Here is a 1,153,433-nt window from a genome sequence, read left to right on the forward strand (position 1 = left end):
GTCGTGTAAAATTCATTAAATTCCGCTGATTAATTATTATTAAATTTTTATCTTTATGTTTATAGATGTCAATTTATTAGAACTTTTTAAATATAAATTCCTGATGTGTACGATATTGCATAAGCGGAAGTACAATATTCTGTTTTAATATATTCAAATAATTGAATAATTATACTAGTATCGTGAAATTTGCTATCTTTTTTGAATTTTTCACAAAAAAGGATAAATATAATTTTATAGGATGCATTCTGTGATTCAAGATCACGCAACTTGTGGTTTTCTTATAAATTATAAGATCTTGAAGTGAGAGCGTTAATGAAACGTTACACGCGTACTTTACACGTTTTATGATCTCGAGTTGCACACAATGTGTAATTTACTATTATATTCTCACACACACACGCACTAATTATTATTATATTATATATACAAAGGTTGTATATCATTTTCTTTTTTGTTCTACACTTTTTATGTTTCTATTTTATTTTAATGTTCTAAGTTTTTGTTTTTTATAAACTCCACCTTGAGTTAAGTATTTTGAATACAATTTTGAATACTTTTTTCCAAATTGTAAAAAAAACAATTGAGCTGAAAACGAAATTGGAATTTTATAAGTTTATGATATATAAATAATATTTGAGCGCTTGAATGGTCACGTGAAAAGTCAATTTAGACGCCCTTGAAAGGAATTACTTTAATCACCCCATCGTATAGTTATTGAAGGGGAAATTTACATATACTTTATGGTTGGTAGGGAATTTTTAGATTTTTTCACCCCTTATACAGTATGTACTGTGGTGTAATCAAATTCCACTGATGGTTACCTCCAACCCTCTATAAGATTCAAAATATTTTCGCTATATTAAATATTCACTCATTCGTGTATCCAATAAGTGCTCGATTATTTGATGCGGAAATACTCAGAGTCGGCTGGAACTTTTTCCTTTTAATGTTAATTTTATTTTGTAACAGTTAAAATTCATATTGTAGTTTATCATAATTAACTATTAATTAACTATAATAATTTGTTTGTTCTTTCATTCATTCACTTTTTCTGTCCCTTGCACACTCTGAAGTTGTCTTTTGTTTATACTTTTGTTTTTTGTTATCTTTAGATAGATTGTATATTATACCTATTATTACTAGCAAATGTTACGCGCGGAACGTGATATTCAATTTATTATTGTTAAGCAAATTACAACATTTTTTATTTTCAAATATATAAATTTTTAAAATAATTTCATAATCAAAATTTAAAAAATTTACTTATTAAGTACAAAATTAATTATTACTGTTCATATTTTCAAAAATTTTAAGAAAATTTCACGAAAGAATTCAATTATTTTCTAAAATTTTAATAAATCTTTCTAAACAATATTCAATTTTTTTTAAATAGTAAAATCATTTCAAAAATTCAATGATTTTCAAAATAATTTTAATTGAATTCCTCGGATGAATTCAAATATTTTTAAATATTTCCAGAAATTTCAATTGTATCCTAAAATTTAAATAAATTCTTCGAAAAAATTTAACTATTTTTATAAATAGTAAAATTATTCGCAAAATTTCAATTATTTTCAATTGACTTTTAACAAAATTCTTCTTCATAAAATTTCAATTGTTTTCAAAATTTTCAATTAAAATTATTAAAGAAACTCCATTAGTCTAAAAAAAGTCAAAGATATTCTTCAAAAGAATTAAATTAGGATTTTTAAAAATTTTAATAAAATTCTTTGCGAGAATTCAGATATTTTCATAAATAATAAAATTCTTTAAAGGAATTCTATTATCATCAAATTTTTTGATAAAATTCTTTGCAACAATTCGATGGTTTTCAATACATTAATTTTAAGATTGAAAATATTTGAAAAGCAAAATTATAAAAAAGTTAAGACACAAAAAAGTAAACAACAACTAACTTTAAACTGCGAACAGAATACCGGAACATGTACTTTATTATTATTAATAATTAATTAATGTTATAATTATTTTTATTTTATAATATATTCAAAATTGTAATGATAAATAGAAATCATCAGAATTTTTTTCACATCTTCTTTTCATTAAAAAACTAAAATTTTGTTAAATATTATGTTTTGTCAAATTGAAATTATGCTGATTTTTGTTCTTTACTCCTAAACAAAATTATAAAATTGTTAAACAACTGTGATTAAGAAACAGAAAATTTATTTATTTTTACAATTTTATTTAAAATTTTTTTAAATAATTAAATTCTTTTTGGGAAATTTTATTAAAATAGTAGATATTGAAAATCATTGAAATTAGAAACCTTTTTGAAAATAATTGAAATTAAGACAAGAATTTTTTTGACATTTATGAAAATAATTAAATTTTGGAGAAGAATTTTGTTATTTAGAAAGATAATTGAGATTTTTACGAAATTTTTTTTCAAATTTTGTACATAGTTGAATTTTATTTTTTTTTTTTTAAATAATTGAATTTTTGCAATTATTTGTAATTTCTTCAAAATTGAATCTTTTTAGTGTTTTCAACAAAAATTTAAAGTAGAAAATTTTTAAATTCTATTATTTTTAAAATTGCTAATTTTATTTAAAAAAGGTAGTAAGAAGTGCTGGTATTGTACTATATTTACAAAATTTTATAGTAAAAATATTTATGGTTAGAATTTATTATCTTGATGATGGTAAATATCGTTACAATGGACATTTTACAACAGTTTGTAACATTTTTAGTAAAAATTTTTGCTACATTCGCAGAGAGAATCTATTTTTTAGCGTCAACGCTAACTTCAGAGATCTTTGAAAATGTATCAAATTTTCAAATTTTTTGCGTGGGAAAATATATTAGAACTTTAGAGATAAAAAAATGGAATATACTTATAGAATATGTATCGGAATTTGCAATCGCATTTCTGTTCTATTGCCACTAATCTCACTACTCGGAACTCATTATACCAGTGCTTATACGTATTCGCGCGCACAAATAGAAAAAAAATTGAGAACAAATCTCTAGTAAACGTCTGAACATCTATTCGTCTTTGTTTTTCCATTTGCTTTATACGTTCGTAGACACTGACTACAAATCACATGCAGATCCATGAAAAGCACGTGGACTTCCTCTCAGAACCTTGGGAAGAGAAAAGTCGAAGTGTATATATATATATATAACCATAATTCCTTTAAGCAAATATAAGAAAATTGTCTTGACCGAGAAATTTCTTCGCAGTTTCAATCTCTTAATGATTACATTTGAATGTTATTTATTACATCCACGGGTATTTTAAAATTTGTATTAATAAGAATTTTGATCCTTGGCCACGAAACCCTAAAAGAGAAGAGAAGGTATTTTATTAATATTCTTGAAAGAATTAGCAATAAATTTAATAAGAGATTTTTTTTAAATAGAATTTTTAAATACAATTTTATGAGTTATAATTATTGTGTAAAAAGAGATACTTAGTTTAGAAATTAAAATTATTTAGTCAGCTATTACATCAGTGTTTGCGTACTTCCGCAGTCATTAATTATTCAGAAATATTTATTTAAATTTATTCCTAAGGACTGTGTTATTATATATATAGTTAGAAAATTGCTAATATTGTCCTCTCCAGTAACTTCATTTGTAAGAAACTTAATGTTTTTTCCTTTCCGTTTATGGTGTGCTCCGATATGATTAAGTCCTTATTATGTTATTTTCCAAACTGCTGAACATTTACGCATATTATGTAAATTAGAAGAGAATACGTTCGTTTGTTTATACGGATCTTAAAAGACCTTGTGGAGTATATTTGATCCATCTTAAACTTTATACATTATATAAATTTCGTGGAATTGTTCATATGACTACTTATTATGTACTTAGATCGAAACTTTACGAGAGTGTTCAATTTTCGTAGAATGGTTTCAATCAGTAGGTTACTGATTCTTGATTCTTGATTATTAGAAAAAACTATAATTTTATGTTGGTATATAGTTCACTTATCTTTTTATTTATTCAAGTTGAAATTTTCGAAAATTATTTTTCCTGAAAATCCTATTTTTATTGATAATCTCCGAGTTTTCAGAGATGTGACGACCCTGGAGATCGTCATCATTTTCCGGTATTTTGTTTTAATATCTGTTTTTATTCATCTGCATTTCTAATCCCATTTCTTCATCTTATGACACTCGCTTTAAAATGTTTAAATTACACGATCCAGATCTGGATTTCATTTTGAGCGCTTGAATCTCATTATTATGTACGTCATACATTTTCAAACATTGATAGTTTATTATTAAAATTGTTATTATCCTCTTCTATGAACGATATTAAAGCCATTGAACTATATGCCATTTAATTATAAATTGTTACGTCATGTAGCAAATATTTGTTAGTCAATAATTTGCTTCTTGTTCGACATTTAAGATTAAACATCTAATAGTACTTCTGAAAATTAAATGATTGAATGATTCTATTTTTATTTCAGTCCATGACCACAAAAAATCTGAGGGAAGAAAAGTTGTTTGTGGACCTACTCTTGAAGTTCTGGAGGAGTTTTGGTACAGCTGAGCGTATATACTTCAATTTATGTTAAGCACTTGATCCAGAAGAGGAAAGACTCGTTTGATTGAAAAGAGGATATGCTGTCATCGTGTCTTTGTCAAGAGGCGGAAGTTCGCAATGGTAAGTTTTTAATGTTTTTATCTTTCTTAATTTTATACACAGCTCAAAAACTTTTTTTTAGGTTTATGTTTTTGACCTTTTGTATTTGGGCAGTATGTGAGAGAACCACCCTTTTCCCGGTTTTTTTAAAAAAATTTTGTGTACTCAATCTCCCTCTATTTATAACACAGCGTTTCCACGCAACCTGGAAAACCTGGAAATGTCAGGGAATTTTATAAACCTTGAAAAAACCTGAAAAATAGTTGTTTCCTAAAGTTATTGTGTTTATTCTTGAAATCTAATTTTACTTAAATATTTCAAAATTAATTCAATTTTAAAAGAGTTGCGTTTACAATTTTCATAAGAAGATGAACTTCAGAAGATTTTGATTTCAAATTTTGTAAAATTTTAATTTTAAATAAATTTAATTAGAAATTTTAAAAAAAATTTTAATAACTAAAACTCTTCTAAAATTAGTTACATTTTTTAATATATATGTATTTAATTGATTACCGTCAACCGGGGCTATTTTGTGCACCAAATAGCTTTTTTTTTATTCAAAGATTTATTTAAATTCAGAATTAAGAGAATAAAGAAAATCAACTTTTGATATATGTTGTGGACATCCTTTTGAAGGTTTCCTATAAATTTTGCAAAGAAAAAAATTTTTTTGTCTTAGTTATAGTCATTGAAAGTCGTGAACACAATAACTCCCGGGATGGGGCTATTTTGTGCATCGAACTTTGTCTTTCTATAATGTTCCGTAAACATTTTTTTAATCGTTTCTGCTTCATGAAATCTTTTGTGTATATATTTGAGAGTAAATTAAAAAAAGAATGACCTAGTAAAATTTTTTTTGTAGATATATTATACAAAAAATGTAAAATAAAGCACTAAAATTTTGCTAAAATCTGGATTTACCAAAAATTAACAATCTTTTTTTAAATTGTATATTACACAGATAGTAAATAAAATTTTTTTCTTTTTTAATATATATTTTATAATAATATACTAATATAATTATAAAATGATCGTTTAAACACTTATAAATAACTTTAAAACATCATTTGAATAGGAGCTTTTTTAATGGTTTTGAATGATATTTTTAAAAAACTTGAAATAAATATTTTTAAGGTTAAATAGATAACAATTTAATATCTAATATGATTTTCAAGTTATTTTAAGAGAAACGAGAAAATAGTTTTAAAACTAATTTGAAAAACTTATAAATATTAATTAATGTTCATTTTTTGAGGTTACGTTGTGCACCGGTAGAGCTTTTAATCGTTTTAATGATTTTAATTAACGTATTTACAGTTTTTTGACAGAAAAGTAAGACAAAAAAGTATAAAAATGATAAACAGAATCTTCTTTACTTACTAAATAAAATATTTATGAAAAATATTTGATTTTTTTAAGTGCACAAAATAGCCCCATGGAATCCTGGTTTTTCAGTTTTTTCCACTTTTCTCTTAAAATAATGAATAAAAAGTTAGCGCATTACGTATGTATCATCACAACACAATTGAAAACAAATATCTAACACAGTTTATGAGACACATTAAAACTCTAGAAGATCTGGTATAATTTTTCCGAACTTTCAAAATTTTTTAAACAAATTTTCCGTTTTTAGGAATTTTTTTCTGTTAATTGCCAAAGAATTAAATAATAACATTTAGTGCTCTCTATTGTCATGTAATCAAACTTTCATTTTACAAAATAGCAGATTAAAATAATTCATTTTAATAATTTTTTCCATTAAAAAACTCGCGTGCACAAAATAGCCCCCGGATGCACAAAATAGCCCCAGTTGACGGTATTGAAAATAATGTATTTATAGAAGAATTTTAGTTAAAAACACTAAAACTAATTGAATTTTGAAGCAATTACAAATTATTGAGAAAATTCAATTATTTTCAAAAGTAGTAAAACTCTTCTCATAAATTCAATTATTTTCAAAATTTTCAATAGAATTCTTGGTAAAATTTTAATTATTTCCAAAAACTTTTCTCAATTCAATGATTTTTAATATCCACTACTTTAATAAAAATTCCCAAATGAATTCAATTAGTTTTAAAAAATTGTAATAAAATTCTACGCAAACATTTCATTATTTTCATAAATATTAACATTCTTTACAGAGATTCAATTATTCTCATAAATACATAATAAAACTCATCGCAGACTTTCAATTATTTTTAATACAATTTAAATTGAATTCCTCGAAAAAATGTAATTATTCTTAAGAATTTTATTAAAATTTATTAAAGAAATTCAATTATTTCAAAAACCTTTGCTACAATTTATTTATTTATTACAATTTAAGTATTATTTTCAATAATACATTCTTAATTAAATTTCTTCAAAGAATTAAATTATTTTCAAAAATTTTAATAAAATTCCTTGTAACAATTCAATTTTTTCACAATAATTTTAATAAAATTCTTCGTAGAAATTTAATTAATTTCAAAAATTTGTCAAAATTCAATTATTTTCAATGTCTACTATTTCAATAACATATCACAAAAAAATTCAATTATTTAAAAAGAAATTTTAGTAAAATTCGTCTCAAGAATTCAATTAATTTCTTCGCAGAAATCCAATTATGTTTAAAAATTAACAAAAACTCTCGTCAAAATTTCAATTATATTTATAAATAATGAAATTTGTCTCCGAAATTCAATTACTTTAAAAAATTTTAATAAAATTCTTGGCAGAATTTCAATTATTTTTAATACAATTTTTATCAAATAAAAAATAAAATTAATGAAATAAATGTTTAATTTCAATTATTAAGAAACATGTTTATTGTAAAAACTTGAAAGAAATTGTTCATATAAAATTCAATTATTTTGAAAACTTTCAATTAAAATTATTAAAGAAACTCCATTATTTTAAAGAAACTCAAAGAAATTCTTCAAAAGAATTAAATTAAGATTATGAAAAATTTTAATGAAATTCTTGTCAAAAATTCAATTATATTTTTATAGATAATATACAATTTTTACAGAGATTTAATTATTTTCGTAAATAAAAAAATTCTTTTTATGAATTCAATTATTTTCATAAATAATACAATTTTCACAGGAATTTAATTATTTTCAAACACAATTTTCATAATATTTTTCGAAAAAAACCAATTATTTAAAATGAGTATTATAAAATTCTTCTCTAAAATTCAATTATTTAAAAAAAAAATTATAAAATTCTTCGTAAGCATTCAATTATTTTTGAAAATTTTAATAAAATTCGTTGCAAGAATTCAATTATTTAAAAACATTTTGATAAAATTCTCGGCAAAAATTTCAATTATTTAAAAAAGAATTCCTCAATTCAATGATTTTCAATATCTACCTACTATCTTAATAAACTTTTCCAAAAGAATTCAATTATTCACAAATTTTTTATAAATTTCTTCTCAATAGTTCAATTATTTCCATAAATAATAAATTTTTTACAAAAATTCAATTATTTTCAGAAATAATAAAATTCTTTTTAGGAATTCAATTATTTTCATAAATATAATGAAACTCATTGCAGAATTTGAAAATTGTCAAAGAACTTTTTCGAAAATTATTAAAACTAGCAACATATACCTCACTCGCTAACGCTCGTTCGGTTGTATTTAAACTTATTAGTTTTTACTTATTTTTTTTTTTTATTTGAACTAAGTAAATATTTACTGGACATAAATATTTTAATTTATGGTATCTATTAAATAGTTATTTAAACCAAATACAAATTACTTAAGTCAATTAAATAGAATAATTTAATTTAATAAATATTGCTTTAAATCAATTATAAAAATTACTTGATTAAATAATGCATAGTTTTTAATTAAAATAAATATTTATTTGCATCAATAAAATAATTTTTTTGAAATAACTAAACTTAGAAGGTTAGATTTTGAATGTTAGCCTGATTCTCTGAATAATTAGTAAGAAAAGGGCGAAGATACGTCCATTCTTTTCTTACTAATAGAATTTTCTGTAGGTAATGATCAGGGTGTTTTTTTGAAATTTTTACTGCACTATTCTTACGCATGTCACCGTCACCAATATTGTTACAATATATATTGTAACAATATTGTTACAACAAAGTCTAGACTTTGGGTTTTTGCAAGTCTAGACAATATAGTTGTATAATAATATAAATTTTTCTTTCTAAACCAGAATTTGAACATTTACAAAATTAAAACCTTATAGTGGTTAGAAAATGTAAAAAATTATTAATATTTATAAAAATATAAATTATTTTATTTAAAATCATTGTGTAATAAGACAAAAATTATGAAGTGACATTTACAAAAAATGTCATTGTACATTATACGAAATGTTATTTTTACGTATTCTCTTACTAAACCTTTCATTTTCGTCCGCTATCCTGGATTCGCCATTTTGTATTTTTAAAAAGTGACTTTGGATTCATAATCAGTGGAATTTTACTGAAAATCAGTTGAAAAGTACTAAAATATCAGTCATTCTTCACTGATTATTATTTTATTGTGATTTATTTATTAATATTGTAAATTTCTGTCAAACAAATAATTTTACTAAAAGTCAGTTGAAAATTACACTTACAGTAGTGTTTCATTCGAGCAACACGATCCGAGAAACGAACAAAAAACGATTTTCTTTTTGTTTTGATAACCAAGCTGTCATGTTCGCTCGTCTTATTGAAGTAAATTTTCATAAATGTTTATTTACATTATTCGAAGATAATTAAATCTTAAAAAATTACTATAAAAAAATTCTAATAATATTAGTTTTTAAAAATATTATAATGTTATTTTTCGAAAATAATTGAATTTCTTAAAATAATTCTTATATCCTAATTTACCTTTAAAAATTTTTTTTAAATTTTTGGTAATTCAATTATTTTCAAAATTTGCAATTAAAATTCTTCAAAAAATTGTAACAAAATACTTGAAATAAATTAATTATTTTCAATTAAATTTTGCACAATTTCAACTATTCAAAAAGGTTTCTATTCTACATATTTGAAAAATTTAATTGTGTTAAAAAATTATTCAAAGAAATCTAAGTATACTTATTTTTAATTATCTATAACTTAATCTATTGAATTTAGAAAAATTACATCAAGAGGACAAAACTTTGTTCTTTCGTCTACTTTTGAATAATGTTTAGAAAACTAAATTTTTATTAATGTTTGTTAAAAAATTATTTTATACCTAAAAATGTTAAATTTTTTTAATTTAGTCATGATTACAATCACAGGCACACAAAAAAAAGTTGTCTGTTCATTGAACAAGACCTACATGTCTTATAGTATTTTGGCCCCCTGAATACGAATATGAAGTCAGAATTGCTCCAGCACCCTCTGTTTTTTTTAAATCGAAAAAACTACCCTTAAGTCTAAAATTCAAGAATTAAAGTAAAAAAAAATAAAAACACGGCTTTCTTCGGAGTAGAAGAATATATTTGTGCGTTTTCTTCTTTCAACAACTCAAATAATGTCAAAATTGCTCCACCACCCCTGTTTTTTTAAATAGGAGAAACTACCCTTAAATCTAAAATTCAAGAACTAAAGTCAAAGAATGAAATAACCACTTTTTTGCGAAGTAGAAGAATATATTTATGCGTTTTCTTCCTTCAACCACTCAGAAATATTGTCAAAATTGCTCCACCACCCCTGTTTTTTTAAATGGGAGAAACTACCCTTAAATCTAAAATTCAAGAACTAAAGTAAAAAAATATGAAATAACCGGTTTTCTTAGGAGTAGAAGAATATATTTATGCGTTTTCTTCCTTTAACCTCTCAGAAATAATGTCAAAATTGCTCCACCACCCCTGTTTCTTTTAAATGGGAGAAACTACCCTTAAATCTAAAATTCAAGAACTAAAGTCAAAGAATGAAATAACCAGTTTTTTTGCGAAGTCGAAAAATATATTTATGCGTTTTTTTCTTTCAACAATTTAGAAATAATGACGAAATTGCTCCATCACCCCCTGCCCTTAAATCTAAAATTCAAGAATTATAGTAAAAAATGATATAACAGGTTTTTTCCAAAGTAGAAGAATATATTTATGTACTTTTTAAAAAAGCATCAGCATTGCTTCATCACCCTCTTATTGATTTATATTGAAAAAACTACCCCTTTAAGTATGAACCCAGAGTATACTAACAACAATAAAAACAATTAGTTTTAGACAAAAGCATACGTTCCTTTATTTTTGTTCTCATAACTAAAAAGCAGAATCAGAGTTAATTTATCATTATTTGTTGTTGAAAGAAGAAAACGCATAAATATATTCTTCTACTCCGAAGAAAACCGGTTATTTCATTTTTTTTCACTTTAGTTCTTGAATTTTAGATTTAAGGGTACTTTCTTCGATTTAAAAAAAAGTAGGAGTGGTGGAGCAATTTTGACATTATTTGAGTTGTTGAAAGAAGAAAACGCATAAATATATTCTTCTACTCCGAAGAAAGCCGTGTTTTTATTTTTTTTTACTTTAATTCTTGAATTTTAGACTTAAGGGTAGTTTTTTCGATTTAAAAGAAAACAGAGGGTGATGGAGCAATTCTGACTTCATATTCGTATTCAGGGGGCCAAAATACTATAAGACATGTAGGTCTTGTTCAATGAACAGACAACTTTTTTTTTTTAATAATAAAAATTAAAAATAATTATTTTTAATTTTTATTATTTAAATACACAATTAAAAATAATAATAATACTCCGCAAAAAAGCCCAACTAATAGAAAAATAAAAAAGTAGGTTAATTTTAAATTTAGATCCAACTATTACAATGTTATAGATTTATTAAGTAATATATAACAAGTAATATTATATATATTTCTCTAAATAAAGATGTCTATTGACTTTTTAAAATTGATTTTCTTAAAAATTTCTTTATTAAAAGTATTAATATTTAAATTTTATAGTAATTGCTGTTTTAAAAAATCAATCCGGGAATATTTATTTTTGGTCCGGGAATTTAAAAATAATAATTCACTAGACACCTTGAATTAATTTTTAACTTGATATAATAATTTTAATTCACTAAAATGAATTTAATTTTAGTTTTTAATAGAATTAATAAAAAAGAATTTAAATGTTTTTGGATATCGATTTTTTTCAAAAAATAGGTTATTATTGTATTATTTTTAGTTGTCAGTTATGGGAAAGTCGAGAAGCAGTCGAGAAGTTCGGTCGATGACAATTAGAAAATTAGACGATACGATTTGACAATTAACAAAAGAATAAACAAGATGATCGTTTGAAAACCAAAGACGATAACCAAATAATCGCTCGAAAAAATGAAATTCGCGGATCGAAGTGAAACACTAACTTACAGAAATATAAGTCATTTTTCACTGATTATCCATTTAAAAAATTATTGTTGATGTCTGCCAAACAAATACAGGGTTGCCACGGACCTGGAAAACCTGGGAAACCCGGAATTGTCATGGAATTTTTTTTCAGTCATGGAAAACCTGAAAAATCTGGAATTGTCAGGGAATTTTATAAAGCCTGATACTAAAAGCTCAATTTTTTGTGTTTGAGTCGTAAAAATTTCAAGTTTTCAAGTTGACATACAACTTTTTGATTTTAAATTTAGTGCTTACAATTGAAATCAATATGGCATTTCTAAATTTTAGTTTCTTTTGGTCTCTATCTTCCTTTAAATAATTTTTAAATTAATACATTTTAGAAACCCCAAAATGTTATGAAACTGAAGCTACCAACTTTTATGCAATGAAAATTTTTTCTTTTGCTAATTGTTTTTTAATGTAAGAAGCCCTTTAAAAAATTGCAATCGAAAAAAATTGCTTCTGAAGCAAGGAAATAATAATTTAGTTAAAATTTCGGGATATTTGGAAAATCTACGAAAAAATAATTAAAAATCACTAATTTCCTTGCCTTCCTTAGATCCTCTTACAATTTTTTTAAATGACTTGTCACATTAAAATAAATAATTTGTAAAAGAAAAAATTGCTTATGAGGTGAGGAAATAATAATTTTGTTTAAATAATATATGGATTTTTCGAAAATCTGTGTAAAAAATCAAAATTAATAATTTCCCCGACTTCGATCTTTTAAAACTTTTTAAAAGGCTTCTAACATTAAAATAAATAATTAGCAAAGAAAAAATTGTCATTGAATAAACGTAGGTAACTTCAGTTTCATAAAATGTTATTAAAATGCTTTTTAAAATACTGGTTTAATAATTGTGAAAAATTCTAAACTTAACTAAATTTTTAAATTTAAAAAGATTTGCTCCTCATCTTTCTTCGGAGCGTATCTCAAATAACCTTACAAATTTTAACTTAATTTTTTGTTAATAATGAAATTAAAAATTAATAACTTATTTTGTTAACAATTTACTTAAAGGATTTTATACTTTTTGTCGTAATTAGCTAAAAACATACCAAAACAATTTTATTTCTGGTTTGGAATTTTTTAAGAAATGGTCTGGAAAACCTGGAAAAGTCATGGAATTTTAAAATCGATGTCTTGTGGCAACCCTGAAATAAATAAGTAAATACACAAGTAAATAAATAAGTTCCATTACAACACAGACAGCGCAGCATTAGCGAGTGAGGTATTTACGTATATTTAAAAAAATTTCAACAGACACTACGTGCATCAACGAACCTTAAAAAATTCAACAATTTATATTATTAATCGTTTATTAAATCTATACATATATGTGATTTGTGTATATGTAGGAGTTTATATCTGCATATGAGCAGTATACATGTGTATGTAATTTATGAACATGTGTGAGTATACATGTACATGTGATTAGTGTATATGTGTGAGTATACATGTGTGGGTGTTATGCGCGCATGCTTGATATTCATAGAACACTACTGCGCATGCCTGATATTCATAGAACACTACTGCGCATTCCTCACATTGATAGAACACTACTGCGCATGCCTGACATTCATAGAACAATAGTGCGCATGCCTGACATTGATAGAACACTACTGCGCATGCCTGATATTCATAGAACACTACTGCGCATGCCTGATATTTAAAGAACACTACTGCGCATGCGTAATATTGACAGAACACTACTGCGCATGCGTAATATTGACAGAACACTACTGCGCATGCCTAATATTGACAGAACACTACTGCGCATGTGTAATATTGACAGAACACTACTGCGCATGCGTGGCACTAATAGAACACTACTGCGCATGTGTAATATTGTCAGAACACTACTGCGCATGTGTAATATTGACAGAACACTACTGCGCATGCGTAACAGTGATAGAACACTACTGCGCATGTGTAATATTGACAGAACACTACTGCGCATGCGTAACAGTGATAGAACACTACTGCGCATGCGTAACATTGACAGAACACTACTGCGCATGCGTAACATTGACAGAACACTACTGCGCATGCGTAACATTGACAGAACACTACTGCGCATGCGTGACATTGTGAATATGTATACATTTGTGTTAATATTATTTTTAAAAGATATACATATATATACGGCTAGGGTCGGTCGGTCGGTCGGTCGGTCGGTCGGTCGGTCGGTCGGTCGTTCTTCAACTTAATATAATAAGAGATTAATTGTTTAAAGAAGAATTTTAGTTAAAAATTCTAGAAAATAATAATTGAATTTAAATGTTGCAAATAATTTTGAAGAAGTTGCAGTAACAAAATTCTTATAATATAAAATAATGATTTTATTAGTCGGTCATTTTTATTATTATAAAATATAAAGAAAGCGATTACTCCGAGTCGAAGACTCGGAGTGATCGATATCTTTATATTTTATAGTTATGAAAAATTTTGTTTATAGTTTTATTTATTTATTGAATAAAAAATGTTTTATGTAAAATGTTCTCTTTTTTGACTCGGATTAGATAGATTTTTTTCAGTAATAATTGATCCGTAAATGGACCGTAATTTTTTATTTTTGATCCGTAAAGTCCGTATTTTTAAATACTTTCACTGGTTCGAACCTTGTTTATATTAAAAATTAATTTAATTAATCTTTTTAATGAACTGATTTTTTGAAATAGAAAATGATGGATTTCTTATAACCTGACAAACAAGTTGATAAAGGTCATTTATGTTGACCGTTGTTTGTGTTATAAAAGTACATAATACTCATTTAGATGGAAAGGCGCGAGTAATGGAGTGCACACAGTAGTTCAAAATCAGTAGATTATACAGACATATATCTATATTTGATCCTGTGATTGTGGTTTTGCAATCTAGAATAGATTAGATTCCTCGTTGGGGTTATCAATTTCTTCATTTTCCCTCCTTCTTTTTTTTTAAAACTCATTCTTTTATGTTGCTTCTTTTACAATGTGTTCGTGTAATGGGCCAGACTATTTCTTCACTTTAACTTCTTCCCTCGTCCACCTCGCACAGTTCACTTTGTCGATTCTATTTCGAGAGCAATGCAATTTCAGTAGGGCACTGGGAAACGGAAGACGAGCAAAAGGTGCGGCCTTTGCCCATTTATTGACGCTAAAATGAGGTTGGTTTCAAATCTATGCTATGCATGGCTTATTGCATTTGCCTTACTACTGCACACATTGAATAAAGTGTGTGTTATTATATTGGTCTTGTAATTAACATTTTCTTTCAAAAAATCCAAGACTTTTCAGCTGTCTTATTATTCACTAGCAACTAAAATAGCGCACCTTACGCGCGCCCTATTCTAATCTAATGGAAATTTTAATCTAAGAAAGCAATATCCAGGACGATCATTTTACCGAACCATTTCTATTTATTGAGTCAGAACCTTTTTAGTCTACGAAATTAAGAATTATAAGTTTACGAATAATTGTTCTACAAATTACAAGTTTATGAATAATTAGTCCACGATAATTAGTCTACGAGCAAAAAAATTGCTGAAGTTGCAATTACTGAATTAACTATTAACTATAATAATTTGAATGTTCTTGCATTCATTCATTCATTCATTCAAATATAAATTTTTTAAATAATTTCATAATCAAAATTTAAAAAATTCATTTATTAAGTACAAAATTAATTATTACTTTCCATATTTTCAAATTTTTTTTTTAAATTCCACGAAAGAATTCAATTATTTTCTAAAATTTTAATATATACGGAGAGACCCACATTCGTAAAAATTACTAAAAATGGTTGCAATGACCGGAAATAAGGGGACTTTCAGCATAATGTGCTACAGAATTAGATAAATTTACAAAAGAAATAGATAAATTTGCAACATTGAAATAGCAAGTTTTAATATTTTGTGTAAGAGTTGTAAATGTAGCAAAAATTGATTATAGTTTTCTCTAATTTAATTAGACAAAATCTGACAAATGAAAACATTTTCCACTAAAACCTTCTATCCACTGTAGTAATTTTTGGTGAGCAAGTGTGGCTAGCGAGTGCAGTCATATGGCGCCTGCATTTCTATTGGTTGCTAACCTCGTCAATCTCCGTAAATGAGCCGATGCCATCCGATCATTGACAGTGATTATGTTTCGCGTATGTAAAATAAATTTGAATATTATCTACAATAATTAAATATAAAGTGAAACGTAGGTCGTTCGTTATGTCAGAAATTGACCATTATAAATTAATAAATTTTGCATTTATTCCTGTCCCAAGAACTATGTCTTATAATAAGTTGCTAAAAGTAAACTGCTTTCTCGTAAGTGCTGTAAATTTTCATCATTCAATATATAAGGAAACAAAGATGTATACTTTCGCAGTGAAATTCGTTATCGTGCGTGCAGTTGTGTATTAGTGTATTAATTAACCGCGTCTATACATATAAGTGAAATAAACATGTGTGTGTCTTCAAATATTTATCCAACAAATATATAAGTGTGTGTGTGTCTGTGTATGTAAAAATCCTTCCAGTTTATCTCCATTAGTGAAGAATTGACGGGAAACCGGCGACAAAAATCCGTATTTTTTCTTTCACTCTTTCTTTCTGCATTTACAAACGACTATAGTAATTTTACGTACACAATACTTCTGAATTACTACAGTTGTTTGGAACTATTGGACGAAATAGTAAGAAACTTTGCTAATTTGGTGAACATTTGTCGGGATTAGTGACTTAGTGTAGAAAATAGTAAAAAATACAAAAAGTCCCCTTATTTCCGGAGGTTGCAATGTGAAAATAGTAAATTCTAGTGTGATTTTATACAAAAATTAGTAATCTCGGTCTCTCCGTGTATCCTTCTAAACAATTCAATTATTTTTTAAAATAGTAAAATCTTTACAAAAATTCAATAATTTTCAAAACAATTTTAATTAAATTCCTCGGATGAATTCAAATATTTTTAAATATTTCCATAAATTTTAATTATTTTTTAAAATTTTAATAAATTTTTCGAAACAATTCAACTATTTTTATAAATACAAAAATTCTTTGCAGGAATTAAATTATTTTTAATTAAATTTAAATAAAATTAGGTACATGAAAGAATTTAATTATTTTCAAAAATTTCCATAAAATTCAATTTCAACAAGAATATAAAATTCTCTAAAAATAATTCAATTATTCTCAAAATATTCTTACAAAATTCTATACAAACATTCAATTACTCTTAAAGCAATTTTTAAATATATTCGTAAAAAAAATTGAAAGAATTCAATTATTTATAAAATTCTTGTGATAAATTCAATTATTTTGAAATTCTTTAAAGAAATTCAATTATTTTCGAAACAAGTTTAATTGAATTTCTCGAAAAAATTCCATTATTTTCAAATATTTCTATAAAATTCTTCATAACAATTTAATTATTTCTTAAAATTTTAATAAATTTTTCGAAACATTTTAATTATTTTTATAAATAGTAAAATTCTTCACAATAATTCAATTATTTTTATAAATATGTAGTAAAATTCTTTGGAGGAATTCAATTATTTTCAAAACATTTTTAATTGAATTCCTCGGATGAATTCAAATATTTCTATAAATTTCAATTATGTCCTAAAATTTTAATAAATTCTTCGAAACAATTCAACTATTTTTATAAATAGTAAAATTCTTCGCAAGAATCCATTTATTTTCAATTCACTTTTAATAAATTCCTCTTCATAAAATTCAATTGCTTTCAAAATTTTCAATTAGAATTATTAAAGAAACTCCATTAGTTAAAAAAAATTCAAAGAAATTCTGCAAAAGAATTTAATTAGGATTTTTAAAAATTTTAATAAAATTCTTTGCGAGAATTCAGTTATTTTTCTAAATAATAAAATTCCTAGGAATTCTATTATCATCAAATTTTTTGATAAAATTCTTTGCAACAATTCGATGATTCTCAATACATTAATTTTAAAATTGAAAATATTTGAAAATAAAAATTATAAAAAAGTTAAGAAACAAGAAAAAACAACATCTAACTTATTAATAATTCATTAATGTTGTAATTATTTTTATTTTAAAATTAATTGAAAATTATAATGACAAATAGAAATCATCAGAATTTTTTTCACTTCTTTTCATTAAAAGACTAAAATTTTGTTAAATATTACGTTTTGTCAAATTGAAATTATGCTGTATTTTGTTCTTTACTTCTAAGCAAAATTAGAAAATTGTTAAACAACTGTGATTAAGAAATAGAAAATTTATTTATTTTGCATTATATTTGTTTATGAATCACAATTTTTTTAACAAAATTATTATTTTGTTTTTTCGAAAAAGAAGAAAAATATTTGCACAATTCCTATTTTTAATCTTATTTTTGAAACAGGATTTTCTACAGGAATTAAGACATTCAAAAATTTCAGATTTAAACTTTTTTTAAATTAAACAACTTATAAAAGCATTTTTATAAAACATGAAGATATCGATTGCTCCGAGTCGAAGACTCGGAGCGATCGATTTCTTCATGTTTTCTAAAAATAATTAAAGATGACCGAGAGATGAAATCATTATTTTATATTTGTATAAGAATATTGTTACTGTAACTTCATTAAAATTATTTTCATCATTTTAATTCAATTATTATTTTCTAGAATTTTAAATTATTTTTTATGAAAATAATAATTGAGCTCCCGCGGGCAATAACTCGATCTGCGCTCGGACGCAATCGCTAGTACCAGTCGGGGAGCAGTGAGCGCCTCTGCGCCACTCACTGCCACCCGACTGGTATTAGAGAGTGCGTCCGAGCGCAGATCGAGTTATTGCCCGCGGGAGCTCAATTGAATTCCTTAAAAAAAATTTATTATTTATGAAAATAATTGAATTCCTATGAAAATTTTATTATTTATGAATATAATTAAATGTTTGCATACAATTTTATTAAATTTTTTTTTAAATAATTGAATTCGTTTTGGGAAATTTTATTAAAATAGTAGATATTGAAAATCATTGAAATTAGAAAAATGCATTTTATTTTTAAAAAAAAATTGAAATTAGGACAGGAATTTTTTTGACATTTATAAAAACAATTGAACTTTGGAGAAGAATTTTGTTATTTATAAAGATAATTGGGATTTTTACGAAAAGTTTTTTCAAATTTTGAACATAGTTGAATTTTATAAGAAGAATTTTATTTTTTTTTTAAATAATTAAATTTCTGCAATTATTTGTAGTTTCTCCAAAATTGGAATTTTTTAGTGTTTTCAATACAAAAATTTAAACTAGAAAATTTTCAAATTCTATTATTCTTAAAATTGTTAATTTTATTTAAAAAAGATAGTTATAAGTTAGCCAATTGTTGCTAGTGTTTCTATATAAAGAACATTAATTTGCATCTCTTATCAAAAGTTTCATTTATAATCTTTTTTTATAGAAATCAATTAGTATGGAATTTAACTCAATTCTTACTTCCTCTATTCATGAAAAGAGAAAATTCTTCGTTTAACATTGACTGTAAAATGATAAGTATCAATTTAGAACCGATTTTGGGTATTAACTATTAAATCATCGTTTTGTTTAATTTTATTACCTGAAAGCAGCTCTAATTTAGCACTTTCTTTTTACAGTAATTTTTCTCTCCACCTATTAAAAATGACATAAGAATATCTTCGTTTAAAAATTTTAACGCTTTCTCACTTTGTCTCTCCATAAAACTGACATAATATCTCTTGTCAAATTTAACCATGTGCTTGTTTCTCTTTCAAAAGTACATAAAATAAGAACTTCCTTTATATATCTGCTCGGTTCTTAATAAGGATACAAAAATGGTTGATGATGATAATAATAATCTTAATGAGGATTTATGAAGCTGAAACTGGCACCCAGTCATCAGCACCCACTTAATTTTGGATATTAAATTTTAAAGTTTAATATTTTTTATAAAGCTGTAACTTGCACCCATCAGCAACTACTTTTTCTTTTAAAATTTTATGTTGGTTTTAAACCAAAAAAGTAAGTTTAAAATTAAATTTCCAAAATTAAATGGATGTTGATAACTGCGAGTGCCAGTTTGAGGATTTAAAAATATATTTATAAAGATGAGATGCTATTTAACTTTTGACGATATGTTTGGTGATAAGTATAATTGTATTTTAGAAATTTTTAAAATTAAGATTCGTTTGGACAATTTGTTGAAATGTTGGGACATTTCAACAAATTTCGAAAGTTCGGGTTTTTAAACATAATTTTAGTTGTTTTGGTTAGTAAGACTGGTCTTAATTTCAAGTTTAGGTTGGCTTAATCTTCAACATCTTTTAAATGCAAGATTTTCTTTTCACCATATGACAGTTTAATATTGTTTCTGTGAATTGTGGTTGGAATTTTTTTATTGATAAATACACACCAGCACCTGTCTGTCTCTTCAAGTTGGCATGCACACTTAATCAGTGGACCACGATAAGGTAGAGTCACGAATAACACGAGGGTGCGCCTACCAAGATAGACAGATAGACCTGAATTTATTTCCTGTACCAAAGAAACAATAGTCACGTTCATTGGAATGTTCCTTTTACACTTGTTGACTTCTGTCTCGAGTTTAAATTCGGTGTTAAAATAGTTAAGATACTCTGCATGCTGTGCCTTCATATTACACTATATATTCAGTTCAAAGTGAGAATACTTCCGACGTTTATAATGTCCCACAAGTTTATTAAACACTCAACGAAGTTTTGAGTAGAACAAAGGGAAATGTCGAATTACGCAAGATCAGCAAGATGTTAGGTGTTCATCTTCTTTCTAAATTTATTTCACTATGAAAATTACAAAATTTCTTACTTTGAAACATCAACTTTGATTTTTGAATGATTCCAGATTTATAATTTAAGAAAATTCACTTATTAACTAATTCAGGGTTGTCTCAAAAATTTAATTTTCTTTTTCTCTGACTTTTCCCTGATTTCCAGACAAAATTTTGACTTTTTCCCTAACTTCATCAAAATTAATTTCATCATTTCAATTCAATTATTATTTTCTAGAATTTTTAATTATTTTCTATGAAAATAATTGAATTCCTTAAAAATATTTTGTTATTTATGAAAATAATTGAAATATTGCTAAGAAATTTACAAAAAAATTTGTAAATAATTGAATTCTTGTGGAATTTTTATTATTTATAAAAATAATTAAATGTTTGCATACAATTTTATTAAAATTTTTTTTAAATAATTACATTCTTCTTGGAAAATTTTATTAAAAAAAAATATTGAAAATCATTGAAATGAAAAATTTTTTTTGAAAATAATTGAAATTAGGACAAGAATTTTATTAACATTTTTGAAAATAATTGAACTTTGGAGAAAAAATTTGCTATTTATAAGGATAATTGGGATTTTAACAAGAATTTTTTTTTAACAAAATTTAAATTTTATTAAAAGTCGCAAAAAAATTCTTCACAAAAAATCAATTATTTAAAAAAATTGACATATTCTATATAATAATTCAATTATTTTCATAAATAATAAAATTCTTCTCAGGAATTCAATTATTCTTAAAAGTCACAATAAAATGTTTCGCTAAAATTCAATTATCTTCAAAAATTTTAATAAAATTCTATGCAAGAATTAAATTATTTTCAACAATTTTAATAAAAAAATTTCATAGAATTCAAATATTTTCAATAAAATTTTTATTAAATTCCTTGACAAAATGAATTATTCCCAAAAAAATTGTAATAAAATCATTCGAAAAAATTCAATTATAGATACTTTAAAAATTTTCTACTCAAATTCTTTAGACTTGATTATTTTCAATACAACTTTACAAAGTTTCAATTGTATAAAAATTATTCAATTAATTTTTCTTAAAACTTTAATTGTCTTTAAAAATAGAATTTAATTTTTTTAAAAACTTACTTTTTTCAGAATTAAAAAATGAAATTCTTCGAAATTTTAATTGTTCAAAAAGATATCAATTCGAAATGCTTTGAAATTTAACTGAAAATTTTAATAGTAACAGGTCCAAAATTCAAATAATTTGAATACATTTTTTAATTTTTTGATATTTTTTTATACCTAAAAAAACAATGAAATGTGGCTTTTTTTAAAATCATTATTTTATATTATAAGAATATTGTTACTGTAACATTTTCAAAATTTTAACTTCTTTTTCCATTTTTAACTAAAATTCTTCTTTAAATCAATTATTTTCAATAATTTTTGACAAAGTTTTCGGAGTGATCGGAGTTTGCGGGCTAATCGATTTCTTCATGTTCTATAATAATTAAAAATGACCGAGTGATAAAATCATTGTTTTACATATTGTAACTTCATCAAAATTATTTTCATCATTTCAATTCAATTATTATTTTCTAGAATTTTTAATTATTTTCTATGAGTAAATACTTGAATTCCTTAATTAATTAATTAATTAATTCCTTTAATTCCTTTTTATTAAAAAATATTTTTTATTTTTGAAAATAATTGAAATATTGCTAAGAAATTTATAGAAAATTTGTAAATAATTGAATTCCTTAGAAAAATTTTATTGTTTATGAAAATAATTAAATGTTTGCATACAATTTTATTAAAATTTTTTTTAAATAATTGAATTCTTTTTGGGAAATTTTATTAAACTAGTAGATATTGAAAATCATTGAAATTAGAAAATATTTTGAAAATAATTGAAATTAGGACAAGAATTTTATTAACATTTTTGAAAATAATTGAACTTTGGAGAAGAATTTTGTTATTTATAAGGAGAATTGTGATTTTGACGAGAATTTTTTTCTTAAATTTTGAACATGGCTGAATTTTATAAGAAGAATATTTAATTTTTTTTTTGAAAATAATTAAATTTTTGCAATTATTTGTAATTTCTCAAAAATTCACAAGAAGTCAATTATTATTTAAAAAAATTTTGACATATTCTATATAATAATTCAATTATTTTCATAAATAATAAAATTCTTCTCAGGAATTCAATTATTCTTAACAGTCGCAATAAAATGTTTTGCTAAAATCTAATTATTTTCAAAAATTTTAAGAAGATTCTATGCAAGAATTAAATTATTTTCAACAATTTTAATACAAATTTTTATTAAATTCCTTGACAAAATGAATTATTGGCAAAAAAAATTGTAATAAAATCATTCGAAAAAATTCAATTTTTCATTCAAATTCTTTTGACTTGATTATTTTCAATACAACTTTACAAAATTTCAATTGTATAAAAATTTTAACTTTTTTTTCATTTTTAACTAATATTTTTAATAATTTTTGACAAAGTTCTTTTAGAATTTTCTAATCAATTTTTTATCATTCAATTTTACGAAACTTTGATTATTCTAAAATTTTTCAAATAAATATATTTAGAAAATAAAAATCTCAAATAATTTTAAAAAAATGAACTAATGAAGAAGGTTATTTTAATTAATTAGAAAAATAATAATAGTTCAATTTCAATTAATTGAAATTAGAGTTATTAAGGATTTCCAATACGAAAAAAAGCAGATGACGGATATAAAGGTTGCTTCGTCACCGCTCACTCAACTTGACATTTCGGAAAGTTTAGGGAAAGTCAGCATTTTTTTTTATCGATCCCAAATCTGTAGTTATTTACGATTATAGATACAAGATATGAATGACATTTTGGGGAGGGAAATTTCGACAATATTCAATTTTAGGGAAGTGAAAGCAAAGTCTACAAATTTTCAAGATTTTTCCTCAATTTTATCAGCGTGGCAAATTTTTTCCTATTTAATTGATCATTCAATTGAAGGGAATTTATTTAATTCAAAAATATGTTCAAAAGTATATTTAAAAAAAAATTTGAATAAATTAAAAAATATTTTGCAGAAAGAAATTTTCAAAATAATATAAGTCTTTTTATTTTATTTTTTATGTTTGAAATTAGCCAAGAAGGAGATAAACATAAATCTCTACATGCATTTAAAAGTAAACAACATTTCATTATTAAGTAATTGTAAATGAGGTTACTCGTGATAATAGTATTTAAACATTATTCTATTTGTGTACTGAAAATATATATATTCAAATTATTGCTTTTGTGTTAATTATTTTTTAACTGAAATGTTATTGAAAAACTTGTCAACTTATCACTTTTGTGTTAATTTTTTTGCTATCGTTTCATTTTAAAAATAATAAACAAATTGTCAAAATGACGAATGACATTCGTCATTTTGTTTTGATTTATGACTACAATTTGATTTTACAAATGTTTTATTTTTCTAGTAATCTTTAGCCCTTTTCTTCTTTTATGTTACACTGTCTTTTTTACCACTTTTTTTTTTGTTTGAAAATTAACGAGCAGAAAAATGGTGAAGACTAATATGAGTAAATTAATAGGCACTTTAAATGAGACCATTCCCAACCAATTTAAAAGCATTTTTATGCATCAGTCGACAATTCAAGTTCATTTAAAATTCCATTTGAAAATAGACTAAACTATTTATTATCGTGAAGTACAGTCATTTTTAAATGAACTTGACTCATTATTGTACAATTTAAAAGGTTCCTAGAAAGAGTATTTTAGTTTTTTTCTTTCTTTTTTTGCTTACGTAGATGATGAGTGTGTATATAAAATATAATATTTAACTTGGGGTTGGATATATCTATTTGAGAATAAAATAAGTGGTAGTTCATGTCACGTATACACGTGCACCTCGCGCAGATGTTCAGAATATTGTATCAGAATGGGCATTCTGGGATTTATATAATGACATCTAGTGCCATAATTGTCAATGGGTAATAAATCCGTTGAAAGAGAAGAAAAAATCGATAAAATTTCCATTCTTTGGCATTAGTGTGGATTATAGAGCAGAAGCGTGTGAAGAAAGTTTCGTTCAATTTTTCTGATGAATCCGTTGAAAGTCCTGTGCGGTGTTATATATTGAGTCACGCAAGTTTATGTGTTGTAAAATGGTCTTTCGTTTCACATAATCATTGTCATTTCACTTAGTTCATTTAACTCCACACCTTTGACATTATTAAGGTGCAAGTAAAACTTACACCTCGAAGGGCTTTAAGCCCTAGGAACTTGATTTTGTTAAATAAATAAATAAATAAATAAAACACAAAATAATAAGTACATTTTTACGATTTTCCTCTACACAAGCCTCGGATTTCCGGAAATAATTAATATTTTTGAAAATAATAATAATAATAATTAATTACACAGGTTGACACAGGTCAGGAAAGTTAGGAAAAGTAGAATTAGTCAGAGAAATCAGAGAGAAGTGAGGGAATTTTATTAAAAGTACTGGAAAAAATTAAATTTTTAAAATTCATAAGATAAATTCTGAATTTTGGATTCTTTTTGCTTCCTCATGAGGAAGCTTTGCATTGGTGACGATTTTCAATTTTTCAAAAGAAGGTTATATGGACTCATTTTCATCTAAAACATATGTATATTCAATTATGAGCAAATATCCAGATGTATGTGTGTGTGTATGTCACAAAAATTGTGTACAAATTATCTCAGACAAATTTTGATGGATTGTCCTGAAATTTTGCAGGTTTATTGCAGTCATTAATACCTAAAATCTGACACAAGGATTTTCAAAAATATCTACAGAAATTTTTTTTATACAATTTTTTTAAAATTCAGAAAAAATTTTTTTTTGTATTTTTTGAAATAATTTTTTTATTTGTTAATATTTTCATTAATTTTTCTCAAAGTTACATTCCTGACAAGAAAACGAATCGATTGATGTATACAAAGTATATATTTTATCAAAATTTATCAAATTAATAAATATTTTTCTTTTTAAAAAAAAATTCAAATTTTGTATTTTTTTCATAATTTATTTAATATTAATATTAATATTTTGAAATGATTATTCTATCATAAAAAAGAAGCAATTGGCAAATGAAAGTGTAAATTTCACCAAATATTTATATAACAACTTATAAATTATAAATGATTTATATAATTTTATTTTTAACAAATCTTCTGGACGAACCCTTTTGTACATAGTTTTTCAAAAGTTTGCAAAACCGCAATTTTTATACATTGAGGAAGCTAAATGGTCATGAAATGAACAACTTGTTTTGCTTGCCTTATAAACTATGAAATTACCACAAATTCTAATACAAAACCGTTAATTTGTTTAATTTCTGATAATAATTTCTTTTTAAATAACTTAATTCTTGAAGAATTATCATAAAATTATTATACTTAGAAATTATTTACTGAATTATTTTATACTCAAATATTTCAAAATTAATTGAATTTTTAAAAGAGTTGCGTTTACAATTTTCATAAATAGATGAACTTCTAAAGGTTTCAATTTAAAATTTTATGAAATTTCAATTTTGAATAAGTTTTATTAGAAATTTTAAAGAACTCAGAGTTTTTAAAAATTTTAATAATTCAAATTTTTCTGAAATTTGTTAAATTTGTTAATATAAATATTTAATTAGTTATTAAAAATAATGGATTTATATAGAACAATTTTAATTAAAAATACATTTACAAAAATTTAATTTTGGAGAAGTCACAAATGATTGCAGAAATTATATTATTTTCAAAATTAATAAAATTCTTTGCAGAAATTAAATTATGTTCAAAAATTTTTTTAAATTCTGGTAAAAATGTCAATTATCTTTATAAATAATCAAATTCTAATCTCCAAAATTCAATTATTTTTAAAAATTGTCCACAATTCAATGATTTTTAATATTTGTTATTTTATTTACTTATTTAAGAAATATACGGTACATACCCTTTCGTTAAATATTTTTAAACAAAATTTTCAAAAGAATTCAGTTTAAAAAAAATGTTGATAAAATTCTACGCAATTATTTAATTATTTTCGCATAAAAAATAAAAATTTTTCAGAAATTCAATTATTTACAAATTTTTTATAAATCTCTTCGCAATAATTAAATTATTTTCGTAAATAATAAAAATAATAAAATTTGGAAAAGATTTCAACTATTAAAATCTTTGAAAATCATAATTTTTTCTACTTTTAACCATCAATTCTGTTGAATTAATTTTTTTGAAAAAGTTTACTTGAATTTTTTTTTAAATTCGTTGAAGTTTTTATTTTCTAATTTTATATTTAATTGAAGAATTTTCCGAATAAATATTATAAAACTTAAAAAAATCAATTACTCCGAGTCTTCGACTCATTGAATTTCAAAAGGTTTAAATTTGAAAATTCTGAAAATCTTAATTACTATGGAAAAATAATAATTATTAAATATTTATTTTAAAACAAAAGTTATTGATGTTTTCGAATAATTTTACAATAGCAACAATTCGCGCGCGGCTAACTTCTTACTGCCTTTTTAAAATAAAATTATCAATTTTAAAACTAATAGAATTTAAAAATTTTCTAATTAAAATTTTTGTTGATAACACTAAAAAATTCAATTTTGAAGAAATTACAAATAATTGCAGAAATTCAATTATTTAAAAAAAAAATTTCTTATAAAATTCAACTATGTTCAAAATTTAAAAAAAAATCTTATAAAAGTTCCAATTATCTTTATAAATAACAAAATTCTTCTCCAAAGTTCAATTATTTTCATAAATGTCAACAAAATTCTTGTCCTAATTTCAATTATTTTCAAAAATTTTTCTAATTTCAATGATTTTCAATATCTACTATTTTAATAAAATTTCCCAAAAAGAATTCAATTATTTAAAAACATTTTTAATAAAATTGTATGCAAACATTTAATTATATTCATAAATAATAAAAATTTCATAGGAATTCAATTATTTTCATAAATAATAAAATTTTTTTAAGGAATTCAATTATTATTTTCATAAAAAATAATTTAAAATTCTAGAAAATAATAATTGTATCAAAATGATGGAAATAATTTTGATGAAGTTACAGTAACAATATTCTTATAATATAAAATAATGATTTAATCTCTCGGTTATCTTTAATTATTAGAAAACATGAAGAAATCGATCACTCCGAGTCTTCGACTCGGAGCAATCGATATCTTCATGTTTTATAACAATATTTTTAAAAGTTGTATAATTTAAAAAAGGTTTGAATTAAAAATTTTTGAATGTCTTAATTCCTATATGGAAAATCCTGTTCAAAAAATATGATGAGAAATAGGAATTGTACAAATATTTTTCTTCTTTTTCTAAAACAAAATAATAATTTTGTTAAAAAAATTGTGATTCATAAACAAAAATAATAGAAAATAAATAAATTTTCTATTTCTTAATCATAGTTGTTTAACAATTTTTTAATTCTGTTCAGAAGTCAAGAACAAAAATCTGCATGATTTCAATTTGACAAAACATAATATTTATCAAAATTTTTGTTTTTTAATGAAAAGAAGTGAACAAAATTCTGATGATTTCTATTTCTCATTACAATTTTGAATTAATTATGAAATAAAAACAATTATAACTTAATAATATAATATAAAATCTATCTAAAGATAACAAAAATCAAAAGTATAAAAAAAGACAACTTCAGAGTATGAGGGACAGAAAAGAGAATGAATGAAAGAACATTTAAATTATTATAGTTAATTAAAGAAATTCGTAAATAAATGTAATAGTACATTTTTTGAGTATCTAATAATTTTTAGAGTGATAATTAGAATATTCTTTAGAGTCAGGGAAAAAGTCAAAATTTAGTCTGGAAATCTGGGAAAAGTCAGGGAAAAATAAAGTTAACTTTTTGTGGCTATCCTGTTTATGTAAAATGAAACTTCTGTTAAATGAATTTCATGTCAAAGTGATAATTATATATCATTTGAATTTTATGTGAAATGGAATTTTTCTCAAATGAATTACATGTAAAATAAAGCTTATGTTAAATGAATTTTATATTAAATAATAAAATTTATGTCAAATAAAATTTTGGGAATATTTGTGTGTAAGTCTCTTATTCAGCTAATGATCTTCATACACAAAAGGAGAAAATATGAGCATTAAACATGTACATAAGTTTCGATTTCTTATATACTTCTTAGAGTTAGTTTGTCTTCGTGTTCTTATACTTTTCGTTTGTAGTCTCACTTTTTCTTTTCCTTAATTTCTTGTATAATAATTATGCAAAAGCAACGAAAGGTGAAATCAATGGTTAAAATACACTTTTGGACATAATATATTGTGTGTGATATCATCTTGTGTGGCATTTGCCAAAGTATAATTGAGTTTGTGACATTAAAGACATCATATTACTCAGTGTACAATTAGTATTAATCAGGAGAATGAAAATGCATCGAGATAAATATGACAAGGGCACCAATTGTTATTGTCAACGACACGGAACGAAGTGTCCGTTCATAAATTCTCGCATGATATACTAGTTCCATCTCATTGTTTAAGTTTGTTATAATTGCCAATTGTTAATCGTTTATTACTTAACTGTCTTCATTAAAATTTAATTATACACTTTTTTTTCTTTAATTTCAACGCACATCAAATGTGCACATTATAAATCATTGTTGTTGAATTATTTATAATCCGTGCAATATAAAATATCGTTCTTTAAAGACGTGACAATTGAGTATTTTTTGTAGGTATTTTAATTGTGTGTAAAAAAGTGCATAACTTGATAGGGGGAGTTCGTGACATTGTTGGTTGTTTTTTTATTGTAAGCGTGTAGAATTGAGAAATTTCTTTTATTTGTTTTCCACAAAGAAATGAAGTTTGATAATCAATTTTCTCTTTTGTATTAACAATTTTATTTTTTAATGTTACGTGTTATGTATATAATTTAAAGAATACAAAGGCACGTTTCACTCATCCGGAAATCATTGACAATTGTTTCTCTCGTTTCTTTGCGAAGGCTAACGTGACCGTTATACTAAAATCCGTAAAGTACAATCGGGAATTACAAACGATTTCTGGCACGCATTCTGAGAAAATGCTCAAATTTACTATGAAATTCGAATTCTTGTGTTTGAATGAATATTTTTGAAATTACATATGCAATTTAAAAGTGCATATAACTTGAGTATTTTTGCGTATTTAATCTGCCGAACAGCCAAAATGAAAGTATTGCAAATGCCATAATTTTGGATTTTTAAATGAAGGAACAAATTAAATTTTACATTGGTTTTAGTCGAAAAGTAAAGAATTTCATTTTCAATATTTTGAATATTTAAACGTTGCTTTTAAATGGAAATTGCAATTCCCTGTCAATAAGAAACATTGTGAGCATAACATAATTTAACATTTAGAAGGGTTTCTTAAGATCGAAATTGTAATTATTATTTAATTATTATTATTCAATGTAGTGCCCTTTAATAGTCTCTGACTGTGGGCTTGTTAATAATGCAAATGAAAAAAATAATGAAATTTTTTACCTTTCTGCCAAGAAAAATTTTTAATTTTATTTGTTTTTTCCTTACGAAAAAGTATGATTGAAAATAATTTAGTTTCTGCGAGTAATTCTGTTATTTGTGAAAATTGAATTCTTGCGAAAAATTTTATTAAAATTTTTAAAAATAATTAAATTCCTTCTGTAGATTTTTATTATTTATGAAAACAATTAAATTCTTAAAAGAAATGTTACTAAAATTTTTGAAAGTAATTGAATTTTTTCGAAAAATTTGTAAAACAATTGATTTTGACAATAAATAATTGAATTCTTTCGAAGAATTTTATTACTTATGAGAATAATTAAATTCTTTCGAGAAATTGTTTATTAAAATTTTATAAAGTAACTAAATTCCTCCAAAAAATTCTGTGAAAGTTGTATTAGTAATAATTATCGTTCCATAAACCAAAAAATGCAAATTGTTTTTTTAAAAAATTTTGAAAACATTATTCTTATGCAAATTACAAAATTTTTTATTTTCAAATATATATTTTTTAAATAATTTCATAATCAAAATTTAAAAAATTCATTTATTAAGTACAAAATTAATTATTACTGTTCATATTTTCAAAAATTTTAATAAAATTTCACGAAAGAATTCAATTATTTTCTAAAATTTTAATATATCCTAAACAATTCAATTATTTTTTTAAATATAGTAAAATCTTTACAAAAATTCAATAATTTTCAAAACAATTTTAATTGAATTCCTCGGATGAATTCAAATACTTTTAAATATTTCCATAAATTTCAATTATTTCCTAAAATTTTAATAAATTCTTCGAAACAATTCAACTATTTTTATAAATACAAAAATTCTTTGCAGGAATTAAATTATTTTTAATCAAATTTAAATAAAATTACATGTAAGAATTTAATTATTTTCAAAAATTCCCATAAAATTAAATTTCAACAAGAATTTAAAATTCTCTAAAAATAATTCAATTATTCTCAAAATATTTTTAAAAAATTCTGTATAAAAATTAAATTACTTCCAATGCAATTTTTAAATATATTCGTCAAAAAAATTGAAAAAATTCAATTATTTTCAAAAAATAATAAAATTCTTGTGATGAATTCAATTATTTTGAATATACTTAATTTTAATAAAATTCCTTAAAGAAATTCCATTATTTTCGAAACAACTTTAATTGAATTTCTCTAAAAAAATTTCATTATTTTCAAACATTTCTATAAAATTCTTCATAACAATTTAATTATTTCTTAAAATTTTAATAAATTCTTCGAAACATTTTAATTATTTTTATAAATACTAAAATCCTTGTAAACATTTCAATTATTTTTTTAAATAGTAAAATCATTACAAAAATTCAATGATTTACAAAACAATTTTAATTGAATTCCTCGGATGAATTCAAATATTTGTAAATATTTCCATAAATTTCAACTAGTCCTAAAATTTTAGTAAATTCTTCGAAGCAATTCAACTATTTTTATAAATAATAAAATTCTTCTCAAGAATTCAATTATTTTTAATTCACTTTTAATAAAATTCTTCTTCATAAAATTAAATAATTGAATTTTTGAAAGTAATTATATTGCTTTCAAAATTTTCAATTAAAATTATTAAAGAAACTCTATTAGTTTAAAAAAAATTAATTGTAATGACAAATAGTAATCATCAGGATTTTTTCACTTCTTTTCATTAAAAGACTAAAATTTTGATAAATATACATATTTTTGATAATATTTTGATAATATAATTTTGATAAATATAAATCAATTTAATAAATATAAATAATATTTTGATAAATATAAATATTTTGATAAATTAAAATAGCTATTATGTTATTACGTTATGTCAAATTGAATTAATGTAGATTTTTGTTCTTTACTTCTAAACAAAATTAGAAAATTGTTAAACAACTATGATTAAGAGATAGAAAATTCATTTATTTTGTATTATTTTTATTTATGAATCACAATTTTTTAAATAAAATTATTATTTTGTTTTAGAAAAAGAAGAAAAATATTTGCACAATTCCTATTTTAAATCTTATTTTTGGAACAGGATTTACCACAGGAATTGAGACATTCAAAAATTTCAAATTCAAACCTTTTTTAAATTAAACAACTTATAAAAGAATTTTTATAAAACATGAAGATATCGATTGCTCCGAGTCGAAGACTCGGAGTGATCGATTTCTTCATGTTTTCTAATAATTAATGATGACCGAGAGATAAAATTATTATTTTATATTATAAGATCATTTTTACTGTAACTTCATCAAAATTATTTTCATCATTTTAATTCAATTATTATTTTCTAGAATTTTAAATTATCTTTTATGAAATTAATAATTGAATTATTCATGTTTTTTTAATAATTAAAGATGACCGAGAGATAAAATCACTATTAAATATTATTGAATTTCTGTGAAAGTTTAATTAATTATATGTAAAAATAATTAAAGTTTTGAGAAGAATTTTTAAAAAATTTTTAGATTTTTTTTTATTTAAATTATTAGCAGATTTAAAGTAGTGCCAATTTTAGAAAAGAAGAAAAAAGTGGCTTTTATTGTCATAAATAGAAAAAGATTTTATCTAAATAGTAGGAAATCGTGAATATAGTAGTAAATGAATGCGAAGCCTGAAGTATATTCACCTTTTTGAATCATATTATCTTTATGGCCGAATTCGTATTGTATAGTAAAATTTGAACAAATGTCGTGGTCTTAATTAGGTCTAACGATCATTTGTGCGTCAACCAATTAGCTAATGAGTGACAGCATTAAAGAGGCCCCAATAATTCTGACCCGACATTCTCACACGTATCTAAATAGTTCTAAGCAACAATCCATTTGCACGAAGTGTCAAGAGAATGAAGACTTGCTGGCAATGCTAATAAGCATTCGATTTACATTTCATCTCGCATTCTATTCAATACCTTTTCTTCACTCTGAGAATATATAAATTGTACAATTAAATGTTGGTAAATAGTCCATTAAATTTGGTCAATAGAACAAATACACATCTACTTTCTTGAAGTAAAATTCTTTTTTGAATTCTATTTTATTCAAATTTCAAATAGATAAATTTCACCCTTCTAACTAAACTATAATATTACGCACAAATATTGATACTTCCTGATATATACTGTTTATTAATTCATTAATGAAGCATATCTTTAATCGTAAATGTTATTTTTATTTATATCTTTCTTTACCGAATTGCTTGGAAAAAAGAAGTGGTTCGCATCGATGATTATTATTATTGTATGCTAATAATCGGTGCGGTGTATAGAACGTTAGCCGGCCTCGATAAGCTAGATTAACGTATTTCAAGGTTCATTTGTAAAGAAATTAGTTTTCTCTTTGGTAAACAAAGTTGTGAGCAAAGTTGAGAAAATAATAAGTTCTCCAACCCAATATTAATGGAAAAATAAGATATTATTTTTTCCCTTTAGTTTTGTTATGGAAGAGTGCATTTCCAATGAGGAAAATAATTCCTGATGGACATTTTTTTCTCACGTCCCCGCGCGCTCGAGTTATTCTCAGGAAGAAAAGTGTGCTGAATTAGAATGTGCACAAGTTGTATACAATTTGTATACTTTGCAGGCCGAGGATAGCATAATATGACTTTTTTCGACTATTGTCAAAAAGTGATAATACTTTTTCCGACCTATTTTGATAAAATGAGACTTTTTCGATTTTTCTTCAACATATTGTAGTAAAATACAACTTTTTTGGTATAAAATGCAACAAATTTGAATCGGACTGGTTTTATTTTTGTCAGTAATTGTTCCGTAATTTTTCATTTTTCGTCCGTAAAGTCCGTATTTTTAAATATCTTCACTGGGTTCGAGTCCTGCTGAATTTAAAAATATGAGTAAATTTCGCACATCTATCAAAAAGAATTGTCGACATGGTTTTCATTTTTGGCCGAGTTTAAATATTAAATGAATATTAAATATTAGGCCGTATGCAATAAAGTTAAACGTCAGTCTTAGAAACTTTTGGAATTGAGTAATAATTCATTATTTCAAAATAATGTGTGTGTGTGTGTGCATATTCTTTTTATAAATGATCATCTACTATTAGGATTTATGTGACAGTGTGGGCGCAGCTTTTCTTTTTCTCTCTATATAGCTGGTGTGTAAAATTCATCCCATGTTTTATGATGAATGACAAACTTCTTTAAGTTGCCAGGAAATTTGATAATTTTCCGCATGTAAACAAAAATTTAATATATAGACGCATAAAAATATATATAATAAATATTTGTATGTGCGTGTGAGTTTGTATTTACACACATGTGTTGTAATTATGCAACATGCATCTGTCCTAGGCGAAGACTGTTATTCGAACTTCTGCAATATGGTTGCATCACCGACAGATTGATGCAACTTTCAAAAATATACTCATGCAGCCTCCTCTCGTTCCAGAATGGGGCGCGGTATTAGTATTTAGTTGTATAGTATGTTTTGCACGTCTAGATATATGGCTACTCACATGAAAACTACTCTTAACGCATTCTTATTCTATATATGTTGGTTTTACGATTTTTTTTCCCTTCTTCTTCTATTGCACTCGCAAGGTGACAATCAACAAGTGAGTTCCGCAATATTTTTTTCTCAAGGCAATCCACAGCGTCACTTGAAAATCATCTTAACTGCCTTTACACATACCAGAATTGATTTATGACGGTTAACTATTTTTATTGGAAATTAATTTTTATTCGTTTGGAAAAATTTATTATTCTTTACTCTTCCGGTTCATAATGAACTTCCGGTTCAATAATTAAATGCAATTTACAGTATTTTTAAAAATTTCATACATCATTGACAATTTTCTGAAAGTTGAAATTAACTTGACTATGTCACCTTCGGAATCTGCAGTTGCGAAGTTCATAAAACTTGAAATAATTCCTTATTCCTTAAATGTTCTGTTTTGTAATATTTGACGCAAATATTGACTGAACATTGCATGAAAGTTTAAAAAATTTTAATTTAAGAAAAGTGACTTAAACTGACTTTATATTTAAACTTTCGTTGAGATACTTATTTTTCATCACGCCGTTAACACATTGGGTCAATTTGACCCAAACTTTATCATCATGTCATTTAATTTTAATTCAGTCGATTTTTTAAAATAAAATTAATAACTATTCTTGAAACTATCTTTAGTATATGGTTGCCTCATATTAAGACTAAAAATATTTAATTAAATTTCTTTAAACATTAGTTTCTAAATTGATGTACTTAAATTTATTGAATAAGCTGCATCATTCATTTTAAAAAAGAAATTTAAACTTATAGTTTTTGGTAGAATGAAAAGAAATATTCTTTTTAATTAAAAAAAAAAAATTATATTCAGTACCAAGCTTCGTACTCGATAATTAATTTTAAAAAAGAATCTTTAAGACTAATTTTTCATAATTTCTAAATTACATTACATTCAAAAATAGTTTAATTTTTTAAAAATAAATATTTAACCCTCCTGCGTACAAAGCCGAATATATTCGTCCAATCATTTTTGTTAATAACTTTTGTTTAAATTAACATTAAGTGATCTAACAAATTGCAAATTATTTCTAATTCTTCCACAATTCAATAATTTTTTGTCAAAATAAAAATTTTAATATTATTACAATTTTACAATTAAAATTTTTAAAGATTTTAATTTCAAAATCTTTTGTTTGATAATTATTTGTAAAAGTTTACACTATAACGCTTCTAATATTGTAATATTTATAATTAAAATTCAAAATTTTATCTGAACTTAAATTTTTAAAAAAATCACAATTTTTTAAATAAAGTACATTTCGACAACAACTTTTGTTAAACTTTTTAAAAATAATTAAATTTCATCAAAAAATTTTATTCAAATTGTATTGAAAATAATTGAATTTTTCCAAAGAATTTAATAACTCAGGAAAATAATTGAATTTTTGCTACGAATTTTATTAAATTTTTTTTTAAATAATTGAATTCTTGTGGGTAATTTTATTGAAATATCAGATATTGAAAATAATTGAATTTTGACAAACTTTTAAAATTATTAAATTTCTATGAAGAATTTTTTTTAAATAATTCAATTGTTAGGAAGATTTCGGCGAAGGCTTAGATTAAAATTTTTGAGAATAATTATATTCTTTCAACAAATTTAATTTAAAATATATTGAAAATAATTATTAAATTTTAATAAACAAATTATATGAAATTTTTTTTAAATAATTGAATTCTTTTGAAGCAAACTTTAATAAAATTTTTAAGAAAAATGCATTTTTTTCAGGAATTTGTTTAAAATTGTATTAAAAATAATTGAAATCCTGTGATAAGTTTTATTAGTTATGAAAATAATTGAATTTGTCAACAAATTTTATTGAAATTTTTAAAAATAATTGAATTTTTATGAAGAACTTTATTAAATTTTTTTTTTAAATAATTGAATTTTTGCTAAGAATTTTATATAAATCTTTTTAAATAATTTATTTTTTTCGAAAAATTTCATGAAATTTGTATTTCAATTTTTAAATAATTGAATTTTATGAACTTTGCAACTGCAGATTCCGAAGGTGGCAGTCAAGTTAATTTCAACTTTCAGAAAACTTTCGGTGTTGTATGGGTATAGTTTTGAAAAATCATATAGAGAAACATTTTTTTATTTTTGATCCAATAAGATAGGTGGAAAAAAAGAGAACGAACGCCTTTCAATTTCCATTCGAATAAATTAAAGAATAAGATGATAAAAAATAATTAATCTGATGAGTATTAATTTGATGTTTTCTATCCAGACAAAATTATAATTGTATGGCAATTTTCCGAATTGAGAGATCATTAATCTAAAAATGTGTATATTTAAACGATAAGAAATAGCGGGGTTGTGTTTTCTATCTTATATGAATCGCGTTTCTCTTCTTAAAGACGCACGTATATATATACATACTACAGATGAGAGGAATATAATTTGCATTTGTTATTACTCATTACCTAATAAGATTTGCGTTGAGCTTTTGTGAAATACACACGCGCACACATCTCTTTATTTTTTGCTTTAATCATATGTACAATTTTCATTGACACTATTTGTATTTTGTAAGAATACCATAATTGCCCAGATGAGAATTGTCCATGTGTGTGTGTGTGTGTGAGTGTGAATATATGTACGTATGCCCACGTCAAGTCAATATACTTGATGACACAATATGTTTGATTCCCCGTCTTCTGTCCTCAATGATTCAAGGTCGTTTCAGAGAAAGGGGAGGATAACACATCAAGTCTGTCATCAATGTTTGCAGAATTGCAAATTGCATTTTTTTTCCTTTAAATTCATTTATTGCATTATTGTCTGGTCGACGCAATATTGCTTCATTCGGAAATGAATTTTATATTTATTATTTACTGTTTCGATAAATAATTTAACTTCTTTTAATTCCTACATTTATATCTTAATAGTAATGCGTATAATATTTAGATATTAATAATAAATAATATTTGGGTGATTCTCCAAAAATAGTGCAACTTCGATTTTTTGCCTAATAACGTTAAAATCATTATCCACGCTATGAAACAAAGTTCCTCCGTTTAACCCAGCTGATCAATAAAATGTCCATTATTGCCCTAGAGTAATAATGAGTACTTTATTTACCTGCACCCAGAGAAAAATATTATTTAAACCAAATATATTTTATTTGAGTTAAATAAATGTATATTTATCTCAGAACCAACTAGACTTTTTATTTCTTTTAAATAAAAATTTTATTCGACATAAATAAAACATATATTTGAGTAAAATAAAATTTTATTTAAACCAAATAAAATTTATTTGAAACAAATAAAAAGTCTAGTTGATTCTGAGACAAATATACCATTTCTCTGGGTGTGTGAGCAGCGGTCAATAAAGTGGCCATTATTACCCAAGGACAATAATGGGCACTTTATTGACCGCTGCTCACAGGTCAATAAAGTACTTATTATTGCCCTAGGGTAATAATGGCCACTTTATTGACTAGCTGAGCATGCGCCTATGGCACTTGGTGCATAATGTACTATTAATTAAACCATGGTTAATATAATTTATTTGAGTTAAACAAAAATATATGTCTGTCTTAGAATCAACTAGGTTACTTATTTGTTTTAAATAAAAATTTTATTCGACACAAAAAAGACTTTTATTTGAAGCAAATAAAATTTTATTTAAACTAAAAAAATTGATTTTGAAACAAATAAACAGTCTAGTTGACTATAAGTAAAATTTATTTTCTTTTGGGTGTATACACTGAAAAAAAATTTATTTGATTCAAATAACTGATTACTTGACTATTATAAATTAAATATTTAGGTACTTGAATCAAATAATATTTATTGGTGTCAATTAAATAGTATTTGAATCAATAATTTCAGTATTTGAAGTAAATACCTTTTAATTGACTTCAATAAATATATTATTTGATTCAAGTAAATATTTAATTAATAATAGTCAAGTAATCGGTTATTTGAATGAAATAAATTTTTTTTCAGTTTGCAGTCAAACATTATTTAAGTTTAATTTATTGAAATATTTTTTTGGATAATTCTTCAGTTTGTTGTTAGTTATTTTTGTTTACTCTCTGCGGTTTTCTAATTTTCTTAAAAATGTTTTAAATTTTTAAATTAATGAAATTCTAATATAATGTTTTTAAGATTAAATAATAACAAAAATTCATTAAACAAAATAGTTTTTAATTAGAAATTATAATTTAATTTGTAAATTTAATTTCACATTATAAAACATAAAAATAATGACTTATAAATTACTGTAGAAAGATTAATTTTTATTAATTTTTAACACTTTTGTTCTGTAATAATTAGTTTTGCAAGAAAAATTTAGAAATTATTTTATTTTCCTTAATTTTACGTTAATGAGTGCATTTCTTTTATTTTAAAAGATCACATATATATTGAATTCTTGAATAGAATTTTATTAAAATTGCATTGAAAATAATTGAATTCTTACAAAGAATTTTATCAAATTTTTTGACAATATAATTGATTTCTTTCAAAGAATTTTATTAAAATTTTTGAAAATATGTAATTAAATTGCTACAAAAAATTTTATTATTTATAAAAATAATTGAATTTTTATAACTATTAGAATTTTAACAAAATTTTTGGAAATAATTAAATTGTTTCAAAGAATTTTATTAAAATTGAAAAAAATTGAAAAATGTTTCGATGAAGAATTTTTTAAGCTTTTTAAAAATAAAAAATGATTGAATTCTTTTTCGGGAAATTTTATTAAAATTGTATTGAAAATAATTGAATACTTAGGAAGAATTTTATTGATCAATCATAATTGAATTCTTTTGAAAAATTTTATTATTTTTAAAAATAATTGAATTCTTTTGAAAAATTTTAATATTTTTAAGAATAATTGAATTCTTTCTAGAAATTTTTTTTAAAAAATAATTGAATTTCTGCTAAGATTTTATTTTTTTATTTAGGAAGTATACGGGCATAAAGCTCTATTTTAATTTAAAACTTACGAAAAAATTTTTGAAAATTATTGAATTCCTGTGAAAATGTTTATTAAAATTGAATTAAAAATAATTTAAATGTTTCGAAAAATTTGAAATAAAAATAATAAAGTGTACCTAAGTAATAATAAAATATTCTTAGATACATTTTTTTAATTTTAGAATATTTTGTTTTTTATTTATTTAAAAATCTCTAATTGTTTTATAATAATAATAGTACCTAATAATAAAATATCCTTAAATAGTGTTTTTTAGTTTTTAAGTATTTTGTTTTTTGATTGGTGAAAGACTATAATTGTTTTGTAAAACAAATTCTGTATTATTGACCCTGCATTCTATTCATTCGATTCGGTTATTCAATTTTGCTAATTCAATTGCTTCTGATTTTCTGAATGTGTGGTGCATGCTATAGGCAATTATTGTTTTTTTTTCTTTTTTACCTCCATTGCCCCCTCGACGTTGATAAAAATCAAAGAAAGAAAAGAAAGTTCGTTGGCAACTTTTAAAGGGGTTTCAACCCCAAGCTTTTTGAACAGAAATTTTTTTTCAGAGAAATCCTGTTTGTCCCCTTACCTGCTCAGGGATGACTTTTAATTTTTCTAGGCCCTTCGCTAAATTTTTGGAGCAATAAACCATTTTTTTTGTAGTTTCTAATGACATAATTTATATTTTACTAAATTTATTATATTTTTATTTAACAAACACATTATTTGTATATTATTTTAGTAATTACTTATTTAAATTACACAGGTTTTCTGAAAATATGAAATTGAGAGAAAAAATGTATCAAAATGTTGCATCGCAACAATTTTGATACGTTTTTTCTCTCAATTTGTTTTCCTCAGAAAAAGTATGTTTTGAATACTTTCAAAGTTTTTAATTTTCAAAAAAATATCAAAACTGTATTTTCGGCCTTTGGAAGGCGGAATTATACTTTTCGGCCTTGCAAAATTTTCATTCTTTTTTTTGGCGTTTTTGAATTGAATTTTTATTTTTGAAATGTATTTGAAAATTCTCTGCCGGTTGTTTCACTTTTATTTTGAAATTTTATAAAGGAAAAAATGATGTTGACGTTTATTTGTGATCGTGAGTGATTTTTGGAATTTTACGGAATAAATCACTTGACACCAGTATAGTTTAAAGTGGAATAACATTAGTACTAAAAGTCAACATGGAAATATTTTTAACCCTTATTATAACATAAAGCGACTTTTGAACCTACAACCTAATCTTGAAACGATCGTTACATGAATATGTTTATTCAGCTGTTGTCCTATAAGTATTTTCCAAACCAAATGAATGCACTAGAAAACTATTTTCTTAAACTGATTCGAATTGGATATTTTTTTTGTTATCAATCTTATTACACATTTTCCTCAGATACAAATCACTATGTCTCTGATTCGTTTTATTCCAAAATATTCGGAAACTGAATTTTTCTATGTTCTATTTTAATATTTACGAATTTTTAATTTTTTCTAGTTTATTTTACTGATTTATTTATTTATTATTATTACTATTGTTACTATTTAGGCGTTTTGTAATTATTTTGTAATAAAAGGCCTTGGCATATTATTATAAAATATTTACAACAAAGTTTTAACAAAAAGAAAATATTATTATTTTTTGTTTTTTTATTTTTACTACGAAGGCTAGAATTTTAATTTTTTACTTAAAAGCAGTTGCCGGTTGTAACTAATTACTAAATACTGCTAACTGAAATTTCAAGTGACTTAATTATGCATAGAAAAAAATATAGAGCAGCTTTTACTATATTTGCAGAATAAAACCTAAAATTTCTAAAATTTACTTCGAACGTCTATTATTTTTAATAAAATTTTAATAAAAATTCTCGAAAGAATTCAATTACTTAAAATTTTTTTTAAAACTCTTTATATGAATTCAATTATTTGCAATGCGATTTCAATTAAATTTTTCGAAAGTATTTCATTACTTTCATAAAATTTCCATAAAATTTCCATACTTCAAAAAACAATTAAATTATTTAAATTTCAATTTTCAAAAATTTTAATGAAATTCTATGTAAAAATTAAATTATTTCATATGCAAAATTATAAAAGGTTAATAAAATGACAAGAAATAATATAAAAATTAATATAAAAATTTATCAAAACTTTCATCTTTTAAAACAGAAGAAATTTCACATATTAACGTAAAATGGTTGAAAATAAATTAATTAATTAATTCAATTATTATTTGAAATTTGAAATTTTCTATAATCTTAATCCCTAGGGAAAAATAATAATAGTGATTGAATATTAATATAAAAAAAAACAGTTGATGATATTAATAATTTTATAATTAAAGATATTAAATATAAATTTGTTTCAAACTTTTTTTTGTTTCTCTAATTATTGTTATAGCGAATTAAAATATTCTTAAGGGTCAGGGAAGAAGTTGAGGTATCACAGTTTTTTTAAAAGTAAATCAAATTAATACTAAAAATTTAGATCAATTTTTGATTTGATCCATAATTTTTGGTATTAGTTCGTTGCAATCTGATACTTTTAAGTTAACAGTGGTTCTTTCTGGAAATCAGGGAAAAGTCAGGAAAATATAAAATCAAATTTCTGTGGCAACTCTGATATGATTACAAATTTTTTGTACCAATTGAGCTAATAGAATGCATAATTAGTCAATTAAAAGCAAATTGGAAATTATTAATTGTAAATTATGCATTGTGTTTTAATAATCACTAATTATGGAGAAACAGAAAAGATTCTGAAATGTACACTTGTTTAAATACTTAAAACAAATAAACAAATTGAATGCAATTTCTTGAAAAATTTTAACACTTTAAAAAATATTTCACAAGGCAAGTATAAAGATTTAGCGAATCGTTGAAAACAAAAATGTCCTTGTACGATGTTTATTTTTCTCCAACTTTTACTCGAATTTTTTTTCCTGTTCTTTAGAATTTATTTCTAAAGAGCAATTTAAAAGGACTTGAGAACCTTTTAAACCACTCATCATTCTAATTACTCATAAAGCTATACCATAGAACATGGTCTTTTGTCAAAAGACTAAATATTGCACATGACACGTTAAAAAGCTCAAAGTTCCTCCTGAGGTCCATATTCAATGGAGAGTATACGTCGAGACATCTCTTTACACGCACGTCTCAAGGTGATTTATCAAGGCCACTTCCCCGTGTGTTGTATAGCAATGGCTCATCTTGATCTAGTCTCTCTGTGATTCATTTTATTGTATATATGTATGTATACACCGTGAGCTGATTTACATTAGCATTTTTGCAATATCTCTCCATTTCTGTTTTGTGATAGTAAATTGTGCGCATATATATGTGTTAAGTAATGTGAATCCATGCCGCGATGCAATTGGAAGGGATGGTAAAAGATCCGCGGTCAGGGGGGAAATATAGGTGGGGTTACGGGGATAGAGTACTGTATCTATGGAGGGGTAAAAAGAGCCGGAGGGACAACGTCTCTCTGGGCGACGTTCTGCGTCTTCGTCAGTCAAAACGCGATTGCCCTACGTTATGGTTCGTGGTGCATACACTTCTCCCACATAACAAGCATTCACAGTATAACACAATTAAGTAACACGGTTGGCGCTCGACAATTTCCGCGGGCAACATTACGTTTAAAAATAGCATATCACCGCACGTGAAGTTTTTTTGGTGGTTTTTTTTTAAATGTAATACCGTTTTTTAATTTAAATTATAAATATTCCTGTAGTGATTAGATTTAATCTGTAATTTTTGAACATTTTTTGAACAAAAGAATCCTCAACGATGTTGAGGCAATTAGTGATTTTTGCGGTGATATTCACTGTGGTTCAATGTCATGACAGCTTTAGAGTGACCTTCCAGTGGAAATATATCAACTACACGTGGCCTTCGACGGAGGTTAAGGAGAGGGCAATTACCCGATTTCAATATGTCCCGTGGAATAATGCAATATCGGGTATTAAAATATGGAAAGAGAAGATCTATCTCTCGATACCGAGATTTAAATCCGGAGTGCCGGTCACCCTTGCTGTAACGCCAGCAATTCCGGATACAATGGAAATTTACACACACAGTGGACCGGCTAGAGTCAATATCACTGATCCGAAACTTGAACCGTTTCCCAGTTGGGAAATGCAGGAAATTGGCGATTGTGACGCACTGCAATTCGTTCAGGGAATGGAGATTGATCCATTGGGAAGAATGTGGGTATTGGACTCGGGACGTGTTGACACGATGACACTAAATCCCCAATCAAAGTGTCCGCCACGTTTGGTGATTCTTGATCTTGAAAATAATGGCGAAGTACTGAGGAGTTTTGAATTTCCCGAGGATGTTGCTAATCGACAAACGGTTTATCTCAATGATATTGTCCTTGATCATGAGGACGGTGGTTATGCCTACATCACCGACACCAGTGAACAAGATCCTGGAATTATTGTTTTTTCGTTGAAGAACAATACCTCGTGGAAGGTGCGCCATCAATCAATGAGAGCACAACGTGAAGCAATTCCGTTCGTCATCGACCGGGTACAAATAAACAGACCCTTCCACGTGGACGGTATTGCCCTTTCACCAGCAAGTGTAAGCGAGAGGATTGTATACTATTCACCTCTTTCTTCCTTCTACCTCTATTCAATACCAGCTGCCGCTCTCCGGAATAGAACCGATGATATTAATTCCTATGTGAAAGAATTAGGAAGAAAACGATCGCAAAGTGATGGAATAGCAATGTCAGCTACTGGTGTTTTATACTTTGGTTTACTCGCCGACGATGCCGTCTCCTATTGGAATACAACACAACGTGCAAATTCAAATTATCAACAATCATCGTTTGCAATCGGTCAAAGGATATTCACAAGGGATCATGCTCTCCTACAATGGCCCGATACTTTCGCCTTCGATGAGAAGGGTCAACTCTGGTGTGTCACAAACAGACTACAAATGATAATCTCCAGCATGTACAACATAACCGCAGATAATTTTAGAATCATCAAATCGAATGCAATGGCTAAAAATTATCAGTACTACGAAGACGGCAGTGCTCCTGTACTTCCGGCAATACCCGCCGGTGTTGATCGTGTCGGATTTTCCCTGGCGACATGTTTAGCTGTGTTGTTAGTCTTCTTGATGAAGTAGAACAAAAAAAAATAATTAAGTAGCTTTCATTGGTACTTGTGCTATAAATGCTATAAATAATTTAGCCATAATGCTAAATATTCAAACAGAACATTGTAATGTCGCATTTCTTTAAATAGGAACACTAGAAGGAAATCATAAAATGATTTTTTCATTCTATTAACAAAAAAGAATTTGCGAGAAATTATAGATCTAGATCCGCCAACTAGCACCAAAGATAGAAAAATGTTTTTTTTTTGTTTTGAAAGACAATGTTGGTGCTTTGATAAGCAAACAGTTGTAGTCATAATTTACACAAGTCTCATGCCAAAAAAATTCTAGAACATTACATACAAAATAATTATAGAAGTACTGTATTAATAATCGCCATAGATAATCGTTAAGAGTCTTAATTTTTCCTCGAACGTGACAAATATTGTCTTTCACTATATAATAAAATTCTCCAGTGACTTCAAAAATACTGGGTAAAAAACTTTGTTCTATCTTTCTAGAAAATACCACACAAATCTGATTAAATACTGAAAAGGTTTTTGATTTTACATTATTATTTATATTAAATAATATTTACTACTTTCTTATATTTATACCACTATTTTCTTCTATTGTCAGCTATTTACTATCATCTTCTTTTTTTCTGCCTTCTTCTACTTTTTTTTATATTTTCTCCTACTATTAATGAATTAAAAAAATTAAACCAATTAAACCAAAAGAATCAATTTTGATTTGTAAGAAAAATAAATTCTAAATAAATTTCAATGGAAGAAAATTGAAACAATAATTCTATTCTGAAATGCGGTGTTAGTGGGGGGATCTTGTAATCGATGATCTGAACATGATTAGATGAATGTGTACACTTTGTAGAAGCGGAAAGCTTAACTGTAATTACTAAGTCGATACGCGAAACTTACTTTTTATGGACAAACACACAAACGGCATCTATTCATAGTGTGTACGACTGTTGCCGCGTGTTACGGCCCTTTGCCAAGTTTTCTGTTTGGCTTAAAAGCGAAACTACTAATCGTCATTTCTAGATCGGTCTAAGAATGTTTTAAGATCATTCACCTGACTTTTCTTATCCACATGTTGACGCGCTCTGAAGAAGGGGATCTTAAGCAAACGAATTATAGGTCATGTTTGATTATCCTCGTTATCTCATTATTTTACTATAATAATAGTTAAAATTAAAATTAAAAACAATAACAATATAATATTATTATAATATACCTATAATAAATAATAGAGAAAAGATGTTTTTTTTATTCTTGTGGCCTATTGGCGACAAGAATAATAAAAATATCTTTTCTCTATTATAATTTGCTAAAATAAAGAAGTATTCACAATTCACATATTATAATAAATAATAATAATAATAATAATAATAATAATAAAAATAAGAATATTAATAATAATTAATATTAAAAATTATTAATTAAATTATTATAATGTTAAATTATTAAAATAAAAATTATTATTTTTTATTATTATTATTATTAACAAAAAAATTTATGAAACCATGTATTTTAATTAAATAAAACATTATTTGTGTGGTTTAAAGACTTCAGTATATTAATAATTTTTTATATTAAACATGCCGAAGTCATTATGCCAAACTAATAATTTATTTAAGACCTTTTATTTAATAACAGTTATTTTTATTATCAGGTATAATTATAATCTATTTATTTTTTTTTTAATAATTATTATTAATATTATTATCACTATTATTAATATTATTATTAATTATCTTCATCAAAAGAACGATTTTTATTATATAAAATCGAAATCATTCTTTGTTGTAATTGATTGCAATGAAAATTTAAACTAGTTTTTATTAATTGAATCCTATTTCTGTATTTTCACTCGAAAATTACAAACATAACTTAATATCGTTGCTTTTAGGTCAATTTCTTCAAAAATGCGTTTGTAACAAATAAATTATGTAGGGATGGCAAAATAGTTTTTGAATGATTGATTTTGTTCTTTTTTAGATTTTTTATTATCTTGGAACTAAGTTGAAAAAATAATTAACAATTATTATTAATTATTAAATAGGTACTACTTAAATTTAAATTATTTAAATACTACTATTTAAATTCAAATTAATAGTAAATTAATATTACATTGATATTTAATCAATATTAAATTGAAATTAAACCGATATTAAATTCACATTAAATTAATATTTACAATCTTTTGGCAATTAAACTATTCATAAAATTAAAACTGAGAGAACAATATATTTGAATTAAACATAATTATCTTTATTATACAGTCAACTAAAAATTATTTTTAAAATAAACATAATTTTGATTCAATAAAAATAACGTTTAAGGGGAGGGTACAAAAAAATTGATTTTCATAATTTTTTAGCACTTTTTTTTTGAAAAAAAATCTCTATTTTTAGGCTCAAAATGCTAAAAAATACAATTATTCTTCATTTTTTAAAAAGGAAAATTCATTTCTTTAATTTTATAACTAATTTCAGATCATAATTTTTAGATATAAAAAATAAAAATACAAAAAAATTAGGATAAAATTGTGATCTGAAATTAGTAAGAAAAATAAACGAATGAATTTTCTTTTAAAAAAAAATGAAAAATAATTGTATTTTTTAACATTTTTAGCCTAAAAACAGAGATTTTTTTCAAAAAAAAATGCTATAAAAATTATGAAAATCAATTTTTCTATTTGAAATTTTTTTTGTGGATTCCAAAAACACATTTTCTACAAAATTACGTATGGATTCCAAAATCCACTGATTTTTAAGAAAAATAAAAATTCAAAAAGGGTCAAAATATTTTCTGACCGATTTTATTTTATGATCATTGAATTTCTCACAAGAAATTACTTTAAAAATAACTTTGTTGAATATTTAAATTATTTCTTTAATATAGTTAAAAATATAGGTGTATTCTCCCCTTAATTCAATTTCAAAATATTATGTTTAATTTAAATACTTTTTCAATTCATTTTTTTTTGTTGGATACATATTTTTGGAATAAAAAAAATTCTTCTCAGTGAATAATTAAATTGAATGAAAACTTTTGTTAAAGAAAAATAGAAAGTGATACTTTACAAATCGTGTAGTTTAAATTTTTTATTATCTTCTATAGTTTAATTGTATTATAATTATTAATTTAATATCAATTCCAATTTAAATTTTCTTTCTCTAATTAAATTAATTAAATGAAATTAATTAATAAAATGAAAAATTTAATTCAAGAATAACAGAAAGTGATTTTTTTTTAAATCGTGGTGTTTAAATTTTGTGTTGTATTATAATTATTAATTGTGATTAATTAATAATTAAATGTTAATTATTTGATTATAATTTAATTTAAAATAATATTAAATGAATATTAATTTTATTTCATTTAATATTAATTTCATTGAAGATTAATTTAATTTCATTTAACATTTAATGAATATTAATTTAAGTTCATTTAATATTTAATGAATATTACATTAAAATTAAATGAATATTAAATTGAAATTAAATTAATATTTAAATTTTGTTTATTGATTAGATTAGATAAATTGAAATAAAAATTTTATTCGAGAAAAAAATATATTTTTGTACAAATCGTAGTGTTATATTATAGAGTTTTTATTAATTATTGTAATTTCAAATTTATACCCTAAAGAAATACAAATTTTTGGATACAATTTTGGCGAAAAAATATCGTTCTGATTTTCCCATCTCTACATAAAATTGTTGTAAAATCACAACAAAAAAAGAAGGTTAATATTTTATTATTAAAATTCATTTGGTTTCTTCGATGAACAAACTTTGCGATTCGTCAGGTTTTCGAAAAAGGTTTTCGCTTTTTTACGCTTTTTTTAATTTCGAAATAGACTTATTTTTTAGTCTCGGCAAGGAAATCCGAAGGAATAATATAAATTTATTAGAAAAAAGTTTTACAGCATTAAAGAATTTAAATATTTTTTTATCAGTTGGTGTATATTTACCTTTTCTTGATTTTAAACAAAAGGGCATTATTTACTACGAGTAATATTAAATTTTTGTTTTTTGCAACTATTTTATATTAATTTTAGTTTTAAGTTGGTTTAAAAATGTTTTAAAAAAAAAGTGTTTTTGGTAATTACCCAGTTTTTTTTATTTTTTTTTTTTTTTTGTTGATTCAATGAGAGTCATTGACCATGAGAGAAGAGTTTAATGTACATGAGGTGATCTGGAAGTTGCGTGTAAGATATCGGACAAAAAAATTGTTACGATCGGTTAGAGACAAGTTGTTTTTATTTATACGAGTGAAACATTTTTCTCATGACCAAGTGCATCTTCTCTCGTCGTCATAGTGATGAAATCACGAATTAGGATAGAGTTTCTCTTAAGAAAAGAAGATTGTCACCGAATTACTCGAGCGGAATGACAAAAGCCTCTTTATATATTATATAGAGAAAGGCTATCTTTTTTCAAGAAAAACTCTCAACTCCGGTTGTTATTCGTTTCTTTCTTTTTTTTAAATATTTTTTCTTCTTTTTATCTCATTCTTTTTAAATATTTTAAAAGTATAATTTAGCTACAACCAAAGAAAAGTAGTATTTGAAATTACACGCAGAAATATGTACATAAAAACAATAATGATATATAATTGCACAAGATCTCTTTGTCTATATGAAAGTTGCATTCTCAATTTGGCCCAAATTTGAAAAAAAGATTTTTGGAAAAAAGATTTATATCCAATTAAAGGATGTTTTTGGGGAAAAAAATTTATTTTTTCCTTTTTTCTTACAGTTTTATACGGGATTGTAAATTTTTCATAATTTTTGTCGAGTGATAGTAGAATTTGTTAGAACTAACACAGATTTCATGAAAGTATAAAATTGATACTAAAATGGATCAAATTGATGCCGAAAATTTGGATCAATTTTTGATTTGATCCACATTTTTTGCATCAATTCGTTGCAATTTGATACCTACTTTTTAATTAACAGTGAATTTAAAAATCAAAAAATGAAATTTTTTTGAAAAAACATATTTTGTTGTTAAATAATTAACAGTAATTTGTTTATTTAGAATTTTGCTTTATTTGTTGATGCTCACTTCAGATAGAAAAAGTTTTTCATCTTTAGAAAAAATATTTTTATATTTTTTCATTGTTTTTTAATATTAAAAATTACTCTTCAACTTTTAGTGAAAGTATAGTCATTTTTACTATACTTTTGCAGTAAAACCTAAGCAGGTTAAAATGTTAGTAATTTTTTTATTATTAATTTTTTGGCAATTTTATTTTATTTTATTTGGTTTTGTTTATTTTTATTTGTATTAATTAAATTGTGACTAATTCCGGAACTAAATTTATTATTTCCTATGTAAATTTTAGCAATTGTTAGTTTTTCCGTTTCTTGCAATTTCAAAGTTAATTTTACTATTTCCGAAGTCAATTTTAGTATTTGCCATTTTTACATTCTCATTTTTGTTACTAATTGCAGAGTTAATTTTACTATTTTCTTTCGAAATAAAAAATGAGTAAAACTTTTCTTTGAGGATAATAAAATTTATACTTTAAAATTTACAGACAGTTTCATTTATCGTTTGTAAATAGTAAAAAGTTAAAAACTATTTTATGATTTTTTCGTGTAGATTTTGTCCTTAAAGAATTAATATTCAGTTTTATGAATAATTTAATCCTTAGCAAATATTTTTATTTGACTAAATTTGCAATTCTTTACAAGCACGAAAAAAATATAGAGTAGATTTTACTGTTTGCAAAGCGCTTTTGAAAAAAAATTTTTTTAATCTCTGCGCCTTTTTCAAAGGAATTTTTACTATAATCTTGTAAAAAATTTTACCATGTTTTAAAGTACGTCTCACTAATATTTTACTCAAACTTACTTCGGGTATAGTAAAGATTACTATATCAAAATCATAAAAACTACTCCTTAAATAGTTAAAAAAATAATCCAAATATCTGAAAATAGTAGAAATTACTTCGAATATAGTAGAAATTACTCCAAAAATAGTAAAAACTACTCTAAAAACCAAAAATATTAAAAATACTTAAAATAGTAAAAATTACTTCGAGAATAGTAAAAATTACTCCGAATATAGTAAAATCTACTTTGAAAATATTTAATAAAGAAACTGCTTCGAAAATAAAAAACAATACTCCAAAAATATAGTTGAAATTGTAGTAGATATTCATTGAAGTTTAAATTTTACTATTGAAAGTATAGTAAAAATTGGTTTTTTTAATTGTTTCCGTATGCGAATTCTACTAAATTTTTATTCTCTTGAAGTAAATTTTATTATACATTTTACTAATTTTTACTATAATTTATTTTATAAATAGTATGAATTTCTTTGAAAATAGTCAAAACTATCCAGAAAACAATAAAATTACTACAAAAACTGTAAAAAATACTTAATAAATAGTCAAAATTACTCCAGAAGTAGTGAAAACTACTAAAAAATTAAAAATACTAATAACTACTTTGAAAATATTAGAAATTATTCAAAAAATTCGAAAACAGTAAAAATTACTACAAAAATCGTAAAAATACTTCGAAAATACTAAAAATTACTCCGAGTATAGTAAAATCTACTCCGAAAATAGTGAAAAAAAAAATTACTCGGGAAATTAAAAAAAATACCTTAAAACTGTAAAAATTGCAACAATAATTTTGAAGATTTAAAGTTTTTCTACAAAAGTATAGTAAAAGTTACTCTATTAATTTTTTCCATGTGGCGATTATTTAAAGTTGTAAAATTAAATTTTTTCTATTCTTATTTTGATATTTGTTTCAATATTTAAATTTCCCTGTATTTATTATACTACTTTTAATGAGTTTAATTTGTTCTTTTATAACATTAGTTATATTATTGTGAATAATTATAATTAAATTTCGAAGAGAAAAGGTTAATATATATTTTTTTATGAAAAAGAAAATCTCATGATTGTATAAATTTTTCATTATAACAATGAATAATATAAATTGATGGATTTGTTCTTCTAAGAAATTTGTATTTATGTATATTGAAAATAGTGATGTCCTTGCCGAGATGTCGATGTAAATTATTATCAAATAATAATAATATATTAGTGTGTGCGCGTGAATCTCGCGAGATGAACATCTGGATATGGATGTTTTTCTCTTGTTTCTCTTGTAAAAGTAGAATATCTGTGTATGTGTAATAAGTTTTTACGAAAAAGGGTCAAATCTGCATTCTCCGATATATGTACATCTATAATAAATATTCGAATGTAACATGATCCGTTGGATTTGATACATAAACGCGATATTGATCAATAATGAAAGTGTGCTTCTCTCAATTTTTACAATGATTTTCTTTTTTTCAATTGAGTGTATTGGAAATGTCGATGCCTATTTATATTTATGCGCCAATTTGTGTAAAAAAAAAAGAAAAATGTGGAAAACTTTCAAAAAGTTCTGAACATTAAAACAAGAGTTAATTCTTTTTACAGTTTTTATTGTTTATTTTCTATTTTGTTAAAGTAATTTAAATTTTATTAAATCTTATATATTAAAATAAATTAAAATTTTATTAAACAGAAATCAATTAATTATTAACTCGAATTTAATTGTACCTTTCTTCAGGTACCTTTCTTCATAGCGCATCACAATTATGTATTAATTTATTCGAATTTGAGTATTAAATTATTAATTCAAATTTGATTATTAAATTATAAATTCGAATTTTAATTAAATTATTAATTCGAATTAATTTATTATTTTAAATAATTAATTCCAATAAAATCTATTGGATTCTAATCGCAAAATTATTCAGTTCAAAGTATAAATATTGTTTTTCTCAAATATTACGTAATCGATTTGGTGAAAAAAGAAAAAGTAGTTAAAAATAATAATTAATTTTTAAAACTACAAATATGTTGAGAACATTCGAAATAAAAATTGTGAAAAGAAAAAATAGAGGTCGACCGATTAATATTGTATGTATATATATGTCTCGTAAGTCAATATTGAATATTTTCTTGTAATTGGAAAAGATGCATTTAGATTAATTATCTTTATATTATATTTACGGCTCACATTCCACATATATTGGATAAAGTCCACATTATTATCGAACAATCAAAGTCTCATGAAATTTTTTTTTTCTTTTTATTTTAGTATATATATATTCAGTCTGTCTATACTGCTGTTGACATTATTTTGTCCACATTACTCTTCGAGATCGTTAATAAACAGTGTTACCAAAAATTTATTTATTAGAATTAATTTAATGTTTAATTACTAATTTTTATATTGGAATTTCATTATTTTCATAATTGAATTTAAATAGTTTTTTAATTTATTTTATTGTTGTATAATTGCAATAAATTTGTTGGTATTTTACAAATTAATAAATTTTTGTTTTTTTAGTAATAAACTTTAATTTATTATTTAATTAGTTCGGTATTTCATTATACAATTAATTAATTGTTCATTGCAACATTTTCTTAAGGGAATTTGAATACCCTTCAGAATTAATTAATTATTTGAATAATATTAATTGATTAACTAATTCTTTGAATAATGTTATTTGATTAATTAACTATTCGAATAAGATTATTTAATTAGGTAATTAATTAACTAAATAACATTATTTGAATAGGTAATTAATTATTTGAATATTGTTATTTACAATTTATATTTGAATAATTAATTATTTGATTATTAGTAATCTACACATTGAGTTACATATTTTATTTCCGTTTGCAACCCTCCCCTTATCCACTACTTGAAGTTCGACGCAATATATAAACAACCCCCTAATTAATTATTTAATTAAAATAATTAATTATTCTGACTAATTATTTATTTTGTTATTTTATTCCTTACGTGTATAGTTAATTACTTAATTTATTGTCTTACAATGAAAAGGAAAAAGGAAGAAGAAATGTATAATTATTTTTTCTTTAAAAAAGTAGAGTGAGTGAGAGGGGGGGGGGCATAAAACTTGGTAACGTGGTTTATAAACAATCTCTTTTATTTATCTTAAAATTTTTAATTTTACTTGCATTTACAAATAAAATGGATTTTTGAGAATTTTTTTTTAAATATCACACATGCGATTCAATTTATTTTTTAATTAAAATTAAAAAGCATTTTTTAGGAAACAGAATTTTTTTTCATTTATCACATACAAATGCGATTGACCTCTTTATTGTTTATTTAGAATTTTTATTTTACTCTACAGAAATTTTAATTAAAAGAAATTAATTGAATGAAATTAATTTATAAAAATTAATTAAGGGCATTTGAAGCATTATGACGTTACAGTTTTAGAACACATGCTTTGCTCAAACTGTGACGTCATAATTGTTCAAATGCCTTTAAAAGAAATTAATTTCAGAAAATTAATTAATAGAAATTAATTTAGAAAATTTAATTGAATGAAATTAATTATTAATTAAAAAAAAATTAATTTGGAAAAATTAATTAAAATAATTTAGTTTGGAGTAATTTATTAAAAGAAATCGATTTGAGAATATTAATCAGAAGAATGTAATTTATAGAAATTAATTAAAAGAAATTAATTTGGGAAGATTAATTGACAGAAACTAATTTGGGAAAATCAATTACAAAGAATTAATTTTAGAAATTTAAATAAATCAATTTTGAAATTAATTTATAAACATAAATTGCAAGAAATTTATTTTAAGAAATTAATGAAATTAAATAAACATTCTTTTTGAAAGTGTTTATTTTTCTATACTATAAAATTGAAATAAAGAAAAGAAAATTAAGTAAAGAGAATAAAGAAAGTATGTAAAATTACGTTTTTTTTTAAATAATATGGCTTCTGTATTTGGATTTATGCGGATTGATGTACATTATTTTAATTTATGTGAGTAGTAAACATAATCGCGCAAACATAAATGCATCTTTATAGTTATAATAATATTCATATATGGCCTTATTGCACGCCAATCTCTGTGCACAAAGTAATTATTTTACGAACAACGCTCCAATTTTTCGATTGGCGAAAATTTATTTTATTATTATTATTTTATTTTTTTACACAATTTAAATAAATTTTTATTATAAAAATTACAAAGTCATAAATTAATTTATGACACTGTATTTTTGTATTTTATTTTCAGTTACAAAAATTATGCGCTCCTAAGAAAGGTACCTAAGAATCAAAAAATTTTAGGTTATGTTTACAATTTTTAGAGTAAAAATACAGAGAAAGAATGAATTACTATTAGAAATTATTGATGTTCAAACATTCTGTACTTCGAAAATATTAAATAAAACCTGTTTTTAAATTTTTATAATTAAAAGGGAACTTTTATAAAGATAAATCTAATAGAAATATAACCTATAATTCATTTGCTTCTAAAGTTCCTTTCTTAGGAGCGCGTCATAATTATAATTAAAGAATTTTATTTTCAATTATTGAAAATTTATATTTATATGTAAACAATTTTATTTTTAATTGGAAAATTAGATTTATAATTTAATAATTTTATTCTCAATTAATAAACGATTATTTGCGTTTTTTTTTAATTTTCTCTCAATTAAATATAGAAAATCAGAAGATAGTCCATGAAATCTAATCTAATATTTCTTTATTTTTATGAAATTTTTGTATCGACTGATGTAAAAACTGTTTAAAATAACAAAAAAAATTCGGATGTAATGATTCACGGAGTTCGAATAACAGAGATTCGGATAATCGAGGTTTCACTGTATTATGACAATATTGTCACATCTATCTCGCGGAGAATTATATTTCCAATTAATTTGAGATGAAACGAACTATTTCAATAGCCATTGTAATAAAATCTATTAACTTGAAGTATCATTCGACGATCGATAATTATTACGACATTGGAATTTTTTTTTATTCCTTCCTCCTTCTTGCTATGTGTAACATTAAAAACTGCAGGGGCGTTGTTTGTAAAAAAAAAGAAACAAAAAAATTACTTCACACAAGATGCCTTTAGAATGAATGTCTCCACATACACGGAAGTCTGATGAGTGAATTTTAGAAAAATATGTTCTTTTTCTTTTGGTGGTTTATTTTTAGACCCTGAAAGAAAAGTGTGTAAAGGCGATGAGATGAGGCTATGAGGGGCCAAATTCAGTGGCCTTGACACAAATAGTCACAAAACAAAGTATATATATAATTTTTTATTCTAATCATATAATATATATTATAATAATAATAATGATAAAGGGGGAAAAAAGATCTTATACAGATTAATAAATAATAAATTATTTTTAGCAAAGAAATTGCATTGCAGATAATATATTGTATATGTTTATAAAAAAAAAGCGCAATTTACTTTACATTGTATGTATATAAGTCCTCGTTTCATATTTATAAACTAATTTTTTCCGATATAATTATTAAAGTGTCGAATAGAAAGAATTTTTTGGTGTTTTTATTTTCATTTGGAAAATTTCTATACCTTTGGCTCTTTATTAAATACTTTGCTTTTCTTTTATATTTGCAAAATATTTTTTTTAATTGAATAAAAATTGTTTTGTAATTATATTTATAATTATGCATCCAGAGAAATATTTTATTAAAATCAAATTTAATTTATTTGAGTTCATTAAAAGTATATTTGTCTCCGAGCCAACTGGGTTGTTTAAACTTTCAAATAAAAATTTTATTCGACATAAATAAAACTTTTAATTGAACCAAATAAAATCTATTTGAAAAAAATAAAAGGCTAGTTGGCTCTGAGTCAAATATAATTATTCTTCCTTCTCGGTGTATATTATTTATAACAATTCATAACTAAAGTAAAATTAAAATAAGCTTTAATTATTTAACTTTGTATTATTATTTTAAATAGTAACATCATTGTAGTTAGTATTGAAAATTTACAATAATTTTAAGTTAGAGAAGTTTTTAAAAATAATTAAATTTTACAAAGAATTCTATTAAACTTATTGACAATAATGAATGTCTGTAAGAAATTTTATTACATTTTTTTGAAAATAATTGAAGTCCTAAAAAACATTTTATTATTTATGAAAATAATTGAATTCTTGCGAACGATTTTATTAGAATTTTTTTAAATAATTGAATTTAGAAGAAAAAATTTATTACTTTTAAAAATAATTGAATTTTTGTGATGAATATTGTTATTTATGAAAATAATTGAATTTTGCAAAGATTTTTATTAAAATACCTCAAAATAATTGAATTTTCGGGAATAATTTTGTTATTTATCTTTAATAATTGAATTCTCTCGAAGAATTATTTATATGTAAATAATTGAATTCTTAAGAAGGATTTAATTAAAATCTAAAAGAATAATTGAATTAGTTCAAAAAAATTTAATTAAAATTGTATTGAAAATAATTCATTTCTTTCGAACAATTTTATTAAAATTTTCAAAAATAATTAAATTCCTTCGAAGAATTTTATTATTTTTGAAAATAATTGAATTATTGCGATGGATATTGTTAAAATGTTTAAAAAGAATTGAATTTCTGTGAAAAATTTTCTTATTTTTGAAAATAATTGAATTCTTCATAAGAATTGTAGGTATAAACATTGTTTTAAATAATTAATTTTTTCAATAATATAAATATACCTAATATAATAAATATTATGAAAATTTTATTTTAAATAATTCATTTCTTGTAGAAAACTTTATTTGTGAAAATAATTGAATTTTTCGATTAATTAATTTAAAATAGTATTAAAAATAATTGAAATTCTTCGATTAGTTTTATTATTATTATTATTAAAATTTTCAAAAATAATTGAATTTCTGAGAAGAATTTTATTATGTACGAAAACAATAGACCTTTTCATTTCAATTCGGAAGTCGCGAATGCGCCTGCGCAGCAACCATGACAGTTCACCAATTTTAAAAGTTTCGGCCCTGTTCTATTAACATGTGTTAAAACTTTACTTTTGCTCATGTTTTTATAGAGAAAAGAAAATGTGTCCGGTGCAAAATTGGTATCAAATTTAAACATAAAAACACGCAGTTAAATTTGCAATTAAAAATATCACTGCAGTGCAGAAAACAGTCAACTAAAAGAAGAAAAAAGAGTTGGTTCCAGAGTGAGGTTATGTTTACAAGATATTGACATATTGTTATTCGCTGATGAAATGTGAAAAACATAATAGTTACCTCTTTCACTTTTATTTATTATTTTTATTAACGTTGCATGTAGAAATGCAAAAAAACTAAAATAAATTATTGATATTTCAAAAATAACTTATTGATAAAATAATTAATATATGCTCCGTCCTTAATTTTTTCATTAAATTTATTCCAGTATTTGTTATAATTATTATACTCCATTTTTATGCAATATATAATAATTATTAGAACACTTTTTATAATTTTTTCATATCTGAATAATGTAATAGCTGTAAACAGGGCCGAAACTTGAAACGGAACTTCAATTCCATATAACGCATGCGCAAAGAAAATAATTGAAATGAAAAGGTCTATTGAATTATTGCGAAAAATTTTATTAAAATCTTTAAAAATAATTGAATTTCTGTGAAAAATTTTGTTATTTTTGAAAATAATTGAATTCTTTATAAAAATTTTATAAACATTGTTTTAAATAATTCATTTTTTCGAAATATAATAAATATTACGAAAATTTTATTTTAAATAATTGAATTCTTGTGGAAAACTTTATTTGTGAAAATAATTGAATTTCTCGATTAAATTAATTAAAAATAATATTAAAAATAAATAGAATTCTTCGATGAGTTTGATTATTTATGAAAATAATTGAATTCTTGCTTAGAATTTGATCAAAAATTTTTTTAAAAAATTTAATTTCCATGAAAAATGTTATTATTAGTGAAAGTAATTGAATTATTGTGTAAAAAAAAATTGTATAAATTTAGAGGTTACCTTCTCTACCTATTCTGTCTATGGTAGAGTTAAAATACTAGATTTTGAAAATAATTGAATTTTTTTAAAGAATTTGATTATAATTTTTGAGAATAGTTTTTTTATTTCTAGAGTGTTAGCGAATTTAAAGTAGTGAAAATTCTCTAAAAAAAATTATTATTTATATTCTTTGTTCAAAAAGTTGAATATTATAATTTATTTTACCTTCTCTATTCTTCAGAATAATTAAAATTTTCGTAATAAAGATTATTTTTAATTTCAAAATGAAAATATCAAATATTAATTTTTGCGAAATTCAATTTTCCTCGTACAAGAAAGTTTAATTATTTTGAATTTAGAAAATCTGATGTCAAATTTGAAATTAGTATCAAAATTTGTTAAAGTTCTTTTTATATACTTTAAAGTTTGAAAATAATATAAATTGAAAATTTAATTCTAATTAGTTTTTCAGTTATGTGTCATATAATAATTATTTCTTTAAAAATTACTTAAATTGAAATGACTTGAAATAGTAAAATTGACTAATTTAAAAGTAAAAAGTCAATTAATTATTTAAATTAGTAAACATTTTTACTAATTCGAATTTAGGGACGAGTAGTAAAATATTTTTTCATATAGTAAAATATTTTTTCATATAGTAAAATTTACTGTATTCCTTTTTTTTCCTCGTAAAAAACTTAAAATCAACGAATTTTTAATTGACAGCTAATTATTATTTCCAAAGAAAAAATATAATTAAAATCGTAAGGTGTTTGTATTGAGAGAGAAGATTATACCCTTATTTTCTATATAGGTTAATTAAATTCAGTCGCATCTTTAGAAAACATAAAGTTTTTTTTCAATATTATATTTGGACATAATTCTAACTCATTTTCTCTATCGGGATATTAAAGACAAAGCAGAGTGATGATTATAATGAGAATTTAATTATCGTTTAAAAAGTTCATTTCTAAAATTATATATTTAAAAACTTTCCCAAGTAAATATTTTTCATCGTGGGTAAAATTTTCCAATTTTAGAAGTGTGTTAGTTGTTTAAATATTTTTTTCATAGACTGTGAATGATAAAATAATTATATACGCATTTATTCTAAAAGAGATGTATCTATTATAAGTTTTTTTTTTTTTTTTGGACGAATTGTAATGCCTTTCGTTGTCAAATATATGAAAGAAGAGTGAAGTTCGCTTTTTACAGTATTTCCCACAATTGTTTAGCGTGTCGCACTTTTACAATGGTTCGTCCCAGTTTAACGCGTAAAACTTACGCGCGCATTATGAATGTGATAGTATACTATATTATTCAATGTGCCTAGCCCTGAACTGAGAGTCAATGTACGAATAGAGAAAGAGAGAGAGAGAGAGAAGGAGAAAAAACAATTATTCTTCACAAACTTTGAAAAGAAATGTCTGTTTTTTCTCTTCTTTTTTTTTCTTTTTCATTTTTCTCTTTTTCTCTTTTAAATCTTTTGCAGAGAGAACATTGAAAATAAGTATAACTCTATAGCTATTTTGTCTTCAAATCTCATCTCCACTTTTATTGTTTGAAATTATTTCTTTTGCTCTTTTCTTCTTTTTGGAATATAAAAGAGAAAAATGGAAATTACTGTAAAATTGTCAGTATAATAAATAATAAGTTCTATTTTTATAATTTGAAAATATTTTCTAGTATTTTTCTAAATTTTTATTTAACCAACAAGCAATATAATATAATAATAGAAAAGTTATGAAAGTAGGTAATTTAGATTTTGAGTGCGAGAAATCTTCTATTTCTAATATTAGATTTCGCAGAAGATCACACAATGTCCCATATTTATGCTAATTTTATATATCGAAACCACTAAACTATTGTCCTCCCATTTAAACGATATTCAACATTTTATTGCTTCTATTTATAAAATTAAATACAACAAATAATACACGTGAAGATCTTAAATACATTATAGACAAAAAATGATAATGAAGCATAAATAAATAATCCCACACATCAAAATAAATAAAATAAGTAAATTAATTAAAAAATTATTGTCATTACTATTTAGTAATGACAATAATTTTTTAATTTTTCTTAAGGCTGCTTAAACGTATAAATAAATATGTTTACTTTTTTTTGTTATAACAAACTGTCATACCAGTTTTTGACATTTATTAAATTTTGAAATTTATAATTGCACTCAACTATACTTATTTTTTGTTTTAAATTATTCTCTGATAAATTTTGAATTATTTTTTTAATTTTTTAGTTTTTAAATTTAATCTAAGAAAATTGACAAATTCTCATAATTTTTTTTCATAGGTAAATTTATTTCTTTTCCGCTTGTAATATTTTAACAATCTGTTAAATATTCAAAAACTGATGGAATTTTTCACAAATAGATTTTTAAAAAATAAATATTTAACTATAAATAACGTGATATCTTTTTAAGTTAAGCCCAAGAACATTAAAATATTTCAATATTATATATTAATTTTAAGAAAACAATGAAAATTCAAAATTTTTTGTGACTTCATCTCATAAATACAATTGTTTTATTTATTTATAATTTATTTATTTACAATTTATTAAATTGGTAATTAAAATAGATTTAATGGTGATAATAATTTAAAAATTGATGACATTATAAACCTTGAAAAAAACCTAGAAAAGTCAGGGAATTTTGATCGTAATCCTGGAAAATAATTGTTTTAAAATTAATTCAATTTTAAAAGAGTTGCGTTTACAATTTTCATAAATAAATAAACTTCAAAAGGTTGTAATTTGAAATTTCTAAAAATTTCAATCTTGAATGAATTAATTAAATAAAAAAAGTTTCACAGCAATTCTATTATTTACAAAATAATTCAATTATTTTCGATAAATAATCAAATTTTTTAAAGAGATTCAATTATTTTCATAAATAATAAAACTCATCGCAAAATTGCAATTATTTTTAATACAATTTTTAAGGAATTTCTCGAAAAATGTAATATTATTCTTAAAAATTTTATTAAAAAATTCAACAAAGAAATCCAATTTTTTGAAAAAACTAAATTATTTTCAAAAATTGTAATGAAATTCTTTTTAACAATTAAATTTTTTTTTAAAATAATTTTAATAAAATTCTACGTATAGAAATTTAATTAATTTCAATAATTTATCAATATTCAATTATTTTCAATCTCTACTATTTCAATAAAATTTCACAAAAGAATTCATTTGTTTAAAAAGAAATTTTAATAAAATTTGTTTCAAGAATTCAATTATTTTCAAAATAAATAGAATTCTTCGCAACAATTCATTTATGGTCAAAAGTTTAAAAAAAAAATTCTCTTCAAAATTTCAATTATCTTCAGAAATAATAAAAATTTTCTTCAAAATTCAATTATTTTCAAAAATTTTAATAAAATCCTTGGCAAAATTTTAATTATTTTCAAAAACTTTTCTCAATTCAATCAAATTTTTTTTTACGGAGATTCAATTATTTTTAATACAATTTTTATATAATTTCTGGAAAATTAAAATTATTCGTCAAAAGATTTTTAATTACCTATTTAAAAATTTGTTGATAAAATTCTTTATGAGAGTTAAATTTTAAAAAACATTCAATTCTTCAATAAATTATTTATTTTTGTATTTAAATAATTGAATTCTCGTAGAATTTTCTAATAATAATTGATTCAAATATGAATTTCTGTTAAAATTTTAGATAATCTTTGAATATTAAACTCTCTAAATTTGAATTAGTAAAAATGTTTTCTAATTTGAATTAGTGACTGACTTTTTGCTTTTGAATTAGCAGATTTTACTAATAAATAGTCGTTTTAACTAATTTAATAGTAGAATTTACTAATTCAAATTTAGAGAGAAAGTATTATAGCTGAATTTTTAGAAATAATTGAATTTTGAAAAGGTTTCAAATTATAAACTTTGAACGTTTAAGTTTTTCATACTTTTAACTAAAAATTGTGTAGATTTAATTTTTTTGAAAAAGATTAATTGAATTTTTTTGAAGTTACTTGATATACTTTTATTGTCTAATATATATTTGATTGAAGAATTTCCGAATAATCGATGAAATTCCGTAAAATTGAATTGTAAACAAATGGATTTGAAAATTTTCAAAAAAAATTTTCAAAAACTATTAAAAATAATTAATTTAAAGAAGAATTTTATAAAACATGAAGATATCGATTGCTCCGAGTCAAAGACTCGGAGTGATCGATTTCTTCATGTTTTATAAAAATTTTTTATTCAAAAACGTTTAAATTTAAAATTTTTGAAAATCTTAATTCTTATGGAAAAATTATAATGACAAATTATTTAATTTTGTAAAATATAAATGTAGTTTTAAAAACCTGGAAAAATTCCGTTTTTCAACCTGGAAAACCTGGAAAAGTCAGGGAATTTTAAATGAGCAAAAGCGTGGCAACCCTGTAATAATTAAACAATATTTAACTGAAAAATAAATTAAAACAAAACAAAAATTTGGTTTTTGTTTATATTAATATTATTATTGTTTATTCTTTTTAATATTATCGTTACAATAATTATTAGTTTACTTCAAATTCGTATCCTTATTATTATTGTTCTTCTTATTATTGAAATCTTTTAATTATTTTCTCAGGCAATTTAAGAAAAAAATTTACAACATCATTATTAATAATAATTTAATATTTAAATGTTAAAAAGTGTGAAATACTTTTTCAGTCATCAGTGGTTTCAAAAGTTTCACGATTTCGCTTTCTTCTTGTATATTTTTTTTTTGTACAATTTCCTCGATCTTGATGACTTGTAGTTAAATAAAAGAAACCCATAAATTTTTGTCTTTTTTTAAAATTATTTATTCTGCAAAAATGTTTGATATTTTAAAGAGGTGATTATTTCCGCAAGCTTTTAATTGTCAAGTGGCATGGCACATTATCTTTTGGATTTAATAATTTTCTTACATCTGCGACTTTCTCTTTTGACAATACATTATTTATTTCGAATGCAATTTAAATTGCCTTTCAAGAATAAAATTCTATTTTAAAAATTCTCATCTCTATTATGTAGAATTATTGAAATTTAGTTATAGTAAAATTTTCTGTCAAGTAGATTAAATAAATTTATTAAAATTTTAATTTAATGATTAATTGTAAATCAGATTTTTTAAAATTAAATTCAAATTAATTACTATTTTATTTTTTGTTGCTATTATTATTTTATTGCACTAAAACAAAAATTTATTTGATTTAAAGAAAAATTATTTGAGTCAATTCTAAATAAATTTCTAAATAAATAAATAAATAAATAATAAATGATAATAGACAAGTAATGGATTATTTGAGTCAAATAAATTTTTTTAGTCTGTTTTTTTATTATTTATTATTATTATTATTATTTTGTTTATTTTTTTAATGTTGTTATTTTTATTTGTTTACTTATTAATTCAATTTACAATTATTATTGTTATTACTATATTAATATCAAATTAGAAAATAAAATAATAAGACAAGTTACATTCCTCGGATTATTACTTTCTGTGTAAAAATATAAATTATTAAAATTTTTCCACAAGTTTTTTTTCAATTATTTAAATAAATTTCCAATGGGAAATATCAGTTTTAGACAAATCGATTTTTTCAATTTGTGATATAATAAGGTATATCTTCTTCTGTGGCACAATATAGAGGTAAATATAATTATTATGTTGTGCACATAATATCGCGTATAAAAGCGCAGTTACCGTTTAATTTCACGCTCATGAGTTATACGAGCATCAAGAATTATTTTCTACCTAATTGTAAGCATTAAAACGTCATCTAATCAATCAATTATGTCCTCAGGGGAGAATAGAGGTGATGCCTGTTGAATATAATTGCTATAAAATCTTTTAATGACTTGTTCTTCATCGTCGTAAAAATTAATAAAAATTTATCGTTTATAATACCATTTTGCAAAGATAATTTCTTTAATTATATACGTAAATTTTATTTCAAAATTAAGGGGTATAAAAGTAGAAGTGGTGTATATCGGAAAATTGATTTTTTTTTATAATAATCAGCAAATTTCAACTTAATTATTGTCAGTTAAAATTCAGGCAAATTAATTAACTAACGAATGTTATAATTACATAATTGATTAAAGTTTAATAAAAATTAACGAAAATTAAATAATTGACAAAAATTAGTTAACTAACAAATATTAATTACTTAATTGACAAGAGTTAATTTGCTGACGGAAATTAATTAATAAAAATGACCGAAAATTAAATAATTGCCAAAAATTAGTTAACTAACGAATATTAATCACTCAATTAAAAAAATTAATTATTTAATTAACAAACATTAAATAATTAACGAAAATTAGTTATTTAATTTACTAAATTTAAACTAATTAACAAAAATTAATTGACTAACGAATATTAATTACTTAATTGACAAAAATTAATTTGCTGGTGGAAATTAGTTAATAACAATTGACGAAAATTAAATAATTGACAAAAATTAATTAAGTAACGAATATTAATTACTTAATTGACAAGAGTTAATTTGCTGACGGAAATTAATTAATAAAAATTACCGAAAATTAAATAAAATTGCCAAGAATTAATTGACTAACGAATATTAATTACTTAATTGACAAGAATTAATTTTCTGACGAAAATTAATTAATAAAAATAAACGAAAATCACATAATTGACAAAAATTAGATAACTAACGAATATTAATTACTCAATTGACAAAAATTAATTATTTAATTAAGAAACATTAAATAATTAAACGAAAATTATTTATTTAATTAACGAAATTGAAAATAAATGACAAAAATTAATTAACTAACGAATATTAATTTCTTAATTGACAAAAATTAATTTAAAGATGAAAATTAATTACCTAATTGATAAAAATTAATTTATTTTAATGAAAACTTTTAAATAAATTATTACAATTATTCAGAATTAAAATAAACAATACCTAATCGAATAGAAAATAATAAAATCAAATTCATTAAAATATTTATTTGATATATTTATTCTATTTAAATAATTATTTGATTTGAATAAATATTTATTTTCTTTAAAATAAACGTTTAGTTGACTTTTTTTTAAATTTAATAAATGTTTCGTTCAGTTAAATAAATTTTTCTTTGGAAGATAAAATTTGGCTGTAAGAATCAATTTTTTGGTTCAGTAGAATTATGCTTGATAATTTATTTATCTAACAATTGTTTCGAGTACTTTAAATAGAGCTATGTGTTCTTTATAATGTTTTCCTAATACTAATGATAATATCTCATTACTAATCATTAATAATACGACTTCATCCCAAGAAGTTTATTTTCATTTTTATTTTTTATCTAAAGCCCTTGACTTCTTCGATTTCGAAAGATCATTCATGGGAACTGTGTATTTATTAAGACCCAACCCAATCTATTGTGGGCCAATATTGAGGGCAGAATAAATCGCGAAAAATATTGTACTATTTCAAATTGTTGTTTAAAAGAGAAAGTTGTTTTCCTGACCTATTAATATAAATGAATAGGAAAAATTTTCATTTATTTTAATGAAAGAATTTTTTTTTTTTTTTTTGAGTACAGAAATTTATAATGAAAACAATTCTTTTTTTTTAATTTTCTCATTTGAATTCGATAATATGTTATTTTAAATTTCTCTATATTTATACTTAATTAATAATTTTTATTTAATTGTGAGTAATTAATTATTGCAATTACATCAATAATTATTGCAATAATTATATTAACAATAATTGTTGTAACTAGATTAACAATTGTTGTAACTAGATTAACAATTATTGCAACTATATTAACAATTTTTGCAATATTGTTATAAAATTATTATTTCAATTATTTGCGTAAATAATAAATAATTTTCTTCAATTTTTTTGGGACAATTATCAATCATGTCAATGATGTCAACAATTATTGCAATTATATTAACAATTGTTGCAAGTATGTTAACAATTTTGTAATTAATTATTATTTATTTATAATTACTAATTAATTATTTTAATTATTTTAATTACTTCTATAATTATTGCAATTATATTAACAAATGTTGGAATATTGTTATAAACTTATTATTTTAATTTTTAGTTTAAATAATAAATAAAACAATAAATATTTCATTTTGAATTTACTTTGTATTTTATAAATTAATAATTTTCAATTAAAATATTAGAAGTAACTAATTTATGCAATTATACCAACAATTATTGTAATTGCATTAAAAATAATTGCACTATTGTTACAAAATTATTATTTCAATTGGCGTAAGTAGCGTAAGTATATAAATAAATGTAATAATAAATATTTTATATTTAATTTGGTCTGCATTATATAAATTAATTAATAATTTTTAATTAATTATTTTCATTATTTCTACAATTATTAAAATAGTCAATAATATAAAACACAATTTTTGCAATATTGTCACAAAATTATTATTTCAACTGTTTGCATAAACAATAAATAAAATAATAAATATTTAATTTTTAATTTACTCTGTATTTAATTAATTTTGAGTAATTAATTATTGCAATTAAGTCAACAAATATTGCAATTATAATAACATATAACATTAAAACAAATATATTAACATTAACATTATTGTTTTAAAATTATTATTTTAATTGTTAGCATAAATAATGAATAAAAAAATTTTAATTAGAAAAAAAATTAATTCAATTTGTTTTTGTATAAAATTATAATTTTCAATTTATTTGTTTACTTATCATTATTTAATTAAATAAAATATTTAAGTGAATAATTTAAATAAATTAAAACATGTAAATTAATTATTTAAGTCTAAAAAAATTTAATTAGATTAATTTTAAAAAAATTGTTTAAATTAAATTAAAATTTTTCGAATTATTTGTTCATTTACTTTATATTTTTAATTAAAGTAACTTTTTTTCATTAACAACAAGTCGATAAAAATTTCGAAAACAGTATTTTATCTCCATCTGTAGGAAAATTCAGTTAATACTATAATGCGTACGGTTGGTAAAAATGTTTGTGTTGTGATACAAAAATTTTTAAATAATAATTTTCGTTTACAAATTCTTTAATAGAGATTTTAACAATAAATAACAATCCAAGAAATAACGGAAAATAAAGTAAGTATTAAATTATAATTATTTACAAATTGTTTACATTTTCTAAGAGAATTTTTATTTTTTATTAAAAACTTCCAAGTTTTTTTGAATTAATGAATAATAAATAATTTTTATTTGTTTCAGTTGAATATTGTTATTTTTTAGATAAGCAAATTAATGTTTTATGTATGGAAGTTTAATATTTCAGAAAAAAATTAATTATCAACGATCGTAGCGCTTTAGCTAAGTGGTCGTTATTTGAAACGATCTTTACTTCAGAAATACGTTAACATATTTAAAGAATCCCCACTACTAAAGTTATTAGTTTTCTGTTTACAGGCGATTGAACAACACGTGTTTGTCTAATTGTTCAATAATGTTATAATGTTCTTTGATTAATTAAAAGAATTAAAAGTTTACTTACTTTTTCATCATGTTAACGACAAAAACTTTCTTTCGAAAGACAAAAGGAGGGAGTATTTATAAGGTATTGTTAAAAATATTTTTATTCTTGTAAGAATGTAAGTTTTTTTATCATTTTACATGTTAATAACGAAATATTTTAGGTTGTAAGAGAACATTATCTCAGGGATGATGTTTGGTGTGGATCAGAAGCTTGTAATTTATGCAAAAGTCACAATAATATTCTTGACGAAACGAATCCTGGAATTAAAAGTTCTTTGTTTAAACAATCTCATTATTTATTACTCGATACAAATGTTGTTCTCGATCAGGCAAGTGTTACTTTTTTGCATTATTATTATTATCATTATTAGTACCTATTATTAATTGTTATTATTTATGTTACAATAATTTAAAAATATTTACATTAGTGAACTTCACAACGTTTTGTGATTAACGAATTAGGTAGAAAAAAATACTTTTCTAAGCAAATTTTTATAATTTTTCGCCTGTAAATTCTTTTTTTTTATAAATTTTTATCAATTTATTTTGAAAAAAATGTGTAAAAACAAAAATTTTGTTGATTTTCTTCTAAAAAATAATTTTTTTTACGTTAATCGTTGATTAAAAACGTCATTGACTTCATCGACGTAAATATTTCTTGTTTCTCAGAAATATATTTAAAAAAGCAATAAATTTTTTTTAATACCTATTTATTTATTATTTGTTTGAAATTACATAGCCCAACATAAACAAAATAATTATAATTATAATATTATTGTAAAAAAGCAAATATAATTTTAAAATTTTTTTAATATTTACAATTATAATTATAAATTATAATATTATAATATTAATAATTTTAAAAATCATATTAAAATTAAATAAAAGTTAAGAGTTGGAATTTTACAGATTTGATTAAAAATTTTTTAAAATTGGAAAAAAATAAGTGTTGTTGCCAAAATGTTTTTTTATTAAATAACTGCAATTACTGATTATGATTTTTATTTTTAGATCAATGTTTTTGAAGAGGATTCACTTTGTAATGTAATAATTTTACAAACAGTTTTAGAGGAAGTAAGACATAGAAGTTCTAATGTTCATACTAAATTGAAGGATATAATTTCTGATCCAAAAAGAAATTTTTATGTATTTGTCAATGAACATCACAAGTAAGCACAAATAAACAGTTTTTCAAAATATTAAAAATATGTAATATATAAATGTTTATAGAATATTTAGTATAAAATATATAAAATTAATAAACTATAAATACACACGTATTAATACAGAATTATCAATGAAATTTATCATTTTTATTCAAATAAATAAATTAAATTAAGGGACAAAAATTAAAATCAAATGAAACATATTTTATTTAACAATTAGGAAAGCAATTTTTATTTATTTTTTTTTTTAACAAAATTCTAGAAAGTTTTACAGTTCTAACAGTCAAATTGTAAATTACAGAAAAAATTAATATTCTTTAATTTTAATATAAACTGATTATTATTATGTTTTCCTATGAATAGAGACACTTATGTGGAACGAAATCCAGGAGAAAAAGTTAATGACAGAAATGATCGTGCTATTAGAGTAGCAACAAAATGGTTTAACGCGCATTTGAAAATGCAAGACATTCCGATTCAGGTGATTCTTTTAACCGATGATGTTCAGAACAGAGAAAAAGCAATTTCAGACTCAATTCCTGTTGCCTCAAGTAAGTCACATTTTTCTCGTACAGTAGATTTATTACTTTTACTATAATTAGAACTATTATTTTTATAATTGTTAATATATTTAAATATGTAATATAAAGTCAAAAATTAAATATAAATTATTTTAAATCAGGGTTGCCACAGGTCAGAAAAGTCAGGAAAAGTAGAATTGGTCCGGAAAATCAGGGAAAATTCAGGGATTTTTATTAAAAGTACTGAAAAAAATTTAATTTTTAGAATTCACAAGAAAATTCTGTATTTTTGAGTCTTTTATTTGCCACAAACTATGAAATCACCACAAATTCTAATAGAGAACCTTGAAATTTTTCTATTTCTGACAATAATTTCTTTTTTAATAACATAATTCTTGAAGGAAAAACATAAAATTATTACTTATAAATTATTTAATGAATAATTTTACTTTAATATTTCAAAATTAATTGAACTTTAAGAGAGTTGCATTTACAAGTTTCATAAATAGATGAACTTCAAAAGGTTTCAATTCGAAATTATATAATTTTAGTTAAAAACATTTTTAAAAAAATAATTTTTGAGAAGGTACAAAATAATTACAGAAATTCAATTATTTTCAAAAATTTTAATAAAATTCTTGTCAAAAATTTCAATTATTTTCATAAATTTTCCACAATTCCAATAATTTTCAATATCTACTATTTTAATAAAATTTTCCAAAAGAATTATTTACAAATTATATATAAATTTCTTCGTAATAATTCCATTATTTTCACAAATTATAAAATTTTTTACATTGATTCAATTATTTTTATAAATAATAAAATTCATCGCAGAATTTCAATTATTTTTAATACAATTTTAATCAAATTCCTCGAAAAATGTAATTATTCTTAACAATTTTATTAAAATTCGTCTAAAGAATTCTATTATTTAAAAATTTGTTAATGAAATTCTTAATGAGAATTTAATTTTAAGAAGCATTCAATTATTAAATAAATTATTTATTTTTGTATTTAATTAATTGATTAGAAATGAATTTCAGTTAAAATTTTAGATAATAATTGAATATTAAAAGCATTATAGCGTGAATTTTTATAAATAATTGAATTTTTAAATAGTTTCAATTTAAAATCTTTGAAGATCTGAATTTTTCATACTAGGTATTAACTAACAAATCTGTAGAATTACTGTTTTTGAAAAAGTGTAATTAAATTTTTTTGTAATTATTTGAAGTTTTTATTTTCTAATAATATATATTTAGTTGAAGAATTTCTGAATAGTCGAAACTTCGTAAAATTGAATTGTAAACGATTGGATTAAAAAATTCTCAAAGAAATTTTCGAAAAATTAGCAAAAAGAATTGATATAAAGAAAAATGTTTGTTAAGAATTCTAGAAGATAATAATTGAATTGAAATGATGAAAATAATTTTTAAAAAGTTAGAGTAACAATATTCTTATAATATAAAATAATGATTTTCTCACTCGGTGTTCTATAGTAATATTCTTATACACTTCCTCTTAAATATTTTTATAAGTTATTAAATTTCAAGAGGTTTGAATTTGAAATTTTTGAAAATCTTAATTCATTTGGAAAAATAATAATGATTAAATATTTACATATTTTAAATAAAACTCTTGATATGTTTTCGAATGATTTTAGAATTAAAGAAATTCGTAAATAAATGTAATAGAAAATTTTTTTGTGTATCTAATCATTTTTAGAGTGAATATCAGAATATTCTTTAGGGTCAGGGAGAAAATCAAAATTTTGTTTGGAAATCAGGGAAAAGTTAGGGAAAAACAAAATTCAATTTTTGTGGCAGCTCTGTAATTATATAATAAAAATAATAACACTTAATAATACTTATTATAATAAGACTATTATAATTAATTGACATTAAAGAAAAGTTATCTAGTCATTATAATTACTGTTATTAAAATATAAATATTAATTTATTATTGAAAACAATTGTGCCAAAGTCTACCGGTTTTTGTAATGTAAAAATTTTTCAACAACAGTGCAGGATTATATATCGTCATTGGAGAATCCTGGGTTTTTATTGGATAAATTGAGTCGTAAAAGTTATGAAGTTGATGGCGATTCACGAGAACCATTATTCCCCTGTCATCTTCCTCCTTCTCAATTACATGATGGAATAAAAAGTGGCAAATTTATGCAAGGAACATTTATGGCTTCGAGGGAAAATTTTCTTGAAGGTTCAGTGAATGTAGAAGGCATGGAGCAGTTTGTAAGTAATTATTTTTAATATAAATTAGATAATATTATATTAATTACCTATGTTAAATAATATTACAAATAAATTATAATATTGTTAATAGAATGAAATGAAATTAAATTAAAAAGAAATAAAAATAAATCATTTAATTAGCTGAAAAAATAAAAAGTTTCTTTTTTTAAAAGTATGAAATGAAATAAAAATATAAAGGATAATTGAGAATTATGAAATTTGCAGATATTAGTGCAAGGAAGATCGAGTTTAAATCGAGCAGTCGATGGTGATATTGTAGCCATTGAATTATTAGCAGAAGATCAATGGTCGGCACCAAGTGATATTGTTCTTCAAGATGAGGAGGAGGAGGATCCAGGCGATGTTCTTGAGGATGAGAAAATTTTAATGGAACAAGCTCCTAAAAAGATTATCGAAAAAACACCAACCGGTGTTATTGTTGGTATTATCAGACGAAAATGGAGACAATATTGTGGAATACTGCAAGTCACATTAAACAAAGATGTAAATTCAATTTAATTTATATTTTCAATTTTTTATTCAATTTTATTTTTAAAACTTTTCTCTAATTTAAATTTTAAAAAAGGAAAAGAGCAAAAACAAAAGAACAACAAACATTATTAAAGAAAATAAAATTTTTTAAATTTTTAATTTTAATTTTTTTTTTTTTTTTTTTTTTTTTTTTCTTTAATAATTTTTGTTGCTCTTTTGTTTTTGTTCTTTTCTTATTTTTTTTCTTATTGATTTTTCATTTTCTTAGAATACGAGACACATTTTTGTGCCTGCCGAGAGAAAAATTCCCAAAGTTCGCATCGAAACGAGACAATATGAAAATTTGAGCAAGGAGAGAATTATTGTGGCAATTGATTCGTGGCCTCGTCATTCGAGATATCCGAACGGACATTTCGTTCGTGCCTTGGGACCAATTGGGGACAAGAACACAGAAAATGAAGTATTACTTCTTGAACATGATGTTCCTCACAGCAGATTTTCTGACGCTGTTCTTAGTTTCTTGCCCAAATTGCCGTGGATTATCACTGAAAATGTAAGTACTTGGGTTAAAAACAGGGTTTCCATAGGTCAGGGAAAAGTCAGGAATTTTTATTAAAAGTACTGGCAAATAAAATTTTTAGAATTTATAAGAAAATTCTGAAATTTTGTGCCTTTTTGTTTGACTCATAAATTATAAAATTACCACGATTCTAAAAAAAACTTTCAATTTTTTCTATTTCTGACAATAATTTATTTTAAATAACTTAATTCTATTGAAAACCTGCCATAAAATTATTACTTATAATTCATTTAATGTAGTATTTTTTTGAAAAATTTTAATTTCAATTCTGTTGAAATTAGTCACAATTTAAAAAATTTTAACACAATTCTTTCAAAGAATAATTCAACTATCTTAATAAATATAAAAATTCTTTCCAGAAATTCAATTATTTTCAAAATTTAAAAAAAAAAATTTTCTCAACATTTCAAGTATCTTTATAAATAGCAAAATTCTTCTCAGAAATTCAATTATATTTAGGAATTTACAAAATTCATTGTAAAATTCAATTATTTTCATAAATAACAATATTCATCAGAAGAATTCAATTATTTTCAAAATTAATAAAATTCTTTGCAGAAATTCAATTATTTTCAAAAAATTAAAAAGAAAATTGTCAACATTTCATTTATCTTTATAAATGAATAGCAAAATTCTTCGACAAATTTCAATTATTTTGAGGAATATTAATGAAATTCATTGCAAAATTCAATTATTCTCATAAATAATAGTATTCATCACAAGAATTCAATTATTTTCAAAAGTACTAAAATCAGGGTGTCCAGTGGTCACTGAAAAGTCAGGGGATTTTTTTGGTCAGGGAATGTCAGGGAACTTCATTCAAATTAGGAAATTTCTAGAAAATTATAAGAAAATAAAAAATTTTTGGGAATTAAAAATTTTTTTAATTTAACAGGAAATGTTTTTTATTAGGTACTATTTTGTACTATCATTAGATATTATTTTTTTTCTTAAATAAGTTAGTATTCATATTTTTGTCCTAAGGAAGCAGAAATAAAGTTAGTAAATAGTCAGGGAAAAGTCAGGCAATTTTTTTCTCAATCCATGCTGCACACTCTGTAAAATTCATTTATTTCCAAAAATTTTAATAAAATTCATGGCAAAATTTCAATTACTTAAAAAAAATTTTCTTAATTCAATGATTTCTAATATTCTACTATTTTAATAAAATTTCCCAAAAGAATTTAATTATTAAACAAAAATTTTAATAAAATTCTACACGAACATTCAATTATTTTCCAAAAAAATAAAAATTTGACAGGAATATTCAATTATTTAAAATAGAATTTGCATAATTTTTTTTTCAAAAAAATCAAATGTTTTAAAATTTTGGCATTAAATTCTTCGCAGTAATTAAATTATTTTCATTAATTTTAAAATTCCTTTCAGGGATTTAATTATATTTTTATAAATAATAAAATCATTCGGAGGAAGTCAATTATTTTCATAAATAACAATATTCATCACAAGAATTCAATTATTATCAAAAGTAATCAAATTCAATTATTTTTAAAAATTTTAATAAAATTCATTGCAAAATTTCGATTATTTTCAAAATTTTTTTTTTTAATTCAATAATTTTTATATCTATTATTTTAATAAAATTCCCCAAAATAATTCAATTATTTAAAAGCAATTTTGACAAAATTCTATACAAATATTCAATTATTTTCTAAAATAATGAGAATTCTTCTGATGAATTCCTTCGAATTTTTTTAAAATAATGGAGTTTCTTTAATGATTTTAATTAGGAATTTTTAAATTAATTAAATTTTATGAAGAATTTTTGTCAAGTTTTTAAAATAATCGTGTTTCTTAATAATTAAAATTAAACATTTAATTATTGAATTTTATTAAAATTTTTAAAAAATAAAATAAATTTCCTCTAAGAATTTTATTAAAATTGAATTCATTCAAGAAATTTTATTAAAATATAGAAAATAATTATGTAAATTCTTTTGAATAGTTTCTTTGAGTTTTTTTGAAAATAATATTGTTTTTTCAATAAATTAAATTGATAATTTTGAAAATAATTGAATTAAACAAAATATTTTTTTTTAATTTTTTAAAATAAACGCGTCTGTTAATAATTATAATTAAAATATTTGTTTATTGAACTTTATTAAATTTTCATTAAAAATAATTGAATTCCTAAGAAGGATTTTATTTCGAAGTATTCATTAAAATTTTAGAAAATAATTGGATTCTTTCGAACAATTTTATTAATTTTAAAAAAATTGATTTGCTTTAAAGGATTTATTAAATTTTTAGAAAACAATTGAATTTTTTCGAAAAATACATTAAAGTTTTTTAAGAAAATTGAATTCTTACGTGAAATTTTATAAAAAATAATTGGATTTTTACAAAGATTTTACTATTTAAGGAAATAATTTTACTGTTTATAAAAATAATTGAGTTCTTCCGAAGAATGTTATTATTTATAAAAATAATTGAATTCTTGCGAAGAATTTAAATTTTTGGAGACATTTGTACTTCATATATGAATTTTTTAAATTTTGATTATGAAATTATTCAAGTAACATTTGCTTGTGTTTAAACATTTATTTAAAAATGAAGTTATTGATGTTTTTGAATAATTTTACAATTAATATTCTTCAGGGTCAGGGAAAATGTCAAAATTTTGTCTGGAAATCAGGGAAAAATAAAATAAAATTTTTTTAGTAACTCTTAAATAGTTAATTAAAATTGAACTAAAATTTTAATTAATCCAGAATTTAAATTCAAACACTCTGGGAGAAATATTTAAAAATCTCTAGATAAATTAAAAAACTCAAGAGGCAAATTTTGTGTTAAAATAATAATTCTCTTTACTAACGATTAATAACAATTTTCAATTAGGACGTTGCTCAAAGGACAGATTTGAGACATTTGGATGTTTGCTCCGTGGATCCACCGGGATGTACAGATATTGACGACGCTCTACACTGTCGAGACTTGCCGAACGGTAATCTCGAAGTTGGAGTGCACATTGCAGACGTCTCGCATTTCATCAGACCTGGAACTGCAATTGATAAAGAAGCTGCTTTACGTGCAACGACAGTTTACCTCGTTGACAAACGAATCGACATGGTTCCAGGTAATATTTTTCTAAATATAAAATCTTTCAATTTTAAAAATAATTTCTTTTCAAAAATTCTTCACCGAAAGTATTGATAACATAATTGAATTAATATTTTTCCTTAAAGAGCTATTGAGTTCAAATTTATGCTCATTACGAGGAGGCGAGGAACGATTTGCATTCTCCTGCATCTGGGAAATAGATCACGATGCAAATATTATTAAAACAGATTTTTTCAAATCTATTATACGCTCTAGAAGTGCGATGACATACGAGGAAGCTCAAATAAAAATCGACGATCAACTTCAACAGGACTCACTCGCTAAATCTTTAAGAGGTCTCAATAATCTCGCTAAAAAACTAAAAGCCCGACGTTTAGAAAATGGGTAAAGTTGATTTTTAAAATGAAGGAAAATATAATTTTCTTTTCAAGTTTTTTTTTTTTTTTTTCATAAAAACATATTTTAATAATCTTTTGATTTTCAGTGCATTGGTTCTTGCTTCACCGGAAATTCGATTTCAAGTTGATAGTGAAACGCACGATCCCATTGATGTGGAGGCAAAAAAAATGCGCGAAACAAATTCCATGGTCGAGGAATTCATGTTGCTCGCAAATATTTCAGTTGCTACGAAAATCCTTCAAGAATTTCCTGAGTGCGCTATGTTGCGTCGACATCCTGAACCACCTCAATCAAATTTCGATCCTTTGATTAAAGCTGGAAAACATCAAGTTAGTTTCACTTTTTTTCTTGACAAAATAATTGGAAATTTTCTTTAACAATTCTTTTCAAATATTTTTATTTTATTTTCAATATTTCTCTATTTTTCGTTACAATTTAATTTGACCTGTTGATTCGTTTTTGTTTACTTTCATTGTTTCTCCATTTTCTTGATTTAAAAAAAAATTCAAAGAAATTCTTCAATAGAATTTAATTAGGATTTTTTTAAATTTTAATAAAATTATTCGCGAGAATTCAATTCTTTTTATAAGTAATAAAATTCTTCGAAGAAATTCTATTATTATCAAATTTTTTGATAAAATTCTTTGCATGAATTCAATGATTTTCAATACATTACTTTTAAAATTGAAAATATTTAAAAAGAAAAATTATTTAAAATATTAAGAAACAAAAAAGCAGACAGTTAACTTCAAGCTCCGAACAGATTACCGGAATACAACGATTATTAACATAGAAGATTTTAAATATGAAAATATACAGAAATTAAAGCTGATATTTAAAAATAAATGATTTATTTGTATATTGAGAATAATTGTGTATTTAATAAATATTTAATTAAAAATTTTATTTTCTAGGGTTTTGAGATTAATACAAACACAGGAAAGGAATTGGCTCTATCCTTAGAATCGGCACATAAAGCAGATAATCCTTACTTTAACACAATGCTGAAAATTTTAGCGACGAGGTGCATGATGCAGGCTGTGTATTTTACAAGTGGAATGCTTCAGCCATCGGAATTTTTCCACTACGGATTGGCCTGTCCAATTTATACTCATTTCACGTCACCAATTCGAAGGTTTGAATTTAAATTATTTATAAAAATAATTAAAAAAGAGGGAAAATATTTTATAATAGAAGAAAAAAATCAAAAAAGATTAATCTATGAAAGTAATTTTGATCGGATTTAATTTTTGCGAATTTAAAATATATTGAATAACTTTTTTTTAACAGATATGCTGATGTAATTGTCCACCGATTATTGGCAGTTTCTATAGGAGCTGATGCTACGTACACGGATTTATTAGACAAGAAAATTAATCACAAACTGTGCCACAATTTAAATTACCGAAATCGAATGGCTCAATACGCAGGAAGGGCGTCGGTTGCACTTAACACTCATGTAAGTATAATCGTTTGTTAATTTTCGAAATTATTAAATAATGTTTTATTTTTTTTAATCGATTATTTTTTGAGAATAAAGTATTGCAAAAGAACTTAAAGGAAAAAAATTAACCAATTAAAGATTAGTGGTAAAGAAAATAACTATAATGGGTACTAGTTTGTTAAAATAATTACTGTAAATTATTATTTATATTTCGCGCGAAACACGGTGTTCCGTTTATTATTATTTTGCAAATTAAAAAATTTTTATATTTTCAAATAAGTATAAACATCAATTTTTTAATAAATTTAGATTCAAAATTTTAAAAATTCAATTAAGTACGAAAATTATTATTCTTGTTTATGTTTTTTAATAGTTTAATAAAGTTTTTCACAAAAATTCAATTATTCTCATAAATAATAACATTCTCTGGAAGAATGCAATTATTTAGAGAAAATAATAAAAGTTATTAATTGCTTTGGTCAATCAATAATTCAATTTTTTTATAAATAATAAAATTCTTCGCAGAAATTTAAATATTCTCAAAACAATTTTAATAAAATTTCAATAAAGGATTTAATTATTTTTAAATTTTTTTATAAATAATAAAATTCTTCGCAGAAATTTAAATATTCTCAAAATAATTTTAATAAAATTTCAATAAAGGATTTAATTATTTTTAAAAATTTTAATAACACTTTTTATAACAATTCAATTATTTTTAATACAAATTCAATTAAATTTCTTGAAAGAATTATATTATTCTTAAAAAATTTTAATAACTTTCTTGGAAAAAATTCAATTATTTTGTTAAATTTTAAAATTCCTCGCTGAAATTCAATAAATTCCAACACAATTTTAACAAAATTTCTCGAATGAATTCATTTATTCATAAAAATTAGAATAAAATTCTTCGAACAATTCAATTATATTCAAAAACTTTGATAAAACTCATTACATATAAGAATTTAATTATTTTCAAAACTTTTTTAAATAGATTTCTCGAAAGAATTGAATTATTTTCAAAAATATGAATAAAATTCTTTGAAACAATTCTATTGTTTTCCTAAATAATAAATTCTTCAAAGGAATCCAGCCCCTCAATTATTTCTAATATTATTTTAATATTTTTATTAAAATTAAATAAATTAAATAAATTAAATAATTAAATTAATGAAATTAATTAAATTTTAATTAAAGTATTTTTATAAATAATCAAATTATTCTCAGGAATTCAATTATTTTCAATACAATTTTAATATTTCTCGAGTGGGTTTATAATTATTATTAAAAATTGAAATAAAATTTTTTCCAAAATATTCAATTATGTATTCTGAAAAGTTTTGATCTAATCTTTTGGAAATTTCCATTATTTTCAAAACTCTTCATAAATACTTGGCAAGTATTCAATGATTCTCAAGACATTAATTTTAAATTTCAAAACATTTAAAAAGAAAAATTATTTAAAAAGTTGGGAAGTAAAAAATAAAACTAATTTCAAAACTGCGAACAGATTACTGGAATATGACGATTATTAATATTTATTTTTTGGTATTAGAACAAAAATTACTATTTTATTTCTAAATGCCAAGAAGCAAACATAAAAGCAATTTTTAAATAATTTAATTCTTGAAGAACTATCCTAAAATTATTGCTTATAAATTATTTAACGAATAATTTTACTTTAAAAATTCCAAAAATAATTGAATTTTAAAAGAATTGCGTTTTTAATTTTTATAAATAAATAAATTTTAGAATGTTTTAAATTGAAATTTTTGAAAATTCGAATTTAAAATTTTTGTAGTTTTTTGTAAAACTTTATTAAAATTTTTTTTTAAAATAGTGAAATTTCTTTTTTTCTTTATATAATTAAATTCTCAAAAAACTTTCTGAAGAATTATTTATTATTAAAAATAAATGATTTAGAAAAGAGTTCTTTCATTTTCTTTCACAATTTATTTTTTCTTTAAAACCTATTTAATCAATTTAATTTCAGACAATTGGATTTTTATTAAGTTTTATTCAGTTTTACTACACCTTTGAAATTAAATAAAAATATCCATTTATTCGAATATTTAAAATATATTTAAAAGGAAAAACATACTTTATAAACTAAGAAGAAAAACAGCAAATAAAAAAATATATAAAGTAATTTCAAACTGTAAAAAGATATTTACAACAACTCCACTTAAAAATAATTAACGTAGAAATAATTAAAAATATTTATTAAACAGCGGATATTTTAAATATTTAAATTTGTTACTCTATAATATAAATTTATTTTATTCACAGTTATTCTTTCGGGGAAAAATTCAAGATGAGGACGGATACATTCTTTTTGTACGAAAGAATGCTTTGCAAATTTTAATTCCCAAATTTGGTTTAGAAGGAACGCTTTATTTAAATAAAAAAGGCGAGGAGAATCCAGTTAATTTTACGTACGACGAAATGGAGCATACACAAACTTGTGGTTCTATTGTTTTTCGCTCATTTGATCGCGTCACTGTTCAATTGAGCCTCGATAGATCTAATGTTCAACGTGAAAAACTTGTTTTTAAACTCGTCAAACCGGAGGTTAGAAATTTCACTCAATTATTTAGTTTCTATTCACTCATACAATTGTTCCTCAAATTAAATGAAAAGGAAAATTCAATTATATTTTTGAATGAAATATTTTGATTTTGAATTTAATATATTTTTATTAGTTAAGAAACGTGTAAACAATATTAACTATAATTATTTTAAACAATTTCAGATTCCAGGCTTCAGTGTTGCAGCGTTTCAAAAAGTAGAAGACAAGAAAGAACCAACAGATTCGAAATCTGAGCTAAATGAAGATGTTTTAATGTCAGATAATGAGAAAGTAATACCAAGTGAATCGGAATTATCGAAACGAAAAGGGAAGATGTCTGGTAAGAAGCAAAATAAAAAGAGGAAAAAGTAAGAAATTTTTTTTAAAAACAGTTACTGAATTTTTTTTATCTTTATATTTTTGAAATTAAGATTTTTTTTAAATTTGTACAGAGATATTATATATCTTTCAATTCTCTATCAAATCGCCATTTAGGACTATATTTTAATTTCAATAAATAATTCAGAAAAATATTTTATTTATTAATTATTAACTTTTCGTAAATCCTATTTTAATGGTCATTATAATAAAATTTACTGCAACAATGATATGTCATTATAATAAAATAGGAATTATTATAATCATATTATTTGAGTTTTTCAGCTCTTGAACTTGGAATTTTTTTCCTTTCACCAAATTTTCTCTCCCTAAAACTGAAAACTAAAAAAAAAATTGTTAGTTGACAATTTTAACAATTTTTAAAAAATGTTCAGTATTATTTTTTTCTAATTACACCGTATTTATACATTTATATTTTATAATATTTAGTTTTCAATTTATCAGGACTCTGCGATTTAAAAAATAGAATTTCTTTAGACGTTACATTTTTCATTAATAAATATTTAAAAAAAAAACAATAACAAACTACAATGAATTACAATAATTTAAATTCATTGGGGATCAAGTGCTTGTTTAGCGTAGCCTAGTTTCTGCAAAACTTGTTTTATCTCTCTGTAAACAGTTGGATCTTCAATTGTACTTGGAATCTGAAAATTGAAAATCAAATTAGATAAATTCTTATCAGAGATTTTTTCTAGAAAATAAAATTTTATTTATCAGATGAAAAATTCTTTTTTATATAATAAAATATTTATATTGTTAAAATATGAATTCAAATAAAAGTAAATTAATGAATTAAATGAATAAATTAAATAAATTTATATTTATATTAAACTTTTCGTATTAAAAGTTAAAATTTTATTAAATATAAAATGAAAATTTACCTTAACAATTTTCGAACGAGCTAAATTGGCCATCGATCTTCGGCAAATTTTTCCTGATCGTGTAGTGGGCAAAGCTTTAACAGCGGCTACAACTTTAAATGCGGCGATTGGTCCTATGAGACGACGAACGGATGCAACTAATTCTTGATTGATCTCCTCTTCATTTTTTTGAGAATCTTCAAAGTGAAATAATATTTTTATTTAAACAATAATGTGAATTAATTGAGAAAATATTTTTGATTTTCAAGAAGAGACAGAGAAGGAAATGTTTAATTTAAAGAAAACAAGAGGAAAAGAAAAAAGAAAAGAAAGAAAGGATTTACCATCTTTCATAACGTATAGACACAGGGGAATTTCTCCTTTCATATGTTCCGGGACGCCGATTACTGCCGCCTCGACAACATTAGGATGACGAAGGATAACATCTTCTAAAGCGGATGTAGATAATCGATGTCCAGCAACGTTTATCACATCGTCATCTCTTGCCGTTACGTAGACGTATCCAAATTCATCAATGTATCCAGCGTCCATGGTATCGTAATAACCCTACATGTAAACATTTCAATTCAGAATTTTACCGAAAATTTAAAATAGAAATCATTTTTATTAAAAATTCTCTAAAATTGTCTAGAACGTTTTTTTTCTTTTTTTTTTTTGCTTAAAATATTTCCAGAAATTATTTTTATAATTATTATGCATATTACAAAATTTTTTAATTTTCAAATATTAACTTTTAACAAAATTTCTCAAAAGAATTCAACTATTTAAAAAAATTTAATAAAATTCTTGGAACAATTCAATTATAACTTTATTTATAAACTTTATTATTTTTCTTGAAAGAATATTTAGTTATTTTTAAAAATTTTAATACTAATTTTTTAAAAGAATTCAATTATTTTTAAAAACATTTTCACAAAACTCTATGAAAATTCAATTATTTTCAATACAATTTTTATTTCATTCGTCAAAAGAATTCAATTATTTTCATAATTATTTTTTATGAAAATAATTGAATTCCTGTGAAATTTTTATTATTTATGAAAATAATTTAATGTTTACATATAATTTTATAAATTTTTTTTTTAAATAATTGAATTCTTTTTGGGAAATTTTATTAAAATAGTAGATATTGAAAATCATTGAAATTAGAAAAATTTTTGAAAGTAATTGAAATTAGGACAAGACTTTTTTTTGATATTTATGAAAATAATTGAACTTTTGAGAAGAATTTTGTTATTTATAAAGATAATTGGGATTTTTACGAGATTTTTTTTTCAAATTTTGAATATAGTTGAATTTTATATAAAGAATTTTATTTATTTTTTTTTAAATAATTGAATTTCTGCAATTATTTGTAATTTCTCCAAAAATGAATTTTTTAGTGTTTTCAACAAAAATTTAAATTAGAAAATTTTTAAATTTTATTATTTTTAAAATTGCTAATGTTATTTAAAAAAAAGCAGTAAGAAGTTAGCCGCGCGAATTGTTGATAGTGTAGATTATTAATATTATTATTGTTAGTTAGTATTATATTATTATTTTGTTTTTATATATTCTACTAGTAATTAATTATTATTCTACTAGTGATTAATATTAAATTACAAACTTTAGAAATTAATTTAGTAAAATGCAAATTTTTTTTCAGACGGTGATTTGTTGCTGAGCAATTATATGGAATTAAAAACTCCGAGGAAAACAGAATACGATTTGATATTCAGGACAATTAGATTTAAAATTCAAAACACTTACCGGATATTTTGAGAAATAAATTTCTTTAAATTTCTCGGGTGCCAGATGAAGAGTTGACATAACTCCTGGTGGTAAAGGTAATTTTATGACAATTCTACCAAGTTGGTGGGCTCTCGCTCTACTTCCATCTTCTCGTAAAACTTGAACTAACAAAAAAATATTTTTAAAATATAAATAATTTAAGGTTGAAAAGAAGAATTATAAATAATTATTATTTCCAGTAAATTCTAATCAGAAATTGGAAAATTAATAATTTTTTATTGTTGAACACAATATTATTGAAACATAAATAATTTGAAATTATATTTTAGAAAATATCTACAATTTTATATTTTGTAAATAGTAAATTAGTGAATAGTTTAGTAATTAGTAAATTGTAAATAGTTTTCTATTGTAGTTTACTATTACTAACAAGTTTACTATTTACATACATATTTATCTTTTTATTTACATAATTATTTATTTATTAGTAAATAGTAAACTATTAACTATTTACAATTTCATTTTTTTTTCAATTTTTACCATTATAACCAGGAACTGGCAATCCAGTGCTATACTTTGGTGGATTTGTGGTGTGACCCAAACCTAAACAAGTGCACGTTATAGGGTGACCAGTTTCCGTTTGCCACCAATGATTTAGAATTGGCACTTTAAATGTTTTTTCCGCCCACGCTTTTGTTTCATAATCACAGTGCTCGCCTGCTACAAAAATTGCTTTTAATCTGTTAACAAAAAAAAGAAGAAGAGGAAAATAAATAAATAAGAATTATTCGCTTGAAAAAGAATTTTTTCATTTAGCTTTTCAAAGTTTAATTTCAATTATAAATGTAAATAGTATTTTTACTGAATTCTACAATTTTCTACTTTGAATTTAATGTTAATCAGTTTTAATCAGTGAAACGAGTTGAAATCGTAATTTTATGGAATTATTCCATTTTTTTAAATTAAAAAGTAAAATTCTATTCTCCAACTTACGACTTTGTTGAGTATCGTTTACCCAATAATATCTCGGGGTCTGCACGTCGAATAATTCGAAAAGCAGTTGGCACAGTGAATAGGGCATTTACTTTGTGTTGATCTATAATTCTAAAGAAGGGAAATAATTTTTATTTTTTTGATTAAAAATGTAATTTAAAACTCGTTAATTTTTTTCTTTTGGTCATGAATTTTAATTGTTTTATTAATATCTTTTTATTTTTTCAAGTGTTACCAATTTTTTTATTTTACATATATAATAATTATTAATGAACTTTATTTATTTTCAGAAAATCGCCTTTCTTTTTGTTACTTTTTATAAATTTCTAACGGAATTTTGAAGAAGACAAGAGAACACGCAACAAAAGTATGAAACAAAGAAAAAAATTTGGATTTTAGTAGAAAACAATGCAAGTGAAATAAATTTTATTCAACAGTTTCTTGAGTTTTATTATCCAAAATTCAAATTTTGTTGAAAATATTTTAAAAAAATCTTCTCAAAAATGATATCAATTTTTTATAAAGAGAATAATAATTATATTTCAGCGGCTGTTAAATTTATAATTTAAAATTACTCCCTCTGTAAGATTTGAAGGGAATAAAATCCGCAATGTTTTCAATAACGAAAACAAAATAATAATCATTTATTTTATTTTGACATTAAATTTTAGTTATTTTTGAATAATTGTCTGTAAAGTTTAAAATTTTTAAATTAATGTACCAAAAATAATTAAATTCTTGTAAAGTATTTATAAAAAAAAATTTGAAAATAATTGAATTCATTTCAAGAATTTTATCATCATTTTTTTCAATAATTGAATTCTTTCGAGAAAAATGCAATTAAAAAAGTATCGAAAATAATTTAATTCTTTGCAAGATTTTTATTAAAATTCTTGAAAATAATTTAATTTTTTTAAAGAATTTATTTCAATTTTCTTAAAAATAATCGAGTTTTTTTAAATAATTTTACTGAAACTTTTGAAAATAATTGAATTTTAAGAAGAATTTCTTTTAAGTATTTAAAATAATAATAATTATATTCAAGATAATTTTAATAAAATTTCTCTAACAGGTTCAATTATTTTTAAAAATTGTAATCTCTAACAGATTCAATTATTTTAAAAAATTGTAATCAAATTTTTCTAAATAATTCATTTGTTTTCAAAAGTTTTTAATAAAATTCTTTGTAAATTTTAATTATTTTCCAAATTTTCAATTAAAATTACTTTAAAAAAATACATTATTTTTAAGAAATTTAATGAAATTCTTCCAAAAAATGTAATTATTTACAAAAACTCAAATAAAATTGTTTAAAAGAACTAAATTTTTTTCTAAAAATTGTATTGAAAATAATTGAATTCCTCAGAAACATTGTATTATTCATAAAAATAATTGAATTCCTTTGTAGGATTTTATTATTTATAAAAATATTTTAATTCTTGCGAAGAATTTTTTTATTTATGAAAATAATTAAATTCTTGCGGAGGTCGAGGATTTTACAATTCATAAAAATAATTGAATTGTTTTAAAGAATTTTTTCTTGAATTTTTGAAAATAATTGAATTTTTGAAGGAATTGTATTAAAAATTTTGAAAATAATGATTTTTTTAAAAGAATTTTTTCAAAATTGTTAAAAATAATTTAATTTATATTAAAATTCTTGAAAATAATCGAATTTAGTTAATATTTTTAAAAATAATTGTATTCTTTCGAGAAATTTTATTAAAATTGTATTAAAAATAATTGCATTGCTCTAAAGAATTTTATTATTTATGAGAATAATAATAAACAAGAATATTTAATATTATGTACTTAATAAGTGAATTCTTAAAATTTTAAAATCTGTAATTATTCAAACATTGATGTTTATTTTTGAAAATATAAAATTTTTTAATTTACAAAATAATAATAAATAGAACGCGGTGTTCCGCGCCCTGGCGCTCGTATAATTTGCTAGTTAATAAATAATTAAAAATAATGATTTTAATAAAATTATTCGTTTTAATTTTGTTAATTAGTAACTAAATTTTCTATTTTAAAAAATTCATTTCGCTTTTTTAATTTATGTATTTTATCTCTTTTTTTTGCAGATTGCTGTGAAAGTTCAACGGAAAATTGGTACTTGCCTGAAATATTGTCCAGCATCCGGTGTCCTATCGGGTTTTCCTTCATACATGACACTTGTTACGCCACTAATTAATGGACCATAACAAATGTAGGAATGTCCAACAACCCATCCCATGTCTGATGCAGCCCACCACGTCGAATCTTTATCCATTCCATAAACTGTCTTCATTGACCAACAAAGGGTCGCAATGTGTCCTCCAATTGGTCTCTGAATTCCTTTCGGTTGATCTGAAGTGTTTTTAAAATATTTCAAAAGCCGCTTCTCTCGATTTCAAATTATCTTTTACGTAAGTTATAATTAATTACTATTAATATTGTTAATATTATTATTTTTATTATTATCATTACTGTAAAAAAGAACATTCTTCCTTTTTTTGGAAAATTAGATAAATTTAAAAAAAAACTTTTTTATAATTTTTCTTTTTAAATTTTTAATTGAATTCCTTCAAAGAATTTGATTATTTATTAGAATAATGGAGTTTCTTTAATAATTTTTATTGAAAATTTTGAACATAATTGAATTAAACAAATAATTTTCTTCAACTTTTAAAAATAATTGTGTCTTTTAATAATTAAAATAAATTTTTGATTATTGAAGTTTATTAAAATTAGATTAAACATAATTGAATTTTTGAAAAGAATTTTACTATTTATAAAAATACTTGAATTGTTTCAAAGAATTTATTAAAATTTATTTACGAAAATTAACGAAATTTATTGAAAATAATTGAGTTTTTGCAAAGATTTTATTTTTTAAAAAAATAATTTAATTGTTTTGAAGTATTTATTCAAATTTAAGAAAATAATTGAAATCTTTCGTGAAATTTTATTGAAATTTTTATTGAATTTTTAATATTTATAAAAATAATTGAATTTTTTAGAAGAATGTTATTATTTATGAAAATAATTGCATTCTCCCGAAGAATTATATTAAAAGTTTTGAAAATATAAACAAAAATAATTAATCACGTACTTAATAAGTGAATTGTTTAAACTTTGATTATTAAATTAATTCAAAAATTTATATTTAAAAATAAAAAATGTTATAATTTGCATAATAATTTTGTTTCCTAATGTTTTTAATAATTTTTCTTTTCAAATGTTTTGAATTCTAAAATTAATGTATTGAAAATCATTGAATGCTTCGGAAGGATTTATCAAAAAATTTGAATATAATTGAATTCCTTTAAAGGATTTTATCAAAATAGTTAAAAATAATTTTTTGGATAAATTTAATAATTGTATTAAAAATAATTGAAATCTCGCAAAGACTTTTATTATTTATGAAAATAATCGAATTCTTCGAAAGAATATTATTAAAATTTTCGAAAATAATTTTATTCTTGGCAAGAATTTTATTAAAATTTTTGAAAATAATTGAATTGTTTTGAAAAATTTATTAAAATTTCTTTAAAATAATGGAATTTTTTAAAATAATTTTTATTGCAAATTTTGAAAGTAAATAATTTTCATGTAGAATGTCTTTTTAGTTTTGAATATAATCGTGTTTATTAAGAACTGTAATTAATAATTTCATTATTAAATTTTATTAAAAAATTATTGGTATAAAAATAAATATTTAAACAATTTTATTAGAGTTTTCATAAATAATTACATTTTTTGAAGAATTTCTTTAAAATTTCTTGAAAATACTGCAAACAAATAATTTTAATTGAAAATTTGGAAAATAATTGAAATTTACAAAAAATTTCATCAAAACTTTTTAGAGTAATTGAATTTTGGAGAAGAATTTTATTATTTATGAAGATAATTGAAATTTTGACGAGAATTTAATAAAATTTTTTAACACAATTGAATTTCAGCCAAGAATTTTATTATTTGAAAAAGTAATTTAATTCTTTAATTCTTATCAATTGTTATTAAATAATTAATAATTGAATTCCTGACAAGAATTTTATTATTTATAAAAATTAATTTATTTCTTGCGAAGAATTTAACAATTTATAAAAAAATAATTTCATTGTTTTGAAGAATTTTATCAAAATTTTAAGAAATAATTGAATTCTTTTGAAAAATTTCATTACAATTTTTAAATTTAATTGAATTCTTTTGTGAAATTTTACAAAAATTGTTTTGAAAATAATTGAATTCTTGAAAAGAATTGTACTATTTATAAAAATAATTGAATTCTTCCAAAGAATGTTATTATAAAAAATAAAAGAAACAAAAAATCAGGAAACATTGTTTTTAGAGTCGCTAGAAATTTTTAATTTACAATTAAAAGTACATTCTCTTTAATTGCTTTAATTACTGCTCTTTTCATTAGTCACATATTCTGTTTTTGCAGGTATTTAATTTTTGAAATTGTTGAACAATGGGGAGGAAAAAAAAAATATCTAAACAAAAGAGTGAACCTGTTGTTCCCGATGTGTAGAGAATATATAAAGGCTGATTGGCTTCGACAGGCACACAAGGATGTGGTTTCGCTCTCCTCAATAATTCGTCCCAGTCAAATTGATTTTCAAAAAGTGGAGCTTCCCAAACGTGTCTCCTTTGATAGACAATGCACTTTGGTTTGGCCGAAACAATAATATCCAATGCCTCATTCAACATGTCGGTGTACCTTTCATTTTCGGAAATTGTAAGTAATTTTAATTCCTATTTTCTATTTTCACTAATTTTAAGTCTTGTGCAAAAAAAAAAAAAAAATTTTAATTACTTATTTTTTTTTGCAAAAGTTTTAAATTTCATAAAATTAAAAAAAAGAATTATAAACCTACTTGATAATTTTCGTCGGTTCTAAACCACAACTGGCAGCAATTATAACTTTTGGTTTGGCATGATCTATTCTAGTTGCCAATTCCTTAGCAGCAAAACCTATTTTTTTTCAAACATACGAAATATTTTTTATTTAAATGCTTCTTTTTTTATAATCTGAAAATGAAATTACAATCATTACGGTTGTTAATTGAGAAAAAGTCAGAAGAGAAAGGCAGAGACGCAAAAAGGAACGTAATTAATTCTTACAAAAAAAATAAATAAAAATTTTCGTAAAGTGAAAAATAGAAGAACAGATTAAAGCTATTTTAAATTGAAGATGAAAAAGATAAATTGCAAAGTACATTTAATTTACGTTAGTCAAGGTAAATCACACAAAATTGTCTCTTTCTGTGAGTGTCTTGCGTTCATTTCCCTCTAGTATTTTTTTTCTTCACCTTTTTCTCTTTCAACGTTTAACAGATATTTTCTCGTGTTTCTTTTACTTTTGAATTTCACTTATGTTCTCAATATTTAATAATTTAACATTAAACTTTTTGTTTGAATTTATTTATTTCAGTAATTATGTTAATTTTAATAAAACAATGCAAACTCGAGATTTCTTTTTTGATGTTTCTAGAAAATTAATTAAATATTTTCTGTTTGACGTTTAATTTTTGAAAAATTGTAATAGATTTTAGTAGCTTAGAGGGAAAAGATGTTAATTAATATATTTCAGAAAATGAAAAATTCTTTACAGCATTAAAAAAAGGAGTATTTACACAATTTTCCTAGATAGTGTAAGTTTAATTGAAATTGGCTAAATAATAATTGGAAATTTAACAGAAAATAATTTAATACACAAAAACACTTATGGGTGTAATTATAAATTATTGTACCCGTCAAAGACGAGTAGGACAATTAATTTTTTGTTCTGTTCAGAGTATTGCACAGAGTCTATGCATAAAGTTAATTATTGAGCTATTAAATTTTTATTATTATTTATTAATTATTTATTTTATGTAAATTTATACATATTATAAGATTTATAAGTTGTAAATTATTCATTACACGTGTAATTTTTTTTAACTATCATTATATTTATTTTATTATTTTTGTATTCTCATATTTTAGAAAATGCGAAATTAATTTTTTCATGCTATTTTTTAATTATTTATAAAATCGAATTATTTATAGACAAAAGTGGAAGGATTATATGATAAAATTTTAAAAAGATTAACAAGAAAATTGTGATTTTTAATCTACTTGGAAAAAAACGAACTAAAATATATAGCTGTGGGTGATTTCGATTTCCCTCACGCCTCCGCTCAGGTGGTTCTTGAAATTTCCTACCTAACTTTTCTCAATTTTATTCTAAGCGTTATATATTACTCTTATTTTATTATTATTCTTATTATTTTTTATTATTAGTACTATTATTATTAATATTACTATTATTATTATTATTATTCTTTTAATAACTATTTATCCACTTTTAAAAAATATTTTTTTATTCAAGTGTATAAATAAATTTAAATCAATTTGCTCACGAATTCTATTATGAAACATTCATAGCATTTAATTCATTTTATCCTAGAACTTTCTCTCTGATTTAATGAATCAATATTTAATTAAAAATATCTCAATCGACAAAATCTCATTGAATGAATTGTAATACAATTTACTAGGTGATAATAATTAGTCATGTCAATTGTTTATATGCGATTGTCTAAATTGAATATTAATTTAATTATTAACATACAATGTATAAGTGATGAAAAATAATTTGAATAAGTTTATAAATATTTTTTGAACTAATTACATTAATTTTGAGCTAATTATTTATTAATTTACATGAGTAAAACTATATTGATGATCCACAAGTTTTCAATGTTCAAATGAACTAATTTATTAATAATATTTTCATAAATAATTACTAATTGCAATAAAAATTAAGAACTTAAATTTTATATTTAGAAACTATTATTTTTTTTATAGTAACGTAAAATTATTGTATTAAAAATTTTATTTGAAGAAAAAAGTAAATAAATTTCGTTCAGCAGAACTATTATTAAATATTAGAAGTTATTAGATATATTAGAACTATTATTAGATATTAAAATAAAAATATTTGTTAGGTTTTTGAGGAAAAAAAGGAGAAAAAATATGAAAATTTTCTTACCACCAAAAACAACTGAATGAATGGCACCAAGTCGTGCTGTTGCTAGAATAGCAATAACTGTTTCGGGAATAAGTGGCATATAAATGAGAACGCAGTCACCCTTTTTTACTCCCATTTCAGAAAGGGCACCGGCCAAAAGGGACGTTTTTTCGAGAAGCTCATTGTAATTGACTTTTCGAATTGACGACGTTAAAGGACTGTCATGAATTAAAGCAGTTTTTTCCCCCAGTCCGGCTTTCACGTGACGATCCAATGCATTATAACAGGCGTTTGTTTCACCTCCCACATACCTGTGTTAAAAAAAAGAATCATATATCAAAATTTTCTCCCTGACAGAATATATGTCAAAATTGTTTTAATTTTGTTCAGAAGAATTTTTTTCTCACCATTTTGTGAAGGGTTCATTGCTATTATCTAAAACTTTATCCCACGGTTTAAACCAGTCTATACATTTTCCAACTTCGGCCCAAAATTCTTCAGGATTTTCTATTGACCGTCTGAATGCTTCTTCATAAACGGGACTGCGATATCGATTTTTATTCAAAATATAATCTATTAACAATTTAAAATAATTATCAAATTGAAATTAATTTAATTTAATTAAACTTTTTTAATTGTAATAATAATGAGAGAATTTTTGTTAATACAGGGTTGCCACATGTCAGTGAAGTCAGGAAATTCAGGAAAAAGTCAGGGATTTTTATTAAAAGTACTGGAAATAATTCAATTTTTAAAATTCATAAGAAAATTCTGAATTTTTGTGTCTTTTTTGTTTGCCTCATAAACTATGAAATTACCACGAATTTGAATACAAAACCTTCAATTTTACTATTTCTGACAATAATTTCTTAAGTAACTTATTGTTAGTTTTTGAAGAACTATCATAAAATTATTACTTATAAATTATCTAATGAATAATTTTACTTAAAAATTTAAAAATTAATTCAATTTAAAAATTATTAAAAATAATGGACTTATAAAAGAATTTCGTTAAAAACATTAAAAAATCGAATTTTGGAGAAATTACAAATAATTACAGAAATTAAATTATTTTCAAAAGTAATAAAATTCTTCATAGAAATTCAGTTATTTTCAAAAATTTGAATAAAATTCTTGGTAAAAATTCAGTAATTTTCAAAAAATTTCCACAATTCCAATGATTTTCAATATCTACTATTTTAATAAAATTTTCCAAATAAATTCAATTACTAAAAAAAATTTTTTGATAAAATTGTACTCGTACATTTAATTATTTCCATAAATAATTAAAATTTCACAGGAATTCAATTATTTACAAATTTTTTACAAATTTCTTCTCAATAACTCCATCATTATTTCATAAATAATTAAAAAATTTTTAATTTAAAAAAAAAAATAACATTTTTTACAGGGATTTAATAATTTTCATAAATAATGAAAACTCATCGTAGAATTTCAATTATTTTTAATACAATTTTAATGTAATTCCTCGAAAAATGTCATTATCCTTAAAATTTTTATTAAAATTCGTCAAAAGCATTCAATTATTTAAAAAATTGTTTGTAAAATTTTTTATGAGAATTCAATTTTAAGAAACATTCCAATTATTCAAAAATTATTTTCTCGAACTTTTATTATAATGTACTAATATTTTTGAATTTAAATAATTGAATTCTCGTAGAATTTTCAAATAAAAATTGAGTTGACAATGAATTTTAGTTTAAATTTTTGATAATAATAGAATATGAAAATAAATTTTAAGAAGTTACAGTAACAATGTTCTTATAATAATATAAAATAATTATTTTAACACTCGACCCTCTTTAATTATTATAAAACATTAAGAAATGAAATCTTCGACTCGGAGTAATAGTTATCCAGGGTTGCCACAAATATTGAATAATTGAATTCTTGTAGAATTTTCAAATAAAAATTGATTTAAAAATAAATTTTAGTTTAAATTTTAGATAATAATTGAATATTAAAAGCATTATATATCATGAATTTTTAGAAATAATTGAATTTTGAAATGATTTTAAATTAAAATATTTGAAAATTAGAATTTTTCATATACTTTTAACTAACAATTTTGTAGATTTAATTTTTTTTGAAAAAGTTTAATTCAATTTTCTTTTTTAAATTATTTGAAGTTTTTATTTTCTAATATAATTTTAATTGAAGAATTTCCGAATAAACGAAATTTCGTAAAATTGAATTGTAAATAAATGAATTTGAAAATTTTCAAGGAACTTTTTAAAAAATTATTAAAGATAATTTATTTAAAGAAGAATTTTAGTTAAAAATTCTAGAAAATAATAATTGAACTAGCCAAACTATCCGCGCGCAAGCGCGCGGGAATGTTGTATGGGGCTGCTTATTTTAAACAATTTAAAAAATTTTAAAGAAATAATTATTATAACCTAACAAAGAGATTTAACTAACTAAAAATCAAATAATTTCACTCAATGGTCTCAATTCAAATAGAATTTACATTACTAGACTTAAACTATGGCTAGAACAATTACAATTAGTATCTGGGTCATATTTTGCATTGCTTATTTTATAAAGCCATTTTAAATTAAATACTTTTTAAAGAAATAATAATTATTACACACTGAAAAAAGTTTTACTTGAAATAGCGATAAGTTTCTCTAGAATAACGAAAGTATTAATTGAAGCACTGAAAAATTTCGCTACTAAAGTGAAATCTGTAGTTCATCCAGCTAAATATTTTTTGCCGTGCATAACGAAAAAAGAATTAAATTAACATCAGATTTTCTACATTCAAAAAAAAACGAATTCAAATAGAAATTAAACATTTTACAACTTAACCAAATTCACCCCAGAAATCACTGAATTCGATAATTTAGAAGAAAGTCAGACAAAAGCAGGGTTCCTACAGAATCTGGAAATCATAGAAATCATGAAAATGGTATGGAATTTTTAAAAGGCTTCTGGAAATCAGGGAAATCATGGAAAAGGCCTGGAATTTTTAAAAGTTTCTAAATTTTTCAGTTTTCCATTTTTTCTCTTGAATAGAAATTCAAATAATAATAAAGCTAAATGGCATAAAAGAGAAGAAAAAATAATGAATTTTAAGAAAATCGGATTTTTGAATTTTATCGAATTTTTGATAATTTTAAATTTTTTACCAAAGCGTCGAGACTATTAAATAAGTAAAGTATTTTCCAAAAGCACAAAAATAATGAAGCTAAATCCTATAAAAGAGAGGAAAGAATGTTGAATTTTAAGAAAATCGGATTTTTGAACTTTTTCGAATTTTTGATAATTTTAGATTATTTACCAAAGAGTCGAGACTATTAAATAAGTAAAGTATTTTCCACATTAAAAAGTTTGACATTAAAAAATATATAAAAAATGCCAATACTTAACCCACAAAATTTAATTTTCAAAACAAACAAATGAATGCAGATAATTTGCTAACGGAAAGGAAACTTACGATTATTAAAATGTATTGAAATGATGGAAACAATTGTTAAGAAGTTACAGTCAAAATATTCTTATAATATTTAATAATGATTTTCTCACTCGATCATTTTTAATTAGTATAAAACATGAAGAAATTAATCACTCAGAGTCGAAGACTCTGAGTAATCGATTTCTTCATGTTTTATAGTAAAATATTCTTTTAAATCATTAAATTTCAAAAGGTTTGAATTTGAAATGTTTGAAAATCTTAGTTTCTGTGGAAAAATAATAATGATTAAATATTTATTTAAAAAAGTAGTTAATAATGTTTTCGAATAATTTTAAATTTAAAGAAATTCGTAAATAAATATATAATAGAACCTATTTTTGAGTATCTAATCATTTTTAAAGTGAATCAGAATATTTTTTAAGTTCAGGAAAAAAGTTAAAATTTTGTCTGAAGATCAGGGAAAAACAAAATTAAATTTTTGTGGCAACCTTGTAATATTAATATGAGAGAAAAAGAAATAAAAATAGTCGGAATATTTCAAACGGATCATCTAAAATTTTCGAAAAGTAATTAATTTTTATTTAAATCATTTTTTACTTCCAGAGATCAAAATAAATTTTAATTTTAATTTAATTTAATTAAAATTTAATTAATTTAATTAATTTAATTTAAATTAAAAATTTTTTTTTGTTTATTTGACAAAATAAATTTACGTTTTTAGACCAAAAACAATTTTTTTTTGCTAAATTTATTATTGAATTTAAGTTTTTAGAAGTCTTGAATAGAAAAATTATTTTCTTGATATCTATTTAAATATCTAGGTCAAAGTAATAAAGTTAATCAGAAATGCAAAATACAGCATTTTTTGGTTGGTATTATTATAATATATGTTAATGTAGTTAAACAAAGATTTCCATATTCAAAAGTCGAAAAAGACAAATTTACGTATTAGAAAAAATGATCATTCTTCATAATATTTCGATTATATATATTTGTTTTCCTAATAAATAATAACTGATAATATTAAAACCTGAGAACGAATAGTTTTGTTAAATTAAAATAATAAATTTTCTCGCTTTGTTTAAAGTTTTTCTGTATTCGGTTCTCAATAAAATTATCGATTCAGTAAGGAAGTTGCTTACTCCTATCACGTATTCAACTCCTTCTTAAATTAAATAAATTACCAGTCTTGCTTTCTTTTCTTCGCATTCTAATTTCATTAAAAATTTATTAATTTTCATGTTTATAAAGTATTTTGTTATTTAGAAAATTCATGTCTCAATTTCTATTCTACTTTGTACGTTGTATAATAATAGCAATATTCTGCATGCTTTTTAGAATAATCTATCGTTGAGTTTAAAATAAATCCTTTTTTTTAGGTTTCTAGAGTTGGCGTCGACACTCAGCGTCACAAACTATTTTTTTTTAGGGTTTTCTTAACGATGAAAATTGCATTAATGTCACCGTTTCCATTTATTAAAAATAAAAAATTTGGAGAAAAATAATAATTATAGTAAGAATAAAAAATAGTTGGAGAAAAAAATGTTTAGGGCACTATTCGAATTTGTAGATTTGGAGAAAATAATTTGATTTCTTTTTTTTTGGTTTCATAGGAAAAAAAAATTCCGCCGCATAGCTTCGACGCCAACTTTATAATAATTGAATTTTTTTTAATTTTAAAAGATGATATTTTTGTTAAACAAAAAGGTTATTTTAATTTTTTTTAACTTTCATAATGTCAATTTTGAAATAATTTAATTATTGCATAAATTTTATTAAATAAATAATTAGATTAATTAAATGTTTCGAGAAATTTTATTAAAATTGTATTGAAAATAATTGAATTGTATCGAAGAATTTTATTACAAATTTTGAAAAAAAATAAATTCTTTCAAGATATTCAATTAGATTATATTAAAAGTAATTAAATTCTTATAATGAATTTTATCGAAATTTTAAAAAATGATTAAATTTTTTCGAAAGAATAAAAAAAAATTTGTTTTTAAATAATTGAATACTTTGCAGAATTTTTACTAAAATTGTATAAAAAACAATTGGAATTCTCGACAAGAAATTTATTTCAATTCTTAAGAATAATTTAATTATTTCGAAGAAAATTAAAATTTTTCCAAAGAATTCATTTAAAATTATTGTATTGAAAATAAGTGAATTCTTTATAGATGATTGTATCAAAATTGTTGAAAAATAATTGAATTCTTTCGAGGAATTTAAAAAAATGTTTAAAAAAAATTAATACTTTCGTGGAATTTCATTTAAATTGTAGGTATTGAAAGTTATTAAATTTCTGTGAAAAATTATATTTATGAATTTGTAAAGAGATTTTTGTAAAATAATATTTTTGTAAACTATGGATAATAATTTTTCTAAATACATTGCATTTTTATACTTTTAATTTTTAAAGTTTAGTAGATTGAATAGAATAGAATTTATTTCCTGATGCTACAAATAATGTTTTACATCTCTTACAGCCTTAGATTTAAAGTTTAGTATTTTTTTTTGTAATTCATTCTTGAATTTATTTTCTAAAACAATATTTTTTAAAATCTTTTTGTTTTTGATGAAATTAATTTTTGAAATATTTCTACTAAACTATAATTTGTTGAATGTTGAAAATTTGTTGAATGTATTGAAATTTATTTTTGTAAGAAAAGCCAATTTTTTAATTTTAGAAATTAATGAAACGTAATGTCACTAAAAAGAGATATTGACTTGTTTTGCGTAACCGATTACATGATTTTTACATTAAACATTGATTTAAAATCGTTCTTTGCATTTGACAGTTTTCGCGAACATATATAAAGTATATATATATATATATATCTAGATACAAACTAAAGTAATTTAATTATTTAACACTTTTCCAGTGTTAATATATATATATATATAATATGTAATAACCAAGTGCTATTAATTTATTGACGTAAGATTTTAATATTCTTTTAAAATAAATGAATTAAACCAATTTTAAAAATGTGCCAAAAATTTCCAAATAATCGAAATTAAATTTATAAAAGTTATTTATATTTCAAGAATTAAATATTTTCGATAATTTTAGCAAATCAGAAAATTTTTAAGTCAACGTTGAAATTTGGAGTAATTTTAATTATTTTAAATACGAATTTAAATTTAAATGCTGTGAATTTTAATAAAAAAGGAACATAAATTACAAATTAAAAAAAAATAAAAAAGCAAAAGTACTTTAGAAAAAACACAGAGGAAATAAAATTTCAGAAATAAAAAACATACCAGTTCCATCGCTCTTCTTATGAATTTGAGCTCGAAGAGTACGCTCCTTTTCTGGATCTTCAATTTCACTATCCAAAAAATCCAAATTAACTTGTTCCAACATTTTTTTATTAATTTTCGTGATATATAATTAAAAGGGGGAAAATATATTTGGGGGTTTGAGGCGTTATAATGTAAAATAACGATAACGCCTACTTGTCCACAAAGAGGGGTCCATTCAAATCACTATTTTTCTCAAGAGTCCTTTCAAAATTTTCCTTAAAAAAAAAAAAATAAATAAATAAATAAAACCGACAAAATTTTCCGTTTTTGTAGATTTAAAAAATTTCTTGCATAAACTTTATGTTTCTTCACTAATTTTCACATAAATTTCTTTCTTTCTTGTAAATAATTAATTTTGATATATTTCTATATATTGTTGTAGAAAATAAATTCTGATTAAGTGGACCGAAAAATTAAAAACGAGCTATAGTTGCTTCCTTCGGAACTTGTAAAGAAATCCTGAAGAATATTGGTATCGACATCGTGATTGTCCCAAGATATGTAAAATCAATTGTCACGTGACACGTTGATTTCCTGAGTGATCTTTGACCATAAAACCTATGGTCACTGATTTAATTACGACCCGGACGACAAACACTCAAGCGCATTGACCAGTTAAATCGTATTATAGACTTTTCCTCTTCTTTACCTTTCTTTTTTTTCTCTCATTATCTGCACTTGAAAATTCATTGTCACAAATGTTGGGAAAACGTATTAGATAAAAATTGTTATTGACTGCATAATTGAGTTTTAAACTTGACCTTATCAATGCAGAATTAATTTTTACAGCAATTTTTTTCTTTTTATTTAAATTTAAAATTTATTATTTTTAAACTAGTGTTGTAAAGAAATTTTTAGAATTAAATCGTGTCGATTCTTTGGGCAAAGTAAATAAGAAATAAATACACTTTAATAAAGTGAGTTTTTTTTTTTGAAGAAAAACTCAGATAAAATAAAAATTATAATTATAATTAACCAAGAAAAAAACATTGAAAAGAAATACTTTGTTTTTGTTTTATACAATCGAAGCTAATATCCATAAATTTATTTCAGTAGTCATTAAAAAATATTCATCTATAGTTCTTTTATATTTTAAATTTTTATTTTATTATTACTTATAATAATGTTTATAATTCTTTCTTTCATTCACTCTTTCGCAATTTGAAGCTTTTGTTTTTTTTTCTATAAAAAACTTTGACAGATCGAAATTATGCAGATTTTTTTTTCTTTATTTGTAACAAATATTGGAAAATTATGTATGCGAGCTAAAGCACGTGTGCACACTCTCGATCAATTATTAAAAGAATATAATAATTCATTAATTAAAAAATATTTGCTGGCTGTTTATTTTAATCATATCAACAACAAATTTATGTTTATCATTAAGAAAATAATTTGAGATAAAATTAATCTTTATGAATACCTACAATCAATATTGTATACAATAATATACAATCAATCAAATATTTTTTACCTTTTATTTTAATAATATTTAACATTTTGAAATAATTTTCAATTTTTTCTTTAGAAATAAATGAAATAAACGTAAAATTTTTAATTCATCAGACACAATTTTTCAACGAAACTTTTATTCTTTTTATATAGAGAAAAATGAAAAAAATTTGCATGATCTTGATTTGGCAATTATTATTTTACATTATTACAGGATTACCTCTATATTTTTTTTTTTTTTTGATAAATTGAAAAAATTTTTCATAATTTCTCTTTTTCAATGACAATTTTTTAACAATATTCAAAAATTTTATTAAAAATAAGGAAAACATTTTGCTGATTTTCTATTTTATTAATGTTCATAATTTGTATCTATAATTTCAAAACTTGGCGCAACAAAGAAAAAAATAAAATCAATCATTGTTTGATTAATTAATAATGATTAAAAATATAATATTGAGATTTTGTTTAAAAAATTATGATAAATGAATAAAAGTTTTGCGAAAAAGTACTAAAAATTTTCTAAAAACAATATGATTGATAAATCAAAATTATGAAAGATTTTTTCTATTATTATTTTGAAATTTTTGAAATTTTTCCCTCTTATTTTCAAATAAAAATTGTAATCGAATTTATATAAAAAAAATTTTTCTTTATATCTAAAAATATCTGAGATTTTGATAAAAAATTTTTGGTGAAAAAATAGAAATTACATATGCAAAATTTTTTTATCAATTATTAAAAGAAAATCGGAAGATTATTTGTTTAACAAATTGTGATTGAAAAATATAAGTGCTGAAATTTTATATTCCTTAAGAAAACAGAATTTCTTATGAAATTCGTTTCCTTCATTCATTCGTTCAAATTAGAAAATCATTAATTTACTAAAATTTTCTATTTTTAATTATTTACTACTTTAATATTATTAATATAATTAATTGAATTAGGAAATAATATTGTAATATTATGAAAAAATTATTTTTATCTCAAAAATTAAATATTTTTGATCATTTTATTAAGCGAAATTATTAATAATGAATTATTGTCATGTTAAAATCGTAATAATTAAATTTTATTTTAAATTATTTAAACTTTTAAAATTGGGAAATTTTGATTCAATCAAATTAGTCATTAATTAACAAAAATTTTCTATTCTCAAATTTCTAAAAAAAAGAATTTTTTTTTTTATTTACTGGTGAATTTTTACAATTTGAAATGAAATTATTAATTAATTAATAATAAATTAAATAGAGTAATATTAAGTATAATTTTTAGAGAATTGAAAATTTCTGTTGTTTATAATATCGTCGAGAATTATTGATAATTTTAAAAATCCGATTACATGTCTAATCATATTAACATAGTAATAATTGTAAATTATATGTTATTAAGTTAATGGTTCTTTTGAGAAAAGAAATAAATTTATGTATGAATAATATTTTTCATTTTCTTTAAGATTATACAAAGTCCAGTACTTTATTTCCTTTTTAATATGAAAATTCATTTGAATTTTTAATTACATATTTGTAAATGTATGATTATATTTTAATTCTAACTACAAAGAATATTAAATGAACACATGATATAAATTTAAAATAATTGGATGAATCGCGCGTGGAATTTTTTTTCGTTGCAAAAATTACATATTAGAGAAATAGTTCTTTTCAATTCAGGAAAAATAAATATCTTTTTCTATTTAAAAAAATTTTTTTCTTCATTGTTTTCTCAATTCTCCAAATATTTAAATTGGATATTTTTTTTATTTACTTTTTGAAATTGAAATTTTTTCTTAATAAAAGATGTGAAGAAGAAAATATGTATTGAAAAAAATACAATAAAAGAGTAAAAACTGTGAATATTTTTTTTTTTACATTTTCTCGTAAACTTTTTGTTGTTCCACTTTCATCTTTACATGTTTTTATTGCATTGGAAAAAATCTCAGCTTTCTAAGAAGGAAGTAAAATAAAAAAAAGAAATGTCGAATTAGGTCAAAACTGAGAAATAAGTTTTATTTTGAAAAATTTTTTTGACTTTGATGAAAATATATTACATAGGTACAAAAAAATAATTATATAAAAATAAAATAATGATAAAATAAAATTTAATATTGCAAACAAAATGTTAATAATAAATTGAAATCACAGTGAAATATTATTATAATTTTGAGAAAGAATTTTTCATAAAAGGAATGTAATTTTATTTCACAGAAATTCCCCAAGATAAAAAGAAGAATATTATGTTGAATTAAATTGTTGTAGGGAATTCTTCTATGTATAATGCAAAAGAAAATATAGATAACTAACTTTAAAACTGTCGTGCTTTGTTGAAAGAAAAATTATTGTATTTTTATCTAATTTTTAATTCTCGTTTCAGTTTTGACTTTTAAATGTCTTTTTTACATTCACAATCCAATAACATGTTTTTCTTGTAGGTATTTTTTAAAATATTTTTCAATGTGCAAAAATTTCTTCCCAGAAATATTTATTCTATACTATTTGTTCGATAAAAAAATATTATTACAAAATAAAATTTTATTAATTTTTTTTATAGAGCCGCAAAAAAATTATTTCTTACTATTTTTATAGCTATTTTTAGCACAAATTTTGTAAAAAAAATAATTGAATTCTCGTGAAGGATTTTATTAGAATTTTTGTAAATAATAAACTTCTTTTTTTAAATTTTATGGTAATTTAAATTATTACAAAACATGTAATTGAAGAAGATGTTTTGAAGAATTTTAATTCCTATGGAAAAATAATAATGATTAAATATTTATTTAGAAAAGAAGTTATTGATGTTTTCGAATAATTTTACAATTAAAGAAATTCGCAAATAAATGTATTAAGATTATTTTTTTTGAGTACCTATCTAATAATTTCTAGAGTGAATCAGAATATTCTTTAGGGTCAGGGAAAAAGTGGAAATTTTATCTGGAAATCAGGGAAAAGTCAGGAAAAAATAAAGTGTTAAAATAATTATTTTATATTATAAGAACATTGTTACTGTAACTTCTTAAAAATTATTTTCATATTCTATTATTATCTAAAATTTAAACTAAAATTCATTGTCAAATCAATTTTTATTAGAAAATTCTACGAGAATTCAATTATTTAAATACAAAAGTAAATTATTTATTGAATAATTGAATGTTTCTTAAAACTTAATTCTTATAAAGAATTTTATTAAAAAATTTTTAAATAATTGAATTCTTTTGGCGAATTTTAATAAAATTTTTTAAAATAGTTACATTTTTCAATGAATTTGATTAAAATTGTATTAAAAATAATTGAAATTCTGCGATGAGTTTTATTATTTCTGAAAATAATTGAATTATATTTGAGAAGAACTTTGTTAAATTTTTTTTAAATAATTGAATTCTTGCGACGAATAATATTATTTATGCAAACAATTAAATGTTTGTACAATTTTATTAAAATTGTTTTTAAATAATTGAATTCTTTTGGGTAATTTTTTAAAAATAGTAGATATTGGAAATCATTGAAATGAGGAAAATTTTTGAAAATAATTGAAATTTTCATGCGAATTTTATTAAAATTTTTAAAAATAATTAAATTTTGAAGAATTTTTTTATTCATAAAGATAATAATTGGACTTTTGTCGGGATTTTTTTTGTAAATTTTGAACATAATTGAATTTCGTGATAAGAATTTTATTATACCTACGTTCAAAAATAATTGAATTTTATTCTTTTGGCGAATTTTAATAAAATTTTTTAAAATAGTTACATTTTTCAATGAATTTGATTAAAATTGTATTAAAAATAATTGAAATTCTGCGATGAGTTTTATTATTTCTGAAAATAATTGAATTATATTTGAGAAGAACTTTGTTAAATTTTTTTTAAATAATTGAATTCTTGCGACAAATAATATTATTTATGCAAACAATTAAATGTTTGTGTACAATTTTATTAAAATTGTTTTAAATAATTGAATTCTTTTGGGTAATTTTTTAAAAATAGTAGATATTGGAAATCATTGAAATGAGGAAAATTTTTGAAAATAATTGAAATTTTCATGCGAATTTTATTAAAATTTTTGAAAATAATTAAATTTTGAAGAATTTTTTTATTCATAAAGATAATAATTGGAATGTTGTCGGGATTTTTTTTGTAAATTTTGAACATAATTGAATTTTGTGATAAGAATTTTATTATACCTACGTTCGAAAATAATTGAATTCTTTTGGCGAATTTTAATAAAATTTTTTTAAATAGTTACATTTTTCAATGAATTTGATTAAAATTGTATTAAAAATAATTGAAATTCTGCGATGAGTTTTATTATTTCTGGAAATAATTGAATTATTGAGAAGAACTTTGTTAATTTTTTTTTAAATAATTGAATTCTTGCGACGAATAATATTATTTATGCAAACAATTAAATGTTTGTGTACAATTTTATTAAAATTGTTTTAAATAATTGAATTCTTTTAGGTAATTTTTTAAAAATAGTAGATATTGAAAATCATTGAAATGAGGAAAATTTTTGAAAATAATTGAAATTTTCATGAGAATTTTATTAAAATTTTTGAAAATAATTGAATTTTGAAGAATTTTTTTATTTATAAAGATAATAATTGGAATCTTGTCGGGATCTTTCTTATAAATTTTGAACATTTATTTATTTATTTATTTAACAAGTATACGGGACAAGCCCTTTCGTACATAGTACTCTTACAATCATAATTGAATTTTGTGATAAGAATTTTATTATACTTTTGAAAATAATTGAATTTTGCAATTTGTAACTTCTTGAAAATTCAATTTTTTTTAGTGTTTTTAACTAAAATTTTTATATAAATTCATTATTTTTAATAATTAATTAAATATTTATATATTGACAAATTTAACTAATTTTAGAAGATTTTGAATTATTAAAATCTTTCAAATATCTAGGTTCATTAAAATTTCTAATTAAATTCATTCAAAATTGAAATTTTCTAAAATTTCGAATTGAAACCTTTTTAATAAGTTGATCTATTTATGAAAATTGTAAACGCAACTCTTTTAAAATTGAATTAATTTTGAAATATTTAAGTAAAATTATTCATTAAATAATTTATTTTATGATAGTTGTTCAAGATTTAAGGTATTTAAAAAAAAGTTTTTGTCAGAAATTGAAAGTTTTGTATTTGAATTTGTGGTAATTTTATAGTTTATGAGTCAAACAAAAAAGACACAAAAATTTAGAATTTTCTTATGGATTCTAAAAATTTAATTTTTTTCTGTACTTTTAATAAAAATTCCTGACTTTTTCCTGAATTCCCTATGTCAGAATATTTGATTATTATAATTATTAATATCAAAACTTTATATTCCAATTCATATTTTATTTTTATAAACAAAAAATTTAAATTAAAAATTTTTACGTTCTATTATTTTTAAAATTGCTAATTTTATTTAAAAAAGTGAATAAATAAAATGAATAAAGAAAATTATATGATGTATAAAAATAGAATAAAAAAATTTAGAAATAGCTTTGGGCCGACAGCAAGTGTAGAAATTTTATTTTCTAACGCACCAGGCATATTTATCGTGAAAAGAAAAAAAAAGGAAAAATTATAAATATTCAGATGGATAGTTATAGATGTTTTGTATTATCGAAAGAATAAACAATTTTGAAGTTAGCATTATTCCAGGTCGTGGTTAACAAGATTTCTTATTATGTATAGTTCTATATCCGAGACTCTGTCTGTCCCATTGAAGTATAGAAGGATGTTAAAAATTAGATTTTGCAACGGATCAAGCTGTTTCCTTCGACGTAAGTCGCTCTCTGTAATTTCTCTGCTCTCGTTCGATCGACAGCACATGCCTGACGTGCTCAGCTTATATTATCGAAGCGATAAACTGACTTCGATCAACTTGCCAGTATACTGAATGTTATATTGCATTTTTAAACAGTGCATGACATGCATTCATTCTCCTTAATTTATATCTTATCAAATATTTCCTATATATTATGAATATTTGACATTTATGAATGAATACTTTTTATACAATCAAATTTATATCATTTTTAATATTAGAATTTTTTTTATTTATGTGATTCTTCTGAAAGTGACAACTTTGATGTCTTGATTAATTTTATAAAATATATACTAATAACATTATTTCTCTGTGTGTAAGAAAACTAATTTTTTATGGATTTTTTTAAACTCTTAAAATTTTTTTTAAATAATAATTTCATTATTTGAAGCAAATATCATTTAATTGACTCAAATAAAAATTATTTGGTTCAAATAAATATTTAATTGATAATAGTCAAGTAATCGTTTATTTGAATCAAATAAATATTTTTTTCAGTGTATACACACAGCTATAAATTTTATACATAAATAATAAATATACTTCATTAATTTGTTTTGAAATTTTCTCCCACACTTAACTCTCAAGTGCGTGGGATCTTAAAGAAATCCAATATTTCTCAAACCATTTGAAAAATATTTTTTAAAATTAATTTTCAATTTGATGTATATTAAAAAAAGAAAAGAGACAAAACTTTAATAAGTGCGTTCATTTTTTGTTTTTCTAACAATTATAGAATTAAATAGGAATAAACGACATAAAAGTTTAATTAATTCTCCATTTAGAAAGCATCAATCATTTCAAGTGGATTCGTATAATTAAATTCATGGAGAAACTTGACTTTCATCGGAACTGTCAACTTATTGCCATTTTTAATTACATTTTATCGAATTAACAAAAAGATATTATATTTCACATACAAACAAACGTTAAAAAATTTTTAATTTTTAGCCAATGTTATAATAATTTATTTATTTATAAATTATTTATAGACTAAATATAATTTTTTTTTGAAATTATGAATTAAATATAAATCCTTTTGAGGTTTATATTTAAATTACATTGAGAAATATTTTCTCGGAACCTTTACTTGTTACTAATTTATTTAACATTTAAAAATTATGGAAATTTAATCTAATTTCTATTCAATTCTTTCTCTATTTAAACTTTTCCGCCTATTAAGAATGACAAAGATTTTTAGATAAAATTCAAATTATAATTGAAGAAAATGCGTTTAACTTTCAATCGTGATATCGAAATATATATATTAAAATTGACTTGGTTTATTTTTCAATTTTACTAAGAAAGTATAATAACATTTTTTTTATTATTTTTTATTATCTCGATGTCGATTGTGAATTCTTTTCGAAATTATTATTTGTGCTTTTGAAATTTTCTATTATTATTATTTTTCATTTATTACTTCACATTTTACATTATTTAATTAACTATTGACTTAATTAATTATTCCTGATATTATTATTATTTTTTTATTATTTGCAAAAATGAACTGAAAAGCCCTTTCGTATTATTATTATTTTTTATTATTCTGAAAAACTCGTGCATGATCTGAATTTCAGATATATTTGAATTTTAAAAATGAGGGGGACGATTCAGCTTTTTCGAAAATTAAATAGACATTAGAAATTTAAATCATCATCATCATTGAAAATTTATTATTAAAACAAATTTTCATGAAGGGAATAAATAATAATGTAGATGTAATAAAAAAAATTTAGCCCCCCTCTTTGTCTTATTTTTTTTGATTTATTATTTATTTTATTACTATTTATTAAATATATGAAATTCCTTAAATCATATACCTTTTCTCCCTTCTTTTTCAAAAAAGAAGAACAATACAAATTTTAACTTTTTTTTAAGGAATTCAATTATTTTTATAAAAAATAATTTAAAATTCTAGAAAATAATAATTGAATTAAAATGATGAAAATAATTTTCATGAAGTTACATTAACAATATTCTTTTAATATAAAATAATGATTTTATTACTTGGTCATCTTTAATTATTATAAAACATGAAGAAATCGATCACTTCGAGTCTTCGACTCGGAGCAATCGATATCTTCATGTTTTATAACAAATACTTTTATAAGTTGTTTAATTTAATTTAAAAATTTTTCTTTTTAAATATTTTCAATTTTAAAATTAATGTATTAAAAATCATCGAATTGTTGCAAAGAATTTTATCAAAAAAATTTGATAGTAATAGAATTCCTACAAACAATTTTATTATTTAGGAAAATAACTGAATTCACGCAAAGAATTTTATTAAAATTTTTAAAAATCCTAATTAAATTCTTTTGAAGAATTTCTTTGAATTTTTTTTAAACTAATGGATTTTTTAAAAAAAATTTAATCGAAAATTTTGAAAGCAATTAAATTTTATGAAGAAGAATTTTATTAAAATTGAATTAAAAACAACTGAATTCTTGAGAAGAATTTTACAATTTATAAAAATAATTGAAATGTTTCGAATGAATTTATTAAAATTTTAAGAAATAATTAAATTGTTATGAAGAATTTTATAGAAATATTTGATAATAATGAAATTTTCTCGAGAAATTCAATTAAAGTTGTTTCGAAAGTAATTGAATTTCTTTAAAGAATTTTATTAAAATTAAGTATATTCAAAATAATTGAATTCATCACAAAAATTTTATTATTCTTTGAAAATAATTGAATTTTTTCAATTTTTCTTCACGAATATATTTAAAAATTTAATTTAAAGTAATTTAAGTTTTATATAGAATTTTTTAAAAATATTTTTAGAATAATTGAATCATTTTTTAGAGAAATTTAAATTCTTGTTGAAATTGAATTTCATGGAAATTTTTGAAAATAATGAAATTCTTTCGTGTAATTTTATTGAAATTTGATTAAAAATAATTTAATTCCTGCAAAGAAGTTTAGTATTTATAAAAATAGTTTGATTGTTTCGAAGAATTTATTAAAAATTTTAGGAACTAATTGAAATTTATGGAAATATTTTAAAATATTTGAATTCATCCGAGGAATTCACAGGGTGGCTGCAGGACCGGGAAAACCGGGAAATGACAGTGAATTTTTTGGACAGGGAAAAACCGGGAAATGACAGTGAATTTTGATCTTGACCAGGATTTTGGAATTTTTTTTTTAAAACACACATTACTTTGTGAGAAAAAATAGAAATATTTATTTTAAGACTTAGGTATTAACTATATTTCATTAAAAAAGATTGAATGATCTTCTATAAAATCTATTTATATTTTGTCAGAGAATTTTATAAAAAGTACCTAGGTATAAAAATATTCAATTTCTAGAATTTATAAGAAAATTATGAATTTTGTTGTCCAACATAACAGACTTAGAAAAAGAAAATATTCAATTTAATTTTAAATTCTTTCTATTTCTAACAATAATTAAACAAAATATAATTTTAATTAAATTTGTCAAAAAAATTTCAAAGAGAAAAAATTTCACATCCTATAAAATAATGAAAAATAAATCAATTTAAAAATTTTTTTGCAATTAATATTATAACAAAACAAATAAGAATTATTAAAAATTTGAACTAATTAGAACAAAAGTGATACGAAATTTATAAAAATGAATTTTTGAATAATAAATAAAGTAAATAAAAATAAATAAAATTTCTTTTCTTAGAAAATAAATTTTAAAAAACCGTATTTTTCATTAATATCAATTAGTTTTTTTTACAATTATTCATTCAAATTTTTCTATATTTTAGAATGTTAAATTAATATTACTAATATTATTATAGATTGAATTTTAAAAAATTTCAAATTGAAGTTTTAGAAAAGTTGAATTTTAAAAGATTTTAATTAAAAACTCTGAATAAGTTAGTTTTTAAAAATATTTTTATTCACATTTTTTCAAATTAGTTATGTTTTTAAATATGTAATATTTAATTGAAAAATTTTCAAAATTTCATGAAATTGTCTTGTAAACAAGTGGATTTTAGAAATATTTTAGTTATTTCTAGAATATAATTGAATTGAAATTTTGAAAATAATTTTTAATAAGTTGCAGTAGCAATTCTTAAAAATTATTCAAATTTAAAGGATTTGAAATTTGAATTTTTTTTAAAAATTTGAGTACCTACTATATGGAAAAATAATGGATAATAATTAAATATTTATTTCAAAAAATCTATTTAAGTTCAAAATTATTTTTAGAGTAAACTAAAATATTTTTAGGGTTTGGGAAAAAGTCAAAGTTTTGTCTAAAAATTAGGAAATTCTTTCAATCTTTCATGGAATAATTTATTTTCAGAGTTATTATTTATGACCGGGAAAAATAATTTATGACCGGGAATGGACCAGGAAATGACCGTGAATTTTTTTTTACAAAAAAAGTGGCCACCCTGATTCAATTAAAATTGTTTTGAAAATCATTGAATTCCTGCAAAGAATTTTACTATTTATAAAATTAATTGAATTCTTGCGAAAAATTTTACTACAATTTATAAAAATAATTGAATTGTTTAGAAGGATTTATTAAAATTTGAGAAAATAATTGAATTCTTTCGTGAAATTTTATTAAAATTTTTGAAAATATTATCAGTAATGTGTGAGGTGTGAGGTACAGAAAAAGTGAATGAATGAAATTATTATAGTTAAATTATAGATTATAAATTTAAATTATAAATTATAAATTATAAAATATAAGTAAGACGGCATCGCAAATATTAAAATTAATTACAAAAGAATTTTTAATTAATTTAAAAGTTTGGAAAGAGAATTTAATTTTGTTGAAAAATATTTTATTTATTATAAAGGAAAAGAATGGGTTGCAATATTTACTTTTTCCTGCAACAGGTAATACATATAAAAAGCGCGATAAAGAAAAAGACCATTACGGGACATTGGTATGCATGAAAACTGTCATAACATATAATACCGCATAAGGATTTAAACAGATATAAGAGAAAGGACAAATAATTTTCCTTTAAGGAGAGGAAAATTTCATAATATAATGATTACGTAAAGTATTTTTCTAGTTTACAGTATTTTTTCTTTTTCATCATTTTCTTTCACTTTTTACAAGTTTATAATTTCTCTCCTCACATCGCAAAAAAGGTGCATCTAATATGACGGTAAACTTTAATGATTAGAATTGATATCAGTGCATATCACATTATCTGTGTACAGTTTCCGATAATTTCTCGCTAGGTAAACATAGAATATGGTTTCATGCCTTGCATGGTAAATGACCTTTCTTTGAAGAGACACCTCCCTCCTAAAGTTCGATATGCGTGTCGTATGAAAGTAAATATACGTTTTTTTTGCACTTTGAAAAAAAATTTCAAAAAAAAAAATGTTTTTTTAATAACTTAAAAAAATATTTTTACATATTTATCGATTTTCATTATTTTTATTCAAATTTTCAGTGCGATTTTATTTACTATTTATATTATTAAGATAACAAGTTGTATTTATGCTTAAATTTGCATAAAGAAATATGATTTTTAGATCAGTGTTGCTACAAAAATTTAATTTTGTTTTTCTCAGACTTTTTCCTGATTTCCAGACAAGAATTTTTATTTCTTCCCTAAAGAATATTCTGATTCACTCGAAAAATGATTAGATACTTAAAAAAATGTTCTATTACATTTATTTACGAAATTCTTTAATTATGAAATTATTTGAAAGATCAATAACTTCATTTTTAAATAAATATTTAATTATTATTATTTTTCCATAGGAATTAAGATTTTCAAAGATTTCAAATTTAAACCTTTTGAAATTCAATAACTTATAAGAATATTATTATAAAACATGAAGAAATCGATATCTTCACAGTTTTTGCTAAGGATATCAAATTGAGACACAAAACGTTGCTTCGCAACACTTTTGATGCATTTTTTTTCTCTTTAATATCCTTAGAAAAACTGTGTTCATGTTTTATATATATTATAATAATTAAAGAGGATCGAGTAATAAAATCAATATTTTATATTACAAGAATATTTTTTCCAAATTTTTTCCAAATTTTTTTCATCATTTCAATTCAATTATTATTTTCTAGAATTTTTAACTAAAATTCTTCTTTAAATCAATTATTTTTAATTATTTTTGAAAAAGTTCTTTGTGAATTTTCAAATTCATTTGTTTACAATTCAATTTTACGAAATTTCGATTATTCTGAAATTCTTCAATTGAATAGAAAATAAAAACTTGAAATAATTACAAAAAATTACAATGAAACTTTTTCAAAAAAAAATTAGTTCCACAGAATTTTTAATTAAAAGCATGAAAAATTCAGATTTTCAAAGAGTTTAGTTTGAAACCTTTTCAAAATTCAATTATTTCTAAAAATTAATTTTTAATATTCAATTATATTATCTAAAATTTTAACTGAAATTCGTTTTTAAATCAATTTTTATTAGAAAATTCTACGAGAATTCAATTATTATTTAAATAGAAAAATAAATTATTTATTGCACGGAGAAAAAAGGATACTTAAATTTACCCTGAGGATTGTAAAACTTGACAAATTTTCAGTGTCAACTATAGGACAACACTCTGTTGTTTATAAATTACTATTTATATAGTGTAAAATAAACGTAATTAGTTTTACACTCCAGTAATGTGTAGTACTTTATTTTGTCTGTTTAATTAGATTTTTAAAAATAAACTTTTATTTGTAAAAAATTTATTTAAACAATTAAAAATATTTAACTTAGATAATAAAAATTTTAAATCGCAGAACATTTTTGATTTTTTAAATTAGTTTTTAACTTTTCAGTCAATAAAAGAGTTTGAGAATTCATTTAGTCTTTTTAGTAATAATTCTTAAAAAAAAAAAATTTTTGTTGAAAACAAAAATAATTAAAATATTGAACATTTTAATTAATTTAAATTTTGTTTCAATAGAGATTATAATTTTATAACATCCACAGAAATAAATCACAAATAAACAATAACCCATATTTTTAAACGTCAAAATTTATTTATCGATGTTCATTTTTTTGCTGCATTTGCGGTTAGTTACTTCAACTAAAAAACTGGTTAGTTTAAATTTCCTGGAGTGTAAAACAAATAATAAAATATGTGAAAACTTTTACGAAGGAAAAAATATAGTAAAGTGTAAGTAATATTATGAAGAAGATTAGAATGACTAAATAAATTTTTAACATTCGAAATTTAACACTCCAGTTTTCTCCGTGTAAATAATTGAATGTTTGTTAAAGTTGAATTCTTATAAAAAATGTTATCAAAATTTTAGAAAATAATTCAATTCTTTTGAAGAATTTTAATAAAATTTTTTAAAATAATTTCATTTTCCGAGGAATTTCGTAGAATTTTATTAAATTTTTTCTTAAATTATTAAATTCTTTTGGAAAATTTTATTAAAATAAACATTGAAAATCGTTGGATTGAGGAAAAATTTTGAAATTAATTGAAGTTTTGCCGAGAGTTTTATTAAAATTTTTGAAAATAATTTAATTTCGGAGCAGAATATTATTATTTATAAAGAAAATTGAAATTTTGACGAGGATTTTTAAAATTTTCGAACATAATTGAATTTCTGCGAAGAATTTTGTTACATTTTAAAAGTAATTGAATTTCTGCAATCATTTGTAACTTTTCCAAGGTTCAATTTTTTTTAGTGTTTTTAACTAAAATTCTTCTAAATAAATCCATCATTTTTATTAAATTAATTAAAAATTAATTTAACTAATTTTAAAATTTACTTTTTCTACCACATGTCGTTAAAAATTTATTTGTGTTGAAATATTCTGTAATATTACTCAATTTTCATTTAATAAGCTTGGTCGAAATAAAATGAAATGAAATAAATAATAAAGATTAATAATAAATGAAAATAAAAAATTGTATATATAAGATTTAAAAAAATTAAGCTCAAATATCAACAAAATAATTATTTTCAAGGTTTAATTCCACTGAAAAAATATTATACTTAAATGAAATACGAAAATAATTTTAGATGATTTTGGTTAGGAAATTTGGTTTATTTTAAAATTTTGAAAATTTTTTTATCTTTACAACGGTATTGCTTTTACTTTACAAGTATAATATTCACTTGTTACGTAATACGTATATATACTTTGGTACAAAGATTATAAGACGTAATGTAATATTAATGATTTTATTTTACATACATTGTAACGCTCTCTTCGATCGATTTTCTTTCTTGTGTGTGTTTTTTAATCATTTGAATCTAATGCCATAAAAAATAAATTAAAAATTATTTTTCTGCTATTATATACTATTTTTTATATTAAATTATTTTCTGATAAATTTCGAATTACTATTTTTTATCTTACAATAAGATTTACACAAAAATTTGATTTTGCTTTTCCCTGATTTCCAGATAGAATTTTGTTTCAATTTTTCTTGCATGAAAAATATCGTATTTAAAAGTTTAAAAGAAAATTGAAAAATTTATTAAATAGGAAAATAATTTAAAAACAGGAATAGTTTTTTTGAGTGATAAAAGAATTTAAATAAAAAATAATAACCAAACTATGTAAAATAAAAAATTTTATTTTGCCTTTTTTCGGTATTTTTTCATAAGTTCAGTTGCGAGGTAATTGAAAGGGTTTTTGAAGGGTAAAAAAATCGTTTCTATTTCGCAAAACTATTTTGAAGGGCGCTTCATGAAAAGGAATGTGGAGAATGAAGAGTGTAATTTTTGTCTTATGAGACAAGAAGATCATGTTCCGCGTTCCGATCTTAATTTTCTACTTGGCTGGACTCGAGCTTCACAAACTTACTAGGTCAAATTCGAAATGAAACTACACATACATGTATGTGCATCTAACCAGTTCAAGTTTGTTAAAAAAAAAAAAAAAATGAAGAAAAAATTTCCCATTTCGTTACATTTCAAAATATATCGAAAACCTTGAAAAAAACATCAATCATCTCCATTGATTATTTTTTAATTAATTCGCACCATTTTTTTTTCTTATTTTCAATGAATTGACATAATTTCGAATTAAAAATTCTAAGAAAGTAAGAATTGTGCATGTACTGAAAAAAATGATTTATTTGTGCAAAAATAATTTTCTAGAAAACTTACTTTTATAGAAATAATCAAATATATCAAAATTCATATTTTTTGTCAAAAGAGAAGTTTTGTAAAATGTAATTTATTCATTAAATAAATATTTATTTGCAAGAAATAATTTTTATTTTCTTAATTAAATGGTTAATTAAATAGTTAATTACCTAAATGGTTTTTCTTCAAAAACTGAAATTTTTGGTTCAAATACAATTTATTAAATTTCAACGAAAATTATTCGATTCAAGTAAAATTTATTTTATAACAAATAAATAATAATCGATTATTTGAATTAAATAATTTTTCTATTTAGTGGATTATTTTTGTTATTTTTCATTAATTTAAAGAATGACAAATATTCCATCTGACTAAATTGATTTTTACTACTTGAAACTTTGAATTCAAAACTATTATCCTGTCTGACTAAATTTGATTCTTACTACTTGAAGCTATAATACAAATTCAAAGAATGACAAATATATTTGCCTGTCTAAAGTTTTTTACTACCTAAAGCTTTAAGTGTAAAGAATAACAAATATCATGTCTGACTAAATGTATTTTTACTACTTACAACTATAAATTTAAATAATAATAAACATTCTGTCTGACTATTAACATTTTTACTACTTAAAATTATATATTTAAGAATAACGCAAATATATTTGTCTGACTAAACAGTTTTTTACTATCTAAAGTTTAAAATTGAACAAATAACAAATATTTACTACTTAAAACTTTAAATTTTTAAAATAATCAAATTTAAGGTTTGACTAAATTGATTCTTACTATTTGAAGTTATATAAATTCAAAAAATAGCAAATATAATTGTCTGACTAAATTTTTTTACTACTTAAAGTTTTAAACTTAAAGAATAACAATATATCTGACTAAATATATTTTTACTACTTAATAAATCTATAAATTTAAATAATAATAAACATTCTGTCTGACTAATAACATTTTGACTACTTAAAAATATAAATTTAAAAGGGAGCATAAATTCTGCCTGACTAAATTGATTCTTACTACTGAAAATCATAAATTTAAAAAAACAAACTTCCAGTCTGACTAAATTGGTTATTACCATTTAACACAGTAAATTTAAAAAAGAAAAAACATTTAGTTTAACTAAAATGATTATTATACTGCTTAAAACCATTAATTTAAAAAATAACAAATTTGTTGTCTGACTAGATACATTTATACTACTTAAAACAATAAATTTAGAAAGTAAGAAATGTATTTGTCTGACTAAACTGTTTTTTTGTCTCTTAAAGTTTAAAATTATAAAAATAATAAACATTTTGTCTGACTAAATAGATTTTCACTACTTAAAACCATAAATTTAAAAAAGAGCATAAATTCTGTCTGACTAAATGGATTCTTACTACTGAAAATCATAAATTAAAAGAAGAACAAACTTCAGTCTGAATAAATTGATTTTTACTACTTAAAACCATAAGTTTAAAAAAGAAAACACTTTCAGTCTGACTAAAAAATTGATTATCACTACTTTAAACCATAATCCATAAATTTAATGAAGAAAAAATTTTCATTCTAACTAATTGATTTTTACTACTTAAAACTAAAATAAAAAAATAAGAAAAATTCAGTTTGCCTGAATTAATTTTTTCTACTTAAAATCATAAATTTAAAAAATAATAAATGTTTGTCTGATTAAACTTTTTTTTATTATCTAAAGTTTAAAATTGAAAAAATAACAATCAAATAACAAATATCCTGTCTGACTATAATTGATTTTTACTACTTAAAACCATAAATTTAAAAAAGAAAATACTTTCAGCTCGACGAAATTGATTTTTACTGCTTGAAACTATAAATTCAAATAATAACAAATGCCTACATTTGCCTCACTAAATCTTCTTTTAATTCCTAAATGTTTCAACTGAAAAAATAAAATAAATATTCTGTCTGACTAAATTCATTTTTACTACTTAAAACTGTAAATTTAAAATATAAAATATATTTTTCCGACTAAATAAATTTTTACTACTTAAAACTTTAAATTTGAATATAAAACAAATATCCTGTCTGACTGAATTGATTCCTTCTACTTAAAACGATATAATCAGGGTTGCCACAGGTCAGGGAATTCAGGGAAAAGTCAGGGATTTTTATTTAAGTAACTGGAAAAAATTGAATTTTGGAGAAGTTACAAATGATTGCAGAAATTCAATTATTTTCATAAATAATAAAATTTTTTACAAAAATTCAATTATTTTCATGAATAATAAAATTCATCATAGAATTTCAATTATTTTTAATACAATTTTAATTGAATTTCTCGAAAAATTTAATTATTCTTGAAAATTTTATTTAAATTTCTCGAGAAAATTCAAATTTGTTGATAAAATTCTTTATGATAATTTAGTTTCGAAAAACATTCATTTATTCAATAAATTATTTATTTTTCTATTTAAATAATTGAATTATTGTAGAATTTTCCACTAAAAATTGATTTTAAAATTAATATTAGTTAAAATTTTTAGATAATAATTGAATATTAAAAGCATTATAGCATGAATTTTTGAAAATAGTGACATTTTTCGAAGAATTTACTTAAAATTGTATTAAAAATAATTGAAATCCTGTGAAGAATTTTATTAATTTATAAAAGTAATTGAATTCTTGCAATGAATTTTTTCAAATTTTTTTTTAAATAATTGAAATAATGTAAACAAATCTTATTATTTATGAAAATAATTGAATTCCTGCATCGAATTTTATTACATTTCTTTAAATAATTGAATTCTTTTGAGAACTTTTATTAAAAAAGTAAATTGTGAAAATATTTGAATTTCAACAAAGAATTTCATTATATTCGTGAAATGTAATTAAATTCTTACAAAAAAATTAAGAGAATAATTCCATTTTTCTAGGAATTGACTTTAAATTGTATTATAAATAGGGTAAGTGTACTAATTCCTGCGGTATTTTGGTCAAGACGTCTTTTAACTATAAAATATAATTTTTATATTGATCAAATTGAACTTATGTCTTATTAAATTTGTAGTTTGTGTTATTAAGATATGTTTACAATAAATAACATCTCTAAAATATAATTTATTTTAATAAATTTAATGAATTAAAAATAATATTCAATGCGTTTAATTCTGCGCGTTTGAGTCAGTTGCTGCGCATCAGTTGCTGCGCGAATTTAATTCCTGTGGGTCAGTTTCTGCGCATAATTTCGTGTTTATGTGTATAATACCGCAAACTACTATGAAATCAAAATAAGAAAATGATTTTAATCAATGCTTAATTGAATAGAATATGAATTTATTAAAAATAAATATATATCATATATTAACAAAAGTAACAAATAATTTTTGAATTATCACATTTTTGAAACATTTAGTTAAAACCTAATAACAAAATTCTTCCTTAATTAATTTATGTATTTATTAAATTTTCTTTAGTTTTTCCTCCATAATCTTCATTTTTTCTTTCATTTTCATAATTTTTTCTTGCTCTTTTTCAAAATAGATAGTCTATTGTAACCAGTCTTAGTTGATTTTCTGAGGGCGCAGAAATTAAATCAAGCCCAAATTCTGTGTTAATTACTACTCTTAAAAATAAAATATAATAACAGACAAAAATAAAGTAAAGTTTAATGTTTCTTTTAAAACAAGGTTTTCTTTATCTAAAATCATCATAATAATAACCACTTTAAGTCTAAAAACAATAATAAAGCCTTTTTTATGTAGGTATTTTTGCACCGCCAGCAAAGTTAGCAATGAAAATAAATAAAACCTTGAACACGTCAACTTTTAATTAAAATAAAATACATAAATATTAAGTTTTGGTATATACTTCCTATATCTATTTTAAAACTTACATCGTTAAGTAATTTTTTAAAAAAATTTCAAAATTATTTGTGCCCTGAACAAATGTATTCACTTAAATTATTAAAATGCCGCAGAAACTGAAGCACCCGCAGCAATTGACGCACTTACCCTAATTGAAATCCTCAGAAAAATGTTATAATTTATAAAAATAATGGAATTCTTACAACGAATTTTATCAATTTTTTTTAAATAATTAAATTGATGTTGAAAATTTTATTACTTGTAAAAATAATTGAATTTATGCAACGAATTTTATTACATTTTATTGAAATAATTATATTCTTTTGAAAACTTGTAGATATTAATTTAAAAATGTAAATTTTGAAAAGTTTGAAATTTCAGCGAAGAATTTCATTATTTTTGTGAAATGTATCTAATTTAATTCTTGCAAAAAATTTTTGAAGATAATTTTATTTTTCGAGAAATTTATCTAAAATTGTATTAAAAATAATTGAATTCTTGCTTAGAATTTTATTATAATTTTTGTAAATAATTTAATTTTTTTTTGAAAAATTTTATGGGAATTAAAATTTTTATAAAACATGAAGATATCTTTGCTGACACTAAGCGACTTTTGAAACTAGTAATTAGAATTTATAGAAACTGAATAAAATAAAAGAGAAAAGAATACAAAAATAATTGAAAAAAATTACGTTTTTAGGAAATGAAAGAAATTATTTGACAGTAAAGAAAAGCTAAACTTTATAAGGGAATAAAAAAGAGAAGTAAATAGGTATAATTTTTTGTAATGAAAAAAAATTGTAGAAAATTATTTCAAAAAATAGAGTTTGTGTAAAGTTTTAGACAAGAAAAATTGACATTGAAGAAATTCCCTTCTTTTAAAATTGCTTTTATACAGGCGTCTCTTTTTCTCTTTCTCTCTCTCTCTCTCTACTGAAAAAACAAGCACGTCTGAATGAGTCACCTGTTGCTTCATGTTGCTTCTCTTCTCACTCTCTGATACTATTTTACAATAAAGAATACAACTTTTAAAAAATACTAATTTTGAAGAAGAGAAATAAGGAAACAGCCTCGAAAGATTCCATAGAAAGAAAAATTAACTATTTTTAAATTGAAAACTTGATGTTATAACTTGTACAAGATTTAAGAAAAGAAAAAATTTCTTCGAGGAAAGTTTTTATCAATGCCATTTAGATATTTTAATTTAATGCCATTTAGTTAAAAAATTTTATTTGAAATTTATTTAAAATTTCTCAAAACTAACATATACAATTTATTTACTATTTTTTATAATTATAATATCAGATTCAAAATTAAAAAATACTATCCTTTTTTTAATATGAAATACTTAATTTTTTGACAAATTAAAATTATGCAGCTATTTTTTCCTTTTTTTTAAAAAATTAAAAAATTGTTGAAAAATTAAAATTAGAAAGTAGAAAATATTTTGCACAATTTCTGCTTCTCAATTACAGTTCAAAAAACAAAGTACAAGTTTTAAGTAAAAAAAAATGTTATAAATCAAATTTTGTTTAAGAAATTTTAAATTTATTTTGGAAAAAATATTTACAAAATTTCTATTTGTTAAAAATGATTGTAAAATTATTCGAGATCATCAATAACATATTTTCTAAATAATTATTTAATCATTATTATTTTTCCACGGGAATCAAGATTTTCAAAAATTTCCAATTCAAACCTTTTTGAAATTTAACAATATTTATAATAAATTAAAGATAACCGAGTGATAATATCATTATTTTATATAATAGGAATATTTTTACTGCAATTTTTTTAAAATTATTTTCATCATTTTAATTCAATTATTATTTTCAATAATTTTTAAATAAAATTCTTCTTTAAATCAATTATCTTTAATAATTTTTGAAAAAGTTCTTTGAGAATTTTCAAAACCATTTGTTTACAATTCAATTTTACGAAATTTCAATTATTCAGAAATTCTTCAATTGAATACGTATTAAAAAATAAACACTTCAAATAATTTCAGAAAGAAATTCAATTAAACTTTCTCAAAATAATTAATTCTATACAGAATTGTTGGTTATGAGTATGAAAAATTAAGATTTTCAAAGAATTTAATTTGAAACCTTTTAAAAATTCAATTATTTCTTAAAATTCATGCTATAATGCTTTTAATATTCAAATATATTATTTGAATATTTAAATAATTTGAATAATAAATGAGGAGCAAGCGGCCAAAAGTTGATATGTCAATTTTTTAAAAAACTTTTACTTTGCATTTTCCGAGAATGATAATTATTTAAATTTCCAAATAATAATAATAATAAAAAATTTTTAACTGAAATTCATTTTTAAATCAATTTTTATTAGAAAATTTTACGAGAATTCAATTATTTAAATGCAAAAATAAATAATTGATGGAATAATTGCATGTTTCTTAAAATTGAATTCTCATAAAGAATTTTATCAAAACATTTTTAAATAATTTATTCCTTTTGACGATTTCCAATAAAATTGTTAAGAACAATTACATTTTTCGAGGAATTCGATTAAAATTGTATTAAAAATAATTGAAATTCTGCAATGAGTTTTATTATTTATGAAAATAATTCAATCCCTGTAAAAAATTTTATTATTTATTGAAAATAATTAAATTATTGCGAAGGAATTTATAAAAAAAAATTTGTAAATAATTGAATTTATATGAAATTGAAAAAAATTTTTGGAAATAATTATTGAAATTTTGCCAAAATTTTTATTAAAAATTTTTAAAAAATTCAATTTTTACCAAGAATTTTATTAAAATTTTTTTTAATAATTGAATTTTGGAAAAGAATTTGATTACTTTTGAAAAAATAATTGAATTTATGCAATCATTTATAATTTTTACAAAATTCAATTTTTTAAAGTGTTTTTGAGTAAAATTCGTCTATAAATCCACTATTTTTAATAATTAATTAAATATATGTATATTAAAAAATTTAACATATTTCAGAAGAATTTGAGTTATTAAAATTTTTAAAAACCTAAGTAATTTATTTTTCATTTTTTTTAGACATTTTAAAAAGAAAAATTATCAAAGATACTTGAAAAAAATAAAGAAATTAAATTTTGTTTTACTTATTTATTCGCTTATTTCGAAAAAAGTGGACAACGCACTCGTGATTATTCTGAAAACTCTGAAGAAATAATTATCAAATTTGATATGAGTTCTCTGAAAATTTCTAATATATAGAATAACATACATCTTATGAAACACAAAAAAAAGTATCTGAATTTATATCAAATTTTATTTTTCTCCAAAAGTTCACCCACAAAAATCGTTATTTATAATTAAAAATCAGAAAATTTCTACGAGTATAATGTTTTTAAAACCAGATCAGAAAAATGTTTTCTATATTTAGTTTGGAAAGTCAAAGCAAAATAATCCGTCTATATATTGAGAAGACTAATACCAATTAATATATATTATCTTATGTTGATGTTATTCATTGACAAATCAATTTACCAACGCTCAGTGTTTATGTGCATTCGAACTCTTGTGAATTCTAATGATTTTCACATCCCATAGAATTACCGCGCATTCAACGCCTCCGAGGAGAGAACTCTTTTCAATGCACTGACAGCGGATTTCACGCAACGCTGATACTGAAGATAAGACAATTTTTATTATTTTTCTTTTTGTCCTTGCGTTTAGATATATATATATATAAGGCTTTACAAAAATTCTCCTCTCACTTTAATCCACAACAAATTTTATATACTTCTTTTTGTGAATGTGCTATTTTTCACCCCCCCCCCCCTCTTCCCCACACCCACACACATATTTATATGTATCTCTATACTAATCACGTGGGCAATGCTTTCTTTCGCTCTTAAAATTTATTTTCAAAGATGCGAGAAAATATTTGCTCATTTTTATAAATTCCATCTTTGTATATACAGAATTTTCCAGTGCTTCATTAATTCTAAAAAGGAAATTTATATTTTACATCGGTTTTTTGTAAACGTTAATTTTTTTTTTAAGTGGATACTTTTTATTTTTTACAAGCTGTGAAACAAATTTTAACCGTGAGTCTAGAATTATATAGGGAAAAAAATTCAATTAACAATTAATAATTTTTGAAAAAGTTCTTTGAGAATTTTCAAATCCATTTGTTTACAATTCAATTTTACGAAATTTCGATTATTCGGAAATTCTTTAATTAAATAGATTATAAAAAATAAATAAAAATAAAAACTTTAAATAATTTCGAAAAAAATTCAATTAAACTTTTTCAAAAAAATTAATTCTACAGAATTGTTAGTTAAAAAGTATGAGAATTTCAAATTTTCAAATATTTTAATTTGAAAACTTTTCAAAATTCAATTATTTCTAAAAATTCAAGCTATATAATGCTATTAACATTCAATTATTATCTAAAATTTTAAATCAATTTTTATTAGAAAATTCTACGAGAATTCAATTATTTAAATGCAAAAATAAATTACTTATTGAATAATTGAATGTTTCTCAAAATTCAATTCTCATAAAAAATGTTATTAAAATTTTTGAAAATAATTCAATTCTTTTGAAGAATTTTAAAAAAATTTTTAAAACATAATTTAATTTTCCGAGGAATTTTGTAGAATTTTATTAAATTTTTTCTTAAATTATTAAATTCTTTTGGAAAATTTTATTAAAATAGTAAGAAATAGTAGTAGAAATCTTTGAAAATTTGAATTTTTCATATTTTTAACTAACAATTCTTCAATTATTTAATAGAAAATAAAAATTTGAAATAATTAGATACAAAAAATTTCAATTAAACTTTTTCAAAAAAATTAGTTCAACAGAATTTTTAATAAGTAAAAAAAATTCAGAGATTTTCAAAGATTTTAGTTTGAAACCTTTTCAAAATTCAATTATTTCTAAAAATTTATGTTATAATGGTTTTAATATTCAATTATTATCTAAAATTTTAACTGAAATTCATTTTTAAATCAATTTTTACTAGAAAATTCTACGAGAATTTAATTATTTAAATACAAAAATAAATTATTTATTGAATAATAAAATTGAATGTTTTTTAAAGTTGAATTCTCATAAAAAATGTTATCAAAATTTTAAAAATTAATTCAATTCTTTTGAAGAATTTTAATCAAATTTTTAAAAATAATTTCATTTTCCGAGGAATTTCGTAGAATTTTATAAAATTTTTTCTTAAATTATTAAATTTTTTGGAAAATTTTATTAAAATAGTAGACATTTAAAATGGTTGGGTTGAGGGAAAATTTTTAAATTAATTGAAGTTTTGCCAAGAGTTTTATTAAAATTTTTGAAAATAATTGATTTTCGGAGCAGAAATTATTTATAAATTATTTCGGAGCTTTATTATTTATAAAGACAATTGAAATTTTAACAAGCATTTTTTAAATTTTCGAACATAATTGAATTTCTGCGAAGAATTTTGTTACATTTTGAAAATATAATTGAATTTTTGCAAAGAATTTTATCAAAAATTTTTTTAAATGATTGAATTCTTTTGGAAAAGTTCATTAAAATATGTAGTAGATATTGAAAATCATTGAATTGAGGAAAATAATTGAAATTTTGCCAAATATTTTTTAAAGATTTTTGAACATATTTGAATTTCTGCGAAGAATTTTGTTACTTTAAAAAATAACTGAGTTTCTGTAATTATTTGTATCTTCTCCAAAATTCAATTTTTTTAGTGTTTTTGAATAAAATTTATCTATTTTTTCTATTGTCTATTTATGAACATTGTGAACGCAACTCTTAAAATTCAATAATTTTTTGAATAATTAAATAAAATTATTCATTAAATAGTTTATAAGTAATAATTTTATTATAGTTCTTCAAGAATTATGTTATTAAAAAATAAATTATTGTCAGAAATAGAAAAAAATTGAAGGAAGTGTATTTGAATTCGTAGTAATTTCATAGTTTATGAGGCAAAAAAAACAACACAAAAATTCAGAATTTTCTTATATGAATTCTAAAAATTTTTAATCCAAATTCATATTTCAAAAATAAGTATCCAACCAAAAAATATGTTTGAATTAATTTTTGTTTATCTGTATAGTAAAGATAATTATGTTTGATTTAAATATATTGTTTTCTCAGTGTAATATAATTTCTCGAAAGAATTCAATTATCTTCATACATAATTTAATAAAATTTTAATTGCAAGAAATTCAATTATTTTCATAATTACGAAAATTCTTTACAAGAATTTAAATATTTTTATAAATAAATAAAATTTTTTGCAAGAGTTAAATTATTTTTAATACAAATTAAATAAAATTCCTGGAAAGAATTCAATTCTTATTTTTATTATTTATTATTATTATTATTATTATTATTATTATTATTATTATTATTATTATTATTATTATTATTATTTATTATTATTATTATTTATTATTATCTTATTTTTATTTTTACAAAAATCCTTTGCAAAAATTGAATTATTTATTTATTTTCATAAATATAATAAAATTCTTCAACGAAATTCTGTTTTTGAAATAAATTTATTATTTTTTTCAATTAATTAAATATAATTTTTAATTTTGAATTCTCAATATGAAATATATATGGTGAAATATTCTCTTTATTCAAAACAAATAATTAAAATTACATTAAATTAAAATTTAAATATATATACAAACATAAAAATAGAAAATTAAAATTAAAAATAATATTATTTTTGCAAAAGAAATCATCTTTATTTGAATATAATTTAATGAAATGTTAAATCATTTACATGAAATCAATTTGTTCAGAAAATAAACAAACATAAATTTCAATCTCACGGAGAAAATTAATTTTACGCAAAAACAACAATGCATTTGTTCTCGCATTCGTCAATAATTGTCATTCAAGTAAAAATAATATGTAAACATAATGTTAGTTTGTATTCTAAAAAAGAAGCAACAAAATTTTTTTTATGACGACAAAGCAAGGGTATGGTTTATCAATTAAAATAATTAATTTTTTATATCGTCATCAAAACTATTTTCATTTACTTTTGCCTATTATTTTTGAGAAAAAGGATATGGGAGCGCTTGTTCAAATATTGACTGTATTATTATAGTAAGTTTAAGTAATTTTCAATATTATTAATTACGATAGTAATATTAATATAGTAGATATAAAAATAAGTAATAATAGTAATAATAATAAGAGTGATGAAACTTAGAAATAATAGTATTAATAATTTAAATCTATTATTAATAATCGTTGTATTCAGGATGTTGGTTTTCAGTTTGAAGTCAGTTGTTTATCTTTATTCTTTTTGTTTCCTAATTTTTTTGCAATTTTTCTTTTTAAATGTCTTAAATTACAAAATTATTGAAAATTCTAATTTAATTTAAATTAGTTAAAATAATAACAAACAATTCCTTTCATGAGGAAGCGACATTATTTAAACAAAATTGTTTTCAGTTAAAAATAATAATTTAGGAGGGTATTTACTGCAAAAACTAATAACTAATAATTTATTAGTAATATTTAATTAATTACTAAATGACCAATAATAATTGGTTGGTTTATTATAAGAAATAATAATTATTTCTTATAATAAATAATTATTATTATAAGAAATAGTGATTATAGTTATTATAATAACTAATGTCAAGATAATTATTACAAATTATTATTTAATATTAAATATTATTAATGTAGGTATTATTATTTTAAAATATGCTAGTAATAGTCATAATACCTGATATAAAAACAAAAATAAAAATAAAAATAATAATAATAATAATAATAATAATAATTATTATTATTAATATTGTTAATGTAATTATTTGATGTTGAAGAAAAATTTTCTATATTTTGTTTAATTTCCTTTTGTTTCTTGACCAATGTTCATTTTTTTCCATCAGTTGTAACGAAATGACTACTGAAGAAGTTTTTTTTTCTTTTTCTTCGCGAATAAAGGAAAGAAAGGGACGAATTCATGTCAGGAATTGAGATGAGAATATTGTGCAAAAAACAACGCTTATATATCACGTATGACATATGAGAAATATTAAGAATTTATTGCTTCGATTTATACGAAGCGTCACGTAATAATTAAAAATAAATGTCAAAAAGAAAGAAGAAAGAAAAAAATAATAACAATTGTTTAATAGAAAATGAGCTACTGCTTTAATTTTACTAGAAATTATTACTCTATATTTGAAAATTTTCCACTTGTTTCTTTCTCTTCCTCTATATTTTTTATAATAAATTTTCAATTAAACAATTTTCATTTAGATCAAATAAATCATATTGGAATTAATAATTTCCGTATTTGAAGCAAATAACACAGGAAAAAAAAAGTCTGACTCCGTTTACACCTTAAATTCAGCCCATGTATTTCACATAAGTCTGTCCTTGTTTAACGGGGCTGACTCCGTTTACACCTTAAATTCAGCCTCAAAAATAGGCTGAAAGTAAAACTTTTTTTTTAGTGTAAACAATTTAATTGACTTAAAAAAAATTATTTGCGACGTTAATACAAATAAATATTTATTTAATGATAGGCAATAAATATTTTACAAAATGTTTCTTTGGCAATCATAACAAAAAACAAAAAGAAATATACAAAAATTATTGCTTACTTTTTTTAAAAAAAGTAGCAATTTTAAAAATAATAGAATTTAAAAATTTTCTAATTTAAATTTTTGTTGAAAACACTAAAAAGATTCAATTTTAGAGAATAATTACAAATAATTGCAGAAATTCAATTATTTTCAAGAGTAATAAAATTCTTCTCATAAAATTCAATTATCTTTCAAATTTAAAAATAATTCTCGTCAAAATCCCAAATAACTTTATAAATAACAAAATTCTTGCCCAAAGTTCAATTATATTTTCAAATCAATTTCAAATTCCCAAAAATAGTACGCAAATATTTTAATATTTTCATAAATAATAAAAATTTCCCAGAGGTATTCAATTAATTACAAATTTTTTATAACTTCCCTAGCAATAATTCAATTATTTTCATAAAAAATAATTAAAAATTGTAGAAAATAATAATTGATTTGAAATGATGAAAATAATTTTGAAAAAGTTACTGTAATAATATTCTTGTAATATAAAACAATGATTTTATCACTTGGTCATTTTTAATTATTATAAAACATAAAAAAAATCGATCACTTCGAGTCTTCGACTCGGAGCAATCGCTATCTTCATGTTTTATAAAAATTTTCTTATAAGTTATTAAATTTAAAAAGATTTGAATTTAAAATTCTTTTATATTTTCTAATTTCAAATATTGTTTTATTATAAATCATGAAAAAATTCCTGCATTTCTTCGATCTGTCAAACAATATTTTTTAAAGAAAAAAAAAAACAAAAAAATAAAAGCATACACGAAAACTAACTTCAAAGTTAATTTCTGGCTCTAACTAGTAATAATCAATTTATTCAGACCTTCTTTAAATTTAAGTTTTTAAATATTAAGGATCAATTTGGTAAAAAAAAAAATTTGTCATTCATTAAATTTATGGTTTTCAGTGGTAAGAATTAATTTAGTCAGACTGGAAGTTTGTCCTTTTTTAAATTCGTGGTTTTAAGTAGTAAGGATCAATTTAGTCAGACCAAGAATTTGTTATTCTTTAAATTTATGGTTTTAAGTGTTGAGAATAAATTTAGTCAGCCTGAATGTTTTCCTTCATTAAATTTATGGTTTTAAATAGTAAAAATGAATGTAGTTAGACTGAAAGTTTGTTCTTTTGCAATTTATGGTTTTCAGTAGTAAAAATAAATTTAGTTTTAAGTAGTACAAATTAGTTTAGTCAGACAAATATTTGTTATTCTTTATATTCATGGTTTTAAGTAGTAAGGATCAATTTAGTCAGACTGAAAGTTTTTTCTTTTTTAAATTTATGGTTTTAAGTAGTAAAAATCAGTTTAGTCAGACCAAATATTTTTTAGTCTTTAAATTTTTCGAATTCGTAAGAAAATTCGGAATATTTGTGTTTTTTTGTTGGTCTCATAAACTATAAAATTACCAAGAAACCTTTAATTTTTTCTATTTCTAAAAATAATTTCTAATTAAATAACTTCATTTATAAATAGATGAACTTCAAAAGGTATTAATTTGAAATTTTATAAAACTTCAATTTTGAATGAATTTAATTAGAAATTAGATTTTTGAAAAATTGTAATATTTCAAATTCTTCTAAAATAATAGTTTAATTTTAATATATGTGTCTAATTAATTATTAAAAATAATGGATTTATAGAAGAATTTTAGTTAAAAACATTAAAAAAATTTGCATTTTTGAGAAGTTACAAATTATTGTAAAAATTCAATTATGTTCAAAAGTTTAAAAAAATTCTCGTCAAAATTTCAATTATCTTCATAAATAATAAAATTCTTCTCCAAACTTCAATTATTATCAAAAAATTTAATACATTTTTTGTCAAAATTTCAATTATTTTCAAAAATTTTCCTCACATCAATGATTTTCGATATCTACTATTTTAATAAAATTTTCCAAAAAATTCAATTATTTAAAACAAATTTTTATAAACTTCTACGAAAACATTGAAATATTTTCATATAAATAATAAAAATATCACAGGAATTCAAATATTTCCCAAATTTTTTAACAAATTCTCGTAAAAATTTCAATTATCTTCATAAATAATAAAATTCTTCTCCAAAATTCAATTATTTTCAAAAATCCCAAAAGAATTCGATGCAAGAATTCAATTATTTTCATAAACAATAAAATTTTCGCAGGAATTCAATTATTTTTACAAATAATAAAATTCCTCTGAGGAATTCAATTATTTTTAAAAATTTGTTGCAATAATTCAATTACTTTCACAAATAATAAAATTTTCGCAGGAATTCAATTATTTTTATAAATAATAAAATTCTTCTCAAAAAATTCAATTATTTTCAAAAATTACAAAAATATTCGTTGCAAGAATTCAAATATTTTTATAAATAACAAAATTCGTTGTAAGAATTTAATTATGTTCATATATATAATAAAATTCTTCTACAAAATTTCAATTATTTTCAGAAATTACAAAAAAATTCGTTGTAAGAATTCAAATATTTTTTATAAATAGCAAAATTCGTTTTAAGAATTCAATAATTTTCATAAATGATAACATTTTTGCAGGAATTCAATTATTTTTACAAACAATAAAATTCTTCTCAGGAATTCAATTTTTTTCAAAAATTTTAATAAAATTCTTTGCAGGAATTCAACTATTTTGATAAATAATAAAACTTATCGCAGAATTTCAATTATTTTTAATTCAATTTTAATCGAATTCCTCGAAAAAATGTAATTATTCTTAAAAATTTTATTAAAATTCGTCAACAGAATTTAATGATTTAAAAATTTATTGATAAAATTCTTTATGAGAATTCAATTTTGAGAAATATTCAATTATTCAATAAATTATATACTTTTGTATTTAATTGATTGTAAAATATAGAAATAAATTAATAAATAAATAATTGAATTCTCGAACAATTTTCTAATAAATATTGATGAAAAAATGAATTTCAGTTAAAATTTTAGATAATAACTGAACATTAAAAGCATTAGAGCGTAAATTTTTAGAAGAAAAATTTAATATTTGAAGAGGTTTTAAATTAAAATCTTTGAAAATCTGATTTTTTTATACTTTTAACTAACAATTCTGTAGAATTAATTTTTTGAAAAAGTTTAATTGTTTTTCTTTTAAATTATTTTATGCTTTTATTTTCTAATTTTTTAAATTTATAGTATTAAGCAGTAAAAATTTGTTTTGTCAGACAGAATATTTTTCATTCTTTAAATTAATGGTTATAAGTAGTAAAAATTAATTTAGTCAGACAAATATTTGTTATTCTTTAAATTTATGGTTTTAAGTAGTAAAAATCAATTTAGTCAGACCAATAACTTGTTATTCTTTAAATTTATGGTTCTAAGTAGTAAAAATCAATTTAGTCAGACAGAATATTTTGTCTACATTTTGAATTTGTGGTTTCAAGTATAGTGTAAGAATTAATTCAGTCAGACTGAAAGTTTGTCCTTTTTTAAATTTATGTCTCTCAGTATAAGGAATGAATTTATTCAGATTGAATTATTGCTCTATTTTAAATTTATTGTTTTGAGTAGTAAAAATTAATTTATGTTCCCTCATCAAATTTTAAATAATCTTTCTGAGTTTAGATTTGAGCAGTAAAAATCAATTTTTTTTTTTTGGCAAAATATATATTCTTTAAATTATAGGTAATAAAAAATGTAATATTATTTCATTATTTATTATTTTATTTGCATATTTAAATTGATGAGCGACTTTTCACGAGAATTCAGGTTTATAGATTTTGATTGATATTTCTAATTTTCCTACAGGTAGAGAGAAAAAAATTGCCCCTCGATCGATAGTACATTTATTTCGTTTTCACATTAATCTCTATAGAGTGTAAAAAAAATATAATAAAGTACATTTTAATAACTTTGTTTTCTATCAATTTTGTATATAAATTTGAGAATTATTATTAAATTCTTGTTATATTTACGTAGAAAACAGAAAAGAATGTTTTAACAGCACTTAGAAGGTTGAAACGTATATAAAAGGACGCAGTGGTATTTGCTTCTTCGCCTTCTCGTGATGTCTTAGGAACTGGAATTTTTATTCGTTCTATCGGGTTTCAGTTGCGCTTGTACTTAAACTGACAGCACACGTTTATACGAAACAGGAGCTCTTTTACCATGTCCATATACTTAATATACGTTCTAAATTTTTTTGAAATACAATTTTTTTCCATTCCTTTTTTTTCAATGCATTTAATCAAAAATTTAAATTATTTTTCTTCTCCCTAGAAATATTTAATTCGGAAAAAATATTATAATCAAAATATAATTTTTCTTTGCTCACACATTAGTTTTCTGTTCCCTTCAAAGTTTTATAAATCTTATTTATTTGAGAAGATTTCTTACAAAATTTGTATTATATATTTTTCTATTACTGGGTAAATTTAAAAAAAAAAACTTTGTTTGTTATTTGTATACATATAAGTACATACAATGCGTGTTTGTATATTTTGTGTATATACATATTATGTATAAATATAAAGATAACTTTTATAAAAATGTATTAAAAATATGCTAATTAAAATTTTTCTCTAGAGGAATCTTATTTGGGGTTGAAGTTTATACAAACTGTCGGCACGTCACGGTAAACAAGAGTCAGAAAAATGTTCGTAGGAGGAAATTTAAATTCATAAAAACTCTGTTTTGTGCTTTTCTCATTTTTTTTATTGTTCTATTTTCCCCTTCCAAATTATATAGGTGTATAAATAAATAATTAGAGTCTATCAGTTTTTTTCTTGGGATCCGAGAATACTTTAAATAAATAGAAAGAAATATTTATGCGGCAAATTGTCTGCGAAATATTCAATTTGGTCCCGAGTGGGGTTTTAAATTTAATACAACATTTTTTTCAAAAAATTTCGAAGACAAATAAAAAATAAAGAAAATTAATAAATTATTATTAGCAAATGTATAAACAAAATTATAAATTTTTTTAAAACAATCATCATTATTATTCTTACTATTACTATTATTATTAATAATATTATTATTATTTTTTTATTATTATTCTTGATTCTTTATATATATTTTTTATATTATTATTATTATTATTATTATAATTTTTCTTTTATTCATTAGTACCTTTAAATATTTGTAATGATTTAACAAATTTGAGTGAATAATGAACAATAATTTTTAAATTTTAGGAAATTTTTATTTTGAATGAGGTTAATTAGAAATTTTGAAGAACTTTGATTTTTGAAAAATTTGAATAATTCAAATTTTTTTGAAATTAGTTAAATTTTTTTAATATAATGATAGGTATATTTATTCAATTATTAAAAACAATGGATTTATAGAAGAATGTTAGTTAAAAGCACTAAACAAAATTTAATTTTTGAGAAATTCAATTATTTTCAAAATTTTTCCTCAATTTAATGATTTTCAATATCTAATATTTTAATAAAATTTTCCAAAAGATTTCAATTATTTAAAACTAATTTTGATAAAATTCTACCCAAACATTATTGATTCTTATTACTTCAAACCATAAATTTAAAAAAGAGAAAACTTTACGTCTGACTTAATTGATTATTACTACTTAAAACTTTAAATTTAAAGATTAAAAAATATTCTGTCTGACTAAACTGATTTTTACTACTTAGAACCATAAGTTTAAAAAAGAGCAATATTTTAGTCTGACTAAATTGATTCTTGCTACTAAAAACTATTAATTTAAAGAATAGGAAAAATTTAATGCGAATAAATTGATTCTTATTACTTAAATCCATAAATTTAAAAAATAAAAAATATTCTGTCTGACAAAACTGATTTTTACTACTTAATACTATAAATTAAAAAAATTAGAAAATAAAAGCATAAAATAATTTTAAAAAAAACAGTTAAACTTTTTCAAAAAATTAATTCTGCAGAATTGTTAGTTAAAAGTATAAAAAATTCAGATTTTCAAAGATTTTTATTTAAAACCTCTTCAAAATTAAATTTTTCTTCTAAAAATTTACGCTGTAATGCTTTTAATGTTCAGTTATTATCTAAAATTTTAACTGAAATCCATTTTTTAATCAATATTTATTAAAAAATTCAACGAGAATTCAATTATTTATTTATTAATTTATTTCTATATTTTACAATCAATTAAATACAAAAGTATATAATTTATTGAATAATTGAATATTTCTCAAAATTGAATTCTCATAAAGAATTTTATCAATAAATTTTTAAATCATTAAATTCTGTTGACGAATTTTAATACAATTTTTAAGAATAATTACATTTTTTCGAGGAATTCGATTGAAATTGAATTAAAAATAATTGAAATTCTGCGATGAGTTTTATTATTTATGAAAATAATTGAATTCTTGCAAAAAATTTTATTAAAATTTTTGAAAAAAATTGAATTCCTGAGAAGAATTTTATTATTTGTAAAAATAATTGAATTCCTGCAAAAATTTTATTATTTATGAAAATAATTGATGTCTTACAACGAATTTTGTTATTTATAAAAAATATTTGAATTCTTGCAACGAATTTTTTTGTGATTTTTGAAAATAATTGAATTTTGGAGAAGAATTTTATTATTTATGAACATAATTGAATTCTTACAACAAATTTTGTTATTTTTAAAAATATTTGAATTCTTGTAACAAATTTTTTTGTAATTTTTGAAAATAATTGAATGTTTTGAAAAAAATTTTATTATTTATAAAAATAATTGAATTCCTGCGAAATAGTTATTTTCGTATCAAGGGCGCAAAACAGGTGATTGCGACGATGGCGAAATGAAGGGACCGAGGGGACACAATTTCGCGCCCGAGGCGAAGCCGAGGGAGCGAAATTGTGTCCCGAGGTCCCGAAATTTCGCCAGAGTCGTAATCACCTTTGCGCCCATGATGCTAACATAATTTTTTGTCCTAACTGCATGGAAAGTATGTCATTGAGGGCACGAGCAGTGAATTCTTTTTAATGATTTTTTCGATTTACCTAATCTTGCCCTCGCTTCAATTATTTTTTGCGTCCGAGGTGTGAACAAACTTTCTTGTCCTACCTGGACAAAAAGCATTTCATTTTAGACACAAACTGTATATAAAAAGTTAAAAAAGAGATTTAAAGGAAACAAGCATGGGGCTATATGTTTTTTAAGAATATTTTAAATACATCTTAAATTGAACCAAAATTTTTATTTTGAAAATATTTTAAACAATACTTAAATGTCACACATTGAATGGTATGTTTTGTAGTTTAACAAAATTCATAAACTTTCGTTAAGAAAAAATTAAATTTTATACATATTTGTTGTTTTTTGAAACAAAAACTTAACGAGGCGAGATAAAAAATAATGAAAATATGAGCAAAAGATACAGATGTGTGAATGTCAAATTATTTATTTGTAGATGTTGAATGTGCAGTGCGATATGTTATATGTAATTGATTGATTGTTTGATTCTTGAGAATTATTAATTTGTGATGAATAATGAATGTCATTGGTTTTCCGAACTTTGTTTGATGTGTTTTGCCCTGATGAGCTAGCTGCAGTTGAAATAGAGTCAATATCTGATGCAATTTCGTGGATAATTTTTCGTTTATTTGATTTTTTATTATTTGACTCATTCGATGGAATTTCCTTGATCTGCTTTGAACCACTTGATGAGGCTAAATTCACTGAGGCTTCAATTTGATTTCCAATTTTTCTCTTGTATGTTGTTGATTCTTCAATGTAACCTAGAAATATATTTATTTTTTAGAATATTAGTTCATTTTTATTTATTTATTATTATATAAATTAGTTATTTTTAAACAATTTTTAAATATAGGAAAACAAAGTTTCGTTAAAAGTTATAGGGAGGATTTTAATAAAATGTCAAATACTAGAAAAACAAATTTTAATTTAAATAAAAATGAAATTTTACCTTCCGCTACGGCTGAAGTTTTCCAACCTCCGAGACGTTTAAGAGCGATTATGTCCGCACCAGAATCGGCTAGTAATGTAGCAGATGTCCTTCGAAAGCTATGTCCGGTATATAATTCAGGATTTTCGAGATCTAAATATTTGGCAATTTCACTCGGCATTTTACCGAATTTATTTTTCCCAATAACTTGGGTGGTGCACTTTCCTTTTTGAAAGTTAAGGAAAAATTTATTCGAATTAGCATTTTTTGGTCTTAGAGATTCGTACTTTGACACAATTTCTCGAAATTCTCCTTCCACAGTAAATGATCGTGGTGTTTTGGTTTTTGTATTTGGTATTTTTATTAAAAGCAGATTGCCTTCATGAAGAACATCTTCCATTTTTATTTTTGATAATTCTTCCCTTCTGCAAGCACCACTTATGCCGAAAATTAAAGCAACCTAAAAAATATTTCAATTTTTAATTAGCTTTTATTATATAATTGGTAGTTTTTGTTTTATTTGTTTATTATTAAAGCATTTCTTAATATATTTTATTTATTTATAGAAGGTTATTTATTTTATTTTATATATTTTACAATCATATGCATGCATTTTTAGCAATCATTATTTTTAATTAATATTTTTTTAATGTATTATTGATTTTTAACTTTATAAAATTTAATTAATTAATTTATAATTTTTTTGTTATTGTTATACTTTTTAATATATATTGTACTTATTTATAAATAAATATTTGCATTTTATTTTATAGATTTTAACAATGATATGCATGATTTTTTTGAAATGATTATTTTTAAGTATTTATTTTTATATTATTATATTTATCAATTATTTATTTAACGTGTAACTTTATTTATTAAATTAATAAATTTGTTGATTTGTTGTGCAGTTATGAAATTATTTTTGCACGCATTATTAATTATTATACATATTTTTATTAAACTTTTTTTTATATATAATTATTGATTATATAAATTTTTGTTTTATTTTGTTTCTATCTTATTTTCTTTTTTATAGATATATATATTTTTACTTACTTTTGTAGCCAAAAATATGTCATCCGGAGCTTCGGACAGAAACATGTTAACATTTTCGGGAGATAACGTCTTCGATTTTTTTGATTTGTAACCATCTGAGTTTCTTTTCAGAAAACTTGTAACTTTCATAAAGCTTGCAATGTTAACATTGTCATTGTTTTTTAGAGTAGATTTTAACATGGAGTATGTTGACCATACCGTTGGTGGTTTATACTTTTCAGATAATTCTATCAAATATGCTAACATAACATTTTCTGTAATAGTCGTCACCTTTTTTGATTTGGCCCAGGTCTTGAATGTTGTGTAGACACTGTTATATTTATTCTTTGAAGTTGACGGCAGGAAATCTTTTTGAGCCTCTTTCACAAGTTCGCGAATTTCCGGTGGTGTGTGGAAATTAGTATCTTCATTTTCATCCGAATCATTTGAATTATCCATCATCTTTTTCGAATTTTGACAATTTTCAGCAATGACAAAAAGAAACGTGCTTGATATCGTTAACACTAAGTCGTCTGCTACGCTACGGCGTTGTTTTTCGGAGGGAATAGAACCAGATATTAAGGTCGTTCTCCAATAGAATCCTAAACTCATACGCTGCGATGCGTAACTAACGTATGGTTTTAGCATGGGTAACCATAGCAACCCGACGTTACTGCGTCTGCAAATCAACGCAACGCCGCTTTTTGAATCCTATTGGAGAAAGACCTTTATGAGACAGGGAATCGGAATCATCGTTTGTTGAGCAGGGTTGGACACATAAAATACTTTAGTTAAATTACGTGGCCTTTTACAGTAAAATATCTCGCATTTTTTACTTAAAATGTTTAATACACAATGTATCTTTGAGTAGAGGGGGGTAAAATACGTACTTTACATATTATGTATACGAAACTAGCTATTTTACGTGAAAAAAATAAAGTAACGCAAAATTTTCTTTACTTTATGACCGTTAAAACGAAAGAAGCGGGCGGAAAATAATTTGCGCCCGCTCGGAGGTAGAAGAAGCGGGCGCAAAATATTTTGCGCCCGCTTGGAGGATGGTAAGCGGGCGCAAAATATTTTCCGCCCGCTTCCCCTACCCCTGCGTTGGAATGAGTCACTTTGCGCCCGCTCTAAGTGCCCGAAATGACATACTTTCCGTGCAGGTAGGACAAAAATTTTATTATTTATAAAAGTAATTGAATTATTGCAACGAATTTTTAAAAATAATTGAATTTCTGAGAAGAATTTTATTATTTGTAAAAATAATTGAATTCCTATGGAAAATTTTATTATTTATGAAAATAATTGAATTCTTACAACGACTTTTGTTATTTATAAAAATATTTGAATTCTTGCAACGAATTCTTTTGTGATTTTTGAAACTAATTGAATTTTTGGAGAAGAATTTTATTATTTATGAAGATAATTGAAATTTTTACGAGAATTTTTTTTAAACTTTTGAACATAATAAATTGAATTTTTACAATCATTTGTAACTTCTTAAAAATGCAAATTTTTTAAATGTTTTTAACTAAAATTCTTCTATATAAATCCATTATTTTTAATAATTATAATTAGATACATCACGGTAAATCGTTAGGTATTAAAATAACACCAAAAAGGATTAAAATAATCCAATTTAGTGTTATTTTAATCCATTTTGGTGTTATTTTAACACCTAAGGATTTACCGTGATATTTTAAAAAATTAAACTAATTTCAGAAGAATTTGAAATATTCCAATTTTTCAAAAATCTTAGTTCTTTAAAATTTCTAATTAAATTCATTCAAAATTGAAGTTTTATAAAATTTCAAATTAATACCTTTTGAAGTTCATCTGTTTATGAATTAAGTTATTTAATTAGAAATTATTGTCAGAAATAGAAAGAATTAAAGGTTTCTTGGTAATTTTATAGTTTATAAGACAAACAAAAAAAAACACAAATATTCAGAATTTTCTTATGAATTCGAAAAATTTAATTTTTTCCAGTACTTTTAATAAAAATTCCTGACTTTTCCCTGACTTCCCTGACCAATTCTACTTTCCCAAACTTTTCCCTGACTTCTGGCAAACCTGAAATTCCTCGAAAAATGTAATTATTCTTTAAAATTTTATTAAAATTCATCGAAAGAATTCAGTTATTTAAAAATTTTTTGTTAAAATTCTTTATAAGAATTCAATTATTCAACCTTTATTATAGAAAAGAAAGTTTTAAAAAATAAAAAATTAGAAATTGCATTTTAGAAACAATGTACCCCAAAACTGTGAAATATTTTGTTTCCATGTCACTAGGACAATATTATATTATACTATGAAAATAAAATATTTTCCCCCCAAAAAAAAAGAAAAAAGCAAATATGTTACATAAAATTTTGTTACTTTATATTATATATAGAGGAATTGAAAGTGTTATTCTGTATAGATTAAGAGTGGGTGGGGGGAGGGGGGCAGCTACTTAAAATGCGCTAGGGCGTTTCGCAGGGAAGCATGCAAAAGTTTTGACACGCAGAAATTTCCAAATATGCTAAACTTTATTAAGAAAATTTGAAAATAAGAAAGAAAAAAATAATAGAAAAAAAAGGGAAAAAAACAAAAATGAGTGACGTTAATAGCAGACAATTATGCATTACTAGAAAGAACCTATGGCGCCCCGTGGTTCGCGCATGGCAGCCCCATGAACGGTACGTATTTAAGGGCTGATAGGTGCTTGTATCTCATCACTGTATCGCCACCGGCAGACTTGAAGCACGTTGTGGGAACATACCAAAAAAAAGTAATATATAGAACAAATTTTAATCAAAATTCGTATATCGATCTAAAAAAAATAATTATTCGCGTTTCTTATAATTACCACGAGAAAAAATATCAGTGATTTCGTCTCTGTTTTTTAAAAAAAAAAGAGACTTTTTAAGAAGAAAACACCACTTTTCTCCTGTTACTCAATTCTTCATCAAGAAACAACAGGTTGGCATTCTCCTCGTTTTCTTTTCTCTATTTAAATAAAAAAACGTTAAATTGTGTGAGTTTATATCATTTAAAAATTTAATTAAAATTATTTAATAATCAAAAAATTTAAGTGTCAATATTTTTCAAAACTTTTATTTCTTACAGTATTTTTATAGAAAATTAATTCTTTATTGTAACTTTTTTGTTTTTGGAAAAAAAATGCAAATAAATTTTATCGTGAATACTTTTAAAATAATTGGATAAAATAAATAAAATATTTATGAATAAATTTGAATGAATGAAATTATAATAAAAATAATTATTTTTATTACTATTACTGCTGTGGCTATTGTAATTATTTTTTATTACTAATTTTTTTTTCTTATTTATTTTATTAGTTAAAAAGTTTTCACACAAAAAATAAAGTTTTTCTTTTGAAAAAAAACATAAAACGAATATATGATAGTAATTTTACTTACAAAAGTTTTTAAAAATTTATATATCTATAAATTAAAAAACAAAAATGTATTATTATTTTTCGATTACTAAATATTTAATTATATATTTTTATAAACTAAACAATTTTAACAGTACATGAAAATAAATAGAATAAAATTTCTTCTGAAAAATTTTTTTATTAATTTTATTGAGAAAAATTTACAAACATTTTTTTTATCTATAAATGATAAAATCGAAAGAAAAGTTTAATTTTCTTATCCAAGAGTAGAACAAATTTTACTTTTAGATTAATTTTAAATCAAATTTTAAGTCATATTTAATCATTTATATATATATATATATATATAGTAGAATTTTTAAAAAGTTTTTTGTAAGTTTATTATACTTTCTGATATAGACTGAAAAAAGGTTGAAAAAATTGTTTTAATTTTTATTTTTATTATTATTATTGAATTTAATGATTATTTTTATTATTATTTTATTTAATGATTTCAATTAAATAATTGTAATAATATTTTAGAATATATTTTATAGGACTTTTTTTTAAATTGTAATAATTTAATAAAATTTCGTGAATAAAATACATGTAAAATTTTAGTGAATACGGTAAATAAAAATTTAGTGATTAAAAAAAATGGAAAAATTAGTGAAGAAAATTAAAAAATTTAGTGAATAAAATGAATAAAAAAAAAAATTAGTGAATATTAAATAATAGATAATTTTCATTACATCACATAAAACTGAAGTTATATAGTTTTTTCTTTGTTCTAATCAACTGAATTATTCGAAAATTAATTGAAAAATTTATCAACAATTTTTAAATGCATCTCAGTGGTAAATTATAATTTTATGATTTATATAATTTACTTATCATTTATTGTAAAAAATTTTAATTTGAAAAATGTAATTTAATAATTTAAAATAAAATTACTATCGTATTATTTACTCTCTAAATTTGAATCGGTTGAAAAAACTGATTTAGAAGCAAAAAGTCAGTCATTAATTCAAGTAGTAATATTTCTACTGACATTTAGTTAAAATTTACTGATGTTTTAGTAGATTTTTTAACTAATTTAATTAGTCAAGTTGCATTAATTTTTCAGTTATTTTTTTACTGAAAATCAGTTATTTTCAACTGATTCATAAGCAAAAAATCAGTCACTGATTGTCAGTGAAAACTATGAATTTTGACTGATTCAAATTTAGAGAGTATATTATAATAATATTTATTCATAATATTTAAAATTTGTTTTTAAGTTCTTTTCAAGTTTTCTAAGTTTATTAATTAAATTAGAAGTTTTAGTGGAATAATGACCGTTTTTAATTATTAATAAAAAAAATATTAAAATTCTTTATTTACAATTTTTTATATTCGTAATTTTTTAAAAAGAACTATACAATTCTCTTACTTTAATGCGCTACACAAATTAAAATATAAAAAATTCACGGTAGGATTTCATAATATTATACTAAAATAAAAAATTTAATTACTTTTTTTCTAATTTGAAAAGAAATTTTTCAATTATAATTAAAATGTATAAAATTATAAGACCATTTGAATTATTATGTCACACGATGTGCACAAATTGTAATTTATAATTTTATTTAAAAAATAAATATATATAATGTATAAATAAATAAAATAAATAATACTATAATATTATATATAATAAAATATTAATAAATCTATAAATTATTTATTTATTTCAAAATAATATAATAATATAAAATAAATACTAATAAAAATAGAAATAATATTAAATTTTATCTCTGACTGTCAATTCAAAATGAAATTAATTTTTGAAATAAATATAAAAATAAATATAAAAAAAATACTGCAAAAATGAAAAATTCTTGTTGAGACCAGGTGCGTTGTCGTCATATCTACGACTATCGTGACGTTTATTCACCTGGACATATCACTTTATTAAGTAAGCATGACTGAAACTGCATTTTTTTTTCTACTAAAAAAAAGACCATCATAAACCAGTGCAATTTTTAATTATTTATTAAAACGTGTATAAATAATTTAAAATCCTTTCGTAAAGACCACGGGATCCTATATTTTTTTTTATTTTTCTTTTATTAAAAATAATCAAATAAAAATGTTCTTGCTTTCTTATAAATCAAGTTTTTTTTCTTATGTAAGGAATAAATTAGAATCCTCATCCTGACAAGAATAAATTAAGTACTCGATAGAAAGACAAAGTGGTAATTTGTGAGTAAAGAAAATTGAAATTTTTTTTTCCGAACCTGGAAGAATTATTAACGAGTGGAGGCGTAAAAGGGATTAAGGTGTCCAATTTTACTCTATTAATTTGACATAAAACATTGTCATTCATTGAAAAGTTTAATTAAAGTTTTAAGCAATTAGCACATAGTAATAATTATTCACTAAAGATTAACGTATAATTTTGATCTTTTAAGTTTAAGAAGAATAGTTTAGTCGATGCGAGAGAGAAAAGAGAAATATATTTAGAAAATTTATTTATTTATTTATTTTATTATTTTTTCATTTATTTTTCCATTTTTTATTTTTCTCTCTTTTCATATTTTATACCGTTTTACGCTCTTTTATTTTTCTATTATTTATTATTTTGTTTCCCTTACCTTTATTCTTTAGATAAATAAAAGTTTTATATTTTATTTTTGTACAAATAAAATTTAAATTTAGAAATTATTCTAATTTTTTCAAAATTTAGAATTGAAATTAACATTAATCTTAAATTGCTTTTTAAACCCAAAGAATAGTGAGACATTTTTTCAAATATTTGCTTTAATTGAAATTATAAAAAAAGAAAACCAAAAATAAATACAAAAATAAAAATTTAATATTATTGAATTTATCACTTGGTGAAATTATATTAATATGTATAAGAAGTTATCAATCCTCCAAGTCAATCAATTGACTTGGAGATTGATTGACTTGGAGGATTGATAACTTCTTATACATATTAAAAATAAAAATTGTAATTAGCACAGGAAAAAAATTCTGTTCGTGAATAAAAATTCTAAATAACAAAGTGAATTAACAAATAGATTCAAGTATACGAATGGAACTCTTATGCTCGTAAACAAATAATTAAATAAATATTAATCCGTTAATTAATTAAATAAATAATTTAATAAAAACAACACTTAAAATATTTTATTAACAAAAATAATAATATGAATTTTATAAATTTACGAATTAACTTATTCGTATGGAGAAAAAAAATATTTTGTTTTAACATTATGTGAAAACAGTTTTTTTTTCTTTCATCAAAAATTTACATTTTAACGCAAATTTCAAATATAATTTTTGAGCAATATTTTAAATTAATGATAAAGTGATGATAATTCCATTGTAATTGGACGTGTCGACAAAAGTCTTAAAAGTTCGCACATCACAAATAACGCAAAAAGAGGAAATGAGATTTATTTCAAACAAACGCAAACAACGCCACATTCATTATTACCTACTCATTCTGAAAATGTTAAATTCTAACTAATTAATTAATTATATCGAGAATATTTAAATTCCATTATAATTCTGTGACATTTTTATGAAACAAAATTTGCTAATATAATAATGAGAATAAAAATCGTGAGTTTTTATAAAAAAAATAATTAATCATAAAAATAATAGTAAAGAAAAATAAAGAACAATAATAATAATAATAATAATAATAATAATAATAATAATAATAATAATAATAATAATAATAATAATAATAATAATAATAATAATAATAATAATAATAATAATAATAATAATAATAATAATAATAATAATAATAATAATAATAATAATAATAATAATAATAATAATAATAATAATAATAATAATAATAATAATAATAATAATAATAATAATGATAATAATAATAATGATAATAATGTGTACGAAACTTTACCCTTTTAAATTTATAAGCGACACATTTCATAGTTTAATCAATTGAAAGAAAAAGTTTTTTCTTATAATTTAAATTTATAGAGAACAGGAGAATATTTTTTGAGAAAAATTTCCTAATAATAAAAAAATCAAAAGAGGAATAAAAAAGGAAATTTGATGGAATTGATTAAATTTTGGTTCTCTTTGAATTTAAATGTGTTAAAAAACTGATTTCATACTCTCTAAATCTAAATTATAGTTAAAAATAACTAATTATTAGTAAAATCGTGTCTCATCGTTTGGCTTAAACAATTAATAAAAAAACTAATTATTAGTGGAAAATTACTAAGTATATTAGTAAATAAATAACTTTGAAAATAGACAAAATTCACTAATTGAATTAGTAGTTACTACAAATTTCAGTTATTTTGACAGTAAAATAAAAATAAATGTTACCAATAATTATAGTTTCTAATATTCTTATATAAATTTTTATATAAATTTTTTACGGAATTCCACACGGAATTTCCGTAAAATGGATTCCGTAGAAATCTTACTATATTTGAATCAGTGACAGAATTTTTAAATAATTTGAAAAATTATTATATTAGTTTCTAATATTAATAATAATAATTCATTAAATCTAATATACCTTATTAGTTTCCGTATTTTAATTTATTTATGAAAATAATTGAATTCCTGCAAAGAATTTTATTAAATTTTTTTTAAAAAATTGAATTCCTGAGAATCATTTTATATTATTTATAAAAATAATTGAATTCTTTCGAGAATGTTATAATTTATGAAAGTAATTGAATTATTGCAACGAATTTTTAAAAATAATTGAATTCCTGAGAAGAATTTTATTATTTGTAAAAATAATAATTGAATTCCTGAGAAAATTTTATTATTTATGAAAATAATTGAATTCTTACAACGAATTTTGTTATTTATAAAAATATTTAAATTCTTGCAACGAATTCTTTTGGAATTTTTGAAAATAATTGAATTTTTGCAGAAGAATTTTATTATTTATGAAAATAATTGAAATTTTTACGAAAAATTGTTAAAAAAAATTTTGAAAATAATTGAATTCCTGTGATATTTTTACTACAATTTATGAAAATATTTAAATGTTTCTGCGTTTGAACACAATTGAATTTTATTACTTTTGAAAATAATTGAATTTCTGCAATTATTTATAATTTCTGCAAAATTCAATTTTTTTTAGTGATTTTAACAGAAATTTGAATTAAAAAATTTTTTAATTCTATTATTTTTAAAGTTGCTAATTTTATTTTTAAAAAAGTACCTAAGTAAGAATTTAGCCGCGCGCTTTAACGCTCAAATTGTTGCTAGTATTTAATAATATTTAATTTATAATTAATAACTTATATTAAATATTAATTATTTTTTAAAAATTATCGAAAACTCTACAAAACTATACAATGTGGACTATTTGCAAAAATTATGATTTATTTTCTTCTTATTTTCGTCATTTATTTTCTTATAAAGTCGTGCGAAATATCCGATTTAAAATTTCCAGGTGACAAAACTATTCACATCTTTACTTTTAGTGAGAGAGAAATTCAACTCCTCGAAATCAAAGTAGATAAGGATGAGTTACCGTCAGACAGTTTCTATACATATACGTCTGACTTTAGAAAAAATCTTACTACTTGAAAAACTTCATTTCCACACACTTTCAACTTTTACACTTGATACTTTTATTTTCTACACTTCACACTTTTCATTTTTTACCTTTATCTTTTTATTTTCTATACACTTTATAATTTTACTTTAAATCTTCACATTTTTATTTTTTACACTTTTCTTTTCTACTTTCTACTTTTATAATTTTATTTCTCCACACTTTTATTTTCTACATTTCACACTTATTCCCCCCTTTTTTACAGTTTTAACACTTTTACTTTCTACACTTTAGAATTTTAATTTATGCACTTCATTCTTTTATTTTCTACTTTCTACTTTTAATTTTTTCTTCACATTTTTATTTTATATATTTCACACTTTTATTTTCTACTTTCTACTTTTAATTTTTTTTCTTCACACTTTACACATTTAGTTTCTTTCCGTCATAGTTTTATTTTCTACACTTATAACACTTCAATTTTCTATTTCACACTTTTTTTTCTCTACATATTTTTATTTTCACACTACACTATTTCATTTTCTATACACTTCATTTTTTTTCTTTTCTACATTTCTGATTTTTATATTTTACACTCTACTTTTATGCACCTGAAAAAATTTATTTAATTCGTTATTGAACTTTTTTTATTGTCGCAATAAGTATGTAAATAAAATAATAGTTACTCGATATAGAAATAGATAATTAATCAAATAATTACAATTATAACAATAATTGTAATTATTTGATATAATCTTTCATTTAATATTGGTTTTCTATTTATATGACCTTTCGGCTTTTAACATTTTCCGTGCATGTATATTTAAATATTCTTAACACGTCATTATCAATGTGTAAATATTTAAGATTAAAATAACATTATTAATAAAATAATAATTAATAATAATAACTTAAATAAATAATTTCTATATTTAGTAGAATTATAGTTAATATTAAAAATCGTAATTAAATTCAAATAAATTTTTTTTCATACTATTTATTTTAAAAACTGTTTCCAGCAGAAAATTGTGTTAAAACTTTTTAAACGTCAATCTTTTACGTGATGTGGTCCATATTTCAAAGCGTAAAGCATGCGTAAGTAGTAAAGATCGTTTATGATCAGACACGTGAGCGTGACAAGTTATTCTCATAATTCAGAGAAATGCAAATTTATTTATTTATTTATAATTTATTAAAAATTTATTTATAATTCACGGAATATTACTAATAATTTTTTAACATCTAATTAAATAATTTTACCTATTGATCAATAATTATATTTTCTTAAATAAATAAATAAATAATTAACAATGTTAACTTAACATTTAAAAAAATAAATTAAACATTAAACATTTCAAACTGTAATCATTAATATCCCTTTTTAAACAGAAAAATAAATAAAAATAAGAACATAGAAAACAGTAAACAGAATTATGCAGACTTACTTCAAGAGTCATAGACTTAACTGCCGTTGAAATAATATATTATTTTTATTTTTTATGAAAAATAAAGCAGACATATTTTTTATTTTTGATAAAAACTATTTTTATCGGAATTATGCACATTTTAATTCTGAGTACTTTTATTACTTTGCTTGGTAATGTTTTTTTTAATTAGTGTACAATCAACTTTATTTTTTATTTTTGTTTATTCATTTATTTTTTTTCTCTTTTATTACAAAAGCGTAGGTATATTAATAACAACTTTTTGGAAATAGAAAATATTTGAGAATTTATATTTTCAATTTTGATATTTAAATATATTGAATATTAAAAAATAAAATACATGTAATATCGCCTATGTAAATTTAAAATTCTCTGAATGAATAAACAAGTAAATGTAAAATTGAATCAAAAATTTCATCAAACATTTGCATTTCATTTATAATTTTAAGTAATTCAAGAAAAATTTTTTAGGTCGAATTTAAAAATTAAAATTCTTTTTTCTTATATTAGAATTTTTAAATATATATTTTACATAGTATTTTAGGTATTTTATATAGTATTTTATATATTAATATTATATAAGTATAGATACCAATACATTTATTTACCAAAATTGTTTGACAATAAATTTTCACTTGAAAATATATAATTTATATTTATAAATACAAATTTTTCAAAATAAATTTAATCAAAAATAAAATACAAATATAATTTCAAATTCTGTTCCGAGAGCATTTCATCTCCCCTATTTATTACGCATATATATAATACAATGCTTTACACAGAAAAACCAATAGAATTTCGAAATTAATTACTCTTCAGATGTATTGATATATCAGCTTCGTTGCTATAACATTTGTATTTCCTCCACAAGAATAATATTCAATTTAATTCATAATTGAATTTTGTGCGCAGATATTGAAAAAAAAAATTTTTAAATAATTTAATTACAATTTGCGACTATTTTCAATATTTTATTCAAATTATTCAAAAAATCAAAACATTCGAAAGGCAAATAATATATGAGTAAAAATTATGCAGAGGTTCTAAACTACCTAATGAAGGGAATTTATTTTCTAAAAATGATTTATCAACAAAAAATTTTGTTCAATTTGCACATTTTTTTCATTATACACTTTTATTATAATTTAATTAAAATTAATTATTTTAATAATATTTTTGTTATTATTACTTTTTATTATTTATTATTTAATTTGATAATAATTTAATTAAAATAATAAAATGAATTTAATTTTTTCAACCTAATTTTTAAAATTAGAATTTGTTATATATAAAACAATAAATGAAACAATAATATAAAAATAGAATAATATAAATGATACATCTATAAAAATAGAATTTTTGTAATGAAGACGTAAATTCCAGGAAAATGTAAAATATATTTATGTATGTGTTAGAAAGGATACAGGAAGTCAGCTTGAAATGTATTTGATTGCGTAATTTTGTCTCTTTGAATCTAAATAAGGAACTGTTTACGGATGAGAAATTTTTATTTATTCCTATTTTAAAAGTTAATTTTATTATGGATTTCAAAACTTTTATTATTTAAAAAGAAAACAATTAAATATATTTGTAAAAAACTGGATTTATTATTATACACTAACATAATTAACGAAAATATAAATTAAGTAATTCATAATTAGGATTTAAATTCACATATCAGTTAGAGGAATTAATGAAAATAGAAATAAATTTTTACATCAAAAGATTTTTTTAACACATATTTTATCCACATTTTATTATTAATAAATATTTATAATTATATTATTATAAATATTTTTTGTAAAATTAATTTTTCCCAAGAGATTGAAATTTATGTTTTGCTTATATATTCGGCATAATTTGATTTCAAGTAATTGATTTAATTTAACATATCATTAAAATCATATTCAGATCAGGATTTTTCTTTTACATGAGTAACAATATTTTTATATTTTATTTTATGTTTCTATTTTTATATATTGAAGTTTAAAATTAAATTCAATGAAATTTTCATTGTTTTTTGAATAAACAGAATATGTTTGCATCAATTAGGAATTTTTAATTAAAATTCTTTTTTAATTAATGGAAGGAAATTATAAATTTATCTCAAAAACAATTTACTATTATATATTTATACACCTCCATGTTTTGTTTTATTTTATTTAGTTATTTATATAATATATTTATATGGGTGGTTCTCCTGAAAGAGACTCGTCATTGTTTACAATAAACTAAAAATAAAATTTTTTAATTTTCTGAATCTTTTTTCAGAATTTTTACTCACACTGATACCTAGTAAAATTTTAATAAATTTTATTATTTTATTTAAACTAAAAAAATAATTTTTATTAATGCAAAATACGGTTAAATGTTATTTATTTTATAAGAACAACTGGATTTTATTTATTCTAATGTCTTGTTCCACGTAGAATAAAAAAATTAATTTTTAAAAATTTCATATCACTTTTTTTTTAATCAGTTCAAATTTTTAATAATACAGATTTAGAGAATAAATTTTGTCATTCTATATTTGCAAGAAAAATTAAAAAATTATTTTAACTTCTATAAATGTTTTTTAATTTTAAAGCATCAAATTTTTGTTAAATAAATGTAATTTTTGTAACTTTTATAATTTTGAATATGAAATAATTTAATGCGCAATTTATTCTTAATATTTAAATTTGTCCTTAATTTTATTAAATTAAAATTTAAAAAAAAATTAAATTCTTTCGAGAAATTTAATTAAAATTGTATTAAATAATTTAATAATAGATTTTTAATTAATTAATCGATTTCAATAACATTACGAAAATAATTGAATCCTTTTAATAAATTTCATTATAATTTTTCAAATATTTGAAATTTTTTGAAAATATTTTATTAAAATAGTTAAAAATAATTGATTTTTTTGGAAAAATTTTAATAAAATAATTCAATTACTACAAGAATTCTTTAAAAAAAAATTTAAATAATTAAATTGGTTAGAATAATTTTATTTAAATTTTTGAAAATAATAAACAATAAAAATAAGCTGAATTTAGTTAATAAGTGGATTTTTAAAATTTTGAATATTGAATTATGCAAGAATTGAATTTGACATTTGAAAATAAAAAAATTTTTTTAATTAAAACTAAATGACAAAATTGGACATTTTTTATTTAAAAAAAAATTTGACTATAAACTTTAGAAAAAAATTTGTAAAGATGAATGAATCTTCGTATTTTAAGAATTAATTTTTCAAGAAATATAAGCTCAAGAGAATGTCATAATAAAAAAATTAATGTAATTAATAAAACACAAGTTGGAGACACTTGAAGTTGCCGCACTCTCAGGAGAATCACATATTTATTAAATATTAATTTAAAAAATAGAAATAAAAAAAGCAACGTTTAATTAATTTTACTAGTCAAATTGATGACAAAACATAGTTGGTGTTAAAAAAAACATCAAGAACTAATTTTTAAATTATTTAACATTTTTTAATTAAGTTCCGCACTTATCCTATGTCTAAAAAGCTTTGAAAATTTAAAACAAAAGATTTTAACGAAGAAAATTTGTTAGAATCTCTCTCTCTCTCTTCCTCTCTCTTTATTTCTCTCTAAAGCTTCTAAAAAGCTCTTATGTACATAATCGTTTTTCTCTCGCAACGAAAAAAATTGCAGATCTTTTAATTAAACAATATGTATAGAACTTTTTTCTTCTTTTTTTTTAAAAGAAAAAAAATTTTTTTCAAGAAAATATTACAATAAGGAGTAATAAACTTATCGGATCTTTACCGGCGGCTTTGTAATAAAGAATGAAAAGATAAAGAAAAGTGAGTAAGTCTGACAGTAAACTTCTCTTATTATGTTCTTCGCGAGACTTAGTGTCGTTAGAGAAGAGAATGAACAAGTTTATAATAAAACCTTAGCGAGAATGTAAAGTCAAAGTGGAAAACTATAGTTTTGTGTCGTTCTTCCGGCTTAAAAAGAAAATACTCAACGCTTTCAAAATCCACTAATTAATAATACGGGAAAAATTAATTTTTTGTACAGAAAATATAAAATTGGTATTTTTAGATATTAATAGAAATATTAAAAAAAAAACAAGAAAAAATAACTAACGAGATGTGTAAATTTTCTACATAATTGAATTCTATTTTCTTTTTAATTAAATTAATAATTTTACTCATCAGAGAGCGGAAGGTTTTCTCGTTCGCAGCAATATTCTTCGAGATTAAAAAACTATATTAACACTGTATATAAAAATATCGTAAAAAAATAAATTTAATCAAATTATTCTCTTCTTGACGAGTAAATTTAATCGTATTTTTATCAATTCAAAATGTTTTTGAATTCTCATTAAATTGATTAATTTATTTTACTTTAATTTAATTTAATTAAATTAATAATAAATTAGTCGAAAGTGAACATAATTTTTATGCTAAATTAATTTTCCAACTTTTTTCCAACTGAAAAACCGAAATCATTTATTTATTCACAAAGTTTTATTAAAAAAAATTTTTCTGATTCAAAAATAATGCATTGATTATTATCTGTAGTAAATAAATATATTTGTTTGTGTCAAGTAATTTTTCATCTATTTTATTTTAATAGGAAATTTATTTTACGTCAAAAATAATTAATTGCTCGCCTATATAACTACATATTTTTTTGTAACGCAAAGAATATTCATTTGAGTTTAATTCAAAAATAATGGTTTGATGAAAGAATAATAGATTACCTGATTATTGTTACCAAATAACTTTTTATTTATATCAAGCAATTTTTATTCGAGTTTTATAAAAAAAAATTGTTTTAAGTATAGAAGATGTAATTAATTACTTTGTTTTTTACCTAATAAATAATTTTTTTTGTATATCAAGTAATATATATTCATTAAAATCTGATTAGTAAGAATTATTTGATTAAAAAGAAATTTATAATGAATAAAAATTATTTGTTAAAATTAAAATTTTTTTGATTAACATAAAAATTATTTGTTAAAATTTAAATTTTTTTGATTAACAAAAAAATTATTTGTTAAAATTTAAATTTTTTTGATTAACATAAAAATTATTTGTTAAAATTAAAATTTTTTTGATTAACATAAAAATTATTTATTTAAAATGAAAATTAGTGTTGTTTTAATTAGGAATAATTTGTTGAAAACGAAAATTATTTGTCTAATTAAGAATAATTTGTTGAAAACAAAAACTATTTGTTTAAATTTAAAGTTTTTTGTTTAAAATAATTATTGTTTCTTTTAATTAAAAATTATTTGTTAAAAATGAAAATTATCTGTTGGAAAATAAAATTTTTTGGTTGAAAATAAATATTTATTTAAATTAAGTAAGGAATAGTTTGTTAAAAACAAAACTTAATTTTCGAAAATGAAGATTCTTTGTTTAAATTAAGAATTGTTTATTAGAAATAAAAATTATTTGTTTAAATTAAGAATAATTTGTTGAAAACAAAAACTATTTGTTTAAATTAAGAATAATTTGTTGAAAATGAAGATTATTTGTTTAAATTAAGAATAATTTGTTAAAAACAAAAACTTTGTTTAAATTTAAAGTTTTTTGTTTAAAATAATTATTGTTTCTTTTAATAAAAAATTATTTGTTAAAAATGAAAATTATTTGTTGAAAAATAAAATTTTTTGTTGAAAATAAATATTTAATTAAATTAAGTAAAGAATAGTTTGTTGAAAACGAAAATTATTTGTCGAAAATGAAGATTGTTTGTTTAAATTAAGAATTTATTTGAAATAAAAATTATTTGTTTAAATTAAGAATAATTTGTTGAAAAAAAAAACTATTTGTTTAAATTAAGAATAATTTGTTGAAAACGAAAATTATTTGTTTAAAGTTTAAATAAAACTTATTTGTTGAAAATAAAAATTTTATTGTTTACATTAAGAATAATTTGATGAAAACGAATAGTAGGATTTGTTTAAATTAAAAATTACTTATATGAAAATGAAAATTATTAGTTTAAATTATGAATAATTTGCTGAAACAAAAACTATTTGTTTAAATTTAAAGTTTTTTATTTAAAATAATTATTGTTTCTTTTAATTAAAAATTATTTGTAAAAAATAAAAATTATTTGTTTAAATTAAGAATAATTTGTTAAAAACAAAAACTTTGTTTAAATTTAAAGTTTTTTGTTTAAAATAATTATTGTTTCTTTTAATAAAAAATTATTTGTTAAAAATGAAAATTATTTGTTTAAAAATTAAATTTTTTTGTTGAAAATAAATATTTAATTAAATTAAGTAAAGAATAGTTTGTCGAAAACGAAAATTATTTGTCGAAAATGAAGATTGTTTGTTTAAATTAAGAATTTATTTGAAATAAAAATTATTTGTTTAAATTAAGAATTTATTTGAAATAAAAATTATTTGTTTAAATTAAGAATAATTTGTTGAAAACAAAAACTATTTGTTTAAATTAAGAATAATTTGTTGAAAACGAAAATTATTTGTTTAAAGTTTAAATAAAACTTATTTGTTGAAAATAAAAAATTATGTATTTTTTTAATTTAAATGTTTTTGTTTAAAATAAAATTTTGTATTTAAATTAAAAATAATTTTGTTGAAAACGAAAATTTATTTCGTATTTTATTTCATATTATAAAATATGTTTATTTGTTTAAGTCTTTAAGTAAATGTCTTTTGTTTAAAATAAGAATTATTTGTTCAAAATAAAAATGAATTGTTTGAAATTAATATTCACTTGATAATAATCGCAAGCAAAAGATTATTATTTGGAAAGAAATAAATTTTTTTCACATTCGCCATAAATATATTTTCGAAGGGTAATATTTGTACTCTTTATGGAAAATTAATAGTTGCCAACACTTCACAGAGGGTGGTGTGTAGAATTTTTATTTGTATTAAATTTCTGTATCTATATGAAGAAGTTTATTTTTCATGTTTACACTTATATGTTATGCGAATGTTCATAATGTAAAAGAAAACAGGAGAAGAGAATTTTTCTTTGATGATTATCGATAAGAGCCTTTTGTGTTATTCCATTTTTGTTTAAAGTATGGGGACTTTTTAAACTCATTCAGAAGGGTGCACAGTATGTTTTTCTTATGTCTCTTCAATTTTTCTGTGAAAATAAATAGACTAATTAACAGACAAAAAAAGTGGAGGATATAAGAACCTTATAATATTAATTCATTAAGATGGTTTTACGTGACACCTTTTTTTCTCAAGTCATTTTTTTTACCACTGAAGTGTATTGTGGATAGTAAATCGTTTAGTCCAAAGGGACACATATTAACTCAACCTCTCTTCTCCAAGTTTTCTTAATATACATTTATTTCTTCATTTTTCAACTGTTTTTTTTTTTTTTTTTTATTAAACAACGAAATATTAAATTTTATTTCTTTTTGCTTGCAGAAGAAAAATAAACAAATATTTTTTTTATTCAAATTTTAATTTTCTAAATTGTATAAAAAATGTATACTGTATAAAATTGTATAAAAATGTATACCGTTGAAAATAAGTAAATAAATATTTTTAACAAATAAAGTTTTGTTTAATTAAAATTCTCTTTAGAAAATAAAATTTATTTGAATCAAATAGAATTTTTTAACCAATGCAATTAACTTGAAAAAATATTTTTTACATCACTGAGACAAACTTTATATCCAAAGGAAAACAAAGGAAAACTTTTAATTATTATTCTTAAATGAAAGCAAAAACTTTTTTGTTATTTGTGAATTTGTTATAACAAATAAAATTATTTTTTAACAAATAAAATGTCAAGAACAAGTGAAATTTATAGCGAACAAATTTTTTCTTAAACAAATAAAATTCTTGACAAATAAAATTTTTTTTAACAAATAAAAATATTTTCCTTTTATCAAAAAAAATTATTTCGCTCTGAGAAGCACATTTTCTCTTTGAATGGAAATGAGACAAAAATATTTTATTACTAATTCACAAAGGAACATTTATCTTTATGATTCTTAATATAAAAGAAAAAAAAATTTTTTAAACTGGAAAATGACAAAACAAATTCGAAAAAATGCAAATGTTTCATTTTTTTCATTAAATAAATTAATATAAAAATTTGTGTAGGTATAATTTAATAAATACTGGGTGTAATTGTAAATTTCAAAATTTTAAAAATCTCAATATTATTCCCATCGAAGTGACAGCTAGTAAATAATAAATGATAAAATAATTGCGTAAACATTTTTTCTGGAAAATAAAAAAAATTTTTTTTTGTACTTTTTTCCTTTTTGTTTCAGACATGAAATATAATAATGCAGTTCTACTCTTGGCTTCGGCAACAATTGTCATAGTTTTCTCAGGTGAAGTATTCGGCATGCCTCCGGCACAATGCAGTCCTGGATTTTTAGATGAAATTCCACCAAGGATTCGTAAAGTTTGCGCAGCTCTATCCACATTATATGAACTAGGAACTGCGATGGAAAACTACATCGAGGATAAAGGTAAATTTATGCATCAACTTCATACATTTCTTATAAACAAGTTTCAAATTTTTCAAATAAACTTCCCATTAATATACATATATATCTTCTTATAACATGCGTAGAGTATATTTTCATGTATGATTAAAGAGACTCGAAGATGCTTTTAGAAATATTGAAATTTACTTTGGAAAAATAATTATCTATTCATTATAATAATTTCTAATCCTTTATTTTTATTTCTTCTATATTCTTCATTATTTTCTTTTAGATATTTTAATTTTCTTTCTCTTTGGTTTACTTGGAATTATTTTAATGAAATATTAACATAACTAATTAGAATTGAATTTTCAATTTATATTATTTTAAAACTTTAAAGTATATAAAAAAAAACTTTAACAAATTTTGGTTCTAATTTCAAATTTGACATCAAATTTTCAAAATTGAAAATAATTAAACTTTCTTGTACGAGGAAAATTGAATTTCGCAAAAATTGTTATTTGATATATCTAAATTGAAAATAATCTTCATTACGAAAATTTTAATTATTCTGAAGAATTGAGGAGGTAAAAAAATTATTATATATTCAACTTTCTGAACAAAGAATATAAATAATATTTTATTTAGAGAATTTCCACTATTTTTAATTCGCTAATTTTCAAAAAAATCTCGAAAAAAATCAATTATTTAACAAAATTTTATGTAATTTATTTTTCTCAATAATTCAATTACTTTCACTAATAATAAAATTTTTCATGGAAATTAAATTTTTTTACAAAAATTTTTGCTTAAATTCTAAGCATTAATTGAATTATTTTTATAAATAATAAAACTTATCGAAGAATTTCAATTATTACTATTTTAAATTAATAATCGAAAAATTCAGTTATTTTCACAAATAAAGTTTTCCACAAGAATTCAATTATTTAAACTAATAAAATTTTTATAATATTTATTATATTTCGAAGAAATTAATTATTTAAAACAATGTTCATAAAACTCTTAAGAAGAATTCAATTACTTTCAAAAATAATAAAATTTTCCACAGAAATTCCATTCTTTTTAAACAATTTAATAAACTTTTCCGCAATAATTCAATTATTTTCAAAATTAATAAAATTCTTCTCTGTAATTCAATTATTTTTGAGAATTATAATAAAATTCCTAGCAACTATTCAATTATTTTCATAAATAATGTAATTCATAGCAGGATTTCAATTACTTTTAATACAATTTTACAGGAATTGCTCAAAAAAATGTAATTATTCTTCAAAACTTAATTTCAATTCCTCGAAAAAATCAATTATTTAAAAAAATGTTTTGTAAATATTTTTTGGAAAGATTGAATAATTATTTTTAAAAATTTAATAAAATTATTCTAAAGAAATTAATTGTTTTAAATAAAATTTTAATTTAATTTAATTTAATTTTTTTGAAATAATTCAAATAATTTATTCGATAAATAAGAAAATTACTCCCGAAAATTCAATTATTTTGAGGTATTTTAATCAAATTCTTTTCAAAATTCAATTATTTTCATAAATAACAATATTCATCACAATAATTCAATTATTTTTAAAAGTGATAAATTTCTTCTTGGAAATTCCATTATTTTAAAAAATTCTAATAAATCGTTCGAAAGAATTAAATTATTTTCATAAATAATAAAATTATTATTAGGAATTCAATTATTTTCAAAAAAATTAAATAAAATTTCCCACAGACATTCAATTATTGACAAATTTTTTAATAGAATTCTTTATAAAATTTAATTATCTTTAAAAACTTTTCGCAATTCAATGATTTTCAATATCTACTATTTTCATAAAATTTCCAAACAGAATTTAATTATTTAAAAATGGTTTGTAAAAATTTTCGTAAGAATTCAATTCTTTTCATGAATAATAAAAATTAGAATTTACATAAAATTATTTGAAAGAAATGAATTATTTAAAAAATTTTATAAAATTCTTCGCAAAAATTAAATTATTTTTTACAAATATATTTTAAATTCTTTCATGAATAATAAAATTCGTAGCAGGAATTTAATTTACTAGCAGGATAAGAAAAAAGTAAATATCTGCAAAAATCAATAAATTATCGAAAACTTTAGCAGCTAAATTAATGTTTTAATCAATTTTTGTTAGTAAATTCTACGAGAATTAAATTACATAGATACTTAATACAAAAACAAATAATTTAATGAATAATTGAATGTTTCATAAAATTGAATTCTTATAAAGAATTTTATCAACAAATTTTTAATTAATTGAATTCTTTTGAGGAATTCAATTAAAATTGTACTGAAAATAATTTAAATTCTGTTATGAGTTTTATTCTTTATGAAAATAATTGAATTATTCTGAAGAATTTTATATAAAAAAATTGTAAACAATAGTTTTTTTTCGAAAAAATTTATACAAATTCAATTTTCAATAATTTAATTCCTGTGAAATTTTTATTATTTTAGAAAATAATTCAATGTTCGTGTAGAATTTTATCAAAATTTTTGTTTAATAATTGAATTTTTTTGGAAAATTTTATTAAAATAGCTTGTAGATATTGAAAATCATTGAATTAAGAAAAATTTTTGAAAATAATTAAAATTTTGTCATGAATTTTATTAAAATTTTTCAAAAAATAATTGAACTTCGGCGAAGAATTTTGCTATTTATAAATATAATTGAAATCTTGACTAGAATTTTTTTTTAAACTTTTGAAAATAATTGAAATTTTTCGAAGAAAAAAAATTTTTTTAAAAATTGTATCAAAAATAATTGAACTTGTAAAAGAAATGAAGAAAATTATTGTTAAATAATTAGATTATATTTTGACATACTGCGGGTACTGTTAATAAATAAATAGACAAACAATATAAATTACAGGGTAACAAATATAATTATTAATAATTTATAGTATATATATATATAATAATTCTAAAACTAATAAATTATAATTATAAATTAAAAATTATTAATTGAGAATTATCATAAGCCAATTGATTTTCAAAACATTAGAAAAATTCGAATTTCAAATTTCAAAAATTATTTGAAATGAAAAATTTTCGAAATGTTTCAAAGTTTAATAAAATAATTAGGTAAAGAAAATAAGTTTTTCTCTCAATACCGTCTTTTGAGAATTTAAAATTACTTTTTCCTCCGATTGAAATTCAATCACATTGAAAATTTATTGAATAGGTTATTGTAACTGCCAGGTATGAGTTTACAGAAGAAATTGGTTACTTGCGTACTCTACGTACTTTGACGATTGAATGACAAGAAAATGCCTATATATATTAGAGAGAAAGAGAGAAGAAAAAAATATCAAAAAAAAATGTAATTAACTTTTTCGATGCGTCTAATTTCGAATCTTATTGACGGAAGAGAGCTGAGGAATTTATTTTCGACAATTTTCTTTTTTTTCTCTTATTATTTGGACCTTGAAATTTATTATACGAAGAAAAGTAAAAGAGAAATCTTTCATATAACTTTTTTTATTACAGTCAAAAGTTCCGCGTGTCCTGGCTTACTTATTGTATACGGAAATTTTGCTTGTAACAATAAAAGTAAACTGAAACTGTCGTTAATTTTTTTCTTTTTCTTTTGAAGACAATTTGTTTATAAATATTCAAAAAAGAGGAATTTTAAATTTTAATTAAGTAATTATATTTATAATTATAATGTTCTTATTAATTATATTTTAACTATATTTCAATTATATTAATTTAATTTAAATTAATTTACCTATTTATTTCTACTCTTTATTTTATTCATTTCTTCTTGCGCATTTTACTGAAAAGAGAGTTTTTTACTTCAATTTTAGAACAGTTTTTTTTTGATAAAATATTTCAAAAAAACTGCAATTCTGTATTTTTTTTCAACAATTTGTTTATAAATCTAATCATTTATAAAAATTGATATTTTATTTATTTTATTGTTCATTTTTATGTTTATTATTAAATTATTACTATATTTATTTCATTTTTATATATACATTTCATTGGAAGAAATTTTTCACCTAAATTTTGGAACATACATTTTTTTAGTGAATTATTTCAAAAAAAGTTACAAATTTGTTTTTGTGAAAATAATTTATTTATAATTATTCCCAAAAATAGGTATTTTACTCAATTTCTTATTTAATATTAAATTATTATAAAATAATTGTATTTTATTTATTTTCTTTTGCAACACTTTATTAAAAAAAATGTCTTATACATTTTAATTAAAATTTTGAAATCGCAACTTTTAAAGAATTTATTATTTAAAAAATGTCCCATCTTGAGAAATAATTTAGGTAAAATTCTAAAAATATACAAAATTTTTTTTAATTCTGAAATTATGGAGTTAAAATAAAATTAAAGAGAATAAAATATTTTTTTAAAATAGTTTTCCATAATTTTTTGAGAATAAAAAACTTTTTTTTGTCTGAAACAAAAATCAGATTAGAAAAAAGAGACGTGAAACAATTTTCTTAATACGCATCATTTGTTGGAGAAAAAAAAATATAACTGTTAATTAGATAATCGTTTAATTAATGCAAGAAATAAAAAGTCAAAAGAAAATGGGCACTTTGAGTATTTTTTTAAAATAACAAAACAAAATTATGCAAATTTATCTGAGAAAATCTTCAAGTTTTCTCTCCTTTATTTTTACTGAAAGCAATAAAAAATATAATTTTATTTCGAGTTTCGTTAATTATTTTTTTCCTCAATTTTTCAACGTTCAAATGAACCCAAATTTTTTTCGTGCTCTAATGTTTTTTTAAAAATTACTAGACTAAAAAATGATGATTATTGTAATTAAATATTTATTTTATTAAAAACTGTTTTTTTCAATATATAAAAAATAATATTTTGTAAGTAAAATAAAAAATTAAAAGAATAAAAAATAATCAAAAAAACTAAGATATGATTAAAAAAGTAAAATTAATAAAAATCTAAAATAAATAAAAAATAAAATTAAAAAATAAAACTAAAAATAATGAATATAGATATTGTTTTTCATTTGAACGTTCGAAATTTTAGGGGCAATTATTAAAAAGACGAATAATTGGAAAATATTAAAATATTCCATTTGACATTATTTCTATTAAGTTTTTTGATAAAGGATTAAAAATTATAAAATTTAAGAAATTTGAAATAAAAATTATAAATGAAAAAAAAAATAAACGAAATTGCATGAAAAAAAAATATATGAAACAAAATACGAATTGAAATAATAGAGAAATTTTTTTCTTTTTGTAAAATTTCAGCAAAATCACAATATCTACAGGATTATCAATCACGGTAAGTCGTACAACTATTTTTGATTAATTTTTTCAGTTTCAGTTCTTCACGAGACTGTTCCTTTGCCCGACAGTGGTGTTAAACGTCAGGACGTTGATCACGTATTTCTACGTTTTGGCAAACGACGTTAGACAACTTTGGCATCATTCTAAAATTCTGTGGATGATTCCTGTGCGAGACGAGGGAAAAAAAATAAATCTTTGACGCAGGAACCATCATTTAAAGTCCAGTTTATAATGCAATAAGCTCTTTTATCCATCATTTCATCATAACAAAGAAAACCAAAAAAAAAATAAAATAAATAAATAAAATACAAAAATCACATTCAATTTTATCACCAAAAAAAAAGTCTCTTTAGTGCATAATAATCTTTTTAATTTTTCCTGTTTTTCATCTTTCGTTCGGTCACTCTTTGTTATTTTTCAACAAAGAGGCAAAAAAAATTTTTTTTTTTCGAGAACCGACGAATGGTCTCCATCCATAATTTATTATTATTAATACAATAAAAAAAATATATATATATATACAAACACAAGTATTTAGATGAGAAAAAAAAGAGAATAAATTTAAAAAAAAGAAATTCGAGTCTGATTGTAGATTCACTGATTATTGAGATGAACTGAGATATATAGAAGGAGCAATTTCCTTAGCGTGCGATATTGATAATGACGCGGCGCCTATGAGATTCACCCACTCGAAGCCGCCAATAAAAGTCTGATTAGAGTAAATTCAGGATTTGGCATCCTCGACAATTTTTTGCAAATCTTAATTAAGTGTTCACAATTTTCTTGACCCTTGAATCAATTTTTAATAATATATATTTTTGTCCAAATCCTTTATCTTCATTTTCTTCACAAAAAAAAAAAATTTTAATTTTATTTTCTAATATGTTTAATTTTTTTCATTTTACTATTTTTCCAGTGCACTTTTAATCATCTCTGTGTAATATTTAGAAGTTTCTCTTCAAACAAATTTTTCTTTTACATTTAAAAAAATTGTTTAATTAATTTATTTATTTATTTACATATAAATCAAGTAAACACAACATTTAATTAACTAAACTAAAATTCGAAAATGTCTATTTATACAATTAGAATAAAAATAATGAATTAAATTAAAATTCGAAATTGTTACGTCTAATTAAAAAGTCAAAATGGGAAAAAAAATTAATTACATTAAAAATTCAAAAATGCTGCGCCTAATGATAAAATCGAATTCAAAAAAAAAATAATTACATTAAAATTGAAAAATGTTGCGTCTGATGATAAAATTAAAATAAGATCGGAATAAAAAAAATTAATTTGATTAAAATTGAAAAATGTTACGCCTAATGATGAAATGAAAATAAAAATTCTGTTTCAATTGATCGATGTTTTATTAAATTTACCAAAAGAGACAAAATTTATTTTTAACAGAGAAAATTAAAAACAAAAAATATTCAGAATGAAAGAAGAATTCGCCAAATAAAAAAGTGACGGAAACAATTTTCGAATTAAAAACCATTTAATTAATTTTAATTTTTGTTTATTTATTTCTTTATTTAAATCAAAAAAGAAATTTACTCTGTGATTTTTATGGAAAATAATTAATTTTTGCGAAAATACTTTTTGCGTTTTAATTTAGCTTATTATGTTAAATAATAAGAAAAAATGTAACTTATGAACAAGGTAAATTATTGATTATGACCTTAGGATATATAAACTTGAGACATTCAATTATTATCATAAAGATTAATGAAGATAAAGGAGAAATAGAATAATATTTATAATATAGCTTCCTTGATATTTGAGTTTTACATGAAATTAATTATATGGTTCAATCAAAATACTAAGAAGTCGGATATTTATTAATTGAGAATGCTAAAAATCCCCTTAACCAAGTTTATGTACCGAGAAAAAAAATTTTGTTCATTTAAATAATTTTTTTTTTTAATTTTGGCTATTATAATATTAATGTTTATTGGCAACGAAAAAATATTTACTAGTAGCAAAACAAAAGGTTTACTTGTAAAAAAAATATTTACTTGTAACAGAGAAGTATTTATTTGCATAAAAAATATTTACAAATTGTAACAAAAAAATATTTATTTGTATAAAAAAATTTTTAGGTACTTGTATCAAAAAAATATTTACTTGTGTCAAAATAAATATTTACTTGTATCAAAATAAATATTAACTTGTATCAAAATCAATATTTACTTGTGTCAAAAAATTTAATTTGTATCAAAAAAATAATTAAAACAACATATTTGTTTTAAATAGAAAAATTAAAATTGATTTAAATCTACAATTTATTTTTTCATTCCAAGAAATATTTTTTGATTTAAGTAAATGATTGATAAAAGTCAAGTAATCGATTAACTGAAACAAATGCATTTTATAAAAAAAAATGTTTTTCGAACAAATACATTTCTTCAATCAAATAAAAGCAACTATTTTTATTCTCAACACTAAAAATGATTAAAAAGAAGTACAATTAAAATTGAACTAAAAAAATGCAAATTTAAAATATTAGATTCGAATTCAACTGCATAAATAATTCAAATTGAATATGAAAAAATTGAAAAATATTAATAATAATTTAAATTGAATTAAAAAAATTGAAACAAAAAATAAAAAAAACATAAAGTGAATCAAAATTTAATCGAAAAATTGGAAATCGCAAAAAATATAAATAATCCAAATTAAATTTTAAAAAAATTTTAATATTGATATGAAAAAAAGTGTGAGTTTCAAAAAGTTACCAATATGTCATCTACTTTCAAAAAATTAATAAATTTAAATATCTTTTTGTTATTTAAAATTTTCTTCCGAAATTCAAATCTGTTTAAAATAATTGATAAAAATTATTTTAAGAAATTTTTTGCAAAAATAAAAAACAAATTTAAACGCATCATTGAAAAACATATAAACAAATAAAGGAGTTATCTTAAACTTTAAAAAAAATCAGAAGATAACGCTTTTCATTACAAAAAAAGGAGTGAATAAAAATAAAAAATGTGGGTGAATTTTTTTAATAATTCCATTTTTCAACATGTCACACGGAATATTTAACAAAAAAGAAGAAAAAAAATCTTTTCCGAGTGTCATATTGATGTAATATATATTATATAAAAAATATATATATTCTTCATATATAAAATAATTAACATACCACATATTTGAAAATAAAATAATAAAAACGATGAAAATAATTGCACCAAAAAAAAAAATTTAGAAAATACGCATTTTTTAAATTATAAATAATAATAATAAATAATCTTTTTTGACAAAAAAAAGTTCCAGCGCACTTTTGAAATTTTCACTCGAGGAAAAAATTGACTGAAATTAATATAAAAAAAAAATATTTATATATCGAAAATTTCCTATTTTCTTGAATTGAAATCAATAAAAATTTTTGCATCTATCATTGTGACTTGTGAAGATTAAAATTTATTCTTTTCACAAAATTTTATAAAAAGAATTTTTTTTAATGACAATGTTGACAAAGTGAAAAAAAATGTTAAAACAGGTCAAGTAATTTGGAGTCTTCAAAAAAGTAGAAAGAAAAAAAATGTGCATGTCACACTTTCATTTCCGTCAATGATTCATTATTAAACCTAAAAATAAACTAAATTAAAATTCGAAATTAATTAATCGTTTTTAAATTAAGGCAAAGTATTTTTCAATCAAACGTTCATATAATAATCCCTGAAAATTGATGATATAAAGGAATTTACAAAAAAATGTAATAAAGTTAATGTAATTTTAATTACCACAAAGTATTTTTCAGCCAATAATTTCTAAAAATAAATTTTGCATTTTAAAAATTGAATTCTAATTATATCTTAATTTTTATTTTATATAAAATATATAAATTTTGAAACTTAATTTTTATTTTATAAATTGAATTTGACTTTTAAAAATTAAAAAAATAAAAAAAAATTATTTCCGTAGTTAAAATATTTCTGTCAGTCAATAAAAAAAATTGTATAAAAATAACTAAATAAATAAATAAAAGAAGAAGAAAAATTAATTGCAAGAAAGTAATAGATTCTTTTTACATATACAAGAATAAGAATATTGTTAAATATACTTTGCTATTTTATGAAAATAAAATATTTTTGCATCAAGTAGAAAAATGTTAAGCACATTTTTTGCTTAAATTATGAACTTAAATACAAATAATGTAAAAAAAAATATGCGAACAATTGAGAATTCTTTCATGTTACGAAATGGAAATATTTCAACTGAACTATGAATAGAAAATTAATGAGACAAAAAAGAAAAGTAATTTTGACAAAATTTGTGCACTAGCCATGCACGGAAAAAATTTTCAACGAATTCTCGATCAAACTGATATAATATTCAAATTCAATTAAAATTCACAGTTTGGAACATTTTATTCTGTGATAATACAAAGAAAATTTTTTATTCAGAAATTTTATTTCTACTAAAACAAATCTTATTTTGAAATCATTTTTTTAATTTAAATGAAAAATTGGAAATTTTAATTATTTCAATTTCAATTATAAAGAATTTGATTAATTTAAATAAATTTTTTATTATAGTCAATAATTATAATTACGATTATAATTATAATATTTCTTGAAAATAAAAAAAATTATAATTATTATAGTAATTATAATAATAACTATCATATAATATAAATAAATTAATAAAAAAAAATTCTATTCAAAATTTATTTAAATTATTTATTTATAAACGGGACAAGCCCATTAAATTAAATGAAAATTTCTAGAAAGGAAACTAATAATAATTAATAATTATTTCGATTAAAATATTGTAAAAGATAAAAATTAAATCACATTTACAAAATGCATTAAAAAACAAAATCGAGTACAAAAAAATTCACATTTTAAATATTTCCAAAAGAAGTAAAAAAATGTAAAAATAATAAAAAAAAACCTGAATAATGTATCCCAACTGATGATTAATTTATTGTTTCAAAAAGACGAAGTATTGTCTGTTTCCTTAAAAAAAAAATTGCCCTCGAAAGAAATCTTGCAAAAGAATAATTGAAAAAAAATTACAAACATGTTACGAATTATAAACAAAAAATAAATTTACAAAAAAGAAATCATTATGTAAATGCTTCGTCATAAAATAATAATTCAAAAAAAAAAATCATACCGGATAATAAAAAAAAAGAAAATTTCCTAAATCCGGCTAAATATTATCTAGTAAATAGGGAAAAAAAAATTCAACAAAAAGTATTATAAGAAAAAAGAGAATTTTGGTAAGGGGATCTTTCGACGCTTTTAAATGCAAAATGGTCGAGTCATATTTAAAATCTATCATTATAGCATTCTGCGCTTTTCGATGTTATTACATAAATATTGTTATACTGGAAAAAAAAATTTGTTCTTCATTTTTATCGCTTCAAAAATCATAAGCGATCTGATGAATATTATGTATGCATGCGGAATTATCATCATCTACTTAAAAATGATTATATATTTATTATATATATATATAAAGTATATATGTTGTACATAAAGTTTCTCTCTGGAAATGTTTTCGCAAGTTATCGTTTGTTCTCTAATACGTATATAAAACCCTCTCATTTTCTCCTTCTCCTAAAAGAAAAAAATAGAAATCAAACAATGAAATAAATATACTGAACGCGAAGATAAAGTGAAGATAAAAAAAAATAATCAAGTTTCGTAAAACGGGAGAGCTGTAAATAAATCTGAAAGAAATTGGAACAAATAGAAATATCAAAACAAAACAAAACAAAAAATTAATAGAAAAAATGGAAAATAAAAAAAAATAGAAAAAAAAATTAATAAAATACTATAGACGATTATTTAGCCAATCAAATTTCGATATTTGTTCTTATTTAATAAAAATAAATTATATTTGACTTATTGAAAAATTTTTATTTAAATAATTTCTTTCGAAAAATTGAAATTATTCGAAAATTAATGAAACTCTAAATTCAATAATTTTATGAAAAAGAAAAGATAATAATTACAGTTTATTTACTCTCTTTGGGAAAAATTTTTTAATTTATTCCGTATATAGTGTAAAAATAATTTTACGTGTGTAATTTTTTTCCTACTGAAATTAGCAATTTTTTTATACTAACAAAATTTCTTTCCATTTTTTTTTTTTGCTGAAATAAATATATAATGAAAAATAAATATTTTTGAGAAAAAAAAACTTGTAGGCGAAAGAAATTGCTTTTTGAAGATACGTGTTTTGAATTTTTTTATGAGCCAAAACCCTATATGAAGAATTTTATCGTCCTTAGTGTGACACACTATGGCATAACGGATAATTCAATTTTCTTTTACACACAGTTATTGAAAAGACGAGAAGCTAAACAATAAAATTTATCGCAGATTACGTTTTTCTATTCTTCTACATCTTTTTTTTTAAATTCTCCAAGTGAATGATTTTCAAAGTTCATTTTTGCACTAAAACCCACAATAAAGAATACGGAAAAATTTTTAAGATCAAGATTTTTTTTCTTTATTAAATTGAAAAAAAACTTTTTTCATTATTATTTATAAATAGTTCTTCTAAATACAAAAATTTATTTTTGTAAATTGTAATTTATTTTATTGAAATTCCCAATTATTATAATTATAAATAACTTTAGAGAAATTTAATTTTTTCGCTTTTCAAATTGGAAATGCGAAAATTTTTTATTTTTATGTAATTGAAAATAATATATCGATTTGAAATATTAGAGACAGAATTTATAAGAAAGTAATTTCACAATTTTACAACCCGAAGGTTTTAATTAACAAAATAATAATTATTATTAATTTTCAAGAACCTCAATTTCAAAATAATAGTGTAATTAATTTTGTGGCCTTTCGTTCAAAAGCCACAAAATCAATTACACTATTATTTAAAATATAAAATTTATAAAATCTCTGTCGTAAATTCTGAAAATTTACATTTACACTAATAAATAATAAAATTATTTATAAAATTGACAATTCTTCGATCAAAAATTCTGAAAATAAATAATAATAACAATAATAAACAATATATTATTAAAAGTAACGAACAAATTTTTTTTTGTCAATCTAAATTTCTTTATATTCTTTTTCGAAATTTTTATATAAAATTTTCAATTTCATTTCCTCTTTATCAAAGTAAGAATAAAAAAAATTCAATTGAAAAATCCTCTGTTCGCGATTTTCTTCGCTGATAAAACGAATTTAAAAATAAATAATAGAAAATAAAAGATAGATAAAGAAAAAAAATAATAATATAATAATAATAATAATAATAAAAATAATAAAAATAATAAAAGTAATAAAAATAATAAAAATAATAATAATAATAATAATAATAATAATAATAATAATAATAATAATAATAATAATAATAATAATAATAATAATAATAATAATAATAATAATAATAGTGGTTATAATTATAATAATTATGATAATTACAATAATAAAAATAATATATTATTTAATTTAATTATCTGATAAAATAACAACTATTTGAGAATCATTTTTAAAATGTTTTCATTTTTCAAATAAGAGTCCAGTGGATTGATAGGTATTAATATTAAAATCAAAATTTTTCCTTTTTTGGAGGGGGAAAGGGAATTAATGTTAATATTATGGTTTGTAATTGAGAGCAATTATTAACATCAAAAGGACAAATATTCATCTATATATGTGGATTAATTATTTCGTGCGTTGTAATTAAATCCTTTAACGATAGAAGCGTTTCAGACGTGAATTCTAAGCGTATTTGCCTAACACATCAAAAGCAGAAGTTAATCCTTTACTTGCGAGGATGTAATAAAAGAAAATTATAATTTTTAATATAATTGATTACAATTGTTGCCTTTCTGACTTTATTAAATTTCGATAATATTTTAGCTTTCAAAATTCTTACAAACTATTTTTAAATCTAATTTTTAATTATTTAATTATAATTAAAAATAATTAATTTTTTATTATCATGGTTGCCACGAAAATTTGATTTTGTTTTTCTCTGACATTTTCTTGATTTCCAAAGAGAATCTTAACTTTTTCCTTGTCAAAGAATATTCTATAATTCACTCTAAAAATTATGTGCAATACAAAAAAATATTTTGCAATACATTTATTTCTCAATATCTTATTCGACATATAAAAAATTGATTTTAGATAAATATTTTTTTATTATTATTATTATTTTTATTTTTCCATAGAAATTAAAATTTTCATAAACTTAATAATAACCTTAATAATAACCCTTTGAAATTCGATAATTCATATTGAACATTGCTACTGTAAATTCTCTAAAATTATTTTCAAAACTTCGATTCAATTATTTTCTAGAATTTTTAACTAAAATTCTTCTCTAAATCAATTATTATTTTAAATAATTTTTGAAAAAGTTTTTTAAAAATTAAATTAGTCAAGGAAAAAGTTCTCCTAAAATATTTTTTTAAAATCTATTTGCTTACAAGTGAATTTTATGAAATTTCAATTAATGAAAAATTTTCCAATTAAATATGTATTCAATAATTCAAGTACTAATATTTAAAAAAAATTTAAATAAAAATTTTTCAAAAAAGCTAACTTTTTCGGATTTTTTAATTATAGTTTTCTAGAACTTCAATTAGTTTAGTTTGAAACTTTTTAAAATTCAATTATTTATAAAAATTGTAAACGCAGTAAAATTAAATTACTTTTGGAATTTTTAATCAAAATTATTAATTCAAATACTGAAATCATTGATTCAAATACAATACATATCACTTATAAATAAAATTTACTTAATTCAAGTAAATATTTATTTGATAATACATAATTAATCGGTTATTTGAATCAATTACATTTTTTTATGTGTAATAAATAATATTGAATAAAATATTAAAAAAAGGTTTTGCCACATCGCGTAAAAATATTTACATACGTATAAATTCTTTATATATGGGCGGATCATTTATATTAAGTATTCACGTTATATTTAAATAAGTAACATTGAAAATTTCCGGTCATCAAAATATAATTGAAAACGATCGCAGTTTGCAACATTTCATATATATATATATATATATATATATATAAATGCATTTTATATTTGAAACTTATTAATACTGTGACCCACATTTTAAGTATTTCCAACTTTTTAAATTTAAACTTTTATCAAAATTTTTCTTCCAGAGTTCTAATTAGTTTACAAAAAAAAATGTTCTTTTTCTAATAAAACGAAAGTTTACAGTTTTATAATTGAAATCCTTTTTTAATTTCCGTTTGAATTTCTAATTTAAATTTAATAAGAAATTTTTCTTCACAAAATTACATTTTCTTTATAATAATTATTATTATTATAGAGTTAAAACGATTTCGAAGTTGCCTCATTTAAATATTATAATTTAATCAACAAAATTATGGAAGTTTAAAAAATTTAAATATATATATTTGTTGTTATTGATTAATTAGATATTTATTTATTATTAATTAGATACATTATTTTTCTTTAAAAATTCTCAAAGTTTTGAATAATTTTATTCAAAAAATTCTATAAAAAAATAATTTAATTTTGGAAGAATTACAGTTGCAATTTTTTTAAATAATTACATTTCAAAGGATTTTTATTGAAATTATTAAAAATTTTAATTCCTGTAGAAAAATCAATAAGAATAAGTTTTAAAATTTTTGTTTGTCAAAAAGTATTTAAGTTGTGAATAATTAAATTTAATAACATTTTTTTAAAATAAATTTTAAATATCTGTAGGAAAAAAATCCCTATATTTTGTATTTGTTAATTATACGATTTTTAACGAAATTATTTAATAATTTTGTTCAAAAATTTGCATAATTTTTATTTTTTATTACACTTTTTTAATGAAATTTCAATTATTTTTTTTTAAGAATTAAGAAATGTTCATAAATTTTATTTTTTAATCTTATACCTATTTGATCGTCATGATCAAAAATTGAATATTGTTAGAAAACATTTTTTTTAAACTACCTTTAATAAGAAAAAGTAATTTTTAGAAAATGACCTTTATTATTTATTTATTTATTTATTTATTTATCTAAGTAGTAAACGGGCTTACAAAAAATAAATGCCCTTTCATACAAATGTACTAATAGCAATTAATAATTTTATAAAAAAGAAAATTAGAAATTAGAAAATACGTTTTAGAAAAACTTTACCCCAACCGAAGAAAATAAAAAAAAACTATAATTTAATTTTTTCGTTTTAAAATTAATATTTAGATATTTTAAAATTATTGTTAAGGGGAGGGACCGGTGAAATTTCAACCCTTCGATATTTTTGTTGAGAGGTACCATTTTTTTCTGTCATTATTAAGGATCTACATTTATTCTATTGTTAAAATTAAAAAAAAAAAAAATTTCACCATTTTAAAAATTTTATTTTTTAAAAAAATTACAATTTTTTAAAATTCATACGATTGATTATTCAGAATCACAAATAGAGCCTACAAAAAATTTGGCAACGAAGAATAATAAAAAATGTGGAAGTAGTTGAATTTTTTAAGTATACTAGTAGTAAAATTTGAACCAATCAAAAATGACTATTTTTAGGGGTATCAAATTTTTTTTTTACACTTTTTCAGTACCTGAAATCATATTACACTATAAAAAATTAATAAAAGTAATTTTTAACTGATTTACCATTTTTTTTTATTTTTCAAAAAATTCGATTTTTTTTTTTAAATTAAAATTTTTTTAAAATCTATACGATTAATTGTTTAGAATCACAGGGCTCGAACTAGGCCGTAAATTCCGTAAAAGTCCGTAACGATATAATTTGGATAATTTTAGAGAAATTACAAATGATTGTAGGAATTCAATTATTTTCAAAAGTAATAAAATTCTTGTCAAAAATTCAATTATGTTCAAAAATTTTTAAAAATTCTTGTCAAAATTTAAATTATCTTTAGAAATAATTAAATTCTTCTCCAAAATTCAATTATTTTCAAAAATTTTCCTCAATTCAATGATTTTTAATAGTTATTTACTATTCTAATAAAATTTTCCAAAAGAATTCAATTATTTAAAAAAAAAATTAATAAAATTCTACACAAACCTTTAATTATTTTCAAAAAACAATTAAAATTTCACAGAAATTTCATTATTTACAAATTTTTTTATAAATCTCTTCGCAATCAATCAATTATTTTCATAAATAATAAAATTTTTACAGGGATTCAATTATTTTGGTAAATAATAAAATTCTTATTAGGAATTCAATTATTTTGATAAATAATAAAATTCATTGCAGAATTTCAATTATATTTAATACAATTTTAATTGAATTCCTCGAAAAAATGTAATTATTCTTATAAAAATTTTTTTAAAATTCGTCAAAAGAGTTCAATTACTTCAAAATTTATTAATACAATTCTTTGAGAATTCAATTTTAGGAAAAATGCAATTAATCAATAAATATAGTTTTTTTTGTATTTAAATAATTGAATTCTGATTGAATTTTCTAATAAAATTTAATTTAAAAATGGATTTCAGTTAAAATTTTAGATTATAATTGAATATTAAAAGCATTAGAGAATAAATTTTTAGAAATAATTGAATTTTGAAAAGGTTTCATATTAAAATCTTTGAAAATTTGAATTTTTCATATTTTTAACTAACAATTCTGTGGAATTAATTTTTTTTTTGAGAAAGTTTAATTGCCGATTTTTTTTTATTATTTGAAGTTTTTATTTTCTAATATATATTTAATTGAAGAATTCACGAATAATTGAAATTTCATAAAATTGAATATTGTAAGCAAATGGATTTGAAAATTGTCAAAAAACTTTTTTGAAAATGATTTCAAATAATCGATTTTAAGAAGAAGTTTAGTTAAAAATTGTTGAAAATAATAATTTTATCACTGGGTCATCTTCAATTATTATAAAAAATTTAATTTATAGTTTTAAGTAAAATATTCTCTTATTTGACTCTGACTGGTATATTTTTGTCATAGCAATAAATTGGTCCGTAAAGTCCGTATTTTTAAATATTTTCACTGTTTCGAGCCCTGGAATCATGAAATAAGTATGTATAAAAAAATTAGCAATGAAAAATAATGAAAATTACGAGAGTGGTTCAAATTTTTGATGTTTATTTAAAAAATTATTAACTAATTAAATTTTTTTAATCTTTCGAAGCATTTTATAATTTTAAATATATTAAAATTTATCAGAAAAAACATTGACCATCCATAAACAACAAACATGTAGATGAGTTGAATTTTCACACGGTCCCTCCCCTTAAAACATAATTTAAAACAGAAAATTAAATTTGAACAATGTTATTGTCACAAAAATTTAATTTTGTTAAATAAATATTCACATGTTATTTATTTTTCCACGGAAATTGAAAGTTTTAAAAATTTAAATTGCAAACCTTCTGTCTACTTGAGAATGCATGACGTAATGAATACGAGGATTATTATAATTTTAATATTATGTAATTATTTTACTTCCTACGACAAAATTCAAAAAATGATTATTTAATTTGATTGAAAAAATGATTTAAATCCAATTTATCTAATTCAAAATGGCAAAATTTAATTAAAATTAAATTAATTAAATTAAGAAAAAGCAGTTTCATAAGTAATGTAGAGATGATATTTTTAATTTATTTGCTGGTTCAGGAAAAAGCAACGACAGCTAGTATAATATAAAGTGAAACGTTTATTCTTTTATGAGAAAATATTGGAATGTCAACTATTACTCTACGTCTTTCGAAAAGTGGTTTTATTGTCTCTCTTTGAGAGAGCTTTTTTCGCCAAAGTATTTTCTCTCCCTGTTCCTCTCTCTCTCTATAAATATATGTTGTAGGAAGAGAACGACGTAACAAATGTGGAGGAGGTGAAAATCGCGTATTCCCCTCGGGACACGTGCTTTCACGTGCGCGTCTCGCCAATGTCGTCACTGCTGGAAGAGAGATCAAGTCTCTCAAGATTGATATTCCATTCCCCGATGGTAATTATTTGCTCCAACAGCTGTAACCCTTTGCGCATATCAAGTAGTAAAAGAAGAAAAGGTACATCTTCTACTTTTTGGGGTGGGCCACGCTTTTTAGCCTTTTACTTCTATAAACTCCATCTTTTCCCTTTTCCTCCTTCCTCCACAGAGGAATTAGCTCGTTATTCACCCCTTGGGTTGAAAAAACCCTATTTATTTCATCAGCTAATTCACTAAATCGAGATACAAGAGATGGGAACAGGATGCTGTGCGGAGAATTAGTATTGGTTGGAGGATGTACAACCTGTGGATCTTCCGCACGTATTGTCAATGCAATATCTCTTTGTTCTGCCTCACATTCGTTTATGTTAAAACATTTTCATTTGATTGTATAAAAAAATTATTTTTATCTTCCCATTTCAAGGATTAGACACAATTTTTTATTACAATACTTTTTTTTTAAATTCAGCCACTAAAAGCTACTATTTTTTTTTTTTTACAAATTTCCACTACTTTAATTTCGCTAATACTAGAAATCAAAAAACTATTCTCAAAAATTATAATCAAATTCTTTAAAACGATTAAATTATTTTCAAAAAATATTCGATATTCATTTTCAATATCTAGTATTTTCATATAAAATTTCGCAGAAGAACTCAATTATTTAAAAAAGAAAATTGATAAAATTCATCCAAAATTCAATTATTTTCACAAATAAAGTTTCCCACAAGAATTAAATTATTTAAAACGATTCAATTATTTTCAAAAAATATCCGAAATTCAATTATTTGCAATATCTAGGGGAGAGTTGTCAGAGTTGGACAGGGTTCAGGGTTGGGCCACCGCGTTTATTTCGTTTTATTGCACTAGCGCCATCTATCTGTTTACGTAAATTCTTGCTACTAAGTGTCAGCCATCTTTTCACATGAGTCGCAGTTAAGTATACGAACCTATACTTGACCACCGTACCAATTTGTGATATAGGCTCAACAAAAACTTTTTTGTGGTGTCAAAAAAAGAAATCTAAAATGTAGAAGAAATGTGCCAAAGACAAAATAAGTTTACAGAAATTGTTCATTAGGATGATATGTGAAAATGTGTAAAGTATTTTGGATTTTGTGTCACGCGTTTGTGTTCTGTGCAAACGCAAAACGACGCAAACGACGCGTGTGTCAGAGTTGGGCCATGAGGGAAATTTTGCAATTACAAAGCGTACTTGCAACAGAAATTTATTTTTCCACTTAAAGAGGTGTTAAAAACTTCATTTCAATTGAAAAAAGAGAAAAAAAAATTTTTTGATAACCTTTTTTCATTTTTTCAATTTTTCAATTTTGGATTTCGTTCATGAGGAATAAATTATCTAAAGTTATATGAAAATGCATAATATGGGATTTTATTTTAATTTCATGGTTCCTTTCCTCATTACCAAGTGTCATTCTATCATTTGAAGATCATTTTTAATCATTTACCTAAATATTTCATTGATTTTCTACAGTGGCCCAACTCTGGCGACCATGATCAACTCTAAAAATTTTTTTTTTGAATTGCTTATAATTTTTTTACAATGTTCAGCAAAAACATTGCATTTGAGTTGATCTTTCCAAAAATATGCGCGAAATCGCGAAATTCGTTCTACAGGGGAAGTTATGAAGAAAAAGTCAAAACTATGCTCAACTCTAACAACACTCCCCTATAGTATTTTCATATAAAATTTCGCAAAAGAATTCAATTACTTAAAAAAGAAAATTGACAAAATTCGTCCAAAATTCAATTATTTTCACGAATAATAACATTTCCACAGGAATTCAATTAATTTAGAATAGCATTTTCAAAAAAAAAAAAATTTCGAAAAAATTAATTATTTAACAACATTTTTATACAATGTTCTTCACAATAATTCAATTACTTTCACTAATAATAACATTTATCATGAAAATTCAATTTTTAAACAAAATTTTTGATAAAATTCTAAGCAAGAATTCAATTATTTTCATAAATAATAAAACTAATCGAAGAATTTCAATTATTTTTAATACTATTTTAAATTAATTAATCGAAAAATTCAATTATTTTCACAAATAAAGTTTTCTACAAGAAATGAATTATTTAAAATAAAATTTTCATAATATTTATTATATTAGGTATATTTATATTATTGAAAAAATTAATTATTTAAAACAATGTTTATACCTACAATTCTTATGAAGAATTCAATTATTTTCAAAAATAAGAAAATTTTTTACAGAAATTCAATTCTTTTTAAACATTTTAACAATATCCATCGCAATAATTCAATTATTTTCAAAAATAATAAAATTCTTCGAAGGAATTTAATTATTTTTGAAAATTTTAATAAAATTGTTCGAAAGAAATGAATTATTTTCAATACAATTTTAATTAAATTTTTTTGAACTAATTCAATTATTCTTTTAGATTTTAATTAAATCCTTCCTAAGAATTCAATTATTTACATAAATAATTCTTCGAGAGAATTCAATTATTAAAGATAAATAACAAAATTATTCCCTAAAATTCAATTATTTTGAGGCGTTTTAATAAAATTCTTTGCAAAATTCAATTATTTTCATAAATAACAATATTCATCACAAGAATTCAATTATTTTTAAAAGTAATAAATTTTTTCTTGGAAATTCAATTATTTTAAAAAATTCTAATAAAATCGTTCAAAAGAATTCAATTATTTTCATACATACTCTCTAAATATGAATCAGCGGAAAATCGCTGATTAGGTAGCTATAAGTATGCAGCTGATTCAATCAGCGTATATAAGCTAAAAAATCAGTGACTATTCGCTGATTCAAATTTAGAGAGTAATAAAATGCTTTTTAGGAAATTAACTATTTTCAAAAAAATGTAATAAAATGCCACACAAACATTTAATTATTCTTAAAAATTTTAATAAAATTCTTTGTAAAAATTTAATTATTTTTAAAAACTTTTCGCAATTCAATGAATTGAATTATTTAAATTATAATTTGCATAAAATCAGTCGAAAGAAATCAATTATTTAAAATTTTTTGTAAAATTCTTCGCAACAATTAAATTATTTTTATAAATATTTAAATTCTTTCATGAATAATAAAATTCGTTGCAGGAATTCAATTTATTATCAGAATAAGAAAAAAGTAAATATTTTTTGATGAAAATTAGGAAAAAGTCAGGAAAATAAAATAAAGAATGTAAGTTTTATCAATTTTGTGAAGTGTCTAAAATGTTTAATAATAAGAATAAGTGACCAACTTTTTGCTTTTGTATTTAGTAAATTCTGCAAGTGAGACCCTTTTTCCACTACATTTTACCCAGTGAATTTTTTTTCAACAAAAAAAATTATTTGCAGATAATTGTATATATGTATAGATTTGAATCAAATAATTTTGCAATTACCTATTATTTTTGAAAATTTCAATTCCTGTGAAGAAATGAATATTAATTAAATATTTATTTCAAAAATTATTTAAGGGCATTTGAACTATTATGACGTCACAATTTTAGAACAAATGCTTTGCACAAATTGTGACGTCATAATGATTCAAATGCCCTTAAGTTTGAAATAATTTTATACTAAAAAGAATTTTTTATTTCTCTTGTAATATATATATGAATATCCAAAAGGAATTTTTGCAATAACTAAAATACATTTTTTACAATAAATAAAAATGTGTTTTTTTTAACCAATTTTGCACCAGAAAGTCCCCTTGAAAAATGTTATTAAAGAATTATCAAATTAATGGAAATTTTGTGAAATTCAATAGTTAATAATAATAAAAAAATTATTAACTAATCAAATTTATTGATATTATTGGAAAGACGATTTGTTTATTTATGATTTATTTTTAATTTTTGTCAATTTTTACCATTTGCAATAAATTATTGTACTCCAAGTATAATACTGTTATATAAAAATTCATCAAAAGAATTCAGGATAAAACGAATAAAAGAAACAATTTATTTTTATTCAATTAAAAGCAAAGCGAGGATAATTATGTACGCGAGAATTGGAAATTAATAAACTTAATTAAGTCTATACAAATAAATTTTGTACTCAAGAAAATGATTTATTGAAACCAGCAATTTATTTCGTCTATACATTTGTGAAACAATATATTATAATTATAAATGTTTAACAACGTATTTTTTTGTACTGATCCCCTCCCCTTTTTTTTATTTGTCGGAAAAGTACTATTTTTTGAGCTGATGACGATTAAATAAACTTTAATTACAATTCCAAAAAACAACTCTATATATTTACAAACAACTATTTACATTAATTATAAATAATATATTCATTACAAGTACTAAGAAAAAATTATCTAAAAAAGTAATGAAGGTAATTATTTTTTTCCTCTTGACTATATATATAAATTACCTTAACAAACAAAATATTAATTTATATTTCTTTAAAGCTCAAAATTTTCAAATTTTACTCACGAGTATATATTATGTATTCAGTATATATAACGAGTAATATTTGCTTTAAGTTTAAACTCATATATCAAAGATTATCTCCTGAAAATTTGTTCTCGTGAAATTGGAAAATTTGAGCATAATTTGTGCATAATAAATATTCTGTTCTCAGTATTTTTATATTAAAAGAAAAAAAATCAAATTACCCAGGGTCGCATATATATTATACCACATTCTCAATTTTCAATTGAGAAAATAAAATAAATATCCATCGAAATTATAATTTAAAAAAAAAATGTCATGCATCTAAATTTTCACTACACATAAATTGCATTCATTTGCATTTCTGTAACGATGCAAAATTTTCGTCGAATCTCTTTTAATTTTAATTTTCTCAAATTATAATTATTTATAATATTATTTATACGACGATATAGGGACAATTCCCCTATATTTACATATGCGTAAAAAATTCTATTAAAATAATTATAAAGTAAATTTTAATTTTCGAGAATTAAAAATGTATTTTTTAAATTAATTTCTCGCATGGAGTATAAAATATGGTGTTAATTTTCAACTCTCGAATTTTAATTTCTTTTTTCTCAAATTTGAAATTTGTGGGATTTTTATAAAATCATATTCGGAATTATAAAAATACAAAAAATTGAATTTATTAATTAATTAAAATTAATTTACTAATTAATTAAATTAAATTAAGACAATTAAATTTATTGATTAATTATAGTTTCAATTATAATTAATCAATTAAAATAAATTAATTAATTAAATTAAATTTATTTTATTCAAGAAACAATTTAAAGATCGACAATTTTTTCCAATTTTCTTTCTTTGAATTAAGATTTAAACTTTGATTTTCTAAAATTTTAGAGCCATTTCAGCGAGTAACACATTTTAGGGTTTATCGCTATGAATATTGAAACCTGTGTTTCACCTTTGTTCATATTAATGAACAAGGTTATTTAATTGAGAAAAGTATTGAATAATTCTTGTATAAACTTTCATCCCATTTACGTAATGAATTTCATTTATTCGCTCACACTTGAGATGCTAATTAATTTTCCCCTTTTTTACGACTTATATACAAATATCACTTTTCACATGTTTAACAATTTTAACAATATATTAAACACTTTTCTCCATAATTTGTTTGTTATATTTTGCCTTTTTACTTCATTTCTAGTATACTTATTTTGTTACAGGCTAAGAATTTTTTCTTTAGAACAATTTTTTCTTTATTTTTTTTAATTAACAAAAAATAATAATATTATTTACCAGACTTAATTAAACGTCAAGTTTAATTCATATGAAATTAAAACAATTTATATAATTCCAAGTTAAAAAGTTCTAAAAAGTTAATTAAAAAAAATTTTTTTTTTAAATGAAACCAATTAGTATGAAAAATAAAATAAAAATTTTTATTTTTTATTCTTAAAGTAGAGAATTTATAATAGAAGATTCGCAAAAAATTTAAAGTTTGTCAAAAATTTATTTATCGAGATTCAATTGTTTCATATTTTAATATCAATTATAATTGTGTTTGCACACTTTAAAAATTTAAACAATAATTCTAATAAAAACATTCAATAAAAATTATTACAATTCCAACAAAAAAATAATTTTAAAAAACATGTTTAATGTATAAAAAATTCAGTAATTATAATTTTCATGGAATGAAAAATTGTAATTATAATTTTTATAATAGTTGTTATAATAGTAATTTTAATTACTCTTATTAAATAATTATAAATCGTATGCAAATTGAAACAATAAGGTTAATATAAAAAAAAAATAAAGAAAGAAAAAAATTTTAGTTTATGGATTGAAAATTTGTATAATTATAATTTTCATTGAATGGAAATTTTTATATATAATTATAATAATAATTGTTACAATAGTTATTATTAAATAATTATAAATCGAAGACTTTAAATAATAATTTTAATTAAAAAAAATTAAAAAAGAATAGAAATTTCAGATATTATAATTTTTATAGATTGAAAATTTGTATAGTTATAATTTTCAATGAATGGAAAATTTTATAAATATAATTCTGATTATCATTGTTATAATAATAAATCGAATACTATTATCAAACTGTAGTAGTTATAAATCTAATAATAAAAAGCTCAAATCAATCATGAATTTTTGGCTTTTTAAAACTATCTAGCATAAAATATATTAAATAAATTATAATAATTTAAGAAAAAACACTATATAAAAATTCTACATGTCGAAGTTATTTACAAAAAGATTTCTTTTTCTCAATGTATAGTTAATTCGTAGCCGATACTATATTTACAGAATTCTTTTTAACAATTTTTTTTTTCAATTCCACAAAATTGAAATTCATTAGTTAATGTAATTTAATTACATGGTCTATAAACCATGAAGCGGAGTTTATAGATAATAATAATAATATTAATGTAGCGAATACAGCGGGTATTTTGACAAAAAATCGCAAAGTTCTTTATAAATGCAAAGAACTTGTAAAGTCTATATTAGTGAGCATATCATTTTCGATTGTATTGCAATTTCAAATTTACATTTTAATTATTTTTTGCTTCTTCTTTCTTCGGCAAACAATTTTTTATTTGTTTGCAATTGAAAAAATTTGTTGAATTTTTCGCATCTAAAAATATTTACATAATAACGTAAGCAAACATTTTTTTTCACGTAAATCGATTAATAAAAGCAATGGCACGATACAAACAAAAAATAGTAATAAAATTGTTAAATAACATTAAAAAAAAATCTAATTTGAAAAAAAAATTATCAGTCTCTATTTCTGAGCACAATAACAAAATATAGTTAAAATTGAAAATAGGCTGAATCCATTTCTAATCATGCAGACCAGACTAATTTCAAATTTTTTGCACAAATATTTTATTCTTTATAAAAAAACGGAAATTTTCTATTAATTATTTATTTACTTTATTATTATTTGCATTTTTGATAAAAACTCATTTGAACTTTGAAGAGTAAAATTGAGAAAAAAGCGAAATTTATTTTGATTTGTAATATTTTTTTCTTGTATTTTTTGAGTAAAACAAAAAACTGTCAAATTTTGCAAAAAGTTTCACACTTTCAGCAAAATGAAAGATGATTTTTGATGATTTTTTTAAATCGATTTAGCTTATAATAAAAAAAATAAGAAAAAGACAATGTATATACGACTATAAATTGAGGAAAATATAAATAAAAATTGTAAATTTGTTTAAAAATAAAAATAAAGTCTGTAAAGACGACGGCATTAAAAAATAGTACGCAGTTTTATATAAATTGTATAATTAGAGAATAATTCGAAGTTTAAGTAACCATATTAAGTAACCGTTGCATTGACAAATATATTTATAATAACGAACCCTGCATTGGACTAGTATGGTTTTTTTTAAAAAACTATTGTAAAAATTTCATATTCTACTTAATCTATTAAAAAGAGTCTAATACATTTTTCTTCTTTTTTTAACTATAATAAACTATAAAAGTTAAATATTTATAAATATATTCACAAAATATGTATTATATAACATAATATTTAAATATTATGGTAATATTTAATAATTTAATATTATAATATTTATATGTTTATAATATAAATTCAATATTATAAATTGTTAATAAGAAAAAATATATAAATTTTCAAATAATTGAATTTTTTATAACAAAATTTTGAAAATATTAAAAAATAATCAAGGTTTTGAAGAATTTGAATTATAAATATGAGAATGCAGGATTTTTCCAAAATTTTTATGATAAGTCAAAAAAGCAGATTTTTTGAAAATTTTAATTTACATTTTTTGAAGATAGTTCAATTTTAATAATTTATTATAAAAAAAACCGAGAATTATTTTTGTAACTAGGTATTGTAAAATAATTTTTTAAAGTATATTATGTAATAGATTTTCCAATTGTAAATAATTGAAATTTATTTACATTTTCCGAAAAATAATTTAATTTTTTAAAACCGTTTGTGGCAAATATTTAAAAATAATCAAATTTTTAAATAATTTAAATTACGAATATAAAAAACCATAATTTTTTCAAAATTTTAATTATAAGATTAAAAAGAGTATAATTTTTAAAAACTTTAATTAAGTTTGAGAAAATAATTGCATTTAAAAAAATTATAATAAAAAAATTCCAAGCATTAGTTTTTTAATAGAATTGTAATATTATTTTTAGAAAATAATTTTGCATTTCTCAAAAGAAGTTTTTAGATCATTTTCAAAAACTAATCAAATTTTTGAAGAATTTTAATCAAAAATTCACAAAATATGGTTTTTAAAAATTTTAACGAAGTACTGAGAAAAAATCAACTATTTTCAATAAAATGTTACAAAATTAATTTCTTTCAAATTTTAATAAGAATTTTAAAAAATTAGATGTTTTAGAAAATTTGTATGTTATTTTTTGTTGATACTTGTATACTTAAATTTTTAAAAGTAGTTATAATTGAAAATATGGAAAATAATTGAATTAAATAATCAAAATGAAAAAATTATAAAAATTCTATCTAATCAATTACTATTTTAAAACATTATATTTCATTATAATTTTTATTAATTTTCATTTTCAAATTTTCAATTCAATATTTTTCATTTAAATTTTTTAGAATTGAATTCATTTCAAAATTTATAATTAAAATTCTTTAAAATCTGATTTTTAAATATTTGTTCGCAATAAAATGTTATAAAAACTTTTTTATTATTAAAAATATTATTTTTTTTTTGAAAAATTTAATTATCTAAAAAAATTATTTAATAATAATTTTTGAAAGACTTGACTAATTATTTTTCACACTATAAAAATCAAAATAAGTTGCATTTTGTACCAAAAAAAAGTGGTATTTTGTTGTATTGTTTGGAAGATAAGTAGAATTTTTTGAAAACAAGATAAAAAAAGTCGATTTTTTTTAAATAGTCTGAAAAAATTCAAAAAAATCATAATATCCGAGGGTTAATATTTATATACAGAAATATTATTTGTAAATATATTTTAAAATATCTAAAACAGAAAATTTTGCAAAATAGGAAAAAGATTATTTTCCTCTCACTCTGAATATTATTTTTTTGTATAACTTATTTGTGAAGAAATATTTTTTTCCTGGCAGAAATAATTTTTGCATTGCAAAAGTTTCTCACAAATTCAGCCTTTTATGTAATATCCAAATTGGCACTTTGAAAATTTCATTGATTATCTGACAAAGTAAACTATAGAAATTTGATACATTTTATGGTTTTTTTAAAAATAAATTTTTTTTTAAATTTAAAAAAAGGTAAAGATTTATAGCAAACTAACTTTTTTAAAACTAATTAATAAACTAATATATTTTTGAATTAATTAACTAAAACTAATTAACTAATTGACTAATTAATAAAAGTCTAACCTAATTAATGTGTTCTTCGAATTTGGGTCAATTAATTTATAATCAATAATTATTATTCATATTAACGTTGTAACTATTAATAATTAATAGAGAATTGAATAATAATTACATTATTAATAAACTATTAATAATTTACGACTCTATTATTGTTTGTATTATTAAAAGAAAATTATAAAATCAAAAGTCAGACGAATTTTCAAATTAATATAAAAGGTCATGATAGGCTCCTACGCAGTTTCTCTATTAATAACAACAATGAAACACAGAGAGAATAATTAGTGGTGCACTTTAAGAGAGCCTTAATAAAAAAATAATACAAAACAAAGAATCACATGAAAAATAAAAATGAAAATAAACGAAAATATTTTCATTTTTTTTTCTCAATAAAAAAATTTCTACATGCATCACTAATTCTAGTTTTGTAGTAAAAAATAAAAAAAAAATTCACTAAAAGAACAAATTCTATTTGATTTGGAAAATTTTCAACTCCTTTTGGGAAAATCTTTCCAAAAAAAAAAATCGAAGATATACAACTGATGACGGAAATTTTGTTCCTCCATTTGAATTTCAGTTCACCATAGAAATGAGTTTTGTTGAAAAATGAAAAATTCCACGATTCAATAAATTTATTGGCTATGGTGGTGCTGAATGAGGTGGTTGAGGTCAGCAAATCGTATTTCCAATTTGTCTTTCATCTCCGAAATATGAAACGGAAACAACGTCACCGCCAACGTTAATTAGACACTGTCCCTGAAACATGAGAAGCGTCAAGCACCTTTTAATGAATAACATCAGGTTCTCCGAGTAATTAACGCTTTTATGCTATTTCACAAGTGGTCCCACTCATCAATACAAGACAAAATCGAAATACGTCATTATTATTCATTTCTGAGGGGAGGTGATTACATCACCTACGCGAATTTAAATTTCCATTTCCGATGAAAATTTACCCCGCGCAAGATAAAAAAAAATCTATTCTAATAGAAAAAAATGTTTTCCATTCATAAGAGAAAATTTTCTTCTTCATTCAAATTCATCATCAACAATTCCAAGTTATAAAAAAATTGACAGAAACTGAAGAAAAAGAGGACAAAATTCAAACCTCGGATAGACTTTGAGGCGCAAAAAAAAGTTTTTTCAGTTAATTCAAATTTCGAAGTATGTACAAAAAAAGTCGAAAAAGTCATTTATTTTATTATTCAAAATTTGATGGCTTTCCCTAATTTCCAGAAAATTTTTAACTATTTTTCTTTATTCAAATAATAAATTCAATTCCAATTATTGTTTTTATACTTTTTAACATTCTTCTTCTAAAATTACGATTACTTTTCAAAATTGTGGTAAAATTTTTCAAAACATAAAATTTATTTCAATAACAAAAACTGAATAACTTCTAAAAATTACAACAGTAATATTCTTTTAAAATTCAATTGTATTTTATAGAATTTTCAACTTAATTTATTCAAAAGTTTAATAATTTTTTTAAAATAAGTATATTGCCAATTGAATTTTTCAAAACATTTTAATTTAAAACTTCCTGACATTTAATTATTATTTCTAAAAATTACTACTGAGACTTCTCCAAAATTCAATTATTTTCTAGAATTTTTAACTAAAATTCTTCTCTAAATAAAATATTTTTAATAATTTTGAAAAACTATTTAATTTAAAATTTTTCAGAAAACAAAGTTCTTTAGAAATTTTAATTAAAGTTACTAAAATCTGAAAAATTTGAAATAGAAACTATTTGAAATTTAATTACTTCTAAAAATTTCTTCTATTAAATCTTCCAATATTTAATTATTTCGTAGAGTTTTTAATCAGAATTCTTCACTTAATCAGTTATTTTTCATAATTTTCAGAAATTTTTTCTACAATTTAATGTTAAAAAAAATTGATTTCTTTATATAAAAATTACAAACTGTAATTCTTTATGGTTTTCTTTGAAGTTTTTAAGGTGAAAAAGAATATTCAAGAACAATTTAAGGGTTTTAATGTTTTGAATTGAAATTTTCAAATATTTTTACCTTAAAACCTATTTTAAAATTCAATTATCTAGAATTTTTAATTAAAATTCAAATATCTAGAATTTTTAACTAAAATTCTTCTGGAAATTAATTATTTTTAACAATTTTGTAAATGTTCTTTGAGAATTCTATTATTAAAAGAAAAAATCAAGTTCATATCAAATTTAACATTTTTTTAATTCAATTTTACGAAATTTTGATTATTCGAAGTTTCTTCAATTAATATATAATTTAAATATTCAATGAATTAAAATATTCCAAAAAAAACAAAGTTCTTCGTAATAGTTGTTTGTAGTTATTTGAAATTTTAATTATCAAAGATTTCAATTTGAAACTTTTTGAAAACGAAATTTAAAATTTAATTGTTAGAAAGTTCTTCAAGAATTCAATTATTAAAATTTTTCTTTAGTTTTTAAATTATTTTTTATTATATAATTTTTTAATAGAAAATTAAAATTTTCACTCTTTATGATTTTTTTAAAAGTTTTTAAGGTGAAAAAGAAAATTTACAGGACAATTTAAAAGTTTTCAGTATTTTCAAAGAACCAAAAAAAACCAGAATTTTTGTAACGTGCTTTGATTTTCTTGAAATATAAAAACGACCTATAAAAACTCTGTTATTGTCGAAATCTACAAACAAAATTCCAAAAAAAATTGTCTAATTCAAAAATAATGACAATTTCACTTTTTAGGACAAAAGATTAATTTGTGAACTAAAAAAATTCTCCAAAAAACTACACTTTACCGGAAAATATTTTACTATAGTTATTTTTCATACTATGAAAATCAAAATAAGCATTTTATAACAAAAAAATATATTTTATTACAATATTTGAACGAAAAGTCGCATTTTTTGAAAAAGAGTCGAAAAAATTATACTATCCGAGGCCTGAAAGTTAGAAATAAATTTGTATTTACAAATTGTGTATTGTACAATAAATTTATATTTACAAAATATTTAATTTTTTCAGAGGACTTTACTTTACATAAAGAAATCAATAAAAGGAAACAAAAAGAATTGACAAAAAAATCGTTTTCAATATTAAGTTAAAATTTTCTGAACTGACAAACAAACTGACTAAAAGAAATTAAATAATTGACAAAAAACTGAAGAAAAAGAATAAATGATAAAGATGAATAAAATAAAATAATAAAGGAATTTGCATTTACAAATTTATTTTTAATTTTTTCATTGGAATTTACTTGAAAAAAATCAAAGATGAAAATAATTATCAATCTACCTACTAAAAAAATCACTTTCAATATTAAGTTGAAATTTTCTCCTATTGCGAGAAAAACAAGAGAGAAAATCGTGTACTAGCATATTTAAATCAAAGAATTAAATTAAAATCAAATTAATAAACGTGCCCTCTCTTATTTTTCAAATCGAATTAAAACAATAATGTCTTTGTGTGTGACATAGCGTGAGATTTTTACCTATTACGTCACTCCAAAGCAATATTATCGAGGAATTTTGACGAATATACCCACGTAAGCCAAATAAATATAAGCGTATGCACAATTCACAGTTTTGAATTTTCTATATATACGATGTAATTCAATGATCTTCCATGACCTTCCAGTGGCAGAGTACGCAATAAAGCGTTCATATATCTGTTTTCAATGAACCAGTGCTTCACTAACTCAAATCACATTAGTCTCTATTACATAGACAATGAAAGTGTCGACAATAATACAATTCTACATTCTAATTCGTAGAGAGCTGAAAACTCATTAGGATTGTCCTCTATTTATTCATTTCAATGTCTTTTATAGTCAAATAATCCTTATTATTATTTTAATTACATATCGCAAATTGCGCAAAAAAAATCTTTCTACTCGACAAACAAATTTTCTTCCTAATCCAAAAAAAAAATACTTTCTCCTAATAAAAAAAATACTTTCTCCTAATAAAACAAATACTTCCTCCAAGAGAAAACAATAAAACAAAAATTCTTTCTAAGCAAAAAAAAGTAAAATAAAAATTATTTCTAAAAAGAAAAAAATAAAAGTTCTTTATAAAACGAAAAAATAGTACAAAAAAGTCCCTGTAAATCAAAATACCGAGTCATTTACAACCTTTTTTTCTTTCCGCAATTTATTTCTAAGTATTAAAGAAAAAAAAACTAAATAAAATGTGAACCTTGATTTAAAAAAAAAAAAAAAAAACGTTGTCACTTAACAATTATAATTTTGTCTATTTGCATAAATTATTGAATCCAGACAAGAGGTCAAAGTCGTGTTTGAGGTACATAACAATTTTTCTTTTGCGAAAGATTGAGGAAAAGCAACCAACTAGTCACGAATCAATTTCCCCTTTTTCCTTTGCACATAATGGTTTTATCATTTCCATTTATAGACGGGAAGTTGGAACAAAATTCTAACAAAATTTAGCTTCTCTTTCATGGCAGGATATTGCATTCCTTTTATAACCCACTATAAGATGAGTTTCTTTAGAGTGTATGCTTTAGGAAGATTGTTCAAGGGCATTTTTTTTTCTTCTTTTCTTTAATTTCTATTCCAATTTTTCAAAAAAAAAAAAAAAACTTGCGTAATCACAAGGAAACAGTCGATCTTTAGCTAAAACTTTGTTGAGAATTCTTAAGACAAAATCTAATTTCAAGTTTACACTTGGTTTCTCGTTATGATTTCAAATTTCAAGTTTTCAGTCTCCATATTATTTATAACTACGATATTAAATTTTAATTTGCATATAATTTGAATTCCGCATAATGTTCAATTGCTGCATTTGCAAATTTAAATTGTACTCATAAATTTTGTAATCGGAAGTTTTTGTTTTTTAATTTCATGAAAAATTGCTTCTCTAACTTTTAATAAGCCAGACATTGATAAAAGAACATTAATAATTATAATTGGCTGTTATCTTTTTTTAAATCGGAATTTCCATTTTTCTTTTCGGTATTTTAAATTATTATTGTTTTTTATTTCAAATATATTTTTAATTATTTTTTCTTTCTTAGCGTAAATTAGATTTTCAAAAAAGACAACAAATTTTTAGGCCTCGGATCGACTTTAAGGTGCAAAAAAAATCGCTTTAGTCGTTTTAAAATAGAAAAAAAGTCGAAAAAGTCGTTTATTTAATTCAGTGTCATCACAAAAATTTTATTTTTTATTCTTTTGATCTTTCACTGATTTATAAATTTAATTATTTAATACTTGAATAATTTTGTTAAATAAATATTTAAATACTTCTTGTTTGTTTTTATACGGGAATAAAATTAAAAAAAGTTCTTTTTAAAACCTTCTGAAATTTAATAACTTGTAAAAATTACAACTTTAATTCTCTTAAAATTCAATTATTTTCGACAATTTTTAATCAAACTTCTTTTTGGAATCAATTATTTTTAATAATTTTCCGAAAGTTCTTAGAGAATTCAATTATTTAAATACAACTTAGAATGTTTTCAGGACCTTAATTTTTGTCAAATAAATCTGTTTATATTGTGACCTTAAGGCCACAATATAAACAGATTTATTATTTAAATACAAAAATTCAGTTCTTTATAATGATTCTAACTGTCTCATGTTTTTTAAGTTATTAATTAATTTTCAAAAAATTATAATAAAGAAATTTTTCAAAAATATTTTTAAAATAATTTATGAAAGATTTTTTTTTCCATTATGTATAATTGAAAAATTTCCAAACAATTGAAATTTTGTAAATTCTATTAAAAAAATAATTGAATTTTTAAAGAATTTTAATTATTAATATATAAACGCGATTTCTCTAAAATTTTTAAAAATCTAAAAAAGTCATATGTTGTTAAAATGTTAAAAATAATTGTCAAAAATTTTAATGTTATTATTTTTTTGTATGTATTTGAATTTTTGGAAATTTGTATTTAAAAATATTGAAAATAATTGAATTTTAAAAAATTAGAATGCAAAAATTCTAAGAATTATTTTTATCAAAAATATTTTAATATAATTTTTTTGTAGCTAATTTTCATTAATTACCATTTTTAAATTTACACTTGAAGATTTTTTATTAAAATTTTTGAGAAATCAATTTTATTTTCAAAATTTGCAATTAAAATTCTTTTAAAGTTTATTTTAAAAAATGTTTATCAAACACTTGGAAAAAAATCAATTATTTTCAATTAAATTTTACAAAATTTCAATTATTGAAACTCTTTTTTTTGTAAATTTTTGAAAATTTATTTAGTAATTTATAAAAATAGTTGAATTGTTTCGTAATTTTCGAAAATTTGTCGAAAAAAGTCGTAAATTTTATAATATCCGAGGCCTGAATTTTTGTACGAAATTATTGAATATTTTATCAAGTTAAGAAATTTAATTCTTTAAAGAATTGAAAAAAAGGGAAAATTCTTTAGAGATTTTAAAAGAAATAGAAATTCTCTACAGAATTAAAATTTGTTGAAAAGAAGGGGAAAGAAGATTGTAGAATTAAAAAAAGAAATATCGAAAGACTTACGTGATTTTTGTGTGGGGTGTGAAGGAGTACGCATTGCGTCATAAAAAATGCGACCATTGCATTTCCACCCAATGTTGTTACGTGGGCTCGAACAATAGCCAAAACTTCATTAACAAAGCTGTGGGTAAATCCACTAATTCCGCCATTCTTTAAAAGAAAAAAAGAAAAAAAACAACAGAGTTTAATAAATTAGCGCAAGCTCGAATTCAATATATAGTAGTTATTTAATGCAATAGAGAAAGAAAAAAAATGTTCGCTTACTTCTCGAATGGACGTGCTTTCTCTAATAAAAAAGAAATTTAGATTCCCCAGATATCTCTCGATTCTCCCTCCGGGTAAATAAGAAAGTGGCGTTATATCAACTCCGTATCGTTCTTTTAAAGGTACCTAGAAGAAAAAAAAAGATAATTTATTGCAATCGATACTTTATCCTTCTAATTCAATGAACCTTTCTTATCTATACAATTTTATATTTATATTTTTGACAAGGAAAATGAAGAGAAACCTTAATTAAAAATGTAAGAAAATTAAGTAAATCAAAAACAAAATCTAATCACTTATCAAAAAAAAGTGTATTTAATTATTAATTACTAAATAATATTTTAGTCTTAAAAATTGTTTAATAATTAATAAATTTAAATTTAATTCTATTTTTTAAAATTTTTAATTAAAGAAATTAAAAAATAATTTTAAGATTTTTGAAAAGAGAAAATAATTCTCTTTTCATTAACACAATTTTTAAGATACAAAAATTGTTTCTTCTTAAATTAATAACAATGCAATAACAATTTCCAATTAACAACAATAACAATGATCGTTAATTATTAAAACTATTTCTATAAAATAACCATAAATATGTATTAATTTCTAAAAACCGATTTTAAACAAAAAATGTTAACAACAATTGCAAAAACGCAAATAAATAATATTTTCAAAATATTTTTTAGAATAATGAAAATTCTCGAAAATGGAAAATTATAGAAACTAACTAGACTTTCGAAAAACTCCAAATTTTTTCAAAATTTAGTTTTTTTAATAATTTTAATTAAAAATTTTTACAAGTAATTGAATTTTAAAAAGAAGTTTTTTCAAGTTTTTAAAATAATCATATTTTCTAATACTGTAATTGAAATTTTGATTACTTTATTAATATTTTTAGGAAATAATAGAATTCTTCCCAAAAATTTTATAACAATTTTTGAAAATAATATTGAATTCTTTCGAGTTTATAAAAATTGTACTGAAAATAATTAAAATCATGCGAAGAATTTTATTAAAATTTTTAGCAAATATTTAAATTCTTCTCAGAGTTTTATTAACTCATAATTAAATTATTTACATGAATTTCTTTAAGTTTTTTTTTAAATAATTTAGTTTTCTTAATGGCTTTAGTTGAAAATTTTTATAGACATTAAATTTCAAAAGAATTTCTTTCAAGTTTTACGTAATTTTTAAAGTTTCTTTATTGAACTTTATTAACAGTTTTTAGAAATAATTGTAGTCTTTCTAGAATTTTATTATAATTGTTGAAAACAAATTATATTCTTTTAAGAATTTTCAGGAAAATTATACTGAAAATAATTGAATGTATGCGAAGATTAATAATTGAATTCTTATAAAACAATTAATCAAAACTTTTGAGAATAATTGAATTTTTTCAAAAAATTTTATTAACATTTTAAAAATTAATTGGATAATTTCGAAAAAAAAATTTATTAACATTGTATTGAAAATAATTGAATTCTTTCGAAAAATTTTTGAAAATAATTTAATTGTTTCAAAGAATTTTCTTAAAATTTAAGAAAATAATTGAAAAAAATTTTATTAAAAATTCAAAAAATAATTAAATCGTTTCAACAAATTTTATAAACATTGTATTAAAAATAATTGAAAAAAATTTTATTAAAAATTCAAAAAATAATTAAATTGTTTCAACAAATTTTATAAACATTGTATTAAAAATAATTGAAATCCTCAAAAGAATTTTATTAAAATTTTAGAAAATAATTGAATTCTTTTAAAAAATTTTCTTAAAATTTTAGAAAATAATTGAATTCTTTCGAAATATTTTATTAAAATTTCTGAAAATAATTGAATACTTTCAAAAAATTTTATTAAAAATTTAAAAAATAATTAAATTTTTTCAACAAATTTTATAAACATTGTATTAAAAATAATTGAAATCCTCAGAAGAATTTTATTAAAATTTTAGAAAATAATTGAATTCTTTTGAAAAATTTTTTTAAAATTTCTGAAAATAATTGAATTCTTTTGAAAAATGTTATTAAAATTTTTGAAAATAATTGAATTGTTTCAAAGAATAGTCTTATACTTAATTTTAGAAAGTAATTAAATTCTTTGGAAAATTTTTATTAACATTTTAGAAAATAATAATAATAATTGATTACGAAATTAATAAGTGAATTTTTTAAAATTTTGAATTTAAAATTATTTAAAAATTGAAGTTGACATTGAAAACTAAAAATAAACCTAATTTAATAAAAGAAAAATTTAGCTGAATTTAAATTGACATTAAATTCATTCTTATTCGTTTATGTTTTATTTTTAAAATGTTGATTTCGAAAAAAAGATGAATAATATTGGAAATTTAATATTAATTGGTTTTTCGAATTAAATGTTTTCTCCTCTCAATTTGTATATTATTTGGAATAATTTATCATTTTTTGATTGGCCTGATTATTTCAGTGAAATTAATTTACTGAAACATTTTTCCTATTTTCTCTTAAAATGAAATGAAATATGTATGTAAATTATATTTCGAGCAAAAACTTACGTGTTTATGTTTGTGGGATGTGTGTGATTTTGTTCTCAATGGTGAGCGTGGCCTCGATTTTTGAGTCGAAACAAGCGAATTTGGTGGATTTATTGCAGTTTCTGTAGTGGTGGTTGTTACATTTTCCGCCACGTCTTCATCAAGCGTGAAAATCATATCATAATCGTCTAAATAGAAAAAGAGAAAAATAGATTTATTTTATTCTCATTTATAAATTATAAATTAAATTCGATTCATAGTTGAAATTTCCAATGCGATTAGATTCATAATATTTTACTTATTTAAAAAGTATTTTTTATGCGTAATATTCGTTATCTTTTTTTTTAAACTTAATATTAATTCAATTCTTTCTGAATTTAAACGATCGATGATGAAAAACATGATTAAAGTTAAACGTCGAGTATGATAATAATAATAAAAAAATTTTAAGAGAAATTCTATCTCAACTTACCCGATTTTTTCAATTGATCTTTACTTGATGAATAGGTCATATGCTTTCTTTTGTGCTTCGAATATTTCGAAGATTCTCCAAGGCCTAGAGCCATTCCAACAACCGACAATTGTATTTCATCTTGTTCAGGAAGAGCAACTCTAAATTTCATATCGCAAAGGGCACAAGGAACCATTCGTCGCAATTTGAAATACACAGTCTAAAAACAAAAATATTCATTAGTCGGAAATATAGAAAAAATATTAATCAGAAATGTGTAAAAAAATATTAATCGGAAACGTGTAAAAAAAAATTTATTAAAGTCGATTTTGTAATTTTCTAATAATTAATATTAGTTTATAAAATTCTTTTCTTTATCTCACACCTGAAGTAATCGGGCGAAATATTTTGAAGGCATAGAACCAAATTGACCAGATGGTATTTTTGCTCTTGACACTTGAGTGAACATCTGTAAATTTCTAACAATTTCAAGATCCTCTAGTCCAGGAATTGATTGCGTATTAACAACGTGAAAATCGTCTGGCGGAGTATCATCCATCAATAAACAAATTCTATCCATATCCTCAACGTCGTCCACTTCCAAAACGCAAGCGTCTTTTGTTCCTAAACTTAAATCCATATCCGGAAGATCATCGTCCGACTCGTCAGTGTCAGATCTCGATCTTCCATTATCAGTATCCTGAAATTAAAATACTCTCGTCAATAATTTCGAAAAGCCTTATTCGATCTCTAAATTTATTAAAACAAAATTAAATAAATAATATAATAAAAATAGAATAAAAACATTTTTTAAAAATATATAAAATCTATATTAATAATCTTTTTATTCCGAATATTTCTTTGCACTAAGTTAATTAAATTTGATTAATTTTTCGTTTTTCAATTTTTTTTTTGCTAATTTTTCTTTCTAAATGTTAACAATTTTAAAATAAATGAAATTCTAATTGCTTAGAAGATTAAATAAAAACAAAAAATAATTTAACAAGATTGTTTTTAATTACAGATCACAATTTAATTTAACATTCCTAAAACATAAAAATAGTTACTTATAAATTGTAGAAAAACTAATGTTTATTAACGTAAAATTCGGTTAATGTTATTTATTTTATAAAGAAACCTAAATTCTATTTATTTTAATGTCATGTTCTATGTAGAATTTAAAAAATTAATTTTTACAAATTTTACATAATTTTTGTTCTAAGTATAGTTCAAATTTTTACTAATTTATATTTAGAGAAAAAGTTTTGTGACACTATTTTTGCAAGAAAAATTTAAAAACAATTTTAATTTCTATAAATTTGCGTTTACAAATTGCTTTTTAATTTTAAAACATTAAATTTTTGTTGAATAAATACAATTTAAATTGTTAAATTTTTAAATTGTATTCACTTTTTATAAAGAGTTCTATCAAAATGTTTCAAAATTATTAAATTTTTTGGAAGAATTTTATTAAAATTAAAAAAAAATTGAATTGTTTCGAAGAATTCTATTAAATATTTTAAAAATAAAAAATAATTCAATTTTTTTTCGAGAAATTTTATTAAAATTATATTGGAAATAATTGAATACTTGGGAAGAATTTTATTATTATCCATTTACGAATAAAATTGAATTCTTTCAAAGAATTTTATTAAAACTTTTGGAATATAACTGAATTTCAGCGAAGAATTTTCTTAAATTTTTTAAAAATAATTAAATTCCTGCTAAGATTTTTATTATTTATAAAAATAATTTAATTGCAACGAAAAAATTTTGAAAATAATTGATTTGTTTCAATGAAATTTATTACAATTTTTAAAAATAATTTAATTCTTTCGAGAAATTGAATTAAAATTCTATTGAAAATAATTGAATTCCTACAAATATTTTTGTCAAAATTTCAAAAAATCATTAAATTCTTACAAGGAATTTTATTATCTACAATTTAATAAAAATTGAAATGTTTCAAAGAATTGTATTACAATTTAATAAAAATTGAAATTGTTTTAAAGAATTTTATTAGAATTTAATAAAACTTGAATTGTTTCAAAGAATTTTATTAAAATTTTTGTAATTAAAAATAATTAAATTCTCTTTTAACGAAATTTTATTAAAATTGTATTGAAAATAATTGAATACTTCGGAAGAATTTTTTTATTGTTTACGAAAATAATTAAATTCAATTCTTTCGAATTATTCTATTAAAACTTTAAGAAAAAAACCATTTTTTAGCTAAAAAGTGAATTTTTTCAATTTTTAATGTGAAATAATTTTATTCTTGTAATGAATTTTATTAAAATTGTATTGAAAAGAATTTTATTTAAAAACTTTGAAAATAGTAAATAATAATTAATTAGTTATTTAATAAGTGAATTTTTAAAATCTTTGAATTTGAAATTATTTAAAAATTTAAGTTGATATTGGAAAATAAAAAATTTTGTAATTTGCATTATTTATGAATAAAATAAAAATATTTTTAAAAAATGTAAAAAATAAAATAAAATCGACTCTACTTACTGTACTTTTGAGTTTATAAAATTCTCTATTCTTTTTTACAGTTTCCACAAGATTCTTTTGAATTTCGTTAAGTTGTTCTTCATTGTTCCAAGAATTACCAGAAGCAATTCGCGGCAGTGACGGTGTGGGCAGTGATGTTAAAAAAACACCGGTACCAATAGCCATACCAATAATTAAACGCTCACCAACCGAAACTTGTACCTTAAGTCCAAAAATTGAATTCATTCCTTTCACTTTTAGTTTATTCAACAATAAACTGTGTAATTCGTATTCGAGAAATGGGAGACAATCAGAAATTTCCTTTGCATTCAATTCACCGCGTAGGTCTTTTTTACATTTGCAAACTATCGCCTGTATGAAACAACCACGACCAGTCACGGGAACATTATCCGGCAATTCGATTGTTGTGAAAAGAACATCGGGAACTTTTGCCCGTCGACAAACGGCACATTTTGTTGCATTCACTTTAAATGGTACACTTGATTCGCTGTAGGGCAAATGACAGAGACTGCAATTACTCAGGGGAAGACTATAGGGAATCTCGTGATCGTTACTTTCAGATGTTCTCTTTATTTTTCCCAATTGTGTCTGATTCGTCATTGGTGTTTCATTGTCATTTTTATCGCTCTTTGTGTTTCCTTTTTGCTGGATTTTTTCACGATCCGAATCAATTGAGGCTGCCATTCCCTGTTGTGGTCGATTCACAAGAGAATTATCCAAATCCTGATTTATATTGTGAAGATTAATTACTGCGGCTGTTCCCGATGCATTTAGTACACATACATCGTCACTGAAAATTTATTTCAAATTATTATTTAAGAATATTTCACACATTAAATTAAGAACAAAAATTATGTCTTCAATTTATTGTAAAGAAGATTTTTAAAAACTTTATTAAAAACAAAATTTTGCAAGTCCAGGGTTGCCACAAAATGTTAAATTTGTTTTTCCCTGATTTCCAGAGAAAATTTTCACTTTTTCCCTGACCCTGAAGAACATCAGTAACTTTTTTTTTAAATAAATATTCAATCATTATTATTTTTCTATAGGAATTAAGATTCTCAAATTCAATAACTTATGAGAATAAATATTACAAAATATAAGGAAATCGATCACTCCGAGTCTTCGACTCGAAGTGATCGACTTCCTCATATTTTATAATAAATTTAAGATGACAAAGTGATAAAATCATTATTTTTTATCATAAGAATATTGTAGCTAGAAATTCAAATTTTCTAAGATTTTAATTTGAACCCTTTTCAAAATTCAATTATTTCTAAAAATTCACACAATAATTCTTCTAATATTCAATTATTATCTAAAATTTTACCTGAAATTCATTTTTTAATAAATTTTTATTAGAAAATTTTTCGAGAATTCAATTATTTAAATACAAAAATAAATAATTTATTTAATAATTGAATATTTCTTAAAATTCAATTTTTATGAAGAATTTTATCAACATTTTTAAAAATAATTGAATTCTTTCGGTGAATTTTTCGAGAATTCATTTATTTACATACAAAAATAAATAATTTATTTAATAATTGAATATTTCATTGAATTTTATTATTTAAATAAATTATTTAAAAAAAATTATTTTATAATTTTAAAAGTTATAAAATTTCAAAATTATAAACAATATTCTTATGATATAAATTTTAGCTGAAATTCATTTTCAAAATTTTAAAAATATTTTTAAAAAAATTTTAAGAATAAAATATGTAATTTTCTATCATCATATTTAAAATTGTATAAAAAATAATTGAAATTCTGCGATAAGTTTTGTTATTTATGAAAATAATTGAATTCTTGCAATGAATTTTATTAAAAATTTTTTTAAACAATTAAATTCCCGAAAAAAATTTTATTTGTAAAAATAATTGAATTCCGGAGAAAAATATTATTATTCATGAAAATAATTAATTTCTTGTGAAGAATTTTATTCAAATTTTTTAAATAATTGAATTTCTCAGAATTTTTAAAAACTTTTTAAAAATAATTAAATTCCATCGAGAAATCTTATTAAAAAATTAAAAATAATTGAAATCTGGCAAAGAAATAAAAAAAATTCTTTTTTAAATAATTGAATTCCTGTGAAACTGTTTATTTTTGAAAAGAATTGAATTCTTGGGACGAATTATATTAAAATTTCTTAAATAATTGAATTGCTTTGAAGAATTTTTTTTTTTGCGAAAGTAATTGAATTCTTTTGAAGATTCTTACAAATATTTTTGACAATAATTGTATTTCTAGGAAGAATGTTATATTTTACGAAAATAATTTTATTCTACGATCAATTTTATTATAATTTTTCAAATTTATAAAGCATTTTATCAAAAATGTTTTAAATAATTGAATTCTCAAGAAAAATTTTATTATTTATAAAAATAATTGATTTCTAGCGAAGAATTTTAGTAAAATGTTTTTTAAATAATTGAATTCCCATAAAATTTGTGAAAATCATTAAATTCTCAAGAAGAATTGTATTGAAAATAATTGAATTGTATAGAAAAATTTTATTAAAATTGCAAGTTTATTAACTAAATCTTGTAAAGAAGTTTGTCAAAATTTTTTTAAATAATAGAATTTTTAAAAGAATTTTATTTAAATTTTTCGAAATAATTGAGTTTCTAAAAACTATTTTTTTCAATTCTCTCAATGTATTTGAATTATTTGGAGAAACTTCATTAAAAAATTAAAAATGATTGAATTGGTGCGAAGAAATATATAAAAAATTGGTATGTATTTGAATTCCTGTGAAATTTTTATTAAAATTTTGTTTAAATAATAGAATTCTTTTGTAAAATTTTATTGAAATAGTAGATATTAAAAATAATTGAAATGAGGAAAATTTTTGAAATTTTACCAAGAATTTTATTAAACAAAAAACATCAAAATTCAGAATGTTCTTATAAATTCTAAAAAATTTTAACAGTATCTACTTTTAAAAAAATCCCTGGCTTTTCTCTGATTTCCCTGACCAATTCTAATTTCCCCGACTTTTCCCTGAATTCCTTTACTTCCCTGACTTGTGGCAACCCTGAAGTCGAATTCTTTTTGCTTCCTCATAAAGGAAGCCTTATAGTGATGTCGATTTCCGAATTTTTAAGAACCATCAATTATTTTTACAAATTTTCAAGTGTAGTATATATAATTCGTCGAGAGGAACAAATGTCCGGATGTATGTGTGTGTGTGTGTGTATGTCACCGATTCTTGTGGACAAATTTTCTCTTACACGTCTTGACGGATTTTGATAAAATTTTGTAGGTGTATTACGGTCACGAATACCAAAAATCAGACAAAAGGATTTTCAAAAATATCTAAAAAAAAAATTTTTTTTCAACAATTTTTTAATTTTTGAAAAAATAATTTTTGGATTGTTTGAAGTAACTTTTTTCTATATTAAAATTTTTATTAATTCTTGTCAAAATTGCATTCCTGACATAAAAACGAATCGATTCATGTATATAAAGTATATATTTTATCAAAATTTATAGAATTAATAAATATTTTAAATTTTCACAAAAAATTGAAATTTTGTATTTTTTGACATTTTATCTTAACACTTTAAAATAATTATTCTAAAATAAAAAATTAAACAATTGGTATATATTATATTGAGGAAGCTTAATGATCATGAAATGAACAACTTGAAACAAGTAAAAAACTGCTTGACTTCTCGAGAAATGTGGCTCAAGTTGGAAGAGATTTACCAATCGAAAGGTCCGGCCAGGAAGGCCACGCTTCTAAAAAGACTCACAGTGCAAAAAATGGCGGAAGGACATGACGTCAGGGATCACCTCAACCAGTTTTTCGACACAGTCGATAAGTTAGCGGATATGGAAATAGATATAAATCCTGATCTACTGACGATAATGTTGCTGTACAGTCTCCCGGGAAGTTACGAGAACTTCAGGTGCGCCATCGAGTCGCGAGATAACCTGCCAACACCAGAAATAATGCGAACAAAAATATTAGAAGAGAGTGATGCGCGAAAAAGCAGTCGAGAAGCTGAAAATTCAGACGCCATGTTGGCAAACAAATACAGTGGTCAGAAACGTGAACAAGTGAGTGCAAAAGTTAAACATAACGACAAAACGGAACAAAAACCTCGATTTAAATTTCAGTGTCATACATGCAAAAAATTCGGACATAAGAAATCCGAATGTCGTTATAACAAAGATAATAATCACTCGGCTAAAACCGCGGAAGAACTGTGTTTAAACGCGACTAATCACTCGAGAATCGGTTTCGGCAAAAATTGGTGTTTGGACAGCGGTGCTTCAACCCATTTGTGCAACGACGAGAGAATTTTCCAGGAAATTACTGATCCTAATCACGGAGTGTTAAATTTAGCGAACAACTCGACATCGGAGACTCTAGGAAAAGGAACAGTGAAATTTAAAACTTGTGTCAATGGTGATTTAAAGTGTATTTCGCTCGAGAATACGTCCCTTGCCCCTGATCTGAGGACAAATTTAATGTCAGTCTCGAAAATTACCGATCAAGGTTTCAGTGTTTTGTTCGACAATAAATGCGCGAAAATTCTAAATTCGAAAGGTGAAATGCAACTTTACGCAGAAAGGATGGGTAATCTGTATTATGTGAAGGAAGCTTGTGATAGTGCAAACATAGTATCAAATTCGAAAGTGTGCAAAACGACGCTCGAGATTTTACATCGACGTTTCGGTCACGCAAATTTCAGAGACATTCGCGACGCGGTTAACAAAGGTGCAGTGACAGGTGTAGAACTCGAAAAATCCGAAAATGTGTTTGACTGTGAAACTTGTCTTAAGGGGAAGATGACAAGAACCCCCTTCCCAAAAGTGTCCAACCGAAAATCTGACATTTTGGATATAATTCACACGGATGTGTGGGGCCCGATAAAAACAGCCTCACTCGGTGGAGCAAAGTACTACGTCGAATTCATCGACGATCACTCCAAGTATTGTGATATCAGGTTTATGAAATCCAAAGCGGAAGTGTTCGAAAAAATCAAAGAATATGTGGCCTTGGTGGAAAGACAAAAGGGCAAAAAGGTCAAAATGATTCAGTCAGACAATGGACGCGAGTATATAAACACAGAATTCGACAACTTTTTAAAACAAAAAGGAATCTCGAGAAGACTTACGGTACCACATAACCCCGAGCAGAACGGGACTGCCGAAAGAAAGAATAGAACACTTTTGGACACAGCAAGGTGCTTATTGATGGATGCCAATTTACCGGACCAATATTGGGCAGAAGCAGTAAACACTGGAAATTATCTAAGGAATCGGATGCCTGCAAAAAGTCTCAATGGAAAAACTCCATACGAAGAATGGACGGGAAACGCGCCTGATGTGTCAAATTTGCGAATTTTCGGAAGCAAAGTTTACTATTTGGATAGAGACCCTGGAAGAAGTAAACTTGATCAGCGTGGTCACGAGGGAAAGTTTCTTGGATACTCGGACGAATCAAAAGCCTACCGAATTTGGTCGACGGAAAAACGGAAAGTGATCATGAGCCGAGATGTAAAGTTTCTCGAAGACGCGAATATTCATCGAAAATCCTGTGAAAACAACAAAGCAATTACGTCAAAAAACATCGAAAGAGATACGGAACATCGTTTTACCATCTTGGAGCACGAAGCAGAACCGAAAAATCGTGAAACAGTATCTGAAAATAACGAAACAAGTGAAATCGAAAACGATGACGACTGGTACTCAACCGGAGAACAGGAAGATTTTCAGGGATTTAACAACGACACAGTGACAGAACCCACACAACAAAAAATAGAACAACCTTCAAGAGACGTCAACATCGAAATCGAGAACGAGACAAGAGAAGCACCAGCAGAGGAAGAAAAAAGAAAACCAGGACGACCCAAGGGAAGCAAATCCAACGTCAAATCTCAAAGTGACTTGCCACGAATCAGTACGAGAAGCGGATTAAGAAGCAATACCAAATTGGAGAACAATCAATCTGCGAGTACCAAAGAAGTTGGCGAGATGGAAACTGAGGATCAAACCTACCTTTCTGAAATTTCAATAAGGGAAGCTTTGAGGGGAAGAGATGCTGATGAATGGCAAAAAGCAATTGCCATAGAAATGAAATCACTCATCAAGAAAAAGACTTGGATTTTAACAGAACGTCCAAAAGATGGTTCAAAGGTCATAGGAAGTCGAATGATCTTGCGAAACAAGGTGAATCCAGATGGCTCAATAGAAAGAAGAAAAGCACGGCTAATTGCACAAGGATTTAGTCAACAACCTGGGATACACTTTGGTCAAACATTCGCACCAGTAGCTCGTTTCAGCACCATTCGACTCTTGGCTTCTCTCTCTGCAAAACTCGATCTGAAAATAAAGCAATTCGACATTGAATCGGCATACCTCAACGGAGAATTAGACGAGAAAATCCTGATGGAACCCCCGAAACACTTCAAGGACTATCTACAACATGTGATCGACATCGAAAGTGACAGTGAAACAGGAAAACACGCGAAGAAAATGTTAAGTGATTTTAAAGGCAGTGACAAAGTGTGTCTTTTAAAAAAGTCGATATACGGACTGAAACAGGCCGGAAGAACATGGTATCAAAAACTCGACGGAATCCTGCGGAAATTCGGTGCCAATCCAACAACGGGAGATCCTTGCCTTTTTCAATCCGGAGCAGGGGAAGAAATCTTGCTGATTGTCGTCTACGTCGATGACATTTTGGTAGCCGCTAAAAAGGAAAAACGAATTAATGATTTTCGAAAAATGTTATCTTCTGAATTTGATATAAAGGACCTCGGCGATGCAAAATATTGCTTGGGCGTAGAATTCACTCAAACGAAAAATGAAGTGAAAATGTGTCAACAGGGTTACGTCCATGAATTACTCGAGAGATTCGAGATGACTAATTGCAATCCAGTCAGCACGCCAATGGACCTCGGAACCAAACTCAAGAAAAACGAAGAAGTGAGTGACGAAGAGCAAAAGCTCCCATATCGCGAATTAGTGGGTGCTCTTACTTACTTGTCAGTGACAACTCGTCCCGATATATCGTATTCAATCAGCAAATTGGGACAGTTCAATAACTGTTACGGCATAGAACACTGGAAGGCCGCAAAACGGGTGCTTCGGTATCTAAAGGGAACAGCTGACTCAGGAATCGTATTCAAAAAACAACTGGGACCTATCGAGGGATTTGTGGATGCGGATTGGGGTGGTTGCCTTGAAGACCGGAAGTCTCAAACCGGATACTTGTTTATGTTAGGAGGCGGACCCATCTCCTGGGATTCACGTAAACAAAAAACCGTGGCCCTTTCGACAACAGAGGCCGAATATATGGCGATGGCAGAGTGCGTGAAGGAAGCCATTCACCTTCAGCGAATCGTCCAGGAACTCGGATTCGGTGAACTTGGAAATCTCACGATTTGGTGCGACAACAGGAGTTGTCTCTCCTTGGCGGAAAACCCCACATTTCACGCAAGAACCAAGCATATAGACATTCGCCATCATTTCATACGTGAAGTGCTCGGAAAGAAACTTTTCTCAGTGAAACATATCCCTAGTGAAAAGCAGGTAGCTGATTTCCTTACCAAGGGACTTTGTAAATCCAAATTAGTGTTTTGTGCGACGTCAGCTGGTTTGAAACAGCTTAAGTGATATTCTGTTTGTTTAGAGACTCTTACTCGAGGGGAAGTGTCAGACTATAAAGTTAATTATTATTTAATTATTCGAGTTTTAGTCTCAAAAGAACTTTAAATTCAAATATAAAGACCCGCGTTTTTTGGCCATTTGTATATTCGACCAATCAGGAAATTTATAGAAAAGTCACATGACTTATTGAAACGCGATAGCGTTTCAGTTCGCTGGTAGCGTCCTTGCTTAAAGTATCGCCTCGTGATCGTTTCTTGTTCTTTAATAAAATACTTATATTTTACTCTAATTACTGTGTCTGATTACCTCTGGTTTACCCAACATTAATAATTTCAATTTAGAATTTCAATATGCATTCGATAAATAAAAATGTCGATAATTAACATTTTTTATGTCCCTTGACATTCAATTTATCGAGAGTCAACTGTATTTATTTTTTTGAAAATTATTTTAAAAACATTTCTCTAAATTGTCTAGAAAAAAGATTGCAAAATAAAATTGACGTGAACGTAATTTTGATAGTTTAGTTATAATTCGGAAAATTGTCTTACCTGATGCTTGTTTCTTCCCGATAACCAATAACAACATTACAAGCTAAGGCTCTTGCGTGGGAACGAACCTCCATTCTAATTTCTGTCCACCAAGCATCTCGACCTTCCGGTTCTTCTAAATTGGATATTCTTTCCAATAATTTAACTGATCTTGCACTCACTAATCCACCTGAAAAATAAATTAATTTTCTCTATATATTTTTTATAATGAAACACAATTACATTATACTAACAATATTATTACTATTAAAAAAAACACATATTACCTACATAATAATTATTATTTATTATTGAGTAAAGAATTATTTATTATTTTACAAAAATGTTAATAAAACACTTAGAAATAATTCAATTCTTTTCATAAAGAATAAAATTCTTGACAGGAATTAAATTATTTTCAATACTTTAACAAAATGTCACAAAAAAATCACGTTATTTTAAAAAATTATTTTTAAAGATTTCGAAATAATTGAATATTTAACAATTTTAATAAAAATCTTTGAAAGAATTCAAATATTTTTGAAAATTTTAATAAAATTCTATATTATAAGAATTCAATTGTCTTCAATAGAATTTTAACAAAATTTCACGAAAAAATAAATTATTTTTAATAATTTTTATAAAACTTTTTGACTGAATTCAACTATTTGCAAAAGTTTTGATCAAATTATATAAAAGAAATCAATTATTTTTCATTCAATTTCAATTAATTTGCTCAAAAGAAGTTAATTGTTTTACAAAATTTTAATAACATTCATCAAAACAATTCAATTACTTTCAAAAATTTCAATAAAATTCTTTATAAGAATTCAATTTGTATTTTAAAAAAAATAATAAAATTTTTAACAGAAATTCAATTATTTAAAAAAATTGTTGTAAAAATTTAGCAAGATTCCTTTCCTCAGGATTTTAATGAAATTCAGTAATCAAGTTTTCAATTTCAATTCTTCTAAAGCATTAAATATTACAAATTTTCGAAAACTGATAAAATTATTCAAAAGAATTCAATTTTTTATCAATAATTTTAATAATAAAATTATTAATTACAATTATTAACAAAATCGATGGTTTTCAGATACTTAAAGAAATCCTTGAAATGAATTCAACCTATTTTAATATTTTAATAAAATTCCTCGAATTAATTCAATTATTTTATTAAATTGTTATAAAATTCTGAAAATAATTTAATTATTTCCTCAAAATTTTAATAAAATTCAGTAATCAAAATTTTTAATTAAAATTATTAACAAATATGATTACTTTATTAAATAGTTGAAAGAAATTCTTAAAATTCTACTACTTTCAAAATTTCCAATTTCAATTTTTTAAAAAACTTCATTATTTTCATAAATTTCAAAGAAATTATTCAAAAAAACATCAATTATTTTCAAAAATATTGTATAAAATTCTTGTGAAGAATTCAGTTATTTGCATAAACAATAAAATTCTTTGCTACAATTCAATCATTTTCAAACGTTGTTATAAAATTTTGGGAAGAATTCAATTATTGCCTAAAAAATTTTAGTGAAATTAGTCAATAAACAAATTTTTAATTATAATTATAGGAAACATGATTATTTTAAAATATTTAAAATAAATTCTTCATGAAATTAAAATACTTTAAAAATGTTCTATCAAAATTATTTAAAAATCTCCGTTAATTTCAAAAAAATTAAGGAAATTCTGCAAAACAATTTAAATATTTTTGAAAATTGTAATAAAATTGTTCGCAAGAATTTAATTATTTTCATAAATAAATATTCTTCATACGAATTCAATTATTTTCAATATTTTGATAGAAATTGGTTTGTAAGAATTCAATTGTTAGCAATACATTAATTTTAAAATTCAAAACATTTGAAAAGAAAAGTTATGACAAAGAATGCAAATATCAACTAATTTTAAACTGTGAATAGACATCTTAAACACAACGATTATTAATGCAGATTATTAGTTCAAAATTTGATTAAAATACCACCGAGTGATAAATTCAATTAATATTAATAACAATATTTAATTATTAACGCCACTACTTAATTTTCTATCAAATTTAAAATATAATTAATTTTAAAAAAATGTTGAATAATACGTAATAATCTACATTTGTTATATTCTTGCTGATTTTTTGATATTGTTTTAGTTGATAATTTTTGTCAAGTGCATTTTACAAAAGAACTTTTGTCCCGTTAAAAATTGAGAAAATAAATAAATAAACAACTATAAAAAATTTTTCACTTAATTTCGCAATTAATTACTTGTTTAAATATTACGAGTAATTTGTCATTTAATACCAATGTGTAAAATAAATCCAGGTGGATATTGTTGCATTGTTAGAAATGGATATTCCAACATATCGGAAGCATCTTGATTCATTGTTCGAATTGCTGTCGTTGGTTTTAAATATCCTCCCATAGATTTATCACTACTGGCTAATGAATTACCTAGAAGAATAGAAAATATAATTTTCATTATTATTTCTCATTTATAATGTACTTTTCTATTGACATTATATTTATTCTTTATATTGAAAAACTCTTTCATCAGTTTAAGAGAAGAAAATAGAGAATAAAATACAATTGCAAAAAAAAAATAATTACAAACAAATTAAAAATATTTTTGGTAAAATAATGTTTGATAATATAAAATAGGGACATAGATTTTTTTATACAAAGGAAAGATAGTTAATTAGATTTGACGAATGCATGCTTGTAATAATATTCAAAGAAAGATAATGGAAACATAGAGAAAATTTGGTGTTATAAACATATTTAGAAATGTAAAATGTATATTTGTATTATATACAGTGTCATTAATATTGATAATACAATTTGTTTTGTTATTATTTGTTGAAAATAAAAATATATACAATTTTGTTGTTGAAACATTTTGAATTGTTGTATTTTGTACCACTATACAACTAATAAAGGAAACACAAAAAAAAATTTTTTTTTTCTTCGTGGTACTCACGTCCTCGTAAAAATTTATAATATCCTGGCGGGGATATCAAAGCAAATGAAACAGAAAAATAGAATTTCTTGACTTTCATTTCTCATTTATTCTGTCAAATTAATATTTTTTTATCAATTAAATTTTTTTTATGAAATTCCGAAATAGTTCTTTTAGTATAAAAGTGTATTTTTCTAAAATTTGTGAATAATTTAAATAAATTATTTAAAATCCTAAGCAATTAAATACATTGCAACTAATTTTATTTTAATCAAAAATATGACTTGAAAGTCATTATTTAATCTTCTCTAGAATTATCGAAAACAAATTCAGAAGTTTTCAAGCAAATACTTTGTCAGTTTTAAAAATAAAAATATAAAAAATATATATTCAAGGAAAATAATTTGAATTTTATGAAAAATAAAATAAAAAAAATTTTGATTATTAATTTTATTTTCCGAATTTATTTTAATTTTCTTTACTATTTATTTTATTTTAAAATTTCACTTTAATTAGTTTTATTATTTATTTTATTTTCTAAATGAATGAATGAATATTTAATAATTTTTTTTAGTAAAATTTTGATATTTGAATAATTGTCAATTGTTATTTCTATTTAAAATTTTCTTTTTAGTCGATATTTAATTTTTGAATTTTTGTGTCATCGACTTTAAGTTAATTTAAATTTTATATTAACAAAATTTTGATGTAATCGAATTTTTTCTACAGAATTTTTACTTAACAGTATTTCTGTTAATCAAGTTTTAGTTGAAAAAAACTCATTTTAACGCAATTTCATTTAACAGAATTTTCTTTCTTATCAGCAATTATTTGGAATCTAAATTCTATATTAGTTAACTCATATTTAATGAGTTAACTCATTTATTAAATAAATAAATCTTACTAATAATCGTTTTTTAGATATCTGTTTGTAGTATGAAATTAAATGTTCTTTGATTTCTTATTTCCTAATTTTGTTGCTAATTTCTCATGTTTAGAATTATTTTTTTAAAAGATAAATTTTTGTTATGGAAATTTTATAATTTTTGTAAAGTTTATAATCTTTAAAATTCAAATAATGGAATTCTTGTAAAGAAGTTTATTAAAATTTTTGAAAATAATTTAATTGTTTCACAGAATTTAAATAAATTTTTTAAAAATAATTAAATTCATTAGAGGAATAATTCTTTCGAAGAATTTTAATTAAAATTCTTGGCAAGAGTTTAACTACTTTCGTAAATAATAAAATTCTTCGGAGTAATTCAATTATTTTTAAACAATTTAATTAAAAATAAGAGAATTTATTACAAATTTTAGCGAAGAATTTTATTAAACTATTTAAAAGGAGTGGAATTTCTTTGAATAATAATTTATTAAATTAGTTAAAAATAATTGAATTCTTCCGAAAAATTTTATTATTTTTGAAAATAATTTGGAATCTAAAATTTTATTCAAAGTTGTAGTTGATATATTTAAAAATAAAAAATTTTGTCGAGATTTTTTTTGTAAATGTTGAACATAATTGAATTTTATGATAAGAAGTTTATTACTTTTGAAAATAATTTAATTTCTACAATCATTTGTAACTTTTTCAAAATTCAATTTTTTTCGTGTTTATAACTAAAATTCTTCTATAAATCCATTTTTTAAAATAATTAATTAAATATATATTGACAAATTTAACTAATTTTAGAAGATTTTGAATTATTAAAATTTTTCAAAAATCTAAGTTTATTAAAATTTCTAATTAAATTCATTCAACATTGAAATTTTCTAAAATTTAAAATTGAAACCGTTTGAAGTTCATATAGGGTAAGTGTGTCAATTGTGGCAGGTGCTCCAATTATGGCGACTTTGTAAAAAATAGAATTATTTACTATTTTAGAATAATATAGTTATTTGAAAATGATAGAAAAAGTTATTTTCGACCTTACTCGATATAATTGTACGAAAATAAACACATTTGAACTATTATTGGTTTAATTATTTAAGTACAAAAATTGTGCCCCGCCATAATTGGCACATTTTCATTGAATGTGCGTGCTCCAGTTATGGCGCGCAACACAACCTCTAAATACACGTTATTTTCCCCGCCGTAATTGGCGCGCCGAAATTGACTCAACCGCGCCATAATTGACGTTTTTAATCCTAATTCTTATTGCTTCAATTTTGTTTAAATAATTAATTTTTATAAAGTTTTTATAAAAGTTTTATTATCTATATGACACGGGCTTTTAGTTTAATAAGCCATAAATTTACTTCTTTCATTATAATTTTTGAATTTTCTATTTCAAAGACGGCTAAACCAGAACCGCGCCATAATTGGCACACTTACCCTATTTATGAAAAATGTAAACGCAACTCTTTTAAAATTGAATTAATTTTGAGATATTTAAGTAAAATTATTCATTAAATAATTTATTTATTTTATGATTAGTTCTTGAAGAATTAAGTTATTTAAAAAGAAATTTTTGTCAGAAATAGAAAAAATTGAAGGTTTTGTATTAGAATTCGTGGTAATGTTATAATTTATTAGTCAAACAAAATAAACACAGAAATTCAGAATTTTCTTATGAATTCTAAAAATTTAATTTTTTTCAGTACTTTTAATCTAAATCCCTGACTTTTCCCTGAATTCCCTATATCAGAATATCAGAATTGTTGCTAGTATTTTCTATTCCTCATTTAGAATTCAGAAAACTTAGTTTCCCAACTTTTAAAAAATTTCCATTTTGTCAACAAAATTGACAATTATCATAGAATTTAGATTCGAAAAAATGCGATTGACTTCTGCCGGCAACGTAAATTTTGTTAAAATTTTACTACTCCCTCCTCTGAAATAAAAAATTCAATTGCATAATTTTGTTAAGTAAAAATTCATTTAATTTCGCATTATTTTCTTCTTCAATCCGTTTGAATAGAAATCTCTGTAGAAAATTAATTATTGCAAAATTTAGAAAAGAAGGAAAGAAAAAATTTAATGAAAAAAAGTTTCATAAAATGAAATTCTAATTAGGTATATTGAATAAAAATTATCAATTTTACTTATTTATACGTTCCATAATTTAGAGAAATGAGAATTTTTTATAAATTGAGAGAAAAAACTCACCTTTTGGAGTAATACTAAGATCGGAATCACTTGATCGCCTGTGCAGAGGAATGGTAGTATTTGCTTTTGCATTATTTGATTGCGATGATTTTCCCATCAATGAATTGTTGATATTCGCGTGCACTGGACTCGTCGAATTCTCATCCTGTTGCCTGAGGGGAGGAGGTGAGTAGGACACACACATATTGTCAGTAACAGCAGCGTTAGTGTTTTTAGTCAATTCAACTAATTCATTTATTGGCTTATCTAAGCTAGAGCTATTCTCCAAACAAGTTTCAACAATTTTTGGAGACGAGACTATTGAATTCAAATGAACGGATTTTAATTCATGAAGTTGAAAATTATTACTATTATTATTATTAGAATTAGAATTAGAATTTATATTATTAAGAATATTATTTTGCATGTCAATAGCTAATTTATCGACAAAAATTTTATGAATGTCGTCGAGAATGGGATTTTTTGTATTCTCATTAATTACAGTAGGAACATGTGAATTGTCAGGAGAATGTTTAAGTGTATTTTCAATTGGTAAATTGTGAGTGACATGCTTTTTAACGGAATGATGATGATGACTATGATGACTCGAATGATGTGACAAATGAATTGAATTTAATGTCGAGGTGGATGGAAATTTGACATTTGGATAAATTTCTGGTGATTTTGATTTTGATCTTCGTCGTTGGTGGATGCGAATTTTTTGTATTGAATCAGGTGATGGTGTGAGATTTTTAAATACTTTATCGCGTCGTTTTTTTGTACATCGAAATGAATCCTTTCTGTGCGATGACGAATGATGTGACGAATGAATCATCATTTTTGTGTCAATTATTTTCATTAAATCTAACATGCAACTTTTGCGAAATTTATGTTGTAAAATTTCTGCATATTTCAATTCGTCATCTTGATGATAATGATTATGATTATGAGATTTTTGATTTATATTCTCGGCTAATTCGGTTTCTTTTTTTGTATATGTACTTTTTACATTTACATCAAGTGTATGAGCAATGGGAACTTTGAGAAAATTTATTTTCTCCGAATAGTGCTCGACAAAAATAATTGGCGATGTATTTGTGACAGTTTCTTTTGATTGTCGTTTTTCTATTTTTGGCGTTAATGGTCGACCTTTTTCATCGAGAGGTCCTTTATAAATGACAGTGTCACTTCGTTCAACTCCACGGGCAATTTTTTCATCCGGATCTTTTTTTGCAATTAATTTTTTCGGGGAATTTGAATTTATTTCCATATTTTTGGAATTTGATTCCGTATTTTCAATTTGATCCAATTTTGTTTGTTGATTTTCTAGAATATTAGTTTCTTGATATTGGGAATTTTGACGTATTAGAGATTTTCTCTTTTCTGTTATTTGATTTTTTGATTTTGCTTCTGGATCATCAAAAATTTCTTCTATAAAATTCGTTGGAATTTTTAAGTTTTCGGTTTGAGTTTCAAGAGATAAATTTGAATTAACTGACGAAAAAAATTCAATTGAAAATGAGTTTGAATCAGTTTCTTTAAATTCAACATTAGTCGGATTATTAATTATATTTTCATTTGTTATATCAAATGAAATGAAATTCTGTTCTTGAACATTGGTTTTTGAATTGGAAATGCTTTTAACGTCGAGGGGAAAATTTTCATCACTTTTAAAAGTATTGTGAAAAAATTTATTCGAATCATCTTCAATATCTGTTTCGATAGAATCTTTGGGAATATTTTCTTTAATTTTGAAAGGATTGAAAACATTTTCTGCATTTTCGTTCGATTTAATATTCTCTGTATTAATTGTAATATCTTCTTGAAGAAATGAAGAATTTTCACTGTCTATGAAAAAAGGTTCGTTAAAAATGTCGTCATTTAGTTTCTCTTTTGGATTTAATTCCGAATATGGAGAAAATTGGTTTTTGTCCTGAAAAAACGGTTCATTGAATATTTTATAATCTTTCTGGATTATTGATTTTTGTTCAGTTTTATCTTCTTCTAGAAAACTAACACTGACTTCTCTCGATTTATTAATAATTGAATCGGTACTTTTGTTATCGCAAAAAAATGGTTCATTAAATATATCACTTTTTGAATTTTCTCCGACATTTGCATCATTGAATAAAGATTTGTCAAAATCTGGACTATCTTGAAGTTTAATATTAGACTCTCTGTCATTAATTCTTTCATTCTTTGTTTCAATTTTTTCCGGTTGAATAATTATTGACTCTGTGCTTCTATTTTCTTGACAAAAGTGATTTAGATATTCATTTTCTTCTTCTTCGTCACTATTTGAATCAATACTTTCGTCATCTTTTTGAAAACTTTCTTCTCGATCAATAATTGCCAGTGAAATATTATTTCCTTCCAAAAGAGGTAAATTATAATCCTCAATTTCTTCGGATCGAATAATTGGAATTGATGGAGAATTCTGTTCATTGTAAATTTCAATTTCTTCTGAAATCGATGTGGAATTTTTCATTTCCAAAAGAGGAAAATTATAGTCTTCAAATTCTTCGGTATTGATAATTGGAAGTAATTCTAAATTCTTGTCATTTAAAAGTGAAGAATTGTAGGTTTCAATTTCTTCTGGATCAATCAGTGAAATTGATTCTGTATCATCGTCTTCTAAGGGAGGGATTGTCGAAGTTTCAATTTCTTGAGAATTTGCCAAATGAATGAAAAGTAGATGCGATTGATTATTATCCTTCAAATTGTCATTGTCTTGGAAATTATTTTCCTGGAGAGTTTTTTGAAACTCTTCATCGTAATTGTCTTCTTCAAGTTTTTTGAAGGGAATTTCCAAATCGAATTTCGAATTCGCTGGATCAATTTTATCGAATGTTATGTCTTTAGAAGATTTTCGATTCTCCTTTTGATTTGTCGACTGTTTTTCGAATTTATCGTGAAAATCTGAATCAACATCGGAGGATGTCGGCTCTGTGGAAGTACTTCTTTCAGTTTGCAATGATCCTTTCCGAGAAATTCTCAATTCATTTTTATCATCAACTTGAAGGGGATTTTCCATTTTTTGTTTCATTTTCTTACCTATTCGACGTCCCAGTGATGGTAAAACTAATTCATTCAGTGAGGATGTATCATCGAGAATATTGTAATTTGTACTCGATTCTGAAGGTTCATCATCTGACGAAGTATCAGTTTCGGAGGACGAAATCATTGGAATGGAAAATTCACGATTGAATTTGCTATCCACAGGACTTAAATCAAGAGAAGGGAAAATTTTATCCACTGAGTCAGATAATTTCTCCACATTTTCCAAATCAGTTTTCATCGTAGTATCCGTTCCATCGGATAAAAATTTCACCGGTGATGGTGCAGGTGTTTCTCGATCTTCTTTAACAATATCCAAGGATGCTGGAAATCCAACGTGAACTGATTTAATTAGAAGAGCAACCATACCATCATTAGCACTCTTCGAACGTGAAAATGATTTATTTCGTGTATTCTTTCGTAAATCCAGTGCTGACGATCGAGTGGAATCTGTTCCACCAATGGACCACGTACTCGAAGAAATACTATCACCATCGCTCTCTTCGTCAAATGATTCCGACATTCTCGAACGAAATTGATTAACTCTCTTGGAAAGAACATTTTGCTGTAAATACTTCAAGTTCTTTAAACTTCTTGAAAATCGATTACCACCAGATTCACCTCTCAAATCTTCCAATGCTAACAAATTTCTTATTGATGATTCATCAATAATATCATCCGAAAATGATAAATTTGATTCTATAATTTTCTTCCCATTCACATTGGATGGCGATGGGAATGGACGAAACGAAGAGTCTTTGAATTGATTTCGACAATCGATCACTTTCATAAGTGGTTTGGGATTTTTCACAGTCGTTCGTCCATAACAGGGAAATTTTGGATTTATAAGTGTCATGTAAATGTTTGTCGGTGAATTATTAGGTGTGACTAGAGGCGAATGAGAAAGGAGAGGTGAATTATCGTCAGAATCAGGATTATCTGCATGTTTTTTGAATTTAGAACCAAATGTGGCAAGCCTATTCAAACACATGCAGGTGGGAAAGACAAAAAGAAACTAATTAATAATTGTCCGTATTTTAAAAATATTTATAGTTTCAAAAGTTATTTACTAAAATAATTAAAAACAAAAATGTTCAATGAAACTGATTTCTTTAAATTGTCGACTATTCATTAAATAATAAACGTTTAAAAATAAATATTAAATAACTTTCTAAAAAATACTCACTCTTCAACAGTTGTGCCTTCGGGTAAAACATTTGGTGTTTCTTGCACTTTTACTAAAGTAACGGCCGTTCCAATACCACGAGCAACAATTCCGGATTCTCCTTCCAAATCAAAATTTTGTAGATAACTGTATTAAAAATTTTCCCATGAATATAATTTTCAATTACAAAATAAAAAAAATATAAATATAAATATTTCACAAAATTTACCCTATGACAGCATTTCCACCGAGATCCAAGGCTTTCAGTCCAATTTTTCGCTGAACTTCTCCACTGAGTTTAAAGAATAATGTTTGTCGGGCCTCATTTGACGCTCTCGGTGTTCGTATTTTGTCAATCCATTTATATTCCGGATCATCACTAACTATTAATTCTTCAACAAATCCATGTACCACTTGGGCATGATAACCGAACGGAATATTAGGAGCTGAAAAACATTTTCACATTAAATCCACTTCATTTCTATTACAATATTGTTCTTATTCCATTATTACTATTCTAAATATAAAAAAAACTGGACACACATAAATAATATAAAGCAATTAATTTAAACTAAAATAGAAAAAACTTTAAATTACAAGAGAGAGAATTAAAGTTCATTAAAATCAGTAATTAGGAATAAAATTTATTTAAAAATAAATGATAAAAAGTTGTTTAAAAACTAAAAAAAAACAAATATAAATTGAAAATTACCTATCATTTTAATTTATAGAAAGTTTAAAAAATTTGAAAAACTTTAAAAGATACTCACAATAAAAAAATTGTACACCGCAAGAAGATTGTCTAAATTTATTAAAATCTAGAAATAATTCAACCTTAACGATAATATTTACTTCTCCACGAATGCCATGCATTGTGTCAAATACTGGAACCCAACCAGTCATTACAGATCCTAAGAAAAATCGAAAAAATTAAACTATTTAATTATGTTGCGTATAATGCGCATATTCTCTTTTAACAATAATAGTTAAAAAAACATACAATTTAAAGAAAAACTGAGAAATTATTATTTTATTATTGAATGGAAGAATCGAATAGAAAAGTGTTAGCTTTAAAAAAGATGTTTGTTTTCAAGAAATTATAAACTAAGCAAGTAATACAAAAATTTTCAGATTTGAAATATAATCAGGAATATTTAAAAATTAACAATAAGTAATTATAATGATGGAAAAATAATTTTTGATAATTTTTCTTTTCAAATGGTTTGAATTTCAAAATTAATGAAATTAAGTATAATTTAATTTGTATATGTAATTCACCAGTCTAAATAAAAATAGTTATTTATAAATTATTATAGAAAAACTAATTTTTGTTAATGCAAAATACGTTTATATTATTATTTTCATAAGACAAATTGGATTTTATTCATTTTAATGTCTTCTTCTAAGTAGAAATGAAAAATAAATTTCTAGAAAAAAATAAAATTGAGCAATTATTACTTATGTTCTAATTAGTTCAAATATTTTTAATAATTCAGATTTATAAAACAAGATTTATGATAATAATTTTGAAACTATTTTATTTCCCAAATTTTGCGTTATTAAGAGAATATTTTTTCAATTTTTAAAAATAATATTTTTGCTAAAAAAATGTTATAAATTTTTGTAACATTTATAATTTTGAATCTGAAATAATCTAATTCTTGCAAAGAATTTTATTAAAATTTATGAAAATAATTGAATTGTTTCGAAGAATTTTATTAATATTTTTGAAAATAATTCAATTCTTTCGAAGGATTTCAATTAAAATTATTTTGAAAATAATTATAAACAAATTTTATAAAAATCTAAGAAAAATTGAATTCTATAGAGAAATTTTATTAAAACTTAATTGAAAATAATTTATATTTATTAAAATTTTATTGAAAATAATTGAATTCTTCCGAAAAATTTTATTTTTCATAAAAGTAATTAAATTGTTTTGAAGAATTTCATTCATTTATTAATTTATTTATTAAAATTGTATTAAAAATAATTGAATTCTTGAGAAGAAGTTTATTATTTAAAAAAAAACATCTTGTGGAGAATTTGACAATTCATAAAAGTAATTGAATTTCTGCGAAGAATTTTACTAAATTTTTTGAAAAATAATTTAATTGGTTTGAAGAATTTGATTAAAATTATGAAAAATAATTTATAATAATAAGTGAATTTTAAAAGTAATGAACAAATTACAATCATCAAATAGGTACTAATTTTTGAAACATTTAAATTTTAAATACAGTTTAGAACTTATGAAATCTTTTTTGAAAATAATAAAATCGCGTTTACACGTTAATAATAATTAAAATATAATTTACTGATTGGTAGTGAAATATAAACAATTATATGAAAAAAGACGGGAATCGAAAATAATAAATAATTAAAATATAAAATAAAAAATTATGAATAGTAAAACATAACAGATGTTTTTAAGAACATTATTATTTATCAAGAAAATATTCAATTAACCAAAACCAAACCAAAGTAAAAGTTTAGTTATTCAAACAATTTCTGATTTTTTCAGGACATTGTCCAATTCAATTGAATGTTTGCCTTTTTTTCGAATTTCCCAGTTAGTAGTCACAATGTGCAAACTTTTGAAAATTACAAAATTAGATATAAAAGGGCAAATAAGTAATATTAACGAAGAGACAGAATGATACCTCCTTGAGCTCCAATACTGGAATTCATTGTTGCCTCCAGAGTCCAAATATTTTTTACTGGTGGCGGAACTCCAGGTAAAAGTAAAGGATTCAAGTTAACGTATACTTTGCCAATTGCATCGTTTGCAGAATAAGTATCATGATCCATTAATTTAATTTGTAAAGGTTCATCTTGCAATTCTGAATCGTCAACTTCAAATCTGTACCACTCTGAATTCCACTGTGGATTCAATGATTTTCGACAAACATCCGTTTTGTATGTTGTATTTCCAAATTTTATCTCAACATATGCATCAGTTGTGTCACTCGAACGGTCCATGACAGGAAGATTTCTTCCCGACAATATCCTCACTTTTATTTTCCCCGGCATTGTGATAGTAGCTGAAAATTTTATCCATTTAATTCAAACTTTAAAAATCGAATCGTTTATTATAGCAAATAGTATAAAATTTTACAATCAATAATATACAAGTAATGATAGATAAATAATGAAATTGAAATATATATACTTTAAAAAAATATTAAATATTAAAGGTATCGCGGCAAAAAATTGTTGGTTATGTTTATGATATAGTAAAATATAAACAATTTTTAATTTTGTAAAATAACAATTTTTTAAATTTCCCATCTTTTTTACCTTTTTATTAATAAACATTTTTTAAATAAATCTGGAACATGATAAAATGGATAAATACCTTAAGAAAACAAAAACAAGGCCGAGAATGACAATTGGTTTAAGTAAATGTAGGGTTTCGAGTACAATTCTATTCATATTTTAAGTTACAACAATTAACATATACTTAGATGCGTTCTAATCAAATAAACGTTTTAAATTAATAAAAATATATATGTTTCTTCCTATTCTTTGTCATTTGTTTATTTCGTTTATTTTATCATTTTTCCTCGCGGCAACAAATGAATAAAATCTTTAATTGTTGAATAATAAAATTCTAGAAATATGTTTGTTAAAAATAAAAGAAAACAAAAGTTTTTTTCTGGGAAAATTCAAGAGTTTTCATTTTATAAACAATGAATTTTAGGTTAGGAATAATATTGACAAATCGCAGAAATGGAATAAAAACAGAATTTATTGAAGTGTTGGAAACGGGGAAAATAGAATGACAAGGAAGAGTTAAATTTATTTTTAAAGCAAATTACTATAAGAATTAATTAGAGAAATGAGAATTATAATTTACCTGTGACATAAGCACTAGATGCACCGTAACTTAAAGTACTAATGCGACTCGATTATTTCAGTAAAATTAAGATCTATTTTTATTAACGAATGATTTTTGCTTTTTGGACCACGTTTCACTAAGGAATCTTTACTTTGCACGTGTATTCATATATGTATATAAATGTAAATTATTCTATGCGACACAAGTGCATACAAGACTAATTTTAGTTGTCGTCATATTGCGCTTTTCATGACAACAATGCACCTTATAAACTTCAAATTTTAGAAAATCAATTTTAATACCATTTCGAAAAAATAATCCGTTTTTTTTAATTTCTTGATACAAAATTTATAATTGATTCACTTTTGTTTTTATCTGGAAAATTAGTAGCAGGAAAGAACTTTTTAAAATGTACGACTGGGAACTTAACGTATTTATACGTATTTTAATTGAGACAATTTTATTAATTTGTTCCTGAATGTTAAACATTTGAAATTAAAATCAATTGTATTGCTTCTCATTTATATCTTTTATTAGGATTCAAAATATAATTTTAAAATTTCAAAAACAAATATGAATTTTTCATTTTTAAATTGGGGTGCTACCCTCTGTACCAAAAACATAAGTTCGAATGCTCATTATGCCGAATTTACAATTTAGAAATGACCAGATACGCGAATCCTCAATAACCTAAATTGTATATTGAATGAAATTCAAAAGTAGGGAATAATCATTTGATATATTCTGCATATGGAGAATATTATTTTAAACTAATTCTTTTTTTCCACAATTTGAAATTATTGCAATTTTTATTTTTGGAATTTCCACTTTACCTACATTTTAATAGATCGAAACGTAAAATATCAGAATTGACATTTAATTGAAATATGATGGAGAATAAATATATATTCACTGAATAAAAAGATTAAATAATTATTAAATGTTTGAATTTAATAAAAACATATTGTTCAAAAGTTACAGTGCGAATTGTACAGAATATATATTAATAAGAAATATAATTTGGCAGAATGTCGATTCGATCGATTTTATATTTGCAAGAAATTCAATTTGACAGAATATCAATTTATAAGAAACACGTTTTCGTAGAACTTTAACTTGTCAGAATTGTAATTTTGTAGAATATTAATATTGGCAAATCTAATTTTGGTAGAAATCTGCTTTATCAGAATGATCACATGTTCGAATCCTCAAAAGTTAGAATTCCATTTTTACCGAAAATGGATTCCACATAAATATTTGGCGCAAATTTTAAAATTCTGATTTCTGATTGGTCGATTTTAAAATTTGCGCCAAATATTTATGTGGAATCCATTTTCGGTAAAAATGGAATTCTAACTTTTGAGGATTCGAACATGTGATCATTCTGATAAAGCAGATTTCTACCAAAATTAGATTTGCCAATATTAATATTCTACAAAATTACAATTCTGACAAGTTAAAGTTCTACGAAAACGTGTTTCTTATAAATTGATATTCTGTCAAATTGAATTTCTTGCAAATATAAAATCGATCGAATCGACATTCTGCCAAATTATATTTCTTATTAATATATATTCTGTACAATTCGCACTGTAACTTTTGAACAATATGTTTTTATTAAATTCAAACATTTAATAATTATTTAATCTTTTTATTCAGTGAATATATATTTATTCTCCATCATATTTCAATTAAATGTCAATTCTGATATTTTACGTTTCGATCTATTAAAATGTAGGTAAAGTGGAAATTCCAAAAATAAAAATTGCAATAATTTCAAATTGTGGAAAAAAAGAATTAGTTTAAAATAATATTCTCCATATGCAGAATATATCAAATGATTATTCCCTACTTTTGAATTTCATTCAATATACAATTTAGGTTATTGAGGATTCGCGTATCTGGTCATTTCTAAATTGTAAATTCGGCATAATGAGCATTCGAACTTATGTTTTTGGTACAGAGAGTAGCACCCCTTTAAATTATACGTATAGAACGTCACTACGTCGAGAGATTAAAATATTAGACACAACACAACCCAACCCTGCTTGTCAGTTCTAAAATTTTAATTTCTGTCAATTGACAAGATTGTCAACATTGGAAAGTGTACCTATCTCAGCATAATAATTATAGTGTTTAAAACAATTGTTTGTTAGTTTTACCATTTTAAGTTATAAAAAATGTTTGTAAGATAAATTTGAGATTACTACTGGGATATGTAAAAGCCGGTCATGCCTGAAAAATGAAAATACAGCGATACGCCACCTGGTATATATGATATAAAATTTAAAGTTTATGAGCGAATTTCTACTGTCGAAGTAAATTTGATAATTATATAAAGAAAAAATATCATTTTTGTGGAATTAATAAATTCTATTTTTGCTAATGGTGTAAGTAATTTTCAATTATTTTACATGGAATTGCAAACTTAACCTCACTTTTTATGTTTATTCATTTCCGAAATAATTGTGTCATTTCTTTACAAAATAAGTTATGAAATTTGAATTGCAGCTAATTTACATATGCCAAATATTTATTCTAGATTGATTATGTAGTGGTGTGCGACAAATGTGAAAAAAATTAGCCAAAGTAATAACACCAGATTCGCATGGAAAGCAGAAGTTTCAAACAGAACTAAAAGCGTTGGACGTAAAATCGGCGAAAACATACATGGCAATTTGCATTATTGCCAATATTTTAATTATGAAAAGGAAAATCTGTACGATGTGTGGCAAAAAATTGATTGACACTAAATGTTAAAGACAGTCTTCCGCGTGAAAATTTGAGAAAAAACTACAATTCAAAATGAATACTCGGGTAAATAGAAAATTTTTTTAAATTATATTTTTGAATAGAAATAAAACGATGAGATATTAAAAAGGAAAGAATATTTTAGTTTATAAAATAAATATTCTACAGGGTTGCCACAGGTCAGGAAAATTAGGAAAAAGTCAGGGATTTTTATTAAATTTTTAGAATTTATAACAAATTTCTGATTTTTTGTGTCTTTTTTTGAAAAACCTTAATTTCAATTCTATTCAAATTAGTTTCAATTTTAAATATTTTAACGCAATTATTTGAAAGAATTCAACTAGGTATCTTAATAAATATTAAACTTTTCCAGAAATTTAATTATTTTCAAAAATGTTTAGAAAATTCTCGTCAACATTTTAATTATCTTTATAAATAGTAAAATTCATTGTAAAGTTCAATTATTTTCATAAATAACAATATTCATCACAAGAATTCAAATATTTTCAAAATTAATAAAATTCTTCTCAGAAATTCAATTATTTTTAAAGAATCCAAAAAAAAAAATGGTCAACTTTTCAATTACTTTTAAGGAATTTTGATAAAACTAATTGCAAAAATTTAATTACTTTCATAAATAATAGTATTTGTCATAAGAATTCAATTATTTTTAAAAGTAATTAAATTCAATTATTTTAAAAAAATTTTATTAATTCAATGATTTTTCAATATTCTACTGTTTTAATAAGATTTCCCAGAAGAATTCAATTATCAAACAAAAATTTTGACAATATTTTACACGAACATTCAATTATTTTTCAAGCAAATAAAAATTTCACAGGAATTGAATTATTAAAAATAGAATTTGCATAAATTTTTTTGAAAAAAACCATTTGTTTGAAACTTTTTTTTTATAAAATTCTTCGCGATAATTTAATTATTTTCATAAATAATAAAGCTCATTGCAGAATTTTAATTATTTTTAATAAAATTTCAATCGAATTCCTCGAAAAATGTAATTATTCTTAAAAATGTTATTAAAATTCGTCGAAAGAATTCAATTATTTAAAAATTTGTTGATAGAATTATGTATAAGAATTCAATTTTTAAGACTAATAAATTACTAATAATTGCAATTTTTAGAAATAATTGGATTTTGTAAAAGTTTTTAAATTAAAATCTTTGAAAGTTTGAATTTTTCTTACTTTTAATTGAAAATTCTATGGAACTAATTTTTTTCAAAAAGTAATTGCAATTTTTTAAAATTATTTCATGTTTTTATTTTCTAATGTATATTTAATTGGAGAATTTCCGTATAATCGAAATTTCGTAAAATTGAATTGTAAACAAAAATGAATTTGAAAATTATTAAAAATAATTTATTTAAAGAATTTTATTTTAAAATTTTAGAACATAATAATTGAATTGAAATGATGAAAATAATTTTTAAAAAATTACTTATTTTACTTATTATAAAACGAAGATATCGATTGCTCCGAAGACTCGGAGTGATTTTAAAAATCTTAATTTTAAGAGAATAAAAAATAATAATAATTAAATATTTATTTAAAAAAGAAGTTATTGATGTTTTCGAATAATTTTACAATTAAAGAAATTCTTTAATAAATGTAACAAGCAGAACATCTTTTTGAGTATTATAATTATTTTTAGAGTGAATCAGAATATTATTTAAAGTCAGGGAAAAAGACAAAATTTTGTCTGAAAATCAGGGAAAAGTCAGGGAAAAACAAAATTAAATTTTTGTAGATACAAATCTACAAAAATTTAATTTTGTTTTTCCCTGACTTTTTTTTTTTTTTTTTTGTATTTTTGTAGAAAATAATTTTTAATAAAGAGAACTTAATTATTATTTTCGTTACATACTAAACAGATTTTCAATTCAATTCAATTGAATTCTCTGAAGAACGAAATGAAAAGAATTATATTAAATATTTATTACTTTTATTAAAATATGAGTGTAAAGTGGAGAAGGTGCGAAAAAATGGCACTTTTTTATCAATTAGAAAATATTTTAAAAAGTATCGAAAAATTCTTAAAAGTGCAAAAAGATTTATTGATTCATGTTTAAAATTAGTTGATTAATTATTCTTTAATAATAAAACTAGTAAAAATATAAAAATAATAGATAAAATATTTTTTTAAATTCGATCCGCCAAATAACCTAATTTTGAAGTTTTTATCAATTAATTACGAGAAGGTGGAATTATTGAATTAAATAAAAACTCACCGAATATAGAGTATTTTTTATGAACTTTCAGAATTTCTTATCACTTTTTTAATTTTTCCTTTAAATATACAAGAAATATTGAGTTGAAAGTACGCGATTTCTAAATTTTTGCGTACTTTACAACTTAAAAACTCCGTTAAAGAAAAATAAAAAAAAAACCTTCTAGTAATTAATTGATAAAAACGTCAAAATTAGGTTATTTGGCGGATCGAATTTAAAAACATATTTTATCTATTATTTTTATATTTTTACTAGTTTTATTATTAAAGAATAATTAATCAACTAATTTTAAACATGAATCAATAAATCTTTTTGCACTTTTAAGAATTTTTCAATACTTTTTAAAATATTTTCTAATTGCTAAAAAGGTGCCATTTCTCTGCACCTTCTCCACTTTACACTCATATTTTAAGAAAAGTAATAAATATTTTAATATAATTCTTTTCATTTCGTTCTTCAGAGATCATACAGATTCATTTCTAAAAGTATCAATTTTTTTAAAAATTAGGCCGCAACGACTCTATTCGAAATATAATGGTTTGACCCACATGTAAAAGAATTTTAACATGGAATCCAAATACTCTTTGTTTTGTTCCAGATGTTTCAACATAAAAATCTTCCTCTTCATTATGCTATGTCTTGTGGAGATAAAGAAATTGTAAAAGAGCTTTTACAAGAAAATATTAAAATTGATGATCACGATGTGACTGGTAAGACCATACTACACTATGCAGTTGAATCGAAAAACTTAATAATTGTTAAGGAGGCATTAAAATATAATCCTGATATTAATAATGTAGGCAATAGTAGTTCTCTTATAACTGCATTGAATGGAGATGGAGATGAGAATAAAAAGATTTTTCAAGTTCTTGTAGAATATGGATTTAATGTCAAATCCATAGATGCAGAAAATCCTCAGCATTTAATTTCTGCAGCTGAAAAAGGATGTTTTAAGATTGTCCAAGAATTACTAAAATATGATGTTGATATTAACTATTCTGGCCGGGATGGAAGAACCGCATTGCATTATACAACTATGAAAAACTATTCTGATGATGATAATAATATTAAAAAAGAAATTGCTTCAATTCTTATAAGTAAGGGCGCCAATGTGAATTCAATAGATTCATATAATAGAACAGCACTTCATAACGCTTCTCAAAATGGACTTGTAAAAATTGTTGAGGTTCTATTGGAACGTAATATAAATGTAAATGCTAAGGATTTGAATTCATACACTGCTTTGCACTTTGCAGCTGTAAATGGCCATGAAGAGATTGTCAAATTATTGTTAGAATTTGGTGCCGAAGTTGATTCTAAAACAAATGATGGCAGCACACCATTTCATCATTCTGCTGCAAGAGGAAATAAGAAAATATGTGAAATACTTTTGAATAAAGGAGCAAATATAAATGCTAAAAAAAAGAATTCAGAAACCGCATTGCATTCTGCAACTGATTATGGTCATCAAGAGGTTGTAAAAATATTGCTAGATTTTGGCGCCAAAGTTAATACTAAAACTGTTGATGGCAGGACACCACTTCATCTTTCTGCTGAATTAAGTAGAAAAGAAATCTGTCAAATGCTTTTGAATAGAGGCGCTGATATAAATGCTAAGTATAAGAATTCATACACCGCATTGCATATTGCAACTTTACATGGTCAAGAAGAAATTGTAAAAACATTGCTAGATTTTAACGCTAAAGTTAATTCAGAAACTGAAGATGGCGTAACACCTCTTCATATTTCTGCTACAAGGGGTTTTGATTCACCTAACCATGAAATTTGTAAAATACTTTTAAATAAAGGAGCTGATGTGAATGCTAAGAAAAAGAATTCAGAAACAGCATTGAACATTGCAATTAAAGAACGTAATGATAAAGTCATACAAACATTATTAGAATACGGTGCCGAAATTGATTCTAAATCCAATGATTGCACCACACTATTTTATCATTTTGCTGGTATTGGAGAGGAAGAAACATGTAAATTGCTTTTGAAAAAAGGAGCTGATGTAAATGCTAAGCTAGAGAATTCATTAACAGCATTACACATTGCAACTCAACATAGTTATAAAAGTTTTGTAGAAATATTGCTTGAATTTGGCGCAGAAGTTGAATGTACAAATAATAATGGCGACACACCACTTCATTTTTCTGCTCAAACTAAAAATACAGAAATCTGTAAAATGCTTTTGAATAAAGGAGCTGACGTAAATGCAATAAATGATTATGAAGGCACTGCCTTGCTCTATGCAATTCAACGTCGTCATGAAGAGTTAGTAAAATTATTGCTTGAATTTGGTGCCGAAATTGATTGTAAATATCGTAATTATAATGTACCTAGTGAATTGCGTAAAGTTATTGATTGTAACTTAATTAAAAGAAAAACGGCAAATTTATTTGTAAGCGAAAACAGTCTATTATTTTTTAGCGACAGTCTTATAGGAAGTGATTTTCAGCAAGAATGCGAGAAAGAAGTATTATCCTTGAAGCATGAAAAAATTAATAACACATACATTTCTTTTTTTGACATATTAAGTAAAGATTGCTTATTAGCAATGTACATGAAAAATGAGAATATTGTGCAGACTCTAAAATCATTGAATTATAAAAGAAAGTTTCCAATTTACGGCAACATGATAGAATGTAATTTTCTAAAGGGTATGAGAAGAAGAGAGTTACTAGACAAATGTTATAAAATTTTTCCTCTTTTATGTAACAACTTTACCGAGTCACCACAATGCTATACTGAAAAAATACTTAGTTACCTAAATAACAAGGACTTAAGTATTTTAATTAAAACATGTCTCCCTGTTGACAAGTAAACTTACAATTAGTTTGAAGGAATTTTAGATAGGCAGATCTGTTTTTTTGTAATATAGAAAATTACTACGCAAATGCTCCTTCGAAATTATTTTTTTCTCTATTTATATGAATTTTTTTGTTCTTTAAAAATTGTTACACTTTTTTTGTAAAGTTAATATTAATTAACATATTTAAAAATATAAGGTAAAATAAATGAGAAACTAAATCAAAAAATTCATCATAAAGTTAATAGAAGTTCTTTATTCCTGGAGAATAGGAAATAATATATTTAAGTTTGGTATTTTTATACTTATATATACATAATCAGAATTAATATTAAGTAAGTATTGTATTTGTAATAAAAAATTATTTTGTTCAAAATTTATTGGGAAAGACTCGTTACAAATTGTTTTCCTATAAATAATTCTAATCCTTAGTTAACTGCTCTCCTCTTTTTCAGTTAGAAATTATTCTATATTTTAAGATAATTTTCTGGCGAATTAAAGAAAAAAGGGACATACGGCATAAACTTTCATATTTTAATTTCTTTTTTAAAAGTAAGATAAATAATAATTTGATATATATTGATTTCTTAATAATAATTATAAAACTAGCAACAATTCCCAGGCGGCTTACTTCTCGCTCACTTTTTTTAAATAAAATTAGCAATTTTAAAAATAATAGAACGTAAAAATTTGTAATTCAAATTTTTTTTTTAAATAAAATATGCATTGGAATATATAGTTTTAATATTAATTTATTATTAAAATTATAATAATCATATATTCTGACATAGGGAATTCAGGGAAAAGTCGGGAATTTTTATTGAAAGTACTGAAAAAAATTAAATTTTTAAAATTCATAAGAAAATTCTGATCTTCTGTGTCTTTTTTGTTTGACTCATAAACTATAAAATTACCACGAATTCTAATACACAACCTTAAATTTTTCCAATTTCTGACAAAAATTTCTTTTTAAATAACTTAAATCTTGAACAACTATCATAAAATAAATAAATTATTCAATGAATAATTTTATTTAAATATTTTAAAATTAATTCAATTTTAAAATAGTTGAGTTTACAATTTTCATAAATAAATTTTATAAAATTTCAATGTTGAATAAATTTAATTAGAAATTTTAATGAACTTAGATTTTTGAAAAATTTTAATAATTCAAAATCTTCTGAAATTAATGAAATTTGTCAATATTTATATATTTAATTAATTATTAAAAATAATGGATTTATATAGAAGAATTTTAGTTAAAAACACTAAAAAAATGGAATTTTGAAAAAGTTGCAAATGATTGCAGAAATTAAATTATTTTCAAAAGTATTAAAATTCTTATCACAAAATTCAATTATGTTCAAAATTTACAAAAAAATTTCGACAAAATCCCAATTATTATCATTATAAATAAAAAAATTCTTCAAAATTCAATTATTTTCATAAATTTTAATAAAATTTTTGTCAAAATTTCAATTATTTTCCTCATTTCAATGATTTTCAATATATCTACTATTTTAATAAAATTACACAAAAGAATTAAATTATTTAAAAGAAATTTTAATAAAGTTTGACGCAAACCTTTAATTATTTTCATAAAATAATAAAAATTTCACAGGAATTCAATTATTTACGAATTTTTTATTTTCTTCGCCATCATTTAATTATTTTTATAAATAATAGAACTGATCGAAGAATTTCAATTTTATTATTTTTCATACAATTTTAATTGAATTCCTCGAAGAATGTAATTATTCTTAAAAATTTTATTAAAATTCGTCCAAAGAATTTAATTCTTTAAAAATTTATTGATAAAATTCTTTATGAGAATTTAATTTTAAGAAACATGCAATTATTCAATAAATTGTTTTTTTGTATTTAAATAATTGAATTCTAGTATAGAATTTACTAATAAAAATTAATTTAAAAATGAATTTTAGTTTAAATTTTAGATAATAAAAAACAGAACATTTTTTTCAATAAAATTTTTTTCATTATTTTCTAAAAATTCAACAATTTTCAGTTTCATTTTGAATTAAATTTTCTAATTGAAAAATCGAATAATAATAATAATAATAATAATAATAATAATAATAATAATAATAATAATAATAATAATAATAATAATAATAATAATAATAATAATTGTTTAGTTTTCAATCACAATTAATTGCAAACACCTTCTTAATTTTTAAAAATCAATGAAAAAAAAATTTGCTGAATATGTTTTCTTAATAAAAATTAAAACTTTTTTTATATAAGGAAAGAACTTTTTCTAATATATTTAAAACTTTTTTCTGATTTTGTTTTTGAAGTAAAAGAAAAAAATTTGAATAATTTGATGCATTGTGGGAAGTCCGCCCTAAGGCAGTCGGTCATGAACGCAATTTGTAAAACCGCCTTGAGGTCTCTCAAACAAAAATCATCAATTTTTAACAATAACAATTCTATCAATTGTCAAGATTGACGAACAGTAGATGTAAATATCAGGAATTATTAATCACTATAGTGTTTAAAACAACTGTTTATTAGTTTTTCTGTTTTAAGTTATAAAATATATTGTAAGATAAACTTGAAATTATTTTGCTATCAATTTTTGTGTGAATCTGCGTTACAATTGAAATTCGAAAATTGTAAGCGAATTTCTACTATCAAAGTGAATTTCATAATTATTTAAAGAAAAAATATCTTTGCGGAATTAGTTAATTCCAGTTTTACTAATTGTGTAAGTAATTTTCAATTAATTTTCCCATATGAAAGTCATGAAAGTACAAACATAACCTCACTTTTTATGTTTACTCTGGTTTATTCATTTCATTTATTTTCATTTACATTTACACGTTTATTCATATGTAAATTATGAAATTTGAATTGTAACTAATTTACATATTGGAAACATTTGTTCTAGATTAATTAAATAATGGTTTGCGACAAATGTGAAAAGAAATTAGGCAAAGTAATAACACCAGATCCATGGAAAGCAGGAGCTCGGAATACAACTGAAAACGGTGGACGAAAAATTGGCGAAAACAAGGCACTCACCTCAAAAAAAGGACGTTTCAATCCCTATACATCGAAATTCGAAATTTGTAGGATCTGCAGACAGAAGGTTCATCAAATTGGTTCTCATTATTGCCAATCTTGTGCTTATAAAAAGGGAATCTGTGCGATGTGCGGCAAAAAAATGATTGACACTAAATGTTACAGACAGTCTTCTACGTGAAATTTTCAAGAATAACTACAATTCAAAATGAATTCAGAGGTAAAAAGAAATTTTTATAAAAATAGACTAATATTTTCGAGAAAAAAAATGAAATAAAACATGGATGTAATTATAAAAGAATATTTTCGTTTATACACTAAATGTAAAATCTGATAATATTATTAAAGAGAAAATCTATTTTTTCTGTAAATTATCATTTATTATGAAGAAGTACAGGGCTCGAACTAGGTCCGTAAATTTGCTTTAAGTCCGTACAAGCCAGTTTTTTTTTAAAAAAGTCCGTAAAAAAATTTTAATAAAATTCTTGGGAAAATTTCAATTATTTTCAAAAATTTTCCTCATTTCAATGATTTTCAATATCTATTTTAATAAAATTACCCAAAAGAATTAAATTTAAAAAAATTGAATAAAATTCTACGCAAACTTTTAATTATTTTCATAAAATAATAAAAATTCCACAGGAATTCAATTATTAACGAATTTTTTATTAATTTCTTCAGCATCATTCAATTATTTTCATACATACCTACTAAAACTCATTGCAGAATTTCAATTATTTTTAATACAATTTTAATCGAATTCCTCGAAAAATGTAATTATTCTTAAAAATTTTATTAAAATTCATCCAAAGAATTCAATTATTTTAAAAACCTTTGCTACAATTTATTTATTTATTACAATATTTAAGTATTATTTTCAATACATTTTTAATTAAATTTCCTCAAAGAATTAAATTATTTTCAAAAATTTTAATAAAAATTCAATGTTTTTCAAAATAATTTTAATAAAATTCTTCGTAGAAATTTAATTAATTTCAATAATTTGTCAAAATTCAATTTATTTCAATAACATATCACAAAAGAATTCAATTATTTAAAAAAAAATTTTAGTAAAATTCGTCTCAAGAATTCAATTAATTTCTTCGCAGAAATCCAATTATATTCAAAAATTTACAAGAATTCTCTTTAAAATTTCAATTATAAATAATAAAATTTGTCTCCAAAATTCAATTATTTAAAAAGAAATTTTAATCAAATTCGTCTCAAGATTTCAATTATTTTCTTCGCAGAAATCCAATTATGTTAAAAAATTTACAAAAATTCTCGTCAAAATTTCAATTATATATTTATAAATAATAAAATTGTTCTCCGAAATTAAATTATTTTCAAAAATTTTAATAAAATTCTTGGCAGAATTTCAATTATTTTTAATACAATTTTCATCAAATAAAAAATAAAATTTAAAAATGGATTTCAGTTAAAATTTTAAATTATAATTGAATATTAAAAGCATTAGAGCTTGAATTTTGAAAAGGTCTCAAATTAAAATCATTGAAAATCTGAATTTTTCATATTTTTAACTAACAATTCTATGGAATTAATTTTTTTGAAAAAGTTTAATTGCTGATTTTTAATTTAAATTTTTCTAAAATTGAATTGTAAGCAAATGAATTTGAAAATACTCAAAGAAATTTTTCAAAAACTATTAAAAATAATGCATTTATAGAAGAATTATTTTAGTTAAAAACACGAGAAAAAATTTAATTTTGGAAAAGTTACAAATTATTGCAGAAATTCAATTATTTTCAAGTGTTAATACTCTTCAAAATAATTGAATCACAAAAATTAAATATTCTTTGAAAATAATACAATTCTTCTTAGGGATTCAATTATTTTCCCAAATATTAAAACTCATCGCAGAATTTCAATTATTTTTAATACAATTTCAGTCGAATTTCTCCAAAAATATAATTATTATTAATTATTCTTAAAAACTGTATTAAAATTTGTCGAAAGAATTCAATTATATAAAATTTTGTTAATAAAATTCTTTCTGGGAATTGAATTTTAAGAAACATTCAATTAAATTGAATTCCAGTAGAATTTTCTAATAAAAATTGATTTAAAAATCAATTTCAGTAAAAATTGTAGATACATAATAATTGAATATTAAAAGCAATATAGCGTGAATTTTTAGAAATAATTGAAATTTCGTAAAATTGAATATTGTAAACAAATGGATTTGAAAATTGTCAAATAACTTTTTCTAAAATTATTAAAAATAATCGATTTAAAGAAGAATTTTAGTTAAAAATAATTTAATTTTTCATTTTTGCTCCGTAAAGTCCGTATTTTTAAATACTTTCACTGGTTCGAGCCCTGAGAAGTATAGAATAAGAGGATTTTAAAAATGATCTGATTTAATATTTTTCGTCATACGTGTTTTAATGATAGAATTATTCATACAAAATCAAAATATACAATACCAAATAATATCATTTAACAATTCCTTAATCAGATTACATTCTTCCGTCTTTATAGAATTCACCTCAAAACAATGATAAATTTCTTACCATCATTCACATTTCTCTTTATTATGATCAGTTGAATCTTGTTCTCTGATTAAATCAAGTAAAAATAAGTACAAAATATTGAATGGACACAAATTTTTACTATTTCGTTAATTACAATGCACAACATTTTTCTTTCACATACAAACACTGAAGATTTAATTCTTTATTTTAAAAGCAATGACAATTATTTTGAAAATTGTAATCTTAAAACAATTTTATTAAAACTTCGTGTATCAGGCATTATTTCAATAACATTGGCCTTACAGTCAGAAAAGCTATAATGATCTCTTTACAAATATAATGAACAATTACAAAATAGTTTTATAAAATATTTGTTATTCTATTAATCAAGATAAAGTTTCCAGTTCCAAGACTAACAACTTGCCAAATATAAAAATATATTTCTGTGGCACCATTCTTAAAACTAATAATATACATCTTAATCTTGAAATTTATTATTGTCGACAATATTAATTTTAATTGTCTTAATATTAATTAATATACATTAAATACAATGGAAACGTTTATTGACGTAAAAATTTCTTTGATGTTCAGGTAAAAATACAATTTTTTGAATTCTTTTTTTAAAATATATGATTTAGTATTTTTTTCTTTCTATTTTCAAGCTTCAATTGACTTTTAATGATAGTGTAGTGATAATAGTAAAAATAAATAAAATATGATGTGTGATAATTGTAATAATAATTTTTGATTTCTTTCATCATTGTCATAGAAACGTTAAATTTTCTTTTTTTTACCCTATTAGTAAATATATATTACGTTTAAGAACTTAAAAATAAAACAAACAAATCAAATAACTATTTATAACTGAAAACTTTTTTTTGTAAAGTAATTAGTTAATGTCGAGAAATTTGAATCAACATAATTAAATATGTACAATTATAATATATAAAATTTAGATTATTCTATTTTACTGATAGACAAACAAAAAAATCATTCTCCCTCTTTTCAACAAAATTTTGAATTTATTTCTTAATATAGAAAACAGTGTTGGCCAGACTCTCATAAGTTATTATGGCACATACTTTTTTTTAACTCAAAATAATTTTCATTCATTCATTTTTAACATTTTGATAAAGTAATACATTATTGCTTATTATGTTCTTTAATATAGAAGCAAATAAACAATCGTAAAAAATAAAATTTTAACAACAGGGATCTGTTTGTTTCCTTTTCTCCTTTCCTTAAATTTAACAAAATCCCCTAAAACACCGAAAGTCCTTACTTCTTTTTTATATATAAAAAAAATTAAATATTTAACACTTTTTTCAAACTTTTGAAAAATTTTTAATTTCTGAAAACTTTAAAAACTTTTTGTTCTTTTTGTTTTTTATACCTATTTTACAAAATTTGAAAAATTCGGACAGTTTTTTTTTATTTAAATCCCTCGTTAGTATCTGATATTAAATAAACTAACAAATGTGATCCCTGTAAACGAAATTGTAAATATTTTTCGACATTGTAAAATACATCGATACAATTAAAATTTTTGAAATAAGTAGATACTTGTTTCTTTTTATAATATTTTACGAGAAATTAAAATTTTTTTAGTTCAAAGTTTGAGTAGAGAATGAATGAAATTTCAGTCCAACGAAATTTACTTTTTTTAGGATGTCAATTTATTTTTAAAAATTTTATAAAATTATGATTTAGAAGTAAAAATTTATTTTTTGAAAAAACAAAAAATTTTTGTAAAATCACAATTTTAACTTCTTTTACAATTTCTATTATTTTCTATCAAGTTAATTTTTGTACATACTTTCCTCATGGTTCCAAATAATCAATCGTATAATTTGTTAAAAAATGTTTATTTTTTCAAAAAATAAATATTCCAAGTTTGTCAAAAATATATTTTTTAAATTTTATTGATACAGAATAATTTTTGATTCTATGTAAATAATATCAAAGAAAAATTGACACCTGTATCGTAAATTATATAACTTATAAATGGTTAAAATTTCACTGCTCCCTTCTCTTAATGAAAGAATATTTTCGAAAGTTTTAACGTTCATGTAAAATAATAACTTTTTCTTAATTTACACATACAAAAAATGAAAATATCTTTGACATGAATGTTTCAGAACTTAAGAAACAAGATATCTTCACCACTCGTTCGTAATAATTTTCTAACGTTTTAATTATTCAAGTTGAAAAATTTTGATTTTTGTTTTAAAATCACAAAGAATCAGAAATTTAAAATCTTCTATTGATTCGATAGTCAGTAGATTAAATAATCTAGGTTAGAAATTAATTTGAAATTAAATTAAATACAATTTATCACAAATTAAACAATACCAGGATTGCCATAGATCAGGGAATTTTATCGAAAATACTGAGAAAAGTATTAAATTTATAAAATTGATAAGAAATATTCTTGTTTTTGTTATTCAGAAAATTTGCTTCATTTAAAAATATTAAACGCATTTATTTTTCTTGAATTCTTTCTTGTTCAATTCAAAAACTTTTAAATCATTAAGAGAAAATAATAAAAAATTATTATTAATTGCTTTGGTCAAACGATCAATTTAATTAAGAATTGTACAAAAAACTGGAAAAATAAGAACTTTAAAAAATAAGTCTTTACAATCACCATGAATTTTAATACAAAACCTTCAAATTTATTTCTATTTCTGACAATAATTATTTAAAATAGATTCTTTTTCATATTTTGATAAATTAAAATTTCACAAAATATGGAAAGGAATTTATTTTAAATAATTTAATTCTTGACAAACTAAATTTGAAATTGTTGCAAATCTCAATTCTTGTGGAAAAATAATACCTAATAATAATGATTAAATATTTATTTAAAACAAAAAATGTTCAAGTTTCGCATAACTTTACAATATAGAGAATATTCTCAAATAAATTAAGCGCATGAATATTCTATAAAAATTGTTATTCAGAATATTTAATGAACATAATTTTGTTAGAAAAAATTTTCATTTAGTTGAATATATTAATTTCGATTGTAAATTAACAGGAATTTTTACATAGTGAAAATTTTACTTAACAGAATTTAAGATCATCGACTTTTTATTTCACAGAATTTTCATTTTGACTAAATTATTAATAAACAATCAATTTATTCCAAAGAAATATAATTTAAATGAATTTTAATTTGTCAGAAATCTTATTTAACACAATTTTTAAGAATTAAATTTTTAAATATTCAAATTTCCATTCCATCGAAACTTCATATGTTGGAATTTTTATTTTCACGAATTATAATTTGACAGAATTCTCCAAATGTCGAAATATCAATTGACAGAATTTTTATTTTCCAAACAATTGTTTGACAAAAAGATTTGAGCGCAAATGTTAAAATTGACAAATAACTTTAATCAATTTATCATAATTAATATTATTCATTACTTGAACATACAATTGAATTGATTATTAATTAATATAAATAATAATACAAAATTCCGTCTAAATAATTTAATTCTAGAGAAAAATTTCATTATTTATGGGAATAATTGAATTCTTTAGGAAAATTTTGTTAAAATCTTTTAAAATTAATTGGATTTTGTTTGGAAGAATTTCTTTGAATTTTATGAAAAAAATGGAGTTTTTTTTTAATAATTTTAATTGAAAATTTTGAAAAATTGTTTTGCAGAATTTCTTTGAATCTTTTAAAAATAATGGAGTTTTTTTAATAAGTTTAATTTAACATTTTTAAAATAATTGAACTCCTGAGAAGAATTTTACTAATAATAAAATAATAGAATTGTTCCTTAATGATTTTTATTACAATTTTAGAAAATAATGGAATTCTTGTGAAGAATTTTACTATAATTTTAAAAAGAATATATAATAATAATTAATTATGTACAAGTACATAATTACTTAAGTTTTTAAAATTTTGAGTATGAATTTATTCAAAAATTGAAGTTGATATTAGAAAATAAAAAAATGTGGTAATTTGCATAATAATAAATTGAATACCGCGTTTCGCTCGGGTAACATTTGATAGTTAATTATTAAATAATAATTAAAAATGATTTTTTAAAAATAAAAAGTGGATTATGTAATTAGAAATTTGGTCAAATAAAATGTCGGCTATAATTAACATTTTGATGTTAACAGAATATTAATTCTGTTAAGTGAAATTTTCGTTAAGTAAAAATTAACGTTGATTTAAAAACAAAATTAAATATTCAAATATATGAAAATTTTCTTGAATAAAGATTCTAACAAAAAAATTTTATGGGATATTTATGCGTCCCCAAATAAATGTATTAGAAACATTTTTTTGTGTAATAATTTTTAGAGTAAATTAGAATATTTGTTAGTGTCAGAAAAAAGACATTTTTTTTTTGAAATTCAGGGAAAAAGAGAATTAAATTTTTCTGGCAATCCTGATAGACGGTGATTTGAATTTTTTTAAAACAAAATTTGATTTCGATTTTATTTAAATCGAAGAAGAATAATTTCTGAATCGAATTACTCAATTTATTATTGATGTAAAATTTTCTCATCTCCGGATGAGAGGACAATATTTGTAACCGGTTGGGGTGGACTTGATCCATTGCCCCATGGATTCTGTTCTTTATTGTCGCCTAGAAATATCCACTGTTCAAATTTTTTATTAACACCTGCAGTTTTATCGTCCGAGGCACTCGATGATATTTGAACATCCTTCGTTGATGGTGATTTATATTCTGACACATAGACAACTTGCTTGTCTGATATTTCATCCTTGATGAGTTTTGAAACATCACTGCGTCTCGGCGGTACTGGCGGTTTTTTTCCCGGCGTTGGTTTTCCATTTGCCGTCACAATAATGTCGACTTGTGACTTTCTTGCTTCGCCATTTCCCTCCATAATTGCGACAATTTCTTCACTTTCGCTGTCGGGCTCGTGAATGTTTTCCCTCGTGGGCGATACTTTTATCTCGGTGATGTAGGTCATTTTCTGTGTAGCCGAAACTGGCATTGGAGTTGTTGGTAATGGTGGACGTGTCTCTGAATCTAGCCGGAAGTCGATGGATTCTCGAACTAAACCACTGTCTTCACTATTTTCGCCACTTGACACACTGACATTGCTTATGTTGTGACGATCCTCATTCGGCGAGATATTCTTATTGTTCACTGTTATACTTGAACCGAAATCATAACCGTCTTCGTCTTGATCGTCGAGAATCATTTCCACGTCCTTCTCCTCGGGGAGATTCACTATTCGTTTGGCAAAATGCGTTTCATATGAATCGGATTTGTCGGGTGAGGAATTTTGTTCGAATTTTGTGAGATGAGTTTGGAAAATTGAAACAACTGGAGTTTCTTCTTCTTCATCTCTTGTAGCTTGAAACTTTTCCGGTTTTTGAACGTGACTGTCTGGATAAGTTTCGGATTCGTTTTTACTGTTTTTTAAATCCTCTAATACATGATTCACTTGATCGGATTCTATTTCGGCCTTTTGGAGTTCTAAATGATCGTCTGTTCTTTTGCCATTTGTGGTAAAAGTGTTTCGCTTGCAATTGTCGGTATGATGTCCAAATCTCTTTTCACAACCGGGACAAAAGTAGTCAATTTTGACCTTGGTGAATATCTCCTCAACTGGTTCTTCATTTTTGTACAATAACTTTGGATCACTGTTGAATAAATCCTTTTCTTTCGATTCTTCAAAACTGACAAACTCTTTCGATGGATTTGAATTCTTGGTGTGAAGATCAAAATAATGCAAAGCCTTTTCAAATCCTTCGTTCACGAATTTGTTGTCCTTGTCAATGTCCCTGTCCTCGAGATCGTTGAATGGATTCGCGTCGTCGATATCGTCAGGCATGGGTTTCGCTTGCCTGAAGTCTAATTCGACTTCCTCGGGAGTTGGACTCTTGACGACACGTCCGTTGTTGACAATTCTCGCCAGGGAATTATCTGCATCGGGATTGAACATCCTTTCGGAATGAATGAAGTCCTGACTCATTCGTTTGCTGAGTGGTAAATTGTATAAATCAATTGTGGTTGCAATAGCACCGTCGGACACATTCACAGGATCGTCGGTGTCCTGGACTTCGTCCTTGATTTTCATCTCGACGGCTGACTTTGATCGCTCCAGTGTGCCGTTACTCTTTTTCCTCACTCTTGTTTTCTTTGATTTATCCTCAATTTCGCCCTTCGACCAAATTGCGTCTTCTAATGTTCCCCACTCACTGGATTTTTTTAATTTTCGTTTATCGAACGTATCGATTTGATCTAATTTCGTAAGATCCTCGGTTGATTCGTTGATATCTTCGGGCGGTAATGGTGCTTTTCGTTTCTTTGAGCCAGTATCTGTCATATCAAGACTCTGAGCCCTTTCTAAATTTGTCGATGTTTTATTTTCATATTTTGAAAGATCACCTAGACTCGCTGCTTTTCTGTAGATGTCATCGACTTCGTCATCGTCGACCTCAGGCACTGGTGTATGATGTATTGTAATGTCGGCCGGATTTAATTCAATTGTCGTGAAACTGTTTTGAACCTCACTGTCCGTGTCGGACTCTGAATTCCTTCTGTTCGCTCTCGCTTCAAGCCTCTGTCTACGAGCCTCGTCATCTTTATTCTCGCGCACTTTGCTGACGTAATCATTCAATGATTCAGTGTAATCAGCAATCGAGTCAATTTTATCTTCTGACTCGCGCTCCTTTTTTATTGATGTAACATCAAGTTCTTCGAGATTGATTTTCGGTGGGGCTGGAGCTTTTCTTTTATTTTTTTGTGGACTTTTTGCGTCTGTTTCAATTTCAATGGAAATTGTCGGTGATTTTGGAATTTTAGAAAGTTCCGCGCTATTCTTTCGATTCCTTCGAGCGGCCATTGCGGCATTGTGAACTTCCGCAGGAACTTGAGTTGACATATTTATTTCTTTACCAAGATCGGGAATGTCAATTCCATTTAATTCTGTTCCATCGACTCGTAAAATTCTTTTTGTAATTTCTACTGTTTCCTTGTGATTTATCAAATCCATTTGAAGAGAATTTTTATCCTTCGGTTGTGAATTATCGTTTTTAATAGAAATATCCTTTTGTAGAGGATTTTCCTTTTGTTGAAGTGTTTCGGAGACAATTTTAATTTCATCGCAAGGTGATGAAGATTCTTTAACTAGGGACGAAGAAGTTTTGCCGAGAATTTTTTCGGCGTCCATTTTTCGTGAATGTCTCCTTTCAAGATTTGTATTGTGCTCGTTTTGATTCTCGATTCGGTGAACCGTGCCATCGAGAGCGGGAAGTACTTTAATACCAAATTTATGGTGATTTTGTTTTGTCTCTTCATGACGACGCTCGAGCGTTTGACTTCCTGGTGTCGACTTTGATGATTTTAGTGTTGAATTCATTGTGGAATAATTTGAGCCTAATGACTCGTTTGGATCGGCGATAAAGAGTCTTTTCGCTACTGTTATATGAGCTCGTGAGAGTTCAGGAATTGATTGACTTCTATAGAGTGGATGACAAATTCTCGTTGGACTCGGGCCCACGCTCTTTTTTAATAATGTCGTTGGTTTCGAACCGGTTCCCCCACTTTCCACTTCTAATTCTACGTCGTAAGGCGAGGCATAACTCAAAATTGTCAATGCATCTTCGTAGACCATACTTCTGAAGCTGATCTTAACGCTCGTTATTCTGTCACCTGTAATGAAAAATAAATTCCTAATTAAATTTTTACATTTTTCTCAGATAACAAAAAAATTGTTTCAGCATATTTGAAAATTACAACTTTGATTATAAAAATGGAAATTTAATGAAAACAACATTGTACTTGAAAATAAAATAAAACAGAGCAATGAGCGTGTAAATTTCTCCATATAGAAATTCGTTTCGGGATGTTAAATAAATAGGTGATTCTCGCATCTAATTGCATTGGAGTGATTCACGAAATAAGGAACATTCAATTATGATTGAACGCCTCAATTAAAATCATTTCTAATCTTCTTTGTGGACTTTATCATAGCCATCATATTGAACTAAAGCATTCCTCACATACTGATCTCTAACAGGAAAAATAATATCTTGAAGAGATAAGAAATTATTCGGAATGAAGAAAAATTATTGTATACAGTACAGCAATTTTAGATAAAAAAAAAAGAAAGGAAAAAGAAGAAATGTAAATGATAATGAAAGAATATAAATAATTAATCGTACCAGGATGAATGCGACCAGATTCTGAGGCAGGACCACGATGAAGAAGATCTTTGACAAATATACCTTCTCTCATATTTCCACAGACATTAAATCCAAGTCCAGTAAAGTCGCGACTCCTGAGACTCACGCAACTGACCTTGGTGGCCTTTGGCTAATGGAACAAAATGTTATTTATTAGTGAGACGTCAAAAAGTATTACTTACATTTTCCATTATGTCGCGCAGGCATAAATAGCAAATAACGCGTGGGCTCGTTCTTTTATCAACTTTAGAGGTTGTATTGCGAAACGTCTAATTCGCATATAAAATTGTACCAAATAGCATCTGAATCATCGATTCATCAACAATAAAAATTTACATCTGTGACTTTTATTCAAAATATATTTTTCAAATGCCCATAAATGTTTTATATTTATTTTCTTCTCAGTTATATTAATATTTACTTGAAAAAAATATACCTAAAAAAATATACCTTATTTTTAAAAAAAATATTTAATCCAAAATTTGTTAATTAATTAAGAAAAAAAGTTTTCACAAAAAAGAAATTAAAGTTCTTCTTTTTATCAGCAATTTTCTCAGTTTTATACATTATTTAGTGATTTTCTTTTTTTTGTGAAAGTTATGTTTTTGGTATATAATTAATTTTAAATTATCTTGCATGATTTCATAATGAAAAAATTATGCCTCAAATTCTTACATATATTATTTTTTTACATTTGCCTGAAAAAGTATTACATTCTTTTTTCAAGATTAGAATAATTTAACCTTCACGTTACTTTTATTATCGTTCAACTATTTTTTCTTTTTCTTCTGTATATAATTTCAATTGTACTCAAAGTTCTTTTAAAAATCGAGAAAAATGTAAAATAACAATAATCACATTTATAAAAATTCTTTGAACATTGCAAACGAAACTTTCACCTTAATTATGAAGAAAAAAAATACCACAAATAATTCTGTAAATTGTATATACTTTTTAAATGACTTTTTCATTTTGGGATTTGGCATTTTAAAAATTATTTTGAATAATAAAGCATTATAAGTAAAATTTCCTACGGATTATGGAAAATGTAAATTATTTTGGAAAAAATTTGAAACAAGTATATTTCCAAGTAAGAGAAGTTTATAAATTTTGTACAGAAAAATAGTAGCGCTTGATTATTACATAATGTTTATTATTTAGAATATTAGTTTATCAGAATTTAATTGTAAAAATTGTTTCACTTTCGAATTTAAATTGACCGAAATTTTTATTTAACAAGATATTAGAACACTAAATTATTATTTAATGTAATTTTTGTATTAACAAAAATATACTAACGGAATTTTCGTATTAACGTAATTTTTAAATTATCAAAGGCCTCGAATAACATGATTTTCTCAACACTTTATAGTCAAATCTACCAAATAATATTTTCGAATAATTTTTTTAAGATAATTAAACTTTCGGATTATATAATTAAAAAGTTTTCAAATAATATTTGGTAAAAATTTTATTACATACACTATATTTATTTTACATATTTCATTAACATTTTTTTAAATCAAATTTTAATGAATTTTAATTGTAAATATTTACCTAAAATAATTCAATTCTCAAAAATTTTAATTAAAAATCATCAATTAAAAAATTTGAAAATATAAAGCTTCAGAAAAATATATTAAAATATTTTTTTAAAAAGTAATTTATAGAATTTTTTTTCATTATAATTTTATAAATTTGAATTATTTTCAATATTTTCAAAAATTCAAATATCTACAAAAACTAATTCTCCCGTTAAAATTTTTATAAAACATCTAATTTTTGTAGAATTGTTAATAAAATTTTAAAGAAAACAAACATTTTAAACATTTCAATTAAAATTCTTGAAAAAAAATTGATTAATTTCTTCAGTTGTCCAAAAATTCTTGTAAAAAATTCAATTATTTTCGAAAAATTAAATTACAGTATTTTGAAAAAAAATAATTTCTAGAATTCTTTTATCCTAATTTTTCAAAATTCAATTATCTTCAAAAAAAGAAAATTAAAACTTTTCAAGAATTGTCTTATTTTATAAGTTTTTAAAAATTATCTTCAAATGAAGTGAAATAAAATTTTTTTAGTTATTTTTATTAAATTTTTGAAGAAAATATTTATTTCGTCAAAAAAATTGTTTACTTTCTTAAATTGATTAAAAATTAAATTATTTTCAAAAAATGAAAATACAATTTTTTTTAATTAATTCTCAGCAATTTCTGATCATAATTTTACAAAATTCAATTTTTTAAAAAATAAGTTAATTAAAATTTTTCAAAAATCTACTTTTTTACTTATTAAAATTTTAGAGAAATCATGTATTTTTTTATATTTGTTATTAAAATTCTTAAAAAGGTTGATTCATTTTTAATATTTTTCAAAATTTCTTTTATGAAGTTTAATTATATTTTAAGAACTTTACTAAATTTCAATTATTTGGAAAATTTTTCAATTATTTAAAATTGAAAAATCTATTTATCTCCTCAAGAATTATTTTTAAATTAAAAAAAAATTATTTTTAATAACGTTTTGATTACAATTTCTTTAAAAATAAATTATTTTCAAATTTTTAAATTATATATTTTTAATAATTTACTTTAATAACTATAAAAAAGCATAAAGAGTTAAATAATAATTATGGCAAAAAATTTTAATTTTTGAATTTAAATAATTTAATTCTCAGAGAACTTTCGGAAAATTATTAAAAATAATTGATTTGGAGAAGAAGTTTAGTTAAAAATTGTGAAAAATAATTAAATTTCAGAAGAATGGAAATTGAAATGTAATAAATTTTTATTTCTATGTTAAAAAATAAATAACAAATATTTAAATATTTGTTTAACAAAATTATAAAAATTTGGAATAAATGATTTTCGAAATCCGTGAAAGGTCAGGGAAATAAAAAATTATAATATTTATGACAATACTATGAATAAAAGAAATAAATTTTTCGATTTTTTTTATATATTTAATCGAGTAAAGCGACTTTTTTGGCCTTAAAATCGATCAGTTATAAACTTCAGTTCAATTTGGAACTTTAATTTGCAGCAATTTTTCATTTGACCGCGAAAAAACCTACTGTCATAAAAATTTCTATACGTGAATTTGAATTTCGTAATAGACTAAAAATTCGGTGAAATATTAATTTGGTGACCAGATAAATTTGAGAAATAAAAATTCAGTGAAATGAACATTCTCTTTTAAGAAATTCTCTATCAAAATGAATATTTTAACTAATTATGAAATAATCAAGCGCTTTGAAAAAATATTCCATATGTTAGAATTTATTTTTCAGACGCAACTAAATGAAAATAAATGAAACCAGGAAATAGATAATTGTGTGAAAAAAAGTGTAAATTACTCCAAGGCAAGAGTCATCCAAGGTGCGCCTTTTATCATTTCGATTTCCATTTCCAAGACCCAAGGATGACCAAGGTGTTGACCAACGAGTTGAATCCTTCGCTGGCGTGTCCATAGGAGTGGCAGAAATCGGTCTCTCGAGACTTCGAGCAACTGCAGGTGTTGCATCTTTGAAACATGGATTATCGAATGCATAGGCATCATCAACAATTTCAGGATCTGTCACCAAGACCAAATGTTTTCCTAAAACAAGAAAGAAGAAAAAATAAATTCAGTTATTCATAATATAATTAGTTTAAAGAAGAGGAAATTAAAATTTTACAACGTGTAGAGAAAGGAATAAAATAATTTTATATAAATCGGAGAAGAAAAATGTCAGTTGGAATGCTGGAAATGAAATGCACAATGCAACAGGCTAAAAAGAGAAAACCGTTCCAATGCTCAGAAGGAATTCAGGCTGAGCTTAACCTTGTGTGACGAGAGATCAAAAAGTTTCATATATAAACCAGTAAATTTCACTAACTATAAATATCAGACCACGGAAAATAGGATTTTTCGACTATTTTCAAAAAATGGGACTTTTTTCGACTAATTTTAATAACATTTTCTTCCGCATAAATTGTAACAAAATACGACTTTTTTTATAAAATGCTATTTGTTTTGATTTTAAAGTATGAAAAATAACTCATTTTTTCATTCAAAATGTCTTGCATTGTTTTACAAAAATTCTAAACGTAATATTCAATTTATTATTACCTATTATGCAAATTACAAAACTTTTTATTTTCAAATATAAATTTTTGAATAACTTTATAATCAAAATTTAAAGAATTCACTTATCAAGTACAATTACAATGATTATTGTTTATATTTTCAATACAATTTTAATAAACTTAATGGAAATTACAAAAAATTTTATTTTCAAATATAAACTTGAATTTTTGAATAAATTCAGTTTAAAAATTTTTTTAATTATCTTATTAAGTACATATTTAATTATTAGGTATTATTTATATTTTCAAATATTTTAATATAATATTCTTCGCAAGAATTCAATTATTTTTATAAAAAAAATTTTTTTGTAAAAATTCAATTATTTTTAACAAAATTTTAATAAATTCTTCGAAAAAATTCAATTATCTTTTAAAATAGTAAAATCTTTGCAAACAATAAAATTTCACGAAAGAATTCAATTATTTTCTAAAATTTTAATAAATCCTTCGAAGCAATTCAATTATTTTTATAAATATTAAAATACTTTGCTGAAATTTAATTATTTTTAATACAATTTTAATAAAATTTCATAAAAGAATTAAATTTTTAAAAAAATGTTTAATAATATTTTTCGAAAAACTTCAATTACTTTCTAAAATTTTAAATTAATTCTTCGAAACGATTTTTTTTTTTTAAATTTTTAATAAAATTTTTCGAAAGAATCCAATTGTTTTCTAAAATTTTTAATAAATCCTTCCATTATTCTTCGAATATATCCTTTCGAAGTAAAATTCATCGCAAGTATTAAATTGTTTTTTATAAATAATAAAATTCTTCTCAAGAAATAAATTATTTTTAATACAATTTTAATAAACTTTAATAATGAAATATTTCATTATAATAATTAAGACAGAATTATTTTTAAACGTTGAAAGTTGTTTGTTTGATTCAATTATTCTCAAAGTCTTCAATTAAAATTATTCAAAAAACTACATTATTTTGAAAAAAACAAAGAAATTCTTTTCAAAGAATTTTATTATTTACAAAAACTCTAATGAAATCGTTTAAAAGAATTTAATTTTCTGTCAATAATTTAAATAAAATTTTAATAGTAAAATTATTATAATTAAAATCTGCTACAATATTATTAACAAATCGATTATATTCAATAAATTAAAGAAATTTTTTGAAAGAATTTAATTATTTTCTATATTTTTTGAAAATTCCTTGAATTAATAAAATTATTTTAAAAATTGTAATAAATTGAATTAATTTTTTCACCTTAAAGAAAACCATTTGACAATTTTATATAAAAATTGAATTTTTCTATTTCGACAATTTCCTATAAATTCCTAATTGACATGGAGAAAAATTTTGATTAATAATTCAAAAAATTAAATTTTGGAAGAATTGGAGTAGTAATAATTATTGAAAAAAATTAAATTTCAAAATTCTGTACAAGTCAGTTTATTTCAAAAACTGATATCTTTTTGAAATTAGTTCAATTTTTGAAAATAAAATTAATTGAAAATTTTTTAAATAATCGATATTTTGTAAAATTGAATTGAAAACAATTTAATTTTAAATTTTATTGCAAGTAAAGTTTATTTATTATTTTTTTTTTTGAATAATTCAAAAAGTCTCAAAGAACTTTTTAAAAATTATGAAAAATAATTGACTTAGAAAAGAATTTGGATTAAAAATTCTAGAAAATAATTGAATATTGAAACAGTTCTAGTAAAAAATTGTTAGTAGTAATAAAATTTCAAAAGGTTTCAAATTGGAGGTTTTAAAGATATAAATTTGGAATTATATTAATTAAAAATTCTATATTTGAAGATGCATTTGATAAATTACTAAACTTTTCAGTAATTGAAATTTTTGATTAATTAAATTCAGAAACTTTGAAAAAATTATCTCTTTGTAAAATTTTTTGGAGATAATTGAATTCTCAAAAGTAATTAATTAAAAAATTGCTAAGCAATTGTAAGTTTCGTCAAATTTTATCACAATTTTTTAAAAATAATCTTGCGGTTCTTGAAGAAATAAAATGTTTTGAAAATAATTTAATGTTATATTAAAAAAAACCTATAGAATTGAATTTATTATCAGAAAAATGGATTTTAGGTTTAAAATTGAAATTTTTAATTCTTGTGGAAAAAAGAACAATTATAATTATTTAAATATTCGCACTAAACAAAATTATTAGTTTTAAATACCACAGATAATTTAGTTTAAAAATTCTGTAAGAAGTATAGATTTAAAAAAATTCTATACTTAAAATTTTTTCTATTTTACAAAAATTTAGAGCTGCAGTTGATGAAAGTTACAATTTTTTCTGGAAATCAGAAAAATATAAAATCAAATTTTCGTGACAATCCTTAATAAGATTAACGAGGTTTTCTACATTTTTCGTATTTGAATTCGAATAAAACGACTTTTTTTCTGCCTTAAAGTCGATCCGAGACCAGCTACTTATTTGAAAGTTTCGAATGAGAGCGAGAGAATAAAATGAACGCTGGTTGCTCAGCGGAAGTGTATCCATACGAATTTGTTATAGTGTTTAGATATTTATTAGCAACGTCCAAAAGTACCTGTTGGTTGCAAGGCCATGTATGGCCTTCGCACCGACAGGAAGGAAACGCATTCTTCGAAAGGCATGTTCCGCTATATGTCCAATGTGCTTGACCATGCCTATCATGTACAATCACACGTAAATAAATTCTTCTATTATTTATTATCATGTGTTCAAATAAATTTTTACATATATACGTACACATATACACTTGTATAAATATTTATAACTATTGCTGGTATATAGCTATGCATTCACACTAATGACACGATAAGTTTAAGGAAACCTTCCTTTAGAGATTTCTCGTAGAATTCTACTTGCACCCAGGGGAAAATTTTTAATTTACTTGAGTCCAACTCTACATGATTTATCAATGATGTTTATTATTTGATGCACTACACCGCGCCAATATAATTTTCATTATAACTTTTAAAATAATTGTCGCTCCAAAATTTTCTCAACGGATTTTGATTTCTTATAGTTTTAAGTGTATATTAATATTTTTTTCAAATTTTTAAAAGGCGCAGAACATTAAAAAAAATTAATTGTTTACAAAAAATTTATTAAATAATTTTTAAAAAATAAACTTTTTAAAAATTTTCTAATTCTAAACGAAAGTGTATTTTATCCCCTTTATATTCCCGCTTGGTTCATTTAAATCGGTTCATTTATTTAGGAGAAATAAAATTTTGTTTAAAAAGTTGCAAAAAAATTAATTTTGCAATAACTTTTATGAAAAATAATTTTTTTTCTGTTTTTTGGTGGACACATTTTTAAGGCCAAATAGAAATGTTTTTTCAACATTTCGATTTAAAAAAAATACTTTTTATTTTCTGTGAAAATTTCACGAATTCTGACCCATTCCCAGTTTTTTTTCTTATCAAATTTAAATTTATTTGATTTCGAATATAAACAGGGTTGCCACAAAAATTTAATTTTGGTTTTCCCTGATTTCTAGACAAAATTTTGACTTTTTCCCTGACCCTGAAGAAGATTCTGATTCACTCCAAAAATGATTAGATTTGTACTCAAAAAAATATTCTATTACGTTTATTTACGAATTTCTTTAATTGTAAAATTATTCGAAAACATTAATAACTTCTTTTTTAAATAAATATTTAATCATTATTATTTTTCTATAGGAATTAAGATTTTCAAAAATTTCAAATTCAAACCATTTTGAAATTAAACAATTTTAAAAAAATTGTTATAAAACATAAAGAAAGCGATCACTCTGAGTCTTCGACTCGGAGCAATCGATTTCTTCATGTTTTATAATAAATTTAAGATGAGAAAATAATTGAATTCTTGCAACAAATTTTATTAAAATTTTTTTTAAAGAATTGAATTCCTATGAAAAAATTTTATTAGTGAAAACAATTGAATTCTGGAGAAAAATATTATTATTTATGAAAATAATTAATTTCTTGTGAAGAATTTTATTCAAATTTTTGAAAATAATTGAATTTCTCATAATTTTTTAAACTTTTTGAAAATAATTAAATTCTATCGAGAAATTTCATTAAAAAAATTGAAAATAATTGAAATCTAACGAACAATTTTAAAAAAAAATTTTTATTACCTAATTGAATTCCTTTGAAAATGTTTATTTTTAAAAAGAATTGAATTCTTGGGAAGAATTTTATTAAAATTTCTTAAATAATTGATTTGCTTCGAAGAATTTTATCTTTTACGAAAATAATTGAATTGTTTTGAAGATTTTTACAAAGATTTTTGAAAATAATTTTATTCCTAAGAAGAATGTTATATTTTACGAAAATAATTGTATTCTATGATCAATTTTATTATAATTTTTCAAATTTTTATAAAGCATTTTATTAAAATTTTTTTAAATAATTGAATTCTCGAGAAAAATTTAATATTATTTATGAAAGTAATTGATTTCTTTTATTCCAATTTCTTTAAATAATTGAATTCTTAAGAATAATTGTATTGAAAAAATTGAATAATTAAATTCTTTTGGAAAATTATATTAAAATAGTAGGTAGATATTAAGAATAATTGAAATAAGGAAAATTTTTGAAAATAATTGAAATTTTGCCAAGAATTTTATTAAATTTTGTTGAAAATAATTGAATTTCGGAGAAGAATTTTATTATTTATAAAGATAGTTGAAATTTTGACAAGAATTTTTAAAAATTTTTGAACATAATTGAATTTATACGAAGAAGTTTATCACTTTTGAAAATAATTAAATTTATAGAATCAGTTGTTCTTAAAATTTCAAATTGAAACCTTTGAAGTTCACCTATTTATGAAGATTGTAAATGCAACTCTTTTGAAATTTAATTAATTTTCAAATTTTTAAGTAATATTTTAATTAAAAATTAGGAAAATAATTTAATTAAACAAAAAATTTTTTCAATTTTTTAAACTAATCTTGTCTGTTTATAATTATAATTGAAAAATTTAATTAATTCAATTTTATTAAAATGTATTGATACAAATTGAATTTCTGAAAAGAATTTTTATATTTATAAAAGTAATTGAATCCTTCCAAAGAATGTTATTATTTATGAAAATAATTAAATGTTTTCGTAGAATTTTATTAAAATTTTTGAGAATAAAAATAAATTGAATAAAAAATAATTGAATGGTTTTTTTTTTAGAATTTTATGGAAATTTATGAAAGTAATTGAATTCTCGTGAAGAATTTTTTTTAAAAATAATATTCAAAAGAATTTAGTAAATCTGAAGAATTTTGCTATTTATGAAAATAATTGAATTCTTGAGAAGAATTTTTTTTTACAGTATCTAGAAATAATTGAATTCTTTCGACGAATTTTAATAAAACATTTTTAAGAATTATTAAGTATTTTTCGAGGAATTTGATTAAAATTGTATTAAATATAATTGAAATTCTGCAATGAGTTTTACTATTTGTATTTATGAAAATAATTGAATATATTGCGAAGAAATTTTTAAAAATAAAATTATAATTACGGTGACTAACTTCCCTTGATTATTTTCGAAAAATTTAAATAAAATTCTTTAAAAGAATTTAATTAATTTTGATAGAATGTAAAGAAATTTCAATTATTTAATTTTTTTTAAATTATTTGTTTATAAAAATTCAATTATCTTGAAACAATAGAATTGAAAAATTTCAAAAATCTTAAATTTTTCAAAAAAAAAAAAATTTTTCAGAATTTTGAAAAAAACTATGCGAAAATTCAATTTTAATAAAACAATTTAAGTTTGTATCTTTTTTTAAATTAAGTAATACAAATTTTAATTATTAATCTTCGCACTAAGAAACATGAATATGTACATTAGAATGTGACTCTTTAAAAAATTCAATTATTTACCAATTATTAAATTAAAATACTTTGAAAATTCGATTTGTTGAAACGTTTTTAATGAAATTCTTTAACAAATTTAATTATTTTCAGTTGAATTTCACAAAATTTCTATTCATTCGATAATTTAAAAAAAAATTTATTTACATACTATATATTTAAATCAGTGACTGATTTTTTACTATAAAATTCTTTTGTACTTATATTGTTGCAGATAATTCGAAACAATATGATTCAACTTCATTCAGCCATCTATGGAGGACATCTAGAAATTGTAAAGGAGCTTTTACAAAAAGAAATTAACATCAATGATCAAAATGAGAATGGGGAAACCATTTTGTACCATGCAGTTAAAGCAGGAAATTTAATGATTGTTAAAGAAATTTTAAAGTATCATCCTGATGTTAATGAAGAAAAACACGCATTGCACATTGCAGTTGAAAATGGATCAGAAGAGTTGGTTGAAATATTGCTTGAATATGGTGCGAAAATTGAATGTAAAAATAATAATGGCTACACACCACTTCATGTTTCTGCTGGAAAAGGAAATAAAGAAATTTGTAAAATGCTTTTTATTAAAGGAGCTGATGTGAATGCAGTCAGTCTCAATCAACAAACCGCCTTGCACATTGCAGCTGACAATGGTCATGAAGAGTTAGTTAAATTATTGCTAGAATATGGTGCCGAAATTGATTGTAAAACAAAGAATGGTGACACGCCACTTCATGTTTCTGCTGCAAAAGGGTATACAGAAATCTGTAAAATTTTATTAATTAAAGGAGCTGATGTGGATATGGATCAAGAAACTGCATTGCACCTTGCAGTTGAGAATGGTCATGAAGAGACTGTTAAATTATTGATAGAATTTGGTGCCGACGTTGATTGTCAAGGTTATTATGATGATGGCGACACACTACTTCATGTTTCTGCTGCAAACGGGCATAAAGAAATATGTAAAATTCTATTAATTAAAGGAGCTAATGCAAATGTAGAAAATTATCTTCAAACGACCGCCTTGCACATTGCAGCTGAAAATGGTCATGAAGAGTTGGTTCAATTATTACTAGAATATGGTGCCGTAATTGATTGTGAAAATAGTGATGGTTACACACCACTTTATCTTTCTGTTAGAGGAGGATATAAAGAAATCTGTAGAATTCTATTATTTAATGGAGCTGATGAAGATGCAGAAAGTGAAAGTCAAGAAACCGTCTTGCACTTTGCAGCTGAAAATGGTCACGAAGAGATTGTTAAATTATTGCTAGAATTTGGTGCCAACATTTATTGTCAAAATAATTATGGCTACACACCACTTCATTATTCTGCTAGAAAAGGAAATAAAGAAATATGTAAAATGCTTTTGAATAAAGGAGCTGATGTAGATGCAGAAAACAAGTATAAAGAAACCGCCTTGCACATTGCAGCTAACTATTGTCATGGAGAGATTGTTAAATTATTGCTAGAATTTGATGCCGACATTGATTGTCAAAATAGTTATGGCTATTCACCACTTCATTTTTCTGCTAGAAAAGGAAATAAAGAAATCTGTAAAATGCTTTTAATTCAAGGAGCTGATGTAAATGTAGAAGACAAGTATAAAGAAACCGCCTTGCACATTGCAGCTGACAATGGTCATGAAGAGATTGTTAAATTATTGCTAGAATTTGGTGCCGACATTGATTGTCAAAATAATTATGGCGACACACCACTCCATGTTTCTACCATTCAAGGAAAAGAAGAAATCTGTAAAATGCTTTTAATTCAAGGAGCTGACATAAATGCAGTCGGTAGGTATGAAAATACCGCCTTGCACATTGCAGCTGAACATGGTCATGAAGAGACTGTTAAATTGTTGCTAAAATTCGGTGCCGAAATTTATTGTAAAAATAATAATGGTAAAACACCTCTTCATTTTTCTGCTGGAAAAGGAAATACAATCATTTGTAAAATGCTTTTAATTCAAGAAGCTGATGTAAATACAGTAGATATGGATCAAGAAACCGCCTTGCACTTTGCAGCTGACAATGGTCATGAAGAGACTGTTAAATTATTGCTAGAATTTGTTGCCGATATTCACTGTAAAAATAAAAGAGGCAACACACCACTTCATCTTTCTGCTAGAAAAGGAAATAATGAAATCTGTAAAATGCTTTTGATTAAAGGATCAGATGTAAATACAGTAAATGATTATCAGAGCACTGCCTTGTACATTGCAGTTGAAAAAGAATCAGTAGATTTGGTTGAATTATTGTTAGAATTTGGTGCCGAAGTTAATTGCAAAAATAATAATAACAGCACACCACTTCATCTTGCTGCTGAGAATGGAAATACAAAAATTTGTAAAATGCTGTTAACTAAAGGGGCTTATGTAAATGCAGTAGACAAATATGTAGGAACCGCCTTGCACCTTGCAGTTGAGAATGGTCATGAAGAGACTGTTAAATTATTGTTAGAATTTGGTGCCGAAATTCATTCTAAAAATATTAATCGTAGAACACCACTTTATTTTTCTGCAAAAAATGGAGAAAAAGAAATCTGTAAAATGCTTTTAATTAAAGGAGCTGATGTAAATGCAGTAGATATATGTCAAGAAACCGCTTTGTACGTTGCAGCTAAAAATGGTTTTAAAGAGACTGTTAAATTATTGACAGAATTTGGTGCTCAAATCGATTGTAAAAAAAATGATGGTGACAGACCACTTTATATTTCTGTTAGAAGAGGATATAAAGAAATATGTGAAATTCTATTATTTAAAGGAGCTGATGTAAATGCAGTAGCTTGGCGTCAAGAAACCGCCTTACACTTTGCAACTAAAAATCATTATAAAGAGATTATTAAATTGTTGCTAAAATTTGGTGCTGAAGTTAATTGTAAAAATAGTAATGGTGAAACACCACTTTATTATTCTGCCAGAAATGGAAGAGAAGAAATCTGTAGAATGCTTTTAATTAAAGGAGCTGATGTAAATGCAGTAAATCAAAATCAAGAAACCGCTTTGCACATTGCAGCTAAAAGTAATCGTAAAGAGAATGTTAAATTGTTGCTAGAATTTGGTGCTGAAATTGATTGTGAAAATAGTGATGGCGATACACCACTTTATCTTTCATTTAAAAAAGGATATAAAGCAATTTGTGAAATTCTATTATTTAAAGGAGCTGATGTAAATGCAGTAAGTCAGCGTCAAGAAACCGCCTTGCACATTGAAGCTAATAATAATAATTATAAAGAGACTGTTAAATTGTTCCTAGAATTTGGTGCCGAAATTGATTGTAATTATGATGTACCTAGTGAATTGCGCAATGTTATTAATTGTCACTTAATTAAAAGAAAAACAGCAAATTTAATTGTAAGCGAAAAATATCTATTATTTTCCAGTGACAAGCGCATGGGGTGTGATTATCAGAAAAAATGTGAGAAAGAAGTATTACGGTTGAAGAATGAAAAAATTAATAACACATACATTTCGTTCTTTGACATATTGAGTAAAGATTGCTTATTAGCAATGTACATGAAAAATGAGAATATAGTGCAGGTTCTAAAATCACTGGATTATAAAAAGAAGTTTCCAATTTACGGCAACATGATAATGTGTAATTTTCTAAAGGGTATGAAAAGAAGAGAGTTACTAGACCAATGTTATAAAATTTTTCCTCTGTTATGTAACAACTTTACCAAGTCACCACAATGTTATACTGAAATCATACTTAGTTACTTAAATGACAAGGACTTAAGTAATTTATTTAAGGCTTGTTAGTCTCTTAACATCGGTAAACCTAGTTTGTAAACAGAAATTAATTTTCAAATAATAATTTTTTGACAGATTTTAATTTAGTTGTATGACTGTCAGACGGATTTGCTTTTTTCGTAAAATTGAAAAGTAGTACGTACGTAGATGCTTCTTTGAAGTTATATTTTCTCTATCATTAAAATGTTTTTCGTTGGTCAAAATTGTGCCATATTTTCTTTCTTTTGTGAAATTAATGTTAGTTAACTAATTTTAAGATATATAAAAAAAGAGAAGAAAAATTAAATAAAGTTAATGGAAATTCTTTATTCCTAAATAATAGGAAATTTATTTTTTCTTTATTTAAATTATGTATTTTTATATTTACGTAAGAATTAATAGTAAGTAAACTAAATTGTAATTAGAAATAAAATTACTATATTACAATTTAATGGAAAACAGTCTACATATTTCTTTCCTACAAATAATTTAATTTGAAAACTATACTCCTCTTTTGAAATCAAATACCTAACATGGCACAGTTCTTCTTTTATAACTCACATACCATATTCTATCCTCAAAAAAGTTTCTAGTAGATTTGACAAATTTTTAATTGCTCTTAAGTAAATTTAAAAAAAACTGGCTACCAAAAAGTAGTTGAAAGTATTAACAATGTAGTAAAAGTGCAATTAGATCTTATGATTGTTTTTATAATTTAACTATATTTATTTCAGTCAACTGAACTATTATTTTTTAACATAATTTTTGAAAATTCAAAGATTAATTATTATAAATCACTTTAAAATTATCAGGTTGTACCGGTTATTCTAATTTTTTAAAAAATTAAAAAGTGTTTTATACATAATAATAAATTTTTTAATTATCAAAACTTTAGCACCACAGTGTCTTTCCTTATTGTTTTAGAGTTATTCAAAGAAAACTAGCTTAATTTATTCAAAATTTTAAGAGAAAAGTGGTCGAAAAATTAACATTGAAGTTCTAATAGTCACATGCTATTAAATTGACATCGATTCTCTACTGGATTTATGTTGAGAATCGACATTGGATTCAGACGGAAAAACTGAAAAATTGCATTTGGGGACAAGATCTCGCGACGCTCTGCTAATTTTCTAGTACCGGTATTTATAATCATCAAGAATGAAGAAAGCTGCCATGTTGCGTTGATGTTATGTAAATATCTAAACGTTCCAATTCACATATAACATTTTTTTTTGCTATTTTACTATGCTATTCGAAGAGTTTGTTTTATAATCATCAAACACTTCCAAAGTGTAATTGCCGGAAAATTCAATTATCTTGTATCTTTCCCATGCAATGTATAAATTTTTAACAATTTAGCAGGGTGGTGACCCTAATACAATATCAAAAATGAAAAATAACTCTTCACTCAAACAAGAATATAACAAAAATTAAATTGAAACAATTTTTTCGGCTTCATACGGCTTCATACAAAGATTGCATCTCTTATTATCTAATTTTATCTAATAGCTTTATTTATTTATTTTATAATAGCTTTATTATTTTTATTTATTTTATCTAATAGCTTATCCTCCCTTCGGTTTTTCCCGAGTTAACTCGGGGTAAATTGACTGTACCAAAACGGTACCTAATAATTTTTAGAGTGAATCAGAATATTCTCTAGTGACAGGAAAAAAGTTCAAATTTTGCCTGCTCTCTTAATTTGTATCAGTTAAAAATCGTAGGTTCAACTGACAATCAGTGACTGACTTTTTGCTTCTAAATCAGTTATTTTTAACTAATTCAAATTTAGAGAGTGGAAATGAGGGAGAAGCAAAATTAAATTTTTAAAGAATCCCTGATTTAAAATGATTTAGCCAAGTATAAGAATTCGATGGGACCATTTCAAAATGAAGCGTAAATAATAATTTACGAATACCTTTATCAAATATTATTCATATTAACCCGTTCCCACCTACCCCAATCATTGAAAATATACACTTTCTAAAGCCGCAGTAATTTCTCCTACATATTAAGGCCTCGGTATTGAAAAAAAAAAAATGAATTCAGTCATAATATCTATACTTTGATAGCAATTATCACAACATTACGTATAACGTGTTTCAGTAAATTTCAATTTTACGCGATAAATTGCTTTCACATTCACATTTCTGCCCTCGGGTAACGGATGCTTACAGTTACTAAAAGGCAAGCAATAAATCCATAACAACTAGTATCAAACTCATATAACGAAACACAAAATAAAAAGGGGAAAAAATTCGATTCACATATTATTCAGTAATTTTCTAAACTAAACTTCAAAGTACCTCAAAGAAAAGTATATATATATACATATATCGGATGAACGCCTCTTTACACAAGATAATTCATGCACAAGTTTGTTGCCTCCATTTCACCTTGGTGAGTTTCGAGTCAAGGTTGCGTTGTTGGCGGAAGGTAGACGAGCTTCACTCGAATATTCCAAGCACATGAAAATCGTGAGACCAAAAGATATATGAGGTATTCAAAGTTTACAAGTGCAAGAGACGAATATAGTGACCGCAACCTTGGATAATATTTGTCTTTTTCGTTGTGATGATATATTTATGAATATAGAAGAAAAGTGACGAGTTGGCAAAGAATAATTTTTTTTATTTTCTTTTTTTTTTAATGTTGTAATCAAAAACAAGATGCTGGATGAATAGCAAGGATATATGCTACGCCTTTGAAGAAGACGCCAATGGGCGCATACCATGGACGCCAAGGTTAGCTGGCTCACTTTTCTGCCCCCCTTCACTGCACCTTCTTCACTACTATATAAGTTACAAGCCCCGTGATTCCTCCCTACCTTGGAATCTTATAGGAGGCACCTTATTCCCAAATCTCTTTTTATTTCTTCATATATTATTCAAATTATGACGAATGAAAATTAATTCTGCATTCATTAAAAAAAAAATTATCATTTCTGCGTAAAAGCATAAGTGTTTCATTTTGAGACATTTTGTCCCCATATTTGAAACACTTAAGAAGTCTTTTAATTATATTTGAAACAGATATGTGTCAGATAAGTGTCTCATTTTGAGACGCTTACATATCTTCAGCTGAGACGCTTGAATTGTGTTTCACGCTGGTTTTGTGACATGAATGCGCGTCACTGAAAAAAAATGTTATGCGTAGCTGTTCACATTATTAGCGTTTCACTAATTTACATGCTAACACGAATAGGGTGACTACAACTAATTTGAAAAAAATTTCCCTGACATTTCCAGGTTTTCCAGGCCTTCTAAAATTTTTTTTCCAGGTTATAAGGGATTACAAAAAATATATTGCTTAAATTTTATTTGATAACACTTATGAATGAGGTGGGAGAAGTATTCACAACATTTGTCATCAACGAATTGAAGAAAAAAACTGATTTTCATTGAGAAAACAATATTTTACGTTTACAAAATTTTCCTTCTTTAATTTTTTGTTCAAGAAACGTTGTAAAAGTTATATTAAGACAAAAGTTTGAATAGAAAATTATTTTTTCTTCTAAATCATTGTAAAGGTCACCAACGTTATAAATTATGAATATAAAATGAACATTCTTAAAAAAATTATCAGGGCTCGAACCAGTGACACGGTATTTAAAAATACGTACTTCATGGACCAAAAATGAAAAATTACGGACCATTTACGAACGAAAATATAACCAGTCCGAGTCAAATAAAAGAACATTTTACTTAAAATTATAAATTAAATTTTTCATAACTATAAAACATGAAGAAATGTTTTTCAACACTTATTAATTAATTCATGATTCATTGGACATGAAAATTAAAGCGCGAATTTTCAATTCATTTGGCATAAAGTTTATTTGACATAAATTTTATTTGACGTAAAAATATCGGAGTGCGAATTTTAAATATAGTCAACGAGATAACAAAAAAATTGAGACTGGTCAATTTCACTGATTCAAATATTAGTGAAAACTTCACTGATTCATAATCATAATATAAAGAGATTTCATTTCGTACAGAAATATTGTCAATTTGTTTTTTCTAATAAAAATCTTATGAAATTTAGGCAATAAATTCGTTAAATTATTACAAGCTTTGACGTTTCTATTACATAATGCATTGAATAATTGATGAAGAAGACACTAATTAGTTGCTAAAAATCACAAGTGTCGGGTACTAAAAGATAGGACGGAAATTTTTATGCTGTATTGCGTATTTGTTTTTGTTTATTAGATACGTTTAGTTTATTAGATAAGTATCATTTTTAAAAAAAAAGATCTGCAAAGTTCGTAATTTCATTGAAAAAGCAAGAAAAGTTCGTAAATTTAACGATATAATTTAGAGAATTTTTAGTAAGTTACAAATGATTGCAAAAATTCAATTATTTTCTAAAGTACCTAATTACAATTGCGCAATTCAATTCAATTATCTTTATAAATTATAAACTTCTTCTCCAAAATTCAATTAAAATTTTAATAAATAAAAAAATATAGGTACAAAAAAAGTTTTAATAAAATTCTTGAACAAATTCAATTATTTAGAGAAATAACAGAAACTCTTCAAAGATATTCAATTATTTTTGTAAATAATAAAATTCTTTGCAAAAATTCAATTATTTTTAATAGAATTTTAATAAAATTTCATTTCGGTATTTTTTCAAGGACTTTAATTTTTGGCCTTAGGTCCAAAGGCGACAATTAACAAACAGTATTTGACAATAAAATTTCATGAAAGAATTCAATTTTTAAAAAAATTTCTAATAACATTTTTCGAAATAATCCAGATTATTTTCTAAAATTTGAATAAATCCTTCGAAACAATTCAATTATTTTTATAAGTAATAAAATTCATCGTAAAAATAAAATTATTTTTCAGAAATAATAAAATTCTTCTCAGGAATTATATTATTTTCAACACATTTATTAACAAATTTGATTGTATTCAATAAATTAAAGAAATTTTTCGAAAAAATTCAATTATTTTCTAAAAATTTTAATGAAATTCAAGAATTAAATGTTTAATTTCGATTATTAAGAAATACGATTATTGTAAAAAAACTTGAAAGAAATTGTTCATATAACATTCGTAATTACTTTAAAAATTTTCGACTAAAATTAGAAACTTCATTTTTAAAAAAAATTCAAAGAAATTCTTCAAAAGAATTTAATTAGGATTATCAAACATTTTAATAAAATTCTTTTCAAAAATTCAATTAAAAAAAAAAAAAATTCAATTATTTTCATAAATAATATAATTCTTTGAAGAAATTTAATTATTATCAAATATTTTGATAAAATTCTTTGCAAGAATTCACATGAATTTCATTACTTTCAAATTTTCTATAAATTTCTTCCCAATAATTTTCATAAATAATACATTTTTTTTTAAAAAGACTCAATTATTTTTATAAATAATAAAATTCATTGCAGAATTTGAATTATTTTTACTATAATTTTAATCGAATTCCTTGAAATATGTAATTATTCTTAAAAATTTTATTACAATTCGTCAAAAGAATTCAATTATTTAAAAATTTGTTGATAAAAATTTCTTTATGAGAATTCAATTTTCATACTTTTAACTAAAAATTCTGTAGAATTAATTTTTTTCAATAGGTTTAATTGAAATTTTTTAAAAAATTTTTTGAAGTTATTTTCTAATATATATTTAATTGAAATATTTACGAATAATTGAAATTTCGTAAAATTGAATTGTAAACAAATGAATTTGAAAATTCTCAAAGAACTTTTTCCGAAAATTATTAAAAATATTAAAGAAGAGTTTTAGTTATTCTAGAAAATAATAACTTGAAATGATGAAAATAATTTTGAAGAAGTTATTTTTTTACTTTCACTGTTTCGCGAGCCCTGTATTATATAGAGGATAAATTTAAGAAGAAAATTTTCGTAAATTTGGTTTTACAAAAAGGTTGTTTTTGATAAATTTTTGGTTACAATGTATAAATACAAAAATTTGTTTTTACTATAAACCGTAAAATCTACAAAATGCTTTGTACTTGAAATATTTCCTAAACAATGCGGAATCAACAATAATTTTACTGTTTAGCAACAACTTGAAACGGAAAGGCATTTGTGATAAGCTCTGAAGAAAGGTACTCATGATGCAAGTCATTTAAACATTATGTTTGTGTTATTTTTACCCAAAAAAATTTTTGTTAAACGAAACTAATATTTAAAGATAGCAGGAATCGAACCTTAGGAATAAAACTACCCAAAATGTTATTTTTACCCAAAAAAATTTCTGTTAAACGAAACTAATATTTAAATATAGCGGGAATCGAACCTTAGAAATGGAACTACAAATCCAACGCACTAACCACTCGACCATGTCACAAGTTTAATATTTAAAAATAGAAAAGAAAATATTTAAAGGACATACAATTCTTAATAATATTGAGAATAAATGAAACCGTTATCTATGTAACTAGAAAAATTCATAAATAACTTTGATAAAATCGATATTTCAAAAGAAATATGATATTTAGTGAATTGTTTCATAAATAAAGTATAGTGGAATCAATACCCGATGATCATCACAATAGAAATAAACGTATCTACATATATAAAGAAAACAGACACAACAATATGGTTTGTTATTCGAAACTTGGCGCAAAAAGATGAGCAATTACCGCAGTACAAATTCATTTTCCATTTCATTACTCTTTTACTACTTCTGTTAGATATATAATTTTCATAAATGACACATACAAAGTATTCTTTTTCGTTAAAAAAAAAGAAAACTGAATAAGCACTATAATGGAAAATGATTTATAAATAGTATAAATACATAATAGCGTTAAAAATAAAGAAAAAATTCGGTACAATGAAAACGAGAAATGAGAATAGATATAAAGTTTAAAAAAAAATTCTTTATGAAGAAAAGTAAAATTACAATCAACAAAGCGGAAAGGACATATTATAAAATATGCTGAATCACCTGTTATTTTAACGCCTTGGTAAAATCAGTAGGAGGTTAAATAAAACAGGTACGGAAATGGTTTCACCTCACTCAAGGTGAATAACAATACTGCAGGTGAATTTTTATATTTAAAAGTGCTCATATTTTTTGAAAATATGACTCAATTTCGAAGGAGTTAAAAAGTTTTTTTTTAAATAATTTTTTCGAGAAAAAAAATTGTTTTTTTTATCTCCGAGTGTAAATAGTTGTTACATAAAATGCTGCGCGACAACTGTTTATATGGCTATACGCAAGTTAATGCGACGAGGTCTTATAATTGCCTTTTGCGAAAGGTAGTCCGAATGCAGGTGGACGTGAGTCGAGGAATCCCTGGCGTCATTCTCTAATAGTATATTTTGTTTTGATCAATCGAATTAAACGGCAATTTACAATTTCCGAGAATTACTATAACCATAAATTTTCATTCGATTCGCATCGTGGATAGTTTCAGTATTAGGTTAGCGGAAAAATCACGTTTTTAAAGAGGAAAAAAAATATATAGGAAAAGTATAGTCTGGATATTTTTAAAAATACCTGATGATCTGGACGATAAATGTGAAAATTAATTTCCATCAATTTCTGCGATTCAATTTTCTATTAGATTTTTTATACTGTAAATTTCTATATAGATATTAGGGATTTCGTGTAATATATATATATATATATATATATATATATATATATATATTAGGTAAAAACGGGGATTTTAATTTTTAAAAAGGGTATTTCTTAAATTAAGTACAAAATATTTGTACTATACATAGTCATACTGTAAAAATAAAAGTACTAATGTAGTACCAATTTTTAACGCAATTCTTTACAAGAACTCAACTATCTTAATAAATATAAAAATTCTTTACAGAAATACAATTATTTTCAAAAATTAAAAAAAAAATTCATTGCGAAATTCAATTATTTTTATAAATAACAATATTCATAACAAGAATTCAATTATTTTCAAAATTAATAAAATTCTTCATAGAAATTCAATTATTTAAAAAAATTTTAATAAAACTCATGGCAAAATTTCAATTATTTTGAAAAAATTTTCTTACTTCAATAATTTTCAAATATTCTACTATATTTAAATAAAATTTCCCAAAAGAATTCAATTATTTAAAAATTTTTTTTATAAAATTCTACGCGAAAATTTAATTATTTTAATAAATAATAAAAATTTCACATAGGAATTCAATTATTTACAAATTTTTATAAAATTTCTTCGCAATAATTCAATTATTTTCATAAGTAATAACATTTTTTACAGGGATTCAATTATTTTCATAACTTTTAAAATTCCTTTCAGACATTTAATTATTTTAATAAATAATAAAAATTTCACATAGGAATTCAATTATTTACAAATGTTTTATAAATTTCTTCGCAATAATTCAATTATTTTCATAAATTTTAAAATTCCTTTCAACGATTGAATTATTTTTAAAAATAATAAAATCATTCGGAGGAAGTCAATTATTCTCATAAATAACAATATTCGTCACAACAATTCACTTATTTTCAAAAATTTTAATAAAATTCCTTGCAAAATTTCAATTATTTTCAAAAATTTTTCTTAATTCAATGATTTTCAATATATTCTACTATTTTAATCAAAAGAATTCAATTATTTAAAAACTAATTACTATATTTAAATATATAATTACTTACGAAATAAACTCGATAGAAAACATGTGTGTTGTTTAACTCACCTGAAACAAAAAGAAAAGAAAATATTATTATAAAAAAAATGAACTCTCTAAATTTGAATTAGCAAAAAGTCATTAATAAAATGATAAAAAGTCTTACACCAAATGATTTAATAATAATTTTACTATCAATTAGTGCAATTGTACAAAAAATTTAGTAAAATTTTACTAACAATTAGTCATATTTTAATAATCAAAATGAGGAAAAGTCATCCATAAAAATTACTAAAAATTAGTGAAATTTTACTATTTGTTAGTAGAATTCGCCTATAATTCAGATTTAGAGGGAAAATAAATAATAATTTCTATTAAATTACTTCTATTAATCAATATTAAATAATAATTTACAAAAGTAAACATTTATAAATTATAATTAAATAAATTAATGTGACGCGCTTCGAAGAAGGTACCTAAGAAGCAAAAAATTATTATTGTAATTTTTGAAAAAAAAATCAAACAGTCTTCGACTCGGAGTGATCGATTTCTTCATGTTTTACAATAATTAAAGATGACCCAGTGATAAAATTATTATTTTCAAGAATTTTTAACTAAAATTCTTCTTATAATCGATTATTTTTAATAACTTTCGAAAAAGTTCTTTGACAGTTTTTAAATCCACTTGTTTACAATATTCAATTTTACGAAATTTCAATTATTCGTAAATTCTTCAATTAAATATATATATTAGAAAATTAAAACTTAAAATAATATAAAAAAATCCTCAATTAAACTTTCTCAAAAAAATTAATTCTGTTAGTTAAAAATATGAAAAATTCAAATTTTCAAAGATTTTAATCTGAAACCTTTTTAAAATTCAATTATTTTTAAAAATGTATGCCCTAATGCTTTTAATATTCAATTATAATCTAAAATTTTAACTGAAATCCATTTCTAAATTAATTTTTATTCGAAAATTCAACCAGAATTCAATTATTTAAATACAAAATAAGACAATTTATTGAATAATTGCATGTTTCTTAAAATTGAATTCTCATAAAGAATTGTATCAATAAATTTTTAAATAATTGAATTCTTTAGACGAATTTTAATAAAATTTTTAAGAATAATTATCATTTTTCGAGGAATTCAATTAAAATTGTATTAAAAATAATTGAAATTCTGCAATGAGTTTTATTATTTATCAAAATAATTGAATTAATTCCTAATAAGAATTTTATTATTTACCAAAATAATTGAATACCTGTAAAAATTTTATTATAATTATGAAAATAATTGAATTATTGCGAAGAAATTTATCAAAAAATTTGTAAATAATGAAATTTCTGTGAAATTTTTATTATTTTTTTGAAAATAATTAAAGGTTTGTGTAGAATTTTATTAAATTTTTTTTTTTAAATAATAATTGAATTCTTTTGAAAAATTTTATTAGAATAGTAAATATCTATTAAAAATCATTGAATTGAGGAAAACTTTTGAAAAAAAATGAAATTTTTCCAAGAATTTTATTAAAATTTTTGAAAATAATTGAATTTTGGAGAAGAATTTAATTATTTCTAAAGATAATTGAAATTTTGCCGAGAATTTTTAAAAAATTTTAAGCATAATTGAATTTTTGCTAAGAATTTTATTACTTTTGAAAATAATTGAATTCCTACAATCATTTGTAATTTCTCTAAAATTATCCAAATTATATAGTAGAATTTACGGACTTTTCTAAAAAAAAAACGGACTTTTACGGACTTTAAGCAAAGTTACGGACTTTCACGGGATTTACGGACCTAGTTCGAGCCCTGGGCCTCGGATCGACTTTAAGAAGTAATAAAAATGTCGTTTTAGTCAATGCTTATTAGTACAAAAAAATTGTAAAAAATCAAATTTTTTATTGACAGTTGCAGTTGTCACAAAAATTAGATTTTTTATAGTTTATCTGACTTTTCCCTGACTTTCAGAAAACTTTTGAAATTCTTCTATTATTCTGTATTACTATAAATGTCAACAACAAGAACAGAATGATTCATTCTTAAAAATTTGTCACGCGGTTATATTTGTTGGCAACTGTCCATAGGATGTCATTCACCTTTTAATATTATACAGTAGCGAATACAAACGAACAGAAGCGAATTATGTTTTGAATTTGATGAAAAATAATATTAAACAACAAAAGATAAAAAATAAATAATAGAAAGAAATTTTAAAAAGTAAAGTTACTTTAAGGATACACGAGTGTAAGAAAAAGAGAGTTTAAGCTCCTGATAAAGTCATTTGAGAAGTTTATCTATACTGATGTAGAAATCTGAGAAATGTATCTTTCTTGATAAAAAAAAATGTCAGCAGTTGTCTAATTATTTTTTTAGAATTGATAAGAAAACAATTCTGGCATGTTAATAAAAAATGTTTCAAAAAATGATAACGAAGAGCGTATTGTCGTATAAATTGGTGCGTCTTTCGGAAATAATTCTGAATTTTAAATAATAGAACATAAGTGGGTCAAGTTTAACATGAAACAGCAAGTACTTATGTTCTTTTTGTTATTACCAATTATAGTGTACAATAAAAATGAATTTGGCACTTTGCAAACTGAAGTGCTTGTAAACGTCATGTGTCGTAATTTTTAACGCACTTCTCAAGAAGGTATACGCATTTCTCATACTTTTTATATTCTCGTCACATGAGAAAGTATTATTTTTAGTTCTTTACCGACAAAGAAAGTATTTTTCTACATACACAATGCATATTATTTTAACAAAATTGCAAAGGGATATTTATCACCGAAACACTATGAAATAATGTTCATAATCAACTTCTCTCCGTTGTTGTTTTTTTACAAAAGAAAAAAGTGTTTCAAACTTTTTTTTTTTTTATAATAAAGAATCATGAAATTTCGACCTTCAGAATTATTCAGGCTTATAAATTTTCATTCATCAACTACAAAAACTGTGAAATTGACAATAATATATTTATGAAAGTCTATTAGCAATTATTGTGTAACTGAAGAAACATGTTCGACGAAAATGTATTAATATTGTTTAAGAGAACGAGGAATTTTTTATTTACACTGATGTAAATAAAAACAAGAAGAGTATTATTATAAAATATAAATTAATAGCAAACAAGAATAGGATGCGTTAGTGGATGAGAAATAATGTTCGTTAATAAGAAAAAAAAATGTTGAATACTCGAAATAGCGTAGTCTCACCGATTAGTGCGGATAAGAAACTCGTGCGCTGTTTTTAAAACGCAACCGATGCGGTGCATCAAGGTCGACTACATACATCTACAGAGGAAGTGATTCTCATGTATTATTTTATAACATCAACACTTTTATATGTTTTGCTCCAAAAATAGATACTTTTCAAAAAGTTAATCATAAACCCATCGTAACGACGTTGATGAATCATTATAATAAATAGAGATGTTTGAAACAATTGTTTGCTTCTATCGTATATCTTTCGGAAAAAAAATTGTCTTTTTCGCTAACTTCAGAAACTTGAAATTTCTATTACTTGTTTATAAAAATTTCAATTATCTTTGCAAAATAGAATTGAAACAGAAACATTTTTAAAAATTAATGTCTCGAACTTTCCTCGATTATAATTTTTTTTGAATTTCAATAACATTATTTTAAAAACTCAATTTTTAAACTAAAATTTTAAATTTTGAAAGAATGTTCTTAAAATAATTAATAAAAAATGTAACTTTTTCCCTGACCTTAAAGAATATTCTGATTCACTTTAAAAAAATTAGATACTCAAAAAATGTTCCATTACATTTATTTACAAATTTCTTTAATTGTACAATTATCCAAAAACATCAAAAAATTTCTTTTTAAATTAATATTTAATCATTATTATTTTTCCATAGGAATTAAGATTTAAAAAAATTTTAAATCTAAACCTCTTTTTGAAATTTAACAACTTATAAGAATATTATTAAAAATTTAAAACATGAATTTATATTATTACTATAACTTCTTCAAAATTATTTTCACCATTTCAAATCAATTATTATATTTTCTACAATTTTTAACTAAACTTCTTCTTTAACTAAATTATTCTTAATAATTTTTGAAAAAGTTCTTTGAGAATTTTTAAAACCATTTGTTTAAAATTCAATTTTACGAAATTTCGTTTATTCGAAAATTCTTCAATATATTCGAAAATAAAAACTTCAAATAATTTCAAAAAAAAAAATTCAATTATTAACTTTTTCAAAAAAAAAAATTAATCCTACAGAATTTTTAGTTAAAAGTATGAAAAATTCAAATTTTCAAAGATTTTAATTAGAAACCTGACTAAAATTCAATTATTTCTGAAAATTCACGCTATAATGGTTTTAATATTCAATTATTATCTAAAATTTTAACTGAAATTCATTTTTAAATCAATTTTTATTAGAATATTCTACGAAAATTCAATTATTTAATTATAAACATAAGTAATATATATAATAATTGAATGTTTCTTAAAATTGAATTATAATAAAGAATTTTATCAACAAATTTTCAAATGATTAAATTTTTCGTCGAATTTTAATAAAAATTTAAGAATAATTCATTTTTCGAGGAATTCAAAATTAAAATTGTATTAAATATAATTGAAGTTCCGCGATAAGCTTTATTATTTATAAAAATAATTGAATTCCTAAAAAGAATTTTATTATTTATGAAAATAATTGAATCCCTGTAAAAAATTTAATTATTTATAATTTATAATAATTCAATGTTTGCGTAGAATTTTATTAAAATTTTTCTTAAATTATTTAACTGTTTTGGAGAATTTTATTAAAAGAGTAGATATTGAAAATCATTGAATTGAAGAAAATTTTTGAAAATAATTGAAATTTTGACATGAATTTTATTAAAATTTTTTAAAATAACTGAATTTCGGAGCAAAATTATGTTATTTATAAAGATAATTGAAATTTTGATAAGAATTTATTAAAATTTTTGAGTATAATTGAATTTCTACAAAGAATTTTATTACTTTTGAAAATAATAATTGAATTTCTGCAATTATTTGTAACTTTTCCAAAATTCAATTTTTTAAAATTATTTTTAACTAAAATTCTTCTATAAATAATTCACTATTTTTAATAATTATTTGAAAAAGTTCTTTAAAAATTTTCAATACCATTTGTTAACAGTTGTTAGATAAAAGTATGAAAACTTCAAATTTTCGAAGATTCTAAATTTGAAACCTTTTTAAAATTCAATTTTTTTTAAAATTTACTCTATAATGCTTTTAGAATTTTCAATTATCTAAAATTTTAACGAAAACACATTTTTAAATCAATTTTTATTAGAAAATTCTACGAGAATTCAATTATTTAAATACAAAAATAAATAATTTATTGAATAATTCAATGTATCTTAATATTGAATTCTCAAAAAGAATTTTATCAACAAATTAAAAAATTTTTTAATTGAAATTCATTTTTAAATCAATTTTTATTGGAAAATTCTACGAGAATTCAGTTATTTAAATGCAAAAATAAATAATTTTTTGAATAATTGAATGTTTCTTCAAATTACATTCTCATAAAGAATTTTATCAAAAAATTTTTAAATAACTGAATTCTTTTGACGAATTTTAATAACATTTTAAAAAATTATTACATTTTTCGAGGAATTCAATTAAAATTGCATTAAAAATAATTGAAATTCTGCGTTGTGTTTTATTATTTTTAAAAATAATTAAATTCTTGTAAAATTTTTGTTATTTTTATGGTAGTAATTAAATGTTTGCGTGGAATCTTATAAAAAAATTTTTAAACAATTTAATTTTTTTGTAAAATTTTAATAAAATAATAGATATTGGAAATAATTGCAAATTGAGGAAAATTGTTGAAAATAATTGAAATTTTTGCCACGAATTTTATTATAATTTTTGAAAATAATTGAATTTCTGAGAAGAATTTTATTTTTTGGAAAGATAATTGAAATTTTGAAGAACAATTTTAAAAATTTTTGAAAAAAATTGAATTTTAGTACCTTTCAAAACAATTGAATTTCTTCAATAATTTGTAACTTCTCCAAAATTTAATTCATTTTAGTGTTTTTAACTAAAATTCTTCTATGAATCCATTATTTTTAATAATATTAATGACATATATGTGACTCGGTCCTAAAAAAGGTACCTAAGATGTAAACGAATTATAGAGGTTATATTTCTACCAGATTTATCTTGATTACCAGTTTCTTTTTAATTATATAAATTTTAAGCCAGACTTTATTAAATATTTTGGATCTAATGAAGACTGGAAGTTCAATAATTTTTAATAATAATTGATTCTCTTTCTGTATTTTTATTCCAAAAATTATAAACATAACCTCAAATTTTTTGCTTCTTAAGTACCTTTCTTGGGAGCGCGTCACATATATTGAAATTTTTAACTGATTTTAGAAGAATTTATTAAAATTTTAAAAAAATCGAAGTTCTTTAAAATGGAAGTTTAAATTTGTGCAAAATATAGCAGACTCGGACTAAAAATTCTACAAGCCCCTATATATCTGCCTTTAAATTTTGATGAAATTGTTACTTTTACCAATATGTAGATGGAGCGCTTATTATTTTATTGCGTAATGGAGGATTATGTGTGTGGTAAAATTAAAAGTATCCGCATGTAGAGAAACTAGAGATAAAAAAGAATGTACCTGCTGCTATTAAAGATTAATGATGTGGTGGGGTGTTGAAATTACAGTAGAGTGGGATTTCATTATTAAGAGAGGGAGAATGACAACAGCGGTGATTATGCAAAAATGCGAGGTGTGGCATCTGTAAAAATGAACCTTTAGTGAAGTCTATTTATGCGGAGGTTGTGGCGCATATATGTGGTTACGTACAAACTAAGACGTTGATACTTTTCCTTCCTTAAAAAGATCCTCCTCTCTTTTTTTTCCCCCCTAACGACTCATCTTACGCTTCAGCTAATTAGCCAAAGGCGTATACTCAAAGATTTCCAAACAACTTATTCTTTCAAGGTTGTAGATCAATGAAAAACATAATTGGTTCAGTCTCAATTATCTCGTTAGTTAAATATAATATGCTGTACATATGATACACAATCCGTATTAGCTTCTTGCTAATATGTTCAAATGTCTACAAATTTTAATTCTTGCGAAATTCTGAAAAATCGAATTAATCCATTCTACCATAGTTTACAGATGACAATTATACTTCGTACTCAATAATTAATTTTTAAGCTTTAAGACAGAAAAAAAGTAGTAAAAAAGTAGCTATCGAAAAATTAAATTTGACTACTTACTTTTTCATAATTTTTAAATTAAATTACATTAAAAAATAGAATAATTCTTTTAAAAAATATTTAATTACCTATTCTTTAATTTTTCACAGGCATTCAAATTTTTTAAATGACTTGAATTGTAAAGCCTTTTTGAAATTAAACTATTTCTTAAAATTCACACTATAACACTTCTAATATTCAATTAATATTTTAAATTTTAACTGTAATTCAACTTTAAATGGATTCTTATTAAAAGGTTCTATACGAAAATTCAGCTATTTAAATACAAAAATAAATAATTTATTGAACAATTGAATAATTTCGAAGAATTTTAATAATATCTTCAAAAATAATTGCATTTTTCGAAAAATTCATTGAAAATTGTGATAAAAAATAATTTAAATGAAATGAAATAATTTAATTTCTGTGAAAATTTTCTTATATTTATGAAAATAATGGAAAAAATAAAATGTGTAAAAGTATAAATTCAATTATTTCGAAGAAAAATTAAGTTCATACGAGAAATTTAATAAAAAATTGTTCTGAAAATAATTATTGAATTCTTCTAAAGTGTTTATCACAATATTTTTAAAAAATAAGCAAATTTTTTTAATTTTGTTAAACGTTTTAATAATTTAATAATTGTAGAAATTGAATTTCTACAAAGAATTTTATTAAAATTTTTTGAAAATAATTGAATTCTTATTAAGATGTTCATTAACATTTTTTAAATAATTAAATTCTTTCAAAAAAATTTAATTAAAAATGTGTTGAAAATAATTATTAAATTCTAATGTACAAATTACATCAAAATTTCTTAAAATAATTAAATTTTTTTTTAAGAATTTTAGTGAAATTTTAGAAAATAATTACGTTTTTCGAAGAATTAATTAAAAATTGTATTAAAAATAAATCAAATAAAATGAAATAAAATTAATTACATAATTAAATCAATGTGAAAATTTTTATACTTATAAAAATCATTGATAAAAATAATTAAAAAAATTAAATTTATAAAAATACAAAATTTAATAACTGTTTAGAAGAAAATTTAAGTTCATATACAAGGAATTTAATTAAAATTGTTCTAAAAATAAATAAATTTCTCTAATGAGTTTATCACAATTATTAAAAATATGTAAATTCTATTTAAAAAATTTGCAAAATTAAAAAAAAAATTATTTTCTACCTAATTGAATTTTTTGGTGAACTTTATTGAAATAATAGAGATAAAATTCAAAATAATTGAATTTCGATAAATTTTCTAGTCAATCAAATCTCTAGAAAGAATTTTATTAAAATTTTTTGAAAATAATTTAATTGTCTCGAAGAATGTCAATTAAATTCTTTCAAGAAATTTAATTAGAAATGCGTATTGACGAGTTTTATTAGTTATGAAAATAATTGAATTTTTGCAACGAATTTTATTAAAATTTTTAAAAAGAATTGAATTTCTGAAAAGAATTGTATTATTTATAAAAATAATTTAATTCCTGCGAAGAATTTTATAACAATCTTTTTAAATAATTGATTTTTTCGAAAAATTTTACAATACTTGTGTTTTAAACAATTGAATTCCTGTAAAAATTGTATTGTTATTTATGAAAATAATTGAATGTTTGCAAAGAATTAAAAAAAAATTTTTTTAAATAATTGAATTCTTTTGGAAAATTCTTTATTAAAATTGTATAAATATTGAGAATAATTGAATTTCTATAAATTTTTGAAAATAATTGAATCGTGTGAAGGAATTTTATTAAAATTTTTGAGAATAATTTTTTCATTCCAACTATTGGAGAATTTAAAGTTTTGTGCAAATTCTCAAACACATAGAAAAAAGTATCGTTTACTGGCATAAATAAAAAAAAGGTTTCCAAATAGTAACAAATCGTAAAAAAGTAGTAAATAGTAGGTTTTAATAGATAAATACGAATCCTGTAATAATTATCAGTAACAATTCCAGTTTTTTGTTAAAATTCACGATGTAAAATTTAATAAATTTTGTAATATTGATACACAGAACCGATAAAAGGATATATATACAAATTTTATATCTATATGTATGTATAAAATAATTTATAAGGATAATTTATAGTTAAATGTTTATATACCTAACAGTAAAAGTGTTTAATTAAAATATGTCTATAGTTGTGGATTAAATTTGTTCTGCATGGACTCTATAGGTATAAACGAGCGCAATAATCAGATTCATTATCATCGAGTGTTATATTATTATATACCATATTATTCGGCCTCATTGGCACAATAATGGGGTTAATGTTCACACACGCGAAGTCTTACAAAACTCTCCTCACAACTGACAAACGATGTATAAACTTAAAAGTACACACATCCTTGAAAAATTCGCACCATAAAATGTGGATCGTGCCATTTAACATTGAGATTCTGACTAAGTAAGTCAATTTTTCATTTTAACCTTCTTATGTCAGATTACGTGACAATTGACATAAAATAGATGCTATTTTTTATATTTTCATTATAGTAAAATCACAAATGTTATTTATTTTCGATTCGAATAAAAATTGAATTAAATTTTTAAATCACAGGTCCCAAATGATTTTAATACTATTTTAATTAATATCAGTATAATTAATACCAAAATTTAATTAATACTATAGTTTAAGGATTTTAATACTAGTTTAATTAATTTTAGTATAATTTATACGAGCTTAATTAACACTAGTCTGATGATTTTAATACTAGTTTCATTAATACTGGTCTAATTAATACTATTTCAATTAATACTAGTTTAATTAACACTAGTTTGATTATTTTAACACAAGTTGCAATAAGCATAAGATCTCAGTAGTGCCAGAGGCATGATATTTGCATAAAGAGTAAAATAATAGAGTAAGTGAATGAATTTGATAAAAATTTCTTATCTAATGTCGTTAAGATTGACAGTGGTTAGCGGAAAAAAAACTCGATAACGATCATGTCTCCTGTACTCAGGAATGTTGCCTTCATTTAACAAGTTTTACAATAATTTATAATAGCTATATAAAGTTAACAACTGAAACGGTACAATAACCAATTATCAGATCTATTAGTCAATCGGTATTCCTCAATATTTTTTCAGGCCACTCCTATAACGTTTAGAAATTAGGAAATGATTTATTGTGCGTAATTAATTCCGGATTTAAATATATAATTGAAGAATTATTTTTATATATATAAATCAGGTCAAAAATGCGTAAATATCCGATAAGGCACAGTCTAATGTAATTAATTCTTTATCAGCATTGCGCCAATGTTGGTTTCACTCTGCTTTTAATTATCCTCTATGATCAAACTGATAAGTGATTTGTTAAAACAATTTTCGCATTATCTGTATGAGAAATGAGTGTTTTCTTTTATATCAGATTTTATACTAGAAAAACTTCTATATTCACGTGTCGTTTATATAAATAAATATTTATAGAAAATAGTCCGATTTATTTGTTTATCTTAATTAAAGATTTCTTTCTCATTTTGTTTGTTAATTTACTTTTTTTTGGTTTTCATTGCATACAAAAAGCTTAATAAGAATTTGCTTCGATCCAAATGCTAGAAAATCATTTAACGCATTTAAATATAATTTAACATGAAATTCATTTGGCATATAAATTGAGGCCTTGGATCCAATAACTCGCCCGACGCTCGGAGGAACGCGCAACTGCCAGTCAGTGAGCAGTGAGCGCCTCTGGGTCACTCACTGCTACCCGACTGGTATTAGCGCGTGCCTTCGAGCGTCGGGCGAGTTATTGGATCCAAGGCCTCAATTTTATTAAATATAATATTCATTTTGACATAAATTTCAATTGACATACAAATCCTTTGGCATAAATTCCATGTTACATAAGATTCATTTAACAAAATTCTCATTTGACATAAATGTCACTTGACATAGAATTCAATTCATATAAATATAATTTGACGTAAAATTAATTTTTGCATAAGTTTCATTTTACAGAAAACACACTTGAGATAAAAAAAAAAATAAACTTAATAAATAAACTTAATTTGACATAAATTTAATTTCCTTTCAATTTCATTTGATATCAAATTCATTTGACATAAATTTAATTTTTGGTATTAATGTCATTTGACACAAAGTTCATCATTTGATATAAAAATCATTTAATATTATTCTCATTTGACATAAAATTCACTTGTCATAAATTTCATAATTGACATAACAATTTCACAATTGTCTTGATAATATCTACCTAGTTAATTTTGAAGTTCATGTCAACATTTTTATGTCCAATAAAATTTGTGACAAACGAATTTCAGGTCAAAATGAAATGTATAACAAATTAAATTTATTTTAAGCGAATGTTACGTCAAATAAATATTAGGTCAAATTAAACTTATGTCAATTAAAATTTGTATCAAGTAATTTTATTATATTAAATGAATTTTATGTCAATTGAAATATCTATCAAATGAAATTTACGTCCAAAGTTATTTTTACGTCAAATGGCAATTATACTAAATTTAATTTTATGTTAAATGAACTCTATGGAAAATGAATTTTATGTCAAATAAAGTTTGTGTCAAATGAAATTTACGTCCAAAGTTATTTTTACGTCAAATGGGAATTATAATAAATGAATTTTGTGTCCAATGAGTCTTAATGTAAAATACATGTCAACGTAAAATAAATTTTATATCAAATGAAATTCATGTCAAATGATTATTACGTCAAAGGGGAATTATACTAAATAAATTTTAAGTCTAATGATCTCTATGCAAATAATATTATGTCAAATGAAATTTATGTCAAAAGAAATTTATGTCAAAAGATTGTTACGTTAAATAAGAAATATACTAAATGAATTTTGAGTTCAATGAGCCTTAATGTAAAATGCATGTTATGTAACAGAACTTTTATATCAAATGAAATTCATGTTAAATGATTTTTAAGTCAAATGGGAATTATACTAATTGAATTTTAAGTCTAATGATCTCTATGCAAATAATACTATGTCAAATAAAATTTATGTCAAAAATTATTTTTTCGTGAAATGGGAATCATGCTAAATGAATTTTATGTCAAATGAAATTTATGTCAAAAATTATTTTTTCGTCAAATGGGAATTATACTATAAAGGAATTTTATGTCAAATGAAATACAGGTCAAATGATTTTTACGTCAAATGGGAATTATACTAAATGGATTTTAAGTCAAATGAAATTTATGTCAACTGAAATTTATGTCAAAAGAAATTTATGTCAATTGACTTTTACGTCAAATGGGAAGTATATTAAATTAATTTTGTGTCAAAATGAATTTTATGTGAAATGATATTCATGAATTTCATATTAATTGACATTTATATCAATTGAATTTTTATGTCAAATGATATTCATGAATTTCATATCAAAGGATATTTATGTCAAATGAATGTTTCTCTTCAAATAGACATAAAACTTAAATAGTTTTCAGAAACTTACATTTTAAAGTCGCCATTTTTAAATTTTAACTTCAAATTTTGATTGATTTGAGTATAAGTCAGCCTCAGCAGAGGGTTAAACTGTTTTGTGAGTTATGAAGAAACTTTTTTGCTCGCTTTTTTGTCTCTTCTTTATTTCTAAGTTATCATATGTTACAATGAATGATAATGTCCTCAAAGTTTAAAGATACATTCTTCTATCCAATTTAAAGGGATTTCCTTCAGTATTTGGGTCTGTATGCGCGAACTGACGTCATAGTTATGGCGTCACTTGCAGAGGACGTTGCGTCGCTAAAACGGTCATGAATCTCTATTGTATAATAATTATGTATTGTTTTCATAATAACCGATGCGAGAAAATGTAGAATTCTTATTTGACTATCGTGACAAGTACTTTTTTTTTACTAGGTCCTCGATTTAATAATTTACACAGACCTTCGGTTAATTTCTTTTCTAAACAAAAACAAAACCTATTTTTCCCTATGATATCTAGTACATTCCATATAATATATTATTAAGATTTCTAAATAAAGATTTAACAGAATATCCTTATTGCCAATTCTTCAGAATTGGCAATAAGGATGTTCTGTTAAATCTTTATTAAAATAAATAATTGCAATTTTCGTATATATAATATATTTATAGAAGACTTTCTTTGAATTCTCATTAATACAGTTTTAGGAAATCAGATATCATTCATTAAAAGTAAGAAGAGTCGGAAATAAGGTCAACGGACCACACCGTATCTTCAGTCGTTTATCATAAGAAGGGAACTTGAGTTGCATCGTGGGTTCGGCCTTATTATTCAATCTCAGCGTATATAGTTGCGAATGCAGCCGCACAAGCAAAGCGTGGGATGCACCATTCCGATCAATTCACGATAAGAATGTCCCTCACATTCCAATACATAAACAAATCTCACCCTCCACATTATATTATTCGCCTCTAAGTAATTAAATTAACAAACAGCCACTCCACTACCGGAAAGAATTAACAATATACTTGTCGATGAATCCTTAATTTTTTGCAAAATAGCGGCACGCAATAACACTTATTGCCTAACATGTAAATAAATATACGCTATATGGGAAAAGAGCGTCAATATAATAGCGTCTATACTGTTAATACAATATTCTTTACAATCAAGAGGTGTTAAATTCACCTTCTCCATTTTGAAAGTGTTAAATCGCGGTAATTATATTTTCAAATCAAAAAAAAAAGAAAAATACTAAATTGCCATTATAAAGTCTTTTTAAATACATGTGCAAAAGCTATTAGATTTTGTTTAATTTTCTCTTTTCATTTTAGTTCTCAGGTCACATGATCGCAGCTGTTAATTTAAAAATCACTTTTATTCCATAATTCTAAATGAATTGAGCTAAAATTTTGTAAAATAGTCTGAAATATACCAAAGAAAGACTGAAAGGTGCAAAAATCATAGTTCAAAGCTTCATTCAGTATCTATTGAGAGAAAAGTCACCTAAAAATTAATACTGATGAGCATCGATCACGTGACCGAACAGTCACATGCTGTTAAAGATGATAATCTTTTCACATTAAAAACACTAAAATTATTGTAATATTCTTTTCATTTAAAACATTATATTGTAATTATCAAGTTTAACGATTATAGTTTAAAGATAGAATTCACAAAACATTGATAAAAATAAAAAATTTATAATTTTACGATCTTCGTATCATTAACTCTACAAAAAATAAAATTCAAAATAAAAAATAGAATATTAAAAAAATAAGGAATCTTTTTTTCTTCTTAAACGTATAAAATAATAAATGAATGAATAAGCGCTAAATTTTCAATTACTATTCATATATACATTTAATTTTTATAAAATAAGTTATGTACAAGTGTCGACATCTACTTATTTGTTGAAGAAATTCTGCATATTTTTCCTAGTAAAACCCAACGACTAAAGCATAAAAATGTAACATAAATTTTTATTTGTTTAAAATAAAAAAAAAAACAAAACAATTCTCTCTTTGTAAATTTGAAAATTTTTCTATTGGATTATTGTTGTTTTTATGAAAAATGAACTCTATAAAATTTTCAGTAGACATTTATTTCTTGCCTTTTTTCATTCTGTCATGGTCAATGTTTCTTATGATGCAATTCAAAGACGAGGTTTATAAGAAGAGTTATAAATTCTGCAATTTACTGATATTTATCAAGCATTATTATGTAAAATCGAAAATATATAAACGCGGAAACCGGAAATGATCATAATTGCGCGTGTGTGTATCTTTGTATGATTTTGCAGAAAGGTAAATTTTATTTATAAAATATTTATATGTTAAGAAATATATCATTTCATATTAAAAAAAATTTTCAATAAGAGTACTTTTTAAAATAAACTTTTTAATATTTCCGTCATAGAAGATATATTGGTATAATTTATATAAAATTATAAAAATTTAGGTAATTACAATTAAATAATTAATGCAAGTTAGTTACTTTTTCTAATACAGATAGGTATTACGTATTCTGTTTTTCAAAAAATAAAAAGTTTATGTCAGATGAGATTTTGAAAAATGATTTTTACGTCAAATTAACTCTATGCAAAAAATATTATGTCCAATAAAATTTATGACTAATGAATTTATGTCAAATGAAATATATGTCAATTGAATTTTATGTCAAATGGAATGTACGTCAAATGGGAATTATACTAAATGAATTCTTTATGTTAAATGAACTCTATGCAAAATTAATTTTATGTCAAATGAAATTTATGTCAAAAATTATTTTTTCGTGAAATGGGAATCATGCTAAAGGAATTTTATGTCAAATGAAATACAGGTCAAATGGTTTTTACATAAAATGGGAATTATAGTAAATAAATTTTGTGTCCAATGAATTTTATGTCAAATAAAATACATAACAAATAATTTTAACTTCAAGCGATTTTTACGTCAAATAAAATTCATGTCAAATGGGAATTATACTAAATAAATGTTATGTCTAATGAACTCTATGCAAAATGAATTTTATGAAATCTACATCAATCAAATCTCATGTTAAATGACATTTAAATCAAATTAGGGAACGTTCATAAACTACGTAAACCAATTTTTTGGAAATTTTAACCCCCCCCCCCACGTGAACGCAATTACATGTATTAGCGCCATTTTTTCCTCTTATGGTAGACAATTGCTTGACCCCCCCTCCCCCCAGAACGTGCTACGTAGTTTATGAACGTTCCCTTATGTGTGTGTCAAATAAAATTTGTCCCAAATAAACTTAATGTTGAATTAAATTTTTGTTTAATGAATTTCATAATAGTTGATATTTATAAGAAATGAATTTTATGTCAAATGAAATCTGTAACTAGAAATTTGTATTAAATGAATTTTATGTTAAATGAACTCTATGCAAAATGAACTGTATGTCAAATGAAATTTACGTCCAAAGTGATTTTCACGTCAAATGGGAATTATACTAAATGAATTTTATGTCAAATGAATTTTTACGTCAAATGGGAATTATACTAAATGAATTTTGTGTCAAATGAGCATTATGTCAAAATGAATTTTATATCAAATTAATTTTATGTGAAATGAAATTCATAAATTTCATATTAATTGATATTTATATCCATAATGAATTCTATGTCAAATGAAATTCATGTCAAGTGATTTTTTGTCACTTAATTTAAACCAAATTTGTCTTGAAAATGAAATTTATGTCATGTGATTTTTATATCAAATGCAGGGCTCGAACCAGTAAAAGTATTTAAAAATACGGACTTTACGGACCAAAAATAAAAAATTACGGACCAATTTCTGACAAAAATATAACCAGTCAGAATCAAATTAGAAAACATTTTACTTAAAACTATAAATTAAATTTTTCATAATTATAAAACATGAAGATATCGATTACTCCGAGTCTTCGACTCGGAGTCATCGTTTTCTTCATGCTTTATAATAATTAAAGATGACCCACTGATAAAATTATTATTTTCAAGAATTTTTAAATTAAATTCTTCTTAAAATCGATTATTTTTAATAAATTCCAAAAAAGTTCTTTGACAATTTTCAAATCCATTTGTTTACAATATTTAATTTTACGAAATTTCAATTATTCCTAAATTCTTCAATTAAATATATATTAGAAAATAAAAACTTTGAATAATATAAACAAATTCGCAATTAAAATTTCTCAAAAAAAAATTAATTCCACAGAAAAAAAAAAAAAAAAAAAAAAAAAAAATTTTTAAAATTAATTCCCAAGTGGAAAAGTTAAAGTTAGCTAATGCTACTAACGTTAGACAAACATTAACTAACGTTAGGCTAACGTTAGTCTAACGACATTTTTTGATTACTAATATCAGATTATAACGTTAGTTAACATTACTTAACGATAGTCTAACGTTAGTAGCATTAGCTAACGTTAACTTTTCCACCTGGGCTGTTAGTTAAAAATATGAAAAATTCAAATTTTCAAAGATTTTAATCTGAAACCTTTTCAAAATTCAATTATTTCTAAAAATTTATGCTCTAATGCTTTTAATATTCAATTATAATCTAAAATTTTAACTGAAATCCATTTTTAAATGAATTTTTATTCGAAAATTCAACCAGAATTCAATTATTTAAATAAAAAAAACAATTTATTGAATAATTGCATGTTTCTTAAAATTGAATTCTCATAAAGAATTATATCAATAAATTTCTAAATAATTGAATTCTTTTGATGGATTTTAATAAAATTTTTAAGAATAATTATATTTTTTCGAGGAATTTAATTAATTAAAATTGTATTAAAAATAATTGAAATTCTGCAATAAGTTTTATTATTTATCAAAATAATTGAATTCCTAATAAGAATTTTATTATTTACCAAAATAATTAAATCCCTGTCAAAATTTTATTATTTATGAAAATAATTGAATGATTGCGAAGAGATTTATAAAAAAATTTGTAAATGATGAAATTTCTGTGAAATTTTTATTATTTTTTGAAAATAATAAATTAAAGGTTTGTGTAGAATTTTATAAAATTTTTTTTTTAATAATATTGAATTCTTTTGGAAAATTTTATTAGAATAGTAAATACCTATTAAAAATCATTGAATTGAGGAAAATTTTTGAAAATAATTGAAATTTTTCCAAGAATTTTATTAAAATTTTTGAAAATAATTGAAATTTCTCCAAGAATTTTATTAAAATTTTTGAAAATAATTGAATTTTGGAGAAGAATTTAATTATTTCTAAAAATAATTGAAATTTTGACGAGAATTGAAAAAAATTTTTGAACATAATTGAATTTTTGCCAAGAATTTTATTACTTTTATGCTTACACAACAAAAAAACGAAGTAATAGACTGGTGCAGGTGATAACATCCGTTGGCGTTGTCTTTATTAAAAAAATCAAATTGATTATTGTTCTGTATGACAGTGGCTATGGCCTGAACTAGAACAAACCAGTTTTGTTAATTAATTACAAAATGGCGGACTTTTAAACAAAAAAATCAAAAATTGACGGTTTTTTATTGACAAAAAGTTAAAAATAAAAAAAAGTTATGATTGAAATTGAATGATTCTAGTTCGGGCCATAGCCATGGATATGTACAGTAAGATGAAAAATAAAATTAGCAATCGGTCGAATAGATTTTTTTAAATCACCTGCACCGTTTCGTTTTTTTGTTATAAACATTAACTGTAAATATCTATAACAATATCAAGTTTAAAATAGTGAAATAATTTTTTTAAAACAATTTATAATAATAATAATAAAAAGATGTAAAAAGATTTGATATTATGTCAAATAATAATAATAAAAAAATAATTATGTAGTAATAATAATACAACAGTAAGAATTAACAAAAATTTCCTGATATTGAATAGCTTGGCGGTAATTTTTAGAAAGCGAGGAAATGTCACGAGGAACAAACACACCAAACAAGAATTAGAGATTTCTTCTCGCAAGTATGCGAAACGTAATGTCGTATTATGCAGACTCGCGAGTACATTCACAACTCGTTTAATCCTCGTGTGTATATGTACGTATGTATGCGTAATATCATTGAGTAGAATATCTAGTAAAAGAGAAAGGTTCTCATAATGTCATAAATATATACTACATAGGGTTTGAGTGACTGATACGCCTTTACACATGTACACACCTTGACGAAAAACAATTATCTCTTCATTCTTTTCCCCCCCAAAAAAAAAAGAATTCTTTATTTTTCCTTTTAATGAAAATTATGCTTACTATCTTATCAGTTTAAGTAGTTCAACTGTTTAAATATGTTGATATAGCATTTCTGATTCTAAATTCTTAAAAGCCGATTGAGAAAATACATTTCAGCATTCCTATAAGTATATATTATGCGGATTTCGTTCACCTTTCGGATTATACACCAAAAAATTTCGCATTCTTTTATAGGTGTATTGACGTAAATTTTTGTAAACTGCAGTTTTTTGCAGAATGTTCGTTTTTTAATTTCAAAGGACTCCTGAAGTTCGCGACGACGTTCAATGTCGAACAATTCGTTTTGAGGGGATGAAAATATTACTGCTTTCTAAGGAATCTGAATTACCAAATTTTGATAATATTTTTATAAATCTTCATTAACTGATAAATTATAGGTATAAAATGTTATGTCCCTGAAGTTACAGTCGACGGATCATTAAAAGAAGTAATCTTTGAAAAGATTTCATATTAAAAAAAAAATGGTGTTCATTTGAACGTTCAAAACTTGTGGATCATCATGAAAATGTAATAAAAAATGTAGTTTATAAATGAAATTCAATTGCATAATACAAAAGTATTTTCAATTAATTTTTTCTCACGAAAATGAAAACCGGTCTGAGTCTATAAGTATAAACATTTAACCAAAGAATTATTTTTTTCCCTTTTATATAACATATGAAAAAAGTATCAGAATCGCACATGACTCCCTGTCATTATTATATTTTCTTGTCGCACGTTATCAGATATTTGATTTTATTTTAACCTTTTACAGTTCCTGTTTATATTTACTTTTTTTTATTTTTTTAAAAACTGTTTTCTTAAATCCGGTTTTTGAATCTCGTTTTTATAAATACACGTATGTATATACGTATATATAAGTGTACGATGTGAGAATTTTTAAGGTATTTTAATATCAAACAGGATTTTGGACAAATATTTTAAAATATCAAAAAGTGAGAATGAATTATAAGAATCTTAAAAAAAATGTACTGTCGTTAAGTTTTTTAATTTCTTAAAATGTTTATAACGTATCTTATTTGAAATAGTATTTCTTGCAAATATATTCACGTAATTGGTTCAAGAAATTAATTATTTTATAGTTGTAAGATTTTTGTTTTTTATTATATATTTAGCGTGGTGTGTGTTGAAAATTTTCTTTTACTTAAAAGTCGAGTCATATTACCTCGAGTTGATTCAACGACGAATTGACGTTGTTAGTGTGTGAATTGTAGAAGATAACACTTAAGTATAGCTATGTTGTTAACGAACAATAACGTCATCTGATTCCCTTTATTTAAATGCGCACAATTGCTTTTGGTATAAAAACATAAAATTTCACATTATTTTTATACTCTCAGTTTGATTCTATTTAAAAATTTTTTATTTTATTAAATTTCCAAGTTTTACATATATATGCGGAAATTTTTCTCGTTTTTGCGAAAAATTTTATTGTTTTTTTAGAAAGAATATCTTTGTAATTTTCAAAGGCTCAATTAAAAATTTTAATTTTCCTTAAATATTCTTTTCTCTTGAAGAATAAATCAAAAAGCGCATTTATTCTTCAATAATAAAAGATTCTTGTTTTGATTCATATTTGGAGAAATTCTTCATTGATTTGAAAAAAAAGAAACCTGTTTCTTGTATACGACATACTCTGTTAATTTGAATAAGTGAACTTTCACTAGATATTAGCGACGTTCTTTTTGAATACCTCAAGCCGTAAACGTCCATTGAGAAATCGGTAATCATTCTCGGAAAAATAACTTGTTACATCCTAAACAATTTGCAAAGAAGAAGTAATAATTGAGATATTAAATAGACTAAGTTGAAAACTAAACGTGAACGTTGCTATTAACAATGATAAAATTAATAATTTACTGAATTTTTTGGTAACTGATTCAATTAGTCAAACGTTTCATGGATTTAAAAATCTGTAATTTTTTATTGCTTTCTAATATAAAAATGTAAAATTGTGTATACATTTGTATACTTTTAAAATTCAATTAACGTAAAATTCATTTCACATAGAAATCATTATTTCATACGAAATTCATTTGACATAAAATTCATCAAGCATACAATTCATTTGACATAATACCTACATCATAAAATTATAACTTATAAATTATTTAATTAATAATTTTACTTAAAAATTACAAAATTAATTGGATTTCAAAAGAGTTGCGTTTACAATCTTCATAAACAGATGAACTTCAAAGAATTCAATTTGAAATTTTAGAAAAATCAATTTTTAATGAATTTAAATAGAAATTTTAAGAACAACTGATTACAGAAATTTAATTATTTTCAAAAGTGATAAACTTCTTCGCATAAATTCAATTATGTTTGAAAATTTTTAAAAAATTCTTATTAAAATTTCAATTATCTTTATAAATAAAATAAAATTCCTCTCAAAAATCCAATTATTTCCAAAAAAAATTTAATAAAATTCTTGGCAAAATTTTAATTATTTTCAAAAATTTTCCTCATTTCAATTATTTATAATATCTAATATTTTAATAAAATTTTCCAAAAGAATCCAATTATTTAAACAAAATATTAATAAAAATTTCACAGGAATTTAATTACTTATCAATTTTTTATAAATTTCTTCGCACCAATTCAATTTTTTTTAATTTTTTTAGTTTCTCGAAGGAATTCAAATATATTCAGAAAATTAAAAAAAAAATAGTTCTGAAAAATTTAAATAAACTTCTTTTAAAAATTCTATTATTTAAAAAAAATGTTGACAAAATTTCTACAAGATTTAGTTATATTAATAAAATTGCAAATTTTAATGAAATTTTTCTATATAATTAAATTATTTTCAATACAATATTCTTCTTAAGAATTCAATTATTTTCACAAATAATACATTTTTTTATGGGAATTCAATTATTTAAAAAAATTTGAATAAAATTCTTCACAAGAAATTAATTATTTTCATAAATAATAATATTTTTCTCCGGAATTCAATTATTTTCAAAAATAAAATTCTTCACAGAATTCAATTCTTAAAAAAAATTTTTAATAAAATTCGTTGCAAGAATTGAATTATTTTCATAAATCACAAAACCTATCGCAGAATTTCAATTATTTTTTTGTACAAATTTAAATAAAATGATATTATTAATATAAAATGAATTATTTAATAAATTATTTATTTTTGTATTTAAATAATTGAATTCCTTATAACTTTTCTATAAGAATTAAGATTTTCAAAAATTTAAAATTCAAACCTCTTTTTGAAATTAAACAACTTATAAAAAATTATTATCACTCCGAGTCTTCATGTTACATGTTACAAAACTAAATAATTTATTGAAGAATTGAATGTTTTTTAAAATTGAACTCTCATTTAAAGAATTTTATCAACAAATTTTAAAATAAGTAATTAAAATTCTTTTGACAAATTTTCATAAAATTTTTAAGAATATATTTCATTTTTCGAGAAATTAGATTAAAATTGTATCAAAAATAATTGAATCTCTGTAAAAGAAAATTTGATTGAATTGAAAAAGTTTTTGAAAATAATTGAAATTTTGCCAAGAATTTTATTAAATTTTTTGAAAATAATCGAATTTTGGAGAAAAATTTTATTGTTTATAAAGATAATTGAAATTTTGACGATAATTTTTTTAAACTTTTGACCATAATTAATAGTAAGTAGTAGACATTGAAAATAATTGAATTTTTATAAATTATTGAAATTAATTAAATTTCTAGGAAGAATTTTATTAAAATTATTTTGAAAAAAAATTGAATTGTTAAAAAGAATTTCATTAAAATTTTTGAAAATAATTTAATTCTTTCAAGAAAGTTAATTAAAAATGTATTGTCAATAATACTTAAATTCTAATAAATTGATGATAGGAAGGCTTTTTAAAATAATTGAATTTCTTTGATGAATTTTAATAAAATTTTCAAGAATAATTATAAATTTTTCGAGAAATTCCATTAAAATTTGTATTAAAAATAATTGAAATTCTGCGATGAGTTTTATTATTTATGAAAATAATTGAATCTCTGTAAAAAATTTGATTATATTTATGAAAATAATTGAATTATTGCGAAGAAATTAATAAAGAATTTGTAAATAATAGAATTCCTGTGAAATTTTTATTATATTTAATTATTAATTCATTCAAAATTGAAATTTTACAAAATTGCAAATTAAAACCTTTTGATGTTTATCTATTTATATGAAAATTGTAAACGCAACTCTTTTAAAATTGAATTAAATTTGAAATATTTAAAAAAATATAGATTTCAAGAATAAACACAATAACTTTAGAGAACAATTTCCCAGGATTCCGATTAAAATTCCCTGACTTTTTCAGGTTTCTTTAAGATTTATAAAATTCCCTGACATTTCCAGGTTTTCCAGGTTGCGTGGCAACCCTGTTATTAATAATAATAATAATAATTATTATTATTATTATTATTTTAACAGTAATGTGATATATCGCCTATTAGAAATTTTTCCTCGTACTGCTTTTTTATGGCAGAAAATAATGAAATGGTGAAAAAAAGGGTTCGTGCTTTTTTCTCCCTAAGATATTCTTGAAGGAATAATGAAGAGAAAGACAAAAAAGAGCGAAATAAAGAGTGGAGCATTTAAGAGGAGCTGAGGAAATCGAAGATAGGGATCTCTTTTCAGTATGTACAAGAATATGCCCTTATGTATTAGTGCACGCACCTACTATAATGAAGAACATTTTAACATTGACGTAGAATTGCGAAAATAATTTATAATAATTTATGCATTAAATTTTAAAACACTCGTTCATAATTTGTAGACCAACAGATAGAATAATGTTGAATTTGAAAAAAAAATAGATTTACAAGTCTTAAGAAAAATTATTTACGTTTATTTAGAATGAAATCAGTTGCGTATATTGAAAAGTAGATCGTGTACACCAAATATTGGATCAACGCAAGACAGTAAAAAAAAGCTCAATTGTTCTATTTCTAATTTAAATAAGTTTGAAGTGAGGTGTATACATATCTAGATAAGTATACATTACGAAACAAAGTCATTCAAAAATATTAGCGAACAAAGCAAGTCATCAGCAATTGTTAATTGCATTCTTTTTCATATAGTTTAAAAGCAAACCTTGAAAAACTAATTGTTTAGTGGCAGTTCGGGTAAGTTTTCTTGTTTTCACACTAGAAGGCATTTAATTGCTTCCACGACTGGAACAATCGCGTGTTATTGAGGAAAGCAGGTCTGAGGAACTTGTGCGGTTGTTAAAAACCACACGATAGTGTCTATTCTATCTATACGCTTCTTTATTATATTCATACCACTATTGCAAAAATTGGACCAATTTTTTTACGTTCAATTCCAAATTATATCATATCAACAATAGCAAAAAGGGGTCACTTTTAAAAAGATTAAATTTTAAGACATTACAACTTTTACAGAAATTGAAAAATTATACTCCATCTTAAAATGATTCTTCTTTTTACAGTTCACTGAGTTTTTTGGTTGGTACAAATATCCTTATTGTTTTAAAAAACTGTTTTTCATGCGATAAAATGAAAATCGAATTTTTATCGCAGTTTGAAAAAGAAAATAAGAATGTAAATTCCGGATGAAATGAGAATATATTTTGCCTCCGCCAATGGAATAAAAAGTGTAAAGTACCTGCGTTAGTACGACACGGGAAGTATATTGTGTATGTGAACAAACACTTGAGATTTGCGGTGATGCGCACAGGTAAATACTATATCTTACACCACCCGCCCTCATCTTTACTCCCAGCAATAATCGCTATGAATCCGTACAATATACTGCAGACAACATACTATACTGTACACACACTTATCTCGATAAAAACAATCAAGAAATCCTACACACCAGTAATGATTATCATTTTTCATTTCTCAAATTTATAGGCCATAGAATTACATAATGAAGAAATAGTGAAAATCATTAATGTATTTAAATACAAAATTTATGACAACTAATGATAAATACCTACAGAAATTCTAACTATACTAAAGTATAGTGTTCCTTTATGTTCTTCATTTATTTATAGGCTTGAAGTACGTTTTTGAAAACCGAAAGGAAAAATTGATGATACAATATTATTTTGTACAGGCTTCGCACTCGATAATTACTTTTAAAAAAGTAGCTTTAAAAGACTGAAAAAAGTAGTAAAAAGTAGCTATCGAAAAATTTAATTGGTCAATTAAAAAAAACTCGTTTCAATCGTTTCACAAAAATTTGACTTCAGTATATTTCCCTGTCTTTTGGAAAATAATAAATTATTAATTTTTTATGTTAAATATTTAAATATTATTACAGTTTTACAAAAATCAAAATTTTCAAAGACAATTCAATTTAAAATCTTTTGAAATTTAATTATTTCTAAAAATTCATATTATAATTCATATTATAAGAAAAAAATTTTTATCTAAATTTTTTTCTTAAATTCATTTTTAATTCCATTCTTATTAGGAATTTATTTAAAATTTTCAAACATTTAATAAAAATTGTATTTTAAATAATTAAAAATCTATGAAAATGTTATTATTTATGAAAATAATTGGAGTTTTTGCAAAGAATTTTTTACAATTTTTTTTAAATAATTGAATTCTTTTGTGAAATTTTAATAAAATAGTTCTATATTGAAAATAATTGAATTTCAACGAAAAATTTCATTGTATCGGAAAATAATTGAGTTTCAGCGAAGAATTTCATTATTTGGGAAAATAATTGAATTTTTGTCAAAAAAAAAACTTAAAATTTTGGAAAATAATTGAATCGTTGCGAAGAATTTTATTAACATTTTCGAGAATAATTTATTTATTTTAATATTATTAGCGGACTTAAAGTAGGTACATAGTGTAAGTTCTAAAACTTTAACTGAAATTCAATTTTAAATAAATTCTTGTTAGAAAGTTCTACGAAAATTCAATTATTTAAATACAAAAATAAATAATGGATGGAATAATTAATTATTTCTTAAAATAATTGAATTACAAAAAAGTATTTTATCCAAATTTAAAAAAATAAATGACAAATTTTTTTTAAGAATAATTGCATTTTTTGAGTGAATTTATTTAAAATTTTCAAAAAATTAAATGGAAATTATATTTTAAATAATTGGAAATTTGTGAAAATGTTATTATTTATGAAAATAATTGAAGTTTTTGTAAAGAATTTTATTAAAATGTTTTTCAAATAATTGAATTCTTTTGTGAAATTTTAATAAAATAGTAGATATTTTGAAAATAATTGAATTTCAACGAAGAATTTCATTATTAGGGAAAGTAATTGAGTTTCAGGGAAGAATTTCAATTTTTGGGAAAATAATTGAATTTTTGCCAAAAAAAAGATCTTAAAATTTTTGAAAATAATTGAATCGTTTCGAAGAATTTTACTAAAATTTTTGAGAATAATTTATTTATTTCAATATTATTAGCGGACTTAAAGTACATAGTGTAAATACTAAAAGTTTAACTGAAATTCATTTTTAAGTAAATTCTTGTTAGAAGGTTCTAAAAAAATTCAATTATTTTAATATATAAATAAATAATGGATTGAACAATTCATGATTTCTTAAAATTGAATTATTATATAGTACTTTATCAAAATTTTTAAATATAATTGAAAAAATTTTTTAAGAATAATTGCATTTTTTGAGTGAATTTATTTAAAATTTTCAAAAAATTGAATGAAAATTATATTTGAAATAATTGGAAATCTGTGAAAATGTTATTATTTATGAAAATAATTGAAGGTTTTGTGAAGAATTTTATTAAATTTTTTTTTTTAATAATAATGGAATTCTTTTGTGAAATTTTATTAAAATAACAGATAATGAAAATAATTGAATTTTAGCAAAGAATTTCGTTATTTGCGGAAAAATAATTGAAGTCTTTTGACAAAATATATTTTCTTCAAATTTTTGAAAATAATTGAATCGTTTTAAAGAATTTTATCTGTAATTCTAAGAATTCTATTAAAATTTTTGAGAATAAATTCTTTAGTTCAATCATAAGTGAATCTAAAGTATTTTGTAAAAAAAAGAAGAAAGTAGCTTTTAGTTTCAGAAATCTGAAAGAAGTATCAAAATACTAGCAAATTGTAAAAAAAGTAATAAATAGTATAGGTTTTAGTAGAAGAGTGCGAAGCCTGAAAGTGCTGTCTTGTAAGGAAAAGTTAAATTCTTTAAAATTTGTGTACTTGAAAATTAATTTAATGTTTTCTTCAAGTTAATTAACTTAAAGAAAATTAAATTCATCTCCAATTTTTAATGTATATTCTTTTTCAATTTTATTTTTTTAAAAACGTTGCTAACTTCAGCATCATACTTATTTGTTTGTCCTCAATAGTGTTGCATTTTGAGAACGCAATTAAGATATAAACAGTTAAAATTCAATGCAGGTAGGAAAGAGATATGTCAATATACATGTTAAGCATAAAAATGTGGTTTAGAAAAATATTTTATAAAATGTTATATTTTATATACAGTCGGTGTATGGAGATAGGAAAATATTACTGTTTTCCGTATCTAAGCTATTATTTAATTTTAAAGTTAAACGGATGACATGTAGATGATAATTCATGAAGTCATCCTTCAAGATGCTAACACAAAATTGACTCTATTGGAGGAAACTTTTCTTGATTACTTTGCTATAATTTTGACTTTATTTTAATTAATTTCGACTTTATTGGATAAGTACTTGTATTGTTGGATAAGTACTAGCTGAATGCTACTGCTATTGGCATAAATTGTTACTATTTTTGAAAGAAATTTTCCTCTACTACTTATTCTGATAAGTAGCCTAAATTCTTATACTGTATGTTATACTGATATTGTTTTCGTAACCCAATTTATACTTTTCATCTCCATAATAACCAACAAAATAAAAAAACTGTTAGACAATTTTAATGTGTTCTAATAATTCTCAACCATAGTTTGAAAATTTTGTACATATTCGCAATTAGTGAAGAAAGAAAAATAAGCAAAAGAATTAACTGTGTGTTAATTCCGACTATCTAGATAAAACTCAACAAAAAATAATTATACCTTTCCTCTACCGGTCGGCTAGTTTTCTTCAGAACTCAGAAGTCGTCTAAAGACAGCGAAATATTCGAAAAAACGTTCGTAAATATTCCTAAGGAGTATATAAATACTAAGTAGAGGTAATCACTATAAGTAGATAATCCGATAGATAATAACCATAAGTAATGTAATCAAAAACAAGAAGAACATTTATTTTCAAGATCACTAAGTGGACAAGTTCTGAAATCAGCTGACTAATTGTCACCTTCTAAGATCAGTTAAATCTTAAGAGTAGTAAAATATTTCAGAAAGGTTCATAAAAATTGTTAGGCACTATCTTTGGAAATATGGATTTAAATTTGTCGAGTTCGGGAAGAATTAATAATCCAGAAATGTGTGATAATATCCACATGCATGTATTTTCGTGCGGTATCAAGATGACAGTATTAGTGTACAGTAATTGTGCACGCATTTAGAATACCCTATACAGTGACAAGAAACGGCATGCCATACCTCCAGCTTCAGTGCGGTGGTATCAGACTCAACGACCTGGCAGGAGCCCGAAGCCGCACTTTCTAAAGGCCTTCACCAGTTTTGCAGACCTATACTGCCTCTATCTTTCTCGCCACTCTTGGTGTATACACACAATCGTACCCACACATTCCCACAAAATACCTCAATACAGGTTATACCATGTACTTATAGATATAACCTTATAGTGTATACTTATAGTACTCCATATACGTAAACATAACTAAAAGTATTTACGTACTCGGTATATATACATGTACCATGCAATCATACATGTATATAATATATACATGCAAGATACATTGGTGCTGATCAACTTTCTGTTAATCATAATCTTCCCATCTCTTTTGCCGGAAGGAACCCTCTTTTTCGAACGATCCAAAGATAATGGATAACGAAAAGACCTATAAATCTCCGAACGAGAATCGTCTCTTTTCTCCAGGAATTCGAGGCATTGAAATGTGTAACGAGTCTGCTGACTAGGGGCTTCAGGTTGGCTGCTATATTGCATCGATGGTACCGCAGGAATTCAATGCGTTCCTTTGCTTCATTGCCTTCTGGCAGAAACGCCCCTTCGAAACGCGTAAAATTTTCTTTTTCGACTTTGTCTTGTACGTGTGCATTAAATAATGTTGGAGCAAACATTCGTTTTTCAATTTACGGACTGGAATTTCTTCAAAACCTGGCAAAAAGGAAGGTTTAGGTAAACTATCATCTAGCACTCTCCTTTACAAGTACTTTTTTTTGGGGGGGAAATATTTCACTTTGTGTGCAAAAAGAACACACACTTTATATGCAATGGCGCGTAGAAAATTAAATAATTCTAGTACTTTTGAAAATAACTTGCAAACTGAAGGCATAGCAGGCATATTTATCAGTTTTTGATAATATCGTTTTATTGAAACAGTATCGTCGATTCAGGACTATTATTAAATGTTTTGTTTCTGTAGCAAAGAAGGGCAAATTTTGCATTTTCAAATTAATATTTTAGAGAAAGTTCATCGAAATTTACATATATATATAAAAGTCTATTGCGTTTGGCTTATCACAAACAGCCGTTGCAAACCACTCATAAAAGAATAAAATTTTCGAAGATAATGTCGAATAGTTTTATTCTAGAAATGCGGAAAAGGTGTAAATCATTTTTATTTACCCTTGCGTCGTTTAAGTGCGGGATTTTATATACGTATATTTATTATACGTGTCTTTTGTAACCAGTCGTTGGAAAAAGTGAAGATTTTTTCCTCTTCTAAAACTGATACTGACAGTGCAAACTCCACAAGGTATATATATATGTATACGTTCCTTGAAAAGAAAAGCTGTGACATAATGTCAAATCAGGACAGTATTTGCATTAAAATGCTGTAGATTACTGACTCAATGATGCAACTATATGCGCGCGGGACTTCAAATTCAAATGCTAAAATAGTCATTTCAGATGAATTACTATCAAAAAATAAATATTATATCCAAGTTGTTATCGTCAAAGTGAAAGTTAAATAAAATCTTGGAATTTATTTTGGTTTATCATTTTTAACTTAAATACATTTTAACTAATGAGCGTCGCGTGATTAATCTTAATGACCTCATTTTTTTTTTTATTATAATTAGTCAAGCGTATTTAGCATTTTTTCTACGAGTTTTCAATTATAATTTTATTGGAATACTGTTTCTAATCATAATTGTAAATGTCAATTACTTTAGAAGAAGCAGAGAAACAGTGTATTAAGTACAATGGATTTCTGAGACAATTTGTCTATAGTATAATTATAAGTTACTCGCATAGAGAACAATCTTTTCGAAATTCCTCGTAATTACATTCTACATTAACCTTATTACAGTACATGAGAATAATAGTTAGGATAACCTTATTCAACTTCATTAAAAAAATTTTAACAAAATGCAACAATTTTAACAGATACAATTTTAACAGAGAAACCATTTTTAACAGAAAACTCAATTATATTCTATAGTACGTGGATTTTTTGGGGTATAGCTGATCACGATTCTGTGAATGCAGTTTTATGGAATAATTCAAATTATTCGGTGATTTTTAAGAAATGTAGACAATTGGCATTTATTGAGATCTTTGAAGTTAGTGTCGAACTATTTTTGGAGGATGAAAATGTCACACTTTTGTCACTGTCACCCAAATAAGTATTTGGAATTCTTAATTTTCTCAGGACTTCAAAAATTTTGGAAAAATGGTTTTCTTTTTTTGGTTCAGAGAGGTAAAACAAATTTTGGCATTACTTCAGAATAACATTGTCGACAGTTAATCTATTTTTGATTTGGACACTGTTATGTTCATGACAAGTAACATATCTCAGAGCTCGAAACTGTGAAAATATTTAAAAATACCGACTTTACGGACCAAAAATGAAAAATTACGGATCAATTATTGACAAAAATATAACCAGTCCGAGTCAAATAAGAGAAAATTTTACTTAAAACTATAAATTAAATTTTAACTATAAAACATGAAGATATCGATAACTCCGAGTCTTCGAATCGGAGTCATCGGTTTCTTCATGTTTTATAATAATTAAAGATGACCATTTAGAATTTAAACCATTTAGTTAAACCATTTAGAATTGAATTATTATTTACAAGAATTTTTAACTAAAATTCTTCTTTAAATCGATCATTTTCAATAATTTTCAAAAACGTTTTCTTGTACAATTTTCAAATCCATTTGTTTACAATTCAATTTTACAAAACTTCAATTATTCGTAAATTCTTCAATGAAATAAATATTAGAAAATAAAAACTTAAAATAATATTAAAAAAATTCAATTAAACTTTTCAAAAAAATGAATTTCAAAATTCAATTATTTTTAAAAATTCACGTTATATTGCTTTTAATATTCAATTATTATTTAAAATTTCAACTAAAATTAATTTTTAAATCAATTTTTATTAGAAAATTCCACTAAAATTCAATTATTTAAATACAAAAATATAAATAATTTAATGTTCCTTAAAATTCAATTCCCATAAAGAATCGTTATCAACAAATTTTTAAATAATTGAATTCTTTTGACGAATTTTAATAAAATTTTTAAGAACAATTACATTTTTCGAGGAATTTAATTAAAATTGTATTAAAAATAATTGAAATTCTGCAATCAGTTTTATTATTTATAAAAATAATTGAATTCCTAAAAAGAATTTTATTATTTACGAAAATAATTGAATCCCTGTAAAAATTTTATTATTTATTAAAATAATAAATTGAATGATTGCGAAGAGATTTATAAAAAAATTTGTAAATATGTAATGAAATTCCTGTGAAAGTTTCTTTTTTTTAAAAAATAATTAAATGTTTGTGTAGAATTTTATTGAATTTTTTTTTTAATACACGGAGAAAACTGGATATTCAAAAGTAAATATTGAAAAAATATGTTAACTCTTAACATCAAAAATATTAAACTTTAATATCTATATTCAAATCACATGCTAGATATTAACGCTTAACATCCAGATATTTACTTTTAATATCTAGATAGCTGTCCCTATGTTAAGGAATAAAAATATTAAACTTTAACATGTAGATATTTACCTTAAACATCCATTTTTCTCCGTGTAATTGAATTCTTTTGGAAAAATTTATGAAAATAGGAGACGCATGCTTATTCCCGAAATCTTTTTTGACCAAATAGTTATTTGATATAAAACTACTTAACTTAAAATTCACATAATATGCATATTATTTGACATAAATTTCATTGTACACAAAAACCATTTAACATAAATATCATTTGTCATAGAATTCATTAAACAGAAATATTATGTTACATAAAACTTAGATAACTTAATTCCCATTTGACATAAAAATTATGTAACATAAATTTCTAATTGACATCCAAATCATTTAACATAAATTTCTTTTGACATAAAACTCATTTAACGTAAATTTTTATTTGTTATAAAATTCATTTGACATCAATTTCATTTGGCATAAATGTCATTTAACGTAATTCTCATTTGACATAAATATCATTAGACATAAAATTAGCTTGACATAAATTTCATTTGACGTGAATATCATTTAACATAATTATTATTTAACGTAAAATTAAATTTATATAAATTTCATTTAGCATAAATGCCATTTAACATAATTCTCATTTGACATAAAATTTACTTGACATAAATTTCATTTGGTATAAATCCCATTTAACATAATTTTCATTTGACATAAAGTTCAGTTGACATAAAAGACATTTAACACAATTCTCATTTGTCATAAAAGTCATTCAACAAAATTCTCATTTGACATAAAAATCATTTTACACAAATTACATTTTACATAAAAATATCGGCGCCAATTTTAAAAGTAACCAATTAGATATTATCAACAACATTGTGATTCGTCAATTTTGAAATTCGCGCCTATATTTATATGTCAAATGATTGTTAAGTAAAGTGAAATCTACGACACCTGAATTTTATGTCAAATGAGAATTATGTGTAATGAGTTATCCGTCAAATGAAATTTATATCAAGTGAACTTTATGTCAAATGAAAATTATGTTAAATGGGATTTATACCAAATGATATTTATGTCAAGTAAATTTTATATCAAATGAGAATTATGTTAAATGGAATTTATGCTAAATGAAATTTATATAAATTTAATTTTACGTTAAATAATAATTATGTTAAATGATATTCACGTCAAATGAAATTTATGTTAAGCTAATTTTATGTCTAATGATATTTATGTCAAATGAGAATTACGTTAAATGACATTTATGCCAAATGAAATTGATGTCAAATGAATTTTATAACAAATAAAAATTTACGTTAAATGAGTTTTATGTCAAAAAAAATTTATGTTAAATGATTTTTATGTCAATAGAAATTTATGTTACATAATTTTTATGTCAAATGAGAATTAAGTTATCTGAGTTTTATGTAACATAATATTTCTGTTTAATGAATTCTATGACAAATGATATTTATGTTAAATGGTTTTTGTGTGCAATGAAGTTTATGTCAAATAATGTGCACATTATGTGAATTTTAAGTTAAGTAGTTTTATATCAATTAACTATTTGGTTAAAAAAGATTTCGGGAATAAGCATGCGTCTCAAAATAGTAGATATTAAGAATCATTGAATTGAGCAAAATTTTTGAAAATAATTGAATTTCGGAGAAGAATTTAATTATTTCTAAAGTTCGAGTCCTGATTTCGCTACATGACTGAAACAACTAGTAATAAATCCAACACTAAAATACAAGATCAGTCAAAAATATAGCAGAGTAAATGATACTTTTATCCGTTATTCTCCTTCTCTAATTGTCTAGTTACACTCCCCGTATGGAATTCGATAAATTAATCAACCTCTGAATTAATGCAGAAATGCGGTTAGTTAACAGAAAAATATAATTTTCTCTAAATGAGAAGAATCTGATACCGATCCACCTTCTTTTAAAACGATTGTGGTTGTCTAGTGACAGACCAATTACAAGAAGCTTTCATCAGAATTATCCAACAAGTTGGTACGGCTGCGTGCCAGATAAATTTCTGAGAAGATGCCAGGTACAACAACCGGTCCAAGTTCTGTATAGTATGCTATATGTATATACGTATAAAGAGAAAGAGAGAAAAGAAAATAAATGACAGTGTTGTGCCGATGCACTCTTGGTGGAAACACCGGTTTTCAAAGATCGCTCTCGATAGTCAGCACGATGATGCATTTTTCTTATAACAGAGAAACAAATCCGTAAATTAAAAATAAAAATTCCAATACAAAAAACCGATAATCACACATTAGGGGAAAGGAGATGGAAAATTATGTATGGGTCAGGAAATCCCTGGGCGTTTCACTTTTATCATTAGTGTCTGTCGAAAAAAAAAAAAATTCTCTCAACTACTTTAAGTTAATCACGAAGAAAAATAACATTTTTAGAGAAACAAAACTAATGATGCTGAAATAAGAAAAATGGATACTTTTTTTCTTAAAGATAATATTCTGACTTATCCTCCGGAAGTTGTTACGGATTATTTTGAAGATTACAAGGATTACGTAAAGAAATTGAGTTTAAAAATCTACCTTTTGTATTAAAATCAATAACATATACAAATATGGGAAAATTTAAGATTTTTATTTTAGAATTGTATTTATTAAAATTATTTAAACAGAAAAAATATTTCGTTCATTTGAACGTTTAGAACAATGATATGAATGTTTCAGAACTTATGAATTATTGCTATAAAATGCATAATGTAAAGAATTTCCAATTGAGATGTAAAACAGAATATAATTTTTCCAAAAGATAATAGGGTGAAAAAAAAATATTTGACGGAAAATGTCAAGATTTACAGGTAGAGTTTTATTGTCTTCCTGTATTATTATGAAACATACAGGTGTCCTTGACTATACACATTCGACAGAGGATATGTTTGCTCCACAAACACATTTTGAAGAATTTCATTGCACAACAAATTGATATTGACTCTGTAAATCATTTTGATGACAAATGGATTAGCTTATCATTTCCGTTCTCTCTCTCTCTTTCTCTCTTTTCTTTATCTGATTGTATCTCGTAGTAAATTTACCTGTCATTTTAGATTTTATTAAATTGGAAAAACACATCCTTTTCTATATTGGATATTCGCGAATAGTTTGATGTAAGAAAATAACTTTCAAGATATACCGGTTTTATGACAATAAAAATTGATGTGGCACTGCGGTTACCAGAATTATGGTAACTGTAAAGCATACTTTACACCAGTTGTAATATAGAAACGAATAAATATTTTCGTATTTTGTAATAGACAATATTTTTAGGATCACGGGACTAATTTTTATATTACAGTTTAGAAATTCCAGCGCTTTTTTTTAAAATTCATTACACCTGTAAATCTCTCCTATTTATATATATAAAAAATGATCATCTTTTTCTCCCTGACAAAGATCTTTTTCTGTAAATTTATTCATAATCTAACTCGAGTTGTACACACACACGACATTATGAGGAAAATTATAGAAAAAAGCCTATAAATGTAAATTTCAAAACAATCCTAACGGGAAAATCTTTTTTCTCATGATGATAATAATATATACAAAAATTCTTTGATTTACATAAAGTTACATTTACATAAAATAGTAAAACTTTTTAATATTCCATATTAAATTCTACAGTGAAAAAATTTGATTCAAATAACTGATTAGTTGTCTATCAAATAAATATTTACTTAAATCGAATAATTTTTATTTCAATCAATTAAATGGTACAATTCATATTTATGTAAAATACTAAAATTATTTGTTCTACAATTTTAATTGACTCAAAAATTATATAATTCAAGTAATTTATTTGATAATAATTAAGTGATCGGCTCCTGGAACAAATAATTTTTTCCAGTTTTATCAAATTCTAATAATAATAAAACTAAAAAATCAAAGGCACAATTTTTATAAATTTTGTTGACACCAATTTTATGAAATTTATTTTTAATATTTAATTTTTCAATTTAATTTTTTTTTTCTTATTTTAAAATCTTTTATTCTTATTAATTTTTATGGTTAATAAATTTATCTGAATAGTGAATACTTAGTAAAAAAAAGCAGGAATATTGTTATTATCTATAAAGTTTATAACATATGAATAAAGTGATTCTGTGAATGTGAAGAACATTTTCTCTGAGCTATGCATTGAATAATTAGAACCGCCTCTCATTTACATGGAAAAATATCTTAATCATTTCCATTGGCGTCAAGGCAATAATAATTTTAAATATCTTTGCTTAATTTTATACGTATTAGAGAAAAAAAGGGGTATATTTTTCAACGTGACATAATGTCTTTATATTTATTATCTTTGAAAAAAAGATTTAAGAAAAACAACAAATAAAAATGAAAAATTATGAAGACTATTTTATAATTATTATTGGAAATAATTAAACGAAATATTGTGTATATATTATAAATATTAATTAATATATAATTAATAAATAATAAATAATACCTAAATAATAAATAATAAATATTAAAAATTAAATAATATTAATAAACAATAAATAATGAATAATGTTAGTAAATAATATTAATAAGTAATGAATAATTAATAAATATTTACAGTAATGATAAATAATAAATGTCACTTTATAAACATGAATCAGTTAAAATTTTAATTGATTTAAAACTGAATTGATTTTTTGCTTTCAAATTAAATTGATTCATCAGTTAAAAATTTTTAAGTTATTAATTGAGACGCTCTCTCAAGGAAGGTACCTAAGAAGGGTTAGATTTATCTTGATTAAAAGTCCCTTTTTAATTATATAATTTTGAAACCAGATTTTATTGAATATTTTAGATGTATAGAATGCTTGAACCTCAAAAATTTGTAGTAGAAATTGATTCTCTTTTTGTATTTTTACTTTCAAAATTATAAACACAACTTGAAAGTTTTTGCTTCTTAGATATCTTAAGAGGGCGTAAGAATTTTAATTTAAAAAATTTTTTAATTTCAGGACATTTGAAAAATTATGACGTCACACATTAGGCAAAGCATTTATTCTAAAACTGTGACGTCATAATGGTTCAAAAGCCCTTAATATTATTTATTATTTATTAATAATATTTACTTAAAATATTAATAAATTTATAAATTTATTTAAGAATTTTTAACTGATGAATCAGTGAATTTTAACTCATTCAGATTTAGAAAGTAATAATATTAATAAATAAATAATAGTAACAAAATAAATAATAGTTATTAACAATATAAATAGTAATACTTCCTCTATGAGGAAGTAATAATAATAATAATAATATTAACAGTATTAATAAATAATATTTATTATTTGCTGTAAACATTAACAGCGACTTATTTTTATAAAAATATTTGCTTTATTTTTAAATATGTTTTTTCCGAAATCATTCAATTGTTTATACATAAATTAAAAATGTATTTAATTTATTATTTCCATAGTTATTTTTTAACATTATTTTTTAAAATAAAATTTGAATAATTTTCAAAAACAGTTTAAAAATTTAGCTAAATAATAATTTTTCCTCATATTATTAAAAATTTTAAATTGATTTTAACAAGAGTTATATAGACATTTTTTTAGTGATACAAAAAAATTTACTTTGTAAATTTGAATTGTAAATTACTTCTATAGCAATAACAAAATACTTCATTCTTTTTTATCATACTCGTTTATTTATTGTCTAAGGTCTATGCTCATAATAGTAATTATTATTTTAATTAATAAGATAATTTAAATAAGTAATACGAAAAATAATTTATAATTATTAATTATTTATAATGATACACAAATTTAATTTAATTTTTTTTAAATTAATAAAAATTATAGAAAATAAATAATTATTAATTACTTATTCCAATTAAAAAATTATAATTATTATATTAATAAAATAATTTTAAACATTACAAAAATATATAATAATTTATAAAAATTTAGATTTATATTATTTACAGAGCAGTTTCAAAAAATTATTATTATTATTATTATTATTATTATTATTATTATTATTATTATTATTATTATTATTATTAATATTACTATAATTATTAACAGTATTAGTGTTATAAATATTATTAAAATTTTTATTATTATTATTATATAAATAATATAATTTATAGCACTTTTTAAGTTGATTGCAGAAGAATCGAAAATTAATGAGGATTCAAAATCGTTTTTGGGGCAAAAGAATGAATGTAAATCGACTTTTGTAAGATTTATGCAACTTCAATGCATCGAAAAGGTATTATTAAGATTCGAATGTCAATTCTGTTGTGAAATTAAAAAAACAAAACAAATTTTTTTTTATAAAATACCTTTATGTCTGCGCCACTGTCTGTAAAATAAAGCAGCAACCGCAAAAAGCAGAATTGTTGTTAAAAAGGTTCCAATAACAGCTCCTGCAATGCTGCCCGGACTATAGCAAGTATCCTGATTTTTATCCTCCATGTTAAAGAGGTTTTATTTATTTTTTTTTTTTAAACTGAAAATTTCAGCTCGTTTTCCAAGAAATAATCACCATTGCACTTCACACATATATATGTAAAAGAGAAATTTCCGGTTTTTTGCCACAAATCAGTTCACACATCACTTTATATTTCCAAATGACAAATTATTCTTGTCAAATATTCCCTTATCCTTTCCATAATTTAATTTTTGATATAAAATCAAAATAGTGTCACGCGCGTAAAAGTAAAATTTAAAAAAAAAATGAAAAATAATGAATCAAGTTTAAATGTAAATAAAAAGAGCTGCGTAGTGTTATAGGTGGATATATATAATGTTGATGCCGGGACAACGTGCGCTTCAATACTGGAGTGGCATTCGCGGCCGCAGGTTTGCGTGAACGAGGGACTCAGCACACCAAGTGTGTGGAAACAGGTATAAGCAACAACAGGTGCTTTAGAGATTCGAATGGAGGGAAAAGAAACGAAACGGTTCCCTCAAAGCTTCTGGAATTTCTTTGAAAAAAAAAAGAAGAAAAAAATGGGTGAAATGGGACTGGGACTGTTTATATGTTACACGCACGAAATAATCTTTTATGCGGTCAATTTTCTATAATGTGAGGGTGAATTTTTCAAATTCAGATATTCCCACAGATTTTGTGTATAGAAGGGAAAAAAAATTATGAAGATTTTGTATTTTTAAGAAAATCAGGACTCGGATCGATTTTAAGATCCAAAAAATTCTTTTCAGTCGATTCAAATTGCGAAAAAGATCGAAAAATATTGAAAAATTTTCAAATAATGAAATTTTTGTAAAATTGAATTGAAACCAATTTGAATTTTAAATTGTACTTTGAATGGATTTTCATTTTTTTTTTTTTTTAATTAATTCAATTTTCAAAGAAGTTTCTAAAAATTATTTAAAATAATTGATTTAGAAAAGAACTTAGTTCTTTGACAAATTTGGATTCAAATTTATTTTAAATCAGTTATTTTTTAAATAATTTTATTGAAATGTTTGATTAATTAAAATAAATTCAAATTGAAAATTTTTCGAATTAATCAAATTTTTGTGGATTTAAATGGAAAATATTTTGGAAAAATTTGGAAAATATTTCAATATTTTATTCACCTGACTTTACCCTGATTTTCAGAAATTTGTTAACTCTTACCCTTATTCTGATAACTTTAATTCTATACCCAGAAAAAAGATATATTTTGACTCAATACCAACAAGACTTTTTATTTGTTTCAAATAAATTTTATTTGGTTTGAATAAAATTTTTCTTGTTTCAAGTACATTTTATTTGGTTTAAATAAAAATTTATTTGGTTCAAATAAAAATTTATTTGGTTCAAATAAAATTTTTAATTAAAACAAATAAATAATTTAGTAGAGTCTAAGACAAATATACATACTTTTATTTAATTCAAATAAATTATATTTGGTTTAAATAATATTTTTCTCTGGGTGTAATGCTCATAAAGTTCTAAACTTTCAACTGAACGAAATTTATTTTTTTCATATCTCTAAATGTTAAATTTATAAAGTTTTCATTTTTGTTACAATTAATAATTTATGAAAATATTTTTAATAGCAAATATTTCGTTCATTTTTGAACATATAAAACTTGTAGATCATTAATATTCGTATAAAATTCAATTATTTTCAAAGTATTTTTTCAAATTTTCAAATTTTCACTAAAAAATTTCAATTACAATTTTCAAGAAGTTAATATTTTCAAAATTTCTAAACTTAATTATTCAAAACTTCATATAAATTAGTAACTTACATATTTAAATACTTTTAAAAATATATTTTTCCAGGAGTTAAATTTTTTTTTAAATTTTTGAAAATTTATTACTTTTAAAAATTGCAACTGAAATTTCTCGGAAGAATTCAATTGTTTAAAAACATTTTAACACATTTCGAAAAAATTCAATTTTTTTCTAAAATCCTTCCAAAAAATTCAATTATTTTTATAAATAGTAAAATTCTTCGCAAGAATTCAATTAATTTTATAAATTGTAATATTCTTTGCAGAAATTCAATTATTCAAATATTTTTAAATATTTCCATAAATGTCAATTATTGCCTAAAATTTTAATAAATTATTCGAAACAATTTAACTATTTTTAAAAATACTAAAATTGTTTGCAGGAATTAAATTATTTTTAATCAAATTTAAATAAAATTACACGAAAGAATTTAATAATTTTCAAAAATTTCCATAAAATTCAATTTATATAAAAATTAAATTACTTTCAATGCAATTTTTAAATATATTCGTCAAAAAAATGGAAAGAATTCAATTATTTTCAAAAAATAATAAAATTCTTTTGATGAATTCAATTATTTTGAATATACTTAATTTTATTAAAATTCTTTAAAGAAATTCAATTATTTTCGAAACAACTTTTATTGAATTTCTGGAAAAAACTTCATTATTTTCAAATATTTCTATAAAATTCTTCATAACAACTTAATTATTTTTTAAAATTTTAATAAATTCTTCGAAACATTTCAATTATTTTCATAAATTGTAAAATTCTTCGCAATAATTCAATTATTTTTATGAATAGTTAAAATTTTTTAAAATTTTAATGAAATTCTTTGCGAGAATTCAGTTATTTTCCTAAATAATAAAATTATTTGAAGGAATTCTATATTATTATCGAATTTTTTGATAAAATTCTTTGTAACATTTCGATGATTTTCAATACATTAATTTTAAAATTGAAAATATAATTATAATTATAATTAACTATTGTGTTTTGAATTATTTTTATTTTTTATTTTATTTTATTTACAAGTAATGTAACACACTGAAGAAATGGACTTTAAGATCAAACTAATTATATAGATTATGTTTGTGATTTGTCTTTATTGAAAGTTCCTCTCTATAATTATACGTAAATTCCAAATTAGTTTTTATTGACTTAAATATCAATGATTTATGTTAATCTTTCTGTATTTTCCAAATATATGCAAAAATTACAAATGTAACATAAAACTGTTTGTCTCCCAAGTCCTTTTCTTCAGAGCGAATTACAAATTTGTTTTTGCGTAACCTTCTCCTATTGTTTAGATCATATTTTAGGTCAGAATAATATTAACGTAAATTTTTCAAACTTACCATTCTTTTAGAATGAAAAAATTGTGTATTGTTGCATTTTATTCTGTTACAGAGACGTCGATGAACCCGCATGGACAGCCGGTAGCCGTGTGGACACTTATTATTTCGCATATTATTATGTTTTTCCACATTCTCATCACATGAGAAGGTATTATTTATCACTGAAACAGATTATAAATGGTGCATAATTTAGTTTCTACTCTTTTTTTTCTAATTATATTAACACTCACTTATTCATTTTCTGATATTATTATAATTATAAATAAAAACTCGTTGCTCTGCGTCTATTTATACAAAACTAACCTTAAACTATTCGGTTAATTTAAAAAATGCGTCAAAATGAATTTACCTATTTCATTATCTTGTACACTCATTTCGATCATTATAAAATTTTTATTATGTCGCTGTTGAGGTCACTCTATCAAGTTGAATAATTTGAATAAAATCTTTTATTTGTACAAAACGTCTTTTTACGTAAACGAATGTAAACAAAGGCGGAAATTTGTTGCAATTTTGCTTCTGTAACTATAAACACTCTGTGCGCATGCGTAACTTGTTTTTCCCGCCCTTTTCACAGTGGCGCCATCTAGTATAGTTATACGAAAGTTTTACAATATTGTTTTCATAAAATAGTTTGTTGTTAAACAAGTCTAGTTAGACAAATCAGTTTCATTCGTTTCATCTCGTTTATTAATATCAGTGTAATAGTTAAATATAATTTATTCAAATTCGATTAACCTGTCTGCGACTTGATGATTATAGAAGTGACGAAGTGAAGAAACAAGTGATATAATGACAACAAGGATTGAAATAAGTCCTCAGTCGGACAACATAACCTCAAAACACAAGAAAGAATCCAGGGAATAATGGACCATTGGCATCAATTAATAAACTATATAATCTATTTTGGACTTCACCTACAGGTTTATTAATATTACCTGCTATTTTGAGGTATTTACATTATTATTTTTACAAATATTCTTATTCCTTGAACTCGCTTTTAACTGTGCGAACTTTTCTGTCAAAAGTGACAAATTTTTTTTTATTTTGCAAAACATTTGAACTTTAAGCAATATTGCAGCAAGATTGCTTTAATATTCTCCCAAGCAGTACATATTTTTACTTTTGTACTACAATTTTCCAGTAACATTACGGTAATGTTACAATTTTAGCTCCAAATTAATATACTACAGGCACTACATGTAATAATTATTATTACCTATGATAATTTTACAGGTTACATTTCCTGTAAAATTACTGTAATATTTCCTGTGATATTATCTGTAACATCTGTAATATTACAGTAATTTTATCTATAATGTTACTGTAATATTACCGTAATTTTATCTGTATAATAATATGAAAGTAATGTTACAGATAAAAATACAGTAATATCATTGAAATATTACCAGTAAAATTACTGAAATATTACCTTTGTGTTAATGTCTTCATATTACTACCCCAGTAGCACGTAATATTACAGCGATATTGGGAACATTGCCTTAACATTACCAATATTGCCTCAATATTGTGGCATATTGCTGGAATGTTCCCAATATTACATGCTACTTGGGTACTATTACATGGAATATTACAGTAATATTACTATATTAAAACAAATTTTTACATACTGTAAAATAATAATAATAATAATAATAATAATTAAGATAATAGTATAATAGTAATAATAATTTGTTTTATAAAAATTAGTTTAAAATTACCAAAATTTATAAGTTCGCATGCGCAAATAATTTGATTTTAAAATAAACCGCCATAAATCAACCAATGAGTGAATCAGCGCAAAATCAGCTGATCAGTTTTACAAACCATGTCAAACCATGTAATACTGAAAACTGTCATGTGAAACATTTCGAAAAATATACAGAATAATGGATTTCTTTTTATTAAACATAGGAAAAAAATAGCAAATAATAATTATGGGTTTCTTTGAAGATACGTTTGTTATTCTTGTAACACAGGTCAGTGTTCCATGTCGATATTTATTCAAACCTAACCTAAAATTTTCTAATGCAAAGGTTATGTTTATTTTTTGTTATTTACGTTTAATTTTTATGTAATTTTATTTACAAATTAAACGTACAAATTTTTCTAAACACGTAATATATATTAAAATATTTGTAATATACTTATTTCTCAATCTAAATAATTTTATTAGTTCTTTTTGTTTCTTTATTTGAAAATTGTAAATTTTAACAATTTATTGTTTACGTGAACAAAAAAAATGTACAGTTATTATTACATATGTTGTACAATTTTTTTAAAGTGATTTTAAAGACCCTAAGGAATTATGTAAGTATTTCGTTAGAATTATTAAAGATAATATCTAATTCGTAATATTAATTAGGAAACTTTTAAATAAATTTAATTTAATTATTTTTAAAATTTATATGAGTTTTTATAAATTGATATTATTTTAATATTTATATTTTATACCGATAAATTTATTTTTTAATTATTCAGTGACTTTCTTGCAGGTTCTATTCTTTTTAGGAGGATGGGTTTTTTTCGTGAAAAAATTGTTTCGCGATTACGAAGTCCATCACAGATTGGTGCAATTAATTTTCTCGACTACTTTTTCATTATCCTGTACAATGTTTGAATTGATTATATTTGAAATTGTTGGTGTATTAGATTCTAGGTGAGTATTAGAAATTAAAGATAACTAGCAGGGTGGTCACATGTCAGTAAAGTCAGGAAAATGTCAGGGAAACAAAATTTTCGTCAGTAAAGTCAAGGAAATGTCAGGAAAAAAATTTTTGTCAGGGAAATTAAGAAAATTGAGACTTTTTCGATTTTTATTCCAAACATTGCAACAAAATACCACATTTTTTAGTAAAAAAGTGCAAGTTATTTTGATTTTTATAATGCGAAAAATAACTAAACAAATCTTTCAAAAATTGTTTTTAAATAATTTTTTAACATAATTAAATTTTTCAAATATGTCTATAATAAAAATCTTTTTAAATAGTTAAAATGTTGTTAAATTTAATTGAAAATAATTAATTTATTTCAAGTATTTTGTTACAATTTTTGAAAATCAACTTTTGAAGAATGAAAAATCTTGAAGGATAAATTTTAAAAATGAAAATTAATGAAAATTATCTTCTAATTGTTTAAAATTCAATATTTAAAGTATTTTCAATTACATATTTCCAAAAATTCAAACACATACAAAAATAATACCATTTTAGAATTATTTTTAACATTTTAGAGAAAACAATCATGTTCAAACATTTTTCTTCACTTCTTTTCATTAAAAGATTGAAATTTTGTTAAATATTATGTTTTGTCAAATTGATATTATGCAGATTTTTGTTCTTTACTTCTAAATAAAATTAGAAAATTGTTAAACAATTGTGATTAAAAAATAGAAAATTTATTAATTTTGCATTATTTTTGTTTATGAATCACAATTTTTTAACAAAATTATTATTTTGTTTTAGAAAAAGAAGAAAAATATTTGCACAATTTCTATTTTTAATCTTATTTTTGGAACAGGATTTTCCACAGAAATTAAGCCATTCAAAAATTTCAAATTTAACCCTTTTTTAAAACTTATTAAAGTATTGTTGTAAAACATGAAGACATCGATTTCTTCATGTTTCCTAATAATTAAAGATGATCAAGTAATAAAAATCATTATTTTATATTATAAGAATATTTTTACTGTAACTTCATCAAAATTACTTTCATCACTTTAATTCAATTATTATTTTCTAGAATTTTAAATTATTTTTTCTGAAAATAATAATTGCATTCCTTAAACAAATTTTTTTTTATGAAAATAATTGAATTCCTGTATAATTTTTATTATTTAAGAAAATAATTAAATGTTTACATGCAATTTTATTAAAAATTTTTTTAAATAACTGAATTCGTTTTGGGAAATTTTATTAAAATCTTATAATTGGAAATCATTGGAGTTAGAAAATTTTTTGAAAATAATTGAAATTAGGACAAAAATTTTTTTTGACATTTATGAAAATAATTGAACTTTAGAGAAAAATTTTGTTATTTATAAAGATAATTGGGATTTTTTTTAATTTTGAACATAGTTGAATTTTATTTTCTTTTTTAAATAATTGAATTTCTGCAATTATTTGTAATTTCTCCAAAATTGAATTTTTTTGGGTTTTCAATAAAAATTTAAATTAGAAAATTTTTAAATTCTATTATTTTTAAAATTGCTAATTTTATTTTTAAAAAAAGGCAGTTAACATTATTTCACAGTAAAAAAACAACATCTTTTTTAATTGATTTAATTTTCTTCTCAGTTCTAGATATTTTCACTGGAATGTTGGATTGTACATGCTTCTTTTTATGGTGATCGTATTAATACCATTTTACATTGCCTATTTTATTATCAGCAACGTAAGATTTGGTGAGTTAAATATTAAAATTTAGTATCATTTTTAATATAAATTATTATATCCTTTTGGTTAACTGCTGAATATTAAATTTTATAAAATGAAAAGGCCTAAATAAAAAAATACATCTACAAAACTGTATTAGGCTTTTTCATTTCTACAGAAACAAATTATTATTTCTCTAGAAGCTTATCCCTTTATCGAGTATAATTAATTTTGTATAACAAATAAACACACATTTTGTTTAAATACAAATTGAAATATTTAATAAAATCATCAAATTTTGTCTGCACTTTTACTTTAACACAAAACTTGTTTTATTTTAATACTTTCTTCTTAAGTGATAATTTTTTATTTAATTATTACTAATATATTGGAATCTTAATTACAGTAAAATTAAACTTCATACGACCGTTGACGATGATGGTCTATCTATTTTATCTTTATTTATTTTGGAAAGTCGGCGATCCTTTTCCCATTTTGAGTCCAAAGAAAGGAGTGTTATCCATTGAACAAGGAGTGAGTCGAATTGGAGTTATTGGCGTAACTGTAATGGCATTATTATCAGGATTTGGTGCTGTGAATTATCCGTATTCTTCCATGGCCTATTTTATGCGTCCAGTATCATATGCCGACGTTCAAGCAATCGAGAGGCGATTTTTGCAAACTATTGACATGATAATTGCAAAAAAGAAAAGAATTGCCTTAGCTAGAAAGGGACAAGTTGGGGACCAAACTGAGGGCCGTTCTCGACTTTGGGGAATGTTGCCATTAGGTGGCTTAACAGGAAATCAAGAAAGTAATATTAATTAATTTTTAATTTATTAGAATTAAGGTTTTTGTACAGTAAAATTCAAATTAGCGGAAGTAATAAACATATTGTTGTTCAATTGAACGTTCAAAATTTTAAGGACAGAAATTTCTATTAATATTTTTGTAATAATCTACAGTAACAGGGTTGCCACAAAAATTTAATTTTGTTTTTCCCTTACTTTTCTCTTATTTCCAGACAAAATTTTGATTTTTTCCCTGATTCTGAAAAATATTCTCATTCACTCTAAAAATTATTGGATACTCAAAAAAATGTTCTATTATATTTATTTACAAATTTCTTTAGTTTTGTAAAATTATTCAAAAACATCAATAGTTTTATTTCAAATAAATATTTAATCCTTATTATTTTTTCATCGGAATTAAGATTTCAAAAATTTCAAATTCAAACTTTTTTGAAATTCAGCTACTATGTAATAAGAATATTATATGTTTTATAATAATTAAAGATGGCCGAGTTATTATTATTTTATATTATAAGAATATTGTTACTGTAACTTGTTCAAAATTATTTTCATCATTTCAATTCAATTATTATTTTCTAGAATTTTAAACTAAAATTTTTTCAAACCTTTTTAATTTTTTCTTTCAAACAATTATTTTTAATAATTTTTGAAAAAGTTCTTTGAGAATTTTCAAATCCATTTGTTTACAATTCAATTTTACGAAATTTGGATTATTCTGCCATTTTTCAATTAAATAGAAATTATAAAATAAAAACGTCAAATAATTTCAATAAAAATTCAATTAAACTTTTCCAAAAATACTAATTCTACACAATTCTTAGTTAAAAGTATGAAAAATTCAAATTTTCAAAGATTTTAATCTGAAACCTTTTCAAAATTCAATTATTTCCAAAAATTCATGTTATAATGCTTTTAATATTCAATTATTATCTAAAATTTTAACTACAATTCATTTTTAAATAATTTTTTATTAGAAAATTCTACGAAAATTCAATTATTTAAATATAAAAATAAATCATTTATTGAATAATTTGAATGTTTCTAAAAATGAAATTCTCATAAAGAATTTTATCAACAAATTTTTAAATAATTGAATTCTTCCGACAAATTTTAATAAAAATTTTAAGAATAATTACATGTTTCGAGGAAATTGATTAAAAATGTCTTAATAATAATTGAAATTCTGCTATGAATTATTATTTATATGAAAATAATTGAATCACTGTAAAAAATTGCATTATCTATGAAAATAGTTGAATTATTGCGAAGAAATTTATAAAAAAATTTGTAAATAATTGAATTCCTGCGTGAAATTTTTATTATTTATGAAAATAATTAAATGTTTGCGTAGAATTTTATTAAAGTCTTTTTTAAATAATTGAATTCCTGCGTGAAATTTTTATTATTTATGAAAATAATTAAATGTTTGCGTAGAATTTTATTACAGTCTTTTTTAAATAATTGAATTCTTTTAGAAAATTTTATTAAAATAGTATATATTGAAAATTATTGATTAAAGGAAAATTTTTGAAAATAATTGAAATTTTACCAAGAATATTATTAAAATTTTTGAATATAATTGAATTTCGGAGAAGAATTTTATTATTTATACCTAAAAAGAATTGAAATTTTGACGAGAATTTAAAAAACTTTTGAACATAACTGAATTTTTGGGAAGAATTTTATTACTTTTGTAAATAATTGAAATTTTACCAAGAATTTTATTAAAACTTTTGAATATACTTAATTGAGTTTTTAAGATGAATTTTTCTATTTATGAAAAAATTGAATGTTTGCGTGGAATTGTATTAAATTTTTTATTTTTTTTTATAAAAAACTTTCGGAAGGAAATTTACATTATTAAAAATAATTGAATTCTTTTGAAAAATTTTATTAAAATAGATGTTGAAAATCATTAAATAGAGGAAAATTTTTGAAAATAATTAAAATTTTGCCAAGAATTTTATTAAAGCTTTTGAATATAATTGAATTTTGGAGAAGAGTTTTATTATTTATAAAGATAATTGAAATTTTGACGAGAATTAAAAAAAATTTTTGAACATAATTGAATTTCTGTGAAGAAATTTATTACTTTTGAAAATAATTGAATTTCTGGAATAATTTGTAACTTTTCCAAAATTCAATTTTATTAGTGTTTTTTGAGACGAATTTGTATTATTAACATTCTTCAAAAACCTTAATTCTTTAAAATTATTAATCATATTAATTCAAAATTGAAATTTTTAAAAATTTCAAATTGAAACCTTTTGAAGTTCATCTATTTATAAAAACTGTAAACACAACTCTTTTAAAATTCAATTAATTTTGAAATATTTAAGTAAAATTATTAATTAAATATTTTCTGAGTAATAATTTTATGATAGTTCTTCAAGAATTAAGTTATTTAAAAAGAAATTATTGTGAGAAATAGAAAAAAAATGGAAGATTTTGTATTAGAATTGGTGGCAATTTTATAGTTTATGAGGCAGATAAAAAAGGCACAAAAATTCAGAATTTTCTTATGAATTTGAAAAATTAAATTTTCTCCAGTACTTTTAATAAAAATCTCCGATTTCTCTGACCAATTCTACTTTTTCAGACTTTTCCCTGACCTGTGACTACTCTGAATAATCTACATTTCAAAAGTAAAATTAAAATACTACATAATTAAAAAAATTAATTTTCAGATATAAAACAACTTCAACATGAAGTCACTGCCTCAGAGGAATTGTCACGTCAACTATTTTTGGAAGCTCACGATATTCAAAATGCGAGAGAACGATTAGAATGGGCTGCGACATGGCAGGGGAAATATTTTAATTTTTTGGGTTACTTTTTCTCTATTTATTGTATGTGGAAAATATTTATTGTAAGTATTGATGATTTTTTGTTTTTTATATTAAAAATTCTAAATTCTAAATAACCAATAAAAAATTTTATTTTCCAGTCGATAATTAATATAGTTTTTGATCGAGTGGGTAAAAAAGATCCAGTGACAAGAGGAATGGAAATAGCGGTTCACTGGATGGGTTTTAATATTGACGTCACCTTTTGGTCACAACATATCTCATTTTATCTCGTTGGATGTATTGTTGTCACTTCAATCAGAGGATTATTATTAACATTAACAAAGGTATTTTATTATTATTATTATTATTATTATTATTAACAAAATAACGATCAATTTTGAAAATATGTCTCATGTGATTTTAACTATTTCAGTTTTTCTATGCGATCTCAAGTAGTAAGTCATCGAATATTATAGTTCTGATTCTTGCTCAAATAATGGTAAGTGGATAATTGATAAAATTATATAAATGAAAAATTTTAATTACATTAAAAAGAAATTTTTGTTTGTTACAGGGAATGTATTTTGTATCGTCAGTTCTTTTAATGCGAATGAATATGCCAGCCGAATATCGAATAATAATAACGCAAGTCTTAGGTGATCTTCAATTCAATTTTTACCATCGATGGTTCGATGTCATATTTTTAGTGTCTGCCCTGTCATCCATATTGTTTTTATATATAGCTCACAAGCAAGCACCCACCGAACGTGCATGATTAATAATGATAAAAATCGTGCATTTTCCCCCAAATAATGAAATTTTGTTTCAAAACAAATTTTTCTTTTTAATCCTCCACACATTCCACTCGTGATTTTTTATTTTTACAAAACAATCTTAAATGACACAAGTGAGAAAAATCCTAACTTTTATAAAATAAAGGACAATATCATGAAAAAGAAATATATATATATAGATAGTTGATAATATAAATAAATTTGTTTAAATGGACAAAAGAAATGTTTTCTTTAAACATAACATATTTTTTATTATTAAACTATTGCGTGTACTATGAGAGTTTGGCATGTATATAAAAATGTACATTAATGATGAAACACATTTACATAAATATTTTTCAAACCTACGACGCTTAATTACGTAGACATATAATTTTTTTTATCTATAAAGCCTGTGAGTATCCTGAGAGTTTTAGAGTTTTGCACTATTTTTTAATGATCACTTGACAATTATTAATTCTGATGCAATATGTGTGGAATCACAGATGGATGAAACTTCACGTAGGCTGCTTTTTTCGATTAACTGATACTTAATGAATAAAATAAAGAAGTTAAATGAAATTGTTAATGAATTAATTCAATCGTCCATTCTTCTCCCATATTTACACCTGGTTTACGCACTACAAGTACATTGTTGTGTGGATTGTACTTTGTTTCTAATGTCACTTTGCCCAGACCTGCAAAAAATCAAAAATAATTAGGGATTCTCGATCAAATTTACATTTACTGTAATTATTATTTTATTCTATTATTTATTACTACTACTTTTACTATTATTACCTACTATTATATTTATTATTATTATTATTATTATTATTATTATTATTATTATTATTATTATTATTATTATTATTATTATTATTATTATTATTATTATTAATAATATCAGTTACAAAAATAAAAAATATATGCTTCCAAAAATCACGTTAATAAAGTTCACGACATTCATAATCACAGGCTTCACACTCGATAATTAATTTTAAAAAAGATGCAAAAAGTAACTTTAAGGCTGGAAAAATAGGTAATAACTTCAAAATTCTAAATTTTGTAAAATTCAATTATTTTTCAAATTTTTAGTTAGAATTCCTCAAAAATTTTAATAATTTTTGTTAATTAAATATTTAAATACTTATTGTAATTTATTTTACCATATGAATTAAAATTTTTAATAATTTCAATATAAAGCCATTTTAAAATTTAACTAAAACTGTAATTTTAAAAAAATTATAAAATAAATAAAATATGAAAATAAAAAATTATTTTTTATCACTTTTTAAACAAATTTATTCAATACTTTAATATAGTTTTTAGGAAAATAATAAATTAATAAATCTTTAAAATAATAATTTAAATATTATTACAGTTTTGAAACAATTAAAATTTTCAAAGATTTCTATTTAAAAATATTTTGAAATTTTATTATTTCTAGGAATTTATTTAAAATTGTATCAATATACAATAATTTATATCCTGCGAAGAATTCACTTATTTTTGAAAATAATTGAATTCTTTCAACGAATTTTATAATTTTTTGGAATAATTGCATTCCTGTGACCATTTTTACTTATTTATGAAAATTTAAGAATTAAATTGTGAAAATTTAATTCTTGCAAAGAAGTTTATTAAAATTTTTGAAAATAATTGAAGTTTTTGAAGAATTTTTTACTACAATTTTTTAAAATAATTTAAAGCTTTCGAAGAACGTACCTAATTACAATTGTATATAAAATAATAGAATTCTTGCAAACAAATTTTATCAAAATTATTAAAAGAAGTTGATTTTTTTCATAGAAATTTATAAAAATTTTTTTAATAATAATTGAATTATTTCGAGAACTTTTTTAAATCAGAAAATACTGAAAATAATAAATTGAATTCCTGCAAAAATTTCTATTATTTCATTTGTGAAAATAATTGAATGCTTACGAAAAATTTTTGAAAATAATTAAATTCTTACGAAAAATTTTATTGAAATTTTTGAAAATAAAATTGAATTCTTTTGAAAAAGTTTACTAAATTTTTTGAAAATAATTAAATTCTTTCGAAGAATTTTATTAAAAAATTTTCAATTATTTCTAAGAATTTAATTAATATTTTTGAGAATAATTAAAAAATTTTAACTATTAGCGGATGTAAAGTAGTGCAAATTCTTTCTTGCGAATAAAAGAAAAAAGTAGCTTTTAGTATCAAAAATCTAAAAAAATTATCGAAATTCACAAATTTTTGTTTTAAAATGGTTTTACATACTTTCCTGATTAATAATTTAGAAAAGAAAAATTTGCAAGCCTAAAGATTTGATTGATTTCCTCGTGGATAATTTTATTTTCTTTCAATCGTTGATAGTAAACGTTATGAACTTCACTGACGTTAAAAATTATAAAATTAATAAAAATATGAGGAAATTTAATTTAAACTATAGTTTGTTTATAATTTAGTAAATATATTGTAATAATTTGTAAAATCAGTCAGTGACCAAGGATCAAGTTCTTTTTTTCTTAAAATAAGTGAAAAGGTAAATTATTTTCAAAACATAGGTTAGAAGAAGATGATTAGCAAAAAATTATGCAAAATAAGTAATTTGTATTTAACCACATTTTCATTAATTTTATTTTCTCCTAATAACTGAAGATTAAAAAGTTGAAAGTTTACTGATGTGGACTAAATAAAATAGATAAATGACTAAATGAATAAAAATTCATTTAATAGAAATGTTGTGAAGTTCACAACGTTTATAATTACTAGAAAACATAAAGTTTTTTTATTAAAATTTCTGTTTAAAAAAAAAAATTCCTCAATTTTTCTTCATCGACAACTTAAAAAGGAAGAATTTGTAAACAAAAAATATTATTTATGTGAGAAAAAAATCATTCTTTCCGAGTCAAATAATTATTTGACTCGGAAAGAATGATTTTTTCTCACATATATATAATTTTCGACCGAGTGATAAATTCTACTTCATATATATAAAAAATATTATTGTTTTTGCTTAAAAAACATTTTTAAATTCAGAATCAATTAAGACTTTAATCGAGGAAAATTTTAAGTTTTAGTAATTAAAAATTAAGTAATTAATAATAAATAATAATAACTTAGTAATAACTCTAAAAATTTTCAAATTTTTAGAGACTAATTTAAATTGAAAATATTTGTAAAATTTACAAAATAGGTAAAATAGATGAAAATTGGGTAACAATTTAAAAAAGGAGATAGTCTGTGATCCCTGCAATGGACTTATTTTTTGTCCTGGTCAAAAAGTCCAAATAAATTAAAAATCCAATGTAAAAAATTTAGATATAAAAAAATATAATATAATATTGAAAAAAATAATTGAATTTTTGTAAAGAATTTTATCAAAATTGTTGAAAATAATTGTATTTCTTGGAGTAATTGTTTTAAAAATTTTATAGAATAATTGTAATTTTTCTAGACATTTTTTTATTTATAAAAATAATTGAATTTTTTTGAAGAATTTTTTTATTTATGAAAATAATTGAATTTTTGTGTAGAATTTTATTATTTATGTAAAAAATTAAAATTTTGCGATTTTAACATTAACATTTTAAATTCCGATTTTATACGTGGCTTTTTGCATGTTTCATTATTTATTTTTGACGTTTTTGTTTATTTTGGATTTTTTGACTTTGGATATTTTTATTTTGAATTTTTTGTACTTTGGACATATTTTCTTGGATTTTTCTGTCTGGATTTTTTGACCTGTAATCTAGAAAATGTAGTCGATCGTTTAAGGGAAAAAGATAGAAGTGAAATCGTACCGTTTAGTAGAAAATAATACTTACTCTTAGAAGTTAGCTGAGCGGATTTAATTCCTTTAGGTGGATTAACGATATCTATTCTCTCCAACCAACTTTTGGTTTTATAATTTGCTTTCTTATCCAACATTTTCGAAGTCAAATTATTTCCATCGAGAGAAAGTTTCAAATAGAGATAATTTCCGTGACGATATTCAAAACTGACTTCGTCATCAATGTAAAGTGTACCAGTTGCCTTTCCAGCATTGTCAGCGATGACAATCAAAGTATAAGGATCGTTTTTCATAGCAGCAGTGCTACGTCTTATCCTCATTTTCCTTGGAACGATAGAACCGCTCTTTTGGTAAACGGGAATTTTGTGAAGTGTCACAGGAACAGTAATGGTACTCTGTCTATGTTGTTGCATTGTATCAATGTCATACCAAGAAACTTTGCCCTCGCCCGGCAAATAAACATTAACATCAGTGACACCAGGTTCAGATACAGGCCTCACGAGAATCGAATCACCCACCAATAATTCATCTTCAATCGTAAATGTCTCGGCCTCCTGTGGATAATGTGCCCAAAGTGGTCGCAATACTGGAGTACCATTAATCTCATGTTCACGGAAAAGTGTATACCAAAGTGGTAAATACGAATAACGTAATCTCAATGCCTCGCGAACAATTTGCGTCACTTCGTCATTAAATGTCCATGGCTCACGACGTTTTGTTTCAATGTGTGAATGTTGCCTGAAGAATGGAAGCCAAGCACCGGCTTGATTCCATCTGACAAAGAGTTCAGCGTCTGGATTCTTAAAGAAACCACCGACGTCAGCTCCACAAAATGAAATTCCAGAAATTGCGAGGGACAAACACATTGGAAAACTGGCTTTCAAATGACCCCATTCAGCCATATTGTCACCCGTCCAAACGGCGGCGTATCTTTGAGTTCCGGCGAAATGAGATCGCGTTAGAATGAACGGTCTCAGGGAGCGGTTTGATCTTCTCAATAATGCCTCATAGGTTGCGACTGTTTGCATAATTCCGTAGATATTGTGAACGTCGCGATGCTCCCAGCCACCAAAATGACGCATATCCTTCGGCATCGTTATCTCCGGTCCATTAAATACACTCGGCTCGTTCATGTCATTCCATATGTAAACATCGGAAGTTGTGCCGGGGAATTTATCGAAGGAATATTGATTCATGTAGTAGTCACGAACTTTTGGATCGAAAAAGTCGAGATAGGATGATGATCCAGGCCAACACCAACCCTCGTACACTTTGCCGTCTTTGTCTTTAACGTAAAGATCCATGCTTGTCGCGTCATTATGAACATGATAGCCTTCATCGCGTTTAATATGGGGATCAATGATCACCACGAGTTTTCTCAATTTCGATGTTAAATTCTGAATCATTTCCGTTGGATTAGGGAATTTTCGCTGGTCCCAAGTAAAATACTTTTTATTATCCGTGTATTCAATGTCGAGCCACATCACGTCCATTGGCAGGTCATATTTATCAAAATTATCCGCGATTTGTTGAACGTCTTGTTGGTCGTTGTAATTCCAACGAGACTGATGATAACCCAGTGAAAAAATCTGTAAAAATAGTGGCAAGTGTTATTAAAAATGAAAATGAGAAATAAGAATTCTTTCATTCAACTTGGAAATTCCATATTCTGGATTCTACTTATAAGAATAATTCGTGAGTGATGCATAAAAATTATGCTGCTAAAGAGAGCAAAAAATTAAACAAGAAATTTTTTTCAAGTTAAATTCATCGATAATTTTCATGTTCATAAATTTTTTAAGAAATTCCTCAATAATTACTGGGTTGTCACAAAAATTTGACTTTGTCTTTCCTTGATTTCTAGACAGAATTTACCAAGTTACCAAACAACGTTGATCAACGAAAAACAATGTTCAATAAGAATATTACTCAAGTATAAAATGTATAATGAAACAATTTTGTGGCAATATTGACACAAAAATTATTTTTAAAAAAGAAATTTTTATTAATATTTCAACATTATTTGTTATATATTTTTTAAAAGTAGTATTCAAATAAATTTAACAAATTTTTTTTCGTTGATCAACGTTGTGCAATTAACTTCGTCAGAATTTTGACTCCTTCCCTGACCCTAAAGAATATTCTAATTCACTCCAAAAATTATTAGATAAACAAGAAATTTTTCTAATACATTTATTTCTGAATATCTTAAATTGTAAAATTATTCGAAAACGTCATATCAATAGTTCTTTTAAATAAATATTTAATCATTAATATTTTTCTACAGGAATAGATTTTCAAAACTCAAAATTTTTGTAATTCAATAAATTCAATAATTTACGAGAATTGCTACTGTAACTTTTCTAAAATTATTTTCATGATTTCAATTTAATTATTTTTGACAATTTTTAACTAAAATTCTTCTCTAAATTAATTATTTTCAATAATTTTCGAAAGAAAGCTCTTTGAAAATTCAATTATTCGATGAAAAAATAATTTTCATGATTTCAATTTAATTATTTTATACAATTTTTAACTGAAATTCTTCTCTAAATTAATTATTTTCAATAATTTTTGAGAGAAAGCTCTTTGAAAATTCAATTATTCGATGAAAAAAGAAAAATAATTCTTAATTCCACTTGTTTACAATTGAAATTTACGAAATTTCGATTATTCGAAAATTTTTCAATTAAATATATTATTTTCAAAAATTCAACAAATTTCAACAATAAAAATTTTTTAAAAACCAACTATTTCAGAAATTTTAATAAAAATTATTTAAAATTTTTATTTCATATTAACTGCAAGTTCAATTATCATAAATATTCAAAAATTCAACTAATTTCAAGAAAGTTTAAATAAAAATATTTCAAAAGCTAGGTAACTTCTTCAAAATTTAAATGAAAATTTTCAAAAGTGTTAATAACTTTCAGTTAAAATTTTTTAATAACTACCTTTTTCGGAATTCTAAATTAAAATTATTTATTTTCGTGAAAAATTCCAGGAAAATTCAAAATAAAATTTCTATTTAATTTTAAATTTTGAATTTTCATAGTTATTTTTTTCAGTTTTAATTTATTTTCAAAATAAAAATTTATTTAAAAATGAAAATCAGAGAAATGTCACAAAATATTATCAAAAGTACTGGAAAAAATAACAAACTTCTAAAGTTACTATAAAAATTCTGGTTTTTAATGAATTTTTTTTACTTGATTTCCTACTTCTGAAAATAATTAATTTTCTTTAAGTCTGTTATTAATTATAATTAACTCATAAAAGATATTAGTTTAAAAAAACATTGCAATTTTCGGAAATAATTTAGTATTACAATGAATAATTCTGAAGAATTAATTATTTTAGTTCTTTTCTTCCAAGACAATTGAATTTTGATAAATAAGTAATTAATATTTTTTGAAATAATTGAATTTGAATAATTGAGGGAAATTCGCCAAACTAATTCATTTTATTTTTAAAATAGATTGACACTTTTAAAGTTTTAAATTAAATTTTTACTTCTAAAAATTATCTGGTTTTATAATTAAAATTTCTTGGAATTTTTTTTATAGAGATCAGGGAAAAAGTTAAAATTTTGTCTCGGAATTAGGGAAAAGTCTAGAAAAAACGAATTTAAGTTTTTGTGCCAATTCTGAATTTGTGAATATCTTCAATTGTAAAATTATTCGAAACATTAATATTTCTTTTTAAGTAAATATTTAATCATTATTATTATTTTCCCAAGGAAATTGGAATATTCAAAAATTTTAATTTAAAACGTTCTGAAATTCAATTATTTATAAAAATCCCAACTGCAAAATTTTCAGAATTCAATTATTTTTATAAATTTCAAGTAAAATTTTCCACTAATTAATCAATAAAAATAATAATTTTAAGATAGTTCTTCGAGAATAAAATTATTTAAATCAAATTCAATTCCATAGTCTCTGAAGTTCCATTATATTATTATTGTCAGAAATAGAGAACAAAAATTCGCGAGTTTTGTTATAAAATTCATGGTTATTTAAAAGTTTTTAAAGCGAACAAAATAATTCAAAAAGAATTAAATATTTTTAATATTTCCAAAGGTTGCTGGCTGTCAAAAAGCAGAATTTTCTTTAACGATTCTAGAGTTTTGAAAAAATCCAATACTTTTGATAAAATTTTCAGACGACATTTCATATAATTGCCACGTTTACGATACCAACAAGATTCCAAAAAAATTGCGTTTACAATTTGTTAATCACTTATCAGGTTGGTATCATTAACCAGTGACACGTCGCAAGCAAACAATCCAAAACAGCTGTCAAATGTTCTACAGTTATTAAAATATTGAGAAATAGATTTTACACTGATATCGAATTCTTGCTGAATGTGTAATAATCAAACATATGGAATAGAATTTATCCTCTTTTTCTGAATTACTTGACAACTGAACTAGAAATTCAGTTGGTAAATTTGAAAATTCACTGTATGTTCAGCGAATCAGGGAATCAGAAAAATATGTCTATGAAAAATTGATTAATAGAAAATCTTTTTATAATTTTGGTTAAATTGAAAATACTAGAAAAAGGCGAATTTACTTTTTATTTTTTTTCATTAAGATTTAGTTTTGTAAATTCTTACCTGGGGTAAAGGTGCAGTTCCGGTTAGAAGTGCATACTGTCTAAAAGTATCGAGAGGCTTTGGACCCAATAGAAAGAATACATCAATCACACCCGATTCAGACATAAAGTGAGCATCGACCTGAGATTTTTTTGATCCGGTCACAAGATTAACGATACTCTCAACAACATTATTGTCAGCGCTTGACAAAATATCGACCCAAGTTTCTGCCGCATTATTCCAAAATACTCCCGATGTTCTTTCTTTACTGAAATTCGTAATAATTCAATATTTAGAGAACAAGTTTACTTTTTTAACAAATAGTTTACTTTTTTTAAAAATAGTTAATTTTATTAATTTAAAATAGTTAATTCTTTTTCTATACAAACCCATGTGCGTATAGAACGGGAACAGCTCCATAGAGAGCCATTCTTTCATTAAGTTCATATTCAAATACATCCAAATTGTACAATCGGTAGGGATCAGTTTGTTTAGTGGATTTTAGAGCAAGTGAATCTGCGTGCTCTGGAATTCCATAAACATGCTCGGCTCCTGGAAAACTAAAATCTAGAGCAATTGCCTCTGGTCCTAGTGGTTTTGAATCATGATGAGATTTAAAATTCTCCTCCCATGCTCCTTGATCACTGTCAGCACCATCGCCAGGATGTTGCGGTTCACTCGCAGGTTCTTGTGGTTCGACATTTTCTTCACCCTCTTGTGCTTCCTCCTGTTTTCTGCAAAATTAATTCACGGTTAAAATATAAAGAAAATCATTTTAATCTTCTTTTAGATCAAATTATGAATTCAGAAAAAATACACTCACGGTTCGGGTTTATTTCGAATATGTTCAAATCTCATCAAACCTCTTGCATTTGTAGAAATGACGAGTTGATCACGAGAATATAAATCAATTTTAAAAGGTCTAAAATATAAGACTGCTTTGTTTGCTCCACTTTTCACTGTTACGAATTCTTCGGATTTTTCGACAGCATCAATTTTTGAAAGTTGAGGCTCACCCTGAAGGGAAATTTCCACTTCATACCTAGCATGTGCTGGAGATTTTTCATTAACATAAAGCCTGAACGTGTTATCACGAAGGGCTGTTAATTTTAGAATATACAAAATATCTGTATTGTTATTAAAAAGATCGGCACTCAATGAATTTTCATCGTTCGTCACTGTATTTGACAAAAGTGTATAAGCTGAATTTCCAGGCTCAACTTTTCGGCATCGTCTGAAATATTAAATATTCGATTAATGACTAGATCTTTTTTCTATAGGTATCACAAAAATAAGTTTTAATAATTACCTGCAAAAACTGCTCTGTTCACAGGTTTTGAAATTATTTCTATCTACTGCTGATACCAGAACGGTACTGCATAGTATAAGAACTCCAATTCTAAAAGAAAAAAAACAACAATTAATTATCAAATTTCAATTTCCCTGACAATTTACTGACATTAAAATTATTTTCCCTGACAAAATTCTTTTTACAGAAAAATATGAAAGTTTACGGAAAATGAGTAAAATTTACGAAATTTAATAATTTCTAAAAATTACAATTATAACCCTTCCTGAATTCAATTATTTTCTACAATTTTCAACTAAACTTCATCTCTAAATCAATTATTTTAAATAATTTTCCGAAAGTTCTTCAAGAATAATTCAATCATTTAAATACAAAAACTCACTTTTTGATAATAATTGTAACTGTCCATGTTTTTTTTTCTTAAGTTATTAAGGTGTAATATTTTCAAAAAATTATAGTAAAGAAATTCTTAAAATTAAATTTTCTAAAGTATTTTAAAATAATTTTTGAAAGACAATAATTGTTTAATTATATAAAATTGAAAAATTTCCAAACAATTGAAATTTAGTAAAATCTTTTAAAAACAATTGAACTTTTGAAAAAAAATCAAATTTTTAAAGAATTTCAATTATAAATAAGAACATGATTTTTCCGAAATTTTAACAAGTCTAAAAAGTAAAGTTTTATTTATTTTGTTCCAAGATAATGGAATCTTAAAAAAATTATGATAAAATAATTCTAAGAATTAGTTTTTTAAATCTATTAATGTAATTTTTCGAAAATAATAGAATTTCTTGAAAGAATTTTTGTATAATTTAAAAAAACTAATTAATTTTTTTGATGAATTTTCATTAAAAATTTTAAACATGATTTCTTTCTCCAAAATGTTGAAAAAAAATTCTAAAATATTATTTTTTGTATGTATTTGAATTTTCGGAAATATATTATTGAAAATATTGAATTTTAAAAAATTAGAAGCTAATTTTAATTAATTTTCATTACTTTTCATTTTTAAATTTACATTTAAAAAATCTTCATTAAAATAATTTGATAATTCAATTATTTTCCAAATTTGCAATGAAAATTCTTCAAAGGTTGGTTTTCAAAAATTGTAATATAATAATACTTAAGAAAAAGCAATTATTTTCAATTAAATTTTGCAAAATTTCAATTATTTAAAAATATTTTTATTGTAAATATGTTTAAAAAATGTAATTATCTTAAAAAATTATTGAAAAATAATTTTTGAAAGATTTGTTTATAGATATCTTTCGGACTATAAAAATCGAAATAAGTTACACTTTTTTGTTTTACTAAAAATTGTGGTATTTTGTTGCAATATTTGGAAGAAAAGTAGAAAAATTTGTAATTTTTGAAAATAAGTAGAAAAAAGTCTCAACTTTTTTAATTTTCCTGACAAAAAAATTTTTTTCCTGTTATCTCCTTGAATTTACTGACAAAAATTTTGCTTTCCTAACATTTCCCTGACTTTACTGCGACAAGTGGCCACCCTGAATTTGACATAAAAATATCAAACTGAAAAGCAAAATTGTATTATTCTGAAATAAAATTACAAACACAAGTTTTGAAAACTATTAAGTTATATTGCTATTTTATGTTTATATTGAAAAAACTTTTTATATAGTTAAATTATCATCAAGTGATAGCAATAAAAAAAATCATTCTATTAGCAACAATATTCAACAGACTTCGTCAAAGAGTAAAAATATAATTGACCCTCGTGTTTATAAAGCGTGTTCTAAAATTAGATAATTTTTTGCGTTCGTTGGGGAACGATTTAATGATTTCAGCTTGGACTCTGCTATTAAAATAAATTATAAACCATACATCTACAATATCTATATCACGCCGGTTTTATATATTAAATTTGGTTAGCCTAGCCGGTGACACGTCAGCGAATACAAATTGATTGTTTCAATTTCTTTATAACAATTAAAACCTATTGATATCAATAGATTTTTTTTCAAATTACGGTGAAAATTCAATTTTTCAAAATACAAAAAATTACCATTTTCATCAATAAAAAAAACAATTACGTTTAATTTAAAATTTTGTTGTCTTTCATAAAAAACTTGAAATTTTATGCCATTCAACTTACTGAGCGTAGAAAGCCATTTTGAAGTTTTTTGAGGTTCTATTTGATATTCTTCTTTTTTTATACAACCATGATAACATTGTTTTTTTCAAAATAAAAAAAACAACTTGAACAATGGCGATTTAAACTATTTATTTTACAATAATAACTGTCTATTAACACTAATTTGATCCGTTTGTGAAAACTACTTGTCACCACTTAAGAACTGAAGCGTCATTCAACGAGTATTACGGGAAACAATAATGTTCTATCTGTTTTACCGGCGAATGATTCAATTCAATGTTACCTACATTTAATAACACAGAGAGCTGTCAAATTTTTAAATTCAATTTTTTTTGTCTGAGGCTGAAGTCCCATGGCAGCGTTTTGCGTTGCGTTTTGTAACTAGGCAATGAGTGTGAGAGAGATGGAGATATATGTTTGCTATATTTGCACTCATGGCCTAGTTAAAAAACGCAACGCAAAACGCTGTCATGGGACTCCACCCTGATAGAATTTGAATTTTTGTTCCGAAATTATTAATCCCGTTTATGTCTTTTTTCGCAAAAACCGTATCAAAAAAGTTTTAATAATTGGGTGAAATAATATAAATATTATTTAATAGCATTTTTGTAAGTTACTACTTTCTACAGTCATCTAAAATTTAAATTATCAAACAATGTTGCAAAATTGTTGCTTCCGGCTTCCGGTATAACCGGTAAGCAAACATAACCTTAATTCCTCAGTGATAACGGTGATAACGGTTCATAGTCAAACATAATTTTCAATCATGTTTACAAGTATTTTTCGCTTATATCGCTTATACTTAAATTCATTTAAGAAAGTATTAATTAACTTTGACTATGAATTTCATCTATACAATAAATATTTGTCTGTAAAAATATCTCAATTTTTGCGATTTACACCAAAATGTTTAAATATTTCGAGTCGAAGAAAAAAGATGAATCATTGTAAGAGTTACTATGTCTGGCGGTCAAGAAGAAATAGGTAATATAAAAATATTCTCTAGAAATAATTAATTATCATAATGATTTAGTGGTAGTCGATCTATATAGGTATACTGACTGTCACTTTGGGTAATAGTGTACGATGGTTGACCGCACTAATTATAGTATACAGACTACATCTCACATGAAATTTGAGCGAAGATAACTAACTTATTTACTTACCTACTCTTCTAAATATATATTGGATAATAATAGCCAATAATAAAGTTTGATTACACAGTGTTTTGTGTAAAAAATTATCGGATCCATTGTGTCTATTCAAGGGTTACTTTATCACCTATATTAATTAATCCTAAACAATCAATTAATTAATATGCATAAGAAGTTATCAATCCTCCAAGTCAATCAATTGATTAATTATTAATTATTGGAAAAGAATTAATTTACAAAGACTTTGCTTCTTAATTCAATGAATTGATTTAATTCAATCATTAATTCAATTAATAAGAAAATTCTGAATTTTTGTGTCTTTTTTGTTTGCCTCAAATAATGAAATTATACCACGAATTCTACCCGTGTGGAAATCGAAAACCCGATTGAAACCAGACAATTTGCTGCGAGTTGTTAGATATTAGGCAAAGTAGATAATTATTATTATTATTATTATTATATAATAATTATAATTATTGTTTTCTAAAGTTAAGTATATTGTTTATTCTCATTTGCAGTTGGTTTTATTAATCTATTTGCGTGACTTTTTAAATCTAAATTACACAACAAAATTTAAATCGTTATTTATATTAATTAATTATATTTTAACATTTCTTATTGTATATTAAACTAATAATTGTTTAGTACTAATTCATTATTAAACGATTTATTACTAATTTATTAACAAACAATTTTTTAACTAATTTCTTACTAATTGTGTTTTATTAATTTTATTTATACTTATTATTAGGTATTTATTCTTCATTTCAAATTTATGCGAGTTTATCAAATAAATAATTTCAAGGCAATTTAACTACCAGATAATCTTAATGTAATTAGTAAATTATTTTCTCATTTAATTAATTTTATATTAATTAAATGTTAAATAATTAATAATTAAAATGTTTCATTTTTATTGACTGCTCTACTTATGGTCTTGTTAATATCATTACATACATTATAGAGCTGAAAATAATTAAATTGAAATTGAAAATTGATTGAAGTATATAAGAAACAAATAACTTTCTGTTAGAGAACTAAATTTGCCAAAATAGAACGATTTTAAACTTTAAAATATATTATAAATTTAAAATTTAATTCTAATTATTGCATTCTGCATATTATAAATAAATTTTTTAAATTTATATTTTTTTATCTTTAAATTTATATTTTAAATTAATCTCTTATATCTTAATTTGTATTTTAAATTTAATTTGTTCTTTTGTATTTTCTTGGTAAAATTTGTGAAAGCCGTAATGTTACAAATAAGTATTTCTAATTATATTACAGGAGGAGGTCATTAAAATTATTTACGTAGAGCACACCGTAAAATAAGAAGACTGGACGACGTCCTATTTTCCGCTTTTGTAACATTCTGGTAAATGGAGACAAGATGCCAATAACCAAAACCAAACAACCAACCAATTTTCCGGTCAGTCATTTGTTACATTTATATTAAAATATTACAATATTTCCACGTTTTGAAATTTTAATATCTATTTTAAAAATATATAATAAACAATTTAACATATTATTTCAATTCGTTTATTCATGAAAAAAAATGAATAATAAATTACTTTAAAAGAAATTTCACTAAATCAAATTAGTAAAAAATTTTACTAATTTAAATTTAGAGACTTAAAAAATATTAAAAAGATAAAAATTTATTAAATATTCTTGAATTTCTTTTTGTTTGTCTTATAAACTTTAAAATTGTCACGATTTTTACACTGAAAAAAAAAATTTATTTTATGCAAATAATCGATTACTTGACTATTATCAATTAAATATTTACTTTTGAATCAAATAATGTTTATTTGAGACAATTAAATGGTATTTGTTTCAAATACTCAAATTATTAGATCAACTATTTAATTCATTTAAATAAAAATTATTGGTTTCAATTAAATATTTATTTCATAATAGATAGGTGATCGGTTCTTTGAATCAAATAAATTTTTTTTCAATGTAATACAAAATCTTCTATTTTTTTCTTTTCTTGACAATATTTGAACTTAACAGAATATACGAAATTGAATTTTTTTATAATAATTTACCTCTTATAAAATTATTACTTAAAAATTATTCAATAAATAAGATCACTCCAAAATTCCAAAATTAATTTAATTTTATAATAGTTGCGTTTACAATTTTTACAAATAATTGAATTTCAAAAGGTTTTAAATTAATTATCTACTTCAATTTTAAATTATAATTTTAAATTAAATTTCAATTGAAAATTCTGAGGCAGTTAGTTTATTATGAAAAATTGTTATTTAAATATTCTTGAAATTAGTTAAAGTTCTGAAAATTTAAGACAAAAATTGAATTTTTCAGAATATGTAACTGAATTTATTTAAAATAATTTACCTTCTTATAAAATTATTACTTAAAAATTATGTAATGAATAATTTTACTCAAATATTGCAAAAATAATTGGATTTTATAACAGTTTGTGCTTACAATTTTTATAAATAATAATAAAATTTCAAAAGAATTCAAATTAAAATTTAAAAAAAAATTTAATTGAAAATTCTAAGACAGTTTAAAAAAATTAAAAATTCTATGTTTCTTCTGAGAAAACTTTTTTTTTAAATTATTAAAATTAATTGATTTTTGAGAAGAATTTTAGTTAAAAATTCTAGAATAAAATAATAGAATTATTGTAATCATGAAAATAAATTTTGAGAAGTTACAGTAACAAATTTTTATAAATTATTGAATTTCAAAAGGTATAAAATTTTTAAAAATCTTAATTTGTATGGGAAAATAATAATAACGATTAATTGTTTATTTCATAAGAACTGTTGATGTTTCTGAATAATTTTACAATTAAAGATATTCACAAATTAGAAACATTTTATCTAATTATTGTTAAACTGAATCAGAATATTTTTTAAAATCAGAGAAGAAGTCAAAATTTAGTCTGGAAATCAGGATAAAGTCAGGGAAAAATAAAATAACATTTTTTGAGTAAATAATTCTATAGAAAAGTAAAAAATTGATTAAAGTAATTATTAGTTTATTCGTTTTTGTATGAAATTGTTTTTATTTCATTACCAATATTTTGATTTCAGTCAAATAAAGTCATATAGTAATTTATATTAATAAGTTTCTCGGGAAGTTCAGATTTCAGACTCAAGTGACAACTCTTGAAACCACAATTATCCTATCCTATTTTAGTGACTTATTCTCGAAATGTAGATTGTGATTTTCTTGAAATGCACAACAGTGTGTGGGACTGAAGGGTTTGCAAAGCCACAGAAGTAGAGGGGACGGGGTTGAGTGTATTGAATGTATACACTATTTCAGAGAGATGCAGGTGAATGGATACAATTCAGTTGAAAGCAGACAACTCTTCTTTTTAGTTAATTTTCTTAAAATTATTTCAAAGGAGAGTAAAAATAAACTTTTACTAATGTTCTACATTTGTTCGCAGAAAAGAATTTTTATACACAATTCGAAATAGTCGCGTGTTTTTTCTAACTCACTGAAACGTTTTTCCCCTATTTGATTAAGTAAAATATGATTAATTTTATTTCATTACCAATATTTTAATTTTAGTAAAATTTTACTAATTTTTTAGTAGAATTTCAATAATTACTCTAGTCACTTGATTTACTAAATAAATTAGTGAAACTGTTTTATCGACTTTTAAATGTTTTAATAAAACTATATAATAACTTCTTAAAATTTTCTGGTCAGAGAAATCAGGGCAAAGTCAGGGATTTTTAGTAAAACTTAAAAGTATTGAAAAAAATTAAATTTTTAGAATTCATAAGAAAATTTTGAATTTTTATGTCTTTTTTTTGTTTGAAACTGGACTGTGAAAGGGTTAACTAACAATTCTGTAAAATTAATTTTTTGAAAAAGTTTAATTGACATTTTTTTAGGTTCTTGAAGTATTTCATAAAATTGAATTGAATCTCTTCGCAATCATTCAATTATTTTCATAAATAATATAATTTTAACAGGGATTCAATTATTTTCAGGGTGGCCGTAAGTCAGGGAAAAACTGGAAATCAGGAAAAAGTCAGGGAATTTTTAAAAATTCTTTAAAAGTCAGGGAATTTTGATCGAAAAAAACCACAAATTAAAAAACTTTGATACTTAAATGTCAATTCAGTTTTTTATTTAGACGTTATTGTAATATAGGTCATTATATGGTGCCGTCACATTTTTTATAAGTATAAACCTTCTTACGGACATTTCAATGTAGAATATTAAATAATTCAAAAATTTGTTAGTCAGGGAAAATCATAAATTAGTCAGGGAAAAGTCAGGGAATTTTGAAAATAAAATTTTGCGTCCACCCTGATTTTGGTAAATATAATAAAATTATTATTAGGAATTCAATTATTTTGATAAATAATAAAACTCATTGCAGAATTTCAATTATTTTTAATACAATTTTAATTAAGTTCCTCGAAAAAATGTAATTATTCTTAAAAATTTTATTGAAATTCGTCAAAAGAATTCAATTATTTAAAAATTTATTGATACAATTCTTTATGAGAATTCAATTTTAAGAAACATGCAATTATTCAATAAATTGTTTTTTTGTATTTAAATAATTTAATTCTGGTTGAATTCTCTAATAAAAATTAATTTAAAAATGGATTTCAGTTAAAATTTTAGATAATAATTGAAAATTTTATTAAAATTCGTCAAAAGAATTCAATTATTTAAAAATTTATTGATGCAATTCTTTATGAGAATTCAATTTTAAGAAACATGCAATTATTCAATAAATTGTTTTTTTTGTATTTAAATAATTGAATTCTTGTTGAATTTTCTAATAAAAATTAATTTAAAAATGAATTTCAGTTAAAATTTTAGATTATAATTGAATATTAAAAGCATTAGAGCATAAATTTTTAGAAATAATTGAATTTTGAAAAGGTTTCATATTAAATTCTTTGAAAATTTGAATTTTTGATATTGTTAACTAACAATTCTGTGGAATTAATTTTTTATTTGAGAAAGTTTAATTGCGGATTTTTTTTATATTATTTGAAGTTTTTATTTTCTAATATATATTTAATTGAAGAATTTACGAATAATTGAAATTTCGTAAAATTGAATATTGTAAACAAATAGATTTTAAAATTGTTAAAGAACTTTTTCGAAAATTATTAAATCTAATCGATTTTAAGAAGAATTTTAGTTAAAAATTCTTGAAAATAATAATTTTATCACTGGGTCATCTTTAATTATTATAAAACATGAAAAATCGATCACTCCGAGTCGAAGACTCAGAGTTATCGATGTCTTCATGTTTTATAGTTATGAAAAATGTAATTAATAGTTTTAAGTAGAATATTCTCTTATTTGACTCAGACTGTTTATATTTTTGTCAGTAATTGGTCCGTAATTTTTCATTTTTGGTCCGTAAAGTCCGTATTTCTAAATACTTTCACTATTTCGAGCCCTGATTAGCATATTTTTTAAAAATTGCAGACAAAATTTAAAACTTATTCGGTTCGGGAGATATTATTATAAATGTCAGAGCATGTTTTTGGACAAATGCATTGATTGCTAAAATCTTTGTGTAATTTATTAAAATTTTCAATTATATGTCATTTAACGTAAAATATTATGAGCTTTCGAATGGAATATTTGTTAATTTTCTGAGATTTGTTTTTACAGAAATATCGTGATTTAAAGATTGGTATGTTTTTGGGCCTTGCGCGTGGAGCCGTACCGATAATTTCTGACGGTACTGTATAAAAACAAAAATAATTTCTTTTCAAAAATAAAACCCAGTTTCTGTTACTCTAACTTATAAACAACCAATTTCCAATGAGAAAAAAATTTTAAATCTATCGACAAATTTGAATTTTGGTCACAATTTAAAGAAAATACCCCAAAGTGCAGGAGAATGAATTTACAGGATCAGTCGAATCGGATAATTAACAAGAAAGTTATAGCAAAAAAATACAAAAAATTTCACTAAAACAGACAATTTTTTGCATGTTTTGCAATTGATAAAATAGAAAAAAAAATTTACTCGGTTCCCCCATGAGAATTTGACTTTATAAACACCTCAAGTGTGTGTATTTACAGGATCAAAATAATTTATAAAATTATAATAATTAAAATAGTTTAAACAGTAGTTGTATAGTTTTAAGTAAAATGTTTTCTAATTTATTGACTCTGACTGATTATATTTTTGTCAGCAATTGGTCCGTAATTTTTCATTTTTGGTCCGTAAAGTCCGTATTTTTAAATACTTTCACTGGTTCGAACCCTGACTTTAGGATCATGAAAAATTTGTTTCTTATATTTAATATATAGTATTTATTGAAACAAAAAAGATTTAGATTAATGTATAAAGAAATTGAAGAAAATAGGTAGTTTTTCGGAGACGAGAAATGTTATGATAGCAGCTTATATAATTGAATTTCTTTTTAAGTCCCTATATGCAAATTTATCGCACTTAAGTTGTTTTTATACTCTCATATTTAAATTCCATCATCATTATCATTATATTAAAAACATGAAAAGCTTCAATAAATCCTTTTGAGTAAATGAGAAGTTGCATATATATATAAAGCGACAATTGCGGTGAGCTGAGGGTGAATGTAAGCAAATAAAATTAATAACTAAGGTAAAAAGTGAGTATCCAATGAAATGCTTCAACAGAAGGGAGAATAAGAGAGGCTTTTTAGATATATAGATATAGAGAACGGTTTTCGGTGGGGGTGTGTGTGGGGAAGGAGTAAAAGATAAAAAAAGATACAAAACGTGTGAAGGCGGAACACACACCAAGAAAATTTCTTTGCATGCGAGAGTTTGTCGGTGAAGAGAGAGACGATGGCCGTGTGGATCTGGGGAGCGAGGAGTTGCCGGGAATGGTCCTGCGCGCAGCCTCCCTGTCTACCCCAAAGATTCCAGTAGTCGTGCGACAGACGAAAGTCGAGGAACTAATGCAAAGCTCTCTCCTTCTCTCGTGTCGCGAGTTTTGAAAACCTCTCCTCCTGTGCTTCAATCAAAATAGAGTGTGCAATGGTATTCAACATTGAGTCATAATAATGCATTTCACAATCATATCACATCTTGTTTAAAAAAAATGAACATTTCATTCGGATTTGTGAAGGATTGGAAAAAAAAATGAAAATTTGTGGAGCCTGGATGGTCCGCATGGTCGCGTGCTACCCTTCTATCTATCTCTCCTGGCAAAGGAAAGCCGGTCCGACACGGTCGATAACGCGCGATATAATCACGTGCTTGCAACATATTCATGTATACGCTGATCTACCAAGCCAAAAGGGAAAACCACTGTCTTCTTTTGCAAACATCTCAGCATCTCCACAGATCTGAAATTCCATCTTCTTTTCTTAAATCCGCCCCCGAGAATGTTCTCATCCAAAGATATATATATGTCTATATATAAGAAGGCGAGAGAGGGCGGACATGTCATGGGATTAGAGAATAAATAGTGGTGTTTCAAAAGACGATGGATAGAATAGAAAATCAGTTGAATATTTATCATCAATTTTTTCACGAATTATCGAAAAAAAACCAAAAGATACAACAAAAGAAAGAAAGAAAGATAATATCGAAAAACTGGGATTTATTTATCGCACCACATAATTTATAACAAATAAATATTGTGTTATATGGTCACGAAATTCTTTTTATCAATTAATCGTTTTTATATAAAATAAAATAGAAAGAATCTTCTCGTATAATTAAAAATTGTGTCATACATTTTTTTTCTATCGCGAAATTAAATATTTCAATGTAATGAAGAAGAGAATTCGTGCAGAATATTTTTCCAACAGGAATTTAAAACATTTTTGGTGAATTTGAAAATTCTATGGATATTGATATAAGATATATATAGAGAAATAGCTTTGGCCAGAGTCATTCCATTATAAATTTCGACCAAAGTCGTTACTGATTAATTTTTAAAAATTATATTTCATAGAATATTATTTATTTCTTGAAATAGAAAAATTCTTATTTATTGAAAAATATTAAACGTGTACACTGAGAAAACATACTTAATTCAAGTACAAAAAAAATTTTAAGTGATTTTGTGAAATCAGTTTCTATAATCTAAGAAAAGTAATCTTTAATTTCATGCGTATTCCTCTAAACTAAATGCAAATTTTCCTCTTAAATATGGTATCAAAAATTCAAATGTAATAATCTTCATCTATAAGAGGATTTCATCTCGTGTATTATTTGACAATATTATGGTTATGAACTGATAAAGAAAAGCTTTTTATGCACTAAATTAAATGTTTTTAATTAAATAAATACAATTGATTATTAATAGTTAATTACTTACATTAATTAATAAATTGATTTGTTTATTTACTTCATTTGAATTCAATGTTTTTGACATTAGAACTTGAAAAAATTGTTTTGTTTTATTATTAACCAGAGAATGAAAATATTATACATTCAAGGGGAATACTTTTGTTATAAGAGGAAAAATTGAGAGGAAATTAGAAGAGGATTTTTCCTCTAAATATGAGATTACCTTTTTTATGATGTAAGCTTATCCCAAAATATACAATGAGAAAAAATTTGTTTAATCAAAAATTGACAATTCGAAAAAGAAAATATTAATGTAAATAATAAATGTAAAAAATCAGAATTTTTTGAAATGATTATTCGGTGACTTAAAGATTATAAAAAATCAGTCATTTGAAAACATAACATTTCTTTAAATTATTATTTCGATTAAAAGAAATTATAATTAATTCTTATTAGAAAAAAAGGAATTTTGGTAAAATAAAGATTTGGGTCCTTTTATGCACCTCGATTTAAAAATATTATTTATCAGAACTTTTTCACCACTTTAAACTCAAAATATAATTTTTTACAATTATCGGTACCAAAATCTCATAAAAATAAAGACATTTTTTTGGCTATCTCCTGATTTTTAACATGTGCACCAAGAGAAAAGTTATATTTGGCTCAGAATCATCTAGACTTTTTATTTGTTTCAAAGAAATTTTATTTGTTTAAAAAAAATTTTATTTGGTTTAAGTAAAATTTTATTTGGCTTAAATATATGTTTTATTTATGTCGAATACAATTTTTATTTGAAACAAAAAAAAAATCTACTTCATCCTGAGACAACACTGAGAAAACGATTTATTTGATTCAAACAAATTTTGTTAAAAATCAAACTTAAAATATCTTTGCTATACAGTCAAACAAATTTAAGTTTAATTCAAACATATTTTTTGGTTCATTTATAGAAAAAATATATTTAATTCAAACATAATTTATGGTTGATTTTAAATTATTTATAATCCACTTTTAAGTTTGAATCAAACATAACATTTTTAAACATATTTTTTGTTTAAACCAAAACAAAAAATATGTTTGAATTAAACATAGTTATTCAAACAAAAATTAGTTTTGTATCAAAGTAGTAAATATTTTCTATATATTGGGATTAAGCTTACAAACTAATTTCAATGAAACAAAATCACTTAAAGTTATTTTTTTACTTGAAACGAGTATAATGTTTTCTCAGTGAAATATACGTTTATTTAACTCAAATAAAATATATTTGGTTTAAATAAAACTTTTCTCTGGGTGTAAATTCTTTTAAAAAAGACCTAAATGACACTTAATAGTGTAAAATAATGTCAAAAATAACCACTCATCCACCATAATTATTAACGAAAATATTTGCAATATTTACAATTTACTGAATTTTATGAAATTTCTTTTAAAGTTTCGTATTTTTTATATAAAAATTCGGCCTGTGAAATTTTAAAATACTTTGATATTTATTTTATATTTATTTCCTTTTTCGTGTAATAGAAAATATTTTTAAAAAAACGTACAATTTACTAAAAATTTGTAAAAGAAATTATTGTAAATAGTCAAATATGGCTAGATTTAGTATTATAAATGGTTTAAGTAATAATAAATAAATTGTTTCAAGTATTTAATCTTAAAAGATATGAAATAATACATAAAATATGATTTTAAAGTTTCCCTGAAAAATACATCAGTGAAGTTCACAACGTTTTACCTAAGCGATTGGAAGAAAAAAAATTCTTTTTATGAATCAAATGATTAAATTTCTTGTTTATAAATTTTTTCTTTCTAAATTATTGATAAAGAAAGTATGTAAAACCTTTTTTTTAACAAAAATTTATATAAACTTTAACAGAAGAAATATTTTTTCATCTAAATTGTTTATTATAAACATTGTGAACTTCACTTAAGGTGTAAATAAATAAACTTAAAAAATATAGAATTCTTTGGATGAACTTAAACACATTTTCTTTTTTTTCTTCTTTCTTCTTTATCATTTTTAAAAATTAGTCGATAATAACTTTGGTCGAAATATTATGGAATGACTCTTTATTCTAAAATGCAGTGAAAATGAAAGCTTATTCATAAATTTTTGATGTTGTAGGTATGTGAGTTATTTTTTAATTAATTAATAAATTGTGAAACATATATTTACATATTTATTCAGGAAATTTATTTTTATTTGTACTAAAAAATGTAAACGATACTTATCTCTATATATTGCATAACGTCAATCAATCTGTTAAAAATACAGTTGAAATGTTTTCAAATAATTTTAAAAATGCAGTGATTGCAAAAAAAATCTGTTTTCTATAAAGTTTGAAAAAAAAGTTTTTTTTTAATTTTCCACACATTTTTTTAAAGGCAGTAATTTAAAAATTTTATTAAATTTCATATTATACGTTTATTTGTCAGTTTTAAACTAATAAATTTAAAGAGTTCTAATAAAATCTGTCAAACCGTGCGTTCATCAAAGTTGTATTTGAAATTCTTTCTATAAAAATATCAAAAAGTTAATAAAAGTCAACATCCTTTGAAGATTTAATTAAAAGTCTCAACTAAATTGAATTAGAATTTGATTCGATTATGGAATTTTAGTTTGATGTTTATTTTGATATTTGATGTCTACTATCTATATAAAAATAAAAGCTCTTTAGAAATATTTTCTAAAAGTTTTATTAAAATATTTTGAAAAGTTTATAAAAATTTTTTAATAAAATATTTTGAAATTATTCTTAATAAAATATAGTAGAATTTGAATAATTATTAAATCTTATTTTAATTTATTATTTAAGAATAGAATTTAAATAATTCTTCTTAATTAATTCAAGCAGATATCGAACTACATTTTTTACAGAATAATTCAACTATATCCTGTAGATTTACAAAATTTATAGTAAATTCACCTGGAACAGGTAGAGCATATATATACTGAAATAGTTATACAAATATTTCTCCAAAACGGGAAAACTAAAACTTTCTATGGGGAAAATTCATTAACCCCTTCATGGAAAAATTGTTTCTGGGCCAAAAATGGTCTAAATAAAGTTTCTGAAAAAATTTGATATAGTATACTAAATCAGGTTTCTCGGGTCACTGAGTCCAACTTTATAGTTATTTCTATTTTTTATTGCAAAACGTTTTAAAAAATATCAAAAAATTGCCTTTTTTGGTGAAATTTTTTGTATTTTTTGCTGTAACTTTTTTGTTAGTTATACGATTCGACTGATTCTGTGAATTCACTCTCCTGCACTTTGGGGTATTTTCTTTAAATTGTGACCGAACCGAGTAAGACTTTTTAACTTTTTTGGTCTTAAATTAAAGACAAGACTTGAAGGATGACAGCTATATAAGTTTAAATTTTGTCTGCAATTTTTAAAAAATATGCCAATCAGGGCTCGAACCAGTAAAAGTATTTAAAAATACGGACTTTACGGACCAAAATTGAAAAATTGCGGACAATTTACGGACCAATTGTTGACAAAAATATAACCAGTCAAAGTAAAATAAGAGAACATTTTACTTAAAACTATAAATTAAATTTTTCATAACTATAAAACATGAAGATATCGATAACTCCGAGTCTTCGACTCGGAGTGATCAATTTCTTCATGTTTTATAATAATTAAAGATGACCCAGTGATCAAATTATTATTTTCAAGAATTTTTAACTAAAATTCTTCTTAAAATCGATTATTTTTAATAACTTTCCAGAAAGTTCTTTCACAATTTTCAAATCCATTTGTTTACAATATTCAATTAAATATATATTAGAAAATAAAAACTTCAAATAATATAAAAAAAATCCACAATTAAACTTTCTCAAAAAAAATTAATTCCACAGAATTGTTAGTTAAAAATATGAAAAATTCAAATTTTCAAAGATTTTTATCTAAAACCTTTTCAAAATTCAATTATTTCTAAAAATTTATGCTCTAAGGCTTTTAACATTCAATTATAATCTAAAATTTTAGCTGAAATCCATTTTTAAATTAATTTTTATTAGAGAATTCAACCAGAATTCAATTATTTAAATACAAAAAAAACAATTTATTGAATAATTGCATGTTTCTTAAAATTGAATTCTCATAAAGAATTGTATCAATAAATTTTTAAATAATTGAATTCTTTTGACGAATTTTAATAAAAATTTTAAGAATAATTACATTTTTTCGAGGAATTTAATTAAAATTGTATTAAAAATAATTGAAATTCTGCAATGAGTTTTATTATTTATCAAAATAATTGAATTCCTAATAAGAATTTTATTACTTACCAAATTAATTGAATCCCTGTGAAAATTTTATTATTTATTAAAATAATTGAATGATTGCGAAGAGATTTATAAAAAAATTTGTAAATAATGAAATTCCTGTGAAATTTTTATTATATTTTGAAAATAATTAAAGGTTTCTGTAGAATTTTATTAAATTTTTTTTTAAATTATTGAATTATGAATTCTTTTGGAAAATTTTATTAGAATAGTAAATACCTATTAAAAATCATTGAATTGAGGAAAATTTTTGAAAATAATTGAAATTTTTCCAAGGATTTTATTAAAATTTTTGAAAATAATTGAATTTCAGAGAAGAATTTAATTATTTTTAAAGATAATTGAAATTTTGACGAGAATTAAAAAAAATTTTTGAACATAATTGAATTTTTGCCAACAATTTTATTACTTTTGAAAATAATTGAATTCCTACAATCATTTGTAATTTCTCTAAAATTATCCAAATTATATCGTACAATTTACGGACTTTACGGACCTTTTTTAAAAAAACGGACTTTTACAGACTTTAAACGAAGTTACGGACTTTTACGGGATTTACAGACCTAGTTTGAGCCCTGGCCAGTGTTTAAAAAATAGTCAAAAAAATTTTTATTTTTTAATTTTTTTTTCAAAGTTGATTCCTAAAATCTTTGTGTAATTTATTAAAATTTTCTATTGTATATCATTTGATTTAGAATATTATAAGCTTTCGAATGGTACTATTGTTAATTTTCTGAGATTTATTTTTACAAAAAATTCGTGATTTAAAGTTTGGTATGTTTTTGGGCATTGCGCGTAGAGCCGTATCGATAATTTCCGACGGTTCTGTATTTGCCGTCAAAGTTACAAAATGTTTGAATATTCTTAAATTTGTATATAAAAGTGACTTCAAAAAGTAAGTTGCAAAGTGAGTTTTATTGATTAAAAATAAGTAAAATAATAAAAGGAAATAATCAGTTTAGTAATTACTTTATGTAAATATGATTTTTTGTTAAAGTTTAATAAACAAGAAAACATGATATTTGTAACTTAACTTAAAAATAATAAACGTTTCTAGTTATTCATGTTTAAATAGTCTTATAAAATGTTGGATACTTCTGATTGCTTTAATCCTTTTACAGATGTAGAACTTATTTTACTATGAATGCCCTTTTCGCCATTTTGCGATTTATGAAATATTTTATATTTACTAGACACGAATCTCATGAATTTTTATAAAACTTTCCGCCATTTTTGATTTTTAAAAACTGACATCGGAATTGTAATCAACTAGACCAAAAACTCCCAAGTAACAAGATTTAAGTAAATCTGATAAATTAAAAAAAATGTCAGCCATATTGGATCTGCCATTTTGAATGTTTAAAAAATGACATTGAATTCGTGATCGGTTACAAGTTTCATGTAATTTTAAATTTAAGTTGAATTTTGGTCCCAATTTTTGGGAGATTTAATTTTATATGGAATATAAAATTGTGTGCTAAGCGGAGAATAATTAATTTATGAATTATCAATAAATAACTGAATAGTAAAAAATGTAAAGGAAGAAATTGTTTTTCACGCCAAGTTTTTAAATCTCTCGGTGTAAAATTGAGCTTTTCTTAGGGGTTCTTTTTAATGGCACATCTTAAATTCAGTGTCAAGACGGTGTTCCAACAGCGGGAGTGGAATATAATAGAATTTTTTAGGATATCCGTTATGTTTATAACTTCCTCGTTCTCTCGTTCTTTGTTGAATTCTCGTTTTCTTTTTTCCCCTCCTTTTCTCTCTATGTCTATAGAAAAGGTTGCTTTTTGGTATCTCAACTGTCCTTTGAAAGGTTTAACCATGGTTGTTATAGGGCTGCTGATGTGCAATGGGGAGGGGGTGGTGCTTTCTGGTTTAAATTTCAACAGCGTGCAAGGGTTCGCCTACGTGAGCCATTACACGGATCCACGAATCCTCACCGGTTAGATGAACGGTCACGGCCTACGGATGCAAATTTTGGGCGCGTTTAATCCACCCATTTGCCACTGAGATTGCATCCGTGGACTGTAAATTCTGCTTTCGAATTCACATAATCATTAGAGTATTGCATGACAGTGTAGAATATAGAGACACAGATACTATAGTCACTTTGGTTATAATTAATCTAATTGATTTGATTGCCTTCCTATTAATTTGTAGATTTTGAATGAACACTTGTGTGGTTTTGGATAATGTGACCAAGTGGATTTTCTCTATTCCTTTGTTGTCATTTATATAGGATTTTCAAACAATTCCATTTCACCAAAAAAAAAGAGAGAAGCAATTTACCATGAACGATTAAAAAGAAAAACAAATTGAATTTTATTTCACAGTTGAAACATTGCTTTCTCTTTTTTTTCTATTTAATATGCTGAGAAGTAAAGGGATTTTTTATTCGATTGGAGTAATTTTATTTTTGAGGTACACGAATATAGGCTCTTAAAAGTCATGGTTTGATACAATTTCCAGTTGAAAGTAGAATTGGTCAGAAAAAAATAAGGGATTTTTATTAAAAGTACTGGAAAAAATTAAGTTTTTGGAATTTAAAAGAAAATTCTATATTTTTAAGTCATAACATTAAGAATTAGAATTTTGAAAAATTGTTGGTAATAATTCAAATTCTTTTGAAATTAGTTAAATTTTTTAATATATATTTAATTAATTATTAAAAAGAAAACAATAGATTTATAGAAGACTTTTTTATTAAAATTCTTGACAAAATTTTAATTCTCAATTCCATGATTTTCAATATGCACTATTTTAATAAAAATTTTCCAAAAGAATTCAATTTTTGTATTACGAATTGTAATACAAAACCTTCAATTTTTTTTTATTTCTATAACAAAAATTTCTTTTTAAATAACTTAGTTCTTGAACAACTATTATAAAATAAATAAATAATTTAATGAATAATTTTATTTAAACACTTCAAAATTAATTCAATTTTAAAAGTGTTGCGTTTACAATTTCCATATAAATAGATAAACTTCAAAAGGTTTCAATTGGAAATTTTTACAAAATTTCAATTTTTAATGAATTGAATAATTATAGAAATTTTAAAGAGCTTAGAATTTTGAAAAATTGTTGGTAATAATTCAAATTCTTTTGAAATTAGTTAAATTTTTTAATATATATTTAATTAATTATTAAAAAGAAAACAATAGATTTATAGAAGACTTTTAGTTAAAAACACTAAAAAAATTAAATTTTTGAGAAGTTACAAATAATTGCAAAAATTCAATTATGTTCAAAAATTTATAAAAATTCTAGTTAAAATTTCAATTATCTTTATATAATTAATAAAAATTTTCTCCGAAATTCAATTATTTTCAAAAATTTTATTAAAATTCTTGACAAAATTTTAATTCTCAATTCCATGATTTTCAATATGCACTATTTTCATAAATAATAAAACTCATCGCAGTATTTTAATTATTTTTAATACAATTTCAATCGAATTCCTCGAAAAATATTGTAATTATTCTTCAAAATTTTATTAAAATTAGTTAAAAAAATTTAATTATTATATTATATCAACAAAAATTATTTGAAAAAAATGGAATAAAATTCTTTATGCAAACATTTAATTATTTTCATAAGTAATAAAAATTTCACAGGAATTCTATTATTTACAAAGTTTTTATAAGTTTCTTCGCAATAATTCAATTATTTTCATAAATAATAAAATTGTTTTTAGGAATTCAATACTTTTAACTAATAATTCTGTAGAATTAATTTTTTTTGAAAAAGTTTAATTGAATTTTTTAAAAAATTTTTTCAAGTTTTTATTTTTTAATTTATATTTAATTGAAGAATTTACGAATAATCGAAACTTCGTAAAATTGAATTTTGTAAACAAATGGATTTGAAAAGTCAAAGAACTTTTTCAAAAATTATTAAAACTATATTTGATTTAAAGAAAAGTTTTAAATTTAAAATTTTTGAAAATCGTAATTCGTATGAAAAAATAATAATGATTAAATATTTAGTTAAAAAAGAAGATGTTTTTGAATAATTTTACAATTAAAGAAATTTGTAAATAAATGTAATAGAACATTTTTTTGAGTATCTAATAATTTTGAGAGTGAATCAGAATATTTTTTAGGTTTAGGGAAAAAATCAAAATTTTGCCTGGAAATTAGGGAAATGTCAGGGAAAACAAAATTAAATTTTTGTTGCTCCTTAATAATATTTGGTTTTTGATAAAAAAAATAACAAAATAATAAATTCCAATTACAAAACAAATACAAATGCAAAGGCACAGAGAGAAATGAGAGGAAGAGACACAAAAAAGTATATATGGAACTCATAACATATATTGCTTTTAAAGAAAACTTTTGTGTATATACTTTATCAAAGTTTAATATTTCTTCTATGAAATATTAGTTTCATGAACTTTCTACTTGATTGAATATTTTATTATAAAAATTCTGTACGACAAATATATTTCAATACAGTTAACAAGAAATTGTTAACTTGATTCTCTTTGGAATATATGTACATATATCGAGATTGCGGCTTGCATTTGACAAATAAAATGTCTACAATATACATATTAAAAAGCAACAACAATTTTTTCAATAATTTACTTTCTTTGATATACAAATTTATTGTAGGATCGGGATTTTTATTTTTTTTTCTATATACACAATTTTTTTTCAACTGCAAACAAAATTTCTCACCTACGCAATACTTTTTAATTGTCCTTTGATATACTATGATATATATCATTTTTCATATTTACGATATATTTTATTTTTTATACACGATATGAAAAATTTTATTTTTAATTATAAAATTTATAATTTATGAACATAAAATGTGATATATGCAAATGTTAATTTTTTAATATTTTTGATTTTAATACTCTTTAGTATTTTTTATAATTTTTTTTTTTCATTTTTGTAAAAAAGAGAAAGTGAATTTAAAATTGAAAACTTTCAATAATGAAATATTTTATTCAAAGAGTATTTATATAATGTATTTAATCGGTTCTTTAGTGAGGTGCGAAGATTTGCGAATTTCTCGAAAGCGGTTCAAAGTAAATTGACTTCTACACTGTTTACGTGATTAAATTCACCGATTGATCAAACGTTCCTTTTAGAAAGTCTCGTTTTCAATTGATTAAAAGAGCTCTGAAGAAAAGCTTTTCGTGGCTTTCGTTTATTAGAAATCACTTTAAAGCTCTGAAAATCGGCTAAACTGTCTTGTTATTTTATAAATGATTCTTTTAATTGACATAACAATCAGTTTAATGTAATGCATCTTTAAAAAAAAGTATATATCTTTAAAAAATTATTCAAATATTTATTACAAAAAAATTAACTTTTATGTAACTAATAAATTTATAACTAATTTTTATTGCATCGTAAAAGCATCGTAAAAGCAAATTACAAATCTGTTACAGTATTTTTTAGTTAAGTAAGTAAATTTTTAAATTAGAATTGTGCTAATTAAAAGTTTATAATTACATAGAAATCGTGTTTGAATTGAATTGAATAGAGTAAAGGAGCCAATATTAGTGAGAGAAATCCAATTATTGAGATTTACCTATATTTTATTTCATCTGATAAATAGTGCACTGTAGTGAAAATATTTGTAAAATAATTTTCATATTTGGATAATTTTTCCGGAAGTGCTACTTTTGAACTTCAATTTTTTAATATAGATTTATTTACACTCGAAGTACAATTTACTAATTTTTACAAAAATTTACTTCTATCGTAGCAACTTTTACTCCAAAAATAATAAAAATTGACAAAAATGAGCAGAAGTTTGTGTCAGTATAATTTTTACATTGCAAAATTTCTTTTCTCGTGATAAAATGATAAAATAAAAATTACCCCAATTTAGAACTAATTTTTCAATTTTAAATTAGGAAAATTTATTTTACAACATTTTTCTTCTAAATTTCCGTCGTTTATAGAACACGATTCAATTATATTCATATCAAAGTAATTTATGGTGGGCTTTAAGCAACTTGAACTAAAAGCTGTTTACCTATATGAGATTTTCTGGTTGACTATGTGATTCGCTTCCATAGCCCGAAAAGTTTTCAGAACAAATTTAACTAGGTAGAACTAAACAAACAATTCTTTGTTATTATTATTACATTTTATTTTTCTTCTATAACAAAATTGAAATAAAAAAAAAAGAAAAAACTAAAATATTAATTCATTGCAAATTTTATTCCTGTTGATATCGTTTTATTTTTCAAACATGTCTAATTAAAATTCACAACCATAAATAAATGGATTTATTTTGACTTTAACGTAAATCACTCCCCGAGGGGTATCAGAATGTAATAAAATTTGGAAATTTCAAACGATTTTAAGCTTGACTAATGTGTCAACTTGATTTTTATATTATAAAAACATTCATCATGTTCTGAAAATTTAGGTATAAAGATATTTTTTCATATTCATGGAAAATAAATTTTTAATATTATTACAGTCGAGTAAAGGAAAAAACAAAAAAGTAAAAAGGTGGTTTCTATTTGGTAGGCATTTAGAAAATCGTTCTTTAGTTTTTATTTTAATACTGAAATCTCAGCTCTAATTTAGTACTTTTCTTCAACTCACTCTTCTACTATATCTACTACTTCTTTTACAATTTGATACGAAAGTTTTATATTTAATATTTACTTTTTAATAAATATTAAATTTATCTGTATAATGATGTAAGGTTGGAACTAAAAAAAAAATTGCAGTATGTATTTTGTGTAACGAAAAGCAAATGATTGACAGAGGTTGTTAAACGACGTTTTTATCATCTCCGTCAGTGAGTTGCAGAACAAATATCATATCTAATAAGTTTTCTCCAAGAGTTCACCTCTCGAGGGAAGAAGAAGAATAAAACAAGCCCAATTTCTAACCAACGTTAACTATCCCAAGAGAACCCTCTCGTTGATGACTCGTCGTTTCTAAGGAATTATGATACACAACCAACAAAATAATATCGAAATTACACGTTCATAATCATGTTCCAATTGAGAGAACATACATACAATAATAGGGTTAACAGAAATTTTTTCATCTAATATTATAGATGATATTACTAAGAAATGACAAAAAGTTTTACACCAAATGATTTAGTACCTAATAAATTTACTATCAATTTATAACATTTTATTAATTATTAGTACAATTTTACTAAAGATTAGTCATATTTCATTAACCAAAATCGGGAAAAGTTGTCCATAAAAAATACCAACAATTGAGGGTCCCTATCAAAGAACCGGTTATAAGTTTTTGAAACTCAAAATTCTCGACCTCTAAATAAAAAAAAAAATTTTTAATTTTAATTTCTTGAAAACATTTTGTATTGGTATAAAGATTACCCAAATGTTTCTCAAAAAATTGGGATTAAAAACAGTTTAATTTTTTATTTAGGGGTCGAGAATTTTGAGTCTCAAAAACTTATAACCGGTTCTTTGATAGGGACCCTCAATTAGTAAAATTTCAAGACTGAAAAAAATGTGATAAAAATTGGGATATTTGAGTAATTGACTTTATGAACATCGACTGATTAGAAGAAACATTCAAATCTATTAATAAATTAATAATATTCTATTTTAATATTTTTTTAAATGAATTAATGAATATTAAACAAAGTAAACTATAATTAACTATAATAATTTGAATGTTCTTTCATTCATTCACTTTTTGTTCACTTTTTCTGTCTCTCACACTCTGAAGTTGTCTTTTGTTTATACTTTTGTTTTTTGTTATCTTTAAATAGATTGTATATTATGTTATAATTATTTTTATTTTATAATTAATTCAAAATTGTTATGACAAATAGAAATCATCAGAATTTATTTTCAATTCTTTTCATTAATAGACTAAAATTTTGTTAAATATTATGTTTTGGACAATTGAAATTAAGCAGATTAAATTATTTTTTATGAAAATAATTGAATTCCCGTGAAATTTTTATTATTTATGAAAATAATTAAATGTTTAAACAACCGCCATTTTATTATAAATTAATTATATTATTACGATTTATAAAAATTTATTATTTATGAAAATAATTGAATTCCTGTGAAATTTTTATTATTTATGAAAATAATTAAATGTTTAAACAACCGCCATTTTATTATAAATTAATTATATTATTACTAATTATTATTTAAAGTTTAATTTTTTAAAAATTTCATCGTCAAAATCACTTTAATTGGGAGACAGTACAAAGTTTTTCGAATAATGAAAAATACTTTTTTTATAATTTCAAATACATGCAGTAAAAAAAATTGACTACCATTTTTTATTTACAAATAAAAATAAAACCTAAACTGTCAGTGATTTCTGCTCATTTATGTTAATTTTTACTATTTTCGGAGTATAAATTTTACTACGATCAAAGTACATCTTACAAATTTTTACTACAATTAACTTCCAAGACAGGTAAAATTTACTCATCCGAAAATAGTAAAAATTGACAGAAATGAGCGGAAATTACTGACAATTAAGGTTTTAGTATAAATGTATAGTAAAAGTTGCTTTATTCGTTTTCTTCGTGTCAAAAAGAGAATTGCAAAATATTTTTACAAATTTTTTAACTTTTCTTATTATTATTAAATTAGTAAAATAAAATAAGAAGTTCAGTTGAATTTTTACTAAGTATTATTCAAAATTGTTTAAAACAATAACAACAAAATTATTAAAAATTGATATTTATTGTTTATTGTAAAAAATAATTGTTTGTCTATTTATTTATGAAATAAATTTTTCAATTATTGAAAACAATTATTTTTTTAAACAATTCTTGAATAGCACATATATCAAATTTCACTGATTTTCTCACTTTATTTTAAAATAAATCTTTAAGATTGAATTAATAAAAATGTTTTGCTTTCAAATTAGTAAATTTTACTGAAAAATTAGAAGAAATTATTATTTATTAGTAAAATGTACTAATTTAGAAGCAAAAAATCAGTCACTAATTCAAATTAATAAACATTTTACTAATTCAAATTTAGAGAGAAAGATGAAAAAATATACTAGTTACCAACTTTTTCTATGATTCACCTAAACAAATCTTTTTTAAAATCAATTCTGCATTTTATTGATTTTAATGTAAATACAAAGAAAAATAAAATATAAAATGATTATTTAAACAATTGTTTTAACAATTTATTATTCTTTATAAACTTTTTAAAAAGGACACTTAAAAATATGCAAATTTTGCATAAATTTATAATTTATTGAGTTTTATATTTTATATACATATTTATATTGCTTAAACAATTAATTAAATAGGGTAAGTGCGGGTATAGTCGGACAGTACTAGTAGTCGGACACTTTCGTGTTTTTTGGCAAATAAATAATAATGCATTGTGATAATTACTTTAAAAAGTATACTAGACGAATGTGTGAAGTTTATATTTTATTAGAATAGTGTTATTTTCGAAAATAATTAAACAAGAAATATTTTATTTAATGTTTTAAAAATCATGGTGTCCGACTATAGATACAACCATTTTCGAGTAGCGCGATGAGTGGCACAAAGTTTTGTTGATAATTAATCATAAATATTAAAACTTATAGGGTTTAAATATTATATTAATAACTTCTAATATGCTTTAATTCCATTTTCCAGCAGATAGCAATTAAAAAATTATCTTTTTTACTTTATAAATTCAAAATATTTGACAGATGTCCGACTATAGAAACAAGGGGAAAAAGTGTCCGACTACTAAAGCATTCGTAATTTTTTATTAAAATGTTTATATTTTATTAAATACTCAACTATTTGTAACAAATTTATATGATTTTTAATCCTGAAGAACTCCTTTAATTAATAATGTGCTTATAAACACAGTAGATATTTGCTATTTCAAGAAAAAAAGCATAATTTAAGATTGTATCCTTAAGTGTCCGACTACTAGTGCATTTACCCTACAATGATTTGATATTTTTTTAATATCTAAATGGTTTATAAGATAATTAATATTGGTTTATTTTTTTCAAAAATACGCTATTTTTCTGAAACCAATTTTTAAAGCAGTGATTTGACATTTTTTTAAAACTAATAACTAATAAATAATCATTTTTTTAATTTATAAATAATTAATACAGTTATTATAAATTTACCTACGCACTGAAAAAAATTTATTTGATTTGAATAATTTTGTCTATAGTCGAGTAAATATATTTATTTTTATCAAGTAATTTGGATTTTAGTCAATTAAATAGTATACTTGCTTTCAAATATTAAAATTATTGGTTCAAATACTATTTAATTGATTTAAATAAAAATTATTAGTTTCAATTAAATATTTATTTGATAATAGACAAGTATTCAGTTACCTGTTTGAATCAAATAAATCTTCAGTGTAATAGTGAAGAATGAAATTAAAATTTTCTCATTCTTTTAAATTTTGACTATGATTTGGAATTAATTAAAAAAAATCCTATTTTGATTAATTTGAAAATTTCCTCTCTGGTAAAAAAAAACCTTTAGGCATACATTTGAATAGTACAAAAAACAATTCTTTTGTTACCTTAGTAGAAACATTATTTTAGCCAGTTGTAGAGTCGCTTTGTCTTGAAAAACATTATATATTGTCTAAAAAAAATAGAAAGAGAGAATTATTTGGTTTCGAGAAACATTGTTTTGTGTCTAGAAAAACATTTTTCCATTTCGTTGTTCACGTTTGTTGTGAAGAAAATGAAATTCCTCTTTTCCAAGAGCATCACTTTTTAATTTCTCTCTTTTATGCTCTCCATTCTTGTTTAGATTTTGAACAGAATGTAAATTTTCGAATGGAGTTGTTTCATGTTTAACGTGGATACTAAAAGGCCTGAAGTAAATTTACTTAGTAGTTGAAAGTATTTTCATTAGGGAAAAGTCTCAAGTAAAAGACAATCGGGTTTTGGAGAAAAAGATAAAGGGAGAGAGAGAGAGAGAAAGAGATTGAAAAAGTACAAACTGGTGTAGACCATGACAAAAGAAACGATGGAAGAGAGTAAACGAGATGGTAAAGAGTGCTTGGAAACTGTTTTTTTTTTATTTTTTTAAAAACCAAAAGCTCTTTATTTTCAGGTAATCTATCAGTATTAACAAGAAAAAAAAGAGGGGGAGAAAAAACTAAAAAAAACCCAATGCACAATGTCTATCAAGCATCCAATTCGGACCTCGGAACATTACCAAAAGTGCAACAAACAATTTTCCATTGTGATTGAAGTGAAAAAATATTTGAAAATTGCATAACAGGAAAAAATATGCTTTTTCAAATGATCTAGTGAAATTTTTCTGAAAGAGACAAAAAAAACAATTTGTAATAATTTGAATTTTCGTACAAATCGTTAAATTCGAGGCGCGGATATAACACATTGAAATGAAATTCTTGCCTATTAAAATTGGAATGGCCAAGTGAAACATCGACCGTTTCCTGTATGTGGTGAATAGAATTGTTGGTACGGATTTGCTGAAATTTAATCGTCTACATCAACACGAATCGTATATATATATATTATTACCCTTAGGAAATTATTAGTATTTGCCAAGTGAGAAGAAATTTTTTTTTCTTTCTTTGACATTTTTAAGTTTTAAATCGTGTGAGTGATTATATTGACATATTATAAAGATAAGGTGGTGGAAAAAATTAAAGAGTATCAATAACCAGAATTTGTTGAGTCGAAGTGTCGTTTATCTTTTTTTTAAAAAAAGTTTTCGTTTCAAGAAAAGGAATAAGGAAAGAGAACTATAGAGAAGTAACTCTAATGTTTCTCAACGACATGGGACCGTTAATGTTCTTAGCACTCGCGGCCTCCCTCTTGGGTTACTGCCAAACAGATGAAAAAGGTAAGGTATAACCCATAAGTCATGCACATAGCTTAAGAATTTCAAAGTTTTTGCCCTTTGAATGTAGATCAGACTTTTTGTTTTTCATCTTTGGGGGCTGAAAAAAAATGGTCACTTGTCGAATCTCAAGTTTTTATTATACCAAAGATGTTTTCTTTCATTATATCTATAGAACTCGTAAATTTTTTCTTTTTTTCTTTAAAAATACTGTTTTTTACATTCATCATGTTTTAGAAATTTTTATTCTTATTAATGTATTTACGATTTCGAATCATTTTTCTCTTTAAATTTTGAATAAAAATAAGTTTTTCAATTAGAAAAAAGTTGAATTGTAGAATTGAAATTTGAATTAACTTTCTGCTTTTGGATTAATTAAATTTTACACACAATTAATAGAAAAAAAATTCACTTATTAAGTACAAAATTAATTATTACTTTGTATTTTCAAAATTAATTCATATTTTCAAAAATTTTAATAAAATTTCAGGAAATAATTCAATTATTTTTTAAAATTTTAATAAATCCTTCTAAATAATTCAATTATTTTTTAAATAGTAAAATCTTTACAAAAATTCAATGAGTTTCAAAACAATTTTAATTGAATTCCTCGGATGAATTCAAATATTTTTAAATATTTCCATAAATTTCAATTATTTCCTAAAATTTTAATAAATTCTTCGAAACAATTCAACTATTTTTATAAATACTAAAATTCTTTGCAGGAATTAAATTATTTTCAATCAAATTTAAATAAAATTACATGAAAGAATTTAATTAATTTTCAAAAATTTCGATAAAATTCAATTTCAACAAGAATTTAAAATTCTCTAAAAATAAGTAATTCAATTATTCTCAAAATATTTTTAAAAAAATCTATAAAGTTAAATTACTTTCAATGCAATTTTTAAATATATTCGTCAAAAAAATTGAAAGAATTCAATTATTTTCAAAAAGTAATAAAATTCTTGTGATGAATATTCAATTATTTTGAATATACTTAATTTTATTAAAATTTTAAGAAATAATTAAATTTTCGAAACAACTTTAATTGAATTTCTCGAAAAAATTTCATTATTTTCAAATATTTCTATAAAATTCTTCATAAAAATTTAATTATTTCTTAAAATTTTAATAAATTCTTCGAAACATTTCCATTATTTTTATAAATAGTAAAATCCTTTGGAGGAATTCAATGATTTTCAAAACAATTTTAATTGAATTCCTCGGATGAATCCAAATATTTTTAAATATTTCCATAAATTTCAATTATGTCCTAAAATTTTAATAAATTCTTCGAAACGTCTTGTAATTTTTAAAAATATTGGAATACAAAAAAATACTTCATTTATTTAAACGTTCAATACTTTCGACATCATATAAAATGCAAATTACTTTTACATATTTTTATAATGTAAAAAAATAACTGTTGTCAAATATTTAAAAACTTATTTTTACTTAATTTTTCTATAAGATTATTAAATTTCCGAAAAATATGTCATTAGAAAGTTTTTAAATAATCGAAATTTGGAAAATTTTAATAAAAATAATTGATTTTTTTAAGTAACTCATTAAAATTATTGTAAAATAAAATTTTGAAAAATTTTAATTGCAAATTTTTGAAACAATTGAATTTTTAAAAATTATAATGGAAAATCAAATAGAATATTAAGAAATTATTTCGAGAATGTAATTCTTAGAATTTTTTTTATTATAATTTTTTAAAATTCAATTATTTTCAATATTTTTAATTACATTTTTTGAAAATTAAAAATATCTACAAAAAATAATTACATTAGAATTTTTTTAAAAATTATATTACCTATTAAAATTTTGATGAAAATAATTATTTCTAAAATTTTTAACTAAAATTCTTCTAAAAAATTGATTAGTTTTTTAAATTGTTCAACAATTCTTTAAAGAAATTAAATTATTTTTGAAAAGTAACATTACAATTATTTAAAAAAAGTTCATTCAAATTTTTAAAAATGTGCTTTATTAAATAGACTAAATAATTAAATTAATTAATTTATTCTAAATGATTAAGAGTTTTTAAAAAAGTCATGTATTTTTACATTTGGGCAATTAAAATTCTTCAAAAGTTTCACAAAATTTTTTACTAAATTTCAATTATATATTTATAATAAAAAAATCTAATATTATTCAAAAATTATTTTAAAATATTTTTTAAAAACACATTTTAGAACCTAATCTTTTTAATATATAATTTTTTAAAAATTAATTATTTTCAATATTTTTCGTTGTATACATTTTCAATATAAATTATTCACCTTAATAACATTATTGAATAAAATAAACGACTTTTCGACTTTTTTTGCTCCTTAAAATCAATCTAAGGCATGTAATTAATATTTAAAGTTGTAAATAATAAATAAATAATATAATAATATAATTAATAAATTATTAAAAAGTCGTTGACCAATTTAATTTACTAATTAATAATTTCAATTTTAGTCATAAAAGATTCACATTGTACTCTTTTATTAGTTAAATTATACTGATAAATATTTAAAAATTCTAATTATTAGTTAAATTTTAACTAATTTAAAAGCAATATATCAGTTACTAATTCAAGTTTTCCAAAATTTTTTGCAATTCAAATTTAAAGATAAACGACAATTAATAAATAGTAAAATAATAAAATTAATAAACAATAATAAATTAGTGAAATGTCGTCGATTAGTTCTTACTTTTCTACTTACTAATTACTAATTACTAATAACTAATTTGAATTTTAGTCGTTAAACTAAATATTACACATTTTCCTTTTGATTTAAATTTAAATTTTAAGTTTTTTAACATTTACTCTCTAATAATGAATTAGTGTAAATTTATCTACCAATTTAAATTTTTCGAAATAAGAAATCCAGTGAACAATAATCCAAAAGAGAATTCAAGGTTTTTAAGGTTTTTAAAAATATCTTTAAAAGCTAAAAACGAGAATTTTTGTTGTTAGTCTAGAAGTTTGTTATTTTTTCAGTAATTTGGTAAAATTCTCTGTTATTTTCCAGATTTCCCTGACTAATTTTATCTTCCTTGATTTTTCCCTAAACTGTGGAAACCCTGCTTTAGGAATATATAATATATATATAATTATTGATCCAGCTCTGCAATTTGTCAGATCAAACATTCTTAATTTTCTAAACTTGATCTTCAAACTGCAATGGATCAGTAGACTTTAATAATTGCTCAATTAACTCGAAGGTATTAAATTGACGCTTCAATCAAGCGTATAGTTTTTTTACTGTACAATTTACTAATTTCAACCTAGACATTTTTTTAAAAATAAAATTAAAAACTATACGTGGAAATAAAAACGAAAATGCTAAAAATACAAAAATAAAACTTCAAAGTAAATATTTTCCAATTAAATAAACAAAGTTATAAATTACAAATGCAGAAAATATGCAATTACAAAATGAACCTTTTGTATTAATTAATTCCTACTAACATATGTATGAAATAAAAGTAAAAATCTACATGCTGTATACTTTTTAATTATGAAAAAATATCGTGTTTGAAAGTTATACATTGGATAAATGTATTATATTTATAATCATTTGAATAAATCACGATTGTTGTTCAATTTTTCGTACATCAAAATAATTATTATTTATTTATGTGTAAACGGGCTGAAAAAATAGAAAAAAAATTGTTCGTTTGAATACAATTTATATATTTTTTTAATCCGCATTAATTAAGGGTTCTTAATTAAGGGCATTAATTAACCATCTTTTAGTTTTGCACATTAAAAATTAATAAATAAATTTTGAAGGGTGCGTTGAAACAAAGCATTAAACATTAAGTCTTTTTAGTTTTTTGCATCAAAATTTTGCGCTTTTCTGTTCTATTTTACATACCTTCACAGAAGAAACAAAGTCTGAAACTGTTTACATCTTAAAACCAAAATTAATGAAAAAGGCTAATTTTAAACTTAAAATTAGATTATGTCAATTTTAGGACTTAAAATCATAATCTAAAGACTAGAATTCCATAAAAAACGGTTCAAATATAAACGGTTTTAGTCAAAAGTATAGGCGTAATGTATTATCTTATTTCCTCTAACAAGTTTAAATATCATGTTTGCCACAGAGCCTGGAAATCCTGGAACACAATTTTCATAAGTAGATGAACTTCAAAAAGTTTTAATATAAAATTTTGTAAAATTTCCAATTTTGAATGAATTAAAATGGAAATAAAAAGAACGTAGATTTTTGAAAAGATTAATAATTCAAATTCTTCTAAAATTAGTTAAATTTTTTTAAAAATATTTAATTGATTATTAAAAATAATATGTATTTACAGAAGAATTTTAGTTTATAAATCTAAAAGAAATTGAATTTTAAAACAATTACAAATGATTCCAAAAATTCAATTATTTTTAAAAGTATATTAAAATTTTTTTCTGAAATTCAATTATTTAAAAAAATTTTAATAAAATTCTTATCAAAATTTCAATTATTTTCAAAAACTTTCCTCATTTCAATAATTTTTAATATTTACTACTTTAATAAAAATTCCTAAAAGAATTCAATTAAAAAAATGTAATAAAATTCTACTCAAACATTTAATTATTTTAAAAAAATAATAATAATAATAATAATAATAATAATTTTTTTTATTTTTTTTTATTATTTTAATTATTTTATTTTTAATAAATTATTATTCAATTATTTTCACAAATAATAAAATTCTTCTTTGGAATTCAATTATTTTTATAAAATAATAAAACTCATCCCAGACTTTCAATTACTTTTAATATAATTTTAATTTAATTCCACGAAAAATTTAATTATTCTTAGAAACTTTATTAAAATTCATCAAAGAAATTCAAGTATTTTAAAAAACTTTGCTACAATTTATTTATTAGAATTTAAGTATTATTTTCAATACTTTTTTAATTAAATTTCTTCAAAGAATTAAATTATTTTCAAAAATTTTAATGAAATTTTTTGTAACAATTTAATCTTTTTCAAAATAATTTTAATAAAATTCTTCTTAAAAATTTAATTAATTTCAAAGATTTGTTAAAATTTAATTATTTTCAATATCTTCCATTTTAATCAAATTTCACAAGAGAATTCAAGTATTGAAAAAGAAATTTTAATAAAATTCGTCTCAAGAATTCAATTATTTTCAAAAGTAATAAAATTCTTGGCAAAAATTCAATTATGTTCAAAAATTTTTAAAAATTCTCGTCAAAATTTCAATTATCTTTAAAAATAATTAAATTCTTCTCCGAAATTCAATTATTTTCAATAGTTTTAATAAATTTCTTGAAAAGATTTCAATTATTTTCAAAAATTTTCCTGAATTCAATGATTTTTAATAGGTATTTATTATTCTAATAAAATTTTCCAAAAGAATTCAATTATTTAAAAAAAAATTTAATAAAATTCTACACAAACCTTTAATTATTCTTAAAAATGTTATTAAAATTCGTCAAAAGAATTTAAATATTTAAAAATTTATTAATACAATTCTTTATGAGAATTTAATTTTAAGAAACATGCAATTATTCAATAAATTGTTTTTTTTGTATTTAAATAATTGAATTCTGGTTGAATTCTCTAATAAAAATTAATTTAAAAATGTATTTCAGTTAAAATTTTAGATTATAATTAAATATTAAAAGCATTAGAGCATAAATTTTTAGAAATAATTGAATTTTAAAAAGGTTTCCGATTAAAATCTTTGAAAATTTGAATTTTGTATATTTTTAACTAACAATGTGGAATTAATTTTTTTTTGAGAAAGTTTAATTTTGGATTTTTTTTTTATATTATTTGAAGTTTTTATTTTTTAATATATATATATATTTAATTGAAGAATTTACGAATAATTGAAATTTCGTAAAATTGAATATTGTAAACAAATGGACTTGAAAATTGTCAAAGAACTTTTTCGAAAATTATTAATAATAATCGATTTTAAGAAGAATTTTAGTTAAAAATTCTTGAAAATAATAATTTTATTACTGGGTCATCTTTAATTACCCGTGCAGAAATTTTGACCGGGGCCATGGCACTTTGCCCGATCTGTCCGCCCTGTCGGGACCCGGTCGGGGCCATGGGATTTCCCCCGATCTTTTCGCTACCCAGGTAGAAATCCAATACTGACTGCATTTTATTATATTAAAGCTCGTTATTTGATTATTAAAGCATGGGGAGTATTTACTTCAATATTAATAATTATTATTAATATTTTTGTAGTAAATAAACTTTTATGAGTGTCATTAAAAATGTAAATAATTATTAGAATTGCTTTTATTGAACTAAGTTTAAAAAAAAAATATTTTTCTTATTTTCTTTCATTAATTTAGACAGACTATCTTATTTAAATTAATGCCTAATTTATTATTATTATTGTTAATAATTATTTAAACCTATACTTTATGTAACATTATTAAGAATTATACACAAAACACTTAAAACTAAGACGGAAAAATATCGCACGCACGGGGGATCAAACCCTAGACCTCGAGGACGCAAGTCGAATACACATACCGCATAGCCACGCAAGCTTGGAAGCGACCTCGCTTAAACTTCCTTTTGAATCATGGGACCGTTATATACAGTGCTATCATAATAAATTGACTGTATCATATTTATTTATAGAAAAATTATTAAAAATGTATGTTATATATATATATATATATATATATATATATATATATATAAATTAATATGTTTATCATAATAATATGGTAAAAATTATTAATTTAATTATTTATTCTATATTATTTATAATTTAACTATTTTTTAAAATAATAAAAATTTTTATTATTAATAATTCACAATAATACTAAAAATCATTAATTAATAATAATTTCTTTTTTTGCCTTAAACATGGAATTTCAATTTAAGTGTGAAAAATAATTTAGAGTTTTTAAGAGTTATAAATGTCAAAAATAATATGTTAATATTATAACCACAAATAAATTTAACATTTTATGCAATATTTTTGGTTATTACCATGATAACATCGACAAATGGTTCACCCTCGACAATTGGTGCGTTTGTCCTATTGTTTTAAATTAAAGGAGAATAAATTCTTAAGACATCCCTCGAGGTCAATTTTTGAGTTTTTGATTGTTTATAATTTTTATTTTCAAATTTCAATCAAAGTTAACAAATTAACACAATTTTTTAAAAACGGACGTTTATTTTCTTATTCCGTTACTGCACATGCTCTAAATCAGTTCAAATTAATCCAATATTACCAGCAGACAATTAAAAACCCATAAAGTAATATATTTCAATTGTCATAAACAACATTAATTAACAAATAGTTAACTTTGATTCCTCTCCAATAAAAAATATTTTTTCCACATTTTCTTTTTAATTTTAGTTCATTTGAAGATTATTTTTCCTTTATGATTAAAAAATAACTTATTTAAATTGTTATAAACAATATTAATTAACAAATAGTTAACTTATGATTCTGCCCAAAAAAAAATTTTTGTTACAAATTTTCTTTTTTACTTAGGTTCTTTTAAAGAATATATGTCTTTTTTGCTTAGAATATAACTTATTTAAATATTTAATATTATATATCCGTGGTCTTTTAACATTATCTAAAGAAAAAAGTAAACGTGAAAAAAAAATTTTTGGTGGAAAGGAACAAAAATTAACTATTTGTTAATTAATATTATTTGTAACCATTTAAATAAGTTATTTTTTAAACAAAAAGTACACATATTTTTAAAATGAACTTAAATTAAAAAGTAGACGTGAAAAAAAATTTTTTTGGTGGACAGGAACATAAGTTACATAACTATTTGTTATTTAATATATTGTTTATAACAATTTAAATAAGTTATTTTTTAATCAAAAAGGACAAATATTCTTTAAATAGACTTAAATTAAAAAGAAAATGTGAAAAAAAAATTTTTAGTGGAATAGGAATCAATGTTAACTATTTGTTAATTAATATTGTTTATAACAATTTAAATAAGTTATTTTATAATCAAAAAGGACAAATATTCTTTAAATGAACTTAAATTAAAAAGAAAAGGTGAAAAAAACATTTTTTAGTGGAGAGAAATCAAAGTTAACTATTTGTTAATTAATATTGTTTATAACAATTGATATAAATTACTTTCTGTTTTATTAATTGTGTGGTGGTCATATTGTATTAATTTGAACTGATTCAGATCATATGCAGCAACGGAATAAGAAAATAAGCCTCCTTTTTTGAAAAATTGTATTAATTTGTTAACTTTGATTGAAAATAAAAATTATAAACAATTAAGAACTAAAAAATTGACCTTAAGGGATGTCTTAAGAATTTATTCGCCTTTAATTTAAAATAAAGAATACCGAAACCGGTTAAGAATTGTAGGCTGTAGACAGTTTTGAACAGTAAATTGTAAAAAAAAATCCCATTGTGCGCTGTTTGTAGATCCTTGGGCAAACCCGGCCTGGTCCTGGTCGGGGCCACGAAGTCGGGGCCAGATCATGAAAACCCGACCGGGGCCAGGGCGGTAATCGGGAACAAAAGTGGCGATTTCTGCACGGGTTAATATAAAACATGAAGAAATCGATCACTCCGAGTCTTCGACTCGGAGTTATCGACATCTTCATGTTTTATAGTTATGAAAAATTTAATTTATGGTTTTAAGTAAAATGTTCTGTTATTTGACTCTGACTTGTTATATTTTTGTCAGCAATTGGTCCGTAAATGGTCCGTAATTTTATATTTTTGGTCCGTAAAGTCCGTATTTTTAAATACTTTCATTGGTTCGAGCCCTGAAAATGTGGAATGTAGTTTTAAAAACCTGGAAAAGTCAGGGAATTTGATATGAGCAAAAGCGTGGCAACCCTGAATATGCATTAAAATGACATAAAATTATTGTTTATTAATTTTATTATCTATTTATTGTTCAGAATTTTAAATTTGACTAAAAATTTTAGAAAATAAAATCAAATTGTTGTGGCAACCCTGTAAAGACTTAGTATTTATTGAGAAATATATACATATAATATCAAAAATAAAAATGCATTCATAGTGTGTGGTTGGTTTAACAAGTGAACTAATTCCAGTAATTACAATGCTATTAATGGACTGTGTGTTTGAATCGTGGTTTTATAAATTAGTAATCTATTGTTATGCTCCATGAAATTGTATGAGCTTTACTTTATGTTATGAACAATAAAGTAATTGCTAATTTAAAATAAAAACTCAAGATAAAACATTTTAATTTAATACAAATGTTTTGAAATATTTTTTTTTCAAATTTCAAAAAGTTTATTAGTATACACTCTCTAAAACTGAATCAGAGAAATTTCACTAAAGATCAGTGAAAGACTGAAAATCAGTGACTTTATACTCTCAAGATTAAAATCAGCGAAAATTTCTGAAAATCAGGTAAAAAGTACTAAAATATCATTCAGTTTTCACTGACTGGACAATTAAAAAATTACAGGAAATTTCAGTCACACATATTGGAAATTTCAGTTTTTGTTTAATTTGCTATTCAGTGAAAAATAACTGAAGGTTTGTGACAGATTAGGGAAGTCAGGGATTTTTATTAAAGGTACTGGAAAAAATTAAATTTTTGGAACTCTTGAGAAAATTCTGAATTTTTGTGTCTCTTTTGTTTGCCAAAAGAAATTATTACTGAGAATTAGTCAAATTTCACTGATTTAGTTTTAAAGAGCAAAGGAAAAAGGTAACACCTGGAACAGTGATAAGTTTCTCTAGAATAACAAAAGTCTGAACTGAAAAAAAACAAAAAATTTCGTCAATATTTAGTGGAATTTGTAAATAAAAAAATTTTAAACATCTGATAATGCGCTTATATAATTAATTCATCTACATTTGGTAATCTTTTAGGGAAAAGAGTCTGTCTCTTTCCTATTCGTGTATATTATGCTATCAGAGAGGATTTCAGGAAAGTTTCCTTTTACACGTATATATATAGGGACATGAACTTCCTCTTGAAATAATTGAACCAAGTTGCTATGAAAATATTCTCTTCTCCCTTTGACTTGAAAGGTCAAATGAAACTTGAAACTTTCCTTCCGTTTTGCTTTTAAAGGGGTTTACATTTATAAACATCTAGTAGATGTAATAGGTGGTTTACACCTCAAATGTACCTATATGCAACTTAATTGACTGAGTAGAAGTCACGATGAGAATTCTCAATTTTTGAAAAAGTTGTATTCGTTTCGACTAATGGTATGTGAATAATAAATATTCTCCGTTTATGTGAGGGGAAGAAAAAGGTACCCTTTATTTTTACCCTTGATATAAATCCATCTTGAAAAGCTATGAAACGTGGAGAAAATCTCCCCATGATGTAATTTGCTTTGCAAATCGTCGAAAGCTCCGTCCCATCATTCTTCTAAATGCCACTGTTTTCTGATCAGCATTCTAGAAACTAAATTTCACTGTAATTTACAAACAGAATTTTCAATTTAAGTTTATATAAATAGTTGTAATTCTGTCTTTAAATGACAGAGGCTAAGCGCGGTTGATATACAGTTTTGAAAAAATAATTTGCAGTGATTAGCGTTAAATATTTAAAAAAAAATTAATTTTCATAATTTCCTTATCAGAATTTTTTGAAAAAATACATTGACAGTTATATATACAATTACAGACTTCGTACTCGTTAATTAATTTTAAAAAAGTAGCAAAATGTGGCTATCGAAAAATTAAATTTTACTTAAGTTTTTCATAATTTCCACATTAAATTATAATAAAACATAAAATCATTTTTTTAAATAAATACTTAAATACCTACCAATTTATTTTTCCACAAGAATTAAAATATTTTAAATGTTTTCAATGTAAAGCTTTTTTGAAATTTAACTATTTCTAAAAACTACATCTGTAATTAATCAAAAATTAAATTATTTTTTTGTTAAAATTTTTAAATAAAATTATTATTTAAAGCCTCAATCATTTTATTTCACAATAAAAATTTAAATATTATTACAGTTTTACAACAGTTAAAATTTTCAAAGATTTCAATTTTAAAATCTTTTGGAAATTAATTATATTATTTCTAAAAATTCACACTATAATGCTTTTGATATTCAATTATTAACTAAAATTTTAATTAAAATTGATTTTTAACTCAATTTTTACTAGAAAATTCTATGAGAATTCAATTATTTAAATCCAAAAATAAATAATTTATTGAATAATTGAATAATCTTATAAAGAACTTACTAAAATGTTTTTAAATAATTGAATTTTTCCGAATAATTTTATAACTCAGAAAAATAATTAAATTCTTGCTACGAACTTTATTAATTTTTTTTTTAAATAAGAGAATTCTTTTGGGAAATTTTATTAAAATAGTACCTAGATATTGAAAGTAATTGAATATCGACAAATTTTTTATATTAATTAAATTTCTATAAAAAAAGAATTTTATAAAAATTTTTTGAAAATAATTGAATAATTCAATCCAGAAATTTTATTCAAATTGTATTGAAAATAATTGAATTTTTCCGAAGAATTCTATAACTCATAAAAAGAATTGAATTCTCGCGATAACTTTTATTAATATTTTTTTTAAATAATTGATTTATTTTTGAAAATTTTATTGAAAAAAATTGAATTTCAACAAATTTTTTATATAATTTACATTTCTACGAAGTATTTTTAAAAAAATTTTTGAAAATAATTGAATTATTACGAAGAATAATTAAAAATAATTGAAATCCTGCGATGAGTTTTATTAGTTATGAAGATAATCGAATTTTTGTAACTAATTTCAGTAAACAATTTTTAAACTAATTGAATTGCTGAGAAGAATTTTATTATTTATAAAAGTAATTAAATTCTTGCATAGAAATTTATTAAATTTGTTTTAAGTAATTGAATTATTGCGAAGAATTTAAAAAAAAATCTTTTTAAACAATTGATTTTTTTATAAAAATTTTATGAAAATTGTGTTTTAAATAATTGAATTCCTGTGAAGAATTTTATTATTTATGAAAATAATTGAATGTTTGCGAAGAATATTATAAATATTTTTTAAATTATTGAATTCTTTCGGGGTATTTACTATTAAAAATAATTGAATTTCGAAAAATTTTTGAAAATAATTGAATCGTTTGATAAAATTTTATTAAAATTTGTTGAAGTGTTTCTAAAAATTTTATTCAAATTTTTGAGAATAATGTTTTTATTCCAACTATTAGCGAGTTTAAAGTAGTACAAATTCTCAAAAAAATAAGAAAAAAGTAGCTTTTAGTGTCACAATAAAAGAAAAAGTATCCAAATAGTAAAAGAATAGTAAATAGTAGTTTTTAGTAGATGAGTAAGAAACCTGCAATTATTTTAAAGAATCGAATTTTTGTATTTAAATATAATTGATTTATAGATGAAGTTTAGTTAAAAATTGTACAAAATAATTGAATTTTAGAAGGGTTAAAGTTGTAATTTTTTAAAAATTATTAAATTTCAGAAGGTTTTAAATTGAAATTTTTTAAATTTTATTTTCCGTGGAAATCAAATAAGAAGTATTTAAATATCTATTTAACAAAAATTATTCAAGTTTTGAATAATTGACTTAGGAGAATACAAAATAAAATTTTTATGTTAACACTGAATTAAATAAACGACTTTTCTGTATTTTTAATTGACTAAAAGACACTTTTTCTGCGCCTCAAAGTTTATCTGAGGCCTCTGGAAGTAATTAAATTTCTAATTGTTTCAAATTAAAATTAATTAAAAATTTGAATTTTTAATACTTTTTTTCAAAAACACAGATATAAGAACTTTGTTTTCTAAAAAATTTTGAATGAAATTTTCTTGAAATTAGCCAAAATTGTTTGCTATTTGTTTTATAAATAGATTGTAGAAAATTATTATACTTTTGTGTTCAACAAAAGCAAACAGGTCTTGAAATGATATAACAAGACTTTGGGAGAAAAAAAGAATAATGAAAAAAGAAAACAGTAGGTAGTATGTGAAGAGAAAAAGGGACAGAGTGGTGGAGGCCTCGTGTATATTTCTTCAGGGCATAGCCGAGATTTTTTCCTCCTTCTGTTCCGCCCTAGTGTTTTGGTTTTAATTTATATAAGGACTACTTTCCCTGACCTATATTTAAGTTTAAGTTCTCAGGGCAGTGATATGGAATACATAAAAATATAAATTACCCTTCTTTTTCCTTCTTTTTGCTGCCTTTAAGGACCCTTCAAGTGTATTTCTCAAGGCAAATGCCCTCTCGTGTTAGTTTTTTCCCCTCTTCTCTATATAAACGACTACTTCGTATCGCAAGAATTTTCATCGAATTGCAAACGGTGACATAAACATAGATCAAATCTAAATACCGTTCTAAATATTTATATACAGTCTCTTTTATCGCTTTATCGCAAAGTAAATTACGTGAATCGTTAATAAAAAGTGTCATCCGCAAACGACTGACGATAATAATCCGCAAGTTTTTTTCAAGATGCAAAGAAAAAAAGAGAAAATTAAATTAAGTACAGACTTATACAGAATTAATATTAAAGGTTGAAAAAAACGTGAGTTTTCTTTTGATTTATTCCTACAAGAGAAAATATTAAAAAAAATTTCTCTATTTAATTAACTATTAACTTTAATAATCTGATAATTCTGTCTTTTATTCATTCATTCTGTCCGCAGTTTGAAAGTTAGTTTTTGTGTATGCTTTTGTTTTTTTTTTTCTTTAAAAAAATATTGTTTGACAAATCGAAAATATTCAGGTATTTTTTCATGATTTATAATAAAATAATATTATAAATTATTCTTAATTATTCTTTTCTTTTGAAAAAAAACATAACAGTACAAAAGTCTCAATTTTCATATGGTAATAATTTGCATCATTTCTATTTCTTAATTACAATTGTTTTAATAAAATTCAAAGTTTTTAAAAATAAAGGAAAAAAGTGTTTACAAATTTTATTTGTCAATTACAAATTAACTATATTAATTCGAATGTTCTTTCATTCATTCACTTTTTCTGTCCCTCAGTCACACTCTGAAGTTATCTTTTGTTTATACTTTTGTTTTTTGTTAACTTTAGATGGATTGTTTATTTTATTATTATGTTATAATTATTTTTATTTTACACTCAGAAAAAAATTTGTTCGAAACAACCAAATTTTGGTTGAATCAACCAAATAAATGCATTGCTATACAGTCAACCAAACGTTTCTTTGATTCAACCAAAAAATTTCTTCCAATACGTTTATTTGTATTAACCAAATGATTATTACACTTAACCAAAAAATTTTATTTAATATAACTAAAAAATTTGTTTATTTCAAAAGAAAAGATTTGTTTGATTCAAATAAATAGTTTTAGTAAACGTATTCGGTTCATTTAAATAAATATTTTTGTTTACTTAATTTTGTTATTTATTTTCCTCTAATAATATTTGAATTTCCTAATTTAATATTTTCTATTACATATTATTGGTTAATTTATAATTTATTTTATAATTATTGATATTTTAAAATTATACATATAATAAATCATAAATTAACCAATAATATGTATACTAGAAAATATTAAATTAGGAAACTCAAACATTATTAGAGGAAAATAAATAACAATTGAGTAAAATATTATATATTTCTTCATATAAACAAAATTACTTAATTATAAAAAACATTAAAAATATTACATTAAACATATTATATGATTTTTATACATGCACTCAGAAAAAAGTTTATTTAAAACAATCAACTGAAAACTTCACAAAACCTTTTTGTAAATATTCTTCTCACTATGGTACAAATTAAATATGCAGTAAGTCTAAAATGAACACAATGTATTTATTTAACCGACACTTATAATTTTTTTTCTTTGATTTACCGATTTAACAAATAAATTTGACGCGAACGCGGACTTTAATAGACAAGTGAGATCGCCATTTTTAAATTCACACATGTACTTTTTGCGACAAGCAAATATTTTTGTTTCACTCAAATAAAATGATTTGGTTGAATCAAACAAATTTGTGTGTTGTGTCGAACAAATTGTATTTAACTAAACAATATTCTCTATTCAAAACACAAATTTGGTTAAATGAAACAAACAACTTCAAATAAAAAATTTCTTTCCAATAACCAAACAAATTTTACGTATTCATTAAAATGAACCAAATTTTTATTTAAATCAACAAAATTGTTTTATCGTGACAAATAAAATAGGTTAATTAAACAGTTTGGTTAAGTGAAATAAACTTTTTCTTTGAGTGTATAATTAATTCAAAATTGTAATGACAAATAGAAATCATAAGAATTTTTTTCACTTCTTTTCATTAAAAAACAAAAATTTTGATGAATATTATGTTTTGTCAAATTAAAATTATGCAGATTTTTGTTCTTTACTTCTAAGCAAAATTAGAAAATTGTTAAACAATTGTGATTAAGAAATAGAAAATTTATTTATTTTGCATTATTTTTGTTTATGAATCACAATTTTTTTAACAAAATTATTTTGTTTTAGAAAAAGAAGAAAAATATTATAAAACATGATGATATCGATTGCTCCGAGTCGAAGACTCCTCGGAGTGATCGATTTCTTCATGTTTTCTAATAATTAAAGATGACCGAGAGATAAAATCATTATTTTATATCATAAGAATATTGTTACCGTAACTTCATCAAAATTATTTACATAATTTTAATTCAATTATTACTTTCTAGAATATTTTAAATTATTTTTTATTAAAATACTTGAATTCCTTAAAAAATTTCTATTATTTATGAAAATAATAGAATTTCTGTTAAATTTTTATTATTTATGAAAATAATTAAATGTTTGCATACAATTTTATTAAAAATTTTTTTAAATAATTGAATTCTTTTTGGGAAATTTTATTAAAATAGTAGATAATGAAAATAATTGAAATTTGAAAAAAAATATAGAATTGTTCGTTAAAAGTATGAAAAATTCCAATTTTCAAAGATTTTAATTTAAAACATATTCAAAATTCATTTATTTCTAAAAATTTACGCTGTAATGCTTTTAATATTTATTATCTAAAATTTTAACTAAAATTCATTTTTAAATCAATTTTTTTTTAATAGAAAATTCAACAAGAATTAAATTATTTAAATACAAAAATAAATAATTTATTGAATTGAATATATTTCTTAAAATTGAATTCTCATAAAGAATTTTATCAACAAATTTTTTAATAATTTAATGCTTTTGACGAATTTAAAAAAAATTATTACATTTTTCGAAGAATTCGATTAAATTTGAATTAAAAATTATTGACATTCTGCGATGAATTTTATTATTTATGAAAATAATTGAATTATTGCCATGAAATTTATCAAATTTATTTAAAAAATTGGTAAATAATTGAATTTCTGTGAAATTTGTATTATTTATGAAAATAATTAAATATTTGCGTAGAATTTTATCAAAAAATGTTTTTAAATAATTAAATACTTTTGAAAAATTATATTAAAATAGTAGATATTGTCAATTATTATTGAATTGTTGAACATTTTTGAAAATAATTGAAATTTTGACAAGAATTTTATTAAAATTTTTGTCAGAGAAATTTAAAAATAAAGTTGAAAAGAAAGTTGAAAGTTTTTTATTAGAAGTCGTGTTAATTTTATAGTTTATAAAAGAAACAAAAAAGACAGCAAAATTCAGAATTTTCTTATGAATTCTAAAAATTTAATTTCTGTGGAAGAAAGGCATAACAGCATAAATGCATTTGTCATGATTTCGAGATAAATTAATTTTAATGTTCTCTCACTTCTGTCAATTCAGAAAATCAACAAATTTGTTCGGTCTTTTGCATTTAGTATTATTATTTAATATATTTTCAAAATTCTTTTATAACATTTAATAAAACACACGATTTGATATAAATTTTGATAATTTTTCATCGAAATCATGAGTTTTATTGCACTTATGCGGTTATGCAAGTTCAGATTGTATATGAGTCCAACTTCAGACACTTTTAATGTCACAATTTATTTTGGTTTGATTTGTCATAATAAAAAAATTTTTCATACAAAGACAAATTAAACTATTAATTCGTTAGAAAAAATTATAAGAGTTTATTTAGTTATAAAATTTATTTTTTTATAAAATGTTTTTAATTTATTGAAACGAGAAAAAAATTTACTTTACTGTTCAACTTGAAGAATTTTTCAATTTATTTTTTGAAATACTTTCCAACATTTTTTAGAATAGAAATACCCTTCAAAATAAGTATGTACATAATTAAATGCACAATTTATGTTATAAAAAATTTGTTCCAGTTTTATTAAAATAAATATATTTAGTTTAAAGTACGAAAAATGTATTTTACTAAAAACATTTTTTTACAAAATTCTTATTGTTTTTATTCTTAAAGGTTATTTTCATTTTTAATTATGTCAATTGTTTTTTAAACTGAATGCAGTTATGTTATTATGCTGGTCTCCTTTTGTCAAAAATGCAATTATGCGATTATGTTTTCCATTATTTTCTACATTAATAACCATTTTAATGATTTTTCAGCTATTGAACTTCGAAGAGCAATATTAAATATATACAAATCTGATGTTATCTCAAATTTGATAAAAATTTCAGTTATGCTGTTATGCCTTTCTTCCACAGATTTGTTCCAGTACTTTTAATAAAAATCTCTGACTTTTCTCTAAATTCCCTGTCTTAGAATATTTTATTATTAAAGTTATAATAGTATTAAAACTATATTCCAATTCATATTTTATTTTTATGAAAAAAATTAGAGTTAAAAATTTTTAAATTCTATTATTTTTAAAATTGCTAATTTTAGAAGAAGAAACAAACAAGAAGTTAGCCTCACGCGAATTGTTCCTAGTTAGTTTATTATTTAATTACAATATTAACTTTATTATTTCGAGAGTAAATTTTAGTAGGGGAGAGTCTCCAGTTGTGAGACACCTCCAGTTGTGAGACAGTCAATTTTTTTTAACATGCAATATTAAAAAGCCGATTGGTTTATATAAAAACATTTCTTTTTATATGAGCCAACTTTTTCGTGTACGCCGAAGCGGATATATAAACTGTTTTTGTTAAATACCAACACTGTGTGTGATAATCGACTAAAAAGCGTTTTTTCAATAAATGCAAAGTACTTTTTTTCCAAGTTAATTAATTGGAAAAGGTAAATGTAATGCATTTTCTTTTAGTGTTTTCCTTATATTTTGTGATGCAACATTCCATTGTTCCAATCTACGGTTGAAAATAATTTAATTTTCCTTTTTCAAAATAGCGCCAATTTCTGGGTGTGAGACACAGCATATCACCAGTTGTGAGACGGTGTCAACACCCATCTGGGCAGCATAAAAAATACGACTTTGCAGGCATACTATTTAAATGTTGTTTTCATTTTTTTTCTAGTATTTTTGGGCATGTCAAGTGGAAAAAAGTCAATTGATTCAGAAGAAATCAATTTTAATGCTCTTGTTGAAGCTATTAAATTGTGTTTATTTGATAGTCATATTTTGGCGAATAAATATTATTATTTAGTATATAATAATATATATTATTAATATATTTAATTATTTCTACTAAACATAACGTTTTATGTCAAACTTATTAAATTTTAGCAATTTTTAATGAGTGTCTCACAACTGGAGACATTTTTTTTTTTTGAAAATAGCGATGTGCTCGGAAAATGTATCGTAAAATTTTTTGAGTTCATCGAAACACTATACTTTCTTTTAATAAAAGTTGCGTATTTCTGTTACCTATCGAACGGTGTATTTTATTTACAATTTCGTTTACTCGTTTACAATTTACGGGTCAAAAATGAAACCCGTCTCACAACTGGAGACTCTCCCCTATACAAATTAGTAAATACTTCGACGTCCTAAAAAATTAATTTTAACAACAATTTCAAGAAACTTTTCTTTAACGTATTTTTTAAAATGCTTTTGTATTTTTCCTCTTTGTTTTTACATGCGAAATTCATATTACTTGAAAGATAGAAGAAACTTTAGAAAAAGGTTTTTAAAACAATGAAAAGCTTTGATAAAGAATAAAGGATTTTATAGAGGATGAAAAGGGATTTAAATAAGAGAATGAATTTTAAATAAATATATGATAATAATGGTCTCAGAAAAGTGTATGCAAATTAAAATATGTTAACATACTTCTTAGAATGAATTTTTAAATGTTACGTGTCAAATAAATATTTCATGCGATGATGCTTGAAGTTTGCAATGTTTTCGTCGACGGAATAAAGGTAGAAAGAAAAAATATTTATCAGTAGTGTCTTTTTTGCCTCAACTGGATTAAAAAGCTTTTAGTGTCGGGTTAATAATTATATTGTTTTTATTAAAAAATTATTAACATCTATAACTTCAGTTTCGTTTTGACTATTCATGCACGGAAAAAGCGAATTTATTATAAATTTTACAAAACTTTTTGTACCCTTGGACATTTATTTATAAAATTTAGGTTCGTATATGTAACTTTCGTAAAATGTTTCAAATTTTCAGTAACAATTTACTGAACAGTTTAAAGTTACTTTGAATAATTTTGAAGTTTGTGCTTCGGGAATTTTAGAACAGTTTACAAATATAGTTGCGTCCTATATTTTTAATTTACAGTTTGAAAAAAAATAAAACGAGCAAAACGGTTCACAAGTTTAGAAGGAAAGTATAAATACACGAAATATATTTTCGATTAAAAATATTCTCATAAATTACTGATTGTACTATAAATTAAAAACTAAAAATTTACATTTAGAAACTTTATACCTAATTGAGTAATTTGTTCTAGATTGAATTTTAGAAGAATTACAGTTGCAATTTTTAGAAATAATTAAATTTTTATTATTGAAATAAATGTACAAGTTTAAAAAATTTTATTTCAGTTTTATATAAAAGTAGTTGTGTTTCTTTTAAAAAAAGTGTTAAATAGTGTCAAAAACTTATTTGCAGGGCTCGAATTAGGTCCGTAAATCCCGTAAAAGTCCGTAAATTGTACGATATAATTTGGATAATTTTAGAGAAATTTCAAATGATTGTAGGAATTCAATTATTTTCAAAACTAATAAAATTCTTGTCAAAAATTCGATTATGTTTAAAATTTTTTAAAAATTCTCGTCAAAATTTCAATTATCTTTAGAAATAATTAAATTCTTCTCCTAGATTCAATTATTTTCAAAAATTTTAATAAAATTCTTGGAAAAATTTCAATTATTTTCAATTATTTAGAAAAAAATTAATAAAATTCTACACAAACTTTTAATTATTTTCAAAAAAAAAATAAAAATTTCACAGAAATTTCATTATTTACAAATTTTTTTATAAATCTCTCCGCAATCATTCAATTATTTCCATAAATAATAAAAAATTTTACTGGGGTTCAATTATTTTTATAAATAATAAAACTCATCGCAGGATTATAATTATTTTTAATAGAATTTCAATCGAGTTCCTCAAAAATGTAATTGTTCTTAAAAATTTTATTAAAATTCGTCAAAAAATCCAATTATTTTCAAAAATTTTAATAAAATTTCACAGAAATTTAATTATTTACAAAGTTTTTTTTTCATAAATAATAAAAAATGTTACTGGGATTTAATTATTTTTATAAATAATAAAACTCATCGCAGTATTTAAATTATTTTTAACACAATGTCAATCGATTTTCTTAAAAATGTTATTAAAATACGTCAAAAAATTTAATATTTTCAAAAATCTCTTATTATATTAAGTTGAAGAACGACCGACCGACCGACCGACCGACCGACCGACCGACCGACCCTAGCCGTATATATATGTATATCTTTTAAAAATAATATTAACACAAATGTATACATATTCACAATGTCACGCATGCGCAGTAGTGTTCTGTCAATGTCACGCATGCGCAGTAGTGTTCTGTCAATGTCACGCATGCGCAGTAGTGTTCTGTCAATGTCACGCATGCGCAGTAGTGTTCTGTCAATGTCACGCATGCGCAGTAGTGTTCTGTCAATGTCACGCATGCGCAGTAGTGTTCTGTCAATGTCACGCATGCGCAGTAGTGTTCTGTCAATGTCACGCATGCGCAGTAGTGTTCTGTCAATGTCACGCATGCGCAGTAGTGTTCTGTCAATGTCACGCATGCGCAGTAGTGTTCTGTCAATGTCACGCATGCGCAGTAGTGTTCTGTCAATGTCACGCATGCGCAGTAGTGTTCTGTCAATGTCACGCATGCGCAGTAGTGTTCTGTCAATGTCACGCATGCGCAGTAGTGTTCTGTCAATGTCACGCATGCGCAGTAGTGTTCTGTCAATATTACACATGCGCAGTAGAGTTCTGTCAATATTAGGCATGCGCAGTAGTGTTCTGTCAATATTAGGCATGCGCAGTAGTGTTCTGTCAATATTACACATGCGCAGTAGTGTTCTGTCAATATTACGCATGCGCAGTAGTGTTCTGTCAATATTACGCATGCGCAGTAGTGTTCTGTCAATATTACACATGCGCAGTAGTGTTCTATCACTGTTACACATGCGCAGTAGTGTTCTATCACTGTTACGCATGCGCAGTAGTGTTCTGTCAATATTACACATGCGCAGTAGTGCTCTGACAATATTACACATGCGCAGTAGCGTTCTGTCAATATTACACATGCGCAGTAGTGTTCTGTCAATATTACACATGCGCAGTAGTGTTCTGTCAATATTAGGCATGCGCAGTAGTGTTTTGTCAATATTACGCATGCGCAGTAGTGTTCTGTCAATATTACGCATGCGCAGTAGTGTTCTTTAAATATCAGGCATGCGCAGTAGTGTTCTATGAATATCAGGCATGCGCAGTAGTGTTCTATGAATATCAAGCATGCGCACATAACACCCACACAAGTATACTCACACATATACACTAATCACATGTACATGTATACTCACACATGTTCATAAATTACATACACATGTATACTGCTCATATGCAGATATAAACTCCTACATATACACAAATCACATATATGTATAGATTTAATAAACGATTGATAATATAAATTGTTGAATTTTTTAAGGTTCGTTGATGCACGTAGTGTCTGTTGAAATTTCTTTAAATATACGTAAATACCTCACTCGCTAATGCTGCGCTGTCTGTGTTGTAATGAAACTTATTTATTTACTTGTGTATTTACTTATTTATTTCAGGGTTGCCACAAGACATCGATTTTAAAATTCCATGACTTTTCAAGGTTTTCCAGACCATTTCTTCAAAAATTCTAAACCAGAAATAAAATTGTTTTGGTATGTTTTTAGCTAATTACGACAAAAAGTATAAAATCCTTTAAGTAAATTGTTAACAAAATAAGTTATTAATTTTTAATTTCATTATTAACAAAAAATTAAGTTAAAATTTGTAAGGTTATTTGAGATACGCTCCGAAGAAAGATGAGGAGCAAATCTTTTTAAATTTAAAAATTTAGTTAAGTTTAGAATTTTTCACAATTATTAAACCAGTATTTTAAAAAGCATTTTAATAACATTTTATGAAACTGAAGTTACCTACGTTTATTCAATGACAATTTTTTCTTTGCTAATTATTTATTTTAATGTTAGAAGCCTTTTAAAAAATTTTAAAAGATCGAAGTCGGGGAAATTATTAATTTTGATTTTTTACACAGATTTTCGAAAAATCCATATATTATTTAAACAAAATTATTATTTCCTCACCTCATAAGCAATTTTTTCTTTTACAAATTATTTATTTTAATGTGACAAGTCATTTAAAAAAATTGTAAGAGGATCTAAGGAAGGCAAGGAAATTAGTGATTTTTAATTATTTTTTCGTAGATTTTCCAAATATCCCGAAATTTTAACTAAATTATTATTTCCTTGCTTCAGAAGCAATTTTTTTCGATTGCAATTTTTTAAAGGGCTTCTTACATTAAAAAACAATTAGCAAAAGAAAAAATTTTCATTGCATAAAAGTTGGTAGCTTCAGTTTCATAACATTTTGGGGTTTCTAAAATGTATTAATTTAAAAATTATTTAAAGGAAGATAGAGACCAAAAGAAACTAAAATTTAGAAATGCCATATTGATTTCAATTGTAAGCACTAAATTTAAAATCAAAAAGTTGTATGTCAACTTGAAAACTTGAAATTTTTACGACTCAAATACAAAAAATAGAGCTTTTAGTATCAGGCTTTATAAAATTCCCTGACAATTCCAGATTTTTCAGGTTTTCCATGACTGAAAAAAAATTCCATGACAATTCCGGGTTTCCCAGGTTTTCCAGGTCCGTGGCAACCCTGTATTTGTTTGGCAGACATCAACAATAATTTTTTAAATGGATAATCAGTGAAAAATGACTTATATTTCTGTAAGTTAGTGTTTCACTTCGATCTGAGAATTTCATTTTTTCGAGCGATTATTTGGTTATCGTCTTTGGTTTTCAAACGATCATCTTGTTTATTCTTTTGTTAATTGTCAAATCGTATCGTCTATTTTTCTAATTGTCATCGACCGAACTTCTCGACTGCTTCTCGACTTTCCCATAACTGACAACTAAAAATAATACAATAATAACCTATTTTTTGAAAAAAATCGATACCCAAAAACATTTAAATTCTTTTTTATTAATTCTATTAAAAACTAAAATTAAATTCATTTTAGTGAATTAAAATTATTATATCAAGTTAAAAATTAATTCAAGGTGTCTAGTGAATTATTATTTTTAAATTCCCGGACCAAAAATAAATATTCCCGGATTGATTTTTTAAAACAGCAATAACTATAAAATTTAAATATTAATACTTTTAATAAAGAAATTTTTAAGAAAATCAATTTTAAAAAGTCAATAGACATCTTTATTTAGAGAAATATATATAATATTACTTGTTATATATTACTTAATAAATCTATAACATTGTAATAGTTGGATCTAAATTTAAAATTAACCTACTTTTTTATTTTTCTATTAGTTGGGCTTTTTTGCGGAGTATTATTATTTTTTTTAATTGTGTATTTAAATAATAAAAATTAAAAATAATTATTTTTAATTTTTATTATTAAAAAAAAAAGTTGTCTGTTCATTAAACAAGACCTACATGTCTTATAATATATTGGCCCCCTGAATACGAATATGAAGTCAGAATTGCTCCATCACCCTCTGTTTTCTTTTAAATCGAAAAAACTACCCTTAAGTCTAAAATTCAAGAATTAAAGTAAAAAAAAATAAAAACACGGTTTTCTTCGGAGTAGAAGAATATATTTATGCGTTTTTTTCTTTCAACAACTCAGAAATAATGTCAAAATTGCTCCACCACCCCTACTTTTTTTTAAATCGAAGAAAGTACCCTTAAATCTAAAATTCAAGAACTAAAGTGAAAAAAAATGAAATAACCGGTTTTCTTCGGAGTAGAAGAATATATTTATGCGTTTTTTTCTTTCAACAACTCAGAAATAATGTCAAAATTGCTCCACCACCCCTACTTTTTTTTAAATCGAAGAAAGTACCCTTAAATCTAAAATTCAAGAACTAAAGTGAAAAAAATGAAATAACCGGTTTTCTTCGGAGTAGAAGAATATATTTATGAGTTTTCTTCTTTAAACAACAAATAATGATAAATTAACTCTGATTCTGCTTTTTAGTTATGAGAACAAAAATAAAGGAACGTATGCTTTTGTCTAAAACTAATTGTTTTTATTGTTGTTAGTATACTCTGGGTTCATACTTAAAGGGGTAGTTTTTTCAATATAAATCAATAAGAGGGTGATGAAGCAATGCTGATGCTTTTTTAAAAAGTACATAAATATATTCTTCTACTTTGGAAAAAACCTGTTATATCATTTTTTACTATAATTCTTGAATTTTAGATGTAAGGGCAGGGGGTGATGGAGCAATTTCGTCATTATTTCTAAATTGTTGAAAGAAAAAAACGCATAAATATATTTTTCGACTTCGCAAAAAAACTGGTTATTTCATTCTTTGACTTTAGTTCTTGAATTTTAGATTTAAGGGTAGTTTCTCACATTTAAAAGAAACAGGGGTGGTGGAGCAATTTTGACATTATTTCTGAGAGGTTAAAGGAAGAAAACGCATAAATATATTCTTCTACTCCTAAGAAAACCGGTTATTTCATATTTTTTTACTTTAGTTCTTGAATTTTAGATTTAAGGGTAGTTTCTCCCATTTAAAAAAACAGGGGTGGTGGAGCAATTTTGACAATATTTCTGAGTGGTTGAAGGAAGAAAACGCATAAATATATTCTTCTACTTCGCAAAAAAGTGGTTATTTCATTCTTTGACTTTAGTTCTTGAATTTTAGATTTAAGGGTAGTTTCTCCCATTTAAAAAAACAGGGGTGGTGGAGCAATTTTGACATTATTTGAGTTGTTGAAAGAAGAAAACGCATAAATATATTCTTCTACTCCGAAGAAAGCCGTTTTTTTTATTTTTTTTTACTTTAATTCTTGAATTTTAGACTTAAGGGTAGTTTTTTCGATTTAAAAAAAACAGAGGGTGCTGGAGCAATTCTGACTTCATATTCGTATTCAGGGGGCCAAAATACTATAAGACATGTAGGTCTTGTTCAATGAACAGACAACTTTTTTTTTGTGTGCCTGTGATTGTAATCATGCCTAAATTAAAAAAATTTAACATTTTTAGGTATAAAATAATTTTTTAATAAACATTAATAAAAATTTAGTTTTCTAAACATTATTCAAAAGTAGACGAAAGAACAAAGTTTTGTCCTCTTGATGTAATTTTTCTAAATTCAATAGATTAAGTTATAGATAATTAAAAATAAGTATACTTAGATTTCTTTGAATAATTTTTTAACATAATTAAATTTTTTAAATATGTCTACAATAGAAACCTTTTTGAATAGTTGAAATTGTGCTAAATTTAATTGAAAATAATTAATTTATTTCAAGTATTTTGTTACAATTTTTTGAAGAATTTTAATTGCAAATTTTGAAAATAATTGAATTACCAAAAATTTAAAAAAAATTTTTAAAGGTAAATTAGGATATAAGAATTATTTTAAGAAATTCAATTATTTTCGAAAAATAACATTATAATATTTTTAAAAACTAATATTATTAGAATTTTTTTATAGTAATTTTTTAAGATTTAATTATCTTCGAATAATGTAAATAAACATTTATGAAAATTTACTTCAATAAGACGAGCGAACATGACAGCTTGGTTATCAAAACAAAAAGAAAATCGTTTTTTGTTCGTTTCTCGGATCGTGTTGCTCAAATGAAACACTACTGTAAGTGTAATTTTCAACTGACTTTTAGTAAAATTATTTGTTTGACAGAAATTTACAATATTAATAAATAAATCACAATAAAATAATAATCAGTGAAGAATGACTGATATTTTAGTACTTTTCAACTGATTTTCAGTAAAATTCCCCTGATTATGAATCCAAAGTCACTTTTTAAAAATACAAAATGGCGAATCCAGGATAGCGGACGAAAATGAAAGATTTAGTAAGAGAATACGTAAAAATAACATTTCGTATAATGTACAATGACATTTTTTGTAAATGTCACTTAATAATTTTTGTCTTATTACACAATGATTTTAAATAAAATAATTTATATTTTTATAAATATTAATAATTTTTTACATTTTCTAACCACTATAAGGTTTTAATTTTGTAAATGTTCAAATTCTGGTTTAGAAAGAAAAATTTATATTATTATACAACTATATTGTCTAGACTTGCAAAAACCCAAAGTCTAGACTTTGTTGTAACAATATTGTTACAATATATATTGTAACAATATTGGTGACGGTGACATGCGTAAGAATAGTGCAGTAAAAATTTCAAAAAAACACCCTGATCATTACCTTAATCAAGTAATTTTTATAATTGATTTAAAGCAATATTTATTAAATTAAATTATTCTATTTAATTGACTTAAGTAATTTGTATTTGGTTCAAATAACTATTTAATAGATACCATAAATTAAAATATTTATGTCCAGTAAATATTTACTTAGTTCAAATAAAAAAAAAAAAATAAGTAAAAACTAATAAGTTTAAATACAACCGAACGAGCGTTAGCGAGTGAGGTATATGTTGCTAGTTTTAATAAAGTTTTTGCAAAATTTCAATTATTTTCACAAATTTTCCCCAATTTAATGATTTTTAGTAGCTAATATTTGAATAAAATTTTCCAAAAGAATTGACTTACTTAAAAAAATTTTTTGATAAAATTCTACGCAAACAATTAATTATATTTTAAAAAGTAATTAAAATTTTACTTTAATTCAATTATTTACAAATTTTTTAATAATTTCTTCTCAAAAATTCAATTATTTTTATAAATAATAAAATTTTTACAGGGATTCAATTATTTTGGTAAATAATAAAATTCTTATTAAGAATTCAATTATTTTGATAAATAATAAAACTCATTGCAGAATTTCAATTATTTTTAATACAATTTTAATTGAATTCCGCGAAAAAATGTAATTATTCTTAAAAATTTTATTAAAATTCGTCAAAAGAATTTAATTATATAAAAATTTATTGATCCAATTCTTTATGAGAATTCAATTTTAAGAAACATGTAATTAATTTAAAAATGGATTTCAGTCAAAATTTTAGATTATAATTGAATATTAAAAGCATTAGATCATACATTTTTAGAAATAATTGAATTTTGAAAAGGTTTCAGATTAAAATCTTTGAAAATTTGAATTTTTTATATTTTTAACTAACAATTCTGTGGAATTAAATTTTTTTGAGAAAGTTTAATTGTGGATTTTTTTTATATTATTTGAAGTTTTTATTTTCTAATATATATTTAATTGAAGAATTTACGAATAATTGAAATTTCGTTAAATTGAATATTGTAAACAAATGGATTTGAAAATTGTCAAAGAACTTTTTCGAAAATTATTAAAAATAATCGATTTTAAGAAGAATTTTGTTAATAAATGCTTGAAAATAATAATTTTATCACTGGATCATCTTTAATTATTATAAAACATGGAGAAATCGATAACTCCGAGTCTTCGACTCGGAGTTATCGACATCTTCATGTTTTATAGTTATGGAAAATTTAATTTATAGTTTTAAATAAAATGTTCTCTTATTGGACTCTGACTGGTTATATTTTTGTCAGCAATTGGTCCATGAAGTCCGTATTTTTAAATACTTTCATTGGTACGAGCCCTGTATTTGGAAATAATTGAATTTTACAAAACTTAGTATTGAATAATAAGTTTTTCAAGGCAAAAGTTAAAAAATTTTCTGGAAATCAGAGAAGAGTCAGGGAAATAAAGAATTAATTTTTAAGCAGCAAACTTAGAAATAAATTTTGCTTCATGAATGTTAAATAAGGAAATATTTTAAAAAAGTTTTTGCACAAAAAGTGAACCTTGGAAAAAAATTAATTTACTTCTTGAAAACCTTGAATTTGTATTTTTTGTCTCAAGAAGCGCTGTATGCCCTGGCAAAAATGATAAATTATATTAAAATGTACCTGGGGGACAGTTGATACATACGTGTTTTACCCTATGGACGTTATTTAGGAAGATTGTCAGAAACTTTTGACTAATCGACCTATAAAACAAACTTTCCGGTTTATTTTAAGCTCTTTTATTAAAAATTATGTTGTAAACATTAACTTTCAATGTTTCTAGTTCAAAATTTCTGATTCAAAATTTATTTTATTTATTATTTAAAATGAAAATTGAAATTTTATCGTTTTTTGGCTTCTTTATGGAAGAAGTATTGCAAACATTGTTATAACGAGTTTTTTTTCACTTCTCGTTCATTTTTTTCTATAATAGAGTAAAGTTGGGTGAAAAAATCATGGGGGGAAAAAGCCATTTGGGTTTTATTAAAACTATTAAACTGTTTTACCATCCATTTAGAATATAAGTTTAATTAGATAACTCGCAACTTTTGATTCTAGTTTGGATATGTTGTATCTATAATATTATAGTTTTTATTTCAATTTTTATTCCCTTAATTCCGATTTTATAACATAAAAAGTATAAAAGTGTTCTTCTCACCCCACTCTACTAATATTTTTTTCAAAAAATCGTCGCAATTAATATTCTGTCAAACTTGCAATGTAAAAATATGTTTGAAAAAAAAGAAAGATTGAAACATATATTTTGATCATTGTTTTTTTTATCTTTATAGAGGTGTGCAATAGAGTCATTTAAATCATTTGGTTTCATGAAAACGATTGGTCGTGTTCACAGGAATTTTATGATTTTACGATACTGCACAACGTATATAGTCTGAGCGACAGTAAATTCGTGAAATCCGAGTGCACTGGACTGGCAAAAAGCAAGCATTACACCAGACTCCCATCTAAAGTGACACTGATATTTTTCACCTATTTCTTCTTTTTTCCCTCTATTTTCTTTTTCAAAAAGAAAAACCATCTTCTTAAAGAAATGCGAAAAAGACGAGGACTTATGTTCCTTTTCTCCTATATAGAAAAAAGAAAATAAATATTTTAGTGTATAGGGAAACCGAAGAGATTTGTAGATTTAATGGCTCGAATATGCGGTTACATCGTTTATATACTGATTCAAAGATGTTCTTTAGATCACTTACTAAATAGAGTATAAATAAACTCTCTCTGGAACTGCTTTATGAGTTTCTGAGTTTAATGATGACTTTGTGCCGATGGAGGGACTCCTCTAAAATTAAAGGGCGATTTTTATCTCTTTTTCTCCATAATATGTGTTGGATCATCTAATGCCTTACACTTTTTTTCTTCTTTAAGAATAATAATAATAATTATTATAATACCTAATAATAAAATAATATTAATAATAATCATGATAGTATTAATAATAGTAACAAAATAATATTACTTATAATCATGATAGTATATTAATAATAATAGTATAACAAAGTTAATATAATTATCTAGGTTTCAGTTTTATTTAAAAAGTAAAAATTTTATTACATTGGAAATTTATAAACGACCACTTGTCAATTCTTTGCTTTAAGCTTGTGTATAAAATTTTCTGACATTTTCCGAAAGTTTTGAAATTAAAAGTTCATAATGAAAAGATTAATGAGTTGTTTCAATAAAGTACTATTAATTTTTCTCGCTTCAATTTAATTTTAATTAATAAATGTCTGAATTCTCTAAATTCAAATTGAAAATAAATTATAATGTGAATTTCACAGTTGTTCAAATTAGTAAAACTTTCATGTTATTTTAATGGAAGTAAATAGTTTATTACGCTTTAGTGACATATTCTCTGACAATATTCCTGGTGACCAATTTTGTACACGTTGCATGTACAATAAACATACTATATGCATGTGAGAAATATTATAATATTTATATAAACTGTCTGTCGTTGGTTTTTCGCAATTATAGAGATAAATAAAAAATTTAACTTTAAATTACTTAAAAATCCTTTCTACATTTTTATTAGGAATTTATTTTATGTCTTTAGCTAGAAAGCGAAATTGAAATTATCAATTTCAATATTTTTGTTTTAACAGGATAAAATCAGCCTTCGTACTCATATACTAAAACCTACTATTTACTACTTTTTACTACTATTTGAATACTTTTTCAAATTTGTGACACTAAAAACAACTTTCTTTCTATGTTTGTGAATTTGAAATAATTGAAATTCGCTAATAGATGGAATACAAAATTTATTTTCAAAACATTTAAAATTTAAAATAAAATTTTTTCAAACGATTCAATTATTTTCAAAAAATTTTCGAAATTCAATTATTTTCAATATCTACTATTTTAATAAAAAGTTTCCCTACAAAATTCAATAATTTAAAAAAGAAATTTATAAAATTCTTCGCAAACATTAAATTATTTTCATAAACAATAAAATTCTTCACAAGAATTTAATTATTTAAAATACAATTTTCCTAAATTCTTTCGAAAAAAATCAATTATTTAAAAATATTTTTATCAAATTCTTCAAATTTCTATGCTAGAACTCAATTACATTTATAAATAATAAAATTCTTCAAAATAGTTCAAATATTTAAAAAAAAATTTGATATAATTTGTTTATTAGAAATTAATAATTATTTTCAATATATTTTTAATTACATTTCTTGAAAGATATTAATAAATTATTTTCAGAAATTTTAATGAAATTCTTCGTAACAAAATTTAAATAAATAAACAATAGGTACAATTATTATCAAAAAATTTGTCGAAATTCAATTATTTTCAGTTTCTACCTTTTCAATTTCAATTTAATTATTTTAAAAAAATTTTAATGAAATTCTTTGTAAAAATTCAATTATTTACAAAAAATTTAAATAAAATTCTTGATAGAAATTTAAATAATAAAAAAAATTTGTTGAAATTCAATTATTTTCAATATCTACTATTTCAATAAAATAGCCCAAGCGAATTCAATTATTTAAAAAAAAAAATTAAATAAAATTCGTGGCAAGAGTTATAAAATTCTTCGGAAAAATTCAATTATTTTCAAAACAATTTGAATAAAATTTCTTGGTGGAATTTAATTAATTTTAAAAACTTTAACAAAATTTGTTAATAGAATTTATTTTTTTCTAAAAATTGTGCCAATCTCTAGAAAAATTCAATTATTTTCAGTACAATTTTAAAGAAATTCTTCGTATGAACTTAAATTTTTCTTTGAAACAATTGAGTTTATATCTTTACAAATTTTATGTTTCTTGAAAAATAAATTTAAAACTATGAAAAAAATAAATTTTATTTATTTTTCTTAATATTTTTATCTATTCTTTTCATAAATATAAAATTTTTACGGGAATTCAATTATTTTTAATATAATTTTAAATGAATTATTCAAAAAATGCAATTATTCTTGAAAATTCAATTCAATTATTTAAAAAATTTTTTGGTAAGTTCTTTATAATAATTCAATTTTAAGAAATATTCAATTATTCATTAAATTATTTATTTTTATATTTAAATAATTGAAATTCTCTTAAAACTTTCTAATAAGAATTGATTTCAAATTGAATTTCAGTTAAAATTTGAGATAATAAATGAATATTAGAAGCCTTATTGTGCGCATTTTTAGAAATAATGAAATTTCAAAAGATTTTTAAATTGAAATCTTTGGAAATTTTAATTATTGTAAAACTGAGAGCGTTCACAAATGGTGTTACGCAACTTTTTGAGATTTTCACCCCCCCACCTATCACGCAATTTCAAATATGAAAAATACATTGTGTCACGTTTAGTAGAGACCTCCCCCCTTCCCCCAAAAACTGCAACAATATTAATATTTTTATTTTGAAATAAGAAGAGATTCAAGTTTTAAATAATTTTATTTAAAAATTTCAACAAAAAAATAATTGAATTTTTGATTAATTACAGACGTAGATTTTAAAAATAGTTAAATTTCAAAAAAGCTTTACATTGAAATCATTTAAAATATTTTAATTCTTGTGGAAAAATAAGTTGGCAGGTAATTTAAATATTTATTTTAAAAAAATAATTTTTTTTATTGTAATTTAATTTGGAAATTATGAAAAAATTGAGTCAAATTTAATTTTTCGGTAGCTTCTTTTTTTACTACTTTTTTTAAATCTTAAAACTACATTTTCCTACTTTTTTTTTAAGATTAATATTATCGAGTACGAAGCCTGTAAATTTGAAAGGAAATTAGAAGAGATTTTTTCCTCTTAATATAAATTTCTTTTTTTCTGAATATAAATAACATAGGTAAATCAATCAGTTTAATATAAAAGTTTGATTAGTGTGTGTATAACATTTTCAACAACAACGAACAAAAAAAAAAAAAAAAATAATCGAAAATTCTTGTAACATTTTCTCTTTATAAAAGTATTCTGATTTATGTTGCGTTCAAAGATGACTCAGACGAAACAACTTTTGACGTTGTTAGAACGGTGAAAAGAATGACGGACAAATTTATTAGCACGATGCAAGATTAATATTATGAAGGAGTTAGTGAATTTATATTGCAAGTGCGTTGTATGCACAGCGTTTTAATATAGAGAATTTGCGACCATAAACTTTTATCACGTTAATTGCAACTTATATATCCGCACACATTGCATAAATACAATTAGTTTAAGAGATTTATGCTATTTTTAAATTCAAATTATGTTTTTATACTTTATATAGGGATCTTTAGTCTCTTTATTCTTTTTATTTACATTTCTTTTTTTTTTGGGTAAAATAAATTTGAATTCGCATTTAATTGTTGTTTGAAAATAGAAAAATGATTGTGTGTATTATTCTCATTGTGATGAATGAATAAATGAATAAATAAATAGACAAATGTTCATTTTATGTATAAAATACTTTATTCGAGAGAATTGATTAATAAATATAATTATGTTTTGTTTTGCAGTATCGTTTTATGGAGCGAGCTACATCCATTTCCCGGTGCAGGAGGCAAAAGGTGCTACTGACATTAGCTTCCGATTTAGAACTCACCTGTCTGATGCGATGTTACTATTAGCGGCGGGAAAGACAGATTATTGTTTAATCAAACTTGAGGCTGGCAGATTAAAGGTTCGTTTCACTTCTTATTTCCTCTCTATTTATAGAAACCATCCTCCTTAACACGCTTCAATTCCTAACTTTTCGCTCGACACAGCTGCCACAACGAATTAAGATCTGGCTGCGCGCAAGAACTTTCGTCTCCTTCTCTTTGTTTCAGTGCAAAAATTGCTTGACAAGTCCGGCATTATCAACTTTTTTAAAAAGTCAGTCTGAAAAGATTTTTTTTCTTTCGTTTATTTTTAAACAATTTTATTTACTCACTTATAGCAATAGAATAACATTTAATCTTGCAGCAAGCTTGCTAAAAAATTATGTTTTATCTGGGCTTAAGTTTGAAAAATGAATAAAAGAAACGAAACAATAGAAATTTCGATTATTTTGTTAAATTATTATCATTATTATTATTATTATTATTATTATTATTATTATTATTATTATTAAAGCTGATGTATTTTAATACCATTTGAATTAAATAATTTTTTTTATTGTTTCCTTTTTAGACAAGACATTAATTAATTAACGAATTGTATTTAGTAGGTTAGTGAAAATAAAATTTAGTTGTGTTTGAACTTTGAAAAAAATCATATTTTGCATAATTTTAAATTTTGAAAAATTTCTAATTATGGATAAAGAAAATAGTGAGCAATTAATTAATTAATTAACTATAATAATTTGAATGTTCTTTCATTATTTCATTCATTCACTTTTTCTGTCCCTCACACCCTGAAGTTGTCTTTTGTTTATACTTTTGTGTTTGTTATCTTTAGATAGATTGTATATTATACTATTACTAGCAAATGTTACGCGTGAAACCTGATATTCAATTTATTATTGTTATGCAAATTACAAAAGTTTTTATTTTCATATATAAATTGTTTAAATAATTTCATAATCAAAATTTTAAAAATTCACTTATTAAGTACAAAATTAATTATTAATGTTCGTATTTTCAAAAATTTTAATAAAATTTCACGAAAGAATTCAATTATTTTCTAAAATTTTAATAAATCCTTCTAAACAATATTCAATTATTTTTTTAAATAGTAAAATCTTTACAAAAATTCAATGATTTTCAGAACAATTTTAATTGAATTCCTCGGATGAATTCAAATATTTTTAAATATTTCCATAAATTTTAATTATTTCCTAAACTTTTAATAAATTCTTCGAAACAATTCAACTATTTTTACAAATTCTAAAATTCTTTGCAGGAATTAAATTATTTTTAATCAAATTTCAATAAAATTACAGGAAAGAATTTAATTATTTTCCAAAATTTCTATAAAATTCAATTTCAACAAGAATTTAAAATTCTCTAAAAATAATTAAATTATTCTCAAAATATTTTTCAAAAATTCTATACAAAAATTAAATTATTTTCAATGTAATTTTTAAATATAAAATCTTCGAAAAAATTGAAAGAATTGAATTATTTTTAAAAAATAATAAAATTCTTGTGATGAATTCAATTATTTTGAATATACTTAATTTTAATAAAATTCTTTAAAGAAATTCCATTATTTTCGAAACAACTTTAATTGAATTACTTGAAAAAAATTTATTATTTTTAATTATTTCTATAAAATTCTTTATAACAATTTATTTATTTCTTAAAATTTTTATAAATTCTTCGAAACATTTCCATTATTTTTATAAATAGTAGGTAAAATTATTCGCAATAATTCAATTATTTTTATAAATAGTAATATTATTCGCAATAATTCAATTATTTACAAAACAATTTTAATTGAATTCCTTGGATTAAATCAAAACATTTTTAAATATTTCCATAAATTTCAATTATTTCCTAAAATTTTAATAAATTCTTCGAAACAATTAAACTATTTTTATAAATATAGTAAAATTCTTCGCAAGATTTCAATTATTTTCAATTCACTTTTAATAAAATTCTTCTTCACAAAATTCAATTGCTTTAAAAATTTTCAATTAAAATTATTAAAGAAACTCCATCAGTTTAAAAAAAAATTCAAAGAAATTCTTCAAAAGAATTTAATTAGGATTTTTAAAAATTTTAATATAATTCTTTGCGAGAATTCAGTTATTTTCCTAAATAATTTAATTCTTTGAAGGAATTATATTATAAGTAAATTTTTTAATAATATTCTTTGCAACAATTCTATGATTTTCAATACATTAATTTTAAAGTTGAAAATATTTGAAAAAAAAAATTATAAAAAAGTTAAGAAACAAAAGAGCAAACAACAACTAAATTGGAACTGCAAACAGATTACCGGAACATTTACTTTATTATTATTAACAATTAATTAATGTTATAATTATTTTTATTTTATAATTAATTCAAAATTGTAATGACAAATAGAAATCAGCAGAATTTTTTTCACTTCTTTTCATTAAAAGACTAAAGTTTTGTTAAATATTATGTTTTGTTAAATTGAATTTGTGCAGATTTTTGTTCTATTACTTCTAAACAAAATTAGAAAATTGTTAAACAACTGTGATTAAGAAATAGAAAATTGATTTATTTTGCATTATTTTTGTTTATTAATCACAATTTTTTTAACAAAATTATTATTTTGTTTTAGAAAAAGAAGAAAAATATTTGCACAATTCCTATTTTTAATCTTATTTTTGGAACAGGATTTTCCACAGGAACTAAGACATTCAAAATTTCCAAATTCAAACCTTTTTTAAATTAAACAACTTATAAAATAAAAGTATTGTTATAAAGCATGAAGACATCGATTGCTCCGAGTCGAAGACTTGGAGCAATCGATGTCTTCATGTTTTCTAATAATTAAAGATCACCGAGAGATAAAATCATTATTTTATATTATAAGAATATTGTTACTGTAATTTCATCAAAATTATTTTCATCATTTCAATTTAATTATTATTTTCTAGAATTTTAAATTATTTTTTATGAAAATAATAATTGAATTCCTTAAAAAAAATTTATTATTTATGAAAATAATTGAATTCCTGTGAAATTTTTATTATTTATGAAAATAATTAAATGTTTACATACAATTTTATTAAATTTTTTTAAAAATAATTGAACTTTTTTTGGTAAATTTTATTAAAATAGTAGATATTGGAAAAAAAATATTGAAAAAAAAGAAAATTTAAAAAAAAAAAAATTTTTTTTTTTTAAAAGAATTTTTTTGACGTTTATGAAAATAATTGAACTTTGGAGAAGAATTTTGTTATTTATAAAGATAATTTGGATTTTTACGAATTTTTTTTTCAAATTTATACATAGTTGAATTTTATAAGAATTTTTTTTTTTTTAAATAATTGAATTTCTGAAATTATTTGTAATTTCTCCAATATTGAATTTTTTTAGTGTTTTCAACAAAAATTTAAATTAGAAAATTTTCAAATTATATTATTTTTAAAATTGCTAATTTTATTTAAAAAAGGTAGCAAGAAGTTAGCCGCGCGCTTTAGCGCGCGAATTGTTTCTAGTTCATTATATTAGTGATAAAACTATTGATAATAATTAAAGGGGCGATATCAGTTTCCCACAATTAAACTGAATACAATATACTTCACACGAAAATATTGCATAGAAGCAAATTTTAACAATAAAGTTATCAAAATTAATTTACAAACTGCTTACGATTGAAAATTAGAAATTTTAATAAAAAAAAAGATAAATAAAATTGATTTAAACTGCATACAAACAAATTTTAATAACAAAAACATTAAAATTATTTGACAAATTGTACAAAATTATTTTTTTTAATAATTTTTTTAAGATGATTGATTTTCTTAAACATACCTATAATTTATTAAAAAAAATTTAACAATTAAATTTCTTAAAATTGAATTGAAAATAATAATTGATTTTTTGCAAGTATCAAGTACTTTATTACAATTTTTGAAAATCAACTTTTGAAGAATATTTTAATTGCAAAATTTTAAAAACAATTAAATTTTCATAAATTTTAATGAAAAATCTTCAAGTGTAAATTTAAAAATGAAAATTATTGAAAATTAGTTTCTCAAAACTATAATAAAAATAGTTTTGAGAACAGTAATTCTTAGAATTTTTTCATTGTAATTTTATAAAATTCAAATACATAGATAATATAATAATATTACAATTTTTTAGAATTATTTTTAACATTTTGGAAAAAAACAATCATGTTTAAAATTTTTAATTAAAATTCTTTAAAATATTAATTAGTTTTTTTTTGAAAATATGCAAAAATTATATTGAGAAATTCAATTAATTTCGAAAAATTACATTACGCAATATTTTTACAAAAATAATTTTAGAATTGTTTTATAATAATTTTTTAAAATTCAATTATCTTTGTACAAAGTAAATTAAAATCTTTTTTAAAATTGACTTCATATTCATATAATTAAAATTCTTCGAAAATTGGATTATTTTATTTATATTTTTAAAAAATAATTGAAACTGAATTATTCAGTTACATTTTTTCAAAATTTCAATTATTTTTAAAAATTGTACCAAACTTAATTCTCAAATGACTCTCTGAAACTCTCTGAAAAAGTTTTAAAATAATAAAAGAATAATAATATTAAAATTTCAAAAGAGTTTAAATTAAATTAAAAAAAATTAATTAAAATAAATAATAATAATAATAATAATAATAATAATAATAATAATAGGAATAATTAGGGGAACATAGTCTAGGTCGGCCACCTTTTTGACTTTTGTTTATAACTTTTTTTAAAAAATGAATTTGGACAATTGAAGTATATGGTTGGAAAGTCCTGTTTAATAGGAACATTTTTTTCTGTACAAAGTAAATTGACAGGTTTTAAAATGAAAAAGTTATAAAGATTAAAAAAAAAAAATTTGTAGTCGAGGTTGGTCCTTACAGTCAAGGTCGGCCATGTTTAAAATTCAAAGGGCATTAATCGTTAAAAAATAAAATAACATGTTTGGAGTTACGGAAAATTGATTCTTTATTGTTTACAGTATGTAACTTAATGAAATAACAAAATAATAAAAATAAACAATATAAAAAAATAAATATAAATAAAAAAAAATTTTGCACTAAAATATTAATAAAATTAAATAAAAATATTAATAAGATGATCAATTATATTATGAGTTATACAGAATTGCAGTTTTTGCAAATGAAGTAGCTCGTCCTCATCTTTGCGCATTTTAAACACATAGTGGCCGACCTTGACAGTAAGTAACATTACCGAATTGTTGTAACCATAAAGAAATACGTTTCGGGATTCGATTTTTTACTTTGTTTTCCTTTCAACCATGAGTCCCACAAATTTTCTGCATACTTGCCTTGACGATTCAATTTGTTTTTATCTTTTATTAATGGTTTTTCACATTATGCACAAAACTTTTTTTGAGCTTTTTTTGTACCGACGTCACAGAAAACACAATTTTCGATTTTCCGAAAATGTAATTGAACAAAAAGTTAGGTTTCACTAAGACAAGCTTCGACAAGCATGCGCGTAGGTGGCGCTAGTGAACTTGTCCAAAAAATCCCGATGGCCTACCTAGACAGTAGACCAACCTTGACTACATTCCCCTAATATTATTAATTTTAAATTAAATTTTCAAAAATTTCAATTTTAATTCAATAAAATATGAAAAATTTTAATTTATTGGAAAATGATAAATAATAATAAATGTTTAGGGGAGCATGGTCCTAAGTTGGCCGTGTGCCTAAGTTGGCCACCCTGCATTTCTCAGAGATGGACGATGGTATACTGGACGAATCCGACGAATCTATAATTTTGTGGTATGATGTATTGATAAACCATGATATAATTTATGGACCTAATTATAATCTAAGATTCGTCTACGCATTGTGAGGACAATAATATTGTTTACGACCAAAAAAATTTAATTTTTCTTGTTTTTTCGAGAGCAGCTACAAGAGATAAATAATTAAAAATTTCTAAATAAGTGCACGGAGAAAAAAATGCTGTTGAATCAATGACATATGGGTTTGATTCATTGAATAGTGTCATAACGGGCTGCCTAACGTATATGCTTTCGTTTTGAAAGCACCGATTTTAATGATTCGATAGTATCACTTTCATTGAAACAAAAGCATATTTCTCAAATTGACAGCATACTATGTTAATTCCAAGGTGAATCCTTTTGAATCAATAAACAAAATTTTTTAATTTAACAGTATATGCTTTTGAGTCAATGACTATAACTTTTAAATTTAAAAGCATCATTTTTATGATTCAAAAATTTGTACTCTTAATTTTTTTAGTTGTTGCTATCGATTGAATAACACCATACTGTTAATTCAATTCTTTTATGTGGTTAAATATATACCAACGATAAATTGAAAAAAGGGAATTTTTGTTCACATGTTTTTTATATACAGTCGAACCTCGCTAACTGAGACTTGTCTAACTGAGAAACCTCTCTAAGTGAGAGGAATTTTCAGGTCCCGTCATTTTTACATGCAAAAACCTCCATAAGTGCGAATTTGTAACTGAGAATCATTTTTCTTGATAAAACCTCTGTAACTGAGAGAAGCGCGCTTTTCAAACCTCTATAACTGAGAATCTTTTCTATATTATAATTTTCTAAAGGTCAATATGAAAATAGGCAGTAATTAAAATTAATTTTAATTACTGCTTATTTTCATATTAACAAAGGGTCTTTCTTCAAAATACAATTATACCTATCAGACAAATTTAAATTTAGTTTCAAAACGACTGTGACAAGAAGCGCTTGCGAATCACATAGTTTATTTTTAATATTCAAAATGTCAAAGAGTAAACTTAAATCTTTTTCATTAAGTGAAAAACTAAAAATTATAAAAGAGATTGAAAGTGGAAAAAAACGAAGTGTAATAGAAAGTGAATTTAGTCTATCAACTGCCACTTTCTATAGAATATTAAAAGAAAAAGACTCTATAAAATCGCAGTGTTTTGAAGGTCGTGGAAATATGAAAAGAAAACGGTTAGTTGAATTTCATGATCTGGAAAATTGCCTTGTGGAGTGGATTAAACAAACTTTAGATAAAAATATCCCTTTGGATGGGCCCTTGTTAAAAGGAAAGGCTCTAGATTTTGCCAAAAAACTAGGAGTTCAGGAATTTAGAGCAAGTAATGGTTGGTTAGATAATTTTAAAAAACGACATTCTGTAGTTTTTAAAAAAATTGTTGGGGAAAGTAAATCTGTCGATCAGAATGTATGCGATCATTGGATTGAATATTTGCCAACTCTTTTAAAAGAATATAACCCAGACAACATCTACAACGCAGACGAGACCGGATTATTTTTCAAGTGCCTTCCGGATAAAACATTTACGTTTAAAGGACAAGATTGCAAAGGAGGAAAACAAAGTAAAGATCGCCTTACTGTTCTCCATTGTGCCAATATGACAGGGACAAAAAAATTGCCTCTTCTCTTAATTGGAAAATCAAAAAAACCTCGATGTTTTAAAGGTAAATTATTTATTTATATGTAAAGTGGTCTAAATATTAGGGTCCGTATTATTATCTGTAAATGAATTGATTATTTAACAATTTGTAATTTCTTTATACAGGTGTAAATACTCTACCCGTTGAGTATCAAAGTAACAGAAAAGCTTGGATGACGAGGCAAATATTTACGGAATGGCTACAAAAAGTTGACAAAAAAATGAAAAATGAAAAAACAAAAATTCTTCTCTTTGTAGACAACTGCACTGCCCACACGAATTTGCCAGAATTCAACAACGTAAAACTCGTTCTTTTGCCCGCTAATACTACCAGCCAATTGCAACCGTTGGATCAGGGTATTATCCACGCTTTTAAACGCCATTACCGAACACAAGTAGTCAAACATGCTTTAAAATGTATCGAGGAGAATAGTAACCAGGACATAAATGTACTTCATGCTATGAGATTTGCTCGAAAAGCGTGGTTTGCCATCACCGATGTGACCATAAAAAATTGCTTTAAAAAAGCTGGTTTTTGGAATGAAGAGGGATATGGACCAGAAGAAAGTCTCGTTGAAACTGTTCCTAGCAACGAAGAATGGAACACACTTGTGGCTGACGAAACAAATGTTATAACATTTGAGGATTTTGTACGAGTTGACGACAACATGCCTATTGCAGAAGAGCTGACAGACGATGACATTATTGCAAATTGTAACAACAATTTTGATGATGATGATTGTGAAGAAGTCGAGAATTCAACCATCGCAGAAGTTTCCATTCCAAAACAACAAGAAGTTTTAAGTGCATTAGAGACAATTCACAGATTTTTTGAATTTTCGACGAATATTAATGAATCAGTTTTTGACAAAATTTATGAACTTGAACATCATGTTAAGAATTGCACAACTAAAAAACAAACAGTAATAACAGACTTTTTTCCTAAAGCTTAATAACAATTAATAACAATTAATAACAATTTTTATTAAATTTGTTAAATAAATAATTAAAAGGAATTTTTTATTTCGTAAAAGTAAAACTTTAATTAACAAAACCCTTACAATGCCTCTATCAGTGCAATAACCTCAGTAAGTAAGACAATCCGCTATTCGACCTTCGTAAGTGAAAACCTGTCTTACTGAGAAACCTCTATAAGTGAGAAAATTTTTTCGGTCCCTTGGATTCTCAGTTATCGAGGTTCGACTGTACTATAATTAATTCTCACACCTTTAACACAACACTTTTTATACACATCTTTTTTTCAATTTTTCACACTAACATATACATCTTTATTATTATTTTCATTTTTTCCAACGGCTAAACACACACACACATACACATTCAAACACACTTATCTTTTTTAGTCAGAAAAATACGGCTATTCCCAAGCGGTCACCCATCCATTTAGTAACCGCGACCAACGACGCTTAACTTCCGTAATAGACGAGAACCGCCGCGCTGCAATGTAATACATCCGCTTCTCAACGTTGGGCACTTACTTTGTGGTTAAATACCGTGCTCGAGATTTTTCGCGTATATAAGGGAACTTATATAGGGAATTTATATTTAACTAGTCATTAATTAATTAAAAGAATTTAAATAATACTTTTTTATATTGGAATCTCAAAAACGACAGGTTTAATAAACATATAAATATATGTGGGTAAGTATTTCAATAAATTTAGTACCTGTCAATGTCTCAAAACATAGTGTTCTTATTTTTATAGCATATGCTATAGGCAGTCCGCAATAGCACCACTCATTGAAACGAAAGCATATGCTTTCGTTTTCAGAGCGCGCTTCTTTGGAGCAAACAATTTTTCATTTGATTTAAATTTACATGCATTTTCTTCAAATTTATCTATTAGATGCTTCAAATGAATAATGTCAAAGAAGCAATAAATTATTCTGTTGCTATATATAGATGAACTATAGAAACAATTTGCACAATATCATTAATTCTACAGTACCGTACTTTTAATTTAAACAGTTTCATTTTTTCATTTTAAGCAATATACTTTTCGATTAATAAATGTGTCATTGAATCAATGACGGGGAATTCAATAGCATGGAGATATTTGATTCAACAGCACTTTTTTTTCAGTGTGTGTGCGCTAGTTCCTTTATTTAATGTTGTAATAAGAGGTTATGTTGAATTTTTAATTGAATTTTTTTATTAGCGTAATAATTTGAAACTTGTAAAAATCTACAGTGGTCCTAAGTTGGCCACCTAATGTTTTTGTTTGTTTTTATTTATGTTTTACTTCTTTTTTTGTGTTTTTCATCACGAGAAAGACTGTAAAAGTGTAACGTAAGAATTAAACAAAGACAAAAAACAAAAAAAATGGTTTAAAAAACATTAGAAAAGACATAGTACAAAAACGCCTGTCTCCACAGCCATCCACCACTGCAAATAAATGAAATAAAACAATGCTTCATTTTTTAAACAAAAATAGTTAAATAATGCGCTTTTATTCTCCTAAATGTATCAAATTTGTAAAATTTCTGCGTAATTGAAAAGAATATGCATTTTTATCCCACATGCACAAAAACGGCGCTTTCTGATAGCAGTCGACAGGGAGGAAAGTCATTCATTTCTTCGATCGTATGAAAATGGCGGCCGTGTTCTCCCAAGGGCAAGAAAATTAGCTGTTCACATGCATTTTTCTTGCCCAAGGGAGAAGACGGCCGCCATTTTCATACAAATCGAACAAGCTTTCACTATTTATTGTATTAAGACTACTAAAGCCATTTTATAACGTTCTAAATACCACAAAATTATAGCAAAACGATCTCTGAACACTAATATATGACGGGTTCCACGTCAAGTGACCCAGGTCAAAAATTTACATGGAATATTTGAAAAATTTGTAGTTTCTTTAAAACAAAACGAAAATACGTTTTCTATTTTGGGTTTTGCTGCTGTTTTTTAACACTTTCTAATAGTGTGAACAAATGTAGAGAAAAAAAATTGTTTGACCTTGAAAAATTAAATTAAAAAATAAAATTTCATTTTTTTATCAAATGGGCAGTTTGTATTTTTTTAAAAAAAATTTTATCATAAAGGTGAGGTTTTTTCCTAAAAAAAATGTATAGGTCAAAACGTGGGACAAGAACTTTTAACTAGTCAAATTAAGCATTTACTTCTGCCGTGCACCGTCCCACAGTGGAATTTTTTTTACAATTTACTATTAAAAAATGTCTATAGCTTACAATTTTTAACCGATTTGAGTGTTCTTTGTCTTAAGTTAAAGGGGAATAAATTCTTAAGACATCCTTCGAGGCAGATTTTGGAGATTTTAATTATTTATAATTTTTTTTAAATCAAAGTTAACAAATTAATACACTTTTTTAAAAAAAGGAGGTTTATTTTCTTATTTCGTTGATGCACATGATCTAAATAAATTTAAATTCATCCAATATGACCACCAGATAATTAATAAAGCATAAAATAATTTATTTCAATTGTTATAAACAATATATAGCCCAACAACGAGCAGGGGCGGTGGATTGCAGAAGTAAATGTTTATTTTGACCAGTTAAAAGTTCTTGTCCCACGTTTTGACCTATACATTTTTTTTAGGAAAAAACGTCACCTTTATGATAAAAATTTTTTTTAAAAAATAAAAACTGTCCATTTGATGAAAAAATGAAATTTTATTTTTTAATTTAATTTTTCAAGGTCTAACATTTTTTTTCTCTACATTTGTTTACACCATTAGAAAGTGTTAAAAAACAGCAGCAAAACCCAAAATAGAAAACGTATTTTCGTTATAAAAAATTATTTTTGAAAATTAAAAGAAATGTTGAGAATATAAAGAAATTTTTTTTAAAGTAGAAAGAAAATGAGAGTAACTATAATTAAATTTGCCGAGCAAATAGAAATGAAGGGAATATAATTTAATCTGAAATTCATTGGAATGTTGACGAGACGCGCGACTACAATTTTTTTTTTATAATATTACGCAGTTAAATCGAGAGGAGAAATTGCAGTTCCAAGTACAATTTCCAGATCCTTGGGTTTCATGGTTTTGCATTGTGTAATTGTAATAAGTGTTCTCTTATCAAAAAAGATGTGCTTGCAAAACAAATGAATTTCAAAGACTAAATTAAATTGTTATCTCAAAAAGTTACCTGAATATATATACCTGTACTTTTTTGTAGTGGGTATATATATATATATATATATATATATATATATATATTTACAAAATGACTCACTTGAGACTATAAAAGTCGGAAAGGCGCAATATTTTATGTACTTTATGTAGTTTATTTTTTATTATCATACCTTATGTATTTCGAGGACAATCAAAAGCAAGTGGTATTTATCGTGTATTTCGAAATATTAAAAAGAAAATTATTCTTTAAAAAAAATTCCTAATCTTTTTAATGCTTTTTTAAGAAAAGTAAAAAAATTTTTATCAAAAATGTACTGGATATAAATAATAATAGGGTAAATGAACCAATTACTGTGCGATTCCAGTCAAAACACCTTGTTAACGGAAAATATGACATTTATGTTGAAAGAATCATTTCTTTCAACATAAATGTTATATTTTTAACTTTCTGTGCTTTAATTATACTGTCACGAAAATAGCGTATATGTATTTAAGGTTATTTTGCTGACAGTAATTAGAGCGGATGCATTTAATAAAAATGTGTCAATTACTGCGCGAAGAAATATTCAATCTTAACTATAATTAAATTAATAATAGTTTAAATGAGAATTTTTATCGACTATTGTCCATAAGATTTTTTCTATTAATGAAGATTTAAAATATTTTTTTCAAAATCGTTACACATATTTTAAAAAAGTAGTCAAAAATAATTTCGAATTTTCAAACAGAAAAAAAAATATTTTAATATTGAATTTTGTTGAATAAAATTTATACACCATTGAAAAAAAGAGAAAAAAACCTTCGCAACAATCCTTATATTTGAGGTTAGTATGAGCACTTGAAAAATTTCGTCCTATATATAAAGAACATAAAAAACAAAAATTTTATATGTATATTTTAAAGAGAGATGGAGTTTTCCTTCTTTTTTTTTTTGTAAAAAATAAATATTTTTTTTTACACAATTTCCCAGAAAACAAATTACACCAGGGACAGACATAAACGGAGTTTTTTTCGTAACACGATGGAATTGCAAAAGCGATAAAAAAAAGGTGTTGAGAAACGTTCAATGACTATGCAAAATCTGTCAATGTGATCGACACAGAGTGGCTGCCAAAAAAATGAAGTATTTTCTCTCACAGAAGAATGCAAATCAAGCGATCTGGTAAATGATGTAATTTTTATAAAAAAAAAAAAAATTTTATAGCAAAATGTGTAGAATAGTGTATATATATATATATATATATATATATATATATAAAATTCAAAGTTTCTCTAAAAGGTTTTTACGATTTCTCTCATTGAAGAGGTACGTTCTTGGAGAACTTTATTAAGTTTAGACTCCGCAATGCCCCAAGCAAAAGAAAATTGAACATTACGTGCGGTTCTCATTTCTACAGTTACTTTAAAAGGAATTTAAAGGACTTTTCAAGAATTCATATAATCAAATCACACTTATATATATTTGCAAGAAGGTTTATATGGGGCAAAATTTCTCAAGTGTACCAACCACAAATATAAAGGTTGTCGAAACAGTGGATTTTTGAAAATTTTTTTGCTATTATAGGCACAACAACGTTAAACAAACATTTAACTATTTTTTTTACGTTATGCTACTATTTGGGTACTTTTTTTCGATTTCAGCCACTAAAAGCTACTATTTCTGCTTTTTTGTTTTAAGAATTTCCACTACTTTAAATTCGCTAATACTAGAAATCAAAAAATTATTCTCTATTTTTTAAAGTTTATTGAATTTTTATAAGCAAATAATTGAAAATTTTTAAAATAATTAAAATTTACAAAAATGCTATTTAAAAAATTAAATTTTGAGAAAATTTTACTGAAATTATATTGTATAATGCACAGAAAATGTATGACATACAACGAAACTAATTTTAGATTCGCAATTAAATTTTTGTCAAAAAAAAAAAAAAAAATTTAAGCAGTAATTAAATTTTTCTTGAGTTTTTTGATATATCCAGAAAAAAAATGTTATTTAAACCAAAGATAACTTATTGAATATATTTACTGAGACGAATAAAAGTTTTTGTCTCAGAGGCAACTAAATTATTTATTTTTTTTAAATAAAAATTTTAATCAATTTTATATTGTAATGAAATCAATTTTGATTAATTAAAATAAAATTTATCCATTTTATATATTAAAATTAATATGCGATGAAATATGGAATATTTTAGCAAAAAAAATTTTAAATATAAATAATAAAACTAGTATAAAAAGTATCTATAAAAATAAGTGTAAAAATAATTATTACAAACATAAATAGTTTGTTATTTATATTTTGAGATTTCGCAACTAGCTGTTTGTATATTATATATACTAGCATAACATAATGAAATAATTAGAACAATTTATACCGTGAAAGCATCAAGTTAGATAAGGTAATTATGATTCAGAATTCCGTGGAAAATCTTCTAAAGTCAGTGATGAGACTAATTAAAATGGAAGAGAAGCAAAGAAGCATCCGCTATATAGAGGAGCTTTACTATCTCTTATGCAATCGGCAGTTGACAAATCCACGCAGATTAACGAGAGAGATTTCGTATTTTATTAATTGAAATTCTTTTTTTGTTTTCATTTTTCTTTTTCATTTTTTGCAGGTTCACATTAATTTAGGCGCTGGCGAGAGCGAAATACCTAGTGCTCAACGTCTGACTCTTAATGATAACAACTGGCACGAGATCAACTTGACAAGGCGAGAGGGAAAAATTACTTTGCAAATTGACGTAATACATAACACTGAATTTCTCCTGCGGGGACATTTTTTTGAGTTAAATATTCATTACGGTGTGTTCATCGGTGGAAGGGGAGATTTCAACGAATTATTTCTCGGTAAGTTATTTTTCAATTTTTTCATTCATTTTTCATTTTATTTTAATTTGCGCAATTTATAAATTAGTTCTCTATGTTTACAATTTTTTATTGCAGAAAAAATTAACTATAATTAACTATAATAATTTGAATGTTCTTTCATTCATTCACTTTTTCTGTCCCTCACACTCTGAAGTTGTCTTTTGTTTATACTTTTGTTTTTTGTTATCTTTAGATAGATTGTATATTATATTACACTCAAATCTCGCTATAACGACCTTCTCTATAACGAGCGCTCTCTATAACGAGGGCTCCGTCTCTCGGTATAGCGAGAAAAATTTCCTTCCTATTACCCCCACTATTTATAAACAAATGCACATTCTGTTGATTTAAATTTGGTTAAAATCAATTTTATTTATATCACAATGAGCATAAAAAGTCACTTCTTTTTTTAAATTATATCCATGAGTCGAATATCTTCAAAATTTTAGCTTATATATAAATTTTCTGTATGTTGAAGTTCAAATTAAACTAGGTTACGTTTGTAATTTTGACATTACGTAAATTGTAAACACAAAAAAAATGAATGAAGAATCTTAAAAGTGGGGATTTTTCATTTCTCCTCTTGCGCTCGTAATAGAGGGAGACTTGACTCCCGAACTTCTCGTTATAGCGAGATTCGAGTGTATTACTAGCAAATGTTACGCGCAGAACGTGATATTCAATTTATTATTGTTATGCAAATTACAAAATTTTTTATTTTCAAATATAAATTTTTAAAATAATTTCATAATCAAAATTTACAAAATTTACTTATTAAGTACAAAATTAATTATTAGATACTGTTCATATTTTCAAATTTTTTTTTTAAATTTCACGAAAGAATTCAATTATTTTTTTTAAATAGTAAAATCTTTACAAAAATTCAATGATTTTCAAAACAATTTTAATTGAATTCCTCGGATGAATTCATATATTTTTAAATATTTCCATAAATTTCAATCATTTCCTAAAATTTTAATAAATTCTTCGAAACAATTCAACTATTTTTTTAAATACGAAAATTCTTTGGAAGAATTAATTTATTTTTAATCAAATTTAAATAAAATTACACGAAAGAATTTAATTATTTTCAAAAATTTACATAAAATGCAATTTCAACAAGAATTTAAAATTCTCTAAAAATAATTCAATTATTCTTAAAACATTTTAAAAAAATTCTTTACAAAAATTAAATTATTTTCAATGCAATTTTTAAATATATTCGTCAAAAAAATTGAAAGAATTGAATTATTTTCAAAACAAATAATAAAATTCTTTAAAGAAATTTCATTATTTTCGAAACAACTTTAATTGAATTTCTCGAAAAAATTTCATTATTTTCAAATATTTCTATAAAATTCTTCATAAAAATTTAATTATTTCTGAAAATTTTAATAAATTCTTCGATACATTTCCATTATTTAAAAAAAAAGTAAAATTCTTCGCAATAATTCAATTATTTTTATAAATAGTAAAATCCTTTAGAGGAATTCAATTATTTTCAAAACAATTTTAACTGAATTCCTCGGATGAATCCAAATATTTTTAAATATTTCCATAAATTTCAATTATGTCCTAAAGTTTTAATAAATTCTTCTTCGTAACAATACAACTATTTTTTAAATAGTAAAATTCTTCTCAAGATTTCAATTATTTTCAATTCACTTTGAATAAAATTCTTCTTCAATAAAATTCAATTGCTTTTAAAATTTTCAATTAAAATTATTGAAGAAACTCCATTAGTTTAAAAAAAATTCAAAGAATTTAATTAGGATTTTAAAAATTTTTAATAAAATTCTTTGCGAGAATTCAGTTATTTTCCTAAATAATAAAATTCTTTGAAGGCATTCTATTATTATCAAATGTTTTGATAAAATTCTTTGCAACAATTCGATGATTTTCAATACATTAATTTTAAGATTAAAAATATTTGAAAAGAAAAATTATTAAAAATTTAAGAAACAAAAAAACAAACAACAACTAACTTCAAACTTCAAACAGATTACCGGAACATGTACACTGTAAAAAAAGGGAGTTAAACTTTAACTCCCCAGGGGATTCTATAAAAGTCGCACCCATTTGGAGTTAATGCCAGGGGAGTTAAATAAAGAGAGTTAAAACTTCACAGCCAAATGCTAACTCCCCAAGGTAAAAATAACTCGCGCGGGTGTTGAATGAAGGGAGTTAGAAATTAACTCTCTTTTGGAGTTGATTTTTAACTCGAAAAATTTCACTCCCAACTCCCGAGTCCGTTAACTACCTAAATTTTTTACAGTGTACTTTATTATTATTAATAACTAATTAATGTTATAATTATTTTTATTTTATAATTCAAAATTGTAATGACAAATAGAAATCATTAGAATTTTTTTCACTTCTTTTCATTAAAAGACTAAAATTTTGTTAAATATTATGTTTTGTCAAATTGAATTTATGCAGATTTTTGTTCTTTACTTCTAAACAAAATTAGAAAATTGTTAAACAACTGTAATTTATTAAGAAATAAAAAATTTATTTATTTTGCATTATTTTTGTTTATGAATCACAATTTTTTTAACAAAATTATTATTTTGTTTTAGAAAAAGAAGAAAATTATTTGCACAATTCTTATTTTTACGAGAATTTTGTTATTTATAAAAATAATTGGGATTTTTACGAGAATTTTTTTTTTAATTTTGAACGTATAGTTGAATTTTATAAGAATTTTTTTTCTTGAAAATAATTGAATTTTTTGCAATTATTTGTAATTTCTCCAAAATTGGATTTTTTTAGTGTTTTTAACAAAAATTTAAATTAGAAAATATTTAAATTCTATTATTTTTAAAGTTGATAATTTTATTTGAAAAACGTAGTAAGAAGTACTAGTTGATGCTATAGTAGTCATATTGAAGTGAATAATTTAATTGCCTCATTAATATTTTTTATACTCATATAATTTTTTTGAAATATTTCTATTTTCTTTGTATTTTTTTGTTGAGAATAGTCGGGGAATTTTTTCTTTTCATGGAAAATTTTTTCACTCATTAAAAACACGTATTTCTTTGTAATAAAATATTTCTTTTAAACTACGAACAAATATTATTTTTTTCATATATAAAGAAAGAAAAAGGAAATGTAACAATTTTTCTGTAGAAGACTTTTTCCCTTAGAAAAACACAAGACGAAAAAAAAGAAATTCCGAAGATAAAGGAAACAATATTTTCGAAAGTTATTCACATTTTGTATTTTTATATTTATTTCAATTCGTTTATTAAAAGCAAATAATTTTTAAAAGCAAAAAGTTTAATTTAAATCTTTAAGAAGTGTCTATGTACAAAAGATTTATACTTAATTTTATGTTCAATATTCAATATTTTCAGTTTAATGTTAAGAATACTTTTTCCTTTTAATTGTATCATATTTTTTTATTATATTGAAAGTTAATTAATTATAAAAAGTAATTTGTAAATTGATCACCTTTTATTAAATTGGCAAATTTTTGGTAGCTTTGTTTGTCGTCATCATCAGACGACTTTATTAATATAAACAAAAAATTATTATTAGATTTTTTCGAAATATGGAAAAACTTCTTTTGGAGTTTTAGTTTGGTTTTAGTTTTTAATTTTTGAGAATAAGTTTAAAGACAGTTGTAAAGCTAGATATTTTTCACTGACTAATTGCCACGTGTAAATATGAAAAATTATTTTTTTCTGAACAATCAAATAACGGGGTAAATATAAATTTCTTAATTTTACTTTTTTGACTGTTAAAATTACTTAGACGTGAAAAATTTCGTGAATTGGATAAAACGCATATAAAAAGTGTACCTAACAAGTGAATACGATTCCCTGGAGGTAAATATTGGGATCCCGAATCTACGCCACGATATGACGTGACATGAATCCTGGGGGACGCCACTGACGTGAAGCTGGTTTTCCCGTGTTTAGGGTTTACAAATTTACATGCTTTACAACCATACTTTACATACAAATTCATTCAATGAAACGCTAGTAATTTTCTCCAAATTGGTACATAATACTCAATTTGGAGAAAATTCATTTTGCTTGTCTATTATTCAAAATATACTATAGTTTTTTTTCCAAATTTTTCATTTCTTTCATAAATTCTTGATTGCGGTATAATGAACTTATACACGTAATTGTGTAATTTCATGTAATTTATGAACTTTTTTGGAGTGAGTAAATAAATTTTAATGATACTGTATTTTAATATACATATTATAGCCGATTCGTGAATTTTATCATTATTACATTAATTTTTTAATTATATTCCCTTCGCAGTTGAAAAAGTTCAGGCTTCGTACTCATCTACTAAAATCTACTATTTACTACTTTTTTTACGATTTGCTACTATTTGGATATTTTTTTAGATTTGTGACACTAAAAGCTACTTTTTTCTTATTTTTTTTTGAGAATTTGCACTAATTTAAATTCGCTAATAGTTTGAATAAAAAAGTTATTCTCAAAAATTTTAATAAAATTCGTTCAAACCATTTAATTATTTTCAATATCTGCTATTTTAATAAAAAAATTCCCATTGAAGAATTTAATTATTAAAAAAAATGTTTATAAAATTCTTTGCAAACATGCAATTATTTTCATAAATAATAAGATTTTTACAGGAATTCGATTATTTAAAATACAATTTACATAGAATTTTTTCGAAATAATCCATTATTCAAAAAGATTTTTATAAAAGTTTTTACAAGAATTCTATTATTTTTATAAATAATAAAGTTCTTATCAGGAATGTTATTAAAATTCTTCAAAAGAATTAAATTATTTTAAAAAAATTTGATATAATTTATTTATTAGAATTTAATTAAATTCATCCTAACAATTCAATTATTTTCACAAAATTTTAGTAAAATTCGTCGCAAGGATTCGATTATTTTCATGAGTTATAGAATTCTACGGAAAAATTCAATTATTTTAAAATTTAAATACAATTTGATTACAATTTCTTGATGGAATTTAATTATTTTTAAAAAGTTCAACAAAATGTGTTGATAGAATTCATTTATTTTTAAAAATTGTGGTAAACTCTTTATAAAAGAATTAAATTATTGTCAGTACAATTTTAATTAAATTCCTCATACTTAAATTTTTAATAACTTAAATTTTTTTCTAAACAATTGAAATTGCATTTTTACAAATTTTATTTTTATCTATTTTTTTCATAAATAATAATATTTTGCCAGGAATTCAATTTTATAAAATTCAATTTTCATAGAATTTTTCGAAATAATCAATTATTTAAAAAGATTTTTATAAAATTCTTCGCAAGTATTCAATTATTTTTGATTCAGTTATTTCTAAAAATTTGCATAGAATTCGTTACAAAATTTCAATTATTACTTTCATAACTAATGAAACTCATCACAGGATTTGAATTATTTTTAATACAAATTTCAAATAAATTTCACGAAAAATTCAATTATTCTTAAAAATGTTGTTAAAATTCTTTAAAAGAATTCAATTATTTAAACAATTTTTAATGTAATTTATTTAGTAGAATTTAATGAAATGCTTCGTAACAATTCAATTTTTTTCGAAAAATTTTAGTAAAATTTGTCACAAGGATTCAATTATTTTTATGAGTTATAGAATTCTTCAGAAAAATTCAATTATTTTAAATACAATTTGATCACAATTTCTTGATGGAATTTAATTATTTTTAAAATGTTCAACAAAATTTGTTGATAGAATTCACTTATTTTTAAAAATCGTGGGGAAACTCATTAAAATGAAATTATTGTCAGTACAATTTTAATTAAATTCCTCATATAAACTTAAATTTTCTTCTAAACAATATTAGATTTGTATTTTCAGAAATTTTATTTTTTCTTTATTATTTTTATTTATTATTTTCGTAAATAATACAATTTTCACAGGAATTCAATTATTTAATTAATTTAATTTAATTTCAATTATTTTGAATAAAATTTTAAATGTCTTTGGTTAAATTCTTTATGAGAATTCAATTTTAAGCATTATTTAATTATTTAATAAATTATTTATTTTTGTATTTAAATAATTGAATTCTCCTAGAATTTTCTAATAAAAATTGATTTAAATATGAATTTCAGTTAAAATTTTAGATAATAATTGAATATTAGAAGCGTTATAGTGTGAATTTTTAAAAATAATTGAATTCCAAAATATTTTTAAATTCAAATCTTTGAAAATTTTAATTGTTTTTAAACGACTGTAATAATATTTAAATTTTTATTTTGAAATAAAATGATTAAAGCTTTCAATAGTTTTAATTAAAAAATTCAACAAAAAAATGTTTGAAGTTTGCAAGAATTACAGCTCTGTAATTTTTATAAATCGTGAAATTTCAAAAAGGTTAAATTAAAAATTGAAATAATTTAAAATAAATTAATTCCAGTGGAAAAATAAGTATGAATGTAATTTTTATTTAATAATTATGAAAAATTGCGTCGTTAAATTTAATATTTCAATAGTTACTTTTTTACTACTTTTTTCGCAGTCTTAAAGCTACTTTTTTGAAATTAATTATCAAGTACGAATACTCAAAGTTCTGTTTAGAATTTTTTGATTTTATTAATTCACTCCACATAAATTTTAATGAATATTCTGTATAAAATTTCACTAGAACGATTCTTTAGAATTTCTACATGAATTCTACTAGATTTTAGTAAACTAGATTTTAGTAATTAGAAAAAATAAATGTGAAATTTTATGTTCAATAAATAATTTTATTTTTTGTGAAAATAATTAAACTGCCTCAAAGAATTTTATTTTAAAATTGTATTGAAAATAATAAATAATTAATTATTTAATAGTACATTTTTTTAATTTTCAATCTGAATTTATTTAAAAATTGATATTGAAAAATAAAAAAAATTTGTAATTTACATAATAATAATTTACAGCTGGTAAATAAATAATTAATGATAATGTTTGCCCCTTGTATGCATTCATTCCACTTGACCCTAATAAATAATACAATAATATATAAAAATTTATATAAAAAATGAATGTTTTCATAAAAGAAATTAACGAAAATCAACATAAATTTTACATTTGAATAAATTTATATTTTTATTAAAAGACACATAACTTTTGGTGATACATTTGCAAAATGACAAATACGACTGTTCCTTGTTAACGGATTGTTGTATATTGTCTTTCTATATTACCAAGAAAGTTTTGTTCCACTCCTCTGAAACAATATTCTGCTTGAGAAGTTTGTAAAGCAAGATCTCAAGTGGTTGGCCAAATAATTTTGAATTTCTCATGTATATATACTGCAGTGTCATTAATTTACTCGTAGGATAAAAATGATACATCAAAGGAAATTTAATAACCTAACATATATACTATCATATTTTGTAATTAATCAAAAACGTTAACTCTTTAATTACTTGTTAGAACACAGATGTGAATTTATATTTCAATTAAATATTTGTTCAACATAAATTCAGTGACCGATTTGCAAATTATTGCAATTATTATAATTATACAAATTAAATTAATATTTCGAGAATAATATTTTAATCTTTAAAATTATTTTTTTAACTAGCTAAAATAGTGTGGTTTCTTTTTGTATGGTACATAAACATACTTAAAAACATTTTTCATTTTCATATTAAATTATATTTTGAAAATAAAAGTAAAAATTATTATAAGCAAAAAAAGGTTAACTGCATACATGCATATGAAAAATATTGAAAAAAACAAAAGCATTTACAAAAGTCTAAGTACTGGTATAATAATTTTACTTATGTAGTTTAAAATTAATTGAATTTTCAAAGAGTTGCGTTTACAATTTTCATAAATAGATGAAAATGGAAATTTTATAAAATTTCAATTTTCAATGAATTTCATTAGAAATTTTAAAGATTACTTAGGTTTTTAAAAATTTTAATATTTCAAATTCTTCTGAAATTTCTTAAATTTTTTAATATGTGTTTAATTAATTATTAAAAATAGTGGATTTATAGACGAATTTTACTCTAAAACACTAAAAAAAATTGAATTTTGGTGAAATTATAAATGATTGCATAAATTCAGTTATTTCCAAAAGTAAACAAATTATTTTCCAACATAATTTTGCTGAAAGAACTCATTTTTTGATAAAAATGCGAATTTTTCAGCTTTAATTGTGATTAACTCTGTAAATTCTCATACAATTTATACTTTTTATATACCAATCAATTCGTCTTGATGCAGAGAATAAGATTTTATTATATATTAACTTCAATAACCAACTTAAAAAAATTTTTTTGAAAAAAAAAATTTTTTAGAAAACAAAAAAAATTTTTTTTCTGAGAATTTTTTAAAGTCTATTTCGAGATATTTTTATGATAAATATGCCTGGTAAATTTTAGCCAAATTCGTAAAAACCTCTTCGAGTTATCGTGTTCACAAAAATCGGAATCCACACACACACACATACACACACATCCATACATACATCCGGACAATTGTTCAGGGTCTTAAATAACATAGTCCTATATAGAAGAAAATTTGTTAAAAGGATTTTTAAAAATTTTGTAAATTAAACGACTACAAAGCTTCCTCGCGAGGAAGCAAAAAGGATAATATGTTGCAGGATTTATATAATTGTTACTTACCTAAAACTTTTGTTACAAGATGCTAATTTTTTTTAAACAAAGAAATAATGAATAATAACATTAATAAAAATATTTTTGAATTATTTGAAAAATAAAGATAATATTATTAAATTAAAAAATAGTCCAAAAAAAAAGAAAATTGGTATAATATTATCTAACAAAACATATCAAAAAAACAAAAGCATAAAAGTCTAACTTCAAGTGTGGACAGACTGAACAGAATACGACGATTGTTATAATTAATTAATAATAATAATAATTTTTCAATTCTTATTAGTATCAATTATATTTTGAGTGCTAATTAAATTACGTACATTTAATGCAATATAATTTTTCATTTTCCTGTATAATATTAAATGTTGGTTATTTTTTATCATACTTGTATTTTACATTTTATCATAAAGCAAATTGCATTATTCTTTTGATATCACTTTTTTTTGGAACAAAAGAGGATAAGAAATTGTCGCATAATCTTCTCTTTATAATAGTAGTTTGGAATTATTTAGGACGAATAAGAATTTCAAAACCCATATCACATTGTTTCGCGCTGCTACGGTAAACAAATGAATTTTCGTGAATATGTAAATTGGATTTTAGGATGGCCTTTGAATTCAACAAACCCAGAGACACACACACACACACACAGTTTATAGTCTCTTCTCATTCTCCTTTATCTTTTTCAAGTTGGAAATAATCTCACCAAAAAACCCTTAATACTTCTATTACTTTATGACTAAATTGTCAATTAATATAATAAATAAACTTTATGTATAAAACATTAAATGCATAGAGTTTAATTACTATTTTAATTTAATTATCCATTAAAACAGTGTTTAATTTTATTACATTAAGAGGAAAAATAATTTTCTCTCAGTAAATAAATATTTGTTTATCTATGCAAATATAACTGTTATATTTGCACTTTAATTTTTATGAAACAAAATCCTCTCTCTAAATCGGATTTTTTTAAATTCATAATTAAAAGAAAAGAATAAATTATTTAAAGTTAATTGTAAAATATTTTAAGAACAAAATACTATGTACTATAATTTGAAGATTCTAATTGCTTTAGCAAATTTATATTTGCATTCATTTATTCGTTTAGAAAATTAATTTTTATGGGCGTGTTGTTGTATTTTTTAATTAAATGTCAAACTTTTCAACGGTTTTATCAAATTTACGCATAAAATTATATGTTTTTCTAAAGTTTATAATTTTATGAAGAAATAAACAATTACTTCATGGAATTTAAAAAATGTTTGTAATACAATATTTTGACTGTAATAATTTTTTTTATTTATCATTTTATTATAAAATAAATCATAACTTTATAAAGTCAATATTATTTATTTTATTATTCGTAACTTATGTTTTGGAAACTCAACAATGCAGGCAGAATTCGTACATGTTCTCATTGTCATAATGTGTTATCTAATTCCGAGACTATTGATTTATTTACTTCATCTTTCTATACGATTTTTTTCAATGTGAAATTATTTAATAGTTTATTATTATTGTGTGGTTTATTTTATTATTGGAGTAAATTTTACTATTTTAAATTTTAGTCAAAATTAGTAAAATTTGTTATAAAAATAGTAAAACAAAAGGTCAGGGAATTTTATGAAAACTACTGAAAGGTATCCGGACAAAAAGTCCAAAACAAAAAATCCAAAGTAAATTAAATCCAAGAAAGTAAAAAAAAATAGTTTCACTTTTGGATTAATTCTTTTGATTTTTTTTTGTCCTGGTCAAAAAGTCCAAAGAAATTAAAAATCAATTGAAAAAAATTGAGTTATAAAAATCCAAATAGTTGCCATGAAGGAAATTTTTTGTAAAGAATTTAATCAAAATTTGTTGAAAATAATTGTATATCTTGGAATAAATGTTTTAAAAATTTTATAGAATAATTGAAATTTTTCTAAAATTTTTTTTTATTTATGAAAATAATTTGGACGTTTTTATTTATTTTTGATTTTTTGACTTTGGACATTTTTATTTTGGATTTTTTGTATTTTGGACATTTTTTCTTTTATTTTTCGGTCTGAATATTTTTGATTGGATTTTTTGTCCTGTAATCGTCCTGAAAAAATATATGTTTATAATTCAGAAGAAAAATTTAATTTAATTTAAATAATCCAATTCTTGAAGGAAACTATCATAAAATTATTACTTGTTAATTATTTAGAGAATAGTATTAATAAAAAAATTTGAAAAATAAATATAATAAAATTAAAATAATGGAAAAAGAGAGAAATACTGAATTAGAAAAAAAAATAAAGATTAGAATAAATTAAAAAAAGTTGTATTGTTAAATTTTCAATTTGCAATTAAGATTTTTATAATTGGTCACTGTGATATTAATTTGAATTTTCTCTGTGTTGTAGGTCACATGGAATACTTGAGAGGTTGTATGGCGAATATCGTTTATAACGGAGCTAAAGTAATAGAATACGCTCGTTTGCGAAAGAACCAATCAGAGCCAACAGCAGTCACTTGGGGTTGTTCTCCGGAATTCGATGCCACTTGGAGAACAAATATCAGTTTCGTTGAGGACGGATCATTTATAGCAATAACAAAGCAAATTTCTCGTTTTGGATCGAGGTAAATATTATAACAATAATACCATTTCGAACGACATATCAAATATTTTTACTTTTTTTTTCTTTTTTTGTAAATCAGTTTCTATAAATGCTCACTATTCCTTCAAACATCTATTAGATTTCATCCACTCGCGAAATATAAATCTTCTAATATAGAACAATTCCCACGTGAAATGATCAAGTAAAAATTTTTATTTTCTGGAAATGCATTAAAACTCTGGTAAATTGTTGTTCTGTATATTATAAAAGTAATAAAATCCTAAAATATCAACTTTTATAAAAATTAATTGTGTCAATTATGGGAATCGCAGTTATGCCATTTTCAGCGAAATTATTAAATTATTAATTAATTTTACTTGAATATTTCAAAATTAAATAAATTTTCAAAGAGTTCAGTTTACAATATATTTTCATAAATAGGTGAACTTCAAAAGGTTTTTAATTAATTTCAAATTTGATTGAATTTAATTCTATGCAAAAGTTTGATTATTTTCATAAATAATAAAAATTTTTCAGAGGAATTCAATTATTTACAAATTTTTTTTTATAAATTTCTTCGCAATAATTTCATTATTTCTATAAATAGCTATATGTCATAAATAAAAAAAACTCATCGCAGAATTTGAATAATTTTTAATGCAATTTTAATCAAATTCCTCAAAAAAATGTAATAATTCTTAAAAATTTTATCAAAATTCGTCAAAAGAATTCTATTATTTAAAAATTTGTTGATAAAATTCTTTCTTAGAATTCAATTTTAAGAAAACTTCAATTACTCAATAAATTATTTATTTTTGTATTTAAATAATTGAGTTCTCCTATAATTTTCTAATTGATTCTAATTTCTAATTGATTTTGGAAAGGTTTCAAATTAAAATCTTTGAAAATCTGAATTTTTTACACCTTTAACTAACTTAATTAAATTTTAAGTATTTGTTAATTGTGAAATAAATAAATAATAAATACTGACTATAATAAAAATCAAAAACGTTAATAAAACATTTTGAAAGTTTATAAATTATTTTTTAATACGTGACGCAATATTGTAATAAATTGTTAATAGCTCATACCTTATTGTGATAAAATAATGAAAAAAAAAGTTCTACAATAAGACAACTAAATCAATTTGTCACTGCTTTTAATTAATTTAGAAATAATAATGCCGTAATTTTTAGTAATGTAAATTTTTCATTCATTCTGCATCGTTACATTCTTGAAAGAAAAGTACAAAGTACAAAATTCAAGAAGATTTCTCTATCTAAAAGTTGAGATTACTGTTACTTATGCAGTTTTTTTCCAAGCGAATGGAATGAAGTGTTTCTTATTAAATCCCATGAAAAAAATGAGAAAAGTTTATATACTTTTTATAGTCATGCATTCGTTAATACTAAATTGCGATTATCTTTTTATTTCTATGAAATAATTCAAAATTTTTGTCTTTAATTCAAAAAACATTTCAATATATATTGAAAAATATTTACAGAAAGAAAATAATTAAAATATAGTGAAATTTTTGAATTAAAATATTTTTGAAATACTTTTTTCTACTTGATTAAAATTTTTTTTATTTTTAATGATAGGTACAAATTTTTGATAAATTTCTTCGCAATAATTCAATTATTTTCATAATTATAATAAAATTTTGACAGGGATTCAATTATTTTCGTACATAATAAAATTCTTTTTAGGAATTCAATTTTTTTCATAAATAATAAAACTCATCGCAGAATTTCAATTATTTTTAATAAAATTTTAATCTTTAAAAACTTAATTTAAAATTTTAATTCCTCGAAAAATTTAATTATTCTTAAAAAAATTTATTAAAAAAATTTGTCAAAAGAATATAGTTACATATTTAAAAATTTTTTGATTAAATTCTTCATGAGAATTCAATTTTAAGAAACATTCAAATATTCAATAAATTATTTTTTTTTATTTAAATAATTAAATTCTAGTAGAATTTTCTAATAAAAATTGATTTAAAAATGAATTTCTGTTAAAAACAAATAAATTTGAAAATTCTTGAAAAACTTTTTCAAAAATTATTTAAAATATTGGATTTATAGAAAAATTTTAACTAATTTTTACTGTTAAAAATAGTAAAAAAATATTAATTTTGGAGAAGTTACAAATTATTACATAAAATTAATTGTTTTCAAGAGTAGGTAATAAAATCCTTCGCAGAAATTTAATTATGTTCCAAAGTATAATAAAATTCTTCTTAGGAATTCAATTATTTTCAAAAATAATGAAACTTATCGCAGAATATCAATTATTTTTAATACAATTTTCGGAAAATGTAATTATTCTTAAAAATTTTATTAAAAAATCGTCGAAAGAATTCAATTATTTAAAAATTTGTTTATAAATATCTTTATGAGAATTCAATTTTAAGAAACATTTGAATATTCAATGAATTTTTTTTTGTATTTAAATAATTGAATTCTAGTAGAATTTGGTGTTAAAAATTGATTTAAAAATAAATTTCAGTTAAAATTTTAAATAAAAAATCGTCGAAAGAATTTAATTATTTAAAAATTTGTTTAGAAAATTTTTAATGAGAATTTAATTTTTAAAAAAATTTAAATATTTAATAAATTCTTTTTTTTTGTATTTAAGTAATTGAATTCTAGTAGAATTTTGTGATAAAAATTGATTTAAAATTAGATTTCAGTTAAAAGTTTAGATAATAATTGAATATTAGAACAAATATAGCTTGAATTTTTTTGAAAAAGTTTAATTTGAATTTTTTTAAAATTTTTTGAAGTTTTTATTTTCTAATATATATTTAATTTAAGAATTTACGAATAATAATCAAAATTTCGTAAAAGTGAATATAAGTATTTTGTAAACAAATGGATTTGAAAATTGTCAAAAAACTTTTTCGAAAATTAATTTATTTAAAGAAGAATTTTAGTTAAAAATTTTTAAAAATAATAATAATTGAATTGAATTGATGAGAATTATTTTGAAGAAGTAAAATGTTATTATAATATATAACAATGATTTCATCACTCGGTCATCTTTAATTATTATAAAAAACGAAGAAATCGATCACTCCGATTCGAGGACTCGGAGTTATCGATATCTTCATGTTTTATAGTTAATGACAAAATTTAGTTTATAGTTTTAACCCCTTGGCTGTCAACGAGATTTCCACTGTTTGGGCCAAAAGTGTGTTAAAAAAATTTTTAATGGATTTTTATAAAACTTGGTACCCTAAGGTTTCTGGGGTCGCTGATTACGAATCTGACATCAGTTCTTCGAAATTCAAAATGGCGGATCCAAGATGGCGGAATTTTTTCAAAATTCGTCGAATTTGCTTGAAACTTGTTACTCGGGGGTTTTAAAGGTCGCTGATTACGAATCTAACATTACTTTTTCGAAATTCAAAATGGTGGATCCAATATGGCGGACAACGAAATAAAAAATTGATCAGATTGGCTTGAAACTGAATACTTGGGGATTTTCAGGGTCGCTGATTACGAATATGAAATCAGTTTTTCAAAATTCAAAATATCTGGTTCAATATGGCGGAAAATTTTTTAAAATTTATTGAATTTGTGTGAAACTGGTTAATCTGACATCAGTATGATAATTTTTGGTAAAATCAAATTTCGATAAATACCCTGAAAAAATAAAGACAGATTCGTAATCAGCGACCCTAAAACCCCCCGAGTATTCAGTTTCAAGCCATTATAATTAATTTTTTATTTTGTTGTCCGCCATATTGGATCCGCTATTTTGAATTTTAGAAAACTAATGTTAGATTCGTAATTAGCGACCCTTAAAACCCCCGAGTAACAAGTTTCAAGCAAATTCGACGAATTTTGAAAAAATTCCGCCATCTTGGATCCGCCATTTTGAATTTCGAAAAACTGATGTCAGATTCGTAATCAGCGACCCCAGAAACCCCCGAGTACTACGTTTCAAGTCAATCTGATCAATTTTTTATTTTGTTGTCCGCCATATTGGATCTGCCATTTTGAATTTTGGAAAACGAATGTCATATTCGTAATCAGCGACCTCGAAAACCCCCGAGTTACCGGTTTCAGGAACATTTAAGAAGTTTTTAATCACCTTTTTTAAGTTGCGCATATATGCGTCATAAACCACTTTTGGCCAGTTTAGTTTTGCGCATATATGCGTCAGCGACAGTCAACGGGTTAAGTAAAATGTCCGTAATTTTTCATATTTGGTCCGTAAAGTTCGTATTTTTAAATACGTTCACAATAATTTTGTTATTTATCTTTAATAATTGAATTCTTTCGAAGAATTATTTCCTATGTAAATAATTGAATTCTTGGGAAGAATTTTATTAAAATCTAAAAGAATAATCGAATTATTTCAAAAAAGGTTAATTAAAATTGTATTTAAAATAATTCATTTCTTTCGAACAATTTTATTAGAATATTTTAAAATAATTGAATTCTTGTGAAAAATTCTAATATTGTTGTAAATAATTGAGTTCTTCCAAAGAATAATAAAAAAACATTTTTAAAAGTAATACATTTTTTCTTGGAAATTGAATTATTTAAAAAAATTCTAATAATGATCTTTCTTTTTTGTATATTATTATTGTGACAAAATATTATTTGCATCTAATATTTAATTACTAAAAGAAAGACAAGTAATCTCTGCATATTCATTGAAAAACAAAAAAATAAAAATTTGTCTTTTTTAATTCCAGCTGGAAATTCGAACTGAAAACAGCGGCTGAAAGTGGATTGCTGCTCTACAATACTGGTCAATCTACATACGCAGATTACCTAGGCATTGAATTGCTTGACAGGCGCGTACGGGTTTTGATGAACAAAGGAAATGGACCAACAGAACTGATACATTCCACAATAGTATCTGATGGTAAATGGCATAGCATAGTTGTCGACTTTAGTCCTAGCAAGATTGGAATCACTGTCGACAAGCAGAAGAAAATGATGGAACTGCCTTCAGGTGGAAATCGATATCTCGACCTAGCAGACACATTGTACATTGGTGGCACCGAGCTGAATAAAAGAGCTCGCGCTTTCAGCAAAGGTCTCAAGTCAGGAGACATGAGTTACAAAGGTTGCATAAGAAACATGTTTTTGGATAACAAGGAAATTGGTTTGCCAGACGTGAAGGTCAGCCAAGGCATTCTGGCTGGTTGCGTCTGGGGATTTCCCTGCTTTCATTCTGATCCCTGTGCACTTGGTGCCAACTGCTCTCATCTGGGAGTTGCGTCTTTTAAATGCAACTGCAATCAGCCAGTTTGTACCAAATCTGCATTTACAGAGGACTACAAAGTGAGTTTCTTTCCTTTTCTCTATATCACGTAAACGAAAAATAATTTTTAGAAATAGGAGAAAGGCTTGCAGGCTCGCTTACAGGTTTTTCCACTTGTGTTATTTTTTATTCTAGAAGTGCCATAATTAAAAATGCGACTGATATTGCTGTCAAATATCAATATGTTGTTAACATCAGTCGCGTTTTTAATTATGGTACTTCTAGAATAAAAAAAACGCAAATGGGACAGCCTGCAAAATTTTTTACGTTCAACAAGAATTTTAGATAGTTAATAATAACAAAGACATTCGGACAACAATTGTCTGTAAAGGTATCCGGAGAAGAAGTCCAAAACAAAAAGTTCAAACCATAAAATCCAAAGTAAATGAAATCCGAAAAAGTAAACAAAAATTAGATTCATTATGGGCTTATTTTTTGGAATCTTTGTCCTGGTCAAAAAGTCCAAAGAAATTAAAAATCCAATAAAAAAATTGAGATATAAAAATTTAAATGGTTGCCTTGAATGAAATTGTCCTGTTTTTGAGTTGCTCATTTCGATGAATGTGAATCAAAAATAGATTAACTTAACATTTTAAATTTCTGAAAATAATTAAATTAATCGAGTAATTTAATTGGAATTATAATTATATTGAAAAAAATAATTGAATATTTTTAAAGAATTTTATCAAAATTGTTGGCAATAATTGTATTTCTTGGAATAATTGCTTTAAAAATTTTATAGAATAATTGAAATTTTTTTAGAAATTTTTTTATTTACGAAAATAATTGAATTTTTGTGAAGAATTTTATTATTTATGTAAATAATTAAAATCCTGCGATTTTAACATTAACATTTTAAATTCTAATTTTATAGCGTAAAAAGTAAAAACGTGGCTTTTTCACAGGCTTCATTATTTATTTTCGACGTTTTTATTTATTTTGGATTTTTTGACTTTGAACATTTATGTTTTGGATTTTTTGTACTTTGGACTTTATTTCTTGGAGTTTTCATTCTGGATTTTTTGAAATGGATTTTTTGTCCTGTAATCGTCTGCAAAATACAGTATAAAGATGTGCAGGCTTCGCACTCATCTACTAAAACCTACTATTTACTACTTTTTTATATGACGCAACTAATTGGGTACTTTTTTTCGATTTCAGCCACTAAAAGCTTCTATTTTTTTTTTTTTTTTTTTTGAGAATTTCCACTACTTTTAATTCGCTAATACTAGAAATCAAAAAATTATTCTTAAAAATTATAATCAAATTCTTTAAAACGATTCAATTATTTTTAAAAAGTATTCAAAATTCAATTATTTTCAATATCTAGTATTTTCATAAAATTTCGCAAAAGAATTCAATTATTTAAAAAAAAAATTGATAAAATTGAAAATTATACGTTTACAATTTTTTACTATTATCCACTGATCACGGATAATAGTACACAACTACAATTCTGTGGATTGGAGAAATTAATGACATTTTTATTATAACGTTGTTACCATTATATTATTTTAAATAAATATTAAATATATTAAAATTAAATAAAAATTAAATATTAAATAATTTGCTTAATATTATATAATTAAATATTTGGGAATTTTCAAGAAACTTGCAGTGTTGGCTTGTCCTAAGCTTGCTGTGCAATCCTGCAGCAAGTAGGACCTTTTTGTACTTGCAACAAACTTGCAGCAAGCTTACGTGTAAGATTGCAAATCTTGTGGTGTAAGTTTGCTGCAAACTTACAGGTTACTTGGGTACCGCTTGGTTCATTCATTTAAGAGAAATAAAATTTTGTTTAAAAAGTTTCAAAAAAAATTAATTTTGCAATAATTTTTTTTTAAAAATTTTTGTTTCTGTCCTATCATAGACTCATTTCTAAGGCAAAATAGAAATATTTTTCAACATTTGGATTTAAAAAAAAATACTTTTTATTTTTCGTGAAAATTTCACGAATTCTGACCCAACTGGTTCTGAAAGTTTGGTTTGAACATAAAAAAGAAAAAATTTAGAAAAAAAAAAAAAAATTTTGAGAAATTTTGTCAAACATTGTTTTTAGGTTGAGAATGATTAAAAAAATATCATTGTTATTTAATTTTTTTTATTTCAAAATTCATTTTTTTTCTTGTGAAAAGAAACAAAAACGAAAGATTCCATTTCTTGCTCTAAAATTATTCCTATTAACAATAGTTATTTAAACAATTGAATTTTTTAAGTTTTGAAAAAATAATAGCGTCAATCACTGTTACAAATAAAATGTATCTTCAAAAAAAAAAAAAATTCATTCTATTTCTATTTACAATTTTAAAAATTCTGGTACATTCTCGTCCAGTATTTTACTACAAATTGGTTGTTAAATTATTTTTTAAAAATATATTTTTAACGTATTTTTCCCGTAAAACTGAATTGCAATTGTCAGCTCTCCTGACAATGTAATTTGTAGTAGAAAAACATCAATGAAAAAAAAGGTATTTTTTTTATAAAATCAATATGTTCATTATGAAGCAACAGTTCGACTATTTGTGACCTATTTTGCACAACGCTAAATTTCTTTTAAAAAAAAAGTGGGAAGGAAAAAAAACTTTGTCCTTTATTATTATCAGCAAAACTTTTCACTATAAATCATTTTGACGAGAAATATCATTTGACCCATATTTTCTAACAATTCTTCTTCAAAGATAAATGATCAGCACATTACGTAGATTTTATAGAACAACCAGATTTTCTTTTTTATTTTTACTTATTTCAATTAGCCGCCTCATGTAAATATTATGAAAATTTTAATATCCTGCCTTATGCAAGTGATTTAAAAAGTAAAATTTACTTTTGTAAATTTTTAAGTTTTTCCCATATTCTATAATATTAGAAGTCTGAAACTTTTCATTGGAAACGAAATTTATATAAAATTTATTATAAATTTCAAGAAACAAAAATTGGAAAAGAAAATTTGGGTAAATTTTGTTTTATGAGAATAAAAGTTTGTTCATTAATTTGATATTATGAACGTGGAGAGATTTTTTGCTTGCTTGAATAATCAAACAGACATAATGTGAGTTCTTAATTCAAGACAAGGAGCCGGGATCTATTAATCAACCAGCGAAAAAAAAGAAAGAAAGAAAGATTCTTGAAACCTTCTTTTTATAACTTCTCCGACATTACGGTGCAAAGTGAACTTTAACTGAAAGCTAGTGAAGTGCTTCTCGATAAAACTATCTGCACTTGAATAATTAATTCGAAAAGAAGTATGTAAACTAAAAAATCTTTTTAAAATGTTTACACTTTGCATCTCATCGATGTTTAGTATTTAAAATTCCCATTCGTGATATTTCTCTCATAGAATACTCGACGGGCAATACTGTCAATTAACAAACTAAAAAAAAATAATAATTGAAGATAAAATAAAATTATTTACAATTAGTGACATTTTACAAAGCAATTTTGTTGCATCACTTATTTTTAATTGGAAACTTTTTTTGTAATTACTTTTCTGTCATTCTTACTTTCTTTATTCTTATTCGACAGAAAAATTGAATAAATTTTTTTCAAACATAATTAAATTTTTTTAAAAAATTTTATTAAAATATTTGAATTTTCCAGAAGAATTTTATTAAAATGTTTAAAAACAATGGAATTCTTTTGAAAAATTTTATTAAAATTGTATTAAAAATAATCGAAATCCTGCGTAGAATTTATTATTTATAAAAATAATTGAAATCTTGGATAGAATGTTATTATTTAATAAAATAATTAAATTAAATTAAAATAATTGAATTCTTTAGAGAAATTGTATGAAAATTAAATTGAAAATATGAAATTGAATTAAATTGAACAAAACAAAAATCACATATAAATTGAAAATAATTAATTCAATTTTGCATAGAATGTTAATAAAATTTTTGAAAATAATTAAATTCTCACTGGGGCAATTTTTTAAAAATTGTATTAAAAATAATTGAATTCCTGCGCAGAATTTTAGTATTTATGAAAATTATAAAAATAATTAATTTCAATCTTGCAGAGAATTTTATCACTTATGACAATAATTGAATTCTTGAGGAGAATTCTTTAAAGAATTTTATTAAAATTTTTTTAAAATAATTGAATTGTTTTGAAGAATTTTTTAAAATTTATTTTTAATTAAAAATAAAAATAAAATTCTATTGAGGAATTTAATTAAATTTGATTTGAAATGAATTGAAGTCACATAAGAATTGTTTTGAAAAATTTTATTAAAATTGTATTGAAAATAATTGAATTCTTGTATAGAATTTTATTATATTACAAAAATAATTGAAATCTTTCGGAGAATTTTATTATTTAAAAGAATAATTGAATTTTTGCAAAATGTTTCATTACTTTTGAAAATAATTGAATCCTTACAAATAAATTTAATAACATTTTTCAAATAATAGTTGAATTCTTTAGTGAAATTGCGTGCAAAATGAAATTAAGAAAAATTAATTCAATCTTGCGTAGAATTTTAATAAAATTTTTGAAAATAATTAAATTCTTGCGGAGAATTTTATTACTCATAAAAATAATTGAATTCTCTTGGTGTATGTAACTAAAATTCTGTAAAATAATTAAATTCTTTCGAAATATTTAATTAGAATTCTATTCAAAAAAATTTTTATAAAGAATTTTATTAAAATTTTTTAAAGTAATTGAATTTTTTTGAAGGATTTTTTTTAATTTAAAATAAAAATTAAATTTCTTTTCAGGAATCTAATTATAATTGATTTGAAATGAACTGAATTCATATAAGAATTGTTTTAAAAAAATGTTATAAAATTATATTGAAAATATTAAAGGTTTGTTTTGAAAAATGGAATTGGGAAAAATTAGATAATTCAACCTTGCATAGAATTTAAATAAAATTTTTGAAAATATTTGAATTCCTGCGTAGAATTTTATTATTTATGATAATTGAATTATTGCGGAGAATTTTATTATTCATAAAAAATATTACCTATTAAAGTTTTTGAAAATCATTTAATTGTTTTAAAGAATATTACTGTAATTCTTTAAAATAATTAAATTCTTTTGATGAATTTAATTAAAATTGTATTGAAAAAATTCAATTCTTGTAAAGAATGTTATCAAAATTTTTGAAAATAGTTGAATTGATTCGAAGAATTTTATTAAAATTTATGTAAATAATTATATTTCTGCAAATAATTTTATTATTTAGTTAAAATAATTGAATTCTTGCGAACAATTTTATTTAAATCTTTGAAAATAATTGAAAATTTGTATTAAAAATTTTGAAACAAAATCTTTTAAAATAAAAAGACACTCTTACATAGTTTTAAATCTAATTTTCACTTATAAAAATGATTTTTTTTATAAATGAACTCTTGAATTTTTTTTATAGCAGGAAAAAAGTCAAAATTCTGTTTGGAAATCAGAGGAAAGCGATTTAATATTTTTGTAGTAAACTTGCGTAGTGTTAGATTATTGACGATTTTATATTACTACGATAATCAGATAATAATTTTAGAATTAGAAAATTGATATTAGAATTAGAAAATAAATACATCAAATCTTATTAAAAATGTTTTGTATTGTTACAGAATAATTCAAATTTGAATTTGCCGGTGAATTTGGGATTGTTGGATCTCAATCCGTTGTCAGTTCTTGAAGGAGGTAACGTGACATTAACGAGAGAAAACATAGCGATGGTGTTGGACATTGCCAAATATAAAATGGGAGAGAGCAATGTTATATTTACGCTGTTAATATTACCCGCACATGGAACTCTCGCCTTCGACCTTTTAATTAATGGGAGGGAAACCACCTTCACTTTACACGACGTCAGCCAAAATAAGGTAACTAATTTAACTTCAAACAAGAATTGTTCAAAACAATCAAAACACAATTTGCTTTAAACATCTATTCAATCAGAGACATTCTGCTTGTTAACTCGTATAATTAATTGTTTGAATTTAATTGATTTCAAACTTGGACCCTTTTTCTAATTTATTTTTCACCATATTTTTCTCCCACTTTTTTTTCTTTACATTCATTTTTTTTCTCTGCAAAAGAGTGTAGTTCGAATACTTGATACCTACTCACGAAAGGGGATTTATAAAAGAAAATTTTGTTCTTTACAAAATGATAAATGCTTTTGCTGCCTTGCTATCAAATATCTTGATTGCAAAAATTAATTAGAAAATTTAATTAAAAATTACGAACATTTTCTTGCTGCTATTCTTTGAAAGAATTTCTTCAAAATATTCTTTAATTTTTTAAAAGGAAATTTTAAAGAAGTATTTTGATGTTTTAAAACTAATATTGTGAAAATGTTGAATAACTCAATTTTTAGTACCTATTTTCTATGGTTATGTGAAAAATAGTCAAATATTTCAAAAATTATTATTGGAATAAATTTTTTAAGATAATTAAAATTTTGAAATATGTAATTAAAAAAGTTTTGCATTATTGAAATTTTGTAACATTTTATTGAAAATAATGGATTTTTTTTAGAATTTTTAAACATTAAATGTTGTAGAATTGTAATTGACAATTTTGAAAATAATTTAATTCACCTCAAAATTTTTAATGAAAAATCTTCAAATGAAAATTTGAAAATGAAAATTAATAAAAATTAACTTCAAAAAATTATATTAAAATATTTTCAAAAAAAGTCATTCTTAGAATTTTTTGTAAGAATTTTTTAAAATTCAATTATTTTTAATATTTTTAATTACATATTTTCGATAATCCAAGTTTCTAAAGAATATATACATTTAACTTTTAAAAAATCTAATTTTTTGGTCCAGGTATGTACCCTATTATTATTATTTTAGAGAAAGCGATTTTGCAAAGTTTTAATTAAAATTCTTAAAAAAAAATGGATTGATTTTTTAAAGATGTTCAAACGTACTGTTAAAAAATTCAATTAATTACATTACAATAATTTGAAAAGCATATTTCTTAGCATTTTTTTATCAAAATTTTATTGAATTGAATTTTCATTAAAAAAATAAATTGAAATTTAAGAAAAATCTACTTTTTTAGCTTTATTATTGAAATTTTGGCAAAAATAATTTATTTTCATATTTTTAGTTAAAATTCTTCAAAAATTTGATTATGTTTTTAATATTTTTCCAAAAAAATTAAATTATTTTCAAAAAATTTTACTAAATTACAGGTATTTAATATATATTTTTTAACATATTTTTAATTATTGACCTTGAAAACTAAAAAAACATTGAAGCGAGTTATAGTTACAAACTTTATAAAAAACTAGCAAATGTTACGCGCGGAACGAGATATTCAATTTATTATTGTTATGCAAATTATAAAATTTTTTATTTTTAAATATAAATTTTTTAAATAATTTCATAATTAAAATTTAAAAAATTCACTTATTAAGTAGAAAACTAATTATTACTGTTCATATTTTAAAAAATTTTAATAAAATTTCACGAAAGAATTCAATTATTTTCTAAAATTTTAATAAATCCTTCTAAACAATTCAATTATTTTTTTAAATAGTAAAATCTTTACAAAAATTCAATTATTTTCGAAACAATTTTCAATTCTAAATTTCGAAACAACTTTAATTGAATTTCTCGAGAAAATTTCATTATTTTTAAATATTTCTATAAAATTCTTCATAACAATTTAATTATTTCTTAAAATTTTAATAAATTCCTCGAAGCATTACAATTATTTTCATAATTAGTAAAATTCTTCGCAATAATTCAATTATTTTCAAAACAATTTTAATAGAATTCCTCGAAAGAATTAAAATTTTTATATATATTGACATAAAATTTATTTATTTTCAAAAATTTTAATAAATTCTTCGGAACAATTCAATTATTTTTATAAATAGTAAAATTCTTCATAAAATTCAATTGCTTTCAAAATTTTCAATTAAAATTATTAAAGAAACTCCATTAGTTTAAAAAAAATTCAAAGAAATTCTTTGAAAAAAATTAAATTCTTTAAAGAATTTAATTAGGATTTTTAAAAATTTTAATAAAATTCTTCGCGAGAATTCAGTTATTTTCCTAAATAATAAAATTCTTTAAAGGAATTCTATTATTATCAAATGTTTTGATAAAATTCTTTGCAACAATTCAATGATTTTCAATACATTAATTTTAAAATTGAAAATATTAGAAAGGAAAAATTCTAAAAAAGTTAAGAAACAAAAAAGCAAACAACAACTAACTTCAAACTGCGAACAGATTACCGGAACATGTACTTTATTATTATTAATAATTGAATTTTTGTGTTTAAATAATTGAATTCTCAAAGAATTGTTCTGAAAATTATTAAAAATCATTGATTTAGAGAACAATTTTAGTCAAAATTTTTAGAAAATAATTAAGATTTGGAAGGATTAAAATTGTAATTTTTTATATTATGCATTTATTTAACAAAATTTCTCAGGTTTTGAATAATTGAATTTTAAAATTAGTGAAAAGGTCAAGGAAATATAAAATGAAATTTTTATGTCAACAGAGAATGAAATAAGCGACTTTTTCATTTTTTTTTTCTGTATCTTTAATCGACTAATGCGACTTTCTGTGCAGATTAAAGTCGTTATGAAGCCTGTGAGATTATTATCAAAGAAATTAAAAATTAAATAAATATTAAATTCAACTCTATTAAATCGTTCTTAAATAAAAATATGATTATCAACAAAATTAAGGAAAAAAAGTTGTAAAATCCAGAAGCGGATTCATCAATATAAAATTAATATTGATTATAAAATTTTTAAAAATTTTCCATGAATTATAAATATTTACTATTATAAACATTTACCATTAAAACTATTTACTATCAAAAATATTTATTATTAAAAATATTTACTATTATAAATATTTACTATTAAAAATATTCACTATGATAAATGTTTAATATTAAAAATATTTAATGTCAAAAATATTTACTATTAAAAATATTTACTCTCTATTAAAAATATATACTATTAAAAGAACTTTAATATTTTATTAGATATGTGATGGGAATTCAATTGACGCTGATTGAGAGAAATTTTACATTAAAGAAGTACATACTATTTGAGAAAAAAAACAGGAATTTACTTGAAAAGTGTTAAGGGAATAGTCAGTGAAACTCTCTGAAGACGAAATCTTTTTCACTGCGCGCGAGGAGCCGTGCTAAAAATGCAAACAGAATCGGGTTTCTAAAAGTAAACTTACTCAAACGAAAAGTGCATCAAGGAAAACATAAAAACGTATATATACTGTATTAAAGTATATTACTATATTTACTGCTTTTCACGAAAGAAAAAACGAGAAATAAGACAATTATCGAAACGGAAAGCTGATTTAAGTTGAAGTCGAGCAATATTTTATTGCGTTTCCCTCTCAATCTTTCTCTTTCACTTTAGTTGAAACTGACCGCTTAGTTTTTTATCCGGAACTTCTCTCACATTCTTTTTCCTGCAATTCATTTCGATGCCTTTAATAAAAACGCGTAATTCTTTTAAAGTCCTGCAATTTCAAATAAAACGAACTTTCGGTTTGTAAAAAAGCAGATCGACGATATGTCGAAGGCACATAAAAAGGAAATGTTACCTACTTGTTTTTTTTTATTGATTCCTTTATAAAAGATTTTTTTCCTCAAATTCTTTAAATGTTTTTGTGAGAAAAACTTTTTGGCATCAGGTTTAGTTTTTTTTAAACTATCCCTGCTTTTAAGGTTTTTATTTAGGGGAAAAAAAAGAAATTTAAAGTTTTTAAATTGGTTCGTATTTATATTCTCTTTAAAGAGGTCAGTTTGAAAGAAAAGGTCAGTTATAATGTTATAAATTTATTAATCATTTTCCGATACTTTTTAATTGATCATTAAAATTTATTATTGACGATACACTCAAAATGGACTGTTAAAAATTATTACGTAGAAAAATCAATGAAAAGATGTATATAAAATGGTTTTTAGACCAATTTAGTTAGTTCAGAGACTGTTTAGTTCTGTTTTTGACAAGCGCAGAAATTACATTTCAAAAATGTCCCTTTTAAGAGGTTCAAAATAGATTGCAGTTAAGTGCGAAATACATTTTTTTGAAATAATTTCCAATAAGTTCAAATTATGTTTCCAATAAGTTTTGAAATATAAATATTTTAAACTAGTTTCGAAGAAAATCAAAATGGATTAATGAAAAAGAAATTTTAAGTGCTTCCAAGTACCTATAATAAGATTTTGAATTATCGGTTTTGTATAAAACTGAAAACGTATTTTTGTAGAGGTTTCAATTGTTTATAAAATAGTTTTTAAATAAGTCATTTTTCGAAAATTTTCAGTAAAAAAATATTTTCTTACACAAAAGCGTTCAATTGTATTTTTAAATAGTTTCAAAATTGGTGAATAATATATTTTGCAATAATTCTCGACTTTTTATATTTTATTTTCTAAAAAGAAGAGAAAAATATACAGAAAATATTTTTAACAGAATAAATTAAAAAATAATTTTCTTATCACAATTTTTTAACAAAATTCTGCTTTGTTTTTTTTTTTTCAAAAAAGAATAATTTGCACTATTTCTATTTCTCAATTACAATTTTATAACAAAATTACAAGTGTTGTTTTTTTAGAAATGAACGAATTGTTTTTTTAGAAATTCGATTTGTCAATTACAATTTTTAATTGAATATAAAATTGAGAATATTTTTTTTAAAGAATAAATAAATTTGAACCATTTATATTTCTCAATTACGATTTTATAATAAAATTACAAGTGTTGTTTTTTTAGAAATAAACGAAATTTTTTTTTAGAATTTGGATTTGTTAATCACAATTTTTAATTGAATATAAAATTCAGAATAAGAATAAATAAATTTGAACCTTTTATATTTTTCAATCACTATTTTTTAACAAAACTCTAATTATTTTTAGAAATAAATTAAAAATTAAGATAACTTCTATTACTTTATCACAATTTTTTTAACTAAATCTCAAGTATTTTTAGAAGTAAAAGAAAGATTTTTTTTAAATTCGATTTGTCAATCACAATTTTTAATTGTAAATAAAACGGAGAACTTTTAAAAAAATTTAGAAAATAATGAAAAAAAATTTCAGTTTTGATTTGTGTACGACATTTTTTCAAAATTTTTAGTTTCTTTTAGATAGAAGTTTCTATAATTTCCTAATTTCTATTTTTTAATCTCACTTTTCAACGAAATTACAATTTTTTGTTGTTGAAATTAATGAGAAAAATTTGGTATAAATTTTATTTCATAATCGCAATTTTTATATAAAATCCTGTTTTCCTTTTTTTTTAAATTTAATAAATTTGGATCATTTATACTTGTCATTCGCAGTTTTTTTTTGACAAAATTCAAAGTTTTTTTAAAATAAGGAAATTTTTTCTTATAAATTCAATTTTTCAGTCACAATTTCCAATTGAAAATAAAACTGAGAATTTTAGAAGATTTTTTTCAAATGTCTAAAAGAAAAAATTGTCTTCATTTTGATTTATTAATCATATTTTTTATGAAATTTTTTGTATTTTTTTTTGCATAACTTCTATTTCTTTATCACAACTTTTTAACAAAATCTCAATATTAGGTTTCTAATAAGTATTAATTATTTATTTCCTAAATTAATCAGAATTATTTAGTATATTTTAAATAAATAATTAATTAATATTATAATATTTTTTTATTTATCCAAACCAATGTTTATTAATTTTTATAAATTATTAATTTAACTTATTCATTTTTTTTGCTTTGTTGCGCCACGTTTTGAAATGAGAAAGAGAAATTACAAAAATTTTTTTTTCCTTATTTTAAAAATAAATTATAATTTTGTAATAATATAAAAATTGTAATTCACAAATCAAAACGAACAGGATTTCTTTATTTATTTTTAAAAATTATCAAAAATTATTTATCAAAATTTCAAGTATTTTTTTAAATTAAAAAATTTGTATGTTTCTTTAATAACAATATTTAAAAAATTCTGATTTTTTAAAAATAAATTTAAAAATTGGTGCGCGTATCTAATGCGAGTATTTAATAAAAAATACATAAATTCTTTGAAAAAAAGTATGTAAATGTTTAATAAAAACAGTTAAAATAAAAAATATAAAAAATAAAAACATAAAAAAATATGAAAATGTTTAATAAAAAAATTTAATGGTTCTATATATAAAGAAATTTTAATACTGAAAAATTAAAAATCTTCTGATATAAAATTCCGCAAGTTCTCTACAAAGACACTTGAAATTTTCTTGAGTTTCACTTTAGCTCTTTAATAATAATGGAAATTATGTAAAATATTTTTATAAGAAAATCAGTTTATGAAAAACAGCTAAAATATAGAATATAGTAGAAAATATGAAAAACAATATTTACCTTCGCCCTTAATATTCCGAATAGATTTACAATAATAAAAATTAATAAAAAAATAAATACAAATATAAATAGAAATGAAATGAAAAATAAATAGAAATACAAAAATTTACTTTCAAAATCTATTAAAAAACATGTTTCAATGAAATACTATAAATGATTGCAATAATCTGAAAGTCGAAATAAAAAAAAGGCCATTCGCTTTATATCAGCATGAATAAAACGATCCCTTTACATATCTGAAAAATATGGTTTTTAAATTACTGTCCCAAGTTCCCAGCTCAATAATATTTTTTAATCTTCATTGCTCCATTTCCCATTTCCAAATCGTTTCGAGCGCACGCTATAAATATATATGTATGTGCAGTAAAGTGGTTAAATCTTCGTGGGAATCAAAAAAACCGCAACGCGATTTTTTTTTCTTTTTACTGTCTTACAACGAGAGAGAGAACGGAACCGCTTAAATTTGCCTTGTATTGCTCAAGGCGGTTCTATAATTAATATATATTTCCCGCCCTCCTCTTCTCCTCCATTGCGCTTTACAAATACCGACATCTGCTTGTGACTTGAGAGTTGAACTTGTGTATTCAAAATATTCAAAATATATAGATTATAGAGAGATTCAGAGCAACAATTATTTATTAGCATATCGAGCGTCAAAGCGAGCGAACAAAATAACTATTGTTTCACAATATATCTTAAATATATATATATATATATATATATATATATATATATATATATATATATATATATATATATATGTATAGTTGAAGCAATGGAATTAGAGAAGTAATTAAAATTCAATTTGACAAGTTCGAGAGAAATTTCTTGTCACTGTGAATAGAGAAACTTCAATCATAGAAAATATAGGAACTTGACAGGAACATTAATGAGGGGTGGCGGTGCTTATAAATAGCAGACTTCGCACTCATCTACTAAAACCTACTATTTAAACTACGTTTTTTACGATTTACTACTATTTGGATACTTTTTTTTAGATATGTGACACTAAAAGCTACTTTTTTCTTTTTTTTTACAATTTACACTAAGTTAAATCCGCTAATGAAATAAAAAAATTATTTTCAAAAATTTTAATAAAATTCTCAGAAACAGTTCAAAAAAATTTTAATAAAATTGTTTGCAATAACTTTAACTATTTTTTAAAATAATAAAATTTACTTCATTTATTGTAGAAAAGCAATTTTTCACATAGCCCTTACATTATTTTTTAATCATAAATCAATTTTTTAATATACACATTAATTAACTTCAATTAATTATTATTATTAACTATATTAATCTCCGTATTTTTAAGAATTTTTTAAAAAGTTTTTTGAGAATTTTAAAATTTATTTGTTTACAATTCACTTTTACGAAATTTCGATTATTCGGAAATTCTTCAATTAAATATATATTGGAAAATAAAAACTTCAAATAATTTCAATAAAAATTCAATTAAACTTTCTCAAAAAAATTAATTCTACAGAATTGTTGTAGTTACAAATATAAAAAATTCAGATTTTCAAAGATTTTAATTTGAAACTTTTTCAAAATTCAATTATTTCTGAAAATTCATGCAAAATGCTATTAATATTCAAATATTATATAAAATTTAAGCTAAAATTCATTTTTAAATCAATTTTTATTTACAAAAACTCTACGAGAATTCAATTATTTAAATGAAAAAAAAATAAATTGAATAATTGAATGTTTCTTAAAATTAAATTTTCATTAAGAATTTTGTAAACAAATTTTTAAATAATTAAATTCTTTCGACGAATTTTAATAACATTTTTAATAATTACATTTCCCGAGGAATTTGATAAAAATTGTATTAAAAAAATTGAAATTCTGCGATGAGTATTATTATTTATGAAAATAATTGAATTTCTAAAAAAAATTTATTATTTTTGAAAATAATAATTGTATTTCTATAAAAAGAAATTTATTATTTATGAAAATAATTAAATGTTTGCGTACCTAGAACTTTATGAAAATTTAAAAAAAATTGAATTCTTTCGAAAAACTTTATTAAAATAGTAGATATTGAAAATCATTGAAATTAGGAAAATTTTTGAAAATAATTGAAATTTAGACAAGAATTTTTTCAAAATTTTTGAAAATAATTGCAATTTTATAAAATTTCAAATTAAAACTTTTTGAACTTGATCTATTTATGAAAATTGTAAAAGCAACTCTTTTAAAATTGAATTAATTTGGAAATACTTAAGTAAAATTATTCATTAAATAATTTATTTCTTTTATGATAGTTTTTCAAGAATTAAGTGTATTTGAAAAGAAATTGTTGTCAGAAATTGAAAAAATTGAAGGTTTTGTATTAGAATTCGTGGTAATTTTATAGTTTATAAGTCAAACAAAATAGACACAAAAATCCAGAATTTTCTTATGAATTCTAAAAATTTAATTTTGTTCAGTACTTTTAATAAAAATTCCTGACTTTTCCGTTTCCCCTGAATTCCCTGTGTCAGAATATAATACTCCAATTTATATTTTATTTTTATAAATAAAAATTGAATTAAATATTTTTACGTTCCATTATTTTTAAAATTGTTAATTTTATTTAAAAAAAGTGAGTGAGAAGTCAGCCGCGCGTGAATTTTTGCTAGTTTATTAATAAAACTACATGAGATTTAATTTTTTTTAATTAATAATAATAAAAATAAATAAAATAAGATCACAATTTTTTCTTGATGATATTGTAATATTTCGGAACTTGCACAGAAATATTCAAGAGTAATAATATGTTAAGATATTTAAAATGAAACAGAAGAATTTTAAAAATACGCATATAGCAACCGCAGATTTCAATCAGAACAATATAAAAAGGAAAATTTTAAAAACTCTAGTGTTTAAACATTGTTTTAAATGTACATACAAAGTATTATATTACGTGAAAAAATTTAATTACAAAAAATTCTTGACAAGAAATATAAAGTTGTACAATCTGGCAACATCAATATAATATTCGTTTGCTTATGGCGTTCTAGTAAAAAAGAATTTTTTACATTTTAATTGAAATTTCCAGTTTTACCATTGGATTTTTTTTTAATATTTAAAAAAAAGTGTTCTTCAGTTTACCTTGTTTTATTAAAATTAACATAACTTATAAAATAATTTACTTGTTTTAATGTTTTTTGAATGAAGCTGAAACTGACATTCAGTTATCTTATCAACATCCAAATAATTTTGCAAACATTTACATTGGTTGTTAACAGAAAGAATATTTAGCTTTAAAATTTAGTTTTCAAAATTAAGTTGGTGTCAGTTTCAGCTTCATGTTCTTTGACTTAATTTAGAGTTAATTTTACGTGTAATTTAAATATCTAATAAAATGTGATAATTCTCTTCAAAAATATACTAGTCTTTAAATTTAATCTAAGAAATTTGACACATTCTCATGATTATTTTTAGAGGTCTGTGGAGTAAAATTGCTCAGGGAATTCAGGAAAAAGTCAGGGATGTTTAATAAAAAGACTGGAAAAAATTAAATTTTTAGAATATTCATGAGAAAATTCTGAATTTTGATGTCTTTATTGTTTGCCTCATAAACTATGAAATTACCACGAATTCTAATATAAAACCTTCAATTTTTTCAATTTCTGACAATAATTTCTTTTCAAATAACTTAATTCTTGAACAACTATCATAAAATAAATAAATTATTTAATGGATAATTTTACTTAAATATTTCGAAATTAATTCAATTTTAAAAAAGTTGCGTTTACAATTTTCATAAATAGATGAAGTTCAAAAGGTTTTAATTTGAAATTTTATAAAATTGCAATTTTGAAAGAATTTAATTAGGAATTTAAAAGAACTTCGATTTTTGAATAATTTTGATAATTCAAATTCTTCTCAAATTAGTAAAATTTTTTAATTCAATTAATTATTATTGTTGAATTCCTGTGAAGAATTTTATTTGTAAAAATAATTGAATTCCAGAGAAAAATATCTAGGTATTATTATTTATAAAAATAATTAATTTCTTGTAAAGAATTTTATTCAAATTTTTTTAAATAATTGAATTTTTCAGAATTTTTAAAAACTTTTTAAAAATAATTAAATTTTATTAAAAAATTGAAAATAATTGAAATCTAACAAAGAATTAAAAAAAATTTGTTCATAAATAATTGAATTCCTGTGAAAATGTTTATTTTTGAAAAAAATTGAATTCTTGGGAAGAATTTTATTATAATTTCTTAAATAAAATTGAATTGGTTAGAAGAATTTTATTTTTTACGAAAATAATTGAATTGTTTCGAAGAGTTTTAGAAACATTTTTGACAATAATTGTATTTGTAGAAAAATGTTGTATTTCACGAAAATAATTGTATTCTATGACCGATTTTATTATAATTTTTCAAATTTATAAAGTATTTTATCAAAATTTTTAAAAATAATTGAATTCTCAAGAAAAAAAATAATTGATTTCTAGCGAAGAATTTTATTCAAATTCCTTTAAATAATTAAATTCCCATAAAACATGTATTAATTGTGAAAATAATTAAATTCTTAAGAAGCAATTGCAATTGCAATTTAATGAACTAAATCTTGTAAAGAATTTTGTCAACATTTTTTTTAAATAATAGAATTATTAAAAGAATTTTATTTAAATTTTTCGAAATAATTGAATTTCTCAGACTATTTTTTTCAATTTTCTTTATATATTTAAATTCTTTCGAAAAACTTCATTAAAAAATTTAAAATAATTGAATTGATGCGAAGAAATTTATAAAAGAAATTGGTAAGTAATTGAATTCTTGTTAAATTTTTATTAAAATTTTGTTTAAATAATAGAATTCTTTTGGAAAATTTTATTAAAATGGTAGATATCAATAATAATTGAAATGAGGAAAATTTTTGAAAATAATTGAAATTTTTCCAAGAATTTTATTAAATTTTTTGAAAATAATTGAATTTTGGAGAAGAATTTTATTATTTATAAAGATAATTGAAATTTTGACGAGAATTTTTAAAAATTTTTGAACATAATAATTGAATTTATGCGAAGTTATTTAAAAGTTATTTAAAAAGAAATTATTGTCAAAAATTGAAAAAATTGAAGGGTTTGTATTAGAATTCTTGTCAATTTCATAGTTTATAAGGCAAACGAAAAAAACACAAAAATTCAGAATTTTCCTATAAATTCTAAAAATTTAATTTTTTCCAGTATACTTTTAGTATAAAAATCCCTGACTTTTCCCTGAATTCCTCGACTTCCCTGACTTGTGGCAACCCTGTTACACATATAAATGTCCTGGAAAAATAAGAAATCTATCCTGGAATGTCCTGAAAATGTCCTGGAATTTTAAGTCATATTTTCAGTAGACACCCTGTTTATACATATGATGTACATATTTATCTAAAATGAAAAGAGGGAAAATCCTAGAGCGTATATATATTAGTTGAGACGGACTGCATTAGCTATGGATCTAAAGTTAGTATTTCTGGTTCCTAAACTATGTATATCCTATGACGAACTGTAAAGCTCATGACCCTTATTCCCATCTCATGTACGTATACTTATCACATACACGCATCTGTTTTGGCTCGTCGACCCGGCGCGCGACGCGTCGTGTCTACACATAATCTACTTCCTAGTTGATTGCGATCTGCAGATTCACTATATAACAAAAACCTTTTATCCCCGAGTTTCAAAGAAATGACCCAATTGATTGAAATGTAAACCGGCCTGTGCTCGATGTGCCCAATTAGTCAAGTACTCCCTTGTCATCGCTTCCTTTCATGAGTCTCCGACGATGACACAAAAATATATTTCACAGATATAAGAAAAAAAAAACATGCGTGTGTCTCATGCAGCAATTTAGATCACTTTTTATCAGTGTGGGCAGGAGGTAAAAAAAAAATTTTTTTTTCTCACAATATTTTATTTTTAGTTATACTACTAAATTAGGGTCCGTATTTTATGTTTTTCTTTTGTTTGAATTATTTCAAACATCAAGTACATATAATTGAATTTTTTGTTTTTTAATTTGCATTTTTTTAATATTCTTTTCTGCTTTCAGTTCTATAGTATGTGCAATATTTTTTTTCCGATTTTTTGAAATATATTCAAATTGGCTTAAAAAATAGTTATAATTTTTATACACCATTACATTAACGTCAGTAAAAGTTCATAACGTTTATAATCAACTACTGAAAGAATAGACATTTTTTTTTACAAACAGAAAACAAAAAAAAACTGTTTACAAATTTTTCTAAATTTTTCATTTTATTCATCAAGAAATTATTTTTTCACTAATATTTTATTACTTTTTATTTATATCTAGATTTCTTTATTCTTATTGTATATGTAAATATCATAGTATTTACTACTATAATTATATTTATGTTAATTATTCTTGTTTCTCGTTATACTTTAAATGTTTCCGCATCTATTGTTTAGAGAGTGATTGTTCCATTATTTAAAATTTCTGAATTCAATAATATAATATAACAAATAAATATAATGCAGATATTCGAATGAATAGATTTAATATTTTTTAATTAATGGCATTGATGTAATAAACATATTTCATAAACTAATAATTGTTTTATGATTCAGTTCACAGTGAAAAATATCTTTTCAATATAGGTCCATATTTCTTTTCACTCAAGAATATAAATGGAGTTTTAGACATTAATTTGAAATCATATTTTTAAAGAGGGAGAGAGAGAGAGAGAGAGATTTAACTTTTGTGGGGGGTTAGTGTTCTTTTTTTCCTTGCTTCCTCTTTTATTTTCCAATGAAAAGTTGAATAAACGAGCATCTGGTTTTAATTGAGGAAAATTAAAGGAGAAGACCATTCATAAAAAAAAAAAAATTAAAAAATACAGTAAATTGGTTTTGAGAAATTTAATTCAATAGAAGTTTTTTCATGTTTTGATAATTATTTACGCTAATTTATAGAAGAGAAAAAATGTTTATACAAGTTTAATGAAATAAGAAAATTGAAATAATTTTTTAATTTTATTTTTTAATCAACGTGTAATTGTAGATAACCTTCGAGTTTAAATGAACAAATTTCCCTTGCGCATTAATAACTTTCTTACGGATTTATTTCTTCCATTTAATCCATTTCGGATACATCTGCTATTTTCTGGACCGGAAGTTTCGCGCAACTTGTTAGATAATAAATTCAATTCCTGCTTCGAATTCAGTTTCGAGATTGCTGCTCGAAAATTGAGACTATTTTTAATTTAATTTCGATCTTTTGATAATATTTTATTTCTTTGGAAATAATTGCAAATTTTTTTTAAACGCGTTGTTTTTTATTTATTATTACTAGAAAAAACAGATATCCAGAATGCAACATTTTTTTAATAATCAGAGTTACCCACAGATCAGGGAAAAATCAGGAAATGTTATCAAAAGTAATACTGGAAAAATAATCAATTTCTAGAATTCAAAAGAAAATTCTGAATTTTGTTGTCCAGCAGCTTTTAAAAATATTGGAAAGATTTGATTTAGTTTTAAATTCTTTCTATTTCTGACAATAATTGAACTTTAATAATAATTTTAATAATTGAATTTTTGAATTCATTTTAAATAATTTAATTCATGAAAGACTGTCAAAATTTAAAAAATTAAATTCGAATAAATTTCTTCAAAACAGTTCAATTATTTTCAAAAAAGATAATAAAATTCTTCGCACAAAATTCAACTATTTTCAATACAAGTTTTTTTAACAAAATTTTTCGTAAGAATTCATCTATTTTTAATAAATTTTATTGACATTCTGCATATTGAATTATTTTCAATACAATTTTAATTAAATTCATGGAGAAAATTTCTAAGAATTAAATTATTTTCAATAGGTATAATTTTAATAAAATAATAGAAAGAATTTAATTAAATTATTTTTAATACAATTTTAATCAAATATTTTTAAAGAATTTAATTTTTTCACAGAAATTTTCATAAAATTCTTCAAAACAATTAAATTATTTTCAACAATTTTAATAAAATCCTATATCCAAAAATTAAATTATTTCAGATTAAAAATTATAATAAGTTACAAATATAACAAAAAGTAATATAAAAATTAATATAAAAAGTTAGCAAAAATGTTATCTTTTAAAATAGAAAATTTTTCACAAATTAACGCAAAATAATGAAAAGTAAATTAATTTCCAAATTTCTTTCGCAATAATACCACCTATATTAAATTATTTTCAAAAATTTTAATAAAATCCTGTCCAAAAATGAAATTATTTCAGATTATAAATTATAAAATTTACAAAAATTACAAAAAGTAATATAAAAATATTAATATTCTTCGCACGATATTAATAATTATTTTTATTAAAATTTTAATAAAATGCTATACAAGAATTTAAATATATTCAATACGAGTTGAATTAAATTCGTTGAAAAAAATTACAAGAATTCAATTATTTTCATATACGTATAATAAAAGTCTTCTCTGGAATTCAATTGTTTTCAATATATAATGTTTTAAAATAGAAGAAAATTAACATATTTACGCAAAATTGTAGAAAACAAATTAATTTCTAAAATTTTTTTTGTAGATATCATAAAAATTATTCTTTTAATGTGAATTAGTAAATATTTGAACTAATTAGAACGAAACTAATATGAATTTTTAAAAAATTAGTTTTTTAATTCTACCAGAGACCAAGAACATTAAAATAAATAAAATTTTGTTTTTCTAAATTATATTTAAAAAAAAACCGTATTTTGCATTAAAATTAATTAGTTTTCCTACAATAATTTCTAAGTAACCATGTTTATATTTTTAAAATTTTAAATTAATATTACTAATATTATTCAGATAGATTGAATTTCAAAAAGTCTCCAACTAAATTTTAGGAAAGTTTATTATTTAAAAATTTTAATTAAAAATTCTGCAGAAATTAGTTTTTTGAAATATTTTTATTCAAATTTCTTTGAAATTAGTTGTATTTTTAAATAATATATATTTAATTGAAAATTTTTTAAATTGTTATAATTTCATGAAATTAAATTGTAATCAATTGGAGTTTAGAAATATTTTTGGTAAACTTTTTTTTTCTTTAACCTAAATAATTGTATTTTTAAAGAACTTTCTTAAGAAATATTAAAAATAATTGAATTAGAGAAAAATTTTAGTTAAAAATTCCAGAAAATAATTAAATAGAAATCTTGAAAAAATTTTTGGAAAAGTTACAATAGCAATATTTTTAAATAAATGATTGAATTTCAAGGATGAAAATTGAAATTTTTTAAATTCTTAATTCCTGTGGAAAAATTATAATAATAATAATTAATATTTATTTTTAAAAAAACTGTTGACGTTCAGAATAATTTTACAATTAAAGATTTTCGAAATTATCAATTTTTTTAACAAAATTATTATTTTGTTTTAGAAAAAGAAGAAAAATATTTGCACAATTCCTATTTTTAATCTTATTTTTGGAACAGGATTTTCCACAGGAATTAAGACATTCAAAAATTTCAAATTCAAACCTTTTTTAAATTAAACAATTTTAAAAATATTGTCATAAAACATGAAGATATCGATTACTCCAAATCTGCGACTCGGAGTGATCGATTTCTTCATTTTTTATAATAATTAAAGATGACCGTGAGATAAAATCATTATTTTATATTATATATAAGAATATTGTTACTCTAACTTCATCAAAATTATTTTCATCATTTTAATTCAATTATTATTTTCTAGAATTTTAAATTATTTTTTATGAAAATAATTGAATTCCTGTGAAACTTTTATTAAAATAGAATTTTTTCAAATTTTGAACATAGTTGAATTTGATATTTTTTTTTTTTTTTTTGAAAATAATTAAATTTCTGCAATTATTTGTGATTTTTCCAAAATTGAATTTTTGTAGTGTTTTCAACAAAAATTTAAATTAGAATATTTTTAAATTCTATTATTTTTAAAATTGCTAATTTTATTTTAAAAAAGATATTAAAAAGTTGCTAGTTCATTTTAATTTAATAATTTTAGTTCCAAAATATTCATCACTTTTCCATGAATAAATGAAATTTTGTTTGGTTTCTTCTCATTTTTATTAGAAATGACAATGAATAAATTGACGAAATTCTCTTATTATAATAGAAGCAGAAACAAAGTGTAGTAAAAGGAAAATAAAGGCGTGAGAAAATTTGTAATGTGTTCCCTCTGAAGTTTAACGCGCGGTAGAGTTGCGCTTCGCGGGTTCGGGTTAATGGCGCAGTTTAAGTTTTAGAGGGAAGAAGAAACTGCGGTAAATTTATGACACTTAGATTCAAAGTTGTGCTTTAAGTTGGCCGCACTTTTCGCATATGGCACATATATAATTTAAAAATATATTTTTCTAACCATTTGTACTTTTAATTCTTTTTTCCAGATACAATATGTACACGATGGTAGTGAGACAACGGAGGATAATATGGTGTTAGAAGTGACACTTGTGCCAGGTTATGCTGGATACACATTACCCAGTTATCTTCAAGGGCGGCTGAGATTTTCCTTGAATGTCAACGTGACGCCTGTCAACGACCCTCCAGTGCTGGAAATACCGTCCGCCAAAGTGCTGCGACTCGCACAAGTAAGTTGTGAAAATAAACTCCCATTTCTCTCTCCCAACACAATAATTGATTTCGCTCCGACGTTGTTTGCACTTTATCGTGTAAGCAAATTCCCTTAAGCTTTTTATTGTCACGTTTTCAAGTCTTATTTAATGTCTGATTTCATGAAAGATTATTTCTATCATATATATAGTTAATCCCCTTTTTTTTAAACTAATTTCCCTTTTTTTTCTTTTTTGCCCCTTTAATTATTTATTAATTGAAGGGTTAAAAAGGGAAAAAAGGGAGACTTTATGTTCCTAAAACATCTAAACTTATGAATAATCTCCCTTTTTTCCCATATTTTTAACAAAGAAAAATTTACAAAAATTATCATTTTTTTGTAAGTTAGAATTTTTCTTTAGTTATTTTGAAGAATTTTTTCTACTTCTAGAATTAGAATTAGAATTATTTTTCTACTTCTTAGAATTTTTATTCTATAGCAAATGTTACGCGCACAACGTGCGTTAGGCAAATTATTTTATTTTCAAATATCAACTTTAATTTTTTGAATAAATAAAGATTCAAAACTTTTTTAAATTCACTTATTATCGTATTAACTAATTAATTATTATTATTTTTAAAAATTGCAATAAAATCTTTTGAAGAATTGTAATTATTCAATACAATTTTAATAACATTCCTCTAAAAATTCAATTATTTTCATAAATAATAAAATTCTTTGTCAGAAATTCAAGTATTTTCGTAAATAGTAAAAGTTTTTGCGAAAATTTAATTATTCTCAATCTAATTTTAATAAAATTTCTCGAAAGAATCAAATTTTTTTAAAAATTTTAATAAAATTCTTCCCAGAAATTCAATAATTTCCAAAACAATAGCCCAGGCGCGAAAGACCAATGCTGACAATAAATTAAACCTTGATTGAGTCTTGAACGCTCAGTGTGGGTAACCCACAGTAGAAGCAGGCTTTACATCACTGTCACTCAATATTAGTTCAATATTGGTTCAACATTGGGCCCAATGCTCGTCCCATGCTCGATTCAAGACTCGGTCAATCTTTATGTGTGAAGCTCGAACATCTAATCTTGATTCAAGCTTGAATCAATCTTTACACAATATTCAGTTTATCTTTATTTATTACCGTGTTCACTTAATTAAATAATATTATAATAATTATAATTATAATAATTGTTTCAAATAATAATAATAATAATTAACATTAAGTTATTAATTGATAAATAAATATTTATGTTTATTTAGTATAAATATATTATTAATTGTAAAGTTAAATGGGAAATTTTTTTTTTATAAATGTTTTCAAAATTATTATAGATAATTAATAAATAATAATTAAAATGTGCAATAAATATTCCTGACACTGCATCATATTTAATAATTTTATTAATTATGTTAATTTTTAATATTAATTTAATTAATTAATTATTATTTATTAATTAATTATCATAATTATTAATAATTATTATTCAATTAATAAATATTATTATAATAATTAACAATTACAATATTTAACATTATAATTCATTATTATTCCAAATTATATTTATTTAAATAATATATTATTAATATATCTAATAATAAATAATGTTAATAATTTTGTTACTGAATAATAAAAAATATCAATTATTTATCGATGTTTATTAAATTATTCATTAAATATTTTTAATTTTAAAATGTTTTAAAAGTTGAATTTTGTAATGATTATAATTTTATTATGAGTTATTTAATATTTATTTTTAATAATTAAAATAATTCAGGATTAGTATGTGTAAAATTTTTAGTCATAGTTTTCACTTTGCCCTTATAAGTAACAAAATATACGGCACTGGCATTAATATATTAGATTGTCCCGAGTTCTCATCGAGACTCAGTGGCCGTGCGGTTTAAGTGGTTGCGTCAAGGACTTCCGGAATGCGTCTGGGGCGGGGGGGACGTGAGTTCGATTCCACATGCGAGCGGATTTTTTCATTATAAGCGGTTACATAAAATAATAAAATTACTATTTAATCTGTATAATTAATAAGTGTTGTGAATAAAAACTTGTGAACTTGTTTGTAAATAATATTAAAAGTCTGTTAAAAATGAAGTTAAAAAATGTACCAATTATCACAAATTGTCTTTTTTTGCTAAAATTATTTTTCAATATTATTATGTTAAATGACATTTATTGTTAGTAATATGATATTTATATGAAAATAATATAATTATTATAATAATAACTTATTGTCATTAAATATGTAAATACATATATATTAATAACAATACTGTTTAATATTAATAATAATAATTAATATATTCACGTTATATTGAATGAACGCGTGAGAAGCGTGTAAATTTGGGAACAGTGGAAGCAGTCTTGTTCAGTCCTGCTTTCGGCTTCCGCAGCATTGATTGAAGATTGAACGCCAGTCTTCAACAAAGACTGAGCGTCAGGTTTACATCGGTGTTACTATTCCGGACTGAAGCAGCCTTGCTTTCGCTGTCCCACCAATCTTCAACCAATACTGACGAAGCCACAATCAAGCTTCGTAAAGCCTGAACTCACTGTCAGCTCGCGCCTGGGTATTAACAGAAATTCAATTGTTTTCAATACAATTTTAATAAAATTTTTTATAAGAGTTCAATTATTTTTAATACAATTAAAATAAAATTAATTTTAGTTTTAATACAATTGAAAGTGAAAGTTTAAGTGCTAGTGAAGAAGAAAATAATTTTAGTTTTGGTGTAAGTAACAGCAAAAGTGAAAAAATTAATTTTGTAAGTGAAAGTAAGAATAAATTAATTTAGTTAAAAAATTTAAACAAAATTCTTTGAAACAATTGAATTATTTAAAAAAGAAAGTATTCGCAAGAATTAAATTATTTTCGTAAATAATAAATAGGGGAACATAGTCTAGGTCGGACACCTTTTTGACTTTTGTTTATAACTTTTTTTTAAAAATGAATTTGGACAATTGAAGTATATGGTTGGAAAGTCCTGTTTAATAGGAACATCTTTTCTGTACAAAGTAAATTGATTGGTTTTAAAATGAAAAAGTTATAAAGATTTAAAAAAAAAAAATTTGTAGTGGAGGTTGGCCATTACAGTCAAGGTCGGCCATGTTTAAAATTCAAAGGGCATTAATCGTTAAAAAATAAAATAGCATGTTTGGAGTTACGGAAAATTGATTCTTTATTGTTTACAGTTTGTAACTTAATGAAATAACAAAATAATAACAATAAACAATATAAAAAAATAAATATAAATAAAAAAAAATTTTGCACTAAAATATTAATAAAATTAAATAAAAATATTAATAAGATGATCAATTATATTATGAGTTATACAGAATTGCAGTTTTTGCAAATGAAGTAGCTAGTCCTCATCTTTGCGCATTTTAAACACATAGTGGCCGACCTTGACAGTAAGTAACATTACCGAATTGTTGTAACCATAAAGAAATACGTTTCGGGATTCGATTTTTTACTTTGTTTTTCTTTCAACCATGAGTCCCACAAATTTTCTGCATACTTGCCTTGACGATTCAATTTGTTTTTTATCTTTTATTAATGGTTTTTCACATTATGTACAAAACTTTTTTTGAGCTTTTTTTGTACCGACGTCACAGAAAACACAATTTTCGATTTTCCGAAAATGTAATTGAACAACAAGTTAGGTTACACTAAGACAAGCTTCGACAAGCATGCGCGTAGGTGGCGCTAGTGAACTTGTCCAAAAAATCGCGATGGCCTACCTAGACAGTAGACCAACCTTGACTACATTCCCCTATCTTATTCGCAGAAATTTAATTGTTTTTAAAATACAATTTTTATAAAATTTCTCGAAAGAATTCAATCATTTTTAAAAGTTTTAGTAAAATTGTTCGATAAAATTCAACTATTTTCAAAAATCTTGATAAAAAATAAATAAAATTCAATTTTTCTGATAAATAACATTAACCCCTTTTTCATGAATAAAAATTTGTTTTTCTATAAAATAATTCAGAAGTAATTATTTTTTATTTTATGGAATATGAAATTAAACTGCCAAATTAAATTATGATTCCAGAATAAATTTTACTAAGTTGTATGTATATTTTACTTATTTTAATTAAAATTTACTTTGGATATTGTAAAGTTTAATCTTAAACTAACAATTTCTAATAGCAAAATTTATAATTGCCACATTTTTGTATAAAATTTTTTTAAATTTTCTTTTTTAAAGTAGTACAATATTTGTTATTAAAAATGATTTTTTCCAGTGTAAATTTTACTATAACTGAAATAAATTTTTTTAAATATCCTTTGTTAATGGTAAAAGTTATTCTGTAAATAATTTTTAATAGTTGGTAAATTTTACAAAATCCGAAGTAAATTTTACTAACATTTTTTACTGAAGTTATGACTTTAGATATAACAAAACTTATAGAATTTTAAAACACAAAAGTATCGTTCTAACGAAAATTTTGTTTATAAAATTTTAAAAAATTGCAGACTAGAGAAAAAGATATAAAAAAAACAATACTAATAATTAACAGAAAAAAATTAAACAAAAAAGTCTGATTTAAAAAAGTTGAGTAGTAAAGAGAAAAGGCAGAATATTTTTTTAAAAAACATGTTCGCTATACTACAATATAATTTTTTCTCTTCTCTTTTTTTAAAACAGATTCTGCTTTTTTAAAATAAAAATCTCCTTTTCTACCTTATATTACACGAAAATCCACTGTAATCCCTGCATCTATTATAAAAAAAGATTACATCCGACTAAATGAATTAATTTTTTATTTAAAAAAAAGACATTTTTATGAGAAAAAAATTGTTTCATTGCCATAAAATTAAATGTTTTGAAGTTTTCCATTCATTCGAATTTTTATAAATTCTATTTTTCTATAATTTCACTGGAAATTCTTCTCGAATTTTTTGAAAGGTACTTTAATAATTATTAGGTAATTTAATAATTATTAATAATAATTATAACATTTTAATAATTTTTGTAAACTCTCTGGCATTTATTTCTCTTTTGCAATGACCTAATTTTAATTTTAACATCTATTTCGTGCTTTATTACTTTATAAAAATCTTTTTAAGAATTTTATTTTTTAATTAATAAAATGAATAAAGTTGAATAAAAGAAAATTAAAATGCTATATCTGCATAATTTCTATAGGCAGATTTTACTATAATATAGGTATCTTATAAAATAAATTATGTATTTTTAGAGTTTTTTTTCAAATTTAAAAATATGTATATAAAAGGTAAGATAATTAATTAAATTTTCATATAAATTACAATTTTATGCATACAATTAAAAAGCGAATTTATGAACTTTTGTTAAATTATTTTATTCTTTTGTTAATTTATCACAGTTTGTAAAATATTAATATTCTTACCATATATTAAATAAAGAAATGAAAATGAAATTATTTTAAAACTTTAGCAAAAAATTAAAAATGAATTCAACTTATATATTTTTAGAATAAAATTAATTTTCAATTTTTTTAACATAAAAATTTTTTCTTAAAAAACAAACATTTACTTACCAGTCAATTAACCCCTTCACAGTGTTTGACGTCTATTGGCAATGAAAATTACCACCGCGGGCTCGGTGTCGCTAGTGTTTTACACCAAAAATGGACGAAATGGGTGTACAAATTTAAAAAAATATAAACTTAAATTGTGACTTTTCGGTTTTAATTTTAAGTAGTTTTTCAATAAAAAGATAAATAATGAACAACAATCTTAACAAATATTTCTTAAACATTAGAATACTTTAAATATTAACATTTTTTTCAACCTTGTACACCCACAGCAGCCATTTTTTTTAGTTCACTTTATGGTCACTATGTGTCGCATTGCAATTTTAAATCCCCAATAGAGGCCAAAATAATTCGTGCCCCCAGTGTGTATGACCGCTACAATAGCGGCATCGAAAAAAAAGTTATATAAAAGTTAACGAATCTTGCTAAAAATGCCTACTCGGGGGTTTTCGGAGTCGCTAAATCCAAATCCGTTATTGAAAATTTTAAATTCAAAATGGCGGCTCCAAAATGGCGACCAAAAAAATTTAAAAGTTTACGGATTTGACTAAAAATGTTTACTTGGGGGTTTTTGGGGTCGCTGAATTCGAATATTTGGTTAAAATTTTTAAATTCAAAATGGCGACTAAAAATTTTTTTAAGTTTACGAATTTGGCTGAAAATGCTCATTCGGGGGTTTTTGAGGTCTCTAAATCCCAATATTTAGTCAAAAATTTAAAATTCAAAATGGCGGCTCCAAAATGGCGACCAAAAAAATTTAAAAGTTTACGGATTTGACTAAAAATGTTTACTTGGGGGTTTTTGGGGTCGCTGAATTCGAATATTTGGTTAAAATTTTTAAATTCAAAATGGCGACTAAAAATTTTTTTAAGTTTACGAATTTGGCTGAAAATGCTCATTCGGGGGTTTTTAAGGTCTCTAAATCCAAATATTTAATAAAAAATTCAAAATTCAAAATGGCGGCTTTAAAATGGCGACCAAAAAAAATTTAAAGTTCTCAAATTAGTTCTTAAAACTTAAAGCAGAGGAATTAATATGTCCGATGTTTTAAAACATTGTGAAATACTCAAAATCGATCTATATTAAAAAATTTAATAATAGTTATTAAATTAAATAGTTCGTGACTCCGGATTCGACTAAGAGCGGTGTTTTAAATAGTTTGTGTAAATATATATAAATATAAAAATATAATGTATGCAAAATATATTATACATATATAAAAATATAAAAATATAAACCCCAAAAGACTCAAATAACTATTTATATCCACATTCGTAAACTTTTAAATTTTTAGTTGACATCTTGAAGTCGCCATTTCGAATTATAAATTTTTAACCCAATATTCTAATTGAGTGTCTCCAAAAACCCCCAAATGCTCATTTCTAGCCAAATCCGAAAATTTTAAAATTTTTTCGGTCGCCATTTTGAATTTTAAAATTTCAACCAGATATTCGAAATCAGCGACCCCAAAAACCCCCCAAGTGAGCATTTTGAGTCAATTCAGGAAACTTTAAAATTTTTAAAGCTGCCATTTTGAATTTTTTAATTTTAACCATATATTCGAAATCAGCGACCCCAAAAACCCCCAAGTTAGTATTTTTAGTCAAATACGGAAACTTTTAAATTTTTAAGCCGTCATTTTGGAGCCGCCATTTTGAATTTTTAAATTTTGATCAAATATTCGGATTCAGCGACCCCAAAAACATAAAATATAATAATATCAAGTAATTAAAAAAAAAATATTTTTTTGCACATTTGTGGCACGAAAACCTTATTTTGACTACACTGCTAAGGGGTTAAGATATGCGCATGAGAAGCTTTATGAATATTGAATTTCAAATTGCAGCTTGCAATGAAAACAAAAATGCTTTTATAAACTGGAATTCGTACATTAATCATTCTACATTTTGTTGGTTCTTTTTTTTTCGACGAGTCGGCAATTCGCATTTCTCAATGAAAAAAGAATTTAAATAAAAAACAGGTCATACAATTATGAAATTTTTTTTTATTTGTATTAACAAACAAAAATATGTATATTTTTATATAAAAATGCCAATGAACTCGTCGGTATTATAAATATATCGAATAAAAATTCAGTTTTCTTTTGAATATATTTTTAAATTGACATTTAAAAGTTCAAGGTCTCGGCTGATCAAAGATTTCATAGGATTCGAGTAAACACGTTTGTGGTGTGTTTGAAAATTTCGAATAACTCATTCCTGCAAAGGAATACCAGTGGCAACTTTCAATAAACGAGTTTTGACGGGGGGATGAAGCGCTCTATATATATAAAGCCCCCAGCAGTTTTCTAGACGCGATCTTTGAACTCACGACTGTTTATTGATTTTCAATTATTTCTGATTGATGTTTTCTTTTTACCGTGATTACAATTTTTAATTGCACAATGCGATCGAGTTCTCATTATTCGTAAAAAAAAGTGTTTTTCATTTTCCATATTTTAATAATCTAGGGCCAGTAAATACAAACACAGTGATTATTTAAGATAAAATTTAAACTTGAGCTAAAATATCGTGAATATAGTTTCTGGTTTTAATGTCAGTAGATATTTACAGGTTTTGTAATCATCTATTAAAAACTACTATTTACTACTTTTTTTACGTTATACTACTATTTGGATACTGTTTCTTTTAGATTTGCGACACTAAAAGCTACTTTTTTCTATGTTTGAGAATTTTCAAAACTTTTTAAATTCGGTAATAGTTGAAACAAAAAACTTATTTTTGAAAATTTAAATGAAATTCTTAGAAACAAATTAAAAAATTTTAATAAAATTCTTTAAAACGATTCAATTATTTTAAAAAATGTTTCGAAATTCAATTATTTCTAATACCTACTATTTTAATAAAAAAAAAAATTGCTATTTAAAAATAATTTTTATAAATTTCTTTGCAAACATGCAATTATTTTCATGAATAATACAATTTTTACAGGAATTCAATTATTTAAAACAGTTTCATAAAATTTTTCGAAAAAATATCAATTATTTAAAAAGATTTTTATAAAGTTCTTTGCAAGAATTCAATTATTATTTTTAAAAATTGTGATAAACTCTAGAAGAATTTAATCATTTTCAGTACAATTTTAATTAAATACCTCGTACGAACTTAAATTGTCTTCGAAACAATTGAATTTGTATCCTTACAAATTTAATTATTTTTATTTTTTTATAAATAATAAAAATTTTTACAGGAATTTAATTATTTCATTAATTTAATTTTAAAATTGAATTTCAGTTAAAATTTGAGATAATAATTGAACATTAGAAGCGTTATAGTGTAAATTTTCAGAAATAATTAAATTTCAAAAGATTTTGAATTGAAATTACAGTTGTAATTTTTAGCAATATTTTTTCATAAACGTCATGTAAGACAATAAATTTAAAGAATAATAAAAATTCTGTCTGACTAAATTGATTCTTACTACTTGAAACTATAAATTTAATAAATATAACAAATATTTGTCTGACTAAATCGACTCTTACTACTTAAAACTATAAATTTTAAGAATGATCAATATTTGTCTAACTAAATTGTTTTAAAAAAATATCTCTAAAAATAATAAAAATTTTGTCAGTAAATTGATGTGTTTTTGCTCATTTTTTGATACCGTAATCTGGGGCTATAAGGAACAGATTTCAGCTTTAAAGTCTTGCAACTTTTTTTTTTATTGAAATATTGCCTTAATTTTTTTTTTCTTTTCTTGATCTTGGCGAGCACTTTGAAGGGTTAAAGAATTGTTTTGATCAAAGCTGGAATTTTAAGCAAAAAATACGAAAAAGACGCATTTTTTCGAAATTACAAAATGGGGCTATAAGGAACAAGGCGGTAAAACTATTGGAAAACGTATTTAAAGTTAAAGAAATTATTTTTTATTGATCGAAAGTAAACACAGAATATAAAACAAATGTAAAAACAAAACTAAACGTTGCTGGTATCATCAGTTGAGGTCGATGATGATAACTGGTCGTTTTTTGTGACTTGTCGGTACCAACACTCTTTTACAATTTCGGACCATCTTTGAACACTAAAAACCAAATTAGGTGATAAAAAACAAACGAAATTACGAAAAACTTACGTTTTGACAACACGTTTTAACAATTCGGAAGAAATAATTGTGTTCCTTATATACCCGCCGTTTGTGAATTTTGGTTTTTTTCTCGTAAATCTTACTGTAAATACAAAATAAACGTATTTATTACTTAGTGAACTCAATAAAACTTCCCATAATAAATCCCTTTAATAAAAAAAAATTACTTTGAGAAGTTAAAATAGGAACAACTTACCTCGGCAATCAAATGTTTCCCAAGTTTGAAATTTCACTAAAACACAATTACTCACTTACAAGCTACTACTGTTCACAAAATTATTAATAGTCGCAATTATTGCATTGAATAGTATTGGCAGTTACCCCAGCAACAATTTTTCAAAAGCAAGTAACACAATTTATTCATACACGGCCCCGATAACTTCAACTCCACCCGAACACAGAGTTTTGTTCCTTATAGCCCCGGTGTTCCTTATAGCCCCAGTTTACGGTATTTTGATTTTTTTTTTAAATCTCAATTTCTTTAGAAATAATTAAATTCTTCTCCGAGATTCAATTTTTTTCAAAAATTTTAATAAAATTCTTGGAAAAATATCAATTATTTTCAAAAATTTTCCTCAATTTAATGATTTTTAATAGGTATTTACTATTCTAATAAAATTTTCCAAAAGAATTCAATTATTTAAAAAAAAATTTAATAAAATTCTACACAAAACCTTATTTATTTTTAAAAAATAATAAAAATTGCAAAGAAATTTCATTTTTTACAAATTTTTTTATAAATCTCTTCGCAATAATTCAATTATTTTCATAAATAATAAAATTTTTACAGGGATTCAATTATTTTGGTAAATAATAAAATTTTGGAATTGAATTTTGGTTGAATTTTCTAATAAAAATTAATTTAAAAATGGATTTTAGTTAAAATTTTAGATTATAATTGAATATTAAAAGCATTAGAGCATAAATTTTTAGAATTAATTGAATTTTGAAAAGGTTTCAGATATTAAAATCTTTGAAAATTTGAATTTTTCATATTTTTAACTAACATTTCTGTGGAATTAATTTTTTTTGAGAAAGTTTAATTGCGGTTTTTTAATATTATTTGAAGTTTTTATTTTTTAATATATATTTAATTGAAGAATTTACGAATAATTGAAATTTTGTAAAATTAAATATTGTAAACAAATGGATTTGATAATTGTCAAAGAACTTTTTCGTATTTTTAAATACTTTCACTGGTTCGAGCCCTGAAATATCCTGTCTGACTGCATTGATTTTTATTTGTTCTAAAACTAAACTCTAAAAATAATAGAAATTCTGTCAGACTAAATTGATTTTTACTACTTTCAAGACAATAAATTTAAAAAGAGAATAAATATTTGTCTGACTAAATTGATTTTTACTACTTAAGATAATAAAGGTCTCCGCAGGATTGATTTTTATACTACTTAGAATACTATAAATTTGAAGAAGACAAATATCATGTCTGACTGAACTGTATTTTACTACCTAAAAGTAAAACTGAACTCAAAAAATAATAAAACATCTATCAGATTAAATTAATTTCCACTATGTAAAATTATAAATTTAAAGAATAACACATATTCGTCTCATTAAATTAATTCTTATACTAGGTACTAAAAAGTATAAATTTAAAGAATAAAAAATATTTGTCCGATTAAATTAATTCCTAAATTACTAAAAACTATAAATTTAAAAAATAACAAATATTTGTCTGACTAAATTGATTCTTTTTACTTAAAAATCTTACTCAAATTTTTGTAGGTACTTCTATTTATAACAAATTCTTTCTTTATAATAAGTTTTATTAGTTAAAAATTCATTAAAATTTGTTCAAGTTTTTTTTTATTTTAAATACCTATATTTATTTAATGCTAATTTAAAATAATAAAAATACAATGTTAATGTTTTGTAATTAATAGTAGAGACTAGGTGCAGTTAACATAATTTTGAGAAAATCATTTACAGTAATTAGAGTTTAACCTTAATTTGTTTAGCAATTTGATTAAATTTCAGCCATATAATCTAGTTATAACCATTGTTTTTGCTCCAAATATATTTATTTAATTAACTAGAAAAGCATTCAAGTGGAGTGTAAATAAAATAATTGCCAAATTACAATTTCTATATTAATTTATAAATAACTTTGGATACTAAATTTTTAACGAAATCTCAATTATTTTTTGTTAAAGAATTAAAAAATTTTCATAAATTCTATTTTTTAATCATATATTGACCGTTATTAAAAAATGAATATTTTTAGAAAAAAAATCTTTTAAAAATGACCTTTAACAATAAAAAGAAATTTTAAAAAAATAACCTTCATAAGAAAAAATTATTTTTGCAATTTACCTTTATTAGAAAAAAAAGTTTTAAAAAATACGTTTCAGAGAAACTGTACCGCAATAATTTTTTATGCAAACTCGCAAATCAAATAAAAATAATAAAAAAAAAATTAAAACAAAGTCAATTTTCTTCATAAAGAAAACAAACTTAAATATTTTAAACATTTAATTTTGCTCAACTTAAATTCTTAATCTTAAGTACAAAATAAAGTAGTTTTAACATAAAAAAACCATTTAGTTTTAAAAAAAAATTAAATTAAAAATATTAGTTTTTAAGTTCAAAAGTAGCATTTTCAGAAAAATCTCCCAAACATAATAATGTCAAATAAATAAAAAATAAAGTTTCTATCCAAGGAATTTAAATTAAATAAAGAGCCGACAACAAAATGAACAATTGTTTAAACAATAAAAATAAAAAAATAAAACTTTTATGATTTTGAAAAATTTTAACAATTCAAATTCTTCTGAAATTAGTTACATTTTTTAATATATATTGAATTAATTATTAAAAATAATGGATTTATAGAAGAATTTTAGTTAAAAACGCTAAAAAATTGAATTTTTGAGAAATTATAAATGAGTGCAGAAATACCATTATTTTCGAAAGTAGGTAATAAAATTCTTCGCAAAAATTTCACAGGAATTCAAATATTGACAAATTTTTTATAAATTTTTTCGCACTAATTCAATTATTTTCATAAATAATAAAATTTTTTACTGGAATTCAATTATTTTTATAAATAACAAAACTCATCACAGAATTTTAATTATTTTTAATAAAATTTTAATCAACTTTTTCAAAAAATGGAATTATTTCTGAAAATTTCATTAAAATTCTTCCAAAGAATTCAATTATTTTAAAAGTTTGTTGATAAAAGTCTTTATGAGATTTTAATTTTAAGAAACGTTCAATTATTCAATAAATTTTTTATTTTTGTACTTAATTATCTAATTGAAATCTCGTAGAATTTTCTAATAAAAATTGATTTTCATTTCATAAAAAGGAATTTCAGTTAAAATTTTAGATAATAATTGAATATTAAAAGCATTATTACGTGAATTTTTAGAAATATGTAATTGAATTTTGCAAAAGGTTTCAAATTAAAATATTTTAAAATCTGAATTTTTCATATTTGTAACTATAACAATTCTGTAGAATTAATTTTTTTGAAAAAGTTTAATTGAATTTTGTTTGGAAATTATTTGAATTTTTTATTTTCTAATACATATTTAATTAAAGAATTTCCGAATAATCGAAATTTCGTAAAATTGAATTGTAAACAAATGAATTTGAAAATTCTCAAAGAACTTTTTAAAAAATTCTTAAAAATAATTGATTTAAAAAAGAATTTTAGTTGAAAATTCTAGAATATAATAATTGTATTAAAATATTGAAAATAATTTTAAAGAAGTTACAGTAACAATTAACTATATTAATTAACTATAATAATTTATATATTATATTTATATTATATTATGTTTTGTCAAATTGAAATTATGTAGATTTTTGTTCTTTACTTCTAAACAAAATTAGAAAATTGTTGAACAACTGTGATTAAGAAATAGAAAATTTATTTATTTTGCATTATTTTTCTTTATGAATCACAATTTTTTTTAACAAAATTATTATTTTGTTTTAGAAAAAGAAGAAAAATATTTGCACAATTCCTATTTTTAATCTTATTTTTGGAACAGGATTTTCCACAGGAATTAAGACATTCAAAAATTTCAAATTCAAACCTTTTTTAAATTAAACAACTTATAACAATTAAAGATGGCTGAGAGATAAAATCATTATTTTATATCATAAGAATATTGTTACTGTAACTTAATGAAAATTATTTTCATCATTTTATTTCAATTATAACTTTCTAGAATTTTAAATTATTTTTCATGGAAATAATTGAATTCCTTAAAAAAATGTTATTATTTATGAAAATAATTGAATTCCCGTGAAAATTTGTTTATTATTTATGAAAATAATTAAATGTTTGCATACAATTTTATTAACATTTTTTTTTTTAAATAATTGAATTCTTTTTGGGTAATTTTATTAAAATAGTAAATATTGAAAATTATTGAATTGAGAAACATTTTTGAATATAATTTTAATTTGGCCAAGAATATTTAATCATTATTATTTTTTCATAGGAAATAAGATTCTCAAATAATTTCTGCAATTATTTGTAATTTCACCAAAATTGAATTTTTTTAGTGTTTTCAACAAAAATTTAAATTAGAAAATTTTTAAATTCTATTATGTTTAAAATTGCTAATTTTATTTAAAAAAAGGCAGTAAGAAGTTAGCCACGCGCTTTAGCGCGCGAATTGTTGTTAGCATTCTTATAATATAAAATAATGATTCTATCTCTCGGTCATCTTTAATTATCATGAAACGAAGAAATCGATCGATATTTTTAGATATATTTTATATTAATATATTCTTATACAAGTTGTTAAATTTCGAAAAGGCTTGAATATTAATTAAAAATGAAGTTATTGATGTTTTCGGATAATTTTACAATTAAAGAAATTCGTAAATAAATGTAATAGAAAATTTGTTTGAGTATCTAATAATTTTTAGAGTGAATCGAAATATTTTTTAGGCACAGGGCAAAAAGGTGAAAATTTTGCCTGAAAATTAGGGAAAATGAAAATTAAATTTTTGTAATAACCCTGTACCTATAATAATTAAAGGCGAAGAGTGCAATTATAAACGTCATGATAATATAATTAGGCAGAAATATCAATTATTTTGTGAGTAAATTTATTGACATTATATTAAGTTCGAAAGACAATTAAATGCTTTAGAGTTAATCGAGGGAACATTAGCTCGTCAATATATCACGAATAGAATAGAAATCAACTGCACTATAAGCGTTTATGTTCACTCTCGCCTTCGCGTATATGGCCCGAGAGTATACGTGTGTCATTGTTAACTGCAATTAAATGCTCAGGGAACCAGAAAAACGCTGACGAAGGAATTAATTTGGACCGTTGACGCTGATACTCCTCCGGAAACGCTGATATACACGGTTCTTCGTGCAGATACGGATGCTGGCCACGTAGAAAAAGTGACGAATCCATCACGTCCTATCGATACGTTCACGCAAGAGGAATTACTCCAAGGATTAATCGCCTACGTTCATCGCGGAAACGGTAATTTCTTTTTTTTTTCTTCTTCTTCTTCACTTTTCTCCCTTCTCTTTAATAAATAACTGAATTTTCACTTCTTTAATCTTCATAGACATTTATTGGATTCCAACGTTTTATTAATTTCACTCAGCTTATTTCTGTAAAAAAAGAAAAAAGATGATCAATTATTCCGCAATATTTTTCTTTCATGTCATGTTTTGTTAATATAATAATTATTGATAGACATTTCTTCCTTTCAACTCTTTATATTTTCTGGTTTATAATTTTTCCATTCAAATAAAAGGTCAAAGGAAACATTTTTTTATTTTTATTGCAGATTGTTATCGATCTTTTTCTATTTAGTATTTACTTATAAAATTTTGTCCCATCAATATATGTGGACGTCCGCATGAAAAGGGACCACTTTGTCGGTTCTAGATTCCGAGATATTCGCAATTTACTAATTTTAAAGAAAAATATCGAAATTTTTTTTATCTTTTTTTCTTAATCTACAGGGTCTACCACGTCGATTCATGCAGTTTTTATTAATTTATTGACACTCTAAGTATTTTATTTCGTTGTTAGAAAAAAAAATGAAAAGGGACCACTTTGTCGGAAATCTGTTATTTTTTCATTGTTTCAAAACGAAGGGAGGGAAAAATTCGAAACCTATTGATTTTCAATCTTAAGGGTGTACTAGACTTAAAACAACTCTTATCTGAATAACTTCCCAGAAGAGCCAGAGAAATTCGCATTACAATTTTTAATTTCGTGTTTTTAGAAATGAAATTTTTAATTTTTTTTAAGATTTTTTATAATAAAGTCGCTTAAAAAATTTTTTTAGGCTACTTTTCTTTTCTTTGCTTGAAATAACTTTAAAAAATAACAACAAACCTTTAAATTCGTTAAATATTCCACTTTATTAATTAATAACCGTATTTTTAGAAAAGGGACCACTTTGTCGGAGATCCATTATTTTGTCATTGTTAAAAAATGAAGGGGGGAGGGGGGAATTCGAAACCTATTGATTTTCAATCCTAAGGGTGTACTAGACTTAAATCAACTCTTATCTGAATAACTTCCCAGAAGAACTAAAGATATTCATATTACAATCTTTGATTTCGTTTTTCTCGAAATGACGTATTTGATACTCCAAACTTTAAAATTCTGTAACTTATCGAATTTTTCACCAAAAAGGTTGTAAGATCACTCAAAATTTTCCAAATTTTGTCAGGAATTCGCCCATATAGATAAGTCCAATAGTGCCAAAGTGGTCCCTTTTCATGCGGACGTCCACATATTGATAAGTTTGTGCTGTTACACCTTTTCAAATATAATTTATTTTCAAAATAGTTTAAATAAATTAAATATTATTAATAGGTATTAATAATTTATTATATTAATACAAATATTCAAATGTTAAACAAATTCAATGCTTTTAAATTTGATATTGTCGAAATTCGAATCTATAATAATAGTCTCAATTTTAAGTTATACAATTTTTAATTATTTCAGTTTAAACGAAGATTTTTCAATTTTATACAATTTATCGAAATTTTAAATCATTTAAATTTCAAACCATTAGTGAAATATAAAATTCAATTATTTTCATCGATGCCACAGAGAATTTTTTCAAAAGTACTGGAATAATATTAAATTCTTAGAATTATTAAAATAAATTCTTATGAATATTAGTTAAAAACTGTTGCAATTTTTGGAATTAATTGTTTTAAATTAATGTTTATGAACATTTTAATTTCTTCAAAGAAATTAATTTATTTAATTGAATATTTATTTTAAAAATTATTTAAGTTTTGAATAATTTTATTTCTGAGAAATTGTAATTCAATTTTTTCAAATTACTTGAATTTTTAAATTGAAAACATTTTTTTAAAGAATTGTTAAAGTAATTAAATAATTTTGTGAAATTGAATTATAAAATTAATTCAATTTGTTAAAGAATTTTATTAGAATTTTTAAAGGTATATAAAATTTTTTTGAATAATTTAAATTTTCTAAAATTGTATAAAAATAATAGGTAGAATTTTTTGAAGATTTTTATTGAAATTTTTAAATATAATCGAATCGACACATTCATTTTATTAAATATTTTATTTCTATTGTTTAAAGTTTATAATCAAATTTTTGTTTTTAAAAATTATAATTTTTTTTACAATTGAGCTCCTATTGTATTTTTTTTTTTTTTTTGATTCAGAGAAAAAGAAAATCAAATTTTTGTGGCAACCCAGATTTGAAATTTAATATTAACGAAATTTAAATCTGTCTGAAGATTAATTATTAGAAATCGAAAAATAATTCAAATCAATTAAAAAAAGATTTTATATTTAGGTATAATATAATATATATAATACTTATAATGTAATATATTACATATATGTAGTATAATTTTCCGAATTTTAAATCTTTTAATTTCAAATCAATTATAATTTTAATTAAACACGAACTCAATAATGATTTGAAATTTAATATATTCATTCAAAATTTAATTTATCCACTCTTGCTTTATTTTTTTAATTTATTATGTTCAAATTTTCTAGTATTTAATAATACAAATGATTTAATTTAAAAGAGTACAAATCTGCATTCTGAATATGTGACCGTCCACGAGAAAAGGGACCTTATGACAAGAGTAAATAAGGTTCCTTTTCTCGTGGAGCGTCACATATGTATATAATTTTTTATTATTTTAGTAAAGTGAATTTATGGAGAATAAAAATAAAAAATAATAATAAGTTATTTTTTGTTGTGAATTGTGAAAAAGCCTTAAATTTTATTAAAATATAAAACATTCAGTTGAACGATCATTTTTTTTAATTGAATTGAATTTTATTCTTAATTTTGTTAGTGATAATTATTAATTTACTAAAGTGAATTTGGAAAATAAAGATAAAAAAAGAGAAAATAAAAATAATTTATTTTTTATAGAAAATATATACAAAATAATTTTTATGTGAAAAAGTCTCGATTTCTAATTTTAGACTTTTCGGTGATAATAATTGATTGACTAAATTAATTGACAACTTAAAGGGAAATAATGGAAATATTAGAATTCATTGAATATAAATGTAATAAATGTAACTATTACAATGTTGATATTATTTCAATTATGTAACTTGAAATATAAAGTAAAGGAAAGTAAATATATAATTTATTGAATAAGAATATTACATCTTACAATAGTACACTTGTTTATCCAAATTTGGTATTACAAGCGGGGTAACGCAATATTAAAATTATTTTTATTTTAGTCTTAGTTTAAGTAAGGAACAATTCATGGAGATTCTCTTAATTTACATTCTCTGAGCAGTAACAAAATCAGTCTACAATATGCTTTTATCGCATTTATATCTGATACAGATAATATTTTCATTCCATTCTCTATAATGTCCGCGGGACGGGAGGTTTGATGGAAAGTCCTCTCACACAAGTGCGTACATGCTGGACAGCGGAACAATAAGTGGAACAAACTTTCTTCCTCCAGGCCGCAGAGGGGACAATCGTTATCAATTTGAAAAGAATAAGAAAAGGAACCACAATTTATACGTGTAATATATCTATTTAAGAGGCGAGATTGTGCATATATTCTTTTATAAAATAGTGAGAGACCAGAAAGCAAGTACGGCTGAGGGCCATCTTGTAGAGACAAATCCGGGTAAATCAGTAAGCTTGACGATATTGATTGACGGTTTTTATCGCGAATGATACAGCTAGCTTTGCAACTCTCAAGGATAGGTTCTCTAAGGCTTGCGATGGAGTCCAGAGATAGGTTCCGCCAACAATCGAGTATATCTAATGGTTCAAAAATAGCGACCTTCAGCTGAGTGAACCAGTTAAACCTATACTCCGGAGACGATATCGACAGAGCTCTCAGCCTTTCGAAACACATTCTGGGGTATCTAGAATTGTCCATGCGAGAGATCCTTAGGATCCAATTTAGAATGTATTTCAAGACTTTAAGCTCCAGTCGAATCGCACCCGTTTCAAGTCTAACAGCCCAACCAGGTGTGTTCAGTGGGAGAGACAGGAGTCTCTTTAAAAAAGAAGTTTGAACTTTTTCTACTGAGTCGATATAGCAAATCCCCCAAACCTGAACCCCATAAAAAAGCGTGCTCACCGCCAAGCTTTCAAAAAGCTTGGTGTATGATCTCCATGAGGCCTTCCCCATTGAGTGTGCAATGTGTAGGATACTTCCTATAGCTGTATTAGCAGCGCTGATAGCCTTGGTAGCGGCCTGGAAGAAGGAGCATGAACCAACAAAAGGTATCCCTAAATATTCATACTCTTTTACAACTTCAATCAGACTCGTGCCGTACTTGAAAGAGCTAATTTTGTTTGCTTTATGATTACCGCTTCTTGTAAAAATGACAATTTTTGTTTTTCGTATGTTTACAGTCAACTTGTTTACTTCACAGTAGTCTAACAACGCTTCAAGCTTTCTCGTGGCTTCCACTGGGGTATCTGAGAGAAACACCAGGTCATCAGCATACCCTAACAATAGAACCTCAATCATGCTGTTTATCGATAGGCCCCGACAACCCCTATTAACAAAAAATTTATCGATGTCCGAGATAAACAAAAGAAATAAATAAGGGCTCAATACCTCTCCCTGTAATACCCCCTTTGAGACGTCCACGAAATCCGTGTCACCCTCGTTTGTTCTAATACACGTCGAAGCCACTGAGTAAAAGCTCCTTAGGATATTTATCATCTTAGAACTCATACCCAGCCAGTGTAGTTTCTCCCATAGTAAGTCATGTGCAACTGATGGGAACGCTCCCTTGAAATCGACGAATAGGGCGTAGACCGCGGATCCCGGGTTTCTTAAGTGAATCTGAATCAGAGCCTGAAGCGTGAAGATGTTGTCAAGACAACTTCTCCCACCTCTAAAACCTGCTTGTGATTCAGGGAATAAATTATTATCTGTAGCCCATTTAATTAGTCGATTGCTAAGAATTTGAGTGAAAATTTTTGATATACAGTTGACCAGTGTAATAGGTCTATAATTTGAGAGTTCATTTACCATTCCCTTTTTATATATCATAAAAGTGGCCAATTTACCCCATTGAGTTGGAACTATTTCTGACTTAAGGATTGAATTATAAAAATGTTGAGTAAAAAGAATCCAGTTTTGAGGTAAGTTCCTATAAAATTCGTATCCTATCTCGTCGATTCCGGGAGCACTCCCATTTTTGCAGCGGGCCAGAGACCTTAATATTTCGTCGGTGGATATGTCACCGTCCAGAGTAGGATGCGACAACCTGAGCTGGGGTCCCGGAGTGGGGTTAACAATTGGCGGGGGAAAACTCTCAGTCAGAAACTTATACCATGCCTTTAAGCTAATATTCGATCTGTTTTTCGGAAGCCCACCTCTCACTGACCTCACGGCTTGCCAAAAGAGAGAAGAATTCTTACAATTATTGAAATTATTAATTAATTTTTTGTTATAATTTTTTTTCTTTAGGTTAACCAGATCTCGAAATTTACGTTTTTTGTTCAGAAAATTATCCTTAAAATTTTGTGTAAAATTATTCCTCTTTGCCATTCCGAGAGCAGTGGAGAGTTGACGTTTAGCCTTCTTACATGCCCAATCAAACCACGGTTTACGCTTGTCCCCGATGGAACTCGAGTTCTCCCTCTCCATTCCCAGTTCTCTTGCCACACAACATACAGTAGATACCAGCGTCGTATTTAAATTGTTCACGTCTCCCTCCAAATTCGCCACCTCCCCTCTCCAAGCCATCTGATTCGAGAAAAGGACCCTATTGTTCTTATCGAACTTTAATTTATTTCTGTATCGAGAATTTAAATTCGTAACCCTCTCTTTTTCCCAAGTGGGGGAAAGAGATATAGTCACCGGGAGATGGTCTGAAAGAGTGGGGATGTGGAGAACCTCAAGGTCACAATATAGCGACAATCCGGAAAGCGAACACCATACCAAGTCGATTACACTGTTTCCCTGTGGTCCCACAAAAGTAAATTTCGCCGGACTATCCCCTCGAGAGCGACCGTTCAACAGTACAAAATTGTTTGCCTCCATATTCTCTATTAAAGATCGACCCTTATAATTAATTGTTTGATCTAATGATTCTCTTACATTATTTAGACCCTGTGAGTATAAAATGTCTGAATTTAACTGGTTAAGCTCGCCAACTCTACAATTGAAATCTCCCCCCATAATAAAGGGAAGTTCTGGGAAGCGTTCTGAAATAGAATTAATGCATCTGATTATTTCGTCCAAATAAACATAAAAATTCATACCTGGCGAGAAGTAAGTCAGGCCACAAATAAAATTACAATCTTTAAATTTAAAATTAATAAAAATATAAAAATGAGAAATAGATAAAATGTCCGATGTGTATAGATTAGCGTCGTAAGCTAGCAAGAGACCACCCCTTGGTCTGCCAACCTGGTTACTCTTCTGGGCAGGCGCAACGATGGAAGCAAAATTTGGCATTGCATGGAATCTTAAATTCTGATTGGTCGACCAGGTTTCACTAACTGCCAGGATATCATCTTCTCTCATAACACTCACAATATCCTCAATGTTACCAATCCCATGAAGGTTCCAAAAAATGATTCTTGGTTGTAGCCGCCGTTGAGAAGAAAAACACGAGCTCGGTCTCGAAGAGTCTGTCCCCGTTTGAATACCTCTTATCTGCTATTCTTTATTTTGAAACTCCATTCTCTTGGTAAATCTCTGATCTCTCGCACTAGTTGACTCGTGGGAGGGGGTAGCCTCCGGTTTCAGATACTTGTCGATCAATTTGTTATTTAGAGAGGGTTTAGGATCCAAAATGGAATTCTTTCTGGGACGTCCAACTTTGCCTCCCTTTTTATTTGTCTTATGAGATGTTGGGGTATGAAAAGGAGAATCAGGTTCGCCATCATCCAAATTATTTATATGTGATACTTTTTTCCTTATCAGGACCTCAATTTCATTTGTGGAAACTAAAATGTCGTCGACAAAGATCCTTAACCCCTTCATCTTGGCCTGGTATCCAGCGTCTCTGAGCTCATGAACTTTGGTCAGTTGCGCTCGACGAGTCTCACGTTCTTCAATTGATAGGTCGTTAGCTATGATCAAGTTCAGTTGTCTCAGGTCCTTAATCCTTCCGAAAACCAACCTCACCCATCTGGAGGCTATAAACCTAATCATTATCGGGCGTCTTCCCTTATTTTTTCCCAGACGAAATATATCATCGTAAGCAACCTCTGGAATCTGAAGGCCAACCTTCGAAAAAATGCTCGAGACTTCGTTAAATAAGTTCTCGTTGGTTTTCTCCGAGTCCTCCAAATTAAACAGAATCAAGTTTTTAGCTCGATTAATTTTATCAATCATTGTTATTCTTCTATCCGATTCACTTGTCTTAATTTCTAGCCTGCTCAATTGGCGGCTCAGGGAATCCACACTGTTTGTGTTGGAACGAATTTCTGCGCGCATTTCGTTATTTGAAAATGTCAATTTCTCAATCGACGAAAGTAAATTGTCCCATCTCTGTTCCTCAGAGAGAGAGACAGCAGCTGTCAAAGACATAATTGTTTACAGCTGATGAAAATTCAACTTCACAAATCACTGAGTCACTAAGAAACAAATACTTGTAAGACAATAGGAACAATACCTGAATGGATTTCAAAGTAAATAATATTCAAGGTATCACTACACAATTTCACTGGAACCGTTCAAAAAGATCAAGAAGAAAAAATCCTTGTGGAGAATCCATTTGACATAAAAAGAAATAATTGTATGCACATAGACAGAGTCAAAATTTGCAGTTATGAACAATAATTAGACTGCGGTGACAAAAGTTTTATAAGGAAATTATTTGAAGTTGAACAAACTGAGAAACTTGGTTTAATTAAAGAAGAAAGTAAAACTTTTTATTTTTCCATTTTTCCATTTCTTCGAAATGTGGGGAGTGAGAATGTCGTAATAGCTTTTTGATGTTTTTCACGAATGAATATTTTATTATTTTTTATAGTTTAAAATTTCCATTTTCAAAGGATTGATTAATCAATGGTGGATTTTTCTTTCTTTCCTTTTCAGGGTGTCTACTAACCGGGAAATCCGAGAAAACCGGGAAGTAGCCGGAAATTTAGTTTGACCGGAAAAAACCGGAAATAAGCCAGGAATTTTATGCTAAACCGGGAATTTTTTCACCAAATTAAAAAAAGTTTTATTATTTTAATTTGTTTTTAAAAAATCGTTTTTTATTTCAATTTTTATAGATATTTATACTGTTCTCTAAATTTGAATTAGCTAAAAATAATTAATTTGATAGTAAAAAATCGAAAAAATCAGTCACTGATTCAAATATAGTGTGTAAATAAATTTTTTAAAAAATTATCGAATGCATAGAAATTTTGTGAAATTCAACTGAAAATAATTAAATTTTTTATCGAATTTTCAAAGTATTTTAATTTAATAATGGATAAATAATTGAATTTTATAAAGAGTCACATTCTAATGTATTCATGTTTCTTAGTGCGAAGATTAATAATTAAAATTTTTTTTAGTTAATTTAAAAAAACATACAAACTTATGTAAAATTTTTTAATAACATTGAATTTTCGCAAAGTTTTTTTGAAAATTCTGAAAAATAAGATTTTTGAAATTTTTCAATTCTATTGTTTCAAGATAATTGAATTTTTATAAACAAATAATTGAAAATTTTTGAAATAATTGAAATTTCTTTACATTCTATTAAGGGAATTTGAACCATTATGACGTCACGTATTTAGAACAAATGCTTTGAACAAACTGTGACGTCATAATGGTTCAAATGCCCTTAAAAATAATTAAATTCTTTTAAAGAATTTTATTTCAATTTTTCGGAAATAATCAAGGGAAGTTAGTCACCGTAATTATAATTTTATTTTTAATAATTTCTTTGCAATATATTCAATTATTTTCATAAATAGTAAAACTCATTGCAGAATTTCAATTATTTTTAATACAATTTTAATCAAATTCCTCGAAAAATGTAATTATTCTTAAAAATTTTATTAAAATTCGTCGAAAGAATTCAATTATTTCTAGAAACTGTAAAAAAATTCTTCTCAAGAATTCAATTATTTCCATAAATATGTAGCAAAATTCTTTAGAGTTAATAAATTCTTTTGAATATTATTTTTAAAAAATATTCTTCACATGAATTCAATTATTTAAAACACAATTTTCCTAAAATCTTTTGAAAAAAATCAATTATTTAAAAATATTTTTATCAAATTCTTCAAATTTCTATGCTAGAATTCAATTACTTTTATAAATAATAAAATTATTCTCAGGAATTCAATTATTTTAAAAAATGTTTACTAAAATTCTTTACAAACATTTAATTTTTTTCATAACTAATAAAACTCATTGGAGGATTTAAATTATTTTTAATACAATTTTAAAGAAATTTCTCGAAAAATGCAATTATTCTTATAAATTTTAATATAATTTGTTTATTAGAATTTAATAATTTATTGTTTTCAATACAGTTTTAATTACATTTCCTGAAAGATATTAATTATTTTTAGAAATTTTAATTAAATTCTTTGTAACAATAAATAAATAAATAAACAATAGAATTATTATCGAAAAATTTGTCAAAATTCAATTATTTTCAATTTCTACTCTATCAATAAAATTTCTTGATTGAATTTAATTATTTTTTTTAATTTTAATGAAATTCTTTGTAAAAATTCAATTATTTTCCAAATTTGTAATTAAAATTATTAAGAAAACATTATTTTCAAAAAATTTAAAGAAAGTCGTCAAAAAAATTTAATTATTTATAAAAACTCTAATAAAATTTTTTTAAGCGGTTTTTTATTAAATTTTTTCTTTCGAAATCAAATAAATTTAAATTTGATGAGAATAAAAAACCGGGAAAAATTAGGACAAAGCTGGGAAAAAACCGGGAATTTTGTTAAACGAAAATAGTAGACACCCTGTTTTTTTTTAATAGAGAAAAAAAAATTTTAAAAGGTTCTTTTTTTTGCAGCCAAATCGAATGCAATGTTGAAGCTACAAGTGAGTGATGGAATGGAGACAAGCAAGCCAGCTAGTTTACGTGTGTCCGCTTATTCTTTGTCGATCAAATTACACCACAACACAGGATTGGTTGTAGTGCATCGTTCATTCTCCTACATAACGCCTGCCAATCTTTCTTTTCTAACAAACTCGGATGATTCAAGTATTGAAATTCGTTATGATATTGTGGTGCCACCTCAATACGGATCCATTCAAAGAATCAAAAATCAAAGCGGAAATTGGAAGGATGTCGATTATTTCAGTAGTAAAGATGTTGAAATGCAAAGTATTCGTTATATACACAATATTAGCAGTCCCAGTTACGATAGATTTAAATTTCAAGCGAGTGTTAGAGAAGTTCGAATTCAACAGACTTTTGAATTTAATGTTACATTCATTGATCTTGAATTGAAGGAAATGCGAAAGTACGGAATTAACTTTACAAACGTCGCCGATGTGTCTATAAGTACACAGAGTTTACGGTATCAAACGAATCCCTTGATTACTCCATCGAATAAAATTATTTATCGAATAGAGGTAATTCCAAGGTACGGTGATCTTGTACTGATTCAGCAAATTCTCAAAAAGTCCAATACATTCACACAGGATGATGTTGATTCGGGAAAATTGAAATACAGACTTTATCGAAAAGCTTATTCGAATATTGAGGATAAATTTCTCTTTAAGGTTTCCGCACCTCATTGCAGTGATATATCTTCGATTTTAACATTCAGACATTTGCTGGCGAAGAATATGAAAGTTCCGGAAAGTATCGAGAATTTACAAGTTGAGGAGGGTTCGAAAGTATTAGTGAAGGTTGTTAAGACAAATTTTGCTGAGTATGGAGTGACTGGTTTGTATTTTAATATCACTAGCGGACCAAATCATGGATGGTTGTTGGTTATGAATAATTCCAATTCTATCGTTAGATCAAAAACAACTTATTTCACATTAGAAGAACTTTCGTCACAATTAGTCTACTATATTCATGACGATTCCGAAACGAGAGAAGATAATTTTCAGTTTTTAGCAATTTCGAATAATGGCATCGATTTTATGTACATTGGCAACTTTCGGATCGATGTCACAATGAAAAATGACAATCCACCCGAGAGAGTTGATCGCAAAGTGTTTTATGTTGTATCAAAAGGTGAACGACTCTTGACAAGCAAGGATTTACTTTATGTCGACAAGGATGTCGATACAAAACCGAGTAATTTAGTTTACACCAAGAAAAACATTGAGAATGGTGGTCTTTATAAAATTACGGATTTTTCCGTTCAGTTGAATCAATTCACTCAAGAGGATGTCAACAATGAAATGATTATGTTTCGTCACTATGGTGATGATAATGGAATTTTCAAATTCACCGTCACTGATGGTCAAATATCAACTCCCGGTGAATTGGAGATACAAGCGAGTGCGCCGTATATTAATCTTCAGCTCGGTAATTATTTGGTTGTTCAATTTAATAAGTCAGCAACACTTACAAACAAGGAAATTGATTTGGAAACGAATGTCTATGCGACCGAGAAGGATATTAAATTTACGATTCTAGAGAAACCGAAATTTGGAATATTTATGAAACATTTGAGAGAGTGTGTGGATTTTAATCAAAATGAATTAACGAAAGGTCTTGTGACGTATAAACATCTGGATGTTTCATCCACGAAAGATAGTGTGAAATTTCATGTTTCGGCGAGAGGAGCGGAAACACAGGGATTATTGGGTGTGAAAATTTATCCCGAGAGTTATTGGGAGAGTCTTATTGTGCAGAATAATAGAACGATATTTGTCGAAGAGGCGACGAGTATTCTTATTAGTAACAAGAGTCTCGAGATAATGCATCCAAAAATACCGGCTAATCAAATTACGTATTATCTTCAGGAGTGGCCTAGAAATGGCTATTTGGAAATACAATCGCCAGATGATGTTAGCGATGAGACTAAGGACGATTATAGTGGAACATTGGTGAGACATTTTGAGCAAAATTTAATCAATGAGGACCGTTTATATTACGTGCAGGCAGTGATAAATCAAACTCGTGACAGATTTGTTGTTGATGTCACCAATGGAATCACATGGCTACGTGGTCTTGTGGTGAATTTTGTCATGATACCAGAAAAATTGTACATGAGTGCTCACAATTTAACGGTGATTGAAGGTAAAACTGTGGCATTTACGCCGAGTGATTTTTACGCAATTACCTCATATTATGCGGGGAAAATAACTGATTATACGATAGAAGAAAAGCCAAAACACGGCTCTATTATTGATTCAACGAGAAATTCACAAGTGAAAAGATTTTCTCAAAAACACATAAATTCGGGAATAATTATTTATAAACATAATGGTGATGAGTCATTTAGTGATAGTTTCAAAATGATTGTAACAACTGGCGATAAGACGAGTGAACCATTCAAAGTTTGGATTAATGTACAACCAGTTAATGACGAGGTACCAATACTTTCGAGTGAAACAAATTTGAGTGTTTGGCAAGGAGGTTCAATTGTACTTTCAAATTCTGAATTACATGCCATTGACAATGATACTTCTCCTGATGATGTCATTTATAATGTCACCAGTGTCAAGAATGGATTTATTTCACTCACAACAATTCCCGAGAGGGATGTTTATATTTTCAGTCAACAGCAAATCAACGATGGAAAAGTTCTATTCACCCACACCAGTGAGTTTTCATTTTTTAATATTTTCACTAAAGCTTCAAAAGAAAAACTAATATTAATTCTACTCCTGCATTTTTCCAATATTTCGTTTAGTGCAAATTTCATTTGATCAAAAGTCGAGTATAAATAAAACGTTCGATTTAATGAAAAAAAAATTCTATTTTGACCATGAGAACATTTTTTGGCCCAATATCCAATTATTTTTACTATTGTTTAAATTTACCTATACTTTCTCTATTTGCCATAGGTCAGGAAAATCAGGGAATTTTATTAAAAATATTGAAAAAATATTCATTTTCTAGAATTCATAAAAAAATTCTGAATTTTATTGTCCAGCAGCTTAAAAAATACTGAAAAGGTTTAATTTAATTTCCAATTCTTATTCTTTCTATATTTGTAACATTAACAATAATTAAAGTTTATATATTCGAAATTAAATTTATTTCAAATAATTTAATTCTTGAAAAACTATCGAAAAATTAATATTTATAAAATATTTTGCGAATAATTTTATTTGAATAATTTAAAAAATAATAAATTTTATAAAAGTTGTGCTTTCAATTTTTATAAATCATATAAATAACTACCAAATGTTTAGCGCAAAACTACATACGTATTTAATTTTTTATTATTATGTAAATTAGAAACTTTTTTATTTTAAAATATTATCAATTTTTTTGAATAAATTTACATTAAAAAATTTAAAAAAAAATTAACTCTATTAAAATTCTTCGCACAATATCAATTATTTTCAAATAACATTTTAATAAGATTTTTCGGAAGAATTCAATTATTTTTAATACATTTTAATAAAATTCTATTCAATAAGAATTACATTAATTTCAATTCAATTTTAATTAAATTCGTCGAACAAATTTTCAAGCATTATTTTCATACATATAATAAAATTCTTCACAGGAATTCAATTGTTTTCAATATAATTTTAATAAAATTTCTCAAAAGAATTTAATTATTTTTAAACTTTATAATACCTATATAAAAATTGAATTATTCTCAATACAAGGCAAAAATTACAAAAAGTAATATAAAAAGTTATAAAAAAAGGGCATCTTTTGAAATATATTTTTACATATTCTGAAGAAGTTAGTATGTTAAAATATTTTTATTCAAATTCTTTTCAAATTAGTTGTATTTTTTTATATTATATATTTAATTGAATACTTTTATATTACTGAAATTTCATTAAATTAAATTGTAAACAAGTGCATCTAAAATAATTGTGAAATCCATGGATTTCATTGTAATTATTTAACTTTTTTTTCTTTAAATAAATAATTGAATTCTTAAGGAACTTTATTAAAAAACTATTAAAAATAATTGAATTAGAGAAGAATTTTGAAATAATTAAAAAATAATTCTATAATCCTTGGATTTCAGAATTATTTTGGGTAAACTTTTTTTCTTCAACCTAAATAATTGAATTCTTAAGGAACTTTCTCGAAAATTATTAAAAATAATTGAATTAGAGAAGAATTTTATTTAAAAATTCTAGAAGATAATTGAATTGAAATCTTGAAAAAAAATTTATGAACGTTGCAGTATCAATGCTTATAAATTATTGAATTTCAAAGGATATTATATATTATATAATTTATATATATATTTTATTTTTATATATTATATAATTTCATATATTTCCGTTGGTAAAATGATAATTCAGTTCAGTCTGAAAATCAGGGAAAAGTCTGGAAAAAATAAAATCATATTTTTGTGGCAACCCCATACTTACTACTCTCTATTTTAATAGACTTTAATATGTTTAAGAAGATTAGATTAAAAAACAGTTTTTTTTTTATTTTCCAGATGGAAGTGATACTCAATTTTCCTTCGCTTTATTCGATGGCATTCATGCAACGGACATTTACACGATTAAAATTGTAACGAAACCCGTTCAACTCTTAATAACAAGGAACAATGCCTTGAATGTTTTTCCGTTAACGAGGAAGACGATCTCTGATAAATTACTGTTAACGACTTGCTCCGATAATGACCGAGAAATTAAATACATTGTCAAAAATCCGCCGAGAATGGGAAAAATTATAATGGAAACGAGCGAAGGCGCCTGGCAGGAAGTCAATAAGTTTACCCAAAGTAATCTTAATGAAAATAAAGTTACTTATGAGCATACGAAACAATTTATGGATCTTTTGGCAAACGATTCATTCACGTTTGAAGTTGAAACTCATTATGCGATGCCAATTACAAACCAAGTAAGAAAATCAATTTATTTGTTAAACATTAATATTGAAGTATTGAAAATTGGATATTTTTAATTATTGAGAATTAAGTATTTTATAAGATAAATAGAAAATAAAGTATTTTATATTTAATATTGAAAAGTTAAGAATTTCAAATCCAATATTGAAAGTTCTGAAAAATTTCAAGTCAAATATTGAAAGTTCAATATTTGAAAAGTGAATAGAAAAAGATGATTTTTAAAAATATCTATCGTAAAACAGTGCCAATTTTATCTACTTTTATTGTTATTTTTGGATAAAAATTAAAATCATTTCCTATAATTTTAATGAAAAAATACAAAATATTAAATAATCAAAATTTTGAGAGCAAATTTTTGCTTAATTATTTCTATAATATTTCTTTTCTTAAATATTACAACTTAAGCTATTCAAATTCATTGAAATAAATTTTAATTTTAGATTTTGAAAACAACAATAGAAATTTTAATAGAAATAAATTCTTTAGAATAACCAAATTAAAATAAAAAACAGTAAATTTAAAAAATGAAATAACAAAATTATTATAAAATTTAGAAAAAAAATTCAAATAAGAAATTATAAATTTAAAAATTATGATATAAGAAACTAATTGAACTTTTAAAAAATGGATATTAAAAAATCATATTTAATATAAAATTGTATTTTTTCAATTTACTAAATTTTAAAAAAAATATTTTTTATTTCTTTTTAGAAATTATTTTTATAATAATAATTTTAAATATTATTTTTAGAAATAAATGAAGTTGAAGGAAACATCTGTCGGGCAGTAAAAACAAAAATTTGTCCGAGTTCATATTTTCTATTTTTAAATTAAAAAAAAAAACAATTTAAACTTTAAACACATTCTGGTAACAGAGCAAACAATTAAAATTTTAACATATCAAACAATTAAATGTTTTCAATAATTTAAATTGTTGAAAATTAAATACCCTTTTACCAAAATGCAGTTGAAATTACAAAAAATTTTTGTTTTTATTTAAAAGTAAAAAGCATTGAGTTGGATCAACTTTTATTTTCATTGTTTATCGGATTTTTCCTTAAATTCTTAAATATTTTAATTTACAAATATTTTTTGGAAACAAATATTTTTATTTTTAAATAAATTTAATTAAATATTTAAATTATTTATTTCATTTTATATAATTAAGTATTTTTTATTAATTATTATTTTATTCTTTATTATTATTTATTTTAAAAAAATGAATAATTGTAGATAGAATTTTAGAATAATTGTAATTTTTGATTTTTTTGTTTAGAAAATCATTTTTTAATTTCAAGACATTTTAATAATTTACTTGCAAAGTTTAGTCTTCCAAGTGGAAAAAAGCTTTTTTCCCCTTGAACACTTTTTGGTGATAATTTTTTTTCATCATTAAAGAACGATAATATGAAGTCAAAGGGCTTAAGTTTTGATTTGACTGTCTGTCCAATTTCTACTTATAAGGGAGTTAAAATTATTCTGAAATCGTTGGAAAAATCTTGTAGAAACGTGACAATGTTCGATTTGAAAAATTATCGACAAAATTGCATTTCGACTTTTTTTAAAAACTGTTTTACACTTTTTTTTGATATTTTGCATTTCTTCTTATATTTTCGCAAAATTTATCGTTTTATTCGTTTGAATATTTAAAAACGTGTTTCACTCAAATCGAAATTTGAATAAACATTAATTTACATTTTTTAACCGGATTCGTGAAAATTTATAATAATTCGTGTATACGTATAGTTTCGGGATTTTAAAAATCACACGAAAATGAAACATTAGAAATGAAATACCACGCGGAATAACGAATTGCTATTAAATTAGTATTTCTCACAATAACGGTTTTCAAGATGATACTGAAGAAATTTATATGAATTTTTCTCAAATTATTTTTTTGTTCTCACGTGAATGATAAAAATGGCACTAATTATAATAGCGAAGAATTCAAGGAATGAAGAACAAGCAATATTTGAAATGAAGAAAAAAGAAAATAAAATAAAAAATGAAGAATTCTCAAATAATTTATTTATGTTGAATCTCAATAAATCCTGGAAGTTAAGTATAAGAAAACTTAAGTATTCACAGATAATTAAAAATTTAGTCCTGAAAGTTAAGTATTGGAAATTAATTATTAAAAACTTGAAAAAAATAGAAAGTTTTATTAAAAATTTTAATTTATAGATAAAGAGGCCTCGGATAATATGACTTTTTGGATTTTTGCTGACAATTTTCCAAAAGTATGGCTTCTTATTTTAAAAAAAAGAACTTTTCCCCCGTTTCTTGCAATTATTGCAAGAAAATACCACTTTTTTGGTATAATTTAATTATTTTCCAAAAATTAAAATTAAAGAAAATCAACTTTTTTAGATTTATCAAAAAAAAATTTTGAGAAAATAATCATGTATTTTCACATATTTGTAATTAAAATTCTTCAACAATTTGATTATTTTTTTTAATATTTTCCAAAAATTCTGAAAATATTTTCCAAAAATTGAATTATTTTCAAAAAATTTTACTAAATTTCAATCGTTTTAAATTTTTTCAATTACAAGTAAATGAAAAATTTATTATTTTGTGAAAATTATTTTTAAATAATTTTAAAAACTGATTTTAAGATATTTTTATTATAATTTTAAAAAAATTTATTATTAAAAATTTTTTTTGTTACATATTTTGAATAATTCATTTTAATAACACTGAAAAAAACCGTGAAGAGTTTCAGTTCGACCTTTTATAAAAAATTAAATTTTTTTATTTAAATAGCAATAAATTCTCGAAGAGCTATTGAAAAATTATTGAAAATATTTAATTTAGAGAAGAAGTTTTGTTAAAAATTGTAGAAAACAATTAATTTTTGTAAGAGTTACATAAATTTGAAGTTTTTGTAAATAATTTATCAGAAGGTTTAGTTAATTTGAAATTTTTAATCATTTAAAAATAAAAATAAAAATAAAAATTATTTAAAAATTAGGAAACAAAAAAAAGCAAACTGCAAACAGATTACTGGAATACAACGATTTATTAATATAAATTTTCTTTTGCGCCTTAAAGTCGATCCGAGGCCTGAATAAATTAAAATTCGAAATCAAATTGTTCAAAAATTCTAGAAATTGAAGAACTACGAGAATCTGTACTACAAGTATCAAAGTATGAAAAATTAAATAAAAACATTGAAATTAATTTTTTGTGTCGAAATTTCCAAATTTATTTTTAAAACAAATTCTCTTTTTTTTTTAGGTGTTTAGAATAGACATTTCAGTCTCGAGTGGCGGACTGGACAGATACGTTGTTCCAACAACAGTGAGAGTGGAAGAAGGTGGAAAAGCGGCAGTTCTCATGAACATCAGTGGAATAATTTATTTTCTAAAAACAAAATCCGGTATTACCGAGCCAACTGTGAGATTAAAACTGGCTAATCGTCCTCAACATGGTCACGTGATGCTACTGCCAGATTTGAATATCACAACCTTCGAGCAGCCTCAGCTGGAAAGTGGAGACGTCGCTTATTTTCATGATCACTCTGACACGACGGAAGACACTATTGGATTTTCTCTCTATCTCGTTGCTTCACAACTGACGCGTCAAGTTTTTCTCTGCAACGTCAGCGTTCCAGTGACGATTACGCCCGTTAATGACGAGGAATTTAAACTCGAGTTAAATGAGCACATCACCGTTGTACAAAATCAAAATCAAACAATAACGCGAGATAATTTATTGACAACTGACGTCGATACTCCATCTGAAGATTTAATTTACGAGGTGATATCAGGGCCAACACAGGGAAGATTACTATTGTTGCCCTTTGATCAGAATTCAACGGAAGTGCACATAGCGAATAAATTCTCGCAATTTGATATCGATTCCTCGAGGGTTGTCTATGAACACAGTGGTCCATTGCAAGCTGTTTCCTTTTACTTTAGAGTTTGGGATGGACATTTTAATCATGTATATAAAATCTTTAATATTCACGTAGTTCCGATAAAATTGAACGTCACCGTTCCGTCACCAGTTTTGTTGCCTCAGGGTCAAAAAGTCGCCATGATCTCAGAACATAACGTGAGACTTGACTCGAATGCAAGACAAGATCTTGTCATTTATAAAGTGACAAGATCGCCAAAACACGGTGTACTCTACGTACGTAATTTACTTGCAGTGACTTTTAAACAACTCGATCTCGCTTCCAAGATTGTTATATACATGCAATCAGACATGACAGTATCGAACGACAGTCTCGAATTGTCGGCCCAACTTGGTGACTTTGAAGTGAAGAACATTCACGTCGACATTAAAGTCGATCCACTAATGATCATTAATCCTCTCGTGATACTCGCTGGCGATAAGAAGAAACTGACTCTTCAATATTTGGACGCAACTCCCCTCGCCACATTGACGAACAGCAATCCAATTTACACAGTGACGCGAAAACCGAAATTCGCCAGAATCAAGCGAATCATCAGAAGTTTATCATCGACTGGTGAGAAGCGTGGTACGCGAGAAAAAGATGTGACTAGATTCACTCATCAGGAAATTGTCTCCGGAGTGATTTATCTTGTGGGCAACAAAATATCAACCATGAATTCCGAAGGTGTACCAGATAATTTTTGTTTTATTTTGGTAGCCTCAATTTTCCAACCAGCGGAAGGTGAATTTCCCTTTCTATTGAAATTGGATTTGGACGATCATAATATGACCATGGGTGGTCCAATGGATCCTGTGGGTCATGAGGGTGAGATGGCAATTGCTCCGAATATGAGCAATGATTATTTACTCATTCTGGGAATGTTGATTGGTGTCTTTGTTCTGAGTGTCGTGGTGATAATAACGATTCGATACAGACAAAATCAATACAAGTACGCGGAAGAGGATGACAAACCGGAAACAGCGCCTACAGTTGGTGTGATGCCTTTACCGAGACCTCCTGATCACTTGATGCCTACAACGCCTCATCTCAAGAGATTCGCCAACGATCACAATAGTCTATCCTCGAGTACGCCTCTACCGTCACTTCCAACAATGACGTCAACTTTACCACAATGCAAGGTCATTCCTTTGAGTCCATTGGAGAGTATAACGGGCTCCGAGGTCGACGTCTCGGCGAGGTATCCTTATGGAGTTGCCGACGGTGACGAGTGGAGTAGTTTCGACACATCGGAGCTTCCCTGTCAATCGGCAACATCGCAGAGACCGAATCCTCTTCTCAGAAGAAATCAATATTGGGTCTAGCAGAAGTCTTACGTCCATACGGGACGAAAAACGAACTGAAAAAAAAATTGTATAAAAGAGGAAAAAAGAATAATTATCAACTTTTTTCAAAAGACTGACCTACGTCAAGATTATCTGATCGCTACTACGAACTCAATGTGCCTAATGAAGTAAGACTTTTCGAAGCCTTTCTGCGATTCTGTGGAGCCATTTGTGAGGCCGCTTATATATGTGTGATTGTTCGTTTTTTTTTTTATTAAGTGTGATGAATTTATCTGCGCTCTTGGCTGCGTTAAAGACAGTCGCGAAGAAATTAATCTTTTTAATACGCTGTTGAATGAATTCCGATTTATAGTGATTAATGATAAGTCGAGAGTAAAAGGTTTCTATGTTTTTTTTTATTTTCTAAGATTATTGATAATTACGTACTTTAAGTAGAATTTTTGAATCCAAGGGGAGGGAACTAATTTCAATCGAATAAAATTTACATTCAATTTATACAAATTTTAAAACATCATAATTTTATTTTTATTATAATTATAATTTCTAATTGATAAGACTTTCTAATTAATTTGAAGTCTTAATTAATTAGCCTTTGGAATTAATAAGATTTTCTAATTAATTGGAAATCTTAATTGAAGATTCCCAAATCCTTTCTAATTAATAAGATTTTTTAATTAATTAAATATTTTACTTGATTAGCCATTTTAATTAAATAGCCCTTCTAATTATTATTATTATTATATATCAATAACAATTTTTATTGCGTAAAACATTTATTGCTTAAAATTTTAATTGCTTTCGAATTTTTTTTATGTGATATTAATTATTTATATGCTTTAAATTTATAAAAATTATATTTTTATAATAATTTTAATTATGTATAAATATTAATTGAAGTAAAGTAATCATCTTGATTGAACTATTTTTATCAAATAGATTTTTTATTTCTTATTATTTTAATCAAAAATTTTTATTCATTTTTCATTATTTCTCTATTTATTTTTTATTTTATAATTCTAATAATTTGCTCAAAGAAAAATTCAATGGATTGAAATATAAAATTATGAAAATTTAAATTCATTTATAAAATATCGAATTTAAAGTTAAATTTTTTCTTATTTATTGAAAATTTTAATCAATTGAAATAAATCTAATGGAATATGTATTCAATTTTTTCATGTTCGAAAAGTACATAAATTTTATTTTAATTAGAATATCTTGTCTTTAATTAATTAGACGTTCTAATTATAATTAATTAGATTTTCTAATTAGGTAGCCTTTATTATTAATTAGATTTTCTAATTAATTAAATTTATCAATTAATTATGTAAATTTTAAACAGTAACAATTTTTGTTGGTCAACTCGATTTAAATATTTCTATCAATTACATTTTCATTTCTTCTTATTCTTAATTAAAAATCTTAACAAGTATAATTTTTTTCTTATTCATAGTGAAAATTTTAACGAATTTGAGTTTCAATTGATCTAAGTTTTGTAATTAATTAGAATTTCAATGGAATGAAGTTTTTGGTTCCTATCTGAATTTCAATTGATTTGAGTTTCAATTGTTCCAAAGTTTAAATTATCAAAATTTTCATCTTATAAACATTTTAAACTAAGTAAATTTTAAAATTTCTTTAAGAACAATTCCTAAGAGTAATTTCAAGAAATTCTTTTTACAAACGGAGTAAAATTTTCAAGATTTGAATTTATTAATATTGAAAGAAATTTCCATTCTGTCTTCATTTTGTCTATTATTAAAAGAAAAATTAACTGAAAAATAAATTTTCAAAAAATTTTAGATAGAAAAATGTTTTTAAAATTATAAAATAAATTAAATATATATGTCTCGCTATATAAATCTAAAAAAGTAGCTATTTTTACTACGAAATTTTTTTTTAATTTTTATTTTTATTTTTAAAAATCCTTGCTTTTTGAATAAATGAAAATGGTAAAATTGTCAAAAATAAGTTTTATTTTAAATTTTAATAATTTATGTAATATCTTTAATTTTTAAATAACTTTGGTAAAAAATTGTCTGTTATCAATGTAAATTTTGTCGAATTAAAATTTCATTAGTCCCTCTCTTTAATTGGTAACTTTAAAAACACTACATAGGTCAATTTTTTCAACAATTATAGAAAATAAATTTTAAGAAAAATAAAAAATTTTAAACTAGTGTAACTAAGCTTCTTACTCTCGGTTCATTATTTTAGTGAAAGTTTACTGACTGTATAAGCTCTCAGTGATGAAGGAAAGAAAAAAGAAAGAAAGAAAAATAAATCAGTATATGTTTTGACACAAGGGCCTAAAATAAGTACCGGAATTTTCATCCTCTGTCAAAAAAAAAAAACGCAGATATCATGGTGTTAAAGACTGCACGCTCAAACCAGGGAACATAAATAATTTTTCTACTAGATTCAACAAGAAAAAAAAATATTTCTCATCGCTTCTCGCGATGAAGTTTTCAAGACTATAAAAAAGAAATTATTGCATTTTGTTGATGCCTCGAAAGCTCAAGTCATAAACATATCTTTTTAAAATATTCTTCTCAAGAATAATCTACTGCATTTTCTAAAGTTTCTTGACTTGAGTTTCGATTGAACAGTGCAATTATAGAGATGTAAATTAAGTTTTTTCTATTTGCAATCGATTTTTTCTTTTTAGTGAATTTTTAAATTGTATAAATCATATTTACATAGTATTATATATTATAGAGAATATATTCGGTTTTAGTATGTAAATATAATATGAATTCTTTTGCGAATATTCTAGTTTCATAAAATCTCTGAATCAAAAATGTTTCATAATATACTTGATTTTTCAAATTAAAAAGAAAAATTAGGTGATTAAATATTAAATTTACCAAGAATTTTTTTTCAATGTAAGAAAAATGTAATTATCGAAAAATTTAAGGCCTATTAATTTTTTGAATTTTGGAAAAATTTTATACTGTGTCACCTAATTTTTTTTTGTACCATAAAATTATGTAAGCAAGCATGAAAAGGTAGTAAATTCTAGAAACTAGAATTTTGATTGAAATTTAAAAATTAATAGTTCATTATATAATTAGAAAAAACTGAAAATATTAATTGAAATTCAAAGCAACGAATTGTAAACTGCTGACCTATTCGAAAAATAAGAAATGGAATTTTTAAAAATCTATTTTCTAAAAAATTTAACTACGTTTAAACAAAAATTTTTAAAATTTAAATTTGTCAGACTTAAATTTTTTTACAAAACAATTATTTGAAGTTTTTATTTGATTTAGTCAGTTAATTTTCAAAATTTGTCAATTAGTATAATTTAATTTTCAATTCGAAAATTAAAGTTGATTTACATAATCTATTAAAGTAAATTAAAAATTAATAATTTTTAATTTTCCTTTCGGTAATAAACAATAAACTAAATTTTTTATTCATGAAAATTTTAATATAAAAATTCCAAGTATGCAGTTTTTCAGTTTCTATATAGCTAAATTATTTATTGTTAATTATATGTAAGCTCAAAAAAATCATAATAGAATTACTAGAAATATTTTTGGCTTTTTCAAAGTATTAATTTCACAATTTTACAATAATAATTTTACTTCATACAAGAATTATTCATTACGAGAAAATCTATCATCGAAATAAATTAAATGAAAATAAATACTTTCTCACAAGTGACGGGAGAATGTAAAAAGCATTTACGAAAAGTTTCGCTTAGGAACTAATTATTATACTACGTCCTGTACAATCAACCAATCAGTCATTTTATATTAGAAAACTTTTTATACCATAGAATATAATGAATAATGCTTCAAGTGTAAATAATAATTAAGTGAAGTAGATTATTTGTAGCTATGTATATTTACGTGCAAAATAACATTATTTGCTGGCTATGCAAAAGCAATGACTGTTATTATGATCAAATTTTTTTCCATCAGAACAGTAAAAAAATGAAATTAAATAAATAGACAAAAAAATCTTACGAAAATAGTCAAATAATTAAAAAAAAGTTATACAAAAAAATCAAATAAACAAAAAACTCATACAAAAAAGACAAATAAACAGAAAATGTTTAAAAAAATCAAATAAGAAAACAAACAAAATCCAATAAATAAATTAATAAAAAAAACTTTTTAAAAAAATTGTACTAACAAATAAAAACAATACCGAAATTAAATTTCAATAGTAGAAAACTTAAATTTAAATTAATAATTTAATTAAGAAGAAAAAATTTAGTATGAAGTTAAAATTTGTTTATTAAAGAATTAGAAAAATTATTTTATACATTCTCGATATTGTGAATGTGAAAAGTAATAAACTTTAAAGAAAAATCTTATTTCCCTACTACTTAGTTTATTTAAAAAATTTGATCATAATTTCACTGCTTTAAATAGAAATCTCTGACGCACGTATTTCTTACCATTTTATAAAACGACTGTGCGTGAAACTCGAAATAAGACTTGACTGGAAGAAATTCCAAATACTATATATATATATAAATATAAATATAGAGAAAATTTAGAATGCTACTATAATAGTAACTATTATAGAAGTGAACTTTTTTTTGTACACGAAAATGTCATTAAAAGTATACAAATAAACAAACATATTATATAATTTCGCAATTTCATACGAGTTATAAAATTAAATGTTGCAAATTTAAACGAGATGATTATTTGTTATATCAATGGTGTGTGATTTCTGCAAGTGTTTATTAAAATGAATGTGTTAATTTATTGTTTTTGTAATTACAGAAGCAAAATTTTAAAAGGAATGTTTATTCTATTTGTAAATGATGAATTCATTTTAAATACATTTTAATTGAAATTAGTCAGACTAATTATCATTAATTAAAGTAATAATAATAACAATCATTAATTATTAACTTTATTAATAATTAATTATCAGTTTTAAAAATAATTTATTTTTTTTCATACTAATTAACTATTACTCGAAATAATAATTAATTATTTTTTTAAATACTAATTAACTGCTGATTGAAGTAATAATTAATTTTTTTATTTAAATATTACTAATTAATTATTTAATTGGTTATTATTATTAATTTTAATTCAATTAATTATTCAATTGGTCCAATTAATTTTAAATTAATGGAATTTTTATCGGAGAATAAAAAAACAAAAATTCTATTCAACAATAAAGAATAAAAAATGTGAAATGAATTTCATGTATATCTATATGTTTTGTAAAAATTGTAAGTGCATGTGTGTGACTTAAAGAAAAAAGTATTGTTCAAATGGAAATTAAAAAGAAAATTACATTGTCCATCAATATGGTCGATTATAAACGTGTTTCAGTATTATACATATGATACGATGATTTTATGATTGTTAATTAGAGAAAAATGATATGTCTGTTGTTTTATATGAATATAAATATTAATTTACATTTGAAATATGTGTGACTAATGAAGGCTTTGTATAAATAATATGTGCCGCATTATGAAACGAAATTTATAAAATAGAGTGAACATTATTATATATAATTGTAATTATTACACTGATATTTTTCATTATTTTAAAAATACAACAATAATAATTATAATAATAAAATTCCAATATAGTTTTAATATTAAATAAATTCTTTCTCGTGTGATGCGAGAATGTGAAAAATAATGGAAAGAACAATAATATGAATAAAATATTATTATAATTAATATTATTATTATTATTACTATTATTATTATTTTTATAATGACTATTACTATTATTGTTTTGTTATTTAGAACAAAAGTTAGTCTAACTTCATACAAAAAATATTTATTTGCTTTAAATAACCGATTAATTGCCTATAATCAAATAAATATTTACTTGAATCAAATAATTTTTATTTAGGTCAATAAAATATTGTACTTGAATCAATAATTTCAATGTTTGAAGTAAATGTAATTTACTTGATTTAAATAAAAATTATTTGATTCAAGTAAATATTTATTTGATAATAGACACGTAAAATTGATTATTTAAATCAAATAAATTTTTCTTCAGTGTATTTTTAAGTTTATAAAACAATAATTGAATTTTAAATGCTGTTTAGTGAAAGTTTTTAAATTTAAAATGAAAAACTGTAGAAATTAATAATAAATAAAATAAAGTAAATAAATAAATTCTGATAAATTGCTTTACACTAGTAAATTAATTTATTAGAATTTATTAATTAATTTATTTATTTTATTAATAATAAACTAATTAATTACCAAAATGCATTTAAATTTTAAATGGTTTTTTTAATTTAAATAATATAAAAAATGTAAGGAATTAAACTAACTTATTTTATTTTCATTTTCTGTTACATTTTTCTCTCAATAAAAATAAAAAATTATATGCAAGAATAATATAATAATGAAATAATTCTTTAAATTTGTTATTATTATAATATTATTGTTTTGTTTGTTTGTTTGTTTTTTTGTTTGTTTTTTTTTTATTATTATTTGATAGTGTAATTGAATAATTTGAACAGAACATACAATAAATTTTTTTTAATTTCATTTTTAAATATGTAGATTTTTTTTAATTAATGAAGTGAATCTTTTTGAGTGTCGATTACATTATCTACTCTGTACAATAGTTTACATAGGAATGTATTTTCCCTGTCGACTGTAACTCGTAAAAACCAATAAACTGAATGTGCGATGTTTATTGCTGCTATTGACATCTATATCTCTTCAAAATCTTTTTATGATCTAATATTTATGTTTTTTTTACTACTTTACATTTGCATTATAACCCTGCGCATGTTGAATTTTACTTCTTAAATTTTAGTTTACATAATTTGAAATTACAATTTTATTATTTCAGTAATTTAAATATTCAGCATTCAAGCTAAAAATTTAATTTTGAAACTAAATATTTATTTAAATAAAAGTTTTTGAAATTTAAATTAAAAATGTTTATTTTTAACGGTTTTGCCTTCGAAAATGGATATATAATTAGTTAAAATATTCATTGACAGTAAACAAATTATATTGAAAATTAGATTTAATTTACTAAGCAAGTAACTGATAGAAATGAAAATATTCTAATTACAAGTAAGTTTATCAGTATTTGATAAGTTTGATTTACTTAATTATTAAATTAATAATTTAATTTACATAATTTACTTAATAATTAAATAGGAATTACTTTTGATTTTTACTACTGAAATTTATTATTTAAATAACTATTTTAATTATAAATTAATTTAACAGTGTTTGTTTATTTAATTTAATTAAATAATTATTTTACTTAATTAAAATAATTAATGATTTTAAATATACTAAAATTACATTTATATTTGAAAATTTTGCCGGCAATATTTAAAGTAGAACTACCAACACAAGATAATAAAAATGTCGATAAAAACATTTCGTATTGATAAAAATAATATTTCTTCTAAAATAGTTTTATAGGCAATTATAAACAATTTTGTCTACCTAAGGTAAATAATTTTTAATGTAAATAAACATTATTTATTATTTTAAATGTTTATTTCAAATTGTGCCGGTAAAATAGAAATCTTCTTTAAGCGCGTTAAAGGCAACTGTAACTTTTGTGATATTTTAAAATCAATTTCCAATTGTAGTTTATTGTGATAACAGGAAATACTTTTACTTTTTATCTTTTTACGTTGAGAAGATAAATGATTAACTGCATTTAAAATACAATAATGAAACATTAAAGAAAAAGTATAAAAAAAATACAAAATAAAAATAAATACTGCCAACCACGCCCGCCCCACCATGAAAACATGCGCATAAGAAGACGGCGCAGTTGCTCGCCGCATTTTATGCAACCAGTTTTACATTGGAGCGAGCGGCTCTGCTCCCCGGCCTTGCCCAGTGCAATTTCTATTTAATCTGCGCTCGTATCGGTTATCAAGACTGGGGGCCAATTCTGGGCCCAAATAATCTTGATATACATAAAAACCGAATTTATTATTATCTCTTATAGTTATTTAGAAGTTGTGTTCGTGATATAGTAATTCATCTTTCATTTCATTTATGCTCACCGGTGGCTAGCCCGGGAGCAGCCGATGGCGTTCGATTGACATGAAACCTATATGTCATCACAAATCAACATTTTCTGTTTATTATTAAACATTCTATGTAATAATAGAACATTTTTAATCTCTCTTTAGAGAATAGTGCGACAATCAGTGTACAGTGCGTAATTGTCAGTGGACTCGTGCGTGGAGCGGGAGATACTATTTCGGAGGGGCGAGGCGCCGTGAACTTGCTGCTGGAGACTGTCGTCACGTCAACGTGACGACGTCATTGGAAACTTATCTCATCTTTTATCAGAGAGAGAAATTCTAGTTTGTTTTTATCAACATTATTGTCACAATGGCAGAAGACGAGGTTTTGTTTGATGATGTTTATGAACTCTGCGAGATAATTGGCAAGTGAGTACATTTGATGAATCTTTTTCGATATTACGAGAGTTTTATTACTATAATAATAACAGGGGCGTAATGGCAGTAGCGTAACCTAAAAATACGCCTTCAGGCCAAATGGAGCATGTGCGGATGACAGCAGTCAATTTGTAGATGTTTATTTTTCCAGTATTTGTTTACAAATAAATTATGATTATGGTAATTAGATTATTACATGCTTCTTTGATTGTGTGTATGGTAGATTAAGTCTCTGTCACATTTGACACATTTTTCATGTTAAAAGAACATTAAATTCGATAATTCTGTTATTGCTTTTTTCATATTGACAAAAAAAAATTAGGTTCACAGTAGGAATCGATATTGTTTTCTAGCTCCGAATTCATTTTTCTCGTTTATAGGTTAGGTTACTGCGTTTGTTGTTTTGACATTTTTCTCATTTGTCAGAATTTCTTTTTCAGTTATTATTCATAATAATATATATTGAACAGTTTATTGGTGAATATTTTTGCAATATTTTCCCATCATTATATTATTTAGAACTTTTAGAATTTGTAAATTGTTTCAATATTTCAAATTTCTCACTCGAAAATTAGAATTAAAAAAAGAGCTTTGCTTCATAAAGACTTGATCTCATTTAACTTTTCACATTTTAGAAAAAGAGTAATGAAAAGGGTAGGTGCTTTTAAAATTTAGTTCAACGAATTTTGTATAGAGCCTTCTATTCATTATACGTTACTTTGATAATATTTCAGTATTTTGTGTGCGGAAAAGTTTAATGTGCATATATTGCGAAATTCATATAAGTTGCACTTTTAATTATTTGTTTTATTGATAATTACCTCGCTGGTCTTTTTAATTTATTTTTAAAATGGATTATTTTTCATTCAAAAAATAAATAATTGTAGAAAATTCTTTTTTTATTGAATTAATAAATTATTAATTCAATAAAAAAAAAAGAATTTTCTACAAAAAAGGGTTGCCACAGGTCAGGGAATTCAGGGAATGTAGAATTGGAAAGGGAAATCAGGGAAAAATCAAGGATTATTATTAAAAGTATTGGAACAAATTAAATTTTTAGAATTTTTATTATTTTTTTATTGTATTTTTATTGAAATTCGTCAAAAGAAATTTTTGTGTCTTTTTGTTTGCCTCATAAACTATGCTATTACCACGAATTTTAATACAAAACCTTCAATTTTTTCTAATTTCTAATATCAATTTAATAATAATATTAATTAATAATAATAATATATTATTAATAATATATTCTAATATCATTTCTAACATACATTTTTCTATTTCTGACAATAATTTATTTTAAATAATTTAATTCTTGAAGAACTATCATAAAATTATTTTTATTATTATTTTATTTTTAATAAAATTATTTTTTATTTATTTTTAAAGAGTTGCGTTTACAGTTTTCATAAATAGATGAACTTCAAAAGGTTTCAATTTGAAATTTTACAAAATTTCAATTTTCAATGAATTTAATTAGAGATTTTAAAGAACTTAGTTTTTAGAAAAAATTTAAAAAATTAAAATTCTTCTGAAATTAGTTGAATTTTCTAATATTTATTTAACTAATTATTAAAAATAATGGATTTATAGAAGAATTTTAGTTAAAAACACTAAAAAAATTGGATTTTGGAAAATGATAGCAGAAATTTAATTATTTTCAAAAGTAATAAAATTCTCAGCAGAAATTCAATTATGTTAAAAAATTTCAATAAAATTCTTGGCAAAATTTCAATTATTTTCAAAAAACTTCCTCAATTTAATGATTTCCAATATCTACTCTTTAAATAAAGTTTTTTAAAAGAATTAAATTATTTTAAAAATTTTTTAACAAAATTCTACGCAAACAATTAATTATTTTCATAAATAATAAAAATTTCACAGAAATTCAATTATTTACAAATTTTTTTTATAAATTAATTTTTTTTGAAAAAGTTTCAAATGGATTTGAAAATTCTCAAAGAGCTTTTTCAAAATTTTTTAAAAATAATTGATTTAAAGAAGAGTTTTAGTTAAAAATTGTTAAAAATAATAATTGAATTGAAATGATGAAAATAATTTTGAAGAAGTGCAGTAACAATATTCTTATAAATATAAAGTACCTAATGATTTGAAATTTTTGAAAATCTTAATTCCTATAGAAAAATAATAATGATAAAATATTTATTTAAAAATAAAAATGTAATAGAACATTTTTTTGAGTATCTAATAATTTTTAGAGTGAATCAAAATATTTTTTGGGTTCACAGAAAAAGTTAAATTTTTGTCTGGAAATCAGGGAAAAACAAAATTAAATTTTTGTGTCAATCCTGAAATATTTGTAGATAATTCAAAAATGGAATTTTTTTTTATTGAATTAATAATGCAAAGGGGCACTTTGACATATTTTAGAATGCAGTGAATATATTTTATTTTGACGGTCATAGTTTCGACTTTTGAATTTATTATTTAAATCAGGAAAAATTCTATTCGTGATGGTAGAAGTTTGAAATGACATTTTACAAAGTGAATTATTACTATTATTGCAAAATTGATTTTAAAAATGTGTTTTTCTTCTTAATTGGATTCTTTTCTAAAAATATTCCTTTGAGCGAAATGGGCATTTATCTTTTACTAATAATTAATTCATTATTTTTATTACGTTTATTATGAAATAAGATCTTGACAATTTTGCTAACATAGCTGACAAGGGAAATACCCTTTGATCTTTAATATCATAATAATAATATTATACAAAGTTGTATAGGTGATTGAATATCATTGTGATTAAATATTATATTTTTGATGTCTTTTGACGGGAATTTTAACAAGCTCATTGTAGGAATATTATTTATAATAAAAGAGATATTCCTATAAATGTTATTTTATTTAATTATATGTGAAAATGACAATAAGTATAGTTATAATTAATATCTTTTGATATCTTTTAGAATAATTGGCATTCGATTAATATTCATTAGTCTGCTCTCATTCGTAGCCGAATAAGGACTGTCCCCAGAACAGCTCATTGTCGCCTCGTCCACCAGCTCGTCTTTGTTCATCGTAGGCTATGTTTTGTCTACCAAAAGTTGATAAGCCCCAAATGTTTATAAGACGAGCGATCAGGCCACCATTTCCCCGAACTCCTTGGTTCCAATGAAAATGTTCAAATAATTCTACTTCATCATTAAATTCTATAAAATTCCTTCTACCTTCAAATCTGGTAAAGAATGAACGACACTTTTCACTTCCCTATAATCGCAAACGTAAGAAACACCAAAAGTAATTTTCATTCGATTTTTCCACGAATCTGTCAACCAATTGAAAATTGATCTCTCGGCAATATCATCACAGAGGAACAAATCGTTTGTAATTCTCCTACTAAATGGATCGTTCACTCCAATAATTATGAATGCCAGATAAAAAATTGGATCGTAAACTATTTTCCAAAAATATTTCGGTACTCGAAAATATTTATTATTATTATTTCGATCAACACTCAAGTATATTGGCTGTTTATTGCGATTTTTATCACAAAGTGTCATTTGTCCATGAACACCAGTGTAAATGTACACACTCAAATTATTACTAATGACAAATTTTCGAATTGCAGTTTCAATATATTTCCAATTACCAGAATTAAATGATGACCATTGTGGCGCAGCGTTCGCTAATGTGAATGTGGAATTTTGTTCAATTGAATAAACAAAATCAGATTTCGCAGCCAAATGTCCACGTTGTAAATGATATTTGTTTAAATAATTGTAAGCTAATTTTTTCGATTTGAGAATAATTGTTAAAATTTCCATTTGATTTTTCCTCGTGTAGAGGGAATTTATATTGTGACCTGGAAAGAGATTGTGACTCAACCAACTAGGTCTGGGACTGTTAGTTTGATACCAACCGATACTTTTCCTCATTTCCGCTTTCACATAATATGTTTCATGAGTTCTGTTATCACGACAAATTTCCAGTATTGATATAAACTTTTTTTCAACTTGAAAGCCAATATTGATTTTTGATAAATTATAATTGTGACACGTCTCGTCATTACTATTAATTTTGGCAATAGTTTTGTACGGTTTTTTACAAACAAAAGAATTAAATGAATAAATTTTCTTTCTTATGGAAAATAAATTTTTTCTTTTGCATTTGACTTTTTGGATATTTTTTAGCATTGAAGTTGAATTTAATCCATTATTATTGCCCGGACAGACTAGAAGAATTGATTGTTCAGTTTGGAATTTCAATGCACCGCTTTCGTCTGGATAAATAGATTGGAAAGAATTGTTTAAAATTAGTGGTTGCGGTTCTTTTAGATCTCCTGTTTTATAATCTATTGTTATTTGGCAACCTCTTTCTGTAATTTGAAATAAATTTATTTCTTCCATTTATTTCGTGTGAAAAGAGTAGTTTTGGAATTAACGGTTGTGAAAAATAGAGGAATTGAGAAACAAAGAGTTTTAAAACGATTAAATACTATATAAACTTTTAAAATATTTAATTTACATTTTCAACTGTTACTGGTATTTAATTTTCTTTTTTCAAATAATTTTTATTGAAAGAGTGAATTTAAATGTTGAAATTTAAATATGTGAATTTACGTTCCTAAAGTTTCGAACATTTAAATGAACGACGATATTTATTTTACTTCTTTTCATTTATATTTTATTATAAAACGCAATATGTATTATTTTTGTAAAAATTATTTTTCCAAAAAAATTAATTGTTAGAACTAAATAGAAAACTAACCTAAAAATTCATTTATCAAATAACTAAATAAATATTTATTTTACAATTTAGTAGGATTTTTGAAAATATTTAAATAGCAAATAAATTTCGTTAATTTTAATGTTAAAAACTTTAGGGACATGAATTTATCAGAATTTTGGATTCACAGTAAATTATGAGGTTATTTTTCTTAAGTTTCGATCGTTTAAATGAACCTTAATTATTTTTTTGCTTAAATATTTTTTTTTAAATTACTATACAAAAAGGTAAAATAATTAAAATTAGTCATATAGTTATTCAAGAAATAATTTTTTTTATAAATATATAAATATTTTATTTATAAAAAAAACAAATTGAAAGAAGGGAAAAAATATTTTTGCCCATTTGAACGTTCAAAAACTTTAGGAACTTTATGAGGTACTAAAAAGCGTTGTAGCTTAAATTGACACTAAAAAAGATTAAAATAATCCACTTTTGGATTAATTTTTTCCATTATAAAAATTTGTCTCTACAATAAAACCAATTCGTTTGCAACTATTTTGAAAAAATAATTCTACGATATGAATTAAAAAATTTTTAACTAAATTTTAATTCGTGATGGATTAAAAATTTGCAGATTATTTTAATCAATTTTGTTGTTAAAATAATATTGCTAAATTAAAAAATGAAAAATAATTTTTGATACTAGCAAAAATATAATAGAAATTAATTTCAAATAATTTCGAAAGATCTTTGTTATAAATTATTTAGAAAAAATTACGTTCAGTTAAATCTTTTGTCTACTAATGATTTTATAACACTTTAATTTTTTTCTCTCAGACAAAAAATGAAATAAAATTTTTAAAAAATTTTTAAATTGGTTTTTATATTTTATTTTATTATTTCAATAATTGCTTATTTTTTCATTGCAATATTCTCCACGAACATAATTATTATGATCCACATGTTTTGAATGTTCAAATGAGAGAAATATTTTTTCGTTAATAAATATTTTTAAAAATTATTTATTAGAATAAAAATTATAAAAAAGTAAATTGAATATTTTAAAAGTTTATAATTTAATTTTTGTATAAATGCTGTAATATTATTAAAATAAAATTTTAATTTGAAGAAGAGATAATTAACTTTTGATCATTTTAACGTAAAGAACATTAATTGGGAACTGTAATTATTTTAATGTTATGAAAAATATTTTGTTTAAAAATTATTTAATTAATAGAATTTGTATTGTTTATTGTAATTTTGTAGGAAAATATTTTTAACAATATTAAAATGTTTACGATTGTAGAGAATATTTCAATGAGTAAAATGAGTTATTGATATGAAGCTGAAATTGACACCAAGTTATCAGTACTGATTTAATTTCGTAAATTAAATTTTAAAGTTAAATATTTTGTACCAAGCTGAAACTTTTACCCATTTATCAGCACTCACTTAATTTTTTTAAATTTTATGTTGGTTTTAAACAAAAAAATATTTAACTTAATTTCGAAAATTAACTGGGTGCGAGTTTCAGGTTCATTTATTGTTTAAATTTATAATTTATAATAAAGAATTTATCATTTATTTTTTTTTATACTTACCAATAAAAAAATCGAATAAAAATTTAGTTTTTTGTCTAAGCTGAAAGAAAAAAATCAAAATATAAAATTTTTCTATATATTTTTATTTGCAATAAATAAATCATTCTTCTAGCTAAAACTGTTTACTCGGTATACTTATTTATTGATTTTTTGCTTTTTTGATAAATAGTTATTTTTAAAATTTTCAAAACGTGGTTTTATTTTTCTCTCCAAAAAATTATTTTAGGGGTGATACATGGAAATAACTCAAATATTCATAGATTCAGTGACCCCAAAATAGGGCTGCAATGATTTAAATCATTTTCTAATTTATTGAAATGTTGTTTACACACTTGGGGAAAAATTAGGTTTGAATTAAATATTCTATTTTTTATATATATGTTACCGGCAAAGTATGAAATCCAGGCATTTTATAAAATGCCTAGGCAGTATATAAAAAGCCTGTCCATTTCAGGCAATGTATATAATTAAATTATTTTTTCATATATTGCCTAGGCATTTTATAAAATTCCTAGGTATTTTATAAAATGCCCATCGAGCATAAGGTAAAGTATATAATAGTCTCAGCAGCTTGAAACGTCTACCTTTTTCTATAAACACTTTCCACGATTTTTCTATTACAAATAGAAAATAATAAGTATATAACAATAAGTATTTTAGCTATGTTTACATAGCTGCATGTTAGCAGTGAGTAATTTTATACAATGAAGTTCAATATTTCTAACTCTTAAGAATAATACTTAATTAACAGAAAATACAAATTTTGTCAGTCAATTCTCACATTTTGAGGTAATCAGTCGCAGAAACATAAATTTGAACTTAAAATGAGTGCAGAAATAGGAAATGTTTCAGTGACAAGGGATAGATTTTTTCCGAATTTTCTAAAATTAAAAATGCAATGGCAAAAAACAGTATATTTTTATCAGACGAACGGTATAAGCAGTTGATAAGTGATGTTAATAATGTTAAAGCTACCGAGAAAAAGGAACAGGCCAAGGTTTTGTAAAATGTTCTTGTAAAAAACTGTCAAAGCAACAAATATTTATGCATAAAAAATAAGGTCCAGTGTCAGTCGAAATGTCATTCAAGTATGCCGTGTTGTAACAAATAAATTACAAAAGAAAGTTAATATTTTTATAACAGAAAAATGTATATTATTTGAAATAAAACTAAATTTTATACTTTGCCTAAAGTCTAGTGGGCATTTTATATAATGCCTAGGCAATGTATAGAAAATCTTTTTTTTATACACATTGCCTGAGACAGACAGGCATTTTATATACTGCCTAGGTATTTTATAAAATGCCTGATTACATACTTTGCCGGTAACATATATATATATATATATAAACTCAAGTGATAGATTATTATTATTAAAAAAATTTTAATAAATATAAATTTTATTAAAATTTAAATTCCACTAAATTTTTATTTGATTTAAATAAATATTTACTTGATTTTAACAAATATTTGTTCGATATAAATAAATATAACGTCGTATTATTAAAACAGTTAATGTTTCTTTTTTAATTTTTTTCATCCTCTTGCAAAAAGTCGAGAACAGTTTTTTTTATAAATATTTGTTTAATTGAAATAAATATTTAATTTGAATAAATTTTTCTTCTGTTTAATAAATTATTCGTTTGACGAAAAATTTTTGGTTGAACCAAACAAATATTTGGTTGACTGTAACATAGCCGAGAGCATTTATTTGTATGATTTAACTAAATAAAATTTTGGAAGTTTCAAAGAAATTTTTCTTGAATTTTGTTTTGATGACTTAAAATGTGCAATTAATTAAAAAGATTAGAATCAATTAAGAGTAGGATATTCTACAATACTTGACAGTCACGATCAAAGAACCGGTTATAATTTTTTAAAGCTAAAACTCATCGTCAAATAATGTAAAAATTATAAAAAGTTTTAAATCATAATTTTTGGAGGAACAGAAGAATTTAGGATTATAAAATTAAGATTATAGAATTAAATAGTAAAATTCTTTAATTAGGAATATAAGGAATAAATCCTAAAAGTTTAAATAAATAGTAATAATAATAATAAAAATGATCATAAACAATCATCAAATATATTAGTAACGTTAAGAATATTTACCAGAATCTAGAGAAGATAAGATACTTTTGTATAAAAATATCATATTCAATGAGCACAAAAGTTTCTTCATTATAGCAAAAACCATTAGGAATTAGTTATTTTTCCATTATAACAGAAATTAAGAAAACTTAATTTGAATCAAGTTTCGTGGAAATTGGTGTGAGTGCTGTTGTTTCTAATGTTTTAATGGTTTTGCATTCTGATGCTGATAAGAATTTTAAAGTCGTGCAATCGTAGATGGAAAATAAACGTTTAAATGTGTCCTGAATAATTAATTTCCGTTTAATTCTATGGTCTCGCTGATTTAAAAATCTTTTCTAAACCACGCATACACAATTTAAAAGCCATTTTTCACTACTATAAAAGATTTTTTTATTTTCTTACAAATTACAAGGTCTTTTATATGCATATTTTCATACAAATCTTATTTATATATTATGATCGATAAATTTTTAGTGTTTAAATGAACGAAATATTTTTTAATAAAAATACTTTCATAAATTACTGAATTTTTCGGAGTGATATATACTAGTCTTCTTTTACATCGCTGTCTTCCAGTAAAATTTGTACTGAATTTGTACTTTTTAAACTACCCTTGACTTTTAGTTTCGGTACGGTATGCACAACTTTCTTTAATTCATTATAATCGCATATATACGAATATCCTTGGGAAATTTGTGTCATCTTTTTCCACGTTGCTGTCAACCAATCGTAATTTGGACTGTCTGCGATATTTTTGCAGAGAATCGTATCTTTAGTGATTTTTTCAATGAACGGATCATTAACGCCAATTAAAGTAAGTGCTAAATAATTAACTGGATCGTAGACAATTTTCCAGAAAAATTTCGGAACTCTTATGTAATTATTATTGTTCTCGTCAACATCTAGGAATATTTCTTGTTCATTATTATTGTCATCTCTAAGTGTCATTTGTCCATGAACACCGGTATAAATTGTCACCTCCAAATCATTGGCTTCTACAAAATTGCGAACTGCATTTTCAATGTACTTCCAATTGCCAGTGTTGAATGAAGACCATTGCGGTGCTGCATTGACATAAGTGAATGTTGCATTTTGTTGTGTTCCGTAAACAAAATCGGATCTTGCCGCTAAATGACCTCTTTGTAATTGAGCTTTCTTTAAATATTGTCCAGCCAGCTCATCCGATTGGAGTATTTGTGATAAAACTGTTTTCTGATGTTTTTGCTTGTAGTAAACATCTATGTCTCCCTTGAAAAGATGATGATCTGTCCAAGTGGGTCTTGGATTATGCGATTGATGACCACCAACACTGGCTGTCATTTCCTCTTTTACATAATATGTTTCGTCAGTGTTGTCATCTCGGCAAATTTCAAAATTGGAAATAAATTTGTCAAGTACACGAAATCCGACTGCAATTTTTGAGTATTTATCAAGACAAGGTCCTTCTCTTTTGACAGAACTTTTTTGACTCTTCTTGCAAGTAAATGATTGAAACGAATAGGATTTTCCTTGTACTTTAAACTTTTTGTTTTCAATACAAGTAGCTTTAATAATCTTTTGTGGCTTAAAGGGTCCACTGAAAGCATTATTTTTATCCGAACAGGCTAGCAAAATTGTTTGTCCACTTTTAAATTGCAGAATACTATTTTTGTCTGGAAACAAAATTTTATAGGATTCGCTTAAAATCAGCGGTTGCGGTTCATTCAAATCTCCATTTTGTTGATCTATTGAAATCTGACACCCTTTTTCTGAAATTTCCAATATTGACTTCTGTTAAATGCTTCTAAAACTTTTCAACATTTGAACATATGCGTCTAAACATTTTAGACTGCATATTGAATATTACATTTTAAATATGAAAATCATATTTAGGCCTTTTTATTAGCAAATAATATGTTAAGAAATAATTGAAAAAGAACTGTTTTGACAAAAAGGAAACATTTGAATGTTTGAAAAAATGGTATCAAATAGTGGAAATAATTAACTTGAGAATTGATTCTTATTAATTTTGATGATTTGATACTTACCACCGTGTGAGAATGTAACCAAAAATATTAAAACTAAAATCGTTAACATTTTTAACAATACTTAAAAATCTATCTGAACTAAAAAATACCTTAGCAAAAGACTTCTTCTCGAGAATGTTACTCATATTTATATAAAAAACATGGTTTTCATTTATTGAAGATTAATTTTTATTTGATTAATTTAATAAAAAGTTTTTGTGTATACGATTAGCAATAAGAAAAACGTGTGTATTCAAGAAATACGCATAATATTAATTTTCACATCTGTCCAAACAAAAAGTAAATAAAGTACACCAACTATTTTTTATATTTAAGGAACATTAAATTAAAAATCATGATGCTTAAATTTTTCTTTAGAAATAAATTCCTGTTTAAGGAAAAAAATTAAGTAATTACAAAATTTCTTTGAAATTATACATGGAAACATATTTACCTACATTTATAATATTTGGATTTTAATGATAAATATAAATGTTGAGACGATTATTAATTTAACTCTTGCTTAATATTTAGAGAGGATACATTTTTAAAAATTATTTTGTATCATTATATTTTAAAAGTAGATGTTTATAAAGTTTGCAATTTCTTTTTCGTTCTTTGTTATAAAGAAAGGAGAGAGAGAGAGAGTAGATAGCGGAAGATTGAGAGGAGGAACTGTAAATAATGTAAGAGGTTATCTAACCAGGTGGGATATGTAAATGTGAATCTCTCGATTCTAATGCAAAGAAGGAAGGATTCATGTACTTACTATGTCTGCATTCTTTAGTTCTTCGTAGTTACTGGTTATTACAGAAAATCCTTTATTCAATATGGAAAGCTTTTATGAATTTTAATAATTCAATAATCATTTTATCTTTCGAGAATAATCTTTATTTTTATTGTATAATCTTTTTTCGCTACTTAATTTTAATGTTATTATTATTAGGTATCATTATCACTTGATTTGTAAAATCATTTGCAATCCTAAAAACAATAGTTTTCCTGAAAGTATCAAATTGATACCAAAGCGGATCAAATTGCGATACAAACATTTTGGATCAAAATCGTTCGCAATCCCAAAAAACAATATTTTTCTTGAAAGTACCAAATTTAGATTAAAAATGGATTAAACTGATACCAAAAATTTGGATCAAATTCGTTCGCAATACCAAAAAAACAATAGTTTTCTTGAAAGTATCGAATTTATTGATACCAAAAGAAGATCAAATTGATAACAAAAATTTGTATCAAAATCGTTCGCAATCTCAAAAAACAATATTTTTTTGAAAGTATCAAATTGATACTAAAGTGGATTAAACAGATACCAAAAATTTTGTTAAAAATTTACAAGAAATTTTTGTTGAATTTTGACGTCAATTCGACTCAAGGAAACATTAACAATATTTTGATGTAGATTTTTTTAGATTGAAATAAATCTTTAACTTTGTATTTATAAGGTGATAAAAGTTTCAAGTAACAACAATTAATAGTTTATAAAATAAAAAATTTACTCGACCCAATTGTTTAAGTGATCAGAACTTCTAACCTGTTAAAGATTAATTAATTTTCTTTCGAAAAGATTTTGCATTAAAATAATTTGTAATATATTTTTTTGAAAAGTTTCTTTTCCAATTTATAAAATAGTTTTGTACAGTATTTTGTGTATTGAAGGCAGTTCTTTTGAAAAGTTTTCTTAGATATTTTTTGTAAACTAATTTGTCAGTCGATAAACTTCAAATTTAAAGTTTTTGACAACTTGATCTTTTGTATGGTATAATGTGGTTAATGCAGTTTAAGACAGCGTAACCACAAGTGTTTTCTTTTAATATTGATTTATTTCTTTTATATTGATTTTGAAAAAGAAACTTTGAGTCTGAAATTTTTGTGTACTTATAGCAGAATTATACTCACATTAATAGGAATTTTCACAAATATTCAGATATATAAAGTGACGTTAGTTATACTATTTTCTTTTATTGAAATAAAAAAAATTATTTACAAATGACGAAAAGTTCAAATTGTAACATATGCCAAATGGAGAAATATTTAATCATGAATAAGTAAATAATTTATGTCATAAGATAATTAATTCTAGACGTCATTTTGATGTAATATATTCGCTGTTTATAATTTTCAGTTTGATCAAATAAAACTTATTTATTTCAATGTAAATGTCATATTTTTTATTCAAAATGTGCTTTGACGGGAATCGAGCAGTAATTGGTACATTTACCCTACGCTTCTTATTCAAAATTAGTTTATTGAATTGTCTCGATATTTTAATTAACGTTTATTTCTAAAAGGGTTTTGTACATTTTTTTACGGCAAGTGTATCAATGAGGTCTCGCATCAATTACTGTGGAATTTCAGCCAAGATATCTTCTGTATAGAAAAAAGATATTTGTGTCGAAAAAATTGAACTTAAAGTTAATTAAATTAAAAATTAATTACAATCTTCATTAAAGCGCAATAACTAAAGCACCAGCAGTAATTGATGCACTTACCCAAGTAAAAAAGAAATCGAATTTTAAAATTTTTTTACAGAAGTATATTTTAATAGTATAAAAATACTTGATTGATATATATTCGGTCATAAGTTGTTGTTATCGGGATGCACTGTATTGAACACTCCTTCTAAAGAAAGTTTTGCTTTCAAGAGTTCGACATTTTTTGCAAAGTTTAAAATGTTTTTTTAAATTAGTAGTACTTGACATATGTTATGTAAAAACTTTTAATTATATTCATTTTTCAGAAATATAAGTTCTAAAAAAAGCATTCTGTTTATTGACTAGAAAAAAATTTACAAAGCATTTTTTCCATCCGCCTTTGTGAATAACGTACTTTTTTATTTTGCTTTCACAAATAAAATACAAAATTTTCATTTAAGATTCATCGAAATAGCGGCGTTCACTATTGTGACATCTAAATAAAATTGTTGTCATGCTCTTGGATAATAGCCAAGGATCGTAAAACTAAACGACAAAACGACTGAATATCCATATGAACGCTTTGCGATAACGCCAAAAGAATTCTTGTTTTTTATTATTATATATTTGAAAAATCAACTTTTATTCACATTTAATTTTCCCCTTTTTGATGTTAAATTTCCGCTTTTGGTTGCGAAATCTGATTATTGACAACTAATTGAACAAATATTTATTTGTCTTTTACTTGAATCAATGAATTAATTCATCTAAAAATCGATTTTTTTCAATGTGAAAGATTGAATGTTTTTTTATTCCATACCATTAATGAGCTGATTGAAAAGCATGCTTTCTGCTTCTATATATATTATAAGTACAACTTGATTCAAAAACCAATTATTCAATTGCTGATAAATGTGCTGCTCGCGTTGTGAAAATAATAATTTTTATTTTTAAATGAGCACAAAAGTATTGCCTACGTTTATGATTGCTTGTGGGGAAAAAAGAAAATTTTTGACTGATTGAAGTATGTTAGTGATTTCAGGTTTCATATTAATTACCAAACAATCGAGATTATTACGATAAATCTTTTTTTAATGTAAACTGATTTTCTGTTAAATTAACTTGACAAAGGCATGCAAGGTAAAAAATGATATAATTTACTTAACCGATAAGTACTGGTTATTTGTGCAAAAGTTACCACAACAGATAATGATGCTGTTAATTTTAACAATTCGATTGGCATGTAGAAGGATGCGTTATTTCGCTCCAAATCCAACATCCGCACGTTCTTTTTACGATTAAATTTAATTATCTTTTAATATAATGTTTATTTAAATATTTAGTAAATTCTTCCACAATTATTTAATAAATTAATTTTTTCGATTTTTGGAAGACGTATATAAAAGGTAAAAGAAAAACACTCTTTTACTTTTTTATAAAAATTATAATTATTATAAAAAAGTAAAAGAGTGTTTTTCTTTTACCTTTTACATACCGTGGAACCTAACTATACGAAATATTTTCGTTTATAATTTTGGATAAATGATTGTTTTGGAATTATTTTGCACTGTTAAATGGCATTTGTTTTTTTAGGTATTTACATTAAAAATCAGAAAATAAAATTTCTTTGTTTTTATTAGATTTTTGTATAAGTACTTGTAAAAAATTAAATTTTGGTTTCAAGATGATGCCTGAAATTTCTGAAATTTCTTCTACTATTTTTATAAATAAGTTACTAATGATACTTTGTTTTCTTGATTCTATTAAAAAGTGGACTTTCTGTTTCATTTTTAACTTGAAAGCATCAAATTGCAACGAATTGATACCAAGAATGTGGATCTAATCAAAAACTGATCTAAATTTTTTGTATCAATTCGATACAGTTCAGTAGCAATTTGATACTTTCAAGAAAACTGTAATTTGATACCTTTCAGAAAACTATGTTAGTTATAAATTAAATAATTTTTGTTTATAAAAATAAACATAAAGAAATTATTGATATCTAATAATACTAAAAACATTTAAACATCATTAATGAGAAGTTAATTCTACACAAATAAGATTAGTTCTCTCCTCGAGATAATATATACTCTAAATTCGAATCATTGAAATACAAAACAAACATTTACCTTAACTCCTTTAGTACTAAATAAGCTAACGGAGAATAGTAAATGTTTCTTAGGTACAAAATTATCCTGGAAGAAAATAAAGAAGACAATTCTCTTATTCAATGATATTATATAAATCGTCGAGGGTGGTTTTCTTCATTTTAATTTCCACCAATTTGTACTCTAGAGCTCGTTTGTAGACTGGTAAATAAAAAAAAGAGGAAGAGTGATAAAAAGCAAGAGCATTTCTGGTGGCATCTGCACAAGAGGTTTTGAAAGACTGATATTCCCAATGCAATCTACTTGTTTCGAGGCTCTCTCTCTCTCATTGTACACCAATTCCCTAGAAATCCCCTTCAAAAACTTACAGATCCATTTTAAGATGAATTGTGTATTAACTTTAGTATTGTTACTCTAAAAACTTTGAAGCATCGTTGACGAGTTGCAACATTTCTGTTCCATTGGGAACGGAAAGCTTTTCAACAATCAAAAGGAGCTTTAGGAGAAGAAGAAGAAGAAGAAGAAGAAGAAGTGCTGTCAACAATATTTTATCATTGTATATCCTCGCAAACATGTGTTATACGTGATTCGTGAGAGACTATATGAAAGTTACACTAACAATGTGGAAGTGTAGAAATGTTATTTATTTCCTTTTGACCTGTGTGTTAATAATCCCATTCATTGAGTTCAATTTCCCATTCCTTCATGTGGTACCTGGTCGATGTGTCTATCCAACGGATGTCCAATAATGTGGAAACAACGGTAATATAGAGGAGAGGCACGTGGGCTGCTTTCAATTCCAATGGATTTTGTGGTTACACCCATTGTCGGAAATTTCCGAATATCCAACTCTCCATCGTCTTGATTAAACTCACGATTCTAACTGCGATATGCTTTCCCTGCTGATTAGAATTTTAATGCAAGACCAATTAATTTAACCCATTGTCAATTTAATCGAACGGGTTTTGGAGTTGAAGATATTATATGGTCGAGAGTATTTTCTCATCATTCATATCTCGTTGGTAAAAATTTTGTTTAAATACGGGTTTTTCAGTATTTTGTACCCAATACTGGCATATTATTTATTCCGTTTGTAAGCGGGTATTCAATTATTATTAGTGATAATGGGTACATTATCATATATTGTAAATTAATATCACAAGCCTGCATGGTTTTTTATTTTTAATAACGAAATGGTTTCTAATGTAATTTTGTCCGCGGAAAACGATTTCGGGTTCCGAGATTCCAGATTTCAAGTAAAGTGGGGGGTAAAGACTCCTAAGAACATTTTTTTTTGGGTCTTTACTACCATTGTTCTCAGAATATAGAAGTGATAGTCAATTTTGGAACTTGGAATCGTTTTCAACGAACAAATATACATTGAAAACTACTACAATATCAAAAATAACGAAAAAAAAATTTTTTATGGTCTTCACCCCCATTTTTCTCAAAATCTTGAAGTGATAGTCAATTTTGGAACTTGGGATCGTGTTCAGCAGGCGAATATACATTGAAAACGACTCCACTATCAAAAATAAAAAAAAAATAATTTTTTTATCTTTACCCCCACTTTTTTCAAAATAATCTATTTTTTTGGTCTTGTGAATTAAGGGTCTTAAACAGCACGTTTCAAACTTTAATATAAGATTCTAGGTTAAAAACAAGTTTTCTTATAGCCTTTCATAAGGTCTTAATTTGAAGTTTAAAACGTGCACTTTAAGACCCACAACGTGTAAGACAAAAAAACTAGAAAATTCTGTGAAAAGTGGGGGTAAAGACCAAAAAAAGTTTTTTTCGCTATTTTTGATATTGGAGTCGTTTTCAATGTATGTTCGCCTGCTGAACACGACCTCGAGTTCCAAAATTGACTATTACGTCAGGATTTTGAGAAAAGTGGGGGTAAAAACCAAAAAAAAAATTTATTTGTTATTTTTGATATTGTAGTAGTCTTCAGTGTATTTTTGTTCGTTGAAAACGATTCCAAGTTCCAAAATTGCTTAACACATCCAGATTTTAAGAAAAGTTGGGTAAATACTAAAAAGTGCTATTTTGGTGATCTTTACCTCACATTTTTCAAACTCCAGAAGTGTTAAACAATTTTGGAACTTGTGTTCTGTTTTCCAAACAAAAATACCTAATTCAGTCTAATAAAAAAGTGAACATTTTAAAAGTGTAGGTAAAGACTCTAAAAAGTGTTTTTAAGAGCCTTAATCCCCACTTTTTTCAAAATCCTGTGTTAGGTAATGTATTGATAACCAGGATCATGTTCAGTGGACAAAATTAAATTGAAAAGTACTTCGATATAAAAATATAAAAGTTGAATTTTGCAGGCCTGTGTAATTCAACTAAATATAAATTAGGTTAGATTAAAAAATTTTTAAATGCGAGGTAATTTTAAATTAACGAAAAATCTAGTCTAACAATATTGCCTCTTTCTCTTTGTGTTATAAACTTGAAATTTTCCATTCAGGTTGTTGCCGTATAGACTGATTTTTTTCTTTATTGTTTTGCAGGGGACCATTCAGCGTAGTACGGAAATGCATTTATCGGCAGACGGGACAGACATTCGCCGTAAAAATTGTCGATGTGGCAAAGTTCACTTCTAGTCCAGGACTCAGCACAGCGGGTGAGTGTGTATATTATATATTACATTGAGCCATTAATTTCCGGCTTTGGGAGAAAATAAACGAAAACATCATATCACTGTTATCCTGCACTTCACAAACTAAACAATTCATACCTATATAAATGTGTCCTGCAAATCTATATTTGCGGGGAGGAAAAAGCCTATTGGATATGAAAGGAAAAATAGATTTTTGCTTTTTTTTCCCTCTCTTATAGCACAAACTGGTTTGTACTTGTTTGTAAACAAGGAGTCGGGGAATAGGGGTTGCATTATCATAAATTTCCATGAACGGTAGTCGTATGTCGACTTAGGCTATATACATGATGGCCTCAAATAGACCTTGAACGAGCCATCAGAATACTAACTACAGGATAATTCGATCATATATAATTTATGGTCGTCCATCAAAATAGACAAGCCAGTGATTAAAATGTGTTATTTTTGTTTTTAATCCATGGAAGAAGGAAGAGGTGTTTAATTCAAAATTTATTATTTTAATTGGAATTTGTTGCAGATTTGAAACGGGAGGCGACAATATCGCATATGTTGAAACATCCGCATATTGTTGAATTACTGGAGACCTACAGTTCCGAGGGGATGCTTTACATGGTGTTTGAACAGTAAGTACTTGACAATTTTATGAAATTTTATGAAATTGAGTATCTGCATGCAGCAACTAGCCGAGCGCTCGGCGAGTTGTTGCATGCAGGTACTCAATTATAAGTCTGTATAAATATGACGCGCTCTGAAGAAAGGTGCCTTAGGAGCAAAAAATTTTAGGTTATGTTTGTAATTTTTGTAATGAAAACACACAAAGGGGATTAACTCTCAATATAAACCACTGATGTTTGAATCTTCATTACATCGTAAATAATTAATAAAAACTAATTTTAGTTTTAAATTAAACACAGAAAGTTTTAATTAATGTAAAAATATAAAATATACAAACATAACCTTAAAATGATTTACAACTTTCTTCCAAGAGAGTGCCAGCGTGAGTGCCAAAAATATTCATGAAAATACCAATTCGAAGTGAAGAAAATTCGAGTAAGTTATAATTTGAACTAAATATTCATTAAATTAATTTATTAATTAAATATTATTTCGAAGCAACAAATTTTCTAAAACTGATAATTCTATCAAATATTTTATAGAATCAGCACCTTAAAATTCGATCTGTAAACAACAGAAAAGTTTTGTTTGAAACATTTTATTTTCTTTATTGCATAAAAGTTTTGACTTCAGGAAAATCTTGTGTTTCTTTAATGCTATATTGACAAAGTAAACAAAATAAAACTTTCATTTTCCGACATTTGAAAATAAATGAAATACTTATTTGTTGCAATTTAATAATAAATTAATACATTTGTTAATTTGTATTGTTAATAAATTTAAATAAAAATTCGAAATACAAGAAGTAATTTAAATAAATAACAATTTAAAATACAAAAATTAGTTTAAATATCAAGTTAAAATACAAAAAGTAGTTTAAATATCAAGTTAAAATACAAAAAGTAGTTTAAATATCAAGTTAAAATACAAAAAGTAATTTCAATAACAATATAAAATACAAAGAGTGATTTAAATAACAAAATAAATTATTTATTTATTTTTAAATAAATTCAAAACAATAAAAGTCATTTAAATTTAAAAGAGTCAAATTTAAAAAGAGCCTTATATTCTCTTTCATACAATTAGATTTTGTTTTATTCATTTTATGAAAATTTAAAAGTTTTCAGTAAACACAATAGTTGAAAAAAAAATTCGCAGTAGCTCTAAGCACTCTAAGGTATATGTAACCTTGATGTAGATTACCTTTATTTAAAACCTTTGCTAACGTTGGAAAAGTTTTGTTTGTCTAACCCAATTTCTTCATTAGTGACGCTGTGTAATTCTTGAAATTTTTGTATTCTGTTCCAATTATTTACATTCCTGTTTCTCTCTTAGAGACAGATGTTTACCTCATTAGGGAAAATTAATGCAGTGTGGAAAATTTTTTTGTCAGAAACTCACAAATATTAGTTAATAAAACAGTTTTGAATTAATTACCCTCAGGAAAATAAGATGAAATTTAAAAAAAATTGTATAACTATGTGAAGAGGTCACATTTATCTAAAAGTAATAAAAGCTTCAAATTATACATTTTAAATTAAAAAAGGTGGAAAAGAATATATTTTTTATATATATACAGTCTGGAAAAGTGATTTTAAACGAGTTGGAAAATAACAATAATTTTGATTTAAAAGGAAGTGATTTCTTGCTTGATAACTTTTGCAAAAAATCAAGTGCAGTGGAAACAATGAAAGCACAAGATGTATAAAAAGTGATGGAAACGAATGAACGTATAAGAATGAAAGAAAACCGAGAAATAGGTATGTGGCCCTCGGAGAATGTTTCTTTTCTCGTGTAGAAAAAAGCTCATTCGCGTTTCTACCTTGCTCTTGTGCTAACGATCCTTCATACTCACTACCAGCATTCATTCGAGGATAACTATAGTTCGTTGGCCTTTCTTGTTTGAACGATATTGACCTCGTACGAAGCTTATGTCTAATAGTTATATGCAAAACAAGAGGAAAAAATATTCTAGCAAAAAAGACAGAAATATTGTAAATTATTCATTAAATAAGTTTCTTATTTTTTTTTTTTTAATAATGAGACTTACACTGAAAGGAAATTTATTTTATTACCCGAATAATTTGAATTATTTTATTATACATAATTATTTATTCAAATAATAATTGCGATTATACTTGTTTACAAATTCGGGTCAACTTTTGGACCCAAAAAGACTAGAACGTATCTTTTAACATATCTTCTTACGCTGAATTCGAATCCGTTGCTGGATTTTTCCTAGCAATGGAAAATTTTAAAATGGCGGATCCAAAATGTCCGAAAAAATAAAAAAATTGATAGGATTCACTTGAAACTTGTTAGCTGGAGGTTTTCGAGGTCACTGATTACGAATCTGAAGTTCTTTTTAAAACATTTAATATGACAAACGAAATAGTTAAAAATCACTCAGATTAGCTTCAAACTTAATACTCGGGAGTTTTTGGGGTCACTTTGAAATATTAAAATCTGACTTCATATTCGTAACTAGAAACCCTAAAAAATTCCCAAGTAACAAGTTTCAAGCAAATCCGATTTATTTTTAACTTTTCTTCAACCATATTGAATCCGACATTTTGAATTTTAAAACTCTGACTTCGTATCTGTACAATGCGATAAATTTTTAATTAGAAATTTTGATTTTTATTAATAAGTTTTTTTAAATTTCAGTATGGATGGTTCGGATTTGTGCTTCGAGGTGGTAAGAAGAGCAACAGCCGGATTTAAATACAGTGAAGCAGTTGTTTGGTGAGAATAATATTTATTTTTTGAAATTTATTGCTTTTTATCAACATAAATTATTTAATAATAATATTATATATTTTTTTAATTTATTAAGTTGATAAATTTTAACTACTAATTAGTGAAATTACTTCATTTAATTACGAAGATGAGACTGTGAGTTTATGTTGAAACCTTATGATTTTGACCTAATGATATATGATATACGAGGACTAAACATAAAATACAGTTTTGCATGCTAAAAACTCTTTGAAATTTATTAAAATATTTTGAAAATCAGATTATTTATTACATAAATAAAGGAAAAACATAAAAGCACAAAAATTTATAAAATATTTTGCCAAAATCGCAAACTGTTTACCCTCCCCCCACCAGGTGGTGCAGAAAAGCCACTTGCAGTGCTTTCGTAAAACTCTATAATAACTTAGTCCTTTCATGGGATACAAAAAATGGCCGACGAGGTTTTTGAAGCTTAATAATAATATTAAACTTTCAGTACCAGTTGAAAATTAAAAAAAATCCATTAAATAAACAACGAAATTACAATACAATAAAAAGTATCATGTTTGCTAATAATTATGATTTCCAAATATTCTAAACATTCAATCAAATGAATGGAATATTTTTAATTTACAAATATTTTTCCAATTTACTGACTGTAGTACTTAGTAATTTGACAAATCCCCTTTTTTTAAATTTGAATCCCCTTTAAAAAAATTAAAATCCCCTTTTTTACCTAAAATCACATGAAAAAAAATCACAAAAGTCGCCCAAGTATTTTGTTAGAAATTTTGAAAATCAACTTTTGAAGAATTTTAATTGCAAATTAAATAGCAAATTTTCAAAATAATTAAATTATCAAAAATTTTAATGAAAAAATACTAACATTTTAGAATTATTTTTAACATTTTGGAGAAAAAAAATCATGTTCAAAATATTTCTTTAATATTCATCAGAAAAATTAATTTGGTTTTTTAAACTATACAAAAACTCTTTTAAGAAATTCAATTGTTTTCGAAAAATTACATTAAAATAGTTTTAAAAACTACTTAATTCTTAGAATTTTTTTATCATAATTTTTTTAAGATTTAATTATCTTCGAATAAAGCAAATAAAAATTTACTTTTTTGGACTTTTAAAATTTTGGAGAAATTATGGTCATATTTATAATTCAAATTCTTCAAAAATTTGATTATTTTTATTTTTTGAAAATATTATACCTTAATAAACTTAAGAAAAAAACATGGACAGTTACAATTATTATAAAAAATTGAGTTTTTGTATTTAAATAATTTAATTCTCTCGAAGATCTTTCGGAAAATTATTTAAAGTAATTAATTTAGAGATGAAGTTTAGTTGAAAATTGTAGAAAATAATTGAATTCAGGAAGGGTTATAATTGTAATTTTTAGAAATTATTAAATTTCATAAATTTTACTCATTTTCCGTAAACTTTTATATTTTCCTGTGAAAAGAATTTTGTCAGGGAAAATAATTTTAATATCAGTAAATTGTCAGGGAAATTATTGATAAACTGAAACTTGTCACCACCTTGATTAAAGTATACAATATTTTTATGCGCAACTGATTTTACAAAAATAAATTGAAGCTCAAACTATAAAGAATCGATGTAAGAATTAAGTGTAGATGTCAAATATAATATAATATAGTATAATAGCATATCCTAATAGCAATTAAAATTTAGGTAACTAAATATTTTCCAAAATAGCAAAATTTTCTTCTCTTCGCGTTTACTAGTGAATAAGTTGCAATCAATCACATAAATCCAGTGAAATTGTGTTTTGAAAATCTTATTCGATGTATAATATCACATAAGACATTTCCATTTCCCGAGTATATAAGATGGATAGAAAGAGCGATTTGATTTGAAGGAGATAAATCTACCTCGGGAATAAAAGTCAACAAGGTTTGTGTTTAGAAAAAAAAAAAAAAAAAAATTAAAAGTAAAATAAAGTGTAAGTGTGTATAAAAAAAATATATATATATGAAAGAAATGAAATGATATTTGAAAAGACTTTGTCCTGCGACGATAAGAGGCAAACGTTGACACAAAATTCTAAAAGCTTGCGTTTCAATTTCAGCCACTACATGAGACAGATCTTGGAAGCCCTACGTTATTGTCACGAGAATGATATAATCCATCGAGACCTGAAACCACAGTGCGCTCTTCTCGCCGGAAAGGAGAATTCAGCTCCAGTGAAGTTGCGCGGTTTTGGTGTCGCGGTACAACTTTCGTCCTCGCAAACCAATGGAGTTGGTATGTAAGCTTTTTCTACTTTTCTCTAACCATTGCTCTATATGTGCTATCTATACCAAAAACTATTCACGGTGATGGCTCTTTTTTTTTCTTTTTTTCTTTTCTTTTTGCTCCTCAGAGAGCATCGTGTACCGCCCTTTTGTTATACTATATATAGTACCGCTGATGACTAGTCAGAAACCCACTATACTCCCCAAGAGTTTTCCGAGAGCTGCTAGAGACGGGAATTGTAAAATATTATCCCCTATAGTTTTCGAACTTCTGTATACAATCTCTCGCGTATAATCCTTATCCCGTTTGGATAGCCGCTAGTAGTAAATCTTCCGAAAACTGGGAATTGAAAGCTTTAAGAAACGAGAGAAAAGGCACACATGCTATCCAAATTTTATGTGTGTTTCCTTCGATCGGTCAGTTGGCAAAAGTTCAAGAAAAAAAAGAAGAATAATAATAATAACAATCTTCTGGCTATACAAAGAGAATTCTCTCCCTATAACTATATACATGTCTGTAGTTGAATTTAATGAATTTTGAGAGGAGGAAATTTATACTAAAACGCGCGCGCGCTCGAGAGAGAGAGAGAGAGCCAGAAAATTTATATCTGACTTATAAACATCCCCTTGTTTTTAAAATTGAATTAAAAAAAGATTTTCCTTTTCATCGTCGTGATTCTGAATAATTGGAATTTTTTTATTAGAAAGCAAGCGGCAACACTTTTATCTTTTGTGCGTAAAGATTAAAAGGCTCGTAAATTTTCACTAAATTCACTTATGTATTTTCTGTCTGGATTATATTCATGACTATTATATTAAAGCTGTAATACTCTTGAATAAAGAGAAAATAGAAGCTCTTTAAAAGCACAAAGAAAAGTGTAATATTTATGGTTTTTTAGTTTTTTTGCTATAGACTTGTAAATTTTCTAATATTTTATTTTCTAAAAAATTTTTTTCTATGAAAAGTAAATTTCTAAAAATTTCTTTTTCTAATAAAGGTGATTTTCAAAATCTTTTTTTCTAACAATATTCAATTTTTGTAATGACGATCAATAGGTATATGATTAAAGAATAAAATTTACGAAAATGTTTTAATTCTTTAAAAAAAATATTTGAGATTTTGTTAAAAAATAGAAATTACGCAAATTTTTTAACAAAACTTTAAAATAATGTAGTTAAAAATCGTAATTAACAATTAGAAATTATAGAGATTTTTTTCCTTAAGTTATTTGAAATTTTCTAAAAAAGTGTTTTATAAATAAATTAATTTTGGAAATTTCAACATAAAAATGATGCAAATTATTATTTTTTTACAAGAAAAACAAATTGTAATAAAAAATAGTAATTTTATAAAATTTTCTCTTCTTTTTCAAAAAGAAACTTATAATTTTGTAAAGAAAATTGTGATTGAGAAACAGAAAATATGCAAAATAATTTTTATTTCTTAATCTTAGTTTTTTAACAATTTTCTAACTTTTATCAAAATTATGGATTTTTAAAAATTTTAGGAAAATATTAAAATAAATACATATTAGAAAACATAACTTCTTAGAAAAACTTTTTTTAGAAATCAAAACGTGTTAAAAATACTTTTTTTAGAAAACAGATTTCATTAGAAATCGCTTTTTTTAGACAAAAAGGATTAAAAAATATTTTTTAGAAAAAGTGACCACCTACCTTTTTTTCTTTGAAATAATTTTAAATCAACGGTGGTAATTATGGAATATATCATGATCAAATAAAGACTATCAAATTTCTAAAAAAAACAACGAAGTTTATAACGTTTACGATTTACGACTGAAAAAACATTTTCCTGAGAAAAAACAATCTTTTTTATTTACAAATTTTTCTATTCTAAATTATTGATCATGAAAGTATGTAAAACATTTTAAAACAAAAATTTATAAAAATTTTAATAGAAATTTTTTTTTTATAAATTGTTGATTATAAACGTTGTGGTACTTATTAATGTAAAATACTATGAAAATTATAAATTTTTGTTGTCTTTTAAAAATCTCAAATTATTCACATTAAATTTTAATTTGATTAAATTAATAATTAATTTTTATCAACATTTTTTGTTTCTGACAATAATTGATTTTTTAGATGTATTTTCGTTGAATTTTTATAATTGACTTCTTTGAAAATTTTTATTGAAGAAAATAATTGTATTTTGGAAGAGTTACGGTTGAAATATTTAGAAATAATTGAATTCTTTGAAAAGCATTCACAAAACTAAATGTAAATAACTGATTTTGCTAAATGTTTTACATAGTTAACAATATTAAAAATAATCGAATTTTGAAAGAGAGAAAGTTCTAATTTATAAAAATAATTGAATTTTAGACTATTTTAATTGAATTTTTTTAAAAACTGAATTCATGGAAAAGTTTCATTGAAAATTGTAAGAGTTGCAGATAAAATTTTTTGGGAATACATAATTAAATTATTTGAAAAGCATTATCAAAATTAATATAAATAATTGATTTTGAAAAATATTTTTGTTTATAATTATTACAATAATTTTTAAAAAATCTGGTATTTAGGTTTTAAACTCAAATTGATGACAATTTAAAATGCACTTAAAAATTGAATATTAATTTTTTTTGTAACAAAATATGGATTTTTAAATATTAATTTTAAGAAATTATTAAATTTTTAAATAATTTTAGTTAAAAATACTGTAAAAAAATGAAAAAAATTATAAATAATTTTTTTGAAGAATTTTAATTGGTATTTTTTATAAATATTCTTATTCTTGAAGACTATTTAATTGAAACATTTTCGAGTAATTAAAATTTCGTAAAATTGTATTGAAAATAATATTGAATTCTCTAGAAGGAATTATTTTATCAAAGTTTTTGAAAAGAATTGAATTTTTAACATATTTTATTAAATTTTTTTCAAAATTTAAATTAATTTAATTATTTTAATTATTAAAAAATTCTTAAATTCATATAATTGAAAAACTTTAAAATAATAGAAATTTAGTAAAAAAAATTGAAAATAATTGCATTTCTTAAAATAATAATAATAATTCTAAGAATTAGTTTTTTAAAAATTTTTTAATATAGTTTTTCAAAAATAATTGAATTTCTAAAAAGAATTTTTGGGCAATTTAAAAACTAATTAATTTTTTTAAGAATTTTCATTAATAATTTTTAAAATGATTGATTTCTCAAAAATATTAATTTTAATCGAAATGTATAATTGAAAGTATTGTAAATAATCGGATTTTAAAATGTTATAAAGAAAACTTTTTAATTTATTTCGAAAATTTAATTGTCTTATAGAAAAATTAATCAAAAATAAATTTTGAATTTTAAACTATGAATAAACTAAAATATAAATTAACAACTATAAATAAAGCTAAAATAAAAATTTTAAACTATAAGTCATCTAATTACAATAATAAATTATAAATTAATTTCCTTTTAAATAATTCAATTAGAGTTTTAATTATTTTATTTGAATGGAAATTTTTTTATTAAACTTATTTTTAAAAGAATAAATGATTGAAATGAACTAAAATTAAATTGTTAAAAGTTGAATGAAATTCTTTACTTGAACTTATTTTATTAAAACTTATTTTTAAAAGAGAGTTAATTAATATTATTAACAATTTCAATAAGTGATAGGTACTCTATGAAAGAAGGAAGAAAGAAAGAAGTCCATTCATAGTGAATATCACTTTTAAAATTGCTCGTTAAAAAACTTTAATCACTTTTGTAGACCATTTTCAAAAGTAATTATCACGATGCAGATGTTTTCACAGTGACAAACTAAGATTCATTTTCTAGGGTAGTTGCGACATTAATAAGTTGCTTCGACCAATGTTACACTGCCGCTGGCAGTAATTTTATCATTCTCAAAGCCAAACCAGAGTAGTCGCGCACTGGCAAAGGATTTTCAAGAACAAAAGCTTCTTTCATTGCTTTAACGAACCAGAATATTATTTCAATTCATTTTTCAAGCTGATGTTTTAATGACTTATTTTAAATGACAAAAAAAAAATTTTTTATCATATATTAATTATAAACGCTTTCATAATCGCGACAAATGAAGATTATTTTTTTAAGAGCGAAAGTACCATCAATCGGGGTAATTATAGAACAAACAGTACGACTTTTTTCATTATCTTCTTCACCGAGACTCAAAAGTTTTTTTTCAAACTATTTTAAAAGAAATTTTAAATTCTTCTCCAAGTTTTCATTGTTTGAATTTTTAAATCCTTAAAGTTAGCTTATAATTTTTAACAAACTTCTTCAAAACTTTAATTACTTAAAAAAATTTTAATTTTACATCCTAAATATAAATTCAATCAAAAATTGTAATTGTAACTCTTATTCTGAAATTTAATTACTTTTAAAAGCTTTTGAATTTCTTGAGGTTGCTCATAAACCTAAAAGAAGTGGTCAAAATCTAGGGTAAGTGTACCAATTGCCGAGGGTGTCCCATTTGTCGATGTTACCATGGTAATAACCAAAAAATATTGTCTAAAATGTCTCATTTGTTTGTGGATATAATATTAATATATTTTTTTCACATTTCTAACGCATAGGAAAATTAATATTTATCACTTTTTTCCATTTACAATGTGCTACAATGTTTAAATAAATTCCAAAGTTTGTTTACTCGACAACAGTAACCATCCTCGACAATTGGTACGTTTACCCTACAATATTATTGTTGTGGATTTATTTACATAAAAATTTATGAATTTTAAAAATTTAAATTCTTCGAAAATTCGATTATATTCAAAAACTTTAATAAAAATCATTAAAAAATTTAATTATTTTCAATACAATTTTAGGAAATTTTAAAATTTTTCATTTTAATTTAATGTTCTTCAAGAATTAAAATTCAAATTAAAGCACAAAATATTTATAAAAAATTACAATTGAAATTCTTCCGAAAAAAATTGTTCATAATTTGTTTTCAATTTTTCCAGTAGTTTCAAATTATTTATTTAAAAATTAAAACTTTAATAAATTTTTTAAAATAAATATTTGAAAAAATGTCCACATTTTGTTACAAAAAAAAATTAATATTCAATTTTTAACAGCATTTCAAATTGTCAATTTCAATTTAAAATCTAAAATTCAATTATTTTCATAAATTGCAAGTTTCTCTCTTTTAAAATTCAATTATTTTTAATATTCTTAACTAAAATATTTCTCAAAATTAAATATTTACATTAATTTTTATCATCAATAATAATAATAATAATAATTTTTAAAGAAATCAATTATTTTTCAATAAAATTTTACGGAAATTTAATTATTTGAAAATTTGTTAATTAAATATATTTTAATAATTCTAAAAAAATATGAATTAAAATTATTCAAATAACTCTTAATAACTTTTTAAAATAAATATTTGAATACTTATTTAATTTTTAATTTTTTTTATATTTATATATTTTTTAAATATTTTATTTAATATTTTGCAATTTTAATGTTTTTTTAAATCAATGTGTATGTTAATAACTTCGTTTACTTTCAGTTTTTATTAAAGAGTAAATTTACCGAAGTCTATTTGCTCAAATATTCATGATTCAAAGTGTTGCCGCTTTAAATTCGTAATTCGATTTTCTTTAAGTTGTTACTTACAGCTGTTGGTTGTAAAGTTTGTAACAGACGTGCAAGTATTTGTCAATAAGTTTAATAAGTTGACAGTTAGTGATTAATAATTAATAAACTTGATAAAGTTAAGAAAATTAATTATATTTCCATAACTATTTTTGCATAATATATCATATGACAAATAACTATTTTTTATTGCTTTAAAATATAAATTGATTTTCTAATTTTGAGTATGCAGTGATTTTTTTTTCTTTTTCTCTTTTTGTAAAAAGAATTGAATTTGAAAAATATTAATTGATTCTCATGTACCTATAGAAAAACTATATTGTTTAGATAAATGATCGATCGTTTAAATAGAGTGAGCATTCATTTTTTTTTTCTAGTTGTTAATTACTTTTTTCTGTGATCTACTATTTACTATACTACTATTACTATTGCTGTTATACTATATATGAGTCTGGATCGCTTCGTCAGTTATTGGCATTCGCATTCTAAATTTTGTGTGTTCAATGTGCAGAATGCAACGGCTTTTATCGGTTCTCTTCAGTTGAAAAATTCATTTTCAACTATACACGAGACATGTGTATACATTTTTTCTATCTTTCTCGACAATTTTGTCATTCGTTTTGTATTATTATTATTATTTCATTCACATTACAAATACAAATGCCCGGATTACTCGACACATCAATTAATTTCAAGAAGCTGCGATTAGAAGACAAATGTTAAGGCAAACAAATTTTTTTTTTATTTTGGAATTACATTGTACGTTAGAATGGATAGAAATTTTGTTTATGCTATTGTCTTCTTAGAATTGTTATAAAAATTGAAAATTAAGAGACTCGAATTTTTTGGAATTTCCAATCGATTATTTTTTTCTAGTGATGTCATTCAAGAGTTGAAAAAATTGTTTGAACAAATTGTTATTTATTGATTTTCAAAACAGCTTCAGGTTCACATTATTTTTTTATTTTTACAGTCAGCGACTGCTTCAAATAAAAGGAAGATTTAAAGTTAATTTAAAGTTATAAACAAAAGTCAAAAAGGTGGCCGACCTCGACTATGTTCCCCTAGTATAAGCGTTTGTAAATTAATAAACGTATAATAAATAATTTTGTTTAAATTTGTTATTACTTTTACTAATTAAATTTTAAAATTCAGAAAAAAATTCAAATTTCAACTTTGATGAAATAAATATTTGTTTAAACAATTATTAATTCATTTTTCGATAAACATAAAAAGTGCAAAAAATATGAAAATATTAGAAAGCAGCAATAAATATTTTCTGAAAAGTTAAAAAATGCAAGTCTTTTTCTATTTTATCTTTTAAATTTCTTGTTGACGGTAGCAATAAAAATTTTATTCACATTTTTTGGTCCTTTCTACTGTACTTTATTTTTTAAATTAATAATAAAACAGAACACAAGCTTACAAAACAAGTATTCTAGCATAAAAAAAATTATTATAAATTATAGTTATTTTAATACTTTTTACATATTTATAATATTACATTTTTTTATTCAGAATTTACAGAAATAATGTAATTATCATATATAATTTATAATATATTTTATTATTATGAACGCAGAGAAAATTGTGTTGGATTAATATAAGAACTTTGCTTATCTTATTTTAATCCCATTTAATTTCCTTTGATAAAGCAGTAGTGAATTTGAAGTTTCAAAGCACAGTAGAATTATTATTATTGAAATTTCCAGAAATGACAATGAGCAATTTGCACTCATGCATCTTTCCGTAATTAATTAGATTAAGTAGATGAAGTATAACTCTTTGAAAAGTAATTTTAGAGACTTAGATTAACACAATTTTTGAATAAGATATTTTTTAATTCATTTTTTTGATGAAAATTAAATTCAATAAATTTGGTTATTTGAAATTATATTCTTCAATATGTGTCGGAAAAAGGGAAGGGAAAAAATTAAAAGAATTTTTATATTTATAATTGACATTATTATATACTTTAAAATTCATTTAATTAAATTTAAATTGTAATGTAACTTCAAATTTATTTTAATTTTTAACAAACTGTCCCCAAATTCAGAAAGATCCGTGTATGTTTTGTCTCAACTCTCTAAATTTGAATTTTGTAACTATTTTAATTAGTCAAATTTGACTATTTATTTAGTTATTTATTTACTACTAAGGTTTTAAAATTGTCAGGATTTTTAGAAAAGTGGGGGAAAAGATTCCCAAGAAACGTGTTTTTGACCTAATGTGAAAGAAATTTTCTTTTGAGGTCTTAAATTAAAGTTTGAATCGTGCATTTTAAGATTCAGGCGCAAGAACAAAGAAAATGGAGGATTTTGAAAAAAGTGGAGATAAATAATATGGTTCGTAATTTTTCATTTTTGGTCCGTAAAGTTCGTATTTTTAAATACTTTCACTGGTTCGAGCCCTGTGTTTAGAGAACAAAAATTCATTAACCGAAAGAATTGATTTTTATCTTTACTCCCACTTTTCTCAAAATAGTGATGTGAACAACGAACAAAAATACATAAGAATTCACTACAATACCAAAAATAACAAAAAAACATGTTTTTGTGGTTTTTACCCCCACTTTTTTCAAAATCCTGACGCGCCAGTCAATTTTAGAACCCGAGATCGTGTTCAGCAGGCAAAAATATATTGAAAACGATTCCTATGTCAAAAATTACCAAAAAAAACACGTTTTTTGGGTCCTTACCCCCACTTTTTTCAAAATCCTCTATTTTTTGGTCTTGCGCATAAGAGTCTTAAAATTCACGTTTCAATCTTTATTTCGTTACTTCATGCAAGTCCTTAGATGGTTTAGATTGAATACAAAAAATACATTGAAAACTCTTACAAGAACGCGTATTTTTTTAGTCTTTACCCCCACTTTTCTCAAAATTATGACGTGCTAAGCAATTTTGAAATCCGGCATCGCGTTCAGCAGGCGAAAATACATTGAAAACGACTCCTATATGAAATATAAAAACAGTCGAATTTTGTACGCCTTAATTAGTTTTTTACTAATATTTAGTTATTTTTTTTTTTACTAATAATTAGTTATTTTTTTAATAATAATTAGTTATTTATTTACTAATTTTTCGACATATTTTAACCTAAAAGTGTTAAAAATTTAAAAAAATCTTTATTTGTCTCTGAGTTACGAATTTGAAGTTGGAATTAGAAAATTCAAAATGGCGTTTCCAATATGTCGGACGATGTTTTGAAATATTTATTGTATCCTGCTCAGTTTTCGATTATCGACGAATTCGTGGACAAAAAATTCAATAGACGATTTCTCCGAGACAAATAAAGATTTTTTTAAATTTCAAAATGGTTTCCAAAGAGAAAGAGTAGTACTTTCAGATTCTATATTGATCTTTTTGAAAAAAAATTCCTCTTCATGTATTTTCTGATTCCTTGTTAGAAAATCTTATTAAATTTCGTTGGTCTGTGTAATTAGTTATTTATTTACTAATAATAAGTTACTTTTTCTAATTGCAGAAGCAAAAATTGAGTTAAGATTTTACAGACAATTAGCGATTTTCAACTTCTTCAGATTTAGAGAGAATGGGATAATTGTCTTTTTATTTTTTAAACAACTTATAGCAATTAGTAAAGTAGCTTAAATGAAAGAATTTAATTATCTATTAAAAGGTTGTTGAGGAATTATTTTTTTTGGTCCGCCAAGGTTTTATAGCTTTGTTATAAGAAAAGTAACAAGATTTTCTTTTTTGTCTCAGAGTCCAAGTTTTTACAATAGGATGGGTTTTGTTGCCAGTTACTCAAACATGTAATCATGCACCTTGTATAAACTATATACTATATATCACCACCCCCCGTTCATCAAGCGATTTTAATACGCACTTGAAAGGAAGTGTTTACGTTTCAGTGTGTCTACGAATAAAAGACTAATCGATAATTCAACTGAATACTTCTCTGTGTGAAGGGCGCAATAACAATAACACCCTTCATGCGGAATAAATGGCATAATTTTCGAATTATTAGTCATTCAACTATTCTACAATTCCAGCAACATTTGGTTATTATTTTTGTTTCAAAATTAATTTTAACAAATCTCTATTATTATATGCTCTTATATTTTATCATTTTAAATTAATTTTCCGGGATGAATTTAAATTCTCGACATTGAACTTGAAATTTTCTTTTTAAATTATTGTGGTTAATTTTTTCTGAAAGTTTATTTTATAAAAGTGCTACTTAATCAAATTTTTCACAAAAATAATTTTTATCTGAACAAATTTCCATTCAGTAAAATATTTAATAAAATTTTTGCCTAGTTGAATTTTTAAAAGATAGAATTTCCATCATGCCGAATTTTCACTTTTCTTAATTTTGATTTTTACCAACTGTTATTTGATAGAATTTTTAAAACGACAAATATTCAATTTGAAAATCTATTTTTAATTGATTTTATTTATTTACTTATTTATTTGCATAACAAATTTTTTACTGAAATTCGAAAGAGAAAATTCCAATCAAAATAAATATTTCAGAGCAAATTTTGAACTTCATTATTCACAATTTTTTTCTAATGATCTCTGATTGATTAATTTAAAAGTTCACGCCGAAATATTTTTTTGGAAATCTGTCCAAATTAAGGCTGTTCTACCATTTACATAACCTTAAACTAAAATGTCATTTTAAACAATAAATAAAGCTAGAATTAAAATTTATTTGACTAATAAATAAAGAAAAAACAATAAATAAAATTAGTTAATAAATATAAATAAAAAAATCAAATAAATAATAAATAATCTTATTTTATATAAATATTATTTAAAAAAAAGTTATTTACATTTAAAGTTTGTTAGAAAAACATTTAATTTGCTTGTCTTATCTATAAAAAAAATTATTTGAAATTTTCATCTAAATTTTACAAACAATGACTCGGTTTTGAAAGATTTTTGAAAGCTCTTTGAAAGATTCTCTGTAATTTTTTTCGTTAAATTTTGCTGACAATATTTTGTTCAAAACTTATTGAATAAATAAAATTTTTTTTTAATATTTTTTTAAAAAATATTTTTTATTTTTATTTTAACTTTTTTTTACATTTTAAATTAAGAACAAAAGTTTTGAAAGAAAAAAATTAGGCTTTATTTGTAAAAATTGGATAAAAGTTAAAATTGTTAGTTATTTCTTTAGAAAAACTAAAATAATTATTGTTTTAAAGAAAATATTTGTGAGTATAATAATTTATTTTTAAATTGTAATTTATTTTGTTATAATTGTCGCTTTATAGTTTTAAGGTTATGTCAAAAGGAGTCGAACCCCCTTAATTTTTTGTTAAATAATAATTAGTGAAAATAAAAATTCGGACAGTTGAAAATTCTCTGTAATGAAAATTCTGATTTTTGAAAATTCAATAAGGTAGACATTTTATTGAATAAGTATTCTGCTATAAATAGAAATTTTTTTAAATAAAGATTATTTTTTTCAAAAATTTCATTCCAGTCGTGTCATTCAGTGGTCACGTGTTAATAATTATTATTAACAGTATTAATAATAACGAAATATAAAAAATAAAATAAATAAATTTAATAATAAAAAAAAAATAAAAGAATTCTAATCAAGAAATAATTAAAAAAGAAGAAATTCAATAATTTGAAAAATATTAATAAAACAAAACTTCAATAGAATACTCAAAAATTTTTCTAATTTCAATGTCTGTAATTTTCATGCGTCCCACTTTTTCACAAATAGCAATGGCAAAAATCGAAGACCGCAAATTTAATTTCTTGTTGATTTCATGTCTGTGTAATAAACATTTCCAAATTTCAATTATAGTTCATTGAATAAGACTGGGAAAAAATTTTTTTTATTGAAAAAGTTTTATCTCGAAAACTTTGCTTCTTCGTCTATACTAAACATTATTGACGACCCTCTTATATATAAAGTTTTGACATTGCTCAACTTGCCATACTTTTCAACAAGACCCGCTAGACTAGAGTTTTAAACTAATTTTGCAATTACCGAACGGAAAATTTATGAAGTTCTTAAAAGAACTTTTGTTCACTTTTGTGACATTGTATTTTAACTTATATCAGGGTCAATATTTCAGTGACACTTTCTGAAAGTATAGACTGTGAAGTAGATTTTAAATTATTGAAAATGAAATTGTAAAAAGATATCGTTTCACTGATAAAACAAGAAAAAGATATTTGAATTTACTACCGTCTATTCTTTTTTGAATAAAAAAAAATTTCACAATCTCATCACCTGAGAAAGTAGTAGGGTAAATGCACTAGTAGTCGGACACTTAAGGATACAATCTTAAATTATGGTTTTTTTCTTGAAATAGCAAATATCTTCTGTGTTTATAAGCACATTATTAATTAAAGGAGTTCTTCAGGATTAAAAATCATATAAATTTGTTACAAATAGTTGAGTATTTAATAAAATATAAACATTTTAATAAAAAATTACAAATGCTTTAGTAGTCGGACACTTTTTCCCCTTGTTTCTATAGTCGGACATCTGTCAGATATTTAGAATTTATAAAGTAAAAAAGATAATTTTTTAATTGCTATCTGCTGGAAAATGGAATTAAAGCATATTAGAAGTTATTAATATAATATTTAAACCCTATAAGTTTTAATATTTATGATTAATTATCAACAAAACTTTGTGCCACTCATCGCGCTACTCGAAAATGGTTGTATTTATAGTCGGACACCATGATTTTTAAAACATTAAATAAAATATTTCTTGTTTAATTATTTTCGAAAATAACACTATTTTAATAAAATATAAACTTCACACATTCGTCTAGTATACTTTTTAAAGTAATTATCACAATGCATTACTATTTATTTGACAAAAAACACGAAAGTGTCCGACTACTAGTACTGTCCGACTATACCCGCACTTACCCTATATTTTAAACAAAACAATTTTCTAAATATACCTGATAATTCAAAAACTGGGGGTGACAATTTTTTCTCATACCGATTTTTTAAATTAAAAAAATGAAAGATTAATAAGTTCGGGAAAAATTTAACAAATATGAAAGTTTAATTTTTTTTTAATTTGATAAAATTTAGTTTTTAAATTAATTTTTTTACAAGAGAAACGTTTGATAAAAATTATGAATCTTGTTTTCGTTTCACGTCAAATTTTTTACAAAGTGGGGTATATTTTTCTAGTTTGAAAAGAAATTTCATTTCAAACAAAATGTTTCACTTTTATATTCTCTTTGAATTTGAAAAATGTCGATATTTTTTCATCTATTTGCAATTCTGTGTATTTTTGTTATAAAACATAAATTTTTTTCTTATTTCAAAAGGACTTGAATACTGAAAGGAAATTTATTTGAATTAAATTTATAATCGATTATTTAAGAAGATATTGGATAGTAAGAATCAAAAGTTAGTGCAACATTATTATTTAATGAAGAGTCAATTTATATAATTAAAACTCCTTTTGAAAATAGAAAGAAAATTAGAATTTTCACTTATTCGACATCGGTGTAATTCACGTTTATGATCAACGATTGAAAAAAAATACTTTTCTTGACGAAAACAATAGATTTTTCTTCTTCAAATTATTGATCACAAAATTATGCATAAATATTGTATAAAAGTACGTAAACATTTTTTCTTCTGAATCGTTGATTATAAACCTTGTGAACTTCGCCGACCTTTTAATCAAGGGAATTTTCAATGCTTTTCAAAAATTAAAAAATTCTGTTTTGAATGTCAATCAATTAAAATATTTTATTATTACACTTGCATTTTTTTAATAATTTAGAGAAAAAGTTATAAAAATTATACAATGAAAGTTGCACGATTGTTTAAAAAAGATTTAGGCATAATGAAAAATTTTGCAATATACCTACTGGCATTAAAATTTTTTTATTTATATTATAATTATTTATTTGTTTATATACAAGTTATACGGGCTTTTAAAAAATTAGAAATTATAGAAAAAAATTGTAAATGTCATTAAATCAAATTCTTTTTCTTAAATTTTTTTAAAAATAATTTATAGCAAAAAATTGTACAATAAAAATTATACTATTAAAAATAATTTAATTTAATGACATTACACATTTTTTTAATAATAATTATTAAATAATATAGAAAATATTTTTAATGTCACTGAGTAAATATTTTTTGTTTTTTCATTTCGCTTACTTTTATTCATAATTATAAGTTAAAGTTTAGTCAGAAAAAAATTGTCACCCCTGTTCAAAATTAATAAATTTTAGCAGGGCTCGAACTAGGTCCGTAAATCTCGTAAAAGTCAGTAAAAGTCCATTTTTTTAAAAAACGGTCCGTAAAGTCCGTAATTTGATTGAAAAAGGACCTTAAAATCCGTAAATTGTACGATATAATTTGGATCATTTTAGAGAAAAATTACAAATGATGTAGGAATTCAATTATTTTCAAAAGTAATAAAATTCTTGGTAAAAATTCAATTATGTTCAAAAATTTTTTTAAATTCTCGTCAAAATTTCAATTATCTTTAAAAATAATTAAATTCTTCTCCGAAATTCAATTATTTTCAAAAATTTTAATAAAATTCTTAACGAAATTTCAATTATTTTCAAAAACATTCCTCATTTCAATGATTTTTAATAGGTATTTACTATTCTAATCAAATTTTCCAAAAGAATTCAATTAATTAAAAAAAAATTTAAGAAAATTCTACACAAACCTTTAATTATTTTCAAAAAATAATAAAAATTTCACAGGAATTTCATTATTTACAAATTTTTTAAATAATTTTTTCGCAATCATTCAATTATTTTCATAAATAATAAAACTCATTGCAGAATTTCAATTATTTTTAATACAATTTTAATTGAATTCATCGAAAAAATGTAATTATTCTTAAAAATTTTATTAAAATTCGTCAAATGAATTCAATTACCTATTTAAAAATTTATTGATACAATTCTTTATGAGAATTAAATTTTAAGAAACATGCATTAATTCAATAAGTTGTTTTTTTGTATTAAAATAATTGAATTCTGGTTGAATTTTCTAATAAAAATTAATTTAAAAGTGTATTTCAGTTAAAATTTTAGATTATAATTGAATATTAAAAGCATTAGAGCATACATTTTTAGAAATAATTGAATTTTGAAAAGGTTTCAGTTTAAAATCTTTGAAAATTTGAATTTTTCATATTTTTAACTAACAATTCTGTGGAATTAATTTTTTTTTTTTTTTTGAAAAAGTTTAATTGCGGATTTTTTTTATATTATTTGAATTTACGAATAATTGAATATTGTAAACAAATGTATTTGAAAATTGTCAAAGAACTTTTTCGAAAATTATTTTAAAAAATCAATTTTAAGAAGAATTTTAGTTAAAAATTCTTGAAAATAATAATTCTATGACTGTGTTATTTTTAATTATAATAAAACGTAGAAATCGATCACTCCGAGTCGAAGACTCGGAGTTATCGATATCTTCATGTTTTATAGTTAGGAAAAATTTAATTTATAGTTTTAAGTAAAATGTTCTCTTATTTGACTCTGACTGGTTATATTTTTGTCAGCAATGTCCGTAATGTCCGTATTTTTAAATACTTCCACTGGTTCGAGCCCTGATTTTAATAGTCGAATTCTGACAGACAGTTTTATAAAAAATTGTGTCTAATCCCAAATTTTCATATTTTTAAATCAAAAAGTAATTTTGTAATTAATAAGAATTTCAAGGTAAACTATGAACATTTTTTCTTTTTAAAGAAAAATGTGTTGCAATTGAATGAAGTTTATATAAATTTCGGAGATTAAAAAATGAATTCACTGGTAAAGTAAAATAATAAAATTGCAGTAAAAAAAATTGTATAGAATTTTTTGTTTTTTTGATTGATAGATTGAAAAATAGAATGATTCTGCACAAAATCTAGTGAAGATTCTATTCAATTTCAATAGAATAATTCAATAAAATTTCGCTCATAAACATAAAAATTCTATAGAATTTTTGTTATTATATGGTTCCACACTTTCTTTGAAATATCTTTTAAATTATAAATTATTTTTTGAGTAAAATAAAAAAAAAAGATTTAATATTTTTTTAGTGTCAGATTTCTTCTTAAAATTTTCCTCTTGATTTACTTTTGTTTTTGATTATATTGGGTTTTAGACTTTTAGTATTGAGAAAACTTTTGCCCTTTTAAATTGCTCATAAAATAAAGTGTGGTTTAAATGAATACAGAATGTTACACGACCGAGTATCGGCAGTGTCTGAGCCCGAAGGGTCAGCTCTACTTGAAGGCCGACAATGATGGTAAGCCTGACCTAGCCTTTATTCATCACTTCCGCAGGACCCTATTTTTTTCTAACACTTTTATACACCAAAGTCCACTATTTTGCTTATCTTCACCAACAATATATGCTGCGACTATAACAAATAATATTATATATACATTAAGCCCTCTTTTCAAATAGCTCGATTTTAATTATTTATATTTAATATTTATAATAATTATTATTATTGTTATTTAACATAGAAAAATTGCCACTGCTTGCTTGCTTGCTTTTTGCCACAAAATTATTATAATTAAGAATTTCAATTTCACTGATTAATATAATTTTTTTTCTGAAAATAAATGTCCCCCTCTGTTATATAGTAATTCACGTGCAAAAACAAGTGTTAGAGTAGAAAAAAAAATGATTGCGAGAATATGTTGTACATTGTTCTTCTATTGATGAAAGAAGTTTTTCTTGGACGAAGAAATTATCTCAAGTGGATCACTGACAATGAATAATTCCTCCGTCTAGACGTATTGTCGCAATCTCTTTATAAATCAATTCCTTTCACTTTCTCTCTTGATGTCATTGATGTCACCACTTAAATATTATTGAAATCAATACAACTAAGAATTTGTTTCCTATAATTGGAGAGTTTTTTTTCCAAATCTTATATATTGTTGACTCTTCCTTTCACAATGTATTTTTTTAAAATCCTGTTTCTTATTTATCCTATTTTATGTATTTATGAAACTATTTTGAATTTTTAATGTTTAACAATTTTTTGAATTTGAAAATAAATCAAAAATAGTATAAGAGAATATATCTCTGGAACTTTTAAATTTTCATTACGAAAAAAATGAGAACAAAAACTAAAAAAAACAATTTTTCTCGGAGCAGAAAGAAAAATAATTATAGCGCAAAAATAAGACCTCAATTTTGCTTTTCCGAATCTTTATTTTATTGTCTCATAAACTATGCATAATCTTCATAAATAGACGAACTTCAAAGATTTTAATTTGAAATTTTAGAAAATATCAATTTTTAACGAATTTAAATAGAAATTTTAAGAACAACTGATTACAGAAATTCAATTATTGTCAAAAGTGATGAACTTCTTTGCATATATACAATTATGTTAAAAAATTTTTTAAAACTCTCGTCAAAATTTCAATTATCTTTAGAAATAATTAAATTCTTCTCCGAAATTCAATTATTTTCAAAAATTTTAATAAAATTCTTGGCAAAATTTCAATTATTCTCAAAAATTTTCCTCATTTCAATTATTTTTATTACCTACTATTTTAATAAAATTTTACAAAAGAATTCTATTATTTAAACAAAAGTTTAATAAAATTTTCACAGAAATTCAAATACATAACAATTTTCTATATATTTCTTCGCACCAATTCAATAATTTTTCATTTTTTAATGAAGTTTCTTCAAAGAATTCAAATATATACAGAGAATTGAAAAAAATAGTTTTGAGAAATTCAATTACTTCAAAGAATTTGAATAAAATTTTTTTAAAAATTATATTATTTAAAAAAATGTTGACAAAATTCTTTACAAGATTTAGTTAATAAACTTGCAAGTTTATTAAAATTTTCCTACACAATTCAATTATTTTCAATACAATTCTTCTTAAAATTCTTCTTAAGAATTCAATTATTTTCACAACTAATACATTTTTTTATGGGAATTCAATTATTTAAAAAAGAATTTTTTTGAATTCTCTATCAGATTTCAAATTGGTCGTAGAATAAAATTATTTTTGTAAAATATAACATTCTTCATAGGAATACAATTATTGTAAAAAATGTTTGTAATAATCTTCGGAAGAATTCAATTATTTTCGTAAAAGATGAAATTCTTCAAAGCAATTCAATTATTTAAGAAATTTTAATAAAATTCTTCCCAAGAATTCAATTCATTTAATTCTTTTCAAAAATAAACATTTTCTTTGTCAGATTACAATTATTTTCAATTTTTTAATGAAATTTCTCGATGGCATTTAATTATTATAAAAAGTTTGAAAAAATTCTGAGAAACTCAATTATTTAAAAAAATTTGAATAAAAATTCTTCACAAGGAATTAATTATTTTCATGAATAATAATATTTTTCTCCGGAATTTAATTATTTTCACAAATTATATTCTTCACAGGAATTCAATTCTTTAAAAAATTGTTTAATAAAATTCGTTGCAAGAGTTCAATTATTTTCATAAATAACAAAACTTGTTGCAAAATTTAAATTATTTTTTATACAATTTTAAATATAATGATAGAAAATTGCATTTATTCTTAAATTTTTTTTTAAATTCACCGAAAGAATTCAAATATTTAAAAAAACTTTGATAAAATTCTTCATAAAAAATTAAAAATTCAATTTTAAGAAATATTCAATTATTGAATAAATTATTTATTTTTGTGTGTAAATAATTGAATTCTCGAAAAATTTCATAATAAAAATTTATTAAAAAATGAATTTCAGGTAAAATTTTATATAATAATTGAATATTAGAAGAGTTTGTGTGAATTTTCAGAAATAATTGAATTTTGAATAGGGTTCAAATTAAAATCTTTGAAAATTTGAATTCATTGTTACAATATTCTTAGGAAATAAAATAATGATTTTATCACTATCACCTGTAATGGGTACTTTATTGACTTGCGAGCTGTTAGTAAATGGGGCAATAATTGTCACTTTATTTACCGTTGGGCTATAAGAAGGAACTTGGTAAGATCCTGTACACAGGTAAAGTGACCATAATACACGTCTGAGTTGCATAAAAAATATCTTTTCGTAAAAATAAAAATTCTGTTTATTGGTTTATCGAAAACATGATAATTCTATATTAATTAATATTTTCATTAAAATGAACTATAATTAAATTCTTATTAGATAAAAAGAATTTCCTAAACTAAAGATTTAGAAAAGCAAAAAGTATTTGAAGTTCTCAAAATACATCAGAATGACAAAAAATTTATGAAGTTTCCAAAGATATTCCCATAAATGTCTAGGTTTTTGTATATAACTAAAGTGTTGAGTAGTTTAAAATATTTCTCTCCCTCAATAGTGTTACTCGATAGAATAGAAAAAATTTTTCGAATAATTTACCGCCGCGCGAAAAAAAGGTACTACGAACTTTATATAGATGTGATTCTTGAAAAGAGAGAGAGAGAGAGAGAGAGAGAGAGAGAGAAGTGCATAGTCATTCAGTATTCAATTCTTGACTGGTTCATGAGGTTACACGTGGTGAATCGAAATAGACTTGGGTGGGCGAAAAGCAGGTTTATGAGTCGACTAGAAAGGGCAATGTATTATGTACCAGACATGTTGCTAAGTGAACTCTCGACTATTCAGTTCGCGAAGAAATTCCATGCATGTCGATTATAAACTAGTTGCAAGTTTTAGGCTCAACCATCAAATGCAGGAAATTAGTTTACGATAATATGATGGTTCAATTATATATATACCTAGTTTGTTTGGGGGTACAATTTACTAAACTTTGCCCTAATTAATAATTTTTTGTTCTTTTATATCCTTTCACTCATATTTTATTGATGGAGGATGGATAAAACATTTTCGATTTGTTAGGAAATCTCTATAATCTTGAAATTACTTTTTCCCATTATTGTTAGATATTCATTCAGGGAAAAATATATTTCTCTTAAATGATCTAAAGAATTGGTAGTTTTCTACTAATTCTAACTTTTTTCTACTACTACTAATTATTTTTAATCTACTAATTTTTTTAACCTATTTTTTAAACCTATTTTTTATTTTTATTTTTACTACTACTACTACTACTACTACTACTACTACTACTACTACTACTACTACTACTACTACTACTACTACTACTACTACTACTACTACTACTACTACTACTACTACTACTACTACTACTACTACAAATTTAGTAAAATTCTTACTATTGAGTTGGTGAACGAATTTGCATTCTTTAATTAGTAGAAAACTATACTAATTCAGATTTAAAGAATGCTAAAAAAGCATTCTTTTTATGGCACTAGATTATTTTTAAATGCAAATAGGATTTACATTTTATTACAAATGAACCAAATAAATTTTATTTGAAAATTTAATTAGTTAGAATTTAAAAATTTTATTTGATCCAAACAACTTTGTTTTCGTTACCAATTTTATTTGAAATAAATGAATTTGTTAGTATAATCTCTGCGACAAATATTTTTTTATTTAAATCTATTTTTTTAATTGAGCAAAAGATTTTTTGAAGAAAATACAGTACCGTCCGCAATTGTCAGTCCACCCATTTCTAAAGGAATGACAAAAATTTTTTAACATAAAATTCATGAAAACTAAAATTTTTTTTGGTTTATATTTTGAAAGACGATAAAATTTTGAAAAGAATAAGACCTTACAGAAGTCATTTGGCCAAAATTTGTAGAAGATATTCCTAAAAATCGTCATTTTCAATGTTTTACAAAAATTTAAATAACTTCTAAAATAATGAACGCTTTTTAATAATCTTAGGCTTATTTTAAAGGTCTTTTTCTACGGAATAAGAATTACTTATAGGCATTAACCTGTCATTTTTAACTTGGAATAAGCATGACGTCAAAATTAGACAAAAAAATTGGAAAAATTTGAAATCAATTTTTTGTACTAAAAACTATTCTAGAACATATATAAAACATGATATGGTGTAGATTTTTCAAGAAATTTTAATAAAAATATATGTTTGAATTTCAAAAATTATTTTTCTTTTAATAATATTATTTCAAATTTTTTGAATTTTTTTGTCCAACTTTGACGTCATGCTTATTCCAAGTTAAAAATTACAGGTTAATGCCTATAAGTAATTCTTATTCCGTAGAAAATGACCTTTAAAATAAGCCTAAGATTATTAAAAAGCGTTCATTATTTTAGAAGTTATTCAAATTTTTGTAAAACATTGAAAATGACGATTTTTAAGAATATCTTCTACAAATTTTGGCCAAATGACTTCTGTAAGGTCTTATTCTTTTCAAAATTTTATCGTCTTTCAAAATATAAACCAAAAAAAATTTTACTTTTCATGAATTTTATGTTAAAAAATTTTTGTCATTCCTTTGAAAATGGGTGGACTGACAATTTCGGACGGTACTGTATTTACTAATTTTGATTAGTAGACGAATTTTCTGTAATTCAGCTTTAAAAAGTAAAAGCATTTTTATGTTTATATGAAATTTTTAATTAAATTTAACTATTTTTTTTAATAAAAATTTAACTGAATGGGAGTTTGACTAAATTAAAATTTAACTATGTTCAAGAATTAACTAAATTAAATTTAATTCTATAAAATATAACAAAATGAAAAGTTTGCTACTGTAAATATTTTATTAAATGAAAATTTGATTTATTTAATTATTTTTTCAAGTGGTTATATTATTTAATTGGCAGAATTCTTTAAAAACTTTAGAGACGATGTAGGTTTTACTTTGTAAATAGAATAAACTAACTCTACATTTTTTCCCTCTGTTGAAATTTTGTATTTTATGAAAAATTCCGTTACACATGGGAAATTCGATAAACCGAAAATTGGCTTAAATGATAATTTCGTTACTTCTAAGATATTCCACTAAATAGAAATTTTTACGTAAAAGTTTCGTCAAATGTAAATGCTTCATAAAATCTGGAAATTTACTAAAAATATGTAAATCGTTCTCGCAGTTTAAGAGAGCTTTAAAATGTAAATTCCCATAAATGAGAATTCTACTGAAATCAATTAGAGAAAAATTTAGGTTGTAAAAGAAAGTGGGAACATTTAAAGAAAGTCGTTTTTGGGAAATATTCGCACAATTTATCTGCTATGAAATTTCGTTAAAAAAATTCTTGAAACAAAAATAATGAATTGATTTTCAGTTTAGAATAATTAAACATAAATAAAAAATGTTGATAGAAATTTTTTATGTTCGTACATTTTTTTTTTTTTTTGTTTGAATGTAAACGGGAATATTCGTGAAAAAAATGTCTTGTTTTGACGAATTGAAAATTGAAGGATTGAGAGAATAATAAGAAATCAGCTGTTGGATAAGAAATTTAGAATTGATAAAATATATACGAGTACAGGTCTGTCTCCTATTACGAGCACGATGAAATTGTTTCATCGACCATGGTAGACCATGGTAGACGCAGACGCAGAAACAAATGGCACTTTTTCTTTCTAAATGTATTCTTTTGCTAGGGCTGACAACATCCAACTGCAATTTCCCTTTCGAGGACCTCACGGACGCCGAGGATTCGCTTGTGAGCGACACGGAGGACAACATTGGTATTCTACTTCTACTATCTCCATGCGACTGTTACTAAACGGGGGTAGAAGGCATTTCTTCCTTTTTTTTGTTCCTTTTTTTTGAAAAAAATAATAATGCTTCAACATCAATTGCAAGATTTCACGTTGCGGCAAACGTGTTTCATAAGAATTTCGTTTCCACAATCCTTTAAAAGTATATTCTCTCTCTTCTTCCCACACACTTGTTCTATATTTATTATTGAATCGCATTTTCTTTTTTCCTTTAATATTTCTATTAATTTTTCTGGAAATAAAATATATACATTAATGTAGCATACTTTCTTTCGTAATCAGTTTCGTAACATTTTCTCAAAGACGAACAAAATAAGTATATAAAAATATAAAAATCTGTTAATAAAAAGTTGTGTATAGAATTTTATTAGAATGATTCTAATATTATAAAATTCTGAGGAAAAAAATTCTAAACTTAGAATTTTACAAGAATGATTTTACATTTTAATCCATTTAATTAGAATTTTTACTTGAATTTCAGTAAATATTAGGTAGAAATTTAGACAATTATTTTTTATGGATATTAATTAATTATGTATCTATTAATATATTAATATTAATTATTATTATTTTTATACCTATTAATTATTATTATTAATTTTGTATTTATTACTATTAATAAAATTTTTCTTTTTTTTTAATTTCGCGCCAATGAATTCGACGCCTTTCGTTGATTCGATTGTCAATTTAATATAATCTTACAAAATTTTTCAGACTTTTTAATAAATAATTAATTTTTAATAATTATTAGATAAAATAAAAAAGAGAATAATAAATAAAGAAAATAATGAAATTATACAAAACTAAGTAATAATAAAAATATTAAATAAACTAAACTTAAATAAAAATGTATTGTTAAAATATTATTACACTAAATAATTAATTAATTTTTGTGTTACCTAAATGTATTTAATTTAAACGCTTTTTAAATTTTTATTTACTATGTTAAAAATGTTAACAGAATATTTCAAATAGACAATAGTTTTATTCATTTTTATTAGAATATAATTTTTTTAATGAATATTTTTTTTTAATAATTATTTATGCATTAAAATATAGAAAAGTTAATAAAGAAAATTAGAAATAAAAATTATGTAAATAATAAAAAATAAATATTTTTATAAAAATAAAATATTTAATCTACAAGAATACTAAAATTAATAAAATACATCAAATAAATTTAAAATAAAAATCAACAAAATAATATATTTATTAAGTAACGAAATAAAAATGAATTCATTGATAAATATAATAAATACATTTTTTATTTAATTTTAGTTTATTTAGTATTTTTATTATGTATTTATTTTTGTGTAATTTTATTATTTTCTTTATTTATTATTCTATTTTTTATTTTCTCTAATAATTATTAAAAATGAATTAGGTATTCATTAAAATATATGAAATAACATTACGAACGAATTAATATTTTATAGTTAATAATTTATTATTTTTTTATAATTTATATAATTTTTTATTTATATTTTATAATTTTATTAATTTTATTCTTCTATATTTTATTTTATTAATAATTATTAATCATTATTTAATCATTATAAAACATAAAATAATATTATACAAACGAATTAATATTTTATTTTTTATGTGAATTTAAAATTAATCTGAGTTAAGATTATATTACATGGAAACTTTTGCGAGATTATATTAAATTGACAATTGTTAGAGATCATATTGAACTGAGCTCCAAAAGCGATTTTATTATTTTGACAATTGAAACAAGTTCATATCAACGGGAGGCGTCGAATATTCTCGAAATTAACGCCTAGATGGCATAAAAGTTCTCTCATAAACGAAATGAAGTGAATTTTTTCGTTTTAGTTATAAAATAAATAATGATCCTAAAGTTCTGAAATATATATAATTTAAGTTTTTTAATTTTTATTGCAATTAAAGTATTTCGTTCATTTGAACGTTCAAAACTTGTGGAGCGTAAATAATATTGTGAATTATAATAATAAATAAATTGTAAATAATTATTATTATTTAAATTATTAATAGTTAAAATTAGAGAAAAAAAATATGTGGAAAAAGTAAATTAATCAATTTTTTTTACTTTTACTTATTTATAGAAATAATTTTTTATTGTTTTTATTGGTATTTATTGTTTTATCATGAATATATTGATATTGTTTAATATCTTTCTCTTTTTCTATAAAATATTTACTAGAATTCATGTATATTTAGTTGATTCGACAAAAATTTAGTTGTTTGAAACAAAAATTTTTTTTTTCTAATGTAAACTATTTTAGTCAAAATTTGGACTGAAAGTTGAAGATTAATTTTTTAAACTAATGAATAATTAGAGAAAAATTTTCCTCGTAGAGAAAAAATTATTTTAAACAATCTAATTTTAGTTGAATCAACCAAATAAATTTATTGTTATCTAGATATATAATGAAATATTTGTTTGGTCCAATAAAAAAAATTGTTTTGTTTCAATCCAAATTTGGTTCAAACAACCAAATTCTTTTTTCGATTGAAAAATTTATGGAATTGAAAGAAATATTTTTTTGCATCAAATAAATATTTATTTATAAGTATCTATTAAACAAATTTTATTTAAAAAGTTTAATAAAGTTTAAGTCATCAATAACTTGAATATTTACTACAAAATAGAGTATTTTCTTCTACATAATTTTTCTCTAAGTAGATACAATAATATTGAAAAATTCTTATTATTTTTAATTTTAAAATACAAATGTCTTTTTTTTACATAAATTTTTTGTAGGTGTAAAATTATGTTACGATTATTAAATCGAAATTATAATAAGAATTAATACAATTATAATTAACTACTAGAATTTATAATTATAAATATAATTAATTTTACTTTGCACTTCAAAATATAATTATTTAATTATTATTTAAGATCATTATGAATTGTTTTCCAACATTTTGTTTTAGTTATGAGATGAATAATATTATAAATTACAACAATAAATAAAAATTATGAACAATTTATATTTAGAAAATTTTAATTTATGCAAATAATGAAGAGTTTCTGATCAAATTTTTTTTTTCTTCTTTTGTTAATCTTTAAGTGAATTAATTTAATATATTGAAAATTGAAAAAGTAATTTTCTCTTAAACAAAAAAAAAAAGAATATTGTGGGAACGAAAATTTTTGTATAATTTTAATGAAATCCTTGTACCCTCGTACCAGTCGTTTATGTCAGCTTGAGACTATGGAGTTCTAAATAATTTAATTTGCGTAGCATTCCTGTGAAAATCATCTCGCAGTGGTTCTGCGCGAATTTTTCTTTTTTCTTTTTTTTATATATAAATATATAAAAAGTGTCGTTGCCTCGTGTGATAATTTTTATTGGCGAGAGATTTATTTGTTGAAAGGAGAATCATTCTCTGAGCTTTATTTCATTCGTCGGGGGAAAAATAAAAAAAAAAATAAAGTAACGTTGAACCAATGTAAAAAAGTATCGTCAAAGTAGCGAGTCTTGCACTCCATTTCGAATTGTCTGTGTCCGTCTGTGTTCGTAGTAATAGACCATCCTGTGCTTGTGTGTCTCTCTGCCTCTTTCTTTTTTTTATTACTATTTTCCTGTATATCATTATTTTTATTTCTTTTAAAGTAGCATTTTTTTTACGAAACACGTTTTTTAAACGCTGAAAAATGATTTTTTTCAAGTATTAAACATTTTTTTTTAAATCATAAAAATATTTTTTAAATATTTAATATTTTTTCCTTTTTTTATATTTTAATTTTATTCAATAATATTTAAATAATAAAAAATTCGTTTTTCCTAAATCAATGATCAAAATTTATCAGGGAAAAAAAATTAAAGAGGACTTTTTCGTTGTTTAAACTGTTCTGAATGAGATTTGGTGATTTAATGAAACGTAAATTTCATTGATGATTAAAAGAGAGATAAATGGGAAATAAATGAATAAAAAAAATTTTTTTCTATTAAAAAAAAATAATTTTTCCCGTGACAGCGCAAATTAGAATAAAAAACAAAAGAAATTTTCTGCTTCTAAAACTTCTTACCTTGTATTTAAATAGTGTTGTGAAAATGTCAAAGGATTGCGATAATGTCAGGGAAATATCAGGAAGAGGTCGGAGAACTTCCTATGTACTTTATAATTTATATCTTACCTTGAGAAAAGATGATTGTCTTTCCGACAATATTGAAACGAAAATTATTTTAATAAAAAAAAACAATTTTTGCTTTCATAAAAATTTATCTAAGCGTAAATTTTTCACTTATGCTCGTCAAGTTGTTGACTTATGTTCATTGCAAATCTATATATTTTAAGTCTTTTTTATCTTTTGCATGTTAATATTGATTAAATAAATGTTATAAATTGAGGTGGATAGTTTATTTTTGCTGATGTGTGATAAATGTCTAATCTTACTTAACTTTTAAGATTTAATTTAAGAACTTTTTTTTCCGTGTTAATTTTTAACTTGAAATAACTTTTTTTACTATTTTCTATCCATTGAAATCATTGCTTTATTAAAATAATTTAATAATTTAATTTCTTAATACTAAAATTTAAAATAATTTATATTTAAAACAGTTTATTTTAAAATTAATTTTTCATTTTTTTTATAATTTGCTTTTTCTATTTTTCCCTCCCTTTTTTTATTTTTTTTTTATTTTAAGCAGAGCCAAGGAATTGTTTTATTTGAACCAAATATTTTTATTAAATAAATGTATATTTATGTCGTAACCTAGGGTTTTATTTCTTTCAAATAAAGATTTTACTTAGCTCAAATAAATTTTTTTGGGCGGAAATAAAGTTTTTATTTGAAGTAAATAAAATTTATTTGAAAGAAATAAAATTTCTTGGAATCAAATAAAATTTATTTGCAGCAAATAAATTTCCATTGGTTGTGAAACAAAAATACCTTTTTCTGGATCTACTTAACAAAGAGGAAATAAATTTATTTTGTGTTAAAAAATGTATAAACAAATATAAAAGTATACTTAAATAACAAATGTAAATTTATAAATCAAGAATAAAAAATGTAAATTTCTAAATAAATGGTAAATATAAATTTCTAAATAAATAAATGTAAATTTCTAAATAAATGGTAAATATAAATTTCTAAATAAATAAATGTAAATTTCTAAATAAATAATAAATATAAATTTATAAATAAATAATGAAACAATTTTGTATTAATAATAAATAGATGCGTCGTGAAGAAATAAGAAGCAAAATTTTATAGGTTATGTTTGTTAACTTTTTACCGTAAGTAAAAGATTCTTTTTTAATTTTATAAGATGAAAAATATTTTTTATTAAATATTTTAAATGTAATTAAGTTTTATACATAATTAATTTCAATTGTGAATTAACCCATTTTATACATTTTCATTTTAGAAATAATAAACATAACCTATAAGATTTTGCTTCTATGACACTTTCTTCTCAATACGTTTCAATTGTAAATAAATATAAATTTATATTAAATGATAAATTTATTCTGTATGAAAATTAATTTTTTAACTAAATTTATAAATAAATACATAAATAAATAACAATTTTATTTTGTGTTAAAAGTAAATTCTTAACTAAGTATAATAATAATTAATTAATAAATGTGATAATAAATATTAATAAATTAATAAAAAATTAATAAATAATAAAGTTTGTATTAAAAATAAATTTATTGTTATTAAGAATTTCATTTTTCTAAAAATAAAGAAACAAAGATTCACAATTTTTGCTTACTTTCTGCTTCGCGAAATCATTCTATTTCATATTTTGTTGTATTTTTTTACTTATTTTTTTATTGAAACACTATAAATTTATTTATTGTAAGAAGTTAAAAATATTTTTAAAAATTTGACTTGATTTCGTTTAAAAATTGATTACATTTTGAAAATGGAAATGAATTTACAGTCAAATTAAAACTTAATCCAATTCTACATTTTTTTACAATAAAAATGCAATTTATAACAAAAAGGACTTTTTAAGTGGAAGTAATTTAATTTTTTTTTTGAATAATTAAAAGTCGAAATTGGATGAAAATTTAAAAAGTAAAGAATAAGAAATGAAAACAACTTGTTTTGTAATTGAAGTCGTTTCTCTATCTTAAATCTTTGTCATTTTTATTTCAATGTTAACTCTTAATGAACACAAAGACTCGGAAATAAAATTGCTCTCACTTTCACTGAAATACTTTTAAACTGTAAATTGATTTTTAATTTAAAGGTATACGAAAATATAAAGAATTGATTTTTGATTTGACTGTCTGTTCAGTTCCTCTTTAAAAATTTATTATTAGATCAAATTGAAGAAACATCTTTAAATTAATATTTTATTAAAATCACCGTTTTGCAAATTTTATTTTTTTTTATTTTTCATTTTTTAAAAATTAAAATTTCTTTCTTTTTTCTTTGAATTTTGTGAGTAATTTTACTTATTTTGTGTCCATTAATTATGTGGGAAAATATTCAGAAAATATTTTACGTTATTAAAAATTGAATTTGCCAACTTTTACCATGAAACTATGTTAAACGTTCAAAATTTCAACCTAAATTCGTTTTCCAACATCACAAAGGGTTTTGAAATTTTCACCATATTTCCAGGGTAAACAAAGGAAAATTTTCTCAAAAATTTGAGTGAAAACAGAACAGAAAGAAATTAAAGGAAAATTTGTTATTTAGCGAATAGTAATCGAAGAATGTTTCTTAATAATTTATTTGAAATAAAATAAATAATTTATTTTCTATTCTCAATTTTTTTTCAATTAATTTTCTATTTTCTATTAATTTTTGTTTCGTTCAGCTATATTTTTTTTGACCTCAATGAAAGTTATTCAAAATTTAAATGTATGGTTATTATGTAAGTTTTATTGCTGTTGCTTTTAACTTCTAATGATGTTAATTGTTTTTTTTTTTTTGGCAAATTATTTTTAATGTGTAGAGTATAATGTAAAGCATGTTGGTTACTGTTCATGAAAGGTACACGCCGATGCTGACAATTTGCATCCTATCAAAGTGAATCTTGTCATGAGGCTCAATTTCCTAAACACACTTAGAGAGAGAAATACTATATGGAGTATAATTAAATTTCAAAGTTCGTAAAATTCGAATTTGTCTCTCAAAATAATTCATTTATTTCATTAGAGGAAAAAGTGGATTTATTTAAAAAAAATTATTTTCAATAATTTTTTATTTGAAATTATTTCTTTCAATGAATTGCACATAATAAATGAATAAATAAAATAAATTTGTTTATTCACAAAAATAAGCCGAACAATAAATACCAAATAAATAAATAATAAAAAAATAAAATAATAAATAAATTTATTTATTTACAAAAATAAACGGGACAATAAATAAAAGAATGTACTTATGTATTTATTTATTTAATTATTCACAAAATTAAACGGGATAATAAGTAAAAAAATTAGAAAATATAAAAGAAAATAAAAAATAAAATAAGAAAAGTAAATAAAGTAATAACTAAAAAAAGAAATAAAAAGAATAAAAGACAATGAAAAATATAAATAAAACATAAAAATAAATAAATAGAATGTGTAATGAAATAAATTTATTATTATAAACTAATTAAATAAATAAATATACATATAGTAATTTATTTCTCTCAGTGTAATTTAATTGCTTTTTTGAAAATAATAATAATAATAATAATACTAACTGAAATTTGCTATAAATATACATAATATATATAAGTTAATAATTATCTGAATAATAGACTGATAATAATTAACTAACTTATTGTTTATATTGCAATATGAAAGAAAAAATAAATAAAAATTTGTGTTTTCTTAATTTTCTTTTTTCCTTTGGTTAAAATTTGATTGGAATGTTTCATCAAATTAAAGGATGCTTTATATGCGAAATAGAAAAAAAAATTGTTGATTTTTTTTATAATAATTAAATAATATTAAAATTGTGGATATTTGATGATGCAGGACGAATTGGATGTCCGCATTTCATGGCACCGGAAGTAATTCAACGTAGGCAATATGGAAAAGCGGGAGATGTTTGGTCGGCAGGTGTACTGCTTCACATATTACTTACTGGAACCCTTCCATTTGTTGGCTCTCGGGACCGTCTACGGGAAGCGATTTGCAGAGGACGAGTCCAGGTGAAGTAGACCGAGATTTTTTTTTTTTATTTCTCTATTTTTATGTATTTACACTATTTCAATTTCATGTAATGTTAAATATTTATTTTCATATTAAAATCGTTTTTTGTGATGGAAGTTTCTCCAAAGAAAGGTTTTTCATATAATTATCCCATTAACGCCTGAAACCTCTGAAAATTTGTGTTTAATTAAAGATTTAATTTCATATACTGAAAATGCTCCCTGCAAGTAACTGAAGTGTTTCTTTATGTTTTCGGGGTCGCTCTACAAGATTCCGGGCTCAGATTTAAAATTTATCGAAAATAAAATTAAATATGGCGAATTTTGTGCATCAAATTGGAAAAAAAATAAAATTTTTTTTTTAAAAATAATTATTTCTTACTGAAAACATTTTTTTCACACGAATTCAAATGTCACAATTTGGCACAAACTTATTAAACTTTCAAAATATGCAATAGCGAAAATAAAAAAACAAAATGGCGGCTTTAAAATGGCGTTAATTTGAGAAAAAAATTATTCAATTCTTTTTATGGTGCACCGATATTTACCATGGCTATGAAATGTGATAGAACTTAGTGTTTATATGTTTTTAGGGTCGCAGATTATGAATCTGCAATCGGATTTTCAAAATTCAAAATGGCGGATCCAATATGGCCGACAAATTTTTTTTAAATTTACTCGATTGGCTTGAATTTTGTTACTCAGGGGTTTTTAGGGTCGCAGATTATGAATCTGCTATCGAATTTCCAAAATTCAAAATGGCGGATCCAATATTATATGGCGGACAAAAAATATTTAAATTTACTAGATTCGCTTGAAACTTGTTTCTCAGGGGTTTTTGAGGTCGCTGATTATGAATCTGCAATTGCATTTCCAAAATACAAAATGAGTAACAAAATTTAAACGAATCGAGTAAATTTAAAAAAAATTTGTCGGCCATATTGGATCCGCCATTTTGAATTTTGAAATTCCGATTGCAGATTCATAATCTGCGACCCTAAAAACCCCTGAGTAACAAAATTCAAGCCAATCGAGTAAATTTAAAAAAATTTTGTCGGACATATTGGATCCGCCATTTTGAATTTTGAAAATCCGATTATATATTCGTCATGAGCGACCTCAAAAACATATAAACACTAAGTTCTATCACATTTCATAGCCATGGTAAATATCGGTGCACCATAAAAAGAATTGAATAATTTTTTTCTCAAATTAACGCCATTTTGAAGCCGCCATTTTGTTTTTTTATTTCCGCTATTGCATATTTTGAAAGTTTAATAAGTTTGTGCTAAATTGTGACACTTGAATTCGTGTGAAAAAAATGTTTTCAGTAAGAAATAATTATTTTTAAAAAAAAATTTTTTATTTTTTTGCAATTTGATGCACAAAATTCGCCATATTTAATTTTCTTTTCGATAAATTTTAAATCTGAGCCCGGAATCTTGTAGAGCGACCCCGAGAACATAAAGAAACACTTCAGTTACTTGCAGGGAGCATTTTCAGTATATGAAATTAAATCTTTAATTAAACACAAATTTTCAGAGGTTTCAGGCGTTAATGGGTTATACAAATTAAAATACAAAATTAAAGATGATTTATATAAATTATCTTTGGAAATAATTAAATGCTTCTCCAAAATTCAATTATTTTCAAAAATTTTCCGAAAGAATTTAATTATTTAAAAAACAATTTAATAAAATTCTACACAAACCTTTAATTATTTTCAAAAAATAATAAAAATTTAACAGAAAGTTCATTAATTACAAATTTTTTTTATAAATCTCTTAGCAATTTTTTTAAAGTTGGAAAAAATAAGTTTTTCTTGTTTCATGAAGGATTATTAATATATATTAGACAAAATTTTACTAGATACAAAGAAAAGAAAATTTTCCTGCAATTGAATTTAAAAATTTCTAATTTGAACTAAGGAGAATTTTTATTTTACGAAAATTTTACTAATAAAATTGCCGAAATATTAATTTCTTGATGATTTTCTGTTTCGTCGATATTTTAAAAAATTTTCGCAGTAATCTTTCTGTTGAATGTTTGTTCGGAGAAATGGAAATTTTGTCAATTGATATTTCGGCATTTTAAGAGTACTATATCAAATGCCAATTCATGCAAATAAAAATTCGGACAAATGAAAATCCGTTGAAATGGAAATTTTAACATTGAAAAATCTGAATCATTAAAATTCTGTTAAATGAGATTTCCGCTAAATTGAGATTCAATATTGAATTCGATCTCTTTCAAACAAAAAGTTAGTTAATTAAAAATTTAGTCGATTGAAAATTTTGACAATTGAAAATTTTGTTAAATAAAAATTCACAGTGTTAATATTGTCAATATTCTGTTAATATTCAGTTAAGTATAATTTTTGTACAATTTTTGCTAAGTAAAAATTTGAATTTATTGAAATTCGCAAATTCTAAATTCAGTTGTATGAAAATTCTATCGAATAAAATTATCTTAAATAAATATTCAAACTTACAATTTATATTCGATGTTATGCGTAATCCTTGTAAAAATTTCATAATTTTCAAATTACAATTCTCTCACGGGTCAGAGAAAAGTTAGGGAAAATTTTACTTAAATATTTCCAAATTAATTGAATTTGATAAGAATTGTATTTACAATTTTCATAAATAGATCAACTTACAAAAATTGTAATTTGAAATTTTGTTTTCAATTTTGAATGAATTTAATTAGAAATTTTAAAGAACTTAGATTTTTGAAAAATTTTAATAATTCAAATTCTTCTGAAATTAGTTAAATTTTTTAATATATACTCAGAAATTCAATTATGTTTATTTAGTAACTTTATTTAGTAGGGTAGAGTGGGGTAAAAAAGCCATGGTGTAAAAAAGCCATTTGAGTTTTATTTAAAAACTATTAAGCCGATTTATCAGCTGTTTAGAATATAAATACTATTAGGTAATACGCAACTTTTGAATCTAATTTGAATGTTGTACCTAGATTAATATTGTTTTTATTGTAATTTTAATTTTTTGTTGCTTTTTTGAAAACATTTTAGTGAACTTTTCAAACATATTACAACCTGATTAAGTGAACGAATAATAAAAGTAAATGTTTGTACATAAGGAGAAAAGTATACCGAAAACGTATACAATGTTAATTTTTGGAAATTGAACTGAATTAACAATTTATTTTTGCTTTTTTTAATAACTGGTCATGGGTGTGAAAAAGCCAGGGCAAAAAATCCATTGAATATTTTGTGAAATTCACTTGTTTTCTATTTAAACTAACCTTCTTATTTTACAAAATTTCTCGTGTTTATTTAATAAAATAAATTAAACACGACGAAAAAGTAGTTCAAAGTGCATTTAAAAAATAAACAATGAATAAACGGTTGCAACGAAATATGTTATCTGTGGTGAAACTTAAAGAGAACTTCTAAAAAAGGTACGAAAAATTGGCAGTGCAAATCGAAAACAGGTAAACTTAATTTAATTTTCAATTTTGCTTGCTAAAAACTCTTTCATAATTATTAGAATATTTTTCAAATAAGACTATTTGTCATATAAATAAAGGGAAACTATAAAAATACCTAAATTGATAACATGTTTTGCTAAAATCGTAGGGTGGCTTTTTCACCCCACCAGGTGGTGCAAAAAAGCCACTTGCAGTGCTTTCGTAAAACTCTTATAACTTAGTCCTTTCATGAGATAAAAATTATTTTCGTCAAGAATTTTCAAGCTTAATAACTAAACTTTCAATAACAATTGGAAATTTGAGAAAAAAATTTTAAATACAGATTTTACAGCATCACAATTAAAAATGTGGCTTTTTTACCCCACTCTACCCTAAATATACGGCCTTACAAAAAAATGTTCAAAAATTTAAAAAAAATTCTCGTCAAAATGTCAATTATCTTTATGAATAATAAAATTCTTCTCCGAAAGTCAATTATTTTCATAAATAATAAAATTTCCACAAGAATTCAATTAATTTAAAATAGCATTTTCAAAAAAATTTCGAAAAAATCTATTATTTAACAAAATTTTTATACAATTCTTCACAACAATTTAATTACTTTCACTACATTTTTCATGGAAATTCAATTTTTCTAAAAAATTTTTTATAATTATATTTTAAGCAAGAATTCAATTATTTTCATAAATAATAAAACTCATCGAAGAATTTCAATTATTTTTAATACTATTATTAATTAATTAATCGAAAAATTCAATTATTTTCACAAATAAAATATTCCACAAGAATTCAATTATTTAAAATAAAATTTTCATAATATTTATTAGATTTCGAAAAAATTAATTATTTAAAACAATGTTTATAAAATTCTTATGATGAATTCAATTATTATCAAAAATAATAAAATTTTTCACAGAAATTCAATTCTTTTTAAACATTTTAATAAACTTGCAATAATTCAATTATTTTTATAAATAATAAAATTCTTCTCAGGAATTCAATTATTTTTGAAAATTTTAATAAAATTCTTTGTAACTATTTAATTATTTTCATAAATAATAAAATTCAAAGCAGGATTTTAATTATTTTGAATACGATTTTACGAGAATTGATGAAAAAATGAAATTATTCTTAAAAATTTAATTTCAATGCCTCGAAAAAATCAATTATTTAAAAAAATTGTTTTTTAAAATTCTTTGGAAGAATTTAATTATTTACAAAAATATTAGAATTTTTCACAGGAATTCAATTGTTTTCAAATATTTTAATAAAATTGTTCGAAACAAAATTAATTATTTTAATTTAATGAAGTCAAATACGATTTTAATTAAATTTTTTTTAACTAATTCAATTATTCTTTTAGAATTTAATTAAATTTTTCACGAGAATAACAAAATTATTCCCGAAAATTTAATTATTTTAAGGCATTTTAATAAAATTCTTTGAAAAATTCAATTATTTTCAAAAAATAACAATATTTATCACAAGAATTCATTTATTTTTAAAAGTAATAAATTTTCTCTTGAAAATTCAATTATTTTAAAAAATTCTAATAATTTCGTTTGCAAGAATACAATTATATTCATAAATAATAAAATTCATCCCAGGATTTCAATTATTTTGAATTCGATTTTACAAGAATTGATCAAAAAATGAAATTATTCTTAATAATTTAATTTCAATTCCTCGAAGAAATCAATTATTTAAAAAAATTTTTGTAAAAATCTTTCTAAGAATTCAATTCTTTTCATGAATAATAAAATTTTCTCAGAAATTCAATTATTTAAATTAGAATTTGCATAAAATTGTTCGAAAAAAATCAGTTATTTCCAAATTTTAATAAAATTCTTCGCAAAAATTAAATTATTTCTATAAGTATTTAAATTCTTTGATGAATAATAAAATTCGTTGCAGGAATTCAATTTATTAGCAGGTTAAGAAAGAAGTAAATATTTTTAATGAAAATTGGGAAAAAGTCAGGAAAATAAAAAATATATAATCGAATTTTCGTCAGTTTTGTGAAGTGTCTAAAACGAGTTTTTTTTAGGTCAAGTTCAATTTTTCGATAGTTATTTTTTTACTACTTTTTTTTAGTTTAAAAACTACTTTTCTAAAATTAATTATCGAGTGCGAAGTCTGTTATTGATAAAGAATAATTTTAGTTAAAAAATGTAGAAAATAATAATTGAATTAAAATGATGAAAATAATTTTAAAGAAGTTACAGTAGCAATATTCTTGTAATATAAAATAATGATTTTATCACTTGGTCATCTTTAATTATTTTATTATAAAACATGAAGTGATCGCTTTCTTCATGTTTTATACTAATATTCCTTTAATTCATTGAATTTCAAAAAGTTTGAATCAAAATTTTCGAAAATCTCAATTCCTATGGAAAAATTTTCATTAAATATTTATTTAAAAAAGAAGTTATTGATGTTTTCGAATATTTTTACAATTAAATTATATAATTGTAAGAGAACATTTTTTTTGAGTAGACTGAATCAGAGTATTCTTTATGGTTATGGGGGAAAAAGTCAAAATTTTTTCTGGAAATCAGGGAGAAATGAAATTAAATGTTTGTGGCAATCCTGTTTTAAAATTTGTAGATAACTAAAAATTGTTGAACAATTTTTATACATTTTTTTTTTAATCATCTTGACAATGACATGATTAATTTGAATAATTTCTTTCTTTTTTTGCAGATGGAGACACATTTATGGGACAATATTAGTGAGACAGCAAAAGATCTTATTCAAAGGATGCTCACGACGGATGTAAATCACAGAATTACTATTCAAGAAGTTCTCAATCACAAGTGGCTGAGAGTGAGTAGTTAAGTTGGTTCTCTTTGGAAAATCGTTACTCTTGAAAGTCGGTGATCGCACATACAGGCTAGGCATCTTTCTATCGGTTTATATATTGTAACTATAATAATAAAAGTAGGTACTTTTAAATATAGTCGGGTTGTGGGTGACGATGCTGTCACTCGTGGTCTGATGTCAGTAAAGGTGTCGATGCGTATGACGATGTGCATTACGTATATGTGTTTCTCTATGGCATGTGGTTGAGCAGTTAGCAAGTGAAGTAAGGAAGGGGCGCACGAGGGCTCTGAGAGTATCGATGTAATACACGTGCAAGTGGGTTATCGATTTGTGGGGGCAAAGCTCGCTCACTTAATGAAAATAAGCTAGATATATAACTATCTTTACGATTCATGTGCTTTCAGACCATTTTATTTTAGTGAAATTAATATTTTTTCATTTATTTATTTATTTATTTTTTTTTTTTTAAACAAAAGTTTTGCTTTTTATTAAACGCCAAAATCCCTCGATTCGAAATTAAGAAACTTAATTTTTCAGTTGACTGCAAATAATAATCTTTAAATTCTTTTCTTTTCTTTTCTTTTCTCTAAAATTTAGAATTTATGTTTCTTCTAAGTATTTCGTTATTATATAAAGACAAGCAAAATTTTACTCACGCGACAAAAACATCCTTTGGAAAAATTCAATTATTTTTATTAGTAGTAAAATTCTTCGCAGCAATTTTAATTATTTTCTAAACAATTTCAATACAATTTCACAAAAGGATTCAATTGTTTTAAAAAATCTTCTATATTAATAATCCTTGTATTCAGGTAATCCTTTTTTTGATTCCTAACTTATTAAATACTTTTTCTTATTAAGTGTTTAAAATTTTTAAATTAATGTAATTACAATTGTATTGAAAATTTTAAATAATTTTTACTGAAAATTTTGAAAATAATTAAATTTTATGAAGATCTTTTAAGTTTTTAAAATAATCGTGTTTATCATTAATTGTAATTAATAATTTTCTTATTAAAATTTATATTAAAATTATTCATAGAAAACTAAATTCTTTTAAACAATTTTATTAGAGTTTTTGTAAATAATTACATTTTTTTTGGAAGCATTTAATTAAATTTCGTAAAAATAATGTAATTTTTTAAAGTAATTCTAATTGAAAATTTTGAAAATAATTGAAATCTACAAAGAATTTTATTAAAAACTTTTGAGAATAGTTAAATTGTTTAGAAAAATTTCATTACAATTTTTAAAAATAATTGAACCTGTTAGAGAAATTTTACTAAAATTATCTTGAATATAATTGAATTTTTTCCTAGAAATTTTATTAAAATTGTATAACGTAGAGTGTTTTCAGGACCTTAATTTTTGTCAAATAAAATTGTTTATATTGTGGCCTTGGGTCCAAAAGATTTGAGAAAGTTGTTAAAAATCAGCAATTATTACTTTATTTCATCGAATGCATTTTCACTTTTTGGACCCAAGGCCACAATATAAACAATTTTATTAAAATTGTATTGAAAATAATTGAATTTCTCAGAAGAATTTTACTACTTACAAAAATAATTGAATTCTTCACAAGAATTTTACAATTTATAATAATAATTAAATTGTTTCGAAGAATTTAATTAGAATTGTTGAAAATAATTGAATTTTTATTAAAACTCTTGACAATAATTGAATTTAAATAATATTTCAAAAAATAATTGTATTCTTTCGAGAAATTGTATTAAAATTGTATTGAAAAGAATTGAATTCCTCCGAAACATTGTATTATTTTTATGAAAATATTTGAATTCCTTTGAAAAATTTTAATGTGTATGAAAATATTTTAATCTTACGAAGAGTTTTCTTATTTATGAAAATAATTAAATTCTTGTAGAGGATTTTACAATTCATAAAAATAATTGAATTGTTTCGAAGAATTTTATCTGAATTTTTGAAAATAATTGGATTTTTTGAAGGAATTTTATTAAAAATTTTGAAAAGAATGATTTCAATAAAAATTATTGAAAAACTTCATTATTTTCTGAAAATTCAAAAATGTTTTAATAAAATTCTTATCAAGAATTAAATTATTTTCAAAAATTTTAATAACATTTTAGGAAGAATTCGATTGTTTTCAATAAAATTTATCTAAAGAATTCACTTATTTTCAAAAATTTTGATAAAATTCTTCAAAGGAATTCTATTATTTTCAAATTTTTTTGATACATGATTCGTTAGAATTCAATGATTTTTAATACATGAATTTAAAAAATTCAAAACATTTTGAAAGAAATTTTTTTAAAAACTTAGGAAACAAAGAGCCAGCAAAAATTAATGTCAAAGAAATTTGAATGAAATTTTTTCAAAAATCTAACTTCTTCAGAATTTTTAATCAAAATTCAAATTTTCTAAAATTTTAATTTGAAACCTTTTGAAATTCAATTTTTTATTCAAATTAATAATTAATAAATAGAAATATTATTAAAATTCTTTATTTAAAATAAATACAATTTCATATTCTGTAAAGTCCAATTAAATATTATGACGAAAATCTAGAATTTTCTTATGCATTTCCAATTTATTATAAATCAAGGAAATTCAGGGAAAAGACAGAAAATTTATCAAAAATACTGGAAAAAGTATTAAATTTCTGGAATTGATAAAAAAATACTTATCTTTGATTTCCAAAAAAACTTTCAAAATATTAAAAGCACTTAATTTTTCTCGAATTTTTTTTTTTTTTTTTGACAAATTGAAAATTGAACGATTTTAAATGAAAATAAATTGTAATTGTATAGGAGAGTAATTAATTTTTCTCTTTTACAGGATCGTGATAAGGCTACTGTACATTTAGGAGAAACTATAGAAGAACTTAAAAAGTTTAATGCTAGGCGAAAATTGAAAGCCGCTGTGAAAGCAGCTGTTTCCTCAGCAAGGTGGCATGCACCATATTCGGAAACAAACGGCGATAGTTACTTTGAAATTGGCGATGAGGAAGTCATGACAACAGGTGTGTATAAAATGAATTAAAATATTCTTCTAAATAATAATAACAGATGGTGAATTAAAAAAAATTATTATTTATTTTTTGAATTAATCAGTTTATTGAACTTTTTATAATCAACGAAAAATATTCATTTTGACTGTAAATATAAATTTTAAGTGATAAAAAAAGAGCTTTGGGAATCCTGAAAGAAATTTATTGTAATTCAATTATTCAGCTACAGCGATTAAGTAGTTTGCATAGCCTCATTTTTTTCTTTCCTCCTTCTGGCATTTTCTCTACATATTTAGTTTGATTTTACGATAGTGACATTAATAATTAATTAGTTGTAAATTTATTGCGAATTAATTGTAAAATTAATATGTTTAATTATTATCTTTCTTGTTCTATTCAATTCCATTTTTTTCATTTAGAAAATTTTACTCACTTCCGTCGTGTATTACATATAAATGGAATTAATTTTATGGAAATGTGTGGGCACATATATTTTTAATTATTAAGTATTGTTATAATGAATCTCTAATTTTCGATTTAACATTAAAGTTGAAGGAAAATTCCCAAAAATTAAAATTCAAGTTTTTAGTTTAATTAAGATAAAAAATGCAATTATGAACTAATTAAATAATTTCTATAAACTGTATTTAAAAATTCTTCTACAAATTTGTATATTGAATTTTTAGGTCCCGTTGCTGAAATTTTAGATTCACTTGATGATATAGAGATACTTCAAGAGAGTGGTAGACTGACACGCTCTGAAATTCTTTCCACTGTTGATGATCATCAGCTTCGTGCGATATTAGAGGTATTATTATTATTTTTTATTTTCGCAGTCTCTAATTAAATTAAAAATTCTTTGTTATGACCAAATGAAATTAGTGAAGAATTTCAAGAATCTTTATTTGTGTAAATAACTCTGGCTTCTACGATTTGAATTCAAAAATTTTTGAAATTATCAAATGTTTGCAAATTATATTAGTAGTCAATTTATATTGTATTCCAGTTCTGCATTTTTAATTTATAAATATTAATATGCGAATATTTTACTTAGCTATTGTTGAAGTTTAAATTAAATTAAAGTTGCATTAATTTAATAACTGGAAAACTTAAAAAAGTAGAGGATAATATTATTAGCGCTCGAATTTTGTCCGTGAATCCCGTAAAAGTCCGTAACTTTTCTTAAAGTCCGCAAAAGTCCGTTTTTTTGAAAAAGGTCCGTAAAGTCCGTAAATTGTACGATATAATTTGGATAAATTTAGAGAAATTACAAATGATTGTAGAAATTCAATTATTTTCAAAAGTAATAAAATTCTTGTCAAAAATTCAATTATGTTAAAAAATTTTTAAAAATTCTCGTCAAAATTTCAATTATCTTTAGAAATAATTAAATACTTCTCCAAAATTCAATTATTTTCAAAAATTTTAATAAAATTCTTGGAAAAATTTCAATTATTTTCAAAAATTTTCCACAATTCAATGATTTTTAATAGGTATTTGCTATTCTAATAAAATTTTCCAAAAGAATTCAATTATTTAAAAAATAATTTAATAAAATTCTATACAAACCTTCAATTATTTTCAAAAAATAATAAAAATTTCACAGAAATTTCATTATTTACAAATTGTTTTATAAATCTCTTCGCAATCATTCAATTGTTTTCATAAATAATAAAATTTTTACAAGAATTCAATTATTTTGGTAAATAATAAAATTCTTATTAGGAATTCAATTATTTTGATAAATAATAAAACTCATTGCAGAATTTCAATTATTTTTAATACATTTTTAATTGAATTCCTCGAAAAAATGTAATTATTCTTAAAAATATTATTAAAATTTGTCAAAAGAATTTAATTATTTAAAAATTTATTGATACAATTCTTTATGAGAATTTAATTATTAGAAACATGCAATTATTCAAAAAAAAATTTTTTTGTATTTAAATAATTGAAATCTGGTTAAATTTTCTAATAAAAATTAATTTAAAAATAGATTTCAGTTAAAATTTTAGATTATAATTGAATATTAAAAGCATTAGAGCATAAATTTTTAGAAATAATTGAATTTGGAAAAGGTTTCAGCTTAAAATCTTTGAAAATTTGAATTTTTCATATTTTTTAACTAACAATTCTGTGGAATTAATTTTTTTTGAGAAAGTTTAATTGTAGATTTTTTTAATATTATTTGAAGTTTTTTTTTCTAATATATATTTAATTGAAGAATTTACGAATAATTGAAATTTCGTAAAATTGAATATTGTAAACAAATGGATTTGAAAATTGTCAAATAACTTTTTCGAAAATTATTAAAAATAATTGATTTTAAGAAGAATTTTAATTAAAAATTCTTCAAAATGACAGTTTTATCATAGTTATAAAAAATTTAATTTATAGTTTTAAGTGAAATGTTCTTTTATTTGACTCTGACTGGTTATATTTTTGTCAGCAATTGGTCCTTAAATAGTCCATAATTTTTCATTTTTCATCCGTAAAGTTCGTATTTTTAAATACTTTTACTGGTTCGAGCCCTGTATTAGAAGTATTTTCTATTTAAAATCAAATTGATGATAAAGAAAATTATAATTGTGTATTTTGAATTATTTGACAACTTATTAGTTTGCAATTCAAATTAATTTATTTTTAAATGTTGAAGAAGCCAGAAAAGTTCTTGGAAATTTGACTTTAGATATTTACATAATACGTGAAAGATTATTTATTTCTCGAATAAAATTTATTAACAACAAAATAAAGAAAAATAGGATAACTAGAAAAATCGTAGAATTGACAAAAGTTGATATTTTTTCAATATTCATTTTGAAAATCGTAAAGTAATTTTGTTTGGGATATAATGAGAAAAAGAATAATATAAGAAATAATATAAGAATAATATGAGTAAAGAATAACAATAACGAAATTATAATTTTACGGATGAAAGTGAAAAATAATTTTATTGAATTATATAAAAATAATTTTTTGATAATATTCTTGTAAATAATACTTTTGAATTTTATTTATTTTTATTTATAAGTTTATTAATTAAATCTATATCGATTTTTATTTTGTATAATTATTTTATTTTTTATTTGATTTAAATTTTTTATTTTGCGTTTTATTTTTAAATTTGGAATTTTATTTTATTTTGTCTTTTGAAAAATTTTGTCAAATCGATGAAAGTGTGTCAAATCTGCTTCAAATTGACAAACGTTTATTTTGATGTTTTATTATTTAGATTGACAATTTCATAAAAATTGAATTCTGTTTTGTCTTTTTCCTGAAACCAATTATTTATCACTGATGTTACGTATATTTACTTGATTTTATACTTTTTTTTATTTCATATTTCTTGTTGTTTTTGAATTTTTTATGTTAAAAGAATAAAAAATCCGATTTCTCGGTATTATGCTCTCTCTGAATTTAAATTATTTAAAATTTTAACTGATTTGAATTAGTGCTTGACTTTTTATTTTCAAATCAGTTAAAATTTACCGATTTATCAGTAGAAAAGATTTTTTTACAGATAAATCAGTTTGACTGATTAAAAAACAAAGTGAAAGTCACTAATTTAAATAATAGTTAAAATTTTAACCTTGTTCAGATTTACAGAATTAGTAGTTTTTATTAGTAGAAGGTTAGTTTTAGTCCGAGAATTCTATTTACAATTCTTCTTATTCAATTTAATATTTTTTCATCTTCTTATTTAAATTTCAGTAGTAATAGTTTCTTTGAAGTCAGACAATGTTTCAGTAGTAAAAATAAGTTTAAGTCATACGTATAACTATGTATTCAAATTCTGAAAATTCATTTTTCAGTATCAAAAGTTCTATTCAGTGACACAAAATAGTTCGAAATCAATAGTAAAACATATTTATACTGTTCGAATTATTTCCATGTTTTTTAATTAAAGTTCTCAGTTGTCAAATTAAGCTTTTCAAAACAATTTAAATCAAATAGAATTTGATCAAGTATTATCGAGAATGTTATTTAAAAACAATATAACATGAAAACTTGAATTGAAAGTCGAGACAAATTCTTGTACTTGACGTTTTCTCGCTTGATCTCGTTTGAATGCATCACTAACTCAGTAAAACTCTCTTTTAGTCAGAAATTTATGTTTAGAATTTATGTAACTTCTATTCTTATCTATTTTCAAATTTGTATAAATAGTAAAAAGTTAATTTTAATCAGACAACTCATTCCTGATTCTTCTAGTTAAAATCACAGTAGTATAAATTGAATTCAGTCAGACGAAATTACTCTAAATTGTTAAAATTCCGTTTTTTCAGCAATAAAAATAAATTTCAACTCATACGTGAGTTCCAAACTTCGAAAATTCATTTTTCAGTAGTAAAATTCGATTTAATCAGACACAATATATTATTGCCAGTAGTGCAACTGGTGTTTAGTCAGCCAAGGTGTTTGGAATAAAAATTACCAACTTTCATTAGTAACAATCTGTTTCAGTCAGACCTAATTATATGTATTGTAGTAGTAGAAATTATTTTTGGTCAGTAATAAAGATTTTACTTGATTTAAGTTCATAGATAAGTGGTAGAGGTTAATTGTGGTCAGACATAAAAATCGTAGTTAAATTTTCTTAAATTAAAAGTAAAGTTATAATTGATACATGATTTATAAGAAAAAAAAATAAAAAAGCTTCAGTGGTATTTCAATAAGTCAACTCATTTATAATTCTTCTGACTCAGATTTTAGTAGTAACAATTGCATTTAGTCAGACGAAGTTTGTCAGTATTGTTAAAATTCAGATTTCAGTAGTAAAATAAATTTTAAATCATACGTGAGTTACAAATTTTAAAAGTTTATTTTTCTGTAGTAAAACCTCTGTTCAGTGAGGCGAAATATTTTATTATCAGATGTACTACTATAGTTTATGTGGACGAGGCGTTTGGTTTAAAGTTATCAACAGAAGTAACAATCAGTTTTAGTCAGACATAATTATCTGAATTGTAATATAATTCTCTTATAAGTTGTAATCGTTAATTTTCGTCCGCTAATTTTATTTATAATTTTTCTAATATAAGTCGCAGTAGTAACAGTTGAATTTAGTCAGACAAAGTTTGTCAAAATTGTTAAAATTTTGTTTTCAGTAAAAAAAGTAAATTTTAAATCATACGTGAGTTACAAATTCCGAAAATTTATTTTTCACTAGTATAGCCTCTATTTAGTGAGACTAAAAATAAAATAAAAAATATTAACTTTCAGTAGTAACGATCAGTAAATAATATATTGTATATTAAAAAAATTAATTCTTAACTAAATTAATTTTTGAATTAACTTTATTTTTCAATTCTGTATAGTAGTTTTTATCAGTCAACTCATTCATTATTCTTCTTACTAAAATTCAGTAGATTTAGAGAGAGTAGTAAAACCTCTTTTGAGTCATTCGAAATATATTATAACCAGCAGTACAACTAGAGTTTAGTTAGACAAGACGTTTGGAATAAATATTATAAACTTTTAGTAGTAACAGTCAGTTTTAGTCAGACATAATTATCTCATAAGTAGTATTTGTTAATATTAGTTTGACAATTTTATTTACAATTATTTTAATTTAAATTTCAGTGGTAAAAATTGAATTTAGTGAGAAGAAGTTTGTCAGTATTGATAAAATTCATTTTTCAGTAGTAAAACCTCTGTTTAGTCTGGCAAAATATTTGATTATTAGCAGTACAACTAGAATTTAGTTAGATATAAGGCATTTGGAATAAAAATTATCAACTTTTAGTAGTAACAATCAATTATAGTCAAACATAGTTATATGAATTGTAATAATTACTTCATTACTAGTAATTGTTAATATGAGTCGGCTAATTTTATTTATAATTCTTCTACTTTAAATCACAGTAGTAACAATTGAATTCAGTCAGACGAATTCACTCATAATTATAAAAATGTCGTTTTCAGTAATAAATGTAAATTTTGAATTGTAAATGAGTTTAAATTCTTAAAATTCATTTTTCAGTAGTAAAATTCTACTTAGTCAGACGAAATGTTTTATTATCAGTAGTTCAACTAGTGTTTAGTCCGACAAGGTGTTTGGAATAAAAATTATCGACTTTCAGTAGTAATAAACAATTTTAGTCAGACATAACTGTTATTTTTTACAAATTAACTTAATTGTAATTTTTCTGGCTAAAATTCAGTAGTAAGAATTGCATTTAGTCAGACGATGATTGTCAGCATTGGAAAAATTCAAGTTTCGGAAGTAAAAGAAAATTTTAAAACATACGTAAGTTACAAATTCTGAAAATTCAGTTTTCAGTAGTAGAACCTCTGTTTAGTCAGACAAAATATTTTATTGCCAGTAGCACAACTCAGATTTTAGTCAGACAAGACGTTTGGAATAAGAATTAACAACTTTCATTAGCAGGGCTCGAACTAGGTCCGTAAATCCCGTAAAAGTCCGTAACTTTGCTTAATGTCCGTAAAAGTCCGTTTTTTTTTAAAAAAAAAAAAAATTGTACGATATAATTTGGACAATTTTAGAGAAATTACAAATGATTGTAGGAATACAATTATTTTCAAAAGTAATAAATTTCTTGGCAAAAATTCAATTACGTTTAAAATTTTTTTTAAATTCTTGTCAAAATTTCAATTATCTTTAGAAATAATTAAATTCTTCTTCGAAATTCAATTATTTCAAAAATTTTAATAAAATTCTTGGAAAAATTTCAATTTTTTTCAAAAATTTTCTTCAATTTAATGATTTTTAATAGGTATTTACTATTCTAATAAAATTTTCCAAAAAAATTCAATTATTTAAAAAAAAAATTAATAAAATTCTACACAAACTTTTAATTATTTTCAAAGAATAATAAAAATTTCACAGAAATTTCATTATTTACAAATTTTTTTATAATCAATTATTTTCATAAATATTAAAATTCTTATAGGGATTCAATTATTTTGGTAAATAATAAAATTCTTATTAGGAATTCAATTATTTTGATAAATAATAAGACTCATTGCAGAATTTCAATTATTTTTAATACATTTTTAATTGAATTCCTCGAAAAAATGTAATTATTCTTAAAAATTTTATTAAAATTCGGCAAAAGAATTCAATTATTTAAAAATATGAAAATTCAATTTATGCAATTAGTCAATAAATTGTTTTTTTGTATTTAAATGATTGAATTCTGGTTGAATTTTCTAATAAAAATTAATTTAAAAATGGATTTCTGTTAAAATTTTAGATTATAATTGAATATTAAAAGCATTAGAGCATAAATTTTTAGAAATAATTGAATTTTGAAAAGGTTTTCGATTAAAATCTTTGAAAATTTGAATTTTTTATATTTTTAACTAACAATGTGGAATTAATTTTTTTTGAGAAAGTTTAATTTTGGATTTTTTTTTATATTATTTGAAGTTTTTATTTTTTAATATATATATTTAATTGAAGAATTTACGAATAATTGAAATTTCGTGAAATTAAAATATATAGTAAACAAATGGATTTGAAAATTGTCAAAGAACTTTTTCGAATATTATTAAAAATAATCGATTTTAAGAAGAATTTTATTTAAAAATTCTTGAAAATAATAATTTTATCACTGGGTCATGTTTAATTTTTATAAAACATGAAGAAATCGATCACTCCGAGTCGAAGACTCGGAGTTATCGATATCTTCCTGTTTTATAGTTATATGGAAAATTTAATTTATAGTTTTAAGTAAAATGTTTTCTTATGTGACTGACTGGTTATATTTTTATCAGCAATTGGTCCGTAAATGGTCCGTAATTTTTCATTTTTGGTCCGTAAAGTCCGTTGTTTTAAGTACTTTCACTGTTTAGAGCCCTGAAGTAGTAACAATCAGTTTTAGTCGGACTTAAGCGTGATTATTGTAAAACAATTGTATAGAAAAATATTTATCGACAATATTGCCTATTTAAAATTAAAAAATTTGAATTTACCGCCGGTAAAGTAGAGCAACGAGAGGGTTGTTTCAACCCCTCTGACTGAATTTTCTAAAGCGGGTTTTGCGCATTCCCATGGTCGGTATACCAACTATAGGCAAGGGAGTGTGAAAATGTTTCTGATAAGTTAGAAAGCAGTCGGGATCAAACCGTGGCGTCGTTAGTTGCATGCCGCATTCGTTCTTCACTCTTTTGACATAGTTGTGAGAATTTTCGCCAGGGGTGCTACTCGTTTCTCCTCACTGTGAAGAAGATAATATAGAATAAATTTTAAGCTGCGCGTTAGAAGTTTCGCAAGTTTTGTAAAATTTGAGATCGCATGCGTCATCACCTGCTTCTTCTTCAAAGATGGCTTCTTGTAATAACACGCATTAAAGTTCGTAAACAATGTCACGTACCTTGACGGGATCGCGGTCTCGCGTTTATTCAAAAACACGAGTACCCGTTTATCTCTTCATTCTCGTATTTTTCTTCTTCTTCCTGGCATTCACAATTCTCTTTATATTCTTCACGACTACATTAATGAAATCAATGCCGGCGAAAACACGAGGGGATGAGTCTAATCCTTATCACCGGTAAACACAACTGAGATGAGAATTTCTCAACTTTTATTATTTGGCGAGTCCGAACTTGCTGCGGACTTGTTTGAAATTGCTAGTCTTTTGGTGAGTACCGACAAAAATGGGCATTTTTTTTATTTCTACTTTCTAGCGAGTTATTCAGTTTATAGCGAAATTTACTAATTGTGTTTCTGTAGATTTTGTTTTTTTATTTTTGCTGATTTCCTCGCTTCGAATCTGTTCTGATCAATTTTGTTTACATTGGAAATTATTGTTTGAAGAAATGGAATGGCGCTAGTAGTCTTCTCTTCTTTCTTCCATTGAGTCTTTTGAAAGTTTCGGTAATTTTCCTTTTTTTTTTGAAACAGAGAAAATAAAGTATAACTGTTATTTTTTTTGTAGTAAAATTTAAACGGTTTGGAATTTCTGTCAACTTTTACTATTTTCAGAGTCAATTTTACTTCTGTAAATAGTCAAAATTGTCGCAAAAAATAGTAAAAGTTACTTTTATTCGTTATTTTCATGGGAATTTTTTGTCTGTTCAATTGTTAAAATTCGTTTTTCCCTCGGAATTTCAGTATTCGTTTTTTTTTCTTGAATTTAAATTTAATAAATTATTTATTTTAATATGTAAGTTATTAAATTCCATACTTACGTATTTTTTTTCAAAATTAATGTATAAATAATTAATAGAATTTTTTTCAGGAAAAGATGTCGCCGTAAAGCAGGGTAAATCCCGTAAAAGTCCGTTACTTTGCTTGAAGTCCGTAAAAGTCCGTTTTTTTTAAAAAAAGGTCCGTAAAGTCCGTAATTTGATTCAAAAAGGTTCGCAAAGTCCGTAAATTGTACGATATAATTTGGATAATTTTAGAGAAATTACAAATAATTGCAGAAATTCAATTATTTTCAATAGTAATCAAATTTTTCGCAGAAATTCAATTATATTCAAAAATTTTTAAAAATTCTCGTCAAAATTTCAATGACCTTTAGAAATAATTAAACTCTTCTCCAAAATTCAATAATTTTTAAAAATTTTAATAAAATTCTTGGAAAAATTTCAATTATTTTCAAAAATTTTCTAAAATTCAATGATTTATTTTAATAGGTATTTACTATTCTAATAAAATTTTCCAAAAGAATTCAATTCTTTAAAAAAAAATTTAATAAAACTCTACACAAACCTTTAATTATTTTAAAAAAATAATAAAAATTGCAAAGAAATTTCATTTTTTACAAATTTTTTTATAAATCTTTTCGCAATCATTCAATTATTTTCATAAATAATAAAATTTTTACAGGGATTTAATTATTTTGGAAAATAATAAAATTCTTATTAGGAATTCAATTATTTTGATAAATAATAAAACTCATTGCAGATTTTCAATTATTTTTAATACAATTTTCATTGAATTCCTTAAAAAAATTTAATTATTCTTAAAAATTTTATTAAAATACGTCAAAAGAATTCAATTATTTAATAATTTATTGATATAATTCTTTATGAGAATTCAATTTTAAGAAACATGTAATTATTCAATAAATTGTTTTTTTTTGTATTTAAATAATTGAATTCTGGTTCAAATTTACACTGTAAATAAAAGGTTCTAAATTAGAGCTGATTTTCGGTATTAAAATAGAACCAAATCACGATTTAGTACCCAAAATTGGTACTAAATTAGTACCTTTCTTTTTGCAATGTTCTAATAAAAATTAATTTAAAAATGTAAATTTGTCTTTAAAAAAATTATTTTGATTAAGAAAATAGAAGATTAACTCTCTATGATTAACTCTCTAATTTTGAATTAGTAAAAATGTTTACTAATTTGAATTAGTGACTTACTTTTTGCTTTTGAAAAATTTACTAATTCAATAAGCAAAAAATCAGTCACTAACTTAAATTAGTTAATATTTGTACTTATTAAAATTTAGAGTGAAGATTAATTATTGATTTTTGAAAATGAAAAAGAATTTGGTTCTCAATACAAAAGGAATAAAGTAAAGCTAAATAACGCTTCAAGATATTTTACTTTTTTGAATAATAAAATAAAATTGACAGACTTGAAAGGTAATTTTTTGTACAAGAAAGCCTACCACCTACTGCACATAGTGTCGCAAAATTATTTGAAATTGAAATAAGCCCAGGAAAAAGAAATAAAGAAGTTACTATTCTAACTTATAGGTGTTATGTAAAATTTACAAGAAAATTCAACCTCAATTCCCAAAGGGATGGAGAGAAATTCGTACCTAGTAGAAGTGTAACTGAAAGAAAAATAAATTGCACTTTTTGCAACATTTTATCATTGTAATATTTTTTGGCAGTCTTTTTTAGTTCGAGTGATTGATATTTCCATATTTATTATTTCTTGTATATTTTATTATTATTATTTATTGTTATCTACATACAGAAAAAGAAGGTTGATTTTAAATTATTCATAATCAACTTTTAGGTTTGAATCAATGATAAAATTTTAATATTTTCTTTTATTTTCAATATTTATTTCATTCACTATTGTAGGTAATGTTTTCTAATTTTCAGGATGGCGACTATTTTTAATTGAAATCGAAGGAATACTGTGATATAATTGAGTAAAATTTTCCTTTTCTTGCAGCTTTACGATAGAATTTCATCACTAACTCCAACGCCATGTCGAGCTCCACAGACAGATGCAGTTCAACGAGCCCGAGAAGTTGAGGAAGTTCTTCGAGACGTCGACAGGTCAAATGCTAGAAATATCGATCGAGGTGATCTTCGAGAACTCCAGGAACTTCTCGTCCAGCCGCATCTCAAGGTAAGTGAAATGTTTTCATCTTCTTCTTCTTCTTCTTTTTCTTCCTGTTTTTTTTTCTTTGCCGAGTTTTTTTCTAGACCATAGCATTTTTAGTTGGCGAATTTTCGAAATCTCGTTATATCAATTTGTGTCGCAACTTACAGGCCATTGGGACACTTTAAAACTTTGTCAAATAAAATGGTCTCCCTTGCACTTTTGGCTGTTAAATGAAACATCACAAAATTGTTCCGACAGCAAGTTTCACTGAAAATATGGATCACTCTTTTTTTCTATAAATGAAAATTGCCGATTATGTTGAATTCGCGTTTTTTAAATGATTGATCAAATATTTGGTAATATTCTTGATTATGAAAGGAATTGCTGATTATGAAAAAACTTGATTATTAAGTTTGATTATTAATTTAGGTTTTATCGAAGGAATAAAAAATTTCCTTCGAAAATTTTATTGAAGTAATGAAAAAATATGGTAATTATAAATAAATTAATTACTGTATTATGTTAATAACATTATATTAATTAATTTTATTCATTAAATTGATAACTTCATATTTTCTAACATTTCTTTTTTCTCTTTTTTACTCATATTTTTTTATATTTACCGAGAAGTAATTTACTGTAACAAATTATTATTATGAAATTAAATTAAAAATTATACCAAATTATTTATATTTTTAATTTTTAATTTATTTGTTTTCAAAGCAGAGATATAAAAATTAACTTTTTTCTTAATTTTGCATCTTACTTTAATGTTCTCTAATCCATCGTTACCTTTTTTAATTCCCTAATACTTATAATTATATTTAATTAACAATTAAACATAATAATACTTTCTACTAATCGTGAAAACGATGTAAAATTTAAGGACTTTTTTAAAAAGTAAACCTTATATTTCAATTTTTACAAAAACTACCTCTTTTTTATTTGTTATCATTTTCATTAGAAAGCTGCGATTTTTTTCAATAAATTATGTAAAGTTTGAAAGTTGAACAACAGAGGGTTATCAAGAGAATTAGAAAACAACTTTTTATACACTTTCTAATGAAAATGATAAAAAAAGAAGTACACCCAGAGAAAAATTTAATTTAAACCAAATATAATCTAATTGAGTTGAATAAAAGTATATTTGTCTCAGAGCCAACTGTATTATTTATTTGTTTTAAAAAATTTTTATTCAATTTAATTAAAATTTTTACTTGGATTAAAAGTATATTATTTAAACCAAATAAAATTTATTTGAAACAAATAAAAAGTCTAGTTCGCTCTTTTCATAGATGTTGTATTATATCGATTTAAATATAACAATGTCCTTTACACTTAAATAAAAATTATTTGATTCAAGTAAATATTTATTTGATAATAATTTTTATAAATTATATAAAAAATTATTATAATAAAATTTATCATGATTATATTTTTTCTTTGCGATTAATCAGAGAATAAAGATAAAAAATATCCATTTTTAAATATTTTTCAATTTTTTAAAATTCTTGTCAAAATTTCAATTATCTTTAGAAATAATCAACTTCTTCTCCGAAATTCAATTATGTCAAAAATTTTAATAAAATTATTGGAAAAATTTCAATTATTTTCAAAAAATTTCCTCAATTCAATGATAATAATAGGTTTTTCTTAATTTTTTTAATAGGTATTTACTATTCTAATAAAATTTTCCAAAATAATTCAAATATTAAAAAAAAAATTTAATAAAATTCTACACAAACCTTTAATTATTTTCGAAAAATAATAAAAATTCCACAGGAATTTCATTATTTACAAATTTTTTTTATAAATCTCTTTGCAATCATTCAATTATTTTCATAAATAATAAAATTTTAACAGGGATTCAATTATTTTGGTAAATAATAAAATTCTTATTAGGAATTCAATTATTTTTAATACAATTTTAAAATTGAATTCCTCGAAAAAATGTAATTATTCTTAAAAATTTTATTAAAATTCTTTAAAAGAATTTAATTATTTAAAAATTTATTGATACAATTCTTTATGAGAATTCAATTTTAAGAAACATGCAATTATTCAATAAATTGTTTTTTTTATTTAAATAATTGAATTCTGGTGGAATTTTCTAATAAAAATTAATTTAAAAATGGATTTCAGTTAAAATTTTAGATTATAATTGAATATTAAAAGCATTCGAGCATAAATTTTTAGAAATAATTGAATTTTGAAAAGGTTTCAGATTAAAATCTTTGAAAATTTGAATTTTTTATATTTTTAACTAACAATTCTGTGGAATTAATTTTTTTTTGAGAAAGTTTAATTGCGGATTTTTTTATATTATTTGAATTTTTTTTCCAAATATACACTGAGAAAAAAATTTATTTGATTCAAACATATTTTGTTTGAATCAAATTTAAAATATATTTTCTATACAGTCAAACATATTAAAGTTTAATTGAAATATATTTTTTGGTTCATTTAAAGAAATAATATATTTAATTCAAACATAAGTTATGGTTGATTTTAAATTATTTATATTCAATTTTTAAGTTTGATTCAAACATAAAATTTTTAAACATAATTTTTTTGAAATCAAAACAGAAAATATGTTTGAATTAAACATAATTATTTAAACAAATAATAATTTTGAATCAAAGTAGTAGATATTTACTATATATTGGGATTAAGCTTACAAACTAATTTTAATTAAACAAAAATTGAATACTGTTAACAAATGGATTCTTAAAAATGTTATTAAAATTCGTCAAAAGAATTCAATTATTTGAAAATTTATTGATACAATATTCTTTATGAGAATTCAATTTTAAGAAACATGCAATTATTCAAAAAATTGTTTTTTTTATTTAAATAATTTAATTCTGGTTGAATTTTCTGATAGAATTTAATTTAAAGATGGATATTTAAAGTTTTTATTTTCTAATATATATTTCATTGAAGAATTTACGAATAATTAAAATTTCGTAAAATTGAATATTGTAAACAAATGGATTTGAAAATTGTCAAAGAACTTATTCGAAAAAAATTTAAAAAAATAATCGATTTTAAGAAAAATTTTAGTTAAAAATTCTTGAAAATAATAATTTGATCACTAGGCCATCTTTAATTATTCTAAAACATGAAGAAATCGATCACTCCGAGTCGAAGACTCGGAGTTATCGATGTCTTCAAGTTTTATAGTTATGAAAAATTTAATTTATACTCGGACTGGTTACATTTTAGTCAGCAATTGGTCCGTAAAGTCTGTATTTTTAAATACTTTCACTGGTTCGAGCCCTGCTTAAAGCAAAATAAATGCATTTATCTACTTGATTCAACCATTTGGTTGTTTCAGATAAATTTTTTCCTTAGTACATATTTTGACGCGGGGAAAAAAAATAAGATTAACTTTTACTACTACTATTTATGAAGTACAGTAATTTTTGCCCATTTCTGCCTTGTACCTATGTTATTTGCAAAATTTCTGAGTAAAATTTATTTATTCAGAAACTCTAAAATTGACTCCAGAAAAAATGTTAAAAAAAGTTAAAAATTCGAAAATGCGCAATAATTCCTGACAGTCTAGATTTTACCATAAAAGTAGTAAAAGTTACTTCATTTTTGTCCATTTTTGTAATTTATAAGTTTTCTAAAAATTAGTAATTTACAATTATACTCTTTTTTTTCTGAAAATACATCAAGTGATTAGAGTCTCAAAGTCCCTTGTATATAGTGTCTTGCGGAAGGCAATTTAACTTCTCAGTGTTTGACAATAGAGAATCAATGTTCCTGCTTCTCTCTCTCTCTCTTTCTTTCTTTCTTTCTATCTTTTTCTTAACTTTTCCGAAAAGTTGAATATCGATAGTTAGCATTTTTAACGTGCTATTTGACATTGTTTGCGATACCCGCCGTAAATGGAACAGTGAAATGTAGGTCGATCGTTAAAATTCTCATTTAAAAATCCCGTAGAGAGGCAAAGCGCAAGAACAGTGAGGGAGAGAGAGAGAGAGAAAGAGAGAAAAAGAAAGAAAGAGTGAAAGCATTGCTGCGAAATGGGGTTTGATAAGCGAATGAATTTGTGGTCCATAGTCGACTAACTTATTAATTTTTCCCGTTCGCTGGAACATGGGTAGACATTCATTGTCTCCCTTCTAGACGGAAAGATATATAAATCTGTGTCTCTACTTTTTACCTTCTGGTTTTCTTACAATTTTTTACATTCACTTCACTTCCAACTAAACTGCTACAATATTAAACGATTTGTCTCGGCCAAGTTTTTAATTAATCAGAGTCATGCTCGATTTTTATACGAATATTTATGGATTTAATTCAAAGAAATAGTTTGAGTTTTTTTTTTATTTATTTTCCTAGAAAAATTACTTAGTTTTCATTTTTTTCTCGAGAATTTTATCATTTGAAGAAGATTATTCTGAACGAAATGGATTTTTACTAATTATTTCTTTCATGATTTAAATAGTTATGTCCGACTATAACCGTCTTGTTCTACTGACACTAGCCTTGCACTGTCTGACCGTAATTCACTTTTACTACTGACAAAGCAAATACGCCAACTCGACTCTTGTGAAATTTGCCAATTTTTCAGTTTTCTTGTCATTGAAAATTATTGTTTATCAAGTTGAATTATTTTTTTAATTACTAATTAATTATTTGCTAGTAATTACTTATTTTAATTATTATTTATTGCAGTATAGTTTAATAGTTAATTATTCATTGAAACTTTAGCCTATTGCCCCAAAAGTGGAGTATTATAATTTAATATTATTTATTTAGAAAATCAAAATACCAAGCAACTGTTTTTTATATTTCAAACAAAAAAATAAAATAAAATAATTGAGTAGTGAGAGTGTAAGTAGAAATATTAAAAAAGAAAATTGTAGGGAAATTTTTTGAGAATAGAAATAGGTCACGAAGCACGACAAATCATACTCCTTTTCTTAAAGGAACCGATTATATAAATTGCACGTCAGTTACTTTCTGCACTTGTTGCGCAGACCTCACTTTTATATAGGTTTACACTTGCATGTGCCCTAAATGTTTTACTTGGTTGTTTCAAGTCTCAGGGGAATGGAGATGGTGGTTTCGTCTAGCATTTAGAGGAATGGATTTTCGCTGAAATCTGCTTGTTAAACTTTCAAGATATCGACACATTCGACTGTTGAACTTTATCTCTTCGACCCTTGATATTATCTCTTTTTCAATCAATATAACAGACACTCTTAAATATCCTTCGCTTTATTTTTTGTAATACAGAACAAAAATATTCAATTTTATGTTTTAGTTAAGGAAGATGCAATGGTTTTGTTATTATACATTTTTTACAGCAGGGATGTTTTATTTTTAAACGTTAAATTTGATGATTGTTATTCGATTTCAATGCAATTAGTTGATGTAAAATTTCAGTAGTAACAGTTATTTTAGTCGGACATAACTATATAAATTGTAATATTTACATTTTAGTAGTCAAAGGTTAATTTTAGTCCGACAATACAAATCATAATTCTTCTAATTAAAATCTCAGTGTAACTGTTTAATTTAGTCTCAGACAAAACAACTTAAAATTGTTAAAATTTATGTTTCAGTGGAAAAATTAAATATTAAATTATACGTGAGTTTCAAATTCTGAAAATTTAGTTTTCAGTAGTAAAACTTCTGTTTAGTCAGACAAAATACTTTATTATACGTATCACAACTTAGATTTTAGTCAGAAAAGATGTTTGGAATAAAAATTATCAACTTTCAGTAGTCACGATCAGTTTTAGTCAGACATAACTATATGAATTGAAATAATTATCATATGGTTGTAATTATTTGAAAAAAAAATTGTTAAAATTTAGGTTTTAGTAGCAAAAGTAATTTAATACTTTCTCAACTGTTCCAAATCTTAAAAATTCATTTTTCAGTAATAAAAATTATATTTTGTCAGACAATATATTTTATTATCGGAAGCACAACTCAGGTTTTTGTCAGACAAGGCGTTTGGAATAAAAATTATCAATTTTAAGTAGTAAAGGCCAATCTTAGTCAGACATAATATGATATCAGTAGTAAAACTCGTGTTTAGTCAGATAATAAATGTTTGAAATTTCCAATAGAATTTCAACTTTCAGTAGTAATAGCAATCTTTAGTCAGACGTAATAAGTAAAATTAAAAGATTTTATGTATTGAATAGTAAAAGTTTTTAATTCTTCAAAATAGTTCATTTTCAGTAGTTCGTCACTATTATGTCAAACATTTTAATTCCTAATTTTAATAAATATTAATACAATAATAATAAATATTATATAATAAATGTTCTATAATTTATTTATTTTTATTATATATTATATAATAAATATTATAGAAAAACAATATTTTGTAGTCTTGAATTCTCGTTATGAGTAAAGTAACGAATATTTAACAATATTTTTAGTCAATTAGTTTTTAACAAAAGTGTTAATTTTAGTCAGACACAACTAGTAAAATTGAACTATTTTATGGTTTGACCCGTGTAGAAATTTAACCATGGCCCAAATCGGGGCCAGATCTTATGATCATTGTGTAGGCCATAACATGCGGCAATTTCTACACGGGGAGAAGTGAATTTATTTGTAGTGATATAAACATTGCGCTAATTCTTAAAAAATGTGTTTCTGTAGTAAAAACTGTTTTTAGTAAAGCAAACTATTTCGTTTTCAGATGTTTAAATCAATGTTATTTCAAACAATCTAATTTCTTTTTTGTGTAAATAGTAAATGTCAATCTTAGCCAAAGAAAACTACGTTGAATAGTAGAAGTCTCGTTATAAGTAGTATAGGAATTATTTTTGGTCAGGCAGAAAGATTTCATTTAATTTAAATTCATATATAAGTGGTAGAAGTTAATTGTGGTCGGACATAAAAATCAGTGAATTTTTTTAAATTGAAAGTAAAGCTATAATTAGTAAATAATTTGTAAAAATTAATTATAAAGCCTCAGTGGTAACAATTAGTTTAAGTAAAGACATAACTATATGAACTTCAATAAATATAATTTTAGAAGTTAATGTTAATTATTTTAATCAGTCAACTCATTTATAATTCTTTAGACAATTCTACGTAGTAATAATTGCATTTAGTCAGATGAAATGCTCAAAATTGTTAAAATCTATAGGTTTGAGTAGTGATAGTAATTTTAAAACCTACGTAGGTATCTGTTACAAATTCCGAAAATTCATTTTTCAGTAGTAAAAGTTATATTTAGTTTTACAAAATATTACTTTATCAGTAGTACAACTAGAGTCAAATGTCTAAAAATTTAGTGTTTTTTTATTTCAAATCTTGAAAATTCATTTTTTAGTAGTAAAAATTCTATTTCGTCAGACAAAATATTTAATTATCAGTAGTGCAACTAGATTTTAGTCAGACAAGGGAGAAAGTTTTTCTTTTTTATGCTGTAAGAATTGATGAATCTTGAAAAATGTGTTCCATTAGTAAAAATCTTTTAGTTAAGAAAAATAGTTCATTTTCAGTAGTTCATGTCACTTTTATGTCAAACATTCTGTTTTAAAATTCATATAAATAGTAAATCAGAGTATTATACAAAAAAGAATATATATATATTTTGAAAACTTGCTATCTCGTTTTCAGTAGTAAAAATTTTTTTAGTCGGCCATAGAAATTCTAATTGATTTTAAACTTAAGTGGTATTGATTAGTTTTAGTCAGACATAACTATATGAAATGAAATAATTATATTATACTTGTACTTGTTTAAAAAAAAATTGTTTAAATTCAGGTTTCAGTAGCAAAAGTAATTTAACACCTTCTCGACTGTTCCAAATCTTGAAAATTAATTTTCAGTAGTAAAACCTCTGTTTAGTCGGACAAAATATTTTATTATCAGTAGTTCAACTAGATTTCAGTCAGACAAAGCGTTTGGAATACAAATTATCAATTTTTAGTAGTAACAGTCGGTTTTAGTCAGACACAGCTATATGAATTGTAATAATTATTTTATAGTTGTAATTGTTTGAAAAAAATGATTAAAAATCAGGTTTTAGTAGCAAAACTAATTGAACACCTTCTCGAGTGTTCTAAATCTTGAAAATTCATTTTTCAGTAGTAAAACCTCTGTTTAGTCAGACAAAATATTTTATTATCAGTAGCACAACTCAAATTTCAGTCATACAAGACGTTTGGAATAAAAATGATAAATTTCAAGTAGTAAAAATCAATTGTAGTCAGACATAATTTTCTTGATTGTAATAATTATTTTACAGTAGTAAATGATAGTATTAGTCAGGCACAATAGTTCGATATCAGTAGTACATATCACGTTTAGTCAGACAATACGTTTGGAAGTTTCATAATTCTGTTATAGTTTTCAGTATTAAAAATTTTTTCAGTCAGCGATAAATTGTTTAAAAAATCATTTTTTTATCCGCCATGCCTTTTCTATTCGACTGCAAATAATAACTACGCGCAGATTAATTATATATAAATACCCGTGTAGAAATTGAAAATAGGCTTTAATAAGGCCCTGAATAGATGCCCTTTCAAAAGTGAGGCGCAAACTAGGAAAATTCGTCAGGATTTGTCTAATTTCGTCACGCTTGGATTGTCAGGTGATGATGTGGAAAAATAGAGAGGTTCTAACTAGATTGCCTTGTCAGTGCCTGAGTAGAATATCAGAATGTGTGAATTCAACTAGAGGCATTCTAGCCAGGGCCTGATTGAAATATTTAAAAGGGACATAAATAGATCCAGTTAGATTTCCCTATCTGAAAAAGAGGGCATTCTAGTCAGTGCCCGATTATCACCTATCTAGAAATTTCTAGTGTGGTTGGCCTTACTAATTCCTCATCAGCGCTCATTTTCAAATAAGGCGAAGTAGGGAAATTTCTACACGGGTATGAATTATATTTATTATTTAATTAAATTTTTTCGCAAATTGATTCTTGTTTACATAGGACTTTTACAAATTCTCATTTAGGAATTCAAACATTTCTGATTCTTCGCATATATGTACATATATTTAAAAACGATAGTTGTTGAAACTTGTTAGTTTGCATGAAAGTTGGAGAATATTTTTTCAACTTTTAACGATATAGTTAAAATTCTTTGTAGGGTATAAAACAGTAAAAGTGTAATTTGCACTCTGCATCGCGATGGAAAACACGAGGGATTATTCCAAGGTAGATAAGCCTTTGATTAATGGGTACAGTAGTAGTTTTCCACGTTGTAAATTCTCAAATACGTGGAAGACACTAGTCATCAATTATGCCACTTTGTTTACTCGCCGACGTTCATATTAAACAGATTTTTATTATGACATTTGCATCTCAATATTTTAAACAACCATTTTCTCACGTGTGTCACGAAACACGGTATAAATTGTGTACTTAAATTATTAAATGAATAATTTATAAATACGTTTCTTATTGCCAGTGGTATCACGAGGAAAACAAGTTTATATTACCAAAAAAAAAATGTTATGAATTAACCTTTGTTTTTATTTTGCATATTGAATTAACCTCTTTTGTTTGTTATAATAATAAAACACAGTTTTTGTGATTCGGATAAAAATTTGCTTCATTTTAATAAATGGCTTTTTTTGTAGTTATCCGATAAGAGGAATTTTATTTCAAGGTGTTTTCTACATTGAATCAGTAATGTATTTATTTTGCTATTCGATTATTTGGTTCATTCAAGTAAAATTTAGTTATTTCGAATAAATTCTTTTCTGATGTACATAGAATGCAAAAATATTTTTTGAATTGTGTGACAATGTTTTTTTTATATTTTATCTGCAGCTCAGTTCAATTCCTTTTCTTATATTCAGAAAATCCATTTTTGAAAGTAAATGTACTGGAAGAATCGAACAGCACTTTTGTTATGTGTGATTCAATTTTCCACTTTCTGTACATTTTGAATTTTATGTGGCATTCCTTTTACAGTTATATTAAATGTTGTCAATGTATACAATTGAAATGTCCCACCAAAGAAAAAAGAAGGTGTAAAAATAAGAATTTATTTAAAAATTTCCATGCACTTGATTTGATATTAAATTTATATTTCAATAGTGCAAGGTAATAGAGAGGAAATAGATTTTAAAATTTGTTGAAGAAAAAGTATTTTTTTTCTTTGGGAATTTTGCTCTAAACAGAATGTTAGTGGAAAAGAAATTGGAAATAGATCTTTGAAAATTGTGGCCTAGAAATGTTGCGAACCTTCAATAAAGTAAAAAGGAATTTTGAATCGAGCCATCGCTTAGGATTAAGTTCATCCTCTCTTGCATCGAAATGTGGACTATCCAGACTAAGCTTGTAAGCTTGAGACTTATCTGTTACAAGAAAAGGGGTTTCGCTTTTGTAAATCGTTTCCATAAGCGAATCTTGGCTTTTTTTATTCTTTTGATTTTCGATTATTATCGTTTCAAAGTTGATCCACTCGTTTTGTTGCTGATGGAAAAATTTATCTTCGCGATAATGTCAATCGAATTCTTTCAAAAAGCTATTATTTTCATTATTTTTAAAATTTTTAAATAAATGTAATATGTTAACAAAGAATTTTTGTAGAAAAAATATTAATAACAAAATTTTATACAAAAAATAATAATAAATTAATAAATAATAATAAAAATAACAGTAAAGAGAAAAATAATAATTAAAAGGTAGTAATAAATTAATTATAGATATTGATAAATCTAAATAATCTCCTTTTTGCTGCATAAATAAACAGAAATATTAATTAAGAAAATAAATATTTGCAAGTGTTGTTTTCAAGTACTAAACAGTCTCTGAGTTTCTTTTTATCCTGTTCTTTTCGAGAATATCAAGAAAGAGTTGAAAACTTTGTTGAGAAAGTTGCAAGCAGACTGCGAAAACATTTATAAAAAAAAGCATAAAAAAATGTAAAGTGAAGTGAAGAAAAGAAAAAAAATATAATGAGAAAAAAATTAAATATTACAAAAACCATTTTTAGCGTAAAATAAAAATTACTTATGAAAAATTTACATAATTTTTACGTCATGTCAGTAAAGTTTACAGCGTTTTCTATAACAACGATTCAAAGAAAAGAATTTTTTTCTTTTTGAAAAAAAATAAAATTTCTTGTATGTTTTAATTTTGTGTAAGATAACGAAAAGAAAAATAATAAGAAAACAAGAATATTCATTTAAAAATTATTTATTATAAACAATAATTTTTTTTATAATAAATAATTTCTATAAGAAAATTTTTATGGTTTTTCTTATGAATTTAAAATACACAAAAAATTGTTAATTCAAAGTAATTATATCTTAAAATAAAATTTTTTGTCTACATATTTTTCTTATTTTAATTATATAAATAAAACAAAAACAAATAAAAATAAAATATCTTTTAAATAAGAATTGTTAAAAGTTAATCAGAAAAATATTTTTTTCTATAAACTGTTGATTATAAATGTTAAAGAATTTTTTAAAGTTTGTTTATACATATTATTAAGATCTTAAAAATTCATTGTATTTTTTCCTGTCATAAAAGTTAAAAATTATTAATTAATGTTTAGTTAATTGCAACTATTTTTTTCTGGTATAAGTATTATTAAAAAATTTAAACACATGTCAGGGAGATCTGGGAATTTTGACAAGAGTACTGGAAAAATAACAAACTTCTGGAATTATTACAAAAATTCTATTTTTTGTTGTCAAGAAAATAATATTTTAGAAAAACATTAAACTTTTTTTCCTTGAATTTTTTTTAATCTTAAAAGATTTTGAATCGAAATGAATTTTAAAACACTGGCTCAAATTTCTCTTATTTATTTAAACAATTAAATTCTAGAATAACTTTCTTTAAGTTAGTTAATAATTTTAATTAACTTAATAAAAAAGAGTTTAGTTAAAAAAGTTTCAATTTTCAGGAATTATTTAATTTTAAAAGGTTTTAAACTAAATTTTTTAAAAATTTCAATTGCTGTAAAGAAATTAATAATAATAATTAAATACGAGCAACAATTCGCGCGGCTAACTTCTTTCTGCCTTTTTAAAATAAAATTAGCAATTTTAAAAATAATAAAATTTAAAAATTTTCTAATTAAAATTTTTGTTGAAAACACTAAAAAAATTCAATTTTGAAAAAATTACAAATAATTGCAGAAATTATCTTTATAAAGATTATTTTTATAAATAACAAAATTTTTTACCAAAGTTTAATTATTTTCATAAATGTCAAAAAAATTCTTGTCCTAATTTCAATTATTTTCAAAAATTTTTCTAATTTCAATGATTTTCAATATCTAGGGGAACATAGTCTAGGTCGGCCACCTTTTTGACTTTTGTTTATAACTTTTTTTTAAAAATGAATTTGGACAATTGAAGTATATGGTTGGAAAGTCCTGTTTAATAGGAACATCTTTTCTGTACAAAGTAAATTGATTGGTTTTAAAATGAAAAAGTTATAAAGATTTAAAAAAAAAAAAATTTGTAGTCGAGGTTGGCCATTACAGTCAAGGTCGGCCATGTTTAAAATTCAAAGGGCATTAATCGTTAAAAAATAAAATAACATGTTTGAAGTTACGGAAAATTGATTCTTTATTGTTTACAGTTTGTAACTTAATGAAATAACAAAATAATAACAATAAACAATATAAAAAAATAAATATAAATAAAAAAAAATTTTGCACTAAAATATTAATAAAATTAAATAAAAATATTAATAAGATGATCAATTATATTATGAGTTATACAGAATTGCAGTTTTTGCAAATGAAGTAGCTCGTCCTCATCTTTGCGCATTTTAAACACATAGTGGCCGACCTTGACAGTAAGTAACATTACCGAATTGTTGTAACCATAAAGAAATACGTTTCGGGATTCGATTTTTTACTTTGTTTTTCTTTCAACCATGAGTCCCACAAATTTTCTGCATACTTGCCTTGACGATTCAATTTGTTTTTTATCTTTTATTAATGGTTTTTCAAATTATGCACAAAACTTTTTTTGAGCTTTTTTTGTACCGACGTCACAGAAAACACAATTTTCGATTTTCCGAAAATGTAATTGAACAAAAAGTTAGGTTACACTAAGACAAGCTTCGACAAGCATGCGCGTAGGTGGCGCTAGTGAACTTGTCCAAAAAATCGCGATGGCCTACCTAGACAGTAGACCAACCTTGACTACATTCCCCTACTATTTTAATAAAATATTCCCCAAAAAGAATTCATTTATTTAAAAAATTTTTTAATAAAATTGTATGCAAGCATTTAATTATTTTTATAAATAATAAAAATTTCACAGGAATTCAATTATTTTCATAAAAAATAATTTTAAATTCTAGAAAATAATAATTGAATTAAAATGATGAAAATAATTTTGATAAAGTTGCAGTAACAATATTCTTATGATATAAAATAATGATTTTATCTCTCGGGCATCTTTAATTATTAGAAAACATGAAGAAATCGATCACTCCGAGTCTTCGACTCGGAGCAATCGATATCTTCATGTTTTATGACAAATACTTTTATAAGTTGTTTAATTTAAAAAAGGTTTGAATTTGAAATTTTTGAATGTCTTAATTCCTGTGGAAAATCCTGTTCCAAAAATAAGATTAAAAATATGAATTGTGCAATTATTTTTCTTTTTTTTTCTAAAACAAAATAATAATTTTGTTGAAAAAATTGTGATTCATAAACAAAGATAATGCAAAATAAATAAATTTTCTATTTCTTAATCACAGTTGTTCACTGAAAGAATTTTAGGCAGGCTTCTGGCTTTTCATGTCCGAAATTAGTGCCCCTTGCGCAGGGCTCGCAGCTCTAGCGGCACTCATGTAAAGCCTGCAGCTGCCCAAAATTCTTTCAGTGTTTAACAATTTTCTAATTTTGTTTAGAAGTAAAGAACAAAAATCTGCTTAATTTCAATTTTCCAAAACACAATATTTAACAAAATTTTAGTCTATTAATGAAAAGAATTGAAAAAAAATTCTGATGATTTCTATTTGTCATAACAATTTTTAATTAATTATAAAATAAGAATAATTATATCAGAATAATAAAATATACAATCTATCTAAAGTTAACAAAAAACAGAAGTATAAACAAAAAAAAAACTTCAGAGTGTGAAGGACAGAAAAAGTGAATGAATAAAAGAATGAAAGAATATTCAAATTATTATAGTTAATTATAGTTAATTTATTTAAAAAATTATTTAAGTTTTAAATAATTTTATTCATAATTCTGTAAAAATTGGCATTTAAAAAATTTGAATTCAATTATTTCAATTGAAAAATTCAAGTAACTTTGTACTTGAATTTTTAAAAAAATATTAAAAATAATGAAATTAATTATAATTTTATTAAACATGATTCAATTTGTCAAAGAGTTTCATTAGGGATTAAAAAAAATATTTATTTCTTTCTTTATTTCTTCAGAAGTTTAGGAATATTATTATATAAGATAATTCGAGTAGTAGCGTTGGTACATAATAGTCTATAATTTGAAGATTTTCGGATTATAATGATACCCGATTTTGATATGAAGATTATTAGATAAGCGAAATTGATTATCTTTACACTGTAAAAAAAGAGCGTCTTGGTTTAAGACGTTTGCGTGGTCACATTTTAGACGTTTATAAGCGTCTTATTTGCCTTCTAAAATGCATGTATTTGGAGGTTATGTTTTTCATTTAAGACGCTCAAATAAGACGCTTATTATATTTACGTTACTTATTAACGTCTAAACGTCTTATTTTTAGACGCCATTTTTTGCAGTGTAGTAGACGCGGGAAAACAGTTTTACGATTCTCGCCCATTATATCTATCTACATAATAAACTTTTGTTTCTCATAGAATTATAAAATTACATGTTCGAAACGTTAAGTTTTATTGTCAAGAAATTAAAAGTAAATCAAATAAACTTTTGTTTCTCATAGAATTATAAAATTACATGTTCGAAACGTTGAGTTTTATTGTCAAGAAATTATGACAATCGCAGATTATATAGAGGCTCAAAGTTTACTGTAAATATAATTGAGTTAACGTTTAAGCTGTAATTTTAAATTGCACTTAATTATTTTTTTAGTTTCTTCATAGCCGAAGTTGTTGTGAATAAAAAGAGTTGTTTTTAATTTTTTATGCAACTCAGGTGCATTATAGTCACTTTACCTACCTGTTCAGATGCATACTAATTTATATGCTCCTTATAGCCCAGCGGTAAATAAAGTGCCTATTATTACCCTAAGGCAGTAATGTGTACTTTATTACTCTAGGGCAATAATGGTCCCTTTATCTAGAGTAATAATGGTCAGTTTACTACCCTAGGGTAATAATGGTCACTTTATTGTTATCGCTCGACTGTGAATACGCATCTATGACACTTGGTGCATAATCTACTGTTTGGGGAGTTATTTTTAATTTATTATTATTATTGTTTTTATTATTTTTATTATTCATTACTTCTTTTATTATTCTTTTTATTTATTTATTATTTTATTTATTTAAGTAGTAAACGGGACTATGCCCTTTCGTTTATTATTTGTTTTTAATTTTTGAAAGATGTGTTTTTAACTTTTGGAGAAGAGGAATCGTTTACACTACAAGGGTATCTAAATAGGAATAATTAATTAGAGAGAGAGAGAGAGAGAGAGAGAGAGAGAGAGAGAGAGAGAGAGAGAGAGAGAGAGAGAGAGAGAGAGAGAGAGAGAGAGAGAGAGAGAGAGAGAGAGAGAGAGAGAGAGAGAGAGAGAGAGAGAGAGAGAGAGAGAGAGAGAGAGAGAGAGAGAGAGAGAGAGAGAGAGAGAGATAAACTCTGCCATTTAACTTAATGTTATGTTTCAAAGGTTGTTGTTAAATTGTTATTGCAATGGAAGAAATCTTTTGATTCTACCCTTATACTCTGACAATATTGTTTCATTGCGAAACATGTCTTTTATGACAAAGACACAAAGAGAATATTTAGGGTAATTGTTTCAATCAGCTTCAGAGTATAAACGTGTGCCATCTTTGCCAAAAGTTCACAAAAATGAATCTAATTAAGCCTCCAAGAATATTGGCTGTTAAGGTAATTGAAATTTTTTTTCCTTTTCATTTTACGATATATTTTTCTTGATATTCAAGGTAATTTACTTTCTAACCAAGGCGGAAAAAAACTTGGCTGCCTCGGGGCTATATTTCAATAAAATCTTTCCATTCAATCGAGAATCAATAAATATTTAATAAATATTTTATCAATAAATATTTTAGGTTTGGATAAAAATTAACTAAAGTTTCGAATTTGGAAAAAATTTGTCATTCTTTTAATAACTTTGGTTAATTTTTCCGTATGTTTAATATATTATTAGGCTCTGTTTTAAATATTTGGAATACTCAAAATTAGTAGGAATTCTTATCGATTTTGAATAAATAAATGAATTTGCAATCGTTTAGATTTACTGAGTATATATTTTTCAGGTTTTATTTTGCTTTTTAAAATATTTTTGGATGATAAAATAAAAATTTGAAATGTAACTGCAATTTGAAAAGCAATGGAAAAAAATATTATGAGAATTGTTTCGGTTTGAAAAACCTATTATTCCCAAGCGGTTTGTCTATGTGATAAACTCACTCTCTCATTCTCCGTTCGGATTTGATCGTTTCGAAGAAAATTGTCACTCTCGTATCATGTACATCTACAGGGACAATCCTTCATTTTCTCTTTTTCAGCTGCAGTTTACAAGCGAACCGAAAAACGATAGTTATCTGTAAGGAAAATCGTAAGATTGTTATGCAGGTTCTCAAATGATTTTTTTTGAATATAGAAAAATAGAAATTTGTTGAAATTCTACTGATAATTAGTCAGATTTTACTAAAATTAAATATTTCTATTAATCTGAATTTATACAATAATTTTATAAATGATAAAAATGTTTAAACTTTGTCTTCAGTTTTAGATTAAAATTAGTTCACGATTATTAATGATATTTTTATATATTAAACATATCCTAAACAAAATTTTAATGCACATAAAAATAATAATTAATCTATTACTGTATAATAATAAATTAATAATAATTAATGCAATCAAAACTGAAAGTATAACGATTTCATCTCCGAAACCTTGTTTTTTATTAAATAATTAAATATACAAGTATGAAACCCACGAGCTTATAGAGATTTATTTAAGATATTTAATTTATTTGTTAAAATTGATTTCGGAAAATTGATAGCTTCTTCACCTTTAATATATAACTGCCGAATAATAAATTCACTTTCTATAATTGTTTTGAAAATAATTGAATTCCTGCTAATGATTTTACTATTTATAAAAATAATTGAATCATTGCGAAGAATTTTACTATTTATAAAAATAATTTATATCTTTCGAAGGATTTATAAAAATTTTAAGAAATAATTAAATTGTTATGAAGAATTTTATAGAAATATTTGAAAATAATGAAATTTTTTCGATAAATTCAATTAAAGTTGTTTCGAAAATAATTGAATTTCTTTAAAGAATTTTATTATTTTTTAAAAATAATTGAATTTTTTCAATTTTTTTTACGAATATATTTAACAATTGCATTGAAAGTAATTTAATTTTTATGTAGAATTTTTTTAAAAATATTTTGAGAATAATTAAATTATTTTTAGAGAATTTTAAATTCTTGTTGAAATTGCACTCTAAATCTGAATCAGTGAAAATTTCACTGATTTCAATTCAGTGGCCCAGTTTTCTTTAATTCATCAGTGGGATTTCACTGACAATCAGTGGTTTTTACTGATTCTCAGTGAAATTCCACTGATTCATCAAAGAAAACTGGGCCACTGAATTGAAATCAGTGAAATTTTCACTAATTCAGATTTAGAGTGTGAATTTTATAGAATTTTTTGAAAATAATTAAATTCTTTCGTGTAATTTTATTTAAATTTATTTTAAAATAATTTAATTACTGCAAAGAATTTTTGTATTTATAAAAATAGTTGAATTGTTTCAAAGAATTTATTAAAATTTTAGGAAGTAATTCAGTGTGAAGATCAGTTAAAAATGATTAAAATTTCAGTCATTTTTCACTGATTGGCCAATGAAAAAATAACTTAAATTTCAAATATGTGTGACAGAAATTTTCAGTAGTTTTTTAATTGGCGAATCAGTAGAAAATGACTGAAATTGAAGTTATTTTTAACTGATTTTCAGTGAAATTCCACTGATTTAAATCGCGAGAATAGCGTCACTGATTCTCAGTCAAATTTCACTGATTCAGATTTAGAGAGTTGCAAATAATTTTACTATTTATAAAATTAATTGAATTCTTGCGAGAAATTTTACTATTTATGAAAATTAAAAATAATTGAATTTTTTCGAAGAATTTATTAAAATTTTAGAAAAAAATTGAATTTTTTCGAAATGTGTTAAATTTTTGTTTAAAAATCGAATTCTTCCGAGGAATTCAATTAAAATTGTTTTGAAAATCATTGAATTTTTGTAAAAAATTTAATATTTAAAAAAATAATTGGATTGTTTAGAAGGATTTATTAAAATTTTAGAAAATAATTGAATTCTTTCGTGAAATTTTATTAAAATTTTTGAAAATATGAACAGTAATAATTAATATTGTATTTAATAAGTGAATTTTTAAAATTTTGATTATGAAATTATTTAAAAAATTTATATTTAAAATAAAAAATTTTGTAATTTGTATAACAATAATAAATTGAATATCACGTTCCGCGCGTAACATTTGCTAGTTAAAATAATAAATAATACAAATTTAAAACTGATTATTCTAGTGACGTCAAAATTAGGACTCTCTTAGTTTCTATTAAGGGGTACTATCGAGGTAGCACACACTGCAGTTGAAATATATTTCATATCTCTATAGAGATATAATCATATTTAATTGATAAAAATTTTTGTCGAACGGATTTCTGCACTAATTATAATTTACAGAGATGTTTCTTTGACCTTTTGTGGGGGAAAGCCAACAGGGATTAATATTAGTATTAGTTTGTACATTATTTAAGTTTTTTCTCCGAGATCATCTTCTTCGTCTTTCTTTCTTTTTTCTTCTATTCCAAAAGCTTTCCAACCTCTTTCATCTTACTTGAGGCTTAATGGAACCTTCTAGGAAAAGCTAGACCCTCTACAATTCTTTTCATTACTCTTTTCAGAGCTTGAGGGTTTAAAAAGTTTTAATTTTCAGAACGTTGTCTCTATCGGAAAGAGGGGGGGGGGGAGGAGGAGGAAGGTGGTTTGTGGCTTTTAAATTGCTACTCGCGTGCTACATTACTTAACAATTGCATGTTTGAAAAATTGCTCGTTCAGGTTTGAATGTTAGTGATGGTAATATATATTGAGGAAAGTGGGACAAAACACCGAGAACCCTTGTTTTTATTTACATGATAAGTACTTTCATTTTTGACGTTCCTGAAATAAATCTTCTTTATTAATAAGCCAACTGACAAGAAATTATGAAGACATGTTTTGAAATGTTATTTTCTTTTAATTTATGTAATTTTAAAATTTTAGGTAAGGAAATTTATTTTTGTTCAGATGTCAATCATCCAAATAGTATAACTTGTAAATTCATATTTAAGTGGTTGAGAATAGTTGCAGTCAGAGAAGGAGAATTAAATATTCTTTAATTGAAAATTTGAGTAAAGCCTCAGTAGTAACTATTAATTTTAGTCAGACATAATTATATACGAATTATTATTAGTAAAAACAAAAAGTAAGTATACTTATTTTTAGTAGTAAATTCCGAGATATTCAAAATTTTATGAAATTAATATTAAAATTCACAATGGCATATCTTCAACAATTTTAAATTTTTTTATGGAAAATTTGTGGGAAAGAAGTCTTTTATATACAGGGTTGTTACAAAAATTTAATTTTCATTTTCTCTGACTTTTCCCTGATTTCCAGACAAAATTTTGTCTTTTTCTCTGACCCTAAAGAATATTCTGATTCACTCTAAAAATGATTAAATATTAAAAAAAAATGTTCTATTAAGTATAAGTATTTAAGAATTTCTTTAATTGTAAAATTATTCGAAAATATCAATAACTTCAAATTCAAACCTTTTGAAATTCAATAACTTGAAAGAATATTATTATAAAACATGAAGAAATGGATCACTCCGAGTCTTCGACTCGGAGTGATCCAATTCTTCCTGTTTTTTAATAATTAAAGATAACCGAATAATAAAATCATTATTTTATATTATAATATAAGAATGTCGTTACTGTAACTTCTTTAAAATTATTTTCATCGTTTCAATTCAATTATTATTTTCTAAAAATTTAAAATAATATTCTACTTTAAATCAAGTTTTAATCATTTTTAAAAAACTTCTTCTTTGAGAATTTTTAAATCCATTTGTTTACAATTCTATTATACGTAAAATTTTAATTAGTTGGAAATTCTTCAATTAAATATACATTAGAAAATAAAAACATGAAATAATTTTAAAAAATTGCAATTAAGCTTTTTGAAAATAAAATTAGTTTCATAGAATTTTTAATTAAAAGTATAAAAAATTCAAATTTTCAAAGATTTTAATTTAAAACTTTCACAAAATTCAATTATTTCTAAAAAAAAAATTGCAATTATTAACTTCTCCAAAATTCAATTATTATCTAAAAGCTTTAACTGAAATTCATTTATAAATCAATTATTATTAGAAAATTCTATGAGAATTCAATTATTTGAAAACAAACATAAATAATTTAGTGAATAATTAAATGTTTTTTAAAATTGAATATTAATAATTGAATAATTAAAATTGAATCTTATACATTTATAAGAATAATTACTATTTTCAAGGAATTTGATTGGAATTTCATTAAAAATAATTAAAATTCTGCAATGACCTTTATTATTTATAAAAATAATTGAATTTATTTTATTAAAATTTATTGTAAATAATTCATTTTTTTAGAAAATTTTATTAAAATAGTAGATATTGAAAATCATTGAATTGAAGAACATTTTTGAAAAAAATTAAAATTTTGTTAATTTTAAAAATAAAACCTTTTCAAAATTCAATTATTTCTAAAAATTCAGGTTTAAATGTCTCTTAATATTCAATTATTATGTAAAATCTGAACTAAAAGTCATTTTTGAATGAATTTTTATTTTTAACTAAAAAATTCTACTAGAATTCAATTATTTAAATACAAAAATAAATAATTTATTGAATAATTAAATGTTTCTTAAAATTGAATTCTTATACATAAGTCTATCAACAAATTTTTAAATAATTAAATTCTTTCGACGAATTTTAATAACATTTTAAAAATAATTACAGTTTTTAAGGAATTCGATTGAAATTTTATTAAAAATAATTAAAATTTTGCAATGAATTTTATTATTTACGAAAATAATTAAATTATTGCGAAGAATTTTATAATAAAAGTTTTAAACAGTTAGTTTTTAAAAAAAAAATGTATGCAAATTCTATTTTTAATAATTCAATTCCTGTGAAATTTTTATTTGCTTGAAAAATAATTGAATGTTCGTGTTAAATATTGTCAAAATTTTTGTTTAATAATTGAATTCCTTTGCAAAGGAAACTTTATTAAAATAGTAGAATATCGAAAAATCATTAAAATAATAAAATTTTTTTAAATAATTGATATTTTGCCATGAATTTTATTAAAATTTTTGAGAATAATTGAATTTTATTACTTTTAAAAATAATTTAATTCTTGTGACGAATACTATTATTTATGAAAGTAATTGAATTTTGCAATGAATTCTATCAAAATTCCTGAAAATAATTGAATTTTGTCGAAGAATTTTGCTATTTATTTATAAAGATAAGTAATTTTAATGTTGACAATTTTTTTTTACGCTTTTAAAATAATTGAATTTCTGAGAAGAATTTTATTTATTTTTGAAAATAATTGAATTCTTGTGATGAATATTGTTATCTATGAAAATAATTGAATTTTACAATGAATTTTGCTATTTATAAAGATAATTAAAATGTTGACGAGAATTTTTTAAACATTTTTGAAAATAATTGAATTTCTGGAAAGAAGTTTAATATTTATTAAGATAATTGAATTCTTTCAAATAATTGCGTTAAAAATTTTAAAATTGAAACTAATTTCAACAAAATTGAAATTAAAGCTTTTTAAAAAAAGACACAAATTTTTAGACTTTTTTTTATTAATTCTAAAAATTTAATTTTTTCCAGTAATTTTAATTAAAAATCCCTCATCTTTTTTTTATAATTTTTACAGTAGTTTAAGAACACTGCCATCTTCTCCGGACTTACCCTATTAAGAGAAAAATTAGCATTGAAGATTTAACAGTCACATGTTGTTAAAGCAGACAAAAAATTCGATATCAGTAGTAGATGTTTACATTTCAGTATAGTAAAAATAACTATACAATAGTTATTCAGTTTTAGAGAGTACTTAAAAATGTTGAAAGATAAAGAATTCTCAGGTTGACTTGAATTAATATTTTCATTTGATGTTTTGTCAACAGCACTTTTTGGCAGCGAGTTTTCGCCCCACTTTTCCCCCTCGTACAGTAGTAATGTAGCGATGTAGTGGTAATATAGCAGTGGCAGTAAGCGTTGCGAATTCGCCGGGGGGATGCAGGAAGGAAGTGACGAACGGGGATGGAACGAACTGGCTGCTGGGGAAGGGTAGCCTAGGGAATGGGAAGGGGTGTCGCGGGCACCAGGGAACCAGAGCTAGTATGCCGCAGAACGTAGATCGCGAGCGACGTTCTAACCGGCGACCCTTTTACCCCACAAAAAACTTATCATATCTCTCTCTCTCCTCTCTTTCTCTCTCTCTCCTCCATCGGAATGGTCAATTCGCGGCACGTGGTTTCTGTGATGCTGACACTATTTCATCTTTCTAACCTGCATTTGATTCCGGCATCACCTCCATGAGACGGTGAATAGAGGAGGTGGAGAGAGAGAGAGAGATCGATTCGTTTGTGTCAAATTTGATTCGCTGAATGGAAGCGGCTAAAAATCATCGCGCGCCCGCGCAATCAACTTGTGATTCTCAAATACCAACATAAACAGCAACAACAGTGAAATGGACTTTATCTTTGCACACTATTCAATTCTGATTCATCGTGTCTGCATTATGCAGATCTCCCTTTGTCGCTGTACACTGCAATTTAGTGATTCCGCTCCGATCGGTTGCTTCACTTGCGTAAATCTCTGCTAAAGCACTTTACGATCCCTCGTTAAGACCACGCCGATATACTGGTATCAATGTTATCTTAGTCGGTATCAAACAACTTTGATATGCACACGAGGCACTGCTATGGAGAAGATGGAGGATAATAGATTTCGTATTAGGCAAATACGGTCGCATGTAATTTGCTCATAATTTTCCTCTTGCTCTTTCAATATTAACGGAAATTGAAATACAATCGTTTTTTATTTTCCACTTTATCTTTTACCTATTTTTAAGTAAAGGTAAAACCGTAAAAAACATTAAAATATTAATAATTTACTGTTTATCACTTTATCTTTGGAAAATCGAAACTAAAGAAACAACTCACTATCAAATTATATTAATTATATTATATTAATCCAGAACAGTTAACTATTTTTGATAATATCGATTCTAAAGCAGTTCAATTATTGCCAAACTGCAGGAATCAATCTAAACGTTTACACAGTTTTTTAGTTTTTTTGGTTGTATCAAATTGAATACTAAAGTGGATCAAATTAATAATAAACATTTGGATCATTTTTGGTATCAATTCGTTGCAATTTAAGGAGTCTACCCACTTTCGACGCTCTAAAAAACGCTATTTTTGTAAATTTTTTTTCGATTTAAATTGTAAATATTGACATGTGAGTTTTACATATAATTAAATGCACTCTTGAAGTACAAGAAAAAAAAACAGTTTTAATTATTTTAAATACTTTTTTTTTTAATTAAAAATAATTTTTTAAAAATATTTTTAAAAAGTGCACCGTTGATGAAATTTTTGGCATGGATGGTCTGAAACAAAAAATGCAAACGGTATTAGATTCAGCATGTTTACAGCTATAGCGCATATTAAGGGATTTGAAATATATTTTTGTGGACCAAAACGGTTAGGAAAACAAAGTTTTTATATACATGTTTTTCGAAAAGTGTCCACCATTTTGTCAATTTTGCAAAAAAAAAAAAAAAAAACAAAAATCGTATGATATGCGCTATAGCTATTAACATGATGAATCTAATACCGTTTGGATTTTTTGTTCCGGACTATTTACATCAAAAATTTCTTGAACGGCGCACACCGACTTCTTTTTTTAAGAATATTTTTCATTTAGTATTTTAAAATAAAAACAATATTTAAAAAAATTAAAACAGTTTTTTTCTTGCACTTCGAGAATGTATTTATTTATGTGTAAAACCTCACATATTAATATTTACAATTTAAAACTGAAAAAAATTTACAAAAATAGCCTTTTTTTAGGGTGTTTAAGGTGGGTAGACCCAAAGTGAACAGTGATAGTAGTAAATACTAAATACTGTTTTTTCAGAGTCAATTTTTCTTCCTTACTTTTTTGAATCTCAACCATTCACTTATCTTTACTATTACTAACTATCTTTAACAGATTATGATTTCACTGTTAACTGTTGTACTGTTGTACTGAAAGTACAAACTTTCAACAAATTTCGAAAATCCACTAAAAATGTGGATCAAATCAAAATGATTCAAATTTTTTGTGTCAATTTGACCGACATTAGCATTAATTTTATCCACCTTGCTATCAACAGTTTTCTTGAAAGTATCAAATACCAAATTGGATCAAATTGATGTCAAGAATTTCGATCAATTTTTGATTTGATCCACATTTTTTATATCAATTTGTTACAATTTGATACTATTAAGTTAACAGTGTCAATTTGATACCTTCAAGAAAACTGTCAGTTTATTATCAACAACCTAAATTCTGTTTTTCTTGTAATTTCAACACTACAGTTTTTTTTAAATATCAAATTGATACCAAACTGGATCAAATTGATGTCAAAAATTTCAATTTTTGATTTGATCCACATTTTTGAAATCAATTCGTTGCAATTTGATACTTTCGAGTTAACACTGACATTACATTGTGATGCGGTACTTGTTTGTTTAGAAAATATTCGAATAGATTTTTTTTGTTTTTTTTTATTTCGTGTGAGGTGGGAAAAGAAATTGTTTCCCGTGTCATGAGAGAATATCACAGTTTTTTTTACGGATATCAAATTGAGACAAAAAATGTATCAAAATAGTATATATTTTGTTTATCAAAATAGTATTTGCTTCGCAACTTTTTTGCTACATTTTTTGTCTCAATTTGCAATCCTTATAGAAAAAGTGTGAAGATGTTTCTTAGAGAGGTAAAAGTTTGATTGCCTTTCTACCCATTTACCTATGCTGACATCGCGCCAAAAATCGTGGGCTGAAAAGATCGCACGTTTTTTCAACGTTCAAGTCTTCTGTGATAGCTCGAGGGATAAGAGCACGAGCCTGGGAGGTCATTGACCCCAAGGCTATAGCTATCTGGTGCAGCGGCTTGCCGCTTCGACAGCGAACTCTGATCCGGATTTACATTTTCTATTTTCGTTTCAGATTTTGCCAAATCTGCATCAAATTTTACAATTTTTCATTTATGATTATGTTTTTCTCTGCTTTTTGGAAATTTTGTTTTTATCTCTTTTCCTTTTGTTTCGATGCTTCTTTAGGTGTTTTTATTTCATCTTTTGGAGGCAACAGTTTGATACCTGATAAACAAACTTGAAGAAAAAACTGTTATTTGATTCAAATAACCGATTACTTGATCGATTGTCAATATTAAATATTTACTTTATTAAATATTAAATATTTAAAAATTATATTTTTAATTTAAATTTAATAAATTGTGTTTCAATTAAATTAATTGTATTCCATTTAAAAAAATTATATTTGAAACAATAATTTTAGTATTTAAAGCAAATACCTTTTTATAGATTTAAATGAAAATTATTTGATTGAACAGATTTACAGATTTTGTAAATAAATAAATAAACTAAAATTTTTTGTAACTAATTCAATTAATCAAATTTTATTATTTTCTTTGTTATTTTTCTATTAATAATGAATTTCTTCTACTAATAATCGCAGTTGTTTATTTGCTAATATTTAATTATTTATTTACTAATAATCAGAAATTTTCTACTAATAATTACTTTTTAATAATTCCTAAAACAAAAAGTTACTATTATTAGAAAAATGTAAAAAAGAGAATTATTATTAGTTAAAAATAAGCCAAAAAACTTCAGAACGAAATTTCAGATTTGTCTTGAAATAAAATTTTCTTTTTACTGTGAATTTATGAGTCGAAATTATTACGGATTCCTGGGATTTTCGCGAATAGAGAAGAAAAGCTTGGAACATTATTTTGTTTCTTCGCGACACTTCTTTTCCACTTACTTGTGAATCTCGAGTCAGAGATCAATAAGCACTTCTAAATTACAATATTGTCCTCTTTCGCGAGGTTTATTTTCGTTTATTTTTCAATGTCATGTTAATTTTGCCGCTAGACAAAAAATACGTAAATAAATAATGAATGAGTTGATGTTTATTTTCAGTGTGAGTTTTTTTAAAACTTAGAATGAGAGACCGACGTCTTTTTAAATTTTAAAGAACTCTTGACTGTTAATTTTGTATTTATATTTTCATAAGTAATCTCTTATTTTCTTTTTAACATCATGGTCTTATCATTCTATTTTTACAATTAATTTGTAAATCTAAATTTTCATTTTTAAAATGGGAAAAGAAATTTCAAATTTTCATTTAATTTATTAATTATATTATTTAATTTTACATTTATATTATATTAATTAAGTAAACATATTAATGATTAATTGCAATGCAATTAATCATTAAGGTATTTAAAGTTTAGTTTAAAAATAAAAACCGTAAACTTAACATTTAGAAGTAATTAAAATTTAGAGGACTTTAAATTGTAATTTTTAAAAATTCTAATTCATGTAGAAAAAATAAATAAGAATAAGTATATTTAAAATAATTTAACAAAATTATTGAAGCATTGAATAATTTCAATTCTGAAAAAGTATAGGTTTCTGAAAAATTTTAATTAAAACTTCTTTGAAATTCTCTAAATTTCTTTTCAGTCTTTCTTTTTTTTCTTTCTCTATTCTGGAAAATAATTAATTGGAAATTTTCCCAGCAATTGGAAATTTCGTCAAATTTTATTTTTAATTAAATTTTACATTTTATTATCAGTATGTGACTGCGTTACATCTCGAATGTTAATTTTTCGACCATTTTTCTCTGAATATAATTAATAAATCGAGCTGGTATTTTATAAGCGGAAGTCTAAAATATAATGAGAAAGAGCACTGAGGTGCAAAAGTTTTAATAATGTCAAAATTAATTATTATAAAACACTTTGAAATTGGTAAAACTTGAGGCTTCAAGTAACCATTTAAACTGATAATTTTAAAGTATTTTATAATAATTAATTTTAAAAATATTAACAATTTTGTACCATACTGCCTTTCTCCATCATATTTTAAAGATATTCACAAAAAATTAGCTTAATTTATTTTTTATTTTAAGATAAAAATTTAAAATGATTGAAAAATGAACATTGAAAATCTAACAGAAAAGTTTGTAAATTGTACGATATAATTTGTGGAATTTTAGAGAAATTACAAATCATTGCAGAAATTCAATTATTTTCAAAAGTAATAAAATTCTTTGCAAAAATTAAATTATATTTAAAAATTTTTTTAAATTCGCGTCAAAATTTCAATTATTTTTATAAATAGTAAAATTATTCTCCAAAATTCTATTATTTTCAAAAATTTGAATAAAATTCTTGTCAAAATTTCAATTATTTTCAATAATGTTCCTCATTTCAATGTTTTTCAATATCTACTATTTTAATAAAATTTTTCCAAAAGAATCTAATTATTTAAAAAAATTTTTTATTATTTTCATTAAATAATAAACATTTTACAGGAATTCAATTATTTACAAATTTTTCTTAAATTTCTTAGCAATAATTCAATTTTTTTATTTTCATAAATAATAAAATTTTTACTGGGATTCAATTGTGGGGCTGGATACTATAAGGGAATACGCGCTATTCACTTAACATTGCTCGTATCTTCTTATAGCATCCAGCCCCTTAATTATTTTCGTATATAATAAAATTCTTTTTAGGAATTCAATTATTTTCATAAATAGTAAGAATAATCAAAGAATTTCAATTATTTTTAATACAATTTTAATCGTATTCTTCGAAAAATGTAATTATTCTTGAAAATTTGTTAGTAAAATTCTTTATGAGAATGAAATTTTAAGAAACATTCAATAAATTATTTATTTTTGTATTTCAATTATTGAATTCTAATAAAAATTTATTTAAAAATGAATTTCAGTTAAAATTTTAGATAATAATTGAGTATTAAAAGCAATATAGCTGAAATTTTTATAAATATTTGAATTTTGAAATTAATTTTTTTGAATAATTTTCTTTTCAAACTTTTGTCTTAATAAAACTTTTACAATGTTTCTTGCACAAAAAGTTAAATAAGGAAAATTTTGTAAACGTAAAATATTGTTTTCTGAATGAAAATCAGTTTTCTTCTTCAAATCGTTGATGACAAACGTAATAATATATTAATATTATTAAATATTTAGTCACAGTTAAAAATTAATAAAAGTACAGATTACTTTAGAATAAACTTTAAATTAAATTGCAATTAATGGAGCAATTTTAATTGACAAATTTTTTCCGTTTCGTTAATAAATTTCATTAAAATCAGATATAGAGGGAAATGAAATTAAAAACTCGAGTGGTTAAAAGTGGGATGTAAAATGAAATAAAAATTTAAAATTCAAATGCACAAAAAAAGAGAAAATTAACGATGAAATATTTACAGGTCGTTTGCCAGATTTTTGGAAGCACACACCTGACAATAGTATAAAATCGTTGCACTATTACGAAAACGTGTTTTGTTTGCTTTAGCTACATGTATTTTGAGTCTTTTGGTGGTAAAATAGAAGTGGAAAACATCGTTCTATCGAGGCGGAAAATCGAATTTGAAGGGAAACGAACGAGACTTCGAAAGAGTTCCACGCCATGGTAAAAAAATGAAAAAAAAAAAAAAAAAAAAATAATGAAACGAGACGCATGACAACATCGTTCGACATTTTCCGATCGACTTTGGTGAACCACCGATAGTTGATGCTACAGAGCACCAGGTTCGTTTCCCTCCCCTTCCTGCCCCTTTCGAAACGAAATTATCTTTCCGCGTCGCTACAAGTGTAAAGGTCACGATGTCCCGTTCGTTGGATCGTGCCACGAACTTCGATAAGTTTAGTTTTGCGACAGGATAAAACGATTGAACGAAAACCGATAATTTCTTCCATTTCCTCGAAAAGAAGGGTTAAGGCGTACTATTCGTTATTATTCTTCAGTTTGCAGAATGATATTAAAGGGTTAGTCTGATTATGGAATAATTTACGTCGTCATCGTCTCAGCCACTCTCTATTCCTTTGACGTCATAATCGATTATTCGTATTAACAAGAAGCACTGAACCCTATCACCTGATCTTTACTCCCTGAAGACTGCACTTGAGTCGATAACGCTGCAGACTGGCTTAATACTTGAGGTGAAGCGAAAGGGAAGGGGGCATCTTATACACATAGCCAATATTCTCTCGGAAGGAAATGATAAATTCCTAGGTGGCACATAAAGTGTTAATCTTACTGAGATACTGATCCGTCTTGATGTTGGGAGTTATAATAGGAGCCATTGGTTCTTGGTTATATTGCATTTGACGTTGACGAATAGAAAGTGCGCTCATGGCCCTCCTTTTCAATGAAGACTTTATTGTTCTCGGAAGTGGCATAATATTTCAAATTACCTACTTCCTGTTATAATATTCAATCGAATTTATCGTTACGCAGGTATCTTATCTACGTTCAGTGTCAAATTTCCACGTTCAGAAATGATTTATCTCCATTTTTAAATTTCGTGCAATTTTTTCTTGTTCATCATTATTATTTTTCTTTAGCTATACTGCATTCTCCTATCTGTTGTATTTTTTTTTTTTTTTTTGAGATTGCAAACAAAATAAAAATTGGATGGACCAAAGTTTGAAAAGTTAATCCATTATATTTTACTAAAATATTAATTAAAATTAAATAGAAAATTTTTATATAGAATTAATATTGCAGGCCTCGAGCTCATGCGACTATTGATACTTTTTTCACCTCGTGTAAATACCTACTAATTTATTTATACTAATGATAATTATTTTATTTAAAAAATTCACTAATTATTTCGTAAATCAAAATTTTAAGTATCAATTTCTTTAGTTCAGAAATTAATTCTAAGACCAAAGATAAACCTGAAAAAACCAGACCATATAAATAGCAAATTAAAGTGAATTCAAAATTTAAATTCATTTATATTAATTATCAAACTCTGTGGATTCAATGTCTGATCATAAATAGTTATAAAATTGCAAACATCTTGAGATTCAATATGGAGATGCTATAAATATAAAATATATTTAAATTTAAATATATAAAAAATGTAATTAATTAATTAAATTAATTTACTTTATTCTTTGTCATAACAATATTAAAATAAAATTAAAATAGATGCAAAATTTACTTTTCATCATTCATAAGAGTCTTCTTTTTAATCTGCTTAACAATATATATAAATTTTTAATTTAATTTAAAAACTTTCATTTACATTAAAAAAATTATTTTTATAATTAAAATTATTTATTTTCGGATATTTTTATAATTTTAGTAAAAATTTCAAAAAATAAGAAGGTCATGAATTAAGCAAAATTTTCTCGCAAAAATTATGTTTGAAATCTTATGAAAATTTTGATAGGAGAAAAATATTAATATTCTAAATTGTATTTAGAAAAAATTGACAGAATTTAATCAATTTATTTAGTGAAATAAAGGCTTGAATTTTATTTTATTATTATTATTTTGCATTATATAAAAATTTGTATACGTAAAAAAAAATTGAAATAGTGTTTAAACTTTAATTTTTTATAATAATAGAGGATTTAAATAAAGTTGTGTTTGAATTGAATAAGAATTTTTTTTATATTGTCAATAAACATTTTATGACACTTTTGATACAATTTTTCATTTCTAATTCCAGTCCAAGGACTGAATATTATTGATTAATAATTTATTTATTAATTTATAAATATATTAAAATAATAACTAAATTAAATTACTTAATCAACATTTTTGATTAAAAAATTACTAAAGGAAACAATTTTTATTCGTTACTATTTTTATATAATCCTTGATTTAATAATGAACCTTGAATAATAACCCAAAAATAATAACTTTGGGATATTTTTATTTTTATTTGAACATTAGATTAAATAAATATTAGATACAATTTAAATTAACCTGAATAATAACAAATAAAGTTTCAGTAATATAGAAAATTACTTCGGAAGTGGTAAAAAATTGGTAATTTAGAAATGAGCGAAAATTCCCGACAGTTTAAATTTTAAGTTTATTTTTTTAAAAAATATTTTTAAATTTTTTCGCAATAAAAAATAATACTCTATTCTATATTTTCATTTTCGAAATATGTTTATAAATTTGAAAAAATATTTCACTGTTGATACTTAAATAATTCTTCAGTAATGTCCCATTCATGAGTTTGAACAGATTTTCAAAACTTTTCCAACGTGTTTTTAAAATGTTAAAAATTCTGTAACTTTCCTATTATTTTCTCTACTTTTAGAGATGAAAAATAAAGAGTGTCGTTGGAGGAGAAGTTAAAAGAAGTGTAGTTAGAATTTTGTTTTTGAAAATTCTTTTATGCGAAAAGAAAAGATTTCCGGAAACAATTTCCTGAAATTTACATGAACAATTTCAAAATACTTCCGGAAATCTTTCCACATCGGTTGGACGATAAAATTTTTTTGAAAATGTTTTACAAAATTGCTTAAAAGTTCTCAAAAAGCATAAAATTCAAAATTTAGAAAAATAATTTATTTAATATTGCGAATTAAAATTGAAAATAAAATAGAAATAAATAAATTGAATAAATTAAATAACAAATTAGAGAATTAATATTTTTAACATTAGAAATACTTATAGTTTACAAACATTTTTTTAAATTTAATTATTGGATCGTTTTATAACAAATCAGGTTAATTGGTACTTTAATTATTTAATAATTTACACTTTGCATTTTTAATTTGTAAATTTAAACGAAAAAGTTTCTAAAATGAGATATTTTTTCTCATTTCAGAAGAATTTAAAAGAAAAAAAGTGAATTGAAAATTTATAATTATCAGCTGGAATCTGTGGGATTTTTATCAATTAAATTACGTTTAAGGGATGTGCTCATGATATGTCGGAGATTTTATCTCACTAAAGAGGTCGGTTGCTTGTGAAATACGACTTTTTCGAAGTTTAAAGCTATTTAATAGGCTCAGGAAATTTATGTTATTTGAAAGTGGCTAGATTACTTTTATAATTTATTTTGCCCGCCTCTAAACTTGAATCATCGAAACATTATCGATTTGCAATCGAAAAAGTAGAATATGTAAATAAATAAATTTTTCTTCTAAATTTTGTAGAAATCGAAAAAATATTATAGGTATGTGTGATTCTTCTAAAAGGGAACTTTTTACGTGTTTCGTTTCAACGAAAACAATTTTAATATTTGAGTCACTTGTTTCTTTATATGTAATAACAAAAAAAGACTAAATTGAAGAGTAATATAAATTAAAAATTTTTTAAATTAAAAAATAATAAAATAAATAAAACTAGTAGTAATTTATTTGTTTTATGGTTGTCGCAGTTTTTATTAGAAGTATATAAAATATTTTAAACATTATTTTTTTTACAGAATAGATTTCACGAATAGATGAAAATTAATAAATAAAACTAAGACTAAGTTATATGTACGTCAACGAACTCTAACTTCTTGAAGCTTATTAGTTGATTTGCAGTAAATAAATAAAAAATACCTCAAGAACATGATTCTCAGATATGTCAATAACCTCTGAATTGAAGGGAATCAATAATTAAAGAGAAAACTTACATCCGAAGGAAATAACTTTCAATTGAACACATCTTTTCGATGATAAATTATTCCTATGAGAAATTTTTCTTTAAACAAAAAAAGGAAAAAAAGAAAATAGAAAATTATCTACTTTCTCAATATTTGATCTCAATTTTGGAAAAATAAAATCTTTTCTCTGTTTGACGTTATTATTAGCTAGACCAATGATATATTCTGTTAATATTAGTTGAATATTAATGTGTACCCGTTCCTGATAAACTAATTAGCTCGCTGACTTCGTCAGTTGATTACTTAATCAAACAGGTTACAATCGGTGATAGAATCGTCATCTGAATATACAATTTACGGGTCATAAAAACACTCATGTTTATTTCTAAATTCTGTCAATATAAACAAGAAAATTATTCTGTTACTCTTTTTTATTTCAATTGATAAATTTAATCATCTTCCATGTAGCTGAAGGAATATAATTTTTTTTTAATTTCTACATAAGTAAAAATATAAAAAAAATTTTTTTAGTCCTTGACTATTGAGCTACAGATTTTTAACACAGTTTTCTTGAAAGTATTAAATTGATACCAAAGTAGATCAAATTGATACAAAAAATTTGCATCAAATTTTGATTTGATCCACATTTCAGGGCTCGAACTAGGTCCTTAAATCCCGTAAAAGTCCGTAACTTTGCTTAAAGTTCGTAAAAGTCCGTTTTTTTTTAAAAAAGGTCTGTAAAGTCCGTAAATTGTACGATATAATTTGAATAATTTTAGAGAAATTACAAATGATTGTAGGAATTCATTTATTTTCAAAAGTAATCAAACTCTTTGCAAAAATTCAATTAAATTTAAAATTTTTTAAAAATTCTCGTCAAAATTTCAATTATTTTTAGAAATAATTAAATTCTTCTCCGAAATTCAATTATTTTCAAAAATTTTAAATTTTAATAAAATTTTTGTAAAAATTTTAATTATTGTCAAAAATTTTCCTCAATTCAATTATTTTTAATAGGTATTTACTATTCTAATAAAATTTTTCAAAAGAATTCAATTATTTAAAAAAAAATTTAATAAAATTCTACACAAACCTTTAATTATTTTCAAAAAATAATAAAAATTTCACAGAAATTTCATTATTTACAAATTTTTTCATAAATTTCTTCGCAATCATTCAATTATTTTCATAAATAATAAAATTTTTACGGGGATTCAATTATTTTGGTAAATAATAAAATTCTTATTAGAAATTCAATTATTTTGATAAATAATTAAACTCATTGCGGAATTTCAATTATTTTTAATACAATTTTGATTAAATTCCTCGAAGAAATGTAATTATTCTTAAAAATTTTATTAAAATTCGTCAAAGAATTCAATTATTTAAAAATTGATTGATACAATTCTTTATGAGAATTTAATTTTAACAAATAAGCATAATTATTCAATAAATTGTTTTTTTGTATTTGAATAATTTAATTCTGGTGGAATTTTCTAATAAAAATTAATTTAAAAATGTATTTTAGTTAAAATTTTAGATTATAATTGAATATTAAAAGCATTAGAGGATAAATTTTTAGAAATAATTGAATTTTGAAAAGGTTTCAGATTAAAATCTTTGAAAATTTGAATTTTTCATATTTTTAACTAACAATTCTGTGGAATTAATTTTTTTTTTTGAGAAAGTTTAATTGCGGATTTTTTTATATTATTTATAGTTTTTATTTTCTAATATATATTTAATTGAAGAATTTACGAATAATTGAAATTTCGTAAAATTGAATATTGTAGTAAACAAATAGCTTTGAAAATTGTCAAAGAACTTTTTCAAAAATTGGTAAAAATAATCGATTTTAAGAAGAATTTTAGTTAAAAATTCTTGAAAATAATAATTTTCTCACTGGGTCATCTTTTATTATTATAAAACATGAAGAAATCGATCACTCCGAGTCTTTGACTCGGAGTTATGTTCATGTTCGATAATTTAATACTTTTAATAAGTAAAAAGTGAAGTAAAAAATAATTGAGAAAATTATTTGACTAGAATTATTAACTTTCACTATATTTTCAATTTAAAATAAAATTTGAGATAAAGTTTGTCTGACTGAACTTTATATGAACTACTGAATTCCTAATGACATTCGTTTAAAAGGCTAGTCTGACTATAATCGATGTAAACTACTGATTACCTGATGATTTTTAATATCTATTTACTTGTTTCTGTAATATTCAATAAATTTTACAACAGTTTCGTAATCTATATTAGCTTAAGAAGTTTTCATTCAATTTTTGTTTGATTTTCTTTTTTCCTTTTATGTAACTTTTATCTTGGTTTTTATTTTCTATTTTTGTTTGTTTACAAACTTTATTTGTTGAATTTTATTTTTCGTTTTTTGAAAAACATGTTCGAATTTTATTATTTTCTTTATCGGTGATTCTCTTAAAAGGTACACGTTTTTATTAAAAAAAAAACTAAAAAATAAGATTTGGAAATTTCCGAAATCTCTTTTTCAGAAATAAGTTCTAAAGAAGTTTAAAAATAAAAATATATGTTGCGCAAAATTAATTTCTAATAATAAGACCTTCAGCAACATTTTAATGACATTTTCTTGAAATCAATTTATTTATTGAATTTATTTTTCATTAATCTGTCAAAATCAAAACTAATGGTAGTTTATTTTTGATATTTTTCTTTTTTTTCTGGTTTGTTGACTAGTTTCAATTTGGAACTACCCAATGGGAAATTTACAACTGGCGTAGTACTGCGCCAGCACTGGCAGCACTGGCGGCAAGGCTGAGAGCCAGCACTGGCATGGCACTGGGATGATAACGCCGTCTGGCGCTGCCGAAGTACTGTCTGTCAGTGCTGCCAGACAGCGCTGGCGCAGCACTGGACCAGTGCTGGCTGAGAATATTGCCGCAATAAATGCCGTATTGTTATTAATTAGTCGTAAATTCATAATTATAAATAATTTAACAACAAAATGGTAAATAATATTAATAAATAGTTATTATTCATAAAATATTTCTCTTCTTAAAGAAATTGTATTAAAGATGGAGACTAACAATGGATATAGTAAATGAAGTAGAAAAAAATTGTTTATAACATTTAAAAATTAAATAATAAACAATTACAGTAAGTGTGCATTAGGTTTTCATATTTTAGTACCTAACGATTGGAATCTAGAAATATCGCAAACCCATGAAAATAAACAAAATTGCTGACGAGGGGAATCGAACCTATGACCTACGGACTAACAGACTAACGCTCTAACCACTATGCTAACGACACATGTGTACAGTAAAGTATTAATATCTCAGTATCATTCAGACATACAATTATTGAGTCAAAGATGAGAAAAAAATAGGGATACGTTAGAAATAATAAATTGAAATAAAATAAATTAAACTAAATTTTTAAAAATTAAATTACTTTACTTATTGCATTTAACATTTTACGTAATTCTTAAATTACGTCGTAAATTTTTAATAATTTTTTATTCATAGTAAGAAGTATAATAGTATTTTAATAGAAACCAAATTATTATTGAGATTAAAGTTTAAATTTTGTTTATAGGAATTTTAATTTGTTTAAATAATTTATTATTTGCAAAATTAGACAATTGTGTTAAATTGTTATTATTAAATTTAATAAGAATAAAAAATGAACAACTGAAAAGTAAAATATTAATTTTTTTTAATAAATTTATATTTATAAACATTTATAAACTTTTTTTATAATTTTTTTCAAGTTTATGTCAAAAAAGCAATGTTGGCAAAGAGCGTTGAGAACAATTTTTCTATACTCAGCCAGCACTTGCCGCCGTGGCTTGTCCAAGCTTTGGCGAAACAAAAATTCTGTTCTGCGCCAGCACTAATTGTCGAGGCTCGGCTAGACTACGCCGAACAATCGTCTGAGTACTAAGCCAGTGGTGAACATCGGCACTACACTGGCATTTCCCATTGGGTAATACCAAAGTTAATTATAATTTTAATTTTGGTAACGAAACAGAAACGAAATTCTTGTATGATTTAGATTTCAAAACTTATTTCTGATTTTCATTTGGAAAATGGAAAATTTCCTTTTGGTTCATAAATCAGAATATCAAAACTAAACAAAGTTTTCGTTTGATTTTGATATTGATATTTGAAATGAAACGAAAGTACTTTTCGAATATTGATTCATTAGTTCTACGGTTTCTAGATGAAACTTAAATTATTATAATTAAAATTTAATTGATTTTAATTAAAAGAGAAATTATTCGGGGAACATAGTCAGATTTAGACCACCTTTTGAACTTTGTTTATAATTTTTTTTTTAAATACGTTTTAAATAATTTGATTATGAAAAACTTTGTTTTACTAAAATTAATTTAATCTACTGATTATTATTAATTAAAGATGATTCACAAATGATTTGTTTGACCAAAAATGATTTTAACTACTTATTTTCTACTGAAAATAATTGGGACAGTGATTGGATGACTAAAAATTATATTAACTACTTAATGCTTAATAACATTCTTTTAAAAATTTTTGTCCGACTAAAATTGACATAAAGTACTGATTTAACAATTTTATATTGTTTCTTTATAAAGTATCTGAGTGCCTAAAAATTTGCTTTAAATGTTAATTGAACAAAATATGGGAAAAGTATCGTCTGATTAAAATTGACTCTAACTACTGATATTCCCTTAGGTACAATTATACAATTATAAAAAACTTTGTTTTACTAAAGTTAATGCTTCAGAAATACGGGACCATTCAAGTATTACGTAAGCATTTAAGGGGGAGGGGGGGTCTAGCTATTGCTTATTTACATTAGAAAAAATGGCGCTAATGCATATAAAAAATTTTACATGGGGGAGGGGGGGGGGTATAAAAACCTGAAAAATATGCTTACGTAATACTTGAATGGCCCCTACTTTGTTTGACTGAAATTGACTTTTACTACTTATTTTCTACTAAAAATAATTGGGAGAGTGATTTTCTGACTTAAAACTACATGAACTACTAATTGCTTAATAATGCTCCTCTATTGCAATTTTTATTAACTTAATTAAAAAATAAATTATTTTAATTTTGACTATTTTAATTAAAATATTGATTATTTTAATTTTCTACTATTTAAATTTAAAAATAAATTCTTATCATTCGATGATAAATTTTGATATCGAATATTTTTTTTTTGTTGAACTCCAGTTTGTGGTATTGATTTTTAAAATTACTGGGATAATTTTTTTTATCCTTGGTTGTAAAATTTGGTTTTATTAATTACTTGGCAAAATTGTAGTTGCACTATTGTCAGATATTCGGCTTTTGATACAATAATAACATCGGTTATGCGCATTACCGCAATTTAATTTCGTTTGATATTCTTGTGTAATATTCGGCCTATCACAGAGAGGATGTATTGGGTATTATTTCAGAACAATAGGACTAAGTGTCTTCTACACTGTGGCTAGCATTCTGTATTGTCTCTGCTTTTCGTGTGCATATTAATTATCTTTCCACTTGAATAGTATGTTTTGTTCGTGTTTGCCTCTTCCTTACTATGACAATCAGTGTTTCTAAGCCAAAAATTTCTTCCTCTCGATTTTCTTTTCTTTTCTGTTTTTTCTCCTTTTTTCTTTTCGTTTTTCTTTTGTATTGTTTTCTCTGGAGGTGTGTGTGTATATATGCTTTCGGTATTGCCATAACTTTAAGCACCTGGAAAAGAATTTTCGTTTCGTATAAAGAAAATAGAAAATGCCATTGAGCCGTGGGTTGAAGTATTAAAACAGGAAAAAATCGTTAACATCTTGAACCACTCGAATTTATGAGTCTTTTTCTTCGTTGCTTTCCCTTTGTACCATCAGGTGGAAAGAATTGTCGCTCTTGACAATTTTATCTTCCCATGGATGAAATAAAATTTCTCTGTTATCGACCATTTTTATGTACATTAATTTTCAAATCAATAATTCTCTCTGCATTAAATGTGATGGTTGAATAATGTGCCACTCGTTAAAAGACGGAAGAGTATTTTAAATTTAATGTCGGTTGAAAATAGAAATTAATTATTTTATACGTTCCGGAAAATGATGCTTTTAAAATTTCCGCTAAATTATACTAAATTTCTTTCTTTTACAAATTTGATAATTATTTATAAATTTAAATTATTTATTTTTTTCCGGCCTTGAATAGTATAAATTTTTTGACTTTCTTTTGTATCTTTAATCGAATAAAGTTACATTTTTTACTCTTAAAGCCCTTCCGAGGAATGTTTTTAGCTTTTTTTTAATATCTAATAATTTTTAGAGTGAATTAGAATTTTGTTTATGGTCAGGAAAAAAGTCAAAATTTTGTCTAGAAATCAGGGAAAAGTCAGGGAAAAACACAATTAAATTTTTGTTACAACCCTGTTTTTAATTCTCTAGGTTCTTTTTTTTGTTGGATTCCGAAAGTATTTTCAGTGACATTTGTTTTTAATCTCGTTAGATGGTTTTAATTCCTCAAATAGAAATCGAATGGGGAGGAAAGAAAATCACGTTTTTGATGTTAGATTGGAGAGTACTGTCGTTAAACCAAGTTTGGCATCGCATCAAGTAATCCATAAATTTTTTTTTACGTTTCTTGGTCGTTATAGTCAGCAATTTCACGTTCCAATAGTTCTTGCTAAACGATGCCTAGTTCTTACACGTTATCGATTAAGATGGTATATGTCTGGAGTGGTAATTGTGTGCCTGGTGGCTTTCTCGAAATTAACATTTCGTTGCTGAAGATGACTCGAGCGGTTTCTGTTTATGATTAGAAATGCAGGTGATGATAGCTGTGCAAGTTATTGCAGATGAAATTCTCATTGTTATTGGATATTTTATTTTCCCTCATTTCACATAATTACTCTTCTCACAATATAAACTACTTGACGGCAGATTCTTAAAATTGTCTTAAATGTAATAATGTCAGACAAAAAATATAATAGTCAATTTTTTCTTCTTTGCAATCAGGATTTTGTAAAAAAATTGTGATTATGAAATGGAAATTAAGCAAATTTTTTTTATTAGTTTCTTTAAAAAATAATTTTGTTATTAAAAATTGGAATTAAAAAATTTATTTACTATATTAATCTCTGCATTCTTTCATTCATATTCTGTCCGCAGTTTGAAGTTAATTTCTGTGTATGCTTTTGTTTTTTTTTCTTTAAAAAATATAATATTAATAATAATATTACAAATTATAAAATTTAAAAAAAATTATGATTAACATATAAAAAATATGCCCATTTTGTTTGTTATATGTTTTTTTCTATAAAAAATTTCGTTTGACTGATCTAAATTCCTATACAAATTATTCTCATTTTTATTTATAAAAATACTAGAAAATTGATGGAAATATATTTTTATTTCTCAATAACAATATTGTTTACAAACTTATTTTTTTCTTTTGGGAAGAAAAACATTAGATATTCCCGTTTCTTAATATTTTTGTAGCAAATTCTCAATTTCAGGGCTCGAACCAGTGAAAGTATTTAAAAATACGGACTTTATGGACCAAAAATGAAAAATTATGGACCAATTGCTGACAAAAATATAACCAGTCAGAGTCAAATAAGAGAACAGTTTACTTAAAACTATAAATTAAATATTTCATAACTCTAAAACAAGACGAAGATTCTTCATGTTTTGTAATAATTAAAGATGACCCAATGATAAAATTATTATTTTCAATAATTTTTAACTAAAATTCTTCTTAAAATCGATTATTTTTAATAATTTTCAAATCTATTTGTTTACAATATTCAATTTTACGAAATTTCAATTATTCGTAAATTCTTCTTAAATTTTAACTGAAATCCATTTTGTAATTAATTTTTATTAGAAAATTCAACCAGAATTCAATTATTCAAATACAAAAAAAAACAATTTATTGAATAATTGCATGTTTCTTAAAATTTAATTCTCATAAAGAATTGTATCGAGGAATTCAATTAAAATTGTATTAAAAAAATTGAAATTCTGCAATGAGTTTTATTATTTATCAAAATAATTAAATTCCAATTAAGAATTTTATTATTTACCAAAATAATTGAATCCCAGTAAAAATTTTATTATTTGTGAAAGTAATTGAATAATTACGAAGAGATTTATAAAAAAATTTGTAAATAATTGAATTCCTGTGAAATATTTATTATTTTTTGAAAATAATTAATAAAGGTTCATGTAGAATTTTATTAAATTTTTTATTAAATAATTGAATTCTTTTGGAAAATTGTATTATAATAGTAAATACCTATTAAAAATCATTGAATTGAGGAAAATTTTTGAAAATAATTGAAATTTTTCCACTAATTTTATTAAAATTTTTGAAAATAATTAAATTTCAGAGAAGAATGTTTCTTAAAATTTAATTCTTATAAAGAATTTTATTGAAAAATTTTTAAATAATTTAATTCTTTTGACGAATTTTAATAAAAATTTTAAGAATAATGACATTTTTAGAGAAATTCGATTAAAATTGTATTAAAAATAATTGAAATTCTGCGATGAGTTTTATTATTTCTGTAAATAATTGAATTATTGAGAAGAAACTTATAAGAAATTTGTATAAATATTTGAATTTCTGTGAAATTTTTATTATTTATGAAAATATTTAAATGTTTGCGTACAATTTCATTAAATTTTTTTTAAAAAAATTGATTTCTTTTGGGTAATTTTATTAAAATTGTACCTAGGTATTTAGAATCATTGAAATGAAAAAATTTTTTGAAAGTAATTGAAATTTTGACAAGATTATATTAAAATTTTTGAAAATAATTGAATTTTGAAGAATTTTTTATTTATAAAAATTATAATTGGGATTTTGACGAGATTTTTTTGTTAATTTTGAATATAATTGAATTTTGTGATAAGAATTTTAATACTTTTTAAAATAATTGAATTTCTGCATTCATTTATAACTTTTTAAAAATTCAATTTTTTTTAGTGTTTTTAACTAAAATTCTTCTTTAAATCCATTATTTTTAATAATTAATTAAATATATATTGACAAATTTAACTAATTTTAAAAGATTTTGAATTATTAAAATTTTTCAAAAATCTAGGTTCATTAAAATTTCTAATTAAATTCATTCAACATTGAAATTTTATATAATGTCAAATTGAAACCGTTTGAAGTTTATTTATTCATGAAAATTGTAAACGCAACTATTTTAAATTTGAATTAATTTTGAATTATTTGAGTAAAATTATTCATTAAATAATTTATTAATTTTATGACAGTTGTTCAAGACTTAAGTTATTTAAAAATAAATTTTTGTCAGAAATTGAAAAAATTAAATGTTTTGTATTAGAATTCGTGGTAATTTTATAGTTTATGAGTCAAACAAAAAAGACACAAAAATTTAGAATTTTCTTATGAATTCTACAAATTTAATTTTTTCAGTACTTTTAATAAAAAATTAAAAATCCCTGATTTTTCCCTAAATTCACTATGTAGATTTTGAAAAGTAATGAAATCGCCTATGAATGACTGCAGAATTTGTCAAAAACAACGTAAGAAACAGAAAAGAAGAAATGATTTTTATCGCTTTGACAGAATTGAAAGGTGAAATTGAACACTGGCCTCTCACTCCCTCAAGGCTCTTCTGAAATCGACAAGTTAATTTCGCAGAATTTACCAAACGTACCAATTATAAGTCTGGTCCAGAGACGGAAGTAATGAGAAAAATTGAGGTCATTAAGGCATAAAATTACCTGGGTAAAATAATATATATGTACATGTGTATTAAATACCCACGAATTTTGTGTATGTAAAACTGCACTGCGATCGTTATATCAAAGTTGATTAACAGAAAATGCCATTCCCATTGAATTGCAGAGAGTGAGAATGGCATTTCTGTTATTTCAAGTTTTGATATAACGTTGATAGGTGAATTTTACATATATATGAAATAGGTGTGTATTTAATAAGGCGGGTTCTAATAATCAGAGGAATGTGTTGGATATATAGGCTGGCATTTTACCTCGGGCGAAAGGCCAAATTACAAGAGTCCTCGGAGGCCCCTCGGGCTTTTGGTAGCGATATTACTTCTTGTGTTTTCCTCGCACGCGAGCATTGAGACCATACACGTTTTGTCATCGAGCTTCTTTGTTTCGAACATGAAAACATGCTTGTTCCAACAACCCACCTCTCTTTCTCCAACTTTTCTTCTTGCTCTTTAGTTTTACTTCAACACAGGATAGATATTTTTTTAGATATGTATATTTTATATATATATATGTATACGTTGGGTCTTCACTGTCGTCACATTATAACAATACACTAGTCAGCAGCATAAAAATCTTTTTTCCATCGTACTATTTTTCTTTCTTTCTTTCATATACTGGAGACAAATCAAGTAGAAAGATTCATAGAGCATTTGTGAATAAGAAACCTGTATTAAGGGCAGACGACCCTGAAAGTTATTAAAAAAAAAGAAGAGAATATAGTTTTCATATAGTATTTTTTTTCCTTTTTGAAATTATATATATGAAATTTATTTATTTATGAATATTTATGGAACTATTTTAAATCTCACACAACCTCGTGGGATTATTGATACTTTTTGATAATTTTTTCACCCCATACATACAACCATTTAGGTACTATTTTTATAAATAAGTTACCAGCTGGGGTGCGATCGCGTAACTTTCACTTTTACTCTAAAAATTTTCACTTTCACAACAAAAATTTTTACTTTTAATTTCACCCAAAAAAATTACTCGATTTAACTAAAAATGTATTTACTTTAAATTTCACCAAAAAAATTTTCACTTTAACTTAAAGAACTTTTACTTTAAATAACACCTAAAATATTTTCATTTTCAAACAAAAGATGAGAAATTATCACTTTCAATTTCTTCCAAATTCTCCACTCTCCAAAAGTGAAAATATTTTGCGTAAAATTTAAATTGAAAATTTTCTGAGTGAAAGTGAAAATATTTTGGGTGAAATTGAAAATGTTTTAATTCAAAGTAAAAATTTTCACTTTAACTTAAAAAACTTTTACTTTAAATAACACCTAAAATATTTTCATTTTCAAACAAAAGATGAGAAATTTCTCCAAAATTGAAACTGAAAATTTGTTGGCAGAATTGAAATTAATAATCTTTTTGAAGTAAAAATTCTTTGGATGAAATTCAAATTAAAAATTTTTTGAGTGAAATTGAAAATATTTTGGGTGAAATTGAAACTGAAAATCTATTGTCAACAATGAAATTAACAATCTTGTGAAAATGAAAATTCTTTGGGTGAAATTGAAACGGAAAATTTGTTGGCAAAATTTAAATTAAGAAACTTTTTGAAATGAAAATTTTTTTGGTGAAATTCTAAGTGAAAATTTTGTCATGGAAAATGAGAGTATTTTGAATGAAATTAAAAGTGACAATTTTTTAATTAACAGTAAAATTGACAATTTTTTTGGTATAAATGAAAATATTTCGGGTGTAATTGAAACTGAAAATTTTGGCAAAAATGAAATTAAGAATCTTTTAGAAGTGAAAATTCTTTGGGTTAAACTGAAACTGAAAATTTGTTCGCAAAATTGAAATTGAGAATCTTTTAAAAGTGCAAATTCCTTTCGTATAATTGCGAGTGGAAATTTTTTCATGGAAAACGAAAGTATTTTGTGTGAAATTGAAAATTTTTTAATAGACTGTAAAAGTGAAAAATTTTTTTTTTGAAAGTGAAAATATTTTGGGTGAAATTGAAAATGTTTTGATTGAAAGTAAGAATTTTTTGAGTGGAGGTGACAATTTTGTGAGTTAAAGTGAAAATTTTTTGTGTCAAAGTAAAAATTTTCTGAGTAAAAGTGAAAATTTTTGCGTGATAGTAAAAATTTCTTTGATGAAATTGAAAGTGATAATTTTTTGAGTGAAAGTGAAAGTTACGTGAACGCACCCCTGGGTTGCCACAAAAATTTAATTTTGTTTTTCCCTGACTTTTCCCTGATTTCCAATCAAAGTTTTGACATTTTCCCTGACCTAGAAGAATATTCAAACCTTTTGAAATTCAATAACGTATGAGAATATTATTATAAAACATGAAGAAATCGATCACTTCGAGTCGAAGACTCAATCAAGATGACAGAGTGATAAAATCATTATTTTATATCATAAGAATATTGTAACTATAAATTCAAATTTTCAAAGATTTTAATTTAAACCTTTTTCGAAATTCAATTATTTCTAAAAATTCACTCTATATAATTCTTTTAATATTCAATTATAATTTAAAATTTTAAGTGAAATTCATTTTTTAATCAATTTTTATTAGAAAATTTTTCGAGAATTCAATTATTTAAAAAGAAAGATAAATAATTTATTTAATAATTGAATATTTCTTAAAATTGAATTTTTATGAAGAATTTTATCAAACTTTTTAAAAATAATTGAATTCTTTCGGCGAATTTAAAAAGTAATTTTAAGAATAAATGTAATTTTCTATCAGTATATTTAAAATTGTGTAGAAAATAATTTGAATTCTACGATAAGTTTTGTTATTTATGAAAATAATTGAATTCTTGCAACGAATTTTATTACTAATTTTTTTTAAAGAATTGAATTCCGGAGTAAAATATTATTATATATATGAAAATAAGTAATTTTTTGTGAAGAATTTTATTCAAATTTTTTAAAATAATTTGAATTTCTCAGAATTTTCTAAAACTTTTTGAAAATAATTATTAAATTTCATTAAAAAATTGAAAATAATTAAAATCGAAGGAAGAATTTTATTAAATTTTTTTTTTTAAATAAAATTAAATTCCTGTACTGTGGAAAATTTTATTTTTGAGAAGAATTGAATTCTTGGGAAGAATTTTATTAAAATTTCTTAAATAATTGAATTGCTTCGAAGAATTTTATTTGTTACTAAAATAATTTAATTGTTTCAAAGATTTTTACAAAAATTTTTGACAATAATAGTATTCCTAGGAAGAGTGTTATATATTTTACGAAAATAATTGTCTTCTATGTTTAATTTATTATAATTTTTTAAATTTATAAATCATTTTAACAATAAATATTTTAAAATAATTGAATTCTGGAGAAAAATTTTATTATTTCTAAAAATAATTGAATTGTATAGAAAAATGTTATTAAAATTGCAATTTTATTAACGAAATCTTGTAAAGAATTTTGTCAAAATTTTTTTGATTAATAGAATCTTAAAAAAAAATTTATTTAAATTTTTCGAAATAATTGAATTGGTGTGAAGAAATGTATAGAAAATGAGGAGCGTCAATATTTTTAAGTTTTACACTCCTCTGTGTATATTTAATTATCCTCTTTTCTTCGTATATACTTTCTAAGATAAAATTAATATAAAAATCTTTTTGATGTTTATTAAAATATTTCTCTTCATTTTATTTTCAATTCCCAATGGAATTTTCTTTTATCACCCTTTCAATATTAAATTATCATTTCATATAGTAATGTTTTTTTTTATTTCATTTCCAATTTCAATTTTTTAAAAATGCTTTTTATTGAAACTTCTGTCTAATGAAAAATATAACATTTCCAGATTCAACTTAAATCCTCTTTCATCTTTTCCTTATGCAAGTGCCAGGAAATAGAATAACCACTTTAAGGCTATTTGATGGCTTTGCAGAAGTTGGTAAAATATTGATCAAACTGCTTTTTTCTACTTTTTTGTTTGCCTCAAATGGACGGTAATTTATTTTAAAAGTTTTCCAGATAGTATACAGAAGGTGTATATATATATATAGAGAAGTATCTAAATTATATATTTTAAGAATATAAATAGCAATGGCGTTTCATACTTTTAATAATATGGAATATTAAAATGTTGTATAGAAACTCAAGTGTTTGAGAAATTAATTATTCTTCAAAAGAAGTTAATTAGCTTTGTGAAAATTAAACGCAAATTTAAACAAGTTTCGTAGCTTATAGAGAATTTTCTGGGAAACATGTTTTTCCTATAAAGTTCAGATTAAGTAAAGGGGGATGTGCGTTGAAAATTGTTTGATAATGTATTAACTATATTAAGTGAATAAATGACATTTTTTCTCTCCCTTTTTTTAAATAAAAAAAATTAAAGTACCTTTACTGTTCAGCAAATAAAATTCACACATATCAGTGTTTTAGTTTATGTAACTATGCTACGTGACTTTCTGTGAAAATATGATATTCTTCACGTAAGACAAGATTTATACACACTTTTGTCGCATTCAGTATTCAAAGGCGCATTTCACTTACACTTTGGTTCATTTGAATTCCAAGGATACATTCTTCATTTGTTAATGATATTTAGATAATTATTCTTATTATTCGTAATAGATAATTCTAATAATTCATAATATGTCAATATTATTTAGGAAAATCTTCAATTTTTTATCAATAAATTAACTGGATTATTACTTTATCAGGAAAATAAGGAAAATTTGGTCAAATCCATACTAATTTAGATTTAGGAAATAAATTTTGTGATGCTATTTATGAAGAAAAAGTTTAGAAATTATTTTATTTTCTAAAATTAGCGTTAATAAGTCGATTTTCTAAAAAATTTTAATTATATGTTTGTTAAAAAAAAACATAATTTTTTTAATTTCTATAATTTTGAATCTAAAATAATTAAATTCTCCTATGCAATTTTATTTAAATTTTTAAAAATAATTGAATTGTTTCGAAGAATATTGCATAGAAAAATTCGAAAACAATTAAATACTTTCTGGAAATTTTATCAAAATTTAAAATATAAACATAAATTTTTATTTTATTTATTCAATTCAATTTATTTAAATTCAATTTATTCAAAATTGTGTTACAACTTACAAATAACCAAATACTATAATAAATATTTGAATTAAAATAATAAAAAATGATTTTATTATTTATGATAATTAATTCAATTCTTGTGAAGAATTTTATTAAAATTGAATAACCTAAATGTAATTTAATTCTTGAATTCAAATATTTTTCAAAAGTAATAAAATTCTTCGCAAAAATTCAATTATGTTCAACAAATTTTTTAAATTTGCTTCAAAATTTCAATTATTTTTAGAAATAATTAAATTCTTCTCCGAAATACAATTACTTTCAAAAATTCTAATAAAATCCTTGGCAAAATTTCAATTATTTTCAAAAATTTTCCTCAATTCAGTGATTTTAAATATCTATTTTAATAAGATTTTTTAAAAGAATTCAATTATTTAAAAAAAAATTTAATAAAATTCTACACAAACCTTTAAATATTTTCATAAATAATAAAATTTATGGCAGAATTCAATTATTTAAAAATTTGTTTGTAAAATTCTTTATGAGAATTCAATTTTAAGAAACATGCAATTATTCAATAAATTGTTTATTTTTGTATTTAAATAATTGAATTCTTGTAGAATTTTCTAATCAAAACTGATTTGAAAATTAATTTTTTTTTTTAAATTTGAGATAATAATTGAATATTAAAAGCATTGGAGCATGAATTTTTAGGAAAAATTGAATTCTGAAAAGGTTTCAAATTAAAATCTTTGAAAATCTGAATTTTTCATACTTTTCAACTAACAACTTTGTAGAATTAATTTTTTTTAAAGTTCTTGTCAAAATTTTAATTATTATCTTTTCAAATAATTAAACTCTTCTCCGAAATGCAATTATTTTCAAAAATTTTAATAAAATTCTTGGCAAAATTTCCATTATTTTCAAAAATTTTCCTCAATGATTTTTAATTGTCATTTACTATTCTAATAAAATTTTCCAAAAGAATTCAATTATTTATTTATCAAAAAATTTAATAAAATTCTACACAAACCTTTAATTATTTTTAAAAAATAATAAAAATTTCACAGGAATTTTATTATTTACAAACTTTTGTATAAATTTCTTCGCAATCATTCAATTATTTTAATAAATAATAAAATTTTTACAGGGATTCAATTATTTTGGTAAATAATAAAATTCTTATTAGGAATTCAATTATTTTGATAAATAATAAAACTCATTGCAGGATTTCAATTATTTTTAATACAATTTTCATCGAATTCCTCAAAAAATGTAATTATTTATAAAAATTTTATTAACATCTATCAAAAGAATTCAATTATTTAAAAATTTATTGACACAATTCTTTATGAGAGTTCAATTTTAAAAAACATGCAATTATTCAATAAATTGTTTTTTTTGTATTTAAATAATTGAATTCTGGTTGAATTTTCTAATAAAAATTAATTTAAAAATTATGGATTTCAGTTAAAATTTTAGATTATAATTGAATATTAAAAGCATTAGAGCATAAATTTTGAGAAATAATTGAATTTTGAAAAGGTTTCAGATTAAAATTTTTGAAAATTTGAATTTTTCATATTTTTAACTGACAATTCTGTGGTGTTAATTTTTTTTGAGAAAGTTTAATTGCGGATTTTTTTATATTATTTGAAGTTTTTAAATTCTAATATATATATTTAATTGAAGAATTTACGAATAATTGAAATTTCGTAAAATTGAATATTGTAAACAAATGGATTTGAAAATTGTCAAAGAACTTTTTCGAAAATTATTAAAAATAATTGATTTTAAGAAGAATTTTAGTTAAAAATTCTTGAAAATAATAATTTTATCACTGGGTCATGTTTAATTTTTATAAAACATGAAAAATTTAATTTATAGTTTTAAGTAAAAATTTCTCTTATTTGACTCTGACTGGTTATATTTTTGTCAGCAATTGGTCCGTAAAGTCCGTATTTTTCAATACTTTCACTGTTTCGAGCCCTGTTGTTACTAAAAATTTTATTTACATTTCTGAAAATAATTGAATTATTGTAAAGAATTTTTTTTTGAAATTTTTGAATATAATTTTTATTAAAAATAAACTACTATAAAATGGTTTAAAAAAATAAATAACTAAATTCAATTGACAGATAATTGGATCGAGAAAAAATGTTATTCATCGGGAAAATTATATACAGATGCGAATATTGAAATTGATTCAACCGTTAATATTAAAGTTCGATAACTTAAGGATGAAATAACAATTGGCAGATCATTGTAGATAAGGAGAATTCAAAATTATTCAACGAAGAAAATTTGAATTTCAAATTGTTCGACCCATGTAATGATGTAATTTAATTCTATAGAATTCCAGGAAGTATTTACATATGTCCTACAATTCTCGACAAGAGAACAGAGAGTGAGAGACAGAGAGAGAGATAGAGTTTCAAACTATCAATTTCAAAATTCTTATGCAATTATTAATTTCTGTTGAATTTAAACAAAGAGCCGGATTATTCATTTAAAAGGTCTATTATACATATTTCTATTATTATTCTCATCATCATTACTATTAGTAGTAATCTTATTTCTTCAGCTAACCTTTTATATGAATTTCTACAAACTGCGAAAATTTTGTCTGTTGGAGAAAATTAATTTCAGTAGTACAGTTTTGTTTCTCGTTTAGGTATATTATATGAAATGTATTTCATCAGTGAGGATGGAATAATAATTATATTACAATTATAGTACAATGAAGATATTAAGTTACATATTATATTTATTATTAGTTTATTCAATACTGTATATTATAGTATTCAGGCATTATAAATTTTATCTTATAAATTCTAAAAATTTAATTTTTTCCAGTACTTTTAATAAAAATCCCGGACTTTTTCCTGATTTTCCTAACCATTTCTACGTTTCCTGACTTTTCCCTTAATTGCCAAACCTGTGGCAACCCTAAAAATACTCTCTTATTCTGAATCATTGCAAATCCACTGAAAATCAGTAATCATTTTCAACTGTTTTTAAGTGAATAATAGATATACATACATTATTTCAATTGGATTTATTTCTAATTTGATTCATTTCTAATTTGAAATGTCATTTTTGTTTATAATTCTTAATGGGATTTTTTTTTACAATTTACAGTGAAATTTATTTATATTTTATAATTATCTGAAGGTAATTAGTCATTTCTGGATTGTTGAGTAATTTAGAGAGGAGTAAGGAGAGAGGGAATTTTTGTAGAAAAGAAATATGTAACTGCTTTTTATTCTTTGTAGAATGTCGTCTTAAATATTTTAAAAGAAAAAAAAATGTTTCTCTTTTCTAGGATAAAATGGTTATGAAAGATGAACTTTTAGTCACTCAGTGAAAAAATTAGGAGAAGCATAATATATGAGCCTTTTTTGAGAATCATATGGCCAAAGGGATTTGTCGAAGCGATCTTCTTCATTTTATGGTTCTAAGTGCCCGCGAGAGCCAAGCCAAAAGCTTATGCAAACAGAAAATATTTAAGTGGTCTCACAGACTTAGCAGGTCTCGTCAAATAAATATTTCTTCAAGAGCAAGTGCAATTTTTCTCGAGTTTTAAAGCAATGAAAGAAAAATGTGCATGTCAAGATGGTGAACTCTCTTTCTCACTCTTTCTTTTTCTTTCTTTCTCACAGTATAACAAATTATACTGCTCTTAAACAAAATGAAAAATTTTACGAGTTTTTTCTATTATCAAATTTTGGCTCTAAATGAAATACTACTGGCTCCTACTGCTTTCGTACATAAAAATTATTGGAAATATTTTGTAAATATTGTCAATTTGTTGTTTTTCGTTTATGCAGGGCTCAAACTAGGTCAAAATTTCAATTATCTTTAGAAATAATAAAAATTTCACAGAAATTCAATTATTTACAAATTTTATATAAATTTCTTAGTCATAATTTAATTATTTTTATAAATGATAAAATTCTTTTTAGGACTTCAATCATTTTCATAAATAATAAAATTTATGGCAGAATTTTGATTATTTTTAATACAATTTTATTCGAATTCCTCGAAAAATGTAATTAATCATAAAAATTGTATTACAATTCATTAAAAAAATTCAATTATTTAAAAATTAGTTGATAAAATTCTTTATGAGAATTTATTTTTAAGAAGTAATCAATTATTCAATAAATTATTAATTTTTGTATTTAAATAATTGAATTCTCATAGAATTTTCTAATCAAAAGTGAATTAAAAATTAATTTTTTTGTTTCAGATAATAATTAAATATTAAAAGCATTATAGCATGAATTTTTAGAAATAATTGACTTTTGAAAAGGTTTCAAATTAAAATTTTGGAAGATCTAAATTCTTCATACTTTTCAACTAACTAATAATAATAATTCAATTATTTTGGTAAATAATAAAATTCTTATTAGGAATTCAATTATTTTGATAAATAATAAAACTCATTGCAGAATTTCAATTATTTTTAATACAATTTTAATTGAATTCCTCGAAAAAATATAATTATTCTTAAAAATTTTATTAAATTCGTCAAAAGAATTCAATTTTTCAATTATTTAAAAATTTATTGATACAATTCTTTATGAGAATTCAAATTTTAAGAAACATGCAATTATACAATAAATTATTTTTTTGTATTTAAATAATTTAATTCTAGTTGAATTTTCTCAAAAAAATTGATTTAAAAATGGATTTTAGTTAAAATTTTAGTTTATAATTGAATAGAATTAATTTTTTTTAAAAAGTGCTCGTCAAAATTTCAATTATTATCTTTTCAAATAATAAAATTCTTATAAGAAATTCAATTTTTTCAAATTTTTTTTTAAAAAGTTCTCGTCAAAATTTCAATTATTATCTTTTCAAATAATAAAATTCTTCTAAGAAATTCAATTTTTTCAAATTTTTTTTTATAAAGTTTTCGTCATAATTTCAATTATTATCTTTTCAAATAATAAAATTCTTCTCCAAAATTCTATTAATTTCAAAAATTTTAATAAAATTCTTGGCAAAATTTCAATTATTTTCGAAAAATTTCCTCAATACAATAATTTTTAATAGTCATCTACTATTCTAATAAAATTTTCCAAAAGAATTCAATTATTTTAATAAATAATAAAATCTTTACAGGGATTCAATTATTTTGGTAAATAATAAAATTCTTATTAGGAATTCAATTATTTTAATAAATAATAAGTCACTGCAGAATTGTAATTATTTTTAATACATTTTTAATTGAATTCCTCGAAAAAAGGAAATTATTCTTAAAAATTTTATTAAAATTCGTCAAAAGAATTCAATTATTTAAAAATTTATTGATACAATTCTTTAAGAGAATTCAATTTTAAGAAAAATGCAATTATTCAATAAATTGTTTTTTTTAATTTAAATAATTGAATTCTATTAGAATTTTCTCACAAAAATTAATTTAAAAATGTATTTTAGTTAAAATTTTAGATTATAATTGAATATTAAAATCATTAGAGAATAAATTTTAAGAAATAATTGAATTTTGAAAAGGTTTCAGATTAAAATCTTTGAAAATTTGAATATTTCATATTTTTAACTGACAATTCTGTGGAATTAATTTTTTTTGAGAAAGTTTAATTGCGGATTTTTTTTTATATTATTTAAAGTTTTTATTTTCTGATATATATTTTATTGAAGAATTTACGAATAATTGAATTTTCGTAAAATTGAATATTGTTAACAAATGGATTTGTAAATTGAGGCTCCGGATCTTAAAAGGGCACTTTCACCATGTAAAGTCTATGCGGAAAGTGCCCTTTTAAGATCCGGAGCCTCAATTGTCAAAGAACTTTTCCGAAAATTATTAAAAATAATCGATTTTAAGAAGAATTTTAGTCAAAAATTCTTGAAAATAATAATTTTATCACTGGGTCATTTCTAATTGTTATAAAACATGAAGAAATCGATCACTCCGAGTCTTCGACTTGGAGTTATCGTTATCTTCATGTTTTATAGTTATGAAAAATTTAATTTATAGTTTTAAGTAAAATTTTCTCTTATTTGACTCTGACTGGTTATATTTTTGTCAGCAATTGATCCGTAAAGTCCTTATTTTTCATTTTTGTTCCGTAAAGTCCGTATTTTTAAATACTTTCACTGGTTCAAGCCCTGGTTTATAATTGTTATTAAAATGAAATTTTTTTTCCTCCAAAAAATAAAGAATTAAAGACAAAGAGAATGTAGAACAAAGATTTATTTGAAAGTCAAGCTGCTAGTTTTTGGAGAATAAAACCGTTTGGAATTGCAAGGAAATTGGGGACTGGACTCGAGAGTAAACATACGTGGCAGAGAGGAGTGTGGACCATCTGTTGTTATCCTAGTTGTGCAGTACAATAGTATTATCCAGGGAATGGTGAAGTTTCGTACTTACAACGGTCTGTTGACCATTCGAAGTCGTGATATCAAGTTTTGAAACAAGAGAAAGAGAGACTGACTTTCGTTATTTTAAAGACAATTGTATTTCAAGAAATTTGATTAGATGATTTTGAAAAATTAGATTGACTTTGTTATCTCCAATTGTTCCTTAAAAACAAATGTTTTAAGCTCAAAACGTGATGTTAGTTGTTAGTGTCTGTTTTTGAATATCCGTCCAATCTGTGGTCGAAATATTGTCATAATCAAAATGAACACTCAACATCATCAAATTGTCCATAGCTCATTATAGGAAAAAGCTATTAAAAGATGAAATTATTAAGCGAACATTAATTGAATAATTTAAGATAGATTCAATTTTATGAGCTGTGCCACTTTAAAGTTGGTTGCTGGACGTACTGAAATTCTATATAGTGAAATGTTATTTTCACACTAAATTTATATAGAGAAAATTATAGTCTTCTACATACCTACATATACAGTCAAGGGATCTTTAAATGATTAATAATCGTCTAAAGTTGACAATAAGTAATAATTGTCTCAAGTTATTGATGTAATTGTAAATGACAAAATTATGAAATATAAGGCGAAGAGATGAAAATTTCATCATCATTATTACGGAAAGAATCTTAAGATAAACAAATTTAGAATCTATTTATAGATTCTGTAATTTTTTTCTTTATATAAACCATAACGATGAAATAAAATTTTATTTGTGTTGTAAATCAATTATTTGAAGATATACGAAACACGGGTAAATTAGGTACACAAAGGTTTCATGGGGAAATTTGCCTCACGTGTAATATTGTTTTAACATTGGCTTTACATAGACACACAGGCGCAAATACTTAGAGCCCCGAAGCTGTGAAGCACGTCTATTTTATTAACCTGTTTTGTATTCACAGCCACGCATCGTCTCTCCGTTTCTCCTGTCTACCCTTGTACCTTTCGAGCTTTCTCACACAGAAACCGGTTCGACAAGGCTTCACAAAATTACTCCAGGAAGTACATTATTTATCCCCTCTCCCCCTCATGCTCTTCACAGTCGATCAATATTTTATCTTCAATTTTTTTCATCCTTCTTATCATTTAATAATTTTCATTATTTTCCATGAATCCTAAAATTTCTCAATTTTCATACACTCTAAATCTGAATTAGTGAAAATTTCACTGATTTCAATTCAGTGGACCAGTTTTCTTTGATGAATCAGTGGAATTTCACTGAGAATCAGTAAAAACCACTGATTGTCAGTGAAATCCCACTGATGAATTAAAGAAAACTGGGCCACTGAATTGAAATCAGTGAAATTTTCACTGATTCAGATTTAGAGTGTAATGTAGCAAATTTATTTATTTCTTCTTTAAATTTAATGTCTATTGATAATTTTGCAAATGCATGTCAAATAAATATATTATTACTAGGTCACGTATTCTATGCTATAAAAAATTATTTTTTTAATAGTTTTTTTTTAATACTAAAATTGAGAAAAAAATTAAAGATAAGTTTTTATCAATGCCAAGTATTTTTTTTATAATGTTTATCATAAGTTGCATATCAATGGTAAAAGAAGTATCACTTCCTTAAGAGGTAAGAAATTCTGAAGTTTAACCTCTTTTGTATATGATAATAACATAATATAATTATATACACTGTAAAAGAAGGGAATTAAATTTTAACTCCCCAGGGGATTCTATAAAAATCGCACCCATTTGGGAGTTAAAGCGAAGGGATTTGGATGAAGGGAGTTAAAGTTTACACAGTAAAAAGAAGAATAAACTCCAAAAGGGATTTAATTTAATAATTAACTCCCTTTTGGAGTTGATTTTTAACTCTAAAAATTTAACTCTCAACTCCAGTGACCGTCAACACCTTAATTTTTTAGAGAGTAATGTTTAATTTCTTTGATAATTATTTTTTTTTATTTTTGAAAATATGTAAAAAATGTAAATAATTTTGAACGTTCAAAACTTTAGAAAAATGTTATTTTAATTTGTAAAATTATTATTATGATTATGTTTAACAATTATTTATTATTTAAAATAACTTTAAAATCGACGAATTACCCATTTAATTATCACATCGAATTAATAGTTTTTAACATTTTTATCATTTTAAATAATTACATTATTTTGCTGATTATATGTAATAACCAATTTTTCGAATTTTATTTTATTGTAAATCATTTTTTATAATTTTTTCCTTACCAAAATGGTATTTTAAATGTTTTATTTAAATTATTAATTATAATAATTATGTTTTCAAATTATTATTATCATTATTATTATATGTGTACTCCCCTTAAAAAATTATATTTACCTACTTAATTTTATTAGTTTTTTATAATATTTTTTAATTAGTACTTTTTCTAAATTTTTAATTAATCAAATTATCACTTCTCATAATTATTACATCGAATTAACATTTTTTAACGTTTTTATCATTATACATAATTATTTTTGCTATTTTGTTTATTACATAACAATGACTACAAATGATTGTAGGAATCCAATTATTTTCAAAAGTAATAAAATTCTTGGCAAAAATTCAATTATGTTCAAAAATTTTTTTAAATTCTCATCAAAATTTCAATTATCTTCAGAAATATTTAAATACTTCTCCAAAATTCAATTATCTTCAAAAATTTTAATAAAATTCTTGGAAAAAATTCAATTATTTTCAAAAAATTTCCTCAAATTCAATGATTTTTAATAGGTTTTTACTATTCTAATAAAATTTTCCAAAAGAATTCAATTATGTAAAAGAAAATTTAATAAAATTCTACACAAACCTTTAATTATTTTCAAAAAAGAAAAAAAAAATTCGCAGAAATTTCATTATTTACAAATTTTTTAATAAATCTCTTCGCAAATATTCAATTATTTTAATAAATAATAAAATTCTTATTAGAAATTCAATTATTTTGATAAATAATAAAACTCATTGCAGAATTTCAATACAATTTGAATTGAATTCCTCGAAAAAATGTAATTATTCTTAAAAATTTTATTAAAATTTGTAAAAAGAATGCAATTATTTAAAAAGTTATTGATACAATTCTTTATGAGAATTCAATTTTAAGAAACATGCAATAAATGTTTTTTTTGTATTTAAATTCTGGTTGAATTTTCTAATAAAAATTAATTTATAAATGGATTTCAGTTAAAATTTTAGATTATAATTGAATATTAAAAGCATTTGAGCATAAATTTTTAGAAATAATTGAATTTTGAAAAGGTTTCAAATTAAAATCTTTGAAAATTTGAATTGTTCATATTTTTAACTAACAATTCTGAGGGATTAATTTTTTTTGAGAAATTTTAATCCGCGATTTTTTTTATATTATTTGAAGTTTTTATTTTCTAATATATATTTAATTGAAGAATTTTCGAATAATTGAAATTTCATAAAATTGAATATTGTAAACAAATGGATTTGAAAATTGGCAAAGAACTTTTTCGAAAATTATTAAAAATAATCGATTTAGAGAAGAATTTTAATTAAAACTTTTTGAAAATAATAATTTTATCACTGGGTCATCTTCATGTTGTATAGTTATAAAAAATTTAATTTATATAGTTTTAAGTAAAATGTTCTCTTATTTGACTCCGATTGGTTATATTTCTCTCTCAGTAATAAAAATTCTTTTAATTGGTTATTAGAAAACTTTATTATTCTGTAAACTAATATCTCGAATTAAAAACATTTTCGGTATTTCTTATTAGACAATTACTGCGGAATTACAATTTTGGTAAACTAAAGATACGGAAAAACAAAATTATGGGGTCTATTATTTGTGCCTCAATATAATTTATACATTATAATTTACCATAATTATATCATGTATATTAAATATTGATTTACAGATTGTTAATTGAAAGTTTGAGAAAAGAAAAGGTTTCTTAAGAGAAAGTAGAAAAAATTCGCTAAAACACCAAGATTAATTAATGACCATCTATTAATTGATTCGTCAACATATCTCATTGTACGATATTAATTATATTGAAAAAAATTGCAAAATTATTTATTAATAATGAAATCAATTGTTCTCCTTGGAAACATTGTAACAATTATACTTGTTACATTGCCAGCTTTCAAAACTATAAGAATTTCTGACGATGAACGAGAAGCTGAGTTTTTGAAATTACAAACTCTAAGACAGAAGGTAAATCGCCATTTCAATTATAATATTAATATGTCGATATTGAGGGAATTTGTTCTGAGCAGGAATGATATGTATGATTTTGCTGAATATTTAAATCAAACTGGTGGACAAACACCAGAATGGAGCAAGTCGCGTAGACTGGTAAATCCAGAATTATATGAATTATTGCGATTTAACAATTATGTCGACTCAATACCTTCAAGTGCAAATGAAATGACTGAAAGTTTAACAAACCTTAAAAATAGAATTTTTGAAAATTCACCTAACGTTTCATTTGAACAAATATGTTATGATTATATGAAAGAAAATTTATATGAATTAATTTCATTTGAGAATTATTTTGCTATTCGAGTTTTAGAAGAAGATTATAATCAAATTGAATTGGAAAATCTCGTAGGTTGGAGAATGAAAAAAGCACTATATAGTTTGGCAATCCGACAGTACAGTCAAAATTCTGCTTCCAATTTTTTGACAATATATTGCCATTCTAAACATTTAAAATCTAGGAGCTTCATAGACACGTATGAAATGGGAGAAACTTTTAAAATATTAAACTTCAGGTTATGCAGTAGCAAACGCTCGTCACCAGAAATAAAGTCAAAGTCTTCAATAATGAGGATGAATAACTTCACTTCATATTGGATTTTTTATGAATTTATGATTACTGACCCCAAATTGATAGTATATTTGGAAGATGTCATAAAAAGTAACGATGAAAAGATTTACATTTTTCTTCCAGAAACAAGGTTTAAGGTAATAAATGGTCCAGAAGTTTATAATACAAACATTGGATTAGCTGCATTTTTAAAATTAAGAACTATTTATTATCCTCGGACTTTGAGATGGCTTGCAGAAGCAGCGAATAATATCGAAATGTATGAAAAGAAGGAAAAAGAATATTATGTGGAATTTTTCCAGTTCTTAGATGACCTGGATATATAATTGAGATGAAAAACTGAAACTCGGCAAAAATAAATTTTATCAGTCCACATATAATAAATGAGCGAAAAGTAAAATAATGTATTAAATACAATTGTTAAATATATTGTTAAATAATTGTAATAATTAATTATTTATGAAAATAATTGTTCTCAATAAAGTAGAGAATCTTATTAATCTTTAATTCTAAAAGTCTAATTCATTTTCCTTTTCGTTAAAATAATTGTTAACTGATTTTAAAAACTATAAGATATGTAATAATTGTAGTAATTAATTATAATAATAATTATTTTTGAATAAAAGCAAAAAATCTTATTAATTTTTAATTCTAAAAGTCAAATTTATTTTTCATTTCGCTAAAAAATCTGTTAACTGATTGAAAATTTAAAAAATTTGAAGACAAAAATTCTTATTTTCTCTATTCTCTTCATTTACCCTTTTAGATTAAAATATCTCAAAATCTTGACGTTCTGGATCAATTTTGATCACAGATTCAGATTTAACGCGTCGAAAACCTTTAGAAAAGTATTATTTGTTTCTTGGTTGAAACGGTATTTCAATAGTCAAAATTAAAAATTTAATAATTATAAATAAATTAATATAATCAAAATTTTGTAGATGAAAAAAAGTATAATTCTGTTAAATTTAAAAGTATAGGAAATTCAAAATAAGGTCAATTGAGTACAAATGTACTGAGATAAACACCTAAATATGAAATAGGCTCAGCTGACTCAAGGCCAAGGTTAAGAAAGAGAAAAGAAAATTTGATATTTCAAATTTATAAAATTAATTAGAAATTTGAATAAATGTTAAAAAGATAAATTATAAAAAATTAACACAATGTTAATTTTCTATTTAAAGTGTATATTTTATTTTTTATAAATAATATTAATTTTATTAATTAAATTATTTAATTATATTATGTTAGAATAAATAAAGTTATGGTAAAATTTATATCAATAGAAAGATAAAAATTAATAGATATTGTTAGTAACATTTAAAATTATTATAAGTTTATTATTTAAAGAATTATTAAAGTTTAAAGAAATAAAATAAATTCATAGAGAAAAGTGATTGACAGCTATACAATGGTATTGTTTTCGGAATACGTTAGACACGTTGGAGACTAGAAAGAGAGAAAATATAGTTTTGTCTCTACTCGAGAAATTTAAATATTATTGGAGTGACGAATATGACACGCTATGAATTTCCGTCAATAGAGAGACCGATAGCTTCGCGAAACGGAAGTCATGCGGATTTTTCCTATTAACCGGAAAGAAATAAGGACGGGTAGAAAATTCTAGAAGGTTCTAGAAGGTTCGGTAGCGTCCTTTACAGGGTATATAAACAGTGAAATCAAAGGTTTCGCTCTCTCATATCTATTCAAACACTTGAAAGGGTAAGCATTGACACTTATCTTACATTTAACACACAATATTATATATTTGTAATATTCAGGAGCTCGTTGTTTTTCAACTTTCAACCTGTTATTGAAAATTATAATTATTAACATTTAACACAAATACATTACAAATCGTAAAAATTATACAAGAATTTGTTGTTTTACAACTAATATCTTGTTAATTACAAAATAATCTACAAAGTCAAGCCCTGGAATTGAAATTTGAGGAGCTCGTTGAATTCTTTTTAACTTTCAACCTCAGTTTTGATTCCTAAAGAGGTAACAAAAGCAAATCGTAAGTTTATTGAATATTCTTATGAGCTGTGTTCATATAGTAATAGGCTATATCGATGTGGCAGTTTGAAAGATTCAATAAATATTGATCCCAGACCACCAAAAATATTATTTATAATAGGAAATAATTAATTTATTTAAATTAATTATTTAGTCAATTTCTCAGTGAAATAAATGGATTTTATTATGTGAATTGAATTAGTTCTGATCATTTTTCGATATTATAATTTTATCATATCTAAAATAAATCAGAATTTAATAAAGTTTATAATTTTAAAGAATATTTATTTATTAATAGAATAGTTAATTTAGGGTTCCTTTTGTAGGTAGAATTTATAAAATTTTATTATTAAATTTTATTTAATTTTTGTTTATAGATTTGTCAAAGTGGGAATATTCATTTGTTGAAATTTTTGAAGTTGTTAAGTGAGAGAAAGGTTCTTACAAAGGTGAATGAACTTTATTATTTATTTTGTTTTGTTTTGTTAATATTGTGTCAGTTTATATAGAACATAGCAACCGAACTTACAAAATTATTTATGAATAAAAACTATATCATAAGAAAAGATTTCTTTATAGTTAAATAATTGTGTTAATTATTATAATTTAACTTTAATTTATTAATTTATTATTTTATATTTATCCTACGAACAGAAGATAAAAATTATCTTATTTAGTAGTGGATAAATTAGAAAGAATAAAAAGCTGAATTACCGAATAATTATTGGAGCAGATTCCTCTAATTTGGTTACAAAGCGACAAATTTTCTCAAAAATAAAATATAATATTAAATTAAAGAGAAATACAGATTACATAATTTTATTCATATAACCCTTTTACTATATGTTGACAAAACAAGATCTTATCAGTTGATATAGTTTGTCGCGTATTTCATTGTTAGAGGATCTTTAAATTAGGGAAACAATGTCCTTTTAAATTGAACAATAACATTCTTTCTATTATATCATTCATATGATATAAGAATGACAATTATCGAATACGTATGTGTGAGATAGTTTTCATGTTTTGAAACACGTGGGTTAGCAGAATATTACCGTACAGTGGGCTTTTAAATCAAAATAAAGGAAAAATATATATAGATATATACTTACCTCGGTTTGTTAACTAATACACGAATGTTTCATGGTGCTGAGAGTTGTCAAAATTTTTTCCAATTTTTTCGTTTTTATCGCATTTAAAAATTTAAATTATTTTCCATGTTTCTAAATTTCTGAATTTTCATAAAAGAATTTATTTATTTTTTCTTTAAGTTAAATGTGTATTCATAATTTTTCGAAAAAAGTGAGTTGCAAATAAATATTATCACAAGGTCACGTAATCTTTGCTATAAAAAATTATTTTTTTTTGTACAGTTTTTTTAAATAAAAAAATTGACAAATAATTTAAGATAATTTTTTATCAATGCCAACAATTTTTTTTATAATCTTTGATATAAAATGCATATGAATAGTACAATATATATCACAGGCTTAAGAGCTAAAAAATTTTGAAACTTTAATATTTTTGTAAATAATAATAATAATATGAAATATTTTATGAAATATTTAAACTATTTTCTTGATATAATTGAAAATATTATTATTTTGTAAACTAATAATTTCGAATTAATGAAATTATTAGTAATTCTTAATAGATAAATACAATTTCCGTAAATTAAAGATACAGAAAAACAAAATTGGGGCCTAATATTTGTGCCTTAATATTATTTATTCATTATAATTTACCATAATTATATTAAGTATATTAAATATTAATTTACAGATTGTAAATTATATTATTTTATTTATATATATTTTGATTTATTAAAATTTTTCAAAAATCTGGGTTCATTAAAATTTCTAATTAAATTTATTCAACATTGAAATTTTATAAAATTTCAAATTGAAACCGTTTGCAGTTCATTTATTTATGAAAATTGTAAACGCAACTCTTTAAAAATTGAATTAATTTTGAAATATTTAAGTAAAATTATTCATTAAATAATTTATTTATTTTATGATAGTTGTTCAAGATTTAAGTTATTTAAAAAGAATGTTTTGTCCGAAATTGAAAAAATTGAAAGTTTTGTATTAGAATTCGTGGTAATTTTATAGTTTATGAGTCAAATAAATAAGACACGAAAATTCAGAATTTTCTTATGAATTCTAAAAATTTAAATTCTTTCAGTACTTTTAATAAAAATTCCTGACTTTTCCCTGAATTTCCTAATGTCAGAATATATGATTATTATAATTATATTAATATTAAAACTATATATTCCAATTCATATTTTATTTTTATAAAAAAAATAAGAATTAAAAATTTTTACGTTCTTATTATTTTTAAAATTAATAATTTATTTTAAAAAGTGAGTCAAAAGTCAGCCGCGCGCGAATTGTTGCTTGTACTGATATTAAAAAGAATCAGAGATCTTTTAAAAATTAAATCCTTAACAGACATTTCGTTTGTACGATTTTTTATTTATTATGATTTTCATTTAAACGAATTTCCATAATAGCAAATTTTTACATAATCGAACATTCATTTGACAGAATTTACATTAGATCGAATTTCAATTTGACGACATTTTCATTTGCTGGAATTTTAATTTAATAGATAAATATTGTCCTTGTCTTACTAGTGGAAGTTTGTTGCGAAACTAAAATTTCTGTCAAATAATATTTTATGGAGAAATAAAAGATATTTGTGGAGTGAAAGACAGTTAATGTAAGGTAAATGCAAAATAATACTAAGAGAAAATAAAATTTCTAAATCTCTCGCTTTTATTCAGCATGCGAAAATTGACATCTGGTGCTGTTTACATTGGAGTATTTTCTAAATTGAATTGGCAATCGTTGAAAGTTCCCAGGCAAGGTCTTATCGTTTACGAATTTAGGGATGCATGCTTTTTCCACTGATAGATCAAAGTGATTCACAAACACGATTAGAGATTCTTAGAGAGAGATATGCGACTGTTCTTAAAGTAAAGAGCTAGGATTTGGTCTTCTAAAGATCTATTCAGACGTGTGAACTCGCGAGTGTTGGAAATAGCACGTATTTAGTGGGTCGGAATCCCTTTGTACATCCCATGCACATATCATCTTTAACAAGACAGAAGGGCATCCCATTAACGTAACCCTTTCAATCAAAATGCAGACACCTTGTTGCAGATTCAGTCGTTTATAATTAGACTCGAAAGATTTAATTATAGATAATTTAGTCCAATTCTCTAAATTGCCCATAATCGTATTGAATTTATTTTTTACTGTCTTTTGCTAAATGCTTTGTGCCAGCATTTTCAATACACTGAAAAAAAATTTATTTGATTTTTAAAAAAACGATTAATTCACTATTATCAATTAAATATTTAATTGAATCAAATAATATTTATTGGAGTCAATTAAATGGTTCAATTCATATTTTCTTCAAATACTGAAATTATTGGTTCAAATGTCATTTAATTGACTTAAATTTTACATTAAACAGTATGAACTAATGATTTTAATAGAGCGTGTGGGAAAAACTATTCATTGAATAGCTTCTTGCACAACTCGATTAATCAAAAATGGAATAAATATTTTTTTTACAATTTATTATAAAACGGATTTAAATTCTTTAAAAAGCAAAGTTTTATTTATTATTATTGCAGGCCTCGAACTCACGAGACTATACTTTTTGATACTTTCTTCATCACATACAACTATTTAGTTACTATTTTTTAATAAAAGTAAATTACTAATAACATTAACTCAGGGCTCGAACCAATGAAAGTATTTAAAAATACGGACCAATCAGAGTAAAATAAGAGAACATTTTACTTAAAACTATAAATTAAATTTTTCATAACTATAAAACATGAAGATATCGATAACTCCGAGTCTTCGACTCGGAGTCATCGATTTCTTCATGTTTTATAATAATTAAAAATGACACAGTGATAAAATTATTATCAATTCAATTTTTATTTAAAAAAATTTTCAAATAAAATGCTTCTTTAAATCGATTATTTTCAATAATTTTCAAAAAAGTTTTCTTTGACAATTTTCAAATCCATTTGTTTACAATTCAATTTTACAAACTTCCAATAATTTATAAATTCTTCCATTAAATATATATTAGAAAATAAAAGCTTAAAATAATATAAAAAAATTCAATTAAACTTTTAAAAAAAATTAATTTCAAAATTAAATTATTTCTAAAAGTTCACACTATATTGCTTTTAATATTCAATTATATATCTAAAATTTAAACTGAAATTCATTTTTAAATCAATTTTTATTAGAAAATTCTACTAGAATTTAATTATTTAAATACAAAAATTTTATTTCATTTCATTTATTGTAAACGGGTTACAAATAAATAATTTATTGAATAATTGAATGTTTCTTAAAATTCAATTCTCATAAAGAATTTTAACAACAAATTTTTATATAATTGATTTCTTTCGACGAATTTTAATAAAAATTTTAAGAATAATGACATTTTTAGAGAAATTCGATTAAAATTGTATTAAAAATAATTGATATTCTGCTATGCGTTTTAATATTTGTGAAAATAATTGAATTCCTAAGAAGAATTTTATTATTTTTGAACAAAATTTAATGTTTGCGAAGAATTTCATTACTTTTGAAAATAATTGAATTTCTGTAATAATTTATAACTTTTCCAAAATTTAATTTTTTTTCGTGTTTTTAACAAAAATTCTTTTATAAATGCATTATTTTTAATAATTTTTGAAAAATTTGTTTGAGAATTTTCAAATTTATTTGTTTATAATTCGAGGAATTTGATTAAAGTTGCGTTAAAAATAATTCAATTTCTGCTATGAGTTTTATTATTTATGAAAATATATTGAATTCCTTAACAGAATTTTATTATATACGAAAATAATTGAATCCCTGTAAAAATTTTGTTATTTATGAAAATAATTAAATGATTGCCAAGAAATTTATAAACAAATTTGTAAATAATTGAATTTCTGTGAAATTTTTATTATTTTATGAAAATAATTAAAGGTTTCCGTAGAATTTTATTATTTTTTTTAAATAATTGAATTCTTTTGATAAAATTTTATTAAAACAATAGATATTAAAAATCATTGAATTGAGAAAAATTTTTGAAAATTATTGAATTTCGGAGAAGAATTTTTCTATTTCTAAAAAAAATTTCAAATTTGAAGAAAATTTTTAAAAAATTTTGAACGTAATTGAATTTTTGCGAAGAATTTTAATACTTTTGAAAATAATTAAATTTCTGCAATAATTTGTAACTTTTCCAAAATTAAATTTTTTTTCGTGTTTAACTAAAATTCTTCTATAAATGCATTATTTTTAATAATTTTTTAAAAAAAGTTCTTTGAGAATTATCAAATTTATTTGTTTACAATTTGAGGAATTTGATTAAAATTGCATTAAAAATAATTAAATTTCTGCTATGAGTTTTATTATTTATGAAAATAATTGAATTCCAAAAAAGAATTTTAATATTTACTAAAATAATTGAATCCTTGTAAGAATTTTATTATTTATGAAAATAATTAAATAATTGCAAAAAAATTTATGAAAAAAAAATTTGTAAATAATTGAAATCTTGTGAAATTTTTATTATTTTATGAAAATAATTAAAGGTTTGGGTAGAATTTGATTATTTTTTTTTTAAATAATTGAATACTATTGATAAAATTTTATTAAAATAGATATTATAAATCATTGAATTGAGGAAAACTTTTGAAAATAATAGAATTTCGGAGAAGAATTTTATTATTTCTAAAAATAATTGAGACTAGAATTTTTAAAATTTTTGAACATAATTGAATTTCTGGGAATAATTTTATTACTTTTGAAAATAATTTAATTTCTGCAATCATTTGTAATTTCTCTAAATGTTATCGTACAATATTTACGAACTAAAAAATCTAGACCATACAAATAGCAAATTAAAATGAATTTAAAATTAAAATTAATTTTTATTAATTATCAAACTCTATAGATTTAATGTGTGATCATAAATAATTATAATATTGCAAACATCTTGAGCATGGATTCAATATGGAGATGCTATTCCCCACCTGCGAACGTCAAGGTCACCGCTAGATGGCAGATCAGTTCATATCGTTCGATTCCAACGCCACCTAGTGATGATCTTAGCGTTCTCAAGTGGAGAAATTAGACGATCATTTTATCCCTTAAAAATTTTATTTTAATTGAAAAAATGTTATTCCTTAATAAGAACTATAACAATAAATTAATAATAATCAATGACAATTAATATTTTACAAAAAAATCAAGAAGACAATCATCATGTATTTGTGCAAAAAGTATACAATTTTTGAACCTCCTAAAGAGATTGCCTTTTTAAAAATTAATCAATCGTGCTTTAGTAAAATTTCAAAAGACTCAAGAAAACATTTGTCGTAGTTAGATAATGGAAATGGTGATTATAAGAAAGCGGATAATTTGTGAAATTAAAACATTAAGAGAAACTGTGAAAAAGTGAAATGAAAGAAAAATTATTGGACGAGATGGATCGAAAAAGAGGGATGTAGAAAAATTTTTGTCGAATCATGATATGGCATTGCCAGTAATAGTAAATGCGATGTGAAGATCGTCATGAACTACCCTGCGACCAGGGATCCGTTGGGCTCCAGGTCGCCGGGATGCTGTTATCACTCTTGGAATCCCCAAGTCTATCCTCCGTGTAGAGTGTGCCTGAGGCCAGTTTTAACACTTCAGCAATGTTCCTTGAGAGCCACTTACAGTGCTTCACTTGCAAACACACCTGTGCATCAGACTCACGTTCAAGCCACTAGAACACCACCGCCAAGATGGCGTTACGATTGGAAATCTTCGGGTACAAATCCCCTTTATTATACGCATCCCCTTCCCAATTCAACTGGTTATCCGTTAAACAAATCCGCGAGTGCAACGCGTTTAAGTTCACCGGGAACGTCTCATGGACAAAAATCACCTGGTGGCTCATTGGGTCAGAGATCGCCCGGGTCCCGTCGACCAAAGCAACAACAATTTGGCCCTCCGCTCCGATGGATTGGCGAGGAGACAAAACGATCATTACCGACGCATGTTTACAAGTATTACCTTGCCCAGACGAAGGAATTTCGTCGTCAGGTAATTTTTATCTCATAAGAAACATTCGACTTTTGTCTCTTTATTTACACAGTAAAACGTGAAGTGTTAAAATAACACCAGAATGGATTAAAATAATCTATTTTGGTGTTATTTTTAACTATGAATGAAATTTTACTTTAAATAAAAAACCAAAGTCAACGGTTTGTAAAAATTCAATGAATTTAGTTTCTCCAGGGAGAATAGTGAGTTAGTTACTAACTTAGTTAATAACTTACTAACTAACTTAGTAACATAGTTACTAAATTCAATTGTGTTCAAAATTTTTTTTAAATTCTCGTCAAAATTTCAATTCTCTTTATAAATAATAAAATTCTTCTCTGATATTCAATTATTTTACAAAATTTTAATCAAATTCTTGTCAAAATTTCAATTATTTTCAAAAGTTTTCTAAAATTCAATGATTTTCAATATCTACTTTTTCAATAAAATTTTCCAAAAGAATTCCATTATTAAAAAAAATTTCAATAAAATTCTACGCAAACATTCAATTATTTTCATAAATAATAAAAATTTTTACAGGAATTCAATTATTTACAAATTTTTTTATAAATTTCTTCACAATAATTCAATTATTTTCATAAATAATAACATTTTTACAGGGATTCAATTATTTTTATAAATAATGAAATTCTTTTAGAAATTCAATTATTTTGAATTCGATTTTACAAGAATTATTATTTTCATAAATAATAACATTTTTACAGGGATTCAATTATTTTTATAAATAATGAAATTCTTTTAGGAATTCAATTATATTTTCATAAATAATAAAGCTCATTGCAGAATTTCAATTATTTTTAATGCAATTTTATTTGAATTCCTCGAAAAATGTAATTATTCTTAAAAATTTTATTAAAATTCGTCCAAAAAATTTAATGATTTAAAAAATTTGTTGATAACATTTTTTATGAGAATTTAATTTCAAGAAACATGAAATTAATAAATTATTCATTTTTGTATTTAAATAATTGAATTCTCGTAGAATTCACTAATAAAAATGGTTTTAAAAATGAATTTCAGTTAAAATTTTAGATTATAATTAAATATTAAAAGCATTAAAACCTGGATTTTTAGAAATAATTAAATTTTGAAAAAATTTCAAACTAAAATCATTGAAATTCTTATAATTTTTCATATTTTTGACAAAAAATTCTGTAGAATTAATTCTTTTTAAAAGTTTAATAGGATTTTTATTGAAATTATTTCAAGTATTTATTTTTCAACATATATTTAATTGCAGAATTTTCGAATAATTGAAATTTCAGGTAAAATTGAATTGTAAACGAATGAATTTGAAAATTCTCATAATTTTCTTAAATTCCTCATATTTTCTTAAAAAATATCAAATCTATCCTAAAAATTCAATTATTTTCAGGAATTTTAATAAAATTTGTAGCAAAATTCAATTATTTTCATAAAAAAAATATTCATCAGAAGAACTAAATTTTTATCTAAAGTAATAATTTCTTGTCAGAAATTCAATTATTTTCAAAAATTAAAAAAAATTCTCCTTAAGATTACAATTATCTTTATAAATAAATAGATACATTTTTCGCCGAAATTCGAATATTTTCGAAAATTTTAATAAAATTCATCCCAAAAATTTAATTATTTTCAGGAATCTTAATAAAATTCATTGCAAAATTCAATTATTTTCATAAATAATAGTATTCATCACAAGAAATCAATTCTTTTCAAAAATAATAAAATTCTTGTCAAAAATTCAATTATTTTCAAAAATTAAAAAAAATTTTTCGCCGAAATTCAATTATTTTCGAAAATTTTAATAAAATTTATCCCAAAAATTTAATTATTTTTCATACAATTATAATTGAATTCTTTGAAAAAAATAGTTATGTTCATGCAAATTTTAATAAAATTCGAAAAAAAGAAATCAATTATTTAAAAAAATTTTTAATAAAATTGTATGCAAACATTTAATTATTTTTATAAATAATAAATTTTTTAAAGGAATTTAATTATTATTTTCATAAAAAATAATTTAAAATTCTAGAAAATAATAATTGAATTAAAATAATGAAAATAATTTTGTTAAAGTTACAGTAACAATATTCTTATAATATAAAATAATGATTTTATCTTTTGGTCATCTTTAATTATTAGAAAACATTAAGAAATCGATTGAAACATGAAGTGATCGATTTCTTCATGTTTTATAATAATTAAAGAGGATTGAGTGTTAAAATCATTATTTTGTATTATAAGAATATTGTTACTGTAACTTCTTAAAAATTATTTTCATATTCTATTATTATCTAAAATTTAAACTAAAATTTTATTTTCAAATTAATTTTTATTAGAAAATTCTACGAGCATTCAATTATTTAAATACAAAAGTAAATTATTTATTGAATAATTGAATGTTTCTTAAAATGTAATTCTTATAAAGAATTTTATTAACAAATTTTTAAATAATTGAATTCATTTGACGAATTTTTAACTTTTACTTAACATAATTTTGAAATTATATTTATTTGACAAAATTTCTAAATACAACATTTATATATTTAACTCATTTTTCACTTAAAATCGTAATTCTAAAATAACTGGCTGCATGTTAATTTCGCAGAATTATCGATAAAAAAATATTGAGTGAGTATAGGATTTTTGAATGCCAGAATTTTCATTTCGTCGAATTTTAATTTGGTCAAGGTTTTGTTTGCAGGATATATTTGATATAATTACTAAAAATATAATGATTATAAAAATTAATATTAATTTATAATTGAAGAGATTTTAATTCAGATTTAATTTATAATTTAATCTCTGAAATTAAACGTTAAAAATTAATATTAAAATATAATTTAAATTAAAAATGTAATTGCCAACAAGAAAAGTGTTATTTGGCCGGAATCTATGTTTCATTTATTAAATTTAATCCGCCTTTTATTGAATTATTCATTCACGTTTGAATGTTTTTTTTCATTTTAGAAATTTTACATTTGAAAAACAAGCTTTGGGCTATTTATAGATTATCCTATAGCTACTGTTTTGTATTTTTTTTTTCTAATTTTGAAAAACATACTTTTTGTTTTTCTGGTTTATATTTCTTTTGTTTTTTGTTTGTTCTCTTTGAAACTATTCTTATATAAAAATCTTTTGTTCATGAAAACTATTTATCATTCTAACTCATTACTCACAACAGAAAACTCTTTTGACTAATAAAACTCTAGTTAACGTTTGAAGTTTTGTTTTTTTTCAAATGCAAGTTCCTTTGTGAAAAAGTAGATTGCATATTTCTCTGTTCAAGAGACACTGAAATTTATTAGTTTCATTTCTTTTAAAATAAACGTTACTTTGCCTTTAATATTAAATTTATGTTTCATAAATAATTAAAATTTAATTTTATTAATTTTACATGAAGAAGAAAAGTGAATGTTCTTTTGTGTATAAATTTATGAAGACATTAAAGTTTTTCATTAATATTATTAAATTGTGATTTTTAGTTAACTGACTTTTCCCCTAATGTTTCAACTAACGCAAAAGAAAATCTCGGCGTTTAATTATGCAGATTCTACTTCATTACTTAATCGTAGAATTACCAAAATTAAAGTAATTTTCATATTCTGAAACGAGTTCGTTATGTAAGAGGAAAACTTATTTTAATTTATAAAAATTCGAGAACAAAATAATTTTTTAGTATTAAGAAGATTTTTCGTTGAAATTAGAAAAAAAATAATAAGAAATGAACCCACAAGATTTTTAAATTGTTGAATAGATTTTTTTGGTTAAAATTGAAAAAAAATAAGGAAATAAGGAAAGATTTGTATTTGTTTTAGTTTGAAAATTGAAAAAAATTGACTATATTGATTTATAAGAAAATAATTGTCAATTTTTATTGGGATATTATAAATAATTTTAATTTCATTTGACATTTAGAAAAAAAAGTTAGTAGTGCACTGCTATAATATTTGTTTTATAAAAGAAAGTATAAATTATTATAGGACGTGAAAGTGCCCTATTAAAGCAGTAGATGGACTGTTAATAAATGTGAGTTAAGAAGAAAAGTTTTTGCTTCCCCTAATGGCAATTTCATGACGAGAAAATTAAAAGTTGCAAACGAACTGGGTTTATGTCGTCTTATCGGATTTGTTCCCTTTGTTTAATGAAATACCTCTTTTTCACATTTTTTACTCTGGTTCAATTTAAATATTTGTGTATAGATAAAAAAAATTCAGCTAAATTAAAATTATTTTTTTTAATTAAATTTTTCCATTTTAATTTGTAAAATATTTGCTGAAAAATCTTTTTGCAATTATATATATGTATGTATGTATGTAATTTTTATTTTAAATTTCTCTCTCAATATTTTCTCAACTCGAGATGTATAATTTGAACAAAAATATATATAAAATATAGAGAACCGCTTGGACTTAAGTTATTAAAAAATTTTCTTTTACGATTTCAGCAAAAAGGACAAAGAGAAAAAAAATATAATATAAAAGATTCTAAATTAGAAAAGAGTATATTTCATTTTAATTTTTTTATTTGCTTTTTATTTTTTAATTTTGTTACATTCTCATTTTTTTCAGAAGATTACAATTTTTATCAAAGCTTTTTTGTTAATAATGAATTTTTTCTTTGTTTCAGGTGAGTGTCAGAAAAATACTTTGGTCCTACCTTTTACTATCCCCAAGGCAAAATATGGTTTTGGATCGCAGTTTAAAATTGGTATGTTACCTGAATTGATTTTTTTATTATTTTGAACAGTCTTTAATTATTCAGTTTTAATAACTTTTTGAAAATAATTCTTATTTGAGATTATGACTTTTGGCAAATATTAAAAGTCACCATTTTCATTAATTGTTATTATGCAAAAGTAAATATTAATAAATAAATAAATAAGCAGTAGAAATTAATAGGTAAATAAATAGTAGAAATAAATAAGTACTAGAAATTAAAATTTGTATTCAGTTTCAATTTCATTCCTTATATCTTTATTACATAATTTTATAATTAAAATTGGCCAAAGTTGCAAGTGATAATGATTTTGATATCAGAGTTGCTGAACTGTTGAATATCTTAATGATATACAAGTTATTAGTATGCATATTATTCGTGATATTATATTTTGCGGGATGTAGGTACAAATAAAGTTCAGCTATCTAATACGTAAATTTCGAATTAAGAATTAAAAAAATATAGAGATTCCGTGACAAAGAAAATTTAAAAAAAAATGAATAATCAGTAATTGTAACTGAAATCTATTGGAAAGTTACCAATTCAATATCTGATTTTATTCATTGGCAAACAATTAAAATCTCATAAATCTTTGAAGAAGTTGAAAAGCTCTATCAACTTCAATTAATTTCATTCTCTTATTTGAATCCTCGCATGAAGAAGGACGGAAAGTTAATTAATACCTACCTACTTGAAACTCATGCCGATAAGTTTTTGAGATCAAAGAGATAATTTTGATCTTGCTTTTTATTGACTATTTTTTGTTGAATTTAATTACAGTTGATTGTTAATTTTAGTATTTAATTTAATTTTATGTAATTATTAATTTGAATAATTTTATTTTATTCAATTATTAATTTGAATGATTTAATTTTATTCAATTATTGATTTGAATAATTTAATAATTAGAATAATTTTTGAAATCACACGATAAGTTGTTTAATACCTACTATGAAAAGAATAATTAAAAATGTTATTTATTTATTTTAATTTACTTTAATTCAATTTAATTATAATTATAATTTAATTATTAATTAAATTAATTATGATTATAATTTAATAAAATAAATTATTTGTAATGTAGTAGAATTTTTTTTATTTGTGAATATTGTAAAATTACACGCAGAAGAAATTGTTGTTTCGCTTTAAATTACATATAATGGTTTTCGATCGAGGTATAGTGCTATGAAAGATTTGATAAAAGAAAGTGTAGAATGTTTTGAAAAATTGGAAACTGAAATTTGAAACTACTTCAATCTTGGATGAAAGATTTGAAGTGAAAAAAGTGCTTTCTCAATTTTCGTGAAATTCGAGGCAAATAATTGAGTTTTCCACCTGGGAAATCAAGATCCAACAATTTCTAATGATGGTTTTAAAATTTGTTTTAAATCTCTATTTATGACTTGTTTTAAAAGCGAATAAATTAAATCTTTAATTGACAATCTTAATTCACAATTTTAATTTAAAATTTTAACTTTCAATTTTAATTTACATTTTAAATTTAAAAAAAAAATTTTGGTTTATTTTTTCAATTAGAAACGTTAACTTACAGTTTTAATTTACATTTTTAGTTTACAATTTGATAAATTATAAATTTATTAATTTACAATTTTATTTTACAATTTTAATTTATATTCTCAATTTATAACTTTATAACCAACAGTTTTACACTCGACTTTCGGATCTTTTGCATTCAGATCTTTTACACTCTCGAGTCTTTTGCAATTTTTCTCCCGCACCTTTTACCTTTTACATTAAATAAATAAATGACTATCAGAGTGTCAAAATATTTATTTCACGATAACTTAGGTTAACTAAAGTGAATTATAGCAGCTGCTCCATTATGTGATTAAAATTACATTAAAATTTCAATTACTATAAATGTAAATATTAAAACTAAAACATAAATAATGTCATTAATTTATATATTTGGTTATACACAGTAAAAAGTAAATCTTAATTTAAGAGCTGCCTTAAATTCAACACTGTCTGCTATAATGTTAAAGGATACGAAAAACGTGCGTAAATTCAACATTGACTGTCTTAAAAATGTTGCATCTTAATTTAAGGCAGCTTTCGTGCCTTAAAATAAGATTTTCTTTTTACTGTGTACATATTGTTTTGTTTTGCGTTACCATGGCATTTGTTTTGGTAAAAGATATGAGAGGATTTGGTCCCATAAGTGCAAAAGATCCGAGAGTCGAGTGTATTTTACATTTTTAGCTTACAATATTAACTTGCAATTTAAATTTACATTTTCAATTTAAAACGTTAACCTATAATTTAAATTTAAATATTTATTTCAAAATGTTAATTTAGAGTTTTAATTTATATGTTTAGTTAACAATGTTATTTTACAAGTTTTATGAACAATTTTAATCTTCAATGTTTATTAACAATTCTAATTTAGAAATTTAATATAAAATTTTAATTTACAATTTTCTAAGTTAGTCAATTAAGGTCATGTTATTCAGTGGTCACGTGCTCCATATACTTCACTATGGGAACACGTGACCACTGAATAACATGACCTTAAGATTGCATTAGCTAAAAACTAAAATTGAAACTAAATTTAATTGCTTTTGAAAAGATACTATCGTTTATTGTTTAGAATTTGAATAAGTGATTGTCATTCATTAGGGAAATCAGAAGTGTCGAGGGAAATCTAGGAAAAGTATAAGAAATAAGGTAAAAGTTTAGGAAAAAAACAAATTCATATTTTTGTGTCAACTCTCTTTTTTTATCCTAAGCAGAGTATTATTCCATTATACAAACAGTGGAAGATTTCATCTTTTTCTTCTTCTATTTTTTGTCTCCTGTTGATTGTTCTAAGAAATGTCATTTAAAGACTAAAGCACTTTTAAAGAACATTGGTTTTCTTTTAATACGCCTTAAGCGGTATATATAGAGACTTATCGAGAATCCAAACGCATTTCTCTGATTGGATTTTTATGTTTCTACTGCACTGCAGCATTGTGGTGTTCGAAAAGTTTCTTCAAATACTCCTTTTTACCTCACGATTTTAAGTCGTCGAGTAATGAGATAAAAAGTGACAGTCTGGCAAAAGAAGCTCGTCTGTCCCGTTCCAACATTAAAGTTCTCCTCTTGAGCTCCTTGTATTTCACTCTCGGAACTTAGCAAAACAAAACAAACAAAAAAAAAAAGAAAAATAGAAGAAGTTCCACTGTTACCGGGGGTGTAGGGGGTGACTTCCTTTTTTTTCTCTCTCTCTCTCTTCTTTATTTTTTCTCAGTATGCAGCATCCGTTCTGGGCCAGTATGTCGTGAGACCTTGGCACGTATTTTCAACGAGCGTGATCTTCCAACTTTTCAACCTCACTCTCCAAAACTACGAACATAGAATATTCTTAAAACACACAGTGTGATGATAATGTATGACTCATTTAGCTGGAAATTTACGACAACTACTTTCTTATAGTCTCTATACTATAAACCGAGAACATTGTGTCTTGAGTTTCAAATAGATTTCGAAAATATGTTAATAGTCGATCCTTCGTGTGGCGCACAATTTTATGACCTATGTGATTTTTAAAATATATTGTACTCTACTCTCTAAATCTAATTTAGTAGTTCTTTACTATAGGTAATTAAATAGTATGGGTTCGTTTACCAATCGAATTAGGAACAGTTTCGACGAATTTTTTAGTAGTTTTATATACTAATTGCTAGTAAAAAACTTTATTCATTTATAAACAAATGAACTTCAAAAGGTATTAATTTGAAATTTTATAAAACATCAATTTTGAATGAATTTAATTAGAAATTTTAAAGAACTTAGATTTTTGAAAAATTATAATATTTCAAATTCTTCTGAAATTAGTTAAATTTTTAATAGGGTACACCAGACAGTAGTCGGCCACTTAAGAAAATCTTTTTAATGAATACTGTTTAAAAATAGCAATTAAAATTTCTTTCATGTGTGATTGTTCCTAATGTTCCTACAAAACTAGTATAACAATCATGTTTACAAAAAAAAAATTCTTATAGAAGAATTTTAGTTACAAACACTAAAAAATTTGCATTTTTGAGAAGTTACAAATGATTGGAAAAATTCAATTATGTTCAAAATTTTTTTTAAATTCTCGTGAAAGTTTCAATTATTTTTATAAATAATAAAATTCTTCTACGAAATACAATTATTTTCAAAAAATTTGATAAATTTCTTGGCAAAATTTCGGCGCGACTTCTTATCCCATATAGATGATTTACTAGAATATTTGCGAGATATTATTTTATTTCTCAAAACATCACTTTAGTATAATTTTAGCTCTAAAAAATAATTATAAGACAGAATGCTTATAGGTAAATAATGTCTTATTAAGTAATGAATCATTAATCAAATTTTAAGTAAAAATACTTTTTAAACAACATGAGTCTTAATTGAAAGAATTTTTTAGAATAAGAATAATAATTAAACAAAAATATCTTTAAAACTAAAATAGATTTGAACGATATTTTATAGAAAAAGATTACAATTTGTGAAAAACTTTATTAAGCAATTATTTAAAGTCTCAAATTCTTTGTTTAATAGAATATTTATGTGACAATCTTTCGATTTTCAAAAAATCTTATTTGTTGGAATATATGTTTAAATAAACTTTTATTAATACAATGTATTATTTAGAAAAAATGATATATGAAAAAATGTATATTTTAATTAACTCTTGTATGACAAAAATTTTTCTTAAGCAAATGGTAATTTTATAGAATGTTAATTAAAAAGAATATTAATTTACAAGAAATGAAAGTGAAACGAATTCTAATTTAATAGAATACTTAAATGTCTGAATTATAATTTGGCAGCATGTCAATTCGATCGATTTTATATTTGTAAGAAATTCAATTTGACATAATATCAATATATAAGAAACACTTTTTCGTAGAATTTTAATTTATCAGAATTGTAATTTTGTAGAATATTAATATTGCCAAATCTAATTTTAGTAGAAATCTGTTTTATCAGAATGATCAAATGTTCGAATCCTCAAAATTTCTAATTTCATTTTTACCTACAATCAATGTGACATAAATATTTGGCGCAAATTTAAAAATTGACCAATCAGAAATTAAATTTTTAAATTTGCGCCAAATATTTATGTCACATTGATTGTAGGTAAAAATGAAATTAGAAATTTTGAGGATTCGAACATTTGATCATTCTGATAAAACAGATTTCTACTAAAATTAGATTTGGCAATATTAATATTCTACAAAATTACAATTCTGATAAATTAAAATTCTACGAAAAAGTGTTTCTTATATATTGATATTATGTCAAATTGAATTTCTTACAAATATAAAATCGATCGAATTGACATGCTGCCAAATTATAATTCAGACATTTAAGTATTCTATTAAATTAGAATTCGTTTCACTTTCATTTCTTGTAAATTAATATTCTTTTTAATTAACATTCTATAAAATTACCATTTGCTTAAGAAAAATTTTTGTCATACAAGAGTTAATTAAAATATACATTTTTTCATATATCATTTTTTCTAAATAATACATTGTATTAATAAAAGTTTATTTAAACATATATTCCAACAAATAAGATTTTTTGAAAATCGAAAGATTGTCACATAAATATTCTATTAAACAAAGAATTTGAGACTTTAAATAATTGCTTAATAAAGTTTTTCACAAATTGTAATCTTTTTCTATAAAATATCGTTCAAATCTATTTTAGTTTTAAAGATATTTTTGTTTAATTATTATTCTTATTCTAAAAAATTCTTTCAATTAAGACTCATGTTGTTTAAAAAGTATTTTTACTTAAAATTTGATTAATGATTCATTACTTAATAAGACATTATTTACCTATAAGCATTCTGTCTTATAATTATTTTTTAGAGCTAAAATTATACTAAAGTGATGTTTTGAGAAATAAAATAATATCTCGCAAATATTCTAGTAAATCTTCTATATGGGATAAGAAGTCGCGCCAAAATTTCAACTATTTTCAAAAATCCTCCTCAAATTCAATGATCTCCAGTATTTACTATTTTAATAAAATTTTCCAAAAGAATTCAATTATTTAAAAAAAAGATTGAATAAAATTCTACAAAAACATTCAATTATTTTCGTTAATAATAAAATGCTTTTTAGGGATTCAATTATTTTCATAAGTAATGAAACTCATCGCAGAATTTTTCAATTATTTTTATTCTTAAATTTTTTTGTTAAAATTCGTCAAAAGAATTTAATGAATTAAAAATTTATTGCTAAAATTCTTTATAAGAATTCAATTTTGAGAAACATTCAATTATTCAAAAAATTATTTATTTTTGTATTTCATATTGATTGTAAAATAAAGAGAGAAATAAATAAATAATTGAATTCTCGTAGAATTTTTTAATAAATATTGATTAAAAAATGAGTTTCAGTTAAAATTTTAGATAATAATTGAATATTATAAGCAATATATCATGAATTTTTAGAAATAATTGAATTTTGAAAAAGTTTCAAATGTTTGAAAATCTGATTTTTTCATACTTTTAACAAACAATTCTGCAGAATTAATTTTTTTGAAAAAGTTGAACTGAATTTAAAAAAAAATTATGTTATGTTTTTATTTTCTAATATATAATAATTAATTGAAGAATTTCCGAATAAACGAAATTTCGTATAAAATTGAACTGTAAACAAATGGATTTAAAAATTATTAAAAAACTTTTGCAAAAATTATATTTAAAATAATTGATTGAAAGAAAATTTTTAGTTAACAATTCTAAAAAATTATAATTGAAAAATATACTACAATTTAAGTGACATGTAACTGTTGCAATATTGTAACATTTATTTTTCAGCTTAGTAAAAGTTTTATTTAATCAGACAAAACAGTTGTCACTAGTTTATAATTTGTGAAAATTTATTGCTCGGTTGTGAAAGTTTTTTTAGTCAGACAAATATTCCTGATTCTTAAGAAATTGACTACAGTAGTTTAAAAATATTGTTAGTCAAGCAAAATTGTTCTTTTTCAGTAGTTCAAGTCACTTTTATGTCAAACAATATAGTTATAAATTCGTATGAATAGTAAATGACAATGTTCGACAAGAAAAATTATCTTTAATATTGAAAATCTTGTTCTAAGTAGTAGAAAATATTTTTGGTCAGCCACAAAAGTTATATTTTTTTAATTCATACTTAAGTAGTGTAAATAAATTTTGATCAGACAAAAACAGATAAATTGTTTTAAATTGAAAGTTGGAACAATGTCTCAGTATAGTAGCAATAATACTTTTAATCTGACATAGCAATAATAATTTTATATCAGTAGTGCATATTGCGTTTAGTCAGGCAAAATAGTTCAGTTTTAGTAATTCAAGTCACTTTTATGTCAAAGAAACAATTTAAAATTTTTTATAAATCGTAAATCGATACTTATCAGTGCTACAGATTAGTTTCGGTCAGACATGAACAATTTTCATATTTTGAAAATTGAAGAAAAGTCTCAGTAGTAACAAAGATTTATTGTCAGACTACTGAAGAATCATTTTTTAATCAGACGAAGTGTTAAAATTTATAATTTCAGTGGTGCAGGATTTTTTAGTCAGACAAATATTTTTTTATCCTAATAAATCCGTTCCAATTGTAAATATTGTTTTTAGTCAAACAAAATTGTTTTTTTCAGTAGTTCAAGTCAATTTGTATGTTAAACAGTATAATCAAATTTGTATAAATAATAAAAAAAATATATAATTTTCCATTTTATAAATGGAAAATTTATAAATTTATTAAAATTTATATTTTGAATACTTGAATTCTCCTTATCGCAGTAGTAAAAATAGTTTTAGTCGGACAAAAAATTCTAATTGTTTTTATTAAATATATATATATATATATATATATATATATATATATATATATATATATACTTTAGTGGTAGTTGGAGGTTATGTTCGTCTCTTCACTTGTATGTAACAACATCTTGCAATCTAAGAATATAATATAATTAAATATATAAATATAAATATGTTTTGAATTGGAGAGATACACAAAAAATGGCATCATTAAAAAAGTTTCATTTTATTATAAAACTCGTTATTTTATTTAGTTTTATTCAAGCTTAAAAATAGGTCACTTTGGATATGCATTTTGACGTTCTCAAGCTTTTCATCTGATTTCATTCAACAACGTTTTGTATACAGTTGAAAAAAGAAATCACAAATAAAATTGTTCTCCGTAATGAATATTTATTTTCTTTTTTTTTTTTTTTTTTGACTACTCTCGAGAAAGATATAAATTGCTTTGCGGTGATAGACGTGGATAGTTTTTATTAATTAGAAGAAAAAGACCGAACTTTTAGCTCTATTCAAATGGAAATTGAAATTTTTATCTTAACCTAATTTTTGTTTTCTTTTCTCGCAATTAAATACAATTTCGAGGTTTTTTTTTTTATTAGTATCGTATATTTTTGCAGTCGCACTTTAATATTTTTTTTTATATATATTTTTTCGAAATTTCTTTTTGTTAGGCAAAAACTAAACAAGTCTAGGATGGAAAATGGTTTATTTAAGAAAAGCCTCTTTTTCAAAAAGTGTTTAAAAAGGGAAAATTTATTCAGGGGACGTTTTAATTTGAAGAAATTTTCAAAGTGAGAAAAGTAAAATCGCATTTGGGATTTTGAATTTGGAGCTGCTAAAGGATTTGACCTAGAGATATAAACCTTCACAGGATTGCAAATTCTCGTTTATGCAATGAGGAGGCCCCCTCTTGAATGCCTGAATTAATATAGGTCAACTTGACTGAAACAGCTAGTGAAATATACTTCTTCACTCTTGTATGCAGAGAGGATATGCAGTGAAGACTACAAAGTGACGTATGCATATTACACATTTACTTTTCCAGGCTAAATTAAATTTTTCTCGAATAAGAATAAAAGTAAATGTTACACTGAGTAGTTTTAAAGAATTCTAGAAAATTTTTTTAAACTCTCAAATAATGGCCAACTGAATATACGTACATAATTTTAATAAATGTTCAACTAATTATTATTCTAACTTTCAATGAAAAAATGTTTAAAGACTCTCTATGAGTAAAATTAATATCTTCCTCTTGAGTATAAATTTAAAAGCAATTCACTTTTTGTGTCTGACTAAACATATTTTCGTCCACTGATAAAGAGATTTCATGCATTCAAATTGCTTTTCGTCTAATATTGTTATTCTGGATTTATAATACAAATTTCAAAATAGATAGTTTGGCATAAAAGTGCCTCGAACCATTGAAGCCGAACTATTTTGGAAAACTTCTTTTTCCGAATATATCTAGTATTAATTTTTTAACTCAATTTATTACTATCTACTGAAAGATTAATTTTAATAATTTTGATCAATTTCAACTGAATGTAACTGTTACGGTACTTCAAAATAATAAACATTTTTTTCGATCTAGTTATTTCTCAAGGAAACTAACTTTTACTACTATACTGAAATACAAATTTCAAGAGAGTAAAATTACCAAAAATGCAATTGAAAAATTACTTAAAATATTTTACTACTGAAAATTACTTGTGGCAGAATATCAATACCAAACTTTCTGTCTGACTATACGTGACTTGTACTACTGATATCGAAATCTTTTGCCTGAACAGATAAAGTTCTCACTAGGAGTGCGTTCACGTTACTTTCACTTTCACTCAACAAATTTTCACTTTCAATTTCATCAATGAAATTTTTACTATCACGCAAAAATTTTCACTTTTACTCAGGAAATTTTTACTTTGACACAAAAAATTTTCACTTTAACTCAAAAAATTGTCACCTCCACTCAAAAAATTCTTACTTTCAATCAAAACATTTTCAATTTCACCCAAAATATTTTCACTTTCAAAAAGAAATTTTTCACTTTTACTGTCAAATAAAAAATTTTAAATTTCACACAAAATACCCCAAGCAAAAATTTCTGTCAAATGCCAGTATTCACAACTGGCGCAGTATTGCACCAGTACTGGCATGCCAGCAGTTGGCTTGCCAGTACTGGTTCAGTACTGGCTTCACTAAAATTTCTGTACTACGCCAGTACTGCCCTTTAAGACTGGTATGCCAGTACTATGCCAGTACTGAGCCAGTATTGCGAAAACAACACTGGCAAACCAGTACTACGCCAGTACTGTGCCAGTATTGCTAACACGGTAAACTAACAATAGTCAGTTAGGAACTAATTAATGGAAATTTACGCAGTAATTTATGGAAATTTTTGCAATAATTCATAAAAATATGTTCCACATAAGTTACAATTAAAAATTTTTATTTTAGACATTTATGAAAATGTTTGCTGTAATTTGTGGAAATTTATAGAAATTTTCGCAATAATTCGTAAATATATGTAAAGCAAAAATTATCATTAAAATTTTTGATTTCTGTCATTTATGGAAATTTTGCGGTAATCTATAAACATTTTGACGATAGTTTATAAAACTATGTAAAATACAAACGAGAACTAAAAAAATTAACATCGGTAATTTATGGAAATTTTCGCGGTAATTTATGGAAATTTATGAGATAATTTATAAAAATTTTGACGATAAATTTTTAACTAAACAATTTAACGTTAGTAATTTATGGTAATTTATGGAAATTTTTGCAGTAATTTATGGAAATTTATGCGATAATTTATAAACATTTTGGCGATAATTTATTAAAATATGTAAAACAAAAATTTAACGTCGGTAATTTATGGTAATTTATGGATATTTTAGAGGTAATTTATGGAAATTTATTAGGTAATTTACTAATTTGATTTTTTTGAATTTAGTTCAATTAAATAATAATTTAACTAAATTACACAGTTAAACGCTCTTTATTAACTGTAAGTGTAAAAGGTGTCGAAAATTAAAATTTATTATCCTGTAGCTTCGATAGGGTAGTGGTTAGAGTGTTAGGCTGGAAGTCCGTAGGTCGTGGGTTCGATTCCTCGCAGTGTCAAATTTTATTTCGTTATAGGTTTGCGTTTATTCTGCGTTGTAAACATTAATTTGATTGAAAGTTAAAAGTTGGGGATTATTACATGTTTGTAAATATAAATTAATTTTTTTTATTATATTAACATTGAATTTAAATAAATTTTCCACTATATTGGAAAATAGATAGTCTGGTCTGATTTAGGCCAGCGCCAGAAAATTTTTCTACACGGGAACTAAACCAGTACTGAACCAGTACTGGCTGCCAGTACTGCGCCAGTAATATTAAACCAGTACTGAAAAGCGTTATCATTTCGGTCAAATGCCAGTACTGGTTCAACCATGGCGGCCAGTACTCCGCCAGTACTGGCGCAGTACTGCGCCAGTTGTCAATTTTTGCTTGGGACTTTCGTTTTCCATGAAAAAATTTCCACTCACAATTATACCAAAGGAATTTTCACTTTTAAAAGATTCTCAATTTCAATTTTGCGAACAAATTTTTAGTTTCAGTTTAACCCAAAGAATTTTCACTTCTAAAAGATTCTTAATTTCATTTTTGCCAAAATTTTCAGTTTCAATTACACCCGAAATATTTTCATTTAATACCAAAAAATTTTTCAATTTTACTGTTAATTAAAAAATTTTCACTTTCAATTTCATTCAAAATACTTTCATTTTCCATGACAAAATTTTCACTTAGAATTTCACCCAAACAATTTTCATTTCAAAAAGTTTCTTAATTTCAATTTTGCCAACAAATTTTCATTTTCACAAGATTGTTAATTTCATTGTTGACAATAAATTTTCAGTTTCAATTTCACCCAAAATATTTTCAATTTCACTCAAAAAATTTGTAATTTGAATTTCAACCAAAGAATTTTTACTTCAAAAAGATTATTAATTTCAATTTTGCCAACAAATTTTCAGTTTCAATTTCACCCAAAATATTTTCATTTTTAATTTCACCCAAAATATTTTCATTTTCAATTAAAACATTTACAATTTCACCCAAAATATTTTCACTTTCACTTAGAAAATTTTCAATTTAAATTTTACGCAAAATATTTTCACTTTCGGAGAATTTTGGAGAAATTGAAAGTGATAATTTCTCATCTTTTGTTTGAAAATGAAAATATTTTAGGTGTTATTTAAAGTAAAAGTTCCTTTAAGTTAAAGTGAAAATTTTTTTGGTGAAATTGAAAGTAAATACATTTTTATTTAAATCGAGTGAGAATTTTTTTGGGTGAAATTAAAAGTAAAAATTTTTGTTGTGAAAGTGAAAATTTTTTGAGTAAAAGTGAAAGTTACGACTGACCTAAATTTACTTTCACTACTGAAACGTGAAATTTAACAATTTTGAGGAGTTTCGTCTGATTGAATGCACTTGTTACTACTGAACTTTTAAATAGAAAAATTATGAATATGATTTACTGATTAATACTGATATTAATAGATAACGACTATTGGAGTTAGATTATATTTATGTCTGACTAAAACTAATTATTACTACTGAGGCTTTACTACAACTTTTATTTTTTTTAAATTTTACTGTTTGTGTCTGACCCAAAACTAAAGAATAGTTTTTGATCAAAAGTGGTAAAAGATTACCATTAAAGTATATCTTTAAAAACAATTATTTAATTTAATAAGAAATATAAATATTTGTCCCACTACAATAAGTAACTATAATACTGAAAAACTGAATTTGTACAATGTTGAATATAGACGTCTGTCAAAAATTGACAGTTACAACTAAATATTGACATTTATTTTTATGAACTCCAAAACGTATTTTTTTTAATTTTTTTACAATTGGAACGGATTTATTAAGATACAAAAATATTTGTCTAATTAAAAAATTCTGCACCACTGAAATCATGAATTTTAACACTTCGTCTGATTAAAAAGTAATTCTTCAGTAGTCTGACTAAAAATCTCTGTTAATACTAAGGCTTTTCTTCAATTTTCGAAATATTAAAATTGTTCATGTCTGACCGAAACTAATCTGTAGCACTGAAGTATCGATTTACGATTTATAAAAAATTTTAAATTGTTTTTTTGACATAAAAGTGACTTGAATTACTAAAACTGAACCATGTTGCCTGACTAAACACAAATTGCACTACTGATATAAAATTATTTTGTCTTACTAAATACAAAGTTTACTACTGAAAAATGGATTTTTAAAAAATGAAACTGACACGTCTGACTTAAACTTACTTTTGCTACTGAAATAAATATTTTAAGAATTTTGAGAATTTTTTGTATGACTTAAAATGGTTTTTACTACTGACATTTTAATTAAAAGAAAAGAAAAAATAAATTTTCATTATGAATAGCAGTGATGGACTAAAACTAATATTCACTACTAAAAAATAATTGTAACAATTCTGATTGCTATGTCAGACTACTAACTAATTGTTACTACTGAAGCTTTATTTCAGTTTTCAATTTAAAACAATTTATCTCTTTATGTCTGATAAGAATTAATTTAAACTATTGAACTATGAATAAAAAAAATACAAATTTTTTGACTGACCAATAATAGTTTTTACTTCTAATAATAAGATTTGTATTAAAGAAGGTAACTTTATATTACTACTAAAAGTTAAATTAAAATAAGTATAATTTGTAGGACAATAAACAATCTTTACTACTAAAAATCAATAATTACGATTTGGGTAACTACCTGAATTGTAATCAATATTTTTAGTATTTCTGACTAAATCTAATTGTTACTACTGAGGCCTTCCATCGACTTTTAACTTTTAATTTAAAAACATTTAAATGTATAAATTTTAAAATATTAAAATTATTATAGGTATAATTTATTAATTTATAGTACTAAATCATTTTAGTATTAATTAACTATAATAATTTGAATGTTCTTTCATTCATTCACTTTTTTGTTTTGTCAAATTGAAATTATGCAGATTTTTGTTCCTTACTTCTGAACAAAATTAGAAAATTGTTAAACAACTGTGATTGAGAAATTGATTTATTTTGCATTATTTTTGTTTATGAATCGCAATTTTTTTAACAAAATTATTATTTTTTTTTAGAAAAAGAAGAAAAATATTTGCACAATTCCTATTTTTAATCATATTTTTGGAACAGGATTTTCCACAGGAATTCAAAAATTTCAAATTCAAACCTTTTTTAAATGAAACAACTTATAAAAGTATTGTTATAAATATAAAGTATTGTTATAAAACATGACTCCAAGTCTCATGACTCGGAGTCATCGATTTCTTCATGTTTTCTAATAATTAAAGATGACCGAGAGATAAAATCATTATTTTATATTATATTTATATTGTAATAAAAAAAATTTATTATTTTTGAAAATAATTTTATTCCTGTGAAATTTTTATTATTAAAATATTTTTTTAAATAATTGAATTCTTTTTGGGAAATTTTATTAAAATAGTTTATATTGAAAATCATTGAAATTAGAAAAGAGCATTTTATTTTTGAAAATAATTGAAATTAGGACAAGAATTTTTTTTAACATTTATGAAAATAATTGAACTTTGGAGAAGAATTTTGTTATTTATAAAGATAATTGCGGGATATTTACGAGAATTTTTTTTTAAATTTTAAACATAGTTGAATTTTATAAGAAGAATTTTATTATTTTTTTTTTTTTGAAAATAATTGAATTTTTGCAATTATTTGTAATTTCTTCAAAATTGAATTTTTTTAGTGTTTTCAACAAAAATTTAAATTAGAAAATTTTTAAATTTATTTTTAAAATTGTCAATTTTATTTAAAAAAAGGTAGTAAGAAGTTACCCGCGCTCTTTAGCGCGAATTCTTGCTATATTAATTATTTTATTTAAGATTCGTATGTTTAACTAAAACTAATTGTAAATACTGTGGCTTTACTACAACTTTCAATTTAAATTAAATTAACTGTTTATGTCTGACCATAGAAGAAAGCATAATTTTTAGCTATGCCTGACTAATGTGAGTTATACTACTGATATCCGACTATTTTGTCTCATTATTTAGTACACGGAGAGACCGAGATTACTAATTTTTGTATAAAATCACACTAGAATTTACTATTTTCACATTGCAACCACCGGAAATAAGGGGACTTTTTGTATTTTTTACTATTTTCTACATTAAGTCACTAATCCCGACAAATGTTCACCAAATTAGCAAAGTTTCTTACTATTTCGTCCAATAGTTCCAAACAACTATAGTAAACTCAGAAACATTGTGTACGTAAAATTACTATAGTCGTTGTAAATGCAGAAAGAAAGAGTGAAAGAAAAAATACGGATTTTTATCGCCGGTTTCCCGTCAATTCTTGACTAATGGAGACAAACTGGAAGGATTTTTACATACACAGACACACACACACTTATGTATTTGTTGGATAAATATTTGAAGACACACACATGTTTATGTCACTTATATGTATAGACGCGGTTAATTAATACACTAATACACAACTGCACGCACGACAACGAATTTCACTGAAAGCATACATCTTTGTTTCCTTATATATTGAATGATGAAAATTTACGGCACTTACGAGAAAGCAGTTTACTTTTAACAACTTATAATAAGACATAGTTCTTGGGACAGGAATAAATGCAAAATTTATTAATTTATAATGGTCAATTCCTGAGATAACGAACGACCTACGTTTCACTTTATATTTAATTATTGTAGATAATATCCAAATTTATTTTACATACGCGAAACATAGTCACTGTCAATGATCGGATGGCATCGGCTCATTTACGGAGATTGACGAGGTTAGCAACCAATAGAAATACAGGCGCCATATGACTGCACTCGCTAGCCACACTTGCTCACCAAAAATTACTACAGTGGATAGAAGATTTTAGTGGAAAATGTTTTCATTTGTCAGATTTTGTCTAATTAAATTAGAGAAAACTATAATCAATTTTCGCTACATTTACAACTCTTAAACAAAATATTAAAACTTGCTATTTCAATGTAGCAAATTTATCTATTTCTTTTGTAAATTTATCTAATTCTGTAGTACATTATGCTAAAAGTCCCCTTATTTCCGGTCATTGCAACCGTTTTTAGTAATTTTTACGAATGTGGGTCTCTCCGTGTAGTTTTATTAATTAAAGATAAAAGAAGTTTTAAAAAAATAGAACAGTAACGTACGACATAAATTTACTTTTACTACTGAAATAAAAATAAATACTGAGAAAAATATACCCATAATTAAAATTGAAATAAAATAAACTTTTTTTCTATACTTTTCCAGATTTTAATACTTCCAGAAAAAAAGTCACTTGACCACGTGAAAATTTCAAGTGGAAATGTTAAATTATTGTCAGACGGGATAGTTTCACTTGTTTCTCAAGTAAAGAGGCGACGTTATGGTCAGACAGTGAAGTTAGTTTACTTGCCTAAGTAAAAATAGTCCATTATAGTCGGACAATGAGGTTTAGATTCGCTGCTCCTAGTGGAATTGTGCCGTTACAGTCAGACACTAAAGTTAGATTTGCAGCGCAAGTAGAAATGTGATGTTAGAGTCAGACAACCGTGAGAACATTCTCTCCCCCCCTGTCTCTCTCTCACTCACTCTCTATCCCAAACACACGCATAAACATAATATATATCTTTATCCATAAAAGACGACGTTAAATACTGATCGTTACTTTTAAATTCTTTTTCTCTATATTGGCAACTTGAAAAAAGTTTTACCGTAAATGCAATAAAAGTTTGTTGAGAGGCAGCGTTGAAGCGACTTTAGGGTTCAGGCTACCATTATAGATACCTTTACTGTAACGTCTCGAGTATATATACGCCTTCGGTTTAGCTTCGTGAGTATAATAAATTATTCTTGATAACCACGTTGAGGATAACAATTTATTTATCATCTTTTTTACTCGTTCAATGTAATGCTTTACGATTTTTTTTTCTTTTCTTGTAACTTTAACGTCAAAATACGTTAAAAGCAGATTTCTAACGTTCGAAAATTACATTTATCACTTATCTGAATATTACAATTTTGTTACTTGATAATATTTACTTAAGCTAATTTTTTTTAATTTATTCCTTTACATCTTCTTTATTTTCTTTATATTTTCTCAGATAAAGTTTATGAAAATTAATATTTACAGTTTCTTGTTATAATAACTCTTGTGATCATTTACATTTATAAATAATTCTTGTTTTAAAATAAATAATAATAATAAATGTTTCTAAAATTTCTGTTAAATATTTGGAATGAAGTACTTATAAATTTTTACTTTGATTAGTAAATTAATGAAATTTTATTAAAAAGTACATACGAGAATTAATATACTTCAAAAAAAAAAGATAACTTACTTTTAGAGAGTAACGACTTGCTGTAGTTTATAAAAGAAGGGTTTAACAATTTATGATTTCAGTTATCAATTTTTGTTAAGTAAAAGTTTTTCTTCTTTATTAATTTTTATTGATTTGGAATTCTCTCACTTAAGTGAAATTCTTTGCATTTTCCTCTCGTGCTCTATATTTCCGTAAGCTTTTTGCTCTATGGTTTCTAGTTAAATTTCCTTTATTTAATAACTTTATCATTTGTCCCACAATGGACCATTCATTAGTGAACAAAGTTTTTTTTCAATTTAATAAAATAATAAAAAATAACGTTGCCAAGTTAAAAGATGAATTTATTGTGTTCATTTCATGAACACTTTGCTTCCTCATGGAGATTCTTTTCGATTAATATACTTTTTTTTTATTACAATAAACACTTCTGCTTTTATAAAATTATTTTTATTATACATTTTGAATATGATATTTTCCAAAATTTTTGGTTTTTAAAATAACAATAATTTCGTATTTCTGATCGAATTAGGTTCAAAAATAGGTTCGCTCTTAGTAGTTCAACTCACTTTGATATCAAAGAAACTATTTCAAAATCTGTATAAATCGTAACTCGATACTTCAGAGAAGTCAAATTGTTTTCAGTCAAATAAAATTGTTTGTTTTCAGTAGTTCAAGTCAATTTTATGTCAAGCTGTATACTCACATTTATATGAGTAATAAATTTTACTGTAAATTGCACGAAAAATATTATTTCGATTACTTAAAATCTACTAATTAGTGGAAAAAAATATTTTTGGTTAGATGTAAAAACTAAAAATTGTAATTGTTTTTAAAAATATACTTTAGTGGTAAAGGTTAGTTTTAGGTCAGGCATAAACAATTAAATTTTTAAAAATTAAAAGTAATAAATTGAGTTAAAAAGTTTGTAAAATACTTTAACATTTCCAGAGTTATCATAGGTCAAAGAAATCAGGGAAAAGTGAGGGATTTTTATTAAACTGGAAAAAATTGAATTTAGAAAAATAGTTACAAATGATTGCAGAAATTCAATTTATTTTCAAAAATTTTAATTAAATTCTTGTCAAAATTTCAATTATGTTCAAAAATTTTTAAAAATGAGACGTCAAAATTTCAATTATCTTTAAAAATAATAAAATTCTTCTCCAAAATTTAATTACTTTCAAAAATTTTCCTCAATTCAATCATTTTCAAAATCAACTATTTTATAATAAAATTTTTTAAAAGATTTCAATTATTTAAAAAAAGTGTTGATAAAATTTAAAGCAAACATTAAATTATTTTCATAAATAATAAAAATTTTTACGGAGATTCAATTATATTCATGAATAAAAAACTCATCATAGAATTTCCATTATTTTTAAAATAATTTTAATCAAATTCCACAAAAATGTAATTATTCTTGAAAATTTTATTAAAACTCGTCGAAAAAATTCAATTATTTAAAAATTTGTTGATAAAATTTTTTATGAGGATTCAATTTTGAAAAGAAATCATTTATTCAATAAATTATTTATTTTTGTATTTAGGTAATTAAATCCTCGTAGAATTTTCTAATAAAAATTGATTTAAAAATGAATTTCAATTAAAATTTTACATAATAATTGAATATTAGAAGCATTATAGCATGTATTTTTAAAAATAATTGAATTTTGAATATTTTTGAGAATAATTAGGGGAATGTAGTCAAGGTTGGTCTACTGTCTAGGTAGGCCACTCGCGTTTTTTTGTCAAGTTCACTAGCGCCACCTACGCGCATATTTGTCGAAGCTTGTCTTAGTGAAACCTAACTTTTTGTTCAATTACATTTTCGAAAAATCAAAAATTGTGATTTCTGTGACGTCGGTACAAAAAAAGCTCAAAAAAAGTTTTGTGCATAATGTGAAAAACCATTAATAAAAGATAAAAAACAAATTGAATCGTCAAGGCAAGTATGCAGAAAATTTGTGGGACTCATGGTTGAAAGGAAAACAAAGTAAAAAATCGAATCCCGAAACGTATTTCTTTTTGGTTACAACAATTCGGTAATGTTACTTACTGTCAAGGTCGGCCACTATGTGTTTAAAATGCGCAAAGATGAGGACGAGCTACTTCATTTGCAAAAACTGCAATTCTGTATAACTCATAATATAATTGATCATCTTATTAATATTTTTATTTAATTTTATTAATATTTTAGTGCAAAATTTTTTTTTATTTATATTTATTTTTTTATATTGTTTATTTTTATTATTTTGTTATTTCATTAAGTTACAAACTGTAAACAATAAAGAATCAATTTTCCGTAACTCCAAACATGTTATTTTATTTTTTAAAGATTAATACCCTTTAAATTTTAAACATGGCCGACCTTGACTGTAATGGCCAACCTGGACTACAAATTTTTTTTTTTTTAAATCTTTATAACTTTTTCATTTTTAAACCTGTCAATTTACTTTGTACAGAAAAAATGTTCCTATTAAACAGGACTTTCCAACCATATACTTCAATTGTCCAAATTCATTTTTTAAAAAAAGTTATAAACAAAAGTCAAAAAGGTGGCCGACCTAGACTATGTTCCCCTACATTTTTCGAAGAATTTACTTAAAATTGTATTAAAATTAATCGAAATCCTGTGAAGAGTTTTATTATTTAGGAGAATAATTGAATTCTTGTCAAGAATTTTTATTATATTTTTTTTTAAATAATTGAAGTCTTGTGAAGAATTTTATTAATTATGAATATAGATGAATATTCTTGCAACGAAGTTTTATTAAATTTTTTTAAAATAATTGAAATCCTGTAAAAAATTGTATTATTTATTAAAATAATTGAATTTTTGCAACGCATTTAATTAATTGTATTGAAAATAATTGAAATCCTATGAAAAATTTTATTATTTATAAAAATAATTGAATTCTTAAAAATGAATTTTATTACATTTTTTTAAATAATTGTATTCATGTAAAAAATTTTATGACTTTTAAAAATAATTGAATTCTTACGAAGGATTTTATTAAAATTTTTGTAATTAATTTAATTTTTTTGAAAAATTTCATGGAAATTTAAATTATCATAAAACATGAAGATATCAATCATTCCGAGTCGACGACTCGGAGTGATTGATATCTTCAAGTTTTATAATAATATATATATATTCTTATAAGTTATTGAATTTCATAAAATTTTGAATTCGAAATTTTTTAAAAACCTTTATTCCTATGGAATAATAATAATGATTTTTAAATATTTATTTAAAAAATAATTTATTGGTGTTTTGAAATAATTTTGCAATTCAAACAATTCGTAATTAAATGTAATAGATCAGTTTTTTGAGTATCTAATCATTTTTGCAGTGAATCAGAATATTCTTTAGGGTCAGGGAAAAATTCAAAATTTTGTCTGGAAATCAGGGAAAAGTCAGGGAAATTCTGTAAGTTTTTTATTATTATAATATTTTAACATTTCTATTATGATTAGAGTCTAGTAATAAGCTTTGTTGCAATTTTTTTGCAAAATGCGTATTTAATTCTATAGTTTTGCACAAAAATTGCAACAAAGCTTATTACTAGACTCTAATCATAATAGAAATGTTAAAATAATATTAAAATATAAAACTTGCAGAATTTCCACGGAAATTCCATGGAATTTTTCGTCGTGGGTTCATTTTTGATATTAATTCGTTGAAATTTGATACTTTTAAGTTAACAGTGATTCGATTAAAGAAAGCCAATTCTGTCGCGAATAAAAATTCTTCCAAAAAAGAAATTCTGTCAAATTGAATTCTCGCACCGAAAAATTTTAACAAATAATCTTTCTGATTTATTCATACGTCTCATATTCCGGAGGTTAATTTCTTTCGAAAGCATAACTAAAAAAAAGTAGGTTTTGCTTTTTTTTCGTTATGTACATCAATATAATGCCATCGCGGATGCGTGGCACGTGCTCTACGTATATTAATTTCAAACAAGGAGGGGGAGACAAATATCGAGCTACGGAATTAAGCAGCTATTTTGTGGAAAAAAATGCAAAATCAGCATTTTCAAATAACAATCGCGCGCACTCTGTACGCTTCGAAAGTGAGCAACCAGTCAGCGAATTGGGTCTTCTATATCTACAAGACCAAGTAATGTGAATTGAAGCATCAAGGATTGAAAATCGATGTTTCATTTCTCATTCATCTGATGAAAGTTTGAGGGTAAAGAATAAGATGTGTCGAATTTTTTTTCCTTTATTTCAATATATTCTGTAATAGAGAACTTTCACTAGAGAAATGTCTGACACTGAAATCAAATCCGCTGTGTCGCCGACAGCAGACAGGAAGAGGGGAAACTTTCGAAATACTGTGCGTCGTGAATGTAAACTATCGTAGTTATCTATATTATTATTATTATTATTATTATTTATTTCTGCTTTTAAAAATTATACATTTTGTAGCAGGAATTTCCGCTTATACAATTATTATTTGGTAATTCATTAACTCTCTAAACTCTAATTAGTTTCAATTTAGTTAATTTAGATTACTGACGATTGTAACCAATGAGAGGGAACGAGACGATGAAAGTTTCCAGGAAGTTTAAATTTTAATTTTTCAAGAATTACAACTTAGAATTTAAAAGGAAGAAATTTGATTTTTATTTATTTATTTCATCATTTTATTATTATTATTATTTTACTATTATTACATTATTCATAAATTTTTAATTTATGTAAGCAAATAATTGTTGGTATTTTTTTTTTAATATTTTATTTTGAGAATTGCACTTTTTTCCTAATTTTCCAATTTAGCAAATTTTGTATAATTGCGAATAAAGATATAATGAAAATAATTATTTTTTAACTAATTTATGAAGTAAATTTATAAACTAATTTATAAAATTAATAAATAACAAATAAAAATATAATAAATTATTAATACTGTAATAAATATTATTTATTTTATGTTTATATTTATAATGAGAAGAATTTATTACTCTTTGTTTTATCAAACACTCAAAATAGTTTGCTAATTAAAATTTATGAAAGTTTATATCGTATGGTTTATTGCAAAAGGATTTAGAATAGTTTATGTTTGCAGTATATTTATGAGAAGCAATCGAGTCCCGTTGATTCGCAATAAATTTTGAATTGAAATTTAAATTATCTACATGCCTATGAATGATAAATTTATGAAAACAAATTAATTTCTTATTTAAAAAGTAAGTTCTTATTTTAACCACTTGAAAATAAATAATTTTTGAAAATTACTATATTATAACTGCCCTAAAATTAATTTCTTGATTTTAATTTAATTATTTTCTAGAATTTTTTACTAAAATTCTTCTCAAAATCAAATATTTTTAATCATTTTTGATAAAAATTTTTTTTTCTTTTTTCATAGAGAATTTAATTGTTGAAAGAAATAATCGAAGTTCAATTAAATCTATTCAAAAATTCAACTAATTTTATATTGAATAAACTTTTAGGTCCGAGTTGATTTTAATTAAAATAGTAGGTAAAAAAAATTTTTACACGAATAAATTATTATTTAAAGTCTTCGTGTATTCTCATTATTGGTTTCTGTATTATTATTATTTTATTTATTGTTTAATGCTTCTTAATTATTATTTAACGTCTTAGTGTTTTTCGTATTTTTATTTTTGTTTTCTGTATTATTTTGTAGACTCCCTGAAGAGGAAATCATATTGATTTCGAAACGTTGGAGTAATTTTTATATTAAAAAACCACTTGTCCGAATGTATTCGTGTAAAAATTTTTTTTACCTACTATTCCAACTAATTTTAAAATAAATTTCAATGAAAACTATACAAAAAACCAACTTCTCAAGAATTTTGAACAAAAATTACCTAAAATTTTAAATTTTAAATTTAAATACCTTATTTTTCAGAATTTAAAAAAAATTTCGAAATTAAAAATTTCTAATAAAAATTTTTAAGAAATTTTTTTAATTTCCATTTGATTTCACAAAATTTTAATTATATATCTTTAAAAATCCCTAATATATACTACGGATTATTACAAAATTTACTCTGAAAATTTTCTACGAACTCTAAACATTGTAATCAATTTGCTATTAAAAATTCTTATTTTCAGAGTAAATTTTATTATTTTTGAAGTAAATTTTTCTAATTTTTATTAAAAAATTGACTTTTAAAATAGTAATATAAAAGTCATTTTGTGAAAATAATTATTTTTAATATTAAATTTGACTATTTTTAAAGGAACGAAATCCAAAATTGAAAAAATGAAAAAAGGTTATAAAAAAATTTGTTTTTCTCTCTTTCCAATGGAAATGAAGTTTTTAACACCTCTTTAAGTAAAAAATATATTATAAATTATTATAAAACATAAAGAAATCGATCACTCCGAGTCTTCGACTTGGAGCAATCAATATCTTCATGTTTTATAGCAAAATACTTTTATAAGTTGTTTAATTTCAAAAAGGTTTGAATTTGGAATTTTTGAATGTGTTAATTCCTGTGGAAAAATAATAATAATTAAATATTTATTTAAAAAAGAAATTATTGATGTTTTTGAATAATTTTACAATTAAAGAAATTCGTAAAAATGTAACGGAACATTTTTTTTGAGTAAAATTTTTTCCTAATTATTTTCTAAAAATTTAAAAATTTTCATTTTCAATGAAAATTTGTAATTGCCAAATAGAATTTATAAACATTTGTTTCGTTTACTATTTCTTAATCATAATTTTTTAACAAATTTTTTATTTTTTATAAATAAACAAGAGAAAAATTTGCATAATTTAGATCAGTCAAACGAAATTTGTTATAAAAAAAGCATATGACAAACAAAATGGGTATATTTTTTATTTGTTAATCATAATTTTTTTTCAATTTTCTAATTTGTAATATTTCTTTATTAGGAATCATGAAAAAATACCTGCTTATTTTCTCGATTTGTGAAAACAAATTTTTTTTAAAGAAAAGAAAACAAAAGAATACACAAAAACTAACTTCAGGTGTGGACAGAATGAAAGAATGAATTATAGGATTATTATAGTTAATAATAAAATTTATATTTATATAGCACAATAGAAAATTTGGTTCAAACATAATTTTCCCTTGAGTGTATATTTTGCAGTATTTGTCCGATTAAAATTGTGAGAATCATTGAATAGTTTACTGATTCAGTTTCAGAGTTACAAAAGTAAAAAAAATAGTAAGGGGGAGGATTTCGATGACAATCGGTTGCATCACATTGGAAATGCGATACGAAATGATTGCCAGATCAGAAAGATAAGTGACACTGCAGATCAAGTGGTATAGGTAGTGGAACTTCTTGGGACGAGTGGTGTATAGTATAGAAGGAGCTGAAAGAGGGTGATAGGAGGGAACTCGTGAACCTTCAAAAAAAGACGAGGGGTGTGGGGGTTTGGAAACGATAGCGACATGGATGGTGGCGACGGCAGTGGGCGAACGTTGTGGTTCGAAGGGATGAAACATCCGTGTGGAGGTGGTTTTCAGAAGGTTAGGTAGGGGTTGGTTGGTTGGATGGTTTGCGTGGTGGAAATGCGCGTCAGTCGAGGCCGCGAGGCTCAGTGTTTGAGAACGCGGCATCGCGATGCGTTCGGTTCGCCTCTCCTCGTGTCTTTTATCAAGTCCACGATTTTTCTCTCGTCCCCACATCATCCCCTCGCACATTGTCCCCCCAAAGGAATTACATTAACTAAATGAATCAATACTCGATTTAATCTCTCGTGGTGAAGGAAAGGAAAGGAAAAAAAAAATTCCGTTTGATGTTATTCTCTCGTTTTCGAAGTGATATGTAGTGTGTGGTGTGTAAATATTTCCGGAAAGTGACAATGGCACCGGATAGGGCCATGCGGTAAGTGTGAAAGAGAGGAGGTTCGAGATAAGGAATTCCAAATGGATCCGTATGGCTGGAATTCTCAAGGTCACATCGGAGCGCCACCTCCATCGAGATGTTGGGAGCGATCGTGCAGATCGACGGATCCATCGCCCATGCGGCCGATCGAGCACAGCATGCGATCCACGGAAGCAATGCGTTCCATGGAGTCGATGCGTTCAAATGATTCGATGAATCGTCAGCATGGCGATCCATCGATTCACTCGATGGAAATGATGAGGCCCAGTATGGAGCATCGTCAGTCGAGATCAATTGAGTCGATACGATCTATAGATCATGGCCGACCGACAATGGATCATCCTCGATCAATGGACCCGCCTAGCTCGTCGGCGAGCATGAGAAATCTCGATCACTATCAAATGCGTGCAATGGAACATCCCTGCCGGCTGATGGACCACGCGGGTCATATGCACGAGCACTATCTGAATCGTGGATATGATCATGGTTGTCATTCTGTGGAACATGTGCCGAGACTGATTGAACATAGGGGACATGAGACTTATCCGGGAAGACCAGCTCCTCACTGCGGTGAGCCTCCCATGTGTCGATCACTTGATCATGGAGTTAGGGCTATAAATTATTCATGTAGATCGTTGGATCACGCTCCTGGAAGGCCTCTACCAATGGATTCTGTCATCTTTGCTCCACACTCACATCCAACACCCAGATTGCCTGCTGAAAGTCCGTATCGGTTGAATTGCCCTGTACACAGTCCGTTTCGATTTAGGTTTCCCAATGGTGATTTTCACTCTCATCAGGTGGGCATTTTTTTCCTTTCCTTTTTTCCGGAGAAAACGATACAAAAATCCAAGGGATTAGTTTGCCTTATCACAGTTTTTCTAAGGATATCAAATTGAGACAAAAATCAATTTGAATCAATTTTTTTTTTTGTCTCAATTTGAAATCCTTAGAAAAACTGTGTATTGGAAAAATATATGAAACGCAAAAAGAACGATGTTAAAATAAATAATTAAAGAAGCTCTTCAAATCTGAATTAGTAACTTTTGATTTATGAAACAGCAGCTAATCTAGAGCTGACAAATTTCAGGGAAATACAAGAATTATCTTGGTAAAGTCCGCGATAATAAAATTGGTCATGAAAAAATCAGGGAATTTTATCAAAATTATTGGAAATTCTAGAATTCATAAGAAAATTCTAAATTTTGTTGTCCTACAGCATTTAAAAAAAAGAAAATTTTTAATTTAACATTTAATTCTTTCTATTTCTAACAATAATTGAACTATATTAACTATATTAATCTCCGTATTCTTTCATTCATTCTGTCCGCAGTTTGAAGTTAGTATCTGTGCGTATGCTTTTGTTTTTTTTTTTTTTTTTCTTTAAAAAATATTGTTATTGAGAAATCGAAAATATGCAGATATTTTTTCATGATTTGTAAATAAAATAATATTACAAATTAGAAAATTGAAAAAAAATTATGATTAACAAATAAAAAATATACCCATTTTGTTTGTCATATGCTTTTTTCTATAACAAATTTCGTTTGACTGATCTAAATTATTATGCAAATTATTCTCCTTTTTATTTATAAAAAATACTGGAAAATTGTTAATTGTTGAAAATTTTAATTACAGGGTTGCCACGCAACCTGGAAACCTGGAAATGTCAGGGAATTTTTATAAACCTTGAAAAAACCTGGAAAAGTCAGGGAATTTTGATTGGAATCCTGGAAAATTATTGTTTTCTAAATTTATTGTGCTTATTCTTGAAATCTAATTTTTCTTTAATTCAATTTTCTTAATTCAAATTTCTTAATTCAATTTTAAAAGAGTTGCCTTTACAATTTTTCTTCGCAATAATTCAATTATTTTCATAAATAATCAAAAAATTTATAGATTTACAATTATTTTCATAAATAATAAAACTCATCACAAAATTTCAATTATTTTTAATACAATTTTAATGGAATTTTTCGAAAAATGTATAATTATTTTTAAAAATTTTATTCAAATTCATCAAAGAAATTCAATTATTTTCAAAATTAATAAAATTCTTCGCAGAAATTCAATTGTGGTCAAAAGTTTAAAAAAAGTTACAGTCAAAATTTCAATTATTTTTATAAATATTAAAATATTTCTCTAAAATTCAATTATTTTAAAAAAATTTTAATGAAATTCTTGGCAATATTTCAATTATTTAAAAAAATTTTTATAAAATTCTTGACAAAATTTCAATTATTTTCAAAAACTTTTCTCAATTCAATGGAATTTTTTTCAGAGATTCAATTATTTTTGATACATTTTTAATCTAATTTCTCGAAAAATGAAATTATTCTTAAAAATTTTATTGAAATTCGTCAAAAGAATTTTAATTACCTATTTAAAAATTTGTTGATAAAATTCTTTAAAAGAGAGTTGAATTTTAAAAAACATTGAATTCTCCAATAAATTATTTTTTTTTGTATTTAAATAATTGAATTGTTGTAGAATTTTCTAATAATAATTGATTGAAATATCAGTTTCAGGTAAAACTTTAAATAATAATTGAGTTTTGAAAAGGTTTCAAATTATAATCTTTGAATGTTTGAATTTTTCATACTTTTAACTTAAAATTGTGTAGATTTAATTTTTTTGTAAAAGTTGAATTGAATTTTTTTGAAGTTATTTCAAGTTTTTATTTTCTAATATATATTTGATTGAAGAATTTCCGAATACCTGAATAATCGATGAAATTTCGTAAAATTGAATTGTAAACAAAAGGATTTGAAAATGTTAAAAGAAATTTTTCAGAAATTATTAATAATAATTAATTTACACTTTATAAAGAAGAATTTTAGTTAAAAATTGTGGAAAACAATAATTGAATTAAAATAATGAAAGTAATTTTGAATAAGTTACAGTAACAATATTCTTATAATAGGTAAAAAATGATGATTTTATCAGTCCAACATTTTTAATTATTATAAAACATGAAGATATCGATTGCTCCGAGTCGAAGACTCGGAGTGATCGATATTTTCATGTTTTATAACAATTTTTTATAAGTTGTTTAATTTCAAAAAGGTTAGAATTAAAAATTTTGGAAAATATAAATGTTGTTTTAAAAACCTGGAAAAATTCCGTTTTTTAACCTGGAAAAGTCAGGGAATTTGAAATCAGTAAAAGCGTGGCAACCCTGTAATTAAGAGGTAGGAAATATGATATTTGGACAAGAAGTCCAAACCAAAAAATCCAAAGTAAATGAAATCCCAAAAAGTAAAAAAAAAATAGTTTCACTTTGGACTTATTTTTTGGATTTTTTGTCCTGATCAAAAAAGTGCAAAGAAATTAAAAATCTAATGAAAAAAATTCAGAAAAAAAAATTTAAATGGCTGCCTTAAATGAAAGTTTCTTTTTTTTGAGTTGCTCATTTCGATGACTTTGAATCGAATGTAGGTAAACCACTTTAAATTTCTGAAAATAATTAAATTAATCGAGTAATTTAATTGGAATTATATTTAAAAAAAGATAATTGAATTTTTGTAAAGAATATTATCAAAATTAATGAAATTTTTCTAGAAATTTTTTTATTTATGAAAATAATTGAATTTTTGTGAAGAGTTTTATTATTTATGCGAATAATTAAAATCCTGCGATTTTAATATTAACATTTTAAATTCCGATTTTATAGCGTAAAAAGTAAAAACGTGGCTTCTTCACATGTTTCATTATTTGTTTTGGACGTTTTTATTTATTTTGGATTTTTTGTACTTCGGACTTTTTTTCTTGGATTTTTCGGTCTAGATTTTTTGGATCGAATTTTTTGTCCTGTAATCATTTATGAAAATTGTAAACACAACTCTTTTAAAATTGAATTAATTTTGAAATATTTAAGTAAAATTATTCATTAAATAATTTATTTATTTTATGATAGTTGTTCAAGATTTAAGTTATTTAAAAAGAAATTTTTGTCAGAAATTGAAAAAATTAAAGATTTTGTATTAGAATTGATGGTAATTTTATAGTTAATGAGTCAAACAAAAAAACACAAAAATTCAAAATTTTCTTATGAATTCTAAAAATTTAATTTATATTTAGTACTTTTAATAAAAATTCCTGACTTTTCCCTAAATTCCCTGTGTCAGAATATATGATTATTTTAATTTTAATAATAATAATATTTAAACTATATATTTCGAATCATATTTTATTTTTATACAAAAAAATTTGAATTAAAAATTTTTAGATTCTATTATTTTTAAAATAATTCTTCGGATGAATTCAATTATTGTTTTAAATACAATTTTAATAAAATTTCTCGAAAGAATTCAATTATTTTAATAAATTTTAACAAAGTTCTACATAAGAATGGAATCATTTTCAAAACAATTTTTATCAAATTCAACGAGAACGTTTGCAAAAAATCAATTATTTTCATGAATAATAAAATTCTTCGCAGGAATTCAATTATTTTTATAAATAACAAAATTCTTTACAGGAATTTTTAATTATTTTCAAAATTTTTTTATAAAATTCACTATATAAGAAGTCAATACAATTGTAATTCAATTTCTCGAAAGAATTTAATTATTTTCAAAAATTCACATGAAATTCTTCAAATCAATTTAGTTTTTTTTTAAAAAAAATTGCAATAAAATTTTATGCAAGAATTAAATTTGTTGAATTTTTATCTACATATTTAATGGAAAAATTTTTAAATTGTCGAAATTTCATAAAATTGTATTGTAAGTAAGTGAATTTCAGAAAGAATTTAAGTAAATTTTTTTAATTAATAAATAATTCAATTCTAAAGTAAATTTCTCAGAAACTATTAAAATTAATTAATTTAGAGAAGAATTTTAGTTAAAAATTCAAGAATTAAAATTGAATTAAATTCTTGAAAGTAATTTTAAGAAAGTTAGAGTAAAAAATATTTCATCAATCGAGTAATTTTTTAAAATACTTTAACGAAATAAATACATTCTTAGGAAGTTTAAAATTTTTATATTATTATATAGTTATTTTATATTATATATATAGTTATGTATTTATTTTATTTTTTTTTAATAAAGATTAATTGTGTTTCATATCTACTTGAAAGTTTTATTTCTCAATATATATGATACATGAGAGAAAGATGGAAGATTTTAATTTTTAATAAACTGAGTTTTACGATGGGGGAAATTGCTGTTGGACAGAATTCTTCTTTTTGGAAGAAACTGAATTTCATGATATATTGTTATTTACGACAGTAATATAATAATAATTGTTGAAATTTTTACGAATATAATTGAAAATATGGACAATTTTTATTAATTTAGTAAATTTTTTATTTAAAATACATATTTATGGCTTATTAGACATAATTGTGTTCATTATAAAAGATCGATAAAATTATTATGTATCTAAGCATAAAAAGTATTACAAATTACAGTTCATTTGATTTAAGTAAAAATTATTTTTAAGGATAGTATTTTTTGACGTTTGATGAATCAATTTTTTTTTTAAATAAATCGTTTTCTTTTTTTTCTTTTTTTGTTAAAACAGAGATTTTAGTATCAAATCAATTAATTTTTGTATAATGAAGAAAAAATAATTTATTTATCCTTTTAGTTTCAGTTTCAAATTAAAAATTAAAATATTATTTACCGTCATGCATAAGGTAACTTAAAAAAATTAGATTCAATTATCAGGATGAGTATGATTAAAAAAACGAAAGTTTCTTTTTGTGTAAAATTTTTATGACAAATTATTTTAATTGAATATTTCATTTAAAAAAATAGTTAGATACTTCTTCCACAGAGTAATTAAAAAAATGTTTTCATTTTTATTTTGAAAGAAAAAAAAATTCTCAATTTTTGTAAAAATAGAAGAAGTGATGTGTAAATAAAATAAGAAAAAAAATAATAAAAAGAAAATTGAAATAATTTTAAAAATTTAAGAGAATTATAGAAAATTTAAAAAAAGGTTATACAAATTATACAAAAGTTGTTTAAAAAAAATATTTTTTGAATAAAAAGTTTCTTAAACAGTTTAAGTTTTTTTTTAAAGAATATGGCATTGCTTTTAGTATTAAACTTGTTACAATTATTGATAATTAAACAATTTGTTTGATAGTTTGTTATAGTCATTAAATGGTTTCAATTATTCGTAGTTATACTATATCGTTGGAAGTTAAAATCGATAATTGTTTCAATCAATAGCACTTACAATCATGGGCATTTGATAGCTGGTACAATCAATCATCTTTACAATCGTCGACAATTAAATATCGATTATAAAAAAATTTTTTTAAAAATATTATGAAATAGTATTGCAATTGTAATTTGAAAAAAATAATTTTAATTATTTCCTATTAAATTATTATTCTTATATTGTTTCTACTGTGTTATAAATAATAATATTAAAGGTGTTTCATCCTACAGAATGCAGACCCCTTAAGTTAAATAACATTTAAATAAATAATTAAAATATTATTATTAACAATATTTTCTTGAAAAACAACAGTATTATTTTTCAAGATAAAAAATTGATAATTAAAAAATTTATTTATTTATAATTTTCACATAAGATCCAAATTTTTTGTCATATCGCTTTTATAGAACTTTTTAAAAATAGTTCGATTTTAATATAATATTTTTGTAGGTAAGTTAAAAAATTTTTTAGTATCAGTAAAGTTTTTCTGTCTAATTAAGAGGATTTTCCTCTTTTATATTTGCTATTAAATGTCATTTTTTAACATTTTGAAGATGCGTGCAGAAAGACAAAAAATAACTTAAAAAATCTTTTTTCTAATATAAATTTTTTTTTATTTTTAAAGGAATAATTTTAATCAAAGAAGAAAGATTGAAAATAATCTTAAAATTTTGTGTGAAATTATAATTAGAAGTCTATCAATTACAATTCTGAAACTATTTATAATTAAAAATTTATAAGTTTAAAAAAATATAATTATAACTTATAATAATAATTCTAAAATAAAGTATTTTCTTTTGTTTCTGTTTCAGGTGAGTTAAACAACATATTTTCTGTCGAGTTTATTTCGTAAGTAAATATATATTTAAATATATTAAATATTAAATTATCCCATATTATAAGTAAAAGACGATAATTCGTTTTCCAAAAATTTCGTTTTAAATATTTTCAAGCGAATATTTATAAGCTTTGGTAATCAATTAATAGCAATAAATTATTTTTAAATTATTTTAAGCATTTTCTAAGTTTGAACTAAATTTTTCATATATTAATTTTATATTTTCAAATAGTTTTGAAAATTTTTTTTATAGAAATCTTTTTTATACTCATTAAAAGAAGTGAGGAATTATAAAAATATCAGAGAGGAAATAATTTGAGAACATGCAAATTTAGTTCTATCCAAAGCTGTAATTTTTGGAACGAGAGAAATATTCAGTTTCGTCTAAATAATTGCATATGCCGCTCTTATTTGTCTATAGTAAATATTTAGAATGATATACATATGCAACGCAGTTTAAAATAGACTTTTAATTAACTAAAAATCTTGTTTGAATCAGTGTGTCATGGTCAACATGAATTTTTGTGTTTGATTAAGAGAACGGTTGAATTTAATTGGACATCTTTTTTTTTATATTGGGGAAAGTTTGTTGTTCAGAATAACAATCATTATAACTAATTGATTAAAAAAAAGAGCTATGTGTGTATCCTTTTTGTGAAAAACTTCTTTTCTAATTTCATTCCATTATTAATTAATTTCGATAGCAAAAGATATCATGTTCCTGATTTATTCTCTCAAATTTCCAATATTGTAATTAGTACCTATATATATAGTATCCAAACTCATCATATAGTTCAAATTTTTTTTTCCAGTCTCTTTCTCCTATATTTTTTTTTTTGGTAAAGAGAATTCACTTCATTAATTGGAAATACGGTTCAATTGAGTATTATCGATAAAATTTTGTCTATAGACTTTCTGTGAAAATTCTATTAAAGAAGAAAAAAAGTATTTTTAAGTTAAAAATTTAATAAATATTTTCTGTTTCTGAAAATTTTTAATAAAATACTGTGTTTATGATCTTTTGTCTACAAACTTCTGTAGTTTGTTGACAAAAAGAAATTTTCTTAAATTTAATAAATATTTTTTATATTAAAATACTTGAGAAAATACCTTTTTTTATTTTTATATTTTTCTGGAAGGGAAAAATCAGTAAATTATTATTCGATTTTATCGAGAGAATGCATGATATCAGAAATTATAATTTTAAAAAATGACTCGTTTTAATTAACATGATATTCACAGTAAAAAGTAAATCTTAATTTAAGAGCTGCCTTAAATTCAACACTGTCTGCTATAATGTTAAAGGATACGAAAAACATGCGTAAATTCAACATTGACTGTCTTAAAAATGTTGCATCTTAATTTAAGGCAGCTTTCGTGCCTTAAAATAAGATTTTCTTTTTACTGTGTTGGTTTATAAAAAATTAGTGGATTTTATTGGTAGTAAAATGGAACATTTATTACGAAAATTATTATTATGTTAGGATTCTTTTAGTAGCTTTTGTTTGAGTTATAACTTTTTTCCGTGAAAAAAAAAAGATTTTCCCGCACTTGTAAATAATGGGTCAAACAGTTTATAATTTTTCAATTTAAATTCATAATAAACGCGTAAAATATGATTATTGATGTGTATTATTTTTCCATTTAGTGAATTTTCCAAAAGTACACTCATAATTTCATATTATACAGATAAAATTTTTAATCTGTGAATTTTACTTCATACTATTTATCATCAAATATCGTGAGACATTTTGCGAAATTTATTATTTTTTTATCACTTTTTTTTTGCTCATTACGCTTGGTAAAATGTTAAAAATTTAATATTTCTCCTTTTCGTAGATATTTATCATAAATGAGATTTATTTGTTAACAAATTTTTTTATTTTTTATTTCGTTCTTTTTTTGTTAGTTTGAAAGTAGAAAATTATTTTTTGGCATTAGTTCTGTAGTAAATTTTTTCAGATAGAAATAATACAATTAAAAAGTAACTTTCATAGAGAAAATAAATGTTTTTGATTTTTTTCTGACAGAATGTAATTAGAGAAAAATTGATTTCTCTTTTTGAAAGAGATATTTACTATTGTAAATGACTTTTCTTTCCCGTGTTTCTGAAATGCTTTTTCCGTTAATGGTTCAGATTGTATGAAAGCGCGTAACATTACCAGGAAACGTTACACGTTTCAACTGAAATTCTTTTGTATTTTCAGAGACATTCCCTTTAAGGGTTATTTCAACTTAAAACCATCCTTTCAATTCCATTCAAGTATTAAGAGAAAATTACGTGCAATTCTCTTATTCTTAAACGTACAAAACAAAACAAGGAAAGAAATAAATAAAAAAAAATTGATATCTTCTTTCTTCTTAATCCACATGTAACGGAAAACAACCGATTAGACTCTTTTCCAGTCTAATGAAGTGAATTAGATATTTCAATTTCTATATTGCTTTTTAAAATAAAATTTTTAGCTTAGAAAGTTAATTTCTTTTTTGGATTATATTTTTTAAATCACATTGAAAAATCAAGAGGCATAGGACAAATAAGGTGTTAAAACTTTTAATCGGTTAACAGTTTTTTTATTTAGTGGTAAGAAAAAATGAATTACACTTTTAGAATTATGGATAAATAAAATATTTTTCCTTTATCCAAAACAATTATTATTGTGATTAATTATTACAATTATTAAACAATTATAGTAATAAAAATCCAACATGTCACGTATTGGTTAGATGAATTAATAAAAATATTCATAACTAATTCTTGAAAATCTTTGTAAAAACAATAAAAACATGAACGCCCAAAATAACTATTTGAAAGAAATGTTTCAGGTGGTTGTTGTTTACGACTTGTAGTCTATTTATGCACCTTGTATTTGTTATACAATCAAAGATTTGATAATAATTTACATAATAAATAATTATAATTTAAAAGTACATAGTTTAATTTTCATTAATTTTATTATTAATAATACTATTAACACTATTATAGTATGTTTATAATGATGTTATATTATTATCATTTACAAAAGAATTAAAATTTCAGAATTTCTTACCTCTTAAGCCAGTGATATTTGTTCAACTATTGATATGCAGCTTAAGTCAAACGTTGTATTAAAAAAATAATTCGTATTGTTAAAAAATTATGTTAAATTTTTTACGATTTTGTTTTATTTAAAAAACTGTTCAAAAGAGTATAATTTTTTATAGCATAGATTACGTGACTTAGCGATAATATTTATTTGCAACTTATTTTTTTCGCAAAATTATCAAAACACATTAAATTAAAAGAATTTGAAGGATAAATAAATAAATTTTCTTTTTGTGAAAAATTTAGAAATTTAGGAAAATGGAAAATAATTGAAATTCTTTAAAGATAAGGAGGAAGAAAATTGATTATAAGATACACAGGCTGACAAAACTTTTCTTCTTCTTTAAAAAGGCTTTTAAAACTTGAAGAAATCTTTATCTGGTTCGGCTAAGTGCATTGATATACAATTGAATTGTCTTTGGAGAATTTGCCACTGACTTTTAAACGAATCTGCTGAATTTATTAACATTTTAGTCGTTATGTTTTATTCTACATTTTTAAAATCTGATATCACATTAAAAATGTTTTTATGGAGAAAAATTGTACTTTTTGTTGATGTTTACGAACTTGTAAAATTATGTATTTATTAGTTTATTTATTTCATTATTAATTCTGAAATCTAGAAACAATTTAGTAGATAATGAAAATATTTACTGTAGAAGCATTTTAGTAGTAAACTTTTCAAATCAAATGAATATTATTTTGTTTTTACAAAAGGCAAAAAGATGTAAAACAAAATATAAACAAGCTAATGATTTTCAGTTTGGCTTTTTGTTCACATTCGACTAATTTAAAATTAATGCTTTTGCCCGACACCAAGCGAATGGGTTTAATTTTGATTAAAATAAATTTACACTTGACAATTGCGTTATTATTATTCTTCCAAATATGGGTTTATAATTCTATATAATCAGTTTGAATTGTTGAAATACAATTGCAGCAACAGGGAAATAATTAAAATCGTACGTAGTTATAAATGGCCATTATTTAATAAAAAAAAAAAAATTAACGTATACCCGAATCAAGCTTTTCATTTATTGTCTCTGTAAAATAACATTTTACTGTTCATATCATCATTATTATTATTATCATCATTTTACCGTTATTTAATTATTCATTTATTATCATCTAAAGCAATCAATAGATTTTTAACAATAATAATCGACATCATGATCATCATCATGTTTATTAAAATAAAAAATAATAATTTCTTTTTGTATATTATCTAAGTAAAAATTTTTATTGATTTTTTTAAATTAATTATAAAAAGTATTATATAAAGGAATAGAATATTAGGTGTTAAGTTTTGGATTATAATGTTAATGAAAATTTTGTAACTCATGGCTAGAGTAGATATTAAACTGAGGGTGAATTAAACAATAAGGGAGATTTAAAGTGGCTTATAGCATCTGCGCAATCGTAAATAATTTGTTCAACTCTTTAAGCCCAGATTTACTCTACTCCCTACTCTTTTATGTTATAATTTAAGTTCATTCTTAATTCCCTATTTTATAATGTCAATACAATTTTGTGTATTTAATTCATTTCTATTAAATCTAACATAAACTTCGTTTTTCCTCGAGTAAAAGTTTCTCTCATTCTTCGAAATAAATGTTTCTACTGATTTATAAATTACATTCAGTAATATAAAGTTTTCAAATAAATATATTAGGAATTTTGGCAAAACTATTATTTTTATTATTTAATTATTTTTCATTAATTATCAATTATTATTATTATACGTTCTCAGGGTGTCTGCAACTAGTTTTACTAAAAATTTGTAAAATTAATTGTGGGCATTAAAAATATTGTTCAAGAGTATTTCAAGTCATGATGAAAAAAATTCCCTGACATTTACAGATTTTCCAGGACATTTTTAATTTCCCTGACATTTCCCGGTTTTCCAGGTTTTGTAGGTTTTTTTGTTAAGAACTTCTTAACGAAAATATAAATTTAAAAAATTAAATTCCAAATTTGAAAACATTTGATTTTTTAAAATTAAAAAATAGTAATAATACCTAATAATAATAATAATTATTATTATTGTTTTCATAATTTGGAATAATTGAAAAACTTGTTGAATAATTATTTGTTTTTAATTATTTTGTGCATTTGATTGTTGAGATTTATTATTATTGTGAGACAACAAAAGTTTCATTATGAGAATTATGTTTGTGATTTCCGTTTAAGATATTAATCTGGGGTGCTTTGTAAGTGGTCTTATCTCGAAATCACTGACTTTTCGACATACATATACGTTAATGAACAATTTCATGCAATAAATCATTTCGATAAAATCTTATTAACATTCAAGATGAATGTTTGAAACTGGAATTAAATTGAAAGCGTTTAAATTAATAAAGTTTAGAGAAAAGTGAAGCAAGTAATTACTAGAAAATTAATGTTATTTATTATAGTTATTATAATGATTTTTATTGTTTAGTAACATTATCAGCCCGCATAAATGTGTACATAAATAAATAAATAAATTACAATCTATTTATTTTTATTATAAAACAAAATTATTATTATTATTATTATTATTAATATTATTTTTAAAAAATAAAGATGAAATAAATACTAAAATAAGAAATAAAATATATATAAATAAATAATAAAATAATTTAAATAAAAATAATCATATTTTATTGACAGAATATTTACCCTGTAAATTAAATTAATTAAAGAACCAATTTTTATTTTTATGAAATATTAAAATAACTTTTAGTTTATAGTTAATTTATTTAAAAATTTTGAGATCATTATACATATTTTTAGTTTTCATAATAATAATTTTTGATTTTATCATTTATTTCTTCTGTCACATCATCTTGTCATAAATTTCAAAAAAATTTTCTTTGCTTTTCATTTAATACACCAACAAATCGAATATAGTCTCTTATCAAAGAAGAAAAAAAAATTTTATACTAACATATAAAAATCACATAAAACTCGATAAACGCATAATACTTTGTACGTATTAAAAAAATTTTACGGTCTATTTCCGGTAAAAACTGTATGTGCATGTTTTCGTACAAGTATCAAGTATAATAGTGATCGTTTTGAAAGCGATTTTGTGTGTTTTGCACATGCAGTGAAACATCGTTTCTTATCAAAGGGGATAAAAAAATATTTAAGACGACATTCTGCAAAAAAAAAAAAAAATTTCAAAAATGCTGAACATTCAAGAAATTTGATAGTTTTATGCTTTCATGAAATTTCGGTTTTAAAAATAGAATTAATATCGAGCCAAGAATCCTGTAAGCGGGAGAAAGAAATTTTTCAAAATGAATAAAAATAATTCGGAATTCCTGTTGTTTTGATAATTATTTTATATGAAATAATAAATATTTATGTTATTTTTATATTTCAATTACTATAATATGAGAACTTAATAATGCTCTAATAAAAAATACTGTAAAAAATTTAATTTTGCTTCCTCATGAGGAAGCTTTGCATTGGTGACGATTTTCAATTTTTCAAAACAAGGTTATATGGACTCATTTTCATCTAGAACATATGTATATTCAATTATGAGCAAATGTCCAGATGTATGTGTGTATGTATGTGTGTATGTGTGTGTGTATGTGTGTATGTGTGTGTGTGTGTGTATGTCACAAAAATTGTGTACAAATTATCTCAGACAAATTTTGATGGATTGTCCTGAAATTTTGCAGGTTTATTGCAGTCATTAATACCTGAAATCTGACACAAGGATTTTCAAAAATATGTACAAAATTTTTTTTTATACAATTTTTTTAAAATTCAGAAAATTTTTTTTTTTGTATTTTCTGAAATAATTTTTTTATTTGTTAATATTTTTATTAATTATTCTCAAAATTACATTCCTGGCAAGAAAACGAATCGATTGATGTATACAAAGTATATATTTTATCAAAATTTATAAAATTAATAAATATTTTTCTTTTTCACAAAAAATTCAAATTTGGTATTTTTTTCATAATTAATTTAATATTAATATTAATATTTTGAAATGATTATTCTATCATAAAATAGAAGCAATTGGCAAATGAAAGTGTAAATTTCACCAAATATTTATACAACAACTTATAAATGATTTATATAATTTTATTTTTAACCAATCTTCTGGACGAACCCTTTTGTACATAATTTTTCAAAAGTTTGCAATACCGCAATTTTTATATATTGAGGAAGCTTAATGGTCATAAAATGAACAACTTGTTTAGAATTCATAAGAAAATTTTGAATTTTTATTGTTTGCCTCATAAACTATGAATCCAGGGTTGCCACAGGTCAAGGAAAAGTCAGGGAAAATAGAATTGGTCAGGGAAATCAGGGAAAAGTCAGGGATTTTGATTAAAATTACTGGAAAAAATTAAATTTTTAGAATTAGTAAGAAAATTCTAAAAATTTGTGTCTTTTTTTAAAAAATCTTTAATTTCAAAATTGTTGAAATTAGTTTCAATTTAAAAATTTGTAACGCAATTATTTGAAAGAATTCAATTATCTTAATAAATATTAAACTTCTTTCCAGAAATTCAATTATTTTCAAAAATGTTTAACAAATTCTCGTCAACATTTTAATTATCTTTATAAATAGCAAAATTCATTGTAAAATTCAATTATTTTCATAGATAACAATATTCATCACAAGAATTCAATTATTTTCAAAATTAATAAAATTCTTCTCAGAAATTCAATTATTTTAAAACCGTCAAAAAAAATTGTCAACATTTAAATTACTTATCTTTATAAATAAATAGCAAAATTCTTCGACAAAATTCAATTATTTTCAGGAATTTTGATAAAATTCATTGCAAAATTCAATTACTTTCATAAATAATAGTATTCGTCACAAGAATTCAATTATTTTTAAAAGTAATAAAATTCAATTATTCTCAAAAATTTTAATAAAATTCATGGCAAAATATCAATTATTTAAAAAAACTTTTATTATTTCAATGATTTTTCGATACCGCCAACTGGGACTATTTTGTGCACGCGAGTTTTTTAATGAATACAATTATTAAAATGAATTATTTTAATCTGCTATTTTGTAAAATGAACGTTTGATTACATGACAATAGAGAGCACTAAATGTTATTATTTAATTCTTTGTCAATTAAGAGAAAAAAATTCCTAAAAACGGAAAATTTGTGTAAAAAATTTTAAAAGTTCGGAAAAATTATACCAGATCTTCTAGAGTTTTAATGTATCTCATAAACTGAGTTAGATATTTGTTGTCAATTGTGTTGTGATGATACATACGTAATGCGCTAACTTTTTATTCATTATTTTAAGAGAAAAGTGGAAAAAAATGGAAAAACCAGGATTCCATGGTGCTATTTTGTGCACTTAAAAAAATCAAATATTTTTCATAAATGTTTTATTTAGTAAGTAAAGAAGATTCTGTGTATCATTTTTATACATTTTTGTCTTACTTTTCTGTCAAAAGACTGTAAATACGTTAATTAAAATCATTAAAACTCTCAAATATATACACAAATGATTTAATGAAGCAGAAACGATTAAAAAAAAATGTTTACGCGACATTACAGAAAGACAAAATTCTGAATTTTAATAAATCTTTGAGTCAAAAAAAAAGCTATTTTATGCACAAAATAGCCCCGGTTGACGGTATTCTACTATTTTAATAAAGTTTCCCAAAGGAATTCAATTATTAAACAAAAATTTTGATAATATTTAACACGAACATTCAATTATTTTTCAAGCAAATAAAAATTTTACAGGAATTGAATTATAAAAAATAGAATTTGCATACATTTTTTTTTAAAAAACTAATTGTTTGAAACTTTTATCATAAAATTCTTCGCAATAATTTAATTATTTTCGTAAATAATAAAATCCATTGCAAAATTTTAGTTATTTTTAATAAAATTTCAATCGAATTTCTTAAAAACTGTAATTATTTTTAAAATGTTATTAAAATTCGTCGAAAGAATTCAATTATTTAAAAATTTGTTGATAGAATTATGTATAAGAATTCAATTTTAAGAAACATATAATTATTCAATAAATTATTTATTTTTGTATTTAAAATTTAAATAATTGAATTCTGGTAGAATTTTTTAGTAAAAAATAAAAATTGATTCAAAAATGACTTTTAGTTCAGATTTTACATAATAATTGAATATTAAGAGATATTTAAACCTAAATTTTTATAAATAATTGAATTTTGAAAAGGTTTTATTTTCAAAATTGCCAAAATTTTAATTTTTTTCAAAAATGTTCTCCAATTTAATGATTTTCAATATCTACTATTTTAATAAAATTTTCTAAAGAAAATGAATTATTTACAATAAATTTTAATAAAATAAATTCAATTATTTTTATAAATATTAAATAATAAAGCTCATTGCAGAATTTTAATTATTTTAAATAAAATTCCAATCAAATTCCTTGAAATTAGTAATTAGTCTTATAAATAAATAATAAATAATTATAAGATTCAATTTTAATTATTCAATTATTAATATTCAATTTTAAGAAACATTTAATTATTCACTAAATTATTTATGTTTGTTTTTAAATAATTGAATTCTCATAGAATTTTCTAATAATAATTGATTTATAAATGAATTTCAGTTAAAGCTTTTAGATAATAATTGATTTTTGGAGAAGTTAATAATTGCAATTTTTTTTTAGAAATAATTGAATTTTGTGAAAGTTTTAAATTAAAATGTTTGAAAATTTGAATTTTTTATACTTTTAATTAAAAATTCTATGAAACTAATTTTATTTTCAAAAAGCTTAATTGCAATTTTTTAAAATTATTTCATGTTTTTATTTTCTAATGTATATTTAATTGAAGAATTTCCAACTAATTAAAATTTTACGTATAATAGAATTGTAAACAAATGGATTTAAAAATTCTCAAAGAAGAAGTTTTTGAAAAATGATTAAAACTTGATTTAAAGTAGAATATTATTTTAAATTTTTAGAAAATAATAATTGAATTGAAACGATGAAAATAATTTTAAAGAAGTTACAGTAACAACATTCTTATATTATAATATAAAATAATGATTTTATTCAAGCTTTTCGTTTTTCTAGCAGAGCTGAGCAGAATCAATCCACTCAAATATTTTTGAGTAACTAAAACTCGAGCCCGGCTCGAGCTCGACCATGCTATTCGAGCTTTTTGCACACCTCTAAAAAATAATATCGTAAAATTATTACCTATAAATTATTTAATGAATAATTTTTCTTAAAGAAATTCGCCAATAAATGTATTAGAATATTTTTATGAGTATCTGCGATCATTGTTAGAGTGAATCAAAATATTCTTTAAGCAAAATTCAGAGAAAAACAAAATTAAATTTTTTTGTCAACCCTGATTGTTTACTTTGAATCAAATAATTATTTGTTTTGATAATAGAAAAGTAATTGTTTCTTTGAATCAAGTAAATTGTTATTTCTCAGTACAATAAAGTAGAAACTGTTTTATATACGAACAAGTAAAATTCTATTCTGCTAATGCATTCTAAAGAAATATAAAAAGAATTTACTAGAAACAAGTTGGTGCAGACAAATTTTTCCTTACTCATCATTCTTTAACGTCTTTTTCTATTTTATTATGCATGTCGTAACAATGCAGCCTGGTTGCGACTCACGAAGAGACGTTTACGATCTGAAATCCTTTGGGGTACACGAAATGGCCAAACTGACCAAGTATTTCCCTCCATGTTGTACGTGCCCTACATGAAACATGCTTTGTAAAGAATTTTCCATAGATAGATTCAAATATATAACACGTATCCAGCATAAATCTAAATTCACCAATCACAACGGTGATAAGTTTGAGCTTTGCACAATACTGATGTTCTGAATAATTTCATGTGACAGCTTTTCGTTTTTACCAAAGAAATAAAAAAGTAAATAAAGAAAAGTAAATCTACCGATCCAATGTTTTCAAGATCACTAATAGAAAATGTTTTTAAAAATTTATTTGGGGCTTATAAAAAATTAAAATACCCTTTCGTACAATACGTATTAAAAATATTGTTATATTAACAAGAAATTTAAAACAAGAACTAGAGAAACTTAAATTTTTTATTTTATTTTTTGTTTAATCTTTTATGGGTGATTCTACACTCTCAGTGCGTCACTTTTGATTTCCCACTTTTCCCTATTTAATAGAGGCGCATGAATAGACCCTAATTTTTATTTTTCGGATCTTTATTTTACCGAAATTCTTTTTATCTATTTTATTTATTTTGTCTTATAAAATTTATTGTTTCTAATCATACTTTTTTATAATGAGTACATTTTCTAATTACTAAGATTTCTAAATTTTAATTTATCGAAATATCATTTGTTATAAAACTATTTTATAATAATTTTTTTTATTTTTCATTTTTTCTAACTATAAATTTACCGAATTATTATTTATCATAATTATTATTATATCAAATTAGTATTTTAAAAAAATGTTATAATTTCTAATAATTTTTTATACTGTTTTCTTTAGTGTATAATAACCACTTTTCTAATTTTATTTTATATAAATAATTATTTTGCATAATTTTTTCATTACTGAAATTATATTTTAAATAATTTTTTATTACTCGAATTTTTATTTTTCCTAATATTTACAGGGTTGCTACGCAACCTGAAAACCTGGAAAATATCAGGTTATGTTATAAACCTTGAAAAAACCTGGAAAAGTCAGGGAATTTGGATCGAAATCCTGGAAAATTGTTGTTTTCTAAAGTTATTGGGTTTATTCTTGAAATCTAATTTCACTTAAATATTTCAGAATTAATTCAGTTTTAAAAGAATTGCGTTTACAATTTTCATAAGTAGATGAACTTCAAAAGATTTTTATTTAAAATTTTGTACAATTTCAATTTTAAATGAATTTAATTAGAAATATAAAAAAAACTTATTCAAAAGTAGTAAAATTCTTATCAAAAATTCAATTATTTTCAAAAAATTAAATAAAATTCTTGGCAAAATTTTAATTATTTTCAAAAACTTTCCTCAATTCAATGTTTTTTAATATCTACTACTTAAATAAAAATTTCTAAAAAAATTCAATTAGTTAAAAAAAATTTTAATAAAATTCTACGCAAACATTTAATTATTTTCATAAATAATAAAAATTTCACAGGAATTCAATTATTTACAAATTATTTTCATATATTACTGAATTATTTTCATAAATAATAACATTTTTTTACAGGGATTCAATTATTTTCATAAATAATAAAACTCAATGCTGAATTTCAATTATTTGTAATACAATTTTGGAATTCCTCAAAAAAAGTTATTATTCTTAAAATTTTTATTAAAATTTATCAAAGAAATTTAATTATTTTAATAACCTTTGCTACAATTTATTTATTAGAATTTAAGTATTATTTTAAATACATTTTTAATTAAATTTCTTTAAAGAATTTCATTATTTTCAAAAATTTTAATGAAATTCTTTGCGTAACAATTCAATTTTTTTCAAAATAATTTTAATAAAATTCTTCGCAGAAATCAAATTATGTTTAAAAATTTACAAAAATTCTCATCAAAATTTCAATTATCTTTATAAATAATAAAATTTTTCACCGAAATTCAATTATTTTTAAAACTTTTAATAAAATTTTTGGCAGAATTTCAAGTACTTTTAATTCAATTTCCATCAAATTTGATCTAAAAATGCAATAATTTTTTAAAAATTTTATTAAAATTTGTCAAGAGAATTCAATTATTTAAAAATTTTGTTGATAAAATTCTTTATGAAAATTCAATTTTAAGAAACATTCAATTGTTTAAAAAAAAATATTTATTTTTATTAGTTAAATAATTGAATTCATTGTAGAATTTTCTAATAAATATTGATTTAAAAATGAATTTCAAATTAAAATCTTTGAAAATTTGAACTTTTCATACGTTACTTTAAGAATTTTGGAGAATTAATTTTTTTCAAAAAGTTTAATTTAATTTTTTTTAATTATTTAAAGTTTTTAAATTATAAAATATTTAATTGAAAAATTTCAGAATAATCAAAATTTCTTAAAATTAAATTGTAAACAAAAGAATTTGGAAATTCAAAAAGAACTTCATCAAAAATAATTAAAAAAAACTTGACTTAAAGAAGAATTTTAGTTGAAAATTTTAGAAACTGTAACTTTATCAAAATTATATTCATCATTTGAATTTAATTATTATTTTCTAGAATTTTAAATTATTTTTTATGAAAATAATAATTGAAATCATTAAAAAAAATTTATTATTTATGAAAATAATTGAATTCTTGTGAAATTTTTATTATTTATGAAAATAATTAAATGTTTGCGTACAATTATATTAAATTTTTTTTTAAATAATTGAATTCTTTTTTGGGAAATTTTATTAAAATAGTAGATATTGAAAATCATTGAAATTAGAAAAATTTTTGAAAATAATTGAAATTAGGACAAGAATTTTTTTGACATTTATGAAAATGATTGAACTTTGGAGAAGAATTTTGTTATTTATAAAAATAATTGGAATTTTTACGAAAATTTTTTTCAAATTTTAAACATAGTTGGATTTTATAAGAATTTTTTTTTTGGAAAATAATTGAATTTCTGCAATTATTTGTAATTTCTCCAAAATTGAATTTTTTTAGTGTTTTCAACAAAAATTTAAATTAGAAAATTTTTAAATTTTATCATTATTAAAATTGCTAATTTTATTCAAAAAAAAGGGAGTAAGAAGTTAGCCGCGCGAATTGTTACTGCTTGTTATTTAATATGCTTGCTCAGAATATATTTTATTTATTTCTTTACACTATATATTATTAATGAACGAAAATGTATTTTTTTAAACTTAGGTATTATTTAACCTCTAAACCAAAAATTTTAAAATTGTTCATATAAGAATAAAAAATAAATTTAAGTTCAAATAACAACAAAATAATTATTTTCAGTTTTTATAAAAAGATCTACATAGGAAATTTAAAAAAAAATTTATTTTTTTTAAATAAGTTACCGTAGTTAAAAGTTACCACTTCGTGGAGAATCACTCATATTTAGAAATTTTATTGTTTAATTATTTATTTATTTTATATTACTTTATTTTAATCTTTTAGATTTAATCTTTTAACTTAATTTTTTAGATTTAATCTTTTAATTTAATAATTTTTTCTTAGTAAATTTAATTACTTTATAGTGTGCAAGAATATAACTTGGTTTCTCTTTTATTTTACTGTTTAAATTTATGTGAATAGAGTGTGCAAATATTTTTTGAGAACTTTTTTGTCCCTTTTTTTTGTTGCTGGTGGGAAAAATGATAAGCTTGACCAGTGGAGTGCGTTGCAGCTGCATATAATATATCTGGGCAAGAGTATAGTGAAAAAACTGTTGGTCTAGCTAACTGTTTAGTTTTAAAAAATATGGTATTACATTTTTTTCATTCTGGACAAACTTTTCTCTTACTTCTTTTTCTTTAGTCCGCACGTTTTGTTATACCTTCTGGGAATTTTTCCATTAAATAGTTAATTATTAAAAGAGAAGAAAGTGTTTTTCCTTCTTTCTATTATTTAAATTTTTAAAGTTAAAATATTTATGATTAGTTAAGTGTAATAATTAGTTAATTATAATGTTCAATTAATTAATTATTATAATATATATTTATAATTTTGTTTGAAAATAACATTTTATTCGATACGTTTACTAGCATATTAGAATGTAAAATTTGTATGTAAATTGAAAAGTATATACGTGTTGCTGTTAATCGTTGAAAGTTATTTTCATCTTGATTTATGCTTATCTAGTTTTATCGTTAGTCCACATGTGTAAAATATTTTATATGTTATAAAAAGGAAAAAAGAATGAAGAATTATAATCCATTTTATTAGCTGAGGGGGGTTTATTTTATTAGGAGATGAAGTGCTATTTGAAGATCCACTTCTTTCAGTAATCCCTAATAAAATCTAAATAAAATTACACGTCGATCTTTCTTTATTTAATAAATCAGTTTCTTCACTTTCATTATTCTCAGAAATTGTTATACTACGTTTTTTTCGATTCAAGTTCAAGTGGTTCTTTTCTTACAGTATTTACTTTTTAGTAATATTTTTTGTAAAGTTTAAAAGAAAATTTTTTTAATAAAGAAAAAAGAGAAAAAATCAATATAATTTTAGAAAGATTCAAAAGTAAAATCTTTAAAGTCTTCATTTCTATATTTTTTGTGCATTTTTTAATATTTTCTTTGATAAAAAACAATTTTCAAATGAAAAATCTGAAAAACCGCTGTTTTAATTAAATGAATCAGTAGAGTATAAGCCACATATAGTGCACATAAATACTTATTTACTCGATCATTAGGAAATGAAATTTTTTTTTTATTATTTCGTTCCAAATACTTTGCACACATGGACCAATAAAACGATACGATGGTAATTTGATTCCTAGGTTAACGACTTGGCAACTGTCAGGGGAATCTCAAAATAGAAGGCTAAAGGCAAAATTATTCAGTAAATGTAGTAGTCCAATAAAACTTTCAGTGGTTATAAAGTAACGACATTATATAAACTGCATGGTCACAAAATTTGTTTCAAAATCGTAAAGCATTACACAAGTTCGCTTAGTGCGTTCAACATACATTAAAAAAAATTCCCCTTTCAAATTATTATTTCTTTTTATGAGGATTTTTTTTTAAACTTTAAAATTTAAATACAGAAGTGGTTTTTTTGTGGATATAAAACTCTGTTTGTTACCACTTTTGTCATTAAATATTTCATATTTATTTTCAAACAAAGTTTCAAGTTTCAAACAAATATACCTACAATTATTTCAACAGAATTTTAAAAATATTTTTATTTATTAACAAATCAACGGGCAGTGCCAAAGAAAAATTTTTGTCCATTTTTTTAACTTCTTAAATACCGTTTGATTTTATTTTACCCTTGCTTCGTTTTAACGCAGAAAAATATTTTTTTTAAAAATTTTTCTCTACGTTTTTTTCGTTTTTTATCTGTTTTCTGTGCATTTTCTATTGAATAAAAGAAAACTAAAAAGCGAAACTTGTGATATTTTTTTATCATTTTTTTAAGAATAAATTCTTTTATCAAAATTCATCGACTCGCAGTTGGGCAATAAGGACAACTGATAAATAACATCGCGATAAGTTTGAGTAAAAAAAAATGCGTGAAATGGATCGAGTCTTATATGCGACCCAAGGGCACAATCTCCATAAATCAGTTTGTGCTCTCTTGATGAATAGAATATATAGTCAATTTTTCTCTGTTACACTTTTTTTCAAAAGGAAAGTGTGCGATCTTCAAATCTGTATTCGCCCACCTCCACAAGAATTTTTATACATTATTCACTTCTTGTAAGGGTGACAAGAGAACGAGAATCATTTTAATGTAGAGAGAGTGAAATATTGGTACCATGACCAAACTTATTGTATAATATTCAGTCAAAAGAAAATTTATTTTAAATAACTATTTTGTTGAATCAACCAAACAACCAATCAACCTGTATTGCTATACAGTTAATCAGTTTAATTTAATTAAATTTTTCAATTGAATATTTCTAATTAAATGTATAGGAGAATAAGTCAGGGTTGGACCACCTTTTGAACTTATTGTTTATAACTTTTTTAAAAATTACGTAAAGATATATTTAAAAAATTTTATTATTAATGAAACTTTTACTAATAAAGTTTACAAGAAATAAGTAAAAATTGATAAATCTTCAAAATGATATGAATTAAAAAAAAACAAGACTTTCTCATTTTTGATGAGAATGTAAAAAAACTATTAAAAATTAAAAAATCAAGAATTGAAATGAAAACAAAAAAAAGTAATGAAATTAAAAATGTATTTATCATTATTCAATCTGAATCTAGATATAAATTGAAAGAAATACGGAAACTGGAGTAAAAAATCTTGACAAATTGTATGCAGGTTACGTGCTTGCTGGCTTTAAACGAGTTGAATAGATGAATGGATTTCTTGAAAGAATATAGTGTTTCTTGGGTCATTTATTCTTTTTGAAAGATTATATGATACAATCTAAAATAGGAGTCCTATAAAGTTTTTGAATTGAATCTTATTTTCTTAGAGTATATTCTCTGTTTTTTTTTTTCATCTTTATCCAATGTTTCTAGCTATGTATTATAGTTGACCGACTTCCTTTTGCCAGTCCTTTGTAGTCAGTTTGTCACTTTAAGGATCTCTTTTGTTCAAATTGTTTGCCGTTCATTCGAATATATATATAGTCGACTAGTAGTTTCGGGTTGTTGAGAATGTTTATAGCGAGAAAAGTAGAAAATAAATGTCAATTTTTATTGTGATCAAACAACATTTATACAACGTGATCGATAGCTGTTTATTTATACAATAAATTTTTAAGGAGGAAATTTTATTTTCGTTCTGCAATAAAGTGGTATCATTTCTTTCAAATTAGAAATTCTTTTATTTCTTGCAAATAGTCTTTTTTTTCTTATCACTGTTTTTCTAAGGATATCAAATTGAGGCAAAAAACGTTTCAAAATTGTTGCGAATCAATTTTTTGTCTCAATTTGTTATGAAGAAAAATAAGCGAGTTTTCTACAAATTAATAATAATGCTGTTTGAAGTTAGTTTCTGTATATGCTTTTGTTTTTTTTTTAATATTGTTTGACAAATCGAAAATATGCAGGTATTTTCTAATTATTTATAATAAAATAATATTACAAATCAGAAAATTTTTGAATAATTATGATTAACAAATAAAAAAATATACATATTTTGTTTGTTATATGCTTTTTTCTATAACAAATTGTTTTTAAATACCACTTTGTCAACTTCAAAAAATAGAAATTTTTTTATTACGGATTTCGAAAGTAAAATATGTTAAAAATGTGGTGTAAAATTTTTAGACAGATCCCAGCACTCAAAATATATTTTTTTCAAAATTTGTTTACGAAAATCTTCGTTACATGTGTGGATATCGTCGGAGCAGCTTTCAGCAGGTCTAAAAGTATTGTTAAATTTTAAATAAACAAATAATATTTTTTTAATAAAATAAGGTTTTTTATAAAGTAAAAGAATGTATTTATTGAACTAAAAAAAGATGCAGATCAATATAATTCATAGGAATCGTAAAAAAATTCTAGAAAATAGCTTCATTTACAAGCGTGATAAGTGGTATGAACCCTTAATAAAATTCAAAGTTTTTTAAAAATAAAGGAAAAAAATGTTTATAAATTATATTTGTCAATTAGAAAATTAAATTGAAAATGAAACTGAAAATTTTTGAATTTTTAGAAAATAAAGGAAAAAATTTTATTGAAAAAAATGTTTTGTTAAATTTATTTACGAATATCTTTAATTGTAAAATTTTTTGAAAACAATAATTTCTTTTTTAAATATTTAATTATTATTATTTTTCCATAGGAATTAAGATTTTTTAAAATTTCAAATTCAAGCCTTTTTGAAATTAATCAACTTTAAAAATATTGTTATAAAACATAAAGAAAACAATTACTCCGAGTCTTCGACGCGGAGTGATCGATTTCTTCATGTTTTATAATAATTAAAGAGGATCTAGTGTTAAAATCATTATTTTATATTATAAGAATATTGTTACTGTAACTTCTTCAAAATTATTTTTATATTCTATTATTATCTAAAATTTAAACTAAAATTCATTTTCAAATCAATTTTTATTAGAAAATTCTACGAGAATTGAATTATTTAAATACAAAAGTAAATTATTTATAGAATAATTGAATGTTTCTTAAAATTTAATTCTTATAAAGAAATTTTTTTGACGAATTTTAATAACATTCTTTAGATTTAGTTACATTTTTCAAGGAATCTAATTAAAATTGTATTAAAAACAATTGAAATTCCGTGATGAGTTTTATTATTTCTGAAAATAATTAAATTGTTTGGAAGAAACTTATAAAAAATTTGTAAATATTTGAATTCCTGTGAAATTTTTATTATTTATGAAAATAGTTAAATGTTTGCGCACAATTTTTATTAAAATTATTTTTAAATAATTCAATTCATTTGTGTAATTTTATCAAAATAGTAGATATTGAAAATCATTGAATTGAGGAAAAGTTTTGAAAATAATTGAAATTTTGACAAGAATTTTATTACTTTTGAAAATAATTGAATTTCTGCAATTATTTGTAACTTCTTCAAAATTTAATTTTTTTAGTGTTTTTAACTAAAATTCTTCTATAAATCCATTATTTTTAATAATTAATTAAATATATTTTGACTTTAACTAATTTTAGAAGATTTTGAATTATTAAAATTTTTCAAAAATCTAAGTTCATTAAAATTTCTAATTAAATTCATTCAAGCTAGAAATTTTATAAAATTTCAAATTAAAACCGTTTGAAGTTCATTTATTTATGAAAATTGTAAACGCAACTCTTTTAAAATTGAATTAATTTTGAAATATTTAAGTAAAGTTATTCATTAAATAATTTATTTATTTTATGACAGTTTTTCAAGATTTAAGTTATTTAAAAAGAAATTTTTGTCAGAAATTGAAAAAATTGAATGTTTTGTATTAGAATTCGTGGTAATTTTATACTTTATGTGTCAAACAATAAAGACACAAAAATTCAGAATTTTCTTATGAATTCCAAGAATTTAATTTTTTTCTGTACTTTTAATAAAAATTCATGACTTTTCCCTGAATTTCCAAGGTCAGAATATATGATTATTATAATTTTAATTATATTAAAACTGTATATTCCAATTCATATTTTATTTAATTATAAAATTTTCTTATTTTTAAAATTGCTAATTTTATTTAAAAAAGTGAGTGAGAAGTCTCAGCCGCGCACGAATTGTTGCTAGTTGTTTATTAATTAATTACAAATTCCAGCTGAAGTAAAAAATAATTTTTTTTTATCTTTAGGTAGTTTTAGTTAAATAAAAATATCGTATTGAATGCCTTTTTTGTATTAAGCGAGAACCATTAAAGTATGGGGCTTTTCGGGAGTATAGAATATGCGTGGGTTCGAGTGGGATGGAAGTGATACGAATAGAGGTGAATCAATATGCCCGAGTATCGTCATAATTAAATGGCCTTCGATTTAACACACATATATATGTATCGCATAGAGGAAAACGGGACATTGCCACCTGTCTAGAAAAAAATGTGTCTTCCAAGTTAATTGTTTATCACAAAACAACGCCATTGACTCGAGTACTTGAACAAAATGTAGTTTCACATAATATCGAACAAAATAAATAAAAAATTTTCTACAAAAGTATCAACCCCTGTGCAGATTTGCAGAAAATTAATTTAGAAAAAGAAAATAAATAAAAGAAAAAAAGAAAGAAATAAAGGATAAAAATGCTGTAAGGTACATCCATTGAATAAATATTTCTCTTTTGTACAAAAGAAAACTATAAAATAAAATGCCATAGAAAATGATATGTAAAAAAATATCAAACCTTATATTTATTTTTTACAGTAGGTAATAAAACAACTTTTCGAAACTAACAGAATAAAAAATGAAATTTACTTCCAGTTGAATTGAATTGAATTCACAAAATGAAAATTGAATTTCATGTGTTAAACAACAGAGTAAAATTTTAAAGTGAGGCTTAGTGAGTTGCCCCTTTGTGGTCAGCGACGCGTTCCTCGTTACAGTTCGAACACACACTGGCAGTGTTTTACGAAAATGTATTGCATCGAATGAACAAAGGATATTTCGTAGCAGTCGTCTATGGCCTGTGGGTGTATATGTATATTGCTTATATATATGCTGTCATGCTCGGAAATAATTAGAGTTGCATAGAAAACGGTTAGCGGGAGATAATAAAGGTAAAAGCTTAAACAATGACCCCCTTTTCATTTTACTTGGCGTTATCAGGTCAATTTTGCAAATGATTATTATTCTATATTTATGGAAACAATTAGTCAATGATTATTTGACTATAATAATCATGTATACTAGCGTTCGTCTTTTGTATTAACAGAAAATGAAATATACTTATTTATACGGGGAAGATATTTCCTTTCTGTCAGATATTTGTTTTCAAGAACATTAATAATGTCATACTGAAATTCGCCTCATGTTTATTGAAACATAAACAATTGCAATTCAAGCTAGAAATTATGATATACGAGACATTTATCATTGGTAACGGACAACACAAATCGTTTATCAAGTATTTCAATTTCTGATCATGCTATTTCATTAAAGGCGAGATTCAAAATTATATTTTACATTTTAATATACATATATGGGTGATTTTCTCCACGAAGTGGTAACTTTTGACTACGGTAACTTTTTATTTAAAAAATTTATTTTTAGGAAAATTCCCTACATGGAACTTTTTAATAAAGCTTAAAAAGAATTACTTTGTTGATATTTGAGCTTAATTTTTTTCTATTCTTTACAATTTTTAGTTTAGAGATCAAATAATAAGTTTGAGTTGAGTTTTTAATATATAAATAGTAAAAAATACAAATAAAATGTATTCTAAGCACATTAATTAATTATAATTAGTTTTAATCGAAATAATAATTTACAGAAACATTATGTTTTCGAATGACCGATTGACAAAATGTTTATTACTGCGAGAGAATATTTTTTAATACTCTTTTCAAATCACCGAATTATCATTTCTAAAAATACCTATTTTTTATAATTATTATTTACATTAATGTTTACATTAACGAATTGTCAATTTTGGTAAACATTCCCAAGTCGAAAAATTCCATGGAAGTACCCCCTGGAAATTCCATGGAATTTCCGTGGAGTTTCCATGGAAATTCTGCAAGTTTTTTATTTTAAAAATACTTTCACATTTCCAGGGTTGTCATAGATCGGAGAAATCAGAGAAAAGTGAAGGATTTTTATTAAACTGGAAAAAATTGAATTTAGAAGAATAGTTACAAATGATTGCAGAAATTCAATTTATTTTCAAAAATTTTAATTAAATTCTTGTCAAAATTTCAATTATGTTCAAAAATTTTTAAAAATGCCACTTCAAAATTTCAATTATCTTTAAAAATAATAAAATTCTTCTCCAAACTTCAATTATTTTCAAAAATTTTCCTCAATTCAATCATTTTCAATATCTACTATTTTAGAATAAAATTTTTTAAAAGATTTCAATTATTTAAAAAAAGTGTCAATAAAATTTAAAGCAAACATTACATTATTTTCATAAATAATAAAATTTTTTACCGAAATTTAATTATATTCATGAATAAAAAACTCATCATAGAATTTCAATTATTTTTAATACAATTTTAATTGAAATAAGAATAATTCAATTCTTGTAAAGAATTTTTATTACATTTCTTTTAAATAATTAAAGTCCTGTGAAGAATTTTATTATTATTTATATAAAAATAATTGAATTCTTAGAACGAATTTTATTACATTTTGTTAAATAATTGTATACATGTAAAAAATTTTATGACTTGTAAGAATAATTGAATTCTTGCGAAGGATTTTATTAAAATTTTTGTAAATAATTTAATTTTTATTTTTGAAAAATTTCATGGAAATTTAAATTATTATAAAACATGAAGACTCGGAGTGATTGATATCTTCATGTTTTATAATAATATATGTATTCTTATAAGTTGATGAATTTCATAAAGATTTGAATTCGAAATTTTTTGGAATAATAATAATGATTTAATATTTATTTAAAAACAAATTTATTGGTGTTTTGAAATAATTTGACAATTGAAACAATTTGTAATTAAATGTAATAGAACAGTTTTTTAGGTATGTAAAATTTATTTTTAAAAATAATTAATTATTGAAATTTTTATTTTTCCTAATTCGTATTTGACATAATATCCATTGTTTTGAAGATTTAAATTTAAATTTCTCTAATTTATAGTTTTTCGAATCTTTATTTGACAGAATAACAATTTTCATCCTATTGTCATTTTATCGACAAAACATCCAAAAAGCTATAAATTAAATAATTTAAAACTTTGGAAAATTGGTGGTTATGTTAAATACGAATTAAGAAAAATAAAAATTATAATAAGTAATAATTTATTAGATAATATTAGTAATAGGAAAAATAAAAATTCGAGAAATAAAAAATTATTTAAAAAGGAATTTTAGATAATGAAGAAGTTATGCAAAATAATTATTCGAATAAAATAAAATTATAAAAAAATAATTGTTATACAATAAAGAAAATCGTATAAAAATTACCTATTAGAAATTATAAAAATTTTCAAAAATACTAATTCAATATAATAATAATTATGAGAAATGATAATTCATTAAATTTATATTTAGAAATCATACAGGTTAGAAAATATAGTAATTATAAAAAAGAATGATTAGGCGAAAAGAATATTATAAGAAATGTTAATTCGATAAAGTTAAAATTAGTTTAAAAAACATATCTTTGTTCTGTATTATAATTATTAACTATTGGAAATTTGAATTTAAACCGCGATCCAACCTGTGATTTTTGGCCTATAGACGGCGCTTTACTTTTCACTGAACTAAACACAGTCGTGTACAGTCGTTTTCACTCTGTCCTAGAGTATACTTGTTTGCTTTTGTAAACCATTTCATTTATCAATAAATCAAGCTATTTGTATTTCATTTAAGTCTGTGTCTCAGTTCATTCGTTTCGCTATTGCCCCATTTTAATAGTCAATATTAACAAATCATTAAAATAATGTTTATCAAAATTGTCAATACGATAATGTAAACATTTAATGTAAATAATAATTATGAAAAATAAATTAATTAATTCTCATTAGATAAAAATAATTTCGGTAAAATAAAGATTCGAAAAAATAAAAATTAGAGTCTATTTATGCGCCTCTTATTTAATATTAAGAGCTACTTTACAGTTTTTCCCTTTTGTGAAAAAACACTGGAAACTGCTTTTTCCCGGCGAATATTTCGAACAATAAATGAGATTAATTATAATTTTATATATTTAAATAAAATTTATTAATAAAACGCACTAAACCCCAGAATATATTTTTCCTCGACGAAACCCAAGCTGAACAAAAATAGAGAGGAAAAACAATAGGAATTAATACAGAATAATCCATTCTACTACCGACATTTATGAATTGCATTGTTCATTCGATGAACACAAAATAATTTTATGGTCTGGAAATTTTGCTATCACATTATTTCACATATATATAGGAAAATGCTACGTGAAAAGTAATTCAATAATTTTGGTAATCGATTTTGCGACACTCATTTTATTATTTGTAAAACATATTTAATGTGTTAATTGGCGATTCACCGTGTAGAGCGGACAATTTTAAGTCCCATGTGCTTTTAAAAAAATAATAGATTGCAGATACTGTAATGAATGGGACATGAAAAATTAATTTCTTCGTTTATCAACAAGAATAAATTGGCGTTTTTATTTACACTTTGATAATTTTTATAAAATGTGTTTATTAGTGCCAAAGCCAATATGTTTATGTATAAAATTTGAATAATTCTTAAAGTTTATGTTTCAGTAGTAAAAGTAATTTTAAGTCATACGCGACTGTTACGAATTCTAAAAATTGTTTTTTCAGTAATACACTTCTTTAGGTTATTATTATATATAATTTTATAATTATAATTATTATATATAATAATAAAATACCTTGATGAGATTTGATATCAGTTAAGTAGTAGAACTCACGTTTAGTCAGACAATGTGTTTGGGATTCAAACTAAAAAGTCGCAAATTTCAGTGGTTGCAAATATTTTTATTCAGACGTAACAAGGCATACAGTTTAGTTTAAAGTTCGTATAAATAATAAATATTTAAAAACTAATTTTTCAGAAGTAAAAGTTGTAGTCAATCAGGGAATATAGTTTGACATCAGTAGTACACCTCGAGTTTAGTCAGACATTTAAGTTTAGAATTTATTTTACAAATTTTTAAATTTCAGTAATAAAAATTAGTTTTAATCAGGTCAAACAAAATACTTCGTCTTTAGTAGTTCAATTCAATGTCAAACAATATATTTTAATATTTGTATAAATAATAAATAACAATGTATTAGACAAAAAAAATTATTTTCAATATGTAAAATCTCGTTTAGTCAAGCATTGTTTGTACCTGATATGAGAAACAAAAATATTATTATATACCTATAGAAGTAAATAAAATTTTTGTTGAAAAGAGGGTCAACATGAAATATCGGCAATGTGACTGTAACAAAAGAGGGATTAACTATATATGGAGAGATAATATAAAAATCGTGACTTTTCTTTTTTTTCTATATTTTATTTTGAAAAAAATATCTGTTCTAGATTGTTGTTTTGCGATAGACGTGTACATTTATTTTTTATTATAATTAGAACTTTTTTTTAAAAAATATGATTAAGATGTAAGAAATATAGGTTCCCATTTTATGCATAATTTTTATTTCTCAATAACAATATTGTTTACAAACTCATTTTTTTTCTTTTGTGAAGAAAAACATATTAGATATTCCCGTTTCTTAATATTTTTTATAGAAAATTCTCAATTTTCATCAGGAGATTATTTGCATCAATTCTATTTCTTAATTTCAATTGTTTTAATAAAATTCAAAGTTTTTTGAAAATAAAGGAAAAAAAATGTTTATAAATTACATTAGTCAATTAGAAAATTTAATTGAAAATGAAACTGAAAATTTTTTTATTTTTAGAAAATAAAGGAAAAAATTTTATTGAAAAAAAAGTTCTGTTAAATTTATTTACGAATATCTTTAATTGTAAAAATATTCGAAAACAATAATTTCCATTCTAAATATTTTAAATATTTAATTATTATTATTTTTCCTTAGGAATTAAGATTTTCAAAAATTTCAAATTCAATCCTTTTTGAAATTAATCAACTTTAAAAATATTGTTATAAAACATAAAGATAACGATTACTCTGAGTCAAAGACTCGGAGTGATCAATTTTATATTATAATTGAAATTTTGATAAGAATTTTATTAAAATTTTTGAAAATAATTTAATTTTAAAGAAGAATTTTTTTAATTGTAAAGAAATAATTAAGATTTTGTCGAGATTTTTTCGTAAATTTTGAACATAATTGAATTTTGTGATAATAATTTTATTACTTTTGAAAATAATTGAATTTCTGCAATCATTTGTAACTTCTTCAAAATTTAATTTTTTTAGTGTTTTTAACTAAAATTCTTCTATAAATCCATTATTTTTAATAAGTAGGTATAATAATATTATAACTTTATATTCCAATTCATATTTTATTTTTATAAAAAAAAATTTGAATACAAAATTTTTACGTTCTATTATTTTTAAAATTGCTAATTTTATTTTAAAAAAAAGTGAGTGAGAAGTAAGGCGCTCGCGAATTGTTGCAAATTATTAGTATTTTTCATTTTTAAACACTTGTTAACTTTTTTGTTATATATTCCCCAAAGAAATCAGTGTGATTACTTAAATTGTAATTAATAAATTTATCAATTATAATTATGAAACTATATTTATAACTAATAATTTTTAACTTTAAAAAACTTATATCTTATAAATACATATGTATAGTTATTTATAAATATTATAAATATAAAAATTTATATATATAAAAAATAAATTATTTGTTTTCGTTTCTATTTTTCATAACAATAATTCTGATATAAACTATTTTTTTTTTTTTTTTGTTTCAGGTGAGTTAAACAACATGTTTTCTGTCGAGTTTATTTCGTAAGTAAACTTAGGTATATATTTCAATTAATGTAACTAAAAGATAATAATCAAAGGGAAAATTTAGAAATTCTGATTTTTTATGGAATTGATAATTAATTACATTAACAAAAATATCGGGAAATAATATTTTTCCTTTTTGCAAAAATCTCTTTTTAAATATATTTTTAAGCTAATGCTGGTACAATTATTTTTTACTTAAATTGAAAAATTCCCTTTTTTCAAACTGAATTACGATTTTAATAAATAAAGTTCCCTATTTTACCGAAATATTACATGACAAAATTACTATAATTCCTGAGTTAATTAATTAATTCGGTTTATGGTTGTTTATTTCATTAATTTAGTTAATTATAATAACAATAAATTATTTTTGAACTATATTTATTATAAACTTTTTATATTTAGAATTGATATTATTATTCCTAATTATTCATATTGAAATACGTTTAGAAATTGTTTTCCACTTTATAAACTCTGGAAAATATAAATTAACATTAACAAGTTTTTGGAGACGTTGTATTTTGATAATTAATTTTGCGCAACGTACATTCTTATTTTTGAACGTCTACAGAACTTATTTGTGAAAAACAATTCAGGAAATTTAAAAATTCAATTTTTTTTACATAAAAACCGGTTCCTCTCAGGAGAATCATCTATATTTTGGTAAAAAAAAGTTATAATGGACATAGTGTATATTATCAGGAGTGAAAAATCATTCAACGCTCCTGGCAGACGGAGATACGTTTTGCTGTCCGCGCGAAAGTAACACGTGTAATTTTTGCCGCCGGCTTGTTGAAACAGGCGAGAGAGAGAGAGAAAGCTATATTCCGTGCAATCCATGACTGCAGCGATGTCATTTTCATTATTCAAAACACGGCAATTGTTGTTGGTTCAGTTGCCGTGCGCGCCGCTTTCAATAGAATACATTAGCCATCGTGTATAAAGAAAAAGAAAAGCTCTCAATGCCATGCCATGGCTGCTGGTTGTCCCATCTTTCCCCTTATATACACGTGCACAAAAATACACACACATATATATATGTATACATAGATGTACATAAATTCTATACAGACATATATATCTATGTTATACACCCTCCCAACCGCAACATGACTGGACCACTAGACGACATTTTCCGTCTGCTGAGGTTTTTCTTATCCTTTTTTTCTCCTTTTTTTGTGGTACTGCTACAAGTACACACTCCTCATCACTCTCGAGTAAATATTTAAAGTCATTTTTCGACGCTCCTGAAATTTTCTCTTCTATTCACAAAAAAAATTTGACAATTTTTCTTGATAATATACTTCAAGTATTTTGTAAATGGCACACAACTCTCTTGTCGCACAAGTTTCTTCTTTATATTGAATTTTCTTCCCTTTTTGTTGAGGTAATCGAAATTAGAAGTACAACTTTTTATGAAATATTGTGGAGTAAAATGTAGAAAATATTATTTACTATAAATAATTTTATTGTTTTATTATTATTTTCTTATTATAATTTTTAATTTCATAAGGCGCGCACAGTGGTGAAAAAAGTACTTTTTCGTTTCAAACAGTTCTACAGGTCACAATTTTCGATCAAATTGATTTTTCTTTTTTTCTAAATCTTCATAATAAAATTCTCTATTGATCTTTCGAGTCCAATTTTTGAATTTTTGTTTCTAAACATTTTTTTAATAACAATAAGTATTAAAAAAATCATATTTGTAATTGTAAAAAATATTTTTTATAAGCTTCATTAATTGAGAAAATTAATCAAAAAACCTATTAAAATAATGTTTGATTGTTTCTGATTTATTAAAAAGTATATCAATTTATTAAATTGTTTAAACAATGAATTGTTGTTTTTTTTTAAACTGCAATTCGGGCTAGAAATTTTTAGTTTTTTCTCAATTGTACAACTTTTCAGGAGAAAAACATTATCTACTAATGATGAAAAAAAATGTTATAAATTAAATTGATTAAACAATTAATTGTTGTTATTTTTTTCATAAACTATACTTAGGACTAGAAATTTCTAGTCTCTTCTCAATTATACAACTTTTCAATTGAAAAACATCTACTAATGATAAAAAATAAAAAAATAATTTATAAATAAAATACCTAGTTTAAACAATAAACTGTTATTTTTTTCATAAAGTGTACTTAGTGTTAGAAATTTCAAGTTTTTTTCAATTGTGCAATTTTTCAGGAGAAAAACATCTATTAATGATAAAAAAATAAAAATTAATTAATTACATTTTGTTTAACCAATTAATTATTTTAATTTTTTCACAAACTGTACTTAGGGTTAGAAATTTCTAGTTCTTTCTCAATTTTGCAATTTTTAATGAGTAAAATATCTACTGATGTTAAAAAATAAAAAATAATTTATTTTAAAACTGTTTAAACAATCTATTGCTATCATTTTTTTTTTATAAAGTGCACTTAGGGATAGAAATTTCTAGTTTTTTGAAATACATCAATTGAACAATTAAAATTTAACAATTCAAAATTAAACAATGGTTAAATAATAAATTTTTAGTTTTTGTATTATACCTAAGTGTTTAAATTATAAATAATTACACAATTAAGAAAAAACTAGGAATTTATAGTTTTAAGCACAGTACATTCAAAAATTGACAAAATAAATTGTTTAAAAAACGTTTAAATAATTAATTTTTAATTTTTCTTTAATACTTGAATGTTGTAGTCACAAGATAATGTACAATACAGAAAAAAAAATTCTAGCCATAAGTACAGTTTATGACAAAAATAATAACAATTAATTGTTTAAACAATTTATAATAAATCAATTATTTTTTATTTATTTGTTTATTTTTATTTATTTTATTTTTTTATTTTACTCATGAAAAATTGCACAATTGAGAAACAACTAGAAATTTCTATCCCGAATTGCAGTTTACAAAAGAAAATAACAACATTTCATTGTTTAAACAATTTAATACATGGTTATACTTTTTTTCATAAATCAGAAACAATCAAACATTATTTTAATAGGTTTTTTGTTTAATTTTCTTAATTAATGAAGCTAAAAAATTATATATTTTACGATTTTATAATTTTTTAATATTTATATGATTTTTAATAAATTTTAATAAAATTCTATACTGGAAAATTTAATTGATTATTTATTTTTTATTGCAGTTTTAATGAAATTTGTCGAAAACGTTTGCAAGGAGTCAATTATTTTTATAAATAATAAAAGTCTTTGCAGGAATTTAATTATAATTAATTGTAATAAAATTTCTCGAAATAATTCAATTTTTAAGGAATTTTTAAAAATTATGTTCAAGAATAATTAAATTATTGTCTTGCCTGGAAAGCAGAAAAAACTTTGTTATTTTTGGTTTTTTTTGTCTAGTAAACTATTATACCTTTAGGAAATTTAGAGAACTTTAATTTACGGTTGAACATAAAAATACACACGCGGCTGCAATATCAGAGGAAATAAACTTTCATTTTTTTAAAGTCCGTTTTAATTTTCCGCGTTATAAATTGTCAATAAAATACTTGTTCAGGAATTTAAAGCATAATATTGTGAGAAAACATTTGGTAAGTTTTGTAAAAAAGTTTTTTTTAATTAAATTTTCCACTTTTACTGTGATGTTTTAGCTTTTGACGTTTTTCTTTATTATTATGTTATTATTACGTTATTACTTTGACATTATTATTATCGTAATTATTGTATTATTTAATTGTTTTATTATTTTATTGTTTTATTATTTTATTATTATTACTATTTTATTATTTTTATCATCAGTGGTATTTTCCTAATAAAAAATGTCTTCTTTTTTGTTTTTAACACATTTTTTTAAACTGACTATTTAGTTAAAATCATTGATTCGTCAGAGAAAAATTGGTTAATTAATTAATTAAAATCAGTGACATTTTTACTGAATTAGATTTCAAGTTCAGATTTATTACATGCAAATTTATTATTATATTGTTGTAATTTTGTAAATGAAAAAAAATGGTATATAAAATTTCTTTGTTTTGAAATTTGTAATATGTATATATATGTAGAGGCAGCTACCATGTACATGCTCATAATCCTCTAAAGTAACTACCTCGGCGGTAACAATATGTTTGATAGCAACATTTATTATCTTCGTCCTTCGCTCACACAAAATATCTGTTACTCGATAAAGCTTCATTGAACCTACATTTTCATGTCATCCATGATCTTCGTGCATTAATTTCCATTTACTGGTCAAAGCACATTATGTGTATTAAATTCTCGATCCATGATGTTCCACAGTAGAGAGTGTACACTGAGATGATTAATTTGTATTTCAGAGATTAAATTATGTTTACTTATCTTAATATTCAATATTACATTTATTTCAAATAAATAGTTTATTTATTTACACAGTTAAATATACAATGAATTGTAAATTCAAAGCAGAAACAGGTATATACAACAATCCTATAGAATTTCTACATTAACTCTAGTAAATTTTAATAAACTTTAATTAGAAATAATATAAAATTCGTGAAATAGTTTTTTTAAATTTTATATTATTGTATATAATTAAAATTTAGATATTTATTTATTTAATTATTTACACGGATCCCTTTGAAACATATGATTTCAATGACAAGTTTTACGCAAAAATTGTTCAAAACATTTAGATTTATAGAAATAACTGAACACTTAATAATATAATAATTGAATATTAAAAACAATATATCGTAAATTTTTAGAAATAATTGAATTTTGAAATTAATTTTTTTGAAAACGTGTAATTGAATTTTTTTAATATTATTTGAAATTTTTATTTTCTAATATATATTTAGTTGAAAAATTTACGAATAATTGAAATTTTGTAAAATTGAATATTGTAAATAAATGGATTTTGAAAATTGTAGAAAAACTTTTTTGAAAATTAATTGATTTAAAAAAAAAAATTTTAAATAAATAAATATATAAATAAATATTATTATTTGATATTATTTGATATAGTAAATAAATATTATTTGAAATTTTTATTTTCTAATATATATATTCTTATAATATAAAATAATGATTTTATCACTGGGTCATCTTTAATTATTTTATTATAAAACATGAAGAAGTCGATCACTTCGAGTCGAAGACTCGGAGTGAACGATTTCTTTATAATATTTAATTAAATATTTAACTAATTATTTTAGTTCACATCTTACCTGACATTTTCCTTCGTCGAAATTTAGTATAGAATAACTAATTATCTATTTTATTTTACTCTTTTTATTTTTAACTAAATCAAATTTAGAGAAGATATTTCAATATTAAATTCAAATATTAATTATTATTATTATTTTTATTATTATTAATTTTATGTATTATTTATATGAATACAGTTATATAGGTTAATAATTGTGATTACGTAATTTATAAAGAATATGGTCTTTTTCTTTCTTCATAACAAAGAGAATATTTTATTTTTCCGTATATTATTTAAGAATCTGGTTTCTGAAGAAGCTTTTCAGTTGTTGGTCAAAGAAAAATAATGGTTTTACTTTACTTTTTCTTAGCTATTATAAAGTTTCCCCCTTTATTCTCGATCGTCTCTTTTTTTGGGGTTAAAATATAGTATCTGGTTCATATTTTTCTCTTGCTTGCGTGGAAGTTTCTAATATTCCTTCTGAATACCACTCGAGGCAAAGATATTTTTTTTCAATAAAAAAGAGAAAAAACCGTAGAAAAATGGAGAAATAGAAAAAAGAGTACAAAAACGCTCCCAGAAACAGATTAATTAATTTTTTCTGCAATTTAAAAATTATTGTTTGCTGGATACTACAGGAAAATAAAGTAAAAAAATTTGTATAATAATAATTTTCACTAACTTTTACTCAAAAAAAGAAACGGAGAACAAAAATAGTAAAAAAAGTAAACTAAAAAATTAAAAATGAAAGTAAAAAATTCTAAAACAAACAGTAATATTTTACTAGAAAAATAAAAATTAGTCTTCGCACTTTATAATTAATTTTAATTCTAAAAAAGTAGCTTCAAGACCGGAAAAGTTATAAAAAAGTAGTTATTGAAAAATTTAATTTGACGACTAAAAAACTTGTGTTAGTCGATTCACAAAAATTTGATTCTGCATTGTAAGTTTCTTATTTTTTTCTAATTTTCATCAAAAATATTTACGTTTTTTCTTATTAATTATTTTTATTAAATTTCATGCTATAACGTTTATAGAATTCAATTATTATTTAAAATATTAACTGAAATTTAGTTTTAAACCAATTGTTATTATAGAAAGATCAACAAGAATTCGATTACTTGAATGAAAAATTAAATAATTAATAAAATAATTGAATTCTTATATGAAGAATTTTATCAAAAATTCTTAAAATAATTGAATTTTTCGGGTAATTTACTTTAAAATTGTGTTAAAAATAATTGAAACACTCCAATAATTTCTTACCTATTATTTATGAAAATAATTAAATTCTTGGGAAAATTTTTAATATTTTTATAGATATTTTTTTTAAATAATTGATTTTTTTCGAAAAATTATATGAAAATTGTATTTGAAATAATTGAATTACTGTGAAAATTTGATTATACGTATGAAAATAATTCAATTTTTAAATAGAATTTGTATTAAAATTTTTTAAAATAATTAAATTTCTGCGAAGAATTGCATTAAAATTTTTAAAAATAATTGACTCATTTTATGAAATATTATTAAAATTGTATTGAAAATAATTGAATTCCCGAGAGTAATTTTCAAAACAATTGAATTCTTTCGAAGAATTTTAATAACATTTTTTTAATAATTAATTTTGTTGGAAAAATTCTATGAAAAATTATATTTTAAATATAATTGAATTCCTGTGAAAATTGTATTATTTGTGAAAATAATTCAATTTTTATATAGAATTTTATTAAAATTGTTGAAAATAATTGGCTTATTTTAAGAAATTTTATTTGAAATTGTATTGAAAATCATTGAATTTTCGCGAAAAATTAAAAAAAACATTCTTTTATATAATTGAATTATTTTGGGAAATTTTATTAAAATAGTACCTAGATATTGAAATGAATTGAATTTCGAAAAATTTTTGAAAATAATTGAATCGTTTCTAAGAAATTTATTAAAGTTTTTGAGAATAAATTTTTTTTATTCCAACTTTCAGCGAATATAGTAGTGAAAATTCTCAAAAAAAAGTAGCTTTTAGTATCAAAAATCTATAAAAACCTATCCAAACAGTAGCAAATTGTAAAAAAGTAGTAAATAGTTGATTTCAGTAGATGAATGTGAAGCCTTGAGGTTAGTGAAAATTCTTACAACTAATTATTCACTTGAATCAAATACATTTATCTTGAATCAAATAAATTGTATTTTAACCAATAAAATTAATTATTAGAAGCAAATACCATTTATTTGACTTATATAAAAATTATTTGATTCAAGTAAATATTTATTTGATAATAGACAAGTAATCGTCAATTTGATTTAAATAATTTTTTTTTTAATGTACATATTGGTAAGAATTTTGACTAGTGCAGGAATTAGTGCACTAATTAAGATTTAGAGAGATTGGAAAATTTAGTCCAACTCGTTTCGTTTCTAAAAATAAAATTTCCCATTTAGGATGATGATAAATGAGAGTAAAGTTTGGATAAGTTTTGGAGGAGGGATTTTACTTTTTTCGGTGTGAGTAATTACTTTATATCGAAACTAACAATTTGGCCTACTTTTCTGTTATAAAGTTGGCAATACAAGTAGATGTTGCGGCCAAAAGATACTGTTTCAGATGTGGTCGAAGGTTGAAGGCAAATTTACAGCGAGCCAGTAGAGAGCTCGGGTTGCAACTTTACAGATTACGAACTGTACGCCTGTTATGTGCTCTTAGATGAAGAAAACCAAGGCTAGACTAGGTCGTTGAAAGTTCACGTGAGAGGAGAGTGAGATTCAATACCGCAACGACAAACGTACGTTGCCTTCATGAAAGTTATAACGCCGCAAACCACCCTCTACATACACGCATAGTTTCAATCTGTAAAGTTTGACTAAATCATTCGATTTCAATATTCATGTTAGATTTCATTTCTGACATTCCTCTATATACCCATGTGTTTGAATAAGGAATAATATTCAGCTTTTCACCTGAACTTGCTTTATTTCAATTGGTTCAAAATTTCCAATTGATTATACTAAAATGTTTCATTTACTTAAACTTCTCATACAATTTTCAGTTTATTATTTTTTCTATCTATTTTTCTAACGAACCAATTAAGAAATTATTTTTCTTTTTATTTTAATAAATTTTGATAATTTTTGTTAAATAATCAATTATTATTGAATAGTCAATTGGAATTAGTTAATTAGCATGAATAGACCCCAATTTTTATTTTCCGTATCTTTATTTTGACGAAATTCTTTATATCTAATAAAATTTTGATTAACATTATTTTATAGATTTGTTATAATAATTTTATATTATAATTATATTCTAGAACTATTATTCAATATAATTTTAATATTACCGAATTACCCATTCTTATAAAATTTATTGTTCCTAATCATTTTTTTAAAATCATTACATTTTCTAATTACTAAGATATCTAAATTTTAATTTATCCAAATAACATTTATTATAAAACTTTTTTCTTAGAAATTTTTTTCAAAGTATAACTTTAACTTTACCAAATTAACATTTCTCATCATTATTATTACATTCAAATACACTCGACTCTCGGATTCAGTTCTTTTACACTCTCGCTTCTTTTGCAATTTTTCTCCCGCACCTTTTACCTTTTATATTAAATAAATAAATGACTATCAAATTGTCAAAACATTTATTTCGCGATAACTTTGGTTATCTAAAGTAAATTAGAACAGCTCCTCCATTATGTGATTAAAATTATTATTTAGTGAATAATTGAAAGTTTCTTAAAATTTAATTCTTATAAAGAATTTTATTAACAAATTTTTAAATTATTGAATTATTTTAACGAATTTTAAATATTTTAATAAAATTTTTTAAAACAGTTGCAATTTTCAAGGAATTTGTTAAAATTGTATTAAAAATAATTGAAATTCTTCAACGCTCTAATACTTTTAATATTCAATTGTTATTTAAAATTTTAAATAAAAATTTATTTTAAAATCAAGTTTTACTGAAAAATTCTACGAGAATTCAATTATTTAAATACAAAAATAAATAATTTATTGAACAATTAAATGTTTCTTAAAATTAAGAATTTTATTATTTATAAAAATAATGGAATTTCAGTAAAATTTTTATTATTTATAAAAATAACTGAATGTTTGTGTACAATTTTATTAAAATTGTTTTTAAATAATCGAATTCTTTTGGGTAATTTTATTAAAATAGTAGATATTTAAAATCATTGAAATGAAGAAATTTTTTAAAAATAATTGAAATTTTATTAAAATTTTTGAAATAATTGAATTTTGAAAAAGAATTTTTTAATTTATAATCATAATAATAGGTATTTTGTCGAGATATTTTTGTTTTTGAACATAATTGAATTTTGTGATAAACATTTTATTACTTTTGAAGTTTTGAAAATAATTAAATTCCTGCAATTATTTGTAATTTCTTCAAAAGTTTAAAAGTTTTTTTTTAGTTTTTTCACTTAAATTCTTCTATAAATTCATTATTTTTAATAATTAATTAAATATGTATTGACAAATTTAACTAGTTTTAGAAGATTCTGAATTATTAAAATTTTTCAAAAATCTAAGTTCATTAAAATTTCTAATTAAATTCATTCAACATTGAAATTTTATAAAATTTCAAATTCAAACCGTTTGAAGTTCATGTATTTATGAAAATTGTAAAGGCAACTCTTTTAAAATTGAATTAATTTTGAAATATTTAAGTAAAATTATTCATTAAATAATTTATTTATTTTATGATAGTTGTTCAAGATTTAAGTTATTTAAAAAGAAATTTTTGTCAGAAATTGAAAAAATTGAAGGTTTTGTATTAGAATTCGTGGTAATTTTATACTTTCTGAGTCAAACAAAAAAGACACAAAAATTCAGAATTTTCTTATGAATTCTAAAAAAAAAATCTTGTCTTTTCCCTGATTTTCCTATGTCAGAATAAATGATTATTATAATTATAATACTATTAAAAAATTATTTATTCCAATTCTTATTTTATTTTTATAAAAAAAATTTGAATTAAACATTTTTACGTTCTATTATTTTTAAAATTGCTAATTTTATTTAAAAAAACGAGCGAGAAGTCAGTATTATAAGAAATGTTAATTCGATAAAGTTAAAATTAGTTTGAAAAACTTTTCTAAAAAAAAATTTTAGAACAAATGATATTTCGGTAAGTTAAAATTTAGAAATCTTAATAATTAGAAAATGTACTCATTATAAAAAAATATGATTAGGAACAATAAAATTTATAAGAATTGGTTATTTGGTTATGTTGAATAATAATTCGAGAAAATAATTATTATAATTATTAAGAAATCTGTAAAATAATGTTTATCAAAATTGACAATTTGTTAATGTAAATATGAATGTAAATAATAATTATAAAAAATAAGTTCATATCAATTACTTGATAATGATAAATAACACATTATTAATCAGTTAATAATAATAAATTAGTAATTATGAATTACTAAGTAATTATAAATCGGTTATTATTAATTAATTAATTAGTTATTTCTTTATCTCCTTAGAGACGTACGAATTGCTATAATTAAAAGAGAATAAATTTTTCAGTTTACTCTTTAATTAAAAATTCCTTATTTTTTAACGTTTATGAAATCCCGTCAAGGGAGAAAGAGAGAAGTGCTTTTCATCTGCACGTAACATCTTTTTCTTTTTATTTCCTTGAAAACTTGAAATTGAATAAAATGAATCAACCCTTTCTCTTCACCTTTATCAGTATCACAATTTCTTGAGGGCATATTCTCATTTGCTTTAAATTAAACTTTTGATTGTTTTCTATAAATACAACTCAAAGTGAATGTTCACTTTTATCAATACATCATATCAATATTGATGAAAAAGCATTTTAATATGATAAAGATTCCCATTGAATTTTTATAATTTAATATTATAATTAACTTTTTTTTATGCTGTTGCTTTATTTTTCAACATTTATGATTGAAGCGTTACATTTATTATTTATTATTGGCGTAACAAAATGTTAAATCAATATCGGAACATGTGTTACTTTCAAATGTCCTTGCTTGAAAAAGCAATTTTTTTTTGCAGAATATATTTTTTTCTCGATACTGAATCAAACTGTTTCTTCTTTTTCCCCTTTTTTTCACTGGTATTTTATTAATTGTCGACGCGGTGAAAGATAAGATTTCTATTGAAATGGTAATTTTTCATTATATAATTTGTTCTGATTTAATAATATTGTCAATTTTTTTAATGGAGTTGTAGATGGAAGGTTTTCTTTCTAATTTTGTTTGACTTTGAAAATTTATAAAACTAGATTAAATAATAATGCAATCAGTCTAATGGTCCATAATATGTTTTCTAAAATAAAAGGCCTTGAGGAATTAAAATTAACTGACGAACTTTTTCTTTAATGAGATAAATCTGGAAAGTTGAAAGCGCTGCATTTTCCTAGTTTCTCAACGATGTTGAGTTAACCGAATGCAACTGCTCTGAGAAGAGGAAATTTAGGTGAAGAACTGCAGATTGCTTTTCTAAGTGAATCGGAAATGAAGCAAAGTGCATTTTGTTCTTTTCATATATATACACTACATATAATTTCGAAATTTTCCTGAAACACTCATTGCATCCGCTTATATTCATGTGCCCTTTATTTATTTCCTGATACTATATTATCTAATTTATATGAATGATTCTCTCCAATGTGACATTTTTAATGTCTGAATTAATTTAATAAAATATGCTCCAAATTTTTATTATAATACTAAAACAAGCTTCTGTGTATGCTTTTGTTTTTTTTTCCTTTAAAACGTATTGTTTGTTAAATCGAAAATATGCAAGTATTTTTTCATGATTTATAATAAAATAATATTACAAATTAGAAAATTTAAAAAAAATTATGATTAACAAATAAAAAATATACCCATTTTGTTTGTTATATGCTTTTTTCTATAACAAATTTCGTTTGACTGATCTAAATTATTATGCAAATTATTCTTCCTCTTATTTATAAAAAATACTAGAAAATTGTTAATTGTTAAAAAATTTTGATTAAGTAGGAAATATACCCATTTTATGCATAATTTTTATTTCTCAATAACAATATTGTTTACAAACTCATTTTTTTCTTTTGGGAAGAGAAACATTAGATATTCCCGTTTCTTAAATATTTTTGTAGAAAATTCTCAATTTTCATAAGGAAATGATTTGCATCAATTCTATTTCTTAATTTCAATTGTTTTAATAAAATTCAAAGTTTTTTGAAAATAAAGGAAAAAATTCTATTGAGAAAAATGTTCTGTTAAATATATTTACAAATATCTTTAATTTTTTAAATATTTAATTATTATTATTTTTTAATAGGAATTAAGATTTTCAAAAATTTTAAATTCAAACCTTTTTGAAATTAATCAACTTCAAAAATATTGTTATAAAACGATTACTCCGAGTCAAAGACTCGAAGTGATCGATTTCTTCATGTTTCATAATAATTAAAGAGTTAAACTTAAAATCATTATTTTATATTATAAGAATATTGTTACTGTAACTTTTTAAAAATTATTTTCATATTCTATTATTATCCAAAATTTAAACTAAAATTCATTTTCAAATCAATTTTTATTAGAAAATTCTACGAGAATTCAATTATTTAAATACAAAAGTAAATTATTTATTAAATAATTAAATGTTTTTTAAAATTCTATTCTTCTATTCTTCTACAATTTTCAAAATCTATTTATTTACAATATTCAATTTTACAAATTTCCATTATTCGTAAGTTCTTCAATTAAATATTATAAATTATAAAATAAAAAGGGTGCACTTCCGAAAGCAACATACCTCCGATTTTTTTGGAACTTGGTATACTTACGTAATTTTGTGCCCTGATTACGAAAATCATAGTGAAAATTGGCGACTAGGTCATCTTCATGGTAAAAACCATAAAAAACACCATAAAATTGTGGTTTTTTGCGTTTAACTCGTTGGATTTGATTAATCATAATTTTTTGTGTTTAAAAATATTTGTAAATTTTTCTCTGCTTTTATATAGAAGAAAAAACCCAAAGAAAAAACCCAAGGTGAATGACTCCTTAGTCATCCACCTTGGGTTTTTCAGAATTAAATAGAAAACAAAAAATATCACAATTATCTCTCCAATCAATTAAATTTTGATAAAAAAAAAAAATTTCCAACCCAAGGTGAATGACTCCTTCCTCTTCTACATAAAAGCAGAGAAAAATTTACAAATATTTATAAACACAAAAAATTATGATTAATCAAATCCAACGAGTTAAACGCAAAAAACCACAATTTTATGGTGTTTTTTTTATGGTTTTTACCATGAAGATGACCTAGTCGCCAATTTTCACTATGATTTTCGTAATCAGGATACAAAATTACGTAAGTAAACCAAGTTCCAAAAAAATCGGAGGTACGTTGCTTTCGGAAGTATATGCAAAGCGAATATTAAATACCAGAACAATGAACGCATTTGAAACAGATGAAACTACAATTTAGCCAAATTGACAAACCACTTATCAAAGAGACCAATAAAGTAACTATAGAGTACAATATAATGAAAATGATGATTTACAGAGTGGAAAACGAACAAATTTAGATAATACCCCAGTACCTGTGTATAATTAGTAATTACAGTTGCATTTGATTTTATAGTTGAGAATCACGCAGAAATGTTGGAATGGGAGGGGAAATTATATTTTGATATATCCGATGACATTTTAGTGTTGATTAACACGGTACGAATATATATTCAAGCTTCATTTATAGAGCTATTAATATGATAGTCAGTGTAATAAGGTACATGAAATCGTGCTATTAGTTGACGTTGTACGACTCTTGCGCATAGGGTAGTTTGGTTACACTGATGTGAGTAGAGGAGCAGCATTCCATGAATACATATGTTGTTATGATGGTTCATAAATAACCGTAATGTATCCGCGAATCGTTGCCACCAAAACACACATAATAATCTACTCTATATGCTCGAAATTTTTATTTTCAAAAACCAACACACGTTCTGCTGTTTAATTCCCTCATATTTTTTTTTCTTTTCGTCACGTAATAACGAAATATCTTACTTTATTTTCCAATTCAAAATTGAGAAAAATAATATTTTATTTTCAATTTAAAATTTTAATTATATATATGGGGCATTCCATTTCAAAACGACCCTCCTTATAAACAATTGACATTGTAAGGCAACTTTTAAATAATTATTTCTCCTATTTATTGAAGCCAAACTTTATTTGCTATTTGTGATCTTAAAAGCAAAATTTCTCAACATGTTTATCAAAATTGACAATTCGATAATGTAAATATTAATGTAAGTAATAATTATAAAAAAAAAGAATTTTTAGAAATGGTTATTTGGTGATTTGAAGATTATAAAAAATATTCTTTCTCAGTAATAAATATTTTGTCAATCGGTCATTCGAAAACATAATATTATTATTTCGATTAAAAGAAATTATAATTAATTCTTATATTAGATATAAAGAATTTTGGTGAAATGAAGACTAAAAAATTAAGATTAGTTATGCAAAAGTTTGAAGCAGATTTGAAAATAATTTTTAAATTATTTAATTATTTAAATTAAATTGGGAACAGTGGGAAAGCAAAAGTGACCACTGAGTGGACAATCACCCATATATTATTAATATTAATATTATTTAATAAAATTCTGCTCATGATCATCCAACAAGAAATGAGCCATTGAATCTGTAATTAATTGTTGGTAAACTAAAAACGGTAATTACAGTAAAATATCCTTGATGCACAATCTGCCAATTCACTGAAATAATCTCATAATTGATAATTTATAACAGTTGTTGAAACTATCGATTGTTACGAACAAGTTAATTCCGAATGCTATTATTTTTATTTTTAATAAATTTCAGGCAAAACATATTCTAAAAATAAACCTAAAAAAAGTTAAGTATTTTTCAAGAAATACTAAAAAAATTTCAGTTTACTATTATTTTTTTAATAATTTAACAATTTCTTATTAATAATTTAATTATTTTTAGAGGTTAAATATTTTCTAAAGTTATACAAATAATTTCTATCAATTATTTGATATTTAAGATTTTTGGCTTCTTTTTCACATAATCGGAATTATGTCAGTTTTGAAAAATTCAAAATTTTTTCAAAATTAGCGTATTTATTTAAAAATGTTTACTCGGGCTTATTAAAATTTTTGCCCATCATATTGGATCCACTATTTTTTTTTCAAATCTGACTGAATGGGAAAAATATTTCAAGTGTACTATACTGATTTAATATATCAAACGCATGATTAGTTCAATTCAGAAGGCGACAAAGTGTGAATAAAACAAAGAAAATATAACACTATAATTTTATTTAAATTCAAGCAATGCGTGAAATGAAAAAAAAATCCAAGCAAAGTGATAAAATTTATAGGCTAAAAATAAATCTCTTTCATTTAAGTTGATTTTTTTCTCTCATCCTTTATTCACAAAATTTTCTAGTCTGCGCATTTTCAGTTTCAATAAATAATAATATACATTTACATATTTCCAGGCAAAAAATAAATCGCATTATAAATAAATGTATACAGGAAATCCTGTCTGAATCATCAACTGTTTCGATAATACTAAATCCACACCCGCGGCTATTTGCAGTTAACAAATATTCTGTTGAAAAATTAAATAGAGATTTCTAGATTTAAACAATTTGTTAAATATAGTTGAATTGAATTAGCAATATTGCGAAATTGAAACTACGTCTCGTATATGTAGAATAAACATTTTCTCTTTTTGGTTTATAATTTTTTTTCCTTTCGTTTTTAGTTTCTTCTTCTTTCCTTTTTATTTCGTCCTCTTTTCGCTTTTTTTTATTTTTCCCCCTTTCGATATTGTACTTTTTTTGGGTCAAATTTTTGGAAATTATTAATTTGTTTTTGGGCGAGGGCCGTCAACGTACATATATAGGGGTCCCTTGGGAGTGTATCTCTGTTTAAGGAGATAACGATTTTCTGTCGATGAATGGCAGTCCCGGTTCTAAGCGTATAAAGTGGAATATTGAACCATACATATCCATTAGGACCAAAGCGAGGCATTTTCCCTAATTAACCTAATAACGTATTGCCTAATTACTTTGTTCCTGTACTACCTGAAACGGACGTGTCGAATTATAGAGAAGGCGGAACAGGTAGTAGATCACGTGAAATATTTCGATGAATCCAATCGCTAAATTATCTTCTAAATTGTTTTATTCAGCAGCTTTTATTTCTTTAAATACCAAAAATTGCATGTTAGCCGTTATCCATCAATCACATAGCAACATTTCTCAAAAAAAATGTCTCCATTTTTCTAAAAAAAAAGAGATCAACAAGTTTTGTTCAAAATTCAAAATGGCGAATTCAACATGGCGACTAAATTTTTTAATGCAACTCAAAGTTTCTATGATATCTAAGAAGAACTTTCGAACTGGAAACATTTTTAATTCAAATTTTTTTTTTATAAAAATAAAATATGATTTGGAATATATATAGTTTTAATATTATTATAATTATAAAAATTATATATTTTGACATAGGGAAATCAGTGAAAAGTCAGGAATTTTTATTAAAAGTTTTTAAAAAAATTTAATTTTTAAAATTCATAAGAAAATTCTGAATTTTTGTGTCTATTTTGTTTGACTCATAAACTATAAAATTACCACGAATTCAAAAACAAAACCTTTAATTTTTTCAATTTCTGACAAAAATTTCTTTTTAAATACCTAACATAAATCTTGAATAACTATCATAAAATAAATAAATTATTTAATGAATAGTTTCACTCAAATATTTCAAAATTAATTCAATTTTAAAAGAGTTTCGTTTGCAATTCTCATAAATAAATGAACCTCAAACGGTTTGAATTTGAAATTTTATAAAATTTCAATGTTGAATGAATTTAATTAGAAATTTTAATGATCTTTGATTTTGGAAAAATTTTAATAATTCAACATCTTCTAAAACTAGTTAAATTTGTCAATATATATTTAATTAATTATTAAAAATAATGGATTTATAAAAGAATTTTAATTAAAACCACCAAAGAAATTGAAGTTTGAAGAAGTTACAAATGATTGCAAAAATTCAATTATTTTCAAAAGTAATAAAATTTTTATCACAAAATTCAATTATGTTCAAAATTTACAAAAAAATCTCGGCGAAATCCCAATTATTATCTCTATAAATAAAAAAATTCTTCTTCAAAATACAATTATTTTCAAAAATTTTAATAAAATTCTTGTCAAAATTTCAATTATTTTCAAAAATTTTCCTCATTTTAATGATTTTTAATATTTTAAATATATTTCAATATTTTAATAAAATTACCCAAAAGAATTCGATTATTTAAAATCAATTTTAATGAAATTGTACGCAAACATTCAATTGTTTTCATAAATAATAAAAATTTCACAGGAATTCAATTATTTACAAATTTTTTATAAATTCCTTCGTGATATAATTCAATTATTTTTCTAAATAATAAAATTCTTTTTATGAATTTAATTATTTACATAATTAGTGAAACTCTTATCAAAAAATTTTAATTATTTTTTTTAATAAAATTTTAATCGAATTCCTGGATAAATGTAATTATTATTAAAAAGTTTATTAAACTTCGTCAAACAAAATTCAATTATTTAAAAATTTGTTCATTAAATTCTTTATGAGAATTTAGTTTTAAGAAACATTAAAATATACAATAAATTATTTTTTGTATTTAAATAATTGAATTCTAGTAGAATTTTATAATAAAAATTGATTTAAAATTGAATTAAGTTAATAACAAAGAATTTGAAAATTCTCAAAACACTATTTCAAAAATTATTGACAATAATGTAATTATAGAAAAATTTTAGTTAACACTAAAAAAAATTAATTTTGGAGAAGTTACAAATTATTGCAGAAATTCAATTGTTTTCAAAAGTAATTTCTTCGTGTTTTATAGTTATGAAAAATTTTAATTTATACTTTAAAGTAAAATGTTCTCTTATTTGACTCGGACTGGTTATATTTTTTTCAGCAATTGGTCCGTAATTTTTCATTTTTGGTCCGTAAAATCCGTATATTCTATTTTTCAATACTTTCACTGGATCGAGCCCTGTTACTAAGTTAAATGAATTTGCCTAAAATTTGTGATATAAATCAAATGTAAAATTCAATTACATAATAATATAAAGTTGAAAAATATTATTTCACGAATTTAAATTATTTCTAATTAAAAATCACTAAAACTCAGTAGAATTCATGTAGAAATTCTCTAGAATCATACTAGTGAAATTCTATAGAATATTCACTAGAATTCATATAGAATGATTCTAGTGAAATTCTTTACAACTTTTTCAGCTGGGTTTTGTAATTTAAATTGGCGCATAGCCACAGGGCGAAAGTTTAAAAATTTATTAGAGTTGATAATTGATTCTCAAAAATTCTTTACACGTATATTTGATTTTAATTCCAGAATTAGCGAGTTCAAAAATTTCTATTGAGGTTTAATTTTGTTCTTTAGTTTTTGTTAAAACTGTTATGCATTTTATAATTTTTTTTACGTAATTAAAACGAGGAATCCTTTTAGGAGAATCACCCATGTTGAAAATAGTTAAAGTTTACTAATTTTTCAATTATTTCTCCACTAGAAATTTTTTCTTTTTCTACTTAAAATTAGTCGTTTTTTACTTCAGTAAAATGTAAGTTTAAAGTTAATAATTATAAAATGATGTCTTGATTTACTGAGAGGAAAATGACGATTGTACATATATATATGTGTGTGTTGTTTTTAGGTACTAAGTAAAAATAAGAAGAAAATATGGAATTTTTCTATTATCCCTAAGTGAAAAGTAAACTTTCTTACATGATCAAAGTTTATATGTGCGAGATGAAAAATTGGATAGCATGACAGAATATGGGCACGTAGGTGCCTTTTGTCAAGTTACACCACAATACCAGTATTTTTTGCATCTGTGTCATTCCTGATACTTTGACTATATATATGTAGAGGGAGATATATTTTTTTTGGCGAGGAAGAAAAAAGTTGCGAAAAATACTCGTCCGTAAAAGTTATAAAAGTTTAACGTACTTTCAAAGTTAAAGTAGCCTTGTTCCAACCTTCTTAGGAGATCCTTTAAACTTCCCAAATATATACAACGACCTGATATTCCATCTTGTTGAATATCATATTTATATGGAAATTAATTTATTATTATATAGAAGTCGTCAGGGTTTGGCCTTTATCAGTTTTTGCAATAAAATCAATAATTATTCTTCCTTTTTGTTAAATTGAGATGAACTAAACTCTAGTTTTACTACTGATGATAAAATATTTGGTCCGACTAAATAGAGTTTTTACTACTAAAAAATGAATTTTTATAATTTTGAACTCTATTAGTACGATTTAAAATTTACTTTTATTACTGAAACCTGAAATTTGTCAATTACAAATAGTTTCGTCTGACCGAATGCATTTGTTGCTACTGAGACTTTAAGAATTATTTAAAAGAAATATTTTTTAATAAAATTCAAATTTGACGAAAATATCAAGAAATTTTTCTATTCAACATTCAAAATTTATTGGGAAGTAGTTTAAAAAAAATGTTTGTTTATCAATCAAAGATTTTATAATAAACTTGTGATAAATAATTATTAATTAAATTCACCAATTATAATTAAATTAAATTAATTTAATTAAATTATTATTTATTAATAATTTAATTATTTAATTAAACTATAAATTATAATATAAATAATAAATAATAATAATAATTAAAACAAACCTTTTTAAAAAAAAATAATAATAATAATAATAATATATATATATATATATATATATATATATATATATATATATATATATATATATATAATATATATAATATAATAATATAATATAATAATATTAATAATAATAATATAAATTATTATAATATTTTTTTAATTATTTTAATTTATTATTTATTATTTATTATTATTATTTAATTTAATTAAATTCCCAATTATAATTAATTTTATTATTACTATGGTAAGAATAATTTTATATTATTATTATTATAATAATAATTATTATTATTATTTACAAAAAAATTAATGTTTCAAAATTTGCTACCTCTTAAGCCAGTAATATTTCTTTTACTATTGGTATGTAGTTTATGTCAGAGATTATAAAAAAAATTGTTCGTATTGATAAAAAATTATTTTAAATTATTTGTCGATTTTTTTATTTAAAAATTCAGAAATTTAGGAACATTGAAAATAATTCAAAATTTTAAATGCGCTAAAAACGAAATGCTTTTAATATTCAATTATAATCTAAACTTTTAACTGAAATCTATTTTTAAATTAATTTTTATTAAAAAAATCAATAAAAAAAACAATTTATTGAATAGTTGCATGTTTCTTAAAATTGAATTCTCATAAAGAATTGGATCAATAAATTTTTAAATAATTAAATTCTTTTGACGAATTTTAATAAAATTTTTAAGAATAATTACATTTTTTCGAGGAATTCAATCAAAATTGTATTAAAAATAATTGAAATTTTGCAATGAGTTTTATTATTTATCAAAATAATTGAATTCCTAATAAGAATTTTATTATTTACCAAAATAATTGAATCCCTCTGTAAAAATTTTACTATTTATGAAAATAATTGAATGATTGCGAAGAGATTTATAAAAAAATTTGTAAGTGATGAAATTTATATGAAATTTTTATTATTTTTTGAAAATAATTATAGGTTTGTGTAGAATTTTCTTAAATTTTTTTTTAATTAATTGAATTCTTTTGGAAAATTTTATTAGAATAGTAAATACCTATTAAAAATCATTGAAATGAGGAATGTTTTTGAAAATAATTGAAATTTCGTCAAGAATTTGATTAAAATTTTTGAAAATAATTGAATTTTAGAGAAGAATTTAATTATTTCTATAGATAATTGAAATTTTGACGAGAATTTTTAAAAATTTGTGATTTTTTCCAAGAATTTTATTACTTTTGAAAATAATTGAATTCCTACAATCATTTGTAATTTTTCTAAAATTATCCAAATTACATCGTACAATTTACGGTGAAAATTTGTAGTTTTAGTAGTGAAATTTATTTTAATCAGACAAATATTTATGAGTCTTAAAAAATACGTTCCAATACTAAAATCTATTTTTAGTCAAGCCAAATATTTCGTTTTCAATAATTTCTGTCAATTTTATCTAAAAATATCAATGGCAATTGATTTATAATTTTTACTTAGTTTCGGTGTTTAGTTAGTTAAATCAATTAGTTTTCGGGAGACACAATTATCCGAAGTGCAATAACTATTTTTTAGTAGTAAAAATATTTTTAGTAAATCATCTTCTTTCTTCACTATACTTGTTTCCGTTTTTCGTTTCTATTAATTATAAACAATTAACATTAAATAATAACTTTAATATTGAATTTGATTTTTGATGAAAGATTATTGAAACTAAATCCAAGTCCAAATGGCTCGAAAGTTTACCTGATAAGACAGTGTACGAAAGTTAGAGTAAGAAACTTAACTGTAAACTTTTCTTATCTGTCCCCATGGATTATATAGAAGGGGGTTAAAAATGAAAGAGGAGGAAAGGGTTAGATTTTCTTGTGTACGCGTATAAGATTCCAAAAGATATTCCATGCTTGCGAAAATTGCTCCTTTGGGATTTAATGAGACGCTATAAGGGCAATAGGGGCTAGGGGGGGGGGTGTTTAACTTTAATTTCACGATCTTTCTTAGTTTTGACTCTATTTTCCTTTTACACTTGGAAAACTATTATCGGGAAGAAGAAGAAGAAACGAAGGGAAATAAACGACAAAAATTTATTATATATACATTTCGATTCTTTAGTACGATTGTAGACTGTATCCCTCAATTTTTGTCTCTCTCTCTCCTTCTTTCTTTTCTTTCTTTCTTTATTTCTTTATTTCCTTTTTTTCTTTTCTTTTTTTTCTTTCTTTCTTTTTTACTTTGTTTTTCTATACTTCTTTCTATTTTTGTCTTCCTCTATAGAAAATAAAATAATGGGAGTCAAGTGAGCAAGCTGCTGTTATAATTTATGTGAATATTACGCGAAGGTAAAATGACACCTTTGTATGCTAATCACATTGCAAAGCTAAGTAATTACGAAACTCGTGCTTTTTGCGTTTTATTTTGTCTCCACATGAAACTCAAGTTTTTTCCCTGGTTTTTTCCTTTCTCTTTTAATGACACAAATGAAACTTGAAAATAGTCAAGAAATAATTTTCCGTGATTTTCAAATATATGCTTTTTCTCATCAAGCTCGAGTTTCTTTTTTGAGTGACACAGATAAAATGGAAGTTTGAAAATTATAATTTTCCCGTGTTTTGAAAACATGACAATGCTTCTAAGAATTTATTATCTACATGGAAATGAAATTCAACGGAATGAATGGATATATTTAGATTTTGCTGTTTTGAATTTTAGTTGAATGAATATTAAATTGTTTTTATCACTATTATTGTTATTATTATTATTAATATCATTATCATCATTTTCTTTCTTATTATTTGTCTTATTGTAATTAATACTATGATTGTTATTATTAGAGAATAGAAGAAAAATTTTATATCAAATTATAAAATGAAATAATTGAATTAAATTTAATTACTTGTGCGGAAAATGTAGAAACATTTTTGCTTGTCATTGTGTTTATAAATATAGGTATATATATTTTAGGTATAAAAATCAATAAGTAAGTTTATGTTGCGGACAGTTTCTTGGCAGATGTCGATTCAGAAGCAGAAAACGATTCCCTTCTATAACAGGTAGTTTTATCGACAATATGTTTTATCCAGAGGGGATTCTTTATTAAAAAGGGAAAAATAAATATTAAAAAATTTTACAAATCTATTTTACAAGCTAAAATGAACTGTCATTTATTTATATTTTTTGATATTTTGGAAGGGATTTGAAATTAATTCTTTCAGGTTCAGTACAACAATTGTGATGAGGACATTTCTGTGACTATAGTTTTTTAGCGCTTTCAAAGGAATTTTTGTGAACATGTAGCTTCAATATTTGTCGGAACTTGAGTATTGGTACTTTTATCATCACCCCTCACTCTTTACTTTTTTTTTTGTCATTGTCAGTTCTCTTTTATAACACGCTGTTTAGAATATAAATATTCAGCCTAGTGTTTTTTTTTTGTATTTTTGTGTTACCTCTATTCGTTTTTTACTCGATATTCTCTGTTTATAGATTTTCGAAGCTCTTTTACGATTAGTCCTCTCGTATAGTGTGGCCAACGCTTGCCAAAAAGTTAGCAATGAAAAAGAAAAAAAGGAGTTTCTTTCTATTTTTTCGAAACTGTGCCAAAATGTTCTCCTCTGTTTGCTCTAAATCCACAAACTTTATTTCCCTCAAATCAGGATATGAAATCGAGTCACTCTGCGAGTTACATTGAAAATTTTTCGGTGTGTATATATTTGTGAAAGCAGCTTTATACTGAAAAACGAACTGAAATTGAAAAAGGAAAATAATATCTATTTCACTTGACTTTTGACTTATTTTTGTTATTACGTAAAACAAGTTGCTCAACTTTCTTTTTCTATTAAAGAAAACATTTTTTATTTAACTTTAGAGTATAGGAAGTAAAAGTAAATTTATTTCGACATTTATTTTTATATTTATTTTAATAAATAGTAATTTTTATTTTATTCAGAAAAAGATTTTTTTATTCAATATTCATAAAAATGAGAAAGAAAGTAAACGAATGTATTTTCTCAAAAAATATTATAGTATAGTGGTGTCAGTTTCAATATTTCGAATTATTTTCAAAATTTTATTGGTTGAATGAAAACTTTAATTTTTTTAGCACACAGAAATATTTGATTCATATAATTGTTTATCCGACAATTATAAAATAAAAATTCATTTGTATCAAATACTTAATTTTTCAATTTAATTCATTTTATAAAGAATTTTAATTACCTACAAGAATTAATAGTACGAAAAAAGTTATTTGATTAAAATTTGTTTCAAATAAATTTTTTCTGAGTGCAATTATTGAAAAAACACTGCAAAAAAATGTTTAATTTTTGCATTTTTTTTTATTTTTGGACTTTGTTTTTTAATTTTGATATTTACTGCATTTTAATTAAATTTTTTTATTTAGTTTATTTCGATTAATTTGTATTTAGTTTATTTTAATTAATTTTCATTTAGTTTTTGCAATTAATTTTTATTTTCTAGACTTGAAGTAATTTGATTTTAGTTTATTTCAATGAATCAGTATTTAGTTGATTTTAATTAATTATAATTTTTATATTTAAATTATTTGCACTCAGTTTTTACTTTAATTAATTTTTCATTTCAAAGTATTAAAAAAATTTCTTTTCCAATTTCTAGTTGAAATGATAATTTGATTAGTCATATAAAAAATGGTGACACTCATTATTAATATTGACATTTAAGTGGAAAGGACAAGTGTCAATATTTTTCTCAATAAATATAACGATTCTTATAAAATTGTGTCTACTCTTTTTGAAAGCCTTGATGCGAAAAATTAATTAGCATTTGCTGCTGCGCCTTTTTTGCATCTTTTTTACTCAACGATATATGTATATATTCTTCTTTCATTGCATGAGTCTCTGAGCGCAGTGGTTTAAAGTGGGTCGAGCAGTATCGTTAATTAAAATAATTATCTTCCAGGAAGTAGTTCGTCGTGTAACATGTGGTCGGAGTATTTAACGGGTCGAGCGTGACTGGGGTGCTTCTGGTTAAGCCACTGGAACGTAGCCTTTTAACCCCGAAGAAAAGCAATTTTGGGGGGTATTCAATCGGTGAATTTTCTCTTAACATTTCTCTCAGAATTTAATCATTTTAATTTCATATAATCATTCACTTTAATTTGCAAACTTGCCTTTCTCACTCTTATCAGTTTTGCACCACAAGTCTTCAAAGTGTCCAAAAATTTCCTATGAATGAGAAAATCCAGCTTTTACTTGTATTACTTGTACTTGTACTTTTACTTGCTTATTTGTATTCATTTCTTTTATGGCTTTTGACCTAAATTTTTAGGTTATGTTTCATTTCTTGCCCTGTACTTGTAAACAATTTTTAGGTTACGTTTTTCTATTGACCTAAAAATTTGACCTGCATTATAAAAGAATTATTTTCCTCCTACACTGTAATTTTGACCTAAAATAAAGATTATACATTCGTCGTTTGACTTGATTTTTTGACCTAAAAATATAAAAAATTTAGGTCAAAATCGTGGGGCAAAATACCTTTAGGTTATGTCGTCTTTTGCCCCACGATTTTGACCTACATTTTTTATATTTTTGTGCTATTTAAACTTTAAGGGTAAAATTACTTCTTGAAATGTGTCTTTGACCAACATTTCCAGATTTTTAGTTTAACTTTTGACCTAAATTTAGATGTTTTTCTATTTACCTCCATCATTGACAATAATTTTAAGGTTATATTCGTCTTTTTGACAGTGATTTATGGACCTAACTTTCAGGGATGTGCATTTGACACTAAACTGATTATTGACCTTTTATTATGACCTAAAATTTGGTTTATTCATAGTTTCGAAAATATTAGTTTTAGTTTTCGTTCATAGAATGTGCCGTAATTTCTAAGCGTGTCTTTCACATTTAGACAAGGAATTTGACCAAAAAATTTTCGTTTACTGTTTGACCTAAATTTTCGGTCTCTTGACATTTAGAAATTAAACCTTTGAATTTGACCTCACTTACTTACATTCGAGTTTTTCCTTTCAGCTGAGCCTGTAACCTATAATTTAGGATTAAATTTACTTCTTGACCTGAGCTTTTGACCTAAATTTTAAGTTTCGCTTCGTCTTTACTTGATCTGTTACTTTGACAAAATTTTTTTCCTTTTCCTAATTACATGTGACGTTGACCTAAATTTTAATGTTACATTTATCTCTTTACCTGTAAATTTGACCTGTATTTTGTGGTTTGTCCTTTGACCTGAATCCGTAATCTTTATTTTAGTATTAAATTAACTCTTTGACTTGCGCCTTCGACCTAAATTTTAAGTATTTCTTCGTCGCTACTTAATCTTTGAACTAAATTTTAATTTTTAATTTATTTTTTAATTTTTAGTTTTGACGTCTGAATTTGACCTTTAGTTCGAGAATTTTCTTTTCAATAGAATCTGTAAACTAAATTTTAGGATTGAATTCGTTTCTTAACCTATCAAGTTGACCTAAACTTTAAGCTTTTATTTGTCTCTTGACCAGTGAATTTGACCTTTATTTTCAAGTTTATCCTTTGACCTGCTCCTGTCACATCTGCAACAAGAAATTTTAGAATTAAATCCCCTTTTTGTTTTCCAAAAATTGCAGATTTGATTTAAGTTTCAAAGTTCGATTCTTCATTTCTTGACCTGAATATTTGAGCTAAATTTTAATAGTTCCTATGTCACTTGTACCTGTGACCTAAAATTGTTGATTATTTTCGCCTACTGACCTGTATTTTTTGGAGTATATTCATAATTTTAATTTTAACTAAATATTTTTCTGGTATGTGGGGCAATTGACCTGGGACTTTTGACCTGAATTGAAATGATGAATTGAATTTATTTCATTGTTTGTTTTTTAATTGATTTTGATTGAATGATTCGACTTTAAATTGGATCGGGAAAAGTTATATTTGCTCAGTTGAGATATAAATTTTAACAACTATGTTAAATTTCAGTTAATATTTGATAATATTGTTAAAACTCTTGTAGTAAAAGCTGTGTGTTAATTAATATCAAGATTACTCATTGATTTATGTACTCTCAATTCAACAGTTACTCTTTGAACAACTCGTTTAGTTGTTTCATTTTGCCAATGTGTTTATATGCAAAATTATTCTACATAGTGAACTTAAGAGTCATTTTCTCTTAGAATTTCTCGAAAATCGAGTTTCCTGTATGTACACACATAAATTTGTAAGATAATGTTCAACTCTCGGGGAAATTAAACGCTTAGGTGTTTTAAGATAATTATAATAGAAACTGCAATGGCTTTTTGTACAATTTTCGTTTTTTCTGACTTTTATTTTTATGTAGTGTTGTAAGAATTTTTGTTTTTTCTATTTTTTTCTACTTGCATCTTCGTTTTATTTTCGAGTATATCTCGCGAGAGTTTAGCAGTTTTCACGAAAGGAGTGAATTTTCTTTTTTTTAGTGTGTACACAATAGAAATTTTACTTTAAAATTTAAAAGCCTGATAAATGAGAGTTATTCCCGTGGAATTTCTTTTGTATTCTTGAAAAATGAAATCGGAAGGTGAACTTTTTCTAAGTTTTCAAGTCATGTAAATTATGCTTTTGTAGATTTACGCCTTGAACGAGAGAAATTTTCAGCAACACTTTTCGACTATACAATTTTCATACATATATACATGTACTTGTTTATCATGTTATCTAAAATATGTGAATTCCAAAAAAATTCTTATTGTGTATTATATGGTCTGAAAGTTTTATTATTTAAATTGTAAAAATCTAGAAGAGAAAAAGGAAATTATTCAACATAACAAGGAATATAATCCAAATAATTTGGGAATTAATTAAAATAATTGTTCAGTTTGTCTTTTAGTTCGAATGAATGAAAAAAATATTAAATTAAACTTCACTTTAAAGAAAAGTGTTAAAAGATATAATGTCTCAAAAAAAGAAAAAATTATACAACATTTTTTATTCCTTTTCCTGTGACATTTTTTTTTTTTACAATATCGCAAAAAAATTTAATATTTCTATACTATTTTATCTTTAATATACATTTTAAGTACAAAATTTTGTATTTTACAATTCTGTTTTTTAATGCATTACTTCGCTTTTATGTTTCAGGTAAGATCCAATTCTCTTTTGCATGATGTACCAGCACGTTTAAAATTCTGAAAGAAAACCACTCTAAAATACCAGGTAAGAATTTTTTTCAAAAAAAAAATAACCTACTCAAGAATTTTTTTCTTTACAATTTTTGCGGCAATGTTATTTCAAAAATAATTTTATAACCTTTTCTTTATTATATTACTACGCAAATGAATAAGCAAAAAAAATTTGCATCAATCGAGAAAAAATTGTTTTATTTCTTTCATGAGGAAAAAGAAATGAGATTTTATTTTGTATTTTTTTTTAATGACACGCTCTCGACTTGAACAAAAAAAAAATTTGTCAATTCATAAAATCACTCGCTGTGCATTATTTATTAAAATCAAGAAATAAAATTTTTTTTGAAAATAGTATCTATAAATGGAAATTATTAGAATTTTTAATTAATTAAATATGTATTACTTGTTTAAAAGTTGTTAATTTTTTTCTGAATATTTAAATTAATTATTGATAGATGATAAATTAGTCATTGATAATAAAGTAGTAATTAAAAATGAATTAGTAATTAAAAATAAATAATTAAATTTATTGAAATATATTCCAGTTAGATAAGAAAACTAATTAATAAATTATTATTATTAATTATAATGTATTAAAATTATTTCAAAGTAATTTTTTAAATAAAAGATCTATTTTTTACTAACTGATAAAATAAAATAAAGAAAAAAGACTAAAGAAAAATTAAGAGAAAATGTAGTAAACAAATAAAACAAATTTTTAATTTTATTAAAAATAGTCATTTTTTTGCTGTAATTTTATTATTAGTAATTTTTTAGAATGAAGGAACTATTTTTTACTAATCGAAGAAAAAATAGAGAAAAAAGAGTAAAGAAACAAAAAGTTAGGAAGAAATTTAGATAACAAATAAAAAAAATTTAAATAATAGTCATTTATTGCAGTAATATTTTTTAATGAAAGAACTATTTTTTACAAATCGATCAAAAAATAGAGAAAAAATAATAAAAAAGAAAAAGTCAGGAAGAAATTTAGTTATTAAATAAAAAAAATTTTTAATTTTATTAAAATTTTGTTATTTTTTTGCTGTAATTTTATTATTAATAATCTTTTTGAATGAAAAAACTGTTTTTTACTAATCGACGAAAATAATAGTAAAAAATAGTAAAGAAACAAAAAGTTAGGAAGAAATTTAGTTAACAAATAAAAAGACTTAAAAATTAAATTAATAACTATTTTGAACAAATCCTCATTTAAAGAACTAATTTAATTTGTAAAAAATTCTAATTAATCTAATCTATTTAATTAAAAATCTAATCTTATCGTTTTTACTGTTTTAAACAAAAATTTTTTTTTCTATGATTAAAAGAAATTTTCTTTCTTTGATAAGTTCATTTAAAGAAAGTTTTATTTTAATGACAAATGGAAATTATAGTCGAAAATTTGTCCTTGTCAATTCAACGTCAAAGAAATATTGATTTTGTTCTTGAATTATTGACGAATTAGAATTTTAGTTCATTCGATGAATTGAACTTGTGTGTCCTAATATGAAACAATGGTTATTGGAGATGTTTGTTCGTTTACACAAGCGCCGAGTTTCTACCAATTTGTGCTTCCCTATACTGTTCAAACATCGTCAACTATGTAATAACACAGTCATTTGAACTAGTTTCCGTAATCATCGAGAAATATTAAACTTTTCCCATAAAAAGATATCCATGAACGTAACTATATATACATTTAACTAAATGCATAATATGAAAAGACAATCGTTTTGGAAATAATTTCAAACTTTATTATTGCAATTAATTTCCATACTAGTTATATTAAATTTTCCTTTTCAACAGATTTTATCTCTATGCATTTGCTAAGCTGTAATTTTAAATCGTTTAGAAAATAATACACGCAGTTAAATTTCATTTCAGTTATATTTTATCTCTTTAGCATCTGGCACACTACTGAGGTATTGATTACAAAAAAAGGAGAAAGAGAGAAAAAGAAAAAAAAATCACGGAAAAATAAATTAAAGGGGATGAAAAAAAATTCATACTGTGAGTCTTTTTATATATATAGGTGTCATTAGCACTTGTAGATAGAATAACTGTAAGGCATATAAATTTTCACGGATTTGTGGTTTACCAAGAGAGTCTGCTGCCATGTAAGCGAATAGGAGACACCTTTTCGAGGGAGTTGCTATAAACTTACGAAAGCGAAAAGAGAGAATGGGGAAATATAATGGAGAAATGAGGGAATTAATGGTTGAGAATCAGGGGAAAATAATAGAGAATTTTCATTAAGAAAATACAATTTTAAGCTTTTTTAATTTTTCAACTCAAACTCCTTTTGGCATTATATTTCATGGGATAGGCTTTTCATAAATAATATTATTATAAGGTTTCTGAAAAGTATTCTTTTCTTTTAAAAATTTCAATAAAATTCTTCCAAAGAAGTCAATTATTTTCAATACAATTTTACTAAAATTTCTCGAAAGAATTCAATTTTAATTAAAATTAAAAAGAAAATCCAACAAAGAATTAAATTATTTTAAATACCTACAATTTTAATAAAATGTCTGGAAAAAATTTAATTATTTTTAAAAATTTCACTATATTTCATAAAAAATTCAATAATTATTATAAATTTTAATACATTTTTTATAATAAATTTGTTTCTTTTCAAAAATTCAATTATTTTTTAAAATAATGAAAGTCAAATAAGAGAATATTTTACTTAAAACTATAAATTAAATTTTTCATAACTATAAAACATGAAGATATCGATAACTTATGTTTTATAATAATTAAAGATGACCCAGTTGATAAAATTATTATTTTCAAGAATTTTTAAATAATAATTCTATTCTTAAAATCGATTATTTTTAATAAATTTCGAAAAAGTTCTTTGACAATTTTCAAATTCATTTGTTTACAATAATCAATTTTATAAAATTTCAATTATTCGTAAATTCTTTAATTAAATATATATTAGAAAATAAAAACCTCAAATAATATAAAAAAAATCCACTATTAAACTTTCTCAAAAAAAATTAATTCCACAGAATTGTTAGTTAAAAATATGAAAAATTCAAACTTTCAAAGATTTTAATCTGAAACTTTTTCAAAATTCAATTATTTCTAAAAATTTATGCTCTAATGCTTTTAATATTCAATTATAATCTAAAATTTTAACTGATATACATTTTTAAATTAATTTTTATTAAAAAATTCAACCAGAATTCAATTATTTAAATACAAAAAAAAACAATTTATTGAATAGTTGCATGTTTCTTAAAATTGAATTCTCATAAAGAATTGGATCAATAAATTTTTAAATAATTGAATGCTTTTGACGAATTTTAATAAAATTTTTAAGAATAATTTCCTTTTTTCGAGGAATTCAATTCAAATTGTATTAAAATAATTAAAATGCTGCAATGAGTTTTATTATTTATCAAAATAATTGATTTCCTAATAAGAATTTTATTATTTACCAAAATAATTGAATCCCAGTAAAAATTTTATTATTTATGAAAATAATTGAATGATTGCGAAGAGATTTATAAAAAAATTTGTAAATAATGAAATTTCTGTGAAATTTTTATTATTTTTTGAAAATAATTAAAGGTTTGTGTAGAATTTTATTAAATTTTGTTTTAAATAATTTTTTTTTATAAAAAAATAAACGTTTTTATTTGTTAAATATGCCACACTGCCTGAATGCTTTTCTTTGAAAATGTTTTATTCAGGAAAAGGATTATTCCACATTTTGTTCTTATATATTTAGGTCACATTATATTTTAAAAGTAAAAATTTACCTTACTTTCAAAAATTATTAATTTTATTTTCGATGAAGAAAGAAACATTTTTATTTAATTAATATGCCCCACTGACAGAATCTTTTCATTTGTAAATTTTTTATTTACGAAAAGATTATTCCACTTTTTGTTCTTTATATTTAGGTCTCATTATATTTTAATACTAAAAAGTGACCTGACTTTGAAAATTTATTAATTCGTTCAATCGCAATACATTAATACAAAAGAGAATAGTATAATTTCTTTTCGTAAAATATTATCGTTCTGAGAAATAATTTTTTTTGAAAAGAAGCAAAGAAAGGAGAATAAAAAGGAGAAAAAAGGAATTAAGCGGATTTACATTTTTCTCTAAATAATATTTTCTAAACATTTTAGTGGTATATTTTTATAAGAAATATTTTTTTGATAAAGAACGAAACGTTTTTATTTATTTAATATGCCACATTGACTGAATGCTTTTTTTTATAAATTTTTTATTCACGAAAGGACTATATTTTAAAACAAAAAAGTGACCTTACTTTGAAAAATTATTAATTCCTTCAATCGCAATACATTAAAGCAAAAGGAAATTTTATAATTCCTTTTCGTAAAATATTATCGTTTTTAAAAAAAAAAAAATTTTTGAAAAGAAGCAAAGAATATCGTTTTCAAAAATATTTTTTTTTTTAAAAAGTAGCTAGATGCGCTGTTGATTTGCGCGCCAGTTAGCTGCTTATTTATACTTATGCACCGAGAGTGTTCATTAGTATTTTACGTTACTTCTGTGATAACCGCGTGTTTAACCATAATTATACTACCAGAAGACTGTTAATAAATACAATTACTTTTTCAATTTATAAAGTGTTTCTTTTCGGCGTTCACACGGTGTTAACTCCGAGTTAATCCTGATTGGACAGTTCCAACAGAATGTTAACAAATATTAAGGATTTATTGAACTTTAGTTAACTCGTGTGTTTACACTGTGTGAACGCCGAAAACAGCCTTAATAACCATAATCCTTCAAGTTATGGGCTTAATAATTATATTTTTTGTAATATAAGAAAAGTGCGAAAACGCTTCAACTGGGAAGAAAGTGATTGACAAGAACGACGAGTAAAAGAGATTCGAAAGGTTTTGAACAAGATATTAAGATGGGTGATAGTGCACAGACCAAGATTAGTGGTGAGTAAATAAAACGTTTTTATTGTTACATAGTTTAGGCCAAAAAATCAAAATTGCATTTTTTTTTTTAAATTAAAAAAATCATTCTCCAAATCTTCCATGACCAGATTAGCACATATACTAAACTAATGGGTGAATCCATTGGTAAGCCAAAAGTTTGTTTAAAGAATTCATTTTTAAATTGGCAGTATGAGTTTTCGTTTTTAATTTCCGAAAGTGAACAATATAAAAACGAAATATAGAGTCATGATAAAGTGAGAAGAGAAAAGTTTTGTTGAGGTTAAAACGTAACTTGATTAACTTTGTTTAAGAATAAAATAATAAGTAAAATTTTTTTTTTTTAAAAATAAATAATAAAAACTTATATTTTTTTTAAAGATGATATTGATAAATAAAATAAAACTAATAAATAAAGTAAATTAGATACAAAAGGAGAGATAATATGATATATGGAATAAAATTTTTGCAGAAGCGAGCGAACTACAGAATTTATGGAATCAGCTGATTCAAAATTTCAAATTAGATGAGCTTCACAAAAATGAGACTGTTCTATTGAAAATAGAGGATGAGACGCTGAACCTGATTTTAAACTCAGGAAATACATACAAAGCCGGTAAGCTTATTTACATTAAATTGTTAAAATTCAGAAAAACGTACGAGTGCCGATGAGTATCTATTAAGAAGTGTTTATAAAATCTGTAAAAATTAATTAATGAACAAATAGTGTTGGTAAGCATGCATACAACACACAATTTTTACTGTTTGTTCATAATTTTTTTTTTGCTATTATAATATGATCAATAAAAGTCGAATAAGTAGGTAATTTTGTGTTCAAATTTACTGAAAGTTCCCTTTTTATTCTCATGGTCGGTGATACTTGTGTTCAGTAAACTGTCCAGAGACAAAATAAAATAAAAAATTACCATGGCAATAAAATAGAATTCAATTAAAAATTGAATTTTATCATTCACAGAGAAACGAATGTTCAGTGAAATTCAATGGAGAATGCTCACTGATTGGTGCAAAAGTAAAATAATAGAAGATATTCATCCGATAATGCCAAGGAAACTTCCCAAAATCTCAGACAGCGAATCAATAGAAAATATGAGTGATAATGAAGAAGAGACAAAGTCAGATGAGGACAAAGAGGGGGAAATAGAAGAAGCGAAAGTACAAGAAAATAAAGATGAGTTAAATAGAAGTGATGAGACAATGGATGAGAAAATGGCTAGATTTTGGGAACAACTAAAACAACAAACACTGAAAGGTAAACAAAAACCCACAATGACAGAAAATATAATAACCTATTTCCACCAATACTATTTTAAGAAAAAGTAAATAAACAAAATTATCCAAAATACTAATGAAATAATTAAAATTCAATTTTAGAAAGAATTGATCGACAAGAGAATAAGATAAGCGAATTGACTAGATTAGTGACAAAATTGTGTAATGTGTCAATACAATCAATAATCCAACAGACAAAAATTACAAATTTAATTATACAACAGTTGAATAATATAGAAGAAGAGAAGAAACAAAATCAACCAATGGTAGATTTAATCCAATTGGTCAGAGATGATTGTGCCCAACAAGGTTTTAAATTAAATAAAATAGTTGAGTCTATAGTGGAAGTGCAAAAGAAAATGCTAACAATCAATAAGCAGGTAAATATAGAAAAAACTTCTTCTTCGTTTGATGATGAGACGGCACACGGAAATATAAAAATTAAATTATTTAAATTCAAAAAATTCAAATAGTAAAGAAGAAAATAAAGAAAACAAGAAACACTAAAAGTAGAAAACAATAATAAAGTTAGAAGTTATGAAAATTCTCCTGGGGCCGTGTCTCTATCTGATGAAGAAAAGCGAGATGCGTTTAATAATAATGTTCAGATACAACATGATGAGTTAAAAATGTTTGTTATGCAGGATGAGCCGGCTAGAAACCAAACGAGTGAGATAAAAGTTATAAAAGCGCCTAACTATGTGAAAAAAGGAACGGCGAGGTGATATGAATGCCAGAGTTGGGGACACATAGCCCTTAACTGCTCAAATAAAGGGAAAGGCATTTTATGCTACAAATGCAATACATTTGGCAAACATATTGCCACCAATTGTCCGGACGAGCCTTCCACTTCTAATAGCTCACAAGGAAGAGGAGACAAAAGGTACATCAATTATAGTTTAAACTAGCTGTCGTACCCGTCTTCGACAGGTTTTAGTTTCTACCAATACATTTAACAGTGTGTCTACCAATTTGGAAAATAAGGAAATAGCTCAGGAATTTAATTTGACCGGAAAAGAATAATAATTAGTTACCATTAGCTATTTCAGTAGGAAAATATTACTATTTGAATCAGTGATTGACTTTTTATTATCAAATTAGATATTTTAACCAATTCAAATGCAGAGAACAATATTTGTCAATTTGTAGTACTTTAATTAATGCATTAAAAATTTATCAAATTTCCCACCCAGTTTTTGGAGTTATAGTAGAGTCTAATTGGAACTAATTGTATCGCAAACGTTACGACTGCTAAAACCTAACATAAGACCTATATTTTAGACTGAAAGTAGGGCTTAAATTTTGACCCGGGTCTAGTGATGAATTAATTATTGCCCAATTTTCGTAATTCTTCATTTTTCTGGGCAGAAGTTATTTACATTTGAAAATCGTGAAAATAAGCAAAGTGGCAGTTTTAAATGCTTATTTATTAATATTTGTGAAGAAAACAGGAAGAAAATGATAAGAAAAACTAAAAGTTAATCACAGGTACTTTATATTTCATAAGGTTTTATTCAATTTAATGATTTCTCTTTCTCATATTTAGTGAATGAAATTTGCAAAAATAGGTTATTTGCCAAGTAAACTTTAAAATTATTTTTTATTTAATATTTCTTATTAATAATTGTTTCTACCAACTTATAATAATAAAATAATTCATTCTTAATAAATTCTAATAATTTTTTTACGTTTTTATAGTAAATTATCCCTTATGAAAAAAGAGTACTGGAATGAGTATTGGAAAGAGTACTGGAATGAGTATTGGAAAAAGTACTGGAGTGAGTATTGGTTTGAGTATTGGTTTGAGTATTGGAAATCCAGTACTTTTTTCGCCTTTATAAATAGTCTAAAATTCGTTTACTCGAATATTTGCAATTGACTCAATTTTTAAACCTGAAATATTATAAGTAAAATTCATTTTTCTTATTTTTATTTCCTATAATTCTTATTTTTCTTCATTCTAATTGTCGGAATAATTTTCTGTCATTTCTGTCAACTTTTTAATGTCCACATAAACTAAAATTTATTATTTATTTTATTTAAATATATATGTGACGCTCCACGAGAAAAGGGACCTTATTTACTCTTGTCATAAGGTCCCTTTTCTCGTGGAGCGTCACATATATATTTTTTTTTTCTAAAAATCACATAATCATATCCACTAATATTGACATAATTCACAATTTACTTAAAAATTAAATGTCCTATTTTTTATTTTACCAATTGTTATTCGTTCTTCCAATTGTCTATAAGTCAGACTTTTTTTATTAAAAATAAAAAATTTTTATCGTCACAAAAATACACAGTGACGGGCGAAATAAGAATAATAGTTTATTTCGTCCGTCAGAAGAATATACAAAAAAATGGGCGAAATAAAAAAAAGATTAATTCGCCCGTTAGAGAAATTATAACACGATTTATTATAGAATAATGGATTAATTAGGAGAATTGAATTATTTCGTCGAATATATAAATAATTAATCATAATCTCTAATTCATAACAATTTTTGAAGGTGTGAATTAAATTGTCAAGTCTCTGAAATTTGTAGGTTATGTGCGACTTACAATTATTATAAGAAAAACGGCACTGCCTGGGTTAAACGACGTGAAATTAGTAAACAAATGTTTTCGAACTAGTTTTTCTCTGTACACGGGCACTTTTTAGAAAATCTGCCAACGAACAATGGGTAAGCATCTTCTAAATTACAATAATTCAAAAGATTGTTTAAATCTATGCAGAAACGCGGTTGCAGAATGGAAAATACAAAAGGTACAAAAGTAATGCAATTATGACAGGCGGCAAGACGTGTATTATAGCCATTTGCCAGTAAAGGGCAGAAACATGCAGCGAGCGTAAAGGCTCAGCTGTTAATATGATTGCCATTACATTGCATTGCAACGATTGCAACAAAAGCGAAATAGATACTTTGAAGAACGAACAATAATTAGTAAAATAAAAAATAGGACATTTAACTTTTCAGAAAATTGGGAATTATGCCAAATACACGGAGAGAGAATATATATTAAATTTTGTAAAAATATTTTCAAATTGGAGAAAAAGTGCAACAAAGCGAAATTTTGATATAGAAAATACTAAACTTTAAAAAAAGTTTTGTGAAATTTACTAAAGTTATATTAGAATTTAATTAATATTCTTGATATTTAATATAATTATACTAAATTTCACATAAGTTTTTTTAAAGTTTAGTATTTTTTATATCAAAATTTCGCTTTGTCGCACTTTTTCCCCAATTTGAAAATATTTTTACAAAATTTAATATATATTCTCTCTCCGTGTAGCAGTTAATCTTAGTGAATATTATTATGTGATTTTTAGAAAAAATAAATGTGTCAAACGCCCATTCGTTAAAATAAATTTTTATTAAAAAAAAGTCTGACTTATAATAGACAATTGGAAGAACGAAAAACAACAAATAAAATAAAAAATAGGACATTAAAAAAATAGGAATTATGTCAATATTAGTGCCCCCATAGCACCGAAACTTTCCTAAAAATTTATTAAATATTTACTTGCAATATTCGTCATATTTAACTGAAAAGTTTAGTGAAAATTGTATAAAGATTTAAATGTCCCGATTAAATAAATGTTTAGCGCGAAGCTTTCCTGAACATGAAATTACATCTTTGCATAATTATAATTATAATTATGCAAAGATTTTATTGAAATGTTCAGGAAAGCTTCGCGCTAAACATTTATTAAATCGGGACATTTAAATCTGTACACAACTTTCAATAAACATTGCAATTAAATATTCCGAATATTGCAAGTAAATATTAATTACATTTTTAGGAAAGTTTCGGTGCTGTGGGGGTGGATATGATTATGTGATTTTAAAAAAAAAATATATATATATATATATATTTATTTTTAAATAAAATAAATAATAAATTTTAGGTTATGTGGACATTAAAAAGTCGACAGAAATGACAGAAAATTATTCCGACAATTAGAATTAAGAAAAATAAGAATTATAGGAAATAAAAATAAGAAAAATGAATTTTACTTATAATATTTCAGGTTTAAGAATAGAGTCAATTGCAAATATTCGAGTAAAAGAATTTTAGATTATATAAAGGCGAAAAAAGTACTGGATTTCCAATACTCAAACCAATACTCAAACCAGTACTCACTCCAGTACTTTTTCCAATACTCATTCCAGTACTCTTTCCAATACTCATTCCAGTACTCTTTTTTCATAAGGGATGTGTTTTCTTTAATATTTTCGAATAGATGAAAATGTGACAGTTTTTACGACTTCATATACTTTAGATGCTTATTTTACAACAAATATAAAAAATATTTAAAAAATTCTTTTTGTTCGGTGATCCTAATATCTGTAAAATCATTCCTGACTAGCAAATGAAACACCCACGACAGTAGCAAAAAGGGGTAGAAATGGGTGTCCAAAAGTTGACAGCAAAGAAAAAAAAACAGAACGATGAAAACAAAAAAGGGTGAGTACGAAACAAAGAAATTAAATATTTAACACGTGAGTCAAATAGATAATAGTTTTGAATTAAAAAAATCAGAATTATTTACAAAATTCATAGCAGGTTGGGGTACAACAGAACATACAACTAATCCAAAATTAATTTGTAAAGAATTAGATGAGTTTATTTCCCCTTCACAGAATCATTTATCCATATCACGCTATGGTGTGAATTCAATTGTCTAATCCTTTTTCTATGTTCACAGGTACTAATTAATTCGAATAAATATTATGGAAGTATAAGGATGCGAACAGGAGGGAGTGTTAGAAAATGAGTGTTTCCGACACTGAACAGAGAAAGATTACGTTACTTTGTGTTAGATGCGCTGCTGTGTTGCGCGCCAGTTACCTGCTTACTTGGCGTTACTTCTGTGATAACCGCGTGTTTAACCATGGATTACCAGAAGAGTATTAATAAATAAAATTATTTATTCTATATAAAGTGTTTCTTTTAATAATCATAATCTTTTATTTAACCATAGAGTGTCCAATAGGGTGGTAAAATAAAAATAAAATCAAAATTTTAATGCTTTCATCACCTAGGATTATTCTATATCGAAAAAAATACCCCTATTTTTGTTGAAAATCAAAAAAATATTTTAAGGTCGTTCAAAGCGCTCAAAGTTTCCCATGTAAAATACATGGGAAAAAACATTTTTGTAGAATTGGTATAAAATCCTTGAAAATTAATATTTTTTATTCATCAAACTCTGTTTCTCTTCAGAAGACTTCAAATAGTGCTAAATTGTCTATTTAATACTTTTTTAATATTAACTATTTTTTATAGTGCCCCAAAAAAACGCCATAAATTTCAAAATTACGAAAAAATCGTTAAAAATATTTTTTACAATTTTTGTCAAAGATTTTTCCTAGATTTTGAATAAGTAATACAAAAATTGATTTTTAAAAATTATTCCCTGTAATTGCTAATTTGTTTAAATAAATTATTATTGTTTATTTACAACTTTTTATCTAATTGAGCTACAGAGTTGCGATTTTTTCTCAATTTTGCAACTTTTCAGAACAAATGTAACTAGTTACTAACAACAATCTAGAAATAATAATTTTATTAATTGTTTAAACAAATTACTATTGTTGAAATTGAAGCTATCGCAGTAGTAATTTCAAAAATTGCGCGCCTGCTTTTATAGTTTTATCGCAACTCTGTAGCCCAATTTGATAAAAAGTTAAAATAAAACAATAATAATTAGTATTTATTAGTTATCGACTAGTTTTTAGACCAAATTTAAAACTAAACTATGCTAGGTGTAAGATTTTTTTTCCCGTGTATTTATAGAAATAATAAAATTCTTCTCCAAAATTCAATTAGTTTCAAAAATTTTAATAAAATTCTTGTCAAAATTTCAATTATTTTAAAAAAAATTCCTGAATTCAATGATTTTTAATATCTATTATTTTAATAAAATTTTCCAAAAGAATTCAATTAATTAAGAAAAATTTTAATAAAATTCTACGCAAACCTTTAATTATTTCCATAAAATAATAAAAATTCCAGAGGAATTCAATTATTTACAAATTTTTTTATAAATTTCTTGGCAATCATTCAATTATTTTCACAAATAATAAAATTTTTGCAGAAATTCAATTATTTTCAAGAATAATAATATTCCAAGAAATTCAATTTTGTTCAAAAATAATAAAATTCTTCTTATAGATTCAATTATTTTCACAAATAATAAAACTCATCGCATAATTTCAATTATTTTTAATACAATTTTAAGCAAATTTCTCGAATTATTCTTAAAAATTTTATTAAAATTCGTCGAAAGAATTCAATTATTTAAAAATTTTTGATCCAATTCTTTATAAGAATTCAATTTTAAAAAACATTCAACTCCTTTTGGAGTTGATTTTTAACTCGAAAAATTTCACTCCCAACTCCAGTGACCGTCAACTCCCTAAATTTTTTACAGTGTAAAAGCAATATATTGTGAACTTTTAGAAATAATTTAATTTTGAATTTAATGTTTTTGAAAATTGTTAAAGAACTTTTTCGAAAATTATTGAAAATGATAGATTTAAAGAAAAATTTTAGTTAAAAATTCTTGAAAATAATAATTGAATTGATAATAATTTTATCACTCGGTCATCTTTAATTATTATAAAAGTTCTTTTATTTCACTCGGACTGGTTATATTTTTGTCAGTAATTAGTCCATAAATGGTCTCTAATTTTTCATTTTTGGTCCGTAAAGTCCGTATTTTTAAATACATTCACTGGTTCGAGTCCTGGTGACATTATTTTGATAAAGAAAGAAACGTTTTTATTTGTTTAATATGCCATACAGACTGAATGCTTTTCTTTCTAAATTTTTATTTATGAAAGGATTATTCTACTTTTTATTCTTTATATTTAGGTCTCATTATATTTTAAAACTAAAAATTAATCCTACTTTAAAAAATTATTAATGCCTTCACTTGCAATACATTAAAGCAAAAGGAAATTATAATTTCTTCTTCAAAAATATTTTCTTTTTCAAAAATTTTTTTTCTGAAAAAAGAAGAAAAAGATTGGAGAATAAAAAGAAGAAAGAATGAAAAGATATAAAAAAAAATAAATGTATCAGATATGACTGAAAAAAAAAGTTCTGAGACTTCACAATGCAAATGATGTTTTATGAGCTATTTCTGATTATATATATATATATACATACAAGTAGTGAATTGTTGGAAAATTGAAAAATATGAAGATGTGTTTTTAAAGTCTTTACTTTGTTGTATATGTATATATACGTGTTGAGCTTTCAAGGAACTTTGATTTTAGTTTTAACGTCTTTTTCACCCCCCACTCTCTTTTCGAGTTCGTTCTACACAGATTTCCACGAAAAGCACACACAACGAAATAGTTTTTACGTGTGGATTCGTTCGAAAGACGTGCCAAAGTCTTTGGAAAATTCAACGCTCTACTTCACCAATTGTACTTTTTCGGTTTTCTTTATTTTTCCTTTTCTTGTTTTTTTTTTTATTCTTTGTTATCACATACTTGTCTTTTCTCTATGTGTGTGTAATCCAACTTAAAATCAGCGAACGCGTTTTCAAAACTTTTCTATTCTTCGACAAGTTCACCACACAGCACCACTCGTTGCTCGAAATTGAATTAAACTTGGCCACCTGAGCTCGTATTTCACTCTTTGTCACATTCAACTTTCTTTTAGTTCTTAAATCTCAATTATTTATTGATTGCAGCGTAAAAAAAAGGGACGGCGAAAAAGAAAAGAAATGTAAGAAATCAATTCCAGGAAACTTCTCCTAATGGCCATTATATAGTCACTTAGATATTGAATGTGGGAGAAAATTGTAAAGACGGGAAAATTTTTTAAATTTACTTTTTAATGGAATTTGATTTTTTTTTTATAACTATTATAACAATTTTTATAATTCTACTTAATTATAATTTTATAATTATTTAAATTCTTTTTAAATTTATTTTTTTTATAACAATAAAAGTTTTGACTATTGTAATTCTATTTATAAAATTTTATTACAGTTTATTTTTGATTTTTTTTTCATTTAATAAATTCTTTTTCAGCGTTTAAAATGATTTTAATAAAATGAAGGTTTAAAAGAAAGTTGTAATTAGGTACATATAATTAGGTCAGAAGATAAAAAATTAAAATTTAGGTTAAATGCAACAAATCAAATGGCGTGTGTAACTTGAAAAATATTTTTTATTTTAAAGATTATTTTTCACTTACAAAAAATACTGAAATTATTTTCCTTTCTGATTTCGCATGATTTTTATTGTGAATAAAATTCGTTTTGAACATTTAAAAATATAAAAATTCAAAATCCTTTAAATGAAAGCCACTCAAAATTTATATTTGCTTTTTGTGAAATAAAAGCTGCTTTCTCTCTCTCTTTCTATGCTTTCATGTTATAAAAGTCAATCTTCGTATACTCCATGCGCTCTCTTAGACCCTTGACGTTTTATTGAATTTAAATTGAAACACTAAAGTTTAAATGCTTCTAAGACGGAGACATTGAAGTTTAAACTTCTCAAAGTTTACAATATGAGACGTAAATTTTACCCTTTAATAAAGGTTTTTCAAAAGTAGAAAAAAAAAATAAAAGAAGAAAAAATAAAAACAGCGAAATTGTACAAAAAATAAAAAATCTACAAAAAAAAGAAGTAAAAGATAAGAAAAAAAAAAATAAATAAAAATAATGAAAAAAAACTGAATAATTAAATTCTATAGACAATAAAATATGAACAAATACATTGATTAAAAATGTAACAAACAATTTATTTTACGATTTTTAAGCATATTTTCATTTCTAAATTTATTGAATTAAAAATTTAATTAAAACTATAAAATTTATAAAGGTTCCACTTTAATTTACTCTAATTTATACGAAAAGAAATTTAGTGCGGAAGGAAATAAAAGGGAAAACTTCATAACCTTGAGTATACTTTTCTTTAGCAGCTATTTCTATGTCTATATTATACGAATCTTGATCTTGACCTGATAAATAATTCTTTTATATTTTTAAATATTAAAACAAATTTTCATATTTTATTTAAAAAATGTTGTCCTTTATACATGAATGTGTGTGTGTTTTTTTCAAAAACATGGTTTTAAATCTGGCAACGTTATGAGAATTTTAACCTACTTTTTTGGAGTATAACAATTGAAGAGAAAACCGACTACATATTCTCTTCTTACATCGCCTCAAGGTCCTATCTCCATCCAATTTGTTATCCTTTTGAGACAGAAAGTTTTATCTGAAAATTTTATCATTTATTTTGTCGACGTTCAACTGGGAAAACGGAAAATTAAATCTGCAATCAAATTGGCATTTTATCAGATCCACTTTTGCGTGTAAATATATATGTAAATATACAAGTAAGCAAAAGTGTACAAAAATGATTGTATTCTTTAATTAATAACTATAAAATTATAATAAATTTTAATAATACAGTTTTGTGTTTTATAAAAATTTTTGTAAAAATTTTATCTCCGTTGTGAGAATTTTGTCGAATGTTTGAAAAATCGTCATCGTTTGAGTTTCGATGTAGCATTTTTTTATTTAAACATATATTTTTTTATTATTCTTATGTATTTTTTATGTTAGGAATTATTAATTATTAATTAATTAAAAGTTTCAAATTTTTAATTTCAGTAGTAAATGTCAGTTTCAATCAGACGAAACTATTCTCAATTTCTCAAAACAAAACTCTGAGAGTTTTGGAAAAATTTCGCTTTAGTAGTAAAAGTTGTATTTAGTCAGACATAGACATTGGATATAAAATAAATATAAAATTTTTTAGTCTTTCAAAAAAAATTTGACAAACTTCTCATTTTAGTAGTAAATGCAAGTTTCAGTGAGACATCAATTCAAAGACATATTTTTTTAAATTCTTGTTTCACTTCGAGGATAATTTCCTTTTTTTTAAACATCATCCAATGTTGAATTTTAAAGAGAAAAATTGTTATTTTTTAAATTTTAACCAAAAAACACATATTTGAAAATATTGAACTTTTAACGTTTTAACAATTCTGAATTAAATGTTTTTAAATTTAAACTTTCGAAATATAAAATTCCACTAAAAATTTATGATATTCCTCTCTTGCAATATTTTATAAGTTTCAATTTTTAAAAAAATTTAAAAGCGGTATATGCACCTAATAATAAAAAAAAATATTTTTTATACTCTATAATGAAAGAAATAATTCCATTTTAATTAATCTGCGATTATATAAATAATTTATTAAACTGAAATAATTATTAAATAATAAAACATTAATTATAATAATAAAAGTAATATTAAGAAAATAATAATAAAAAAAATTATTAATAATTAAACAAATAAAACTATAATGAATTAATAAAAAATTCACATCAGTAGAACAAGTGCGTTTTAGTCAGACATAAATAATAAAATATTTTCAGTCTGACTAAAACATTCAAAATTTCATAACTTCTTGTTTCAGTAGTAAATACATGTTTCAGTCAGACATAATAATTCAAATTTCATGAAATTAATATATTTTAGTAGTATTAGTCACTCTCATGTTCGTAAATCCCGTAAAAGCACTACAATGAATGAATTTTACATGAATTTTACTTACTTTGATTTACAGTGAGTGCGTAACTTTGCTTAAAGTCTGTAAAAGTCCGTTTTTTTGAAAAAATGGTCCGTAAAGTCCGTAAATTGTACGATATAATTTGGATCATTTTAGAGAAATTAAAAATGATTGTAGGAATTCAATTATTTTCAAAAGTAATAAAATTCTTGGCAAAAATTCAATTATGTTCAAAAATTTTTTAAAATTCTTGTCAAAATTTTAATTATTTTTCGAAATAATTAAATTCTTCTCCGAAATTCAATTATTTTTAAAAATTTTAATAAAATTCTTAGAAAAATTTCAATTATTTTCAAAAATTTTCCAAAAGAATTCAAATAATTAAAAAAAAAAATAATAAAATTCTACACAAACCTTTAATTATTTTCAAAATATAATAAAAATTCTACAGGAATTTCATTATTTAGAAATTATTTTGTAATACTTTTCGCAATCATTCAACTATTTTCATAAATAATAAAATTCTTATTAGGAATTCAATTATTTTGATAGATAATAAAACTCATTGCAGAATTTTAATTTTTTTAAATACAATTTGAATTGAATTCCTCGAAAAAATGTAATTATTCTTAAAAATTTTATTAAAATTCGTCAAAAGAATTAAATTATTTAAAAATTTATTGATAAAATTCTTTATGAGAATTCAATTTTAAGAAACATGCAATTATTCTATAAATTGTTTTTTTTTATTTAAATAATTGAATTCTAGTAGAATTTTCTAATAAAAATTGATTTAAAAATGGATTTCAGTTAAAATTTTAGATTATAATTGAATATTAAAAGCATTAGAGCATAAATTTTTGGAACTAATTGAATTTTGAAAAGGTTTCAGATTAAAATGTTTGAAAATTTGAATTTTTCATATTTTTAACTAACAATTTTGTGGAATTAATTTTTATGAGAAAGTTTAATTACAGATTTTTTTTACATTATTTGAAGTTTTTATTTTCTAATATATATTTAATTGAAGAATTTACGAATAATTGAATTTTCGTAAAATTGAATATTGTAAACAAATGGATTTGAAAATTGTCAAAGAACTTTTTCGAAAATTATTAAAAATAATCGATTTTAAGAAGAATTTTAATTAAAAATTCTTGAAAATAATAATTTTATCACTGGGTAATCTTTAATTATTATTATATAATATGAAGAAATCGATAACTCCGAGTCGAAGACTCGGAGTTACCGATATCTTCATGTTTTATAATTTATAGTTATGAAAAATTTAATTTATAGTTTTAAGTAAGTCCTTTTATTTCACTCGGACTGGTTATATTTTTGTCAGTAATTGATCCATAATTTTTCATTTTTGGTCCGTAAAGTCCGTATTTTTAAATACTTTCACTAGTTCGAGCCCTGAAATACGTTTTTAGTATTAATAAAAAATTTAATTTTTTTCTACATAAGATTTTTTACTCTATTATTGAAAAATTCGGATCTTAGTAGTAATGTATTTTGACAGTTGGATTTACTGTAATAAATTTTACTCATTAAAACTTATAAAACTCAGAGATAATTAATTATTTGAATTTTTTTTCCAGTTTCAGTGAAAATTATTTTTGTCAGACAAACAAATTTTTTAAATTGTCAGTATTAGAGTAGTAGTTGATTATTATATCAGTAGTAAATCTCAATGCATAACTGAAATAAAATATTTTTTTCTCTTTTATTTTTTGATATTTTATTATCAACACGCAGAGTGAAATAAAGTGAAACGTGAAATTTATGGAATATCCCGATAAGTAGTAAAAGAAAATACATGAAACTAAAGAAAATAAATGAGATGAAATGGGAAAGTGAAGATGTATAATGTTCCAAGGATGAAATGATGGAGAGGAAGTAGACAACTATACTGTGTGCTCCCATTTTGAGCTGAAATGTTTGAAACCCCTGGCTTAAGTCCTGTGACAAAGTGGGAAACTACAAACAGCGAGATGCTGAGAGTTTGATGTCCATGGCTCTCGAGAGTATCGTGGATCGTTGCTTTAATCTATTGGCAGATCTTTTCAGATGGTCACAACCATTCATAACAATTACTCCTTGTTCAAAGTCTTCTCATCGCTCTTCCTTGACCCCAATAAAACCAGGTTAACCAGGCAGCTTACGCCATTTACTTTTCTCTTCTAATTCTCATCAGCAGTCTCTACATCCTTTTCAGGCATTTTTTTTCTGCACTGTTTTCTCACTCCTGTTATTAAAGATTTGCGTTGATATAATTATTGGCACAGTACTGGGTGCAGTCAGACATTTAAAATATTTTAAAAGATCTTTTCTGGTAGAAAAAATTATTTTCAGTTAAGAAAAATAGATCGTAATTACATTTGATGTCGTTTCAGTAGTAAAAATTATATTTACATACATCAGGCAATCATTCTATATTTCTAAAAATCTTGATTCAGTTATGTAGTAAATGCAAGTTTCTGTCATACATAACAATTCCAATTTCTAAAAATCTAAAAAATAGTAATATTCAAATTTTAATCAGGCATAAATCCGAAATTGCAAAAAAAATTATTGCACAACAGTAAATATAAATTTTTGAAAATTTAATTTCACAAAACACGGCAAAAAGTTTATTGTCGAGATGGTTAGCGGGCAATGTGTCGAAAAGTATTTTTAATTTACTTGTCGAGTGTTATTTATGTCTTTTGTCCTACCACAAATTTCAAATAAACTTTCATCGAAAATGTGCTATGAATGTCGGAAATTCATCTTCTCTGTCCTACAGCAGTGAATGGGAACATTTTAACAAATTGGATTGAATGAAAAAGAATCTAAAACAACGTTTCCTTAAATCAATCTCCCACCATCGTATATATATATATATATATATATATATATATATTTGTATTTCAAGTAACTATAAATAGTATTTGAAGATAGTTCTTCTTCAATTGTCGTTTCATCATGCCGCATATAAAAGAAAGAAATAATTCTATAGATATATACGACGATGGAGAATTGTTTTACTGTCCAATAATGATGGACTTGAAAAATCTCATTTCAAAATATTTTTGCCCTAGTATTTTCTTGACTTTATTTCTTACATTTGTTATTTTTTGCTTATTGTTTTTCTTCTTTCTTTTATTATTTATTTTTGAAGTCTCTTTTACATATTTATTCAAATTCTCTCCAAATTCGTATAAGTTTAGGTCAAATAGAAGCAATTCAGGAAACTAATATACCTATACAAAAATATATGTTTATTTTTAAATTAATATTTAATTTACAATTTTCACAGAAATCAGAACGTTTAATTTTTAAATACATTGAAATTTGACGGTTTTTCATGTCAATCTACAAATTTTTAAAATGCTTTTTGTTTAGTTTTTGAGTTTTAGAAAAATTTATCAGAGAACTCATTTTTTAATTGCCAAGGTCAGAAGTTGAAATTTTTAAATCTGATCATCACTTTTTTCGAAATTATTAATTTTTCTAGAATCAGACTATTTTTTTTCGTATTTTTCTCGTGTAATTTACCCGCTAAAATGTACCCACATCCTCTTACAAAGTTTCAGAAAAATTCGTTTAAAAGCTTGAGTTTGGAAAAAAGGGATAATACAGCATTTTTTATGGAAATCTTAAAAAAACACCATGATAATAAAGTATAATCACGTTTTGCATATTTTTTCTATAATCTTTTTTCTAGAGTAAGAAATGTAATTTTGACAAAAAGCGAGACTAATAGAGTTTCGTACGGTACACTTCGTGTAGGAAACCCTAATTATAGTGTAAACGATGAAACTTGACTTGGAGACACATGAAGTTCCTTTCAGGAGAATCGACCATGTATAATTATCAAATTATTCTCCAAATATTTATTGAATAATCATATAATAATACTGCTATTAATAATATTAATAATAATAATAATAATAATAATAATAATAATAATAATAATAATAAAAATAATAATAATTATAATAATAATAAAAATAATAATAATTATAATAATAATAATAATAATAATAATAATAATAATAATAATAATAATAAAAGAAATAATAATAGTAATTGTAATAACAATTATAATCTAAAGAATATTGATTGACTTGTAATGCCTATTTCATATATTATAAGATTATGGATAGCATCCCAGTGGAGGAGATTCTGATATTAAAATTTAATTTCCATTAAAAGGAACATTGTAGCATTTTGAGATTAAAAAAAATACATTAATAATTAGTAAAAATAAATTTACTTTATTTTTCGAAAAAAATTCTATACATATTTTCTGAGTGTATTGTAATAAATAAATAATTTTGAAAATTCAAAACTAAAATGTAAATGGAATATATTGTCAGAGACGTAAATCCGATAATGGAGTGGCGATGAGTACAAAAAAAAAACGTGAAAAAAAAGGCGCGAGAGAAATAATCGAGAAAAGTATATTTGATTTAAATCTATTTTCTCTACGATGTGGAAAATTAATTGCTCGTAGGGAAGCAATGAGTCACCCGTTATGTGTGCCCAATGTGCGAATTCATCCCGACAGTCCGCATTGCGGAATTCCTGGTTCGAACGTGCACGCGCGAAGGACTTACGAAAAATTGGTCGTATTCTGGTCTCTCTCTCTCAATTTTTTTTTACTCATCGAGATCTCTTTTTTACTTTTCTATATCTATATATAATATACATATATAGATATATTTCCATATATATATTCCCTACGACGAACGTATATATATACATATATCGTAGCATTGCAGCGTGTTTCAAAAGCCCAGAGGTGGTTATAACATTCTCTTTGATCTTTTTGATAAAAGGAGAAGAAGACAAGAAATGTCTTCTATTTTTTCTCTACATCTTCACATTTCAAAGTTAATGCTTTGTATGATATCGAAATATATTCGTCGTCAATAATTCTCTCGTGGAAAGAATTTCATCTCTCATCATATGTTTACTACTTACAGTTACATAATTCTATTTGCAAGCAAAGAAAAATCTAATATAACTCTGCATTCGATAATTTTAATATAATATTTTCATTCTAAAATTTTATACTGCACACTCTATGAAAAATTATTTAGTTATTTTAACTAAAGATTGTTTACCATAGGAAAACATGGTCAAGGTTGAACCACCTTTTAAACTTTCTTTATAACTTTTTTTTAACAAATGAATTTAGGCAATTGAGTTATATTGGTAGAAAATTATATAAAAGAGGAACACTCTTGCTGAACATCGTAAATTGATTGGACTCAAAGTTTAATAAATTACTAAATCAAAGAAAAATTAAAGTTGAACTTAAAAATAAAGTTAAAAATAAAGTTTAATAAATTACTAAATCAAAGAAAAATTTAAGATAACATTTAGTATTTTTGAAGTTTTTACCATTTTATTGTTTATTCTAATAAAATATTCAACAAATTTTTATTTCATTAGTAGAGTAAAAAATCTTGTACGAAGTAGAATTTAGTTTTTTATTATTACGAAAAACGTATTTCTGAAATTTGGCATAAATTAAAATTCATTACTCTTACGAAGGAAAAGAAAGTAAAAAATAAACTATAATTAGCGAAAATGTGTAATATTACTGTGTGAATTAAAATAATTTTTACTACGTGACGCGAATTTTTTTGTTTCGGCAATGTTATGCCTGACCAAAGCTAACTCGTACTACTGAAATCTGAAAATAAAGCATTTTGCCTATTTACGTCTGACGAAATAAAATTTTTACTACTTAAATAATATTTTCAATAATATTCGGAGCAATTCTATATGTTTGACTGAGTGGAATGTCTACTATTATCAAAATTTACTATTAAAAACAGAATTTTTATAATAAGGTGCCGAAACTATAACAAACTAGAACAGAAAAAATAAGAATTTAAAAATTTTTTTATTTCTTTGTCTGACTGTTATTTTTTCTACTGACATAAAATTTTTTATAAATTTCCGGTAGTTGTACGGCTGACTAATATTATTTTTTACTACTCAACTTTTAATAAGAAAAGTCAGTTAATTATTAATTTTTTAGCCTTGTTATAAGTTAAATGTTGCCCGACTAAAAGTTACTTATACTACTAGAATATGAATTTTGTGAAATTTAAATTATTATGTCTGACTGAAACCTGTATTCACTACTGAAACTAGAAGTTAAGAAATTTCGAATGTTTTTGTCGGAAAATATTTTATTATCTATGACTGACGAAATATAATTTTTACTACTAAAATAATAGTTTCAATAATTTACAGTACTTATATGTCTGACTATATGTCTGTACTATATGTATCTCTTTGTCTGACTTACTGTGACTTTTACTACTGACATACATTTTTTTTTAATTTTCAGTAGTTACATGACTGACTGAAATAATTTTTTACTACTAAACTTTCTATAAGAAAAATCAGTTAATTGTTAGTTTGTTAGCCTAGTTCGAAGTTACTTGTTGTCCGACTAAAACTGACTTATACTACTGAAACATGAATTTTATGAAATTTTAATATTATTATGTCTGACTGAACCATGTATTTACTACTGAAACTACTAGTTAAGTAATTTCGAATATTTTTCACGGACTGAAAATATTTTATTATTTATGTCTGACTAAAACTTACTTGTACTACTGACGTAAATTTTTTATCGATTTTAATAATTAATTATTGCTTTATTTATTGTTTAATTATTAGTAAATTTTTATTACTATTATCTATTTATTTATTTATAATACTTTATTATTATTATTATTATTATTATTATTATTATTATTATTATTATTATTATTATTATTATTATTATTATTATTATTATTTTCGAATTTCAATTTTTGTTTTAAGAATAGGTACAATTTATAAAATATGGCTATAAAAGAATATCATAAATTTTTAGTTTTGATATTTTGAAAGTTTAAATTTAAATTTCATTTAATTCAGAATTGGTAAAACGGTAAAAGTTCAATATTTTCAAAATGTATGCTATATTCTGTTAAAATGCTAAAAAAATAACAATTTCTCTCTTTAAAATTCAACAGTGAATGATGTTTGAAAAATACGTATCAAATTTTCTTTCAACTTTGATAAATTTCATTACAAAAAAAGTCGATTTAAAATTTTTTTATCAATTAATATTAATCAGACATTTGATTTTTCGTTAGAAAAATTTCCCTAAGGGACTTTTTTACGTTTCATTTTATTAAGTTTTAATTTCACATATTTGATATCCTTAGAAAAACTGTGAATAATATAGAAATATTTTTATTATTACACTAATATTTAAAAAAAATAAAAGCAAACAATTGGTGTACATATAGTAGTAAATTACAGGTGGTTCATAATGAAATTGAGATGAAATTAATATTTTCCACACGCGTAATGTAATCCTTTAATTATACCTTTTTTTTGGCTGCAAATTTGATTAATACATTCTCGTTATTGGAAAATAGTAATTAAGGATCCAAAAACAAAGCATAACAATTTTTTCTCGCATTGTTTATACGTATATCGTGAAATACTTTTTTTCTATTCTTTCGAATTTCAAATTCCGTGGTTTTAACATATATTCAAATGAAGTTTCCCACCTGAATTTTTGTTTCGTCATATATATGAAAACAGAATTTCATACATTGAGGTATACATTTTTTAAAGTTTTCAATTCCCGCAGAAAATATGTTACATGATTCAATAGTCATATGCAAGATTTTGTGAGAACGAAAAATGTCTCAAAATAGTGTTTGTTAGCGATATAAAAGGGTCGGTTTTCTGTTTTTTTTTACTCCATTGAAAGAATGTTCAAGTTTAGTACTTTTTTTTATTTTTATTCCAGTTTATTTACAGTACCATTCGTTATATATAATTGTCTGCGGCGAACACTCCATTTTTATATCTTGCAAAATATCGTTTATTTGTGAAAAAGTATTCACTAAAATTTTTTCTCGTTAAAAAATGTTAACAGTGTATAATTGCAATAAAAATTAAAAAAAAAAGAATTTTTTTTAAATAAGACAAAAAATGTTCAAAATAATACTTTTTTAAACTTACCATTAGATACCATTAGATATTTTTTTTTATTTATTCATTTTTTATATTTATTTACATTTTTTTTAAATTATTCAACAACCAGGAAAAATGTTTTACTATTTCAATTTAATTATTTTTAATAATTAAATACTTGAAGAAGTTTCTCAAAATAATTGATTTTGCGTTAAATTTTTTCTTTGTTCGGGAAAATTATTTTGTGTTAAAAAATAAAATTGGTAGACCAAACAAAATCGGTAGAAGAAAAAAAATACTTAATAAAAACTGAATTAAAAAAAATTTCTCAAGAAAAATATTGCTTAATTTTTTTCAACTTACGAAATATTTTAATCGTAGTGTATACAAAAATAATCAGAATATAAAAAAATTTGCAAAAAAAAAAAATTATGAAAGTGTATTTATAGCTATTAATTTTTCTATCACACACTGAAAATGTAAATTGTTAGGATCAAAATCAAATCGTAAATTCTTTGAATAGACACGTAACACTTGATTTACAATGACATGCTGATAAACGATTGTTCAATGAATTAATAATGATTGCATGTATTTAATGATTCAACATCAAACTCCTCCTATAATGTGACACCTCATAAATCATTTCGAATATAGAAAGTTACAATTTTTGTCAAAAGTCAAAATAAATGACAAACATTTCCAAAACTCATTTTTTTAAATATTTCTCCAAGGAATAAATTTTACAATTTTCTATACGTATTCATATATTTCCTTAATTTTAAATAATAGGTAATAATAATTAATAATTTAAAAAATAAAAAACTTAGGTAAAAAAAATAAAAGTTAGATAAAATGTTGCCGGTAGAATGTCGAATGTAAAAAAAAAATTTTTTTTTAATAATTTATGTAACGTAAAATTAAATTATATAATTATAAAAATGTACAATGAACAGAGCATTGTTTAATGAACAAATGAAATTTAAACTTTATTATAAAGTATAGAGAATCATAATCTCCGCTGTGTAATTAATGCAATAATTATTTCTCCAGATATACAGCTTTTAAAATAGTGACTCCATAGAAATTTTGTACGAGAAATAATGTTTTATTTTAGATAAAAACAATTTCCTAAATTTAAAAAATAAAAAATATTTTCTAACATTAAAAAAATGCAAGTAAGAAAAAAAAGTAAAAAAACACTTTTTTTATAAAAATGAATTCGAAGGTAATCCAATTTACTTCAAAATTAGTAAATATATATTCTTTAAAACTTACGTCAAAATTTAGGTGTTTATTTGTAAATAGAAAATTTAGTTTTGTTTTCTTGTAAAGGATTTATCGAATTAAATGCAATAAATATGAAAGTGAAATTTAGATTTGTTTTTATTTTGAGCGACATAAGCCAACGGAAAACGGACTTTTTATTATTAGATTATTATAGAGGATCCGTGTCGACAGTGAATGATTGTGGAGACATATCTATAGATATATACGTGAAAATGGGCGGTTTTCTTAAAAAGAAAAAAAAGCTCTATCGAAAAGCAAAGGATCTCAATGAAAGCAAGGCGAACCAAAAGATCGTTAGTATAGGTCCAAGTTGCATGTGACAGAAGCATCCATCACACTGGATGCGACGAGTTAACGAAGCATAGATCCTTTCTCTCGAGCAGAGCAAATAAAAGAAGCGAGAAAAATTTTTTCCTCACTTTATTCTTTTCTTAAAAATCGTCGAGCAGTTAGAAAGAAAAATATAACCAAAAATTTAATGGATGACATGAAAATTTATTCCGCATCAGATTATATTTCCATTTTTTTCTAATGTTTACGAAAATGTTCAAAAATCAAAATTTTTTCAATCAATTAAAATTTAAAATTAAAATAAATTAATTAAAAATAAATAAAATAAAAATAAAATTAAGTGATTAAATAAATCAAACACTTCGATTTAACGAACAAAAATATTCTAATTTTTCATTTGACAGAAAAAACAAAATATGTTTCCCCAATTTTTTTAAATAAATTTTCGAAACAACAAAGTGAAACAAAAAAATTGTTATTTAAAAAAAAATTGACTGGAAAAATTATTTTATTAACAGGACACAATTTTTTTCTCAGCACACAAACACGATTCAAAAAATACAATTTTGTTTTTGGCACCTAATAACATTTGTATAGGGTAAATGCACTAGTAGTCGGACACTTAAGGATACGATCTTATATTATGCTTTTTTTCTTGAAATAGCAAATATCTACTGTGTTTATAAGCACATTATCAATTAAATGAGTTCTTCAGGATTAAAAATCATGTAAATTTGTTACAAATACTTGAGTATTTAATAAAATATAAACATTTTAATGAAAAATTACGAATGCTTTAGTAGTCGGACACTTTTTTTCCTTGTTTCTATAGTCGGACATCTGTCAGATATTTTGGATTTATAAAGTAAAACAGATAATTTTTTAATTGCTATCGGCTGGAAAATGGAATTAAACCATACTAGAAGTTATTAATATAATATTTAAATCGTATAAGTTTTAAAATTTATGATTAATTATCAGCAAAACTTTGTGCTACTCATTGCGCTACTCGAAAATGGTTGTATCTATAGTCGGACACCACGATTTTTAAAATATTAAATAAAATATTTATTGTTTAATTATTTTGTAAAATAACACTAATTTCATAAAATATAAACTTTACACATTTGTCCAGTATATTTTTTTAAGTAAATATCACAATGCATTATTATTTATTTGACAAAAAACATGAAAGTGTCCGACTACTAGTACTGTCCGACTATACCCGCACTTACCCTATAAAAGTTAAAATTTTTTTATTCTCAATAATAAAAATCTAAAAAATACGAAGAGAAAGAAAATCTGTTTCCAGTTTAGAGATTGATTCATTTTACACTGTGAATAGACTCCATTCTGTCAGCGCTGTAATTAATGACAATATAATAGAGCGAGACTGAAAGAAAAAGTATTCAGAATAATTTTTTTTTTAATGAGAATTAAGTACTTATACAAAGTTAGTTAAAAAATCAGTAAACTAGGTGAAAATGAAAGTTTTTTAACACATGAAGTCTTTAAAGAGTTTTTTTTTAAAAAAAAGCTTGTTAAACGTTGAATTCATGAATCAACTGTGCTACTTTTTTCATGAGGTAGTTCATTAGGCTGAACGCTTGCACTCGGAAAAGTGACAGTTCTATTACGAGGCCAAATAGTTGGTTAACGTCCAATCTCCATGGTGACCATGGTGTCTGACCCATTTTCTTCTCGTTCCTCTTATTTCAGCATTTTTCTACTTTTTCTTCCTTTTTTTAAAGGCAATCAATCTCGACGTATAAAATATTAAATTTCACAATTTTAATTCTTAATAAAATTATAATTTGTATTGTTAAAAATCGGCCAAATTTATATTCCTTGGCATATTATAATGTAATCAGTTTTATAATATGAAAAATATTTTCCAGCGTAAATTTTTGTTTTTAATTTCATTTTTTTACGTTTCACGAGAAAACTTCTTTTCGTAAAAAAAATAAACAAATAAAATAATAATAATTAACTGTATTAATCTTCGTATTCTTTCATTAAAGTAATATTAGAAATTAGAAAATTGAAAAAAAATTATGATAAACAAATGAAAAATATACCCATTTTGTTTATTATATGCTTTTTTCTATAACAAATTTCGTTTGACTGATCTAAATTATGCAAATTTTTCTCCTTTTTATTTATAAAAAATAGAAAATTGTTAATTTTTATAAAAAAAATTATGATTACGAAATACGAAATAAATATCCATTTTATTTTGGGAAAAAAAAACATTAGGTACCTACATATTCCCGTTTCTTAATGTTTTTGTAGAAAATGTTTAATTTTCATAAGAAAATAATTTATATCATTTCTATTTCTTAATTACAATTGTTTTAATAAAATTCAAAGTTTTTTAAAAATGAAGGAAAAAAACATTTCTCAATTCTATTTATCAATTACAAATTTTAATTGAAAATGAAAAATGTTCTGTTACATTTATTTACGAATTTCTTTAATTGCAAAATTATTCAAAAACATCAATAACTTCTTTTTTTAAATAAATATTTAATTAATATTATTTTTCCATAGGAATTAAGATTTTCAAAAATTAAAAAATTCAAACCTTTTTGAAATTAAATAATTTTGAAAGTATTATTATAAAACATGAAGATATCGATAGCTCCGAGTCGAAAACTCGGAGTGATAGATTTCTTCATTTTTTATAATAAATTAAAGATGTTCGAGAGATAAAATAATTATTTTATATTATAAGAATATTGTTACTGTATTTTATTAAAATTTTTGAAAAGAATTGAATTTTGAAGGAGATTTTTATTATTTAATATATTTATAATAAAGATAATTGGGATTTAGACGAATTTTTTTTTCAATTTTGAACATAATTGAATTTTTGGATAAGAATTTTATTACTTTTGAAAGTAATTGAATTTCTGCAATCATTCATAACTTCTTCAAAAAATTAATGTTTTTCAGTGTTTTTATCTAAAATTCTTCTCTAAATCCATTATTTTTAATAATTAATTAAATATATATTGACAAATTTAACTAATTTCAAAAGATTTTAAATTATTAAAATTTTTCAAAAATTAAAGTTCTTTAAAATTTCTAATCAAAATTCTTTCAAAATTGAAATTTTATAAACTTTTAAATTGAAATCGTTTGAAGTTCATTTATTTATGAAAATTGAAACGCAACTCTTTTAAAATTGAATTTACTTTTAAAACATTTATGTAAAATTATTCATTTAATAATTTATAAGTCATTATTTTATGAAAGTTGTTCAAGATTTAAGATATTAAAAAAGAAATTATTGTAAGAAATAGAAAAAATTTAAGGTTTTTTTAGAATTTGTGATAATTTCATAGTTTATGAGACAAACAAAAAAGACACAAAAATTCAGAATTTTCTTATGATTTCTAAAAATTTAATTTTTTTCCGTACTTTTAATAAAAATCCCTGACTTTTCTCTGACTTTCTTGTGTTAGAATATATAATTATTAATATAGTTATAATAATATTAAAACTATATTCTAGTTCATATTTTATTTTTATTAAAATAAATTTGAATTAAAAATTCTTACGTCTTACATTTAAAATTGCTAATTTTATTTAAAAAAGTGACTTTTTAAAATGAAATAATAAAATATAAAAAAATAAAATATAAAAATAATAATAATAATAATAATAATATTAATTAACATTATTATTATGATTATAATAATATTCTGATATTAAATATTTTTGTGACGGTCTTTGGAATTTTTTAATAGAACATTTTTTCGATTTATGAAAAAGTCAACTAATAACTAAATATTTCTGAAAATATTTTAAGAGTTATTTTGCGAAAAAAGTGGCACAAATATTGAATAAAATTTTATGACACTTGCGATAGAGATATAGAGGCCATAGGAAGGGGACATTTAATACGACTCTGGTAATAAATGTTTAAAGTTTAAAATAGCAGCTCTAATATTGACTCTTTGCGAAAAAAATGTTATTGGATTTATTTCAAAATTTGTTGTTTTCAAATTTTTTCATAAAATACATTCTCGTGTTTTTATACATAAATATTGAACATATAAAATATATATTATTATAGGGGAACATAGTCTAGGTCGGCCACCTTTTTGACTTTTGTTTATAACTTTTTTTTAAAAATGAATTTGGACAATTAAAGTATATGGTTGGAAAGTCCTGTTTAATAGGAACATTTTTTCTGTACAAAGTAAATTGACAGGTTTAAAAATGAAAAAGTTATAAAGATTTAAAAAAAAAAAAATTTGTAGTCCAGGTTGGCCATTACAGTCAAGGTCGGCCATGTTTAAAATTCAAAGGGCATTAATCGTTAAAAACTAAAATAACATGTTTGGAGTTACGGAAAATTGATTCTTTATTGTTTACAGTTTGTAACTTAATGAAATAACAAAATAATAACAATAAACAATATAAAAAAATAAATATAAATAAAAAAAAGTTTTGCACTAAAATATTAATAAAATTAAATAAAAATATTAATAAGATGATCAATTATATTATGAGTTATACAGAATTGCAGTTTTTGCAAATGAAGTAGCTCGTCCTCAACTTTGCGCATTTTAAACACATAGTGGCCGACCTTGACAGTAAGTAACATTACCGAATTGTTGTAACCATAAAGAAATACGTTTCGGGATTCGATTTTTTACTTTGTCTTCCTTTCAACCATGAGTCCCACAAATTTTCTGCATACTTGCCTTGACGATTCAATTTGTTTTTTATCTTTTATTAATGGTTTTTCACATTATGCACAAAACTTTTTTTGAGCTTTTTTTGTACCGACGTCACAGAAAACACAATTTTCGATTTTCCGAAAATGTAATTGAACAAAAAGTTAGGTTTCACTAAGACAAGCTTCGACAAAAATGCGCGTAGGTGGCGCTAGTGAACTTGACAAAAAAACGCGAGTGGCCTACCTAGACAGTAGGCCAACCTTGACTACATTCCCCTATTAATTAAAAAATTTTAATTAAATTGAAAAATATTATTTAATGTTATTTTCATAGTATTTTGCATAAGTGGACAGAATTTATTTTGTCCGTCTTTATTGAATAGAATAAATATATATTTATTTAGTACCCTAAACGAAAATTGCTACTTGTTTGAGAAACTAATCATAAATATAAATTATTTTATATATAAAAATAAATAAAAATTTGGAGATATCTGTACTTACATATTTTTTTTTATATATTATGTTAGCAGTTTTTTTTTTGACAAATTCACTTAGTTTTATGACTTAGTACCCTTTTACTTACATTTTATACGTTATGCAATATTTCTGGGAGAAAATATTACTGAGCTATGTATTTTTTGAGAATTTTTATCATTGAGTTGTGTCGTCAAGTTCCTGAAGGACACATTTTGAAAGCAAAATGTAGTTCCTTCTTCAAGTTATTCTTTTTTTTGTGGATGTATATGAGTTTTTTTTTAGATCTAAGAATATATATATAGAGTGTTTCGTTTCCTAGCAACGAGAGACAGTAAACTTTAATACCTTTAAGGCTTCAAGGAAAAAAATTGTATTTTTTTTTTGTTTTATTCAGAGAGGAATATTGGAGTATATATATTGAAAGTAAAAGAAGGTGCTCTTTAATTTTCTTGAGACACACAATTTCGAAAGTTACATGTGTCGTTGAACAAGTTGCACCCTCGATTTATCGAGCAACATTAATTGGTAAATTCGTCCCTCGTTCTTCGCATTTCGAACGGACACGAAAAACCTCTTGCACCCCCCGTATCTCCACTCCTCAGCCACTAAGTGAATAATAGCTTTAACTCCAACATGTGGTTGTCCTTTCTCAGCGCCGCACTGCTCAACGCGCTGACATTTAAACAAACTGCCGCTTTTAACGAAAAACCTCATTTTTATCTTCGCCTTGGGAAATTCAATATTCAAAAAAAGGAAAAAAATTGTGCAAAATTAATTGCTTAAATTACGACCATCAGTAACATTTTAATATTACGTTGTTTGATTTTTAGAGACATTTTTATTTTTTAAATTAAAATTTTACTTTAAATTAACGATGTTCGAGTCAGGATAAAAAGAAAAACTTTGTTTGACTAGAATAAACATTAACTGCTTATTTTTAATTGAAAAAAAAAATTGGGACATGGTTTCTGTGACTAAAATCGATATAAACTACTGACATATTTTAACTATCTTTCTACTGAAAATAATTGGGAGAGTAGTAGTCTGACTAAAAACGATATAAACTACTGAATTTTTAATGCCTTTCGTTTAAAAAGGTTTGTCTGACTAAAATTTATGTGAACTATGGAATGCTTGATAACATTGTTTAAAAATATATTTGTCTGACTAAAATCGATATGTACTACTGATTTAAATTGACTCTAACTACTGATTTTCAATTAAATGTCATGCAGAAATACTTCGTTTGACTAAAATTGACATTAACTGCTTATTTTAAATCGATCTAAGTTACTAATTGCGTATTGATTATTATTTAGAAAATATTTGTCTGACTAAAATTCACTTGAGCTACTAATTAATGAAATATTTAGAAAATATTTGTCTGACTAAAATTCATATGAACTACTGATTTTGTAATGTCAGTCGTTTAAAAAGATTTGTCTGACTAAAATGTATATGAACTACTGAATTTTCATTATCTTTCGTTTAAAATGGTTTGACTGACTAAAATCAACTTAAACTACTGAATTTCTAATGACATTCATTTGAAAAAGTCTGTCTAACTAAAATTGATTAAAACTAAGGGAATATACTCTGGGTTGGACCACCTTTTGAACTTTGTTTATATAACTTTGTTTCTCTAATAATTTTGTTATTATATATTTATATTGTAATATTCAATATAATATTTCTTTGCTCTGCATGACAATTTCATTGACTTTGTCATTGTCATTAAAAATACACATATTTAAAATTTAACAAATTTTACAAAAGTTTTATAAACTGTATAAACTTAAGATGAAACGCTACTCTAGAGGCAGAAAATAAATTCTTTTTTTTGATGATTTATTTTGGGAAAATTGAAATCAAAAGACCGAAAAATGTTAAAATTTAAAAAAAATTCATAAGTCGATAAAATTGAAATCCGAGCTAATCTAGCAAAACTGAAATAGGTATTTTCTAGTTTTAATAAGTACTCTCAGAAACTAAAGTCAAAATTTAGTGCAAATGTTATGTGTTGCATTGTGTTATCGAGAAATATTTTCGAAAAAAATCAATTGTTTAAAATAATTTTCAAAGAATTTTTTTGAAAGATATTAAATATTTTCTAAAATTTTGATAACATTTATTTAGAAGAAATAAATTATTTTCATATATAAGTAATAAAATCCAATTATTTTTTATATAATTTTAATTAGCTTATTCGATCCTAATTGAATTATTCTTTTAAATTTTTATAAAATCATTCAAAAAAATCCAATTATTTATAAAATTCTTTTTCAAAATCATTCGCAAAAATTCAATTGTTTTTAAAAATTATAAAATGCTTCATTTAATAAATTTTTAAACGTAATTACTTTCAAAAATTTTTTTTTATTCTTCAAAATAAATCTATTATTGACAAAAGTTTTTGGAAAATCTTTGTTAAAAATTCAATTATTTTCATAAATAACGAAATTCTTCGCTGAAATCCAATATTTCTTATATCTATTTTTTTCAAAAGAATTAAATTATTTTGTAAAATAATTGACAATTGTTTTGTGAAAAATTCTGGGATAATTCAAATTTTAATAAAATTCTTCTGAAAAATTCAATTAATTGAATAATAAAATTTTCACATGAATTCAATTATATTTAAAATAAAATTTTGTATGAATTCCCTGAAGAATATGTATAATTTTTTTCAAAATTTTTATTAAAACTCTTGGAAAGAAATAAATATTATTTTTTAACAATTTTATAAAATTCTTTACAAGTATTCAATTTTAATAAATAATCAATTATACGATCAATTATTTATATTTGTGTTTAAATAATTGAATTCTTATTTGTGAAATTTTCTAATTAGAAAGTTAGAAAATTTGTAGAATTTTCTAACTGAAACTCTGTAAAATAATTGTAATAAAAATGTAGAATTAAAGTTATTACCAGGATAAGAAAAAAAGTAAATTTTTTATTATTGAAATAAGGAAAATGTCTCAGGGAAATGCAAAATCAAATTTGTGGCAGTTTTGTGAATTGACTAAAACGAGTTTTTCAGTCGTCAAATTTAATTTTTCGATAGCTACTTCTTTACTACTTTTTTCAATCTTAAAAGCTACTTTTTGCTACTATTAAAAGTTAATTATTGATAGAGTGCGAGGCCCGGAAAGATCTTATTATTTTCAAAATTGTATCATCTTTTAAAAAATATAAAAAAAATTGTTAAGTTTCCATACATTATATTTTTTAAAATGTTTTTCATTCACCTGGAAAATAATATTTATTTTACGAAATAACAGTTTTTACAAAAATCAAATTTAAAATTTGCATTTTTATATCAAAAAATTTTCATAAACTAACAAACTTTCATAAATATTATTTGCATTTACCAATTAAAGAAAACAAATTTTTTTTAATTGCTAAATGCAATTTATTTATTAATAAATATTTGTTATTTCATGAATTCAAACATTAATTAACTTTTCTAATTTTATTTAAGCAATACATACCTTCTTCCATTTTCCTGAATATACAAATAAATATATTCTCTTTTTTGAATAATTTGTAAATCTCCAAATCCAGTAATTCAAATTCACAAATCACGTGTGTCAATTATAGGTTAGGATATTACCCGTTCGTTAAACTCTCGCAAAAAAACAGAGTTAACTCTGGGGCTTATAGTAACAAAATTTTAGGGAATTTTATGAAAAATAAGCAGAATATTTTATATCTTAACTTTTAATAACTAGAATATTAGGTGATTTTCATACGCTACCGTCATTTCTCAATTCTGCGCCAATGAAAACCACCAGCTGCATTAACAGTAAAAGTTTACTCATAAAACTAGTTGAGCACCCCTGTCAACTCTAGAGTTAACTCAGAGCGAGTGCCGAAAACACCCTTTCACAACACAGCTGCAGGCAAACACTTTGCGCAGACGCGAGTATATGCTCATGGAGGCATATCCGTTTATGCTCGCGGAGACTTATATTTAAGGCTTACGGTGTAAACTCCTTCATAGTGTATTTTTAAATTACGTGTAATACTTTTGTGTAATTTTAACTTTTTTGTTGAAAAACAGACTGAGAAGGAAAGTAACACGTTGTCATAAGTGAACTAAATCATATTTAAAGTTACAGATTAAATTTTGTTCGTTAAAAATAATAAATTATGAGTAAATTGACTATATCGTTTTGACATATTAAGATAATCTAAAAATGGTTTATTGAACCAGGCAAAATTTTTATTCTGTGTTCATATTTTGTTTTATTTTATGTTTGTCATAATTGTTAATGTTTGCTTTTAAACTTTAGATAAAGTTATTTTTATATTTTAAAAGTTAATGTTTTATATTTTATTTTGTTTAATGCCAAAAATATGAAACATGAAAAATTTGGCAACTTTTCTTAAGGGGTAACACACTCTAGAGGCAGAAAAAGAGACCTATATCTTTGATGATTTGTTTTGAGAAAATGAAAAATGGAATAGGATTTATTTTTGGAAGGATTATTAAATATTTATTGAAGTATGGAAAAAAACGTTTTTTTTACATTATATATCAAAATGGCGGCGGTAAATTTGTATGTTCAAAATCGACAATTTTTTTACGGTCAGAAGAGTTTTTTGAAAAGTTTAAGTCCTAAAACAAAAAAAAACAAAGAAAGCTTATAATCTGTATACTATAAAGTAAAGTAGCGTTTTCCTTATGGATATAATATATATTTATCAAAGTGAAGTGCAACAAAAAGAACACTTGTCTGAAGTAGCTCTCGTGTAATAACTGATTTTAATCACAATTTGGCATAAATTGTTGAGAGTACACTTATCTAGATGACCCGCTCACGTGATGGATTATCTATTGTAACATGGAGATTTCGCAATGATGATAGTGAAATATTAGAAAGTTTTCTCTTTTAATCGCACTTTGTTCACTATACGGATTCGTATCAGAAGTGATGCAGACTTCTCTTAGTCTACTTAATGTTCCTAATGTCCTAAAAGTTTCTCCCTCTCTCTCTCTTTCTCTTTCTACTTTCCGTCACATTTTCCTCTTTTCTTTATATAGCCTCCGCGTCTGCCTCCTTGGAATTACGTTCCAGTAATAACAAACAGTTCACCGTAGTTAAAAGTCATCCACCCACTTCACTTTGTCGCAGAGTGTCAATTCGAGAAAGTTCCTCGACGGTAATTTCATTGAATCTACTTAAAGTTAATCGCTAAGCTCGAGCGAATTCCGATGAAAATCGAACGGATTCCATTCTTCCATAGATGAAGCTTCTTCAATTTTCCCCCGATCATCACGAAGATGCTTTAAATATTTTTTTTCTATTTTCTTTTTTAGGGAAAAAAGTTTGCTTTTTCCCGAAGGTGCGAGATGAGATGAATTATTATATACGCAATTAAGATGAGATAAATCATTTGGAATATTTTGATGAGACTAATAATAATTAGTCTCATCAAAATATTTCAAATGAAAAATTGTGAATTTGAGATATTTAGATTAAAAAATAAATTCAAAAGAATTCTACCGATTGATAGGAAAATATGTCTCAAAACTCAATAATATTTAATTTTTTCCTTTTTTTATTATATTTTTATTTACGAAATAGTTGTGATTTACAATTTTGCCCATAAAATATTCATGGAATTATATTACTCGCTTATTTTGCTATGCACAATTTGTAGAAAGATAATTTCTCACGGGACATGAGATAGTAAATTCTCATGATATAACATCTGCTTGTATGTAAATTAATTCAATATTTAAAATTATAATTTTATTAAAGCAAATCTTGTGTATTAATAAAAATTATGCTTAAACGGAGTATTACATCTTTATAGGCTTATAGAAATTATTCTCCTACTGTTGCTACTTTTCATTTCTTTGAAATCGTGACAAAAAAATCACAACTTTTGTTCTGATTTGTTTTTAATAATTATAATTCTTATTATACAATAATTTTTATTTTCGGCAAATTAATCAAAATATAATACTTTTTCTAGCGATGAAAATTAAAAGCAATATTTTTCTGAAATTTTCATTAAGAAAATTCTCTGTTGCATTCGAAAACAAATGGGAAATGTCAAAGAACAAATTTCTCCTGTAAATTCTACAAAAGAATATATATCACAAAAAACAAGAGAGGAAAAGTTCCAAATAGCATTAGATGCGTTTGAATAATAGTTTTTATAACAGAAATTTTTATTTAAAATTTTAAACTCATATTGAATCGTATAAAAATGTTTAATTTAACAAAAATGTCATCTCTAACATATCTTTTATTTTTAAATAATGCTCTTTTATTGCATTTTTGAATATTCTTCATAAATGGAATTCATCGAAAAAATAGTTTTCTATAATTCAGCCCATAAAAAAACAAAAATATATTCTTTTCACTGTTTTTCCATTTCATTCATTAAAGTCTTTGACTGAAAATATTTCTCTCTCATTTTCATTCCATTTGTTCTTTATATGTAAATTCCCTTCATTTCGTTATATTTAGAAAGATTAGCAGACATTAAGGTTGAAAATTGTGTATTTTCACGTGGTTTAAAAATTTCTTATTTGTTTACATTTTCATATTGCGAACCATCGCATTTTCTAAAAGACAAAAAAATAAATGGAATAAAGAGAATATCTTTTTCGTTTCCTTTCATTTTGTACTTTTCTCGATTCTCCACACAGAAATTATCAAGTTTAATATGGTTTATTTTAGACAATACCTACTGTAATCGTGTTTTTATTTATTTTGTTTTATTTTATTTTATAATATTACATATAGTTGTCATTTAATAAGCTTACTCAAAATACAATTTATTTTATTTTTACACTATTTTTATTATTAATATATATTTTTTAATTAATTAATTTTTATTATTATTAAAATTCATCTTTTAGTTAAAACTTTCAAATATAAACAAAAATTCCTCTTTTTTGTAGATGGGTGATTTGCACGTAAATGTAATATTTGGCGGCGTCACAGAAAACACATACAAAATAAAAAATTTTTGCTTAGGTATGGATACATTTCACAGGTATATATAAAACCTATTCGCAACCACAAATATGTACAAATAGATATTATATTTTTTGATAAATTACGGAATTCCCTCCAAAATTTCAGCTCCGTGGCGTGTCCGTTTTTTAAAATTTTAAGTTAAAAATCAGAAATTTTATTGAAAACGCCGAAACTGAAAACGAGAATTTTTGTAATATGAATTGTGTATATAGGTGAACAATTTTTACATATAATGCATCTTTTAATACTTCTTATAAAATTATAAAATGTAAAATAGTTTTGTCCACAAATTTTTTCAATTTTGTAATAAGATTTTTTTCCCTATAATTTAACTTTTTATGGCACATTTTAATGTTATCTGAGAATTACAATCTAAAATAAGATCCATTAGCAACAAATATCGGTAAAAAAAAGGTTCAAAAATTGTAAGTTCTACACTTAAAAACAATTTTTTTTGTAAAAATGTGAAGTTCACAAAAAAAGTGGTCAGTACTGTGGTAATACTATTCTTTTAATCTAAACACTCTCTGCGGTAATTATTACGATTTTTTTGAAGATTATATTAGAAACAAATTATCTGCCCAAAGAAAAGATTTATTTTGCAAAATTGGCGGAATTAGGTTAGTTTAAATGTCAAATGTCAGCTCCGTGGTGTCACATAAAATGTCAGTTCCGTGGCGCCTGTGGCGTACAGTGTGAAGGTGCAAATTCATGGATCAACAGTTGCTACAATAACACATATTATAGAAGAGGACAGACATAGTTGTGTCCTTTTATATTTCAGTGCTTCGGCAACCGTTGACTTATTAAAAAACATCTTAATATTCGAAAAAAAAAGCCTTTACAACAACCAAGCAGAAGCACAGTATAATTACTGTTGATCGTAACGCTCTTATTTGTGAATACTTTTCTACAATTAGTTTTATGCGCTAATTTTATAATGTTATGAAAATGAAATTCTCTGGTTATGTCAAACTGATAGTAAATAGTAAATATTTTTGCTGGGGCTATTTTGTGCATCAAAATGCTTTTTTTAACTCAGTGATTTATTTAAATTCAGAATTAAAAGAAAATCAACTTTTGCATATGTTATACTTCCTTCTGAAGATTTCCTATGAGTTAGTCAATGAAATAAATTTTTTTGTCGGAGTTGTAGTCATTAAAAGTTGTGCACAAAATAGACCCCGGGATAGGGCTACTTTGTGCTTTTATAATGTTACATAAACATTTTTTTGATCCTTTCTTATTCATTAAATCTTTTGTGTAGATATTGCAGAGTAAATTAAAAAAGAATAAGATATTAAACAAAAAATTTTGTAAATATTATACAACAAAATGGAAAATAAAACACTAAGATTTTGCTAAAATCATGATTTATTAAAAATTAACAACCTTTCTTCAAATTTTATATTACTCAGAAAATAAATAACACTTTCTCTTTTTAAATATACATTTTACAATAATACATTATGATAATTATAAAACTATCATTTAAACACATGTAAATAACTTTAAATCATCATTTTAATAGGAGCTTTTTTAAACGTTTTGAATATGATACTTTTTAAAAACTTGAAATTAATATTTTAAGGTTAAATGAATGAAAATTTAATATCTAATACACTTTTGCAGTTATTTTAAGAGAAACATGAAAAATAGTTTTAAGACTAATTTAAAAAACTTATAAATATTAATTAAAGTTAATTTTTTTGTCGTTATGTTGCTCACCGGTTGAAGTTTTAATCGTTTTAAGGATTTTAATTAACTTATTTTTGGTTTTTTGACAAAGAAATTTTTTTTCTTTTGAAACTGATCTTGAAATTGCACAGTTACGTGAAAATTATTATCTAAAATTAAAACTAAAATTCATTTTCAAAGAAATTTTTATTAGAAAATTCTACAAGAATTCAATTATTTAAATACAAAAGTAAATTATTTATTGAATTTCTGCGATGAGTTTTATTATTTCTGAAAATAATTGAATTATTAAGAAGAAACTAATAAAAAATTTGTAAATATTTGAATTCCTATGAAATTTTTATTATTTTTGAAAATAATTAAATGTTTGCGTACAATTTTATTAAAATTGTTTTTAAATAAAAAGGTGTTGCTTCCTCTTCACCCTCCCTATTTGTTTCACAGAGAGACTTATCTACTCCCTCTTTTCATCCCACGTGCTTTGATGTATCTATACACTACCAAAACGTGTGTGGTTTGCGGAACGTACTGTTTTCTTAACAACAATCATTATCAACTATTAAATATAAAATTTTCTCTCAAACTGAAACTATAACTTTGTATACTGAGATATGTGTAATTTCTTATGAAAACAATAATAGCAGTGCAGCCATCTAGACATTATCGTTAAATTTAAATAGTACCTAGTACGAAAGGGCATTAATAGCCCGTGTAATTTTCAATAAATAAATAAATAATTGAATTCTTTTGGGTAATTTTATAAAAATAGTAGATATTGAAAAATCATTTAAATGAGGAAAACTTTTAAAAATAATTGAAATTTTGACAAGAATTTTATTCAAAGTTATGAAAATAATTGAATTTTGAAAAAGAATTTTTATATTTCTAAAGATAATAATTGAGGGCTCGGATCGAAGAACCGACGCTTCGCAATGTTCTGTGCGTTTACAAGCGTCGGTTCTTCGATCTGAGCCCTCAATTGGGATTTTGGCGAGATTTTTTTGTAAATTTTGTACATAATTCAATTTTGTGATAAGAATTTTATTATTTTTGAAAATAATGGAATTTCTGCAATCATTTGTAACTTCTTCAAAATTCAATTTTTTTAGTGTTTTTAACTAAAATTCTTCTATAAATACATTATTTTTAATAATTAATTAAAAATATTGACAAATTTAATTAATTTTAGAAGATTTTGAATTATTAAAATTTTTCAAAAATCTAAGTTTATTAAAATTTTTTAATAAATTCATTCAACATTGAAATTTTATAAAATTTCAAATTGAAACCTTTTGAAGTTCATCTATTTATGAAAATTGTAAACACAACTCTTTTAAAATTGAATTAATTTTGAAATATTGAAGAAAAATTATTTATTAAATAATTTATTTATTTTATTACAGTTGTTCAAGATTTAAGTTATTTAAAAAGAAATTATTGTCAGATATAGAAAAAATTTAAGGTTTTTTTTAGAATTCGTGGTAATTTTATTTTTTATGAGACAAACAAAAACGACAAACATTCAGAATTTTCTTATGAACTCTAAAAATTTAATTTTTTTCAGTACTTTTAATAAAAATAATGACTGTTCTCTGAATTCTATATGGAAAAAGTATACATTTCGCGCACCACGTGAAAGTAGACTTTTTTTGTTTTTGTATATCAAACGTTTGGAGTTGACTTTAATACCGTCGAGTTTTTTCCACTGCATTTCTCATTCAGTCGCTCAATGCATAATCGACAAAGCTTGTACTGAATAATCTTCACGACAAAAAAGGGAAACATCCTAAAATGCAAAAAATTTACAGGAATTTATTTTTTGCTTTACTGAACGTCAAAAAAAAAAAAAAAAAAAAAAAAAAAAAAAAAAAAAAAAAAATGTCCCTCTTTCCCCACAATGAAGGGAATGCATTTATAAAGAAGTAATGAGTAAACTTACAGAACGGATAACCACTTTCTAAACCATTCCTGGCCTATGTACATGAGAAGCGCAAAACCCCATGCAAATAAGAATATGAGTTGGCTTCCATCCAAGTGGCTGAGACCGATTGGCAGCGTTCCTCCTGTATGCATACATATATAGATACATGTTGGGGCGTTGCAGCAGCAGCAGCACCACCTCCAGCGGCTGCATTATGTCTAGTCGTCTGTGGAATGTTTGGCTAACTATTCTCAGGCAGGATCTGCCGATTTGGTGCAATTAATTGCTTCTGCATGAATCTCCATCCTAGGTAATAAATGATTACGGTGCCAAAGGTGTCGGAGGCAGCCGATACTCAAAGCTTCCGGAGATTCGCGTTATCTCTTCCATTCTATATACGTGCTCATGCACATATCTATTAAATATACGTAAATACGCGCATAAATAAATACACATGCGCAAAATAATCTCTTCTCACATACACAAATACATCTTTATGTTCACGAATATTCACACGTTTATATTATACAACTATCGGTTGTATTGACAGTAAAATGGCTTCCTCTCGAAATGCCAAAGCAGAAAGATAAATCGTATGTATGTAAACTAGATTCAACTGAAATGAGTGACGAGAGATTTTCACATCAATTTTCATATATATATATATATATATATATATATATATATATATATATATATATATATATATATATATATATATATATATATATATATATTAATCTATTCCAATTTCGAGAAAAAATATTCTCACACTGAAATTTATGGATTAGAATGAGTCTGGGTTTTATAAAAAATATCAGGTACTTTATTATTTAATAATATAATTTATTTAAATAATAAACTGAGAAAAGAATGTATATTTATATTATAGGGGAATATAGTCAGGGTTAGACGTTAGTCAAGGTTGGACCCCCGCAATAAGTAGTTTATATCGATTTTAGTCAGACAAACATTTTTAAATTAATTTTATTAAGCATTGAGTAGTTCATGTAATTTTTGAGTAAGGCCACTACTTTCACAATTATTTTCAGTAGAAAATAAGTAGTTAAAGTCAATTTTAATCAAACAAAGCATTTCTGCAGCATATTTAATCGAAAATCAGTAGTTAGAGTCAATTTCGATTTTATTCCTAATTTTTGTTTAATGATTAGTCAAAGAGAATTTTTAGACTCTCAGATACTTTCTAAACAAAGATCATTACAAGAAAATTATTAAATTAGTAGTATATATATCGATTTCGTATCGATATATCGATTTGTATTTAAAAAATATATCGATTTTAGCAAGGTTGCCACGCAACCTGGAAAACCTGGAAAAGTCAGGGAATTTTGATTGGAATCCTGTAAAATTATTGTTTTCTAAATTTATTGTGCTTATTCTTGAAATCTAATTTTTCTTTAATTCAATTTTCTTAATTCAAATTTCTTAATTCAATTTTAAAAGAGTTGCCTTTACAATTTTTCTTCTCAATAATTCAATTATTTTCATAAATAATCAAAAAATTTATAGATTTACAATTATTTTCATAAATAATAAAACTCATCACAAAATTTCAATTATTTTTAATACAATTTTAATGAAATTTCTCGAAAAATGTATAATTATTCTTAAAAATTTTATTCAAATTCATCAAAGAAATTCAATTATTTTTAAAATTAATAAAATTCTTCGCAGAAATTCAATTATGGTCAAAAGTTTAAAAAAAGTTATAGTCCAAATTTCAATTATTTTTATAAATATTAAAATTTTTCTCTAAAATTCAATTATTTTTAAAAAATTTTAATAAAATTCTTGGCAATATTTCAATTATTTAAAAAAATTTTAATAAAATTCTTGACAAAATTTCAATTATTTTAAAAAACTTTTCTCAATTCAATGGAATTTTTTTACAGAGATTCAATTATTTTTGATACATTTTTAATCTAATTTCTCGAAAAATGAAATTATTCTTAAAAATTTTTTTGAAATTCGTCAAAAGAATTTTAATTACCTATTTAAAAATTTGTTGATAAAATTCTTTAAAAGAGAGTTGAATTTTAAAAAACATTGAATTCTTCAATAAATTATTTTTTTTTCTATTTAAAGAATTGAATTGTCGTAGAATTTTCTAATAATAATTGATTGAAATATGAATTTCAGTTAAAACTTTAGATAGTAATTGAGTTTTGAAAAGTTTTCAAATAATAATCTTTGAATGATTGAGTTTTTTATACTTTTAACTTAAAATTGTGTAGATTTAATTTTTTTGTAAAAGTTGAATTGAATTTTTTTGAAGTTATTTCAAGTTTTTATTTTCTAATATATATTTGATTGAAGAATTTCCGAATACCTGAATAATCGATGAAATTTCGTAAAATTGAATTGTAAACAAAAGGATTTGAAAATGTTAAAAGAAATTTTCCAGAAATTATTAATAATAATTAATTTACACTTTATAAAGAAGAATTTTATATAAAAATTGTGGAAAACAATAATTGAATTAAAATAATGAAAGTAATTTTGAATAAGTTACAGTAACAATATTCTTATAATAGGTAAAAAATGATGATTTTATCAGTCCAACATTTTTAATTATTATAAAACATGAAGATATCGATTGCTCCGAGTCGAAGACTCGTAGTGATCGATATTTTCATGTTTTATAACAATTTTTTATAAGTTGTTTAATTTCAAAAAGGTTAGAATTAAAAATTTTGTAAAATATAAATGTAGTTTTAAAAACCTGGAAAAATTCCGTTTTTTAACCTAGAAAACCTGGAGAAGTCAGGGAATTTGAAATCAGTAAAAGCGTGGCAACCCTGATTTTAGTCAGACAAATATATTTTTAAACAAATGTTATCAAGCATACAGTAGTTCACATAAGTTTTAGTCAGACCAACCTTTTTAAACGAATGACATTAAAAATTCAGTAGTTCGTATAAATTTTAGTCAGACAAATCATTTATAAATATAGTTAATTATTTAGTAGCTCGAGTGGATATTAGACATACAAATACTTTTTTGAATAAAAATCATTACGAAATCAGTAGTTTATATCGATTTTAGACAGACAAACATTTTTAAACGAATGTTATTAAGCATTCAGTAGTTCATGTAATTTTTAGTCAGACAATCACTCTCCCAATTATTTTCAGTAGAAAATAAGCAGTTAAAGACAATTTTAGTCAAACAAAGCATTTCTGAATTATTTGTAATTGCACATCAGTAGGTAGATTAAATTATTTTTAGTGAAACAAAGTTTTTCATAATTGTTCCTAAAGGAATATCAGTAGTTAGAGTGAATTTTAATTAGACACTACTTTTCCTAATTTTTGTTTAATTAGTAGTTAAAGTAAATTTTTACTCACTCACATACTTTTTAAACAAAAGTCATCACATTTAAAATTATTAAATCAGTAGTTTATAAAGTTATCAGTAGTTTTTACCGATTTCAGTCAGACAAACATTTTTAGGCAAATTTCATTAAGTATTCAGTAGTTCATATAATTTTAAGTCAGACAATCACTCGCACAGTTATTTTCAGTTAAAAATAAGTAATTAAAGTCAATTTTAATCAAACAAATCATTTCTGCAGCTTATTTTATCAAAAATCAGAAGATTTCAATTTCAATCAGACGATAAGTAGTTAAAGTCAGTATTATTTAAACAAAACATTTCTGAAGCATCCTCAATTGAAAATCAATAGTTTAGAATTAATTTTTATAAAACAAAGTTTATCATAATTGTTCCTATAATGGAATATCGGTAGTTATAGTCAATTTTAATCAGACGATACTTTTCCTAATTTTTGTTTAATTAATAGTTAAAGTAAATTATTGGGCACTTAAATGCTTCTAAAAAAAAACTAGAATTAATTACTTTTTGTATCCATGATGCTTTACAATTTGTAAATAATAATTCACCTAAAAAATAAAAAAATACAGATAAAAAACGTGTTTAGTAGCGTTATAAATGTTATTTTACTTTTTACCGATAACGTGCTTCGATTTTCAGACGTGGTCCAACCCTGACTATATAAGGTCCGACCTTGACTATATTTTTTTAAAATGTTTATAACTTTTTTAATTTTAGACCAATCAATTTACGATGTTCAGCAAAAGTGTTCCTCTTTTGTAGATCTTTCCAACTCAATTGCCTGAATTTATTTTTGAAAAAAAGTTATAAACAAAGTTCACAAGTTGGTCCAACTCTGACTATGTTTCCCATATTATTGTTATTTTATACTCTCTAAATTTGAATTGTTAAAAATGTTTACTAATTTGAATGAGTGACTGACTTTTTGCTGACTTTTTGTAATTAGTAAATTTTACTAATAAATTAGTAAAAATAACTATTTATTAGAAAAACTAATAAAGTTTTCGTTTAAATTTTCAAAATCTCATATTTTTTTAATTACACAGTATTATAAAATGTGCTTTTCGATTTTTTGTAGCTTAATTATCTGTCTTTAAGTTGTAATAGTGTATTTTTAAATTACGTGTAATACTTTTGTGTAATTTTAACTTTTTTGTTGAAAAAGAGAGTGAGGAGGAAAGTAACACGTTGTTACTTTCCTCCTCATTTCAATATTGTTCATACTTTATGAAATCAGTGAAGTAAATCATATTTAAAGTTACAGATTAAATTTTGTTCGTTAAAAATAATTAATTATAAGTAAATTGACTATATCGTTTTGACATATTAACATAACCAAAAAATGGTTTATTGAACCAGGCAAAATTTTTATTCTGTGTTCATATTTTGTTTTATTTTATGTTAGACATAATTGTTCATTTTTGCTTTTAAACTTTAGATAAAGTTATTTTCATGTTTTAAAAGTTTAATGTTTTATATTTTATTTTGTTTAATGCTTTAATGCCAAAAATATGAAACATGACAAATTTGGTAACTTTTCTCAAACTTTTCTCAAAGCTACAATGAAAAAACTGATTTTTGTTACTTTCCTCCTCAGTCTCACCTAATAATAAATAATGTGTATGGTAGGTAACATTTGCCAAAACATGTTTGATTTTCGTTTTTCATTTCGTATTATTTACATGGAACGAATTTTCAGCATTAAAGGCAACAAGATGCATGTATATGCATCTTGTTGCCTTTAATGCTAAAGAAGGTTTGTTCGTCTTTCTTTATTTTTTTTCTTTCATTTTTTCTTTCTCTATATGTTGAGATGAGATTGGATTTTTATGCCAAAGCGCTAAACCCTGAGGCAGAGAGAGAGATATATGAGAAGAGAAGCTTTACTCTTTCCTATTGGGCCAAGATACAACCACTTCTATCAACCCAATAGGCCAGGAAACGTCTATCCGACTCTATGGATGGCTTCTATTGCTTCAGCAACCTGCACATCCTTTTTCCCCTTGCGCTTTTCTTCCAACAACGACGACGGCGACACTCTCCTCTCTTATACTCTATAGTCATCGAACATTCTGCCATTCCTGGTTCGCTCATACAATGGGTCGTCGTTTCTCTCATATGAAACAGCTTCCGGCGATATCACATTTCTGGGATACCACTCCTAGCACGAGAAAACAAAAAAAATACATCACACAGTTCTTTCTTTTTTTTCCCGCTCATAGTTTCTAATATCAAAGTCCATATTTTATCATTCAACTTTCACATACCTTCTCCCCAGGTGAATTTTAAGATTAATTTCTTCTTAGTTACTGCAAATGGCGATAGGCAAATGGTGATTCATAAATTAGCGGATAATTTAGTTACTATTTATTATTCGGAATTTTATTAATTTTATTTAATCGGAATAGAATCATCAGATTTAGTGTTTAAGAATAGAACTTCATTGTTTATTTAAAGATTTTTTTATTCTAAATTTAAATACAAACTTAAAAAGAAAGCAACCGGGAATATTTTAAGTAAGAATAAAAATTAGTCTTCTGTTTTAAATTGTAAATTTTTTAATACAGTATGTGCATGAAATGAACGTATTTTTAAAATAGAGAAACAAAAAAATAATTTCACATATATAATGGAAACATTAATTAATTACTGCGATAAAAAAATATGTAACGAAAGAGAGTATAAAAGATGAAATGACATTTTATTTAATTGCAATTTAATAACAAAATAATTTCAATTTTACGGTTATAAAATGATATTAAAATTTTCATTTGCATGAATCCAATTATTGTTTAATAATGTACATTACAATATGCCTGTATGAAAATTATATCCATTTGACCGTTAATTTATAAGGGCAATTATATTAAAAAATTTATAATTAATTTGACTTTCTCAATGTATGTACGTTATTAAAATAAAAGTGGGGGAAATAATAGAATAAAGAATGGAACAAGAATAATAATAAAAATAGAAATAACAAATATTGTAATAATGATAATTTTAATAATATTAAATTTAACAAAAATAATAAAAAATATTAAATTCTATTAAATTAAATGTTATTTATGTTTATATATTTTTTTCTAATTAAAAATTTTAAAAATATTTCAAAGGAAAAAAACTGACGTAATATTAATCTAAAAGAATTTATTCCAACTATTTGTTATGCCATTCAATTATACAGTATTGTTAGAATTTTTGTTTAAAATATTCTTTTTTTGTTTTTATTTTAATCCGAGATGTGACCTCTATTTTTTCGAATGTGCTTCCTATACAATTATATTCTGTTTGAAGAAAATCTTGAAAATCAATTGTTATATATACACAATTCACCGTATTTTTCAACATAAATATTATTTTTATTTTATTAACACTGAAAAAACACTCGAGAGAAAAATATTAAAATATAAAAATAAATTTCTATATAAAAAAAAAATGTTTTCGAAATGTTTTTCATGTAATAAATTTTCGTTTCACTGCACTTTACATATATATATATATATATACAATATATATATATATGAACAATTGAATTCCTGTTATAATTAGCTTTACCTTTCATTCATCGAACGAGTTATTTTTGTGTCAGATACAATTATTTTCTTTTTTTTCTTTTTCATTTTAACGAAATTTCAGGAAACGAAATAATTGATGGCAAAAATTATTCGTTTAATTAGTATACACATATTTTTACGTAGGTATCGATTGAATTTTTACATGATATCATAATAATAATAAAAATAAATAATAAAAGTAATTATAACAATTCCCAGTTTTTCTAAGAATATCAAATTGAGTCAAAAAACAAATCAAAACATTGCTTAGCAACACTTTTGATTCGTTTTTTATCTCAATTCGATATCCTTAGAAAAACTGGAAATAATAATTGTTGTCAAAACAGAAATTGTTATTATTAGAAATTATTATTAGTTAAATAATTCTATAATGTAATTTGACGATTTTCATTTTTTACCGTTTTTACCGTTAGCAGATTTAATTGCAAAAAAAGTTGAACCCAAAAAACTGATTATAAAATTCTATAATTGAGAGAAAAATTAGAAAAATCTTATACAGCTATAATATAATAATTTTTTTACTAAATTTGAAAAATCCTCCTGTATTAAAACTGAATTCTCTGTTTAAAAATTAAAATCCTCTTTTTAGGGGATTATGTAATATAATATATTTTCATGTCCTACAAAATGTATTGCATTAAAAAATCATGATGATCTCTGAAATTATAATTAAAACATTAATAAATTATATTAGTCGTAAATAATTGTTTGATTATAAATGATAAATTATAACTTATTATAAATATGTAGTATTATAAATTATTATTTAATATTGACTAATAGAAATATTTTAATAGAATCTAATATTCTTTATTTTTCATTTAATATAGAAATTATTAATTTTTTTCTTTTTTAAAGTTTTTTTTGCTAATAATACAAAAATATAATGTATTTTGTTTTCTCTTTGTTTCAGGTGAGTTCAACAACAAATGTTTTCTGTCGAATTTATTTCGTAAGTAAATATATATTAAAATTTAATATAAGAGTCAGAGTTGGTCAGAGTTGGACCACTTTGTGAATTTTATTTACAACTTTTAAAAAAAATATATTTACATAGCTAATTGAATTCAATCCTTGACAATGTTCCCCTATTATAAGTAAAACATTAAAACATATAAAATATAATTTATCCTAAAATAAATGGATCGTAATTTTTGAATTTTCATTGTTTTGTTGAAATTAATAAAATTCTTAAAACAATTGAAGTATTTTAATTTTCTTGGGTTTAACTAAAACAGTTATTAACTGATGTTTAAGTTATTACAAAAAAAATTAATGTCTGAAAATAATCCTGAGTATTTGTCAAATTTCTTAGATTAAATTTAAGAAATAATATATTTCTGGAGAGAATTATCACATTACTAACTATTAGATATTTAAATTGCACGTGAAATTACCTTTAAAGTAAGTCAAGGAATATAAAACTGAAACCATCACTCAGTTATTATAGCAACCGCTTAATTTTGAAATTTAAATTTTAAAGCTAAATATTCTTTTTGTTTAAAAGCAACATAAAATTTTTGACAAAATAACTCTATTCTAATAACTGGCTGTCAGTTTCAGCTTCATTCGAAGAACATTAAAAAATGTAAACTATTTCCATAATTATGTTAATTTTAATAGAGCCAATCAAACTCAAATTCTGTTTTGATTTTTCTAGAAAATTAATTAAATTTGAGGTTTGATTTTTAAAGAAATTTTAACACAAAAAAAACACTTTTTTTAACACTTTTTGACAAAAGTCTAAGGATATCGAATTGAGACAAAAAATGTTATCAAAACAGCTAGTAAATAATAAAAATATTAACTTATTCTATTTGAGAAAACTCAAAGTCCTAAAGGAATAAAATTGTAATAATATTATATAAATATATGAATTTATGCGAGAAGTGAGAGAGAGAGAGAGAGAGAGAGTGAGAATAGTTTTGTAGTTGTATTAGAATTTTGAAGTTTTGAACGTCTAATTTGGATACACACACCAATAGGGATATTCCTGAGAATATTTCCTTGAATCTTATAACACTGGTTTCCTGATTACTACGACCTCTTGAAAGCCAAGGTTTGCTTCGTTGCGTCCTCATTAACAGATAATCAAGTCCGCCCACCTGGAGTCCTCCTTCTCCATTTCACTAGCTTTACATATAGAGCCTCTTCCTGAGCACTTCTTATCTCACTTTGCAAGTTCTGGCCGATGCATCGCTGAGGGACTTTCGTATATACTCTATAAAACTTTTTTAAACGTGTCGCCCTCAACGATCGAGATTTAAATTTTTTATTACAATTAAATGGTCTCTCTCAGGATTTTTCACATATATTTTTTCAAATCCTCACTATATTCCTGAAAATCGATAAATAATTTTGTGAAAAATTACATTTTTTCACATAATTTAACCCATGTAATTTATTATTACTTTTTTTTTAAAAAAAATTTATTTATGACAAAAATTCAAATAGGTAATTATTTTTTTTAATAAATAATATAAATATTCTCCTCCTCTCCTTTTTAAGGGTTTATTTTTAAATTAAAGTTCATAAATAATTTTTTAACTACTGTAACGGCTATTTGTTAATAAATTAATTACAATATAAATATAATACAAAATATTAATAAATTAATAATAAAATAATAAATATGTATATATAATAATAAAATAATATTATGTAGGTAGTTATATCTATGAAGAAATTAACTATTAAAAACTGATATATATATAGCGGAAAATTCCTACTCGGATCTGTCATTACAATTATTAATGTAATAAATTATTGTTACTAATTAATATTAAATTAATTTCTTTTTTGTTTATTAATATTACAAAGTAGAAAATATTCTTTTATAGAAATCACGGGGAAAAAGGTAAAAGTAAAAGTAAAAGAAATTGAAAAAGAAAATTTTGAATATTAAAAGTTATATGGAAGAAAATATTCTTTTATTAGAATTATTGAATTAATTAAATCTGCGTTATTTTAAAAGTCAAATATAAATTCAATTATGAAATAAAATTCAGGCATTAAAAATTCTTTCAACACTCGTTATTACATTTGCAAACTTTTGAAAAGTTTTAAAATCCAATATGAAAATCATTGAATTAAATTTAATTTTAGCTTCTTTCATTTAGAGATATTATATCTTGATATCTCGTGATATCTTTTGATGAGTGTCAAGAATGTAGAAAGTTAAAATGTGTCCATTTTGACATTTCTATATCTGCATTATAGCGATACGGAAAACTTTTATGTTATTCATTTTTGTATTAAAATAATGCAAGCAGGGTTATTTACAAATTAAATCATCTACTAAATAAAATTTTATAGTTTAAATTATTGTTGTTGTCGGTTTTATTATTATTATTATTATTATTATTATTATTATTATTATTATTATTATTATTAATAATAATATTTTTTTAAAATTTTTATTGCATTGAAAAAAAATTATTTGATTCAAATAAACGATTATTTGTTTATTATCAAATAAATATTTGCTTGAATCAAATAATTTTTATTTTTAATAGCTGGTCTGGATACGGTATCAAATCAATAAAGAATAAAAATTTTTTTTTACACTTCTTATTGTTTATTTATAACTATATTGTCAATATATGTACGCTGACTATAAAACACACCAAGAGTACCTATTGTTTTTTGTATAATGTAAAAGAAAGTTGGAATCATGAAGCTACTTCACTATTATTGATTACTGAGGATAAATAATGTATTTTACTATATTATTACAATGAACTTTTCATTTGTTTAAACAATTTATTATTGCTATTTGCTAATTTATAACAATTCCAAAAACAAAGTAAAGAAAAGTAAATTTCTATAAATTTGGCAGCTTTTATTGGTATTATTTAATGTTAAACCAATAAATTAAATAAAATTTTTAATTAAATTTTCTATAGTTATTATTTAACATTGTTTAAACAATTAATTGTTGTTATTTATTAATTTAAAAAAAATTACATCTTTGTAGGTAAAATAGAAAAAAATTTAATAAATAACAACAATTATTTGTTTAAACAATTTCTAAAATAGCGATTTGACATTTAACAATCATAGGTTTTTATAAGAAGGTCCAAAAATTGCAAAATTAGAAAATACTCCATCTCTTTAGGGACAGTAAGAAAAAAGTTAATAAATAACAACAATTATTTGTTTAAACAATTCTTATAATATCGATTTGACATTTAATATTTATCGGTTATGATAAGTAGCTTCATAAATTGCAAAATTAGAAAAAAAACTGCGTCTTTTTAGGTGCAATGGGTAAAAAGTTAATAAATAACGATAATTGTTTATTTAAATTAAACAATTTTGTGCAATAGTTGTATAAGCAGTTGAACTAAATTTCTTATTTGGATTATTAACTTAATACTATGTAGTACTAAAGAAAGTTAATTGTTTTATAAAAATTTGTTGATTTCTAGTTGTATTTAAAAATGCTATAAATAATCAATAATAAATTGTTTAAACAAATGAAAAATTTATCGTAAAAATAATAACTTAGATTACTAGGCAGCATAAGACAATTATAGTAAATAACTTCCATGATTTTAAGGTTTTTTTATATGCAAATAGAAAATCATTGCATCACACTGCCTTCCGCTCGATGTTACAAAGTTGAACCTTACGCTCGCCGGGTTAAAATTAATAATGTATAATAATAATAATTATTATTATTATTTTTAATATTTTTTATGTCTTATATAGGTTATAATCCAGATTCTTAAAACTGTATAAAATTATGAACTAAATTCACAAAGCCAAAAGTAGAATAGTAAATAAAATAATAATGAATAAAGAGTAAAAATATTTAGTTAAAAAATTGAAATAAATTAGAAAAATAATTTTTTCCTTTTAAGGAATATAAAAATGTTTCATTGGACAAGTAACCGATAATATTTTTTGATTATTTCTAATCGTCAAATTACACCTCGATATTTAAAAGTAAAAAGAGGTCCAATAGTGCGGAAGTCGATTAAACTTGGCGGAAGCACGGCTGACAATAGTCTGCCACATGATTGAGCTTGCAAGATCTATTCTATGTGTCAGCAAACGTTTCATAGTTTTAACAATGACAAGAAAAAAAAAGAATACATTCTTTCTTTGACAATGAGCATTCCAATTGTTATGGAACAAAAAAATTCTTTATGTTTTATTTTTTGTTCAAAACGATGAAACTTGTAAAAAAAAGTTTCAATTCTATTATTTTATTTACAAGACAATTTTTTTGGTACGTTTATTATACTTTTATCGTGTTAATAATGATAATTAACATAATTATTACTAATGAATCAATGCAATTAATTTTATTATTATATTTTTTTCCATTTTTTATTTCTATTATTTTTTGTTATTATTATTTCTATTATTATGTTTTTGGTTTTATTTTCTTGTTATTAACTTTTTTCCTTCTATTATTTTTTATATTATTTTTTTGTTTTCACTATTATTATTATCATTTTTTTTCTTATTACTTTTTATAGTTACCTTTTTGTTAGGTCTGTGAAGCTGGCCGAACCACTTTTATAAAAATGAATTTAAATTATACCATTAATTAGTGCTCAATTAGTGCTATTTTTGTACCATATTGCCGAATTTAGTGCTCAATGTTTATTTAAAAAAAAACAATGGTTCTGCTGAGTGAACGTTCCGCTGGCCGGACTATAACGAAAAACGCTTTAAAAACGCCAACAGAATATTTATAAATAGCCTATTATTTAGTGCTCAATTAGTGCTCAAAGATTAACAAAATAAAAAATTTTTTAATTAATTATTTATTTAACAAAAAATTTTTTTTCGATTGAGTGACTAATCCGCCAACCGCACCATTACGACAGACACGTCAAAAATCACAACAAAATATTTATCAATACCCTAAAATTTAGTGCTCAATTAGTGCTTAAATATTAACACAATAAAAAATTGTTTATTAATTATTTATTTATAGAAAACATTTCTTCGAAAGAGTGAACACGTTAAAAATGTTTTAAATTCGTTTTATAATTCGTTTTCTTAGCCTATAATTTAGTGCTCAAATAGTGTTCGCAGATTAAGAAAATAAAAAATTTTTTTTATTAATTATTTATTTAAAAGAAAAACTTATTCAAATGAGTGAGCGAACCGCTATCCGCACAATTACGAAAAACACATTAAAAACGCCAACAAAATAGTTATCAATAGCATATTATTTAGTGCTCAATTAGTGCTGAAAGATTAACACAATTCAAAATTTGTTTATTAATTATTTATTTAAAAAACTAACTTATTAGCTTATTACTAACTCAGCGATCCGCTGGCCGGACCATAACGAAAAACACGTTAAAAACGCCAACAGAATATTTACAATTAGCCTATTATTTAGTGCTCAATTAGTGCTCAAAGATTAACACAATTCAAAATTTGTTTATTAATTATTTATTTATAAAAAACATTTCTTCAATAGTTCTAGAGTTCCTGATAGTTTTTAGAAATAGTTCCGGCAATTAAATAGTAAAAAATAAGTTTTTTCATAATAGGGGGCCAACTTCACGCAGTCCCTCACTATTGAAAAAGTGGATTTATAATTAGAGTTTTGAGTTGTTTTAATAGAGTTCTAGAGTTCCCTTCCTTTTCAAAAAATCTAAAATGTTACGTTACAAGAGTTCTAATCAGATTTCTGTGAGCCCCCAATACTGTTCGATAAAATAACTATAATAGGTAACAATTTTCTTAAGACCCAAAAACTACTGAATTACAAGACTTTAAAGTTTCAAAAAAATTCATTTTTTTGTTAAATTTAGAGTTCTAAGAGTTCTGATGAGAGTTCTGCGAGCCCCCAATAGTGTTCGATAAAAAACCCTGAAACCAATTTTTTCAAAACCTAAAAACTATTAAACTACAAGACTTTTATGTTTCAAAAGAAATTTGGTTTTTTTAAATTGAAAGTTCTATGAGTTCTAATCAGAGTTTTGTGAACCCCCAATAGTGTTTGATAAAAAACCCTAATAAGAATTTTTTCAAAACCTAAAAACTACTGAACTACAAGACATTGAAGATTCAAAAAAATTTGTTTTTTTTAAATTAAGAGTTCTTGTAGTTCTGATCAGAGTTCCGTGAGCCACCCATGGAGTTCGAGAAAAAACCCTAATAACAATTTTCTCAAAACCCAAAAACTACTGAATTACAAGACTTTAAGGTTTGAAATTAATTTGTTTTTGAATAATTGAATAAGTTCAAACACTTAGTCATGTAAAGTTGGCACTACTTTTTAAAAAAATCAAAATTTTAACAAGAGTTCTGGGCACTTTAGCAATAGTTCTCGAGTTCTATAACGATTATTATTTAAATAGTTCTGATGATTGACAAAAAAAGCGACAATGAAAAAACTTGGTGTTAACTTTGCATAGAACTATTATTTATGCAAAAAAGAGTTTTGTTCTCATATTCTGAAAGAGAATAAAGAGTTCTACAGTTCTCTACCAAAAGAACAAGAGTTCTGCAAAATTTTGAAAGTTATTAACAAATTAACCCCTTGGCTATCAACGAGATTTCCACTGTTCGGGCCAAAAGTTTGTTGAAAAAATTTTTAATGGATTTTTATGAAACTTGGTACCTTAAGGTTTCTAGGGTCGCTGATTATAATATATAATAATATATTATATAATATTATCTCTCTATATTACAAAAAGATATCGCCGCCGCTGTTTCAAGATTTTTTGACCTACAGGTCGAGAGTTGACCTGTAGTTTTCCCCTCAAAATTTAGGTCAATTTTGAGGACTGTTTTGACCTAGACGTCAATATTTGACAAACAATTTTCGCTACCCTCAAAATGTAGGTCAATTTTGAGGGCAGTTTTGACCTACGCATCAAAATTTGACAAAGAATTCCCGCTACCCTCAAAATTTAGGTCAAGTTTGAGGGCAGTTTTGACCTAGACGTCAAAATTTGTCAAACAATTTCCGCGCGCAGACTTAATGATGAGGTGAAGTTTGCCATCTGACCTAACAATGTAAGGTAATTTTATAATTGTGTTTGCTCTTACACCTATCATTTTGACCTAATTTTGACGTTTCATTTTTTACTCTCTCATTTAGTTACGTCATAATCTATGTGTAATTTGACTTTTATTTAACTACAACTTAAGGGGTTAATCTGACATCAGTATGATAATTTTTGGTAAAATCAAATGTCGTTAAATACCCTGACATTAGCTGATGAATTTAATTTTTATAGTTTATTAAAATTTTTATATATTTTTTTACTTTTATTTTTTTATACAGGGGAGGATGGGGCAAGGATAGTAAGTTTTTGCTTATGCTCAAAAATCGAGTAATTCATGGTATATTCGCATTTTAACACCAAAAGATGATAGTAAAAATTGGAAGTCAAATCTGTCACCATTTGCGAAGTTAGGAGTTTATTTTTGAAAATAGTCTATTTTGCTAAAATGTCAACGTTATGTTTATCATATTGTTTTCTATATTAGAGTTTCAGAATATTTATTTACGTAAGTGTTTTTCGGAGTGGAATTTACTGCTGAACACGAATATTGTATTTATTTTCAAATTAATTCACGTCGTTCCTTAAAATTTAGAAAAAACTGAAATATGCGCTCAAGGGGCAAGGATAGTTATAGAGATAATACGGCACGGTAAAATCCTGTTAATGCCATTGCAAATTTTAAAAAAGTGTTTAATTGTTCTTTTTAGGTTGATATACATAATGGTGCGTAATTATATATGTAAAACAAAGCTTATTGACCAAGCAATTGGTAGTTGTCTGAAGATTTGGGGTTCACAAAACTCTGATTAGAACTCATAGAACTTTCAATTTAAAAAAACCAAATTTCTTTTGATCATAAAAGTCTTGTAGTTTAATAGTTTTTAGGTTTTGAAAAAATTGGTTTCAGGGTTTTTTATCGAACACTATTGGGGGCTCGCAGAACTCTCATCAGAACTCTTAGAACTCTAAATTTAACAAAAAAATGAATTTTTTTGAAACTTTAAAGTCTTGTAATTCAGTAGTTTTTGGGTCTTAAGAAAATTGTAACGTAACATTTTAGATTTTTTGAAAAATTCTCGTGTTTTCAATTATTTTTTTATGACTTCGGATTATCAGAACTATTCAGTCATGTAAAGTTGGCACTACTTTTTTAAAAAATCAAAAATTTTACAAGAGTTCTAGGCACTTTGGTAATAGTTCTAGAGTTCTCTAACGATTATTTAAATAGTTCTGATGATTAACAATAAAAAAAGCGACAATGAAAAATCATAGTTCTAACTTTGCATAGCACTATGATTTTTGAAAAAAAGAGTTCTGACCTAATATTCTGAAAGAGAATAAAGAGTTCTAGAGTTCTTTACTAAAAAAACAAGAGTTCTGCAAAATTTCAAAAGTTATTAACAAATTAAAAAAAGATATGAAAATAATATTTTGCAAGTTCTGAATAGAGTTCTGGCATCGTTGCGAAGAGTTCTATAAGTATGTCTAATGACATTTTGTTCTAAATCCAAAATCAAAAAAGTTACGGGACTATGAAGTTTTCTAAAATTTTCAAAATTTAAAATTCAGAGTTCTGAGAGTTTTGTAAAGAGTTCTCGCATCGTCATAAAGAGTTGTATAAGTATTTCTAGTGACATTTTGTTTTAAATCCAAAATCAAAAAAGTTACAGGACTTTGAAATTTTCATAAATTTTCAAAATTTTAAAATTCAGAGTTCTGAGAGTTCTGAAAAGAGTTCTGGCATCATCATAAAAAGTTCTATAAGTATTCCTAATGACATTTTGTTTTAAATCCAAAATCAAAAAAGTTACAGGACATTGAAATTTTAAAAAAATTTTAAAATTTGAAAAGTCAGAGTTCTGAGAGTTCTGAAAAGAGTTCTAGCATAATCATAAAGAGTTCTATAGGTATTCTTAATGACATTTTGTTTTAAATCCAAAATCAAAAAAGTTAGAGGACTTTGAAATTTTCATAAATTTTAAGAATTTTAAAATTCAGAGTTCTGAAAGTTCTGAAAAGAGTTCTGGCATCATTAAAAAGAGTTCTATAAGTATTCCTTATGACACTTTGTTTTAAATCTAGAATCCAAAAAATTACAGAACTTTAAAATTTTCAAAAAATTTAAAAATTCAGAGTTATGATTAGAGTTCTGGCATCATAATAAAGAGTTCTATAAGTTAGTATTCCTAATGACATTTTGTTTTAAATCCAAAATCAAAAAAGTTACAGGACTTAACTGTTTGAAGAAAGTGCAACATGATTGTCCCAAAATTATTAAACATTAAATTCTCAGAATTCTGAATTTTTAATTTTTTTAATTTCTTGAAATCTTCAAAGTCCTGTAACTTTTTTGATTTTGGATTTAAAACAAAATGTCATTAGGAATACTTATAGAACTTTTTATGATGATGCCAGAACTCTTTTCAGAACTCTCAGAACTCTGAATTTTAAAATTTTGAAAATTTCAAAGTCCTGTAACTTTTTTGATTTTGGATTTAAAACAAAATGTCACAAGAAATACTTATACAACTCTTTATGACGATGCCAGAACTCTTTACAAAACTCTCAGAACTCTGAATTTTAAATTTTGAAAATTTTAGAAAACTTCATAGTCCCGTAACTTTTTTGATTTTGGATTTAGAACAAAATGTCATTAGACATACTTATAGAACTCTTCGCAACGATGCCAGAACTCTATTCAGAACTTGCAAAATATTATTTTCATATCTTTTTTTAATTTGTTAATAACTTTTGAAATTTTGCAGAACTCTTGTTTTTTTAGTAAAGAACTCTAGAACTCTTTATTCTCTTTCAGAATATTAGGTCAGAACTCTTTTTTGCAAAAATCATAGTGCTATGCAAAGTTAGCACTATGATTTTTCATTGTCGCTTTTTTTATTGTTAATTATCAGAACTATTTAAATAATCGTTAGAGAACTCTAGAACTATTGCAAAAGTGCCCAGAACTCTTGTAAAATTTTTGATTTTTCAAAAAAGTAGTGCCAACTTTACATGGCTGAACTATTCGAATAAAATGTAGGGAACTCTAGAACTCTATTAGAACAACTCAAAACTCTAATTATAAATCCACTTTTTCAATAGTGAGGGACTGCGTGAAGTTGGCCCCCTATTATGAAAAAACTTATTTTTTACTATTTAATCGCCGGAACTATTTCTAAAAACTATCAGGAACTCTAGAACTATTGAAGAAATGTTTTTTATAAATAAATAATTAATAAACAAATTTTGAATTGTGTTAATCTTTGAGCACTAATTGAGCACTAAATAATAGGCTAATTGTAAATATTCTGTTGGCGTTTTTAACGTGTTTTTCGTTATGGTCCGGCCAGCGGATCGCTGAGTTAGTAATAAGCTAATAAGTTAGTTTTTTAAATAAATAATTAATAAACAAATTTTGAATTGTGTTAATCTTTCAGCACTAGTTGAGCACTAAATAATATGCTATTGATAACTATTTTGTTGGCGTTTTTAATGTGTTTTTCGTAATGGTGCGGATAGCGGTTCGCTCACTCATTTGAATAAGTTTTTCTTTTAAATAAATAATTAATAAAAAAAATTTTTTATTTTCTTAATCTGCGAACACTATTTGAGCACTAAATTATAGGCTAAGAAAACGAATTATAAAACGAATTTAAAACATTTTTAACGTGTTCACTCTTTCGAAGAAATGTTTTTTATAAATAAATAATTAATAAACAATTTTTTATTTTGTTAATCTTTGAGCACTAATTGAGCACTAAATAATAGGCTATTTATAAATATTCTGTTGGCGTTTTTAAAGCGTTTTTCGTTATGGTCCGGCCAGCGGAACGTTCACTCAGCAGAACCATTGTTTTTTTTAAATAAACATTGAGCACTAAATTCGGCAATATGGTACAAAAATAGCACTAATTGAGCACTAATTAATGGTATAATTTAAATTCATTTTTATAAAAGTGGTTCGGCCAGCTTCACAGACCTCTTTTTGTTATTATTTTTTTAATCATTTTTTTTATTCTTATAACATTAATTATTTTTATTGAATTATCATTTTTGATAAAGGGAGGTTGCATAAAAAAAAGTTTCCCTAACTTCGAAAAAGAAATTTAGAAAAAAAAATCCCCCTAAAAATATATTAATTACTCTTTAACGTTTTTCTAGTAGAAAAAATGGTCAGAGATAAGAAAGAGTTTACTTTCACGTGCACTTTTTGTGAACTTTTTTAATTCTTTGTTCTTTTGTCCCCTTAAAAAAATTAACGATTATGTTTCATCTATTGTTCTTTTTTGAAAAAGAATTTTTTTACAATTAGAAAATGGAAAAAAAATTAAATTATTATTGCATTCTTTTTTGTAATAAATTTCAATAATAAAAGACTTCTGATCTATCAGTAAAGTAAATATATAGATTTTTCTTTGCACATTTTATTCGACTATTCTTATATAGATTCTATAAAATATAGAACAAAATATAGAGAATATAAAACAAAATTGTTGGATCTAAATAATTTTTAACGATTTTTTCCTCTCTCCTTCACTCGATGAGCTTTGGAATCTGACTCTTTTTTTGTGTTCGAAGAGTGAATTGGAGTCTAGCCAGATGGCTCTGGCTGCTCTGGAAATTTAAACGATCTATATAGTATATATTTATATATGGGGTACAAAGAAAAATCTTATTACTTTTATTGCATAATTTTTTCTTTCCCTCCCTGTTCTCTCAACATTCCAGCACTGAATGGAATTGGAATTTGAAATACTGAAGGAATAACACATTTGATGAAAGAATGCAGATATATATAAATAAATTTTAGAATTTATTTCAAATGGCATTACTAGAGTTTCATATGTATATATAAACATAAAAATTTTTCTCTTTCTCTCCCAAGACAAAAAGCAATGTTTAATAAATAATAAAACGAAAAGAAAAAAGAAGTATTGGAAAAAAAATAAAAATTTTCACATTCTTTTAGTGCTTTGACACGTTCGTAAACAGAATTGATGTGCATGGCGGATCGTTGGTTGAGTTCTACTCCTGGAGGCGCTTATAAATGTTTACTATTAGATTTTGTAATCAGGTCAGCTTTCTCGAAAAGACAACAATTCCGTATATCGTTAAATAAGTATTGTCTGGATTATATATTATTATAATAACAATAATAATAATATTATTAATAATAATTAGAATAATAATAGTAATGATAATTTAATAATAGTTTATTTTTTTGAGAGTAAAAAATAAAAACGCATTTCTCCATGTTTTTATACCTGAATAAAAACATTTTATTGTAATTATAACGTTAATTAATAATTATATATTACATATTGAAAAATTTTAATAATTCAAATTCATCTGAAATTAGTTAAATTTTTTAATATATATTTAATTAGTTATTGAAAATAATAGATTTATAGGAGAGAACAATTTAAAAATTAAAATTTGGAGAAGTTACAAATTAATAAAATTCTTTGCAGAAATTCAATTAAGTTCAAAAACTTCAAAAAATTCTCGTCAAAATTTCAATTGTCTTTTTAAATAATAAAATATTCTTCTCTGTAATTCAATTATTTCCAATAAATTTTATAAAATTCTTTTTAGAAATTCAATTATTTTCATAAATCATTATTATTCAAAAATTTTGTTAATAAAATTCTTCATTCAATTTTAAAAAACATTCAATTATTCAATAAATTATTTATTTTTGTATTTAAATAAATTAAGTCTTATAGAATTTTCTAATAAAAATTGAATTAAAAATGAATTTTTAGTTAAAATTTTAGATAATAATTAAATATTAAATGCATTATAGTGTAAATTTTTATAAATAATTGAATTTTGAAAAAGTTTAATTGAATTTAATTTTAATTATTTGAAGTTTTTACTTTCTAATATACATTTGATAGAATTTCCAAATAATCAAAATTTCGTAAAATTGAAATGTAAACAAATGCATTTGAAAATTCTTAAAGAACTTTTTCAAAAATAATTAAAAATAATTGATTTAATGAAGAATTTTAGTTGAAAATTCTACAAAAAAATAAAATTGAAATAAAATGATGTAAATAATTTTAAAGATAATGATAATGATTTTATCACTCGGTCATCTTATCAATTATTATAGAACATTCATTGTTTTATAATAAATATCATTATAAGTTTTTGAATTTCAAAAAGTTATGAATTTAAAATTTTTGACAATCTTAATTCCTAATGGAAAAATAATAATGATAAAATATTTATTTTTAATAAAACTGTTGATGTTTTCAAATGATTTTACAATTGAAGAAATTCGTAAATAAATGTAATAGAATATTTTTTTGATAATTTAATAATAATTATTAGAGTAAATCAAAATATTCTTTAGGGTCAGGGAAAAAGTCAAAATTTTGTTTTGAAATCAGGGAAAAGTAAAATAAAACAAAATTTAATTTTGATGGCAACTCTTTTATTTAATAATAAACTGAATCTTTTTATTATTTTTCTGTGATATTAAACAATATGTTTCTTGGCTTTTTGCCAATTTCGTTAAATTTAAAAGTAATAGCTTTTAAAAAGTTCAAAAATGACATATATATTTCTTCTTTTATAACTATTGACCTAAATTTTATATAGTTTCGTGTTCGTCTCATGACCTAAATTTTTGATTTATGTGTGCTTTTTGACCTATGATATTTGATCTAAATTTTGAAAATTTATTTTTTTAATCTCACACTTTTATTTAAAATTCTAAAGTATAATTTTTGACTCTTGACTTTTTACTTTTGACCTAAATCTTAAAGCTATGTATGTTTTGAATTAGTACACTGTAAAAAAAGGGAGTTAAATTTTAACTCCCCCGGGGGGTCTATAAAAGTCGCACTCATTGGAGAGTTAATGCCAGGGGAGTTAAATAAAGAGAGTTAAAATTTCACACCCAAATGCTAACTCCCCAAGGAAAAAATAACTCGCGCGGGTGTTGAATGAAGGGAGTTAGAAATTAACTCTCTTTTGGAGTTGATTTTTAACTCGAAAAATTTCACTCCCAACTCCCGAGTCCGTTAACTACCTAAATTTTTTACAGTGTATGAAAATGTCTACTAATTTTAATTACCGACTGACTTTTAGATTTTCAGTTAGTAGATTTTACTAAAATATAGTAATTTCTACTACTTTATTAGTAAATTTTATTAATTTCTCAAAAGCAAGAAGTAATAGTCATTACTTTAAATTAGTAGACATTTTTATACTAATTCAAAAGAGAGCACTCTAAATTAATTAAATAATTAATTCAGGTAATTGCAAAAAATTGTGAATTCTAAAATAAAAACGTTCGAAATTTGAACAAGTTTATATCTGAAATTTTCAGGAATATGATAATAATGAGAGATAAAATAAACAATAAGTTTAAAGCTGAACATGTAGGCAGTCAACGCTAATCAGGGATTAAACTTGACGAACTAATGTGCATTTAATTATTGACGATTTTCATATTTATGATTGAAATATAGAGAAACTTTTTCAAAAATCAGGATATTACATGAGACCGCTTTTAGAACCTTTATATTATGAAGCAAGCCAGTAATTAAATATTTCCAGTAGTTTCATTGAATATTTCAGTATTGCTATATATATATATATATATATATATATATATATATATATATCTGAAAATGTGAAATATTTTCAAACTCCCTTTACTTCGAGTAATTAAACTTTTCCTCTAAAATAAAAAAATAGTTTCAAAAAGTATAATACAAAACATATTTTTAATCTCTTTTTGTTTTGCAATATTGTCTGCTGTTTGTTCTTTATTCACATTTTTTTATTACAAAAATGTTTTACAAAATTGATGGAATTTTTTTATCAAATAAAATTTGTGTCTTAATTTGGAAATTAAGTAGATGAGTAATCGACAGTAGATGAGTAATAATAGGTAATAAAATCTATATTAATAAGTGTTCCGGTAATAATTGAATTATTTTGTGAAATTTTATTAAAATTGTTTTGAAAATAATTTAATTCCTGCGAAGAATTTTACTATTTATATAAAAATAATTGAATTCTTTAAAAGAATGTTATTATTTATTTTAAAATAATTGAATTCTTGTTGAAAATTTTTGAAAATAATAAACAATAATAATTAACCCCTTCGCAGTCAAGACCAAAATCTCATAAGTGGGCTCAAAATGTCGACAATTTTTTAGAAAACTAAAATTTGCGCAAACGAGTATACTATTGTATTTGAAGTCGCTGATTACGAATCCGATATCAGATTTTGAAAATTCAAAATGGCGGATCCAATATGGCGAACATAAAAATTAAAAATCGACTGAATTCACTTGAAACTTGTTACTCAGGGGTTTTCGGGGTCGCTGATTACGAATCCGATATCAGATTTTGAAAATTAAAAATGGTGGTTCCAATATGGCGGACAAAATTTCCTAAAATTCATCGGATTCACTTGAAACTTTTTACTCGGGGGTTTTCAGGGTCGCTGATTACGAATCCGATTTCAGATTTTGAAAATGCATAATAGCGAATCCAATATGGCGAATGAAATTTTCTAAAATTTATCGGATTCATTTGAAACTCGTTATTAGAGGGTTTTCGCTGATTACGAAAATATGCAGTCGGATTTTACACTCCTTTATTTATTTTGTTTTTTTATATTTTTTCTGTTTGTTCTTATATTGGATCCGTTATTTTCAAAACCGATATTACATTTTTAATCTACGACACCAATAAATCCCAAGTAACAACTTTTAAGTAACTCTGATAAATTTTTTAAAATGGCGCCAGCCATATTCGAAACGCCACATTGTATTTTAAAAATCTTATGCTAGATTGGTAATCAGCGACCCTGAAAACCCCCGAGTAACGAGTTTCAAGTGAATTTGTTGAATTTTTGAAAATGTCCGCCATATTGGATCCACCATTTTGAATTTTCAATTTCTGATATCGGATTCGTAATCAGCGACCCCGAAAACCCCCGAAAACCCATGGGTAGGTATATACTTAATAAGTGAATTTTTTAAATTTTGAATTTGAAATTATTCAAAAATTTAAATTTGAAAATAGAAAATTTTGTAATTTGCATAAAAATAATAATAATAAACAGAATATCACGTTTCGCGCGCAATATTTTCTAGTGAGTAATAATGAATAATAATAAGTTATAATGTCTAATAATAACTTGCAAATTTGATTTAGATAAAAGTGTATTAAAATTATTGAAAAAAAAATGACTGAAAAGTTATAAAGGGGAAAAAGAGAAATAACACTTTTACCTTCGAAACTATGACCCTCGCCTTCTCGTACGGTGATTGTCCAATAAGGGTAGAAAATAGAATCGTTGACTTCACCTTTGTTTATGGCCTGTGCTTGACATGTTATCCGGTACAGCGTTTTCCTCTTTTTTCACGTGCGTGACCCCTGATAAATCTGGACTTTATAACTGAAGATAACCTTAAGCCTTATTACAAAGATCGGATTTACACACCCACCTTTATTTGATAAATGAGAAAGTGTTAGATGCTCTCTCGATATAAAAAAATGTCATTAAAAAAAATCAATCAACTTCTAATGTAGGTACAAAATTTCTTAACAAAACACTAATTATAAATACTAAATTACCAATATATAATTTTTATTTTAACTATTTATACTGTTTTGAAATCAATTTTAAAAAAATATTTACTTAAATGTACTAAATTATTTTACTTTTTACTTACTTCAATCTAAATTATTTTAGTGAAATGATTTTTTTCTTCGGAATTCAGTAAAAATAAATAACACGTTAAGATTAGTGAGTATAATTTTTATTACAGAAATAAAAAATTCATAAAGGGAAATTCTAGTTATACTTTGGATCATTAGTTTAAAAAAATTTAAATCTGCCTTTTTATTAAAATCTGTTATTTCATTATTATTTAATTAAGAATAACTAGCAACAACAAGCCTAACTTCTAACTACCTACTTTAAATAAAATTAGCAATTTTAAAAATAATAGAATTTAAAAATTTTCTAATTTAAATTTTTGTTGAAAACACTAAAAAAAATTTAATTTTCGATAAATTATAAATAATTGCAGAAATTCAATTATTTAAAAAAAAAAAATTCTTCTTATAAAATTCAACTATGTTCAAAATTTTTTTTAAAATTCTCGTAAAAATCCCAATTATTTTTATAAATAACAAAATTCTCCTCCAAAGTTCAATATTATTTTCATAAATGTCAAATAAATTCTTGTCCTAATTTCAATTATTTTCAAAAATTTTTTTAATTTCAATGATTTTTAATATCTATTATTTTAATAAAATTAACCAAAAAGAATTCAATTATTTAAAAAAAATTTTAATAAAATTGTATGCAAACATCTAATTATTTTCATAAATAATAAAAATTTCACAGGAATTCAATTATTTTCATAAATAATAAAATTTTTTTAAGGAATTTAATTCTTATTTTCATAAAAAATAATTTAAAATTCTAGAAAATAATAATTGATTTAAAATGATGAAAATAATTTTGATGAAGTTTCAGTAACAATATTCTTATAATGTAAAATAATGATTTTATCTCTCGGTCATCATTAATTATTAGAAAACATGAAGAAATCGATCACTCCGAGTCTTCGACTCGGAGCAATCGATATCTTCATGTTTTATAAAAATTCTTTTATAAGTTGTTTAATTTAAAAAAGGTTTGAATTTGAAATTTTTTAATGTCTTAATTCCTGTGGAAAATCCTGTTCCAAAAATAAGATTAAAAATAGGAATTGTGCAAATATTTTTCTTCTTTTTCTAAAACAAAATAATAATTTTGTTAACAAAAATTGTGATTCATAAACAAAAATAATGCAAAATAAATCAATTTTCTATTTCTTAATCACAGTTGTTTAAAAATTTTCTAATTTTGTTTAGAAGTAAAAAACAAAAATCTACATAATTTCAATTTGACAAAACATAATATTTAACAAAATTTTAGTCTTTTAATGAAAAGAAGTGAACAAAATTCTGATGATTTCTATTTGTCATTACAATTTTAAATTAATTATAAAATAAAAACAATTATAACATTAATTAATTAATACCTAATAATAAAGTACAAGTTTCTGTAATCTGTTCACAGTTTGAGGTTAGATGTTGTTTGCTTTTTGTTTCTGAACTTTTATAATTTTTCTTTCCAAATATTTTCAATTTTAAAATTAATTTTATTTAAAATCACCAAATTGTTGCAAAGAATTTTATCAAAAAATTTCCTTTAAAGAATTTTATTATTTAGGGAAATAACTGAATTCTCGCAAAGAATTTTATTAAAATTTTTAAAAATCCTAATTAAATTTTAGTATTTATACAAAAAAAGTTGAATTGTTTCGAAGGATTTATTAAAATTTTAGAAAAAAATTGAATTCTTTCGTGAAATTTAAACAAAAAATTGAAAATATGAACAGTAATAATTATTTTTGTACTTAATAAGTAAATTTTTTAAATTTTGATTATAAAATTATTTTAAAAATTTATATTTGAAAATAAAAAATGTTGTAATTTTCATAACAATAATAAATTGAATATCACATTCCACGCGTAACATTTGCTATTATAGTAATAATATAATATAAAATCTATCTAAAGATAACAAAAAACAAAAGACAACTTTAGAGTGTGAGGGACAGAAAAAGTGAATGAATGAAAGAATGATAGAACATTAAAATTATTATAGTTAATTTAAAAATAATTTTTATTTTAAAAATTTAACAAAAATCTATATTTGATTTCTTTGTGATAATTTATACAGAAAAAGAGTTTAAATAGAAAGATAATTTTAAATAATTTAACTTTTATTTTCTCTGGATTTAAAAATTGTGAAAAATTTATTTTCCAAGTGCTGTGAAGCAATGTAATAAGTGAACACCCTATAGAATAGTGGATGAGACAGGAAAATATCGATGAAATTGCGCCCCTGGTTCGTCGTTCTTATTACTCGTTGTCGTGAGTTACGACACATTTTCTCTACAGTCGAATACCGACAACAAGAAAAACAAAAAGTCATTGCCGATTGAAATTCCACTGTCTACAGAACCGTTTAAACTCACAAGATAAACGGTTGAGATACTACAAAAATTTCTTTTTCCACCTCGTATCCAATAGAAAAGTATATTACATTTTGACTTGGTATTCCCTTTAATGAAATCCAATCGAGATTACCTTGCATTTCTCTATTAAGAAAGACGGCAAAAAAAAACCGAAAAAGAATCCCAAGAATCCCAAGAATTTGTAATATTTTAATTAGAAATAATAATAAAATTGGCAAATATTGACAAATTATATTAAAATCAAAAATACAGGGAAAAATTTTTTTAAAGTACTAATTTTAAGAAACTATTTTAAATTTCGAAGGACAAATGAAAAGTATTTTAAAAAAGGGTTAAAACGAGATCAAAGGTCCAAAAAGGGAAGAGACGGTTTAACGAGATCAATAAAAAAAAAATTAAAAGAAGGTTTTCGAGAGACGAAATTCAATGGAATGGAAGTAAATTATTGCTAAAATACCGGTAAAAAGAGAAGATGGGGGATGAAGGAATTAAAAAATTTAGTGAAAGTAATTGCTAGAAGATTCGAGATCAAAGGCGAAACCATTAATAAATAAATTGGATAGCTAATTTCCATTTAGAACAGGTGTCAAAAAGTGTTTATTTGCAACTGCTGCTGAAAAATTGTTTGAACAAACACAGCGCAGAATTGCCAATAGTATAGCCACTGAGCGCCATTAATGCAAAGCCACATTTAGGACAGCTGCTGTTTCAAACGTGCACTGGCAAAATTGTTCAACCAAAAATTTTCCCTGAGTAATTACTGTTTCAAGTAACTCTCAAACCACCGATATTTATTTTATTCAATTGTCTACACTGATGTTTTCAACATTCAAAAGTTGAAAAATATATTTTTTTTCCTACAATACATCTCTTTCACAGTTTCTCAAAGGATATCAAATTGAGACAAAAAACGAATCAAAAGTGTTGCAAAGTAACATTTTGATTCTTTTTTTGTTTCAAATTATTTGGAACTTCTTGATTAATTTTACATCTTTTACTCTCTAATAATTTATTAGCCATTTTCATAGTAAAAAAAATAGTTAAACAGAATAATTAACCATAACTTATGTTTGAATTAAATATATTATTTCTTCAAATGAACCAAAAAATATGTTTCAATTAAAATAAATTTGTTTGAATAAAATAAATCGTTTTTTCAGTTTAATATAATAAGTGATTCTTCTAAAAGTGACAGTTTTGATGTATTGATTAATTTTATAAAATCTACTCTCTAATAATTATTAACCATTTTCATAGTATTAATTTAGCACTTATTTATCATTAAAAAAACATTAAACAATTTTTTTCAACTGGAATTTATGCAAAAGATAAAATAATTTCATCTCCTTAGCTTTTTTTAACATGTCTTCAATAGGACTCTTATAAATAAGAAAACTCAATGTTTATGGACTTTTTTAAATTAGTGTCAGAAAGTACAATGTTTTTTCTATGAGATGATATTCCGTTCTGAGGTAGAAAGGAATCAATAAGATTTTAAAAAAAATAAGAAATTCTTTGCTGCCATAAATGGTATGACGGTTTTCCTAGTGAACAAAATGTGAACTCGCGATAATTTACACGGAATGTCAGACACAGAGTTCGAGAATATAGGAGTAACTGCACAAGTGCCAGCTTTTGCCTCTTGCCGAGTGTACCATTAAGCTTGGATTCATGGGCTTACAAATGCTTACACAATCATTTTTTAGAAATTTTTACAAAATTCATTGTTTAATATTGCCTTAAGGTGTATAATAATTTTCATTTTCAAGAATAAAAATTTCCATTAAATTAAAATTATATGTGATCGAGAGGACGACTTATAACGTACAATAAGTAGAATTTCACATATTCAGATTTAGAGAGCATACAGCAAATTTTTCAAAATTCAATTTTTTTATAAGTAATAACATTTTCACAGGAATTGATTTATTTGAAATAGTTCATAAAATTTCTCGAAGAAAATCAATTTAAAAACTTTTTATAAAATTCTACCGCAAGAATTCAATTATTTTCAATTTAATTATTTTTTAAAGATTGATAAATTCTTGAATTCTTTCTTTAATTCTTCACAATTATTCAATTATTTTCCGAAATAATAAAATTTTCCACGAGAATTCAATTATTTAAAAAGAATTAAATAAAATTCTTCTCAAGAATTCAAAAATTTTCATAAATAATAAAATTCTTCTTAGTAATTCAATTATTTTTTAAAAAATTGATAATTCCCCAGGCGCGAAAGACCAGTGCTGACGATGGGTTGAAACTTGACTGAATCTTGAACGCCCAGCGTGGGTAACCCAGAGTTGAAGCAGTCTTTATATCATTGTCACTCAATATTGGTTCAGCATGGGACACCAATGTTCGTCCCATGCTCGATTTAACACTCGGTCAATCTTCGTGAGTGGAGCTTCAACATCCAGTCTTTATTCAAGCTTGAATCAATCTTGATAGTTTATTTATTACCGTGTACACTTAACAATATTAGATATAAATACTTATAAATTATTTAATATTAAAATATTATTTCTGATAATTTTTAGTAATTTTTTATACTATTTAAAAATTATTATTATTAATTATTATTAAATAATATAATAAGTATTATTATTATTGTTATTAAGATATCAATTGGTAAATAAATATTAATATTTATTTAGTGTATAATATTTATATTAATTATATAAGATTCATATAAATAAAATTAAATTATATATTATTTTTTTTCTTGCAATGTCAAATTATTATTTTCAAAGTTCAAGAGTTTCGTTTATCTGAAAAATTTTCAGTGAAAAAAATGCTCATTAGGTAGTAATAAATATTTATGCCTAGTAGTTTTACACTAGGTTTAACTGTTTACTGAATATTATCAAAAATATATTTTTCGTCAAACGCGCGCGACTAAACACAAATAACCTTGAGACTTTACAGCGTGACGTTGCGATTGTCGTGCTCCCACCATCCCATCTACTCAATGCTTTCCCCTCATGACGTCACAGGCGGGGAGTGCATTGAGTAGATGGGATGGTGGTATTTGTGTTTAGTCGCGCGCGTTTGACGAAAAATATATTTTTGATAATATTCAGTAAACAGTTAATCCTAGTGTAAAACTACTAGGCATAAATATTTACTACTACCTAATGAACATTTTTTTCACTGAAAATTTTACAGATAAACGAAACTCTTGAACTTTGAAAATAATAATTTGACACTGTGCGAGAAAAAAAATAATATATAATTTAACTTATAAAATTATCAGAAAAAATATTTTAATATTAAATAATTTATAAATATTTATATTTAATATTGTACAGTGCACACGGCAATAAAGGAACTGAATATTGTAACAAGATTACTGAGACTTGAAACGAGTATGGGACGAACATTGGTATCCCATGTTGAGTGACGGCACTGGCATTGATATAGTAGATTAGGCGAGAAGCCTTCCAGCCTTCTGTGGCCAAGCGGTTTAAATGCGTGCGTTGAGAACTTCCGGTATGCGTTAGGGGCGGGGTGCGTGAGTTTTCGATCCCACATGCGAGCGAATATTTTTCATTCTTTGTTATAAGCGTTTATATAAAATAATAAAATTGTGTGTTGTGTTGTGAATAAAAAATGTGAACATGTTTATAAATAATGTTAAAAGTCTGTTAAAAATCAAGAAAAAAATGTAACGATTAACAGAAAAATTGTCTTTTTTTACTAAAATTATTTTTTTAAAATTACTATTCAAATGATATTTAATGTTAGTAATATATTATTATTTATATGAAAATAATATAATTATTACAAATAATAACTTATTGTCATTAAATGTATATATACACACATACATGAATTAAAATAATAACAATAATATGTATTATTATTATTAATAATTCATATATTCACAAATATTGAATAAACGTGAGAAACGAGTAAATTTGGGAACAGTGGAAGCAGTCTTGTTTCAGTCCTGCGTTAGGCGTCCGCAGCATTGATTGAGCATTGATGTCCAATGCTGAATCAAGGCTCGCGCTGCAGTCTGGAATCGGTGTTACATTAAAGCTTCGATCATTCCTGCTCTCGCTGATTCACTCATGCTCAATCAATGTTGACCAATGCTCGGCCAATCTTTATAAAGCCTGAACTCGGCGTCACTTCGCGCCTGGGTCATTCTTTAATTCTTCACAATTATTCAATTATTTTCCCAAATAATAAAATTTTTCACGAGAATTCAATTATTTAAAAAAAAAATTAAATAAAATTCTTCGCAAAAATTCAATTATTTTCATAAATAATAAAATTTATTCTTCTCAGGAATTGAATTATTTTTTTAAAAAATTGATAAATTCTTTATAAGAATTATATTTTGAGAAACATTCAATTATTCAATATATTATTATTTACTTTTGTATTTAAATAGTTGAAATTCAGTTGAACTTTCTAATAAGAATTGATTTAAAAACGAATTTCAATAAGTGAAATTTTAAATACTAATTGAATATTAAAAGCGTTATAGTACAATTTTTTTAGAAGTAACTAAATTTCAAAAGATTATTAAATCTTAATTGAAAATTTTAATTATTGTAAAACTGTAATAACATTTAAATATTTACTTTTAAAAATTTATAATTTATTTATTTACTTTTAAAAATTACTTTTAAATACAATTGTATTTTTTTGGTATAGAAATTTAGAAAATAATTGAATTTTTCAAAAATTTAGAGCATAAGATTAGAATAAAAATAAATATTTTTGATTGAAATCAGGAAACAGTCAGAGAAATACTGAATCAAATTTTTGTGAATCGAGTAAAACAATTTTTTTCATTCGTTAAAATTAATTTTCGATAGCTACTTTTTTACTACTTTTTTCAATATTAAAGGTGATTTTTGATACTTTTTTAAAATTAATTATTGAGTGTGAAGCCTCAGTTTATTCTTGTATTTGTACTAATTTTTGGTACACATTTATTTTATTTGTAAAATTGTCAATTTTTCTATAAATTGTTTATTATAATGGGTAATTCGCAAAGGGTAATTTCGAAGGTCCCATCAAGAGTCTTTAACTTGAGTTTCATCATTTACATTAATTTTTTAATTCCCCTTGAGTCAAAAATAAAATTATATAAATAATTAAAAATCAATCATAATCTATATTTGAATGAGGTAATTATTATTTTTTTAAATAAACCAAAATATTTCTTTTAGTTACAAATATGTTTATAGCAAAGATATTCTAACTTTGATTTTAACAAAATGTACCTATTTGATTCAAATAAATTATTTTCTCAGTTATAAAATATTTTTGTTATTGTGAACATTTTTTGTCAAAAATCACATTTTATTGCTACGCTGTTTTTACGAATAAAAGAAGTAGAACAAAAAATCATAAAAAAATATACAAAGTGAACTATATATATGTATATACAACGTATACTCTTGGATGACGCCTAAAATTTGATTCATTTACGATCCAGTACTTGATCGGCGGTTGCAATAAAATTCAGTTTGCGAAATTTAAAATGTGAATGCTCTTCGATAGCTGTTTTATAATAACATTACTTCTAAAGCTTCTCATTTTTGAAAGAATTTTGTAATATAAAGCGACAGTTTTATGGGAAAATAAAGTATTAAATTTACTCGTCAATCACGTTCAACTCTATTAAAAAGTCGTTTAAATATTTATTAAATAAATAATAAATTTTCATGTTTGTATTTTATTAACTATAAATACAATACAATGTAGTACCTACTATCAATCTCCAGTACTTATCAAAGATAATTTTTTTATTATTTTATTATTTATTTTTTATTAGAAACTTATCCACTAAATTCGAATTATATTAGTGAAAAATCGTCCTCGCTTAAATATGTATATACACTTATATGTATTTCATTGTCTATTTATTTATTATTTCATCATCCAAAACTCGAAAAAAAAATTTATTATTAAATAATTGTGAAAGAATTTACAAAATATTATTGATATTTATTTCTTTACATATCTCAGAAATTTTCTAATTATATTTATTCGTTAAAAAATATTAATGTAGAAAAAATAAAAAACAAACTCAGTAGGTATTTTAATTTGTTAATCTAAAATTTACATTTAAAGTTCAGCATTTTTTAAATTCTCAAACATCGGGGACAAAATTGATAAAACAAAAGTTAGTCAAATTTTTAGCTAATTGTCAGCCTTGGATTGCAGGATAATATGAGAGAAGTTTAAATGTTTTGTAATTTAAAAAGTTTTCAAATAAAGGAGAAAACGAACTGAGAGTTACATATATACATATAAAATTCTATTCAAAAAATGTGTATCTCATTTTTTTTTCTCTCTTTATAACTAACAATGAAAGGACTAGAAATTGAAGGAAATTCATTTGTACGTAACATTTTTTGTTTCAAGTATATTAATTTTCTTTGTTTGCCCTAAAGCGTAATAATGCATTCGTTAAATAAATATTTTACCTCTTAAAAATGGTTCAGTTGAAAGAAACGATGAGTAATTTTTTTTTGCGTTCTACTTTTTAATTTTTAATTAATGTACATGTGAATTAATACCATTTCAGATTTTTCTTTTAATAGAATGTTTTATTTAACAATTTCAATCGAAACAATGAAATTACAGATTGAAGTTAAATTGATTTTAAATAAACAGCACGTTTTTACAAATTGGACAATAAAAGTATTGAACTTTATGGCTGGAACAAGAAAATCTACTTAATTAGATGATTGCCAAAGGCAAAGGGAGTAGTAAAGAATATTTTATTGATATGGTGTCTTTTTATTTTTATTTCTACTTCATTATTCCCTTTGTAATCAAATGAAGATATCAGGAAAATGCATTTTATGAAGAATACTATGAATTTTATGGAATTAATTACTCTTTAATTGTAAAAAAAAAGAATTGTCCTTCTTTGGCAAATATTTTTCTCTCTAATCTAGAATATAAAATTTTCTATATGAAAATCAGTAAAGTTGCTAAAAATTATGTTTTTCAGAAAATATTTCATTTTTATTCACTTCTAAAATAGTAATAAAAGAAAAAAGCAATATTTTTTTTTAAATTAAACTCTTACATATTTGCTACTCCTGGACTTAAAAATCGTTTTATATTTCATAAATTTGAGTCAATAAATAATAGTATTTTTTTCGAAACATTTTTCTTTAATATAACTTCACGAACAAACTTTATAATTTATCTTGAAAAAGTGATTTATTTATTATTCGATAAAAGATAAAAAATTAATTAAAACGTTTTATAAAGGGAAAACGGAAGTTTTTTTTAAAGAGATAATAAGCGATCAATTATGTCTGATAAATTTACATGAAATTTATGGGGCACAAAAGTCATTAAAGTTCGTAACAGACGTAATGTAATTTTCGATATGTATATATATATATATATATATATATATATATATATGAAAGGTGAATTTAAACAATGAATGTAAAAGTGAGATGGGAATAAAATTCATTTTGGTAAATGAGTGTAATTCGGCTTTTATATTAAAATACAAATTGTGTGCACTCGCGAGATGAAATTGTTGGCGAGTTTCCAAAAGATGCGTGCTACACAATTAGAATGTCAGGATAGGAATAAAAAAAAAATCTTTTTCTTTCATTATGTGTATTGTTACCGGCAAAGTATGAAATCCAGGCATTTTATAAAATGCCTAGGCAGTATATAAAAAGCCTGTCCATTTCAGGCAATGTATATAATTAAATTATTTTTTCATATATTGCCTAGGCATTTTATAAAATTCCTAGGTATTTTATAAAATGCCCATCGAGCATAAGGTAAAGTATATAATAGTCTCAGCAGCTTGAAACGTCTACCTTTTTCTATAAACACTTTCCATGATTTTTCTATTACAAATAGAAAATAATAAGTATATAACAATAAGTATTTTAGCTATGTTTACATAGCTGCATGTTAGCAGTGAGTAATTTTATACAATGAAGTTCAATATTTCTAACTCTTAAGAATAATACTTAATTAACAGAAAATATATATATATAAACCTCAAAACTCAAACTGCTGACTCGTCTATCAACTTTTCCCTACCTAAAACTCTCTGAGCTAACGTTTTCCCTCGACTTAAATTTCCTTCCATTCTCAAAACTGTGCGGTTTTTTGGCTTACCGCGAATAAAATACGTCTCTTTACCACAAAATTCCATTTAAAACTTCTTTTCAACTGAAAAAGAAAAATATATATCCCTTGCACTTTATTCAATTGTGAACGAAAACTTGACAATAATAATGGTAACACCAAAATCGTGAACAACCATTTACTGTTAGGTGTAATTCTTATTATTAGGTGTATTTATATTATTGCATATAATAAATTTAATTTAAACAAAATAGAATTTATTTAATTTTCAAGAAAGCACACGTATGCGAAAAATATATCAAAGACTCTTAGTAAATTATAATTTTATCATTTTTTTTCCTCTTTCGAAAAGCAAAAAAATCATATAATTATAAAAGAATTGGAAAATTTACTTTTATATTCAAATATGTATTTAATAAAAAAAACAAGGCTTCAGAGATGAAATTTAATTTTTAATTGAAATTTCGATTATTTATCAAAGAAATATTTTTCCTCTTTTCATAAATAATTCCAGTAAATATATCAGACTATCAGCTTTATTTTAATATGCATTAAAATTTTGTTTAGAATATTTTTAATGTATATAAAAATAAGCATTAATCATTGTGAACTAATATTTACCTAAAACTGAAAACAAACATTTTTATCGCATATAATATAAAACTGAGGTCAGAAAATTTTTAAAATAAGAATTTTAATTAACAATTCTAAGAAAAAATGCAATAATCATCCCTATTTGATTTAGCGACGAATTTTAATTACAAATTCTAAAAATAATTGAGTTCTCAAATTCACATATTTTAATTAAATAGTTTTTTAACTTATTGAAATACATATAAAAAAAAACTCTTTTAAAATTTAAATTTAAAGATCCAATGACAAATTTTAGTTGAAAATTCAAATAATAATTTAATTTTTTTAATTTTTGAAAGAATTTAAATTGAATTTATTTAGAAAAATTCATTTTTCCAAAACGTTTCCAAAAAATTATTTGAAATAATTATTTTACGACGAACTTTAATTAAAAATTCTAAAAATATTCGAATTTTAAAAGTATTTTAATTGAATGTATGTTAAATAATTCAATTGTCAAGAAACCTTCTCAAAATTATTAAAAATAATTAATTTTCTAACGGTTTATAGTTAAGTTTTCAAAAATAATTTATTTTTAGACTATTTTTAATAAATTTTTACTTTAGTAATTCAATTGTCAAAGTGACATGTTATTATTAAAAATAATAAATTTAGAGATGAATTTTTAATATTTGAATTCTTATTTGAATTTTTCGTAATTTTTTATAAATAGATGAATTTTAATAGTTTTATTTAACCTAATTGAATATTTTAAAGAATTGATTAAACCCAAGTAGAAATTTCCCTAGCTTTGCCCGATGTTTAATTGTGGCCCATACATGGAAGCCATCCATGGCCCATCCAAGTTTTGTAACCGGCAGCAGACTTTTTCCCGACTTTTAAAATTTTTATCAGATCATTTATTCCGACATTTCTTGTCATTATTGCATGACTTTGCTTGTTTAAGTAAACCCGCAAATTAAATTATTGAAATAACATCTTTTGAATTTTTTTGTGTCACGGATTTTCCAAAAATTTCGAAATTTCAACTTAATGATTCTTCGAACTCTACATTATTTGATCTAATTAGCTAAAAATTGGTATACTAGTGTATTTTTACAGGCTGATAAAAAAAATTATTTAAGAAAAATTATTAAAAAAAAATTTTTTTTAATTAAAATTTTTTTTTTTTCAAATGATTTTTTCTTTTTTTTGTGTCACGGATTTTCCAAAAATTTCGAAATTTCAACTTAATGATTCCTCGAACTCTATATTATTTGATCTAATTAGCTAAAAATTGGTATAATAGTGTATTTTTACTGGCTGATAAAAAAAATTATTTAAGAAAATTATTTTAAAAAAAATTTTTAAATTAAAAAAATTTTTTTTTAATGATTTTTTTTATGATAATTGTATGTTTTAATATCAGAAACCATTTAAAAAAATTCCAAGAGGATCTAAGTCGGGGAAAGCAGTGATTTTTTTTTGTTACGGATTTTCCGAAAATCAAGGAATTTCAAGTAAATTGTTAATTCCTCGGCTTGGAAACAATTTTTTTCCTTGAATAACTATTTATTTTAATCTTCAAAACCCTTTAAAAAATTGCAAGAGGTTGAAGTCGGGGAAAGCAGGGGATTTTATTTTTTTGTTACGGATTTTCCAAAATTCGATTCCAAGAGGATCCAAGGCGGGGAAAGAAGTGATTTTGAATTTTTCTGTTATAAATCTTCAAAAACTCCAGGAATTTCATTTAAAAAATCAAAATCACTGTTTTCCTTGACTTGGATCCACTGAAAATTTTTTTAAATAGCTTCTTACATTAAAATAAATTATTATCAAAAGAAAACAATTTGTTTTCGAGGTGAGGAATTATTAATTAAGTTGAAATTTTTTGATTTTTGGAAAAAATACAACAAAAAAATCCAAAATTCCAGCCTTGGATTCTCTTGGAATATTTTTAAAATAGTTTCTTATATTAGAATAAACAAATATCAAAATAAAAAAATTACTCATGAGTCGAGGAACTTGAAATTTTTTTTAAATGGCTTCTAACATTAAAATAAATATTTATCAAAAGAAAATAGTTGCTTCAGAGTCAAAAAATTAGCAACTTACTTAAAATTCTGGGTTTTTGGAAATTCTGTGCCAAAAAAATTAAATTTATTGCTTTCCCGCCTTGGATCCTCTTGGAATTTTTAAAAAATGTCTTTTGATAGTAACATAAATAATTATTAAAAGAATAAAATTGCTTTCGAGATGCTGAAAGAATAATTTAGGTGAAATTTTGTGATTTTTGGAAAATCAGTGAGAAAAAAATAAGAACTATTGTTTTCCCACCTTTTTTATTTTAGGCTAAATTAGCGTTTGGAGGGTCTACTTGGTGTAGAAATAAAAAAATGTTATTAAGAAAAATTAGTATCCTAAACTTTTTAGAAAAAAATTTTTTCTGATTTTTTCGATAAATCAACGTTGGTAACTTCAATTTCATGATAATTTCAGGTAAATCCTAAATTAATAAATTATTTATAAAAATTTTAAATAAATTGGGTTTAATTGTTAAAAGTGTTTTTTCTCAAATAAATAAATTTAATAAAATAAATTTAATTAGTCTTTGAGCTTCAAATGTACACATTAGATGTATCTTATTTTCGACATTAAAAACAATATAAAGAGTTTCAAAATGTTTAATCGGAAGAAAAAAAGTAAAAAATTTCTAGGAGAAGAAATTGATGCACAATAAATCACTTTTAGAATGGTTAGGATGATAAAAACCGCTGGAACGCGCTTAAAACTATGTAAAGTATTCATTTTTGATAATTTCAAAAGTTAGGAAGAAGTCTGCTGCCGGTTACAAAACTTGGGTGGGCCACGGATGGCTTCCATGCATGGCCCACGTATGGAACAGGGCTTCCAGACAAGGGCCATGGTTGGATCCAGGCATAAGTTTCTACTTGGGAATTTTGTTTAAATACTTTTTTTTGAGAATTAGTTTGAAAATTTTTAATATACCTAATTGATTTTTTTTTTTGAGAATTATAATTGAAAACTTTTAATAGAACTGAAATTTTGAAAATAGGAAAACCATTGTACTCTCTGACACAATATTTTAAAAAAATATTTACGAGTTTAAAAAAGTTCATAAAAAATTAGTTTTCTCATGAAAGTCCTATTGGAGACATGTTAAAAAAGCTTAGGAGATGAAATTATTTTATCTATTGCATAAATTCAGTTGAATAAAATTGTTTATTCTTTTTTGAAAAAATGATAAGTGAAAAAAAATTAAAATGATATTTTTGACTATGATAATGGTTAATAATTATTCGAGAGTAGATTTTATAAAATTAATCAAGACATCAAAACTGTCACTTTCAGAAGAATCACCTTTATATTTTAAACTTATATTTTTTTCTAATACAAGTTCATTAAAATTTAGTAGAATTTATTTACAAATTCTATAGAATAGTTCTAGTGAAATTTGATAGAATATTCACTATAATTTAAACCCCCTGTATAACATTTTTATCAATGATAAATGAGATAAGAATGAATAAGAATTTCTCTTAATAAATTTAAATTTACTTATTACTTTTGTAGAATTCTCATTAAACGGAATTTTAAATAAGAGATCTAAACTATCTTTTCGGCTTATTCGCAGGCGCCTCGATTTCCAAAAAGGAAATTGTGATTATAAAATTGAAAATTTCAGTTATTTACGTACCTACTGGAATTTTTAATCCATTATAGATAAGTGGCAGAGAGGTTATTACCGATCAGGAGAAATTTATTTTGTTTGACAAAACCTATAAAGTTCAAAGAAACATGTTTGTCTAGTTGTAAGATTATTAATGCGGCAAGTTTAGACAGGAACTGTTGGAAAACTTAAAGTGGCACGCGTCTTAAGGACATGAACTATATTTCGAATCCGACAGGTAACAAAGAGTCCACTTAAAAGGCGGAAAATTGATTTCCCATCATGTATATATATATAAAGACAGAGAGAGGGGGAGAGGAGAGGCGAGAATGTTTGAGCTTTTAGTCATAACTCTTGCAACTTTATAAGGAGTAACGTGAAGGAGCATTTCATGGAATGTAACGGAAAACCGTGAAATTCCTAGTCTACGAACTTTGTCAAGAACATTTTACTGACATGCTTTAACCATTTGGAAACTAGTTCTCTCATTATGTAAATACAGAGTAATTTCAACTTTAATGAACTTCATATATACAGCTTAATTACATTAGGAATTTTTTTCAATTGCTTCTTTTTGAGACGTTTCATTGAATTTTATTTTATTATTTATTGAATTTCCGGAAAGAATGTTAATAATTGAAAGAATTAAAAATTATGTTCAAATTTCATTGACATAAATTTTATATTTTAAAGAATTTGATTTTATTGCTTTTAAAAATTATTTTGAAATAGGTATATAATCGTATTTTTGAAAAATTATATTTCGAAAAATTGTATTTTTTAAAAAATAATAAATTTTTATTAAATTTATAACCGTATTCTTTCATTCATTCTGTCCGCAGTTTGAAGTTAGTTTCTGTGTATGCTTTTGTTTTTTTTTTTCCTTAAAATATATTGTTTGACAAATCGAAAATAAGGTATTTTCATATGATTTATAATCAAATAATATTACAAATTAGAAAATTAAAAAAAATTATGATTAACAAATAAAGAATATACCATTTTGTTTGTTATATGTTTTTTTCTATAGTAAATTTCGTTGAACTGACCTAAATTATTATGCAAATTATTCTTCTTTTTATTTATAAAAAACTAGCTGTCGTACCCGTCTTCGACGGGTTGTAGTTTCTGATAATGCACTTAACAGTGTATCTACCAACCTAGAAAACCGGAAAATAGCCGGGAATTTGATTTGACAGGGAAAAAATAATAATTAGTTACTATTGTCTATTTCATTAGGAAAATAATACCATTTGAAACAGTGACCGACTTTTTATTATCAAATTAGTTATTTTTAACTAATTCAAATGCAGAAAACAATATTTCTCAATTTGTAGTACTTCAATCAATATAATGTATTAAAATAAATCTAAAATTTCCTCCAGTTTTTTGAGTTATAGTACAGTCTAATTCGAACTAATTGTATAGCAAGTAGATCCAGTTTTTCTCGGTTACATTAAATTCCCTGATATTTTACGTCTTTTCTGGTTGGTAAACACCCTGTTAAATGTATTATTAAAAAAAACCCGTCCAGTAAACCAGGAAAAATTTGGACAAAGCCGGAAATTGTTTTAAACCAAAATAAACACCGTGTTTAACTTTTGTCTTTACATTGATCAAGATATCTCTAAAAGTTAAATCAGAGAGCCCACAAATACTACTGAATTAAGCTTCATAGCAATTGGTATCAATTATAATTTTTTCAATTTTTTGATATTCAAAACATTTTTATACTTACATCTTCGTTATAAGAAAGTATTTTTGAAAAATTATGCTAAAATGTGACTAAATAACATGTAATACTCAACTATAGAAAGTTTAGAAGCAATCCATGAAAAAATATAAAATTTAGAAATGATTTGTGTTAAATAAATTTATTTATTAGAGTCAAGTATTTATTTAATTAATCCAATTAAGATTTATTTGATTCAACTAAATAAAATTATTTAAACGAAATAAATTCTTATTAGATCGAAATAAAAACTTTTTAAATAAGATATTATTTTTCAAATAATTATAATTACTTGAATCATATAACTTTTTTTAGTGTAGCTATAGTAAACTAAAAGTTATTAATGTGAACGAACATTATCTATATTAATAAAATCAGATTACTATCTGTACATTGCTCCAAACTTGAAAATTTTTATATATTTTTTCGTTTTGAGACATTAGAATTCTAAAAATGTAAAAAAAATTTCTGTCTGTCTGTCTCTGTCTGTATGCAAAACTTTGTTCGCGCATCAATTGAAAACGGTTCAACCAATTAAAGTGAAATTTGGCAGTCTATTAGGTATTAAAGTAACTTACAATCATAGCCTTATCCGATTAAAAAATATTAACTTGAACAAAAGTTATGACATTTTTCCAAAAAATTCAAAAAAACAAAAAAATGCAAATTTTTTATCTTTTGTAAAATGAATGAAAAAACTATCCTTAGCTAACTTTTTCAGATAAATACAACCCATTTCTACGATAAAATTTTTAAAAAAGATGTATTTTGAAATTTTTTTTCGTTTTTTTAGATCAACTTTTTTCTAAGAAAATAGTGATTTTTAATCTTTAAGCAAGCTTTTCAGGAAAAGTTATTAAAGTTTTTTATTTAAAGATCAGTATGTAAAGTAAAAAATTTGCTACATTAAACAAAAATAATTAGCTAAATGCCATAAAAAAGAAGAAAAAATGTTGAATTTTAAGAAATTCGGTTTTTTGAATTTTTGCTAATTTTCCATAATTTTAGATTTTTTACCGAAGGGTGGAGATAACAAATTAGGTAAAGTATTTTTTAAGAGCACAAAAATAATAAAGCTAAATGCTATAAAAAAGAAGGAAAAATGTTGAATTTTAAGAAATTCGGTTTTTTGAATTTTTGATAATTTTCCATAATTTTAGATTTTTTACCGAAGGGTGGAGACTATTGAATAAGTAAAGTATTTTTTAAGAGCACAAAAATAATGAAGCCAAAAGCCATAAAAGAGAAGAAAAAATGTTGAATTTTAATAAATTCGGTTTTATGAATTTTTGCTAATTTTCCATAATTTTAGATTTTTTACCAAAGGGTGGAGACTATTAAATATAAGTAAAGTATTTTTGAAGAGTACAAAAATAATGAAGCTTAATGATATAAAAGAGAAGAAAAAAATGTTAAATTTTAAGAAATTCGGTTTCTCGAATTTTTGATAATTTTTTATTTTTTGCTAAAGGGTGGAGACTATTCAAATAGTATAATTATACTACCGAAATAGCTAATGGTAACTAATTATTAATTAATTAATTATTAACTAATTATTAATTATTATTAATTAACTAATTATTAATTATTAATTAATTTATCCCGGGTATTTTTGATTTTCCGCAGATTGGTAGAAACATTGTTAAATGTATTGGTAGAACTAGAAACTAAAACCCGTCGAAGACGGGTACGACATGACAGCTAGTGCTATATATTTTCAAAATTTTTAAAATTCAAAATTTATCTTTTGAAATAATTATTGTCATTAATTTTACTTAAATTTTATACAGGGTTAATTTTAGTATTTTTTATTACAATTTAGTCATCAGAATGAAATTTGAGTTTTTCATTTTTTGATCATTAATTAATAAAATATAATAGCAATTTTGAATTCTGTGCAACATACTGACAAAAGTCTCATATTAATTATATGGATATTGTTAATATTCTGACCTAATAGAATTCTTTTAAGAAAGTAAACTTATGATTTCAACAACAAATTTTTATTGTTGACCTAAGAAATACAACCGTATAAAAATTAATTACAAAAAAATTTCAATTTTTAAACTTTTTAATTTTTCAATATTTAAATCTAACACTTTTTATTTGTTATTCAAAATTTTATTATTCTGACGATTAAATCTTCATAAGAAACACTAAAATTAACCCTGTACTAAGTTTAAGTACAATTCACTAAAGTATATGAAAAAACTAAAAATTTCGAATTTTCGAATTTTTGAAAAAATGGCATAACTTTCGTCCATATTAATATTTTTTAATCTACTATCGCTAGGATTTTAAGTTAGGCTAATGCCTAAAAGACTGCCAAGTTTCACTTCAAACGATCGAACCGTTTTTCCGTGATACGCGGTCGAAAATTTGCGGACATACATACACACATACACACATACACACATATACACATACACACATATACACATACACACATAATTTTCTTAATAGTATTTTCGCATTCCTTAGAGTGTAAAAAGAAGGAATATAATAGAAATTTTGAATTCTATGCAATGTACAGACAAAAGTCTGATTTTATTAATAAGGATACTAGAAAATTGTTAATTGTTGAAAAATTTTTATAAGAAGTAGGAAATATACCCATTTTATGCATAACTTTTATTTCTCAATAACAACATTGTTTACAAACTCATTTTTTTTTTTTTTGAAAGAAAAACAATAAATATTCCCGTTTCTTATTATTTTTGTAGAAAATTCTCAATTTTCATAAGGAAATAATTTACATCAATTCTATTTCTTAATTACAATTGTTTTAATAAAATTTAAAGTTTTTTAAAAATGAAGAAAAAAAATGTTTATAACTTATATTTGTCAATTAGAAACTTTAATTGAAAATGAAACTAAAATTTTTGAATTTTTAGAAAATAAAGGAACAAATTTTATTGAAAAAAATGTTCCGTTAAATTTATTTACGAATATCTTTAATTGTAAAATTTTTTGAAAACAATAATTTCTTTTTTAAATATTTAATTATTATTATTTTTCCATAGCAATTAAGATTTTAAAAATTTCAAATTCAAACCTTTTTGAAATTAATCAACTTTAAAAATATTGTTATAAAACATAAAGATAACGATTACTCCGAGTCTTCGACTCATAGTGATCGATTTCTTCATGTTTTATAATAATTAAAGAGGATCGAATGTTAAAATCATTACTTTATAAGAATATTGTTACTGTAACTTTATCAAAATAATTTTCATATTCTTTTATTATCTAAAATTTAAACTAAAATTTATTTTCAAATCAATTATTTTAATTAGAAAATTCTTCGAGAATTCAATTATTTAAATACAATAGTAAATTATTTATTGAATAATTGAATGTTTCTTAAAATTTAATTCTTATAAAGAATTTTATTAACAAATTTTTAAATAATTGAATTCTTTTGATGAATTTTAATAAAAATTTTTGGAATAGTTACATTTTTCAAGGAATTTGATTGAAATTTTATTAAGAATAATTGAAATTCTGGGATGAGTTTTATTATTTAAGAAGAATTAAGAATTTCCAAATCCATTGGTTTACAATTCAATTTTACGAAATTTAGAATATTTAAAAAATCTCCAATTAAATATATCTTGGAAAATAAAAACTTCAAAGAATTTAAAAATAAATTCCATTAATATTTTTTTTTTTAAATTAATTCTACAGAATTATTAGTTAAAAGTATGAAAAATTCAGATTTTCAAAGATTTTAATATGAAACCTTTTTAAAATTCAATTATTTCTAAAAATTCACGCTATAATATTTTTAATATTCAATAATTAACTAAAATTTAAACTTATATTCATTTTTAAATCAAATTCTTATTAGAAAATTCTATGAAAATTCAATTATTTAAATATAAAAATAAATAATTTAATGAATAATTGAATGTTTCTCAAAATTGAATTATTGTAAGGAATTTTATAAACAAATTTTTAAATAATTGAATTCTTTCCGCGAGTGTTAATAATATTTTTAAGAATAACAAAATTTATTGAGAAATTCGATTAAAATTTTATTAAAAGTAATTGAAATTCGGCGATGAGTTTTATTATTTATGAAAATAATTCACTTTCTAAAAAGAATTTTATTATTTATAAAAATAATTGAATCCTTGTAAAAAATTTTATTATTTGTGAAAATAATATTGAACCATTGCAAAGAAATTTATAAAAAAATTGTAAATAGTTGAATTCCTGTGAAATTTTTATTATTTAAGAAAATAATTAAATGTTTGCGTAGAATTTTATCAAAATTTTCTTTAAATAATTGAATTCTTTTGAAAAATTTTATTAAAATAGTAGATATTGAAAATCATTGAAAAAAGGAAAATTTTTGAAAATAATTGAAATTTTGACAAGAGTTTTATTAAAATTTTTGAAAATAATTGAATTTTGAAGAAGAATATTTTTATTTATAAAGATAGTAATTGGGATTTTGTCGAGATTTTTTTTATAAATTTTGAAAATAATTTAATTTTGTGATAAGAATTTTATTACTTTTGAAAATAATTTAATTTCTGCAATCATTTTTAACTTCTTCAAAATTCATTTTTTTTAGTGTTTTTAACTAAAATTCTTCTATAAATTCATTATTTTTAATAATCAATTAAATATATATTGACAAATTTAACTAATTTTAGAAGATTTTGAATTATTAAAATTTTTCCAAAATCTAAGTTTATTAAAATTTCTAATTAAATTCATTCAACGGTGAAATTTTATAAAATTTCAAATTGAAACCGTTTGAAGTTCATTTATTTATGAAAATTTTGAACGCAACTCTTTTAAAATTAAATTAATTTTGAAATATTTAAATAAAAGTATTCATTAAATAATTTATTTATTTTATAATATAGTTGTTCAAGAATTAAGTTATTTAGAAAGAAATTTTTGTCAGAAATTGAAAAAATTGAAGGTGTTTTATTAGAATTTGTGGTAATTTTATAGTTTATGAGTCAAACAAAAAGGACACAAAAATTCAGAATTTTTAAGAATACTAAATATTTAAATTTTTTCAATACTTTTAATAAAAATTCCTGATTTTTCCCTAAATTCCCTATGTCAGAATATATGATTATTATAATAAGAATAATATTAAAACTAGGTATATATTTCAATTCATATTTTATTTTTATAAAAAAAAATGTGAATTAGAAATTTCTACGTACTATTATTTTTAAAATTACTAATTTTATTTTAAAAAGTAAGTGAGAAGTCAGCCGCGTGCGAATTGTTGCTAGTTTTTATTAAATAATGAGAAATTTTTTGTAATTAACAACGGTCTGTAAAATTTTACACGCGTGTAGTTATACTAGTTTTATTATAATATAAATTCAATTACAAAAATTTATATAATTATATAATACCTATATATCTAACAAAAATTAAAAAAAATTTTTTTTTAAATTGACAATTTTCTGAGTCTGTAAACAACATTTTCCATTTGATAAACTCGTTGGTGAGCATTTTACTTTAAAATGAATTTTATTGTTTATTTATTTTACAAAAACACACAGACAATTGAGCAGATATTGCAATAAACTAAAAATTTTCTCTACAGTTGAGAATAAAATAGCCTTTGAGAATGAAAAGCACTTTCTTTTCTTGAACGTTGTTTCCTGGCACGTATCAAACTATGTTTATTTTATAGCCTATTCCATTACTTGTGTTCAGTAGCCGAGACCTCACATAAAAGTTTCAATGTGGTAGAGTTTGGGTCCTACTATTTATATATCACGAACAACATTTTTTTTTTAAAATAAAAATCTCTAGCACTTGATGGTTGTTCTTTTTTTAAAAACCAACCATTTTTCTTCTCATTTTCTATATCTGAATATACCTTAAGAAAAATGGATTTTTTATGTAAGAAAGAAATCTGTTATTCATTTGTTTTCAATACTATATTTGTAATATTTCTCCTCACCTCTATATATTTATATTGATTAAAATTTCGAAATAATTTTCAAACTATTTTTATTTTTTAGTAGATTAAAATCTTACACTGGAGAGAAATTTATTTGGGTCAAATAATTTTGATATTTATGTTAAATGAATTAATTTATTAAATTATTATTGTTATTAAATTATTTATTATTACATTAAAGAATCTTTGTCTAAATGTCTTCGTTTATCTTATTATATTCAATTAATTATTTACTTGGCGTATTTATTTGCCAATTTTATTTAGTTAAAATAACTGTTCAAATAATTCCAATTTTTTAACAACAGTTTTATCAACAGTTTAACAATAGTTTTTTAGAACCATATAAAAAATATTTGAATCAAGAAAATATTTTTCAAAAAATTTGAATTTTTTTAATATTTAAAAATTAGAAAACAATTTCTTTTTACAGTGGATGTACTATAAAAATTAATGACAATTTCTGCCCAGTTTTAATTAATAACAAAATAGAAACAATTTATTATCTTTTTCAATTATTAAAATAAAATTTTAATAAAAATAAGAGTAAAGAAAGTAAAGAGAGAAAATAATAGAGGAAATATGCAAAAGAGAGTAGATTAATCAATATTTATTATCACAAAAGATATAAGAATTTGTTTACAAGACTAATTTTAAAATTAATGGTAGTTACCTTAGCTCGTTTTATGTTAGTAATATAGTGGAAGCTTAATTATTCAAAATTGAGATTTAAACTTTGCTGTATTGTATATTTTATGCATAAGTTTAGGAAATTAAAATGTATGAGACGCATTTTCTAATAAATTGCATTTCTTGTTTGTTACAGGTAAGTTTGCATTATGGCAGCTTTTCAACTTTCTCTAAAAGTTATATGGCAATGGGTCTGACGACAGAGTTCCAAAGGAATACGGTGATAAGTAAAATTGAGTACTCGTGATTAAAAGCACAAATACGGTAAACTCTATTTTCTAGGAAATAATCCAATTATTTTTTATTATATTATTATTATTATTACTATATTTATAATTTTATATCTGTATCAAATTATTTCATTGAATTAGCTGCGATTACTTGTCTATTATCAAATAAATATTTACTTAATAAATATTTACTAATAAATATTTACTTGAATCAAAACATTTTTAATTGAAATCAAATAATTTGTTTTAAATCAAATAAATATTTATTTGTTCTAATAATTTCAGAATTTGACGCGAATACTATTTAAATGACTTAAATAAAAATTATTTGATTCGAAATTAAATATTTATTTGATAATTGACAAGTAATCGTTTATTTAAATTAAATACATTTTTTCAGTCACATATTTTCAAATACTTTCATTTAGTGAAATTTTTTTCATTTGGTGATTGAAATTTGTTCATTTAAATCAAGAAAAACGACAAAATTTTGTAATCAGGAAAAGTCAGGAAAATAGAAAGTCATTTTCTTTAATTCAAAAATTAGAATATTAGAAGAAGACATTTCATTAATTCAAAGTAAAGCTTTAAAAAAAAAAGTGAATTATTCTTTAAAAAAATGTGATAACAGAATATAAAACAGAAACATAAATATTTTACTTGTTTAAAAACAGCAAAAAAAAAAAAAATTATACTCAGATTTATTCATTGGATATACAATGGATAAGTTCTATATACACTATAGTTGCGAAGCTTTTTTTTGAAGGCGAAAAAAAATTAAAAATTCCAAGGTGAATTTTTACATTATTCATAACAACTTTTCGCACTTTCGCTTGATTTTAAGTGAAAATCTGCATTTTTTTCCTTAAGTAGAAAGTGAAGTCTCTTGAGAATTGAGAAGGCCTCTATCTCATCTCACGAAAAGTTTCTGCTTCGTAAAGTTGCACTAAATTATAATAATGTCTCCTGGGCATCGTATAACTCATTCCCTTTGGATAGATGGAGTAGATTCTGTTGTTAGATATCAATAAAACAAGGTCCTGAAGATCATTATCGAATGAAAAATTAATTTTCAAAAGCAATCTGAATTCTCATTAACATCCTATGAAGCGGCTAGCTTATGATATTGCTTATTATTATCATCCGAAATTAGAATGATAAGCTTTAAATACATATATAAGGAAAATAAATTTTAACAATTTTTGAAGGTTTTTTTTTCTAAAAATGGACATTTTATTGAAATTGATAAATTTTGATAAAAAATAAGAGGTGAAAGTGAAGTTTTTAAAAATTCCCACGATTTTTAGTTATATAGCTTATTTGCTTTTTTTTAATTTGATATTTGACCTAGAAATTTTAACGTATGACCTACATTTTTATTTAATCTCGAAAACCATTTTTAAATAATTTCTCAATTCTAAAATTGTTTATATCAGTTTTTCGTTTTTATATGTAATCAATATTTTATATTAAAATTCATATATTATTATTATTATTATTATTATTATTATTAGTATTTATTAATAATAAAGTAATAATAAAATTACTAATAATAATTATTATTTTTATTTTTAAATTATTATAATAATTATTATTAAATGTTAAATTAGTAAAATCAAAAGAAGTAATATTAAGAATTTATGTAAATTTAAAATTGGTTGTCAAACAAGTTTTTTAATTAAAAAAATTTTTTGTAAACTTAAAGAAAAGAATTGTTTCTTTATTTCTTTCTCTTTGAATTAAAAGAAAGTTCTTTGAAGGCAAGAAAATAATTTACTTGCACTCCAATATTTTCTCTGTGGTAAATAAAACTATTTTTTTCAAAGAGTCCTTTATTCCCTTCACAGAATTTTTTCCATTAAAATTTTTGAACGATATTGTGCGTATTCTAATTTAAAATTTTCATTTGTCACACCGCAAACAATATATTTACGATTACAAACAATATATTTTTATGACAGTCATCACGTAAAGAAAAATGATATTTAAAGTATTTTAATTATTTATTGAAACTTTGATTTAATAAATTAATCAGCTAAGCTATTCAAGTAAAAAATTCAAGTAAAACAATATTCAAGTAAAAAATAATTGAGAAAAGCATCGCTTGACTAAAGTTGAGATAAACTACAAAATTATTAATACCATTCTATTAAGAATTAAGTAACTACTAATTTCCAATTAATAAGAATTGGGAAAGCTTTGTAAATAACTACAACAAAATTTTTGGTGCATTATAAATTGTGAGAGGGAAAATTTATTTTAATACCGATTTTGGTACAAAATCGTCGTATATTTTTTATGTTAAAAAAATTTCTAAACATTTGTATAGAACATGACAAAAAAATAGAATTTGGTTTGAAAAAAATAAGAATAAAAAAAATTTTTTTAGTGGGTGGAATGATCTTATTATATATATACAATATGTACAATAAATTGATTACATAAAAATATCTTTCCTGTCTGACATGGAGCAATAACTCTAAAAATAAACAAAACTCATTCAAAGTGTACGCTAGAAAGAACGATCAATGGTCAATGTTAAAAAACGTGGACTATAAAAATAGCTTATCTCGTATAAACGTAATTACGTCACAAAAAAACGAGCGTCACGATTTTTATACACGTGCTTCCGTCCCTTCACTTCATTATCGTCATATTTACATATATTCCACTTTTTCATAGCACTCGAAAATGCTCTTTTGATTATTGGCTTCAAATCACATTTCATTAATATGAAGAAAAATAATATTCAATATTTAAAACTTGATTTTATCGGTTTATTAATAATTATATTTTTATATATTTTCAAATGTTGAAGATAAAAATGGTTTTTTATTGAAAAATACATTTTTAGAAAATTTATGTTTATAAAGTTAATATTAGGAATAATAGAATTAGAGAAAATTTTTTTTTAGATATAAATATTTCATCATTATTATTATTCCATAGGAATTAAGATTATTTCAAAAAACTTCGAATTCAAATCTTTATGAAATTCAACAACTTATAAGAATATATTATTATAAAACATGAAGATATCAATCACTCCGAGTCTTCGACTCGGAATGATTGATATCTTCGTGTTTTATAATAATTTAAATTTCCATAAAATTAAAAAAAAAAATTAAATTATTTACAAAAATTTTAATAAAATCCTTCGCAAATTCAATTAAATTTTACAAGAATTCAATTATTCTCCTACCTAAATAATAAAATTCTTCACAGGATTTCAATTATTTTTAATACAATTTTAAGTAAGTTCTTCGAAAAATATAATTATTCGCTCAAAAATATTCAAAATTCAATTATTTTTGAAAATTCATACTATAATGCTTCTAATATTCAATTATTATGTAAAATTTTAACTGAAATTCATTTTTAAATCAATTTTTATTATAGAAAATTCTACGAGAATTCAATTATTTAAATACAAAAATAAATAATTTATTGAATAAATGAATGCTTTTCAAAATTGAATTCTCATAAAGAATTTTATCAACAAATTTTTAAATAATTGAATTTTTTCGACGAATTTTAATAAAATTTTCAAGAATAATTACATTTTCGAGGAATTCGATTAAAATTGTATTACAAATAATTGAAATTCTATGATGAGTTTTTTATTCATGAATATAATTGAATCTCGGTAAAAAATTTTATTATTTATGAAAATAATTTAATGATTGCTTTTTTATCAACACTTTTTTTAAATAATTAAAATCCTTTAAAAAATTTTATTATGAAATAAGTAGATATTGAAAGTGATTGAATTGAGGATATTTTTTGAAAATAATTGAATTTTGGAGAATTTTGACGTGGCATTTTAAAAAATTTTTGAACATAATTGAATTTCTGCAAAGAATTTTATTACTTTTGAAAATAAATTGAATTTCTGCAATTATTTATAACTATTCTTCTAAATTCAATTTTTTCCAGTTTAATAAAAATCCCTCACTTTTCCCTGATTTCTCTGATCTATGATAATCCTGTAAATGTTAAAGTATTTTTAAAATAAAAAACTTGCAGAATTTTCATGGAAACTCCAAGGAAATTCCATGGAATTTCTGTTAACTGTTAGCTGATTTTTTGATTCGGAATTTAGTAAAAAATAACTATTTTCTAGTAAATGTAATTTTTAATTAAAAAAAAACTAACTGGAATATTAATTAAAAAATTAAAAAATGTAATTGGTTTTTTGGGGGCGCATGATTTTAGCCAAATTATTATATTTATAATTGTCATATATCCGAATTTTTAACTTCATAATCATCATTTACTTGAAATTTAGGTGTCTATAATTTGATGTTGACATTATTAGGTATAATATTGAGAATTGATATTTGTTATAATTTACTTATAGTCAAATTTTTATTTTATAGATTTTCTAAGTATTATAAATATAAATTACAATAAATTTCGCACTATGAAATCGTATGTATTATAAATTTTTTAAGTATAATAATTATTTTTTATAATTTCTATGGAATCTAGTTATAAATTAACATAATTTTTAACTTGTGAAATGGAAAGTAATATAATTATTAAAAGTATAATATTTACTTCTTATAATTTGTATGAAATCTAATTATTATTTGAAATAATTACTGTTTTTCACATTTTTCAAATAACCGAAATTTAAATCCTCGAATTATTATTTGACATAATTTTAAATTACTTAAAGTTTTATTTCTTATATTTTTTATTGAACAGAATTATTATTTAATAATAAATTAATATAATGTTTATTTTATAAATCTTTCAAATATCTTAATTTTTATGCCACTGAATATCTGAATCGCAGAATATTCTACAATTTAATGAAAATTTACTGTGAAAACAATGAAAATCTATTGTTAATTCGTAAAATATTCTGCGATTCAGGTATTCAGTGGTATAAAAATTAAGATATTTGAAAGAATTATAAAATAAACATTATATTAAATAATAATTCTCTTCAATAAAAATTATAAGAAATAAAACTTTAAATAATTTAAAATTATGTCAAATAATAATTCGAGGGTTTAAATTTCGGTTATTTGAAAAATGTGAAAAACAGTAATTATTTCAAATAATAATTAGATTTCATACAAATTATAAGAAGTAAATATTATACTTTTAATAATTATATTACTTTCCATTTCACAAGTTAAAAATTATGTTAATTTATAACTAGATTCCATAGAAATTATAAAAAATAATTATTATACTTAAAAAAATTATTATACATACAATTTCATAGTGCGAAATTTATTGTAATTTATATTTTTAATACTTAGAAAATCTATAAAACAAAAATTTGACTAAAAGTAAATTATAACAAATGTCAATTCTCAATATTATAATAATGTCAACATCAAATTATAGACACCTAAATTTCGAGTAAATTATGATGATGAAGTTAAAAATTCGGATATATATATATGACAATTATAAATACAATAATTTGGCTGAAATCATGCGCCCCGTTTTTTATTATTAAAATTTATTATTCAATGAAATCGAGATGAAATTGAAAACGGAAAATATAATCACTGAACGGTTGGTCTATTTGTCAATTTTTAAGTGGCATAAAACGATGTCAAAAGGTTGCAATTTGTGTACCAATCTTGAAGCTGATAACGAGAAAACGAGAAGCAGATGCTGGAATCATTAACACGGTTATTTCCCATTTGGTACTCAACTTGAAAATGCAGTGACATCTCAATTAACTACTAGTGCGCTGATTGACCATTTGGGCAAAAGCGAGAGCCGTGCAGTGAGAATAACAAATCTCCCTGGGGTAATGCATTACCAGCCTTGTCAACGAACACAACTTTACCATTTCTCTCTCTATAATTAACATAAAAGGTTATTAAACCGATTGAAACAATTAAGTACCCTGACGTGCAAATCCTCTCTGTCTCTCTCTTTCTCTCTATCTCTCTCTAGATAATAAACACATTTATTACATACTCACACATACAGCATTCTACACTTCATTATATATACTACATCAGTTAATACATACATCCATTGAAATATTTCAAAAAAAAAAAAAAATTTATCTAAAACTAATTATTTTTGTTTCTCTTGGACAAAACTACTTTTAATTATTTTTTATTTCAAAATCAGTAGTTTAAATTAATTTTAGTCAGACTCTTCTTAATTGTGTTGTTTTACTTGAAATTTAAAGTAATTTAAATCAATTTTAATCAGACACATCTGTTCACAGTCAATTACAGTTAAAAATCAGTAGTTAAAGACAATTTCAATTGAACAAATCTTTTCTTAATTCTTTTTTAGTTGGAAATAAGTAGTTAAAGTCAATTTTAATCAAACATAGCTTTTTTCAATTCTTTTCTAATTGAGAATAAGTAGTTAAAGCCGACAGTCAAACAAAGCTTTTCTCAATTATTTTTTACTTCAAATCCAGTAGTGCAATCAATTTTTATCATACTATTCTTTCCTAAATTGTTTTTTACTCAAAAATCAGTAGTTTAAATCACATTTTGACCAGACGTTTATTTTAGTCTGACACATTTGTTCACAATCAATTACAATTAAAAATTCATGTAAATTTTAGTAAATTAAATATTCTTTAAATTGTTTTTTTACTTAAAAATAAGCAGTTAAAGTCAATTCTATATTTAAACAAAGATTCACTCAGTTATTTCTAAGTTTATGTCCATTTAGGTCAAACAAAGCTTTCTCAATATTAATTCATTGAAAATAAGTAGTTACAGTCAGATTTAGTCATTATTAAATAAATTTCATCAGAAAGTCAGTAGTTCAGGTAAATTTTATTTAAACAAATCTTTTCATAATCTGAGAATTTTTTTTCTCAATTTTATTCATAAATAATTGTCTGACAATTCCTTTCTATTTTTTTTTAATTAGTTGTTCAAATGAATTGTAGTAATTAAAATACTTTCTAAACAAAAGGAATTTAGACAAATTCAGTAGTTAAAATTGATATTAGTCAGACAATCCTTTTGAAACAAATGTGATTATGAATTCAGTAATTCATTTGAATTTTAATCAAAACAAGTCTCTTCGACAGTCTCTTTGAAGTCATTTTCAGTTGAAAATTAATAGTTTTCTCTATTGTTTTTTATATTAATTGTTTTTTTTATATTACCAGTTTAAATCAAATTTAATCAGTCATTTATTTTAAATCAATTTTAGACACACAAATATACTTTCTCATCAGAAATCATTACACAATAAGTAGTTTTTATCGATTTTAGTCAGACAAAACTTCTTTTATCTATTTTTACTTGAAATTTAGTAGTTAAAGTCAATTTTAGACAGAGAATTGTTTTTCTTTTTCTTATAATTATTTTTCATTTGAAATTCAACAGTTTAAATCACACATCTGTCCACAATCAATTACAGTTAAATGTCAGTATTTAAAGTCAATTTTAACCAGACAAATCTTTTTTTACTTTTTTTTAATTGGAAATAAGTAGTTAAAGTCAATTTTAAATAAACGAAGCTCTTCTCAATTATTTTTCAATTGAAACAAAGTAGTAAAAATCAACTGCAGTCAAAAAAAGCATTTCTCAATTATTTTTTACTTAAAATCCAGCAGTTTAAATCAATTTTTGACAGGCTAATCTTTTCTCAATTGTTTTTTATTCAAAAATCAGTAGTTTAAAATTTCAATCAAATTTGGTCAGACGTTTCTTTTAAATCAATTTTAGATACACTGAGAAAAAAATATATTTGAATCACACATAATTATGTTTTTTATATAGTCATCAAAAAATTATTTTTGAATTAAACTTAATAATTTTGATTGAATACATAATAAGTTTGAATTAATAAAAATTATATTTGATTAATTATAAAATATGTTTAGATTTAAACATATTTTTATGATTTTCTTATTTTTTTTTAATTAAAAAATTTTTTTTCTTAATGTAAATATATCTAAATATAGCTTTTTTTCCTTTTTCAAAATATAGTTTCTAAGCAAAAATTGAAGCAATCAGTAGTTAATATCGATTTTGGTCGGACAAAGCTTCTTTCAATTATTTTTTACAAGAATATCAGTATTTTAAATCGATTTTAGGACGATTTTTAATTATTTAAATTTTTTTGCAGAATATGACAAGATAAATATAGACAAAAATTTTGTATCTAATTATTTACGAGGCGCATGTAAAGTATCCAATTTTTATTTTACGAATTTTCATTTCATCGAAATTCTTTTTATCTAATAAGAATTAATTATAATTTCTTTTAATCGAAAAAATAATTGTCAGAAACATTATGTTTTTACATGACCGATAGACAGAATAAAAATTATAAAAATTAATTATTATTAAAAATAAATATTAGAAAAAATAAAAATTCAAGTAATAAGAAATTATATAAAATATAATTTCGGTAACAAAAAAATTATGCAAAATAATTATTGGAATAAAATAATATTATGAAAACTGGTTATTATGCAATAATGAAAATTGTGTAAAAAATTATTAAATATTACAAAAATTTTGAAAAATACTAATTCGATATAATAATAATTATGAGAAGTGACAATTCGGTAAAGTTATAGTTAAAAGAAATACAAGTTAGAAAATGAAGAAATTATAAAAAAGAATGATTAGGAGTGAAGAAAATTATAATGAATGTTAATTCGAAAACGTTAAAATTAGTTTGAAAAACATTTCTAAGAAAAAAATTTTATAACAAATGATATTTCGATGAAATAAAAGTTAGAAATCATAGAATTTAGAAAATTTACACATTTTAAAAAAATAATTTTTAGGAACAATAAATTTTATAAAAATTGTTAATTCGGTAATATTAAAATTATATTGAATAATAATTCAGGAATATAATTATTATAATTATTAACAAATCTATAAAATAATGTTTACCAAAATTGACAATTCGAAAATAAAAATATTAATGTAAATAAAAAATATAAAAAATAATAAATTTTAGAACTGATAATTTGGTGATTTGTAGATTATAAAAAATATTTCTTTCGCAGTAATAAACATTCTGTCTGTCAGTCATTCAAAAACATAATGTTTCTGACAATTATTTTTTTGATTTATTGAAATTATAATTAATTCTTATTAGATAAAAGGAATTTCAATAAAATAAAAATTCGGAAAATAAAAATTGGAGACTTTTCATGCGCCTTTTATTTACACGTAAAGTGTAAGAAAAAATTTGTACACGTTTCTAAAAAGAACCCAGTCTGCAAATTGTAAGATAAGATGACCTTTCATCATTGAATATTTCCCAAAATATTGTCTTAAATCCAAAGTAAAGAATTTTGGATGTAAATTAAACGAATGTACTTTTTGGTAAATTTTTTTGCTTTTTCTTCATCTACTTTCAAAAACAGACAAATATTTGGATTAAATTTAGATCTTTTTTGCACACGTCTGCATTTTTCTTTTTTTTTCTTATCATTTTGCTGTGTAACATCATATTCTGATGAATTTATTTTCCTCGAAAGTGTATAAAAATCTATGCGCATCAGCAGTAGAGTGTTTTGGAGGGTGAAGTGGGATGAGTTGAGGAAATTTTCAACCGCAAAGCACACGATTACAGTTCGGGTAACCGGCATATAAGTGAGATCAGAGATAAGGTCATAAGTTGGTACAGCGCAAGCTATCGCAGCAGACATGGATTCGTGGTTAAGACGTGATACGAATATCACCCATAATCCGTTTTGCCGTAAATCTATCCTAACCAACATTACATTTACAGACCCTCACTTTAGTTATGAAAGGTCCACTTCATACCACGAAAAATTAATTTACCTTTCTGATCACGAACAGCATAAATCCTCCTTCTCTTCCTTCTCCACCCTTTATATTACAGTATTAAAAATCAAAGTAAAACCCGCTGTTACAGGAAATATTTCTACAAATATTAAAAGTCGATGAAATAAAATTCAATCAGAAATGTATTCAGCGAAAAATTGGAAAAATTCCAATATATAACGTTTTTTTTCACATGAAATGAAATTTTTTTTTAAATCAAAATTTATTTTGAAAAATAACTCAACCTTCATGTTATCAAATATTTTTCTATATATGCAAACTACCGAAGGTTTTACAAACATTTTTTTATCTGTACATTTCTAGAGGAAATTAAAAACCTTCAATGTTTTCATATAGTATAATTATCTTAATGAACTATTTTTTTATTAATAATTATTCAATTGAACTAGATCTCCAATATATAATCATATTAATTTACTCTCAGTGCAACTTCACTGCATATTACAATTATACAAATTCCATACCTGATTAATTTTCTCTGTAATTGATGCAGATGAGGAAGCAATATATTTTACTAATGTTGTTATAAACTTTTTATTTTCTTAAATAATTCATTATTGAAAATTAATTAACATTTGCAAAACAAGAGCAAAAATAACCTTTAAATTAATAAATTATCATAATCCTTTGAAATGGTTATTATTAATGTCAATTTAAGACAGAGAATTCTTTTTTATTGAATATTATTAAGAATTCAGTAGTTCATAGATATTTTAGTCAGACACATCTGTTCAAAATCAATTATAATTAAAGGTTAATATAGTTAAAGTCAATTTTAATCAAGCAAAGCTTTTTTCAATTCTTTTTTAATTGAAAATAAAGTAGTTGAAATCAATTTTAGTCAAATAAATCTTTTTCAATGATTTTTTACTTACAAATCAATAGTTTAAGTCAATTTTATTCAGACAATTCTTATAAATTAATTTTAAAGACTCAAATAATTTCTAAACAAAAATCATTTCGCAATCAGTATTTTATTTCGAGTTTTGTTTAACAAAACTGCTCTGAGTTATTTTTTATTTGAAATTCAGTAGTTTAAATCAAATTTTGTCAGGCTAATCTTTTTCACTCCTTTTGCATAAAAATCAGTAGTTTTAATCAATTTTAGTCAGACATATCTGCTCACAATCAAATACAATTAAAAGTCAATAGTTAAAGTTTTAAAAATCTTCAAAAACCTTAAAATTACCTTTGAATTTATAAAGTATTTTTATATTTATATGTTCAAAATTATAAACTTTAAAAATTGGGGATTAATTTTTTTAATAATTCTAGAAATTTAACGAAAAGTTTTGTTACATGTTTGAAATATTTTAATTTAGGCGTCTGTTCATTAAATTGCTTTTAAATAAATGAATACTTGTAAAAATTTTTTAAAATTATGAACAATAATTAATATAAACAATAAGAATTTTAATTAAAACATTTGATAAACGTTTTTGAATTTTAGGCGTCTTTTAAAATTGAATTTTTGAATAATTTCTCAAATTTATTTAAAATATATTATAAAGAATTTTAGTTACAAATTTCAGAAATAATTGAATTTAAGCAAATTTTCATTCAATTGTTTTTAAATAATTGAATACTTGTAGTACTTTCTTAAAATTATGAACAATAATACATTGAACGAAAAATTCAAAACATTCCTTTAACAAAGAATTTTAGTAACAAATTCTAAAAATATTAAATTGAAGCGTATTTGTTCATCGACTTGTTTCTAAATTATTAAAGTTTAGAAAAACATTTAGAAATTTTTTAAGTTTTTGAAAAAAACCTAATAACCTAATAAAAATAATTTAAGTTAACGAAAAATTTGTGTTATAAGTTGTAAAAGTAATTAAATTTATGCGAATTTTCATAAAATTTTTTTTAAATTATTAAATTCGCGAAGAAAAATTTCAAAATTAAACCAAAAAATTATTTAGCGAAAAATTTTTAATTAGAAATTCTAAAAATAATTTTATTTTGAAAATGTTGCAGTTACAATGTTTCGAAATAATGGAATCGCAAAAGATTACAAACTGAAATTTTAGAAAATTTGAATTGTTGTTAAAATATAAATAGTAATATTAAATATTTATTTTATCAAATTATTTGAGCTTTTGTACTGAGAAAACGATTTATTTGATTCAAACATATTTTGTTTAAATCAAACTTAAAATATCCTTTCTATACAGTCAAACATATTTAAGTTTCATTAAAACATATTTTTTGGTTCATTTAAAAAAATAATATATTTAATTCAAACATAAGTTATCGTTGATTTTAAATTATTTATAATCAACTTTAAAGTTTGAATTAAAGATAAAATTTTTAAACATAACACAGCCACACAAAAAAAAAAGTTCTGATCTGGGGGTCTCACTATGTAGACTTTATGTTTTTTGGGTCGCTGAATCCGAATCCGAGGTCCATTTATACTCATCAGATCAGGATTTTGACATAACCTCAAAAAACCAATATGGCGGACACATTTTTGAAAAGTTCATTGGATTCGCTTGAAATTCGTTACTCGGGGGTTTTTGGGGTCGCTGATTACGAATTTGAAGTCAGATTTTAAAAATTCAAAATGGCGGATCCAATATGGCTGACACAGACATATTGGATCCGCCATTTTGAATTTTTGAAATCAGACTTCAAATTCGTAATCAGCGACCCCAAAAACCCCCGAGTAACGAATTTCAAGCGAATCCAATGAACTTTTCAAAAATGTGTCCGCCATATTGGTTTTTTGAGGTTATGTCAAAATCCTGATCTGATGAGGTTAAGTTAAATGGACCTCGGATTCGGATTCAGCGACCCAAAAAACATAAAGTCTACATAGTGAGACCCCCAGATCAGAACTTTTTTTTTTGTGTGTGGCTGTGTAATTTTTGTTTAAATCAAAATTGAAAATATATTTAAATTAAACAATAATTATTCAAACCAATAATATTTTTGAATCAAAGCAGTAAAAATTTTCTATATATTGGGATTAAACTTAGAAACTAATTTCAATTAAACAAAATAACTTAAAATTATTTTTCTATTTGAATTAAGTATATAATGTTTTCTCAGTGTGCTTTTTGGATTTTTGAGTTTTTAAATAGTTTAAAATTATAAAAAAAATTGCTTTTTCATTTTAATTCAAATTTTTTGTGTAGAAAAGGGAATTTTTGGAAATATTTCATTGAAAACTTTTCAAAAATTATTATATGTTACGTATGACTTCGTAACTATTTTTAATTTATTTTAATAAATTAAAACTTCTTATATTATATAACTTCATTAAAAAATTGGGTATTTTGTAATTAGATTTAAGTACACTATACATACAAATCATTCACACAAAGAGTCATACACAATACTATTTTACATGAATTTAATAAATTCTGAAAAGCCTTTTTCTGTTTATATTAACTAAATATAAAATGTGCAATAACTATTGCTAAAGAGTTATAAAGAGTTATAGCTAATTATTTGGAATAACTATAATTGTCAATATATATGTAAAAATATAAGATACACATTATTATTTCTAATCTTGCGGAGAATTTAAAGTTGAATAAACTGTGAGAATCACATTACACACACATCGTAGTGTTTTATTACAATTAACTTTTTCACACCTGTCTTTTTTACTTTATTCCTTTTATTTGAATATAAATACCGTCTATCCGGGATTATTGAACAATAATAATCTAAGAAAGGGTCCACTACCTTTAAATAAATAAATTATTTTCGAAGGGCAAATAACGTTTTACCTTGAGACATTTTTATTTAAATTTTTGTGTTTAATTAATTTGTTAGCAAATTGTTAAAACTAATTTTTGTAAAAATAAGAATTTTGATTAATAAATTAAAGTATTCAAAATTCATCTCTAACATTATAAAATTTTGAAATAATGGAATATCATTAAAAAAATTTATTTAAAATTTCGTAAATAATCGAATTTTTGAAGAATTTGAATTTAAAAATTGATAAAGAAAAAGTGTATTTTAATAATGTTTATTCGTTATTCAAAATTGGGAAAGAATTTAGTTTTCTTAAAATATTTATATTCAATTTTTTGAAGATAATGAAAATAAGAAAAAAAATTTTCTTTAACTAGTTAAATGAAAAACTTAAAAATAAAAAATGGAAGATATATTTTCCACAAATAATTAGAAATTCGTAAAATTTTTTTTATTGACACTTATTAGAATTTCTGAAATTTAACCGCTTTTGATCAAAACCATTTAGAAACCGGTTTTTATTCAAGTCGAAACGTGTACTATTTATAAATTTTCAATTTTGTTGAATTATTTATCTCTCTTTTGAAATTTAGATTTATATAAAATATACATTTCTCTATGATATTTCACGTAGTGAGAAGAGTATTTGATTTTTTTTTTATTTTAATTGAAAAATATCGACGTGTAAATTATTCAAGGTTATTGGCTAAAATTGGAATCTGAGAAGTATCCCAATGTCGTGTCAAAGTCATTTCTACTTATGATATCGTTCTTTTGCTATCAAAGTTCGTTGCGGGAAACTCGAATTAGGTCATTCCGATGGTTGCTGTCTGGGATTGCTTTGTATGCTTCAATGTGTAATGTATTCCTCCGCAGTTAACCGCTAAGTCTAAAATGCTTCTGTCTTATTCTCTCATATGTGGAGGGAAATTCTGATTTTCTAAATTTGCGGTTTGCACTTTTGGGAATATGAAAGAAAGGCTCCAAAAAATTTTTAAATTCAACATTTTTTTCTACTACTTTTTTTATAAGGTGTTTTTTTAAAATAAATATTCTCAGATAGTATTTTGCGAATACTTCATTATATTTTTTATAATATTTTTATTTTATACCTACTTTTTTATTATAATTCATAAATAGAGAAGAGATTTTTTTTGTATTAGGATTTTTAAAAATATCTGCTATTCATAATATTTATATAAAAATTTAAATTTCGCAACTTTTGACTCACTAGATATGTATAAAGGATGCAAATTCTAAATTGGAATTTTAAAACTCCTATAAGAAATACTTCACGTTAAAGTTTAGTTTGCAATTCAAAGAAAATTTTCTATTTTATTACACACTTTATTTTCAATTTGTTTTTAATTTACAATTAAAATATTTTTTTCGGTATTTAAATTATTTACTTATTTTTATTATTTAAATTTCCAATTTTCGTTAATTATAAGAAGTCAAGTTTGGATCGAAATTTTTAAGAATTTTAATTATGTTTTTTAATTAATTAAGTAGTTTTCAGTTAAGTTTAAATGGAATTTTTTACTTTAGAGGTTATTAAATTTAGTTGTTTGAAAATTAAAAGTTTTTATATTAGAAAAAAGCATTTAAAAAAAGTGTTTAAAAGAAGTGATATGTGAGAGGGTGTACAGTAACTAAATTTAAAAGTTTTCTAAAAGTTTTCTTGTGTTCCGGGGATAAAACATCGATTCATGTTGATGGATAAAGTTAACTTTAAAGTCAAGTGTGTTTTTTAAATATTATATTATAATTCAATATTACAATCGATTGCAGGAAAAATAAATAATGAAAATTTATAATTTTTCTGTAGAGCATAGAAGATTTCAAAACTTTTAATAATTGATTAAATAATGTTAATATTTTTAAACAAAAAGATTTCAATTGAAGAAAATTATTTGTCACGATATAATTATTTCGAAATAAATCAGTAATTTCACTTTTATTCTAACCAGGTTAAGTTTTTCATCATCATGTAGAAATTAAATTGAAGTTTCTCTCCTTTCTTCTTGTAATTAAAGTCAAAGGATTTTTCCTAAATGTTTCTGCATGATTGCACACTTTGATATTTTCTTGAAAAAAAAAATAAATCACTGAACTTTTTGAGAGGATTTTTTCCAAAGAGAAAATTAAAAAATCGAGAAAAACACTCGCGGTTTAAGAAAATTGGACCAATCATCTCAATACTTCAGTGAAAAGATTTATAATCATTATTTTCAGTTATTGAAATTAAAGAGAGTAAAAAATATATACAGTTTGATTCATTTAATTAAATTCTATGATTCAATTATAAAAGATTTTTCGTTTCAAGAATGGCACATTAAAATGTGTTTTATTTGATGAAAATACGTTGTGTTTCCGCGTTCACTTATAATAATAAGCAAGTAGGTCATTCTTTTATGACTTGAGATAAAAACTTTAATGTTAAATACTTCTTAGTAGAATGAAAATTCACTCTCTTAGAATTACTCTTGAGACTGTGTTACAATAAAACTTAGAAAAGAATAAAGGACGTGTTTAATTAAGTTAAGATATATCAGTATTCCTTGTGTAAGCAGAGACTCGTGAAGTGGAATTAAACCGTTTGTTTTAAAAGAAATTTTATTGTATTATGAAAAACAATTTCTTTTCTTCTCTTTCATGAAACAGAATATACTTTTGGAAAAATTTCCCAGGAAAGAGGACTTGGGAGAATTCATTCTTTCATTGGATTTCTAATGGACTTTTGTTGAATTTGCCGATTTCGCTTTGATTTGAGTCTGAATTACGTTTCGACCAAATGCAAAATTATATTTTTTAATTTTTACAAAAAAAAAAAAAATTTACAAAAAAAAAATTAACTTCACTCAAAAAATAATCAATAGAAATTTGAAAATCAACACTATAAAAATATTTTAGTCGAACAGTTTTCTTTCAACGAATATCATTAAAAAATTGAATAGTTTCTTTTAAACTAAGTAGTTCATAGACATTATAGTCAGACACATCTGTTTTCAATAAGTTTTGATTAAAAATCAGTTGTTAACTTCAATTTTAATCAAACACTTCTCTAAAGTATTTTTTAATTGGAAATAAGTAGATAAAGTAAATTATAAAAAAACAAAGATTTTCTTAATAAGTTTTTACTTGAAATTCAGTAGTTTAAATCAATTTTAGTTATGCGATACTTTTCTCAATTATTTTCTTGTCGAAAATTAGTAGTTTAAATTAAATTTGGTCAGAAGTTCATTTAAAAACAGTTTGTCACACAAATATACTTTCTAAACAAATAACAATACACAATCAGTAGTTTATATCGGTTTTAGTCAGACAAAACTTCTTTTATCTATTTTTTACTTGAAATTTAGTATTTAAACACAGTAAATCGTGAGGTATTAAAAACTCGTTGCAGATTAAATTAACACCAAAAAAGATTAAAATAATCAATTTTGGTGTTATTTTTTACAATTAATGAAATGAATGAAATTTTAGTTCATTAAATTTTTTTATAACTATAAAACATGAAGATATCGATGACTCCGAGTCTTCGGCTCGGAGTGATAGATTTCTTTATATTTTATAATAATTAAAGATGACCAAGTAATAAAATCATTATTTTATATTACAAGAATATTATACTTCTTCAAAATTATTTTCATTATTTTAATTCAATTATTATTTTCAAGAATTTTTAACTACAATTTCACTTTATATTAATTATTTATAATAATTTTTGAAAAAGTTCTTTGGCAATTTTCAAATTCATTTGTTTACAATATTCAATTTCACGAAATTTTAATTATTTCTAAATTCTTTAATTAACCCGGCGAGCGTAAGGTGGAATTTTGCAACACCGAGCGTAAGGTAGGGTATTTTTTACCCTGTAATGTAATTTACTATTTATAAATTAAAAAAAACTTAAAATCATGGAAATTTTTTTCTATAAATGTTTTATGTTGCAAAGTAATCTAATTTATTAATATTACGATAAATTTTTCATTTGTTTAAACAAATTATTATTGTTAATTTATAACAATTCCAAAAACAAAATAGGGAAAAGCAAATTTCTATATATTTGGCAGCATGATATCGGTATTATTTAATGCTAAATTAATGAATTAAATAAAACATTAAATTAAATTTGCTATAATTATTATTTAACATTGTTTAAACAATTAATTGTTGTTATTTATTAACTTTTTTTCTATTGCACTTAGAAAGATGGAGTTTTTTTTTAATTTTGCAATTTTGGACCTAAAATAATAACCGATAATTATTAAATGTCAATTCGATATGTTAACAATTGTTTAAACAATTAATTGTTGCTATTTATTAACTTTTTTTCTATTGCACCTAGAAAGATGCAGTTTTTTTTAATTTTGCAATTTTGGATCTAAGATAATAACCGATCATTATTAAATGTCAGTTGGATATGTTAACAATTGTTTAAACAATTAATTGTTGTTATTTATTAATGTTTTTTCTATTGCACCTAGGAAGATGCAGTTTTTTTCTAACCAACAAAAACGTTGGTAAGGTTTACAACGTTTATTATCAACGTATATTATCTTAGATCCAAAATTGCAAAATTAAAAAAAACTGCACTGTTCTAGGTGCAATAGAAAAAAGTTAATAAATAACAACAATTAATTGTTTAAACAATTGTTAACATATCGAATTGACATTCAATAATTATCGGTTATTATCTTAGGTCCAAAATTGTAAAATTAGGAAAAAACTGCATCTTCCTAGGTGCAATAGAAAAAAAGTTAATAAATAACAACAATTAATTGTTTAAACAATTGTTAACATATCGAATTGATATTTAATAATTATCGGTTATTATCTTAGGTCCAAAATTGCAAAATTAGGAAAAAACTGCATCTTTCTAAGTGCAATAGAAAAAAGTTAATAAATAACAACAATTAATTGTTTAAACAATGTTAATTAATAACTATAGCAAATTTAATTTAATGTTTTATTTAAATCATTAATTTAGCATTAAATAATACTGATATTAGCTGCCAAATTTTTAGAAATTTGCTTTTCTCTATTTTGCTTTTGGAATTGTTATAAATTAACAATAATAATTTGTTTAAACAAATGAAAATTTAATTGTAATAATAGTAAAAAACATTATTTATCCTTAGTAAACAATAATAGTGAAGTTCATTCATGATTCCAACTTTTTTTTAAATTATACAAAGAACAATACTCGTCGTAGTGTGTTTTATATTCAGGGTACATGTGTTGACAATTATTATAAATAAATAATAAGAAATGCAAAAAAAATAATTTTTTTATTTGTTATTGATTTGTTACCGTATTAAGTGCAGCTATTAAAAATTACAGGTAATTTCATCAATTCAAATTCGAATTATGGAGAAATGAATATTCTGCAGGGTAAATTTTACCCTACCTTACGCTCGCCGGGTTAAATGCATATTAGAAAATAAAAACTTCAAATAATATAAAAGAAAATTCAATTAAACTTTTTCAAAAAAATTGATTTCAAAATTCAATTATTTTTAAAAATTCACGCTATATTGCTTTTAATATTCAATTATAATCTAAAATTTTAACTGAAATTCATTTTTATAAAATGAAAATCAATTTTTATTAGAAAATTCTACAAAAATTCAATTATTTAAATGCAAAAGTAAATAATTTATTGAATAATTGAATGTTTCTCAAAATTCAATTCTCATAAAGAATTTTAGTAACAAATTTTTAAATAATTGAATTCTTTTGTCAAATTTTATTAACACTTGCATGAACATATTTACTTTTTTCAAGGAATTCAATTATAATTGTATAAAAAATAATTGAAACGCTACGATGAGTTTTATTATTAGTATGTAAAAATAATTGAATCCTGAAGAAGAATTTTATTACTCTTGAAAATAATTGAATTTCCGCCATAATTTATAACTTCTCTAAAATTAAATTTTTTTCTAGTGTTCTTAACTAAAATTCTTCAATAAATACATTATTTTTTATAATTTTTAAAAAAGTTCTTTGAGAATTTTCAAATTCATTCGTTTACAAATTCAATTTTACAAAATTTCAATTATTCGGAAATTCTGCAATTAAATATATATTGAAAAATAAAAACTTGAAATAATTTCAATAAAAATCCTATTAAACTTTTAAAAAGAATAAATTCTACGAGAATTCAATTATTTAAATACAAAAATAAATAATTTATTAATTTCATTTTTCTTGAAATTAAATTCTCAGAAAAAATGTTATCAACAAATTTTTTAAATCATTGAATTCTTTGGACGAATTTTAATAAAATTTTTAAGAATAATTACATTTTTCGAGGAATTCGATTAAAATTGCATTAAAATTAATTGAAATTCGGGAATGAGTTTTATTATTTATGAAAATAATTGAATTCCTAAAAGAATTTTATTATTTATAAAAATAATTGAATTCCTGTAAAAATGTTATTATTTATGAAAATAATTGAATTATTGCGAAGAAATTTATAAAAAAATTTGTAAATAATTGAATTCCTGTAAAATTTTTTATTATTTATGAAAATAATTGAATGTTTGCGTAGAATTTTATTACAATTTTTTTTAATAATGAAATTCTTTTGGAAAATTTTATTGAAATAGTACCTAGATATTGAAAATCATTGAATTTTAGAAAACTTTTAAAAATAATAATTGAAATTTTGACATGAATTTGATTAAAATTTTGTAAAATAATTGAATATCAGAGAAGAATTTTATTATTTATAAAGAGAATTGAAATTTTGACAAGAATTTTTTTAAATTTTTGAACACAATTGAATTTAGTAACTATATGTTACTAAGTTAGTTAGTAACTAACTTACTAACTTACCATTCTCCCTGGAGAAGCTAAATTCGTTGAATTTTTACAAATCGTTGACTTTGGTGTTTTATTTAAAGTAACATTTCATTCATAGTTAAAAATAACACCAAAATAGATTATTTTAATCCTTTCTGGTGTTAATTTAATTCTAGAGGGATTAAACTGTTGCAGATTATTTTAACCCGTTGCCTGTTTCCGACCCACGGGTGGGTCGTGAAAAAGTATGGCCATAACTGTTTCCGACCCACCCGTGGGTCGTGTTCACTATCACTCAAAATAAATATAATTTGTTTATAAATTGATAGATATTTTTCTTTATATCAATATTATAAGAAATTATAAGGGTCATTAATGATATTTTAGAAAATAATTGAATAATTAGTTATAATTTAAATATATTATACTATTTGAAAAAGTATCAGATTCCGCTGGGCATTTTGGAACAATCATGTTGTATTTTCCTTAAACAGTTAAGGGGTTAATCCATTCTGGTGTTATTTTAACACCTCACGTTTTACTGTGAAGTCAATTTTAGTCTGAGAATTGTTTTTGATTGAATGTTATTAGAAATTTAGTAGTACATAGATATTTTAGTCAGACACATTTGTTCTCAATTAATAACAATTGAAAGTCAGTAGTTTAAGTTAATTTTAATCGAACAAAGCTTATCTTAATTCGTTTTCAATTTCAAATGAGTAGTTAAAGTCAATTTTAGTCAAACAAAGTTTTTCTTTTTTTAAATTATTTTTCATTTGAAATCCAATAGTTTAAATTATTTTTGGTTTGGCGATTCTTTTATAAATTGTTTTTTACTCGAAAATCAGTAGTTTTAATCAATTTTTAGTCAGACACATCAGTTCACACTCAATTAGAATTAAAAATCAGTAGTTAAAATCAATTTTAGTCTGACAAAATATTTCTCAATTATTCTTTACTTGAAATTCAATTGTCTAAATCAATTTTTGTCAGGCGATTCTTTTCTTAATTGTTTTTACTTGATACTCAGTAGTTAAAGTTACTTTTAGCCAAATAATTTTTTTTAATCGAATGTTGTAAGGAATTCAGTAGTTTATAGATATTTTAGTCAGACACACTTGTTCACATTACAGTTTACAGTATTTTATATCGATTTTAGTCTGGCGATTCCTTTCTCAATTATTTTTTATTTAATATTCAGTAGTTTAAATCAATTTTAGTCAGACGATTCTATTCTGAATTTTTTTTTTTAAATATCTACTTCAACTTATTTTAAATCAGACAAATTATTTCTGAGGCAAAAATCTTAAGAAAGTGAGTAATTTAGCAAATTTTAGTCAAACAATACTTTCTACTAAATAATTCGCATATATTTGTTTTAATAAAATTCTTTTTCTGAGTACAGTAGAAAATTGAAACGACATTTTTAGAATTAGTTGTGGCATCGCTATTATAACTCGTGAGAAAATAATATGTAAAACAGTGTTAACATGCAGTGATTCTAATTTCTATGTACATTATTCTCAACTCGTATTTTTGCCCCTCATTCCAGTGACCAAGTTAGTTAGCTTCTTTTCATGAAAAAGTCGTTCGCAGTGATTTAATATACCGCTGTTCTCGCCAAGTTTTGTTAAGAGGGAGAGAACGAGAGAGTAGACATCGTTGAAGAAAGTAAGAAACTAACCATTACGATCTTTGACTAATATACAAGTAACAAGTACAAGAAATAAAGTCGGCCAACATTTTAACGAGGTTGGACTATTAGTACAAATTGAATAATCTTTTTTCCACTCTATATATATATATATATATACATAAGAAAATGTAAATTAGTGAGCTATGCAAATTTCAAGAGAGAAAAGAAAAAGAAGTTCTCGATTCGAAAAATTGGAGTAATTTAAAGAATACGCAAATATTTTATCAAAATATTTCCTGCGGTTTGCCATAAATTTTTGTGCAAGACAAATTTATGTTTATAATACAATTAGATATTTTGTCTGACTAAATAGAACTTTCACTACTGGAAAATGAATTTTTAGAATTTTGCAATAGTCACGTATGATTTAAACTTAATTTTACTACTGAAATATAGATTTTAAAAATTTTCTATTGTTTCGTCTGACTCAATAACGATTATTACTACTGAAATTTTAATTAGACGAACTGCTCGGATTGTCGGCATTCTCAACTTAAAAGTATCAATTTGATCCTCTTTGGTATCAATTTGATACTTTCAAGAAAGCTGTGAGAGTAAAATTAACCTATGACTAGTACAGAGTAAATAAAAACTTGTACACTTATGTCTGTATAAAAATTATTATCACTACTGACGCTTTTTTTGAACTTATAATTTAAAAAAAAAAATTTAACTGTTTGTCTGACCAAAACTAACTTTTGACTGGACAAAAATATTCCTTACTACTGATAAGCAGACTTTAAAATTTAAATACTAAAAGTAATTTTTTTCGTCTAACATGGTCTAGGTATATAAATTTAAAAAAATAGATTGTTTGGGACACAAAGGGACTGGAACTACTGAAAAGGATCTATTTTTCCTGAATAAAAATAATTTTTATTACGAGAAAAAATCTTTTAACAATAAACAATATTTGTTTGATTAAAAAAACTTATACCACTAAATAACTATTATTTTTTAACAATCCGTTGTAGTGTCGTCTGACTAAATTTAAGTATTACTACTGAAGTTTGAGAATTTTTGGTCTTATCCTACAGTCTGTCTATAATTGACTTGTACTACTTATAATAGTACAAAAAATTCCTAAACAGCAAAATTTGTCTGACTAAAACAACTTTTACTACTTAAACTAAAAAAATTTTCTTTTTAGTCTTATTATGTCTGACTAAAACTAAATAATTCTACTAAATAGAATTCTTACTACTGGAATATAAATTTTAAAAATTTCTAACCATTACCTAAAACTTATTTTTATGACTGATACATGGATTTCAAGAATTGTGGATAATTTTGTCTGACTAAATGTAATTTTTACTACTGAGATTTAAATTAATTGAATTATGAACAATATGGTCAGGGTAAAAGATAATTATTACAGTTTGTATAGTCACGTCCGACTAAAACTGGTTATTACTACTTAGGCTCCACTGTTTCAATTTAAAAAAAACTCTAACTCTTTATGGCTGACTAAAACTAACCTCTATCACTTAATTATGAATATTAGAAAATCTCAGGGCTCGAACTAGGTCCGAAAATTTCGTAAAATTCCGTAAATTTGCTTCAAGTCCGAAAAAGTCCTTTTTTTAAAAAAAAAAGGTCCGTAAAGTCCGTAATTTGAAAGAAAAAGGACAAAAAGTTTGTAAATTGTACGATATAATTTAGAGAATTTTAGAGAAATTACAAATGACTGTAGAAATTCAATTATTTTTAGAAATAATAAAATTCTTCTTCGAAATTCAATTATTTTCACAAATTTTAATAAAATTTTTGAACAAAATTTCAATAATTTAAAAAAATTTTCCTCAATTCAATGATTTTTAATATTTGCTATTTCTAATCAAATTTTCCAAAAGAATTCAATTATTTAAAAAAATTTTAATAACATTCAACCCAAACATTTAATTATTTTCATAAAAATAATCAAAATTTCAAAGGAATTCAATTATTTACAAATTTTTTTTATAGATTTCTTCTAAGTAATTCAATTATTTTCATAAATAATAAAATTTTTACAGGGATACAATTATTTTCGTAAATGAAATTCTTTTTAGAAATTCAATTATTTTTATAAATAGTAAAACTCAATGCTGAATTTAAATACAATTTTAATGGAATTCCTCGAAGAGTGTAATTATATTCTTAAAACTTTAATTATAAAATTCCAGGGTTGCTACAGAACCTAGAAAACCTGAAAAAGTCAGGGATTTTTAAAAAAGGTCTGGAATACCTGGAAATGTCATGGAAATTTTAATTTCAACCTGGAATTTTATTCCACTTAATACTTTTTACCACATGTTTTTTTTTAAAATGGATAATATTCAGTCATTTGGACAATTTTTCTTCAAAAATTGCTACCTGGAAATTTATCAGATTTGCTACTGGAAAACCTGGAAAAGTCATAAAAATTAAAAAACAGATTTCTGTAGCAACCCTGAATTCGTCGAAAGAATTCAATTATTTAAAAATTTGTTTATAAAATTCTTAATGAGAATTCAGTTATTCAATAAATTTTTTTTTATTTATATAATTGAATTAAAAATAAATTTCACTTCAAATTTGAGATAAAAATTGAATATTAAAAGCAATATAGTGTTAATTTTTAGAAGTAATTGAATTTTGAAAAGGTTTCATATTAAAATCTTTGAAAATTTTAATTTCTCATACTTTTAACTAACAATTCTGTAGAAGAATTAATTTTTTCGAAAAAGTTTGTTTCAATTTTATTTGAAATTATTTTTTTGAAATTTTTATTTTCTAATATATTTAATTAAAGAATTTTCAAATAATTGAAAATAAAATTAAATTGTAAACAAATGAATTTGAAAATTCTCACAGAACTTTGTCAAAAATTATTAAAAATAATGAATTTATAAAAGAATTTTAGTTAAAAACACTAAAAAAAAAATTAATTTTGATTTTTTGAAAAAATGATAAATTATTGCAGAAATTCAATTATTTTTGTATTTAAATAAATGAATTCTAATAGAATTTTCTAATAAAAATTGATTTAAAAATAAATTAATCAAAATTTTAGATAATAATTAAATATTAAAAGCAATATAGCGTGAATTTTTAGAATTAATTGAATTTTGAAATTAATTTTTTTGAAAAAGTTTAATTGAATTTTTTTCTATATTATTTGAAGTTTTTATTTTCTAATATATATTTAATTGGAGAATTTACGAATAATTGAAACTTCGTCTAATTGAATATTGTAAATGAATCAATTTGAAAATTGTCAAAGAACTTTTTCGAAAATTATTAAAAATAATTGATTTAGAAGAATTTTAGTAGTTTTGGTTCCGTATTTTTAAATACTTTTACTGGTTTGAGCACTGAAATCTGGATGTATTATGTCTGAATAAAAATATTTTTTACTACTGCTAAACGAATTTCAAATATTGAAAATAATATTTTCTGTGTAATTTATTATTGATATTATACAAATTTGACAATATTGTTTGACATAAAATTGACTTGAACTACTGAAAACGAACTATTTTACTTGATTAAGAACAGTTTTTACAATTCAAAGAGTTTGATTAAGAAACATCAATATTTGTCTGACTGAAAAAACTGTCCCTACTGAAACAATAAATTGTTCAAATTTGGAGTAGTCACGTCTGACTATAACTAATCGTTACTACTGAATTTTGGAAATTTATGGTCTAAATTCTAAACGTGATTGAGTTGTACTAATGTGAAACTACTTTTCCTCGTTAATTATAAGTTTTACTAATGAAAAATGATCAATTAGAAAATATAAGTCATACCTTTGACAAAAATATTTAGCAAATAAAATAGAAAAAAATATCAAATAAGTATATATCAGAAGATAATTAAGGAAAAATTTTATTGAGTCCTCTAGCGGCTGAATGTGCAAGCTGCTACAGAACAGTGAGTGGAAAATCGATTTCCCTTGGGGAAAAGTTTTCAACTATCCAGTTCGTTTCAATAGGCAACAACAGTGCGCTTTTACCGACTCACGTTGAGCAGAATTATTTACAATTTTTCTACTACTCCTTTGGTAAATTGTCTCAAATTCTCTTGAAAATTTAATTAATTTTTTTAACTTCGTTTATTGTAAGTTAAAAAATTCACAATTATGAAAAACTTTGTAAGGAAAAATATTTAGCTAAAGAAGTTGTTAGGAAAATTTTTAGTATTATTTTTAATAATCTCTTTAAGTTCGAATTAGTAAAAAGTCGTTTTTGAATTTTTATTAATCTTCCTTTTCAATAAAATTTTACTCTCTTTAGGGGTTACATGGGTCAAAACGACCTGAAAACGTAAGTTTTTTTAATAATTTTTTTTTTATAAAATAAATAAATTTTTTTATTTGAACACTTTGGTATCTGAAAGTACACTATTAAATGAGAAAGATATTAAATTTTTGATAAAAAATATTAAAAATCAGGCCCGTAGCAACAGTTCTTCGGGCCCCTTTAAAAAAAAATTGCTTTTGCGGTGGTCAAGATATCTTTTGACTGCTTCATCTAAAATCAAAATACAAAAAATTTTCTGTTAGTGGGTGAATATATCTCGTGATTGAACGAAGGATTTTCAAAGAAATTGAAATTTGGATGTTTGACAGTGCGTCTTTTATCAAAAGTTAAAATTTTTAGAACCATTAAGACCATGTAAAATCGGTTCTAATCAACAAAAAAAATATTCCTTTGTTCAATCACGAGCTATACTCATCCACTAACAGAAAATATTTGGTTTTTTGATTTTCAATGAACCGGTCAGAAGATATTGTGACCACCGCTTTTTTGGAAGGGTTCTCAAAGAACCTGCAGGTACGGCCCTGATTTTAAATATTTTTTAACGAAAATTTTACAAGTTACTCTTTTAATAGTGTACTTTAAGATATAAAAACACTCAAATAAAAAATTTATTTATTTTATGAAAAAAAAAATAATTAAACAATCATACATTGTCTGGACGTTTTGACCCATGTAACCCCTTTAGGTAGTTTACGTTTCTTTTTGTTAACTATTTAAATGTAAATTAACAAAAATTAGAAAAATTTGTAGTTCTAAATAAAATTTTAATTAGCAATAAAATTGTATTGTTTCGTTGAGTTTCAATTTATTTTTTCAAAAACTAAAGTTCTAATTGTCAATTACTGAAAATTGGTGAAAATATTAGTTAGTAATAAAATTATAATTTGCAATTTTTTACTATTTCGTTATAAATAGTTTGAATTTATTTTCTAATAACTAACATTAAAATAGAAATATTTAATTAAACAGTAATATAAAAATTTATTTGTAAAATCCACTCCTTTTTCAAAACTTGTATTCATTTTTTTTGTTATTTAAAATTAATTTAAAAAGCTTCATATTCTAAAAGGAAAGTAATTCCATCAATATATTATTGATTTAATATATTATACACAATAAAATTGAAATATTCAATATTGCGCAAAAAATAATAAAAAAAATACATTTTCGCAAACATTTTTCGTTTTCAATTTATGCAATTCTATCAAACTGGCTTATGAAATTTATTTGAATTCCACATAAATTTCTAAAATTGAATTACCATGGATTTTATATTGATTTATATGTGTGTATAATATATTTGTATGTATATTCGTCAACGTTTTGTTTACACATTTCAGAATAAAACTGAATGATTCTTATCGGTTCTTTTTTACGAGATGCTGCAATATTATTCATCTCATATTATTTTTTCCGATTTTCAGCATTAAACATGAGGTGATAAAGATAAAAAAAAATAATCTATGTGACTACTATTTGTTTATTCTATAAAAACGTTTATTTTCATGTTTAGAATGTTTATCTCTTCCAAACATTTTTTCTGGAATTTCTTCTGTTAGTGGAATTTTTAATTGAAATTATAATTAATTATTATTAATAACATAATTAATTTTTATTATTATTAATATAGTTAATAAAGAAAATATTTATGAATCAACATAAATAGGAAAATAATTAATTATTGTTTATAGTAACCCGTGTGGAAATAGCCCTTAATTAGAAATATATTTATTACTTAATGTATACAAAAGTAATTAGTTATTAATTAATATCATTAATAATAGGAATTAGATATAAATTAGTATAATTAGGAAAGATAGTAATATAATTCATTAATATAAGTAATAACATAATTAATTATTACATAATATACTTAGGATAGTAATTAATAATTATTATAAAAAAGAAATAAATTCTCGGACATTTTGTATATAATAGCAAAGTCGTTTTAATCAAACAGTAAAATATAAAGACTTCAAATCCATTTAAAATTATATAAATCTGATTGCATTAAAATTTATAACTTCCTTTTATGACTTGTGTTTACAAAATCTCCTTTGCCGTAGTTCAATTTGTTTCGTATTGTTTTACTCAAAAATTTTCATATCAATTAAAATATGGAGATCAACGAATCACACTGGCAAAAGTTTACAACGGATTATCATTAATTAAAAATTAACCTTCGTTACGTATAAAATTAGTTTTTGGCAATTTTGTAAATCTACTTCCATTTGTATAATTTCGAATTGAAATAAAACTAGATTTTCGAGAACCCCCCCCCCCCCCCACTCTATTCACTCTAAATTGATTCCAAGTTCTGTCATATTTTTACACTAAATTGTATTTAAAATGTTTTATTAAAAAAATGTATTAGTTAATAAATTTTACTTGAAAATTGAATTTTTTTGAAATTAATCTTTTTAATTTTAAATAATTTTAAATAAATTTAATTAATTTTAATTTTGCTAACTTCTTTCACTTTCAATATATTTAATTTTAATTTTAGTTAATCATAATTTTAACAAATTTCAATCAATTTTTTAATTGGAAAATTTATTGATAGAAAATCGTTTTTATATCCTAAAATATAAAAAAATAATTCGTCGTTTTAATTTTAGAATTAATAATTATTTGAGCAATCGTTAAAATCGCATCAATGAATATTTCATTAATTTAATATTTAGATGTAAATTCTATAAAAATTTCAATCATTAGTGAATATTTGAATCATTAATGTCAATAATAAAATATCAAAGTACGATATACATATATTATATATTTCGTAAAATAATGTGTCTATAATTTAAATATATTTTATCCTCCTCTCTTTAGTAAATTGTCAATTCAATTATTATTTTCTACAATTTTCAAATAAAATTCTTCTTTAAATCGATTACTTCAATTATTGTTCAATTAAACTTTTCAAAAAAAAATAATTCTACACAATTGTTAGTTAAAAGTACGAAAAATAATAATTCAATTCTACGAGAATTCAATTATTTAAATTAAAAAAAAAATAATTTATTCATTAATTAAATGTTTCTGAAAATTTAATTTTTAAGAAGAATTGTATTAACAAGTTTTGAAAATATTTAATTTCTTTTAAGGAATTTAATTAAAATTCTAATGAAATTTATTAAAATAAAGAATTTTATAACGATTTTTCAAAAAATAATTGAAAACTTTTTGAAGAATTTTATTAAAATTTTTTTAAATAATTGAATTCCTGAGAAGAATTTAAATAATAATTTTTTAAAACAATTAAATTCATACGAAAAATTTTATTAAATTTCGTTTAAATAATTGAAATTTTGCCAAGAATATTATTAAAATTATTGAAAATATGTAGGGGAACATAGTCTAGGTCGGCCACCTTTTTGACTTTTGTTTATAACTTTTTTTAAAAAATGAATTTGGACAATTGAAGTATATGGTTGGAAAGTCCTGTTTAATAGGAACATTTTTTCTGTACAAAGTAAATTGACAGGTTTAAAAATGAAAAAGTTATAAAGATTTAAAAAAAAAAAAATTTGTAGTCCAGGTTGGCCATTACAGTCAAGGTCGGCCATGTTTAAAATTTAAAGGGTATTAATCTTTAAAAAATAAAATAACATGTTTGGAGTTACGGAAAATTGATTCTTTATTGTTTACAGTTTGTAACTTAATGAAATAACAAAATAATAAAAATAAACAATATAAAAAAATAAATATAAATAAAAAAAAATTTTGCACTAAAATATTAATAAAATTAAATAAAAATATTAATAAGATGATCAATTATATTATGAGTTATACAGAATTGCAGTTTTTGCAAATGAAGTAGCTCGTCCTCATCTTTGCGCATTTTAAACACATAGTGGCCGACCTTGACAGTAAGTAACATTACCGAATTGTTGTAACCAAAAAGAAATACGTTTCGGGATTCGATTTTTTACTTTGTTTTCCTTTCAACCATGAGTCCCACAAATTTTCTGCATACTTGCCTTGACGATTCAATTTGTTTTTTATCTTTTATTAATGGTTTTTCACATTATGCACAAAACTTTTTTTGAGCTTTTTTTGTACCGACGTCACAGAAATCACAATTTTTGATTTTTCGAAAATGTAATTGAACAAAAAGTTAGGTTTCACTAAGACAAGCTTCGACAAATATGCGCGTAGGTGGCGCTAGTGAACTTGACAAAAAAACGCGAGTGGCCTACCTAGACAGTAGACCAACCTTGACTACATTCCCCTAATTTAATTTCGAAGAAGAATTTTATTATTTATAAAAATAATGTAATTCTTGACGAGAATTTAAAAAAATTTTTTAAAATAATTTAATTTCTGCAAAAGTATTTTATTACTTTTCAAAAGAATTGAAATCTTGTGATTAATTTTGATATTTATCAAAATAATTGAATTTTGGAAAAGAATTTTATTAAAATTCCTTAGAATAATAAATTTTAAGGGAAGAATTTGGTTGTTTATCAAGCTATTTAAATTCTTCTGCAGAATTATTTAACAATTATTAAAAATAATTGTTTTTCTGCGACGAATTAAATTTTTTGATAAATTTTATGAAAATAGTAAATATTAAAAATTATTAAATTGCAAAAAACTTTAGAAAATAATTGAAATTTTGCAAAGAATTTTATTTAAATTTTTTAGAATAATTGAATTTTTGGCAAAAACTTTTGCTATTTATAAAGATAATTGAATTCTTGACGAGATATTCTTTAAATTTTTTTTAAAATAATTGATTTTCTTCGTAGAATTTTATTACTTTTGAAAATAATTGAATTTTGCAAAGAATTTTATTAAAATTCCTAAAGATAATTGAGTGTCTGTGAAGAATTTTGCTATTTATCAAGATAATTGCGTAAAAACTTTTGTAATAATTTAATAATATTATAAAATTCATTCTTGTCAGAAATAGAAAAAATTTTTGAAAGTTTTGTATTAGAATTAGTGGTAGTTTCATAGTTTATGAGGCAAACAAAAAAGAAACCAGAAATTCAGAATTTTCTTATAAATTATAAAAATTTAATTTTTTTCAGTACTTTTAATAAAAATCTATGACTTTTCCCTGATTTTCCTGACGTGTGGCAACCCTGAAATAACTTCTAGCAAATTTGTCAAAAAAAATATTGGTTTCCTCGATGGTTTCACAAAATCGTTTATCACCTCCAAACAAGGAATTTTCAATTGAACAAACGGAAACTAGAACTTTGGATGTTGATAATAATGGGGTTAGGAATGTCGTGTAATATTTAATCCGAAATTTTATAGTTGAATTTTCGTTTTACAAGACAAATAAAGCAATAAAGAAGTTGATATATTTTCGAAATATTTTTTTCCTCTTGTTTCCTTTCTAATTAAACTTTTGATTCATTTAGGTACTTATTCCTCCAATTAAATAGAATTTTATTATTTAAATTAACATAAATTATTATTAATATCATTATTATCATTACTATTATTATTATTATTACTATTATTTTTATTACTTTCTTATTATTATTAATAAAATATATTATTATATATTATTATATCGTTTATTTTAACGTTTTATTATATTTATTTTTTTTTACTTATAATTGTTAATATAAATATTACAGTTGATCATAGCTATTTGAACGAAATCATTATATAAAAATTTAATAGTGATATAATAATATAAATAATAATAATAATAATAATAATAATAATAATATTGTAATAATAGAAATGATAATGATAAAAATAAATTATTAGTTATAATAATAGATACAATACAATACAATCTTGAAAATATTCGTACATTTTAAAGTGAAATGAAAAAATAATAAAAGTGTAGTGAAAATTGGTTCTACTGTCGAAAAATTGACCCAAAAGCAAGATTAGAAAATAGTATACATAGTAAACTGTGTGGATAATAAGCTTTCGAAAGTGGCTCACAATTGCATCGGGAATCTTTTTAGCTGAGTTTGCACTTTACGAACTAGAAAAGTTTCGATTGCATGGATTTGTTTGAAACTGTGCGGTGTGATGTGGGTCGACTTTTAATTGGTCCCAGTGGGAAAAAATACATTTGCGGGCGTGAGATTGGAACAATCTTGGGGGTAACTTTAACAACATTGGGCGAACATTGCGGTCCACTTCTGGGGGAATGTAGAACTTTATACTGAACTTGGAATTAAAAAAGAAATGGACCAAAATAGTCGCTAAATATATAAATTAGTCACTAATTCAAATTAGTAAAAGAATTTTTACTAAATTTTCAGTAACATTTTACCAGTTCCTTTACTATTTGTAATTTCTCCTTTTGTAATCTTTTCCTATACTTCTTTTTCTTTTCTTATTCTTCTCTTTCACCTTTTCTTTATTTTCACTTTTCTTCTTTTTCATTTTCTTCTTCTTCTATATTTTATCATATTCTTCTTTTCCTTCTTTTTTTCTTTCTACTGTTTTCTTCTTTATCATCTTCTTCTCCTCCTTCTTTTTAATTTTTTTTTCTTCTCCTTTCAGTAGTTATCTCTAAAATTTTGCAAAAAAAAAAATTTTTTTTCAGCTGATAATAAATTGACAATTTATTTAAATAGCACGATAATTAATTAGTATGTTAACAACAATAATAATAATAATAAAGTAGAGTGGAGTGAAGAAGACACTTTTTTACTTTTCACGCTATAAAATCGGAATTAAATTTTTTTTTCAAATTTAATAACTGGTACTCAGAGTTTAGTTAATAAGCTTCAAAATCCTTGTCGAATATTTGTGGCATTCCATGAAAGGAATAAGTTATAAGAGTTTTACAAAAGCAATGCAAGTGGGGAAAAGTCACTTTTGGAAAAAATATGTTAAAAAGTTTTGTACTTTTATATTTTCCCTTTATTTACATGACTAATAATTTTATTTTAAAAATATTTTAATAAATTTCAAAGAGTTTTTAGCATTCAAAATTAGTATTTTATGTTCAGTTTACCTGCTTTCGATTCACAGTTGACAATTTTCCGCACTTTTTCTAAAAAAAAAATCCTCGTAAAATTTTACGAGAGATACCGTACTTATTAGCAATTGTATGAATTGTCCTTTTTTAAAATTTTTTCAGCAATGTTTTCGTCGTATTTACCTAATTAATTTTGTTACGTAAACACGAGGGATTTTGTCAATTGAAAAGGATAAATACAAATAAATGTATATCACAAAATATTGAAGGGGTTTTTTTTTGACAAATTGGCTTAATTCTAGTTTTAGCAATAGTTATAATAAATTTCAAAATTAGGTCAATTTAAAAAAAATAAGCATCGCGTAAGTTTTAAGTACAGTTCTCTCTTTAAGTACAAACGTTTACTTTTATTTTCCGTTCACTTAAACAAGTTGTAATATGTTTGAAAAGTTGAACGAAATGTTTTGTGTTTTACTCAAAAATAAAAATTCCAATAAAAATTATAATAGGGGAATAAAGTCAGGCTTGTATACGACTTTTTGAACTTTGATTATAGCTTTTTTTAAAAAAATAAATTTAGGCAATTGAGTTATATTGTTGGAAAGATCCACAAATGACAAACACTTTTGCTGAACATCGTAAATTGATTGGTCTAAAATTTAAAAAGTTATAAACCTTTCAGATAAAAAATGTTTCTTATCTTTGTTTTTATATTTTTAGTGTTACTTATTATTTACAAATCATATAATATATTCAAATTAATTAGAAATTTTTATTTATTTATTCTTTTTTTTCTTGAATATGCGAGTTTTTTTTTTGTTTTTAATATTTACCTGCATTCTTATTAAAAATATTAACCTAAATAATCATCAAATCAGATACTTCATTTATATATTTTAATCGCACTGAATATATTTGATATTAAAATATACAAATTATTATTTTTTTAAACGGTGGCAACTTAAATTCTTACACTTAAGTATGAAATAAAGTAGTTTTAATAAAAAGAAACGTAATTTCAAAAAGAAATAAATTAAAAAATCGCAGTTCAAATAGAGCACTTTTAGAAAAATCATCAATATAAGATTTCTAAATAAAATATTTCAAAGAAATGTTAATGGCAAAAAATAATAAATTTAAGAAAGGAAAGAGGAAGAGAAGAATTAAGAGTGAATTTAAAAAAGAATTGGATCGTAATTTTCAAAAAGGACTCAACTCGGATTGTTTTCAAATTTCACTTTTTTGCATTTTTTGCATTATTACATATTCATTGACGTTTTCTTGAAAGGAAAATTTCATCTGAGATACTTTTAGCAGAGAAAAATGTATTAAAGTGTTTTTTCCTTTGACTTTTAACCTAAGATTGTTTGTTTTCTAACCTAATGCTGAATTGTTTTTGAGTTTAAAAAATTTATTATATTTTAAAATTATTAAAAACATTTTTTTACTATTTTTTATAAATGTAACAATTTTAAAAATTAATAATTCAAATTTTTTTTATAAAAATAAAATTGGATTGGAATTTAATTTCATTACTAGATATTAATAACTATTATCAATTGTACTATTAAGAAATTTTATTTTTTTATAGATTAAATTCTTTTTTAAGGTCATTATTTATTAAAAAATAATTTTAGATAATTTAATTAATTGAATTGATTAAATTTTATGAGTTTCAAGTTTTCAACAAACAATTTTGACACAAAAAACAGCAAAAGCTGAAAATAATTTTTCCCTTACAGTCAAACCTTTACAATCAAAAATTTGAATCAACTAATTATTTTCAAAGTTGTCAATGAATTATTTTTTGAATATTATTTTTCATATAGTTATTCTTAGTAGAGTAAGTAAGAAAAAATAATAAAATTGTTACACAGAAAGGTTTAATAATAAATTTTTGTCCTTGTTTTTAAAAAAGAATTAAAGAATTTTATACAAAAATTGTGATTAAAAAATAGGAATTATGCAAATATTTTTCTTTATTTTCTAAAACAAACTTATAATTTTATGAGCAAAATTGTGATATCGATAAACAGAAAATATTCAAAATGGATTTATTTTCTAATTTTGTGTCAAAATAAAGAAAAAAAATATGCATAATTTCAATTTGATAAACAAAACACTAAAAAAATCCAATTTTGGAAAAATGACAAATAATTGCAAAAATTTAATTATTTTCAAGAGTGATAAAATTCTTCTCGTAAAATTCAATTATCTTTCAAATTTAAAAAAAATTTTGGTTCAAATCCCAATTATCTTTATAAATAACAAAATTCTTCCCCAAAGTTCAATTATTTTCAAATCAATTTCAAATTCCCAAAAATAGTAAGTAAACATTCAATTATTTTCATAAATAATAAAAATTTTTCAGGAATTCAATTATTTGCAAATTTTTTATAAATTCCTTCGCAATAATTCAATTATTTTAATAAATAATAAATTTTTTTTAAGGAATTCAATTATTTCCATAAAAAATAATTTAAAATTGTAGAAAATAATATTCGATTTGAAATGATGAAAATAATTTTGAAAAAGTTACTGTAATAATATTCTTATATTATAAAACAATAATTTTATCATTCGTTCATTTTTAATTTATTATAAAACATGAAGAAATCGATCACTCCGAGTCTTCGACTCGGAGCAATCGCTATCTTCATGTTTTATAAAAATATTCTTATAAGTTATTGAATTTAAAAAGATTTGAATTTGAGATTTTTGAAATTCTTAAGTCCTATGGAGAAATAATACCTATTGATTAAATAATATTTATTTAAAAAAAAAAGTTATTGATGTTTTCGAATAATTTTACAATTAAAGAAATTCGTAAATAAATGCAACAGAATATTTTTTTGAGTAAAATTTTTTACTTTATTTTCTAAAAATTTAGAAAGTTTTAATGTCATTTTCAATTAAAATTTTTAAGTGACAATAGAATAGAATATGTAATGTTTCTTTTCCAAAAGAAAAAAATAAGCTTCTTGACAATATTGTTATTGAGAAATATAAATTATGCATAAAATGGGTATATTTCCTATTTCTTAATTATAACTTTTTAACAATTAAGAATTTTCTCATATTTTTTATAAATAAAAAGGAGAAAAATTTGCATAATTTAGATCAGTCAAACGAAATTTGTTATAGAAAAAAGCATACCTATAATAAACAAAATTTATTTGTTAATCATAGTTTTTTTATATTTTCTAATTTCAAATATTAGACCCCTTTTCGGAATTCACGATTCAATTATATTGTTAACAATAATATAGAAAAAATATTTTTTAATTACCTAAATAATTATTTATTATTAATAATCAATAATAAATAATCGTTTGGTAATTAAATAATTGTTTTTAGGGTTTAAAAATTGTTTTCGTAAAATATTAAATTTTTTTTTTCATAAAATAAATCTTGGGACAAAATTAGCAATAAAATCGAGATAAAATTTACGTCACTAACTTATCTAATCGCATACTCTCCCTTTTGGCAATTTACACCAGGGAGAAAAAGAATTGATAGAAAAAAAATGTGTATATATAATAGTATGCAAGATGAATTGAGTAGAATCAAGAGTGTCAGGAAGAAAAGACACAAAAGAAGAGATCAGAGAGGAAGATAAATAATGTACACTGTTTGAAAAAGAAGAAAGACAATTTTATTATATCTCTAAATATATAGACCTAAACCTAAAAGGGAAAAAAATTTCATGAGAGCATTGAGTATTAGTTTGACGAGAGAGTGGAAAATCGCAGGCCCTACAGAGTCGACTCCTGCTGAGTGCGGTACTTTCAGTATTCGACTAACCGTCCTTTCGTTCGCTTCTCTCTTTTTTGTCGAAACACGTAATTTTTAATTCTACACAAAAATCTTGCGTTTTCTCTTTTTTTGTAACAAAAAAATTTTTTGTTTTTATTTTCTTTAATCGAATCGTTTATTTAGATAGATTTCTCCAAAATATTTGAAATTTAATCTCTTTATAAGCACAAACGTGTATACACGATAATAATAATTTATCGATATGCCGGTCTTGTTATCATACCATTATTTTTCTCGGTTTTTCAAAAAACATTTACCGCCGGTTCTTCTGCATTCAAAATCTGGGACAAGTGGGGGACTATACGAACCGTGAACGTTTCTAATTACCATGCTGTGTTATGTAAGTTTTTGTTTTTTTCTCCTTTTTTTAAGTTTTGGATTATAATTTTTTTTGAGATTAAGTTGTTTTTTCTTTCTTGACAGAATAATACTAAATGAAAACTTACATTTTGAAAATAAAACTTTTCATTTTTTTGACGTACAGTTTTTTTATTACTTTTTTTGTTTAATTCCCTGATAGACATTTGTAACTAAAATTAAAATATTATTCTTATTATTAATGATACTACTACTACTACTACTACTACTACTACTACTACTACTACTACTACTACTACTACTATTACTATTTTTAACTATTATTATTTTTTTACTATTATTATTATTATTTTTATTATTATTTATATTTAATAATATTATTATTATTATTATTTATATTGTTACTGTTACTGTTATTGTTAAATGTTTATTGATGTTAATTGATTTAAAAAATAATTTTACTAACTTAAATAAAAAATTATAATTTTTCTTTAAATCCTCAATGCGATAAGAAAAAGGAAAAAAAAATTTTTTCTGTATAATTAACTTTAGAAAAGTCTTTATAATAATATTGTAAATTATTTTTCTTTTTGGCTTTGCTTTAAAACATTAAAAAAAATGGTAAATTACTTTTATCTTGAGATATTTCTTTTATGTAGTTTTTATTAACCCATTAAAAGTATTTATGATCCAAGTGTCATCGTATTCAGTTATCTACACTCTAACTCTATATTTGATTCTTTTCCATTACATTGAACTAACTATATTGAAAATTGATTGTTCTATTAAATTTTCTTGAAAATAATTTAGGTAACAATTTTTTTCTTCTTATTGTCAATAAAATTTATTGACTCTCTTAATTTTTTTATTTGCTGGCATTTATGTTTTTAATTTTCTTATTTCTTCATCAATTTTCTATTTCCTTATTAATTTTTTTTTCTTTTTTTTAATTTTTATCGTTTATTTTTTGTACTTTCTTGAATTAATTTCAATTTATATGCAAGTTAATTGAATATTAATGCAAAAAAATACAAATAAAAATAGAAAAAGTTATAAATAAAATTCTAAAAAATAGGTACATAAAAAAATACAAAAATTACAAATTTAAAAAATACAAAAATATGAAAAATTCGTTTGAAATCACCACGAGCTATGAAATTAAATAAATAATTCAAAAAATAAAGTTCCGAGTGTAGAAATATTCGGACCTGATTCGAAACGAAACACATGGCCCGGTTTGGACTAATAAAAAACGAGTAGAATTTTCGGACGATATTTAAAATATTCACGTAAAAATAAAACAATAGAGAAATATTCATAGTGAATTTTCCTGTGAATTTCATTTTGATTACATTAAACATTTATGAATTCGAGAAAACAATTGTATTTATTTTTCCCAGAAATTAGACGGTAAAATTTGTATTGATAATAAAATAAAATAAAAATAACCCACTCTTATATACTGTTTCGCCCTTTATGTTAGTTTTTACTAGAGACTTGTTTTTATTCAACGTTAATATCCATATTCACCCAAATTGTTTATTCTCAAGACTCGCGTCTTCTTTAACCGACAAAATTAAAACTCGTAAAAAACTTGCAGATATTTTCCTTAAATTATTAAACATCTTTCGACTTTTAGAGATTCTCCTTTTTTTTATTCTTACTATTAAACTTGAAATGACCAATTTTCCTTTGCCGGGAATGTAAATTAAAAGTAAAATTAAAGTTTACGCAAGACGTTATTAAATGAAGAAAAGTTCATTAAAAAAGATATTGCGGTTCTTTTGTTATTCTTTTCTCTTCTTTTTTATTTTTATAAATAAATCTGATAATATATGTGGACGTCCACATGAAAAGGACCCATATTGTCGGTTCCAATTTTCGAGATAATCGCAATTTAGTAATTTTGGATCAAAATCTTAATTTTTTTTTATTTTTTATTATCAATCTACATGTTTTGACAAGTCGAATCATGCGGTTTTCATTAATTTATCGATAATTTAACTGTTTGATTTCATTGGTTCTTTAGAAAAATGAAAAGGGCCCATATTGTCGGTTTTTAAATTAATTAATTAATTAAGAGGAGGGGGTGGTTCTAAAAATTTAAAACCTGTTGGTTTTTTTATCTTCAAGGTGCCCTGAACTGGAAACAATTCTTATCTGAATAACTTCCGAGAAGAACCAGAGATATTGAAGTTAGAATCTTTTTTTTTTGTTATTGTCGAAATGAAAATTTGGATGTTGCGTCATTTTTTTCATAATAGAGAATTTTTTACCAAAAAAGTTCTAAGACCACTCAAAATTTTTTCAAATTTTGCCAGGAATACGCCCATATAGATAACTCCAATAGTGACAAAATGGCCCCTTTTCATGTGGACATCCACATATGGAGAGAAAAAAAGGAATAAAATTTTCATTTAGAATTGTAAAAAAAAAATTCAATTTGATTATAGTGCAGATTGAATTATGTGCGCAGAAAAGTTAACAATTCACTTGTGTATATATGTATATATAGAGAGGGACCATTTTGGAAAACAATATTAGTCAAAGCTGAGCGTTTACTTGATCGCTCAGTGATGGTGATTTGAATATCAAAGTAACAATTGACTTACTGTTCGGCATATTGCTCTAATTTTACTAACCAATTTGCTGCAAACGTGTAAATTGACTTTTGATTAAAGGTTCAAAATTTTCATCTCAAATGTTCTCTTGTTTTCTTTTGTTGGTATTGTTTTTTTTACTTTTTTTTATCAACAAATACTTCTGTTTGTTATTGATTACATTGTAATGACACGAGAAGAAATAAAAAAAAATTATTGTAAAAAAATACAGAAAATATTCTTTTAAATTTAAATATTTAATAACGTTCAATGGGGTAATCAGTAATAGTGGGGTAATAAATAACATCATGAATAAAAATTCTAAAGTTTTGTTACTTATTACCCCAAATTTTCAACAATATCACCAAAAACAATTTTTTAAGCAATTTTTTAATTTTTAAAAAAAATTGATTTTTGTATTTTTTAAAATAACGTTTTTCATTATTAACATTTTTATTAATTCTTGTCAAAATTGTATTTCGGGCTTGTAAACGAATCGATTCATGTATATAAAGTATATATTTTATCAATGTTTATAAAATTAATCCTTATTTTTATTTTTCACAAAAAATTGAAATTTTGTATTTTTGAAATTTTATCTTAATAATTTAAAATAATTATTCTATAAAATAAAAAATTAAGCAATTAATTGGTATATTATATTGAAGAAGCTAAATGATCATGAAATGAACAACTTTTTATAAAATTAATCCTTATTTTTATTTTTCGCAAAAAATTGAAATTTTTTATTTTTTGAAATTTTATCTTAATACTTTAAAACAATTATTCTATAGAATAAAAATTAAGCAAATTGGTATATTATATTGAGGAAGCTAAATGATCATGAAATGAACAACTTGTTTTTTCTTATTTCTGTAGATAGTTAAATTTATTTTAAATAATTAAATTCTAGAATAACTTTAAGAAAGTTATTAAATTTAATTTAACATAAAAAAGATTTAAGTTAGAAACAGTTGCAAATTTGTACAGAAATAATTAAATTTCTTAAGGTTTTAAACTAAAATTTTTTCGTAAATTCCAATTGCTTTGAAGAAATTAATAATAATTAAAACATTTTTTCTAAAAATTGTTTAAATTTTAAGGAATTTTAATTATAATTCTGTTAAGTTTCCAAGAAATTTTAATTTGAGTTTAATTGAAAAAAAATAATTTTCTCGTCCGCCCTGTTGGATCCGCCATTTTGAATTTTGAAAATTTGACATCAGCTTCGTAATCAGCGACCCCAAAAACCCCCGAGAAATGTATTTCCGTTAAAACGCATCAATTTTAAAATTATCCGCCATATTAGATCGCCATATTGGATCCGACATTTTGAATTTTAAAAAACTGGCCTTAAATTCGAATTCAGCGACCCCAAAAACTTTTTTTTTCGGACCGTTTTTGGACCACAAGCGATTTTTAACTGGACTGCGAAGGGGTTAATATGGAAAAGGCAGCCTTAAAGGAATAAATTAATTACGAAAAAGTTACAATTAAAATTTTTATTAATTAGTTAATCTTAATAATATTTAAATTTAAATCTTTTTTAAAAAATTTAATTTTTATAATACATTTTAGTTGAAAATTCGAAAACTAATTAATTTTTTTAATTACATTAAAATTTTTGTAAATAATTGAATTTTATAAAAATTTGAGTTCCAAATTCTCAAAATAATTGAGTATTTTAAATAATTATACTGAAATTACAAAAAATAATTTAATTTTCCACATATTTTAGCTAAAAATTCGAAAACTGGTTGTTTTTCAATTGTCATAAGGAAACCTTGTTTTTTTAAAATTATATCCAAATTTTTGTAAATAATTGAATTTTCCAAGAATTTTAATTCCAAATTCTTAAAATAACTGAATTTTTAAAGAATTTGAGTTCAAAATTCTTAAAATAATTGTATGTTTAAAATAATTATACTAAAATTACAGAAAATTCATTAATTGCGTTCATAAATTGTAATTAAAAATTCGAAAACTAATAATTGATTTTTTTATATTAATATGAAAATTAAAGAAAATAATTGAATATCTAAAGAATTTTTAGTATAGTTAGAAAATTTTAGAATTTTTAAAGTTTTAATGTAAAATTCTAATGAAGATAAAACATTGAAAAAAATTGAATTGAATTATTAATAAAAATTATTGAATATAATTTAATTTTAAACGAACTTTAAAGAAATAAAAAAAACCTTAAAATAATTTCGAAAATATTTCAGTTCTATTTTTTACTGGTCATTGAATTTTCATAAATCAGTATTAATTTGAACATTTTTAAATGAATTAAAATTTCCTATAACTTTATGAATAGTAACTAAAGTTTTTAAAGAATTTGATTGAAATTATTGAAAATAAGTAAATAATCCGTGAAAGTTCGCCACAGTTACCTACTAATTTTGTTTTTAAAGTACCCTTAAAATTTGAAATCATTTTTTTACTTTTAAATATTATCTTTTTTTATATAATTACAAAGTAGAATTTTATAGGGATCAGTGAGTTAAAATTCTATCTGGAATTCAGAGAAAAGTTTTGGAAATAACAAAATGAAATTTTTGCATTTTTACCCTGTTGATGTAAAATAGAATTTTATTTTTAAACATTTATAGCGTTATATAATTATTTATTCATTATTTCGTAAAAAATGAGTTTTTATTTTATTCAAATAGTTTATTTTGTGAATAATGCATTCAAGTTTTTAGTAAGAATGGAAATCGTTGGCTTATATGTATAGTATGTAGAATATAGATGGGAACCTATGCAAGCACGCTTTATTCTATTTGTCGATAACAATGCAGTTTGATAAAGTACATCTTATCGAAAGCAAGCTTCTTCATTGTCAAGCACTTCTATGCACAATGTATACATTGAAGGTGGATAAAATTGTGTATATCCCAAATAACTATATGAAAGGGCAGTTGTCCAAAACTTGTTTTACTTCGTTTTACTGTCCTGACAGAAATTCTATTTTGTCATAAAATTTCGAAATCTACTTGAGAAAAGATTGAACGCGAAATCTTTCTTCTATATCTGATAGATAGCTTCTTCTTCCTCCTCTTCTTCTTCATCTCATCTTCTATCTTCTTTTCTTTTTCAGAAATAAAAAAAGATTCTCAATTTTTTACTTCATTTGATATGAAAACATCGTAAAAATTTTCTGTAATTTTTTTTTCTTATCGTGTTGAGAGAATAAATTGGAAATTTACTTCATTTATTTTTTAAAAGACTTTTTTTCCGATTTTAGAAAAAAATATCATAAAATTGACAATTTCAGGAAAAATAAAACTTGTAAGGAATTTTATTAACGAGAAAATTATTTTGCTTTTGTTTTTATGCTCTGTTTAAATATTGTATATTTTGCAAACTATAAAAAAATATTTAGAAAACAAACAGAAACCAAATTATATAAAAGTTTAGAAAAAATTATAGAATAAATTATTAATGTGAATAATTAATAGAGCAAAAAAATAGGAAAATAAAGTGAATTTATTTTTCAGCAAGTATAATGAAATTTGAAATGAGATTTTCTTCAGAGGAAAATTATTTAATTATTATTTAAAAACTTGATGCATTTCTTAGTTTACATTAAATATTTAAAAAAGCTCGATGAGATTAGCTTTGCCTCTAAAAATTTTATTATTCATCTAGAGATGGAATCTTTGGTAGTAGGTAATTTTCACCATAAAGTCTTTTTTTGTCCTAGATTCTTTAATGAAGGGCAATTTTTTTTATTTCTCCTTTGCAAAATTTTTGCAAAATTTTCTTTTTTATCTGTTTTTTTATACAAATCGAACTACATAACTTAATTAATATTTTTACAATATTTTCCTCTCATATAGTTTGCATTGATTTAACTTGTTTTTTATTTCTTTAAAAATAAAAATCATTGGAAATTTTTGTTCTCAATTAGAAGACATAAATGAAGTTGATATTTAAAAGAAGAGTAATTGCGAGACCAATTAGAATAAATATTCAATTAATTTCAGTTCATTGAACTTTGTCAATTATCTTGGTTCGATCATATTGTCGAATATTTAAATTGAACAAAATAATTTTTATTTGAGACAAAATTTCAACGGTTATTTTACTTCAAATTTTTACATTAGTAATATCTTTCATAAAGAATCACTAATTATTAATTGCATTTTATTGTAATTTAATATTATTAATTTTTTTATTAACAAAAATTATACTTTATTATACATTTGAATATTTAGAAAAACCGTGATACCTAAAGTGAGAATAGATTTCAGTTTTTGTTTTGCAACACGAAAGAGAAAACTATTTTTTTTATAATTAGAATATTATAAATACAATTAGAAGAAAAAAATTTGTGGAATCAAAAGAGTGAAATGAATGGAAAAACCACGAAAGGCAATAAGGAGACAATTATAATTTCTGCATTTAAATATATATCTCAGCGCCTTTTGTACGTTCTGTGGCGCTCTAGATTTTTTTTTATTTCATTCCGGAAACTGTTACCATCTAACCATTTCTCTTCCCCTACAATTGGATAAAAGTTCCTCAATTTTATCTCCGCATTCATGCCTGGGAATCGTTTTACTAAAATAATTAGACTTAAGTCAGGCTGTATAAAGATGATGATCCAGAAGTTATATATATTTAAATTACTTATCCATTTTTCATATATTTAAGTCGAAAATTTCAATAAACTCATAAATCATTTCTCCGCCTTTTTTTACATCATATCAATAAATCTACACAAAAATCCAATTATTTTCGTAAATAAAAAAATTTCTTGAAAAATTTCTATTATTCTATAAAATTTTTAAAACAATTATTCCAAGAAATATGCAATTATTTTTAACAATTTTGATAAAATTCTTTCCAAAAATTCATTTTTTTTAAATTCAATTCTAATTCAATTGCTCGATTAATTTAATTATTTTCAGAAATTTAAAACGTTAAGTTTATCATACTTTCGATTCACAGTCATCGAAATAAGCAACTCAAAAAAAGGCCAATTTCATTTAGGGCAACCATTTAAATTTTTATATCTCAATTTTTTTCATTGAAATTTCTTTGGACTTTTTGACCAGGACAAAAAATCCAAAAAATAAGTCCAAAGTGAAACTATTTTTTTTTTTACTTTTTTGGATTTCATTTACTTTGGATGATTTGGTTTGGACTTGTCCGGATACCGAATAACATAACCTTAATAAATAAAATAATAGTGATGATTCTGTCACTCGATTGTCAAATTAATTAAATATCAATAATATGAAATCATTAATATTTTTAATACAAATAAAAAGAGGATTTTTAGTGTTTCATCTTTAAATTTATACTATTAAGTAGCAAAGATAAATTTAGTCAGACAAATAATTTTTTGTCTTCAAATTTACATTTTTAAGTAGTAAGAATCAATTTAGTCAGACAAAATACTTGTTCTAATCTAAATATATAGTTTTAAGTAGTACAAACCAATTTAGTCAGCCAGAATATTGTAAAAAGTTTAATGCGTGGCACGAATTAAGTCCGTAAATCCCGTAAAAGTCCGTTTTTTTAAAAAAAAAGTCAGTAAATTTTACGATATAATTTGAATAATTTTAGAGAAATTACAAATGATTGTAGGAATTCAATTATTTTCAAAAGTAATAAAATACTTGGCAAAAATTCGATTATGTTCAAAAATTTTTAAAAATTCTCCTCAAAATTCCAATTATCTTTAGAAAATAGAAATAATTAAATTCTTATCTGAAATTCAATTATTTTCAAAAATTTTAATAAAATTCTTGGAAAAATTACAATTATTTTCAAAAATTTTCCTCAATTCAATGATTTTTAATAGGTATTTACTATACTAATAAAATTTTCCAAAAAAATTCAATTATTTAAAAAAAAATTTAATAAAATTCTACGCAAACATTTCATTATTTTCAAAAAATAATAAAAATTTCACAGAAATTTTATTATTTACAAATTTTTTTATAAATCTCTTCGCAGTCATTCAATTATTTTCATAAATAATAAAATTTTTACAAGGATTCAATTATTTTCGTAAATAATAAAATTCTTACTAGGAATTCAATTATTTTGATAAATATTAAAACTCATTGCAGAATTTTAATTATTTTTAATACAATTTTAATTGAATTCCTCGAAAAAATGTCATTATTCTTAAAAATTTTATTAAAATTCGTCAAAAGAATTCAATTATTTTAAAATTTATTGATACAATTCTTTATGAGAATTCAATTTTAAGAAACATGCAATTATTCAATAAATTGTTTTCTTGTATTTAAAGAATTGAATTCTGGATGAATTTTTTAATAAAAATTAATTTAAAAATGGATTTCAGTTAAAATTTTAGATTATAATTGAATATTAAAAAATAAATTTTTATAAATAATTTAATTTTGAAGAGGTTTCAGATTAAAATCTTTGAAAATTTGAATTTTTCACATTTTTAACTAACAGTTTTGTGGAATTAATTTTTTTTTGAGAAAGTTTAATTGTGGATTTTTTATATATTATTTAAAGTTTTTATTTTCTAATATATATTTAATTGAAGAATTTACGAATAATTAAAATTTCGTAAAATTGAATATTGTAAACAAATGGATTTGAAAATTGTCAAAAAACTTTTTCGAAAATTATTAAAAATAATCGATTTTAAGAAGAATTTTAGTTAAAAATTCTTGAAAATAATAATTTTATCACTGGGTCATCTTTAATTATTATAAAACATGAAGAAATAGATCACTCTGAGTCGAAGACTCGGAGTTATCGATATCTTCGTGTTTTATAATGAAAAATTTGATTAAAAAAAAAAAGATTTAATTTAAAAATTTAATTTGACTTTGACTGGTTATATTTTTGTCAGAAATTGGTCCGTAATTTTTCATTTTTAGTCCGAAAGTCCGTATTTTTAAATACTTTTACTGGTTCGAGTCCTGTTTAATGTGGAAAGTAACTGATGAAAAATACATTAGAATTACAATTTTGTATGAAGATATAAAAAAAATACATTTGAAACCATTCTGATACTAAAAATAAGAAAAAAGGGCTTTTTGGGTCTTAAGCCCAAAAATTTTTCTCAATATCCTGACCTGCTATTAATTAGGTCTCGAGTTCAATATTCCGGCGAGTGTATAATTGAAAGAGATATTCAAAAAATTGGAAATATTTTACTATTCTAGTTAATATTTATTAACTACCTATAGTAATATTTAATAGTTAGAACATAATAGTTAGGACTAATTTTCACACGTGTGATATTAATTTTCATAAACATATATCATATGTGAGCAATGTTATCGGAAAATCTTGTTCTTAATCGCTATCAAGCTTCTCATTTCACTTGAATGATTTTCTCTGATTAATATCGAGTGGAAACTTGATTACACACGATTAAGGTCGAATTCTAGTCTAGCGAAATTATATAATATTGTCTTCGGTTAAAGTCATTAATATAATATTTAATAGCCTATCTCGCAGAGAAGTTACTAAAGACTCTAAATCTACATTTGCTTTTATATATTATAATTATTAATTACACTTAATTATTTCTATTCAATTTTTTACTTGTATTTCAACTTTTATATTTTTCTCGACATTTTTTACTCGTTCCTTTCTTATTTTCATTTTTCTAAATTTTCTATTAATATTTCCTCCATAATTTTATTGATTTATTTCTTTAGAAAACCAATTTCTCAGAGGCGATAATGATATCGAATTTATCAGAAATTTAAAAATTAGTATTATATTCACTCAGGTGACATACATTTTTTTTTTTTAAAGAAACAGACAAAATTGGAAGTGTTTGCACAAGAAAAGATCTTGGGAATGTTGCTAGGTCAAATTAAATTGTAGCCTTAGGCAAACTAAAATATGGTCTCTGCATATTACCCAAAGTCAAAGAAGTTTCTCGAGCTAAATATTTACTAAGAGCCTGGAGATGCTTTTTTAAAAAAATATTCTTGTTTATGAATTTTTTTCACCATGTCAAAAATTGTTTATTGCACTTTAGAAAAATCCCTTCAAATAAAAAAACACACACGCACCGAAAAAAGAGTAATATTGTGATCTGTGGGAAAAAAATTAGGATAAAAAAATAATTTCTTTAAAAAAATATTTTCTTTTTCAAAATGCATTGAAATTGGTAAATAAGCTGCTAATTATAATGTAAGATACCAAAGTAGCTAATTAACAAAAATTAATTGTTAAAACAATAAAGATTGTAAATAGAAAAAAATTGAGAAAATGTTAAATCCTTGTTAATTGAGCAGCTTAATTAGCCTACTCATTAAGAGAAATGAACTTTCTAAACTCCTGTATGAACATCAATACTACGAGATTTTAGGAAATTACTAAATTGCTTATCACTTTCTGCTAGGGGACCTATAATTTTCTTCAAGGTACGAATTACGAATTTCTTTTCACTTATACTTAGTCAGTAAATCGTTTGCTAATTATATTCATTAGTCATTTTATTTGATATAAAACTCGTGTAAATTTTTAATTATGTTTAAAAATTAGAAATCATAAATATAAAACTAAATTAAATGACAAATATTTTGAAACTACTGCAAACATAAATGATCCTAATTTAATTCTTTTGTTCTTTATTTTATTCTTAAATGAATATAATTATTGAACCTTTCATCGAAAACGATTGGACGATTAAAATATTATTTGTACATTTGCAATAATCGAGAAAATTGTTAATTTCTAAACTATTATTACCTACTTATAGACAATAGTAAATGCAAATTATAACAATATAGTTTTGCATACATTTAAATAAATTAATCTGCATCATCAACATCAATAACAAATTAAATGAGAAATTAATTATACATCACTAAATTTTCCATGTTGTTAATTAATTATATTCTAACTAATTAAACACACTGTCATTAAAGTTATTTATATTAATTAATGCATTTGCGAAATCATTTTATTACAAATCATTAGGTTGTAATTTAAATTACAATAATTATTGTACTGTAGAATTATTAAATACTTATAATTGTAAATTATAAATGTAAATTATCTATTAAATTTCCGGTGAAAGAACTATTCAATGAATGTTGTACGACTTAAATTTCTTTTTCATTATTTTTTGTTTACATATAACTAGCAACAATTCGCGCGCTGCTGACTTCTCACACACTTTTTTAAATAAAATTAGCGATTTTAAAAATAATAGAACGTAAAAATTTTTAATTCAAATTTTTTTTCTTTATAAAAATAAAATATGAATTGGAATATACAGTTTTAATATTATTATAATTATAATAATCATATATTCTGACATAGGGAATTCAGGGAAAAGTCAGGAATTTTTATTAAAAGTACTGAAAAAAATTAAATTTTTAGAATTCATAAGAAAAATTTGAATTTTTGGGTCTTTTTTGTTTGACTCAAACTATAAAATTACCTTGAATTATTCTAAAACAAAACCTTCAATTTTTTCAATTTCTGACAAAAATTTCTTAATAAATAACTTAAATCTTGAACAACTGTCATGAAATAAATAAATTATTTAATGAATAATTTTACTTAAATATTTCAAATCTAATTCAATTTTAAAGAAGTTGCGTTTACAATTTTCATAAATAAATTAACTTGAAACGGTTTCAATTTGAAATTTTATAAAATTTCAATATTCAATGAATTTAATTAGAAATTTTAATAAACTTAGATTTTTGAAAAATTTTAATAATTCAAAATCTTCGAAAATTAGTTAAATTTGTCAATATATAGATAGGTTTTTAATTAATTATTAAAAATAATGAATTTATAGAAGAATTTTAGCTAAAAACACTAAAAAAAATTGAATTTTGAAGAAGTTACAAATGATTGCAGAAATTCAATTATTTTCAAAAGTAATAAAATTGTTATCACAAAATTCAATTATTTTCAAAATATAAAAAAAAAATCTCGACAAAATTCCAATTATTATTTTTATAAATAAAAAATTTCCACTCAAAATTCAATTATTTTCAAAAATTTTAATAAAATTCTTGTCAAAATTTCAATTATTTTCAATATCAACTATGTTAATAAAATTACCCAAAAGAATTCAATTATTTAAAAACAATTTTAATAAAATTGTACGCAAACATTTAATTATTTTCATAAATAATAAAAATTTCACTGGAATTCAAATATTTACAAATTTTTTATAAGTTTCTTCTCAATAATTCAATTATTTTCAGAAATAATAAAACTCATCGCAGAATTTCAATTATTTTTAATACAATTTTAATCAAATTCCTTGAAAAATGTAGCTATTTTAAAAAATTTTATTAAAATTCTTTGAAAGAATTCAATTATTTAAAAATTTGTTAATAAAATTCTTTATAAGAATTAAATTTTAAGAAACATTCAATTATTCAATAAATAATTTACTATTGTATTTAAAAATAATTGAATTCTTGTAGAATTTTCTAATAAAAATTTCTTTGAAAATGAATTTTAGTTTAAATTTTAAGTTAATAATACAATATGGAAATAATTTTTAAAAAGTTACAGCAACAATATTCTCATAATATAAAATAATGATTTTAACACTCGATCCTCTTTAATTATTATAAAACATGAAGAAATCGATTACTGTGAGTCTTCGACTCGGAGCAATCGATGTCTTCATGTTTTATAACATTATTTATTTAAAGTTGATTAATTTCAAAAAGGTTTGAATTTGAAATTTTTTAAAATTTTAATTCCTATAGAAAAATAATAATAATTAAATATTTTAGATATTTAAAAAAGAAATTGTTTTTAAATAATTTTACAATTAAAGATATTCGTAAATAAATTTAACAGAACATTTTTTTCGATAAAATTTTTTTCTTTATTTTCTAAAAATTAAAAAATTTTCATTTTCAATTAAATTTTCTAATCGACAAAAATAATTTATAAACATTTTTTCCTTTATTTTTAAAAAACTTTGAATTTTATTAAAACAACTGAAATTCAGAAATAGAATTGATGAAATTATTTCCTTATGAAAATTGAGAATTTTCTATAAAAATATTTAAGAAACGGGAATATCTAATGTTTATCTTCCCAAAAGAAAAAAATGAGTTTATAAACAAAATTGTTGTTGAGAAATAAAAATTATGCATAAAATGGGTATATTTCCTACTTTTTAATCAAAATTTTTAACAATTAACAATTTTCTTATGAAAATTCAATGGAAAATAATGCAAATTTTTTAAATGCGTTAAAAAGGAAAACAATTTAACAAAATTCTAACGACTCTCAGGACCAAGAATAAAACAAAAATACTGTTCAATAAATTTTGCGTTCAAATAAACAATTTGGTCAACAGTAACAAATTTTTTGTTGCACCAAACATTTTGTTGGATCCAAAAAAAAATTACAAATATGTAATTTTGAAAAAAACGACTAAAGAAAATTTCCAACGAAATATTTAGTTTTGTTACAATATGCTTATATAAAAGAAAAAGAAGAATTTATTCATTTTTATAAAGGGTGGATTTACTTTGCGAAGTATGACTGCGTCATCTTCTTATCATTTGTAACCGCGAATACGAAAACAGTATACTTTTGTGCATGGTTTAACATTAATGGGCTATATATGATAACTTTATTGAATGCCGGATATGCTCTCATCGTTTTCTTTGAAAATCTTTTTTCAACTTGCATTATATACGTTCTCGAGATAGTCGTATAACCCAACATTTTATATTTACATTCCTATAAGCGAGCCAAATTTTTATGCGCGCACTTTACATTTCTTAGATATGAGACTATTTTTCCAAGCGATGAAAGCACAAGTTTCTCGAAAATTTTTCTCTCGTTTTAAACATAAAATTTATTTCATATATTGCCTGGAGAGAAAGCGAGAAAGATGTGAATAAAAAAAACAAACTTTCCTTTATAAAACGTGTTTTGACCGAAAGCATCATATGTACTGAATAAAAGTATCACGTTTTTATATCAGAGAATATAATATAATAATTTATTTCAAGAATATTGGAATATATTTTAGCGAAAAGTGAATTTATTTTATAAAGGAAATGCAAAAAATGCTTATAAAAGTTTGAAAAAAAGTAAAATATACCTATTTTTTTTAGTTTTATTTTCTTTTGTTTTTTTTACTGTGGAAACAATGCTTTAATCAATTAACAAGGGAACATTACTCCTCATTTGCCTATTATTGCGAAACAGGATCAGTTAGCGGATACAGAACGGTTGACGTTATATATTTCTTAATTACCTTAAAAAAAAAGTGCCGACACTGTAGTCATTAATTATAAAGATAATACGACCCGTGTAAATCACAATAATTACACTCCTATTTGTTAAAATAAATAGAACGAAAATAAAAATTGTGTTAACTTTCAAAGTTTACAGTACTTCTCTTCATATTAAGAATATTGTTCATAAAGAAACATTTTTTAGAATTTTTATATAAAAATGAAAATTTATAATATATTTTTGGGTGATTCTTCTGAAAGTACCATTTTTGATAACTTTATTCATTTTATAAAATCTACTCCCTAATAATTATTAACTATTTTCATAATAAAAATTATCATTTTAATTTTTTTTTCACTTATCATTTTTAAAAAAAAGAATAAACAATTTTATTCAACTGAATTTATGCAATAGCTAAAATAATTTCATATCCGAAGCCTTTTTTACATGTCTCCAATAGGACTTCTGTAAGAAAACAAAACTTTTATGAATTTTTTTTTTAAACGCCTAATAATTTTTTAAAATTAGTGTCAGAAATTACAATGTTTTAACTTATAATAATAATTATAATAATAATATATTATATTATATTATATTATATTATATTATATTATATTATATTATATTATATTATATTATATTATATTATATTATATTATATTATATTATATTATATTATATTATATTATATTATATTATATTATATTATATTATATTATATTATATTATATTATATTATATTATTACAATAATAATTGAATATTAAAAGCATTATAGCGTGAATTTTTAGAAATAATTGAATTTCGAAAAGGTTTCAAATTGAAATCTTGGAAATCTGAATTTTTCCTACTTTTAACTTACAATTCTGTAGAATTAATTTTTTTGAAAAAGATTAATTAAATTTTTTTAAAAAATTATTTGAAATAATTTGTAATTGACAAATATAATTTATAAACATTTTTTCCTTTATTTTTAAAAAACTTTGAATTTTATTAAAACAACTGAAATTAAGAAATATAATTGATGCAAATTATTTCCTTATGAAAATTTAGAATTTTTTACAAAAATATTAAGAAACGTGAATATGTAATGTTTTTTTTACAAAAGAAAAGAAGGAGTTTGTGAACTATATTGTTATTGAGAAATAAAAATTATGCATAAAATGGGTATATTTCCTATTTCTTAATTATAACTTTTTAACAATTAACAATTTTCTCATATTTTTTATAAATAAAAAGGAGAAAAATTTGCATAATTTAGATCAGTCAATAACAGGGCTCGAACTAGGTCTGTAAATCCCGTAGAAATTATAAATGATTTGTAGGAATTCAATTATTTGCAAAAGTAATAAAATTCTTGGCAAAAATTTAATTATGTTCAAAAATTTTTAAAAATTCTCGTCAAAATTTTAATTATCTTTAGAAATAATTAAATTCTTCTCCAAAATTAAATTATTTTCAAAAATTTTAATAAAATTCTTGGAAAAATTACAATTATTTTCAAAAATTTTCCTCAATTCAATGATTTTTAATAGGTATTTACTATTCTAATAATATTTTCCAAAAGAATTCAAGTATTTAAAAAAAAAAAAATAATAAAATTCTTATTAAGAATTCAATTATTTTGATAAATAGTAAAACTCATTGCAGAATTTCAATTATTTTTAATACAATTTTAATTGAATTCCTCAAGAAAATGTAATTATTCTTAAAAATTTTATTAAAATTCGTCAAAAGAATTTAATTATATAAAAATTTATTGATCCAATTCTTTATGAGAATTCAATTTTAAGAAACATGTAATTATTCAATAAATTGTTTTTTTTTATTTAAATAATTGAATTCTGGTTGAAATTTCTAATAAAAATTAATTTAAAAATGGGTTTCAGTTAAAATTTTAGATTATAATTGAATATTAAAAGCATTAGAGAATAAATTTTAAGAAATAATTGAATTTTGAAAAGGTTTTAGATTAAATATTTGAAAATTTGAATTTTTCATATTTTTAACTAACAATTCTGTGGAATTAATTTTTTTTTGAGAAAGTTTAATTGCGGATTTTTTTATATTATTTGAAGTTTTTATTTTCTAAGATATATTTAATTGAAGAATTTACGAATAATTGAATTTTCGTAAAATTGAATATTAATTGTTAAATGGATTTGTAAATTGTCAAAGAACTTTTTCGAAAATTATTAAAAATAATCGATTTTAAGAAGAATTTCAGTTAAAAATTCTTGAAAATAATAATTTTATCACTGGGTCATCTTTAATTATAATAAAACATAAAAAAATCGATCACTCCGAGTCGAAGACTCGGAGTTATCGATATCTTCATGTTTTATAGTTATGAAAAATTTAATTTATAGTTTTAAGTAAAATGTTCTCTTATTTGACTCTGACTGGTTATATTTTTGTCAGCAATTGGTCCGTAAATGGTCCGTAATTTTTCATTTTTGGTCCGTAAAGTCTGTATTTTTAAATACTTTCACTGGTTCGACCCCTGGTCAAACAAAATTTGTTAAAGAAAAAAGCATATATATTTAACTTTAGGAAATTAATTTGTTTGACTATAAAAATTGAATAAAAAGTCGAATTCGAATTCTTTCAAAATTTATTTATTTTTAGAATGTTTTTTTTCTCTTCGGTGGAAATTTCCATTTATATAAATATTATAAATGTCAGAGACAAAGGAAATATTAGTCGCACACGGAAATGAGAGAGAGAGAGAGAGAGTGTGTTAGAGATTATCGATACGATATTCCGTGATATTGTTTGTTCACATTTCATCTCCCCTATATCATCAAGTTTAACGAACATATTTTTTGTCAGTAATCTGTATGTGTCGGCCACATCTATAAAGAAAATTGCCAATTCTTGTCACACTCTATGCTAAAAAAAAGTTACAAAAATAAAACACACACACGCATTTTATCGTCCAAAAGTAAATTTCAGTAAAAAAAAAAAGAATATTCATTCTTTCATTCTCCTGTCGAATCTGCCACCTGAATTGGAAATCTGAAAAAAATGTATTAGATACATATGTAAATTTTGAATAAAAAAATAGAATTTTATTGATGAAAATTAAAATCAGAAAATTTTTTTGTACAAATAATAAAAATTGATGAAAGAAATTTAATTAAATTAGGAAATTTACAATTTTAAATCTTCAATTTTGATGAATGGCAAATATTTTCATGTGTAATTCTTTCATGATTTAATCATTTTTACTATTTTTTTGATAATATTATTGTTTATTAAATAAATTATTTTGTAAAATTTGTAAGAACTTTCTTTGAGAATTGAAAAATTATAAAAAAATCTAATTATGTCTAAAATTTAGTTACATTTAGAATTTTTTTTACTAAAGAACTTCTCTAAATTAAAATTATTGATAATTTTTCTAATTTTTCTAAAATTGGTTTATAAATTTAATAACATAAAAACTGATAAAAATTGATGCAAGAAAGTAAAATAGATTTTGAAATTTTCAATTTTAAATAACTGCAATTTTAGTTACTGTCAAAAATTATAATTATAAGATTATAACTCATTTAAAATATAATTATTTTTATGTTTCTTTTATTTTCCTGTCGAATCTGACACATTAATTGAAATTCTGAAAAGAACGTGTTAGTTTTACATACCTATTGTTAAACAAAAAGTCGAATTTTTTTAGAGAAAATTGATATCTTTTTCTGCAAATAATAAAAATTAATAAAAGAAATTTAATAAAATTTTTGTAGATTCTTTTTTTTAATTTAAAAATATTATTTTTTTTTTATTTTTTTATTCAATTTTATATAGCAAGTGAACATATTGGTGTAGGTAGTATTTGAAATACGTTTCTCGATTGGTTTTTGGTTTCCGTTTGTGATACTTTCCTGGTCATGTTTAAAGCCCTTCAGACATTGGCAGGTTTCCAGCAAATTATCTCCTATTTTTCTGAGTGCTTTCAGCTTTTTTGTCTCGCTTCTATTTTCTAACTTTTGTACAAAATCTATTCGTCACTCTTTTGTTTTGTGAATTTTTGTTATAAATTTGAAAGAAAATTACAAACTTGTAAAAGGAAGTAAAATATAAAATAATTATAATAATTACTTTAATAAACTATTTAAATTTTAAAGTGAAAATATTTTTAATAAAAAATATTTAAACTATTTTATGTAAAATAAAGAATTTTTACTAAGAATTTTTATTCAGAAGAATTTTTGTGAAATACAATTTGAAGTAAAAAATAGACTTCTACTTAATTCGTAGTCTTAAATTTTGTTTTTTCAACAAAAGAACAAACAATTTGTCCTGATTTTAAAATTTACAAGTTAAACTTTTACTCAAATGTCGTGAATCAAAGTTTTGTACCTAATGTTACTTTTCACTCCCGGGCAAAATTCAAATATAGATAATATAAATCTTTACTGGAGAAGTGAAAATTAGTTAAACAAATAAGAGAGAAAGGAATGTTTGAGTTTTAGTAGCTTTTAGGTAAGTTTGGTCTGGCAATTACTTAGGACAGTTAATATTTGCCTTCTTGTTATAGCCCTAACCGACCATTTTCCTTCGCCGTGTCGTCATTTATATTCAAATGCAAAATTCAGTGCGAGTGAATTGGAAAATTGAGTTAACTTCTCGTCTCCACGAGATTTAATGAACCAGAGTTAGTGTTTAAGATTTTTTTTATAATATATATTGTATATGTATATTTTAAAAATAGGGAAAAATGTACAAAAAATGAAAAAATCACTGAATTAAATTGAAGAAAGTGTATATCTACATATTCTAACGTTCTAATGTAAATCTAATAACTGGATTTCTTCGTCAATTTAATTTTTAATTTCATATTTATTGAATTTATGTATTTAATTTTCATTAAATTTAATCAGACAAATATTTTATCTCCTTTTAAGTAGTAAACATTAATTTAGTCAGATAGAATTTTAGACCTTTTCAAATCTTAAGTTTTAAGAAGTAAAAATCAATTCAGTCGAACAGAATGTTAGTTCTACTAATTTAAATTTTAAGTAGTAAACATCAATTTAGTCAGACAAATTTGTATTTTGTCTTCGAACTTATAGTATAATAAAAATTAACATCAGACTTTTTACTACATTAGATTTAAAATTCGTACTGCGATAGGGTTAACACAAAGTATAAACTTTTTTTTTAATGTTATTTGTCAAATGCATTAACTTCTTCTATATTGTTCGTATATGTCGTGCCTACATTTGTAAGTCACCGAAAGGGAAAAGTTTTAAGTACTTCAAACTTTAAAGTTCTACAAAAAGTATATCGGTATTCTCTTATATGCAGTGAAAATAGAAATACATTTTAGCTTAAGCTTTGGGTGCATAAATAATAAATTTCCTTTAGTACAATATAAATCTTATATTCAATCGTTTGGAGCTTTAGAAAAATTCTTGGTGAAAAGTCATCTATTTACCGCATGATCTCTTTTTGCAAAGCAGCACTTTTTCTTCTCTTGTCATTGAAATTTATCAATATCACCCACCGCATAAGGTCGATGCAATTTGTATTTGTATTATATAAATTTTAAATCTAAATAAATTGCACATATCTTATATTGGAAAATTTATAAATTCGGTCAGTAATGTGCAGTTTAGGACACTGAGTATATAGCAAAATATGTGTCAGAACATTAAGCAATATTTTCCTAAAATTTCAAATTAAAATGAATTTTAATTTAATTTTAATTTTTTAACTCGTGTTAGTAAAGAAAACTTTGTTAACAAGAGTCAGTAAAAAATAAAATATTTTGCACATTTTCTGCTTCACAATTACAATTCGTAAAGAAAGTACATGTTTTAAGTAAAAAAAAATTTTATAAATCAAATATTGTTTAAGAAATTTTTAATTTATTTTGGAAAAAATATTTACAAAATTTCTATTTGTTAAAAACGATTGTAAAATTATTCTAAAACATCAATAACTTCTTTTCTAAATAAATATTTAATTATTATTTTTCCACAGGAATCAAGATTTTCAAAAATTTCAAATTCAAACCTTTTAGAAATTTAACAACTTTATAATGAATTAAAGATAACCGAGTGATAAGATCATTATTTTATATAATAGGAATATTTTTACTGCAATTGTTTAAAAATTATTTTCATCATTTTAATTCAATTCTTATTTTCTAGAATTTTTAAATAAAATTCTTCTTTAAATCAATTATCTTTAATAATTTTTTAAAAAGTTCTTTGAGAATTTTTAAATCCATTTGTTTACAATTTAATTTTACGAAATTTCAATTATTCAGAAATTCTTCAATTGAATACGTTTTAAAAAATAAACACTTCAAATAATTTCAGAAAAAAATTCAATTAAACTTTTTCAAAATAATTAATTCTACAGAATTGTTGGTTATAAGTATAAAAAATTAAGATTTTCAAAGAATTTAATTTTGAAACCTTTTCAAAATTCCATTATTTCTTAAAATTAATACTATAATGATTTTAATATTAAAATATTATTTGAATATTTAAATAATTTGAATAATAAATATTCAAATCTAAAATTTTAACTGAAATTCATTTTTAAATAAATTTTTATTAGAAAATTCTACGAGAATTCAATTATTTAAATGCAAAAATTGCATAAATAAATATTTATTGAATAAATTAATATTTTTTTAAAATTGAATTCTCAAAAAGAATTTTATCAACAAATTTTTAAAGAATTGTATTCTTTTGACGAATTTTAATAAAATTTTTAAGTATAATTACATTTTTCGAGGAATTTGATTAAAATTGTATTAGAAATAATTTAAATTCTGCGATGAGTTTTATTTATGAAAATAATTGAATTCCTAAAAAGAATTTTATTATTTATGAAAATAATTCAATCCCTGTAAAAAAATTTATTATTTATTGAAAATAATTTTAAAGATTTGTAAATAATACAATTCATATGAAATTGAGAAAAGTTTTTAAAAATAATTGAATTTTGGAAAAGAATTTGATTATTTTTGAAAATAATTGAATTTATGCAATCATTTATAATTTTCCGAAAATTCAATTTTTTTTAGTGTTTTTGAGTCAAATTCGTCTATAAATCCACCATTTTCAATAATTAATGAAATATATAATTATTTAAAAATTTAACAAATTTCAGAAAAATTTGAATTATTAAAATTTTCAAAAACCTAAGTAATCTTTAAAATTTCTAATGAAATTCATTGAAAATTGAAATTTTATAAAATTTCAATATTCATCTATTTATGAAAATTGTAAACGCAACTCTTTAAAAATTCAATTAATTTTAAACTACAAGTAAAATTATTATACCAGAACTTATACATTCGTGTATGCTTTTGTTTTTTTCAATATTTCTCATATGTATGCATTTAACCTTTTTTTGCTTATAATAATTTTTACTTTTATTTTCAAAATATAATTTAATATAAAAATGAAAAATTTTTTTAAGTTTGTTTATTTACCATACAAAAAGAAACCAACACGCGTGTTATTTTAGCTAGTTAATAATAATTTTCAAATTTTCTCTAACTTGACATTTTTCAAGTCGTCATTAATTAAATTTTCGTTTGTTAAATTATTATCAAAATTCGGTAGGAAAAAAAAAATTGTTTTTAAAAAAAAAAGTGTTATGTATCTGTATTTTTGTTGAAAATATATTGAAATACAAGCCAAAAAATGCAAAAAAAGCAAAAAAGAAAAAAAAATTGAAATACTTTGCATACGATAAAAGTGGAATGAGATGATATTTTGAAAATTCATTAGCGCGTACACGATGAGAGAAGAGTAGCATCAACAGCAACAGTATTATACACACGGATCATTGAATCGTGAAAAATGGTCCTGTCCCTTTTGTCCTGATCGATTATTCGTCGAATTTATTCGCATATATAAAATATGTCTGGCCGCATGTTTGTGTTATTCTATAAGGATAGTGAAAATTGTTCAATATTTTCATATGAATTTATTTTTGGTCTTAAATTTTTATTACAGGCGTTACTTCAAGCACATGACGTGGCTGGCCACGAGGTCTATGGAGAGGAAGCAACGAGGGTCACTCCACCACCTCTTCTACCGTACCTGAACGGCAGTGATGACCTCGAAGGGCAAAACGGTGACCTAGACCTCGAAAATGTCACTCGTGTCAGGCTAGTTCAATTTCAGAAGAATACGGACGAACCCATGGTAAATAATTTTATACATTAATAAATTAATTTAACACTAAATTTTATTTTATTTTTTATTTTAATATAAGTTTGACAAATATTACATTATTGGATAAATATTCCAGTTAGCAGTTGTGATTTAACTCTTAAGGTCATGTGTAGCAATTTTTAATTTCCGGAAGTTCTGGAATTTGTTCTGGTATTTTCTTTTAATTTAACTGCATTTTCATTTTAAGAGAATTTTTATTTTATCAAATTCAGCGAAAAAAATTTGATTTTCAACTGTTGCAGAAAAAGTTTTATTCAGAAGAATTTTTTATTTAAAAAATTCACTAAAAAGCATTTTAATTCAATAGAATTCTGATTTAAGAGAAGTTTTGTTCAAATAAATCTCTATCAAAAAATTTTATTAAAAATAATTATGAATAATAAGAAATTCTATTCAAATGAATTTTTATTAAAATTACTTTTTATTTACTTATTTAGAAAAATTATATAAGTTAAAAATCCCAGTTATAAATAAAAATATCTCTCTAAAAAAATTTTTATTTTAAACAAATTTTAATGAAATCACTAACAAAAGTTACGCGAGTTAACACGCGAAATGCAGTGTTTTATTTATTATTATTTTGCAAATTTCAAAATTTTATATTTTCAAATATAAACATCAATTTTTGAATAATTTAAGATTCAAAGTTCAAAAGATTCACTTATGTGCACAATTAATTATTCTTATTTATTATTTTCAAAAATTTTAAGAAAAATTTTCGCAAGATTTAAATTTTCATAAATAATAACATATTCTTTGAAAGAATTCAATTATTTTTATTGAAAGTAAAATTCTTCACAGGAATTCAATTATTTGCAAAACAATTTTAATAAAATTTCACGAAAGAATTCAATTATTCCCTAAAAGTTTGATAAAATTCTTCGAAACAATTCAATTATTTTTTTAAATAGTAACATTCTTCTTAGGAATTCAATATTATTTTTAATATAATTTTAATAAAATTTCTCGAACGGATTGAATTATTGTTAAAAATTGTAACAAAACGTTTTCAAAAAGTTTAATTATTCTCAAGTTTTGATAAAATTCTTTGTAAACTTCAATTTTTTTCAAAATCTTTAATTAAAATTATTTTAAAAAAACTATACATTATTTTCAAGAAATTCTTAAAAAAAAATTAATTTTTTATAAAATCTTTAATGAAATTGTTTAAAAGAATTTAATTTTAGATCAATAATTTTATAAAATTATTGATTAGGTACAATTATTAATAAACACGATTATTTAAAAAACTTAGAAGAAATTCTTCATAAAATACAATTACTTTCAAAATTTTTAATAAAAATTATTAAAAAAAAATTTTCAATTATTTTCAAAAAAATGAAAATAAATTCTTTAAACAATTTAATAATTTTCAAAATTTTTCAAATAACATTCTTTAAAGAATTCGATTATTTTCGTAAATAATAAAATTCTTTTCGAGAATACAATTATTTTCAATACAAGTCAATTTTATTAAAATTTGTCGAATAAATTTAATTATTTTCAAACATTTTGATAAAATCCTTCAAAGGAATTTAATTACTTTCAAATTTTTTGATAAATATATGAATTTAATGATTTTCAATACATTAATTTTAAAATTCGATATTCTATGCTATAAATTATTCTGCTAAATGAAAAATTTTCTTTATTAAAATGCTCGTGAATTAAAATATTTGTTAAATAAAATTTTGCTTAAATTGTAAAATTCTAAAATTGTTTTAATAAGAGAATTTCATTTAGCAATAAATTCATTAAATATAAATTATATAAAATTAGATTTGAAATAAAACAAAAATTTTTTTTTATGAAAAACGGACTTACAAAAATGAAAAAAGATGATAAAAATATATTTTTTCATTACCTACATTGAATATTGTATTTTATTATATTGAATAAGAGTCCAAAATGCTTGGAAACAATTATGCGTCTAATTAGAACAGTTGAAGTTAAATTTTTTAAATTAAAGTTAAAGTTAAATTTCTAAAATTAAAGTTAAAAGTTAATGTTAAATTTTTTAAATTAAAGTTAAAAGTTAAACTTAAATTTTTAAAATTAAATTTAAAAATTAAAGTTAAATGAATATTATTAAATAATTGGAATTTAAAACATATAATGTTACAAGAAAAGTAATTCTAATTTTTAAAAACAATTCTCATGTGATAAATCTCGATTAATAGAATTAAAGTTTTTTCTTGCACTGTCTGTGAATTAAAATGCATTCATTGTAGAGAAAACAGTAGTAATATTTTTTTTATAAAAAACATAAATTGTATGCTTTCAGGGCATTACGTTGAAAATGAATGAAGATGGAAAATGTATTGTGGCAAGAATTATGCACGGCGGTATGATTCACAGGCAGGCCACTCTACATGTCGGAGACGAAATTAGAGAAATTAATGGAATTCCAGTGGCGAATCAGTCTGTCAACGCTCTACAGAAGATACTTGTAAGTCCTTTTATTTCTCTCTTTTTCACTTTGTCATTTTAAATTTTACCTTAACTTGGAACATTTTTTCCCCTTCACTATTTATTTAACACACTATGTTAACATTTATAATTTCAAATTTCGCTTCAGTTGAAATTTTCGAATGTACATTTTCCATTGAAAGAGATTTTTAAACAGAATTTTTTTCATCATAATTATTTTGTTTTATGAATTAAAGAAAAGGAATTTATCATTCGATATTAATTATATTAAAGGTGGAGATTTATAAGAAAACTTATTAGTTAACTTCTTCCACCTTTAATATTTTATTTTATATTTGGCTGATTTTGCTTCAAACTTTTGCACAATATTAATCTTCACTATTTTAGCAAATTTTCTTTTCTTTGACAAATTTTTGCTGAAAAATAAAAAAAAATTAAATATTTTCCTTTTAATAATTATAGAATTTTAGCTTTGTTTTCTTTTTTTGAATTTTTTTTTAAATATCTCGTTAATAATAGTAGAAAAATGAAAAGATATTTGTGTTTCTATTTCAGCGAGAAGCACGTGGATCAGTTACCTTCAAGATAGTGCCATCATACAGGAGTGCGCCGCCTCCCTGCGAGGTACAAGTAAGCCCTAAAATCCGTGACCACTCCCCAACCCTCACTACATCTGTTAATACAACTATCACTGCCACTGCAAGTACTTCCACCTCAATAGAAACAATTCACAGTTCCGCGTCAAATCAAAAAACAATAAAACCCATTCCGGGTAGCTCGAAAGAAAAATCCTCAAAATCCCAAAAAACAGTCAAATCAAAAAGTACTTCCTCATCTTCCGATTCAACACCGCGACGCCGTTTAGTAAATCCACTTTCCGTTCTCCGTTCACGAAAATCTCACACTTAAAATTATTCACGCTCGATTAGACACAATATATATAACTATATTTATATTTGAATCATTGCTCGAACTTCCACCTTCAACTTTGAAGCGAGAAATTTATTTCAAAATTCAACCATTTACTAATTTATAAATTCTATACTTTTCAGTTTTATACTTCTATATAAAATTCCACTCTTGATTAATTTTTAAAATGAAACTTTGCCTCGAAACATTTAATTAATTCATACATCTTAAATTAATTTCAACTTTAATTAGAAAACTAATTTCAATGGGAATTAACAGATTTTGTTTAGTTAATTTATTTATAGAAATTTATTTTTCTATTTTTTTCAAATTAAGATTAAAAAACACTTGGAAATAATAATTGCAGGACTCAAACCAGTGAAAGTATTTAAAAATACTTTCTAAAAAGAATTCAATTATTTAAAAAAATTTTTAATAAAATTGTATGAAAACATTTAATTATTTTCATAGATAATAAAAATTTCACAGGAATTCAATTATTTTTATAAATAATAAAATTTTTTTAAAGAATTCAATTATTTTCATAAAAAATAATTTTAAATTCTAGAAAATAAAAATTGAATTAAAATGATGAAAAAATAATTTTGATGAAGTTACAGTAACAATATTCTCATAATATAAAATAAAAAATTTTTGAATGTCTTAATTCCTGCAGAAAATCCTGTTTCAAAAATAAGATTAAAAATAGAAATTGTGCAAATATTTTTCTTCTCTTTCAAAAACAAAATAATAATTTTGTTAAAAAAATTGTGATTCATAAACAAAAATAATGCAAAATAAATCAATTTTCTATAGTTGTTTAACAATTTTCTAATTTGGTTTAGAAGTAAAGAACAAAAATCTGCATAATTTCAATTTGACAAAACATAATATTCAACAAAATTTTAGTCTTTTAATGAAAAGAAGTGAAAAAAATCTGATGATTTCTATTTGTCATATACAATTTTGAATTAATTATAAAATAAAAATAATTATAACTTAATAATATAATATAAAATCTATCTAAAGATAACGAAAAACAAAAGTATAAAAAAAGACATGCTTTTAATATTCAATTATTATCTAAAATTTTAACTGAAATTAATTTTTAAATCAATTTTTATTAAAAAATTTTACGAGAATTCAATTATTTAAATACAAAAACAATTATTTTATTAAATAATTGAATGTTTCTTAAAATTGAATTTTCATAAAGAATTTTATGAACAAATTTTTAAATAATTGAATTTTTTCGACGAATTTTAATAAAAATTTTAAGAATTTTTCGAGAAATTCGATTAAAATTGTATTTAAAATAATTGAAATTCTGCGATGAGTTTTATTATTTATGGAAATAATTGAATCCCTAAAAAAAATTTTATTATTTTTGAAAAAAATTTAATTTTTGATAAGAATATTATTATTCTTGAAAATAATTGAATTTCTGCAATAATTTGTAACTTTTCCAAAATTCAATTTTTTTTTCGTGATTTTAACTAAAATTCTTCTATTAAATGCATTATTTTTCATAATTTTTGAAAAAGTTCTTTGAGAATTCTCAAATTCATTTGTTTACAATTCGAGGAATTACATTAATAATAATTCAATTTCTGCTATGAGTTTTATTATTTATGAAAATAATTGAATTCCGAAAAAGAATTTTATTATTTACGAAAATGATTTTTGAATCCCTGTAAAAATTCGATTATTTATGAAAATAATTGAATGATTGCGAAGAAATTTATAAAAAATTTGTAAATAATTAAATTCCTGGTAAATTTTTATTATTTTGGTAATTAAAGGTTTGCGTAGAATTTTATTAAATTTTTTTTTAAATAATTGAATTCTTTTGGAAAATTTTATTAAAATAGTAGATATTAAAAATCATTTAATTGAGGAAAATTTTTGAAAATTATTAAAATTTTGCCAAGAGTTTTATTAAAATTTTTGAAAAAATTGAATTTCGGAAAAGAATTTTATTACTTTTTGAAAATAATTGAATTTCTACATCCCCTGTAATTATAAAAATTAAGGAATAAAAGAAAAAGATGCGAGTAAATATAATAAATAATTCAATTATAATTTTATTGATAACGAATTTTGATAAATTAGACTGAAAAAAATTTATTTGGCTTAAATAAAATTTATTTGATTGAATTATTTATTCTATAATAAACAAGTAATTAGTTATTCGAAATTTAAGTAAATTTTTGCATAATAAAAAAAATAATAAAAAAAATTTCCATAATAATTAAGAACCAAATTAAAAATTCTAAAGGAAAATTAAATAATATCTAATCCAGAACAAAATTATTAATTACATGAAAAATTATTTAATAATTAAACGACTTAATATTTTTCTAAAAAAGAAATAATAGTGAAAGTCAATAATTAAAGAAAATATAAACAACAAATTATTGTTGTTAAATTTGAAGAAGTTAACAATTTTCCCGAATCAATCTACACAAATAAATTAAATATCTTAAATAAATCTCGATAAGCTTCGGGAAAATTGTTAACTTCTTCAAATTTAATATTTAATCACCGAATGATAAATTCACTTCCTTCAAAAATTATTGATGTATTTCACAAAATAAAAATGTAGTGAAAGTATAATATTAAAATTAAAATATTTCTTTTGTTTAAAAAAAATTTTAATTTCTATGGTAAAATTAATATTTTTAATATTGAGTTAATTCGTATTTTAAATTTTAATACTATTTCAACAGATTGACCCTTTTATCTAAAAAATTTTATTATAATTCTTCATTTCTAAAAAAAACCCTCTTCTAATTCGATTTTCTGAGAAAAAAATTTTCTAACAAGTTTTTAATTCTAAAAATATATTTTTCTAACAAATTTTATGACTAATATTTATTTCTAAAATTGTTTTCTAATATTTGTCTCTAAAATTGGTTTTTACAATTTATTTCTACAAATTTATTTCTAAAATTTATTTCTATATTTTATTCTTAAAATTCATTTCAATAATAGTTTCTTGAAATTTGAGTTTGTAAATCAAATTTTCCCATCAATAGAAAAACAGATTTTTAATTGAATTTGTCAAAGAAAAATTTCTGAAAATTTATGTTGTCAGCAATATTTTTCTAATATTTATTTCCTTTTTCGCCTATCGCTAAAAATAGTATAAAAATTTTAATCTACAACTGTTCTTTTTCAATTAAATCAATCCTTTACTTTGACAGAATAATTTTGACTTATTAAGAAAGCTAATAAAAAAATCGACAAAAGCCAATTTCAAATGTTTCAAAATAAACTTTTGAGTGAAATTTTATTAGAATTTGAAGTAGAATAGATAAATTTGATTTCTAATACAATTTTGTTCTTTTTCAATTAAATTAATCCTTTACTTCGGCAGAATAATTTTGACTGATTAAAATGCTAATAAAAAAATATTCTCCGAAATTGATTGCGAAATCGATGAAAGCCAATTACAAATGTTTCAAATTGTACTTTTGAGTGGAATTTTATTAGAAATTTTTTTACATTAAACTTGAATAGATAGAGAACATTTAAAAATAAAAGAAATTAGAAATTTTTGTTTTCCAACATTAATAAGAATATTTTTATTATTATTATTTTCAATCTTTAATATTAATTTTTTTTTCTATATTTTCTAAATAATATAATTTATTTTAATGCCCTACGTGTCAAATTTTGGAAGTAAAAATCAAATTAAAATATTAAACAAAATTATTAAACAAAATTTTTTCCCTTTCTTAAATTATATTATTCTATTTTATTTTTGATAAAATGAAATTTCAACATTTTGCAAAAAACTCAAATGAAGTTAAAAATTTTTAATATATAACTAAATTGAATAATTTGTTACCCCTCTTTTTACAAAATTGAGAATATTCTCGAAATTTTGACCTTGATTTTGAAATTATTTTCGTGTCGACCTGCAAATTTTGACTTACAGTAAATTTACTGTCGCATTGACCTGCGATTTTTTGACCTCAATTTTGAAGTTATACTTACCTAATGACACTGAATTTATTGACCTAAATGGTATTCACCTTTTGACCTAAATTTTAAAACTATTTCGCCAATTGGCCTTTGACATTTGACCTGCATTTTAAGTTTACACTGTTCACAGGTCAAATTCTGTGTGTTGTAAAAATATAAATTTTGAAATTACATTTACATAAAAATGTGAATATTTGGATTTATGTTTTAGAATATATATTTTCCATTATTGGCCTAAGTTTTAAAAAATAACAGAATTTTCTCTTTAACTTAATTTTTGGATTTCTATTTTTTTTTAATTAAAAAAAGAAAGAAAATCCTTTGTAACCGATATTCTTTTCATTCGATGAAACAATTTGAAATCGAATGCTCTAAATATTGAAAAATAATTTTTTTTCACCCTCTTTGATAGAATATCTCCAAAGGTATGAAAATATTTATTTATATTTGAATTTTGCTCAATGAAATATATCGAATTATTATTAATTTCTTATATTATTTACGATTTTAATTATCAGAATTATTATGATTTTTTATTATTATTATTATTATTATTATTATGATTTTTGATTATAATTATTATGATAGTTGTAATTTATCATTATAATTATTATGATAGTTGCGATTTATCATTATAATCGTAATGATTATTATAATTTTTATGACTTACGATTACAACCATTATAATTATTCGGATTATTACGAAGATACATTATTCAATTGTTAAATCAAAAGCCACTATATTGAGGAAATTAAATTGACTTGTTATCTTGATCTAAAATTCTCAGCGGAGACTAATTTCTCGAGGATTGCCCGAGTAGTTTTGAAACTTAATTTTGTATGTCTAAAATGTTAATGGATTTAGTACAAAGTCGAGGAAAGTGATTCGAGCTGACAATGGAACTACGAATTCATGATACCCTTTGATTATTTTCTCGTTGATCTCAAACAACGGAATTAATTTAAACGTACGGCAAACTTGAAATATTTAATCTTGTTTATCTTTTATTTTCAAACTCTCATTATTTGTTGTATTCAATTCCCCCTGCCCCCAAGAAAAAAGATAAAACGTTGTAACGTTTTTCAATGCTTTATTAGGTCACAATTTTCTTTTTCTTAATTTTATGTATTATAAATTTATTTTCTAAAATACGATATATAAAGAGAAGTAAATATAATTCTCAACTATAATTTTAAACTTAACTTTATGAAAAGTCATATATTAATAATTATTATTTTAAAATTATATTTTAATTTTGGTACTAAAAGTATAATTTTAATAATAATTATTAATTATTTTAATTTATTTCTTGAATAGAAAAAATTAATCAAAATTATATATGTATTTTTTTTAGGGGTGGAAGTTCTCGAGGATATGTAAAATATTTTGAGAAAAATTTCATAATTTCATTTACAATCGAAATTGTGGTAAATTTCATGGAAATTATCGGTTGTCATTAATAATGAAAAAAAAAAGAAATGAAACATTTTTATATTTGCGGAAATATTTTTTATTTTATTTTTCGTTTTAATAAAATAAAAAAATTGAGTTTCTATTGCATCTGCTTTTTAAATTCTTTTATACTCACACACTCACAATACACACACATACAAATATATACACGCCTCAATTTTTACCTGCGGGGCAAAATAATTCCTATCTATAGGCACCGTGTAAATATCGATAGGAAATTTTATTTCCCTTAAATCAAAATTTTTATTCTGCCCTGTCAATCGAAAAAAAAATGATTTAAAAAATAATTTTTCATTCTTAACAAATACGTATACTGAGTACTTTTTTATTATTAATTTTTTTTAATTTTTCTTTTTTTTTTGAGTCATTGATTTTGAAAAAAATTATAAATTTTTAAGAAGGTGATGAAACTAGTCAAAATTATTATTACTATTTTTTTCAATTTATGAAGTTCTTGTTTATTTTGTTGTTAATTAACATCACTAGTCATTACTAGTCACTATTAGTATTTATTAAATAATTAGTAACTAAATAGGGTAAAAATAAAAATTAGTAACTAAATAGGATAAAGATAAAAATTAGTAACTAAATAATAAGCAACTAAACAGTAAATAAATAATAAATAAATAGTGATTAAATAGTAAATTAATAGAAAATAAATAGAAACTTAAATGTAACTAAATAAACTAAAAAGAAACTAAAAAGTAACTAAAAAGTAACTAAAAAATATCTAAAAAGTTACTGCATTAGTAACTGAATCGAATTTTATATTTTTATTTTATTTTATTTTTTTTTATTTTTTTTTTTTTTTATATTTTATTTTCTCCTTGAAAATTTATTTTCTTTGTATGTTTTCTTAATTGAAAAAAAGGAGAAAAAGAATTTGCAAAGAAAACAAATTCCAAAAAATTCATTATTAAGTAATTGATTAATTAATTAATTTTTTACACAGTTAATTTTTTAATTAGTAATTTTATGAAGTAATAGAAAAGAGGCGCTTGAATATTATCTAAAATTCGTTAATAGTCGCATTTACACTAGATCGAAATTTATAATGTTTTTCCCTCTAAGGGACCGTTCAAGTATTATGCGTAAGTTACATTTTCAAGATTTAACCCATTCTTCTTGCCCCCACCTCTTTTTTCCTCTATTAATTTATATTTTTGTCAATATTTTTAATCCATTTTTAAAACCCAAATATATAAAAAATTTTGACGAAAAAAGCATTTCGACAATTTATTGATTTAAAGTTTATTATATATTTTTATTCGACAAAAAATTTTCGAAAATTCAATATTTTGGTAAGCAAATAGAAAATACTGGAAAAATTAATTTGACAATGGTATTAATAATAGGTAATAATAATTATTAATATTAATAATAATTAATTAATTATTAAGTTCCAAGTATCCAAGTTTCACTTGGATCAGCGATAAGTTTCTCTAGAATAGCGAAAGTTTTATTCAATTATTTTGAATTTTGAAGTTTTTGTTTTAAAGAATTTAAATTTAAGACCAAAAATTTTGACATTTTGGCGTTAATCAAAAAAAAAATTCACTGTACTCTTTTGTTCTTTTTTTTAAGAAAAACTAATTACAAAATAGTAATGTTTTAAGTAGTAAAAATCTACTGTGGTCAGACAATTGTGATATTAGTGGTAAAAAAATGGTTTTCCATTAGTCAAAACATTCGAAAATTCTCGTAAATACATTTGATGAATTTGTTACTAGCAAAGAGAATTTTAAGCCAACCTGGTGAAATTTTTCCAAAAAATTGTAAATCTCAGTTAGTAAAGAAACAATTTAGTCTGACAATTTAGTTGAAAAATTTTATAATTGTATATTTTTCCGTAAAATATATTTATTGAAAATTCTTAAAAGTAGTAGAATCAGTTTAAAAATTTCCTATTTATAATATCGATTAAAAATACAGTTCTTGTAAATTCCAAAATAAGTAGTAAAATATCTATTTAGTCAGACAGCAGGCGTTAAATTTATCTAATCCTAATATCAGTAGTAGAATCAATTCCAAAATTCGGACTAATCGTTGAAAATTCTTGTAAATAACGAAATTCATTGTTTCCAGTAGTAAAAATTCATGATTAGTAAAAATTCAGACATTGCCGTTAAAAGTAGTACAAGACCGTTCTAGTCAGACGAATCGTTGAAAAAACTTCTAAAATGTTTATGAATTTCTTGGCATCAGTAAAAAAATCCGTTTTAGTCGAAATGTTTTTGCTGTTTCAGTCAAATTAATAATACGATTGTTATTATTTCAGAGAATATGGTTTAAATTTCAAAAATAATTCTCAGTAGTCAAGTGTCTTTTTAGTCAGACAAAGTATGGTTAATATTTCTTACCTAATACTTAAATAGTCCCTTATGAATTTTATATTTAATGGGGATATAAAAGAATACATATAATATATAATATATAATATATAATATAATATATAATATAATATATAATATAATATATAATATATAATGAAACACATGTATGAAATAAAAATTATTAATTCAAATGAAATTTTGAAATTTTTTCTATTGTTTAGTTTTCCGATTCTTTGGAAAATTTCTCCAATAATTAACTCAAAATGGTTAAATAAATTAAACCATAAATTAATTATTGTAACTCTAAATAAAACTTATTAAATACAGTTATTTAAATTTAAAAAAATGAAATCTACTTTAATTATTAATATTAATTTTCAAATTAAATTATTAACAAAAGTATTAAACTTTATTTTACTTTAAATACAATTATTTTCATGAATCTGATTATCGGACGAAAAATTTAAAAAAAGAACCCTATAGTTAATTTTTCCAACATACAAATATACACTTCCATCTGCTTCTTTTAAAAAAATTGTTTTTTTTTCATATATTGACTTGCATCCTTAAAAGTCTGCCTAATAATAATATGAAAATACACTTTAAACATAATTACAATATTTCAATATAATATAAACAGAACCTTTTATAGAACGTTGCTTCGATTGTCCATATTGTACGAAGAGTGCATGATTATTATTAATCTTTTTTTCTTTGGTTCCTTAGGATTATAAACAATAAATATATATTTATAAGATATATATTTAAATATACAGATATACTAAGCACGGCTCTGCTCGTTTTAATTGTTTTACGTGTAATACGTCACGTAATTATTTATATTTATAAATATAAAATTACGTACCATATAATATTTAATACGTATTATTATATAATAATGATATAAATAATAATTATATTATATAGTATTTGCTTTTTGCTAAAACCTATTACATAATAGGTAAATATATATAATTATATAATATATATTAATAATACGTAGTAATAATTATAATAAATATAATTATTATTTTACATTATAATACTAATTACGTATTCTAAATTATATTATATAATTTTATGACAATAGTACAATTATAATGTTATATATTATATATAATATATAAGAAAAATTTATAATATATAATATATGATGTTATATTAATATATTTATTCAGCATTGCGCTACGCAATCGAAATAAATTTATATTTATACGTGTGTATCGAGAGTTTGACATTTTCTGGTATTTGCACAGTTTGTATTTTACGCAAAGTCTATTGTCCTTGAAAGCAGGAAAATGGTGTAACAAACGCTTTAATCATTTCTACATAAGTGCATGTTATACCTATATTTAAATTTACAAATTTATTATAATATATATTCTTATTTATTAATATATTAATAAATTAATATATTAATAATTAATATAATTATAATATAATTGTATTATTTTTGCTATTATTATTCCTAAGGAATGATAATATATTGATATCCATTCTTATAATGTATAATATATTGTATTGTATTATATTATATTATACTATATTATAATAATGTAATATATTATACACTGAAACCAAAATTTATTTTATTCAAGTAAATAATTATTTGATAGACAAATAATCGGTTATTTGAACGAAATAAATTTTTTACAGTTTATTTTATTATATTATAAAATATTATTATAATAATTTAATAGTAATTATAAATAATATTGTAATATATTATGTCGTGATATATTATAATTTAATTATAATAAATATATATATATATATATATATATATATATATATATATAAATTATTTTTTGAAAGCAGAATTTGGTGAGGGTTTTTCAAGTGTGTATAAAAAGTTAATGATCTTTGAAAGTTTGTTTATGAAAAAACAGAGAAAATGCTTATAATAGATTTTTTTATTTATCATCTTTTGATGTCGACAATAATGAAGCTTTTGTTACACCAAAGATTACCCTCACCTGCATGAAGGTTATATTCACAAAAGGCTTTTTTGTCGATAGCTCTCTGCATCGTGTGATAAAAAATACAATCGATTTCGATTCCCTGTCAATCTCACAGATCAAAAACGTGAAAAAAATATTTTTGTTGCAAATATCTACTTTCCTTAAATATACGATAAAATTAAATTTTTTTCTATTATCTTTATTTTATTATTTTTTAGAGAAAATAATTGTTGGCAAAAAAAGAACGTATTGGAGAGAAAATAAATTAACTCCTCTTCTAAATTTGAATTTTTCAATAGTCGTCCAGTGTTTAAAAATTAGTTAAAAAAAATAATGTTAAAAAAGTAGAAATTTTTATGAATTTTTCATTAAAAAACTTGAATATATAAAATTTGAAATTTTATATATGATTATCATTTGGAAATAGTGCTAAGAATTATTAAAAATTTTTACTAATTTTTTATTAGAAAAATTTGTATAAAACATTTGAATTTTTGAGAAAACTACTCATTTGGAAAATTACTTAGAATTAGTAAAAATTAAAACTATAATTATCCACTGAAACTTGGGTAAAAAATTTTTAATTGACTCTAAAATTTAATAATTGAATTATTGGACGATTTTATCTCTGAATCATAAGAAAAAAAAATTTCCACTTTCAAGAGAAATGATTTTTCTCCATTTATATTGAAAAATTAAATAGGAACTAAGACAAATTTTCTAAAATTTTTTACTCCTCTTATAAAAAACTATCTAAAGGAAAAGATATTTTTTGAAAAATCTCAAATAAATTTATTACAATGAAAAATTAATTTTCATTACAAAATTATTCTCATGCAGTTGAGGGTATAATTTTGTAGATAAAAATATGAAAAATTTTCCAGTTTTGGAAAATTGACTACCTAAAAAATGGAAGAACTATAGAAAACTTGAAAAGAAAAGAAAAAATAAATAAAAGTTATTAGTAGATAATGAAAATTAGTAATGAGAGAAAAGTTTTTTTTTTTTGAGAATGATTATAAAATCTTTTAATAGATTTTAAAAATATTTATTACTTTACGATTGTACGCCTTAAAAGTGAATCTAGTCACAGACTCTAGTCACTTATAATGAAAATAAAAAAAACTGAAACATTTTTTATACACGTTTTATGTTATTACAACGAAATTTTCTTCTGCAGATTTTTTCTGACTTGTATATTAAGAAAATACAATACAGTTAATTACATTTTTGCAAATGTAATTTACTTTCTGTTACGTTTCTCTAAATGTTCTACTATTCTATACTTGATGTCATATTTGACAAAAAAAACTGAGAAAAACCAAACAAACAAAAAAATGGAAAAATAAAGAGAGAAAATATAAAGTACCATTGTGTATAAGTATATAAAACGTTCGTTTTATAACAAGAAAAAATGACTGAAAAATAACACGATGAGATTTATTTTCACAGAAACATAAAAATTCGCCTAAATATTGTAAATAGAAGTGCCAATTAGTTGGAAAAAAAAGTATTGCATTAGTAGAAAAGAAAATGATAATTAAAATCGCACTTTAAAATTTGGGAGGGGAAATATTTCTTTTAGAAATGAAAAATTAATATAGAGGAAAATTTTACAATAGTTTTTAGATAAATATATATAGTTGGGAGTTAAAAAACATATATATATATATAATATATAAAGTCAAAAATAATGAGCTGTGAGACGTTTTAGAACGTTTTTATTCCCATTTTTTTGTGCCATCTCTCTAGTTCAGTCTTGTCAGATTAATTAACATAAAAGCAATTGCGACGGATTCTTAAGATCCATAAAAGCAGCTTACGGCTCATTACTAAGTGGTCGTTAATAAAGACTTTCAAAGACCTCGATATTGGTACTGAAGGAAAAAAAAATTGAGTTCGTTCCCAAAAAAAAAAGTCAATTGAGTCAAAAAGTCATTTTCAGAAAGGGATTCACAACAAATTAAATGGAATTTTAGACAAACTTTCAAAATTATAATAATAAATTGGGAAATGAAGGAAAAAAAAATTATTTTCCGTTTTTTTTGTATCCATATATTCTTTATACACTGGTTATATAAAATGAAATGAATTCAATTTTTTTTTTAATTTGTCACGTTTTTATAATTAGATATATTTATATATGTGGGCAGATATACGAAACATTATGATTTAACGTTAAAGAAATATGAAAATTAAAAAATAATGTAAACATGTTTCTTACATAGGAAAATTTCAAGACAATTAATTTTGATATAAAAGTTACCATTTCTTGGAGAATCACCCATATAGAATATATTTCAAGAAGTATTTTTTTCTAAACTTTTTTCTTCAGGATTAAAAAAAAAGGTATTTTTGTTTTAATTTCAAAAACTCTCCGAAGAAACAGTTTAAACAAAAAAAAAATAAATAAAAAATTTGAACCAAAGAAAAATTTTTATTTTTTATTCAATGTTTTAATTAAAGGGAACATAGTCAGGGTTAGAAAATCTTTTGAAGTTTGTTTATAACTTTTTTAAAAAAATTTAATTTAGGCAATTGAGTCAAATTGTTGGAAAAGGGGTAACACTTTTGTTCAACATCGTTTTATTGATTTATAGAAAATTAGAAAGGTTATAAAAATTTTAAAAAAAAATGTAATCAAGGTTGGACTAACTGTGAAAATCGAAGATTTTCGCTAGAGTTCTTATTTAAAAAATAGGGTCCAACCTTGACTATGTTCCCCCATTTAATTTAAATTAAGAAATTAAATTTAAAAAACAAAATACTGTTTATCTAATTGAATATTATTTAATTATTTAAATTAACCGCAATAACAATTTAATATTCCATGAAAAATTTTGAATAAAATTACAAGTTTCGTTTCTAATTTTGTCGATTTGCCCGCATATATATCTATATAGAAGAAATAAGCAAGCAGATTGTATTGGGTCTTAGATTTAAAATAACGTCATTTATTTGCGGCAGCACATTGTACGAAGACATAATAAAGCATGAACTGCAGAAATAATGCGTTGAAGCACGTCGCCTATAAACAGTGACCTCCTTTTGTGTTCGTAGAAATAGTATAATATTAAATATCAAAAACTGATATGTCGCACTTGTACATCATATAAATTTGCACATACACACGTCTCTCTATGTCGTCAGTCCATTGTCTTTACTATATATATATATATACATATATATTATTTCTAATCACTGTGACATATAACGTTTATTATATCAAAATATCCGCAATTTCCATTGCACGAATTCCCATTTCCTCTAATTCTCGTATTATTTATTTTTCTGAGAATATCAATTTTCACACAAGATTCCTATTTTATTTTTCTTCTTCAATAAACCTCTCCTTAATGACGTTTCTCTTCATGAATCTTCAATCGGTTTTAGGTACTCAATAGTTGAATTTAAAGGATCTTCGAAACACTCACTTTCGTTATATTCGCCTGTAGGGAAATTTTTTCTTATTTTGAATTTAAATATCGAATAATTTTTATAAATTAATTGATTTTTCTTTATTAATTCTACAATTTATTTTGGAATGAAATTTATTTGTGAATTCATTTTTTCATTTATTTTCAAATTACAAAATAAAAAATGCACTTTTTGAATATATTTTTTCAATAATTTTTGAATTTTGAATTTAGTTTTGAATTAATTTCTTAAATAATTTTCAAATTTCTTTTAAATAAATTTTTTATTCAATAATTTTTTAATTAATTCTTTAATTAATTTTTTGATTACTTTTTCAATTATAATTAATTTTTCGATTAATTTTTCAATTAATTCTTTACTGAAATTAATTTCTTGTAAAAAATTATTTTCCTCAAGTCTTTTGAAAATTGGCCTATAAATTGTGAAAGATTTCCAAATTTCATTAATGCCGTTTTTTTAAAGTTCAATTTTCTCTTTTTCGTCGACCGTGAATTTTTTCTTACACCATTCGGAAAGTAATTAGTTTTTTTTGCAGTTTTACCAAAAAAAAAATTAGGTAAATGTCTATCTGTGTTTATGTGTGTATAATTATTATTGTTCCCGCATCATTTAATCATCTTGTCATCATCGGAGGCACGAAAAAAAAATGTTGCAGTAATAGACGAGCGATGCAAAAGCGATGTCTCTTCAAATACCGTGAGATTGATCGGTACTTGAATATCATCGGTTCGACAGAGAAAGCAACTGTACGTGCAACAATAGCAGCAGTCAGTCCACCAGACGAGTTATATATATACATCTCATTGTGTATATATACATGCGTACATGCTATTCACTGTGTAGAAAATCTATCTTTCCTCTTTATCACTTCATGTTTATTGTACATTTATAACCAAGTGTGTGTATCATAGAGACATTTTTGTAACCCTATTTTAACCCCCCCCCTCGTCTTATTTTGTAACTTCTCAAGACTTAATAATTATTAATTATAGTAATTGATAATTATAGTAGTTAATAATTATTAACAAATATTTGGTAATTAATAATAATTACTTAGTAATTTCTAATAATTACTTAGTAATTACTAATAATTACTTAGTAATTACTAATAATTACTTAGTAATTACTAATAATTATTTAGTAATTACTAATAATTAATTAGAGACTATTAATTAATACTTACTAGTTAATATTAATTGCTTAATTACTAATAAATAATACTTGGTCATTAATAATAATTACTTAATTATTAATAATTAATAATATGTACTTAATAATAATAGTGAGGCAATTAATTATAAATTTATTAATTACTAATAAAATCACTAAACAAATCACTAAATAAATACACGATTAATTACTAATTACTAATTAATTATTAATTACACTCTCCAACTACTACTAATTTCTACTATTGTTGATGACTAATTACTTATTAATTATTAATTACTTTCTCCAACTGCTGATAATTAAATTACATTCACTAATTACTACTGTTGTTAATGACTTATGACTAATTAATTATTAATTGCTTTCTCCAACTACTACTAATTAATGCTGTTATTAATTACTAATAATTTGCTTAATTACAATTACTAAACAACAATTAATAATCAATATAAAAGAATTACCTAGTAATGAATAATTATTCATTATTATTAATTATAATTAATTATTACTAAGTTGTAATTAATTATTGCTAACTTGTAATTAATTATTTATACTTAGTAATCAATAATAATTACTTAGTAATATTGATCACTATTAATATTAATAAAATAAATAAATAATAGTAATATTAATGACTAATACATAGTAGTTAATAATAATTAATAATTACTTAGTAATGGATTATTAGTAATGAGTAATTAATATACTAAGTAATTAATAATTACTACTTAGCACATGACAATTATTATTTAGTAATTGATTATTAATAATTTAGAAATTGATAAAAATTTTTAAGAAATTAATAGTAAATTATTAATAATTATTACTTAGTAATTATTACTAAGAATTGTTACTAAAAAAAGAGTACTAATAATTACTAAGAAATTAATATTGAATTATTAATAATTAATAATGAATTATTAATTATTAATAATGTATTATCAATAATTAGTAATTAATAATTAGTAATTAATAATTAGTAATTAGTAATTAGTAATTAATAATTAGTAATTAATAATTATTACTTAGTAATTAACACTTTGTAATTGATAATTAAAAAATAATAATTAAGGTACGAAGTGTAATAATTAATAATTAATAATTATTACTTAGTAATTGATAATTATTATTTAGTAATTAATAATTAATTAATACCGAGATGTCGAATTAAAGACTTTCATTTTTCGTCATAAAAACTTTTTTTGTAAGAAAAGAAATCGTAACAAAAGAATTTCAATGGCAAAGTTCATCCTTAAGATGTTCATCTCTAGAGAAATTCACCTTAGTCGGATAGAACAATTAATTACCAATGAGATAAAAAAGTACAGTGGTTGAAAAATTTTTGTACTTTCTGTCCGACCTGAAGGTGTGACATTTATATAAAATCAGAGTTCCTTTAATGTAAAAAAAAAATTGTAGATTAGTCCCCATTGCACGATATTGAAGAAAACTTACCCCGAGGATGTCTTTTGATATCAATAAAAGAAAAAAAAAATTGTTCAAATGTAAATATATTTTTGAATTCGAAAAATTGCTTGCTAAGTGCACTTTATATCCGTGTTTTTTAGAGGGAGAACATTTCTGAAACCCATTCGAAAGTAGCTAACTGATAAACGCACCTTGATCCATGACGATAGTTGGACAGTAAATGAAGGAGGCAAAGATCCTGCCTCTCTTCATCCTCCGTCACCCTCTTTCCTGCTCTAAATCTCGTAAACCTATCTGCCTAAAGCAATTTCCCTTTACGAGCCAATTGCTGCTATAGTGGAGCTTTATTGTTTAGCTTAAACTTCACTGGACCTAACATTCCACCACGCATGATGGGAAATAATTTCCTATCGTCTGACAGCTTAAATAGAAAGCAGTAGTGGCTTCACTGTTATAGACATGGGAAATGATTTCGTATAAGCTTTACTGTGTAACGAAATTATAGTTCAACTGTTTATTAGTGAAAGCAAATTTACACGTGAATTTTTATCATTTTTTTTCTTAGATTTACTATAAACGTGATTTACTCAAATTTTATTGAAACTGATTGTTTGAATTTGCTTAAAAACAATTTCAATTGTGTTCCTCTATTTTATTATAGATATGTGGACGACACACTTTTGTGCGTCCATAAAGATCAAGTCGAACTTTTCATTGACACTTTTAATTCGTTTAATATTAATTTAAAATTTACTCATGAACTAGAAATGGATAATAAAATTAATTTCCTAGATATGACATTAATAAAAAATAACAATCAACTCATCACTAATTGGTATCAAAAATCCATTTCTTCTAATAGATTGATAAATTATTTTTCACGTCATCCAATTCAACAAAAGAAAAACATTGTTTACAATTTATATGATAGAGCAATTTTATTGTCTCACAAGTCCTTTCATAATGAAAACATTAAACGAATCTTTAAAATTTTGCAAAACAACGATTACCCTTTAGAATTTATACAAAAAAATATTAAAAAACGAAAACATACATTAATTCATAAAACAATAGATAAAAAACAAACTAACAATGTCGTTAGTATTTATCAACAACTACCTAAAATCTGTATTCCTTTCAATGATATTTATTATCAATTATCTAATATTTTAAAAAAATATAATTTACTTTCTATTCCTATTGTGGAAAAAAGCTTAAGCTCTGTAATAAAATTAGGAAAGGACTTGACAAAAAAGTGGGATCGGAATAATATTGTTTATAAATTTAATTGTAATAGTTGCCCTGCAACATATATTGGTGAATCAAAGCGTACTTTGAAAAAAAGAATTAGCGAGCATAAAAACAAAAACCTCGAATCCGTTGTGAACAAACATCAAACTGAATATAATCATTCTTTTAATTTTGACGATGCAGAAATTTTAGATTATGAAACTTCTTATAAAAAACGATTAATTTCTGAGATGATTTATATTAAATGCAATAATTTTACTATTAACAAGAAGGAAGATATACAGTTTCTTAGTAATTCCTATTTTCCTTTGCTTAATAAATTGAAATAATGGTTATAATTCATAATATTTCGATTGCGGGTCATTGACCCCATCGACTGTATATAACGCGAAAATTGTCACCGGCTCAGTCAGTTTGACTAATCACTCGTTTTAATATGTTTGTGATTTGTAAATTTAAATATTTTATTTTTTTGTTGTATTGCGTTTATTTATGTTTTTAATTTATTGACGTGATGTTTATTTATTGACTTTAACTAGGTAAAAATTGTTTTTTATTTTTTGTTTAAATTTAAATTTTCAAAATTTTGTTGTATTAATTTTTTTTAAAAAAATTTTTCTATTAAAGTGACCTGATGATGGTGGCGAACCTGACCACCGAAACGTCGTCTATTTTATAAAAAAGTAAAAGAGTGTTTTTCTTTTACCTTTTATATACGTCTTCCAAAAATCGAAAAAATTAATTTATTAAATAACTGTGGAAGAATTTACTAAATATTTAATTATAAATTTATTTTAGATTTTTCTAAGGTATATATTTTTTTTATTTATTTATTAAACAATTTTATTTTTTGAGATATGTATATTTTCGAAAATTTATAAACAGTAGTTAATGAACTGATCGTATATTTTTGAATTTAAAATTTTTTTAAATTCAAAATGAATTGAAAATTAGAAAAGTGAATAAAATGAGAATTTTACAATAAAAAAAAATTGCGAATATACAGGTTTAGTTAAAAGATAATTACAAATTAAAATAACAATAAGTTTTAAGTAAACAATTGTTTTTATTTAAATAATAGTTCATTTTTACTTTCGATATAGTATTTATATACGAAGTTATCAAATTATTAATATTTATTTATTTACCTACTTATTTATTGAATTACAATAATATAATATGACAACAATTTGTTCAAATTATTTTTTAAACTATATAATATTTTGTTTGAAAAATCTTTAATAATCATTTATTTATTTATAATAATTAAATAGAGAATGTATTATTTATAAACAATTTTGAATGTAAATATATCATTTTTTTAGCTCTGTAAAAAATTTTTAATACAATTTTGTTCAGTAAATAAAAATAAATTGAACAAATTATATTTTTTACTTGTGTCCATGTTTTGTGAAATTTCGATCATAAATATTCCTTAGTTAGTTTAATTATTAGCTGATTATTAATTATTAATTGATTATTAGCTCATTAACCACTGTTTCTCAGTTTTTGGAAGAATGTCAGTTGTCTGATTTTAAATTACATTAAACTTTCAAAATATTTTAGCCATAGTTTGCCAGCCTTTATCCCCATTTTCCTATACTTGGCTATCATAGTTTCATTTCCACACGGGAAATTCATTATACATCGAAATATTATTAATATATTTTGCATTATACATTAAAATATTATTAATATATTATTCCTTATATATTAAAATATTATTAAAATATTATTAAAATATTATTAATATATTATTCAATAGACATTAATACACGAAACTAAACAGCTTCACTGTACACAAAATTAGCAGCTTTATATTTTATAGCATAAATAGAATCAATTTGTTTCTCACTAGATCTCATTCCAAAGCATCGCACAAAAAACAGCTTTCTGTAGTTATTCATCCTATTTTTATTTAAATATCAATTGTCACTCTTGGCTTATTCGAGAATTTAAATCATTTATTGAAAATAATATTAATCCATTAACTTCGAAGGAATAACATTGTAATTTTTATTTTATATATTTAATTATTTATTTATTTGTTTATTTTTTAAAAAGCTCTTGACGCGAATAGTCGAATGGGTCTTAGAAATGAATTTCCACTATATTATTCAAATCGTATTTGTTTCTTTCCAACTCTTAAACTTCTGACAAATTATAAATATTGTTAAATTATAATACCCTCTTCTCGTTTTGTGCCCTGAACAATTTTTGAAATTTAAAAAAATAAAACCCATTTTTGGTAGTAAAAAATATATTTCGTTTTGGAAATAAAAAATTGTTTTGATAATGACAAAATTTTAATTAAATTCTTCCCAACATTTAAAAACAAAATCGGAAAGTTTTAAAAAAAAGTTAATTGAAAATTAAAATAATTGAACCAAACCTGGTGCATGAATATTTTCTAAAAGACCATCAAAATTATATTACCGAAAATTTTTGTAAATACAAAATTACCTGCACGCATATAAATTTTAATTATCACTGACAACTATTTTTATCAATGCTAATTAACCGAAAAAAATTATTTTTTTATATTTCTCATTATTTATTTAATTTTTAATAGGGGAGAGTGGTCCTAAGTTGGCCACCCTGAATTTCTCAGAGATGGTATACTGGACGAATCTATAATTTTGTGGTATGATGTATTGATAAACCATGATATTATTAATTTATGGTCCTAATTATAATCTAAGATTCTTCTACGCATTGTGAGGACAATAATATTGTTTACAACCAAACAAATTTAATTTTTCTTGTTTTTTCGAGAGCAGCTACAAGAGATAAATAATTAAAAATTTGTAAATGAGTGTGTGCGCTAGTTCCTTTATTTAATGTTGTAATAAGAGGTTATGTTGATTTTTTAATTGAATTTTTTTATTAGCGTAATAATTTGAAACTTGTAAAAATCTACAGTGGTCCTAAGTTGGCCACCTATTGTTTTTGTTTGTTTTTATTTATGTTTTACTTCTTTTTTGTGTTTTTCTAATCAAAAATAGTTAAATAATACGTTTTTATTCTCCTAAATGTATCAAATTTGTAAAATTTCTGCGTAATTGAAAAGAATATGCATTTCTTCCTTATACACCAGCGAAAAAAAGTGGTGGCCAACTTAGGACCGCTATTTCTGAAATGTCCAAAATGCAGCTTTTCACTATTTATTGTATTAAGACTACAAAAGCCATTCTATAAAGTTCCAAATACCACAAAATTATAGCAAAACGATCTCTGAACACTAATATTAATTTCATTTTGTTACCATTTTCGACCAATTTGCTTAGGCGGCCAACTTAGGACCACTCTCCCCTATGAATTATCAATTTTTCTTAAACAGACCCAAAATTTTCTTATATTTTTATACTGCATAAAAAATTGTAAATAAGATTATTTTTACTAGAATTTTACACTTAGAATTTTACACTTTAAATTATACACTTTCGTAAGAAAATTCTCCTTTAATAAAATTCGATCTACTGGAAGTGAAATTTTAGGGAATATTCATGCTAAATATTAGTTTTGTAATAAAATCAAAATTTTTTAAATATTTTACAGAAAAAAACGTTGTCACTCACAATATAGTCTATTTATCTTTAGATTATTACTAATAATAAGTTTTATGATAGTAAAATTTAATTTGGATTTTGTCCTTCATTTTTATTATTAATCTGTAATTTTCACTGACAGTTCGATTTTTACTTTGAATAAAATTCTAATTAAATAAAATTAAAATCAAATGACAATGAAAATCTAAAAAAAAATCAAAGTCAAAAAAATGAAAACTAAAAAAATATTACACAAAGTTTTTTTTCAAAATTCAGCCAGAAAAGATATTATTTTTTCAAAATTATTTCTTTATTGAATATTATTATTATCGAATCTTTAAAATGAAATTAGTGAAATTTATTTATTAAATGCATTCAGTCATTAATAATTGTGTGAATAAAATTAAAATTCTAAAAATTTAAATTAAAAAATTGTTAGTATTAAAACTTGAGATGAATAGTATATTTTTGTGAGTCTACAAAAAATTTCTTATTTTCAAAAAATTAAGTTAAATTAAATTCAAATGTTGTATAAAAATAAATCATGTAATGATTTAAAAACGTGAACGTGATTAATTAACAATTTTCATAATTTTCACAGTTATTTTTCAATTTTTTGTTTATTGTCAAGTAATATGATTTTGATATTTGACGATGATATCTGGCACCTAGTATAATCTGCATGTGTCAGATAAGTATTTATAGCAAAAACAAATGATTATACTTTTATTAAAAGAAATTATTTTTATTTAAACAAATTATTTTGGTATTAATAAAAATTTCTTTTCTATAAACACTTACTTTTCTATAAAAAATTACTGTTCTATAAAAAAATACTTTTCTATAAAAAGAATTATTTTTCTATAAAAAATATTTTTCTATAAAAAAAAATTACTATTCTATAAAAAATACTTTTCTATAAAAAATTAGTTTACTATAAACAAATTTCCTTTTCTATAGAAAAATTCCTTTTCTATAAAAAAAATACTTTTCTACTAAAAAACTTACTTTCGTGTTTCGTATAAAGAAAAATTACTTTTTTATTTAAAAAAAAATGTTTTTTATATCAATAAGAGTTACATTTTGATTTAAAAAAATGTAGTATCAATAAAAATTACTTTCATATTAAAAGAAATTTTTTGTATCAATAAAAATTTCTTTTTGTATTAAAAAATTATTTTTGTACACAAATAATTTTTGTTACTAAAAAAACTGTTTTTTATATTAAAAAATTATTTTCTTTTATTAAAAAAAATACTTTTTCCATAAAAGAAAGAGAAAATGAGAATAAAGTCAGGAGGCTGACAGATTATGATGTGTTCCACGATCGTAATTTGAATAATTCGAAGTCACTCAACGATTTAATAATTAACTTCCTTTTTTCTGTTTCTTCAACACTCTAGTTGTTCAGGATTAGGCCTCTGCCAGTGTTAGTAAGTACCACCACTTGCTCTGGTGTGATTTGACTGCTGTAGTTAGAAGGCTATGCGTTTTACGTCTATATAACTTCCTCTCCTCTCAACCCATTTTTTTTTAAACTTCCTATTTCCTTTATCTTCAATTTAAGAATCTTTTTTCCGTTCTCTTTATCCCTTGACGTCGTCTACGCTCCTTAAGTAAAAAATATGGAATAAAGAAAAAGAGTAAAATTAAAAAAAAAAAAAAATTTGTAAAAGTGGAAAATTCTCGGAATATACTTTCTCTATCGAATTGTTCTCAGTCTACACTCGGAGATATATTTCAAAAAAGAATATTATTTATTTAAAAAAAAAAACATTTTTTATAACTTCTTTGAATTGAAGAAAAAGTTATTTATTTATTTATTTTTTTTTTTGGAAATGAACATTTTTCATATTTACGTATTTAATAAATTGATAGAATAATATTATAGTTTATGTTCAAACACTTCATTCTAAACATTTTTTCACTTAAATTATAATTGCAAAAAATATTTTAAAATTTTTGAATTTAAGAGACAAAAATTCTTCTTCTGCTAAGAATAAAACTATACTTTCTTTTTATTAAAAAAGATTATTTCTATTTATGAAAGAAAAACTGGTTTTACGTTTGAGAAAAAAAACTGTTCTTTACATTCAAAAAGATAAAAAAAATGTTTAAACTAAGAAAAAAATTTTGAGAAATTTCTTTCAAATCAATAGAAATTTTTTTCTGAAGACAAGTAGACAGAGAAAAAAGTACAATTTATTAGATTAATAATTTCTTCTAGTCCGTGTTTTTTTTTTCTTTCTTTTAACAGAACCAAGAAAATTCATTCATTAAATTTATTTTCAGTTACTACCTACTGTCGAAAAAAAAATGAAATAAAAATTATTACTATTGTGAAAATAAAAATAAAATTTTTTTTAAGAAACTATCAGGATGGGAACTACTATTGAAACATGTAGGCTTGAAAAATAAAATAATAATTTTTGTGATAATAATAATAATAATAATAATAATAATAATAATAATAATAATAATAATAATAATAATAATAATAATAATAAAAATAATAATAATAATAATTTTTGTAGAATTCACTAAAATAAACTCTTTTTGACGTTTCACTTGCTAATAAAAGAAATTTAAAGAAATTTAAATTATTAATATTTAATAATTAATAGTTTATTTTTATAATTACTTCTTGGATTAAATTAAAAAAATTAAATTTAATTGCTTCAACATATTTATTTATTTACTTATTTTATTCACTTTATTAATATAATTATTGTTGATAACAATAATTGTTATTATTTTTATTATTATTCGTTAATAATTCGTTATTTTTAAATTAATAAATTTCTGCAAAAATTTCAATTATATTTTGTTTCTCATCATCAAGAATTTTATTGCGTGTGAAAATGGTGAAAATGATTATAAATATAAATCCTGTTTTTCCCAATTTTCCTTTATACTAAAAACCAAAAAAAAAAAATATATATATATAAAATGAAATGAATCAACCTTTATTTTCGGCCTTTGTTCGAAACGTTATATGTAATCCATTGTTGTACTAAAATAAAAAATATGTTTTTGAAAACAATTTTGTAAATTCCAGTAATTAATATATTTCACCCAAATCTCCGATAAAAATGAATGTGGACTTGAAAACAATTTGTAATTTCAAATATGAAATTAATATACACATTTATATATCGCCCCTAACAAAAAATTTCTCCATTAAGAATATTGTTACTAATTCAAATAATAATAATAAAAAATATGTTGTGCTGACAAAAAAAAATTTTTTTTTTTGTGTGTGTATATAAACTGCGTGTGATGTTATAATTATTGTATTCTTGTGAATAATTAATGTAAGCCTGGATGCTGCATATTATTCTGGATTTTTATTACAAATTATCACATTTTAATTCAATAATGTCAATAATTAATAATATTAATAATAATTTAATAAAAAAATTGCTTGTCTATTATCAAATAAATATTTATTTGTTACAATTTTAATTATATCACTTAAATTTGCTTCAAATACTGAAATTAATACTTTCAAGTAAATATTTAATTGATAATAGACAAGTAATTTGTTCTTTCAATCAATTGAATTTTTTTCATTAAATGTATATATTTATATACAAACATTGAAAAAAAAATATTTGATAAAACCGATTGTTTGTCTATTGTCAAATAAATAGTTACTTGCGCTAAACAATTTTTATTTCAATAAATGGTATTTGCTTCAAAGTTCAAATACTAAAATTATTGGTTCAAATATAATTTTTTTGACTTTTAGAAAATTTATTTGATTCAAGTAATAATTTATTCGACTCGAAAAATATTTATTCGATTCAAGGTAAATATTTATTCGATTCAGGTAAATATTTCTTTGATTCCGGTAAATATTTATTTGATAATTAATTTGTACATATCGTACTTAAAAGTGCTAGAACTTAAATTCTGAAAATTAAAAAATATTTATTATTATTTATACACACGTGTATAAATTGTTCGACGAGGACACAGCCAGGCTCTATTGGGAACCGAATTCGGCCCCATTGGACCGAAATTGAACAAATAGACGAAAAATTGTCTCCACAGTCCTGTTCAAATGTTAACACAATTAAAAATTGATAAATAATAATAAATATTAATATAATAGAAATAAATATTGTATAATATTTATTTACACGTGCAACTTGCGTATATATTATATGAATGAATAAATAAATATTAGAGTTTGAAACTAATGAATATTGTAATTTGTAAACAGATAAATAAGGCATCTGGGTATGTTCTCCATTATTTCTTTACATTGTATATTCATCTAATGTAATTTATTTTCATTATTTAGAAATTTTATTGAAAAATATTTTTGAAAATTTTTTTTTTCTTTTAAATTGTTAAAGCTTGTTAGGATTTCGAGAGTTTTCTACTAAAGTATTTTAAATTTACAATGAAATGCTTCATTGTGAATTCTGTTTGTCTTTTAACTATGGTTTTACTCCTCTTCCTCTCTATCTCTATCTCTTTTCTTCTTCTTTCTTTCTCTTTAACACACTCTCTTAATATTCTGCTCTAATTGGCACGTGAATTAATTTTTAATTTTTATGTTTCTTTATTTATTTCGTTTGACGATATTTTAGTGGTGTGTAATTTATTTTGAATTGAAATTTTATTATTGTAGTGCGTGATGTTTGATGTTAGATTTATTATTAGTTCAATAGCAGTAAGTCAAATTAAGGCTGTGATAGTAAATGTTTTGTTTTATTATACTTTATAATTTTTAAAGTTGAAAAATAATTTGCGAATAATTAATTTTCTTCTCTGTATTAAAAAAAAAAAATTCTTATCAATAGTTTGCTGGATAATAAAATTTTTAATTTTTGAATATTTAAATTATCTGCTGGCAGTGATAATGAAATGTAACACGCTAATGAGCAGTTTTATAATTTTACAATAATTGGAAATAAAAAATGCGGAAATACTTTTTTTGTACTTTTTTTATTAATAAATATGATAATATTTTATTTTTGTGTTTTTTTTCAAATAAAAAATGTTACTTTTTATTTTTGTGTTTTAATAAAAAATGGTGATACATTTTTTAATTAATTTTTATATTAACAAAAAATGGGAAAATCTTTTATTTTCGTATTTTTTGTTAATAAAAGAAAATGGTCATACTTTTTTTATGTTCTGTTTAAAAAAAGTGGTAATACTTCTTTACTCGTGTCTTTTTGTTAATGAAAATAAGTATTACTTTTTTATTTTTGTTTTTTGAAATAAAAATCCTAATACTTTTTTATTATTTTGTATCTTAACAAAAAAGTGAAATAAAAAAATTAATAAACGAAAAATATTAAATACTTTTACGATTTATTTAGGACATTTGTTTTTTCTGTTAATAAATTTTACTATTTTTCATTTTCCTGTTTATAAAAAATATTTATTTTGGAAAAATTATTATTTTTATTTGAAAAATTTGTTTATTTTGAAACAATGCAAATATTTGTCTTTGCATTTATAAAAATATATTGCTTCTTTACGTAAAATTTAATATTTTATTTTTTTTAACTCAACAACAATGAAAGACAAAAATTCTATTGAAGTTGAAAATTCAATTTATTTTGTCTATTACATTTTTTTGGCTATTTTGCAGAATATTTTTCTTTAAGATATAGTAGAAATTCTTTTTTAAATTTCTTAATTTATCTCGCGATTCTTCGCTTAGTTTTTGTTTCTACATTGTTTAGAAAATTAGAATTATTTTTTCTCATTTTTGACACTCTTGTGACACGCATAACGCAAAACATTTTAATTACATTTTCACATACTCAGCTTATGTATACACATATGAGAAAGTATTTTTTATTAAAAATTATAATTCAAAATTAATTGAAAAATAATTTTGATTCAAAATTATTCGAAAAATAATTGTGTTTCAAAATTAATTGAAATCTAATTATTATTCAAAATTATTTGAAAAATACTTATAACAATTAAAACTTTGATGACTGCGATAAAAAAATACATTTTTATGTTAAAAAAAATTTCGTTCGATGTATAAAATAAGTGCAAAACGAATACACATTACTTACAAGTAAATATTTGTAATATGTATAAAAATGTTTCTTTAAAATATTAATTCCTTGATTTTTAAAAATTTTAACAGATATTCGTTCGAGCGCAATTCGACTACGATCCATTGGACGATGAATTGATACCCTGTGCACAGGCCGGAATCGCATTTAAGACAGGCGATATTTTACAAATAATAAGTAAAGACGATCACCATTGGTGGCAGGCACGAAAAGACAACGCGGCTGGATCCGCGGGTTTAATACCATCTCCCGAATTACAGGAATGGCGAATTGCCTGTCTAGCGATGGAGAAAAATAAACAGGAACAAGGTGAGTCCTATTGTTTTTTTTATTAAATTATAAAAAAATTAATTTTTATTTTCTATTTTTTTTTTTAATTTCTCGTTAATAAACGATAAAATCACGTCTCACAGTACACAGCACGACATTATATTCACGAGCTTCATGGAGTTTATATATATACGTAATATGTATATTGAATAATGAAATAACGAAAGCAAAACTTTTTCATCCCATTAGAAGAGAAAATTTTCATAATTAAAACCTTCCTTGGGGTGAAAAAACTGTGAATTAACGCGAATTTTGAATTTTTAATGAGAATTTTTTCTATAGAGATAATCCATTAAAAAAAAGTGTCTAATTATTGGTGTACCCGGTAAAACAAACAGGAAAGTTATAGCAGACGAAAATAACTATATTTTAGAGAAAATTTATATTTATTAAGAAATATTCCAATAAGGGAAAAGATTATATATTTATGAATTTAATTATTTATTTATTTATTTAAAGTAATTTGTTTTTTCAAAGTAAATTTATTTATTCAATGTAAATAAAAGTGTTGTTTTTTTTTTTTTTGACAAATAAAATTTACAAAATTTCAAGGTATACCTATTAAATGGGAAACTTAAATTTATTTTTTTTAGCAAAGAGAGAAATGAGAGTTTCAAAACAGCGACAAATTAAATTCCAGCAGATCGCATACTTAATTTTTTCTACCAATAATAATAAATTCTTATTAAAAATAAATAAATTTAATGATTTTGAAGACATAATTTTTTGTTTACTTTAAACTTTTTTTTAACGAAAAATCTTATTATTCATTTAGTCCGTATATTTTATAAATAAACATAAAATGAGTATAATTAAACAATAAAAATAAATTAAGAAATAAATTATTAAATTTATAAAAAATTATTAATTAAATAAAAAAGCTAAGAAAACATTTCTTACTACAGATAAATTTATATTTAAAATTTGTTATTTAAAATAAAAATAACCAGAATTTCTGAATAATTTCCTTCAGCTCTAAATTATTATAAAACAAACCGAATGTCTTAATATTTTATAATTCTGCGATGTGTTCATATTATCTATTATAAAGAAAGTAATGCAGCTACTTGGAAGAATTTTTTGTACAAATATATTTAAAAAAAATAGTAATTGTGAACTAAAACTAAAAGAATAATTTTGTCCAGCATTATTTTTCGTTTAATACCTCAATATATTTGTATATATTGAACGTGAAAGAATGTCTGTTGCACATAAAATTCGCATGTGGTGTGAAATGTTTCGTATATATATTTTTTTTCTGTGAATGCTAATATATGATGATAATTTGTTCTTCACGAGAGTTTCACTGCAATGAATATAAAAAAAAATATAAAATTTACCTTTTTATTTTTATAGAAAAAGCAGAAAATATTTGTTATCTTGATTTGAGTTATTTCATAAAGAAATAACTGTTTTTTTAGAGGAGTTTTTAGGGACTGTTCAAGTATTACGTAAATATATATTTAGTTTTTTTATAACAATTATTCTCTTTTTTCTGCTAGAAAGGAACAAATATATCTAATTTTGTTCTCAGTATAGTAGTAAAGAACCGTTTTAGTCATGCTTGATATTATAACATTTTGTAAATAATAAAAATATTTAGTATTTTAGTAGAAAAAGATTTTTTATAGTAAAATAATTTAGTTTCAAACTGCTAGAAACTGTTTTGAATGTTGTTCAAAACAAACAGTAGTAGTTAAACCCTGTCTTCTCCAGACAAACTATTCGGATTCACTAAAATAAATTTTTGTAATTTTGTTATTTTCAGTAGTAAAAGAACATTTTTTGTCAGACAAACAGAAAACTACTTTATGTTTTAAAAGTAAAAGTGTCAAAAAAGAAAAAAATCAAAAGTAAAAAGTAAAAGTAGTAAATAAACAATGTAGTCACATTTGTCTAATGTCAGTAGTACAAGTCTATTTTAGTCAGACAAGAAATCAGAAATTGCTTTGTTAATATATCGTAAAAAAATTCAGTAGTAAAACCCAATTCAGGGCTCGAACCAGTGAAAGTATTTAAAAATACGGATTTTACGGACCAATAGCTGACAAAAATATAACCAGTCAGAGTCAAATGAGAGAAAACTTTACTTAAAACTAAAAATTAAATTTTTCATAACTATGTATGAAACATGAACTCACTCAGAGTGATCGATTTCTTCATGTTTTATAATAATTAAAGATGACCCAGTGATAAAATTATTATTTTCAAGAATTTTTAACTGAAATTCTTCTAATCGATTATTTTTAATAATTTTCGAAAAAGTTCTTTGACAATTTTCAAATCCATTTGTTTACAATATTCAATTTCACGAGATTTCAATTATTCGTAAATTCTTCAATTAAATATATATTAGAAAATAAAAACATCAAATAATATAAAAAAAATCCGCAATTAAAATTTCTCAAAAAAAATTAATTTCACAGAATTTGTTAGTTAAAAATATGAAAAATTCTAATTTTCAAAGATTTTAATCTGAAACCTTTTCAAAATTCAATTATCTCTAACCCCATGGTTTTAATATTCAATTATAATCTAAAATTTTAACTGAAATCCGTTTTTAAATTAATTTTTATTTGAAAATTCAATCAGAATTCAATTATTTAAATACAAAAAAAAACAATTTATTGAATAATTGCATGTTTCTTAAAACTGAATTCTCATAAAGAATTGTATCAATAAATTTTTAAATAATTGAATTCTTTTGACGAATTTTAATAAAATTTTTAAGAATAATTATATTTTTTCGAGGAATTCAATTAAAATTGTATTAAAAATAATTGAAATTCTGCAATGAGTTTTATTATTTATGAAAATAATTGAATTCCTAATAAGAATTTTATTATTTACCAAAATAATTGAATCCCTGTAAAAATTTAATTATTTATGAAAGTAATTAAATAATTGCGAAGAGATTTATAAAAAAATTTTTAAATAATGAAATTCCTGTGAAATTTTTATTATTTTTGGAAAATAATTAAAGGTTTGTGTAGAATTTTATTAATTTTTTTTTTAAATAATAGAATTCTTTTGGAAAATTTTATCAGAATAGTAACTACGTATTAAAAATAATTAAATTGAGGAAAATTTTTAAAAATAATTGAAATTTTGACAAGAATTTTATTAAAATTTTTGAAAATAATTGAATTTCGGAGAAGAATTTAATTATTTCTAAAGATAATTAAAATTTTGACGAAAATTTTCTAAAAATTTTGAACATAATTGAATTTTTGACAAGAATTTTATTACTTTTGAAAATAATTGAATTCCTGCAATCATTTGTAATTTCTTTAAAATTATCCAAATTATATCGTACAATTTACGGACTCTACGAACCTTTTTTTTAAAAAAACGGACTTTTACGAAATAAGTAATGTTTTCTTGAAAAAAGGACTTTAAGCTAAGTTACGGACTTCTACGGGATTTACGAAGCTAGTTCGAGCCCTACCATTTCTATAACCAGACAAACAATTAATAATTGAAAATAAGTTTAGAATTTATTATTATCAGTAGTAAAACACAAATTTAGTCAGAAAATATGTTAAAAGTTTTTTATTTGAAAATCTTTATACAAAAGTTTCAGAAGTAATAGCTTATATTGTCAGGCTGACAAACAATTAGAATTTATACTCAACATTTTTTTAATTATTTAATATTATAATCATTATTCAATTACAATTTAATATATAATAATTATCAGCAGTATTATCCAGTTTCTAGTCACACAAACATAAAATTTGTCTGAAAATAATTTTATTGATTATATTAAAAGTAGTGAGAGGACATTTTCGTCAGACAAATCGTCAGTTACTTTAAGTTTCGTTAAAAAAATGTTATCAGTAGTAATAACTTGTTGTAGTCAGACAAGCAAGGTTAATTTACTGAAAATATGGTTAGAAATTTTCATCAGTAGTAGTAGTTTATTTTTAGGCAGGAATACAATTAAAATGTACATAATAATAACATAAATAGAAATAAAATAGAAGTAAAAAAATTTTGTTGAAAATATTGTTGTGAAATGTTTTTAGCCAGACAAAGTGTTTGAAATTGTTTTGAATTGTAGTTAAAACAACTATCAGTAGTAAAAGCCGATTTTTGGTCAGACAAACTGTTAGAAAATTTTTTGAATACCATTGAAAAACATTTCAGTAGTATTTACCTAATTTTTGGGCAGACAAACAACTAAAATTCGCCTCAAAATAACTTATTTAAATTATTATTAATAGTAAGATATCATTTTAGTCATACAAAGTAGTAATGGCTTATGTTTATTCAGACCAAGAATTATTGTTCCCGAAAAATGTATTATAACATATATAATGAATTATTAACAGTACGAAAAGACCATTTTAGTCAGACAAATTGTTGAAAATTATTTTAAACATTTGTAAAAAGTTTGGTCAGTCTTTGTTTGTTTTTAGTTTGTTTTTACTTTTTAGTTGTAATAACTAGTATATATAGTATATATTATACATAATTCGAGAATTTGTTTGAGGTCACAGATGAAATATTTAATGGTAGTTTTTGTAATCAACGTGTACGTAATACTTGAACATCGTCTTTAAAAAATAAATAAATATAAACTATTTTTATCAAATGTGAAAGAAGTTAACAATCTTTTCTTTAATAAACTAGTTTTCTTAATGGAAAATTCTGAAGTATTTTACGCTTCCGAAAAAATAATTAATAATAATTATTATTATTATTATTATTAATATTAATTATTAAAGCTTTTTTTCACTGTTAGCTTACATTTCTATTAATTCAGAGCTGAATCGAATTTCAGTGCATTAAAGAAAGCAATTATAATTATATAAAAAAAAAGTTGCAACATGATGAATAAAAAAAACAATATATTACACCTTGTATATACATAATATAATATAATTCAAAATACATGTCAGTTATACATTTTGTCAGTAAAGCATGAAATATATATCTCGATTATTCATAAAAATTGAGCATGAATGAAACGAATTTGTAAATATTTATTGCAAAAATTTTTATTATTCCATATCCGAGTCTCACTATTATATTGTTTTAGCTCCAAATTGTGAAATATTGTATATATATAAATATATATATATATATATTATTGATGTTTTTGGAAGGGAAATTTATTTGAATTCAACTGTGATTAATAGTTTATTATATTTTTTCTCCATTATTTACGAAATTTTTTTTTTACTAGAAATATAAAATTACGTATTTAAAATTTTATTAGTAAAGAATATGAATATCGTTGAGTTCAATTAAAGAAAATGTTATATTGGATTGAAGGTGGATTTTTTTCATTACCGTAATGTCAGTTTCTAATTTAATATATTTAAAAAATGAAACTAAGTATATCGATTAAAAGTAATGGAGGATTTTCAAGCATTTGGGAATTTAATGCTTTTTCTAAATTAATTTTTAATTTATCAAGTTTCGACCTACTTTTTATAGTAAAAACATAAAATACTCTTAGCTTTTATTTTAAAAGAGCTAAACTAACTGAAATATATATTTATTATGAAAAAAGCTTCTGAGAAAGCTTTAAACTTTTGTTTTAGAAAAAAAACTTCTTTTTATTTTTTTAATTTTTCTCGTTTAAATTAATTGAATACGTTTATTTATAGAATGAAAATAAAATTATAATTTAAAATATTATCGTCGACTTTGATTCAACTCTAAATCCAAGATAAACTCTAAGTCCAAGATTTTACTGGTGACATGATTGAAAAGAAAACTGAATTTCAGTATGGAAATATTATTCAACTAGTTTTCTAATGAGTAGAATTTCTTTTATATTTTCCTTTCTATTATTTTTTTTAAATTTATTTTTCAAATTTATTTTTCAAATTCATTTTTTTCATTGAAATTTAGAGGAGAGAAATAAAATATATTAAATATATTAAAAAAAGAAAAAAGTTTTTTTATTTAATAAATTTAAATGATTTTATTTTAAAAATATATTGAATACATAAAAATAATAATATATTGAAGATACAGAAATCCATACAGATATATATTCGACATTAAAAAATGTATTTTATTCAAATAAACGTTTACTTGCCTATTATTGTAATAAATATTTATTTGTATCAAATAATGTTTATTTAACTCAATTAAATGTTCTTTGTTTTAAATGCAAAAAACTCTGATTCAAATACGATTTGTGCTAAAATTACTTATTCAAATCCTATTTTTTTATTTAAATAAAAATTATTTGATTCAAGTAAATATTTATTTAATAATATAATAAACAAGGATTCGGTAATTAGAATCAAATTATTTTTTTTTCCAGTAGATAATTTAAAAAAATCTCTTAGAGATAATGAATACATTTTTTATTTTATTTTTTTTTGTTGGTTTTTTGGAAAAGTAGATAATTTTGTTTTGTAAAAATAATGAAATGTCAAAAAGACATGACGTTGTTGTATTTTGTGCGGGGCTAGACACTGAAGGAGAAGGAGGATGTTCGTCTCACACCGAAGGCTGCGATGGCTCGACAGGTACGATTCTGTCTGCAGCTGTAGAAAAAACTGCAGTCACTTAGGTTTCATTTAGAAGCATGTCTTATACACACAAAAAAAAACCTACAAGACAGAATAAACATATACCTAATTCAAAAAGAAATTTTCATTTTTATAAAGCAGAAATAAATAACAATAATGATAATAATAATTAATAAATAATGTAGGTAAATATATAATTAAAACAAGTGTTGCTTATCCTATATTTTTGTTACATTTATAAATTACAAATTATATTTTTTTTTAAAAAGTACAACATTATTTATTAATTTTTCAATTTACATGAACTTTTATTTATTTTTTTCAAATATAAAAAATTTTCACAATACATAAACGTTATATTTTTCCCGTAAACTGGGTATTTTAATAATTTTATAATATTTTTATACCTAAGTAGTTTCTTATTAATATTTTTGATTTAAAAAATTTATGAAATACAAAAGTTTGTATTCTTGTTTATATAGAGGAGGATAAATAATTATAAATTGTATACTAAAACATAGTACAAATAAAATAAATAATATAATTATTCAACTCTAATATTACATTTTTGTTTATATTTATTACTATCATTATTATAAATATAATATAATAATATAATTATAATAAATATAAATATTATTATTATAAATATAATATAATAATATAATCATAATAAATATAAATATTCTTATATAAATATAAATATAATAATAATAGTAATAATATAATATAACGATTGTTATCTATTATAATTATTATTATTATTTATAAATAATAATTAAGTAATTTTTGAGGTTTAAAAAGAAAATAATAATAATAACAAAAGTAAAGGATAGTAATGACTATTTTTTAATGCAAAATATTTGTCCTTGTAGGAAGGAAAATTTTTTTCTAGATATGAAATTTATCCCTCTCGACTTTGCTTTAGGAGCAATAAATTACATACGTTTTTATATATGTATAGGTATCTTAGGAGAATATAAACGGAATTTTTCAAATGACATTTTCCACACCGAGATTGTAAAAGTTTTTATTTTCATTTTACTTATACGTATAAAAATTATTATACTCATATAATAGTGAAAGGTGTGACAAAAATTTCTTTTTCTCTATTGACAACAATGCGAAAAGAAAAAGATAAAAAAAAAGAAAAACCGCAGAATCATAAAAATAGCAAAATATAATTGTGATTTAAGTCGGATATATATGTATAAAAAACGTAAAAATGGGATTTTTTGAAAAATTGCTATAAATATATATGTCAGCGGTATATATAGTAATTTGAGAAATGGATGGACGTGTTCACATTTCATGATACTTTTTATAATAATTATTATATACGTCTACATGAAAACAATACATCGAGAGACTGAATATGATGAAAAAGACAATAATGGTTTTTAGAAATTTCTCTCTCTCTCCCCATCGCGAGAGTGGAAAATTTCAAACTCTATAATACAAATCTGTGTGAGAGTGTAATTTTTTTGTCACAAAAAATATTTTCTTTTAATTGAAATTAAAATCAACAATATAACATTGTTGATAAATGGTAAAAAATAGGCAATTGTGAAAATGGAATAGAAAATATTTATTCTGAAAATTCTATTTTTTAAGCGGGAGTGTAAACACAACAAAAGTATACTGAATGCTTTTTCAATTTGATTTTATTTCTTCTTCCCAGATTTCAAGACAGAATTCTTTTAGTTTAAAAAATATTTAAATATTTAATTGTTATTAATTTTTACAGTAATTGAAATTTTCAACAACAACAAAAAAATACAAAAAAAAATGATATTCCAATGTTTCATATTATATTTATTTATATTTGAAAACAAATAAATATGTTAGTGCAAACATTTTTTCTGAATATATAAATTATTCAACAATTTTCATGAATAATTTTGATTCAAAGAATGTTTAATCACATTTTAAAAAAATAAACAAATTTCTGATTCTGCTGAAATGTTAAAAATTCATGAAATTTTTTTTCCGGGCGGTATAAAAATATTTATATAGACATAGGTGATAGTTGTGTATTTGCATCAATATTTTCATGAATATTTATCAACTTTCGACTGCTAATGATTAGAAAACAAAAGAAAAAAATTATTGAATGCTTCTATTAAAGTCCATGCTGATATATTTACAATGAACTATATTGTATAACTTTTTTTTATTTATATTTCTTTATATATTTTAGATCTCTTCTATACTTATATAGGTAATATATAATATATAATATTATATTATTACATTATTGCCCTAGGGCAATATTATGCCCATCTGTTAAAATATAATGGCCATTATTGCCCTAGGACAATATTATGCCCAGCTGGTAAATATAATGCCCATTATTGCCCTAGAGAAATATTATTCCTAACTGTTAAAATATAATGGCCATTATTGCCCTAGGGAAATATTATTCCCAGCTGTTTAAATAAACTGTCCATTATTGCCCTAGGGTAATAATGATTAAATAATAAAGTAATAAAGTAAGTCAATAATGTAATCTTTATTGACCTGTGAGCAAGGTTAATAAAGTGACCATTATTGCCCTAGGGCAATAATAGCCACTTTATTGACCGCTGGATTATAAGTTACTGGTTGATAGGCTGATCATAAATTGTCAGTAGATTTCATTTTACAAATGTTGGACTTTAAATAAAAATAAAATTATAAATCCAAACAAAATAACATCACGATATTTAAATAAAAAATGGGCCTAAAAAATATAACAATTTTAGGAGAAAAACTACAGTTCGGTTGTTTTAGGGGAGCAAGTTTTGAATGGAGATACCGATACAATGTTATTCATATAATTAAAATTATAATTACTATAAAAATTATAGTAATTAAATTTTTAAAATGAAAATTATAGCAAATTTATAATATATTCAATTATTATAATTATAATATATAGGATTATAAGAATTTAAAAATTATATGCATATATTATTTCTGTATATATATGTACACGCATCACTCTAAACAATAATTTAAGCTTGTTAATAGCGTAATGGTACATTGAGAAAAATTTTTTTTTTTAATTCAAAAATAAGTAGAACCAAAAAAATATATTTGAATTAAACATATTTTATGAATTGAATTAATCGTAATTTTAATTGAATCAAACTTATTATTGAATCAAAATTATTATGTTTAATTAAAAAATAATTTTTTGGTTGACAGTATAGCAAAGATAATTATTTTTGATTCTCAGTGTAATAAGTAACTTTATTTTAAGCTTCTCAGCACGAATCCTTTTTGGCAAGAGCATCATTCACGGCACTGTATTTTACCTTTCACGCATTTTGTCATGCATAAATTTCCTTTTTCATTGTTTCTTTTTTTCACGACTTGTGAACTGCTGGAATATTTTTTTTCTCTTTTTTTTTCTTTGAAAACGAGAATTCCGAGCTGCGATTTAAAAAAAAAATATTGTTAAATTTGAATTTCCTCGGTTTAAAATAAAAAAAAATTAATAATATATCAATGAATATTTGAAGAGAAATTTCAAATTTGCCTGTATAAAAAATAAAAAATAAACGATAGCTCGACTGCTCGTGTGGCTTTATACATATATAAGAAATTGCTTTTTGACATATAAATAAAAGTGGCTGTGAAACATTGATTGATTATTTCACTTATATATTATAGGTAAATGAAAAAAGCTTTCGAATCTCTCATATCCGACGTAGAACACTGTATTGATGCTGGAAGCACACTTTTCGCACTCATTTTTTTTTTGTTTTTGTATAGGGTGGAATTATAATGTTAATACTTAATTTTTTGATTTTATATTCTAGGTACCTTTCATTTCTTCTTTCAGAGCTAAGAGCTTTTTTTCTTTTATTTAATATTTAGAAAATAATATTTTATCAACTGCGTAATAATTACCTGAATACTATTTTCTGACTTTTAATTAATATTTATAATTCGAATATTATTATAATTATTAATAATAATTAAGTAATTAAACAATTAGTTAAAACATTATTGAAATGAACGATTATTAATTATTGATATTAATGTTAATGAAACAAATTATTAATAATAATACGATTTATTGTAGTGGCCGGTTGTATAAACAAGAATAATTATACTGAATATTAAATAAATATTAATATTTAATAGTTAATTAGTAGAACATTCGAATTATTAATAATAATTAATTTGTAAGTTATTTATAAACTATTATAAATTTTCGTAAGATCAAAAAAGCAGAAAATGATCTAAAAAATGAACAATTCTTATAATTGTTTTAAAAAAATAAAAGCAAGAGAAAAGAATAAACTATTTTTCATTTTAAAATAAAATTTCAGTTCTGGAAAGAGATTTTTAGTCTATATTTTTCATAATAATAATATTTTTTAATTAAATTGGAACAAAAAAGGAATAAACAATAAAATATTTTTCTAAGATTTAAAATTTTTTTGTCTAGAAATTATAATTCTAATTTGATTATATTTATAACCAATTGCTATTCTACTCTAATATTTCATCTAAAATAATTAATAATTTGTTCCGATTTTAAAATTTTGCAATAAATGTGTAATAAATTTACAGTTATAATCGTAAATATGTAAAAAAAATTTTGAAAATCTTAAAGTAATCAAAAAATTAAATTATTTATATTTGAATTAATAAATATTTTAATTTAAATATTTAAAAATTTATTCCTTATTTATAAATTGTAAATATTGAATTGAAAAGGATGTCTAATTTAATTATAATAAGTTAATTTTAATTTTTGGAGTAAATTTAAATTTAAATTTAAATAAAATGACTTTAATTTGAATTTATTTAATGTAAATCAATTTGAAAGATGAAAACTGTGTAATAGTGTTTTATTATTTTCCTTTTTTTGCAGTAAATTGCTCAATATTTGGCCGGAAGAAGAAACAATATAAAGATAAATATTTAGCGAAGCACAATGCGGTCTTCGACCAGCTGGATCTGGTTACATATGAAGAGGTCGTGAAGCTTCCCTGTGAGTATTAAATTTAATTAAATAATAATATTTTAAAAAAATAATTTTTTATTCGTGAAAAAAGGCGAGAGGAAAAAAGAAGGAAGAGACCAAAAATATAACTAATCCAAATAATAAAGGAAAAAAAATTCTCTCCTAAAGAATATTCATATTTTATGTTCGTTTCGATTAATATTGACCTCTGAACCACAAATCGTTTTTTTTTCATTTTATCAATTGACAATATTGCATATTGCCAGATTTTCTCGATAATACTTCAGTAATAAATCAAATACACTGAACCAGATTGTATATGCGCTTGCAAATAACCGAAGAATTTGACTTTATGATTCATGGGATAATATATATATGTATTATTTAAAAATAATAGGCATAAACTTTCGTGAGAGAAAAAAATTCATCGAAAATATTTTTCTATAAATTATAGAAAAATAAAAACAAAGTTTGATTTAATAGAATAATAAAAATAAAAATAAATAATAATCAATTTGTTAAATTAAAATGGAATAAATATTTTTCCAGTTAATGTGAACAATATTTTTGATTTAACACTTTGAATGATTAGAAGTTGCTTTTGGGTAAAGATTAAAAATTTCTTATAAAAATTGAAAATTACGTTAGATTAAAACTTTATTTAATTAATTTTAAGGTTTATATAATTTAAATAAAAGGAAATGATTTTTTTCTTCTTCTATCGCAAAAAATTAATAACTTTTATTAAAATGCAATTTTTTCTATTATTAAAACCGTTTTAATCAGAATTTAAATCCTATTTTTTCGGCAAATATTTAGTTAATTTTTTAATAGAAAAAGGTAAGAAGATAAAGCGCTTAGAATGTTTTAATGTCAGTAATAAAAGTTTAATATAATCAGATAAATTGTCAGAAATTTCTATCAATATTGGCAAAAATTATTAGTAGTAAACTCTTTTTCTAGCAAGACATATAATTAGAATTTCCTGAAATCAAGTTAGAAAATATTTTAAATTACGTTAAAAAAATATTTGCCAGTAGTAATGAGCTGTTTTAGTCAGACAAAAAGTGATTTTCTGAAAATATCCTAGAAAAAATTTGTTAGTAGTTTAAAGTCTTTTTAGCCAGACAAAGAGAACAAATATTTCTAATTTTGTTCTGAGCAGTAAAGAACCATTTCTGTCTGACTTGATATTATAAAATTTTGTAAATAATAAAAATATTTAGTCTTTTACAGTATTTTTATTTACAGTATTATATATTTTATTCTTTCTTACAGTATAAATTAGAAAAAAGCATGATGAAGAATTATAAATTTTTTAAATAAGTAATAAGTGGAACTGTTGGTGTATGATGTCAGTAGTTAATGACTGTTTTAGTCAGACGAAATAAGTGCTCCAAATTTTCAAATCCTGCGATATAAGTAGTAAGAATGTGTTTTAGTCAGACGGACAATTAAAATCTGCAAAAAATATTGTTATAATTTCACAACAGTAGGTAAAGGCAATTTTAGTCAGACAAATGATCAGTATTCAGAATAATGTTTATAATAATACATGTAATACTTTTAGTATAAATAGTAAAAACAACCCTTTTAAGTCAGACGTAAAATTCTAAAATTTTTCCAAAAATAATAAAACTACTTTTTGTATTAGTAGTAAAAGTGGTAAAAATAAAAAAACGAAGGTAAAAAGTAAAATCTGTAAAAAACAATATAGTCATATTTTTTAATATCAGTAGTAGAAGTCTATTTCAGTTAGACAAACAAAATTTGTTTGAAAATAATTTTATTGATTATTAAAAAAGTATTTAAAAATTATTAAAAAGTTTTTTATTATTAAAAAGTTTTGGTCAGACATACAAGGACAATTTTACTGAAAATGTAGTTATAAATTTTCATCAGTAATAGTAGTAGTTTATTTTTAGGAAGATAACATTTTCTAAAAATATTGTAGTAAAGTTTTATCAGTAGTGTAAAGTCTTTTTAGCCAGACAAGAGGAGCAAATTTATCTTATTTTCTTATAAGTCGTAAAAATTAGTAAATGCCTGTTTCAGTCACATGAAATAAAAAAGGGTCGACAATTTTCAAATCTTGCGATATAAGTAGTAAGAATGTGTTTTAGTCAGACAGACAATTAGAATTTGGAAAAAATATCGTTATAATTTCGCAACAGTAGTAAAGTACTTATTAGTTATTAATAGAAAGTATTTTGACAGTGGAATAATTTGATTAATATTTTCAATGCCAGTGGAACAAGACCTTTTCAGTCAAATAAAGTGTTTGATATTGTTTTGAATTGCTGTTAAAAAAATTTCAGTAGTAAAAGACGATTTTGGTCAGACAAACTGTTCGAAATTGTTTTAAATTGTAGTTAAAAAATTATCAGTAGTAAAAGACGATTTTAGTCAGACAAATGCTTAGGAATTATTTTTAAAATAAGGTTTAAAAATATTTGTCAGTAGATAGTAACTGATATTAGACAGACAAGCAATTATAATTTGCTGAACATTTTATTTTTAATTGCAGAAGAAATAAAAAATTTTTTTTTTTAAATATTATTTCAGAATATACAACCATTTCTTTTTCTTTACTTTGGTTTTAAGAAATGAAAAGAAGATCATATTGTGCTTCAAATTGAACTTAAAATCTCTCTGAACTTAATAATTATAGAAGTAAGTCCAAAAGTGAATTGCGTGTGATGAAATATTTTTTCTCCATTTTTGTTTACTTGTGTGCACAATTTTTTTTTGTTAATAATAAAATTAATCCAAAATAATTTTCTCATAAAATTATTAACTGAAAATTGAAAATAATAGTGTGTTTTTAATATATGATAAATAATATTATTATAAATTGTTACGTGTACAGTGTTCTCATTAATATTTTATATTACTGGTGAAATTTTGTGCTGCAAGCAAATAATTCATAATAATATAAGACTAATAAATTTTAACATCTGGATTTTACGTCATTTAAAATTATTTCGTTATTATTTCATGATGTGAGAAATATTTTATTTATAATTATTCTATATATACTTTGTTGTTATATACGTGAAATATTTTGATGTTTTCACATTTTGATACTTTGTAATATTAAATTTTATTCAAACTTTCGTATATATAATAATTAAAAAAGAAAAATACGAACCTCAATTGTTTCATTTTCTCTAATTTAGTGAAGAAAAGAACAAAGTTTTCGACAATTTAATTTTTTTTCATTTAAAAATCTTTAGAATTTGGACAATGAAACAATTGACATATATTGAAAACAAAAGTTGAGTGATTTTGAGCTTTTAAAAACTCGTTCGAGTAGGATTGGGAGTTTTTTTTTTTAAGAGTATATAAACATGATTCGACATTTGAATTTTTATTGTTTAACTTTTATTTTTAGATCCCGCCTTTCAACGGAAAACTTTGGTACTTTTGGGAGCCCATGGAGTCGGCCGTCGTCATATCAAAAACACAATAATTGCAAAGCATCCTGATAAATACGCCTATCCAATTCCACGTAAGTTTATTTTTATCTTTCAACTTTTTCCCATAAATTTCATATATGTTTCCATGAAAAATCTTTAAAAATTTTAGTACTTTTTATCTTAAAACTTGAAAAAGAATTTTTTTTGTTAAAATAAAAAAATTAACTAAATTTGAAAAATTTAATCAAAATTTAACTAAATAATAAATAAAAAGAATAAGAAATGAATAATACAAATTTTAATTAAAAAAAAAGTGGATACAAAAATTTAATGTTTTTTCTATTTATAGATACAACGAGGCCTCCACGAAACGACGAAGAAAATGGACGCAATTATTATTTCGTATCGCACGATGAAATGATGGCAGATATCGCTGCTAATGAGTACCTGGAATATGGCAAGCAAAATTTTTTTTCCAGAAATTTTAAATTAGCATTCCCTTATTAATTTTATTATTAATTGAAGTTTGTTAATTTTATTTATCTAAATAATTATTCTCAATAATTTAGAAAATTAATTTACAATGTTAAACAATGTAAAATTCGAACCGTTAAAATTTCTTTAGTTTCATTTTTTGATTATTTTTTTCAATGTTATTAAATAATGTCAAACCAAAATTTTATTAACAAAAATAATGTAATAATTTATATTTTCAAATTGTTATTTTATTTCCAAATTATTAAATTAATTAAAAGTATTTATTTAAATTTATTATTTTATTTATTTTTAGTATTATTTTTCTGTTATTAATATTTATTAGAATTACTTTATTAATTGAATTAAATTGTATTTATATAATTTAATATTTAAAAATTTTAAATATTAAATTATCTGAGATTTTTATTAACGAAAAAAAAATATTTCACAGGAACCCACGAAGACGCAATGTATGGGACGAAATTAGAAACAATAAGAAAAATTCACGAAGAGGGAAGAATGGCAATTCTTGATGTAGAACCACAAGCATTAAAAGTTTTGCGCACAGCCGAATTTGCGCCTTATGTTGTCTTCATTGCCGCGCCCGTACTTCAAAATATTGCCGACGTGAGTCTGAAGATTTTTCTGCAATTTTTTTTATTTATTTTTCTTTTCAACTTTAAACTTTTCTCGCTTTCTTGCTTTTTGTTAATTTATCGCTAAAAAAGAATATCATATAATTTTTGTTTCTAAATTTTGATACACTTCATTTTGAAAGAAAGTAATTTCTTTGGTTTATTACATTTTTTTATTTTTAACAATTTATTCCATAATATCCTACTTCTTTTAATTTATACTTAATTCATTTTTTTTACTCTTTCTGGAATTTTTCTCCATTTTTTACTTTTCCATTCTATTTAAATATATTATTAGAATATTATTAGAATAATTTCATTTTATAGTCGTATTCATTTATTATTCGAAAATCGACAATCTATTAAGCGAATAATTCATTTTATTATAAGTATAGTCGTGTTCAATCATTTTTAAAAATTTGCAAATTGTTAAAGATTTTAAAAAGTGGAAAATACAAAAAAATTTCATCTCATTATTTTCAATCACGATAATTGTCTAGTTTATTAAAATATTCCTGGGAATAATTATATAAACGGCGAAATACTAAATATAAACTGTTAACGTATGTGTATTCATTTCGTTTAATTCTGACATAAATTTGTTAACATGCATAATAATATTAGTTTACCAATTATTTCGATTTAGTGAATAATTATTGAGGTTTCCGTTAAAATCATTCTTGTTAAAGGAACGAGTAATTTGAGAATAATCTATATTATTTAAACGTTCATTATTGTTAGAGTTTTATTTAAAAATTTTAATGTTATTTTTAACAATTATAAAATAAGAATCTATGTATATTAATAATCATTTTATTCCGGTAAGCTGTTCGCAGTTTGAAATTATTTGTTGTTTGCTTTTTTCCCTAATTTTTTAAATAATTTTTCTTTTTAAGTATATTTTCAATTTTAAAATTAATGCACCTATTGAAAGTCATTGAATTCTTGCAAAGAATTTTGTCAAAAAATTTGAGAATAATTGAATTTCTTGAAAGAATTTTATTGTTTAGGAAAATAATTGAATTTTCGCAAAAAATTTTGTTAAAATTTTAAAAAATTCTAATTAAATTCTTTTTGAAGAAATTATTTGGATCTTTTTTAAATAATGCAGTTTCTTTAATAATTTTAATGAAAAATTTTGAAAATAATGAAATTTTATGGACAATCTCTTTCAAGTTTTTAAAATAATCGTGTTTGTTAATAATTGAAATTGAACATTTAATTACTCAATTTTATTAAAATTTTAGAAATAAATTGAATTCTTTTGAAAAATTTTATAATGATTTTAGAAAGAATTTGAATTTTTTCGTGAAATTTTTTTGAATATAATTGAAATTTAAAAAGAATTTTACTATTTATAAATATAATTGAATTGTTTCGAAGGATTTATTACAATTTTCGAAAATAATTGAATTTTTCGAAAAATATTATCAAAAATTTTTTAAAAATGAAATTATTTCGTGAAATTTTTTTAAAAATAATTTAATTTTTGCAAAGATTATGTAACGAATTAAGAAAAAAGTTGAATTATTTCGTGAAATTTTTTTTTAAATAATTGAATTTTTGCGAAGATTGTACTATTTAAAAAAAAATTGGCTTGTTTAGAAGCTTAAAATTTTAGAAAATAGTTGTATTCGTTCGTGAAATTTTATTAAAATTTTGTTTAAAAATAATTGAATTTTTGCAAAGAGTGTTATTATTTCTGAAACAAAAAAGAAAAATTACTTACCATTTACGGACTAATTGCTGAAAAAAATATGACCAGTCAGAGTCAAATAAGAGAACATTTTCCTTAAAACTATACATTAAATTTTTCATAACTATAAAACATGAAGATATCGATCATCGATTTCTTCATGTTTTATAATAATTAAAGTTAACCTAGTGATAAAATTATTATTTCCAAACATTTATTAACAAAATTCTTCTTAAAATCGATTATTTTTAATAACTTTCGAAAAAGTTCTTTGACAATTTTCAAATCTATTTCTTTACAATATTCAATTTTACGAAATTTCAATTATTCGTAAATTCTTCAATTAAATATATATTAGAAAATAAAAACTTCAAAAAATATAAAAAAATCCGCAATTAAAATTTCTCAAAAAAAAAATTAATCCCTCAGAATTGTTAGTTAAAAATATGAAAAATTCAAATTTTCAAAGATTTTAATCTGAAACCTTTTTAAAATTCAATTATTTCTAAAAATTTATGCTCTAATGCTTTTAATATTCAATTATTATCTAAAATTTTAACTGAAATCCATTTCTAAATTAATTTTTATTAGAAAATTCAACCAGAATTCAATTATTTAAATACAAAAAAAAACAATTTATTGAATAATTGCATGTTTCTTAAAATTGAATTCTCATAAAGAATTGTATCAATAAATTTTTAAATAATTGAATTCTTTTGACGAATTTTAATAAAATTTTTAAGAATAAATACATTTTTTCGAGGAATTCAATTAAAATTGTATTCAAAATAATTGAAATTCTGCAATGAGTTTTATTATTTATCAAAATAATTGAATTCCTAATAAGAATTTTATTATTTACCAAAATAATTGAATCCCTGTCAAAATGTTATTATTTATGAAAATAATTGAATGATTGCGAAGAGATTTATAAAAAAATTTGTAAATAATGAAATTTCTGTGAAATTTTTATTATTTTTTGAAAATAATTGAAGGTTTGTGTAGAATTTTATTAAATTTTTTTTTAAATAATTGAATTCTTTTGGAAAGTTTTATTAGAATAGTAAATACCTATTAAAAATCATTGATAATATTGAGGAAAATTTTTGAAAATAATTGAAATTTTGACAAGAATTTTATTAAAATTTTTGAAAATAATTGAATTTCGGAGAAGAATTTAATTATTTCTATAGATAATTGAAATTTTTAAAGAATTTTTAAAAATTTGTGATTTTTTCCAAGAATTTTATTACTTTTGAAAATAATTGAATTTCTACAATCATTTGTAATTTCTCTAAAATTATTCAAATTATATCCTACAATTTACTAACTTTTCATCCTTTTTGAATCAAATTACGTACTTTACAGACCTTTTTTAAAAAAACGGACTTTTACGGGATTTGCGGACCTAGTTCGAGTCCTGGAATATAAATTTCTGTTTAGGATCAAAATAATATTTTATTTTTTATTTTACTTTTTTCAAATTCAAAATAAATGGTATTTTATAATAAAAATATTGCATAGTAACTAAATTTCAATTATAGATTGAAATGAAAAATAAAACTGAAAAAAATATTTTTTTAGTACGACGGAAGCCTGGAGCGCTTAGCGAAAGAGTCGGATATGCTGAAGCAGGCGTATGGACACTTTTTCGATTTGACAATTGTAAACAACGATATCGAGGAAACAATTGCACAATTGGAGAGTGCTATTGAGCGAGTACATACAACGCCACAGTGGGTTCCAGTTTCGTGGGTCTACTGACAACGGATTTCGCCAAGTCGTTCAATTTTGACTTCCGACTGTAATGGTGCATCCAGAGGAAAGCAGTAATTCGTCAAAATGGAAAGTCCAACGACTTGTGCGCGTTGACAAGATTCGCATGGATACATCGAACGAAGGAACATCCAGGTGATTCGAGGCACGATCCTTAAGAAAAAAATAAATAAATAAACCTTAGACCAATCAAAGAAAAAAAAAATTATAAGAAAAAAGAAATGTCGTCTATGATGATGACGACACGACTCGGGTGTGATTGTGGTCGTGTGTTCATAGAGAAAAAAAGGAAAGAAAGAAAAATTTAATTAGTAGGTTTATTAATAATAATAATATGATCAAACACTAATTTTTTCCGTGTCTGGTGCAAAAAGAAAAATGATAAGAACCTAAAATATGCCTCAGAGACTCGGAAAAAAGTGATTTTTTTGTTATTTAGGAAAATCGATCTTCTTTTGTTGTCCCTATTTAATTAAAATGAATCACGAAACGACGATGGATCACACCTCTCTGCAGATCGTCGAGACTCCTTTCAGGCGAAGCAATGTGTATTTTTCCGCGTTTCGCAAAAATAATGAAGAACAAAAAAATTACTCGCACTCGGGAAAAATAGAAAAGCACTCGAATTTAGGTGGATCATGACTTATGTTTAGCAAAATTCTCGTAATATCGTCGAATTAAGAAAGGTGATTGAAAACCAAAGGACTTCTTTCGAGCAATTATATAAAAAAAAATGACGAACGCTGCCCTTATTCTATTATCTCTATTCTATAAGTCATTCCTATCCCATTACAGACTGTAAGATTTCCAAACAAAAAAAAAGTATTACCCACTGCAATAATGTCCATTAAATACTAAATCAGTCGACATCCAATTATAGAATCTAAACACTTGCTTCGTCGAATTTTTAGCGCTTCTTTTATAATTTTGCGAAATTCTTTTCTCCTAAGACTGCAATTACCAGACATTCAATTTAGTATAATTTAGTACTTAATATATTTATATATGTTTATATATTTCAATATTTTCAATTACGAAAGTTACGCCAAACTTTTAAATAACTTGAATCATTTATGATCGAAGAATATTTTTTCTTCTCTAGTCGAATTTTGAATTTCAATTAATTTTTTTCTTTTACTGCTGATTTTGAAATATAAATACTTCGGACTTTTGAAACTAATTTCCAAAAGAAAAGAAAAACAAGAAACAATAAAATTAAATTCAACGAAACTGTAAAGTCTGGTAATTTTTGTAAAAGAAAGTCTTTCACCAATCTCTTTTCTTCCTACTTCGATACAATTATAAAGTGTTCCGCTCTTTATTTTTCTGTTTTCCTTAAAACAGACTGCGTTTCAACAGTCATGTATCCACCCTTTCCTTTTTATTTCTTTTTCAAAAGCATTATTTTTGTCTGACTGAGCTCATTGTTCCCAGGAAGAAGGAAATTTAATTACAATTTTATTTTCTTATCGAATTGAACCGATAAAAAGCAATTTCAGAAAGAGAATCAAAATTAAAAGAAAAAAAGATTCCAATTTAATAAAATGTTTCCAATTTAAAATAGAAAGAAAATAAATTTGTGAAAATAATTCAATGAAGTGAAAAATTCGAAAATTAAAATTAAGAAATAGAAAAAAGAAAAAAAAAGAAATTGAAAAATTAAGAAAATTTCCTTCCTGATGGGATCAGTAGTTTGAGCGTCACAAAGATTTAGCTCTTTGTGAGGGCTCTTGTATATCCAAACATAGACTGAGATACGTATTGCAATACTTAAATGAAAAAAAAAAGTATAGAATCACTCGGTTCGCAATTACCCTCGTACAAAGAATATAATCGAATGGCGGAGTAACGAAATGTTACATAGGATATTTATGAAGTTACAATCTCAATAAATAGATAGTTTACCAGCTATATAAAAATAATTAACGACTTAAAGAAAAAAAAACACACAAAAAAAAGAAGCGCTCCCACGTACACAGAGATTTAACGACCAGTTAAAAAAATAATTGATCGATTGATTATAATGAAATAAAGAAAAAAGAAATTAATTGTGTAACTAATTAATGCTGAATTTGAATACGCAAAAAACAAAACCCGTAGGAATGGCGGAATGAATGCATTAATTTTAATGTTGTCAACTTGCAATTATTTCAAAGTGTTCTTTCTCGAGAAGAACTTTATCTTTAAATGTATAGAAAAAAATGTTAACGCATTACGTCAATTAAGAAAAATAATTTTTCTTCAATTTTTTTCTACAATCAAATTTTTGTAAAGTAAAAAAAATAGAAAAAATTTTCAAAATATTTAATTTAAAAGTTAAATCAAAAGGAGAGAAAAAAGAGTATTTTTAAATGCAATTATATTCAAAATTCGTGAATTTCTTTTTCTGCAAAAATAAAAAAGTTGACAACACTAAGAATATGACACACGTGTGACCCTGTCCAGAATTTATTAGGCACAAAATCTAAAAAATCATGCTTTTTACTATAATAGATTCTCCTCTTCGAGTCCCTTAAAAATCCTCATATTTCCCCTTTTTCCTCGCGCTCTCGCATCAAATTTTATTGTAGAAAAAAAAACACTATCTCGCGTGTAAAATTTCATATTAGGAATTTTCATAATTCGGTGCTGATATAATAAATACATAAATATATATATAAATAATCGGCACAAATAGTCGCGCGAAAAAAGCATCGTTGAATATTTTTTACATATATAATGGCAAAAAATATTTTCATCTGCCGAATGAAAGAAAAAAAAGGCGAATTTGAAGAAAAGAAAAAAAACACACGAAGGTTCTGAACAGGCGTCATCGCACGAGGTGGAATGTATCGTCGGATCATTTGAGTGATCAGGAGCGTTTAGTGCAATTTTATTAGCAATTTAAGCCCGTCGGTTTATGAATCTAGAATGATTGTTTTTTTTTGAGGGGGAATTTTTCCCTGGAAAAAAAAGAAGTGAACTGTAAACATGCGATTGTGAGAAAATAAACAAAAAAAAGAACAACCAATCATAAGTGATTTTGTAATATTTCTTATCGGTTCTAGCTGCCATATCCAGTAAATAAAAAAAAATATTATAAGTATGAATATCGAAATATGACATTTCGGTAGAGTGTGAATCATGAAATTGTGTTGTTGTTGGCAAATTTTTGGATAAGAATGGGCGTGTTGATAAATAGTATGTTTATTTGCTGACAGAGAGTGTCTTTATGAAAGTGGATGATTTAGAATAAGATGTTGGAATGACGACGGGTCTAAAAAAAAACAAAAACAACAGTTCATTACAATTATGTGATTATAAACGAGAGGAAGAGACGAAGAGTATTATAAACACGTTGTTAATTGAATTAATAAAATTAGCCCAAAGTAATAAAATTAATTTTTTCTTTTCATTTCACTTCTACTTTTCAAATATTCGAAAAAGCAAATAAAGGAATTAATTAACTTTTTGCCATTTTTGAGAATCAACAAATTTTCTTAATAAAACGTTTAGAAATATTTTATTTTTCATTTTTTGTTTCACTTTTTGCAAGAAGTGAATAAATAATATATAAAATAAAAAAATGAAGTTTTTGAAAATCTATAAATTGTTTAGAACTAAAAGTAAAAAAAAAGTAATTTATCGAAGAAGATAATTTTTTGGAAAGTTCAAATTTGAATTTTTCAGTAATTTAATAGTTCTGTCAAGGAAGATGATGGTCATTTTTTCTAAAAAATATTTTCTTATCCATTTTTTCTAAAAAAAAAGCGGTTTCTAATTAAATTATTTTTCTGAAATATGTTTTTCTAACAAATTTTCATTTTTAAAAGAAATATTCTAACAGAGTTTGATTTTCAATATTTATTTTACAATTTCTGACAAGTTTTGATTTCTAAAATCTTTTCTTTTTTTAAAAAAAAGTGATTTCTAATTAAATTAGTTTACTAAAAAATATTTTTCTAACAAATTTTCATTTCTAAAACGAATATTCTAACAAGTTTTAATTTTCAAACTTTATTTTACAATTTCTAACAAGTTTTTATTTCTAAAATTTATTTTACAATATTTCTAACAAATTTTGATTTCAAAAATCCTTTTTTTCAAAAAAAAGTGATTTCTAATTAAATTAGTTTTCTAAAAATACTTTTCTAACAAATTTTAATTTCTAAAAGAAATATTCTAAAACAGATTTAATTTTCAAAATTAATTTTACAATATTTCTAACAAATTTTGATTTCAAAAATCCTTTCTTTCAAGAAAATGTGATTTCCAATTAAATTAGTCTCTTAAAAAATGGCTTTCTAATACATTTTTATTTCTAATAAAACTATTCTAACAAGTTCTGATTTCTAAAATTTATTTTATAATATTTCTGACAAATTTTGATTTCTAAAATCCTTTCTTTTAAGAAAATGTGATTTCCAATTAAATTAAATTTCTAAAAAATATTTTTCTAACCAATTTTGTTTTCTAAAAAGAATATTCCAACAAAAGTTTTAATTTTCAAAATTTATTCTACAATCTCCAACAAATTTTGATTTCCAAAATTTATGTATAATATTTCAAACACATTTTGTTTTCTAAAATATTTTTTTTCCAAAGAAAGTAATTCTTGATAAAATTAGTTTCTTAAAAAATGTTTTTCTATTAAAACTATTCTAACAATTTTTTATTCTTCATTGAAAATTTATTTTACAATTTCTATATGACAAATTTTGGTTTCTAAAATCCTTTCTTTCAAGAAAATGTGATTTCTAATTAAATTAGTATCTTAAAATATGTTTTTATAATACATTTTGATTTCTGATGAAACTATTCTAACAAGTTCTGATTTCTAAAATTTATTTTATAATATTTCTGACAAATTTTGATTTCTAAAATCCTTTCTTTTAAGAAAATGTGATTTCTAATTAAATTAAATTTCTAAAAAATATTTTTCTAACCAATTTTGTTTTCCAAAAAGAATATTCCAACAAAATTTTTAATTTTCAAAATTTATTCTACAATTTCCGACAAATTTTGATTTCCAAAATTTATTTATAATATTTCAAACACATTTTGTTTTCTAAAATATTTTTTTCCCAAAGAAAGTAATTCTTAATAAAATTAGTTTCTTAAAAAATGTTTTTCTAATAAAACTATTCTAACAATTTTTTATTTTTCATCGAAAATTTATTTTACAATTTCTATATGACAAATTTTGGTTTCTAAAATCCTTTTTTTTCTAAAAACAAAGTGATTTCTAATTAAATTAGTATTCTAACAAATGCTTTTGCTAATCAATTTTTATTTTTAAAAAATTATTCTACTTAGTTTTGATTTCTAAAATGAATGTTTTACAAATTTGTAAAATTTAAAAATTTTTCTAAAAGTATAATTATTTTAAAATATTTTTATTATTTCATTTATAATTATTTCTATAATTATTTATTTATAATTATTTTCACAATTTTTTTTTCTAATGAAGATTTATATTGTAACAAGTATTTTTTACTACAAATTTATTAACTTGAAATTAAAAAAATAGATTTGACGTTAAGACAATATTGACATCATATAAAACAACTATAGTTAGACTTCTTCGAAGCTGCATGCAAATAACAAAATCTTTATAATTCTATAATTAAAATTCTACAATTTCAATAACTTTTTTAATTAAATTAAATTTTTTATTAGTTTAAAAATTGAATATTGTTAGAAAAAGAAATTTTAGAAAATTACCTTCAATAAAAAAAGATATTTCGGAAATGCATATTCATTAGATGAATAAGTTTTAGAAAATGCGTTTTAGAAATCTGGAGCGTAATTTTCTAACAGATTTATTAAATAATAGTTTTGTTCTAATTTTTATAATGTAAGATATAATTGAAAGATTTTGAGGAAAAATAATTGCGAAAAGAATTCAGAAACTTCTTTAAAAAATAGAGACTTCTACATTTATTTCGGTTTCCTTTTATACAAATCGTAATTAATCTTAGAACGGATTAAATATTACTGTATAGAAATAGAGTTAATATTAATTATTAAATAACTAATAATGAATAGTATTTAATTAATTGTAAAATATTTGCTGTTCTCTCTTAATGTTTTTTTTCTATACAAATACAATTAAGGTTAAAGTTAATAATTTTGTCGAGAACGATTTTCAAGTACACAGCCTTTTTGTAGTAAAATTCATAATAATTACAAGTTGATAATTCTTGTAAAATTAGAATTAAAATTTTGTTTTTATTATTTATGTTTTCTTTTTAGTGGATGTTTTCTGTTTCCAATTTTTTGTCGAATATTTGGTTCCAGTGGTGGTACCATTAAATCCGCTTGTGTTTCTATTGTTGTGCAATAATTATTTTTATTTTTTTATTTTTTAAAAAAAATTTTTAAATTTCCGAAAAAATCATGAAATTTTTTTTTGTTTTTTTCACCTTATTTCTGAATTAAAATAGTGTCAGAAAATAAATATACAAAATTTTTTCAATTATATTCTGTTATAGTTGAAATTTCGGGTGCGGGTCCCCTTAACATTTTACAAGTGGTAATTTTTTAATAATTTTTTTATTATATTTTAAATTTTGTTTATAATTTTAATTTGTTTAAATAATTTATTATTTATAAAATTAGACAATTATGTTAAATTATTATTTTTATTAAATTTAATAAAAATAAAAAATGAATAATTGAAAAGTAAAATATTAATTTTTTTCGATAAATTTATATTTATAAACATTCATAAACTTTTTTTTATAATTTTTTTCAAGTTTATGTCAAAAAAGCAATGTTGGCAAAGAGCGTCGTGAACAATTTTTCTATACTCAGCCAGCACTTGCCGCCGTGGCTTGTCCAAGCTTTGGCGAAACAAAAATTCTGTACTGCGCCAGCACTAATTGTCGAGGCTCGACTAGACTACGCCGAACAATCGTCTGAGTACTAAGCCAGTGGTGAACATCGGCACAACACTGGCATTTCCCATTGGGTAGTTACTTCGTCATTTTCAGAAGACACTGAAAGTTCTCCCTTCATGCACTTGTAGGCAAGAGCTTCCTCAGAACTTGCATAGTATTCAACCACGTACCATATTCCCAAAAACTGAAATTAAAAATACCATTATTTAACATTTTAAAACAGAATTCAAAATTTCATTTTGGGAACAAAAAATAATAAATTCAAATACTCTGTTATCATTAAAGTAAATTTAGTTTGCATATTAAATATAACAGCACATCTTTCATATTATTTTTCTAATAATCCAGAATATAAAATATACACGAAATGAACAATTTCCGGCACGTTAAAATTTATGAGTTTTCGAATCCAAGCAGTCCCAACACTTTACTTCCAGATTTATTGCATTCCGCTCGGAGATACGCTCGCTTTGCAATTCTATTCCTCTTTATTCTCTCTTTCTCTGTGGTCAAAATGTAAATATTTAAATTTCTAATTTTTCCAAACACGGATTTTTAATAAAATTAAATGAAAGAAAAAGGAGGAAAAAAATAAATAGAGAAGATTTTATTCAAATTTATAGAGATTTTTATCGAAATAAGAAAGAAATAAATATTCATAGTATAATAATTATTTTCTAAAAGTTATTTTTATTTATACTGTAAAAAAACAAATAAAATTAAACAAACATTTTCTATTGATAAGTGGATGAAGTTTACAACGTTTATTATCAACGATTGAAAGCAAAAGGCATTTTTTTTACATTTTTTTATTTATTTTAATTACAAATAATAATTTAACTACAAAAACCATTTTTTACGTTTACAATTTTTTCTCTTTTAAACTGTTGTTCAAGAAAATGTTATAAAAATTTTTTTAATAAAGAAATGTTAATAAAAAACTTATTTCTTTTTCTAAATCGTTGATTATAAACTTTGAAATTATATGAGGTTTTTTATTTTTTATGTGTAAAAACTATAATGTTTCATTATAAGTCTGCCAAAAATCATAAATAACTTGATAATCGGAGTCAAAAGTTTTTCAAGTGGTCGTTTTTATTTATTTTGGCTCAAAAGCTTTTTGTTAACCTACTTCATTTTTTTCATAAGTTTCAAACTTATTAGATAATCTTAATAATTATCTGCGGCTCTAAAAAAAAATAAATGGACTTACTATTCAGCAGAACACTGTGTTTGTTAATAAAAAATAATTTCATAAATTATTTAAATAATTTTCAATATAAAGTTAAAATTTATTTATTTTTTATATTTATCATTGTATATAGGACTTTGTACGTCATTAAAAAAATATATATATATATATATATATATATATATATAAATGTGACCGTACTCTGTGTTTATGACCTAGCAAATGATAAAAAAATTAACCCATAATTTTATAATAAATAACAATTTTATTATTTGACGATAATAGCTCCAGAACACTATTATAAAAACTATTTTTCTTCAATTATTAACGCCAGTTGATTATTGAATGCAGAAAGCTAATTGAATTTCTTTAACTATGAATTATTCTTTTCAAAAAATATATTGCCTTTTGGCAATTTTCCTCTTCAGTTGTAAGTTTAGAATATATATTTTAAATTATTAAATATTATTTATCATTTAAATTGAATAATATTCATCTTGTATCTAGCTAAATATAAATAATATAATAGAAATACTAAAAATTATTCTACAGCAAAATTATTTTACAAAAATTGGAATTTTTTTATAAAACATATTTATTGTTAATTTAGAATTTATTTATAAGGCACATTTATAATGATTTCAGAATTAATTTATTTCAAAGTAATGTGCAATTTAAAAATTTCTTAACAATCAGGGCTCGAACCAGTGAAAGTTTTTAAAAATACGGACTTTACGGACCAAAAATGAAAAATTACGGACCATTTACAGACCAACTGCTGACAAAAATAAAACCAATCAGAGTCAAATAAGAGAACATTTTATTTAAAACTATAAATTAAATTTTTCATTACTGAGGCATTTCACGTCAGAAATATCACGATTTGCAAAGGGTATGCCGATTTTCGCAAAACTTCGTGGGATTATAGTTCTATATAAGAGACTTCTTTCCCCCAAATTTTTTCAAAAAAAATTCAAAATTGTTGAAGATACGTCATTTTGAATTTTAATATTAATTTTATAAAATTTTGAATATCTCGGAATATTGTTTATGGATTTTTATGAAATTTACACATTTTTCAGGTAAAAGTATTTACATTAAAATGCAAATAAAGTTAATAAAAAAAAATGAATTTTTAAATAAAAAAATAAAAAAAAAATTTTTTAAACAATTTTTTGTTTATTTACTCTTCTCTGAGAAAAATATTAATAACATATTTGGATTCCTTGTGAATTCACCTTTAATTTCATAAAAAAAATTGATGGAGACTCAACTGGTTCCATCAATTTTTTTTTAGGAAATTAAAGGTGAATTCATAAGGAATCCAAATATGTTAATAACATTTTTCTCAGAGAGGAGTAAATAAACAAAAAATTGTTTAAAAATTTTTTTTTTATTTTTTTATTTAAAAATTAATTTTTTTTTATTAACTTTATTTGCATTTTAAAGTACATACTTTTACCTGAAAAATGTGTAAATTTCATAAAAATCCATAAACAATATTCCGAGATATTCAAAATTTTATAAAATTAATATTAAAATTCAAAATGGCGTATCTTCAACAATTTTGAATTTTTTTTTGAAAAAATTTGGGGGAAAGAAGTCTCTTATATAGAACTATAATCCCACGAAGTTTTGCGAAAATCGGCATAACCTTTGCAAATCGTGATATTTCTGACTTGAAATGCCTCTACTATGAAACATAAAGATATCGAAAACTCCGAGTCTTCGACTCGGATTTGTTTACAATATTCAATTTAACGAAATTTCAATTATTCGTAAATTCTTCAATTAAATATATATATTAGAAAATAAAAACTTCAAATAATATTAAAAAAATCAGCAAATAAACTTTCTCAAAAAAAATTAATTCCACAGAATTGTTAGTTAAAAATATGAAAAATTCAAATTTTTAAAGATTTTAATCTGAAACCTTTTCAAAATTCAATTATTTCTAAAAATTTAAGCTCTAATTCTTTTAATATTCAATTATAATCTAAAATTTAAACTGAAATCCATTTTTAAAGTAATTTTTATTACAAAATTCAAACAGAATTCAATTATTTAAATACAAAAAAAATAATTTATTGAATAATAAATTCCATGTTTCTTAAAATTAAATTCTCATAAAGAATTTTATCAATAAATTTGTAAATAATTGAATTCTTTTGACGAATTTTAATAAAATTTTCAAGAATAATTACATTTTTTCGAGGAATTCTATTAAAATTGTATTAAAAATAATTGAATTCCTAATAAGAATTTGTTATAGTTAGTTATTTTTCAAGTTTTGATATTTGAGACAATTTTGCAACTCATTGCAAAATTAATTATATATTAATAAACTTTGAAATTTCCTTTTAAGTGTAATTTTTTACACTCACTTCTTGTGCGTGAGGAAATAATTAATTTTGTTTCTTATCCCACATAATATTATTTAATGTATATTATAACTCTGTCTAATATATTTTTACAATATATTAGATAGAATACCGAATATAACATTAAAGAATATTATAAAAGTAAATTCACTTATTTTTGTTTAGCCTTAAGTTAGATTTTTTTGTACCGGAGGTACGGTACAAAGTTGACGGTAAAAGGCAAAGTGGCACGATGCATCGCTCTTAAGTAGAGTCTACATTCCATGGTACGCGAACGTGAACGTGTACGTCTGACGTCACCCATGCTATTCAAATGGGTGACGTCAGCACGGCAACGTTCGCGTTCATCCAATGTAGACTCTACTTTACGAGAGAGTCTGGAGACACGTCTGACTCGCCCTGTGTCTCCCGCTCGACTAACTCTCGCTCTCGAAAACTCACGCGCTGATTGGCTCTTGCCAAGGTGGAAGGGATGTCGCGGATGCTACTCAGCAGAGGAGCATAAATACCGTGCATTTTCCCTGACTCAGTCTCTAATTTTTACCTATTTTATTACAACAAAAATTATATAGAATCGACAATATAACATTGTAAAACACAAAAAATATTATTATATAGGATTATATTTCTTCTTCTAGAAATGGTTACCTCATTACTTTAACAACTTATGGTATCATTACTATTAAATACTGCTTTAAACCGCTGACTCACTCTCTTACCTCGCCAGCCTTCGAGGAAGAAACACGTCTCTCACGCCGAGAGACACCGACGCCTGCGTTGCCGTCGCTGACGCCACGCTCTCTCGCCAACTGTTACTCTGCCGAGTGACGCTCTCAGCCGCCACTTCAACACGGACGCCTCGTCTGCCACCTCGCCGCCTGCCAAACCGTCAACTGCCTGCCGTCCTCCTCAGGGAAAATATTTGGAATAAATATTTTTATTTGGAAACAACAACGTCTCATCTCTGTTCCGCTGGCCGCGGAACCTCACCATCTCTACCAACCTGTCCTTTTCAGGACAAAAAAAACGCAAACAAATCAAACATTGACAATTAGTCCTTTTCAGGATAAATTGTCAATACTTTACGAAAGCATATTTTGGTTCAAAAACATTCCACACACGGCAAAGGAGTAACTCTGGTGGCTTAAGGCCTTGTGACCTTCTGCACCACCCTGAGGGTTAACGTTTTTCCGAGACAACTTAAGGCCCACACTCGGGACCTTCTGGGTCAGGGAGAACGTGACCCTTGAGGTAACGGAGCTTCTTCTCTCGCACCATCAAGCAGTGACAACCGGCTCCAGGGGACAGTACTTAGAACCTTGCTTAGGTTCAAGTACCCGACACCTGAAGTAGAACGGGTCCTCGTCTCTCAGGGTTTGAGGTCGGCGTCACCGATCGGCTCTGTCAACTACTGCCGCTAAGGTCTTCGAGGTTTACCCCCCCCCCCCCTTTTCGTAATTCTCCATTCAATTTTTTTCCACAATATTAATTTCACTGCCAAATTAATATTTTGTTTTAAATCTTTCTCTCGCACCTTTGAGCCAGTCACTACCCACCACACAGTGACCGGTATCAAATTTTATTATTTACCAAAATAATTGAATCCCTGTAAAAATTTTTTTATTTATAAAAATAATTGAATGATTGCGAAGAGATTTATAAAAAAATTTGTAAATAATGAAATTCCTGTGAAATTTTTATTATTTTTTGAAAATAATTAAAGGTTTGTGTAGAATTTTATTAAATTTTTTTTTAAATAATTGAATTCTTTTGGAAAATTTTATTAGAATAGTAAATACCTATTAAAAATCATTGAATTGAGAAAATTTTTTGAAAATAATTGAAATGTAGCCAAGAATTTTATTAAAATTTTTGAAAATAATTAAATTTCAGAGTCGAATTTAAATATTTTTAAAGATAATTGAAATTTTGACGAGAATTTAAAAAAATTGTTGAACATAATTGAATTTTTTCCCAAAATTTTATTACTTTTGAAAATAATTTAATTCCTACAATCATTTGTAATTTCTCTAAACTTATCCAAATTATATCGTACAATTTACGGACTTTACGGACCTTTTTTCAAAAAAACGGACTTTTACGGACTTTAAGCAAAGTTACGGACTTTTACGGGATTTACGGACATAGTTCGAGACCTGAACAATTAAAAATTAAAAAATCTTAGAAATGAATAAAAAATTGTCTTTATTTATTAATATATAAAATAATATTGATACAAGTGCAATTGTTAAACGTTTTTTTGTTTGATAAAAAATTCCGCAGTAAATTATTAAGTGGTATTGGCTCAAAATAGAATAATAGGAGGAAGTGAAACTACAATCGAAAAATATCCACATATGGTAAGATTCTTATTTTTTTTCGTTAACAAAAAAAACATTGAAAAATGAAAAAAATATATTTAAAAAATATTTCGATAAAAGTGAAATAATATTTATACTTATAGCTTCGTCTACAAAGTCCCTTAAAAGATAGTGATGTTATAAGTTTTTGTGGCGCTTCAATTATTGGCAAAGAACGGGGACTTACAGCAGCACATTGCTTTGATAAGTAAAATTTTTTAAAATTTAATGTAATTTCTAATTACTCCAAATTTTTGAGATTGTAATTTTTCAAAAAATAAATTAAAAAAATCTGTAACAAATTTTTTTTTAATTAAAATTTTTTTTTGGCTGAATAGGTAAAAGTTATTATTATTTATTGTTTAGATTTAAAATTATTTTGCTGTAAACAATAATTTCTTTGAGCAAAACAATTGATTTCACCAAAATAATTGTTATTGCTGGAACTAATACTTCACAAAAAGTATTATCAACTGCAATTAGACATAAAGTGATTACTGCAATACGACATGAACTTTATAAAGGTGTTGATGCGAATAACAAAATTGCAGGCGATATTGCAGTAATTAAAGTAAATCCACCATTTACTTATAGCAACGCCATTCAACCAATTAAATTACCAGAAAAAGATCGAGCATTGAAAACAGATCCTGCCACAGTTACAGGATGGGGAGACACTAAAGTAAGAATTAATAATTGAAAATGTAATTAAAATAAGTTAGAAATTAAGTATTATTTAAAAATACAAATATAGTATAGTCCCACAGAAGTGAAAAATCAGATTTTCAAAATACAAAATCGCAGACATTTTTTAAAAAAATGTTACTTAGAGCTTTCTAGTAGGGGCTCTGATTATAAATTAAAAATTCATTTGATTTTATTGAATTTCGAACAATTTGTAGAGTCTTAGACCATTTAAGTAAAAAATTCGTGAATTTATAGAACTTAAGAATTATTTTCAATTCTCATGTTAATTAAAAAGTAAAATTTAGTTGTTTAGTTTAAAACAATAAAGAAAAAAATCTAAACCACTTTTAGAAAATTGCGATTATGTTCAAAAATAAAATCGACAAACTAAGCCCTTTAAAGACAGATAAATACATTATTGAAAAATTAATTATAATTATTCGGAATAATTAACAGTCAGGTGGACCGGGCTCTGATATATTGCGTGCTGTTTCTGTACCAAAAGTTGATTTAAAAAAATGCCAAAACATGTATTCATTTACTGGAGTGAAACTTATAGAAGGGGAAATATGTTATGGATGCAGTAAAGGAAAAGATGTTCGCGATAAGTGTAAAGTATGGAAAATTTATTATGCCTATTTGTCATAATTATTAATCCACCGAATTGCCATTTGACATAATTTTCAAACCTTCGAAATATTATATTACATATAACTTTCATTTATTGAAATTTTATTTGTCATAATGTTCATTTACTCGAATTATCAAGTGACATAAAACGCATTTACTCGAATTCTCATGAGACATAACCTTTAAATCTACGAAATGTCATATTTAAGAAATTTCATTTATCGAAATTTTATTTTTTATAATTTTTATTTATTCGAATAACCATTTAACATAAAATTTATTTGTTCGCAATTCCATTTGACATAATTTTCAAACATACGAATTATTTTTAACCTATAATGCAAGTCACATTTGAAAATTTCATTGTTATTTTTAGGACAAATGAAATTTCTGTGACTTGCATTATAGGTTAAAAAGTAATTCGGATGTTTGAAAATTATTTTAAATGAAATTTTGGACAAATAAATTTTATGTTAAATGGTTATTCGAATAAATGAAAATTATTGACAAATAAAATTTCTATAAATTAAAAATTCTGAAATATGACATTTCGTAGATTTAAAGGTTATGTCTCATAAGAATTCGAGTAAATGCGTTTTATGCGTTTTATGTCACTTGATAATTCGAGTAATGAACATTATGACAAATAAAATTTCGATAAATGAAATTTCTTAAATATGACATTTCGAAGATTTGAAGGTTATGTCACATGAAAATTCAAGTAAATGCGCTTTATGTCACTTGATAATTCGAGTAAATGAACATTATGACAAATAAAATTTCGATAAATGAATGTTATGTAATATAATATTTCGAAGGTTTGAAAATTATGTCAAATGGCAATTCGGAGGATTAATAATTATGACAAATAGTCATTCGGAAAAACAAAATGTAGGTCAAAAAAATTTTAGACATATTAAAAATTATATTAAAAAACAATTCGACTATTTAAATAATAGGATAAAGAATAAATCGATAAATTAAAAATTATGTTGAATGAAATTTCGAAAACTGAAAATTATGCGAAACGATGTTTCGATGATAAGAATTTCGATGTTTTCAACATTATAGGAAATTGAAATTTGAGGAATAATCATGCGCCCCAATAAAGATAAATATCAAGTTGGTATATAAAAATTTTCTTCTATTAACAAAATTAATTGAGTCAATAATTTTATTGTTAAAATACTCTAGAACAATTTATTTTCCAAAAAATATTAGAAAACATTTTTTTTGCAGTTCGTGAATATCAAAAAATATTTTACTTTTAAATTTAATCATATACGCTATTAATTTAAAATATATTTTGTTTCCAGTCCAGGGGAATGAATCACTGTGATTTAAAAGCATGTTTAGACGATAAACTTTACTTTGGGGTATAATACTATTCAAAACTTTTATCTAAACTAGATAAATCATTTCTCCAATTTGTTAAATATATTTATGAACCAAAAACTTTAATTTTAAGGTAGTACGCTCGCGATCCCATTTTTTTATAGAATTCCCTGAAATTTAAAATCTGAATAGTTAATATCAAGATCTACAAACTTGCACAATTTTAAAACAATTGACTGTTTCTAAAACAAGATATTTAAGTTAAAAGTTTGTCATTTAACATGGTTAACCTATAAAGAGTGCATATAAATGGCACATTTCTTCTAATAACTTCTAAAATTTTCTATAGATTGTTTTCAAAAACTAATATATTATAAATGAATATTTGACAAATTTAGAACAAAAAGATTTAACAATATTAACCGTTTCAGTTAAAAGATATAATATAATATAATATTCTAATCTGACTAGTATACTTGTGTGTGAGTGTGTCTGTACATACTGGAATTGGCCTGACTAGTCGAAGCCAAAATTTAAGAAGAAGAAGAAGTGTCTGTACATAGGGCTGACTATGTATTCAGTACAGTCCAAGCAAAAAAATGCGACAGTAACTGCACCATACTATAGCATTTTATTAAAATTTACTTTTGAGAGTGACTGTCGCGAGCGTACTACCTTAACTCCAAAATAAATATGATTATGAATTATAATTCAAAACGTAATTCAAATATTCTCAAATAGAATTTATAAGAATAAAAATATTTAAAAATGCTTTTGCTTTAATAAAAAAATATCATTAAAATTAATTCTTCATTTAGGATACCATTTAAATTATCAATTGATTATAATTCACGGAAGTTTAAAATTAATATTTGTATTCTGAACATAAAAAGTAATAAACCAAAAATTATTTTAATCTACGAGAAACGCTTCTACTTTAAAATACAAAAAATTCCATTAAATTTAAAATTTATCTATTCCACAATTAATGGAAAATAAAAAGAAAAATTTTTATTATGGGTTGCCACGATTTGATTTTGTTCTTCCCTGATTTCGAGACAGAATGTTGAATTTTCCTTGACTTATAACGAATATTCTGATTCACTCTAAAAATTATTAAATTATCTATTTCTAATAAATTTATTTGTGAATATCTCTAATTTTAAAATTATTCTTAATAATATCAATATTTTTTTTATGAATAATTGAATATTATTAATATTTTTCCATGGGATATAAAATTATTGGAAATTTTAAACTTTAAAATTTTTTAAATTCAATAAATAATTTGTAATTAAATTGCTACTGTGGCTTCTCAAAAATTTTATTTTCATGATTTCAATTCAACTATTTTCTACAAATGTTTTCACACTTTTCATTTGCATGTGTTCTGTGACAATTCCTCAAAGTTTCATAAAAATTGAAGAACAAGGGTCAAATTTGATTTTTTAGGCATGGACCTACCCAGATTAAAATTGAAAGTGCAATTATTATTTAAACAAATTATTATTATTATTTTTGTTTAAATTATAATTTTAGTTTTAATGTACATCGGCATTTCAAAACAGTTTGGTAAATTTGCATTATTAGAAAAAACTGCATCTTTTTAGTATACTATTTTGTAAATAGTTTAGTAACTAACAATAATAATTTGTTTAAATTTTGCTTTCCAAAATAATAATTATGTTTTAAATCTGCACCGGAATTTATGTAAGGTCCGGTAAATTGCAAAATTAGAGAAAAATACACCTCTCTATGTACAATATATAAAAAGTTAGTAATTAACAATAATAATAATAATTTGTTTAAACAAATAAAAATTTAAAAAATGCACAGTATTCTTACAAATTTATAGTCTGTCATTTTCCAAAAAGAAAAATTGAATTCGGTTAAAATTTACAAATTATAGGTGATTTTGAACATTAGTTTGTATGTATAGAGTATAGCCTGAAAATGCGCTGCTGATTTTGAAATATAAATACTTCGGATTTTTGAAACTAATTTCCAAAAGAAAAGAAAAAGAAGGAACATAAAGTAAATTAATTAAATATTTCCATTTGGTTTGAAAATTCAACGAAACTGTAAAGTCTGGTAATTTATTTCTTTTTCAAAAGCATTATTTTTGTCAGACTGAGCTCATTGTTCCCAAGAAGAAGGAAATTTAATTACAATTTTATTTTCTTAGCGAATTGAACCGATAAAAAGCAATTTCAGAAAAAGAATCAAAATTAAAAGAAAAAAAAGATTCAATTTAATAAAATATTTCCAATTTAAAATACAAAGAAAATAAATTTGTGGAAATAATTCGATGAAGTGAAAAATTCGAAAATTAAAATTAAGAAATAGAAAAAAGAAAAAAAAAAGAAATTGAAAAATTAAGAAAATTTCCTTCCTGATGGGATCAGCAGTTTGAGCGTCACACAACACTAAGAATATGACACACGTGTGACCCTGTTCAGAATTTATTAGGCACAAAATCTAAAAAATCATGCTTTTTACATACTATAATAGATTCTCCTCTTCAAGTCCCTTAAAAATCCTCATATTTCCCCTTTTTCCTCGCGCTCTCGCATCAAATTTTATTGTAGAAAAAAAAACACTATCTCGCGTGTAAAATTTCATATTAGGAATTTTCATAATTCGGTGCTGATATAATAAATACATAAAAAATTAGAAAATTTGTTTTAGAAAATCTGGAGCGTAAATTTCTAACAGATTTTTTTTCCTAATTTTTATAATATAAGATATAATTAAAAGATTTTGAGGAAAAATAATTGCGAAAAGAATTCAGAAACTTGTTTAAAAAATAGAGATTTCTACATTTATTTCGGTTTCCTTTTATACAAATCGTAATTAATCTTAGAACAGATTAAATATTACTGTAGAAATAGAGTTAATATTAATTATTAAATAACTAATAATGAATAGTATTTAATTTCGTAAAATATTTGCTGTTCTCTCTTAATATTTTTTTTCTATACAAATACAATTAAGGTCAAAGTTAATAATTTTGTCGAGAACGATTTTCAAGTACACAGCCTTTTTGTAGTAAAATTCATAATAATTACAAGTTGATAATTCTTGTAAAATTAGAATTAAAATTTTGTTTTGATTATTTATGTTTTCTTTTCAGTGGATGTTTTCTGTTTCCAATTTTTTGTCGAATATTCGGTTCCAGTGGTGGTACCATTAAATCCGCTTGTGTTTCTATTGTTGTGCAGTTATTTTGCTCCATGGTGAACAAATATTCCATATTTACATCGTACCTTAAAAAAAGAAGAAATAAATATAAATATAATAAATAAATCAATAAAAATTATGTCAAATTCTTAATTTATATATACATATAGTAATGATGCTATCACTCGATCGACAAATTATTAAGATGATGAAAAAAATCGATCACTCCGAGTCAGGATTTATTTTTTAATTTTTTTTTTTATAATTTCTTAATTTATAGTTAAAAATGTATTATTATTGAGATTTTAATTTATGAACTTATTTATTTCTAAACATGATTTTTAAATATAATTAAAATTATATATAAATATAATTTCTAAATATAATTTTTACGAAATTATATTTTAAATTATCGAAATTTACGAAGATTATAAACTATACAAAAATTAGAAATTAAAAATTGCAAAAAGGAGAGATAATTTATTTTCTAAAGTAATATATTATAATTTTTTACCAACCTGAGAAGTTTTTCTTTCAAATATGAAATTACGTTGACTCCAACACTGACTTCTCGACTCATAATAAAACTAGATAAGTACCGTGGACTCTTACTCTTCTCGGCACAATGCATCAATAACGCCCACGACTTGTAGTCCGTGTCTAAAACGTAGGTGTTATAGACCCCTTCATCTGCATTACAAATAAAGAAAAAAATAACAATTCAGTCAAACGGTTTTTCTACGCAATATTATTGTTAGTCATCATTGTAAATTTACTTTTAAATTATTAGAAAGTTTCAAAATATCTTCGAAATTCTTATTTTAATACTCAGGAATATTAATTTTCATTTTTTTCTCAACATTTCAAAAGATTAAAAATATCAAGAACTCGTTAATACAGAATTTTTAGAAAAAAATTCTTTATTTGAATATTTCAGTTTTGAAAATGTAAAAAAAAATCAAAAATTCAGAATTTTGATTTCTATCATTCAACATTATTGCACTATTTTGATATTAATTCTACTATTCAAATTTTAAAAAATATGGTAAATTCAATTATTCAATTTTGTTAAATAAATATTTGAAAACTTATTATTTTTTTCATCAGAAATAAAATTTAAAAAATTTCAATTGAAAACCTTCTGAAATTTAATAATTTCTAAAAACTACAACTATAACCCTTGCAAAATTCAATTATATCCTGAAATTTTTAACTATACTTCAACTCCTAAATCAATTATTTCTAAAAAATTTCCGAAAGTCCTTCGAGAATTCAATTATTTAAATACAAAAATTCTATTTTTTATAATAATTGTAACTGTACCTGTCTATGTTTTTTAAAGTTATTAAGATATAATATTTTCAAAAAATTATAATAAAAAAATTCTTATAACAAATTTTTAAAAAATATTTTAAAATTATTTTTGAAAGATAATAGTTTTTCAAATTATTCCAATCGAAAAATTTCCAAATAATCTAATATTTTAAAAATAATTGAAATTTGGTAAAACCTTTCAAAAATAATTGAATTTTTGAAAAATATAAAAAAATAATCAAATTTTTGAAGAATTTTAATTATAAATATTAATATGATTACTTGGAAATTTTAATAAGTCTAAAAAGTAAATTTTAAAAAATTTTAATTTATATTGTTCGAAGATTATTGAATCTTCGAAAATTATGATAAAACAATTCCAAGAATTAGTTTTTTAAAAATATTATAATGTAAACGAATATAATTTTGAATTTTTGTATAATTTAAAAGAGACTAATTAATTTTTCTGAAGAATTTTAATAAAAAATTTTGAATATAATTGTTTTCTCCAAAATGTTAAAAATAATTATAAAAAAGTTTTAATGTTATTATTGTTTGTATGTACATATTTGCATTTTCGAACATATGTAGTTGAAAATAGTAAAAATTTTTGAATTTTAAAAAATTGTAATGAAAAAATTCTAAGAATTACTTTTTTAAAAATTATTTTAATATATTAATTTTTAGAAGTGAGTTTCCAATCATTTTCATTTTTAAATTTAATCTTGAAGAATTTTCATTAACATTTTTGAGAATTCCATTATTTTTAAAATTTGCAATTAAAATTCTTCAAAAGTCGATTTTAAAAAATTGTAATAAAATTCATTATAAAACGAATTATTATAATTATTTTATTAATTTTAATTATTATTTTTAATTTTATAGAAATATTAAAAAAAAAAAATTTTAATAATTTTTAAAAGATTTGTCTATAGTTATTTTTTACACTTTAAAAATCGAAATAAATTTGCACTTTATACTATATAAGAATGTGGTATGTATTTTGTTGTAATATTTGGAACAAAAAGTCTTAATTTTATAAAATAAGTCGAAAAAAGTTGCATTTTTTGAAAATAAAGGAAATATCTAAGGCCTGGAATATAGAAATTGTAATAAAAAAAAAAAATTCTAAAAAATTCAATAGTTACAAATTTCTGAATTATGTTAAGGAAAGGGCACACTTATATTTTTAACTGATATTAAAGAAATAATTTAAATATTCAACAAAATTATTTTTAAAGTAATTTTTTGTGAAGAATTCAATGGTCATAAAATAAAATATGTCAGAAAATATTTTGACCCTTTTTGAATTTTCTTAAAAATTGGTGGATTTTGAAATCCATACGTAATTTTGTAGAAAATATGTTTTTGAATCCACAAAAAAATTTCCAAATAAAAAAATTCATTTTCAAAATTTTTATAGCATTTTTTTGAAAGAAAATCTCTGTTTTTAGACTAAAAATACTAAAAAAATACAATTATTTTTCATTTTTTTTTAAAGAAAATTCATTCGTTTATTTTTCTTACTAATTTCAAATCATAATTTTATCCTAATTTTTTTTTGTATTTTTATTTTTTATATATAAAAATTATAATTTGAAATTAGTTAAAAAAATAAACAAATGACCTTAAAAAAATTCTGAACTTATTGATGAAAGAAATATTTCTTCTATGTAGATATTTTTTGAAAATTACAGACTGTAGTATGTAGAAATCAAAACGTAAATTAAAAATTTTGAAACTTTTAGAAATTATTTTTTAAAAAAATATAAATATATAAAAAATGTAAGGAATGAAGAAAAGGAATGAATTTTGCAAAATTGATTGATGAAAGGAAATCGATTATGTTAATACGTATATTGGGAGTGATTAATTAAAAAGTTCTTACAAGGTTCTTCAGCATGAACCCAGTGAGCTGGTAAATCTGGTGAAGGAATTTTCCAGGTGATGTTCCCAATTAATTGTTCATTAATTGGATCATCGACGAAGCTGTAGGTAAAGTTCATAGTTACTTCGTCATTTTCAGAAGACACTGAAAGTTCTGCCTTCATGCACCTGTAGGCAAGAGCTTCCTCAGAACTTGCATAGTATTCAACCACGTACCATATTCCCAAAAACTGAAATTAAAAAAAAATACCATTATTTAACATTTTAAAACAGAATTCAAAATTTCATTTTGGGAACAAAAAATAATAAATTCAAATACTCTGTTATCATTAAAGTAAATTTAGTTTGCATATTAAATATAACAGCACATCTTTCATATTATTTTTCTAATAATCCAGAATATAAAATATACGCAAAATGAACAATTTCCGGCACGTTAAAATTTATAAGTTTTCGAATCCAAGCAGTCCCAACACTTTACTTCCAGATTTATTGCATTCCGCTCGGAGATACGCTCGCTTTGCAATTATATTCCTCTTTTCTCTCTTTCTCTGTGGTCAAAATTGTAAATATTTAAATTTCTAATTTTTCCAAACACGGATTTTTAATAAAATTAAATGAAAGAAAAAGGAGGAAAAAAATAAATAGAGAAGATTTTATTCAAATTTTTAGAGATTTTTATCGAAATAAGAAAGAAATATATATTCATAGTATAATAATTATTTTCTAAAAGTTATTTTTATTTATACTGTAAAAAAAGAAATAAAATTAAACAAACATTTTCTATTGATAAGTGGATGAAGTTTACAACGTTTATTATCAACGATTGAAAGCAAAAGGCATTTTTTTACATTTTTTTTTATTTATTTTAATTACAAATAATAATTTAACTACAAAAACCATTTTTTACGTTTACAATTTAAAATTTTTAAATTTTTAAATTTTTAAATTTTAAACTGTTGTTCAAGAAAATGTTATAAAAATTTTTTTAATACAGAAATGTTAATAAAAAAACTTATTTCCTTTTCTAAATCGTTGATTATAAACTTTGAAATTATATGAGGTTTTTTATTTTTTATGTGTAAAAACTATACCTAATGACGTTTCATTATAAGTCTGCCAAAAATCATAAATAACTTGATATAATCGGAGTCAAAAGTTTTTCAAGTCGTCGTTTTTATTTACTTTGTCTCAAAAGCTTTTTGTTAATATACTTCATTTTCTTCAAGTTTCAAACTTTTTAGATAATCTTAATAATTACCTGCGGTTTATAAAAAATAATTGGACTTATTATCAGTAGATTACTTTGTCTATTGTCTTTGTCAATAATAAATAATTTCATAAATTATTTAAATAATTTATAAAAACAAATTTCGTAAATATTTGATAAAAACAATAAACTTTTGACTTTTATTATTATTATAATTATTAATATTATCATTACTAGCTGTTGGACCCGTCTTCGACGGGTTTTAGTTTCTGCTAATACATTTGAAAGGGTGTTTACCGGAAATTAAAGTTTACTGTGAACAACTAATAATAAGTTAACATTAACTATTTCGTTAGGAAAATATTACTAATTTAATCAGTGACAGACTGTTTTCCATCAAATTTGTTATTCAGGAACAGTATTTGTCAACTTGTAGTACTTTATGCGTTTGTAGTACTACAATTAATGTAGGTATTAAAAATTAATCCTAAATTTACACCAGCTTTTGGAGTCAAAGTAGAGTCTATTTCGAAATAATTGTGTCACAATTAGATCCTACCTTACGACTGCTAAAACCTAAATAAAATCTATATGTTTAGGCTGAAAGTAGGGCTTAAATTTTACTTGGGTCTGTTTACATAAATATTACATCAATAAAAATTAGAGAAAAAAACAGTTTCTAAAAACAAATTAATATAATAAAACTTTTTTAATTTGGAGAGAAAATTCCCGGTTTTTCCTGGTCAAATTAAATTCCCGGCTATTTATCGGTTTCCCAGCGCAACTGGTAGACACTCTGTCAAATGTATTTTAGTAGAAACTAAAACCCGTCAAAGACTGGTACTGGTATATAACATATTTACTTAAAAAAGAGTATTTTCATAAAATAAGTCAATTTTTGTAGCCATCTGCTAGAGGTGTGCAAAAAGCTCGAATAGCATAGTCGAGCTCGAGTTTTAGTTACTCAAAAATATTTGAGTGCTCGAAAAATTCAAGTGCTCAAAATTATTTTAGGTTTAATACTGTCGGATGGAATTTGGTTCAAGTTCGGATTGATTCTGCTCAGCTCTGCTAGAAAAACGAAAAGCTTGAAATACTCGATCGAGCTTTTTGCACAACTCTACCATCTGCAGATTTATTTATGGATAAAACTTAAAATCAAGTAAATTTAAATTTGTTTAAAAAAAATATAAACCGGGTAAAATTTGGACAACGCCAGGAATTTTTTTAAACAAACATATATCTCATGCTTAACTTTTATCTTTACATTGCTCAAAATATCTTTAGAAGTTAAGTTTCAATTAAAGAATATTGGATGAATTGGATGAATAATTATGAATTGCATTATTTTGATGACAAAATCTTAATCAGAGACCCCAAAAATACTACTGAATTAAGCTTGATAGTAATTAATAACAATTATAATTTTTTCGATTTTTTGATATCGAAAATATTTTTATACTTACATTTTAGTCATTGTGTAAAAGCAATTCATTACAAAATGTAAACTTTGAAAATTTGTGATTTTTAAAATTGTTTGAAAACATTTTTATACTTAAATCTTAGTTATAGGACACTCTTTTAGGCAAAATTATGCTAAAATGTGACTAAATAACATGTAATACTTAACTATAGAGCGTTTAAAAGCCATTCATTAAAAAATGTAAATTTTGGAAATTTGCGATTTTTAAAATTTTTTTAATACATTTTTATACTTAAATCTTAGTTATCTAGGACACTATTTTTTGCAAAATTATGCTAAAATGTGACTAAATAACATGTAATACTTAATTATAGATAGTTTAAAAGCAGTCCATTAAAAAATATAAGCGATTTTTTGAATTTTTCGAAATCATTTTTATACTTACGTCTTAGTTATAGGACAGTACTTTTTTAAAAATTATGCTAAAATTTGACTAAATAACATGTAATACTCAATTATAGAGAGTTTAAAAGCAATTTATTAAAAAATATAAAATTTGAAAAATTTCGATTTTTTGAATTTAAAAAAAAAAAATTTTATACTTACATCTTAGTTATAGGACATTATTTTTGGCAAAACTATTCTAAAATATGACTAAATAACATGTTATACTCAATTATAGAAAGTTTGAAAGCATTTTTTAAAAAAATGTAAAATTTGAAAATTTTTGGTTTTTGAATTTTTCGAAAAAATTGAATATCTCCCGTTCTAATTAATATTTTTCAAATCTGTAAATTTATAAACCTTCCTTGGTCCAAGGTCTAACATTCTGCCAAATTTGGTTTCAAATGGTTCAGCCGTTTTTAAGTGATGCGCGAACAAAGATTCTGTGACATACCGACACACATACATACATACATACACGAAATTTTTTATTGGTATATTTGGAATCCTTGATGCCTAAAACGAATAATTATGTGCGAAATTTAAAGTTCTGAGCAATGTACAGACAAAAGTCTGATTTTATATATATAGATTATTATTATTCTTGATAAAATGTAGCAAATTTATTTTCAATATAAAGTAAGAATTTATTTATTTTGTTAAATTTACTATTGTATATATAGGACTTTGTACGTCATTGAAAAAAAAATATATATATAAATGTGACTGTACTCAGTGTTTATGACCTTCCAAATGATAAAAAAATTGCACATAGTTGTACAATAAATAACAATTAGTTGATGACATTAGCTCCCGAACATTATTATAAAAACTATTTATCATTAAATATTAACGCCAGTTGATTATTGAACACAAAAGCTAATTGAATTTCATTAACTATGAATTATTCTTTTAAAAAAATATATTGTCTTTTCGCAATTTTCCTCTTCAGCTGTAAGTTTGGAATATATATTTAAATTGTCTTTATTTATTAATTTATAAAATAATATTGATACAAGTGCAATTGTTAAAAGTTTTTTTGTTTGACAAAAAATTCCAGTAAATTATGAAGTGGTATTAGCGCAAAATAGAATAATAGGAGGAAGTGAAACTACAATTGAAAAATATCCACATATGGTAAGATTATAATTTTTTTTTGTTAATAAAAGAGGAAAATATGTAAAAAAAAATGAAAAAAATATATTTCAAAATTATTTCAACAAAAGTGAAATAATATTTAATACTTTATAGCTTCGTCTTCAAAGTACCTTAAAAGGTAGTAATTTGGTAAATTCTTGTGGCGCTTCAATTATTGGCAAAGAATGGGGACTTACAGCAGCACATTGCCTTGATGAGTAAGATTTTTCAAAATTTAATGTAATTTTTAATTACGCCAAATCTTTGAGATTGTAATTTTTCAGACAAATTAAAATAAAACTATAACAAATTTTTTTTGAATTAAAATTTTTTAAGCTAATTAGTTAAAAATTATTATTATTTATTGTTTAGATATAAAATTATTTTACTGTAAAAAATTTCTTTTAGTAAAAATATTGATTTCACCAAGTGTTATTGCTGGAAGTTCTAATATAAAAAAATTAGACAAAACTTCAACTATACATAAAGTGATTGCTGTAATACGACATAATCTTTATAAAGGTTTGAAAGCAAATAATAATATTGGAGCCGATATTGCTGTAATTAAAGTAAATCCACCATTTACTTATAGCAACGTAATTCAACCAATTAAATTACCGAAAAAAGGTGAAGCATTGAAAACAGATTCTGCCACAGTTACCGGATGGGGATACACTTCAGTAAGAATTAATAATAAAAATTCAATTAAAATAAGTTAGAAATTATGTTTTTTTAAAATTTTTATTAACTATAATAATCTTCGTATTTCATTCTTTCATTCTGTCTGTCCTCACTTTGAAATTAATTTTTGTGTATGCTATTGCTTTTTTTCCTTTAAAAAATATTGCTTGACAAATCGAAAATATACAGGTATTTTTTCATGATTTATAATAAAATAATATTAGAAATTAGAAAATTAAAAAAAGATTATGATTAACAAATATAAAATATACTCATTTTGTTTGTTATATGCTTTTTTCTATAACTTTCGTTTGACTGAACTAAGTTATTATGCAAATACAAATACACCCATTTTATGCATAATTTTTATTTCTTAAAAACAATATTGTTTACAAACTCATTTTTTTCTTTTGGGAAGAAAAACATTAGATAGTCCCGTTTCTTAATATTTTTTTAGAAATTTCTCAATTTTCATAAGGAAATAATTTGCATCAATTCCATTTCTTAATATCAATTGTTTTAATAAAATTCAAAGTTTTTTAAAAATAAATGAAAAAAATGCTTATAAATTATATTTGTGAATTAGAAAATTTAGTTGAAAATGAAACTGAAATTTTTTAAATTCTTAGAAAAAATTTTTTTTATTAATTAATTTTTTAAATTCTTCTGTATTGAAAAAAATGTTCTGTTAAATTTATTTACGAATATCTTTAATTGTAAAATTATTCAAAAACAATAATTTCTTTTTCAAATATTGTAAATATTTAATTATTATTATTATTTTTCCATAGGAATTAAGATTTTTAAAAATTTCAAATTCAAACCTTTTTGAAATTAATCAACTTTAAAAATAATGCTATAAAATATAAAGAAAACGATTACTCTGAGTCATCGACTCGGAGTGATCGATTTCTTCATGTTTTATAATAATTAAAGAGGATCGAGTGTTAAAATCATTATTTTATATTATAAGAATATTGTTACTGTAACTTCTTCAAAATTATTTTTATATTCTATTATTATCTAAAATTTAAACTAAAATTCATTTTCAAATCAATTTTTATTAGAAAATTCTACGAGAATTTAATTATTTAAATACAAAAGTAAATTATTTATTAAATAATTAAATGTTTCGTTAAATTTAATTCTTATAAAGAATTTTATTAACAAATTTTTAAATAATTGAATTCTTTTGACGAATTTTAATAAAATTTTTTAGAATAGTTACATTTTTCAAGGAATTTGATTTTCAAGTATTATTTAAAATTTTAAATAAAAATTTATTTTAAAATCAAGTTTTACTAGAAAATTCTACGAGAATTCAATTATTTAAATACAAAAATAAATTATTTATTGAACAATTGAATGTTTCTTAAAATTAAGAATTGTTTTGGGTATTTTTATTAGAATAGTAGATATTAAAAATCATTGAAATGAGAAAAATTTTTGAAAATAATTGCAATTTTGACACGAATTTTATTTAAATTTTTGAAAATAACTGAATTTTGAAGAAGAATTTTTTAATTTATAGTAAAAAATTCGCGAATTTATAGAAATTAAAAATTATTTGCAATTCTCTTGTTAATTAAAAAATAAAATTTAGTTGTTTAGTTTAAAACAATAAAGAAAAAAATTTAAACCACTTTTAAAAAATTGCGATTATGTTGAAAAATAAAATCGATATAAGACAGATGCATATATATTGAAAAATTAATAATAATAATTATATTCGGAATAATTAACAGCCAGGTGGACCGGGCTCTGATAAGTTGCGTGCTGTTTCTGTACCAAAAGTTGATTTAAAAAAATGCCAAAACATATATTCATTTGGTCAAATGAAACTAAGAGAAGGGGAAATTTGTTATGGAGTCAATAAAAGAAGAGATGTTCGCGATAAGTGTCAAGTATGGAAAATTTATTACATTATATTAAATTATACTATATACATAATTAGTTATTAATAATAATTATTATTTCACATTATATTTAGAATTTTATTTTATATTAAATGTAAAGAAAAATAAATAAAAAAAATTAAAAATAAGAAGAAAATTAATAATTTTTAGGGCGATTCTGGTGGTGCACTTATTAATTCGGACAAAGTGGAAATTGGAGTAGTTTCATGGGGTGTCGATTGTGGAACGAAAGGATATCCTGGAGTTTACACTGACGTTCTCTATTTTCGTGATTGGATTAAGGAAAAAACAGGAATATAAGTCGAAAATTATGTTAACAATTCTGTATAAAAATATTTGTTTGATTAAAAGTACAAAGAAGTTATCGACTAAATTCGACAAACATTCGTTTTTTTTGTATTTTGAAAAAAATTATTTTTTAGTTTTTAGTTTATAGTAAGTGGCTATATTAATTATTTATAGCCACAAGAAAATGTCTCTTAAATATTACGCCAGATTCGATTGTAGAGAATGAGGGGACTATAAATTGTAATAAATATGTTATGGTTTATTCGCTTTAAAAAAAATTCTTTCTAAATAATTGGTAAAAATATTTACTAATTTTAATTACTAACTGATTTTTTGCATTTAAATTAGTAAATATTACTAACAAATAATAATTTCTACAAATTTATTGGCAAAATTTACTAATTCAAATGCAAACAGTCATATTTTTTTTAGATGAATAATTGAACATTATTATATATTTTTCCATAGGACATAAAATTATAGCAAAAATGTTAAACTTTAAACTTTTTAAAATTCAATAATTTGTAATTAAATTGCTACTGATTTCCTGACAAAATTTTGACTTTTTCTCCGACACTAAAAAATATTCTGATTTACTTTAAAGATGATTAGATACTCAAAAAAATATTCTATTACATTCATTTACAAATTTCTTTAATTTTAAAATTACTTAAAAATATCAATAACTTCTTTTTTAAATAAATATTTAATCATTATTATTTTTCCTTAGGACTTAAAATTTAAAAAAATTTCAAATTCAAACCTATTTGAAATTTAACATAACTTATAATAATTAAAAATGACTTTGATAAAATGATTATTTTATATTATAAAAATATTGTTAGTGTAACTTCAATACTTAAATAAATATAATAATTGAAATTCGGCGATGAGTTATATTGTTTATGAAAATAATTGTATCCCTGTAAAAAATTATATTTTTTTAACATAATTGAATTATTGCGAAGAAATTTATAAAAAATTTGGAAAATATTGACTTTCTCGAAAATTCTTATTATTTATAAAAATAATTAAATGTTGTGTAGAATTTATAGTTAAATTTTTTTTGTAAATAATTGAATTTGTTTGGAAAATTTTATTAAAATAGTAGATAATGAAAGTCATTAAATTGAAGAAAAGTTTTGAAAATAATTGAAATTTTGTCAAGATTTTTATTAAAATTTTAGAACATAAATTACTTTCAGAGGAGAATTTTATTATTTACAATGATGATTAAAATTTAGATGAGAATTTTTTTAAAGTTTTGAACATAATTGAATTTTTGCCAAGAATTTTATTACTTTTGAAAATAATTGAACTCCTACAATCGTCTTTAATTTCTCTAAAATTGAATTTTTTAAAGTGCTTTTACAGGGTGTCTAACAAGGATTGAGAAAAAAATTCCCTGACTTTTTCCCTGACTTTTTACTAATTTTATTTCTGCGCTTTCTTGAGACAAAAATATTGTAACTGACATATTTAATAATAAATTAATATCTAATGATAAAACAAACGGTAATAAAAATCTGTTAAGTTTTGTTAGAATAAAAAAATTTTTTATTCACAGAAAATTTTAATTTTTGTTTTAATTTTTAGAAATTTCCCTGACTTTTCCCTGATTAAAAAAATTCCCTGACTTCCCTGACCGTTAGACACCCTGTTTTAACTAAAATTATTCTACAAATCCATTATTTTTAATAATTAATTAAATATGTATTAAAAATTTTAACTAATTTCAAAATTTGAATTATTAAAATTTTTCAAAAATCTAAGTTGATTAAAATTTCTAAAATTAAATTCATTCAAAATTAAAATTTTATAAAATTTCGAATTATAACTTTGTGAAGTTCATTTATTTACATGAAAATTTTAAACGCAACTCTTTTAAAATTCTATGAATCTTGAAACATATAAATAAAATTATTCATTAAATAATTTATAAGTAATAATTTTATGAGAGTTCTTAAAGAATTAATTTATTAAAAAAGAAATTATTGTCAAAAATAGAAAAAATTAATGGTTTTCTATTAGAATTCGTGGTAATTTTTCATAGTTTATGAGGAAAACAAAAAAAACACCAAAATTCAGAATTTTCTTTTGAATTCTAAAAATTAAATTTTTTCCAGTACTTTTAAATTTATAATCATTAAAACTTGCTAATTTGTTACTGTAACTTCTTCAAAAATTATTTTCATCATTTCGATTATTCACTACTAGAATTTTCAATTTAAATTCTTCTGTAAATCAATTTTTTTCAATCATTTTTGAAAAAGTTCTTTGAGGATTTTCAAATCCTTTTGTTTACAATTTAATTTTACGAAATTTCGATTATTCTGACATTCTTCAATTAAATATATTAAAAAATAAAAAACTTCAAACAATTAAAAAAATTACACTAAACTTTTTGAAAAAAATTAGTTCTACAGGATTCTTAATTAAAAGTATGAAAATTTCAAATTGAGGAGGTCAATCAAATAACTCGATATACGCTCGGCTGAAACGCTGAGAGGCCAGTCAGCCAGGTCAAAATTTTTTAATTTAAAACTTAATTAAATTTCTAAACACAAATTTTTTGGTTTTTTATTTTTGAATATGAGAAATATTAACTTTACAAAAAAAATTAATTGAGAAAAAATATGTATTTTTTATGATCTACAAGATACCGTTCTTTAAAAACAAAAATTTTGAGATTTCATTTTTCTCACTTTTGATCCGGCTGACTGGCCTCTCTCTCTCAGCGTTTCAGCCGAGCGTAAATCGAGTTATTTGATTGACCTTCTCAATTTTCAAAGATTTTAATTTGAAACTTTTTGAAAATTAAATTATTTCTAAAAATCCACGCTTTCACTATTCAACTATAATCTAAAATTTTATCTGAAACACATTTTTAAATCAATATCTATTAGAAAATTCTACGAGAATTCAATTATTTAAATACAAAAATAAATATTTTATTATATTGAATGTTTCTTAAAATTGCATTTTTATTTAAACAATTTTTCCAACAAATTTTTAAATATGGGAGAATGGGGTAACCCCGAACACTAAAGCTTCCCCCACAGCACCGAAACTTTCCTAAAAATTTATTAAATATTTACTTGCAATATTCGTCATATTTAACTGAAAACTTTAGTGAAAATTGTGTAAAGATTTAAATGTCCCGATTAAATAAATGTTTAGCGCGAAGCTTTCCTGAACATTTTCTGAACATGAAATTAAGTTTTCGCATAGTTATAATTATAATTATAATTATGTGAAGATTTTATTGAAAAAATGTTCAGGAAAGCTTCGCGCTAAACATTTATTTAATCGGAACATTTAAATCTGTACACAACTTTCAATAAACATTGCAATTAAATATTCCGAATATTGCAAGTAAATATTTAATAAATTTTTAGGAAAGTTTCGGTGCTGTGGGGGTTTTTGGTTTTTAAGTTTTTTGAAAATAAGAAATAAAAAAACTGAGTCAATATTTCAAAAATAAAAGTTAATCTGTATTATATTAAGTATCATTTATAATTTATTTCGCATAAACTTAATTAAAAATAATAATAATAAAAATTTATTAAAAAATAATTGAAACTCTGTGAAGAATTTTATTATTTATGAAAATAATTGAATTCTTGCAACGAATTTTATTATAATTTTTGTAAATAATTTAATTTTTTTTTTTTGAAAAATTTTTATAAAACATAAATTATTAACATTATTATATTAGAAATTAAGAGTTTCCGGGCATACTTGCTGTCCGGGGCCAAGAATTTTATTAAAATAATTTTAGAAAATAATTGAATTTTGTGATAAGAATTTTTGCAATCATTTTTAATTGATTCAAAATTAAATTTGTTTTAGTCTAAAATTCTTCTATAAATTCATTATTTTTAATAATCAATTATATATATTATACTAGAAAATTTAACTAATTTCAAAAGAATTTTAGTTATTAAAATTTTTTTTAAATCTAGGTTTTTTAAAATTTTTAATTAAATCAAAATTCCCTGACTTTTCCAGGTTTTTTCAAGGTATATAAAATTCTCTGACATTTCCAGGTTGCGTAGCAACCCTGACTGTTAATTATTTATAAAAATTTTAGTCGCAACTCTTATAAAATTAAATTACTTTTTGAATTTTTAAGTAAAATTATTTATAAATTATAATTTCATGATAGTTCTAATAAATAAATTATTTTAAATGAAAATTTTATATTGAGCAAAATATTCTTATGGAAAAAATCAAGAGAAGATCAATTATAGAAAAAGATAATTTTTAGAAACAAAAATGTAATTTAAATAAATTAAATTTTATGGAAATTTTAATTGTTCCAGAGAATTTCAATTATTATTATTTCATTACAATAGTTCTTGTTATTATTCTTTATATTATTATTACTTTTAAAAAATAATAAAATGAAAGAGTATGAAAATAAAATCTGACCTCGGAAACATCAAAGTCCCTGATTGCTTTTACTTTTGGACATTGTGTATTATCATCATCCTCGTCACTTTTCCAATATGAGCTGATTGTTATTCTCGGAAAATTGAAGATTATTATTAAAGCAACACAAACGAAAATATTGAGGCACTTTATTCCTGAAGTCATACTTGTTCCGTAGAGACTTTCATGCCGCAGTTAAGCGCACGAGTCCACTGTATCGTTTAAGACTTTCTGGCCTATAGCTAAATGTCTGAGCTGAACTAAACTAAAAAATAAAAGAAGGAAGCATCATCAAGACCAACAACTCTCCTCTGACTTTAAAGGGAGAGAGAAAGAGAGACAAGAAGGGAGAGCATGACCACTATCTCCCTTCCTTCTCCTTTTTGCATTCCACTTTCGTCGTCGTGCCGTTCCATTCGTTTTCAATCGCTAAGTTATTCTACACGCTATTCTATACACACTTACTTACACAAACTTAACTCCCCCGCAGTGCGTTACCATCCCATGAATACGTAAATTGCTCATTTCAAAGCAAATAACAATACGATGAATTTTGAAAAGATACAGTTCAACTTCGTGTATTAGCTTCGTTCTCATTTCAACATTTTAGTAAGTTTCCTTCTCGATAAGGCACTTTTTCTTCTTCTGAAAAGATTCTAACAATTGAACAGTGTCGAACAATATTTCGTGGCTAAAGGAAATTTTTCCTCACTGCGGTGTAAAAAAAATTGTTTCTTCAAAATTTGCCAATCGGCATTAATTTTGTTCTACTTTTTTTTTATTTTTGCTTAAATCCCTTAAATCAAATAATTAATGAAGTAGGACGAAAAAATTCAAATTTCAGGGCTCGAACCAGTGAAAGTATTCAAAAATACGGACTTTACGGACCAAAAATGAAAAATTACGAACCATTTATGGACCAATTGCGGACAAACATATATAACTAAGTAGTTAGAGTCAAATAAGAGAACATTTTACTTAAAACTATATAAATTAAATTTTTCATAACTTTTTATAATTTTTCATTCGAAGACTCGGAGTTATCGATATCTTCATGTTTTATAATAATTAAAGATGTCACAGTAATAAAATTATTATTTTTAACAATTTTTAACTAAAATTCTTCTTAAAATCGATTATTTTTAATAATTTTCGAAAAAGTTCTTTAACAATTTTCAAATCCATTTGTTTACAATATTCAATTTTACCAAATTTCAATTATTCGTAAATTCTTCAATTAAATATGTATTAGAAAATAAAAACTTCAAATAATATAAAAAAAATCCGCAATTAAACTTTCTCAAAAAAATTAATTCCACAGAATTGATAGTTAAAAATATGAAAAATTCAAATTTTCAAAGATTTTAATCTGAAACCTTTTCAAAATTCAATTATTTCTAAAAATTTATGCTCTAAATTAATGCTTTTAATAATCAATTATAATCTTAAATTTTAACTGAAATCCATTTTTAAATTAATTTTTATTAGAAAATTCAACCAGAATTCAATTATTTAAATACAAAAAAAAACAATTTATTGAATAATTGCATGTTTCTTAAAACTGAATTCTCATAAAGAATTGTATCAATAAATTCTTAAATAATTGAATTTCTTTTACAAATTTTAATAAAATTTTTAAGAATAATTACATTTTTTCGAGGAATTCAATTAAAATTGTATTAAAAATAATTGAAATTTTGCAATGAGTTTTATTATTATTTATTAAAATAATTGAATTCCTAATAAGAATTTTATTATTTACCAAAATAATTGAATCCCTGTAAAAAATTTGATTTATGAAAATAATTGAATGATTGCGAGGAGATTTATAAAAAAATTTGTAAATAATGAAATTCCTGAGAAATTTTTATTATTTTTTGAAAATAATTAAAGGTTTGTGTAGAATTTTCTTAAATTTTTTTTTAATAATTGAATTAAAAAGATTTTCTTTTAAGTTTTTAAGATAATCGTGTTTATCATTAATTGTGATGAATAATTTTCCTATATTAAATTATATTAAAATTATTCATAGATAATTAAATTCTTTTAAATAATTTTATAAGAGTTTTTGTAAATAATTACATTTTTTCAAGAATTTCATTAAATTTCGTAAAAATAATGTAATTTTTTAAAATAATTTTAATTGTAAATTTTGAAAATATTTGAAATTTACAAAGAATTTTATTAAAAACTTTTGAGAAAAATTGAATTGTTTAGAAAAATTTTATTACAATTTTTAAAAATAATTAAACCTTTTGTTGTAATTGAAAACAATTGAATTCCTCCGAAGCATTTTATTTTTTATGAAAATAATTGAATTCCTTTGTAGAATTTTATTATTTATGAAAATAATTGAATGCTTGCGAATAATTTTACAATTCATAAAAATAATTGATTTTAAATATTGATTCAATTCATTTTAAATAATTGAATTCTTTTGGAAAATTTTATTAGAATAGTAAATACCTGTTAAAAATCATTGAATTGGGGAAAATTTTTGAAAATAATTGAAATTTTGACAAGAATTTTATTACAATTTTTGAAAATAATTGAATATTTCGGAGAAGAATTTAATTACTTCCAAAGATAATTGAAATTTTGTCGAAAATTATTTAAAAAAATTTTTGAACATAATTGATTTTTTGCCAAGAATTTTATTACTTTTGAAAATAATTGAATTCCTACAATCATTTTTAATTTCTCTAAAATTATCCAAATTATATCGAACAATTCACGGACTTTATGGACCTTTTTTCAAAAAAACGGACCTAGTTCGAGCCCTTAAATTTACATCCGGTCACTAATTAGCGAATTCAATTTTCAAAAATATAAAATAGATTCTATATTTTCGAATAACTTCCTAACAAAATTAACAGAATAAAAAATAATGAGCTGAGAAATTAATAAAAAAACAATTTCCATTTGTAGATTTAACAGAATCAAAAATTAATATTTAATTATTTATGCTGGTTATATGTGATTAAAAGTAATTTTTTTATTTCTGCAATTTGCGTCGACGTTGTAAAATTTTCTCTGAAGGTAGTAAAATTTGACAGAAATTGCAAACAATTTTTTTTTTTTTTGTGTTTCAACAATTTTTTTTTGAAGAGCGTAATTCAAAGGGAAATAAACGTTGAGCCATTTTGTGAAAATAGTGAGTGAAAACATTAAAAGAGAAATAGTTCCATAAACTCTGAATTATAAAAACAAAATTCATTTTTTAATTGAGTTATATTTGCCTTCTACAGTCTTCTGTAAGTTGTGTTTTTATCAAAAATCTTTAGAAATTACGTTCCTTAATGTAAAAAACTAATAAACCATTCTTCATTTTATTGCTCACTTCTTCGGAATACAATAAAATTTCAATTATTATTAATATCAGACGAGAAACTTCAAAAGATTTCATTTCATTCAATTTTTATTTGTTTGTGAATTTATTAATTTTTCTCTGTCGAGAAAATAATATTCCTTCTTCTTCTTTATCTTATTTTTTTCTACTTTCCATATTTGAATGTTACCAATCTTTTTTATTCAAGCATTTTTTTAAATTTAATTTGTGTGCATTTTTAAAAATACGAAATAATCGCAAATTGGTGAATTTTTTCTCCTCACTCATAATTTAGGACCACCCATTAAGAGGCCTGTAGTCATCATTCATAGACGGGAGATTTGAATCATAAAGATCGACCCCCACTGTCTCGACATTATTTATTAATAGAACTGTGTCCTTAATTCTAAGAGGGGCTTAAGAATCTCCATTCATATCTGGTCCATGTCTTGAAATATTCGAAATAGAAAATTGGCTAATATTCTTCAAAGCTTGCTACTTTTTTTTTATCTTATCGTCAATAATATTAATTCTCATCTAAATGACATAAATTTTTCCTCATTTGATTATTTTCTATTTTGTTAGAAAATATAATTGTTAAGAAAATTGAAAATAGTAAATCAGTTTTTAGTGTTAAATTATTATCAATTAAGTTTCATACAATTAAGTCTAATTTCGACAATTAAATACATAAATGCTTTCTTGTTGATGTGCTATTTTCCATTATTATTCCAGAAACACTGCGAATAACAACGAATCAGCAGCGTTTGTAACGTTAGTAATCGGGAATACCATCTCGTGCTAATAGAACGTGGCGCACATACAAATGTGTTTTAGATTTCCTTTTGTTCTTCCTATCGCTATACAGATTTACAAACTGCTTACTCATCACATCCTTTCCCCCTCTCTCTCTCACTTTTCTAAATGAGTATTTTCGGCAACTCCGGCTCTTCTAATGTTTATTCAACTATTTTTATTTTTCTTCATTATTTTTTTTTCCTGCCTCTGTGAGTTTTTCTTTCTCCCTCTTCTTGTTGTCGTTGATGTTGTTCAAGAAAAAAATTAAGTACCCATTTGAAACACCATGACCTTATAGTGTAATATTTTTGGTACCGGATGACATTTATTATTTTTGTGTAATTATATATACACGATTCGGACTTCCTCTGTACAAAAATAGTTGCAAAGATAAAGTCTCACGTATTCGCAATAAAACAAACATTTAGAGATTATTTCAAAGCTGATTAATTTTTTATTTTTCCTGTAAAAGAATGCAAATTATAACAAAAGATAACTAGGAAAATTGTAATAATAACAGGGTTGCCACAGGTCAGGGCAACAATTTACAATTTACAATTTTCATAAATACTAGATTGATAAAAGAATTTTAGTTAAAAATACTAAAAAAATTTAATTTTGGAAAAGTTACAAATAATTCCAGAAATTCTAATTATATTCAAAAATTAAAAAAAATTCTGGTCATTTCAATTATATCGACGCCCCCCGACTATAAAATGTTTATTCAAATCTCCGTGCAATAAAATGTTAACTCAGAAATTCGTGCTGTATAATTGTTTTTAAAAATTTCATGCAATATAATGTTAACTCAAGTTGCATTCAATAAAATGTCAATTCAACCACCAGTGCAATATAATGTTATTGAAAATACTAAAAGTTTTATTTCTAGCCTTTAAATTATATGAGGTTAAAGAAAAACATAATTAGTGAATTTTTCTTGCGAAAGTGAAAAAGTTATGTTATAAATATTTTTTACTTATACTAAATTAATTAGGAAAATGAAAGAATAAAATTTATTTAATTCTAACTTTGAAAACTATTTTTATTAAAATTATAAATATTTAAAAATATTAAAATTACTTTAACAGTCCCTTTTTTGAATTTAGTTTTCCATTTTGTAGCAGTTTTTAACGCTGTACATATATAATAACTCTTTTTTTCAACCAATTGGTCTGCTGAAGAAAAACCAAACTGTTTGTTTAAAGAGTGGAAAACTATGCAGATATTTCACCATAAAAAAATAATCTTTTATTCACCATTCTGCATTACTGACTTTTTTTTATAAAAACTTAACCCATAAATAAGGAACTATACGAATATTATTGTGCTGTCAACAGTTGCAACTTCAATCTATTTAAGTAATTTAATAAATAAATTAATAATCTAATTTAACCTCATACAATTTAAAGGCTGGAAATAAAAATTTTAGTATTTTAAATAACATTGTATTGCACTGGTGGTTGAATTGACATTTTATTGAATACAACTTGAGTTAACATTATATTGCATGAAATTTTTAAAAACAATTATACAGCACGAATTTCTGAGTTAACATTTTATTGCACGGAGATTCGAATAAACATTTTACAGTCGGGGGGCGTCGATATCTTTAAAAATAATAAAATTCTTCTCCAAAATTCAATTATGTTTAAAAATTTTTTAAAAATTCTCGTCAAAATTTCAATTATTTTTATAAATAATACAATTCTTCTACGAAATTCAATTATTTTTAAAAACTTTAATAAAATTCTTGGCAAAATTTCACAGTAATTCAATAATTTATAAAATTTTTAATAAATTTCTTTGAAATAATTCAATTATTCTCATAAATAATAAAATTTTCACAGGAATTCAATTATTTAATATAAAAAATTTCAAAAAATTTTCCGAAAAATATCAATTATTTAAAAAGATTTAAAAAATTCGTCGCATGAATTCAATTATTTAAAAAAGAATTAACAAAGTTCTTTTCAAGGATTCAATTATTTTTATAAATAATACAATTCTTCACTGAAGTTCAATTATTTTAGAAAAATTTTAATAAAATTTTTGGGAAAAGTTTTAATTATTTTCATAAATAATAAAACTTATCGCAGGATTTTAATTAATTTTTGAAACAATATTTTAATCAAATTCCTCGATAAATGTAATTATTCTTAAAAATTTCATTAAAATTTGTCAAAATAATTGAATTATTTAAAAATTTGTTGATAAAATTCTTTATGAGAATTCAATTTTAAGAAACATTCAATTATTCAATAAATTATTTATTTTTTAATTTAAATAATTGAATTCTTCTAGAATTTTCTAATAAAAATTGATTAAAAAATGAATTACCGAATAATCGATTTATTATTTTTGAAAATAAAAATTGCAACGAATTTTATTACAATTTTTTCAAATAATTAAATTTTTTTGAGAAAATTTACTACTTTTTAAAAATAATTGAATTCTTGCGAAGGATTTTATTAGGATTTTTGTAAATAATAACATTTTTTTAAGGCGATCATGAAGAAGGCGATCACTCCGAGTCGAAGTAATAATATTCTTATGAATTGTTGAATTTCAAAAAGGTTTGAATTTGAATGTATTGAAGAATTTTAATTCCTACGGAAAAATAATAATGATTAAATATTTATTTAAAAAGAAATTATTGATGTTTTTGAATAATTTTATAATTAATGAAATTTGTAAATAAATGTAATAGAACATTTTTTTGAGTTTCTAATAATTTTTAGAGTGAATCAGAATATTTTTTAGGGTCAGGGAAAAAGTGAGAATTTTGTCTGAAAATCAGGGAAAAATAAAATTAAATATTTGTGGCAACCCTAAATAAAAAAAAGTTTTATTTCATTAAACAAAAGGTTGAATGAAAAAGTATATTTTTAAAGTTAAAATTAAAAACCAAAAAGAAAATTAATTCATTTTCTTTCTTCTTTTAAGGTTTTTATTGGTTCATACACGAAATTTCAACTTTTACAATGGTAACTTAATGTGTGGAAGACTTGCAAAATAAATTACTAATTATTATTCAAAAAACGGAAACAAATTTCCAGCAGATAAATTTTATATCAAACCGACAAACTTATCAAATATCCTTTTCCTCTATTCTAACATTCACATTAATTGTGAAGTTTGTCTTATACAATATTTATAGTTTTAAATTCAATATTAATCCTACGCATAGTTAAAATTAAAACAAATATTTAAATAATATAAGAGATGAAAAAATATATTAGTATAAAATTTGTCATAAAATAAACAGAATTAACAAAAAATAAATTAAGTCAATGATTAATTTTCATATTTAAAAAAAAAGAATCAATTATTTCAAAGTTAATTCGTCTCAAAAATTTAATACTCTAAAAATTACTATCTACTTATATTAAAAATACAAATTATTTTATTAAAAACATTTTTGTTTTATAAAAATTTGTACAAATGTTTAAAAAAATGTTTTATAAATTTTCTCCTTTTTTTCTTTCTGGTTAAATAGAATTACAACTATTTTAGATGTAACATAAAATCTACCTCGTCAATGCCTTCGTCCAAGGATAAGATCCTTTGAAAGTCCTGTCATTTCCATGGAGGTTTTGTTTTTGATGGATCTAATTTCTGATGTATTTTCTGAGGGACCGGGAAATATTCACTTTCATCATGAATACTTGGCTGAAAAAAAATTATTTTAATATTTAATAACCACTCAGAAATATAATTTCCAGTTGGAAAATTATTTTTTTTTCTCGAAATCTTACCTCAGAAAGGGGTTGCCATGTAATACTGTCTTCGCTTAAAATACTCAATTCTTTCTTCGAATAATGCTTTCTTGGAAAATCTTTGCCCATGTCATTTTCGGTAAATTTTGCTTTTGTAAAATCATCCCTTGATTGTTGCATATCTAATATCTGAGTAGAAAACATGCACATTTTCAAGTGTGTATTAAAATTGTATAAAGTAAATAATTAATGAATAAATCATTATTTTATAAAACTCAAAGAACTAGAAAAATAAATTTTTTATCTTTTCATGATAATTATCAAAATCATCCAAGTCCACAATTATATTTATCTTTTTATGCTTAACATGATTTGTAAAATGTTGCAATTTGCAAATGTTACGCGCGAAACGAGATATTTAATTTATTATATTATTATGCATATTACAAAATTTTTTATTTTCAAATATAAATTTTTGAATAATGTCATAATGAAAATTTTAAAAAAACATTTATTAAGTACATAATTATTTATTATTGTTTGTAGTTTCAAAAATCAAAATTGAAAAAAAAAACACTTATTAAGTACATAATTAATTATTATTGTTTGTACATTCAAAAATTTAAATATAATTCTTCACAAGAATTCAATGATTTTCATAAATACCTAATAACATTCTTTAAAAGAATTTAATTATTTTTATAAATAATAAATTTTTTTACCAAAATTCAATTTTTTTAAAACCTTTAATAGAATTTCAAGAAAAAATTCAATTATTTTCTAAAATTTTCAAAAATCCTTCGAAACAATTCAATTATTTTTATAAATAGTAAAATTTTTTGCAAAAATTCAATTATACTTTTAATAAATATTCTTTGCTAAAATTCAATAATTTTCAATAAGATTTCACGAAACAATTAAATTCAATTTTTTTTCTTAATATGTTATACAATTTTTCAAAAGAATTCAAGTTTTTTTTAATTTTTAATAAAATTTTTTAAAAAATTTAATTAGGGTAAGTGTGCCAATTATGGCGCGGTTCTGGTTTAGCCGTCTTTGAAATAGAAAATTCAAAAATTATAATGAGAGAAGTAAATTTATGGCTTATTAAACAAAAAGCTAGTGTCATTCAGATAATAAAACATTAGTAAAAACTTTATAAAAATTAATTGTTTAAACAAATTAAAGCAATAAAAAATAAAATCAAAAACGTCAATTATGGCGCGATTGAGTCAATCTTGGCGCGCCAATTACGGCGAGAAAAATAACGTGTATTTAGAGGTTATGTTGCGCGCCATAACTGAAGCACGTGCATTCAATAAAAATGTGCCAATTATGGCGGGGCGCAATTTTTGTTATTAAATAATTAAATTAATAATAGTTTAAATGTGTTTCTTTTCGTACAATGATATCGAGTTAGGTCGAAAATAACTTTTTCAAACATTTTCAAATAACTAAATTATTCTAAAATAGTAAATAATTGTATTTTTCACAAAGTCGCCATAATTGGAGCACCCGCCACAATTGACGCACTTACCCTATTTTCTATATTTTAATAAAATTCCTTAAATTAATTAAATTATGTATTTTAGAAAATTGTAATAAAATTCTTGTCAAGAATTCAATAATTATTTTCATAAATAATAAAATTCTTCGGAGAAATTCAATTATTCTTAAATTGTTTTGATAAAATTCTTTGCAAGAATTCAATTATTTTCATAAATAATATAATTCTTCAAAGAAATTCAATTATTCTTAAATTTTTTGATAAAATTCTTTCCAAGAATTCAATGATTTTCAAATATTAATTTTAAAATTGAAGTTACATATTTAAAAAACAAATTATTAAAAAAGGTAGGAAACAAAGAAGCAAACAAAAACTAACTTCAAACTGTAAACAGATTACCGGAATATAACGATTATTAATATAGATTTTAGTGGTTTGTTATTATACATTTTATTAAATATTTGAAGTCCTCTTGAAATATTTTCTGTATTATTTTATTGAAAAGAAAAAAATAATTTGTCCTATTTTTTGGCATTACTATTATTATTATTATTATTATTTTTATTGACATATTTTAATGTTTTAATTGATCTTTAATATAAATATAATATTCAATATGCAGCAATTAATTGAATTAATTGCATATTGAATATTATTATTATTATTATTATTATTAAAATTAATATTATTTACTTATGTGAATTTATAATTTAGTAAAAATTATAGTTAATTTTTTTAAAATTTATTAGGTATTATGTATTATTATTAGTTATCTTTTTTATTTGCATTATTTTTGATTGGTAACTTATACTTTGAAATAGTTTTATTATTAACAAATTTTAATTAGTAAATTTCTAGGTACTATTAATTTAATTAATTAGATTTCAAAACTTCTTAAAAGTTCTTGTCTAATTGTTTGTATTTTATTATTCATTTTCTTTTGCAAATATTAATACATGAAATATTATAAATGAAATTAACTAAAATTAAACATAATCAATAATAGTAATAAAATTAATAGTAAAAGAAATAAATAATAAAAAAATACGACTATAGAAATAAAATTCATTAATACCTCTAGAAAAATTAACGAAATTTAGAATTCAACGAACCATTTTGATATATTTACGAAGATCGTTTTTTGAGTCTTTCTTATTGCAATTGGCTGGCTCTTCGTTTGATGTTAATGTAATTAAACTGTCATTATGTTCCTCTTGTGCATGTAAGCCTTGAAAATGTTTAGCATGAAATTGATTTGTATTAATATGATGTGATTCAAGTTTCATTGGTTCGGCATTCATCGGTTGTTTTATTTCAAAATAATTCTCAGCACTAATCCTTTGAAGAGAGGCAACACTCTCACCATTTCCGCCTGTGAGTAAAAATGATTATAATTTTTTTAATTTACTAATTTCTAAAATAATCTATGAATTAATTAAACTATAAATTAATTAAATTGTAAATTATCTGAATTTATCAGTTAATTAAAAGTTAATTTTATTAATCTATGAATTAACTGACTTTTAAATCTTGTGAATTAATTAATATTTATAATTAATATTCATTTGAATATTGTTTTTTGTGAAATTGATTTTGTTATTCATGAATAATTGTGAGATTATTTGGTTGTTTTGAAGGTACTTTTTTCGATCAGAATATTTGGATTATGTATTAAGTGACAAAAATTATACCGGAAATTATGCGTAAAGCTTGTTGCCACTGGTTTTGCATAACAGAGTGAAGTTGTTCGGCTAAATGATTTTTACTCGCTCGTTGAGTATTCAATTGTGATTCCAACATTGCTGATTTCTGTACTACTTGTGCTAATTGAATTTCGCATAATCTCTTCTCTTCCTTATGTTTCTCTTCCAATAGTTTCACTTCCAACTGATGTCTGCAAATTTAAACCAATTAATAGGATTTAACGCAATTTATACACGAAATTTTCATGTATTTATTTGATTTTAATTCTTTTGATTAATTTATTTTTAATTCTTTCAATTAATTTTCATTTGTTATTAATTAAAATAAATAATGAAATTTTTTAAATTCTATTTATTTAAAATTTTTTAAATATTAAAATTAATAAGTCGAAAGATTTATTAATTTTAATAACGTTCACTTTCTGTTCTATATCACTTTTTGTGCTGTGTATTAATTTATTTTAAGGAACCATGTAGCCATGTGTTTTTGGTGCAAATTATAAATTTAGATTACAACAACGAAGATATACACTTACTTGTCAATAACGCTTTTTATTTTTCTAGCTGCGCATTCAGCTATCGCTCGTTGTCTTGTTTCGAATTCAGCCTGAAATGATGCTTCTGCTGTATCGAGTTGAGTTTGAAACTCTTGTAATTTAGATTTCACTACATCATCCACTTGTTTCTGATATATTTCTCGGAGTTCTGCTTTGATTTTATCCTGCTGCTGATTCAACGATTTAATTTCATCCTTGGCTAATTTCTACGAAGATAAAAAAAACGATACTTTAATATTTTTTCGAATCCCAGAGAAAATTATTAAACGAGAAAGAAGAAGAAGAAGAAAGTTTTTTTCATAAAAAACTAAGTAGAGTTTAATTTAGAAATTAAAAAGAATTCGCGCACTTACGCGAGCGGCTAACTTTTTACTCGCTTTTTTAAATAAAATTAGTAATTTTAAAAATAATAGAACGTAAAAATTTTTAATTCAAATTTATTTTCATAAAAATAAAATATGAATTGGAATATAGTTTTAATATTAAATTATAACTATAATATCATATATTCTGACATAGGGAATTTAGGGAAAAGTTAGGGATTTTTATTAAAGGTATTGAAAAAAATTAAATTTTTAGAATTCATACAAAAATTCTGAATTTTTGTGTCTTTTTTTGCCTCATAAACTACGAAATTACCACAAATTATAATAGAAAACCTTCAATTTTTTCAATTTCTGTAAATAATTTCTTTTTATATACCTAATATAACTTAAATCTTGAACAACTATCATAAAATACTGACGTATAAATTATTGAATTAATAATTTTTCTTTAATATTTCAAAATTAATTCAATTTTTAAAGAGTTGCGTTTATAATTTTCATAAGTAAGTGAACTTTAAACGGTTTCAATTTGAAATTTTATGAAATTTCAATTTTAAATAAATTTAATTTGTAATTTTAAAGAACTTAAATGTTTAAAAAATTTTAATTAATTCAAAATCTTTTAAAATTAGTTAAATTTGTCAATATATATTTAATTAATTATTAAAAATAATGGATTTATAGAAGAATTTTAGTTAAAAACACTAAAAAAATTGAATTTTGAAGAAGTTACAAATGAGTGCAGAAATTCAATTACTTTCAAGAGTAATAAAATTCTTATCACAAAATTCAATTATGTATGTTCAAAATTTATAAAAAAAAAATCTCGTCAAAATCCCAATTATCTTTATAAATAATAAAATTCTTCTTCAAAATTCAATTATTTTCAAAAATTTTAATAAAATTCTTGTCAAAATTTCAAGTATTTTCAAAAATTTCCCTCATTTCAATAATTTTTAATATCTCTATTTTAATGAAACTACCCAAAAGAAATCAATTATTTAAACAAAATTTTAATAAAATTGTACGCAAACATTTAATTAATTTCATAAATAATAAAAAATTTCACAGGAATTCAATTATTTTCATAAATAATAAAACTCATCGCAGAATTTCAAATATCTCTTATTATATTAAGTTGAAGAACGACCGACCGACCGACCGACCGACCGACCGACCGACCGACCCTAGCCGTATATATATGTATATCTTTTAAAAATAATATTAACACAAATGTATACATATTCACAATGTCACGCATGCGCAGTAGTGTTCTGTCAATGTTACGCATGCGCAGTAGTGTTCTGTCAATGTTACGCATGCGCAGTAGTGTTCTGTCAATGTTACGCATGCGCAGTAGTGTTCTATCACTGTTACGCATGCGCAGTAGTGTTCTGTCAATATTACACATGCGCAGTAGTGTTCTATCACTGTTACGCATGCGCAGTAGTGTTCTGTCAATATTACACATGCGCAGTAGTGTTCTGACAATATTACACATGCGCAGTAGTGTTCTATTAGTGCCACGCATGCGCAGTAGTGTTCTGTCAATATTACACATGCGCAGTAGTGTTCTGTCAATATTAGGCATGCGCAGTAGTGTTCTGTCAATATTACGCATGCGCAGTAGTGTTCTGTCAATATTACGCATGCGCAGTAGTGTTCTTTAAATATCAGGCATGCGCAGTAGTGTTCTATGAATATCAGGCATGCGCAGTAGTGTTCTATCAATGTCAGGCATGCGCACTATTGTTCTATGAATGTCAGGCATGCGCAGTAGTGTTCTATCAATGTGAGGAATGCGCAGTAGTGTTCTATGAATATCAGGCATGCGCAGTAGTGTTCTATGAATATCAAGCATGCGCGCATAACACCCACACATGTATACTCACACATATACACTAATCACATGTACATGTATACTCACACATGTTCATAAATTACATACACATGTATACTGCTCATATGCAGATATAAACTCCTACATATACACAAATCACATATATGTATAGATTTAATAAACGATTGATAATATAAATTGTTGAATTTTTTAAGGTTCGTTGATGCACGTAGTGTCTGTTGAAATTTTTTTAAATATACGTAAATACCTCACTCGCTAATGCTGCGCTGTCTGTGTTGTAATGGAACTTATTTATTTACTTGTGTATTTACTTATTTATTTCAGGGTTGCCACAAGACATCGATTTTAAAATTCCATGACTTTTCCAGGTTTTCCAGACCATTTCTTAAAAAATTCCAAACCAGAAATAAAATTGTTTTGGTATGTTTTTAGCTAATTACGACAAAAAGTATAAAATCCTTTAAGTAAATTGTTAACAAAATAAGTTATTAATTTTTAATTTCATTATTAACAAAAAATTAAGTAGGTTATTTGAGATACGCTCCGAAGAAAGATGAGGAGCAAATCTTTTTAAATTTAAAAATTTAGTTAAGTTTAGAATTTTTCACAATTATTAAACCAGTATTTTAAAAAGCATTTTAATAACATTTTATGAAACTGAAGTTACCTACGTTTATTCAATGACAATTTTTTCTTTGCTAATTATTTATTTTAATGTTAGAAGCCTTTTAAAAAGTTTTAAAAGATCGAAGTCGGGGAAATTATTAATTTTGATTTTTTACACAGATTTTCGAAAAATCCATATATTATTTAAACAAAATTATTATTTCCTCACCTCATAAGCAATTTTTTCTTTTACAAATTATTTATTTTAATGTGACAAGTCATTTAAAAAAATTGTAAGAGGATCTAAGGAAGGCAAGGAAATTAGTGATTTTTAATTATTTTTTCGTAGATTTTCCAAATATCCCGAAATTTTAACTAAATTATTATTTCCTTGCTTCAGAAGCAATTTTTTTCGATTGCAATTTTTTAAAGGGCTTCTTACATTAAAAAACAATTAGCAAAAGAAAAAATTTTCATTGCATAAAAGTTGGTAGCTTCAGTTTCATAACATTTTGGGGTTTCTAAAATGTATTAATTTAAAAATTATTTAAAGGAAGATAGAGACCAAAAGAAACTAAAATTCAGAAATGCCATATTGATTTCAATTGTAAGCACTAAATTTAAAATCAAAAAGTTGTATGTCAACTTGAAAACTTGAAATTTTTACGACTCAAATACAAAAAATTGAGCTTTTAGTATCAGGCTTTATATAATTCCCTGACAATTCCAGATTTTTCAGGTTTTCCATGACTGAAAAAAAATTCCATGACAATTCCGGGTTTCCCAGGTTTTCCAGGTCCGTGGCAACCCTGTATTTGTTTGGCAGACATCAACAATAATTTTTTAAATGGATAATCAGTGAAAAATGACTTATATTTCTGTAAGTTAGTGTTTCACTTCGATCCGCGAATTTCATTTTTTCGAGCGATTATTTGGTTATCGTCTTTGGTTTTCAAACGATCATCTTGTTTATTCTTTTGTTAATTGTCAAATCGTATCGTCTAATTTTCTAATTGTCATCGACCGAACTTCTCGACTTTCCCATAACTGACAACTAAAAATAATACAATAATAACCTATTTTTTGAAAAAAATCGATATCCAAAAACATTTAAATTCTTTTTTATTAATTCTATTAAAAACTAAAATTAAATTCATTTTAGTGAATTAAAATTATTATATCAAGTTAAAAATTAATTCAAGGTGTCTAGTGAATTATTATTTTTAAATTCCCGGACCAAAAATAAATATTCCCGGATTGATTTTTTAAAACAGCAATTACTATAAAATTTAAATATTAATACTTTTAATAAAGAAATTTTTAAGAAAATCATTTTTAAAAAGTCAATAGACATCTTTATTTAGAGAAATATATATAATATTACTTGTTATATATTACTTAATAAATCTATAACATTGTAATAGTTGGATCTAAATTTAAAATTAACCTACTTTTTTATTTTTCTATTAGTTGGGCTTTTTTGCGGAGTATTATTATTATTTTTAATTGTGTATTTAAATAATAAAAATTAAAAATAATTATTTTTAATTTTTATTATTAAAAAAAAAAAGTTGTCTGTTCATTGAACAAGACCTACATGTCTTATAGTATTTTGGCCCCGTGAATACGAATATGAAGTCAGAATTGCTCCATCACCCTCTGTTTTCTTTTAAATCGAAAAAACTACCCTTAAGTCTAAAATTCAAGAATTAAAGTAAAAAAAAATAAAAAAACGGCTTTCTTCGGAGTAGAAGAATATATTTATGCGTTTTCTTCTTTCAACAACTCAAATAATGTCAAAATTGCTCCACCACCCCTACTTTTTTTTAAATCGAAGAAAGTACCCTTAAATCTAAAATTCAAGAACTAAAGTGAAAAAAAATGAAATAACCGGTTTTCTTCGGAGTAGAAGAATATATTTATGCGTTTTCTTCTTTCAACAACAAATAATGATAAATTAACTCTGATTCTGCTTTTTAGTTATGAGAACAAAAATAAAGGAACGTATGCTTTTGTCTAAAACTAATTGTTTTTATTGTTGTTAGTATACTCTGGGTTCATACTTAAAGGGGTAGTTTTTTCAATATAAATCAATAAGAGGGTGATGAAGCAATGCTGATGCTTTTTTAAAAAGTACATAAATATATTCTTCTACTTTGGAAAAAACCTGTTATATCATTTTTTACTATAATTCTTGAATTTTAGATTTAAGGGCAGGGGGTGATGGAGCAATTTCGTCATTATTTCTAAATTGTTGAAAGAAAAAAACGCATAAATATATTTTTCGACTTCGCAAAAAAACTGGTTATTTCATTCTTTGACTTTAGTTCTTGAATTTTAGATTTAAGGGTAGTTTCTCCCATTTAAAAGAAACAGGGGTGGTGGAGCAATTTTGACATTATTTCTGAGAGGTTAAAGGAAGAAAACGCATAAATATATTCTTCTACTCCTAAGAAAACCGGTTATTTCATATTTTTTTACTTTAGTTCTTGAATTTTAGATTTAAGGGTAGTTTCTCCCATTTAAAAAAACAGGGGTGGTGGAGCAATTTTGACAATATTTCTGAGTGGTTGAAGGAAGAAAACGCATAAATATATTCTTCTACTTCGCAAAAAAGTGGTTATTTCATTCTTTGACTTTAGTTCTTGAATTTTAGATTTAAGGGTAGTTTCTCCTATTTAAAAAAACAGGGGTGGTGGAGCAATTTTGACATTATTTGAGTTGTTGAAAGAAGAAAACGCACAAATATATTCTTCTACTCCGAAGAAAGCCGTGTTTTTATTTTTTTTTACTTTAATTCTTGAATTTTAGACTTAAGGGTAGTTTTTTCGATTTAAAAAAAACAGAGGGTGCTGGAGCAATTCTGACTTCATATTCGTATTCAGGGGGCCAAAATACTATAAGACATGTAGGTCTTGTTCAATGAACAGACAACTTTTTTTTTGTGTGCCTGTGATTGTAATCATGCCTAAATTAAAAAAATTTAACATTTTTAGGTATAAAATAATTTTTTAATAAACATTAATAAAAATTTAGTTTTCTAAACATTATTCAAAAGTAGACGAAAGAACAAAGTTTTGTCCTCTTGATGTAATTTTTCTAAATTCAATAGATTAAGTTATAGATAATTAAAAATAAGTATACTTAGATTTCTTTGAATAATTTTTTAACACAATTAAATTTTTCAAATATGTAGAATAGAAACCTTTTTGAATAGTTGAAATTGTGCAAAATTTAATTGAAAATAATTAATTTATTTCAAGTATTTTGTTACAATTTTTTGAAGAATTTTAATTGCAAATTTTGAAAATAATTGAATTACCAAAAATTTAAAAAAAATTTTTAAAGGTAAATTAGGATATAAGAATTATTTTAAGAAATTCAATTATTTTCGAAAAATAACATTATAATATTTTTAAAAACTAATATTATTAGAATTTTTTTATAGTAATTTTTTAAGATTTAATTATCTTCGAATAATGTAAATAAACATTTATGAAAATTTACTTCAATAAGACGAGCGAACATGACAGCTTGGTTATCAAAACAAAAAGAAAATCGTTTTTTGTTCGTTTCTCGGATCGTGTTGCTCGAATGAAACACTACTGTAAGTGTAATTTTCAACTGACTTTTAGTAAAATTATTTGTTTGACAGAAATTTACAATATTAATAAATAAATCACAATAAAATAATAATCAGTGAAGAATGACTGATATTTTAGTACTTTTCAACTGATTTTCAGTAAAATTCCACTGATTATGAATCCAAAGTCACTTTTTAAAAATACAAAATGGCGAATCCAGGATAGCGGACGAAAATGAAAGGTTTAGTAAGAGAATACGTAAAAATAACATTTCGTATAATGTACAATGACATTTTTTGTAAATGTCACTTCATAATTTTTGTCTTATTACACAATGATTTTAAATAAAATAATTTATATTTTTATAAATATTAATAATTTTTTACATTTTCTAACCACTATAAGGTTTTAATTTTGTAAATGTTCAAATTCTGGTTTAGAAAGAAAAATTTATATTATTATACAACTATATTGTCTAGACTTGCAAAAACCCAAAGTCTAGACTTTGTTGTAACAATATTGTTACAATATATATTGTAACAATATTGGTGACGGTGACATGCGTAAGAATAGTGCAGTAAAAATTTCAAAAAAACACCCTGATCATTACCTACAGAAAATTCTATTAGTAAGAAAAGAATGGACGTATCTTCGCCCTTTTCTTACTAATTATTCAGAGAATCAGGCTAACATTCAAAATCTAACCTTCTAAGTTTAGTTATTTCAAAAAAATTATTTTATTGATGCAAATAAATATTTATTTTAATTAAAAACTATGCATTATTTAATCAAGTAATTTTTATAATTGATTTAAAGCAATATTTATTAAATTAAATTATTCTATTTAATTGACTTAAGTAATTTGTATTTGGTTTAAATAACTATTTAATAGATACCATAAATTAAAATATTTATGTCCAGTAAATATTTACTTAGTTCAAATAAAAAAAAAAAATAAGTAAAAACTAATAAGTTTAAATACAACCGAACGAGCGTTAGCGAGTGAGGTATATGTTGCTAGTTTTTAATAAAATTTTAATAAAGTTCTGTTGAGAATTTTCAAATGCATTTGTTTACAATTCAATTTTACGAAATTTCAATTTATCGGAAATTCTTAAATTAAATATACATTTGAAAATAAAAACTTGAAATAATTTTTAAAAATTTCAATTAATCTTTTTGAAAAAAATTAGTTCCATAGAATTGTTAATTAAATGTATAAAAAATTCAAATTTTCAAAGATTTTAATTTGAAACTTTTACAAAATTCAATTATTTCTAAATATTGCCATTATTAGAAACTTCTCCAAAATTCAATTATTATCTAAAACTTTTACTGAAATTAATTTTTAAATCAATCTTTTTTAGAAAATTCTACGAGAATTCAATTATTTAAATAAAAACAGATAATTTATTGAATAATTGAATATTTCTTAAAATTGAAATCTTATACATAATTTTATCAATAAATTTTTAATAAATTGAATTCTTTCGACGAATTTTAATAACATTTTTAATAATAATGACATTTTTCAAGAAATTCGATTAAAATTGTATTAAAAAGTAATTGAAATTCTATTAAAATTGCTTTTAAATAATTCAATTCTTTTGGGAAATTTTATTAAAATAATAACTATAAATAATAATATTAAAAAAATTTTTGAAAATAATTGTTGCAATGGATTTTATTAAAATTTTTGAAAATAATTAAATTCTTGTGATGAATATTGTTATTTATGATAAATAAATCCCTGAAAAGAATTTAAAAATTTTATTAAAATAGTAGAAAATTGAAAATCATTGAATTAAGAAAAGTTTTTGAAATTAATTGAATTTTGCAATGAATTTTATTAAAATTTCTAAAGTAAATTGAATTTTGTCGAAAAATTTTGCTATTCATTTATAAAGATAGTTGAAATGTTGACAATTTCTTATGATTTTTTGAAAGTAATTGGATTTCTGCAAAGAATATGTTATTAATTTTGAAAATAATTCTTGAGATGAATATTGTTATTTATGAAAATAATTGAATTTTATTAAAATTCCTGAATAAAATTGAAGTTTGTCGAAGAATTTTGATATTTATAAAGATAATTGAAATGCTGACGAGAACTTTTTTAAAATTTTCTATAATAATTGAATTTCTGGAAGGAATTTTAATATTTATTAAGATTGCGTTAAAATAAATTATTGTCAGAGATAGAAAAAATTTAATGTTTTTTTAGAATTCGTGGTAATTTCATAATTTGAGTTAAACACAAAAATTGAGAATATTGTTATAAATTCTAAATATTTAATTTTTTCCAGTACTTTTAATAAAATTCCCTGATCTGTGGCAACCCTGAATTTGTAATATTATTTTATTATAAATCATGAAAAAATACCTGTATATTTTCGATTTGTGAAACAATATTTTTTAAAGAAAAACAGAAAAACAAAAGCATACACAGAAAGTAACTTCAAACTGCGGACAGAATGAATGAAAGAATACGGAGATTAATATATATTTTTTTAAAATAGAGAAAAAAACAAAGTACCTCGGATTTTTTGACGTCATCAATCATTGCAAGTAAGGAGACGTTCTTTTGTTCAAGAATACTGTTTCTATTTTGTTCCTCTCTGACTTTCAATTGTAAACTTTCCTTCTCCTGACGAAGTACGGTTAATTCTGCTTCACAAGTATCAAGAGCTTTGTGAATAACTGCCATTTCAGTCCTCACCTCGCCGCCTTTTAACCTCTCTTTATTCAATTCTTGTTGAACATTCTTCAAGATTTCTTCAGTGCGGTGATTCTTTTCCAATAGTTTATTGCAGTCTTCTTTCATCTGATCGTATCTTTTCTCAGCTTGTTGGACCAATAGTTTGTAATTCTCCAATTCATCTGCGTGGCTTTTCAGAATGTCCACCTTCTCTTTGACCAGGCCATCGCTTTTCTCTTTATAGCCTGACGCTAAATCCAAAGTTTTCGACAATTCCCCCTCAAGTCTTTTAATTTGACTTTGAAATTCACTAATTTCCGCCTGATGTTTCTCCGTCGCTGTTTTAATTGATTGCTGTAAATTATTATAATCTAATTCAAGTGTTTGCCATCGTTCCTTCAATTTCATCCACGATGATTGAAATTGTGATATCACTAAATTCTTTTCATTATCAACTCGTATTGCGACAGCAACCTTTTCCTGTTGCTCGAGTAATCGTTTTTGCAATTCTTGAATTAGAAATTCGCAATGCTGTGAACAACAAAATTTGGTATTTTTATATAAAGCTACAAAATTCTTTGTATTTTAATAATTTTTTGAAATATTTTTTACCGTTTGATTTTTTATACAGAAAATTAAAAAAAATATAAATTTTATAAAATAGAATTTTAATTAAAAAGAAAAAGAATTTTAAAGAAAAAGTAGAGGAATATTTCGAAAAATTTCAATACTGAGAATTTAGGATTGTAAAATCAATTTTGTATTAATTCACCTCTCTTCGAAATTTCTCCTCTTCCAATTTAATCCTAAGCATTTCTTCCGAAGATTTATTTGTATTTGTGTCCCAAAAGTCGGAAAGTGTAAATAGTCTCTGCGTTTTCCTAGATGACAAAAATTTAATTCTATTTTTAAAAATGAAATTATTTTCAATGCTGTATTGTTTTTTAAATTATTTTAAATTAATACTAAAAGAATATGGTAACTAAAAATAAAACATAAATAACTAAATTAATATCAAAATAAATAAAAAAATTAATTTTAATTTAGTAAATACCTAATTTACTTAAATAATAATTTTAATGAAAAAAATTTGTAAAAATGGAAAAAATTGTAAATACAATAAATAATCATGAAATATATATTACGAAAAAAACTACTAGGATTATAGTCCATTTTTTAAGGAGGAAAAGGACAGACAGTCAAAGCAAAAGTTTTTAATTCACCCCATATTTTCTCTTTTTAATAAAAAAGAAATTTATAATTTAAAACTTTTGCAGGAAAAATTAAAACAACTAATTTTTTTATTATCACCTTGAATAATTGAAAATTGACATTGAATAAATATTAAAAATTTTACTCAATAAAAATTGACAAAAGTTTTAGAATATGTGAGTAAAATTGGTTTTTAATCACCATTCTTTTTAATCTTTATCCAATTTCATTTTTTAACTGTTCCTTAAGTTTTTAACGTGCAAATATACGACGATATTTTTTACTACTTTTTTCCATTTCAATTTTAATAAAAGATATTGTTTTTCTTCACTTAACTTTTTATTTCAGTAAAATAGTTTTCTTTAATATAAGATAGTAAAAATAAATAAATCCTAATAAATGGAATATGTATTATTTTTTTCTTTAAATTCAATTTTTATTCAATTAATACTAATAATAAATAAAAAAATTTAAATAACAATAAAATAAAACTGTAATATAAAAATAAATTAAGAAAATGTGCTCTTAAAAATTTTGAACGATCAAATGAACGAAATATTTGTTATTAAAAATATTTTCATGAATTATCCACTGACTGCATTGAAGATTAAAAATTTTAATTTTATATTTAAAAACTTTATAATTACTTTTTTTGACAGTAATGCAAAATTATAGTAGGAAATATTTAATTTGAACAAAAAATAAATAAATTTCCTTCATGTGAACGTTCAGAACTTTAGGGTCATTAAAAAATAAATAAAAAAATTTTTAGTGTTAATTTTCAATTTTTATCGACTAAAATATAAATTACGTAAAATTTCAAATAAACTGAATTTCAATACAATTAAAACTTTAATCGATTAAAATTTCAGGCCTCGGATCGACTTTAACGAGCAAAAAAATCGCTTTAGTAGATTAAAAATATAGAAAAAAAGTCGAAAAAGTCTCTAAATCAATTATATATATTAAATTCGATTTTTTACAATAATTGAAACTGTCTATTTTTCTTTTTACAGATATTAAGGTAGAATATTTTCAAAAAATTTTAAAAAAGAAATTCTTAAAATTAATTTGTTTTAAATGTTTCTAAATAATTTTAGAAAGACAATATTTTTACAATATATTACATACAATTAAAATATATCTAGAAAATTGAAGTTTGTTAAAATCTTATAAAAAATAATTGAAATTTGGTAAAATCTTTGAAAAATAATTGAAATTTGATAAAATATTTTCAAAATAATTGAGTTTTTAAAAAAATATAAAAAAAAATAATCAAATTTTTGCAGAATTTTGATTATAAATTCGATTGAATTCTAAAATTCTTGTAAAATTTTTGTATAATTTAAAAAAAACTAATTAATTTTTTTAAGAATTTTAATTACAAATTTTGAATATGATTATTTTCTCCAAAATGTCAAAAATGATTCTAAAAAATTTGAATATTATTTTTTGTATGTATTTGACTTTTCAAAAATATGTAACTAAAAATATTGAAAATAATTGAATTTTAAAAAATTTAGAATGAAAAAATTCTGAGAATTAGTCTTTTTCAAAAATATTTTAATATTATTTTTACAATCTAATTTACATTAATTTTCTTTTTTATTAAATTTACACTTCAAAATTTTTCATTAACATTTTTGAGAATTGAATTATTTCCAAAATTTTTAATTAAAATTCTTTAAAAGTTAATTTTTAATTATTCAAAATCTGTTTAATATTGTATATTTCAAAAATTTAATTATAAAAATTATTCAAAAATAACTTTTCAAAGATTTGTCTATAGTTATAATTTTCACACCATAAAAATATAAATAATTTGCATTTTATACTAAAAATGTGGTATTTTGTTGCAAAATTTGGAAGAAAAGTCGAAAAAGTCGCAATTTTTTAATATAAGTCGATAAAAGTTGCATTATTCGAAAATAGTCGAAGAATTCATAATATCCGAGGCCTGAAATTTGTATAAATTGAGAATCATAAAATTGAATATTTAAATCAATAGAAAAAATCTGAATTTAGTTAAAAAGTTGTATCACTTGAAATTTGCTTTTAAAATCTTTATTCGTTCGACTGAAATTTGAATCAAGATATGGACCAATTTTCAGAATAGATAAAACAGATGAGAAATGATGACAAACAGTGATGCCTGTAAATAATTTAATATTATTAATAATTTTAATGAAAAAAGAATACTTTACTTAATAAATTAATAAGAAAAGAATAATTATTGAATAATTTTTGAAATTATTGAAAAAATAAATGATAAAAATCTAAAAATAATTTACGAACCTTTCCGTATTGGTAGACGCATTATTTGTACTTTTTGTCCTCGTTGAAGAATGCGTATCATCCTTATTACTTTCGTCGTAACCATGTAATTGTCTTCCAAAAATATCAAAACCATTAGCAGGCGGTTCTGGTATTTTAAAAGGATTTAAATTAAGATTTTTCACGTCATTATTAATATCCTGTAAATTTTCTAAACTGATAAAATTTTTATATTTCTCCTGTAAAGCCTCATCATTTTGTTTAAATTGAACGGACAATCGTAATTTTTCGGTATCTTTTGATTGTCCATTTCCAGTGAGTACTGGCAATGATTGTGTATGTAAATGATCGGTTTTTGCTTCTGATTTAACAGATTTTTTTTCAACACCATTATTCGATATTTCCGTGTGTCCCTTTGTTTCCTTCCAATTTTGATCCGTATCCCAATCCTTATAGTCGGCGAGCATTTTTTCAGTTTGAATAAATTGCAGTGTCTCATCGAATGGCACTGAGAGATCTAATAATTTATCATTAATTTGTTTACTTGGACTAGTTTGTAACAATGAATCGTAAAAGGAGAGTTCCTTTTCATCTTTATCGAAATTTAATCTCTTATGTGGCGTTGAATGTCGATGATTTCCAACTGATCGAAAATGATCGTGATTTAATTTTTGATTTTGTGATAATGATGACGATGATTCTGTGTTACTAATTCTTTTCGCCAATTCTAATTCCGTTGCTTCCATTTCTTGCAAAAGTTCATCAACTTGCGAGAGATTCATGTCCTTGATTTGTTTTACCTTGGCATAGGCTTGTCCTAATTGACAAGATGAATTGCTTGTTGATAATGATTTTAATGATTTCTGATGTGTTTTAGTATTTGAAGCATTACCAGATGATATTAAACAATCGTGCGTTATTAATGAGTTGTTATTATTGCCCTTTTTTGGAGAACGATTTGCATGCATTAATCCTGTATTTTGTGAAGCGGAGCGTTTCATTGAAGCTTCTGACATTAAATCAGCATGCTTTGTTCGTGAGTGAGTGTTAGAATTAATTAAATGATTATTATTGTTAGCAAGACGTTCACAAATGATATTTCTTGAATTAAACAGAATATCGTTAGTGCGATTATTATTTGATGATGAGAATAATGTTCTTGGTGTTGATGGCACCGAAGAACTTGTACGCGGCTTATCGGGACTATTTTCTAAACTTGAATTTTGACTTACGGAAAATTTGGTTTTAGGAAGATGCCGCCTACGACTTATGGGACTCGAATAGGAAGCGTGTCTTGGAAGATCTAGAGAATTATTGAGCGATGTATCCAAACTGTTGTCCTTTGATTCAATGGCGGAAACCCTATTTTCAAGAGATTGTAAATGTCCAATTAATTCCGAAACAACACCAGGTTTTGTACGAGATGAATTATCCTCATCAGATTCAGAGGAGGGGACAATAAATAAATCCGGGGGAATTAAAAGTAAAACATCCGTATCATCAGAGTCACTCATTATACACACACTTTTCTCTCATTATTCTAAATCAGTTATTATTAATTCAAAAGAAAAGAAAAAAAACACAGATTTAATACTTGATAATAAATTCACTTTCTTTCTTTACTAAAAAAAATATTCTAATTAAAAGTTTGTATTTTTAGGTTAAGTTAAACTGCATAATACTTGTTTTCGAGGAACATACATCTTCTATTTACACAGTACGAGAAAAATATTCAGGTTTCTTTCTGTCTTGATATTTCAACTGTAAAAATTAACACTTAACAACGAGGTAATGATTAAACAATGTTAGAAACAAGTGTAAACAAACGACACAAACATGACGCGTTTTAAAACACATAACCTAACCGTTTTTTGCCGTGTGTGAGTGTGTATGTGGAATTATCGCATCCTAGCGCCGGCGTCACAGCTGTCAATTTTCTTTCCCCTTTTCAACTGCACAGAGACATCTCTAGAGTTTTACCGGGACAATCAAGTCGATTCTTATGCTTCATATGGTAACAGTATCTACTTTGACATTAAACACATAATCCTGCAACCTGTCATAGTGTCATGTCACTTTACATACTGAAAAAGTCATTCAACAGGGGCAATTATATATCGTATATTTTTTATAGAAAAATACTAAAATTAAAAATAATTTTAATTTATTTATTAAGTAATAATAAATTTAAATTTATTTATAATAAATTATATAAAATTTTATTTTTAATTATATAAAAATTAATTATTATATTTATTATTATAATAATTGCAGGGCTCGAACTAGGTCCGTAAATCCCGTAAAAGTCCATAACTTTGCTTAAAGTCTGTAAAAGTCCGTTTTTTTTTAAAAAAGGTCCGTAAAGTCCGTAAATTGTACGATATAATTTTGATAATTTTAGAGAATATACAAATGATTGTAGGAATTCAATTATTTTCAAAAGTAATAAAATTCTTGGCAAAAATTCAAATATGCTCAAAATTATGTTAAATTCTTCTCTGAAATTTAATTATTATAAAAAATTTTAATAAAATTCTTGGAAAAATTTCAAATATTTTCAAAAATTTTCCTCAATTCAATGATTTCTAATAGGTATTTACTATTCTAATAAAATTTTCCAAAAGAATTCAATTATTTAAATAAAAATGTAATAAAATTCTACATAAACGTTTAATTATTTTAAAAAAATAATAAAAATTTCACAGGAATTTCATTATTTACAAATCTCTTCACAATCATTCAATTATTTTCATAAATAATAACATTTTTACAGGGATTCAATTATTTTGGTGAATAATAAAATTATTATTACGAATTCAATTATTTTGATAAATAATAAAACCCATTGGAGAATTTCAATTATTTTTAATATACAATTTTAATTGAATTCCTCGAAAAAATGTAATTATTCTTAAAAATTTTATTAAAATTCGTCAAAAGAATTTAATTATTTAAAAATTTATTGATAAAATTCTTTATGAGAATTCAATTTTAAAAAACATGCAATTATTCAATAAATTGTTTTTTTGTATATTTAAATAATTGAATTCTGGTTGAATTTTCTAATAAAAATTAAATTAAAAATGGATTTTATTTAAATTTTAAATTATAATTGAATATTAAAAGCATTAGAGCATAAATTTTCAGAAATAATTGAATTTTGTAAAGGTTTTAGATTAAAATCTTTGAAAAATTTAAAATTTTTATATTTTTAACTAACAATTCTGTGGAATTAATATTTTTTTAAGAAAGTTTAATACCTAATGAAAATAATTGAATTATTGTGCAGAAATTTATATAAAATTTGTGAATAATTGACTTCCTTTGAAATTCTTATTATTTATGAAAATAATTAAATGTTTGCGTAGAATTTTATTAAACTTTTTTTGAAATAATTGAATTCTTTTGGAAAATTTTATTAAAATAAGATAATATTGAAAATCATTGAATTGAAGAAAAGTTTTGAAAATAAATGAAATTTTGTCAAGAATTTTATTAAAATTTTTGTAATTAATTGAATTTCAGAGAAAACTTTTATTAATTATAAAATTTAATTGAAATTTGGAAAAGAATTTTTAAAAATTGAATTTTTGCAATCATTTGTAACTTCTCCAAAGTCATTTTTTTAGTGTTTTTAACTAAAATTCTTCTATAAATTAATTATTTTAATAATTAATATTAAATATATATTAAAAAATTTAACTAATTTCAGAAGAATTCGAATTATTAAAATTTTTCTAAAATCTACGTTCTTTAAAATTTTTAATTAAATTCATTGAAAATTGAAATTTTAAAAAATTTCAAATTAAAACCTTTTAAAGTTTATCTATTTATGAAAATTGTAAACGTAATTCTTTTAAAATTTAGTTAATTTTGAAATATTTCAGTAAATTATATAAATTTTTTTTATTGATCTTTTCTGTGGACTTAAATTTATATAATTTATACTGATGGACGTAAAAAACAATGACTAATATTTCATTAAAATTATTCATTAAATAATATATTTAATTCAAAAATAATTTTTGGTTGATTTTAAATTATCTTAACTTTTAAGTTTGAATCAAACATAAAATTTTTAAACATATTTTTTGTTTCAACCAAAATAGAATATATGTTTAAATGAAACATAATTATTCCAACAAATAATTAATATCTATACTATTATATTATTAATGTTTTATGGATATAGAAAAATAAATGTAAAATTATACAGCAAAGATTTTTTGTTTATTTTCAAAATACAAAAAGTACTTTTGATACGTTTATGTGGAAAAAGAACATTTTTCTCACATTTACCTGAAAATGTCTTCACGTGATGTGGGTGAGATTTCACGCACCTCTAGAAGTAAAAAAAAATTTCCGACTGTAAAAGAATTTCACTGAAAAAGAAACTTAAGATCCTTCCTCTTAGACATTTGGACTCTTAAAATATTTTTTTTTTTTTTTTTTTTTTTTTTTTTTTAAGGTTGATGTAATATGGAAATTTTGAAATATTGCTTTTTTACTGTCACATTCAATTTTTAAGAACCTAATGCAAAACGTATATAAAGTACGAGTGTTTATTTTGACGCAAATCTTTTTCCTTTTTTTTTTCTTCTTTCTATATAACGAAAAAAAGTTTGGTTCACAAGAAAGTTTTTCAATACATAAAATACGTAATAATGTACTAATAATGTTACAAGTAATCGTCAGTGTCGGCAACTGTGATCGATATTGCCAAAGGATCTTTGAAGGATACCACTTGAGTTTCTGCTAGACGAGCAGTCTGTGAGAAATAACTTCGTTGCCAGAAATTTAACAAGAAACGATCAATAAACCAGATTGGTGAAATTGTACGCGAAATTTTGTAATAAAATGTTGATTTTAGAAAACATTTTGAATGGAAAAATTGGACAAGTGCGAGTTGTGCTTGCACTGAAATGGCGGGTTCCGTACACTAATGTTAAAATCATTTGGTACAAAAAAGAAAAAAAATTAAAAACAAAAAAAATTTTTTTTTACATTTCTCTTCAATAATTTTCTTAAATAAATTTTTTGTGATCAGTCTGTAAAGAGACACTAGTATACCAATTTTTTAATAATTAGGGCAAATAATGTAAAAATTAGGAGAAAAAACGTTTTTTTTTTAATTTTTAATTTTTTCCTTGACAACGACTATCACCTCCAATCACATTCGCTATATTTTTCGTGTAATCAGGGAAAGTATTTAAAAATACGGACTTTAAGGACCAAAAATGAAAAATTACGGACCATTTACGGACCAATTGCTGACAAAAATATAACTAGTCAGAGTCAAATAAGAGAACATTTTACTTAAAACTATAAATTAAATTTTTCATAACGCTATAAAATTATTATTTTCAAGAATTTTTAGCTAAAATTCTTCTTAAAATCGATTATTTTTAATAATTTTCGAAAAATTCTTTGACAATTTTCAAATCCATTTGTTTACAATATTCAATTTTACGAAATTTCAAATAATATAAAAATAATCCGCAATTAAACTTTCTCAAAAAAAAATTAATTCCACAGAATTGATAGTTAAAAATATGAAAAATCGAAATTTTCGAAGATTTTAATCTGAAGAGATTTATAAAAAAATCTGTAAATAATGAAATTCCTGTTAAATTTTTATTTTTTTTTTGAAAATAATTAAATGTTTGTGTAGAATTTTATTTAATTTTTTTTTAAATAATTGAATTCATTTGGAAAATTTTATTAGAATAGTAAATATTACTATTCTAATAAAATTTTCCAAAAGATTTCAATTATTTAAAAAAAAAATTTAATAAAATTCTACACAAACATTTAATTATTTTCAAAAAATAATAAATTGAGGAAAATTTTTTAAAATAATTGAAATTTTGCCAAGAATTTTATTAAAATTTTTGAAAATAATTGAATTTTGGAGAAGAATTTAATTATTTCTAAAGATAATTGAAATGTTGACGAGAATTTTTAAAAATTTTTGAACTTAATTGAATTTTTGCCAAGAATTATTTTACTTTTGAAAATAATTGAATTCCTACAATCATTTGTAATTTCTCTAAAATTATCCAAATTATATCGTACAATTTACGGACTTTACAGACCTTTTTCAATCAAATTACGGACTTTACGGACCTTTTTTAAAAAAACGGACTTTTACGGACTTTAAGCAAAGTTTACTGACTTTTACGGGTTTTAAGGACCTAGTTCGAGGCCTGGAAATTGGCTATGGACGCAAGAGTCTCACCAATCCTAAAAATGACAAAAATACATTTCTGGGTTAAAAAATGGTCCAAAAAAATTAATTTAGTCATATTTAAAATTGTATGGGTCGCTGAATACGAATTTAATCTCAGATTTTTAAAATTAAAAATGTCGGATCCAATATGGCGACAAAAGTTTCTTCAGTTTAGCAACTGTAAACATCCTCGATTAACGAGTTTTCAGCAACTTCTGGATAATTTGAAAAATTTGTTGTTGCTAAATAAGATCTGACAATTTGAATCTTTTAAATCTAGGAATAAATTTAAATTCAGTGACCCTAAAAATTACCCGAATAAACATTATTAGACAAATACGTTAATTTTTAAGATTTTTGGTCGACATATTGGATCCACCATTTTAAATTTTCAAAATCAGACATTACATTCGGATTCAGCGTCCTCAAAAACCCATGAGTAACGTATTTTAAACGAAATGCATCAATTTAAAATTTTCCGTCATATTAGGTCGTCATTTTGAATTTTTAAATTGACATCAAATTTTAATGTACCAACACTAAAACTACCTGAGAAATGGGTTTGAGGGAAATCTGTAATTTAAAAATCTTTTGGTTGTCATATTAGATCTTCCATTTTGAATTTTTCATATCTGACATCAGATTCGGAATCAGCAACCTTAATTACTTAAGAATTGGTATTCTTAGGTATTTAAGATACTCAAATCGAAGTAGATGTTCAATTAGCAAAATACATATTTAAATAATTACTTAAATTTTAATACTTGGTGTTTATTCACCGATGCATGATTTTGATGGCGATAATTTTACAATAATAAGTTGGGAATAAAATTACAAAAAGCGTTTGATATCAGAGACGATTCGCATATTTTTTTCATGGGGAGAAGAGGAACATGTTTTTATTGCATCCCCAGGAAACTCTCATTTCACTAAGGTATGTCGGGCACGGTACAAAATACAAGAAAGAAATAAACTTGCATACCTGCTTTTTGCAGTTACCAATACCAATTAAAAATCACTTTTTGATTCCCCTAGGTTTTGAACCTTAGTATACACCAACGAAACTACCTTTCGGCTTCAGACTTCGCAGATAAATGGTCTGATTTAGTCGCTCACGCGACTCTTCAGTTTCACTCTTGTTCTGGTCTTATTTCCTCCATGTCCGAAACAAAGCCTTCTTCGCTTCCTCTAGGGCAGTTCTGAAGACTTAGCAATTTCCTGATGGAAGTGGCACAATATCATATGAGATTGTCACCTTTGGCTCCTGGCGAAAGTGAGCAGTTCGACTTCTGAGCAATTAATAAATTTGGCTTAATTTCCGCGTTCTCTAACAATCGGGCAAGAGTTTGGATTAGCGGGTTGAATCGCAAGGTCGATGAAGAGTGCGAATAATTAATTTAATAATTGACTTTCGCAATTCGTCAACTACGGATTCAGCTGCGGCTACACTCTCACGTGCCGGCCGAGAACACGGAAAGATTGTTTTTCCCTTTAGTTCAATATTTGTTTTAATTTATTTTAAGTGTTAATTTATTCTTTTATTTATCGAATCCATTTTTTGTTGTGTTTCATTTTTATAAAGTGTGGCATCGCCGACGATTCTACCGCGTCACAAAGAATTTATTCGGATATTTTCGGAAATTGTACGAATGTAAACGATCATAACCCACTCAAGTCTCTTTATACATTTGGGCCCTACGATTAGTATAATTATTCGTTACAAAGCGCTGCCCAACATATTGATAATATATTTATGATGTTTGGCAGTGGACAACCATCGGCAAGGAGATGATCCATATTAATTTACAAAAATATCCAGTTTATGAAAAAGATGACATACAAAGTGTTAATACGGACAAATTACAATTTGTCATTAGACAACAATTCGTTTAATGACAGTTCTGTTATATATGCAGTTTGGAGAACTGACATATGAGGAATATTCATGTGCCCCATATTTTCATGACTATTTTTCAAATACCACATAACAAAAATGATTCCAATTCAATTTTCAATTTCTGAGATGTAAATCAGTATAGTGTTGTGAAAAATTGGTAACATTCCATAAAAGTGGTTATAAAATGAAACATAAATGTGCCATTTATTAAACGAATCACACTCTCTTTTCATGACTTGGTGTACCTGAGTGCCAGCGAGTTTTAGTTCTGATCTTTTTTGATATATATATACACATAGAGAAGCGTGAAAACCGGAGAATAAAGATACGGCGAGATATATCTATGGACAGTGTGCGCCAAGGCAGATGGTAAATATGCAGCTTTCTAAATGGGCAATGGGTTTAGAGTAAGAGGTAAAATTTCTAACTTGAATACACAAAACAGGGACAACGAATGTATATACATAGTCATTGGTCTTGCGGTTTTCTGAAATTCCCCTATGTTTATCTTGCAAATTTATCTTTACTATGTCAAGAAGATGACAATCTTAATTTCATCCCTCTCTTCCAATTTGGCTAAAACGAGTTTTTTGTCACATTACCATTATACACATTTTCATTATGCGTTTTACTCGCAAAAGTTTCAGCGCGCCTTGGGCGTTCGCAAGAATAAATCTCCGACACTCTCCGGATTTTATTGTTGAAAAAAATTTATTCTGCATATATTGATCTTGAAATACTGTGGGAATTAACATTCCCTTTGATTTTTGTTAGAATTTGCTTTCGATTCTTTATACGTATCAGTAACAATATTTCTTTCTGTTGTTAATGAGTTTTAATATATACATAATTTAACCTCATTAGGACAGATGATGTGGTGTCATTGAGGATGGGATATTGATTGCAAGACGGAGGACAAATTTACACTTTATACGAGACATTCTGATTAGACTGCTGTCTTTGGGAGTTTGTGGTACTCTGAAATTCCACTCTCTAGTTTATGCAATCCACTACTATCGCCGTTGCTTTTGACCCTATACCTTGCGGCTGATATTCTACACCAAATATCTATATCCTCGTAGAACTTGAAATATTTGATGGGGTTCAAGGATTTTTGAAGGGAATTTTAACACTTGTCTTTGGTGATTACGTCTGATGATGACTAAATTAACACTTCTATAAATACTGTCTTGCGTTTCTGTTGAAAAATATGTATGTATGAAAACGATTACAACCATTTTTATTTACTTTATTTTCGCATTTTGTGAATAATATAAAATTCTTGCGGAAAAGAACACTGATAACTAGAGAAACACCCCAAGCTAATTACATAAATTAAGACATTTACTACAAAATTAATTATTTATTGAAAAAATACTCCTAAGCTAATACATCATGTTTCCAATTGCAATGAATCTATTAACTTCGTTGATGTTTTTTGATATCATTCACAACATTTTTTCCAACACCATAAATAATAAATATTAATTATAAAATTAATTTAATTCTCGATGGGGGAAATTGCCACTTCGTGCCGATATTTAAAAGACTTTCTAAAAATGTAAAAATGCATGTTTTTAATAATCGTTTATGGCCTACAGTGGCGATGGCACTTTGCGATCGTTTTATATGCTCAGTATACGTTTATTCTTTTTAGCGCGACAACGAAACCGTTAGCAAATTATTTAGAACACTCATAATCATGAATTCGGCTCGTTCCTGTGGTTCTGGTCGCGGGTGCTGTTGTAACCGCGTTCTGCCAATTACGGTAATCGATATTTAATGTTTATGACCCAGGTAAGCCATGCAGGCGATTTCTGAAGGGCTCCTGGCCATAAAGCGTAAACTTTAACCCACAAGCGAATGGCACCTAATTCCACAATAATACCACGTACAAGCCCATTACCAATTTGTCCCTTGTCTGTGTATCAGAACATCTTCCACTTTCGAGTTTCCTTCAACTTTCCCACCACAAAGGATAGACAAACTTTGCGCAACATTTCAAATTAATGTTAATTAATTATCATTTATTGAATAATAATTTGATTCTCTTGCTTCAGGAATTAGTGATAAATAACTATTAATAATAGAGTATTAATTAGTCCGTAAACGGGGAAATTAACCTCGCATCAGATGTTAGTAAAATACGAAAGGCGGGCGAAAAATCAAATAGAATTCTTCTGACTGGTGGAATCCTGTAAGAATACTGTGTTGAGTGATGTTCTTAATTCAGTAATATATTAAATTAATTAGGGATCTTCTTGTTCATAATCCGTTTGATTGCTTTTTAGATTGAACTCAATATATTTTATTGTTTTATTATATATACATATTTGTAACAGGACACAATTAACATATTTATGTGTACATATTATTGTTGAATATATCCCCCACAGCATCTACACTTGCAGCAACATTGACAATATTGCTGCAAATTTCACAATATTGAGTCAATATTGTCAATGTTGCTGCAAGTTTAGATGCTGCGTATCTTTGTGTTAAGTGGAACCACAGTTGAATTTATTAGTTTAATATTTTATTTTATAAGAATTAGTCTTTGTCTATTGAAATACCATTTTAGTATACGTAAACTGCATAAATAATTAGTTTTAATTATAATATGTCAAAAAAATGCATTTTTTGTTTATTTATATTTCAGAAAATAATATACCGCTTAAAATAGAATTTGAAAGTTACACCACAATTGTGCATTGAATTACAAATAACCAACATATTTTACTTTTATTCCAGAGTTTAAAATATAATTCGTAACAGTGTACTCGGATGAATGCAAAAAGGGAAGATTTTTAATTAGAGACAAGCATTGTAATTAAATGGTTTTATGAAAACATTTAATTGTGTGTTGTGACCGACTTTAATTTTGTATACAAAATAGAGAATGTTTCTGGTGAACTGCTGTCCGTTGAAGTCCGCTGCACTCTGCGGTCTGACCAACATGACTGGATCAGTAGAAATCGCACAATGAGCACGGTTCAGAATAAAGAGGGACCTAGTCCTCTCGTGACTTGATTGAAAACTAACTTTTGCTATGAGCTTACACCAGCTTATTCGTAATGGTCATTTCGAGCTTAATTTACGCTACCTGCCTCCGAGTAATTTGCAATTTCAATGCGTCCTCGTTTTTGGATACATGATGCTCTCTAATAATCTTTCTCGAAAGAAAAAACATCACCAACAATTGCGAGTCAGGTTTTTTCTCGATTTTTAACAATGGTAAACTGTAACAATACAAAAATCTAGATACCAAAACATCAGAAATAATCCGGATAAAAATGTATATTTAAATAAAACTTTACATTCTCATTATTAAATGAGACATTCGAATTTGTACAATATTTTATATTGTACAGTGCAAAATTAAATAACATTATATCAGATAGGGTAACTGCACCAATTGCCGAGGGTGCTCCAATTGTCGAGGATAATAATTTTCTTTTTTAGATAAATAGTATAATATATAATATTTAGGAACAAAAAAAATTTCTAAATAATCTTTGTATTTTCAACTGTATATTTATATATACAAATTTCGTAGCGATTCTACTAAAATAATTATTTAATTAATATTATAATTCACTGCTGTGAAATTTACACGAATCTCCATTTTCTTAATACTTCAGGTTGATTAAAACAGATTTTTAGAAATGCAAATTAAACGTATTTATAATGACTTTTTGTGTACAAAATTATTATTATAATTTTGTACACGAACTAAATTAATTTTGTATGCATGTTTTTTTGTTAAAAAAAAATATTTAATATTTTTTAAAAGCAAATCATCGGTATTTGGTTCCTTTTTTTTGACAGTTCCATTTTTCGAGGTAATGACTCGAAAATTGGTGTAGTCACTTTTTTCGCTGATGCACGATTTATCGATGGTTAAGTGTTTATTTACTAAACGTCAAACATAAATGCCAAACATTTATAGGTACAGAGAAAAAGAAAAAAAATGCTCCAAAAATTTACAACCAACAGAAAATAATCAACCAAAAAAACGAGGAAGACCGAAAAAAAATTCATTATTTAAAACTAAAAAATTTTGTACTATAGTTTAATTATAATTAACCATTATATTTACAGTTCGTAATAAAAGTTTATTTTATTCGTTTACAAATTTAATGTGACTTAAATTAATTTATTTTTTCAATTAATGTCTGATTAACAAAATTGATTAAATTTAATTAACTTATATTTATAAAAGTTTAAAAAACAGTTAAATAATTTTCTGTCCTGTATCATCTACTATAAAAATGTTTTATATCGATATTATAAATTATTCAATTATAGTTAAATAAATATATTTGTTTTCTGGTAATGTTCTATAATATTTTTATCTAAAAAATAAATATCTACTCGATTTTCTAATATCTGTACAGGTTAATTGTTAGGTTATATTGGGTTATATGTTTAAAAATGTCATACCCTCGACAATTGGAACAGACCCTCGAGAAATTAGCACAAGACCATCGACAAATGGTGCTTTTGCTCTATTGACTTTTAAATATATTTTTTGCTTAACAATTTAGTTTATATTAAAAAAATAAATATGAATATTAAACATTATTAGATCCTTCGTCTAAATATACAAAAATCAAATTTTAAAGTGCATTTACTTCCGAGAAAAAAAATGTCAAAGTCACATGTTGCCTAAAACCCTCGACAATTGGTACAGTTACCCTATTAGCTTTGGCAAGAAGTTGTTTTCACTGAATGAAAGTAGGTAATTATCGAATTTTATAAAAAGTTTTTTACGATTTAGGGTTAATGTGCTAAAAAGTGAAAATTTAAAGTTTCAAACTTCTTTTAAAGTTAGAAACTTCTTGTATAATTTCGCTTTTAGCACATTGTCCTTAAATCGTAAAATACTGTTATAAAATTTAATAAAAAATTTGTAATAAATTTCTTTTTTTACTAATGATGTAATTAATCATAAACTTTATAAATAAAATAATTAATTTAATAGTCAATCCGCATACAAATTAACAAATTATTCAGGAGCTTGCTACAAAGTTAATTGTAAACTTATTAATCAACAAATGAATAAAGTATTACAAATTCAATTACAGGCGACATATTGTTTCAATAATAATCAACTGTTAGCTTGATAATAAACGATACGTAAATTTAAACTTTAAAATATACTGCTTCTTTAAGACTGTTGTGAATCCAAACGATTGATAGCTTTGAGATAGTAATAGTCAAACCTTTAATAAATAACTGAAACTGTAGTAAAAAAATTCGCTTGCGCAAAATTTTAGAAATAAACATATCAGGTTAAAAAATTAGCCTTTACTTCCTGAGTCGAAATTTAAGGTCTACTTAACATCTATTTTAATACTACAACTCCTTACAAGCTCTTATTTAGTACTGCTTGGTACTATCTAGTCCTACTCTACTGCTCAAAAGATTTTCCAACACTATTATAGTCCTACTTAACATCTTAAGTATTCATGAAATTTCATAACTCCTACTTAAATTCTCTCTAATCTTAGAGAATTCTCTAAGATTAGAGAGAATTATTTTTATTCTCCAAATATGTACTAAGATAGGTAAAAAATTGTTTTTACATATTTATAATAAAAGAACTTAGAAAAAAAATTTTAAATTTGGTCTTTTAAGAGCCATATTATACGGCACAAATAAATTTTTTATTTACAGCATATCAGAGACAAATAAACCTTTTCTCTGGGTGCATTTAATTTGTGTTCGTTTATTATATTAGAGCAATTCCATGTGAAGTGATCGACGATTTTTGGACATTGTTAGCAATTTTCTTGAAACTTTTTTTCCTTGTAGCTATAAGGATAATATATGATAAAGTAAAGGCGATTTTGAAAATTTCGAAAAATTTTGAAAATATTCAAATTTAAAAATTTATGTACTAATTTTTTAAAATTAAGATAACTCCAGTTGTTTTCAATATTTTTTCAAAATTTTTTTTTTCAATTTCTCAGTATAACTAGTACTTTTTAAATAAATTTTTTAGAAACAAAAATTTTTAAAAATTATTAAAAATTTTTCAAAAAAAAATTTTTTTTTTAATTTTTTGAAAAACACCCCCCCTCCGATTTTTTTAATTTTTTTTATAATGATAGCCAAAAGTTTTATAATGGGATCGCGATAACTTTTCGAGAAATCAACGAAAAAGTCTATGGCGCCCCGTTGAGACTGACGCGCTCACGTACGTATGTCCAAGAAGTTGGCAACGCCTTTTCATTTTTTCTCATCAAAATTTTGATAAAACTAAAAAACGAAAATTGTGCTACACTTAGAAAACGATAAAAAATATTGTGCTGAAAAAAAATTAAAATATTTTTTAAAAATTAAAAAAAATTTCTTATTATACTTCAATTTTTTTGAACATTTTTCCAAAAATCAAAATTTTGAAAAAATAAATTTTGTGCTGAATTGTTCTCAGCGAGGACAATAAAAAAAGTGTATAAGAGTTTTTGAAAAAGTTAATAATTATTCAAGAAAATCATATTTTTTGAGTCTAAAATTTTTTGAATATTTTTCAAAAATCATAATTTTGAAAAAATAAATTTTGTGCTGAATTGTGCTCGGCGAGCACAATAAAAAGTCTAAAAAACAATTTTACAACAGTTTTACAACAGCTCTATCTCATTCATTGCAATGAATAGAATTGTTTTAATTAAATTACTATTTTAGCTATATATGTGATTTTAATATTATGTACCTGCATACTTCTAAAAAAATAGTAGCCCACAATTCCCTGAATGCTTCATTTTACAAAAAGCTTTGTATTATTTTTTTATTTAAATTTCATGCAAATTTTTTTTGGAGTCGAAGTAAAAGAAAAAGAAACAATATATATTAAAATTTTTTTTAACTAGGCAATTCTTTTAAATTCTTGTAAAAACTTGAACGCCCAAAATAAATATTTTATTGCAATTTTCAGTTGGTTGTTGTTTATGACTTATAGGTAATTGGGAAATACTGTAAAGTTATAAAATGCTAATGAAAAATTTACTTTTGACAAACAAAAGAAAATAAAAAAATTGGATGATCAAAAATTTTTAAAAATTGTTAAATAATGGAGGTGACCCACAATTCCCCAATTTCCTCTATGATTATTCTCAAACAATTCTTTAACTTTTTGAAACATTGTTTTGAGACTGTATTATTGTGCTCACGAGCACAATTCGGGACAAATTTTATTTTTCCAAACTTTTGATTTTTCAAAAAGGTTCAAAAAGTGTGATTTTTTTAAATAATTATTAACTTGTACAATTGCTCTTAGACTTTTTTATTGTCCTCGCTGAGAACAATTCAGCACAAATTTTATTTTTTCAAAATTTTGATTTTTGAAAAATGTTCAAAAAAATTGAAGTATAATAAGAAATTTTTTTTAATTTTTAAAAAATATTTTAATTTTTTTCCAGCACAATATTTGTTATCGTTTTCTAAGTGTAGCACAATTTTCGTTTTTTAGTTTTATCAAAATCTTGATGAGAAAAAATGAAATGGCGTTGCCAACTTCTTGGACATACGTACGTGAGCGCGTCAGTCTCAACGGGGCGCCATAGACTTTTTCGTTGATTTCTCGAAAATTTATCGCGATCCCATTATAAAACTTTTACGAAAATTTTCTTATTACTTTTGGCTATCATTATAAAAAAAATAAAAAAAATCGGAGGGGGGGTGTTTTTCAAAAAATTAAAAAAAAAATTTTTTTTTGAAAATTTTTTAATAATTTCTAAAAATTTTTGTTTCTAAAAAATTTATTTAAAAAGTACTAGTTATACTGAGAAATTGAAAAAAAAAATTTTGAAAAAATATTGAAAACAACTGGAGTTATCTTAATTTTAAAAAATTAGTACATAAATTTTTAAATTTGAATATTTTCAAAATTTTTTCGAAATTTTCAAAATCGCCTTCACTTTATCATATCTTATCCTTATAGCTACAAGAAAAAAAAGTTTTAAGAAAATTACTAACAATGTCCAAAAATCGTCGATCATTTCACATGGAATTGCTCATTAATTAAGTTCATGTGAAAAATTTAGTTTCTAACAGCGATTTTTGCAAAAAATTAATAATTGGAAACAAAAAATTATTTAAATAATACACAAAACTCTATTTAAAAATACATTTTTATATTCTTTATTAATACTCAAAAACTTTCAAGATTAAATAATCTTGCAAGTCTTTTTGAGTAAGTGGTGTAAAAAAATTAATAATTAGCAACTTTAATTTGGTTAAGTATATTCAAGGATAAGTGAAAATTATTTTAAATATATATTTCACAAAAATTTTCTTTTTTACAGTTGAACTTTATATAGGCAGGTCGAAATAGTTATTTTCGTAACAAGGGCGCAAAATAGGTGATTGCGACGATGGCGAAATGAAGGGACCGAGGGGACACAATTTCGTGCCCGAGGCGAAGCCGAGGGAGCGAAAGTGTCCCCGAGGTCCCGAAATTTCGCCAAAGTCGTAATCACCTTTGCGCCCATGATGCGAACATAATTTTTTGTCCTAACTGCATGGAAAGTATGGCATTGAGGGCACGCACGATTAAACTCTCATAGTAGTTAAAAATTAAGCTTTATATAAACATTATATCGAATGAAGTCTCTAATGATAGAAGTTTTAAAATAGAAATAAAAAACAATGTATTCTGGAAACATAGTATTTATTTAGAACGTAGTAATTAATAATTAAACAAAACTGAAACAGGAACTTTTAAAATTGACAATTTTGATAAACGAAATGGGAACAAAACCAAATATCTCATTATTTTTTTTAGAGAAAATAAAAAAAAATTGCAAATTTTTATAGACAAAATAAAACAAGTTGAAAATGTTTGCAGTTTTATAGTCAACATAAAAAGAAAGTCGAAAATGTCGCATTTTAATGAAGAAAATCAAATAATTAACAAGCGGGCGGTAAAGTATTTTCCGCCCGCTCGGAGGTAGGGGAAGCGGGCGGAAAATACTTTACCGCCCGCTGACGTCATACAAGCGGGCGCAAAATACTTTTCAGCCCGCTTCTCCCACTCCCGGGCGTAATGTGTTACTTTGCGCCCGCCTTAAGTGCCCGAAATGACATACTTTCCGTGCAGGTAGGACAAAAATTAATATTCAAGTCGGTTTGGTAGTCGCAGTCGTTAAGGCGGTTAGGTTAAGGTCTTAGTGTTAGGGTTAGGTCATGCGTCTGGGGTTCGCTTCCCATTCAATTCAAATTTTAATTAAATTGAAATCGTGCAGGTATTAATGGATTTTTCAAGCTAGTATTAACTAATATTAATTTTTATAATTGTTAAATATTTTTTTAGCTACATGATTTTACATTATCCTTAGACACTCTATGAGTTCCCGCAGATTTCATTTGATACGCATGCGCTAAGAAGAAACCTGTATATCCATTAAATGTAGTAGTTGGAAGGAGCTACTGAGCATTAAATCCACTTCTACTGAACATCTACAAATGGGAAGATTTGAATATATCCGACCATTTGGAGAATCTTAGTAGGCTTTATTTTCAATGGATCTAACTCTTACTTATATTCTCTTAAAACCTAAAATTTCAGAAGTTTGTAGATGTTAAGTTGAAGTTAAATTTCGACTTGGGCAGATTCAAAGTTTACAGGAGGAAATAGTTAGTTAGCCTAAATCGATGTACAATGATCAGAGGCGAAATCACTAATTATTCAGTCCTTAACTTATTTAAGATATTCGATCAATAATTCTTGAAGTTTCTTTTAAGATTGTCTAGTTGGTAATAAAAAATAAATCCAGCAATTAATTATTTATATTATTAAATAATAATGAAGTATAATAGATTCCTAAAAACCTATAATGGTTTTCAAGTAATTGTGGTCACAGTATTTAAAAGTGCTTTTTTGAGAACAATGCTTTTGAAGACTTAAAGTTTTAACTTACTCTTTTGTCAAGACATGATGAGAAGCATTTGACATTTCAACGTTTACAGTTGAAATAATAATTTTAAAGTTTCTGTAATAATAATTGTCAAATTCATAATTAATCATAAACTCATTATAATATGTATACATGCATAAAATACTTGAAATAAATTCTCCAATTCATCTTCTCACTTTCCCGATTCATCGCCCCTCTTGATTCAGTCTAGTCTTGGATTAAGTGCTATATATGTATACTACTGGCGGTGTTATTAATGCGGAAAATTACTCAGCGAATTCTCTTGTGAATTTACAAGCATGTCCCCCACCCTCTTTGCTCTACCTCCGGCGCTCGACTTGGTCCTTCTCGAAGACTCCTCTGCATGAGTTAAGGTTCCGCACTAACGCGCACGTCTCTTCTCTTCTATACAGATGTAGGTGTATATATATATATATATATACAACTTCCGGTAGTTCATCGCTCAAAATGATGACAAGTGATGCTGACTGATGTTCCTTTCGTGGGCGCCAACTTCCACCAAAACCATCCCTCTCTTTTCCATTTCCTTCTTAATGGAGTATTCGAAAGGCGCCAAAAAAGCATCGACAGGTCTTGCTATAAGAAATCTTGACTCGTCTCCTGCCACTGTCCTTTGATACTACCATTAACTTGATGGGTGGTTAAGAAACTTCTCTCTCCCTCTTAAAAACGATTGGGAGAAAGTCTTGCCAAGAGAAAAACACTTTGTAGCCGAAATGCTAGACGGATAATGCATTTGTTATGAGTACACGTGACTTGAAAATATTTCCTCTCTTTGTTTGTGCAAATGCTTTCGTTGTCCTGACACTTTGTCAGTAAAAATTTCTACACGCTTTTCTGATTTTTCTCAAAAATTTTATTTTTGAAATTTATGAAAACTTTTATATATATACAAAAATATAATATATATAATCAAAATTCATGAAAGAGAAAAGAGTTTTATCAACTTTATTCATTATAGTATAATAAATTTGCTTATTCCTCTATTTCTCCTTCTGCTGTGATAATCCTAATCTCTTGCTATGAAATTAAACAAGAAGGAGAGATATATAAATATTTCCTCGAATACTATAACAATAGCTTTATTTATTTTGTTTTACTGCCTGCTTTGATAATCTCGATCTCATGCTGTGAAATTTAATAGAAATCTGTCGCGAGCGTTATATCGAATCGCAACTAACTTTCTTTACAATTTTTCTCCTTGTTATAATCAGAAATCGAACCAAATCGAATTTACTGGGATTCAAAAAAATCCAGGAAAAGATATTAATTTTTACATCAATAAATACAATAAGAGAGTGATAACGATTACGCATCAAATATGAAAGCATCCTGCTATAAGTAAAATGAAGTCACATTAGAAAAAGCAAGAAACTTGTAACCATCAAATAACATACAGTAGCCTCATATTTACACAAATGTACCTTTTCGTACAATCAAGAAAAAAAGCCATGACATCTAATTCGTGAATCATCATTATAATGGAAATTTATAATTATAAAAAGGGCAAGCAGTTTCAATTAAGTAGAGAGTATTATTTTGAAAAGTGACCATAACACATCGACTAGTACACCTTACATATCAAGCACATCGAATAGTAAGTACAACTTATAAAATATTGCAAGAAGTAGTTTGGAAATAAATCCAAGTTAAAATAAAAATTTAAAGAATTCTAATTTTTAAACAGCATATGTAATTTCAAACTATTGAAATTTGTTCTGAAGGCAACAACAGTCTTGAGAAAAAAAAAAACGGAAATCTCATGGTACAATAATATGTCAACCCTCTTCTTTCTTGGTTGGTGTTTAAATAAATATTCTCTCACAACATTTAATAGGGCTCATTGACTCATCCAAAATTAGGTTCAATTCTTAAACTAATTTAAAACGAGGAACATAGGTAAGGTTTTAATTCTTGACGTAACAATATTAAAAATTTAAAGGTAAAAATATAATAATTTAGTCAAGAAAGGTTCGAGAACATATTACACAATCAAAATAAAAGAAATGTATTTAAACATTTATATAAAATTATATAATTAAACTTGAATCAGTCAAAAAACGAAATCCGATATCGTTTCATTGAAAACTTTATTCAATATATATACTATTTTCATTATAGAGAAAACAATACTTTTCTATAAAGTATGAATGTATATATATGTGCATAATGAAGCGATCAATAAGTGACATTTAGAAAAGCCATCACTTTGAAATTGGAATACGATTATCACTAGGGCAAAATATATATATTTGATGTCTGTGCCCAGCTTCGGTCGTGTATCGTGCGCGAAACAAATTACATTTCCAATAATCCCTGCAGCAGCACGCTCGATCGCAAAACGTTCCTTCGTGCAAATCGTTTTCCTCCATATACGCTCGTTTTCCTCCCTTTCGCCATATCCACCCTTTCCTCGCGGTGAACTCAAGCGAAAACCCGCTACGGAGACACCTGCGTTTACTAAAATACATAATACTATCGCACACGTTGAGTAAGCAAGAGAGCAGACATTCAATTTTTTATAGATCGAGATGTATATATATATAGATGTATACATCCCTGTGTTAAAAAGAAAAAAGAGTTTTGCAAAAGTTTGCATTTCAATTAGCTATCCCCTCTAACTAATTGAAGAATAATTATAGCCGGAACGGATCTATTGTAATTATATTCTCAACTAAATTAATTAAATCTTATCCTCAAATTCTCATTCTATAGTTTTAGAAGAAAAAAATATAATTAAAATTCAAGGATTCGAACAATATTTTTGTTATGACCTAAATCAATAAATACATTTCATTATGTGCGTATATTAACGTTTTAATTCATTTCGCCTGTTTTAATTATGAAACAGAAGATTTTAAAATAAGGGATCAATTCCGAGTCGAAATTTAACTCCTACCTAACATCTACAAACTTCTGAAATTTTAGGTTGTAAGAGAATATAAGTAGGAGTTCGATCCATTGAATATAAAGCCTACTAAGATTCTCCAGATGGTCGGATATATTCAAATCTTCCCATTTGTAGATGTTCAGTAGAAGTTGATTTAATGCTCAGTAGCTCCTTCCAACTCCTACATTTAATGGATATATATAGGTTTCTTCTTAGCGCATGCGTATCAAATGAAATCTGCGGGGACTCATAGAGTGTCTAAGGATAATGTAAATTCATATAGCTAAAAAAATATTTAACAATTACAAATATTAATATTAGTTAATACTAGCTTGAAAAATTCATTAATGCCTGCACGATTTCAATTTAATTAAAATTTGAACTGAATGGGAAGCGAACCCCAGACGCATGACCTAACCCTAAAACTAAGACCTTAACCTAACCGCCTTAATGACTGCGACTACCAAACCGACTTGGATTTTCATTTTCGACCTGCCTATATAAAGTTCAACTGTAAAAATGGAAATTCTTGTAAAATATATATTTAAAATAATTTTCACTTATCCTTGAATATACTTAACAAAATTAATGAATGGAGTTGGGATCAGCTTGGCAACTCGTTCCTTCTGGAAGTTACCTGAATCGAAATTTAAGTTCTACTTAACATCTACATGACTCCTACTAAGATTCTCTCTAATCGTAGAGAATTCTCTAAGATTAGAGAGAATCTAAGTAGGAATTATAAAATTTCATGTATACTTAAGGAGATGTTAAGTAGTGTCTAGTTATAATAGTGTTATAATAGTATCTAGTGGACTAGATAATACCAAGCAGTACTAAATAAGAACTTGTAAGGAGTTGTAGTATTAAAATAGATGTTAAATAGAACTTAAATTTCGACTCGGTTGGTCACGCTTGATGTGAATGGATCTTTCTTTTAGTTAGGTATTTATTTCAAATTAATTTCTTAAATCTCTTACAGATTTAAGAAAATCTAATCGTCTGGAGACACTTGATTAACACGATGCTGATTTCAGACTACACTCGAAGAAGACAACTAGTTGATTCGCTGGTGATTTCTGGACTGGAGTCGAAGAAGACACTTGATGATAGTTCATAACAGTTAACTTGAAGGTGGTTCTTGGACTGATGAATTCGGGAAGGGTGGTACCTTTCATACAGTTCCTTGTAAGTAGACAATATGATAATACCATCCACTTTAATTACTTTAGGAGTCAATTTTTTGTTATTGATTTATTTTTGGCACATGGTCTTAGTCCCTGTACTAGGTAGGTGAGTGACCTTATTGGGAGGTGACGAAATACTGATTAGCAGATTTGGTTTCTGCTGTAGCCAACACACAAATTCAATATTGTTGTCATCTACATCTATGAAAAATTGTTTACGATCTGGTTATTTTTCAAAAAGAAAGAAACAGTTAAATTGAATATTCGATTCTGATTTCAATAATAAAAGTCCGATTCAATTAGATATTAAGAATTTAAAACATTTAATAACATTTGAAATATGTTTTCAAATGGAAGATGTATGTTTAAAGTACGGTTGAAGAATGGTGTAAATGTTGAAAATAAGAGAGTGTAGTATTAATGAAACTGTAGAGAATTCTTGATGTATAATCCATGATGAATGATGCTGCAAAATAAAGCTCCCGACCTCTCGAGAAGTATAGCTACTTATTCCGCGTTCCATTATACCCGGAGGGGTATATCGTTGACCCGGATGCTACACAATTGTGATTCTGCGATGCCGACTCTCGAACAGTGGAGGAAGGAGGTGGTACTAGGCAGGACTTCGCTATTATTCCGCTGAATCACTTTATTCCGATTATTTCCAACCTGCCGACGATAGGTTGCGATTTATGTCCGCACCCCCGGAGTCAATACGTCTGCTCTGCGTCGAGACTATATATATATATACACTGGAATTCACGCGAAAAAGAGATTAGTGGAACTCGAAAAAGTCGAGATATCTAGAATGAGTAGGATGCTCAATTTGATTAAGAGAATCTAATAAAGGAGAACGTCCAAAATTATTTGGAAACTTTCGGAAATAGGAATCAGCCGGATATTTCAGCAAATGTCTGAAATGTTAATCAGACTTGGGAAGCTAGAGTCATGTTGCTGATCTTGTGTTTGTGTGCTATGAACTAGAATTCAAGCAAGTTTTCAAATGTTACGGAATCTCAGTTCAAGAATATTCCTCTGAGAATATAAACAATAGTTATATTTAGAACATTTACTTTGGTACTTAAAGACAAAAAGTTCATATTATTAATAATAATAGCACTTTACAAAAAATTAGGTAATAAAATCATTACTAAAACATGGTAGGGATGGGTTAAATTTCGTATTTTTCTTTCGAAAAATTCTATTGCCTAGATACAAAAATATCGATAATGCCATCTAAACTTGAATTTATAAATAACTCATCCTAGTTACATATTAAGGATCTACCCAATCATAAGGTAGATGCAGTGCCATGGTCATCAATAAGAAAAATAAATTATTTTTTAAAATTGGAAGTGGAAAATCAGCTTAATCATATACGTGAATTGAAATCTTTATAGGACTGAATTACTTAAGACTCTGTTTTCTCCAATTTTGATGACATAGTTGGTGTTCACCTTGTCACTGAACTTTTTCCTGTTTAGGAAGGCAACTTGTCGAGATTCTCGCTAGAAAAACAATGAAAACAATTGAATGTTATAATTTCATCTCTTTCCTTTTATAAAAGGATATAGACCATATTCTTCCTACTTACAACTCGCAGTCGATCGATACATATCCTTGCAGCTGTTTTCCATATAACCGTAAATCAAACTGCACTTGTCCAAGACAGTTTCTAGCCTGCTTCCAGGATTTTCGAGTTCTTGTTCAAGTACTTTTTGGACTTACCTGCACGGAGAGAACAATCTACCTAAAATAAGTCCAGTGTACGTTGTGCTCCTTTTGCTTGAGACAGTGTTGTGCGTTTTTAGTAGAAAATCATATTCCAGTATGATGAGATCATCTTTTTTGGATCACATCTTGCAATTCTTGTAGGCCTTGCCTTTAAATGCGGGCTTAAATTCGCATATACGAATACAGCAGAACCGTTTTGTGACGAACGCCACTTGACAATACGGCAGAACCGTGATGAGCAATCGCCCTTCTTTGCCTGCAGTATTTTTTTTTAACTGAAGTTTAAGTCAGTGAACTGAGTTAAGTAATGTATCTAGTGTATCATAGTGTTATGTCTCAGAGTAAAACTAAACATAATCATAATTTATATATTTAATTTGTCCGGCATCGGTGATTCAAACCTGATTTTTTCACAGAGCGGATGGCTCTGATATTAAGGGACAAGCTTTAAGAAAGAGTAACTGATAAATTAAAGTTATATTATTAAAGTTTTATTTGAATCCTTTACAATTAGAATCAGAGAGAAAGAGTAGATCCAGATGTCTTCAGGGTGCTGAAACAAAATTAGAACCTTGTGGGATCAATCGAGAATTTAAATGGGGACAAAATTGAGGGTATTAGTAACTTATCTTTTAATCAGGGACAGTTACCACATGTTTGTGTTGAGTTTCTGTTGTGTTCAGAACATAACACAATTCGAATATTGAAATTGTGTTGTGTTCAGAACACAACACAATTGAAATATTCACAATTTCAATATTCGAATTGTGTTATGTTCTGAACACAACACAATTTCAATATTCGAATTGTGTTGTGTTCTGAACACAACACAAACACACACTTGATTTTTGTGTTCATTTGTGTTGGAAAGAGTCCCTGCATTTAATATTATTCTTAGACTCGTAGACCCAACATGTAATTTTGGGAACTGGAGTCGTAGAATAAACTCGATGAAAATACACAACTCGGTCGCGATTTCTGGACTGACATGAAGAAGATACATGGGGGTAGAATACGACTACTTAACTTGGTGTCGATTCCTGAACTGACGAAGAACGCAGGTTTCTGATTTGAGGGTGACTTCTGGACTGACTAATTCGGCAAGGGTGGCACCTTTTATACTGATCCTTTTGCAAAGGGAATTGACGTCATACCGCCCACTTTTATTACATTTTGGGTCAGTTTCATTCTATTGATTAATGTCAAAATTGATCCGAGGGTACATACGGATGTAATTCTCTGATACATACTCAAATGTATTAATGCTTTCCTTCCGGTTTGACAGCATTTTAAAAAGTCGTGACATATCTATCAAAAAGTTGACATAGTTATTTCTCGCTAGTTGGGCTATTTAATATTGTTAAATTGATGTTTGATCGCCGTATATCAATGCGTTCCCTGAATTTTTAAATTGGGCCTTCATCTGGATAATTTACTTGTATTAAAATTAAACCTAAATAACAATACTTGAATATTCCTATAATAATTGCTCAATTAGCTAGGTAATCGTTTTAAATTTAATAAATAAATCATTTGGATATTTTTGCGTAAAGTATCCTGGCGCTTAATAAAAATAATTCTTTCTAAATTGCAATAAATAAATTCTCAGCGTAGATCATCTTTTTTTATTTCTTGTCTTGTATTAAACAGCTTTGTGGAAAAAATTGAAATTCGTGATTAAAAATTAGTTTTTTCTGTATGTCCTCTACAATTAATATTTATGAAAAAATTCTTAATTTTATTCCACTTCTTATTACATGAAAAATATATTTACGGTTAAATTCAAAATTGTGTTAACAATTTCGTTTATGAAGCAGACAATAATTAACAAAGTATGATAAACTTTTTTAGAAGTAATATCGAAAAATTTTACTTCATACTTGAAATTTTTGTGGTGAGGTTGTTAAGCAGTACTAATTCCTCAGAAATAAGTTTCTCTAACCAAGGAATAAAGATCTTCATAAAGTAGAAAGTTTGCATTAAGCTTGAAGGAACTTGCTAATAAAGGATGCAAATTTTTTCTGTCCAGAAGTAACACTTAAATAGGTACTTTTTTCAAGAAAAGCACCTGTACATCTCTGTAAAGATTTCTGTCTTTCTCAGTAATTAATTAGAAATTATTATTGTTCTCATAATTTTTAAATGGAAAAAAAACATTTAATATTTTAAACATGATATATCACATACATGTAAAATGAATATTTGAAAAATGAATGAAACTTTCATAAAAATTGTACTAATATTTGTTTGTAAAATTTTTAAAAATTGTTTCTCGAAAGTGTTACATGTATAATAATTTTCAACAAATATTTTCCAATATATTTCTGCATTACACGTAATATATAGATAAAAAAAATATACCAACTAAATGAAGCATCATTTTAATTACACCTAATTTCTGTTTAAATATTCATTAAATTAACAATTTATGGGAAAGGAAACATTCAGTGTGAACCGATATAAAGTGCAGGCGTTTATTTATCTATGCTGTCGTTTCAAATGGTCATTCCCAACGAACTCGCTCGCATTTCAGGAAGCCACTTTGATCCTCGTTAATTACACAAAACCAACACATGGAATGAACTGCCAATTGTGAGAACACGACTCGCTAATGACTAAAAAAACAAAGCCCATATAGGAGTTCCTATTGCTCTAGCAAGAAATACTGATTAATGATTTACTTTTTACTCTTTTGTAGATCAAATAGTTTTAACTTTGTCTTTGTTTCTAAAAGACACCGTCTTTTCGTATTTGAACAATATTTGATGTTACGTATGACTTCGTAACTATTTTTAATGAGACTATTGTAAATTAGAATTGAAGTACACTTAAACGCAAACAAAATTATTCAAATTAGTTAAACAAAAACAATTTAAATAACGCATTGATAATATTAACAAGTTTATTACTATATTATTTTGTATTTATTCAAATAATAGTTTTTATTTATTTTATTCAAAAAAATCAGAAGATTTTTTTTATCTAACAGTTGATTCCAGTCCTTGTGCAGTGCTAGTACTACTTTAATTCTGATTGGAATATATTTTCAGTGCATTTAAATCTAAATTCTCTCAATAAGATTCTTATATATATATATAATAAATAATAAGATAATCATCTTCAACATTTAGCAAACTTTTACTTTTAAAAATTTGTTTCTAAATTAAACCCAGAGGGAATTTTAATTATTCATATGCTTCTAGGAAAATACAATTTGCTAGTGAGTAAAGAACAGTGAGTAACAAATTATTTAACACTTTTTTTATCAAGTTTGATTTTTAAGTAATAGATTTTTCTCTTAATTAAGTAGGTAATGAAATTTAAGGAGGGAATGTGTTTATATAGTATTCTATTGTGGAAAAAAGAAAGTGTATCATTAGTAGTCATAAGGGAATAGAGTAACACATTCTGTGGGGAATTAACACTAAAGAGAAATTCTTGATGTCAAGAATATGTTGCGTGTTTATAGGCATTTCTCTCCTTTATGTGGATTTACCAAGTTATTTCAAGATGGGTAAATTTGCCTTGAGAACCCAAGAAAATCCCATCACGTTTCCCCTCGTTGAATTATACTTGTTAGGAAAACATACCGATATCTTACATATACAAACAAATTGTTGTATCTTTATTCGCATACTTAATTTTACTACAAAATTAGTAATAATGTGCAAATTGGTACCATCACAATTTCTACTATTTTACTAAAAGAATTAATACTTTAAAGTGTATAATTTTCTATAACTTTATTAATTACGATTTATAATATTAGTTGATTTTTGTTTTTATAAATCACTTTGGATGTTACACCTTCAACAAGGTTTTCTCCTTGAAGCGAGTTTCAAATTTGTAATTCTTCTTTTGGGAACATTTTTATTTTTATAACTAATATTTTTATTGAGTCGAAAATGTCACCTACCTCAACTGTTGAGATGTCCACAAAGGCTGTGTTTTGGGTGTAGAATTCCTTATCATCCGAGTTGTGTAATTGCGAGTCACTGTCCCCATGAGCTGACTCTTAGTGTTTACAGTCTTCTTTCAATTTGGAGTGCATTATGGGTGCCAGATTAACGCAAACTATCTCTCAAAATTTTACCACAATGTTAGAGAATTTTATATGAACACAAATGACAAACTAGATGATATACTTTCCAGATTCACAAACATGTAAGGTAGAGTGGTCAATTTGACGGATCGTCTTGTTGTCGTTGAGGAAATATTTGACAAATATGAGGCAAGCCGTTCACAAATAGCTGACCAAGTACTTGAGATTAATGCTTGCATCAATGAAATTGTCGATCGTTCTGAAAGAAAGTGTAATCTCGTTTTGTTTAATCTTCCGGAAGATAACACTCAAACCACTGGCTCTAACACCTTGAAAGCTCTTGTCATTAACGAATTCAGAAAGTTTGCTTCATTAACGGATCTCGATGGTTTTCGTAAATACAGCCACGCCCTATGATGATCGTATGTGTGACGGAGGAGAGAACACGAACCTAAAAAAGTTTGTCGCTACTAAAAGAGACCCATCAAGATCGGTAGAACTTTTTATCTTCTGATAGAACTCCTCCCCGCTCCTTCCCATGGCAGGGTTTTTAAGGAATAATAATTGTTTTTCAAAATTTCTATTTTTTGCTCTTAAGGTTCATTATTTCCCGTTTGTATAATATGCCTCTACATGGTAATAAACATTGTATATTATGGCAACAACAGAAGTCGGCAAGATCATCTTCGTGGCGTAGATAACAGATTGTTTCTATTAAGTTAAAACTTTAAATATGAATAAATTAATTGAACGATATTGAATCAGGTGTGGAATATCAATGTCCAATTTTTAAGGCACGAACCTAGGTACTGTATCTTTGTTTATTTATATAAATATAAATTGTATCGAAATGTATTTAGAAGAACATAACCTGTAACTTACCAAGTATTCGATGAACAAAATGCGATTTGAGATTAAAAGAAGTAGGGTCTTTATTTTTGTAAAAAACATTAAATGGATCCTTGTGTAATAAACAAATTAATTATTAAACAATAATTTAATTTAGACAATAAATTGGAATTTAAAGGAGTGTTACACGAAAAGAATTCGAAACCTTTAAAACCGTTTGGTAACGGATCCCCCTCCTAACAGACTATTAATTAAGCCTGTGGGGTGAGAATCCCTATTTCTAAGGCGGAGTGTCAATTTAGGAAATAAAGGTTTGTTAAATAACTAAAACAAAGGTTATGCTAATGAACAAAATATATAATTGTATTAATTTAAACTTTTCCGTACATAAAAGGAGGCGTCTCCCAAATTTTACTTTACTCTTTATTTAAACAATAACAAACTTTATTTTGAGTCAATTCTGGCGCAATTTTATTATCTTACAAGAATTATGTGTATAGTGTAGTGTATTATAGTCTTATATGACATAAAATACAATTCGACTTACTTTGGTTGCTCTTCAATTTAACCCTTATTATTTTCTTATGTTCCACTTATATTTTTCTCTCTGCTTAGAATATTACACTCCGCTTTTAACTTTCGGAATTTTCCTTAATTGCCTTGACTTTACATATATCTTTATCTACTTTGACTTAATTTTAACTTTAATTTCCACTTTACTACTTAGAAGGAATCTCTTTTCTATCAAACAAACAACCTATTTATTTCAGGTTTCCAACTGAATAACCTTTCGACGCATGCTTATTCCCGAAATCTTTTTTGACCAAATAGTTATTTGATATAAAACTACTTAACTTAAAATTCACATAATATGCACATTATTTGACATAAATTTCATTGTACACAAAAACCATTTAACATAAATATCATTTGTCATAGAATTAATTAAACAGAAATATTATGTTACATAAAACTCAGATAACTTAATTCTCATTTGACATAAAAATCATTTTACACAAATTACATTTTACATAACAATATCGGCGCGAATTTTAAAAGTAACCAATTAGATATTATCAACAACATTATGATTCGCCAATTTTGAAATTCGCGCCTATATTTCCATGTCAAATGATCTTTATGTAAAATAAAATCTATGACAACTAAATTTTATGTCAAATGGGAATTATGTGTAATGAGTTATCCGTCAAATGAAATTTATATCAAGTGAACTTTATGTCAAATGAAAATTATGTTAAATGGAATTTATACCGAATGAAATTTATTTAAAGTAAATTTTATGCCAAATGAGAATTATGTTAAATGGAATTTATGCTAAATGAAATTTATATAAATTTAATTTTACGTTAAATAATAATTATGTTAAATGATATTCACGTCAAATGAAATTTATGTCAAGCTAATTTTATGTCTAATGATATTTATGTCAAATGAGAATTACTTTAAATGACATTTATGCCAAATGAAATTGATGTCAAATGAATTTTATAACAAATAAAATTTACGTTAAATGAATTTTATGTCAAAAGAAATTTATGTTAAATGATTTTTATGTCAATAGAAATTTATGTTACATAATTTTTATGTCAAATGGGAATTAAGTTATCTGAGTTTTATGTAACATAATATTTCTGTTTAATGAATTCTATGACAAACGATATTTATGTTAAATGGTTTTTGTGTACAATGAAATTTATGTCAAATAATGTGCATATTATGTGAATTTTAAGTTAAGTAGTTTTATATCAAATAACTATTTGGTCAAAAAAGATTTCGGGAATAAGCATGCGTCTCAACCTTTCTGACGACCTTCCCTAAAGGAAGTCTAAAACCAACTCCTCGATTTCCACCGTTCGATCAATTTCGTGCACCGAAGATCGGGTGTGGAAATCGTTATTTTCTTACTAACACGCGGTCATCGACCGGTGCATTTTGCATTGTTTACATTTTGACAGTGGTGTGATCCTGGTTAATTAAACTTGGACACACCACTCTAGAGTTGCTCATAAGTATTGTGGAATATAAATGCCAAAGAAGTCATTGACTTTAATCATGCAAAGCTAATTCAATTGAGAAATATATAAAATTCTTTGTCTTTTTTTCCCGTTTCTTTTTATCCTACAATTTTTGGGCAACCAATATTTGTTTGAATTGTCTTTTATGTGTTGTTGTGTAAGTATTTATGGTGTTATTGTTTATTTATCCCATAGGGATAAATTGTGACGAAGTCGGTTCGTCACACCTTGTCATAAGAAAAAAGCAATACTAACGTTATATTCATTATATCAACTTTTGAAAAAATATTGCAATTCGTTTACGTATGGTAAAACGACTAAATTTGTAGACTTAAAGGTTTCTTCTTATTATTTATTAAAAACTGATAACGTAAATTAATATATTTATTTAAAAAGGTTGCCGGATAATTATTTTCATTTAGAATATCATAACCAGATTTCAAATTTACACTAAAGAATTTTTCATTAGAAAGTTTACGGGCTCTGTACACTAAACCATAAACAAAGAAAACGGTGTCACGTCATCTCGACGTATTTGTTTTGATATTTTTAAAGTTAGAATCTGAGGTTACTCACCTATCTGATACAGTGACCATGCAAGCGCGCCTAAATTAATCAATAGAATAAAACTGATCCAAAGGTAATAAAAGTGGGTGGCATAATAATTTCTTTCCATTGGAAGCCACTGTATAAAAGGTACCTCCCTCGCCAAATTCGCTAGTCTAGGAATCGCCATCAAGTAGTCGTGTACTGCCTTCAAGTGTCTTCTTCTTATCAGTTCTGAAGTCACCACCGAATCAACTACCTGTCTTCTTCGTGTTAGTCCAGCAACCGCAACCAAGTTAACTAGTACTGTCATCAAGTTTGTTCATCGACTCCAGTCCAGAATATCTTTTCAAGTACCAAGTGCCTTCTTCAAGTCACGTCCTAGTCAAATTCATACAAGAATATAATTTCTATTACGAGACACATTTTTATTTTTCTAAGGACTGCATTACCTTGATTTCATATAAATAATTCGGTCACTCCTAAGCTGAGGGGTGTACATCTATTTTACATCGACACCTGGATTCCGGACCTTCCACTTTGGCTGGCCCGAAAACAATTCGAGGTAATTATACTGCATTCTCTGTTTCCGCTAGACAACGTCATTTCTTCAACCTCACACTGAAGGAGGTATCGCTTGTTTGGTCTACGACTCTAAGAATAATTTTAAAAGGTAAGTAACTAATAATTTTAAATTTTTTATCCAGTTAAATTCTCGATTGATTCTACAAAGTTATAATTTTGTTTCAGTGTCCCTGAAGACATCTGGATCTGCTCTTTCTCTCTGATTCTAATTGTAAAGGATTCAAATAAATATTTTAGTAATTTAACAGTTACTCTTTTGCCAGACAATTTAAATATGTAAATTTTGGTTATGTTTAGTTTCACTCTGAGACATAACAACAGAAACATTAGAATTAAAATTTAAATATCTACCAGAAAACGTATCTTCATGATACCAATTCGTTGTCCTGGTGACATGTGGACTAACTAGAAAATCCTATTAGTAAGAAAAGGATAAATGTATCTTCGAACCTTTTCTTACTAATGGGATTTTCTAGTTAGTCCACGTGCTACCAGGACTGCGACAAAGTTACTAATACACAAGGGAATAAAGTTGGTATGTTAGATATAAAACTGAGGGTAATTCATAAAAATAATGCGAATTCATACAATTGACACGATCTTATCTTTATAAAGACGTAAGAGATACTTGGCAGACAATATAAATTCATTTTACTTGCTCAGCGTACTTAACGGTCTGTCGTCAGCTGCCGGTGGCTCGATGAATTACAAATGTTACATGCCAGTAAAGTGCGGCGTTAAATTTCCATAGCCTAGTACTTAAACCCTATGTGCTATCCTATGCCTCTGCTATATCCTTCGGTAACCAGCTTCCTCGTTCGTTCAGTCTTGATATTCCCTTATTGGACCATGGGCATGGCTACGTGCCTCGTAAATGCTTACCTTCCCGTCCCTCGTTTCTCTCAAATCCTTTTATGCAAATATGCACGAAAAAGTATCATTGAATCCATAAATTCTTATCTTCAATTTCAAAAAAAGCTTTTTCAATTTAATTTTAATTTAATCAAATATTATATTTTAGAAAGAAAATTTAATTTTTAAATTAATCTTTAATATTAAAATTGATTTCATTTAAATTGTCAAAGAATATTAATTCACTTTCGAAAAATTATTCGAAAAAAAATATAGATTTCTTTCTTCAATTAAATTTTTTTAATAAACAAATTAAAATAAATTAAAATTTTACTCAAGCATTTATTTCCCTCTAACATAATGTAATCACTCTGTAATACTCGAAATGGAAAAAGAATTTTAAATTAAATGAAATAGAAATGAGTCAGGGAATGTTTCGCTTATGGAAATTAAGAATTTACTCTATTTAAAGTGAATTGTTTCATAAAGAAAAAAAAATATATACATATAACAAACGATAATTATACTCTTTTGATCCGACAGCTTCATTTACTAAACGCCGTCTTAACTTCTAATGTAACTTTAAATGAAACTGCGCAATTCATTAAATTTAATCGTTTCACGGCTGAACTTCGTGATTCGTTAGCTTACACAGTATAAAAGTAAAGAAACAAAAAAAGAGTAGTAAATAACACAAGAAGAGGAAAGGAAGAGAAAATAAAAGCTTTGCACAAGTTACAGAGATGAGGACGTAACACTAGAGACTTTCTTAATGCTGGGGGGATAAGACTTTTCTCTAGTCTCAACAAGTAATTTGATGTGAGTCTTCATCTTGATTCGTTTTTCAATCAGAATCCAAGTAAATACTCGACTTTTAGAGGAAACTCAGAAGGGAAAACCTTGAAAATCAACTTTCTTAAAGAATTTTTAAATTATTGAGAAAAACTACGGGGATGGTTTTTTTTTCTTTGATTAATATCAGAAAATATTTATTAATCTAAAATCCAAGGTAATTAAATAATTAGAGACATAAATTAAGACATATATGGAAATTTAATGTTTATGCATGCGAAAAAGTCTTTTTTAAAATAGATATTAGATTTTACTTAAACCCTTGACTGCGGCAAAAACGCTAATCTTTTGTCGTGATATAAATTAATTTAACTCAGTAATTAATTCATGTAAACTAAAAATAAAATTATTTCCGGAAAGTCAATGGAATTAAAAAAAAGATGTCGTTTTTCTTTTTCAAACATATTGTTCCAGAAAAAAGTTCCAGCTTTTTGAAAATGGTGTAATTTTTACGACATTTTCAAAATCTTCGTCATAAGAAATGACATTTTCGTTCATTGATTGACACATAAAAAGTCATTAAATCTTTTTAAAATTGTTACTTGGTTCTCGGGGTTATACGAATATAATGTCCATTTTTAAAAAATTCAAAATGGCGGATCCAATATGGCTGACGAATTTTAAAAAATGACACCATTTTGCTTGAGACTTGTTACTCGGGGGTTTTCGGGATTGCTGACTACGAATATGATGTCAGTTTTTAAAAATTCAAAATGGCAGACCAATATGGCGGACGAAGTTTTAAAAATGATACAAAATAGCGGAATGCTTTTAAAAAAAACACAGTCTTGCTTGTTACTTGTTACTAGAGGGTTTTTAGAGGTCGCTGATTACGAATTTGAAGTAAATTGAATTTTTACATAAACTGCAGTATAATATCAAACAATTTTTAGGAAATTGAATCGTATGCCTTTGTCCATTAGTTTCAATATTATATTCGTAATCAGCGACCCTGAAATCACCGAGTAACAAGTTTCAAGCAAAATGATGTCATTTTTAAAAAATTTGTACGTCATATTGGATCCGACATTTTGAATGTTCGTAAACTAACATCATATTCGTAATCAGCGACCCCTAAAACCCCCCGAGTAATAAGTTTCAAGCAAAAATGGTGTTATTGTTAAAAAAGTCCTCCGCCATATTGGATTCGCCATTTTGAATTTTCGAAAACTGACATCATATTCGTAATTAGCGACCACGAACTCAGAAAAAACGGGGGAATGGTGGGAATTTATTAAAGTTTACCGCACTAAATCAATTTTTATATTGATTTTTGTTATTTTACCCTTGTGTTAATTTTTTTCAGTATTAGTCACTTTTTATCTATTCAAATAATTATATTTCTAGTGTTAATTGGAAATTTGCTTCTGAAAGTTTTTTTGCTTTTTGCCTTTTGATGTAACGAATTTGATTCGTATATATAAAAAAAGAAAGCTCTATAAATTTATATACATACGAAAGAGTTTGATCTTGAGAGCAAATGTTGAAAAGATGAAAATTGATTTTTATTGCGATAGTAGAAAAAGAAGTAGGAGGAGAAGGAGAATGGAAAATTTGCACGTAGCCCAAAAGTCCATATGAGAAATGACAAAGGTCATTTCATCGAGCAGACCTCTGAACCATAAAAGGTGGAATATGTTCTCAAAAGCGAATGTAATATTTTATGCTGCTGAGCAGGTGAAACGAGATCCATTTGAGATCTTCTCATTCTGCCCGCATATATATATGTATATACGTTCAGTGAAATTCTTGCTCTATATAATGGAAATAGGTATATATATATACATATTTTCAGCGCAGTTTAGATAATTCGTATATATAGTGGGTTCAAAACAAAGTTTATTTTGAATCAACCACAGTAAAGTGCTAACAGGCACACACTCCACTATGCGCAATAGGTGAAACTGCAGCTACCTTCGGTTCTAAAACTGTACTGACTGAGATAGAAAGAGAGGCATCACGTAATTGTCACACTTGTGACCTTTCACATCACTATCTAGCTCGACCTTTGCTTTGTCGAATTTCTATGAGAAGTTGAAATCTACTATGCATTACAATTCAGAGTCACGTTTGAATTTTCTGGACCTGATATAATTTTCTCTCTCTTTCTCTCTTCCTTTACCTCAAATAGGAATATGACAATTGTTACTAAATGGGTTCAGTTTAATAATCAATGATTGCTTCCTTTATAATTGTTATAACCACTTTAGTGTATCAATTATGAAAAATCTTGAAATGAAGACCCAAGTAGTACAATGTATTGCAACAATATACTGACATCAGTATTAAGAGTTCGAGTTTCGAATAAAATGTTTTAAAGTACAGTAATATTTATTTTGATATTATATTATGAAGTGAATGTTTGATTTTCACACTGAAAAACGTAGAAATATGTTTCGAATTAGCTCTAAACTAAGAGGATTAAAAAAACAAAATGGCGGACAGTGAAGTCAAAAATTAACTATTAACTATAATAATTTGAATGTTCTTTCATTCATTCACTTTTTCTGTCCCTCACACTCTGAAGTTGTCTTTTGTTTATACATTTGTTTTTGTTATCTTTAGATAGATTGTATATTTATATTATTACTAGCAAATGTTACGTGCGGAACGTGATATTCAATTTGTTATTGTTATGCAAATTACAAAATTTTTTATTTTCAAATATAAATTTTTTAAATAATTTCATAATCAAAATTTAAAAATCTACTTATTAAGTATAAAATTAATTATTCCTGTTCATATTTTCAAAAATTTTAAGAAAATTTCACGAAAGAATTCAATTATTTTCTAAAATTTTAATAAATCTTTCTAAACAATTCAATTATTTTTTTAAATAGTAAAATCTTTACAAAAATTCAATGATTTTCAAAACAATTTTAATTGAATTCCTCGGATGAATTCAAATATTTTTTAATATTTCCATAAATTTCAATTATTTTCTAATATTTTAATAAATTCTTCGAAAGAATTCAACTATTTTTATAAACCCGAGTCGAAATTTAAGCCCTACTTTCACCCTGAATTTTCAGGGGCTATTGAGTGTTAGGAGTAGTAAAGTAGGGTCTAATTCTAATACAATTAGACCCTACTTTGACTCCCAAAATAGGCGGAAATTTGCCAATCTTCCATTTGGAGAAGCAAAGGAGGGTCTACTTCTAAGAAACCTATACCGTACTTTTAAACCTCGTAGACCCTACTTTCATACTCCTAGACCCTACATTCTAAAAGAAAATTTTGAATTATTTTTTAATGCATTACTTGAAACACTGCAAATGCAAAAAGTACTCCAAATTCATAAATACTGATGTGTTTTATAGCGTCTATATACACTTCGTGTATATAGACGCTATAAAACACATAAAATTCCACTTTTACTCATCCCAAGTGCTTCAATTGAATCTGAGCAAATCTTCAAATTTTTCTTTTTCTAATTGTAGGGTCTAGGAGTATGAAAGTAGGGTCTACGAGGTTTAAAAGTACGGTATAGCCCGAGTCGAAATTTAGACCCTACTTAGCCTCTAAAAATGTAGGGCTTATTCAGGTTTAGCAGTCGTAAAGTAGGGTCTGATTTCAATACAATTTTTAAAAACTAGACCCTCCTTTGACTCCCAAAACAGGCTGAAATTTGCCAATCTTCCATTTGGAGAAGCAAAGGAGGGTCTACTTCTAAGAAACCTATACCGTACTTTTATACCTCGTAGACCCTACTTTCATACTCATAGACCCTACAATTAGAAAAAGAAAAATTTGAAGATTTGCTCAGATTCAATTGAAGCACTAGGGATGAGTAAAAGTGGAATTTTATGTGTTTTATAGCGTCTATATACACGAAGTGTATATAGACGCTATAAAACACATCAGTATTTATGAATTTGGAGTACTTTTTGCATTTGCAGTGTTTCAAGTAATGCATTAAAAAATAATTCAAAATTTTCTTTTAGAATGTAGGGTCTAGGAGTATGAAAGTAGGGTCTACGAGGTTTAAAAGTACGGTATAGGTTTCTTAGAAGTAGACCCTCCTTTGCTTCTCCAAATGGAAGATTGGCAAATTTCAGCCTATTTTGGGAGTCAAAGGAGGGTCTAATTGTATTAGAATTAGACCCTACTTTACTACTCCTAACACTCAATAGCCCCTGAAAATTCAGGGTGAAAGTAGGGCTTAAATTTCGACTCGGGAGGTTTCTTAGAAGTAGACCCTCCTTTGCTTCTCCAAATGGAAGATTGGCAAATTTCAGCCTGTTTTGGGAGTCAAAGGAGGGTCTAGTTTTTAAAAATTGTATTGAAATCAGACCCTACTTTACGACTGCTAAACCTGAATAAGCCCTACATTTTTAGAGGCTAAGTAGGGTCTAAATTTCGACTCGAGAATACTAAAATTCTTTGCAGGAATTAAATTATTTTTAATCAAATTTAAATAAAATTACATGAAAGAATTTAATTATTTTCAAAAATTTCTATAAAATTCAATTTCAACAAGAATTTAAAATTCTCTAAAAATAATTCAATTATTCTCAAAATATTTTTAAAAAATTCTATACAAAAATTAAATTACTTTCAATGCAATTTTTAAATATATTCGTAAAAAAAATTGAAAGAATTCAATTATTTTTAAAAAATAATAAAATTCTTGTGATGAATTCAATTATTTTGAATATACCTACTTAATTTCAATAAAATTCTTTAAAGAAATTCGATTATATTCGAAATAACTTTAATTGAATTTCTCTAAAAGATTTTATTTTTAAATATTTCTATAAAATTCATCATAACAATTTAATTATTTCTTAAAATTTTAATAAATTCTTCGTAACATTTTAATTATTTTTGTAAATAGTAAAATTCTTCGCAATAATACAATTTATTTTTATAAATAGTAAAATTTTTTGGAGGAATTCAATTATTTTCAAAACAGTTTTACAAATTGAATTCCTCGGATGAATTCAAATATTTTAAAATATTTCCATGAATTTCAATTATGTCCTAAAATTTAAAAAAATTCTTCAAAATGATTCAACTATTTTTATAAATAGTAAAATTCTTCGCAAAATTTCAATTACTTTCAATTCACTTTTAATAAAATTTTTCTTCATTCAATTGAATTTTCTAAATTCAATTGCTTTCAAAATTTTCAATTAAAATTATTAAAGAAACTCCATTAGTTTAAAAAAATCCAAAGAAATTCTTCAAAAGAATTTAATTAGGATTTTTAAACATTTTAATAAAATTATTCGCGAGAATTCAGTTATTTTCCTAAATAATAATATTATTTGAAGGAATTCTATTATTATCAAATTTTTAATAAAATTTTTAAAAAAATTTAAAAAAATAAATAAAAAAATTAAAATTGAAAATATTTGAAAAGAAAAAATATCAAAAAGTTAAGAAACGAAAAAGCAAACAACTATCTTCGAACTGCATACAGATTACCGGAACACGTACTTTAGTATTAATAATTAAGTAATGTTATAATTATTTTTATTTTATAATTAATTCAAAATTGTATATGACAAATAGAAATCATCAGATTTTTTTCACTTCTTTTCATTAAAAGATTAAAATTTTCTTAAATTGTATGTTTTGTCAAATTGAAATTATGCAGATTTTTGTTCTTTACTTCTAAACAAAACAAAATTGTTAATCAACTGTAATTAAGAAATAGAAAATTTATTTATTTTGCATTATTTATGAATCGCAATTTTTTCAACACAATTAATATTTTGTTTTAGAAAAAGAAGAAAATTTTTTGCACAATTCCTATTTTTAATCTTCTTTTTGGAACAGGATTTTCCACAGAAATTAAGACATTCAAAAATTTTAAATTCAAACCTTTTTTAAATTAAACAACCTATAAAAATATTATTAGAAAACATGAAGATATCGATTGCTCCGAGTCAAAGATTCGAAGTGATCGAATTCTTTATAAGAACACCGTTACTGTAACTTCATCAAAATTATTTTCATTATTTTAATTCAATTATTATTTTCTGGAATTTTAAATTATTTGTTATGAAAATAATAATTGAATTCGTGTGAAATTTTTATTATTTATGCAAATAATTAAATGTTTGCATACAATTTTATTAAAAAATTTTTTAAATAATTAAATTCTTTTTGGGAAATTTTATGAAAATAGTAGATATTACAAATCATTAAAATTAGAAAAATTTTTGAAAACAATTGAAATATTAGGACAAGAATTTTTTTGAAATTTATGAAAATAATTGAACTTTGGAGAAGAATTTTGTTATTTATAAAGATAATTGGAATTTTTCCGAGATTTTTTTTTAAATTCTGAACATAGTTGAATTTTATAAGAAGAATTTTAATTTTTTTGAAAATAATTGAATTTCTGAAATTATTTGTAATTTCTCCAACATTGAATTTTTTTAGTGCTTTCAACAAAAATTCAAATTAGAAAATTTTTAAAATCTATTATTTTTAATATCTTGCTAATTTTATTTTAAAAAGTCAGTAAGAACTAAGAAGTTAGCCGCGCTTTAGCGCGCTAATTCTTGCTGCTTTATTTGATTCTAATAAAATCATTGATCGGGTGTTTTTTTAAGGTTGATGTTAATTTTGCGAAAAAACAAAATAGCGTATCCAATATGTCAATATTTAAATTAATATAAAAAAATAGACATTTATGTTTAAAAAGTTCTCGTATGTACTTCTCGGTGTGAGGTTGTGTTCAGAACCAAGAACGGCTAAAGATTAAATAATTATACTAATTGTAATTTATGCTAATTGTTAATCACGCTAATTGTTAATAATGAAAAGGTTAATTTGTTAATGAACCAGTAGTTTATTTCACATCGTTTCCTCCTCTTTTTTCTCCTTTCTCTTTTTGTTCTATATTCCTTCTAATTTGTAGGCTTCAAAACGTGCAGCTCCTTAATTCCTGCAACTCGTGCAAGCGTACAACTTTTGAGGAAATTTACTCGTGACTCACGAACGTCAATACTCAAACGTAAACCTCACATACACCCCACAAAAGCAATGCTTGGATAAGGTTAATTGTGGACTGTCTATAGGACTTGAATGGAGGTAAATTTAAGGAGGTTAAATTCCAAAACTTCCGTATGCCAGTTGCGTTTAGAATATTTGTTTAGTCTCATGAGTATATATATACATATATCTATAAAGGTTACCCACACACTAAAACAATTTTAACATTCGAGACGTAGTTTTTATTGTTTAAACTCTCATGGAATTTTAAACTAAAATGTAATAATTAACATTGAATAAAAAAAAACGTAAGTTCCGCATGAATTTTCATTTTATCTAAAAGTTTATTCGACGATTTTAAAAATTCCATAGTTTTTTCATTGTAGGTATTTTAATATTCAGATGTTTAAAGTTAGATCAGAAAATTGAGAGCTGAGAGGTGAAATAAAAATTTATTAATTAAAATCTTCCGCCTCTTTTGTGAAAAATTAAATCTTTGTTGATTCTTCTTTATGCAGTGAGAGTTGAAAAACTTCAAAGTCAATTCATGAACATAAATATTTCAATAAAAAATTATTATTACGCTTTTATTTTAAGAATATATGTTTAATTGTGCCTTTTTTACCGAAGTACGTTTTTAAAAAAAAAAAATTTTTTAAATAAAATATAAATTTGAAAAGTAATAAAAATCATTTTTGAATAACTTTTAAAGCTAATATTGTTTTCTTGCGGCCTATTTTTAGAAAAATCTCATAATTTGTAGAATTAATGTTTAATATCTTTAAAATTTACTTTTGATAATTATTTTTAAAAAATTTTTGAATTAAACGTATAATTTTAATTTTTTATTTGAGTCACTTGAGTTACTTTCCCATTTTATTTTCGGTAGGAAAACAATTTTTGTAAATAAAAATTCATATTTAAAGAACGAGTTTAAATTTTTTTCTAAATATAACCATGGACTTAAATTATAATTTTTTTTTTGTTTTTTGACACGTGAAATCTCTCACGCAAATTCTTTATTTTACAATCGCTATACAACATATGGAACAAGGGTATCAATGATATCCAGACATTTATTTTGAGAACATTGTTTTATTTTCGATTCAAGTGGTGGCATTTACAAAAAGAGAATAACATGAAAGAAAATGTACGGACGAACTCGCGGGCGATTTATCCTAGAATAGTTTTGCGTATACTTGGTTTCTTTTTTGTTTTTTCAGTAAAAACGAAAGTCTCGCGCTCATTGGCAACAGTTTTGAATTGCGTATTTCATCCAGGGGGCAGTTGTACAAAAAAAAATATATATAACACGTGCGTTTAAACCTAAACAACCGTTGAAATGAGTGCACTTGGCAAGAATCATCATCGCATTTGAAAATGGTTCACTAAAAGGGAAAACGTGCTGGAATACTTTTTCTCTTATTCGGTCGAGCACCAGCATCAGTCCGTCTCTACTCGCACTCTCTTTCTCTCTTACTGCTTCTCTCTTTCTCTTTCTCTTTCACTCTGTCACTCTCTTTCTCTCTTTCTCATTCATATAAGTATTTGGTATCCATATGGAACCGACAGCGAGCTTTATCGCCCGTTTAATAAAAATAGAAGGGGCAGACCGCGAATGAGAAACGGTACGTTCGTGCCGACCGCTGATAGTTTCTTCTTGGAATTCCTAGTTTGATTTTTCCTCTTCTACCTCGGAAATACAGACACGTATCTCACTGCAAAATGCAACATATAGCCCGTCTCGACACTGTTTTTTAATCTCATGCAGCTGATACATGGCTAAAATCACTCTCGCTTCAATGTCGTCCATTTGAAAATCAAATTTAATATATATATTTATCTTTATATTCATATTTATATCACAGTAAAAATTAATACCTTCAATCGTTGTACACCTGCAAATGTTACGCACACACGAAATTGATTAATTCAGTAATTAAATTATCCAGATATCATGGAAGCTTGCAAGAAGCTTGCGTCAAACTAACCGCGAAATATTTCCACTATTACAGTAAGATTGTAGTAAATTTTTCTGAGATAGCAAAAAAGTCCGTATGGACATAAAGTTTTCCGTCAAAGGTTCTTGTAAGCTTGCTGTCTAATGTTCCTGCAATCTTTACATGAATGATCGCTGCAAGCTTACCACAAAATGTTGCAAGGATTTATTATTGCAAGCTTACTACGAAATGTTGCAAAGTTTATTAGCAACATATGAAATTTTTGCAATAAGCTTTTATGACAAAAACTTGCCGCATTTTTAATTTATAATTTCAAGAATTTTTTTTCTGACATTTGGTTGTTTTGCTAGTCATTCAAAATTTCTGGCAAGTGACCATCAAACTCTGGTTCAATTCCAAGTCCCTTTCATATTTCTTTTAAATTTCGCATTAAAAAATAAATAATAGAAAAAGAAATTGAATGAATAAAAATAAATTTTGTTTATAATTAAGAAGTACTTGTAAAAAATTGCGGCAAACAAGAAGCTTGCAACATTTCGTAGTAAGCTTGGAGTAATAATTTCTAATCATTTATTCAGGCAAGCCTGCGACAATCTTGCATTGTCATTTTGGTAATATTTCACTGTAAGCCAGCCGCAATCTTCTATGCTATGTCGGTATTAATTAATTTTATGAGAGAAATTTAAAAACTAATATAATAAAATTTTATTTTTATTACAAAAAATATTTTGCATGTTAGTAATATAATAAAAAATTCATCGTTTATTACGTAAAATATTTTGTTTCTTTTGGTGGTTAAATTATTGAAAATGAAAAATCAACAAATTATGTTTTTCTATAGAAATGACAATACAAAAATGTATAATGCATGAAACTGAAACTATGTATGAGCACTTTTTTTAATACAAAATGAGAAAAAACAGATGCAGTAGAAAAGTGTTGATTACAAAAAATGTAAAGTAAATAAGAGAAACTAGTTATTAAAAAATACATTTTGTTTATCATATATGATTTCAGCAATCACAAATGCTTTTAAGAAAATTGTTACCAGTGAATGTTTTACATTTTAAAAAATATATGTATGTTTTCGGAAAAAGAATTTTTCGAATTTTTAAATACCAACTTACTTATAAAAAAACTTTTTTATTTTAATATCTTTTGTTGGCGTTTTTCCAAAATTATGTTCTATTTGAGAATTAAATTTTTTTTGGTAGGTATTGAAAATAAAATATTTCAAAATTTAGGTGTAATTTGCAATTTATGATCTACAGAATTTGTAAAAATGATAGTGATTAGAAAATAAAAAGAAGAATTATTTTCAAGGTAAAATAAATTTATATTTTTCTTTTTTTGTCAATATACATGAGTTTCGAAATAAAAATTACATTTTTCAAAAATTTTTCAATTTTTATTCATTAGTTTTCATAAACTCTACTATCTTATGTATAGTCTAGAGGGCGAAAATGTTTTCTTTTTTATTAAATTCAGTAAAATTACTCATTTTTATCAGTGTCAAAATAACTCAAAAAAAAATGTTTGTCATGATGTTTTTTAAATGTTTATAATACTTGATAAAAATTCAATATATAAGAATCATTTGTATATACAAAAAAAAACATTTAAACATTTTTTCAAAGAACTAAATTTACTCATAAACGAACAAAAAATTATAGTTCGATAAATTCCAGACTTTTAAAATTCTTTTTTGGTAGAAATTACTCTTCTTAGAAACGTTCGCCAATTTTGAAAATTTACTATTTTTTATTCATTTGATTTTTATACAAAAAAATAATTACATTTTTATCAAGTTTTTAATAAAATTTTTAGAAACTCACAATCATTTTTTTTTTTTTGAGAAATTTTTCTTTTACTTCTGTTACATTTTCAGGTGCAACAATTTCAAGTGTTTCTTTTCACAGTGAACCTAATGCATTTTTCAATTTTGTTAAGAATATTTGAAAAATAATTCTCTATAATCGCTCTAAATATTACATTTCTTTAATAATAATGAAAAAATTTTCATTTTCATCTAACTACGCAAAATACAATTTCTCTTTTTTCGTGGAATTGACAATTTTACAGTAAGGTAAGATTATCTTTCAAAATCATTCAAGTTTTTTTCGATGAAAGAAATTTTTCCCAGAAACAACATTTTTTCTTACAAACTAAAAAAAACGAACTTTCTTTAAACTAAAAATATTTTTAATATAATAAAAAAAAACCGATTTTTTGAAAATAAAAAAGTATTAAACAGAAGAAAAATAAATTGTTATATAATTTAACATTGAAAACACTTTCCTAAAAAAATGTTTGCAAGGAAATAAAGAAAAAAACCAAAATAGGAAAATAAGGATAAAATGTATTTCTATAAATGTTAAATTTGCACTAATGTAATATTTTTTAAAGTAAGCATAAAAATTGGAGATCAGTTAATTTAACAAAAGGAATACACTTTTTTGGCAGTGTTCCAATTTGATAAATTCAAAAATAATTATTGTAATATAAAAATGATTTTGGAAAACGATAATCCTCCTTTGAACAAAGACAAAATTTTACAATAGTACAAATTTTAAAGCGTCGTATAAAAAAAAATTTCATCGTCTTTTTTTCGTGGCATTTTTTTTTTATTTTGAAACTTAGGCCATCTTAAAAATCGATGTAAACATCATTAAAAATGCATTAGATGCAAGACTTGAAAAACGATGAATCAACTTATACATAAATATATATATATATATATATATTCTAAGGTAGTTTTTCTTTGGCGGTTCCTGGGAGTGCCTCACATTTGATTTCGTTGCATACAACTCGGATAGAATATCGTCATTTTGCTTGGACAATGGACGAAGCACATATTCACACAAAAGAATTTTTATTGAATTTGTGAATATGTTTTAGCAAGAATAACAATGGCGGATGATTCAAAATATCTCACATATATAATAAGTGTATATTTCATTTATGGTTCAAGAATTTCTAAAAAGAGAATGATATTATTTTCTCTCTCATTTTTATTCTCTCTGTCCGCACAAATCTTCCCTTCCAAAAATGTTTTTTGGCGTTTCATTTTGAAGCGATTCCCAGTCATTCTTTTGTCCTTACACGCTAGACATAAAATCGCCTGAGGTTGTAAACGCGTTTGATTGAGTCTTGCTCGAATCTTCTTTACGATCACACTGCGGTGGCATATAAATTCACCTCTTTTTCATTCTCTCTCTTTCTTCTCCCTTAAAATTAACCGCACGATCTAGTTATGAATTTCTTTTTTCTCATTTCCATTTTTTTTCTCCCATTTGAATTACAAGAGCCGCACTTGTAAACGCACCGAATAGCGACGACGCTGGTAATTTATAACGATTTTATTTATTTATTTATTTATTATTATTTTTTTTTTTAATTAAATCACAACACTCTCATATACACTTGAGAATTACGCGTTTTTCTCAATAATTTCTTTTTCGCGCGCAATTCAATCATACACAACAATATTGATGCAATGCACTGTCTTTATCTTTGTAACCATATTAACAATGAAGAACATACATATTTAAGCACATGGTACGTCCTCTATATCTCTTCACTGCATTTCATTTTTTTTTTAAATATAAATCAATATATATATTTTTTATTTTTATTATTATTTTTTTTAATATAAAAACCACATAATTCCACGTCGATCAACAATCATCACATAGACTCTGTCAATTTCAGTTCTTTTCGAGTTGAAATTTGTCTTCCTTTCATTTTTATTATTCTTTTTCTTAAGTTTTCTTGACTAGCGTCCCTACCAGACGTGAGCTGGAGTTGTAATTAGACACGTCCCAACTATCTCAGCAATAGATGAATTGAAACCAGGCTACCGAGTAGCACTGCAACAATGGGACAGCAGGCACGACTGTTTTCCGATGTCACTGCAACAATGCGTTATACACTGTGTTAATTTCCATTATCTTTATGATTTATACTTAATTGTTACAAATTTAAACAATATTTCAATTAAATACTAAATATAAATCAATTTTTTTAATTAATTAAATAGGTAATAATAAAAAATATAAGATTTTAATTTCAAAACTTTAAAGGTATTTAAAATTATTATTAATAAGCTAGGAACAATTCTAACTCTCTAAATTTGAATTAGTAAAAATGTTTATTAATTTGAATTAGTGACTGACTTTTTGCATTTGAATTAGTAAATTTTACTAATTGAATCTCCGGATCTTGAAAGGGCACTTTTAGCATTGATTTTAAATGGTAAAAGTGCCCTTTTAAGATCCGGAGACTCAATGAATAGTAATTTCTACTAATTTATTAGTGAAATTTACTAATTCATAAGCAAAAAGTCAGTCACTAATTCAAATTAGTAAACATTTTTACCAATTCAAATTTAGAGAAAACTTCTTACTTACTTTTTTAAATAAAATTAGCAATTTTAAAAATAATAGAATTTAAAAATTTGTAATTCAAATTTTTTTCATAAAAATAAAATATGAATTGGAATATAGTTTTAATTTTCGTGTCTTTTTTGTTTGCTTCATAAACAATGAATTTACCACGAATTCTAATATAAAACCTTCAAATCTTTCTTTTTCTGACAATAATTTCTTTTCAAATAACTTAATTTTTGAACAACTATCATAATATAAATAAATTATTTAAAGAATAATTTTACTTAAATATTTCAAAATTTATTCAATATTTTTAAAGAGTTGGATTTACAATTTTCATAAATAAATGAACTTCAAACTGTTTCAATTTGATATTTTATAAAATTTCAATTTTGAATGAATTCAATTAAAAAATTTTAATAAACTTAGATTATTAAAAAATTTTAATAATTAAAAATTTTGAAATTAGTTAAATTTTTTAAATAACTATAATAACTATAATAATTTGAATGTTCTTTCATTCTTTCATTCATTCACTTTTTCTGTCCTTCACACTGTGAAGTTGTTTTTTGTTTATACTTTTGTTTTTTGTTATCTTTAGATAGATTGTACCTATAATTAATTCAAAATTGTAATCACAAATAGAAATCATCAGAATTTTGTTCACTTCTTTTCATTAAAAGACTAAAATTTTGTTAAATATTATGTTTTGTCAAATTGAAATTATGAGGATTCACAACTGTGATTAAGAAATAGAAAATTTATTTATCTTGCATTATTCTTGTTTATGGATCACAATTTTTTTAACAAAATTATTATTTTGTTTTAGAAAAAGAAAAAAATCATTTACACAATTCCTATTTTTAATCTTATTTTTGGAACAAGATTTTCCACAGGAATTAAGACATTCAAAAATTTCAAATTATTTTTTAAACCTAATTGAATTCTCAAAAAAAATTTTATTATTTATGAAAATAATTGAATTCCTGTGAAATTTTTATTATTTACGAAAATAATTAAATGTTTGCATACAATTATATTAAAATTTTTTGTAAATAATTGAATTCTTTTTGGGAAATTTTATTAAAATAGCAGATACTGAAAATCATTGAAATTAGAAAAATATTTGAAAAAAATAATTTAAATTAAGACAAGAATTTTTTTTACATTTATGAAAATAATTAAACTTTGGAGAAGAATTTTGTTATTTATAAAGATTATGATTTTGAGATTGCTTAAAAAGATATATGTCCATAAAGTCGTCTGGAAAGAGGGACTTAGAAGATTTTTCAAAAAGCTGATGAGAAAATCGTTGTAGGATTTGACAAAGGTTTTAAAACCTTTGTCAAAAGGTTAAAAAAAGAGTATAAAAATACTACAGTGTATTTTTATACACATCATCTGCTACATATAAAAGGGCCACCACTAAAAGGCAAAGGTATAATTACAATTACAGTAATAGTTAGTCACAGTATTTTTAATGTAAAATTTGAATTAATTTTAAATTTCGATTTCCCAATTTATTTTAATTTCGAATTAGAAGTGACTTCAAAATGAATTTGGCATCAAAATCATTTTGACGTCAAAGTCAATACGAATTTGAAATAAAAGTTAAATCAAATTGCATAATCGACCACTGGGACAGCATTTTGCGGACAAAAATAAATTGGGAACCTATTCGATAAACCTTATGTCAGATTAGTAATTCAGTTATTTAATAAAAGTTTTGTTATTCAATAAATTAATTATTAAATTAACAATTAAGTTCTTTAACTACTTTTGACTCAATTTCTTTAAATGAAATTAATCAAAGGAATAAATTATAGGGAAGATTAACATTGGCAACCAATATTGGGCTATTATTGCTAGAGTCTTGGGATGATAAACGTTTGCGTAGAATTTTATTAAAAATGATTTTAAATAATTCAATTCTTTTGTTAAATTTTACGATAATACACAAGTAATAAATTTATTAAATAATGAAATAAATAATAAGTAAATAAAAATTAAAGTTGTTTATTACATTTAATATGTACAATATATCTAGGTGAAGGAAACTTAAACGAAAAATGAATAAAATTTGTTGTCTCTTTAGAATAATTTGTTCTTTTCAAGTAAAAACCTTTTGTGTTTGTAGTTTCGAGATGAAGTGCGAGATGAGAATGAAGAAACAACATTCAGTGTGTTAAATAATGTTTCCTTGAAAGTTTATCGTGTTCCGACGTAGTAAGCCACTTAAAGTTGGAAAGTGAAAAGCAGCCACATCGAGGAAAATAGGCATTAAACTTTTGAACTTCCATTCCAGGTATTCATTGTCACTATATACATATAATGTACCTCCACGTGTTAGAAAATACTAAGCAGGTGTACAACAAGAAGGAGCCAAGATTGTCTTCTGCAGGTAATAATATATTTTCGAAACTTATCTCCTTAGACACTCAACGCATATAATCTTGAGAACTTATTCGAGTCACGAAATTTCTTATTTGGAATATTGTTAAAGTAGCACAGCATCTCGTACATTCAATGCCAATATGCTCATTAACCTAATATATTTTATTCTATTTAAATTAATTCAAATTTTAATAGTATCCTTTTTAATGTTTTCTAATATTAGATGTGTGTATTTTGTATATTCAGAATTAAAGGATTATGACTGCGATTGATCAGGTCGATCCATTGACTAAACTCTTTGTTCTTAAGTTTTAAATTTCTATTTTCATGGGCTAGTTTTTTTACCCTGGTAACACTGTTCTCCAGTTTCTCTAGCTGAATACATAATAGGAGAGGGTCCACACCGAAGTTCACTTTTTCTATTATTGACCGAACTTTAAGCGTTTGATTTGAAGATTCTGCAAATTTTATTTCCTATATGAAAATAAGTTTGGTTGATTCCTTTCTTTGTATAAAAAGTAGCTTGGACACTTAATAAAATGGAGAAGTAGCTCCGACAAAACCCAATCAGAAATAGGAGTTAGCAAGAATAGGTCCCTTGTATTTTTAGAGAAGACCACGCGGAATTTTTGCTTATAGACTTCGATCTTATCCAAAATGTACAAAGTAGTCAACTTAACAAGTAGCATGCCTTCAAACTTGAATCAAACTTTTTACACCTTCCCGTAAGTGTCGCAGCTTTAATCCTTTCACATCTTCTTCTTTATTGGTACAAGCAGTCAGTTAATTTGATTCCTTCTTTATATCAAAAAGGGTATTAGTTCATGATTTCTAATCAAGTAAAACCAGCAGTAATTCTAAATCTTATAATCAAGTGGCATCCCACATTTAATAAGAATAAAGTAAACCTCACTAATGGTTGTCCACTGCCGAAGCCGAACATCATGAATGTTATCATTATAGTAAATTCTTTAACGTCCGAGTGATTTTAACAATAAGACAGAAAAAAACGAAGACATTCAGACAAATGTCTTCGTTTTTTCTGTCTTATTATGAATGTCATCAATATGACTGCCTTTTTTTAATCATTCGATATGAAAAACATGACTGACATCATGGATATGTTCGGCAGACCTTGTCATGTTGGCGGGGCTTTTTACTAAAAGACAACCAAAACAGCAAGACCATGATGAGCGATTGTATCAAGAAGGAGTACCTGCGGGATAATATTTTGGCTGAATCCTTCATTAGTTCCAACCGTTAAGCGTTTGGGCGGTGGCTAGTGGCCCAAGGATGCAGGAAGGCATCAACGCGTTGTTAGTATCAAGAATTATCTTGGAGAGGGTGGAAAGGCGAAGAAGTGAAAGAAGCGTTGGAAGTCAGGCCAGTTGCAAGTCTGTTTTCAGCAATGCATATCTGAACTTGACATCGCAAGCTGCAACGAGGAGGTGCATTCAGCTGCAGAATGAAGAGGCAGCATGCATTGATAGAATCGCAGAGGAGGTCAGCAAGATGCTGAGGTCCGGCAAAGTGCAAAGGAATGTGAACGTGACAATCAAGGAAGGACATAAAGGTCTAACGTCGCTCATACAGGAACTAAGAACCAAACAAGTAGAAGGGAAGGAGAAAGACGAGCTACTCTACCAAGGATTGGTCTGAGCGGAAGAGGCACGTCAGAATAGGAGACTCAGGAGAGACAGATTCAACGCAAATACGTTGAGAAACGTCGTCTTTGAGTCTCAGAAAAGAAGAAGTAGTCCTGAGTCAACAAAGGACTTGAAGAAAAGAAACAGGAGGAGAAACCTCTTGAACAAAATGTAGTCAAAATAGTAGACAGAACGTCGAAATCAAGCTATTAAGATAGGAAAGAACGTCACAGCGAGAATCTGAAATGATTGTCAAGGTGACCAAATGCATCAGTTATGAATAAATGCTTGGGAACCTCCGAAGAGAGGCGAACCCAGAAGTCAGCCAAACGAAAGTTGTGGGGAAATGCCCACTAAGAAAGGAAACCTCCTTTTTAAAATTGGAAGGTCCTTCAACAAGAAGTTTTTCACCGAGGAGATGACAAGGATTTTCGGCGGATTTGGCAAGGTGCAGTCTGCGACTTGGAAGGTTGTTCTGGAGATTTGAGATGTGGATCCGCCATTTCGAATTTGCATATCTGATTTCAGATTCATATTTAGCAAACCCGAGAATTTATAAAACAACCATAATTAAAATTATATGTTAGTGATTTAATTTTATTACAGTCAAGTTTAACCTGAAATAATGCGTTGCAGTTGTCACGTCATCGCGACGTATTTGATATTTATAAAATAATATTTTGTAAAATTGGAATGTGAATCTTTACTTCCTTCTAATCAAAGCAATATTGATCAGAGGTCCTTGTCTGGATGACACGCGCCGAATATGTTCATCTGTCTGAGTAATTCTTGTATTGTCCAGATGACACGTACCGAGTCTTGTATTGATTCCCCACTTATATGTAATGAAAATTTTATCACTTCGACCCAAAGGTGATAAAAGTAGGTGGTGTGTAATAAACTTCCCCTTGTAGAAGATACCTATATAAGGGGACACCCTTGCCGAATTTGGCAGTCCAGAAGTCACCCTTGAATCAGAAACACGCGTTCTTCGTATCAGTCCAGAAACCGCGACCAAGTTAATAAGTTGTATATTGTCGTCGAGTTTATTCTTCGTCTCCAGTTTCAAAAATCTCTTCAAGTACCAAGTGTATTCTTCAAGTCTTGTCTAAGTCAAGTTCATTCAACGAGATAATTTCTACTGCGAGACACATATCTATTTTTCCGAGGACTGCATTATTTCGACTTCAACGTCAAATCAATAATTTGACACCTGGACTCCGGACCTTTCACTGTGGCTGGCCCGAAAACATTTCAAGGAAAATCTATTGCCTTCTCTGTCTACGCTAGACGACGTTACTTCTTCGACCACACACTGTACGAAATATCGCCTGTTGGGTCTACGTCTCTAATAATAATTCTTATAGGTAACCCGTGTAGAAATTTAACCATGGCCCAAATCGGGGCCAGATCTTTTGATCATTCTACAAAGTCCGTATTTGTTTCAGTATCCCTGAAGACATGACATTTGGATCTACCTTTTCTCTCTCACTCTAATTGTAAAGGACTCAAATAAAAACTTTAATAATATAACTTCAATTAAACAGTTACTCTTTCTTAAAACCTGTCCCTTAAAATCAGAGTGTTTCGACTCTGTGAATAAATCAGGTATGAATCACCGATGCCGGACAAATTACATATATAAATTAATATTATGTTTAGTTTCATTCCTGAGACATAACACCGTGTATAAATTTGTTAATAAAACAACATAAATAATATAGATTAATTTATCAAAAAACTACTAAATCCTAATTGTAGAAACATAAAAATAAGTAATAGGCAATTATATAAAGTTTTACTTGAAGTTATATTAAAAAAAAATTGATGGCTTAAATGGTGGTCGATACATCGACCACTGGGACTGACAGGGTTAATAATTAATTTTACATAAATTAATTTCTAAATTTATTTAATTACCTTGGTTCTTAAATTTTTAAATGTATTTAAAAGTAAAGAGTTACAATTTGTCGCAATACCTTTATTATTACTACTGTTAATCTTTATATTATTAAATAAAAACGGTGTAAAATATAAATGACGATTGAAAATATTTTTTATTGTAAATCTGGTGGGGAAGTGGTTAAAATCGATAGGAGAATTACACAGACAATAAAAACTCAATTCATGCAATAATGCCCTCATCCTTTAAAATGCAAAATTTTTGTTAGTTTTCCATTAAAAATTTCCGCATTAAAGAAAAAGAACAATATTTTTAGTAGAAGTTCAGACATAATGGAATATCTAACACATTTATAGAGACTTGGCGAACGACAGGTTGTGTTTACGAGGTAGCTGGTGGTCTTAAAGTTCTTCGGGGTAGAAAAATCGCCACGTTGTTAGAATTATCGGTCGTTCATTTTGGCACTGGCAGCGAGCTAGACCAAGAGAATTGAAAGATCTTTCTCTATGTTCCTTTGTTCGCAACGAATGAAAATTCACTCATTCCTATATTATAAATGTATATATTAGGCAAATGTAGATTTTCAGTCTTTTCTTCATTGCTTTTTTTTGCAGTCTTACAAACAAAATGTCCTTCTGATTATGGTGAGTATATCTCGACAGGACACGAATGGTTTTCGATAACGACATTGCATCGATATAAATTGCTTCCAACGAAAGGATTTGCCACGGTATTCATCTCGATGGCTTATGCTGCTTGAAATCTTGAACGAATAAATCGAACTCTATTATACGTAGATTTTCGACTTTCAGTCTTGGAAAATTGAAGACATCGCGTTTTTGAGATAAAAAAAACTCTCCTTAAAGTGGACTATTTGCGCTCTAAAAAGGAGAGAAAATTTCTCGAATAGCGCCACTGTGACAAAATGGAGATTTTAGATATATTTATCGAATTTTCATCATTGTTAAAATGATAAAAGCCATGGTTCACAAAAATGTTGAAATCTATATTGTATTAGTAGGTACGCTTTTTATTCAAGTTTGGTAATGGAGGGTGCGACACACAAAAAATCACTCAACCTTCAAAAAAGATTTTGGAGAATAGACAAAAAAAAAAGATTATATGCGAAGAGAGCGTAAAAGTTTGTCCCAAAAAATATCTTGGCATTCTTTCTAACGCTAAAGTATACCCAACTGCCGAATTTTCTTTTATGAACTTAACTCCGCGAGTAAGTTTGCAAAACAACAATAAGCAAGTTGAAGCACAAGAAATATAAAGTCTCGAAAACTTTTCTATACGAATGAAAATTCAGAGATGGATGGTATTCAATTTCAAGATGTTATTGTCTGAACTTAAAAATTTTACTTCATTCCACTTTTCCCTGACTTTATATTCCCTCTTTTTTTGTCCTTTTTATTGGATGGAACCTAATTGAATTTATTCTACTCTTTTCGATAATATTTTAATCGTAACGTATAAGAAATCTTCTATTTTCTCATGGAAAAATAATCTAGTAGAAGGTAAATTCTCATTTTATTGATAAGTTTCTAAACTAAAATTCTAAACTAGACTAAGAATAAGTTTCAAAACTAAAAGAATTCGAAAGTGATCAAATGTTTTTTGAGGAACAACAGCAAAAAAATTAATTTTTAGAAAAAGAATAATGATTTTAACTCGATCGAAAATTATAAAAAGTCTGGTCGTAGAGAAAAATGTTTGAAAGTGAATTAAAAATTTTTTAGGTTTAATAAAATTTCTGTTAAAACTTCAAGTATTTGTTGAGTCGTTAAATAATAATTTCAAAAATTTTTGTACATTCAAGTGGAGAAAAATAATTTGACATTTGAATTTTGAAGAAATCAGTCTTGGGTAAAAATTATATCGAGGTAAGAGCAAACAAAGTTTTCCATTGAGCATAATGCAGAAGTTTTGTGAGGAGGAAAAAATTTCTTTTTTTCAACTTTTCGAATCTTATAATCAAAGACTCGCATTAGATCACAGAGTCGGGAGAGACTTGACTTGAAAATGCAAGAAAGAATAGTCTTTTATGTTTTTTTTATTTTTTTTCTACCATTCTGCTGAGGCCTCAACCACAAGTCTTCTAGTGGTGATGGTACTGCTGCTGCTTCTTCAGTAAGAGGAAAAGTCAATTTCCTAAAAACAATTCCGACGACCACGAACCCGTAGGTAATAGGTACAAATCAACTAACCGACGAAAGGCTCGCAAGAGAGACAAGAGGGAGAAAGAAAGTGTGAGAAGGAAATGAAACTACTACTACTACTGCTGTTACTACAACTGCGAGTTCACGAACGACATGAATTCATGGAACAAAGGTCACAAAGACAGGTATAGAGAAGAAGCGGGAATTCCACTGGCTGAAGAACAAATTGCTACGTAGTTTTACATTTGACTCCTAATATCACGTTACTTTTTTTCCTCAAGTCTTTCTTCGATTGCCGTAAATTTAAACGCACGGTTCGTTTGACAAGAAAAGTACTTTCAGCAATTCAATATAGATTGTTGAATTTCGAATTCTTCTCTCGTTTCGGATTATTAAATTTAAACATTTAATAAGAAGAAAAGAAATAAAAAAGACGTTAGAAGGGAATTCTTTATTATAAAAATATCTTTTATTAAATATTCCACTACAAATTTTACTCGTTTAGAATATAATCCATCAAAGAGATTTTTCTCTGAAGCAATATATTTTCTTACATTTCTCTGTAGAATACATTAATACATTGGATTATTATTAATTCATTACTTTTGAATTTTGCTTTTTTATTTCGAATATTTTCCATATAAAATAATTTATATTTAAACATTTGTTTCAATATCAAACAACAATAATAATGATAACCCAGGACCACAAAATTTTTTTTTGTCGACTCATTGAACCGAAGTATGCATTCCTAAAGTATTTTTGGTCGCTGAATCTAAATTCGTTGCCCACTTATTTCCATCACGTCTGGATTTTTTTTAATAACAATCTTTTTATTTATTTAAACAAATTATATGTGATGTAATAGAAAGATCGACATTTTTGAATTTAATCAGAGTGTCTACAACACCTGAAAAATCGGTAAATGTCAGGGAAATTAAAAATGTCCTAGAAAACCGGGAAATGTCAGGGAATTTTTTCGAAAGTCAGGGAATTTTTTTCATCATGACTTGAAATACTCCTGAACAATATTTTTAATGCCCAAAATTAATTTTACAAATTTTTATTAAAAAATTAATAGTAATAATTAACATTGCCTTTCTTATTTGCAATTCTATTCTATTTTGAGAAATAATATGAACTACAGACATACACATAATCAAATACAAAGCTTCCTTTATGAGGAAGCAATAGAAAAAGACTGACCACTTAAAATTCTGAATGGTCAAAAGAAAAACAGAAATAATGGCATTGAAAAAATTCGTTTCTTAAAATTAGTAAATTTATTTTTAAAATACATAATTGAGGGCTCGAACTAGGTCCGTACATCCCGTAAAGTCCGTTAAAATCAGTTTTTTTAAAAAAAGGTCCTTAAAGTCCGTAATTTGATTAAAAAAGGACAAAAAGTTTGTAAATTGGACGATATAATTTGAGGAATTTTAGAGAAATTACAAATGATTGCAGAAATTCAATTATTTTCAAAAGTAATAAAATTCTTCGCAAAATTCAATTATATTAAAAATTTTTTTTAAAATTCGCATTAAAATTTCAATTATCTGTATAAATAGTAAAATTCTTCTCCAAAATTCAATAATTTTTAAAAATTTTAATAAAATTCTTGGCAAAATTTAAATTATTTTTAAAAATGTTTCTCATTTCAATGTTTTTCAATATATCTACTATTTTAATAAAATTTTTCCAAAAAAATTTAATTATTTTCATAAAATAATAAACATTTTACACGAATTCAATGATTTACAAATTTTTTATAAATTTCTTAGCAATAATTTAATTTCTTTATTTTCATAAAGAATAAAATTTTTACTGGGATTCAATTGAGGGACTGGATACTATATATAAGGGAATACGCGCCATTCACTTAACATTGCGCGTATCTCCTTATAGCATCCAGCCCCTTAATTATTTTCTTATATATAATAACATTCTTTTTAGGAATTCAATTATTTTCATAAATAATAAGAATAATCAAAGAATTTCAATTATTTTTAATACAATTTTAATCGTATTTTTCGAAAAATGTAATTATTCTTTAAAATTTGTTGGTAAAATTCTTTATGAGAATTAAATTTTAAAAAATATTCAATAATTCAATAAATTATTTATTTTTGTATTTAAATAATTGAATTCTAATAAAAATTTACTTAAAAATGAATTTCAGTTAAAATTTTAGATAATAATTGAGTATTAAAAGCAATATAGCTGAAATTTTTATAAATATTTTTGAAATTCATTTTTTTGAAATATGTTTAATTGATTTTTTTTTATATTATTTAAAGTTTTTATTTTCTAATATATATTTAATTGAAGAAGTTACGAATAATTGAAATTTCGATAAAATTTATTTAAAGAAGAATTTTAGTTAAAAATTGTTAAAAATAATAACTGAATTAATAATGATTTTATCACTTGGTCATCTTTAATTATTATAAAACATGAAGAAATCGATCACACCAAGTCGAAGACTCGGAGTTATCGATTTCTTCATGTTTTACAGTTAGGAAAAATTAAATTTATAGTTTTAAGTAAAATGTTCTTTTATTTGATTCGAACTGGTTATATTTTTGTTCGTAAATGGACCGCAATTTTTCATTTTTGGTCCATAAAGTACGTATTTTTAAATACTGTGTCACTGGTTCAAGCCCTGATAATTTTTTTAAAAATGTTAATTTTATAATTATTCATATTTAAATAACGTTGGTGACGTTTACAATGATTTAGAAGAAAAAATATTTTTCTATTCAAACTTTTGTCATAATAAAACTTTTACAATGTTTCTTGAACAAAAAGTTAAAAAAGGAAAATTTTGTAAACGTAAAATATTATTTTCGGAATGAAAATCTGTTTTTTCTTCAAATCGTTGATGACAAACGTTGTGAATACTTCTCCCATGTAAATTTATATAGGCTAAAAAATTATAATAACAAATATATTGTTTTCGTACAAATATTAATTTTTATATTTATTTATAAAAGGGTTGTATTCTATTTCTTATTTTCCACCTTTGTAATTGAATTGTGGAATTGCGAATAGAAAATTAAAAAAGAAAAGTTTCAACGTAACGGCGCAGAAAAAAAATTAATTAACAGATATCATTTTAGTTGAGAATTTATTTTATTTTTAAGTATGCAATTCCGAATGAAAAAATCTCATTTTCTTTTAAAATTTCACCCTCCTTCTTAATTGCAATATTCTTTTTAAAAAATTAATTTTTCTAATTAAATTTTAGAAGCGCAAAAATTAATTTCAGAATAAAATTAAAATTTTCTAATTTCAATTTTGATTTTAATAGAAAAATATTGTTAAGTAGTTTGAATATTTTAATTCTAAGAGGTACGGTTTTATATATTCTCGCTACCTAGTATATGCAGTAAAATTTATATTTATTCCACCTATTTCATAAATTACTTTTATTTTTAAATTCATACAGTTTTAAAAGACTAATAATTTTCTGCTTGATGTTTTTCAGAAAAAATGAAAGTGTTACTTTAAGATACGAAAAATTAGAGATAAATTATAACGCTTTTTTTCTATTTGAATTTTTTCACTTTTCAACAATAATAAAATAAGATAATTATATAATTCGTAGGTGATTAAATTAAACAAAGAAACCGAGTTTTTAATTTTGAAAATAGGAAAAATAATTTTTCTCAATGTTTCTTTTGCTATACGAATGACAAAGTGAATAATGCCAAAGGATTGTAGGACACAAAAGAAAGTAAAGAAGACGCTTTTGTTTACAATGAAGAAAATAGTACCCATTTTATTTCCTCCTGGAAATGTGTAATTTTTAAACTTCTTTTCATTTTGTTCGCGTAGTAAATTAGAGCCACAAAACTTCTAATGGGTATTTGAATCTATCGTCGGGCGTGTATACATCAGATGTAATCTATTTTATCCAATTTCCAATCGTATCTGCGCGAAAGATTCATTTAACAACATTTGCAATTAATTGTGGTCATTCTTTTTCGCTTGTTATTTATACGCGACAATTATATTTATTATTTTATTTTTAATTTCAAAGTGTAAATTTTTTCTTTTTTTAATTTGATGAGATATATTTGCATTTAGAAAATTTAAAAATGTTGATTAGAAAAATTTTTTTCGCTTTCAAAAAAGTAGATTGAAAGTTTGTTTTGTACTTTTTAAGAATTCATGACTCGTGTTTGGTTACCATTAAGAAGAGAGACGTTTCGACTTGAGTGGAAAATTCGTTCCGTCAATTTTATATTTTAATTGCGTAATTATTTTATCCTTTTTATAGTTTTGAAAGTAATTTTCTAATTAAATAATAAGTGAAGAATTTTTTTTTTTTTTTGCAAGTTTATTCGACACTTACGCGAGTATGATGAGCCGTTTTCTAGTAAAGGAATTCAGGACTTTCAAGTCGATAAGCAAAGGTAGGCGTTAGTCTACTTGCAAGTTTCCTCCATCACGAGCGCAGTTTACACGAGCGCAAAACGGGTCGAATAATCAGGTATGCAAAGGTCTGATAACGAGCCTCGTAACGCTTCTCTCTTTTACCTACAGACGTTCTGTCTTTGTTCAGAAACCCTATAAAATTTACCTTCCTTGAATTTTCATATATATATATATATACCAAGTTTCAACACACACTAGATTCACACGATCATTTTCGATAAACTTAATAAAAAGTAAACTCAAATTTTAATATATACACTTGAAATGTTTGAAAATTTGTAAAAAGCTCTCTAGCGATTATAAAAATTTCTGTTTTAGAAATATCAAAAAAAATTTCTGTAAAAAGAATTTAAAGTTTGAAGACAAAGTTAGATAGTTAAAATATTTCAGAGAATAAGAAGATAATATTCCAAAGAGAATATTAGAAATATTTCACAGAATTTTAGACTAAATATTTCAGAAATAATTGTGGTCAAAATGTTTTAAAAGAACACAGATAAATATGTTGTATAAAATAATTGTTGTTAAAATTCTACAAACGAAGGTAGAAAATGAAGGAAATTTTGGCGCAACATTTTTTTACGTTCAGGGTAAAAACTAGTTCCAAACTACGGGCTCTCATCCGATTGATTGAATTAATAATCAAGAAGTAAAGAAATCCACTATACCTATAAATAATTATCTTTGTTTTCGAAAGAGCAAGAAAACGTTTACTATACGCACTAAACATTTAGAATTCTGAATAACTTCAATAATTCGATTTTTATTAAGATAAATTGAAATATTCTTAATAGTATTTAATTTCTTTTTATTAAATATTATAAATTCATTCTGAACATGTGACGTAACGAAATTAAAGACTTGACATTTCCACGTTTTCTAGTCATTCTAAAATTTTTTTCCAGGTTTTAAGAATCGACATAATAAGGGATTACATTGCTTAAATTTTATTTGATAACATTTTATAAATGACGTAGGAGAAGTATTCACAACGTTTGTCATCAACGATTTAAAGAAAAAAACTGATTTTCATTCAGAAAACAATATTTTACGTTTAGAAAATTTCCCTTTTTTAACTTTTTGTTCAAGAAACATTGTAAAAGTTTTATTAAGACAAAAGTTTGAATAGAAAAATATTTTTTCTTCTAAATCATTGTAAATGTCACCAACGTTATAAATTATGAATATAAAATGAACATTTTAAAAAAAATTATCAGGGCTCGAACCAGTGACACAGTATTTAAAAATACGTACTTTATGGAACAAAAATGAAAAATTGCGGACCATTTACGAACAAAAATATAACCAGTTCGAATCAAATAAAAGAACATTTTACTTAAAACTATAAATTTAATTTTTCATAACTGTAAAACATGAAGAAATCGATAACTCCGAGTCTTCGACTTGGTGTGATCGATTTCTTTATGTTTTATAATAATTAAAGATAACCGAGTGATAAAATCATTATCAATTCAGTTATTATTTTTAACAATTTTTAACTAAAATTCTTCTTTAAATAAATTTAACGAAATTTCAATTCTTCGTAACTTCTTCAATTAAATATATATTAGAAAATAAAAACTTCAAATAATATTAAAAAAATCCAATTTACATATTTAAAAAAAATTAATTTCAAAATTCAAATATTTATAAAAATTCCAGCTATATTGCTTTTAATACTCAATTATTATCTAAAATTTTAACTGAAATTCATTTTTAAATAAATTTTTATTAGAATTCAATTATTAAAATACAAAAATAAATAATTTATTGAATTATTGAATGTTTCCTAAAATTTAATTCTCATAAAGAATTTTACCAACAAATTTTTAAGAATAATTAAGGGGCTGGATGCTATAAGGAGATAGGCGCAATGTTAAGTGAATAACGTGTATTCCCTTATAGTATCCAGCCCTTAATTGAATCCCAGTAAAAATTTTATTATTTATGAAAATAAAAAATTGAATTATTGCTAAGAAATTTATAAAAAATTTGTAAATAATTGAATTTCTGTAAAATGTTTATTATTTTATGAAAATAATTAAAATATTTTTTAAATTTTATTAAAATAGTAGATATATTGAAAAACATTGAAATGAGAAACATTTTTGAAAATAATTTAAATTTTGCCAAGAATTTTATTAAAATTTTTGAAAATTATTGAATTTTGGAGAAGAATTTTACTATTTATAAAGATAATTGAAATTTTGATGCGAATTTTAAAAAATTTTTTTAATATAATTGAATTTTGCGAAGAATTTTATTACTTTTGAAAATAATTGAATTTCTGCAATCATTTGTAATTTCTCTAAAATTCCCCAAATTATATCGTACAATTTATAAACTTTTTGTCCTTTTTCAATCAAATTACGGATTTCACGGACTTTTTTTCAAAGAAAAATTGACTTTTACGGACTTTACGGGATTTACCGTCCGAGTTCGAGCCCTGAATTATGTATTTGTAAAAATAAATTGACTTGTTTTACGAAACGAATTTTTTCAATGCTATTATTTTTGTCTTTCTTTTGATCATTCAGAATTTTAAGTGGTCAATATTTTTCTATTTGATTATGTGTATGTCTGTGGTTCATATTATTTCTCAAAATAGAATATAATTGTAAATTAGAAAGGCAATGTTAATTATTACTATTAATTTTTTACTAAAAATTTTTAAAATTAATTGTGGGCATTAATAATATTGTTCAAGAGTATTTTATTCATGATGAAAAAAATTCCCTGACTTTCGAAAAAATTCCCTGACATTTTCCGGTTTTACAGGTGTTGTAGACACTCTGTTATTGTATTTTCCTTGTCTCATAAAAAACATTTCTCCTGTAGTCCTGATGAGTCATGTTTATATGACGGAAATGCATTTGATTTGGAATAAACCAATTTTTATGTAAAAAAAATCACATATCTACTTATTGAACCAATTGTCAGAAAGAAACTCCTGATTATTCAATATTAAGATTCTGAAAAACTACACTCTTGTCACGTCCTCGTGACCTGTATTAAATTGTAATTATTAAATGCTTAAATTAATTTGTCCTAAAATCATAAACACGTGAGATAAAAGAAGGCCTCGCCTATCGCCAATCAAGTGCCAAAGAGAAACTAAATTCTCCAAGTGCCTACCTATTGCCAACGAGTTGTCAACCTTCTGTCAGGGTTGGGCCAGGGGACTTTATAACCATCTGCTAGTCTTCCTCCAATCTTAAACCTACTTGCTGAAATCATTTCTAGGGAAAATCATTTTAGGAAACTAAATCTGATAAGTAAGTCTATTTCTGGACCTAATCCAATCTTGAGAAAAACCGCTCACCTGACAATTTCGACAAGACTTTTATTTGTAAAAATAAATAAAGGACAAATGATCTTATCTAGAGCATTAGTTCCCTTAGCTGAAAGCCTAGCTCTTTGTAAATAAATCAGACAAATAATTAAAATACCCGTACTGGTCACCTTCTGAGACGTAACACTCTATAGTTATAATATTTCTTTTTTTATTGTAAATTTATTTAATTTCATTAATTTATATCTTGTTACTTTTAAATTTTAATCAAATTTAATATCACTCGGTGAAAAATGAAGCATATACTAAATTTCGGTTTTATATTGGTTTTTTTCCTTTTTCTTCTTAAACAAGAATGTGTGCTTTGTGATAGAAGAAAACGGTTCGTTTAATTTAAAAGGTTGTTTTCTGTTTACGAGTTATTTTATGTTTGAGCGTCGTTCACACTTAAAAAGGGTAAAAAGAAAATGTCTATATAGAGAAAAAAGAGAGAGAGAAAGCCATTTTCGTTCGTTGGGGGCTTTTCGAGAATGTCGTTTCTTATCAGAACCTTCTTGTCCTGGTCGTTTTCCTCTCGTTGTACAAGAAAGATTAGCGACACTGGTATTCGGATAATTCGCGAAGTCGAACTAAGAGGGCGTGTGTGCGGCTAAAGTTTCCACAAGAGGAGGATCTACTGGCATCTAAGTTTCGTACGAGGTTCCAAATCTTTTGCTCAACATATAAAACTTTACTCTTGTTGTCTCAATATTAGACAGTAACAGGACTTGTATTAAGTATTAACGTCACTACCTATTTTCTAACGGTAACCATGCGAAATTTAGGTTAAATTTACAAAAGCCGATTATTATCTAAGATCCTTTCTGTCCCATATAATACTTCAAAAATGAGATTAAACCAATTTTCTTAGCTTTTAAAGAAAATCTTTATTAGAATCATAACTGGGGGAGAAAAAAAATTTCATTTTTCATTTACTGTTTTATTAAACTGTAAAGACTTTTAACGATGTTAAACTTTACGAGAGAATTTTAAGTAAAAATGAAAAAAAGTTATGGTGCATGATAAATTTAAAAAATATTTCTGTGAAAATACTATTTGAGGTAAATGTTTCAATTTTTCATAGAGTACGATATCTTCAAGTTTTTATGAAACTTACACTTGAATCGATAGGAGAACTTTCATAGTAAGCTTTAGGGAAAGATTCCACAAGAAGTTTTAAGAAATTTTTACACAGAGCTTTTGGGACGTTTTCACAAAAAAATGTTAGGGAAGATGCTATGAGAAGCTTTAAAGAAACTTGCACAGAATTTTTTTTGATGTAATTGTTTCTTGAAAACCAGTTAAGTACAAATTTAAATTATGTAAATTGTTTAGCAATGGAGTAAAATATACGTTAAAATGTTTCATCAATAAGCAATGTAAATTTATGAATTAAAAGCAGGTATTAATTTTTTCAATGTTGAATATTGCGATACCGGTATTGACGAAATTTCACGGATGTCGCCCATAATGTGAACGATAGAACCCTTGCAAGCTTTATAATTGCCACCAAGAGCCTCGGATATTACAGCCTAGGGGATGAATGCATGTAAGCTAATCGGTTAATTAAATTTCGTTGATGGGTAAGCGATACCTTTTTGATTTCGTGAAGTCTGCGTCGTGTGGCTTAAATCCATTAAATCAGCTTTAATTAAAGCCTTTCACCAATAACACTATCAATATTCAATTTTTTTTACATCTCTCTGAATGATACTAGAACTTCAACTTTACTAAGCGAGGTTATTGAATATTCAATCTTAAAAAAATGTTCATTATTTCTACAATGAACAGGGTTAATTAATTTTTAGTCTAATGCCTTAGTCTTAACTCCAGACTTATTTTTAATGTAGGTTACAAATTATTCTCGAATATAGTAATTTTTATAACCTGATAGCTCTCTTTTAAGGTTCCATAGCCGGACAACTAAGGTCCTTAATTTTTATATGAAAAAAACCAAAATGTTGTCATTTTCTATACATCAACAACTATTGACACACGTAAGATTTTTTTTATATTACTTACTTTTAATTTTATCAACAATTTTATGACGTTTTTTTGTGAAAATTGTAACAGTTTTGTTCAATCACGCACCATTTCGCGAAAAATGAAAATATTTTTTTTGAAATTTTAGATAATCATTGAAAATTAAAAGCATTGGAACATGAGTTTTTAGGAAAAATTGAATTCTGAAAAGGTTTTAAATTAAAATCTTGGAAAATCTGAATTTTTCATACTTTTCAACTAACAACTCTGTGAAATAAATTTTTTTTTAAAAGTTCTCGTCAAAATTTCAATTATTATCTTTTCAAATAAAATTCTTCTAAAAAATTTTCCTCAATTCAATGATAGTTAATTGGCATTTACTATTCTAATAAAATTTTCCAAAAGAATTCAATTATTTAAAAAAAATTTAATAAAATTCTACACAAACCTTTAATTATTTTTAAAAAATAATAAAAATTTCACAGGAATTTTATTATTTACAAATTTTTTTATAAATTTCTTCGCAATCATTTAATTATTTTAATAAATAATAAAATTTTTACAGGGATTCAATTATTTTGGTAAATAATAAAATTCTTATTAGGAATTCAATTATTTTGATAAATAATAAAAACTCATTGCAGAATTTCTATTATTTTTAATACAATTTTAATTGAATTCCTCAAAAATGTAATTATTCTTGAAAATTTTATTAAAATTCGTCGAAAAAATTCAATTATTTAAAAATTTGTTGATAAAATTCTGTATGAGGATTCAATTTTGAAAAGCATGCATTTATTCAATAAATTATTTATTTTTGTATTTAAATAATTGAATTCAAGTAGAATTTTCTAATTAAAATTGAATGAAAAATGAATTTCAGTTAAAATTTTACATAATAATTAAATATTAGAAGCATTATAGCATGAATTTTCAAAAATAATTGAATTTTGAATATTTTTGAGAATAATTACATTTTTCGAAGAATTTACTTAAAATTGTATTAAAAATAATTGAAATCCTGTGAAGAATTTTCTTATTTAGGAGAATAATTGAACACTCTTAAAGAATTTTTATTACATTTTTTTTTAAATAATTGAAGTCCTGTGAAGAATATTATTATTTGTGAAAATAGATGAATATTCTTGCAACGAAATTTTATTCAATTTTTTTTTAAATAATTGAAATCCTGTAAAAAATTGTATTATTTATTAAAATAATTGAATTCCTGCAACACATTTTATTACACTTTATTTATTATTACACTTTATTACACTTATTAAAATAGTTTATTTTGAAAATATTTGAATTTCAGCGAAGATTTTCATTATTTGTGAAATGTAATTGAATTCTTGCAACAATTTTTGAAAATAATTACATTTTTCCAGGAATTTATTTAAAATTGTATTAAAAATAATTGAAATCCTATGAAAAATTTTATTATTTATGAAAATAATTGAATTCTTAGAACGAATTTTATTATATTTTTTAAATAATTGTATTCATATAAAATATTTTATTAGGTACTTGTAAAAATAATTGAATTCTTGCAAAGGATTTTATTAAAATTTTGGTAAATAATTTATTTTTTTTTGAAAAATTTCACGGAAATTTATATTATTATAAGTTGTTGAATTTCATAAAGATTTGAAGTCGAAATTTTTTGAAAATCTTAATTCCTATGGAATAATAATAATGATTAAATATTTATTTAAAAAAGAATTTATTGGTGTTTTGAAATAATTTTACAATTAAAACAATTCGCAATTAAATTTAAAAGTAATAGAACAGTTTTTTGGGTATATCTAATCATTTTTAGAGTGAATCAGAATATTCTTTCGAATCAGGGAAAAATAAAAAATTTTGTCTGAAAATCAGGCAAAATTCAGGGAAATTCTGTAAGTTTTTTATTTTTATAATATTTTAACATTTCTATTATGATTAGAGTCTAATCATAAGCTTTGTTGCAATTTTTTTGCAAAATGCGTATTTCATTCAAGTTTTGCAAATAAATTCCAACAATGCTTATTATTAGACTCTAATCATAATAGAAATTTTAAAATAATATTAAAATATAAAACTTGCAGAATTTCCACGGAATTTCCAGGGGGTATTTCCATGGAATTTTTCGACGTGAGAGATGAGAAATTAATAAATTAAATTCTTGTTTACAACTAAAGAAGAAAAATTGTGGAAAAAATTTAGATTTGACCAATTTTTCCTCTTTATATAAAAAATTATATAAACAAATTTTTTTTAAAAAAAGCTATGTGAATTAAGAGTTTGTCTCGGTGAATTAGTCATTACCGAATGTCTGTTTACCTCTTTCAGGAACGGGCTCACGCAGACCGGCTCCCAATTGGACCTCGCTGGTTTGTGAATATACCCCAGCAATTTCAGCTATACATCGTAGACTCAACTGACCGTTGTGGTAATGAGATGATTGAAGACGCAAGCTGATTTCGATCCACTGTCGACTCGTATCTCTATTGTACATTCCCTGCGTATCAAACATTTTCGTAGTTATCTGAAACAAACGTAAGCATTTTTTTTTATTTTACTTTATTTCATTATGAAAATATGAAAATAAAAAATATTATATTTACATTTAAAAATAAAATTAAGTTAAACAATTTTAATAAACCTTTTGAAAATGGAAAATTATTGAGTAAGGTCGAGATGAATAATACAGTGGAGGATTAATTCGTGTAGAAATCTAAGAGACAAGAATTATTATCGAGAAGGAAAGATCATTACGGGGAAAAATTAATTCTGCTTTGATGAAAAGTCAAAGGATGTCTGCTCTCTTTGAAAAACCCTCGATTGCCAACCATTGTGAAATTGTAAAGTAACGAATCTTTCAAGACAATGACTGGTTAACGAGAAAAAATCTCTGGAGATGCAATTTTTTTTTTTTTTGCTGATATTTCAACGGAGTACAAAGTACACCTACTTTAACATTTTTGCCCGGGAATATATATTTAATTCTATCATATTCTTTACTTAAAGGTCCAACTATCAGTTTTCTTCTTTTTTATTTAAAAAAAGTGGTGATAAAAATTTAATAAATTCATTTTTCCAGAATTTCAGAATAACTTAAGTAGCCCTCTAGGCGCAATTTCACTGTATTTTTATCCATTTTCAAGATAAAGAATTCCCTATCTCTATACTCTTGACTTCCATCGGCCTTATCGATTTTCAATAAAATTGCACTTTTTTCCTTTACAAATAAATATGTGTGTATATTTATGAGAAAGAATTGTTAATTCCACTCTGAAATGGTATTTCAATAGTCGATAATTAATTCTAAATTAATGAACAATGGAATTAAACATATTTGTAAGAAAATAATTATTAAATAATAATATTATTTCTTACTTCTAATATATTTTCATACAAATATGCTTTCTTGTTTTTGTATTCGTTGAATTATAATTTATGTAATAATAGAATGTTACGTCAAAACTGAAATCTCTTTAAATATCCCTATGTTCCTTGATTTAAATTAGTTTCACAGTTGAACCTAATTTGTAATGATTTTTGTTATTCAGATTTTCATGCTTTTTTGGACCCGAAAATAAAAAAAATTATACATTTTTTAATTTCCACTAAAAATTAACTCTAAAGTATAAAAAGTTTGGGAATTTTTGTGGTTTTTGTCAAATACGAAAGCCTTTCGCCCAAATTTTTTTCAAAGTCGTCCATTTTTGTAATTCAGATTTTGATGCTCTTTCGAACCCCCAAACTTTGAAAGTCTACATTTTTTAATTTCAACTAAAAATTACCTCTAAAGTAAGGTTTCAAAACTTTTGTAGTTTTTATCAAAACGAAAGCCTTCTGCTAATTTATTTTTCAAAGTTGTCATTTCTGGTAGTTTATATTATTATACTCTTTCTAACCGTCCAAATTAGAAAATCTACATTTTTTATCAACAGCGTAAAAATTAAAAAAAAGATTTCATTAACAGCATGTGATTGTTAGGTTCTCAATGGTAATTTTTTGATCATTTTTCTCTTTAAATATTTAATAAATTGAGCCTAACAGTCACATGCTGTTAATATTAACGTTACATACTTCAATAAAATATATAATACTTAGTTCAATTATTATCAAATGAAAAATTAATTTCGATTTAACTAATTTAGAATTAAACAGTAATTACGCGGAATTATTTAATATTTCAACAAAATGAAATTTAATTTAAAAAGTAAACTCATAAAATTTAAGACAGTTGATATGTTATATAAAATTGAAATAACGGTAAAAATTTCGTAAAATCGTATAAATAAAATGTAACCACTTTTGGATCAGAAAGTAATCTGAAAAGAGATGATTCGTGAAAAATCTACATACTCCAGTAGCGACACGGCCCGTAAAAAAGAGTCTTCATAGGAATCTAAAATTCCGCATATCAAAAATTTTACGACAACTGGTCGTAATCTTGCAGGATTGCCTGAGAAGTTTGGTGAGGATTATTAAAGATTTAAAGGGAAGAAGTTTAGTAGAGGAAAAGAAAAAGAGAAATGGGTGAGAGAGAAAGACCCCCACATTGCATTAGATGTAAGTATTTAAAAACTTTCTTTTCCCTTAGTTCAATTAAAGTCCACATGCGAACTTACTTTAGAGGATTTGAAAAGTTTTCAATTTTTTTAGAGAGTGGGAAATTTGTTACAAGCTTCTAATGGAAAAACCTTCTTGTGAACAAGAATATTTTTTCTTTTTCAATCTGATGGAAATAAATTTATTTCTAGAATTCTCAATTAATTAAATTAAGATTTCTGATTTTGAAATTATTTTTTCTAATTAACTTTTAAAAAAATTGTTAAAAATTGTTATACTGCGAGAAGTTTAGTTTGAGATAATTTTGTCTAAGTGGTAAAGTTAAATTGGATTTTCCAAAAAAATAAATTAAATTTTGTTATTCTTTAATATAAAAAAATTATTTTTCCAAAAATCAGAATTTAATATGTGAAAAGATTTTTGAAGCGTGACAAAATTGAAGGATGATTGGAAAACTGCTGGTGGTCTTAAACATTATATAAGTCAATCAAGAAAGGGTGAAGAGATAAGACCAAAGATGCATCGTAAATTACTCGGTTGTCGTGAGTACTATACGACGAACACAACTTCTCGTGTGTCGCAAATTAAGGACTAGAGGGAAACTTTAGACGATATTCGCAATATCATCCGAGTTTGATAGCGGCTCGACGTTATCTTCACGGTAGCAAGGGTAAAACCCACCCACATCGCGAATCTTCGAAAGAGACATCCTATGTATGCAAATTCAACTACTGGAATAGAACCCGTCGTGCTTACGTACACCTTAAGTACAAAACTGTTTTGCTGAGCAATACCAAGATTCTCAGGCTTTCCTTTCTCCTTTTATTCATCTTCCCCTTCTCTCTCTCTCTTTCTCGCCATATAGATAACGATTTCCCTTTGCAAACTTTCGAAGCTTACGCTTAACCACAAGAAAGTATTATTGACTTACATTTACTTAGTCTCAAGTACAATTGAAGTTTCAACTTTCCTATACAATTCATTTGCCTGCTTTAGTTTGCTTTCCCTTTATTAGGTAAAATGTCTTTCCTTAAATAAGCGGAATTGCGTTTTGTAATAAAAATGTGAAAAATTTTAAATAAAACGAATATACATGGGGAAAACTTATTTACCCATGTACTCATAATTTAAATAGTTTACAATTTTAGAATGTTGGAGAAGAATTAATTTTGTTTTGATTACGAATCTGGGGGTCGATTCTGTAACTTTTCCATTTCCTCTTCCTACTCTCACTTCCCACCTTCCACTTTCCACTCCTACATTTACTTTCCACTTTACGCTCTCACTTTCACTTTCCACTCTCACTTCCCTGCTTCCACTTCCCATTCCCACTATTAGGAGGGGAAAGTGAGAAGCGAAAGTGGGAAGTAAGAGTGGAAAGAGAATGTGGGAGTAGGAAGTGCACGGTTGCCACACAACCTTGAAAACCTGGAAATGTCAGGAAGTTTTGATCAGAATCCTGGAAAATTATTGTTTTCTAAAAATATTCAAAAGGTTGTAATTTGAAATTTTGTAAAATTTCAATTTTGAATGAATGAATTAAAAATAATAATTCAATTAGTTTCATAAATAATAAAAAAAAAAAAAAAAAAAAAAAAAAAAAAAAAAAACTCCTCGTAGAATTTAAATTATTTTTAATACCTTCAATTTTAATGGAATTTCTCGAAAAATGTAATTATTTTTCATAAATATATTAAAATTCATATATTAATTAGGTATTTAAAGATTCGTCGTAAGAATTTAATTGTTTTCAAAAGTAATAAAATTCTTCGCAAAAATTCAATTATGGTCAAAAGTTTTAAAAAATTCTCTTCAAAATTTAAATCATCTTTATAAATAATAAAATTTTTCTCGCAAAATTCAATTATTTTCAAAAATTTTAATAAAATTCATGGCAAAATTTTAATTATTTTCAAAAACTTTTCTCAATTCAATCAAATTTTTTACAGAGATTCAATTATTTTTAATACAATTTTAATATAATTTCTCGAAAAATGAAATTATTCTTAAAAATGTTATTAAAATTCGTCAAAAGAATTTAAATTACCTATTTAAAAATCTGTTGATAAAATTCTTTTTGGGAATTGAATATTAAGAACCATTAAATTCTTCAATAAATTATTTTTTTACTTACATAATTTACATAATTCTCGTAGAATTTTCTAATGAAAATTGATTTAAATATGAATTTCAGTTAAAATTATAGATAATAATTGAATATTACTCTCTAAATCTGAATCAGTGAAATTCCACTGAAAATCAGTTAAAAATAACTGAAATTTCAGTCATTTTCCACTGATTCGTCAATTAAAAAACTACTGAAAATTTCTGTCACACATATTAGAAATTTCAGTTATTTTTTGATTGGCCAATCAGTGAAAAATAACTGAAATTTCAATCATTTTTAACTGATCTTCAGTGAAATTTCACTGATTCAAATCGCGAAAATAGAGTCACTGATTCTCAGTCAAACACTGATTCAGTTGTAGAGAGTAAACTCTCTAAATTTCAATAAGTAAAAATGGTTTCTAATTTGAATTAGTACCTGACTTTTTGCTTTTAAATTAACAGATTTAACTAATAAACAGTCGTTTCTACTAATTTAATAGTAAAATTTACTAATTTAAAAGCAAAAAGTGTGTCACTAATTCCAATTAATAAATATTTTTACTAATTCAAATTTATAGAGAAAGTATTATAGCGTGAATTTTTAGAAATAATTAAATTTTCAAAAGGTTTCAAATTATAATCTTTGAAAATTGAATTGAAGTGATGAAAGTAATTTTGAATAAGTTACACGGAGAGAAAAAACAAGGCTTTTCCCTGTGACTTCAATTCATGCCTTTTTCAGGTAGCAGTTTCACCGGATTTCCCGATGAATTTCTTGCGTTTAGCGGTTAGGCCATGCCTTAGCCCCTATTGGCCTTAGCTCGTTGCAAGAATCTCACCGGGAAAACCTGTGAGCGTCCTGCATTTTTACTGTGATAATTTTCACGCGTTAAATGCATATTTTTTCATGGGGAAAAGCCTTGTTTTTTTTCTCCGTGTACAGTAACAATATTCTTATAATATAAAATAATGATTTTATCAGTCAGTCAACTTTAATTATTATAAAACATGAAGATATCGATTGCTTCGAGTCGAAGACTCGAAGCAATCGATATCTTCATGTTTTATACACCGAATAAAATGAAATCTCAAAATGAGAAGAAAATTCCGCTTAACAATTATTTTTACATTTTACTTTTAATATGCGAATATTCATTTACAAAAAAGAGGAATTTTTGTTTATATTTAAAAGTTTTTTAACTAAAAGATGAATTTTAACCTTTCTTCTTTGATTGAAATTATTCCTCTCAAATTGAAACAAATTTATACTAGAAAGAAGATTTTTAAGCTGTTTTTTTGTTTTTCTGAATGCAGCTTCAAACTGTTTAAAAAGTGACATTTAATGGAAAATCCTCTCAATTAGAAATGAAAACTTTAGTGCCCATATATAAGAGGAAAAAATGCTGCAAAAGAAGAGGAATAGTCTAAAATTGAAATTATTTTTTTTTTCGGTGTAACCATTTTTTTAAGTTGTTTAATAATTTCAAAAAGGTTTGAATTTGAATCTTTTGAAGAATTTTAATTCTTATGGAAAAATTATAATGATTAATTTTTTAATTTTGTAAAATATAAATGTATAGTTTTCAAAACTTGGAAAAATACCGTTTTTTAAGCTGGAAAACCTGAAAAAGTCAGGGAATTTGAAATGAGCAAAAGCGTGGCTACCCTGCGGAAGTAGAAAATTGGAGTAGAAAATAGAAGGTGGGAAGTGTAAAGGCAAAGTATAAAGTGGTAGGTGGAAAGTGACAGTGGAAAGTAAGCAGTAAATAGTTTATTCATTCATCAAGTGAGTTTGATTTGAGTTTTTGAAAACATAGACAAATATAAGGATTTGTTGAAAATCAAACTTTACTGCATACCTAAATATAATTTTGCGACTGTATAAATATTTAAATACATTTATTAATGAAACGCTTTGATGATTATTCTCGAAATCTCAATGAGATAATTTAGTCTAGAGAATTTCCGCATGAAAAGTAAATTGCTGGATTGCACAAAACAGTTTGATGTACTTGCTCACTCTGATTCGTCACAACTCTATCGCGTACGGCAAAAGTGCAACTATAGATGCAACTCCAACACCCGCATGTGGTAATCGGTAAATGTACAACCATGTATATATCCACATAAACATCCATATATAGAAGAGAAACTGCAAATGCTTGTCGTGGACGTTCGAGCTGTTTCAAATGGTTCCACGACCACACCTCATATTCAAATTTGATTTATTAACTTCACATATGTAGACGCCAAAACAAGACGACATATCACTGGCGTAATTCGGAAAACATAAATGACAGGACTAAAACTTGAGCAAGAAATTGCAAAAGGGAACCATCGTTATACTTGCCGTTACATTGGTTCTTTATATATAAGCATATAAATGAAAACCGGGAATTTTCATTTATGAGAATGTCGACTTGATTTATAATGAAGTCCATTTATATCGAAAGAGATTGATGTTCAAATGTGGTCATTTAACTTGTAATTACTCGAATTTTCAAAGAGCTTTTAAATTACCCCGTCTTCCTTTTCATGTACGTATTATATATACAGCAGTATGAGCTCTGCTTCATTGGCTCTTGTGACATTTTCATTTCATTTAAACATGTTTTTAATTGATGTGATTTTTCATTAGTCAAAATTAGGTCAAGTGGAAATAGACTTGGAGAATTAAAAAAAAATAACCAAGAAAATACATACAGCTACTTAAACAGGGTTAATTTCTTTTAAAAAGATATTTATAAAGTTATTTTTAATAACCGTGAAAACAAAGCGGTTATTCTTCCTTTTCACCTAACAATTTTAATTAACTTTCCATTAATAATTTTCTTTAGCGAAAGGCATTTGCCTTCTTGTATATTAACAAAAAAAGAAATATTTAATAAATTTTCTATAAAGAGAAAAAAATATTTCACGATCTGATATATCTTCTGCTTTATAGAAAAAAAAATTTTTTTTTTTTAATTCTTCCCTCATTTTACTGTTGAAAGAAAAAAATTTTAATTGCATTATATTGTGTTTTAAGAGTTGAAATTAAATTGGTATAATGATCCTGACTTTTGGAGCGCATAACAATAGTAAATCACGAATGTCCACCCCACGCTGATGCTACTTGTCACATTCTCTCGACGGAAACAAGGGCCATTATTATAATTATGCTAATATCAGTGTTCATTTTGTTACTGACATCAACATTAACTATCATTTTTAAATGCAATGCTAATTAGAGAGCTATTTTTCCTTTTGAAACGTTAGCTTAAAAGTTTTCTCGTTCTCTCTCTCTCTCTCTCTCTTCGCGCGTATAAATTTCTGCAATGCTCATCATAAAATGCAAGAGTGATAACGAGGGAAATATTTTATTTATTTTTGTTTACAATACAAATATCGTTATAGATGATATTTTTTTAGAGAAATTCGAAGTATTAAGATAACTAGTTAATTGTAACTATTAACTGATTTTGCAATCAGTAACATCTGCTGATGAATTATAATATGAATCGATAACACTTTGTAACTTTCAAAACTTTCTTCTTGATTATTATTTTGACTATAAAGAACTAAGCAAAGAAAAAAATCATGTGAATAAAAGTTATAGATAATAATGTACAAAAGAACTACAAAAATTATCATGCTAATTACTAATTAGTTTTAGTGGTTATCGAAAAATTAAAAACAAATCAAATTATTTTTGAACAGTTTTTTTCATTTTAATTCAAAACTTCTTAGTAAATGTATATCCACTATAATTTAGATTTTTATATTTAGAGAGCAAGTGGATTTTTTAATTTAATACTCTTTGCGATGTTTTTTTTACGGTATTACAGGAATTTAAATAACCGTAATGCTTGCTTTAGCAGATGATGATCGAGAAGTGAGTATACGTTAAGTATTATCTTAATCCGTGCGGTTTATGACCCTTTCTGCAAACTGCGGTAACTTTTCTCTTATATAATTCCATTCACAGAATATTAGACGTATTAAAAAAAAATTCTTAAATTAAACAAATATTTGAAAACATTATTTTCTGTCCTCTTTTTGGTATTAGTTTCATTACCAAAATATAATATTTTCTGAGCTTAATCTATTTAATAGATTATGAATTTAATTTACTTTATTTTAGAAATTTATGTTGTAAGCTGCTTTCTGCAAATAAGAGGTGTCCTATTTCCTCACTTGCAATAATTAATAGGTTATTAATTTATTATTTAATAGCAAAGTAAATATTGAAAATTTTGTTAATTTATTTACAATCCTATACTTAACATAATCCTACTTTAAAAGGTTTAAAATTAGTGCTATTCAAGTTCTCTTAAACAAAATCGGAGTATAAAAAAACTTTAAATTCAACAAGTTATAAAGTTTTACAATTCTTATAAAGCAATTTATCCAATAAGTAAAACTAATTTTTGATAACTCTGGCAACCACTAGTGACAAATCCTATTTTTCTTTTGACCTGTTCCCTTAGTTCAAAGCCTTCTGCTATGTAAACAATTCAGAAAAAATTAATATTTAATTCCTATTGTCCTCTCTGGTCACAACATTTGATTAATTTAAGATATATCTAGTAAGAACTCAAAATTAAATATTTTTCCCTCAAAATTTTATAGGGGAGGGTGGTCCCATACCGACCCCTCGTACCATACCGACCCCCTTATGTTTCTTGAAGGAGTTGTCTAAAAACATTCAAAATAGTATATAAACATCTATTTTCTCAATCACTCTAGAGTATCTTCGAATGTTGTATCTCACAATTGTACTTTTATTCTGTTGCATTATTGTGTTAACTTTACAAATTTTACAATTGTTATTTTTATTTTGTTTAAGATTGATTTTAAGTATTCTTTTTGTTACATGATTTATGAATTGTACGTTTTCTTTTACTGTTTTTAATGCTTGTCCTCGTGGATTTCCTAGGACAAAATAAGGAAATTCTAATTCTAATATGTTTGACTGTATAGCAAAGATATTTTAAGTTTAATTTAAACAAAATATGTTTCAATGAAATAAATCGTTTTCTCAGTGTACATTCAGAAAATAATGAAACTAAAATGAAAAGAGTGATAGGAATGAAAAAACAGACTTTATTATAACGTTACAATGAATGAGTGTATAAATAAACGAGAAGCAGGAAATTGAAAAAAAAATTTACAAACAACATTGTAATTGTTTCAGAACTTTTATATTAACGGAAAATTAATGACAATATATATATATAGACAAAAGGGTATTCTATTGTATTAATTCGAGCACTATTGCAAACATTATATATTAGATATATTAATCACTCTCTAAATAGATTTGGGCAGCTTTTCAGGTAAATTTAATTACAACATGTTTCACGACATTCATTCGGAAGTGAAAAGCAATTCATCGTTGCTTATGATGCGTATGCCCATTACATTCATTGTACCAGCAGTTAATTGCTCAATGCTGAATGCTTCTACGGCTAACCGTTATCCAATAATGCATATATGTATATATAACTATATACATACGTATATAAATCTGGCAGTTCAACGGATTCACCTCACCTACTCAGTTCCGTGCATCCACGTAAAGATTTCACAAAAACAAGCGAAAAGAACTCAAGTATCTTGCGACTCGGAAACGACAAGTGCTGGTACTTGTGTCGTGCTCAAAGTCCTCTCTTTCTCCCCTTTTTTTGACTCGGTCTTCACCTTTTTCTTCTGTCTTTCTCTCTTTTGTCTTTCTCTTTCTTTTTCCTCCTCATTTCTATTTTATTCCTTCTTTCTCTCTCACATACATTCCCTTTCTTGTTACGACGATTTCATCGCCACCCAACTCTTTGGGACTTTTTGTCTTTTAAGTGTAATTTTCACCCCTTCGGGAAACCGTCTCACCTTTTTCTCTTGACACAAGCTGTTTCGAGCGTGCAATTCAATGGTCACATTTTGCTCGTAATGTATTCTGTGTATTGCATGTAAGACATGTATTCATATATTCACATATAGACGCACATATATAGATTTCGTACAACTGCCGACTTGTAAAGAGACATGGGGTCAATATGCACATACACACACACTATTTCGATCAATGTATATAGTTTTGAAAATTGCTCAGACCCATGGGAGTCCAAGCGATATTACCTCTGATATTTTTCAAGATATCCCGCGCTGCCTCACATATACCAGCACACTGATACGCTGGTTACAGTATCACGTACATATAGCTTAAAATTATTTAAATTTCTCTAACATGTGACCAAGTTATTTTCAGTTCCTCTACTTTTTATTGCCGTGAATTTTTACAACTTCACTATATCCAGCAACGAAAATGTTTTCAAGTTTGTCCTCATTTTTAGTTTCTTTTTACGTTTCACTGGAGACAGATACTGTTATTATATTTATACTTTTGGTATTTATGATTGAATTTTTATTATTTGCGAACTATTTTCAATGTTCATGAATACAGTGTAATAGAAAATTATCAATAATTATTATATATTTGAGATTATACTGTTATTTTAATTCGACTCCTGAACATTTAGATACTTTATTTAAGAGGGGGTAAAGGTTTGCACTTTTGAAAAGTCGATTATTTCTTTCTGTCTCTTCTTATAGTTAAAAATCTCAAGAATAATGTCCCAAAATTTAAAGACAATCAGAGCAAAACTGTTAAAATTATTTGTTAACTAGTCATTTGTTCTCAAAAACTGCACCTCTTTTAGTTCGTTGTTAGCTACTATTTGGACACTTTTTTTAAAGTGACACTAAAAGCTACAAAAAAATTTGAATTATTCTTTTAAATTTTTATAAAAAAAACTTGTTTATAAAAATTTTATAATTTGTTAAAATAATTGAATTCTTATTCAATTATTTTAACAAATCACGTCAAGTTTCTTCGAAATGGCGGATCCAATCTGCCGTCCAGTTTAAAAAAGGCACTATCTACATATTTTATGAAAAATGAGTTTTTTATACCGTTGGATTCGTAATGAAAAGACGAATCTAATAGTCGTATTCGTAATTGAAAATTTTAATTAGATTAGAAGATAATTAGCGGTCAATTAAACTATCTACAGAGATTTTCGAGAAATATTTTTTAAAGTGTCACTATCTGCAGAAGGAGACGACCTATCTACAAAATTTTCAGGATTTCCAACCCACTTGACCCCTGAAATCCTGATTCACGAGCACTATGTACATAGGTTAGTCAGTAAACTGGTCTCAAAAGTCACAAAAGTAGAGAACTATGTACATAGTGACGTTTTTCGTACATATTTTTCTCAAACTTTCCGCGAGAGAGAGCACTATCTACAAGTTTAATTATGCAAATAAAATAAAAATAATACAATAATTTGCAAATAAAGATTTTATTTTGTATTAACACATATATTTAATGCAAATTAAAAGCAATTTTAATTATTCTTTTTGTAAAGTTAACATTTAATTTAATAAAAATTTCATGCAGAACATAATAATCAAATAAAATAAAGTTATAATGGTAAATAAAATTTATGTATTGAGGGGCTGATAGTAAAAATGGTTTAAAATAATAACGGGAGCAAAAGTAGAATAAGTGACTTAGAAGCAAAAACAGATTAAAATGATTGTGTAATTTCTTGATAAATTAATTATAATAATTACAAAATATTAATTCAAATAAAATAAGTTTTTTTATTATTGACAATATTTTTTAAGCATTAATATAATTAATTTATCAAGAAAATACATAATCATTTTCACCCGTTTTTGCTCTCAAGTCACTTATTCTACTTTTGCTTCCATTATTATTATTATAAACCATTTTTACTATCAGCCCCTCTATTGTTCGTCATTTTTCGTTCGGTATTTTCAAAATTAGAAAATATAATATAATTATAAATAAAATAAAATATAAAATAATAATAAAAATATAACAGAAATAAAGGATTGTGTTAGAAAATAATGTAGATGGTGACGCTTTAAACAGGAAAGTGGACCGACAAAGCAATTTTAAACGTACTATCTACCACATAGTGCACTTTTCATGTATTCTCCATAATTTTTGGATAAAAAATGTGCACTATCTACAGTTTTATTAATAAATAATTAAAATTAATAATTTTTTTTTGCATCAATGAAAAGAGCGTGTACGAATTAGTCAAGAACATAAGTTTGTTTACAAAATTTTTAATTTTATTAAGAGATCCAGATGCAAACGCGTTTCCTTCAATATCTCCGATTGAGCTAAAATGTAGATAGTGTCTTTTTTAAAAAGGACGGCAGCAATATGGCTGTCGAATTTTTTAAATATGTATCAGATTTACTTGAAACTTGTTACTCGGGGGTTCTTGGGGTCGCTGAATACGAATTTCACCTTAGTTTAAAAAAATTCAAAATGGCGGATCCAATATGGCTAACAAATTATTTAAAAATTTCTCAGATTTTGAATTTTTGAAAACTAAAGTGAAATTCGTACTCAGCGACCCCGAAAAGCCCCGAGTATAACGTTTCAGGTAAATCCAATAATTTTTTCTAAAAATTGGTCAGCCATATTGGATCCGCCATTTTGAATTTTTGAAAACTAAGGTGAAATTCGTCTTTAGCAACCCCAAAAACCCCCGAGTAACAAGTTTCAGGCGAATTGGGTGAATTTTAAAAAAATCGACGCCATATTGGATCGGCCATCTTAAATTTTGAATATTTACGAGTTTCTTTGATTGTTTAACATATTATATAATATTTTTTCAGTGTTTTAAAGTTGTTTTTTAATAGAATCTTCTGATTCTTTTTATTTAAATCTTGTTTACAGTCAGTTTTTTTCGAATTTTATTAATTTGTGAATAAACTTGACGTGATGGCGGTATACTGATTTCGGATTCGAATTCAGCGACCCAAAAAACTTATAAAAAACATAGTCCGGTCAATACTTTCTTTAAAAAAATTTGGTGGTCCTGTGTAATCAAATTCGTTGCAGAAATTAAATTATTTTTATAAATAATAAAATTCGTTGCTAAAATTCAATTATTTCTACAAATGTGACCTCAAAAAAGTGGAATTTTCTTCCCCTCCTTTTTTTAGAGTACTTTTTCCCCAAAACATGAAAAAAACACATGTTTTTATTTAGAATTTCTCTTATAAATAAAAAGGGAGTTGGAAATTTTCCAGTTTTTTAGGTTCCACTTATAGACATGATGACAATGAATCAAATGCCGTTTGATTTTTCAAAATCGCTTCATAAGAATTCGAGATATCACTCTTACCAGATAAAAAAAAGACATTTTGAGATAAAAGCACTTAAAGTTTTGATTGATAAGTTTAGACAATTTAAAAAAAAATCATCGGATTTGCTTGAAAATCGTTACTCGGAGGGGTTTTTGGGGTCGCTAATTACGAATATCGTATCAGATTTTTAAAATTCAAAATGTCGGATCCATTATGGCGGACAATTTTTTTTAAAAATAATCAGACTTCCTTAAAAATCGTTACTGGAGGGTTTTTGGGGTCGCAGATTACGAATATGAAATTAGATTTTTGAAATTCAAAATTGATTAATTTTGAAAAATTGAATTGACCGCCATATTGGATCCGCCATTTTGAATTTTTAAAAACTGATGTCAGATTCGTAATCAATAACCCCTAAAACCCCCGAGTAACGATTTTCAAGCAAATCCGATGATTTTTTAAAAAAATGGGCCGCCATATTGGATCCGACATTTTGAATTTCAAAAATCTGATATCATATTCGTAATCAACGACCCCAAAAACTCCCGAGCAACGATTGTCAAGCAAATCCATTTGATTTTTAATTTTCTCTTCCGCCATATTGGATCCGACATTTTGTATTTTGAAAATTTGATATCTAATTTGTGATCAGCAACACCAAATACATTTTTGTTTGTCTTTTTTACAAAATGCAAATAAGAAAACATTTAAATCATTCGATTGGGTTCTGCTTATCCGCATATAAAAACATCTTTGACATGGCAAAGAAAAAGTTAGTATGAAGGAGTTTACACCGTAAGCCTTAAATATAAGCCTCCGCGAGCATAAACGGATATGCCTCCATGAGGATATACTTGCGTCTGCGCAAAGTGTTTGCCTGCAGCTGTGTTGTGAAAGAGTTTGCCTTGACCACGTGTTCGCGCAGGCGCAAATATATGCTCCTGGAGGTATATCTGTTTATGCGCGCGGAGGCTTATATTTAAGGCTTACGGTGTAAACTCCTTCTATGTATAAATTTTGTTTTACTTCGCTAAGGAGATACAATATCAAGGCATATATTATTAACTATGTTATATAATACCGTTTAGGAATTACAGTCGTTCAGAAGATAGGTGGCCACCTTTGATTCAAAAATATTATTTGTTTAAAATTAGGGGAGAGATATTTAGCAAATACCTTTAGGTATCTTTTCAGGGGACCCAAATAATGAAGTAAAAAAATCGCGGTGAGAATAAATGCAAAAAATATACTTAAAAGTTGATATTTTCTTTTACGAAAAAATTTTCAAAAGTGGAGTGAAAAAAAAATTTAAATATAGACACCACAAAAATTAGCAGAATGTCACATAACTCCAGACATTTATTTAGGGTGATAACACCCTTCTATAATTAAAATTGCAATGCTCTAACTATTTCCGTTCGAAAGATAATGAATTTTAACTGTTTTCACAATTTAACTTTTCGCCCCAGTTTCCCCTATGTTTAAAAACTTTATATTTGATTCAAATTTAAAAGTTTATTATAAATAATTTAAAATCATCCATAAAATAGGTTTTAATTAAATATATTATTTCTTTAAAAGTACCAAAAAATATGTTTTACTTAAACTTAAATATTTTTGACTGTATAGCAAAGATATTTTAAGTTTGATTTAAACAACATATGTTTGAATCAAATAAATCGTTTTCTCAGTGTTGGATATCATAGACGTCGTTAACAAAGCCATAACTTCTATGCAACAATTGAAAGTGGTTTTGGGTCAATCCTGCTTGATAGTAATACTAGGTTAGATCTGAGTGTTCCCTCGATTGAGAGATTCTAAAATAAGAAAGAGTTCCTGTGGGTTAATGCTTCAGCTAAACCCATACTAGTTCCGATCGTCAGAGCTTAGGGTAAAGGTTGTGGTCAATGATCCTATAGATACAAACGACACTTTGGAGGTTCCATCAATCAGCTCGGACGAGAAGAGAGGGAGTACCAGCAGCGTAACAAGTCAAGTCATTTGCATTTCTGTTTTCAGTCACAGCATCTAAAATTACAGCAACATTGCCTTCCACTTTCCACTCTCACTTCCCTCATTCCACGTACCATTCCCACTTTTCGCTTTCCTACCATTAGAAGTGGAAAGTGAGCAGCGAAAGTGGGAGTGGAAGGTAGAAAGTGCGAAATTAGAAATAGAAAGTGGAAGGTAGGAAGTAAGAGTGGAAAGTGGAAGTAGAAAGTGGAAGGTGGGAAGTGAGAGTGTAAAAGTTACAGAATCGACCCCCAGTAGTGCTATAAACTTTTTCTACATAATAAATAATTAATCTAATATGATTATGAATTCTTAAAACCTAAATTCAGTTCGACAAATTAAACTCCTAGTATATATTCCAGTTAATCATAAAGATTAGATGGGAATCACATAAAATTTGATTTAGTGGAAAATGTGTTTAATTATGTTGTCACTTTGTTGTACATACCCATGTATGTACATATATATATATATATGTTGGATAGAATGTGTGTAAAACATTGCGTCAAATGAAACCGATGACACGACGAGATACGATTAGAATTGACTGGTAACTGTGACTCGATTCTAGTACTCGTATACTCGTTTGGAGTAATGTCCAGCTCGTGTTGACGACCACAGACCATTATCGTGTTCGTTAACAGAGTGGTCGCACTCATGTTCAAAATGGCAGTGAAGCCACCGAGTTATTACTTGGGGGCAACCTCCATCCACTCGCAATGCTTTGTCGTTTAACAGGTCTCGGTTAAAGGTCGAGATCTAGGATTGAGCCCTTTGAACTTTATAAAGGACTGTACTTGTGGTCGTCGCCACGTTGTCGGCGTATTTGAGGGATACGCTTCACAGAGTAAGTGTCAAAGCCTTTGGGACCAAGTAATATGGGATTCACGCCTGAGCACCTCTCAATGGAACTTTTGACATCGCGTATATTATTGTATTGTATTATTCTATTGCTGTTAAATCATCATTCTCTTTCTCTCTCTCTCTCCGCTATTATAACTATCTTCAATTGTTTATGTCAAATGGAATTTCGAATTTCTGTTCTAATGTTTAAAATAATAAATTTTATTTAATATGACCAGTAACTACCGGGTCGTCTATAAGTAATTTGCTTTGTCTCAGAGACGTCATGAAGATAATTATTATAGAACGTCTTCAAGAAATTCAATGTCTATAGATTTTCAAGGGAGGGGGAATTGTTCCATATATTTCGTTTACAGATTATTTTCTGCTATTAAATCTAATAATTCTAAAAACGTCACAACCGTAAAGTAAAATTTATAAATAGTAATTTTTCCATTACTAAAGAGAATCAAATGTTGGAAAAAAAATTTCACAATGAGACTTGACTCTTAAAAAAAACTCTCGTCCTACGATTGTTGAATTTTCTAGGGAAAATTGTGCATTTCTTTGAAGAAAAAGAAAAAGAAAAGATGCGGTGGGGTTTGGAAAAAGTGGGTAAAGAACCACTTCCGCATATAACGAGCCTGTCTTGACCTCTCATCAAACTTCTTCTCTTGCAAATGATTCACCTGCTAGTTAGGTTGTTTTAAAAACTTTTCAACTAACTAGAAAATTTAATGTACAAAAGTTTCGATAAAAACATATTTTCTAGGTTCATCGTTTGTTAAGTTGCATTTCTCCTTGTTTGAGAAGCTCAAACAATGTTAGTAATTAAAACCTTTTATAAATTGATTAAAAAAGTTGAGAACAGTTGAAAGCGGATAGCGGACAAATAAGGTCATTTCAATTTTTTAAAGCACTACTAATGTACCTTTTCCTGTTTGGAAAAGAGGAACTTTTTATAAAAAATTTTTTTTTTGGTTTGAAAAATAATTATTTTAATTAGAGTTTAATTTTAGTTGTACAATTTTATTAATGTCTAATATAATTAAATTCTTTGTGCAGAAAATAATGATTTTTTAGTCAAACAAAAAATCTTGTATACATAAATATTTGTTTCAGAATTTTTCCCTTTTTTTTATTTGCCTATCAAGTATGATATCGTTACTTACTCGAGAGAAAATTTTCCTCACAGAATATTTTCCGTCTCGGAAGAAGAATTATTGGTAATTATGTTTTTCTCGTTGCTAGGTTCTTAGATGAATCCAATAACTTTCTTATGACTTATGGAGTTTTTTTTAACTTCTCCATCTCTAAAGTGGATTGGTAGCTGCTTTCCGTGAGACATACCTGAGTAAATATGCTTTTCGATACGTCACAGAGTTTTCAGGTTATGTGGCGTCATTTATATTATCCCGACAGTTATGGCGTGATGCAGTGGTAATAAATAATATGCAGTCATGCTTCAGGGCTCGCGGATAAGCAAGGGCGCCTCGCAATTCAACGGTTGCTTGGAATTCGAGCGGCTATTTACAACGTTTTTCCTGTTTCTCATTTTCCTCTCTTTTCATATTTCACTTGACTTGCGCGAAAAAATCGCAAACGATTCATCAAATACGCATCTTTTATTCCCACAAGACACACCGTGAAAATTTATTCATTCATGTTTTAAATCGCTGATAAATAATGCCGTCGCGTGTTGAAAAAGTGGTAACAATTTTTTTTATCATTTAGGTTTACTTTTGCATTTAAAATTTTTCCAATTTTGTCTTGTAAAGAAAAAATGTACCATATATTAATAACGAATTAACTCTAAATGAAATATTGTTTTACAATACAACAATTAAAGTGAATGGTGTATGAACAATCACTATAAGCTTGTTTTGGCAGCAAAACAATAAAAAAAAGTCACACATCACTTAACTGATCAATTTGACTCGTGGAATAATTAAAACTTGTCAACCGTTGAAGCCGACGACGGGACTTTTCAGCATCCTACTACTGATAAAAGCAACTAATAAATAAAACGAATTGAGTGGATTAATCATAAATTCGAATTGTATCGCATTAAACTCAAGGAGTGATTAACTATTTCTATAGTGTTACAAATGCGCAGCTTCTCAAAATGCATAAAATACAAAACAATTAATGTAAGTTTATTAATTTGCATCCGGATTCTGGGGTTCATCATCTTTTTATCTACCATTTGATTTTACTTATCGACAATATGGAATGTAGTGAAACTTTTCCAAGGAAATAAAGTATTTTCCCTTTGGGTCAAGTAATCATCGTAATCAAACGATAATAATTTATCTATAACTAGATACCTACTTAATAAGTCGTATTAAATAAATTATATGTATGTAAATGATTGTTTGAATATCTGTCTGAATGGTTGGTTTGATGTGCAGTTTAATCCCTGGTATAGATCTAAATTATTGCTTCTGCCCTGAGTCTGTACGTCATTTTCATATTAAAAAAATTTTGAGAAAAATGTTGATTTGTTTAAAGTAGAATAGATTCGCTACAAGATGCGGCAAACTGCTCGGATTTATTTGACATTTAGATTGATTAATTTGCAATTAGATGGAGTTATCATATTTAGAATTTGTTACAATTGGCTGTAACCCAGTGAATATTGCAACTTTGCACTTTTGGGCAGTGGTAATGAATAGTGATCCAAATTCAGTGACCTGGACACACCACTCTCAGAGTCTGTACTCATCAATTTCCTTGCTTCATCATAGTTTCGTTATTTTTGTGATTAATAAATAATTTACTTTTATTAAAATTATGAGAAAGATTACGACCGACGTTCGTACTTATATTGCAAATTTTTATACTCTTCACCTAATTATAATTTATTTCTTAAAATAATAACCTTCGAAACTTTGTATACTTATTAGCCTTTAAAAGCCGATTCTTCTAAGGGCGCAATTAAAAGGAAAATGAAAATAAGTTGAAATTATACTGTAAATCCTTGGTACCTCAACCTCTCTTTGCTTTGATTATCGATTGCTTTTGTTTTGATAAAAAATTATTAGAAACCCATCATTTTCGTAAGAATACTCCCAAGTGATGGATAAAAATTCCCAAACATTCAATTCCCTAAAAATTGAAAACTTTCTTAAACGAATTTTACAGATAAACGTCCCTTGCTTATATAATTCTGCTTATAAGTTGTGCGTATGCGTTTTTTCTGAAATGCGTAATCTCTAGTTTCAGGTCAAAGCAATTAGAAAAGCTTAAAGAAATAAAATAAGAAAAGAAACTTTTTCCTTGCAGAAAATTTTAAAAATAATTAAAAAATTATCTGAAAGATTAGTTTAGAAATTATCTCCTGAGAACGTAATTGTAATCCTTGGATTTTTCACGAAGTTTAAAGGAAAATTGAACCTGGGTCAATATAAGCGTCTTGAGATGTCGCAGCAATTCGTGTGGCGGAATTTACGAGGAGGATTTCTTGAATTTCCGAGAGCCTTGGGCAAGTGACACACAGATACAAAATCCATATGGGAGGATGTAATGCATATACATTTATATGTATATATACATATAGATTACTTGACGTGGGTCTCACCCATAGATATTTAATCTGGCGTGCAAGGGAAGTGCGGTTTCATGGTAAGGCACATCTACCAATGCAAGTTCACGTATCCGCTTACTGCGAAAATACCGACGATTAAACTTTATGGAGTCGATCGTTCGTCGAACTGCTTCGCGAGACAGTCTAAGTTGATTGCAAAAGGTGTGGGCTCCACTATTCCCATATCTTTTTATCTTATATTTTCTCATAATTCAAGCTCCTTTACCTGAACCCCCTCTCTTTCTCTTGTATATAAGCATCAATATAATATACATTTTATGCCAATAATAATAACCGTAGGGTGTATATTATTCATAGGTGTGTATACCAATCTTAAAATAATTTATTTAAATATACAATCTAAATATTTATAGAAAAACTAATTCGTACATTTTGATATATTTAAAATATTGAATTCATTTTTATAAAGTAACACTTTTATTGTGGAATGCAGAAGAAGAGTTATTTCACACAGCTCGATAATCAATGTTTCATGAAGTTTCCCTAAAAGATTTGTGAGTTTAAGGAAGGACTCTTGTCCCTCGAGGATAGGTAACCGATAGTAGCTTTGCTAATAGCCTGTCTTAGATGTTAGACCAATGTTTGGAGTCAGTATATTTGTGATAGTCGAACGTCACAGAATATTTAATGTACAGCTAAGAAATAGATGACCCAGTGTAAGAAATTGAATAATTAGTATTTATACGTACATAACTTAAGTGTACAACTTTAGAAGTGTTTTCCCGAAATTATTTTTTAAAAATAGGTGACCACATTAATTTAAAAACTATTCTACAGATTTTAATAAAATTTTTACAGCTTATTATAAATTGTTTACTTACCCTGCATACGCAGGGCTTGAGACTCCCAAGTACATACACAATTCTACTTATTCTATGTATATGCAATAATTCTTCTTACAACTAAAATACTAATTTTACAACGACTGAACCTACTCGCATCTTTCTCAATCTCTCACAAATCGCCAGGGAGATGCCGTTTCCAGTTCCTTTCATGCCCATACTGGCTTCGTGCCCTTTTCGCCCACCCTTTTTCATTTACTTTAACCCTATTTCTACTCCTGTTTCTCATCTCTTTTAATCAACCAGACTATTTTCTATCCACTTATACCCATCCATAACTCAACCAAAATCTTCTCAACTCATTCTCAACCTTTTCCACATAAGACTTAAAACTTAAGACGTAAGAACTACGGACGGACACCGAAGTCTCGCTATAAGGGTTTTGGGTCTGTTATATTTTTGAAAATAGCTTTTCGAAAAAAAATTAGCTTTCAATTTAGTACTTTTTTCATTCCAGTGGAAAATGTTGATTGTCGAAATAGTGGAAATTCCATGAAAATGGAAATCCATGGAGGGCTTTCTAATAATAATGTAAATGAGGAATCACTTTTAATTTATACTTTCGAAGTGTCTGATAGACGTAGTATTCTAAAGCTCTTGTCCTCAAAGAGATCAAAAGCATTTCACAGAGGCGAATTAAGCTTTTCGAATAGCTTCTTTGTCACTCCTGCAATAATAAAATAGTTTATTATGCATTCCTAACGCCACGAAGCTCAAAGAATGCTTAATTTTAAAATAATTTCTGAATTGATCAAAGGAAAACACTGTATTTTAATTTCATTTGCATAGTTTACTTTTTTAATAGACAAGAACCATTAAACATATATTTTTTTAATAATGATCAAAATTTCAAAAAATTAGTTTCACGAGTTATTTATAAAAGTGAGATTATAAAATCAAATTATTTCCTAAATTGATGTTCAAAATACGTAGGTATTTAAAAGTCAATCATTTTTTTAATATTACTAAGATAAAATTAGTTGTCTCTTATTAATGAAATATCCACTCTAGATAACAAAATTAAAATTTTAATTAAAAGCACTGCTTTAAAGATGATAAAAATAGAAGAGTAAAGAAAATATTTCATGCTTCTGTGAGTGAAAAATCTTGTAAATCTAAATGACATTATTTTTAGCAGGGCGTTATAATTTTTCTTCAAAATATTATTTAATATTTGTTTAACAAATGTTTACTAATTCTTTTATATAATGGTGAGAGATGCGAAATTTTCGAAAATATTATTTTTCTAAATAAATAAAAAAAAGTCTGCTATTATCATACTCTGTTTTCTTTAAAAAAAACTGACACATTGATACTCGAACAATTCACAGTTGAAATATTTTTCCAATAATATAGCTCACAGTGAAAAATATAAATATTTATGGATATTAAATTCTCTCCGTAAAATAAATTTCTAGAAAGAAAATAGTTTTTAAACAAATAAATTTAAGTGCCTAAAGTATTTTAAAGTAGATTATAAAGAAAGAAAAATATTCATAAATACATAAAAGAGCATTGAATCGGAAAAGAGTATCACTTATATATAAAGAAAATAAAAATTCGGTTTCATTTTCATCAAAAAAACTATTCTTTTTTCGCAGCAATTATGTAAATTATTCACGTATAAATATGTATATGTATAAATACAACATGTATAAATATCTATGTAGAAAAATAGTATAAATAAAAAAATGCGTATAAATTTTTCACTCTAGGAGTTAAAATAAAAAGGACTTGAATTTAAAAAAAAAATCCTTTCAAACAATTGAATTTATTAAGTAAATTGAATTTACAGGTAAAATGTTTTTTTAACTAATGTGAATTTAATATTTCGAAATTTTCTATTTTTAAAAAAGTTCAAGTGTGCTTTTAATTCATTGATTAACATAATTCTCTTTCCGAGGAAATGAAAATTCGGACAGGAAACATGAGAGAATTAATTAAAATGAGAGAAACGAACCGTATGACGTTTCATCGGGTAAAGTCATCCCGAGAGATCCGACGACTACAGCCACCGTCGTCGTCGTTTGATCGTGAATACCAACCAACCGATCACAAGAATAAAGCATCTCTTTCGAGAGGCACATATATGAAAGTGGGTTGAGCCTCCGAGGTATAGAGCAACTGTCCACAAATGAAATCCGAAGAATGAAATCTAATATTCCAACCAGTCAGTGATAAACTATATATACAGTGTAGTAGTCTGTATATTTTCCAAGAGAATTATTATTCACAAAAATTTATTTTATAATTTGTAACTCTCAAGGAAATCCAGTAAAATCCAATCAATTTTTAATTAAGTCATTTGCCATATTGGATCCGCCATTTTGAATTTTCTAAATTTGACTGTGAATTCGTAATCAGCGACCCTGAAAACCCTCGAGTAACAATTTTCAAGTGAATCCAATTAGTTTTTAACAATTTTTTTCGCCGTTTTGAATTTTATCCGCCATATTGGATCCGCCATTTTGAATTTTCAAAATCTGACTTTGGATTCGTAATAAGCGACCCTGAAAACCTCCCGATTAATAAATTTCAAGCGAATCCACAGATTTTCAAAAAATTTCGTCTGCCATGTTGGATCCGCCATTTTGAATTTTTGAACTCTGACTTTGTTTTCGTGATCAGGGACATCAAAAACACTTAGCTGTCAAATTTTAAGGAAATCTATCAAGTTTTGCGACTTTGTTCACATGGCTACGATATTGTAAATAAAAATTCACTTTAGACGACAGTTTGTGTCCGCCATTTTGAAATTTTTGTTTTCGGAATACCTCTATCTGATAAGGAATATATTTTTAACGCGTTATTTAGGACTTTTAGATGTGTTCTAAAATTCTAATACGAATACCTGTACTAAAATTCGAGAAACTAAAAATAAAACCTAAAAATTTCATGTTTTTTTTTTAAACATATGTAATTTGTTTATTTATAAATTTATAAAATTTTTTGGAACGCCATTCGAAAGAGTGGTTTTTGGCCAATAAGAAATTACTATTGCGGAATTTTTTCTTTTAAGTTTTTATGTTAAAATATAGTGTCAAACTTTGGTCCAAAAAATTGTACATTTGGGCGTTAATGGGTTAACCCTTTAACGTCCAAATGTATAAAATTTTGGCATAAAGTTTGAAGACTTATTTTATTACTTAAAAATTGATAGAAAAATTCATCAATTTTCGCTGATCACGAATCTGAAGTTCAAATAATCTAAATAATCTAAACACTTTTAACAATTTCGTACTTTCGGGTGAAATTTTGCAAAAAAAAATTTGAACATCAGACTCCATTTTTGAGCAGCTATTTAAATTTTTAATTTTTTCTATAGACCTATCTTGTAGCTTATATATTTTTTTCACGTTATTTGTAACATTTGGAATTATTTTTCTGCTATTTCGTAGTAGAAAAAATTGAAAATTAAACAAAAATTGAAAAAAATCTGACATTTTTTATATAAAGCATTAATAACTCTTTTGTTTATAAATTTTTGATTTTTTTATAACGCCATTTGATAGAATCCATATGAAAAGATATGTTTATATGCTTTAGTTAAAACTAGTCCTAAAAATAATAAATTTGTTTTCTTAAATATTAGAAAATTACACTATAAATAAAAGGTTCTAAATTATAGCTGATTTCGGTATTAAAATAGAACCAAATTACGATTTAGTACAGAAATTGGTACTAAATTAGTACCTTTACTTTTACAGTGTATGCTATTTATATATTATCAAAAATTTGATGAAATGTTGAAAGAATATATTTTTTTTAAATTTCAATTTAATTTCAAAAGTAATACATTGGAATTTATGTTGATTTTTGAAAAATAATTTCATCTATCATATATGAATTTTTCATTGAGAAAAAGAAATATTTTTCTCTCAGATAAGAGGAAAATTAAATTTGATTGTAAAATTTCCTTAACTAGAAAGTAAAATAAAAAAAGATAAAATTTTGATAAGGGTAATTCTACCAAAGGTAAATCTAGATTAATGTTTTCCTTGCTATTTAGTAAATGATGATTTCCCATAAAGAGAGAAAAAAAAAATATGTACTTAATTTGTGCAATTATTTTTATGCGGTAAAAAACATATTTTCTGCTCGAGTGTAAATAATGCGAAAAGATTAAGCCAGTTTCGCATTACATCTGCTTAAATGGCTCAGAGAGCTTTGCGGACGTTATTTTTTTGAATGAATTTTACTTTTACGCTAAGAAAATTATAAAAGAGAATAACTAACGACTATAAGTAAAGTCTATAAAATAACTCTTTTGAGTTTTTATTAAAAATAATAAAAATTGGTTATTTAAAAATCTTTTATTTCTTTTTTTTTTTAAAAAAGACGTTTCATCGATTTTTTTTTCTAGAAATAACTGGGTCCGTTGCATCAGATAAAGAAAAGCCTTTTCTCAGTGTGCGCGAATTCAGTACAAACAGACATCTTATTGCAAGACAGGAAGCTTTGAAGTCACTGGGTGAGATAGGATGTGAGGAGGAAAAGCCGGGATGGGATGAAGGCGAGAGCAAAGAAACTTCCAAGTTCAACCGCGGTGAAGCATAAACCTCGACAACACGAGAGATAGAATGTCGCTTAAGCGCTGTAAGGACCAATGGTCTGGAATCCTTCGTATCGAATAAACGACGCGTTACGACCGCGTGACTTGGACGTGTACCTACTGTATGAATACATATAAGCTATTTTTCGTCAGTCTTTCAACCGGAAGAAGAAGTGATTTGTATTTCATATTTCCGACACGATATTTCATCAATACCTTATACTTTCATTATCATAGGACGTTCAAAAAAACAAATAAATTTATTTCTAGAAAAAAATAAGTGAATTTAAAAATTCTTCTTTATCGTTTTTTTTTTTATTACTCTCGGGGTGTTTTTACAGGGTCACTGAATTCAAATTTCATGTTGGATGTAAAAAGTACAATATGGAGATCGAATATTATAATCGACAATTTTTGCAATTTTGAATTTTTTAAATCCCCTGACAAAATTGGATTTAGTGACCATTCTCTAAAAAAAATTAAAATCAATATTTTAATTTTTAAATATCAACTTTTGCAAATTTTTATCTTTATATTGAATCAAAAATTTTTAATTTGTAGATTACAAATATAGATTTTGAAACTTAACAAACTGACAAACAAACATATTCGAAGATGCGTGTCAACTTTTGCAAACATCTTTGTCGCCATATTGTTTTCTACATTTTGAATTTTTTTAACTCAATAAAAAATTTTGATTTAATGACCACAAAATATTTATCACTATTTTTAAACAAATTAAAAAAACGTCAACTTCTACAAATTGTAGTCGCCATATTGGATCCGCCATTTTGAATTTCTAAAATCCGATACTAAATATGAATTCAACGATATCAAAAAACTTTCAACAAAAATAAAAAAAAAAAAATGTGTTTACTGTTTTCAATTGTGTCAACTGTAGTCGCCATGTTGGAGCCGCCATTTTCAATTTCTAAAATCCGTTAGCAAATTTGGATTCAGCAAACTTAGAAACCACAAAAAAAAAACATTTTTGAATAAATGTAAATAAAGATAATGCGATAATTTTAAAAAACTTTGGCGCCAATTTCCATTTTTGATCGACATAATGGATTCGTCATTTTGAATTTTTAAATTGTGACCATAAAAATTATATTCATCGATTCCTATATATAAAACATCTCAAATTTATCTAGTTTCAGTATTTTAGACCAATTTTATTCTAAGAATTTAAAAAAAAGGATTCGAATATATTTTTTTAATTGACTCAAAAGTCAATTAGTCCATCATTAAAAGTAGAAGAAAATTGAACTAACAGAGTAAACAATCTTTTTCTACAGATTAATTTTAATTTAAAAGATTTTAAACTATGAATAATAATTTCTGATTACTTTTGTTATAAGAAATTTTTAATAAAATCTCTTTTTAAAATTCTTCTTTATTTTTATTATTATTTGCCTAATGGACAAAATTTGTCTGACACAATAAAGTTTTTTCTACTACGAAACTGAATACTGTCTGACTTGATTTAATATCATTTAATAACTGAGTCTGTCTGACGCAACAACTTTTTCTACTTACAGCAGAATTTTTTCTCACGTAACGTCTTTTAATGCCTAGAAGAGTAGAATTTTTAAATGAAAGCTGAATTGTGGATAAATAATTTATTTCTTCAACGAGCACGTGTTATTATTAACAGAGGAAGAGAGAAGAATTTACAATATTTAAACAATAATTTCTTAGTTTTTTATTCCATGAAAAATAAAAAACTGCTTCTGTTTTATTTTCCTTTAAGTGTTGATATTTTCTCTAAATTATTTAATTTTTTAGTGCATGTATTGTTGTGGAAAAGAATTTGTTTTAATAATTTTTTTTAATCCTCCCTTTGCAATCATTTAAATTTTAATTCATTACAAAAGTTAAGGGAGTATTCTGGTCTATAGGCCTCAATTTCAGGCGTTTTTCCGAGTAGAATAAAAAAGAAAGTTTAACATTTTTAGTATTTACTTTTCTTGCAAGTTGTTTATTAATGTTTAAAGAATACAAAAAAAAATTAGGAAACAAAATAATAAAAAAATTTAAAAGTTATAAACTGATGAAGTGGGGACTGAAAAAAAGAAAGTGCGTACTGGTTGACAGTGTGGAGACTTTTGTAATGTTCTAAAACAAAAAACTCAAAGAAATTCTTGATTATTAAAGGCTTCGCTATGGTCGGTAACTTGGAAAAGAAAAAATAAAATTTTTTAACAAAATGACGACGATTTTAAAAAAATGGTGTTTTTTTATTCTGTTTTTTAACTTTTTTGAATTTTTTAAAAATAGTAAAAAAAAATATTTTTCAAAATCCAAGGTTCCGAGCATAAAGAGATATACAAAGAACATTTCTGCAAAATTTGAAGTAAATCGGTTGAGTAGATTTTGAGTTATCGTGTCAACAAGAATTTTTTTCCATTCCCACTTCACCAGTTCATAACTTTTAAAATTTTTGATTATTTTTTTCCTAATTTTTTTCTGTATTCTTTGAACATTAATAAACAACTTGCAAAAAAAGTAAATATTAAAAATGTTAAACTTTCTTTTTTATCCCACTCGGAAAAACGCCCTCTAGACCAGAATACCCCCTTAACTAATATTTCATCATCAAGTATATATTTTAACATTGAATCATGAAATTTGAGTCGAAACCGTGAAATTTGATGGTTTCTGACAGAAATTGGGAGGAGGAAATTCACCATTAGGTCAATGATTTTGGGGAAACATGCAGTAGCAGAATCGAATATCCCATCAGTTAATGTTCAATACATCGTATTTATTTCGTAAAGCTAACAATGTAATTTTACCAATTAATTAATTTCTTGTAACAATTATTTTTGTACTATTTTTTTAAAAATCATTTTAATATATATATTTTTTTATTATTAATATTTCAATTTGGGAATAAATATACTATATTATATGTTTAATTTCAACCTGAAACAGTCAAATTATCATAAAATTTTATAACAATATGGAACGATGAATTTAATTAAATGCGCAGAGTGGTGAGTTTAGACTCAAGAACACTTGCGGATGCTATTGAGCTAACTAAGTACTTTAGAAGATCTATCCCTATAAGTATTCCTTAACTTGAAATCACGCTCATAAATTCAGGATTAAGGGCTACTGCGGTTTTACATTTCTTGAACAAATTGCGTAGAATCAATGGAGAATTTAATCAAATCTAAAATGAAATACTTAGACAAGTTAAAAGTCAAGGGGACATGATTTTTCAAAATAATTAAAGAATATATTGTTGAGAATTCAATACTTAAATTTACGCGGTAATATGTCTCCTCGTTTTTCGTCGATTGAGGAAAGGGACATAGGGGTATCCCTTCCTAATTTGATTGAAGTGGGAAGGAGTTTTCCGAAAAATTTGCTTATCGCCAGATACGACCAGACGACCGAAATAGCAAGACGCAACATTTTGTACAGAAGTTAAAATATATATTTATTAATCCTGCAATTCAAAACATATATTTTCTGACGGAAATAAAAGAAATTTTGCTGAGAAATAATTAAAAAAAAAGATTTCAAAGTAACAGCCAAGTGAAATTATTTTCAATATTCAGTTTATCTACTAACTGAAATAATAAATAAAAATATACTTCAGATTTTGATTTATCTTGTTTTATTTTTTTAATAATTTTACACTTAATTATTTTTTTGCTAAATGATTAGTTTCGATCAACTTCTTCTACAAAAGAGTGGAGAGGATATTATTAAATTTAATTGTTTTAATTGTTATTTTAACGAGGTGTTTGACTTTTATGAGATAATTCGAAATGCATTGATAATCAAAGGCATTGTTTAGTGCAAGAAATTTTTCTAACTTTGTTCCTTGTAAATTCAATTTTAGCAGTAAATGTAAATTCTAACAAATATTTACAATTTTTTTTGTACTTGTGACATGTTTTTATAAACAAATTAATAATTAATTATTATTAATGAGATTTTAATTACGCTTAGAAATTAATTTAATTACGATCACTATATATACGAATAAATAATACGTCTTTCCAATACCAATAATTATATTTATAAAGTTAAATTTGTCACAATATATATTTAATAATTAAAAATTCAAACTGGATTAAATAATTAAATGAATATTAACAATAATGTTTGCAGAATAGTTCACCATGATTGGTCCATTTTTTTACACAGGAAAAAAAAAGTCTGACTCCGTTTACACCTTAAATTCAGCCCATGTATTTCACATAAGTCTGTCCTTGTTTAATGGAGCTGACTCCGTTTACACCTTAAATTCAGCCTCGAAAACAGGCTGAAAGTAAAACTTTTTTTTTTTAGTGTGTAATAAAGTTGATTTTTGTAAAATAAAGTTTAATTTTATTAACAAATTATTTCTTTACAAGTCTAAAATGAACAGAATTATAAATTGATTTTTTTTAATTTAATAACAATTACGATTATTATAATTATTATAACAATTACAATTATATTATTTAACAATGTGGTTAGCATACATATAATTTTACCAATTAAATATTTATAATTTCAAAAAATATAAACTTGACTATAATATACTAAAATTTAATTAGTAACTAAAATATTTTGAAAAATTCAATAAAAATTGTAAGTCGCTTTATATTTTTTAAAAGTAACCCAGAAATGCGATAATTATAAATTTTTAATAATTTTCCAATGAATTGGACCATGAACAATTTTTACAAAATTATTGTGGGGTACGACCCAGTTTTTGAATTGCACCCTGTGGAAAAATATACCTCACATCTTATCCATAAATAAGGCAACCACTCAAGTAGAGAGTCACTTACATTTTTACACACTGTTCGAGAAATCAGTTGTTATACAGTTCAACGTGATCCGTTTGGGACTGCAAAGTCCTTGAAATTTTCAAAAATTAAGGTTAATCTAATCTAATTTACCCGACTAACAATTTTCAAATAAATTCAATTAGTTTTTAAAAATATTTATCTACCATATTATATTTTAACCGCTATATTGGATCCGCCATTTTGAATTTGTGAAATGTGACCTCTAAAACCCTTGAGCAATAAAATTTAAGCGAATCCGAGAAATTAACAGTCATTAATGAAGGCACAATTTAAGCGCGAAAATAATTTGAATATTAAGTTGGTGTTTAAATAATAAATACTTTTTAAACATCTAAGGGTAATTTAAATAAACTTACAACTATTTATATTGTAATAACAAAAAAAAACCAAAAATCCCTCGTGTTGTAATAAAAAAATCTCTCTTTCTCTCTAAGGATATAAATTTCTCTGAGGTCAAACAAATCTTGTGCGAGACGGGAGATCATAAATATGTAGAAGTAAATAAGAGACAAAAGAAGGTTGAAAAGAAAGAAAGAGAGAGGCCAAAAAAAGGTAGGGAAAATCTGAGTGTCGTGAGTTGAAGTAAGAGAGGGATAAGCTCTTGACTGATACACATGAATCTTATGAATAAGTAAAGTCCTATTCATAAGATCCAAAATGTATCGAACCTATTTCAAAAGGGTACAATGTATAGCTTTACTGGGGATAAAATGATGAAATCCGATTGGTCTTGTAGCAAGGTGCATCTATTGTAAATTGCAGAGTGGAAGCATGTTATTTGCAGGAAGAGACATCGCATTCGATTGCAATGGGCAGTCGAAGAAAGCAGGATGGATGGAATTGATGTGAATTGTTGGTTGTGGGGTGTAGTGGATGGAACGAGGTCGATCAGTTGCATTGGTGGTGGGTTTCGTAGACGCTCTCGGTTAAATGACGTCGCGAGAAATGTCCGGTGGCAGACCGTGATGCTGTTTACAGGACCTTCCTGCAACGAAACAATGGGATGCATCTGCATCTATGGATTTCTATTACGGCTGGATTGGGAGGCTTCCATATACATATATATTGGCCAGCATTGATAAGTGGGTTCCGCCGTAGTAATGCTTAATGGAAGTTCATCCTCCCGGTTAAAGCCAGGTCGACGCCAGGACGTTGGCTGTTGAGCTGAAGCGGCTTTCTCCCGCGTTATTGACCAATAATCCCCTGTAGTATCGATGAGCGGCGCGAATACACACGCTCTACTGATACGTCAAACGAAACTTCACACTCTCGACTGGCATATATATATACATGGGAGTCGAATATATAAACACACGGACATATACATGGTTAACGTTGCGTGTATAGTCAAGGAAGGGTATTGTTACTGTACCGCACGTCGGCACGAATTAAACTTAACCACAATTAGCAGGACTGGCTGGTGCTTCGCTTAGCTGTATACAACCGCGTGTAAACTGTAATGGGGACCCACGTTGGCAGCGTTGCTGCTCTGCGCGCCTTGTACAATTCGTTCGATACGAATGCTAACTTGAATACAAGAGTAGTTTGGCTATCCGCGTTCAACTCAACATTCGACAAAAAATTTCGGTTCAATTCAGACATTGAATGAAAGCATCAGTGAGCAAATAACATGCATGCTACTAGTGAGTCTGTAGAACACTGATGAATTCCTAGAATTCTTAATTTGTAAATTCCATTTACTTCATTATTTTTTTTTTTGGGAGAAGGAAATAAAAACTGATTTTTTGTTTCTACCTTCTAGACGAGTATTGTGATCTGCAATTTCTAAATTTACACTCCAAGGACATGTGGGGTTGGTATAAAAGGTAAATAATAGTGTAACAAGGTATTTGTTACTGATTTGGCTGCCAGAGACGAATTTACTTACAAATGATTTTCCGTCGTTAGAGCGAGCAGAAAGGATTTATCAGATTTGAGTGACTTTAAGACAAGGACAGGGAAAACCGTCGTCTCAGCTGACTAGTTGTTTACTAGCGGCCTTTAGAGAAAAAGACGGGTTGTTTACTTTTTTTTCCTTTTTAATTCTGGAGAGAATGCTGTCTTGGATTTCTCAAATTTATAGTACGGACTCTTCTCGGTACCCAAGACTGTGCCTCCTCCATCTTATCGAATTGTCTCAATGAATGAGAACTTGCGGGAATTGGTTTAATAATTTGAAACATTATTTTGTAGACTGCAATCGGCTTGATCTCTGGAACTCCATATCCTTGGAAAATTTATTTATTAACAATGACCTGATCCTTAATGATTAGGGAAATTTTTTGTTTGAAAGAGATCATAAAGCTCGCAAGAAATCGAGGAGTTTTGAAATTTGGTAACAAGGTGTTTGTTACTGAGATTAATAGCGGTTTGTCATTGTCGGAGAAATTAGTCTTGTAGTTGGTATCTCTTTCTTAAATTTCCAAAGTTGATTTGATTCTCGTTGCGGCTCACTGTGTGTGATGAGTATATGGCGTGGTAACGAATTTCCACAATTGTTAGCGTCCAGAGACAAATTTACTTACAAATGATTTTCCATCGTTAGAGCAAGCAGGAAGAATTTATCAGATTTGAGTGACCTTAGGACTAGAACATCTGTCCGTTCACATCTGTCTTGAACGTTTGAGGTGCTGAAGGCGCAATGTTTCAATGACAAATTATTCGATTTCGATCCCAGCTTCATAGGAATTTATTTATAATAAAGTATAATTATAATTTAAAGTATAATTTAAAAAATATGAAATTAAACTTAAAATAAATTTAATACAATATTACTGTGATTCAACTTGAAATATATTATGAAAGATAATTGCCTATTCAAAAAGATCTCCATATTGTATCTCTTTCTTTTTTGCGTACATTAATCAGGGTGCTGAGTAAAATTCTCTTAAAGTTCGATTAATTAAATTATAAGCTCGGTTAATTTTCGAGCTAGTACGAGAGTGCTTATATTTGTGAACATCGAGATCTGGATAGTTCACCTATCTGGCGCCGGAGAAGTTCCTCAAAACAGATCTCTGGTGGAATGTTATAAATTCGAGGCGTGCAATTAATAATTCTGAAAGTCAGTTCAGTTTGATTCTATTTTTGCAACATTACGTTGAGTAATCTCATCGAGTAAAAGTAAACATCGTTACAGTTTCAAAATCACTATAATGTGAACTAGAGCGACTCTTTAGTTAATAGTAAATTATTATATTCTTTTCAGTAAAGATCTACAAGTTATACTGTCTACCACTTAGAATTTAACATTTTTACTCTAAATAAATACATAATTTTCTTCTAAATTTAGTTTTTAATTTAGTTTCTAAATTGGAAAACTGCTATTGTGATATTTTAATTTCTTGACAAAATTGGTAGGATGATACTAACAGTACTGGCTTGATTGTAGAAAACTACGTCATGCACCGATAATTTAATATAATTAGAGAATCCCTTATGTGTCGGGGAAACGGCGAAGAGCTCGCTCAATGGATCGGGTGTAATGTAATTTCCTTTGTGCAATCAAGTTTCGAAGCTGCGTATAGAGAAGAATGCATATATTCACTTTCCAGAAATCCCATAGGATGTACATATGATACATTGTTACTTAAAGACTTGATTTCAAAATTTTTTTTTACAAGTTCGTCTCATTTTTTGTTCTTGTAGAATATAAAGATATAGTCCTAGTAAAATTAAATAAAAAAATCTTAGTTATTTTAATAAAACGTCCGTGCTCATTAAAAATTAACAAATAGAAAAACAATCCTTTCTCTATGAGGAAGCAAAAATAAAATATTTAAATAATAAAAATAATTAAACAAATGTATTTATTTTAGAGATAAATTAATTACCGTAAAACCATGCATTTCGTTATTTTAGAACCTTTTTTTAAAATTAAAATACAAATGTTAATAATGTTTATTTTTTTAAATTGAAAAAGGCGGATATTCTCAAATAATACAGAAAATAATGTACGTATAAATTTAAAAACTACATTCATTTCAATAAATACAATTTATTTGAAACATGGTAATAATGTTTTTATGAATTATAAAAAAATAATTTTAATGGATTTCTCTCTCCCCTTGTGAAAGCTTGCGATTCATATTAAAATATAATTTTATTTCGAAATAAACACTTTTTGCCAATTTTTTTTCCTTCTCCTGACTTTAAGTGTGCAAATGGTCATGAATTTAAAAAAGACGCGGTTATTCAAAGACTGTTCGGTGGGACAATTTTTCTGAATGCTTACTCTGCGTTACCATGACTGAATAAGTTTATTGCTCGTGTGCGCGCAAAAGGGAGGAAGCGCGCCATGTTATCCAAGGAGGACATCTCGAGTTTTAGAGCAGAACAAACGGCACGTCGTGTACACGTCTACGCTCGAGACCCTAAAGAAACTGCGCCCCGTTCCTGAGACTTAATGAATAGAGCTGTGATGCGGAGCTTGATGGAGCTGGATGGAGGGTGGTCGTTTCAGAATTCCTCCTTATTTATCGTTACAAGAGCTTCGAACATTTCTCGTGCTTCGATAAATTCCAGCATTCTTCTTCTCTCTTTCTACATCTTTCTCATTTTTTTAAGCATAGATACTTAAAAATTTTATAACATAATTTTGGCATCATCATTTTTTTGAATTAATTTCTTATTAATTAAGATAAATGTCATGTTTGTAAATGTTAAAAATATATTTAAAATATGTAACTTTATTATTTACAATTAAGAGTAGATAGTTACAGAAGTCGATGAAGATTAGGTTTCCAGATAGATGCACATAAAAGAAATTTGAGTACTTCTAATTTCACGACGGTCCTGTAAACACGCAATAGTTTAAGTAATCTATAAGAATTTCCTCGGTAACAATTGTAAAGCGCGCAATAGGCTAATAAGTCAAGTGCACACTAATAAATTAATTAATATAATTGCAAACATTTAGGTAGCAAAGATCCAAAATATAATAAGATTCTTAATTTAATTTGTTGCAAGGTGTTAAATAATCGTATTCTCCAATATAACTACCTATCTAGCTCCGAGTATTAAACCTGTAATTCAAAAGGAAAATGACAAAATCCAGAACTGGTCATTGAAAAATCCTTTAATCCCAAACTGACATAATACCAGGAACGTAAATTAAATTATATGGGTCTTGTCTGCACGTAGCAATAAGAGATTTGAGCAAACACAAATATTAGAAGAAGCCACCCAAAAATTAATTTCCCAGTTATATCGACTCGCTTTACAATTACATTCCATCCCCTGTTTATAGAAACGAAATGAATGCTTAAAAATGAGAGAATGAAAAATAATTTTGAATATTTTGCTAAAATTTTGTAAGTTGGAACTTTGTTATTAATTTCTTATAGGAATCTTTAAAATATTGACAAACGAGAGAATAATAATTTGATTAATAAGTTAATTAATATTAGTAAAAAGGTAAATTTCACAAACATGAAACTGAAAGACAAATATTTAACTTGATGGAATAGAAATAAATATAGACCAGAAATTTCCATTGATTTGATATTATATTGACCAATTAATATTATTTATAAAATGTTTAAATAAATTTATTATGAATTATATCCTTATTAATAAAATCAGACTTTTGTCTGTACATTGCATAGAATTCAAAATTTCTATTATATTCCTTATTTTTACACTCTAAGGAATGCGAAAATACTATTAAGAAAATTATGTGTGTATGCGTATATGTGTGTATGTGTGTATGTGTGTATGTATGTCCGCAAATTTTCGACCGCGTATCACGGAAAAACGGTTCGATCGTTTGAAGTGAAACTTGGCAGTCTTTTAGGCATTAGCCTAACTTAAAATCCTAGCGATAGTAGATTAAAAAATATTAATATGGACGAAAGTTATGCCATTTTTTCAAAAATTCGAAAATTCGAAATTTTTAGTTTTTTCATATACTTTAGTGAATTGTACTTAAACTTGGTACAGGGTTAATTTTAGTGTTTCTTATTAAGATTTAATCGTCAGAATAATAAAATTTTGAATAACAAATAAAAAGTGTTAGATTTAAATATTGAAAAATTAAAAATTAAAAGTTTAAAAATTGAAATTTTTTTGTAATTAATTTTTATACGGTTGTATTTCTTAGGTCAACAATAAAAATTTGTTGTTGAAATCATAAGTTTACTTTCTTAAAAAAATTCTATTAGGTCAGAATATTAACAATATCCATATAATTAATATGAGACTTTTGTCAGTATATTGCACAGAATTCAAAATTGCTATTATATTATATTAATTAATGATCAAAAAATGAAAAACTCAAATTTCATTCTGATGACTAAATTGTAATAAAAAATACTAAAATTAACCCTGTATCAAATTTAAGTAAAATTGATGACAATAATTATTTCAAAAGATTAATTTTGAATTTTAAAAATTTTGATAATATATAGCACTAGCTGTCGTACCCGTCTTCGACGGGTTTTAGTTTCTACCAATACATTTAACAATGTTTCTACCAATCTGGAAAATCAAAAATACCCGGGAATTTAATTTCACCGGAAAATTAATAATTAGTAACCATTAGCTATTTCGGTAGTATAATTATACTATTTGAATAGTCTCCACCCTTTAGCAAAAAATCAAAAATTATCAAAAATTCGAGAAACCGAATTTTTTAAAATTTAACATTTTTTTCTTCTCTTTTATATCATTAAGCTTCATTATTTTTGTACTCTTCAAAAATACTTTACTTATATTTAATAGTCTCCACCCTTTGGTAAAAAATCTAAAATTATGGAAAATTAGCAAAAATTCAAAAAACGGAATTTCTTAAAATTCAACATTTTTTCTTCTCTTTTATGGCTTTTGGCTTCATTATTTTTGGGCTCTTCAAAAATACTTAACCTAATTTGTTATCTCCACCCTTTGGTAAAAAATCTAAAATTATGGAAAAATAGCAAAAATGCAAAAAAATGAATTTCTTAAAATTCAACATTTTTCCTTCTTTTTATGGCATTTAGCTTTATTATTTTTGTGCTCTTAAAAAATACTTTACTTATTCAATAGTCTCCACCCTTCGGTAAAAAATCTAAAATTATGGAAAATTAGCAAAAATTCAAAAAACCGAATTTCTTAAAATTTAACATTTTTTCTTCTTTTTTATGGCATTTAGCTTAATCACTTTGGTTTAATGTAGCAAATTTCTTACTTAACATACTGATCTTTAAATAAAAAACTTTAATAACTTTTCCTGAAAAGCTTGCTTAAAGATTAAAAATCACTATTTTCTTAGAAAAAAGTTAATCTAAAAAAACGAAAAAAAATTTCAAAATACGTCTTTTTTAAAAATTTTATTGTAGAAATGGGTTTTATTTATCTGAAAAAGTTAGCTTATGATAGTTTTGCATTTATTTTACAAAAGATAAAAAATTTGCATTTTTTTGATTTTTCGAATTTGTTGGAAAAATGTCATAACTTTCGTTCAAGTTAATATTTTTTAATCGGATAAGGCTATGATTGTAAGTTACGTTAATACCTAATAGTAATATAATATCTTATTTAAAAGTTTTTATTTCGATCTAATAAAAATTTATTTCGTTTAAATAATTTTATTTAGTTAAATCAAATAAATCTTAATTGGATTAATTAAATAAATACTTGACTCTAATAAATGAATTTATTTAACACAAATAATTTCTAAATTTTATATTTTTTTATGGATTGCTTCTAAACTTTCTATAGTTGAGTATTACATGTTATTTATTAACATTTTAGCATAATTTTGCAAAAAATAATACTTTGTAACTAAAATGGAAATATAAAAATATTTTTAAAAAATCGAAAATTTCTAAATTTTACATTTTTCAATGGATAGCTTTTAAACTTTATATAATTGAATATTACATATTATTTAGTCACATTTTAGCATAATTTTTCAAAAATACTTTCTTATAACGAAGATGTAAGTATAAAAATGTTTTGAATATCAAAAAATTGAAAAAATTATCTTGATACCAATTGCTATGAAGCTTAATTCAATAGTATTTGTGGGCTCTCTGATTTAACTTTTAGAGATATCTTGATCAATGTAAAGACAAAAGTTAAACACGGTGTTTATTTTGGTTTAAAACATTTTCCGGCTTTGTCCAAATTTTTCCTGGTTTATTCGACGGGTGTTTTTTAATAATACATTTAACAGGGTGTCTACCAACCAGAAAAGACGTAAAATATCAGGGAATTTAATGTAACCGAGAAAAACTGGATCTACTTGCTATACAATTAGTTCGAATTAGACTGTACTATAACTCAAAAAACTGGAGGAAATTTTAGATTGATTTTAATACATTATATTGATTGACTAATTATTATTTTTTCCCTGTCAAATCAAATTCCCGGCTATTTTCCGGTTTTCTAGGTTGGTAGATACACTGTTAAGTGCATTATCAGAAACTACAACCCGTCGAAGACGGGTACGACAGCTAGTGAATTATATTATTAATATTATAAAGCTTTTTTAATAACAGAAAAAAATTTTTACTGGCTGTTTTATTTGTACATAAACTAATATTTAAATCAGGTTACATTTCTTTGGTAACAGCATAAAAAAAAGAAGAAAGTAATTTATTTCTCTTTCTACATTTTTAAATAAAGAAAAAAAAATGACTTTTAGATTTCTTTTTCACGTTGTTTTCGACGTGTCACAGATTGTTGTGGAATTCAAGTCGGAAAATTTCAGAATTGCTCCGGAAAGCTCTAAAGTAAAGCTCCCACAACAAACCTCCCTCCGGTAATACCGCAGGCAACAAACGTAATTACCTGCATTTTATCTCTTATATGTTTTTCCTTTCTCACCTTTATTCCGGCTTACAATTTTCGTCTCCCATCCCTTTAGCTGTTTATTGTCACAGCAGCTTATTTTTCTTTTTTACCACCCACTCTCGCATACCCTTTTTAGAAAATTATATCGCTCAAGCACCTAATATCCTTCTTGTCAACCTTATTTTCTTTCTTTATCCCCCTAAGGTATTAGGAAATCATTGGACTGAGAAAATCTTCAAGCCCCATATATATGTATATATATATACGAACTTAAAGATTGATCGATCGGTCATCAGGATAAAAATTTGCCATTTGGTAATACTATATAGGTATATTGAAGAAAACAAAAGCGGATAAAAAACATTCTTGCATCTATATATAGGTATATAATAAATCTCGCAAAAATAATAATCTATTTCCTGTCTTCTGGAAGGATAATGAAATGCGCTTCGTGCTTTGAGGGTGCACGACATAATCCGTTGAAGATTAAAACTACTTATATTTCGTCCTTAAAACCGCGTTATAGAGAAAATAAAACGATACCTCTAACAAGAAAAAAATAACTTAAAAGCAGCTATCTCTTTTTTCCTTTTAAATACCAGTTTGTAAAAAAGTGATCGCAAAATTGCCTTTTTTACCAGTAAATGAGAGAAATTGATCATTACTACCGATTAGTGTAGTCAACCCGCAGAGAAATAATTTTTGAAGCAATAAAATTTCTGTATAGAATTATTTAGTCCTTCTTGATTCACATATGCAAATAATTGTTTTAAACAATTACGAAAATCTAGTGACGCGACAAATCGTAACACCGTTCAACAAAATTAAACTTTTTTTCATACACAAAAAAGTCAAACATTTTCGGAAACTGGGACAAAAAAAATACCCAAAAGTGACAAGATATCTTTCATCTGATGTCAAATTTTCAAAATACAAAATGGCGGGTCCAATATGGCAGACGATTTTTTTAAAAATAATATTAATTTTTTATAAAATTTCATATCTGGGGATTTTTAGGGTCGCACTGAGAGAAAATGGATAGTCAGATTTTGATGTTAAAAAGATGATGTTACACGATACTATCATTATGCTACTGCCAACCATCACAGATGCTAAAAAAAATATAGTTATGCTACCCCGTACTACCAAGATGTTACTCTTGATGATATTGATGGTAACGGTGAATCTAGATAGCTGTCTGTATACGTAGCATTAAAGATGGTCACCCTAACCACAATTATGTTACCCACTACTATAAATTTCTCTCCGTGCGCTGATAACGCTTCCGATGTCAGTTATTCAAAATGGTGGATCCAATATGGTGGTGTAACGTCCTGTAACTATTAAAATATTCGTCACAATTATAATATTCGGAATTTCTATAATTTACATACATAGAAACATATTTTCAACAAAATATCTCATTTAAACAAGATAGTTGTAAGCCCAAAAATTAATACTCTCAAATTTTGAATCTTAATATTTAGAATATACTATCTTCGTCTCTACACACAAATAAAGATTTCATGAAACTATTTTCTTTTAGTCTACAGCGCCAAAATGAAGATAAAAACCCATTAAACTGAATCTTATGTTCTACACCAGTCCCTTTTTCACGCAATTTTAACGACAAGTTTTTATGTGAATAATATTAAATTCTTTTAAAAAATATTCAGTTTAAAAAAAAATAATATTAATAAAATTCAAAATGTCAAATTAATTAATTCTTACTAAATAACAATAAAAATTATTAACAAAATAATTATTTTTAACAAATTAAAAATATTTCTAATTATGTAAGATTTACATAAACCAATTAATTAATTTTGATGTTCTGAATATTATTAACAAACAATTAACAACAGTAAGACTTAATTGTGCATAATTAAAAAAAATTAAAACCGACATTATTAAATAACAATTTTGATTGCTTGTTTTATTAATTAATAGAATGTTTAAACAAATTATCCATAGTTTATTGTTAAATAAAATTTTAATTAACAAATTATTATAATAACTATTAAATAGTAGAATAATAAGCAAAATTTTTATAGAATTAGTTACAATAAATAGATAATTATTGAAATCATTAGTTTAATTGTTGTTAATTTTAATAATCATGAATGTTTAAATAAAGTATTAACAATTAATATTTGAATACTGTATTAATTAACAAATTGATTAGATAATTGTTAAATAATAGAGCTGTGCAAAATATTTTTGGATAATTTCTGTATCCATTATAATATATACATAATAAATGGAATAGAATAAAAAATTATATAATATTTTATAACTTTTAATTAATTAGTTGAATTATTATATAAAAATAATGTAAATAGTAAATTATTACATGTAATTTTCTACATTACTTTTTGATTTTTAATTCATTTAAAAAAAATTCTAAATTCGAATATCCTAAATATTTACTGTTTTCAAACAACTTTCATTTTTTTAATGCACTATTATTAACCATAACACTGAAACAAATATTATTTATTAGTATAAACAATTATAATCTATATAAACCTTAAAACGATAACGCAATTTCACCGAAAAAATCTTAGGGGGTAACGGGGAGCGAACCCGGGTCCCGCTGGACTAAAGTCGCACCGCTTAACGCACTCGGCCGTTCAACGCAATGGATACTGAGAATTAATAACCACTGCACATATGTTTCAGTTTAGTGCCGTAACTAGAGATTTTAAGCATTGGTATATGAGGCATTCCATGTCAAGTGATCCGGGTGGAGAAAAATTTTTCTCCAATCGTAGCAAAACTTGGGGCTTTTGTAGTACTAATAGATGGTAATTTTTCGTGAAAATATTTTTTTACCTAGTCCAATATTTTCCGAGGGGGAGGGGGTTAAATTTTTGGGTTTTTCAGTACAATGCTTATTTCGATAATTTTTTACTCTTAAACTATTAAACATACAAATTTGGCAAGGTACATTTTGGAAAGGTTTTTTCATGCTCTTTCGATTGAAAATAAGCATTTAAAAAAAAAAATTTTTTTTGACCCAAAAAAATCAAAATTAAAAATAAATTTTAATTTTTTGGAAAAAAGGTCCCATTTTTTTTTTTTTTTTTTTTAAACGAAAGCTGAGGTTTTTTCCTAAAAGGACATATAAATGAAAAAGTGGGACAAGAATGTTTAAACATTGAAAAAATGAATTTTCTCGTAAACAGAGCTAAAAACCGGGTTTAGAGAGTAGAAACCTCTGTTTTTCAATGTTTAAACATTCTTGTCCCACTTTTTCATTTATATGTCCTTTTAGGAAAAAACCTTAGCTTTCGTTTAAAAAAAAAAAAAAAAAAAAAATGGGACCTTTTTTCCAAAAAATTAAAATTTATTTTTAATTTTGATTTTTTTGGGTCAAAAAATTTTTTTTTTTTTAAATGCTTATTTTCAATCGAAAGAGCATGAAAAAACCTTTCCAAAATGTACCTTGCCAAATTTTTATGTTTAATAGTTTAAGAGTAAAAAATTATCGAAATAAGCATTACACCGTAAGACACCTGGATCACTTGACATGGAATGCCTCATATATACTGTTAATATTTTCTATGTAATAAAACATTTTAGATGATTTTTTTATTATTATAACTTTTTAGTAATTTAATTTGCAACGTTAACAATTAATAAATAAATCGATTACTGTAATTAAATTTTTAATTATTTTTATTAATTTATTATAAATTATTATAAATATTTATTAAGTCATTTTATTATTTAATATGATTAATTGATTATTAATTAATAATAATAAATTCATTAAACTTTTAATTAATAGAAAATTATAATTAAACTAAAATGGAATTTCAAAAAATTAATTTTTAACTAATGTTATTATTTTTATATTTATTATAAATGATTGTAAATATTTATTAATTAATTTTATTAATTGTTACAAACCAGAATAATAAATTTATGTTGTTCCTTTTATTCGAGCTTTTGAGATGGCTCTTATTTAAATTCGGTTTGGGGAGGCACCAAGCTGCCAGGGTCTTTAAGGCCCTGTTTAATTGTGTGGGTTCGTGATCCTACTTTTAAAAGTTACCGTTTCTGCTTTGTTTTAACTCTGATAAATAATTATTTCAATTTACTTTATTTATTTCAGGAGTTTTAAAATAAATAAAATCAGATTTGGCATTCACATTAAAATTTTATTTTAACAAGATTTTAAGAAATTTACAAACTTGCACATGTTTGAAAGAGAATTAAAGTTGAAAGTAACATTAAATCATTGAAACGATACAGACTTACCGCTAAAATCCTTAATCCTACCGACAGGGCATAATTTCTTTTAGACGGCGCAGGCGCTACGCGCGCGGACTGGCCGGTCGAGAAACAGGGATCCTCCATCGGGCAAAACACAAGTTTAATTTTGAAAATTAAGTCGTCTATGCGACCAATTTTTATTTACGCGAACTCGCGAATTATGTGGGGCCACTGCATTGAGACGGCGCAGGTACTACACGTACGGACTGGCCGGGTTAAGAAACAAGATTCACAATTGTTAAATATTTAATTAATTGGAATCTCACTCAAAACAGCTCTCACTGGACTCCGTCGGTTAGAAGATTCTATTAAATTTTTCGTCTGCCTTTCACGTTGTACTTGATATGTTATACGCGGGGGTCCGACGCGCAGACGGGCTTAGTCGCGGCATTTCCTACTTTCTTGCGATCAACAGATCTGTCAGGCCGCAGCCAGGACAGGTGTTGATCGCTTGAAGAGAAAAATTGTACAGCAGCGATGGAAATATTGCGACAAGCCTCTACTCCTTGTCCTAATGCCAAAGTGGGGTAAATTTGTCAACTAAGGATTTTTAGAATTAGAAGTAGGGATGTTCTTGAGGCCCATTGGACTTTGCATTATGCTGACTTTTCTGATTGCATGCAGTTTTCGTGAGAACGGAAACGGCGTTGTTAATTTGATACTTTTTAGAAACTATTTTTATAACTAAATATATAAATTATAATTATATTGTAAAGAAAGAATTTTTTATGTATAATTATAATTTATTAATAGTTATAAGTGTTTAATATAAGTTGTATAAATAACGTTATATTGATCCTACATTTTATAAGTTACTAGTATATGTACTTTGCATTCATAATTATACATATACACATATACATGCAACTTACAGTCCTCCGGCATTTTATTGTTAACAATAAGTTACAATAAAATGTTTAGCTATTATCAAATTATTTTCTGTAAATTTGGAATAGTGCATAAAACGAATAAAATATATACGCTTCATAAAGCGTTGAGTCAGCCTCCAAATGCATGTGCATTTGTTATGATATTCTAGTCCCTAAGTTTGTAGGCCCAAAGGGGAAAAAGGAAGGAGAGACAAGAAAAGACAATAGGAGAGACAAGGCAATGAGCAGAGGCATGTGTAGCATGCTTGTATGTGTGCCCGTAACGCGAAGAACTCAAGGGTGTGGTAGTGTTAGATCTTGTAGCCATCGGAATCAGTGGATGTGCACGTATACACCCTGGTCGTCTCAATCCATGTGTGAAATGCATTACTTTTGATTATTTTCAAATGGAGGTTTCATTTATTATATAAAAATTTTAGAATTAATACTGTTCATAAATTTATGCATCTAATTTATAAACAGTTTATAAAGTATTTAATAATAAACATGTTTTACTATTTCTGTCCTATGTTTTGTAGCTTTATTAAACGATAATAATTAAAATAATATTAGCTGTTAAGTACCTTGTACGTAACAATCCACCATGGAAATTTTCTGTTTTCGTCCCCGAGAACTTTTTGCTTAAAAGATAAGACAGAAACCACATAAAACATATTGTCAATTAAATTCAATTTACTTCTCAACTGTAGTTTTGTACGTCAAGTCGGTAGGATTAAGTTTCGTTATTTTAAACTTGCTTAAAGGTTTGCTCGATTCTTTGATATAATTGACATAATATTGATTTTTGGTTCAATAGTTTAAGGTATGTTTTTCGATGTCGATTAGTTAATTACTAGATAGCGCTACGTATTACTCCTAGATTTACAATTTCACAATGATTAACAGCTACAAATGTTTACATCTTTATTTTTTTTTAAAATCATAAGTTCAAGAATTTAACACAGGAGTATACATTTTACTAGATCAGACAAAGGCAAATTAGACTATTCTTGAAATTATAATTTTGTTGATTGAACTGTAGCTGCCATTGAAAGCTCAAACATGGCTTCAAATGAACGTTTGCATATCAAAATCTTTAATCTTAAACTTTATATATTTCAAAGATCAATGTGAGTCATTTCAATAAAAAAAAATTTTTTTTTAGCAAACTTCCATTTTTTTCACATTTGAACCTTCAATATTATTTCTTTTCATACAAAATTAAAATGTAGTCAATTAATTAGATTCATATTTTAATTGCAGAAATAAAAAATTAAAAAAATTAAATAATTAGTTATTTGAAATCTAAGTTTTTGATTTCGGACGTAATATTTATCTCAGCGGATCATGTTGCATATTATATTATGAAAACAAAATGATCCCTCGAGACTTACATATTTTAATTATTCTTATGTTTCTGGAGTTTTTTTTTAAGTAAATATCAAAAAGAAATCGTGAACTCGGTGTTTATCGAGAGGCAGCAATCAATTTTACAATTGGTAAATTTGCTCAATACCATACAGCAATCATGGTTTTACACGGTAAACGATAGTTGTTTTTCTTTTGAGGTAATTTAAAATTCTAAACATATGATTAATTTAAGGTAAAAAGAATGATTTTGAAATTTGAAGATAGCTTTAATTTAAACCATAATACGATGTACTTAAAAAAACAGTTTCTTTTATCGACAGGCTTTATTGCACAGAACATTATTTTTAGCTACAATATTATTGGTTAAAACCTTTTTCATATTATCAAGTAAAATTGATTATTATTATTTTTTTTTAAACTGAATTCTCAACAATGTGTTCATCTATTACTCTTCAATTTGCAACTGAACAATGGACAACAACTAAAAAAAAGAACACAATTTTAATTCTTTAAAATCATAACATCAAGAATTTACGACATTTATTCTTTAATAATTTTGACAAATGCAAATTAGACTTTCTTGACATTGTAATTCTGTTTAATGAATTGTAGCAATCGTTAGAATTCAAATACATCGTGAGATAGCCGTTCGCTAATAATGGCTATTTTTTTGTAAGGCACTTATTTTTTTTACAAATTAAAAAAAAAATAAGAAATGTACGTATTCCAAACTGACATGTTATTAAACCTTCAATTTTAAAATTAAATTCGATCCATTGTTTCGTTTATACTTTGAGTTACAAAAATTGAAAGTTTATTTACATATTTTCTTTTATTGCTTGTTGTAACAAATTTTTTTTTTATATCCAGGAAATTGTTTATACACCCTAAAATATAAGCTGTTTATGTTAGACTTGAAGCATATCACGGCGAATCAATTTGCATTACATATTCTGAAAACAAATCTACCGAATTAATCGAAATAACAAACAATTTTTGGTTTCTGTATTGTTCTAGTACAATACAGCAATCTTCATTATAAAGAAAATTGTCTTGTTTTATATTTAATTTCACGGAGAAAACTGGAGTATTCAACTAACTATCTGGAGGGAAAAGTTAACTATTCAGTTTTCTCAGTGTTATGCTGAAGTTAATTTTTTTTTAAAATTGATTTAAATTAAACAAAATTAATTTTTAGATTTTAAAATGCCATGAATTTTAAATAAAAAAGGTTGATTTTAAAACAGAACAATTTTGTTTAACGCTTGTTGTTGCACAATGATACAGTTATAAATTTTGACGAATTGTTGAATTTCAAACAGGCGAAAGGAAGATGTTTCCATAAGAATGGTTCCATAAGAAGAATCTGAAGTGACTGGTTTGTATTATGAGGTGTTCTCCATCCTTTCTCATTATCAGTTGTTAGTAGATTAATTAATAGTTTTAATGATGATGAGCGATAGGTTGATTGAGAATATTTTCCTTTCTTTTAGAAAAGATGATTCATTGATAATTATGCCAAAGAAACTGGATTTTAATATATCTATAACACAAGAAAATTATATGATCATATAATACTTTAAGATTTTGTAGATTGCGAATAATTCTTCCCTTGTGGACTTTATTGAAGTTTGTTTAGAAGTGAGATAACCTGTTCTTATAAAGCTAATTTAAAAAAATTGTTTTTTTTTACTTTGTTATTTGTAATACTCAAATATACACTTAGGCCAGACACTGCTATTGTGATTTTAGTTACATTGCAAAATTGTTTCTTATAACTGAATATTTCTATTTAATGACCTTTTTTCCCAATTATAATATTCGAGCCATTTTAATCATGTAACGAAACAATAATCTGAATACTACAGTCTAAAAGTGAAATTTTATCATCTAGAATATTTAATTAGTAATATTAGTTATAAATTAAATTAAAGAGAATAAAAATCTTTTTTTTCTTAACTATTTCATATAAATTTATCAATACATAAAATAAAAGTAGATTAATTGATTTTTAATTAAATTTGCTTGCAAGTAGAGATAATTACAAGAACGCAATTTACAATTAAATATACACAAACACTAAGGCTAGTTTGGTTATATGGTATAATTATTTTATTTTTATATTTAGTTTAATTTATATTGTTCTAAATTTGTTCAATCTAAATTTATACTGCCTATATGATCATATTAGTTTTTCCTAATTGGTTTAAGAAAATAAAAGATATATATATATTTTTTTTAATTGTTTTTTTTTTTAGTTTTTTTTTTAATATTTCTTTTTTTTATAATGCTAATTTTTAGAATAACGTCAAAGGAATTTATACTTATAGTCAATTCGGCCGTGAACGGTTATTGACTAAATTAAAATCAAAACAAATTAAAACTAAAAAAATTTATAGGATTATTATAATTTTAAGAAAACCTATCAGCCTTCTTTCAAAGTTATTATGGTACTTTCTAGCATATAGTAGTATTATTTACAATTAATTTATTGTGTAATATATTTTATAAGATTATAAGATTTTTTTTTAATCAATAAACTAATTAGATGAATAATGACTTAATCATCGGTATATTTATTTATAATTAAAAGATTAAAATTAATTGTAAATAAATTAAATATATATCTTACTTCTTTTAATTTATTGCATTTAATAAAAACATTTGTACATCATACTTATTTATTTTGTGTAATAAAATCTTACTAACTAATATAACTAACAATATATATTATTATTATAACTAATATGATTTACCAAATAAAACTAAATTACTAACTAAACTTCCAAACTAAACTAACTACCTTATTAACTGACTTACTGAACTAACTAACTAAATTAGCAAACTAGACTAACTAATTTACTGAATTAACTAAACCATTTAACTTTATAACATTCATCTACCACTATATCCTTAAATTATTAAAATTAATCAAATTATTTATTAAAGTTATAAAAACATCCAAAAAAAATTTTCTTGCAAGGCGTTTGGGATAAAGTTCGTGTACATCTCGTGGTTAAAGAATGATCCCATGAGAGTGATTACAGCTCTCGCGCAAAATCACGTACTTTCACCACTAGTTGTACTATATACTTTTTCACAATACAGTTATTGCAATATGATATATGTACGTAAAGATAAATGCTTAAAGTTGTTTCGCTTCTCTTGAAATTAGAGGTATAATAATTGAAAATTAAAATTATTTGTAGTAAATTTTTTTTTTTGAAAATGTTTTAAAATAGGATTTATTCTTCATATACAGTTGAATATGTTTATTTAAAGTATAAAATTGTTCAAGTTAAATTAATGTTCAAACTAGTAGTTGTTATTTTAATATGCGTCTATTAGTGCACTAAAAGAAATAATTAGTTCTAACTAATTTAAATTAGCCAATAAAAATCACTGCCAAATTTTAGTTGTTATTTTTATTTAATTAATTACTAGAATCTCTGGATAAACAAGTTAAATCCATTAATAGAAATTTTTTTAAGTTTATTTATAAAGATTATATTTTTGACTAATAAATTAACAGCAGCATACTTCACCAATTAAATTATTTTGGAAATTTAGTTAACTTAACCAGTTTTTTCATCGATATGCACACAGCATAATCTACAATTCTAATGCTGAGTAATAGATGCTCTTGGTGATTTTTTATAACTTCGGTTTAAAGAAAAATATTTTTGTCCAAAATTTATGTATTAGTTTCAAAATATCGTGAATTACTAGTTTAATAAGGAAAGAATCCAATCAAAACTGTCAAATTATTTGACAACATAAAAACTTCAATATTTAATTTTTTTTTAAGTCCCTTTGTTAGAGAAGAAATTTTCGCAACCGACATCACCTTTTTCCTAAGGTAAAGCTTAGAATTACCAAATACTTTCTTCATACCAGCTGTGTCCTTGAAGTCAACCTTGCTGATTAAGCATGGTGGAACATGTGCCATATCATAGTTACGCTTATCTCAATTACTGATGCATGCCAGGACAGGAATCATTTATTTTAATTTGTAATTATTAAATACTTTAATTAATTGTTAATTAATGATAACTTGTTATTATAATTTGTTGTAAAAAAAATTTTTTTTTTTTTAATAGAATTAGCCAAAGTATATCTTTTTTTATTAAATAATTTCTTCACTTTTTTTTTAAATAGAATTATAATATTTGTAAGTTTCCTCGACTTAAAATAGAAAATTTATATATTCTTGCCCTTCTAGATGACATGCATCATTGTCCCTTTTATAATACAAAATACACAGATTATGTTAAGCTATAAGATATAAACATGTGCAAGTTTATCTTAAACTATTCATTTATAATTAGGTTTGATTATATTTAAGCCTCATTTAGGTTACAAAAATTAAGAAATATTTTTTTTTTCAAAGATTGATTTATAATATTCCACGCCACCACGGAAATTTTCTGTTACTTGTAACGAAAATTTCCGTTTCTGACAAGGTGAAATTTAGAAGCAGAAGTAACGGAAAAGAAAGATTGAGAAAATTAATAGCGATACACATACACCATATATACCAGTTTATCTTTCATCCTGTATTTTATTATCAGTGTTAAAGAGTACTAGACAACAAAATGATGAAGCAGCAATGTCGATATAAATTTTTAACCCTTTTAAGAATCGTTGGTTTAGAGTTGCATTCGATCAAAAAGATTTTTTTTTAACTTGTTCAACTTTATTTGATTCATAATGAGTCTATGTTTTGTTTAGATAAATTAGTCTATCCTTTCTAAAAAAAGACATGGGATAAAAAAAATCGAATGCACTCGAAAGTGTAACTCGAAAAGTATCGAAAAGATTAAGCATCGGTAATATGAATAGAAGGGCGAACTCATGTTTCCAAATGAAATTGTAGTACATTAAAATTCACATATACTTAAGAGATGGAGCTGCAGTCTGAAATTATTCTTTTACTACTAAATAAATAATAATATAAATAATAAATAACATATAATTTGTAATTAAAAATATAATTAAATTAATAGAAAAATTTACACTTAAGCAAAAAAATATTTAAGTAAAATAGAATTTTATTTAAAAAATTATTAAATTGAAAAAATTAACATTAAAACTTTTAAAAATTGAACAAAAATGAACATGAAATAGAAGCAACGAAGACGGCCGAAGGCCGTCTGAGGCGCTAGTTGTTATATATTAAGTAGTTTCGATTTGTAGTTGACTGTTAATATTATTTCTATACATTGTTAAAAAAAAATATTTCATATATTTTATTTCTTTTTTTTTAATAATTATTCTTTTTAATAATTTGTATAAAATTTATACATTTATCGAATTTTTAAATAACATGAATGTAAGTCCTGGAAATATTAGTTTACATGATAGTAATTTTAAAAAATTTATAACTGTAACGTAATATTGTTGCCTAAGTGAATGTTTATTTTATAAACTTCAATTATATTTAATTTATATGTGATCAATACATGATTCTTACAACATTCTATGAATTAATAAAAATCTATTGTTAAATTTTTTGTTTTAAACAAATTATATAAAATATCAATTCTCAACAATGAAACACTGTCTGATTTTTTTTTCGCAAGAGTCAGTTTAGAATACATTTTTCTCTTAATTTAGAGATTCACGAATTACAGGGTTCAGGATCGACTTTAAGACTCAAAAAGAGTCGCTTTAGTCACATAATTCACAACAAAAGTCATGAAAAGTCGCATGAAATTTCCAAAAAAAATTTGCAAAAAGGTCGTATAAAACTTTAGAAAAAAAACAACAAAAACAGGCAGGATATTGTAAAAATTGTAAAAAAATGACAAAATGTTAATGGGGTATGAAGAGTTCAATTACTAAAGTAATGTAATTAAAATTGTAGAAAATAAAAGTTGAATTGAACCCAAGAAAATAATTTTGAAGAAGTTGGAATAACAATATTGTTTCAATATAAAATAATAATTTTATCACTCGGGAATCTTTAATTAACTATAATAATCGTGGTATTCCCTTTTTCTGTCCACATCTGAAATCCGACCTCTACGTATGCGTTCTGCCTCCTTCCCTTAGAAAACATTATTCGACAGTTGCTTGAAAAATCGAAAATATGCAGGTACTTTCAAAAATGGCAAATTCAAAAAAAAAATTTTTTTTAAACTACTTATAAAAGTTCAGGGTTGTCACAAGTCTGGAAAACAAGGAAAAGTCAGGGAGATTCAAAATTAAAATATTGTGACAACCCTAAAAAGGATTCTAAATCAACCCTAAAAAAAATTTTTTTTAAAGTTCTTTGTAAATTTTAAAATACATTTGTTTAAAATTCAATTTTACGGAATTTTGATTATTTGGAAATTCTGCAATTAAGTAAGAAACATTTTTGAAAATTTTACAAAAAAAATTTACGAAGCAAATTCCACCAATCATTTAGAAAAATTCTCATAAACATTTAGAAAAATTTCATTATAAAAATATAGAAAACTTATTTGTTTATTTGAATACAAAGGCATACGATTTATTAAACAATTGAATATTTCTTAAAAATTAGTTTTTATAAAGAATTTTATCAAAAAAACCTTTAAATAATCGAATTCTATTACCAAATTTTAATCAAATTCGTAAAAATTGTAATTACATTTTGGAAGGAATTCGATTAAAATCTGTACTAAAAGTAATTAAAATTATGTGATGAGCTTCATTATTTAAGAAAATAATTGAATTCCTAAAACAAATTTATTATTTATTTATTTATTCGAAAGTTTATAAAAATAATTAAATTTTAAAAACAATTCTATTATTTATGAAATTAATTAAATTAACGAGAAGAATAAAAAAAATTTGTTAATAATTGAATTTCTGTTAAAATTTTTTATTTTTTTTGGAAAATAATTTGTAAATGCTTGAGTAGAATTATATTAAAAATTTGAATTCTTTTAGGAAATTTATTAAAATAGTAGATATTGAAAATCATTTAAATGGGGAAAATTGTTAAAAGTAATTGAATATTGGAGAAGAATTTTCTTATTTATAAAGATAATTGTAATTATGATGTGAAATCTTTTTTTTTTATTTTAAACATAATTGAAATTTTTCAAGCAGAATTTTATTACTTTTTAAAAATATAATTGAATTTCTGCAATCATTTGTAACTTTTCCAAAATTCAAAAAAAAATTTTTTTTTGTTTTTAACTAACATTTTTTTTCTATAAATCCATAATTTTTAATAATTAAGGGAGAGGGCCCCAAGGTGGTCAGGGCCCTAAAGAAGTTATAATTGTAGTAATATATTTATTTAACAAGAAATTATTGATATTTTCAAATAATTTTAAACAAATTCGAAAGTGTTCGTAACAGAACATTTTTTTCTTATTTAAAAAAAATTTTAAAAAGTTGCAATTTTATTTTCAATTAAAATATGTAATTAACGGATAGAATTTATGAAGACTTTTCTCCCTTATTTTTAGAAAACTTTGAATTTTATGAATGCAATTGTAATTAAGAAATAGAAAGAATAAAAAAATTTTTTTTTTTAATTAAGAATTTTCTAGAAAAAGATTCAGAATTCTCTTTTAAATTTTTCAATTTCAAATTTTATTTTATTATAAATCATATAAAAATAGTACTATAACTTTAAACTTATTAATGATATTAATTTCGATTATAAAACTTGTGTCAGAATATTGAATTTTCTTTAGGTTATATGAGATAAATAAAATTTTTTACAAATTAGTATTAACCTACAAATGTATAATAAATCAATATTCTCACTAGACAGAAAATTAATATTTTACAGACAATAAGACGAATTTTTTATAATTGGCAGTAAGTTTTTATTGCTTGTGCAATAAACATTTTCTAATGCTGATAAGAGATTTTTTTGTTTATTTTAAAGTAGTTATAAATATATTCTGAAAAAAAAATTGTAATAATTAATTATTTGTTTAAAATCATTTAAAATAATATGACTTCAAATTGCTTGGAATACATAGCGCAGCATGACATTTCCGCGCGCTTGCGCGATGATAGTTTGTCTAGTGCATAATAATAATAAATACATTTTTAAAAAAATACAGGCTTACATTATTCAAGTATTCAAGTTTTAAAGCAAAATTTTAAAAAAGTATTACAATTTTTTTTTTAATAATTATAAAAAAACTGTAGAGAATAACTTAACTTTGAAATAATATAGTTTTCACAGCACTAACATATAAAGTTAAATTTTTACACACCGAAAAGTATGTGCAAAGAATCTCTTTATAAAACGGTCTGTAACGCACAGTTTTTTTTTTCATTATACACTGTTTTATCTTTTCATGATTATGTATGTATGCATTTATTACTATATTGAATAAAATGTATACTGCCCTCCACCGCACAAAACCATACCGTATAGTATAGTATAGTATAGTATAGTATAGTATAGTATAGTATAGTATAGTATAGTATAGTATAGTATAGTATAGTATAGTATAGTATAGTATAGTATAGTATAGTATAGTATAGTATAGTATAGTATAGTATAGTATAGTATAGTATAGTATAGTATAGTATAGTATAGTATAGTATAGTATAGTATAGTATAGTATAGTATAGTATAGTATAGTATAGTATAGTATAGTATAGTATAGTATAGTATAGTATAGTATAGTATAGTATAGTATAGTATAGTATAGTATAGTATAGTATAGTATAGTATAGTATAGTATAGTATAGTATAGTATAGTATAGTATAGTATAGTATAGTATAGTATAGTATAGTATAGTATAGTATCGTATAGTATAGTATAGTATAGTATAGTATAGTATAGTATAGTATAGTATAGTATAGTATAGTATAGTATAGTATAGTATAGTATAGTATAGTATAGTATAGTATAGTATAGTATAGTATAGTATAGTATAGTATAGTATAGTATAGTATAGTATAGTATAGTATAGTATAGTATAGTATAGTATAGTATAGTATAGTATAGTATAGTATAGTATAGTATAGTATAGTATAGTATAGTATAGTATAGTATAGTATAGTATAGTATAGTATAGTATAGTATAGTATAGTATAGTATAGTATAGTATAGTATAGTATAGTATAGGTATGCTATAGTATAGTATAGTATAGTATAGTATAGTATAGTATAGTACAGTATAGTATAGTACAGTATAGTACAGAACAGTACAGTACAGTACAGTACAGTACAGTTGCTGCTTCGGAGCAGAGTTATGTTGAAAAAAAATGTTGTATGCTACTCGCGCGTAAAGTTGATTTTACGAGGGTGTTTTTTTTAATAAAAGAATGAATAATGGTAATATAATATTGTATGATAAATTTTAATAGTTTGTATATTTATTGTAATTATTTTTTACTCGAAGACAACTCTAATAGTAGAGTTGAGTAAGATTCTTTATACTCTTCATTCAAGAAGACTGATCTTACTAATCCTTTGTAAAGGGTAACTGTTAATATACTCGATTTAACTAAATGCATGTACACACAGGATACATTACTTTTCTTCGATAAATAGCAAGCGAATTTGAAAATAGGGTATCAAAATTACACAACCACGGAAATTTTCTGATACTTGTAAAGGAAATTTAAGGAAAATCATTTAAGCAAAAATTTATTTAATATATTAAAAATAAATTCAAACAACAGATCTTATTTACCTATTTCTTACAATTAATAAGTTTTTCTTTTTAGGAAAGTGTTTGAATGAGATAGAAGAATAAATAATAAAAAAATTGCATAATAAATGTAATTATTTTGAATATTTTTCTTAATAATTTTTTTTTAAGGAGCTCTAATAGTAAGGGACAAGTAAGATTTTTTTTACTTTTCATTTAAGAAAAGTGACCATACTAATCCTTTTGTAAAAGGCATTTAATAATTTACTTGATATAAATGCGTGTATGTGTACACAGTGTATGTTTTATGTTTACAATAAAAGGGATAGTATATTCGAAAATAGAGTACTGAAATTTCACCACCACGGAAATTTTTTTGATACGTGTAAAGAAATTTTTTTGTAAAGATAAGAAAACATATTTTTCTTTTGTTATAATAAATTGTAGGGTAGAAAGAATATCATAAGTCACAAATTTTGTAATATGCAAATCATAGTTCGTCTTTCGTCTCTTTAGATGCGTGGACCAGGTGTCATGATCTTATAGAAATCTGATACGCAATGTTGAGATACGAGCAATTCACAGAGGATTCGCATATTAAAATTTTATTACTGAAAATTAGAGACAAATAACAAGTAAAGAAATTTAAAGAGTTTAGAAAAAATCTTATTGATTGATCGGTTAATTGATAAAGCAGTAAAATTATCCCCATAAAGAATATCTACGGTCATACCAAACCATTTCTTTTTTTTTTAATGACAATCTCTATGATATCCTAAATAGGCAATTTTAGTATATCCCATGGATATTCTCTACATTAAGGAGAATAACTCATTCACACATTCCAGGTTATCCCTCGGATACTTCGAGGGTGCAATTTGTGCATATAAATATAATCATCAAAAAACTTAAATATTATTAAAAAAAATTCCATTATCAACCGTGGAATATCCTAGAAATATTCCAAAAAAATTTAATTTAACAACAATTTATTAAATCAATTACTTTGCTAATTAAAGATTTTAATAATTACAAATAGTTTATTAATATAATTTTAAAAAAGGTGAATTATACTTGCAGAACTTATCAAATTTGGATAACGATCCCATCTTTTTAAATTTGAGATTAAGTAGATAAGTAAAAATGGACAAATTTGGGCATTTTATTCTTTATAAATAAAAAAATTGTTTTTTTAAAGGATTGTAGAGATTTTATAATTATGTTTATAGAAGAAAGAAGGAAAAGAGAAGAGAATAAAATTCTATTTTTAAACAGTGTAATAAACTTAACAGATTCAACACGGAGGCTCTCCTAGACGGGAAGATCGGTACTTACAACGGCGCTTCCTAGTGTAAAAGGAAAGAAGAGAATAACATTTTCTTCTTTCCAAATTTCAATTTGAAATTCACCAGGATTCGACCAGAAGTTTTCCCAATCTTGCGGCCTTGTACCCACAACCGGCGATTTTGACTTACTAGTCGCTATAATCAGTTAACACTAATTCTAGCGATTACGTGTTTATAACACCATTTTTTTACAATTTCTATTTGAAAGTTTTATTCTTTACAAATAATTGAATGATATTTTATAGGCCAAATTTTTAAGAAAATGAATATAGAAGTTATGAATAAAATAAACTTACATTAAATTACGTAAAGTTTCATAAAAGAATTAATATTGTCCAGAATAAAACTCATTTCTATTGATGATTGGATTTCTGTATTCAATGCCTTTAGGTTGGTCGAGTCGTCATCAACAACAATAGTCGGAGAGCCAAGATCAGATTAGAAATAAGTCTTCATCAACAACTGACGTCAGAGAGACAAATTTCTAATTTACTTGAGACAGAGTTGTTCATATTTTCCAATTAGCGATAGGAGTTCTAAAAGAGGATCAATAAAATATTAGAATTCAATGTCTTAGTCATTAAGTCATCATCAACAACTATAGTCGGAGAGCCAAAATCAAACTTGGATTAAGTCGTCATCAACAACAAAAGTCGGAGAGCCAAATTCCAAGTTCTTTCCAAGACAGAGTTCCTTATATATATATATATTATTTTTAATTTTCTCGTAGTAATTAAGGAAGAAAGACATTTTTTTTTAATTAGATTTGATCTGTACTGTAGTAAAAAAATAATAAACGACATTTAAAAAATAAAGAATAACAATTAAAAATAGAAAATTTTATAAAGTCTAAAATGAAATGTAGAATCGGGTAAAAATTAGATTATAGTATTAGAAGGTTAAGTTAAAATTCCTTTTAATTAAAAATGGTGCCACTGGTAACAAATGTTACCGGGTAACGAAGCAGGGCGGTAACGCGTAGGAAAATCCCACCGCTGCCACCATCAGCTTGTTACAAACCAGAATAATAAATTTATGTTGTTCCTTTTATTCGAGCTTTTGAGATGGCTCTTATTTAAATTCGGTTTGGGGAGGCACCAAGCTGCCAGAGTCTTTAAGGCCCTGTTTAATTGTGTGGGATCGTTTTTCCTACTTTTAAAAGTTACCGGGATAGCTTTGTTTTAACTCTGATAAATAATTGAGACGGCGCAGGTACTACACGTACGGACTGGCCGGGTTAAGAAACAAGATTCACAATTGTTAAATATTTAATTAATTGGAATCTCACTCAAAACAGCTCTCACTGGACTCCGTCGGTTAGAAGATTCTATTAAATTTTTCGTCTGCCTTTCGCGTTGTACTTGATATGTTATACGCGGGGGTCCGACGCGCAGACGGGCTTAGTCGCGGCATTTCCTACTTTCTTGCGATCAACAGATCTGTCAGGCCGCAGCCAGGACAGGTGTTGATCGCTTGAAGAGGAAAATTGTACAGCAGCGATGGAAATATTGCGACAAGCCTCTACTCCTTGTCCTAATGCCAAAGTAGGGTAAATTTGTCAATTAAGGATTTTTAGAATTAGAAGTAGTTAAGCTATTATCAAATTATTTTCTGTAAATTTGGAATAGTGCATAAAACGAATAAAATATATACGCTTCATAAAGCGTTGAGTCAGCCTCCAAATGCATGTGCATTTGTTATGATATTCTAGTCCCTAAGTTTGTAGGCCCAAAGGGGAAAAAGGAAGGAGAGACAAGAAAAGACAATAGGAGAGACAAGGCAATGAGCAGAGGCATGTGTAGCATGCTTGTATGTGTGCCCGTAACGCGAAGAACTCAAGGGTGTGGTCGTGTTAGATCTTGTAGCCATCGGAATCAGTGGATGTGCACGTATACACCCTGGTCGTCTCAATCCATGTGTGAAATGCATTACTTTTGATTATTTTCAAATGGAGGTTTCATTTATTATATAAAAATTTTAGAATTAATACTGTTCATAAATTTATGCATCTAATTTATAAACAGTTTATAAAGTATTTAATAATAAACATGTTTTACTATTTCTGTCCTATGTTTTGTAGCTTTATTAAACGATAATAATTAAAATAATATTAGCTGTTAAGTACCTTGTACGTAACAAAATTAAAGCCAAAAACTAAAATTACATTCTCAAAAAAATCCACTACTGACAGAAACAAAAAATAAATAAATTTTAAAAAGTTTTGGTCCGAACTGCAAAATTTTAAACTAAATAAATTGTTTTCAGAAGGGTTGTGGAAAAATTCAAGAACAGCGTCAGAGGCTAACACTTGAAGGACGTATACGTGATATATAGTTTGGGGACATGAAACTTAAATTACCGGATTAGAGCTTAAAAAATTATTTGTTTAGTTAATAATTTTTTAATTTGTAAACTATAATGCCCAAAACACCATTATGTCAATTTAGAGCTTTCTTGCATCAAACATAAATATTAATTATAAAATTAAAGCCAAAAACTAAAATTACATTCTCCAAAAAGTCTATTTCTGCCAGAAATAAAAAATAAATAAATTTTAAAAAGTTTTGGTTTGAATTACAAAATTTTAAACTAAATAAATTGTTTTCAGAAGGGTTATAGAAAAATTCAAGAAAAGCGTTAGAGCCTAACACTTGAAGGACGTATACGTAATATATAGTTTGGGGACATGAAAATTAAATTACCGGATTAGAGCTTAAAAAATTATTTGTTTAGTAAATAATTTTTTCAATTTATAAACTATAATGCCCAAAGCACCATTATGTCAATTTATAGCTTTCTTGGATCAAACATCAAAATTAATCATAAAATTAAAGCCAAAAACTAAAATTACATTCTCAAAAAAATCCATTACTGACAGAAACAAAAAATAAATAAATTTTAAAAAGTTTTGGTCCGAACTGCAAAATTTTAAACTAAATAAATTGTTTTCAGAAGGGTTGTGAAAAAATTCAAGAACAGCGTCAGAGGCTAACACTTGAAGGACGTATACGTGATATATAGTTTGGGGACATGAAACTTAAATTACCGGATTAGAGCTTAAAAGATTATTTGTTTAGTTAATAATTTTTTAATTTGTAAACTATAATGCCCAAAACACCATTATGTCAATTTAGAGCTTTCTTGCATCAAAAATAAATATTAATTATAAAATTAAAGCCAAAAACTAAAATTACATTCTCCAAAAAGTCTATTTCTGCCAGAAATAAAAAATAAATAAATTTTAAAAAGTTTTGGTCCGAACTACAAAATTTTAAACTTAATGAATTGTTTTCAGAAGGGTTATATAAAAATTCAAGAACAGCGTTAGAGCCTAACACTGGAAGGGCGTATACGTAATATATAGTTTGGACACATGAAAATTAAATTACCGGATTAGAGCTTAAAAAATTATTTGTTTAGTAAATAATTTTTTCAAAACACCACTATGTCAATTAACCCATTAATGCCCATGGGCACAGAAACGCAGATATCGAAAAAACAACAAGTGGGATCCTGGCATGGGGTCTAGTAATAATTTTTGACGGTAAAAATTTTTTTAAACAATTTGTTTTAAACAAACTAAGAAAAATTGATTTTCATAAAAAACTGATAGCGACATTCGATTCTACGCGAAAAACTACTACGAGAACATAGGTTTCAAAATTATTTGAAAATGACCTACTGTTATAAAAATGTTATAAACAATTAGCCTGCATATATACTCGTTCCAGGCCATGGGCACAGAAAGGCAAATATAAAAAAACAACAAATTAGTTCCTGGCATGGGGTCTAGTAATAATTTTTGACGTTAAAAATTTTGTTTAAAAAAATTTTTTAAACAATTTGTTATAATCAAATTTTCATAATTTGTTTATAACAAATTGTTTAAAATAAATTTTCAAACAAAATTTTTTACTTTAAAAATTATTATTTGACCCCATGCATAATAAATGAATTTTTAATAATTTTCTTCTAATATTAAAAGCTTGAAATAGAAGTTAAAAATTAGCACATTTGGTCGTTAAAGGGTTAAGAATGGATTCGTAAGTGTGCGCTTTAAGGGAGGGTTAAAATGTCGAATTTGATCAAAACTCGTCACTCGAGGGTTTTTGGGGTCACTGATTACAAATTCGGTGTTAGTTCTTCAAAATTTAAATTTAAAGTTTCATTATGACAGAATTTTTTAAAAATGATCTCAATTGACCTTAAACTGTTTTCTTCTGGGTTTTCAAAATCACTGATTACAAATCTTATGTCAGTTTTTTAAAATTCCAGATAGCGGATCCAATATCGCTGATGACTTTGATAAATAATCTTATTAACCTGAAACTTCTTACTTGGAGGTTTTCGGGATCGCTGATTTGGAAACTGACATTATATTTGTAATCAGCGAGCTTCAAAACCTACAAGAAAAAAGTTTTAGGTTAATTGGAACACCGAAAACTGACATCATATTCGTAATCAGCGACCCCAAGAACCCCTGAGTAGAGAGTTTTAGGTGAATCCAATTAATTTTTACAAAACTAGTCCGCCATATTGGATCCGACATTTAAAATTTTTAGAAACTAGCCTCATATTTGTAAACAGCGACCCCAAGAACTTCCAATTAACGATTTTCAGGCCATTTCAGTGACTTTAAAAAGTTAGAGAACTATGTTTCGTATTTGAGACATTTCTTTAGTTTTAGCCGCCATATCAGCGTCCGACATTTTGATAAAAAATTAGTCGCTTCAGGGTTTTGTAGCTGAGGGTCCATGGACCCGATATTTTGAGCTTTTGAGAGTATCTACCTCCTTTCATCGGGTGAAAATACGTCTTAAATGAAATTTTTTTCTCGAAACTTGTTTCGTCTTCAAATTATGTACTTTGTTGCAAAACATAAAGTAACATAATTTTCATTTTTTATGGTCTTCCGGTTTAACGCATACTTTGTGTACATGGCTTTTGTAATTTTGTAAAAGAAAAGTATTTTTCTGTACTCAAATTATGCGCATTCGATATAAATATTGTGTTTTATATATCACTTTTTACGATTATATGAAGGATTTTTGTGCCCAACATGTATTTTGAGAGAAAATTGTAATGAATATAATTTTTCTCATAAAATAGGTCAATATCACTCAAAAATTAATAAAATTTCCATTAAATTAAAAAAATACGTTGATGTGATATTTAATTAAAATATATATTATTGCTATTCCAATAAAACTGCTTTTGTATTTTAGAAGCATTGTTATATAGTTAACTACACTTATCACTGCAAAAAGAGGTGTCTTATTTTGAAACGTTATTAGTGTCTTAGATACCAAAAACGTCTTAAATTAAGACGTTTTTGGTGTCTAAGACACTAAAAACGTCTCAAAATAAAACACCTCTTTTTGCAGTGCATAATTTCCTAATAAATAATATATTAAATTTTTTTTAAAGTTTATGAAATAAATTCCGAATTCTGTACACATGTACTTTAAAATATTTTCATTTTCAACTGAAAATATAAAGTCGTGAAATATTTTTCCCTTTTGAAATGGTTGTCACATCTGGTTTAAATTAAGATGACCAGCTAAGGGTTTCGCCTTGCGAAAGATCCTATTTTATGACTTTTCAAATACCGGTTTTTTAGGCTGAAAATTCGTGAAATTTTTCGAATAAAAGAAATATTTAGAAATGTCTTAGAAGTTTTCGTCAAAAGGTCCTTTTAGCGTCAGTTGCTGTACAGCCTTTGCCAAAGGAACTAGATCCGGGCGTAAAAGTCTTCTTGTTATTAAAGTGTTTTGAATAAAAAATAAGTGTTTAAAATTTAATTCAAAATGAATATATGTAAAATGTTATATTTTTTAAATATAGTGAACAATAGTGAACAACAATAGTGAATTTTCTAATTAATTAATCGACTTGTGTGTATTATTAGTTATTTTGACGATTGTTAATTTTTTGGAATTACATTTAATTATAAGTGTGAGTTATAATTAATCTAATATAATATTTATGCTATTTTAACAATTTTTATATTGTTTCTCACAATTGTTTATTATGGTTTGTGAAAAAATATTTTGTAAAACAGTTTTGTAATAAAAAATATTATCTGGAATAAAAAGAATCTCTATGCAGTACAATTATTTTTTTAAATCTTGAAAAAAATTTATTCTTAATTGTAAAATTTACCTATAAAAAGGAAAAATTTTCAAATTATTAGGAACATTTTCATTGGGACATACTTTCCCAAAAATTTCGGGGAAATTTCAACAATTGATTGAAAAAGAAATTTTCCTAAGAGTTTGGGGAATATTTAGGAAATTTTTGGAAAAAAGTTTTACTAAAAATATGGAGAATATTCACAAAAATTTTATGAAAAAATTCTTCCCAAAAAGTCTTAGGTAATTTTTACCAAAAAATCTTAGGGAATATTCAACAATTTATTAGGGAAATTTTTTCCCCAAAACTTGTGGAGAATATTCACAAAAAGTATTGTGTCGAATGCGTCAACAGACTTTTTGGGAATTTTCCCCAAAAAAATTTTTATAGTGGGTCTTCCGGTTTAACGCATACTTTGTGGACATGGCCTTTTTAATTTTGTAATATTAATAGATCTATTAATTTTACGATTGTCTGGTCTTCAAACTATGCCTTCTATATATGAACAGCGTAAATGTCTAACGCATAGTTTGAAGACCAGACCGTCGTAAACTTTTTACTAGATCTATAGCATAGTTTAGGGACGTCCTTAAAGTATGCTATGTGACTCATGTCCTCAAAGTATGTGGTCTTATGGTTTTTTCCCTCTAAATTGTTTATTTATAAATATCTATCAAAAAAAAACTTTATGGGGGTGCTACTGGAGACTCTACGAAGCCATAGACGCTGAAAAGTTCGGGTGTCCCAAACTATGCGTTGTACAAACATATATATATAGTATATATATATATATATATATAGTATATATATACTATGATATAGTATTTATACACAGAATAGACTTATATTGTGGAAATTTGTATCCATTTACATTTAAACGACGCCAATTTCCAATAAAATTAGCATTTGCAATGAGCGCGCGTTCGGTCTCGTTTTTATTAAATAATATAGCACTATAAATAAATAAATGCTAACAAAAAAAATAAATAAACTGTTTCAGAATTTTCAAATTTGACCAGATATTCTCAAAACTTGTTACTCGGGGGTTTTTGGGGTCGCTGATTACGAATCTATAGTTTTTTTTTAGAAATTTACGTTTTTAGAAATTCAAAATGGCGGATCCAATATGGCGGACTAAATTTTAAATTTGATCAGATTCATTTAAAACTTGTTACTCGGGGGTTTTTGGGGTTGCTGATTACGAATCTGAAGTCGTTTTTTAGAAATTTAGAATAGCGGATCCAATATAGCAAACTAAATTTTAAATTTGATCAGATTCGTTTAAAACTTGTTACTCGGGGGTTTTTGGGGTCGCTGATTACGAATCTGAAGTCACTTTTTAGAAATTCAAAATATCGGATACAATATGGCGATTAAAATTTTTTTATTTGATTAAATTTGCTTAAAACTTGTTACGCGGAAGTTTTTGGGGTCATTGATTACCAATCTGAAGTTACTTTTAAAAATTTTTATCTTCATACTGTTTTATAATGTAAATATATATTAAATAAGCTTGTGTATACTGTGGAAACGATTTATTTGAATCAAACATTGTTTGGTTAAATCAGGTTTAAAAAATCTTTCCTGTGCAGTTCAACATATTTATGTTTGATTGAAATATATATTTTTTCATTTAAAGAAATGATATATTTAATTCAAACATAATTTATGTTTAATTTTAAATTATTCATTATAATCCATTTTTAATCTTTAATTAAACACAATTTTAAACATATTTTTTATTAAAACCAAAACAGAATATATGGTCGAATTAATTATAATTATTCAAACAAATAATGCTTTTGAATCAAATTAGTAGATATTTTCTATGCATTATAATTAATCTTTTAAACTAATTTTAATTAAACAAAATTATCTAAAATAATTTATGTATTTCCCGTGTAGAAATTTAACCATGGCCCATATCGGGGCTAGATCTTTTGATCATTGTGTAGGCCATAACATGGCAATTTCTACACGGGTAAGGTTTTCTCAGTGAAAAGTTCAACTCTAAGGTTAAAAGACATAATTTTTATATATTGAATACACTCGTGTATAATTTAAATAGGGTAAAATTTAATTTTGGAGAACTTATTACTTTATTAAATTATTGTGGAAAATATGTATTTTGTAGAAATAGTCTTCTAGTAGAATAATAACCAACATCTGTTGGTTCCGGTTTAAAAGAAAAATAACGTTTTTCAATAACGTTTTCACTGGATTGACAAATTAAAATATTTATGAATAATTACACCAAGAAAATAGCAATCTTAATTTTAGAAAAACAATAGTCTTCTAATATCTTTAAAATGGTAGTATGATGTTCGAGCCTGAATTTTTAGAAAGTGACTTCAGATTCGTTATCAGCGACCCCAAAAATCCCCGAGTCACAACTTTTGAGCGAATCTGGTCAAATCTGAAAAAAATTTCGCCATATTGGATCCGCTGTTTTGAATTTCTAAAAAATGACTTTAGATTCGTAATCATCGACCCCAAAAACCCCCGAGTAACAGGTTTTGAACGAATCAGATCAAATTTTAAAAATGTTGTCCGCCATATTGGATCCGACATTTTGAATATTTAAAAAGTAACTTCAGATTCGTAATCAGCGACCCCAGAATCCCCGAGTAACAAGTTTTAAATGAATCTGATCAAATTTAAAATTTAGTCCGCCATATTGGATCCGCCATTTTGAATTTCTAAAAAACGACTTCAGATTCGTAATCAGCGACCCCAAAAACCCCCGAGTAACAAGTTTTGACCATATATGGTCAAATTTAAAAATTCTGAAACAGTTTATTTTTTTTGTTAGCATTTATTTATTTATAGTGCTATATTATCTAATAAAAATTTTTAATTAAAAAAAGCCATATCGCAAAAGTAACTACATATTTTAAGCTGTAATTTTTCAAAAAGAATGGCCTTTCATTTTTAAACTGTTTCTGGGCAGAGGGGGGGTCCGTTTTACAGAGAATGTCCCTTATATATAAATTATTTAACTAAATAATTTGTTACATTTGTAAGATTTGTAACGCGTCTCGAAATAAAAAATAAAAACTTCCGAAATGAAAACAAAACAGTTAGGACAGAACACTGACATCTCGTACGGATAACAAAACAAGACTAAAATCTAAAGGAGACAGTTTTGCACTTCATATAAACAGCACGTGTGGAGTCTATAAACTCAAATCAAAACAATCGAGATAAAATCATTCTTTCAGTTTTCTTAATAGAGGAACATAAGTATTGCTTAGAAACTGTATAATATCTTCCTTCTTGTTGATCGTATTATCGTTAAATTTAATAAATAACATTTCTGAAATTAATCGTTTTTATAATTTGATTCTTGGTCTATTATTTTGACTACATTAAAATTGAAAGAATGATTAAGCGTAGTTTGATGCTCATTCACCACAGATTCAATTATTTTATTTTTATGTTCTTTAATACTTTTTTCTAAACTACGCTTTCACCGATGTAAGTGGCTAAACAATCATTACAATAAAATTTGTAAACTATGCCAGTTTGCTTCCACTTATTAGTTACATCCTCTCCCAGTTTCACAACGGAAGTTAAAGCCTTATTAACCATTGGAATTGACAATAAATTATAATCTTTAAAAATCTTTGACAATTGTGAATAATTGTCATTAAAAGGAATGTAAAATTTTGGAATACGACTATAAATAGCCGATTTTTCATTATTTAGTTTTTTGTCAAGTGTGGATTTTTGCTTAAACAATTTAATTTTTATATGTTTATTGACAAATTCCAATAGATAATCATTCATAAGTAGAATTTGAACCACTTTTTCAGTATTACATTTATGAAAAGAGTCATGCGTCAGTAAAATAGCTCTATCTAATAAATTATAAACAATATTTATTTTTATAGTGCTGTTATTTTGTTTGGATTTATAATTTTAGTGCGATATTATATTGTTTGATAAAAATCCATAATCTTAATTATTTAAAATATTTTATTTATGAGCTGTCGCCCGCCGACGACAGGCATCCTCAGATATTTAAAACTGAAATACTAAAAATAAAAAATATAAATAATAATAATAATAAATAATAATATAAAAAATATAAAAAATTAAAAAATTAAATTAATTAATTAAATTAATTATTTAAATTAAATTCTTAAATTAATTAAATTTTCTTTATTTTCTTTTTTAAAATTATCGATTAAGCAGTTTTCTTTATTATCATACTCCAAATCTGCTTTATCCTCTTATGGTTTTTTTAAAAAACTTTTTTTATACGTTAAACAGCAAGTATGCTCACACGTTTTTCAAATTATTTAACATTTTTTTATTTTCTATTTTTTTTCTACTTCTTGATTAGTTTGTTAATATTTTACAAAATTTATAAAAAATAAAGTTTTTTTACATAAAGTGTTTTGTTTTCATTTTTTAAAGAGACCTCTTAGTAAGTTTTTGGTTATGTTATTTACAAAGTTTTGTGTTTTTTTTTTTAAAAAAAGCTTTTTAGAGATGTAAAAGAGAACAAGTTTTTAATCAGAAATTACATGTATTTCAGTTTCGAATATCTGAGGATGCCTGTCGTCGACGGGCGAAAGCTCATAAATAAAATATTTTAAATAATTAAAATTATGGATTTTTATCAAACAATATAATATTGCACTAATATTTCTTTTTTGTTGAATTGAATGTCCCGAAAAGTAATTGATCAGTCTATTAGAAGATGTCGGTTTTTGGAACCAGTTATATCTGGTTTACTTATTACTATAGTAATAAGTAAAGTTTGTTGTTATTTTTAATTAACGTCATGTCGAGAAAATTGATCTGATTATTAGTTTCTAATTCGTAAATAAATTTTAAATGTTTGTTATAAGAATTGAAAACATTTAAAACAATTACTTTCAAGGTCATCCATGACAATATCTGAAAATAGTGGTGATATGAGAGACCCCATAAGGGTGCCATAAATTTGTTGATATATTTTTCCATTAAAAACAAAGATGGTGTAACGTCCTGTAACGATGACGTCATATTCGACATTTCTATATTTTATACAAAAACATATTTTTCAGAAAATATCTAAACTGAGAGAAGATATAGTTGTAAGCCTAAACATCAATACTCTAAACTTTTGAGTTTTAATCTTAGAGTATACTATCTTCGTCTCCACACACAAATAGAGATTTCTTGAAACTATGTCCTTTTAGTCTATACCGCCAAAAGGAAAATAAAATTCCATTAAGATGAACCTTATTTTGTACAACAGTCCCTTTTCACAGATTTTTATCGACATATGTTTTCACGTGAATAATATTAAATTCTTTTAAAAATATATTCTGTTTAAATTTAAATAATGTTTATAAGATTCAGAATGTCAAATTTATTAATTATTATTAATTAACATTAAAAATTATCAACAAATAATTATTTTAAACAATTTGAAAATATTTCAAATTATATAAAAAATATAACATAAATTAATTAATTAATTTTGAAGTTATGAATATTATAAACAAATAATTAACAATAAACAATTAACAACAATTAGAATTAATTGTTAAACAATTAAACAATTAAAAACTGAACTTATTAAATAACAATTTTGATTATTTGTTTCATTAATTAATGGAATGTTTAAACAAATTATTAACAATTAATATTTAAACATTGTATTACAGTAGAAGCCCGATTATCCGAGCTAATGTGGACCGGACCTACCTCGGATAAAACGAAAACTCGGATAAAACGGACTTTTATTATAATATATACGTAATTTAACATTTTATTTATAAAAAAGTCTCTAATATAAACGAGAAAGGGATTTTTATTTATTCATATTTCATAATAACTTATGTAATTTATTAAAATAACAAAAAATTTTCAAATATTATTGAACTTTTTTTAATGCCGCAACTCGGATAACTCGGACTAGGCCAGCCCCAGTACTCGGATAAAGCGGTATATCCTCTTCTGAGGCCATCTCGGATAATCGGGACCTCGGATAAAGCGAGCTCGGATAACCGGGGTTCTACTGTAATTAACAAATTGATTTGATAATTATTTAATAACGTAAATTTTATCGAATTGTTTGTATTAACTAAATAATTAATAATTTCATAATTGTTAATAATAATAATTGCAATTGTTAAATTAATTATTATAAACAACCGTATATTATTATGTTTAAAATTTAGAAATATGTTAAAATTAAGGAAAAGTGCTATTTCTGTAAATTCTAGAAATTGGAGTTGGAAGGGAGATGAAGTTGAGGAAAGATAAGACTCAGCCCCTTTTCAAAGATCCTCCTACGCTTAAAACTAATAAAAATTGGACGGACCAAAAATTCGCCTATCAGGCCCATTTCTTACTGCATTTTCTCTCCATTTTCTTTTTCTTAAACCAATCCTAAAAATACTCAACCTCTTTTTTCCTTTCTACAATATTTTCATCTTCGAATTTTCCTCCCTTGAGAAAATCAGAAGTGGGAACTGTTACATAAATATAGGGGAGAGTCTCCAGTTGTGAGACGGGTTTCATTTTTGACCCGTAAATTGTAAACGGGTAAACGAAATTGTTAATAAAATACACCGTTCGAAAGGTAACAGAAATACGCAACTTTTATTAAAAGAAAGTATAGTGTTTCGATGAACTCAAAAAATTTTACGATACATTTTCCGAGCACATCGCTTTTTTCAAAAAAAAATGTCTCCAGTTGTGAGACACTCATTAAAAATTGCTAAAATTTAATAAGTTTGACATAAAACGTTATGTTTAGTAGAAATAATTAAATATATTAATAATATATATTATTATATACTAAATAATAATATTTATTCGCCAAAATATGACTATCAAATAAACACAATTTAATAGCTTGAACAAGAGCATTAAAATTGATTTCTTCTGAATCAATTGACTTTTTTCCACTTGACATGCCCAAAAATACTAGAAAAAAAATCAAAACAACATTTAAATAGTATGCCTGCAAAGTCGTATTTCTTATGCTGCCCAGATGGGTGTTGACACCGTCTCACAACTGGTGATATGCTGTGTCTCACACCCAGAAATTGGCGCTATTTTGAAAAAGGAAAATTAAATTATTCTCAACCGTAGATTGGAACAATGCAATATTGCATCACAAAATATAAGGAAAACACTAAAAGAAAATGCATTACATTTACCTTTTCCAATTAATTAACTTGGAAAAAAAGTACTTTGTATTTATTGAAAAAACGCTTTATAGTCGATTATCACACACAGTGTTGGTATTTAACAAAAACAGTTTATATAACCGCTTCGGCGTACACGAAAAAGTTGGCTCATATAAAAAGAAATGTTTTTATATAAACCAATCGGCTTTTTAATATTGCATGTTAAAAAAATTGACTGTCTCACAAATGGAGGTGTCTCACAACTGGAGACTCTCCCCTACGTGTTCCTTAAGAAAAAGTCAGTTCTCGAAAAGCTGTCAACTCAAATAAAAGTTCTCTCAACATTACAATTACATTTTCAAACTTCTTAGTTCCAAGTTCAAACTTCTAAATTCCACTTCCATACTTCTCAATTACCAAATTTCTTAAAATTCTCCAAGTTTGAATAAATTATATTGAAATTGAATATTCAAAAGTTGCAAGTTATTAAAAATTGTTTCGACTTCGAGTTTTCTACAACCGACCTCGACTTCATCATCATTCCAGCTTCGACTTCTACGATTTCTCCACTATAAAAAAATTATATTAAAAGTGAGTAAATATTTTAAATTGCTGTCTAATTTCTTTCTCTCTAATTCTTGTCATAAATATTCCTGTACTGAGAATGAATCGTAATACGTTAATCCTTGGATTGATCTTAGTATAAATTCATTCTTACATTCCATTTTTTTTATTCTCCTTTTTATTATTTTAAATACAAGTGACTCCTAAAACGATTATTTACCCTTGATTCCGAGATCAATTATTGAACTGCTGAAAATCTCAGTTCGAGAAAGATCTCATTCCACTTCTTATAAATTTTTCCATCCTTAATTTCTTATAATCGAATCAAAGAATAGAAGAAAAACAACGAAAGTAATCCCAAGCTATTGGACGCAAGTCTAGGCCTAAAATAAATAAATTATAATTAAATTTAATTAAAATTTAATATTTAATGAAATTTAAAACAAGTATTATTACAAACCATATTCTTGGGACGTAACAATGGTATTATCGTAAAGAAATTTAACACAATTCGTTAAATCAACAAATTGAATTTTACTAAAATTTTGAATATTTGTGACTCTTCTATCTAAGCTTTGGAAAACCAATTCGTATGAAACATTCGTGAAAAGTGAACCAAGACGCCGAAACTTTGCACAACTAATGAAATAGTGTTTTATTTATTTCTCTTCCGATAATCGATTAAAGAATATCAACAAAATTCAACAACGGAAGAAAAAATCCACTATATAAAAAAAACATATTTTCTGTATAAAAATATAACTTATTTAATTTTTTAATGTGAAAAATAACTGTAAGTTAACTTTTTAAAAATTATTTTTGAGTTAGTTCTATGATGATTCAATTTTTAAATATGTCTACAATGAAATCTTTTAGAATAATTGAAACTTTGTATTTAATTGACCAGATTATAATTTTTTGAAAATATGTTTGATATATTTTGTATTTATGCTATAGTTATATTTATTATTTATTAAATTGGAAGTTATTTTGATTAAAAAAGTAAGAAATCGTTAGTGGTTGGTTTATTCTTTATTATTGTTTTAGTTGCATAGTTATTTTTATTTTTTTTTGAAATAATTAATTCTTTTCTTAGTTTGAGAAAGACAATATTCAATCTAATTTTAAATAATAGTAAAGAATATTAGAGTGGGTTTCTTTTGTTGTAATTGAGTCATTAGAAAATGTTGTTAATATTAGTAGTTCAATGTTACATTGTGAGTTTTGATTAATGTTAGTCATATATGTTTACTGTTTTCTTTGTTAACTTTGAGGATTGTTTTTTCTAGTGCTATTTTGTGTTAAAAAAGGGTAAAAGCACAATTTTATTAGAGCCTAAATGTCATTTGATTTTATTAGTAAGTCAGCTTGGAATTTCGATAATTATTTAAGAAAATCATAGTATTCCATATTTCCTTGTAAAAGATAAAGTGGTGAAATATGTAAGAATTTTAATTTTGATACTTTCATTAAACATGTTTAGGCAAGAATTTAACACAATCCAATGTTAATAAAGAAAAATCGTTAATGAATATTATTTTAAAGGCAATTTATATATTGTTAATTTTTGATACGGTAATTGTTTCCTGACAAACCATATTCAATAAAATTTATCCATATAACACTCACATCATTTAAAATCTATAAAATTTTACAAAAAAATAATAACCTTCTACTTCTGTTGTAGTAAACATTTATAAAGCATGCATATCTTGTATTAATAAGTATTTATTTGCATTTACTACGTGCATTACTTAATAACTTTAAATATATCCATCGTAACATTTATAAAACCTTATTTAAATTTTATATCTCAATTAATAAAGTAATAAGTATAATAAGCTACTAGTCACTAATTTTTCGCGTTACGCACGCCCCCTTTCTTTCTGCTATTAAAAATGGAAATGTTTTTACACCGAAAAGTTTCTAATACACAATGCAACAGCATTTTTATTTTTGGAATCGCATAGGGTGATTTTTATAGGTTTTTTGATGCTGAATACGAATCCGTAATCAAAATTGTTCCATCACCCTAGATTTTTGAGAAATTTGACCTTGAAAATTAAAAAAAGGCCGTTTTTGGGGTACTTTTTGGTTTTTTATCAGGATATAAAAATTTTTCCTAGGGTTTTCACTATGTTCATACGAAAGCCCATAACTTTCTTAACAATTTCCAATTTGGACCTTTTAAAAATATCTATTTTTCGATGAGTTATCTTTGTTTGAAGTTCGCGTCGCATCATAAAATCAGCAAAAATGCCATTTTTGAGGTATTTTTTGTTTTTTATCAGGGTACCAAAATTTTTTTAGTGTTTCCATGATATACGTACGATAGCTCATATCCTTCTCAACAATCTCCAATTTTGACATTTTAAAAATATCTATTTTTCGATGAGCTATCCTTGTTTGAAGTTCGCATCGTAACGTCAAATGGGATAACAGTGAGAAAAATATTAACATAATATTAATATTAGTAATATTAACCCATTAAATCTCAAGCAGAAACCAATGATTCATTAAAGAAACTATTATATTTTTAGGAAAATCAAAAATAAATTGACCATTTTTTTGTTTATCACTTCAAATTCTTTAACAATAATTTAACAAAAACAAAGATAACTCATCGAAAAATAGATATTTTTAAAATGTTTAAATTGGAGATTGTTGAGGAGGATGTGAGCTTTCGTACGCATATCATAAAAACCCTAGAAAAAAATTTTGTACCCTGATAAAAAACCAAAAAGTATCCTAAAAACGTCCTTTTTTCAATTTTCAAGGTCAAATTTCTCGAAAACCTTGGGTGATGGAACAATTCTGATTACGGATTCGCATTCAGCATCGAAAAACCTATAAAAATCACCCTATGCGATCCTAGAAATAATAAAAAAGTGAAATTCTGTTGCACTGTGATATTACTCTAACATAGTTATTAAAAACATTTTATCTTTAAATGATTAAATTTTGTTTTAAATTTTGTATACCTAAATTGTCTTTAAAGGATAAAATTTTGTTTTAAATGTTGTATATCTAAATTGTCTTTAAAGGATAAAATTTTGTTTTAAATTTTGTATACCTATTCCCTTTTTGAATAATATATATGTTCTGGTAATATAACATTATCATCTACATCATTTAATTCACCATTTCCAACTTTAAGTAAAAAATCTAAAAATTCCGTTTCTTGTGGTAAAGCTCTCATATTATCTGTTAATGTGTATTTTTTGAAATATTTTCATAGTTTACTATTTTTTATCGATAAATTTACTATTTCTGATCTAGTACCCCGTTCTTTAATTGGTAAAGTTTGTCGAAAATCTCCGTCTAGAATTACAATTTTACCACCAAAAGGTTCGTTGGAATTCTCACTTCGCGAGACTTGAATATTTTTAAAAATTAAATAAATGAGGATAAGGGTTCGGCTCACGACAGTCGACACAAGGGTTAATGAACGAAATCTTCACACATCAAAAGTAGACTTTACCAATAGTATTAATTAAATGAGCAATTGCAACATTATTGGAAGACGAGACCAATAGACGAGATAGAGAGGATTGAACGAACTTACCAAATGATGCAGCGCAAAGGTTGTCCCATAAATGATATTCCTAATGATGGGAACAAACACAATAAAACCAAAACAATTAAAAAGAAGATATTTAATTATCTGTAAAGCGCGTTACAACTATGCGTCGAAGCGCAATATGCACACATACACATACACGCGTTATTTCACGTTTACAAAAAGAGATCTCGTAGATCTCTTCGGTGTACGAAGGCACGCTTCTCTCTGATGAGAATTTTCACGTAATCGTCATCGTAACCATAAGGCCATTCGTCTTTGGTCCGATGACACCCGAATTTATAATTCTTTTAACGACCGGTTGTCGCAGTAGCTATTAAGCTAACACCTAGCGCGAAAAATAATAAATAAATAGAAATTAATAAATAAAATTAATAAATAGAATTGGGGAAACAATCAGAAAATGGCATATTTAAAGAAAAGTAAGAAAACGATTTGGATCGTTACAATTCCCCCCTTCTAAATTGCTGTTACAGATTGTTTGTCCAAGCTCGATCAATCGTTTTTGAATTATAATCTCATCTTTGATTACTCGTCTCAAATCATAGAGTTGTGCTAAATTAAATGCATAAGAAAACATAAATGATTATTTAATTGTTTCATGAAATAGAATAAAAATTGACAATTTATAAATTATTTAACCAATAATAATTTGCAATTGCTCATTTTGGAGTGATAATTCTAAGTAATATTCGCAATAATATTCGAATCACGCGCAAAATGATGATTTTGAAAATGTTTAAAAACAATTTCACTGCATAAAAATTTCTAAGTTAAAAATCGATGTTGACTTACAATTTACAAATAATATGTAAAAATTCGTCGAAACAAGAGAAAACGAGAATTTCGAAGTTGTTGTGGATTCGTTGTCCGGGATGGTCCGCTGCGTCTTAACAGATGATTTTTATCCGTGGATTTAAATCGCTTTTTGTCAACCAGATCATGCGCTTTAGCTCCATCTCTCTGTTGATCACGTATTGTTAGACTTTGATGCTCCAGCAGTACGAAGGTTTGACTTTCTGGTACACAATGGGTAGGCATCTTTGTAGTTGAAACAAAGTTGTAAGCATCAAGAAAAACAGGTGACTGGCGATGACACTGATGATGACACATCATAACAACTTTGAAATAATAATTTGCTCGAATGTGTTTGAGGAAATTATTTTCGTTTTCTAGTGTGAGAATCTGTGGATTGTCTCACATAATAAACTGGTGCTTACTATGATAGCACGTGCAAGGGTTGCATAAAAAAAACATCAATATAAGAAATTAATTTTCCTTTCGCTGATAGCAATGATTTTCGGCCGAGTGTTGTAACTGGTCGGACATCTTCTTCAAATTGCGATATCGTGATGCGAAGTAGAGGATAAATTTTTTTTGTAGGCTCTTGGATCCAGGTGATGAGAAAACGCGCATGACCAAGGTTTCTAAAGAAGCTAAGTTCGGAGAAAACATGACCAATGGATAATGTCCTTGCTTTGAGAAATCTCAAAAATAACATTTATAGCCATTTCAAATGAGATAGCTAATATTCTCTAAACGGTGGTGATGGTTGTTAGCAGTTGCTAACCATGACGCGTGCGCTGGTACAGATGAGAAGAAGCTGTTTCTCGTTTTGTTTCTCTTGCAAACTAATCTACAATTTTTTTTATTGCTTTGAAGGAATCTTCCGTTTTTCTTAAATTACAATTTCATTAACGCGAACGTAAAATTTTTTTGAGTTCTTATTTACATTTTTTTTGTTAAAATATAAAATAATAATTTAGCTCTATAGCTGAGAATTAAATGTCGAATCACGTCACAATCATACGTTGCGCTCTTAAGCGTTTTATTGTAATGAAAAACGTTATCTCTTATAACTGAAATAATAATTTTTTTTAAAATAAAGTAAATTAAGTATCTTTGCTTTATATCAGCCTTTAATAATTTCGCGTTGAAACATAATATATCATTTATAGTTTCTTTTTAGTATTTATTGTGATTTAATTATTATCAAATTTTCCTTTTATTTATTTAATAAATGATAGCAAAATATGTGTACTAGAGGTCTAAATTACTGAATGCGGATAGTTTATGCATTACTATAAGCGCGGATGCAGTATTGAACCAATATACAAGAATTTGTCATTTTATATTATAATATTCTTTGTTTCATTTTATTTTAAATTTTCGCGTGTAATAATCGTGCTATAATTTTGACTTTGCGTAAAGACTCACCAGCTGTTGTTGATAGGCAAGTAGTCGGCTTTGCTATAGGCAATGAACTAGGCAAAAGTATACTTGATCCTACCATACGCAAAGGGGTAATGGTGGGGAGATTCTGCTAATGTCTAAGTGTTGCGTCTCAGATTCGACAAAAGCAATATTCGTCGTCGCATTTTGGAGTTACTCGTGAAATCTCTACTAACTAAACGTTTTATTAGGATTACAGTATTTTGAGAAAGACACCTTCAGTCCGTGGCGAAAACGATCGCCATGAAGAATTGCACGTTTTTTAATTTTAGCGCGGTATTTACATTTACTTTTTTGAAGAATGTACTATACAATATTTTTTTCATTATTATTTTGATAATTGACAACCGATATTTAACGATACACTAGCATTGTTCACGGGGATTCTGACTATGTCGGTGAATCAGCTGGGAGGCGCGTTGAATCTTATCGATGGGTCGATTATTTTCTTGATTGTTAATATTTTTTGTAATTGAGATTTGTTTACTCTCTTAATTAATTTTTTTTTTAATATTTGACAAAGTCCTAGCGAGTTAAGGAAACACTAGTGTATTCATCATGATTTGTGATGAAAACACGTTGTTTCTTTACAAAGGAAGTAAATCTCTTTGCGTTGCTTATTAAAGCTAGTTATATATAAAATTTATTAAACATAATCCTAAACGAATAAAATTTATTGCTAATAAATATGCGAGAGAAAAGTAATGCAATTTTTTTTCAATTTTCGAAACACTAGTGGAAACGAATTGTTTATCAACGTTGCACGTTGTTTCTTCATGAAATTCGCAAAATACTTCTTGGACTTGTCAATAGTAAGAAATTACTATTTTTTTATGTTACGCTCCTTTTTCGATAACTGAGCGTTATTATATTTGCCGGATGCGTTACGCGCATTTGTGTACGAACATTGTGGTACAAATGGAGAATGACATTCTAGCGGATAATTTTTTTTTTAGCGAATAACTTTGATAACAATATTTTTGTTGAGAATAGTTTGGTTGCCATTGTTGATAAAAATTTGCGCAGTTGTTAAATTTCATTTGATTTAATTTACTGGTGCAGGTATTCCGCTGAAAATTGTTATTTTGTGGGCAAATGTAATTTTCGTGATTTATAGATTTTTTATTTTTATACCGACTATATTTACAGCTCGGATACCGTGGACGATTACGACGCCCATTAATTGGCGTTCGTCGCTTAGAACGGTAGTCTTGGTGCTGTCTATTGACATCTTCGCGATTTGTTTGCGTTGACGATTGGTGTCTCTCTCCCCCCTTCTGCGATGAAGTAGAACTGAGAGAGCAAGAAAGATCTTGACTAGATCGACAATGCGAACTGGGAGTGGAAGACTCAAAAATGCTATCTGAATCAGCGCAGGCTGTAGATTCAGATAATTTCGCGTCCTTATTCTGTATATCTAACAATTCAATTTTTTGTTGCAAAGAAGCGCACTGGCGCTTGTAAATTGAAAGTTTATCAGTTTCGCTTTTTTGCAATTTTTTTTTTTTTGATTTAACATTTTTCACCATTTTGCATTTAGCTTTTACCATTAAGGTTATCTTTTTTGAATTTCAGCCCTACTTTGTTTAAGTGTTGGTGATGCAATATTTCCTTCATTTATGTCATTTATTATTCTCGGAAAAGAAATTTCTTTCTTAATAGAGTTTTTAGAAAAGTTTTATTCTCCATACTAAAGTTAAATATCTTTTTTATTTAAAAGGCAATTCCAGTCATACACAACTATACAAGATCTACTATTAGAAAGTTGAACAGAGGGAAATTTACATAAACTATTGTTTTCGAACATTGACATTAAATGATTTCTCATATTACAATAATAGTAATTGACAGAGTGGGGCATAATATTAAAAAACAACGTTTGAATGCTATTGCATATACTCCACAAGAAAGATTGTATTCTGGTTGTTGATCAACAGTTGTGAAAACTACTGGTGGTTCAAAAGGATATAATCTAATTAAATAATCTCTTTGATAATGATTTAAACATTTTTTATTAAGACTATCAAAAATGTAAAGGCTTATTCCATCATAATAAGTACAAATCCAATGACCAGATTTATAAGATCTACTAAAAAGTATTTGAATATGCTGCTTATTTTTCTCGATTGGAACTATCAAATCAAGTGTTTGTAAACATAAAGTATTTTGCATATTACAATTTTACCAAATTTTGCCTCTTATAGAAAATAACAACAAATTTACAATTCTCTCCTTATTCAAAACTTTCCAATTTTTTCTTTTGTCCAATATAATCAATGTCCAATTTTGTCTTTCATCCAATTTAACTAATTTCCAATTTTGTCTCTTATCCAATATATAACCAATTTACAATTTTTCCTTTTATCCAATTTAACCAATTTTCAATTTTTCCTTTTATCCAATTTAACCAATTCCCACCTGTGTTTTTATCCAATATAACCAATTTCCAATTTTTCCTTTTATTCAATTTAACAAATTTTCAGCTTTGTTTTTATCCAATATAACCAATTTTCAATTTTGCCTTTTATCCAAATTAACGAATTTCCAGCTTTTTATCCAATATAACCAATTTCCAATTTTACCTTTTATCCAATTTAACCAATTTCCAGCTTTGTTTTTATCCTATTATACTTACTATTCACTAAGTCACTATTTACTGATTCACGAAGTATTCACTAATAATTCACTTATTTAACTTTATATTCAATCACATATAGTGAGTGAATTCACCAGTGAATTATAAAGATTTTTTAATTTAATTTTCGTTAAAGACACGTAGAACGTGTCCCAAGGAAATCAAACTACGATATGATTTTTAAATTAAAATTTCGCTGTCTCTGGTAACGGCTACCTTTCTTTCTTTCTCTAAGAGGAAATATAAATAAGAATGTCTCTCTTTACCTAATTTGCATATCTACTCGTTTCATAATAAGGATAATGTATTTTTCTTTGTACTATGTTACTATGTACTGTATGTTATATGTACCCATATTTTAAATTAAATGATTTACCTGTGTTGATCTTCCTTTTTGAATTTTATCAACGCATTTTCTTCTAGTGACTTCTTTTACTTCTAATTTTAGTTTTGATAAATTAATTTGCCGTATGAATGACATTGATTCCGGTGTACGCAAATTTTGCTGATTGGCACTTTTTAATGTCCTCGTCGTCTCTTTCTTTTCCATGTTACATGTATCTGATTTTACTGTGGAAATATGTATATCTCGTTTTCTTATTTCTTTCTGATCAATTGTTTTGAATAAGCTTCTTGTGACAAAATCCTTTGTCATTTCTAAATTCTCTTGATTAACAGTTTTTCCAGAAGAAATAGTATTATTTATCGTAAAAACTCAGTTGGAGTGCTAACGTATTTGTAAGAAGTTTTTATTAAATTAATTTGTTAGTTTGAGTTTAGTTTCGTCTTGTTAAAAATTTGATAATTACAGTTATAAATTATTTGTATTTCTTTTCCTTCTTTAAATACTCAAGTAAATGGCCAAAGAAAATGTATTGTTTCGTTGTAAATAATTGTAATAATTGTAAACTAGAAATGTGTGGGACGGGGTAGGGGATTGTGTGCTTGGAACTCAGGTTGGAGTTTTCTAGAGATTGTGAAAACAAGGAAAAGGTACCTTCTATTTTTTAAGCGTTGATTAAAACTTAAAATTGGAAGGCTCTGTGTTCAAAACTGTTATAAAAAGCAAAATTGAGCACAGAGTGGGGAGCAGGTACTCGGTAGACGAGTAGGCCATAAAGATAAGAAGGGTGAAAACAAAAGGATGGCCTGGGACTCGGTCGAGCTGTTCACTTACCAGTGGAGAAGGGACTCAGGCACAATAAAAATCCCCTCCTTTCGTCAATATACATATTTCTGGTTGAAAAACCTCAGTTTTCTTTTCGACGTTGTAATAAGTGGACATTTAAAATAAAACCAAAAGGCGTTCCTGTATACACGGAGAGAAAAATCAAGCGTTTGTAGTATGGACAGTTAAGCTTATTTCGTAAAAGAATGCACATGCGCAATATGCGTAAAACTTCTGCTGTATTTGTATAAATTTCTACGTTATCAGCATAAAAGTTCTACCTGTAACGCATGGGACGTCAGTATACTACGATTGCAAGAGATCCATGCTTTTTTAGTATATGTTTCATGCAACTGAGGTATAAAATCATGCCTCTTTAGCAGGACGTTCATACAAAATTAGCATAGGAAGTCTCCATACTACAAACGCTTGATTTTTCTCTCCGTGTATCTATGTGTTTTCTTGTCATTTATTTAATGCACCCTTCCTTGTAGTCAACGAAATTTAAGAATTTAACAAAAAAAATTGGTGCCGAAACCCGGGAATAATTTCGGGATTGATCAGTAGTGAAAGTGTGTTAATACATGCAGACAAGAAGCAAGAAAATTTACGGCAACGCAATGTCACAGAGGAATTCGGCTGCTGCTCATGACAGTGGTGCTCGGGCACCAACCTCCAAAAGGTCACGAAGAGTCGCTAACCAGGAAATCGAGGATAGGGGCTTGGAGCAACAATCAGGTTCTTCATTGGTAACACGATCTTGCATAAATGGATCAATGCGAAGAGGGGTAAGTGGTACTAATAATGATGGTATTTCTCATTCTCTACCACCTTCTAGACTGTCACAAATGTCATCTCGTAAAAGAAGGTTAGAATTGGCAGCTGCGGAAAACATGGCTGCCGTTAAACGTAGAGCTTTAGAAGAACGCGAGCGCGTAGATTTAGAGTTAATTGAAAGACGTTTAGCCTTTGAGTTAGAAGAAGAGAACTTGTTAAGCGCAGGGAGTAGGGAGGGCTCAGTTGAAGAATCTTTTAATCCCGATTTTGAAACGTCTAATAGAACCAGAGACTGGTTGCGTGATATGCCTACTGATATGTCCGTCGCGGATCGTTCTCTTAGTATCGCTTTAGTTCAGGAAACATCACATGACAATGTTATGACCAAGAACCTTGTAAATAGATTATCTTCAAATAAAAATTTGCCTGATTTTAGTGGTGATAGTTTAGATTGGTTAAGATTTAAAAATGCCTTTGAGTTGTCCACGCGCTTAGGGGGATATTCTGATAGTGAGAACATTGCACGTTTACATCAATGTCTTAAAGGGGAGGCTAGAGAGGCTGTAAGTTCTTTATTAATAACAGCAAACAACGCCAATCAAATCATAGAGACACTGCAACTTAGGTTTGGTAACCCGGACCTCATCTTAGATGAAGTCATGCGAGAAATAAAAGCGCTACCCAAATTTAGTTCAAATAAACCAGATTTACTCACACTTGCTACTAAAGTCAGGAACGGTGTTGCTGCGATGTTAGCTTTGAAGCACCAAGGCTATCTTCATAGTCCCGAATTGGTGAGAGAAATCCTTTCTAAAATTCCGTCGGCAATGATTTATCATTACAATAGATATGTTTCCTACAGACCAGTTGAAGAACCTCGATTAGTTACCTTATCCGAGTTTTTATACTCAGAAGCAGAGTTGGCCTGTAAAGCAGGAACCACCCGATTGCAATTTTCATCCATTCATTCTAATAACCGTAATACAAATCAGGTTAGAAACTCGCGAGCGGTATTAAATATAACAGAAGAGTTACCTGAAGAGGTAAATAAAGAAAAAAATAAATGCATGCTCTGCGACTCCCACGAACACCCTATCTGCGAGTGCGATGAATTTAAATTAAAGTCTGTTAAGGAGCGCTGGGATTGGTTACGCGGCAAAGGTCTTTGTTTTCGATGTTTAAAAAAAGGGCACTTGCGAATTAATTGCAAATCAAAAAAATGTGGCAAAAACGGATGTAAGAAGATGCATCATGCATTGCTACATGAATCTACATCTCAAAATTCAGCATGACAATTAAAACACATTGAATCACCACTTGTCTCAAACCCTGCTTCTGAAGTTGTAATTAATATTAATTCGCAGAGTGAGTTAAGAAATAATAATAAAACGATGCTAAAAATAATTCCAGTTACTATTCGAGGGACTTTAAGAAAAGAAGTAGTTGTAAATGTGTTGTTAGATGAAGGCTCTACGCTGTCGTTAATAGAATCGACGTTAGCTGATGAAATCGGTTCATTAGGAGAAAGGTCGATATTACACTTTAATGGGGTTTGTAACATTCGATCGACGCAGTACGATAGTAAACGGATAGATCTAGAAATACGAGGTCAGTTGATTGTATCAAGAGAAATACGTCATGCAGGTCGAAATTCTCTAGTTGCTTCGAATACAGCGTTAGGATGGGTGATACATGGCAAAATTGATGTAATACAAAGGAACCTTTCAATTAATCATTTATCAATATTATTAAATACTAACGACGAAGCGAGAGAAATTGAAGACAGTACATTATGCGAATTAGTCAGATCGTCGTTTTTGTTAGAATCAATTGGAATTGCTCGAACAGAGAGGACTAACCGTGTAAATGAAAGGGCAATAAAATTATTAAACGAGTATACGCAAAAAACATCTAAGGGATGGGAAACTGGTTTATTACGAAAAGAGAACGCAGCTACTCTCCCTGACAATAAAACATACGCATTGAAACGGTTAAAAAATATAGAAAATAGGCTAGATAAAGATTCCGAGTTTGCTGAGCATTATTACAGGGAAATGGAAAAATTGTTACTCGAGGGTACGCGGTAAAGGATGACAATTCATGCGATCGACCAGGAAAAGTATGGTATCTTCCACACTTCGGTGCAATTAACCCACATAAGCCAGGAAAAGTTAGACCTGTGTTTGACTGTTCTGCAAAAGTACAAGGAATTTCTTTAAATGATACATTATTATCAGAGCCCGACCTCCTAAAATCAATCCTTGGGGTATTGCTTCGATTCCGCGAAAAACCTATAGCAATTAAAGGGGATATAAAGGAAATGTTTTTGAGAGTTAAATTACGAGAAAAGGACCAGTGTTCGCAGAAATTTCTATGGCGAGGTAAAGATAGGAGTAAAGAACCAGAAACTTATCGTATGACCACACTCGTGTTCGGTTCGAAATCGCCACCTTGCTCGGCTCTTTACACGAAAGACACGAATGCAAACCAATTTCAATCCCTAATGCCACGTTGCAGCTATAAAAAATAAAACATACATGGACGACTTTTTAGACTGCGTTGATTCTGAGATCGAAGCATTAGAGTTAATTAAGCAAGTAACGGAAATAAATAGTCAGGCAGGTTTCGAAATGCACCAATGGGCAAGTAACAGTCCTGAAGTAATGAAAAATATCGCCCCTGAGAAAAGAGCCGAAGGTCCCATAAATTTTACAGTAAAAAATTCTCTCGAATGCTACGAGAAGGCATTAGGTATATTATGGAATCCTCGAAGTGACGTGTTTCGATTTAATATAACGTTTACTACTAACACCGCGAAACTTTTAAATAAGAAAGATGTAACGAAGAGAGAATTATTGAGAGTTATAATGTCGGTTTTTGACCCACTCGGTTTCCTATCTCCTATTACTATCAGAGGTAGAATGCTCTTGCAAGACGTTTGGCGGAGCAGAATCGCTTGGGATCAAGAACTACAGGAGTCCGAAGCACGAAATTGGCAAAATTGGTTGTCTAGTATAAGTACTGTTAAGGGGAGCGAAATTTCAAGGTGTTATTCTTATCGCACAGAAAAAGTAGTTCGGAGAGAATTGCACACGTTCTGTGACGCGAGTAAGTTAGCTTACGCTGCAGTAGCGTACTTAAGAGTGACATATGACAATGGATCCGTAGATCTAGCTTTCGTTGCTAGCAAGAGCAGAGTAACCCCGATGAAACCTCAATCTATACCAAGGTTAGAATTACAAGCCGGAGTCATAGGTTGTCGATTAGCAGAAACAATTAAAAAAGAACTCGAACTACAAATAAATGAACAATACTTCTGGACGGATTCCAGAACTGTTCTTCAGTGGATACAAAATGATCCACGAACATATCCGCCGTATGTATCCCATCGTCTGGGAGAAATAGATGAGCTTTCCAATATCCAAGAGTGGCGCTGGGTCCCATCAAAGGAAAACCCAGCGGATATTGCGACAAGAGATACAAACTTTACACCATCGAGTATGTCGCATTGGTTTCAAGGACCAGCTTTTTTAGAAAAAGGAAAGGAAAATTGGCCTGAAAGTGTCATTAAGCAAAATTTTGTAATTTTAAACGTAAAAATTCCTAACTTTGGTACTCCCGACATTAATCGATTTTCATCATGGTTACGTCTAATACGAACAACCATGAAAGTATTACAATTTGTACAACTATGTAAAGGGAATGTCATTTCTAAGAAACAATTGTTTGATAAAGCAGAAAGACAATGGATACTTCAAACACAGCAGGAGTCATTCGGCGCGGAACTTGAATCGTTAAAAAGGGGGGAAAATATCGACAAGGGTAGTAAACTGTTATGTTTATGTCCGAAATTAGACCAGGATGGACTATTAAGAGTAGATGGTAGGATCAACGCAGCGAGAAACGTATCAAAAAAAATGAAGAACCCAATAATTTTAGACGGTAAACACCCTTATTCCAGGTTACTTATCGATTACTTTCATAAAAAATTTCACCACGGTAATCAAATGACGGTTATAAACGAAGTAAGGCAAAAATTTTGGATTACTAAACTACGATCTACTGTACGTGCAGTGGTGGATCATTGTCTGTACTGCCGACTGCGACGAGCTAAACCGAAAGTACCTCGAATGGGAGAGTTACCAACAGCGAGAGTATCTCACCACGTTTGGCCATTCACCTATTGCGGAATAGATTATTTTGGCCCAATGCAGGTTAAAAAAGGGAGACGTCGCGAAAAACGTTGGGGGGTATTATTCACGTGCTTATCGACTAGAGCAGTGCATCTTGAATTAGCTGCATCCCTAAGCGCAGATTCAACGATTCTAGCTATCCGCAGATTATCAGCGCGTAGAGGCCAACCTCTTGAACTCTATTCTGATCAGGGGACCAATTTTAAAGGAGCAGATAGAGAATTGCGCAATGCTATTTCTGAAATTGATGTAGAAAAACAACGTGAATATGCTGCAGCTAACTCCATCACTTGGAAATTTAACCCCCCGGCAGCACCACACATGGGTGGTAGCTGGGAGAGGTTAGTGCGGTCTATTAAAACCTCGCTAAAAGTAATACTTAAAGAACAAGCTCCAACAGAAGAAGTGTTACTAACCCTCATGACAGAAGCAGAGTATGTCGTGAATTGTCGCCCTCTCACGGAAATTTCCATGGACCCAAAAGATCCGGAAGCATTGACGCCCAATCATTTTTTGATCGGCTCATCATCCAGAATCCCTGACGTGAATAAATATGGAATAATACAGAAGTGTTCGCGAAAACAGTGGAAAATAGCTCAACATTTGAGTGAAGAATACTGGAAGAGATGGATAAGGGAGTATCTTCCTACAATGATCTCAAGAAAAAAGTGGCAAGAAGACTCACATCCGATAAAGACCGGTGAAGTTGTAGTTATAACCGACAGACGCTTCCCAAGGAATACTTGGTTGAAAGAGATCGTAGAACAAACATATCCTGGGTTGGACAAACGTGTACGAGTTGCTAAAATAAGAACAAGTAGAGGATCACTTATGACGAGTAGGCCATAAAGATAAGAAGGGTGAAAACAAAAGGATGGCTTGGGACTCGGTCGAGCTGTTCACTTACCAGTGGAGAAGGGACTCAGGCACAATAAAAATCCCCTCCTTTCGTCAATATACATATTTCTGGTTGAAAAATCTCAGTTTTCTTTTCGACGTTGTAATAAGTGGACATTTAAAATAAAACCAAAAGGCGTTCCTGTATATCTATGTGTTTTCTTGTCATTTATTTAATGCACCCTTCCTTGTAGTCAACGAAATTTAAGAATTTAACAGTATTCATTTAAAGTTTGGTCACTAAATTCTTCTTCTTTTCTTTCTTCTTGTTCATTTCCTTCTTCATTTTTCATACCTAATTGGTTGGTTATTTAATTTGTCTTCTTCCTTTATCTTCATTGTAAAGTTGATTCTTCTCAGATCAGGATTTTGTAAAGTGTCTTCCTTATTTTCTTCACCATCTTCAAACATTTCATTGTCCCAAAATTCTATCATTTCCTTTTCTGGCAGTTCTTCACTGATGCAGATATCTTCCTCGTCATTGGAACTATTTATAATAGGATTCATGTACTCCACTATTTGTTTTTCTTCCAAAGGCTTTTCTTTACTGTGAATGGATTTTTTGTCGCTGGATTCTTCACTTTCAATTGTAGGTTGTAGTTCATTTATAGAAGGTAAGTAGAGTGGCTCAGCAATGGTTCACGAATATGATAGGTTAAGGGGCGTGGCTTATTTATAGTTGACGAAGCTGAATGGTTAAAGGCGTGGCTTATTTATAGTTCACGAATCTGATTGGTCGAGAGGGTGGGGCTAAGGGCGAGGATGGGCGTATGTGTAGGAATACTTCAGGGTAGTGATTGGTTGAATTATGGTTAATGGATCTGATTGGTAGATAGAGTGTGACTAAGCGGAAGGGATCAAACGCCCTAGCAGGAATAGTTCAGAGCTGTGATTGGTTGGTTTATGGTTCATGGATCTGATTAAAAGTGTACATGGGTCTAAATTGAATGGGGGTAGTTTTAATAGTGAATAATGGGAAATTGACGAAAAAATCAGAAAAGGAACTGTGGAAGGTTTATTTGAATAGGTAAGTAGGTTAACGAAATAAAATACGTAAATTTCAAAAAGGTAGGTTTATCGTACGACTGATTAAATCTATATTACATATTAACCCCTTGATTGTACATGACGTGTATACACGTCATAAAAAAACTGGCCCAAACAGTAGATGACGTGTATGCACGTCATGGACCAAACAAGAAAGCATCTTAACGTTTATTGGTAAAAATTCTTACTCAAGGGTTTTTGGGGTCGCTGATCACGATTCTAAAGTCATATTTTCAAAATACATAATTTTTCATACAAAATGGCCGCCAAAAATTTTGAAAAATTTCAAAAGTGAATAAATTCTTTTAAAAATTCTTATTCAGGGGTTTTTGGGGTCGCTGATCACGATTCTGAAGTCATATTTTCAAAATACATAATTTTTCATCCAAAATAGCCGCCAAAATTTTTTAAAAATTTCAAAAGTGGATAAATTCTTTTAAAAATTCTTACTCGGGGGTTTTTGGGGTCCCTGATCACGATTTAGAAGTCATATTTTCAAAGTATATAATTTTTTATCCAAAATGTCCGCTGAATTTTTTGAAAAATTTCAAAAATGAATATTTATTCACTTTTGTGGTTTTTGGTGTTTACATTTTGGGACCATTTTGTTATATTTTAGCTACACACTGAAGGGGTTAGGAGAAGAAAATTATATAGTGTATTTTATGAATTATGTGTAATATATGATGTTGTACATGTTTGAATACAAATATGTGTATGTGAGTGTAATGTAGAAGTATGGTTACAATTATTTTTAATTTTTAATGTTTTTTGAAAATTAAAAGCTATATAATCATTTTTTAATAAATTATTTGAAAAAGGTAAGTTAAAGTCGAGAAGAGAATAGTTAAAAGACATATAATAAAGAAACATAATACAAAATTGGCCACAAACAGTCGAAGAGGTACTTTGATATTGTGTTGTGTTCCATCTGAAAAAGCGCAGTTTCTTCGTCAACAATCCATATGTTGAGGAACTAAAGGTGGTAGACCATAGCTGTAGAATTACGTTCCTCGGCCGTCATTGCTGATGTGTATAGCGACCCAGTAGGTACTAGGTTTAGTGTGGTCATCGGTATTAACAACAATGCAGACGGTCTTGTCAAAAAATAAGGTATTTTATCAGCAGGATAAACTCCAACGGAATGGTTGTTTATGAGTCGTAGACACTGTAGTATTTGTAGACTGTTCATTCTTTGGTGTATCAATATCCTCGTAATTGGCGTAAGTAGGAGTTACAGTAGTTGTAGTCGACACTGGTAAGATTTGAAATGAGGTTTCTTGACTATTTTTTACAACCTCTGGAACATAAGGAAGAGGTGGTGTTGAGGATACTTCGTTGATAATTTTTAATTTTTTAGAACTGTGATTACAAATAGCTCGATCTTTTCTGTATTTTTCAATCCAGCGTTTAAGCTTAGTAGCGTTATTAAGAGCACAAATAAAATATTCTTCTTTCTTTACACCGTGGTGAAAACAGTAGGCACAACTATTTGGTAGTTCCTTGAAGGAAGGACAAGATAAATTTTCGACATTAATAACTTGTCTACTTATAATTTGTTGTAAAACTTTAATTTTGTCTCGGCCTTTTTTTGGTGTCTTAGACACGAAAAACGTCTCAAACCAAGACACTTTTGGTGTCTGAGACATCAAAAATGTCTCCGATCAAGACACCTCTTTTTGCAGTGTAGGTCACAAAATATATAAGTTGCAAATACATACTTCTCTTAAAAAAATTGTTTGATTTTAATAAAAATTGGTATCTCAAGGGTTTTTAAGGTTGTTGATTAAGAATCTAAAGCCAGATTAAAAAAATCAAAAATGGCGGATCCAATATAGCGGATGAGTTTTTCAAAAATTCATTCAAATTTCTTGAAAATTTATAATCGGAGGTTTTTGAGGTCGCTAATTACGAATCTAAGGTCAGATTTAAAAAATTCAAAATGGCGGATCCAATATGGCGGATGAATTTTAAATAAATTGATTGATTTTAATGAAACTTGGTATCTAGAGGTTTTCGTGGTCGCTGATTACAAATCTGAGGTCATATTTTCAATACTTAAAATTGCGGATCCAAAATAACGGACGAATTTTTAAATAATTGTTTGATTTTAATTAGAAATATAACATCAAAGAACATGCAGTTTTTTTGTAATTTTGCAATTAATTTATCTGAGCAATAAAAGGATATTTTTTAAATTTAGCAATTCTTTAATTGTTTAAACAAATAATTGTTGTTATGTACTAACTTTTTACAAAAAATATCTAGAAACATGCAGTTTTTTTCTAATTTTGCAATTAACTAAGCTAAGTAATATTACATGAAAATTTTTTATGAATTTAATGATTCTTTAATTGTTTAAACAAATAATGTTGTTATTTACTAACTTTTTACAAAAACATCTTGAAACATGCAATTTTTTTCTAATTTTACAATTAACTAAGCTGAGTAATATTACATGTAGATTCTTCATAAATTGAACGATTCTTTAAATGTTTAAACAAATAAGGGGTCGTTCACAAACTACGTCACGCTTTTTCGGACTGATTATTACCCCCTCCCCCCTTCGTTACATTTTTTACATACAAAAAAAATTTTCTACACTTTGTCACACACAGCTTAACACCCCCCCCCCACCCTAGGAGTGTGACGTAGTTTATGAACGACCCCTAATGTTATTTACTAACTTTTTACAAAAACATCTAGAATTATGCATCTTTTTCTAATTTTGCAATTAACTAAGCTGAATAATATACCTCGAATTTTGCAATTAACAAACATAAATCTTACAATAATACACAATGGGAAATTAACCATTAGCGCAATAATGGTCCTATTTTGGGAGCCAGCAGTACCAATGATGGTGCAATAATAGCAACCAATATTGGGTCACTATTGCCAGAGTCTTAGGAAGATCACGAGTTTGTCAAGCATTGGCAGCCAATATTGGATCACTATTGGCTGCCAAGGCAAATGCCAGACTTTTTAAGCCTTGGATATTCATTGGAAACAAAGATTGGACCAATATTAATGACCAATTAATTACCAATGCTTTAAAATTAAATTAATGCTTGGTTATTTCTTAGTTACCAATACTTAACCAACGTTTGAAATCAATATTTTATAAATACTAACATAATAGCAAAAATTTTTCAAAAAAAAATTAAATTACTAATCTAAGGAAAGAAAAATAATTAATTTAATTAGAACACTCTGTTAAAAACAGAATGTGATAAAAATCAGACAATGATAATATTTGTCTAAGTTTAAGAATGCAAGCGTCTCTTCTTATATAGAACTGTCGAAACAACTTGCTAATGAGAGGAAGAAACTTTGGCGCACCCTGGTGGCACTTATCCAAAGTAATTTCGAGCATATACTTTGAAGCAGCGCGGGACATTTCAAAATCGAACACCAGGGTGCGCCAGAGCTTCTTTCACTCACTAGCAAGTTGTGTTACCTGTTCTATATAAGAAGAGACGCTTGCATTCTTAAACTTAGACAAATATTGTCTTCGTCTGATTTTTATCACATTCTGTTTTTAACAGAGTGTTCTAATTAAATTAATTATTTTTCCTTCTCTGGATTAGTAATTCAATTTTTTTTCTTTGACAAATTTTTGCTATGTGTTGGTATTTGTAAAATATTGATTTCAAACGTTGGTTCAATATTGGTAACCAAGGAATAACCAAGCATTAATTTAATTTTAAAGCATTAGTAAATAATAATTGGTCATTAATATTGGTTCAATATTTGTTGCCAATGAATAACGAAGGCTTGGAAAGTCCGGCATTTGCCTTGGCAGCCAATAGTGACCAATATTGGCTGCCAATGCTTGGCACAGTCGTGATCATCCCAAGACTCTAGCAATAATAGCTCAATATTAGTTGCCAATGTTTGACCAAGAAAAAACTGTTGGCAGACAATATTGGTCCATTGTTTAGTAATTTCCTATTAGGTACTGATCTTGTTAAATTTTAAAATTTTTAAAAAGCATGTTTCTAATAAGTCTTTGTGCAAGGAGTTAATCAACATTTATAATTATTTGTTTATATATGTGTTAAATTGTTATATTCATAAAACATCATTACGTAGTACTACTCAGCTTAGGAAGTCTAAAAAATGCACTTTGTTACATATAACAGAGACGTAGTTTATAAAGGACTCGTAAAATACCAATATATGTATGTATAAAAATTTAAAAAAATTTTAAATGTGGCGGCCATATTGGCTCTGATCTTCTGTATTTTTAAAATCTGATCTCAGCTTTGTAATTAGTGACCTCAAAAAACCCTAGACACCAAGTTTCATTGAAATTTTTTAATAAAATCAAACAATTTTTTAAAAATTCGTCCGTCATATTGGATCCGCCATTTTAAATTTTTCTAATTTGACCTTAGATTCGTAATCAGCGACCTCAAAAACCCTCAATTATAAATTTTCAAGAAATTTTAATAAATTTTTGAAAAACTCATCTGCCATATTGGATCCGCCATTTTGAATTTTTTAAATCTGATCTCAGATTCGTAATCAGCGACCCCAAAAACCCCGTAGGTACCAAATTGTAGAAAAATCCAACAGTGTGAAAAATTTGTGGATTTGGAAACAATTTTATGAGTGAAAATAGGTACGCAGGAGGGTTAATGCTGGATGGTAGATCCGAAAATAAGTGTGGTGGTGCAACAATCCAATGTACAAAAAATTTACGATCTAATGCAATAACAGCCACTTGTTTGATCATAAAATTATCCTCTACACTGAGAGAAGTCCAGGGCGTAATAGTTCCACGTTTTTATCGGGGCTTGAGACGACGTCCCGATCGAGGGTTCACATAAGAACATTTAAAATTATCACTCAAGCCTCGCACGGGACGTATTAGTTCCCGGACTTCTCTCAGTGTATATCACGAAATTTTTTGTATGTCAAAAATAATGATTAATGAAATTTTTTGTATGTCAAAAACGTAGTCAACCATTTTAAAAGTGATCACGAATTTGTATTTGTAGAAACTTTTTCACTTTTGTACCCGACTAGTGTTGTGTGTTCTTGAAAAAGAAAAAATATACTGAGTTCTTCCTTATTATATAGGTTCTGATATAACTGTATTCCCCTTCTCTTCACATTTCCAAAATGTCGTCTTAAGCTCCAAAATCTGTTATAACCTGTCTAGATGCATCAATTTCTAGAACGTTGTCGTATTCGGCATATACAATACAATTAATAGTTTCTTGTAGCATTTCATCAAAACGTAGTTCTATTCTTAGAGCTCCATGTTTTATAAGATTCCAATGAGAGCAACAATGAGCAGAGAGATCAGGTGTAAGATCAAAGGCAAAAAGGCAGTATCCATTTGCGTAGTCAAAACGATTAATATTATTTCCTTCGTTAAGAAAATGAATACCAGTCCCAGTAAAAAAAGTTTAGTAAGCTTCAACATAAAGTTTATCTTTTGAAAAATCTGTTAATAGTGGTTTAGAAGGTATTTGCATTCCATCTACGTAGAGTGAAAAGTGATTGATTTGATAATGTTTAAAGTTCAAAGGGTTTTTATTTCGAGCACCGTTAAAAGCTGTATTATCGACGAATCCTATAATAATTCTTTTAGGTAGTTGACCAAGTATAACATTATCAAGAGTTTCACTGTGAATACCAGCGTGAAGTGACAAGGCCTTTACCTCTACTCAAGTAATAGGATATTTAGAGATACCACTAGAGAGAGCCTTGGCATGACCAATTAAAACCCCAGGACTAATTTTTGCTCTACGTACAAGTAAAGAAGCTTCTTCGATGTGTAAGGAAGATACTCCTGTGGGGTCTATTAAACAAAAGGCATCTTTTGAGCAAACAAGTTGTAGTCGTAATTCCACACCGTTAAGTAAAAATTTGTCTCGATTAAAAACATCACAATGTATTTTACCAGCAGTGTCGTTACCACAACAAAGATGTAAGATGAGTGGTTTTTGCTACTTTCTTGTAGTTGAGTAAAGTTACAATGTAGGCTCTATATGCATAAGCGTTATTTGGTGGTGAGCCAAGTTTTTGGTTAAAGTAAAGATCAACCTGGTTGAACATAGAATGTAATAAATTATTTACTAGACCTATTTTACTTATGTTGTCGGCATTTTCTGCAGTTCTTGCTGGTACAATTAAACGAACTTTGAGACTGATCATAGTATGAGGAAGATCGATATATTCATCTCCGAGACCAGGAACGACGAATTCTATCGGTGAGTCATCTGTGATATAGTGATTCATTCGGACGATACGACCCGAGAGGCGATCGAAATTTTTTTTTGTTTTCGTTTTAATTATCGAACTGTCATTTTGAATATCGTAATAGGACGAACTTCTCACCGAATCGAACAATCCGATCGAACAACCAAGAAGCTTTTTTATAATTATTCAAAATTTATTTCGGAAGTTATAAACAATTAACTGAAAGAATGTTTTATAGTCGTAATTTTAATTCCTTTTTATTATAAAAAATATGTTAAAGCTCACACAATTATTTTGCTACAATTATAATTTTTGAAACATAAGTGTACCTTTTTTTAACTTAATCCATTGATTACTATAAAAATAAGACAATTTTATTGAAAATGATCTTTTCCAAAAAAAACTTAAGTTAAAGTAAATGTAGCATTTCTTATAACTGAACGTTAAGAATTTTAAAAATGTATTAACATTATACTTACCTTTTTCCTAAATGAGTTATAAGAAAATATATTACAAAAACATAGTCTCTTGAACTTTTATCGTTAGAAATAAAATGACAACATTAAAAAAGACAATAATTTATTACTAAATACAACCATTAAACTAATAGCAAAATAATTTAAATTGATCGAACTCTATTTTTGAACGTTTCATATTTTCTTTATTGAAATGTCAAATTTTTAATGACAACATAAAAAAGGACAATAATTTATTACTAATACAAGACATTAAACTAATAGCAAAATAATTTAAATTGATCATACTCTGTTTTTGAACGTTGCATATTTTTTTAATTGAAATCTCAAATTTAAAGGGACCCGCACCCGAAATTTCAACTATAACAGAATATAATTGAAAAAATTTTGTATATTTTTTTCTGACATTATTTTGATTCAGAAATAAAGTGAAAAAATCAAAAAAAAATTTCATGATTTTTTCGGAAATTAAAAATTAAAAAAAAATTTTTTTGTAACTTTTGACAAAATTAAAATTTCGCAAAATCCATGCCCTTAAATATAAAATGGAGTGTAAGAAACTCATTAAAACAAAAACCATGAAAAAATAATAACATTTGTGAAAGAATAAGCATTTTTTATAAGTTTATGGTATAACATTATAAACCATAAATTTACAAAAAAAATGCTTATTCTTTCACAAATGTTATTATTTTTTCATAATTTTTGTTTTAATGAGTTTCTTACACTTTATTTTATAATTTAGGGCATAGATTTTGTAAAATTTTAATTTTGTCAAAAGTTACAAAACAAATTTTTTTTAAAATTTTTTAAATTTCCGAAAAAATCATGAATTTTTTTTTTACCTTATTTCTGAATCAAAATAGTGTCAGGAAAAAAATATAAAAAATTTTTCCAATTATATTCTATTATAGTTGAAATTTCGGGTGCGAATCCCCTTAATGCAATTAATTGAAATGAGATTTTAAAATTAACTCATATAATCCGCCTAAATATCAACCGTCCTTAAAAGAACGGAAAGTTAAACATTTTTTAACAATTGTTGATAGTTCTTGGAATTGTTTTTTCGTAAGTAACATAGTGTCGAGGATTAATATTTAATGGTAACAATTATTAAATTATTATAAATTACGTAATAACATAATAAACATCGAAATAGAAATAAACATTTTCAAGTAGAAGATGATTGAATGCACTTAAAAATTGAATAATCTCTTTTGTTAGTCCAATCGTTAATTCATAATAGTTCTCTAGCAATATCTTTTCCCAAACGATTTCGTTGCTTTCGAGTAATTAATGAAGAGCGGGAAAAGAGACGTTCTAAAGGAACAGATGTAGCCTGAATGCTAAGGAAATCACGAGCCATGCGTGATGAATTAGGATAAATATTTTGATGATTTTTCCACCAAAGAAGAATATCCGCAGTTTCATGAGCACGATCTGAATTCACATAGTCGCCTATTTCTTTTCTCCAATTTTTGTCCATCTGGTTTTTGCGAGTTTGCTTTTTAGTTTTTAGAGTATCTCTTTTATATATAATTGGAAAAGATCAATTTCATCATCACTTGAATCATCATTTTCAATTTGCTGATCAGAAATTTCTATTTGAGTATTGACTTCAGGAGGTGTTACATAATAGTTTTCTCGGTAAATTTTTTCAAAAGTTTTAACGGATTCTTTTTTCATCATTTTTCCCCACTCGCTTTTTTCGAATACTTAAATTTTATGTCTAGGGTCAAGTACTAAAATAGAACAGTAAATCCAATTAAATTTTCTGTAATTAACTATAATAATCTTCGAATTCTTTCTTTCATTCAGTCTGTCCACAGCCTGTATATTTTGTCCAGCGTGTACATTCTGTCCGTAGTGAGAGAGAAAGGTTGATAGAGAGAAAGAGAGGGAAGTATCGCCTGTCCTTTTAGTTTAGAGTAGGATCGAAAGAGAGGCAAATATTATTATTATTATATCTATATATATATATATATATGTTAGGCTCAAAGACCGAAAACGCTCATTGAGCGAAAATATAGTCCACAACGCGTTGTGGCTCCTTCAAATTGTCCACAACGCGAAATTCGTGTTGTGGCATGGCAAAAAGTGCTCAAAACGCGTTGTGGTAATTTGAAAAGGTCCACAACGCGAAATTCGCTTTGTGGCTGCTACAATATTCGGCCATAACGCATTGTGGTAATTAAAAAATGCCACAATGCGTTCTGGATTCTTTTATATTTGCCATTACACGTTTTGGTAATTCAGAAAAATCATAACACATTTTGTTGCTTGCAAACAAAACGTGTATACTAATTACCTGTCTTATTATTTCATACTTAATTAATTAATTTTCTATTATAAGTATGTCATTAGACTCTACGATTATAATACCTTTGAAATTTTCTTTATTCAATAAATAGTTACAGTAGTAAAATTTCCACATCGGTGATTGATAAAGTAGATTTAATTTAAAATCTTTGTAGTCTTTGTGTAATATTTATACTGTGACATTTATAATTTAAAAAGCTGTGCAGGATTTTAACAATAATATTAATAACTCATAATGGATAATAAAGAGGCAATATTTTTTGAGAAATTAAGTGAATTGATGAAGAATAGCACGGTACGATATTTATTATTTTTATATAAATTAAGTAAGTAAAAATAAAACAATGAAAAAATATAGATCAAAATACAAAATAATAAAATACAAATGTTTATGTTAAAAGTTAATTTCGGGTATTTATAGTTTAAATTGTTTGTAAATAAAATTATATGTTATTTGCTAAAAAAATACTAGTTATTTATTTCTTATCATTTCTAAATTACCAAAACGCGTAATGGCAAATATAAAAGAATCCAGAACTCATTGTGGCATTTCTTAATTACCACAATGCGTTGTGGCCGAATATTGTAGCAGCCACAAAACGAATTTCGCGTTGTGGCCCTTTTCAAATTACCACAACGCGTTTTGAGCACTTTTTGACATGCTACAACACGAATTTCGCGTTATGGACATTTTGAAGGAGCCACAACGCGTTGTGGACTATATTTTCGCTCAATGAGCGTTTTCGGACTTTGAGCCTAACATATATATTAAGTTAGTCTTTCCTTATATATTCTGTTCACAGTGAGAGAGAAAGAGAGGGAGGGAGGTATTGTCTCTCCTTTTAGTTTAGAGTAGGAGCGAAAGAGAGACGAATAGTTAAGAAAGTAATGCCTACTTTTTGGGTTTAGAAGGGGGTATCATGTTTTATCAATTTTCTGTGTCAGGTAGAAAGAGAGGAACAGAATTTGATAGGGGAAGGAAAAGTGGGGAATTTTACTTTCAAGCCAAAATACGAAATGGGCGTCTTATTTCCTTATTGGCTAATTATTTTTCTTTTTTCACTCACAGATAGATTAAGGAGTAAAAGAAAGGGAGATCGAGAACGAGGTATGAGTGAGAGGTATAAATTTTATCGTTGTTCCATAAACCAAATGGACAATTTTTCATCAATTTTTGACTTCCACCCCGCTTCCAGTTGTGAACACTCGTAAATATTTTAAAAAACTAATTCGTACTCTCTAAATCTGAATATGTGAAATTTCACTTATTGTACGTTATAAGTCGTCCTCTCGATCAATAAGTGCATATACACTTATAAATAAGTGAATTTTTCACTTATTCTGAGTGAAATTTCACTTATCATAAGTGTATATGCACTTATTGATCGAGAAGACGACTTATAACGTACAAATATGTGAATTTTCACATATTCAGATTTAGAGAGTATAATTATTTAAGATTTAATTATCTTCGAACAATAGGTAAGGCTTTCTGAAGTGTACCGATGGTTTTTTAAGCCTGTTGCGCGCGGTAAAAAAGTCATGGAGCGTGCAGTTTCGCGGGCGGTTGCACTGCCGCGTTACATGCGTTGAATTGGTTTCAATTTGTTAGTTAATGCTTTATTTATTAAGCATTTGATATATAATTTCGAAAATTTTAATTAAAATTAAATTCAAAATGGCGGATCCAATATGGCGAATAATATGGCGCTTAACAAAAATATAGCTTTATTTTGTAAATAAAATGCGGGCCCAGAATTTTTTTTTGGTAATAGTTCCACATTTTACGTAGAATAAAATGCTGTAAAGAAAATTTAATTAATTATCTTATTTACTTTTAAAATATACTGTTTCAATGAAATTAAAATACCCTTCGCAAATCATGAGTACACTTCAAAAAGCCTTACCCCAATGTAAATAATTTACTTTTTGGACTCATTGAATTTTTTGAGAAATTATGGTCCTATTCATAATTAAAATTCTACAAAAATTTCATCTTTTTTATTAATATTTTTTAATAAAAATTCTATTATTTGTAAAAGATTTTACCAAATTTTAAATGTTTTCTTTAAAAGAGTTTTTGTATAATTAAAAAAAACTAATTAATTTTTTGATGAATGTCAATTAAAATTTTAAATATAAATTTTTATTTCAAAATTTTAAAAATAATTCTAAAATATTATTTTTGTATGTATTTAGATTTTTGGAAATATAAATTAAAAATACTGAAAATGTTGAATTTTTAAAAATTAGAAGCTAATTTTCATGTTTAAATTGGCCTTTAAAGACTTTTTATTCTTTAAGGGGACATTGCAGTTCAAAATGTCAAAAAAATCGATTTTTTTTGTTTTTATTTTCGGATTTCTTATAGTGTCAAGAATTTTCTCCTAAAATATTATTGCAAAATTCGAAGTAAAACAAAAGTTATACATCCTTATTTTTCGCCATGTCAAAGATGTTTTTGTATGCGGATAAGCAATCGAATGATTTAAATGTTTTCTCATTTGCATTTTTTAAAAAAGATAAACAAAATTGTATTTTGTGTTGCTGATCACAAATTAGATATCAAATTTTCAAAATTCAAAATGGCGGATCCAACATGGTAGAGAAGAAAATTTTTTTACTTTGATTTTTTTTATCGTTTAATTTCTTTTTGTCCATCATATTGCATCCGCCATTTTAAATTTTAAAAAAATTTTGTCATATTCGTAATCAGCGACCCCAAAACCCCCCGTAACGATTTTCAAGCAAATTCAATGATTTTAAAAAAAGAATGTCCGCCATATTGGATCCGCCATTTTGAATTTTAAAAATCTGATTCAATATTTGTAATTAGCGACCTTGAAAACCCCTGAGTTACAATTTTCAAGCAAATCCGATGATTTCTTTTTAAATTTCGAAACTTATGAATGTTTTTCTCAAAATATCTTTTTTTGATCTGGTAAGAGTGATATCTCGAGTTCTTCTGAAGCGATTTTAAAAAATCAAACGGCTTTTGATTCAGCGTTATCATGCCTATAAGTGGAACCTCAAAAACTGGAAAATTTCCAACTCTCTTAATTTTATAAGAGAAATTCTGAATAAAAACACCTTTTTTTGCATATTTTGGGGAAAAAGTACCCTAAAAAGGGGGAGAAGAAAATTCCACTTTTTTGAGGTTCCACACGTAAAAAAATATCTAACGAAGAGAATGTCACTTCGTTTTTGGCTTTATCTGTTATAGAAAGTTTGGAATCGATCTTACCACCGAAAATGGGCATTTTCGAAAATGGCGTATATCGCCGCCATTTTGAAATAAAAATGAAAAAATTTTTTTTTACAAATTCTTAAATAAATTATTTATTACATGTAAAAGAAATTTTTAAAATAAATGTCATAGTTATTTTAATAATATATGTGACGCGACACGAGAAAAGGGACCTATCGCCGCAAAGGAGAATTTTACAGGGAGAGCGTTTTAAAGCGACGCCATGCGCAGAAAACCCGTGTATTTACGCTTACATGCTTAACTTTCGGGCTTTATATTATTAACACTATTTAAGTTTTTCAACTTTTGATTTTTTTACGTGAAAGAGCAAAGAATAATCTGTCGAATAGCACCATAATCTCAAAATCGATTTTTTTAACGATAGGTCCCTTTTCTCGTGTCGCGTCACATATACTAAAAAAGCCTTCTTTTTGCCTGTTTTTTGAACTGGAATGTCCCCTTAAAAATTATAACAGAATACTTAAAAAAATTAATTATTTTTCAATTCAATTTTACAAAATATGAACTATTCAGAAAGATTTTTATTATACGTATTTCAAAAAATTAATTATGTCTTAAAAAATGATACAAAAATTTTTTTTTCAATTTGTTTATAGTTACTTTTTGCATTATCAAAATCAAAATAAATTGCATTTTTTGCTAAAAATTGTGGTATTTTTATGTTGAAAGTTTGAAGGAAAAGACGAAAAAGTGACAATTTTTTAAAGTAAGTCGAAAAAAGTCTCAATTTTGTTAATTTCCCTGAAAACTTTTTTTATTTCACATGCACAAAAATGGCGCTTTTAGATAGCTGATGACAGGTAGTAAAGTCATTTATTTGTTCAACCGTATGAAAAAAGCGATTTTTTTTCCAAGGGAAAAAAAACAGCTGTTCCCATGCTTTTTTTGCCCAAGGTAAAAAAGGCCGCCATTTTCATACAAGTCGAACAAGTAAATGACTTTTACTCCCTATCGTCTGCTATCTGAAATCGACACTTTTGTGCATTAGGAATCAAAAATATCGTAAGTAATACGGGAATAAAGGTAGCCAATTTGTTCAGGATGATTTTTGTGAATAACCGACAAAATGGGCCCTTTTCATTTTTCTAAAGAACCAATGAAATCTAACAGTTAAATTATCGATAAATTAATGAAAACCGCAAATTCCTGGCAATAAGAAAATTATAAAAAACATGTTTCCCGGCAGGAATTTTTAGGGAAATAAGAATTTAATATAAGTGAAGAAAATTTTAATTTACTTGAAATAAAAAAACCTTTTCATTTTTACAACTCTTTTTAGTTCATTTATTTTATATTTCGACTGACTCGATTATAAGATTGCAAACTTTTTTTATATAAAGATAATAGTGCATCAATTGAACCTATTGCGACAACGTCATCGAATTACGAAAAAAGTAGCCATGGTTCCTCGAAACGTCCAGAAAAGAAGAAAGAAAGTACAAGAAAATTTGATATCTGCATTGCAAGTCTTAACTACCAAGACAGAAAATCTGGTATTTCAATAATTATAGATTTGTGCAATTTTAAGAAATTTCTAATTTTGATAAATCTTCACGTTTCATGACTTCCTGATTCCAAAAAAATGGTTTTTAGATAAGTGTCAGTCTGTCGATCTGTCTGTCTGTCTGTAGAAAATTTTGTCTCGACGATAACTCGAATAAATTTTAATGAATCGACTTGCAATTTGGGGTACTTTTTTAGTCCATGAAAATGAAGCCTGAGTTCGTTGGACAGCTCGTTTCGTCAAAAAACGACAAAAATACAAAACTTTTAAGTTTTCAAAATTTTGTATTTTTTACAATTTTAAAAAAATTATTTTTTTCTAATTTTTTCCTTAAGAACTAGTACAAAACAAACAAGTTTTCCTTTAGACACTTTTTTGTTTAACAAAAAACAAAAAAGTTATGAATTTTTTTGAAATTTTCAAAATTTTGGATTTTTGCCAATTTTCAAAAAAACAAAATTTGTATTTTTTTCCTGAAACTTTAAGCAAAAACAAACAATTTTTCCGTTAGTTACTTTTTTGTACAACAAAAAACAAAAAAGTTATGAATTTTTTTCCAAAAAAGTGCAAAAAATTGAGATGTATAGTGAGTGAAGCATTAGCCGAAACATTAAAAAACATTGAAAACATGTCAAAACTTTCATTTTTTTCTTTTAGATGCCAAATTTAGGTAAATATACAAAATTAGGAACAAAAAAGAACTTAAAATATCCGAAAATTTCGCTTTTTTAAAATTTTTTCGTAAAATTTGTTTTTTACATTCTCATCAATAATGAGAAAGTCTTGGATTTGTGCAATTTTAAGAAGTTTTTTTAATTTTGATAAATCTTCACGTTTTATGACCTTCTGATTCCAAAAAAATGGTTTTTAGATAAGTGTCAGTCTGTCGATCTGTCTGTCTGTCTGTCTGTCTGTAGAAAATTTTGTCTCGACGATAACTCGAATAAATTTTAAAGAATCGACTTGCACTTTGGGGTGCTTTTTAGTCCATTAAAATAAAGCCTTGAAATGTTATTTCAATAGTCAAAATTAAAAACGTAGTAATTATAAATAAATTTATAATTGTTGAATTTTGTAGATGGAAAAAGTATAATTTTAATGAAAGTAAAGGTATAGGAAATTTAAAATAAGGTCAATTGAGTACAAATGTACTAAGATATAAACAGCTAAATATGAAAAAGGCTCAGCTGACTCAAGGGCAAGGTTAGGAAAGAGAAAGGAAAATTTGATATTTCAAAAGTATAAAATGAATTAAGAATTTGAATAAATTTTATATAAATGAATTATAAAAATTTAATATAATGTTAATTTTCAATTTAATTTGTATATTTTGTTTTATAAAAATAGTATTAATTTTGTTAATTAAAATCATTTAATTATTTAATTATTGTAACTTATAATAAATAAAGTAATAGTAAAATTTATATCAATAAATAGATAAAAATTAATAGATATTATTAGAAGAATTAAAATAATTATAAGTTTATTATTTAAAGAATTGTTTAAATAAGAAAAAATAAAATAAATCTATGGAGAAAAGTGATTGACAGCAAAACAATGGTATTGTTTTCGGGGAAACGTTAGACACGTTGGCGATCAGAAAGAAAGAAAATATATCTCTATCCTCATTTGGAAATTTGAATATTATTGGTGAAAAGAAATAGACGCTTTCTGAAAAGTGAAAAGTGGGATAGAATTGGCGGTAAGAAATGCATGGCAAAAATGAGCATCCTCTGAAGGTAGGGGTAAGCGCCAAAATCTAGTCAATCATGGGGAAGGAGCTTACTAATACTATTTCAATAATTTGAATTTACACTAAAATTGTAAATCTGGGGGTTGATCACGACTATATAAACCCTGAAAATAGAAGCGTCGCTCTCTCATTTTGAAAGCAATTAACAAAGGTAATACACTTAATTTATAATCCAGGGGCTATTGAGAAATCTTTGTTCCACCTGGATTGTATAATTTTTACATTACATTTATACACATAATATAATTAGTACAGGGGCTATTGAGAAATCTTTGTTCCACCTGTACTAATTAAAAATAATATACAATTAGTTTTTTGTAATAAAAAATATAATTGTTAATCTTTAAATTATTAATTATACTTTTATCAAAATTCTACAAAGTTAAGCCATGGTGAAAGTGTTGAGGGGCTATTGAGAAATCTTTGTTCCACCTCATAATCTAAATCCTTAAATGGTATAAAAAGCAAATCGTAAGTTTATTGAATATTCTTATGAGCTGTATTCATATAGTAATAGGCTATATCGATGTGGCAGTTTAAAAGATTCAATAAATATTGATCCTAATACTCCAAAATTATTATTTATAATAGGAAATAATTAATACATTTGTATTAATTATTTAGTTCATTTTCAGAGTAATAAATAGATTTCTGTAATTAAATTAAAGTAATGTTGAGCATTTTTCGATATTATAATTTATAATATCTAAAATAAATCAAGAATTGAGCGGCCGGATCGTAGAAGGGCACGTAAATTTTTCTCGAGCGAAACACTCCCAAGCAACTATGGCGAGTGACGCGTGCTATGCGTTTGGTCGCTAGCAACTTTAAACATTCACCATTTCGACACTAATTATTTATTAGCCTTATGATTTTCCAGAAAACTTTTTTGGATCATAATGAACAACTTTCTTACTGAAAGTTCTCTGTTACTCAAAATTCGCCCGTTAAACGAGAGCCGTGAAGATTGTAGTTCGTGATTTTTATATTAATAAAGAAAAAATTAATAACAATTTTGTTTATAAAGAAAACCACTTTTTTCTTTTTTTATCATTCGTAGAATACCTTAAGACGTATTTTCATTTTTGTTTCATTGAAAAATTTTTTAAATTGTCTGAAATATCGCGAGTTGAAGTGAAAAATGTCATTAAATTTACAGTTTTCAAAAAAACAGTTTTTCCAAAATATTTCGAAAACGGTAATAGATAGAAAAAAATTTCATAAGAAAAAAAGATGCGGAATGAAATTTTCTATAAGGATGTGTATTTAAAATATTTAAATTCAGAAGTTGAATTTTGAGTGTTCAGGGGACTTATATTTCGCTCGAGAAAAATTTACGTGCCCTTCTACGATCCGGCCGCTCAATTTCATAGTTTATATTTATGAAGAATATTTATTTGGTTAGAAAATAGTTAATTAAGGGAATAGGGAAAACTTGACCTTGTAATTGTAGGCAGGATTTATAAATTTTATTATTCAATTTTGTTTAAATTTTTGTTTATAGAATTGTTATAGAAAAGGAATGGAGAAATTACCGTTCATATGTAAGAGAAGGGAATACATTCTAAGGTGAATGAACTTTATTATTTATTTTGTTAATATTGAGTCAATTTATATAGAAAATAGCAACCGAACTTACAAAATTATTTATATACAAAAACTATATGATAAGAAAAGATTTCTTTATAGTTAAGAAAAATTGTGTTAATTATTATAATTTAACTTTAACCCATTTGGGGCGGCAACTAAACTACTGGTAATTTTTTAAAATAAATCATAGGAATAGCTAATATAGCCCCCCTATAGAAAAAAATCATATTAGGAAAATTTTAGGTTCACAGGATCTCAGTATACAGTATGTGTCGTATGCGACACATCCGCTGCTTGTATACCCAAAATAATTAAAAATTCTAAAATTCGCTTAAATATTTTATAAACTTTACAAATACATTTTATTTGAGTAAAACAAACATTTCCATGAAAATTCGAGATTCAAATTGTTAAAAAGGAATAAAAACTAGTTATAATACATGAAGGAATAAAATTAGTAATTATTTTTGTTTTTTTTTGTAGATCATGAAAGCTCGTAAAACACTTGAGCCGTCCAGGCTTTATCGCATTTATAAATTGTTTTATTTTGACACCAACCACATCGCTCTCTTTTTTATTTTCGCTGACGATGATTTGATGGTTCAGTCCATCATACCGCACCGTTTCTATCACTGGAGCCCTCGGCAATCGTCGCGGCGTTTCAGGGGTACCTCGCGACGTGGTTGGTATTTCCTTGCGATATCGAGCATTATTCGATGTAGATCGAGACTCGGATGCAGTTGGAGTCACACAAGTTGGTAGTCGTGGAGCTTTGAGCAACGACTCTATGACAAACAGACGAAAATCAAGTTGGCTCAAGGGAGTTTCTTCACCATACTTCTGAAGCGCACAATGTAGTTTCCAAGCATTCACCATTGCTGCATCCAAGCCGTTTGTGATCAAGGGCCAATACCATTTTTTTCCTCGATTACGAATCCGATAATTATTTATCGCGTTATCGAACAGATCAACGCCGCCCATGCGATTATTATATGCACTAAAAGTATTAGGCATATTGTAAGTCTTCATTTTTCTCTCTGTTTTATCCCAGCGTTTTATTCGTTGTGGTGGAATGTGGGATTCATGATTTGTTAGGACTGTTACAACGGCATTATCGTTCCAACGAACTGCGAGAATTTCATTTTTCTTATCAAATGCTGCTTCAGATGTAGCGCGGTCTTTTTTCTTCATTGCTTTACAATCGGTCAGCGGTGCTTTTCCTGTTCTGTTTTCACGAACAGTACCAGTAGCGAAATAATTCAGCGATGACAAATGGCACATCAGTTTATGACTGGTAAAAAAGTTGTCAAATGCGACAGAATGTTGATTGGGATTATTGCAATGACTTAACAACTGCAGAACAACTCGCTCACCCAATCCATATTGTTTATCGGCTTTTTCACTTGCTCCAGCGTAAGGTATAAAGTAAAAAAGATATCCATCTGATGAGCACAAATCCCAATATTTGTATCCGAAACGGATTGGTTTGCCTTTGATAAACATCTTGCACGAATGCCTACCATAATAGGCGATCATCTGTTCATCAATTGACAAATTGTGGTCAAATATTCTAAACTGAAGAAACTTTTTATTCAAACGATCATTAAATGGCGTGACTTTGGAAAATTTATCTTTGGCATCTAGATTGTCGTTATTGCAAACGTGAAAATATTTTTTCACCCGACGGAAACGATCATGTGTAATTGCGTTTCTAACAAGAATGCAATCCACAACAGGGTTCAGTGACCAGTATAATTTTATATTAGAACGTGTATTCACACCAGTTAAATACAGAACACCTACAAATGTCTTGAGTTCGTGAACGGTAGTGCGAAAAGTTGGATCATTGCAGCTTGTATGAGCATAATATTCCGACGAATTAGCAATCCATTTGAAGAAGTCATCGTCGAGGAACAACTCAAAAATTTGGAGTGGATTTTTGTTTCCTGAGTAGTAAATGAGAAACAAAACAAATAATAAACGATTCATAAAACAAAGCGACCGGCTTAACTCACTCACCATGTTCAATCCACAACTTTTCTAAGTTCTGAGCTTCAATATTGACGGGTTGTTTTGAAAATAGTGGAAATTTTTTCTCATTGGTAACCCAAATTGATGCTGTAGAATCCTTCACTTTTTTCATTTTTTTGCTTTTCGAAGCCTGCTTTGACTGAACCTTCTTGCGCTTCACTGATTTTTTCTTTGCTGGCGATTGTACTACATCACTTTCTGACAAAAAAACCAAACCAAAACAAATTTTTTTCACTGTGACTCTATTGATACAAACCATTTACTTACCAACATTGCTGTCATCACTATAGTTCGATTCGACATTTTCTTCAAATTCAATGCCATCCGCAAAAGTACAATTGACTTCTATTTCACCAACAATTTCTGCTGGTAATCGTGATGATTCCGTGATGTCATTTAGAATTTGTTCATCATCGTCAATTGACTCTTCGTCACTCAAAGTATCCGCAACTGGTGGCGGTAAAATGACCAAATCAACAATGTCAGCTTGTCGAATTGCTTTTATTGTTGTATCTTCTTCATCGTCGGACGCTTCATCTATTAATGCTTGCAATTGATTTTTCCTGGTAAAACTTCTTGTATACATTTTTCAATTAATTACTTTAAATATAAAAAGTAAAACATGACCAGAAATAAACATGGAATTGCTGACAATCACTCTGACAAGGCGCTCTAACCTAACGTGATAACTTGACAATAAACAATACGCCATCTGTCGCGGGACCCTTTAAGCGCGGATGTGTCGTATACGCAACATCATTTGAATTATCGTCTGTGCAATACCTGGGGTATGTAATGTTGTCATATTTTTATGGATTATCACCATGGAGGATGGAATTTGCGATTTCTATAGTGATTCACCGAATTTAGCTTTTATTTTTTATTTTATTAATGTTTATTTCAATTTTTTTGAATTTCACGAAAATTACCTGAAAACATACATTTTTTTGACAGGTGACAAAAGTATTTCGATGTCATCCAAAAAATACTTTAATAGAATACACTTTTACCTTTAAAATGAGAGGTCACAAAGTAAAATCGGATATCGAGTTTTCAAGATATAAAAACTTAATTTCATGTGTCGTATACGCAACACACGCGCCAAATGGGTTAATTTATTATTTTATATATTTATCCTGCGAACAGAAGATAAAAATTATCTTATTTAGTAGTGGATAAATTAGAAAGAATAAAAAGCTGAATTACCGAATAATTATTGGAGCAGATTCCTCTAATTTGGTTACAAAGCGACAAATTTTCTCAAAATAAAATATAATATTTAATTAAAGAGAAATTTTGATTACATAATTTCATTCACAAAATCTATTATTATATGTTGTCAAAACAGATCTTATCAGTTGATATAGTTTGACGCGTGCCTCATTGTTAGAGGACCTTTAAATTTGGGAAACAATGTCCTTTTAAATTCAACAATAACATTCTTTCTATTATATCAAACATCTGATATAAGAATGAGAATTGTTAGATACGTATGTGTGAGATAATTCTCATGTTTGAAACACGTAGGTTTTCAGTATATCACCGTGCAGTGGGCTATTTTATCAAAATAAAGAAAATATATAGATGTATACTTCCCTCGGTCTGTTAACCAATATTACGCATGTTTCAGCCTGAGTTCGTTAAACAGCTTATTTCGTGAAAAAACGACAAAAATACAAAACTTTGAAATTTTAAAAACTTTGTATTTTTTACAATTTTTAAAAAATAATTATTTTTCTAATTTTTTCCTTAAAATATGTACAAAAACAAACAAGTTTTCCTTTAAACACTTTTTTGTTTAACAAAAAACAAAAAAGTTATGAATTTTTTTGAAATTTTGAAATTTTCAAAATTTTAGATTTTTGACAATTTTCAAAAAAAAAAAAATTTTTTATTTTTTTCCCTAAACTTTGAGCAAAAACAAACAATTTTTCTTCTAGATACTTTTTTGTACAACAAAAAACAAAAAAGTTATGAATTTTTTTCCAAAAAAGTGCAAAAAATTAAGATTTATAGTGAGTGAAGCATTAGCCAAAACATTAAAAAACATGTCAAAACTTTCATTTTTTTCTTTTAGATGCCAAACTTAGGTAAATATACAAAATTATGAACAAAAAAGAACTCAAAATATCCGAAAATTTTGCTTTTTTAAAATTTTTTCGTAAAAATTGGTTTTTTTTATTCTCATCAAAAATGAGAAAGTCTTGGATTTGTGCGATTTTGAGAAATTTCTAATTTTGATAAATCTTCACGTTTCATGACCTCCTGATTCCAAAAAAATGGTTTTTAGAGAAGTGTCAGTCTGTCGATCTGTCTGTATGTCTGTCTGTCAGTAGAAAATTTTGTCTCGACGATAACTCGAATAAATTTAAATGAATCGACTTGCAATTAAGGGTGCTTTTTAAGTCCATTAAAATGAAGCCTGAGTTCGTTGGACAGCTTATTTCGTCAAAAAACGACAAAAATACAAAACTTTTAAATTTTCAAAATTTTAGATTTTTGACAATTTTCAAAAAAAAAAATTTTTTATTTTTTTCCTGAAACTTTGAGCAAAAGCAAACAATTTTGCCGTTAATTACTTTTTTGTACAACAAAAAACAAAAAAGTTATGGATTTTTTTTTCCAAAAAAGTGCAAAAAATTGAGATTTATAGTGAGCTAAGCATTAGCCGAAACATTAAAAAACATTAAAAACATGTCAAAACTTTCATTTTTTTCTTTTAGATGCCAAATTTAGGGAAATATACAAAATTAGGAACAAAAAAGAACTTAAAATATCCGAAAATTTTGCTTTTTTTAAATTTTTTCGTAAAATTTGTTTTTCACATTCTCATCAAAAATGAGAAAGTCTTGTATTCGTGCGATTTTGAGAAATTTCTAGTTTTGATAAATCTTCACGTTTCATGACCTCCTGATTCCAAAAAATTGGTTTTTAGAGAAGTGTCTGTCGATCTGTCTGCCTGTCTGTCTGTAGAAAATTTTGTCTCGACGATAACTCGAATAAATTTTAATGAATCGACTTGCAATTTGGGGTACTTTTTTAGTCCATTAAAATGAAGCCTGAGTTCGTTGGACAGCTCATTTTGTCAAAAAACGACAAAAATACAAAACTTTTAAGTTTTCAAAATTTTTTTTTACAATTTTAAAAAAATTATTTTTTTCTAATTTTTTCCTTTAAATTTGTACAAAAACAAACAAGTTTCCCTTTAGAGACTTTTTTGTTTGGCAAAAACAAAAAAGTTTTGAATTTTTTTGAAATTTTGAAATTTTCAAAATTTTTGATTTTTGACAATTTTCAAAAAAAAAAATTTTTATATTTTTCCTTAAACTTCGAGCAAAAACAAACAATTTTTCATCTAGATACTTTTTTGTACAACAAAAAACAAAAAAGTTATGAATTTTTTTTCCAAAAAAGTGCAAAAAATTGAGATTTATAGGGGAGAGTCTCCAGTTGTGAGACACCTCCAGTTGTGAGACAGTCAATTTTTTTTAACATGCAATATTAAAAAGCCGATTGGTTTATATAAAAACATTTCTTTTTATATGAGCCAACTATTTCGTGTACACCGAGGCGGATATATAAACTGTTTTTGTTAAATACCAACACTGTGTGTGATAATCGACTAAAAAGCGTTTTTTCAAAAAATGCAAAGTACTTTTTTTGCAATTTAATTAATTGAAAAAGGTAAATGTAATGCATTTTCTTTTAGTGTTTTCCTTATATTTTGTGATGCAACATTGCATTGTTCCAATCTACGGTTGAAAATAATTTAATTTTCCTTTTTCAAAATAGCGCCAATTTCTGGGTGTGAGACACAGCATATCACCAGTTGTGAGACGGTGTCAACACCCATCTGGGCAGCATAAAAAATACGCATTTGCAGGCATACTATTTATATGTTGTTTTGATTTTTTTTCTAGTATTTTTGGGCATGTCAAGTGGAAAAAAGTCAATTGATTCAGAAGAAATCAATTTTAATGCTCTTGTTGAAGCTATTAAATTGTGTTTATTTGATAGTCATATTTTGGCGAATAAATATTATTATTTAGTATATAATAATATATATTATTAATATATTTAATTATTTCTACTAAACATAACGTTTTATGTCAAACTTATTAAATTTTAGCAATTTTTAATGAGTGTCTCACAACTGGAGACATTTTTTTTTTTGAAAAAATCGATGTGCTCGGAAAATGTATCGTAAAATTTTTTGAGTTCATCGAAACACTATACTTTCTTTTAATAAAAGTTGCGTATTTCTGTTACCTTTCGAAAGGTGTATTTTATTTACAATTTCGTTTGCCCGTTTACAATTTACGGGTCAAAAATGAAACCCGTCTCACAACTGGAGACTCTCCCCTAGTGAGTGAAGCATTAGCCGAAACATTAAACACAACGCATTTCACGTCAGAAATATCACGATTTGCAAAGGGTATGCCGATTTTCGCAAAACTTCGTGGGATTATAGATCTATATAAGAAACTTCTTTCCCCCAAATTTTTTCAAAAAAAATTTAAAATTGTTGAAGATACGCCATTTTGAATTTTAATATTAATTTTATAAAATTTTGAATATCTCGGAATATTGTTTATGGATTTTTATGAAATTTACTCATTTTTAGGTAAAAGTATGTACTTTAAAATGCAAATAAAGTTAATAAAAAAAATTAATTTTTAAATAAAAAAATTAAAAAAAATTTTTTTAAACAATTTTTTGTTTATTTACTCCTTTCTGAGAAAAATGTTATTAACATAATTGGATTCCTTATGAATTCACCTTTAATTTCATAAACAAAATGGATGGAGACTCAACTGGTTCCGGAGATATTGAATTTCTTGTAAAAAATAGTCATAGTTACAGCAGCAACGCATGACTGCGGTAACGTAGGGGAGACTGGGGTAAACCCGCTCACTTTTTTTCAGATCGGCTAAAATCTAGGTAATTATTCTCTAAATCCAAGTTAATTTATATCATTTGAAAGCTTATGATTTCTACTAAAAAATAAAAAAGAGTTTTTGATTTATCTTTTTTAGTTTTACTTAGAGAAACTTTTTAATAAACATATACCAAATTTCGAAATCACAATTTTCCAGGGTAAACCCGCTCACTTTATCTTTTTAAGACGGAAAAGTTTTATTTTTTAAATATTAAAGTTCGTCTTATTCCCGTCTTAAGTATGATTTATTATTGATAATTTATGAGTTATATAAACAATTCTATAAACAAAAAATTGGTTTAATAAATAATGAACATAGATTTCATAAATTACAACTATGGATTTAAATAGTGTTATATTTTATTAAGAGAAAGTAAAATGTAGTTACAATTTTGGGTTTAATAAGTTATAAATTGTGTTATTGTTGAAATATAATACGTGAAATTATTTTATTCTAATTTTTAAATTTAAAACTAAGTGAGCGACTTTACCCCGAGTGTATTCCTCACATTTCAGAATAAATTTAATTAAATCTTTTTAAAATAAGACAAAACTATATATGTACTTCGAAAAGGACATCCAATGGCAACAAAAAAAATTTGCTAGATAAATACTCAAAAATAATGATCGAAAAACTTAAAAATCCAAAATACGTTTTAATTCTGACACCTCTAAAAACATTTTATCGTCTCTGATTCTATGTTGAATTCATGAAACTAAACGAAAGTTCGTTAATATAAGTTGAATGTTAAGTACTATTCACAGTACCAATATCTCCATCTTAAGTTGAGTTCATAGCGTTAAATCGCTAGTGAGCGGGTTTACCCCAGTCTCCCCTACTACGCGACTTGTGCAGTATGGTGCTATGATGCGGCGACGCTTTTTTTTACAAAAAATTCAATTTTTCCGGAACCAGTTGAGTCTCCATCAATTTTTTTTATAAAATTAAAGGTGAATTCATAAGGAATCCAAATATGTTAATAACATTTTTTCAGAGAGGAGTAAATAAACAAAAAATTGTTTAAAACATTTTTTTTAAAATTTTTTTATTTAAAAATTAATTTTTTTTATTAACTTTATTTGCATTTTGAAGTACATACTATTACCTGAAAAATGTGTAAATTTCATAAAAATCCATTAACAATATTCCGAGATATTCAAAACTTTATAAAATTAATATTAAAATTCAAAATGGCGTATCTTCGACAATTTAGAATTTTTTTTTGAAAAAATTAGGGGGAAAGAAGTCTTTTATAAAGAACTATAATCCCACGAAGTTTTGCGAAAATCGGCATACCCTTTGCAAATCGTGATGTTTCTGACGTGAAATGCCTCTAATACAAAATTAGGAACAAAAAAGAACTCCAAATATCCGAAAATTTTGCTTTTTTAAATTTTTTCGGAAAATTTGTTTTTTACATTCTCATAAAAAATGAGAAAGTCTTGGGTTTGCGCGATTTTGATAAATTTCTAATTTTGATAAATTTTCACGTTTTATGACCTCCTGATTCCAAAAAAAATGGTTTTTAGAGAAGTGTCTGTCTGTCGATCTGTCTGTCTGTCTGTAGAAAATTTTGTCTCGACGATAACTCGAATAAATTTTAATGAATCGATTTGCAATTTGGGGTGCTTTTTTAGTCTATTAAAATGAAGCCTCAGTTCGTTGGACAGCTCATTTCGTCAAAAAACGACAAAAATACAAAACTTTTAAATTTTCTAAATTTTGTATTTTTTACAATTTTCAAAAAATTATTTTTTTAAAATTTTTTTCTTAAAATTTGTACAAAAACAAACAAGTTTTCTTTTTAGACACTTTTTTGTTTAACAAAAAACAAAAAAGTTATGAATTTTTTTTTTTGCCTATCAAAAGATTGAGTGCATTAAATTTTAATGAATATTATAATATTACAGATATTAAGCAAACGACAACAAAATTTAGCTTGCAAATTTTGGCTGAAATCAATAGTGAATACGTTGTATTTTTACCACAAAAAATGGTAAAGGTTCTGGAAAGTGATGATGAATCATTGACTCACTTACAACAAGCAGCAGAAAAAGGAGAATTACAATTAAAATTTTTGGGTGGAAAATATAATTACTTTGCATTTGTGTCTAAAGCAGATTAATAAAAATGACATATCTTCATCGTAATCAACTACTTCTATCAACCACATATAACTTAAATTTATCGTTTACAAAACAAGTAATTATTGGAGCTGAATTAAAGAGCAATTTATCCATAAAAATTAAGTTAATAAGCAGCTACCCACAAACATCAGTCTCATTTTCAGTACTAGAATGGAAATTTTTCACCACTTTTTATTCAGAAATTGAGGTGTTTTTTGATAATAAATCTGTACCTCATGAAATCAACTGTGATACATTTCATCTGAATTTTGTCAGCTATTTAAATCATCGCTTTGTGTTAATTAGAAATTCACAAGAAGAAGAAGAATTAGATTTAATACATTCATTTTCTCTGAAATTTGAAACTTTTAAAGCTTTGAAGAAACTAAATTGCTGTGTGAAAGAAAGTGCAAGGGAAGTAAAATTTTTACCTTTGCAATATATTAAATTAAGTGTTATTAAAACAATTGAAGAAATTGTGTATCAGCGATTTGAACTACACCAACTGACGGCTTTGGAAAAATTTATTGAGAAAAAATATTTTAAAATCTTAGAAAAAGTATTATTAAATAATGAATGTCCATCTCCTGTAAATATAGAAAAGCTATTTTCTGAGATTATGATTTTTCATTCAAAGGAAATTTGTAATGAAGTTTTAATTTACATTCAAAAATATACAAACAAAATATCATGAAAATTAGAATGTAAGTATTTCCTTAGTTTTCTTATTGTGAATAAATTTTCTTAATATATAATATACTTAATTTATATCTGTTATATGTTTCAGAACAATTCTGTCCAGTAGATTTCACAAAGTTTATCCAAAAATTGAAGAAAACCAATTATTGTTTTAAGGAAAAATAGATAATGATTGATGCAAAGAAGAATGAAATTAATTAATTGTGCATATCTATTGTATTTAAAATATATTTTATATTTATAATTATATCAATGTGTAATTTTCAAGAAACGTATCATATGGCAAAATGATAATAATGAAATATAAATAGAAAAAAAGATGATGATATAATAACTTAGAATTATTATATTGAAGGAGAATAAATTTGAACAATAAATATATTTTAATGAAAATTTTTGAATTTATTTATTTCAATAAAAAATTTGTTACATATCCTCATTTATCCAACTATTATGAGAATTATCAAAACCTAACCATTTAACATACATTCGATGACGACGTTTTTTAAATATTTTTTGAATTAAATAAATATCTGGATTTTTAACCTTAGCGATTTCTTTTTCATAAAAATTACCAGCTAAAGGTCTATTTTGATAATCTCTGAGCAAGTATGTTACTGGTGTAGTATTGTTTACCCGATCAATTGTAAAAATTTCTGTTGTCCAGTTAGGTGTGTAACCCTTCTCAAAAATATGTTTAAGTTTACTTATTCTAACTTCATCTTTTTTTTCAAATTTCGGTTTCTTTTTCGAAGATTTTACAACGAATGTTTTATATACATTAAATAAAATTGCCTTTTCATTATTTTTGTTTACATCTTTTGGCTTCATTTTAATGGTTTGATGCTTAGTGTTATTGTACGAGAAAAGTAAATCTTGCAAAATATCTTACCATTTGTAACTGCCTTGTAAACTAAATTGCATCCACATTTTGTTTTTTAAGGTACGATTACGATTCACAAATCGAAGCTTTTAAGTTACTAAATGTAGAATACATATTTATTTTATACTGTTTCATGAGATTTTTAAAATTAATATTGTAGAATTCTTTTCCTTGATCCACATGTAGGTTTTTCGGCACCCGACCTTGGTCCAGCACTGACTTCATTGCAGTTGAAATATCTTCACCAGATTTATTCTTCACAGGAACAACCCAGGCGAACTTAGAAAAATTATCAATGATCGTTAAGATGTATTTGTAGTTTCTATTTTTCTTTGCATATGTTAGCATATCCACGAGGTCGGCTTGCCAAGTGTCATCGATAGCTCATATGTCAACTTTTCGCCTAGCATAATTTCTTCTAGCTGGTTTATGTAATTCTCTAACTAGAGCTTGCTTTTCTTCATTCATATTTTACAATCAACATTTTTTTATTTTATTCAAGTGCACTTAGTCGTTAGTCTAACTGAGTAAGGATCTCTTTATTAAGCGCCAACCACTCTATATTTCTCTCAATACTTATTTTTAGATTTTCTAAATATTTG

At 23.9% G+C, this 1,153,433-nt stretch overlaps 23 protein-coding genes and 1 long non-coding RNA gene across 44 annotated transcripts; 14 read left to right on the plus strand and 10 right to left on the minus strand.

Annotated features, from left to right (window-relative positions):
* Positions 1-43,158: 43,158 nt before the first annotated feature.
* On the plus strand, positions 43,159-45,710 carry LOC122511563 (major royal jelly protein 1-like). The gene has a single exon (XM_043626905.1). It carries the CDS (start codon positions 43,505-43,507, stop codon positions 44,855-44,857), a length of 1,353 nt encoding a protein of 450 aa, XP_043482840.1. The 5' UTR covers positions 43,159-43,504; the 3' UTR covers positions 44,858-45,710.
* A 22,380-nt stretch (positions 45,711-68,090) lies between these two features.
* Positions 68,091-81,214, plus strand: LOC122511559 (exosome complex exonuclease RRP44). The gene is made up of 14 exons (XM_043626901.1): positions 68,091-68,256; positions 68,336-68,503; positions 69,186-69,343; positions 69,704-69,891; positions 71,887-72,116; positions 72,342-72,620; positions 72,877-73,161; positions 76,048-76,285; positions 76,395-76,653; positions 76,754-76,997; positions 77,583-77,803; positions 77,959-78,127; positions 80,402-80,683; positions 80,865-81,214. Exons 1-14 carry the CDS (start codon positions 68,203-68,205, stop codon positions 81,051-81,053), a joined length of 2,964 nt encoding a protein of 987 aa, XP_043482836.1. The 5' UTR covers positions 68,091-68,202; the 3' UTR covers positions 81,054-81,214.
* On the minus strand, positions 81,200-98,910 carry LOC122511560 (acyl-CoA synthetase short-chain family member 3, mitochondrial). Its single transcript, XM_043626903.1, has 12 exons — positions 98,401-98,910; positions 92,102-92,267; positions 91,716-92,005; positions 89,557-89,653; positions 89,191-89,399; positions 86,815-87,043; positions 84,689-84,799; positions 84,236-84,435; positions 83,714-83,859; positions 82,288-82,510; positions 81,965-82,140; positions 81,200-81,727 (listed from the first exon to the last, which is right to left on the minus strand). The coding sequence occupies exons 1-12, from the start codon at positions 98,501-98,503 to the stop codon at positions 81,632-81,634; spliced, it is 2,046 nt and encodes a 681-aa protein (XP_043482838.1). The 5' UTR covers positions 98,504-98,910; the 3' UTR covers positions 81,200-81,631.
* LOC122511567 (myosuppressin) lies at positions 89,291-162,165 on the plus strand. 4 transcript variants are annotated; one of them, XM_043626913.1, is made up of 4 exons: positions 138,554-139,043; positions 154,707-154,910; positions 160,143-160,176; positions 160,250-162,165. In XM_043626913.1, exons 2-4 carry the CDS (start codon positions 154,709-154,711, stop codon positions 160,305-160,307), a joined length of 294 nt encoding a protein of 97 aa, XP_043482848.1. In that variant the 5' UTR covers positions 138,554-139,043; positions 154,707-154,708; the 3' UTR covers positions 160,308-162,165. The 4 variants fall into 4 exon arrangements, with proteins under 4 accessions (XP_043482846.1, XP_043482848.1, XP_043482847.1 ...); XM_043626911.1 differs by lacking the exons at positions 138,554-139,043; positions 160,143-160,176 and adding an exon at positions 89,291-89,417 and having other exon boundaries at positions 160,213-162,165; XM_043626912.1 differs by lacking the exon at positions 160,143-160,176 and having other exon boundaries at positions 138,560-138,852; positions 160,213-162,165.
* Positions 134,311-136,761, minus strand: LOC122511562. Its single transcript, XM_043626904.1, has 3 exons — positions 136,098-136,761; positions 135,060-135,498; positions 134,311-134,871 (listed from the first exon to the last, which is right to left on the minus strand). Exons 1-3 carry the CDS (start codon positions 136,722-136,724, stop codon positions 134,534-134,536), a joined length of 1,404 nt encoding a protein of 467 aa, XP_043482839.1. The 5' UTR covers positions 136,725-136,761; the 3' UTR covers positions 134,311-134,533.
* A 20,328-nt stretch (positions 162,166-182,493) lies between the features above and the next one.
* On the minus strand, positions 182,494-217,800 carry LOC122511571 (C2 domain-containing protein 5). The gene is made up of 15 exons (XM_043626926.1): positions 217,446-217,800; positions 216,250-216,630; positions 214,357-214,497; positions 213,816-214,032; positions 213,608-213,733; positions 209,386-209,537; positions 205,622-205,771; positions 203,331-203,499; positions 195,148-195,937; positions 193,016-193,330; positions 192,652-192,850; positions 192,201-192,367; positions 189,668-189,793; positions 189,407-189,553; positions 182,494-183,673 (listed from the first exon to the last, which is right to left on the minus strand). Exons 2-15 carry the CDS (start codon positions 216,617-216,619, stop codon positions 183,587-183,589), a joined length of 3,156 nt encoding a protein of 1,051 aa, XP_043482861.1. The 5' UTR covers positions 216,620-216,630; positions 217,446-217,800; the 3' UTR covers positions 182,494-183,586.
* A 1,691-nt stretch (positions 217,801-219,491) lies between these two features.
* Positions 219,492-225,600, plus strand: LOC122511573 (putative ankyrin repeat protein RF_0381). 2 transcript variants are annotated; one of them, XM_043626928.1, is made up of 3 exons: positions 219,492-219,817; positions 219,970-220,244; positions 223,025-225,600. In XM_043626928.1, exons 2-3 carry the CDS (start codon positions 220,233-220,235, stop codon positions 225,251-225,253), a joined length of 2,241 nt encoding a protein of 746 aa, XP_043482863.1. In that variant the 5' UTR covers positions 219,492-219,817; positions 219,970-220,232; the 3' UTR covers positions 225,254-225,600. The 2 variants fall into 2 exon arrangements, with proteins under 2 accessions (XP_043482863.1, XP_043482864.1); XM_043626929.1 differs by having other exon boundaries at positions 219,492-219,695.
* A 2,038-nt stretch (positions 225,601-227,638) lies between these two features.
* On the plus strand, positions 227,639-253,096 carry LOC122511570 (cysteine-rich PDZ-binding protein). 3 transcript variants are annotated; one of them, XM_043626924.1, is made up of 3 exons: positions 227,639-227,966; positions 228,150-228,503; positions 249,156-249,288. In XM_043626924.1, exon 2 carries the CDS (start codon positions 228,162-228,164, stop codon positions 228,462-228,464), a length of 303 nt encoding a protein of 100 aa, XP_043482859.1. In that variant the 5' UTR covers positions 227,639-227,966; positions 228,150-228,161; the 3' UTR covers positions 228,465-228,503; positions 249,156-249,288. The 3 variants fall into 3 exon arrangements, with proteins under 3 accessions (XP_043482859.1, XP_043482858.1, XP_043482857.1); XM_043626923.1 differs by lacking the exon at positions 249,156-249,288 and having other exon boundaries at positions 227,640-227,966; positions 228,150-228,654; XM_043626922.1 differs by lacking the exon at positions 227,639-227,966 and having other exon boundaries at positions 228,357-228,503; positions 249,156-253,096.
* LOC122511569 lies at positions 234,733-302,966 on the minus strand. Of its 2 annotated transcripts, none has more exons than XM_043626920.1 (4): positions 299,576-300,260; positions 242,334-242,575; positions 238,958-239,108; positions 234,733-238,445 (listed from the first exon to the last, which is right to left on the minus strand). In XM_043626920.1, exons 1-4 carry the CDS (start codon positions 299,706-299,708, stop codon positions 235,297-235,299), a joined length of 3,675 nt encoding a protein of 1,224 aa, XP_043482855.1. In that variant the 5' UTR covers positions 299,709-300,260; the 3' UTR covers positions 234,733-235,296. The 2 variants fall into 2 exon arrangements, with proteins under 2 accessions (XP_043482855.1, XP_043482856.1); XM_043626921.1 differs by lacking the exon at positions 299,576-300,260 and adding an exon at positions 302,841-302,966 and having other exon boundaries at positions 234,734-238,445.
* On the plus strand, positions 302,913-472,074 carry LOC122511568 (chondroitin sulfate proteoglycan 4). Of its 5 annotated transcripts, XM_043626915.1 has the most exons (13): positions 302,913-302,988; positions 303,603-303,791; positions 325,843-325,984; positions 382,199-382,362; positions 396,472-396,703; positions 407,714-407,930; positions 412,620-413,214; positions 418,768-419,022; positions 435,907-436,107; positions 451,012-451,213; positions 461,200-463,917; positions 465,740-466,146; positions 469,394-472,074. In XM_043626915.1, the coding sequence occupies exons 4-13, from the start codon at positions 382,297-382,299 to the stop codon at positions 471,377-471,379; spliced, it is 6,879 nt and encodes a 2,292-aa protein (XP_043482850.1). In that variant the 5' UTR covers positions 302,913-302,988; positions 303,603-303,791; positions 325,843-325,984; positions 382,199-382,296; the 3' UTR covers positions 471,380-472,074. The 5 variants fall into 5 exon arrangements, with proteins under 5 accessions (XP_043482850.1, XP_043482852.1, XP_043482849.1 ...); XM_043626917.1 differs by lacking the exons at positions 302,913-302,988; positions 303,603-303,791 and adding an exon at positions 324,133-324,382; XM_043626914.1 differs by lacking the exons at positions 302,913-302,988; positions 303,603-303,791; positions 325,843-325,984 and adding exons at positions 331,463-331,563; positions 348,173-348,934.
* LOC122511575 (Golgi pH regulator) lies at positions 304,648-311,831 on the plus strand. The gene is made up of 8 exons (XM_043626931.1): positions 304,648-304,819; positions 305,336-305,499; positions 307,136-307,242; positions 307,620-308,027; positions 310,713-310,894; positions 310,973-311,158; positions 311,248-311,313; positions 311,389-311,831. Exons 1-8 carry the CDS (start codon positions 304,778-304,780, stop codon positions 311,587-311,589), a joined length of 1,356 nt encoding a protein of 451 aa, XP_043482866.1. The 5' UTR covers positions 304,648-304,777; the 3' UTR covers positions 311,590-311,831.
* On the minus strand, positions 311,834-323,612 carry LOC122511572 (neutral alpha-glucosidase AB). Its single transcript, XM_043626927.1, has 7 exons — positions 323,399-323,612; positions 321,280-321,369; positions 320,794-321,204; positions 320,360-320,704; positions 319,992-320,238; positions 315,406-316,960; positions 311,834-312,285 (listed from the first exon to the last, which is right to left on the minus strand). Exons 1-7 carry the CDS (start codon positions 323,473-323,475, stop codon positions 312,173-312,175), a joined length of 2,838 nt encoding a protein of 945 aa, XP_043482862.1. The 5' UTR covers positions 323,476-323,612; the 3' UTR covers positions 311,834-312,172.
* Positions 388,695-390,928, plus strand: LOC122511574 (tigger transposable element-derived protein 4-like). The gene is made up of 2 exons (XM_043626930.1): positions 388,695-389,757; positions 389,859-390,928. Exons 1-2 carry the CDS (start codon positions 389,073-389,075, stop codon positions 390,683-390,685), a joined length of 1,512 nt encoding a protein of 503 aa, XP_043482865.1. The 5' UTR covers positions 388,695-389,072; the 3' UTR covers positions 390,686-390,928.
* A 7,088-nt stretch (positions 472,075-479,162) lies between the features above and the next one.
* On the plus strand, positions 479,163-913,837 carry LOC122511553 (peripheral plasma membrane protein CASK). Of its 8 annotated transcripts, none has more exons than XM_043626886.1 (22): positions 479,163-479,752; positions 497,202-497,314; positions 497,829-497,934; positions 500,594-500,671; positions 502,767-502,942; positions 518,696-518,767; positions 532,993-533,168; positions 539,328-539,450; positions 542,262-542,445; positions 543,120-543,241; positions 553,544-553,723; positions 863,555-863,746; positions 866,061-866,225; positions 866,762-866,836; positions 889,112-889,141; positions 893,836-894,073; positions 900,532-900,588; positions 905,462-905,581; positions 908,949-909,065; positions 909,323-909,430; positions 909,902-910,077; positions 913,366-913,837. In XM_043626886.1, exons 1-22 carry the CDS (start codon positions 479,694-479,696, stop codon positions 913,543-913,545), a joined length of 2,847 nt encoding a protein of 948 aa, XP_043482821.1. In that variant the 5' UTR covers positions 479,163-479,693; the 3' UTR covers positions 913,546-913,837. The 8 variants fall into 8 exon arrangements, with proteins under 8 accessions (XP_043482821.1, XP_043482822.1, XP_043482823.1 ...); XM_043626887.1 differs by having other exon boundaries at positions 866,762-866,830; XM_043626888.1 differs by lacking the exon at positions 889,112-889,141.
* LOC122511554 lies at positions 488,570-490,287 on the minus strand. Its single transcript, XM_043626894.1, has 2 exons — positions 490,176-490,287; positions 488,570-489,896 (listed from the first exon to the last, which is right to left on the minus strand). Exons 1-2 carry the CDS (start codon positions 490,222-490,224, stop codon positions 488,695-488,697), a joined length of 1,251 nt encoding a protein of 416 aa, XP_043482829.1. The 5' UTR covers positions 490,225-490,287; the 3' UTR covers positions 488,570-488,694.
* LOC122511555 lies at positions 609,357-613,116 on the plus strand. Its single transcript, XM_043626896.1, has 2 exons — positions 609,357-609,418; positions 611,695-613,116. Exon 2 carries the CDS (start codon positions 611,862-611,864, stop codon positions 612,933-612,935), a length of 1,074 nt encoding a protein of 357 aa, XP_043482831.1. The 5' UTR covers positions 609,357-609,418; positions 611,695-611,861; the 3' UTR covers positions 612,936-613,116.
* LOC122511557 lies at positions 650,872-713,328 on the plus strand. Its single transcript, XM_043626900.1, has 2 exons — positions 650,872-652,350; positions 713,263-713,328. Exons 1-2 carry the CDS (start codon positions 651,592-651,594, stop codon positions 713,311-713,313), a joined length of 810 nt encoding a protein of 269 aa, XP_043482835.1. The 5' UTR covers positions 650,872-651,591; the 3' UTR covers positions 713,314-713,328.
* LOC122511558 lies at positions 658,550-661,661 on the minus strand. Its single transcript, XR_006302531.1, has 3 exons — positions 661,616-661,661; positions 659,676-659,697; positions 658,550-659,491 (listed from the first exon to the last, which is right to left on the minus strand). It is a non-coding gene; the product is annotated as an uncharacterized LOC122511558 (long non-coding RNA).
* On the plus strand, positions 718,127-724,396 carry LOC122511556. Of its 3 annotated transcripts, XM_043626899.1 has the most exons (7): positions 718,127-718,237; positions 718,707-718,850; positions 719,211-719,504; positions 719,627-719,904; positions 720,169-720,407; positions 723,903-724,000; positions 724,242-724,396. In XM_043626899.1, exons 1-5 carry the CDS (start codon positions 718,207-718,209, stop codon positions 720,247-720,249), a joined length of 828 nt encoding a protein of 275 aa, XP_043482834.1. In that variant the 5' UTR covers positions 718,127-718,206; the 3' UTR covers positions 720,250-720,407; positions 723,903-724,000; positions 724,242-724,396. The 3 variants fall into 3 exon arrangements, with proteins under 3 accessions (XP_043482834.1, XP_043482832.1, XP_043482833.1); XM_043626897.1 differs by having other exon boundaries at positions 719,627-720,407; XM_043626898.1 differs by lacking the exons at positions 723,903-724,000; positions 724,242-724,396 and having other exon boundaries at positions 719,627-720,433.
* Positions 913,838-920,462: 6,625 nt separating the features above from the next.
* LOC122511550 lies at positions 920,463-924,973 on the minus strand. The gene is made up of 3 exons (XM_043626879.1): positions 924,899-924,973; positions 924,731-924,820; positions 920,463-920,622 (listed from the first exon to the last, which is right to left on the minus strand). Exons 1-3 carry the CDS (start codon positions 924,971-924,973, stop codon positions 920,464-920,466), a joined length of 324 nt encoding a protein of 107 aa, XP_043482814.1. The 3' UTR covers position 920,463.
* A 6,848-nt stretch (positions 924,974-931,821) lies between these two features.
* On the minus strand, positions 931,822-947,229 carry LOC122511545 (lopap). Its single transcript, XM_043626865.1, has 4 exons — positions 946,938-947,229; positions 935,406-935,634; positions 932,722-932,893; positions 931,822-932,289 (listed from the first exon to the last, which is right to left on the minus strand). The coding sequence occupies exons 1-4, from the start codon at positions 947,100-947,102 to the stop codon at positions 932,136-932,138; spliced, it is 720 nt and encodes a 239-aa protein (XP_043482800.1). The 5' UTR covers positions 947,103-947,229; the 3' UTR covers positions 931,822-932,135.
* On the plus strand, positions 939,362-942,746 carry LOC122511546 (trypsin-1-like). The gene is made up of 5 exons (XM_043626867.1): positions 939,362-939,618; positions 939,747-939,836; positions 940,027-940,298; positions 942,045-942,203; positions 942,366-942,746. The coding sequence occupies exons 2-5, from the start codon at positions 939,833-939,835 to the stop codon at positions 942,513-942,515; spliced, it is 585 nt and encodes a 194-aa protein (XP_043482802.1). The 5' UTR covers positions 939,362-939,618; positions 939,747-939,832; the 3' UTR covers positions 942,516-942,746.
* Positions 947,230-954,425: 7,196 nt separating the features above from the next.
* Positions 954,426-973,015, minus strand: LOC122511547 (interaptin). Its single transcript, XM_043626868.1, is given in 10 exon segments — positions 954,426-954,732; positions 954,819-954,968; positions 957,399-957,658; positions 957,978-958,180; positions 958,526-958,752; positions 967,460-968,152; positions 968,394-968,502; positions 971,129-971,904; positions 971,907-971,924; positions 972,340-973,015. Coding segments are annotated over 10 exon segments (2,811 nt in total). The 5' UTR covers positions 972,622-973,015; the 3' UTR covers positions 954,426-954,639.
* Positions 973,016-1,121,426: 148,411 nt separating this feature from the next.
* On the plus strand, positions 1,121,427-1,123,931 carry LOC122511551. Its single transcript, XM_043626880.1, has one exon. The coding sequence runs from the start codon at positions 1,121,427-1,121,429 to the stop codon at positions 1,123,929-1,123,931; it is 2,505 nt and encodes an 834-aa protein (XP_043482815.1).
* Positions 1,123,932-1,153,433: the final 29,502 nt, after the last annotated feature.

The sequence above is a fragment of the Leptopilina heterotoma genome, unplaced genomic scaffold (genome assembly GCF_015476425.1).
Source record: "Leptopilina heterotoma isolate Lh14 unplaced genomic scaffold, ASM1547642v1 Lhet_87, whole genome shotgun sequence".
In the NCBI taxonomy this organism is placed as follows: Eukaryota; Metazoa; Arthropoda; class Insecta; order Hymenoptera; family Figitidae; genus Leptopilina; species Leptopilina heterotoma.

Coding starts and splice junctions, on each gene's coding strand:
- LOC122511574 (XM_043626930.1), top strand. CDS start 389,073: ATGTCAAAGAGTAAACTTAAATCTTTTTCATTAAGTGAAAAACTAAAA. Junction 389,758..389,858: donor AAAACCTCGATGTTTTAAAG/GTAAATTATTTA, acceptor TTCTTTATACAG/GTGTAAATACTCTACCCGTT.
- LOC122511551 (XM_043626880.1), top strand. CDS start 1,121,427: ATGGACGACTTTTTAGACTGCGTTGATTCTGAGATCGAAGCATTAGAG.
- LOC122511556 (XM_043626897.1), top strand. CDS start 718,207: ATGGGTGATAGTGCACAGACCAAGATTAGTG. Junction 718,238..718,706: donor TGCACAGACCAAGATTAGTG/GTGAGTAAATAA, acceptor AAATTTTTGCAG/AAGCGAGCGAACTACAGAAT. Junction 718,851..719,210: donor AGGAAATACATACAAAGCCG/GTAAGCTTATTT, acceptor TATCATTCACAG/AGAAACGAATGTTCAGTGAA.
- LOC122511575 (XM_043626931.1), top strand. CDS start 304,778: ATGGGTTTCTTTGAAGATACGTTTGTTATTCTTGTAACACAG. Junction 310,895..310,972: donor GTATGTGGAAAATATTTATT/GTAAGTATTGAT, acceptor TTTATTTTCCAG/TCGATAATTAATATAGTTTT. Junction 311,314..311,388: donor TGATTCTTGCTCAAATAATG/GTAAGTGGATAA, acceptor TGTTTGTTACAG/GGAATGTATTTTGTATCGTC.
- LOC122511571 (XM_043626926.1), bottom strand. CDS start 216,619: ATGCCGGGGAAAATAAAAGTGAGGATATTGTCGGGAAGAAATCTTCCT. Junction 214,498..216,249: donor CAGTATTGGAGCTCAAGGAG/GTATCATTCTGT, acceptor GATTTTTCTTAG/GATCTGTAATGACTGGTTGG. Junction 213,734..213,815: donor GGTGGAAATGCTGTCATAGG/GTAAATTTTGTG, acceptor TTTTTAATACAG/TTATCTACAAAATTTTGATT.
- LOC122511546 (XM_043626867.1), top strand. Junction 940,299..942,044: donor CCGGATGGGGATACACTTCA/GTAAGAATTAAT, acceptor AATAATTAACAG/CCAGGTGGACCGGGCTCTGA. Junction 942,204..942,365: donor ATGTTCGCGATAAGTGTCAA/GTATGGAAAATT, acceptor AATAATTTTTAG/GGCGATTCTGGTGGTGCACT.
- LOC122511569 (XM_043626920.1), bottom strand. CDS start 299,708: ATGGAGGATAAAAATCAGGATACTTGCTATAGTCCGGGCAGCATTGCA. Junction 242,576..299,575: donor ACAGTGGCGCAGACATAAAG/GTATTTTATAAA, acceptor TTCTTGTTTTAG/GAAAACATTTGGTCTTGGTG. Junction 238,446..238,957: donor ATCTGGTCGCATTCATCCTG/GTACGATTAATT, acceptor TTTTCATTACAG/GTGACAGAATAACGAGCGTT.
- LOC122511567 (XM_043626911.1), top strand. CDS start 154,709: ATGAAATATAATAATGCAGTTCTACTCTTGGCTTCGGCAACAATTGTC. Junction 154,911..160,212: donor AAACTACATCGAGGATAAAG/GTAAATTTATGC, acceptor TAATTTTTTCAG/TTTCAGTTCTTCACGAGACT.
- LOC122511568 (XM_043626914.1), top strand. CDS start 348,853: ATGTTTCTCAACGACATGGGACCGTTAATGTTCTTAGCACTCGCGGCC. Junction 396,704..407,713: donor TTTCAACGAATTATTTCTCG/GTAAGTTATTTT, acceptor TCTGTGTTGTAG/GTCACATGGAATACTTGAGA. Junction 466,147..469,393: donor CGATGCCAATTACAAACCAA/GTAAGAAAATCA, acceptor TTTTTTTTTTAG/GTGTTTAGAATAGACATTTC.
- LOC122511550 (XM_043626879.1), bottom strand. CDS start 924,973: ATGAGACGTTGTTGTTTCCAAATAAAAATATTTATTCCAAATATTTTC. Junction 924,821..924,898: donor AGGACGGCAGGCAGTTGACG/GTTTGGCAGGCG, acceptor GCAGAGTAACAG/TTGGCGAGAGAGCGTGGCGT. Junction 920,623..924,730: donor CTTCCTCGAAGGCTGGCGAG/GTAAGAGAGTGA, acceptor TTTTAATTTCAG/TTTTTGGGAATATGGTACGT.
- LOC122511562 (XM_043626904.1), bottom strand. CDS start 136,724: ATGCTAAAACCATACGTTAGTTACGCATCGCAGCGTATGAGTTTAGGA. Junction 135,499..136,097: donor ACATATTTTTGGCTACAAAA/GTAAGTAAAAAT, acceptor AATATTTTTTAG/GTTGCTTTAATTTTCGGCAT. Junction 134,872..135,059: donor AACTTCAGCCGTAGCGGAAG/GTAAAATTTCAT, acceptor ATATATTTCTAG/GTTACATTGAAGAATCAACA.
- LOC122511560 (XM_043626903.1), bottom strand. CDS start 98,503: ATGTTGGAACAAGTTAATTTGGATTTTTTGGATAGTGAAATTGAAGAT. Junction 87,044..89,190: donor CTACACATCGGGAACAACAG/GTTCACTCTTTT, acceptor AAAACACTTCAG/ATCAACCGAAAGGAATTCAG. Junction 84,800..86,814: donor GATGCTGGACAATATTTCAG/GCAAGTACCAAT, acceptor TCCCTTCTTTAG/AATTATAGATCAACACAAAG.
- LOC122511572 (XM_043626927.1), bottom strand. CDS start 323,475: ATGTTATCATGGTTGTATAAAAAAAGAAGAATATCAAATAGAACCTCA. Junction 321,370..323,398: donor AAAATGGCTTTCTACGCTCA/GTAAGTTGAATG, acceptor TTTTTCTTTTAG/AATTGGAGTTCTTATACTAT. Junction 320,239..320,359: donor CCCGTTCTATACGCACATGG/GTTTGTATAGAA, acceptor TACGAATTTCAG/TAAAGAAAGAACATCGGGAG.
- LOC122511563 (XM_043626905.1), top strand. CDS start 43,505: ATGTTGAGGCAATTAGTGATTTTTGCGGTGATATTCACTGTGGTTCAA.
- LOC122511555 (XM_043626896.1), top strand. CDS start 611,862: ATGAAATCAATTGTTCTCCTTGGAAACATTGTAACAATTATACTTGTT.
- LOC122511559 (XM_043626901.1), top strand. CDS start 68,203: ATGTTAACGACAAAAACTTTCTTTCGAAAGACAAAAGGAGGGAGTATT. Junction 68,504..69,185: donor CAAATGTTGTTCTCGATCAG/GCAAGTGTTACT, acceptor TTTTATTTTTAG/ATCAATGTTTTTGAAGAGGA. Junction 69,892..71,886: donor CTCAATTCCTGTTGCCTCAA/GTAAGTCACATT, acceptor TTTCAACAACAG/TGCAGGATTATATATCGTCA.
- LOC122511554 (XM_043626894.1), bottom strand. CDS start 490,224: ATGTTAACGATTTTAGTTTTAATATTTTTGGTTACATTCTCACACGGT. Junction 489,897..490,175: donor GGTTACATTCTCACACGGTG/GTAAGTATCAAA, acceptor TGGAAATTTCAG/AAAAAGGGTGTCAGATTTCA.
- LOC122511553 (XM_043626886.1), top strand. CDS start 479,694: ATGGCAGAAGACGAGGTTTTGTTTGATGATGTTTATGAACTCTGCGAG. Junction 518,768..532,992: donor CTTGAAGGCCGACAATGATG/GTAAGCCTGACC, acceptor TTGATGATGCAG/GACGAATTGGATGTCCGCAT. Junction 900,589..905,461: donor AGGCTGCGATGGCTCGACAG/GTACGATTCTGT, acceptor CTTTTTTTGCAG/TAAATTGCTCAATATTTGGC.
- LOC122511557 (XM_043626900.1), top strand. CDS start 651,592: ATGGATCCGTATGGCTGGAATTCTCAAGGTCACATCGGAGCGCCACCT. Junction 652,351..713,262: donor GTGATTTTCACTCTCATCAG/GTGGGCATTTTT, acceptor TTTATGTTTCAG/GTAAGATCCAATTCTCTTTT.
- LOC122511545 (XM_043626865.1), bottom strand. CDS start 947,102: ATGACTTCAGGAATAAAGTGCCTCAATATTTTCGTTTGTGTTGCTTTA. Junction 935,635..946,937: donor GGGACTTTGATGTTTCCGAG/GTCAGATTTTAT, acceptor TTTTAATTTCAG/TTTTTGGGAATATGGTACGT. Junction 932,290..932,721: donor TTGAAAGAAAAACTTCTCAG/GTTGGTAAAAAA, acceptor TCTTTTTTTAAG/GTACGATGTAAATATGGAAT.